At 34.6% G+C, this 1,153,433-nt stretch overlaps 2 non-coding genes and 3 pseudogenes across 3 annotated transcripts; 2 read left to right on the top strand and 3 right to left on the bottom strand.

Moving 5' to 3' along the window:
* Window positions 1-83,742: 83,742 nt before the first annotated feature.
* Window positions 83,743-83,874, bottom strand: LOC149995984 (small nucleolar RNA SNORA63). Its single transcript, XR_016507525.1, has one exon. It is a non-coding gene; the product is annotated as a small nucleolar RNA SNORA63 (small nucleolar RNA).
* Window positions 83,875-148,206: 64,332 nt separating this feature from the next.
* On the bottom strand, window positions 148,207-178,045 carry LOC149995983 (elongation factor 1-gamma pseudogene; annotated as a pseudogene).
* A 119,564-nt stretch (window positions 178,046-297,609) lies between these two features.
* LOC149995980 (protocadherin-9 pseudogene) lies at window positions 297,610-883,863 on the bottom strand (annotated as a pseudogene). The gene is made up of 3 exons (XR_016507474.1): window positions 883,765-883,863; window positions 634,120-634,195; window positions 297,610-299,791 (listed from the first exon to the last, which is right to left on the bottom strand). The product of XR_016507474.1 is annotated as a protocadherin-9 pseudogene (transcript).
* LOC149995982 (mitotic spindle assembly checkpoint protein MAD2A pseudogene) lies at window positions 713,503-714,208 on the top strand (annotated as a pseudogene).
* LOC149995981 (U6 spliceosomal RNA) lies at window positions 854,756-854,862 on the top strand. The gene has a single exon (XR_016507569.1). It is a non-coding gene; the product is annotated as a U6 spliceosomal RNA (small nuclear RNA).
* Window positions 883,864-1,153,433: the final 269,570 nt, after the last annotated feature.

Genomic DNA, 1,153,433 nt, shown 5'->3' with positions numbered 1-1,153,433 from the left:
ATTATTTAACATTCATACAGCAAGATAGTGTAAAGCCAGTAGAAAATAGAATTGTAGAAGAACGTTAAATGACCAAACAAAATATATAAAATAAATTGACAGTAATAAGGAGCTTGTTACCCAATTAGAATATATTATATGTTTTTATATTTATATAAAATATATTCACAAAAGTGTATATATTACATTAATTTTTTATGTAATTAAAATCACTAGCAGAAACTTTCCTATAAGAGAAATAACTTTTATAACTCATATTTTGTGAGAAATATTATAAATATCATTAGTTTTCTATGAGATGATTATGTTCCATGCCAGTCAGTAACACATTTATTCATTAATCAAATAATTAGTAAATGTGAACTCTGTGCCTAGTACTAAATGAAATGCAGGAGTTATGCTGGAGGACTATGAGGACATGTGTCCTCTTATTCATAGAAAAAGAGAAATTAAAAATTATCTTTTAACTTTACTGAAAATTGCCTTTCATTCTCCACACTTTTTAAATAATGCATATTCTTACAATATTGGGGAATAATTTAGTGTGAAAATTTAAGCTATAAGACTTACAAAAAGATACTTAGTATCTAAATTAGATGGCAATGAACTAAAATGTCAGATATTCCCCTTTTCAGCTTCCATATTGGACTCAATGAAAGAACGAGATGAAGAATAAAGAGAAATTTTTCTAAGCATTTCAAATTTGTACAAAACCTATCAGGTCATTTTGCATGGATATCCACTGGAAATATAAAACAATTGTGTGGAAAAATGAAGATTTTTTTCCTTTATGGGCCATTTGTCTTATGAATATAAGCTAGTTACTCAATTATGCTTGGCTACAACCAATGCTATTAGCATATTCACTATACAAATTGCTTGTGAGTGAAAGTATTTGATTTTCTTATTATCTGCTCCAGATATTGGGATCAAATCCACACTCAACTACACAGTCTGAGCTCAGAATCTTTATTGTAATTGGACAATACATAGCATGCATGACAGAAACTAAGGAGCCCCTGACTATGTGATGTTATTTACTGAGTGTTTAACCCCAGGTCTTACTACTGAAGAACTTCAGATTCTCTTCATTAGTATAAACTTAGAGCTAGAATCTTATTTTCTTATATACGTGTTCCCAGTTCTTGCACAGTACTTGTCGGATAAGCACTTAGCTAACAAATATTTGTTGGTAAAATTCCCCTAAGGTGTTTTAAATTTGCATATGCATTTCAATTACATTTAGTCATTATTGCCTGAGTGAGTAAGGCTTGAGGCTAATATGCGGTCTCTAGCCAGAGGGACTGGGAAAGAAAGTAGCTAGTTGTTTATGAAAGTTTAGTGAAGGAGGGCATGTGTTGGGGGGTGGGTGTTAAACAAATGGGACTGAGGAAAAAATACGGAGCCTTGATACAGCAGAAAGATGCCAGGTTTCTGTATTGAATATGAAGAATAAGAAGGGAAAGAAGAAATTTTAATTGTGCTATGGACTGAACTGTGTCCACTCCAAATGTATATGTTGAAATTTTTATTCCCAATATAGCTGTATTTGGAAATAGGGCCTTTATGGAACTAATTGGGGGTAAGTCGAGTCACAAGGATAGAACGCTGGTTCAATAGGATTGGTGTCCTTATAACAAGAGAAACCAGAGACTGTGTCTCTGCCATGTAAGGACAGGGTGAGAAAGCCACCAACTGTGAGCTTGGAAGAGGGCTTTACTAGAAACCAAACATGCTGGCATCAAACTCTAGGACTTACAGCTTCCAGAACTGTGTGAAAATAAACTTTTGATGTTTAAACTACCCTGTTATGGTATTTTAGCATGGCATCTAGAGTAGATTAAGACAAAGTGTAAATAAAGCCGAAGCGATTTAAAATTAAACATATCAGCCCTGGCCGGGTAGCTCAGGTGGTTAGATCATGCCCTGCATGCCAAAAAGTTGCAGGTTTGATTCCTGGTCAGGGCGCATATCTAGGTTGCAAATTGAATCCCTGGTTCAGGCATATATGGTCCCTATTCGGGGCACGTATGTGAGGGAACTAATTGATGATGCTTCTCTCTCTTGCAACAGTGTTCCTCTTTCTCCCCGCCTCTCTCTAGAAGTAATGAAAAATAATGTCTTCAGGTGAGAATAAAAAAACATTAAAAAATACATCAGATTAAATACATTTATTTACCTTAATGCCTTTAGGAAAATGACTATAGCCAGAAGGAAAAAAGAAAAGAAATATTGAAATACATCGCAGAACATCACAAGTGTTTGCGATATCTCCAAAGTTATACCCCAGAGGAACAATGAGCTAAAATATCCTGACAGCGAGAAAACTCAGAAACCTTGAAGATGTTTTGAGCAGGCATGTGTATAGGGCAGGAGGTGTTTAGGACAGAAAGCAGCTCTGCCCAGTTGAGAGATAATAAAATAGGAAAGAAACCGTTGGAATGTTGCGTCTGCTTCCTCCCGCTCTGCGAGGGACCAATAGTGCCAGAATCCGTGCCGGTGGTGACTCAGATCTCTGATGCAGATTTACTCTGGAGTCAAATCAGTGCAACACAAAGCCATGTGTGTCTGAGAAGGTACGAGAAGCAGGTGTGTGGGATCTATCACATCTTGGAGAGGGGCAGCATCGCCTCTCTCCTATCCACCTCCGAGGCTGGAGAACAAGAGAAGAATCTTCTCCTGTTCAGTGATCTCTTTGCTTAGCTGGGGATGGCCTCCTGATTCTGAGGTGTTGTTAAGAAATAATTAACTGGTTTTCTGATGCTTCAGCTTATGCCCATGCTTCAGCTTATTCAGCCCAAAGTTATAATGGGCAGGGTTCAAATAAGAAAGAGCTTGTTATGGTATAAGAACATTGTATGTTTTTTTACATTTTATTTTTCAATTATAGTTTACACTTATTATTACTTTGCATCAGTTTCAGGTGTAGAGCATAGTAGTTAGACAATCATATACTTTACAAAGTGTACTTTGATTCGTCGAACTATTGTGGAAGAAGTTGGGAAGTTAAAATCTAAAATCGAGAACCAGTTACTGATCTGGTGACTCTGAGGAGCCTAATACTGAAGTAGGACTACAGGGGAGCAAATTTCCAGCAGAAATACAACAGAGCTGTTGTCTTTAAGGGTCCTCAGCCAGACATTCAGTGATAAGCCTAGAACTATCATTGCTCAGCTAAACCAATATGTTGATAAAAGAAGAAAGATCTAAGCACAGAGGTAGAGAAAGTGAAGGCAAGCCAGATGCCTTGGTGACACCTGACATACAGGGCAGGGGCAAAAGCAGGTTCACGGTTGTTCGTATAAAACACAATACGATAATTAATTAATAATAATACAAGAGTAAACTCTGTGTTCTGCTTACTCACAGCTGTAAACCTACTTTTACCCAACCCTGTCAGCCTCTCCTCACAGCTATCCATGAGAACAGCCAGGGAGTAATGACTGCCGCTTCACTCCCACCTCCCAAATTTTATTTAAGTTAAGTTCCTCTTTTGATCAACTCTAACCCAGAAACAGAGAGATAAGGGGATTTGGGGCAATATAGGTTCAACTTAACCAAATTGACAGAATATAAACCGCCATGCTACAAATTTGATCTAATTGGAACCGGCACAGCTTAGAGCCCGGCCTTGCCAATTGTGCATTGTGTGGTTGAGTAATAGATAAGCACTTAACAAGTGGGGAAAATCTCACAAGTCAAAATAGCCAGACATCTGAAGATCACAACTCTTTCAAATGAGAAACAATAGACTGTATGCTTGATTGCATCACAGTATCAGTATTTGATCAGAGACCAAGAATTTTTTAAAAAGCCTAATAAATACATGAAGAGGAAAAAAAAAAAAAAAAGACAAGAAGAATATCAGCAATATGAAACTGGAAAAGAAAATAGGGAAAAAAATGCAAAATATTCCAAGTAAGCTGAAACATTTAACAATTGAATAAAAGAACACTTTTGTGAGAATAAATAGCGGGAGAATTCAGTTGAAGAAGAACTTTGTGTATTATTTCAATAGAAGGGAGATTAAAGTGATACATTGCTTGAGTGATGTTTATTGAATCAGGGCTACAGTGTGTTCTAATTTAATGAGGGAGAATCAGGGGAAATGTGTTCGCCGTCTCAGACTTCTTTATTATCCACGTCTCACCATTACCTGTGTCCTTAGAAATAGTTAGCAAACTTTGACTTCTGATTTGCGAGTCTGATTTAGCAATCTTGCACTTCATGTTATCTCATAATAAGGTTTTTATTATTCTTTGATTTAGAAATACACATAAAGCCCTGGCTGGAGTGGCTCAGTTGGTTCGAGCATCAGCCCATAAACTGAAGGGTCTCAAATTTTATTTCTCAGCTAGGGTACATGCCTGTGTTGTGACTTTGGTTGCCAGTCAGGATGCATGTGAGAGGCAAATGATCAATGTTTCTCTTTCATATCAATGCTTCTCTCTGTTTCTCTCTCCCTCCCTTCCCCTCTCTAAAATCAATAAGCATGTCCTTTGGTAAGGATTAAAAAAAATAAAAATATACATAAATATGCATAACATATATGTATTATAGGTAATATACAGTATGTATATAGATTATATATTACTTTAATAAACACTATTCAATTATCAAAAAATCGGATAGCATTATACTTACAACTTGAAAGTTTTTAGATACTGAGAAAAGCAAATTACAAACCAATATATTTAGTACACATCAAATTGTGAAAAAATCTATATATGGATATTCTTATCTATATGAATATTCTTATGCATTTTATATATCTATTAAAAATTCCTGGCAGAATACATGTCCTACTATTATTTGGAATTACCTATGTGTCATGGGCTTGGGAGGAAGAAAAATAACACTTCTTCTCTTTAAATACTTTAATATTATTTGAATTATTTATAAGTATTATTTATATTTGATAATATTTTATATGCAAACGAAGCAAAGCAAAACATACAAGCCAGCAAATCCTTCTTGGTTTATGGTCAGAATTTCAGGATTCAAGTTTATCTCCATCTCTTACAGATACAGCTCTGTGATTTCTGGCAAGCTGCTGCTCCTACTAGAATATTTGTTGCAATTCTCGCCTTAACATTTTTATCAAGTTTAATACATGTGTGAAAGTGCCTTGCACATTGCTTTGCAAATAAGAAGACAGTACTCCATTAATGTTTGTCTCTTCAATACAAAATAAGAGAAGGAGGAGGAGGTATCATTCCTTTCTCTTGGGTATCTTTGTTACAGCCCTTGTGAGAGTTATCAACATTCCAAACAGCAAAATTTAAATAAAACCTGTAACTTCACTTGCCACCCATTAGCAAGAGTTATTTGTGGCCTTCCATGGTGTAAAGATTAGCAAGGGAGCATACAGATGAGCAGAGCATATGATTTTACATAGATCCTAAAAAGTAACAATATCTGTGGATCTCAAGCTGACTTAACTTCATTCAAGTTTTGTTTTACACTTGGGCAGATGTGAATGGGTCAGGGGTACTGCCAGACTACAGAGCTTCTTCCCCATCGTTTAGTCACTGTTAAAGCTCATTTGCTGGCATTTCCATTATCAATTACCACCTTAGAAATGGTTCCCGCCAGTGGAAATTAGGAAAGTAATTTCAAGAGTGGAAATAAGCAAGTAAATCTCATTAATCAGTAGCTTTTACAGAGAGAGAGAGAGGGAGATCACAATCATAACTGGAAAAATTGGGCAATCAGACCCCTGAGGCATTGGGAGTTTTATGAAGATGCAGATTACAGCTTTGCAAAAAAGGACACCCATTGTGCAAAACAATTTTAGATTGGCTGTCAATGTCAACTCAGAGATGTCCCTAGCCTGTGCTCTTGTAATAAGTTCACACAACAGGAAGATATTCAAATCATAAAACTGATAAGCAAGAAATCCAGTTTTATTGTTGGCTCTCTCTCCTCACACACTCTGAAGAACTCCTGGGATGTTTCCATTGGCCCATTAACCAGTTTGCCTTGCTGTGCCAAGAAAGCAGATCCTCAGATGTGATTACTTGTGCCCAATTTTGTAAATGCTGGCCCGTGGGAAGCCCACTAGCTAGGCGACGCCCTCAGCAGCCATGGTGACACTGGTAGCATGGCAAGATTTTGCTGTTGGACCTGAAAAAAAAAAGACACACACACACACACACACACATGCACACACACTCCTGCTGCTGGCAAGGACTCCAGCAACTTCCTCGTGCATTGCTTTCACCTACGGTAATGCAGGTTTCTTTTAGACTCATCACACCTGGGTAACTGCTACCTCAACAAAGACTGAATACACGTTCCGTGTTGAGTCCAGTCTGTGAAAAACTAGGAAAAAAAGTGTTTAGGATCATAAAGAGACCAAGTCATAGGAAACCTCTTAGACTCACAGAGAACCATTTTCCCAAAGGCAGAGCAACTGTGAGCAGAGGCAGAAGTAATAATTGGGAATAATGGGAAAACTTGAATATCACGTCCAGAATCTATTGTCCTCCCAGACCTCAGTTAAGGTGTAATAATTTCCTTACAACCAAAATGTCAGAAAGAATTTATCTCACTTCTTGCCGGTGGGTCCAGAGCTCAGCTGCATGTTTGAAAAAGAAGCTGGATGTTATCTTCCCAAGAATTACTCCTTTATCAGACAACTGATTAGAAGCATGACCATCACCGAAACTGCAAACTTTTTTGCCAAACAAACAAAGAAACAAACAAAACCATGGGGTAAAAAGGTGTTTGATGGACCCACAGGTTCTGTTGCTGATTCTATGAACTGAAACCACCTTCACCAAACCTATTGTAGAACTTCAAGTCCTTCAGAGAGGGAAGAGACTGCCTCAGAGTCAGGTCACTCTTCTGCCCCCAGAAAACCACCCCCAGGTTGATGCACAGTAGAAATTTACATGTATTTGAAAGAAAAACTCCACCTCACACATTAGGGGTAGTTTTTCACATAGGGGCTCAATAGACTATTGCAAAATGTCAAGAAATGAATTACCGCGTTTAAGGACCAGGCACCCTGGTTTGTATCTTAGCTCATCATTTATTAGCTGTGTAACCTGAGCAAGATACCTTCCTTCTCTGTTCCTTTCTATCTTAACGTGACAGCAAAAAATATTAAGACTGTAACACAGGGCAGTTGTGAAGATAAAATGAAATATTGTAATAACAATGTAAAAAATGTTGCCTGCATAGAGTAAATGCTCTATAAATAGTTTTTTGTTTTATCTTCTGCATAAGTATTTTTTACAAGTCTGTCATATTCAATTATATCAAGGGATACCTTATATAGTAGCTACCATAAACGTATCATATCACAAAATGTGACAAAGAGAAAGAAGAGAGTAGCTAAGTTATGCAGGGAAAAAAAGAGTAGACAAAAGTCTGACACTCTTTTCAAGAAAATATGCCGAAATCTGGCACCTCTGGGTCATGAGAAGCATTGATTCTGAAAAACACTTGCTTACAGTTCTCCATCCCTTCAGAACAATGGTAAATTCCAACATTTTAAAACTCAAATAGTTTCACAGTAAAAATATAAATGTTATATCTTCTGTGTGTGCTTTGATTTGTTTGTTGGGTGATAGTTATTGTAGCCTTTCTGAAAAACTAATAGAGATACAAATACATTTATTAGCGCCAGCTTTATGGAAAGCTAGTTCTGACCAGTGAAGATCTCTAAAAATAACTCTCCGGCAGAAGACTTTCAGAGACTTTTACCTTTTTCTTTATACCAGACAACTCTTCCAATTATTCTTTTGCGCTGTCATTTATAAACAGTGAATAGCTATGGAAAAACTTTCCCAGCAAAGGAAAGCAGTGACATCCAGCCCTTAGATGCAACATTCTACTTTCTCCCTTCCTTATTTGAGACAGTCGTGAAAATGTCATCATTTAAATTGTGAGAGTTGGTGATGGTATTTCAGTCGGTTTCAGGAAAAGTTTATGGTACTTCTATTCAACTATTTTATTGAATGATAAAGTGTTTTATCTTCACTATGCAAGATGAAAATGCAGAAGAGTGTATAAAAAAATTAAAAGTCATCTACAGCAACATAATATCCAGATGCAATCAATTTAAAAGGTTGGTGTGTGAGAAAGAGACAGAGAAATTGAAAGAAAGAAAACTTATTTTTCCTCTTTATGTACAATGCAATACAATTAGATAGAGAGAAACATAGATAGAATTCATTATATATGTGATACCAATGAGAAAAAGCAATTGAGGTCATTCCCAAAAAACACACAGTGGTATCATTTATTTGGTATTCATGAATATTATAACATGAGGCATTTCCATGTCTTTAGACCTGTTTTAAACATGCTTTTTGTAATGGCGACAGGGAATTTAACATCAGTAAACCTTCATATATTTAACCTAAGTGTATTAAATATTAATTCAGTAAACTATGCTTATGTTGTCGAATGTTAGATTTTTTCTTTTTTCTTTTCAATTTTAAGACTTTGAAGAGTTTTCTGAAATGTAAACATGGTTTAATTCTTGATTTTTTTCTTAGGATTTATTTCTTAGAAGTGAAAATACTTATCAAAGAGCCAAATTTTCCTCCAAAAAGCTTGAACCAATTTTCATTCCCATCACGAGTATATGAGATTGTATTAATTACTAATAATATGCTTAGCCAAATAGAAAGGGTACATGATATCTTATTGTTTTTTAATTTTCTTATTAAAAAGAACTAGTAAAGCTGAACATTTTTTCTATTATAGTTCTTTGTTCTCTCTTTAAAAGTTGAATGTCTTATACTCTATATTTGGAAGAATTCTTCAAAATTTTCAATAAAAATACAGGTTTAAATATATTTTTGTTAATCACTGGTATATTGGTTTTGTTTGTGATGATTTTTGATTTATTAATAAAAGACCAAGTAAAATATTATTCCAATTATTTCTGTATATAGAATATTTACCTATATTTTTATAGCATTCATATTATTTTGCTTATACAAATATTGTAATTTAACTGTTTTAAACCTCTGGAATTTATTTGGGTATATTTTGTCAGCAAATAATTTAACATAAAATTTTTCTCAACTATCCACTATTTCTCACCACATTTTATGACTCACTCCTCAGGACTGCTCACACTACAATTATTTTCAAAGCTGAATATTCTGTTCCATTTACTTATCTGTTGATTTTTAGGTAGACTAACTTTTAATTAAGGAAATTCTTTTTATTTATTTTTCAAAGTATCTTGATTCTCACTGACTTAATAATAGCCACCACAGATCTGACTAGTCCCTGCTATCTCTACTACAATGATTCCTGATTACAGTGAAGTTAAGAATTATTTTATCAATTTCCAGTAAAAATCCCTGTGGATAAGTGATATATATTTTATTACATCTATAAATTAATTTTGGGAAATTTGAAATTTTTACATGATTCAGTTTTGCTCATTGCTTCTAATTTAATAAAACACAGTTTTTATTCATTGGAACATATATGTATTAAGTGCCTACCATACACAAGATACTGCTCTAAGTTTTGAGAATATGTGAGTGTCAAAACAGAGGAAAATTTCTGCCATCATGTAGTTTATTTTCTAAAGAGAACAGAGAGACAAAAGACAAACAATAAGAGCAAAAAAGTAAAACATTCTATGTGAGATTTTTATAAAAGCTACAGAAGAAAACAAAGCAGGGAAGAAAGACAGGGAGTTATGTGATCAGGAAACACCCCAGTAAGGAAATTTTATTTTTTTTGCAGAAGCCTGAAACTGGGAAAAGCAAAAGCTAGTCACACATCTGGGAAAAAGCATTACAGGCAAAAAGAACAACCATTCAAAAAAATTCTTTTTTTTTTAATGTAAGATTCCTTCAAGTTTTGTCTTCTTCAGATGGTCTCCAATCCCTGCAGTTATTGTTGTAATACACTTTATATTCTCTATTGCTAAGAACAATAATATAATTGTTGTATAATTAGTATAACTATTAACATAGCATCTAGGTTATAGCCATTTATAAAACAAAAATAATTTTTTTCTTACTTTTTATTTAACGTTTTTGGCAATAAAATAATTGATTTTGAAACACTATTTCAAATAGATTTAGACATGTAGATAAAAACAGTATCCTGACCAGCCTTCCTTAGCCTCTCTTCCTGCAGCTCAAAAGGAGGAACTTCCTACTATTATCTTTTTTTTGTAGTTACTTCCCATTTCTAAAAAATATGTTTTCAATGCTATTTATTAATTTTTCAGATATTAACTACTTAATCATCTCCTATCACCACCCTTACACATACTTCTAATAGTGTCTCTAATATAGCTGTATTTTTTTTTATTAAATCAATATTCTGTGGTCATTATAATTATTATTCAGATCTGTACAGTTTAGTTATGACAGAAATTTTCTCTCCTGCTTGACATTTTCAGTTGTTCTTTTGTTTGTTTTAACTTATGAAAAATTATTTATCTGATTCTTTTTTCTATACTTATCGTGACTGCTTCCTTTTTTGTTTATTTATTTATTTATTTATTTATTTATTTATTTATTATTCTTATTTATTTTATTTCTTTTTATTATCATGATTCCTTTTAGCCAAGACTCTGACAAACCTTTAAGGTTCTTCTGAAAAAAATAAACACACTGGAGAATCTATCAGTCTTGTCTTGTTTTACTTTGCTTTGTTTCAATTTGTTTTTCTTGGTAAATCTCGGTGGAGCCTTCTATTCTTCTGCTCCAACCTAGACTGGTGGATCTTGAGATCTTGAGAGAGTTATATGACTGTCTTCCTGGAATCTCCCTTCAGCTTCACTCTGGAGATTCTTTTTGCCTCATTTCTGTGGTGGCTCCTCTTTATCCTGGCTTTTATAACTTCCTGTTTCTTGGTTAATTCTATTTGAGGAAAGTTTATATTCCAACTGTCCAGAAGTCAGCAGACTATGCGCTGAATGCCATATCTGCTCCGCCATCAATTTTTGTACAATTCACAAGCTAAAAATAATTTTATATTTTTAAATGGTTGAAAAAAATAATTTCATGATGTATGAAATTCCAATTTTGGTGTCCATAAATAAAGCTTAATTGGAACACAGTCACACACATTCACTAATGTATTTTCTATAGCTATTTACACCAGAGCTGACTGATTACAACACAGACGTTATGGGCCACAGAATCTAAAATATCTCTTATATGGATCTTTGAAGAAATGGACCACTCCAACACAATAAGAGTGGGACATGAAGTAGAATAGAGTCATTTTGGAAGTTTTACAATTCAAAATGTCTTTATTCTACCCTCATACCTTCTGTGTCCAGGGCTATTATTCAGAGGTCCAGTGACATTTTAATAGTCTCTTCTGGTTATTGTTTTCTCTATATGAGTTCTAAAGTTATTACATTTTCTCAAAAGCTCTAAAATTTCTAAATAATTTGTCTTGCTGTGGATCTTCTTAATTTATTTTACTGAGATCTTAATTTTTTCCTCAATCTTGTAATATATAGCATTCAATCCTTCAATCAAGCATCTCTGAAACATTCCTTTGAAAACATTCTCTCAGTTCTTTCCTGATGCAGCTCTTTCATTCAGAATCTGGGCCTTCTGGGCTGATCTTTTCTTTTATGTCCTGTTTTATCATTTATTAGTCATTTCGTTTTCTGTTGTTGTTTTGTTATCTTTGGGATATTGCTTCAACCTTACTTTTTTAATCCTCCATTTCTTATACACACATTTAGATATAATATACATACCATATATACAGTACTTCTAGTACAGGCATATATGTTTTACATTAATATTCAATATATCCTTCTTTTGCTTTCATGGTTTTACTCTCTTACACTCTAAAGATACTCATTATGCATATATTTTTGCATTTTTTCATCCACTTATAATATTTTCCTTTTTTTCTTTTTGTGTTGTAAATTCTATAACATTAATTTAAAAAATACTCTTCTACTTAGTGTTGTTCATAATTTACTTGGTATTTTTTTAACTAAGTCTAATAATTATTCATTACTGTGTAACAAATTACCCATAATGTAGTGGCTAAAGAAGAAAAGTTAAATGTTTGTCTCACTGTTTTGTGGGTCAGAAAGCCAGCAGCAGCTTAGGTGGGTGCCTCTGGCTCTGCTTTTCTGAGCAAGTTGCCATCAGGTGTCAGCAGCAGATGCAGTCATCTCAAGGCTGAACTGGAGGAAAATTCACTTCCAAGCTCTTTCATGAGCCCATTAGCAGAACACACGACCTTGCTGTGTTTTGATGAAGATATTCCTTACTATATAGGCCCCTCCACAGGTTTGCATGCTTACCCTAGAGTGAGGGATGAGAGAAGAAGGGGGACTCTAAGACAGAAGCCATCGTGTTTTCATAATCTAAACTCAGAAGTGACATCTTATTATTTCTGTTGTATTCTTTCCATTAGAAGTGAGTCACTAATCCATCCCACCTTGAAGAGGAGGGACAAAGGACATAAATACCAGATCACAGTCATTGAACATATCTTAAATATTGCCTGACAGATAAATTGGAACTATATGTGCTTCTCTTTGTGGTTTCAATCTTTGTCATACTATGATATGATAGTTGTGCTTCACTGAAATGAGTGTGGTGGGTTTTTTTAAATCTTTCTCTATGACACAGAACATTTTGCTTGCTGTTTACTTTTTTTCTGAAATATTTTAAAATTGTCTGCTTCTGAAATATTTTAGTAGGTTTATTTTTTTTTAATATCCCAATTATTCAATGATTGGTTAATCAAGTTATGTGCTGCTTTTTGAATCAGTATCCCAATTCCTCTTCTCTCTCCCAGGATACTATTTACCACATTGAGATTGAGATTGTATTTACATGTATTAATTACATATGATGCTTTATAATACCATTATAATCTAACTCACCAAAAAATAAGCCCTACCTCCAAGATAAGAAATTTACCTTGATTTTATGGCTCTGCACTGTTCGAGATTGAACTTGATTATTTTTTCATATTTAAAATTATTCTCATATAAATTTTTACTCAGGTTTAATTTCTTTTTAGCTGTATTGAGGTAGAATTTTAAAAGAACTATAAGATATTTAAAGTATATGATTTGAAATATGTAAACATTAATAAAAGGATTCCTCCCATCCAGTTAATTTACATATGCATCACATCATATTTATCTTTTTTTTGGTGAGAATATTTATGTTCTAATAGGTTAACCAATTTCAATTATACAGTACAGTGTTATCAACTCTAGTCACCATTAGATCCTCAGACCTTATTCATTTTATAGTTGAAAGTCTGAAACTGGTGAAGTGGCATATGAGCTCTCAAGTCTCTCTGCAGGTGAAGAACATGTTAAACAAATTCTTGCAAAACCTGAAAATCTTATCTTCTCAGAAATATTTTCTGACCTCTTAGAACTCATGAGGGAGTTTTTGGATAAACAAATGAAGAACATAGAATATCTGGAATGTCATCCTGGCTACCAGAATGGATTACAAGTGCTGGCCCAGCAGGAGGTCTTGTTTGAAAAGCTTCCTAAAGCACCAGCTGAAGAGACACCATCTTAAGGAAACACAGTAAATCAACAAGTCTTCCAGTTGTAGTAGGTTGCAAAGTTACCTACTTAAAGTCTTGATCCCCTCCATGTGCCAGAAGACTTCTTTCACTAACACACACACACACACACTCAAAGGCATAATGCTGAATGAACTAAGAGAGATAGAGAAAGACATATACTGCATAGTATCACTTCTATGTGGAATCTTTAAAAAAAGTCAAATTTATGGAAGTGGAATAGAAAAGTGAGGGCCTGGGGGTGGGTGAAAATAATAGGGAGATGCTGGTAAAAGGGTACAAATATTCATATATATATGTGTGTGTGTGTGTGTGTGTGTGTGTGTGTATATCTTCAACCAATTTTCAGAGCAAGGAAGGGAGAGAGGGAGAGAGAGAAACATGGATGTGAGGGAGCAACATCCATCAGTTGCTTCCCCTGTTCCTGAACCTGGGATAGAACCTGCAACCTAGGTATGTACCCTGATCGGATCTTGGTGCACAGGACGAGGCACTGACCAAGTCACCTGGCCTGGCCATTTATATATTTTTAAATTTACAATAGTAACTTATTTCTGAATTATGAAATATATCAATAATGGTATTAAGATTTTATTGTATAACCATACTTACAATTTTATTGTTGTTATGTATAACAGCCCACTAGTGTCAGCACTCCATGCTTGTCCTTTTTAAAGCACTTCTACAATTTTTGAGTTATTAATATTAATTTTTGCTAATGGGGACTAAAATATGTTTTTGTGTACCCTTTTTTAGGATGGCAATCATGATATAATTCTGATACCTCGTATTTCTGAGAATATCAATATGTCGTCGGCAGCCGTCCGTCTCGAGAGACGATGGTGTAGCTTCTTAAGAGTCTATCTGCACCGCCGAGAATGGCTGTGCAGTCCGACTCGGGAGTGACACGGTATCTGTCTCCTCCCGTGTTGAATCGACATCTTGCGATGACGCTGGAGTGTCCTCTCCAGTGAAGCTGAAGCTACAGAGCCTGGGCAGGGTGATATGGATATGGAGGGTCTGCTGTTGCCCATGCAGCAGACCTCCCCTCTCTTCGCAGCTGAAGGGTCCAAGGGAAAGACGGAGTCAATACAGCTTGGCTTCAGGTGCGCCGCAGGAGTTGCCGGTGTTGACTACAACGTCAAACCGCCTTAGGGACTCCGGCTCCGGATTTTCTGTCAGGGTTTACTCCCTTAGCCTTTCCCCTGAAGAGGTATGCCGCAAGGCAGCGGAGGTTTTTTGGAGTCAGAGTTTTCCTTCTCTGATGTGCCCTGACTGGAAGATCGAACCAGCGACACTTAGCTCGCAGGCCGATGCTCAATCCACTGAGCCAAACCAGCCAGGGAAGATATCAATATGTAGCATTTATATATTAATTAAAACTTTTATGAATATACAATTCTCAAATAGAACTTTTTATTTCAAATGTTATATATAGGTAGGGCAAAAGTAGGTTCACAGTTGTGAGTACATGAAACGAAGTTTATTCTTGTATTATTATTTATTAATTATTATATTATAGCATTTAGTAGTTCAGAGTAGATTTTAAGCCAATTTAATTTAATTCTTTATACATATATCATTTTAGGATTTTTGGTTTTTAGGTAAATGTAGGACTCAAGCTTACAGTTAAAAATTTTACATGGCAGGCCTACAGTGAGAATTTATTATTGATTGATTATCCCTGAGTCACAGTAAAACCTGTCAAATAGTAGACCTATTTTAATTTTTTTTTCCAGGTTTAAATCTAATAGGTATTGATTCTTCTTCTTTGAGTTTCTAGAACACTTAAACTAGATCACTAGTCTCTGTATCCCGTGATTATCAACTTCTCTCTCATAATTTAACCTTTCTTCTTCTGCATTATACATTTTTTTTCAAATTTGTATTTTACAATGATATTGTGATCCAATAGATTCATTTTATTTGTTTTTTGGTAGTATTCTATTTTGGTTCATAGGGAAGAAGTATTTTAATGATTCTAAAAAATTGTTTTAAAATTCACATATATTTATTATACCATTATCAGAAGTATATTCTTTATTTGATGCCCCTGGCTGGTTTGGCTCAGTGGATTGAGCGTCGGCCTGCGAGCTAAGTGTCGCTGGTTCGATCTTCCAGTCAGGGCACATCAGAGAAGGAAAACTCTGACTCCAAAAAACCTCCGCTGCCTTGCGGCATACCTCTTCAGGGGAAAGGCTAAGGGAGTAAACCCCGACAGAAAATCCGGGGCCGGAGTCCCTAAGGTGGTTTGACGTTGTAGTCAACACCCGCAACTCCTGCGGCGCACCTGAAGCCAAGCTGTATTGACTCCGTCTTTCCCTTGGACCCTTCAGCTGCGAAGAGAGGGGGGGTCTGCTGCATGGGCAACAGCAGACCCTCCATATCACCCTGCCCAGGCTCTGTAGCTTCAGCTTCACTGGAGAGGACACTCCAGCGTCATCGCAAGATGTCGATTCAACACGGGAGGAGACAGATACCGTGTCACTCCCGAGTCGGACTGCACAGCCATTCTCTGCGGTGCAGATAGACTCTTAAGAAGCTACACCATCGTCTCTCGAGACGGACGGCTGCCGACGACGACGATTCTTTATTTGAGTTTTTAGTATGGCACAGTCTTTTCTTAACTCTGAAGAACTTTTTTATATGTCACATAGTGATTTTTATTGTTAATCATTTTTGGATGAGGAAGATATAACCAGGAATGATCTTTGTCAACCCAAAGGCTATAGAGCCAATATTTGTGGTATTTATTGCCTGTAGAGTTGCCAGGTGAATCTCTTACTTCTCTATATCTAGGAAGCTGACTGGTATATACACCTCTTGAAATTACCCCACAGCATTTATCAAAATTAAAGTAGTGTGAGTGTAGTACCAGACTGGTTCAGTAATAATTTGAACAATGACAAAGAAAAAAAAAAGGGCCCTTAAATTTCCTAGAAAACAAATTTCTTTTATAAATGCCTTTGTTTTCACCAAAACATACTTTCCTGTGAAATCTGTACATCCCGGATTCACTGCATTGTGCCCAATCATCTTGGATGATCTACTTTTTCCTTACAATATCTCAGTGCCAGAGACATTGATCTTCATGTGTGCACCCTTCTGTGATTCCAGGGAATAGACTGACATATATCTAAATGTTCCCCTTATTTATGTATCATAACTACTTTCAAATAGTGCGATGCTATTAGCCAAAAAAGTTTGCGTATTCTGGCAATGAACTCTCAGTATTAGTTTTCAGTGTTGTAACTTTTATTCTTATTGTGTCTTAATAATTATGTAACATGAAGAGAGTTACTCTAAAAGCTAACAAGATGCTATCTTAAACTGAAATATGCACACGCGTGTATATATGTAAATAATGTATACGTACAAGGACTGCCTGGACAAAGCTCAGTCATTGTTAATATAACAAGAATGGTTTGCACAACATCAATGTAATCTAGCAGCCTAGGAGAGTGGACTGGATTGTGCATGCATGAACAATGATGACTTCACTGTACTAGTCAGTGGGGGTGGTAGATGCTGTTGAGTGAGCATGTGTAGTGTGTGGCTGTCACATTCAAAGTGACTGAGTAGAGCAACAAATCTGCATTAAATTTTGCATTAAGCTTGAACATTTGGATTGTGAGAAATGCTCACAATAAAAACTGGGAAACAGGATTTGAGCAATAACTGAAGCAGTTGTTTATTCACAGATCTGCAGCTCTGGGCACAGTCTAAAAGCCAAATCAAGATGTGCGCCACCAGAACTGAGCTGGCCACTTTTATCCTATGTGAGAATGGCCTGCCCCCCCTCTTCCCCTCTCCCCCTCCCCTCCTCCTTCTCCTTCCCTGTTTCTCCATGCTGGATACTCCGGAGTTACAATCTAATGCGATTATCTAAATTATCTGAAGGTGAAAATTAACTGAGGGGAATTGGGTTATACATCTGTCTCCAGCTCTTCTTTGAAATTTCCCTAACTTGTTTGCTGGGGCTGTCTGGCTACATTTTCCCATTTTCCCTGCATCCAGTGATGACTATCTCTCCCCCTTTTGATCTCAGGTAACCTTTGTTTTTAGAAGCATTTGTGCTGAGCTGCAGGATGCCCCTCTTCTGATTTGTAAATATGCTAATACTGTTAACTCTGGCTCAGAGACCCCCTAATTGCATTTTCCCTTTGTTGCTAATGATTTTCTACTGGTTTGGGAGTCACTGTTTCCTTGTTTCTTACAGGATGATTCAGAAAACCACAGTTACGGACAACTGGTGATTGGCAGCTTCATCACACAAGGCACTGACTTATGTATCATGTCTGTTGCAGTTTCTGGTGAAGCAACAAATCACCCAGGTGACTCAGCCCTCTACAACCCAGATTTGGTGCCCTGTGACTTCTGGCCTTTCCCAAAACTAAAATCACTTTTGAAATGGAAGAAATTTCAGAACCTCAGTGAGATTCCGGAAAATATAACAGGGCAGTTGATGGCAATTGGGAGAACTGTGTGAGATCTCAAGGTGCCTACTTTGAAGGGGACTGATGTGTCATTTTCTCATGTATGATGTTTCTTATATATTATATCTTCTTTAATGAACGTCTCTATTTTTCATATTACATGGCTGAGACTATATATATAATCTCTTCATATGTATACACACATACATAATTTGTGATGCTGTTCATTTGGCACAAATATTAATTTTCTCCAAGAATAGTAAAGTCTGTTTTAGTGTGACTGCTTATGTTTCCTAGATCTTCATCCAGACTGGAATTTAAAAGGTGCTATTGTTTCTCCTTTGCATTACAATTTCATCAATTTTTTGTCCACTAATAAGGTAAGATGAATACATCTAAATAGAAAAATGTTGTTTGTTTTTTTCACCATAGCACATTATCATTTTATTTCTCAACACCCTACCCCAAATTTTAACAGTTAATTAGCACATCACCTTACTTGTGAAGAGACATTCTTTACAATATCAGGTGGCAAGGTCCCAAATCATTAGAAATGGATGCCATTTCTTTTGAAAAACCAAAAGACACAAATAAATATATGTAAATGATTAAGCCAGTTTAGGATTTTGTTTTTATCAAATGAATTTATAAAATGTAATCTTATAAAAACTTTATTTAAATTTGGCATTGAAACACTTAACACAATGTTGAACTGTAATTGTTAGTAGTAGTATTTTGTCAAATATTTTGTATTATAAAAATATAATACAAGCAAATTATAAGTTATGTATTTTAAAATTATGTGTGTTTTAAACAACATAAATAATTATTGACTTTTTAGTTTCCTAGTAATATGCTTTAAAATAAAGTGTATTATAAAGAAATTATAAAACAACTTATATCAAGGTCAAAAGTAGTTATTTGGTGATATAAACTTATGAGCAATATGCAGTTCTACTGTCTTAAAATATACCTATGCCTGCAAGGTTCCTGCCAGTAACTTTCTACAGTTGAAGAAGCTGCCCTGATTTGCATTGACATTCAATAGCTTACCCCAGGCAAATACCTGCAGACAATCATCTGTTGATGCCTGTCTATAGGCAGAGGAAAGCTTTAGAACTAAGTAGATCTGTAAAAGCAATTATTTCCTTGACTGTTACAGGAAGGACATTAGTGAACACAGAATATTAGTTTCCACCTATATCGTTCTTTTCATTCCAAAGACCCTTGGAAACTTAATGATTTTTAATAGAATTTAGAAGATAAATTAGTCACTACTGTCAGATCATGGACACCTGGACTTTGGACTTTGGTAATCAACCTGGCCCTGGACTTAGCATTTTCCAAAAGATATGTTGAAGGACTGAAACTTTCCCAGAGGAAATGCTAATGGACTTAGCCATTCCCAAAGATTTGTTGATGGACTGAAACTTTCCCAGAGGAAACGGTAATGACTTAGCCCGATATGTTAACTAAGCTGGTGTGGGTGGGGGAAAGCAATGAGATGTAAATGACCTACTGAATATGTCAATAAGCAAACTCCCCCTTACCGAAAGGTGTATAAATACAGTGCCTGCGGAAGTGTCCGGGGCGATTCCTATGGGCCCACGAGGAAGACTGGGAATCACCCGCCCCTATTCCCTTGCTCCTACGGGCCCAAGAGGAGGACCGGGAGCTACCCTCACCCCCTCCACCGCCGTTTCCCTTGCTCCTACAGGCCGGGCCTTTGAGTCAGTCCAGGGAATTGCCTTTCCCCTTCCCCCTTCCTTTGTTCCCTCAGTAAACCAGTTATCTGTTCCTACAGCAGTCTCTGGGTGATTTCTCAGAACAGGGCTACCCTGACAAATATATTACTAACTTCTAGGTAAACAAAATGTACTTTTTGATATACATGTATACAACGTTCTCGGTTATAGCAAACCAAGCCCCACTGTGTTTGGTCTAATGGATCTACACAATATAAATTTGTGTAAGTAGGATTTAAGAGGAAGAGCTTTGAAGTTAGAGAGAATTGAAATAAAATCTTATCTTTGCCTTTTGGCTGTGTTCCTTTTGTAAAACTATATAATCTCTTTAAGAGTTTGATTTTTTTAAAGGTAAGTGGGTATATTGTCTATATTTAGTGGTTATGGTGATTAATGTAATCTATTTTAAAGTCTTAGTCTAGTAGCCCAATAATAACTCTAGAAAAGACAGTTAAAAAAAAAGTCATTACTATTATTGTAGTAACAAAATTCTCTTAGTATCAAGTGTGAAGACATTGTTATATATGTCACTTTTCTGCCTAAATGAGATGTTCTTAATATGTTTAAAAGAAAAAAATCCAAAGAAGTGTATATCAAAATATCTTTAGTCAAGGCTAAAATAGATTACAAACTAGGATCAAGATTGATAATTTATAAATATATTATTGTGTGATTCTTTTATATAGACAGTATTTTCAATGCTATTGAAACATAAAAATCATGATTAAAAGCAGAACTAATTGAATGAGTCAGTTAACTACATAAATTTAAGACTCTAAGATTGGGCCCTTCCTTTCTGGGAGAAAAATGTAAAAATGACAAAAACAAAACAGGAATTCTCATGAATTCTTTAAACCAGAAAAGAAAAGTGATGATAAAGAGATCATAATTATTAAGAGTTATGAAAATGGCAGAAAGGTATCTCTGAAAGCTAGTATGTGTTATCAATAAGGAATGTAAAAGGCAAAAATGATACCATCAGTTAAGGAAGATAGTAATATTATATAGATATTTGAAAGAGACTCAAAAAAAGTATATTACAACTTAACTGAAATTCTAGGTCAACTAGATTAAGGCCATTAAAACTCATAACAAAAATGATACCATAAGGTGCTTATATGTTAATTTTTAAACTTGTTTTAAATATTATCTTTACAAATTTATTTAATACCTACATACACACAAAATCTTAGTGAGATTTGTTTAAAAACAGTAATTTATTAAAATAATTAACATGCATAAAATATTTTTTTTTACTTTTCTAATAACCATTGTGAATAATAAAGGTAATGAGCCTAATCTAGTGTAACATTCAAAAATTTCTACCTATTAAAAGATATCTGTTAAGATAGACATGTTTCAGAGTAGTTAAACCAGCCTTGAGGATGAGAGATTTTAAGAAATGAATGAGTAGTTTATTTTCATTCTCAGTTAAGAATTAAGTTTAAAATAAAGACATATAGGAGACCCACAAGTAAGGATCAAGATCTCAGCTTTTAGCTGCTAAGTGATTGGGAAGTGTGACTTTATTCCTATTGCTCGAATGGCTTGCTAATAAAAACATATTCTACAGGAAACGCTTTTTTCTCATTATTCTGCTCCATCTGCTAACTACCTTTTAATCAGTTAACTCCATGACATTAAAAAAAAAGAAATCTAGAACAACAAAAAACAAGACTAGAAAGCTGTATAGCCACAACAAAAGCATATTTGCAAAAGTTTATCCTGGCTGTTTTCAAAAGAGATAATAGAAGAGAAAGGAGCACCCAACCCTGGGGCTAGAATTCACAGAAAACAGTGCATGAGGAGTGACCTCCCAGAGAGCAAAATCAGATGTAATCAAAACACCTACCACATCCTCAGATCAGAGACATGTATAATGCTTCCCAATGGAATTTCAAAGTTTCTATGGATCAATAACTGTGGAATGTTTTCTGTTCTACTTTCTGAACAGAAGTGATTATTTTAATTATCCCATCTTTTTTGCCATTGAATATGATATGCGGAAGCAGATAACTGGATGGAGCTACATTTGATTCCACATAGAGGTCACTTTGTGTCACTAGATTCTGAACTTTTGAGCTTGATGCAGTGATGAGATAGAATTTGGGATTGTCTCCATGGGGAGGGAATTGTGTTTCCTTTAACAGTAATAAAAAAAAGAGAGATTTTTAATGATCAGACTTGTGACTAATTCTGGCAAGGGGATCACGGGTAGAAGTAACATATCTCTTCTGGATTGAAGCAATGAAAAGACCTTTTATAACATTTCGCCTTCTTTCTTCCTCTCCTGAAGTGCACTTGGACTATTCATGTTGAGACTATGGAGGCATAAGATACAAACAAGATTCTTGAATTGTTACTTGCAAGGAGTTGTCCTAGACACTTCCCTGAGCTGCTCCAGAATTTTCTTAAATGGAAAACAAATCTCTATTAAGTTAAAATTCTGAAATTTGGAGATTTAATTTTTTATTGTTGGCATAACTTTTATCTAATATATCTATACATACCATACATAACGTCATAATTTAAACCAAATTAAGCTTATGCATATAAACTGTAGACCAATGGAAAACATCTACAAATTTTGTAATTCATTTTTTTGTCAGTGTAAGAAATCAAGAGAATATTTTTTATAGAAGTCTTGCTATATGTGAACAAAATGCCAGGGGAAAGGAAGTTCTACAAAGAAGCCTAAAAGAATAACTGTTATATCTTAATTGGGAGAGTACATTTACAAATATATATACACTATTTCTTAATTAAACTGTGCTTATTTTGTCTGAATGATTCATTAATTAGTCATAATAAATAGTATGTTTTTATAATTTGTTTGTCATATAATTTATCCTAGAAACCATAAGACTTTTTTAAAATGTCAAACGGGATGCAATTAATTATGCCAGAACTATGTGGCTAAACTAGTACTCTTCTGGGTAAACCAGGAAAAATGATTACCCTACTTAGAAGCTTTTTTAATTTAAAGCCCTGGAAGGTTCCTCTTCTCCCCTTACCCTTCTTTATCCTCCAGAGAAACAAAACAACACACCAAAATTTTTTCTTCCTTCTCTAAAAATACATTTTATGAAAATACAGACTTTAATTCCACATTTGGCATTTGGACTTAAAATGCAAATTCCCTTGGAAAACACACTAATTAGTGCATATATCCTCAGAGCTGGTATTCATGGAAGGCTGATACTGGTAACGTCAAATGGAGGTGGGTGGGAGGGTGTGAGAGTTTCACAAAGTAAACCAAAGGCTAATAAGTAAAGACTGGATGCACCAAAAATAAACTCAACTTGCATTAGTCTTGCAAGGAGCCAGTGGTGTCTGCATATATTGTTTCTAAAACTGTGTTAGCATTAACATTGAGAGAAATTTCATGGTGCACGTTTTATTGTTCTCATCTTATATCTAATTTAGAACTGAGATCTGCTGCCAAGCAACTTTTCTTTCTCCCTCAATAATTACCTGAAATCCAAACTTATACATGAAGTTTTCAGTGATTAAGTCATTTAAAGAAATTAAACAGTCTTAAGCAATAATCAGTCAGAGCAGTTAACCATTTTAGATGAGTCATCTGAATACTAAATGTTTAAAAAATGCTCTTCAATAGCACTTTTAGGCTGATTTATTTTTTCTATAATTGTTGTAATCCCTCAGCACTAACTGTCCACACACTACTTTTACAATTTTACTACCCAAATTGCTTGCTCCTGTTCATCAGGTTTGCAAATGAATAGCATATTAAATGTACCAGGGTAACTTATTTGGAAGGAATGCAAAGTGAATTTTTCTAAGTGGCTATTAAATGTGCCTTAAAGAACATTTAATAACTATTAAAATTTCTTATTTTAGAGTAAACCTGTACTTCTTTCTAAATTGCATTCTTCTCATGACATTGAAATTAATTAATTCCAACAGTATTAATAATGATCATAATAACTACAGATTTACTTAGTTTCAAAAAAAAAAAGGCAGGTGCTATGCTAGGCATTTTATGTACATTATCACATATTTAATTGTTTAAAATAAGCTGTAAGCTACTTTTACCCCTATTTTAAGCTTTAGACTTTATGCACAAATCAGACATCTCCAAAATTCCTAACTTATATAAACAACAACCCCCCTGGAGGCAGAGAACATGTCTGTATCTATGCTTTTTGCTCTGTACCATGTCTACCTCATTCAAAGATAATAAAAGTATTATATTTCAGGAAATTTTCTTAATCACAAATGTTAAAATTTCAGGAAACTGCTTTCTTTAAATATAAATAAAATAAAATGTAAAGTAACAGCACTAACTCAAAATAAAGTTTTATTTTATTTAACTCAATGATTTTAGAGAAAGAATAACATCAATTTGTTGTTCCACTTATTTATGCATCAACCAATGAATGATTCTAGTATATGTCCTGACCTGCAACAAAATAAAGTTCTTTTTGTTGTAATTTTCTAATAACTGTTATATGACTTCAGTTATTTATGTATCTCTGCATTCATATTTCCTCATCTACAAAAGCATGAGATTACTACTCAATTTTCCTTTTGCTCCATATGGAAAACAATGTTAATTAGAATTGAAGTACAAGCTTATAACTATAGAGGATAATTCTGTATCAGTTACCAATATTGACTATCAGCAGTAATTCTTACTCTAATGTTCATCTAATGAACCCCATTTTTGTTTGGTAATATTGTGACTAATACAAGAGATAAGTCGTGACTGAATAAAAATGGTCTTAGCAAGTGGGTTTTCTTTGATCTATACTTTTCCAATTCCCCTTGACACTTGGAATGGTTCTGGGATCCATCTCTGGCCAGATATGTTGTAATATGAGAAATAACCTTAATGCCATGCTAGCCTCCATATATACTACAAGCACACTGTCCCAGAAGCCCTGGAAGAGAAAGGTTTACAAATCAAATTAAAATGTTCCAATCACAGGAATTATCAAAAGTAAGTCAAAATACAAGGGAAGGCAAGGGCAATGGGTGCGAATAGTTAACACATTTAGGATAGAATGCAAGCAAAAGGGAAGGACCACATTACCTGAATCCTGGGTTTGCATTATTCATATGTCCTATCTCTTTCTCTGCTACATCAAGCTTCCCTGCTGATGGTGTAGATATAAGGACAATATTTGAGACTCTAGCATCTGGGCCAAAATACAGAAAATGAAGCCAAGCACAGTTACTTCACTGGAGTGATACAGGGAAAAAAATCCCAAAAAACGAAAACAAAACAAAACTACACCTGACCAAAATGGTAACTTGGTCAATCCCCATGAATAGCCATGGCATTTATTTGTGTTTCTCCAGTAGGAAACTCATGGGACTGTAGTGGGTGTTACCAATGAGGGTTGAATAAGAACTCATGAATATTTTGTATCTGAATATTTTAGATGCTTGCATATTGAGTCACATGCATATGTAGAATCTTATATATATTTAGTACACGGGTGCCAAATGGAGATTAGGTATCTCTTCGTCCTTTCTATTTATTAGCTTCCTATAAGAAACATATTTTATTAATTCTGCCTATGGCTAGCACTCTTTGTTTAATGGTTTCTATCAAGGATGAAAATGTCTTAAATAATTTTACTTATGATTTAGAAACTACAAACTTATTCATCTAAGGAAAACTAAATATTTTCAAAAACAAAGGCACGATTTGTATAGAGGACATTTTTTAGTTGGTAAAATCAGGCCTCTTGTCTTCTGTCTCCTCAATTCCTTTCATCTTAGGATGCCAGTATACAGGCATGACTTTGGGAGCTGCAAAAGCCATGCAGCATCAGGAATGCTGAAAAGCTAATGTGCTGAAGAACAAGTTGTTGCAAGTTGAGAAAAAAATATATATCTCTGTCCTTAACAACATTTTGGGCAACTGGATGAAACCTGGAAGTGCTTCCTATAGATTTTTTTGTGGCATAAGCAACACATACGTTCATGATCTAAAACACCATTAGATTGTCTTTATTTTCATTCAAACACAAACTCATTCAAAGGCTTATCATTACCCTTCACAAAGAAGTTCTCCATCATGGGAACCACAGGTATATCTAACAGTATTTTGAACTAAGAAATATAAGCAAGCAAGCAAGGTGTGAGGAAAAATGCAAGGATTTTTTTAGAGATGTCTCATAAATCATTATCATACATAAAGTTTTTCAAGCATCCAGCTCATCATTTATAAACAAAGTTAGAAGTAAAAGAAAAACATTTTTTTTCCTTTGGCTTTATATATATATATATATATATATATATATATATATATATATATATATATACATACATATATATGTGTGTGTGTGTGTGTGTGTGTTGTTTGTGCATCATGTCATGTTAGAACTACCCCTATTATTGTTTTTTGTCATATACAAATACACATATGTATTTATTTAATTATATACAAATATAATTATGTGTATATATATTTCCAATAAACAGGTGTAACTTCTCTATTATATATATACATATATATACTAACATAATTTTGTATATTTCAATATGTATCTATATCAAGTTATATAAATTTATATATTATGTGTATATATCTAAAGAACATTATATATGTATATATGCACACACATTTATTCTTAGAGAAATACATATCTCCAAAAGAATATGTATGTATATATATAGAGATCTCTCTATATATAATACACACACACATATGTACAAGGTCTTTCTGGAAAAATTTCAGCTATCATTAATAAACAAGAATACTTTGTATGACATTGATGTAACCTGACAGCCAAGGAGAGTGGACTAGAATGCTTATGTGTGAACAATGACGACTTCACTGTACTAGTCAGTGGAGGTGGCAGATACTGTTGAGTGAGCATGTGTACTGTGTGACCATCACATTCAAAATGACTGAGACAGTGGGGGAATAAATCAGCATCAAATTTTGTGTTAAGCTTGAACATGCCTCCACGGAAACTATTTGGAAGATTCAGAAGGCTGCAGCTATGGGCAACTGGTGATTGGCAGCTTCATCATGACAATGTGCCCACTAATGCATTACATCTCATGCAGAGGTTTTGGTGAAACATCAAGTCTCCAGGCAACTCAGTCCTGGTATAGCCCAGATTTGGTGCCTGCAAGTTCTGGCTTTTCCCAAAACTAAAATCACCTTTGGAAGGGAAGAGATTTCATACTGTCAATGAGATTCAGGAAAATATGACAGAGCAGCTGATGGTGATTGGAAGAACTGTGTGAAGTCCCAAGATGTCTACTTTGAGTGAAATTGTGGCATCATTGCCCTATGTACAACGTTTCTAGCATCTTTTTCAATAAAGGTGTCTATTTTTCACATTATGAGGCTGGATACTTTCTGAACAGACCTCATGTATCTTGTTATAGTAAGTTCACACTATATCAGTTACCTATTTTATTTCATATATGTGTGTGTGTATGCATGTGTTGTGTTGATAAAATAAATAATGTTAGCTTACATGAAGAAAATATACCTTCTTTCCCTTCATTATGTTATAACAGGTATTCGATTTAAGGGGATAAGTGAGTTAAAGAAAATGTTCCATTCAATTTAAGCATAATAATTTTTTTAAGTAGCCAAGAATTTGGATTCAAAATAAACTTATATAATTAAATTCAGAAAATAAATTATGAAGAACTAATGCCAATTATCTGCAAAAGATATTATACATTTAGCTTCTGTTACAAATAATACCATGCAATATCTAAGACATAATGTTGGAATATAATAGCCTTCCCTTATCTGCAGTTTTACTTTCTGTGGTTTCAATTACCAGAGGTCAACTGTGGTTCAAAATATTAAGTGGAAAATTCCAGAAATAAGCAATTAATAAATTTTAACTTGCTTATCATTTTGAGTAGTGTAAAGAAATATTGTGCTATCTCACTCAGATCCACCAGGAATATGAATCATTCCTTTGTCCACTGTAACCACATTGTACCTGAGACTGACCCATTAGTCACCTCATGGTTGTCTTGGTTATCAGATCAACCTTTATTTTACTTAGTAAAGCCCCAAAGCACAGGAGTAGTGATGCTGGCAATTCAGATATGCCAAAGAGAAGCTGTAAAGTACTTCCTTTAAGTAGAAAAGTGAAAGTTCTTGACTTAATTGTTCTATACTATTGTTAGTTATTGTTAATCTCTTACTGTTTCTAATTTATATATTAAACTTCAAAATAGGTATGTGTGTATAGGTAAAAAACATAGTAAATGTAGGTTTTGGTATGATCCATGATTTTAGGCATCTAGTGGGGTCCTGAAAGATATCCCTCATGGAAATGGGGGGACTAGCATAGTGGCAATTGGTTTCACAAACACGTATTTATAACAGAAGAATGTCATCATTGGTGAAACTTAATGTGGTCTTTCAAATGTTCAAATGTTCTCTCCACTTCTCTTCAGTCTTGAAAATTAAGCCAAAGATATTTAAAGAAAATAGAGTAGAATATAGCCACTTTCAATATAAAACAGTTTAGTAATATCAGATACAAATATATAAAGTTTAGAAATTTTATGCTAAAAGTTAATGCACTAATAAACTGAAAATGAAATAAGGACAGTACATAATAAGAGAAAAATGTGCTCCAGGAAACGAAGGGGGCATGAGTGTATAACTGAATCATCAATTAAGAATATGGAAGTTTGTAATCGATTCATGGCTCCACTTAAGACATGAAACCTTGGGATTGTTTCTTGTATTGGTTTCCCAGAAACTCTTCTCTTTCTTTAACAGATGCGACTTTTCAAGAAACAGTTACCAGTCCAAGGCAGGCACCTGGCCTTCACTAGACCAAAAGTAATCCTTCTTGGAATGGGAGAGATAGTATAGAGAAGTAATTAAAAGGGCTCTGGAGCTAAATTTTCTAGTTTCAGATCCTGTTTCTAACACTTATTCACTATGTGACCCAGAGCAAGTAAGTTCTTGTGACACCATAAGCCTCAATTCTTTTCACAAATATATGAGGTGGTTGAATCTCCTGAGTGGCTCTCCACCAAGAAATAACTCTGAGAGCCAAATTTCATCTACATGATTAGTCCATTGTGTGCAAAGCACCATCCATATCCTCCATCGCGTCATTCAGGGAATTCTCCATATTTGGCTGCACAACGAGCAAAGAAAGCACCGAGAAGGACATTAAACTCTCTATAGCCAGGATAAGAAGGGATGTATTTCACTTCCAGCCACTGCAAAAATGGTGACATTCCCCACCTTAAGTGCAAAGAAGTCTGGAAAATGTACTTCCCATGTATTCCCAGTAAGAAAAGAAGGTTGATAAGCATCTAGCTGGTATGAGAGTAATCATGGGAAGTGAGAAACAAGAGAAGGTTGAATATTCAATGAAACTACTCTATATATCGCTCAATTCAATATGGAGTTTCACTAGCTAAGTCTTTTATGAGCCCTGGTCCCACATCCTATTTCTGAGACTTTCCTCTATTTAGCTTCTTATTCCTTACAATGCGACAGCCTCTTCCAAAATGTATATAACCATATTTTGAAAATTATTTAAATTTTAATTTTGCTTAAGTTTTCCCATCTACACTTTGTTCCCACAACTAACTATACCTTTGTTAAATAGATAGACTGATTAATGTTTTTTGGAGACAAAGACATATTCTCTCCAACAAGAATTTTTTCTCTCCTGAGCCAAACAGCTCAAGATGCAGATAGCTTTTAAAGTAAACACATTTTCTGGCTCCCATAGAATCTTTCAAAATCCCTAGACCTTATCTTCCTATAGTAAAAGCTGTCATCAACCTTAAAAGGTAGCCTGCCAAAATGAGAGATATTGCTAGAAAGACAAACTCATCACAATTTTGTCTGCTCTTCCGAGATGCTGCACAAATTACATGAGATGAATTATGAAAGAGCCAGGGTCACAAAACATGTGTGCAATGATTTTTTTCCCTCTTTATTCTTTCCTTCTTTCTCTTCTCACTTAGAACCTTTCCTCTTGGTTCTAATCTCCGAACATGTACTTCTTGGCTTGACCTTTTCAACCTAGCACTTATTACCATCTCTGGGATATGAGGTCCAGATGTCAAGGGTCTGGAGTTCTAAGAACACTGAAAATAAATGGATAAACATCATAAATATACTTTTTCTAAATCTATACTATTTTAGGAAAAGGTGGCTAGTTTAAAAATTTTTTTCCATATGACTGCTCTTTAAATACATTTGCTTCTCTGACTTATTTGTGTTGTTGTTAGAATTGTAACAGGTACTAGAAATATACTCCCAATGTGGCTTTTCATGTAATGAAATTAGTTCCTTAGATTAATATAATATACAACACTTCAGATAGATGAGCAGCCTAATTGCATTTCATCACTCTCTATACTGGCCCAGAAACAAAGGATTGAATCTATAATTTAAGATTTTTTTCTCCTATTAATTATATTGTAAAAATAACTATTTCAAATAAAGATCTTAGTTTTTAAAAAATCCAATGTGACCCCTGCCCTGGCTGGTGTGGCTCAGTTGGTTAGAGCATTGTCCCATAATAAAAAGGTTGTGGGTTCGATTTCTGCTTGAGGCACATGCCCAGGTTGCAGATTTGGTTCCAGACCAATATTACGATCCTGATCTGGGCATGGGTGCCTATGATCCAGGTCATGATGTGTACAGGAGGCAACTGATCAATGCTTTTCTCTCACATCGAAGTTTCTCCCTCTCCTCCTCTCTCCTTTTCTTCCTCTAAAAATTCAATGAAAAAGTGTTCTCGGGTGCAGATAAAAAATAAATAAATAAAATAAAATCCAACATGATGCCAGCAATTTACATAATAGTGGCTGGAAATGATAACAAATGGCTTCATATATATATAACATTTTTTAATAAATGTGAAAAAGTAAAATATTGCTAAATCATACTATAAAGAACATTGCTAGAGGTTGATGGTGGCTGATATATGTGTCTAAAAAACTTTGTGTATAACTAGTTGTGATAGCAATTTAGCCAAATATTTATGAAATTCAAATTAGACACATTAGTTGTAGGGTTTCTCCCTGAATATAAAACCTTTTCCTTTCCCTAGCTTCTCAAAAGTCCCTACTGTTTTCAGAAAGACAATCTCAAGTTCTAGTCAAAGACTAAACAAGACCATGTTAAGCCTGCTTACCCAACACCAAATTTCTAGAAATAAATACAATTTTCAAAATTTTATTTCACTGAAAAATAAGAAAGAGAATATTTGGTACTTCATGAATGATGCATAATCCTTCAAACATAGAACACAGACAGAGTGAGTTTGAAGAAGGACTCCCCAGCTTAAAATATGTGCCAAAATATGCTTCTGGAAGTAAGGGCTCATGGAGAGAAACAGACAGAAAGGACAGGAGGCGATGCAGTAGCAGCCAAAGGAGTTGTTAGTTTGATGACCTGGGGAGAGGCAGTCAGGAAATTCCCCTGAACATTGCTACCTTGCATCAGGAAATAGCCACAGAGTCATACACCCACAAGCAAAAGCCTAGGGTTAAAAATTTTGACAGGGCAATGCCTAAGGCACCCTGGAAGAAGCAGGTACTCACAGTCAGAAGATTTGCTTCTAAAGTGTTAGTTAGGCCCTCTGCCTCTCCCAGCCCTCTGCCACTTTCCTGGAAACAGATCAAACAAAGCGGCAGCACCTGCTGACTGGGCTTTATCCACACGCAGGCTGAGCAGAGGATATTCGAGGCAATCTAAGAAATCGCACCTAGGAAAATAAGTACACTTGATAGCTAGCACTAAGGAGCAACTCAGCCAATTCAAGAACTAACACTGCGGAATCAAAATTAATAGAGCAAGCAGAAAAAAATGATTTCCTCTAATTACAATACTTAGAGGAATTAATGACATGGGGTAATGTTCTAGTTATGGAAGAAAGATCTCCGATCAAGATTTGGAAAAGTTAGTATATATAATCAATTGTATGGTAAATTTAAATGACTACCCCATGATTACAATAGGAAAAAAGGCAAAGCTATGTGATGTAAGCAAAACATATATTTCATTTACATGTTCTATATTTTTGCCTTTTTTCCTATTGCAATTAACTGGGCGATCATTTAAATTTACCTTAAAATATACATAATATATGAATATGGTTTTAAAAGTTGTTTCCAAAAATAAAGTTTAAGTACTTCTTGTCACGGCATATTAAAACACGTTTCCTAAATTAAACCTGTTTCTATTTTTTTTTAAATTATAGATGGAGGCCGAACCCAAGAGAGAATCAATGATTAGAACTAAGAGCCTTCTCTGAAGGCCAAGGCAAGCATCAATGCTAGAATTGGGGCCACTTCTCTGCAGAGCACATTATTCCCTTGGCACATCTGTCTACAGTTCCTTTATCAGAAGTCAAATGGACACCTGAATCTGTACCTTATCCTACTAAGACTCTTTCCCAACTTGACATTTATGCCTCCTTTATCCTTATCAGTCTATGTCCCTTTGGACTAAAGTCATCATGTTGCTGTGACTTGTTCATGATAGCCACACAAGTATCTCAGGACCCTCAGCTAATTTTCATTTTGTAAACTCTAATTCTGTACAACCCCCTTCTGTCTCCTAAACCTCTCACTATATCCTCTGAAACTTGTGGTTAATTGTTATCAAGTTCTGTTTTCTCCCTAGTTTTTCTTTTTTCATTAACTGAAACTTGGCTCCCTTTGAGTCAAGAAATGACTTATTCCCCTAAAGCCCTCATACTGTTGGGTTTGGAGGTAAAGTAATTTGTTTTTTTTTAAATGTCATTATAGCATCTAACATATTTCTTCTCTCCTGTTTAGAATATCCTACTTTGAAGCTCACATAATCAAACTATACCTCTCACTACGTCCTCTACCAGTTGGGTTACTCTCATTCCTTCAAGATTTTATGGGGTTGGCCAAAGTTTTTGTTCCATTTTAAAGTAAAAATAAATGATACTTTTCATTTTCACCAATAACTTTATTGAACAATGTATTCACCATTTTATTTCACCACCTTCTTCCACCTTTCAGGCAACTTCATAATTCCATCTTCCCAAAACTTTTTATCTTCTTGAGCAAAGAACTATTCCAGGTGCCTTTTACAATCTTCCATGGAATTGAAGTTTTTTTCATTAAGAGAATTTTGTAAAGACCAAAATAAATGGAAATCTGAAGGTGCAATGTCTGGTGAATATGGCAGATAAATCAGAACTTTCCAGCCAAGCGGTCACAGTTTTTTCCTGGTCATCAAAGGAACATGCAATCTTTCATTATTCCTATGGAAGATTATGTGTTTTCTCTTGACCGATTACGGACACTTTTTGTCAAGTGCTGCTCTCAGTTGGTTTAACTGGGAGCAGTACTTGTTGGAATTAATTGTTAATTATATTTAATAGTGTCCCACCCCCTATGACAAGTATTCTGATTATTTTTGGGGGTTCTATTTATTTGTTTGTTTAGCACTTGGCTTCACAGAGTTTTCACTTCAACAGACAGCAACTGGAACTTTTTTTCAGAAAACTATATCAGGCTAATTAATAGAGCCTGTTTTGTAACAGAAGTACTGAGTATTTTCTACCCCTAGGAAACATTTAAACAATGACTGATGTATAGTGTTATGTGAAAGTTCAGCTCACTTGCCTCTGGTCAAGGTAATTTCACTCCAGAATTTCCCTATAAGATCAGGCTCAAGATTTATGGCAGTGTGCCTGATATTGTCTTATTTCTTGAGCAATTAAGAGCAAAGAACCTGCTCTTACTGAAGTTATCAAAGAGCTCAACTTATAGATTTTAATTTTTAATTTTATTTCTCAGTCCTTATCTTACTTGACCTATTTGCAATTTTTGACACAAAGTATCATTCTCTGCTCCCTTAAATAATTTCTCCACTTAGCTTCCAGGACACTTCACTCACCTGTTTTCATTAACCTTATTCTTACTGCTTACTTTCCATCTCCCAAACTTCTCTAATGTGAATTTCTCTAAAACCTTCTCTTTGAATTTCATCTGAAATATTTATATTTACTCCTTGGGTAATTTCATCCAATCTTGTGGTTTTAAAAAATATCTATATGCTGATGCATCCTTAATTTTATATCTCTATTCTAGTTCTCTATTCTGTACTTCAAATCTATATATTCAACTATCTCTTATTACCTATACTTAGATTGTAATAATTACCTTAAATGTGACATAGCCAAACTGAACCCTAATAATCATTCCTAACTACTTCTCCCATGATATTCCACATCTTAGTCAGTAGCCACCCTATTTTTGTAGCTATGTGAGCCAACATATTTGATTAATTTTTGGCTCACCTTTTACTTGCTCCTTAAAACCATCAGAAATTTCTCTATGTTCTCCTTCAAAAGAAATTCAAGATGAGACCACTTTTGACCTGGCTTCTGTGGCTCAGTGGATTGAGCGTCGGCCTGCGAGCCAAGTGTCACTGGTTCGATTCCCAGTCAGGGCACATGACTAGGTTGCACATCAGGTCCACAGTTAGGGGCTCAACTGAGAGGCAACCTCACAGTGATGTTTCTCTCCTTCTCTTTCGCCTTTCCCCTCTCTCTAAAAATAAATAAATAAATAAATAATTTAAAAAAACATGAGACCACTTTTCACACCACCTCTAACAATCTTTTGTTCTGAATTTTTCAGTTCTCTTTCAACATGGCAGTTTCTGTGAGCCCATTAAAATATAAGCAAACCAATATCTTCCCACATAATATAAAGAAAAAAAAATTTTTACACTGACCTTGAAGTACCTACATGATTTACCCCCTAATCATTACTTCTGAAATCTCATTTCCTTCTACTGTCTTTCTCTTACATAACCCCCTTACATAATGGCTAGCTTGGAATTTATCAAATAATCCAGGTACACTCCAATTATTGGGCTTTTCTTTTTACTTTTTTCTTTGTTTTCTTCTTTTCTTTCTTTCTTTTTCTTTTTTCTTCCTTCCTTCCTTCCTTCCTTCCTTCCTCCCTTCTTTTCTTTCTTTCTTTCTTTCTTTTCTTTTTTCTTCCTTCCTTCCTTCACCCCTTCCTTCCTCTCTTTCTTTTCTCTTTCTTTCTTCTTTCCTTTTTTATTTCTTCTTTCCTTCCCTCCTCCCTATTTCTTCTCCTCCTCCTCCTCCTTCTTCTCTTCCTCTTCTCCTGGTCTTCCTCCTTCTACTTTTATCTATATCTTCCCAAATTGTTCACCTGCAGATCAGATAGTATTTACAGAAGACTTAAAAAAAAAAATTTAATACAAGAATTCTGTCTTTTTTTGGTCTAAATTTCAATTCTTTTTCCTGCATTATTTTTCCTAATTAGCATATATAACTATATAACATACTACATATTTTACCTTTTCACCTTGTTTATTTTGTTTCTCCCTCATATATTTTAGAATCCATTCACCTTCTTCCCTCCCTTTAATACCCATTCTGCCTTCTTTCCTTCCTTTTTTATTTACAATGTAAAGTTTACTTTCTCTCTTCACCTTTTTTCTATTCCCTATTTTTATTATTATGTCTCCCTCTAGCCTTTCAAAATCATTTTTCTTTCAGTTAGTCATCTCGTATTTATTTTATATTTCTTAAAATTGTCTTAATCTCTTTACACCTTTATTAATATTGCCTCATTTGCTGTTGATAGTGTGACTGTGGGTGGGGATTATTTTTGCAGGTATGGGTTTCTTTCCTGGACTGTTTTGTTTTGTCCTGGAAGTACCTGTACAATGGCATACAAGATGTGGTGAGAAGAATGACTCTCAGTCAGCCAGCAGAGGGAAGGACACAATAAAGTACAACTCAACAACAACCAAAACCCAATTACAACCAAAGAGCCCACATAAATGTCATAAAGGGCATCCCAAGAGCATTAAGCACAGTAGATAAAGGAGACTGAACCACTAAGTCCCATGGATGTCTTACCACAGAAGATCACACCATGAAGACTGGGAGTCAAAGCAGATCAATCTAAGATGTAGAAACAGACAAGAAGAGTCATTTAAAATGAGGAGACAAAGAAACAACCCCTCATTGAACAGAAATGAGGAATCTCCAGAAAATGTATTTAATTAAATAGAGGCAAGCAAACTATCAGACACTGAGTTCAAAGTAATGATTGTAAGGATGCTCAATAAGCTTAGTGAGAACTACAAAGAACTCCAGAGAAGCTGCAAGGAACTTACTTAGAACTACACCAGCATGAAAAAGAACACAGAATCTATCAATAAGAGCCAGGAGGAAATGAAGACTACAGTATCTGAAATGAATAACACAGTAGAAGGGCTTAAAAGCAGGCTATATGAAGCAGAGAATTGAATCAGTGAAGTAAAGGACAAGGTATTAAAAAATTTCCAGACAGAGTAACAAAACAAAACAAACAAACAAAAAAGTACTCTGAAGAACAAAGAGGGTTTGGGGAAGGTGCAGAACAGCATGAAACATAATAATATCCATATCATAGGAATACCAGAAGGAGAAGAAGAGCAAGAGTTAGAAAACCTATTTGAAAATTTAATGACATAGAACTTCCTTAATTTAATGAAAGAAAAAATCACACATATCCAGGAAGCACAGAAGATCTCAGTCAAGGTGAACCTAAAAAGGCCCACTCCAAGGCACATCATAATTAAAGTAACAAAATTTAAAGACAAAGAGAGAATCTTAAAGGCAGCAAGGAAGAAACAGCTAGTAACATACAAGGGAGCTTCGGTAAGTCTATCAACTAATTATTCAACAGAAACACTATAAACCAGAGGGGAAAGGTAAGAAATATTCCAGGTAATGAAAAGCAAAGGCCTGCAACCAAGAAAAGTTATCATTTAAAATGGGAAGTGAAATAAAAAAGTTTCCCAGACAAAAAAAAAAGAAAAAAAAAGGCTAAAAGAATACATCTCCACCAAGCCAGAATTGTAGGAGATGCTAAAGGAACTGCTTTAAGAAGATGAAGAAAAAGACAGAGATGAAACACAGGTACAAAGAGAAAAAATGGCAATGAATAAATACCTATCAATAATAACTATAAATATAAGTGGATCAAACACTCCTTTCAAAAGACATAGGGTAGCTGAATTGATAAGAAAACATGTCCCACATATATGTTGTCTATAAGAGACTCATGTCAGAAAAAAAGATCTACACAGACTGAAAGTTTCATGCAAATAGACATGAAAAAAGGTAGAGTAGCAATACTTATATCACACAAAATAGATTTCACAAAAAATGCCATAAAAAGAGACAAATAAAGGACACTACATAATACTTAAGGGAATAATCTGTCAAGATGATATAACCCTTATAAACATATATGCACCCAAAATATGAGCACCCACATATATAAGGAAAACCTTGGAGAACTTCAAGAACCATATTGACAGCAACACACTCATAGTAAGGGATTTTAACATCCCATTGCCATAATGGATAGATCTTCCAAACAAAGAATCAACAAGGATATTGTGGCATAGAACAACACTCTAAATCAAATGGATTTAATTGATACATATATAATATTTCACCCCAAAAAAGCAAAATATACATTTTTTAAAAATGCATGTAAAACATTTCAAAGACAGACCACATAGTAGGACATAAAACAAACCTTAACATATTCAAGAAAAGTGAAATCATATCAAGCATTTTCTCAGATCACAATGGCTTGAAACTAGAAACCAACCTCAAGGAAAAAAGTCAAAAACATTCAAATTCATGGAGAATGTATAACATGCTATTAAATAATAAATGGGTTAACAATGAGATCAAAGAGGTAATTTAAATGTTTCTGGAAACAAATGAAAATTAACACAACAATAGCTCAAAATCTATGGGACACAGTGAAGGCAGTTCTAAGAGGAAAATTCATAGCAATACAGGCCTACCTAAAAAAGATAGAAAAACCTAAAATAAGCAGTTTAACCCTGCCTTTAGAGGGACAACAACAAACAAAGACCAGAGTGACTAGAAGGAAGGAAATAATCAAGATCAGAGCAGTATTAAATGACATAGAGACTAAAAGAACAATTCAAAGGATGAATAAATCCAGGAGCTGGTCTTTCAAAAAGATAAACAAAATTGACAAGCCTTTAACCAAACTCATCAAAAAAAAAAAAAAAAAAAGAGATATATTTAAATAAATAAATAAATAAATAAATAACTAAAATCAGAAATGGAAGAGGAGAAATTAAAACTAATAGCACAGAAATATAAAAGATTGTAAGAAATTACTATGAATAACTATATGCCAAGAAATTTGACACCCTGAATGAAATGAACAAATTTCTAGAAACATTATCTTCCAAAACTGAATCAAGAAGAAACAGAAAGTCTGAATAGACTGATAACAACTAGTGAAATTAAAGCAGTAATAAAATACTCCCAGCACACAAAAGCCCTGCACTGAATGGTTTCACAGGTGAATTTTACCAAACATTTAGGGAAGAGCTAAGTCCTATGCTTCTCAAACTATTAAAAAAAAAAATTCAAAAATAGGGAAGACTCCCAAACTCTTTCTATGAGCCCATAGTATCCTAATTCCAAAACCAGGTAAAGACATGAAAAAGAAAGAAAACTACAGGCCATTATTGCTGATGGACATAAATGCTAAAGTCCTCAACAAAACATTGGCAAACTGGATGCAGCAATACATTAAAAAGATCATACACCATGATCAAGTGGGATTCATTCCAGGGATACAAGGATAGTATAATATTCACAAATCAATAAACATGAAACACCACATAAACAAAATGAAGGGGAAACATCACATGATCATATAAATAGATGCTTAAAAAGAATTTGATAAAGTATAATACACATTTATGGTGAAAACACTCAGGAAAGTGGAAATAAGGAGAGCATACTTCAACACAATAAAGGCCATATGTGAGAAACCTATAACCAACATCGTTTTAAAGGGGAAAAAAATAAAAGCTTTACCCCTACGATCAGGGACAAGACAAAGGTGTTCATTCTCACCACTCTTATTCAACATAATACTGAAAATTCTAGCCATAGCAATCATATTTAAGAAAAAAGAAAGAGAGAAATAAATAAATAAAAGGCATTCAAATTGTAAAGGAGGAAGTAAAACTGTCATTATTTGCACATGCCATTATAATGTACATAGAAAACCCTATTATGCTCCACCAAAAATCTACTCGACCTAATAAGTGAATTTCACAATATAGTGGGATACAAAATCAATATGCAGAAATCAGAGGCTTTTGTATAGAACCAACAACGAAATATCAGAAACAAAAACTAAGGGGAAAATCTCACTTACTACAACAACAAGAAAAATAAAATACCTAGGAATAAACTTAACCAAGGAGGTAAAAGACCTATACTTAGAAAACTACAGAACACTGAAGAAATAAATTAGGAAGATACAAATAATGGAAGAAAATATATACTGTGTTCATTGATTGGAAGAATCAACATCATGAAAATGTCCATACTACCCAAAACAATCTATAGATTCAAAGCAATCTTTATTAAAATATCAATGACTATTTCATAGATTTAGAAAAAAATATTTCAAAATTTTATATGAAACCAAAAATGACTCCAAATAGCTTCAGCTATCTTGAGAAAATAGAACAAAGTTGGAAGGATCACAATACCTGATATCAAACTATATTACCAGGCCACTGTAATCAAAACATTCTCATACTGGCATAAGAACAGACATATAGATCAACGGAACATAATAAAGAGCCCCAAAATAAACCTCTCTGTGCTCAATTAATATTTGACAAAGGGGGCATGAGAATATATGGAGTAAAGATAGCCTCTTCAACAAATGCTGTTGTGAGAACCGGAATGGTACATGCAAAACAATTAAACTAGACCACCAAATTACACCATACACCAGAATGAACTCAAAATTAATAAAATACTTAAATATAAGTTGTGATACCATAAAAGTCCTAGCAGAAAACATAAGCAGTAAAATTCCAGATATCCCATGCAGCAATATTTTCACTGATATATCCTCTAGGGCAAGGGGAATAAAGGAAAGAATAAATAAATAGAACTACATTAAATTAAAAAGCTTCTGCATGGCTAAAGAAAACATCAGCAAAATGAAAAGGGAATCAACCATATGGGAAAACATATTTGCCAATGATGCCTCAAACAAGTGTTTGATCTCCAAAATATATAAAGAACTCCTACAACATATGACTCAATATCAGGAAGACAAACAATGAAATTTAAAAAATGGGCAAAGGTCCTGAACAGACACTTCTCTAAGGAGGACATACAGAGGGCCCATAGACATATGAAAGGATGCTCAATATCACTAGCCATCAGAGAAATGCAAATTAAAACCACAATAAGACATCACCTCACACTGGTCAAATCTTCTATCCTTAATAAATCAACAAACAAGTGCTGGTGAGGGTGTGGAGAAAAGAGAACCCTATTGCACTGTAGTGGGGATGCAGACTGGTGCTGCCACTGTGGAAAACAAGACACTAAAAATGGAAATGCCTTTTGATCCAGCAATTCCACTGCTGGAATTATGTCCAAAGAATTCTAAAACCAATTTAAAGGAACCTATGTACCCTATGTTCATAACAGCGTTATTTGCAATAGCCAAGTGCTGGAAACACTTGGCTATAGACTTCATGTCTATTTCAGTAAATGAGTGGATAAGAAAACTGTAGTACATTTACACAATGGAATACTGTGCAGCACAAAGAAAGAAAAAACTTCTACCTTTAGGGACAGCATAGATGGAACTGGGAACTATTATGCTAACTAAAACAAACCAGGCAGCAAAAAACAAATACCACATGATCTCACCCTATAAGGAACCTAATGAACAAAACAAACAAATGATCAAAATAGAACCAGAGACATGGAAACAAAGACAATGATCAGAGAAGGGGGAGGAAGGTAAGAGGGAGGGAAAGAAGAGGAAGGGTTTCATCAAGGAGCAGGTGTAAATGGCCCATGGACATGGACAACAGGGTGGGGATTGACTGTGGGAGAAGGGCTGGTAGTGAAGGACAGGGGAGAGCAAAAGGGGAAAATTGAGACAACTGTAATGAAACAACAATAAAATATAGATATAGATATTGATATAGATATAGATATACATCTTAAAAATTTTATTCTTATTTATATCAATTAGCCTATGGTTAAATTGTTTTATTTTTCTATTGACAATGTAAATGAGGACTTACTGTACAATTATCTGAAGAAAGTATTTATTTTATAGATTCAGTTAATTTATTGTTGAGGTAGTCATCCTTAATATTCTTTATTAATTAGTTAATTTTTCATGGAACAAATATATAATGGAGGCTTGGGTATCTACTATGTAGAGAGTATTTTGCTAGGCCTTCAAGGTACAATGCTGAAAGAGATAGACATGGTCACTGTTTGGAATCTTTCTGTCTCTCATGAATATGAATTTATTTTTCTAAAATAAAAAACAGGAAGGAAGGAAGGAGGGCAGGAAGGGAGAGAAAGGAAGAAAAAAAGAAAGAAAGGAAAGAAAGAAGAGAGAGGGAATGAAGAAAGGAAGAGAGAGAAAAAGAAAGGAAGAAAAAGAAAAAGAAAGAAAGAAAGGAAGAAGAAAGAAGGAAGGGAAAGGGGGGAGGAAGGAAGGGAGAGAGAGAAAGGAACTAAGAAAGAAAATAGTCTTTATTACCTCTCATTCTTTTACTGTTGGAGTATTCTTAAATAAAGAAGAAAATGAGTTGTCTACTATTAAAAAGATGAGGACTTAAATTTATATAGAAATTAAGCAGTACGTTCAGGATAACAATATTATCATGATCTCTAGGCCACCTAGATTTGACTTCTGTTCCTGATATTTCCTTAATAATTTTTAATAAACTTTTTATTTTAGAATAGTTTTTGACTTCTAGAAAAATTGCAAAAATGGTACAAAGAGCTCCCATATAGTTCACCTTGAGTTTCCCCACTATTAACATTTATATTAGAATGAATTCTCACAATTATATTTCCCATAACTAATGAACCAATGCTGATACTTGATAGTAAATAAAGTCCATACTAAATTCAAATTTTATTAGTTTTAACTTAACCTCCATTTTTATTTCTAGGATTCCATCAAGGATACCACAATATATTTAGTCTTCATGTCTATTTCATGTGTTACCAGTTTAAGTGAAGTTTTCTGTTCTAGGGAGTAGGTGTTTCCTATAGAGTGGGCTCAGGGTTTTCCACACTGATTCCTCTTACCCTCATGTGGGGGAGTCATGGGCATGAGAACCACGTGAAGTTCCTGGAAGGAACATCAGCCCAGGAGTTTCTCACTCTCAAACTGGTCTACAGTCAGCCTCTTGCATTTCAGAACACTAACATCAAGCATTTCTACTAGTCCAAGGCTACAGCAGCTTCTAATTCAGATGGGCAGAACTCAGCCTTGACTCTAAAGATTTGCCTGTTTCTCCAAATTTCAAGGTTTCAGTTTGCTCTGCAACCTCAATTCTCTTTTAGGTCAAGGAAAAATAATTGATTTTTCAGTTTGTAAAAGTGGAAACAGCAACATTCCAAATCTTTCTGTGATATAGGTGAAACCAGAGACTTTTTGATTTTATGCAATGTCAAGGCTGAATATGTATTGCAGATTTTTATAGTTCTTCATGATGCACCCTAGAGGTGATAGTTATAAGAGCACATATATTTTAGCTTGATTCTTGTAAGAACATTTAAATTTTCAAAAATCTTCTCTGCTGTTGAAAGTAGAGTTATAGTTTCTTAAAAGACTTCTATGAAGGGGAATCACTCTATTAATAACTGTTAATGAAAAACCATATCTAGATTTGTGATATACTTACCTAATAAACAAAGAGAATAGAACTGCTCTAATTTTTTGAAAAAAATAAGCAAAATATATTTTATTCTCTTTTGTAAAAAATTGGAATGCAGAAATACATTTTTCTCCTATTGTAACCATTTCCTTTGTTGAAAAAATGTTTATGAATTAATTGTTTTAATTTTAATTACTAGTTTCATATAATATTATATTAGTTTCAGGTATACAGCATAGTGATTAGACATTTATATAACTTAGAAAGTGATCATTCCAATAAGTCTAGTATTTGTATGACACATACATGTTTATTGCAATATAATTGACTATGTTCCACATGCTGTAATTTACATCCCTGTGTATGTGAATTTTGCTGAAGGTACACAAACTTATGATCCTGCAATCTACAATTACCAATTTTATGTGTGATCTTGAATGAGACAGATATTTCATCTTTATCCCCTATAAACATTGAGTGATACTTCTACCTCACAAGTTTCCTGTGATTAGATTAGAAAATGTATATAAAGCTTCAAAATCAGTACACATAGTTTATACTCAATGATTATTAGTTTCTTCTCTTAAAAAAAATTTTAGTCAGCTACTTTTTCCCAACCTAATTCACATTTTTTTGAAGGGACATGAGTTGTTATGCTCTCACTTGACCTCTGATTGGCCCTTGTAAAGAAGACAAAGTCTGCCATTAGGGAAATAATACTATTTTGAGTGATTTATAAAGTCTGAAAATTATGCTACTTAGCACACATTATTTCATTTAATTATTACAATATTCCAATAACTACTTTTGTAGATATGAATCCAAAAACCAAGAAATGTTAACTGTTTGCCTAAGGTCACACATCTAGAAAGTGACTAAACTATATGTAATTTCAATTAAGTTCCATCAGAAAGCAATAACCATGGTTTTCTAGTTAATCCAGAATTTCATAAAATGCATCTTTCTTATATTAATAATGTCAATTTTTAAAAAATTGACAGAGAAAGACTGGCCTCCCTGGAATGTGAAGATATGAAATTGTTTTTTCTGAGTCCAGATACCAGGTAGATGCAAATTCAAGAGTAAACATGAACAGAATATGTTTTGCATAATTAAGTTGTTATGAAAGAATGAAGAAGAAGTTGATTGGATTTTCTTGTCAACAACATCTTTATAAGCAAGCAAGCAGTACTATTTTCAATGTTCCTAGGAGACAGATATATAAAAATTATAGAGTCTTCATATAATGTAATCATCCAAAATGTTCCCCTTCACTCAGTTGGAATGGGACAAAACTTAGCCATCCTTAAAATGCTAGTTTGGTAAGGCTTAGACTAATAGGATAAACCAAAATAATACTGTAAAATATACTGAAAAACAAAACATGTGGATAGCTTAGAAAATAAAATTGAGCCTGCATAATACATAGAACAATTTTATCAAAGATTGCATCTAGATGAAAAATGATAGACCTAGTTTCTTGACTTTGTATTTTGAGACATGTGTGAGTGAAAAAAAATATATACTATCTGTATATGCAGTGGCTTTGAGATTTGCTTTTTTCTTCTGATAGGTTAATTTTAAATTAGATTTGACATGTTTGTTTAACAGCTATTGATTCATCCAAATATACTTTATACTTTATCTGTAATCTTAATACATGTACCACAGATTTCACAAGGCCAGAAAGAATTTTTAAGGTTGGTGACCTACCAATGGAACCTCTTCTTCTAAGGCAGTAGGTTTAAGTAAGCATTCTTTAATCTTAGTTTATCAGCGCTATTGAGGTGCATATTGAAATCTAAATTCTCTTACCTAGTGACACTATACCTTTTCCCAATTAATCTCTTTGAGGTCCATGGTTTTTTTGAAGAGTGAATAAGATAATGTTTTAAGGCCTATATAGACTATTTGAAAACAATTTCCTTCTTAAGATTTATATGAGAAGTGAAAAAAATTCCTAGGACTTATTTTTTCATTAGAATATAGAAATTTTTTTTTGAAAAACCTAAGTTGTGTGATAGAACTGTGTGATTAATGTCATAAGCACTAGAACTAGACAGACTGGATTTAAGTGTTTAAATTCAGGTTCTGTCCCTTATAAATTGTGTGTCAGTGGGAAGATATTCTAACTTCATTGATCTTTAGTTTCTTCATTTGTAAAATGGAGATAATAACATATTTTTATATGATTTTTGTGAAGAAAACATGTTATTTTAAAATACCTGTAAATCATCTTTACTCATTAAATTGCAACCACTATTACTATTCAATTGAAACAACGCAGCTTTCTTTATTCTCTTTTATTATTGCTATTGCTAATAGCAATGTAATTCTATTATTCTTTTACTATGTGATGAGGCAGAATGTAGTCTTAAAGCAGCATTTCCAATTCCAGATGCCTACAGACACAGCAATATAAATAGATGAGTCTGAAATGCAAAACATTATAAAAACCGATGACAAATGTGTAAACTGGAAAGTTTATGTCCACTGAAAATCTTTTCAAACAGAAAAAAGTTTTAAATGCCAGTATGACCAAACAAATCTGTAGGATTAATCTGGCCCATTGGTCTTATTATAAGTGACTTAACATGCTGCATAAAGGAGTTAGATTATAAAATAAATAAATTGGTTCTCTATAGCATTTTTTTGGTGGGGCCAGGGGAAATGCTTCCATGTGATACTACTTAGACTGAATATTCTTCAAAGATGTGTGGCTCTAGAGGTTAAAAAATAATTTCAGAGATCACAAATGTAGCGATTCTAAATCCACATAATAACTTTTGGAACAACTGTATTTGTAGGTGACTTATATCATTTTTTGCAGCAGGAATTAAAAACAAAACAAACATATGAGAAAACTATATACTTGTAACTTTAAAGAATTATTTGTATGCCCCTCTGAGTTCAATTCTAATTCAAGATTGAGGAAAAGTATGAAAAACTGCAGAAGGTATGCTAGCTCTAATATAATAAGAACATGACATGTTCCACACATTACTCAAATATCAAAAGTACATACAATTTAGAAAATAATTTTTAATATTATCATTACTATTAGAAAATAAGTTTGTTTTTAAGTGTTTTCTTCAATACGTTCATTTCAAATCTAAACAAGTTCTAGATCACTTTTCTTTCGTTAGATAAGCCTAGAAAAATTTTAATCTTGCACCAAACAATCTTTTATGTACCTCTGCTGTGCTGAGAGCTGTTGGAGGACAATCTCATTCAGTGTACTCCTTTCAAAACACCCTAAAATATAAGCAAACAAACAAAAACAAGTGAAAACACATAAAGGCCGTGACTTCTAAATAAACCAGTAATAATCAAACATCTCTTTTGCTTGCAAATTGAGTGAGGGACCTGTTACTAGAAGTTACCATAATCCTATCTGTTTCTCAAGACAGACAAGAACTTCATTTTACTTCTCTGATATCTTCTGTGCTTCTCACAAACATTGGCACCTCAGAAACATTTGACTGATAACTGTACAAGTGTAAGCACCAGAAATACTTAGATACATTTGAAAGATTAAAATATCCAGAAACCTTTCCTTGATATACAATTCTCTGGAAATGTTTTTTAAAAATATTCTGAAATTTAAATCTGTATTGGGTAGCTTAGAGCTAAAATATAGAACATCCTTTTAGAAGTAACATAGATGTATTAGCTACTTAATTGCAGTAAAAATGTACTAAAAATAAATAAATAATTAAATGAGGTAGTTTGTTCTTTTTTTAATTGAGCTATTTTAAAAATTTTTTCTATTTTTCCCAAATCATATTAAGGGCTGCATCAAGCAACAGACTCTTTTTTTTACAAGTCATTTCTAAGTTTTGCCATTTTTCTTCATGTATCTTAAGCAAAAGAAATGCAGAGCAATTTTCTCAATGGAAAATTTCTAATTCATGCTTATTCATGCTTATTCCAGGGAGTGGTAGATGGAGGGAAGAAAATAAATAAAATAAAAACTGATGGAAAAGAAAATACAAATAAAGCAGAGAAAATATGGGTACCTAGAAATACTAGAATGATGTAAATAGACAGTCTGTAAGTTGGGTAGAGGAGATATTTATGCTTACATTTGTATTTAAATAGATCATGTGCTTCTTGAGGAATGGCAGCATGCTATCATCTTCTTTCATTCTAGCCACTGTCCTTCTCTGCGTAGTATGGTCACAGAGAAATTATATTAACTCTCCAACTAAGTAAGTAGAAGTTTTCTTTCACTGAATTGCCTTCAGGTTATGAATTAAAATGTATACCTGTAAAATATCAATAAAGATGACATAAAACTTTTTGTTCCCAAAGATAGAAAGCAAAAAGCATGGCCTTAGGGTAATATACTATGCCTAAAGGCTAACTGAGTCTCCTGCCACACATTATATCGGAAGGTTATTACATTTTGTCTATTAGAAGCATAGTGCCCTTGGGATTTTACAGGGTTTTGAACATAAATCCTTTGGCAGCTCAAATTTTAGTTGATGCTGAAGTATATACCATGGCTTTAATGCTCATGAGTGGGACAAAATACCCCATCATTTCTTGAGATGCCTAATGTGAGTGTCAAATTACCAGCCTCCACCAAGCAAAAGAAAATGCTAATTAAAAGGGTAGGACATGTTCCGGTTGTTCTAATCAAAGAGAGCTTAATCCGTCCATAAGCTGGCTGGCTTTGTTGGAGGAAATTCTGAACAACCTTGTTACTTTTGATAACTGTAAGCCACTGACTCATGGCCCCTTGACAGCTAGCTGAGCATGTAATAACATTTCTCTGTATTTGGGGACTGGCTTAGCTGGCTTTATAATAGATTATTGTGGATGTTAAAGTGAAATGTTAGTCTTTCTTTAAAGATCTGTATTCCCCAGTAATTAAGGTTATAAAAAGGGCACTGAGCACAATACAGTTTCAAGGTCGCCAAACACAGATATAACAGCCTTCAGTTTGTGTAAATAAGGTATTACCCATAGGTTTATTCTGCAATTGTGTCATGAAAAATAGGTTTTTCAACAACAGTTTGATGGGAAGTATTTTGAGGTGAATTTGAAAATGTCTTTTTTTCCTTTTCACTCCCCCAAAAATAATGACTAGAAGGAAAAGCAAGTGACATTACAAAAAGGCAGGAAAAAGAGGAAAAAAAACATATAATAAAAAGAAGTCGAATGTTATCAGTTAAAGAGAAAAGCCAGATACCAGAGCAGAGTTTCATCCAAAAGCATTTGAGGTTATTGGGTATAACAAGAACCATGGAGAAATCACAACCTTTGGCATAAAAATGTCTACAGAGACAACACAAACAAGGATTTCACTTTAGCTTTCAGTGAAGTGACAGTTACTGGCTATTTGTTTTTCCAATTCATTGTAAATGGAAAAAGTTAAAGTTTACCCAAGAGAGCCATGTAACCACTTATTTCAAAGGAAGAAATTGATGTAGTTTCCCTCAACTTTAGAGTTTTGATATTCACTCACCATTTGAATCAGATCCTTATGTTTGTTATTACAAGAAGGAGAAACGTTTACATCACATGTTTCATAAGAAATACTCCTTTGTGAACTTCAAATGCCATATAATTTGAAATGAAGAAAGAGAAGAAAGATTTTCCATTTAAGTATTGTAAAGGTAAAACAACTTCCTATAGAGGAAAGAAGTCACACTAATGGTGTAGATTTCTATTGCAGAAGGATCCTAGAGTTGGGAAAGCATAATTTATAGCATCAGTAAGGCAATCATATTTTCATTCTACCAGATAGGATCAGGGCAGGTACTCCCCAAAGAGCCTCTTTGCTTCAATTTTACACTGGTGAAAGGGAGGATGTGCAGTGCTTTATAGTGCAGACAAAAACGTCTCACCAGTAATTGCTATGCAGGTGCGAATACATGCCAAATAAAACTGTAAATTACATATCTCATGCATTAGGTATTAATTGTGTCAGCAGTTAACAATTACCACATAAAATGTATCTTTCTAAAAGATAGAAGTAATCAAAAAAAATCATTCAGATAACTTTTTGTGAAGAATTAAGACTTTATTTCAAGGTATTTTACATCTCTGTGCCTATTCATCTTCTAAGTGAAACCTTTATGTTAGTTATATTTCTTCCATCAGATGCCATGTATAATATACTGAAGGCTTCCAAAATGTAGCAAGTAAAATGATCATTAGTAATATAATGAATTCACTTAAAGTTACATGATAGGATAAAGAGAAGCTTGCATAACTCAGGATATGAGTTATTCTAGGCAAGACCCTTTCTCTTTCCCCATGCAAATTTACTCAGTTCTTCCTTTTATAAGAGAAAAAAACTACTTAATAGCTATGTACCTCACACCTATAAACCCAGTAAGATAACATTTTTTGTGTTGGTCCCATCACCTGCTCTTTCCTAGGTATAACTTCCAGTCTTAGCTAACCAGAGCTTTTTAATAGTGTTCAAATAGAACTTGAAAAAAAGACATGTCTTTTTCCTCTCTGAACATAAGCAATAAGGATATATGTACTGGGATCACACTAGCTGAGGCTCAAGTGTTATAGAGAAATGAACAAATAGAGGGAAGCAAAGATAAGAGCAAGAGTTTGAAAGCTGATGGTATTCAAGTTTCCAAGTATTCCTACGGCCTTATCTACCATTTACCTTTCTAGAGTTCAGTCAGGTATGCTAAGTACCCTGGTCTCTGATACCTTAGGTTCTTCTATACTCATAAACAAAGAAAATGTGGGAAATACACCTGTGTTTCCACTTTTTTTTTTTAATGTGTAAAGCTACCATGTACTAATTGTATAAGAGGCCTAAAACTTGCATTTGAATATAGCTCAACCATGTCCCAGGTAGGAGATTTTTGTCAAGTGTCTGAACCACTCTGTGATTTAGTCCCCTTATATCAGATTAGGCAATGTATATACCTGCCTTATGCGAATATTAGAAAGATTAAATTTATACACGCGCGTGCACACACACACACACATATGACTTAGACTAGTACCTGGCACAGGATAAAAGCAATAATAATAAACTAATATTAGGTTTTATTGAAGCCACATAATTGATTATTACCTTTAACCATAACAAATGTACATCAGGTTGCTCTTATTCTTTTCATTTTACAGATAAGGACACTGAATAAAGAAATCATAGACTGAGCTTTGAAATCCAGGTTTGTTTGAATCTGATACTTGTGTTGTTTTCTCTTTATCAGGATACCTCTTATAGTGTTAATAGGAAAATTATTCCATTATACTATTTTTTCATTATACTAGGATCTGTCTCTTCTGCTAGATCATAAATTGTGTGAAGATAGTAACTAGATTACACTTATTTTGCTAAATTCAATGCTTAGCAATGTACATGTACGTCCTCCCTCTCCTCCAACTCTTCCTCTTCTTCCTTTTATTTCCTTCCCTTCCCAGGTCAAGTAACCATGTGCAAGACCCATGCAATCTAACTGGAATGATTCAGCCTGGGTTTCTTGACTGCCCACAGTTCCCTTGCCTGCACATAATACTGTTTCCACTCCCTGTAGTCTGAGAACTAACTCCTCCCTACTTAATCCTTGCAGATTCTGTTTTATGCATGTGATCTTGTATCTGTTTTCACCGATCTCAGTTTTGCATGGAGTTTCTGATATAGCTCACTTCTTTCCAACATTCATGTCCTTGATGTGTTTCACAAACACCCATTGCCTTTGACTAAATTCTCAGCATAAAACTGGTATGGATCTATTCTGTAGACCTGTTAAACTTGATTACTAATGACTGATCACTTCCACTGTTGATCCATAGTCCTTTCGGCTAGTGCCAAGGTTTTGATTCTTGCTTGAGAGAGCTACACCTGAAACACCACTTTTACATACTTCAGAAGGTCATGCTATTGCCACAAAGCCATGAATTTATAACACATATACCGCCAGAAGCGTTGGGTGCAAAGGTGGCTAGGTAACAGAAAGCCTAGAAAGTTGTAGTGAGAAGTTATGCAGCTGAGGCCAGTTACAATCATAACTCAATAATGAATGGCTTATATTGTGGGGGATCCTTTTTCATTTTTAGCCATCACCAAAACAAGTTTCCTAGTGTTTGCAGCCTACTTTTCATTAGCATGTATGCTGTGTCAAAGCACCCATTATTTAGTCCTTTGGAATAATACTAAATGTCTTGTAGTAGTTTTATATACTTATTTATAAAAATATATTTACTTACTCAACAAGCTAAAATTTATCTGTGTTGTCGATAACAGATAGTATCAAAAGCCTCAGTGTGTTAAGAAATTACCTCATTCATTATAAAATTTAGAAATATCTTGAAAAGTTTAATTAATACATTTTTTCGGTGTGATATAGTGACTGTCATCATAGAACACCCTAAAAGTGGTAGGTTAGAAACATATGCAGATAGAAATTGTGAGTACTTTTCTCAATAACTTTAGTTAATAGAGAAGATTAAACACGGTAATATCTAACTTAGTTGGCTTTCTATAAGCAATTCATGATAAATAGTTAAATAATAAAGTACCATTTAGAGACTGCTGGTAAGAGTATAAATAGATATAATTGCTTTGAAACACTGTTTGGCTTTACTACTAAAGATAAGCAATGCTATAACCTATGATCCAGCAATTTCACCTCTAGCTATACAACAAAACAAAAAGAGTGAAAAATTGTGTCAAATATTATTAAAACTGTAAGTAGCAGCACCGTAATTACAGTATAATACCTCCAAGCTGGAAACAAACACAATGGTTTATAAAAGTAAAAATTTTAAAAATAAGTAGGGACATACTATACCAGAAAATAATATAAAATACTGACAATGAAAAAAATAAATACAGCATGAAAACACATAAGTGAGCTTCACTTACATAATATTGAGGGGGGAAAACACAACTAAAAAAAGTTTATGCTATATAGTTCTATTTCTATAACATTCAGACTAAACCAACCTATTGTGTTGAAAGCCAGGATAATGGTTATCTTTGGTTAGCATGTCGAAATTAGAAGTGATTACAAAATGGTCTTCTAGAGTGCTGATAATAATTCCCTGAGTATATTTATGTTCTAAAAATTCACTGAGGTCTGCAATGATGACATGTATACTTTTCAGTTTATGTTATTCTTAAATAAATAGTTTACTTAAATCTGAAAGTCATAAAATGAGGTATTTAAAAATAGCAGCTTTTACATTAGTTTTCAGAGGATTCACTCAACACCAGAGCAGTTAAGCAAGGTCTTATGAAAACACAAAGATTAATAAGAGTTTGAAAAAAGCATAGGTGTAATACTCTATAACTCATCTTAGTAAGATTATCTGTTAGAATGAAGTATAATGAGGCCTTGGCCAAGTACTCAGGTGCTTAGAGCATTGTCCTAACATACCAAGGTTGCAGATTCAAGCCCCCCATCAGAGCACATACAGAGAACCCCCAAAAGTGGAATTTATCTATTAAAAACTCTGTACTTATTCTTACATGTTTAAACTTCAGTCACCTTCAAAGTACTCTCCATTTGATGCAATACAACTATCAAGACATTTTTTCCACTGCCCCAAAACAGTTTTTGAACTCATCGATTTTGATGCCTTTTTGTTACATCTCTTCCACGTGGGCAAAACATTTCTCTTTGAGGAATATTTTCATCCAGGGAAACAAATAAAAGTTGCTCAGAGTGAGATCAGATGAATAAGGAGGGTGGGGTATGGGGGTCATGCCATTTTTGGTCAAAAGCTGCTGCACACTCAGCATGGTATGGCCAGGTGTGCTCATAAATTGTCCATCATAAAATAGGCAAATGCATTGAAAGGGTCTTCAAAAAAAATTCACTGTAGCTAAATACAGTCTCTTACAACAAAGCCAGCTCATACACTGATACAGATGGGTTCCTAGAACACTCACGTAGAGGGGGCATCTTTACTACATGAGGCCCATTCTCCAGAAGATAACTGTTTTTTGGGGGGGTTCCCCTCATATAAAAATAAACCAATGGCCCTGGCTTGGTGGTTCAGTTGGTCAGAAAGTGGTACCATACACCAAAAGGTTGCAGGTTTGATCCCTGGTCAGGGCACATACCTAGGTTGTGGGTTTGATTCCCAGTCTGGGTGTATATGAGAGGCAACCAATTGATGTTTCTCTCTCACATTGATGCCTCCCTCTCTCTCTCTCTCTCTCTCTCCCTCACCCCCCCATCTCCCTTCTTCTCTCTCTAAAATCAATAAAAACATATCTTAAAGCAAGGATTTTTTAAAATGTATCAACCAATGAATACATAAATAAGTGTAACAGCAAACTGATGTTTTTCTTTCTCCCTTCCATTCTCTCCTCTCAAATTAATTTTAAAAAATATAATAAAAAATAACAGACCATAAAAAGCTGAACAAATGAAACAATGTAACTTAAACAAAATAGAAATGTATTTCTCTTTCACTAGCAAAGTTTAGATACATGTCCAGGTGAGGTATTGCAGATTCAAAGTATTCACCAGAAACCCAGATTACCATCTTTTTGCTATATCATATTGATGTGTGGCTATATTTTCAGGTTCCTTATGGTCAAATATGACTGCTAGAGGTGCACTTGTCAAAGCCAAGAAGAAAGCAAAACAGAAGACTAAAGGGGGGAAAAAATGTTGAGTTTTTTCCCTTTAAACCATTATCTAATAGAAGCCCACTTGCATGTATATCTATCTCATGGCCACATTTATCCTGTGAAGAGGTTGGAAAATGAGTTGTTTTTCAATCTGAGAGGAAGGTATTGAGTTAAAGACAAGAATCTGTTATTCACTGAAACAGGATAAAAGACTTTTGTTATAGGCAGATAAAGTTTTCCACCACAGTGGAGAACAACAAACTGCTTATTACTGCTAAGGACTTACCATTGTGAAACACCAGTTTGAAGGAGTAGAAATGATTTTGGAGTAAATAAGTAAACATCTCTGTAATAACAAGGGAGAGCAAAATGGGGTGTCTCTATTTGTGGAACACATGTTTAATTGGCCATATTTTTAAGCCTTATTTAATTTATTTTTATTTTCACTTATGCACCCACATCCAAAAAAGGAAGAAATAACTAGAACAAAATGCCTTTTCATAGATAGTTGTATATTGCAACAGTTGAAAGTAGCTTTTATAGATGCTTTAAAAGCCCTAGAGTCCAGAATTGCCCTGTATAAAGAGGGAACCACTATTAATAAGAGGATCCCTTATTTTTAAAAATCCTTGCTACATCTTTCCTTCAGAGATACTGATTAAGGCTTTGGCTGCAATAACAAAAATACCATAGGCTGGGTGGCTTATAAACAACCCAAAATTATGTTTTACAGTACTGGATACTAGAACTCAAAAATCAGGGTGTTAGCATGGTCAGGCTCTGGTGAGAAACCTCTTCTAGGTTGTGAATTGCTCAGTTCTCATGTTACCTCCACATGGCAAAGAGCAGAGAGGGGAAGTACCCTCTCTTGTGACTTAGAGAATTTAGAAGAGCTCCACCAGCAAGACCTCCTCTGATCCTCATTAGGTCCCTGAAGGCCCCACTTCCTAATGCAGTCACATATTGGGGTAGGAATTCAAAATATTTCAGTAGGGACACAAACATTCAGTCCATAATAGGCACTGAGAAAACTTTGAACTTCACCAAACTATAGAAATGTTTCAGGGTTCTTTGCTGAGTTTCTTCAAGTACAGACAGCACACACCACTTTTGATGGTTTGAATTAGGATTTTTCAGTTTCATGCTGATGCAAAAGTGATATGCATTCAGTATAAACTGTACTTCAAATTTTGAATTTTGATGTCTTCCCAGCGTAGCAACATGCAGTATGATACTCTTTTGTGAAGTTGGGCAGAGGCAGTAAGCTTCAGTTCCCAGTCACACACACTATTACCGGGGTAATCAACTGTGTTAACACAGTGTACTGTGTTGCCTTTTTTTTTTTGGATATTTTTATTCTGAGCATGTTTAAGGTAGGCTAGGTTAAGCTACAGTGTTCAGTAGATTAGATGTATTACATGTATTTTCTACTTACAATATTTTCAATTTACAATGGCTTTATTAGGATGTAACCCCATTGTCGTCGTCGGCAACCGTCCGTCTCGAGAGACGATGGTGTAGCTTCTTAAGAGTCTATCTGCACCGCCGAGAATGGCTGTGCAGTCCGACTCGGGAGTGACACGGTATCTGTCTCCTCCCGTGTTGAATCGACATCTTGCGATGACGCTGGAGTGTCCTCTCCAGTGGAGCTGAAGCTACAGAGCCTGGGCAGGATGATATGGAGGGACTGCTGTTGCCCATGCAGCAGACCCCCCCTCTCTTCGCAGCTGAAGGATCCAAGGGAAAGACGGAGTCAATACAGCTTGGCTTCAGGTGCGCCGCAGGAGTTGCCGGTGTTGACTACAATGTCAAACCGCCTTAGGGACTCCGGCTCCGGATTTTCTGTCGGGGTTTACTCCCTTAGCCTTTCCCCTGAAGAGGTATGCCGCAAGGCAGCAGAGGGTTTTTGGAGTCAGAGTTTTCCTTCTCTGATGTGCCCTGACTGGAAGATTGAACCAGCGACACTTAGCTCGCAGGCCGACGCTCAATCCACTGAGCCAAACCAGCCAGGGTTAACCCCATTGTAAGTTGCAACATATCTGTACAGGGTTTCAGTTCAGAGGAATTAACGCTGTAATGATTAAAGGTCCCTACTGGATTGTACATTCCTTGGAAACAGGAGTAAAGCATTTTTGAGTGTCTCTAAAATCTAGTAGAGTGATCAGCAATGACTAAGCATTTAAATCTTGTTAATAGAATAAATGAATTGGATTCTGGTAGTGAAAGTCAGCTGTGCACCAAGAGTTTATAGTGTCCCTTGTATAAAGTGAAACTAGCCACGTACAAAGGGAAAACTGGCTGCTCTGCACTTCTCGAATGCACGTGTGCTTAGGTGACCACTTCTCAATGAAATGTGAGCACAGATGATGAGTAAGTCACCCGGCCAGGGCTTTTGGAAAGCAAGTGCATTATGCTCTCTCTTTCCAGTTTAAAGTAGATATTCTGAGACCCAGGAAATGTTGTAGCTATAAAATATAGCCAATGTATCACAACATGGAGAGAAGCTCCTCCTAAGTAAAACAGACATCTTGGATACTTGGCGAGACAATAAATAATACTGGGTTAAGCCATTGAGATTTGTGAAAACAGCTAACATAATTATAGAAAGGCAAATATCATTCTCTAAAGAAAGAATATATAAATTAATTTTCTAAGATAATGTGGTCTCTGAAAAGAAGAAGGTCTCTGAGTGCTTATTAACCATGGGCTGAAAGCTTTTTATATACCAGTGTCTACACTGGAAACTTGTATGAGTCATTCTGGAACTTTTTAAACATCAATATACATATGTAGAAATATTCTTATTTGGTCACTGACATCAGTAACTATATAAGTGAAGACTCTACTACTAGATACCTATTCTTATATTACTTTTAGGTCCCATATGCTGTGCATATGGGTTTATCAACCTGCGTGTTCTTGACATTTTGGGTGAGGTATTTGTTGTTAGAGACTGTCTTGCATTTGTAGCATGCTTAGCAGCAATGGCCTCAACTGAGTAGATGTCTATAACATCCTGCCATTTGTGACAACCAAAAGCATTTTCAGAAACAAGAAATCTCCAAATGCCGTTGGGAGGCAAAATGAATGCTGGCTGAAAATCACCTTGATTAGAACCTTCACATACTACTTAATTATCCAAACTGTAAGTATGGATTACCAGAAAAAAAATCTACTTAAGTATTTCTGTAGCATGACTCATTAATTAATATTGAGTAACCTCATGCTAAAATGTCTTTGTTGCTTTGTAATTTAAAAACTGCAAGCATTTTAAAAAACAGTATGTAATAGTAAATTAATTTACCCTATTTGGGGGTTTAATGAGAAAACATTTTAAAATTACACCAATGTGTGGCACGTTGTAAGCATTCAAAAAGAACTGTTGATAAAATTTTAACCCTCTCTTGAGCTAATAATTCCACCAAAGTAGACATTTCATATGAAGAGATACAGTTCAAAATGCTGTTAATAAAGATAAGATTTATGCTAAAAGATGAAGTCACAAAGAGGAGGGAACTTAATAACCAAGGTAGTCTCTTGAAACATTTTCTGGAAAGACTTTTGCTCCATCAAAGCCCTACAAAACAAAAAGTAAATACCACATTCACAAATTTATATCTATACAAATAAAAAGTTTGCAGGTTATTTTGCTTAAAAATTTATATAAATGTTATTCAACAAGAAAAGCTTTGGTGTTTGCATTTTTATAGTCTTGATATTTTATTTTATTAAGAATATAAACATGAGTATTAAATCAAATTTCTGAAAAACACACATTTGCATAGATAATGATATAGCCATTACATTGTATATAATGAAGATATAAAATATAAAATGTTTAATAAAATTTTATAATTTTTTATTGCTTATATCATGACATTTATAGTTTGAGAATAATTTTATCAATTTATGAATGCTTGCTCCTTTTTTATTCTGTAAGCTAACATATTACTAATAAAATGTATAATCCAATATTTAAAAAAATATTAAAGAAAATTTAGACCAATATAGATATGTTTGAAATCTTTGATTTGTCCCTTTCTGAAGATATTGTGAAAGTTTTTCAATGCTTGATATTCATTATTTGCTTTTTTATAAACTGGTTAAAAAAAATTCAAATCACAACTCGTAGCCTCTTTAGATTAGAACTTGTCTTTCCTTGTAGTAGTTCACCTTATCCACTGCGGATATGTTCTAAAACATCCAGAGCATGCCTGAAATAATGAATAATACCAAATCCTATATAGTCTATGTTTTTTCCTATACATACATGTCTATGATAAAGCTCAATTTATAAATTATCAGAAATTAACAACTATAATAGAATCATAAGTCAAGAAGTCTCACCTTTTCACTTAACAATAGCACTTTATCACTTCTTTTTGACATATCTGCATTGCCCAAATCACTGCTCTAGCATTTTGGGACCATTATTATGTAAAGAAAAGAAAAAGTTCCTTGAATACAAGCACTGGGATATCAACAGTCCATCCGATAACTGAGGCGGCTACAAAGTGACCTAAGTGACTCACAGGCAGTGGGAGTATTGAGCATGGGGACACAAGGTTGAGTGGTCATTCTCATCTTGGGCAGGATGGAGAAAAAGATTTTATCACAACACTGATGAGTTATTTGTTTCTGGAATTATTCACTTAATATTTTATATCATGTTTGAATGTGTGTAACTGAATCTGTGGAAAGTGAAACCATTGATAAGGGGGGCAATACTGTATACCAACACACTGACTAACACTTATCACTTCCTGTGTGTTTTTAAAGCTAACATACAGCATATTGTCATTAGAGGCTCTAACTGCCTTGAGTTGTTACTGTCTAGACAATTTCTAGAGAAATGGACCTGTAAGGGGAGTTTGCACCCATGGCTCCCATTCACTTTCAATCTTCTTCATACCACACAATGCTGAAACCATCAGCCATGATGGTGAAGAAGAAGTAAAAACCTGCATAATGATATCTTGCCTAGGTAGCAGCTGAGGAGTGGCAGCACTTAGTAGGCCCTCAACTAACATTTGCCAATTGAGGAAGGAATCCTTGACCATCAAAATAGTACCCATCTACCGTGGATTCTGTGGACTCTATTAGTATCTAGTCCAGCCATACATGTTTTGAGAGACAATTTGGTAGCCTCACAGCCTGCTTTGCTTGTGAGTGATGTATGGAGAATGAAGGACCCCCACTGTCTTTAGAAATCATACTGCCAGTGGCAAAATAAAAAAATACAAGAAAACTGGTTCTTAATTGTTACTAGAAATAGAGCTTTCCCTGTAGAGCAACTTATTCAGAAATAGATTTTGAAACATTTACCTAAAACATGTGCAAATAAATAGATTTTTCAACTTCTGAGGCATTTCACTCTGTTTATATTTTTAGTCATTCTTCTCTCATTTAGAATAAGAACACCCATCCCCGCTGTTCCAAAACTGCAATATTCACTCTGGGACTTAGAGTTGCAAACAGTCTCTTCAGCTGCTGGCAGTTTTGTTGATAGATAACCTCTGGTGTTTCAGGACCTGGAGGCTCTAATATTTCTCCACTTGAGAGCTTAGTTAGACTCCGCCTCCTTCCACTTCACACAAAATTCTTAATTAGCTGATTATCCTAACACCTTAACTAACACTCTTATCTGAGAATACCTTCTGCTTTCACTGGCATGATACAAGGGACAGTACTTTGCTTGTGGCTTCTCCCTGCCAAGCCTTGATCCCTCAATCTTCCTCCTTCCAGACAAAACAAACATGTTGGCTACTGGTTGGGGGTGATTACAAAAGATGCAAGGTCTCCTGATGCTATAGCTTATGTAGGGCTGGTCCAACTTCATGGTACTTCCCAACTAATCACAATCAGATTATAGCATCAGTCACATGGGGAAAAGCTTCAGCAAGAGCTTTCGAAGAACCTGGATTTTCTCTCTTTTTCTGGGGAGAGGCAATGGTCAGAAAACCATGTCTTCATCAGTACAGTAATTTCTATCAGTGTTAATTTGATTCTTTTCCTTTTCTAATGTAATTCTTTTCCATTAATTATCTCAAGCCTGTTTCTATTATACACACAGGTATGTATGGGTCTATGTCTATATCCCGTCGTCGGCAGCCATCCGTCTCGAGAGATGATGGTGTAGCTTCTTAAGAGTCTATCTGCACCGCCGAGAATGGTTGTGCAGTCCGACTCGGGAGTGACACGGTATCTGTCTCCTCCCGTGTTGAATCGACATCTTGCGATGACGCTGGAGTGTCCTCTCCAGTGAAGCTGAAGCTACAGAGCCTGGGCAGGGTGATATGGAGGGTCTGCTGTTGCCCATGCAGCAGACCCCCCCTCTCTTCGCAGCTGAAGGGTCCAAGGGAAAGATGGAGTCAATACAGCTTGGCTTCAGGTGCGCCGCAGGAGTTGCCGGTGTTGACTACAACGTCAAACCGCCTTAGGGACTCCGGCTCCGGATTTTCTGTCGGGGTTTACTCCCTTAGCCTTTCCCCTGAAGAGGTATGCCGCAAGGCAGCAGAGGGTTTTTGGAGTCAGAGTTTTCCTTCTCTGATGTGCCCTGACTGGAAGATCGAACCAGCGACACTTAGCTCGCAGGCCGACGCTCAATCCACTGAGCCAAACCAGCCAGGGCTATATGTCTATATATACATATACATAATACATACACACACACATATATATATAATAGAGGCGGGTCATAGATATATACACACACAAATATTGAACAATTGACACAGTTAACAGTCAATTTCTCTCAGTTTTCTCTTCAGGCATCTTTGAACCCACGACTCTTCTTTCTTGTAAATTCCTAAGACATTATAATGATATAAAAGAGGCAATAACATGGCATTTATTACATAAATATTAATCTAGTTTAAATAAGGAACTATTAGTGTCTATATTCAGAAACTTCATGCATTTACTTTATCAATTTAATATATACACACTTTAAAGGAACAGTGCATTTTCTTATTTTTATGGGGCAATTAAGCATTTGTTTGGAAGAGAAAAATTACCTTTAATGTATCTATAATAAATAAAAGTCAGGTCAATTTTATCTAGCTTTTTAAAGTCAGTTATTTGATAAGTAGAGATCACTTCATCCTTGAAAATTCTGCTTTTGATAAATAATCTCTAGGTAGTAATTGTTACTTTCACTATTTTATAAAGACAGTTTGAGTGTGGGGTCAAACTAACCTTTCATTAAATCAAAGCAGTGAACCAGATGCTTAGAATAAGAATGATAATTAGTCCATGACCTCGTAGAAGAACAAAGACTCATTTGAAGAAGGCATTTGTATGCTAAAGTCATTTCTTTTGTTCTTGTTTTGTTTTGCATCTCATGGTAATTTAATTCATAAGAGATTTAAGAAACATATTGATAATATTTATGTGATAGCATATCAGCATTTCAGAAAATCTTCCTGTACCTAAGGAATCAGTTTACCCTCATTTCTAATTTTGTGGTAAATTTAAATATACTCAAATATTTAATATTATCAAAATATGGACAATAAATTCTACATTGGTTTTATAAATTTTGTTCTTACAAATGATCATTAATAGATGTTTTTTATAAAGATATTAAACAAAATATATTCAAGTAAGTTTGGATAAATGTGATTAGACCAAAATATAAAATTTGATGTGCTCATTTATTTTAACAAAACCAAGTTAAAATGATCATTTAATATTTTGTATAATTTTTATATTAAAAATAAAATAAATGTTGTAATACATTTTTCTTTTCACAAAGACATTTATAGTGTTGTCCTGGTTATACCTTTTATTTCTATTAGACAAATGGAGAATATAAAGTGGAGCATTATCAAAGCACTCTGAAAAACACAGTTCTTCATATGCTTCAAAGAAAAATTTATTTCTAAAATATAATTTTAAGCATTAGAAATGGTCTGCACCTGCTCTGCTTGTGTGGCTCAGTTGGTTGGGCATCATACTGCAAAGTGGAAAGTCACAGGTCTGATTCCTGGTCAGGGCATATGTTTGGGTTGTAGGTTCAGTCCTCAGTTGGGGAGCATACAATGTTTCCTTCTCTCCTTCTCCTTCCCTTCCTTTCCCCTGTCTTTAAAAATAAATAAACTCTTTTAAAAAGAACAAAGGAAGAAATTGTCTGAACTTCATTAACATTGCACATAGAAAGTACTAACAGACAAGATAATATTCATTCATTTATTCAACAAATATTTACCATGTACTTCTCATGTACCAGGCCTTGTGCTGTTTGATGGGAATGTACCAGTAACTATTCTATGTTGAATGTAAAAAAAAAAAAAAAAAATCAAAGAAAATCCCAACATTAAGGTCCTTGGAACAATTCATAGAATGCACAGAATGAGCAGCCCACAGAGGAAATTGAGAAATAATAAGAAAGAAAAATAAAAAGAAGACAAATTATTTATTGTATATAAAGCATCCAGCAATTTCAAATACTGCCAATAGGTCAAGTAAAAAAACAAACAAACAAACAAACAAACAAAAAATCAATTTTATTGGTAATAAGACACTGTGGTAAAACTTTATAAAGAAATTTTACTTCAATGATGGAGATACTTGTCAAGTTGCTGTGGTTTGAATGAGATATGAGAAATGGAGAAAGCCAAGGTATTGAAAACTCTGAAGATGCTTTGAAAAGAAGAAAGCTGTTGTGGAAACTAGAGTCAACAAGTCGAGGGAGTTTAATGGGATAACTTGGTGTGTTTGTGTGCTTCATACCACTGAATCGGATCTGACTCCCGGTAGCCCCACAAATGAGTGATGTCCACAACGCCTTTTCCATAATAGTCCTTCAGTGAAATGAGTCATCAGATAGGGCAAGAATGAAAATACAAAAGATAGAGAAAAATGGCATAAAACTGTGAAGTAGAATTGACTTCACTGGCAAAGAAGGATTAAAGAACAGTTTAGATGCATATATATTGGTCCGGTGACAGTAATAAGAGTTTGATTTATTAAATAATTTCTATTTTAATGTGAATATTTATTTAGTAAATATATATATAATATGTATATAATTTTATATATATATATATATATCGTCGTAGGCAGCCGTCCGTCTCGAGAGACGATGGTGTAGCTTCTTAAGAGTCTATCTGCACCGCCGAGAATGACTGTGCAGTCCAACTCAGGAGTGACACGGTATCTGTCTCCTCCCGTGTTGAATCGACATCTTGTGATGACGCTGGAGTGTCCTCTCCAGTGAAGCTGAAGCTACAGAGCCTGGGCAGGGTGATATGGAGGGTCTGCTGTTGCCCATGCAGCAGACCCCCCCTCTCTTCGCAGCTGAAGGGTCCAAGGGAAAGACGGAGTCAATACAGCTTGGCTTCAGGTGCGCCGCAGGAGTTGCCGGTGTTGACTACAATGTCAAACCGCCTTAGGGACTCCGGCTCCGGATTTTCTGTCGGGGTTTACTCCCTTAGCCTTTCCCCTGAAGAGGTATGCCGCAAGGCAGCGGAGGTTTTTTGGAGTCAGAGTTTTCCTTCTCTGATGTGCCCTGACTGGAAGATCGAACCAGCGACACTTAGCTCGCAGGCCGACGCTCAATCCACTGAGCCAAACCAGCCAGGGACATATATATATGGCCCTGCCCAGGTGTTTCAGTTGGTTGGAGTGCCATCCCATACACCAAAAGGTTATGGGTTCGATCTCAGGTCAGGGCACATACGTAGGTTGCTTGTTGGATCTCCAATCAGGCTTGCACAGGAGGCAACTGATTCATGTTTCTCTCTCTCTCTTCTTTTCTCTGCCTAAAATCAATAAACATATTATTGAGTGAGAATTAAAATAAATAAATAAAATAAAAAGTAAGTAAATAAATGAATGAATGAATAGGTATTTATACTATTATGTGTAGTACTGAATGCGAAAGAAAAGGGGAGAGGGATTTAAGAAGACTTTAGAGAAATTTATGGAGACATGAAAAATTTTTAAAAAGCTGTTTTAAAAAATAGGAGTAAGAACTGAAAAAAGAATTATGAAAAGATTATGTCATGATTAAGGTTCCAGGGGAGGTTGGGCATCATAAATGTGTAGTGACACAGATACCCAACATTTTGTAGCCATTTCCAGTAGTGCTTAGTAGCCAGGCATGTGTGGAGAAGGTGGACACTTTTTTTCAGAGAGTATGATTAAAGTACAATAAATAAAAAGAAGTGATATACAGAAGAATTAAGAATGTTTAAAATGATAGACCATGAACTTTAGATAGATGAGGAGAGAAAAAGCATAAGAAAGGAAATAAACAGATGAAAATAGAGGGTTCATGTAACAGGATGGCTGTATAGAGTTGAAAAAAATTAACTTGATATCAACTGAAATGAATAAACTCATTTGTGATTTGGGAGAGGAATGTTTCAGCTCAAGTTTTACTTGGTTGAGAGTTTCCAGGTCGATAAGATCCTGTATAGCAGAATATTGAGTAAAAATAAAAGTCACTAAAGGTAAGGGAAAAAGTCACAAAACTGAAAGTTTAGGTCACTGAATCTTGACGTCATCTAAAAGGAATTTTGATTGTTTCTCAGTGTGAGAAGTGCTCCAAATAAAATGGAAACAAGAAAGGTATTATAACCCAGCTGACAGACATGACAGCCAAGAAAACTACCTTGCTAGAAAATAGTTTAAAAATGCTTCAAAACAGATAAAGAAAAAAGAGAAAGGAAAATATTTTATAATGGAAAGTGCATAGAATTCAGAGTTGGTAGACCCACATTCTTCTCCACAGACTAGTTTTGTTGCATCATCTATCTGAGCCTTGGCTTTATCAATAGTAAAATGGGTATTTACTTAATAAACAGGGTGAGTCAAAAACAGGTTTATAGTTATGAATATGAGAAACACAGATTTTATTTTGTATTATTATTAATTATAGTTGACATACATTATTATATTAGTTTCAGGTGTACACCCCAGTGATTAGATATTACATAACTTAGTAAGTGATCATCCAGATAACTCTCACACCAATCCGACAGCATATGCAGCCATTAGACTATTATTGACTAAATGACCAATGCTGTACTTTACATCCCGAAAACTATTCTGTAACAATGAATTTGCTCTTCTTAGCCTCTTCATCTTTTTTGCCTATACCCCCAGACCCCTCCTATCTTGCAACTGTCAAAAAGTTCTCTGTATCTGTTATTTTCTTTCTGTTCTGCTTGTTTATTTATTTTGTTTTTAGATTCAATTGTTGACAGACATGTATTTATTGCCATTGTAGTGTTCATATTCTCCTCCTCCTCCTCCCCTTCCTCCTCCCCTTCCTCCTCTTTATTCTTCTGGAAGACCCTTTTAAATTTTCTTTGGGAAGATTTAAAGACACAGAGAGAATCTTAAAAGCAGCAAAAGAAAAGAAATTAGTTAGAAACAAGGGACCTCTCATAAGACTGTTAACTGATATTTCAAAAGAAAGTTTGCCCTGGTTGGTGTGGCTCAGTGAATTGAGTGCTGGCCTGCAAACCAGAGTCTTGGGTCCAATTCCCAGTCAGGGCACATGGTTGGGTTGCAGGCCGGGTCCCCAGTTGTGGGTGTGTGAGAGGTAGCCACACATAGATCTTTCCCTCCTTCTCTTTCTCCCTCCCTTCTTCCCCTCTTTCTAAAAATAAATAAATAAAATCTTCTTTAAAAAAAGAAAATTTGCAGGCTAGAAGAGATTGGCAAGAAAGAGTCAAAGTGATAAAAATAAAGGACCTACAACCAAAACTACTCTACCCAGAAAAACTATCATTTAAAATTGAAGGAAAGATAAAGAATTTCTCAGAAAAAAATGCTAAAGGAGTTCATCACCACCAAACCGGTATTATATGAAATGTATTATGTTCCATACAAACAACTGTAAACCAACTTTTGGCATACTCTATATATTTATTGGGATATTTTTATATGCTAGAATGGATTAAATGCTAAAATAATTATATCCTGTTCTTAAGATTGTTGTCAGAGTGGGATAATTGAATGCATAGAATCAGATGTGTATATAAATAAATATTGTTACTGTCTCATTGTTCTCATTTTTAAGATTCTGTAATGAATCACTTTTCAATAATGATAATAAAAGTATATGTTATTAAAATATATACAAATATTTTTAACTTTGACTAAAATATATACATCTAATTCTGTTGATGTTTTGACAATTAGTTTGATACCTACTTTTTAGAGGCTAACATACCTGAGTTTTGTTTAATTGACTTATTTGCAAGTAATTAATTTATCATTATTGCATTCTACAGATATAGCACATTGTTACTGAAGCATAATATAAGGCATTTTATTTTATAATATTAAAGTGTATGATTAGGTATTATATATTTTAATATAAATTTTATATTAGTATTAAGTTATCTGCTTATATAACTATAGTTTAATAGTCATATATGTTATAGAGAACCTTAAAGATGACACCAAAATAACAAGAAAAACTAGATCTAGTAAGTAAATTTACTGAAGTAGTAGGATATAAAATTAATATTCAAAAATCAATGGCATTTTATACACCAATAATGAACTATCAAAAAGAGAAATTGAGAAACAATCCCATTTACTATTGCAACACAACAACAACAAAAATGTACATAGGAATAATTAAAAGACCTGTACTCAGAAAATTATAAGGTAGTGAAGAACGAAATTGAGGAAGATACAAATAGAGATATAAGACATTCATAGATAGAAAAAATTAACATCATTAAAATGCCCATACTACCCAACACAATCTACATATTCATTGCAATTCCTATTAAAATACCAATATATAAATATTCCAAATATTTATATAGAAAATTCCAGCCATTTTTAATATAATGAGGACAGTTTGCATGACATCGATGTAACCTGGCATCCAAGGAGAGTGGACTGGAACACACATGTGTGAAGTACGACAACTTCACTGTACTAGTCAGTGGGGGCAGTAGACAGCATTGACTGAGCATGTGTACTGTGTGACTGTCACATTCAAAATAACTGAGCAAGTAGAGAAACAAATCTGCATCAAATTTTGCATTAAGCTTGAACATTCCTCCACAGAAACTATTCAGCTGATTCAGAAGGCTTTTGGAGATGAGGCAATGAGTGCAACACAAATAAAGGTGTGGCACAAATGCTTGCAAGGTGGTTGAGAATCTGCTGAAAGTGATTCATGTTCTGGAAGGCCTGAAACATGCAGAGCACCTGAGAATGTTGAATGTGTATGGGTTGCAATCAACAAAGATCAGCAACTGACAGTGGGAGAACTACAAGCTAATATGGGGATTCCAATAACTATCGTGTCTGAGATTTTGATACAGAAACTTGGCATGAAATATATCATGGTAAAATTTGTTCCATGGCTTCTGCTACCGGAGAAGAAGAAACATTGTGCTAAAGTTGCTAATGACTTGATTCAAACTGCTACCAATGAACCATATTTCCTCAAGAAGGTCATAACCAGAGATTAATCTTGGGCCTACGGCTATGATCCAGAAACAAAGTCCTAGTCATTCCAATGGAAGTCACCTGGTTCTCCATGCCTGAGAAGGCACGGCAAAGTCACAGAAAGGTCAAGACCATGCTAACACTCTGTTTTTTGATTGAGAAGGGGTTGTCCATTATGAGTATGCTTCTCCAGGTCAAACAATTAATAAGAAGTACTACCTTAATATTCTTCATCAGCTGAGAGATGTAAAATGACAAAAACAGCTACAGCTGTGGGCAATCGATGATTGGCAGTGTCATCAGAGCGATGTGCCTGCTCATGCATCACATCTCGTGCACGGTTTTTTGGTGCAATATCAAATCATCCAGGTGACTCAGCCCCACTACAGCCCATATTTGGTGGCCTGTGACTTCTGGCTTTTCCCCAAACAAAAATCACCTTTGAAAGGGAAAGATTTCAAACTGTTCATGAGAGATTCGGGAAAATACAATGATGCAGCTAATGGAGACTGGAACTGTGTGGGGTCCCAAGGTGCCTACTTTGAAGGGGACTGAGGTATCATTGTCTTACGTACAATGTTTCTTGTATTTATATCTTCTTCAATAAATGCCTATATTTTTCATAGCACATGGATGGATACTTTCCAGACACGCTTTTATATATATATATATATAATATTATATCGTCGTCGTCGGCAGCCGTCCGTCTCGAGAGACGATGGTGTAGCTTCTTAAGAGTCTATCTGCACCGCCGAGAATGGTTGTGCAGTCCGACTCGGGAGTGACACAGTATCTGTCTCCTCCCGTGTTGAATCGACATCTTGCGATGACGCTGGAGTGTCCTCTCCAGTGAAGCTGAAGCTACAGAGCCTGAGCAGGGTGATATGGAGGGTCTGCTGTTGCCCATGCAGCAGACCCCCCCTCTCTTCGCAGCTGAAGGGTCCAAGGGAAAGACGGAGTCAATACAGCTTGGCTTCAGGTGCGCCGCAGGAGTTGCTGGTGTTGACTACAACGTCAAACCGCCTTAGGGACTCCGGCTCTGGATTTTCTGTCGGGGTTTACTCCCTTAGACTTTCCCCTGAAGAGGTATGCCGCAAGGCAGCGGAGGTTTTTTGGAGTCAGAGTTTTCCTTCTCTGATAATATTATATACATACACACATATAACACATAGATACATACAACAGGGTGGTGATAGCCTGAAGAAAATGAAAAAGGGATGTAGGTTGAAATGAGCGTATAGGGGATGAAAGGGATGAAAAGAGACTTTGCTTAGGGTGATGGGTACGTGATGCCATGTGCGGATGGTGTTTTGTTGAGTCGTACACTTAAAATCTTTATGGTTTTGTGAACCAATGTCATCCCGATAAATTTAATAAAATATTGATTTCAATGAAATTCTTCACAAGGATTGCTATTTCAGAATATTAAGTGAGTCTAATATATTTATTAATGTTTTAAAATTTCTTTGAAATTTCAAATAGTTCAGTATTCATGTGAGAAAAATATATATTCTTAAAATTTATGAACATTAAATGTAATTCAAATGCTCTCATTATCCATTTTCCAAACAATTATCATTGCCATGGTGGTGACTAATATTTCTAAATCCTACCACAAAATCAGTGGTATCTTGTAATAGAAAACTGACCAAAAGTGGTAGATTTCTTTGGCTGGATAGGCAGCCTCCTTGAGAAAATACATTAAATACTAAAATTCTTCTGAGGCGAATCTGCTTCCCACTAAAACCATTTTTAATTATTTTTTAACTCAAGCAATCTATCCATGCTTTTCCAGGTTTAATTGTATTTGTAAGGATTCTCTTTCAATGAAGTGAAAAGTCCTTTTAATTATAATTGGCCCTGTAACCTCTTATCTAGACCAGCACTGTGTGAGAGCTGACCACATCCTTATCTAACAAGCACCAGAAGGCCTTTTGATTGCTCTGAAAAGATGATTAGAATGATATGCTCACTTCCTGTAACATAGGTAGGCTGCAATTCTTTTTCAACCAGCTACTGACTTCTCAGCACACTTTCACACTCTTCTTCAAAGAACTCTTTCCCTAAATGTGGAAGCTAGGCAGCTATGCTGAGAATAAAAGCACACATTTGGTATGTTCTTACTTATTCTCAAATTTCCTTTCTAAATTACATCCTTGAGGGTTTACTAAGAGTTAAAAAATTTGGAGTTTGGACTAACATTTTAATTTTACTAAAATGCACTGATAGTTTAACACTTGCATTCATAATGTTCCTTCTTCCACAAACAGCCTGGTTTTAACCTAACATCAATCTACAAAGCATAGCAAGCTGGATTATATGAAAATGCACAGAACATTTTCTTCAAAACAGATGAGTGGCTTTCAGAGAGGACAAGGACCAATAGGTATTCACTGCCATGACTCACTTTTCTCTTCAAAATCCTGTCTCTACTTTACATGTGCAATTTTAGATCTCACTGCTTCCCAGCATGGGCCAAAAGAGAGCATCTTGCTCCTTATGAATGTTTTATGCTTAATTTCTTCTCTAAGTTATTTTTTGTGCTACTGCCCCAAATTTATGACTACATTTTCCTTTGCACACCCTTTTCATATCTTACCTACTTTAAAAAAATTTTACTCTTATTTAATTAAAATTTTAGATATTTAAAGTATATATTGTGGTAAGTAGACATCCACAATACAGTATGAAAGGATCCCTTCATTGAGTGAATTAACACATCCATCACTTTACATATTTATCTATTTATTTGTCTGTTTGGTGAGAACATGGTCTACTCTATTAGCAAATTTCAATTATATAATACAACTATAGTCACCATATTTTAAGTTATATCCTCAGACCTTATTCATCTTAAAGCTCAGTTCATATACTTCTACCAACCTCTCTCTTTTTCTTCCACTCAATGATAATCACTTTTCTATTTGCTATTTCTATGAGTTTGATTTTTTTGTTGTTGTTGTTGTGTGTTTCAGATTTCACATAAGTTATACCATGCAGCATTTATCCTTCTCTGGCTGATTTCACATAACATGATGCCCTCAAGTATCATCCATATTGTTGCAATGGCAGGATTTTCTTCTTTCTCGTGGCTTAATAATATTCCATTGTATACATATACCACAGTTTTATCTAGCAATTCATTGAGGAACACTTAGGTTACTCTCATAGCATGGCTACTTTTAAAGAGCTAGTTGAGGTACCACCTCCACCATGCTCTCTTGGTTTTGCCTACCATGATCTCCCATTGTTTTTTAAGTTCTATATTTATTTCACTAATGAGATCCACTTTTTTAGGAGTAGGTAGTGTTACGAGGGTTGGTGGCAGTGGGGGTTGAGAGGATCCTTGCCTAACTCAGGGATAGGTAACTAATATGTTCTCAGTCTTCAAAAGAGGGTGAATATTTCTGCCCCTGTATTTTTATTTCCAACACACTTAGAAGTGAGATGCTTTTACTTCTTTTCACCTCCATTTTAATGCTATCACAGAGAGTTACAGTTCTAATAAATCCCAGCATGCCCACTGTTGGGTCTCACTTTTAGTAAGAAGAAATTTGATACAAGAACACTACTACTCTGTGGATGGGCTTATTTTCATTTTCTGTAGCAAAGAATGTGAAATGTTCTGCCCTCCCTGTACAAATGTAAGTCATACACAACTTTTTACTTCCTGGTCACAGACACAAAGGCTTTCAGTTTCCATGATGTAAGCAGTCCCTGGACTGTGCCAGGTCCCATTTCTCGCCTGCTTCTTCTTGCTTAGGTAAACTGAAGTATGTCCCTGGCTGGTTTGGCTCAGTGGATTGAGCGTCGGCCTGCGAGCTAAGTGTCGCTGGTTCGATCTTCCAGTCAGGGCACATCAGAGAAGGAAAACTCTGATTCCAAAAAACCTCCGCTGCCTTGCGGCATACCTCTTCAGGGGAAAGGCTAAGGGAGTAAACCCCGACAGAAAATCCGGAGCCGGAGTCCCTAAGGCGGTTCGACGTTGTAGTCAACACCGGCAACTCCTGCGGCGCACCTGAACCCAAGCTGTATCGACTCCGTCTTTCCCTTGGACCCTTCAGCTGCGAAGAGAGGAGGGGGTCTGCTGCATGGGCAACAGCAGACCCTCCATATCACCCTGCCCAGGCTCTGTAGCTTCAGCTTCACTGGAGAGGACACTCCAGCGTCATCACAAGATATCGATTCAACACGGGAGGAGACAGATACCGTGTCACTCCTGAGTCGGACTGCACAGCCATTCTCGGCAGTGCAGATAGACTCTTAAGAAGCTACACCATCGTCTCTCGAGACGGACGGCTGCCAACGAAACTGAAGTATGCTTCTGAAAGACCAGGGTAGAATATGAACAAATAAACAAATTATTTTTCCAAACTTAAAGTCCTCTCCACAAAGGCAGCAGATGAATAAAACGCTTTATTATTGAATAAGCACTAAACAGAATGTGATGAACATTATAGGCAATCCCCTGGGAGACTGCAAAGGCAGAAATAAATCTCACACTGTTGTGCAGCCAAGCAGACACCACCCATAACAGACAAAGTTTCAACATAAATAATAATTAGTCCTCAAGTAAAAAGGCTTGACAGCACTATTTGTCTTACATAGTTCACCCTAAATTTACCTGGTAATTGGGGTTATCATCTGTTTGCTAATTGGCTTTATTCAGAGAAGAAATATACTTCTCATATCTTATGTAAAGCCAGGTGCTCAGGAAGTTAGGCTCATAATCTTCCACAGAAACTGGAAGGTAGAGTTGTTTTCTTCCTTTCATTTAAATTTCCAAGAGATGGTTCTCAGGTCCTTGAAGAGGACATTCCCAGGTCATAAAGCTGACAAAAGGCCTATCTAGTTAGCAAAAGAATATGTAGACATTTCAAAGAGAGAGGAATGTACTTGCAAGTTTTCTAAAGTAAATGCTTTAAGAAAAAAGAGGGGGCAGTTTCTTCCCTTGTTTTCCAATGATAATTAAGTCTCATTTTAAATTTGTACTTGTCCTTAGAATCCTTGTATGAAATTTCTGTTTGTTTACTATCTAAAGAGGCTTACAAAACTGTAAAAGTTGGGGCACCTCACAAACTGGCTCCACTCACAGACTGTCCCATTGCTTTATTTTATTTTATAGGCGCAGGAACAGCCCAAGTGATTACAGAAAGTATCTTTTAATAAGTGATATTTAGAGATAAAACATTGTTTTTTTCCTGTTTTAATCTCTTTATTAAAATAGAGCCACAAAAATGTAAGTTTTATAAAATAGTGGCTAAAATGTTAACCATAAGTATTCTCTGAAGGTTTCTTTCAGGATATGCGAAAGTCAAAATAAAGAAAACAAATGGTTTAAATAGTATGGGAAGGAAAGCCCTGATTAGAAATGAGAAGCCCTGTACATGAAAATGGAGGTTTAATGATTTTTGCCTTAGTTGCTAAACCCCTTATAATGCATGTAATTAGAAAATTATTTAAATATCTGGTGAAGACACACAGGGGTACAAATTCCAAAGGTGGTTTTGAACCCTTATTAAAAATGCAGCAAAATCCTAACTCCACATTACAATACTAATTAACTGCAGTTAAAGACACCCTGAAGAGATGCAATTACCTTTAAAATAATTCTGTAATTTGAGATGTATATTCAATGCATTTAGTTTTTATTTAATTGATAATTTGCCAGTTAAATTAATGTGAAAACCCCACTATAAGACAGAGTGAACATTTTTATTCATTTGGGAATATTAACTTGTTATATCTTGCAAATAATACTTAAGATGACCATCTTCCATATTACAGCTAAATGTAATATTCTTAGAAAGTAAATGAGAATAAGGTGGTTACTATAGGGCATGTTCATTTATTGAGTCATTTAAATTTATAATAGTTCATAAGAGCAATAATAATTCTCTTTGAAACAATATAATTATTTTCACATTTTTAAAATAAATGACTGTGGTTATTTTATAATGGGTTGGAAAGTCAGGAAATAGAAATTTATAAAAAATACTAAACATAGTTATATTTCTAAGTGGCTTACCCCAAGCTCTATTAACAGATTAGAAACATTTCATGATTGTTTAATGGAGGGTGGATTTCTATTAATCAAATCCTGCTTTGTACCAATTCTCATCATTAAAAGAGAGACCTATTTTGTCAAAAGTAAAATTTGCTGCTGGAAAATTTAAATGATAAAATAAAAGGTTAATTTAAATATGTATTAGAGAGAAAATGATCATTATACAGGCATTTTAAATTCTCAATAGAAAAACCATTTACAAAATAAATCTCAGGGTAAGCATGTGCTTCAAGATTTGAATTATTTACAGCAGGATTACTTGTTTTCACTGATTTAAAAATTGTGGCGCATGTAATCCCTGACACTTCATCAACTTAGTTAAGTTTTCCACTAGCCTCAAATTGTTTTATTACTTCTACCTCTGTACCTGGAGTGATAATATTATTTTCGCTCTCCTCCTCTGTCACTTGACCTTACTGACCCTTTTTGAAAGAGCTTCACCTAATAATATCCAGAGAGTCTGTCACAATATTATTGGAGAGAAAACCCTAAAGGAGAGTACAAAACATTTCAGGTATTTGACAATGGAGGGAACATCGATGGCTCGTGTTGACCTAAATCACGTAAAAGAGCAGTGTGGTCTGTAGCTGATGACAGTAATTAAAAAAAGTATCAAAGCTTATAAAAATAACTATACTTTCTTAGTGTAAAAGGCATAATTACTTAAACCAAACACCTAATTCTCTAATTGTTTAAATAACGATGTCTTTTTAAAATCCAACATTTAAGTTCCTAAGGCAAATAGGACCAGAGAGTTTCTGGGTTGCAAACCTTACTCTCGACTCCTTCCAAAGAGTCTGAGAGAGACAAGACGGTTCTCATTTTAATTTTTTAAATTATTATTATTATTATTATTATTAATTTTCAGATATTGGTACATTCACTTTGGAAAGTAGTTTGACATTATCTAGTGACAAAAATTCTTTCCTTGAACAAAATTTAGTGAGGCTCTTTTGAGTTCTCTTCTGGACTGGGTCTTGAAGTTGGCTTGCAGTAGCAAGAATTCTGCTAAATCAGTTTAGTAAGAAACATCTCCCTACCCTTGATATGTGACCACCCTTGATATCTGATCAAGTTCCTCATCCTCCACCCTTGATGTCTAAGTCCCTGGCTTCCATTTACCAAGAGCCCTGTTAGGTCAGGTTAACAAGAACCCCCCTACCCTTGATGTCTTTCTCCTCTTAGTAATTTTCCATACAATAACTCACTTACTCTACTTCTTGTTATAAATCCCCACATGTTGTTACTGTATTCAGAGTTAAATTCAGTCTCTCTTCCCTGCTGCAATAGGGTAGACTCTTATTACATTTGTCTCAAATAAAGTTTTCTTATTGTTTTAAGAAATGTCATGGTAATTTTTTTTAACGCTGGTCAGGTAAAATATCCCATACTGTCTACCAATAAAAATATTATTATAAAAACAAATTAAGAGCTTATTTGTTGTCTTATAGGACTTAAATCCAGGAGACCCAGATTCAGGGAAAACCTGAAATGTACTCTGAGGAAGACAAAGGAAGCCAGAGCTTATAAAGGCAAAAGACACAACTATGTAACAAAAGGAAATTTTCCTTTTGCCTGTCTAACATGGTGTGATGGCTAGTGTAAAAAAAGATTGGTCAGATTTAGTAGTGAGGTTCTGAGGTAAGCAAGTTCCAGGATATGCTTCTATAGCAGACATGAAAGTCCAAGAGTTCAAACCTCAAGTAGGTCCTCTGTGAAGGATACTGGCTGGTGAATCAGATTAGCTCCTTCCAAGATGAAGAGGGCAGATGATCTAATTGCCATAGTGAAGAGGAAGTAAACTTCAGAGAGCAGTCTCACATTTTGTTCAAAATTTCATAGGTTGGATGAGCACAGGGCAAACCTTTTTGTGACTTCCTAGTTCCATTTCAGTTCCTGTGGCTTTAATGACTGTCTTGTAGCAATTTCCATTTACAATACCTTATCACCTGCTGAGTCCTTCTGAGCTATATATGTTACAGAGATGTGTCCTTATATAACCAAATTACTGATATTCAAGAATAGTCACGTAAGCCTTGTTTGTGATTACCTCAAAAGGAAAGTTAGGCAAATACACACTAACTATAGAATAAATAAATGTTATGGCTTATTCAAATAATAAAAAGTAAAGAACCACCAACTATAAACAATAACATAGCTAAATCTTGCCCTGACTGGTGTGGCTCAGTGAATTGGGCAATGTCCCATAAACCAAAAACTCACCGACTGGATTGCCAGTCAGGGCACATGCCTGGTTGCAGGCCAGGTCCCCATTGGATGACCGTGAGAAGCAACTCATTGATGTTTCTCTCACACATTCATGTTTCTCTCCCTCTCTTTCTCCCTCCTTTCTCCTCTCTCTAAAAATAAATAAATAAAATCTTAAGAAAAATAACATTGCTAAGTCTTGAAAAATAATTTAAGAGAAGGTAAAGAAATACAAATGTGTATATATACACATTTAAGTTCAAATAAAGTTTCAAAATAGGTAAAACTAAACCATACATACATAGGTTTACATACTTTAGCATCAGTGCTCAGTTATTCACGCAAACACTAATTTAGGTGTTGCTGTGAAGGTACTTTGTAGATGTGGTTAAAGTCTATAATTAGGTGACTTGGACTAAGGGAGATTATCCTAGATAATCAGACTGCCCTGACGAAATCAGTTGAACAGCCTTAAGGGCTGCACTAATGAGGTTTACCTGATAAAGAAGAAATTGTGCCTGTGGTTAACAGCTTCAACTCATCCAGCCTCCCATTCCTGATGGCCAGCTCTGCAGATTTTTGACTTGCCTTGGATAGCCCCCACAATTATGTAAGCCAATTTCTTACAATCAATCTTTCAATATACAGGGTTGGGAAAAAGTAGGTTTACAGTTTAATGCAAGTAAGTAATATAATAATAAATAGTAATACAAAAGTAAACTCTGTGTTTCACATACTCACAACTGTAAACCTTTTCCCACTCTGTATATGTTTACTGGTTTTGTTTTTCTGTTTGAACTCAGATTGAGGCCTATACGAGGTCTATCCAGAACATACCCATCCATATGATATGGAAAATAGAGACATTTATTGAGGAAGATACCAGATACAAGAAACATTGTATGTAGGACAATAACACCTCAGGCCCCTTCAAAGTAGGCACCTTGGGACCTCACAGTTCTCCAAGAATCTCTTCCACTGCTCAAAACCCTCTGCAAAGTCCTTTGTTGGAATCTCCATCACCTGCCCTTTCATGTTTTCCTGAATCTCATTGATAGTCTGAAATTATTACCCTTTCAAAGGTGACTTTAGCTTTTGGAAAAGCCAGAAGTCACAGGGCACCAAATTGGGGATGCAGAGGGCTGAGTCACCTTGATGATACAATGTTTCTTGTATCTGGTACTGCTTAAGACTTGACAAATGAGCAGCTGCATTGTTCCAATGTAGCTGCCAACCAGAAGTTGCTCATAGCTGTGGCCGTTTTTGTTGTGTTACATCTCTCAACTGATGAAGAATGTTGAAGTAGTACTCCTTTTTAATTATTTGGCCTGGAAGGGTGTACTCGTGATACACAACACTGTCCCAATCAAAAAACACAGTTAGCATGATCTTGATCTTATTGCAACTTTGCTACATCTTCTCAGGTGTGGAGAACCAGGCGACTTCCATTGGGATGACTGAGCCTTTGTTTCTGGTTCATAGCTGTAGACCCATGGTTCATCTCTGGTTATGAACTTCTTGAAGAATTCTGGTTCATTGGTAGCGGTTTGAATTCGTCGGCAGCCGTCCGTCTCGAGAGACGATGCTGTAGCTTCTTAAGAGTCTATCTGCACCGCCGAGAATGGCTGTGCAGTCCGACTCAGGAGTGACACGGTATCTGTCTCCTCCCGTGTTGAATCGACATCTTGCGATGAAGCTACAGAGCCTGGGCAGGGTGATATGGAGGGTCTGCTGTTGCCCATGCAGCAGACCCCCCCTCTCTTCGCAGCTGAAGGGTCCAAGGGAAAGACGGAGTCAATACAGCTTGGCTTCAGGTGCGCCGCAGGAGTTGCCGGTGTTGACTACAACGTCAAACCGCCTTAGGGACTCCGGCTCCGGATTTTCTGTTGGGGTTTACTCCCTTAGCCTTTCCCCTGAAGAGGTATGCCGCAAGGCAGCGGAGGTTTTTTGGAGTCAGAGTTTTCCTTCTTTGAATTATCATTAGCAATTGCAGCAACATGTTCCTTCTGCTCTGGTAGCAGAAGCTGTGGAATAAGTTTTACTATGACATGTTTCATGCCAAAATCCTACACCAAAATCTCAGACACAGTAGTTTATGGAATTCCCAAATCAGCTTCTAGTTCTCCCACTGTCAGTTGCTGATCTTTGTTGATTGTAGCCCATACACATTTAATATTCTCAGGTGTTCTGCTTCCTGCAGGCCTTCCACAGCATGGATCACTTGCAACAGATTCTTGAGCATCTTTGAAGCATTTGTCACACTCTTATTTGTGCTGCACTCATTGCATCGTCCCCAAAAGCCTTCTGAATCATCCGAATAGTTTCCATAGAGAAATGTTCAAGCTTAACGCAAAATCTGATGCAGAGTCATTGCTCTACTTACTCAGTCATTTTGAATGCGATGCTCACACTGTACACATGCTCACTCAGTGGTGTGTACTGCCGCCCCCACTGACTGGTACAGTGAAGTCATCATTGCTCACACATGCGCATTCCAGTCCACTTTCCTTGGCTACCAAATTACATCAGTGTCATACAAATGTTCTCATTAGATTAACAAAGGTTGGGCTTATAACTCATATATACTATGCAGCATAATTATATAATAAAACCATAAATAAAGGAACAGAATTAAAACCAGTAAAAGTCAAGGTATAAGATTATGATGATTTAGAAGAGAACTACATCAAACTAAGAAGTTTTGCACAGAAAGAAAATCATCAACAAAATAAAAAGACAACCCACAGAATGGGAGAACATATTTACCAGTATACCCGATAAAAGGTTAATATCTAAAGTTTATAAAGTCCTCATAAAACTCAACACCAAAAAAACAAACAACCCAATTAAAAAATGGGCAAAGGACCTGAATAGGCAAGGAGGACATACAGATGACCAATATACATATGAAAAGATGCTCAACATCACTAAGCATCATAGAAAGGCAGATTAAAATCACAATGAGATGTCATCTCACATCTGTCAGAGTGGCTATCAACAACAAATCAATAAAAAGAAGTGGAGGCAAGGATGTGGAGAAAGGGGAACCCTTTTGTACTTTTGATGGAAATGCAGATTGGTGCAGGCACTGTGGATAGCAGTTTGCAGACACCTCAAAAAATTAAAAATGGATCTGGCTTTTGACTCAGTGATCCCACTTTTGGGAATATATCTGAAAGAGTCCAAAACATTAATCTGGAAGAACATAAGCACCCCTATGTTCATTACAGCATTATTTACAATCACTAAGATATGGAAGCAGCCCAAGTATTCATTAATAGATGAGTGGATAAAACAACTATAGGACAATGGACTACCACTTGGCCATAAAAAAGAAAATTTTACCTTTTGGGACAGCGTGGCTGGAACTGGAGAACATTATGCCAAGTGAAATAAGCCAATCAAAAAAAGACGAATACCATATGCTTTCACTCATATGTGGATCCTAATTAATAAACTAAACTAAGAAGCAAAACAGACACATAAATGGAGAGGAGATGACAGCTAGTGATGGGGGAGGGTTAGGGGGTGGAAGGGTTGAGAAAAAAAGGAAAAGGGACTCATGGACATGCATAACAGTGTGGTGATTGCTGGAAGGAGGGAGTGTAAGGGGACTAAATAGTAATGGAAAAAATACAATAAAGATAAAAAGGAGAATCACATGGAGCCTCTGAGTGCTGGAAGTATCTATTTTCTTCCTGCGTGGTGCGGTAACATGGTTTTTCATTACAATCATTTGTTAACCTGTACATTTTAGTTTATCTATTTTATGTAAGTTTCCAATATTTTAAAAGTGTCTTAAAATGTACCTTTTGCATAATGAAAGAGTACCTAATTTATTCTGATATAATATGGGAATATAAATTTATAAAGATTCTCATTTAATTTATTATTTTGGAAGCATTCTGTAGAATAATATTTTACTGTATTATTCCAAACACTTAAAAGTGTTTTCTACAGTGTACATTATAAATATTTTTAAATTTGTTATGCAAAATAATCATGAAAACATAAATATGTACTGCAAGACTAAATAAATAATATCTCAGTAATGTATTTGAAATTTGGTTAGCAAATGTTCTATATTAGTAGTGTTCTGTTCTATATCAGTTTGTCAGATTAGGTGTAGTCATCACTTAAAAAATGTTTAAGGCTTTTGTTAAGGAAAAAGTAATATTTCAATAGAAAAAAAATGCTACTTTTATTCTTATTGCCCATATTCTTTGATGGTGATCTTGGTGTCAGTGTTCTTTAATGTTAGTCTTTAGTTCTGTTATATATTATATCCTGAGAGAGGGAGGAACCCTAAAAATGACAAGTCTAGAGATTTTAAAAGCTCATATGAAGTTTAAAAGAATACTTAGAATAGTTTTAAAAGTGTGTTTATTTTATAATATATTTTGAAATAACAATAAACATAAAATATAGAATATAGACTGTAGATCTATTTTCATATAGACTAAAGGAATAATCAGTATAAGGCCATACTACCACCCTGAATGTATCAGATCTCATCTGATCTTGGAAGCTAAGCAGGGTCAGTCGTTGTTAGTACTTAAATGATAGACCAGGTGGGAATTCCGGGTTCTGTATGCTTTGTGCAAGGAATAATCTCACAAATAATCAAAATTATCTATAAGAAAATGTCAATTTGAAAAGTTTCAGAACTTCACTCTACATAAAAAGTTTATATTAATTTATTATTAGAATTAATGTATTTAGTAGCATTTATATCCAGATTCCAAACATTTGAAGAATCATTCGAATTCTAGATGTATATTTCACATCTATCACTAGACTCTTAGTGTCATACTGTCAAATTTGAAGGCAGTCCTTGAATTAAATACTCCAGTTCAAGCTTTAACATAGGGATGAAAGTTGATCTAATTTGACAGTTCTCTAGAAATAATCATTCTGACATGTCAAAGATGGAACATGCCTGGATCTCTACATTATTCATAAATGATAGAATCTAGGGAAAGGAAAAGAATGACACAAGTCCTACACTCAAGAATTAAATACTTCAAAAGCAAAAAAAAAAATTAGTATAATTTATATAAACTTGGGTTAGGCATGGAGGATGAGAACATAGGAATATATACATCATTCTATCTGTTCAATATTTTTAAACTTTTCCCATATTTACTAAAGTCAGATTTGGGAAATTATGAGAGAAGGTGGATAAGGCACAGTTTTGGCATTTAACTTCTCTGATCAGCGATATCTTTAGATGTGAAGTTTACAATAATTAGTAAATAACCAATAGTACAAATGTATTAGGAAATATTAATTACCTTGTATGTAGGTTTTGAATGAAAGATACTTTTGTATAACTTTGTAATTTGATTTAAGATATTTTCAGCAGCTACTTATGAAACTCTAGTGTTTCTTTTATCCGCCTTGTTTGATTGATTATTTATGTCAGAGATTGATTGAAATTATTACTATATCCCCCATGTTTTCCTAGTTATAACAGCAATGGCTAAATCCATTTCAGAGTTGGTTGTTGTGAAGTATTAGCTTAAGGGAGGTTTTTATTTTTATCCACACACACAAAAAAAATGCATGATTTTTTCCCCCAACTACACCATTTGAATTAAGACCTAATATGCAAGAACCACTTCTAGAGTTGACATGGTACTTATTTCAGATATCTTTGCCCATCTGTGCCTTAGATCTCTGTGAGGAGTCCACCATAATGGCACTGCAGTCAGTCAGCCTATGAATAACAAACTCTCTGGGCTGAGTCAGCTGGGTCATCTATTGCTTCCTGCTCACAGAGGAGAGCTTGAAGTGATAGATAGCTCCATTAACAGTCTGACTTGATACACATGGGGAACACCAAATTGGAAACCTTATATTTTTATCTCTCCAAGACAAATGGCAGGGGTACAGATGGCTCATTTTCCAATTGTAATAAGGATGATATTTGGGAAGATGAAAGTTAAAAAATATTTTACATAATGGAATAGTACTTGACTTTTAATTAACACATTTCAATCTAGACTGTCAAAATATTTTCTCAGCTTTATTTGAAAATATCTTGGAAAATTTGGAAATTCTGTATGTAATTCAAGCATTAAATATTTTTATCTTAAGTAGAATAGCAATTTTCATGATATTAATATATACATATCTGGCATATTATAGGACACATTTTATAATGGAGCAATATTTTATTTAATTAATTTATTTGTTGTTTTTCAATTACAGTTCCCCCACTTTTCCCCTCGTTGCTTCTCCCACATCCAGCCCACCCCTTCTCCCACAGTCAATCTCCACCCCATTGTCCATGTCCATGGGTCATTTATACAGTTCCTAATGGAGCAATATTCATATGAGGTCATTTTATAGATTAGAGATTGTCACAATAACATCACAATTGTTTTCTAATTTGCACTATTAAATATACATAGGTATTATCACTTCTTTTTTTAAGTTTAAAGAGGGAAAATAAAATTTGAAGCTCAGACAAATTGATTCACCAAATTATTTATAATGATTTTATTAGGGACTGGGTGTTAATAAGTAGCCTTAGGAAAGCCCAGGCAATGCTGCTTCCCTCCATTTGCCAGTTTGAAAGTGAGTTACTTAAGAATCAGATACCAGAAATTGACAAACTTTTTCAGTGTGGCAATTCTTTCACTTCTTCACAGCACCAGCCTGATTTAAGTCATTTAAGTTACTTCTGAAATTCAAAACTACTAATGGAAAATATACCAAAGTACAAGGCGCTTGTAAAAACAAAAAGAAAAGGAATCATTTTAAACTCAGTGTTATTGTATTAGATGTCACTGTAGTTGTAATAAACAATGAACATTTTCTAAAGTATCTACAATAACCATGACATCTTTCTTAATGTATTCTTTTTCTTTTATGAAAAAATAGGGAAACCTACATTTCCATCCTACCCACCTTTACAAAACATGATTTTTTTTTTCCCTTAAGAGATTCAAGGACCTTTCTAAGGTACTGTGAATTTGGAAGAGGAAAAAAAAAAAAAAGAGTAATTTCACTGTTTCTATATTTAAGGGAGGAAGAAAAAAGTATAGATTTAAAATTTCAAAATAATATCTACTCAACAGATATAATTGATTACTCCTTATATTTCAAAAACTATGTTTGGTCCTTATACTTGATACAGAAAAAAGTTAGATATAGTCTATGTCTTCATGGAGTTTAGGGTATATAGAAAGAAACAGACATTAATGATAACACAGAAAAATATACAATGTCAAAGGTGGTAAGAGCCATGGAGAAAAGTGGCATTTGACAAGGGAGACTTAATAATTTCTGTCAGGAGAGGTTTCTATGAAGACAAAACAATTGAACTGATACGTGTGGAATGCGTGTGATATTATAATGAAGCAGGGGTCATGTATGATCTTCTGTGCAGGTGCAGTCATGATTCATCATAATCTAGCAGTTTTCCAGAAAGTGCGGACAAACAGCCTCAGTACAGGGTCTCTGTCCAGTATCCATGTCCTTCGTCTTAGCCCTGGGATATCTCTGGAGTTTCCTTCTTCCTGAGGAACTGGTCTTAGAACATGGTTTCTGTTCTGTACCAATGTTCTTTGTCCTAGTCCTGGGGAACTTCAGGAGTTTCCTCCCTCCTGTCTATCTTCTGCCTCAGTCCGTGTGCCATGGTGGTCTCGTCATGCTTTCACCAAAGGCATGGTCTGGTCTGCGGCTCTGTTTTAGATGCTGCGACACTGGTTACTTTTTCTTCTCCCACTAGGAATGTCTGGGCAAAGACAAAAATTTTGCTGAGAGAATTAATGTGGAGAATGTAGTTACCTTTTTTTTAAATTGCAGGTTGAGTAATTTTACTCTCATCTCAAAAGACAAATTAAGTCAGTTATTCTTACAGAACAGATAATATGCTAACTGGACTTTCTCATGGTTACTCATGAAAATCAATTTAAACCAAGAATAAGATATGTGTATTCTTTTGCATCACCTTTTGTTATTCTCATTTTTACTAGTATGTGTATTGTGAGTGATGACTCCAGAAAATTTTTTAAAAATCCAATCTATTTTAGCACTGGAGTTAATGACATTAGAAAATTGATATTAATTACTAAAGTGAATAGTACTAATAATAAGCTAATGTTCTCATATTTAATAGCCAATGAAAGGATTAATAACTGTGCTCTCATTCTTTTGCTATTAAGCTTAATGTGTTGATGTCAATTTTTATTGCTATGTTTATTATTCTTAGGAGTTTTAATATATTAACACTGTGTTTATGGGTATATTCTAGAGTATGTATTTTGTGATGATTTGAATTAAATGATTTTGAAAAACAATTCAGTGATATCGTTATTCATGGCATAAGTATTTTGTTATACTCCATATTTACAGATATGTATCATGTTGACACTGTATGTTCAAACATTGAATTGCATAATGATACAAAATCTAAAATGGCATTAACACTCTATCAAACTCTGATACAAGACTAATCATGAAATAAGGCTCACTATATTAACTGCTGTATTATTTAAATTTAGTAAAACCATATAACTCTTAGCAATTTAAGAGATGCTATTTTTTCTTATTTCAGTTTTCATAGGAAACTGAAATCTATCTATCTATAGGATAGAGACATAAGGGGTGGGATAGATGGGATAGCAGTGAATAAAATAACTTGTCTCCAAGTTTTGTTCTTTTAATAAGTTAGTGTACCTTATTTAAGTACATTTTTTATATAGTGCATATTTCTATCATTTATTTATCCATCTTTCTATCTATGTATGTATCTATCTTTTTTTAACTTGGTTTTCATCTATCTCCTTGTTTGGTGCTCTGTGTCCAGTAAACAAAGGAGAGTCAAGCTCAAATTGGATGCTTTATGAATAGATGGATATGTATGTTCAAATGTGTAACTTGTCAATGATTTTTAATTATCCTTGACTGATTTCAAATTGTTAATTTTAAATTATTTTATGTTTTTTTTTTCCGCAGAGCATTGCATTTTATTATTATTATTTTTTATTTTTTATTTTTTTGACATGTATGAGACCAAGCGTCCCTGGCTGCTACAGAAGTATAGCAGACAGGTATAGTTAAGAAACAACTTTATTTTGAGCAGGGGGAACGACAAGATAGCACTTAACAGCTATATTGTAGTTTGAATCCTGCTTTAGAGCATTGCATTTTAGACAAGTTCTTTTTAAGCTATTTTCCATAAGAGCAAAACAACCTTTAATTTTTAAATAACATGAAAATGTAATTATTATTACATTTATTGAAGTATGTGACAACCCCAAAAGGTACTACATCATTAGAATGGGCTTAGGTAATAAGAACACCTATTTTTTACTTCATTTCCAAGGTTGGTAGCCCAAATGTTGATTCTGTGACTGAGAGAATTCACCCACTTTCAATTTATTCTATTATTTCACTAGGTGCCATGAGCCTGTGGGTGAGCTCCTTACCCACAGTTGCTAGATGGTTGCTGCAACTCCAAGCATCTTGCCCCCTCTCAGCTCTCTAAACAAAAAAAAAAACAGAGGCAAATTTATAAAATTGGAGGGTAGTGGTTGTGTGGCTTTCAAATTGGGTATTATGAGTAAATTTAATATAATTTTACAACATTTATGCATAGAGTACTTATGATATATTTTGATATATTTTAAAATATTGTTTCCTGGTTTCTTATTAATTATCTGGTTGATTTGTATTCCATATACTTTAGAAGTTTATTTTTCTTTCCTTTTTTTCTCCCTCTCTCTCAGAATCATTTCAGTTTTCTCAAATTTTATGCTGGATCATATGATTATTCTTAATTTTTTGAGGAGCCTCAATATTGTTTTCTATAGTGGCTGTAAAATTTTAATTTTTATAATGCTTAATCATTTGTGCAATTTTGCTTTAGATAACAATGTGACTTTAGGTCAATGCTGGATAATATTTTAATACTCAAAAAATGAAATTGGCTTCACAAATGTCTAAATCTATTTTTAAATATGCTGTATTTTAGACTTTTACTGGAATATTTCCAAATAGGCTATTATATATTATAGCATTAAACATTTTTGCCATCTTGTAAACTGTTACAAGTAATTTAATAAAATGGTTGAAATACAACAGATTTGTTTGAGTTTAAAGCTTAACAGGGTTAAACTGATAGTTCATACATTTTCTAATTGTTATTCAACACATTGAGGCAACCAGGTTCAGTAAATATAGTACATCCAAGCAAAAATAAACACACACACATATATGTAATGTTAAAACAACATTTTCTGAAACACATCAGTACTTTAAGCCTGATAAGACTTAAATTTACAATCTAATGGTATCATGAAATAAATAATTTGGTCTTTTACCTGAATATCACACTCCACTAGGTAGTATCCTAAATTCGAGAAGAGTAACATAGATTTTTTAGCATTTCACTTTGACTTAGTTTGTAATGGAAACTTTTGGATAAAATATACTGACAATTAGAATCTGTTAAATATTTTATCTATCATCTATCTATCTATCTACTTATCTATCTATCTATAGGATAGAGACATAAGGGGTGGGATAGATGGGATAGCAGTGAATAAAATAATAAAAAGACCTGGCTGCTGTGGCTCAGTGGATTAAGCATCGGCTTGTGAACCAAGTGTCGCTGGTTCAATTCCCAGTCAGTGCACGTGACTAGGTTGCACGCAAGGTCCCCAGTTGGGGGCGCATGAGAGGCAACCACACATAGATGTTTCTCTCCTTCTCTTTCTCCTTTCCCCTCTCTCTAAAAATAGATAAATAAAATAAATAAATAAATAAATAAAGACATTAAAAAATAAAAATAATAATAATAATAAAAAGAGACCAAGTCAAACCGTTCTTTCTACTAGAGTAGAATCTTATAAGAGATTCCCTTATCAAAGATAGAAATATCACTTTTCTAGTTTCCAATTTATTTTATAACCACATGGTATACATTAATAGTGCAGGAATAGACATAATAATTTGTGAACCTGTGGAATAACAGGATAAGTAAAAGAGCACAGCAATTTATGCAAATAATGATATTTGTCTTACATATCTGGTATGACTTGCTTCATTGATCTGGGGTAAAACTTAGTCGCATTTGTTGTTTTTCCAATAATCATTTTTGCCATTATCCCATTATCTGCCTTATTTCAGAAAGTGTGGTATTTCCCTCATCAAGGCTGTCACTACCCAATTTTTTATAAAAGTTATCTTGATTGAGTTATTGAGTCTAAAATTAGGGTCTATTCTGTTTTAATGCACCAACAAGGGAGACATTTGTTATCCGATGAATATATTTCTGCTATTTTATTTCACCATTCTATAGTATTGCTGATGAGCAGCACACTTTCATGGATGCTTTGTCTATTACAGATATGGAACTGCTAGTCCATTTCCTTGAACAGAACCTTGGAAACTATTCTTAGTCTTAAAATTTGGAATTCTCCTATTTATTTCATACACAATCATCCTTTCCTAAAGCTCAAACATCACCAAGATGGCAGGTGCTTCAAGTACTACTCAAGTTGTAAGATTAGTCAAATATTTTTCTTTAAACAATACCAAAATTACTGAATATATTTAAAAAACTAATTTGCCAATCTTTATTTGTCTTTCCTTCAATAAAATTTTATTTCATTATACTTCTATGCCTCTCTAGTGCTAGGTTTTACATAGTGTTGCCAACAACCCATACATTTCTCCAATTTGACTATGAGAATGCTTGGTGATTCTAATCCACATTTCCCATAAGATCCTGGGCTTAATGTGGAAAAATACTGATAATTTCCGAAAAGCATCTTTGCATTCCAAAGGGTAGCTACTTTTGCGAAGGCCAAGTATGCATCAAAAGTTTTTATTATACTAACAATAATCTCAGTTAACCATCTACTTATTATCATTTCTTAAGTGACAAATGGAAAGGGAGATTATATGCAAACTTCTCTTAAACACAGATGGCATGACTTTAATGCTGTCCATAAACCAACCTGATCTATTAGAAAAAATGCCTCTCGTTTGATATGTTTGGAAGGATGGAGAAATCTGAAGGAAGACATGTTAGGTGCATCATGGTGCTTATATCGCATTCTTACATTTTATTAAGTTAGTCTTAAATCACCAATGGATTTTTTCATCCATAGTTCACCTTACACTCATTTTCTCATTTATGCAGTGAACAGAACATAGAGATGGGAAATTTGCGTGAGAATATTAAATCAGGAGATTTTGAACATATACTTGTAAAGCTGCTTTAGTCTGTTCACAGGGCTATATAGTTCGGTTGTGTACTTTGTGCCACCAAATGCACGTGGTAAGGACTCAAGTAGAAAATTCAAGCCAGCCCGTGTTCAGTTTCTCAAAGTTCTGCATAAGTTTGTATTTATTCAGAAAGCACAGCTGCCCTTGTATAATTTGTTTTCCCATAGAAGAAAATATTTTTCCAATTGGCCTTCCTGGAGAGAGAGGAATATATGTTATAATTTGTTTAAGACCCTTATAAATTAACAGAAGCCTGGTTGTTGTCTCTATGATGATAGTAGTGCTTTCATAGTCTTTTTGGCTAAATTATTCATCTATCACTTTAGAAATGAACTCCTCTTTCCAAATATATATACTTGTATTTGAGGTTTGAAATATCCCTATGTTCCATTTATTAAATAATAAAAAAAAAAAAAACTGAAGTTAGATCAGTTCAAGTATTGTTTGGATTATTAGCCATACCCAGACAAGGTCAAAGAGGAATGTTTATATAAGGTAGTCACCCAGAAAATTCAGGAATTTCTGCTGTTAAATTGTACATTGAGAGAAAAGAAAAGTATTATTAATAGTTTATTCATTTCTCCATCTTCCAGCTTCAATACACTTGTTTAAACAATACTTAAACTTCTAGTTGTGCCACAGATTCACTCTTGCTGCCCCAAAGACAGAACATCTGAAATCTGTTTTTAAGCAGTGTTACTTTTTCAAAGTAATAGGCACAACAAGAAGAAAAGAAACATCTGCTATCTGCAGATATTTTCCTTTTTCTTTCCAGCATCAATCTAGCCTGCTTTGGCAAGCAGATCCTTGCACTCTAACTCACAGAAATGTCAAAGGAGAGTAGAAATGAGAGTGGACACCTCTGTTGAAATGTCACTTTGAAAGTAAATAAAATCAATGGGGGAAAAAAGGCCATCTAAAAACAAGGAAGTTGGCAGCCAGATGAGCTGCACTGTGTCTTAGGCAGTTGAAGCAGCCACATACAGAAATTATACTTTTTTCCTCTATAGCTTGTTTCATAAAACGGTGAAACACAACTGACGTAAGCAGAAATTTAAAATTCAGTGGCGCTTATAATCCTGAAATTAGTTAAGACTACTTTCTACTGAGACTGAACTAGTATTTTAAATGAAAGCGTATATGTGAAAAATCTTAAGGTATTTTTATTATAAAAATTGCCTTTAGAAATGATAGTGTTAGATGTCAGAAGAATTTACTATGCAGTAAGGTGTAAAGCCCATAGATTCAGAATGTCTGGGTTTAAAATGCCAGCTTCACCACTTGGCTCTTTTGAGGTGAGCAAGTTACCTAAATTTTCAATGTTCCATTTTTTAATCTGTACATTTTGATTGTAATAGTACCTGACTGTATTTTTTGTATCAAGCACAAAGCTCTTAGCATTGTGCCTAGCATGCATGCATACTCAGTAAATGTTTGCTTATGATTATTAAAGTATTCCTAGTGATTCAGTAACCTTCTTTCTATCAATAAGCTGTACATATAAAGCACTTTCCTCTTCTAATTTTCATTTACTGCATTGCTGGTATGATCAAAGGTGTTGACTTCTAAACAAACAATGGTGTCATTTAAACATATTCCTTACAGAGATATCAGTAAACCTGCAAAAATGGAAAGAACTTAAAAACTTGGTGGTTAAAGATGCTACATAGTCTCCAAAGAACTAAATGTAGCAAAGTTAAGGTCAGTATAATAGAAAAAATAAATGATCAGGCAATCATTATTGGACATGATGGTTTTGTCAAACTGATGCTATTATCTAGAGCTAGTGTGGAAAACTCCAGCTTTCTTAGGGACCTCTGTAACATTTGCTTATTTGATTTCCAGACTCATCTACAACATACACTCTTGTCTAATCCTTCAAATATCTCATTCGCATTATGCAAATTTTGTATATTTTGGTGAAATATCAAGAAACAGAATAACCTCAGATGATGCATTTTGGAATCTAAGGGAAAATTTACATGGTAGTTATATTAAAATTTTCACTACATTTTATAACTTGTTTAAATTTTAACTTGTTTTATTTACATTCTTCTTTGCTACCTGGGTTATTTTTGGCAGTTCTGAAACATGGTCATTGATCGTTCATTCAGGCCATAAACTAATATGGAAAATCTATGAAGTTTCTCTTCTCCTTAGTAATGACTCTGGTCTACTTCATCCTCAGTATTCAAGTGGATGTACATGGACCTGAAACCTGGGAAACCAAAATATGTTCTTCATTAGAATAAACTTTTGCCCTTAATACTTAAAATAAGCTCTCCGTTGTTTTGTATTTTGCTATAATCCTATTCCTAGGGAGGTCTAATACTTTAGAATGGCCTTCCTAAGGCTGTCATAAACCAGCCTAGAGAAAATGCTATATTAAAATGTTCAAAACTACAAATAACTGATGCCTTTTTTAATGGCTAAAGATCTTCCAGAATTTATGTTCAGTCACACAAACTTTGTTATCTGAGAGTGAGTCATCTTGCAATTGGCCACATCTGGAAAAAAGTAACATGGTACTAGTTGCTGCCACTCCCTGTGGAGGTTCACCTTTAAAACTGTACCAGGCACTTGAGTTGGACATCATGGGTACCTATGACCTTTCTGCAAGGAGCATGGCAAGAAAGACATATAGTAACATTTCTTAGATAATAAAGTTTCTGAGCCCCTATGTAATATTAACATTTTTCAAACATATTCTCATTATACATTTTTGATCCACCATGTTTGGAAACCAAACTTAAGTTAAACAACTAATTGCTTTGAAAAGTAATATCTTAAGAAAACAATATTAAGATAAATTACCATTGGTTGCAATATAATTTCCAATTTTAACAGTGTTTTTGATCAAAATATTTTAGCTTATATTCCTCTTGTCCATAAAAATTGAACCTGCAATAATAGAAGACCCCGAAGAAGGCAACTTCTGTTACTGGTTTGATAAAATGCTCCAGAGAAGTTTCACTTACTGAGTGTTTAATATTAGATTTAGGAGTTCATGTGCAGAAACAGCACTGTATTTATTGGGGAGACTTAAAACCTGCTTTTTATGATGACTATTTTTAGCTCCAATATATTTTATACTGAAAGAAAGACTATTGTATATGATGGATCCAGAAAATCTTGTTTCTGAACATACTGCTCTATTCAGGAAGCCTGATAATGAAAAAAGGGTAGAGAGAAGGTAAAACTCAAGATGTTGTATTGAATAATGCTTGAAGATAAGTAAATCGTTTCCTGGCTAGACTATTTTTTATTTATTTTCTGCTTTTTCTGTCTCCTAAATTGGGAACATTCAATTCATCCTATAGTGTTTCCCATTTCATCTTCTAATACAAATCCATGTCCTAAATGATTATTAAAATTATAGTAAAATACTTTATTATTAAAAAATAATTTGTAATAAATATTATAAATAATTATTGTAAATAATATTATAATATATCACTAATATTTATATCAAAATACTGCTATCTTCTAAGCATATCATATTATTTACCATTCTATAAAAATGTCTTATAATTTTCATCTTCTTTATTTGCACGGATTACTTGACCTGAACTGCTCTTTACCTTTGCCTCACTTTTGAAATCTTATTAATTTTCAAAGCCTAGTTCAAATATAAGTGATTATACAGAGAGCTTTTCTTGATGCCTTTAATCAAATTTATTCCCTCCTTGCATTTCCATAGCATTTTATTGTACATTAAATATAGTATTCATCCTCATTTGCCTTGTATTTTAAATATATGAGCAATATACTAATATATCATTTAATACATTCTAATGATAAAATTAACACAGTAAGTAGCTTTGAAAAATATTCAAAATCACATGAAGAAAATAAGATGTCTTGACAATTACCTGCTGGAAAAAAATGTATATATATATATATATAAATCGGGAACTCAGAGCTGGGTTTAGAATGGCACAGTGTTAGATAGCATGGGAGTTATATGATGGCTGAAACCATTTTTGGAACACACGTAGAAGCTTTCACCAAATTATTACAAATATTTCAGTCAAACTGGTGAGGACACTTCTATAATAAAATGGATGCATTTGGCTATTACAGTTATTAAATATTTAATTTATCTCATGCAGCTTTGAAATTTCATATTCATCAAGCAAACTTTATTGTGACTTGCCTTCCTGTGTAGGTTTCCTAGACAGAAAAGATATTCATCATGTCACTACTAAGTACTGTGGTCTGTGTGGCAAGAATGTTTTATTGCAAAGAAATCCATTGACATTCCACTTGTACATCAGATTCATGATTTTGGTTAATAATATAGTTTTGGATTTATACAAGTCTGAGAGGAGGTGCATGCATCACAGCAATCTTATGGTGATTATTTACAGTGGTAAGCCAATAGAATGTAAACCCTACAAAGAAGTTGTGGTACTGACATGTGAGAATTCAAGAATATTTAAAATTTCTAGATCTTTTAATATAATTAATTTGAAATTCTTTCTTGTTATAAATTTTTAGAATATTAGAGCAGGTTCTGTGTCTTATTTATGTTTGTTTGCTAGCCCAGTTGCCTAACATACATCTTGGTCTATATTTCTTCAATAAATTTTTATTAAATTAAATATGTGAGTGTGATGTGCTGTGTTATTGTTATTTTTAACCCAGCCCTTGGTGGATCATACATTCACTCATTCATTCATTCAAAATGTGTTTCATGCTTTTCATAAACTAGGTAAGCCTTTATGTGCATATAATTTCTAAATATCCTTACAGCTGCTCAGAAGCAGATCAATTTACCTAATAATTCATCTGCAATATTTAGTTTTATTTGGTGAATCAGAAACTGGTTTTCCCCCAATGTCTTTTTAAAATTTTTAGTAATAAAGACACTAAATTTTATCTACAGATACGGCCACACAACTAAAGACTACATTTCTTTGCCTCAATTTCAGCAATAATAACCCATGTGACTATATCCAAGCTAACGGGAAGTGATGAGTTTAACTTCTATACCACATCATTAAAGTTCAGGAGAATGCATTCAATGTCTCTTTTATCCTCCATTGTGGTTGAAATACAGACATAATAAATGGAACTTTGGGATTTCTTTGATTGAAATGGAAGCAATGTGTTGAGGGCCTCAGATTAATAAAGGAGAAGGATCTTGGATCACTGAAATAATCAAACAATTGTCATTTCAGAAATGAGTTATTCATTGAAAGAGAAATTAAACTTTCATATGCATTAATTATTACTATTTGGTCTTTTTAATAGCAGCTTATCCAGAATACTAATAACTAAAACTGGATTTTTAAAAAGTCCTCACTCAGGGAATTTTCTTTTCCTTTCTTCCTTCCTTCTTTTTTTCCTTCCTTCCTTCCTTCCTTCCTTCCTTCCTTCCTTCCTTCCTTCCTTCTTTCCTTCCTTCCTTCCTTCCTTCCTTCCTTCCTTCCTTCCTTCCTTCCATTCTTCCTTTCTTCCTTCCTTTCTTTCTTTCTTTCCTTCTTTCTTTCTTTCTTTCTTTCTTTCTTTCTTTCTTTCTTTCTTTCTTTCTTTCTTTCCGTCTTTTTCTTTCTTTTTTTTTCTTTCTTCCTTTCTTTTCTTTCTTTTCTTTTCCTTCATTCTTTCTTTAAGAGAGAGGAGGGGAGGGAGAGAGGGAAGGAGAGAAAGAGAGAGAGAGAGAAACATTGGCCGGTTGCTTCCCCATACCTGCCATGTTCAGGGATTGAATCCACAACTTGAATTCATGCCCTGACTGGAAATCAAACTTGTGACCTTTTGGTCTATGGGACAGTGCTTCAAACAACTGATCCACCTTGGCCAGGGGAAAACTGGATTTTATTTTGACTTTATAATAGCATTTTATAAAACTGTACTTATGTGGCCTGCTGTAGATGTAAACAAAGGAGAAAAAAATTGTATGCTGTTGGGCAAAAAGATGGCATTGCTTAAGGTCTCTTTCTGGTTCAAAATCTCCCTCTTGGCCTGCTCTTAATCTTCCATATAACATTTGGGTAACATGGGTATATTCTTTGTAAAATTCATTGTGTTATATTAGACTTTTGTACTTTACTGTGTTTACATGATACTTAAGTAAAGAGTTATATATAATGTATCTATATATTGTTAAAATATATAAATAAATATAAATAAATATATAAATAAATATATAAATATAAATAAATATATAAATAAAACAGGCCCTGGCTGGTTTAGCTCAGTGGATTGAGCGTCGGCCTGCGAGCTAAGTGTCGCTGGTTCAATCTTCCAGTCAGGGTACATCAGAGAAGGAAAACTCTGACTCCAAAAAACCTCCGCTGCCTTGCGGCATACCTCTTCAGGGGAAAGGCTAAGGGAGTAAACCCCGACAGAAAATCCGGAGCCGGAGTCCCTAAGGCGGTTTGACGTTGTAGTCAACACCGGCAACTCCTGCGGCGCACCTGAAGCCAAGCTGTATTGACTCCGTCTTTCCCTTGGACCCTTCAGCTGCGAAGAGAGGGGGGGTCTGCTGCATGGGCAACAGCAGACCCTCCATATCACCCTGCCCAGGCTCTGTAGCTTCAGCGTCATCGCAAGATGTCGATTCAACACGGGAGGAGACAGATACGATGTCACTCCCGAGTCGGACTGCACAGCCATTCTCGGCGGTGCAGATAGACTCTTGGGAAGCTACACCATCGTCTCTCGAGACGGACGGCTGCCGACGACGATAAATATTATATATGAAGTTATTACACAGAAGAACAATTTTTAACATAATTCTTGATGAGATCGATTTTTCAGCTGTTTTAGACTTAAATTGGCATGCTTATTTCAAAACTGCAGTTCATTTTCTTCTATCACGTTGTTTTCTCTATACAGCTTATCATAATGTGACCACTATAAGCTAGATAGAGCTTGGATCAAGGGAAGCACTACTGCTCTCCTATTGGCTGAGAGCAAACCTCCCTCAAGTGTAGAGGGGTGGGGGACGACCTTGGAGACCAGCGACAGGTTCATACTTGTCTAGGCTATTCAGTTATACATGAGACAGTGCGGTGAGACATTGTGTGCTGCTCTATATAGTGAATCATATCCCTAATTGTACTCTGAGTTCTTGTCTGTATACAAGGAGTTAGCAAAATTTATTTTTTTTATTTACACATGTAGTTATTTCCTTTCCTTCAGATCCTGTCTGCCTCTGCTATTTCTCATCATAAGTGCCAAAACAACCCTGATTCATTTTGTCATATCTGTGACAGTTTCACCATTCCCAGTCAAAGGACAAACATCAGTGCATTTGTCAGGCAAGTCTATTTTGAATATTTTAAAGTAAAACTTGGTCATCAAGATAAGTCTTGGGCCCCTCACAAGGTGTGCAAGCAGTGTGTCAAGAGTTTACAAATGTGGACAAAGGGAACACGTGATAAATTGCCATTTGGTATACCTACAGTTTGGTGAGAGCCCGGAGATCATTCGAATGACTGTTTTATAGTGGTATAGTGAAAACGACAGGATATAACAAGAAAAATAAATGGCAAAAAGAGTATCCTAATCTAACATCAGCTATACGCCCAGTGCCTCGTTCAGCTGAAATCCCATTGCAAGTTTTCACTGAACTACCCTCTTTCAAAAAACAGGAGTGTAGTGAAGAACTAAGTGACAGCAACGATGAAGATTTTGAAATTGAAGATGACTCAGTTTGTAAGGGATTTGATCAGCATGAGTTGAATGATTTGGCATGAGATTTGGGACTATCCAAAAAGGATTCAGAACTCCTAGCACCAAGACTTCATGAGAAAAACTTGCTTGAAAAAGAAGCAAAAGTATCCTACTTTCAATCAAGAGAAAGTGCATTTCTGCAGTACTTTTGAAGTGACGGTGGCTTTGTGCAGTGCCATAACATACATGGCTTATTGGAGGAACTGGGAATTCCAATCTATACCGCAACTGAATGGTGACTGCTCATCAACAGCTCAAAGCAGAGCTTGAAGTGTGTTCTCCTCCATAATGGCAGTTTATTTGGTGCAGTCCCAATTGGCCATTCAGTTTGTTTTCATGAAGAATATGAAGACATAAAGAGAATCATTGATCTGTTGCAATATCACAAGCACAATTGGATCATCTATGTTGACCTTAAAATGCTCTGCTTCCTTCTTGTATTTTCTATGTATGTGGGACAGCAGAGCTCATGAGAAGCATTGGGTGGAGTCGAATTGGCCTCCAAGACTGGACTTCAAACCTGGTGATCCAAACACTCTACATGAACAACTTGTTGACAGAAAGAACATTATATTTCCACATCTGCACATAAAACTGGGTCTCATGAAGCAATTTGTGAAAGCTTTGCCAACTGAAAAAGACTGTTTCAAGTATCTCATTTTGGCATTTCCTAGCCTGTCATTTGAAAAGATAAAATACTTTAATAAGTATGTTTGGTAGCAGAACTTTACTACTTGTACACAATTTGACTTACAGTAAAAATATATAGTCTTTATATGAATAAAATAACTCTAAATAAACAGTATATTCAGGTAATTTTTCTTTCTTTTCCTTTGTATGTACATTTTGTATGATTTTGGGGACAAAGGGAGGGTATCTTGTACCTTAAAAAGTTGATGTAATAGAGAAAAACTGGGGTCATTTTTGGATTCAGATGCCAAAAGTTAGTCAAAAACAAGTGTCAGATCTAACTCAATGAAAATTGTATTCCCCAGTGTTTATGTATATATATGTATATATATATGTGTGTATATATACTAATTCAGAGAAGGAAAACTCTGACTCCAAAAAACCTCCACTGCCTTGCGGCATACCTCTTCAGGGGAAAGGCTAAGGGAGTAAACCCCGACAGAAAATCCGGAGCCGGAGTCCCTAAGGCGGTTTGACGTTGTAGTCAACACCGGCAACTCCTGCGGCGCACCTGAAGCCAAGCTGTATTGACTCCGTCTTTCCCTTGGACCCTTCAGCTGCGAAGAGAGGGGGGGTCTGCTGCATGGGCAACAGCAGACCCTCCATATCACCCTGCCCAGGCTCTGTAGCTTCAGCTCCACTGGAGAGAACACTCCAGCGTCATCTCAAGATGTCGATTCAACACGGGAGGAGACAGATACCGTGTCACTCTTGAGTCGGACTGCACAGCTATTCTCGGCGGTGCAGATAGACTCTTAAGAAGCTACACCATCGTCGCTCGAGACGGACGGCTGCTGACGACGATATATACTAATTAACTTATATATATAAACTTATATAGATTAACTAATCAAAATGACTATGCAACTGCTACAAAATAGCTGGGGAGAAATAGCTTTCAAATTTTTCTATAAGTATACATAAGAAGTGATATTTAACTAGAAGGTTGTTACATTTTAAAAAATGTTAGTTATGAAATTTGTAAAATATATACAAATTATTATAGTCTAGAAGTCATTATTTATCTACCACCCACACCCAGTTTAACAATGAACTCATATTCAATTTGATTTTATTTATATTCTTGATCATAACTTACAAAGTTATCTTTAAAGAAAAATGACTGAAAATTTGTAGACTGATAAAAGATATCAAGTTACATATTTAAGAAGTATAACTAATCCCAAGAAGGATAAAGTACAGTAAAACTATACTCAGAAATAACTTAAAGAAACAGCACAACAAATGTAATGTGCAAAATAAGATTCTCTAAATCAGCGGTTCTCAACCTGTGGGTCGTGACCCCTTTGGGGTCAAACAACCCTTTCACAGGGGTCGCCTAAGACAATTGGAAAACACATATGTAATTACATATTGCTTTTCTGATTAACTACCATGCTTTAATTATGTTCAATTTGTAACAATGAAAATACATCCTGAATATCAGATATTTACATTACGATTCATAACAGTAGCAAAATTACAGTTATGAAGTAGCAACAAAAATAATTTTGTGGTTGGGGGAATCACATCAACATGAGGAACTGTATTAAAGGGTTGCGGCATTAGGAAGATTGAGAACCACTGCTCTAAGTAATATATATCAGTAATGAAAAAATGTAAGTTAACTAAATCAAATTATGAGATTGGGTAAAAGAATAAATTCTATATATATATATGTTATTTTCAATAGAAAAATATCAAATATAAGGATGGAATAAGGTTAAAAAATAAAAGCAATACAATAATACAAGATAATGTTAGATACAACAAAAGCTCCTGTAGTAGTAACAATAATACTAGGCAAAAAGCTTTTAAAGAAAAAAAAATGTACCAGAGATAAAGAGGATTACTTTATAATGATAAAATTTTAATTATTATGTAACAAAAACACATTTAATATACATACAAATGTAGCATAGCTTCAAAATCTATAGATGTTATGAGAAGAAACAGGTAACATCATCACAAAAATTTAAGATTAAAAATTTAGTTAAATTTAATTTTTTTATTTTGTTTTTTAGATTCAATTGTTGATAGATATATATTTATTGCTATTTTATTCTTCAAAATTGTTAATTATTTTGTTCTTCTTCTTAAATAAAACCCTTTAACATTTCATTTAAAACTGGTTTGGTGGTGATGAACTCCTTTAGCTTTACCTTGTCTGGGAAGTTCTTTATATGTTCTTGAATTCTAAGTGATAGCTTTGCTGGGCAGAATAATCTTGGCTGCAGGCCCTGCTTTTTATTACTTTAAATATTTCTTGATTTTTCTTCTGGTCTGCAAAGTTTTCATTGAGAAATCAGCTAACTGCCTTTGGAAGCTCTTTTGTTGGTAACTAGCTGCTTTTCTCTTGTTGCTTTAGGATTCTCTTTTTGTCTTTAACCTTTTGCATTTTACTTGAGGTGTGTCTTAGTGTGGGCTTTGGCCTTTTCTTGTTTGAGACTATCTGTGCTTCCTGAACTTGTATATCTATTTTCTTCACCAAGTTCGGGAAGTTTTCAGTCATTATTTTCCAAACAGGTTTTCAATATTTTTGTTCTCTCTTCTCTTTTCCACACTTCCAGGATGTGAGTGTTGGTATGCTTGAAGTTATCTCAGAGGCTCCTTACACTATTCTAAATTTTTGGGATTCTTTATTGATTTTGTTGTTCTGATTTTTTTTTTCTTCCTATATTCCAAATTGCTGATTTGATTCTCATTTTCATTTACTCTACTGTTGATTCTTTGTCAATTTTTCTTTTTTTTTAAGTATATTTTATTGATTATATTGTTACAATAGTTCCAATTTTTTCCCCTTTGCTCCCCTCCGCCCAGCACCCCCCTTCCCTGACAATCCCCTCCCAAAGTCCATGCCTATGGCTCACCCTTTCATATATTCTTCTTCTTTTTTTTTAAAATAATTAATTAATTAGTTAAATATTTTAACAATAAAAAAAAACAATCCCTCCCTCTCAGACTTGAGACCCTTTACAATCTTATAAAGGACAATGGACGAAGGTCTTGAGCTCTTATAGCTGCTTCAAGCTGGACATGGTCGTCGTCCAACCTACCCTTGGGTTAAGAAATCCCTAATAAGAGTGGGGGTGTGGAGGGGAGGGTGGCCTTCCCACAAGGGGAAGGATCGTGCAGACTCCAGGTTGGTTGGCTGTCTCTGGACAACGGCATGCTTGGTTTAACAGGCTGGCATCCTTGTTGTATTCTGGGGGCAACAGGGTTAAAGGACATCATTCAATCCGTAACCACTAGATGACAAAAGACAGGTATTAATTTTTCAATGTCCCACATTAGGGAAAAGAAGGGCTTCTTTGGAGGAAGGTATGCCAGGTACATCTCACCTGTCCAGAACCCTTTTGCCCATTATACTTAGTTTGGACTGAGGGAAATATTTTAGGTATCCCCCCTCTCAGGCCTCTGGGCTCTTTCTGTCCAAGCCATTAGGATAGAAAAGAGAAACCAGTTTTAAAGTGAAGCCCACAGACCACCCCGTTCTTCACCAACCCAACCACTTAGTTCAGCCAAACCATTGAGTCTCAGGAGGCAGCAATGCAGACAGGATTAAGTGAGGCCTATATGTACAGATAATCACTCAGGCAATGAGATCGTAGGCTTATGCCCTTTGAAAACAGAAAACACATGTTAATTTATGTAACATAACCCACACACAAGTTTATAGATCTGTAGGATTGTCTTATCGGAAAGACATCCAGTTGCAAGGCATTTGACATTCTTCTTGCCTGTAAATTAAACATCTTTGATAATGCCACAGACATAGTTTAACTTTCAAATGAAAACAAATTTTAAATGAAAAGAAACTTTAAAGACGGTTAGCTGCACTACTTTATAGTCTACCACTGGGCATTGTGATCTTCCTTGAATCTTGATTTTTCTCCCTAAGATTACCCTCCTTGTCATTAAAGGCACTGCATTAAGTCCATTTTTAATTTATCCTGTTCATTTGCATAAACACAACAAGAGCAGCCAATGATCACTTATGATCTTTAGTTCTGCTTTGCTGGAACTTACTCAAGGAACATTTAGGGTGACCTTCAGTCTGCCCTTCAGGGCACAGAAGCTGAGCCACATACCTGGCATTCAGCCTTGCCTGTAAACACCTGTCTTTTCCAGGTCCTTCTGGTTTTCCATTGTGCCTTAAAGGTCCCTTCTAGCCATCTTTCAGGAAAACAACCTTCGTTCCTTCCCTGGAAAGATTGCTATGGACCTCTCATCCATCCAAGGTACCAGGCCTTTTATCTTATGGACTTTTATTACCTTTGAAGGTCAGTCCCAGTTGCTCAGGGCTTTTTGGTAACAACCAAAGCCCAAGCATGTCTCCTTTAGGCATGACATTCCAGTCAAAGTCTTAGTCAAAAAAATCGTTATTAACAACTGATCTTATTAGTTTTATGCAAAGAAACTTAGGTCATTACTTACTTCTTTAGAATGCCAAATTCTGGAGGGATCAGATAGGGAGAAAATATATACAGTGTGAAGGAAAATCCTTGTCCTTCTAATATTCACTGAACTGCATTTCTATTCTCTTTATTTTTATTTTTCCCCCCACTAAAAATTTTTCTGTTTTTTTGTTTTTCCATTACAGTTGTCTCACTTTTTTCCCCCTCTTGCTTCTCTGCACCCTGTCCCTCCCTTCTCCCACATTCAGTCCCCACCCAGTTGTCCATGTCGATGGCTCATTTATACATGTTCTTTGACTAGACCCTTCCCCTTCTTACCACTTCTCTCCCTCCCATCTCCCCCTTTGTTACTGTTAGTTTATTCCTCGTTTACATACCTCTGGTTCTATTTTGCTCATTTGTTTGTGTTGTTCATTAGTTTCCTTTAACAGGTGATATCATAAGGTAATTTTCTTTTGTTGCCTGGCTTATTTCGCTAAGCGTAATTCTCTCTAGTTCCAATCATGTTGTTGCAAATGGTAGAAGTTCCTTCTTTCTTTCAGTACTGATTCATTGTCATTTTCCCCCTTTGTACTCATGTTCCTCTATGTCTCTCTCTGTTTCTTCATCTTCTTAAAGCAGACCCTTTAGCATCTCTTGCAATACTGGTTTGGTGGAGATGTATTCTTTTAACCTTCTTTTGTCTTGGAAACTCCTTATTTCACCTTCCATTTTGAATGAGAGCCTTGCTGGGTAGAGTATTCTTGGTTGTAGGCCTTTGTTTTTCATTACTTGGAATATATTTTGCCATTCCCTTCTGGCTTGTAGTGTTTCTGCTGAGAAATCTGATGATAGCCTTATTGGAGCTCCCTTGTATGTTGTTAGTTGTTTCTCTCTTGCTGCTTTTAGGATTCTCTCTTTGTCTTTGAATGTTGCCATTTTAATTATGATGTGTCTTGAAGAGGGCCTGTTGGGGTTCATCTTCATTGGGGCCCTCTGTGCTTCCTGGAATTGCATGATTCTTTCTCTCTTCATGTTAGGGAAGTTTTCTGTCATTAGTTTTCCAAAGAGGTTTTCTATTCCTTGCTCTTCTTCTTCTCCTTCTGGAATTCCTATGATACGGATATTATTACGTTTCATGTTGTCCTGCACCTGTCTTAGAGCCTCTTCAGTCTTGTTCAGCTTTTTTTCATTTTGTTGCACTGTCTGTGAGTTTTTGTCTACATTGTCCTCCAGCTCGCTGATCTGATTTTCTGCTTCCTCTAGCCTGTTTTTAATTCCTTCTACTGTGTTCTTCAATTCAGAGATCGTATTCTTCATTTCCTCCTGGCTCTTATTGATAGCTTCCATGTCCTTTTTGATGCTGGTATAATTCTCAGTAAGTTCCTTATAGTTCTTCTGGAGTTCACTGTAGTTTTTCTGGAGTTCTTTGTAGTTTCCGCTGAGCTCATTTAGCTTCTCCATAATACATGCTTTCAATTCCATATCTGATAGTTGGCTCCCCTCTATTTCATTTAGCATTCTTTCTGGGGACTCTACCTTTCCTTTTGATGGGGGGTTGTTTCTCTGTCTCCCCATTTTTGTGACTCCTATTGTTTGTTGGTGCTTCTTAGAATGATCTGCACTTCCTGGATCTGCCCCTGGTGGCATCAGATCCTGTACCAGTCTGGGCCTAGGCAGCCTGTTGGAGACTTTCAGGGATCTATTGCCTTTGTCTGGTTTCTTGTTAATCTATTCAATCTGTGATTAGCCGTCAGGCTTAAGGACCGTGGGCGTGGCAGCTTAATTCCTATAGGCAGGGCCTTTGCTTCCCCTCAGGCCGACGCCACTTGGCCGGGAATGGTCTGCCTGCAGTGTGGGGATGAGTCAGCACTGGGACCTGGCCGGCCGCTTCCCCAGCTCTCCCCTCAAAGCCACCACACCAAACTCTCCCCAAGCATCTCCAGTCCTCTCTGTCTTCCCTCTGCTTGTGCCCAGGGTAAGTGGGGGCCAAAATATTTTTGTATGTGATCAGCTTAAGAGCTCTTTTTCTCCAGCTGTTTCTCTCCGGCTAGCAAGAAACCCTGTGGCTTTTCGCTTTTCTCAGCTGGATACTATTTTACTTTCCACTTTGTTGCTGTAGGCTGGGGAGCCCAGCTGGGGGTTTAGACCCTGCCCTTCTCAGGGGGAATCCCCAGCTGCTGAGCTGTTTCTCAGTCCCTTCAGCTGCCACCCGTGTGAGCCCAGCCAGCCCTTCCACGTCTCCACACTCCCTACCGGTCACGTTGTGATGTAGCGGCCTTTTCTGTCTCTCCGTGGTTATAAGACTTCTCTCCAGCTGGTGTTCGGTTGGTTATTCCAGATGATTTCTCCAAAATTACGTTGTAAATCCAGACTAGTTCTGAGAGGAAGTTAGTGTAGCTTCCACTTACTCCTCCACCATCTTGTTTCTCTTGTCAATTATTCTTGATTTCAGTTAGTCAATCCTTCATTTCTGACTGATTCTTTTTTATGGTTTATATGTTCTTTTTTATGCTGTTGAAGTTCTCACTAAGTTACTTGAGCACCCTTATAACCCTTGTTTTGAACTCTGTATCTGGTAGTTTGCTTGCCTCCATTTCATTTAGTTCTTTTTCTTTAAATATATTTTATTGATTATGCTATTACAGTTGTCTCAGTTTTCCCCCATTTTCTCCTCTCTGCCCAGTACCCCCATTTCCTGCAGCAATCCCTCCCTTAGTTCATGTGCATGTGTGATACATATAAGTTCTTTGGCTTCTCCATTTCCTATACTATTCATAACATCCCCATGTCTATTTGTACTTACTGATTCTGCTTCTTAATACCTGCACCTTTTCCCTCATTCTCCCCCTTCCCCCTCCCAGCTGATAACCCTCTAGATGTTCTCCATATTTATTATTCTGTTCCTATTCTGATTGTTTGCTTAGTTTGTTTTTTGAGATTCAGTTATTGATAGTTGTGAATTTGTTGCCCTTTTAATGTTCATAGTTTTGATTTTCTTTTTCTTAAATAAGTCCCTTTAACATTTCATGTAATAATGGCTTGGTGATGATGAACTCCTTTAGCTTTACCTTGTCTAGAAAGCACTTTATCTGCTCTTCCATTCTAAATGATAGCTGTGCTGGGTAGAGTAATCTTGGTTGTAGGTCCTTGATTTTCATCACCTTGAATGCTTCTTGCCAGTCCCTTCTTGCCTACAAAGTTTCTTTTGAGAAATCAGACAATAGTCTTATAGAAATTTCTTTGTAGGTAATGCTCTGCTTTTCTTCTGCTTTTAAGATTATCTCTTTCTTTAACCTTTGGCATTTTTATTACGATGTGTCTTGAATTGGACCTCTTTGCATTCATCTTATTTGGAACTCTCTGTGCTTCCTGGATTTTACATCTTTTTCATTCACCAAAATAGGGAAGTTTTCTTTCAATATTTTTTCAAATTATTTGTCAGTTTCTTGCTTTTCCTCTTCTCCTTCTGGCCTTCCTGTATTTTGGCTGTCGGCACTTTTGGAGGTATCCCAGAATAACCTTATACTATCCTCATTTTCTTGAATTCTTTTTTTTTTCCTTGCCCTTACGGTTGAATCCTTATTTCTTCCTTATGTTCCAAATAGCTGATTTGAATCCCAACTTTATCCCCTCCACTGTTGGTTCCCTATAGATTTTTCTTTTTTTTTACTTAGTGTAACTTTCATTTCTTCCTGGATCTTTTTTATTTTGTTGCTATACTCAATGAATTTTTTGAGCATCCTGATCACAGTGTTTTAAACTCTGCATCTGATAGGTTGGTTATCTCCAATTTGTTAAGTTCTATTTATGGGGGGTTGTTCTGTGCTTTCATTTGGGTCATATATCTTTGTTTCCTCAATTTGGCAGCCTTCTTGTGTTTGCTTCTGTGTTTTAGGTGAACTACTTTGATTTCCCGTCTTAATAGCTTTGCTTATTGTAGAAAAGGCACCTGTAAATTGTGTAGAGAAGAGCATTGGGTATCACCAGGGTAGGGCAACCTGCTCAGCCCTTTGTGGCTCTGTTTGAGGATAGTGCTTGGAGAGAGGACAGTGCCACTGCTTGACTTCTGGAGGTTTGCCTGGCACTCGTTTTGTGTGACCTGTGTCCTTCTAGCTGTTGCCCTGGTGCTGAATTCCAGAAAGGGTACTTCTGTGTATGTTTTAAGTCCAGGTCAGCCCTTTAAGCAGAGTTTTCTGAAAATCCAACAGTTTCTTCTACAACCCCAACCACCTCTGGTTTTTACAGCTAGAAGTCATGGGGATTTATTTCTTGGCACTAGGACTGTGGGTTGTGCAATCTGGCCTGGGGCTTGGATCACTTGTCCCCAAGGTATCCCTCCTGATTTTTATTCACTACATGTGAATGTGGGACCACCCATTCAACCACTGCCACCTCTGGGCACACTGCATCTCTGCACCTCTCCACTCATCTCTGAGTCTCTACCCCTCCTACCCATACAAATGGTAAATACTTGGCCGTCAGACTTCCATACAGCTCAATTTTCTGATGGTTCTGGGTGTTATTTGTTTTAAGGTCTAGTTGTAATTCTTTCTGTGGTTGTGCAAGGAGGTGAAGCATGTTTACCTATGCCTCAATCTTGACCAGAAGTCCATTTCTTTCTTTCTTTTTTTTTGGAGATTTCTCCTGTTCTTTTACTTCACATCCATTTCTTTGTTCCTCATTTGGCAGGCTTTCTATGTTTTTTCCTGTGTGTTAAGTAAAGCGGCTATATTTCCCAGGTTCGGTAGAGTAGTCTTGTATAATAGGTATCCTGTAGGGCCCCATGGCACAGCCTCCCTAGTCTCTCAAGCTGGGCATTCCAGGTGCAATTCTATGTGGGTTGTGTGCCCTGTTTTATTGTAATTGACCCTTGATTTCTGTTGGTCTCACAGGGAGGGATTGATCCCCAGTCCAATATACTGCAAGAACTGACTGCTACTCCAGCAAAGGAGCTTCTTTGCAGAGGATGACCCCATGGAGCATGACTTGCTTCAGTGGGACTTTGGTGCTCATTGGGACTGCTCCTTGAGTGTGTCACTCTGGAGGTGCTAAGGTTGTAATCTGGTATGGTCTGAAGCTGTCCACAAGGTGCCCTGGCTCTAGGGCCTCCCTGGAAGTGTGAGTTCAGCCACCACCTGTACCCTCTCTGCAGCCACCCTGCATGAGCTTCAGAGCAATCTGCAGATGGCTGCTACTTGTGCTGTGCTCAGAGGTGCCCAGCAGAGGCCAAGCTTGAACCAAAGCTGGCTGCTGCCAGTGCCAGGGCTGGGGCCACTTAGCAAGAGATATGGGGCATGCAGAGCCCAGATATCGCATGTTTCAGAGACTTTAGGAAAGTCCTAAATATACATTTTGATTGAGAAAATTTAAGAACTTCATCGATGTGCTCTGTAAAACACTGAAAACAACTACAGAATGCATTCTCTTTTCAAACATACATTGACTATTTACTTGCTGTTAAGCATGCCTCAACAAATTTCAAGGGTTTGGAATTATACAGAGTGTGAACCAGTTAGAAACTATGGCTTACAGGCAAATCCAGCCTGCTGCTAATTTTCTACAATTATCATGATAAGAATTTTTTCTGTATAGTTTTAAGGGGTTGTGACAAAATATAAAGATATTGAGCAAGGTTTATATGTGGCTCACATAACTTAAAATAGTCACTCTCTGCTTATTTACAAGAAAATGTTTGTTGACCCCTGGCTTAAATGCTCATATAGAAAAGAAAAACAATAAGCTCTGTAGAGTATATTTCCTAAGTAATTGAAAAAAGACCACTAAACTGATCCTAAAGAAATTGGAGAAAAACAGTCAAGGTAAGAGTAGAAGTAATAATACAGAAATCAAACATATGGTTGCTATAAACAAAACCAAAATGGTTTCCTTGAAAAGTCTAATAAAGCTAACGAGCTTCTGGTGGAACTGATCAAAAAGAGTTGTGGTACAGGGTTGGGGGTGGGGGAAGAGTTGAGAAGTGAGAATAAGCACATATAAATAATACAGTTAGAAATAAAATAGGAGATATAACTCAGATCCTGCAGACCTTAAAAAGTTATTAAGAAAATACAATGAGCCAAAAGATTTAACCAGATGCCACAGAATGTTAAAAGTTAACAAGAAATATGATGAAAAAACTTAGGTTATTAACTTAAAATGCTCATGATACTAATGTGAAAATTTTTAATGAAATATGAGGAACAAAATGCATCGATGTGTATAAAAATTCATACATCATAAACTAGTTGAGTTTATTCCAGGAAAGCAGTTTGGTTTGATAAGCATTACACAATCACTGAATTTAATTCACCATCACAACAAATTTAAAAAGAAAACAAAATTATATCAATGCACGCTGAAGAAAACATTCAGTAAAATTCTATACATGGTATATTAAAAAGTATTTTTATCAAACTAAAATTAAATGGGAAATATCTTATTCTGAAAAAAATTTTACATAAACTACGTACAAAAATGTATATATTATATGGTAAAGTTAATTCTATTTAAAATCAGAAACAAACCAAAGCCTTTCTATTAAATTACAAATAACTAGAGTTGACTTGAGAAATATCAACACATACTAAGTACTCTGTAAGGAACTGAAAATATTTTTAAAGAATTACTTCCACTCTAAAAATAAGAAACTAAACAGAATTGTTCAGGTGAATTCTATTAAAGCTTGAGGAATATAAATTCTAATATTACTGACAATATTTCAAACTACAGTTTTAAAAAGGTAAGTTTCTAATGATTTTTACAGGTATATTTTATAATACAGTATCATGTATGCACAAGTGTACACAAAAAAAAATACTGAATTTTTTTCTTTATGAATATCAATTCACAAATCCAAATAAAACATTAGACAGTTACAACCTTGCAACACATTTAAGACTAATACACCAAAACCAAGTAAGATTATTCTGTTGTGGTTTAACTCTATTACTGTAACTCACTATATAAATAAGTCAACAGAAGATATTCTCTACAATTCTAGAAAGAGTACTTATTTTAGTACATTATTCAGAACACCTACTCAAATATGTTTTCATATAATTTGATAACATAAATAATGTCTAATATAATGTTTGATGTAATTTTAAATCCTTAACATAATATTAAACCAAAGCACAATATAACATTTAATGATAAAATATTTCCATTAAAATTATGAACAAAATAAAAGTGAAAGAAAAGAAGTGATTGTAAAGTTACAGAAAAGTTAGTATTTAAAAATTGTGCACATTTAATGCCCAACATAAAACCTACAGATTATAAAAAACGTACTGGGTAACGTAGCTAATCACAGAATTTCTATGTAAATGTTTATAAACCCCCTATCTATATGAACCATACAATGTATAACAAAAAACAAAAGACTAAGAACCAATGTATTATTATGAATGACAATGTCAGAAGATGTTTAAGAGGAAGTTGTAATAACTACAAATCTAAGAAATTCCATTTTGAGAAATAGATCCTATGATATCTCACACAATTATGCAAAGACACATTTAGAAAGAGGATTCTTGCAACATTTTTTGTAAGTGCAAACAATAAGATACAATGTTAATTTTCATTGATAAAGGACTTAGTAAATATATTAGTCCCAACCCTATAAGAGAATACTACTACTGAGCTGGTAAATAACAAACAACCAAAAAACTCTTTCAAAATATACTGGTATTAAATCATCTCCAGACACATTCTGAAGTTAAAAATGCAAGCAACATAAATACTATGCATTTATGCACAAAAAAGTTCTGCTTACATGAATCTAGAATCCCTTGGAATTTACCTAATATGCAAAAATAAAACATTTTAGCAAAGACAGTGATGATGTTTGGAGAATGTAGCCCAGTAGGGATGGAAAAAGGGCATATGGTATATTGGAAAAATGGTGAATCATTAAGGTGAATTATTAATGGTGAATCTTAGTCAAACACCTTTCTAAATGTGTACGTATGCTATAAGTAGAAAACTAGAGTAGAATGTGAGCATTTGGAGGATGGGTGAAGATTCCTGACATAATGAAATTAATGTTTTGGAAAAATTATTTTGGCAGCAACGTGGAGAGCAACATTAAAAATGGGCTGAAGCAAGGACAAGAATGTCATTGAGATATATGTTTTCCTGCTTTGGAGATAATTCATTATGAAGGTTGGAGGGTAGAGTTATATGCAGTCAGGTGCAGAATTACACATAAGAATGTAGAAGCTTTTAAGATAATCTTCTTCTGCCATTCAATCACACTTAAATTCCGCATATACCATCCTCAGAAAGTGTTTATCAAACCTGTGTTTAAAAATATTAAAACAAATAAACAAACAAAAGACAACAACAGAGAATTAACTGAGTACTCTTCCTGGCATTCTAATACATTTTTAAACCTTTTGAACAATTCTGACTTCTACTGTCATTGTAGTTAAGATAATATTTATGCTGTAACTCCTTTCTCTTCACTTCTTTGATTATTATAATCTCTCCCTTTCCACCCTCAACCTCCAAACCATCCAAAGAATATGCGTTGCTCCTCCTTGACTGTCAATTTTTCTTGGATAGCATATGTAAATAATTAAGCTGTACAGAATGGATATGTTGACTAGTGTTGACTTGGGATATTATAATGAAGGACATTCATTTATTAGATTAAATAGAATTTTGTAACATATTAAGAAATGGGTTAAGTAAAACTAGTGGTTGAAAATAAAGCTCCTATAGCTAATGCAAGATGTGTGCAATATATACACTTTTAAGACAAAAAAATGATATATACATAAATATATATGGTTAATACAATTCCAAAGTAACTAAGACCAAGAATTTAAAACCCATAATTTTATGTTATTAAAATGACTATTTAATTTGTGGAATTTTTTATTTTTAAAAATTAAAAAATAATTGAATTATAATCACATGCATAACAATGTAAAAAGTACTATTTGAGATATTAAAGCATGCTTGTGTTATGTCAATAATCTTTAATTGACAAGAAGGTACTATAATTATATATTTTTTAATTAAAAATCTAACTTGAACATGCAAAATGACAGATAAATTAATAATTTCTCTCCAATCCTAATGGTAGGAACTATGAACGTGTGTGTGTGTGTGTGTGTGTGTGTGTGTGTGTGTGTGTGTGGTGTTTTAAGATACAGAAATTGACGTTTGTAAGAGTTTAAACTATCCAAGGTAATATATAAATAGCACAATAGCACAACATAAATGCAAATCCAGTTCTTTCATTCTTTTAAACAGTATGTTGTATTTTTCTTAGTTAATCAAAATTAAAAAATAGCAGTACCATTCCACAGCCTCCTCATTGGTTATAGATTTTCTTTCCAGGAAGAGTCTCATTTTTATTGGGCAAATTGATCTAGACTCCACAGCCTTCAATCTTGATGCTGCTTTTCCTGTACCTAGAAAATGTGTTTAAGTAGCAATGGTTATAGTTTTCATTGTTAATAACTATAAAAATTGCTACATGAAATTTGTTTCTGAGTTTATAGTTAAAATAAAAACATTGTGGCTCAGTGGATTGAGCATCGGCCTGCGAGCCAAGTGTCGCTGGTTCGATTTCCAGTAAGGGCACATTACTAGGTTGCACATCAGGTCCCCAGTTAGGGGCATGAGTGAGAGGCAACCACACAGTGAAAAAAAAAAAAAAAAACATTACCCAATATTATTTAGTAAACTCAGTGTGTATAAATTTCCACTACTAAAATTTGTTTTGTGAAAATAAATAGAGACATCACTTAAAATGGATTTGGGAGGCTGGCAGAGCAAACTCTCAAGCACATTACTTGACCAAACTACCGCCCACAGCAGGAATCAAGTACCTTGCATCTCCAACAGAAAATGATACCTCTTTACTACCTCAGAAAAAGAAGATTCCTCCTTGCCCAAAACAGCTCAACCAATGGGAAACTGACATAACTCAGCCAATGAAAAGTCACTATACTTGGAACTTTCAGTTTCCAATGGATTCTTCGTTTATAAGTCCATAAAAGAGTGTTCCTTTCTTTTGTTTCTCTGTACTTTGGTGTGATTCACTATTAGATCATATGTCCTGAATGACAATTCTTTTTTTCTATTTTCTGTTTTGCTGGAGGAATATCTGGCTGTCTATTTGTTTAAGGTTAATAATTCCATAGAAAAAAAAAATTAGATAGAGTTTAATTCTCAAAAAAATAATTGTATAACAAGAGCATACATTGCTGTTTATTTGATTGTCTAGATCTTAATACCAAATTTTGTTTTATTTGAGAAAAAGTGATTGTAAAAATCTGCATATTTTTGTTCCCTTTAAACCTCATTATCAATTTTTATTCCTTATAATTTTTTACAAGTGGATGTTTAGCCTTGTAATATAGTTATCTGTATAAAATGTAGGTAGAATAGGTTATCATTTATGTGAATACATATTTAATGAGTTTTGAAAGAAGAAGGAGTTAGAACAAGAGAAATCATGATATGTAAATTTTAAAATAATGTGCAATTGCAATTTTATAATTTCATACAATTTTAAAATGTTAGTATATCTGTTTAATAAACAGCATCCTATGACCTTGAAAATATGCCTCATAGTAGCATATATAGTAATTAGTTCTTGGTGGTATCCAGGGTAATTAAAATTTTTTTTAGTATGTCATTAAAAACAAAACTTAACATAAAGTAAATGCATTTGCATGCATATATTTAAGGCCTATCCATATATGGCAAAAAAAAAGTGTAGCTGAGAAATAAAAAGATTGGGTAAAGCCATGTAAACTGCAAATCTCTATAAAAATTACATAGCATCCAACATTGTTAAATATTTAATGTTTCTAGAGAGGTTTCCTGCTCATACATCTGTCTATTTGCTTTTCTCTATAGAAAAAGTGGAGCAGATGGGAACAGTGAGACAATATAAAGATAATTCTTCTTCCTGAATGTGAACTCACTAAATATTTAAGATCTTGGTGGCAGCAGTTATACACCATACATAGAATGATAGTTCTATTATCTCACCATCTATAGACAACAGTTGTTTTATATATTGGCATATTTTTCCAATTTTTTTACACATGCACATTGCAAATGAGATATAGATGTATGTGAGTGTAAACCTGTGTTTTTGTATATACAGATTTTTCTCCACATTCTTTCAAAAATATCTTCTATATGTAAGATTTTATAAAATTAATGTTCATAATGTACTTCACTATAAATTATTAAACTTCCTTTTTTGTTAACTCTAGGATGAATATTAACCTTGTGGTATAAATAATTATATCCTTAATATAAAGAGTTAATAGTCAATTAACTGAGGCCCTGATAATAATAAAAATTTTAAGGTTTTTAATTATTATCAAAATTTAGTATATGTATGAATGCACTTATAAAGAAAAGTAGGAAAGTCAATGTATCTCAGAAACAAGCATGTTTTAGGAGCCTTTTTTAGACAGTAAATCTAAAGTTGGTTGAATGATAATAGAGAGTATTCACACAGATCATTATCAATAATTTAATTAGTACATCAGTAAATAAACAGAATTTTTAAAGCTTAAATGTAAAATTATTATAATACAAAACAAACAATCATTGAGGTAAATTGCACAAAGTTTTATCTATTCCTGTGGTGGAATCCAATTTCCTTACATATAATTTGTTGCTGATTTTAGAAACTAGATGACATTAGAAGTTACAATTTACATTTAGGCAATAAAATATTAATTTGTATATTCAAAATGGTATTGCAAAATAAAATAGTAATAAGAATAGTGATGGAATAACCAGAGTTGCAACAGTACATTTATTTGGGCACAACTAAAATAAATTGGGAGAATTATTGTTCTCACTTATTCTATACATTTTAAGTAAAAGTTATAACTGGCAGTTTTGGATATCTATTTTTATAAATACTTATTCTGAAATAGATTAAAAGTATCTATCAGGGTACAGATATTACAATGTTTTAGGATATCTTTATATTCTATGAATCTCAGGTTTCAAACTCACCATAAAAAATTATATTATTATTTTACCGATACTTGAAAAGAAAATATTTGCTCTAGAAATGAAGAATTCTCCTTAAGAGTGGGAAGAGTTATTCTAGTGTCCACATCCTGACACATAGTAAATACTAAATCCCTTTTAGTAAAATGGCACAGACTCTAATAATAAATTATAAATTAGTTGTCTAATAGAATTCAATCTTTTGTAGATGCATGCTGTTTAAACAGGAATCCCAGAACATAAACTTTCCTGGGAAATCTGCATCATAGAATTCTGGACTTGCAAATTCAGAGAGTAGACTTCACACTTAAGGGCAAATCTAAACATGTTACACACACACACACACACACATACACACCATACCTCCCCTTAGAAGGAAAGGGTTAGGAAAGCAACACTAAATGCATTATCTAGACAAAATCACAGTAACAGCAGGTTATACATTGATTTAATTGAACCAATAATGTTGGTCCTTAATGCATGTTATTAAGAACATACAAATGAGGATTTAATAATTTAAAGTTATTACTCTTGCTAAAACTTTTATCAGTATTCCCATTTCTCACCACAAGGAAATAGCTTGACAGTACACATAGTAGACTATGACTTGGTAACAAGAAAAAAAAAAAAAAAAGACTGTACTAGTGTTCACATGCACCTAACTGAATTTATGGACCAGGTGTATCTGCATAGCTAAGTTATAGAAAAAATAAAGCATGTTAGCACCTGTGACTTCTTGGCTTGGGGGTCAGCTAAGAACATGCTTTGTCTCTGTGAAAATATTCAACTTATTCTTCCACCCTTATAAATGATCCTCATAATCAAAGGGTACAACAAAAAGACTCACCATGGGGAACATAAATTGTGCTCAGAGTTCTAGGGGTCATTATCTAGGAGCCATTAATGCTATCTAGTGACTACTTAAGAAATCTTCCATGAGATTCAATAATCCATTAATTATTTTTACTATAGATAAATTACCTTCAGAATTTTCAAATTGTATCAGGATACATATTTAACAAATAATTATTAATTACTTCTTATGTGGAGGTATTTTAAGTGACTACAAATATTAATAAGCCATTGTTTCTTTCCTCAAGGAACTAAATGTAGAGCTAGATGAGACAATCAACATATAACTAGCAATTAACTAACTCAACAGATAAGAAATGAATCTGAAGTGATTAGCCAAGACATATATGCATAACCCATAGACACAGACAACAGTGTGGTGATGGCCAGAGGGAAGGCGGGTGGGGTGGGTGAAAATGGGCCATTGTTGGGGGGGTGTTGGGGATGTCTGTAGTAGTGTCAACAATAAAAATAAAATTTAAAAAATAGATCAGGCCAGCCAGAACCAATGGCACTTAATGGAATCAACCACCAAGAAAGTATTTACTATGATTTAGATGATCTCTTTTTAATAAAGCTTCACTGAATCTAAAAATATTTTGGTGTTTACTACCCTATCAAATTCCTTTATTTTAAAGCATTTTGGAGACCCAAGATGGCGGAGGAGTAAGTGGAAGCTACACTAACCTCCTCCCAGGACCAGTCTGAATCTACAACTTAATTTTAAAGAAATCAGCTGGAATAACCAACCAAACACTAGCTGGAAAGGAGTCTTATAACCACAGAGAGACAGAAAAGACTGCTACATCACAACGTGACCAGTAGGGAGTGTGGAGACGCGGAAGGGCTGGCTGGGGTCACACAGGTGGCAGCTGAAAGGACTGAGAAACAGTTCAGCAACTGGGGATTACCCCTGAGAAGGTCAGAATCTAAACCCCCAGCTGGGCTTTCCAGCCTACAACAACAGAGTGGACAGTAAAATAGTATCCAGCTATGAAAAGCAAAAGTCACAGAGTTTCTTGCTAGCTGGAGAAAAAGAGCTCTTAAGTGGATCACATATGAAAATATTTTGGCCCCCACTTACCCTGGGCTCAAGCAGAGGGAAAGCAGAGAGGACCGGAGATGCTTGGGGAGAGTTTGGTATGGCGACTTTGAGGAGAGAACTGGGGGAGCAGCTGACCAGGTCCCAGTGCTGACTCATCCCCAGTACTGCAGGCAGACCATCCTCCTCCGGGTGGCGTCACCCTGAGGGGAAGCAAAAGCCCTATCTACAGGAATTAAGCTGCCAAACCCTTGGTCCTTAAGCCTGACAGCCGATAACAGATTGAATAGATTAACAACTAAAGAAGACAGACAAAGGCAGTAAATCCCTGGAAGTCTCCAACAGGCTGCCTAGGACCAAACTGGTACACAATCTGATATCACCAGGGGCAGATCCAGGAAGTGCAGATCAATCTAAGAAGCAGCAACAAACAAGAGTCACAAAAATGGGGAGAGAAACAACCCCCCATCGAAAGGTAAGGTAGAATCCCCAGAAATGGTGCTAAATGAAGTAGAGGGGAACAAACTATCAGATATGGAATTCAAAACATGGATTATGGAGAAGCTCAATGAGCTCAGTGGAAACTACAAAGAACTCCAAGAAAACTACAAGAAACTCCAGAAAAACTACAAGGAACTTACTGAGAATTACACCAGCATGAAAAAGGACATAGAAGCTATTAATAAGAACCAGGAGGAAATGAAGAACACAATCTCTGAACTGAAGAACACAGTAGAAGGAATTAAAAACAGGCTAGAGGAAGCAGAAGATCGGATCAGCGAGCTGGAGGACAACGTAGACAAAAACTCCCAGACATTGCAACAAAATGAAAAAAGACTGAACAAGAATGAAGAGGTTCTAAGATAGCTGCAAGATAACATAAAACGTAATAATATTCGTGTCATAAAAATTCCAGAAGGAGATGAAGAGCAAAGGATAGAAAACCTCTTTGAAAAAACTAATGACAGAAAACTTCCCTAACATGAGAAGAGAAAGAGTCATGCAAGTCCAGGAAGCACAGAGGGTCCCAATGAAGATGAACCCCAACAGGCCCACTTCAAGACACATCACAATTAAAATGGCAACATTCAAAGTCAAAGAGAGAATCCTAAAAACAGCAAGAAAGAAACAACTAATAACATACAAGGGAGCTCCAATAAGGCTATCATCAGATTTCTCAGCAGAAACACTACAAACCAGAAGGGAATGGCAAAAAATATTCCAAACAATGAAAAACAAAGGCCTACAACCAAGAATACTCTACCCAGCAAGGCTCTCATTCAAAATGGAAGGTGAAATAAGGAGTTTCCAAGACAAAAGAAGGCTAAACGAATATATCTCCACCAAATCAGCATTGCAAGAGATGCTAAAGGGTCTGCTTTAAGAAGATGAAGAAACAGAGAGAGACCGAGAGGAACACAAGTACAAAGGGGGAAAATGACAATGAATAAGTACTTATCGGTAATAACCTTAAATGTAAATGGATTAAATGTTCCAATCAAAAGACATAGGGTAGCTGAATGGATTAGAAAGCATGACCACATATATGCTGTCTACAAGAGACCCACCTCAAAACAGAAGATTTACACAGACTGAAAATAAAGGGATGGAAAAAAAATATTTAATGCAAATGACATAAAAAAAAAGCTGGGGTAACAATACTTATATCAGACTAAACAGATTTCACAGCAAAGGCCATTAAAAAAGACAAAGAAGGGCATTTCATAACACTTAAGTGAAAAATCCATCAAGAACATATGACCCTTGTAAACATATATGCACCCAAATATGTAAGAAAAAATTTGAAAAACTCCAGGAAAGATATAGACATCCATACACTCATAGTAGGGGACTTTAACACCTCATTGTCAACAATGGTCAAATCTTCAAAGCAAAGAAACACCAAAGATATTGAGGCATTGAACAACACTCTAGATCAAATGGACTTAGTCGATATATATAGAAGTTTTCACCCCAAAGAAGCAAAATATACATTCTTCTCAAGTGCACAAGAAACATTTTCAAAGATAGACCACACGGTAGAACACAAAACAAGCCTCAACAAATTCAAGAAAATTAAAATTATATCAAGCATCTTCTCAGATCTCAATGGCTTAAAATTGCAAATCAGCCTCAAGGAAAAAACTCAGACACTTAAACTCATGGAGAATGAATAACATGCTATTAAACAATGAATGGGTTAACAATGACATCAAGGAAAAAATCAAAAAGTTTCTGGAAACTAATGATAATGAACACACAACAACCCAAAACCTATGGGATACAGCAAAAGCAGTCCTGAGAGGAAAGTTTATAGCAATATAGGCCTACCTAAAAAAGCTAGAAGAATCTCTAATAAAAAATTTAACCCTACAGCTACAAGAACAAGAGGAAGAACAGCAAACAAAGCCCAGAGCGAGTAGAAGGAAAGAAATCATAAAGATCAGAGCAGAATCGGTCTCAGACATTGAGACTGAACTAACAATTCAAAAGATCAACAAAAGTAGAAGCTGGTTCTTTGAAAAGATAAACAAAATTGACAAGCCTTGAACCAGGCTCATCAGGAAAAAAGAGAGAGGACCCAAATAAATAAAATCAGAAATGGAAGAGGAGAAATCACAATCACAGAAATACAAAGGATTGTAACAAATTATTACGAACAACTGTATGGCAAGAAATTTGACAACCTAGAGGAAATGGACAAATTCCTGGAAACATATAATCTTCCAAAACTGAATCAAGAAGAAGCAGAAAGCCTGAATAGACCAATAACAACTAGTGAAATTGAAGCAGTAATCAAAAAACTCCCAGCACACAAAAGCCCTGGACCGGATGGCTTCACAGGTGAATTCTACAAAACATTTAGGAAAGAACTAATTCCTATCCTCCTCAGACTATTCCAAAAAATCCAAGAAAAGAGAAGACTACCAAACTTGTTCTATGAAGCCAGTATTACCATAATTCCAAAACCAGGTCAAGACACAACAAAGAAAGAAAACTACAGGCCAATATCGCTGATGAACATAGATGCTAAAATCCTCAACAAAATATTGGCAAACCAGATTCAGCAACACATTAGGAAAATCATACACCACGATCAAGCGGGATTCATCCCAGGGACGCAAGGATGGTTTAATAGAAAACTGAAGCCAACATGATACTCAATGGGCAAACCTGAGAGCATTCCCCCTGAGGTCAGGAACAAGATAAGGATGTACACTCTCTCCACTCCTGTTCAACATAGTGTTGGAAGTTCTAGCCACAGCAATCAGACAAGAAAAATAAATAAATAAAAGGCATCCAAATTGGAAAAAAGGAAGTAAAACTGTCATTATTTTTAGATGACATGATAGTGTACATAGAAAACCCTATAGATGCCACAAAAAAAACAACTCGACCTAATAAGTGAATTCAGCAAAATAGCAGGATACAAAGTCAATATTCAGAAATAGAAGGCATTTCTGTACACCAACAATAAAATCTCAGAGATAGAAACTAAAAGAAAAATTCCATTTACCACAAGAAAAATAAAGTACCTAAGAATAAACTTAACCAAGGAGGTAAAAGACCTGTACTCAGAAAACTACATAACGCTGAAGAAAGAAATTAAGGAAGATACAAATAAATGGAAGCATATACCATGTTCATGGATGGGAAGAATCAACATCATTAAAATGTCCATACTACCCAAAGCAATTTATAGATTCAATGCAATCCCTATTAAAATACCAATGACATTTTTCACAGACCTAGAACAAATACTTCAAAAATTCATATGGAACCAAAAAAGAGCCTGAATAGCCACAGTAATTTGAGGAAGAAGAACACGGTAGGAGGAATCACAATACCTGATATCAAACTATACTACAAGGCCACAGTAATCAAAATAGTCTGGCACTGGCATAAGAACAGACATATAGATCAATAGAACAGAATTGAGAACCCAGATATAAACCCAGGTCCATACAGTCAACTAGTATTTCACAAAGGGGGAAGGAACATCAAATGGAGTGAAAAGAGCCTCTTCATCAAATTGTGTTGGGAGAACTGGACAGAGACATTGAAAAATGAAACTAGACCACCAAATTACACCATCCACCAGAATAAACTCCAGACGAATCAAAGACTTAAATGTAAGCCGTGGCACCATGAAAGTCCTAGAGGAAAGAATAGGCAGGAAAATTTCAGATATCCCACGTAGCTACATTTTCACTCATATATCTCCTAAGGCAAGGGAAATAAAGGAAAGAATAAACAAATGGGACTACATTAAACTAAAGAGTTTCTGCTCAGCAAAAGAAAACATCAGCAAGATGAAAAGGGAGCCAACCATATGGGAAAATATATTTGCCAATGATACCTCAGACAAGGGATTGATCTCCAAAATATATTAAAAAATTATGCAACTTAACGCCAAGAAGACAGACAACCCAATTAAAAAATGGGCAAAGGACCTGAACAAACACTTCTCCAAAAAAGACATACAGAGGGTCCATAGACATATAAAAGGATGCTCAACATCACTGGCCATCAGAGAGATGCGAATAAAAACCACAATGAGATACCACCTCACAGCAGTCAGAATGGCCATCATCAACAAGTCAACAAACAATTTGTGCTGGCGAGGATGTGGAGAAATGGGAACCCTGGTGCATTGCTGGTGGGAATGCAGACTGTTACAGCCACTATGGAAAACAGTTTGGAATTTTTTCAAAAAACTAAAAATGGAACTGCCTTTGAACCAGCAATTCTATTGCTAGGATTATATCCGAAAAAGCCTGAAACACCAATTCAAAAGAACCTATGCATCCCTATGTTCATAGCAGCACTATTTACAATAGCCAAGTGCTGGAAACAACCTAAGTGCTCATCTGTAGATGAGTGGAGTACTATGTAACAGAAAGAAAGAAGGAACTTCTACCATTTGCAACAACATGGATAAAACTAGAGAGAATTATGCTTAGCAAAATAAGCCAGGTAATGAAAGAAAAATACCTTATGCTATCATCTATTACAGGAAAATAATAAACAACACTAACAAATGAGAAAAATTGAATCAGAATGTATGTAAACAGGAAATAAACTAACAGTAACAAGGGGGGAGACAGGAGGGAGAAAATGGGGTAAGAAGGGGAAGGGTCTAGTCAAAGAACATGTATCAATGACCCACGGACATGGACAACTGGGTAGGGACTTAATGTGGGAGAAGGCGGGGCAGGGTGCGGGGAAACTAGAGGGGGGAAAAAGTGGGACAATTGTAATCGAAAAACAAACAAAAAATTTTTTACTGAGGGAAAAAAAGAAAATATAAATAATGGAAATGCAAGTTCAGTGAATATTATAAGAACAAGGATTTTCCTTTACACTGTATATTTTTCTCCCTATCTGATCCCTCCAGTGTTTGACATTCTAAAGAAGTAAGCAATAATATAAATTTCTTTGCATAAAACTATAAGACCAGTCGTCGATAGAAGTTTTTTTGACCAAGACTTTTACTGGAATGTCATGCCTAAAGTAGACATTATTGGGCTCTGGTTGTTACCAAAAAGCCCTGAGGAACTGGGATTGACTTTCGAAGGTAATAAAAGCCAACGAGATAAAAGGCCTAGTATCTTGGTTGGTTGTGCGGTCCATAGCAATCATTCCAGGGAAGGAATGAGGGTTGTCCTCATGAAAGATGGCTAGAAGGGACCTTAAGGCACAATGGAAAACCAGAAGAACTTGGGAAAGACAGGTGTTTACAGGCAAGGCTGAATGCCAGGTATGTGACTCAGCTTTTGTGCCCTGAAGGGCAGACTGAAGGTCACCCTAAATGTTCCTTGAGTAAGTTCCAGCAAAGCATAACTAAAGATCATAAGTGATCATTTTCTGCTCTTGTTGTGTTTATGCATGAACAGGATAAATTAAAAATGGACTTAATGCAGTCCCTTTAATGACAAGGAGGGTAAACTTAGGGAGAAAAATCGCAATTCAAGGAGAATCATAATGCTCTGTGGTAGACTATAAAGTAGTGCAGCTAAGCATCTTTAAAGTTTCTTTTATTTTCATTTAAAATTTGTTTCATTTGAAAGTTAAACTATGTCTGTGGTATCATTCAAGATGTTTAATTTACAGGCAAGAAGAATGTCAAATGCCTTGCAACTGGATATCTTTCCAATAAGACAGTCTTACAGATTTAGAGACTTGTTTATGGGTTATGTTACATAAATTAACATGTGTTTTCTGTTTTCAAAGGGCATAAGCCTGTGATCTCATTACCTGAGTGATTATCTGTACGTATAGGCCGCACTTAATCCTGTCTGCAGCGCTGCCTCCTGAGACTCAATGGTTTGGCTGAACAAAGTGGCTGGGTTGGTGAAGTATAAGGTTGTCTGTGGAGTTCACTTTTAAACTGGTTTCTCTTTTCTGTCCTAATGGCTTGGACAGAAAGAGCCTGGAGATCTGAGAGAGGCGAAACCTAAATTATTTCCCTCAGCCAAAACTAAGTATAGTGGGCAAAAGCGTTTTGGACAGGTGAGATGTGCCTGGTACACCTTCCTCCAAAGAAGCCTTTTTTTTCCCCTATCCTGCCTTTTGTCATCTAGTGGTTATAAATTGAATGATGTCTTTTAACCCTGTTGCCAAATCTGTTGCCCCCAGAATACAGCAAGGATGCCAGACTGTTAAATAAAGCACGCTGTTGTCCGGGGACAGCCAACTGACCTGGAGTCCGCACGATCCTTCCCCATGTGGGAAGGCCACCCTCCCCTCCGCAGGCCCACTCTTATTAGAGATTTCTCGACCTAGGGGTAGGTATGACGACGACCATGTCAAGCTTGAAGCAGCTAGAGGAGCTCGAGACCTTTTCCCATTGTCTTTTATAAGATTACAAAAGGTCTTAAGTCTGAGAGGGAGGGGACTTTTATTTTTTATTGTTAAAGCAATTAATTAATTAATTAAGAAGAAGAAGAAGAATATATGAAAGGGTGAAGCAGGAGAGCTTGTATGTACAATCCATGGGCATGGACCTGGAGGGGAGATTGCTGTGGGGGGGTGGGGGTGCTGGGCGGAGGGGAGCAAATGGGAAAAAATTGGAACTATTGTAACAATATAATCAATAAAATATACTTTAAAAACAAAAAAAATAAAAGTTTTAACACACACACACACACACACAAAAAAAACATTTCCATGTATATGGTCTGCTGGGAAATATACTTTACTCTCTATTCACTCCCTGAAGTAGTCGTTCATGGTTTATTTGACCACTCTAGGGTTCAAGTTCTCTTATTTGAAAATAAGAATGAAAATCACTTCAGTTATAAAGCCTGGCATCAATGCTACTTTTAAAGAGCTCATGATTCATTAAACCACTTCATAGTTTCTGTACCCAAAACCTCGATTATGTGCTCAAGTGCCACCAAAGCTTTATCAATGAGTACACTCACACACCACTCACAGAAAGCACTTGCACTGTGAAGGGCATGTGTTCATATAGTAAATGCCACAAATACAGAGCTTTAAATAATTATGATACTCACACTTAAAACAGAGCCCATTGTTGGATTCAGCTAAGTGCAAAAACCCAGGCATACAATTAACTATTAATTTTAATGCTACAAATGTCATATACTATGGATATAGGAGGCTATATATGTTGTTGTCTTCACTAATATGTTCAATATTTGAACCAAGCAAGGGTCATGGCAAAATAACATCTACAGAAGTACAAAACCATTGCTAAAATTCAATACAAAACTTAAAACGAAACTAATTAGACCATATGACGTATGTTGGAAAAGATTCACTGAACTTTGTCAAAACTTTAAATGCCATCTCAAGACCAACTTGAACTTTCCATGAATTTATGCATATGTATTGCTAATTCACCTGTAAAGTTTTTCCAACTTCTAAACTAGATGATTTTACTTTTAAGCTTATAATAAAGTAAAATTTTAAAATATATATTTAAATGGTGAATTAATGTTTTTTTAGTTATAAAAGTTCAGATGATCTTTCCAAATAGCAGCATCTACTAAGGAGATACAGTACATTGAAATTATTTATATCTCCTTTTGGGTATAAAGAAGAGATTCAATGAATCTCATAATGTATTAACGTGAACTGCACAAGCTATTTACATTTCAGACATCTTGTTCATGGAGGGGAAAAAGAAGACTGAAATAGATTTACACGTGATTGAGACACCACTATGGAATTTTTTAAAATCTTGATTCTATGAATTTATATGGAACTAAATTTTTCAAAGTATACACATGTATGGGGTATGAGAACAATATCAATTTTAAATGTCTGATCTGCATAATACTTTTACTAAACATTCTGGCACAACATCAGATACCTTCTTACTAAGAAATCCAGAATATCTATTTGGATCTGCATTAAAATGGGTTTTACATGATGCTAATCAATGCATCAATTATCTATGTTTAAACAGTTTCACTATAATTTTTTACATATAAAACAAAAATGTAATATTGTAACATCTGAAATTGAATTAATGTATTAGTTGGTAAAATTAAAATTCTGAGAACAGAATGTTTGAACAATTGTTGCATATTCTTAAATATGTGTTCTTCTTTTCAATTTAAATTTGCTTTCTAGAAACAATATAGATAGACAGCCATCTTGGTCTTTAAATGTCCAAACTTTTTAGAAGTTTTAGTAGTTAATTAAACTGACATTATGGAAGAAAAGCTGATGAAAAACAGAAGACAAATGTTCTTCAAAATACTAGATACTCTTAGATTTTTAAAAACATTAATTTTTAAAAAATAATTGCCCTATATAATTTTTCTTAAATAACCATGGAGTTGCTTTTATTTATTTGGGCTCCTTGATGCCTTATTCTAGTGCATTGTGAAACTAACACAAGAACTTAGGTTTATACTCTATCCTAGGGACTCTCAAATTTTTTCTCTCTATACATTGTTTATAAGAATTACATTTACACACCACTGTCTGTGGTGTTCACCATTTATATAAGTTACTCTCAGAAAGGGTAGGTGTGAACTGCTATGTAACTTAACACCATCCATATTTCCTTTCACACTGTATATTTACACAATGGAATACTCCATGGTCATAAAAAAAAAAAAAAAGGAACTCTTACTTTTTGTGACAGCTTGAATGGACCTGGAGATTATTATGTTAAGTGAAATAAACCAGCCAAAGACAAATACCATATGATCTCACTTATGTGTGGAATCTAATGAACAAAATAAACAGGCAAACAAGAGAGAGGCAGAGGCATGGAAACATGGAACAGACTTACAACATATATGCATGAGCCGTGGACATGGACAGCAGTGTGGTGATGGCCAGGGGGAAAGAGGGGCAGGGGCTGGGTGGAGGTGGGCAAAGGGAGGTGGACGGGGGCATCTGTAATAGTGTCAACAATAAAAATAAAGTTAAAAAAATTAACCTCAGAACTGGTCGAATTTTATCTCCTTTAAATCTTAAAGTATGGGTTGGGGAGAGTGTGGTTCATCACACAAGAGCATGTTAAAAATTTAGGATCTAGTCCCTACTCAAATCTGCTTGATCAAACCAATTATGACTAGTATAGATCAAATAAAACAAAGTATGCAAAAGTATTGCAAAGGAAATACTCTGGCTGCTTAGTACCTAACAGGTTCTGTAAATGCAGTGATAATATTTGGAGTTTCATGGGCCCCTCTCAACTAAAACAAATTACTATGATGTGTTATGGAACATAATAAATTATATATGAAATGGTTTACATTTGCATTGATGCCAAGAAGAGACAAACATTTCTATTTGAGACTGTAGAGTCAACCGGGAAATTTTCGAAAAGTTTAAACAACTGCACTGAACAAATCACTTGACACAGATGAGTGTTTTTCAAAATGCACTGAGTAATGGCTTAATTATGCAGGTAAAAATTAGATTTTAAAAAAGATTGGTGAAGTCTCAGCTGCTTTCAATATGTGATTTGTTGTCCTCAATTGATTATTAAAATTGTCAAATATAATTGTATCAAAATTAATCAGTTTGAGAAGCACAATAAAAAACTGTCAAATATTAAATGAATCTTTCATCCCTTTGTGTTTAAAGGCCATTCTTTTGTTTGAGTAAAAGTAATCCTAGATTCTTTTAAACAACTATGCATTAATTTTACAATATGGTTCTCTAAAGTCAGGTTATAAGGAGAGATCATTGTGTTCACTGTATTGACAACAAAAAGGAGACAACAGGATGAATTTTACACCCAAGACCCTCCATGATAGGATCCAAAAGTACTTCTCCAGCTCCCTTTCATTTCCTGCGTGCTTCCCCCGACAGCAATTGCCATTCTTTAGGTGGTCCATGCCTATTCACATCTCCATGTTTTTGTGTATGCTACATCCTGTGCCAGGAATATCCTCCTCCTGTCTTCTTCCTTTCTATCCTTAAGTTTGGAAATTTATTTGCCAACTTTTAAGATATTAGACAGGCAGTAAAGAGTGGGGAGGTTAGGGAGTAGCTACTAGTGGATAGAAGAGTACTGAAAGGTAATGGAAAAAACACAAGAAAGATTAAATTAAAAAAAACAAATAATAGTCTCTTTGTATCTATTCTCACAAGTCAAGGCCAATTATCTACAGGGAAGTATACATAGAATTTGATATGTGTTATTGTTATAGCATTTGTCTTATTATATTGTAATAACACTTTACATGCCAGCTTCTCCCAGGAGACCAGGCACTTCTCCAGAACAGAGACAACAGACCATCCATTCTGGCACTCCATTAGCACAGTGTTTTATACGGTGTGCTTTCAGCAATGCTCTTTGAAAGAAGGGATACATTTTTTAATGATTAGGCATTAAGATAAATCCCTCCATGTAAAATCTTTCTTTTATTTTTTATTGCATGCCTTGTAGCAATGGCAAGAAAACAAAAATGACAGACATTTATTGAGGACTTGTCTAGTTCTAGGCACAGTGCTAATAGCTTTACCTCTATTATTTATCTCATTTAATGCTCAAAACTCCTCTGAGGTGGACACAATTATGATCCTCATTTTAGGATAAGAACACTGAACAAAAAGAGATTACACATTTATCAAATGGTAGTGTCAATAAAAAAATCTCAGGTTTTCTGCCTCCCTCACTTTCCATTTTGAACAAATACTAAAAGCAACATCTTACATGATTGATATGAGAGCTAATAAAATGTTTTAGCCAGTGGCATAAATAGCAAAACATATGAAAATAATCTCCTAATAACTGCAAAAATAAATGATTCTTCATAAGAAAGTTTCCACTGCTTTCCTCTTTCCATCAGGCACTGTATTTATTAATGCATTATGGTTGTTATATAAAGAGGTTCTATTATTTACTCTGGTATTATTCTACTTATATATGCCTAGTTCACTACTATATGGTCTTAACTTGAGTCATCCTACCCTGAATTATTTCATTAAATTAATGTATCCAATTTTGCTTCGAAAAGCTTTGCATTTATTTTATAAAATCATATAAAACAATGTAAGCATATAAAGCAATATAAAAATAATTTAAATATTAAATCTAATACTTGAGTAAAAGAATTTTAGGTAGTGATTTATTGTCCTAAAACTTTATTTTAAATTTACAAAAAATAGTGTTGCCTTTTTGCACAATTTACTCCTACACAGAAAAAATCTACTATTAATGCATCTGAAATTAACTTATAACCATAATATGCTTTCAGTGTTTGTAAATTAACAAGAGAAAAGTAAACTGAGTTAAAATTCAATCATTCATAGAAACCACAACAGTGTTCAACTATGGGGGGTGGAGATTAATTTGAATGAAAATTGAAGAAATATTTGAAATCAAGAAGAGGTGATGCATCTTGATCAGTGTCTTAGTTATCCAAAAACATATTTTCCAATGTAATTTAGCCTTCTGTTATTATATTATATTGAATATTTTATTTTTAATTCTTCTGAAAGAGACTTTCCTTGAAAAACATAGTTTTAACATTGTTTTTACTAATTCTATATTATCTAGTCTGAAGTGGTTTATACTATTAGAATCAAAATTGAATTTGCCTTAGCTAATTATTTTAAAAGAAAGCTAAAAACAAATTTTACTTCCTTATTGAAGAGGATGTAACCAAGGACCTCCTTGTGGGCAAGAATGAATTATTTTCTTAGGATTTTAAAATTATTTCTATCAAGCTTAGATAAGTATAAATATATGTGTGTGTGTATAAATATATACATATATATATATATATTTCCTGGCTGGTTTGGCTCAGTGGATTGAGCGTCGGCCTGCGAGCTAAGTATCGCTGGTTCGATCTTCCAGTCAGGGCACATCAGAGAAGGAAAACTCTGATTCCAAAAAACCTCCGCTGCCTTGCGGCATACCTCTTCAGGGGAAAGGCTAAGGGAGTAAACCCCGACAGAAAATCCGGAGCCGGAGTCCCTAAGGCAGTTTGACGTTGTAGTCAACACTGGCAACTCCTGCGGCGCACCTGAAGCCAAGCTGTATTGACTCCGTCTTTCCCTTGGATCCTTCAGCTGCGAAGAGGGGGGGGGGTCTGCTGCATGGGCAACAGCAGACCCTCCATATCACCCTGCCCAGGCTCTGTAGCTTCAGCTTCACTGGAAAGGACACTCCAGCGTCATCGCAAGATGTCGATTCAACACGGGAGGAGACAGATACCGTGTCACTCCCGAGTCGGACTGCACAGCCATTCTCGGCGGTGCAGATAGACTCTTAAGAAGCTACACCATCGTCTCTCGAGACGGACGGCTGCCGACGACGACGATATATATATTTGCTACTTCAGATAAGATGTAAAGTTTCTATGATATTTATATGATTAATCATAATACCAGCATTGTTTTGTCATTGTACTCTTAGGAGAGATAAGGATACACACATGTAAGACAATATGTTCTGAAATATGTTCTGAACTATTCTTGGTTGGAAAGTAGCTGGAAAACACTATGCTGTCTTCTTTACCAGTGTGAAAAATCTTGCTTCCTTATTAAGGCATCAGACAATGCATTTATTACTTCATTGATAATTTCATGGACATTGGCTAGGTACCCACAGTGTGCCAGGTCAAATCCCACATGGCCCCTACCCTCAAGGAGTTCAAGATCTAGTAGGAGAAAAAAAATCCTGAAACAGCTTCTACAAAAAGATATATATATTTTTAACACTAAGGCCATTTTATTTATTAGGAATTATTTAATCATCAGCACTTTGAATAATACCAAACAATTTCTACAAGATTTTGTCTCACATTTATAAAGACATTACGCCTTCCATCAATGAATGTGCAGCTTTGTGAAGAGGTATCTACAAGCAACTATTGCAACTAATTTTGCTATGATTTGATAAATTTTGTAATGGGGCTAGGTGCCTGTAAGATTTTATACATGCAGACTAGTTTTAATGCAACATTTATTGTAAAAACACCACCAAAATTATATTTCCACTAAGTTTAACCTTTATTGACTTTTTTACAGCTTATTTTCCAAATATTTTAAAATATGTTTTACAGAAAGGTTTCAGTTTTAACTCTTTTTACAACAATCAATTCTTTCCCATTAACATGCATATATCATTATTTAACATTATATTGAGATAAAATGGAATGTTGACTTGTAATTCAGAATGGACATGCCTGGTCTCATGCTAATACTATGTCCAATTATTTTCAAGTGTTTTGAGACTGTTAAATGAAATATGTCCATTCTGGCATGAACCCTGGTACATCCAGGGTATGCTAAGCAGAAGCATACTGGTCAAAATTCCTCCCTGTGGCTCTACCAAACCATATTTTTAATAAAATTACCAGTGAAAACCAATAAGGAGAAAAATTACTTTAAATTACATATTTTAAATATTAGATATTATCCTCATCATTTATTTAAACATTGCTATATTATTTCTAGTTCTTTTGATTTGGTTTGTTTGATTTATTTTGATTTTGGACCCTTGTTTTTCTATTTTCTTTATTGCCATTAAAATAATCATACTCATCACCTGATATTTTTGTAGATAAAACATTGTTTATTAATTTAAAAGTTTGTATTAAATAAAACTGACTTAATTTATTAGCTCAGTTTATTCAGATTCAAAATAGAAGGAATGAAAATAGACATTCTAAAGGAGGTATGGCAATTCATGAGGCAGAAGTGGCAAAGTTCTGTAGTACATGGTCTAATGTACAGCCCCTGCAGGACTGAAGAGCACAGTCCTCCAGCTGGTGAGAATATTGCTGGCAGACAGATCTAAGATAACATCCTTCTTTGGAACTGCCTTGCCTGAATCCTCCTCCTCAAAGTCATGCGGTCCTTCCAGGGACAACCTGAAGCCAATGACTTATTCATGTACAGCTATAGCCACATACCCACTTTGCTTATACTAAGTACAACTCTAAAGGTGCATCCCTTCTGCAGATATCCCTGTGGATCATCTGAAGTTGTCACTGAGACTGCATCACAGCTGTTCTTTTCCGATTTCCTCCCTTTCTTTCCAGTGTTAATTTCTAGATTGCATCCATAAATCCCTCTTGCTTGTTACTCTCCTTCTCAAAGTCCATTTATAGGGAAATTGTCCAGCAAACTTTCAGAGAGAATCAATTGGCTTCCATCTTACCTGGAAAAATCTAGTTTATTCTGTGATTAAATGACTTGGGAAGGAAACAGGCACCAGTCTCTGCAAAAAAAAAAAAAAAAAAAAAAAAAAAACCTGACAATTTAATATTTACTTAAGCATGCAAAGAAATTTCATTTTTCTCTCCCCTTACGGGTTTTACTTAAACAATGCAAGAAGGATTTATTCAGCAGCTTTAACCTGAAATGACAATACAGGAGAAAAATGACAAACATTTAGGATAATAGCCTTCTAGAAAAGATTAATAGAATTCAGGTGCCCATAATAGGCTCACTGCAGATCCTCAAAATGGTCCTTTCTCACACTGGACAAAGGCTGCCACAGTGCCCACGTTTATTCCTCCTCTTTAAAAATATAAAATTCATTTCATGTGTCTCTTCCATGTTTAGTTATATAAAAAGGAGGAGGAAAGTTAGAGCTAAGTAGAGCCACAGCTCACAAATATTTAGAAAGGAAGTACTTTTGACTTATCTCCTTTAGGTTCCCTATTTGAAAGATAAAGGGCTTGAGAGCCTGTATAATTAAATTTTAGAATTAAGTTGGTATTTTTTTTTTCATAATATTGTGTTACATTTCTACAAAAGGTTTTGTGCCCTAAACATGCATATATGCACAGAGTACCTCAATTATCATGGCCTGCAGTTTGGTGGGAGCAAACAAAAACAAGTAAACAACTGCATAGCAGTTTGGTAAGTTATATAAGACAAGTAAGTTCAAGCGTACCTTTTATGGTTGTGACTAAAATCCACAATAGTTACATATATAATATAGATACATACGAGTGTGGATTTTAGCCTTGACTGCATGAACACACACTACCAATTTAAATTATTGAATTGTAAAACTGATAATAGAGCTCTCTACCATAACAAATATATATATATATATAGATAGATACTTAATACATTTAGCTTCATATTTTAGGTGTTAGATGTGGTTTTATCAAAAAGAATACAAACACTATTATTAATACTTCTAAAATATTATTGATAATAAATAATTTTATAATTGCCACAAGGCATAGCAAGCTGTGAAGTAAAGTTGATTAATGCCCTTCTGATGCAGATTGGAAACACCAAAGAAGTACATTAATCAGAACTACTGCATTGCTTGTCATGTTCTATCACTTAAGTATTCCTCATATTACTTTAGCCACTAAATTTTAAATGAATCTAAATAACATATTGCATTAAATTAACTTACTCTCTAAGAAATCAATTCTATAGATATTAATTGTATATCTGAACATTGAAAATATATTTGCCTGAGAGTGATATAACCATTTGCAACTCAGATCATATTTATTGGCCTGCCATTGGCCTATTACAAATTATGCAACTCAGTTTTCTTTAGAATATATCCCTACTTGATGAGAATAGATCCTATATATCATTGAAGCCTCAAAGGGGGAGACACAATTCATTTTCCCAAAGACTCATGGGGTAGCATTATAAGGTGTCCACTTGCTCTGCAGACCTTAAAACTCAGCATCAGATATTCAGACAACAGCCTTAAAGAGTCTACTTAACAGATCACACAATTGCACAAAATCAAATCCCTTAATAAATTCTGCTTTTCTCTGTGAATATGTGTTTATACACACACATAATGAATCTGTTTTTCTGACTGAAGATTCACTGATACAACTATCCTTAAAAAGTCAAGCAAAAGAAATTTTGACTCTAATAAAGGAAAAATATTTGCAGAAAACAACAACCAAGAAAAAAAAAAGTACTGTCCCTTCATCCTGAAGCTAATCAAAGAAATGTCTTGATAAACTCATTAAGCTCTACTGATAATGCTGAGAGTGTTGCTGAGAGTGTGCTCATTATCATGTGTAATTTAATAGATATTTGCTTTTCTAAAGCAGGGATCTTCAAACATTTTTTCTTGCATTATTCTGTTTTATTACAAACCCCTATCAGTAAATTTGGGGATACATGAAATTATATTATGCATATTCATATACTTTATGAATCATTTGTATGTAATTATATTAATCTGTATATCAATATTGTAAAGTTTTTATTTTATTTTTAGATACAAGTAAATAGAAATTGGAATTCAGAATTACCTCTGTATAGTAGATCCCCTCATCTAGGAGGATATATCTCAAGACTTCCACAGATAGCGCCAAAGTCTCTCTCTCTATTGTTTTTCCTATACATACCTATATATTTATATACATTTCCTACATATGCATACCTTTCTCCTAAATCAATTTCTTCAACTCTGCTGCTCTGTGGCAGTGACTTCTTCATAGGCAGATGCAGCTTATCCAGTAATTTAAAATTTTTTCAGTCCAAAAATATTCCTGAATCTGTGTAAACATTCCTTACTTGGAGTAAATGGTTTCTTTCCAAGGAATCCTCAACTAAGGTCTTCGTATAGGCTCAGCGCTCTCTGGCATAACATGTTACTCAGTCAGAACACATTTTCCACTTGCAACTAAGCACTATCATGCACTGCAGCTGTAACTTTTGCAGTTTGACCTGCAACAGCAAAACTAGAATGAATTTCTTTTTCTTTCACAATTTCATAGACAGAAGTTTTTTCTTATTGTAGATCTCAGCAACCTCAACATATGATTTTCTTTTCTTATGGAATGAACTTTACAGCTTCTTTTTGACATATACAGTTTTCCAGCCTCACTACTCTTGAGCTTTGGGGCCGTTATTGAATAAAATAAGGGTGAATGGAATACAAACACTACGACAGTGTGACACTGTGACAGTCGATCTGATAACCAAGATGGCTACTCAGTGACTGGGGGTGGGCAGTATATCCAGTGTGAGAAGGCTGGGCAAAGGAATGATTCCCATCCCACACAGTACAGAGCAGGATGGATCAGGAGGTTACAAGATTTTATCACCCTACTCAGAACGGTGCACAGTTTCAACTCATGAATTGTTTATTTCTGGAGTTTCCCATTTAATATTTTTTGGACCCTGGTTGACTGTGGGAAACTAAAACCATGGAAAGTAAAACCTTGGATAAGGAGGGATCTATTGCACATGAAATTTCATCTTGAGCATTCACTAGCCTGGTATGCAGTTACTTAGAATGGAGCAAATGGTCATTGGAGAGACTGTCCTTTAATTTAGAACCCCCGACCCCACTAAATCCTTGTAGCTTTCCCACAGTCATTGAGAGGACCAAAAACACCCCAGTGTGCATATGTTCCCTAGGTTAGCAGTATGTCATCTGGTTGAGATGCTGTCACTGATCTTGAGCTCCAGAGAACAGGCTGGGCCTGGCAGTCTGACCACACTTGCTTGTTATTATTTTCCCACTTGTAGTTGTAGTCAGTTAACAGAAATGTTCTAGTTGATAAGATTTACATTCTCCTTCACCTACAGCATTCTTCAAAAACCAGTCACTTTGTCGCATTCACAAACATAGTCTGTAAATTCTAAGAAGGGTTGACAAGGGGATTGTAAGCAAGAAAAACTAAATGTTAATGTTAAAATTTGAAAAATATAGATAAAATTTCCAGTAAAACAAAAAATAATTTTTATTTTCCTATCCATTGTTGTAAGATTATATAAAAACACCAACTTTATTTCCAGTATTATAGTTAAACTAATTATTTTCACGAGTTAAACTTTGTCTAATGGCTTAATAAAGTTCCAATGCAAATGACTTTGTAGCAACCCACATTCAAATCCAAAAGCATAATATGGTCCAAATCCTGGGTAACATACAAAATTTACAACTATGTTTATAAAATTATGTTTTAAAGTTAACCAAAATTTTTCTGTTTAATGTAAACAAAATTTAAAAAGCAATTACAGTTGCTTTTTAATGTAGGCAGGAAATATATATATACATGCACACACAAATGTATACATATATGTATGTGTGTAAATATGTGAATACATATATGTATATATAATTATCCCACATAAATAATTAAATTTAAAAACTGCTATATTTGCAGACTTAAAAATTTTATATTTTATAAATTAGTTCCCTATGACATAATACACCTAAACTACCCTTGCATATATATATTTCTTGTTGTAAATGAGAGTTTACTGGCTTATAGAGAAGCAGAAAGAGATGATGACAACATTTCTAAACTTGTGGCTAAGAGTCATTTCCATGATATATTTCTCCTATCAGAGTTTATCACCAATTTACATAATTGATGTTTCATCTACAATACCACAATGTTTTATACAATATAGATAATTAGCCAGTCCTCACTTCCAGCTGTTCATTTCTATCCTCTGAGGAGTCTCATGTTATAATGGACAAAATGTCAGGAATAATTAGGAATAGTGATGGTGGCAACTATGCTATCAAATAACATGCTATCAAACACCTCGAAGTGCACCTTTAATGCTTTGCCTTTGAAGAAGATAGCTGAAAATGATTTAGAAGTCTTTCTTACACTTCGATTTTTCTTGATGCAAAACTAATAAGATTCTGAAAAATAAAATCCAAATTGCCTTTATGGACATATATATGGTGTGCAAAGCTTGGATTTATATATTTATTTTTATATTTAAGGTAGTACAATCAATTGAACACCCAGCACCCACAGTATTACCATATTTTGGTATGTGTAATCACATGGTAGCTTACACGTATTTTGAAAGCTAATGAAACTGTTTATCATGATGAATGAAATCAGTAGAAATAATGTCTTATTTTGCTTTGGAAGTAAATACATTTATCTTTAATGATACCAATACATATATGTTTTCTTTTTAAGTGACCTAATATGTGCTGTGTTTGTACAATATGTTCTCCAATAGTGGTTCCTCAGGGTTATTTAGTGGAGGGGAGGAAAGCACAGTATACTCTCATATTATCATATTCTATCTAATTCACAAAATATCACTTCTGTCAAGTTACATAGAAACCATTTATGCTAATCCTGTCATACATAGCTGACCATGAAGAAACTGGTAACTTTTCATTTCAAACTGTAAAATAAATTTTTAATATAAATATATTTCACAATATAACATATATATTAGATTTTATATTATTTAGAATAGTAACACTTTTATCTGTACTTTCCTTCAGCTTTGAAAGTGTTCACCTTTTCGTATTACTAGACGGTCTCTTCTTTCATCCACTCACAGGCTCTGTGAGATAATGCAAAGATGTATGTCTAATATGACAGATAAAAGCTCAGAAAATAAGTGATGTATCCAAGGTCATACAGCTGCTAAATAAATGTCATTAGAAATAGCAGCCAGTCTTTTCTGGTTTTTATTTATATTATATAAACCCTGCTCTAACTCTCCTAACATCGCAGTATTTGTACAAGAAAGCCAGACTGATAACACTTCCAATATTTTTTTTACTAGTTAGAACTGTAAAAAGTATCCCTTAAGTTATAAATATTTGCCCTGGCCAGGTGGCACTATTAGTTGGAGAGTCATCCTGTACACCAAACGTTTGCAAGTTCAATCCCCGGTCAGGGCACATACATGGATTGTGGGTTTGATCCCCTGGTCAGGGTTATACAAGAGGCAACCAATTTGTGTTTCTTTCTTACATCAGTGTTTCTCTCTCTCTCTTCCTTGCTCTCTAAAAAATCAGTGAAAACATATCCTTGATTGAGAAATTATATATATATAAATAAATATAAATTTAATAATATTACATATTATTAAATATAATATAAATATAAACATTACATATTTATGTTAACATTATTAAATTTAATGTATATTAATATCTGATATATTTAATATATTAAATACTAATATGTAAATATAATTAGATATAAATTTAATAATATATACATATAATTATATATAAATTAAATATATATTTAATTTCAAAATAAATATCTAATACTTATTAAGTGTAATGAAACATGAATTTGACATTCACAGTCTTAAGATTATACAGTTACATAACACAAAGGTGTTAAAGGTTAGAGAAAGAATATTTAGGTCTTACATATAACCTTCATTCCAAAACGCTTATGTGTATCAGCTCAGCTTCAACCAAAGTCAAGTAATGCCCAACCTAGGAGGTCAATATTCAGTTTCACATGTAGAAATGAGCAAGAAATGCAACAGAAAAAGTAAAAAGATGACCCTTGTGATTTCTTGGATTTCTCAAATATTTTCATGGAAAAAAAAAAGACACAAGAAATCTTATGTAAGGGACAGATGCTCAGTGATATTTATTCCTGGGACCACACTTTAGAAAATCATAAGGAAACTGGGTCCTACAAAAGTTTAAATCCTTGAAGATAAAATAATTCCCTGGCACCTTCTAAATCCATGCCAATCAAGTAAAGAGGGGAGTGATCCTGGAAGAGAATCTAATGCCTCATTTAATGAGGGACTCTAGATTCTTACCAATTAGGCCATTCCATACAGTCTAAAAAGAAGACTGCTATTGGATTAAGTTTAATGCCACAAAACAGGTTGACAAGATAACTGAAATTAATTTTTTAAGTATTTTATTTATTTATTTTTAGAAAGAGGGAAAAGGAGAGAGAAAAAGGAGAGAAACATCGATATGTGAGAGATACATCATCGTCACTCAACCAACTGAGCTATGCCAATCAGGACAATAACTATAATTCTTAAGAACTCCAAATCCTTAAAAACTTCCTAAACATTCAAGGAATAGAAAACCAACACAGATCACTTCCCTCTTTAAGTTTGGCAAAAATTTCACATCACCTACATGCCACGTGTTACCATCCAAGTGACATGTGCTTATGATCTGGTAGTTGAGAAATTTTTGAGGATGAAATGTGTACCTTTCCTGAGTATGGATACTTTCTTGATTTTTCCAACTCAAGAAATGAATAAAGCTGAAAATTACTCCAGTGATGCTACTGATGCCAAAGGTACCTTTAGCAGATGTTTATAATGATGAATGACTCTAAACTAGAAAAGCTCAAAAGGAATGCTTTACAGTTCCTTAAAATAAGATTTTAAATACATATATATTTATATTTTCAATAATTCTTTGCCTGATGAATATTTATGAGTTTACATAGAAGCTAACTTGATGCTGTGGTTGGAAAGTTAATAATTTACAAAGACTGCTTTGTAGTCTAATGGCAGCACTTGACTTTTGCTACTGTTTGAGGGCTGGTAACTTTGATGTTTCTGTCTTAAATTAAGAGAAAAGAAAGAGTCAGGTATCAGTTTTTCTGAGGGGGTTCTTTTAACTGAGCTCCATGAAGCCATAATGTCTTTTAACAAGAATATTGATTGCAAAATAAAGCCTTGTTCCATTATCTTCTTAGAGGAAGCCCAGATAGAGGTATTTTAAAAGTTGGAGTAACATCACTTCTTTGCTGAATGTAACTACAATGTTAACTCTTTGGAGTGCATCAAAGGAAAGTTTTCAGAGGAAATTTCTATGTAAGCGAATCTTTTCTTCCTCCACAATTTAAAATAAAGAGAGAAAAACCATGACACAATTTCCTCTGACTGTGAATATGATTGTGCTTTAATGTAGAGAAAAGCTCTACACCACTAGATTTTACTTACTGGTTGGATAACAACTGTGAAAAATGAGCATTATTGCCTTATTCCTTGAGACCTAGGAAATGACAGGTAATGGTTCTTCCAGGTAACCAGTGGTGCCAATTACCGAGCCCCAGTGTCCAGTGAAGCTGGCAGACTGAGCTCAGCAAGTTGAAGCCTTGCATACTGAGTGTGCTTAGTGAAAACTCAGAGGATTTCTTTATCCAGTGGACATTATCTTTAATTATTCATCTTCACTGCAGTTGGTTATTCCCAAATTCCAAACATACTATTAGAATTCAGCAACCCTGCCATTTTATATTATAATAAAGCATACAGCTAAAGCTAAACTTAAAACTTGAAAAATGTCAAATAATAACTGAAAATTTCATTGAGCAACTCAAACAATTACAAGTTTTTCTTTGAAATATGAAACATTGATATATGGGAAACATGATTTCTGATACCCAAGCAAATATAAACTAGGACTAATTGAAATGTTTTGAATTCATTAGCTGAGGGTTTATATTTAACAAACTGCATTGGGACTCAACCACATAAAGATAGAACACAAGGCAATGAAATGATTCTAATAGTAAGAAGGACAGAATTCTGAATCTAAGCTACTTACTCACTAGTAACTAAATAGTAACTAACTAGGATTATGTAATTGGTAAAAGTTTGAAAGACCAACATAATTTTTAATTAGTCAAAGAACTAGTTTTCAATATATTTGCTGTTGCCTGGTGGGAATTCCAGAAATGAAAGAGAGATGGTACCTTTACTCTGACTTAATAACTAGTCTGACAATTATGTACAGGCAATAAGTAATAAGTATTTATTAAGAGAGTGCTTTTTAAATTTCTATACTAAAACACAACTATATCACAATGGTCATACAAATGGTTCAAAGCAACTTAGGTCATTGTTCTAATGATACTATGTGAGTAATTGATAAGAATGTTAAGTACTTTAAAATTTGATGAGTTTCCATATAGTTGACTAGTTCAAGATTTTTAAACATTTTAAAATGTTGTTTTTCTAATTGGTCTCTTTCCAGAAGAATTTAACATTAATTTATTATTTCTGATTTTAAGCTTTTTCATGAGCAGCAATAAGCCATATCCTGAGTTAACATACAGAGAGCAAAGCAAAAGTAGGTTTACAGTCATCAGTACATGAAACACAGAGTTTATTCTTGTATTATTGTTTATTAATTATTGTATTTTCCATAAGAACAACTTAAAACCTACTTTTGCCTCAGACATTGAAAATACCTTAGGCCTTCCAAGAGTTTTTCCTCAGTTCTTTTGATAAATCTGGTTTCTCTTCTTTGCAAAGGCATCTCAGGAGAATCTTTCTAAACTCTGTCTATGACATACTAATATTCTGAAAAATTTACTTTTTTTTTTCCTTTTTACAGCATCCAAGTCACAGGATTTAAAAAATCTATTCATCTAATCTATCATTCTCTATCTATATGTGGGTAGGTTTTGTCCACTGGTATTTATTTCAACTTACCAAATTTCTATAATAATATGGGGATCAAAAGAGCTTGCTTCATTGCTTAGTGCTTTCATTGACTTGTCCTACAGGGGATCGATAATCATCCAAGGATGCACCCTAGGATCTTCAATACAAAATGGAGATTAAAGAAGAAATGGAGGTGGTTAGTCACACAAATAATGTCATTGAGAAACTCACCAGAGCTATGAATAAGTCAGAATATGTGGAGAAACTAATCACCTTATTAATTAGTTTTTCTCAGAATCATTCAGTCTTATAATCTTCTAGGAAATTAAGTTGCTCAAAGGCTCATAAATCATATATACCTTGTCATCCCTACCATTGCTCTAATGAGAAAATACTTTTTAAGTAACATGTTTTAGCAGGTATTTTCAAACTTAATTGGTTGTATTTTCCTATTGCCATGCAAATAAAAATAAAATTACTAAGTTGAAGTTCTGTACAAACTGCACACAATTTTTTTTTCTGCTGGCCACAAGGAGTTCTGTGCTTTTCTTGTGCTTAGCTTTGTATTTAAGAAGTATAGCATATACATCTAGAAAAGGGCAAAAACAATTTACCCTGAGGTTATGTTTTTATAAACAAAGCAATTTTAGATAATTACACAATACAAGCAGACTGAGTTTGAAGTTACATTATGCAAACTGTACGATCACGTAATGCCTTAGCCAACCACTGCCAAGGGATTGGAAATTTTATGTCTTGCATTTAGCTCTCATATTAACTAATGTGGGAACTTGAAGTAGTCATCTTTTCACTTGGTCTCAGTTTCCTCATCTATAAAATGAAGTACTTGGCTGAAATTATGTCAATGATTCTTTCTTCTAATACTGTGTTTATCTCAATTCTCACTTCATTTTAGCTTCCAGAACATAGCCTTCAAGTTTCTAAACTTAAAAAAATAATAATTAACAATTTTATTTATTTATTATTTATTTATTTTTATTTTATTTATTTATTTATTTTTAGAGAGAGGGGAAAGGAGAAAGAGAGGGAGAGAAACATCACTGTGTGGTTGCCTCTCATGCGCCCCCAACTGGGGACCTGATGTGCAACCTAGCAATGTGCCCTGACTGGGAAAATTCCTAAACTTTTTATTCTATTGGAAACTGTTTCCATATTTATAAGATGATAAAAGCCTTACCAAATCTATTTTTTATTGTTTTAAAATATGGTTAAAAGACATTTTCTTTGAACAATATTTTCAATTTATATATATATATATAAAGTTAGAAAAAAATTAAATATAATTTAAATTGATTGACTTAAAAGACAGAAAAAAAGGCAACATTCCCCTGGTAGAACATGGATTTGTGCACTAAACATGGACTATTTTTAAGTGGATGAAATGAGAAAGCAATTTTTAAACAGAGGTAATCTATACATTTGGTGTTTCTGTTGTGAGAAGTAAATGCTTTTTCTAATGCACTTAAGCAAACACTATTAATGATTAATAACATTTTTGATTCTGTAACTAGATCTACAAATTCTTGAATAATTAATGAGGTATTCAATACTGCATAGGATATGCATCTGTTAAGAACTTGTTTTATATGTATGCAAGCTGTTAATATTGAAAGCCGTATACAAAAACATGAGAAAAGTATTTGAGATTGATTTCCAAAGATCTACTAATATTTATACAAGTTTATTATTTCTTGTTTTTATGTTAAAATGCTTATAACATACTTATAAGAAAGGTAATTGTGACATAATAGAATAAATGACAATGATATTTATTTCCATTTTGTCCTCTCTTATGACAATACTGAATAGTTATTGAGGAACTACTAAATTGTAGATATTATTGTGCTGAATTTTAAGAATAATATGAAGTAGGAGATATGTAAGATTTAAAAAGTCACAATTCTTCATTACACAGTGTGTGTTAGGCTGAAAGAAAATTACTTCAAATGTTTATTTTTAAGGCAAAATTTTTGATGCATAACATGAGAAAATAAGTTAGACTAAAAGGTATTACTATGTCATCCTAAATGTTTTAAGATAATTTTATTCTTTATATTTAACTTTATATTCTAATTTTAACATTGAGGTCTTTAAAAGTTAAAAAGAATTTATGATGATAACAGAATTACAGAGATTTCATCTGAATAAATCTTTTAAAAAATTTAGCTCAATATCCTTATTTAAAAATAAGGACACTGAAGCTTACATAGGTTAAAATACTCAAGAATTCCTTCTAGGTCCATTTATAGGGTTCCTGTGGTCCTAGAAGATAGGCAAATCCTTCCACTCTGGGAACCATCACCAGGGCAACACCTAGAGGGGCACCAGTGACATACAGGAAGTGGGTGAAGTGACTGGAAAAGGGATGAGTGCTGAGCAAGAGGCATTGTTCCCTTTCTGACCCCTCCCCCAATATACAGCACCACAAAGTGGAGAATTGAGTCACCTCACACTGACGAATAGCTAAGGCTCCACCCCCTTACAATGTAACAGGTACAGCAGCTCCACCTAATACCCTGAAGCAAACACAGGAGTCAGTGAAGTTGAGGATACAAAGAAGTAAGGTCCAAAAGAGAGAGCAAATCAAGGTTCCAGAGGAAGAACTAAGTGAGCAGATAGCCAACCTAACAGACGCAGAGTTCAAACACACATTGAAATGACTGAGTATGGCAAACGCATAAGGGGAGAAATAAAGGCTACATGAAGTGACATGAAGAAAAATACACACAAAACCAAGAGTGAATGGAAGGAAACTGGGGTTCAAATCAATGCATTGGAACATAAGGAAGATATAATGTCAACCAGTACAGAATGAAGAAACAAGAATAAAAAAAAAAATTAGGAGAGGCTTAGGAACCTCTGTGACAATGTTATAAACATACCAACATCCAAATCATAGGGATACCAGAAGAAAAAGAAGAAGAGTAACAAATTGAAAACTTATTTGAAAAAATAATGGAGAAAAACTTCCCTAATTTGGTGAAGGAAATAGACATACAAGTCCAGGAAGCACAGGGAGTCCCAAACAAGCTAGCCCCAGAGAGGACCATGCCAAGACACAGTATAATTAAAATACTAAAGGTTAAAGATAAAGAGATAATCTTAAAGGCATCAAGAGGAAAGCAGAGAATTACCTACAAAGGCATTCCCATAAGACTGTCAGCTTATTTCTCAAAAGAAACTTTACAGGCAAGAGGGTACTGTCAGAAGTATTCAGTGATGAAAAGAAAGGACCTACAACCAAGATTACTCTCTCCAGCAAAGCTATCCTTTAGAATGGAAGGGCAGATAAAATGCTTCCCAGACAAGGTAAAGCTAAAGGAGTTTATCATCATTAAACCTTTATTATACAAAATGTTAAAGGGAAATATTTAAGAAAAAGATGATCAAAAGTATGAACAGTAAAATGATAACAAACTCACTACTATCAACAAATGAATCTAAAAAAACAAACAAACTAAGCAAACATCTAAGAATAAAACCATAGATATGGAGATCATATGGAGGGTTATCAGTGTGGAGGGCAAGGTGGAAAATACGGGAAATTCTGCAGGGATCAAGAAGCATAACTGGTTGGTACAAAATAGACAGGGGGACATTAAGACAAGCAAAGGAACTGGAGAAGCCAAAGAACTTATATGCATGACCTATTGACATAAAGTTATGAATTTAGGGGGGGAGGGCATTGCTAGAGGAAATAGAGGTACTAGGTGAAGGGGGGAAAAGGGGGAAAATTGGAACAATTGTAATAGCATAATCAATAAAATATACTTAAAATAAAAAAAGAAAAGAAAATCAGAAGGCATAATAAGAAAAAATAAACAAAAGAGACTGCATCAAATTAAAAAGCTTTTTCATGGCCAAAGAAACCATCATCAAAATGAAAAAGAAACTGACTGTATAGGAGGACATATTTGTCAATAATACATTGGTCAAGGGTTTAATCTACAAAATAAATAAAGAACTCATACAATTCAACATCAAGAATGCAAACAATCCAATTAAAAAGTGGACAAAGGACCTGAACAAACATTTCTCCAAGGAGGACAAACAAATGGCCCACAGACATATGAAAAATTGCTCAACATCACTAGCCATGAGAGAAATGTAAATTAAAACCACAATGAGACATCACCTCACACCTGCCAGAATGGCCATCATTAACAAATCAACAAACAAATGCTGGCAATGGTGCGGAGAACCGGGAACCCTAGTGCACTGTTGGAGGGAATGCAGACTGGTGCAGCCACTGTGGAAAAGAGTATGAAATTTCCTCAAAAAACTAAAAATGGAATGGCCTTTTGACCCAATGATTCCACTACTGGAAATATACCAAAAGAATCCCAAGTCACCAATTCAAAAAAACCCCTATGCATCCCTATGTTCATAGCAGTGCTGTTTACAATAGCTAAGTTTTGGAAACAGTCCAAGTGCCCATTAATGGCTAAGAGGATCAAAAAACTGTGGTACATTTACACAATGGAATATTATGCAGCAGAAAGAAAGAAGGAAGTCCTACCTTTTTCATTAGCATGGTTGGAACTGGCAACTATTATGCTAAGGTGAAATAAGCCAGTCAGTGAAAAACAAATATCATATGACCTCACTTTTAATTGGAATCTAATGCACAACATAAACTAATGAGAAAAAGAGAACCACTGAAGTGAAAACATGGGACAGACTGATAGCCATAGGAGAGGAGGAAGGGGGAAACAGCGGAAGGAATGGGAAGGCATTAGTGAAAAAACATGTAGGAATGACCCATGGATATGGACAAAGGAGAGGGACTTGCTTGTGGGACACAGGAGAGGGCTGGGTGGAGGGTGGCAAAGGAAAAAAATTGGGCCAACTGTAATAGAATAAGCAAACAAAAGTTAAAGTAGAAAAAAATTCTTAGACTAAAATACATAGGAAGAAGAATTCATGTAAAGTTTCAAGCTAGGCTTTTGAAGGCCGTTATAACAAAAAATAGCATTACATTTGGCATTGGGCCTTGACTATATTATTTATTACCCTACACCAAAATTTTGCTGTTTTTTTTAAACGCTGTATTTTTATATATACTTTTCTACTAAATTTGTGAATTCTGCATACAGAATACTCTTACAGTGTTTAGAAAATTAACTTTACTGTATCACTTTTTATGTCTTTTTAAAGATATATTTGGGTTTCCTAAATGACTATTCTATTTTTATTTTAAGACTTTTATAGATTTTGTAAATAACTAGGTTTCTCTTCTTGTGTTCACTGATTAATGTCAAAATTCTGGCCCACTCTTGGCAAAGAAATAGAATTTATGGTACCTATTTTTATATTAACCTCATTTCCTGCTCCATATTATGTATTTAACATTATTGAATTTCTTTAGTCTACCTTATTTTTTTAAATTTATTTTTATTGTTATCTATTACAGTTGCCCCATTTTTTGCCCCATTGCTCCCCACCCACCCAGCTCACCCCTTCTCCCACAGTCATTCCCCACCCCGTTCTCCATGTCCATGGGTTATTCAAACTAGTTCCTTTACTAAACCCTTCCCCTACTTACTCCTCTTCTCTCCCTCCCACCCCGCCCCCCTGGTAACTGTTACTCCATTCCTTGTTCAATTTTGTTTATTTGTTTGTGTTGTTCGTTAGCCCCCTGTATCAGCTGATATTATTTGGTATTTTTCTTTCATTGCCTGACTTATTTCGTTAAGCATACTTCTCTCTAGTTCCATCCATGTTGTCGCAAATGGCAGGAGTTCCTTCTTTCTTTCTGCTACACAGTATTCCATTGTGTAAATGTACCACAGTTTTTTAATCCACTCATCTACAGGTGAGCACTTAGGTTGTTTCCAGCACTTGGCTGTTGTAAACAGTGCTGCTATGAACATAGGGGTGTATAAGTTCTTTTGAATTGGGGTTTCAGGATTCTTCAGATATAATCCTAGTAGTGGAACGACTGGTTCAAAAGGTAGATCCATTTTTAGTTTTTTGAGAAAATTTCATACTGTTTTCCACAGTGGCTGCACCAGTCTGCATTCCCACCAACAGTGCAGTAGGGTTCCCGTTTCTCCACATCCTCGCCAGCACTTGTTTGTTGATTTGTTGATGATGGCCATTCTGACAGGTGTAAAGTGGTATCTCATTGTGGTTTTTATCTGCATCTCCCTGATGGCTAGTGATGTTGAGCATTCTTTCATATGTCTATGGACCCTCTGTGTATCCTCCTTGGAGAAGTATTTGTTTAAGACCTTTGCACATTTCTTAATTGAGCTGTCTGTCTTCTTGGTGTTGAGACATGTAAGTTCTTTATATATTTTGGAGATCTATCCCTTGTCTGAGGTATCATTGGCAAATATGTTTTCCTCTTTAGTCTACCTTATTTATGTCATCTAGTTCTATACTATTGATATCAATATAAGCTAAATTAAATTATTTAATTAAAGCAGTTAAGCTAAAGATTTAAATTATTTTCAAATTCATGTAGGTTTCTACTCATTTAATTATCTTAAATTATTGTCTTTACCTCAAGTGTCCTCTTTAAAAAATAAAATAAAATGTCCTTTGACATACTTATCTTGATGTGGAACAAATATCTTAGAACACTTATTGGAAGGCTAGGAAGTATTACAAATAAAGTGGATTTGATATATATTGGGTACATATGACAGTTTGTTGTTAGTGTTTACATCCACTGTACTTTCAGAAGCAAAGTCCATATCCTACCAGCTGTTGTAGTTATTCAGTCTTAGTCCATTACTCTAATTAATCTAAGCTTATTATCAGTGCTTCCATCTCTCTGGAAAAGGGAAAGTCAAAGAAGATATAGAACCAGTGAATTTTCTGAGCTTAATTAGGAGAAAAAGAAGCCTCTAAACATTTCTAATATTGTAAAATTCTTTGATCTTTAAAACTACTACATATGTCCCAAAACACTATGAACTAAAACCTTGAAGATGTAAAAAATAAGCTCATAATAAAATTATTATTGAAGCTGCCTTTTCATTTATAATAAATTACTGTTATACTATTTACATACCACTTTAGTTATTCAAGTATTGTTAAAATACAAAAAAAAAACCCTCTTTTTTTCTACTGAGAATAAAAATACTAACAAGTTTCTTAAGAAAGGAACTAATTCCTAATGTCTGAAATATAAATATTTTACACATGTATATTAATTACCTTAAAAACAGAAAGAATGTGGCCGAGACAGTAGCATTAGGTACTCCTTCAGAGTGAATATACTGTTTCATAAAATGAATACAAATCCATATATTTAAAGAAAACATGTAAAATACCACAAAACTAAGTTGACATTGTACATTATTGAATTTGTGAGAATTATGTTTTGGCCTTCATTTTCCAATTTGTAAACACATAAAGTAAAAATTTCTTAATTTCAACTTAGACTTGTGGTTGAACATAAAAACAAGGCTATTGTATATCTCCTAAAGGTTGTTTCTTATGCTCTAAGTAGAAAATCATTTTCTAAATCTAAATGAAATAAAGAAACCTTATCTAGTGAAGGTTGGTTAACACCAGAGTTAGAATTGCTAAGTAGCCATGCCCAACAAGTGTACCTTCTGGAGGGTTATATTACAGGTAGGCTACAGACATGGCACAGGTTTGACAAAGATGTTTTCACCATGCCCAGCCAGTCAGTTCTTTAAAATACTGGAAGTCTTCTGGCCATCTCTCAGGACATTTTATGCCACCTGGCAGCTGTACTCAAAGTCTGTAGATGAGATATACACCGGCATCTCTTTCTTATACTTGTCCTTCTAGCTCACTTCAGGACAATCACTTGACTTCATTCTAATCTATTGTTTTAGAAATGAGAAAAAAAACTACACTAGCATTTGTAAAATCAGGTTCTGCAGACCACTTGAATAACAATGATGTGTGGTGTGGTTAAAAAGGCATATTTCTGAACTCCATCACATTAGAATATAAAATGTAGAGGTCAAACTGATTGTATTTTTTTAAGTATTTTTATTGATTATGTTGTTACGGTAGTCCCAAATTTTTCCCCTTTGCTCTCCTCTGCCCAGTATCACCCTTCCCTCCAGCAATCCCACCCCACTAAGGTCCTGCATATAAGTTCTTTGGCTTCACCCTTTCCTATATTATTCTTAACATCCCCTTGTCTATTTTGTACCAACTGATTATGCATCTTAATCTCTGCACCATTTCCCCATTTCTCCCCCTCCACCCTCCCAGCTGACAACCCTCCAAAAGATCCCCATACCTATGATTCTGTTCCTATTCTGGTTTGTTTAGTTTGATTTTGTTTTTATTTTTTAGATTCAGTTGTTGATAGTTGTGAGTTTGTTGTCATTTTAGTGTTCATAGTTTTGATCTTCTTCTTAAGTAAGTCCCTTTGACATTTCATATAACAATGGCTTGGTAATGATGAGCTACTTTAACTTCACCTTGTCTGGGAAGCACTTCATCTGCCCTTATTCCAAATGATAGCTTTGCTGGATAGAGTAATCCTGTTTGCAGGCTGCCTTTCATCACATTGAATACTGCTTGCCAGTCCCTTCCTGCCTGCAAAGTATCCTCTGAGAAATCAGCTGATAGTCCTGTAGGCACCCCCTTGTAGGCAACTCTCCACCTCTCTCTTGCTGCCCTCAGGACTCTCTCTTTATCTTTCACCTTTGGCATCTCAATCATGATGCATCCTGGTGTCGTCCCCTCTGGGTCCAGCTCACCTGGGACACTATGTGCTTCCTAGACCTGTATGTCCAGCTCCTTTGCAAAATTTGGGAAGTTAACCTCATATTTTTCAATTCTTGCTCCCTCATTCTGCACTGGTTGATTGTTTTTTTCTTCCTTATGTTTCAAATCATTTATTTGAACCCCGGTGTCCTTCACCATTGGTTTTGTGTGGATTTTTCTTCATTTCACTTAGCATAGCCTTCACTTATGCATCTCTTATGCGTCTGCCATACTCAAGCATATCTGTCAAGCCTATGACCATCTTTATCACCAGTGTTTTGAATTCTGCATCTGTTAGGTTATCTATCTCCTGATCTGTTAGGTTGGCTATCTCCTTGTCGCTTAGTTATCCCACTGGAACCTTGATCCATTCCCCGTTTTGGACCCCTTTTGGACCATACTTCTCTGACTCCTCATTCTGAAAGGCTCCTGTGTTTGTTTGTCTCCATGTCCCAGGTAGAGCTGTCACTCCTGTTATGTCGTAAGGGGCAGAGCCTTAGAAATTCATCAGTACAGGGCGACCTGTTTCACCATGTTGTGGTGCTGTATGTGGGGGAGGGGTCTGAGAGGAAACAATGTCTCCATTCCAGCACTTGCCCCTTTTCCAGGCACCTTTTCCCTTACCGCACCAGACTGGCGCCCCTCTAGCTGCTGCTCTGGCCATTGTTCCCAGAGTGGGTGGCTCTGCAGATGCTCTAGGACCGTGGGGGCCCTTTAAATAAGCAGACTTTGCTGATACCGGCAGTTTCTGCCTCCACCCCAACATCCACTGGTCTGCACAATCAGAGGTAATGAGGCTTGAATTTCCCTGGTGATGGGACTGTGAGCTGCGAGGTCCAGTGAGGAGCTGGCAATGCTCCCCAGGTGTCCCTCCTGACTTTTTAAAATGTGTGACTGCGCTTTCGGGTCTGCCACTGCTGCCACCACTGCCACCACCACACCACATCCTCTTTGTCTCTCCTATCTGTCTGGATGAGTATTTCTTCTTTATGTCTTTGTTTGCTGGACTTCCATGCAGTATGATTTTCTGGAACTTCTGGTTGTCTCTAGTTTTGAGGTAGTTGTATTCCATCTTAGTTGTGGTGGGAGACACAGCGTATCAGTCTATGCCTCCATCTTGGCCAGAAGTCCTGATTGTATTTTAATACTATTTTTATTCAATATACATGCAACAAACTTTGAATGCACCTAAACTAGGTTGATATATAAGATGTGAGAGGAAGAGGAATAGTCTGATCAAAGTTCTAGGTCCTTTTTTCTTCCAGGAATAAATAAATAACTACTTTCTTCCTAGGCCTTTATATTGGCATGCACAGGAGACAAGAAGAAGCTGAGGACAGAGAAGGAGGGACTCCAGTGCTCCTAGTGGGACTTCTATCTTATTTTTCTTTACCATAGTTTTAATAGCTGACAAACAATATATATTTTACTTTATTTTTGTCTCTATCACCCTTACTAGAATTTATGTGCATGGCAGGGGAAATAGTTTGTCAATAAGTATTCTATAAATAAATAAATGAATCAAATGTCTGTATGCAACATCACTCTTTATATATCTAAGATATTACAATGAATTTATGAATTCTATACTCTCTCGACTGCAAAGGCGACTTTAGTTCTTCAATAACTGAAGGGGTGAATTTTAATTTATTAGAAGCAGAGGAAAGAATATTTTTCTATAGTCCCTAATGCTATAATGTTCTCCCCCAATACCTTATAACCCATTTAGCAATCTGGTAAATGATCATTCAGCCTTCAATCAACTCCTTTTCTGTTAAAACTTATTTGTGCTTTAGACATCATTCATAGAAGTTCAGCTGTCTTTCTTGATAAAAATCCCATAACTAAAATGTAAAGTAGTAATTATTTTAATATGGTAATGTAAAAATAATATTCATATTATTAATGTTTCATCACTAGTTTTAAAATCAAGAACCTATCACCTTGGCCCATTGATTTTTTTTCTCTCTTGTTCAGTTTCTTTAATGGCCCCCATCTCTGTGAAAGGCAGCTGCAGGAAGGTTGGCAATGGTGAGAGATGCCCCACTGGAATATATTGCCCTAACTGAAGGCTTTGCCCACACACTGGAACCAGCATCTGAATCTCCTTGCTACTAGGATTCAGTCTCTGCCATGTATGTGCCATGCATATGACTCCTAGCTGAGCTGTCAATCTGAACTCAGCAGAAATCAGACCTGGACTCCCAAAATGGAACTGTTGTTGATTACAAAAAAAAGATGACACCAGCAAACACATTCTTCCTTGGCTTGTTCAATCACTAGACTAGTTCAGTGATGAAGGCACACCTCATGAAGACCTGAGTGAGCTCTTTAGGGACAAAGTACTTCAAGGAAGTGCCATAGGGACAACTTATCATCATCAAAGTGCTTCTCAAAATGTGGTAGCGTCACAGAGAGTGTGTCATTGTTGGAACATTTGTGCTAAAAGTCATGGAACACAGATGGCCTCTCAGGCAGGTGAGCAAAGGTGTTGTTGCCCCGGCTCAGCAGCCAGTGCCTGATCAAATTTGCCCATCTATTCCTCAGAGGCAGCCGCCTCTTCTTCCTCCTCTATCTGTTCAGCTTAGGCTTCTGCTTCTCCTCACACACACTCTTCTCTTTCCCTGTGGTGTCTTTCCATGGGGTGTTCTTTTTAAAACATCTTTCTGAAAGCTTTTTAACATAAAACTGGGCCATCTTCTCACAGTTTCATCTCCCCCAAGAGAGATGGGAGGTGGCACTGTTTCATGCAGTGAGGGACCCACAATTGGTATTGAGTAAGGCCTGGCAGAATGAAGGCTCCAGGACCTGTTAACATGGCCAGAAGAAGGTGCAGACAACTGTGGTATCTGCCAATGTCACACATTTGCCCACCAGAACTATCTTCATCTTCGAGTGAGAATTCGGCAGCCTCAGAATTCACCTCACCTCTTCCTTTGCACTCTCAGTGGCCTGCACGTTGGAGTGCATGATGCCTAAGGTGGGTAATACCCAGATACTGCCTGGGGCATTATGTCACTATTAGCATAGGTCACCCTTTCACTACATGGGCTGCTGCCTCTGGGGTACTTTCCAGCAGCTCCTCTTGCTCACATCACAAGCAATGGCATTGCTCTCAGACAGACAGTATCTATTGTCACCCTAAAATTATGCAAATTTGCTGTCAGAAAATTTATGGGAAAATGCAGAAGTGAGGTTGGTTTGGCCAAAGTGGAAGTAAGGTGCTGCAGGGAGCGTGCCAACATAAGCCCCACTATCCTGAACAGCAATGAGGTCCTAAAAGGCCCTCCAGTTTTCAGGATATGTGTACAAGGTTCCAGCCGCAATGGTGATTTTACAGAGAAAGGGGCCCACTGATTCTTTTTTACAGCTTCAGCATTTACCCATTCAGTCTTCACTCCAACCATTAATGTCGTTCTCTAGTTGTCTAATGACAGCACCATTGTAGTTGATTTCTCATTAGTCATTCATCTAGCCCATCTTCAATCCTGTCTTATGTGTGGCCAGAATGTTTTCTCTAAAATGCATGTCTAATTATAGTACCTACTACTTAAAATGCATCCATGTTTCTACATCACCCGTTGAATAACATCCATAATCATTTTTGTTGATATGGAAGATTTCCATTATCTTGCTCTTAACTATTACTGAAAATAATTGCTGACAGATTTTCTGCCTTTACCTTCTCCTCTACCAGACAATTTATTTATAGCTTTCCAAATAATTATGGAGTTTCCTGTCTCTGTACATTGGCATATATTCTCCTCTTATTTTGAAAAGCTCTTCCACCTATTTAATGACCTGGAACATAATTACTCAACTCTAACTCAAGTATGCAGTTTATATAAAATGTCTAATTTCCTAGTTTTGGTTTATTATCTCCCTGTGTTATAATATGTTTTATGTAATCTTATCATTGGTACTATTTACACTCTACTTAAAATATTCCTTTCTAGAAAACAAGTTAATCATCTCACGCTTTTCTACTGTTGACTCCTAAAAAATATTCTAAAAAACCTTGTTTTTAATTATTTCACTTTCTAATTCATAGACAATCAGATGATACATAAGCAAGAAGTCCAAGGTTATTTGTTCAATAGACTGAACATAAAACTCAGATGAATTGTGTGATCATGTTTTATTTTTTAGGAATTTTAATCGGAGAATGTGGAGACAATAAGGTAGTTTTTCGATGGGAATAAAACTGAAAAGTTCTATTTATGGAAACTCTAAGGTAGTTTATGACAGGCAAGGAGGAGTTAGGTTCATAAATGCTCATGGCATGCCAAAGTCATAAGGAAGCAAAATTTACAAGTAAACAGGAGTTATAAGACAAATTAAGTGCTTATAAACAGTGGAGAATAAGAAAAAGTAAGCTTGGAGACTTCCAGCCAAGATGGAGGTGTAGACAGACATGCTGCATCTCCCTCCACAACTAAGAAGGAATACAACTACCTCAAAACTAGAAACAACCAGAAGTTCCAGAAAATCATACTGCATGGAAGTCCAGCAAACAAAGACATAAAGAAGAAATACTCATCCAGATAGGTAAGAGGGACAAAGAGGATGTGGGGTGGTGGCTGCAGTGACAGCAGCGGCGGCGGACTAGAAAGCGCAGTCACACATTTTAAAAAGTCAGAAGGGACACCTGGGGAGCTTTCCCAGCTCCTCACTGGACCTCACAGCTCACAGTCCCAGGACCAGGGAAAATCAAGTCTCATTGCTTTATGACTGTGCAGACCAGTGGGGGTTGGGGTGAAGGCAGAAGTTGCCAGTCTCTCAGTGGGGTCCACTTGTTTAGAGGAACCCCATGGTTCTAGAACATCCGCAGAGCCTCCCACACTGGGAACAATGGCCAGGGCAGCAGCTAGAGGAGTGCCAGTCCAGTGGGGAAGTGGGAGAGGTGCCTGGAAAAATGTTGGGCAGGCAGCATTGTTCCCTCTCAGACCCCTCTTTCACATAAAACATCACAACGTGGTGAAACAGGTCACCCTGTACTGACGAATCCCTAAGGCTCTGCCCCTTACAACATAACAGGAGCGATAGCTCTACCTGGAACACGGAGGCAAACAAACACAGGAGCCTTTCAGAATAAGGAAACAGAGAAGTATGGTCCAAAAGGGGGAATGGATCAAGGTTGCAGTGGGAGATCTAAGTGGCAAGGAGATAGCCAACCTAACAGATGAGGAGATAGACAACCTAACAGACGCAGAATTCAAAACACTGGTGACAAAGATACTCACGGGCTTGACAGATATGCTTGAGTACAGCAAATGCGTAAGAGAAGAAGTGGAGGCTATGCCAAGTGAAATGAAGGAAAATCCACACAAAACCAATGATGAAGGGAAGGAAACCTGAATTCAAATCAATGATTTGGAACATAAGGAAGAAAAAAACAGTCAACTGGTGCAGAATGAAGAAGCAAGAATTGAAAAAAATAAGAAAAGCTTCCCAAATTTTGTGAAGGAGATGGACATAAAGATCTGAGAAGCATGGAAAGTACTGGGTAAGCTGGACCAAGAGGAGACCACACCAGGACGCATCATGATTGAGATGTCAAAGGTGAAAGATAAAGAGAGAGTTCTGAGGGCAGCAAGAGAGAGGTGGAGAGTTGCCTACAGGGGCGGTGCCTCTAGGACTATCAGCTGATTTCTCAGAGGACACTTTGAGGGCAGGGAGGGACTGGCAAGCAGTACTCAATGTGATGAAAGGCAACCTTCAACCAGGATTACTCTATCCAGCAAAGCTATCATTTGGAATGGAAGGGCAGATGGAGTGCTTCCCAGACAAGGTGAAGCTTAAGGAGTTCATCATCACTAAGCCATTATTATATGGAATGTCAAAGAGACTTACTTAAGAAAAAGAAGATCAAAACTATGAACACAAAAATGACAACAAACTCACAACTATCAACAACTGAATCTAAAAAATAAAAACAAAATCCAACTAAGCAAATCAGAATATGAACAGAATCATAGGTATGGCAATCTTTTGGAGGGTTAACAGCTGGGAGAGTGGAGGGGGAGAAATGGGGATATGGTGCAGGGATTAAGAAGCATAATCGGTTGGTACAAAATAGACAGGGAGAAGTTAAGAATGATATAGAAAAGGGTGAAGCCAAAGAACTTATATACAAGACCCATGAACATGAACTAAGGGGGGTGGGATTGTTGGAGGGAATAGGGGTACTGAGCGGAATGGAGCAAAGGGGGAAAGAAAGGGAACTACTGTAACAACATAATCAATAAAATATACTTAAAAAATAAAAACAAAGGAAAGGAAAAGAAAAAGAACAAGTAAGTTTGTAACAAAAGGGGTAATGACAAATTTAGAAGGTCATGAATTATAACAGAGCCCACATAATCATAAATTATTCTGTTCAGTCTTCTACAACTGATATTCTCAGTACTGCCTTAGATCCGCAATGAAACTTAGGTGTCTAAATTTTCTCAGTGGTGTACAATATTATAATTTCTATCTGCTTTTGGCATAATAATGTTTTTTATTTTTCTTTTCTCTCTCTCTCTCTCTCTCTCTCTCTCTTTTTCTTTTTACTTGGGTGAACAATAACTTTTAAAACATGTTCTTCATTACTAGAGTGACTTGAATGACTTCTTTTTAACCACCAGAGCCTAACAGGTCATCTTTTCTCACCATAATGTGAATTTCACAGAGGCTGGTGTACAGTCATCTTTCTCATTATACCTCTGATATATAGTAAGTGCTTTTCCTTTCTTCAGTGCTAGGTACCATTAACATGCCCCAGTCTGTCCCCAAAATGTTTTGCTTACAAATGTTTTGCTTACCCTAGAAGTTGCCAATTTAATGCAATGAGGAGGATTACAGTTCATAATCTCTTATAGTAATTACCATGGGGGAGTGAGGAGAGGGCAGTTGGTCAAGATAAATTCTATTTTAAAAGCATCATAAGAGCAAAATACCTGACTCACATATAAACAAGAAATTAAGAGTGCATTATATCCCACAGTGACCACAATGAATATTACTAATGCAGCTGGTCATTGGGGCCAGAGAACAAGAGAAGTTTAAAACACTTAGCATTGCTACTGAAATGAGCACTTTCACAAGGCCCTTTGGAAAAACCTATCCATTTCCTCAAACCTACTTCCCACTTCAGGGGTGTTGGCTAGCCCTGAAATTCTAAATTATGGTTTGTTTAGATAACCCCCTTTTATCATATATTAAGTCTCAGTTAAACTCACATTCCCTAATATTCCCCAGTCTCTTTCCAGATCTGGAAACTCTCATTTTGCAATCAAAACACAAAAGGTCTCATGTAGTAAAAGTGTTCATTCATCATTCTTCTTCTCTTAGTAGTTTAAGTGATCCTCTACATCAGTCTTCACCCAAGAGCAAAGCTACCTTTGGTAACCCAAAGATTATTATTTCTTTATGGGTGATAAAGGTGTCTTTAAAGTTTCTCTTCTTATAGAGTTCTTGATGAAACAGAAAAAAAAAAAAAAAGACAAACCACCAAACATGTACAAAATTAAAAATTTTTGGTAGAGTATGCTAAAGCTGTAATATATGACTAAATCAGTGGATCATGATTACACTAAAAATAAGTGGTTGAGACCATGGTCTCGTAACTTTATAAACTAGTACTGTTAATAAAACTAAAACCAAATTATTTGGTGATCATAGCAGAAACAATGTAGGCATATTACTATTCCCGGAGCTTGTGGCCCACTTTTATTAAACTCAACCCTCAGGTAATTTGACTCCACTGTTCTTTCCATTTTAGGAAGAAGGCACTAACACTTTGCTAGGCAGCACTTATTTACATACCTAATATACCATGAAAACCTTCATTCATTAAGTCTTAGTTCTACAAAATTATACCAATTTTTCAGGAACAATCAATTGAGATTTTTTAAATGCAAATGCAGAATAGTTATAAGTAAAAGAATACATTTTAAATGTATAGCACTTTATAAAGGACTAGGGAAAGATTGATAACTATACAACAAACACTTCAAAATCCAAAAAAAATTAAAAACTACTAGTTTTTCTCATTCAGAATTGTTCAATATTCTTTCAGATAAAATAAGCTGACATAATAAATTGAATAGAAAAAAGAGCCTGCACCCTGGCTGGTGTGACTCAGTGGATTGAATGCTGGCCTATGAACCGATAGGTCTCCAGTTTGATCCCCAATCAGGTACATGCCTAGGTTGTACGCTGGGTCCCAGTCGGGGACATGAGAAGGCAACTGATCAATGTTTTTCTCCTCTCTTCCTCCCTCCCTTTCCCTCTCTCTAAAAATAAATAAATACAATCTTAAAAACAAAAGCTGCAACAATGATATAAGAACTAATTTTGAAGTTTATCAAGTTGCAAGTATTAGTATATACTTTTTATAGAATCATGGAAATATTCATACTATTTTTCATTACATAAGGATTATTAACTAGTCTGCATATTTCCTAACTGTTATTCTCACTTTGAACAATGAATTAGAGTTATACTGCTTCTGTACTTAGACTTAGTGGTGGAAAAGGTGAATCTCAGTTATCCAAAAATCATTCAATCTTTTAGGACAGCCATAATTACATCAATTGGGCAGTCTTGAGAAGTCTTCTGCATGTGGTTGTGGTATTATAAAAAGATATTTGATTTTTGTTTCCAGTTCTTGGCACAGAGCTCTCAAAGCCCTCGGAATTTACTGAATGATAAGGGTGGCAGAAGCTGCCTTTTGTTCTAATGAGGCAACTCTTGGTGGGGTGGTATCTCAGATACTTTTAGGGTGGGGGCTAGTAACCAGAAATACCAAACACTGATTATTTAGATGCTTGAAACTTTCAGTCCCACCCTTAACCTTCAGGGAGTAAGAGGGTCTGAGAATTGAGTTAATTACTGATAGCCAATGATTTAATCAAAACATGCCTACATAATGAAACTTTCATACAAACCCCTAAATGATAGAGTTCAGGGAGCTTCTGGGTCAATGGATCCATCGAGGTGCTGGGAAGGTGGTATGCCAGGAGAGGGTCAGGCAGATCCCTACTTCTCTTATCAAACCTTGCCTTATGAACTTCTTTTAGTTGGTAGTTCTTGAGTTGTATAGTTTATAACAAACTAGTAATAGTAAGTAAAGTGCTTTCCTGAGTTCCAAGAATCTCTTTAAAGAATTATCAAACCTAAGTAGAGATTATGGGAACTCCTAATTTATTAGTAGATACTTAGTCAGAAATATTAGCAGGCAAGGACTTGCAAGTGGTGTCTGAAGTGGGGACAGTCTTGTGGGACTGGGTCCTTTAATTTATGGGATCTGTTGCTAACTCCAGGTTGATAATGTCAGAATTGAATTAAATTCTTGGACAGTTATTTGGTCTCAGAGAGTTGGAGAAGTGATGATGGAAAAGATACCATGTATTTGGTGTCAGGAGAAAAAGAAGAAAATAAAAATCCTTATCTCTGAATTGGTGTAAGAAAAAAAATTAGGTCAAACTGTTTATTGTAGTCTTTGAAAAGAATGTGTTTTCTGCTAGCTTTCTGGACACCCAGCAATGAATGCAGTTGCTAGGCAAAAAGTCAATGAGAAGAGGAGGGCCATAGAATACAAACTTTAGTTGCTATGGACAAATGTCTTGGTTTTACCACAAGTGAGCAAAGTATTTTAATAACATGTAAACCATGGCATTTTATATACAAACCCTTAAAGACCACTGAGAAGCCATGTCCTGAATTTAAAACAAGTGAAAAGTTAGTAACAACTCTTCTACTTTCTTCTCACATCTGCAGCTCCAATTCATTGCATTCTTAATGATATTGATAAAATTTGCAGAGAAACTTTAGAATTATCTTTATATGCATATTTCAAAAGTGACAGTCCTGAGTGCATTCTCCAACTTTCCTGGTATACAACACTTTGGGTAGACAATGTCCTATATCTAATACCCAGCAGGTATCCTTGGATTTAGAGGATAATCTTTGTATTCAGAATGACTCTAAGGTCATGGATAGTGTATTTTCTTAAAAGAATATTTCTGCAATTCTAAGTAATTGGTGGATGAACAGGTATTATTTGGAATTTATACTGGAATTGTGCCTATTTTGGTAACTGCTGTACTCTCAAAGCCTAGAAGGATACCTATATATATTACTTATCCAAAAGAATCACAAAATATTTGTTGAATGAATTAATGAATAAGCATAAAAACATTTGAAGCTAAGGAAAAAGGATCCGAGACCTAAATAACCTTCCATATGTTACAAATAATAAAACTGTGTTCTAGAAAGGTGACATTCTCAAAATCATAAATCTCATAAATTTGTGAATTAATAACTTATTAATTAGAATTAAAATGAGATTCCAAATTGTCAGCAACAGTATTAAGTTCATGACACAGGGTATTGTCATTATACTTCTAACCAAATTTTTTTGGTAACTTTTATTTGATTGGGGAATGAAATGACCTTTTCTATATGTCAAAAAATAGTCAAATATCAGCAATTTCATATGGTTAAAGATATACCCATCCGGATATTATCTATCTATTTATATATATTTATTGATAGATACAGGTACGTATACATATATATGTGTGGATATATCTGTGTAGCTATATAGTCATATACATATACATAAAAATACACACACATGCATATACATACATATACATACTTCATACAAGTATACTTCTCATATAAGTTATGGAATTTTAGAAAACAAAAGGAAAACACATTCTTTTCCTTACAACTCCTGCACCACTTGTTCTATTTCATTAAAAAGATATTCCTTGAATATTAGATCAAATTGTATGCACTAGAGTTAGTGCTGCCTCTGAGAAACTTCCTCTTTCCTAGATGGTGTCCCCTTTCCTTCTTCTAAAATCCTGGCTTCTTAAGGAAGTAGTTCCTTCACTGAAAACTTTCTTCACCTATTACAATACATTTTAAATTTGTTTTTCAAAAAGACACATTTGAAAATATTTATCTACATTGTTTATGTAAGATAGTGTCTTTAACATTATTCTGTTCCTAGTAGAAAAGTTTGAGTACAGAAGAAGAAAAGATTAATAAATTACGTTGGTATTATTAGGCTTTCTATCACTATTAAGATGGCAAATTACAGTATCTGTCTTAAAGAGGTCCTCAACTGCTCTAAGAAACAAAGAAGGATGACATCAGACTGTGAGAGAAAATAACTGTGATATGTATTTTAAAGTCCATAAACAATATAATTCTGTGGAAGTCGTGGACTTTATTAAAAATGGAATAGAACTACTGAAAGATGTTGAAAAAAAGGAAGTTGTTGAAGATTTCCTAAGTAATCTTGAAAATAATTAAGAGTATGTATGAACATAAAAGTGGGCCTTGAGAATAAATAAATAGATGATTTAAAGAACTTCTCTCATGACTTTAATCTATGCCCTCAAGAAAAATTAAAAAGTCTAAGCAAATACATATGCATGTTTTTCAGAATGAGTATGGAAATGTCATAATAGTAAATAACATGGCACAAGTTGCATAGCTATAATAAACATACTTTTTAAATTAATATATATGCTTGCATATATCAATTAAATAAGTTCAAAGACTCCACAGATTGCTAATTTCTAATTTAAAATATATTCACTTGTAACAATTTGTTTAGGGAAGAAATCTGAATTACTTGGAACTTAATTTTCTATAAACACCACATTATCTCACAAGAGTATTATAAAGTATAGTTAATTAAGGATTATAGCACTTCTAAAATTCAATGTTATAACAATGCTAAGTAATGATAACAGTAGTGTCAGATTTGTAGTACATCAATGAACAGCTACAAATGGTAAATAAATTAAATAAACCAATAACTGTCTCACTGCCAGAACCATAATTTGTCTAAAATTAAAATAATTTGTATTTATATTTTACTCACATGAAGACAGTATTAAATTAATTATTTATTCTTGTTCTATCTTGGAAATCATAAACTAGGAAACAAATTGAACTATGAGAAACTAAACACCAAAATTGTAGTTTTGCACTCAGAGCTGGTGGAAATGGAAAATAGTGCAGCTTCTATGAAAAACAGTATAGGGGTCCCTCAAAAACTTAAGAACAGACCTACCATGTGACCCAGAAGTCCCTCTTTTGCATATCTACTTCAAAATTCTGAAAACACTTATCCATCAAGTTACATGTACCTCATATTCATTACAGCATTATTTTAGTGGCCAAGACATGGAAAGAACGTAAATGTTTTTCAACCAATAATTGGATAAAGAAGATGTGGCACATATATAATATAGAATACTATTCAGCCATAAGAAAGACAATTTGTAACATCATAGATGGATTTTCAGAGTATCATGCTAAGTGAAATAAGTCAGAGGGAAACAGACAAAAATATACAATTTTATTCATGTCGATACAAAATGGAAAGAAACAAATGAACAATCAAACTCATAGACAAAGACAACAATAGGGTGGTTACTGGAGGAAAAGTGGAAAGAACGAAGAGGGCACAGAGGGTCAAATATATAGTAATAGAAGAAGGCTAGATTTGGGGTTGTGAGCACACAATGAAATATACAGATTATACAGTATAAAATTGTACACCTGAAACTTGTATAATGTTAGTAAACAGTGTTTTTACAATAAATTTAATAAAAAATAAAATTTTTTCCAGTAGAAAAAGTTACATACTTGATTTCACAATTGTCTCATGCATCCATGCACTTGGAGTATCTTTTTATTAATAATACCAGGTTTAAATGGTTATGATTTCAGTGTTATGAGACCCTGTTCGAATTTTTTAAATAATTATGTATCTAATATGTGATGAGGTCTGGTTTTAAAACTGTGATATATTAATAATTAAAGTATGCTTAAGTACATGGATCATTTTCATATTCTCTGGATAAAAAGTGAACATATATGGCAACCCTTTCATAACTAACAGGATATTAATAGAGGCAGAAAAATATACACATTAATGTATCAGGACATAGAACATCTGATATAGTAGGCCATTATATTTCCTTCTTCCTAATATTATCCATGTTTTTATTTGCATATGCATAGGTCTACATTGAGCCCTTCTGCTTCAAGGATCCAGTTTGGTAGAAAGTTCTATTAAACTAACTAACATAGTCTATTGCCCTTGCCAAAATGACCACTTAAAACGTAAACAAATTACAGGATCATCTTTTGAATAGCTAGGTTAGAAGTGTTTTTTCCCCACCCAGAGGAAAATGAAGAAGCTGTTATTCCAAATTACCTTTAATCATAAGGGAATAAGCCTAAGGACAAAAGAAGAGGACAAAATTAAGAAATCTTAAATAGAGATTTAAGCCTTATCAGACTAGATCTCAAGCCTTCCTTACCTCTCATGAACCAGTATATCTCCTCTGTTGTTGGATATATTGTATCAGTTTTCTTAATTTGCAAGTAAAATTTTATAATTGTGCCCTGGATGATGTGGCTCAGTGGATTGAGTATCGACCACTGGTTTGATTCCCAGTCAGGGCACGTGCCTGGGTTGTGGGCCAGGTCCCCAGTTGGGGGCAAGTGAGAGGCAACCATATATTGATATTTCTTTCCCTCTCCTTTTCCCTCCCTTCCCTTATCTCTCAAAATAAATAAAATCTTAAAAAAACTTTTATAATTACATTTTATCATAATTAGATTATCTGTTTAACAGTGATATAAATCTATAATTCTACACCAGAGTATTCAGTGTGTGTGTGTGTGTGTGTGTGTGTGTGTGTGTGTTGGTTGTGAAAATTCTTAACATTTTTCTTAAATTTTTTGTTTTATGAAGGACTCTCAATGACCTTCATATTCTTTTGTTTGTTTGCTGATATTATTAATTACGTATAGCTTCTAAAATAGTTCCCTTTATAGCTCTTTCAATATAGACCTGTTCAATCCATAGAATCTTTTTTCTGCTCCTGTTCTTCCTTAATATTCTTCCATTTTCTTTTCATGGTGTTCTTTCTTTTCAGTCTATTTTACTGCCAGAATATTATTGTCTTAACAAAGTTTTATGAAATAGTTTTAAAATTTACAATTTAAAGCTTTTCTATTTTTCTCTGGGCCTCTAAGTTTATCCTTATCATTGAAGTGTATACAACTTGAAAAATAATAGAGTCTCTCTCTCTCTCTCTCTCTCTCTCTCTCTCTCTATATATATATATATATATATATATATATATATATAATTAGATAGACGATTAATAATACATATTATGTCTATGTCAATGTCTATATTCTGATTATATCATTTTACTGAATCCAAAGTAACAATTCTACCCTGATATTTACCAGTGTTAAAACTCTGTGTAGAACTTCTTATACCATAAATGTGGGATGCATAATGGCTTGATTCCAAAGAGCACACTTTAGAAAGAGAAAAGAACAAATAAATCAAAAACATAAGAGTGAAGACACCTGGCAAATGCTACCTCAGCCTGCTATGGACATGAACAATGAAATAAGTCTTGTTGACTTACCTACCACTGATATGATATGATGAGAAGATAATTTATCTCTGTAATATTCTGACCAAAATCCCATAGCCTAGGGTAATCATAAAAAAAAAAAGTATCAGACTAATCTACAACATACCTGAGTATACTCCCCAAAATTGTTAAGATCATCAAAAACAAGAGAAGTCTGAAATATTTTACAGCCAAAAGAGCTTAAAGGGACATGATTACTAACCATGATGTAATATCTAGATAGGATTCTTGAATTAAAGCAAAATAGGCAAAAACTAAGGAAATATGAAAAAAAGGTATGGACTTTAGTTAATAATAATATATCATTACTAGTTCATGAAATTTGACAATATACTAAGATAAGATTAATAATATGGGACTCTTAGTGTGAGGTATATGGAAACTCTTCTATGTTTATACATTTCTGTAAATTAAAACATAGTCTAAAATAAAAAGGTTATTTGACAAAAAAACAACAACAACTATATTTGGGATCCTTAAATGGGCTTAGTTTACATGTTTTCTATGTTTGACCCACTAAACTAAGGCGTAAACTAAAAACACACTAAAAAATTGTTCTGGGCCATTTTTTCAATTGGGTTGGCCAAAAAAACTCTAGTTTCTCCCATAAAAGAAATTTTTTCTTCATCAATAACTTTATTGATTTGGATATTTTAGTAAGTCAGTTATCTCATGTGGTATAACATAGATCATTCCTAATTAATACCTTGATTTGATAGCCATCAACTTCAACTGATCTACTCAACTCTGAAGCAAGAAATCTCTAGCATGAAACTTCAAAACCACTTCTGACACATTCAGTCAGTCACAGCACCTTCTCCATATACTGCACATGTCTTTTTTTGTGTTTCAGTTGTGTTTTTACCTTTTTTGAAATAATAAGTAATAATATGCCAAAGTATTGTGCATTTTCTTCCATCTTCAATATTAAAATGGCTATACAAATCTTCACCAATTTTAATATTTTTTAATGCACAATGATATGACAGCTGTCACAACACAATCTAACAAAATTGTTTTAAATGAAATTAAAGACAAATAAGGCTTACTAGAGCCATCTTATAAAAAAAAAACTTTTTGATTAACCCAATATGTCCATAACCATGAACTCTTTCCTCAATGAGCTCTTACATTTAGATAAGAAGATAATTTAGAAAGAAATAGAGAAAGAAAGAAAGAAAGAAAGAAAGAAAGAAAGAAAGAAAGAAAGAAAGAAAGAAAGAAAGAAAGAAAGAAAGAAAAAAGGAAGGAAGGAAGGAAGGAAGGAAGGAAGGAAGGAAGGAAGGAAGAAAGAAAGACAAGAAAAAGGAAGCCCTACTCTCAGACTTTGGGTCCAACCCTCAACCCGGTGGACTTATCAAGAGCAGGAGAGTTGTACTAGTGTGAGGGGCCCAGGTGTATAAAACTTAGATAGTAGAAGTCAAGGCCAAGAGAATACTTCCCCAAGTCACTCTCTGTTTATAGCCCCTTCATTTCTTTTCCCCAAATTTTCCCTATCCACATCCAAGTACCATAGAACCATTGGTGTCTTTCATTTATATCATAACTGTTCTCCCTGTGAGAATAGAGAAAGGAGGATAGAAGTAAATACCAATACATCATTTATTGTATGACACTAAAACAAGAAGTAAATAAATTCTAAATAGAATACGTATCAAAAATAATAAAAATTTACAGAGCCAGTAGAGTGTGGTCATAAGTTTAGGATATACTAGTTATATATGGCATAGTCATTAGAAATAGGTCTTATTTTTAATTCTAAATAAAATTTCAGTAAAAATCATATAAGATATGTTTGTTCTTATTTCTAATTTCATTGTCTTTATATGTTTACATTTATGCAAAAAATGACCATATTATACTAATTTGTATTTAGAAGGTATATCGTGAGACAATATGACATGTTTTATTATATCACTTAATACAAATTAGTCTCCTGCTAATTATTTTTTCCTCTCCCATTAATTTACACCCATCTTCATTTTGCACTTCCATCTAGTCTTAAAATTGTTTGTACATTGACAAGCCTTTAAATATAAACTTATAAGTGTAAAGTTATCTACAAGTCTGGAAAAAATTACCACAAATTTAGAAGCTTAAAATGACATACATTTATTATCCCACAGTTTCTAATGGGTCAGAATTCCAGGCATGGCTTAGTTGGATCCTCTGATTAGGGTTTCATTAGACTGTAATCCAGGTGTTTGATAGGCTATGTTCTCATCTGGTGGTCTGATTGAAGAAGAATTCACTTCCAGATTTTTTCATATTTCCCTTAGATTATTGGTAGAATTTATTTACTATTGAGACTATAAGGCTGAAGCCTATTTTTTTTTTCTGGCTCTTCGTTGAAGGATTTTCTTAACTCTGAGAGACTACCTACAGTTCCTAGAGGTCATCCATAGATAGCTTCAATGTGAGCTTTCCTAATATAGCTACTTTCCCATCAAGATGGCAAAGAGAGTCTCAAGAGCAAACCAGCGAATAAAATGGACTCTTTCTTAGCTAACATAATCATAAAAGTGACATACCATCACCTTTTCCATATAATATTGGTTAAAAGCAAATCACAGTTCCCTCCTACACTCAAGGGAAGGGGATTAGATAGGTATAAATATTAAGAAAGAGAGAACTTAGTGGGCCACATTCAAGTCTATCCATCACAATGACACAGTTGACACAACATAATTCAGAGTTATGACTTTGTAGCATTTTTTAAAATATGCCAGAAGAGATATATTAATTTTTTTTTAATTTTTTGATTTATTTATTGTTTTTATATTACAGTCGTCCCACTTTTTCCTCCATTGCTCCCCCTACCCAGCCTACCCTTTCTCCCACAGTTAATCCCCACCTTATCGTACATGTCCATGGGTTATTTATACTAGTTCCTTTACTAAACCCTTCTCCTACTTATCCCCTTCTCTCCTTCACACCTTCTCCCTGGTAATTGTTAGTCTGTTCCTTGTTTACATGCCTCTGGTTCAATTTTGTGCATTTGTTTGTGTTGTTTATTAGTTTCCTGTATTAGGTGATATCATATGGTATTTTTTTTTGTTGCCTGGCTCATTTCACTAAGCATAATTCTCTCTAGTTCCATCCATGTTATCACAAGAGGTAGGAGTTCCTTCTTTCTTTCTGCTACATAGTATTCCATTGTGTAAATGTACCAGTTTTTTTATCCACTATCTACAGATGGGCTCTTAGGCTGTTTCCAGCACTTGGTCATTGTAAATAGTGCTGCTATGTTGATTTTTATATGAATTGTCAATATATTATCAACTACAATATGAATATAATATCAAAATTCAGGAGATGCATACATGTTAGTGTCTTTTATGTAAAATATGGTTGACCTTATTTATCATTTATATTTTTAATTTTCATGTGCCTATTAATTTTCAAAGTATCTTCATTTAGAAGATCATCAGTGAAGATAATACCAGTAGTCCCTCACTGTATCACGGGATTTTTAAAAATATTATATTTAATTATTTATCATGGATTTTTTGCTATATTGCAGGATTTTGCAGTACTGTATATGTATGTTGTTAAAGTTACGTAGGTTTAAGAATGTAGAATAAATGTAAGGTTCCTACTTTGCGAGGGGGTCTGGAACATAATACCCGCGATAAGTGAGGGAATATTGTATATCAGTAGTTTTCTATGAGGAAGACAACTCAGTAAATTTTTATTTTATTTAATTTATATATTTGAACCATGTTAATAATTTCCTATAAAATAATTAAATAAAAAACTTAAAACTCACATATATAATTACAACTAACCACAAAATCTAACCAATATAATGAAGTATTATAGCTGAGAACCATCTTTAGTTTTTTTGCAGTTATTACCAATGTTGTATCAAATATAAATTTCTAGCTGAAGAGCTAGAAAAAGCAAGTATTAAAAAGATAGCATTCATAAAACATTCAGCAGTTAAAACTATTTTAAACTTCCACATTCTTTGTGTTAGCCCATGAAAACTGAAGAAAAGTGTAAAACGTATACATAGAACCCAAAAGATGTTAGCAATTAGGTAAATTGATTGGCAGATCCCAGTGACAAATGCACTGATCTTGATAACACCAACAGACATTTTTGACATTTTTATGTATGTTAATGTCTTTTTTTTTTTTTTTTTTTCAAGACAAACATATTAGCATTTAATGATTTTGGTTCCTGGATACCAAAGTATGATTTGCATTCTCATGCTAATCACAAAGGCCAATCTTGTTCACTTCCCCTTTTCACTGTTGAAAATAGTAGTGTGGAAAAGAAAGAACTATGAAAAATAGTGTTTATGAGCTTACAGTTTTTGAGGGGAGTGCTTTTAAGAGTCTTCAGAATGAAGTCACCGAGCAATATTACAACCATATTTTGAAAACCTTTTAAATGAGCTGTTTGCAAAGCTCTCATAAATGCTCTCTTCTGAGCTCAACCATTTCTGCTTTGTTTCTGCCCAAGCATTTGAATGTGGCCCTAGAGGCTAAGGAATATCAGTCATAAGCACTAGAGTCAGACTGCAGCCAGAGTAGTTACAGATGTACAAATCCATCTTTCTCCATTTGAACAGTCTGTTAAATTCTGCATGCAGGTGTCGACTCTGAGTAGCTTTTAACTATTTTATTAAATATATTCTGAAAATATTAAGATCTATTATTTTTTCCCTATCTACTGTCCTTTATTTCCTTTATTTTCTTCTTTCAATGTAAAATTTAGATACAATGAATCTGACCATTACCTCAAATCCCTACATGTGTCTGAGTATCTCCAACAGTATCATGGTTCTAAGACATTTTTATTTGTTCTCTGATTATACAAATAACAAATCATGAAGCAGAGCAAGGCAGAAAACATCAGTTCGTTTTTAGAATAAAGCTATCAGCCAAGGTTCTTCTATAGTCATTGTTCAATCAAGCACTATAAAGTAAAATGGGAGTAACAAGGAGATAAAGACACAGATAGAACATAGTTCTAGAGGAGAGAATAAAATTCTCACAAAGCTTCAGCTTGAAAAAAATAGATTAGAAAACAGAATGATGGACTGATAATGGGTAATATTTTCCCCCACCGTTGAGGAGGTTCAGTCACTTTCACTGATGTCTCTTCGCCCTTATGTTCCCTTTTAACTGCTTCAGAAGACTGAATCTAACTGTTGTAAATGAGCATATCCAGCAGATTCCGTTTTTAACAGAAAACTAAAATTGGGCATTTTTCCCACTCATGTCCACCCACTAGTGCTAAGTGTATGTATCGGCAAAGTAATCATGTGTCAACTCCTCCTCGCTGTAAATGAACATCTAGTAATGTGTTGCCAAAGGCAGTTCAGTTCTGCTCTTTAAAAGAAAAGCCTATCGTACTCCTGAATGCAGACGTCTATTCTCGCTCATAGCCGAATGCGGGCCATTCCCATTGAATACGCTTGGAGCCACAGCCACGCTCAGAAAATGAAAAATAAAAAAAGCAATAGGTTTTTTCTCTCCTAAGAAACCAAGTACACACTACAGATTCATCCACATTATGTGGTTTGGCGACTGCCATCTGTAAGCGCACAAGCAAATTCCCCTAATTACTGACATCTCCCTATGCAGGCCCATGTTCTCTGTGTGTGTTTTGCACTTTCCTTTTCATCAGCTCCCTTGTGGACCACAAGCAACAAATCTGCCAGGTGAGCTTAACAGATGCCATTTTCTGACCTAGCCGGTAAAAGGTCTGTTGCTTTGTTTTTAGCTGGAAATATTTCTTATTGGATTATACAAGGTCTCTGCCTTTCAAACTGAGCCACAGCTTGTAGCCTGTGTTCCAACTTGCAAACCTTATCAAAATTAGAAAATTTATTCACAGTCCATGTGTGGCACCCTAATCCATGGCATATAATGCATGCCAAAATCGAATCCATCTAAAAATGATGAGTGAGAAACATGACTGGATCAGGTACAGAGAAATCAAAGCAAGCAGCACTCCATCCTACTAAGCCTTTAGGAGCCAAGGTATATAGACAAATCCAAGGGCATGATGAAAAAAGCAAAATATGTGAACTTGAAAAACACGCATTTTAAAATACAGCACAGTCATTCCTGGAAAGTTTCTGTGAAAATTCCAGACTCTGCCCCTGGGCTTATGTCTCTTTTTTAATATTCACTTCTCCAAATTATCCCCACTCTGACTTGTAGCCATCTTCTTACAGCGTCTTACTCTTATACTTCAGTATGCACTGATTTCCTTTATTTCTACATGATCATTTTGCTTATGATCTTTATTTTACAAAACTAAACTTTACATAGTCATTCCATAGAAATGTATAAAGTTTCCATTGTTTCCCAGTTGTCCTTGACTTATATTTGTTATCTTTCTACTTAGATATAAGAACATTAATGATAGGTGTTTGGTGATATAAACTTGTTTTTACATTCCCTATCTCAGTGGTTCTCAATCTTTTTCTTTTTCAACCTTTTTCATCTCATGGCACACATAAACTAATTACCAAAATTCTGTGGCACACTAAAATAAAAAATAAATAATATATATATATATATATATATATATATATATATATATATATTTGCCAATGTGACAAAAATTAGGTATAATTTTGATTCACTTACTGAAAAAAAATACAAATTACCTACGTTTTCTGCTCCAAAGTGACTTCTTAAAACATCAGGTAGGTGCCTGTACTTGTATATAAGGATTGCTAGTACCAAGAATGAACCACTCAGATGCAACCTTATTATGCAGCTTGACCAATAAGATGCAATTCTATCATATGAGCTACATATTTACGGTTCAAGACAGATCATTCACACCAGACCCCTATTGTGTTGGCTGTCGTCATTATTTTATTTGACAATCTAAGGGAAAACGAGCTAGTGTCCCTGACTAAAATAGTCATGTATTGCATGTTTTAAAAATTCTTGCTGCACACCATTTGAACATCACTGCTCGATATCCTTTAGAATACAGAGTGAGAATTCAGTGGACATCTTAATAAAAAATAAAGAAAAATACAAGATAGAAACAAAATCAGATAGAATTGAGATAAGTATTACAATTTAAACTAAATATGCAGTGGTGTATTTTGATTTTGTATATTAGAAATCGATATGTAAAATCAGCAACAAATTTCTTGATGAAATTGCTTGTTAGGTCCTGAACTAGAGTCATAGCATTTGGTATGTGATGTAAGGTGGCAGAATTAGAGTCAGAGTAGATGTGCCAGAATCATAACTGATTGGACACAAGAGATAAAGGGAAACTTTTATAGAATGACCTATAGGTTTACAAATGGATGACTGAACAATATCATTAATCAAGATTTATTAAGCTCTACCCTGTCTTTCAAACAAACAAACTTCTCTTTCAGAATCGGTAGCTAAATCTTATTCTTGGTCAACTTCACTATCCAAAGTGAATAAATATTTCATTATGCATTTATTTAGCAACTATTTATTGAATGAGTAATAAAAGGAGAAGCCAAACAGGCACAAATATCCATAACACCTAATGGACAATTTAGGCACACATATAGTATTTTAAACCAGGGAAATTGATACACTATGTATTCACAGAGTTCTCTGGACACATTTATAAGCCTTGGAATTCAGAGAATGGTTTCACAAAAGTGACATTTGAATTGAGAGGTGAAGAACAAGTAGTATTGTATTGAGTATTGGACACTCTAGTTAGAGGAACTTGTTTATATAAGCCCATAGAGGTCAGAAAGCATGTTACATTCAGAAAATTTTTCAGGTCCCAGCCTTTCCTAACTCTTCATCCTTCTGCGTGTAAACAATACTGCAATAATGACACAGAACTTTCACTTTTTCAAAAGTCTTTGAGAAACTCTACTATCACATTTTGGAGCAGTTTAAGATTACATGGAAATTTTTTTAAATATAGTTTTAAAATAATTTTTATATTTGAACAGTTGCATATCATAACAGTACACTCTCATAGTGAAACGGCTGTTTTACATGATGGTTCTACTCAAAACAATACATTTACATAAACAAGGAGGAAATTACTATGCACACAAAACAAGGTCTCTTTATTACTTATATATTGCTTTGTATATTTCAGGATTTTGTTTAAAGGGAAAAATATTTCCTAAGACTAAACTTCAGTTTCTTTCTAGATTTGTATTTAACATTGTTCCCATGTGAAATGAAGGTGGGGAAATGACTTTGTTAAACTTGAATTGTAGTACCAGGAATCCTTCAGACTGTGAGAGAAGTCTTCAGATAAAAGGGAAGGGTAATCACATTGCCTCTCTGTTTCAACAAAGTTCAGAACTCCTTCTATTCATAACAAAGTTGCAACACCCTCATCTTTGTGCCTGAGTGTTGAACTGCATAATCACCGAAGGTAAATTAAGGGGGAATTGGGAAAATTGATGTCACTTTCTTTCTTCTTGAAAAACTCTCTAAAGGGTAGAATGCATAGGGAAAAAAATTATGTTTATTTCCTCTTTTTTTCCCTACATTTTCTTCATAATAACTATTGTCCTCACAATAGAACTTTCAAAATGAGTTAGTGTGACCAAGTGAAACCCTTAGCAGAAGGAAAAAAAGAAATAAGAATACCAGCACTGTACTTCACATCACCTACCTGAGTCTTTGCTTGTTATCTACCTTTGTGTCAACATCTTACCAGCTGAGCAGATTGGGAAAAGTGTAAGAATACCGTTGCTCAGAGAACCATGAGGATGCAGTCAGCAGAAGAAAAGAAGTTTATTGAGGGACTTATCAAGCAGGGAGAAAGCTGTGCTGTGAATGGCCCGACTCTGGGGTCCTAGGGAAGGAGGGACTGTTTTATAGGGGGAAGAAAAAAGAAACTGTTGAATTCAGTCGTTATCCCGCAGCTATGAGTCTAGGGCTGATCAAGGCCAAACGGAGCTCGTGTTGATGTACCCCACTATCATGGGAAACTCCCAGACAGCTGCAGGCGGGAAGGGGCAGGGGGAGAGTGTGGGAACCAAGGCTGTCAAAAAGGTGTACCCTGAGGGTCATTGGTCCCGCTTAGCACAATGTGAGCATGTCTCTCTAAGTTGCCACTGCAAGAATGTGTTATCTGGTAACAATCACTGCTCAGGCACCCAGTGTGCATCAAGACTCATTACAGCTCTCAGAAACAATTAAGAAAAGTTGTTTCCTGAGCACACTCCTGTATTTACATGGCTGGTTTTGTCTACTTGGGTTCCTCTGTTTCCATTTTATCAACACTTGAACAGGGCCCTTTCTAAAATTAGCTGAGAATCACCTAAACAGTTACTAGAAAATTGAACTATATATTCTTTGTATTGATAATTTTAAGATGCACAGTGATCATCGTATTTATTTAACAACCATTTTTTCTTCTTTTTATTCATTGTATTATTTATGCTATTACAGTTGTCCTTGCATTTTCTCCTTTTGCCTCCCTCCAACCAACTCCCCCCTCCTCCCTCTCAGGCCATCACCACACTATTGTGCGTGTCCATGGGTCATGTATATATGTTCTTTAGCTAATCCCTTCACCTTCCTTCATCCAGTATCACCCTCCCTGCTCCCCTCAGGCAGCTCTCAGTCCGTTCTATGTTTCCGTGCTTCTGTTTCTGTTTTGTTCTTTAGTTTACTGTTTTCATTATATTCCACATATTAGTGAGAACATATGGTATTTGTCTTTCACTGACTGGCTTATCTGTCTTAGCATAATAGTCTCCAGGTCCATCGATGTTGTTGCAAAAGTTAAAAGTAGATGAGTGGATAAAAAAGCTGTGTTACATTCCGTCGTCGGCAGCCGTCCGTCTCGAGAGACGATGGTGTAGCTTCTTAAGAGTCCATCTGCACCGCCGAGAATGGCTGTGCAGTCCGACTCGGGAGTGACATGGTATCTGTCTCCTCCCTTGCGATGACGCTGAAGCTACAGAGCCTGGGCAGGGTAATATGGAAGGTCTGCTGTTGCCCATGCAGCAGACCCCCCCTCTCTTCGCAGCTGAAGGGTCCAAGGGAAAGACGGAGTCGATACAGCTTGGGTTCAGGTGCGCCGCAGGAGTTGCCGGTGTTGACTACAACATCAAACCGCCTTAGGGACTCCGGCTCCGGATTTTCTGTCAGGGTTTACTCCCTTAGCCTTTCCCCTGAAGAGGTATGCCGCAAGGCAGCGGAGGTTTTTTGGAGTCAGAGTTTTCCTTCTCTGTTAATTTGTAATATATTCTGATAAATTAAGGCAAAGAAGACTCTTTGTGTAACAAGATTTTTTTTCTTTAATATTTCCCAATGTTACATTACACAATGGAATACTACACAGCAGTATTAATAGCCATTTCTAAATCAAGAGGGCTGTAAATCTTTTGTGGATAGAGAATATATTTTAAGACACACTGGTTGCCTATGTTGTGCCATCCAAATCTCTCTGTGGTTGTCTTCTGATAAAATAGTTCATAGACCTCAGAAGTGGGCTGCCTGCAGGGCTTTGATGCCTTTGACATTGATTTCAATCCAAAATGTACTTTCTAACAACCAAGACGTTTTTTCCCAAATGAGGTAATTGATGATGTTAATGTTTTCTGTGACATATTTTTCTTTAATATACTGGGACACATCTCCCTGCCACTCTTCCAGCTGCATGTTGCCATTGTACAGTACGGTGCTATACACTGAAGCTAAAGTCTTATAATCTCTTTTATTGCATCATTCTTCTGTGCTTGCTGAGCAACCAGGTTCTACTCTGTGGTTTGATGAGCTAAATATCCCTCTTATCTCTGCTGATCCCAGAGTCTCAATGATTCCTCTTCTTTCTGCCCTGAAAACATCATGAACAAATACTTGTTCTGCTGTCATCATTTTGAGTATGAATTAGAAAAATGGCTGTAATTTTTTTAGTGATTTCTATATGGCAGATAATGTGAAAAAGCTTGACACGCATCATTTAATGTAATCCTCAAAAATAAAAAAAATATAACAGGGGTACTGATATTAGCCTCTTTTAGAGATAAGAAAACAATCAGAGAAAAAATTTATGTTGCGTACAGTCACAGAGGTAATAAATGACTGACTCAAGCTTGTCTGACATCAAAATCTACAATTTCATCCATTAATCTCAACAATGTGAGACTTTGTTCCCAGGCAAAGTGAGACTGGGAAAATATATGCCTTTTTCTGACCATGTTCTAATCCCTTTCAAAAACTTGCCATCCTACTTACACATCTAAAGAAATAAGTCTGCTTAATAAACAAATATGTGGCTCTTGGACAAATTATTAATATTGACATGGAAGTTAAGATTACATTTTAAAATATTTTATCTCTCTCCTCCCATCAATGGGCTTACACTGCATTTATAGTTTTTTTTCCCAAACAAACAACTAAATCTAACTCTGTTCTTTATAATTAAAATTCTAGAAGACCTCAAAAAATTTAAAAAATGGAACTGCTTTATGACTCAGTGATACCACTTCTGGGAATTTATCCTAAGTGTCTTGAAACACCAGTTTGAAAGAATATACACACCACTGTTCTTACCAAACAGCAAGTTGGGGTCCCGCTGCCCATTGGCACACTCTAGGCAAAGTTCCAGAGGCAAAGACTTGGTGATAAAGGAAAGGAGTCTTCATTGAAAAGCAGTCACGTAAGCCTATCAAGTCACAGCTTTAATTACTTAAGTCTATCAATTAAGGCTAAGCTCTAACACCTGGGCTCTCCTATCTTTACCCCTGTTAGTTTCTGTAGGGTAGTTTATAAACTAAAACAATATACAAAAGCTACACAATTTCAGAAGAATCGCAAGCTTCTGCCTCAGAGCCTGTTTCCTCTCTAACACTCAAAGAATAAACCTGCCACCCTCTACCAGGCCATTCTGATCCTAGGCTGTGCCCGGGATTCCTTCACATACAAAATACTGTCCATTGGGAAATGCAGGCAGCTGCAGCACAGTCATCCAGGTATCCTCAAGGAAGAAGAGCTTGAGAGCCACAGCCAGAGCCAGAGCCTAAGAGAAAGCCAGCTCAAGAGCCATAAAAGCTGGGGAGCCAAAGAGCCAGCCCTCTTCTTATGTATGTTGACTCTGGTGGCATTCAGCTTCTCAGCCAATCCTTTCCTAGACTGCTTCCATTATATCAGCAAACTCTTCCTGTAGCTCCTTCTATTTCTCCCCAGTGATCTTAATCAGATTCCTCTGTATCACTACATTCATAGCAGTGCTATTTACAATAGCCGAGATAAGGAAACAGCTCAAGTGCCCATCATCAGATAAGTGAATTAAAAAAGCTGTAGTTCATTTACACGATGGAATACTATGCAGCCATAAGAAAAATAAAGAAATTCTATATTTTGTGAGAGCATGGATGGACCTGGAGGTTATTATGCAAAGTGAAATAAGCCATTCAGAGAAGAAAAATACCATATGATATCACTTTTATGTGGAATTTAATGAACAAATAAACTGATGAACAAAATAGAAAGGGAGGCATGGATACATGGAACAGATTAAGAGCTGACAGAAGAGAGAGGGGTAGGGAGACTGGATAAAAGAAGGTGAAGGGATAAGCCAAAGAACATATATGTATAACCCATGGACACATACAAAAGTGTGATGATGGCCAGGTGGAAGGGAGATGGAGGCTGGGAGGAGGGGGACAAGGTGAGGATGGACACATCTGCAATAGTGTTAACAATAAAAATAAAGAAAAAATGTAAATCCTTATCAAAAGTATTGTCAAAGATCCATAATCGACACTCTCCTTCCAGTGTTTAGACTGTTTGAGAAACAAAAGAATTATGTAGATGAAAATTAAAGTACCAATCATGTTACTGATAAAGTTACTGTAAAACTGGGTTCAGGGTAATTAAAATTAGACTGAGTCTCCTATTCAACCCTGGGGAAAGCTTCCTGCGAAAGCAAGCCTCAAAGCAGTGGCTCTCCACTGGAGGTGATTTTCCTCTCAGTGGATATTTGGCAATGTCTGGAGAACATCTTGATTGTCACAAGTTGGATAGTGCTATTGACATGAATGGGTATAAACCAGGAATGCTGATAAACATCTTACAATGTACAAGAGAGTCCACACAACAAAAGATGACCTGGTTCAAAATGTCAGTGGCATTATGGTTGACAAACCCTGAGCTAAGTTTAAGAAAGGGACTAGCGAAGAGTAGAATGTATTTTCTTTGGGAGGAGACAGATCCCTAAGAAACGGAAGAGGGATGATCCTGATTACATTTACCCAATTCCTTCTTTAAAAGTTATCAATCAGATTTACTCATCTTTTCCTGGTGAGGATTAAGGGGAGGAACAACGGTAAGAGGACCAAGGTTGTGTTACACTAATTATGGTTCCTCAACAAAGAAACACTAGGGAAAGAGAAAGGAGATTCTCCACTCTTTACACTTATTTATATAATGTGATTTGTTTACATTTTTAAACCCACAGGTACACTATTATGTACACTTGTGTACACCCAGTAAGATGCTACCTGTATAGTAACACACACACAATTATGCCACCAGAGATATGTGGCAATGACATTCATACAGCAATGACATCCATACATCCAGTGTTATAACACACAATATCACCTAAGCATGTCACATGCTATGTCACAGATGTCAAATAGACACAGGGAATCTTACAGCAAATGACACACAATATCACATGTTATCACATGCAAGACTAATACAGGGTATGTCACACACGGTGGCATGTTCAGACATGCTCGGTGTTACAGGGTGTTAAACCTACACACAGTAAATGCCACTCGTGGACACTCGTGAATGTCACACACAGGCACACAGTCTTAGAATGCCGCATAAAGACATAGACACACATTGAGCAGAAATCATACATCACGCAGATGTTACAGCACACAGTGGCACATCTAGTCATGCACCAGTGGCATTACACATTGTATTACATAGGCACACATAGGTTGTGTCACAAGGTAAATACAAGGACTGTCACACATGATGTCACACTAGTATGTGCCCAATGCTAAACTCACACACACTGGGTGCCACACGTGGATACACACAGTAAATGTCACACACAGACCTAGGCACACAGACACTCAGTACCTACAATAGTGTCACATAGACAACATGATTATCACTCCGTGACTAACACTATGACCCACATGGTCACACATGGTTCATATCGAAAGTCTCTCACATACACATTACACCTGCATCCCTTCCCATACACAGTCTTGCCAAGACCTCTACTGCCTCCTCCTTTACTACCTCCTCTGAATAGTAGTTTTCTGGGGCACTTCTCAGAAAAGGAGGGTGGCTGGTTGGGCTCACAAACTCCCTGCCTGGGCTGCGGCCCTGCCCCTTTGCCTCCCCTTCCTCGCAGCTGCCTCACCAGCAACCGGAAAAGCCTCATCCTGACCAGCACTTCGCCCAAGCTGCCGCGACCCCACTCCCCACTGCCTGGACACCTGGGCAGCAGCCCCCTGGATAGCCCCCGCAACTTCTCTCCCAACACCCCCGCCCACTTCTCGTTTGCCTCTTCCCGAAGGTGAGTGCTTGTCCACAGGGCCCCAGAACCCTCCCTGGTCGGACTCTCCCCACCCACCGTCTGGGCTGCCATCTGTTCCCCTTCTAACTGGACCTGAGCCAGGGCCTGGGGGGTCCGCGGAGTACCGGGGTGTCCCCGTGGGAACCACAGGCCAGCCTCAGGGGCGGGACCTATAAAAAGGCGGAGTTAACCGCCTATCTCAATCTGGGGAAGGGGCGGGGCTTCTTCCCAGAACCTCAAAGCTTTGGGTCTCTCTCGCCTAGCTCTCCTGCCCATTCGTTTCCACAGCAACAGGACGAGAGTGGAGATGAAGTGCGCAGGCGCAGACTGCGTGGTGCCCATGGAGGGTCTCTTGATCCCGGATGTGGGGGAGGGCGCCTAGGGTTATTTCTGGAGGGCCAAAGAGGAGAAATCTGATTGCCCTCTAGGGAGAGGGTGTCTTCGTGTTTCTGGAGTGTCTCTAAATTCATTTTCTGGGGCCTTTGGTGAAACTGGCTGAGGCAAAGATATTCCTTGAATGTTTGGGGGAGAAAGTTCTGGGAGTCACCAACTTGTTTGGGCAGGTCTCTTTTTCTTTGAACTTATTCAAAAACGTTGTCAGAACACGTGCCGTGCTCTGGGAGTTGAGCTTAGGGGCGAATGACACCCCTGTGTACCCAGATTTGAGTTGTCAGGCCAGAGAACCAGGATCACTGCAAAGGCTGGTGAAGGCTATGGTGTAGGAGTCACGGGGGACTGTGGGGACAGAAGACAGCTCCCTGGGGAGAGCAGTGGAAGCCCCTCTTGTCCGTGGAATTCAGCTGAGAGCAATAGGGAACCAGAAAAATGGCTGATGTGGTCACCTGCATGGAGGGTGGGCTGGGAGGGAAGCTGGCTGAGCAATGGCAGTGCCTGGAGGGAGGAGTCCAGTGCATGGAAGTGTGTCCATGCCATTGTGCAATCTGTGCTAATGTGTGGGAGTGTAAATTTGTGAAATTCTGAATATGTGATGCAGCCTGTGCCTAGACGTGTCCATTGGGGTATGTAGGAATCAGCATGTGAGTGTGAAGTATGTGAGCGTGAATGTCTGTGAGTGTGTAACTGTAGGGTTGTAAATGTATGTGAATATTGAGAGAGTATGCATGCCCTGGCTGGTTTGGCTCAGTGGATTGAGCGTCGGCCTGCGAGCTAAGTGTCGCTGGTTCGATCTTCCAGTCAGGGCACATCAGAGAAGGAAAACTCTGACTCCAAAAAACCTCCGCTGCCTTGCGGCATACCTCTTCAGGGAAAAGGCTAAGGGAGTAAACCCCGACAGAAAATCCGGAGCCGGAGTCCCTAAGGCGGTTTGACGTTGTAGTCAACACCGGCAACTCCTGCGGCGCACCTGAAGCCAAGCTGTATTGACTCCGTCTTTCCCTTGGACCCTTCAGCTGCGATGAGAGGGGGGGTCTGCTGCATGGGCAACAGCAGACCCTCCATATCACCCTGCCCAGGCTCTGTAGCTTCATCGAGGCTCTGTGGCTTCAGCTTCACTGGAGAGTGCAGATAGACTCTTAAGAAGCTACACCATCGTCTCTCGAGACGGATGGCTGCCGACGACGACATTTTTAAAAATGATTTGCATTGCCTAAACCCATGATAATTTGAAGATACTTTTACTTTGCACCATACATTTGTTTAACTCACTCTCAGAAAAAAATGAGCATTTTTTGTAGTTAACACTATCACACAAGAAGAGTAACAAACTGCAATTAGTATTTTTACTTATGCTAGTTTTTAAGCTCTAATAAAGTATATATATATATATATATATATATATATATATATATATACACCCTTTCTTCTTGGAAGAAAAAAGTAAAACTAATATGGTTTGCAGAAAACATATTTGCTTTATTGATTAAACAATTTAAATTGGATTTGACTAGTTAGTACAATGTGCCATAAGCACTGAAGTAGCTACACTATTAAATTTAAATAGGAGAGGCAAAAAAAAGAGAACAGATAAGCAGAGCCATTTGAATCACCATGAATATTGAGGCTCAGGTTGCTGGAGCAACACAAAAGACAGAGTCCAAAAGATGCTCCTAAATTTACTTCTTTACTTTATTTTATGACTTTCCTTGCTATTTTTACATTCTGAAATATGTTAGCTTTCCTTTTCTGTCTCTTCCTTCTTTGACCCTAAAGACTGGGTAATGCTGTGAAGTTTTTAGTCTGCAGTCAGATTCTATGCAGCTTTCTATTCTCCATTGTTTAGGTATGTATATAAATAAAGTTTAGCTAGAACTATTAAGCATAGGCCATTCTAAAACAAAAAGAAACAGGAATAACAGTGCATTTCTCATTTTAAAGCTATAACAAAGAGAAAACACCAAATTCCAAAACAGAGGCAAGTTATAATAATAACAGAATTATATTTAATATTTATTAAAAATTTACTATAAACCAGCCTGGCTGGTTTGGCTCAGTGGATTGAGCGTCGGCCTGCGAGCTAAGTGTCGCTGGTTCGATCTTCCAGTCAGGGCACATCAGAGAAGGAAAACTCTGACTCCAAAAAACCTCCGCTGCCTTGCGGCATACCTCTTCAGGGGAAAGGCTAAGGGAGTAAACCCCGACAGAAAATCCGGAGCCGGAGTCCCTAAGGCGGTTTGACGTTGTAGTCAACACCGGCAACTCCTGCGGCGCACCTGAAGCCAAGCTGTATTGACTCCGTCTTTCCCTTGGGCCCTTCAGCTGCGAAGAGAGGGGGGGTCTGCTGCATGGGCAACAGCAGACCCTCCATATCACCCTGCCCAGGCTCTGTAGCTTCAGCTTCACTGGAGAGGACACTCCAGCGTCATCGCAAGATGTCGATTCAACACGGGAGGAGACAGATACCATGTCACTCCCGAGTCGGACTGCACAGCCATTCTTGGCGGTGCAGATAGACTCTTAAGAAGCTACACCATTGTCTCTCGAGACGGACGGCTGCCGAACTACTCCTGAACTACTATAAACCAGACACTATATAGAGCAAATCACATGCATTATGTTATTTTATCCTCACACTATATCTCTGGGTAAGGTTCTCTAATTGTCTTTACAGATTTAAAAAATGTGTCCAACATTAAACAGAGTACACTAAAATCCGGACTCACCTGTTGACTTCATATGTGATCATTTTAGCTATTATGTGAAAAAATGACTTATTAAAGAACAATCACAGTAATGCATATTATGGGATCCATGAGTCTCTAAATGTAAAAAGTTAAGTAATATCATGACAGTGTTCAGATATTTCAAAAATCTTTCTAGTATACAAAGTCTGTCCAGAAGATATCCAGCCATGTAATATGGAAAATAAGATATTTATTAAAGAAGATACAAGATACAAGAACCATTTTACATAGGACAATGATGCCTTAGTCCCCTTCAAAATAGGCATCTTGGAACCTCACATAGTTCTCCCAATCTCCATCAGCTAACCCCATCCTATTTTCAAGAATCTCATTGAAGGTCTGAAAGTTCTTTCCTTTCAAAAGTTATTTTAGTTTTAGGAAAAAACAGAAGTCATCAGGTACCAAATCTAGACTATAGGAGGCTGAGTCACCTGGGTGATTTGATGTTTCACCAAAATACTGCATAAGATGTGATGCATGAGCAGGCATATTGTTGTGATGAAGCTGCCTGCCAGCTATCACTTGCCCATAGCAGTGCCCCTCTGAATCATCTGAAGAGCTTGTGTGGAAGAATGTTCAAGCTTAACACAAAATTTGATGCAGATTAATTGCTCTACTCAATCTGTTGTTTTGAATGTGACATCCACACAGTACACATGCCCAATCAATGACATCTAGTGCCCCCATTTACTAGTACAGTGAGGTCGTCATTGTTCATGTATGCGCATACCAGTCTACTCACCTTGGCTGCCAGGATACATTCAATGCCATGCAAACTGTACTCATTATATTAACAATGGTTGGACTTTTTTCCAGGCAGATCTCATATATCATAAGGTTTCCTACACCTAAATATTTTCTTTTAAATTCTTTTATATAAATTAATTTTCCTGTGTGAAAGAACTATTTCGTGAAATACTCCCAGATGATCTGCTTGGGCAACAGAACAATATAATGAAGGAATAATTGATTAAGAAATAGTGCAGCCCTGGCCAGGTGGCTCAGTTGGCTGAAGTGTTGTCCCATACACAAAAGGGTTGTGGGTTCAGTACCCAATCAGGGCACATACCTAAGTTGCAGGTTAGATCCCGGGTTGAGGAGTGTATGGGAGGCAACCGATCAATGTTTCTCTTTCACATGATATTCCTTCTCTCTCTATCTCTCTCGCTTTCTCCCTCCCTCTCTCTCCCTTCCTCTCTAGAATCAATGGACAGGTTCTTGGGTTAGGATAAAGAAAAACAGTATAGAGAAGGAGAAATACAGGCTCAGGCAAAAAGGAGGTTTACAGTTATGAGTACATAAAATCTAAAGTTTATTTTTTATTATTTACTAGGTATCATATTATTTCCCATACAAAAAAGTGTGTGCATTTGCTACACCTTGTAAATTTGTAGATGAAAGTGAGCTCAGTGCAGAAATGTTGACTTTGAAGTACATTATGTGTAAATATTGTTTTTGAGCTTTTGGGAATGCCCTTGCTCTGAAAGTAGCACCCCTTTGCCAAAAGTGTTCTTCATACCATGTAGTTTAAGAGGAGTCACTTCTTCTTCACCCCTAATGAAAGGGTAGACATGTGAGTGAGGTCTGCCAAGCAAGGACAACATCTCTGGTCACAGTGATTATTTTGACAATAGTACATAATGCAACAAGGCCAATAGAAGCTGTCTCCATAATTTGTGCTGGTGTTGGTAGTATCTGAGAAGAGGAAATGGTATGAGAACAGAGTACTATGTAGACCTTGAGCTACCAAAATGATCATTGCCACCATGTTATAAAGCCTCCCTTTTATGATTTACTTCAACACAAAAGTAGATTTTCATTTATGAGAGTTCCCAAATTTTCTTGTTAATTTTTTAAAATTGTATACTTTTAATCAAGAGTGTTTAAACATAAGATGTTGATATGACATACAAGTGGCAATATCTCCATTTTTCACTCTCCTCAATTCAACTGAAGGTGAAGTTGTATGTACTCTGCCCATATGCTGCAGTACAAATACCAGATTATACGTCACCTGCTACCTCACTCTGAAACATTAGCTCTTCAACTTCCAACTTAGTTATCACTTTTTACTTAAAGTCATTCTGTATTATTTTGCACCTTTCCTAAACAATAAATGCAATTTCCCCATCTCTTCTGATGATGACAACACCTAGATCATTTGCTTCCTTTCTTTATGCTTAATCACTTATAGTGCTGTTAATAATAATTTCAATAACCTAGTGGACTCCTCAATTCAGTTGTCATTATCCTCAATTCTGTACATCCTAATCAACTAATTTTAACTTTATATGACTCTTCTTTTGGTTTAAAATTTTCACATTTGCCTTGGTCATTCCATAGTAGTGTTCAAACCTTAAAATCTTTCCCTTTTATGGTAACCACTGAAAATTATACTTCATTTCTTTCTTTCAACCCTTGCTATGAAATCCCTTTCATCAACTCTTTTCAAATTATACTTAAGTTCAGGCCCTGGCTGCTGTGGCTCAGTGGATTGAGCATCGGCCTGTGAGCCAAGTGTCGCTGGTTCGATTTTCAGTCAGGGCACATGACTAGGTTACACGGCAGGTCCCCAGTTGGGGGCGTAAGTGAGAGGCAACCACAGAGTAAAAAAAAAAAAAAATTATACTTAAGTTCATTTTTAACTTCAAATTTCTATTCAAAATATTTCAGCATTATTAATACTCATCATATTATCTCTTTTGAATTTTGCCAGATTTGTTATTTTTTTCCCTGTCTTACTAGAAAATGGCTCAATATCCACCCTATTGATTTGACATAGATTTCCCCTGAACCTTCAACATCCCATCTCTCATTAAATCTTATTGGTTTTACTTTTTCTTCCTAATATCCATTCCAGTGGTTTCAATGCATTATTTCAACCCTGGTTTGGCTGCCTCATCTCCTGTTTGGACTTCTGATCTCTCCATATTTATTCTTGCTCCAGTACATTCTGTTCCTCACACATTTGTTGTTTTTTAAATAAAATATTATGGTGTAAGCTCTTGTTTAAGACCTATTAATTGTTCTTATTGCTTCTAAAAAGTATTCAAATCCTTTCTGTGGCCAATAGGATTTAATGGTCTGACCCCTACCTCTCTATCTCTTTCTTTTAATCTCACACCTCATATCAGCTTGCTTTTTTAAAATTCAAACTGTCATTCTTCTCATTCTTTGATTATGGCATTCTTATCCCCACTAACTTTTTTGCATACTCCTGTTCTGTTTGAACTCAACCCTCTCCTTTGTCCAACTTCACCTAGTTAATGCCAATTCAACATTAATATTTTCTTTCTTCTACTGAAATACTCAGGGAAATCTTACCTGGTGCCCTAGCTTTATGGTCAGGTTTCTGTCTTATATAGATATTTATCACTTATCTCAGCCTGTGATATTGCAAACACTGTGTTGATGATCGTTTATGATATGCCCCCTACTCAATAGAAGCTGCTAAATACATACTGGCTAAATAAATAAATAGATAGATAAATGGAAAATTATTGAGAAAACATTATGTCCTAGACACTGTGCTATAGATTAGGTATACAAAAACCTACATGGAAATGTGGGCCCAGGGAACATATATATGCATGAACATATCATAATGTGATATTTCAGGTCCAGCCCATTTAAGCTAGATCAGCGGTTCTCAACCTGTGGGTCGCGATCCCTTTGGGGGTCAAATGACCCTTTCACAGGGGTCACCTGAGACCATCGGAAAACACATATATAATTACATATTGTTTTTGTGATTAATCACTATGTTTTAATTATGTTCAATTTGTAACAATGGAAATACGTCCTGAATATCAGATATTTACATTACAATTCACAACAGTTATGAAGTAGCAACAAAAATAATTTTATGGTTGGGGATCACCACAACATGAGGAAGTGTATTAAAGGGTCGTGGCATTAGGAAGGTTGAGAACCACTGAGCTAGATTAACACAAGTGCTCAAAAGGGGTTCTCCTAACATAGTCTGAAGACAAATTTAATGGGGAAAAGACTGAAGGTAGTGATATCACTTAGAAAGTAGAGAGGCATTTTGATCCCTAAAACTTATAAATTTCCATTCTTGTCTCCCTGGGATAAATTAGTGTAATGGAAAAAGACAATAAAAAGTTTAGTGTTGCTCCACAGTCAATTATTATTTAAGATTTTTACTGACTGCCTATTATGTGCCAGAAAGTGTGCTAAGCTGGAAATACAGAAATAAATAAAACTGTATTTGTCTTTAAATATTTCAAAGTCCAGCTTGGAAAAGAGGACTTGTTGTACAATATGATAAAAATATTCAAAGGGGAGTGCCAGAAAGTACAGGAGCACCATACAGGACCGTCTAAGCACCTGATGCATCTGGAATTTTTTTTCTCATTTGATGAAACCTGATGCGAGTCTAAAAACGTGAGTAAGATTAAACAAGTTGTATAAAAGAACATTCTAGTCAGAAGAATAAAAGATGAACTTGGGAAAATATAACTCATGTTGTTGGCTTATAGTGTAGCATATTTTATGGACTGTTTAGGTATGAATCTGTAGTCATGGCCACAGGAAAATCATGAAAAATCTTATGAGCCATAAAAGAAGTTTGGATTTTGCCAGGGAACCAGTAGGGAGAATTTTAAGTTGAAAAAGAACCTGCGATTCATGTTCATGAAAAATCAGTCCGGCAGATCTGAGAATATATTAGAAAGATCAAATGAATCAAGAAAATCAAGAGGCCAGGGTTAATCTTGCTAACCATGCAGAATTCTGCTCAGCTGTTTCCCAAGTAGAAAGCTTCTTACATTTGCTCCCACAGCACCCTGTGCACAACTGCATCACAGTTAACTTACTGTAAAGTACCAAGCTTATCTGTTCACAAGTAGGTCGTTTCTAGCACAATCCTGGGTATGCAGTGGACTTGATGAATCCTTCTGGAGTCAGTGAGTGAATGAGATAACAAGTCAATCAGCCTGTGAGAATGCTGCAAAAATTCCTAACAGTGATTGATATGGTTTACATATTTACCTTTCATAGGATGATAACTTACACTAAAATGGATTTATTTTATCTATAAAAATACTTAATATTTTTTCTGGAAAACTTTTCTAACACCAGCCATGTTCTTAGTGGAACTAGTCAGCTATTTAAAGAACTCTAAGAAATGTTGAGTCGGTTCTTTTTTTAAAATTAACTTTGTATATATCAGATATCAGAGTGACTGCTTGTTTCAACAATGTAAGAAAATATTAGGTGAATGTAGCTTTTTTTAGTAAAAAAGGATTAAAGTAGTAAGTTCAACTATTCAGGAGGTCAAAGACTTTCTTAATGGGTTGGGTTTGAAAAAGTAATAAATATATCTGTATTTATGTAATGTCATTTTCTAAGGTATAACAGCAAATATAGATATGCAGTCTGTTTTTAAGCATCCTTATTTTTGTTATTCTTGCTTAATAAAAACATTTCTAATTTATTCAACCTATCATAGTTAATTTAAATAGCACAAGAAAATGTAAGCAGGTGTTATAGCATAAATTTCCAGAATACAAATATCAAAATGATGCTTACAAGTATATATATTTTATTTAAAGTAATTAGCACATTTTGGGAGTGTTCTAACACATAATTCTCAACTATCAGAGAGCAGAAGCATGGGTTATCCAAAACTATTAATAATCCAGAAGGCATTTGTTTTCAATTTGGGGATGTAATTCTTTTTTAATAACAGAACCACATTATTAACTGTACATTACTTAAGCAAAAACTCAAATTAGTTTATACCTCCTGTGTATATGAAAAATGGTTTATCAGATGAACTCTAAGGTTGGTTATGGGAAATATGTTGGGCTTTGGGAGGAAGAAAAATTTAAGCTACAGGTAGTTGAAATGTCACAATACATTTATTTACTTCATTTTATTAGATGTATTTCTAGTTCTTTAATTTTTATCCAAAATTTTATTCACAGGCATTTAATTAATTCACTATTTTTATGTACTATTTGTGTTTGAACTAAGAATATTTAAAGTGCTCAATAGCAGCAATTAGTTAAGTGTACACTATCTCTTCCACATTAAATAAAAACTACTCTGGGTCTCCAGGCTGTCGGACCACACTGCAGATTGAACTTGCCAGTCTCCAAATGGTTGATTCTCTGGAGAACCTTGACTAACACATGTAACAATCAATAACATTTATAAATTAAAAAAACAAACAAACTACATTTCCTATGGAAAAGCTGAATATGTACCTATAAACACTAATGTTCAAGGATAAATAAAGAATAAATCATATTTGACATGCACTGTTAATTAATAATAATCTTTGAGTGAAATCAAAGTCATAGTTCCTTTTGTTTGTTCATATAAAAAATCTGTTAAGTGTATGCTACCTTGTATGAAAGATTATATTTAGACCTGGGGCTATAAGAGTTACAAAAATAGAAAATGAAGTAAAGTGTGAAATAAAATAACTTTGTGGAAAAAATTTGGATGTTATATTTTATACCTTGGTTATTTATATTTTGGTGGCAAATACATTTTTTGTCTTAGAACAAAATTTATATTCACATATTAGAACAGAAAAAGATAAAGTTGTGGGCGAGACTGGGAGGGGCAAATGTAAACCAAGGCTTTTTTCAGAGAGAAAGCTAAGGATTTCATATTAGGGTACAGATAAAGGAGTTTGCTTGTCATTCCTACTTAGCTCTCTTATTAGTGGTTTTCAATGTTGGTACCTAAAAAAGGGAGCAGGGATGGTTTTTAAATATTTATTCAGAGTGTGGCACTGGAAAATCCATGAGGAAAATGAATATAAAAGGTTGACGGGAAGCAGAAGCATTGTGAGTAGACTATACTGATACTGGAGATTCCAAGGATAATAGACATCAAGGTAAAGAAGTGGACCCCACTAGACTGAAGTGAGATGGAAAGAGGAGAGGGTTCAGGAGCAGTGATAAATAACTAAAAAGCATATCATCATTTCTGTAGGGCATTAGCAAGCAGGAAACTTAAAATGTTGGTGGCAGGAATTTTTAATATTTCTCCCTTCAGAAAAATATGAAAATAGTTATTATAAAAAATCAGAATATTCTTTATTAACACTTACATTATAATTTAGTTTTCACATTATACATGAAGAAAGCATTCATTTTCCTACTTTTGTGTGCTTCTAACAATATACTGGCTCTGGCTGTGTCTGAGTGTGTGTGTGTGTTGAGAAGAAGAGGGTGCCTATTGCACAAAATTTACTTCTGTTATTATCTAACCTGAACCTATAAATCGGTTTTTATTAAATCTATGTCTTATATTCTGCTTAACTTGCCCCCAACCTTGCTAAATCTCATTCCTGTCCTTTTGTGTAAGTACACTAGACAATTTTGTGTTTCTATAACATTGCTGTTATTGGCATGTTTGCTGTATCATTAACTCAACATCTGGAGCACTTTTCTATAGTTTGAAAAAAAAATACATTATAAGGTTAAAATTAGAACTCATATACATAAAAAATTACTCATTAACTATGGACTTAGAGATAACAATTATATTATTTCATCAGAATATTTGTTTTGAACAAGTGTTACTTCTATAATACAATTCATATGTCTAATCAAAATGTGCAATTACTGAATGAGTAATATAATTTAATGTGGGCTACAAAGAAAAGCATTTTAAATTTTAATTTGATTCTAAAATGTTTTTTTTTAAGTTGAGAGAAAACATTCATTACTCAGGCAAAATATTTTGCATATATTCAGCATCATAGGCCTTAAATTTGTATTGTTTTAATTTTAGACAAGCTAGCAAAAAATGACTTAAAGAAACATCAGACAAGAACCATTTTGCTTTATAAAACCAACATATTTTATTCTTACAGTGATTTATACTAGAATTTTATTTCCTGTATAATTGCTTTACTTGTGCAGAGGCTGATATTGTCCTGTCTAGGGTAAAGGGTTAAACTTATTTTCAAAGTAAGAAATAAGATTATGCCCATTCTAATTATAATTTCAAAACAACTTTCCCTAAATCTTCTAAGCTAAAAGTGAGATGATTTCCTCCATTTTATTACCTTGATAGGTTTGCCACTTCTATCAACTATCACAATATCTTCCTGTTTACTGTAACTGCCTCTAAAATAAAATGGGCTTATAAAACTAGTTTTTAATCAGATCATCTACTAAAATGTCTGCTTTTCCTTCCGGATGAGTATTTTTGTTCTACTCGAAGCATGTCCTGCTATCAGAGACTGTGAAGTTGTGCTGTCCCTTGGTTCAGAATGCTGGACCCAAGAGTCTGATGTTGTATTTACTGCATGAACAACAACTTAATTAAGTGTTGCTTTAGAAACATCACCAGAGCTTTGTTTCTGGTATTGCACTCCGGCATGTATCACATTGTTTTGACACGTGCATTGGGAGATTTGCTTTGTAGTTAGTCATGTTTTTGGAACACTCCTAGACAAGACAGAAGAACAATCCTACTGGTAGAGCAGGCAAAATGCTCTTAGACCCCAAAAAATGACTATAGACAGGATCAATGGCAAATTTTTCGTCTGAGAACACTCTCGGTAAAATCAAATTTCCTCCTTTGACATTTGAGCTTAAAAGCAAATGTTTTTATGCTTTGGTAAAGATTAATAAAATCAAATGTACAAATATTTCTTCCTTTCAAATTTCCATATTTATGTCTAAGGAACATGTTTAATATGTCTAAATAAATTTAATTTTTGATAGTTAGTTTTAGGTTGTTATTTATCGTGATAAAATATCTTTTAAATAATGCTTTTCTGTTATAAACCTGGAAGGGTTTAGAAGAGGATAACAATGTATGAATATATTTTTCACACTCTTTTCTTCAAAGAAATAAACCTTTTCTTTCCTTCCTGGTATGCTCTGGAAATGCACATGAAACTAAGTGCAATTAAGTGTGTCTACTTCAAAGCACTAGAAAGTTTAACTCCATTATATCATTGAATTCATATTGGAGACTTTAAAGTTAATACAAATTAATCCAAGATATTCAGATACTTGAGAAAAGAAGTCTGTAAACAAACAAACAAACAAACAAAAAAGTAATTTCTTCTAAGGCGGTGTGACCTGAAATATTTATACAACACGGCTGAATGGCTGTGAAGGAAAATGCTCCAGAAGGGATATAGAGCATAGAGATTTGTGAGATTAAAAAAAGAAAACTATCATAATTACTTTCAAAAGTTTTTTCATGTTCCTCAAAAATAGTTCCTATTTAAATACAGCAATAAATGGCACCGACTAAATAAAATATAACCAGACTTTATTTACCTCAGGTAGGTTAATATTGATCTTTAAATAATAAAGCATCCGACTTAATTAAGCTCTTTTAAGCACCTACTAGAAAAGACCCACAAAGACCCACATAGAGCAATCATATTTAAACTGTTGTCTATAATTTAGTGATCAATCAAGTGTATTATAAGTAGATTTTATTATTCAAAAATGTGATAATTTGTGTAAATGTATAAGTGTGTTGGCACTTGTAAGTCTGTCTACATATGTATGTGTTACTGCATTATAAAACATTTCTATATTCTAAATTATCACTTTATCTCATAATTTCAAAGATCAATATCACACAGGAAATGTGACAATGTTTTGCCAAATGAGAAGGAACACAAGTGAGAGCAGGAACAGTTAGATTTTCCAAATTGTGTCAGAAAGTGGCCACGAATTAAGCAAAGGTAGGAAACAAACACATGCTAGTAACCGTGGCTGAAATGAAATAAATTTTGCTGAATATCCTCCAAAGTGTTCTTGATCCCTGAGAGTTGATTCAAATAGCATTTACACTTTCAATGGACAGAAAATTCTCATGTTATATAAACTATTCTAGAGAAAAGACAATATAAAATGCTTAATTCTTTATTTTACAAACCTTGGGTATCTATAATACTAACAACACTTAAAATAGAAATTAGAAACCAGTTCCTGTTGGTCATTGATTATGCTCTTGTTTCTCAACTGCAAAGCCATTTTTTTATACACATTCGTGTTGTTGGAGCTGGGCCTCTGCAAACTACTTTTCTCCTTTGTCAGCTGGGTCGCAGCAGCTCCTAGCAGTCAATGGTGTCAAAGGGAACCTGACAGGCAGATGAGAGAGTGAGCAGTCTTCGCTGTTTTCTCGCTGTCCCTGTCAGCAACATCTCATCAACACTTTCTCACTTCAACAGAACAGGTACCTCAAATTCCATGTTTTAATTTATTTTATTTTATTTCATTTTATTTTATTTTAGTTTAGTTTGGTTTATTATTTTTGTAGTATCACAGAACCACTGTAATTGTGCTCCTTCAGAGGTCCCAAGATTAGATGGCCCTTGTCCCCTTTTCAGAGTTGCTGCTCTTTAGATGGCCTCCTCCAAGCTCCTGAGGTACAAGCAATCTCTCCTCAGAGATCTAGGTTACAGCTCTTTAGGGGCCCTCTTACTGTATTGTAGGTTCTGATAACATCCATAACTTCCATTTGTTCCTCCTGTCCTAAGGATTACAGCTGCTTTCTTAGTTACTATCTCTGCGTTACCTCCCTTTTGGATTCTCTCTCTCTCTCTTTCTCTCTCTCTCTCTTTCTCTCCCCTCCTTCCCCTTCTTCTCCCCTCCACCCTTCTTTCTCTGCATTTTCTATATAAAATTATTTTCAAAATATCTGGCGTGGTTCCTATTGTCCACACTAGAAGGAGCTTGATTCACTCATACAAACACTGATACAACAACCCTAAATGAAACGCTAGCAGATTGAACTTGTACAGTAGAATATAGAATGAGAAGGGAGACAATAAAGGAGGAAGAAATGTAGAGGTGGAAGAGCAGCTAAAAAGGAGAAAAAGAAAACATCTATTACCAAATGTTGAGTGTGTTAAAGGAGGACTAAGATTGGTAAATAAAAATATATTTATTTATAGAATTAATCACAGTAACATTTAAAAAAACTATCTGACTTTCTTAATAGAATTCAAAAAGGTTTTGGTAAAATCAGTATGTATTGCCAATAAAAATTCCTAGTAAATTTTAAAAAATCATCATGATTAAACTGGTATTTTCTCACACTAAACGCCAACATCATACAAAACATCTCACAAATTCAAGAACAAGGCAATAATGTGCACTGTTGTCACTATTAGTTATTATTATTCTGAATATCCTCAGTGCAAGTCCTATGGCTCCTTCTATACTTACAGGATTTTCTCTAAGCCAGTTCTTAGTAAATGGAACAATGTTTGGGCACTCCTCTACATTTTCTTTGTAACCAGATTTGATCAGAATCAAGTCAATTTCAGAAAAAGATAAAGTAGTTACATTTTTTCCTTTTATTTTGACCAATTGAATTATAGAAGTAGCTACAGGAGTCCAGAAAAGAAAATATATTAACACCATCCAAAGTAGATAAAAAAATTTAACTGATGTAAATAATAATTTAGTAATAACTTAACTAACTAAGCAAAAATTAGTTACTAAACATTTCCAGCCACAAATATGAGAATTTCATGCGGAATGAAAGGTTAAGTGGCACAACAAGGCGTGGAAAAGTTTTACATATCTGATTTCTTAAACTTAACTTGCAAATTAATAATCCAATGTTACTTTAAAAATAGTATACACTTTATTTAAAAAACCATATATATTATGTTGAAAAATATTTTGCTTGATTACAAATGGGATTATTCTCAAGATACTGCTCTAAAGGGTTAGTTCACAAGTGATTATCATTACTTATAAAATAATGTGTCATTAAAGATTTTCCATGATTAAGAGAACATAAGTCTGTATCTTATGAATTACATTCCTGATATACGGAAACAGTTAGGGAACAACCATCTTAAAGGTTTCTATCTTTAATACCTAAAACATGTTGCAATGGTTCTCCTCCTTTATGGCTATTTCAGGATAGACTAGATATGTTATGAGAGAAAATAACCTAAAAGTCTCAGTGGCTGTAAACAGCAAGCTTTCTTTCTGATTCATGCAGCCTGCTACTGTTCTTTAAAACCGTCCAGCGCAGCTGTTCTTCAGATGCTGAATATTTTGCCTATATGACATCCTGCAACTATATATCTATGTAGCAGAAGAAAAATCAAGCTGAAGGGTAGATATTTGCTAATTAAATATTTCCACCTAGAGCTGATGATATATGTAAGTTCAGGACAAATATCATTGGCTACAGAAAGTTATATGGTCTCATCTCTCTTCAAGAAGACGAGTAAGGACAATTTATCTCTTTGCCTGAAGAAGAAAATCAGATATCACTGAATAGTAGGAATATCTACTGTAGGAATCCTTTGGAAATATAAGTAATCTAAGTTAGAAAATCAGTAATATCAATGTTTATAACATTCAATATACCACACCTAAACACATACTCATTCGTATACAATATACACACACTCACTCACTCCATGCCCAAACTATACAAATTACTCAAGAATATGGCAATATAGTGCTTTAGTTAACTAAACTACTTAAGCATAAATCAGAAAATAACAGAATGCAGTGATTTAATAAAGCACAGAAAAAATCTTCAATTTTATTAAGAATCATCTAAAAAAAAGAACTCAAAATATAAAGAAAGTAGATTATCCGCCTTGAGTGATGGGTCCTTCACTGGCATTGGAAAACACAGGCTTCTTATTTGCATTTCCAAAACCATTCCACATTAAAGTGAAAAGAAGAATTGCTGTGTAAGGCATCCATAGGTAGAGCAGTTTCAAGATTTGTTTCCAGCCCTAGAATTCTGATACACTGTATCTTTCTCTTTCTGCTCCCAAACCCAGAACTATATCAGACATAGTCTACCAGCAGCAGATGTTTGGAGAACTTTATTTTGGATGCTCAACTTTCTTTCTATGTTTCTGCAGCCCTTGAAGTACTGAACAAACTTCAGCAGCCCAAGCTTTTAACACATCTTTGTTTTCTGATTTCTCATCAACCTCTGATTTCTGTTTACTTATGAATTCTCTGACTCATAGTTTCACTCATGGCTTCTGCTAATTCACTGCCTGTATTATCTCAAGGTCTCTGTTTGTCTCCTCAGGTGGTAACAGCATAACCAAATGCTGGTGTTTTTTCTGTGTAACACAGTCAAATTTCTCAGGAAAGACCTGATTCAGCCAGCTAATTATATTATGTCTATTTGGTAAGAAACTTGATTTTAATCCTCTTCATAAAAACCTTGATTTATACAAGATGCTCCTAGACTTATGGGTTATGTCCTGATAAACCCATAAAAGTTGAAAATACTATTAGTTGAAAATGCTTTTAATATACCTAATCTACCAAACACGATAGCCTCACCTGAGCTACCTTACACATGCTCAGAACACTTACATTAGCCTGCAGTTGGGCAAAGTTCTCCTACAAAGCCCATTTTACAATAAAGTGTAGAATATGTCAACTAATTAATCTGTGTATTGTTTCCACATCGTTGTAATGTCAAAAAAGTTTAAGTCAAATCATCATAAGTCAGGACTGTCTGCATTGTTTCCCTTGAATCATTTTCTTACCTTGGGCTCATCAAATTTTTCTGGGAAAAACAGTCATGTAGAGACAAGCATAATCTTCTATACTTAAGGAATTCTTTAGATTCACTACTGAGAGCAGAAATCATAATTCGGTATCATCTAAAAATGTAGTCATTGCAATCATAGATGGTCTTGGAATACTTAATATGACCAAAGTAATATCTATTAGGTATTACAGTAAATTATATATGTTGTAAACAAAGGATTGTAAAGAATTTTCAAGAGGTAAACATGCATTTATAGCATTCATATGACATATAATAATCTTTGAAAAAAATCCTGAATTATTAATGGCAGAAAAAATATGATGTTTGTTATATGTACATTTATTTCTAATCTTTTTAAAATTTATCATTTATTCCTCCAGTCTTCTACTCACTGTGAATGTGGCCTCAGGCTTTTCAATTGAAAACCGCTTTTCTCTTGCTTTCATAACCTGAAGAGATCGTCCGAAGCCACAGATTATGTTGGATCCTGGAATAAAATCCCACTGGGTAAGTCATGTTTAGAAGTTCTAAAGTACACTTTATTAGCATATAAATTGAAAATAGCAATGTTGATCAGGTAGTTCAATGAAAAATGCCTCTTAGTACAAGTGAAAAACTATCTCCTTAATCCAAGTTGCTTAAAAAATAACAACAAAACCTACTTATGTGATTAACGCAAGAAGTGACAGGAGACAGGAAATCAAAGTGATGGCTAAACCAATCAACCTTTAGAAGAAATTTTATGTTAACTCTGAGTGGGATACATGTGCAGACAGAAACCCTTCCAATAATGTTCCCAATGTCAAGATCTCTTGGGCAATAAAGACTTCCCTGTGATGAAGTCCATTAGGCAGCAACCTTATTAAACACAGCACACACAATCAGCTCTGGGTGGCTACCTCCGGGCTTCTCTCCAGTGACAATGCTACAAATCTTCATTTTTCCAATACAGACTAATATGGCTTTGATCAAAACTTCTAAGTTCAATTTCCTTGGGTTAAAAACATTTCTAGAAAGTTTTTTTTTTAACGAATCAATATCATATAAACACCCCACTTTTTTATTTCCCATCCTTGACATTTTTAGCTTGTATGCAAATGTTATAATTAAGGAATAAACTATGTCATTATGGGTTCTCACTGAAAGCTATAATTTTTATAAGTATATCACACAAATATTTTAAAATCCAGAAAAAATCAATAAATTTATATCACTATGTACATTTTTATTCATTCATTAAATTAAATAGAAAATCTCAGCTGAATTGAAAAGAACATGTTGAAATTACTGTCAACTTGATGACCAAGAAGAAAGAGAATAAGCATGTGGCTGAATGCGAAAAGATGGGGAACCAAAGGGTATTGGTTTATAAGTGAGTGTCCTCTAGGGCAGCAACATAAAAATCTGTCAGACAAATGAAGTAATACTATATAACCTAAAGAAATGTTGTAACTAAAATACAAAATGTGTAGCTTGAGAGAAAATTATGTGCTTTTAGTTAAACATTAAAAAATACAAACGTATATTCTCAGAACTAAATTGTTTCAGGCAGGTTACTGTCCATATTTAAGGGAGTAAACCCCGACAGAAAATCCGGAGCCGGAGTCCCTAAGGCAGTTTGACGTTGTAGTCAACACCGGCAACTCCTGCGGCGCACCTGAAGCCAAGCTGTATTGACTCCGTCTTTCCCTTGGACCCTTCAGCTGCAAAGAGAGGGGGGGTCTGCTGCATGGGCAACAGCAGACCCTCCATATCACCCTGCCCAGGCTCTGTAGCTTCAGCTTCACTGGAGAGGACACTCCAGTGTCATCGTAAGATGTCGATTCAACACGGGAGGAGACAGATACCGTGTCACTCCCGAGTCGGACTACACAGCCATTCTCGGCGGTGCAAATAGACTCTTAAGAAGCTACACCATCGTCTCTCGAGACGGACGGCTGCCGACGACTGTCCATATTTGCACAATGCCATTAAACTAGCTTTCTTAAAGCAATGACAATGGTTCCAGCAGCTACCTTCAGCATTTGTATTACCTGACTGACTCCTGAAGGCACTGGTGGTTTTCCTTGCCTTTGTTTATTACTTTTCTAAATGCTACTTCTCACAGTGAATTTCCCTCAGCACTTGGGACTATTAAAACTCCATCTTTGCTAAGAAACTTTTTTGCCCCAATAACAGTGTCTTACAAATGTTTATATGATCATTAGAAATTTCTTGACCAGTCATGCTTACATATATATTTAAACACTGTTTTAATGTATTATGTTGGCCAAAAGTCCGTTTAGTTTTTTCTGTAAAATAAAAGACACAGTTTTCATTTTCATCAATAACTTTATTGATTGGATATTTTGAAGATGTCATCTATCTCCCATGTGGTATAAAATTGATTGTTCTCAATTAATGTCTCAATTTGATTGCTATCAACTTCAATTGGTCTACTGAACCTTGGAGCATTGTTCAGCGAGAAATTTCCACCACAAAACTTTGCAAACTGCTTTTGACATGTTAGATCAGTCACAGCACCTTCTCCATACACCACACAAATCTTTCTTGTGTTTCAGTTGCATTTTTACCTTTCTTAAAATAATAAGGCATAATATGCCAAAAACATTGCATATTTTCTCCCATGTCTCAATATTAAAATGGCTACACAAAAAAATGCACCAATTGTGATGTTCTTTTTAAATGCATGTTGATACGACAGATGTCACAATACAATCTAACACAATTGTTTTGAATGAAGCATTACTAGAGCCATCTTACAAAGAACTGAGACAAAGATAAACAGGTAAAAGTTAAATTAATGAAATTTAAAACCCAATCCTTAATTAAAACAACTATAAACATCAGCAGGCTTAGGTGTGTGGTCTTCACACACAAAGAGCCCTCTAATTTTATTCTGTCACTTTTTAACACTAAGCAGCTTTCATTTGATTGTACTATATCAAATCCTAAATTGAATAAGAAATTAGAAGAAAAGTATATCTATAATAATCACTTTAAATGAGCCAAGATCTTATGAAATATAAAATGTGCTAGTAATATTGGCTAATTCCTAATAAACCTTTAATACGTGTGCAATTACAATTGGTCTTCTTTGCATTTCTAAACCCAGGTGATATGTTTGTTTTACTAGAGGCTAGAACTTGGGCTAGAAATTGATATATTCCCCCCAATAATCTCTGTGTGATCTTAATACCTAAACAACTTAATTGTCATGATTCACAAAATGAGATATAGAAAAGGAAATGAATAACAATAAAATTGTGCACAGTTCTTTTCATTTTCTAATCACTGTCAAAACAACGAAGTATAACAGCACTTATATGGATAAATAAATAAAAGATAGATGAATTGATAAATTTGGGTTATGGTGCTATTGAAAAAACTTACTAAAATGATGAAATCCATTTTCTTTGTTTGGACAAATCTGGTAGTTACATTAAAATATGCACTGGGGAACATTTTCAAAGCTTTTATGGTGTCTTTTATGCTGTTACACATTCTGGTTTTGAGAAGGAGAATTGCCCTGAAGGAGAAATCCTTCAGAAAGAAGAAGAGAGGGAACACAAGGACTCAGGGAAAAAAAAAAAAAAAAGTTTGCAACTGCAGAGAATGATTAGTACAAGGAAAGGAGGAGGAGACATCTGTTGGTGAAATGATTTTTAGAGATAATTAAGTGCATTCATCCAGAAATAACACATATTATACATCGTTTGCAGGCACACATGGCTTTACTAAAAACAAGAGAGAGTTTGAAAGGCCCACAAATATAATGCCGCAGCTTTGATCTGAAGTCACCAGAATGTCAGCCTTTCCTGAGTGCCCCACCTCAGTCTTCTTGTCACCCTTGCATGTGCTTTAACAGTTTTTATTGCAGGGTATGTATATGACTTACAAGCTGTGTTGGGAAGTATTGTCAGAGAAATGTAGCTTGCTTCATGTGTTTTTTAAAGCTTAGATTAATATTCCATTTTAATCTCCTAAAATTTAATTGGATTTTTAGGTATCCAAGAAATCATCATAGAAACAATATTAGTGTCCCAAATAAATGAATAAAAAAAAATAAAGCCTAGAAAAAAATCAGTTGTCCTGACATTAAAGGCTATCTTAGAGACAATAAAAATTAATATCAGAAACAGTTTAGGTTTCACTTGATCCTGCTTTTATTTTATCCTCTTTCACAATAAAATGTATGTCCCATATTTCTGTATGTGATGTCTTCTTATGCAATTTTAGGTATATTCTTTAAAGCACTAAATGATGGGCCTTAAACTGTAATTAAAGAAATAAGAAAGCATAAGGTAAAAAAATATTTTTATAAGAGTAAACATATATCATTCATCATACAAAGAACACTTATAGGATTTTGCTTGGTCTTTAAACATAAAAAAAAATGTAAATAAAAATGGAAGACAGGAACTTTCAGTTATTGCAGTGGTTCTCAACCTTCCTAATGCCGCGACCCTTTAATACAGTTCCTCATGTTGTGGTGACCCCCAACCATAAAATTACTTTTGTTGCTACTTCATAACTGTAATTTTGTTAGTTATAAATTGTAATGTAAATATCTGACATGCAGAATTTATTTTCATTGTTACAAATTGAACATAATTAAAGCATAGTGATTAATCACAAAAACAATATGTAATTATATGTGTTTTTTGATGGTCTTAGGTGACCCCTGTGAAAGGGTCGTTTGACCCCCAAAGAGGTCGTGACCCACAGGTTGAGAACTGCTGCTTTATTGAGATAAATCATAACAATAAAATGAATGATATTTACACATAACAAATTGTTTGACATTTTTTAGTATATATTATTTTATTTTATAGTTGTTCAATTATAGTTGTCCCAATTTTTCCCCTTTAATCTCCACTGTCTCTTCCCCAGTCAATCCATACCCTGTTGTCCATGCCCATAGGTCCTTTATGCTTGTTCCTTGACTAGACTCTTCCTCTTTTTCCACCTGTTATTCTCCTCCTCCCTCCCCTCTGGTCACTGTCACTCTGTTCCTTATTTGCATGTCTCTGGTTTTATTTTGCTCATTTCTTTGTTTTGTTCATTAGGTTCCACTTACAGATGAGATCATATGTTATTTGTCTTTTGCTGTCTGACTTATTTCACTTAACATAATACTCTCCATTATTTGACATTTAAAGATTATTTTAATCTCAATCCTTCTGCCATGTTATATTTTCTGCTAGCTACTCATTCATTAAAACCATAATATTTCTTTAAGAATGAGTCCCAATACCATCTACTTTTAATTTTGTTAGGATAGCTTTGTCTTCACATCACTTCTACACAAAACAAAATTAATTTTTAAATAATAAAAATACATTATTGCACAGAATTAGAAATTTCATGGTGGTATATTTCTGTGGTTGATAAATTCATTAGCTCAAATAACCAAAACACCAGTTTCTTGGATTCATCTTTCCAGTCTGCCATCCATTTGGCTTTAGTGAACCTCACAATTCAAAGATGGCTGCCATTTTCAAGGTGTAAAAGGAAGATGGCATCTTTGAAAAACCAGAAGGATGAGAAAAAGGCATACTTCTTTTTTATGTTCCTTTTTAAGAGTGTAGACAATTTTCACAGATCTGTTTCGCCCAGTCATTTATTGTCTAGAATCATGTCACATGGCCATTCCCATATCTATCTCTGGAAAGAGAGAGTAGAATTAACAAGATTGCTTAGCCCTAGGTTAATCAAGATCAACTAGCATATGGCTTTCTCCTACCTAAACAATATATGAGTTAAAATGGCAAAGACAAAAAGGATATTGGTATGTCTGACACACACACTTTAATTACTAACCCCCCATTTATTGCAAGATCACTCTTCTCCTTGAAGTATACTTATCTTTGTAAGAGTCTTATATTTATTTATAGAATACAAGTAACTTTAAAGAAGAGATCACATTGGAAAACATTTTAATTTCACATCTTGCTTGATATAGTGGTTTAATTGTCATAGAAAAGTTTTTGAATGAATGAATACATTTATAAGGTTTTGTTTATCTGGCATGTGGTTTTCATTTGCACAAGTTTATTCTTAGCTGTGATTAACTAGATTGTTTTCTTGATTTGATAAAATGTTTTCTCAAATATATTTTTAGAATACTTGTTCCTAAGAAGAAAACCTTTTAGATGTAAGAAAAGAAGTAGAAATATGATCAGCTTTTTATAAAAACCACATAGATATTTTTAAACTATAACTTTTATAAATGAATTATAACAATATAAATGAAGATGGAAACTTGTTAATTTTAATAATGTGTTCTCTAAATAAATTGTCTGCAATAATTTTAAATTAACTTCCTTATGCAAACTGGTGCAAAACTTTCCTGAAATAATATAAACACCAAATGTTGAGGAATGACTTTTGAGTTCTGTCATTTGTGATTAAACAAAAATGAAAAATGTACCTGGAATAAAAATAAATCTTACATTTTATGTATATTCTATTACAAAGAAATTCAAACATGGATGGAAAAAAATCCAGCACATTATTTTTGTTCTCATTTCTACTATCCTTGTCCATGGTATCATTTCTCTAACCTGGACTTTTATCCAAGTTGCCTACATTCAGTTTACTCTTATCTAACCAACAAAATTCTACTATATTGATTTTTTTTAAAAATTATTGTTTAGATCCTTCTCCTACTTCCACCTCTACCTTGATCAGTGTCAGTCTGTTCCTTATTTCCATGCTTCTGGTTCTATTTTGCTCATTTGTTTGTTTTGTTCATTAGGTTCCTGTATGGGTGAGATTATAAGGTATTTGTCATTTGCAGCCTGGCTTATTTCACTAAGCACAATACTCTTCAGTTCCATTCATGCTGTCACAAAAGGTAGTTCCTTCTTTCTTTTATTGTGTAAATGTACCACAGTTTTTTGATCCACTCATCCACTGATGGGCACTAAGGCGGTTTCCAGTACTTGGGTATATAAATAAAGCTGCTATAAACATAGGGGTGCATAGGTTTTTTTGAATTGATGTTTTAGGATTCTTAGGGTATAATCCTAGCAGTGGAATCATTGAATCAAAAGGCAGTTCCTTTTTTTTTTTTTTTTTGAGGAAATCTCATACAATTTTTCATAGTGCTGCACCAGTCTGCATGCTCACCAACAATGCACTAGGGTTCCCTTTTCTCCTTATCCTTGCCAGCATTTGTTTGTTGATTCATTAATGGTGGCCATTCTGACAGGTGTGAGGTGGTGTCTCATTGCAGTTGTAATTTGCATCTCTCTGATTGTAACAGAACCCCTGGGCTGCTCCAATTGAAACAGATCCCATGAGCTGTTTAGTTAGGGGCCTGATTGCCCATCGCCAGAATTATAACTCTCAATATCAGAGTTTAGTGAAAAGAAAAAGAATTGTTTATTTGCACATAGTTCTGCCTCCCCCTCCCAGACCTGGCCAGTCTTAAGAAAGTCAGAAACACCATTTCCCTACTTCCTAGACACAGTTCAGCTTTACCAGTAGCTGCCAATCACTCAATTCTGATTGGAGAGGTCCTTTCTGTGCTGTGGTGCCCTCCAGCTCTCAATGCAGAACCGCCTGGATTCTCAGCCTCCTTGTAAACTGCCTTCTTCCTAAAAACCACGTGGATCTCCTCTCCTCAAAACCACATGGAAAGAGCCTCTTAAAGCAGCCTGGAGACCCCCCTCCTCCAAGCCACATGGAGGGAGAGCAGGAGAGCAAGCCAGAGAGCGAGAGAGCCAGAGAGCTAAAACGTCTGCAGCTGCTTATACATCCCGGACAGCGTCCTCTGACACAGTGGGTGTTGCAACCAGTTCTGACCATTCACAGAACCCTACACAGGCTTTGTAGGCTCCCTCCGTACCATCCCACAGTTCCAAGACTCCTCCCATCTTCGTGGACCTTGGAAGTATCAAAGCCATTTTGCATAACAAAGACACTAGCAACTAGCCCGAGGCATGCAAAGGCATCTTAAAAGCTGCTTCCTTTTCCCCATCCCCCAGCTGCAAACTTTGGGGTTTGTTTTTGGACACCTCTGTTTCTGTAACATGATTGCTAGTGATGTTGAGCATCCTTTCATATGCCTATTGGCCTTCTCTATATTGATCTTTAATACACAGTCACATCAACTTCTGATGTGGCATATGCTGACTATACATGTCTAGAGAACTGAATATAAACTCATTGGTGTAGTTATCAAGACTCTTCCTAAATTATTCCCAACCCAGTTTTTCAATTCTTTTCCTTTTCACTATTCACAAACAACTTACTCTCATCTAATTGTACAGTCACAGTTTTCCACATACAATCTCTATTTCTCCAACTGTCTATATGCTCATCTATTTTGAGATATATTTAAACTCCTTTACTCATTTTGGGAAGTCTTTCATTATTTCTCCTCTGTCATGTACATTTTCAATGTAATTAACATGCTTTTGTTAATATTTCTCATACATCACACTTATTATTGAAAAGAGTTCCCCCTTTTAAAAAAGAGAGAGATGCTGAAGTTGTTATTCCCAGTACCTCAGAATGTGACTTTATTTCGAAACAGGGTCATTATAGGTGTAACCAAATTAAGATGAGATCACACTGAAGTAAGGTAGGCTCCTATCCCAAAATGACAGGCATCCTTGTAAAAGAAGACACAGACACCTGAAGACAACTCCAAGTGAGGACAAAGGCATAGATTGGGGTTATGCAACTGCCAGCAGAAGAACACTTGATTGCCAGCAGATCATCACAAAAGGCAAGAAAGGATGCTCCTACAGATTTCAGAAAGAGCACAAACTTGCTGATACCTTGATTTTAGACTTTCAGCCTCTAGAATTATGAGACAGCAAAATTCTGTTGTTTTAGGCCACCAAGTGTGTGCTACTTTGTTAAGGGAGCCTTAGGAAACTAATGCACCTACAAAGTCATTTCCCTATTGTTAGAGGGATACGATATCCTATAATTCAAGGATATCGTATCCCTCTTTCACTACCTAGCCTTGTCTTTCAACACAATAATTTAAACTTTGCTCACCTCTCATCATAAGCAATATAAAGGCAAGAATGTCATTTTACCTTTAAATATCTTAATTATTTTTAAAACCTCTTCAGTGACTTAATAACTGTTGCCTGATGAAAAAGTAAGTTAAAACATGTTGAGACAATATTATGATTTATCTCTCCTTTTAAAGGAAATTGAAATGCTTCAGGCAAACATCTTAAGGTATTTACAAAGGAATCTTAATGTCTTATATTTCTTCTACAAACCATTTGGCTTGCAAAAGCATGTGCCTCCTGACTAATAGTGAGTTTCAAGGACTCTTCAGCTTAAAACACTCAGATGCAAAGATAAACATTCAGGCAATTGTATAGAAATAAGTAAAGCTATAGTAACTTGGAAGGACATTCTATTTTAAATTTTAGAGTGTATGAGTGATTGGAACAAGTAGAGAACTAAGAACCAGTTAGGTGCATATATATAAAATAAAACTTCATATATATATATCCCCCTGGCTGGTTTGGCTCAGTGGATTGAGCGTCGGCCTGCGAGCTAAGTGTCGCTGGTTCGATCTTCCAGTCAGGGCACATCAGAGAAGGAAAACTCTGACTCCAAAAAACCTCCACTGCCTTGCGGCATACCTCTTCAGGGGAAAGGCTAAGGGAGTAAACCCCGACAGAAAATCCGGAGCCGGAGTCCCTAAGGCGGTTTGACGTTGTAGTCAACACCGGCAACTCCTGCGGCGCACCTGAAGCCAAGCTGTATTGACTCCGTCTTTCCCTTGGATCCTTCAGCTGCGAAGAGAGGGGGGGTCTGCTGCATGGGCAACAGCAGACCCTCCATATCACCCTGCCCAGGCTCTGTAGCTTCAGCTTCACTGGAGAGGACACTCCAGCGTCATCGTAAGATGTCGATTCAACACGGGAGGAGACAGATACTGTGTCACTCCCGAGTCGGACTGCACAGCCATTCTCAGCGGTGCAGATAGACTCTTAAGAAGCTACACCATCGTCTCTCGAGACGGACGGCTGCCGACGATATATATATATATATATATTTCAGAAATTAACAGACTTTTCCTTATATGTCCCACAATTTTCCTTACAAACCAGTGGATTATAAAAACATGTTTGTTTTTTTCCTTTCCTCTTATCAATCCCTCACTCTATAGAACCTTCTCTATGTCCTAACCATCAATATAGCATTTGTGTGAAGGGGACACAGTGAGAAAAGAGGTATTGGATTTTTATTTAGTTATAAATATATGAAAACCACTCAATATTTGTAAAATAAAAGTTGAAAGCCTTTTAAAATTTTTATCTGTCATCAGTATTTACAGTGAAAATACTAGGAATTCACATGACATAGGTTTGAAAGGTGAGTAGTGGCAGAATTTGATAGGAGAGAATGAATGTTAAAGAATAAGCACTTTGAGCATCTGCCCTCTCACTGCCAATAAGAAAATTGTCAATAATAAAAATTAACGCAGAACAGACAAAGGGTCTCAAAAGGTTTAGGCAATTTGAGCGTTGTGAAAGAGGTGACTAATATTTTGGGAAAGGTGACACTATATAACATTATTCATTTCAAATTCTTTCATTTATCAACTGTAAAATAAACCTGGACAATTCTGTTGGTTAGAGCATGGTTGTTTGAAAGCCATAAGCCTTTTTTTGTACCTCCTCTCTTTGAAAAAAGAAAATAAGTTCACAGTCAAATAATAAAAGAAAAATTCAAAATATGTGTTTACAAATATAGGTTTTCAGTTTTTACATAACAGATATTTAGTAACCATTTTTTTGTACTAGATTAAATTTATAAACAAAAGTGAAGACATGATTTGAACAATTATGAGCAAATTTAGTCAATTAACCAAATGAATACATCTACATCATACTCAACCCCACCCCATAAATATTTAAATATTTTAAGTCAATATATTTTTTCTCAGGAAGTGGGCATGATGATTACTTGGGGAGCTGTTTCAAGCCTATGCCCATACCTCACTTTTCCAAACAGTGAATTCTGATTTAGTGAGCTATATGTGTAGCAATCTGATGTGCGCATTGGAAAAAGCACTGACATCATCAAAAGGACTTGGATTGGCACTGCTGACCTTGATCTCTTTGATTCACTTTTCTTCATTGTCTTCTAAACAAACTCCCAATTCAAGTTTAAGTTTTCTACAGCTAACTTAACTCATGCATTAATTTACTGCAAAATTTTTCTTACACTGAATCAGTCTCTTTGAGGTGATTCTTTATAACCTTAACTGAATTTACTATGCATGCATTTTGTAGGCTAATTTATAGGTGGCATATTTTCTCATTTTAAATAAGTGGACATTCTCTGCTTATTGCCCCTTTTCTTAACAAAGCTAACATTTAAAAAATTTTTTTTAAATGATATAATTTTTTTACTAGTCTCCAATTCATATTTAAACAATCACACAATTGTTAACTTAATTTCCATATATATTTTTAAATTTGGATTAAGAATCTTCATCTATATGCATGATATGTATCAATTCATCATTTGCTAAAATTCAGCCCCTGTGATGGGTATAACTGGTCATTAATGCCACTTAAAAACTTTAGTGCTACTAAAAAAGCATAGAATACAGATTATGTGTTTATATATGGTTAATATATATTTTTATACTTTCTGAATTTGAAGTCTCATTTTTAATAAACAATAGTACAATTATTTTGTGTTTTACACTTAAGGATTTTTTTGAGAATCTATTCTTTATTCCACAAACAACTTTTATATTCTGCACTATTACCTGGGCAAAACTCCCATTAAATTCTCTGCACTGATCACCTAAAAACTGTTTGTTTGTGAAACAAATTCAGATTATGCAATAGAGATAGAGAGGTTCATTTAACTCTGCATTTATGGTGTCATTTTCTTGGCATTTGCAAAATTTCTCAATGCCAAATCTATAAACATGTTAATTTGTCCAAGTTTGGAACATAAGTACATTGTTAATGAATGCCTATATTTATTAAAATTCTTTTTCACATCTACATGTTTATTTTCAGTATTGTGGAAATGGTAAGATAAACTTTGGAAAGTACACTGAAAAAAACATTTGGAAAGTAAATGATTACCTATTAAATATGTTCATGTGGAAAATCAACTGGCATTGGTGAGGAAATGGACTGGAGGAGAGAAAAATGGAGTTCTGCGTTGCAGGAAAGAAAAATAGTTATTTTCATAATTATATGTATCAGAGCGACCGGATTATTACTACATCAAACTTTTAAAAATACAAATGGTGATATTTATTTAATTTAAAATGTTAAAAGTAAAGCTATAAAATGTATTTTAAATAATTAACTTGAATAAAGTCTAGTAGCTATGATATCACCTATTTGAAGAAAAAATACAAAAAACTTAAATTTGATATTCAATGCCCTTGTTCTTAAAATCCTGCCACTTTTCCTGCCATCAGAAATTTATCACTGGCCAGTATTTATATCACAGACTCATCTGTTTTCCTCTATGCTGCTGCACCTCTCCCTCCTGTCCCCTCCATCACAGCCTTCCTTCTTACCATCCACCCATAACACCAACCACCGCCCACATGCACACACCCAGACACCCAGCTATCAACTGTATAATGATGCCCTAAAAGGTTAGCTTATCTATTTCTCTTTCTGGCTCCTTCCTAATACAAGATGTGTAAGAGAGCTGAAACTTTGAAACCAAACTCTCCATGTAGAGATATTCATATTATAAGAAAACTTATGTAGGCAGATTTTAGGTTTTGTTTTTTTTTTAACCTAGCCAGTTCCGGTAATAGTAAAAATAAAGTGGTCACATGAGTTAAAATGTTGATTGTATGTCAAATCAATGATGGATTTAAATTATTGGTCCAACAGAAGTTTCTCAAGTAATTATTAAAGAACTTCTCAGATAATTTACCTTGCTATTTGGTGCTGTTGTAAGGGTTTTGGTTGCAAACAATCAAAGCCAAATTTAGTTAATTTTAAAAAAAGAGAATTAATCAAACTGATGTCTAGAAGATCTATACACAGTGAGTGGCTGCGAAGCCATGATGGAGCACAGACTTACCCTAGGAACAGCCTCTCAGATGTGTGGATACTTCTCTCCCTGCCCCTAATGGCTTAACTCTACAGTAGCTGTTAGGAATTTACAACTTTTCTACTGTGGTAGTTACAGAGCCTTGCCCGCTGCAGTCACCACATGCACTCTCTAACTGAAATAACATGTTGTAAATTTGTGGGGGGAACACAGAGTCCTCAAATTGCTGTTCAGGTATCAGGGGTATTTACATCTGGACAGAATATAGAGGATTTTCTCTCCACGCACCTGGGAAGAGATGCCATCCCAGTGAATGCCTGAAACCTCAGATATTACTGAACCCTCTACAGGGTGGGGCAAAACTAGGTTTACAGTTGTTTGTATGGAAAATAATATAATAATCAATTAATAATACAAAGTAAACTCTGTTTCTCATGTTCACAACTGTAAACCTACTTTTGCTCCACCTTTTTTTCCTAAATATACATAGCTATGATAAAGTTTGATTAATAAATTAGGTAGAGTAGGAGATTAATAACAATAACTAATTAAATTGGACAATTATAATATACTGTAATTAAATTTCTGTGGATGTGATTCCGTTGCTCTTAAAATATTGTCTCTTTACTCTTCTTGTGAAGCTGTGAGATGAAACAGTGCTTACATTACGAGATGAAGCCACGTGAACAACCTAGGCATTGTGACATAGTAATAGGTTTCTATTAGGGTTACTTGAACACAAGTCTATGATAATACAATAATCAATCTGGTAACCCAGATGGCTTCTAAGTGCTCAGTGGGCCTGGAGCTTATATAACGTGGCAATGTTGAACAGGGGGGTCTGAGTCACCACCCAGGATAGATGGAGCAGGATGCAGGAGATTTCTTCATATTATTATTTTTTCAATTACAGTTTACATTCATATTATTCTGTATTAGTTTCAGGTGTATAGAATAGTGGCTAGACAATCATATCCTTTACAAAGTGTTCCCCCTGGTATTTCCAGTACCCAACTGGCACCATACATAGTTATTACAATAGTAACAGTATGCAATTTAAAACTTATGAATTATTTATGGATTTTCCATTTAATATCTCCAGACTGTGGTAGACTGAAACCACAGAAAGCAAAACCTCATAGAAAGGGAGACTACTGTATAAATACATTAGGGTCCAGTCAAGAGAAAGAAAACACATCAATTATCTAAAGAATTTAATAATAAAATGTGAGTAGTAAAGGTACTTATTGAGAACTCTAAAGACTACAGATGTAAATAGTACTATATTTATATAATAAATACATGGACTTGTGGTTTCCAGATCCATAGGTAAAGAGTTTGGGAGTAGCCCGTTTGTCCTAACAATAACTAAAAAGCTGAACAGACTGAAAAACCAACAGTTTCTCTTGGATCTGGAAGAGAGCCAACATGGAGCACACACGGAATAAACTGCTAAGCCAAGACTGGACAGACAGACCAGCAAACACAGGAAGTCACAGCTACCAGGGCTCATACTCACTACTGAAAATTTCCTCCTCTGGAATGAGTGCTGGCAGGAAAACCTGAACTGTCATCAATGAACTGCTAGAGTTCCATGTAGACAAGCTTAAGAGTTAAAAACTCCAGGGCGGGGGTAGGGGGACGTCATCATATGGAGGCCCCCACGATACTGTGAGGTTTACCTCCAAGGACTCAAGCAGATTCCTAGAGTAAATATGAGGGGAAAACCTCCTCTTGCTTCTAGAAGGAGTGGGAGAAAAGTAAACATTTAAAAATACTCCAGAACACCATGTCCCTCTTAGCAAAGCCTGCCCTCAGGAGAAACTAGTTAACCAAAGCCTAACCTGCTGTGGTCTTATCAGAACTCTAACTCACCTGGGGGATGGGAAATACAAGCAGACCTTGGAGATACTGCTGTTCTGGTCCAGACCACCACAATAAAGTGACTATTACAAGTCACTAAAACAAATTTTTTGTTTCTAGTTCATGTAAAAGTTATGTTACACTATACTGTAGTCTATTAAGTGTTCAATAGCATCATGTACATCTTATTAAAAAATACATTATTACTAAAAATGCTAAGGTTCATCTGAGACTTCAGAAATGTGTTATCTTTCTGTTGGTGAGGGTCTTGCCTCAATGTCAATGGCTGCTGCCTGATCAGGGTGGTGGTGGCTGAAGGTTGGGGTGACAGTGGCAATTTCTTCAAATAAGACAAGGTTTGCCACATCAGTTGACTCTTCCTTGCACAATTTCTCAAGTAACACTGATCGCAGATCACCATAGCAAATAGAGGAATAATGACAAAGTTTGAAACATTGCAAGAATTACCAACATGTGACACAGAGACATGAAGTGAGCAAAGGCTGTTGTAAAATGGCACCAATGGATTTGCTCAACACAGGGTTGCCTTCGGTGTATAAAAAATGCAGTATCTGTAAAGTACGATAAAGCAAAGTCCATGAAAACAAGGTATGCTTTAACCAGCTCCCGTTGGCTCTAGCCTTTCACATGGGTGAAGGGAAACACCCAACTTCAACCCACTCTAACCTTCCAGACTCACCTAATGGGGGGGGGCGGGGGAAATGGGGTAAGAAACTCAGAAGCTATTGTGGAGCCCACGGTCCAGAGGCAGAGGCTCACTGAAAGACCAAGACCAACTTCTTAAACCTACACGTCACTACCGCATCACTAAAAGCATGTCAACTACTATTTACAGCAGTTCATTTCATTTTTTTTTTTTTAAGGTCTTAGTAAACCTTACTTTATTTTTTTTTCAGATTTAATGTGTTTTATTGATTAAAATATTACATTTGTGTCAATTTCCCTTCCCTCTGCTCCCCTCCACCCGGTGGCCCCCCTCCCTCCAGTTGTCCCCCCCTTTTAGATTATGTCCATTAGTTGTGCATACAGTTCCTCCCAACCTCTCTCCGTCTATTTCATTCCCTCCTACCATGATCCCCAATTCCAATATCATCTCCCACCCTCTCCCCACTCCCCCTCCCTGTTGACCTCCCCCCAATATGCTTCCCGTACCCACAGTTCCTTTTCCACTCTCGTTGCCTGTTTCGTTTGCCTTTGTTTCATCTCCCTAGCTTCTGTTTTTTAAACCAGTCCCTTTAACATCTCATATAACAGTGGTTTGGATCTGATGAACTCTTTCAGTTTTATTTTGTCCTGGAAACACTTTCTCTGTCCTTCTATTCTGAATGACAGTTTCGCTGGATAGAGTATTCGTGGTTGTAGGTTTTGGATTTTCATTACTTTGACTATTTCTTGCCAGTCCCTTCTTGCCTGTAGGGTCTCCCTTGAGAAGTCAGCTGATAGTCTAATTGGGACCCCTTTGTACATAATTCTTTTCTTCTCTCTTGCTGCTTTTAAGATTCTCTCTTTATCTTTAATTTTTGACATTTTGATTATAATGTGTCTTGGAGTGGTTCTCCCTGGGTCCAGTCTCTTGGGAACTCTCCTTGCTTCCTGGACCTGCAAGTCTATTCCCTTCCCCAAGTCTGGGAAGTTCTCCTTTATTATATTTTCACTCAATTTTTCAAGTTCTAGTTCATCTTCCTCACTCTCTGGCAAACCAATGATTCTTATGTTGGGCCTTTTATAGCTGTCCCAGAGGTTTCTGATTCTCTCATTGTTGCTTCCCATTTCCTCTCTCTGCATTGGTTGACTGCTTGTTCCTTCTCCATATTCCAGTTTGTTGAAATGAACTCTGGATTTTTTTTCCTCACCATCTGTCTCGTATGTGGTTTTGTTCCTTTCGTTATGAATGTTTTTCGCTTCTTTCTTATCTTTTTCCTGCTCTTTTGTGAATTCTGTAAGCCACCTGATAACAATGGCCCAGAACTGATCATCTGACAGGTTTCTTATCTGTTCATCTGTCAGGTTCTCCATCTGTTGCCTGGTGAGCTGTGCCACCGGGATTTCTATAGTTGTCTGCCTCATTTTGACAGATGCTTTTTGTTTTCTTGGGCCGGCTGTTGGGGGCAGTGCCTATGTACGCGTCACAATTCAGCGACCGGCGCCTGTCCTATTTCGCAGCCCTGTGGTGCTTTCTTTGGGGGCGGGGGTCCAAGATGGATTCACACAGTTATTCAGCTAGGAGACCGGGATCCGTCCTCCCGCCCCCCTGGGCCTCACTGTTCAAGGTGATGCGTTGGCTGCTTTCCCAGCGCTGGGGTCGCGCACTGCCAGGGGCTTGACTGCCGCCGGGCTTTTTCCCCGCCCCGCCGCTGACCGCAAACAGCGCTGCCCTCTTTAACTCTTACCTGCCCAAATGGCACCGCTGGTTTATAACTTCATATGTTGGGCTTCCATGTAGTTTTATTTTCTGGAATTTCTAGTTATCCTTTGTTTTGAAGTAGTTGTATTCCTCTCTAGTTGTAGAGGGAGACCTAGCGTGTCCATCTAAGCCTCCATCTTGGCCGGAAGTCCCTACAGCAGTTCATTTCAGCTGGCGGTAAGAAAATGCCTGCTGGGCTCCTAATAGTGCAAACAGAAAGGGGAGCAGCCCTGGCTCTCCTAAATGCAAAAACAAGGAAAACACGTGCTGGACTGTGGCAAAACTCTCTAGAGTGTGAAAAACACTGGATTTCCAGCATTTTTGTCCCATGGAAGCCACTTGCTGGGGTGCCAGCAAGGCACACTAAGAAGCCTTCGGGAAGAATGACAGTGAAATTGCTTGAGAGTGATTACCACCGTGCCTTTCACATGGCTCCAGCAAGGAAACTGCTCCTTCAGAGGCTTGAAATATGCTGGAGGATGAGAGCCACTGGGTCTCTGTCATTCCGCTGGCAGCATTCTAGTATTTGACTCTAGTTGTGGGTCTAGTGTCACCAGGGAGTAGCTGTAATGGGTCTTGAGAAGAAAAATAGCTTCCTCTTTCAAGACATCTTCAAAAGGTCCGGTTATCACAGTGTTTTCAAACAAGATGTGGCTAGTCTCCTCTGACACAAGAGGAAAAGCTTTGCCACTGGCAAGGAGACCTCAGCTTGGCTTGTGAGTTTGACGCGTCTGTTTTATCTGAGTCCAAAAAAATGTTTTCAATTCCAAGACTGGTTCCATTCTTCACCAATCAAAGCAACACTCAGATGAAAAACTGTGCCACATGGTGGTGACATTGTGAATTCAATTGATAATGTTATTTAGCAACTTACACAATTGTTTGATTTTTGAGAAATATCAGCTGTATAGCTAAATACATAAATATTTAATAAGAGATTTTATGAGGATTGTTATGAAAGCTCTCTGATTTCCAGGTCATGACTTGAACTGAGAGTTAAAGGACTTAAGCTTGTCATTTATTTTTTGTAAGTGCTCCAGTGCACGCAGATTCCTCTCACACCACGATGTTTGTATGTATCATGATTACTTAACGGTCAAGTGCTGCAGCCACTTAAGCTCCCAATGCACATGCGCCAGTTGGCACATCATCCAAATCAGCAACAGTTGGTAGTTTGATTAATTGTGATATCAGTGCATGCCTTGGATTATTAACATCCTGAGTCCCCATGGGCATGACCAAACCAATCCCTAAATCACACCTTTAAAGGTTTATCTCCTAGGACCATTTCCAGTCCTGATTATGCATCAGTCAGGACCCAGTAAAGAAACAGATCCATTACACGAACTGGCACATGGAAATTTTAATATATAGAAGTATTAACTAATTAAAAGTGATTAACTACTAAACAGAAGGCAACTATTAAAAAGCATAGGACTAACCAATGTAGGGAACAGTTACTCCTGTTAATATAGGTATATTTCAAATATTTTTAAAAAGTATGTTAATCTGAAATTAGAATATACTTGGGTGTTAATCTTTATTTGCTAAAGCCAATGATTGTTCTCAGCAGTGATATGAAATGTGCTAGAAGGCATGCTCCATTGCATCTCCCATGCACCAATTGACAGGAAACTGCCATTGGGTTGCTGGTGAGTCTGGCTGCAGGTGCAGTCCCAACAGGTGTCCTTCAAACCACTGGCCACCAGAGGCAGAGAGAACAAAAAACATCAGAACCCAAAGGAAAAGCTCCTTCAACTTTTCCTTCTAGACTCATTTCAATGCCATTTCATAATCAACATTGTACCAGGTATCAAAGAAAAAAATGCTTAGGGTGGAGCACCTCCAATTGCACAGGACAAGGCAAGAAAGAGTGAATCTGAAACCAAAAAAGAATAAATTAGTAGCTGCTATAATAAGTATTCACTGCAGATATCTTTTAAAAATATGATTAGATACCTCATTTGAACAAAATTATACAAGCAACTGTTTTTAAAGATGCTTAGATCACCAACTCTATACTTGTATATTTTATTTTGAATCAAGTGAGGATTCATTTTCTATTTGAGGATTTTTACACATTATAAAATTACACATTTATAATATTTGTCTAAAATTTATTTCGAAGCAACACTTTCAAGTGGTGACTACAGTCATTAGTTGCAGTGAATAAATCAAAGGCCTATGTAATGAATCATTTCTTCATAAGTCCATAATTCAGAGCTGTAGTTATACTTAAAAACTATCAAATTTAGAGTTTGAGAGTCTGAAGAAATGAGCTAAACATAATGTTTCCCTGATTATATGAGTGGAGTTTTTTTCCTATACTAATGACATTTTGCAATGATGAAATTTCAGTAAACTGCTATTAGATGCATTTTTCTGGAGAAGAAAAATAGCAACTGTTAATTTGGGTTGGCTAGAAAGGCCTACAATTATGTTCTCTTCTCCCAGCCAGACTATTGAACATTTCCATGTTATACAATAAATTGTAGTAGCTTGATTTGTAGAGATCCATGTGTCCAGTCCATTGTTCAGTTCTACTATGTAGAGAGATATGATTTAGATATCTCCCAAAATCAGTGTAAAAGTGAAGCATTTAATGATGTTACTTTAGTAAACTTTGAAATAAATTTAAGAAACGATTAAATTTGGATTTTATTTTTCAGGATTTACATAAACTAAATGTCCTGCCTACCCTTCCAATACATGCTCAAAGAGAGTTATTTAAAATGACTGCTAAGTATGTGGGAATGGATGAGTCAAAAATAACTTAGAAACTGAAAACAAGATGTGTAAGAAAGAGAGACTGCAGCTATCTGAAGGGGAGATGGGTTGGGATTGGGTGTTTTGGTTTCAGTAACAAAAATTTGGATTTTAATAGACATTCAATAAGTAAGGCTTTAGACCTTATATGGAGGGTAAAAAAACTCAGAACATTTAAATGATTATGTCATCAATTATTGGTACATTCAAATAACTTCACTATCATTGGACAGGTAGGTTAGAAAAATATCAAACTTTGACAGCTAGGAAACAAAGAAAATCATTTTTCTTTGCTTGGGATTAATGTGGAAATAAAAATAGTCTTTCTGGAGAGTTAATAAATATGACCGTTACCTCACAGAGTTTGAATATTTTAACTCTGTGGGAAGCAGGAATACCCAAGCCAACAAATTAATATAAAAAGTGATCTCACATGGGACCAGAAGTGACAGAAACATGGAAAAAGTGTTCTAAAAGGAATTTTAATTTAGTCTAGAAATAATTCCCACAGATAAAGTCTCACTGAATGTGAAACCATAACCCCAAATGATAACAAGAATTTTCACACAGAAGCAAGATTACTGTGTAATAGAATTATTGGGTACAGACTTTTAAATGATGAATAAAATGCTTAAGGATATAAAAATATTTTGATAATGAATAAGCAGAGCTGAAAATGAACAAAATTAAACTTCTGTCAATACAATATACAAGGTCTTTCTTGAAAAAATCCAGTTATTTTTAACATAATGAGAACAGTTTGTGGACATCAATGTAACCTGGGAGCCAAGGACAGTGGGTGGGAATGTTCATGCATGAACAATGATGACTTCACTGTACTAGTCAGTGGGGGCAGTAGATGCCATTGAGTGAGCATGCGTACTGTGTGGCCATCGCATTCAAAATGACTGAGCTAGTAGACCAACAAATCTGCATCAAATTTTGTGTTAAGCTTGAACATTCATCACAGAAACTATTCAGATGATTCAGAAGGTCACAGCTATTGGCAATTGGTAACTGGCAGCTTTATCACAACAATGCACCTACTCATACATTACGTCTCATGCAGTTTTTTTGTGAAACATCAAATCACCCAAGTAACTTAGTCCCACCGCAGACAAAATTTGGCACCCTGTGACTTCTAGCTTTTTTCAAAACTTTATTCACCTTTGAAAGGGAAGAAATTTCAGACCACTGATGAGACTCAGGAAAATAAGACAGAGCAGCTGATGGCGACTCTGGCAAAGATTTTGCAGAGTGTTTTTAACCATGGAAGAGATACTGGGAGAACTGTATGAGGTCCCAAGGTGCCTTCTTTGAAGGGAACTAAGGCATCATTATCTTATGCATAATGTTTCTCGTATCTTGTATCTTCTTCAATAAATGTCTATATTTTTCATAGTATATGGCTTGATACTTTCTGGATAGATGTCTGTGTACCAAAAATATAACTTTTATTGATAGATCAAATATCAAATTAGATAAATAGAAAATTCAAGAAGTAGAAGATATGGCTAGGAAGTTACAGAAAATGCAAATATAGAAACCCAAAGTTAGAAAATATGAAAGGAATTAAAAGGGACAGAATAATAAAGTCCAACATACTTGTAGTAGAAGTTCAAAGGGAGAGGTCCAAAAAAAGAAAAAGAAAAGATAGTGTAACCTTGAGTCTACAAATTTGAGAATAAACATATTTTCAAGCCTACATTGAAACATTTATAGATTTTTTTAAATGACAATATACTAAGTCATGAAAATTACTCTTAACAAAAAGAAAAGAAAGAATATCATTTAGAGGTATTCCCTAATCAGAATATGAATTACATTTTAAAATCTAACTTATAAAAGTCCCACACATTTAAGTTGAGAAGTTTGAAAATAAGTATATAAATACCTCATTGGTCAAAGACTATCAAAATTACACACCAAAATTTGTTGGATCCAACTTAAAGTAGTATTTAGAGGAGATCTTTTAGTTTCATAAACTCAGGGGAAAGATTAGTGAGAATTAATGAAGTTAGAGTACAACATGAGGAGCTAGAAAAGAAACGGAAGAACTATCTCAAGAAGATATAAGCTAAGAAATTAATGACAATAAACCACACTGAGAAAACTCAAATATAAAGATTGTGGTCCAATAAAAGTAAAAGTTTATTTTTTAAGACTTAAAACTATGCAAACAAATAGATTGAAAGGATAAAAAGCTCAAAAATCAAAGCTAGAATTTGAAATTTTAAAATGTATATATTTTATATTTTAACATCTCTGAAATCAGGATTTATTATAATCAATAATATGTCATAGCTTAATTGATGAAATTTTTTCTTCTTAAGAGAATATAAAATTTTCACATACTAATAAATGCCTCAATAAAATGTCATTACAACAAAGCACTATGAACAATTTTATGTCAAAAAATGAAAACTGGGTCAAAATTAACTTATATACACAAATATTCAATATAATTAAAACAACAGATATAAAAATGAGATAAACATTAGAAAAGTGCTTTAGCCTGAGTTTTCTCAGAAACAGACATAAAGCCTCACAGATGGTACTTATGTAGAAATGTGATCCTGTTGATTGGGAGTATAGGAGAGGTGGAAAAAAACTGGAGAGGACAGACCACTAACTGAGGGATTGATCAAATTATCGCCACCTCTAGGTATATGATGCTGAATCTAAGATGGTAACTCTCAGAACTTTTCACTAGGGATACAAAGAGGAGAAGGGAGGCTATATCTTTTTGCTCTCATTCCTCTTTGGTCAAGGGTAGTCCTACAGTCATTATTTTCTCTGCATTTCTGAGTTGTGCATGGCTGAGTGAAGAACAGTTATGAAGGTAACCCCATTGTGGAAAAAGAGAGGTACAAAAAGTGGTTCCTTGTGATGAGTTGCCCTATTGTCCATGCTTAAAGCAAATCAACATCTCATAGAAATGGTCACTGTAGCAGTGATAAGACTGAAAGAATTTTGAAGTAGTATAAAAGACATAACCAATATTATAAACCTACCAACCAAAGCAAGACCAGATAACTTGTTCCAGATATTTTCAAATTTAATGTAATTTATTCCAAACTGTGAAAAACACAAATTTTAAAGTTTGAAACATCTTGGTAAAAAATATTGACAAGGAGAATATATAATTTTCACATACTTATAAGAACAAAGATGATATGTCAATCTCACAACATAGATGCAAAATCTTAATTGCAATGTTAATTACTTGAATTCATCAATTTACATTTACAAAAAAAAAAAAACTATCATTACTAAGTTCAATTTATGCCAGAAATACATAAGTAGTTTAACATTAAAAACAAAAACCTCATGTAGTTCATCATATTAATAAGTTAAACGTTTTTTTAAATATGATCATCATACAGAGGTAGTTTTCAAATGATGATATTTCAATATCTAAAGTAAAAAGAAAAACTTAATTCATTGCTTACTATATAGTAAGAATAACCAATGCTAGTAAGTAAGTCATAGTCTCCAGAAACAGAGGACAATGTGAATTTTAGAATATTTAAGATCAAAGAAATTTAGGAGTTGGTAGACTTTTAGAGCCAGGATATGATAGATGTCATCATCTGGTAAAATTTGGTTTTTCAGAGGTGAGAGTGTAGTTGACTGGTTGATTCTCAGAAACAAGTTTATTTGAATAAATCCTCTTCTGATTGGCTGACTTTCAGGAATAAACAGTTGATACTGATTGGTTGGCTTGGAAAAGAATGCACATTTAGGCACATTGCCGATAGAATAAATTCTGGTGTCTACCAAACAATACGTATTTTCTTAAAATTGTAAGAATTAAAACATCAAGTAATGTTCATGATAAAAGGTATTGCTGAGTTTGAACAGCTTGGATTTCCTTAACTGGCTAAGAGGTACTTACCCGCCACTGCCCCCCCCCCCCCAATATCACATTTCATGATACAATAATAGACATTTTCTTCTTTAATTGGAATAGAACTGAGATGTCTATTTTCACCACTAATATTCAATGTTTTACTAGTAGTGCTAGTCCAAACAATATGGCAAGAAAATATAATTTATGACAATTCAGCAAGTTGGAAATGGCATTGTTCTCAAACCATACATATATGCATTTTAAAAATCAAAGAAGATCTACAAAAAAATTATAAGAGTAACTTTACTGTTCAGAAATTAATTGATCTTTCATATATAATAAAAAAGTTAAAAATATGTTAAAATACTTTTGAAAGAGCACTAAAAAGATATCTAGAATATATTTTGTAGTTTTATTTAAAAATAAGAGACCCCTTAGGTTAGAGAACTTTAAGGTGATCTGTCATATCTCCATTTCTGGGAGTCAGGAAGAAGCCCCAACCATGGTTAAGACATCTTGCCTTGCATTCTCCTCCATCCTCACTCCTGTAATTATTGTTAGCGGCCAAGAGCCAGTCTTAAAATTCTTGGTACAAGATTGCTCTGATCTTGGCTCTATGGAAGTCAAGCAACAGACCCAATCCCAAGAATTTACGTGCTACTAGAAAAATCTCCTCTATCACAGACACTGTGACATTCTATCACAGAATATCTGAATTTTGGGGTTATGTTACTTCCTACAAGAATTTCATAATTCTCAGGTTATCACCACAAATTACTTCCACTAATCCCTTTCCTGACCCCATCTCCTACATCTCCAACTCTTGCATCCTTTTGTGCCCTCTGATTATTATAAAATTCTCTATATTTGCAACCTCTTCTTTAGCCCTTACCTTCTAGTTCTCATTTTAATACAAACCTATAATTTCTCTTTTATTTTCCCTTAGGGTTGCCCTCTACACCTTTTTAAATGACAAGTTTAGAAGACTTCAACTATGTATTGCTTTGGAAATATTTATTTTTGTGGGTGTTTCTAAAGGCCTGTAATAGTTGTTTTATGTTTTGTTTTGTCTTTCTCAGTATGGATTAGTGTTTGCTCTGTCTGTTGACAGGTGAACAGAATAACATTACTTTAAAAATAATTTACTTTGAGATAGTTCTCTAGACCACGTTAGTGTTGGGAAGTTTGGCTGCACACTATGCATAGGGCTGGCCAAGATTTTCCTTTTCTTTTCTCTCTCTCTCTCCCTCTCATCAGTGCCAAGGCAACTTTTCTTTCCAGTCTCCTGTGTGAAACAAGGGTGAGGGGCTGGTTTACTTTGGTTAACTCGTTACTCTGATCTCATTTTAATGAACGGACTGATCTACCAGATTGTTTATATTTTGAATTTTCTTTACTACATTCTGTCTATCTTGTGCTTTTAAAGCATTCTATTTAGTGCAGCATTTTTAATTAAAAAAAATTTCCCCAATAATATCTTGCTTTTATCAAAATCAGAATTTTTAGAATATTATTTTCTATGTTTCATACCTGTAAACTGAAATAAGAGGACTGGAAATGAAGCTTCTCAATAGAATTAATAAACCTATGATTAAACAATCTTATAATTATAATTACATATTGGTATTTTGTATTAGAAGAATATTGGAAATAATGATCTGACTTAGACTGAAATATTGGAATACTACAAAAATGTAGGGTTTTTATGTTTTTATAACTAAACTTATTTCTTGACAAATTTGGCTCAGCCATTTTTTTCTCAAAACATAAATAGGTCTAAAATTATGACATCCCATGGACCCTGGCTGTTCCACATCTGCTTGAGATTACATTTATGAAATCAAGATTAGTTTACCCACTAGGGCTTTAAGCCTGAATCTTCACTGATAGCCTTCAGAGAGCTTCAAACATCTCTCCTATTCCTATCTTATTTGCTACAGTTGATGTGACCACTGAGTGGCAGCTACAACTTATAGGAAATTAATGAGCTAAGGCTATTTATGGAGCTAGTTAGTTTTTTTTCTCTTGCCAATGGCATTGTTAAAGGAAAGATGAAAAAAATGAATTTCTCGAACTCACACGCTCTCTCTGTTTCACTCTTACTCTATCTCTATCCCCTCTATTTATATCAACATATTTATATGTGTGCATATAAATATACAAGGGGGACCCCAGAAAAACAGAATTTATTATAAAAATTGTGTATTTATTCTTACACGTTTAAACTTTAGTCACCTTCAAAGTGCTCTCCATTTGATGCAATACACCTATTGAGACATTTTTCCACTGTTCAAAATAGTTTTCAAGCTGGTTGATTTTGATACCGTTTAGTGCTTCTGCCATTTTTTGTTTCACTTCTTCCACATTGACAAAATGTTTCCCTTTGAGGACTTTTTTCATCCAGGGGAAAAAACAAAACAGTCGCTCAAGGCAAAATCAGGTGAATAGGGAAAGTGAATCACAGGGGTCATGCTATTTTTGGTCAAAAACTTCTGAACATTCAGTGTGATGTGGGCAGATGTGCTCATAAATCACCCATCATGACATAGGTAAATGTGTTAAAAGAGTCTCCAAAAAAACTTCACCGAAGCTGAATGAAGCCTCTCACAACACCAGCTGGTACACGGATACAAATGGGTTCCTAGAACACTTACTTTGCAGGGGAAGCCAGTATACAAGGAACCCACCCTCCAGAATATAATTTCACTTTTGGGGGAGAGTCCCCTTTTGCACCTATTTATGTAAAGTTTGTAAACATATTTTGTGCATATTATGTAAATGAGTATGCATATATTACATAACCAATTCTATATGAGTATCTATGTGAATCAGTTATACATTGCTGTATAATAAACACCCTAAAATCCAATGCCTTAAAATTATGAGAATGTATTATTGCATGTAGTTTTCTACAATAAATCAGCCTGGTGATTCTGCTGATATAGTCCAGGCTTAGTGATTTTTGATGGGGGAGTGGGTGCTTAAGTCTCTGCAATCAGCTGATAGATCACTTGGAGACTCCTGATCTGGTGATTAACTATCATCATGTGTGCCTGACAAGGTTCATGTGTCTCTAATCATTCAGGAGGTGAGATTGGATCCGTTCACATGACAGTGTCAGGGTTCCAAAAAAGAGAGGGAACCTGCAAATCCATGCAAGGCCCAGGCTTGGAAATAGAACAAGGTCACTCCCCACACATTCTTTTGGCAAAAGTAGGTACAAACGCTTTCCCAAGTGGGGGCATAGCTTTCCATTTTTGTTGACAAGAGCAGCACATCACACTACACAGTGTATGAATAGGAAGGACTGACAAATTGGTGACATTTTCTAATCAATCTACCTCAGTATTTATTATACACACTCAATTTTATAATGATGTTTATTTTTATTGTTTTGAAGAGATTTTAAATAATATTTTTAATTGCAGTATAATTGACATATAATATTATTTTAGTTTCAGGTGTACAACACAATGATTTGGTATTTGTATCCATTGTGAAATGATCATCACAAGTCTAGTTAGCATTTGTCACCTTACATAGTTAGAAAATAACTTTCCTTATGATAAAAATTTTAAAATCTACTCCATTAATAACTTTCAAATATGTAGTATTAATTATAGTCATCATGCTGTATATAATGTCCCCATGACATTTATTTTATAACTGAAAGTTCATACTCTCTAACCCCTAAAAGTATGTCACCTATCCCATACATCCTGCCTTTCTCAACTACCAGTTTGTTCTCTGTATCTGTGAGCTTAAAGGTTGTTTTTTTTTTTAGATTCCACATATAAATGTTTTGAGATCATATGGTATTTGTCTTTATCTGACATATTTTACTTAGCATAATATCCTCAAGATCATGCACATTGTCTCGAATGGGAAGATTTTATTACTTTCTATGGCTGAATAATATTTCATTATATTTTTATATATGATATATATTATATACATATACATATGACATTTTTTCATCTATTTATCCATTGATGCACTAGAGGTTTTTTAGTTGAATTGTATATAACTCTTTGCATATGTCTCCATAATAATTACCTATACCATAAATGTTGACGATATTAACATAAGTGTGAGAGGAATCATGAACAAAAAGTAGTTTTCCCGATATCCATAGTTATGCCAATTATTATTTTATGTTACAGAATTTGTGAATCTACCCATTTTCTGTATTTCTATTGTAGTGATGACTTTTATCCCATACTTAAGTGATTCAGTCATTCATCTACTTATGCATTCAACAAGGGGTCTCTTGGTATTTCCCATGTACCAGGGACACCATCATACATAAGCAACAGTCAAGGAAAAATAAGAGTAAAAGTAAAAAACAACTGAAGTAAAGACTTCAAAGAAAAAGGGCAACAACAATAAAAAGTGGACAAATTTTGACATACATTCCCAGTGTATGCTTTTAAACATAAATTAACTTATATTCCCAACATTTTATCATACTCTATATAGTTGCAAACTGCTTGTATAACAGTGGGAATTATAACAATGGGGAATTGTAACCCGCCCCACATTCTTTTGACATTTTTTTCTGTAAATGTTGACTCTAACTAGTATGTGGCTTGTAGAAAAACAGCATGTTTGCATAAGAATCTTAGGAACTAACTTCAAAAAATACAGACTCTGACTCTTAGACATCCCAGCTCTGGGAGATTTGCTGACCTTCAACCATGGAACCTAGATGACATGGAGCCGGGATGACTAAACCAGGAGGATGCACACCGGACCATCACTTGCCTTATCAGAATAGACTGTGCTCTTCTGCAACCTTTGTTCTGTTCCCCTCTCCTTTATTACAAAAACCTCTTCCTCCACTGAGATGTGGAGATGAACTTTGAGATGTGAGTCCCCCATCTTTTCAGAAAATGGGCTTTGTGATGTGAGTCCCCCATCTTCCAGCTGGCCAGCATCAGAATAAATCACTTTTCTTTACATCAGCATCTGCCTCTCAAGTATTGGCTTTCGTACAGGCAGGTAGCCAGACCTGCGCTCAGTTACACTTATATTCAGGTATATACATATAGAAATATTTATAGATGGAATAAATGAAAAAATAATTTTACAACTACAGTTATCAAAGTATTTCTCATTAGTAAAATAGCTAATATCTGGGACAATGCTTTATGTGCTAGGTGCTTTCTGTGGATCACTCTTCCTAATTCTTAATCCCATGATGTAGGTACTATTATAATATCCATTTTAACAGATGAAGACACTGGGGATTGGCAAAGTTTAGTAACTTGTCAAAAATCATCAGCCTGTGAGACACAGAGCTAAAATTCAAACTCTGGCTCAAGATTTCTAAAATCCTTGGCTCTAGACCAATCAGCTTTCTCAACTCTTCCTGGCTGAATTAATTGCTGAAAAATCACAGGACCTGCTGCTTTCTGCATTTCTCCAAATACTTACAGCTCTTCCTGGCTGAATTAATTGCTGAAAAATCACAGGACCTGCTGCTTTCTGCATTTCTCCAAATACTTACAGAAGCAGTTATTATTACAAAGAAAGAAGGCTTCATCCTCACTACTGGTCTTCATCCAAACTTCTGGATCTTTTTCCTCCCTGGCCATCAAAATCAGGTTTTTCAAGGAAATAAATTATATGTAATCACAAGGTTAAGCATCTAGGAATAGGAAGGATTAGAGTTGTAAAATTATGCTTAATCCATATCAGAGAAAATTTTAGGTAATGGAATTGGGAAGACATTGTAATTTTATATTTTAATATCCTGTCTCTTGAATAAATCTTACATTTATCTTGCTAGTATATTTTATTTTAGTCTGTCTTACCCACTAAGTTAAAAATTCCTGAGTATAGGACCTTTTCTGCTTTCCTTCCTATTGTCACTGATCCATGGCAGACATTTAAGAGCAATTTCTTGCTCTAGAATTTGAGTCCAGACAACTCTTTGCAGATCCTCAGGGATCCAGAATCAAACTCTAAAAAGTGCTTTCATGAGACCAAAGAGCAGGGCTAAGGAAGAGAGCCGCTCCAACAGTTCCCGAAGGCCTTCCGCTCTCTTTTATGCTGACACAGTCCAAACATACCTGCGAGGTCTGGTCAGACTTTCTGTTCTTAAAAAGGTCCCTCCTGATACAGATATGACACTTCCTTTGTCTATGTCCTCAGGAAAAGAGGAGATCTCGAAGGCAGTGTGCTGTCTAAGGCTGAACAGAAGTGAGCAGTTGACAGGTTGTCCTTAGGAGTTTTAGCTCTCTATCACTCTATCTCCCTCCCTCCCTCCTTTCCTCTCTCTTTCCCTCTTTCCTTCTCTCTTTGTGGTATCCTGAATATAACTAGAAACTTCATTACAAATTATTCCAGGTTGAAATACATATATGATATATTGTAGTTTTTACCATTAAAATGTTCCGCATGCATTTTCCACTACTCCTCCCTTTTTGGACAAAATATATATAAAGAGTTTTCACATACTTGAATAGCTTTTGGATATTTTGCCTCCCCGACTATATTCCAATACCTGTTATGAACTTACTAAAACATACACCAAAGAAGTAAATGGGTCACTGAAAAAGCAAATACCTCTAAGGAAGATTCAAAAATATTTAACATCTTAATATAAATTATTGATGTATTTGTGTTTATACACAATATATGAAGTTAAACACCCCCAGCATGTGGCACAACTCATGTAAACCTCTGTGCCTTCATAAAGAAATACCTATTTCCAAATAGATGGCTGTGTGTTTGTAAATTTCTTCTTTGTTGCTGTTGAAAGTAGTAAAAGGAGGGGGAGCAAACCATTTGTCAAGTCCCTATTATATGCCATACATTTTGCTTGTCACTTTAGAAATGCTATTTCAGTTAATATTAATGGTAATACTATTATATTAAACCCAAAAACTACCCCTAAGAAAGAGTGTGAAACATGATCCTGGTCACAAAGTTAATAAGAAGTGAAGTTAAGGTTTAAACCCAGGCTTTTTTATTAACTCCAACATCTGGATATTTTTCAGTTCACTGTGCTTCTTCCCAAAATGTTTTTTCCTGAAGTACTTATTCTAGAGCTATGTAATGATATGGACATATGCTAATGAGATATTTATAAGCTAGTTCTGAATCAAGTACATCCTTTCTTGAGAACTTGCAGATGCTTGTGTTGAAAGTAAGGGTAAGGGTCAGATTTCAATTATTCATGTCTTTCTAGGCCAAGGAATAAAGGGGATATTAATTCTATCACAACAGCTCCATGGACTTAATCCTTGCATATGCTAAATGACTCAAGTTGAATAAATCTTCTTCACTGTTGAATTTCTAACAAAATGGGTAAAAGTATTAAAAGCAAAATGATTATGGGAAGTTTTGGTATCATATTAAAGTCAAAAGGTTCACAAACTATGAAACCATTTTTAGACAAGCATCCTTAATTATAACTGCAAAAAAATTAGTAGATATTTTTAAAAAAGAATTAATAAAATCAGACACTATTCTAGCCTCCAAAAAGATAAACAAAGAATTTTTCTCAAATCAGATGGGAAAGGATAATTGATAAAGAAGAAACTAACAAAACAGACAACAAGAAAGAAATGAAGAGCACAATAAATAAGTTTGCCAATAAAGAAAGTGGAAAAACTCAAGTTGCCTAGGAAGTCTTTAAATATTTATTCACTCTCTCTCTCAAGGTTAAATAATTGGCTCTTCTAGACCTTTACTGAACTTCTTCATTCCTCTTATCTCTCTCTTTTCCTTTCATTTCCAGCAGATCTTCCCTGCTTGCCTAAAACTTCATAGATAAGTGGAGCTCATGTGGTAGAGAACATTCTCAATTTTCTACATGCAGACACACAAATATCCTCACATCCTGTATCAGAAATAATAAGTATCCTTCCATGTAGTCTGTCAGGGAGTTGAATAAATCCAATTGTGTCATCTTCAAGATACTTCATCCAAAAGCGAATCCCCCTGCCTATATTTTGAGTCTTTTAACTCATAATAAAAACATGCTCTGGGAAGCCTCTCAAGAAAACTTTTTAAAATTTAAAAAACAGAAGTACAAGGTACAACTACAAGTAAAAATCTAAAACTATGAAAATATAACTAAATTAAACTTATTTTTTTCCCTTGATTTATGTCATTGTCTCTCTTTTATCTCATTCTTGGGAACAAACTAAGAAGAAATCTGTATACATTGTCTCTTTTCTTTTTTTGATGTTGATTTTTCCCTCCTTTCTTTATTTGTCATTCAATTAATCTGCATGAAATGCATACCATAAGCTCTATTAGAGGTTGAGGATACAGAAAGAACTAGGTAATATAGTGCATGCTGTTAAGGGCCTGGTCTACTTATAATGTAATAAAAAGACAGCAATGCATTGACATAAGTGTGCACCATAAAAATTTATAGTTCAATGGGGGAAGATGAGAATGCACTATTCTATGTGAGTGGACCAAAAAAAAAAAAAAACAGAAAAAAAACAAACTAAAGATAGAAAATAGGTCTTGAAAAATATGAGCGGATATTTACCTCTTGATGGGTATCAATACATAGAGCAGAAGAGCAATTTAAGCAGAAATGAGAGGTAAAAACAAAGTTAATGATTTATAAAATCTTGAGATGTTTGGAAGCTTGCAAAAGTTATAAATAGCATTAAATGGGAGGCAAGGATTAGAGATGGGAAGAGGTATAAGAGATAAACCTAAATAGGCAAGCATAGATTAGATCTTAGAAGATCTTGTGTATCATGTTGAATTTAGAATATACTAGCAGAAAATGAGTAATGACTTAAGAGTAAAAATCTCAGATATATGTTTTAGTAAATGCAAAAGGTATATGTTTTGCTGTATAACAAACCACCCCAATATTTAGGGACTTTACAACAGCAAATACTTAACCATTTCTCAGGTTTTGTTGGACTCTTTTGACCTGGTCTAATTCAACTGATCCATGTGGTCAGGTAGCAGTTCATCTGGGGTTGGATGACCTAAGATGACCTTGCTCACATGTCCAATAGCACGCTATGGTAATACAATAAGTTGGCAATGTGCCTCTTACCATTTAACTTTCTAACTCAAGATTTATCACACGATAGAAATCTCTAAGTAAGAAGAGATGACAAGCCCCAATGCAAAACATGTTTTAAGTCTCTGCTTATTTTACACTGATGTTATGTCACTGGCCAAGGCAATCCCATAGCTAAGGCCAGCATCAGTATGGGAAGAATTATCCAATGGAATGGATACCATCATAGGCATAATCATGGCCATTTACTGAAAACTTGACCCAGAACTTTGTTGCATAGAGTATCATGTGTTAATTATGAAAAATTTATAACTAAGAGACTGACCAGAATCACAATATATACTATTGCTTGACTGTAGTAGACATGTAATTAGCCCTTAACACTTGTGAAGCATGATGCTAGAATGTAAGTGGAGGTTTATATGACATATATCTAAATATTTAAAAGTCATAAACCAAACTAACAGGTATTAAATAAAATATAAACTAGTCTCCTACTTTGGCAAATATATATTCGTAATGACCTGAAAGCCAAGTTCAAATTTCTTGGACTTCTTCAAGTTTCTTGCTGGAATGTGAAGACCAAAGAGAGAATACTCTTCAGTGCTCTGTGTCCTAACTGTAGCACTATAAGATGAATCATATCTGTGTGTTTATTTATTATAGTCCATATTTCCAAATTTTTATTTGTCTCCAGACAGCAAAAAGTTACTTGTGGGGCCTAGGGTTGTATCCAGCTATGGTATGACTTCTTCTCTGCAAGAACAACATGGACAAGATAACTTTACAAGCCCCATGAGTGGACTTGGGGACATTTGGACAAGAAATTTGGAATCCAGGACACAGTCTAGAAACTGGAGCATGGCCCTCGATCCACGTAGACTTCATGCTCCTTGGTTAAGGGGGCAGCCGGACCAGAACCAGGAAAGAGAATCTCTTGTCTTAGTATAATGGTTATTTCAGGAGAGAAAATAAGAATACTTTAAAATTCTCATTTACCATGGTAGTGACTGAACTTAAAGTGAGACAACTTTGGCTAGGGGCTTACTAATAACTTTCTGTGTGAGAAGTCGTTTCAGAGGCTATGACACCACAGACAGGGCATGAGCTATTCACCACTACCCCCTTTTCTTTATACTTCTTAGACCACTGCAATCTCCTTTCTGTAGCAGCATAGCTACTAAAATAGCTCTGGCATCAGTGATATTCTGACTGTCAAAACCAACAGACATTTCTTAGAACTCACCTCACTGACAATAACAGTGTGTCTGATGGCCTATCAATCATTTGGTTCTTTCAGCTTTTTTTCAAGAGTGGACACATGACACCTGCAGGCCAGGGGACAAATGTTATCTTCTTGGAGTTGTTGTGTGAACTAAGTAAACAAAGCCAATCAGAAAGACAAAAGACTCTGGAATAAAAGATGAGTTTGAAACTACTGGGCACAGAAGAGAGAGAGAGAGAGAGAGAGAGAGAGTTAAAAAAGTGAATTAATTCATCCAGGCATTTCTTTTTTTCAAATGGTTTCAGTTAGGTTTGTGTCATTCATAACTGAAACTAGCGATCCATCCTGTGGTATAGGGCACTCCTACGTACTCCCTCTGTTTTTTTAACTCTCCCTTTCCTAAACTTCCAAGATACATCTCCCCAGTTTTCCCTCATGCATTTTAAAATATATTTATTGATTTCTTTCTCCATATGCCCCTTGAATGTGGATATATTTCAGCTTTTTGTCATTTCACTCAATAGACTCTCTCTGAATAAAAACACCAACATTTATTGTCTACTCCCCTTTTATATTAGCCATGCTCAAGCCAAGCCCCTAAATATAGAAAATAGATAAAAATTCACTGTATCTTTCTGGGCTTTAGCTCAGAAATTGCTTTCACCACCCACTTCGTCAAATTCCCATCTTTTACTCATATACCACTGTACATGAATTCACTGTGCTAGCCCAGCTTCACACAGCGCCTCTCACTTTTCAGTTTCTCCTCTTTGCTGTTTCACAACTCTAATTTGTTAATCCTGGAGGAAATAATCTGATTTAGAAAAAATTCCCTATCTCATTTACTAGTGTTATCAAGTGATACAGCAAACCTTACTCCTAAGAGAGCCAGAGGATCTACCATGCAGATCAGTGGTTGTTAAAATTTAGCAAGCATCAGAATCACGTGGAAAATTTAACACACCAAAGGCTGGACCCAACCCCCAAAGTTTGATTCAATACAACCATTAGGACACTTTCAGTTATGAATGACACAAACTTAACTGAAACCATTTGATGCAACAAATATATAAGTAAATTAGTTTATTTTTTCACATTCATAGGAGGTCCAGGGTGATGGCTGACTAGATCAGTCATGTCTGGATTCAGGGTTTTAAGACATTATCAGAAGTTTTCTTTCTTCCTATCCTGAGAATTTGAATTTCTGACAAGTTCACAGGAAATGCTGATGCTGCTGATGTGGGTTATAAGAGTGATTCTGATCTAGTTTGTATTCTGCTTATTCATATTTTTATTATTGCAAATCTTTGTATTACGTGTTCCTTTTGAGTGTGGAAGGAGCTTATGTCTTTTTTTCTAGCCAACAGAACATGGCAAAAAAATGACACGATGTTACTCCCATGACTATATTATGATTTTTAAAAACTACTCTATTTTAGCAGACAGAAGACAGACAAATTCTCCTGCTGGTCTTGAGGAAACAAGCAGCCATGCTGTGATTAGAAACTGCCTTTACAGAAGCCACATGGAAGAAATATAAGGGTGGCTGCTAAGACCCGAGGACAGCCTCCAGCTGACAGCCAGTAAGAAGCTAAGAACCTCAGTCATACAACCACAAGGAAATAAAATCCGACAACAACCTAAATTAACTTGAAAGTGGATTTTTTCCCAGTTGAGTAGCCAGATGAAAACACAGTTCAGCTGTCACCTTCTTTGAATTCTTGTGAGCAGGGAACCTAAATAATCCACAGCTGGACTCCTGACCCATGGAAACTGTTTTGTATGAAGCCACTAAGATTGTGATAATTTATATTGAATATATCTTCAAAAAAGATTACCCCCAGCATCAACCTTTCCAAAGCCCCCATTTCCTACAAGATAACATTTAAAGACCTTGATGGAGCATATAAGACTTTTCATGAAACGCACCTTGCAACCCTGGCTGGTGCAGCTCAGTGGATTGAGCACCAGCCTGCAAACCAGAAGGTGACTAGTTCGAATCCCAGTCAGGGCATATGCCTGGGTAGCAGGTCCTGTCTCCGGTTAGGGGTGTGCAAGAGTCAATTGATCCATGTTTCTCTCCTTCTCATTCTTCCTCCCTTCCCCTCTGTCTACAAATAAATAAATAAAATACATATTTTTAAAAGTGGTCTATTAGTTTTCTATTTCACTGAAAAGAAATCTCAAGTCATAGTTGTTTTTGTTTTTGTCTTTTCACTTTTCTGGGAAATTAGTATTAAAATATTTGATGGTATTCAAATTTATATTTAGAGACCTCATATGAGAACAGTTTTTCATTTATAGTTCTACTGTTATGCTCATTGAGATGTATATTCTCCTTAAAGGCACCATTCAACATAATAATTGCATTGAATTGTTTCTTCTTACTTCTATCACAATAGACCAGAGTAAAAGGTTAATCTCATGTGACAGTCTTTTGTTTGTTTATTTTTTGACAGTCTTAATAAATAGAATTTATAATACATAAACAATTACACAGAAATTATAATAAATAGGTACAATTTTATAAAGTTAGTTAATATGATAATACAATTATTATTTAAATAAAATATATTATCCTTAACAAGTGAAATTGATGTGCCCTTTGAATAAGAAAACCAAAACAATCCTTTTACTATAGATATTTACAGACCTTCCAAACCTTCTTCCTTACAAAATTATATCACAAAATATAAAAGGAAGGAGATCACATAGCTTATATTAATCTACTGACCCTACCTGGCCTCCCAAAGTTTGTGTATTGGAATCCTTAACATCCAATACCTCAGAAAGTGACTGTATTGGGAGATAGGAACTGTAAAGAAGTAATTAAGTTAAAATGAGGTCATTGAAGTGTTCCTTAATCCAACCTAAACAGTGTCCTTATAAGAAGAGAGATTAGAACATACAGAGAGGCACCAGCTATGCACATACACAGAGTGCAGGCCATGTGGAGACAGGCAGGAATGTGACTGTCTGCAAGCCAAGGAGACAGGCCTTAGGCAAAACCAAACCTTCCAGCATCTGAAAAAAAAGAAAAGTCTCATTCTTTGAAAAATAAAAGAAAAATAACTGCTGATGTCATAAATATTAATCAGAAGCATTTTTATAAGTATGCATAAACTTAGATCTGTCTTTATTAATGTTAATTCTCTCTCTCCCTTTTTCTTTTTTTACCTTTACACAAATCTGTCTTGTCCTGTGTCTCAAAGACTAATATGGGTGTATTACATAAAAATTAGGATCTGGAGAACATCACGCTAAGTGTAATAAGCCAACAGAGAAAGGCAAATACTGTATCATCTCACTCATATGTGGAATCTAATGAACAAACTGAACTAACAAGCAAAACAGAGACTGACTCATAGACGCAGAGCAGATGACGGTGGTGGGCAGGGGAGGTTAGGGGGTGAGGGATTGAACAAAAAGGACGAAGGACTCATGGAGATGGACAACAGTGTGGTGATTGCTGGGGGGTGGGTGGTAGAAGGGGATTAAATGGTAATGGGAAAAAAAGTACAATAAAGATTAAATTTAAAAAATTAAAAATATTTACAATAAAATACTTTCATTTATTTGTATCTTCCTTAATTTCTTTCTTCATTGTTGCATAATTTTCATTGTACAGGTCTTTTATCTCTTTGGTTAAGTTTATTCCTAGGTACTTTATTTTTCTTGTTGCTATAGTAAATGGTATTTTCTTTTTTGCCTCTGTCTCTGATATTTTATTGTTGGTGTACAGAAATGTCTTAGATTTCTGTATATTTATTTTGTACCCTGCTATTTTGCCAAATTCACTTATTATATCGAGTAGTCTTTTAGTGGAGTTTATAGTTTTCTAGGTATACTATCATGTCGTCTGCAAATAGTGATAGTTTTACTTCCTCTTTCCCAATTTGGATGCCTTTTATTTCTTTGTCTTGTCTGATTGCTGTGGCTAGGACTTCCAACACTATGTTGAATAGAAGTGGGAAGAGTGGACAGCCTTGTCTAGTTCCTGATTTCAGGGGGAATGCTTTCAGTTTTTGTCCATTGAGTATGATGTTGGCCTCAGGCTTCTCATATATAGCCTTAATTATGTTAAGGTATGCTCCCTCTATTCCCATTTTGCTCAGTGTTTTCATCATAAATGGGTGTTGTACTTTATCAAATGCTTTTTCTGCATCTATAGATATGATCATGTGATTTTTGTCTTTCATTTTGTTTAGGTGATGTATTAAATTTATTGATTTGCGAATATTAAACCATCCTTGCATCCCTGGGATGAATCCCACTTGATCGTGGTGTATGATCCTTTTGATGTATTGCTGGATTCTGTTTGCCAAAATTTTATTGAGGATTTTAGCATCTATGTTCATCAGTGATATTGGCCTGTAGTTTTCTTTCTTTTTTATGTCTTGACCTAGTTTTGGGATTAGGGGAATACTGGCTTCATAGAAAGAGTTTGGGATTTTTCCCTCTTCTTGGATTTTTTGGAATAATTTGAGGAGGGTAGGAGTTAGTTCTTCCCTAAATGTTTTGTAAAATTCATCCGTGAAGCCGTCCGGTCCAGGGCTTTTGTGTGCAGGGAGATTTTTGATTACTGTTTCAATTTCGTTCTTTGTTATTGGTCTGTTGAGACTTTCTACTTCTTCTTGATTCAGTTTTGGAAGGTAATATGTTTCTAGAAACTTGTCCATTTCTTCTAGGTTGTCAAATTTCTTGCCATACAGTTGTTTGTAGTAATTTCTTACAATTGTTTGTATTTCTGAGGTATCAGTCGTGATTTCTCCTCTTTCATTTCTGATTTTGTTTATTTGGGTCTTCTCTCTTTTTTTCTTGATTAGACTGGCTAGAGGCTTGTCGATTTTGTTGATTTTTTCGAAGAACCAGCTCCTAGTTTTGTTGATCTTTTGGATTATTTGTTTAGTCTCTATGTCGTTTAATTCTGCTTTGATCTTGATGATTTCCTTTCTTCTTCTTGACCTAGGCTTTGTTTGTTGTTGTTGTTCTAGTTCTTGTAGCTTTAGGATTAGATTTTTTTATTTGAGCTTCTTCTGTCTTTTTCAGATATGCCTGTATTGCTATGAACTTCCCTCTTAGGACTGCTTTTGCTGTGTCCCATAGGTTTTGGGCTGTTGTGTGTTCATTGTCATTAGTTTCTAGAAATTTCTTGATTTCCTCTTTGATGTCATTGTTAACCCATTCATTATTTAAGTGTGTTATTCATTCTCCATGAGTTTGGGTGTCTTTGATTTTTTTCTCTGAGGTTGATTTCTAGTTTCAAGGCATTGTTGTCTGAAAAGATGCTTGATATGATTTCAATTTTCTTGAATTTGTTGAGGCCTGTTTTGTGTCCTATTATGTGGTCTATCTTTGAAAATGTCCCATGTGCCTTTGAAAAAAGTATATTTTGCTTCTTTGGGGTGAAAAATTCTATATATATCAGTTAAGTCCATGTGGTTTAGTGTGTTGTTCAATGCCTGTATATCCTTGGTGTTTCTTTGCTTGGATGATCTGTCTATTGTTGATAATGGAGTGTTGAAGTCCCCTACTATGAGTGTGTTGTTGTTAATATCCTTCTTGTGGTCTTCTAGTATTTGCTTTACGTATTTGGGTGCTCCTATGTTGGGTGCATATATGTTTATCAATGTTATATCTTCTTGATGGATTGTTCCTTTAAGTATTATGAAATGTCCTTCTTTGTCTCTTTTTATTGCCCTTGCTTTGAAATCCGTTTTGTCTGATATGAGGACTGCTACCCCAGCTTTTTTTTTCAGGTCCGTTTGCTTGGACTATTTTTTTATATCCTTTTACTTTCAGTCTATGTAAATCTTTTGTTTTGAGGCACATTTCTTGTAGACAGCAAATATGTGGGTCCTGTTTTCTGATCCATTCTGTTACCCTATGTCTTTTAATTGCAGCATTTAATCCATTTACATTTAAGGTTATTATTGACATGTATTTATTCATTTCCATTTGTACCTCTGTTCCTCTACTCTTTTTTTTTTTTTTTTTTTTCTTAGAATATTCCCTTTAGCATCTCTTGCAATGCTGGTTTGGTGGAGATGTATTCTTTTAGTCTTTCTTTGTCTGAGAAACTCCTTATTTCACCTTCTATTTTGAATGAAAGCCTTGCTGGGTAGAGTATTCTTGTTTGTAGGCCTTTGTTTTTCATTGCTTGAAATATTTTTGACCATTCCCTTCTGGCTTGTAGTGTTTCTGTTGAGAAATCGGTCGATAGCCTTATTGGAGCTCCCTTGTAAGTTATTTGCTGTTTTTCTCTTGCTGCTTTTAGGATTCTCTCTTTGTCTTAGAATGTTGCCATTTTAACTATGATGTGCCTTAGAGTGTGTTTTTGGGGGTTCCTCTTCATTGGAACTCTCAGTGCTTCTTGGACTTGCATAACTTTTTCTCTCATCAGGTTGGGAAAATTTTCTGTCACTATTTCTCCTATCAGTTTATCTATTCCTTGTTCTTCTGATCCCTCTTTAACTCCAATTACTCTTATATTGTTCTTCCTTATGCTATCCTGTAATTCCCTTACCTCTTCTTCATACTTTTTCAATCTTTTTTCATTTTGCTGTATCATCTGAGAATTTTTTTCTACATTATCTTCTAACTCACTAATCTGATCCTCTGCTTCGTTTAGTCTGCATTTGACTGATTCTACTGTGTTGTTCAGTTCAGAGATTGCATTCTTCATTTCTTCCTGGTTTTTGTTGATAGTTTCTATGTCTCTTTTTATGCTGGTGTAGTTCTCTGCAAGTTCCCTGTAATTTTCTTGGAGCTGTTGGTAGCTTCCTTGGAGGTTGTCATAGTTGTTTTTAAGGTTTTCGAGTATATTGAGCTTCGTCACCACCATTGTTTTTAATTCCATGCCTGACATTTGGGCTATGTCTATTCTATCTACCTCTCTTTCTGGGGATTCCTCTTTTCTTTTCATTGAGAAGTTATTTCTGCATCTTACCATGTTGGATTCTTCTTCTTTGTTTTTATTATTTGGATTTATCTGCTTTGCCTTCCCACCTTTGTGGTATGAGATTCTATATTGGAGATCTGGGGGTTTCAGTGGTGCAGTCTCTTTGATCTCCTGAGCGTGATGTTCTTGGGGTACCCTTTATGTCATTTGTTTATGCTGTCTGGTTGTATTTCAGATGTTCTTTGGTAGGATCTTCCTTCTGGCTAGTTGGTTGGGAGTCACTCTATCCACTTTGTCTTGAGATCTTTTGTGGAGATGCTGTTAAAGACATAAACACACAGCCCCGGCAGGAGACCCGCACTCTCAAAAACATCCCCCGCCCTCTATCCTGCTATCGTCAGCCAACGAGCCAGTATTAATATAAATGTAGAAAGATTAGAGCTTTTACACTATAGGAAAAATAGATAAGAGTTGTTTTAGGGAAGGAAAACTATGATTTTTGAGAGAGGGGATAATAGATTAATAATAGTTGAGACTGTGCAAGACAGTAGGTAATATTTACATTGTATGTTAATAACTATAGAAGAAAAAAAGGGAAGAGTGCAGAATATAGTAGGAAAGTGGAATTGTATAGTATTAGATTTATATAGTAGTTACATTCTATTTATTTAGAGTGAAAGGGAGGCTAAACTAGACCCACAAACAAATAAACAACAATTAAAGAAGAAGGATAAGAAGGAAAGATTATATAAAACAAATTAGAGATACAGTTTTTTATTTTTGTTTTTGTTTTTTTTCCCCTTCCTTCCCCCCTCCCTCCTCCCCTCCTCTTTCAGGAAGAAAATAAAAAGGAAAAAGAAAAAAAGAAAAAAAAAAAGGAATGTTTTTACTCAGTTCAGACTTTGTGTGTCGTCCTTCTTTTTTGTGTCCACAGCTGGTCTAATGTGATGGGTCAGAGGTTCCTATTCCTTGCAGCAGTGGTGTGTGCGAGGTGGCCAGCAGGGCGCAATGCAAGGCGCCCGAGAGCCCACCTCAGGCCTCCTGCACCGCGCTCAGGGAAAGCAGGCCACGCCAAGCTCTGGGGAAGCTGGTGAGGTGTTTTTTCACTCGAGTGCCGGTGTGCACCCAAGGTGGCCGGGGAGCTAGCCTCAGGCCTGCAGCGCCGTGTTCCGGGAGTTGGTTTTTTGCCTCTTAGGGCAGGGCCGCAGACACTTGTGCTCAGTAGACGCGAGTGTCTGTGAGTCGCTGCTGCCCGCTGTTCCCACGCCGCAGGCGCCCACCGTTCCCGCACCGCCTGAGCGGGCACACGCAGAGCCTGAGCAAGTGCTCTGCGCTCCGGCCTATTTCTAAAGTGTTTACTTTAGCAATAAAACATAACAATGAGGGAAGGAGAAGCTTTCATCTTAAAGCCTATGCCAGAATACTGAAACACAGAAAGACAGGATAAGGCACAAGAATATTACAAATCACTCTGTTAAATATTAGTGTAAAGACGACTTGACATTTGGTCTTTATAATTAAGCTGATAAGTTCCAGGTTAAGGAAATCTGAAGTGCCTTTGTTTTATAAACAAGTATGAAATTTAACAGCTGAAAAATTTCTTTGTCTTGGCAACCTGTATTATGACTGCCATTGTTTAATTAATGCAAAATGAAAAATACATAATTCCAGATATTGCTACTGAATGAGTTTTTGTAGGTTGATGATTGAATGCATAAAATATGTGATTATTATTCAGATAAACAAAATGAACATATTGTTATCTATCTAATACATAATAAAACTAAAGCCTTTTATTAAACTCTTTATTCCTTTATGAATTAAAATATCATTAACTTTTCTTATTACATTCTTGAGAGAAAGGAACAGTATTTTATGATCATTATTATATAAGAAGACATCTATTCTACACAAAATTTAATTCCACCAGACAGAGATCATTTTTAAGGTACTTAGTCTACTAAGGTAGCAGATATATCTTGAAGCTATTGAACAATATACCAGCTGACAAGCTAATAGAAATTGAACGACAATTTTCAATACTATGCTCCAACTAAATGCCATTTTAGAAACTAAATATAACTCCTGGAGTCTGTTTGCACTTTAAAAATTACATTCCAAAGTTTAACAGTAGAATAAAATTTTCTGTAAGGTCTACATTTTCAAGTCTTGATGTCTAGGTAAATTTTGTTCCAAAAGAATGGGCACTGTTACTTGAAATGCAAGAATCATTTATATATATATATATATATATATATATATATATATATATATATATATATATATATATATATCGTCAGCAGCCGTCCGTCTCGAGAGACGATGGTGTAGCTTCTTAAGAGTCTATCTGTACCGCCGAGAATGGCTGTGCAGTCCAACTCGGGATGATATGGTATCTGTCTCCTCCCATGTTGAATCGACATCTTGTTATGATGCTGGAGTGTCCTCTCCAGTGAAGCTGAAGCTACAGAGCCTGGGCAGGGTGATGATATGGAGGGTCTGCTGTTGCCCATGCAGCAGACCCCCCCTCTCTTCGCAGCTGAAGGGTCCAAGGGAAAGACGGAGTCAATACAGCTTGGCTTCAGGTGCGCCGCAGGAGTTGCCGGTGTTGACTACAACGTCAAACCGCCTTAGGGACTCCGGCTCCGGATTTTCTGTCGGGGTTTACTCCCTTAGCCTTTCCCCTGAAGAGGTATGCTGCAAGGCAGTGGAGGTTTTTTGGAGTCAGAGTTTTCCTTCTCTGATGTGCCCTGACTGGAAGATCGAACCAGCGACACTTAGCTCACAGGCCGATGCTCAATCCACTGAGCCAAACCAGCCAGGGCAGATATATATATATATATATATATATGTGTATATATATATATATATATATATATATATATATATATATACACATTTTAAGAAAGAAACATTTTGAACAGTGAACTTCCCTGTCATTAAGGTAACTAAGAACAGATTTCTAGCTTCTGCTGCTAGAAAGGAATGACACCTACTTACTAGGTAGAACCTTATGTGATTCATTTAACACACAGTTACAGAAATTTACCTCTATATCAAGTACTGTGTTATCTACTAGAGAATGTCAAGACCGGTCACTAAAATTGAAGAGTTCGTAAATAATTTGTAGAGGTAGTAGAGAAAACAATGACAAACCAGTGTGCTAAGAGATCGGCAAGGGAATCATGACAGGTCATAGGAAGAGAATTACTCCCAACAAGGAATGCAGTTGAGAATGCAAAGGTGTTGGTTTCTTGCAGGAGGTGACATACATAATAAACTTTGAAAAATATGTAGGAAGTTGGCTAGACACAGAATCATGTACAAAGGCTCAAAGGTTTTTATGTCATGGCCTATAAGCTGATAACTAGAATGGCAAAGGGGAAGAGGCAAATAATCAAAGGGAAATTTTTCAAAGGGATTTATCTGTAAAATCTGTGGGAACCCAGCAAATGGTAATATGCTTAATAATTTGGTATTATTGTTCAGGGTTGCAATCAGGCCTTATAATCAGGAAATTCTGCTTTATACTACTAACTGGGAAAGTTGCTTCTATAGTTTCAATATGCTTTCCTGTAAAATAGTAGTAATATCTATTCACAGCTTATTAATATTTAATATGAAAATATTAAATTATGTAGATGTAATGGACTGAATATTTGTATTCCCACAAAATTTATATTTTGATGTTCTAACCCACCAGTATGGCTGAAGTTGGAGATGGGTTTTTAAGAAACTAATTAAGGTTAAATAAGGTCATAAGTGTGACCTCATTTATAGATAGATATAAATATAAATGTATAAAATCTATCTATCTATCTATCTATCTATCTATCTATCTATCTATCTATCATCTGCCTTCATCTATATAATATATGGCCCTGGCTGTGTGGCTCAGTGACTGAAGGCAAGACTGAAAACCGAAAGGTTGCCAGTTGGATTCTGGGTCAGGGCATCATGCCTGGGTTGTGGGCCAGATCCCCACTAGGGGGCCTCTGAGAAGCAGCCAATCCATGTTTCTTCTTTCACACATGCATATTTCTCTCCCTCTTTCTCCCTTCTTTCCTCTTTCTCTAAAAAAATAATAAAACCTGCCCTGGCTGGTATGGCTCAGTGGCCTGAGTGCCAGCCTGTGAATCAAAGGGTTGCTGGTTCACTTCCTGGTCAAGGCACATGCCTGGGTTGTGGGTCATGTTGCCAGTTGGGGGTATATGAGAGGCAACCAACTGATGTTTCTCTTTCTCTCCTTCTTTCTCATCCCCTCTCTCTAAAAATAAAAATAAAATATTTTTTAAAATTACATATATATATAAAATTTTAGGGTTCCAAAATCCATTTTCCAAGAGAGAAAGTCAGGTGGAAGCTGCACAGCTGTATTGATTGATAGGCCCTCGCCTGTAAAACCATGCAGTGCCACTTCCCCTGCGTCTTATGCTATAGATAAGTTATTAAGGCCAGTCCATACTTAAGTGAAGTGGAATTAGACACTTCTTTCTGAAGAATGTGATAAACTAAATATTGCCCCCACTTCCCATAAAGATGTCAAGTTCCTAATACCAGAACCTGTATATTTAATATTTTACACGGCAAAGGAGATTTTGCAGATGTGATTAAGGATCCTGAGAAGGGAAGATTATTCTGGATTACCCACGTGGGCTCAATGTAATCACAAATGCCATTATAAGAGGGAGCAGGAAAGTTAGAATCAGAGAAGAAACAATGATAACAAAATCAGAGGTCAAAGTGAGATAGGACCACAATCCAAAACAAAGCTGCCTCTAAAAGCTAGAAAGGGCTAGAAAATAAATTCTCACATGGATCCCCCAGAAAAATGGAGCCTTGCCTAGCTTTTCTACCTATTTTCAAATCCTGACCTACCTAACTGTGAGATAATAAATTTGTGTTGATTTAGACCATTAATTTCATGGTAATTTGTTATATAGCAACAAATAGAAATGTAATATAGGAAGTAACAAATATGTTGTCGACATGTTTTAAAACTATCACATTCATCATCTTTTTTGACTTATTGAGAGATTCAAATAGTTTATCAAAAATCCTGTATTGTGTAGCTTTCATGTACTAGCATTGGGTTAGATGCTCAGGATATGAGGATGAATTAAGCATGACTCTTTTCCCCAATATGCTCACAGATAGCATTCATGGAAGGACTTTGCAGAACTCTAAAGGGCAATATAAATGTAATACATTGTGAGTCATTTGTGAAGTTTAATATGCAAACCAACCATTCTTTAATTTACTAAATCATAAATCAGAATCAATATTTCAACAGATGGGAACTATGCATACTTCCTGAGTAAATTACAAACAAATACAGAAGATGATTTAAAATTAAATGTCAATTGGATTTTCAGTAGACATTTACCATGTTTCAAAAAAAAAAAAAAAAAAAACAACCTATTAGAACAAGCATACTCTGGTCAATCTCAGTGCACAAGTTCTGTTAATGAGTGTCCAATATAGTAAGGGGCATCCCCTAGGGGTGATAAGCTAAGTGGGTTCATTCTCTCACTGAACTTTTAACCGAGGCAGCTAACAAGATAACCAATGATGATTTAGACACATACTCAGTAGAAGCTAGATAGACAGTGCTAATTTAATTTGTACGGGTCACTGAACTGATTCCACTAGGTGACACCTTATGGTCACTACTACAGATAAGATCATGAATGCAAACCTGAGCCCCCCCAAAAAACAAGAAACAACACCACCACCAACAAAATTTTGAACTATCACACTTGCCAAGAAAAGCAACAAGAAATAAGAGAAATGAGCTTTCATAACTAACTGAAGTGCCTTTTTTTTTTTTTTTTTTGCTATTTAGGTTTTGGAACACCTCTGTCCTTGAAAATTATAGACAAAACTCTAAAGTGTGACTAGAATATGTAAATGAATTCATGAAAACAAGTTGATCTGAACTAAATATTTCTTTAGAGAACCACATCCACTTTAATTCTTGAAGAAAAGTGACTGTTCAAAGGATAACTAACCTAATGATTACATGCTAAAAATTGCGAGGTATCTTTCAAGAAAGCTTAAAGGAGTGATATTCAGTGGCCTGCCTTGAGTATCTAGGGGAGCCCTCTTTCCACAAGCACTGCTGCTGGCGGCTGGCCAGTATCTCAAGCAGGCAGCTGGCAGGGGAGGAGTGGGCTCTGCCAGCTGGCACTAAAAAATTAAAATTAAAATTAAGGGGGGAAAAAACAAAAACAACCTGAGGCACACATGCATAGCAATCAAGCCTTGAGTCCTGCAGTTCTCCTGTCTTCAGTCCGCAGGGAAGTCTCAAAGCGAGGCAGCTCCTCCTTCCTTGTCCTAGTGCCTGCCCCACACTGTTCTCTGGTTGTGATCTCCTGAAAAAGGACGTTGTCTGGGTTTCTCCATGGAAGCCACATTCTGGAATCATAGTGTGTGTCTGCGAGCAATGTGCTAAGGGCTGAGGATGAAGATATAAGTAGTAGTTGCATTCTTGATTTTTAGAAATATGTAAGTTAACAAGAGCTATGGGCTGATTTTATAATGCCTATGAATGACTGCAGAAAGTGGAATGGCTTTAGTGCTTAAGGGACTTAGAAGAGAGTTTAAAGGGGATGACAAAAAACTATAATGATATATCGATTCCCAGTCAGGGCACATGACTAGGTTGCACATCAGGTCCCCAGTTGGGGGCGCGAGTGAGAGGCAACCACACAGTGATGTTTCTCTCCCTTTCTCCTTTCCCTTCTCTCTAAAAATAAATAAATAAACAAACAAAAATAAATAATTTTAAAAAACTATAATGATATAGGAACAGGAGAATAACTAAGGCTCTCTCAGCTGGACAATGGGGAGAAACCTGTTCAAGAGAAAATGAATGGGGATATAAAGTGAAAAGTTCAATTTTAACATGTTAGTATACTATTATGGTATAGTAAGAGTCGCTATAACAAGGAGATCAACATTATAGAAGCTTAAAAATACCACATCTCTCTCTTCCATACTACGCTTCAGAAGGGCATGCGATGCTGCCACTCTCAATACACAATGTCTACCTTCTGGACCCAAGGAACCTGTGCCACCTCTTACTACCATGTCCATATAGCAGGGGAATGAAGAAAGGGCAAAATGCCCTTTAAAGAAGTGGCTCACATTACCTCCTCTCACAGTGAGCAACAAATGAGGTTCTGGAACATAATAATTTCTGAGTAGCCTTATGCCTACCTAGAACTCAGGTGTTCTATTAAAAACAGAAAGAGAATTGGCATTGATAGAAAACTAGACCCAGTCAGGAATAAAGAGTAAATCTTAATAAGCATAGTTTTAATTGTTAGTATATACTTAGTTTTGTGACTTTTTAAAAAATTATTTCATCCATGATATATATTCAAGGGCTATTACTAGGATTAGATTATTAATTATTTAATGAACAAGTATATATTAGAGATAAGTTAAGAATAAGAAATCGTGGGTATCTTGTTGTTATCACCAAGAATCATGGTGATAAAAAATGTGCTTAGTTGCACTGTACTGAAGGTGGAATTTTAAAATGACAGACTCTCATTATGAAACAAGGAAGGAGATGAACATGTTGTTAGAGCCAATAGTAGAGAGGTTGGTCATCAGCCTCCTTGATGGATGCATGATACTCACTATAAAGTAGCCCAAATGGTCATAAAACCTTTATTCTGTCAAGTCAAAAAACCTCAATTGAAAATAATTTTGCTCAACCTGCATTTCATCCTACCTCTCAATCTAGCCATCAGATTTTGATCTATGTGAGCCTCAAGGCAATACATTATTGCTCATGGAGTCACAGTCTATTCCATATAGTCACATTTCATGCATAATAAAGATGCCAGTGAACTACAAAGGTGTTTATCAAGTTAAACAGGAATACAAATGCTGTCGAAGGGCAATTTACAGTGTGTATTTTGAAAGAATAAGAAAAGGAAAAGTTTTTAGGTCAATTTATATGTCTTTAGGGAATATTATGTCACAAAGGCATTTTATAAAGAGAAAACTTTCATTTTAATGTTTTTTAAGATTCTTCCATATTTCATATATTTATTTTTCACATATATATGAAAAATAATATCTGTATACATATATATTATGATAGTATTGACAATTCAAACAAAGACTAATAGAAAAAATTTAGGTATGTATTTTCTGTTTGGATATTTGATTGCCTATTGTATGCATGGCACATTGCTAGACACTGGGATATAAAATCGGCCATTTATTTAAATTAGGATAATTTTGCTATAATAATAAAAAATCTATACAAAGTAGATCAAATTAAGAAAGTATCTTTGAAAGGTAGTAGGAGCAGTCCACACAATTTAAGGCCAGGGTTCACTCAAGACCAAGTTGAAGAAGGTTTCTAGACTCAAGAAAGCTCTGGAGACCTTACCAAAATGCATGTACCCAGGATGATTTTTTCTTTAGCTGTTTTTTTTTTTTTTTCTTTCTCTTTTGTTTCTCTTATCAGTAGTCAATTTTTTTTCTTATATTCTTAGTTCAAATTGTCAAGAACAGGAATGTGATTTATGCAAATCATTTTCAGGCCATGCTACTACAAGTCTCAAGCCCCTGTTCTTACTCATGTACCCACCTCTGTAATCAACTGAGACCAAGGTAGATGGGGTCACAAAGTATAAAATCTCTTTACTTAGGGCAGGCGAACACTGGGGAATCAAAGATGAGTGAGGCAGGGTTTTTGATTTCATAAAATATACTTACAAATTGTTTTAAACTGTAAATTGACAAAGTACTTACTGAGCAAATGTAACTATTATCATTTATGTGATATTTCATAAAGTTCTTTACCATAAAATAATTTTATATTCAGAAAACTTCTCTAATGTAAGTAGAAGTGATATTCAGAATAGCTAACAACCAGTATGGTGTGGGTCCTGACCAATCAGAATAAATGCTGTCACTAGCAGCCAGTATAAAGAACCTGTACATGCTGGCTGTGGAGAAGCCCTGGCAATCCAGCCTTTATTTTCTACCCATTATAAATTTTCAAAAAATGAAGTTCAAGGGCAGGTAAGTGACTTTGTACTAGAAGCTGGATCTTCAGAGTCTAAAACTAGTGTAGCTGGCACACTTCACCTCCATCTATCCCTTGTTACCAAGGGCAACATATGGCTTGCTCCAAGGCCACATCTGTGACCTCCCTAATTAGCAGCCATTTTTATTTTCTGTGGTTTCTAAAGTACTACATAAGATTTTATCTTGATTGCTCTTCGGTGAGGTTGACTTTGTACTCTCTTATGTCCTTTTCTACACAGTATACTCTGTGAAGGCAAATCTTTTCAAGTTTATTCCTTGTATTGTGTACATCCTATATCAGACAATCAGTAAATATGTTCTGAAAATTGTCGAAGGGAGTAGAAATTACCAAAAGTCTGTGAACTAGTATTTAATCATAGAGCTGTGAATTTTAAATGAATTCATGACTATAAAGGGGATAGTCCAGAGTGGAGCACACAGCAACTCTTGGCTGTTAATTAGTCTGTTATACAGAGAAATCATGGACTACCTGGAGGGTTAGAGTCTAAAGTCAGTGCATGCAGAAAAACTTGCAAAATTTTCATAGTTTTCAAAATTACTCTTGAAAATTTCAACTCATCCATAAAGTATAGTGAACTTGCTTTTGTCCACATGACTCTAAATACATCTAAGTATGATAAGTGCATAATATATTTATGAATATATTTTTATATAAATTTCCCTGGAAGGATCATATTTGAAAATTAATTTATTCAAGCCTTTCAGTTCTTAGAATTCTTCAGGAAAGCTGCCAAGCTTTCATGCTTTCTTCTGTTTATTTTGCCTTTGTCTCCCAGCTACCTCTAACTTTTTGTTATGCAATGTTTTCTTTGACCCTTAATTAGTTCTTCAATAGCTTTCTACAGGAAGTCTGGGAAACTCCTATCCACTTGCTTCCAGCCAATCACTCTAAATATTCTCAGCCTCCTGCTCTCTCACAAATGCAGTTGAATTGAGATAACTCGAAAACTAGTGTGCTGCGATAATTCTGTGTAACTTACTTATAAAGTAGTTCTAATTTCAGGTAGCTTGGACTAGTCATATAAAGCATGGGCATCTTTACTATGTACCTTTTAAAAATTTTTAACAATGAATTTAATTTAACCTCAGTTATCAAAAACTTTATCAGTTCAACATGACATTAACAGAGATTATTACTGAGATGTTTCTTTTTTAACTTAAAAAAAATATTTTGTAATGTTTTCCATTACCATTTAGTCTTCTTATACTACCCCCCCCCTCCAGCAATCACCACACTGTTGTCCATGTATTTATGAAGCGCAGGAAACTAAATTTTAAAGAATTTAAGTAACTTTCTCAGGGTTACATACAAACAGGTCATATGGAAACAGGTTATAAAGACTGTTTTTCAAATCTCAGATACATACCATTTAAATCAGCAGATCTCCTGGTATGGCATATCATATGCAGAAGAAATCCTGAAAAATGGAGTGGAAGGTTTTTGGTTACACTATAGCTGGGCAATAAGTCTCTAACATTTAGTGGGCAGAGGCCTGGCAAGCAGATCTATTACAATGTGCAGAAGAGTTTGTCCAAGAAAAATTGCCCTGGACCAATTCAACAGGCAAGGAAGATTTTATTCAAGAATTTTGCAATGTTAGGGGCTGGTTGGTCCACAGATGAGTCCCTCTGTTTTTGCTAATTGTTGCTTATGGAAGTTCCACTCCTACCCTCACTCAAAGAAGGAAGATAGTGACTTAGTCTTCCTTGAAGATTAAATTTCAAAGAGATGGCTTCATTTCCCTAAGAAAGATATTTCTGGATTTTAAAGCTGACAAGATGCTGGAAGATTTACATCTCAAAGAGGCAGAGTATGAATTTACAACTGCAAGTTTTTTACAGTAAATGTTTTCAGAAAAGTAAAGTTAGGGGTTCACAGCCAGGAAGAAGCTTCTCTAAAGTTTAATCAAGCTGAGGGGGAAATTAGGGCCATCTTGTTCAGGTCCCACATGAGAAAAGATTGTCCCCATCTCCTGCTTTTATGTAAGTGAAACAACTATTTATAATTATGTGAGCCTGGCAACCCACTCTGTTTTATATATGGGCACAAATATTTTCACATATTGTCAATAGAAATGCATCATCCAGGAATGAAACTAACTTTTAAATTTAGGGAAGATTGTCTGTTTTGTGTTTGTTTGTTTGCTTGCTTTGGAATAGTACCAAAATTTGCTCATCATTATAGGTAATAGATCATGTCCCTAACAGCCATGCTGACCACATATTTTAAGTCACCAAAGAAACACCGGTTTAAGTCTGCTTTTTGTAGCTGTCCCATTCTGGGTGACTGTATAAATGGATGCAAGAATATCATGTACTTTATTTTGACTTGTAGTAAATTTATATCTAAGTATTTACATGTTAAAAACATTACTTTATTTTAAATTACTTTACTTTTATTTCCCCTTTATATTAAAGTTATAGCACTTTTTAAAGTTGTTGGTGATGTTTAAAACCTTTTAAAACTTGGCTGTCTCACATGTGTACCTAAAACAAAGCCAGACACAGACCCTCTAAATCCTTATTTTTGGCCTTATAAAGCATTAGCTGATCTTCTGTCTCCACTAATCAATCAGAACAAAATGCTGTTACTTAAACTTCTGTTAAGCCTCTGTTCTTCCCCAGGAGGAACACTGAGTCACCTTTAGCCAGAGCCAGCACACAGCTGAGAGATAGGAGAACCACTGGCCTTATTGCAAAACATTCTCTGATCTGCTATCCTATAATGCCATCCTTTCACTGCACGCCCAGTCCTCTGCAGCCCTTGTTCACTCCTCCCTGAAAAGAAAACCTCTGTTGCCTAACCTTCGGACATGTGCAGATCTACGACCAGAGACTGTTTCCCATTGCAGAGCTCTCCCACTGGCCCCTGACCTGTCCTCAGCAAAATCCTTTCTAATAAAGTATCTCCTTACTAAGCCTAGATTTGGTTTATGCCAGGAAATCTAGACATATACAATTTTACAGAATTTCTAGAACACATTAATATATATTTAAAACTTTGCTGAAGTTCTCTTCAGAAGCTCATTAAAATAAACATTCTTAGACTGCTCTGTCAGCCAGAGATTATTGCTTTTTTCTTTCCTTTGGTTTTCTTAAACTAATCACTCTTCAGTATGTGGCTAAACTGGTTAATCCCTAGACAGTCAGACAGGAGCTCTCCTAGGCTGCACTGCAGTGAGCCTGATCTGCTTAGGTGAGGTCACACCAAACACTAACAAAGGTGGAAGAAAGTATGAATGTCAGTGGTAGTGACTGTTAAACAGACTGTTGAAAATGTGGAAAAGATTAAGCCAATTTTAGATGACCTTTGTGTGTATTTAAGTCATATGGGTCCTCGGCTGCTCTTAGCCCCGTTCTTCTCCACAGAGCACTTAGCCAGGCAAGAATCTGACAACAGGGCTGATTTTTCTTCTTCAGGGTGCAGCTCTTTAGGGCTGGATGTGGTAAAAGTGTTACAGAACCCCTGGGCTGCTCCAGTTGAAAACAAACCCACGGGCTCTTTAGTTAGGGGCCCGATTGCCCGCCGCCAAAATTATAACTCTCAATACCAGGGTTTGGTGAAAAGAAAAAGAATTGTTTATTTAACAGTTATATAGATTTAGTTATTTGCGGATTTCTGTTATTAAGTCTTATGCTCTTTAAAACACCCACAAACACATATCCTTGCCTCCCCCCCTTCCAAACCAGGCTAGTTTTAGGAAAGTCAGAGAAACCGTTTCCCTACTTTCCCAACACAGTTCAGCTTTACCAGCAGCTGCCAATCATTCAATCTGATTGGGGAGGTCCTTTCTGTGCTGTGGTGCCCTCCAGCTCTCAATGCAGAACCACCTGGATTCTCAGCCTCCTTGCAAACTGCCTTCTTCCTGCAAACCACATGGATCTTCTCTCCTTCTCAAAACTGTATTGTTACAGAAACAGGGGAGTCCAGAGATCCCCAGAGTTTGCTGCTGGGGGATGGGGAGAAGTAAGCAGCTTTTCAAATGCTTCCACATGCCTGAGGCTGGTGGCTACTGTCTTTCTTATGCAAATGGTTTAATGCATCCAAAGCCTCAGGCAGATGGGAGGAGTCTTGAACCAGGGGACGGTATGGAAAGCACACAGAGCCTACGTAAGGTTCTGTGAATGGTCAGAACTGTTTGCAACGCCCACTGCGTCAGATGACGCAGTCAGGGATATATAAGCAGCTGCAGACATTTTAGCTGAGACTCTCTCTCTCTCTCTCTCTCTCTCTCTCTCTCTCTCTCTCTCTCTCTCTGGCTCTCACTCGTGCTCTCACTCTGGGACTCTCTCTGGCTCTCGCTCGTGCTCCCACTCTGAGACTCTCGCTCTCTGACTCGGGCTCTCGCGCTCTGGCTCTGGCGCTCTGACTCTCTCTCTGGCATGCTCGCGCGCTCGCTCTCGCTCTCTCGCTCTCTCGTGTGCTCCCTCCACGTGGCTTGGTGAAGGGGCCTTCTCCATGTGGCTTGGAGAAGGGGTCTCCAGGCTGCTTTAAGAGGCTCTCGCCATGCAGTTTTGAGAAGGAGAGAAGATCCATGTGGTTTGCAGGAAGAAGGCAGTTTGCAAGGAGGCTGAGAATCCAGGTGGTTCTGCATTGAGAGCTGGAGGGCACCACAGCACAGAAAGGACCTCCCCAATCAGATTGAATGATTGGCAGCTGCTGGTAAAGCTGAACTGTGTTGGGAAAGTAGGGAAACGGTTTCTCTGACTTCCCTAAAACTAGCCTGGTTTGGAAGGGGGGGAGGCAAGGATATGTGTTTGTGGGTGTTTTAAAGAGCATAAGACTTAATAACAGAAATCCACAAATAACTAAATCTATATAACTGTTAAATAAACAATTCTTTTTCTTTTCGCTGAACTCTGGTATTGAGAGTTATAATTTTGGCGGCGGGCAATCGGGCCCCTAACTAAAGAGCCCGTGGGTTTGTTTTCAACTGGAGCAGCCCAGGGGTTTTGTAACAGTATGGCGGGAGCCTCTTAAAGCAGCCTGGAGACCCCTTCTCCAAGCCACATGGAGAAGGCCCCTTCACCAAGCCCCATGGAGGGAGCACATGAGAGAGCGAGAGCTCCAGAGCGAGCGCGCCAGAGAGAGAGAGAGAGAGAGAGAGAGAGAGAGAGAGAGAGAGAGAGAGCTAGAGAGAGCTAGAGCCCGAGAGCAAGCACGCGAGTGAGAGCGAGAGAGTCTGAGCTAAAATGTCTGCAGCTGCTTATATATCCCTGACTGCGTCATCTGACGCAGTGGGCGTTGCAAACAGTTCTGACCATTCACAGACCCTTACATAGGCTCTGTGTGCTTTCCATACCGTCCCCTGGTTCAGGACTCCTCCCATCTACCTGAGGCTTTGGATGCATTAAAACCATTTGCATAAGAAAGACAGTAGCCACCAGCCTCAGGCATGTGGAAGCATTTGAAAAGCTGCTTACTTCTCCCCATCCCCCAGCAGCAAACTCTGGGGATTTTTGGACTTCCCTGTTTCTGTAACAAAAGGACAAACAGTCAGCTAATAATTATAACCTATGAAGTTTTGCATTTTTTAATTGGCTGGAAAACTGTCTATTTTATTGGACAACAACGGAAAAAGGAAAAATAAGCCATTATGAATGATACTGAGAGGTTTATATGTGTAAACCAAAACTTGATATTTGCTCTAATAACTAAGGAAAAACAGTCTAAATTTAATAAATCATCCTGACTTGTAAATTCACATTTGATTCATTATTGAATCAAGATTCAGGATTGAAGCTACCCCTAAATCTTTTTTGTTTCCAAATATTCAAGATTTCAGTGCAGGCCTAAGTTCTTTTATGAATTCCAGGAACTCTTGCTGTGGGACAATGGCTGTTCTGCCAGGAGGGGAAGAGAGACAATCATACAGACATGACACTACAGCTAGCAGAGGTCAACAACCACAGTCTCTGTCCAGGAAAAAAGACAAATGAAAGACAAACTTTATTTTTCAACTAATTTAAATGTTAATGCATCTGAAGGTAGGAGGTGACATTATCTGATTTTAATTTTCAGAAATAAAATGTTTATGTCAGCATAATTATTGAGTCTTTTGCCTTCTGTGAGAAAACACATGTTTCTTTTTGAATGTGAAATCACATACACTAAAAGTGGATTTTTTTACCTTAAATAATTGGAATGTTTCCTTATTTATAACTCTATGAAATCTTCATTCCAGAAAACATAAAATAAAATTGCCTAAACTGCAAGTAATCTAATCATAAAAAAAAAAAAAAATCATTACCTGAGTTAATTTAAGGTTTAAAAATAAAGACAAAATCTAGTGTGGTACTTTTAATGTAATTTAATTCCTACATAATGCACTTTCATTTAAATGTTATACATATTTTGTAGCTAGTTTTGCAAAGTAAAAGCAATATTTCAAAGAGATACAAACATTTTTATATTTTCCAACATGTATATTTTTATTATTCCAGAATTCTCTTTATGCTATTATTTCTTTTCACTGTGTCTCTGTTTATCAAGTCCTAAGAATGCCTTTCCAACTATGTAATTGATATTCTGTTGTTGTTTTTTTTACCTATAACCAGAAAACAATAAAGCCTACATTATTTTTTGTTGTTGTTGTTTTAGACAGAGAAAAAAAAGATATAACAGAGAAAGAGCATGAAGCTACGCACATGTTCTTTGTGAAGAGTTTAAAGCAGATCCCACCCCCCAACCTTATTCCCCTGTGAACATGGCCTCTATCACTCAGTGAGGGTTCACAGCAAGTGGAAAAAAAAAAAAAATAATGATCTTCATTTTCTCCTAATATGGAAGGTGGATAAGGTCAGGGACACAGACCTGTGCCAGTCAGAAGTGTCACTAACTGGGTGCAATGGTGACTGGCGTGCGGTTATAGCACTTTTGCCCTGGGTAATCCAGAGAGATGAAAGAACATGCCTTCAAAACAAAGTAGAATCAAGCTCCTCATTAGTAGAAGAGGCCAGTATGTCTCTTGGGGATGTCACTCATCTCAGATACTGTCTACTTTAAAATGCTCATTTTAAGACAATATAACGTATAATCATTGTACTTTTTCACTTTGTAAGCTTTCTTCAATTATTAACATTGCAATTGCTTCCGCGTCTTAAATTGTCATTTACTTAATTTATTTGGGCTTACCAGAAATATTGACTACTTTATTACCCCTGTGATTTACACTTTATTTCATACTTTTATCTGTTTCATCGATCTCAAAGGTGCATATGTATGTGTGTGCATGTGCTTACCAGGAGTCATGAATCCTGATCACTAGAACGTTACTAGATCTATGAGTGTGCCATGCTCACATCGCTGAACTATGCTAACGTATCAAGTATGAGCGCTCCATGACATCTCTAGTATGAGTCACCTTTTATTTTTTAATTTTAAAAGTGTGGTTCAAATCTGCTACTCACCAATATTGACAAGAGGCCAATACTAATCATTTTTCATGAGTCACTCTCCTTTCCTTAAGTTTCAGCAGTAATCTGTAGCCACCATACTCCAGAAAAAATGGACTCCATGCCTCTCAGTTAAAGTTGTCACTGTTCTAAAGCACCTGGATCAGGACATCATAAACAAGAGCAGTTGGCTCTGCCTCGGTAGGGAGAGGTCTCCACAATCAATGCACAAAGCTCTGTCACAGAGACTTTTATGACCTCCAAATTAGGGTTCGAAGGGTTGAAGTCATCACAGATATTCCCCGTTTGTTCCCAGCCAAGTTCCTCAGCCTTCAGTGTGCTGATGGTGAGTCTTGCGTCACTCCGAAACTTTGAGAAACTCATTCTTTTTTCACCAATCTGAAATTGTTTTCCTTCTCTTATTCATAAACTAGCAGCCTTCAGCACTGCCTATTTTAGTGGAAATTTCTAACTCCTCTCATTGATAAACTTAGACCAGAAGTTTCAAAATGATAGCCTAACAGGCAAAAATTGACCCACAGAAGTGCTTTGGTGTGTCCTAAGCCACGTTTTGAAAATTAGGTATTTTCATCCTAAAAATATAGATTTCAGGTTGGTCTTAAAACACAAAATAGCTGTTAATCTTAACTAGGGGCAAGTGAATACAGGATTTTAAAACAATGTTTGACTGCAAAAAAAAAAGTGCAGTTATAGATTTTTTTTTATTTTTTACATTTTAAGTTAATATATTACCTAAAAAATATGTTCTTCCTCATATGTAGAGGACATCTGGTGATTATGACTGCACCCAACTTTCTTGGGAACCTGCCTGTATCATTCTCTGTTCAGGTAGTTCTGATGGGATCAAGATATATTCCCTGACTGCAGAGATGGTCATGTGACCTAGACATGGTCAGACACAGCTGAGGATACCAAATGTTAAGGTTTAAAAACAACAACAACAACACAGTAATTAAAAAAATATTCTTTTTATGGTGTCCGTGATACTGTCAGGATGTATCCTTGTTACTATAGGGGTAACTATGAGTAGAGAGGGTACTAAAAATGCAGCCAACCGAGAGGAAAGCAGAACCCAGGGACAGAGGAAAATGAGACCTTATGATATTTTTTGAGCCCCCGTATTCAGCTATATCTGAGGCTGGTGTACCTCTTCACATCTTCGGTCCATAAGCTAACATGTCCCCTTTCCTCTCTTAGCCATTTGAGTTAGGTTTCTCTCAACTGAAATTAAAGCTCCTAACACAGGAACCTCTTACATATGTAATTTTCCATCTACAAATTATTTTATTCTTAATTCCTTTATTTCTTTTAAAATTTCTCCATATTTTTTTAAATATGCCTTTTATACCTTATTACCCCTTCCAGATGATTGTACTTGTCATGTAAAGACAATGTTATATATAGCATATGGTAGCCTTGGATCCTAAACTCCCATCCTGGACTCCTACACAGGAAAAAACAAACAAACAAACAAACAACAGTCTTGCTTTCTAAACCACTGCCTACCATCATTAACTTACCAATATATTTTTATAATCAAATTTAGCTGGTAGCCATATTATGACTCACATGGTCAAAATTCATAGTACACTAATAATTTTGATGTTAAGTATATGATTACTTAAAACAGATATTATATTTTATGTGTCTATTAACTCTTAGCTATGGCAAACTGTTTTCTTTTTAACAGTTTAATCATATAAAATAGGGAATACCAAAGTGAAAATAAATTCTATGATACATTAATTTATATTTTATTTTACTTCAATACATTATAAAGTTCTTAATTTAAAATGGTGGTGAGAGTGTTAATATGTGAAATTACTTGCTTTTATGGATTTATTTAGAAGACACCACAACAAATTAAAAAGAAAATTTAGAGGAAATGTCATCACATATTAAAGCAAAATCATCATTTTTCCCAATAATTCATATTTTTAATCTTGTGGCATTTGACCAGTATTCATAAAATCCACCCCAGGACTAAAATTATTAGTGAATGCTTGGAAACTGAGGTGAGCAGGCATTTAGAAATTGTTCAGTGGTCTGTAAAATGAATTTCTGATCTCAGTCCAGTCATAAAACCTATCATCACAACTGATGCAAGTCAATGCCTTTTCTATCAGTCTCATCAGGGAAGCCTGGAACTGCCTGAACACAGACACAGAAATGTCTCCTATAGAGCCAGAATCTCTAAGTCAAAATTAAGGATCACTGGTAAGGGAGTTACTGTCTCTGCTTGAATCATTCTGTAGCCAAGGGCAAGGCTTTAAATGATGATTCTAGTTCCTTCTAGGACGATTTACATTTCTAAAGATAGAATAGAATAGATACAATGAAAACCCTGCATTCAGTTTGCAGCAAAGAAATTGAAGATAAGGAACTGCCTTATTCCAGGGTGGAGGAAGGGAGCACTTCATCCAAGTTCCTAGTCAATACAACAGACATTCTCACTGACAAGTGGAGTGAGTTCCAGAGTTTCCTTTACATCCAAAATTGATCAGTGAAATTCAGAGTACTTTAGAGGGGTAAGGATTCCACATACATCTAAATTAAATGTATTTATACCTGTCCGAAATGACATAATCAAATTTTATTTGCAAACTCTAGGTGTCCCACAGGTCCTTTTTGAACCCTCAAAGAATAATCTTTACAATCAATGTCACATTTTTTTGACAAATTTTAACTTGCAGCCTGTTTCATATAATTACACTTTTTTTTTTTTTTTTTTTTTTTTTGTAGATTTGTCTGAAGCAGCATTTGGGGACCAATCAAAAAGATGTAAAATGAGTTCTACCTAACACCCAAGAGCAAATTCTGCAGTTCAGACAGGCTAGCCCTTGCTCCTCTTCTCCTTGATTCCTTAAAAAAAACTCTGGTGGTGCTTTGACATTCTGAATGCTCATCTTTTTGTGATGGAAGAATTTGATAGAGCTGAGATCTTAGGATGTATATAATCTTTTAAGTGGTCTGATCCTAGATAATGGTAAAGTGACATTTTGGGACCAGGAGCTAATATTCCAGGTGTAGAAACAGGTGTTATATAGCAAGATCCTAAGAACCTGAAAGATTTAGATCTGATCACCAAATGAGAGCAAAGGTTAGGTGTCCCCAAGTGCAGATACCTCCAAATTAAAAGTGAAGTCCTTCAAGCGTTAACTCTTTTAATCTATTATCTCTTTATAAAACCCCCTCTGAGTTTTAGAGACTACACAGTTTTAAAGTAAGAGCACTGCTAATGTGGGAGCATATTTTATAATTCTTAAGGAAGTTGTAATCTGCAACAAACATTAATGAAGATTTATACCTTTACTTCACATACAGTATAACACACCAATTGCTTTCACAATGCCAGCAGATATCATAAACATGTAAATGTGTCCTTTAGCTTTAACATGTTCCTGTTCTAATTTTTTTTTTTGTGTAACATTTGTATAGAATGGAGGTGGGGAGAAGGACCCCGAAGTATTCACTGTTTTAGTCAGAAAACAGCTGGCTATCTTCAACCCACCTGAACTGTATATTGATTAGGGTCCTGAATTCTGTGAGGTTAACTAGGCTAAAGGTAGAAATGTTTTCCTGAAATCTCATACTCTGTAAGATTTTAAGTTAGAACTGGACAAAAGAGTAATTGAGAGACATTGGGGAGGTTAAAGAAAAAAAAGCCATTCTCTCAGAAAGTCATCAAAATCAGACATAGTGCCAGACCAACAGAGAGGCGCCAGAGGGCCCCAGCTGGTCTTTGCTCTTTTCTGCTTCTCTTCTCACACACTGGTCATATTGATCAAAGTAGCCCCAAACTTATTACCAGGCACCTGGCTGTGGACCCACTTGGGATCAGCTACCCAGTGGAAAAAGCTTCTCTAGAGCTCAGAATTTCCCATAAAATATTTTACAAGTGCTTCCTCCAAGGTCTAACTTTAGCTGTCAGATATATATGGCTTTTCAGAGTCCCCCACAAGTGCCACTGGTCCACACACACTAGATTGTATTGATTCTCACTTGTGTTACTACTTCTCTGTCTCTTGGACATTCTCTCACTGGAAAATTTTAGAACAGGTAAATAGAGTGAGTCTCTTAGTTAATAAACTCATTCTATCTAAAACATTTCATTTACCAGTTTTAATATTCTATTAAGTATTTTTATTGGTTACATGTGATTAATTGTCATATAGTCCCTGAATGAAGCCTAGACCTGTCTTCAAATTCAGGCCACTGCAATCAGGGTAGAATTTATTTCTCAAGGTTAAAGAAAGGGAAACATTCAATGAGTAAGGAAGAGACAGAAGAATAAATTGTGTCGACTGTATTGTTTCAGCATATATTAAACCTGGTGTGAGAAATGTGCTTTTCCCAGACTAGCCTCCTAACACAAGTCCCTAATTATGAGGCCTTCTTTTGGCTCTGTCAGCAACTTCACTCAATGCCTGTTGGATTTCATGCCTGCTATCATTTTAGGATACTCTTAATTGGGCCAAGGCATGTACAGGCATTGAGAATCTCACACTCAGGTCCTATAGCAAACATGTTTTCTCCTCAAATTTGTGCAAGATTTAATCACTCACTGTGTTTTTAGCCATTGTTCTATTCTTTCTGCAATTATTTTGGGCTGGGGAAAAAAAGACTTGACAGTCTAAACGAGTGGTTCTCAACCTTCCTAATGCTGTGACCCTTTAATAGTTCTTCATGTTGTGGTGACCCCCAACCATAGAATTATTTTTATTGCTACTTCATAACTGTAATTTTGCTACTGTTATGAATCCTAATGTAAATACTTGATATGCAGGATGTATTTTCATTGTTACAGATTGAACATAATTAAAGCATAGTGATTAATCACAAAAACAATATGTAATTATATATGTGTTTTCCAATGGTCTTAGGCGACTTCTGTAAAAGGGTCGTTTGACGCCCTAAGGGGTTGCAACCCACAGGTTGAGAACCGCTGGTCTAAAGCCATGAGTAGAACTAAAATTCATTCTAGTTGCCCAGTACATTACAAACTACATTAAATTTGGTAGTTTAAAACAACAATCCTTGTATTGTGTCCACGAGCTTTAGGCCAGGAATTTAGGCCCCACTTAGGCTGGATGATTTTTCTGTTCTAAATGGCACTAAATGTGATTTCCACATGGTATTTATTTGGAAGCTGAACTGATCTGAAGGATCTAACATGGGTTCATTCACATTCCTGTTACCTTGGCAGAGATAGTGGCCACATAAGGGCCGCTCTCTCACACTGTAAGTTTTTAGGGCTTCTCCATCTGGTCTTTCCAGCAGAATAGTCAAACTTCTAATATGGCAGCTTAGAGCTTCAGGAGAAAGAATATGGCACAATATCATTTCTGTCTTATTACCAGTTAGAGTATAGATTTAAGCAGTAGGGACATGAACCCAGCATTTCAATGGATAGATCATCAAAGATTTTCTGGTTATCTTTAATTTACCCCATAACCAGAACCAGACTGGTGCATGTGGTCATTAAATATCTTAATGTGTTAGAGATGGGACGTTCCTTAGTACTCATTCAGTCCCTTTCACTTTACCAATGGTGATAAGGGAATTGCTCATGATGAAAGAGTTGATCAGATGCAGAACAGAGACTAGAACTCTGAGCTTCTGACAAAGTTCAGTACCTTTTGTACAGAAACCCAATAATAGTTACTATTTTTCTGTAGATATCTTCTGGTTAGAATATTATTCACAACACCACAAAACACAGTCTAGAATGTAGCAGTTGCTAAGTAGTTTAGAGCAATAAAACAAGCCTGTGCATATCAGTTTACAGTTTGGAAGCAGATTGACATCTGTGCTCTAGATTGAGGCCCACCTGGTTTAACCCCAGGCTCCAAGATGACCACAGTTATTTAACCTCTCTGTTCCTCAGTTTCCTTACCTGCAATAATGAGAAAACTTCCCTATAGGTTTGTGGTAAGTATAAAACGAGATGACATATGAAGTGTTAGGCACAAACTGATGGTCAAGAAGCTCATGCATTGTTTTTAAAGTTTGAGGTAGAATGATGATAAAGTTCTTTTCTGTGGGCATTTATTGTCTCACTCCTACCTACGTAAGGTCATTAGCTATGAGTGAAGTGGAGGAAAAATGTAGGAATATTGAGCAAAGAGGAGAAACTATCAAACTGTTTTCTCAGAGACTGAAATACAAATGTGTAGAATTTCAAAGCAATTGAGTGAACACTTGAAGTCTGTGGTGATAAACTTAAAGTGAAACCAGGCAGTCTAAAGTAGTTTTTCTATAGCAACCTTCACTTGTTTAGGTGCAGTTACTCAAAAGGCACTAAGTTGGTTCAAACAGAATTGGGATCTTAAAAAACATGCATGACAGAGGAAGAGGTTTTAGAGAAGTTAAAACTTTTGCAAGAAAATGATAATCATGTATGTACTATGGAAATTGAGCAAAATTAGGAGGGAAGTTTGAATAATTTTCTTAACATAATAGTGTCATTTTTAAAAAAATCATATTGATTGAAGATGTATAATACTTTGGATTAAATGCTAAAGTCCAGTTGTGTCCATGAAAGAGAGATGAAAAAGTGTGAAGATAAATGTCATTAATATTGAGGCCTAACAATGCTGCTGTTGAATCTTGTGGATGATAGAATACTATCAGTGAAAACAGAGGTTCAGTTCCAAAACCTTAGAAGAATACAGAAAAAGTGACAGAGAAGAAGATAAGAGTAATAGTGGGAGAAGGGCTGGCTGATTAGCCAGATGTCAGAAGCTTCAAAAGACCAGTTTTTTTTTTTTTTTTTTCTATGAAGGTAAAAGAAGAGTGTTTTTGAAAAACTAAATCTCAGAGCCAAAAGTAGTTGAGCTTATTGACAAGTTACTGAGGAATAGCAGGTAAGGTAGAATCTGCAACAACATTTTGAGAAGGACGAGGACAGTTGTATCTTTGTTTTCAGAATTGGAGGGTATCACTTGAGTCATAAATGCTGGAAGAAACATTTATAATCATCATTGTCATCACCATTACTATTGTTAATATTATTACTCTCACCATTATTAGTATGAGCAGGACCCAGCTGAAAAGATTGAGAGGGAGGGGACGAGGCTGGGTACTCAGAGAAGGGCAAAACAGGGAAAAGATGATAGTATGGGGAAAACGTCCTGTAGATACTTACCTATTGATGGCAACTAGGAAGTACTATGGTCACAGTGTTTCCAAAGAATTAATCCCATTCATACTGGTTGGAGCGGATTGTGTTCTAGAGCAGTGTTTCTCAAAACCTGACACGTGTGTGTGTGTGTGTGTGTGTGTGTGTGATCTGAAGATCTTATTAAAAGAGTCTGATTCAGTAGGCTTGGATGATGCCATATCAGATATTTGAAGAAATGCTGAATTTATGGATAGGGAAAAAGTGATGTGCAGAAAGTTGAAAATTATCAAGAAAAGTCATACTCCATGAAGTTAATTAACTGGTAATTCAAGAAAGATTGAATGACATAGGAATTACACATTGACAAAAATGGTTTTCTTGTAAGTTATGGCGATGCAACAGAAGTAGAAAAAAGAAAGCAACAATCCCTACTACTCATTAAAAACAATTTGAGCCTTTTGGTATATTTCTCAACACTTTTAAAAATTAACTAATGAAGGAAATTAAATTTAAGAATCTGATTCAAGATTTTCTTTAGCTATTGGGTAAAATGTCTGTGAAACCTGGAGAAAATTTTTACATTGAAATGTCAATTTCTAGTGAAAATTATTAGCAATTATTTTTTTCAGTCAAAAATTAAAATAAAAAGAGCACTGGCTGGTGGCTCAATTGGTTGGAGCATCATCCAGTACACCAAAATGGTTGCTGGTTTGATTCCCAGTCAGGGCATATACACTAGGTTGCAGGTTTTATTGTTGGTCAAGGCACATAAGGCAGGCAACTGATTGATATTTCTCCTTCACATTGATATTTCCTTGTCTCTCTCTCTTTCTTTCTCTCCACCCCACCTCCACCTCTTTCTAAAATCAATAATTAAAAAAAAAAAATCCTCTGGTGAGGATAAAAAATGTTCTAAATTTCCTGATTCAAGAGGGTTGAAGCAGCACAGGAAGATTTGCAAGGATTCATGAAGAGTGGAAAATACAGATAAAATATATATCTTGGCTTGACATGACTGAAAAAAAAATCCAAGAGAAGATTGAAGAAGAAGTGTGATTCATTTAACTGCTTGACTTTTTGTTATGTTCTTAACAGGACATCAGGAGTGTCTCCTATTTTTGTCCAAAAATCAGGGTGCTCTAAAATGCCTATACATTGGTCCTTAAATTTAGATAGATAAACTAGATTGTTGTAATTGTACAGTTGACCTTTTAGGACTTGTAAGTGTCCCAGGGTATTACAGAGAATCAACTGAATGGAGTGGATGAAGAGTTAGATATGGAGATTCACAATCCCAGCAGCAATGAACAAGGCATGAGATCCCAGATGAATGGTAGGCTGCCTTGTGACTTCAATGCTTAGATGGCCAGAGGTAAGGTCCCATCTCAGGCAGCATCACTTTTTCACTGAATCAGGGACAGCCAGTACTGGGGTAAAGTCTTTTACCAAGCACAGTTCTTGACTTCCTGGGTGACTCCCAGGTCTCAAAATAAGTTGTCAGTGACGTTATTTTTTTCTGGCATCTAAACCTCACACATACTCATCCAGCTATGAGCAGGGACATATTCTAACGTCTAAGGATAAAACTGTAAGTGAAACAGTCACTGTCCTCAGGGAGCTTAAATTTGTTATGCTCATAGAAAACAAGGGGAAAAGCTCCTTGATATTAGGCTTGGCAATGATTTTTAGATATAACACACCAAAAGCACAGGCAACAAAAATGAAAATAGACAAGTGGGACTACATGAAACTAAAAAGCTTTTGCATAGAAAAAGAAATAACCAACAAAATGAAAAACACCCTATAGATTGGGAGAAAATATAGTCATACCTCATACTCATCAGCTTGGCTTCAGAACTCATCAAATTCTGTACTAATCACATTTGATGAGAAAAAAATGTTTCTGTGCTTGCTCAGCACTCGTTGTACTTTCTAGAAGTTGTATGAGTCACGACAATACCTCACAAAAGAGAATGCTTTGCTGTTTGGTACCCATCACAAGTGCCATTTTGGCACTTGTCACTAGTTCCAGAACTAATTAACATTGAGTACTGAGGTATCACTGTATTCACAAACTATATATTAGATAAGGGGTTAATATCCAAAACGTGTAAGTAACTCAGACAACTCGACAGCAAAAAAAAAAAAAAAAGAAAAGAAAAGAAATCTGTTCTTAAAACAGACAAAAGACCTCAACACACACTTTTCCAAAGAAAATGCAAAAATGGCCAACAAGTATATGTGAAAAGGTGTGCAATACCACTAATCATCAGGGAAAGACAAATTAAAACCACAGTGAGATTCACCTCACACACACGATGATGGTTATTGTCAAAAAGTGAGAAGATAACAAGCATCGGTGAGTATGTGGAAAAGAAAGCACATACGTTAATGGTGAAAATGTACATTGGTGCAGCCACTATGGAAAACAGTATGGAGATTCCTCAAAATATTTAGGATTCAGCAATCCTATTTCTGGTTATATATCCCAAGGAAATATAGTCACTACCTTGGAGAGATATCTGCACATCCATGTTCATTGCAGCATTATTCACAACAGCCAAGATATGAAAACGACCCAAGTGACCATCAATGGATAAATGGCTAAAGAAAATGTGATACAGAAACACACACAAACACACAGTGGGATACAGGCAGACTTTGTTACATTTCACTTTATTGTGCTTCAGAGGTGCTGCATCTTTACAAACTGAAAGCAAAACCATCTTTCAGCAAAAAAAAAAAAAAAAAATTATGGCTCATTTTGTTGCAATATTGGCTATATTGGGTGGTCAGGAGGCTAACCCTCAGTGTCACTGGGGTACACCTGTATTATTCAACTTTAAAATAAGAAGGAAATCCTACTATTTGTGACAATGTGGATGAATCTTGAAGACATCATGTTAAGTGAAATAAGCCAGACATATATAGAGATAAATCATATACGATCTTGCTTACATGAGTAGTCTAAAAATGTCGAACTGATAGAAACAGAGCAGAATGATGGTTACCAGGGGCTGGGGGTGGAGGAAATAGGGGAAATGTTGGTCAAAGATAAAAAATGAGGTCAAAAATAAAATCCCATGTGCTTATAATCTTAGTCGTGATAGAAATGAAGCATAGTTATAATTCTGCCATTTTCCTCATTGTATTGTTTCTATTGTCTTTTAAGAGATTACACAAAATTAGTGTTTTTTAAAACAGCATATATATTCTTTTATTTATATTTATAAATATGTATATATTATATTATTTTATTTTTTACTTTAGAGTTCTGCAGAAGTCTGACATGGATCTCACAGGGCTAAAATCTTAGTGTTAGAAAGACTGTTCCTTTTTTGAGGCTATAAGAAAAAATCAGTTTCCTTGCTTTTGCAGTTTCTAGAAGCCATACATATTTCTTGGTGTGTGACCTTCTTCCTACATCTTCAAAGCCAGCAATGTTGCTCCTTCTGGATCATTCTTCCATAGCCATATCTTCCTCTGACTGACTACAGCTGGCCAATTTTCTCACTCTTGAAGGAACTGTGTGATTAGTTTGGGCCCACCTGGGTAATTCAGACTAATCGCCCCCTCTCAGGGTCCTCAGCTGAGCACCCTCAGCTGAGATTAGAATATGGACATCTTCGTGGTGCCATTGTTCTGCCTACCACACCCATTTTTATGCTTTCAATCTCTTTTTTTAAACTTGGTAAGAATGACTCAGAGATTTCCTTGAAATATTTTCTTAATCAACTCAGAGTCCCTCATCTCTAATGAATAGTTGCAAGCATCAGCTATACTGCCAGTTCAATTATTATGGCAGGGTTTCATTACAGCCATGTTGTAAACATCTCAGACAGCATTTATCTATCCATCTTGAAAGGCCTGCATTAAACAGCAGCCTTATTTTATTATTTCTCTTTAGTGTGCATCTTAGTTTTCCCAGATTCCTATCAGAATTTTTAAACTTTCTTTGCATGCCTATTTCTTATATAAGACTTTAAAAATAAGAATAAATTGCCCAGGTCTAAAGGAAAACCTATGACAATAAAATAAACATTTGATCTCATCTAATACAGGAACAAAACAAATGAACAAAATAGAACTAGAGGCATGGAAGCAAGAAACAGACTGACAATTACCGGGGGGTTGGGGGAGGGGTGGTGGATAAGGAGAAAAGAAGGGAAAGGGGCTAATCAAGGAACTAGTATAAATGACCTATGGACATGAACAACAGGGCAGGAATTGACTGGGGGGAGGGATGGGTGGGACAGGGGAGAGCAATGGGGAAAAAATGCAACAACTATAATAGAACAACAATTGAAAAAAAAAGAAAAAAATTAAAAAGCATTTGATCTCTGTAGATTTCTTTTCATGCATGTCAAGAAAGAATAAATGATTCACTGAGAGGTCTCTGGGTCAGATAAATGTCTTGCTGTGTGACCTCAGACAAGATACTTAACCTCTCTGTTCTTAAAATAATCCTTGTTAAAATGGAGGACAATAACAAACTATAGAAAAAAATCCCTAAAAAAAAGTCCCTGTCTGTGACACATTTACGAGGGGAGACCCAAAGAAAGCTGGAATTATCTTCTGGAGTGTTAGCCCCTTGTAATACAGGTTCCTCCCTTTAAATGAGTGTTCTAGAAACTCATCTGTATAAGTATACCAGCTGGCATTGTTGTGAGAGTCTGTATTTGGCTTCAGTGAAATTTTTTTTAGGACTCTTTCAGTGTGTTTCCCCATTTCACGATGGGTGATTTATAAGTGCACCTGCTCACACTGTGCTGCACGTTCAGCAGTTTTTGATCACCATGTCCCCACGCTCTCTATTCACCCAATGTCACCCTGAGTGATTTGTTTCTGTTTGTTTCCCCAGATGAAAAAAGTCCTCAAAGGAAAATGTTTTGCCAATGTGGAAGAAGTGAAACAAAAAATGGCAGAAGCACTAAACAGCATCAAAATCAACAAGTTCAAAAATGTTTTGAACAGTGTGAAAAAATGTCTCCATAGGTGTATTAAAACAAATGGGGAGTACTTTGAAGGTGACTGAAATTTAAACATGTAATAATAAACACATAATTGTTTAATAAATAAATTCTGGGTGTCTGGTGGGGGGGGGCATCCTTTCTCACACACAATGGAATATTACTCAGCCACAAAAAGAGAAAAAAGATTTGCCTCTGCAACAGCATGGATGGACCTGGAGTACATTCTGCTAAGTGAAATAAGCCAGTCAGAGAAAGACAAATATCATATGGTTTTATTCATGTGTGGAATCTAATGGACAAATTGAACTAACAAGCAAAATAGACTCATAGATAGGTGGTAACAGGCTGACAGCTCTGGGGAAGGGGTGATGGGGTGGAGGGATCTAGCAGAAAAGAAAGAGGACTCATGGGCATGGACAACAGTGTGGTGATTGCAGGTGAAAGGGGGTATAACAGGGATAAATGGTAATAAAAAATATATAATAAAATAAATTAAAAGAATTAATCAAGGGTAATAAAAGTTCTAATACAAGGTTGTTGAGAAGACTGAACTTGGTAGCATATGTAAAATGCTTAAGACAGCACCTATATATTGTTAGTTTTTAAATTACTTCATGATTTTCATTATCTTTCTTGTTATTACTATACAGATCATCACACTTGTTTATCCTGTCTTCAGGAAAAGCGAGGTCTCATCCTAGAAACACAGTAACAAGTACCCCCTTACCCTTCCTTGAGTAAGGAAAAAAATTGCTCTTCGAAAGTAGGAAAAACAAAGCCCAGCTAATGCAACCAGAATTTTTAGACTCTGCCATATAAATTTGCATGAATACTTATAATTTTTAAAAACAGAAGCTAAATGCTTACATACTTATTTAAATTCACCTTTAAAACCATATATGAGCAAGCTCTTGGAATAGCTTGTACTGGGTAATTTAAATATGAGTATAGTTCTCATCTACTGAGAGCTCACTCTATGTTGAGAGCTCTTTTAGGCAGTTTATACATACCTTGTTTAATACTCACAATATTTTTTCCACATCTCTATTTTTACAGATGAGAGATCAGAAGTTTAGAATAGTTTATTAATTTCCCGAGGTCACAGGTTTAATAAACTCTATAGTCCTCCTCTTTCCACTGCACACAAATAGCTCAATTGTGTAATACATACTTCTAAATATCTATTGAGCTCCTAGGGTGTACAATGACCTTCAAATATATAAAGCCTAGAGGATATGGATCATAATCCCCATTATACGAACAGGGACATGCAGGCCCTGAGAGACTACATTATTGAAAGGGTTTGAAACAGGGTTTGAACTCAAGATTTCTGGCTGCAGACAGATCTGCCTATTTTACCAGCAAGCTTCACACGAGAGGGCTTGGCTTTACTAATACGGGGATTGGAGTGCTAAAGAGAGGTTTGAGAAGAGGTGTTGGTTCTTAAAGTCAGCATTATTGGAATTACGTAAAATAATAAACTACAATCTCCAAATTAGGAAGAATAACATTTACATTGCATACTTTAATTTGGTGGCTAATTATATATGATACTAGCTCATAATGACCTAAAGTTCCAATCCACTTATTTTCCATTTGACTTCTAACTATTTGAAATATGGTCCAATTGCATCTTTTTGGGAAATATAGCTAATCAATGTTAAATTCTATTTTTTCTTGACTTCTGTACTGCATAGATTATATTTTATTATATCTCATAATTCTGATGTTAAGGAATTAGTCACTGGACCATTCCAGAGATTCATTGTAATGAACAATACGCCAGAATCAATATTAAATATTTTTGAATGTAAGTCTTTCAGGGGATCATTTTCCCCTGTACTATATCTTCTAACTTACTGAAGTTTTCTCTAATCTTATATATATTTTACATCATCTTTAATTATATCTTACTTCTTCTATAATCCAGATTCAGATTTTATAGCACATAGAAGATATTTAAACTTAAAATGTTCCAAAATAACAAAGATTAAATTGTTGATAATCATAGAACTTTTTTTTTTCTTTCTGTACTCTTACAGAAATGAGACTTCCTTATAGAGCCTCTGAAAGCAAATTTGTAGAGACTTCTGTAAAGAGCCAGAAAGTTGCTGCTATTTCACCACTTCATCAAAACCGTGACTTTATTGCTTACTTATCCCCATCAAAACACAGATTTTGTAATCATCTTAATACTGTCTGACAATGGCATTCTCCCTGCATGGCTCTCAGCTTCCAACATTATTCTAGAGTAGGTGCAATAGATAACTTGTTCTTTTTCATGGACTTGGCAGACATTGATAACTGAAGACAGCTTTTATTTTTCAGAAGGTATAGTAAAAATGATAGTATTGAACAGTTATTTCATGTCAGGTATTACACACCTGTTATCTTATTTAATTATTATAACAGCACTATTCATTAGGTACCCCTGGCTGGTTTGGCTCAGTGGATTGAGCGTCGGCCTGCGAGCTAAGTGTCGCTGGTTCGATCTTCCAGTCAGGGTACATCAGAGAAGGAAAACTCTGACTCCAAAAAACCTCCGCTGCCTTGCAGCATACCTCTTCAGGGGAAAGGCTAAGGGAGTAAACCCCGACAGAAAATCCGGAGCCGGAGTCCCTAAGGCGGTTTGACGTTGTAGTCAACACCGGCAACTCCTGCGGCACACCTGAAGCCAAGCTGTATTGACTCCGTCTTTCCCTTGGACCCTTCAGCTGCGAAGAGAGGGGGGGTCTGCTGCATGGGCAACAGCAGACCCTCCATATCACCCTGCCCAGGCTCTGTAGCTTCAGCTTCACTGGAGAGGACACTCCAGCGTCATCGCAAGATGTCGATTCAACACGGGAGGAGACAGATACCGTGTCACTCCCGAGTCGGACTGCACAGCCATTCTCGGCGGTGCAGATAGACTCTTAAGAAGCTACACCATCGTCTCTCGAGACGGACGGCTGCCGACGACGATTCATTAGGTATTCTATTATCCCCCTTTTACAGATAAGGAAAAGGCACCTAGAGCTAAGCAACTTTCCAAAGTCCCTAAGTAAATAAATTGATAAGTAAGAATTTCAAGGCAATCTATGCCCAAGCAATTAACTATTATTTTGTATTTCCTCAAGTGTGCATGGTCATATAATAAAGAGCCTTGGGATTTTGAAATTTCTGGTGAAATGTATGGGACCATTGGATGCGATAATATTATTACTTGTCTCATAAGGGTATTGCTATGGAATGAGTGTTTATGTCTCCCCAAATTCATATGTTGAAACTAACCCTAATGTGATGGTATTTGTAGTGAGAGTATTTGATAGATGATTAGTTCATAAGGACAGAAACCTCCTAAATGGGATTAGTGCCTTGATAAAAGCAAACCCAGAGACAGCTCTTGCCTTTTCCACTCTGTGAGGACACAATGAGAAGATGTTCATCTCTGAATAAGAAAGTAAGTAGGTTCCCATCAGACACCAAACCTACAGGCATCTTGATCTTGGCTTTCCCAATCTCCCGAACTGTGAGAAACAAATGTTAGTTGTTTAAGCCACAAAATCTATGATATTTTTGTCATAGCAGCCCAAGCAGACTAAGACAAGTATTTTAAGGCTCAAATAAATGACTTATTTGAAAGCATATTTTAATAACACAGCACACATTATGTTGTAATTAATAAAATTTTAAATAATAGATCCTTCCATAAAAGTCATATTTAAAAAAAAATTATTTTCAAGTTCAGTGTTTTCATTCTATTTATTTTTAATGCAAGCTGATTTTGAACACTTTAAATAACAAATTGCTTGAAGATATGTATCACAATTTAAAATAGAAATAGTTGTTTCCCTTTTATTTTCCTGTAAATGTATATTTCTAAAAATGTTGAAGTTGGGAATAAAAGGTTACTGAAATAGAAAGAGGAAGATCAAAGCAATGTAAAACAGAAAAGAATGTCTCTGTGAAATGATTTGACACTCTACAGTTACATAATGCATTTTATATGGTGGGGGAAGGTATAAAGATTTTTAAGGGATTAAAATAGTTTCAAGGCATTAAATTCCAAAATAAATTTGTCATATGACACCTATTTCATGAATATTGCATCACAAAATAAGTATCTTTCATTTTTACTTTAAAAGGTATCGTGTATAGAAAAATCAGTGTTTATAAGCCAGCTGTTACCTCTTGAACTATTGTGAAGAATATAGTCAGTGAAAAGGCAGAAGAGAACGATTTTTGTGATATGGCTTGTCACAAGGTTAAATTTAAATTATGTAGCAATATTGTGTATAAGATATTCATTACCTGTATTGCTTAACTCTTACTTCTCTAATCTTACACACTTAAAAAATAATATGATTATGTTCATTTTATGGGAATACAGGATTTATAGATGTGAAGTAGTATGTCCGTGCTAAGTAAAGAATTTTATGCAGGTAAGTCTATTTCCAAAGCCATGTCCTTTCTAATAATCTCATTTTCTGCTGAAAAGTCAAAAGAGTTGGTGATATTGGAACCAAGTTTGGGAACATGAGTATAATTCCACTGAATAAAAAGAGAGGAAACATTTAATCCAGATAGAAAACAGCACTTACAAAGAAGCCTCAAGGCAGGAAAGACATCCCTACTTGGGGATCTTCAAGTTGTTTGGTATGTATGAGTGGAGAATGATTAACTCTGCACTCTGAAACCAAATCATGTATACTTAGCCATTCTCAGAATTCTATTTCCTTGTAAAAGTTATAGGAAACATTAATAGATTCTATACAGTATGTGGGAAGTGAGGAAAAGAAGCAGTTAAAGCAAAGGAAAAAAATTATTGGTAGGATGAATGACCCAGCTAAAGACATCATATTCCTTAAATATTTAAAATTGTCACTATTACAGAGTGGGGGTCCCCCAAAATCCCCAGAGCCTGCGGTTGGGGGATGGGTGGAAGGGTGCTGCTTTCAAGATGCCTTTGTATATCTATGGCTGTAGCTAGTGTCTTAGTTATGCAAATGGCTTTGGTTCTTACAATGCCCCAAGGAGATGGAAGGGGTTTTGACCATGGAATGGTGTGGGAAGAGCCTATGCCCACACAAGATTCTGTGAATGGTCAGAACTGGTTAAGATGCCCACTGCATCACAGGCCTCAGTCAGGGACTTAAAAATAAGGTTGCAGCAATTTTGGAGAGAGAGATCCAGGTGGTTTGCAGAGAGGAGAGATCCATGCAGTTAGCAGAGGGAAGAAAACCATGTGGTTTTAGAAGAGATCCATGCAGCTTTGAAAGGGCAGAGAGAGAACCATGTGTGGTCCAGTGCAACATGGCACATGTTTTCCTGGATGGAGGCTGATGACATTGTACCCCAGATCCTGAAGGAGACAGCTGATAGATAAGGGATGGGAAATTTCTGGGCATGCTTTTCGCTTATAGCCTTTTGGGGAGCAAGGGGAGTGCTGGGTTCTATGGGAACACAGGGCTCTGAGCAGAGTGCTCACAGTTTTTCCCCAGCTTGGAATATTGTAAATAAAGACCTGTTTTCTTCAACACTAGTTGTTGGGTTTTACACCAAGGTGCCATGTGAAGGAACCCCCCTTCACTCTGTAACATCAATACTCTTTTCCCTATTTTTTTTAGTTGAGTTCAAAAGCTCAAGTGCAATAGTAAAGACATCAATTTGTGGAATTGTATAGGGTTGAACAAGGTATTCAAGAAATTTTAAGATAATACCAATAGAACATGTAAAGATATGAATCCAGTATTAAAGAGAAGGGAGGAGTGAATGACATGCCAAAATATAATTTAGTAAGGGTGGGTAGGTCCAGATGAGATTAAGAAACCTGGAGTCAGTAATGTTGAGGAACACCAAGCTTTATATATATATCAGAGAAGGAAAACTCTGACTCCAAAAAACCTCCGCTGCCTTGCGGCATACCTCTTCAGGGGAAAGGCTAAGGGAGTAAACCCTGACAGAAAATCCGGAGCCGGAGTCCCTAAGGCGGTTTGACGTTGTAGTCAACACCGGCAACTCCTGCGGCGCACCTGAAGCCAAGCTGTATTGACTCCGTCCTTCCCTTGGACCCTTCAGCTGCGAAGAGAGGGGGGGTCTGCTGCATGGGCAACAGCAGACCCTCCATATCACCCTGCCCAGGCTCTGTAGCTTCAGCTTCACTGGAGAGGACACTCCAGCGTCATCGCAAGATGTCGATTTAACACGGGAGGAGACAGATACCATGTCATTCCCGAGTCTGACTGCACAGCCATTCTCGGCGGTGCAGATAGACTCTTGAGAAGCTACACCATCGTCTCTCGAGACGGACGGCTGCCGCCGCCGCCGCCGCCGACGACATATATATATATATATAAAGAGTCTCCTAACAGTCTTGGCAAATCTTTGTCCCCAAGGAATCATTGTCTTATTACTGACAAAGTAAACAAATATCCTCTGAGTAGAGGAAGAAGACTTTACTAGAATATAATGTTTTGGGGGAGGGTAATGTTCTCTATGATGTGTCAATCAGGAAACAAATTCAGAGGGCTATGCTATCGCTATCTCTACTCTGAAGGCAATTTGCTATTCAAACATCCTTGACAAGATAAATTAAGATGATGCATTGAAATACCATGGCTACTGCCTCCCAATAATCTCTCAAATAGATTGTTTCCAGGTGATAACAAGGTCTAAGTTGTATCCGTGGAAATGGGTTGATAATAGATATTATAGTTACCCATAATAAAAGCAGAAGTTGACATAAAGAACTAGACTATGAATATGATCATTAAATCCTTTAATGCATTGCAGAGAAAAAGCTGAGTCTGAAAACAAATGAAGGCTCAGAGCAGAAGGGTACAGCAAAATTTTACTGGGGAAAAGAAATGTGAAAGCAATAATCATACAGCAAGATTTTTATTGCCTGAGAAATAAAGGAGAAGAATCACTATTTTAACAGTCCTCACTTCAAAAACATGAACAATAACTCCAGTTTTAGTGCTTTGTATGCCAAAGTATTTAGGAAAAAGTATACTTTGAGATGCATTTAAGACAAGATGACAGTACATGGAGATGTGGTTAAGCAAATATGATTAATTCCTCATTGTAGCATGAGTGTAGTGGTTATACAAGTAGTCACTAAAAATTAGTTTGTCTTTTCTGTATGTTTGAAAAAACTCTTGAAAATATTGAGGTGAAAAAGATTCAGTGATGGTGGGGGTATTTATTGTTGGCTCTGCTGCACACCTGGGACATTAGTACATAAGGTTCTAAACCCCTGTAGTACTGGAAGGTGTTCCAGTTGTTTCCAGTTGTTTTGTAAAAACTGGACATTTTCTGTGGTTCAGATGTTGGTGTCTTTGATGTTGAGCATTATAGTCCCAGTGTAGATTTATCATGCATCATAACTATGATGGCATCTTGGGAGGAAGCCATGGTCTTTGACAATGGCAATGACTGTAGATACAATCACAGAAACCAGGTTCCGAGAGAAACTGTCACAGGAGCCAACAGGTTAGCTTGAAGAGCACTTTGGTTACATGCCCTTGCAGATCTCTTTGGAGAAATCTGACAGTGTCCAGAACTCCAGAAGTGTTGAAGAAGAAATCATGAAAACACTGATTCATGATTGTTAAAATGTCTTCTTACCTGGTGTGACTGAAGAATCACTACTCACAAATAATTGTTTAAAATAGTGATGGAGTTGGAGGCACACTCACAGTCCTATTCTTTAAGAATTCATAATAGGCAGTGGAATAATGAGTTATGCACAAGCAAAGCAATAATACTGGTGTAAGCTGCATTATAACTAAGGCTAAAGTTGAAGTCAATAATATGTGATGTGAGGGGAAAAAATAGGGAAATTTGCACACAGTGGGCTGGGTATCAAAAGCCAGGATGCACAGAACTGGAGAGAAAATCAGATGGGTGAAGCTGAATAAGTAGGTATCCCAGAGCAGAATAAGAATAGAACTTTTCATAAAATATGAGTTTGTTTTCTCTTTCATGGCAATATGTCCTTCTAAACTCTGTACTTCAATAATGTGGTCCTTACATATCTCCGTCATCTCTGATTTCCCAGGACTAGTTATAGTGCTTGAAATTAGAGGCTGATTTCTCATAAAGATAAGAAAATTCTTAGGTAACTGCCAAGACCTAGGGGGAAGAGGCCTGATGCAATGTGTTCACAAATTTATACGTTTGTGTTAAACACTTGTCACCTTGTAAAATGTTTTATTCTATAGTCTGTTATCAAAGGCAGCCTCCAAAATTACATAACCTTAGATTCCTAAAAATCTGAATTCCTCACTGCTTAAGATACAGTACATATTCAATTAAAATTTATGGGAATAATGGATACATAAAAAAGGGACTTAATAGTAAGATTTGTAAGAAACGACCTTAACAGCTACCTGTATGTCTTGGGGAAAGTACCTTAAATGTTCAGCACCTTGCATGCATTACAAAGATACTTAAGGTATTTTCCTAAAGAAAAAAAAACAAAAAACACATAAAAGTATATATTAACATTTGGGAAAAGTTTGGGAGACAAAAGAGGAACAAACAAAAGAGAAAAATAAATGTATTGAACACCTTATTTCAAAAAAAGACAAAAAAAAGCAAAAAGCCAGAATATTGAAAAAAGTTCAAATAAATAAAACTGAAAATATTAACCTTTGTTCAGTGAAAGATGTGATGGGACATATATCTTTTATTTTCTCTAATAGCTATTGAGAACAAACAGCCGTAAGCAATTCATTCAAATTCCATAACAGATTATACAAGAAAATGAGTGGCCACTGAAGAAATAAAATACTAATACAAAGGATTTCAAAACACTTCTCAAAAACAAAAGAGGCTACAATAATTGAGTAAGCTAATAAAATAATTAGGACACCTTCAGAGAATTTTTTTGATGAAGTAGTATTTTCTGTAAATGTTTGTGAGAAACCAAATGAAGAAATTAAGAGGTAGCATATTTGAAAATCTTCACTGAACATTTTTATTTTTCAAGTAAAGAGAAAAGAAAGAGGAAATAAAGTTGTAGGCAATTGTTAATCCTATTTGCAATGTTCATGTTACGAGAGGCAACATTAGGCATATTAATGTGTTTGCTTCTCCTCTAATTCACAATCCCCTTCTTTCTTTAATGAGATCTGCTCTGCAGCCCATAAAATAATTGTTATGGTAAACTGACTTTTTAAAATTAGCTACACACCAGTTGGTCCAGAAACCTATTCCTCTAGACCATTCATGCACAAAATACCTTTGTGTGAAACCCTCTCCAAATGTGTAATGACTGGAGTTAGTCCAGAAGTTTGCCCGCAGAGTCTCTGTGGAAGCAGCCTCACAATTTCCTTTCCTCACAAGCATTTCAATGAGACTCTCTGTCACCCGGGCATACTCAGGCTACTTGCAGGCTGACACTGAAAACACATTCAACCCTAGTGCTGTTTTCAAATAACTTGTTTTCTTTAAACTGCAGTGATGCTACCTGACCCAGTGTCTGACTGTATGGCACACAATCTAAGAGAGAGAAGCCTGTTCAAACCTTCTCAAGGGAGGTGGGAGAAGGTTTACATGGAAGAGGTAACCTATCCTAAGAAGCATTAGCTCACTGTTCCACTTTCTCACAAACAAGTCATCGTCATCGGCAGCCGTCCGTCTCGAGAGACGATGGTGTAGCTTCTTAAGTGTCTATCTGCACCACCGAGAATGGTTGTGCAGTCCGACTCGGGAGTGACACGGTATCTGTCTCCTCCCGTGTTGAATCGACATCTTACGATGATGCTGGAGTGTCCTCTCCAGTGAAGCTGAAGCTACAGAGCCTGGGCAGGGTGATATGGAGGATCTGCTGTTGCCCATGCAGCAGACCCCCCCTCTCTTCACAGCTGAGGGATCCAAGGGAAAGACGGAGTCAATACAGCTTGGCTTCAGGTGTGCCGCAGGAGTTGCCGGTGTTGACTACAACGTCAAACCGCCTTAGGGACTCCGGCTCCGGATTTTCTGTCGGGGTTTACTCCCTTAGCCTTTCCCCTGAAGAGGTATGCCGCAAGGCAGCGGAGGTTTTTTGGAGTCAGAGTTTTCCTTCTCTGATGTGCCCTGACTGGAAGATCGAACCAGCGACACTTAGCTCGCAGGCCGACGCTCAATCCACTGAGCCAAACCAGCCAGGGACTCACAAACAAGTATGCCTGTGTTAACTCTCACACTGTCGTTGTCACTCCAGCACAGTGATGGCTGATGGAAGAAGGCCTACTGAGACAGGAATGCTGGGCCTCACCCTTTTCTCAAAAGTGGGGAAGAGAGATATCTGTAAGATATCCCAAGGATATAGAGACTATGTAGGACTCAGTATTCAAAGTGATGTAAAGAGGGAAGGTTGGGATGGAGCACACTGGCTCATTTTCTCCTTACCAGCACACGTCTGCATCAAAGAGGCTAACAAGGCTGATGTGCACTAAAGTAGTACTGATTACCACACATATTTCTCATGTGTTCCAATTTGTGTTCACGGGAGTATCCTGTATATCTGGGAGAAAAAGTAGAGTTCTGCTTTGCTACAATTAACATCAGTATCTTTTCTAACACTTAAAAACTCTAAGGAAAAATAAACTGAAAACAGGGGAGCCTGCGCATTACTTAGCACATAGTACATTGTTCTACAGAATATTTTTTTCTTTTCTTAAAAGTATGATAGCTTACTATGCAAAAGATTATACATTTTTCTACCTACACACAAGTAAATTCTTTTTACGTCTGTTTTACTTTTGACATTTGACTTGAAGACATAAACATTTATTTACTTAATTTTACCAATATACGAGGTCCATTTGGAAAAAGCCCAGCCATTGTTAATATAAACAAAATGGTTTATGTGACATCAATGTAAACTGGCAGCCAAAGAGAGTGGACTGGAATGTGCAAGTGTGAACAATAACGACTTCACTGTACTAGTCAGTGGGGGCAGTAGATGTCATTGAGTGAACATGTGCACTGTGTGGTTGTTGCATTCAAAAATGATTGAGCGAGTAGAGCGACAAATCTGCATCGAATCTTGCATTAAGCTTGAAGATTCCTTTATGGAAACTATTCGGATGATTCAGAAGCCTTTCGGGGATGATGCAATGAGTGCAGCACAAATAAGAGTGTGGCACAAATGCTTCAAAGATGGCCAAGAATCTATTGAAAGTGATCCATGATTTGCAAGGCCTGCAACAAGCAGAACATCTGAGAATATTGAACATGTATGGGCTACAATCAATAAAGATCAGTGACTGACAGTGGGAGAACTAGAAGCTGATCTGGGGATTCCAAAACCTACTGTGCCTAAGATTTTGTCGCAGAGTCGTGGCATGAAACGAGTCATGGCAAAATTTGTTTTGTGGCTTCTGCTTTCAGAACAGAAGAAACATTGTGCTACATTTGCTAAAAACTTGATTCAAACTGCTACCAATGAACCATATTTGGTGCCCTGTGACTTCTGGGTTTTCCTAAAACTAGAATCACCTCTGAAAGGGGAAAGATTTCAGACCATCTATGAGATTCAGGAAAATACGACACGGCAGCTGATGGTGATCCCAACAAAGGATTTGTCAGGGCATTTTGAACAGTGGAAGAGATGCTGGGAAAGCTGTGTGAGGTCCCAAGGTGCCTACTTTGTAGGGGACTGAGGCGTCTTTATCCTATGTACAATGTTTCTTGTATCTTATATCTTTTTCAATGAATGTCTCTATTTTTCATATTACATGGATGGATACTTTCTAGACAGGTCTTGTATTAATAAACTTCTAATTGTAAGCCTCGGGTTCAGTGCTAGTAATCTAGTCAAAATTGACATACATGGGAAGTTCTTGGCATGCATACTACTCATTTTAAATATCCTTTGTATTTTGCTAGAACTATAAAACTGATTGATTAGGCACTACTCTATTTTGTATCAATCAAATATTTGATATTAAGAGGCTTGTCCAGTATCAATAAAAATTAATTTAATTTAATTTATTTTATTTGTTGAAGCCTCTTGAACAAATGGTGTTGGGAGAACTGGACAGGGACATGCAAAAAAAAAAAAAAAAATGAAACTAGACCACCAACTTACACCATACACCAGAATAAACTCAAGATGGATCAAAGACTTAAATGTAAGCAATGGCACCATAAAAGTCCTAGAGAAAAGCATAGGGAGGAAAATTTCAGATACCCTGCATAGTAACATTTTCAGTGATATATCTCCTCAGGTAAGGGAAATAAAGGAAAAAATAAACAAATGGGACTACATCAAACTAAAAAGTTTCTGCTCAGCTAAAGAAAACATCAGCAAGATGAAAAGGGAACCAACCATGTGGGAAAATATATTTGCCAATGATACCTCAGACAAGGGATTGATCTCCAAAATATATAAAAAACTTATACGACTCAACTTCAAGAGAACAAACAACCCAATTAAAAAATGGTCAAAGGATCTGAATAAACACTTCTCCAAAGAGGACATGCAAAGGGTCCATAGACATATGAAAGAATGCTCAACATCACTAGCCATCAGAGAGATGCAAGTAAAAACCACAATGAGATACCACCTCACACCAGTCAGAACGGCCATCATCAACAAATCAACAAACAACAAGTGCTGGCGAGGATGCGGAGAAACGGGAACCCTACTGCTCTGTTGGTGGGAATGCAGACTGGTGCAGCCACTATGGAAGACAGTTTGGAATTTCCTCAAAAAACTAAAACTGGAACTGCCTTTTGAACCAGCAATTCCATTGCTAGGATTATATCCGAAAAATCCTGAAACACCAATTCAAAGGAACCTATGCACCCCTATGTTCATAGCAGCACTATTTACAATAGCCAAGTGCTGGAAACAACCTAAGTGCCCATCTGTAGTTGAGTGGATCAAAAAACTGTGGTACATTTACACAATGGAGTTCTATGTAGCAGAAAGAAAGGAGGAACTTCTACCATTTGCAACAACATGGACAGAACTAGAGAGAATTATGCTTAGCAAAATAAGCCAGGCAACGAAAGAAAAATACCTTATGCTGTCACCTATCACAGGAGACTAATGAACAACACAAACGAGCAAAATTGAACCAGAGGCATGTAAACAAGAAGTAGACTAACAGTAACAAGGGGGGAGGTGGGAGGGAGAGAAGGGGGTAAGAAGAGGAAGGGTCTAGTCAAAGAACATGTAAAAAAAAAATATGTTAGAATGCATTATCTCAAGGCAAAATTTGATATTATCACCTAAAATACTGAAAATGTGAACCAAGAGGACAGAGTCTGAGAGACCAGAATAAAAATTTAGAAAAATAGTTGACTGGCAAACTTAATTATAAACAGTATTTTTTAGTATGTTATGGAGACATGACAAATCAAGTTTTCAGCTTACATTGTTCTTGAAAGGAATATATCTATTAATCTTAAATGTAACTCAAAAGAAAATTATGATTTATTTCCAGAAATCAACTTCAAAACTAATGTTAAAGAGTCAGATGTGCCATAGAGAGAGGAATTGTAAACGGAAGAAGACATAAAGGAGCATAAGTGAGGTCAATACTTGTAGATTTTGAAAGCATAGGGAAGTGTACAAACAGGTAAGAAAGAAATGGTTGCAGCAAGCGGCAAACATTGTAACTCCACCAATTTCTGTCCTTATGAAGAGGACAGGGGACACAAACTCAGATCTATAGCAATCCATTAAAATGTAACTGTTATGGAAAGAGTAAAGTCAGATGCAAATGCTGAGTTCTATGAATAAAATGTAGTTTCATGGATATATATTGACAGACAGTTAAATCTACATTTATATCTATCATCTATCTATCTGTCTATCTATCTGTCTATCTATCTATCATCTCTCTAGAGAGGGAGACCAAGTAAAGCTGAACTAAGCAGACTGCAGATCGACATAACATCCTGGTAAGGGAGTATGTGTGTGAGTGTGTGCGTGTGTGTGTGTGTGTGTGTGTGTGTGTGTGTGTGTGTTGTGGGAAGGGGCCAAAGGCAGGGCTAAGACACCAGATAATTCAGGCAATAGATCAGCGTCAGGCTGCATTTGGTTGCAGGTAACAAATCTGCAAATCTGCAGCTGTTCTGTAAATATTTTTAGTATCTGGACTTTAGTAGCTTCAGCTAATTCAAGATTATGTCTGATCTCTCTAGGGGTGAAATACCATATTTTTTGCTCCATAAGATGCACTCCCCCCCACCAAAGTGGGGGGATATGTCTGTGCATCTTCTGGAGCAAATATTGCATCACAGACTGTTATGCGTATTTACCTGTCCTGTCAGCAGTGGCAACAGCTGTTAGAAGAGGAAGCAGTGGGCACACATAAAACCCCTGGGGATGCTTAAATGTCCCACTTTACTGCTGAATCTCAGGGCATCTGGTCAGTTGCCATCTGCCTCTGCCCATCACCTGGGACCTGGGAGAGGGCAGAGAGCTGCCTGACATGCCCAGCTACAACCACTATCTGTCAAATCAGCTGAGGCTAATAACGGGTATGAGGCACAGTGCCAATTGCCAATTGTCTTTGACACTGGGTGGGGCCTGTGCCAGTAGGACCACCTCCAATCACTGTGTCTTAAGCTCTGTCAATCATGAGAGGCAGGTGGGTGGAGTTGAAGTAACGTTCTCAGCTGGCTACGGGCTTCATTGGATGCTACAGCTGTCTCGTCTACCTCTGTACTGTTTCCAGTGTGCACCAGATTTCTGTGTGTGGAGGCCAGAAGTAACTGGGTGAGCAGCCATAAAGGCTGAAATTTGTAGAATATAAAGGGAGTTATGGTGGGGTCACTATTATAGTAGTAACACAGGCACTGTGGGGATTAAGGTGTATCACTAGCCCTAACAGGCACTGGGAGTAGTCCGCCAGAACCCGTAACTAAGATAGTGATACTCTCAGTGACTGTTACAACTAGTGATGCCTCTTAACTCCCTCAATGCTTGTTATGAAAGGCCCCCATAAATTCTGACACTAACGATGGTGAGTTCTTGGGGTTCCCAGAAAACTAGAAGAGTACTTGAACCTTAAAGTTTCTCATTTGTTAATGACAGTGATGATGGTTCTTAATACCGCTGTTGACTGCTGTTCACTTTACATGGTTGAAATATTATTCTGTTATGTTTTATTAAATATTTTAGTACACCATTTGGTTCAGAATTTTTTTTTCTTTTTTTCTCCTCTAAACCTAGGTGTGTCTTATGGTCAGGTGTGTCTTATAGTGCGAAAAATACATTAATTTTCTAAGAAATGAGAAAGGAAGTAGTAAGAGGTAACAAATAGTTTGATACCATTTCTTAATAATTATAACAAGTGGTACATTCATAAGAAACTCTTTAACATGTTTTCAGAAAAACCAAATTTTTTGCCCCTGGAAAAAGAACTTTGCCTTCAACAAACACAGCTTGACTACCTTATAACAACTTGGAAATAGCCATGTTTATCAGCAAAGAATACCTGAATCAATTAATTGTTTTAAGTTTCCAAAATTTACAAATTTAAAAGCATATGAAAAATGTTAGTAAAAGGAAGACATCATAAACTTAATCAAGCCAGAGCAAAATTTGTATTTTTAAATGTACAGGAACACTAAATGTTTTGTAAAACAGATTATCTGATGATAGAACTATTAAATGACCCCAGACTGTAATTAGGACTTTCTCACAGTTACAAGAACAGTTAGCAATGATATAGGATGGGCATCAAGGGATACAGGAGGGTCAACTTCTTCAAAATTTAAAAATCTTAAATAGTGAATCATGAGTTTAATTACTGGTAATGGCCAGCATTTTGTTTTTTAATAAAATAATATGTGGTAAGTACAACAGAAAAAGTAGCAAATTTATTCCATTACATATATTTTATCATGAAGTTTTATTCCAGTTGTGCACTTGGATATGTGTACCAAACCACAATATAATATGTATTTTTTGTGGGTTGGAGTCAAAAACTAGGATACAACCGGCCTAGAAATGGAAGTGGGAAAGAAGTGGCCCTATCCTTTTCTATATATTCTCTTTCAGGCTATTCTTATGTCTTTCTTTATTCAATTGTTTTATGAATATTACTTTTTATCTGATTTAACCTTCATAAAGTATGGGAGAGAAATACGGGAAACCAAACAATGTTTTGAAATGTGCACCTCTCTAGGGATGATTCTGCCAAAAAAAAAAAAAAAAAAAAAAAAAAAAAGCCCTTTAAAACTCCAGCTTACAGATATTATTCAAAAATGTAAAACCTAATGAAAATGTCAATATTATCAACCAGCATTAATGTTCTTGATTTTCAGTTAATCATGACACTAAGTGTTAAAAACCCCTGACACATGTGAACATCCATCATTACAATTTTAATACAGCTTTAAAAAAAGAACTCAAATGAGTCAAACTTTTTTTTTCTTTATCTGCTTCAAGCAATGAAGGAATTTTCTGTGTCTCCATGCAACATTTAAAATTTCCCCCATTTAAATTGTCCCAACTTTAAAGATTTTAAAATAAATATCAGTCTTCTTTGGGCAGTCTCAATGTCAGGAACTCATCCAGGGAACAAAGCCCACCTTCAGCTTAATAAAATGATACTTTTTATGAAAGACATTTCCATTATCTACAGCTAAAATAAACTATATAAACAATTGCCACAATACTGAATTTAAATTACCCTATTTATAAGAATTGTCAGATTATAAAGAATATTAAAAACTCCAAAGAGACATAAAATAAGAAAACAACTCACAGTTAACAATGTAGCCCACAGAACTGTGGGATGAAACCTGCCATCAGAAAAATTGTTAGAATAATAGAGAAGACATTGATAGTTATGACATCTAGTCTCTCTTTCATGGAATGAAGCAAACAATGGATATACTGTATTCATTCGGGGTCTTGGTCTCCTGCTTAGAAAATGTAATTTTGAAAACTCACCTAATCTCTACTTGTAATCTCCATAAAGACATCTACTAAATAATAACTAATATTTTTATTTCTAGATTAAATGTTATTATTAGCTTACATTTAGTATATTATTTTATTTTCTTGAGCAAGTTTGCTGGATTTATAACCTGATGGCTGCATGATATTGGCAGTTAAGTTCTCTCAACCTCAGTTTACCCACCTGTAAAATGTGATAACAGTTCCACTTCATAAGGTTGCTGTGAGAATTCAACAAATTAGTAAATGTAAGCCACAAAATATAAAGTCTGACATATTAGAAATGTTAAAAATAAATTTCTATTATTATTATTATTAGCTTAAAATTTTCATCTTCACATCATGACTTTCCATTGAAATTGTGAGAATTAACAGATTTGAACACTGTCTCATTAGGTAAAAGGTGTTATGTAAATATTAAAATCCACAAAAGCATCAAACACACTTTGCTACATTTATAAACACTCTGACAGATAGACTATAAAACAATATCAGTAATAAAACATCATTTATTCATAATCCTAAAAATTAAATTATTTGTATATGTTGTGATATGCAGAAACTTTGAGGGAAAATATACAAATAAAAATGTTTCCCTGTATTTGCTTCCTCTCTGTTTCTTTTGAACTTTAGAAACACAAACACAAAAACACACAGGTTTTGTTAAGAACACACTTTTTTTTTTTTTCCTGACAGAGGAGAGAAAAATTAAATGTACAGTGTCTGGCTGTTTGCTATAATGAGAAGAGGGAGCTCTTCAACCCCAGTGCCAACCAGACACTCGCCCGTACTCTTGTTGGCTTTGACTCATTCTGCTCTTCCTACTCACTTCCTGACATAAACCTTAGGGCTCCTGTGGAAAGCAGGCAACATGAAATAGTAAGGCATTGTACTCATTAAGGGAAAAGAGAAACTTAAAAAGAGAATGTGGCCCTGCTGGTGTGGCTGCAGTGGATTGAGCACAGGCCCGTGAACCAAGAGGTCATGGTTCAATTCCTAGTCAGGGCACATGCCTGGATTGTGGGCCAGGTCCCCAGTTGGGGGTGTGTGAGAGGCAGCCGATCCAGTGAATCTCTCACAAATTGATGTTTCTTTCCCTCTCTTCCTTCCTTCTTTCCATTCTCTCTAAAATAAATAAAATCTTTTCAAAGAGAGAGAGTGTGTGTGGTAGAGAGAAAAGACTACAAACTGTAACAGGAATCTTAAATCCTACCAGTTTTGAGCCTGGGAAAGGGCCTCACCTAGAACATTTATAGAGGTTCTCTGAAGTCTCCTCTAAATCTGAAATTTCATATCTAGGTGTGATAGTCATAGATCTGAATCTAACCTGTTGTGTCACTGTGTGTTGTGTGTAACACTTTTTAATGAATATATTCTTATTTAATAGAACAAAAAGTAAGATGGGTTATCTTCACTCTAGAGGCACATAAATATACATTCAGGCTCAGGAAGGTTGAATTACTTGGTATAGCAAGTTAGAGTTTGAAAGTGTTTCTTCCAAATTCAGAGCCTGTCGCTTTCTCCTGTGTCACACTACTTCTTATATATGCTCTTTCATTGAATGTAAAATATATTTCCCCACTAATAGCCAGTACAGTTTTCCATATGTAATTTCTCCTTAGTGATTAGGGAAACTCAATAAACTTTATTAATATAATAAACACTTACTGAATGACAATATGGCAGGGACTGCATAATATATCAGGTGCCCAACTGTTTAGAGTTTATGGTCAAGTTTATAAGAAATATGAGAAGATGTTCAAATATTACTATTTTTGTAAGCTACCAGGATTTAAGTTTCACTATGTACCATATCTTGTTCTGGATACTTCTGTACATTAGTTCATTTAATCCCTATCTGCGAATTACTTTTTTTAACAGATGAGAAAATATGCATAAATAGTATAAGCTTGTGCCAATTTGTTTCCCTTCCAGCAATGGGTAAAAGTGGCCAACTTCACCATATCTTCTCCTATATCAAGCAGTTTCCTTAGAAAATACTAATTTGAGGCCTGGCCAGGTGTCTCAGTTGGTTGGTGCGTCACCTTGTACACCAAAAGTTTGTACAGAAAGCTACCAGTTGATGTTTTTCTCACACTGATGTCTCTCCCCCTCCTTTTCTCTTTCTCTAATATCAAAATCAATAAATATATCCTCAGGCGAGGAATAAAAATACTAACTTGGTACGTTAAACAATTGTATCTCATTTTTTTTAAACTTGTATTTTTATTTCTAATGTGGTTGGACATTTGTTGGCATATGAGGAAAGATTTATTATGCATCTACCATTAATCAAGTATTATATGTGGCATAGAGGATAAAGAGACAAAAGCATTTCTTTTAAATGATTAGAAGACTAAAAGAAATAAAGAGTTTATAAGTATCACAGGTGAAAAAGGAAACACATTTCCTTCATGGACTAGAATTACCCATTTGGTCAGAGTTACAGTTGGTGCATCTCGATAAAGGAGGCAAAGTTCATTCTGAATCATTGCTATTTTGTTGTGTTCACAAGGATTCTGGCTTAATAAAATTTACTGTGCTTTACCCTTTGCATATGGGTTTTTCCTCTGCTTTTCCCCTTTACCATACTCCATAACCTAAAAGGTTATGTAGCTCCCAGTTTAAAAGTAAAGAACAGCTTTCACAGCATTGATCTTGACTATATATAGATTTAATATCTGTAATTTATCTGAAAAAGAATTTCCAATTTAAATATAAAGTTTATTTTAGTGCACTTTCAGAATATGTCTATTGTGTTTGCTAATACAGGCTAATTGTCTTGTATTTGTAATGTCTCTTAAAGGCTATTAGTTACTCCTTAAAATTAGATTAAAACTAATACCACATTTCTGGTGTCTTGGCTTTCATTCCATCTTCTTTTAGCCAACTCATACTGGCTCCAACCCATTCTCTGGACAGCAAGTGGAATTGCCCCAGGCTAGGATTATCACAGTATGAAAGTCAGATGCAATGAAAATGGAACCTAATATTCATTACACCCATATGGCGTATTCATTTTTCATAAAGCTTCTTCTTTTGTTTAAAAAAAATCACCTATTACCGTATATCCTATCCCATTTTTTTACTTGTTTATTTTTAAACCATACAAAACTCTCAGAGTTGAAGCTTTATCTATCTGTAGGTAAACTCAAGCTACATCTCTGGTTACTTCTCTCTGAGAGTCGCTTTTGTAGCTAATCAAAGACGTACATGACAGTGGCTTAAACCATAGGACGTTGATTGTTCACGTATTGGGAAGTCTCAAGTTTGGCAGTTGCTGGGTCAGCACACAGACTCAATATGCTCAGGGCTCTGGGTTCACCGTGATGATTCCCGTGGTCTGCTCATCACAGCAAGGTGGCTGCGTCCAATCCAGACATCTTCTCTTTTATTAAAGAAGAAACAAAAAGCGATACAAGAGGTTCCCTGGAAGTTTTTCTTTCTGTGTCATTGGGTATAACTTTGTACCAGAGACTAGTCTTACCTTCAGTGATATTAAAGAAAACCTGTTCTATCATTGAAACAAGAGAAAGAAGAAAAATTTAGGAAATAACTTTGGTATAAAGAAAAACCAAGAGTATCTGAAGGGAAAGAAATGTTTTAAAAGCACAGTGATTGATCCAATCTAATATGTTCTTAAATCACTTAAAAAGCAGAAGAAAACATAAATTCATATGATTAAATTTGGTCCAGGACCAAATATTATAAATTTGAATATGTAAGCCTATCACAAATACCATACATTAGACCCATATTCTATAACCACAGGAAAGCTTTTCTTATTGAACTATATTTTATATGTATTCCAATTTAACTTAATTAATATGTCATAAAATTGTGGCTTGATTCCATTGTGCAGCAAAAAATTCAAAATTTATTGATTGCGTTCAGCCTCTGTAATAAAAAGGACCATATGTGCAGTCAGTTTAACAAAAATACTATCAGAACATACTTCTGTAACAAAAGAGAAGATTTTATGCCTGAAATTGGTAAGAACACACTTAGCTTATTTGAACTTATGACAATAAGACAAGTTTGTTGAGAGCTAGAAAGTCTATCTTGAGAAAATTGAATATATGGTAACTATGATGTATATTAGACACAGAATAAAATAACAGGTTCAGTCTAGATGTTAAAAATTCAAAACTACTTGCTATTTTTAGCAACATGTTATGGATAGAAATAGCACACTAATTTAAAACAAAAATAAACAATTTTTATCTTGTTTTGTCATTTTTTTTAGTAAAAATGTTAAAATGTCAACCTTTAAACTATCAAAACATATTTTATTTATGTAGGATGTATTTATAAATTTTAATTAAATAAATACGATATATAAAATATAAGATAACTACTATACTCCAACCCCTGGCTGGTTTGGCTCAGTGGATTGAGCGTCGGCCTGCGAGCTAAGTGTCGCTGGTTCGATCTTCCAGTCAGGGTACATCAGAGAAGAAAAACTCTGACTCCAAAAAACCTCCGCTGCCTTGCGGCATACCTCTTCAGGGGAAAGGCTAAGGGAGTAAACCCCAACAGAAAATCCGGAGCCGGAGTCCCTAAGGCGGTTTGACGTTGTAGTCAATACCGGCAACTCCTGCGGTGCACCTGAAGCCAAGCTGTATTGACTCCGTCTTTCCCTTGGACCCTTCAGCTGCGAAGAGAGGGGGGGTCTGCTGCATGGGCAACAGCAGACCCTCCATATCACCCTGCCCAGACTCTGTAGCTTCAGCTTCACTGGAGAGGACACTCCAGCGTCATCACAAGATGTCGATTCAACACGGAGGAGACAGATACCGTGTCACTCCCGAGTCGGACTGCACAGCCATTCTCGGCGGTGCAGATAGACTCTTAAGAAGCTACACCATCGTCTCTCGAGATGGACGGCTGCCGACAACTATACTCCAGAATCATTCTCAAATGCCTGCATAGTTAATATGATTAAGTAAGCAGTGATTTAATAACTTTCTATTACTGAACATTTTCTTTTAAATAAAATAATTTTGACTAGACTGTCTCCTATTTTTTATTTGATTTTGGATATAAAGCCACAACATATCAGTAATTACAGATGATCTTTATAATATTTCATAGGCAATTGCACATAAAAGATAAGATTACATTTCAAAGGAATTGATGTGGTATAGGTCTCCATAAACATTAACAGCAATGACTATTTAAATAATCAATATCACAGAGATAAGAAGTAGTGTTAATTTTCCAAAGAATATAAATAGCACAAATTGAAGTTAACGACTGTAATTTGGCATACCAAAATAAGTTTTCAGATTAAAAAAATGCGAATCGCACTTGAACAAAAATGTGATGATTTTCAATTCACATTGTTAGGGAAAGGTTTTTCACCTAGCACATGTAAAACAAGCTTTAATAGCATTGTTCTAAGAAATATTTATTGCTGAAAGGGAAAAGCTAAGTCTGTGGTATAAGGGGTCACTCTATCAAGTCATGCTCCCAATAATAGCTTTCAAGCATTTTCTAGCAACAGAGCTCATACTTGAAATTTGCTCTGTTTAATGCCTTTTCCAGTTAATTCCCTTCCTATGACTGCAGCCTACAGCTGCTTTTCTGCCCACCCTGTCTCTGCTTCTCATCCTGACCCAGGGAGAGGGTCCAAAGGGTAACCTTCCTCCTTGTTCTCACTGGTGGTGCTGGCTCAATAGGTCGGCTCCATCCTGACATTTCTATCTCCCCGTGTTTTCAAAATGTCAGGGAAACTCAGGGTCTGCTGCAGCTGCTGCTCTCAATGTACAAACTTCAACCAGTGGTGACTCACAGCAACTTTATATTGTTCTACAAAATTGAGGTTTAAAAAAAAAGTTGGGAAGAAAGACCTATGTTATGATGGACATGAGTCAAGAGCTTCTTCTTATGCTGTGAATAAACTTTTTTTTTTTCATTCGAAAGAGCAGTGGGTTCTCAATTAAGACTGTTTTGACCCCATGGTGTGTCAATAAGCTTTGTATGGAAGCAGGAGACTGCTTTCAAGGATTCTCTGTTACCTATTGTCTCTTAATTTATTTTCCAAATGCTGCCATTTCCCAGACCAGGGAATGATTCCACATTATTTCTGAATACAGTTAATACCAGTTTTTAATATATAATACCACTTCACTAAGTGATTATAACATCAAGAGTTAAATGCAGGAAGACACCTTAAATATGGGTATCTGATAATACAGGGGTGAGCAAAAGTAGTTTTATAGTTGTAATACACATAAATAATACAATAATTAATAAATCATAATTCAAGAATAAATTGTTTTGCATTCTCAAAAATGTAAATCTCCTTTTCCTTTCCCCATATAGTCTTAGAATCTAGCAGTCTTTTTTTCACATCTAGGATTATCTTTTCTTTTGAATCATGTTTGTCTAGGGTCAATTTCCCACTGTCTTTTGTGTGTGTGTGTTTGGGGGTTGGGGAGAGGATGAATAAACATTATTGTAATCTCCCTCAGCTCTAACTGAGCCCTAATGACATCCTAACAACTCCATCTGATTGTCTTCATTTAAACTTCATTTCTGGTTTAAGATTGCCTCTCATCTATCTGCATGAATCAATGTTGCTCTCAAGTTGACTTGACAAGAATTTAGGAGAAGACATTCCTAAGCACAATTTCAATGTCCAACCTACAATACAGAATGTTTATAAATCCCATATTTGTCTTTTTGTCAGCTTCAGTAATTTTAAAATCCAGATTCCACTGTGAGCAATAGAAGGAACTTGGAAATTTAAAATAGCAGTTTATCTCTACTGCATAAGCATTACTGCTTCCATATATTGCAGCATTGAGTAAGTGCAAATTACTGTCTTTCATGAAATATCTTTTAGTATTTCAAATAAAATGCACCTTTAAAGAATGACTGATAACTCATAATTCAGTATTTAATGCAAAAAACTTTGAACTGTATTTGAATATAATATTTTCATGTTCACATCCCAACCATTTTATTTTATAGTACCACTTAACAATTGCAGCACAATTCTTGAGTAGTTCATATGGAATTTGAAAATTGGAAATGTCTTTGAATTATTTATGCTATTATACAAAGTTGAAGAAGGAGAAATCAAAAAAGAACTTTGAGCAAGAAGTCTTAAACTTCAAGTTGTAATTAACTAGTCTAATATCTTCTTTAGTATCATGCTAAATTAACTTCCAATGAACTAATTACACTTTAAAACTCAAGTTTCAAAGTCCTGCTTTGGTTTATAGATATTTATTTTTCAACCCTACATTATTCTGTATATTCTATATACCTTTCCATAAATATATGCTACATATCATGTCACAAAGTGTTATATATCATCAAGTTGCAAGAAATAATAGTTAAAGACCATTTAATCAAAATCATAGCTGATGTATATATTTTAAAATTTCTTAGAAATAGTTTTCATATTTATTGCTATGGAAGTATAGCTTAGTACTTCTAGAAGCAGAAGAGTTTTATTCATATGTCACACTCTAGATTTGTTAAGTGACTACTGTATTTTAAGTCCTGTATGAGGTGTTTATTCCACAGGGCTAAGGAGTCAGCCTCTGCCTTCAAATAGTTTCCAGCTAGTAGGAGTAGCCAGCAAATGAATTGATAATTAAAATTCAATGTTATAATACTTTGATAAGGCACTAAAAGAATGCATTGGTTCGGTACCTGGGCTAGGGAAAAACAAAAACAGTTTCTCTAAAGCACCTTCCTACTAAGGAATGATCACTTTTGTTTTGAGAAGCCTTTGTGTCAGCTAAACCCTGACATAAGGAATAAAGTCTAAATGATGTCTCCCTTTTCACCAGACCAAAAAAAAAAAAAAAGAAAGAAAAAGAAAAAAAAAAAAAAGAAAAGAAAAAAGAAAAAGAAAGAAAGAAAAAGAAGAGAGAGGGGGGCTTAAAACACAGAGTATATCAAAGAAGAAGAAAGAAGACATGTCCTCCTAAATTGATTTAATAATACTTTTAATACCTTTATAATACCTTTATAAGGAGCACTTGGATTATCTTCCAAGTTCTCTTAATAACACCAACGTGTACTTGCAAGAACTCAGAACGCTTCGCTGTGTATAGGATCCTACAATTAGAGTACACCCATGAACTGATTCCACAAACATTTATTGATTTTGCAGACATTTATGGAACCCTTACTATGTTCAAGGTTCAATGAATACAATGGTGCATCACAGAGGTATAATACTTGTTCTCAAGGAGTTTAGAGGCTAACAGAGATACTGTGAGTAAATAGAAAAAGCATAATGTAAGTGCTATGATAAGGCAATAGCATCCGATTACTTGAGAGCAGTCAAAAAGTCTTTCTAAAGGAGGTCATATTTTGACCTCTGATCTGAAGAGTAAGAAGGAATCAGCTATTCTAAGGGAGAGAACAAAAAGGAAGAGTAAACCAGCAAAATAAAGAACACTTATAAAGCTTGAAAAGCAAAAAAGAGCATGGTGTTTTCAAGAAACTTGAAGGAGTTCAATTTAGTGGGATCATTGAGTGACCCATGATTTGAGGTAGCTTGGGAAGAGGCTGGTCAGGCAATCAGAGGGCTGAACATGCTGGAGTCAGCAGCTTATTTTAAGGCATTCTGACTTTTGCACTGAGAGTAATAATATACAAGGGGTGACCCCAGAAAACCTGAAATTTATTTATAAAAAATTGTGTGTTTATTCTTACATGTTTAAACTTCAGTCACCTTAAAGTACTCTCCATTTGATGCAATACAGTACACCTATTGAGACTTTTTCCACTGCTCAAAACAGTTTTTGAATGTGTTGATTTTGATGACTTTCAGTGTTTCTGCTATTTTTGTTTTTTTACCTCTTTCCAAATCAGCAAAAAATTTTCTTTGAGACATTTTTCATCCAGGAAACAAACAAACTAAAAATCACTCAGGGTGAGATGGGGTAAATAGGGAGAGTGGACTTCTGGCCAAGATGGAGGCTTAGACGGACATGGTTGGTCTCCCTCTACAACTAGAAAGGAATACAACTACCTCAAAACAAAAGATAACTAGAAATTCCAGAAAATAAAACTACACGAAAGCCCAACGTACAAAGTTATAAACCAGTGGTGCTTGTCGGATGGGTAGGAGGGGCGAAATCAGGCAGTGCTGTTTGCGGTAGCAGCGGGAACAGCGGCAGGGGGAGCAAGTCTGGCTGCAGTCGAGCCCAGGCAGCTCGTGACCCCAATGATGGGAAAGGTAGCCCACCAATTGACTCGGATGGTGAGACCCAGAGGGCGGGAGGATGGATCCCAGTCTCCCAGTGGAGAATAACGGCAGGAATCCATCTTGGACCCCGCCCCCACTCAAAGCGCCACAGTGCGGTAAAAAAGGTTGCGAATCACGGGGCTCCATCCTCTACAGCCTACCCAGAAAGCAAAGCAAAACACAAAAATTTCAAAATGAGCCAGACAACTATAGAAATCCTGGTGACGCAGTTCACCAGGCAGCAGATGGAGAATCTGACAGACGAACAAATAAGAAAGCTTACAGAGGCTCAATTCAGAGCTATAGTTATTATGTGACTTACAGAATTAACAAAAGATTTGGAACAAGTCTGAGAAGGATAGAAAGCCACTCATACTGAAACAAATGGAAACACATACGAGACAGGTGGTGAGGAAATAAAATCCAGAGATCAAATCAACAAACCGGAACATAGGGAAGGAACAGTCAAACAGTGCGGAAAGAGGAAACAGAAAGTAAGGGAAGTGAGGAGAGGATCAGAAACCTCTGAGAAAGCGATAAGAGATCCAACATATGGATTATAGGATTGCCAGAGGGAGAAGAAGAAGAACTAGAAATTGAAAGATTAAGTGAAAATACAATAAAGCAGAACTTCCCGAACTTGGGGAAGGAAATAGACTTACAAGTCCAGGAAGCACAGAGAGTTCCAGAAAAACTGAACCCAGGGAGAACCACACCAAGAAACATTATAATCAAAATGTCAAAAATTAAAGATAAAGAGAGAATCTTAAAAGCAGCAAGAGAGAAGAAAAGAATCATGTACAAAGGGATCCTAATTAGACTATCAGCTGACTTCTCAAGGGAGACCCTGCAGACAAGAAGGGACTGGCAAGGAATATTCAAAGTGATGAAAATACAAAACCTATAGCCATGAATATTCTATCCAGTGAAGCTGTCATTCAGAATAGAAGGGCAGAGAAAGTGCTTCCAGGACAAAGTAAAACTGAAGGAGTTCATTAGATCCAAACCACTGTTATATGAAATGTTAAAGGGACTGGTTTAGAAAAAGGAGGATCAAAACTATGAACATTAAAATGAAAACTGCATCACAAGAAACAACAACAGAGGCTAGGGAATTGAAACAAAGGCAAACTAAATAGGCAACAAGAGTGGACAAATAACTATAGATATGGGCAACATACTGGAGGGGGTCAGTGGGGGGGGGGAAGGGGGAAAGGGAGGGAGATAGTACAGGAATTAAGAAGCATAGTAGGAGGTAATGGAATAGACAGGAAGAGGTTGAGAAGAACTATATGCACAACCAATGGACATGGACTAAAAGGGGGGGACAGCTGGAGGGAGGGGTGTTACCAGGTAGAGGAGAGCAGAGGGAAGGGAAATTGAGACAACTGTAACAATATAATCAATAGAACATATTTTAAGAAAATAGGGAGGGTCGAGCATAGGGGTCATGCTGTTTTTGTCAAAAACTGTTGAACACTCAGTGTGATGTAGGCAGGTGCACTCATAAATCTCCCATCATTAAACAGGCAAATGTGTTGAAAGAGTCTTCAAAAACATTCATTGAAGCAGAATGCAGCCTCTCACAATACCACCAGCTGGCACACTGATACGATAGGTTCCTAGAACATTCACGCAGTGGGGGAAGCCTGTACTACAATAGGCTTGCTCTCTAGAAGATGATTCCAGTTTTTTGGGGGTCCTCTGTAATAGAAATAGCAGTTTTTGTCCAGAGTGATATGATCAAAATTTTATTTTAGAAAAAATACACTGGCTACTTATGGAGAATAGATTTTCAGGACTTAAAGTCAAGAAGATAAGTGTATGTTAAAGCTTACTAGTCCCACCATGGTGCCTGTATCAAATCTAATTTAAATAATGCCCCAAATTTGCTCAGCACCAATTAACTCCCAAACTCTCGGTGACAGTAGTAGTTTAATGGTTTTAGTGGGTTTTTGTGGTTTAGCTGAAATGGCTGTCCCACTGATCAGCTCTCCTGACCTCCTGCTGTGAGGGTTTTACTCACACACTTCCATCCTGGCAGCTGTAACAGGACCCACAGCAACTCTGGTGCCCAGGCACATAGAGGCTCTGATTCTTTCTCCATTTCCAGATTCTGACATAGTCTGGAAGCATGATATGTGAATTCCCTAAAAGCTGGATCGAGACACTAATTGATATGAGTTTGAGGAATTTCTAGGATATTTTATTGGCCAAGTCTGCAAAGACAAAGCCAGACTATATTTGTAGATATGGGACCCTCATAATCAGAGGCGGATTAAGGTCGGTTGAGGCCCCAGGTACAGAAGAAAATATTGGGCCCCTTAAAAAAGAGAGACAGGGAAAATAAAAATACATGATTTTGCGGGGCTCTTCAGAAGTCGGGGCCCAGGGTGAGCGCCCGGTGTGCCCACCGTTAAATTCGCCTCTGCACATAATTGAACCATTGACATGATTTGGATCACCATGGGTATGCAGAGTGAGAAAAGACAGAACCTTATTAGTTTTAATGTTAAAGCTAACATTAAAAATATGGAAAAAAGAGGGATTTTTCATAGGATATTAAGATATGCCCTGAGTGTATAGGGGAAAAGCCAACAGAGTTCATTGTTTCACAAATAAAGGAGTAGAATGCTCTAAGAAGATGTGGAAAGCTGCTGAAAGACTGATTAAGTAAAGCCTGAGAAGGTCCTTTAGATTTAGGAATGAATTTGGGCAAGAGAATTTACAGAAATTTGGTTGGAGTGGTTAGAAGTGGAAAAAAACAAAATAAAAAAACGGCTGTGGTGTGGTGATGAATTAGTGTATTTTCAAGAAGACTGTGAAGTGAATAAAACAAACAAGGCAGTATAAAAATGAGGGGAAGGAAGCTTTTCTATTTGTTAATTGTTTTTTGTTTCTTTTAAACTAGAGAGACTTGAACATTTTAAAATGTTTATGAAATGGTATAAGCTTATGAGCAAGTAAAAAAAGAGGTAAACTTGCAGAAAACAGGAGAACCTGGCTCAGTGAACAGCCCAGCTACTTTGGGCAATGATTGGTCCACAGATTTATGTATTTGCCTCAAGCCCATAATGTAGTCTAGAGAGAAATTTCCCAAAGATTATGGAATTTAGTTTTCATCTGAAAATTAGGAATATATGGTAATTGTTGGGCAAGGATTTTTTATGGGAATAGGCATGGTGGCCAAATAGTTGTAATTATATCTTTCAAAGGAAGTAAGTATTATTTCTTACTCAATTCATTCACCTGTACTGAACTGGTTTCTGTGTTTCTCTTTGTACAGGCTGAACTATAAGATAACAATAGAATGATTGTAAAATAAGCCTGAAAGATATAGGTTCAAAAAAAGTTAGAGTTTTAACAGAAGGGAAGAAAGAAAAGACACAAAGAGATACAGTTAAGTTACTACCTGTTTTGGTAAAAAATTGAGAGAGTTATTGAGTAACAGCATCTCTGCTCTCTGGAGTCAGGGGCAAGATCTTCTCTGAGAGTCCAAAGCAGTTCATTAGTGAAAACCTTGATGATAACAGTTTGTAGGAGTAGGACTAAAAAAAATGTATTTATGATTTTCTATGTAATTAACATATTGAATTGTTTTTGTGATTGGGAAAGGTTTTAAATAAACTATTACTGTCGTTGGCAGCCGTCCGTCTCGAGAGACGATGGTGTAGCTTCTTAAGAGTCTATCTGCACCGCGGAGAATGGCCGTGCAGTCCGACTCGGGAGTGACACGGTATCTGTCTCCTCCCATGTTGAATCGACATCTTGCGATGACGCTGGAGTGTCCTTTCCAGTGAAGCTGAAGCTACAGAGCCTGGGCAGGGTGATATGGAGGGTCTGCTGTTGCCCATTCAGCAGACCCCCCCCCTCTTCGCAGCTGAAGGGTCCAAGGGAAAGACGGAGTCAATACAGCTTGGCTTCAGGTGCGCCACAGGAGTTGCCGGTGTTGACTACAACGTCAAACCGCCTTAGGGACTCCGGCTCCGGATTTTCTGTCGGGGTTTACTCCCTTAGCCTTTCCCCTGAAGAGGTATGCCGCAAGGCAGCGGAGGTTTTTTGGAATCAGAGTTTTCCTTCTCTGAAAACTATTACTACTATGAACAATAATAATATATTTATTTATGGAGCTCTATTCTAAGTTCTATAAATCAATCACCCCATTTAATCTTCACAGTAAGCCTCTAAAGTAAATTTTATTATCCCTCTTTTACTCCATTAAAATGTGATTGCATCAATTATATAAAATGCCAGGTTTTATACTGCAAAACGAGAATTTCTCAATTTGATGAGATTCGGGACCATTATCTTCTTTAATTTGTTTTTTACTTAAGTAGGATTTATAAGCTAAATCTCCTTATCCTCATTCCATTATTAATTTTAATACATATTTAAATTTTATAAAGAACTTTACTCCCACTAAATATCGCTGAAGGCATCAATCATGAACTAAATAGTTAAGTATTTTACTTTGTACCATCAAAGTTTGAATTAATTCATGAGTCCCTAGGATGCATAACTAAAGCAATCTCTTCTCTAGTGATATTGTGTTTTATTGACACCCAGTAGTTTACATGCCATTCTGCAGGGAAAAGAGCATATGCAATAGATAAACTTTTTGCTTAGAATTCTGGAATTGTACAAGCAATAGCAAATTAACAAAAAATAACCATGTGAGTTATTAGTCATAAATACTAAAAATAACACGTGACCATCTGTATAACAATGTATCTTTATATTCGTCTATCTATCTATCAATGATAAAAAAAAAAAAAATACACCAAGATTCCCAGGTTAACATTTTTAAAGAGAATGCCTACATGTGTTTTCTTTTTCAAGAAGTTTAATATAATTGGTTTTCATATACTTACTATTGTGTGCACATAAAGATACAGGTATTTCCTCTCATCTTGATGGTCAATTATTTACATGACCAATTATGTTACAGCAAATATTTAATGATCACAATATAATAGTAAAAGAAAAAGTCACCCTATAAGAGTGGCTTAACGGAACAACAGCTTATTAAATGATATTGTGATGTTAGTAAGCTACTATTAACTGAATATACTTAATACTTTGCCATTTGTTATTGCACTGTGTTATGAAAATAAGTGCACTGTAAAATTGGGAACTAAAAGGACTTGACATTTAAACCCATGGTTAGCCATTCTTGGGTGAAAGGATGGACTAATGAAGTACTACTCTGTGGTATGACCTTAGCATTCATTGTAAGTACAGTAATGTATTTCACATTGATAATCTGAGGTTTTTGTTTGTAAGAGAGGGCATTTATGCTTTGAAGCTTAGCATGTAGCTTTATCTGTGATGTTTGAGGATTCCGTTCACCTCTCCATGTGAACACGTATCTCCCTTTGATGTCAATGAGATCTGCATTTCCGTGGCAGGAAGAAAATAAGCATGCTAAAGTTAGTTATCAGACAGTTTTTGGCCTCTTTTTAATGCCCTCTTTATTGGCAGTGGAAGCCTGGTATGTACCTCACTTTGTTCTTCACCTGGTTTTCCAAGGTAGAGAACAGAAGGCAAGTGTTCCATATAAAAATACATAAGCTGGGAATAAGTACACCTAGGGCACGTAAAAGGAGTTCAGCAGCATTACCTAGCCACAGGGACCTTAGATTTCCTGGCAACGAAGTTCACTCCAAACCTGTAGCATAATTGTTACATTTAATATATAAAATATTTAAACCAACATATAAATGTGTCACCCACTGGGTAAACCAAACTCTAAATGGAAGGGGTATATTTATTTCAGAACAAGTTAATAAATCATTTTATCACCTTTTTAAAAGGCAATTTATGATTCAGTCTCAGAATTAACATATGCTGGAATCTTTCATAAGGAGGTCATATTGCATAATGGTTAGGGGCCCAGACTGTACAGTCAGACCAACTGATTAGCATTGTTCTTGCTTGCTCTCGGATCTAGAGTAGATTCAATTCAACTTCCAGTGTCTCAGTTCTCTCATTTGAAATATGGTGATACAAACAGCATATACTATTTTAAAAACTACATGAGAATATTTAATGTTCATGCATGTAAATCCTTAGAACTATGCTGAGCAGAGTGAGTACTATATGTATATATCATACAATACAATGTATAAGTACAATTATAGTTATTAATGAATAAATAAGACAAAGTCTCGTGAAAGATATTTAAGTGCTATAGAAAGGCAAAAGACTACAAATAAGTTTCCCACATTTTAAGGTTACAGTCTCACAATTGTGTAGCTGTATATATTTTCCCAGGAAACTGTATTCTGCTTCATGATGTGTCAGACCTCTCTGTCAGTTACTCCAAGGATTTCTGGGCCCTGATTAAAGCCCCTCTTTCTACCGCTGGTTGGGACAATTCCAACCAAAGGTAAATGATTTTTTTTAATGCTGTACATCAGTTGTCATGTTATGAAACTTAACTAAAGGCCATCTAACCCACATGTATTGGGCAGTAAAGATTTTAATCATCTTATGTAACCTTTGCTATATCCAGGGACACTGGTCCTTTAGATTTTGAACAGAATTTTATTAGGGATGCTTTAAACAAGAGGGTGAGGCTGGAGAATGAGGACATATCATTGAGGCTGGATATGTTTTATAAAGATTATGGTCCCCTTGGCTATGACAGCTGAGGAATTTATTCCATCATCTTGAAATTTTAGTTTTTTTCTACAAACACTTCTTTTTCATAGTGCAAAGAGGAGAAGTAGGATGTTACAGGGGACTAGGTGATGATTAAGATCATTGGGGACAAGTAGGCGGGGGCGTAGGAGGAGTTTGCCAAGGAAATGGAAAGCAATCTAGGATGGGATTGGCTGAGAAGCTGACACCTCCAGAGCCAATGGAGATAAAAAGAGGTCTGGCTCTTTGACTTACAAGCTGTTCTGGCTCCTGAACTGGCTCTCACTTAGGCTCTGGCTCTGGCTGTGGTCCTCAGTCTCTTCTTCCTGGAGGATGCCTGGATGATCATGCTGCAGCTGCCTGCATTTCCCAATGGATGATATTTTGTGTGGGAAGGAACCCTGGGCACAGCCTAGGATCAGGCTGGCCTGGCAGAGGGTGGCAGATTTGTTCTTTGGGTGTTCTAGAGGAAACAGGCTCTGAGGCAGAAGCCTGCCATTCTTCCTGAATTGTGTAGCTTTTGTGTATTACATTTTAGTTTGTAAACTAACCCTATAGAAACTAACAAGGGAAATGCTAGGAGAATTCAAGTGTTACGGTCTTGTCTTAATTGATAGGTTTAAGTGATTGAAACTGTGATTTGATAGATTTAAGTGACGGCTTTTGAATAAAGACTCCTTTCCTTTACCACCAAACCTTTGCCTCTAGAATTTTGCCTAGAGGGTGGCGGCAGGCAACAGGACCCCAACTTGCTTTTCAGTAACATGAGGACCAGCAGAGATGCCATGATTATGATGTTTTCCAAAGGGTGAAACTTGAAAGGGTACTTAAGTAATGTATAACTTAACAATTAATAGATTATTATAGGTCAAAATGTAATTTGATATAATATTTTATATATTTTATATTATGAGATTCACAATTTACACAAACTAGTACTTAAAACAACACTCTACTTGGAAAAAATTAATGTATTTAAATATCGTTTTTAATGGTCCATTTGTTATAAAACTTTGGAAAAAATCATAAAGGTAGAATGTGATCCACCCAGAATTGAAAAACCTATTTTCCTTAATTTACTGATACATGGAGTGTTTCTCTTTGTTATTCTTATGTTCCCAGTAATATCATAGACAAATACATGACCTACATCTAGAAAAGATACAGAACTGGGGGCATAAATTTATGAACATATATAAAATATGGACACACACATTCATTTTCTCTTAATTTTCTGTTTTATTTTTTGTAATTTTCTGTCAGTTTTATTTCTCTGTGATATATGGTGTCTTTATTTTGGGCAGGGGGAGCAATCTAAAACTTGTATATGGTAGAAACAGGGTGTGGTTTAAAATAGTAGTTGCTATAACTTCAGCATTTTCTGTAGGCTGATGGTCAAAGTAGTGTCTCCTTGGAGTGGGCAGCACTGGGGTGAACATAGCAAGCACGAGGGAGGCTTGTGTGGGAACCCCAAGTCATGAAGTGTCAAGGAAGAAACAATAGTCTATAAAAAAAGGTGATCACACATCACAGTTTGTAATTTATATTTTGAATGAAGTAATGTGAATTACCATTATGATAGTCATGTTTTAATAGTGTGTACCTTATAAAGATACTTTAGTCCTAAGATAATAATTTATATTTTTTCAACTATGAAAAGCCTGGTTGTTATCTACTAAAATCTAGATTGGTAGTTGTGAAAGAGAAAGAACAGTATATACAGAATTCATTATGCAATCACTGTGCCTTTAAGAACACTGGGAGAATTTGAAAGCAATCTCTTTCAAAAGAACCAATGAAGGAGCATCCTTTAGGAAGAGGAGATCAGCTTGATTGAAAACAAAGCAGAACTATGAAGCATTTTTAGCATGGCAGCACCACTCCTCCTTTTCATAATTTGGTTCACCCTCTTACAAAGTAACACCCTGGCATTCACATTAGCATTAAAACTGACAATGTGTTCCTTTCATCCCTGGCTGCCAAAACTCCTCTCTTCTAATAATTAGTCATTCCTGGCTTCTAGCCAAGAGTGTTTAATAAATACTAGAATGGCTTCTGGGCCTCAGCTGCATTTGTAGCTTTAGCTAAAGAATGATGGGAGGTTGGGAACACCACTCTACGCTGAATGAGACTTGCTGAATAGCATCAGTGCGGTGAAATGACTACTCAGTCTATTAATGAATGACCAGTATTTTAACATATATTTTGTTCATGTATGTGTAGACATGCTCATTCAAATATGTTATATTCAGCTTTATAAAGTTTATTTCTACACCTGCCTTATAAAATGTGTTGGTTTCTAGCATTGTCATATTTGGTAAGCACTCTAAAAATTATTATTTGTATACATTTCATATAGATGTGCTTTCCTAGGAAATGTAATGGGCTTTGATTTCCAGGAAAATGATGATTCATAATATTCAATGTCTACACAATAAAACCATGGGGACGATATTTAAGAAATAGTCATCATGAATGTGTTATTTTATTTACCTGAGGGTAAATTCTTATTTGGTTTGTGATGTTATCAATCTTAAAATTTCACAGCACACACAACTGAATGTCTTGATAAGGGTAAATATTGTTGTATTTATTAGAAGAAATACAGTGGAGAAGGGAAGTTTCTTTTTCAAAATTCTGGGCTTGTGTTTTGTCTCTTTTTTTTTTTTTACAAAAAAGAAGCGCATTTCTATTCCATTCCCTATGGGAAGAAAAAGTATGAGCTAAATTATTTTAGTTTCATTTTTTATTCTTTAAGGCAGAGGGAAATAACATCTTACTGATAAAAATTGAAAAACAAAAAACAAAACAAAAAGAACAACAACAACTGTGCAGCCATGGATATTTTTTCCTCAGACTGAGACCTGTTTTCAGGATACAGTCATTCTCTGTGAAGGCTCTGCCCCTGGGAAGGAAAGGACAGTGTGCTTTAGGTGTGTCCCAGAATAATGGATGACCCTGGCTTAGAAGGGTTAAGGTTTCACCTTTACCTCCATGCCCCTGTCTTCTGACTCTTCTTTCCCAACCCTTCTAAAAGCTCTAGAGAAAGAGTGGAACTTGCTTATTTACCCTAAAACCCTAACATGAGTGAACACTGATCCAGGTGCTTCACAGTCAATATAATCACATGGTATATGTGTGAGTGTGTCTCATTATCCTTGACAGCTTTCTGTGCATATTTTTCTTAACTTGAAAGAAGTATAGATGAAGTTTTGACCCTTGTTTGAAGGCCTTTCTCCCAGAGTGGTCTTCTTCTGCCATGGTAAGCCATGAAATATCTGAGAGTTTGTTTCATAAAATATTATTGAAGAGACTGAGTCAAGAAGATAACCTCACTAACTAACCAGTGCTACCTGCCCAGTTTCTGACTTGGGATTTCACTTTGATGAAATTTGCATGAATCTTGACTAGACAGTTAACCAGTTTTCTGCATGAATTTTCTTAGAAAATTATTTCATAGACCATTAGGGCAATTTTAGTCTAACTTGGAACCATATTTTCAGAACAAAGGTATTAAACCTCTAACAAGCCTCCCTTGATTTCTAATTAAAAGTTAAGTTTTACCAACATATATTTATCCAACAATTAGAGTAGAAATTGTCATTTTGGATGGTGACCAAGAATTAACACACTACAATCAGGAATTCAGAACATTTATTGCAAGAGCTGAATAATTGTAAATAACGTAGAACTGGCAAAGCAGTAACAAGAATAATTGTTTAGATATTTATGCTGTCAAAGTCATCAAACACCCCTCACAAACTGACAAAAATGTACTGCAATAAGCAATGCACCCCTACCCATTATTTTCCATTATATTGTGAAAAAATGTGAATTGCTATTTACAAAGTAATTTTACTTTTGGTAAACAAATTAACTATCAGATTAGCAAACCTTTTTTTTTAATTTTTATTTTTTTCACTTTTAAACTGATGTTGAACTGTGGCATTAAGGTAACTTTCACTTCTTTCAATAAAGACATTTTGTTGCATGCTATTTATTTGTTAAATCATCTGTCATGCCTTAACAAAAACCTGCTAAGAATGTTCAAATTTGGGTTTGTTAGCACGTGCAACTGTGATCTTATTAACATTAGTTGTCACTCTGTTGGTTTGACCTAAGTGACAAGATGCAGTACCTGCCAGGCATTGACCAACTATGATAACAAACAGTTAAACAGCAATAATTAGAGATTTATCCCTTTATTTCCCCCAACTAGCCTACCTGGAGAATGTTCTGTTACATCATGAAGGCACAACACATTAAATATTTTGTGGTTATGGTCTAACACTTGTGTTACAACAACATTATTGTATATGAGGATCAACACAAACTCTGCCATTTCAACAAAGTTGTAGACACACATTTGCCCAATTGAAACTATTTTTAAACAGTAATTTTTCTTTAATATATTCTAATTTCGATACATTAGTATTTTTATGAGTGACAAGTACAGGTTATTATATCACTTTCTGAACGATAAGACTTTCCCATTACTCTTTCACTTAATACTACTAATTAAGAGATCTGCTTTTGCCTACATTGAAAATAAAGATGTAAAAGAATAGGTTCTGAATTTCCAAGCTTTTGCAGAAGTCATTTTTATATAGTTTTTATGTTTTATCTTTATTTTATACAGAATCTCAGCATTATAAGCTATCATAAAAGAAGCAAAATTCCAGAACCTTTTTAAAACAAGTGTTTGAGATCCTTTGAACAATGTGTGTCAAGACAGACTACTAACGCAGAAACACCTCACTAAAAGAAACAACAAAATAACGACAAAGGCAAATGAAGAAAAAAAATAAAATAAAAAAAGGAAAGAAGCAACCATAAAACACAGAATTATGCTACAACGTTTTTAGGTGAACGTTATAAGTACACAAAAGTTGTTAATAATAACTTGCTTCTATTTACAAATACTTTAACACTGACTTACAAGTGTCCAGTAACATTGTTAACAGCACAATAGATTTAATGCTTATCTGAAGTTTCATTTGAAGTATAATGTCAAGTATAGCAGTCCCCGCACGAATCAATGACAAAAAGAGCACAATTTTCTAACTGGATATGTTTGTCAGTCACTCTAATCCATGGGACTTTCTTACTCTCCAAATGCATATTCTATTGTTCATAGCAGCAGCCCAGGGTCAAAATAAAACACAATTTAAAAAAAGAACATTTGCACGATGGAGAGATGTCTGGAGAATTTAATCAATTCTAGTAAACAAGATCACAAGGCTAGTGGAACTATCTTCTCTCTGATGTTGTAAAATGTTGTTTTCTCCATGGTGCTAACACAAAGTTATGAATATCCCTGCTGTAAGGGGCATAGTTGTAGAGATCTATAGAATACATAAAGCTCTGACACAGAATTAGCATGTCTATTTAGATTAAAGTTATTGGGTCCCATATAGTCTTTCTTTTTGTTTGTTTTTTGTGTTTTAGAGTTGGTGCTCCTTAGGACTCTCAAGAGCACCTCCTGCTTGTTTATAAGACTTCAGATTGGCCAGAGGAATGTCTGTCATGTGGCTGCCATTGTTGAAATGGCCTTCATTGGAGCTGTACTGCTTACGGTCATTGAACTGGTTCCTGTGGCTGTCTTCTTTCCAGGCTCTGGTCAGAGTGTGCCCATTCACAAGCTTGTCCTTCTTGACCCATTCTTTCTGGGGTGCAAAAGTTGAGAGAGGAGATTTGGGGTGCTGATATGGACCCAAGCCAGGAGGCATCCAGCAATTATCAGAGTGACCCAAAACTAAGCACTCTTGAGTGCACATCTCCGTAGCTTCAGCTAATCCTCGGGGGCCCAGAGGCCCATCTGCAGAGGAAAAGAGAGAGAAAATAGGAGAAGAAAATAGTGAGAATTTTTATTTAAAATTATCTCCTAGAGAAAAAGTGCATTGGTGATCTTATTTTCTCATAAAAAGTATATTATATTATATTATGTTAATTCAAAGATATTTTCCCCTATTCTTTTAAGAATAACATAGAAAAGTTGAATTTCTTGTTACAGAGGTAAGAATGATCTCTTTTCTTCTTTAAGCCTTTGTTTAAATCCAGAAAAAGAAACAGAAAAATAGAAAAATAAATGATAGACACAAAGATATACAGACAGATATACCCATGATATATCAGTTCAAATAAGCTCTTTCTGTGGCATATGTATTATTACTGATTTATGTCCTATGACTCCATGAAAACAGAATGAAAAAGAACTACATATATAGGTATATATATACACATATATATGTAATAATATATATATTATTAAACATATATGCTCTAAATAAATAAATACTCTAAATGGCTATGTATAATATTGTTTTTCCATGTGAATATCTGTTTTTTATATATAAAATTACATGAAAATAATTTTGCAACATTTAAGAAAATTAAATAATTATTTTTAAAGACTACTTTTACTACACGGTATTACTAAAGGCACATCTGCTCTAATGAAAGCATTCTGAAATCCAGGTAAATTAAGGAGCCATTTAATTCCAAAGACAACATTTTCTTCCTCCTGAGCTTCTGTAATGTAAAACTATAGCTAAGTTGCAAATTGGATCACAGGGAGTCTAATATTTAGGGAGAAAAGTTATCATAGATATTTCTTCTATTTATTTATTTGTTTGTTTATTTATTTAATTTTTACCATCAGGCAATCTAAAACAAACATTTTGACCATGATTTCAAAAGTAAACTCTGTTGCAATTGTGTAAAGAGATCAGCCTACTTACTAAATAACAACTGCCAAATAGTTAAGGAAAAAGTTGTTTTTTGTTGTTGATTATTTTTTCCCCTTGATTAAACAGTCAAGTGATAAGTGATAGCTTGGAAATTAGGAATTGATTTTACCAATGAGGTTAAGTGGATAGGTAAGGGGATGCCTGAGGCATAAAGCAATTTGAGGAGCAGAGTCATCAGAATAAAAGTGTACAAGAAAATGCAGAAAACCTACCAGCAAGTGTGTCTAATGAAGAATTGAAATGTAGGTCTTTGCTAACACACGAGTTAGCACTACAACATTTTTAAGTGCCCAGTAATTGTGGGGTTTTATTGTATTACCATCTAGTTGTTTTAATAATATTCAGTTCTTCCTCTCATGTTAAAGAATACCTGCTGAGACAGGCAATAGTTCACAGCAAACACCTGAGATCACAAAACACAGGTTATGTTAGAATGGACATTGGCTATAAAAGAAATGTGGCTAAAATATACTTTCTTACAAACTCAAATTTTTGTCATTTTTTAAAAATCTAAAATCTCTAGAATAATCTTTTTTCAAGTGACAAACATGTTTTTTTTTTTAATTTCTTAAAATTTGTCCTTTCTTTAATTTCATTTTTATTTTTATTGTTGACACTATTACAATGTTCCCATTTTCCCCGTCCTTTGCCCATCTCCACCTGGCACCTGCATATATGTCCTTTGGCTAATTAACCCCTTCCCTTTCTTTCATTCGGTCCTCCCCCGACCCCGCCTCCCTGACAGCATTCTGTTCCATGTATTCATGCCTTTGTTTATATTTTGTTCATGAGTTTATTTTGTTGACTAGATTCCACATGTAAGTGAGATCATACGGTACTTGTCTTTCTCTGACTGGCTTATTTTACTTAGCAGAATATTCTTTTCCAACCAACTTGTATTCCCATTCTATCAAAAGCAAACAATTTTATTTCATTTAAACCCAGTTAATTATTTAAAGCTATTTCTCTCATAAACTTCCAATGATTATTTTCTTCCTAGGATATTTAATTTAAACTTTTTTCTATGAGACTTTCTTTGCCCTCCAAATGCTGTCTACATTTTAAAAGTTTTAACTAATTTCTCCCTTTTAGGTTTCCTTTTGTGTGTGCAGTGACACTATTCACAAAGGTAACAGATTTTCCCCAAACCATTCCATCCTCCTCACATTAGGATCACAGACTTCTAAGATGCTTTTCACCTGGCCTATTTTCATTTAATTACTGACTCTTTCAAGGGCCAACTTGTTTCCCAGGTAACAGAGCAAGCTTCCAAAACTATATATGTCTCATATGCACCTGAAAGATTTCCACAGATCTTCTCTATTGATGAAGACCAAATTTCCTAATTGAGCTCCTTCAGCTCTTACCTTAATGACATTTTTCTATTTTGGAGGAAGGACGTTCTGTACATTAATGAGCATCCATTTTTATTTTTGTTTTCTTCCAACTAGATTTAAAATCAACTGATGGGAAAAAAAATGACATCAGTTTTCTGATTTCTCATAGTCCTAAGCAATAATGATGTTCTATGCATAATGTTGTCAATTAAAATTTTATGAGATTGAAAATGTACTGAGAAGTGATTATAGATATCACTCCTTTAAAGGCAGGCATTATGTAATCATAATAGATGTAGATTTCACAAACATCAAGCAAAAAGCTTCATTAACTACAAATCTCTGTCTACCAATACTTTGTGACAGTTAATAAAATAATTATTTAACTTCTCTTCTAAATATATCCAGTCTTTTCTAGACATCAATAGGGATAAAGTAGTCCATCGTCAAATTTGAAATGTAATATATCTTGAAGCCAAAACTTAATCTTTACTTTTCCAGAACAACTAATACATACTTCTTTTCTGGTTGCTATCTTCAAAGGGGGAGGTGTGGGGGGCAAAAAGCTTTTCAGTTGATAGAATCAGGTTTTAACTGAGAATATGCAAATTTATTTTTAATATAGGCTTATCTAACATGCATTGTGTTCTTATTAAGTTAAAAAAAAATTACCCAAGGGTTGAGGATAAATGTATTTTTGTGTCTGTAAGTATATGTGAACCCTAAGTCCTCAGCACTGAGTGACACTATTTAACAAATAGAGTGTATTCTTTTCTTTTTTTTATTTTCAGAACTGATAACATTTATTTATTCCACAAGTATTTACTGAACATGTACTCTACATTGATACTGTGACAGGCACCACAGATATAACAGTGAACAAAATACATGTCAACATTTTGCCTGTGGAGCTTTTGGCCTATCCTGGGAAACAAATAATTGCGTTAAAAGTCATGAACTGAAAGGGGAGAAAAGGTATAATTGGGAAGAAATTGGAGGCTAGTTAACTTAGTGAGGTATGTCCATATATAAGGGAGCAGATGGACTTTGTTAGTTTCAAGCTGTGATTTCTACCATTTTCTGAAAGTTCTTACAGATAATTGATCATTTGAAACACTATGGTTAACATTTCTATGTACTATTCAAAATCATTAACTTGTAAAAGATTTAGTTTTTGTCCATTAAATCATATTAATTGCTCAGTGAGATTTGAACCTCTTATGATTCATTTATGTAAACATATTTGGACACTTTTGATTATAAGTAGATGTACAGAAGTTTTGTAGATTCATAGGTAAGTCTTTTAGCTACCCGATTGTTGTAGAATATTTAAAGATCCTTTGAAAGGTGGGACACAATACAATGACATTTAGATAAAAGTTCCAGAAGAGAAAAGGCCACTAGGCCATACCACACAGGGGTCTGCACCAGCAGCAGCAGGAACAGTGTATCAGCAAGGTGGAACTGCTGGGGCAGCTTCTGTATGACAAGTAGGGTAGGGTGAGTTAAGGACCTCAGGCTCTCCATGAATTGACTAACATGCATAATTTCTCAGACTACAAAGGATAGGGATAATCCTAAGTCATCTTAGTGCCTGACCTCTGAACAATTAGGGTAGGTACATAGTAACCTAGGAGTTTGAGGGTTCTGGACAGAAGTGGGTCAAGTGTGGACTTACTCAAGTAGGGAAACTGACCAACCTCTTGCCTGGGACAAGAAAGTCTTTTGTTTTAAAGTTAAAAACAAATACTAAATGATTTTGCCCATATGTGGAATCTAATAAACTAACAAGCAAAATAGAGACAGACTCATAGATAAAAAGCAGGCTTGTGACAGGGCAGGGCAGGAATCCCCAAAATCCCCACAGCCCATGCTTTGGGGATGGGGTAAGGAAATAATACAGCTTTAAAATACGGTAGTCCCTCTCTATATCGCGGTTCACTTATCATGGCCTCACTGTATCGCAGGATTTTTAAAAACATTATATTTAATTATTTATCACAGAGTTTTTGCTATATCGTGGGATTTTGTGGTACTATATATGTATGTTGTTAAAGTTACGTAAGTTTAAGAGTGTAGAATGTTGAAGAACATAAGTAATGTTTATAAAAGCGTGGAAAAGGTTAATAAGGGACTGGGAACAGTTTGTAAGTGTGTGGGAAGGGTTTATAAAGTCTTAAAATATTAATCCCACGATAAGTGAAGGAATACTGTACTTTGCATATCTATGGCTGGTAGCTAGGGCCAGTAAAAGGGCAAATGACACTGTTTAAGGTACTTTGCGTATCAGTGACAAGGGGATAAATGAGCCTTTCCTGAAGGAGCGAGGCAGAAGGAAGGGGGCCATGCAGTTGGGAAGAATGAAGAAGGGCCACGCCATCCACCATGAAGTCTGAGGTGAAAGAAGGGCCGTGCTATTTGAAAGGAGGTAGAAGGACGCTGTCCACCATGAGAAGAAGCATGATAGAAGGAGCATGTTAGAGGAGCGTGATGGAGCAGCAAATTTTAGCAGCCATGTGAGAAGAAATAGCTATGCAGTTTGGAGTCAGGATTCGGCCACGTGGCCTGGACTTGAGGAAAGCAGGCATACTACTGCTTTGGCCGTGACTGCTCTAGCTGACTCCGAAGCCACCTGATGCTGGAAATCAAGGTTCCTAAACTGAGGCATGTTCTCATGCCTCTTGGTCCAGGTGTTCTATGACCCGAGCTGGCGAGCTGGACTCGCTGGCGCCGACAGTCTTTGACTGATCAGGCCTCAGGGTTTCAAAACATCCTGTGACTTAAAAGAAATCTGCTGAGTACTCCATTCTCCCTGATGTTGACAAGGAAACCAAACAAAGCTGAGCACAGGTAGTGCTTAACCCTGTGCGCTTTCTGTTAATGTTTAAGGAACAGTGTATCTGTTCCCATAGTCTTAAAAGAATAGATGATTGAATTCCTATTTTTTGTTTTTGATAGAAATCATTCTTTATAGTTTATATATTAACCTCCTTTTGTTTTAATCCCAAGTAAGTAATTGTATATTGTAATCAATATTAGAATGTGCCTGTGAGCTCATTCTTTACCCTCCCTATTAATTTCAATACTTGCAAAACTCAATAAAAGGAGAGGTCTCTGCGCCGCTCATCACTGACCTGCCAGAGCGTGCGACAGCCCTCCATCCGACCCATTCTCCTTGCTGGAATTACTTCCATGCCCTCAACCACATTTAATACAACACCACCAAGGACTCCACTTTGCAGACCTGGACACTTGGAACTTGGGTCATATAGAGAGGACACTCTTAGGACTTATGCCTTTCCTGGACTTCTCCATGATCCAGTGTAACATGGCACATGCTTACCCAGGTTATTATACAGAGTCTGATAACTACATACCACAGATTCTGAAGGAAAGAGCTGACAGATAAGGGATGGGGAACTATTGGGCTTGGTTTTGGCTTATAGCTTTTTGGGGAGCAAGGGAAGTGCTGGGTCTCAAGGAGAACAGGGCTCAGAGTAGGAATGCTCATAGCCATTGCCTCCCCCCCCACCCCTCCACAAGGTTGGCATATTGTAGATAAAGGCCTGTTTTTCTCAACACTAATTATTGGGTCTTACACCAAGGTGCCATGTGAGCAAGTTCCCCTTTTCTTGGTAATAGGCTGACAGCTAGTGGGGGGGATGGGTAGGGGGTGGAGGGAATGAGCAAAAAAGAAAAAGGACTCACGGACATGGACAATGTGATGATTGCAGGGGCAGAGGGTATAAGGGAGATAAATGGTAATGAGGAAAAAATTATAATAAAAAAAAGAAAGTATAGATTCCAGGAAACAATAGGTGACGCCTAACATTATCCCCCTGGATAGGTCAGTTGGTTAGAGTGTCATCCCAATACTCCAAGGTTAGGGGATTGATCCCCAGTCAGGGCACATACAAGAAGCGACCGGTGAATGCATAAATAACTGGAACAACAAATTGATCTCTCTCTCTCTCTCTCTCTCTCTCTCTGCCTCTCTCCCCCTTCCTCTCTTTCTCTAAAATCAATGAATAATATTTAAAAAAATTAAAAACATCATAAGCTAATTGATTATGTCCTTGATAATATGAGTTGTATGAGTTATATTGCTGGAAAATACACTTTGTGTTATGCTTTGGTAAATTTTTATTTTGGGACATGATGTTAAACAAACAAAAGTTTCTTTTTTTTTTGTTTGAGCTTATATATAACTCTTAGTACTTGCCTGATATTAAAAGGGAAAAAATGAGTTTTATTTTGGGAAATAATAATGTTTACAAGTTGTTTTCTATGAAGTCTGTTTCATGAACTGGCAGTGAATTATTCAAAGGGATGCAGTCCTTCCTCTAGTTCCTAAAACAGTTCCTACCCTTTAAAAGTTTATAATTTGAAGCATGCTAAACACTGATAATTTACAATTTGTCTCACTCATTTTTGGAACCACTGAATGAAATTTTTTGGCCTTTTTAAAAGGAGACAAACATTCTTAAAAATCATTAATATTAAATATTGGCATTTTCAAAAATATGATTAAAAAATAATCTATAATTTCCCATCAAATACATAGTATTTAAAATATCAGAAATATTTACTAATGCAGAAAAGTGTATATGCAATAAAATATTATTTATTTTTGATATATAATTATTTTTAATGTTATTATATGTAATGGTATTGATAAATTACTGTATTTATTTTTCATTCATACATTTCTTCAATAAGCACTTACTGAATATCTAATATGCATCACACGAATCAGAGACTGTGCTGAATTCTTAATAAATGTCTTGAGATTTTAAGTGTGTGAGCGCACTCATGGATGTGTTTCTTCCTGTTTCTCTAATTCTTTTTTTTTGCTTTTAAGATTTTATTTGTAGGGGACTGCCCTGCATGATTTTGGGAATTGCAGCCTGGCTGCAAGCTAGGCACCCCCTGGAGGCCTATAAGTCTTAACCAGAAGACCGGGAAGGCTGGAGATGGCCATGACCTAAAGAGCCCATTCAGGGGGTTCACGTGGGAATTGGGTTTAAAGAATGCATATTCTGCTTTGAAGCTTGCTCTGTTTTTCTCATCTCTTAAATTAGCTAGAGACCCTGTGTGACATCAAATATCCGGAAAGTGTATAAAGCTTTGCACTTGATGTCCACATAGTGCCAGGATGCCTAAGAGACCATGACCCAGAATGCTCACTGTGTTCCTTACATTGTTACCGGTAATCAGTGATTGTTAACAGTAATCCAAGCATTTGGAATTGATTGATGATTTGTGTATCCTGACTCTGTATCCCCTGGATACCCTCCTCAATAAAAGGAACTGGGAAGGCATGATCAGGGCTCTTCTCCACTAGAGAGATCAACCACCTTTCCTCCTCCCAGACAAAATTCAGTGTTTGGGTTTCTTACTGTCTCTCATCCACGATCCTGAGATAACTGCTGGACAGTGAGTTTTCACCGGACCGAGGGTGTTGGGAGCAACCCACCTCATTATTTATTTATTTTTAGAGAGAGGGGGGAAAAGAGAAAGAGAGAGGGAGAAACATCAATGTGTGGTTGCCTCTCACACGTCCCCAACTGGGGACCTGGCCCACAACCCAGGCATGTGCCCTGACCAGAAATCAAACCAGCAACCATTTGGATCATAAACTGGAGCTCAATCCACTGAGCCACACCTAGTGCTCAATCCACTGAGCCATAGCAGCCAGTGCTCTCTAATTCTTTTTTGTATATTTTGTAATATCCTATTTTTTTTTATATCATACAGTATGTATTTAGAATCCAGATCAGGATTCCAAACTGCTTAAAAATAATTTTAGTGCATTACACCAATTTGTTGTTTTTTTTTTTCCTTTTAAAAATAATTAAAATCTCCCATCATGTTTTCAACACTAACACATTTAATGACTTTTTTTAACCTACATTATTTGTTCCCTTTCACAACCTGCAATCTATGAGTATGCTTATCATTCCCAGGTTTTGAATGTATAAAGACACAAGTGCTGATAAAATTGTGCAAACCATCTGTCTCTGCATTAAAATGTTGACAGCAAAAATGAAAGCATAGTTCAAAAAAATTCTTGAAATTTGTCTCAGTTAGTATTTATATCAGATTTCATTGCGTTTCGCTCTCCATATTTGCACAACTCATCTTCCCACTCATAACCAAGCAAAATACCTTTCCCGTAGTTCAGGCAACAGCTGTCACAGAGCTGCTTGAATTGCTACTTTTAAAGATGCAGGTTGAAAATGTGGAACAATCCAAGTTAATTGATCTCCAGCTATACTTAAATGGTAGGATACTTGAGTGAGCCTCGATTTCATTTTATTACACCTTGAAACAGGACTGTTACTTCATTGATTAACTCACTGCTGTAATTACAAGTGGCTTCTGCCCTGTTGACCACCTGCTTTTCAACTTGATGACTTGAAATTCTCTAATTCCAAGCTAGAAACTGATAGTTAAAATAAAGAAAAACCACGAGACCTATTTCTGGTTAGATTTCATATTATCTGGACAAAATTGAATTATAAAATACATTATTTTTATATTATATTGGATCAAACTCACCACCTCACTCAATTTTTCATTTCATTCCATTTTTATTCCAGAAATATGCCTCTTGCATGCAAAACATAACTGATTGTCATGTTATAATGTCATTTTTGTGGTAAGAACATATTTCCCTATTTTTTAAATTTGTTCTTAAGTCCCAATTGTGCTGTATTTTCCCAAGATATTACCCTAGCATAAGTGTAGTGTGGAAAAAGCTGTGCATCACTAAACACCTTAAACTGAAAGATACTTTGGGGTCGAGCAGGACAGGGCTCTTCCAACACCCTTACTGGAAGAGTGGCCACAGGATTGCTGGCTGGAAGGAATGTGTATTGCTTTGGAAATGAATTGTAATTCTCTCCTTATCTCCTTTTGGAGAGGCTTCCTCTCCTGTGACTGCCTCTTGACCTTTTCTTTCTTACTTTGAGGTAATGTAGTTTAGAGTCATGAGCAGGACATGTGCCCCTTTTGTCTGGAACCCCTTAAAACAAGTCTCTGTCTCCAGGAGTTGCAGTCCTGCTTCAGAGATCTGAGGCCTTTGGTGCTCCCTGTAATGTGAGTAATAAACACTAAGTCTGCTCTATCCAGTCCTCCTTGTGGTTTTTTTCAGCTTATCGGATCAAGCAGTTGAGATCCCTGGGTTGGACCTCCTGTGTTACAGGTATATTCATTGATATTTAGACACAGTGATGAAATGTCTATCTTTTATGTAGGCCTTTAGCGTATAATTTTGGTTTGCAATTGCTGTTATCAGTATACCAAAAAAACTCTTAATTTTCACACTTGTTTCTTGCCTTAATCAATCTTCCTATCATAAAATTTCAGGAAAGCAAATGTTCTCACCCACTATATTTTAAGTTTATTTTACTATCTCTATAGAATCAATAAAAAAAGATATTTAGTATTTTTACTGGCTCATTTTCACCCTTTATTTCTCTTCTCTTTTTTGAGAGAAAGTGTAACAGTATAACAATATCTTATCATTTCTATATATTATCTTGAATGGAAAGCTAAAGCTAAATCTCTATGCAACTTTAGAGGGGCCTGAAAAAATGTCAGGAAAATTCACTTGAAAGACACCTCCACTATCCAATATTCCATCAGCATTTTTTATATTTATTGAAGAGTTGCTATTACAAATCAAATCAATTAATTTGCCTCCAATCTAAATATGTAAAAATTAATTTCAAATATGGGAGTTGGCACAATAAACAGAGGGTATTGGTAAACATTGCCCTTATTCCTTTTTGATAATTCATTTCTATTCCAGATCACATGATACTATGCCCAATTAATATTTTTAAATCAATGTTACATGGGCCTAAATATTAGTATTATTCTGCTCTTGTTATACAGAAAAAAATTTGTACATTTCATTGCCATCGTAACTTAGATTTTTACATGAAATAATATAGTATAATTAAGTGACCAATCTAAATTCAAAAATAGATCTAACAAATTTTAGTATACTTATGAAAAAATGTTTTCCATTCATTCATTCCATAGTTTTTATTTTATCACATGTTAGGTTCAAGGAATTTTTGCCTTGAATACAGAAAATCAGAACCAACCCACAAATCTCAAGTCACATGATCATATAGCTAAGGCAAACAGAGAAGTAGACTCAAGCAATAAATTAGCATGAACTTTGTGAAACCAATTTTAGATTCCCTAGCTCAGACTCTCATATATAAATTGAAAGTAAAACACTAGATTTTGATGCATGACCTCTCACCATCCTTATTCTCCTATTAAACATCACTGTGGTTTGTCATAGATAATCAAACTTTTCAATGTTTTATTTGTTTTACTAATGAGAAACTCAGGACAGGGCAAAGAAATTATAAATCAATCATTCCTGTAGATTATTCTATTATTTAAGTCATGGTTAGGTTTTAAAATAAGCAACTGTATTTAGACCAAGATTAGGATTTCTAAATCTAAGTAAACACCTAATGGTTTAATCAGGGCTTTACCTTGCAGCTCAGATTTAAACACAACATTGTGCATGCATCTGCAGTCACCTTGAGAATCAAATGCAAAAACCCACACTAGCAGGATCTGACAAAACCTTAGTTAACAAGTAAACAAGGATTAAATGTTTTACACGTTCCTCATACAGATTTTTGTCCTTGGTCACTGATGAAAAGTCAACATTTGTAGATTGGAGACAGTCCAAACAGAATTAATATGTGGCCAGCCCAAGCAGCAGACTCTGCCGGAGAGGATATTGCTGTTTGGACAGATGTTATAGCTCACAAGGAATGAAGAGCACTCCCTTATAAATCTTTTGGTTTCTTCTGCATGACATGAATATCAGCTGTCTTTTTCTCATTTGCTAAAGCCAACTGTTGAAGAGAAAATTATCTTTGATAATTATATTTATTCACCATTGCTATTTGACATTGAAATCATTTGAATGGCAATGGTCTTAAGGGATAAGCTTTCATTGATTATTTAAATTAACTTTCAGATTTTGAACAAACTGCTTGATGTGAAACTCCTTATTTATATTATTTCAGGTCATATGTACATTCTTTTTAAGTTCACCATTTTTTAAAATTATAGTTGAGGTCTTTCATTAAAAAATCATTCATATATTGCCATTTTCTGAATTATTCTCCATTTCTTAAAATTTGCATTATATCTCAAAAAAAAAAAAAAAGATAAATATTTGATGCACAAGTTTTAAAAAGCCAATCAAAGATGTTAAGGAATGCAGTAGTCACTTACAGATTACTTTCACTCTGAGATCCAAGTTAAAAATAAAGTGAGATATAATTTTTTGTCCTCTTTAACTGTCAGTTGCTCTTCTGAAACCAGGCCAGCAGTACACAATATTGTAAAGTAATTTGCCTTCACACAATGAATTTCCCATATTTTGGGTAAATTTAATCAGAATGAGAGAAAAATAAACTGGTGAGGTTAATTTTCATTTGCCCAGTGTTCTCTGATAATTTTCACCTGAGACACATAACCATGGCCTCACTCCCTTCCTGGTCTCTGGGCTAAAGATTCCAATTCTCAAGGCATTCACAGGACATAGAGATTCATACCACGTGATTACCACACTGGCAAATTTGGGAGAAATACTTTACTAATGCTCTAAATTAATGATGTAAAGATGTAAAAATTAATACATTTTAAGAGATGGCTGAAAGATTGTGTTTTAAAAGGAATAAAATATCAATTATGAGGCATGCGATTTGTAAGGGTGTGTGGTCTGTGTGTAAATAGCCGTAGTGTCTTACTATCACTTTGAATTAATATAGCATAGAGCAATGCTTCCCAAAAGTTAACATATATGTGAACAACCTGGGAAAATTAATAAAATGTATATTCAAAATCAGTAAATCCTGGATGAGTCCTGAGTCCCCTTATTTCTATCAATCTCTCAAATGCTGCCGCTGCAATGAGTACCTCCCATTGAGATGCAAGGTCATAGAGGACTTGCCTGGCTCCATTTTATCCTTTCCCAGTGGTCTAAATAACTGAAGTTCTCAAAGTTGTGTGTGTATTAGAGTTAGCTGGAGGGCTTTTCACCACATAAATTACTTGACCCCATTCAGAAATTCTTATTTCATAGGGTCTTGGGGAGGAGCACCAAAAATATTTGATTCTAACAAGTTCCCTGGTGCTGCCACAATGTTCTAATTTCTCCCATCACTCAGCTCTGTGTTTCAGCTTCCTTTCAGGGCACCAAAATCTTTATAGGACTCCTGAATGTTGGAATGCTCCTTGTTCTTTATTTACACTCCCTCTAGGTGAGCTCACATAATTTTGTGGCCTTACATATCACATATATACTAGTGATTCCCTAGTTAATACTCTTTTAATACTCTTTCCTCTGGGGAGGGGTGTATACTCTGGTATATCTGACTACCAACTCCTTCATATGATTTGGAGTTCTAATTGACATACCCAAGTTACACAATTCTCGCTATTTTTTTTATTTCACCAAATCTGCTATTTTCCCTGGATTTGCTATTCTTGTATATAGTACATTGATGACCTGCTTGCTCAATTCAGAAAAGAAGACAACAACAACAGCTTTGGCACCTGTTAGGCAGAAATATAAAATGGGTCATTTTCCCCAACCTAACCCCTGGGACTATGAATAGGATGTCACAAACAATTGTGTTAAATTATATTGCTACTATGAACTGAAGGTTTTTGCCCCCTCCCCTCAATTCACATGTTGAAACCCTTACCCCCAGTGAGATGGCATTTGGGGGCACCTTTAGGAAGTGATGAGTTTTAGGTGAGGTCATGAAGGTGGTTCCTCATTGTAGGATTGGTGCTCTTATAAGCAGAGACCAGAGAACTGGCTCTCTCTGCCATGTGAGGACACAGCAAGAAGTCATCTGTCTGCTAACCTGGAAGAAGTATTTCATCAGGCATCAATTTTCCTGCACTTTAATCTGAGACTTCTCAGCTTGCAGAACTGTGAAAAATAAGTGTTTGCTGTTTAAGACATGCAGTTTATGGTATTCTGTTATTTCTGTCCAAACTAATACAATGACAAAAGGCATTTAGCAGATATAAGTGATTCATTGGCTAATAAAGTTAACTTTTTAGTTAATCAAAAGTGAGATTTCTGGCTAGGATTAACATAATCAACATAATCATGTGAGTCCTTGAAAAGCTAGGAGGTTTCTTTAGCTGGTAGGAGAAAGGAGCTCAGATTCCAAGAACATGGACTCTGTGTGCCATTGCTGACTTTGAAGATAGAAAGGACCACATGGAAAGGATCTGAGAGCAGCATTTAATGACTGAGAGCAACCCCTGCTGGGCAGCCAGCATGACAACAGGGATCTCAGTCCTACAACCACAAGGACTAAATTCTGCCAAAAGCCTAAACAAGCTGGAAAGTGGAGTCTCCAGAGAAGAGTCCAGTTTAACTGGGACTTTAATTTTGGCTTTGAGATACTCTAAGTATCTAGAGCCCACATGGATTCCTCAGATAATAGATAGATGAGAACTGAGATAAAACCTTTTTGTTGTTATAAGCTGCTAAATTGTGTTAATTTTGTTATTCAACAATAGAAAATAAATACACCTTTCCTTTATTTACTCAAGTTATACAATCAACCATAAAATTATTTACTTTACTTACTTTCCCACAAACCCACCAGCCCAAGCTGCTATTATTTCCCAATAGAACTCCCTTCTTTAACTCTTTTGACATTCTATTCTCCAGTTCATAATTATATTAATTTTAAGTATATAACTAATACACTTAAATTAGATTCCTACTTCTACTGTAAGAAATGATCACAAACTTGGTGACTTAAACCAACATAAATTTATTCTCTTGTAGTTCCAGAAGTCTAGTCTTATATCAATTTTATTGGATTAAAGTGTAGGTGTCAACAGGGATGTTTCCCTCCGCAAACTGTGATGGGAGAATCCATTCCCTTTTTCTTTTTCTTTTTTCCTTTTTCTAGAGGCCATTTGTATTCCTTGGCCTCTGTGTCTTTCTCCATCTTCAAAGCACATTACTCCAATCTCCACTTTTCTTACCACATCACCCCCTCCAACTCCCGAGTTCCTCTCACAGGACCATTGTGATTACATGGTGCCCCTGGAAGATAATCTCCTCAGAGCAAAATCCTTAATTGAACCACATCTGCAAAATCCCCTTTGCCAAGTAAGATAACATAGTCACATGTTCTGAGGACTAGAATGTGTCTATATTTGGGGACCATGAGAACTAACACAACATTTAAAGCAGACAACCTCATTCCTTCTCTTCTAATTACATATGAGTAAGAGCCACACTTTTGCATGGTTCAGAGAGTTTCACATGATCTAGCTTCTGCCCAGCTCCTAGATATTATACCCCCTAACTTCTATCCCCAGCTCCATTGTATTCCCCCTTCTACCACAATAACTTTCTTGCTGTGCCTCAAACTCACTGAGATAATAAAGTTTTGGGGCCTTTCTATTTGCTTTTGTGTGCCTAAACTCTTCTGATTTTAGAGTAACTCACTTTTTAACTTCAGTGAGCTGTATCCTCAAATTCAGTTCTTCATAGAGGCATTTCCTGATCACATTATAAAAACAAATAATATGCTCTACCCAGTCACTATCTACCCCTTACACAGCTGTAGCTTTCTTGATAGCACTCATTACTGTGAGAAGTGCTCACAATAAAACACCAGGACACAGGACTTGAGCAGTTGTTTATTCACAGTTCTGCAACTCTGGGCGCAGCCTAAAAGCCAAATCAAGGTGCGTGCTGAAAAGATGGAGCTGGCTGTTTTTATCCTAATGTGAGTAAAGCGCCCCCCTTCCCCTCTCCCCCTCCTTCTCCTTCTCTGTTTTTCCATGCTGGATATTCTGGAGTTACAATCTAACACGATTAACTAAATTAAATGAGGGTGAAAATTAACTCAGCTCTTCTTTGAAATTTCTCTATCTTGTTTGCTGGGCTGTCTAGCTACATTTTCCCACTTCTTGGAGTTTTGTGATGACTGTCTCCCCCTCTTTGACCTCAGATATCCTTTGTCCTCAGAAGCATTTGTGCTGAGTTGCAGAATGCCCCTCTTCTGATTTATATATATGCTAATATTGTTAACTCTGGCTCAGAGACCCTCTAATTACATTTGCCCTTTGCTGCTAATTATTTTCTACTGGTTTGGAAGTCACCAGTTTTCTTGTTTCTTACATTACTGCCTGTAATACTATATTTATTTGTGAGTAGTCTAGCTCTCTTACTAGAATGTAAACATCACAAAGCCGGGTAATTTGCTATTTTGATAACTGCATCCTCAATACCTATTACCAAGACCTGGCACATTGTCAATAATCACTAGATATACTTGGAAAGGAAAAAAAAAAAAAAAAGTTTGTGCTGAGGTCCAAATCAGTGAGCTAACATTATAAAATATGTAAAATTTTATGTGACATTTTATATTTTTAAAAAGTTAATAATCAGTTCTTACCTGTACATAAAAAATACTGCTAAGAGTTCATAGCATAAAATTTCCCTACGATAATATTTAGTATGTTTAAATGTATTAATAAGGGCAAAATAATCTATGTGCTAACTTTCTTTGGAGTTGAAGCAAGATGAATGTCCCAAAGTGAAACAGAATTAGGTTACTTCCTATATCTCACCAAACTTCTTAATCATGCCAGGAAGTTCATAATTCCCTTAAGCAACAGAGCCCTTTAGTGTCTTCAGAAGTCCATATTCACAGGATTCAGAAAATAATTCTTTAAAGCCCGAAGACACCAAAGTAATTATTAGCAATTATTCTGAAGCAGAACTCTAATGAGATATAGGTAACTGTAGGATTTAGCCCTTCTTTGTTACAGGTATGCTCAGGTAAATGCGAGAGTATTTAGAAAAACGTTAATTTGATTATGAAATACATTAAAAACTTAAAAGTAGTTTAGACTCTCTATAAATATGCTGGCTTACAACTATTAGAGGTAGAATTGCTTCTCACAGAGTTAAGGGGAAAAGGTGATTTTAAAAGAGGCTAATATGCCATATTAGATTACATATGGAATACCACAGTGAAATTCATTGCTTTAACTCAGTTGTATATAGAGGAAAAGTACTCTATAAAAGCAAAGCATAATGTTATATTTTGAAAGAGTTTCCTAAGGGAACTGTTGAAAATGTCATTACTTCATTATTGAAAATAGCCTGTATAATAGAGTATTGTGGAGAGAAATCTTGCCCTCTCAGGGTGGTGCATAGGATTATCCATTCTCACCTAAAATGTATGTTTATCTCTGAATGCACCTTGCAAATCCAGAGAAATCACTTCATTAATATAGGCCTTTGAAGATAAATTTCTCTCTTAAAATAATATTACATGTGAATTTTATGACACCTATATAAATTTTTCTAAGATTTTCTGCAATATCTTGTGCACTGCTTATTGCCAGAAACTATAATTTTCTGATGACAGAAAATAAGTTGCTTTACTTTATTATAGCACTATATTATTAATAGTTGACCATAAGTTCCAACTATTCAATAAATATCTATCATCAAAAATCATTAGTCATCATTATGATTTTGTATTATGAGACATGAATCATCATTTTTCTGAAATAGAAATACTGTGTTATGTACTCTTCACATTTAATCAAAAATCCTTTAGAATTTCTGAAGATTAAGCTGATGTTTACATTCAAAAATTTAGGCAAACTAGTATTACTCTCAGAATAAAGTTTCTTAGTGAATATAAGAAGACAAAACAGGCAAGACGGACTGCCATTATTTCGAGATCTAAAAAAAATAATTATTGGTAAGCAAAATTTGACCTTGTTCTCTGAGAGATTGTCTTTTTAGTTCCTCTTGGCTATTTAAATAATTTCTTTGGAGGAGTTATGGCTAATCATGTTTGCTTCCTATTTAGATCCATTGTCCCTTTGGAATTAAATATATTTTTATTATCTTTCAATCTGTCTCATCAAAATGACCTGTCTCTTGGGCATAATTGGTGGTGGGCCACTCTGATAAGCTCATTAACCTTAAAATACTATTAACAAAAATCTAAGTGTTATCCTTTGGAAGGTTATCTACACTTCAGTAAGAGCTGTATAGAGCTGCTTCAGTACAAACAATAAATGAATGCTTGAGGCATGGTGACAGCTGAATGTGATTTTAAGATAGAGAAGGCTCTGAGGCATCCATCAGATCACAGTGTGGAAGTATGCTTCCCCATGAGTTGGCATAGTGTTGGTATCTTTCAACGTCCTGGCATGCAGGAGACAGAACTCAAAACCACTAATGAAAAAGAGTTTAATGAGGGGACTTTTTGTGGAACATGGATGGGGGAAAGTGAACAAATAAAGAGTGGTCAGGGAGGCAAGGATCTAAAAAAGTAGAAAATTGTTACCACTCCTAGGCCCTAAAGGGTAAGGAAAGAGGAGTGTTTATGTGCCTGGAATTTAGAAAGAACTATGAAAGATTCCAAAGAATATATGCAGGAAACCAGAAAATGATTAGGCAAAATAACTTGCAATATAAAAGATAAGAGCACATGTGGGGAAGTTTGTTTTTTTTTTGCTTTGTTTTTCTGAAAATCAGAAGACATAAAGCCCTAAATGTCCTCTGAGATAACCTTCCAACTGGGCTCTAAACTTTAAAGACTTAAGAGGTCTAAGCACAAATTCAAAATCCTGTATGGTATTTTATTACTAACCCAGACAAGTATGATAAGTTTGGAAACCCTACTTCTTATTAACTGTGGATAATAAGGAAGCCAATTATTTAAATATTAACTCAGAATAAATATCACTAAAAATTCAGAACAGCCTTATAAGTTGATGTAAATAGAGCTAGTGAGAATGAGTGAAATATTTCATTGTCTCTTAATATTTTAGTAGAACTATTTTTAAATGATGCACTTTATAAACTCAACAAACATCATACTCTTTGTTATAGATGGATTATTACAAATTAACTTAGTTTATCTTCATTAGAAGTAAAAATTTTTAGTAAATTAAAACATTTCAGCTTCTATGTGTGTATGTGTTTTTATTTGTATAGGACAGTGTGGTTAAAACACCTGATTCCTAGTAGAGTTCCTGAGTTCCTCTCTCTGCCTCAGTCTACCAGATCAATAAAATCACAAGACAGCTCGCCCTTGCCAAACATTATCAATACTGCTTAGGATGTCAGTTTGTTTCCTTCTAATAGAAGTGAACCACACAGTGAACCTTTACTTTTTAATCTAGATGACAGTCAAAGTTCCAAGACCTGTGAACCTTTGGCAAGATTTATAAAGTTAAGTTGTCATCTAGAACAATTGTTATGGCTTTGGTTCAAAATCAATCACTGAGAGTATTTTTTATCTGGTGAAACACCCCTACATGTTCTGTCAGAATGGACTGTAAACAGAACTCCAACAATCAGCATATTTTACAACAATGCATAACTAATAAATCACTTGCAGTTATTACATGGGAAATATGTATGCATATGAACCCATAATCTCTTTATCTTAGTTACCAAGTTGACAGTAGTACTATTCTAGTTAATATAACTACATTATGTTAGTGTTAATTATATTCTCCAAGCCTCATTTTACTAAAAGATGACATAGATGAGAAAAGATGAAATGCTCTTATTAGATTAAATAGATGATTTAAGATAACATATAGCTTGAGCATTGTCCCTTGAAGCAATGTTACTGAACCAAATTTCCTCTTCCTTCAGAGTGTTCTTCACTAAATCAAAAGCATTGCTTTCTGGTAATTACTTTTACAACCACTAAAATGTATTTTCTGTTTAGCTCAATATGCTACGACCACCTTATCCACAGCTTTAAGGCACATACCTGGTGAGGCTGCACAATCATGTCTCGTTCGGCTCCTGAAATGATCTATAAATATCAATATATACTAGTGACTACAAACTGCTTTTCAAATTCTATGATATAAAGTTGAAGAAAGCAGGGTCGGGGGGCTTGGTGGAGGAGGGCAAGGGGGGGAAGAATTGGGAAAACTGTAATAGAATAACGAAATTTTTTTTAAACATTGAGGAAGGCCAACATCACAAACCAGGAGACAGAGTAAACGTTTTCCTCAGATACACGGTATTTGCCATTACATTTTTCGACTTGTGAAAAAATATTCAATGATTTTTTTAATATGCTTTTTTTTGTAGGAGGTGAAGGGTTGATATGCTAACTAATTTTAAAAAGTAAACTAAAAAGTACAACTCTAGATGACTGAGCATAGATGAAGGTTGATGTGACACTGACAATATTTTTGTAGTTGCATAAAATACCTTTGGTTTAATGGTCAGCACTGCTATTTTAGAAGCTAATGCTGTTTGAAAGTGTGTCATCTGGCTGGCTGCCTATCCAAGAGCCCTTTGAATCTCTAAGATGGTCAGGTCAATGCATGAAATTCAAAGCAGTTTTCATTTGTCTGTTTAACTAAAATGGTCACTACAGATGAACATGTTTTGTTTATAAATCTACAAAGCATTTATTTTAAAAAAAATACTCATTCTCTCTAATTGCTACAAGACATGGTAAGTAATCTCTGTGTGTTTTCTGAACCCCTACATGATTTAAAAGTACTATTTAGTGTTTTCTCCTTCCAGGCTGCTTAAAGTTTCTTCACTGTAGCTCACTATGGGGTAGATGCTTTCTTTTTCTATTTTCTTTGTTTCTTCTCTAGCTTAATGCCACAGTGTCTTTTGTACCTAGCAACAGTAACAGTGGACTGGACATATTCTAGGCCTATAATATAACTGTCTCACCAACTATTAATTGATCCAAATCATAAATGAGACTAATAAAATGACCTGGGTTGCGTTAATATATATTATAGTTTGGGGAACATTGATTGTGTGATTATTACTGTCATTTGGAATGAATATTAAATTAGTGTCACGTTATTTTTGCTGTTTTTTGGAAGGATATGCTGAATTTAAAAATAAATTATTTCCATGAGAATACATTCCTGGATCATAACATTTGAATACCAAACAAAACGTATGGAAGGAATGGAGAAAAGCCAAGCCATTCAATTCTCTCCGGTTATCTCAGTGACAGATGTCAATTAGCCTATGATTATTTTAACCGGGATGATTAGCATTGATTGAGAAAATAGCCACGACTGAGTTGGTCACATATAGACACTGCTTAAGTGTTTGAAAGCATGAATCAAAAATCTGACACAGTTAAGTTTAACTTGAGTGGCAGCACTTAGTGAGACTGGAAACCAATCTGGATTTGAAGTAAGCTGGCAATCTATCTCTGTTTATGACTGACCACCTTGCATTGACATGGCTTGCAAGTCATCTGCTTCCTTCCTATGTTTAAAGAACAAGGCATGGCCACTTCATCTGTTTATTTCACAGCATATTCGTTGGTGACTACATACAGACAGTCCTTATTAATTCAAGAACTTGTATTTTTAGATAGGAAAGTGTGTGCTATATGGACATTGAAAATTATACACTCTAGAAATGAGTAATATGAACTGTTGTGAAGGAGATCCAATGATTTCATAATTAGTATTTAGTAAAAATTTTATTTTCATTTTCATATGCACATATGGTCATTCTAAGCTCTGTTAACGAAACTAGATGTATAAAATGCCCTGTGTATTTTATATTACCAAGGATTCCAAAAGCTATGGCCTGGTAAAGCTCTCTGGCTCTTTTTCTTTTTTAATTCTTTCAGTAACACTTAATAGGAAAAGCCCTCCACTGGGAACTATGATGCACTGTGAATTTTCATTTTGAAAAGTAAAAATATAGCTCTCAGAAAATTACTAAGATAAAGAGGAAAACAATTTTTTACTACATTTCCCAGTATAAATATATTTAGTGTTTCCATTTCTTGACAGAATCACAGTGAAGATGATGATAATGATATACAGAATGATTGTCAAGACATAAAATCCCTTGTCTTTTTGCCCTCTGGTCCTTGGGGGTTGGATGACTGGCTTGTATAGGGAAATAAGAAAATTGATCTCTAATACACATTTTAAATGAGAGTCTTCACACACACCAAAGCTTTCCAGAACATTTGGCTTTACTTCAAAAATTAACTTTAAGAAGGGAACTATTATAAAATTTTCTTTGAGAAAGAATCTGTTGTTGCGTGTTAGCCAGTTAAATACACTTGCACTTGGTTAAAGTATTAAGAAACAGTTTCAGAATAATGAGTCACTTAGAGGCAAGAGCAGACATTGAAGTGTGAGCGTGTGTGCGTGCGTGTGTATGTGTGAAGAGAGTAATTACAAATAGTAATAATAATAATACAACATAAATAATAACACAAAAATGATTGTGTCACTAAAGAAACAAAGTTGCTTGGCTTCATTTTAAGAAATTAAAGTTTTAATTCTGTGGTTTCACACTTATAACTTGAATTATTGCTTATAAAATACAGATTTTATAAAAACTGTGGAATTTTCTTTATGATAAACTGATTTTTATTTTATCATTGTTTTATATCTGAAACCTATGGTGGTATCACATCTTAAGTACGTGTACAGTGAGTGTTTACGGCAAAATTCAGGTGGAGTCGGAACAACCCCTGAAGCACACTCAGCATGTCAAGTTGCTCAAATTACACAGGCAGGAGGGAGCGGAGGGAACAGGCACTGGTGTCACCCACAGCAGTTCATTTGCTCAAGGGGAATGACAGGCAGAGTCACTATTTTGGTCCAGCAAGTGTAGTTCAAGTTGTTTCACTGAGCTGCATACACATACATACGATGGGATTTTGCTCTTATATAGTGGTTACTTTTTGGTAACAATTCTAAGTTCCTCTCTGCATTCTTTTTATTTTTCCTAAAGGATTGCAATGTAGAAGAAAGGAGAAACTTGAGCAGCAGGCTAACACAACAGAACAGCAAGCCATGAAAGACCACTTAAAACGTGACGTCTGAGAGGAAACCACTAAGTCTGTGATATACACCATCTCCCTCTACTCTCCTGCTGTGTTCTCGCCTTCACAAGATGGAAAATATATTTGTGAATATTGTATATAAAACTAGATGTTTCAGAATCGTCTGAGAGAGAAGAGAGCATTCCCTCAGCGTCATCATTTTCATTAAGTAAGATGGGTTCAGAGAGGTAAAGTGACTTGGTAATGGTCACACAGCTCCTTAGAGCCAGGCCATGATTTAGAGCTTCTAATTCTAAAAACAGTGCTGCATCCTGCTGCTTCTCTGTTGTTCACAGGGGACATTCATTTTAGATGAATAATGGCAACTTAAGCAAGCATGACCAAAATAAAATAAAACTAAATGTGCCATTTAGAATAGTCGGAAGTAAAGGTGCAACCATTGGACATTCTATGGAATGAAAACATTTGAAAAGGTAGCCTAATGGTGCAAGGGTGGCACACAAAAACTGATTACAAGATTAAATATTACAGAAAGTTACATTTCCTAAGTAAATAGAACAAAGTGACTTTATAAGCATAGAAATATGCTGCCTATAAATTGGGATCATTCAGAACACTTAAGTGAATGGAATTTACCAAGTGACTGGAAGTGATAGGTTTATCACTGCAGGGTCCTATCTGTCACCAATATTTTTGGGTTGGTCATTAGAACCTGGAAAACTTCCTCATGCTGACAATAAGAAAATCTGAACAGATACACAAACTTAGTGTATCTATTATCTCTCCCTGCTGTAGGGGCACCAAATATTCCCTGTAAAAAGTTTCAATATGTAAGTATGTAAGGGCTTTAAATGTTCTTTGTAAGAAGTAGCAAGGACTTGCTAAAAGGCCTTGGAAAAAGGAATGTAAGAAGGAGTGTTATAGCAATTAGTGATTTACAAGCTAAAAGGACTTCAGCCTCTATCACCTCCCATTTGCTTGCTTGTGTCTGGTTTATAACATTTGTGAAGGTTGTGCTTTGCAGAATGTCTAGCCCTTTGAAAATAAATTGCCTCACAGGGAGTTCGTCCCTGGCTGAAGAGCTATGCTGCCGTCGAAGATAACCTTTAGCCTTGCGAATTTCTGTTCCTGTTACTGCCAAGACATTCCTGCAGTCCTGCGCAGCCCCCTCTTCCTAAGGCTGTTTCCCGCCAAAGAAGAAACAAAGAGACTGCACCAGTATAAAAGCCCAGCGTTTAGACTCCATTGTAGGTTGGAGCATGTTAGAGACCTGCTCAGGGTCTGCCCAACTCCTGGCCAATATTAAAAATCCTTTGCTTAACTTTATACACCGCTTCAGAGTGTTCAATCTCGCCTATGTAGCCGTAACATTTTGGAGGCCCCAGCGAGATGCCTCTGTAAAGCGGTGCCGCCTTCGGTGAGCCCCCGGGGCTTCGTGCGGTCCCGTGTGTCTAGCTGACGTGTGGCAGGACAGCGGCCGCAAGCTCTGATTGGGAGCAATTCCCTGCACCTTCAGGAGACACTCGGGAGCTGCTAGAAGCCCTGACGGCCCAGTCTAGAGTAAGCAAAGGACAGAGGACAGCCTCGGCGACAGGTGAGTGGCAACCCATTTGGGCAGCGGACTTGGGCCACTGCCACTGAGACTTGGTCTCTCTTGTCCTCTGGACGCAGAGGTACATATTCCCAAACAGGGAATTTGTTGAAGCCGGCTTGGCTAGCTTCATTTGGATTGTATAGAGCTCTTTTGGTTTTGGGGTTCTGCTGCCTGTAGCCGATGCTGTTCATCTAATCTCAGAAGCCTAGGCGGGGTTTGGGTGGGATTGTTTAACCTCTGAGTGAATGTGTGAGTGAATGTTAAGGTTAAAGTAAAAAAAAGTTATTTCCTCCTTTTTGTGTGCCTCCACAAACTTCGGTCTTTGGAGTCTGAGTGGGCTCTAGCCTCGCAGGAGGAGAGGCCAAGCGGGCATTTGTTTGGCTTCCTTTGGGAGCTCCCAGCCCGTGTTTGTCTGCGCCGTGAGGGGGGAATTGCTCCTGTGCCTTGTGTTCCAGCTCCTAATTGTAATCCAAATTAAGTGCATGTTTGTAGCAGTCACGTTAGCCAACATAAGGGGACGCCAGTCTAAGCCTGCACCCACAGTTCTTGACTGTGTGCTCCAGAATTTCCCCAAGTTCCGGGGACAAAATCCCTTCATAAACTCTGGCACCCTGGAAACATTCTGTAGGTCAGAGTGGCCTGCTTTTGGGGTCGGATAGTCCCCCCCCCCCCTTGGGAGTACTTTAAATCTAAATATTATAAGTGTAAAACGGTGTCTCTCGGGAAGCAAAAATGCAACAAGCAGAAAGGAGAGGGTTATTGGGGGAAGTAGCAAGGCAGGAGGGAGCTGTGCCTTGAAAGAGTGGCTCCTGCTCTGCACTTCTAAGGGAAAAGTGTTTTTTTAAGAAAAAAAAGAAGGTATTATCTTGCAGATGGCTAGTGAAGGCCAAACAAACGTGGGTTAGTTTCACATATTCTGTAATCTGGGAAGGCCCCTGGTTCCCAGATCAAATTGCTATCTCTCAAACAGCTGCAGGCGCAGGAGAGGGGGGTGGGGAACAGGAAAACCAAGGCTATCAATATGGGCAGTGTCACAAAAAAAAAAAGCCTAGGACCCTCTGTGCTGTGTCCTGCTGCCTTGTAGCCCTGGCCAGAGGGATGAGGCTCCTTAAAAATTTCCCCAGAGAAATTGCTTGCAGCATTTCTTTCCACCCCAGGTAACTTCTAGCAATTCAGTTTGCATCTGAATACTCCCTGCTAGAACTACAAGGAGGGGCAATGTTAAATTTGCTAGCAAAGCGGCAGTCTATAATCCCCTTGCTACAGGTTACAGAAAGAGCAGAATGTCTGTCTCTCCAACATGGAGGAAAAAAAAAAAAAAAAGTGACAGTTTTAAAACTCAGGCCGCTCTTCTTCAAACTGGTGCAAGCTGCTTGGGTGCCAATCAGCAACACCTCTAAAGCTGTAACTAAAGGGCCTTCAGTCTCCTCACTGCTTCAGCAGGGGGAATGTGCCTGTATCTTAAGGAAAAGTGTTGTTACACATGAATAAAACTAATGTCCATTCTAGACATCCTCTTCAATAGGAAAGAAAGAGGAATAATCAGGTGGGCTGCTATAAGAATATAAAAAAAAATGCAAGCATCCTCCTGGTCAGGGAATTGTCCTGGCCAAACAAAAGGTTCCCAATAAAATCCTAAATAGAATAGTAATAGGCCAAATAAAACAATTGAAAAACTTCTCAGGAAAGCTCAAAAGTGTATGTTAGAAAAGAAGAAGAAGAAGAAGCAGGAAGCTTCAGAAAACTGCAGAATATCTATAAATCTAGGGAAATTTTAGCTGCTAAATACTGAGTTTGAGTAGAGTACTTTACAGTGTGGAAAAGAACAAGAATTGGAAATGGATTATGGTTAAATCTGAATGGGTAAATATATGGAAAGTTTGTGAATGTTGCAGAAGGTCTGTGGAAAGTCATAAAAATGTATAGAAAGGTTGTGAAAGTTTTAAACCTGGGGAAAGGAAACCTCAACTACTTGTGGTCTAATTGTATGGTTACTGTACCTCTGTATTGGCATTTAGCCTTGGGACCTATGAAAGGTCATTTGGAATTCCCTGTGTTGGAATTGGCATTAGCCATTGGGGACCTAGAAAAGGTCTAGAATTCTCTGTATTGGTATTAGCCATATAATCTGAAAGGAAAATTGAGGTTCCCCAGAGAGAGTTAAAAAGAAAAAAAAGAAAACTTCACATGTAGGAAAGTGAACAAAAGAAAGTATAAGGCATGGAAATGCAGTTTTAGTAAATATTAGAAGAACAAGGATTTTCCTTCACACTGTATATTTTTCTCCCTACCTGATCCCTCCAGAATTTGGCAATTTAAAGAAGTAAGTAATGACATTAGGTTTCTTTGCATAAAACTAAAAAGACCAGTTGTTAATAAAGGTATTGTTAACCAAGACATTGACTGGAATAATATGCCTGAAAGAGGCATGCTTAGGCTCTGGTTGTTGTTACCAGGAAGCCCTAAGGAACTGGATTTAACTTTTGAAGCTAAGAAAAGCCCATGAGAAAAAAGGCCTGACACCTTGGTTGGTTGTGCGGTTCATGGCAGTCTTTCCAGGGAAGGAACGAAGGTTGCTTTCCTGAAAAATGGCTAGAAGGAACCTCAAGGCACAATGAAAAATCCAAAGGACTTGGGAAAAGCAGGTGTTTACAGGCAAGGCTGAATGGCAGGTGTGTGGCTCAGCTTCTGTGCCCTAGTGGGCAGACTAATAGTCAGCATGAAGGTTCCTTGTATAAGTTCCAGCAAAGTAGACTTAAAGATCATATGTGATCAATCACTGCTCTTGTTGTTTTTATGCAAATGAACAGGCTAAATTAAAACTGGACTTAATGCAGCCCTTTACTGACAAGGAGGGTGATCTTAAGGAGAAAAATCATGACTTAAGGAAAATTGCAATGCTCAGTGCAGCTGTCTATAAAGTTTGTTTTTCATTTGAAAGTTAAACCAAGTCTGTGACATTATCAAGGATGCTTTATTTACAGGCAAGAAGAATGTTAAATGCCTTGCAACTGGATGTCTTCCCAATAAGACAGTCTCTCCGATTTGGAGACTGGTTTGTGAATTGTGTTGTGTGAATTAACATGTGTGTTCTTTCTGTTTTCATAGGGCATAAGCTTATGATCTCATTACCTGAGTAATTGTACTTATAGGCCTCACTTAAGAAGCCCATCTGCAGTGCCTCCTCCTAAGACTCGACGGTTTGGCTGAACTAAGTGGTTGGGTTGGTAAAGTATGGGGTAGTCTGTGAGCTTCACTTTAAAAACTTATTTCTCTTTTCTATCCTAATGACTTGGACAAAAAGGGCCTAAAGGTCTGAGAGGGGGAAAAACCTAAAATATTTCCCTCAGCCCTAGCTAAGTATAGTGAGCAAAAGAATTTTGGACAGGTGTGACATGCCCTGCACACCTTCCTCCAAAGAAGCCATTTCTTTTCCTAATGTGGGACATTGAAAAATTAATCTCTGTCTTTTGTCATCTAGTGGTTGTGGGTTAAATTATGCCTTTTAACCCTGTTGCCAAATCTGTTGCCTCCAGAATATGACAAGGATGTCAATTTGTCCAACAGTGCCAGCCCTTGGAAACCAAGAATGCCGCTGCCCGGGGACAGCCAACTGACCTGGACTCTGCAAAATCCTTCCCCATAAGGGAGGGCCGCACTCCCCTCCACCCCCACTCTTATTAGAAATTCCTGGACCCAAGGGTAGGTAGGACAACGACCATGTTCAGCTTGAAGCAGCTAGAAGAGCACGAGACCTTCGCCCATTGTCCTCTTATAAAATAAAAGGTCTTAAGTCTAAGGAGGGGAATTATACAGGGGCTTCAGACATTCCTTATAAGAAAAGAAAAAAAAATGGGAATTAGGCTAATTCCTCCCAAGTATACTGTACTACATTGAAAAAAAAAGGGTAAGGCAAAAATAAGTACAGTGCCATAAAATTTTCTATCATTTTGAATGTAGTGCTTTCTTTGTTGGTCATTTCCTTAATTGCTATTAATCTTTGACTAGTTTTCAAAGCTGTTAAAACTTATTTTAGTCAGTTCCTAGTTGTTAATTTAATGTTTCCATAAGGGTCTGGAAATTTGTTTTCCATCATCTTGCTAACATTCCATTTGCTCTTCTTATTAATCATTGAATCTACAATGCATGGCACATAGCAAGTGCTTAACAAATGTCTGCTAAATTAAATTTTAAGTGTTTGCTTTAGGTTTGTGAGATATGTTGCTGGTATTTTAATAGAAATTGCATTGAATCTATGAATTGCTTTAAATAATGTGGACATTTTGGAAATGTTAATTCTTCCCATCCGTGGATGTGGTGTATGCTTCCATTTATTTGTGTCTTTCTTAATTTCTTTCTTCAGGGTTGTGTAGCTTTCCGAGTGCAGGTCTTTTGCCTCTTTGGTTAAGTTTATCCCTGAATACTGTTGTTTTTCTTGTTGCTATAGTAAATGGAATTTTTTTCTGGTTTCTATCTCTAATGTTTTGTTGGTATATAGAAACGCTTTTAATTTCTGAATATTAATTTTGTGCCCTGCTGTTTTGTCAAATTCATTTATTAGGTCAAGTAGTTTTTTCGTAAAGTCTGTAAGGTTTTCTATGTATACTATCGTGTCTTCTGCAAGTGGTAACAGTTTTGTCTTCCTTACCAATTTGAATATCTTTAATTTCTTCTTGTCTAATTGCTGTAGTTAGAACTTCCAGCACTGTTTAAAAAGAAAAGGAAAAAAGTGGACATCCTTGTCTTGTTCCTAATCTCAGAAGGAATGTTTTCATTTTTTGTCCATTGAGTGGAATGTTGGCTTCAGGTTTCTCATATATAGCCTTGGTTGTGTTGAGGTATGCTCCCTCTATTCCCATTTTTCTGGGGGTTTTCATCATAGATGGGTGTTGTACTTTATCAGGTGCTTTTTCTGCATCTATTGATATGATCATGTAATTTTCGTCATTCATTTTGTTTAGGTGATGTATTATATTTATTGATTTGCGAATATTAAACCATCCTTGTGTCCCTGGGATGAATCCCACTTGATCGTAGTATATAATCTTTTTGATGTATTGCTGGATCCTGTTTGCCAATATTTTGTTGAGAATTTTAGCATCTATGTTCATTAGCGATATTGGCCTGTAGTTTTCTTTCTTTGTTATGTCTTGACCTGGTTTTGAAATTAAGGTAATACTGGCTTCATAGAAAAAGTTTGGAATTTTTCCCTTTTCTTGAATTTTTGGAATAGTTTGAGAAGGGTAGAAGTTAGTTCTTCCCTAGATATTTTGTAAAATTTGCCTGTAAAGCCATCCAGGGCTTTTGTGTGCCGGGAAATTTTTGATTACTGTTTCAATTTCCTTCTTTGTTATTGGTCTGTTAAGACTTTCTACTTCTTAATTCTGTTTTGGAAAATTATATGTTTCTAGAAATTTGTCCATTTCATCTAGGTTGTCAAGTTTCTTGCCATATAGTTGTTTATAGTAATTTCTTACAATTTTTTGTATTCCTGTGTTATCGGTCATAATATCTCCTCTTTTGTTTCTAATTTTGTTTATTTGGATTCTTTTTTTCTTTATAAGCCTAGAACCAGCCCCTGCTTTTGTTAATCTTTTAAGTTGTTTGTTTAGTCTCAGTGTCATTTAATTCTGCTCTAACCTTAATAATTTCCTTCCTTCTGCTTGCTCTGGGCTTTGTTTATTATTGTTTTTCTAGTTTTTGTAGCTGTGGGGTTAAATTTTTGTGTGGAGTTCTTCTATCCTCTTTGGGTAGGCCTGTATTGCTATGGACTTTCCTCTCAAAACTGCTTTTGCTGTGTCCCTTTTAGTTTTGGGATGTTGTATACTCATTATCATTTGTTTCTGAAAACTTAATTTCTTCCTTGCAGCTCCTGAAAGCTAGCATTATAAATACCCAACTCCTTATCCTTGCTACTAAGCCCCTCCTGAAAACCAGGGTTTAAAAACCCTACTTATAGTCCCTAGACGTCCCTAATAGGTTTAGTCCAGGGACTAGAGGGGGGATTATGTAGGGGCACCAAATATTCCCTGTAAAAAGTTTCAATATGTAAGTATGTAAGGGCTTTAAATGTTCTTTGTAAGAAGTAGCAAGGACTTGCTAAAAGGCCTTGGAAAAAGGAATGTAAGAAGGAGTGTTATAGCAATTAGTGATTTACAAGCTAAAAGGACTTCAGCCTCTATCACCTCCCATTTGCTTGCTTGTGTCTGGTTTATAACATTTGTGAAGGTTGTGCTTTGCAGAATGTCTAGCCCTTTGAAAATAAATTGCCTCACAGGGAGTTCGTCCCTGGCTGAAGAGCTATGCTGCCGTCGAAGATAACCTTTAGCCTTGCGAATTTCTGTTCCTGTTACTGCCAAGACATTCCTGCAGTCCTGCGCAGCCCCCTCTTCCTAAGGCTGTTTCCCGCCAAAGAAGAAACAAAGAGACTGCACCAGTATAAAAGCCCAGCGTTTAGACTCCATTGTAGGTTGGAGCATGTTAGAGACCTGCTCAGGGTCTGCCCAACTCCTGGCCAATATTAAAAATCCTTTGCTTAACTTTATACACCGCTTCAGAGTGTTCAATCTCGCCTATGTAGCCGTAACACTGCCACTCTGGGAAACTGGATGTCAATATCTCTACTTTGACTAAGTTACAAATATTGTGCTCCTAGTATAGCTCCTAGTATATAAGATAATTCAGTTCTCATATTTGCTTCTGCTTTCACAGTTGTGATATTATAAACCATGTAGTGTCTGTCTGTTGACCCTGGCTGGTTTGGCTCAGTGGATTGAGCGTTGGCCTGCGAGCTAAGTGTCGCTGGTTCGATCTTCCAGTCAGGGCACATCAGAGAAGGAAAACTCTGACTCCAAAAAACCTCCGCTGCCTTGCGGCATACCTCTTCAGGGGAAAGGCTAAGGGAGTAAACCTCGACAGAAAATCCGGAGCCGGAGTCCCTAAGGCGGTTTGACGTTGTAGTCAACACCGGCAACTCCTTCGGCGCACCTGAAGCCAAGCTGTATTGACTCCGTCTTTCCCTTGGACCCTTCAGTTGCGAAGAGAGGGGGGGTCTGCTGCATGGGCAACAGCAGACCCTCCATATCACCCTGCCCAGGCTCTGTAGCTTCAGCTTCACTGGAGAGGACACTCCAGCGTCATCGCAAGATGTCGATTCAACACGGGAGGAGACAGATACCGTGTCACTCCCGAGTCGGACTGCACAGCCATTCTCGGTGGTGCAGATAGACTCTTAAGAAGCTACACCATCGTCTCTCGAGACGGACGGCTGCTGAGCGAGTATAGCTCCTAAAAATGTAATATGATAGAAACAATATCTTGCTCTTGAAATCTACTAGAGATATTTTTAGTCAAGTTTTAGGCAAACAAACAAACACAAGTGGAATATTGTGTTTTATATTTCAATCTGAGGGCTACTTGTTTTCAGTAAAAGGTTCTAAATCATGGAAATTGAGGACAAGAATAGATTTATTATTGTTATCTATGATAACACTGTTTTCCAATCTCATGCTAAGAATACAACAGGTTTCCTTATTTATTTATTAATATGATGAAAGGTAGTTATTGCCATATACAAATAATAGGCCGTGCTTGGGATTTTACAAATGAAATTTGGATAAAATATTAAGAGTACTTTATTCTACTGATTTTCCTTATGGTAGGTTCTGTGTGGTATGGAAGAGAACTTGGATTAAAAACCTAGTTCTAATACCTACCAGTTATATGATGCTTTATCTGAGTCATGAAACTTTATTGAACTTCATTTTCTTCTGTTTTAAAAATAGCTTTAGCCATCTATCTAAGAATGGTTTTTAGAATTAGAAATCATGATTGTAAAGTACCTAGCACCGTGCCTGGCAAATGATAGGTGTTGAGTAAATGCTAAGAATTATTTGTATATTGCATATACTGAGTATATCTGCTACTAAGAGTAGGATCTAATGAGCATTATTTTATTGTATTATTTTGATTTTTCCCAGATGTTTTCTCAATTATTTTCTTGGATGGTATGATTTCAGTTTGTATTTAATTTTTACGAACTTGGTTTCCTAAAACATTTTCTTTATGAACCTTTACTTACCTTCTAGACTGGACAAAAAGCACTAATCAGAGACCCTGAAATAATTTAAAAAGCAATCCGTGTGTATATTTGCAACAAGTTTCCTAGTGCCAATTAGTTCTGACATAGAATTAATGTTTGCCTTCCTATTTGGGTTTGGATTTTGTGGTCTTTGCTAAGAGATAATTATTATTCAGAAAGCTAGTATATAAAGACTCGAAGGATAAGCCCTGATCTCAGGTTTGTGACAGATTTCTTCCCTCTTTCATGTGTTAAGGTGTAAATGTACTTTATGATGTCTCAGGACTTGTGATGAGTTTTTTTTCAGCCAATGTTATAGGGGGAAAAATGTTTCCAGAAGTCAAAAACTTTTAAGGACAGACATAACATTTCTGATGAGTTAAACTATGTGAATTTGTTCCACTATTAGATTTGACAAGGTTAAATTTCTGATTTTCCTTTACTGAAAAAGCCACTATTTGGAGTAATACAAGGATGTCTTTTCTTCTTATTCCAGGATTTACTTAGAAAAATGGTACTTAAGAATGGTCATTGTGACCCTGCATTTGCATACCACATGCATTTTCTATAGCTCATTGTTGCTGTTACATATATGTAATCCAAGAATACATTAATGGGAGGTCACTCATTTTATTCACAATTGTTAAAGCTAAGCTTTTGGTTGCTATTAATGAATACAAGTATTTTGCAAAGATACAAAAAAAGTCAGAGAATTAGATTAACTGTGTGATCTTGTGTTCATGGAGCTGGACTGAATTAGAATGAAATAGCTTCGAATCAGAGGTTCATTAAGGCCGTAATGAAACAAAATTGGCAGGTTATTCCTACCTCTTATTCAGAAATCCGACAGAACCTGTGGCTTACTTTTCTCTTGTGCTATATCTCAGGTGCATTATTTCTCTCATTACTCCATCAAAATCCTGTCCATTTCTGGTTGATTCACATGCAGAAAACTCTAATAGCCTTGTTTTCGTCAGCCCATGCTTCTCGCATTTTCAGCTCATCTGCTCTAAATACCATGACAAGAAAATTATATTCCTCCTGTATTACCTTGATTACATCTTCATTTGGTATAAACCAGGGCATGGATGGATAAAATTTAAACATATAATTATCAATCTCTTCCCACTTACAGGTATGTAACCCCATGGGTGTTCTCTTAGCTGTGTATTCTCTGGTCTTTCATATTTCCCAATTATAAAACCTTCGTGGTTAACAGCCATGTCGTCTATGTTATGTTATAAACACCCATTGATACCAGGGCAATTCCATAGATGCATAATACACTTTTAATTCATGATAATTATACTTGTGTGCATAAGATTAATAACAAATAAATTTTATTTAATTGCTAAACTTTGTAGTTAAAAATAGATATACTGACTTTAAATTAAAATAGGGTATTAAGATTATAAAAATAAATGCCTCTTCCTGTCCATGCAGCCTCAGCACACTGCCTAAGTTGAAAACCTACATGTTTTCATTTGGACAAACGCAGTACCTTCAGATTGAGATTCTCGTTCTTTTTACTTTTTCTTTCCAAAAAAGTCAAAACCATCTTTCTTGATATAATTTCAAATAGTTAGACACTCTTCTGTGTACAGAGCCTTAGAAATAGCCTTAAGAATCACTTTAACAAACTCTGAAATAGTCATACCAAGTCACAATTTTAAGAATGAAATGTGTGTCATTTGCATTGGATGCCAAGGAAATACCTTCAAGACAACCCCTAACCAGACCAATACGAGTCCTGGTATCAGGGGTGCTTTGGGTGATCTGGCTAACCTAAACCCCTTGTACTCTATGAGAAAGCCACCACATCTTATACTTGATGGAGAGAAGAGTAACAGACTACTGTTTCTGTTTGTTTGCTTTTTGTTTGAATAGGCTTACACTTTGGTTTAAGGGAGCTTGATTCTATGAGTAGGAGAATGAGACCACATGATATGGAACTTTAAAAAACAAAAATTTTGCTCTGGGTAAGGGGCTAAGTTGGTTGGAGCATCAACCCATGCCCCAAAAGGTTGCAGGTTTCTTTCCCAATCACAGTGTTATAGACCCCCTGGGCTGCTCCAATTGAAACAGAACCCACGGGCTGTTTAGTTAGGGGCCCGATTGCCCGCCGCCAGAATTATAACTCTCAATACCAGAGTTTAGTGAAAAGAAAAAGAATTGTTTATTTAACAGTTATATAGATTTAGATTATTTGCGGATTTCTGCTGTTAAGTCTTATGTTCCTTAAAACACCCACAAACACATATTTCTTCCTCCCTCTACCAAACCAGGCTAGTTTTAGAAAAGGTAGAGATACCGTTTCCCTACTTCCTAGACACAGTTCAGCTTTACCAGTAGCTGCCAATCATTCGACTCTGATTGGGGGAGGTCTTGTCTGTGTTAAGGGGCTCACGAGCTTTTATTCCAGAACCTCATGGATTCTCAGCCTCCTTGTAAACTGCATGGAGTTCTCCCTTTTCAAAACCACATGATCAGTCCCCTCCTTAAAACCGCATGGTCAGTCCCGTTAAAATGTCTGCAGCTTATTTTTAAATCACTGACTGCGTCCTGTGACACAGTTGGCATAGTCCCCAGTTCTGACCATTCACAGAACCTCACGCAGGCTCTGTGTGCTTTTTCCATACCATCCCACGGTTCAAGACCCCTCCCATTTTCCGGAGGCCTTGGGATGCATTAATCCATTTACATAACAAAGACACTAGCCCCTAGCCTCAGGCATGTGAAGGTATCCTGAAAGCTGCTTCCTTCTCCCCATCCCCCAGCCGCAAGCTCTGGGGGTTTTTGGACACCCCACTTCTGTAACAACAGTACATACCAAGGTTGCTGGTTTAATCCCTGGTGAGGGTGCATACAGGAAGCAACTGATCAATTTTTCTCTGTCACATCTATGTTTCTTTCTCTCTCGTTCTCTCTTCCTCTCTCTCACTAAAAAGTATATCCTCAGATGAAGATTAAAAAAAAAAAACAACAAAAAACAAAATAGATTCTTTTGTACTGAAATATGTTCTTCACAAGACTTTCCTTTTTTCCTAAATGTACCACGTTAGTCACTCTTAAATATACTAACCGTGGAGTAACAAAAACAAAAACAGAAACAGAAGACATAGGCAGATATGACAGACATATTCTTATGAGAGGCAGGGTAGTGCAGGCAAAAGAGCTCTAGACTCATTTCTGAGTCCAAGGTTTTAATATCTTTGTCGTCATAGACAATGGGCCTTATCTAATTTCTCTGTACCTAAGTGGCTCTCTAAAATTATGGACTATACAACCAGATTCATTAAGAGATTATTGTTAAGGTCATACCAATTGGAAAAGTGTATTAGATAACGAGTGTGCAAAATCGTTACCAAGCAAAGTGGGACTCATTCACGGGGCACCTTGGTGGGAGACCCAACAATTAGTGTTGAGTAAACAGGTCTTTGTTTACAATACTGTATTCCAACCTGGGGAGGACAGTCAGCACATCTGCTCAGAGCCCTGTTCTCCCATGAGACCCAGCATTTCCCTTGCTCCCCAAAAGGCTATAAGGTAAAACCAAGCCCAATAGTTCTCCAGTCCTTATCTGCCAGCTGTCTCCTTCAGGATCTGGGGTATGATATCCGAAGCCTCCGTATAACAGTCCAGGAAAACATGTGCTGTGTTACACTGGATCATGGTGAAGTCCCAGAAAAGCACAAGTCGTGAGAGAGTGTCCTCTCCATATGAGAGTCTGGGTCTACAAGGCGGAGTCCTTGGTGGCTTTGGAGTCAGCTAGAGCAGGCATGATCAAAGCAGCAGCATGCCTGCTGTCGTACTAGCCCAGGCCGCATGGCTGAGTCCTGACTACAAACTGCATAGGTGCTTGCTGCTTCCCACACGGCTGTTACAACATCCTCCTACCTCCCAGCACCCCTCCATTGTGCTTTTCCAACATGCTCCATTTCTCAAGGCTGCCTGTCCTTCCTTTTAAATCCCAAAACTCTCCTATACCTTTTGCCTTGGGTGGTATCACAGCTATTAATCTGGCTACCAACTTGACATAGTTATGCAAAGTACTTTAAAAGCTATAGTATCCTCTTCCCTCATCCCCCAAACCAAGGGCTGTGGGGACTTTGGGGATCCCTCCCCTGCTCTGTACCCTGTTTCAAAATCACTATGAAAATAAAATGAAAAATATATAGCTAATATATCCAAATTCTTACTCTGTCTTCCTCAACTGTGAATCCTGAAATGAACTTAATTTTGTTTATTTCTTTCTCTTTAATCTCTCTAAAACTATATGTATTTTTTCACAATACTTGGAACTGATTTGGCAACATCTGACATACAATTAATAAGCCTTTAGTTACTTATTAAAGATCAATGCTGAAAACATTAATAAAATATCACTGACCCTTCAAAGAGCACATCAGGTATCAAAAATGCATGTAGGATACTTTATAATTAGTTGTTGCAGGAAATTCATCAGTCAGTTTTTAATCTTCTTAGATTTACTCTCATCAAAGCCAGAAATATTTTATCTCTCCAAAATATTTCTGAGGCATTGAACAAAATGCTTTACCAAATTACAATCATCTATTACTTTTATCCTCTGGTTGTATAATTATAGAAACCACACTAAGGGTATTTTTCAGACATAAATAATATTGACTCAGGTCTGTTCATGATTCAGCAGGCTCATGTCATTTAAACTCATGAACACTTTAACAGTATCAGAAGAAAAAAATATGAAATTAAGAAATGCCTTAGAACTAAAATATTGACATTTATAGTAAATGGGGCAATAGTTAAGGTAAGACATTAGTATAGCGTTTTTAATTATTTAATTTTTCATACAAAATTCAGAAAATGTACAATGTAATATTACGATCAAACCTTCTGTGTGTCAAGAGCCCTCCTGGCTGTTCTCTATTCCTACTGAGCACTCAAATAATCTGTGTGAGAAGTGACATCTCAATGTCTTCAGGGCAGCGGAGTGGTTTATATTCTTCCCAAGTGATCTGTGTTCACTGAGAATGGGTTTTTTGCCTGAATTGAGGACAGTCACTGACTGTGACAAGTGTGACTGACAGCGGCAGCACCAGCAAGCACTTCAGTGTTTCAATGTGATTTCTGCAGTCAAGATGTGATTTTTCCCACCTTACACAAAGATATTGAATTGAGCTTCAAAGAAACATCAACGTATATTTTCTTGGAGACTGGCCCTAAAAGTCGAAAGTTCATTTTTAAACTGAAACGCACCTTAAAGAAGGAATCCTTAAACTTTGCCTTAGAAGATTAATTAACATTTTAATGTGTCAGTTTTGTTAATCATTTACACGTGTCATTTCCTAGCAACACTTCCTCTTACTATTTTCTTTTCTCATTTTCAAGAAAGACTGTTTAACAATAGTTCATTTTTGTAGATAATTTTTTTTCCCTTTATGTTACTTACGGGCACTTAGGAATGGATAAAGTGATAATAAAAGAAGATAGCTAGGCAATAGTTACGGAATCACATCATGAAGCATACATCATTTAATCAAGATAAATTTTCTACAGATTAAATATGTGTAATTTCAGTAACTTTATAACTGTAACTTTGAATCAAAGCCCCCAGCCACAGTTGTCTATGTGACTGACTGCTTGATTGGTAGATCCTAAATGCTTAACACTTATTCTGCTTTGTACGGTAATATAGAAAATTGATATTAAACAGTTTGAAAAAAAGTTATCTACTGATTATGGGAACTTCTCTATACAGACTCAGTTCAAGTATATAATTTCAACTTATTATCCCACTTTCTCTCCTGACTCCCATCTCTCAGCACTGTTGCCCAAAGGAATCTATGTTCAATGTTTTTCCTGCTCCTTTTTCCTTAAGAGAGTGTAGCACACTAAGGAGAATGTCCCCAGCTGACAAAGGACACCATGATTCATGGTGCTCTCTGATGTCTTTGCCTGGGGCTAATACATGAAATGGGGCTTTTAATAAAATGGGATCCCTTTTTAACCCTTGCCAAAGGAAAGAAGTCTTACTATTGCTTAGCTCTTAACAGACTAGAGTGTGTCTGTGTACGCGCCTGTGTATTGTCCAGGATGTTGGACTGTAAGTACACACAGGGAGGTCGAAGGGAGGTCAAATGGAGAGTATAAAAACAAGTCTTTCAGAAATGATAGAGCCAAAACCATAAATACGAATTTTCTTTTCTCGGCTTACCCATTGCCTGCTGAAAGCAAAACAGGTATTTTTTATTATATGAAAGTATGTACTGGATTTCTAGAAGAAAAACAATGTAAAAACTTCACATCTACAATGAAAAACATCTGCTAGGTCTTCTGAATATAAATGTTTTATTAAACAGTTAAACTCTCATCTTTTCAGTGTTAATTAAGTAAGTATAACCCAATTAGAGGATTAAAAACACTGTACGTGATTGATAGCAGGACTGCCTGAGAAACATTACACTCTCTCACTTCCTCCTCCTTCACACCGCTTGCACATGGCATGAGTCATAGCGTAGTCTGTTCAGTGTTTATTTTGATACTTTTGTCCTGCTTTTCTTTGCTCTTTAAAATCCTCTTGTCCAATTTCTTGGCACTGGGTGATTATTCAGGATGCTTGCTAATTCACGATGTAATTGCTCATAGGGACCCATTTTCAGAAGTGAAAGATAGAAGTGGGGAAATCTTCTGTTTCCTGTTGATACAGTGACATATTTAGAAGCAGTTGTCTATACAAGTGTCTGCCTCAGCATGTCCCAAGGCAAAATTCAACACCAGGAGCACTTGCCCGTGCTGCATATTTACCATGTTCCAGACGCTCATCCTTTCTGCCAACACCTACTGTGATTCAACTATGGCCCACTGGATAGATTTGTTGCCAGTGTTCCGTTTGTTTTTCCACCCTACTCCACGCTAAGGCAAAAGATGGGAAATGTGATAAACAAGACTGTGCTTTGAAAAAAAAGATCAAGGACAAAATAACTTCCAGGAAAAGTTCTCTAGGACTCTTCTGGTATAGTAGAGTTAGAGTACAAATCTCAAAGGCTTTCAAGCTTTATTTTTCACTTAAGGGGAAAAAAATGCACATAATTATACAATTCTCTAAAAAAACAAATGCCTGCTGTATGTTATGTGTTCAAGTACAAATGGCCTATATCCATCACATCCAGCCTTAGCATAAGATAGTGCCTGAACTGACTACCATACTTTAAGCAAAGAGGATACTTATAGAAAAAAATTAGACTCACATCTAAAGGTCAGGTACTTTTTTGTGAGTAGAAGTGTGTTGTAGGATATTTACATCTGAGATAGTGTACTAAAAGAAACATTTATACATTTTTAAATTATTTTTATTTTTAAAATACGTTTATTGATTTGAGAGAGAGAGAGAGAGAGAGAGAGAGAGAGAGAGAGAGAGAGAGAGAGAGAAACATTGACCTCCCGCCTACCACAGGCACCCTGACTGGGGATCAAATCCATAACCTAGGTAGGTGCTCTGACAGGAAATTGAACTCACAGTCTCTTGGTATATGGGACAATGCTCCAACTGAGTCACTTGGCCAGTGAAAGCACTTCTCCATTTTACGAGAAAAGCACAGTTGGAGGATCCTGATGAGGAATTTGTTGAATCAGTCCCTGGGAGCTTTGACACAAACTTTGAATTCTGCTCAGAAGAAAGAGTTCACATGTGTGTGTTTATGTGAATCTGTGTTTGTGTTTCCTGGGATTTATTCAGTTATTTAAAATAAGCATTTATACTGCATGCAAAACATAGGGAAAACAGGGCCTCAGGAATTCCAGATGACTCAAGAGACTTTTCAAGTTCAAGTACAGTCATATCTAGTGGTGACTGGGAAAAGTCCAGGTTTGGCAAATCCATTCATGAAAAGGATAAAGTCTGGGCAACACATATTCAAATACTGTTATGGGAGCTCTCTGGCCCCAAACTATATGAGTGCCAGAGGAAAAGTAGAGGGTTACAACAAATCTCTATTTGGTTTAACATTTGCTGGAATTCATCATTAGACATCTCTATGTGCACTAGAGAAGAATCGATACACGTGATCCAACGTTCTCTGAGGATTTGATAAAATACATTTTAAAGGTGTGTAAAATAGTATAAAATATTTTATGACTTACTGAAAAACTTACTTAAACTGGTGACCAAATCAAATGAGTGACTGGAGGTTTATTTTTTATAAACATTTAATGATACCTTAGTTGTTTCAAACACTCTGCTAGGTACAGGGGACACTTTAGGAACAAGAGGGAATAGATATCCCCATGTGACTGTAGGTTAGTGGCAATAAACTAGTAAACAAGCATGACTTTATATGGGAACTTAGCACTGAGTTACTTGGCAAGTAAGCTAAGGGACTTCACCTGAGAAACAATGTTGTTACTAATTTCTATGTTTTATTTGGGGGGAGGGAGATAGGCTTTAGAATGGAGTAATGAAAATGGAGAGGCGTTGCAGAAGGGAGGACTCTGCATTACCTCTTTGGCACTGCAGAGAAATAACCAAGCACTTAAAATAATTACAGAAGGTGACAAATGTTATACAGCGAAGTAAGAGTGTGCACTGAGAGAGAATAATAGAGAATCAAAGTTGCCAGCAGGAGTTTTCTAAAAAGCAAAGAGAGGGTGCTCCCAGTGATCCCACTAAGAAGAGGATTCGAAGAACTCTCCACGCCTGCCTCCTTGGCTCACCAAGGAGAACAAGGAGAACAGTGCCTTCCAAATTGCTGAGGCATTCAGGAGTGCTAAGTAATTCTCCACTATGCAGTGATGCTGCTGTGTCCATTAAGGAGAGGTGGAGGGGCCAGAAACAAAAAGAAAGAAGACGCATGAAAGGCAGAGTGCACCATGGTAGAAAGAGGCCTTAGTCAACTACCTCTGTTTTGTCAAGAGAAAATGCTGCCAAGCCCTTCTGTTAGCACAGTCTGCAGAGTTCTATCATAATTTTTGAATCAATAAAATTCACTAGGTGTTTATTGATTTATTGTTTTATGTTAATTCATTCACTCAATAAATACTGACTCTGCAGGCCCCAGATCTGGGTGCTAGGGAAACAAAGACCTTCAAATGTCTCACAGTCTTGTAGGTAGAGCATACAAGTGAATAGGTAAGGAGGTAAATGCTATCGCAGAGATATACCCGCATGCCACAAAGGCACTGAGTTCTGGCCTCTCTGGGGAGGAGCGGTCAGGGAAAGCTTCCTGGCAGAGGAAGCTTTCCATGGGACATGTATTTGGGGCAAGATGAGTCAGAGAAGATGGGTGGCATGCATTGGAAAATCACACGTAGTTTAGGGCAACCCTGGAGAAAGGTTATGTGTGTGTGTGTGTGTGTGTGTGTATTACTATCTGTGAAAATGTATGTACTTATTAAGTTTGCTCTTTTACAGAACTGAACAGGAATGATCTTGTCACTGCTCATTGAGATGACAAGCTCATTTCAGTGTAATTTCAGTTATACTCTCCTAGCCTCTATGGCATTATTTGCTCTCTTACATTGATTCTGACAGATGCTTGGCTTATATTTAACCTAAAGGTGGCATTTACAACAGCAAAGACTCTTAATTATGATAGGATTGAAAATGTACAGGATTCTTATTACAAGGAAGGCTTTCTTACTAGCATATGTTTCCATTTGAAGTACCAAATACAGGGTACACTAAAAAAGACAAAACCCAGGAACAATTCTCTAAAGTAAGAGAAATAAGCATATAGTGTGTGTAGATTTTTAGGAACCCAAACAGTACAATAGTCTCAGAATATTTGTCAAAGGATGAGGCGGAGATTTTATTTTTAACTTGGACCCAGACATTAACTGTAGGAGACATCAGAAATCTGCAAAACCCTTTGTACACCAATATAGCACTGAGTTAAAAATGATGTACTAGGTACCCCCCATGAAGGCCAGACCAGCAGGGGTGCCATGTTCTTCAGAAAACAGCCACAGAAGCTTCTCCCTTTGCAAAGCTCTTTCTCTTCTGTCTTGAAGTAAACAGTGAGGTCTCTGAGGGCCAGATACTTCTGTGAACCAGAAAAATTACTTTGGAAGGAAATTTTAAAATGGAATGACCTAAGAACAAAGATCTTAATGCGTGATGTTGCCTCTTTTTTGCCGTTGTTATAAAAATCGCATGTTTTAAAATCGGAAGAAAAATCTTAAATAAAAATTGTTTTTTTTCCCATAAATATATATTTTGAAGGATAATTTTGTTGCAAGTTTTCCTCTGTTGCTTAGAGTGTTTATTAGTAATAGAATGGTTAAACATCAAAAAAATGATTGAGGTTTAATTCTGAAAAATAATCGATACAACCCTGTGATGGTGAATTTTATGTGTTAATTTTGTTAGGTCAAATTGCCCATAGTTTTGGACAAGTACCAGTCTACATGTCAATATAAAAATATTCTTAAAATATGATTAACAATTAACTTTCAGTAAAGAAGATTATGGTCACCATAATGTGAGCAGTCATCATACAAAATTCCCCGAGGAAGAAAGAATTCTGCCTCCAGACTGCAGTGAGTCTTTCTAGCAGTAACTCTTTTGTGAGTCTCTCTAGCTTGCCATCCTACCCTGCTGAGTTTGGACTTACCAGCCTCCATTGTCACATGAGCTAATTCCTTAAAATAAGTTCATCTACATCTTTATCTATCTATCTATCTATCTATTCATTTATCTATCTACACACTATTCTACTAATGCTTCTCTGGAGAACACTGACTAATACAAATTCTCATAGTAAGTGAGTCTTCTTTATTTAAAAAAATAGAAAAAACAAAAATGAAAAAGTTCTTCTTCTGGTTATGCTTTCCAACTAATTCTTCTTCATGTCTTACTTTCGATATTCACTTGGTAGAATGATTGTGATCAGGGCACAACTCCCATTCTTATAACAAAAATTTCTCTTTTGATTTATATTTTATAAAGAACAGATGCTAGCATGAGCTTTTATAATTCAACCTGTGTGTATAAACTCTAAGGGTGTCCCTGTAATCCTAGAAACTCCCCCAACTAACAGTTACTAAATGCTTTATAGTACATTTGTATTTACTGATTTCTTATAATTCAGTTTTGCACATACATACATTCATGACATGTAGCTATTTTTACACCTAATAGTTGATAAATGAGGATAAGAGTCTTGCCCAAATTTTCACAATGTAAGTGAAGAATGGGAAGAGGGAAAAATATTTCTTGAGCATGTGTCTTGAACCAGACCTCAGAATTGGAGCTGGGATTCAAACTCAGGCATTATATCTAGATGTCCAAATTTATTTCAGAACATAAAAATTGTGGCAGGGTTATGTTAGTACACCAGGAAATAGAAAGAATTAGGTAGACATTTCACTTCAGCTTACTTTAAAGTACTAAATTTCTGGATCTTAATTCTTCCTTCTCATTATCTCTTATCTCTTAATACAGAACCTGCTTGGGCTCTCTGTGCCTGCTTCATTCACTTAATATTTATGCATTTCCTAGCTTGCTAGACAATAACATAGAAAACAATAATAATCAACACCAACACAAATTAAGTAAAAAACAAAAAACATTAACATTTTTTGAGTATATACTTAAATACCAGGCACCTTGCCACGTATGATATGTATTATCCTTTTAAATTCTTACAAAAACTTTTCATTCTGATGTCAGCAAAGAAGAAATAGAAAGTCAAAGACATTAGTTGGCACAAAATAGCTGAGCTACTAAGTGGCCAAACCAGAATTAAAAACCAGTGTTGACTGATTAAAAAACATTATTTTGACCACAGTGGTAGGTAGCATAAAATATTCTCTTACTATGAAATGTGGTTTGACCCTACAACCTTCCTTCTTGGCAGTTTTTAATGATCATGAACAATAAACAAGAGGAAATTGACTTCTCTTTATAAGACAGTAAAATGTTAGTAAAAAATTACAAAGGTCTTCTACTGAATTTGAAAGCATGTCTCCTGGCTGCCTATATTGTCACAGTCAAGTATGATTTGCTTCATAAGAGTAATGCACCAATGACCTCACTTGGCAGAAGCACACACTGAAAAATCCTGTAGATATAGATTATTCAACTATTTTCCCCCACATCTCCTGGGTCTGTGGCTCCTCCTTCTCAAGATAAAACAGCATGCATAGTAATGGTCATGTGACAGAAAGGGAATCCTTCCCAAACACACATAGATATGAAGGACCCAGCTAAGAGATCTGTAAGAATCTACTCTGCTCCTAGGATTAAGAGTACTACTTGAGATCTTATTAACATTATCAAATTTGAAGTTTCATTTCAAAAATATAGACATGAAACAATTTCTCTTATATTTCAGTAGCATCTAAAGGCTTTAAGTTTCAGGATGTTTGTTTATTACAAAATCCACGGTACTGTAGTAACTGAGAACATATATTTGGGTTGCCAGCAGTGTGGTAGGATTTGGTATGCAAAGACAAAATCACAATCCAGACCTGATATGGCCTATATTATTCCTTTTCAGAGCAGCAAAAAGCAAAGCTATCAGTTATTTTAATAACAGATAAATAAAATAGTTTAATATAAATTCATAAAATATGACAAATATATCAATATAAACTAGCCTTAGATAATTTCTAAAATGCCCAATAATCTTTGATGTGTGAATAGAGAGAAAAAAAATGATTTAATGTTTTGTAACTTAATATAAGAGAAAGATAAATGAGCTTTGCTATTTGGATACAAATAAGTTAAAATTAAATTTGAATGTATATATTTTGTAAGTTGTAACTGTTAAAATGCATATTGATATTATATGGCTTTTCAATTTAACATCTTTTTATTGATTCATTTTTTAATCTTAATGAAGCAAGTTGGTAGGGATTTTGTTTTTAGGTTGTTTTATCAACTTTGGCCCAGAATATTGCTTCCTGTATCTCATAAAAATCAATTTCCTCCTAATTCCAACTTATCCAGATCTCTTAGAAACTGTGTATACATGATTTTGATCAAATAAGTTACATTATATGCAAACTATCTAAAAATTAGAAATAAAAAATAACATGAACAAATAATAAATAATAAAATTCTCATTTACAGCTATAGATGATACTGTGGCATAATTAGACATTTTTCTTCTTATAAGACTTTTTTTCCCTTCTTAGGGAAAATTCTTTTTCCTAAAATAAAGGTGAAAGATTATTTGAATATAAATCAACATTAAACACTACAGAGAGGGCTTAATGAGTACGTATACAAATCATTGTAAGATTGTAATAACAATGAAGTAATATTGGGTTCCTTTCCAATATCAAAGTACTTTATAAAAATATACAAAAATGACATGAGGTAAAAATTAGACTCACTAATAATGATAACTTTTCATTCAATTTGCATGAATTTAAAAACTTAAGATTGCTCTGAAAATTATTTCCTGATATTTGATTTGGTCTGTGGAGAGAAATGCACACCCACAAAAATGTAACTATACATGGGAAAATTAGGGGATTTAATTAAAAGGCTGAGTATTGATTGCTCTACAGTAAATAATTTTTCCTCTTGTAAGGCCCCTGGTGATGGCTGTATGAAGCCCGCCTATCTGGTTTTAGAATTGTGAGAAACGCTCACAATAAAAACTGGGACACAGGACTTGAGCAGTAAAGCAAGGCCTTTATTCACGAGTCTGCAGAGCCGGGCGCACCCTCAAAGCCAGGAGAATGTGCGCGCCAAGTAGACAAAGGAAATTGGTTTTATAGTCTTAGCTTCCCCGCCCTGAAATTGCCACCCTAAAGTGATTATCTTCTCCACCCTAAAATTGCCACCCTAAAATGATCAGCTTCCCCGCCCTAAAGCAATTAGCTCCCCTTCCCCTCTCCTTCTTCCCCGTTTCTCCATTACTGGTTACTCCGGAGTTACAATCTAACATGGTTATCTAAATGCCCCTTCTGTGGTTTGTAGATATGCCAGTGCTGTCAGCCCTCTTCTCAGAGATACTCTAATTACATTTGCCCTTAAGACCCTTTAATTACATTTGCCCTTTGTTACTAATGACTTTTTACTGGTTTGGGAGTCACTATGTCCTTGTTTCTAACAGAATGGTCATATCACTCCTAGAACTTTGGTTCATCCAAAGACCTGTGCTATTGGATTGAAATTCTGCAATTCAGTATTTCTAACTATCCTCATTGAATATGGACTCACCAGGGGGTACTTGTGAAAAAGCCAACTGACAAAAATACAGATAATAGGGCATTAATGTCTGCTAATGACTTTAATTTCTGAATCTAAGTCAAGGACTGCTCAAGTCAGTTAAGGATATTTTAAATTTTTACAAGGTGCTTTTGATGTTCTTGCCAAACTCAAAATCCTTCTTGACCTTCCTTAAGGTAAAAAAAATCCTTACCTGTAGGCCAATATGTTATAGGCACACTAATATAATATAATTAATATAATATAATACAATACAATATAATAGTAAGCATTACATTATATATAATTGCACAAAGTAAATAAAAGGGCAGTGGATTTCCAATTCATTTGAGAAACATTCATTTAATAAAAAAGAAACTTAGTCAAATAATTTTTAGAATGACCTTGGGAGAGAAATCTATGCTCCTGATTTAAAAAAACCAATGTACAATTGAGAACATGGCAAAAGAGTTGATAACATATGTAATGAAGGTAGATAAAGGGAACACTCACAATTGGTGAACAGTTTTCTCTTCTGCTTTGGATTCAGATGAACCTGGCTTCAGACATACTCTGTTCTACCTGTAAGCCTTGTGACTTCAGGTAAATTAATTAGTCAGCCAGACTGTTTTCAATTCTGTGTTGTTTGAGATGCTTATACCTATCTTTGAAAGTTATTGTGAAGATTATTAAAACATATGAATAAAATCATGTGGAATAGTACACAGAACACAGTAGGTACCCAATTCATGTTTCTATTCTTTCTTTCTACTTCCCTTTCTGCCTCCATAATGTCTATCTTCCTGTGTCACTAGGTTGAAGGACAAAATAACTCTCCTTACTGCATCAAATACATGTGAATATATACCTGGCATATTAAAAACATTATTAACCATAAACTGTATCTGGTACCATTGGTGAGTATTAATTTAACATTTTTGATAACTAATAACCAATTGAGGTATTTTACTAACTTTAATATGTCAAGAAATAGATACACAAGCATCAACATTATATTCTGAGTAGACAGAGACAGTCAACCTACCCTGAAACTTTTTAATGTTTGGTTTCATAATTATTTAGAATATTTTGTAAATTTAATTATATTTTTTTAATAAGAGAATGTCTTTTTAAAGACATTATAGTTACTGGCAGGTGAGTGCTTTCTCTTCTCAGCATAATTCGCTGTGAAAGATGTGGCGGTGGGGGCTCTCTGTGAGAAATTCTCTCTGCCCTCTAGCTAAGTTTGCTTCAGTGGAAATGAGATCCTGACCACTGGGCTGATGGATGTACACATAACTGACTTGTTCAATTCTAATTTAATTCTGGAAATCTATCTCCTTTATAACTTTAATTTTTCTGACATGAAAACATTCTATCTTTTTAGGCTTCCTTTGTTTCTGCAGAAGAGAAATATTCTCTTGGTGAAGGGGGAAAAAAGCAGTAAAGAAGCAGCAATAAACAATCCCGCAAAACCAATTTTCACATTGGCAGAAAAACATGAAGACTCCAAATAGCCATAACTTGAAGCAGTGGCAGATCTTTGGCAGCACATGATTTGAAATTATTAATGAAAACGTTCACCACAAACATGCACATCTTTTAGTTTCAAGACTTGAGCTTTTTACATAAGCAATAGTGTAAAAGTACATTAGAAAAGAAGAGAGAAAACATGTTACCCTGTTGGCATGCTTATAGTTCCAGCCTTCATGACAACAGGTGAGCTGACACAGACTTGAGAGTCATTTCAAATTTCTACAATATATAGTAGTGACGACCAAAAGAAGCATAAGGATGAACCTAAAATAAATGTTCTACATCTCTGTGCTTATGCTAAGTCTTAGAATGACCTCAGTCCTCTGGCTTTCCAGCTACATTAGTAATTAGTTTCTTTCCTTTTTTTTTTTTTTTTTTTTTTTAATAAAGCAGATATTTTTACTTGCCCTTTCACATCTGCAATACAATGAGATATTCAGACTAAAGATGCTTAGCGAATGTAATATTATCACTGTGTTTTTTGATGTTAAGTGCATGCATTGCTTTGTTTTCAAACATTTAGCAACAAAGAAAATTCATTTTTTTCTCTAATGTAAATCTTTTTGAATATGTGATTATGGTTGACTCACATAACAAATGGGAAAGGGAATCCCAACTATACTTTGAAGGTACTTTAATAAAAAAGAGAACCTGTGGCTTTTTCTAGTCACATCCACCTGTAGGGGTTCAGAACAAGTCACCCCAAGATGTGACTCTATGGTATGCATATTAATTAGAGCTAAAGGCAACTGAGAGCCTCTCCTTCCACCTTAAGTACTTAGAATTTAAATTAGGGGCCTTGCCCATAATAAAGAGATTATCAGAGATAAACCCTTTGACCTATCCATATGGCAGGGAAAACTACTAATTACTAAACATCTGCCCTTCTCATAGTCCAGCAGTGACCTTCCAACTCTCTGAAGCTCTAAGGTGCCTTTCCTTGTTCTTAGCTTAGAATGCTATGGAGAACACATTTTAACTTTCTGTCCCTGAATCTCTCATGTATGTAGGGGTTTCTGACCCTCATGTATGTGGAGTTCCCATATTTGTGTATATAATTAAATTTGGTTAAATTATCTTGTTAACCTGTGTGATATAGATTTAATTAGACCAACCCAAAAAACCTTGAAAAGTAAAGTTTCTACTGTCCTTGTTATAGCGTGGGGGTCTCCAAAAATCCCCAGAGCCTGCAGGTTGGGGGATGGGGAAAAGGGAACAGCTTTTAAGATGCCTTTGCAAGACTATGGCTAGTAGCTAGTGTCTTTGTGACGCAAATAGTTTTGGTTCTTCCAAGGCCCCAAGGAGATGGAAGGGCTTTTGATCATGGAATGGTGCAGAAAGAGCACACAGAGCTTGCGCAAGGTTCTGTGAATGGTCAGAACTGGGTACCACACCCACTGCATCACAGGACACAGTCAGGGATTTAAATATAGGTAGCAGACATTTTGGCTGGAAGAACTCTACGTGGCTTTGAAAGGAAAGAAAGAACTCCAACCGGTTTACAGGGAGGCTGGAACTCCATGTGGTTCCGCATTAAGAGCTGGAGAGCACCGCAACACAGGCAAAACCTCCCCAATCAGGCTGGAATGATTGGGAGCTGCTGGTAAAACTGAACTGTGTCTGGAAAGTAGGAAAACTGTATCTCTGATTTTTCTAAAACTAGCCTGATTTGGCAGGGGGAGGCAGAGCTATGTGTTTGTGGGTGTTTTAAAGAAAATAAGACTTAACGGCAGAAATCCACGAATAATCTGAATCTATATCACTATTAAATAAACAATTCTTTTTCTTTTCACCAAACTCTGGTATTGAGAGTTATGCTTCTGGTGGCGGGCAATCAGGCCGCTAATAACCGAACAGCCCGTGGGTTCTGTTTCATTCAGGGAAGCCCATGGGTTCTGTTTCATCCTCACAAACCCTTTAATTATACCAGTTTTTCATTTTTGTTTTTATTAGTAGATACTTTTTATTCTCTTCAAAGCTGATTTCTCACCATCTCTTAAAACTATTGTTCCTTAGGCTTAATAACCTTATATACCAAAGCTTATCCATTGTATTCGTTAATTAAAAACCCTAGAGTAATTACGAATATCTAGTCATCCAACGAAATAAATAATATGATGATACCATATTTGTTTCAAATATATTAAATGCAACTTCTTATATATAAAACCAAAATTCATTTGGTAAGAATCCTTAATGTTTTAAAAGTATGAGCATCTTTTCTATTTGTTCTCAACTAGTTTGATTCTAGCAAATTATCTTGGCTTGGAGAAATTCAGAATTTGGAGACAGGAAAGATCCTGTATTTTTCCTTTAGGGAATAATCCTCATGATGACACTTCTCTTTTATGTGGTTTGTTTTTCCTGCTCCAACCAATGGACTTAGGATAACACCTAAATGACATGGAACACTGGCAAGGATAGATCTAGTTTTAACGACAAATTTACCAGTTTCTTTGGCATTTTAGCTATTCCCATAGAATGGTAACTTCACAGTGACAGCTAAGCTTTCTCTTAAAGACACTGTTCAATAAGGATATGCCCAATATTTACCATTTCATACCTGCTAAGTTTCTTGAAAGGGGTTATTTATTTAAGCGTTTTCCTAAGTTATTTACATAGTTAATTCATTGATTCTTGCATTCAAACTCTAGTGGCAGGTACAAACTGTGTCCCACAATAAGGTTAGGTGACCTGCTCAAGACCACCTGTGTGTTAGCCAACTTGCTACAAGAAGCTCATAGGTAAACTGACATTTATTCTTTTCCAAACCCTGAATTACCAGAGATTGTTTTATTATTAGGTTTTCTGCATATATGGATACTAAAATCCAAATACCAAATCCCTATGGGACTTATGCTTTTATCAAGGGAAATTATTTAATTTATCTTGATTACAGTTGTTCTTATATAACAGAAGATACCAAATCTCTATTCTCATAGAAAAATGTAAGTGCTTTCAAATGATTAAGAATTAGAGTGCACATTCAAAGGCACTGTTACTTACTCTTAGGTGACAGTGACTTGTTTAAAAAGAAGATAATTCTGTAAATTTTAAATGACGCCCTGATTTATGCTATGCAAAGAGCTGTAGTTGTGGCATCACTGAGAGGTTGTTTAGCAATATTGACTTTCAGCTGCACCTCAGATCTCCTAAATCTTAGTCTGCATTTTAACGAACTCATCCGTTATTATGCACATTGGAGCCTGAGAAGCAGCGATCTAATTAATGACAGTTGATTTTTGGATGTACAAGTGACCCAAAGAGAAAACAAACATCTCATATCTATGTGTGTTCTGGGGTACAAGGTGTTCACTTACACAGAGCTGGTTTGCTAGGACTCTCACACTAACAGGTACAGGACTTTTATGTACCAAGGTCATAAATCTTCAGAATGAGGACATGGTCAGGGCAGAGCAGAGGCAGGTAGAAGGACAGCTTGTGGCCCACTGTGCTCAAGAGAGACATAAATATTCACACTTGAGGTGTGTTTACTTAGCTGTGCTAGCGGCTGCACAGGCTATAAAGGGTCTACCTTATAGATCAAAGTATCAGCAAAATAAGAGAGGATCCTTGCCACTTCTGCTCTGGGCTGGGTGGGGACAGCAGACTCATTACTAATGTCTTCACAAGTTCAAAAGGAGAAACTACATCACTATTTTTGAAAAACAAAATTATTAAAACTTTTAATTCATATCTCATTTGAATTAAAATCAATCTAAACATAGATTTTAAAAAATTATATCTTTAGATTAATTGATATCAAAGTTGAAGCAATACCACTTAAGGACATGTTTCAATTTAAAAAAAACAACAACTTCTTAAAAAAATTTTAAACTCAAGGACTGTTTTTATTACATTTTTAAACAAACTAGAAAATTATTAATACATGGGCAGTGCCCCAGAGTTCTTGTTAAAATAGCTAAGTGAACTTTTATAACTATAGAGATGAATACAGTAATTATAATAATCACAAAAATAATTTAAATTTATAAAGCACTTATTATATGCTGTATGTTACATATATTAACTTATTTATTCTGCATAACAGGATTGATGCTATTTTTTCTGACATAAAGAAACTGAGGCACAGAGAGCTTAAGTAACTTGCCTGAGGCCACACAGCTAGTAATTGATTGATTCAGGATTCAAACCTTTTCAGTCTGTCTCCAGAGTTTATTTAATGAAGTATTACACTCTACTGCCTTCTGACTTGTTATGTTCTTGGTGATCAGAAATGACTCTTAATTATCACTCCTCAAAAAAGCATAAATAATAAACAACTCATGACAACTTTACTGGTATATGTACTTGCTATCACTGGTAATAAGTATTTAATTCCATTAATAAAAATAATGGTTAAAATGCAGATATTCCTGAGAAGGGTAACCTTCTGAAAGAATACCAGAGGACAGGTGCATTAATTTTATATTGCTGATATAACAAATTACCCCATATTAATGGCTAAAGTTTGAGTATGGAGTGGCTGACTTGGTCCTCTGTTTAGTCTCACAGAGTGAAAAATTGAGATATGAGGAGGGACCTCGCCCAAAAAAGAAATTTGTTTATAAAAAAGTGTATTTATTCTTACATGTTTAAACTTCAGTCACCTTCAAAGTACTCCCCATTTGATGCGATTCACCTATTGAGACATTTTTCCCCCAACTGCTCAAAAGGGTTTTTAACTCTTTGATTTTGATCCCTTTTCGTGCTCCTACCATTTTTGTTTTACCTCTTCTATGTCAGCAAAACATTTCCCTTTGAGAAATTTTTTCATTCAGGGAAACAAAAAAAAGTTACTCTGGCCAAAACCAGGTGAATAGAGAGGGCGGAGCATGGCGGTCATGCCACTTTTTTTTTTCTTTTTTTGTCAAAAACAGCTGAACACTCAGCACGGTGTGGGTAGGTATGCTCATAAATCGCCCATCATGAAATGGGCAAATGTGTTCAAAGAGTCTTCAAAAAAATTCACTGAAGTCGAATGCAGCCTCTCACAACAACGCCAGCTGGTACACTGATACAGATGGGTTCCTAGAACACTCATCTAGCAGGGGAAGCCTGTACTATAAAGGGCCCATCCTTCAGAAGAAAATTCTGTTTCTTGGGGGGGGTCCCCCCCTCATATAGACAACATTGCATTCCCTTCTGGAAATTCGGAGGATGAATCGGCTTCCAAGCTCATTCAAGTTAATGGTCAACTTTAGTTTCTTGTGACTGTTGGTGGAGATCCCTGTTTCCTTGATGTCTGTCAGCTGGAAGCCACACTCAGCATCTTAAAGTTATCTGCATTCCTGGCCCCTTGCCCCCTCTGTCTTTAAAATAGTAACTAAGTCTGAGTTCTCCCACTTTAAATCTCTCTGACTTCTCCTTTTCCCCTATAGTATTTCCTAGCTCTAGCCAGAGAAAGTTATCTGCTTTTAATGGTTTTGTGATTAGGTGGGGCCCACTGACATAATATGGGAAAACTTCCACATTTTAAGGTCCATAATCAAAACTATGTGCACAAGGTTTCTTTTGCCATGTGAAGCCACACATTCCCAGGTTCCAGGGGTTCATGTGTGGACATCTTTAGGGGGTTGGTATTCTGTCTACAACACTTGGTTTGGAAGGGGTGGAGGGTGTTAAGGGGGTCCAGACAACCTAACTAGGGAACAAAAACAAAAACAAAACAAAACAAACAAACAACAATACTTTGCAATCATCTAATTTTGTATAACATAATGCCCACCTCTCACACACAATCTTTATTTGCTTTATGCAAGACAATGCCTTAAATCATCTACCAAGTATTCATCAAAGAAGAAATTAAATAAATTCATTTGACCAGGTGATTTAAGTTTAAAATGTGATTCAAAGTGTCTGTATCTACATTAATTTTGTCCAAAAAAACTATAACTTGGATGAGAAAATAAAATTTTTTAACTCTTAAACTGGAGTGGTTCAAAATGTGCCTATATATTATTAATGCAATCAAGCAACTGCAAATATATGTATTGCTAGTAGAGTATAGCAAAGAGACATGTGTATCTGATCACAACAAAATAAAGTGACCATGTGACTGAAGTCTCCAGCTCAGTCCTGTACCATGTTTGCCTTTTGCAGATGTAAAATTCATTACAGGGGGCCACATGGATTTTGGAGTTCTGCCCTTAAGCTCTCTGATGGCTTTATTTTAAAATGTCTTTATTCTTTGAGATACTAAATATCATCATTACCATTCTCTAAACATGCCAGGCCTGCTGCTGCAGTTATCCACTTTTCTTAACTGTCCCATCTGCAAATACCGTGGGGCTTAAACCAAAACACACAGGCACGTCCACCTCCAAAGCAGAAGACTGGCACAGGGCTGCTGATACGTGAATGGGATTCTTTGTTGAACTAACACCAAAATGCAAATAACCTGCTGAGAAAGAAAACTAAGGAATTCAAAGGCTTACTTGATTGCCTTCTTTAAAATGCCAAGAACTTAAGCTGGCCTTTCTTATCTTCCACTACACGCATGTGACACTTTAGTCGGTCTTTCTCATTGTACTCTAATTCAGAAATTGTTCCAGCTCTGTGCTCCGGGCCTCTTCCAAAGGGCAGCCTGCAATGTATAATTCGGGTAATGAACAGTTGCATAATTTAAGGGTCGAACTAGTAGGGCACTGTTCCTTATTGGTGTTGCTGTAGCAGTTGCCAAGATGTTCCAGGCCTATTTAGGAATACAATTTTTTGACTGCTTTATTTCTCTCAGATGATATATGCTGGGATTTGGTTGTGTTCCAGAAAGCGAATTTTATCAGCAGAAGTACCAGAGCAAGCGTTTCTCTCATTTTACTCCAAAGGGCAACAGCACTGAGCTATAATGAGGTAATTTTTTTTCCAGCCATGCAACTCTGTGTTCTATCAGGCAGGGTTGCTTAAACCTAGTCCTGTCTCTTTCCGAAGCATGATAGACTCAATCACCGAGCTATCAAAGGCATTTCCACTCTACATCCCTCTCACACAAGGCCAGTCTCCGGAAGGGTGGAAAGGGCCGAGGCCCTTCAAGATGAAGGCTGCATGCTGATGACTCAGTGGCTTTTTTTTTTTAAATCCCATCTTGGCAAGTATTCCCCGTTTGTAAATAAACTGTTTATCCTGAATTTCCTGTAAACTCAGGAGCATAAGGCTGAATTGGACTTTAATCACTGAGCAGGAAAGCTGCCTGCTCTCCAGTGCACTAAGACGGGCTGTGCCCACTACCAGAAATCCTCCTTCAGGTGTCCTGAAGCATAACCAGACTATGAGCTAATCTAAAAACATTTCATATCGTAAAGCAGAGCAGGCAGATGTCAACATTTTTTTTTTTTTTCTTTCCATCTCTTTTACTGTAATGTTCCGTGTTTCAGGGAAAGATCCTTGTGAGCATTTACAAAGGTACCACAATGTACATCACAAGACAATAGGCTTCTAGGGGGAAAAAACATCAATGAAACAGAATGTCTTTTTCAAGAAATAAATTAGTGCACTCTTTCCCTCGTCAGATGGTAAATAGCTAATGGGAAAGGAATGTGACAGACCACAAAGACTAGGGATTGTCTGCAAACTGGCAGGCACAGTGATTTGCAGATGACCCAAATTATTTGCAGGCAGTTTGGCACATCTCTATTTGTCACACTGCCACTACCAAGCCAAATGCACTGAACTACTACGGAGTATTTTCCTTGTCTTGTGGTAAAAACAAAACAGCAAGCATTGTTTATTGCTCCCCCAACCCTCAAACAGCAAGAATTATAAGCCTCGTGTCAGCCTTCACCTCAGGTTACCTTCCGTGATGAGCACGTGACCACTACAGGTTTATTCTTGAGTAAGGGACTCTTGTCCACGCAGAAACATGTCTACTATATGCAGTGTCTATTAGCTCCAAAAGCTTAGGAACTGTGTTGTCGAAATAATATTTTGCAATAAAATTGGGCATCCCCCCTAACCCCCCAGTTTTGAAAGCATGTGAAGAGGCTTATTTTGTGAGGTGAAACCTTCTCTAATCAATACCAGGAGTTGACACTATTATATAAAACATCCATCATGATGAGGCTATTACATCAATGTCTCACATTATGGCCCATGGGTTTGGTGGGGCAGCCTGAGTCTCTGGAAGGATATGTATGGAAAGGCAAGATTGCAAGTTTTACTTCTAAAACCCCTTCTCAATAAGACAGAATGCATGAGCTATTCGATCCAGATAATACTCCCTAGGGGCCCTTGCTCCCATCCCTGCTCTGTCCCTTGCTGGCTAGGTGTCAGGTGATCCATGCTGGCATGGCTCCACATATATGTAATGAAGAATTAACCTGGAGGAATCCAATGGCACTTCCTAGCACTAGGCATATATAAATCACAAACACCTTAAAAATGCTTTTATTAGTTCTAAATAAGTGCATATGAGCCCAAAAGTTTCATAACAAAAGCAAATAAAAATAGTGAAAAGAAAAATGTTAAATCCCCACAAGTGAATCCATTTCATCATCAAATTTACGATTATGGGGCTACATTAACTCTTTGAGGCCTCGAGGGGCTTTGTGTCAAAAAGAACACATCTTTACCACCAAAAATGTACTACATGTTACAATTATGTTACAACTAGCTATATAAATTTTACACATGGATATAAAATGTACTTAGCACAGAAAATTTAAGAATGTCTCCAAAGAAAAATATATTAAAGCTCCTGTTCGATTGCATACCAAGAGCATTGTAATGTATTCATGTTTCTGAACATATGTAATACACAAATAGAATGCAAGAGTATTTTGCATTTATGTCTTGAATTTTAATAGTTTTAGTGTGTCACTCTATTTAGATGGAAAAAAATATCTTTAACAGTTACAATTCCCTTGTCATTCAGTGTACTTAAAATATGTAAATGTTTCAGGCCTTAGGCTATAGTTGAGATTGAAAATTAGAAACCAAAACAAATGTCAAAACAAGCAAAGCCATTGTGCCACTCCCAAAACACTTAACTTCTGAAATTATTCACAAACAAAATTTACCTTGTCTCCTTTCCTATGCCTACTGAATGTATTCTTTACCCCAACTGAGTCCTACAGGACCTCAGGCACTTCCTACTCCCTAGTTTATTAACTCCTCTCTGGCCCCACCTGCCCTCCTGCCCAGCCTTTGGCCCTTACTCAGCCATTTCAGATGCTCCTTCAAGGACCTTAAAAAGCCAAGCTCTGGTAACCTTCAGCTGTGCCCACCTTGCTAATTCTTTGCCCTGCAAAAGCTTCACCCGTCTGCTTTCTTTGCTTCTCTCCAGAGCTGCCAGCTATTGCTGAATAACTCCGGAACTGGTGTTGACAGGCTTTTCTACAAATCTGTGCTGTTCAACCTCAACTTGACCCTCACTGGTGTTCAACAATTCCTTTAATCATCACTTATTGAATCACAGGAGAATTCAACATGGTAGGTTTTCCAGAGGCCTCAGTTCAGGCTTAAGCATCTCCTTCTTGGCAAATGACACCATCTGTTATTTAACTGAGACTTCTGAAGCCCTAATTTTCTTTATCTCTTCTCCTTTACATTTATTTTGTTACTTTTTCAGTCTCTCAGAGACAGAACCTATTGCCTCCCTTGCCCCTAATCTTTGCCTCTGTGTGTGTGTGTGTGTGTGTGTGTGTGTGTGTGTGTTTTACCTCTTTTCCTGTTGCATTCCTGGAAACTGGCTGGCTTACCAGCACACCACAGGATCTTGATCAGTAAATCTCTACCACCCACTCCTCAACCATACAGACACAGTTCTGTTCACGTTCCCTGCCTGCAACCTCCTTCCATCAAAGAAATGTGCAGTAACTGCCCACCCCCCTGTCAAAAACCAAGAGACAAAATTTAGCAACCCAAAAAATGAACAAACAAACAAACAAAAAACACTTTCCTGGACCATGTTGCTGTGTCTCCCTAACTGCTTGTACAATAGGTGGCAGTTTACTTTTCTTTTTGCTACCAAGTGTCTCTAATGATGGATAATAGCCTGATACCTACAGATTCCACTTGCACCTCATCCTTTAAATCCTTGCCCTCAGTACCTTCCCTTTGACTGAAATTATATGTTCAAGGTCACATTTAACTTCTACGCCAACCAATTATGTTTTGTTTCCTGACAGCCTTGTTTCTTGTCCTCCTCATGATATGCAAACAGTTCATCCCTTGTAAGCTTCCCCTTTCCTGTGCACTGGCTGTTTCAGGTTGCGATGTAAGCCTTGTACAAATGCATTCATTTAATCTTCTCTGCAACCCCATCATTTAATTATAAAATTATACTTCTTTGGCAGGGTAACCAAATTTTGGCAGGCAAGCCCAGCTTGGCTAGGTGCATCTTCCACAAGTTCATTTAAAGAGCTCTAGAAGATAATAGGATTATGATAGGAGTTAATAATAAATACAAAAGTAATTTGACACACTTTGTATCTTCATGACAGGAGTCTCCTACCTCCAACACCATTGAGAGCTACAAGTCATGAGGCTACTTCTGTCTTTCCTAAGAAACTGGTGGTTTATTTTATATCTAAAGCAGGGAATAGGTAAAATATGAAAGTTGTATGTTTGATTTATATTAATCTTATAAGTAAAACACCATTTTCTTTAATCAGGTCAATATTTATGGAATAATGAAAATAGGAACAGCATCCCAAATCCTCAGATATGTTTGAGTCTATCAAGTACCAAGCACTGTGCTAAATTAGTTCATGTTACCTCATTCAGTCCTCATAATAACTACATAGGGGATTTTCTTGATTTTACACATGAAGAAACTGCTTTTTAAAAAGATTAACTGTCATGCTCAGAATCTTAAAGCACAAAGTTGACTAAATCAATATTCCAAGCTATATCTTCTCAATTTTGGCCCAGTATAATTTCTCACTATAACAAAATAGGAAACAAACAAGCTTCACCTTTTAAACTAATAATGGTGCATCCTTTCCCTTAAAGTTAAAATTGATGATGTACAAGAAAGCATACTCAAAAGGACTTCTTAACTTTAACCACAAATAGGCATGAAACAAAGATACTTTTTTTTTAATTCTGTGTTTGTAAATCACCTAATTCAGAGGTTTCTTTGACAAGGTTTCTTTGACATTATCCATGCCTGTACATGTGCCTATTCTGTTTTACACTCTGTAGAGCAGTATTAGTCTGCTTCATCTGCCATAACAAAATACTATAACAGAGCACCCTTCCCAAAGTCCCCACAGCCCATGGTTTGGGGATGGGGGAAGGAAATAATAGAGCTTTTAAGGTACTTTGCATATCTATGTCAAGCTGATAGCTAGGACCTGTAAAAGGGCAGATGATATTGTTTAGAATACTTTGCATATCAATGACAAGGAGATAGCCCAGCCTTTCCTGAAGGAGAGAGCCAGAAAGAAAGGAGCTGGCCATAAGGAAGTGGGCTAAGCTGTTTGAAAGGATGAAGAAGGGCCCGCTGTCTGCCATGAAGTCTAGTGTGAAAGAAGGGCTCTGCTGTATGCCATGAGAAGAAGCATGATGAAAGAAGCATGTTAGAGGAACATGATGGAGTAGCAGGTTGGAGCAGCCATGTAAGGAGCAGCAAGCAACTATATGGTTGGTAGGGATGATTCAGACATGTGGCCTGGGCTAGTAAGAAAGCAGGCATGCTGCTGTTTTGATTGTGCCCACTCTAGCTGACTCTGAAGCCACCAAGGACTCCACCTTGCAGACCCGGACTCTATCTGGACTCTTGGAACTCAGGATATATGTAGAGGACACTCTCTTAAGACATGTGCTTTTCCTAGACTTCACCATGATCCAGTGTAACACGCACATACTTTCCTGGACTGTTATACGGAGCCTGAAGACAATGTACCCCAGATCCTGAAGGAGAGATCTGACAGATAAGGGATGGGGAACTATTGGACTTGGTTTTGGCTTCTAGCCTTTTGGGGAGCAAGGGAAGTGCTGGATCTCATAGGAGGACAGGACTCCGAGCAGAATTGCTTACAGCTTGCCCCTTACCCCCAAGTTTGGAATATTGTAAATAAAGGTCTGTTTTTCTCAACACTAATTACTGGGTCTTACACCGAGGCACCACGTGAACGAGTCCCTCTTTGCTCAGTAATGATACCATTTAAACAGCAGAAAATTATGTATTGGTTATGGAGTCTAGGAAGTCCAAGATCTAGTTGCCAACAAGTAGGATTTGGAGGAGTCTTCTCATGGCCCAAGGACTGCCACCTGCTCTCTGTGTGCTCACAAGACTTCTTTGTGCTCTTGTGGAGAGGAAGAGTAAGTCAGCAAGCTCTCTGGTGTCTTCCTATAAGGACACTAATCATGCTAATGTTCTCACTTAACCTTTGATACTTCTTTAGATGCCTGATCTCCAAGAACAGCTACAGCTGTGGATTAAGGCTTCACATAGGAATTTTTGAGAGGACACAAATATTCACTCCATAACAATATTTCATCTTGGCACTTGTCCTAGCCACATGTTTATAACCAATAGTTGGAAGTGTTTCCAAGAGGTTACAATTTCAAAATAAAACTGATAGTTGACACTGAATGTCACAAACAGATCACAATACTGCAAAACATTTAAATGGGTTACTCTATTTTGATCTATCCATTAAATGAGAACCATGACCTAATGTAGTTATGATCAATACAAATGTACATAGTGGCTATAAAACAGCCTCTCTAACCAGAGAGGGTAATCCTCCATTTTACAGATTTGAAGAGCCAATCAATTAAATGCTGGATTAGGTCAAATACTATTGATTCAAGATTCAATAAAATCCCTTCCTTTACCTTCCCCTTTTTTGATTTTTCTTGTGATCTAAGTATGGTTTTTAAAATACATTTTACAACATCTGCACTTACATACTGGTAGAAAAGTGAGTGGTTCTCAAAAAACATAATGATCTACTTGTACTGAATCAATAGTGTTATGAAACCTTGAAGGCATGAGAAGTTTGAAAATAAAAACATTAATGCCTAAACTTCAAGAGCATGCTTAAGAAGTAAGGTTTATAAAATGTCCATTGCTAGAGAGAGATAGTTCATACATCAATTTAGACCAATGCTTTATGCAGCGTACCTTAATAACTTAAGAATACTGTTAATGATGTGTTTAAATATCACTCTTAATTCAAATCTGATTTTGACACAATTTTAGATTATTTTATCTATATCTATATCTATATCTAAATCTATGCATGTTATTCTTTATTCTGTTCTACTTTAGGTTTTGGACTATGCTTTCCTCTGGCCTGCTGCTGCTGCTGATGCCACTGGTGTGCCACCACTACACCATGTCTTCTCTGCCCCAGCTCTGCCCCTTCTACCTGTCTGGTTACCAGCCCACCTCTTCACTGCGTCTCCCTTGCTTTACTGAGAAGAACAGAGATGGACTCCCTCGGCTACCTCCCTCCACACCTTTTTATTAGCACCATACACTACACCTGGAAGACAACTGGCCATGGCACAACTCCAGGAGGTGAAACTCCTGAATCTCAGTTTCCTTACTTGTCAAACAGGGACACTAAAATTTGGCAGAGTCACTGGACAGCGCTGGCTCCCTGATATTGCCAGCTCAGGAGCACTTCCCTGCCGCTTGTTGGTTTCCCCCGATCTTGCCCACTTTGGTAAGTATTCTCTTTATTAAAATCCTCTCAATTTGAGCATACATCTGTTCCCTGCTGGACCCGAACTGATAAAATTAGTGTCCTTTTCGTATAGACGATGGTACTAAATCCCAGAGAAGGAAAACTCTGACCCCAAAAAACCTCCGCTGCCTTGCGGCATACCTCTTCAGGGGAAAGGCTAAGGGAGTAAACCCCGACAGAAAATCCGGAGCCGGAGTCCCTAAGGCGGTTTGACGTTGTGGTCAACACCGGCAACTCCTGCGGCGCACCTGAAGCCAAGCTGTATTGACTTTGTCTTTCCCTTGGACCCTTCAGCTGCGAAGAGAGGGGGGGTCTGCTGCATGGGCAACAGCAGACCCTCCATATCACCCTGCCCAGGCTCTGTAGCTTCAGTTTCACTTGAGAGGACACTCCAGCGTCATCGCAAGATGTCGACTCAACACGGGAGGAGACAGATACCGGTTATAAGCTCATCCGATTGGCGAAGGAAACGAGTGCCAGGGGTCTCCTCTGACGGTGGGAGAGGTCATCGCACCTCACTGGACAGCTACCGTCTCGCCATGGCTCGCCTGCCCCACTGGGTGCGTGGGGATCAGAGAGGCGCCTCTCGAAAAGTGGGCCACAAAACACCCGCACCAGTTAATTCCAAGCAAACAACAAGAAAGAAGCCTCCGGCTCTTCGCCTCGCTAGCTGGAACATCAGGACCATGTGCCCCGGACTTACTGCAGACCTTCCGTGGATCAAGGGTGCCAGGAAAACCGCTGTCATCGATAGGGAACTGGCACGACTAAACATCGACATTGCGGCTCTACAGGAGACCCGGTTGGCCGACAACGGAACTATCAGAGAAACCAACTACACCTTCTACTGGCAAGGGAAGTCTCCGGACCAACCAAGACAGCACGGTGTTGGGTTCGCTGTGAAGAACACGCTTGTTAACTCCATAGAGCCACCCACAGGAGGCACAGAGAGATTACTTACCCTCCGATTGTCAACAACTTTCGGCCCAGTCAGCATTCTTAGCGCGTATGCCCCAACCCTCTGCGCCACCACCGAAGAGAAAGAACAGTTCTACCATGCACTGGACGAAGCGTTATCCAAGATTCCCAGAAGTAACGCTCTCTATCTCCTTGGAGACTTCAACGCAAGAGTAGGAGCCGACCACATGGCCTGGCCCACCTGCCTTGGAAACTTTGGGAGAGGAAAGATCAATGAGAATGGTCAGCGACTGCTTGAGCTTTTGTGTCACCACGGCCTGTGCGTGACAAACACATTCTTCAAGTGCAAAGAGATCCACCAGGTGTCATGGAGGCACCCCTGCTCCCGTCATTGGCACCAGCTTGACCTCGTCATCACCAGAAGAACGGATATTGGCAGCACCCTCCTCACCCGCAGCTACCACAGTGCAGACTGCGACACGGACCATGCCCTCGTGGTAAGCAAGGTGCGCATAATGCCAAAGAGGTTGCACCACTCCAAGATGAAGGGTCGCCCACGCATCAACACCAGTTGTGCCAGCAACCCAGTTAAGACCCAGCAATTCATCAACAAGATGGAAGATGCACTCGGCGAGGGAGTGGCAGCAGACGACATTATCGAATCCAATTGGCCACGTCTCCGCGACGCCATATACAACTCCGCCATTATTGCTTACGGGAAGAAAGAGCGGAAGAACGCTGACTGGTACGAGGCTCACTGGGAAGAAATGGAACCCGTGATCGAGGCTAAGAGGAAGGCCCTACTGGCTTACAAGGTCACGCCCACTCCCAGTACACTTCAAGCTCTACGGGCTGCCAGGAACAAAGTCCAGAAGACCGCCCGCCACTGTGCCAACACCTATTGGCTAAACCTGTGCAGAAGCATTCAGGAAGCCGCCGATATAGGCAATGCACGAGGAATGTATGAGGGTATCAAGAAGGCAACAGGCCCAATCCCCTCCAAGATCGCCCCCCTTAAGTCCAAGACAGGTGAGGTCATCACTGACCAGGAACAGCAAATGCGGCGGTGGACCGAGCACTACCTCGAGCTGTACGCAACGAAGAACACCGTAACAGACACTGCTCTTAACGCCATCCCAGACCTACCAGTCATGGAGGAGCTAGACACCCCACCTACTGCGGCAGAGCTCGGCAAAGCCATCGACCGCCTTGCTTGCGGGAAAGCACCAGGAAGCAACGGAATCCCTCCAGAAATCCTAAAGAGCGGGAAACCAGTCCTGCTACAGCCGCTCCACCATCTACTCTGTCTCTGCTGGAAGGAGGGTTACACCCCCAGGATATGAGAGACGCCAACATTATCACCATGTACAAGAACACAGGAGACCGCAGCGACTGCAACAACTACCGGGGCATCTCTCTCCTCAGCGTCGTCGGCAAAGTATTCGCCCGGGTCGCTCTTGCCCGCCTGCAGACCCTTGCTTCCCGCGTCTACCCAGAGTCCCAGTGTGGCTTCAGAGCTGGCCGCTCAACAGTGGACATGATCTTCTCCCTACGCCAGCTGCAGGAGAAGTGTCACGAGCAGCATAAACCACTCTACCTCACCTTTATCGACCTCACGAAGGCGTTTGATCTGGTCAGTCGAAGCGGACTCTTCAGCTTGCTACGGAAGATTGGCTGTCCACCACATCTGCTTGCTGTGGTCATGTCCTTTCACGACAACATGCACAGCATGGTGTCCTACAACGGCGCAACCTCTGAGGCCTTCCCAGTCAGCAGCGGAGTAAAGCAGGGCTGCGTCCTCGCGCCTACGCTGTTCGGAATCTTCTTCTCCATGCTCCTCCAATACGCCTTTAAGGACTGCAGTGAGGGTGTCTTCATTCACACCAGATCCGATGGCAAGCTCTACAACCTGGCCCGTCTACGAGCCAAGACCAAAGTCAAAGAGGTGCTCATCCGTGAGATGCTCTTCGCCGACGACGCAGCTTTGACATCACACTCCGAAGAGGGACTCCAGCAGCTAGTCACTTGCCTTTCCCACGCATGCAAGGAGTTCGGACTAGCCATCAGCCTGACGAAGACGAATGTTATGGCTCAAGGCACGGGGACTCCCCCATGCATCACCATTGACGGATACACCCTGGAGGTTGTCAACGACTTCACTTACCTCGGGTCCACCATCTCGAGCTCTCTGTCAGTCGACTTGGAGGTCAACCGGAGAATCGCCAGGGCAGCCACAGTTATGGCCAGACTGAACCGGCGAGCGTGGAACAATTCCAGCCTCACTGAGAAAACCAGACTGCGCATCTACCAAGCCTGCGTACTCAGCACTCTCCTCTATGGCAGCGAGACGTGGACCACCTACGCAAGGCACGAAAGGAAACTCAACAGCTTCCACATGAGGTGCCTGCGACGCGTCCTGCATGTCGCCTGGCAGGATAAGGTCCCCAACACCGAGGTGCTGAAGCGAGCCAATATGAGCAGTTTGCATGCAGTTCTTAGCGAGAGACGCCTCAGGTGGCTCGGCCATGTCAAAAGAACGGATGCAGGCCGTATCCCCAAAGAGCTCCTCTACGGCGAGCTAGCAGAAGGCAAGAGGATGACAGGGCGCCCAAAACTGCGGTTCAAAGACATCTGCAAAAAGGACATGACACAATGCTCCATCAATCTCAACACATGGGAAGTTCAAGCAGACGACCGCCTAGCCTGGAGGCTCGCGGTCAGGCAAGGTACGTCACGCGCGGAGGCTGCGCGCAACGAGGAGGCGGTCCAGAAAAGATCGAGGCGGAAGCAGCATCAGCAGCAGCAACAACAGCCATCTGCCTTCACCTGTACCAAGTGCGGCAGGGATTGTCACTCCCGAATCGGACTGCACAGCCATTCTCGGCGGTGCAGATAGACTCTCAAGAAGCTACGCCATCGTCTCTCGAGACGGACGGCTGCCGACGACGACGACTTTAGGTTTTACCTATACCTTCTCTTTACCTACAGAGCTGATTACCTTTTCAGGTTTTTATCTCAATCTAAGTCAAGTCTTGTGTGTTTATTTAATATAATGAATTTCCTCATCTTTGTAAAAACATAATAAAGGTTTTTTTGTGTGTGCGTGAGTTTTTTTGTTTGTTTGTTTGTTTTGGTATGTGCAACCATAAATTTCAGAGCTCTGTCTGTATTTGAGTCTCAGGTACTTAAGTATATTCCTGTGTCTGAAGAGAGAATTTTTTGCTCGTGAATTTTTATCTGTCTCCAGAAACTAATGAATAGAGAACTGTAAATATCTCATGCTTGGAAAAAATCCCACCTGCCACAAATCAGTCAGTAGGTGACTAAATATTGTAAATAGAAACAAATGGCAAAAAAAAAAAAAAAAAAAAAAGGAAAATCTTCTGGTTAGAAGCCAGCAGCACATTAAAAACTCCACATTAATAGAGAAACAAAAATTTGATTTTGAGTACCTTTGATACTATTTTAACAAAATCAACCCTCCTTTCCCTGTTTACTCTTCTCTTTTTTTTCATAACCACTTTCATTTTGAACTTGGTCTGAGAGAATTTTGTTTGGTTTGGTTTGGCTTTCTTTTTAAAAAATCTTTATGCAAGAAAATGTAAGATTAAGTATCAGAATCTCTCTGATGTTCCAGATTTCTTTTTTTTTCTTCTGTAGTTAGATGTCTCTCTGCCATACTTTTGAAAAGAGAGACATTCTTTTAATCATTTCCAAAGGGCAGAAATAAAATATGGTGGTATTTAACACCAGAGCAAACTATTAAAGAAACTCTTTTGCTTTTAAGATGAAGGTGACTTGTTTTCTGTTTGTTTTGTCTTTAATGAGAAAAATTATATGCCCAAAAGATCTTTAAGTGGTATTTTTAAAAATCTTATTTCCTCTTTTAGTTGCAAAGCTTCTTCTCAGAAAAAAAGATTGACATATCACTTTTTTAAAAATGTAAGTAATAGTAGAAATAAACACTTTAAAATAGAGTTAAAAGTAAGAAAAAAAGAATGGAAAAGAGCTGCAACTGATGAAAAAAAATGGATTTAAAAGAAATTATAAAACTAGATCAAAAGTGGAAAGGCTTTTATTTAGACAACAATGATTTAGCTATATAATAAAAATGCTCCTCCCTCCTTCAATCACCATTAGTGCTCAATGCTTCCATCTTAACCTTTCTATAGTATTTAAGAGCTTACTTAGATTTTTCATATAAACTTGCCTCATTCAGTTTTCACCTGGACAGAAAAGACAAACGTTATTATCACCGTTTTGCTGATCAGAAAGCAGTTCACTACATGCCATGAGTAATAGTGTTCAAATGGTAATGTGCATACAAATTGCTATAAGGCATATTTGATTCAGTAAGTCTGGGGTGGGGCCTGAGAGTCTGCATATCTCATGAGCTCTCAGGTGACGTCAGTGCTGCTGGTCCATGGACAGACTGCTGTGACAAGGCTCAAGTACAGGCTGAAGCAAGTTTTCACAGTTCAGTGTCATTGCTTAACTGTGCATAGCGGTTTTTCACTTCATTTACAACCGAAGCCCAATGGATGCCGTTTTTTAATCTCCCACTTTGATTAGGAAGCAAATACAGTCCGTCTTCCTTATTCACAGATTCTATATTTGCAAAGTTGCCTACTTCCTAAAATGTCTTTGTAACTTCAAAAAAATCAGTGACTGTGCTTTTTCAGTCCTTGTACATGCTCATGCACAGAGCAGAAGAAAATTTGAGCTGTCTGACGCCCTCGTTCACCGCTAATGTTCAGCAAGGTGACTTTCTGCCTTCTTGTTTTAGCACAAAAAGTGTCGTTTTTGAGGTCAATTCACTGCCACAGTTTTTTTGTATTTTTGTGCTTTTTGTTAGTGATTTCAGTTTAAAATGACCCCAAGCATGAGACTGAAGTGCTGTCTTGTGTTCCTAAGAGCAAGAGCTGAGAAATGCCTTATGGAAAAAGTGAACCTATTTGATAGGCTTCATTCTGGCATGAGCTACAGTGCTGCTGGCCATGAGTTCAATGTTAATGAATCTACTATGTATTAAGTAAGGTGTTTTTAAACAGAAACACACATAAAACAAGGTTATGTGCTAATTGCTTGATTAAAATATTGTGATCAGATGCTTATAGGAATCCTGTATTTCCCCAAAGAGCAGTGATGTAGTATTGGTTAATTTAGTGTCCATGAAGACATTATGGGGGAAAAAAACAAAAACAAACAAACAAACAAACAAAAAATGGTTGCAAATAACACAGATAGTCTCTTCTAGGCTATTTTCAGGAGAAAACTTACATGGAAACATGAACTCCAAATTGATATTCCTTCTGACTAATAATATTTCCTATTGAGTAATTCACCCCAACTGACTACCAAACCAGGTATTTTCTCAACTATTTTTAAACAGTAAAAAAATAGTTTATTAAATGAAAATTGTGTGGAAATCAACTATACACAAAGGAAACTATTATTACAATAAATGAATTGTATGCATTAAAAATGAAGATATTTATCAATAGAAACAGATTCATCATAAAAATAGTGTTAGAGGGCTCAAATGTATTAATGATTTGAAAATATAATATGTCTGACTGGATCCTTTTAAAATTATAGCCTTAAAACCATATAAGACATTTAAAACTGAAATGCCAATTAAACTTTTACAGAATCCCTAAAGTCCCTTCACAGACGCCTTGAATTTTAAAGGTTAGCTTGAAAACCACTCTTGTTTAAATAAATTTTCCTCTTTAGGCATTTGACACAGTCATCGATTTCTGCAATATAGGTTCTCTTCCACCTCTGTCTTTGATAAACCAAAATCTGTTTTCTTTAAATCTCTTCCACATACCACTTACACAGGTTTGTATGTCTTGTTCTACAATTGTAAGAGCCTTTATTTGCCTTTCTTATCAATATTCCCCTTTTGTCAGTCCTTTAGCTAAAAAAAAAAAAAAAAAAAAAAAGAGGGAAGAGGTTTAAAAGTCATCATTGTACCAATAACTTCTTCACAAAAGGTGAGGGAGACAAAATGCAGAAACAATGATGATGTCTCGGGACTATAATAGCGATCCTATTGTTACAGAAACAAGGGAGTCCAAAAATCCCCAGAGCTTGCAGCTGGGGGATGGGGAGAAGGAAGCAGCTTTTGGAATGCCTCCACATGCCTGAGGCTGGTGGCTAGTGTCTTTCTTATGCAAATGGATTTAATGCATCCAAAGCCTCAGGCAGATGGGAGGAGTCTTGAACCAGGGGACGGTATGGAAAGCACACAGAGCCTATGTAAGTGTCTGTGAATGGTCAGAACTGTTTGCAACGCCCACTGCGTCAGATGATGCAGTCAGGGATATATAAGCAGCTGCAGACATTTTGGCTCAGACTCTCTCAAGCTCTCACTCGCGCTCTGGCTCTGGCGCTCAGACTCTCTCTGGCTCTCGCTCGTGCTCTCACTCTGAGACTCGCTCTCTGACTCGGGCTCTCGCGCTCTGGCTCTGGCGCTCTGACTCTCTCTCTGGCATGCTCGCGCGCTCGCTCTCGCTCTCTCGCTCTCTCGTGTGCTCCCTCCACGTGGCTTGGTGAAGGGGCCTTCTCCATGTGGCTTGGAGAAGGGGTCTCCAGGCTGCTTTAAGAGGCTCTCGCCATGCAGTTTTGAGAAGGAGAGAAGATCCACGCAGTTTGCAGGAAGAAGGCAGTTTGCAAGGAGGCTGAGAATCCAGGTGGTTCTGCATTGAGAGCTGGAGGGCACCACAGCACAGAAAGGACCTCCCCAATCAGATTGAATGATTGGCAGCTGCTGGTAAAGCTGAACTGTGTTTGGAAAGTAGGGAAACAGTTTCTCTGACTTTCCTAAAACTAGCCTGGTTTGGAAGGGGGGGAGGCAAGGATATGTGTTTGTGGGTATTTTAAAGAGCATAAGACTTAACAACAGAAATCCGCAAATAACTAAATCTATATAACTGTTAAATAAACAATTCTTTTTCTTTTCACCAAACTCTGGTATTGAGAGTTATAATTTTGGCGGCGGGCAATCGGGCCCCTAACGAGCCCGTGGGTTTGTTTTCAATTGGAGCAGCCCAGGGGTTCTGTAACACTATCAGGTCCAGTTAAAGTAAATTAAGGACTAGTTCTTAAGAGCAAAAGGAGATCCTACAGGTTATTCAGTCAAGTCACTTACCCATTGAACACATATATGCTAAACACCTACTAAGTGAGATGAAGCTTTTCGCATGAATTTTGTATCTTATTTAATTATCACAATATTCTTACAATGTCAGGGCTACCACAGGAGGAGACAAACGTACATAGTCCTTGGGTTATTTGCTTAAGGTCACAGGGTTAGTACACAGCAGAGTTGGAAAGAAAGCCCGACAATGGACTCCAAGACCCACCTTTCCACTCCTTTGTCCCAGTGTGCAGAAAAAACGTGAAGGATCAGTGATATATATCCTCTGACACTATGGAACTTGCAGCTTCTCAAAAGAGAGAAAAGGAGCACAAAATATCACAATACTAAACATGGTCAAGATTTTAGATGAATTAAGAGAGATAAATTTAGAAGACCCACCTAGACTGTCACAAAGAAGATTGCATCAAGGACAGCTTTGGTGAGTGGACAAGATTCTAATGGGTAAAGAGAAATGTGGAGAGCATTTCTGCAAGAGTGGAGAGAATGGCAGCGTATAAACAGAGGAGAAAAAGTTGGAATGAGGACATTGGTGATGCCAGATTTTCTGAATCAGAGGATTTTTTCAGGGCAATGTTAGGGAGATCTACCTTGCTTAGAAAACTGAATGTATTTTCTGAGTGAAGGTATGTGGGGAACAGACAGACATGGGGAGATGTGGGAAGCAGACAGGCTTAAGAGGCTCTGACCGCTATGCGGAGCCACCCCCAGCTGGGCCCTTAGCCGGCAGGTTGTCTCCCAGGCCTGCTCTGAATGCCACCCTCCCGGGGGATTTTAAAGATAGAATAGAAATCCAAAGTGGCTTTTAAGGAAAAGGGAACCTGCTCTGTTTTTCTCTGTAAAGCCTCAAATCCTTATCAGTAAAATGTGAAGAACACAATGATTAAGTGAGAGGAAGTGCTTTTGACCTTGTGTAAAATACCTGGATGTTTCAACCCTGTATTGATCTGCATTTCCCTTTCATTCCCTACCATTTGGGGAAGTGCAGCATATATTCCTTAAGTACTTCCGCATGTGGAAAGTGGATAAAAACCCTGGCTAATAAAGAAATGGGGGCGATTTTCCACTAGAGAAAACCCTCTCCCTTCCTTCCTCAGATGGAGAGTGTCTGAGTAGTTTCTTCATCCACTCCGAGGGACCTAGAGTCTCTCACAAAGGTAGAGGTTATACTGTCTACTTTAACTGAGATTGGCCATAGGTGCCAAAATAAATGAAACAATTCACCAATTAATTCTTGAGTAATTTAAACCATGAGGCTCTCAATCCCTCAAACTCTTCATGAAAAAAGGTAGGTCATAAAAACGGTTGCATACCAGGTAGTGAGTGTTAAAACTCCCAGTTGCTAAATTGCATAAAAAGATTTAATCTCACGTGATTACATCTTCCCAAATAATTATTCCTTACACTGTAAGACTACAGAGAAGAGCAATATCTTATGATCAATGTTTATTAGATAACTGAGGTACACTTGGATTAAAACTCATTTGTATGCTCTCATGATAATTTATCTATAAATGAAAAAACAATTTAGAGAACTAAACAATTTCTGCATTGAACACACAGCTTGAGATACTAGCACAAATGCCCTTCAAAGATAATCTAGATAACATATTTTTAAGTTATAGCCTGATATCATTCAATAAGTTCATCAACACAGAGAGCTCACAAAATTTTTAATTTTATTCTCATGGAATAAGTGTACTGCTTCTACAATTAGCATAAATATATTCATCAATAATATACTCTGAGTAATGCAACACAAATTGTAATTCTAATTAAAATAAAATTTGATACAATGTAAGCAATGTAATTAAATTGCTGACCAAAATTGAGTTTAGGATGATTATTATATAATGAAAATACTTTGATATAATTTTATAATTTCCCTAATCCAGCATGTAGTACATTATAAATATTTTTAATTTAAACAGTACTAATTAAAGGAAAATATAAGCTTTATCAACTGTTAATAGCGTGATCACTTTTATAACAGTATAGCACCTTTAGTAGAATTTTAATTATTTTCTGCATTTTTATTACTCTGTCTCTAGAAATAAAGTATTTATTTTTATTTTTTTAGAAATAAAGTGTTAGAACAAATGTTCTAGATTTTATGTAGCTATTGTTACATAAAATAAGACAAAAATCTTATTCTATTGAGGTATCTACATATGTTACATACACTCATATATATAATTTATGTAGTGTGTGTGTATGTGTATACTTCTCACAATTAACATGGTGGAAAGATCCTTTATACATTCCAGAATTATTTTAAGAGTAGTCAAATTCACTTTTCTATACTGGACAATTATTAATTTTTATTAAAAAAATTGTAATTAGTACACATGGGAGATATTTCTACAGGATGTTCATTGATGTTAAAGAATATTACATTTATTTTTTATAAACTATAATGAAATAGTCGGCAACTGAAATTCAACATTAGTACAAAACTTGATTATGCTAGTGTATAAGAGAGTAAATCTGTCTCTTCTCCACAAACTAATATTGGTACATTATGGGCTACCTCCATCTTTAACCTAACCATTAGTTTCTTTGCCTGTCCTGTTCTGCATATGAGGACAAATGACCTTTTCCAAGGTGATTTCCAAGTAGAAGTTCCTAAAATGTTAGCATACAAAAGGCCACATTTATTTTCAGTTTTATTTTAAATGCTATGAACTTTTTGTTTTGTTTCCTAACAGCTCCCCTTCCCACTACTGCTCAATAAATATTTTTTCTGAAGTTGTATAAATTAGTTCTCAATTTCAGGCAAAACACACTTGCTAATGGTCATTTCATACTAATTGGTTTGTTGGGCATCTTTTCAGTTACCCTTAAGTATAATTACTGTTGGATATCTTAGGAGTAAAAGAAAACATTTAAAGGAACACAGTTGGTATTGAGTTATATAATTTCACAGTTCCATCCTATAGCTGACCACATTTCAAATGCCTAAAGTTTTAATTCCAGACCTAAAAGCACAAGAAAAACATTGCATTCTTTTATGTCATTTTTCCTCTGAAAGACATTTGAGTTGTCCCGAAGGTTTCTTAGTTTGAAGGAATGTCAGCATTCTACAATGGCTGTTGATATTCTTCATTAGCTATAACATAGTTAAAATGTAGCACCTGCAATAAATCAAAGTATTGGAAGATTGCATTAAAACTTATGACAGTTACAGAGTTTGGTGGGGGTTGGTTGTTTTTCCTCCCCAGTATTCTAGGGTCATCACTCATAATAGTGAAAAGGACAGCATAAAGAGGAAAAAAATTCAGAATGTTCCTAAAAATAAAATAGAAAGCCCTCAGGAGTCCTTTCAGAACAACAATAAAAAGTATTGCTAGCTGTAAAATTTGTAAGCAGGTTCCATCCTGTCGGCACAGAAACAATGAAGATGAATTACATTCTAGGAGAAAACACTGAGACTGTCTGGGAACAGAGCGGCAAATCTGCTAGAGTGAGGACAAAGCACAGCTATTTCTTCTGTCTTACGTTGAAGGTATCAGAACAGGAAGGAATGAATTAAATGGAAATAGAGGACCATCTTTAGAAATTATCTACTTACCTACTCCACTCACCCATTTGGCCATTGTTTGGACTACTCAGTTTTCAGACTCTCTGAATTACCTCTAAGCTTATGAAGACCAGTATATAATTCTATGTGCTAAAGGCATAAATACGTATACTTTTAATATATAAGAGATGGATATGCGTTAGGAGGATAGCAATTATTTACCTCTCTTTTAAATACTTCAGGTGTGATGGGAAAATTAAAGTTTGAGCTTTGTTTGGCTTGCTATAAGCAAAAGTACTTTTGTTTCGGGTGTAAGGATATTTAATCTACTTGGGACATATTGGCTAGGAGGAAACATTGGGGAGGACCCCACAGGCCATGCAGAACCCACCTAGCACATAGAGACTCATCAGGCCTGGAACTAAGAGTTCTGTTTTGCATATGTCCTTGTTAGATACCCTCAATATTAGTGTGGTGGCTGAAAAGACATGCTGCCCAAATGAGAAATATGTGGATGGAGGTTGTTTTGAAAAGACTGATGCCCACCTTGATGGCAGCTTGTAAGTTTCATAACAAACTTTCCATATCCTAAACCAAGGTCAGCATATGCAAAATGAAACTCACACCGCAGCAGAAACAGGGAGAGTGTTTATTAAACCTTAACTGTTAGTCTCAAAGGATGTTTTGGTGTGCAATATGCCTACACTCTACTAAAACAGCTTGACTTTTAATTTAAATTTAAAACACAGAGGCTTTCTTTTTTTTATGTTTATGAAAGTTAATTAAAAGAGACATCAGATAATTTGAGCAACTATTTAGATTCTTTATTTGACAATATTTGAAAGATGCTTTCCTTTTATGCTGGTTTCAGATTTTGTACCTATGAGTAATGAGTGTGGCTTGAGTCAATTGTACATTAAAAATTGAAAGTAATATTAGTTTCTCTGAAAATCAGAGAAAATTGCCATAAATCACGTTCCAGAGTCTCAGTGATTGATTGTGTTAAAGTAGTAGTGGAATTCAAGGTGAACTGAAATAAATGTTAAATGAAGGTTCCTTTTAACCTCATCAATACCTTTTTAATACATCAATTTTTTTTTTTTTTTTTTTTGAGTTGGAAGGACAACTAATAGTAATCAAATCTCAAGCAATTATGCTGGACTAGATATGGTATTTGACTGAGGACCTAATAATCTCTTAAACCTTTGCTTTCACCAGCTGAGCTAATTTTTGATGGCACACCATTGAGAACTGTAGGTCACAGAGAGCAGATGAAGTGGGGCTACACCACAGTGTTTCCTCAAGTGCTTTCATCCAGCCCAGCCTTGGATGGCTGATGAGATAATCTGCATAATAACACAGCCCTAGTGGGTTTCTATTAAGTCAATGGGACATTAACTATACACAAAAGCATCAGTGGTGGATTGGATCTGCAGAACACAATGACTTTACTCATCCAACAGGAAGAGTTGTACACTAATCTCATAATTATACCCCTTTACTCCGACACCCAGTGTTTGCAGTAAAGTATCATTCCAAGTATAATTCTAATTAAATTAGTTAAAATGTACTACTCCGGTCCTTTGTGTAAGTGTGCTATATGGACTAAATGTGTGTAAATAATTATGAATTTGAATTGATGAATTTTAAAGCAAATGTATCTAAAACAGTAGAATAGTATTCATATGGAGCTAGAAATCGGTGAAAAATGTGATTTAATTAGGGTACAATCTACAAATGACTCAAAGTTTAAAAATGTGTAGGTTTATGTGCAGTGACAACCCATTGGGGCCTCTGTTACTGTTTGAGCAGCTACACAAAATTCATTACTAAGCTACCTAATGTGATATTATTTCTTGGCTTATGTTAAAAGTAAAAATTTTAAACTTAGAAGAAATATATTTCTTAATTTTGCAACATCAGATTTTTAAACTGATATGGTTTTTATTAAATAAGCAGAGTTTTATTTTAAATCCCTGATCAGGATTTCAGATTTATCTTCTTATTCTGACATCGTTTTGGAAATCTTAACTGATTTTTATTAGAATTGCTATAGAGTACTGAATGTCATTAGAATACATTTTAAATGTAATCTTCACTTCCTCTGTTGTCTATCAATAAAATCAATAACATTTTCAAATGGATAGAGTACTTGTGTGCTTTAACAATAACTTAAATATTTTATGGGAAGTTTAAACTTGGTTTATCAAAATAAAGCAAGCTATTGCCCAATGACATGTAAATGTAATGGAAATATATCTTTTAGTCAAAATTGTGTTTCCATATAGTATTCTGGTGTGAGAGCTACATTTCAAGAATTATGTAGCTTAAGTATTCATCAAATTTTGGGCTCTCCCATCAGGGAGATATTCCCAAAGTCATTATCATAGGATAATCCCAACATTATATGAATGTGACTGGGATTCTGGGGTGAAGTCAAATGATGAGAATACATGACAGCGAAAGCCATTATCCATTGTAAGAAGTGTGTATCCACAGATGTGTCCTTTTGTAATTCTTATGTATGAAATAAAATGATTACCATCTTAAAAGTTTCCAGAGCTCAGGGACGTATGTAGGCATGTTTCCCTTACTCTCTTTCCTTCTGACCCTCTTTCTGTTGTGTTCGCCCTGCTGTGTGTCTCCTCTTTCTCCTCCTGCCCCGCCCCTCCTTGCCCTCTCTTTCTCTGTGTGTGGGTTTGGTCATGGGGATCGCTGAGGGTGTGTGTATGCATGTGTGTGTGTGTGTGTGACATATCTTGGAAACTGGTCAAGACTAACCAATTGAGGCGCAAAGTATAATAAAAGGATAATCATATCACATCTAATTAAAGCTTTGTGTTATGAGCAATATATTGCTCAAGTCACATTTTAACGAGCTTGTATCTCTATTCCTCAAAAAAAGAGAAATGATCAGGTAAAGATTCTTATTTTTGTGATTCTCAGTATGAATAAAAATTCAAACACCTTTTATCTTTATTTATCAGCATTTTGTCAGATCTTTTGATTTTTCTCAACTGAAAAAAATAAAATATAATATATTTAAAATTTTTAAGCTCTTTGGCAGAAAAGAATCAAAATTAAGATTATCTGCTGCAATATCCTGCCTAAAAATTAACCAGAAATCAGTTGAGAACTATACATATCAGATGCATTGAAAAGAAAGAGATAAACCATGAAATTAGAATAAATAAAATTATAAAATAGAATTTTGGTATTAAAATAATAATTTGGGGGGTTACCGCTTAAAATTTAAGAGAAAATTATGAAGATATTTCCAAGTTCCTTGTTTATTTTATAGATTAAAGACAGACTCCACACTGAATTCTATAATCAAAATATGTAAATTCCAGAGGGTAGAGTTCAATTTTTACTGAGAAAATGTTCTTAAATATGAGCGACTATATTTGTATATGTGAACATATTCTATTCCTGCATTATCAGTCTTACCCCCACGTCAGTGTGTATTGAAATCCCTATCTCCATGAGCACACATGGGGCTTGGCATAATGATGTTGGGCCTACTACTTTTACAGTTTCTGAAGAAACAAAGTTTATTTTCTTATTTCTTTTTAACTTTTGTGTTTATTTTATTTAAACACATATTCATACAGCACAGCAGTTTTGATAAACTATGACTGATTTTAATGTCCACACATATGCAGATACCTTGTGCCATGCAGCTGGAGAGGAGGCGGCCCTAAATCTGCCATCATGGTTTATGGTTTGATCAGTCTAAATCTTCAGTAAGTCCTCCATCTTTGGACCTTTAATATCCATGGTAATTGGTAAACATTAAAGATGATAATACTGCAAAGAAAATGATTTTATTCCAACTGCTGTCTGAATCATGATCTTACCCAGCAGTAAGTCTATTTTTTTAAAGTTCTCTTTGCAGAACTAATATACTTAGGATATATGGGAAAATGATTAAGAATATCTCTGTTCTACCCACTGCATTAAATTCCCTAATTTTCCTGACTGCTAGACGTATATTACTGGTGTACATAGAAAATGGAACGAAATAGAGTGAAACTCCACTGCAGATGAAGGTATATAAGAAAGAAAACCTTGAAGAGCATAAATAGCTAGGTACGTCTACACCCTTCAGATATGAGTCCAACATTGATTTTCTTAACATTCTCACATAGATGTAAAGATTATGCTGAAAACAGAAGAGAACATAATTGTACAACTGTCAGTGTGAATCAAGGATACAAGTCTAATAAAGGCTCTGATGTTAAATTCAAAACCAGGTAAAGGTTCAAGAGGTCCTACTTACAAACCCTTCTATCCCTTTACTTTAGCTCTACATTTCGTAAAGGATGGGAGCTCGCTTACTTAACGGTTTTTATCATGACTGCCCCTTTTGAAGAATAAGCCCTCTGCCATAAAAGGGAGTAATACAAATGATGGTAATTTCTTTCATTTTCCACTGCACATACTTGCATTGAAAATACAGCTCTGTCCTATGCTTGTTTGATTAATTCCTTCACTCTATTTTCCGGCTCTTCACATTGCAAGGGTGAAGCCCCTACAGCAGGCAGGGAGCAAAATGACAAGATTCCTTCTTGGAGAAATGTCATCTAATGGCTCTTGTAGTCCAAGTGACGTGCCACCTCTGGAGAACACGGTCCTCTGACAGTTATGTCTTGAGTCATCCTGGTGTGTTTAAACAGTTGGTTCTCTCCCTTCGACACTTATAAACATGTACAGATGATGTTTCAACTGGCACATTGTCACCAGCTACATTAAATCAGGAAAAGCTGAGTAGCTGTGAAAACTGGGACGTCCAAGGTCCAATTCAAGTAAGAATTAGAGTAGAGTACAGTACTAGAAGCAGAAACAGACGTCCTCATAGTAGGTGTTATTTATATTTTTTAAATGTGTGGCTATTGTGTTAATTGATAAACAGTTATGCTTATGTTCTTGTCTTTCTTGCACCCTGTTAGAGATGACTGAAAGAAATCACCTTTCTTAAATTACAAAGATAGAAAAAAAGTAATCAATTTTTTTTTAAGTACGTGGATGGTAAATACAAATCAGTTAGATTCCATGTAAACTACCCTATGATTTTTTTTCTTTGCAGAAACAAATTTTATTTATGTTTGAATCAACAGTGTCTGGTACATCCCATGATATATAACAAGAGGCCCAATAAGTATTTATTAAATAATACATGATTTAGTTAATTCTTATAAAACAAATTAATATAATTAATACATAGAATTCACATAATCATATAGGAATCATAGGAAGTTGGCATAAAATTATTTTTGAAAATTTTAAGAGTATCACTTTGTGGTTTATTATAAAAGTTTCAAAATTTTAAATGTACATGTGAAACTTTTTATCAAGATATATAAATATTAAGAGTCACCAAATCAAAATATGGGGATAAAACAATGGTAAAGAAAATTTATCATTTTTTTCTTTGGTTTTCAGATTAAATCTGGATGATTTATAAGGTTCCTTACATTTCTATAAGTTCATGTCCAAAAAAAATATTTTTCTTGCCAAAAATATGATTTTTGTTATCACACAATTGGCATTTGCAGAATTAGAAAGCTTACTTCCTGATTATAATCATTCTTTAATTATATTTATGTATCACCTAATGCCAACATATTATTTCCATGAAATAAGCCTGTACCTAAATTTATTGACTTTTTTCAAGAATTTTTGGTGTTTTTCTCTTCTATTACAATATCTTTCAATTCACCATAACTCTGACTCCATCTTTTTAAAAAAATATATTTATTTATTTGTTTGTTTATTTATTTAATTATTTTTAGAGAGAGGGGAAAGGAGAAAGAGAGGGAGAGAAACATCACTGTGTGGTTGCCTCTCACTTGTGCCCCCAACTGGGGACCTGGCGTGCAACCTAGTCATGTGCCCTGACTGGGAATCGAACCAGTGACAATTGGCTCTCAGGCTGACACTCAATCCACTGAGCCACAGCAGCCAGGGTTGACTCCATCTTTTTTGTACAATAACAGAATTGATATTGCTCTATTTTAAAAACTCAATAACATTTATTGTTTTTAAAATTAATCATAAGTTATGATATTCCTATTATTATCTTTAGTATATTTTTACATATTTTGTGCAAGTATATTATGTATACCTAATTAAATTGCATGTTCTTCAAAGGAAAGTGTTGTACTTTCAATAATTTCTCATAGATCATTGTATAGTTCTTAGATTAAATGTGTTCAAAGCACGTAGACACAATATCAAAAAATATTAGCTGATAAACATAGCAGAAGCTCAATAAATAATGGTTTCATCATTAAATAATTAAATGAGCCTGGTATACCCTAAGGTTAATTAAACATTTGTATGATTAGAATTCTCGTTTTAGTTTTCTTATTGAAATAAAACTAAGTTCAAAAAGATCTGTCTTGGGTTTCGGTTTATAAGAGTTTTATTTATAAGAGTACTTTTTAGTCTTTAAAAATGGCTGCATCTGCAGAGATAAATGGGTCTTAATTACAGGTTTTTTTAGGGTGAACATCTGTGCCCTTTTCTGTACCGTGTAGATACTTGGATGGTTATCTTAGAAAATGATGTGGTTAAATTTGTAGTCTTTTCTTACTTACTAATTCACTTTATTTAGCATAAATCAGATATATTTAAAGGTTTATCTGTATCCCTTTGACATACCATTTTTCACTTAACACAATTTTTTTTCTATAATTAATTGATAAGGTACAATTAGAATCATATCGGTATTTTTTAATTGGGATTTTGAGTTGGTTAGAATTAAATTTCCAATCTCCTCCATTTATCTTTTTTCTAGTAAAGTGATAATTTCTTGAGGTAGAGACCAGAGTCTCAGTTTCTCTCACTCTGATAATCACTTCAGCTTTAAAATAGCATGCTACCTAGGAAAGTATATTACCACTTACTTTTTAAAAAAGGAAGTTATTTTATTTTACAATGATTCTAATATGGATGAAGGAATATCGGGAAAATGTTTAATCATAAAATATGAACTTAAACACTTAGAAATAACACTGGTTCTCTCTGAATTAGCAAGTAAGTGAGCATGGTATATGGTAGCACCGATTGGGAATGACCCAACGAGACATACTTTTGATAGAAAGACTGGTCTTTGGAAATAGTTGACAGAAAGGCCTAAAAATTGTCTATTTTTAATCCTCTGGGTATGACATTTTATTTGTCAAATGTATTGAAAATTAACTTTCCCCAGATAGCAGTGGAATTATATCCTTTGAAAAGAATTTCTGTCACATATTGGATCAGAGTCACTCTAGTGAAAAATGTAGCAAAGAACAAATTTAAAATTTTTACTCCATAGCCAGCATCTACCCTGCAAAAAGGCCTTAGCATTTCCTCAGCTTCATGAATATTTAGATAGGCTTCTTCATGATTCTAGGCCCCTAACTTCCTTTTTCTTGTATCATTTATTTTCGAAAATTGCCATGGTAAATTCTTTCTGTACCCCTTTGAGATATAGATCTTCTACAACCCAGGTATACCTTTCTTCAGGACCCTGAGGCTATCTCTTTTGAAATGTAATCATCAAGAAAAATAGGACTTCTACCTCTCAGTCCCTGTGGGAGGGTAAGGACCTAACTTGGTCTAAAATAGCAAACACAAAAGACTTAATCATTTAGACCAACCTGCCCTCTAAAGTCCTTGTACTTTTCTGTTAGAACATCACCCTGCTATTTCAGCAGAGTGAGTTCAACTTTCTCTCTTCTTGCAATAATCTTCACTGAAGTCTTCCTTGCTTTTTTTTAACACATGCCTGGTACAATTTTTCTTTTACAACTGTCACTATTTTTTTGAGTATATGAATTAGAATCATGTTATTCAATTATAACTTCTGGGAATGGGTTAATTCACAAAATAATATTTTGCTACAGCTTTTAGGAAGTTATAGAGGTGTTAATGACATAGACTTAATTGATTATAACTTAATGAGCTTTGGAGAGAAAATCATAAATGTTCTCTTTTAATTATAAGACTGCCATTCCTGAAGATAAAAGATGATTTTTTAAAAAAAGTAATATTATGAGTTAAAAATAGTAGAAAGGTGGTAAAATATTTCTCTATATTTTAGAACATTTATACAAATCATATTTATTAAAATTTCCTCAAGTTATTTTAAAGAAACATCTTCCAAGAATAGTGTTAAACAACTTAAGGAATGTTAGGTAACTAGTTCAGTGACTTTTCAGTTAACTTGTTTTTATAACATAATATTACTATTTTATTGAATGTCTGGGGATCACACATTCTTATTAAAACATCTTTACAATTTACCAAAATGCACACTTGACTTTTTGTATACTCTGCCTATATAGAAAAAAAAAGTTTTCTATATTTCAAAGAAGACATTTTGTTTCAATAAACTAAAGACTTGCCCTCTATAGGAGGGCTGAGCACGGAGATGTTTTTAAGGTAAAATATAAGTGTGTTCAAAATGATGTATCCTTTACAGTTACTTGACTACAATTAAACTTCTAAAAATATCTTTTCTGTCCATGTTTTAATGCTGCTGAAGTAAAATGAATATACAACTTTAAGCACCTAATAGATAAAAGTAGCTCTTAAATTAATTGTAAATTGAGCTAATTTTTAGTTTTCAGGCTAATACACTGAAATACAATAAATAATAAAATAATAGGATGCTAATCACCAATTAAAATACTACTTCTCATTAATAAGCAAAATCTTACTGCCATTACTCCCAACTTTCCCTCAAAGCTATATTTCAGAAGCCAACATGTCTGTTTCCTCAAAGGTCTCAATGCACACACACACACACAGAACTGCAAGTAGTTTGCTTTCAATAATATGTGGTTTCAGGCTCAAATACCAGTCATGTTTGAATACCTCTCTGTTTTCTCACTGCTTAGTAAATATAAAACTCTCACTCTTTTAAGAACTTGAAGAAACTGTGTTTGTCCCACTTCACAATACTTACGTTAATTTACTTGACTCATTCCTTCAAAACAAATGTATTGATTGCTAATTGTGTGCAAAGTACTCTGCTATGAACTAGAGAAGATAAAAAGATGAAAACATACGCACACAAACACAATCATTGTAGTTTAGAAGTTAAATCTTGTATGCATTTCAAGGTACATAACTATTATACAACATAGAAAGTGATAAATGCCAAAGAAGAACAATCAATAAAGTGCCATCAGCTAACTGGAGAGGTTGTATAAAATCATGAAATCAGGCGTAGTTTCAGACTTTTAGTTGAGGTTTCAGGGACATAAAAGATTTGGATGGGAGAGAGAAAAAAGTATGTTTAAAAACATTCCAGATGGTGAACAATATATAAACAAGCAAGAAGATCAGAAGTTAAAAGTATAGAAAATATGTCTATAAGTAATTCAAAGTGACTAGAATCTAGACTTGGTAAAGAGAAATAGTGAAAGGTAGATTTAAAAAGAGGTTAAATTTGAGCAAATCTTGATCACCAGACTAAGATGTTATGATTTTATATAGTAGCCAATGATGGGGAGGAATTTAAATCAAACAAAGAAGCAAGAGCATCAGAGTCATAAAAATATTATCTGGCAGGAATTTGAAAGCCTATTAAAGGGAGAGAATGACAATTGGCAAGACAAGTCCCTAAGCACCTGACTATAATTATCTGTTTATGAGGTAATTTGGTCTATAAGCATGGTAGCATGAGGTCATTTTGAAGAAGTAGACTATCTAAAACATGATCAATAATTGGATGTCATGAATAACAGACAGTCCTTGATGACTCTCATTTAGTCTGTTTCCTAGGATGTCTCATACTATTGATGATGGGCACAATTTCTATATGAGGGGGGACCCCCCAAAAACTGGGATTATTTTCTAGAAGTCAGGCCCCTGTAGTACAGGTGTTCCCTGCTAGGTGACTGTTCTAGGACCCATCTATATCAGGGTACCAGCTGGCGTTGTTGTGAGAGGCTGCATTTAGTGTCAGTGATTTTTTTTGAAGACTCTTTTAACACCTTTTCCCATTTCATGATGGGTGATTTATAATTGCAGCTGCCCATACAGCACTGACTGTTCAGTAGTTTTTGCACAGAAACGGCATGACACCTCCCCAACCCCTTGCCATGCCCCACTCTCCCTAATCATCTGATCTCGCCCCAAGTGACTATTTTTTTGTTTCCCTGGATGAAAAAAGTCCTCAAAGGGAAACATTTTGCTGATGTGGAAGAGGTGAAACAAAAAATGGCAGAAGCATTAAAAGGCATCAAAATCAATGAGTTTAAAAACTGTTTTGAGCAGTAGAAAAAAAATGTCTCAATAGGTATATTGCATCAAATGGAGAGTATGTAAGAATAAATAAACATATTTTAATTAATAAATTATTTTTTGAGGGGTCTCCCCTCCTAAAAAAGAGTATGGTGGTTCTTCAAAAAAAAAAGAAAAAAGAAAAGAAAGAAAGAAGAGTTGCCATATACTCTAGTCATATCACTTTTGAGTGTATATGCAAGATAATTAAAAGTAGTGTCTCATAAAGATAGCTGTACATCCATGTTTACAGCAGTATTATTTCACTATCCAAAAGGTGGAAACAACCCAAATATTTATTGATGGGTGAGTGACTAAACAAAATAAAGTAGTTATTAAGGCAAAAAAGGAAAAAAATTCTGACACATGATACAACATGTATGAACTTTGATGACATTATGCTTAGTGAAATAAGCCAGTCACACAAAGACAAATGTATGATTCCACTTCTATGAAGTATTAAGAATAGTCAAACTTATGGAAGCAGAAACAATGGTGATTGCCAGGTGCTTGGTATAGGAAATGGGGGATTGTTTTTTGATGGGTACAGAATTTCAATTTCGCAAGATGAAAAGGGACTAGAGACTGGTTGTACAATAAGGTGATTGTACTTAACATTATTGAACTGTACACTCCAAAATGTTTATGATGGTAAATTTTATGTTTTGTGTAGTTTATATAAATTAAAATTTTATATTTAAAAATAGGAAAAAATGGAAAGTAAAGAAAAATAAGAAAGTAAAGAAGAACAAAGAAAGAAAAGAAACACATAACCAGAATTACTTCTTCAATACAGTACATAGTGGAAAGAGAATGTCAAACAGAATAGTCTTTAAAAATTAGCAGTATTTTTTAAAAGCAACATTAACAAGGCAGAAACCACTTGACCTATGTAATGGTAGGTGGTACTATTTTAAAAGATGAATAATAGTAAGTATTGAAACCTGTGAAGAAAGGTTCTCAGAGTCCTCACTATGTGCGTATCAGTATAACTTCAAATCCTAGCTTCTGACACTTTGTATTGATAAGATTTATAAGACCTTGGCAAAGTCGTTTGATGATGCTATTAAAACAATTCATAAATAAGAGTACCTGCTTATGTTGTGGGACAACTATGGGATTTAAGTAATGCATTTACTAGTGCTTGGTATACAAGACAGGCAATGCACTCCTTGATCGGTTTTGTGTAAACAATGATAGCAATTTCTAGGTTAATTGCTGCAGACACAATTGCCAGGCCTGTCAAAGGCAGGCCAGACCATCATTAGTTACCAACAACACACAGGGCATTATGATCAGTGCTGAGAACAGACTAGATAATTTAAACTCAAAAGTTTGGACTCATTTGCCAGGTTTGTATATTTACATTGACATAATTTGCTTAAAAAATCCAGCACTTATTTCCTCTTTGCCACATAATGTTAATGTGTTGATCTTTCAAGTAAATTCTCTATGTAGCAAAAGAAGGAAAGGAATAGAAAGGGAATAGGGGACCAATGTGAATTTGACAGAATATAAAAAGGAGGCAGGAAAAAGGAGCATCAAGGAGAATTTAAAAGTGATGGAATAATACCACTTTTAGAAATTTGATTAGGGAATTCTCGTTCATTTAGATTGCAGCTGACAGGAAGCTGGGGAGAGAGGGAACAGCAGTTTTCATCACTGAGCTCAGCACTTTACACATTTTATTCAATTTTTACAACCATTCTACATGATAGACTTTTATTCTCATTTTTTAGATGTCAACACTGTAAGTAATTTGCCCCAAAGCACACAGCAGTAAATGGTGGGTGGTTTCCAGTCAATGCTCTGTAGCTCCTGTGCCCACACCTTTTCTATAATACCATTTAACCAAATCCCATGTCTACAAGTGCACGCAGGTAGTTTACCAGAAAGACCACTCCTCGATGGCATTTCATCTTCTTCATCTAAACTGTCCCTAACTGGAGGTCATATGTCTATAAAACAGATAATATGTCTGTGCTGAACAACAGACTACATTTCTTCCAATGGGACAGAAAGGTCAGAATAGTTTAGAGCTTCAAGAATGCTCAGAGATCATCACAGCTTATTGTTCTCATTGAGGGCAGTTAAGCCAGAGAAGTAAATTTGCTGAAACATACTCAACCAATTGATACTCTTCCCATACATTATGCTGCCGCTTCACAAAACATTGCCAGTTGTAGGTAAATAGATTTAAAATGCTAAGTGTTATTTATGAATATTCTAAAGCCATTCCGGGATTAAGAGAGTACTGTCTAATATGTGATTAACTCTATTAAAAACATCTAACTTGTCACTAAAATGTAACAGAAATTTCATTGTCAATGGCATTGTTGCTTTACCAAAACTGGTCAGTATTTGCCAGATGGAGTGACAACTTTTTTTTGTAATTCCATATTATTACTCAAGTGCCTGCTGTTAAGTGATATTCTTAACTTTATCACCAAAATTCCTGGAAGTAACATTAAACCATTATCTGTAATTAGCAAAAAGTAGGTTTGTCTAGTAACTTTGGTAACTTTTAGTTCCCATTCTTGTAGTTAATGAGGTGTTTGTTTACCTGATATCATTGCTCCCCAATAATCTTGTCTTCTTTTTACTAGTCCCTAAAACCAGGTTATTGTATTATTTTGATCAATACAATGAGAAAAATTATATTTGCCCTTCCATTCTCTTTCATTATATGTAATGCTTATATATTTTATTACAATTTTAATAAAATGACATTAGGACAAGTAACAGAAACTGTGTTTCTTTAATACTCTTTACAGGACTTTAAAGTTCATCTTGCAAAATTTCTTACTGACTTGTAAAGTGAATACAGCTCTGCTTGAAAATAGTCATTAATCTGCATGCGATATTAAGAAAGTAGTAACAAATTGAGAATAGTTTATAATAATAGAGTTACCTACTATTTAAGATAAAATCTGATTTGAATAACAGTAGTATTTTAGAGTTTAAAACTTTCATTTCTAAACCAAGACTAGACCACCTCCCCCTGCTATTCCATAGTACCATAGCATAATTTAAGCCTCCATTAGTGTGAAAATTCGCATGAGATACTTAAAAAAAAAAACCACCACCACAAACATGCTTCAGTTCTCTGTGACTGCTGGGCATCTAATGAGAAACAGATATTCAACTTAGAACCAAAACAGAAACATAAATAAAGGCAGAGCATCCTCTTGACTAAATTCTCATAGAGTTACACCATTCAACGTTTCCTAAATGTTAAAGTCAAGCACAAACACAGAAAAAAAAAAGTTCATGTTCCCAAATTTACTATCACTTGAAATAGAATAAGTAAAACAAGGCTAATCCTAATACGATAGAGGTCAGTTACCAATTGCCTTTAAACAACTCACCAGGTAAAACGTCCCTTGTCTAAAAGCTGAGGAAGGAACTCCCTCGCATGCTCAGTGGTAAAGCCAAGAAGCCTGCTCTAGTTCACTAGTTCCTGTCCATTATCTCTCACCTACGGGGCTGCCTGCTTACCAAGTTGCTTTTGATTTTACTGAAATTTGATATGAAATTGTAACGGTTTAATTATTTAACTAATATGATGTTTTTGTTGTAATTGTTCACTGTATACATATGTAACTAAATAATTTAAAATTTATACTATTTAAGAGTAAAATAGCTGTGTGTTTTTTTAAATAGCTGTGTTTTTTTTTTTTTTTAATTTTCATGAAAACTACACTGATTTCTCTTGAAAGGTAAAATAAAAGCAAGTTACCCAAACAAAAACAAAAGAAAAAGATTTTTGAATTATGTGTGCATAACATGTGTTGAAGTTGGGGGAGAAATATTATAGAAATTCAGAACAGTACTGTATCAAAAAATGTTTAATCTGTATTTGAATTCTAGAGACTTTAGTACTCAAAAGATTATATAAAATGGATGAATATGAGTTAATCAGGAAAATAATACAATCCCTTATGACTAACAAAAAAAAAAAGGCTTTATCATTACATAACAATTACTGACAAATAACTATATATTTAAAGATTTTAAATTAAAATATTTTTATTATTCCTTCTTTAATGTATTTAATAATCATTTAATTCTGGGCCAATAGTATCAGCTAAAAAGTATTTTGCTATACATAATAATAAATAGTAGCAAAATAATAAAAAATAATTGCATTGGAAACGTTCGAAACCATTTTATTAAGGTGTCTTTCAGGATGTAATGGGAGCAGAGGATATCATGCTTTGGTAAGGTTATCTGGTCACACATAGGCAGTCACTGTGATTGAATAAGCCTGAACTGTTAGTTTTCCATGCTCATGAAGTGAACAATCATATCATTTTTAGTGGACGCCTGCTCTGTCTAGCTCACCAAGCAATGAGCATGTTTCAGGCCTGTAGTTCTCAAATTAAAAGGGTCAAAATCACCTGGAGGGCTTTTTACACCCCAAGCTGTGGGGCTCCACCCCTGGAGTTTCTGGTTCATAAAATCTAGGAGTGGGCTCCAGAATTGCATTTGGAAGGAGTTCCCAGGTGATACTGCCCCTGCTGGTTCAGAGACCAAATATTAGGAACCAGTATTTCAGAATATTGAAAAATAAGTGTTGCTCTTGAAAATTTTGCAATCTAAAGAAGCTCAGATAGCTTGAAATTGCATGCCAAAAGTAAGGCGTATCGTCGGCAGCCGTCCGTCTCGAGAGACGATGGTGTAGCTTCTTAAGAGTCTATCTGCACCGCCGAGAATGGCTGTGCAGTCCGACTCGGGAGTGACACGGTATCTGTCTCCTCCCGTGTTGAATCGACATCTTGCGATGACGCTGGAGTGTCCTCTCCAGTGAAGCTGAAGCTACAGAGCCTGGGCAGGGTGATATGGATATGGAGGGTCTGCTGTTGCCCATGCAGCAGACCCCCCCTCTCTTCGCAGCTGAAGGATCCAAGGGAAAGACGGAGTCGATACAGCTTGGCTTCAGGTGCGCCGCAGGAGTTGCCGGTGTTGACTACAATGTCAAACCGCCTTAGGGACTCTGGCTCCGGATTTTCTGTCGGGGTTTACTCCCTTAGCCTTTCCCCTGAAGAGGTATGCCGCAAGGCAGCGGAGGTTTTTTGGAGTCAGAGTTTTCCTTCTCTGATAGTAAGGCGTATACATAATTCAATATATAAATTGACCAATCGAATGTCCAGAAATGGATGTCAGAGTTGGCTAGAGCCAATGATATAAAGAGTTTTGAAGGAATTAGCCAGAAAATCTTCTTCTTCCCCAAAATAAAGTGACTGAATATTTATAGAAACAAACAACTGTAGTTACTAAATATGTGCTAAGACAGATAAAATTATGTCTCTTAAAATTTGACTACTTGATTTAGAGAGAACTAAAATGATTTCTACTCTTGACCTTTTCTTATCTGTGTCTGTCATTCTTTCACCTTACCTTTTTCCTTGATATTCTTTTTTATCTCCTAATGTCTCTTTCTCTTTGTATTTTTAGGTGTAGTCAAAATCACAAAAGAGAATTTTAAATTCCATATTTCAGTAATAGCTCTAATTGTGTCACAAGCTGATCCTAAAGGTACAATTCCGTTCATTTGTATAATAGATTAAAATCTATTTGGGAAACATTTTTCAAAGAAAATTAAATTGTGGAGAGAAAGGAAGATTCATTCAAAGAGAGACTCTAGGTTACACTTTCTATTCCTCATTAAAGGATTGATTATAGAAATAATTGCGCTGAAAAGCCCCGAGGATGAAGAGAAGTGCAAACGGTGTGCTTAAATGAAAATAGATTTAATCACAGGAACTGTGCTGGAATTCTTTTCATTCAACATTTCAAAGATGGAATACATTTTATACCATCTTGCCTGAGCCCTGGTTTTTGTGAGGAGTAATCCATCCTGATTCATTTTACACTTGTTAGCTCCTTCACTGCAGACAGAAGTGCTTGCCTTGTAGCCGAAGTTATGGTCTCTGTAAAACAGTACTTTGAGATTGGTGAACTAAATAACATTTGTGTGTGTGTGTGTGTGTGTGTGTTTAAACTATACATTTTCATACTGACTCCATCAGAAAGTGTCAAAGCTAAAAGAGAAACCTGAAAACAAAATGAGGCTCTAAGACTGCACTGAAGAACTAAGATTCTAGAAAGTAACTAGGCCTTGCTATGTAAGGGGTAGATGTGCACTTCTTGTACGTAACTTTTCATATATTTTAGGAACAAAATGAGCATATAAAAATTACTTCTGTGTATATGCAGAATGATCATAACTTTAGGCTTGTAAACAAATACAATGAAAGGTATAATTTTATATTATTTTATTAAATCCAAAATAGTTTATTAAGATGAATTTTCACTAGAATATTAGGTAAAGGCTGTGCATTCTGGATTTTAATGTGATCACTGAATGCAATTACAGTATGACATAAAAAGTTAATTTATTATGAGTACCATAGTATCCAACAGAGAAAAATATCACCGTGCAGTGTTACCCTAAAGCACTGTATTTGGCAGGAGTAATATTATGGCTCTGTATGTCCCAGATAAGGAAACACATATCAACTCCCACCTATCCCACCCTCATGCACAGTATACACTTCAAAAAAGCTATGGTTTCTCATTTACTCAATTAGACTTGAGACCTCTAGGTTATGAAATATTTTATATATTCATCTCTATACGTAACTATTTATTAAATATTAAAGAGGAACTTGCTATAACTATCTATGTATTAACCATTTGAAGGTTTACACACAAGAGGACTAGGCTTGGGTTTTTTCTCTCCTTCGCAGCCAAGACTAACATGTCGGGTTAAGAATTTTAGAGATTTAAAAAACAAGGTTGCAGGTCATTCATTACTGTGAACCTGCAGTTTGCAGCTGAATTAGGAAGATAACAAAAGTTCATTAGGCAAGTCACCTTCAAGCTGTCAATACATGGCCTTTGCCTCTCAAGGGAAACCATGCAGAAACAGACACTTAGAAGTTTTCCACTGGATAGGCAATCCTTACCAAATTGTTCAGCAGCAAAGACCCCAGCAATCTGCACACCAGATGTGATGACCTTGCTGAACACTATCGTGTGATGGAAACAAGGGCAGAAGAGTCATATGCTAATGGTCAAATGCGCAGAGAAACTGCTGCATGAGCACAGATAACACACCTCTCTCTGGCCATCTGTCCCACCATGTGCGCTGCACATCACAAGAGGATGTGAGAAGGGTGGACAGCTAAGCACTACCTAGAAGTTTCTCAGAGCAGCAATATGATAGCTTTCAACAGCAGTGTGACAACAGAGCATAAGACTTTGTATTACGATGGCAGGGACTGTGTTACTAATGGTATATAAAGGATTGAATGTTTTAAGTATTATATATTTTAAAAAATTATATACTTAAAAATATCATTATATATTAAAAAATAGAAATATGTCAAAGACCATTGTCTTGTCAATATTCTCTCTCTTAGGGATAGCGTTGTCATTCCTTAACTCAAACAGGTCTTTACCTTTCTGTTTGTCAGAAGTCAAACCTACATCAATGACTTAGAAAGAATTAGAATTCGTTATGAAAAAAATGTAACTGTAGCGTTTAACAGTGAAGTGAACAGACAGGATAAGTATTTCTTTGTTCTATAACTTATTAAAAAATAAATTAGGGTCATGTTATCCTTTTCTCCATTTCACTGCATTCTGATGTTCTTTTCTGAGTGGCAGGGAAGGGTGTGTAGCTACAGTCCCAATGCAAAAGTTGCACGTGGCAGTTTCTTGTGTATGACAAACGTGATGGGTATACGGCCAAAACAGAGGCTGAGCCAAAATATCCTACTGGATTACCCTGATATCAGTGTCAATATCAGGTCAGAAGCCAGCATGATATTTTAACATAGTTTAGGTGTTATATTAACTGAACTTTACTCTCAAAGTTGAAATATAGAATAAGAAAAATTCCACTTCTGGCACACATAACTGGATGAGTAAATCTTTGTTAAATGACCCCAGAGCTAGAATAATGACACTGATGTATGGGAGGTGGAAGGATTTAGGTGACAGATGTGACTAGGAAGTGCTGCCATAAGTCTCGGTGGAACTGAGATTCAACCGTGGGGGTGACGGGGCTACGCATAGGCACAGGGCACTAATCACTTTGTGGTGTGTCATAGTGCTCTTGCTGAAGCTGAGGAGAAAGAGGAGGAGGAGAAAGAAGAGCAAGACAAGGAGGAGGGAGAGAGGTGAGGGGAGAGGGAAAAGAGTGGGAGAAAGAAAAAGGAAATAGAGAAAAAAAGTTGCCTGGAGAAATGGAATACAGACCAATAAGAAGGTTAAAATTGCGTCTCTGTATTATATTTGTGCATGTAGATATATAAAGCTGATGCAGGGAATTAGCTTTCCAGAGTTGTTTCTTAAAAAGGAGAGACATCTATTTTGTCTGGTTGGTAAGAGAAAGGTTCAGAATGGTTGGGGAAAATAGTCTGTGCCTTATGAAGAAATAAGCAATAAACAAAATACAAAAATTAGTTTGTTATCTTTCAGGTAGAAAAAAAGAAAAAGATGAGTCAAGAAGGGTTGCACTAGCATATATATATATATGGATCTAGTGAAGTCAGAAGTCATCCAAACATGCAATTGAGATCAGGGATTTATATGTAGCATATAGATAGAGACATAAAGTTTCTTTTTGAACACACTGGCTCTTTAGTCATAAATGATTTAGAAGCAGTCATAAAGATTTTAATCCTGAGAAATATATTTGGTTTTGTTAATCAATGGGCCTATGATAAACAGCTTTTTAATACTGGGATAATAAGACAGTCAAACTAGATAAAATGATAGCTCTGTGTTGAGAAATTCAAGACAAAAATTTCAATACACTTGTCCATTCCAATGTCCCCTAAAGATATTACATATTCTTTTCCTGTTTCAGGAATTTCATCACACTGAAACAACCATAAACAATCTGAGGAACTCGGGATGTGATAAGACTTAAGCAATGCAAACCTCCATAGTAAATTGACTTAGTAAAAAGCATATCAGACCGCATATATTTTTTGAGGAAAAGATAGAGATGGGATTGTGGTTGTTTTAAGGAAGGAAATAACATTTTCTTCCATAGTTTAAAAAATATAACAGTATGTTTTTCTTTTGGGGATCTAAAACTAAAACCCTGACTAAAGTTGAGAAAGACATATTTATATCACCCTTCATTAAGAAAAATTCAAAGAAGTGTTTCTATCAGTGTAAATAATGCTAGAAAAACTATCTAGTTACTCAATCTCTACACCTAAAAAAAAAGACAATCATTCTATTTATTTGAGGAATAGAATTTGAAACTATGTTTTTAAAGTTGCAGTAAAAATATTTCCATTTCAAAGACCATTGTCTTGTCAATAGCCTCTCTCTTAGGGATAGTGTTGTCATTCCTTAACTCAAACAGGCCTTTAAGTCTCTGTTCATCAGCAGTTAAACCTACATCAATAACTTAGAAAGAATTAGAATTAATTATGAAAAAAAGGAAATAAGCATTTAACAGTGAAGCGAACAGGATGAGTATTTCTTTGTTCTATAATGACATAAAATGTTTCATTAAAATATGTGTTCTCAAATAATAAGCAAAAACTTAGGTGTATAAACATATTGTGTATTTGGAATAACTTTTATACTAGTTAAAAATAACTCAGGATGATTTTTTTACTCTCCAGACTCTAAGATTTAATTTTAGTACTAAAATTAAATAATATTGAATTGTTATGATTTAAAGCAGTTTTCTCTGAGAAAGTAAAACACCACAAAAAAGGTGCCAAGTCAAAAGTATAACAAAAGTTTCTTAGAAGGCCATCCTAGAAAAGATAAACATAAAGTTAGTCAATGCAGACATCAAGTTCTAAGGCACAAGGAGATGAGTTAAAATGTTAAGCTAGCCCTGGTCATGTGACTTTACTTATGAAAAGAATCTTGACTCTTTCATTTCTCCTCAAATTATTTTGAACTGTACAAATCTCCTGTGAGCATCTTTTCTATAGTAGTTTTAAAACTTTGAAACTCTCATCCAGACTCTACTTTAGAAACTGCAGTAAATTAGACAGGAGTTTTTAAGTTGCCTCTAAATGGCTATAATTAAACCTTCACTTAGAGCTTTGTCGTCTATACCAAGGGAAAATTCAGTGTAATAAGGGATATATAAGAAAGAAAACCTGTAGCTTGGCATAGATTCTTGTATAAAGGGTGTAGGTTAGTCCCTCCAATAATTTCTTCTAAAAATAAGTTATTATACAATATGAAGATCAGAAAGGGCAGGTGAATAGAGGAAAAATACTACAACCTTTCCTTTTAAAGCTAATCTTGAAAGTGAACTCTTGTCCAGGAAATCTATTAATTGTTAAACTTTTCATCTTCTAAATACACTGTGAAAACAAATGTACTTTTTGAAAATGACTCTAATTCAAATCCAATGTGTATTCAGAGGTCAAATTCTTTGAAGTGAATCTAATTAGCAAGAGTAGGTTACCTTGCTCAGGGGTAAGGAAAGCTATCTGATAAAACCTAGAAAATGGGGATGACAATAATTTCAGGAATGACAGAATTGGTGGCTGCTGATGCAATATAGTTGCTAAATTGAATTTTTAAAGTGACATAAAAACAGTGCATTCTTTGAAACAAGAAGGGAATGACCAATTGCTCTTTGCTAAGCTATTAAAAAAATTAAAACAGAAGCAAATACATATGACATTTCTGCTGTTTCAATTATAATGGTGATTTTTATGAACTTGCTCCTTTGGTCACTTAATATTCTCATTTTGGGGGGAACAAAACTGTTTTTAGATAAGAATGAAATATGTATCAGAAAGCTGCTAACGGTGAGGATTTTTTTTTTTTTTTTTGTTATCTCTGAAAGGCAGCCTTCAATTGTGATATAAGGAAAATAAAATATTCTTAATTATCTCCTCTATGAGGGAAAATATACTGTAACTTTTAAGCATAATATAGTTCACATTAAATGTTATCAGGCCTTAATTTCTGCTGATCAAGAAGACACAGAAAGAAGGGGAAATTACATTATGAACATTTATCTGATAAGGAAAATTAGACGTAATGAACAGAAAAATGACATGTTTTTTATATGAATACTTCAGCAAAATATAAGTAAAAGCATCTTTTGACTTTTAGTTCATTGCATTTTCTACACATATAAGTTTGGTTTAAAAACACTGTATTCCATTGTCTGTCTTCTAAGAAAATGTGACTCCTTGGTGTTCATGTTTCATTTGAAATGCTCAGAAATACCGTATCTCCTCAGAGAAGTGGAATGTCATTTGCCATTTCAAGGATGGCACACAGCAAAGTCAACTTGCTAATTGGTTTTAGTTGTTTTCTAAGAACTATAAATGCTACCTGGTTATTCCAGCAGCAATTCTGGGGAAGTAAGTCTGATCATTTGACATCCAGATATCAGCAAAAATAACAAAATTACAGTGTCACCATGCCTTTCCATATGAACATACCCTCATATTTTATATATTCACCTTGTGAGTGCCAGTGTTTCATTATGACCTAACATCAGTGTTTTCACTTTCTTGGATTTTTAACAATCATTCTAATTTTTCCAAATTTTCATTTTTCCCATATGCAACTATATTAAGATCACTACAAACACTGTAAAAAGTTTCTAATTAAGGACAATTAAAACAAAATTTTCTAGCAACATGATGTTCAAATGAAGGAGCCATAACAACATTCAAGGATATATTTCTACTGAATTTTGTTAAGTGATCATTTATTCATATTAATCACTTATAGTTAATTAGTAATAATTATTAAATATACCTGCTTGTTTTTTTCCCCCTTAAATATGCTGATGTCTTGCTGGACTTTGATTTCATACACAGAATCTAAACTAAATTATTATATTCAAATAAAAATACTTCTGATTAGAGTATAAATGGTACTTTTGACACCATGAAACTTATATAAATGATTAACATATAAATAAAGACTTTTCTATTTGTGTATCCTAACTATGAACATTATGAATATTTGATCTTTTGTTTTAACTTATTTATATATTTATTTTGATTATTGCTTAAGCATTTTGCTTTAAAAGTTCATAAAATCTAATGTTAATGGTGTACTTTTAGTGATAGTGCAAAGACAGAGAACTGAGACATATTTTGGGGTAAGAAAACATGAAGACTATTTACACTGGGTTAGCAGAAAATGGAAAAAAGCAAAAAATAAGAGTAGAATCCACTATACACTTTTTTTTTCTTGTGTCTACCTTCACCCTGTCTAATCCTCACCAAAATAATAGTGCTTCCAAAATTACTAGTCTAATAATTAACTCCCTATAGGAACCCTCCTTTTCCCCATTCCAGACCAACAAAATAACCAGAGGGTATTGATGATATCATGGAAATAATTAATCAGACAAGATGATATAAATAACAGTTTCTCGAGCTTTTGTCTTACTTTTCATTATCCTTATTCATAATTTGAATGTATGGCTTTTAATAAAATGGTCATGGACTTTTAACAGATTCTAACTGTACTATTAGAAGAGGGTAGTCAGATATTGTAAAAAAGAGTTAAATGTGTTACATTCCTTTCAATTCTAAGAGTGGTTTCAAATATTACATGTCTTATAGGACTTAATAGAAAATGAAATCAGGTTTAGAACCCTGGGGTATAATAATATGTCAATCTTGAAACCATGGAATGTGAAAGTCTTTGGTGGGCAGGCATTTAAATGCGTTTAATGTAGCAAATAAAAAACTGTTAGAACCATTATCTTCTATTTTGTTTTAAGAAACATGTCTGATAAAGGGAATAAAAGGTATCTCTTAACTAGAGTAAAAACATGTTGGTTATAAATCATCTTAATGGCCCATAAGATTATTCTTTTATACATATACAAATTATACATTTTTTTGCAGATACATTGCACATTATTCATTAGTCCAAAACAGCACCAGCTGTACTGTTCAAGAAATAGTACTATGCCATTATACACTTTTCTCTTAACATTATAATTTACTGCTATTTTATAAAACTGACAGTAAAATCTTTCATATCAATAGAAGATCTTGTGAAATTTATTCCCTGCTCCATCACAAAATACTGGTGTTTGTTTTAGCTTTTGAAAGTCATATATTGTATCTTTAACTTCTTTGCATGCCTGCTCCACTCAACTCCGTAAAGTCCATGACTAACATAATTAATATGCCTTAGATTTTTGGGGGTAAAATGATGAATTAAGTTTTAGTTGAATGAATGGTTTATACCATCAAAGAAAAAACATTAAGTGCTTACTAAATGTAACTGTAAAATATAATGATTTTTTCATTGTTCTCGCAAAACGTGGTCTTACTAATAGTAATAAAAGTATTTGTAATTACTTACAATCAGATTAATTTGTTATAAATACACTTATAGTCTCTACTTAGCAAATTAGTTCCAAAGTTATAGTGTCATAGAAATATGTTAGTATTGATCTGCAGAAGTGGAGGGCTACTTAATTCTTAATTAACAACAAAATTCAGTGGTTTGCAACACCATTGTGCATGTTACATGACAATATAACCTTTTAATATCAATATTAATTTATCAGAAATAAAACAACAGGTTTGTCAAATAAGATAAGACATTAAGTTATGTCATTTAACATCAGCTTTGCTACACAATGTCACAGTATCTCTATTCAACTCACATGGTAATGGCAAGATAGTTATACTTGCACTTTTAATAATTATTAAGTACTTTACTTTCCATCAAGAAAAATCATAACTTGTCAATTTAATGATGCCTAAGACACAAAAATCAAGTCTAATTAATATTCATTTTGAAATAACCATTTATCATTTTGCACTCTAAAATTAATACACAATTTTGGGAAAATGGTCTTTATGGATATACTTCTTTAAAAAACAGAAAAATAAACAAATATAAAGTTCTCAGACCAAAAGCTTTATTGTACCCTTTTCCTCCCATCCGTACACTGTTCCCAATGATAAGACTTTCTCTTCCATCCAACTAATTAAGCAACAAAAGTCTCCACCTTTTGATTGATTTCTACTCATCCTTCAAATGTATCTCAAATGTTGTTTTATATGTAAAATTTCTCATAAAATCACAAAGAGCTTGCTGCTTCCTCCTCTGAGTCCCTTGGTAAGTTACTGACAAAACCTCCTTTTCTGTAATTATCACTTCTGTGATTTTGACCAGAGCTCCTCAAATACACTCCTCTGTTCCATTTATATCTCTGTCTCCAGAGCCTACCATGTGCCTGGTGCATGGTTGCACCAATCATTTGATGAATAAATAAGTAAATGAATTAAATAGATATATTATGGTTCTTTCCCTCAAGCTGATATTGGGCAGTTTTTAAAAGTCAGCTTGCTATTATCTGGATGCCAGTCAAATCCCCTGGAATGTATATCTAAACAGAGGGTGATTATTGCAAATGTATTTTCAAAGAGCCTTCTATCAGAAGATTTCATTAATTTATAGTTGTCTCAATTTTTATCCATGACCACTCAAAGTAAAGATATATTTCCCTTAAATAATTGTGTTTGCCAATAGAACAAATTCTTCTAGACTAAAAGGAATGCAAGATAGATCACTTATATTTATGAAACTGTAAGATGTATGACTATGTTCATACTCATAAGAATTATACTCCTTACTCACTTGAATTAGAATTAGTCTATATTGAATAATGATTTTATGTTCAATAAACTGATTTTAGTTTTTTAATTTTTTTGTATTAATATAGATCTCACAGTGACTGTTACCAAAGTTCAATGATAGTCAATGTGGAATTTATGATTTTATCAAGTTTTTTCTTTCTACTCCCCATCATAACTACTTCCTAAAAATTTCAATAATATTTAATGGGCATATGTGGTCCCTTTGAAGATTTAAAGATTGTATTTTGGACTGTGAAAATTTTACATTGTTTTCTGTTAACAAATTATTTTTAAGAATTAAAAGTAAAATATTTATGCCTTTTATCCAAGTGTGATTTTATATTTTCAAAAGTCAATAAGGAAAAGTTTTCAATGTTCATTGTACTCTGAAGGAAAACATTTTCATTTTATATGATTCTATTATTTATACTATTGAATTTCAGTAATTCTTATTTCAAAATCCTGTTAATCAACATATATTTTCACTAACAAGTGATCATGCAAGTCCCTTGGAAAGAAAACCATTCTTCATAAATATGTAAAGATGTAACATCTCAGAGAAGAAGGCCTATATATATATTCAGATCACATTTCCAAGAAATAAAATTAGTAATCACCAATATAAATATTTTGTATTGAATTAGCCATATTGCATAATGTTTTAAATTACTCCAAAATAGGTGATGCACAATTTTCCTTTAAAAATGTGAGTGCAAACAATCTTGTTTCTTCTGTCCATACTTCTTAATACTTTTAAAACATGCATTTACAAGAAGTAAACTCTCCTTATTTTATGAATAAGATAATTATATTAAGAAATTAGTCATTTCAACTTTTACCATATAATTTTAAGCTTTATACTGTGTTTCAAAGTAACATGTTCACTTACCATCTTTTATTCCCCAACATTCAGCATCCTCCCTTCTCAAAATTTCTTTCAAAAAGTTTGAGTCCAATGTGAAAGGTATTTTAAAAATGTGATTTTTTCTTTACATTGGATGCACATATTGGTTCATGAAAAGTGATTTCTAAAACATGTGAATATATTCTGCCACTATTCATATCAAATTCGGAGTCAAGGGTTAAAAGTGACTATTTAAAACTATAACTAATCTCAAAAAAGTTTAATTTTCTAGGACCTTCAAAAATAAAATTTTAACCAACTGGTTTTGAGATTTAAAGGTAAATTTTAATGGTATATAAATTCATTTGAACAACATCCTTCTTGTATGTGAATATAGGGTCCACAAAGGTGCTTAAAAAATTGATGTTTATGTGTGCTCTCAGATGGCCCAAACTTAGCTGGTAAAGAAATTTCAATTCCCTGGACTAGTTAGCACTGGCTAAATGTAACATCAGATAAGCAGAGCTGTATTGATCTGCTTTTGCTTCCTAGAATCTAATCTCCCAGTTTCATGCAGACACACATACACACATACACACACAAAACTAGTCAATGACTTTAGTCATGCAAGTTCTTCTTTTCCAGATAGTAACCTCAACAAAAAAAGCATCTTATAAGGCTTTCATTAGTACTTCATATAGACATATACCTGTTCTATAATTAAAATGCTATCCCCTTAATGTTGCTTTACCCAAAGAAAATTCTCTCTCTCTCTCACACACACACACACACACACACACACACACAATTTCTTTTTTATAGTCACAGATTTTTTTTTTTTTATAGTCAAAGAGAGAGGAAAAAGAGAGAGAGAGAGGATGACAAATACACAGAAATAGAAAAATGGGGGCAAAGAGACAGAGAAATAACTCCTAGGTATGTGACTATCTAGATCATTGTACATTGGCAAAAAACCTGGTTGATACTCAACCAATATCTAAAATGTACATATCTATATTCCAAAATGCTAATCCAAAAGAGATTTCATTTCTCCAATGATATGACTTAATTGCCCAATCCCCTTAAATTCAGTGGACAAGTGCCAAACATGGTAGACTGAATCTGAATTAGATTTGGTGTGAGAAAGCAATTTGGGCTATGACCTTATAATTAGATCATATCACATAGTATGTAAATAAATAATAATTTGTGGGGAGAGAAAAACAGAAAACAAATGGAATATCTAGTAGTTGTCTAAAACTGTGTAAGACCATTCCACCCACAACTGATGAGTCACAGACCATGACTTATATTTTATGGTATCCCTTGTCACATGATAGGAAATGGGTGGAGTCTATATGATGAACATAGAAACTGTTACCATGAAGAACTTGAACTAGCTTCCAAGGTCCTCAAGGTGGTCACACTTCCATTTATCTTATACCTTGAGCTGCCTTTGTTTTCCCTTTTCAAGCCACCCATACTGTTATTTAAAACAGTATTCATCTCTAATAAGTGAAGAGTGCAGAACACCAAGAAATTTTTCCAAGCTCTGTGCTCTTATCTTAACCCAGCACACTGCCATGAGGAAAAGATCAAATGGGAAACAACTACAGTTTTTGCGTTACAATCCTTCGAGAAAACATGCTCAAATGGTAGCTTTATGTTTTACTAACACAGTCTTTTAAAGCAAGCTTGTAATAGAGTATATTATCAGGATACTTGCTTACTTAACAATGATCTGTAATTCATTAACTCTTTTATACTTTATTTCTGTAGAATGCTGTAATATAAAATAAATTGCCACCAGCAAAATGACAAAAAATAAATAACATCCAATAATAACCTGTGATTTTATGAGCGAGAATTGTGTTGCAGTAAGTGATCAGAACCTATTTAAGATTTTAGGTTCCTGCATATATATGTATTGTCTGCTGACAAGCTATGCAATTTAAAATATATTCTTCATGTCAAGTCTTGCAAGTTCCTAATGAAAGTTGTACAATGTTACTAGGAGGTTCCAAACACTGTTAAACTCTACACATGCTCTGTTTTATCATTTTTTCAGTGAACAGGTACATTTTTAAGGTATCCAAGTGTCAGCAAGTGTATCTAATAGAGCCTTAAGCTTCAGTGATTTCGTAAAAGAGGAACTTCCCCACGAATTTAGGAAACTCGCATTATATATTCAGGTTAGATTCACAAATTCAATGTTGCATGGCAAGAAGTCTATGCTCATTTCTTGGTATCATGAATTGCAATTTTTTCCCCAATTCAGGGAACCAAACCTAAACCTTCATAAATGAGTGCACAACTCAAAGGTATCTTATACTGTAAAAGTCTTAGAGAAAGAATTTATCATGTATTCAGTTCAAAGGCCTTAGTTTGTAATGGCCATGAAAATGATCTCTGTCCTATCTGCCCTGATGTGGAATCTGATTGCTCAAAATACAACTGACGTACCTTTTATAGTAAATACACACTTTTAATCTCTTCATGTAAATATAGATTTACACACACACACACACACACACACACATATGTTTGGGTCTCTTTAGCTTGCACGTTAACTGCTGTTAAGGAGAAAACAAATTATTAGCTGACACACCTGAAACCTGCTGCTCTATAAAGCTATGAATTAGAGACACATTTTGAATCATTGAGAATAGGGAATTTTGTCTTGCTAGTTTGTAGAACCTGAGTACTATGTATCATATGGTAGGTATCCAATATAAATTTGTCAAATGAAACTGGATTGAAATGTTAAAATTAGAGAGCCACTAGAGAAAACATATGTTTTTCCAATGTAAACAAAATTATTTCAGCTTATAATTTGAGAAAATAATGTGTTAAGCCAATTTAGGTATATGAGAATATTAAATATATGTATATGTATTTATTAATAGATGAAAAACTTGCAACAACCCAAAATCATCATTATTTACTTAGCTACCTCATAATATCCAAAATATGTATTAAATTAATTTCAAAAATTTTATATGGCTTGATATGTAATTCAGGTCATGTCTTTTATAATAAAACCCAAACACATACTACCACTAACTGAATTAAAAATAATAATATTATGTATTGTTTATTCCCACAATAAATTCTTTAATCTTTAAGCTGTTCTTCTCAATTTATTTGCAGTGCAATTTTCTGTTACTCTTTACATTTAAAACTGAGTTGTCAGCCTATAGGCTGAAATTTTTTAAGTATGCAAAGCACAGAGACTTTCGGGTTTGAATTGTACACTTCCATACATTATGAAGATAAAATTAGCCAGCGCTACTTTGGGTTAAGCTGTGCAAAAAGTGTTATGGAGGCCACAACTCTGATTTTGAACTGCCTCGGAATGACACAACAGGGAGGAGCCTCCCTATCTCTGTAGGCACCATGTCGCTCTTCCTTTCAAATGGGAAGAGTAAGGAAAAAATATGGGGGCATTGTTTCTGTCCGAAGGTAGGATTTTAAGAGTAGAACAGAAAAATTGATTTATTCCTTGTGTAAACAACATTTATTACATTGATAGCTTTTTAAATCTTGTATACTTTTAGATGAAAATTAATTATTTTTCTTGTTTTCTCTATATTTCATCTGGTTGGTGTGACTTTGAGTCAAGCTTTGGAGGGTTTGGACCTGATTGTTCCAGGCATATATTTTCTTCTAGTCTTAAAATGATATGTCTTATTTGTTGACGTCTAAAATCCTAGATCTAATTTTTTTCTTATAATAATGTTGATGGCTGTTCTTGTCTGCAAATAGCCCCTTGCCCTCTCACACAAGACAAGTATTGATTTATGTTGTAAGAATAGAAGGTGGGGAGGGGGTTGTAAACATATCCATGGACACAGCACGCTGTTAAACTCCTTTTATGTAAAGAGCTTAGTTGGCACTATGTTTTCAAAGCTCTGCAGGAGACAACCAGAATGGTGGTAAAGGAACCTGATGTCTGGCTGAGGAACAGAAACTCACTGCAAAGTGTGGAGACATTGACAGGTGTGGGAAATTTCTGCTACTAGGAAAGGCCACTAGGAGTCTTAGCTTTGGGTAATTAGCAGTCAATACCAAATTAATGCTGAACAAATAGTTATTGAATATTAATTACTTTAAAGATATAACATGCATCACATAAATTAAAAAAAATCAATATGCATAAATTATTCCACAATTAAAAATGATGTGTGGGTATAGTGGGGAAAAATACAGGTCAGCTGAAGGTAAAGACATGTTCCCAGAGGTTACTCTTGAGTTATCTCTTAAACAGAATACATTGTAAGTTATTGATAGCAGGACTTAGGGTTATTTATCCCGGGTGTCTGTTAGGCAGTTAGAAAACATATATTGAGTAAGAGAGAATGGAGAGGGTGAGGCAAGGTACAAAGCAGTAGACTTTGTTGGGGGCTAACTGGTACACTGTTAAGGTATTTAACATCATACCATTGCTGATAGGAGAAATAAAAGGGTATAAAGCTGGGGAATAAAATGCTATTTCACTTTTCATCTAATAGAAATATGAACAGTGACTCAAAAGCTGGAATTTGATAGCAGGGAGTCTAGTAAGAAAACTGCTGTGATCATTTAGACTGAATGATGAGGATTCTAATCGAGCGTAGTGGAGAACCCTCTCAGATTTTCATGGGTCACTGACCTAAACACAGTTCGCCTTCTCTAACATTTCATTGAAACAGAGCTCTTTGGTGAAGGGTAGAGAAAGTTACCTTAGTTTAAGAAATATCAGTACCAAGATTTCTACCTATTTGAATTTATCACCTATTGTTTCCAGAAAGAAATGAGTACTTATTTTATGGTGTTTACTTATAGGTCTTCTTGGCTTGGGTGTGAGAAGGAAAAGCAAGTCTGACTTAAAGCCTGGGACTAGTGAATAAATATTTCCATGTTTTTGTGGCTCTTTATTTTTATGGTCAACCATGATCAGTTATGTAAAAACTTATACATAACCACATGCCAATAGCAGAATTAAATATGCTTATCTGTTGGTAGCCTGGGCATATCTACATTCACATTTTCTTTGCAAATTAAGGAAAAGAATGGATAATTTTCAAACTTCCATGTCATTTAAAATATAGTAAGAAACCATCATCTTTACAATGTCAACTCCCTTCTTTCTAATGTGGTATTTTAGTTAAGTACAAATGTTGTAATATACAACTTAAATTGGTCAGAAAAAGAAGATAGATGATAATGTTACTTTAAAAGTGGTACTTTTAAAATAAATAAAAAGCACAATTATGCATAGTGGTTAACATAGAAGTGTAATTTTAAAAATGTAATTATCTAACAACCATAAAATGAAAGGAGTCAATTTTAAACGTAATAAAATACACTAAATAAAAACAAATTATTTTAACATATGTCAACGATCAGATCAGGAACATATATTTAAGTAATTCTACTGTTCTCTCAATAAGAAAAAATATTCAAAAGTGGCAGGGCTCAAGAGAATACTCTTGAAAAAACTATATTGGTCATATAGAATGTCCTTTTTGGTCCATTTGTTTGTACAGTTCTGCATCTTGGGAAAGACAAACCTGATATTATTTCTTATATATGAGAATAACTTCAAATGTCAATAAAACATTCAATAAAACTAACTTTTAGTGTTGGGCCTCAAGAGATGGGGAAAGGTGAAGGATACTTCCTCAGGTTTTCCATTCAATATCATTAGATAGATTTTTCTTGAGCACTATTGATATATTCAAGGGTTTTGTGCTTTGCTAAAAAATTACTCTGTGATAAATAAATATCTATACAAGGTTTGAATTAAATTGGATGAGAAAAACTTTAATATCAGCAGAATATTCTCTACTTAATGGTTTATCTTAAACCAAAAAGTCATGGGCGCTTAATAATTATGGTGTAAAATGTGAGGTAAAAATTTTTACACTAAAAAATATTTTAAAATCCTCTTATGTTATCTTTTCCATAATGTATTTATATTAACTCTAAAGTCTCATTATACTATTTGCTATTTATCTATTAAACATTTAAAATGTCCTACCAAGTGAAAAGTGCTCTTCTAGTATAGAATGACTCAACTATAGATTGTGGAATAAGAACAAAAACAAGACTTACTTTCTCAAAGAAGGTTTAACCCTATTGAGGTAGTCATATGTAAACAAAAACATTTGGAGAAAGTATGGGCAAGAGGGCTAAGTTTGTACTAGTACTTATCTAACTAGTTTAAAAGTTTAAAACTAATATAATGGTGAGAAGAGATTAAGGATAGGAACTTGAAGAATCTAATTGTTAACCTGAGAACATGAGCAAAGTATGCTTCCTGTCTCTCATGGAATACTAGAAGAGTCGTTCAGAGGAGATGGGCATACAACATGTCTCAACTCCCCTCATGCATGTGATAACCATTTTAATAAAATATAATTTTATCAAAGATGTTTGTATTGTTCACAGTTTTATTCTCAATAATCTAACACCTCCCCAAAGCATAATAGCTTCTTTAGGATATGTGAGGAGCCCATTCTGAAGACCTGACTTAAGGCTTACTTGATACAAATTGTTGACCCCAATCAGTATAATTCTAACAATGATCCCAAATGTCACAAGCACTCATTAGCAGCTGCCAACGTCTGATTCTTATTTACAACCATAAACAAATAAATACATGAACAAATACACAAAGAATTAAAGATCTATTAGTCTGGGGGCAGCTTTGTTGCAGGGAAAGGAACACTAGACTTGGAGTGAAAGAGTCTCAGTTCAATTTCTTGCTTTACCACATACTAGATTCATAGATGTGGGTAGTGACATTTTCAGTTATTTAATTGTAATAAATAAAATTATGTATATGAAAATGCACCATGGAGCCTGACACATATAAAGTTTCAGCTGAGTAGATGATTATAGATTCTGAAATTGGAAGTAAACAATGATGTATAAGTGATCTTGAATGAAGAATAAGAAAAATAGACTTCCAGCCAAGATGGAGGCTTAGACTGACACGCTCTGTCTCCCTCCACAACTAAGTAGGAATACAACTACCTCAAAACCAAAGATGACCAGAAATTCCAGAAAATAAAACTACATGGAAGCCCAGTGTATGAAGTTATAAACCAGTGGTGCTCATCTGGATGGGTAGGAGGGGTGAAATGGGAATCGGGATGGAAAGGTTGGCCTGTGCTGTCTGGGGTAAGAGCGGAGATAGTGGTGGGACTGCGGGAAACGCCACAGGAACAATCCGGGATGCAGTCGAGAACCAGCAGCTTGAGATTCCAACTCTGGGGAAGGCAGACCCCCCCATTGCCTTGGACCGTGAGGCCGTGGGGAAGGAGCCTCCCAGTCTCTCAATGGAGAGTAATGGCAGGAACCCATCTTGGACCCCCACCCCCACACAAAGCGCCACAGAATGGTGAAAAGGGTCGCCGGTCGCTGGGTAGTGAAGAGTGCATGGGGCACTGTCACCTACAGCCCACCCAGGAAACAAAGGTAAACAGAAAACTGACAGGATGAAACAGACCATGATTGAAATCCCGGTGACGCAGCTCACCAGGCAGCAGATGAGGGACCTAACCGATGAGCAAATGAGAAATCTTTCTGAGGCTCAGTTCAGAGCTATCGTCTTAAGGTGGCTTACAGAATTAACAAAATATTTGGAACAAGATGGGGAAGAAATGAAAGCTAGTCACACTGAAATGAACAAAAACACATATGAGACAAGTGGTGAAGAAATGAAAACCAGAGATCAAATCAATGAATTGGAACATAGGGAAGGAACAAACAGTCAACCAGTGCAGAAAGAGGAAACAAAAAGGGAGGAACCTGAAAGGCTCAGAAACCTCTAGGACAGGTATAAGCAAATGAATGTTCAGATTATAGTATTGCCAGATGGGGAAGAAGAACTAGAAATTGAAAAATTATGTGAAAAAATAATGAAGCAGAACTTCCTGAACTTGGGGAAGGAAATAGACTTATAGGCCCAGGAAGCACAGAGAGTTCCAGAAAAACTGGACCCAGGGAGAACCACTCCAAGACACATTATAATCAAAATGTCAAAAATTAAAGATAATGAGAGAATCTTAAAAGCATCAAGAGAGAAGAAAAGAATTATGTACAAAGGGGTCCCAATTAGACTATCAGCTGATTTCTCAGAGGAGACCCTGCAGGCAAGAAGGGACTGGCAAGAAATATTCAAAGGAATGAAAATCAAAAATCTACAGCCACAAATACTCTATCCAGTGAAACTGTCATTCAGAATAGAAGGGCAGAGAAAGTGCTTCCAGGACAAAATAAAAGTGAAGGAGTTCATTAGATCCAAACCACTGTTATATGAAATGTTAAAAGGACTGGTTTAGAAGAAGGAGGATCAAAATTGTGAACATTAAAATGAAAACTGCATCACAACTACCAACAAATGAATCTAAAAAACAAAAACAAACTAGACAAACAACTAGAACAAGAACAAGATCACAGATATGGAGATTGTTTGGAAGGTTATCAGCTGGAAGGGGGAACGGGGAAAAAGAAGGAAGAAGTGCAGGGATTAAGAAGCATAATTGGTAGGAACAAAATAGTCAGGAGGATGTTAAGAATATTGTAGGAAATGGAGAAGCCAAGAACTTATATGAATAACTCATGGAAAAGACCTAAATGGGGGGATTGCTGAAGGGAAGGGATACATTGTGTGGAGGGGGACAAGGAGAGAATACTGGGACATCTGTAATAACATAATCAATAAAATATACTTAAAAATAAAAAAAATAAAATAAAATAATATTATTTTTATTTAAAGCGTGAGATATAGTATCTAGTGGCCTCATTTTTTCCAGTACTCACTCTGTCTGTCATGGACTATATAACATACTCCATAAAATGAAGAATAGAAGTATTTTCCACTGTAAAATAACTAGGATTATATAAAATTATATATGTTGGCATTAATAATTCTCTAATTTGAGTATATCTTATTTTCTCAAAAACCCTGATTATTTCATCAAAGGTAACAATAATTTTAAAATTTGCTGTAAGCAATAACAGTCACTTTCATAATTTTTATTATAAGGCATGCATATGAGAAGCTTGTTGTCCAGTTATCTTTCTCTTCCACAAAAAATAAAAGGAGATGCTTAGAGCAAAGGTAAGTTAGTTCAGTAATTTGAACAGAACTAGTTAGCCAGTCAATCGTAACAAGGAAACATATAGAATAAAGTTTCACAAAGGTATTTTAAAATAACATATGTTAAAAACATTCTCTCTTTATCTTTAACCTTTGACACTTTAATTATGATGTGTCTTGGTGTGGTCCTCTTTGGGTCCAAATTACTTGGGACTCTCTGTATTCTTGGACTTTATGTCTATTTCCTTTGCCACATTAGGAGGTTTTCTTTAATTATTGTTGCAAATACATTTTCTTATACTCTCCTCATTTTTTTGAATTCTTGTTTTTTCATTCTGTTCTGGTTGAATGTTTATTTCTTCCTTATGTTCCAAGTTGTTTATTTGAACCCCAGCTTCTTTCCCTTCACTGTTGGTCCCCTGTGAATTCTTCTTCATTTCACTTAGTGTAGCTTTCATTTCTTCCCTTTGTTTTTGCCATACTCAGTGGTTTCTCTGAGCATACTGATCACCAGTGTTTTGAACGTTGCATCTGATAGCTTGGTTATCTCCATTTTATTTAGTTCTTTTTCTGAAGCTTCTGTTCTGTTCTTTCATTTCATCCATATTTCTTTGTCTCCTCAATTCAACAGCTTCCCTGTTTTTGTTTCTGTGTATTAGGTAGAGCTGCGTTGACACCCTGTCTTAGCATACCTGTTAGGTTGTGTGGTGCAGAGCATTTGGTATTTGCCAGGGTGGGGCAACTTCCTTTACTGACTTGTGGTTCTATGGGGAGGGAGGGAGTGATCAGAGAGAGGACAGTGCTTCTGCTTGGCTTCTGGAGGCTTTCTCAGCACTCGTCCCATTTCCATTCACTTTGCTCACTTCCAATACATGAATGGCACCCTTCTAGCTGTTGCTTTGGTGCTGATTCCCAGAATGGGTGGGCTTGTGTACATTCTAAACCTATGCAGACCCTTTACATGGACTCTCTTGAGAGACTGGCAGTTTCTTCCAGCACCCCAACCCCCACTTATTTTTGAGTCAGAAGTTGTGAGGCTTTATCTTCTAGGCACTGGCAGCCTGGGTTGCATGGTCTTGCCTGGGGCTAGGATCACTCACTCATAAGGTATCCTTCCTGATTTTTATCCACTACACATGAGTGTGGGACCATCCATTCAGCCACTGCTACCACTGCTGTTCCACACCACATTGCATCCTTTCTGCCCTGACTCCCTGTCTCTGCCCCTCCTACCTGTCTGGATAAATTTAGCTTCTTTAAGTTCTTGGTTGTCAGACTTTCATATAGTTCAATTTTATGGCATTTCTGTGTGTTTCTTTGTTTTGAGGTTAGTTGTGATTCTTCTTTTTGTTGCACAAGGAGGGGAAACATGTCTACCTACACCTCCATTTTGACTGGATATCTTTCTAAATAAAAACCTTGAGTGGGGAATGTAGCAGTTAGAAAATAGCTTTGTAAGATTAGATGTTATGTATAAATTAATAATAAAGTTTAAATAGAGTACACAATTTTCTTGGTTGCTATTACTTTAATTGATAATTTTTTACATTATTATAATTTTAATTATAGTAACTCAATAAATATATTTATAAATTTTACTGTTGGAATGATTATTGCTTTATTTTATAAGTAATAGATTCTTAGGTTTTGGTTTATATAAACGAAGAATGCATAAGACCTTGGAGATTTAGAGATATTTTAATTAATTTAAGACTTGATTTGTCTATTTAAAAAATCTATATCCACATTAGATTTCCCATATTATCTCTTTTATGATTCTAGCAAATATGTACAATTGATGTATCCTCATTAAATGTGAGAGAAGAAAACAAGAATAGCTTATAGCTAACATTTACATTTTTAAAATGAGTTTTGAAGCTAAGTCATAAATTTTTAAATATATAAAAAGTAACATTTTAATATCTACTAAAAAAGTTAAAAACTAGGACCTATGCATTATCCATGTCAATCACCAGACTATAACTAATATTTGTTGGAATATGTGAGAGCAATTTTGTTATAAATTAAGTAATTTTTGACCACTAAACACAATAAACTTCTAAGAAGAAAATAAAGCAAACAACAAAAGTGATGCATAGATATAGGTAGTATACACCTGGACAAAATAATTTTTAATTGCATGCTGTGAGATTCGTTAATTATGCTGCCAAGGGATAAGGCAGTATTAAATCCCACCGCTCATTAAAACAGTAGCTTTTTACTGAGCTAGGTAATGGGAAAAGCTTGGAATCAGCCACACCTGTAATTGAATCCCGGTACTACCATGTACAAGTAGTGAACCCTTGACAAGTTATTATGGTTTTTAAAGCCTCACTTTTTTATATTGGGAGTACTAATATCATCCATCCTGTAGAGCTACAGTGGGGTAGAAATGAGCATGTATTTGAAGGCGCCTAGAATAAAGCCTGGCATCATACATGTTCAATTATTTTTCTCTCCCAAATAATCAGCCGGGATCTCTTCCTATGGTGTTCCACTGATCTGAGCTGGATATGTCCATAAGCTCAGCTAAGGTGAGACTGTGTCATTAACTGTGCTAGAGACTTGTGAAAGGTGCGTATTATGCCCGGGGTAGGCCTGCATCTTTCTATCTCTTGCCAGCAGCTTATCTTTGATATTGAAGTAGTTAAGACAGGAGCGAAAAATGCAACCCCTCTTTTCTTTTCATAGAGCTTTAAATAGGAACCTGGAAAAATAAATTTGGTGATGTTACTGACATTTGTTTGGAATTAGAATGGGGGAGTCAGAGTAAGCAAATATAAAACACATTTGATTATTCTTCTAAATTAAATGTGTACTTAAGCCAAGTGGCCATTTGTCTATTTTATTCTGAGGCATACCAACAGAAGTATTTAAATTCAAAACAAAACAGAATTGTAATTTCCCTTATATATCTACTCTTTAATTTTTTGTTTAAAAAAGAGAGAGAATGAAGCAAAAAAGAAACAAAAATTAAATCAAAGATGGATTCTAAAGTCAAATGTAAACCATAGCAAATTAAAGAGAAATATCTGGTCACACATACACGTATCTTTAAATTAATTTGTTCAGTTGAATAAAAAGTGCAAGCATTAGACACTTGGTTATAATTTATTGTCTTATATTTTTATTTTCTTACTTTCCAGTGTAATTTAATAAAAGAAACCTGGGAATCATGAAGCAAAGCTGTTCCCAGTACAGTGCGCCATCACCGTTGATCCTGTAACAGCTCAGAGTCTTCCATACTTGCCCACACTCTGCTCTCACTTCTGGTCATCGTAGCCTGCTCCTATCTTATCCTAAGACCTATCCACCACCATAGGTCATGTAAACAAAAATTTGATTTAGAGAAATTATTGCTTTAGATTCACATTTTGGCTTGAAATCTATTCACTTTATTTCTAAAGATGAGCTAAATACACAAATCTCTTCAAATATTGTTCTGCTTATCAATGCCAGGATGAAACCTATTGATACAGACAAAAGAGTATCAGCCCTGGCAAGAAGGCATTATTAGCTGAAGAGTAGAAAAAAAATTAAAATCTTACAAATAAATCTTATTCAAAGGCAATGCATAAATAATAGATTATAGTTATACAATAAATTCCTAGGGGCAAAAATGTGTGATCATCATTTACCCATTGTTAGCAGTTGTTCTCCAGTTATAGCTTTTCCTAAAAAGACTCATATTCAGGTAAGTTGATAACTTCGCATTTGCAGAGATGAAGAGCAGGAATGACAGACAGCCCAGTCACTGTTACTGGGTTTCGACATCCGCTGGAAGCAAGTTCATAGAATATATATCTTCAGGTCAACTTCAGTGGGCTAATATAATAGGGCCATAAGTATGCTGAAGGATTGGAGAAATAACTGATTCAATCTCAAGTAAATGTGTGTGGAAGATGCATAGTTTTAACCATGATTATACAGCAAGTCAAATAAAAAGAAAGTTGTTTGATTTTAGCTGCTCCATTTGAGTGTATTATTTCATAGGGAAAAAGAAAACAAGAGCAGCAGCAACAATGACCACCGTTTAGTGGTCCCAGGACCCTTTGCTCAGTGATTTCAATTCTTTTGTTCTTTAGGAGTTAAGAAGACTGTACTAGGGATTGATAGTATAATCTAACAGAATACAATAAGGAATCCAGCCGCCCTGGAGAACTAACAACCACCAAAAATTGCATGACTGCCTCACACCACTTGAAAGGTGTAGGAAAACTAGCAGTGTGCGAAAGTACTTCATGGACCTAATGCAATAAGACTATGTGGACTTGTATCCTACTGGTTTTATCTTAGCAGTGGTTAAGTCTTGAAACATACTCATGAAAAAGTGGGGAGAAATAAATGGTAACTGCCTTCTAACAAATAAAATGTATAAAATAAAAATTGGCCTTTGTTATTAAAAGAACTTCAGACTTTTATACCACTGAAGCCCTGGGTACCCTGGATAGTATTTTTCCATTTGCCCCTTCCACATGTCTTGACCCAGCTAACTCTTGCTCTGCCTCTAGATTTGGATCTCTTATCCTCCCTTCTACTGTGCCTTCTTCCCCCAGCTCCTCAGGCTGGTCTTCCTGGCCTTCTGAGTTTCTGAGGATCCTGTGCATGTCCCTGTGTTTATACCATATTAATTGTGGCAAAAGCTGTTTGTTCCCAACTGAACATGGATGATCCCCTCTTCCTCACAGAACTAGCCTGTTTTTCAGAATGTCAATGTGCCTATCCCAGAAGGTGACTAATAAGGATAAATCAATTATTTGAATCTTAGTTTTTCCAACTGATGTTCACTTTTCAAGCTTTGCTTGCCCTACACGTGACCGTGTGACATATGTCTGGGAGGGAAGACATCTGAAGTCTGTCAGAGAGTTTCTGAGGAAATCTATCATTCCTATTTTTAAAAAATAAATTGTCTCTCTCACACCCTGCCATCTTAAAAGATAGAGTTAATATGGGAAACTCGAGTCTAGTATAGTCATATTGAAACCAAGAAGAGAAAAAAGTAACATAGTAGAAGAATAGAAAACACTCAGCCCTTATCGACACCATTCAACTGCTGTTAAACAAGTTCTGAAACTGGATATAATCAGAGTCTTGTGAAGTAAACTAAAAATGTCTTCATGGTTCAGAAAAATCTTATTTATTTGCATACATTTCTATTAACATGTTGTGTACTGGGGTATTTAAATGCCTTTTAGAAATGATGAGAATTCTCGCCACCCATATGCAATGTGTTAATAAGAGAAGCACTGGATTTAAAAGCTTACATGAAAATGTGTTCCTTAACTCACCTAATATCTATTATTATTATTATTATTATTATTATTATTATTATTATATTAATACTGGTAACATAAAGTAAATGTCAATATAGCTTAAAGATTTGTATCCATCCTCTTATGACTTTCAATAATAATGATCACAATGTGATTGTTGATTGACCTGGATCCTTGATTTATTAAATTATCTTAGTGGATGCAGCTGAGAGGTCACTATTAATTGTGTTATAAATTCAAATCCTAATGAATGTTTATATGCCATATAAGTAGCAACATGTTTACTTATCTCTTGAAAATTTCTGTTCTCAGAATTTTTAACTGATAACTTAGTCATGCTAAATGTACTTAACATAACAATTAAAAATGAAAAATAAAGTTATCACCTGTATACAGTAATGACAGTTATAATACACTAAAGGTAATCTGTATTACATCTTTATGTGCCTTAAATAAACTTTCTTAATGTATTATTTATTCTATCAAAAGTTGATAGCAATGAACTGAGATCATACTACTATCAATATCTTTGAATGAAATATACACAAATATCTGTTTCTCAGAACACTATTTAACAAACAAAGCACATTGTGCCTCAAGCAAAAAGGCTTCTAGAGGTATAACAGAATGAAGAAAAATGCAGGAGAAATTATCATAGGAATGCCTGGTAAAACCACATCAATGTGAGATGCACAATTATAATTTCATCAATAATCAGAAAGAAGCAAAATACATTTGTAAATTTACACAAATTATAGATATTGACAGATATCATTGAGACTTGGTAGAATACTACCCATGACTAGACTGTAGCAGCAGTTCCCAAATATTTTTGTTTCAGGACACCCTTAAAAAATATTGAGGACCCTATAGAGCTTTTGTATAGGTGGGTTATATCTATCAATATTTACCCTATTAGAAATTAAACAGGAATATTTATAATATAGGACTGCCCAAGCACACATTTGATTAGCAACCAGAGCAATAAAGATTTCAAACATGATGTAATCTTTGTCAAATATATCTCTACACTTGAGGGAATGATAGCAGAAAGGCAAAAAATGTCTTAGTATAATTGTGAAAATAGTTTTGATCCTCTAGTCCCAGAGGAATCCCCAGCTCTTATGCTGATAACCACTAGACTACAGTAATTAGAAGAAAAACTTGGAGCAAAATGAATAGACCAAAGTTTTGGGGAGGTACATTGTTTTTCAGGCAAGTGTTCAAAGAGAACAACTCATTGAAAGAAGAAAGGTAAAGGCAGATATTCTACTGCAAAGTCCACAACGTGGAAAATGCTTTTTTCTAATTCAAGCTGTCACTGTCAATGCTTATGGCTACATGAACTATCATTAACTTGCTAGATGACTCAGTTATCTAAGACTAGAATATCTGATAAAATTTAAGACTGCCTTGAAGTCAATTTTATCTCTCTGAAAGTAGAAATAGAGGCACTGCTTACTTTGGCTTAACCGGGAATACAGTATTCCCTCACTTATGGGTATTACGTTCTAGATCCCTTGCGAAGTAGGAACCTTACATTTATATTACACTCTTAATCCTACATAACTTTAACAACATACATATACAGAATCGCAAAATCCCACAATACAGCAAAAAATCCGCAATAAATAAACATAATATTTTTAAAAATCCCGCGATACAGTGAGGCCGCGATAAGTGAACCGCGATATAGAGAGGAACTACTGTAACCGATGCTTATTTATGTATAAATGATAGCAATCCTCTGAAGACATGAGCTGCTCATATTTTAAATAATAAAGACATTATAGTCATGTGGACATTCTAGATGAGCAAGTCTAACATTTCCAAGAATGTAAACTTCGGTTTTACTGTCAGAAAACAGGAATAATAAGTCAGAGGGTTCTAGCAATCGTAATGTAGTAGTATAACTATACAGACAACTAATAAAGAAGGGAGGCTAAGACTCTTCAAAGGAAATTAGGTTCAGAAAGAGATTGGTGATGTCAGAATGATAAGCAAATAAAATAAAACAAATAAAAAATGAAGCAAGCAAGAACAGGAACGAGGGAAGGAAAAAGAAACTAAATGAAATTATGGGTCCAGGCACAAATCATTCAGCTCAAATAATCACTGAAATTCAAAATGTAATCACAAATTTTATAATTGGCTTATGCTGCTTAATAATACTATTTTTGGAAACTAAATAATCTTAATATTTTTACTTTAATTTCTCTCAATAACCCTTCATTCTTCCTATTTGAGTTGATTTAAGTTTTTATCAGATTAAGATATATTTACTGTCAATTATGAGTTTTGTGTGATTTTCAGTTATATTGCTGAAACATTCCTACTTACAACTACAATATGGTAAAACCAGATTTATAGTCCATACTCATTCCACTTATTCATAGCTTGTGTGCTTTAAAAAAATATATTGTTATTCTATTACAGTTGCCCCAATTTTTCCCGATTGCTCTGCCCCCCACCTTGCCCACCTGCGTCTCCCACAGTCAATTCCCACACTGTCGTCCATGTCCAGGGGTCACGGACAACATGTTCTTCGACTGGTCCCTTTCTTCCCACCGTTGTCCCCATCCCTCATCTCCTCTGGTCGCTGTCATAGTGTGCTTATGCTTTTTAAATATTACATCTATACAAAGATGTTTTAAAATAAATCAAGCTTTATTTGCTTTAATCACTGACACCCGGTAAAGATGGACAACTCATTTCAGCAAATTCACTGATCCTAAACAGGTCTTGAAACTCAATAAAATCTGACAAAAATCATAATAGTGATTTTGAGTCTCATTTCTATTTGCTCTTTTTTCTTTTTTACCCCCTTCCTTCTCCACCACCATCCCAGGTTGAATCACCTACTAAATATTCTGCTTCTCGTGTCTCCACTTCTTTTTGCTATTCCTTTCTAAAAGATTTAACCTAGGAGTCAGTTTCCAAGTTGTTGGTTGCAATAAGAAACTGCTACAAATAACTGGTGGTTGCTGTGATAGCAAAATAAGCATTACAATTTAAAAATGCCTCTTTCTTTGCAGAGATAGTTAACTCTGATTGAACAAACCGTTTGCACAGAACATTTCCTCCCAAATACATAGGTGGTGTATTTGGGCACTGACCAAAGGATTTGAAGGAGAAAATAAAAAATGTTTTTATCCATAGATTCTGCTAAACAGAAAATAGATTATTTCAATGTTGCAAGGAGAAGGTACCAGTTATTTGTCTCCTTTTTGTCTAAAGGAGAAAAGAAATGTGGAAGTCTTTATTGAATAGCTATAGCAGGTAATTGTGCGCTGAAGGCTGCATTAATAATACATTGACTTTATTCTTGCCTTAAGGGGGTAGTGTTTACATATCCACATATAAAGTCAAAAATACTTTCTTTCATTCATGCTCACTACTTTTCTAATCTCACACATAATCTCAGCCTTGGACTCATATATAGTATGACCAAATATCTTGATTTCTTCAGGATAGAGCTGGTATACCACTGTAAACCCAGAGTAATTATCATTAGTGCCTTATTTTACTCCTTAGAATGTCCCTGTTTGGAAGATAAATTATATGGAGACTTTACGTATAGGGGACAAGTCTGAAATAGAATGAGTTAAAGAGGGAGTGATGCTAGAGTGAGTTTATTTTAATAGTGGAAGGCCAAAATCAGCTCCAAGGTTATGTAGCCAGAGTGTTGTTTTGTGAAGAACTCAGCTGACTCTCTTGCTACTTTCAGAATGCAGGCTTGGGAATAAAGAAAGGTATTATTTATTTCTCTCTCAAGAAGGACAAAAGATAAGAACAGCTGCTCCAAGCAATGCAGGCCTTGGATTAAGTGTAAGATTAATGCTGTGGAAACACAAGGGGTCTGGCATCCAAGGAACATGGTTCAAGTCTTTGTTCTGACAAGTAGCAGCTGTAAGACTAAGGCGAGTTTTAATTAGATCATGCCCCGAGCCCCTGATTCTTCAGCTGTAAAATAGGATGACTATACACTTTGCAGAATTGCTGTGAGGTTCGAAGATGTTTGTGACGCACACAGTCAATGTACAGACTGTTTCTGTTACTCATAGAATCTGATCACACACCAAACAGTGTAACTAATATACACTGTACACTTCCTAGAAGTTGAGTCCCATCTAAGGTTCTTCATTTTAAGTATGTAACATTAGTTTTAAAAGTATGATTATTACGTGTTATTCACCCATGAGAATATAGTGATTCAGGGAATTTACAATATATGTTCATTTTCACAGGGTAGTAATTGACCAAGTTAGGATCATAGGGTTTATATCTGATTAAATTCAAGTTATATCTGGTTTACTTAGAATTCATATCATCTAAGCAGGATCATGAGGTTTTATTCCCCAGAGTATGTATCAGTGCCCAGGACAGTGCAAAAATGAAACAAAAACAAACAAATAACATAAATCAACCACTTAAGCATTGCCAGGAAAATACAAATGTATTATATCTACAGATGCCATAAAGTTGTAGATTCGTATTCTATTTTTTACCTAATATTGTCAACTTTTTCCTTAAAACACATATGAAAGTTTTAGCTACAGGAAAACTTCTCTTTTCCATGTTCAGCAAAACCATATATAGTGGTTTAGAAAGAAGCACCCAAGAGGCGACTAAAAGAAAAGCAATGCCTTACCAAAAGAGTTTATATGCTTACCTCAGAAACAAAGCACAGATCTCACTTAAAGCCGGAAGACGACACTTAAAAAGCATTAGAGAGGAAACCTTTCCACTGGAACAACATCTTCCTATTAAATGACTTTCACCATTTCTTCTCAGATGGCAAATTTCTCAAGGTTTCAGGTGCCAGTAATACTAACCAAGTAATTTAAAAAAGCAGCAATAAATATGCCCAATTATATATATAAAACTTCCCAAGATAAGGGCTTAGGATGCTCCCTTACAAAATTTCTTTCTTTTAATCTATGCTTACTCTTGTATGCTAAATACTGTGTTCAATAAAGCACACAGGTTTGGATTCACTAATAGAGAGACCTTCTTTATCATTCTAAATGTTTTCCATAACACTGCAGCAGAGGGGAGCCAATATCACCTTCATATCGTTGGAGCCACGGGTGGGGTGGGGGATTTTGATGTTGTAATGCTATTGCTGTAAGTATAACTTCTGTGTAGGTAAACATAATTTAGAACATTTCAACCAATCACATTGTAAATATTTCATTGTAGGATCTAAAACACAGGGAAATTGTCTTCTTTTTATCTCACTCCAAAGTATTAGAAATATAACCTATGGTCATCATTAATTCTTTACTTTAAAGCTTTAATAAATTGATCAGTTGAAATGAAAAACTGAAATCAATTAATTTTGATAGTCCTGAGATTCATGGCAATTTCTAATAAAACAGAATATGTCTGTAGCCACTGAAACAGAAAGTCTCTCAGATGACTCCCTTAATATTTTAAAATTACATGTACTTATTTAATAAAAATTTGCCTAAGCAGTCTATCATATTTTGGTATTTTAAACATTGTTAAAGAAATAAATGAAGTTCAGTAGAACACAGTGAGTTGTACAATTGAGACACACAATTCAGACATTAAACAAAGTCCAAATGAAAAAGTCCAGAATTGTAACTGATCCTCTCCTGGCAGGGGTTACTTTTGAAGGACAGAGAAACAGCAAGAATCAGGGCATGGTTAGTTGCAAATTGTCCACATTTATCATCTTCTTGACAAGAACTACCAGAATTTAAAATGTTGGTAAATGTAAAAGAAGAACCATTTTTTTCTAGATGTGCATTAGCACACACTGGGGATAAATAAGACAGATTAGTGGATACCATAGGAAACACTCTAGAAAGAATAAAACGTGATTGTGACTGATGATTTTATTTATGTTACTTTAACTAAAGAGTAGAACCTTCTTTAAACATTTGGATACATCCTTGTGAATATCTAAGTGGTCTGAGTTTTGAATAACTGAATACAAAGGTATATAGTGTACTTTTCTCCTTTTATTCTTTTTTGTCAAATCAAAATTATGGAGGTCATGCACACTAAATCGCTCAATAGGTTTAAGTTAAATGGCATTAACTAGCAAATATTTCCCTGCTTCAACATTACTATTTCTGTTTCACTTGATAAATTTTAACCTTTGAGATCCTCTGGGAAAAAATTCTATACTGACATATAAGGAAAAAAAAAAAAAGTCCTACTTCAAAATTTACAGAAACGTATTTAAGAGATTATGTGAAGTAAATCAGATAGTATGGAAATCCTTTATAATGTAAGGATTACGGAATATAATGGAAGGAAGACAGAATGGAATAGGGTGGGAAATGAGGGGAAGAGGAAGAGATTAAAATGAGGATGAGTACATGTGTGACTTGATTGGGTAGAAGCAGAGTGATTAATCTTTGAATACCACAAAGACTTTGATAAATGATGAAAAGGTGCTAGGAAGCAAAGAAAATATTGGAAAATAAATACAGGACTTACCACATTTTAAAAAATACTTCAGTGGAAAACATTGTCAGCATTATGTTTCTTTCCTATGAATTCCATAGTTTCTTAAAACATGATTAAAATATTTTCTATATTTCAAAACCTAGCTTGATATATCAGATTTAAGTATTTACTTAGCTATTGCACTGTTTCCACTTTTATGATTCCATTTAAAAAATATTTGCAAAGGTAGACTCTGTAATGCCAGAAATGTTTTTCCACAATCGGGTTCATCATGAATTGTGAAGTTTCCAACACTTTCTGTAACTGGACATCATCACAAATATTTCAGCTCAAGAATTTCTCTTTTTCCCTATATATTCCATTAACTCCTAGCCAGCATCAAAACTAGTTTTCTCTAACATATCTATCCAAAAATGTGTAATCCACCGGATTAAACAATCCAGCTATTATAATAACATTTAAGTCTAGAGACTTAGGTTCCCAGGTAATCCATATATTCAAGATCATCCCATCTTTTTATTGCTGAATCATGAATGTGAGATGGAAATCAAGACATGCTTGTGACATCTGTGCTCCCATCTATGGCATTCATAAGCATCAGTACCTAATAAATTAGTTAGTCCCGTTGGTCTAAGTACAACCCACCCAGCCCCAAATCTCTGGTAGACACATATGCCTACTCCATTATCTGAAACATTAGACCTGGCAATCCTGTTTTAAGGTTCCCAGTAGCCCCCTAACAGCAGTGAGAAGGAGCAGCAGGAAAGAATGAGCTTTGTCTGCCTTTCCCTCTCCTAAGCAGATGGTTGGCTAAAACTTGATTCACACGGGAAATCAATTTTACATTTTTAAGTTGGATATCAAGTAATAAACTACATCTGCCAAGTATGAGAAAAGTAGCCTTTGCATTCAGTTTAAATCTGTAATGATAATGGAAAAATGGAAATTAAAATAATATTTCTGAATTCACTTTATTTGACAAAAAGATGTTCAATGGCATTAAGAGTGGCATTTAAAGGTAGGCTACCCATAGCGATGTGATACTTCATATAAGGCGTAGCATTCTAACATAGTTTTACGATGCCCAAACCTGTAGCATGTTCAAACCTTATGGAACAGTATAGAATAGAAAATTATATTCACATGCAACTAATGATTAGCTATAATCCCTTAAGTAATGCTGAATATTCCTGAGGGGCCATTAGAAGCTACAGCCTGTGTCACTGTCCCTTTCTGATGATTCTACTTATTTATGACCACTTTCAGGGCCAGATGTTCCTATTCAAAATTAATGATTCCTGGTGTTCCAGAAAAGTGGAAGACCAGAGATCTGGAAACTGGACAGCTACTGCAGTCTTTCTCAAAACTTTTGCTGAGCAGGTTAGCTCCTCTGTAGGACAGAAATGTTGTAAAGAGTGGGGATCTCAGGAGCTAAGGGAATAGGTGACTATTATTCACTGACCAGGGGCCTTCTGAGTAGATTATGAGTTGGATTCATTAAATTATTTTGGCCGACAAGCCTAGCATCAGTGACCTTAATGAAAGATAAAATGCTGTTTTTCCTTTCAGGAAGATGAAATATTTTTAGTAAAAATTTTTTTCTGCCTGTACTGCCAAAGATGTAGAAAAACTTCTGATTAAGAAATGGGCTGTTTGAATAGCAAGAAGATCTAAAATCTACAAATTCAAAAAAACAATAAAATATATAACTGCCGACAGAGTTCTTCAAACTAATTCAACTCTTCTTTCTGTTAGTACCTGCAATGGTAGTAAGTAAAATTAAAATACGTATATTCATCAGTAATATATCTTATTTTTCCCTTTTGAGATTTTGATGCTTAAATGTCCAAAACTTAGATTATTATTTACAATTGGTATTGTTTCATCATATTAGTGGGAAAAAGTATTTTGACTACCGTGTTTTATATGAAGGCTGAAATCCATATCAGTGAAAATTTTCCCTTAAACTTGATGAATTGAAAAATCATTTTTTTGTGCATTGATTAAAAAAATACCACTTATTTTGCTTAAAATGTTACATAAGAATTCTTGAAATGATGGTCATTATAATTTTGAAGACCTGGCTATACTTGACTTTGATCACTGAAGATGGATAGATACATAGATAGGTAGATATCCTAAAATAAACAACTTGGAGGCAGTAAGGAAGAGAAATTCAATATGTGCATATGTAAGAAATGGAGTTATGTTCTGAAATATGTACAACTTTTATTCACTTAAGGTCAACATTTTCTGAATGCTTTTATTTCAATATTGATCCAGACAATTATTAATGGTATGGCAATGAATACTTAAATCCAAAATTATTCACTGGAAAATGGGCTCCTCCCATGGAAACAGAAATATCACTCTGCAGAGTATTTTTAAGTAGTTACATCTCCCCTAAAAACAACAAACAAACAAATCCAATGGTTTACTTAGGGGGCATATGAATATACAACAAATAATTGTCTGCAGATGAGCTTTTTCTAGGAGCAGATACAAAGAGAAATGCCAAGTCCAGTTTGATAGCACACCTGAAGGGTTCAAGTTACAGTCAAAACTCAGGCAAGACAGACTCATTTTTCTGCAATGTACCATTCTTTGGAAAGAATATTTTATTTATTTTGCTACTACATTTATCATAAACTCTTACAGCCATTTCTTGTTTATATATAAATTAAATAATCTTATATTTGATTTTATATGTTGTTTATCCTTTTAGTAGGGATAGACGATTGGTATTCTGGAATAGTCAGATAACAGAATAATTAATGCTATTAAGTTGCATCCCTTTTTCTTTTCCATACCAATCCTAGAGTCCAAATTTATGTTGTCTTTTAATATTTTAGTTTCTTCCCTGTGGCCCCTCCCAATTTTGGCCTTCTATTAATTGAGTAAAAATTATCTGGCATGATGCTGAATGAACTGAAGACTGCAAGTGGTAAATTGCTCTAGATCAGTGATTTTCAAACTTTTTCATCTCAAGGCACACAGAAACTAATTACTAAAATTCTATGGCACACTCCAAAAATATAGATTTCATTGCCGATCTGACAAATAGGTATAATTTTGATTCATTCACACCAGACAGCTATTGATGCGTTGGTTGTTGTCATTTTTTATTTGACAATCTAAGGGAAGAGAGGTCAATGCATCTGAGTAGTCAGGTGTTGCATGTTTTAAATTTTTTTGTGACCCACCAGTTGAAAATTGCTGCTCTCAAAATCTAAATTATTTTACAGGGAAAGTTGAAGACACTGTTTAAGCTAAACAATATACAGAAAGAATATGTTTATTGCTTGTTGCACCTGTGCATTGTAGGATATTTTCAGCAGGGTCTGCAGAGACTTGTATTAACAAGTCTTTTTTATTGTTAACACACATCATGTGCCTAATTCCAATTGCACTGCTCTGCAAGTTGGCTTCTACACATTTGACTTAAATTGTCACAACCTAAAGAACCTTAAAGGGAAGAAATGCAAGAGCTCATAATTCACTCCTCATTTTTCCAATATCTTCCCATATTTCCATATGTCAGTAGATTTATGATCTCAAAGACATAGTTCTTGATTTTCAAATGCTTAAGTAAACTATAAAATGAAGTTATTTCAACTTTAATGGGTTGCTAAGCACTTATTCATATATTTTCCTCTGTATGTCATGTATCTGTATAATGCAAATTTAATATTTAGCAACTGAAAAGATATATACATATATATTCCTTTTAGATTCATTTAGCTATTCCAAGAATTCTCAGACTTTTGGCTATCTTTTATTTGAAAAATCCTTATTCAGATGAGTTGTAATAAGTTGAGAATAAATATTAGGAATGTACATATAAACTAATTACAGATATGAATTGTGGGACACACCTGTAAACAGTATGATCAAGGTATCTACTAATGCACATTGACATAATCAGTTTCAGATTTTAAACTGATCCCTTAAGTATCTAGTTTTAAAATATGTTTTTGTCCTTTTCTATATAAAATTATTGTCTATATTAATAGAGATAAAAGAGGCCTTTCTTCAATCATCTGAACATTAAAAACAAACAAACAAACACATTTCTACCTTAAAAGACCAAAAAGAAGACTACACTGAAAAAAATGAAAGACAATACCTATATGAGTATTATAGGTAGCTCATTCATTCTCATCTCTTTCCTAACACTTTAAATTTCACTCTGCAGTTTGGAATAGATTAGATCAACTTGCTTTCATGTGTCAGTGCTTTTCAACAGCAATGAAAATAAACAAATAGGTTTGGTTTTCTACAAAACTGTGGAGTTGTTGACTTAACTATGGCAGTTATTAGTTTTGGTATATGTCACATTGTATAGCTTTTATAGAATAAAATAGCGTCTGGTTATCCAAAGTTTACATGAAACTCTGGAGCCAGCTTCAGGTTCAATATGTTTTGGATAAAAAGGAGACTCATTCTTTGCAACTGTTTCCTTCCTTGTTAGACAATATCTGGCATGACAAAATCCACCAGACGGTATGGATTACTTTATAATCTTGAGGAAGATCTTTTTACTTGAACTTTAAGAAGACATCAATACATTTGCTCTGTGCACTTGAGCTCTATATGGCGAGGAAAGCAGTTAATGAAGTCCAGGAGTGGCAGGATGCCACTAAATATTGCTGAAAATGTGGAACATATGTTATTTCTAAGAGATAAGACTTGCTTATGTGATCAAATTATCAGTACAATTTTTCTCACTGTAATTTGTTGTCAGCTTTGAAAGTGTAATATTTCAACACGAAAACTATTATGTCATACTTTTTCTTTTTTGCCCCAAGAAAATAAACAGGCTTGAATATCAAAACAGTAGGAATGTTACAGATGCACAAACAAAGCCAAATGCATATCTGCTTTCCTTTGTGAATGAATAGACTATAAAAATAGGACAAAATATGACATCTGACAGAATAAAAATAATACACTGTTAAAAGAACTAGCTTTGCTCAGAGGAAGATGCTCATAACTTCTTAGCCATATATATCATATTTATAGATGGAAGTTTTGATGCTAAAAATGTGAATGAGAGAAATTGATGAAATTGTGTAAAGCCAAATGCAGTATCTGGGATTAACTATTTTGAAACAGGAAAACTGAATAAATTTTGGAAATTTAATTTTTAAAGAGGAACTAGCATTCTGATTAAAGATACCCTTAATACCAAACAAAACTCAATTCCCCCTTCATTATTTTCACCTTCCACCCCTCACCCTTCTTATCCATAACTATGCTTTTCTTATTTAAATAAAAATAGCTGTGCTATGAACTAAAAGTGTATGAGGGTGTTCATAATGGAAGCAGTAGCTGCCAAAATACCTCTTCAAAATTCATCTGTTCCAGAAGACACTTCAGATTCATTGACCACCTTCTCTACATTGCCATACTTGCAAGCCTGTCCACATTATGATAAATGCCATCTCTCCATAGGAAGAGTCCACAGCATACAATTTCCCGCCACCCACAAATACATTCTACTATAATTGGTTAAGTAGTATCCAATGTATAACAACCGTCAGATTGTTTTGCTACTGGACGCTCTATCTTTTGCTGACTACTGCTATCTTATATTCCCTTATCTTTCTCTGTCTCTTTTCAGAAGGCACTTGCAATTTCCCTCCCACCCTCATTCCACTTTGAAGAATGAAGGACATATCATCTCAAAGACAGAGAGAAAAAAAAATACCAAGGAAATAAAATACAGACATAAATAATAATAATAATAATAATTATATATTTGTGTGTGTATATATATATATATATACGAATAGGGGGAAAAAACAGGGAAGTGAAAGAAGCATAACTCATATGTCACATTTTGATTCTAAAGGACAATGTAAAATTATAAACCTATAAGATTGTTGTCCTAATATACTCCGAGTTTGCAAATTAATTCAAATGAAATTATATACTTCTGTTTTTTTAAAAATAAGTAAGAATGGACTTATAATAAGTAAGCTCTTCAGAATACTTCCTCACTACTGTCAGGAATTTTTATTGGTTTCTCTTTGAAACTGAGACTAGAGTAAAAATGTTAACAGATGTGAAGCCAAAGGAATGCCACATTGCTAAATTCTAAGTGTTATTGCTTCAGTGAATTCCAAGCTGTTTTAATAGATACCGCTATTTTGTTGGGGTGGAGGGAAGAATTTTTTTTAAAGAATGACAATTGCATATGGAATACAACTTTTTGTTTGTTTTTGTTTTTCTGGGTACTCCAAAATCAGTATGACCTGAGAATTCTAAAATCATCTGCTCTTGTGGTGGTGTGAGGCAAAATCAAAAAGAGGTAACATCTGGATCCTATTGGCAGTTTATGTGACCCAAGCACACAGTATATATTACTAGCTCAAAGAAGAAAAGTAGTTAAAAAAAAAATTCTAAAAATGAAATCGTAAGAATTCCTACAAATTCTCCTTTAGATCACATCCAGGACCCCAAGTCCATCAATCAGGCAATAGTTCTCAAGTTGTAATATTGATCCTCCTTTCAAATATCTAATTAGTATTTAATATTTTTCTAAAATTAGAGTAACTAATGTCCTCAGGTAGGTTGTTATTTTCAGAAATCACAGTTGCAATTGCCCTGAATCTGCATTACTTTACAAAATCGGCAAACAGAACTTTGCAGCAAGGAGCATTCATGGGTGTGTACTCAGTACTACATGCAGGCAGCCCAGCAGGACCATAGCCTGGATGGCAGAGGCAGCACGCATTAACAAAGTTGTAGGCTTCGCACATAGAATTTTGTCTGCAGCAATGAAGTTGATAGCCTAGCTTCTTTTTTGCACTGAACCATTGGAGCTACTGTGTGCAGCTCTGAGTGAGAAAGGAAAGACACTGAGATGATTTCAGGAGCCACATCTGAGAAAACAATCTGAATGGTGGAAAAACTTAGACCAACATCAGAAGAACATAGGGAGAAAAGCAATGGCGCATAATATTTCAAGTGCTGTAATGTAGATGAAATATTAGATTTTTTCCCATATGATTTTGAATGAGATACTTATGTGATAATAAGATGAATTTTAGTTCCCTGGAATTATTCAAACATGGTGTGCAAGACCATTTAAGAATAGTATAGAAAGAAACTAAGCTTCACATGACCTGTACACATGGTCTCTCCTCCAACCCTGAGACTTTACCATCTGTAAGGGCAACAGACCAGAAAACGTAAACCAAAATTGAATTAATCAAGACTATGTACACAGCACAACAATGCTGCTTATTCCCATTTGTCTAGAAGTATTCAGTCATCCAAAGAAGTACTATTATCACATTCCTTGTACTTTGGCCAAAGGTTTATATTACCAAAACAAATACACACACATGAAAAAAAGTAAGAATTAAAAAAAAAATAAAATAAAGAGGAAGAAGAAGAAAGGGAAAATTCATCAGATTCGTCAATGTATTTGATTTTTTTTTTTTTTTTTTTCATTAAGCTGCTTTGGAGTTTGCAGGTCAAAGACCCAGGGCTAAATCTATGTATAATCTCTTTTGATATTTTAGCAATACCTAGGATTGTATTAGTCCATCTTTATTTGAATAGTAAAGTATATTGTATTGAAAAGTAAAGAAATAGTTATCTGGAAACTTCCTCAATGATATTTACAATCATACCTAAAGGCAACACATGTAATCATAGTTCATTTATTAAAGAGAGAATGTTTTTGCACTAGGGTGGTCAAATGATAACAAATAAAATGTTAATATTTTAGTGCACATTGACTAGTTGGCATAATTTGAACAAAAATAAATAAATATGAAGTTCTATTACATTCATCATTTTATGGCACTTGCTTTTGGACAGAAAATGATGAATACTGCATGATATATCTTGTTTGAATATATTCCACTCTGAAACAAATAACACTTGATCTTCCTTCCTGACTAAAGAGCTTTGTGTAAGACATTACAGATAAAGAACATTAAGATTTGACAACTTTGTTCACTGTCAATATTTTTTTGGCTTTCTGAAGTGACATTTAATGGTATAGCAGACATATAATTAATACTGACACATTGACTTCCCTGTCCCAGTGAGTGTGTAACTCAGTGCCCCATGATTTACCAATAAAAATGCAAAATACAATAAAAATATAGCTAATAATTATGTTTATTTTTTATTTTCTAATCTCATCAAATATCTTTATGTCAATCTTTTCTTGAGAAGAAAATCTACCCCAATGGCTGCAAGGTTAATCATATTTCCAAAAAACAAAATAAACAAAAAGCCTGTGGATGCCTTCACTCTACAAGAGTACTTTTAAAAATGTCTCTATTCCAGTGTATTGAGCTCTGGCCTGCAAACCAAAGGGTTGCTGATTCAATTCCCAGTCAGGGCACATGCCTGGCTTGCAAGACCAGGTCCCCAGTTGGGGGTGCACTAGAAGCAACCACACATTGATATTTCTCTCCCTCTCTTCCCCATCTCTAAAAGTAAATAAATACATAAATATTAAAAAATATATATCTCTAAGGGCATAAATTACATTTTAGGAATAGAGGACTAGATGACGGAACTGTGTTGGTGATACATGTTTAGGTCACAAAGTTTATCTACCCTGATGTTTTACATTGTATGTATACAGACCAAACTCTTGGGAAATAATTTCTATACAGAATCATTCTGGTTAGAATAACTAGTATTTACCATAAATTGGGTGAATTTGGACATATGTGGATGGTATAACAAAAAAAAAGTGCTTCTTAAGAAAAGTCTGTTAAATTTGTTCTTTGTTCAAGTGACAAGGGGTGACCTCTAAAGCTCATTAAGAATGTTAATGTACATCAAATCTCATCAGCAACAAGAAATAAAGACATCTATCTAAAATGTAATTAGTAAAAGATAAGTTATTGGCTAATTAATTATAAACATGTCCATCATCACATAATGTTATAATGATAGAAGCTGATGAGGATTAATACCCATGACAGGAAAAAGAAAGTTAGGAGTAAAAAGTTTTTTGGTTTTTACTAAATACTGATTATAGAAGAAAGTGATCAAATTGGTCACATGGCTACTTTAGTCTATTCAACAGGTAGTGGGTAAATGACTCTTTCTATTGAACTCATCACATTTATGAAAAAGAAAAACCATTCCCTCCCATAACCAGGTAATCTGGTAACAACCAATGTTAATACAGTCTAATGAGAGCAGTAGAATCAATTGTTCTATTTATCTTTTTTCTTTTATGATCATTAAATAGTCAGTAGAATACATAAGCCATAAATATGTTCTCTGAACTTAAATCATGCCTCGAGAGAAAACCTTGGTGGAAGTGGTTAATATTTTAAATAGGCCTTTAATTTGCTGGAGCACCTATTTTACTGCACTTTATTTTTCAGACCATTGCCTGACCTTTTAATGGTGAAAATTTAGATTTACTTTGATCCTATTTATATACACAGGAAAAACTATACTATGTAATGTTAAAAGATCATTCACAGGGATCATTTATCATCATCATCATTATTATTATGGTTACCATTATTATTAAAAGAAAATATGTGGAAATTAAACAATGAATTCCTAGTTCATTGGAAATTCAGCATTTCAACTTTAAAAAATAAAGCTGTTAATTAAGTTTCTGAATTGAAACTTATTTGGCATTTATTAAAGGCCAACACCTTAGTAAGTAATTACTGCATTTTCTATTATCATCTTAGTAAAAGTTTACCATATTTAAGGAAACCATAGATACTTTACTATCCCTATAATAGTAATTAAAACGGATATCCTTCTTTGTATAATAAAGATACTATTCGTGGATTTCTGCATTAAAAATAATTTTTGAACATGACATAATTAGACCATTTTGACACAGAATCTCATATTAAAATAATTTCTATCTAGTTTATTTTATAAATTTTGGTTTTATTTTTTGAATCTGAAATCAAAGAGCTATGTACTGTCGTTTTTTTATATAGCATACTAACACAGATATAAACAAGAAAAGAGTAGGTTTTATTATTATATCAGCATCAGAAACTTTGATAATACTGCTTTGGAAAAACTAATAAAATATTTTCTGCATAAATAAAATAAAATTCAAAATCTCAAAATGTGCTATTTAAAAAAATTATTAATGTATGACATGAACCTGTGAGAATTGTTTAATATATTTGGTAAATATTTCTGATTGCAAAGCTAAATTGCTACCATAACAGTTAAGTCTTAATTACATGATCCTTGATTAACTACAGTATCACTGTTTGCACATTCATTCATTCATTGACAGAATGAACACAAGCCTGTTTACTTACTTAAATTACAGATATATCTCTTCATTTTCTTTCATTGTTTGTATTTATTCTTCTCTGAATAAATGTCCTTTGAAATAATTTAATCTCATGTGTGAAAACAAAGTAGCTCACTGGTTTACTTAGACTCGTGTTTTGTATTAGTTGTAGATATGGAAGGTTTTGCTCTTGTTTGTCCCAGTTGTAAACTGGAAGTCAGGAGTCCAGAAATAAAATCTGGGCAACTGCCCCATCTCTATTTGAATTGCATCCTCACAGGATGGCTTCCCTTATTTACTGGAAGTTGTCAGTATACCTCCCTGCCCATCAATTTTTTAAAGTGTGCTTCAGCAAGAATTAAATGAAAGCTCATCTAGTATTGTGAAGAAGGGCCATCCAGTGATAGCAACTAAGTTTGGGGGTCCTTGGCATCAGGTATCCATCAACATGTATTATTCACAATAAACTCAGTCATCAAAAAGGGTAATCACTTCTAGAAAAAGTTTCTTGGTGATAATGATTGAAGAAGATTAACTGAGTGCAATAAAATGTGGTACATATAAGCAGCATAAAAACTAGCATTATGTATTTGAGGTAATCAAATATATTTAAGTGAGCTTGCAAATTAAAGACTAGCTAATCTTTTTCTCTCTTCTTGATTATAAATAAATTTATTTAAAGAAACTGAATTTTGCTATGAATCATAGTGTTTTTGAACAATAGTCTATATTGTTTTTGCTAATTTTTTGCAAAAGTTTAATGGAAATTTTATATACAATATTAGATGGCACATCATATTTCCATATAACCTTTTTTTAATATATGGTTTTGTTTTGTATAACACAGTGCATAAAGGATAGGAAAAAATCATAATCAATTAATCCAGAAATGTTAGGAAAACTTCTTTTAGATAAGTAAAGACTGCATTAATATATTAATAAGTGTCTAAAGAACCAATATGTGTCCTTGTAGAATCTTTGTAAAAATACCACTAAAATTTGTATCATTAGCTTGGTTTTCAGACTAGATAAAGGTTTTGGCAAGGGATTATATGAAATGCATGTAAAAATGTAGCACTTTGAACCACCCCCTCAAGATAGGCATTGGAACTGTGTCATCTTTTAATTGTTCTTCAATCATGTATTTATTTTATTTATTTATTTTTAGAGAGAGGAGAAGGGAGGGAGAAAGAGAGGGTGAGAAACATCAATGTGTGTTTGCCTCTCACACGCCCTTAACTGGGGAACTGGTCTGCAACCCAGGCATGTGCTCTGAGTGGGAATCGAACCACTGACCCTTTGATTCGTAGGTTGGCACCCAATCCACTGAGCCACACTAGCCAGGGCTTGTCAATCATTTTAATTAATAAAAATGGATTATTTGATGAAACCTGAGAGAAGTGAACATGTTTAAAATGATATGCTCCAAAATTACAAAGTTAAATTTGCTAAAAATAACATCAATCTATACGTAATCAAATAACCAAAACTTTAGCGGGATAATGACCTTATTTTCATGATTTACAATAGGATCTTAAAGAAAGAGATGAAGTATGGAAAGATAATTTTAGTTTCACTGTAGCATGCATATAAATTACATTAGTTCTATAGTATAATCAGATTACAATAGTTATCTGAAATAAGACAGAATACACACTGTGTCCTATTGTGGCAAAAATATGTTTATGCAGGAAAATTCACTCTGATGTGACTGCAAGTTAGCAAAAAATAAGATTACCTCAGACTATAAATAAATAAAGTATTTAAAGAATGACATGTCTGAGGAAAGCAAGAGAGATTAATTAAAAGGTATACAAAATAGTTAAGTACAGTAGGAGAAATAAGGCTGTGTCATTTCCTGAAGAAAAAGTGATAGAAAAAAGAGAGAAAAGAGAAATTGTCTAATACCTAATGATGACTACATGGACAACAAAAATCTCCTGGTGTGATTTGGTGTTTTGTTGTTGTTGTTTTTTTTTTTTCATTTTTTATTTTCTTTTAAAATTTATATGTGTTGCACCCAGTGGGTAAGAAGAATATACAAAAAGAAGGTTTCCTAATACAGAACGCTTTTGCCAGAATAAATACATTACAAAAAGAGGTTTGGAAGATACAAAACACTGAGCTTGAAGAGTGCAAACTGAAGCGTTCCCTCAAAGGGATCTGAACTTTGTCTATAAATAAGTTCAAGGTCACCGTGTAACTAAGGGAAAGACATCATTCCTGATGTCAGAAGATAGAAGGACACAGAATAAAGGACTACAGCTAAAAAAAAAAAAAAAGTTTGGCTGGTTATTTTAAAAGTTCTAAAAACTGAGGTCAACTGTTTTGAATCACTAGCAGACAAGTGCACAGCAATGGTTGCTGTTGATAGTCAAGAACAATTCATTAAAGGTATTAGCACCAATGGTGAAGTTGGCAAGTTAGGATCAGAGCATCCTCAGCATTACAGAGCTCTAAAAGAAATGCAAATGCTAGTGAGACAAAGCAAATAATACCTTTATAGACTTTTCCCTTTCCCCTACGAAGTAACTGTATTAGGGATAAGGCTCCTAGGAACCATATTTTAGGTAGGGAAAAGAATACTCTTGTATGCAGGTGAATGCAAATCCAGACCCTTTGGCTAATTTACATTGTTTCTAGTCAAAGTTACATCTCCATTTTTAAAATAATTCATTTTTCCTATTTATGAAATTAATACATACTTACCAAAAACATTGAGAAATAATGATTACTCTTAATTCAACCACACAATGACAGCTTCTATTAGCATTCTGGTTTATATTCACCTATATTTTTACAAAGAAATGACATGCTCACACTTTCTTAAAAATTGGATCATGCTACATATCTCATTTTAACCTAATTCACTTAGTATATAAAGGGCATAATTCAACATCAGTAAATATAATATATTTTGGTCAGAATAAGAATAGGCCAGGCTAAGTGTAGAGTAAGAATGTGAAACAAGCTTCTCTATTTGCCTCAGAGCTGCAAACCTTGGCTCCGATAGTCTATGAGGAAGAATGAAAAATGCATTTTTAAAGATTTTGATAAATCTTTCCAATAATTCAGCACCTGTACAATAATATAGTGTATTTATTTATTCATTCAGCAAACACGTACTAAGTTGCAACCAGGTGTTGGCCCTGTTTCCTTAGATAAGGGACACCAAAATGGTGACAGGGAGAGCAGACTCTAACGCCTTTGATTTATTTTATCACCAACACATGGCAGTCTTGGAATGTTGCTAAAGGAACTGAATTGAAGGGAGTCATACCATACATGTAAATGATCATTTGAAATTCAGCATGGTAAGTACTGCAACGGGAGCCAACTCAAAGTACCGTGTAGGCACAAAAGGTCTGGGGCATGGGCACAAGAGAATTTTTTCTCTCTCCAAGTTGGAGATAAACTTGAGTTGTTAATTTCTAAATCATAAGGACATATGTTGTGCGAATTCGTACAGTCACAAATAAACCTGCAGATCGTACACCTTTGATAATATCAGTTCATTGAAAACCTTTGATCATTTTGTTTCAGTAAAACTGTAAGTGGTACTTTTATCAATGACCTTATCTGAAGAAATTTGATGGTAATGTACATGTATAGGTTTGAGAAAATAGTAAATGTAATTTTTCATTCAGTTCAGGTCTGTGTCTATGATAGTTTATAAAGTTCTATTATTTCACATTCTTATTTAGAGGAGCAAAATTTGAGTCTATTTTGGTTCAATTAATAAGTTAAAATGTATTTAGCACCTTCTAGATATATGTTTAATTAATTAGTATATTGGTGCTATAAGGTAAGTAATAAAATCTCAATTTTACAGAATCAAAAACTGACACACAAACAGGTCAAATATACCAATCAAAATGACAAAGCCAGTAAATGTCAGAAGTGAGACAGAAATGCATAGACTGTTTTTAATCCATTGTGCTCCATGGTCCTCCTCCAATTATTCTGTATTTATGCTGATTTATCAACAATATAGTGTGTTAGAATTGTAAGTTCACAAAGCATATGTATCATATCTAAGATTAGCATATATTTTAAGGCTTTTATTATATTGCTACTCAAGTGCCAGTTTTCTACTGTATAACATAGAGGTACAAGGGTTTAGCAATAGGTGTTGACTTAATCTTTATTAAAATCAGAGTATATCCAAAAGACTTTTATTTTAATATCTTATATTTCAAAACCAAGACACTCGCAAACCTACTTATTATTTTAAAAGTATTGTCAATACGGAAGGAGGCTATAAAAATAATAGCTTTGCAAGAACATGGCAATTGCATTTAAATGACTTCTGAGATTCATTAAGGTTTGCGTCTCGTCATTCTCTCTGATACAGTTTCACAGACTTCCAAAACAAGACAAGTGGAATGACAAGTCGATTTAGTCAATGAGCAGACTTCTAACTTTGTTGGTTCTGATTATTAACAACACTACGTAACATATTCAATTTAGTATTTCCAAACGGTTTCCAGGAAGCTGATTCAAATGGTAAGAGTTTTTTTTGGCTGTGTTGCTATAATGGTGCAAATTTTTATTCTGTGTAAACTTTCCTTTACATTAAAGCAAATGCTGCTTTATTTAAATAAATTACTTCTGCATATTTGTTATAGTACAGAAAAAATTAGCAGATAATATTTATGTTTAAGTGGACTTATTAACATAGAATGCTTGAATCAAATAAAAATAATATGGTATTGCCAGGTCTAAAATGTCCAAAATATACAGCAAGGAACAGACTCAATAGAATATGAGAAAAGAAGGCTGCTTATAGCGACCTCTGGGCATTTGTGGCAGCCAGACATTGAGATGAGATGATTTGCCTGAGGCAAGTTGAGCATGGGTATTTTCCAAGCAATGATTATTCACAATTTTACTCTAAATATGATAGCATGCTTGACGTCCTTTAATGGCATTCATTTTTATGAAAGCTAGTAGATTATTTACAATTTTTTCAATATGTAATACTTAGCAAAATTAAGGAATTGTGGTGTTGTCCTGAAAAGCAAGTTGGAGAGGGACCTCTTTAATAGCAGGGGATAGAAAGGAAAAAATGCAAACTATCAAAGAAATAATTAATGAGTGTAGTAGGAAAACTATAACTTGTCATCAATTCTTACAGAAAGTCAGAAAAAAAGGAACGAAGTTTGGATAGAGGAATGTAACGTTGGAGGAGGTTGAAAGATAGAGGAGAAATTCCTAGACTGGACCCTGTCATTCTCAGCTGTTGGTTACCTCTCTCTATTAATAGTCTTGGGTTCCCTACATGTTCTTATCATGGGTGAATATAAGACTGAAGACATGGAGGAAAGCAAAAAGGCAGAAATGTAGATGATGGTTAGAAAATAAAAATAAGTTCAGAAACGAAGAAGAAATGGTGAATCCCACTTCGCCTAAGTAGTTATCTCTTAGGTAGCACCCCCCTGACCGGTACAAGTTCACAGAGCTCCCAATGTGCTTCAAGTATTCCCAGGACACACATCGGTGCACACCAGGAAAATATGGCTCCGTGCCCTCAGCAAGGTGCCTAATTTATTACAAGGAAGTAAATTCTGTATTGGGAAAATCCTATACAGAATAAATCATACAAGTAACAGCCTTGGGGCCAAAGGAACATTAAAATCCTATAGTACTTATTAATCTGTGAAATGAAAGGGATGCTTAAGCAGGTAATTGTCATTTGAAATGGAAGATGAAACAACATATATTTTAATCAACATACTTATTAAATGTCAATTAGAATTTTCATCAACTAAATTATATCAAACTAACTTGTAATAGCAAGCTTGCCAAATGCTAATTAAAAGAATAGATGTTAACTATTAGTTTAAATTTTGTGCCTTTGGAATTTCCAAAATTTTACATTTATGATTACTAAGCAATTAATCTTCCCTTATTTCATTCAGTTTTTCAAATCCAACCAACCTTAATATGCATAAATATTCTCATAAAAATTATCTTAATTAATGTGTGATTGAGAACTAATGAAAACTTTCCTTATTTTTCAAGCCACTTATCTATTTTATAAACAAATATAGAGATCAGAGAATAATGCCTGCATGCTAATATAAACAATTTATGTGCTAGAGAAATGGTTCCTCTTCTTAACATCCATTTAAAGACATTTATTCATTCATAATAAAGTGTATCTCTTACCTGGTTTATAGCAGTTAAAAAACTGATATTAAGTATCTCATTGATGTATTAATATGCCAGTTATTTAAAATACAGTTTAAACATTGGTCTAATAAAATTGGTTCATATTTAAGTTAGATAAAATATACTTTGTTGTTTTTATATACTCTCAAATTATGTCTCTCTTTTTGTAAGTGTTATATTAAACTACTGTGTTAATCAACTAAGCATTTTTCCACCAGCAAAAAATGAAGAAGTTAATTAGATTTTCACAATTGGATTTTTATTTCAATGATGTTAACTGACCTTTTGTTTGGATAATTTTGCTTGAAACCAATAGAGTAATCAGAGATGTTATCCATGGTCAAGAGGCAGTAATTAATTTTCTAGACTGAACAGTTAAATACAATAATATTGAAAGAGTTGGATCCAATGCCACTTTAGAGTGGATATGAAAAAAAAAAATGTAAAACACAATATTATGAAGGTATACTGGAGTAATGGTTGGAAATTTTAAGAACTGTATCAAAATCTGTAAGAATTATAGATGACACTAGTTCTCTTTCATACTATGGTCTTTACATGAATTTCTCCAATTCTCTTTAAACTGATAAACAAATACTTGGGACATTCGAACATCTATGAGAAATTCTAAGTTTCACACAGAAAACAGATCTCAAGTAATGTTTGTTCTTATTCACAGCTGAAGTTCAGTATTTAAATGTAAGTTCAAATGAGCTATATTTTAAACATAAAGTAGCTGTACATTTCTTGGGTTAACATTATGCATCACATGTTCATTTATTGTTCTGCTTTCTTTGACTCTAAAGTAACGTACATTAAAGTGGAGAACTTGTTTTTTTCACTGTTTTACAATCAGTAGAATTCAGCGCATAGTACATAGTAGATGATGAATGTTTGTTGACCAGATAAAAGTATAAATTAGGCTAATAAAATTGAAAAATAGTAGTAAGAATGATCATCATTAAAAAAACTCCTAAGAACTTAGAATATATGAAAGTTTTAAAATGTTCACATATTTTTAATTCATTTGCACACAATTTCCTAATGCTATATTGTAACACATTCATTCATTCAAAAAAATATGTGGAAGTTTCTGCGATATGCCAGCCATAATGCTAGAAGTCTATGAGTCACACTCCAAGTCAATAAAAAGGAGAATTATGTAAAAAAAATAATTAAATAATAGTGTAAATATGCTATAATAATGTATAAAAATGTATATGCTAGGAGACTCTAAAGAAGGCAATGCCTAAAATTGAGTAGAGGCTGCATTGGGAGTAAGGTTTTACTTAAGACTAGAAGGGTGAATCAGACTGTGGAAATCACAAGTTGAGAACATCACTCAAGGGAAATGACGAAAGTGCAAAGAAATTTATTATATGGCTTGGAATACTGCTCATTTTTAATAAGTTATACTGCAGGATTTGTTTGGGGAAATGACAACAATTAAGCTTCGAATAGTAGCCAGTATAATCATTATTTGTTACTGGGAAATAAAGGGGGAAAAAAGAAAAAAAACTGCAAATTATTGTGCCTTTGACATGCAACTCTGTCTATATCTAATTCCTTTTAAGTGGAAATCCACTTGGAAAAAAAGAAAACAGAATATATGACTGCCTAAATGTCATGTTCATAGTAAGTATTAGTACTACATTATCTAGAGCATATAATTTACTTATTAAATGGAAACTACTAGGGTTTTATCAAAGCTGGTAATTCAATATGAAATTCTTATCATGATATTTGTATTGGTAGCATGCTAATTGCTTTCTTATCATATGAGGCAACTTGGTGTATAAAAGTCACTAATGTGTTAAAGCACTGATAAGACTTTAAGATGTATTAATAACTTCCCTAACATTCATTTCATGTTCTTTCACCCATTAAGGCTTTAATATTATATATAACAAAGTACTTCCACATAGTATTCATTAAAATTGAATTCATTAAGAGAAAGAGGAGACTAGAGAGATTAGATATTGCCTAAGAATAATAAAATGTTTTTAATGGTAGATGACAAAATATTCTTGTTTTAATCAACTACAGATATTCACAAAAAGCTGAACAACTAAGAAAAGAAATCCTGTATTTGGAGTCCATGATTGAAGTCTGATCCATGCTTGGAGATTATAATAGGAGACAAATTCTACAGAAAGCAAATGGTTTTCTCCAGTGCTCTTTTTAGTTTTATCTTGGGACCCTAGATATTAGTGATTCTCTCTCAGCCTTGATTCTGATGATTCACATTTTGGCAGTATTTAAGATTCAGCAAAGCAAGGGCATTATTTTAGAAACTAATTTGATGCATTAAAAAATCACTGCTTAGTAACCATGAGAATAAATCTCATTTTGTGGACTTTATGTTTGCTTTCTGGTTTAGTATTATTTTAATTTAAATTAATATGGAGAGGATCACCTTAATCTCTGCAGCGTTGGATATTGCTAAAGGTTTTAGTCTATCTTTAGTTCTATAAGTAACTTATTTTCCCAGTTTTGTTTCCATATTTTTCAATTCTACTTCTCTCTATGTCCATATCTCTCTTTCTGAACACAGCATGGTAGATTAATTTTAACTCTGAGGTCATTTTATCCATACTGAGTGGACTGGAAACCTAGACTATGCCTTATTTCAATTAAATTGTCATAAGTGTTGATACAAAGATAATACAGGCTTATGCTCCATTTCTTTAAATTGCTTAGAGTTATACATAACCTATGATTACAATCTTTTAAAAATTAAAAACTATGAGAAAGCTCTATGGGCAATTTTCATACAATAGTGTGCTATATATTTCTTACTAATATCTTCAAAATGAACACTTTTCAGAAACTACAAATTTTCTGAATTGAAAACATTTTCCTGCTAAGTTCGGGTGAAAGTGCAGCTAGGTGATTCTTTCTGAGTACAGTAAGAGAATTATGATCAATAGATAGGGTTCCTATTCTTACTTTACTCCGTGATGAGAAAGCTGGGGTCTAAGATGCAGATCTCATTCTATGAGCAATCCCAGCATTTCTCATCTTGTTGAAAATAAGAGAATAAAAACAAAGGGACCTCTGACATTTTAAATTATACTCTGACAATAAACAGAAAAAAAGTTAAATAGGAGTAGAATTCTTTTCACATAATTCAGAAAACTTTGTGGCTGAAAAGATGTTTAATATATTAGCCATCAAAGACATATAAATAAAATCACAATGAAGTAGTTATTATGCCAACATAATGGCTAAAATTTTTAAAAAAGAGACAGAAAATACCAGCTATTGGAGAACATGTGGAATGTCCAGAAGTCTCATGCACTGTGGGTGGGAGTGTAAATTAGTGTACCAACTTCGGAATACTGCTTGGCTTGGCAGTATGCACTAACCCTGAAAAATACATGTCTTATGCCCCACAATTTCACTCCTCTGTGTATACCTAAAATAATTACACACATATGTTCACCAAATGACATGCACTAAAAGGAAACTGGGAGATAGCTCTAGGAAGAATTCTGGATATACGTAATATTTAGTTTCTTGATCTGGGTGCAGCTTATATAGTGGTTTTCAGTTTGCGAAAGTACTCTTTGGTGTGTGTACTTTTATTTACTCTACTATTATACTTCATTTAAAAGCTTATTTATTTAAAAAGACATGCTAGCCAATCTTTGTCGTCAAAGGCAAATCATTTTTTTTCAGAAAAAAATGGGCATTCCCACAATACTTCATATATGATTAGGCACTATTAAAAGAAGCAGGGCTGAATAACTATAGATAGCTTATTTGAATCAGTGAACAACAGCTCTATGGCAAAATGGTAGGGACATTATTTATTATTTTTAAATACGCTTTTTGATTATGCTATTGCAATTGCTCCAATTTCTCCCCCTTTACCCACCTCCAACCAGTAACCCCTTCCCTCCAGTAATCCTCCCCCTTAATTCATGTCCATGAGTCATGCATATAAGTTCTCTGGATTCTCAATTTCCTATACTATGCTTAGCCTCTCCCTATTTTGTTCCTACCAGTAATGCTTCTTAATTGCTGCATCTTTTCCCATTCTTCCCCTCCCCTCCCAGCTGAAAACCCTCCAAATGGTCTCCATATCTATGATTCCCTCCCTGTTCTAGTTTGCTTACTTTGTTTCTAGATTCAGTTGTTGATAGCTGTGAATTTGTTGCTCTTTTAATGTTCATAGTTTTGATCTTCTTTTTCTTAAATAAGTTTCTTTAACATTTATGTAATGTGGCTTGGTGATAATGAACTCCTTTAGCTTTACCTTGTCTGGGAAGTACTTTAACTGCCCTTCCACTCTAAATGATAGATTTGCTGGGTCATCTAGGATGTAGGTCCTTGCTTTTCATCACTTTGAATACTTCTTGCTAGTCCCTTCTAGCCTGCAAAGTGTCTTTTGAGAAATCTGCTGACAATCTTATGGGAACTCCTTTGTGGGTAACTCTGCTTTTCTTTTGCTGCTTTTAAGATTCTCTCTTTATCTTTAACTTTTGGCATTTTAATTATGATGTATCTTGGTGTGGTCTTATTTGGATCCAACTTATTTGGGTCTCTCTGTGCTTCCTGGATTTGTATGTCGATTTCCTTCACAAAATTAGGAAAGTTTCTTTTGTTATTTTTTCAAATAGGTTTTTAATTTCTTGCTCTTTCTTTTCTCCGTTTGACATCCCTATTCTTGGATATTGGTTCATTTGGAGATGTTCCAGAGGCTCCTTAGTCTATACTCATTTTTTAAATTTATTTTTTCTTCTTGCTATTCTAGTTGAAGGCTTATTTCTCTCTTATGTTCCAAATTGTTGATTCAAATACCAGCTTCATCCCCTCCTCTATTGGTTCCCTGTACATTTTTCTCTGTAGTGTAACCCTCACTTCTGCCTGGGTCATTTTTGTTCTGTTACCACACTCAATGTGTTCTCTTAGCATCCTGATCAGCAGTGTTTTGACTCTGCATCTAATTGGTTGGATATCTCTGTTTTGTTTAGTTCTTTTTCTGCAGTTTTGTTCTGTTCCTTCATTTGGGCCATATTTCTTTGTTTCGTCAATTTGTCAGTCTCCCTGTGTTTGTTTCTGTGTACAGGTAGAGCTTCTTTGACTCTCTGCCTTAATAGCATGGCCTATTGTAGAAAAGGCACCTGTAAATTGTGTGAGGTGGAGCCTTAGGTAATAACAAGGGCATGGCAACCTGTTTCACTGCTTTGTGGCTCTGGGTGGGGACAGGGATTGGAGAGGCGACATTACTGTTGCTTGGCTTCTGGAGGTTTACCTGGGAGGAAGCTGTCTCCTTGCACTTGCCCTGTTTCCAGTCACTTCACTTTCTCCTCATATGCCACTGGTGCCCTTTCAGCTGTTGTTCTGGTGCTTAGTTCCAGAGGGGTGGGTCTGCATGAGTCCTAAGTTTATGTGTGCTCTTTAAGAGGAGTCTTTTAATAATCTGGCAATTTCTTCCATCATACAAACCCTCACTGGTTTTCACAGCTAGAAGTTATTGGGATTTATCTTCCTGGTGCTGGAAACTTGGGCTGTAAGGTCTGGCCTAGGGCTGAGACTCTTTGCTCCCAAGGTATCCCTCCCAAATTTTATCCACCATATGTGAATGTGGGACCACCCATTCTGCTGCTTCTCTACACCACACCAAGTCACTGTGCCTCTCCACCCATCTATGCATTTACTCCCCTCCTACCTGTTTGGATGAATGTAGCTTCTTTAAATCCTTGATTGTCAGACCACCATACAGCTTGATTCTCTGATGATTCTGGGTGATATTTGTTTTGTGGTCTAGTTGTAATTTTTTTGTAGTTGTGCAAGGAGGTAAAGCATGTTGAACTACCCCACCATCTTGACTGGAAGTTCTTAACAAACCTTTCTGAGAAACTTTTTCAGAAAAACTTTTCTGGGTAAAGCAGCTGCCCCCAGTCATGGCCAGCTGGGCAAAATATCCCACATTATTTATTATTTACAAAACAATCTCACTTTTTATCCTGGGCATGAATCAAAGAATATTTCCCATTATCTCTCACTGATAAATAACAGTTATGTGATTGATATGACCAATAGCATATGTGCATGGGTTTTCTCCACCTGAAGGCCCAACCTATAAAATCCCTTCACACATCTCCTCTATCTCCCTTTTCTTTTCTGCCAGATTTAAAAAGAAACCTAGGAAATCAGGGAACAATGACCTCATCTCTAACCCACTCTTGAAAATGATACAAGAACAGGTAAATGGTATTGTATTTAGTTATTGAAATTTTGGATTGTTATAGCAGCAAGCATACCCTAATAATTAGCCCATAAGTCAATCCATAAGCAAAGGTAGTTATGAAATTCCAAGTGAATGAAAAAAGATAGGAGTTCTTAATGCTGAAAACTTTGGTCCAATCTATCACAATATGCTTATAATCAGGACAGTCCAATCCTGAACAAAAAATAATTGGGTCCGGTTGAAACCAAGATAATGGAGAAGCATTTATACAGAAAATTCTGTTCATAGATTATGTGACTGAACATGGATGAAACAAATATTGAGTACATAGCTTGATATTTTCCTTAGGAACATTGCTATTGCTCAATAGTTCAACCCTGTGTCTTCAAAACAAGAATTGTGTTAATTAATTTCCAATAGTTCACCTGAAATAGCCACTTTTTATCTATGTGAACTTGGGATTAAATTTAATGTATACAGACATTACTTATCTCTCCTACGAACTGTAGTCAATAGTAAAACAACATATTTATTCAGCTGATTAAAAAATAAATGCATGTAAAGTATGTTGCTTCACATGCAGTGAACAGTCAATAAATGCTGGCTGCCATGGCTATTATTATTGGTATTTTTATTATTATTTAAAGATCTTTGTTAGGGCTTCTCTTTTAAAATAACAGGTTGTTTATGCTACTGATTTATACAACTTATTCATGGTATTAGGCCTCAGGGAAGTTTATAAATTATACGAAACTTTGTATATGCATTCCTTTTACTTTTCATTACCTCCTCTGAAGTTGTCCATGGCTTTCATGAGATTCTAATTAGTTTTGTGTCCTGAAAATAGTCATCACAAATCTATTGTTTTAGAGGAGTGAATAAAGAGTAAGAAAAAGATTATTCTCAACAATCAGTTTCACAGCCCATAGCATGTAAGTTTGTTCATGGTAACCCATACTTTATCCTTAATTCTTCAAGTGTACATTTGCTGAACAAACTAAAGTTTAGATGGAACCAAACATACATCACACACAAGGTAAAATGCTTAGTCATATGAAGATAGAAAACAAAAAGGATTCTTAAACATCTGACATAATTGATGAGTAGTTCTTGATGTTGAATGAAAGGTGGAAACTAATTTCTCTCCACATGATGTGAGTTATCCATCAAACTATTGGTATAATTAGGCACTTCCACATGGGCCAACTGAAGCCAAAGCAGCAACAGTTGTATGGGGAATTTTTGCAGTTTAATCATAAAAGAACATCTCAGAATTTCCCTTATGCATTTATTTGTTTTGATCCAGGAGGCATGTATGCCAATATGGATATCACTGCCACTTCTATTTATAGGAGAAACTAGCTAAACCATTGCCAACAAAAGTAAGATCATTGCTTAATTTAATATCAATGTGTTGTGTTTGATGTCTGGAAAATATCTTTAGACTTTGGCTAGAGAAATAATGAGCTAAATCAGCTACTGTAATGAATATAATATTTATTAACACTGCATCTACTAATAAAGATATTTGAAACTATGCTAATTTTACAATGTATATAAATGTTTTGTGTTATCTATAATATAAAATATGCAGAACAGATACCATTTGCTCAAATTTATACATATGAAAATAAACTTAGAAGGTGTGAAGTGAAATCAAAAGGCACAAAAGTAACAAATAAAAGGCAAATAAAAGGAGTAAGGACTCAAATGGACAGGGTCTTCTACAACCTGGGTTATAAGCCCTGTTCAATTTCTTGTTTTGTTGAGGTAAAAGTTTGACGATTGTATCTAATAGAACATTATTTTCAAACTATTTTTTTGTAAGGAGTCCTCATATTCTTATTCTTAGTACTTCTTTTCATCTATTTTTCCTCCTTGCTAGGATGTGTCTCTGTGAGTTCAACACAGAGACTTTACTCATCTTGTTTCCAAGATATACTTTCATGCAAACATAGAATTTTTGCATCACATAGAAGAACCACAAGATCAACCACAAACATAATTAACTTTAAAATGACTCAATTTCCTTCAACCATGAATGTTCTGTCTTTATTGATTTTAATGTATTTTCTTTTTTGAATCAAACAATATCCCTTCACAGGATATCTATCAAGAAATAAGCTTTCCTAAATAAAATTGCTTTTTTATTGCCATTCTACCATATAGTCTAGCACATTTACATCACTAGAACATTAAGAACACTCTCTGGATGTGACTTCATCAGCAAGTGAAGTGTGTATCTGTAAGAGCTCTGGCGGATGAAGAGCTTTCTCCATGGGCCTGGACAGACAAGCTGGATTAAGAAGTCTGAATATCACCAATGTTTTCACAAATTACCCACCAAAGTTAGAGACACATTTCATATTCTCAAAGCAATGAACTTTTAAGAAACTGGGATGAGTTTTGTTTTTAATTTTTCTATGTCTAAAAAAGGAGAGAAAGATTATTAGGACAACTACCTAAAAACACATTGAAGCAAAAAAAAAAAAAGTTTGATTTTTTAGAATGTTTGGAAAACACAGTAAATATTAAAATGTTCTTATTCTAACAAAATTAATTTTTCTGAAATATTTTTTCAAAGATATTTCAAAAACAAGTTGTGCATAGGGTGTTTTAACCTCAGTGGTTTGATTTGAAATTCCTAAATGCAAGAACAGAGATTCTGAGACTAATAAACTACCTGTACAATGATGAAAACCACCACTTCTCTGGTTCTTTTATACTTTATATTTTATTACTTTATATTTTATTAAATTTATTAAGGGTTTATTTTAATGAATTAAGAAAGAAAAATAACTGTTGGTGAATAATAAAAAAACACTACAATATCTAAAAAACAGAGTAGTGCATGTTTTATGACTTCTCAGTACTGTACTACATTTATGCTCTACTATAGAGTTTCTGTGTTTCTACATGATAAATCTTAAAAACCATTTCATTATATATTCTAAGAGTAGATATAGAGGCAGGGTTATTAATGCAAATAGCAACTTGAATGCATTTTTCCAGAAAAATAATCTAGTTGGGTTGTTAATCTACACTAAATGTTAGACAACTTTATCTGGTTGTAGTCATATCATAAGTTTACATGTTATAATTTCCAACCACATAAATGGACGGGGGAAGATTCTACCTCCTGCTTCTACAATATTTCTTTTCTACTGACAAAAGATGGTTGTATCAAAACTGGCTCTTACTCTCCTGTGAGTACTTTGCAATAAATGGATGAAAAATTAGATAAATGAAAGGTTAACTATCACCACAAAGGTCCATGGAGGATGTACAGGTTACACAAACATACTCTTAAAGAAGAATGGAAAAAAAGTGGGGGTAAAAGAGCATACTCTAGACTTTCAATGAGAGGGTACATGTTCTTCTTCCATATAAAAACACAGAGGTTTCAAGTCAAAGGTTACTATTAAGTGAGCTTTTATTTAATTAGTCGGAGAAATGTTCAAAACCAATTTTTCTCCTTGTTCTTCAGGTCATGAACCAACATTATTTTCATTGAACAAGGATGTAATGAAATAAACCTATAATGATAAACATATAAATGATATTTCCAAAGAATGGAACACATTATTAATATATGTCAAATACTTTAGCTATTCAAGTAAATAAAATTTAGATTCCAGACTAATAACTTTTATTAACTAAAAGAATAAATTCATTTTTATTTTGCAGGCTTATCTGATCTGAATAATTTTGACATGAGCTTTAGAAATATTATTATATTAAAATATGTTTGGACTCTAATATCACATAGTAGCATCTGTTTGGTCATCATGATATTATTTCTCTTCAGCTTTTTGAGATTTAATAACCATCCAAAAATATATATTAACTACACATAATTTACCTTTATGATTAACTTGATTAACTTAGGAAAATCTGTAAATTGTAGTTCCTAATTCTAGACATATCTACATATTTCTTTTTTCAGTTTATACAGCTGTAGAAGATAACACATTTCATCAAAGCTGGCCAAAATTTACCATTGGTCTGAATAAATTAGTTTCTACATTTGCTGTTAATACTGAACTTCTGCATAGTCATTGTAATACAAACAAACCAACAAGACATAAGAGTTTGAAAAATGTTCATGATTAATAGTGACAAAATGCTAATATAACTAAGAGTGCTGATTTTCATGAATTTTTTAAATCTTGGAATATAAATTGAGAGTTTGGAAAATGCTTTTTTTTTTTTTGTCACAATATTACATGGACATGAGTTTACATAATGATACTTTTAATTAAGAGCTTGTCCTCAGTTCTTGCCAATATTTATTATGTCAGGATTGATTCCACTATTTTGAATTTTATTTTATCTTTGGAGGTTTGCATTTTTAATGGTTAAGAATACTTAACAGGAGATATACCCTATTAACAATTTTTAAGTGCACAATATAGTAGGGTAACTATCTAGATGAAGACATGTAGAACCGATCCTTGAGAAAGGCTGTGACATCACAGACATCTGGTCATCACCTCCCCATCTCATACTCAGATATATGCAAAGGAGGAAAATAACTGTTCAATGCTATCATTCAGTTTCTTGAAAATTATAAGAGTTATCTAACAAATTTCAAATTTCTTGAACATTCTTTCTTGTTTAAACTCCAATTTGACAAAGAAATGACTTTGTTAAGTCAAATTTAAAAATTATTTTCCTCCTCTATAAATTCACCTGTTTAACTTTAATCCCTAAGTACTGCAAGAGTGATCCTATAATCTGTTAATATCTGATTTACTGAGACCCAGTTGTGTACCAGGGAGACTAAGACATTCTGCTCGCCAGCACATTAAGAATTAATATTTACCCTTACTGGACCTTACAGTTAAAAAAAAAAAAAAAACTTTAACAAAAGCTGTGCAAATCCCTATCCAACATATACTAAGAGAATTAATAATAATTCTTTTTGATAAGAATTACTCAGTTGGCCAGCAATGGTTTCCATGGTAATAAGGTGGTAGACAGGGCTGAAAGTCATTTCATCAGTTGTAAGACATCATTAGAATTATCCTACATGTCTAATTATAACTTACTAGGACTGACTGCTACATAGTGTAGCTCAGAGGCACAGGAAATGAAGTTATGAGTTTTAACTTTTAGAAGCTTCCACATGGAAAGAAATTATTTTGCTTTCACTTAATAAGACTTTTTCCCTCTGCCAAGAATGTTTTGCATTAGATGTTTTAAAAAGAATTTTTATAAGAACTGGAGCCGAGAGTGGTATATTTATAAGGAGAATTTCACTGAAAGTTTTTTGCACTAAAAGAAGAATAATTTGTAATCCTAGAGAGTTTAAATATTTTAAAAATATTAGCATATTAATCATAATTTTAACATTCAAAATTAATATGTATTAGAAAAGAAATGTGTGTGTGTGTATTATGTAAGTATATATTTCTATGTTAGTTGTAGGTGAAATCATCTGCATCTTTTTCTATTTTTGAAACAGGAAGTCCATGAGCAGAGTTTTAGTTCAGTGTCAGCTGGTACCCCTAAAAAAGAGTAGTCAACATTTAAAAACCTTGCCAGCTCAGCACTTAATCCTTATATTAAAAGCAAAATCTACCCTTGGAAATTAAAAATAAGTCATCTGGAAATTATGAGATAAAATAAGCAGTATGGACTTATAAGTTTATTTCAATGTATAGTGATTCAGTCAAAATATGCAACATCAAAATTTATGTATGGTGGACAGGAAAAAGAGGCTCCAAAATGAGGTATGCCTGGAATAAACTAGAATTGTCAAAAGACTATATAAGAACATAAATGGAATTTTAAAAGGTCTATGTTATATATAAAAAGAATGTTGCTAGTTTTCTGTTCTGTAGGTTAAAGTACATTCTATACTTAAGGTGAACAAAATGTCATTTTGATTCCCTTGGGGAATGAATGAAGATGAAGAAATAATATGTTTCATATTAAATAAAAAGATGATGTCTATCATAATCAGAAATCTTAAAATTGTGGAGTCAGTTAATACTGGAATCTTTTTTATCTAGAAAAGTGATAGATTCTAGAGAATAGAATTCCTTAATTTTCATTTTAACTTCCTGACATATAATTATTTTTTAAAAAATAGATAAAAATGCATTTATCAATTAATGACCTAAATAAATAGAGGAAAGAAATGAACAAAAGAATTCATAAAATATAGCTAGGTATTTGGGCTCTTAAATTATAAAGTTAACATTTTCTTTCTAAACATTTAGCTTTTTTATAAACTTATGGACATGACAGTGACCATACAATTAATTAAAGCATGTTTCTTCATTTTATAGAAAGATTTTTAATAAAAATAGGTAACATGAAATTTATGTTTATCTGTTTGCAATAAAAAATGTTAAATACATTTTATAAAGTGTCATTTTTCAGAGCCCCATAAAAATTGTTGAAAATGCTCTACTACAATTTTGAACTGGCAATATAGATTTATTTTATCAATTGAGCCTTTATTTTATGTTATTTGCAAGACAACTCTTCTTGAACCTGTATATCCAGAGTTCACTGTGAGACTTGTATCTACTATTAGGCTTATAAATTGCACTATGTTCACTGTTAATACTCTAAAAAATGCAACTGAAAATAATTACCACAGATTTCGAGTCTATGTCAGAGGAATCTTCCAATGCTAATGTTATTTCTCCCGAGAAATTTACTATGATTTCTTCTTCTTTTTGCAAAATAATAATAATAATAATAATAATAATAATAATAATAATAATAATAATATCACATTTCTTTCTATTTAACTTTTGAAATATTTTGTGCTCAATTAAATCTCAATGAGATGATCAAGGCTGAGTTCCTTTTTATCAATTTGTTTCCTACTGTAGTTCCTTAAAAATGCCAGTTACCTAAAGGTTAAAAAATTTAATAAAACAAAAACAGAAAGCATGGCTATCTATGGTAAAGCTAATGTGTTATTAGAATTAGTTGAAAAAATAATGATTGTAAGTGATTATTAGTATTCTTATAATTTGTAAAGTACTTAACAAATTAAGTGTAATGTTGCAAGGACAAAATAAAACATGATTATTTCCTGATCTTGCGTGGACCTCTAGCAAATTGCTAATTTAGCTCAAGATATTTTCATGTGCTGAAAAGAAATATGTAGTGACAGTTTGGGTCATTTCTATCAGTTTAAAGAACTGCAGAAATCCTACCTCTTTCTCATTTTATGAACCTTACCACAGTCGTTTATGGCTTAGTCATTTTCTTATCACACTGTAATTAGGTCTTAATTAGGTGATACATATTTGGCTGAATAGGTTCCTTTCTTTTCTCTCACTAACCAGTAAAAAAGAAAGTAAAATGTTAGTGGGAAATTTAGTTATTAGCTCTTTATAAAGAAATTTATCAGGCCAAAATAGACACGAATTCAAGTCCGAGAAAATGGCGGATTTGAGATGTGAAAATCTATATCATGCAGTATTTTTGGACGACCCAAAGCCAGAAATTCACATAGTTTTGTGAGGAGCGGCTATAGGAGTATATTTTTGATGGCTCAGATCCACAGAACTCCAATTACATCCCCAGAGACATAGCTGTACATTGTGTTCAGTGAATGTGTATGCACAGTCCACGTGTGGGTGTGAGATAAACTGAGTGAAGGGTGCGTTGCACATTGTAAGGGTCAGGCCCTAATTGGAATCCCGCGTTAGTTCTTTTCACTGTATAGCAAAAAGACATTGCAACACTTTAAAGAAAAGATCCATAGCTAGGTTAATCCTAGGATTAAAGAGACTGAGTTATGAGGACCGGTAAAAATCTTGGTATAAAAATAAAACGTTTGAAATTTCATGTACTGACCTATCTCGGTGATATGTATTTTAACAAGCACATGCAGTTTTGAAAATACTACATTAAAGAAACTGGAACAGAGACTTAACTGTGGGCTAACAAAGGTAAATTAGAGTATACATTAAAATTATCCTATTAATGAGAGAAAAATACTTGAAAATAAAGCTGAAAATAACAAAGAATCAAGACATCTGCTTCCTACTATTTTTGAGTTTCATATAAGTTTTATAGCCATACAATCAAGTTAGTAGATTTGTTCCAGAAAATTAAGTTATGCTGCAAGATCTTTGAAACATGAAATAACTCTAGCTGAAAATATATCTATTATGGAAACTTATCAGCTGCCTTGTGCTGCTTTGGTCCTTTTAGCTATCCAGTTCTTTCTGGGTTTCAATCAACCCTTCAGCCCCCAGCTGAGGTGAGAAGCCTTTGATATAAAGAAATTTAATAGTCCAGACAGTTCTCTTAATGCAGCTCAGCAAGAAACAAGGGGATAAAATCAGCTGCTTCTTCTAGTGAGCTTATACAATCTTCTTTATCTTAAGGTATTTTAATATTAAACACCCGGGTAGCTACTAGTATTTGAACTTGTAACTAGGAAAAGGCTTTCAGAATGTCTCAGACAAACAGGAAAATTAACAAAAATAAAAATGAATATCATTTCATGCTTAAATTTGCCATGCAATGGCAAGATATAACTTCAAAGTGATTATTTTATCTTTCTTTTACTTCTCATTACTATGTCTTCTTGTCTGCCTTCTCTTTCTTCTACTTTAATCAGTTAACAATAGACTTTTTTTTTTTTTTTTTTTTTTTTTTTTTTTTAGCAAAAGTGATGACCTTGACTTGACACTCTGTTTTGCCACTCTTAGCTTTAGGACAATGGGTTTCTCTCTTGACCTTTACCATCTTCCACTGTATTATGAGTATAATGGAGAATTTAATAGTTCCATGGACACTGCACATGAGTGTTAAGAAAGTCACATGTTACAGATAAAGTATAGGTTAAATAGAAATATAATAAATAAGTAAATGAATAACAAGACTTATTTGGCATATTGCCTGTCTAAAGTTTTATCAAACTACTATACCCCAACTTTATATTAGTGTAGGCATACTACTTATAATATTGCTTTAATAAGTATCATTATCATGTGTTCATACAGTTCTTTTTAAGAGTCAAAAATATTCCTATATGGATTAATTATATTAATTGTACATGAATGATATTGTGACTTCTAAAATATAAATTAGTTGAATATTCTATGAACTATACTTTATGAAACTTGTTTCCCTATACAATAGTCGTCGTCATCGTCGTCGGCAGCCGTCCGTCTCGAGAGACGATGGTGTAGCTTCTTAAGAGTCTATCTGCACTGCCGAGAATGGCTGTGCAGTTCGACTCGGGAGTGACATGGTATCTGTCTCCTCTCGTGTTGAATCGACATCTTGCGATGACGCTGGAGTGTCCTCTCCAGTGAAGCTGAAGCTACAGAGCCTGGGCAGGGTGATATGGAGGGTCTGCTGTTGCCCATGCAGCAGACCCCCCCTCTCTTCGCAGCTGAAGGGTCCAAGGGAAAGACGGAGTCAATACAGCTTGGCTTCAGGTGCGCCGCAGGAGTTGCCGGTGTTGACTACAACGTCAAACCGCCTTAGGGACTCCGGCTCCGGATTTTCTGTCGGGGTTTACTCCCTTAGCCTTTCCCCTGAAGAGGTATGCCGCAAGGCAGCGGAGGTTTTTTGGAGTCAGAGTTTTCCTTCTCGTTGCTTTGGAAATTGCCATGATAAAATATAAAGCAAGTACTGATTTAGAATGCAATACTTCTAATCATTCACTTCAAAGGAACTTTTACAAAGAATAAAGAAACAATAAAAAATATAGACAATCACGTTTAATCTAAGAAAATTTCAGTAGCCATTAGTCAATTTTATTCATAATATTTCAATACTGTACAAAATCTAGATTGTGTAAAACTTCCCAATACCATCATAAACTAATTGTCATTTTGCAACAATGCTACAAAACATATTTAATGAATGCCTAATATATATATATATTATTATTATACAATATTCTAAAAGCTTTGTAGATCATGAAGAAAGAGTCCTTGCAGTCAAGAAGCTTTCATGCTTACTAACATGAGAAAACAAGTGACTAATCAATGGGAATGAATGCTAGGATATTTTCTATAAAACTGTGGCTAAAGATCATTGCCAAGTCAGAGGAGGGAAAGCAGTTTCTTATTGGCTAGAAGACTCTACGGAGGTTTTAAAAGATGACTGAGCATTTGATGGATATAGGAAGATCTGTAATATTTCAATTGTAAGACATTGGGGAATAGTAGAGAAAAATGAATAAGCAGACATTTGAACACACAGAGCATTTTGAGTGATACAAGTAAGCAACCAATCGTGTTTTCAAGCAGACTTATGACGTTGCCAATATCTTCAAATAGTAATCTCTATTTTACACAAATTTTATATAAAAATTTATGATAGGAAAATAATGGTATTTAAAGTTCACTCAAAAATCTATGTTTAATGACAGATCTATGCTACACAAAACAAGTGATAGAAATTACTTCCCCAGGATGAAATTTAGAAAACATGTAAATCTAATTTAGACAATAGTCTATTTTTTATGTTCTGCAGAATTTGCTCTACAGATTGTGTTTTAATATAATTTACTTAATCTGGGAATTGGAAAACAATAAGTAGGTTCCATTCTTTCAAGTTAAAATTTCAAAAGCAGGTGCTGTGCTGATTTTTAAATATAAGCCTAAGCATAAAACAACTTTGATTAATTTCAGTATACTTCTATCTATTAAACTATTATTCAATTACTGCTAAAAGCTACTATTAGTTATTTTAACAACAAAATAAACCTTTAAGTAATATATAATACTAGCAATTTTTCTCACACAATGAATTTTGTATTCAATACACATGCACCATGCACATTTGAGAAATTGTTTGCAAATGAGGAACCTAAGGTTCAGAAAGACTAAATCAATTCCAAGAAGTCACAAAGCTGGTAAGCAAGATATGCAAGACTAAAAACAAAGTATTTTTATATCTAGCTATTTAGTAAGTACTTTATTTTAAAAACAAAGACTACATAAAAACAAAGTATTGGGTAAACATGTAGAAAATCTATGTAAAGTTACAAATTGGAGGTCCTGGGAATTCTTTCACCAGATTATTTAGGAACTTAGAATAAATCTACATACTATTAGAGTTCAAAGATAATAATAACAGTAACAATATTTCACAGTAAAGTTTATAATGCTGACAATATTTCCTTCAGTGTTTTTGTTTGTTTGTTTTTAAGCTTGAATAATGGCCCAGACTGTCTAAATTCTGAAATATTATTTTGAGGCTTGATGAGTCTTATGTCTTTAATAATCCTCCAAAGGTTGTGACCATATCACTATGAGAGATAACAATATTCAAGAGAAACTTACTTGATATTGTAGCTGACAGTGAGACCGCAGAGTGGTACATAGGGGCACTGGGAGAAAAGGATGCTTTCTGGAAAGGGGGAAAGTGCAACTGAATTATTCAGATTAATGTGGCCCATGGCTGGCCTTTGTCACTACTATTTAAAATGCATTATATATTATTCTCTATAGGTTCAAAGCATAGCTGCCTCGAGCAAAACATCTTGCCAAAGTTTCGGTTCTGTCAATATTTTAGAATGTCCCCAACAGACCAAACCAAAATTTTGGATGGACCTCTGACCGATCCCTCTTTCTTATCCCACGTACCATATCTGTGCATTTCTTGGAGATCCTTTCATTTGAGTGTGTTAGGACTGACCTGAATGGCTGTATTCTCACCATCATTCCTTCGGCTCACAACACCATTGCTCTATGCCCTGATTACTGCAAAAGCCTACTGACCTGTAGTTGTTTCAGTCCATTTGGATTACTATTTCCATGATACCATTCTCTTGACTAATAGTTCTCAATGACTTTCCCAAAGGTTCTTCGGTCAGGTTCAGACTCATCTCACTGACCTCTAAGCTTCATAAATAGATTTCACTTTGCCCATAGGAACAAATATTAATTTATCTAAACATACATTGTTTCAGACAGGACATTTTCCTCACAATTATTACCACTCCCTTAGTATTCTTTCTTATATATCTTTAACCAGGCTAATTTTTTCAGTTAGAATATATCCATCCATCCCTCCACTCACCCCTCCATCCACCTCATTTGTCTGCCTGTCCATCCATCCAGCTAGCCAAAGAGCCCACATTTAAGGAAGCCTGGCACTGTGCTAGATATCAGAGATTTGGAAAGTAATAGCTAGTCTGGCACTGTGCTGGCTATTAAAAATATACACTAAAGCATTGTTTTGTCCTCAGGATGCTCCTAGTCAAACTGAGAGGCAGATATTACCTAATTATGTGGTAGTGAGTGCTACAGATAGATGTGTTATCAAGGGAATTTGAAAGGGCTTTTAACTCAGCTGGCAAGTGTCAGGATAATAAGGAGGTGACACCTAGGCTAAATCTTAAAATTTTCTTTCCTCTTATCTCTTTCCATCTAAAATCCTGCTTTTAAAAGATTCTGACTCCAGTACTTCTTTCAAAGAAAATCTCAAGTCTAACTTCCTACATAAAGCTGTGCTGAACAAAGTGAGCTGACCTAGAGAGCTACTCTTCCTACTAGTTATTGAATGCGTTTCCAACATAGTGATAGTGATAATCTATGTCGCACAGTTCTCTAATACTTCCTTTTTGTAAGTTCCCAGAACTATAATCTATCTGCAGGAAATTACTAGCTTCTTCAAGGGCAGACTCTGGTTCTTCTTCTTTATTCTTCCCAGGGACTATTATAATGATAAACTACTTTTAATTGTGTTAACATAAACACTCTTAAAGGTAATTAAATCACCTTCTCTTCCCAATAATCCCCCAGTCCTTGGGGAAACTCATGAGACATCTGGGGAAATGTCATTTTGAAGGCACCCAGCAGTGATGTATCTGCTGTGGTATAGAGTCCAAGCTGGGCTAAATCAGATTTCTCCTAAGAAATCAAATTAGAACATCAGTGAATTCTACTTCGGTCGAAGTTGGCTTTTTAAAATTCTTGAAATATGACTGGATTTTTATTTCTGTATTATTACTAATATATGTATATATCTCATTAATAATTCAGAAATAAAAATAAAAAGTAAATATTTCCATTGAAATTACTGTCAATAATCACTCTAAAAGGTATTTAACTTTTTTTTTTAAATAAGAAGAAACTATATTTGCCTTTGGAATAATAATTATGATTTCTTGTAGCATAGTCAATAACTTTTTTACATGTAAATTTATATCTTTGACACTTTCTAAAGTACTCTTTTTTTAAAAAAAATCCTTTCTCATGAAGTTAGTATCATAATTTCAGTCCAAACCAAAATATAACCACTAGTAGGGGGAAAAAAACAGTCTCAAAATAAAGTTTTTTGTTTTTTTTTTTTAAGTAATACACTTCTTAAAAATAATATGTAGCTCATGGAGCAGTTAAAACAAAAAACAAAAACATTAGTCTTACAGCTACATGAAAGTTTATATATGAGCAAATAAAATATAATGAGCTAGAATGAAGGAGAGAAAAATAGGAAACTTAAATTTCTTCACTATCAGATTTTAATTAACACCTATAATATTTAAGAACATTCATAGATGCATTGAATATACATATCATAGAGCAGTGATTTTTTAAAAAGGTTTTAAGAATCTGTCCCCTCTATGGTATCCAAAACACTAATAAGATGTGATTCCCCCAATGATGTATGATGGACAAAAGGAAGGAGTCCTGTGGAAGGGACTGTACCCTCCCAAAAATGCTTATTAGAGACAGCAAGGCTGTGGTCTTTATCCCTTAAAGATGAATTGCCTCAAAACTTGGAGAAAAAAGACCCAGACTCTCTCTCTGTCAAAGAGGAAAAGAAAAAGAAAAAAAAAAAAAAATGGTCAGAGGTTTGCTGGTAAAGTTTCCTGTCCTCCTGGAAATCATGAACTTTGCATATCCCATTTTTGGCAAGATGTGGGGAAAGAAATATTTAATTTTATAAATTAGTCCTAAGAGATTATTAATTGATCTTCTTAAATATGTGGTTGCAAAAATTACCAGGTGTCTATCTTAATATGAGAGAATCTTTTTGAGAAATAATGAGGATTATTTCCTAACTAGGTAAGCATTTTAGTAGAGCAATTATTGGTATTGATTTTCTTTGATATTTTTACATCTTTCAGATATGTTTGCCAATTTTCACATTTTTTACAGTTACACTAAAAAGTGCAAAAAGATCATTACCTAGCTAATTTAATTATAAGTTTTATAATTCAATAATAAAATAAACATATTTTCTCTGTAGATTTATTCATTTCAATTCTACTAACCCCAGCTTAATTTTTCATTCTTTCTTATTGATACTGATCAATACCAACCATAAATTATTTGCCTTATCACTCATATTTCTATACTTTAAAATCTAAAAGGTAATATAACATAGAATAGTTTTTATACAAAATTTCCTGCCCCCATTCATAACAGCAGTCCTACAAAAGCTTTAATCTTTATTTAAAGTAAAAATAAAAATATTCTATTGAAAATATATTTGTTGTTCTCATAATACACCAGATTTCAGAGGCAAACTATTTATACTTCAGGCTTGGCCCAATGTGAGGCATTTCTTTGACTCCTAATTAATGTTTTAAGAATGCAAGTGAAAAATAATTTTAAAAAAATTAAATTCTGGTTAATTTAAGTTGAATAATCCTTCTGTATTTGACTTATTTCATTTTAAATTGCCCAGTATGTTCATTTATATTTATAAGATCTATATTTTTAGAGCAAAATTGTACATTTAATGTAAGGGATAGTTTCGATTCACTTATAAAATTGAATTTCTTATGTTGTTTCACTATGAAGACAGACTATCACATATTTAGAAAGTTATATTTGAACTTGTTATTTGTTATTGCTCATCATAAGTAATAATATCTAGTCAATATAATGCCTCGTGTTAAATTTTCATATGCTAAGAAAAAATTTTTTTAACTTTTTACAGTTATTTTAGTCTAAGGATAGGACATACAGCCTAGAGCCCCTGTAGAAACTACAGCGAGTTGTACACAGGCTATGAAATTATATGAACAATATTGCATGGATATATATTTTTATTTTTCTGTATTATGGGTCCACTGTTCTTCATATACCACATATCAATGTCTTAAAGAGAGTTTAGAACTATTAGAAATATAATAAAAAGTTTCTAAGTGAGCATATTTAAATATATTTAATAACCTAAAAACAAAAATAAGATGATTTTTATCTAGTAATTAAAATTTTTACAAAGCAAAAAATTAATGAAACAATCTGGAAAAATAATATAGAGCTCAAATGATCTCTATTAAGTTTCTTGATGGGTTGATTAGAGTGTATTAAAAGCCCAACTTTCATTTCCATTCCCCCTATGATAAGACTACAGAATCCCATTATTGAAGTTTCTCAACTCGATAAATGATTAAAAATATGTCATAATATACAATTTAATTTTTTCCTTTTTTCTTCCAACTATCAAAACCTGATTCTTTCTTGCATAGTTTGAATAACAGTAAAATTGGAAATAATCTTTCATTTTTATATAAATATGTTTTTAATTTATTTTTGATCAACAAAATGTATATATTGAAGGTGTGCCACATGGTATTTCATACGTACAATGTAAAATAATTGCAATCTAATTATTTAACAAACTTATTACCTTCCATAGATACTTTGTGTTTGTGTGTGATAAGAATACTTCAGATCTACCCTCTTATCAAATTTCAAGTATATATCATTATTAACGATAGTCACCACGCTGTACATTAGGTCTCTACAACTAATCTGACTGAAAGTTTGTAACTTTTGTTCCCATCTTTCCCTTACGCCCACTCCAACCTCTGGCAAACACCACTCTGCTCTGTTACTAGGAATTTAAGTGTTTTTTTTTTTTTTTTTTTATTATTATTTTTTTAAGTTTTCCCAGAGAAGCAAAATCATGTGACATTTGCCTTTCTGTTTTTGGCTTGTTTCACTTAGCATGATGTATTTCAGGTTCATCCATGCTGTCACAAATAGCAGAATTGCATTCCTTTGTGTGGTTGAATAATATTTTATGTATATACCTAATTTTCTTTATCCATTCATCTGTGGATAGACTCTTAGGTTGCTTCTATATTTTGGCCACTGTAAATATGCTTCAATGAACATGAAAGTGCACATACCTCTTTGAGATAGTAGGTTTATATCCAAAAGTGAGATTGCTGGGTCATATCATAGTGTTATGTTTAAGTTTTTTGAGGAATCTCCATACTGTTGTCCACAATAGATGCACCAATTTACATTCCCACCAACAGGGCACAAGAACTCCTTTTTCTCTGCATCCTCGTGAAAAATTATCTTTTGATGTTTTGATAACACTCATTTGAACTGGTGTGATGTGATATCGCATTATGGTTTTGATTTGTATTTTTCTAATAATTAGTAATGTTGAGCACATTTGAACATACTTGTTGGCCATTTGAATGTCTCCTTTGGAAAAATAAGTGTTTGTTATATCCTTTGCCCATTTTTTAAATTGGAGTATTTGAGCTTTGTCGTTTAGCTGTATGAGTTGCTTATATATTTTGAATAATAACTTCTTATTGGATAGATTGTTTGCTAAGATTTTCTATTAATTCCTTGGGTTTCCTTTTATTTTGTGGGTTATGTTCTTTGCTGCGCAGAACCTTTTCAGTTTTACGTAGTCCCCCTTATTTATCTTTGCTTTTGGTGCTTGTGCTTTTGGTGTCATTTAAAATAAAAATCATTGACATGGGGTTTCAGGTCTTACATTTAAGTCTTTAAGCTATTTTGAGTTAATTTGGGTACATGGTGTTTAAGGATCCAATTTATTTATTCTGTATGTGGATATCATCCAGTTTTCTCAACACTACTTATTGATGTTATGGAATATGTTAAGTACAGAGAATATTATCAAGAATAAAGTAACAAACACATGTGTATTACCATCAGCTTTGTCAAATCTGGTCATTTTGCTGTATTGAATCGGGATTTTTTAAAATTAAAAATAATAATTCTGCACCCCTTCCTAATCCCATTTCTTTCTACATTCCCTAACACTAATCACTATCTTGAATTTAGTGAATATTATTCCTATTCATATGTTTTATATTGAGTACATAAACAAAAGCAGTTATTTTAGAGATTTTTATACTTTCTATGAAAGTTATATTGTGTGAGTGCTTCCTAAGTTCTCCTTTTTCAATACAGCTTATTATCTTGATATTTATTAAATATCATTGATATCTAAGGCTTTTGTATGTTTGTTTTTAATGCTATGCAGAATTTCACTGAATGCATCTACCATCTGTTGACAACCCAAATAACCAGCATTACTGTATAAATCTCCTTTTAAAAGAAACATTTCTAATTTTAATATAAAAGGTGTATTTTGATTTATACACAATTAATACAAATTAAAACACACAAAATTATTGCTTATTAAAAATCACTTCCCTGATTTTTTATTTTTTATTTTTTATTATTCTTGCCAGTGATCCCCAAACATTGCTGTACATTATAATAGCCTAGGGAGCTTTTGAAAATCCCAATGCCTAAGTCAAAACCTATAATAATCAAATCAGAATGTCTGAAAGTGAGAGCCAGGCATTAATACTTTTTAAAGATCCCCAGGTAATTGCAAAGTACAGCAAAGCTGGCAACAACTGAACCATTTTTTTTTTTTATTTAAAGCATACTGAGATTTCAATACTTTATAGCCGCAAGCACACTAACTTCCTCACTTTCCTTTACTCTAAAAAGTTTTCCCTGAGAAAGTGTTGAATTTTTTTTGCCCAATTTTTTTGCACATGCTACTTCTAAAACTATCTGCTCTATTCTTAAATGATAACTTAGATTATTTAGCTCATCCTGCTCTCTGTTGTTTTTAAGTCCTTAATATATATTTATATTGTTATCAACTGTACATTACAATGTCCTAAATATTTGGTAACAGGTCAGTAAATTAGTGCTGTACAGAAACTAACAAACAGCTCCATGCAGAGAGACAAATTATATTTTTCTGATAATGGTATCTTGTGAGAAATAAAAACTATAACTCTTTAAAATCTGGTACCAAATCTCTTAAATCACAATAATAGCTAAGCTGTTTTTCCTTGACTTTGATTTTATTCAACCTTATAAATTACATGCAGTTATTTAGTTTTCTGCTTATCTCAGATCATAATTGTATTCATATTTACTTACATGTAATCACATTTAAATTAAGTAGAAACTACATAGTATTTAGATTTAGAACCAATAGTGTATGCTCCAAGGACTATTTTGTTTTTTTAATACTTAACTTCACAATGTGTCCAGATGAAGAAAATAAGACAGAGAAAACATGTTTTTTTGTTGTGCACATTTTGTTGATTCTTACTGCTTTCTTCACTTCCTCACTCTCTCTCTCTCTGATTTTCTCTACCACTTCCAATGGTAAGAAAAACTGTTTAACTTACCTATATTTAATTTATTTGGAAGTATGGTGGAATGTAATCAGGTTATATGCATATCCAGTACAATAGGAAAAGTAAGTCGATTCTATCCAAAATGTTATTTAAGACAGTTTGCATTACTACTGAAAAAATAAATGGTAGCATTCATAGAGTACAAATTTACTGTGGACTACAGTAATTGTGACATTCCCAAATTTTCCCATTAGAAAATATACTGTAAAATTGTTGTAATGAAATAGACTTAGCCATTTAGTTTTAAAATTAAGTAAGTCTGATTCCAATTATGTCAACTGTAAATTACTCTCCACTAAGATGACATTCTGCTGGACATAGAAATGTTTATGTGGTTGAACAATCCAAAACTAGTGACAAAGATATCATGGCCATTAAATGAAACCAAAGCGGTGTGCTTTTTGGAGGGTATTTTAACTCTAAAGGACCAAAATGTGCTGCTTCTGACTTTTGAAAACAATAACTCATATTTCAATGTTGTCTGTGTTCAGTTCAAATTTCAGGGAGAACTACTTTCCAGGTTTGATGTCTCAGGATGAAGATTATTAAGCCTATAGTAAGTTGTTGGCTGCACAGAAGTTGACCCAGAGGAAAAGAATCCAAAGAGCTGAGTCACAGAAGCGTATGTATATGTATGTATATATATGGGGTTCTGCTTCAGGGTTGTTTACAGTGTTGGAGGGTCCACTTCTTAACCACAGCTGTCACCCAGCGCAGCAGTGCAGATGAATAATGACAGCTTTTGTGACACTGGGTATTATCACGAGGTGAAAAATAGAAAGTTGTTCATTTCTCTGCTCTACGTGGAAGCTATTGATTGAAACGATGTGAGGATTTACTTTTGATTTTTTTTTTTTTTTTTTTTTTAGTGTGGTTTTGGAGTTTAATAGCTTTTGAGTTTGAGTTAATAGATTGAAGACATATTCATTGATGTGTATTTCTGGAAAGCTTAAAAGTGTAAAACCATAAAGTAAAAGACAACTGTTCTTAGAGAAGTATGAGAAAAGCAATAAGAAAATTGTCACTTCAATATCCAACTGCTTTGGTGCCAGTTCATCACACATTTCTAATGAACTTGAAGACAAAATATATTATTGTGCTTAAAGCTGTGCATAAATATTTAATATTATAGCATCCAATAAATATCTGCATATAAAATTGGATTCTAGATTCAAAGCTAGCTCTGGGCTTGCTTTTGAACCCTTTGACATTTATACAGATTATGTGAATCATGCACAGCAATCAAAAATACTGTGAGGAGGTGTTCTTATCATGCAGAACATCACTCTCTAAACCCCACTACCAATTTTCAGCTACAGTTTGTTTATTCAAACAGCACCTGTATTCTATGGAAAAAAAAGTGAGGAACAACAACTATAAGAAAACTAACATAAATTTTACACTCTTCTTTTTGTCATACCAATAGTGCCATTTTAGTATCTTTATCGTATACTATTTAATTTCATTTCAGGTTTTTGTGACAGGTAATGACTTACAACTAGAGTTATAAAATATAAATACGGTTCATATTTTTCAAAATACAGAGTTAAATTTGGCATGACAGGAAATCAATAGCCCTATCAAGTAAAATACACAGAATTAAAGACTGCAACAAAAGGAAAGATAAGGAAGACAGAAGAAAGTAGTTTTATCATTTAGAAATATAATAAAAATATCTAAATGCAGGACTGTTAGCTCCTCTAATTTGAAGAACTTTATCAGCCTGAAGCTACTTTAATAAAAAATAGGATACCACGTGGGAACGAACACTAAGCCTGCCCAATGAGGCTCATTTAAGAAGAATTTTCTACATGTTGACAGTAGGGTGTCAATAATTGCAGAGGGGAATGGTGGGGATTCAGAAACCTCTGCCAAGTGAAGGGAAATTCAGGTTTCAAAAGTAGAAACATAACTAACAGATAACAAAAATTTATAAAAAGCCTTGGGCCTTTTCTCATGGGACTGCAAAGCATTGAGTGGATGTTATACCAATGTAACAATGAGATGGTTAAATTTAAACCATCTTCCGGTTTTAAAAGTTATTGGAATAAAGCTACCCTGGGTTTTAAGTAACTTTTTCCAAGGTCACAGAGATGAATCAGTGGGAGAGACAGGTATAGCAGCTAACTGACAGAAACAGCAGAAGCTGTAGACTCTTCTTTCACTCAACACCTGCAAAATTGCCTAAACTACTCCAGCACGCAAGCCCTTCACTGGTGACACCACCCTAATCACTACAGAATCTTGGCAGAGATGACAATGCTGGAAGCTTCTACCTACACTCAGGTTGTTTCTTCATTTTAAAAAAGAATACTAATTAGATTATTAGCACTAATGGAAGGAATGCCACAAAAGAAATTGTCCAAAGGTTTTTTATAATCTGTTTGGACAAATAATCAGTTGTTAAAGCAGGGAGGTTAATACTGGTCAACAATTTAGACTGTAGCCCTCTGCCAGACTGTCACTAAGGAATGCCCCAAGAAACTGTCTTCAAAATGTTAAAATAAATTAATCAGAAGTCAGTTTCTAAGATATCACTAACACATTAAAACTTCTTAAAAGATTATTCCTGACTCATACATTCCTTTGATTATTCATTCATGTGGAATTTAAGACTACAAATCACATTTGTTACATTTTAGGAAATTCCCTTTGCATAGTTTTAGTTGTATCAAAATGAAATAACTCATCTTTAGCCAAAAGTAATTCTTAATCATCAAGTCCCTCTGGGATACTGTACATAAAATTAGTGGTTTTTGCTGAATGCATAAAATGTTTAGAAGTAATATTGATCTTGAGAAATAGATCAGCAACGTAATGGTTTTAGTTTAAATGACGTATTTTTAATGCATATACTTTCTAATCCATTTAAAAAACTGTGTCTTTATAATCAGTTATGCAAAAAAATTATTATGCTTAACAAAGATTGTAATTTTATTTTACTTGCAGGAGACATCATGACATTAAAGCAATAGGCACAACATGTGAGGCCTACAGTTTTACAAGTTTATTGTTTTTTGAATAGGTACAGTTCTTTTGTTTTTCAGAGAAATGCCATATAATGCCTTGAAAAATAATAAATAGCTACTTTAGAAGCAACATCAATTGCATTAAGCAATACATGATTGCCAGGTAAATTGTGAACAAAACTATAACAATACCAAATGCAAATTTTCTTTAGTTATTAAATAAATGACTGACTGGAATATAAAGTTAAACAACTTAATGTACAAGTGAACAGATGTTTATGTCAAAAATCCTGTGTAACCAGAACTCTTACCCTACTCTTCCTGTTTCTTACCCAGCAGCCCCATTCAACAATCTTTGCAAGCCATCATTGCCATGGTGTGAGGATTTACACCATGGAAATTAGCAAATGGTATACATCATGTCTCTCCCTAGCACCATTTTAAATTCACTTCTGTAATTATCTAGAAAAATCTGTTCAGTGTACTACAGGGACAAAAAGAAAATAACTAAAATTCGGACCCAGTTCTCAACATATTTATTTGAAAGAATTAGATTTGAGAGATGAAGTTTAAAACCTGAAAAGAGGAGTAGTAAGATCATTTTGACAGTTTAAATCTTTATAGTATAAATAATGAAAGTGCCATTATCAAAAATACAGAATTCAGGAAGGACGTTCATTTGGGAAGTTCAATTGGGACGTGAGGTGTTCACCTAAATATAAAATTCAGCAGAATAATCAGAGGAGCTAAATAGTAAAGTTCAAATAATCCACAATTACATCTTGGTCTATGACAGTAGGTTTCAAAATTGTCTGAACACTAGAATCAGCTGGGGAACCTTAAAAAATATTGATACCTGTGTACCCCCAGAGACTAGCTTAACTAGTCTAAAATGTGGTCTGAGCCTTGGAATACTTTAAAGATGTCAAGTGATTTTAATGTGCAAACCAGTTTGGAAATATTGGCCTATGATTCAAACACTTTAAAACCTTTGAATGTCTTACATTTCTGAAACACAGAGAGACACAGACATCACAAGCTTCAGGGCCTCGCAGGTCAGTCCCTCAAACTGTGCTCGCTGCTGTCATTACACATAGCTGAGGGAGAAAGACAATTCTGTTTCCTACTATGTAAGAGGAGTTTAATAAAATGAATTAAGTGCCTTTCTACTACCCTCAAGTTTTAACAACAAGTATTCAGGGATTGTGAGAAAGAAGTTAGTTGTCCTTGGTATAAACTAAGATGTGATGTCACCTCTTGTGCAAGCTATCCAAAATAAAATGACTTCTACATTGCATGATGCATGTCTAGCTCACCAAATTTATATACCTAAATACTGTGTATGTATATATATATATATATATATATATATATATATAGAGAGAGAGAGAGAGAGAGAGAGAGAGAGAGAGGGAAGGAGGGAGGGAGAGTGTTTGTAATTGTGGTGAAAGAAGTGGCTCAATCACCTCTTCAGTAATACTTTGTAAAGAAGAAAATTACTTGTTTAGTCATATGCTTACCCATAGAGAGAATTCATTAAGATTATAAACAATCAGCTGATTCTACCCTGTGAATTCAAGAGAGTAAAGAAATGCTTTCTTTTAGGAGTCAAAGGGCACCCCTTCTTTTTCTGAAAGGCAGAATTCCAGATTGCTTAAGAAAACAGAATGCCTTAAAACATGTTATAGAAAATTTGATGGATGTCCTTTCTACCCTAATCATGCTCTGCCATATGCACCTGTGTGGCATACCAGACAGCAAGCTGAGGAGGGGTGTGTGAGTGTGTGTGTGTGTGTGTGTGTGAGAGAGAGAGAGAGAGAGAGAGAGAGAGAGAGAGAATGCAGAAACAGGGACTGCAAACAACCAGGATTTCCAGTGCTTAATATGCATTTAAAACACAACTTCTGATTCAGTAGCTTTGGGCCTGGAATTTTGCATTTTCATCAGGTTCCCTGAGGAAGCTGATGCTGTTAAAGTCTATTGGTTCATGCACCACACTTCAAATAGCAAGATGGTAAGTGCCCAGATTAAAAGTTTGTTGGAATCATTGGGTTCACTCTCTTTACAACCTTCTAGGGTTTAGGGAAATACTGTGTTCAGATGTACACATACGATGTGCACGGCAGAGGGGACTGTTCTCCTGCCTTCCACCCCCAAAATCTCAGATTGTTCTCAAAGGTGCAATTAGTCATTGTTAGCAAAGAATGTTGTATCAGATGTTGGCTTAAGCTAGCCACAAATATACATATGATTCTACATTATTTATTCGTATATAAGTGGATGTCTGATAGGAGGAGGGAAGGCAAAATGATCCATGAGCACTAAGAATTTAACTTGAATGCCAAAATTACAGAGCATGTCTGTTTTACACTCTATACACCAAAGTAACTGATGGTCTCCTTTCTGTTTATCTATTTATTTTTTAAGTATGAAACCAAACCATTGGAGTCACTTTTCTTGTAAGTATTTACACGGATTATAAGTATTTACACGGACTAAGAGACAGTTTCAACTGCTTAAGACAGAAAGGACCCTAGTAGACGATGCAAATCACCTCATTAATACAAGTGCAGTCACTGACTTATGAAGTAAAGCAAAGCAAATGGAAAAAAAGGCCCTCCTGCAGCAGCTTCATAGTGTGATCAACGGTATTCGCCTTCCTCTCTCAGTGTAACTGGAAGGTCTATCAAAACCAGAAAACGGAAACCATCAGAAGCATTATGTAGCTAAAAAAAGGAGATTATTTTACCCATTAGTAATAAATGTACCTGCTGAGCAGAACGCAGTTATACCTGAAAAGGTTCCACAATTCTCTTTCACTTGGTTCTGCCTGCTATGAGGGAACCAGTGTGCTAAAGAGCATTTTGTAAAAGCAAAAGAGTTTATATAATTGACTTTACTGGAATTAGAAGACAGAGTACACTGTGCTCCACCTGAAGCAGCCCGACTCTATGAAGAAGAAAAATTGCACAATTTAATAGCCAGATATAGGGACTGTGCAATACTAGAAGTAATCAAAGGCTTGGGTATGCTTAAAGGGAAAAGAAAAACAAACAAAAAAAAAAACATTGTTCTTTTTCCATTTACTCTGGATAGGGCTCTGCAAGGGCTGGGAAAGCGCTTCCTAAATTTGGGTGGCACTCTTAGGAAAGAGAGGACCTAGAACAGGAGGCGTATATCACAATGTTGGCGTGTCTTCTGGAAACTGGATTTTTGTGTCCCTAGATTATAATTTCTATTTCATGTTAAAGAATTATAAAGCATGTATCTAATTTATTGCACGTGAGTTTTCATCTTCTACTTGGCCACACTAAACTTCACCTTCATAAAGATTCCATCTTACTATATCTAACATATTTTTCAATAGAAAGGCAACCATGAAGTCATATTTAGGGTGAAAGCCTATTAGTCTTCTTCTTCTTCTTTTTTTTTAATGCTTTACAGAGAGAGAAAGGTAGGGAGAAAGTGAGGGAGAGAAACATCAATGTGAGAGAGAAACATTGATCGTTTGCCTGTCCTATGCACCCTGAACAGGGACTGAACTTGCAACCAGTGCATGTGCCCTGACTGGGAATGCAACCAGTGACCTTTTGCTTTGTGGGACAATGCCCAACTAACTGAGCCACACCGATCAAGGCACCTATTAGCCTTTCTTAAACATCTGGTGGAACTTGAAGTTTCATCTGTAGCAATTTATACATCTGTACCATGTTGAAGGAATGTGACTCGAGTGATTTAATAGCAAGGAGGAGTACTGATTTACACTGCAGCATCAAAAGCACATCAGCCTGTGAAAATGAGAAGTGATGGATTGTAAACTTGGACAATCTTAATACAATCTTGATGTTAACAGAATTCAGATGATAAAAAGAACCCTTTAATAAAGACTCAAAATGTGTTTTAGTAAATACAGGCATTTAAACTTAGAAATTTTGATGACAAAAAATGCATTAGAGATCATTTAAATATTTTTATATCATGAATGTAACAGTATTTATAATGACTCCAACTAAGCAGTTGAGCTGTGGATTACAACTAAATTGCCAGTTAAACACATATAAAATTAATTTTAGTAAAATGTAAGTATATGTGACAGCTCAATTAGTATGATTTATATACTTCAATATAATTATACTATTAAGGTAGGCAGTACACCGTCTAGCTTTATTCACATCAAAAATCTTTCTCATGCTTTGGTTAGCTTAAACTAGCCACAATATTATAGAAGAATGAATACTGAACTAGGCTCTTTCACTAACTATAACATTGGAAATGTTGTTTATTCTTGAGCCTCAATTTGCTTATTTGTGAAAGTATTATTAGGAGTATTGAATTTTTTAATTGAGTAAATCCCACAGAAACTAGATATCTACATTTATTTTAATAAAATAGATTCATGGGTTTTTAACTGAAAGTTTTTCTGTATTAGCCAATAAAATGTTTTATTAAAATATATTAGTATGGTAAATTCAATAGGCTTGCATTTAAGCTAATGGAAAGAATAGTATTAGATTCTTATGCAAAGTTATTACAATTTGGTAAACAATAAGAGGTTGCCTTATATCAAATGTTAATGTCTTCAATATGTCCTGCAAGAAGCATCAAGTTTACAAAGAGAAATAAAGAATTCTCACAACAGACAACATAGAACTTAGATTATGGAATTTTTTCAAATATTGGCAAATTCTTGTTTTCTTCTCACAAAAATACAACTATATCTCTTTTCACAAATCTTAATTCAGTTCAGTTCTATAAAATTCATTTTTCTCACTCTCTCTTTCCCATCCATCTTCTTTACTCTCATGTCTATCTACTCCATGAACAAGAGATAAATAAAAAATATTTATATTAGACATAGCTATCTTGTTTATTAACATGCAACCACTTCTAGTTCAACAAATCCATTGCCGAGGGCTTCCAGTCAAGATGGAGGCAAAAGTAACACACTTTGCCTCCTCACACAACCACAGGAAGAATTACAACTAGAGCTCAAAACAAATAACACCCAGAACTGTCAGAAAACTGAGTTGTAAAGAAGTTCAACAACCATGGATTTAAAGAAGCCACATTCAGCTGCACAGGTAGAGGGGTAGAGATGTGGAGATGGGGAAAAGGCAAAGTGTGGTGCGGAGAGGTGGCAGTAGTGGAGGAATGGGTGGTCCCACATTCACATGTGGTGGATAAAAATCAGGAGGGACACCGTGGGAGTGAATGATCCCAGCCCCAGGCCACACTGAACAGCTCAGAGTTCCAGCACCAGGAAGATAAATCTCCACAACTTCTAGCTGTAAAAACCAGTGGGTGCTGGGGAGGTGGAAGAAACTGCCATAACTTAAGATGTATGCAGACCCTCCCCATTTGGGAATTAGCACCAGGGAAACAAGGCAAAGGCAGGGCAAACCTCCAGAAGCCAGGCAGCAGCATTGTCCCCTCTCTGAACCTTCCCCACACAAGAGCCACAAAGCAGTGAAGATTGCCTCTTCAATGTGACACCTAACGCTCTGCCTCACACAATTAACAGGCACCTTTTCTACATAGGCCATGCTATTAAGACAGGGAGTCAAAGCAGCTCTACCTAATACACAAAAACAAACACAGAGAGGATGCCAAATTGGAGAGGCAAAGAAATATGACTCAAATGAAGGAACAGAACAAAACTTCAGTAAATGAACTAAACAAGATGAGGATAACCAACTTATCAGATGCACAGTTCAAAACACTTGTGATTGGGATGCTTAAAGAACTCATTGAATATAGCAACAAAATAAAAAAGACCCAGGAAGAAATTCAGGTTACACTAAGTGAAATAAAGGAAAATCTACAGGGAAACAAAAGTGGATGGGATGAAGCTGGGATTCAAATCACAACTTGGAACATACGGAAGAAATAATATTCAACCAGAACAGCAAGAAGAGAAATAATTAAAAACAAAACAAAACAAAACAAACAAACAAAAGAAAAACAAGGGTAGTATAAGGTGTCTCTGGGTCATCACCAAACATACTAACATCTGAATCATAGGGATGCCCAAAGGAGAAAAAGAACAAGAAATTGAAAACTTACTTGAAAAAATAATGAAAGAAAAGTTCCCTAATCTGGTGAAGGAAATAGACATACAAGTTCATGAGGCACAGAGAGTCCCCAAACAAGCTAGACTCAAAGAGAACCAAACTAAGGCACATTATAATTAAAACGCCAATGGTTAAAGATAAAGAGAGAATCTTAAAAGCAGCAAGAGAAAAGAAGAGAGTTATCTACAAAGGAGTTCCCATAAGACTGTCAGCTTATTTCTCAAAAGAAACTTTGCAGGCAAGAAGGGGCTGGCAAGATGTATTCAAAGTGATGAAAAGCAAGGACCTACAACTTAGATTACTCTATCCAGCAAAGCTATCATTTAAAATTGGAAGACAGATAAAGTGCTTCCCACACAAGGTAAAGCTAAGGCTATTATTACCTGAAATGTTGAAGGGACTTATTTAAGAAAAAGAAGAAGATCAAAGCTATGAACATTAAAATGTCAACAAATTCACAACTATCAACAACTGAATCTGAAAAAACAAAAACAGAAACAAACTAAGCAAACAACTAGAACAGGAACAGAATCATAGATATAAAGATCATTTATAGGGTTATCAGCTGGGAGGTGGAAGGGAGAAAATGGGAGAAAAGGTGCAGGGATTAAGAAGCATAATTGGTAGGCACAAAATAGAGAGCGGAGATTAAGAATAGTATAGGAAATGGAGAAGCCAATGAACTCATATATATAACCCATGGACATGAACTAAGGAAGGGATTGCTGGAGGAAATTTGGGTACCAGATGAAGGAGGGAAAAAGTGGGTAAAATGGAAACAATTGTAATAGTATAATCAATAAAATATGTTTTTAAAAACCCATTGCTGAGTTTTGATGTCCTTTATACTTCCCACTTCACCAGGAACTCATATTTTGGTCATGAATACCTTATCTTGGTTTATAATAATAGCATTCTCTCAAGACAGTAAATAAGGAGATTCTTTTAAGTCTTCATTTTTCCTCAACCAACAAATATCTGTTGAATCCCATGTTCTACAGTCTAAGACCTCCTAAGACGTTTTCAGAACATACTTTCACTTTCTATTCCCATTATATTGGTTCAGGACCCCACTCTAAGACATGTAATGTGACTTCAGGAAAGTCATACAGAATGAATGTATTATTCATGTTACTTCAAGTGCAATCTTTCTGAAAAGCTATCTGATAACCATTATTTTTTCTTTAATGCTGCATATTAAATTTTAAAAAAAAACATGCTTTTGAAACTTTTATTTTCAAAGAGATAATGATTTTCCTGGAATGATAAGAAATTGTGTTTTAAGACATATTTCAGGTGACTCTAATGTAAGTGCTTGGGAAACACAGTCTAGATAAACTGTTTCAGACCTAGAGGTATATGATGCATATAAGAGTACTTGAAATTATTTACAGTTTTGCCTAAATTTAAAAGTCTTTAAGATGACTTGAGAAAGCTTCAAGTTCCACAAAAGATCACTCTCATTCAAATTTTCACAAAAAGTTAATACTTAAGCTCATGTTTTTCTTTATATGTTTACATATGTTTTAATATGTACACATAGAAAAAATAATTCAAACAGCAGGAAAAGACAGGATGAAAAGTTTTTGTCTCTTCAACCCCAACCCTCAGCCTCACCAGGTCTCCTCTATAAAGAACCTGGTTTCTGGCAGATTTTTTAGAGATACTCCATTTATAGTAAATTGCCCAAGTCTACTCACTAGGCATTGTATATCTTCCCCAATCTTCTTAAACGTCCAAAAATTTCATTCTCAGCATCATTCTGAAATGATGACTTTGCGATCTATTTCACTGAGAAAACAGAAACACCCTATCTCTACCAGCCAACTCACATCTGTATCTATATTCTCAGTTTTTATCCTTGTTTCTGTGCTTGACACTTGCCCACATCCCTGTGGAAGGACATGCTCCAAATATTCCCTGGGCTTTAGATAACAATACCCTATTGTTAATTCAAAAACATTGTTCCAATAATTATTCCTCTAGCCAGTACCATCTATATTTTTTTAATGGATCATATCAATCAGAGAAAGGAAAATAAAACAAAAGAAACAAAAAATATACTTTGACCCCTTATCCCAGTCAGTTATTACATTTTTCTTCTCTCATTTATAGAAAAAAATTATCAAAAGATAATGATTGTTTCTCCAATTTATCTCTTTCTACTATTTTATGTACCCTGTCCAAAAGGTTTAATACATACTTTTTAAAAACTGAAACCTCTCTTATCTATTTCAACAGTGATGTTTCTGTTACTAAATCCTATAGACAATTCTCAGTTCTAATCACACTTCCTCCTCTACCTCCCTTTTCTGAAATCTAAATGTGTGGCACCCACTGTCTCTTCTTGATTTGTTTGTTCAACTCCTCCTTATCTGCAATTGGGTGTGTACTAAGCTTTCTAAACATTTCCAAAATGGATTTATTAAGTTATTCTCTACGTGTCAACCTGTCCACTCTGCACTATTTCTCATTAAAAAAAAAAAAAAATGGCACCACCATGCTCTTCAGATTGTACTAGGCTTGTTTCTCTCTCAAGTACCTCCAATCTGTCAGCAAATCCTCTACCTTAGAAATCAATGGAGAATCAATCGACTTCTCAGTACCTCAGCACCTCCACTGTCAATACCCTAATCCAAAACACAATCTCAGACCCTTCTCTATTGACCTAGTCTATTTTCAACATAGTATTCACAATCATCCTTTTAAAAAATATAAGGCAGGTGACTGTCATCTACCTGACTCACTTAGTAATAAATCTCTTAGTATTGTCCAATTTTTATTAACCACTCACATACTCTAATTTCTTGAAAAGAATATTCATCAATCCTTACACCTGACAGCAATGCATACTCTGCTGCAGTGCAGTGATAACGGTAATACTATCTATTAAAGATTTCTCAAATGCCAGGCACATTACTAATCATGTATATTTTTTATTACTACCTTAACTTATTCAGGGATAAAGTAAGGATGATAAAATAATCCTTTATCGAGTGGACTCTGTACCTATGTTTTGTTTTGTGTTAACACTTAGGATACACATATTGTCACTATACTTACAGTTATCCCACATTGGTAATGAGTTGAACAAAGGTGTGAATATACCCCTTCTAGTGAAATTTTCTAAACATCTGACTACGTACTTTCTGAAGGCTTAAATACCTGAAGGAACAAGTATACCCACCAGATACCATTATTCTGCACCCAGAGACAGAATTAAGAAATAAAATTGTGCAAAATATATATTCTTTAGAATAATGTTTAGTAGAGATGCTTTCTTTCTTTCTTTCTTTCTTTTTTTTTAATTTTTGGTTTTTCAATTACAGTTGTCACCTTTTCTCCCAATTTCTCTCCCCCACTCAACCCACCCCCTCTCCCGCAATCATATCCCTCCCGTTGTCCGAGATGCTTTCTAAAGGACTCATTTACACATTTGTGTGTGTCGTATATGTTTATAGGGCCTATAAAAAAAAAAAATGGGGCAAAAATACCTCTTTTGTCAAGTTAACTGTCTTCCTCATGCTCCTTATCCGTTTAAAGTGCATTTATCATTTTCTAATTTAAATAGAATTTCTTTTATATTGCTTCAAAGTTTATTATAAATTTAATAATTAGATATGTGTTATAGTTGACAGTTTAATAATTTGTTTTAACGAAAATAGTAACATACCTGTTTGCATAAAAAGAAACATTTTCTGTGACAAAACCATATTATGTTTTTTTATCAGATATGTTCTTAAATGTATAAAGCATATTAATAGTTATTTATAAAAGGCATCAAATTCAGAAAGCTAGGAAGAAAGAAGGCAGGAAGAGATAAGAGGTAAAGAAGGAGAGAGGAAGAGAGAAAGGAAAAAATGGAAGAAAGGACAGAGGAGAAAAGAAGAAAAAAGAGAAGAGAGGGAGGAAGAAGGGAAGACAAACTGAAGGAAGGAAGGAGAGAAGCAAAGAACAAAAGATCTGTGCAAATTGTAACCAAATACTTCAAACTGGATCCATTTTATCTTATATGCCATCTTATAAGTAGATTTTGATGAAATTCTTTCTATGCCACTGAGCATTTTATTATACTTTTGAAATTATAAAATATTCCTTCAAGGCATAGCGATAGTGCACTGAAAATAATGAAAATGATTGTCTCAGACCACCCCTCATTCATACACAGAGCTCTGCATTACTACTTTGTGCAGGCTTCTCATTCCCTAATGGTTTTGGTTCCTCTCTCTCTCTCTCTCTCTCTTTCATCCCATCCCTTTTCTCTTTTATCTTTCTATCATGGACATTTTATTGGTTGTGTCTTTAACAGATAAAGCAAGCCACAGAATTTCATGGCCAGGGGCACTTTAATCATCCTTCAAAGTAAATTACCCTGCCTGCCTGTCTTTCTAGACTTTGTCCACTTTCTACAGTGGTCTCTGGTGAATTCCTAAAATACACCAGCTTTCCCTTTCTCTCCCTCTTCTCTCTTTGTTCAGTTGTATCATATAAATGTTACTTTTCTCTATAAGTGATTAAGCAAGTACTTATTAATGCCACTTCTATATTAGCATAATTGCTTCCATAATTAAAAGAATATAACAGACCCTTACTTGTTAGTTTGAGTTATGACATCTGTAGGTATGTATATATACATATATATGAGAAAGAAAAAATAACAAGAAAATAAAATCCAGAAAGACATAGTATGACTTAAGGCACTTTTATACTTGGAATTATATATATATATATATATATATATCCTCCTGTTGATTTAGTATGTATGCATACCCAACACATGGCTTGCCATATTTATTCAGTGCCTAGTTCCTAAAATGTAGGCATTTATATAAGATGCACTAGCTCAATTTCTTAAGTATTACATTACCACTACACTAAAATACTCTGAACATCTGAAAGTGTTAATGCATCTTTGAAAAGTGCAATATTCCTGAAGAGTATGTGGTGAATAAAAAAATCTGGGTCAGTTTAACTGTGAAAAAAAGCTCACCTTTGCAAGGCCTCACTCAACAGCATTTGCAAACACATTTCCATTTTCTATGATAAGGTACAAAATGCTGAAAACATGAACTCATAAATAGAGGAGAGAGCCAGGAAGGATTCATGTATACAGACATGAGTCTTGAAATCCAAAACAACTTTTGAAATCTCATATAGGAATTAACATTAAGGACTGTGTAGACACACGACTAGGTTCAAGACCTACCATTTTCATTTCTTATTGTGCAAACTTGGACAAGTACTTTTTTTCTCTGAGTCTAAGCTTTCGCAGCTACAAAATGAAAACATAATATCTGACAGTTGGTTTAGAAGGATAATTCTTTATAAATAAACATGTGGAAAGTGCATAAAGCACACTGGATGGTAAATAGTAAATATTCAATAAAACACAGCCTTTATTAATGCTGTTCAACTGTTAATATCTGGTATGAAGAAAAAACTTGTACTGAGCACCAGGAGGGAAACAGTCCATATCTTGTAAACCAGATCACCATAGACTCTGCCTAGTGCTTAAAATATTGTTACTTGCACATAAAATAAACTTGTGTATTCTACTTAATATTTTTAGGTACAGTTTTAAAAAGACTGATCAGTCTGTAGATGCCATTTCTCAGGGAGAAGGGAGGCATTGTGAAAAGATGATTGTGAAATTGCTATCTTGACAACAAAAGGAACCAATTGTAAAATAAGCAAAAAGACATTCTTAGCAGTTACTCAGATCCTACAAGTTTAGCCAAAAGAGTCAATCCTATTCAATTGACCTTATAAAGTTGCTGTTTAAAAAGAGAGGACAGTTACATATGACGATGGTGTAGGCAGGCATGGCTTGCTTCTTCACACAACCACATCAAAATTACAACTAGCATGTAGAAAAAACATCTGCCAGAACCATAAGAAGTGGCTGTTTGAAACTATGGAATAAAAGAAACCACATCCATTGTGATGGATAAGAGGAGTGAAGACACAGAACAGGCTGGTCTCTCACTGACATGTGGTGAAAAAAAATTAGGGAGGGATATCTTCAGAGCAAAGAGTCCCAGCCCCACAACAAGCCCCCCAGCCCAGTAGTCCACTGCCAGGAAGATAAGACTCCACAACCTCTGGCTAGAAAAGCCAGTGGGGATTGAGTTGGTGGAAGACATTTCTGGAGCCCCAAGCACTTCCTCTTAAAGAACCTACACATGGACTCACCTATTCAAACTTACTCACTCTGAGCTCCAGCCCCAGGGTAGCAGCTTGAAAGGCACCAGTGGTACACAGGGAGGAACTGAAGTGTCAGGCATCAAGGCAAGCAGAAGCCATTGTCTCTTTTCTGAACCCTCTGCCCATGAAGCCAGGAAGTGGGTGCCGTATCTGAGACTCCATCCACCTGGATAACACTGTTTGACCTGCCTTGGAGATCCCCAGAGACTCTGTCCCACCCAATTTACAGTCCCACCCAAGCTGTTTCTCCATATGAATGACTGGTCTTGGCTTCACAACTTCATAAATCTATCAAATAAGCAACACCTGACCTCAGTGAGCTGAAGCCTGGCACTAGCAACAACCTTTTAGATTCACAACTTGACTTTGCGAGGGGATCGCCAAGCCTAGCCCAAGTAAGAGCCATCTCAGATAGCTTTCTAGTTTAGGCAGGGTGCCCTGGGCAAAAGAGATGGAGGCTGACCTTGGCCCGCACCACGTGGGAAACCCCAGGGCCAGCACACCTAGTGGACAGTTGCAGACTGCATTGGAATACCTCCACCCTGCCCCTGCACAGCTGATCCTCCATGGAGGGCAGAGATTGGTGGTCAGTGGTCCTTGCAGCTGACTGGCCTGAGTAAATCCCTCCCATTGGTCTTCCAAGAGCAACCAAAGCTCAACTACAGGAGGAAGGTGTACTCAGCCCACACAAAGGGTGCACCTTGAGTACCCAGCTTGGGTAATAGGGGAGGCTGTGTCAGTGGACCCTACAGAACACCTACTATATTAGGCCAAACTACCAAGACATGGAGTCAAAGCAACGCTACCCAATACATAGAAACAAACACAAGGAGGCTGCCAAATTGAGGAGGCAAAGAAATATGGCCCCAATGGAAAAAACAGAACAAAGCCCCAGAAAAATAACTAAAACTAAAAGAAATTGAGATATCCAACCTATCAGATACAGAGTTCAAAACACTGGTGGCCAGGATACTTGGAGAAATGATTGAGTATGGCCACAAAATAAAGGAAGAAGTGAAGGTTATACAAAGTGAAATAAAGAAAAATATACAGGGGACCAACAGTAATGGGAAGAAAGCCCTGGGATTCAAATCAATAATTTGGAACAAATGAAAGAAGTAAACATTCACCTGGAACAGAAAGAAGAAACAAGAATTTTTTAAAAAAGGAGAGGATTAGAAACCCCTGGGATGACTTTAAACGTACAAACATCCAGATCTTAGGGGTTCCAAGAGGAAAAAGGAAGAGCAAGAAACTGAAAACTTATTTGCAACATTAATGAAAGAAAACTTACCTAATTTGGCAAAGGAAATAGACATACAAGTCCAGGAAGCACAGAGAGTCCCAAACAAGTTGGACCCAAAGAGGACCACATGAAGACACAACATAATTAAATTGCTAAAGTTTAAAGATAAAGAGAGAATCTTAAGAGCAGCAAGAGAAAAGAAGTTAGTTACCTACAGGAGTGCTCCCATAAGACTCTCAGCTGATATCTCAAAAGAAACTTTGCAGACTAGAAGGGGCTGGTAAGAAATATTCAAAGTCATGAAAAGCAGGGACCTATAGCCAAGATTACTCTACCCAGAAAATATATCATTTAGAATGGAAGGGCAGATAAAGAGCTTCTCAGACAAGAAAAAAGTAAAGGAGTTCATCATCACCAAACCATTATCATATGAAATGTTAAAGGAACTTATTTAAGAGAAATGAGAAGATCAAAACTAGGAACACTAAAATGTCAACAAATTCACAACTATCAACAACTGAATCTAAAAAAAAAAAAAAAAAACTAAGCAAACAATCAGAACAGAAACAGAATCATAGATATGGAGAACATTTGGCAGGTTATCAGTTGGGAGGGGGAAGGAGGAGAATGGGGAAAAGGTACAGGGGTCAAGAAGCATAATTAGTAGAAACAAAATAGAGAGGGGGATATTAAGAACAGTGTAAGAAAGAGTGAAACCAAATAACTTACATGCATGACCCATGGACATGAATTAATGGGGGGTTTGCTGGAAGGAAGTGGAGTACTATGTGGAGGGGGACAAAGAGAAAAATTGGGACAACTGTAACAGCATAATAAATATATGTAAAAATAAAATAAAATAAAACATATAGAAAGATTTGAAAAAAATAGAAGTTGACAATAATGTTATTTCAACAAAATAGATCCCAAATTGATCTAGTTATGAATGTTTCATAACTGAAACACTCAGCTATTTTTACATTAACATTATAATAGCTAAGCCATACAAGGGAGGACTAAAAAAAAAACCAAATTTTCTTCTGGAGGTTGGGTCCCTTGTACTACAGGCTTCCCCTGCTAGGTGACTGTTCTAGGAAGCCAACTGTAACAGTTCTTGTAAAAGGTTGTGTTCAACTTCAGTGAATTTTTTTGAAGATGCTTTCAATGTCTTTCCCCATTCCATGATGGGTAATTTACAAGTGCACCTGCCCATACTGCACTGAGTATTCAGCAGTTTTTGACCAAAAATGGCATGACTTACCTATGCCTTACCCTCACCATTTACTCAATCTCACCCTGAGTGATGAATTTATTTTCTGTTTCCCTTGATGAAAAAAGTTCTCAGAGGGAAATGTTTTGTTGATGTGGAAGAGGTGGAAAAAAAAAATGGCAGAAGCCCTAAAAGACATCAAAATCGATGTGTTCAAAAGCTGTTTTGAGCAGTGGAAAAAATGTCTCAGTAGTTGTATTGCATCAAATAAAGAGCACTTTGAAGGTAAATGAAGTTTAAATACATAATAATAAATGCACAATTTTTAATAAATAAATTCTGGGTTATAGGGGGGTTCCCCTCTATGTCATATTCTATTTACCAGACTCTATGCAAAAAGGTTTACTTATGATTAACATATTTAATCTATTTATTATACAATTCTGTGAAGAATATACCCTTTTACAGGTTAGACAACTGAGCCAGCAGGGGTTAAAGAGGTAGCTAGCCCAAATTTATATAACAACTAAGTAACAAAGTGAAATTTCAGCTCTGGTATCCAGCTCCAGAGCATATCCTCATAACCATCATGCTATTAGCAAAGGAATATATAAAATAACATAAAGTAATATGCTTTACATCAACATCTGAATTATTTTGTGGTTTCCAAAAATGGTATTTCATCATATAACATTTTTATTCATTTAAAATACAAATGTAGTTCATCTTAGTCAGAAGTGAAAGTGAATCTATACTGCAACAATTTTGCTTTGTTAATTTTTCTACTTGCATTTACTGACTATAGACATCTGTGGCCAAGTCTCAATAAGGAAAATGATTTCAGAACTCCCATCTTTAAAAATCTTTTTTTGTTGTTCAGTTAAGAACTTTCTAATTAAGTTTTATGGTTTATGCATGCAACCTTGTCTTATTGTTAGTGTCTTCTCAAGCTCAGAAAGCACTGGATGGGAGGGAAGAACTTGAAAGCCCAGCATTTATATACTCTATATTGAGAAAACATTATGCTAGAAATGGATAATTCAATGAAATACTGAGTCATTTCCTAAAGTATAAAATATCAGCTCATTATTATCTATTATATTTGAATCTTTATAATTTCTAGTTATATTTATTCAATTTAAATATTAATATATGATCATAAACTTACAAAATCTTCTTAGTATATTTTATACATTTTTGTTTTTCTTGTTCAGTTTTTTTGCATTAGGTACCTGAGGAGCTTTCAATTGGTAATTGTAGTTTTATATATAATTTAAGATATTAACCATAAAATTTCTTTAAACTTTATAGGAATCCTAAATCTTACAGAAGAAATTATACATTTTATATCTACATGATAATTTTTGAAGGTTATGTTGGTAGAGATTTTAATTTAGAAAAAAAGCAGATGCATAGCAAATATTGAAAAAAATAGCAGGTAATAGAAATTTAAGTATTAATATTTGCCAGTCTTACTTTCAATAATCTAATATAAATATGAGTGATACACTAATAATAACAAAGAAATTTATGTTAATAATATTATTTAAATGTTCATTTAAAATTTATATTGGCATGTATATAAACATAACTCATTTAGAAGTTTGTTAAAATTATTAAAATAAATGTTATTAATAAATGCATACTGAAACTAAACTTGTATATCTCTATTAAAATTCTATCAATAACTCTTGAAAAATACATATATTAGAATTCATGTTACAATATAACTAGTAATTTACTGTACACAATGTGATAAATGACAAAGATGAGCCTTTCACAATCATTCTGTATATGTCATTAGCAATTCTCTTCACATTTTTACCTATGTAATATATCTGAAAGCACTTAACAGCCTTCTAAAGAGAGACCTAGCTCAAGTTATTAATATCTTTATTTAACTGTAGATCTTGACTTTTCCATGGGAACTGCTAAAACTTCTTCCATAAAGCTGCATACAGAAAAGTAAATTTTTATTCAAATAATATCCACAAAAGAAATCTATCTGGCTCTTTATCTCTTATGGATATATATCTCTCTATATGTTTGCTTATATATGCCATTAACAAACATTGGCATTAATAGCTGTCTTAATAAAATATGTAAAATTATTAACTCTTCAAATTTTACTGTTCACCCAAAACTTCTAAGATCAAAATAAAACAACCACTTATTTAGCTTTATTTTGCATCAACATTTAAGGGAATTGCATGTAACATCAAATGTATTCAATATATTAGTATAAACCTAGACATGAATAACCTACAGATATTTTTATGATCATGACCAAATTTAATCAGCCTACAAGTTTACATTCATTTCTCATTACTGCTCACCTGTCTGCATGGGCGAACCACACTGTGAATCTGGAAATACAACTTACAACTTCATGGCATATAGAACATAAAGATTGTCCCTAATGAATAAAATGGTTCTCATTTCTCTGAATTCATGCACATGCTAATTAATTGTTTTGAAGACATAATTTAAATGGATAAAATGAGAAAACCACAGAAAGACTGAGCAATTCACTTCTGCCATCAAATGTACTAATCTGAAGCTATATGCAGTAGGCTGAATTATGACTAACAGTAGAAGGTACAGTAAGCAACCAATATTTGCTGAATTGAAATTTTGAAAGGTGCATGTAGCAATATTTGGTTATAGGACCTTTACTATTCCTAGAAGAAAATATTCAGTAAACTAAAAAAACATTAAAGTTATGGTATAAAATACACTAATACACACACACAATAATAGTTACTGAGTAGGGTTATAACATATAACATAAATGTACTATTTAATATGTAGGAAATTTATGTTAATAATATTATTTAAGTGACTGAAATTGAAAGGTAAATGGACTTGAAATTTTTTGGCCCTTACCACTGAATCAACATATGGCTCCTTAGACTGAAAGTCACCACAATGAAACCTTTTAGCTTTTTAATCTAGAATTGAAATTTCAAAGTTCTTAATATTTTATCACTATGTTTTCTGTTCTTAGTACTAATGAATTCTGAGGTGGAGCAGAGGAAGTTACCTAGAGTCTCTTTGAGTGCGTTTCATTGTAATCCCAAAGAATAATTATATAATTATGACTATACCTACATCTATAGCTTTCTTTCTTTCTTTCTTTCTTTCTTTCTTTCTTTCTTTCTTTCTTTCTTTCTTTCTTTCTTTCTTTCTTTCTTTCTTTTTTTTGATATGGGTAAATGTCTTCCTGGGACACCATGTCACAACAAATAGGTAAAAAGTATAACCAATTAAGAGATGTGTAAAGAATCCAAGACTGGTGGAAGAGATGAATTCTATAAAAATTCTAAGAAAAAGATTTCTGAATATAACAAGATGCTATTTTTTTCATTATTCAAGTGTTACATGCTGATAGCATAAAGAAAAGCATTTGTTGTTGGTTGTGGATACTATCTAAATTCAAGATTAGCAAATATCTGCCAGTTTTGCTAAAAGAGACCATATGTATAAAGCACACTTGTTGGCACATAGTAGATACACAAAATATGCTAATCACCTTCTTACACTCCTGCTGTCACTATCACTTGAAAATATCTTTGCAGAAAATATGTTTCCTTATAAGGGTTTTTGTCATGATATTGTACTATGTACTATTTGATTCAATGACAATAACTTTTAAAACCACTCTAGTCTCATCTGTAAGGTGTCTAAATTCATTCATTGTGAGATCATGTTTTGAAACTTGCGTATTATTTTTTTGGAACTTTTGAAATATTCCTGCATGAATATATTCCTCTTCTCAGTTGATTTTCTTCCTCTCTCTTTCCAATGTATTTTCCCATCTCAGTTTTTCCTATGCCTTCCCAAAAGCAAATGAAAGTAAATGTGATAAACATATGTTTGATATGAGTTCTACTTAGTAATGTACCTCAAAATGGTCTCCAGTCAGGAAAGAATAATACTCAGATCATCAGTGAAGTCATATAGCTAAATGCCCAGAAACGGAGGTTTAAGACTTAAACTTTGTCACAGTAAATTGAAAACATTTGTTCAGCTTGGCTATTTCCACAAAGCACTAGTACCACTTGGTCTTTCACGCCTCTCTCTCTGAATTTGAACTCCTTAGTTCGCCTCCAAGTCTCTAACTGAGCTCCTCCTTCCTGACTCTTCCCTTGTCCTTTGTCTTTTATTGTTCTTAGAGTTAATGCTTGGAAAACTCCGCCCTTTTAGATTTAATGTCCCTCTCTCCCCTATTTAGTTGTCAGGCCTCTTCACTGCTCCTTATTTGCTCAGAGCTCAGTTGTTTTTAAAGATCTCAAAATATTTTCAAGAGACAATTGCCCTAGAATAATTAATTAATTAATCAACTAATTAATTTATCTATTTGCCAGATGATGATGACTTTATACCTTGTATGCAAAAAATACATCCTTATTATAAAAATCAATGCAGAAACTGACAAAGAATAAAATGAAAACCAACCCATAGTTCCCAGAATCTTATCCTGACCCCGCTCTTGAACACCCACATACCTTTAAAAATAACAAAAAAATAGTTCATCACTCAAGCTTTCCTGACGTAACCTGTCCATGATTTTGTTTTGTATTTGTCCACTGTCAGGTAAAAATTCAACATATTATTACTACATAAGGAGTTTTGCATTTTAAAATCACTAAAATACCATATAATATTAATATTACATAACTTATTATTTGTTACATGAACATAGGTAAAACAGCATTTTCTAATAAAAGGAATTGTCAATAGAATTACTATTATATGCATTTGATGAGATGTTCCAATCTTGTTATTACATTTGATAATCTATAATACTAATTAAATACAATATTAAACTATTATTTGATTAAGTAAAAATATTATTATGAATATAAAGATGAGTTGTGTTTCCAATATTTTAAAAGATCTTAATTACAACATCTCTATTTCAAAGTAGATTTAATGTACATTTCTGATATGTCAGTGCTATAAAGGCCAACAAATGGGTTGCCTGTTTTTTCCCATATCATGTAAGAACATGATATCTTCTTAGAAGTTAATTATTTTATTATCACAAATGAAGAGTGTCTTTTGAAGACTCATACCCAAAGATATTGTCAGGAAGGACAATAACTTGATGATGGTAATATAACTTCAGCCCTCAGCTCGTCAAGTAAATAACTCTGATTAAAACATTACATCTAAGGATGCAAAGACCTTAGGCCATACCAATTTAAATGAGGAGGTGAAGTATAATAATAGATAATTAAATTTGTTAACTTTTCTAAATGTTTTTTTATTATTCAATGATATGAATTATAGCAAGAATATTTCAATAGGGTTTTATGTATACAATTAATTGTTTCACTGATTTTAGTCATTAGGAGAAATACAAAATATACATTTTGATATGTGCAGAGAGTGCCTCAATGTATGTGCATCTGTGTGTATATGTGTGTGTGTGAAATAGGATGATAAAACCACACATTTTATTAGGAATGGTTTGGTTAAGAGCTTATATGGTGTAGTCAGAAACACCTAAAGGTCTGGAGGCAACTTTCTTATAAGCTATGTAGCTTAGGCAACTTACTCTCTGAACCTCAGTTTGCTCTCTATAAAACTGAACACTAACAAAACCTAGTTAATAGGATTACTGTGAGGATTAAACAGGATTACTTACCAGCATGTTCTTCATAAATGTCATCCTCATGATTAGCTATGATTATGATCTGACTTATGAAAATTTATACTTACCTCAGTTATCTGAGATTTGATGTGTACCTAAATTATATGAGATTTCAGGTGGGTTGTCAGCAGTTTTTAGATATTAAAGGCTAGCTATCCAACAGACATTTTGGGATTGGATTGTCTCTATTGCTACTGGCTGCAAGGCGTTTGGCAAATTGCTTTAAGTCTCTGTGCCTTGGTTCCCTTCTTTGAAAAGTAGAGATAATAATAGTATCTATATCTAAGGCTATTTGTGAACATTAAAAAATAATTATATAAAACACTTATAACATCTGGCATATAAATTTTCCATAAGAGTTGATTATTTCTATTATTAATATAAAACATATGTGAACAACACTTAAATCTATATTACATAAGACAAGAAAATATGTAATTAGCATTAAGAAAAGAGAGAGTAACAAAAACCATGATGTATCCATCCTCTTAAATTGCAAAAACTTGGTTTATTTTGTATAATCTCATACTTCTTTCTATCATGACCTTAAATGACCATGAAACTACACAGGAATTATTATGAGGAAATATATATTGTCATTTAAAACATCTGTTTTGTGAAATCAGTTTAAACAGTATGGTACAATGTTGAATTACTCAAAGTTAATTATAGCTCTAATTGCACATGTTCTGTCACTGAAACAGTAACTGACAATCATAATCTACTTCCTTCTACCCAATCTCTTAAATAAGGCAAAATCTAAAATCTCTACTTCTTTAAGAGGTTTGGAAGATACCCAAAGCAGAAGTCATTAAAAGACACTTCAGGAAATATTGGAAAGAAATCGCAAGCCATTCAGAGAAACAGACACACACACACACACACACACACACACACACACACACACACACACACACTAATACAAACTAAAACAAAGGCAAAGTTCATAAATGAATCAACTCAGTGTGTATATCAAAAATCTATAAACTCTACTGATATGAACCTTTCATCTACTTGCAGAAAATCAAAATATTTTTAGTTTGGATTTTTTTCAGCTGCAAAAACAAAAACAAAACAAAAAACATGATAGTTCTAACTGTGGTCTGAGCAAGACCTGAGAATCCCATAGAACAAGATGGCTGGTGCTAGAAAGACAAACGATAAAGCTGTCACTCTATAATATTTTTAAGGGCCAGTGTCTTTTTTCTTTTTACTGTTATTTTTTTGGCACTTGGTCTTTTGACCCAATGTTCATCATTTCAGTTTCCCAACATGGCTCCTGCAGCTCCAAAAATAACATCTGAAAGTAGCATCACAATCCCCTTCTCCAAACAGACTTCCCCTCATTTTTAATTGAGCAGAATCGGACACTCTACTACCTCTAGCTACAGAAAGGCTGAGAAATTAAGTGTCTGACAAAATGAAATCAAATTTTCATGGTAGGTTTGCATAAATCATGATTAATCACATGATGCTGGGCATATTGCCTCCCCAAATAGAGTCATGTTCTGAAAGCTGGGAGTACGTGGTGGGATGGATATTGGTTAGGCAACAAGGATCTACAACAAGTAGCTTTTCAAAAGCAGCAGTAGCATTTTTATTATTATGATATAATTTCCTTATTGTTTTCCTCCTACTTAATCTCTTCAAATATTAGTTTATTTCCGAGAATTGTTGAATACTTTTGGGTAAAAATTATTTTTAGCTATGATAAAATCAAACTAAATATCTAATCAGCATCATTGACATAAACAATGAATTAAGTTTGAAACATATTTTCATGACATCAGGATGAATGCTTCCCTAGTAACATTGTCAGGACTCTCTGGCTCTCACTTGCCCTGGCCACTGCTGCCCACTCTCTCCCACATATACTAAGCCCTGCTGTGTTTCGTTCTGTTATTCATAGACACTGCAGAGAGTTTTTGCTCTGAGGAAGAATGCCAACCAGATGATTGATGATAGAAAAAATTGTTCTTTGTGACTCTTATTCTAAAGAGTCCGTAATCTATTTTGGAAATTGTTAATTCATCTGAAATGCAGATAATAGATGTGCCGTTATATTTGAATATTTGTCTTCAAGAATTTTTGAATGTTTTGTTCCAAGTGATGATGCACTTCTCTGATTTGACTCCAAAGTACAGTGTATTGTCTTTCTGTCTTATTTGTACTTTTGTCTTATAGGAAACAAGTATATACCCTACAGGAATTATAGATTCAAATAACATTGTCACTAGAGAAGGGGATAATTTTGTCAATACCTTTACTTAAAGGGACAAGGGAGGGAAGCAGACTAAAGAGTCAGATTTATTATCATAGTATTGCCATAAAACGATCTCCTGAAAAGTGGGGTAAAAAAGTTTCTGTTATGTCAGCATCAACATGGGAAAATTATCACCAACACATTAATGTCTTCATACCCACACAAAAAAGCAAGAAAAAACCCATTTTATTTAAAAATTATTCCATTTTAAAATAGAACTACCATATGATATAGCAATCTCATTTCTGGGTATATATCTTAAGGAAATGAAATCACTACCTTGAAGAGATTTCTGTGTTCCCAAGTTCATTACACTGTTACTCCTAACAGTCAAGACCTGGAAACAACCAAGGTGTCCAATGATGGCTGAGGGGGTAAAGACAATGTGATTTTTAAGTAACTGAATATTATTCAGCCATAAGAAAGAGGAAAACCTTGCTTTCTCAGCAATGTGTGCACCTTGAGGGTATTACGCTAAGTGAAATAAGTCAGACTAAAAGAGACAAATAACATGATCTCAACTTATAGAAGGAAACTGAAATAGTCAAACTCAAGAAACAGAGAGTAGACTGGTTGTTGTCAGAGTCTGGGAATGAAGGAAGTAGGGAGATTTTCATCAAAAGGTAAAAATTTCCAGTTATAAAATGACTACTTGGGGATCTAATACACAGCAAGATGACTGTAGTTAACAATACTGTATTGTAAACTTAAAAGTTGCTAAGAGAGATCTTAAATATTCTCATCACACATATAAAGAAAGGTTAACAATATGACTTGATAATGTGTTAATTAGCCTTTTTTTGTGGTAATCATACCACACTATCTAGGTATATCAAATCACTGCTTTGTACACCTTACATTTATAATGTTATATGTCAATTACAGCTCCATAAAAATGAAAAGACAATCCTCTGTTCTAAAAGTAACTTTGGAATCTGTATTTCTAACAGAAAATGGCAATGTAGCATGTAATTTTTAGCCAATATTCTCCTCATGAACTACTCTAAATTAGAGAAAGAAGAGTTAATTCTAGAACAGTATAGTTTGGGGAATGACACCACTCATGGAATTTAAATGGATTTTAAAATTAGATTAAAATTATTTTATAGCTTTCTTGTCAATGATATTAAGAAACTCTCATGTAGATGTCTTTGTAGTTCTTTATTACCAGGAAAATTATGTAACCACATAAACATTTATGTACAGTGAAAGAGCAGTATCTTCATGCTATGGTAAGAGTGTGAATCTGAGTTCAGATGTGGCGTTAGATTTAAATCCTGCCATGGGAGTATTACTTAACTCCTCTGATACTTTTTTTGTTTCTGTAAAACAAGAGTATTTATGCAAATATTTTACTCACTTTTAAAAATGAAATAGATTACAGCTTTGTAAGATGAGACAAGCTCTAAAAATATTTGTTACATGTTAAAGAATCATAAATGTACACATGACCCCTTTAAAGTTATACTCTAGTATTAAAAATGAATCTACCTAAAATTTGGGTTATTTATATATTCACAAAATCAATTTTAAAACACTGATATCTGTCACTTTTTTTATCTCATGCTGTAAGAAAGTAAAATGAAAAGATAGATGATAAATTCTAAGGTGTTCAGCCTGACAATTAAATAGTATTCTTACAAACTTAAAGGCCAGGTTAGGAAAAATTTAAAACTAGTTTTGTTTTGTTTGTTTTTTTAAGTAAAATGTTATGTCATACAAATATGTCTAAAATTTAAAAAACATCCTATCAAAACCTTTGCTTTTTATAATTCCTTCCTGTACTAGTCATCTAAAATTTACTCTAAAGGTTTATGTATTATTTCTTGAAATTTACAATTCTTCTTAATACTGACTTATTTTGAGAAATAAACCATTAAATGTATAAAATACCACACTAAACAGTTTAAAGTAAATTAATAAAATTCTTCATTCAGCAACGATTTCCTGTATATCTTACATATGCACATATCAGTCAGTGAGGTCTGAATTCAGATTTAACAACATTAAATAAGACTTTATCCCTATACTCAGGAGCTTATATATGCAAGGGACTAATAAGAAAGAAATGAGGTACTACTGCATACATATATATCTTAACCTGACAACCTGGCTAGAGGTTTATATCAATCAGATAAGGTTGGTATTGGTAACATGTATGGCCAAAGCTCATAATGGACTGCTAGATTGTTACCTAGTAATGCAATTTTAGAAGTGATCTAGAAAGTGCATTCATGCCATTAATAGCACCTCATTAAAAAATTCTGTGGATCCATTAATAATGTGCACATATATAAAATTTTTTCAAAATACTAGCAGATTTAACAATTCATTAAGCTTAATTTGTCTGTGTTATGTATTTTTAAGGGAACATTGAACATATCATATTTTAACAGGAATACATCAAGTTAACACTAAATACACGCATTTACAAAGATTTTGACAATTATTATATTGTTTTTCCATGGTGTATTACCAGAGATTTCCTTTGTAAACCAGGTTGTAGTTTGAATGTTTAGGACATCATTTTATGTTCTTAATATATAAATTAAGTAAATGATTGATGTTTCTGTGTAAACTACAGGGTATAAAGATGTATTTGTGACATCCAATAGTTCCTTAAATCATTGTCTAATTCTGTATATATTTAGTTTTATATTATCTAGGAAAAAAAGAACAATTCCCATTTACATACGAAGGTTTAGTTTTTAGTTACTGAGTTACTAAATACACATATGTGCCTCTCACTAAATTTATTCTTTATGGATGTTCTCTTTTTCATAGAAATTGTGTCTGCAAGTTCAGTATAGCCTGCATATTTATACTGTTGACATAGAAACATGCTTCCCCATCATTTGCCAAACTTACTTTGTTAGTGTCCATATCATAAACTGAATAGGAATGTATATAAAGATAGTGAAATGACTTGTATGAACAATCAAAAATATTCTATCTTTATGAAAAAATGAGCTACCATTTCAAATCTATATAAAAAAAGAGTTATATTGGGTAAATTTTAGAACCATACCTTAAAAAGTGTCTCTTCCCTTCTACTATTCCCATTGTTGCCTCTCCAGCTAGGTGCAATGAGGACTACAGATCTATAGAGAGAACTTGACTTGGTGAGAAGGAGCAAATGTCACATCCTGTGAAGATCTTTGCTGGCAGAATTCTGTGTTACAGGAAGTTCAGCATCAGAGCTGAGTCGTCAAATGGACGAGGCATGTGGAACAGTAACAGTGCCCTTCAGCAGAACCAAAGTATCCAGCAGGTCTCACAACTGAGAACTGACATTTGTTTTCAAACCACGAAGAATGATTAATGCAGCAATGAAACTGCTGACACTGGGAAACACCACCACCAACTTCTGAGCTAGAAGAAGCCAACAATGAGTAATAAAAATCAAGCTAATGTAGTAATGTAATATCTGAAGGGAGGTAAGTCCAAAGAAATGCAAGAGAGATCCAGTGAGATAGAACTGCTCAGGGGAAGAGATGGCCTGTATATATTCAAATACAATATGAAGGATAATACTGGTGCTAACACACCTGATTTCCCAATTAACAATTTCGTATGTGAATTGATAAAGGGATGGTCACCGATGAGGCCCAAATGAGCACGCTAGAAAATAAAATGAAGAGATATCATAAAGAACTGATAAAGATTTACTTTTAATATTGTTAAACCATGAGGAAAAGATAAGAAGCTTTTAGAAGTAATTGTGTGGCACAAATACAAAATCAAACCAGTTTACATGGAAAAAAATAAGCAAGAATTGTTGAAAATAGGAATAGAAAAGAAGGATGAATTTACTTTAATAGGTAAAAAGAAAATTCTATAGACTTGCTTTCATAAAATTAATATTGTTTTGGTAGAGGAATAATTTATAGAAATAAAATAGGGCATATATACATATGCATAATAACATATATTTGTGAAAATTTAATGCATAATATTGGTAATAGTTCAATTCTGTGTAATAAATATTAATTATTTAATAAGTTGCTTCCATAAAAAATGCTGGTAATCCATCTTGAGAAAAATATAATTGAATAGCTATATTTCATTACATAAAATATATATTTCATTTGGATTAAAACACATAAAACAAACCAACCAATAAAAACAATCCATTAATTAGTTTTTAATTAGTTGCCACAGGTGAGTGTACCAGAATATATAAAATGTAAAATATAAAGCTAAAGTATGTGTTTGTTTATACACCACAGAAACATAGTTGAATTTTAGTTGTAAATACTTTGTCTTCTCTTTGTTAGTGGTTTTATAATTTAACAACTTGCAAAGTTTTAATATACAAAATCATCATATAGGTAGATATTTTTCAAAATAATTTAAATCATCTTTAACTTTATGGCTTGCTCTTTTGAATTATTAGTCATGATGCTTCTTTCTAATTGTGGCATAACTGATGGCTGATGCTGTATATTATACATTACTGTGTGGTTGCATTAAAAATTATTTTAATCTGTGTACTTCCCAAATGAGCTCACACCAGACTGGGTCTCTTGCCCCTTCTTCTTACTTCAAAATTTCTTCAGCATATTTTTCATTAATAGACAATTATATATCCACTGTTAATATATCCATTTACTGAACTGCAAATCTCTTGAGGAAAATGTCAACTTTGTATGCCCATTGTTTAGTTTAATTTTGTTGATCCCACTGAACACAGACATAGGGATAAAATCACTGAAGGATCCTCATCTGTAATGCACATTTTGTTATAACCAGTTTCTGTTATGATCAGACCTCAAAGAGCCACAGTCCTAAAATGTTCAGTCTTTATTGTCCTCAATCAGGGAAACCATTTCAATTACAGAACTCACAACAAATCATTAAAGCTAGTGATTTCCTAATACCTGTCTAAGCACAAAAATTCCAGCACGAGGTGGAAATCTGTCTCAATCTTGTATCCTCTTTCCTGACTTCTTAAGAAGGTGGTGTTGAATATAATGGGTAACCCAGGGTCATCATTAAGGATAGAAACATCTGTCCTTTACTGAAGAATATAAATGTCATCAAGTCTTCCTGAGTTTTCCACTGTTTTTCATATCTGAACAAAGCCCTGAATAGGACATTTAAGCTTGCAGATATGCTGGGTCCTGCAACATGGTCATGCGGGTGGCCTTATTCAGTTCTCAGCCTGTAGCTAACCATTCCTCCTCCTAATTCGTTTCCTGAATCGCCTATGGACTTTAAAACCAGTTAACTAAGCTGGCAAGAATATGAGAGGATCTTCTGTGACTATAGCTATGAGATTTAGCCATGTTTGGTGTTTTTTTGTTTGTTTGTTTGTTTCTTACATCTATTTCTGAGATTTATGTTTTTGATTTTGATTTTTGTTTGTTTGTTTTTGCAGGGGAGTGAGGGTATTTATCAGTTCCTTATATTAAACTGTTTTAAGGGATGAGGTGGTGGCGGCTCTACAGAGTGTCTGAAGCTAGAGAATTGTTAACTGTGTAAAAATATAACTTGTTTACCACTTCTTAATGTATAAACCAAAGCATATAAAACTCAGAAAAAAAATTTCATGATACAAAGAACTCTTAGCAAAGCTAGAGCAATTATCTTCAAGTACCTGATCCAAATAAGCTTTCTTTCTCAGATTAAAGTTAAATATGTATAGCGTTTATTTCTTTGGTCAGAACTTTCTGTGGCTTTTCTCTGCCCAGCATGTCTGCCTCTGCTTCAGGCTACCCTGTAGAGAATCACAGCTAGTTTGAAAATGAGTCTACCTTTTCTTTTGGCTAATTAAGCTCACATTTATAGAAATGAGATATTCTCTCAATACGAAGTATTAGTTTTACAGGCTTCTTCTAAGCTTCTCAACATCTGTTTTTAAATTGAAACTAAACTACACTAAATACTGTTACTGCCCTTAACAAAATGGGCCCTTCCTTTGCCTTTTTTTGTTTGTTTGTTTGTTTTTTAATGAAAGTAAACTTGTATAAAACACAGTTATAATGTATCAAGTTTGATAAGTCCATAATTCTTTTTGGGCAATGGGTAAGGATCATTTGGCTTCAACATGATAGAACAATTTAATGAGAATCTAATTTTATTGAAATTCTCAGGTATATTTTGCTGCCTAGAGTTAAACACATTTTGGCCAAATCAATGATGTGTGCATGTGTGTACAAGTGTATATGTATTTAGTCAGCAAATATTTAGCAAGACTTACTATGATCCAACAGAAAATACAAACATTTTTGATCTAATACCAGTTAAGGTCTCCTAAATGTGCCATATTAGTGAGTTAAGGACATGTTGGTTTCCAAGCACAATACTTGGAAAGCTGATTGTTTCTTCTTTAGTTGCTACCCTTTCGTTGAGGAATATACTATAAGGAAATTGCTTTCCTCATGAGAGACTGACATTATTTTGAATTATTCAACTTACTGCATAGATATTTTAGAGCTTAACTTATATACTGTATCATATAAATACAATTACTTTTGTCACAATAACATTTTCTGAGTTAATTCTAACAGAATCCATTCATTTTCTTTATAGTGGTCTTATTTTTTCTCAGAAGATACATTTTCAGTATGGTAATTTTTTTTCCTAACTGTTGATTTCTAACCAGCATCCATTCCCTCTCTTCATTTTTCTATACACATATGGCCTATTATCCATTCATTCTCTCTGTAGCTCATGTGCTTTGAGTTAGGCTGATTTCACATCATGGGAGTATGTACTGATCGGTCCCATCTTCTATATATATTGAACTTTGTGTCAAAATGATTGATGCAGATAACCCAGACCTACGCCACACATGAATGGCATTCTTTTAGACACAAGTCTGGTTTTCAAAGGGACATGCACGACCCAATTTAGATCAATGTAATGAGAGCAAAGACTCAACTCTGGGCTTCTGGGAAAAAAAAAAAGAAGCTCTCTTCATTAAAAGAAATATCATGGAGAGAGATGTAGCAGAAGAGACGCTTACTCTCTATCCTCTCTATTGTGACACCATTTTTTCATGGTATTATTATTATTAGCTTCCTGGATATGCAGTTATTTGCCTTCATGGTTATACACCTTTATAATACAGTAAAGTCCTTGAGTCTCCATGATATATCTCTATGGTATTCACATTTTTCTCCATATTAAAGTTTCCTGAAGTAAGAAGGTATCTTGTTGACCATTCTATCCCCAGCATTAAATAGGTCTTCAATATATATTTGTTTAAAGCTGGGTTGCATAAATGAATGATGAATAGGTGGGTGGATGTTTTGCAAGTAGCATTAGAGAAAAACATGATGTTGGGTTAGTAACACTGCAAGCTGTCAGAAAAGATAGATGGCTTTGCTGGTCATGCTATAAATAACCACCAAATGCCACTCAGAGCTGGTAGAAGCCTCATTCTGCATGACAGTCATTGATCTGCTGCACAACTAAATGCAACCTTTTTGTGACACCACTTGAGGAGAAAAGGTTATGTTTCACATTTAAGCTTTGAATAATAAGGTCATGATCAAATTAAATGAATTTCTCTGGTGAATACATGAAATATATACAAATTAATACAACAAATTAGAGACATTATTGCAAAGAAAAGGTGAGCAGGCTGGAGCTAAGTGCGATCTTGGGACTTAGTCTTACTGAATGTTTTATTAATGAAGTGAATATATTGTCTCCAAATAATCCTAAGAGTGAGTTCTCAGCACCTATAGAATAACCCTAAACTTCAACCTAAACTAAAATACTACAGAATAAATAAATAAAATAGTATATATGTTTCCTACATATTGTAAACTTATTGCAGCATATTCCAAGGCTAGAAAAATATTTAGAGGAAAAAAAATCACATATAGGATGTTTTACATTTACACCTTTTTTGTCAGGTTTTAGTGAATCTCATATTTGGTATTTGGAGAAATTCAACTATACTTTATATTAACTTGGAAAATATATTGTTGTGGGGTTTGAATACTAGCTAACAAGTTTTTATTTCTGAGACAAAGCAGCAAATTGTGTCCCTAACTTCAACTTCCAGAGCTACTGAAGGTTGTTCTCTTTATTCTCCTTCTAATAATCAACTCTTCTATTACAGCAATGGTTGTATTAGTAAGTTTAACACATGTCTATACATAGCTTGACATGTTTGAGCAAATAACAAAAATGCATATGGTTTAATTTTTAATCAAGCAAAATTGCCCACTTGTGTTTCATACAACCTTGGTAATTTAATTGTTTAGGATAACAAGTATTTTATACCCTTTAAGTGTTAATGGTTAACAAAAAGTAGCTTCATTCCAGATTTCTCAAATGCAAATAACCTAACACATAAGAATTCACAATTACCAAAGAATTGCCATACCAATGAATATGTAATAACATATACTTAAAACACTATTTTACCATCAAAACAATATACTCATTCATTCCACAAATATTAATTTCCTACTTTGTAGTAGTCATTAATACAGGGAGTTTCACAAATTGGGTGATTTATAGAAACAGTTGATTTGTCAATAGATTTGCTTTTGATATATGGTCACATTATGGTATACCACATGATCAAACAAAATTATTTGTAATAATTGCAATGCTTAAAATGTTTAAAAACATGTTTTCATATAACAGTAAAATGCTTATTATAATGTGATCTGTCACTAATCAATAATAATGGTAATGATGAGCATGGTCAGTAAATAATTGGTTAAATTTTATTTGTAAAACTTATTACTTAAAAATAATTTTATGTTAATTTATTGGTGAAGTGAAAATTCAAGGAAATGGAATGTAAACAATCTGTCAGTGAGAATTCAGAACTGTGGAGCCTTACTTGAAGATGAGTCTGGCTAGCTAAAGAACAAGGTAAACAAAGCTACTTATCCAATAACTTTTCTTTTTAAAATTAATTAATTAATTAATTAATTATTTAATATGATTTATTGTTTATGCTATTACAGTTGTCCCAATTTCATTTCCTTTTGTTCCCCTCCACTCAGTGATCCCCCGCCCTCAAGTTGTCCCCCACCTCAGTCCATGCCCATTGGTTGTGCATATAGTTCTCAACATTTTCCTATCTACTCCATTCCTCCTACTATGCTTTTTCATTCCTGTACCATCTCCCTCCCTTTCCCCCTTCCCCCTCCCCACTGACCTTCCCCCAAAATGTTCCCCATACCTATAATTATTTTCCCACTCTCGTTGCCTACTTAGTCTGCCTTTGCTTCAATTCCCTAGCTTCTGTTGTTCGTTATTGTGATACAGTTTTTATTTATTTTTATTTTTATTTTTATTGGATTTATTTTACTTTATTTTATTTTATTTTATTTTTTGGTTTTTCAAATACAGTTGTCCCATTTTCCCCCATTTCTCTCCCCCACCCAACCCATCCCATCTCCCACAATCATATCCCTCCCCGTTGCCCATGTCCATGAGTCATTTATACAGGTTCTTTGACTAAACCCTTTCCTTACTTATCCTCCTTCTCTCCCTCTCCCCTCCCCCCTATTGACTGCTATTCTGCTCTTTGTTCTATTTAGTTCTTTTGTTTGTGTTGTTCTTTAGTTTCCTGTATTAGGTGATATCATATTGTATTTTTCTTTCTTTGCATGGCTTATTTCACTAAGCATAATTCTCTCTAGTTCCATCCATGTTGTTGCAAATGACAGGAGTTCCTTCTTTCTTTCTGCTACATAGTATTCCATTGTGTAAATGTACCACTGTTTTTTGATCCACTCATGTACAGATGGGCACTTAGGTTGTTTCCAGCACTTAGCTATTGTAAACAGTTCTACAATGAACATAGGGGTGCATAAGTTCTTTTGAATTGGTGTTTCAAGATTCTTCAGGTATAATCCTAGTAGTGGAGTCACTGGTTCAAAAGGCAGTTCCATTTTCAGTTTTTTGAGGTAATTCCATATTGTTTTCCATAGCGGCTGCACCAGTCTGCATTCCCACCAACAGAGCAGTAGGGTTCCCATTTCTCCACATCCTCGCCTTCATTTGTTGTTTGTTGATTTGTTGATGATGGCCATTCTGACTGGTGTAAAATGGTATCTCATTGTAGTTTTTATTTGCAACTCCCTGATGGCTAATAATGTTGAGCATTTTTTCATGTGTCTATGGACCTTCCGTATGTCCTCTTCAGAGAAGTGTTTGTTCAGGTCCTTTGCCCATTTTTTAATTGGGTTGTTTGTTTTCTTGATGTTGAGTCGTATCAGCTCTTTATATATTTTGGAAATCAGTCCCCTGTCTGTGATGTCATTGGCAAATATGTTTTCCCATATGGTTGGTTCCCTTTTCAACTTGCTGATGTTTTCTTTTGCTGAGCAGAAACTCTTCAGTTTGATGTAATCCCATTTATTTATTTTTTCCTTTATTTCTCTTGCTTTAGGAGATGTATCCGTGAAGAAATTGTTACGTGAGATATCTGATATTTTCTTGCCTATGTTTTCCTCTAGGACTTTTATGGTGTCACGGCTTACATTTAAATCTTTGATCCATCTTGAGTTTATTCTCGTGTGTTGTGTAAGTTGGTGGTCTAGTTTCATTTTTTTGCAGGTCCCTATCCAGTTCTCCCAGCACCATTTGTTAAAGAGGCTCTTCTCACTCACTCCATTTTATGTACCTTCCTTCTTTATCAATACACTTTTTATTTTAATGTTCATAGTTTTGATCCTCTTTCTCCTAAACAAGTCCCATTAACATTTCATATAACAATGGTTTGGATCTGATGAACTCCTTCAGTTTTACTTTGTCCTGGAAGCACTTTCTCTGCCCTTCTATTCTGAATGACAGCTTCGCTGAATAGAGTAATTGTGGTTGTAGGTTTTTGCTTTTCATTACTTTGAGTGTTTCTTGCCAGTCCCTTCTTGCCTGCAGAGTTTCTTTTGAGAAATCAGCTGATGGTCTTATTGGGACCCCTTTGTATTTAATTTTCTTCTTCTTTCTTGCTGCTTTTAAGATTCTCTCTTTATCCTTAATTTTTGACATTTTGATTATAATGTGTCTTGGTGTGGTTCTCCCTGGGTCCAGTTTTTTTGGAACTCTCTGTACTTCCTGGACCTGTAAGTCTATTTCCTTCCCCAAGTTAGGGAAGTTCTGCTTCATTATCTTTTCACATAATTTTTCAATTTCTAGTTCTTCTCCTTCACCTTCTGGCAGCCCTATGATTCAGATGTTGGCCTGCTTATAGCTGTCCCATAGGTTTCTGAGCCTCTCCTCATTTTCCTCACTTTTTGTTTCCTCTTTCTGCACTGGTGAACTGTTTGTTCCTTTCCTATGTTCTGATTTGTTGATTTGATTCCTGGTTTTCCTGCCCTCACCACTAGTTTCATATGTGCTTTTGTTCATTTCAGCAGGACTAGCCTTCATTCCTTCCTCATCTTGTTTAAGATCTGCTGTTAGGTCTGTAAGCATTTCTATAAGCAAAGCTCTGAACTGAGCCTCAGAAAGATTTCGTATCTACTGCTTCTTTAGATTAGATATTTGCTGTCTGGTCAGTTGTGTCACTGGGATCTCTATCATGATTTGTGCCATCCTGACCGTTTTGTGTTTACCTTTGCTTCCTGGGCAGGGCTGTCACACCTCCTATGCTATAGGGGGCAGAGCCCCGTGTTCTCATCACAGCCAGGCTGTGGTGTTTTCTGCGGGGGTGGGGGTCCAAGATGGTTTTCTGCCATTCACTCTCTGCTGAGAGACCAGGAGCCTTCTCCTCTGTCCCCACCCCCTCCTAGCCTCACAGTCCAAGGCAATGGGGGTCTGCCTTCCCTGGCTTTGGAATCGCAAACTGATGGGTCTGGTCTTCAGCCAGTGGTGCTCCCCAGGCGCTTCTCGCCTCCCCCCAAACATGGGTGTCTGTGCTTACTGCTGTCCTTCCTCCATCGCTGCTGCTGCCGTGGACAGCACAGCTTGAACTCTTCTCCCCAGCTTCGCCCCTCCTACCTGTCTGGATGAGCATCACTTCTTTATAACTCCGTATGTTGGACTTTCATTTATTTTCTGGAATTTCTGGTTACTTCTAGTTTTGAAGTAGTTGTATTCCTTCTTAGTTGTGGAGGGAAATGGAGCATATCAGTCTAGGCCTCCATCTTGGCCAGAAGTCCCAATAAGTTTTCTATTTAGAGACTTGCATGCTTTTCACATGGCAGACCTTTAAAAAACAGTAAGCTCTCAACTTTCAGGGCATGAAATTGTACTAAATAATAGTGATTGCTAAGATACTAAGATACTACATCACAAAATAAAATATTAGGGATAGATGATGTTCACCATCAACAGCAATCCACCAAGCCTGACAAACAATGAAATGCAAAGTTTAGTGGAGGTAGTTTTGGATATTGTAAATAAACCATTAAGTGATTAAAATAGCTGTCTCAAATTTGTCATGAATTTAAGAAGATAAATATATCCTTTTTGCACATAAGAATTACCTAAGTAGGTTAAATGTGTGTATCTGTCTATATATCTATCTATATCGATCTATAGATCACTGCTCCCCATCAGTCTTTATCTCTGTCAACATTTGACCAGAAAACAAAAATCTTTTGGGCTAGCAGACTTTAAAATATATGTATATTAAAATATTTATAGAACTTTCTTTAAAATTTTTAAAAATGGAACTATATCCAGACTGTGGATGATTTCATAGACATGGCTTGGTTTCTTCAACAATTATTATATGGAAAAAAAAAAGATAAAATAAAATGGGTATGGGGAAATTCTTAAATAATTGTACAAATGCCCTTCTTCAGACAGTTGTAGACATTTGAATATGAATGAGAGTAATGAATTATTGTAAATTTTAATAGGCGTGATCATGAGAATGGGTTATATAAGAAAATATCCACATTTTTAACAATTCATATTGAACTATATAAGATGAAATGCTGTCTATAATTTGCTTTAAAGTACTTCAATGGAATACAATAAGAAAGAAAGCAAGAAAGAAAGGAATATAAAAGGGAGAGGGGGTGAAAAACATAGTAAAATCTATAAAATTGCTGAACTTAACAGATGGGTAGATAAAGGATCATTATACAATTTTCTTTATGCTTATGACTGAAAATTTTCATAATTTTTATAAGAAGCAAAAATAAAGTTTCTGGCAAACAACTGAAGACTCTTGTATCTTCCCTTTCAAAATCTCAAAATCTGCTTTCTCTTTCTTAAGTCCAGCAACCTATATTTTAAAAACACTTCAAGTACTTTTAACACAGGTGGTCACTAAAGAGAATTCTATTTGCCCTCCCTGGAATAAAAAATCTGAGATAAAGCATTAATAGTTTCTAAATCCTTTCAACTCTCATTCTATTGAAAGATGTCCCTTCCATAGCCAGGTGGGGACTGGGTGGGAGTGATCTCTGGTCAATCAGGATCCAGTACTTCTTTGTTGAGCACTGAGAGGATGCTACAGATTTACCACAGTGCTTTAGAAACAGTTGGCAATCAATTAATGCCTCCTTGCTGAGAAAATCTCTGGATCCATAGGTCAGAAGTCTAAAACCTTACTTCTTGAAATAGAAGGCCATAAAAAACAGAGCGTTTAATTTAGCACTGAGTAGGGAACACAATGATGGCTCTTTTTCCTCCTCTACTGGCTGCATTTCCTCCCAACCGCAAACTGTATATGCCACTAAAGTTTCAGCCCTTAATCTCTGCAGGAGCCAGCAAGCATTCATCTTCACTGGTAATTAAGAGCACAGATTTTGTAATCAGATTGTCTAGATTCAAATCCTGACTCTACTACTTACTAAGTGTTCATGGGCAAGTCGCTTTGCTAGTCTTCTCTGTGACTCAATTTCCTCTTCTGTAAAACAGAAGTAATAACAATATCCACATTGCCTTTCTGAGGGGATCATATGGTTTCTACCTCTAAAATGCTTAAGATTATGCCTGACCCATAATAATACATTGTGATATTTATTATTTCCATTATTACCATTTCTCGTGGTAATAACACTCAAATATCTCTGCATTTATTTCCCTGTCTAGAAAGAAAAAGTTATCTTGGTTAGCCCATGTTGTTTGGCCTATATTGAAAATAGTTGCTACTCAAACTACATCACATTTTTAAAATTTAACATTTGTCTAGTAAACAGAGGGAATCCATCAACTCTTTTAACCCATTTTAGTCTTGGTTCACTGTATTCAAAACTATCATATATGTCTTATATTGTGCATGCCAAGTACTCATTCATTTCCTATTGCACAAATTCCAAAAATATTATTATTTTTTAGATAATAGTTGTCTTAAGATTTTATTATTCTATTATATAACTGTTTCTTGCATTGGGATACTTATTTTCTCATCTCATTGCTGACACTAAGCCATAAGAACAAATTATTACTTCAAATGTGATGTGTTATAGCCCTTCCAGTGTGATAAATTATATGTGTGTGTGTATATATATATATATATATATATATATATATAAAATCAACCAATATCCATTATATATATAAAACCAGTAAGTGCTCCCTTTGTAAACATCTATCTTGAGATGGCCTATACAGGTTTACACAACTTAGTAACTTGGAAACAACCTGGAACATAATGTCAATAATTTGTCAGTGAAATACAATCACATACTTGTACCAACAATTAGCTGCTTATTCCTTATTTAATCATGAACATGGCCTCATATCACAAGCAATTAAGTCTTTAACAGTGCAATTAGTGGCAAGACCAAATGCAAGCCTAAAAAGTTTTCCTTTTTTCTTTTTTAAGAAAAAAAATTTAATAAAATCCCGAGTCTGTGTGAGATTATTTATATATGGTGTTGTTTTAAGGCTCTTATAACTATTGCATTACTGGCTATGATTAGTTATTTAGTTTCACAAGGATTTTGTTTCAACACTTTTATGCTTACAATGAATTTCTTAAAGTTTCTTCTTGTTTTCAATAAATATACTGGAAGCATAACAAGAAATGAGTGATACTCAAAAACCATCTATATATTGAATAAGAAAAGTTATGCTTCTTTTACATTATGCATAATCTTACTATGTTTAGTTTGATGTAATTTCAATTAAATTTCTGATCTTCCCAAAAGTCCAATAGTCAGCATAAATCTGGATTTATACTAAATAATCAGCCATATTTCCACCGTTCTTTGTCAAGCTGTCATGTTTACAGCCCAAAGGACTGTTAGGAACCATGTTTTAAGTGCCACATATTAAGTTAGAAATTTGAGACCAAAAGAAGTTAGGAGACATTGTTAACATTACTAGGTGGTAGTAGAAGGGGTTGATAACCCAAGTTCCCAGAACTGTAGGCAGGTATTCCTTACATAGTACCAATTTTTTCCCCATGAGGGACCAATAGCTAAAAAAGTGTCTATGTGGAGGAAAACTGCTATAGACACTCCTACTGTTTTTGTCACTCTGTTCTCCCTAAATTGCAACCTAATATTTCCAGCATAACATCCTTTTCCTTAAGTTGAAAGAACGTAGGCAAAGTGTGTTGATGGGGACGACTCTTTGCATTGACTACTAACATACTCCCTTTCTCAACATCCCTGTTGTCTGAAAAGGAACTTACAGTTCTCTGGAATGTGTCCTCTATCTGTAACATTATAATTTTATATCTTATTTCCTACCACACAAATATAAAAATTTTCAAGTACAACATGCCACAGTTTAATCAAAGAAATATCTTCACAGTATTAAATGGATGTGCTAGCAATAAGGCCTTGAAAATGTAAAGAAGAAAGAATCATATGATATGCTGACATCTTATCCCATATGATGTGAAAAAAGAGAAGCATTAAAAAAAATAGAGGAATGATTTTCATCTTGACTTTGGATAAATTTGTTTTTACAGTTGAGCCTTGAGTTTGGCTCTTAAGTTGGTTGGCAGCTACAGGAAAAGTTTCCTTCCATCAACAGAGTCAAAACACACAACAAGCGCTATTTTTCATTTGAACATCTAGAATTGTCATTCTCATATGTCACATGGCAAGAGTTCACTTAAAGAACAAAAAACAGAATGAAGTGTTAAAGAAACATTTTACTTTTTACCACTGCTTACTTATTTTCTGATGGATATGTCAGACCTAAATGCCTAAAAGCAAATGTGAAGGGGAGAAACAAAATAAAAGCTTTTAAATTTGGGACTAGAAAAAAATTTATAACATAGATATGTATCCTACTGTTATGTTTAAAACATAACACCACTGCAGCCTGAAATAAAAAGAAAGTTAATATTTGAGTGGAAAACATAAGAAAAAGTAATGTTTAAATTATTTCCAAAATGTATTATTTCCTTCATACTAAATCTTTGAAACACATATTTTTACTTCAAAAATGCCCATATATAAAAACAATTTCTTTATAATGTATAAATTTAAGTAAAAATAAAAGAATAAAATAACCACTAACTTGTTTTTTTAATGAGTCTAGAAGAGTAGGGCAGGTTGTAAAGAACACTGTTGCTACAATGAATTAGCTATGAGACCTGACCATCTCTGTGACTCAGCTAGAACGCATAATTCTCAGTGCAGTGGTGATGAAGGCAGTATTGTCAGTGGTGTTTATCAAAATCCGGAGTCGACTAGTACAAACCACATAGCCCAGGGCATGAGTGGTGAGTCAGAACACTTACTAATCATTTCCTTTTAAACATACTGAGTGCAATACCAATTATAGAAATATACTATGTGAAAAACTTAGTGGCTCATAAAAAGTAGGCAACCCACTATAATAATCTCCTCTTCTAATTCATATCATAGAAGATTAATACATTATTAAATGTATGACATAAAAGAGAGTGATTCCATTGCTATGATCATTGTTATTCTGGCTTGCAATTTCTGTGTATGTCTCAGTAATTTCTTCTCTTTCCTTCTTTTTAAAAAAATACAACAACAAAAAATCCTAACAGAATAAGTTTTTAATGAGATACTATACATAAAATATTTAGCAAGGTAATACACTCTTAGAAAGACCTCAAAAAAGCTCATTAGTGTTATTTATATTGGTATTATTCAAAATAAGAGATGTCACAATTTTTATATTATGAAAATTATAACATTAACATATTTTATTATTTATCAGTTTCCAAACAAAGTTAGTTGAATAGATTATGTGTAATACAAGAAAAACTACATTATAGTCTTGGTGTTTAGGTTTTCCTGTTTGTTTCCTACTTTTTTCCTTCTCTGTTTCTGTAGTCTATATTTCATTAATATGTAATTAATTTCCTAATATTACAATTTTCAATACAAATGAGATATGCTACTTTTATAACAGGGCAGTTACTTGTTATTTCTCTCTTTTTACCTAGTATTTTTAAAGTTAGGTTAAGATTCACAATAACAAACAAAAAAAAAACAACAAATTGACATAGATAATACTTAAAATAACTTAAATTTCAAAAATTCAATTAGGTTTAACTATACTTCTAATAGCCAAATTAACAGATTAGTTGTCATTATTCCCATTGGAAAAGAATCACCAAGTTCTATGCAAAACATGAGAAATCATTTGAACATTGTTGTGAGAAAGTAAATTTGTACAGCTGCTATAAAAAGAGTATAAAAGTTCTCCCTAAAATTAAAACTAGAACTACTTAATCGATATGACAGTGTCCATAGTAATGCTAACAATGTCTTCTGGATATATACCCAAAGGAGTTGAAATTACTATCCTTAAGAGATATATACACTCCTATGTTCACTGTAGTATTATTCAGAGTAGCTAAGACATGAAAACAACCCAACTGTCTATTTATGGATTAATGGATAAAGTTACAACATGGGTGAAACAACTTGAAGGTATTATGCTAAGTGAAACAAGTTAGACAAAGAAAGACATTCCATGATCTCACTTAGATGTGGAATCTAAAAATAAATAAACTCACAGAAACAGGAAACATATTGGTCGCTGGTAGTGGTGGGAATGAGGGTGAGAAAAATGGGTGAAGGTGGTCAAAGGGTACAGACTTCCATAATAAGTCTCTAAGAGCAGATTTTAAAAGTTGTCACCAAACAAATAATAATTGTAAAGTGATAGATGTGTTAACTAACATTATTGTGGTTATTATTAAATATATATATGCTTATATTTTTAAATGTATGCATATATATTTATATAAAATCACTTAAACTTTCACAATGTTATATGTCAATTGGATCTCAGTAAAATCTGGGGCGGGGAGGATCTCAACAAGATGAGGGCCAAACTTAAGAAATGCTAAAATAGAATCTTACTTAATTTAAAATTTAAAATGCACATTCTAGTGAGTCTTTTATGCTGGGAAGTTTGAAATTAAAACCTGTGTTACTTGTGAAGTTTGCGCTTAGCTTTATGTCCTCCCTGACTGGAGACACAAGAACGTATGGTCTGACATCACATTTCCCCGTCAAGGAGAAAGCAGTCAGACTCCAAAGTATTTCATCATGTGGTGAATGATCAGTAAACATTTTGCTCTCAAGTTTCAACTATATTCTATTGTAACACAAAGAATTTTATTAAACAGCATAGGGGAAATTATCAGTGATTTTAGGGAATTTTCCTTCCCATTCATTATAAGCTTTATTATTTTTCTCCCATCCCATTTCCTCCCAGCAACTGTAAATGATCTGGTCTTCATTCAGATGCAGCGAACCTAATTGCAGCCTTATATATTTAATAAATTTTTTTCTAGAATTAAAAAAGTAATGTTCTCGATAGTCAGCAACAATAATGATGCCAGTAAATTCTAGTAGGTTCAAATACGCGGGCATATTAAGCAATTAAGATTAATGAGAATCTCAAGAAATATTAATCACTGTAGTAATGTGCATCCTAAAGAACTAAAAAAATCAAACTGACCGAAAAATCTCCCCACCACCAGTCAATAGCACACTCATTTCTGAAGACCTTTTAATGAGGTAGGTGCATTTTGCTAAAATGGAGTCATTAAGCTTTCTGAGGAGGATGAAGAAAGCAGAGCTAAGTGACTTTTTCCTGACCAAGAGCTGTCATCTAATAGAAAGAAAAGGAAAGTTATAAAAGAATTCATAGTCTGAAAACCCTTCATTGATTTCTGGTCTGGAGTCGTGTGTTAGGCCTCCAGAAGGTGATATAAAGCCTTACTTAATATATAGGTGAGACAGCAGCTTCTCTGCAATTTTTCTGATGGCCGGCTTTGACATTCTCTCTCTGTGCTATCCAATATGGTAGCAACTATGCACATGTGGCTATTCAGTGTTTGAAATGTGCCTAGGGACTAAACTTAATTAGTTAAATTTTAAGTTAAAAAAGAAAAAATAACAGAAACAGGGTGAAATGTTGTTCTGTTAAAGAGACTATTGTTTTAGTGACACATCATGTTAGCTGTCACATTGCATAAGGAATTTTTATTGTAGCACACCCATAATTATTATCTTTTTAAAATATTGCTATTAAAAAGGTTAAAATTTCATATTTGTCTCACATGCTTTTTTTGGACAGGGCTGTTCCATTAATAGACTACTTATAAAATTATAGTCTATTTCTTATGATCAAAGTATTTTCTTAAAATTTATTAGATTTTAATAACACAAGTAATTTATTCTTATAAAAAGTAAACTATATTAAAACATGTTAACAAAAAGCAATGGTCTCCTAGATTATCAATTTTATCTGCCAAAATTTAAACAACTTTCGCCTAGTATTGCAAGAGGGTGTGAAATATATGGAGGGATATGCTTCTGAGGAATATCTAGATATCTAAATAAAATATAACTAAGTGAAAAATAAAATTTTAAATAAAATTGAAACAAACATTCAAGTCAATTTGTTAAAATATCAATAAGGTAAAAATTCTATTATAAAATATTCCTTTAAAAACTAGTCAATTATTGCAACAGAGAATAAAATACCTAGGAATAAACTTAATAAAGGATGTGAACAACCTATATACTGAAAACTACAAAAAGGCAACCAACTGAATGGGAGATGATATTGCAAACAACAACTCCAACAAGGGGTTAACATCCAAAATATATAAAGAACTCATACAACTCAACACCAAATAAACAAACAATCCAGTTTAAAAAAATGGACAAAGAACATTAATAGACACCTCTCCCAAAAAGACACATATGGCCAACAGGTATATAAAAAGATGTTCAACTTTACTAACTATTAGGGAAATGCAAATCAAGACTACAATGAGATATCACCTCACACCTATTAGAATGGTTATTATCAAAAGGACATGTAATAACAAGTGTTAGAGAGGTTGTGGAGAAAAAGGAACCCTTATTCACTGCTGGTAGAAATATAAACTGGTACAGCCACTATGGAAAACAGTGAGGCAGTTCCTCAAAAACTTAAGAATAGAGTTACCATATGACCTGGCAATCCCTCTTCTTGGGTTCTACCAACAAAATTAAAAAAAAAAAAATTCACAAAAATATATGCACCCCAATGTTCATTGCAGCATTATTCACAGTGGCCAAGATGTGGACACAACCAAAGTGTCCTTCAGGAGAGAAGTGGATAAAGAAGATGTAATACATATATTCAATGGAATACTACTCAACCATAAGAAAAAAACAAAAATACTTCCCTTTGCGACAGCCAGGATGGACCTTGAGAATATCATGCTAAGCAAAATAAGTCAAAAAGCTAAGAACCATATGATTTCACTGATATGTGGGCTATAAAACTGAAATTCATAGGCACAGACAACATTGTGGTGGTAACCACAGGGGAGGAAGCAGGGGTGGTAAAAGGAAGAGGGTGACCAAATAGATGGTGAGGGAAGATGATTTGATTTTGGGTGTTAGGCACACAATGCTATATACATATCATGTATAATAGAAGTGTATACTTGAAACCCATATGATTGTATTAACTAATGTCATATAAATTTAATAAATTTAAAAATAAATAATTAAGAACTAGTCGATACCTTCCACAAAAGTGCATATTATCCATAATCTGGAATTACACTAAATCTTTTTTTTTAATGTGTTTTATTGATTAAAATATTACATTTGTGCCAATTTCCCTTCCCTCTGCTCCCCTCCACCCGGTGGCCCCCCTCCCTCCAGTTGTCCCCCCCTTTTAGATTATGTCCATTAGTTGTGCATACAGTTCCTCCCAACCTCTCTCCGTCTATTCCATTCCCTCCTACCATGATCCCCAATTCCTATATCATCTCCCTCCCTCTCCCCACTCCCCCTCCCTGTTGACCTCCCCCCAATATGCTTCTCGTACCCACAGTTCCTTTTCCACTCTAGTTGCCTGTTTAGTTTGCCTTTGTTTCATCTCTCTAGCTTCTGTTTTTTAAACCAGTCCCTTTAACATCTCATATAACAGTGGTTTGGATCTAATGAACTCTTTCAGTTTTATTTTGTCCTGGAAACACTTTCTCTGTCCTTCTATTCTGAATGACAATTTCTCTGGATAGAGTATTCGTGGTTGTAGGTTTTGGATTTTCATTACTTTGAATATTTCTTGCCAGTCCCTTCTTGCTTGTAGGGTCTCCCTTGAGAAGTCAGCTGATAGTCTAATTGGGACCCCTTTGTACATAATTCTTTTCTTCTCTCTTGCTGCTTTTAAGATTCTCTCTTTATCTTTAATTTTTGACATTTTGATTATAATGTGTCTTGGAGTGGTTCTCCCTGGGTCCAGTCTCTTGGGAACTCTCCTTGCTTCCTGGACCTGCATGTCTATTCCCTTCCCCAAGTCTGGGAAGTTCTCCTTTATTATATTTTCACTCAATTTTTCAAGTTCTAGTTCTTCTTCTTCGCCCTCTGGCAAACCAATGATTCTTATGTTGGGCCTTTTATAGCTGTCCCAGAGGTTTCTGATCCTCTCATTGTTGCTTCCCATTTCCTCTCGCTGCATTGGTTGACTGCTTGTTCCTTCTCCATATTCCAGTTTGTTGAAATGAACTCTGGATTTTTTTTCCTCACCATCTGTCTCGTATGTGGTTTTGTTCCTTTCGTTATGAATGTTTTTCGCTTCTTTCTTATCTTTTTCCTGCTCTTTTGTGAATTCTGTAAGCCACCTGATAACAATGGCCCAGAACTGAGCCTCTGACAGGTTTCTTATCTGTTCATCTGTCAGGTTCTCTATCTGTTGCCTGGTGAGTTGTGTCACCGGGATTTCTATAGTTGTCTGCCTCATTTTGACAGATGCGTTTTGTTTTCTTGGGCTGGCTGTCGGGGGCAGTGCCTGTGTACGCGTCACAAATCAGCGACCTGCGCCTGTCTGCGACCTATTTCGCAGCCCTGTGGTGCTTTCTTTGGGGGCGGGGGTCCAAGATGGATTCACACAGTTATTCAGCTAGGAGACCGGGATCCGTCCTCCCGCCCCCCTGGGCCTCACCGTTCAAGGCGATGCGGTGGCTGCTTTCCCCAGCGCTGGGGTCACGCACTGCCAGGGGCTTGACTGCCGCCGGGATTTTTCGCCGCCCCGCCGCTGTCTCAGGTGCTACCGCAAACAGCACTGCCCTCTTTAACTCTTACCTGCCCAAATGGCACCGCTGGTTTATAACTTCATATGTTGGGCTTCCGTGTAGTTTTATTTTCTGGAATTTCTAGTTATCCTTTGTTTTGAAGTAGTTGTATTCCTCTCTAGTTGTAGAGGGAGACCTAGTGTGTCCGTCTAAGCCTCCATCTTGGCCAGAAGTCTTGGAATTACACTAAATCTTGTTGTTAAGTTATCTTCATAAATGTGTGCTTAATTTCCATATTATTTAATTTTTAAGCAATGAAATAACTCATTTGCCAAAAGTTTTCTGAATACATGTCTTTACCTTGTGAAGAAGCATGAGGACATTGTTTTTTCCAAAATATAGTGTGTCAGTGTTTTGGGAGAGAGGTTAAAAGTGTGTGTTCCTAGAATCTGCATTTTACCAAACACAGAAAATTATTCTTTATCACTGTAGATCTAAATGATACTTTAGAAATACTATTTAAAAAAAAAAAAACTAGTGTGTAATTTTAAATATTTTACTGATACACTCTCCTTTTTATTCTTTTACAAAAAGAAAGCATAAAAAGATGTAGCGTTTGATAAGAAAAATTAGATTCATTAATAATTTATGAGTGTATTTCAAGAACTTATGAAGCTTCATTTTCCTTATCTTTACAAAAGAGATAATTATCATGTTGATCACATCATATTTTAAGGTCTAAAATCATAAAGCAAAAGCCCTCTTTAAAGTATGTACAACTTTAAATGACTGATTTAAACCCAATATTTTCAAATTGTGGTTGTTATTTTTTCCCCTACCTGTTTCACTCAGATCACATTTCTTGACCACCCTTTATGTTTAAAAATTACACAGGACTTTGTTAAATAAAGGGATATGAGATGTCATCACAACATTAAAGAACTACAAAAACCATTAGAAAAGACAGATAATATGTGAGAACTGCCAAAATAAAAGTTCAGAACTTGTAACCAGAGTCCACAAAGCCAACTAGTCAGCATGATTCCTAATGCAAATCCAACTTTATTTCCAAACACTTGCTCCTTAGCTCAGTCAGTATTCCTTAGACATACTGACCTCTCACCTCTGCTCTGTAATCCCCTTTTTTTCCTGCCTCTCCAGCATGAGCCATTGTGCCTACTGGCTGCTATTTTTTTCTCTTAGCGAGCAGATTGATAGCTCCTTCTTATGCCTTGGCTGATCCTTTTTCTTAAATGGCGGGCTGGCTCACATCTATCTCATGACTAGGTCTATTTCCTTCAAAACACTTTTTGATATTTGTAATTATCTTATTTAATATTAACTCCTCCTACAATCACAAGTCCAGATTTCTTTTCAGCTTCTTCTTCAAAGAATGGGGTCTATTTATCCAGCCCTTGAATCTGGGCTGGCTGTATGAGTGAGTGCATGAGAGACCACCCAGTCTAGCTGCTTCCACGGAATGCAGCCCCAAGAGCAAGCCCAGGTAAGACCATTAGAATATTATCTTATCAACCCACAGAAAGAAAATGGTTATGACCTTAAACCGCTGAGGTCTGGGTGGTCTGTTTGTAGATAATTAATTAGTATGCCTGCACTAGATTCAAGTTCTATGAGCACAGAAACTGTCAACATTGGTTGTCACTGTGGAGACAGAGCCACAGATTCCTCATGACATGCATTTACTAGGGCAAGAGAGTAATCAGTATCTCCACATACAGTTCTTGCACATACATTGCATATAATCTCCCAATCATGTGTTATAGATTCTTACTTTTCTCCTTTCTGAGATTCTGTGCAGACAACATGCTCATGTTTTCCCTATCTTGGCAGACAGATATTCACTGTAAAGAGTTTGAAGTGAACAAATAATGCAGAGAAGTATTTGAAGGGAAGAAGGATATAATATTTACAGGTTTTTGCGGACCTATATCTTTCCACATTTTTTATAGAGTCTAATTACCTCACAAAACAAGCCTGAAAAATTTCTATGGTCATATTTCCCTAACTCAAAGTTTAAAAAGTTATAAACTCTTGCTATTTTTCATTCTTTCCTCCTACCCTGGAAGATGGACATAATATCAGTCTATTTCAAGATTCCCTGGAAACAGAAAAACATGTCAGAATCAAGAAATTGTTCCTGGATCATAAGAAAGAAGATCAATTTATAAATAGCACTACTAGAAAAAATAAGTCTGTTATAGTCATTATTCTTTGAATTAGTAAGTAAAGACAGTGAATGGGCAGAAGTCCATTCTGTGGTTACTGCCCAGGTTAGAGGCCACTCTGTTCTAAAAGACAGAAGCTATGTCTATTTTAAATCTTGATTACGGTGCCACACAACAAGAAAGGTTAATAAATGCTTAATGATGAAAAGATATCATCTATTGTATTTGAAGGTATTTCAATAAAAATTGCTAAATGGTTTTAGAAGCTAACTGAAAAAAAGGTGTTCTGTAAAACTACATTTGCTTTAGTAAATAATAGCCAAAAGGAAGAAATACTTTTTCAATATCTTTAAAGGTCTGTGCCTTGCTTTATAACACAAGATTAAATGCACGGGAAATTCTTTGTTGTGTAGGAAAACCTGGAAGGTTGTAACAAATGATGGACAAGTTCTCATTTTTAGGCATTGCCTACAGCGAGGGACTTGCATATTTTTATTGTTATGATTGTATTGATTGTTAAGTCAACAGAAAGCTATCACAAGGGATTGCAGATTTCTATACCAATACTCTGTTCTGTAACATTAAAATGTCATTACTGAATCACCAACTTTTTCTCCTGCTGTAATATTATTCTCTGTTGATTGCCTGCCTGAGCTGAAATTTGAAACTGTCACCCTCAGACTTGCAAAAGTGATTCAACTTCACTTATAAGGAAAGTAAAATTAAATATTCATTCACAGGCTGCATTTCAAGTTCAAACTGTCTGAAGCTCCTTAAGGCAAAATGTACTTAATTTGAAAAACATTTTTTCTTCATTTTTATGCAGCAAAAATTCACAATGCTTATCATAGGTGGACAAATCCTGAAGTAATTATTTATTTTGAACTTTATATGGGGGAGTGTTGGGTTTTTCTTCTTCCTTCTGCAACCCCTCTATTGTTAGTGGCCTATGCCATTTATCTCCTTTGTCAGGAAACCTGAATGTGTGGGTTTGTGGGTGTTGTTTATTGCTTCACTTTTTTGTCTGTGTCATGTTCTAGCATTAATCAAGTTGTAAAGCATTGCAGTATTCGATGGAAGGCTAATTGTGTCTATGCCTGACACCAAGACAGAGGATTACATAATGGTAGGTGTGCAGAAGAAATGGGTTAAAAACTGGCTCTATTTCGTGTTACCTGTGATAACTGTTTAACCTCCGTGCCTTGGTTAGTCTATAAGGTTGCTGTAAAGATCAAATAAATTATTTGATATAAAGCATTTAAAATAGTTCTTGAGGCATGGTAGCTTCTGAATAAATATTGCTATAATTGAGTGTTACCTATCATCTGTACCCTTTAATAATGATAATTTGCATTTGCAAATGACCTGATATTTTAGAAACTCCTCACACATTATCTCATTTCATAATCAGAACAAGTACGTGCTATGGTCACAAACAGTAAATAACAGCATTTGCAGTGGATGTTGTACATCAGGTATTCTTGTACACAAGCTTCTTCTTGTGTACCTTTCTATATTAAAGAAGCTGGAATGGTAAAACATTTCCCAGATTCCTTTGCAACTATGGTCTGGATTAAATTTAGGTTGTTTTATCAATAATATGTACTTCCATTAAATTTATATTTAGAACAAAGTTAAGGGAAGGACAGAAGTGCCATGGATCAATTTCTCTGATATGGATTTTAACAGCATGTCTCTCTGTTAGCAGCTTTGTGACTCAATAGTTCCTCACTAAGCCAGCAGGAGCTCTGCCAGTCTAGGGCAAGACCAGAGACTCTGGGGACTGAGAATCATTATAGGAGGCTGATCCTAGAGCCTGACCCTCCAGTGCATTCATTGAACTTAATAAACACATCTTTCTTTTTAAATAAGTTAAAGAAGTTTTGTTCACAAATGAACCTTAACCTATTCTAGTCTATTCAAGTCCAAATGGACTTGAAATTCTTGTCTGCTTCATATTTAAGGTATGATCTTGGGCAAATTACCAACAATGATTTTTACTGTAATTTAGTCATCTTAAAATGGGGTTAATAATACCTAACTTGAATTGGTGGGAAATAAAGCCTAAGTGTAAAAGATCAAAAAGGGAAGATCATATTTATGGGGAAAAGGTTGAAGCTCTATGTGTTAATGGGCTGATACAGTCCTCTAGGCCATTTTTTGACAGGTTTGGGAGAAGAACACTCATCGTTGGAAAACTAGTCAAATGTTCTTTCCTTGAAACTATACTGCTTTTCTGAAGGAGTCATACACAATCTCTGCTTCTAGGAAGGAACATAACATTTGATGATATGGTTTGCTTTTGACAATACCTGGAATGTCTATAAGACTATGAGTTTTCACATAGAAATTAGAAATTGCTAGCCACACCCTATATCCTTGACCTGATATAGATGGGTTAATGTTTGGTTTGCTTCTTTGTATTACCATGAACTATTAAAATTTAAAGCAATGAATCTCAACTCTACCTAAATATTAGTATTACCTGGGAAGATGTCAAAGATTACTAAAGCCCAAACTCCACCCAACTCAACTGAGTAAGAATCTGTAGAGTGATATTTTGGTAGTTGTATTTTTAGACAGTCTCTACGTAATTTTAAAAACAGAGTAATGATCCTTTAAGACAGAGTGAGAATCTATTGTCATCCAAGTGTAGGCAAATCTGAAAAGAGCTTTTTTACCTTCCTTTCTGAAAAGGAAGGCCATCATTCTCAAAAAGAAAGGTTTTGACTCATAGAGCAGTAAATGATCCTTAAAGCACACCAAAATCTCCTCTCACTTTCAGAAAACTAAATAGGTTACCTGACACCATCCTGGTCTCTCAGCCACAAACTCAAAGGAAAAATGTATTGCTCTGTACACCACCTGCAAGCTGAAGGCCTGGGTGTTCCCATGTGCTAAAACTGACTTCTCATGCCTGTCAAAGCACATTACCTTTCTCTCTTTTTCATGAGTCTTTCTCTAACAAAATATTTTATTAAAAACTGTGTTAGTCAGATAACAGACATTGAATTCTTCACTTTTGTATTGCTCACTGGTAATCACAATATGGAAGAGTAGACACATACTTTGAAATACAGAACTTTGCAGTCAAATAATCAGTGCAACCAAACACTATGACTTCATTAGACAGAGAGGCTTGGCACCCCCAGATATTCACAGAAAGCCCACACCAAATACCATTACTCAATACCATCCATCATATTGGCATAATGCGTAATTTCTTATTTATTCCCACTATTCTACACAGTGTGGCAAGACTGAGCAATAGATGGCATATCATCCGATCTGTTTCATGAAAACATGTTTATGTTTGAAATAACAAACTAGAAGTTATTTTCTTTTGATACATTCTTTGGCAGGTAATACAATCTAACTAACGGCTAGGTGAAGTCAGAAAGACCTTGGTTCATATGCCTGACCCGCTAGTTATTAGCCCTGTAAACTGCTCTTCCCTTACAGGTAAATTGTGACAGTGAGAGAGACTTTTCAAAATGTTGTGAGGATTGAATGAGAGAGTGAATATAACAGGTTTTGAATTCTGCTTAGCATATAAAAAATACTTGTAAACGTACCTGTTGAAAAAGGTTGTTACATACTGTTAGGTGTAAAATAGGTGGAGGTACATTGTCGTAGACAAAAAAACAAACAAACAAAACGTGTTACCATAGGTAGTTAGCTAGTTGTTACTAAAAGAAGAAAGCAAAAGGAATCAGACCTTATTACTTCACCAGGAAGCTACAGCTTTACACACTCCAGGGGTTCAAAGCATTACCCTGCCAAGGATTAACAGTCCTCCTCCCTCCCCTATACTGGATTGTTGAGAGGAACAGGGGGAGGTAAACACATGTACAATCGAAGTCAAAATAGTGCAGGGGGAGGTGATGGAGGCCTGTCAGTCTAACCTGAGAAAGGGATCAATTGGCTAAGAGGTGGACCTATTAGAGGCCAGTGAGAGTCTGGGTAGTTGATTGGTTATTTTGAAAGAACTCCTGGTTCTTCCCAAGCCCAGGATCATATAATCCTGGTGAAAAGGAAGAACTCTCTCCTGGTGTCCCACACTACATAACCATGTGGCCCTAGCAGCCATGTGGTCGATGGCTGCAGGGACTCCAAACACAAGGTCCAGGCAGAAGTCTGGATGCGGCAACACAGCAATGGATTGTAGTTGGAAACACAAGCTGAGCCAGCTGGATGGTGAGAAAGAGTAGAATGGACTAAGCTTTAATATGAACAGAAACTCTGGGCACTGGTCTTTGCTTTGGCCTTGCTGAAGACAGTTTGAGTTTTTCCATGGTGGGACTGGTGGAGATGAGACTCAGGGGCAGCAATCTATGTCCCCCTAAATAAATCTTGCCACGTCACAGTCTCCGGGGTGTGGGTCCATGGACTGCTTTTCTCAGGATCCCGTGAAAGAGCCCCACTCCACTGGCAATAAAACCAGTAGGTTCTCCAACTAGATTATATTTGTACTGTGACTGAGCTCCAAGTTCCGCCCAGCTTGACTAAACTTGAGACAGATTTCTTACTGACTCTAGACCTCTGAGCTCCCTTTTTCAGAGCACTTACTTTAGAAAATTTGAAACTGTGAATTCTCTTTTTTTGCCTCTATGAAATGGTTGTGAATCTTCTTCCAGCCTCTTGCCCATGATATGTGTTTCTCAAGGAATTGGGAACTATCTCTTTGAAATGTAAACATTGAAGGAACTAGCTTCTCTGGCTCCCAGTCTCTGTGGGAGTCTTAGGAGCCTAACTCTTTAGATAGGCATTAATTAGCAAACACAGGTGGCCTAATAAAACAAATAAACAAACAATTAAATAAAAATAACATTTGCAAACTCTGGAATAACTAAATGGTTTTGACATGTCATTGATCAACCTCTTCCTACAATGGTCTTCAGTACTTTTTGATTAACTGACATCAATGCTTAAACATTTACTCATCTTTAACTTTAGCCTTTCATTTTCTCGCCTTTGTTGTAATAGTCTCTTTTTAATAGTTCATTTTTATTGTATTTTTTCCATTACCAGTTACCCCCATAGAACCTCTTCCACATCTACCCACCCCTCACACCCCACAATCACCACATGGCTGTCCTTGTCCATAAATTCTTTGTCTGTTTTGTGCAATCCCTCCACTCCCTCACCGTCATCCCCTCCAGAGCTGCCAACCTGCTCCCTCTCCACGAGTCTGTCTCTATTAAATAAAAGCTCCTTTGCCTGATTAATTTTGACCAGTGCAAATTTTGCTTTGGTAATTCACACAGAGCCCAGGAATATCTTACTGGCACTTACATTTTACATGAAGATTTGGAAACAAAAATGCAACATAGCTGCCCATTTAAAATAGTTTTCCTTGAAAGTAACATGGATATATTTGAAGGTAAAAATTAAATTTTCAAGTATAGTTACCAGGTAAAGAAATTTCAAATGTATATAAATTAGGTCTGAATTTGCAGGCCCCTCTCCACTGGTTTTGATGTTTACTCTTTTCCCCTGATTATATTTCAGAAGAAGATTTTGAAAAGCTCTGTCTCAAAGTATATTTCAGGCTTATTAGTGGTTGGAGCCAGACCTAACTACTACATTGAATTATGAGTTACCAATAAACATCATTATTTCTATATCTTCAATAAAACTTTTTTTTTATTTAATCAAACTACTGAGTGTTGTGTATTTTAATGTGCTTCACTTCAAAAATAAATGCGTTACTAGCTGCTCAGGAATTTAATAATTTATGTTTCTGTTTTCTATTTATAAGGCAGTCAAGACTTGAATTGCACAAATATATTTTGATCATTAAAAACATTTTGTTGCCCTAGCTTCTGAGGCTCAGTGGATTGAGCCATCAGCCTGAGAGTCAAGTGTCGCTGGTTTGATTCCCAGTCAGGGCACATGACTAGGTTGCACATCAGGTTCCCAGTTGGGGGCGCAAGTGAGAGGCAACCACACAGTGATGTTTCTCTCCCTCTCTTTCTCCTTTCCCCTCTCTCTAAAAATTAAATAAACAAACAAACAAATTAATTAATTATTAAAAAACATTTTGTTAACATATTACAATACATTGTACACTTATGGAGTAGTTATCTTTGAGTTTTTAAAAGGATAAAATATAAGCAAAATAGAGCTTTATGAAGACACCTGAAATTCTCATTGATATGCTGTTAAAATTTTCATAACTATAAACAAATAGGTAAAATTTGAAAACCAAAAAATGTGTTGCAGCAATGCTTTCTTCTCTCATTAAGGAAAATTACTCTTTCCATAAACACGCAGGATGAATGATGTCAATGAAGCTTGAAATTGTGATGAACTTTGAATGTTCCAGTGTTTCTCAGGATTAATATCCAGAAATATTCTGATATTAAATCTGTCATGTTAAGACTTTTATGTATTTATGAAACACATAATTACCATAAATTTGGGTATTTTTTTTGAATAGATATAAAAATGTTTGCTTTAGCTTGGCATTGTAGTTGATTTTCATTGAATATATACAGTATGTCATAACATCCTATTTAATTTCATTGACTTGAAATCCCTATAAATTTGAAGAGAAATTTGTATGCCCCCTTTCACTTGCTGCATGCTCTGATGCATATGATTTAACCTCTTTGAGTATTAATTGTCTCATCATTAAAATGCAGATCAGAATATCACATGTGCCTCAGAGAATATAATGAAAAGTGTTCGCATAAAGTCTGGAATGTTATAAGTGTTCAGTAAATGATGATGATGATGTTGATGATGATGATGGGGATGGTGGAGGTTGTACAGAGTAGTTAAGTCATCATACCATCTAGTTTACCTACTCTTGATAATTTTTTTGCTTCATTCCATTTTGAAAATAAATGCAAACATGCTTATTATGAAGTTAATGAAGCTTAACTTTTAGGGATTCTTGCTTGTACAGGCCTCATCCCAATTAATATTTACTTCCTTAAGCAATATCCTTATTCATAATTTTATATTCTTTTCTTAGAGAGGGTCCAACAATGTTTATAATATTTAAGACTGTATCCATGCCCACTTAATTTTGTAACAAATGTTTAGAAAAACATATAAAACCAATTAAGTTATCCAAAAAATAGATGTATTTGGCTACATTAAGATTTACATGCATGCAATAAGCATGTTTAAAAGAAAACACCTATTAATCATCAATAAATGGGCTGTATCAATTATGTATAAAGACTTGTACTTTGTAAAATATATGTGGCTTTTAAACTTCTTTTTAATGTTCCCTGTGACAAAGAAAATGGAATGAACAAAATATTAAATGAGAATAGGCTCTGAGAATAACTAGAAAATATTTCAAAGGAGAATAAAGATGTTTCTCACTCTCTGTAGTCCTGGCTGGACCTCATCAATATTTACAGATGCTTTATGCCCAGGCTCTATTGTGGAAGTCTATCCTCATCAATTTGTAGGCTTGCCTATATTATTATGAGAAGTTATAAAGAGAAAACACAGACACATACAATCTTTAGATTTACAAAAAATAAGAAAAAAACGTTATTTCATAGAGGATATTGTTTATGCAATGAGAAATTCCCTGAAATTTGAGCTGTAGATCTATTAACTCTAGCACAAAAGATGCATTCTTATATATACTATAAAAACTGACAAATATATTTTGTTTCTTATAAAATAACAGATGTCCTTCCTTGTCAGTTAGAACATTTTATATGCCAGGGTGAATGAAATGCCCTTTTGCTTGCATTTTATCATTATTTTCATCAACAGCAAATGAAAACTTTCACAAATTGTCTGCCATGATTTATATAATCTTCTCTAAAAATAATAATCTATTTTTTAAAAATTTGAGTGATTTTCTTTACATTTCCTTCAAACCACTTCTCCCTAAACAGTGCCACCTTTTGCATAATTTCATCCATCTGCTAGCTCTGATCTCATGCCCTTGTTCCCTACCGAAGACAAAAGAAGACAAAAACTGTAGGCCCATCAATCAAAAACAACACAGTCAGCACCAAGTTCGATAATGAAAACCATGATTTCATAAATCATCTCTCAAAGGTTGGGTCATCTTTAAAGAAAAAAATCTTATCAGGTGCAGCTGAATATTCTTATTGTCTTTCATTCTTCAGTGTTTAATGAAAACAATAGAATGGCTGACAGAATAAAAATGTGTAACCTTTCTTAACTTAAAAAAAATGTCCTGATTACGTCCTTGAAATAAGTTGAAGTCAGGATATTTTTCCTTCAAAAGATCCAGCCATTCTTTTTTTTTTAACAGTTTGGCAATCAGGTAACTTTTTTTTTTTTTTAACTCTCTTGTCAGATATGTGTGTTTAATTCAATTAAATGAAGATTAAATTTAAGAACTCCTTTTCAGAAAGCTATTTCCTGGCAGTGACAAGTAGAACTGCAAAAGGAGCTTTGACATGGCATTTTTGTTTTAGCTGAATCAACAACTCTTGGGTAAATTTTGTTCTGTGACCCTGGGACCACATCCACATATTAGGAAGTAAAATAAGCAGCTGGAAATCACTAGGTAGGTTTAGACCAAATGGAGATTTATCTCTTTGAAAATATGGACTCTCTATTTGCAAACCTGGTTAAATACCTCTGAGTAAAATAAAGTTTGATTAGGTATACAGAGTACTGTATACTTAATAAAAGTTCTCAAATTTATTTTGCTATGACATTGCTGCCTGGCATAACATAAGTCCCTAATGTGAATGTGATTCAATAAAACCTTTTTTTTTTTATACGTTAATTAGCCCCACTTATTGGGAAGTCACCTTGTTCAAAGGCCTAGACCTGGTTTGTATAATATAAAATGCATTTAGTAATGGGTTTGAGACACGGTGCAGGGTCACATTCTTATATGCCTAAAGAATAAATTGTTTGAGTTTAAAAATTAATGCATGGGAAAATGAAGTAGGTACAAAAAAGAAGAGAGATACACAAACAGGTATAGATAGTAAATACCTGAGGCAACATTAACATTAAAAATTTTAAAGCGTATTATATAGAATTCAGAAATTCAATACAGAAAGAATTTATTCTTCAGCTGTCCTTTTGTGGCTGACATGAGAAAGCCAGCTGATTTAGCAAGCTTCCATTGTCTTATTTAGTAAGCATTCTGGAAACCTTTATTCAGAAAAGGTTGCTATTTACTGGCATTTTGAATTCTTACCAATTTTCTGCCTGCTACATAATGTAAAAGCAATGAATGGCTACACTGCATCATTCACACTTTCAACTACATGTGATTATCTGGTCCACTGGTCTACTGTAGTGTATTTCTGAAAAGAATTGAAGATAAACCCATAATAGCCCATTTCATACAGTGACATTTGTCTCAGTTTAAATCCAGAGCCCAAATATCTACTTATTCTTATTCTGTTTTGTAAGTACAGTGTTTTCATCATCATAAAGCTGTATTAGTTTCCTGATTATACCTGGACTTCTGCAAGTGTTGTGAGAGAGCTACCATCCGCATTGCTGGTTCTTTAGTAATAGCACTCTAAAGTAAGTAGTGTGGTTACTGAAGAAAGGGCAGAATAGTCAGTAGATTTGTGAGGAATGTTCCTCTAGATACTGTATTATGTCCAGTTTTAAATAAACAAACAAGTATATGGAATAGACTGACAGCTGTCAGAGGGGACGAGTGTAGGGGTGAGTGGATGAAAAAGGTGAAGGGATTAGCCAGAGAACACATAGGCACCACCTGTAGACAGGACAGCAGTGTGGTGGTAGCCAGAGGGATTGGGGGACATGGGCGGGGTGGGTGGGGAGGTGGGCAAAGGAGGGGGAAACGGGGACATCTGTAATAGTGTAAACAATAAACATAAAGTAAAATAAGTAAATAAATAAATAAATAAATGTATTTGTAAGTGTTACCAAGGTACTTATATTAACCTTGTTTTCATCAAATGAATGCAATATATCACATTTGGTTAAGAAATAAAAACATTATTGATGTTTAAACAAATTCAATATTATTATCATTAAACCAATTAGAATTACTACTACTATGATTAGTAACTGCCTTTTAATAAATTCAGCTAATCAAATTTCTTATTAAAATATTTGTAAAATAATCTGACCTTTAAATAAAAGTTGCAAAAGGATAAATGCATTATATTACATAAGTGAATTTAAAATAAGAAAAGTTATTATATGTTGTTTGGGGAATATATAACTATGTAGAAAAATCTTAAAATCATACATACAAATGGTAGGCCTGGGAAGAAAAAGGAAAGAGACTATGTATCCATAATGTTTTATTTCTTCCATAAAAAATTAAGCAACCAGAAGCAAAAAGAGAAAAATGTTAATACCTGCTACGTTTGGATAGTGAGCACAGAGGCATTCCATTTTTGTCTTTATATTGGAAATCTTTAATAATTAAAAAAATTGGAAATAAAATTAACAAAAACATACATGAGAAATAAAACTGATAGAAAATTATGGACCATGAAGAACAGAAGCATTCTGTATAAGTTTTTCACAAATATAAGTTTGTTGCCTATTAGTTCCTTTGCGAATATAAAATCAAGGTTAAAAAATAAGTGATTATCTTTCTGTGTATATAAAAATTAATTCTTATATATTAAATCAAAGAGTGTGTCATATTATCATTGATTTAGTCTTAAAATCGGTTACACTTTTGAGAAACCTGTATTGTTTTTTGTGTTTCCATACAAAAGACAATGATTATTACATATACAAGTTTACAGAAGATTATTTCTCTCCCATACCCACCTGTTTTGCTTGTTAAAAATATTCAGAATTTTTTCTGAACATAATTTGAAGTATCTGTACTTAAAAAAATAATTGGCCTATATAACTTCACTTTCCTTATTAACTGTCATCAATCTAAAAATAGTGTAACAATTGAATATAATTTTACTTTTCTCAGTAAATTTAATAGAAAAATATCCATTAAATTTATAAAGCAAGATTTAGAGAATACATATGGTATCCAATGGATACAATTGGCAAAAATATTAAAACAAAACAGGTGTACAGTAGTTTAAGATGGTTTAATTATTGTACTTCAATTAAAGCCAAGAGAACTATAAAAGCAAAAAATCTAGAATGGTATTATAAAACATTGATATTTGCATTCTAATATTTATTAATTTAAAAAATACTTTAACATCTAACAGTGGGAATTGTAACAATGGGGAATTGTAACCCACCCCACCATTCTTTTGACATTGTTTTGGTAAATACTGACTCCGACTACTAAGTAGCTAACAGGTAAACAGCATGCCTGTATAGGAATCCTATGAACAACCTTCAAAAGATGAAGACTCTGACCTTCAGTCATCCTAGCTCTGGGAGATCTGCTGACATTCAACCATGAAGCTAGGATGACGTAAAGGCAAAATGACGTGAAGCCAGGATGACTAAACCAGGATGACACACACCAGATCATCCCTTGTCTTATGGGAATAGACTGTGCTTGTCTGCATGTAGAGAATTTTTCAATCTCTTCCCTTGAGCTCTTTGTTCTGTTCCCTTCTCCCTCCTTATAAAAACCTCTGCCTCCACTAAGAGGTAGAGAAGCCCTCTGAGACATGAGTCCCCCATCTTCCCAAGGAGAAAGGTTTTGAGACAAGGGTTAAATGTCCAGCATCTAAATAAACCATTTTTTCACATCAACACCTGCCTCTCAAGTATTGACCTTCAAAGCAGCAAGCAGCCAGACCTGCATTTACTTACAAATATGTTTGTGAAATTTTAAAAAGTCTTAAAAAAACTCCTTACAAAGGTAGTGAGACATCATTGCATGCATAATCATTTTTCCATATTCTTTGTGAGCAATTTAGTATTTTGAATAAGCAATCCAACTGTTTTTTAGAGACTATTCAATACCTTGTCTTTAGCCATTTGGTTACACACCTAAAAGAGTTAAAAAAGCAAAAACAAAAACAAGTGACAAGCTCTCACCCTCCTAAAACTATTCACACACACATACATGCTCTGTGTGTTATTCGTCACTTTATCTACTCAGGACATGTTCAAAGTTACATTCCTTATCAAAGCCTTTGGCAGCTATCTCCTTACTTAAGACTCTTTTTTCCCCTAAGCTCTTAAGGTGTCTGTAGTCAGTGTCCCATTGTTTGGAATGCAGTTAAATAGTATTTTCTACAACCCAGGTGTAGAAACTCCTGCCAGTGGACCAGATCCAGCCGTGCCCATTTATTTAGCAACATCTGTGGCTGCTTTCCTGCTACACTGACAGGAGTGGGCAGCTGCCACAGAAGCCTTATAGGTCCACCAAAGTCTAAAACATTCGCCATCTACGCCTTTACAGAAGAAGCTTACCAACACCTGGCAAACTATACATAATTCAGAATGGAACGCAGAAAATAAAATTTAGCTGTATATTCCATGTCCTTTAAGTAAGTTTTTTTTTTTTCCAACTAAAATGTAATATACTTGAGATTAAGAATACTTTTTAAAAACTTATATTTTGAGTATGACCTTAAAATACCTTACTCGGCTCAGGGGACATGTTAGACACTTGATACCTAATTGATTTATTAAATCACTGTAGAGCAAGAAATCCAATTACGATACAAACTACATTTTCTCCAAGCTTGATCCCTTTATCTAGTGAGATCACCAGAGCACTGCGTATCTGGGCTGCATAACTGTGGGATTAAAGATAGCTTTGAGGACCTTTGACATTAATTATGCTTTTAGCTTTTGGAATGAAACAGTCATTCTTAGAAGTCTCTGTAATTTTAAAAAATAAAAAAATGCCATCAAGGACAACATTCACTGTGCTCTTTAAAAACTCTCTTAAAAGCTCATGTGAAATTCCTCCCAGAATATAACATTAAAGAAAAGTGTATGTTTCCTAATTAACTGCTGTGTTTCCCTTTATTAGACAATGACAGCTACCCAATCCACTGACCTTCTTTTTAAAAATCAGCCTTCAGGAAACCCAGAGCTAATATTAAAGCTCAATTTTAGTAGCTAATCTTAAATTTCCAGTCCTGTTGTGCACTCTATACTTTTGCACTCCACGCTTTTAATACATAATTTTTTGTTTTTTGTTCCTTGTAGTAATTTTTAATTTTTAAAACGTTTTCTCCACAATAAAACCATTTAGAAGTAGGCATGGCAAAAAATGAGGAATAAATGCATAAATAAACAAACAAAGGAACAAATGGATAGATATGTTCTACATTATGGAATATATTATTCTCAATCAGATAAACTGGCATGTTCTATCAATCCTTTTTTCCGATATCATGAAAGCAAGTAACAATAAAGCAATACTTTAAAGAGTTTTAACAGCAAAATTTAGAAACAATAGCTAATGCTTGACCCTAAGTTGGCAATCCTCTCCCCCAAATAAACACTCAATTTAAACCCTAACATGAACAAATATCGTTTATCTAAAATATTATTTAATTTAATATTAAATATAAATTAAATATTATGGAAATGCACATTCTTATGTGCAAGACTGGGGTTTTAAGCAGAATTAAAATAACACACTTGAAGTGATTCAAAACTTATGTTAGTCTATTTACCATTTAGGGTTAGAAAAATAGTCACCTCAAAGCAGGTATTTGCTCTGTGAGGAAACACCTGGGGGTTGTAAATTATATAAACTTACAAAAAGGTAGGTTTACTTAGAATATAAGTGAGATAGGTTGGAGAAAACACTTATTTTGTCTTGTCATACTTCAAAATTCTTGGTTTGCACTGCTGTCGGTGGCAGGGGCAAAAGAATTCAAAGGGAGGGTAATATATTTTTAGAAGGAACTTTAAAGCTTTTAGGCTTAGGAGGAACCAAAACCCTAACCCATAATTTGAAATCAGGGCAAACTGCCTTATCAGACCAATAAGGTGGTCCAAGGATACACAGGGCAACGGAATCTCTGACGTGAAACCACTGCAAATAAAGAAAATCCTGTTTGGTGACCCAGACATAACATTAACATTTCCTCAGAGTACATGCAGAATGATCAACTTCTGAAAGTAGTTTGCATTTGAGACAGAACTTAGGACCTAGTGACTAGGGATGGATATCTTGTGCTGGGAAAACTGACTGAACACTTGAACTTGGTGAACTTGGGTGGGTTATTTCTGCTGTCAATGCTTGGATACCTATTGTGGAAAAGGTGTGATGATTGTGCATTCCTCTTAGGGTCTTAAGGATTAAATAAGTTAATAAATGGAAATCCTTAAAAAGAAATCAGGACTTAGTCCTCTATGAGAGACTACTTATCATTAGAGCCAAACAGTATGTTTGGTATATCTAGCAAAGTGAATTCACCATTAATTGGGTTATGTACATTACTGGTAATAATTTGGACATGAGCTTTGTGATGATCAAACCGACCATCAACAGAGAAAGAGTTAGAGGAACACATTATAATCTAAGACTTGTTTTTAATTAGTAGTTATATCCTTTGGTAAACACTTAGAGCTTCTGAGTATTAATTTCCATATCTGAAACATAAAAAGGAGTTAGTCTGGAGAATCCCTAAGGTCCTTTTGGCCCTAGATTTTATTAATCTAGGAATCCTCTTAATGTGTGAGCGTCGTATTTTCAGGCCTTTGCTATACATTATGAGAGAAGTAGACAAAACAAAAGCCAGTTCCCTTCCCCACAACAGGTTATGATCCTGATATGACTAAAAAGCCTTTTAATCAACAATTGCACAACACAATAACATCCTCAATTATATAAACTGCGTTAAATATTTTTCTGCTTTTGCAAGCCAAAGCAGCTTTAGACCACTGGAAAATCTTCAGCAAAACCAGGATGACTAGCAATTGCAGATTCGGGGCTTCTCTTTTGAGTGATCAGTGGCAGTCCTATTAAAACAGAATCTACATTTTCACATTTTACTGACAATGGATTACACTAAATAACACTTTTTTGATTGACACATATTTCCTATTACTCAGATTGCCCTTTGCTTCCAAAGTAGCAATCCAAATACGTTTACAACAAAGAAGCGAGGAGGCCTTGTCAGCTCCTGACTATTAGGGATGACGGAGGAAGCACTGTGACTCTGAGCAATCAGTGTGCTTCAGGGGTGTTTGTGGCTTTAGCCCTCTTTATGTCCTTTCCTAATACTCAATATTATTATTATTATTTTTAGCATCTTTTCTTTTTAACTTCTCAAACTAAGTACTATGTACTAAAATGTCCAGGACAACAGACTTCCCTGAATTTCTATTAAATATGTACATAATGAATTTGTTTTGCCTCTCTCCCATTTCATTTGGAATGTATAAATGTCCTGAAATTCTTTAGGTTTTCTTTTCTGTTAATCAGAAAAAAATCAGTAATCTCAACATGAACTAACTGCATTTATTATTATTTTTTTTCATAACACTATCTGGGAGATGCTATCAGGCCAGAACCCGGCAGGTACCGTGCACTGCGCCCTTTCCCTGCAGCTGTCCTGCAGATAACCTTGCAGGTACAAAGCACATAAAAACCTGTGATGCGAAGCAGTCCGTTTGGGAGCAGTCAAGCTTCTTTTAATGCTCGTTACCTTTAGAATTGATCTATCAGATATCTGATTATTTAGCTGATCTTGTCCCGTGGCAGAATCTGTAAGTCCTATGCATTTGCAGGATACATTTTAGCTCTGGATTTTATTCTTCAGGGTTAATAAAATCCACAACAGAAACACTTTGCACCATAAGTGGGTTATTTGCCTCACAGTAATTGAGCCATACATACGATGTCTTATATTTAGGCATCCTATGTCTTAATTCATACCTAGTTTTTCTTTTTTTAAAAAATATTTATTTATTTATTTTTAGAGAGAGGGCAAGTGGGGAAGAGAAAGAGAAGTACAGAAACATTGATCGGTTGCCTCTCACACACCTCCAACGAGGGACCTGGCCCGCAACCCAGGCATGTGCCCTGACTGGGAATCCAACCAACAAACTTTCAGTTCGCAGGCCGGCACTCAATCCTCTGAGCCAACCAGCCACGGCCATACCTAGTTTTAAAAGAGCCTTTTTCCATAACATCAGGAAACCCTTGTCTTCAAGGATAGAGGAGAATGAAATGTTTCATGATTAATGACACTGTCTAAATACTGGCACAAGCTGGCAAGCTCTTGCAAAGGAGGCGTGTTTGACTGCATTCTGCCCAACACAACAGCTCATTAAGCAATATTTCCCCATTAATGTTTAGTATTAAACACTGAATGAAAGACTAAATATCATACGGAAAAAACAAATTGAAAACAGCGCAGTGGGGTTTAGGGTAAGCAGCCAACAGCCTCCCCTTCATTTGGAAGACAGCTTGCATACCTATTCCAAAGATTAATGAGCAATCAGTTCCAAATTAAACCAAGACCTGCATTTAAATCTTTTTTTCCTCTGTTGAAAGCATGGCTAGAAGTTACACTAACTGAGATAAAATACAGTATTAGCCTTTCCATGTGTTGTGTAATGTGGTTAGAAACATGAAAGATTGTTTCTGAAACATTTCCTTCCCGTTTTTTCATCATTTATTTTCCTGTGCAATTTGGAAGGAAATGGGCCATGATGAGGTCAGAAGCTTCTGCCACATGATCTAGAATCTTGCTCTCTTTCAGTCACTCAAGAAACAGTCACCTCTTTGAAGATGAAATAAGAAAACTATTTTAATGAGCATCATAGATTGTATCCTAGGTGGGTAAAATAGAATTCCAATTTTATAAAAACTGTCAAAAGAAGCTACCTTTCAGCAGGAGCATTGGTATTGTACTGCGAGGGAAACTACAGCAGAGTCCAATGCACTTGCTAAGGCCACAGGACACGGATCACACTAGTGGCATGTTTTATAGTCAGGTGTTTTTATAAACAGAGAGGCACACCACAATGGGACTGAATCCTAAAAATACAAAAATGTGTGCAAGATTAATGAACTTATTTGCTGAGGCTTACTTTAGAAAAATTCTATATAAGAAACAATTCACAAAATAAACTCATTATTTAGGGATTCTCAATCTCTCTAATGTTAGAGCATCTGTGAAAGAACTTACATGGATGTGTGTGAATGCACATGCATTTTTAATGTGTTATTTTGTTTGTGTGCACATATATGCATTTTTCTGGCAGATTCTAAAGCTTTGCATTAGATTCTGAAAGCAGATTTTGATACCAACCTTTTAAGAATTACTGCATAAGGCAATGTTTTTATGCTTTGATTGTACTTTAAAAATACCAGTACTGCCCTGGCTGTTGTGGCTCAGTGAATTGAGCATCAGCCTGTGAACCAAGTTTGCTGGCTCAATTCCTGGTCAGGGTATATACCTGGAATGCAGGCCAGGTCCCCACTTGGGGACACGAGAGAGACATGATTGATGTTTCTCTTGTACATTGATGTCTCTCTCCCTCTCTTTCTCCCCTCCCCTCACCAAATAAATAAATAGATAAATAAATAAAACAATACCAGAAACCTTTCTAAAGCATAATTGAATCAGAATATCAGGGGGCCGGTAAAGGCATGGAACTTTTCTTTAAACACCTCAAATCTTAAGAAAGTACATGACCAGGAACCAAATTAAGTCACATAGACAATATATACCATTGACATATGAAAAATGGAAATCTGATGTAAACTCAAGTGGCCAGAAAAGATCTCCTGGAAGAGGTTTGACTGAGACATCAATTTGAGAATTGGGTAGCTTTCAGAATAAAAAAAGTAGCTTAAGTAATTTCAAAATTGATTAAGAATGACAATTTCACAATTTTTAGAAGCATATCCATCACATATCTTAAGTATATATATATATATATATGAGATTGAATGGGCCCACCAAGAGATATGTTCAAGTCCAAATCCCTGGAATAGTAAATGTGATATCATTTGGGGGTGGAGAGGGGATGTCTTTGACACTGTAATTAAGTTAAGGATCTAGAGATGAGATTATCCTGGGTTTTTAATGTGGGCCTTATATCCAGTGACAAGTGTCCGTAGAAAGGACACATGGAGGAGATCACACAGAAAAAAATGGGAGGAGGCAAAGGGACTATGGAGGCAGAGATTACAGCAATGCAGCCAAAAGCCAAGGGATACATAACCGCCAACAGAAACTGGGTGATGCAAGGTCAGGATCTCTCCTAAAACTTCTAGAGGGAATGCAGCCATACCGGCACCTTGATTTTGTACTTCTGGCCTACACACCGGTAGGAGAGAAGAGTTTCTGTCTTACAGATCACCACGCTTGTGATCATTTGTTACAGCAGCCACAGGACACTAATAAAATGTTCTTATTTAGCTATTAGTAGATACATAATACAACCTCAATTTAGTTCACTGGGTTGAGATTATAGTCTTGGAAGACAGTGTACCATGTTCCTGGTGTTTCTTGAAAATAACCTCATGAGGCAAGAGTGGTTTTAGGTGAAGTCAGCAATTTTGCTGGGAAGAATCATCAGCATTCTTGAAAGTTAACTCACTCTTATTTGTATTTTCTGCACCATTGCCATTCTGTGAAATGCTTCATCCTCATCTTCCTCCTCCAATTTCATGGCCATTATTGCTATAAGTTGCAATTACGTAGCACTTGCTATATGCCAGTATATAAGAAGATTTATTAAATCTGCAGGACAACTTTATAACATAAGCCCTATTACCATGACTGTTTTACAGATAGGAATGGAATAACAGAGCTGGAGTACTTGCCCAAAGGTGAAGTCAAAATGGGAGGTGATAAAAGAAAAATAAACAGCCCAGTGGTGATACTGTTACAGAAAATGACAATAATTCAATCTGTTTAAGAAACACTGTGTGTCTTTGAAAAATATAGTTTCCTCCTCAAACTAGAATTTTGATGAGCTTAACTTAAACGTAATAATAGTACTATATGTACAGACCTCAATACAAAGATACATGTATGTACTGCTTCAGGAAAGTTGGGGGTAGATTCAGGGAAGAGGCAAAGCAAGGGGTGAGAAAAGATTAAGCAAGGATTTTTGTAGTTGTTATTATTATTATTTCCATTACCATTTAAAAGACGATTGAATGAAGTGATAGCATCTATAAAATCATGCTTGGATGATGAATTTCTCTGTTGGCACAGAAAAGAAAATGCATCATAAAAAAATTCTATTGTTTTTTAGAAACTTCAGCTTTTAAAAGATACTTAACAGAAAATAATTTACCTGAAAGAACAATCAGAAAGTTTTGAATTTGATTACATATTTTAGGTTCAGATTATACCAATGAAACCTCCATTGATATGCAGATTAAGTCAGTATGGCCCAGTATAAACTGATGCTAAATACTGATTAATGCACTTGATCATTCAGACCTCAGGTGGAGAAGTGAGGGAATGAAAATGAATAAATGGTGGGAACAGCTTTAATGAGTTAATGTTGTTTTTGCCAAGATGAGTTTTCAAAATCTTTTATCACAATCTAATTATAGGAATTATCCATTAAAATAAAATAAATGGAAAGTGATAAATAAATTTTGAAAGTACTTTATGTATGACACATCTCCATAGTTATATAAGCATACAAAATGATTATAAATTGTCTTTGAAATATGGATTCCATTTGTATCAGATGTACCAGATTTTTTTTTCTTATTACTCTTTGTTTTGTCCATTTTGATTCTGCCATGGAAGACTGACATTTTACTTTTGTGAATCTTGTGTGTCTTGAACTTTTATAAAGAATTTCAGAAGAAGTAATTAGAATTCTTTCTGTTCAAGATTTTCTAAAGAGGATATAGGCAAACCTGACAAACTTCAAGACCTGTTAAGAACTTCTTTTTCGGCTAAAGGGGAGTATTAATGGATTAATGGTAATGTTAAAATTTGGACTTGCAAAATGACATGGAAAAATCTGGAAACACAGAACAACCTAAAGGGAGAGGAACAGAAGTGAGAATGTTATATTATTCCATCCCACCCCCTCTAATGGTAACTCAGACTTTGTGAAGCACTACAAAAGACTAAAATGATTATATAAGCTTTCTAGTAAAGCAAACACAAGCCAATATATTGCAGTTTATAAGGATAAATATTGAGAAATAAAAAAAAGTAGAAAATATTCATTCTTAAAATAGAGAACATTATTTTAAAACCGACATATGGAGATAACCTCCAGTGTTTTGAACAAATTTCCATCTTTTGCTCCTGTTTTACTATAACTGGCAATTTTTGGAGGAAACTTCTATTAAAAATATACAGTGAGTTTGTGTGTGGCGGAGCATGGTGTGTACTTGCATGTCTCAGGAAAAGAAGCTCAGAATCTCACAGGTTAGTGTTATATTCATTTGTGGTTCTAACCTCAGTTGTGTGTTCCTCGATATCAGCAGGCACTTCCAGTACCTCTCCCAGTCCTCTTCAATGGCATTTTGAATCTTCCTGGCTCTCTTTAACCCCTCATCTCCACCAATTTCCCTCCACCTCTAAATAGGCTGTATCAATTCTTTGAAACTGGTATCTCATCACTAGGAAACACCATCTATTTACCCCACCTCTTTACAATCCTCCCCAATTGGCCCCTTATCCTCCTTGCTTTCATGCGTTTAAAATTTACATTAGCCAGACTCCTGTCATATCCTAGTCCCTCCATATGCGTTCTGCGTCCAATTTCCTATTCCTTTCCCTAGAACCAAATGCTATCCATTTATGACCCCTTTACTTAATCTTCAGTGCTTTTTCTTTGCAGGCACTCCCCTATCAGCATTTACATATGTCCAAATCTTTTCCATCTTAAAACAAAGACAAAACAAAAACCAAAATAACTAAAAGAAACAAACAAACAAAAACACCTGTTCTTGTTAACCCACTCACTGAATCTTACCGCTTTAAGCCAAATTTCTATACAACATTTGTCTACATCGAATGTCTGACTCTTTATGCCCCATTTACACTTTAGGCTGCTGTGATCTGACCTCTCCCCACAACATATATTCAATTGTATCTCAGATATCTGCATCTGTACCCTCTGAAGTTACTTTAAATCAGCACATTTAAAATAAAGTTTATCATCTCTCTCAAACTCCCCAGCTTTCACCCATTGCCAAAGCTAAGACCTTGCATGTTATGCGTGCGTGAGCTATCTCTTTCAACCAACACTATTTAATTCTTAGATGCTAGCTCCTAGAAAGTGTTCAAATCCTTCCATTTATCTGCATCTCCACCGCACAGCTCTTTTCTTTCAAAGAACTTATTGGTACTATTTAAATGGATATCAGTCTAATTTCTCTTGTAGAAGGGGTTATGGTAATATTATTCCTTGTATATTCTTGGGGCTGAACAACAGTCTTAAGCATACTTGGTGCTCAATAAAAATAAATAATTGTTGTGAGCATAAAGCCGTCTCTATATTTCTATAAAGAAGATAGTGAAAGCTTCCACTCATCAGACTCTCCCTGTTACAAGTGCTTTAGAGAAGGAATAAGGTTATTTATTTTAATTACAAACTGAGCAAGCACCAAGAAAGAATACCTGATGTCTGAGTTACAAATGCTGTGTAAAGTGACTATAATCCTGTGGTGTTGTTAATAAAAGATTAAAATAGGAGTACTGTAGCTTGTACAAATATTTCGATGAACAATTTTGTCAGAATACAGATTCTTCAGAAAGGAAAATCTGTACAGCTCAAATTGCAGAAATGTTACTGAGCTAAATGCCTAAATATCATGAGTCTTACATTCCATGTGTGTTTTCTTTTTTTAACTTATACAACACCGAAATCTCTCTCTCCCTCTCTCTGCTCTATCTACAGTATACAGCATTTTACAGTTCCTTTTATATCATCAACATTTGTTCAAATTTGCCACAATTCATCCTCTCATTTTATCACTACTTAGAAAAGGATCACTTCTCTCTGCACTAGGAGTTTACATACAAGATGCTTTTGATACCCTGGTTTTTCTCTGAATATCTGAAACCTATACCTGACAAAAATATCTGAAACATAATAAGGGCAAATTTCACATGAATGAAAGTTCAAAACAGACTGACCACATCCCCAGTAAGAGTGCCTCCAAGTGACCTAAGTTTGAAATGTTAGAATCATTTTTGTTTTTAACAAAATCTTTGTGAATAAGAGAATATGTAAGATGGGTACTAGATTTATTGGAGTGATCGCTTCAATTATATAAATGTCTAATCCTTATGTTGTATACATGGAACTAATATAATACTGTATTTCAACTGTTATTGGAAAATACATATTAAAAATAGAATCTGTCTCCTAGATTACTTATAAATGATAAACCTAAACGATTATCTCTGGTGTAAAGTTGCGTAAAAGTACTGCGAACATATCATTGAATTCACACAACTGCAGAAATGGTAGAGAAAACTATTCCATGCTTGGTTGAGCTAAATATGAGCAGTAAGACTATGCAATGGCTATGTAATTTAAATACGAACGTTCTTGGGATTTCCTCATTCCTAGGCCTGCTTTATTTTGGGACACTAAAACTAAGTAGCACTAATCCTCCACAGAAGATTTTCAGAATACATTATCAATCTTCCAGGACACTCCTGGGGAAAATACCAGATTATGTAAAACTTCTATATATTTAGTATTTGTTTTCATTTTCCATCTTTTAATCACTCCCAAATATTGTGAGTGTCAGGGTGAAATATAGCTAACCACGTTGTTTTATTAAAACTGTTACAAAAAAAAAAAAAAAATTCCAGACCAGCAATATTGTCATGTCACTTTTTAAATTAAGCGATAGAGTACTCTCTTTGAATTCATCACTTTGTATGTTAGATATAAATCTTCTCGATGACTTTGGACTACAGATGATTGGTTTCTCTTTTTCTGCATTCATCTCTGCCCCTCTCTTTTAATTTTTGTCAAATAGATGATAATATTCAGGTGCTATGGGGAGATAGTTCTGATACTCCAAATAAGACGTTCCATCTTGAAGACTTTTCATCTCATATACTGGAAAATAGGCTCTGTGCTAATGATGTTCCTTATGGTGTAAACTACATAAGGAAAGCTGCTTGCCTCTTTACATTTTTTAATATATCTTGATATAATGGCGCAACATGTGTAAACAAGTTAAAGTTTAAAGAAAATGTAAAAGATCATTTATTAGAGATAAACTATCAAAGACAATAATTATGCATGCATCAATCAAATCCATATGAGTCCCTAAATAAACACTAACAGGAATTAAGTTACAGTAGTTTTGTGGGTGAGTTATTATGCCATAGTCTCTAAAGATAAAAAGGGGTGAAGATGTTATTATGGAAAAAGCCTAAATTATACAAATAAATAAATAAATAATATATTGTTAAAATAAAGAGTGATAACTCTCAAAGCATAATTTTCATTTCCTTCCTGAAATTTCACCATCTCTCAGATGTCTAGAATTAGAAAAATAAAAACAGAAATGGCAGAGGAAGAGAAACGCTGGTCCCTTTGGAGCTAGCTTTCTAATTTCTGAAAAATCCGTCCGTGCTTTGTTACCACGGGCAATGAAAACCCTCAGCGGTTTCCTTCACAGGGGAGTCTTCCATTTCCGACTTGGCATTCCTCTTCAGCCACACAAGGTCACTCAATTATCCTCTCTTCAGACGCCAGCGCCACGGAGGAAACTACTCTACTGAGGAAGCTCCTAGTGATAGTGCAATTGTACAAACAGAAACAAAGTACTGGCATCTGGCTTAAATGTGTTTTCCCAAGGAACTGAAGGGTAATTTTCAGCTGTACGGTATCAACTACTAAACTGCACATAAAATGTGAGCACCTACTCAAAAGGAAACAATCTTTCTTCATTCCAAGCTAGTCATACCTTTTGTATTACACTGCAAAGAATCATTTATTTAAGTCAGAAGAACCTATCCATCGACAGGAAGAAGCCATTTAGAAAAGTATTACATTATCACAGCAATTGCCAGGAAAACTCTCCTAAAAGGATGGGCAAAGTATGACAATGCTCTTCTTTTTCCTTTTAAACAGTAAAGCTACGCCTATGTATAGTTTATGAGACATGTGAAAACTCATTGAGAATTAAAAAGGTTTTTCTTGAATTTGTCCTGACTAATGCATCATTCTACTGCTCACTTGAATAAACTTGACTGGTTAGATTTTAAAATTGACCTTCCAGGACTCAGATAATTGTCAAGGCAGTGCCAAATTCATCGAGAAAACTACTTTTAACTTTGAGTGGCAACCTTCTTATGCTTCTCTCAGTCTTATGGGGATTGATTGCATCCACAGTTAAATAGAGGATCTCCTTTAATCTCCTCTAACTGCAGTTGACCTACCTCTGCCATTGCTCCCACATATATAATAAATCAAGTGCATTTTACATGAAAAAATGAAGCAATTACTTAGTGAATCCAATGGTTAATTGCACATAGAGGCCTCTGGGAAATATGGGACAAATCAGTGTCAGATTTCAAAAGGCAAAACAGACATTGAAGTTAAAAACTCAAATACTGACAGGCTGAAAAGGCCTTGAAATGCGCCATTTCTTCAGACACAAGCTGATGCTCCACTTAAGGGAACTGGAAAATTCTAGATATCCACCCAGTCTTTATAGCAATAATAGTACTGACAGCTGAGAAAATAGAACCTATTGCACAAAACTGAACTATTTTGGGGGAAAATAACGGTTTTTTATTACTATTTTGTTTAAAGTTTTTTTGAGCAAGAAAAGGGTTTGTATCTTTTTCTTTTTGTGTGTACATATTTGTTCCAAAAACTAACAACTGCATTGTTTGTTGAGATGTAATGAAATCTGATTGTCTCTAGAATATTGAATAAAACCATATTGGAACTGAATATTATGCAATCTCTATTTATTACATAAAGTCTGTTTTAAAATATTATTTTTCTGTTTGCATCAGTATCTGAGAGATTTGATCTGTTTTGTTTCTTCTTACATCTTTTATAAGGTAGCTAGTATATATCTGTGACATAAAACATGATATATTCCACACTTACAGAACACAGATAAGGAATAAGTCTCCTCATATAGATCAATACTACATGCACACAAGATAGTACTGCATACTAGAAAGAAATTATATCACCATACTGTGAAAAAAAAATCCTATTCCAGGAATTTAATGACACAACTTTTATGTTAATAATTACAATCATAACTATAAGCATAATATACTCACACAATGCATTGTAAATACATACATATGCACATACATACCTCCCTGCATATATAGAGTTATAGTGATATTTTGTATTGTCTTTCACTATTAGTGGTGTTTAATAAGCAATAACTTTCTGCTTACAATTTTAAATGTAAGTGTAGGTTTTTGTTTAATTTATTTTCAAGCTTCTCCTTCTAATATGATTTGGGGTTCTGAAGGTCTTTTGTCTATGAAAAAAAATTATTAATATTGTCAGAGCATAAGAAGATAGGTGTTTGTGACAAGAATTCCCAGTGGCAAACCTTTCAGACTTCATTATTTTTTGACAGTGTGTGGCTTATCTCCTGAAATCATCTCAAATGAGATGAAAACTTAATGCTGACTTAGTAACATTTTACTTCTCTCTCACTGCAGTGCTTTGAGTATTAGATATCTATTAATTGAGGTAGATTATTTACACAGCCATATCTTTATTTGGGGGATTCTTATCTCTGTGCCCACTATTTAGTGTCATGTGGCATTTTTAAAAATATAAGCTATGATTTTAACAAGAAAACGTTTCCCATTTTTCATCAGTCTAGGATCACAATATATACTAATTAAATGTCATTTAGAAATTAGGTCAATCGTTAATGTACATTAGTAATGTCTACTTCCACGTGTCTGCTCATCCAAGAAAAACATAAAAATAAGGTTAATACTACCAACACACTTTTTTTTCCCCTTCTCTTTTCACCAGCAAATAAGTTTCTAGTGAGGAAATAAGATGTTTTATACAATTAAATAGCACAACTAAATTCCTTGCTGATATTAGCCACGTTATCAGTCTGAGGATTTACTTAGAGGAGAACATTGTCTTCTGAAATATTTCCCTAATCTCTTTCTCTTTTGAAGTGGTTGCATACCTTTAGGAGAAACTCATTGACTTCTACAACTTTTACCACTCTTTTCTCCCTTTTCTTCAGGCCAGCCATGATGCTCGATGTTATTATTATTATTTTTTTAATCCTCCATTGTTTCCATCATGCTTATTATCATGGTAGTACTTAAGTGCCTTAAGAAAAGAGATGTAATTTTTTTTTAATGAATTAAAAGTGCTGAAGGTCAAAACAAAATCCCTGTTATGTTATAAACTTTTTTTTTTTGTCTTCACTTCTTTTTGTCCTTTGTCTTTGATCCCTTTTGTTCCCTGCTTTCTTTGTGATATTGATTCTATCAGACTCAGGTGGTGATAAGAACTCTGCTCTGCAGAACAAAAGACAAATGAGAACTAGCTCATAACAGATAGCTACACTTTTGCATTTGTGTTGAGACTGGGAGGAGGAGGCTGCACTATATTTCTATCAATTACAAGAAAACAATGTCTTTATTTCCATTTAATCTCGATGGATTGCTATGATGTACTCATTAAAAGTTATATATGGAAAACTGATTAAAAATCGGTGTTTTCAATCTGTCAGTGGAAAGCAGCTACAAACAAGTCATAATGCTAAAATAAAAGGACAGAATATTATGAACATCTCTCGAAGCAATATTCTTCTTCTGGTATGAATCTTTTTTATTCATTTGAGATTCTTTACTATCAAGAATCTGTATTTGATGATGAAGAAAAGCCTCATCTAAATTTTAAAGGCTTTTCTAAGAAACATTGATTACGTCTTGAGATTTGTTGTGGGGGGAGCGGGGGGTCCTTCCCTACATCTGTAAAATGCAAGACTGCTCCTGGACAAAGAAGACAGCCTGTGCGGCTTTAAATGATATCCATTTAAACATACTATTTATACATTCTAATTAATGAAGCATTAAAACAAACATGTAATTCATTGAATTTTAAGTTAGATTTTCATCGTGGGATTGTTAATGAAAGATAACATTAAAGGAACTTAGAGACGTAAGCTACAGGTTCTCATTAACTTAAATTCTCTGAGTTACAATTTCCTCTCTTGTAAAATAAGAAAAATGCTTATTCGTCTCTAATTGCTCTGTTCCTTCCATCCTAAGGTATCTTATTTGTATTTACTTCATAAGCTAGAAATCCTTAAATTAAATCTCTGTGTTTAAACACACCCTATAAGTCAGTTAGCATAGAAGTTGTCCAAATAGGATTTGAAAAGATTTACAAATAGACTAGTGGATTTTAATATTTAAGAAATTAAAAATGAGTTATAAATGGGGAAGCAAATTTAAATTTTTAAAAATTCTTAGTAATTAATATTATTTTTTTATTCTGAATATATGAACATTTGATTGATTTTAATTTCTGATTGCTGGTTTGGTATCATAATAGAAAAGTGAAAAAGAAAAGTGAAGTTATCAGTGCTTGGCTATTCCAGCATTTTTGGCAGAGTAATGGACTATTTTAATCTAAGTGATGATATGAGAAATAGCAATAGTTTTAAAAAATAATTTAACCAAGAATAGGATGCAGTGGCTTAAATATATGCATAACGCAAAGAGCTTAAAGGGTTATCTCAAGGTCAGGGCCACACGTCTTTGTGCAGCCTGAGGAGCAACTGTGTGCGCATGCGCTGTAGCAGGCTGGTCGCTCTCTGCTGGGATTCAGGGCTTCTGGGCTCCTGTTATTTCTGGCAGAGGCACGAAACCAAGGCCTTCACCTGGAGCCATAGTAAAATGGCACCAGCTGTTTCCAGATAACTGTGGATGTGTTCCAGACTGTTAATCTATTCCTTTTTAGAATTTGAACTCACTTTTTATTTTCTCCTAATGAACCATTAAACCCCTTTCTACCTCTCAAGGTTTATATTTTTTAAAATTCAATTTAATTTAACATTTTAAAGATTATTTATTTATTTATAGAGAAAGGGGAAGCGAGGAAGAAAGAGAGGGAGAGAAACATCAATGTGTGGCTGCCTCTTGCACACCCCCAACTGGGGGCCTGGCCTGCAACCCAGGCATGTGCCATGACTGGGAAACGAACCAGCCACCTTTTGGTTCGCAGGCTGGCACTCAGTCCATGGAGCCACACCAGCCAGGGCTATACTTTCTTTTTTTAATTAAACATTGAGGATATGTAAAAATAAATAGAAAGTGCAAAACAATTTGGATACTCATTATAAATGAACAATCACATTCCCTTTGCTTTTAAGGATAATAATTATTTTGTAAATAATTATTTTTAAAAATCATTGCTCCCTGTATGCTAAGATTCTTTTTTTAGCTAGAGCCTTAGCTAGCCAATTAATTTCAGGGGTAGGTAGTCAATGTAGTTAGTGAAATCAGCAGAATAATAGGATGCGAAGGTTGTCCAAAATATATTGTTCAAGGAAAATAAAATAGACTTGTCAACAGCATGGGTGAACTTGGTTTCTTTTATATCTACACAAGACTACAGCCTGAGAGGAAGTTATGACAAATATTACTTCCTATACTTACATATCAATAATATTTGACTTTTTAATTATTTCTTCCAAAAATATTTTTTGTAATAAATACATTTTTAAAGAGTACATGAAAACTGTGAGAAAAAATAAATCTCTGAATTGGTTCAAATATTTAGTTGGACATGAACTATAAGGTAGCCACTGGGTTCAATTAAGTTATAAACTATTTTCTAGTTGTGATAAAATATATTTCTCTCTTTTATACATTTGCTTTTACAATGGCTTTTTTTTTGTATGAATTCCTATAAGAGTTATACTAACAGTGATCTTTACTCAGTGTAGCTGTCTAATATTTGCAGCATACAGAATGTTGACAGTCTTTTTAGTACTCTCATGAATATTGGCAGCATAATCTGCTGTTAGAGATAGTTCGATATAGACCTCTAAGTAGAGTTCAGGTAGTTAAGCAGCTAAAAAGGAAAGTAGTATAAAAGACATGGTTTTACAAACTGGCAGAAATATTACAATTACAGTAACAATAAAAATACTAAATCTGTAGATGAAGTTTATAAAATATACAATCATTTAGTAATTGTACTTTTCATTTGCCACCAACAGGCAAAACTTTATCTCCTAAAATTGAGTATAAGTACATTTATTTTACTTTGGATAAGTGAACACTATTTCTGATCAATATTCTACAAAGAAGAACATATTATAGGTAAAGGATCATGTGCTTTTATGTATGGATATATATATATATATATGTATTTATTTATTCCTCACCCAAGAATATTTTCATCGCTTTTTAGAAGATGAAGGGAGAGAAAGAAACACCAATGCAAAAGAGAAGCATCCTTTGGTTGCCTCGCAAACACACCTGGACCAGGAATCACACATGCACTTGGACTGAAATTGTAAGCTCTTAGTCCAGTGACTGAATCCACAACCTAGGTATCTGCCCCGACCAGGAATTGAACCTGCAACCTCTTGGTTACAAGATGATGTTTCAGCCAACTGAGCCACATCAACCAGGGTGGATCCAAGTGCTTTTAAAATTAGTTAGAATATCCCTATTAGTTAATTCATAAAAACGATGGGGTCATAACAATTTGTTTAAAAGTATTTAAAAGTTTAATTACATTAGAAACAAAACAAAATATTTACTTTTAAGAAAACTAAGGCATCTTTATGAAGCCAAGTAAAACATACTATATTGAAGTTAAAATATAATAAAGATAAAAAGACTTTTCCTTAAAAGAAGACTTTCCTGAAAATTCTTCTGAAGTTTATTTTACATATTTTCTTACATAAAACCAGTATAAATGTATTACAATTAGAAAGCAGTAAATTATTTAAAATTAAAGCATTTATCAAAGTACTTCTAAAACACTGCTTTACTTTAAAACTATTATATTCCAATCTTAAACTCACTGGTGAAAATGTCTGCTTTTAAGCATTTGTTCCTCATGTCACTTACTTTAAGTAGACTAAATATTATTACTTATTCCTTGCAGGATATACTTATTTAATCACAATATTATTTAAATTTGTTTATGCTGTTAATTTTAATAGACATAAACTTAGAATTTAAGTAGTTTCATGGCTATTCAACTACTTTATTAATTGACTGTATAATCTAACAACATGTTTCTATTAAAATGCAATCAAATATAAAGTCACAAAAAGAACAACCAAAATTCATTAAATCAAATCCAATTTTAATGTGATTGGTTGACTTCTGGAGCTCTGTGTGGACCATATATTTATGGAGGGTGGAAGTCTGTCTGGATTAGCCAATTTGAAAATAAAACTGAAAATAACAGTTATAAAGTCATCAAGACAGCCTGTATATGAGGGGGGACCCCCCAAAAATTGGAATTAACTTCTGGAGGGTGGGGCCCTTGTATTACAGGCTTCCCCCACTAAGTGAATGTTCTAGGAACACATCTGTATCAGTGTACCAGTTGGTGTTGTAGTGAGAGGCTGCGTTAAGATTCAGTGAATTTTTTGAAGACTCAGCACATTTGTCCTTTTGATGATGGGTGATTTGCGAGTGTACCAGCCCACATCACTCTGAGTATTAAGCAGTTTACAACCAAAAATGGCATAACCCCCATTAAAATCGAGAAGTTCAAAAACTGTTCTGAGCAGTGGAAGAAACATTTCGAAAGGTGTACTGCATCAAATGGACAGTACTTTGAAGATGACTGAAATTTAAACATATAAGAATAAGTACACATTTTTAATAAATAAATTTCATTTTTTGGATCCACTCTCATGCACTTTGTTTTGATTTGATTATTTTCCTTACTTTCACTTTTAAAAATGTTATATTTAATAATGCATATTGATATTTCTACTTCAAAGAATGAATCAGATTAATTGAAATTGAATATTCAGCCAGTCTCAATTCTATGATGTCATTCTGATACCACTACATAATTTAGAAGAGCTGGGCAATTTTTGGAGAAAAGTCAAGAGAATCTGAAAACTCTAGTTATGTAAAGATGAATTTGTTTTTTAAGAATACCTTAATTAAAATTGTATTGTATGTTTCTTTTCCTTTCTCTCCCTTGTACATTTGCTCTTACAATGGCCTTTTTTTGCCTGCATTTCTATAAGAGTTATACTAATGGTGATCTTCACTCACTGCAGCCATCTAAGAAATGCAGCCTACAGAATGTTGACAGTCTTCTTAGTACTCTCATGAATATTGGCAGCATAATCTGTTGTTAGAGATTCTGAAATTTATAACAAATCAAAAAAAGCTCTTTTCAACTGTGACAAAAACTACTGTTATTAATACCTGGCAGGCATATTTTATCATAAAAACAGTAACTTACCCCCCTCAATTTATTATATAAAAATACCCCCAGAACCCAAAGCATAGAATGGCTCTGTAATACAAAAAAAGTATTATTGACTCCTTTTCTCCAAATCTGTTTGATTGCTTATGTGTACATATTATGCATAGACACCAAATCAGTAACATACTAAGTTTTTTGGCATTCTGTATTAGTGAAACAGCAGTAACAGAATAATATTCAAATTATATTCTTCAAAGCATGAAACATTGTAAAATTCAAAATAGCCACTACCATATTTAGTAATGTTAGAGATAATAAAGTGTGTATAGAGCACACTAAAAATTGTAATCCAGATGGAAAACAGGTTTTGGCGTGTTTGGTTTCCCTTGTTGCAATTCACCACTGGGCTCTGAGTTATACATATTGAGAGAATAAGATGTTCTCTTTTAACTAACACAAAATTAAAAGAAAAAAAAAAGCTGTGAATACTTTTGGAACCTGTTTAAGTCCAATACACCATACTATAATCACAAATCTTTTTGTTGGAACTCTTAGAACAAACTCTTAAGTTTACTGTCTGCCCAATAACCCACTAAGTAACTCAGATATAAAAACATCAATAGCCAGAGTAATCCAAATACAGCAACTTATACCACATTTTAAAAATAGAGTACCATTTTAATTTAAATTATGATGTGCCAGAATTTCAAACTAAACCTGATTGATTCAGAATGTAACAGGTAAAAAGCTAGCCTTGACTGTATAGGAAGCAGATATTATAGTTACTAGTGAATCCTAGACTCAAATCTTAAAAAACTCTCTTGTCTTTATCTCATCTAATTAAAATAATGCTCAGGAAGAGCTATAATCAACACTACTTGGTTAATATGGCCTCGATTTTCTCAGTCTGAGAAAATGCCATTTTGCCATTTTGGGCAGCCCATATTGTAACCACGGATTTGGAACAGCCGTATGAGGCAGCAGTTTCCCCCAAGAATGTGATGTTAGCTACCAGGAAAAAAGTTTTACAGAAAAAAAACTAAAAATATTCACTGTAAAGTATTGAACTGCAACTTTATTTATATTACCATTGAAATAAGGTAATCAACCAGTTACCAAATCGCATCTTAAAGACCACATGTGTGCATGTGTGTGTATGTATATGCATACACAGATGTGTATCTGCACTGCCTGTTAAGTTTAGAAAGCACTTTTTCAAATATTATCTCATTTGATTATCCTAACTATCCAATATAGCTACAGAAAAGAAGCCTTTCTTCTTTATAGATAATAAACTCTTTGAGTTTGTTAGGTAACTTATTCAAGGTTACACACCTTAGTGAGTAAGGCGGCTAAAGTTCAAACAAGGGTTTTTTGATTCCTCACTTAGTGCCCCTTTCTTTTTACCATGCAAGGAAGGATGCAAGGAAAACAATTAATCAATAAATTAATACATGTATGCATGCATACATATGTATATGCACACATGCATACACATATACAGACATGCCAGAATTAGATTGATCATTTAGTACAATTTCTTCTAATATAGAAATAAACTGTGGGTTTTTGAAAATGTTGTTGTGCTATTAGTTTATGACAGACACTGTCTTCCAAATGCTTCTCATATGTTGCCACATATAATCCTCACCTGTCTGTGATGAAAAGATAAGCCTCGGAAAGGAAGCCTTGTCTTTTAATTATTAGTGTGACATTTGATGTTGAATACAAATTAAGAAAGCTTTGATATATTGCTATATTTTAGACAATAAAAAACAATTAATAAAGAATAATTAGAGCATTAAAATGTTAGTGAACTGTGCAAAAACATTTCAAATGAATACATATAACTTCTAAAAGTAGAGGTGTACATATGTAACATTTTGAATAAACATGTTAAATAAACAATAATTTTGAGTTATAGGGCTATGTTTTTCTACAACCAGAAAATGTGCAAAAATAATTATGAGTTGAAGTTCAAATCATTGTTAAAGAGAGAAGTTGAAATGCAAAAGCATGTTACAGAATTGCTTCTGACTGAGTCAATGAATTTTAGGAGCTAAACGCTCTCACAAATCTCTGAAGTATGTTGGGAATACATCATGGAATTATCAAAATCAGAACCATAAATTAATTAGCATGTTTATTTCTCAACACTATTGTTCTAAAAAAATAGACCTCAACTTTAGAACATATGGAGTTAATGCCTGTGTTCGGTGGGAGTGCTGGAAGCGTGCTCAGGTAGTTCTAATTATCTGCCTAGATGAGAACCACTAGTCCAATTGCACACAGTGATCATGAGCACCCTGGTTATGAGCACCCTTGAGTCTTCAGGAATCATTAGTGAGCTAATGATGCATCACACCCAGAGGATTCTGAACACTGACATCACTCTTGGTAGCTATAGGGTCTGGATTGGAGTGAGCCTGAGACCTATTTTTTGTCTATATTAAGTATTTAATTAGTACATAGTTTATGTAATTAGCAGACATATTTTGGCATGTGTAATAAATAGGGAAGACAGGGAGGGTCAGTTGACATTTGATATAGCAAAAAGGCTAATGAGAAGATGACATTTGAACAGAAAAGCTCAAAGAAATGAAGGAGTTTGAAAATACCTGATAAAGAGCATTCCAGGCAGATTTGCTTTGCATGTTTGAAGACAAAAAGAAAAAAGAAAGAAAAAGGCCTGTAGTGTTGATGCAGAGAGAAGTAAAGGGGATGTGTGCGAATATGAGGTCAGGGAGAGAGCCAGGGTCCAGATTATGCAGAGCCTTCGAGACTATTGAAAAGTCCTTACTGTTTACTCTGTAAAGATTAACACAGAAGTCATTCAAACAGTTTTTCTAATTAAAATAAATCTTCTATCCAGGGCACATTTGGTCACTGAATAACTTAGCCAGTGAACAGAAAACATCTAGGCTTTGAATATTCAGTGACCAAAGTGAGGTATACAATTTTAAGGGTTCTTCTGAAAAGCTATCCAGTAACATTTTCATTAAACACAAAAAGAAACCTACAAGCTATCATTGTGAATTGCTCATGTGCAAAAACTAACTTTTTTTTTTTTTTTTTTTTATCATTATATTCTGTTTGCCACTAGAAAGCCAAACATGCACTACAGGGTTACAAAGAGTTAATTTTTTTTTCTTTATACTTATTACTAGATTTACCTTGGTTATTTAGTTTAGTGACAAGGATGCTCTTAAGAAGTCTTTCATGTTAATGAAGTTCAGACAATACAAATGCCTCACTTATATTTTCATTAATCAGTGTTTTGGACTTCTGATTTCTGCATATAGTTCAAAGACAGAATGAAAGGTGCTGGAAAAACAATTAAAATATTTATATTGGAAGCAAGTAGGAGTGAGGGAAACATCTACACAAAGCATATATCATTGGAAAATAATGACTTAATACTTTTCAATACCTTTTTTTAATGTAATTGTTCAGTAAACATTACCTAAAACTGAAAAGTTCAGAGGAAGTATTTTTGGCAGAATGAAGCTTTTTACCAAATTACATTTCCTGATTTTTAAAAATACTTACATCTCATGGTGTGTTGTTATTCAGGGTTCTCCAGGGAAACCATACAGGGTGTGTATGTGTGTGTGTGTGTGTGTGTGTGTGTGTGTGTGTGTAAATATAGGGACTTAGTTAATGAAATTAACTCATACAATTGTGGAAGCTCTTAAATGCAAAATCTGAAGAGTAGGTTGGCAAGCTGGAGGGAAGAGTTGCAGTTTGAGTCCAACGTCAGTTTGCTCAAAGAATTACCTTCTCACTGGGGAAGATTAGTCTTTTCCTATTAAGGCATTCAAGTGATTGGATGAGGCCCATCCGTTACAGAGGATAATCTGGTTTACTGGAAGTTGACTGATTTAGATATTCAGCTCATTTAAAAGTATCTTTACAATAACATCTAGAATAACGTTTGATACAATATATGGCTATTGTGGCTTAGGTAAGTTGACATAAAATTAATCATCGCACATGGGATGAAGTCTACCACAAGTTTGAAGTGAAGTATGTTTCTCTGTAGGAAATTTGAGAGTTTCATCTCAGCCAAATATTTGGCAAAAATTATCCTTCAGTGAGAAGCATAATTTTCAACACAGAGTCTCATGGTTCAAAAGACAATAAATAAAATGGAGGCAAAACTTTCAAATCAACTATAAAAAGAGTTTATTATATATAAGGAGATATATTAAAATATTTGTATGTCTAATATGTTCAGAGTAAGAATTTTTTTAAATTACTTTTTTCCTTTTCACTCAAACTTTACAGAATAATAGTTTAATCCACTGCTTCCATTTTTTTAACACCAGCACTCACTCAGGACCTTATTACAGTCTTCTAGAAACACTGTTACTGAATTAAACATTGACATCTTTATGGCTAATGAGTATTTCTCAGTTGTATGAAGTTTACCCACTTCTTGACCTTCAACTTATCTTTCTCAAAGTTCAGGATCTTCTTCATCTCCTTCACAGGATGTTTATTTTCTAATCATCTCAGGATATTGCAGATCCTCTTCCTCCTCTACACAAACTTCGAAGTCAATGTCATACATATACTTGGAAAGATTTGAAATTTCTAACAATTTGGAAAAATTTACTTTTCACCTTCTGAAAACCCCAAGATACCTTAAAGGATAACATGCAAGCTCTTCGTTTGGTGTCCCAGGACCCTGGCACAGAGACTCAGCTTCGCCTCTCTTCGGCCTTGCATGGTACATTGAATACCCCATTACATCTCTATGGAAACTGGGTTACTTTCCTCTTTTCTGTCTCACTACTTGCTTCATACCCCCTAACCACTGGCCTGCCATCCTGTCCTCATTAATAAGACTTAGTTCAAATGAAACCTTCTTAGGGACTCTTTGTAGGGACCACACTCCCAGGTATGTTATGTCTCTTCTTTGCTCCTCGTTAAATGAAATAGAGAAATAAAAATTCTGACATACCTCAACCATAAAATTGTGTTTTTTGTGTTTATTATACAAGTCTTCATATGACATCTTTGACATAGAATTAAAAATTATTTAAAAACGAGCATGACAAATGTTTTCTAAATATAAAAGTTTATAATCTAGACACGTTAGAGACATAATAGAAAAACCTATTGCTTTGAAATTTTATAGACAAGAATACAATTTTGGGGGAATTGGTTGATTTATAAATATAAAATAACTGAACTGAAGGATTTTTAAAAATAATGAATATAAATTATATAAATAAGGAAATTATTAACATCTGTGGTAATATAATATTTAATAATGTTGTATTAAATATGAAATATTTTTCTAGACAGCTTAAATTAGATGGCAAGAATCACATAACTGACTGGGTACTTAGAGTTATCCATTCTAATCCATCATTTTATTAATTGGAAAAATAAAAGTTAACAAAATTATGACTTACTCCAAATTTATGAAAATATATGTACTCCGAATGTCACTATGGGTTGTTTTTGCCTTATAAATATTACTGAAGTGGTTTGTAGAACAACTAAATCGAGATCTTTGTGCAGAACTTGAAACCTTTAATTTTTTAACAAGCATTATGTGATACACTGCAAAAATGACCACAATTCTCCATTCTACCCTATAACCACACTTCCTTTATTGCATTGTAACTTGGCAGCTTATCGCATCAATATGTAGAGTCTATTTGTCCATACCTTGTATTTTGATGGACTTTGTGACTTGCTTTGACAATGTGGAATAAAGAGAGTTGTGTCACTTTTGAGCTGAGGACTCAGGAGCTCTTCCCCACTGCCACTCTCACCCCTGGAATCTGCGAAGTCACCATGAGAATAAGCCTAAACTAGCCTGTGGGGCAATGGGAGACAGGTGGCCTAGTTGCCCTTTCACCCCAGCCAACAAAAATTAACAACCAGAGATGTGAGTTATACCATCTTCGACTGGTCATCCCCTAGCTAAGCCACCATATGTGACTGGCAGGCAAATAAAATTACAGAGCTCAGCCATACATGGAAGAATAACCCTGCTGAGCTCAGCTCCAGTTGTTGACCTACAGGATCTTAAGCTAAACAAATGGTTATTGTATTAAATTAAGTAGTTTTAGAATTTGTTTTGTTTTGTTTTGATACAATAAAAGAAACCTGATACACAGATTAATTTTGATAAGCACTAAAAGTTTAACATTTACTTTTTTCTTTGCTTTTCTGGCTCTCCAAATGTCATTTCTAAGAGATACCCAAAAGGAGACCCAAAGTTTAGAATATGAAAGATAAATTGCTACATAGCCTTCTAAATTTAACTGAGCAATAATACATTAAATTTGGGGGGGGGGGAGCTATTTATACACACATATGAAGAATCTATTGAAAAACAAATTGTAGATTCAAATAAATATAGTACATTGTAATGCCCATTTTGCAAATTTAGTAATTTTATTAGGAAATTAAATTTGATCTGAACAACATATCAAATTGTCAGTTCCATTCTGGTAAATTCAATGTAACTCATGCTGCCTGAACAGAATCAGAAATTTAGTTATTAAACTTTCTTTACATGGCAACTAAAGTTTAAAGTCCTAAAAGCTCTTGAGAGAAATTTTATATTAGAAGCCACCCAGGACACAATTAACATTTTACGTATGCTTATGACAGTTGTCTGAAAATGCCCTGAGAACTTCACATACATTTGTTTCTGTGTAAGAGTGATTAATATCCATTCCCAAAAGGATACTTCATGTATAAAAGGGACTGAGGTCTCCCTTTGGGTAGATTATAATTGTGTCATACCTTAGATGTCCGTAGACCATTAATGGTAATTAAAATTCATTTTGTTTCAGTACAAAGCTAAGGGATCATTAGAGGTCATGACTTTGCCCTTAATTATTTGGGTTATTGTTTATATTTAATTAGATGAGCTTAATGAGTCTTTGGTTGCAGTAAGGCTCTAAATTGAGCAACACACCTTGAAAATGTCTTTGACAGCCTTGGTTGCTCATTGTTCCACTAATGGAAGTAACTTATTGTACTCCACACACAACGAGACTAGGTCAGTTAATTCTCTCAGGAAAAATAAATTGGATGAGAAAGAAGTTTTGGCTGGATTCAATGCAGTTCAATTCAGTTCAAACCAATGTCGTATTTTAAACATGTCACATTGAAGAAAAATCCCTTCCTCCATTTCACTTCATTTTTTATCATGTACGACTTGGAAGACAACTGCTAAAAAGGGGATTCTCTCCATAAATAACCTTAAGAATCACTTAGATCTAACACAAGTCATTTAAGTATTCTCTTTGGGAGCTTCATTAGTCTTTTCAAATGTATTGTAAGGAAGATGGAGAAAACATCAATGGTTAATTGTAATGAGTGCATTAGTGTCTTAGGGCAGGGGTCCCCAAGCCCCTGGCAGAGCATTGGTACCTGCCCCTGGCCTGTTAGGGACCAGCCGCACAGCAGGAGGTGAGCTACAAGAAGCACTGCCAAGCTTCACTTTACCTCCTGAGCTCCCCCTCCTGCCCCCGCTCCTTTTGCCTGCGTGGAAAATTGTCTTCTATGAAACCTATCCTTGTCACCAAAAAGGTGGGGACCGCCGTCTCGGGGCTATTAAATTACCACAAATTTTGTGGCTTCTAACAAAAGAAATTTCTTCTTGCACAGGTACGGAGGCCAGAATTACAAAATCGACAGGTGTCAATAGGGCCATATCCCCTCTGAAGGCAGTAGGGAAGAATTTGCCTTGCAGCTTCTTGTTTCTGCTGGCTTCTGGTGTTCTTTGGTTGTTGGTAGTATAACTCCAATCTCTGCCTACATCTTTATATGTCCATCTTCCCTGCATGCGTCTGTGTCTTTACATATTCTCCACTCTGTGTTTCTGTATCCTCTTTTACAAAAACCCGAGTCATTGCCCATCGACTCAACTTAATCTAGTATGATTTCATCTTAACAAATTATATCAGCAAAGAATTTCTTTCTGAATAAGGTCACATTCTGAGGATCCAAGTGTATACATGAATTTGGGGGACAATATTCAACCCACTACAGAGTAAGTACTAAATTATAGACAAAACACAGAAAGAAGTGGGAAAAAGTGTACTCATGCGTCTATGAAACAGATCACCAGAGAAGCTCATTGGATTTTTTCTTATCTGTATTTATATTGACGGGCTTGGAATATATACAATCTTTCCATTTTTAGTTCCTGCAGTAATGGTTTGCATTTTAAGGTCTACACATATAGGTAAGTGAGTTAAGAAGAAGTACTGAGAAATTCTTTAGGAAACAGGAGAAGAGAAGCTTTTAAACGAGGTGATGTCAAAGTTTTTGTTGGCCATAGTCTACCTTCACCATATACTATACCATTTATACCTCCTTATGTGAGGTAACTTGTGACGTATCAAATGCAGTACTGCCATTAATGACTCTAGGCTATAGAATTAAATGAGGTTTGACCCTCAGATTTTACCAACGAAGGGTGAAACTATTAGTATGCTGTGTCAACTTGGCTAAGCTATAGCACACAGTTATTTAATGAAATTCTAACCTAGGTGTTGTTGCTAAAGTATTTTATAGATGTGGTTAATATCTATAATCAATTGACTTCAAGTAAAGGAGATTACATTAGATAATTTGGACAGACCTTACTCAATCAGTTGAGGATCTCAAGAACAAAAATTAAGGTGTCCTGGGGAAGAAGAAATTCTGCCTAAAGACTGCAACAGTGACTCCTGCTTACGTTTCCAGTCTGCTGTCCTGCCCTATGAATTTCGGGCTTGCCAGCCCCCACAAAACGAGCCAATTTCTTAAAATAAACCTCTTTCAGTATGTATGTATTTTACATTTGCATGGACAACAGTGTGCTAATTGTGGGGGACATGGGTGGGCGGAGGCAGAAAAAGGTATAGGGGGGATAACTAGTGGTGGAAAAATAAAATAAGTTACCCTGGATGGTGTGGCTTAGTTGGTTGGAGCATTGTCCTGTGGACTGAAAGGCTGTGGGTATGATTCCCGGCCAGGTACTTGCCTAGGGTTTACGCCAGATCCCCAGTTGGGTCACTGAAGGAGGAAATCGATGGATGTTCCCCTCACATCGATGCTTCTCTCCCTCTCCCTCTCTTTCTTTCCCTTTCCCTCTCTAAGCAAGACCTCAGGTACAAATAAAAATAATAATAAAATAATAAATAAATAATTTTTAAAAGTTAATTACCCCCCAAAACAAACAGGAAATAAAAGAAAAAATAAAATAAAAGTTTATATATTTATCCTCCTATTGGTCTCTCTGGAGAACGCTTATTAATAAAAAGGGTGAATTACATACTCAATATTATGAATTTACAATATTTATAATTTTCAGATGAACATATGTGTTTAGAAATTCATATGATCATAAAATGTAACCTTCAACTTAGGAGAAACATATACAAAGATAATTACAATGGAATGTTGACCAGAATGTTTTTACTTTCCAATAATATTATATATTTCCTTTGTATTCCATGTCTACATATGGATTATCATAATGGTGTTCTAGAGAAAGAGGACTAAATAATTTTAAATCAGTTGCATATTAGACTACAAAAATCACTGACATATTATTCATTCATATCACTAGAATGTAAAATAAAATAATTAGCAGTATATGTAATTTGTGTATGTAATCTAGTCAGTTTGAGAAATGAATATTTATCCACAAACTCATTAAGCACACTATAAGATAGTTGAAAAAGAGAAAAGTCAACTTAGTTAAATTATTAAAAAGAGAAACCTCATGGACAACTGTAATAGAACAATAAATAAATGAAAAGAGACACCTCTTAAAAACCATTTTTCAAACAATGTGTGGTATAAACAAATAATACAAATACAGAAATGAAACAAAGAGTATTGTGCTGTAAGTACTTCATCTCTGAGCAAAAACCACCTAGACCCAAATTGCCTTTTGCAGGTATTCAGGGAATGAATCCGAATGGGGATGCTGCCAGCCTTCCTCTCCCGTCACACCCTCACCTGGTGTTCATGCCTGCTTGGGCCAGGCTACACAGTCTAAATAGCTGCTCCCTTTCCAGCAGTCGAGTATATGTAAGTTCAACATATTAATGTCTTTATTTTATTGTTTAGACACAGAATTTGAAATGAATGTCTATTGAATAATTTTTTACCTATTTAGATACAGTTAAGCTTTCTGCTTGTGTCAGACAGGGTCCTGTCCCAATGCCTTGTTTTAAATAGCAGCAAGCTCCTGTGACCACAGGGACAGGATCACCATATAAGCACTGATATTTCTCTAGCTTCTGCCACAACCTTGGACCCAGAATCTCAACACCAGAGGAAAACATGCAAAGCTCTTCCATAAACTTCAAAATTAATCAAACTGATTTAACCAACTATCCTAAGTGTGGTTTTACACACACACATATTCACATATACATGTACATACATGCATATGAAAGGGCAGTTCATTTTTCTTTGGGCAGATCCAACATTCCTTGATCCAATTTGAATAACAGAAAGTTTACATTAAATGCATATTAAATATAAATATGATTCCAGCAAGACTAGATATTCTTACATTGTGTCATCCTAAGATTATATGACTATACTTAATAAGAAAAACATAATGTATATTTCAGAGAAGGAAAACTCTGACTCCAAAAAACCTCCGCTGCCTTGCGGCATACCTCTTCAGGGGAAAGGCTAAGGGAGTAAACCCCGACAGAAAATCCGGAGCCGGAATCCCTAAGGCGGTTTGACGTTGTAGTCAACACCGGCAACTCCTGCGGCGCACCTGAAGCCAAGCTGTATTGACTCCGTCTTTCCCTTGGACCCTTCAGCTGCGAAGAGAGGGGGGGTCTGCTGCATGGGCAACAGCAGACCCTCCATATCACCCTGCCCAGGCTCTGTAGCTTCAGCTCCACTGGAGAGGACACTCCAGCATCATCGCAAGATGTCGATTCAACACGGGAGGAGACAGATACCGTGTCACTCCCGAGTCGGACTGCACAGCCATTCTCGGCGGTGCAGATAGACTCTTAAGAAGCTACACCATCGTCTCTTGAGACGGACGGCTGCCGACGATGACGAATGTATATTTAATTTCCTTTCCTTGATTCAAGTGCTGATTGTCATTATTTTTATTGTCCCATAGAATAAATACAAGCATAACAATAATTATTTTCTCTGAGGAATCCTGACATTTGGTTTTCCCTTAGTAAACCCAAATGGAACATTCTAATATTGATTAAACTATCCATTGGTTTTCATTCTCTGGGTTAAATAGACATAAAATTGAAACATATCTAATTAGCTAAGAAAATATTTCAAGAAATGTAATAAATTTGTACTTGTTTTAATTAGATGACGGTACATCAGTTTTACTTCTATATCTGATAAAATTGGGTTTTTACTATTTGACAAATTATGTAGGTTCATTATTCTGTAATTACTGCTGCCTTCAACCCAGTTACAGCACCAACTTTATAGAAATTAAATTCAGTTGATAACTTTTAAACTAATCAGTCATTATTTGCTGTGTAAGAAGCAGTTGCTAAATAACACTTTATCTGTTATTTTGATCAAGCTATGACTTGTATACATGTGTGGGACTCTGCAGACCAAGAGTACCTTAGGAATATTATTGTTAATCTGAGAGACTATTGTCCTAGTGGAAAAAAGAAAAACAGTATTTTTATATCCTCCATTTGATAACAATTTTTTTTGTTTGTTTAAATCAATAGAACATACAAGGCTATTGATAGGAGATTAAGGCTAATTAAATTGAATTTAGAGCAAGCATTCTCATGCTCTTTCACTGAACCATACAGTAGATTTTCTTATGTGAATAAAGGTGGCTGCTTTCTGCGTTGCTTCCAGTATTGGCAAGAGACTTCTTACTTCCTGCCTATACTTGTCTGTGATGTGATCTTTCTTCTCACTTCTGATAAAAGGTAAAGGTGCCCATGCATATTTCCACAAATTTTATAGAAGGATAGTAAGAAACTACCATGTTGCTGTTTATCTTTAATTACTTGAGATGGGATATTTTTCTTATTTCTCCATTCAAAAAGTGCAAGATTATTAAGCATGAGCTAGAATATTTTTACACAATCCAAACAGTCTATAATTTATGAAACTCTTGCCCTTGGATTAATATTTTATTATGACCACAATAGCGATAGTGTACTCCACTTTACATTGTCTACATTTTAATGATATAGATTTTAATTTTGATGAAAAATACTTATTTGAGCTTTTCAAAGGTGATTATAAATAGTACTCATGACCCTACAGGTTTCCCTTTTATATTTAAGAAACACTCTTTTAAAGTAGGCAAAGATTTAAAAGGATCTTCAGTTTTATCAACAATGTCATTGATATCTCCTTTCCATTTAAATATTATATGATTAAGAACCAAAAATAAATGTTTAAAGTTTCTTTCGTTCGGGTAGTTAATGCAAGGAAAATATAAGACCATAAATGAGAAAAGAGGCACTTTTTCTCAACTCATTGCCATTAATTATCCATTTTGCAAGACACTTCTTTTTTTCCAGTACATATTTCTTTAAAAGCTTTTGGGGGAACCCCCAACTTTTGCATTTCAAAGTACTCTCCATCTGATGCAATATACCTATTGAAACTTTTTTCCACTGCTCAAAACAGTTTTTGAACTATTCAATTATTATGCCTTTTAGTGCTTCTGCTGTTTTCTGTTTCACCTCTTCTACATAGGCAAAGTATTTCCCTTTGGAGATTTTGTTCTTCAGGGGAAACAAACAAACCAAAAAAGTTTTTCAGGACGAGATTGGGTGAATATGGAGGGGCAGGCAAGTGGGTTATGCCATTTTTTGTCAAAAACTGCTGAATACTCAGTGCAGTGTGGACAGGTAAGCTCATAAATCACCCATGAAATGGGCAAATGCATTGAAAGAGTCTTCAAAAACAAATTTACTGGTTAAATGCAGCCTCTCACAACAATGCCAGCTGGTACACCAATAAAGATAGGTTCCTAGAACACTCATTTAGCAAGGAAGCCTGTACTGCAAGGCTTCCACCCTTCAGAAGATAATTTCAGTTTTTTTGCGGTCCTGCCTCATATATACATATATACACATATTCATATATAGGTATATGTGTATGAGAGTGCTAGGTGGGAAAGAATGAGTTTTGTAAATTTACATGAGAATATTTTTTATACTTTTAAATGAGGCTTTTTGTCCTAATAAAAATAAAACATGTTTGAAATGCTTTTTCTATTTGTAGATACATTTTTTAAAAGTATTGATTACTGATACGAGGTCTGTCCTAAGAAAGTCCAACCATTGTTAGTATAATGAGAATGCTTTATGTGACATCGATGTAACCTGAGAGCCAAGGAGAGTGGACTGTAATGTGCACACATGAACATTGATGACTTCACTGTACTAGTCAGTGGGGGCGGTAGACTCCACTGAGTGAGCATGTGAACTGTGTGACCATCACATTCAAAATGACTGAGCAACAAATCTGCATCAAATTTTGTATTAAGCTTGCACATTCCTCCATGGACATTTGGATAATTCAGAAGGCCTCAGCTATGGGCAACTGGTGATTGGCAGCTTCATCACTACAATATGTCTGCTCACACATCATAGCTTGTACAGGGTTTTTTTTTTTTTTTTTTTTTTGTGAAACATCAAATCACCCAGGTGACTCAGGCCTGCTAGAGCCCAAATTTGGCTTCCCATGACTTCTGGTTTTTCCCAAAACAAAAATCACCTTTGAAAGGGAAGAGATTTCAGATCATTGATGAAATTCAGTAAAATACAACAGGGCAGCTGATGGTGATTATGAGAACCATGTGAGGTGCCAAGGTGCCTACTTTGAAGGGGCTGAGGTATCACTGTCCCATGTACAATGTTTCTTGTATCTTGTGTCTTTTTCAATAAATGTCTCTATTTTTTCATATTACATGGCTGGATACTTTGTGGACATGCCTTGTATATCCCCTTTCATTATGCCAGACAATTGTTTTTAGTTTATAATGAAGACAAATTAAATGACAAGTAAAATACAAAATATTACTTAGAAAAAACGGCAGTACGTTTGCTTTCATTTATATTTTAAACAGGGGGTATTTACGTAGTGCAGATAATAGTAGGAAAGGGGTGAAACACTTGTTCATAGTGCTTATAAAACTGGGAGTTTTTGCATATAACTTATTTAATTCTTATAACGATGTTATTTAGTAAGTTCTATTGTTGTTACCATGCTATAGAAAAAAGAAACAATGTTCTTTTGAGTGCCCATACTCAGGCAAGTTCACACAGTGGATAATTTGCAGAGCTGGGTTTTGAACCAGATATTCTGACTCTAGAGCCTGTGGCCACAACTTTGTGTAACTTCTCAGGTAACTGGAGCATTTACTCCTTTGATGTCAGTTTTTATCTTTTGATTTTAGAATTTACAGAATTATCTTAATTAAAAAGTTAAAAGATAAATCCTTATAAGATATATTAAAATTGTACCTTTTCTCATTATTTAGTTTATATCTTCTTTGTTTCTGCTCCCTTGTGTTTTCTCCTTTCTTCCTGATTAATCATTCCAGCTTTTACATATATTCGTTCTACCATTCTTCTGTTTTTTAAGTCATAGCCCTTTTATTTATTGTATTAATTAATTAATTTATTCCTCCTCAGTTATGTGGATTTGATTCTCTTCCTAATTCCTCAAGTTATGTTAGGTAGGATGGACAGATAGTAAACCAAGGAAGGGAGAAGGAGGGAGACGTATCTCACCCCCTAAGTCAGCAGTCCTGAGCCTGGTCCGATAACATCGCCTGGTGTTCGAACATCACAAGCAACACCATGCTAGACAGGAGGAGGGGAGTTCTTGAAATTCTATGTATCATTTCCACTATCTGGGAAAAAAAAGGCTTTAAAACTATGTATTCATCCCAAGGTCCAGAAGGGGAAGAGGAGGGGGTCCACAGTGCTCAAAAAAAAAAAAAAAAAAAAAGCCCATAAAACAACTTTGGCTGATTGCTTACCTCTGGTCACCATCTGTTTTATAAGGGGTTCCCTACTGCTTACAGAAAGAGCCCATAAATAACTTTGGTAACTGCCTCAACTTTAATAAACTGCCTCCTGTCACATGTCTGTTTTACAATAAGATGAGAAAATGTGGTCTGGAACAAGATAAGAATCTGCGCTAACAACCTTCTTCACATACCTATGTTTGGGTAGTCACATCCCCCGGGGGAAACTGGCACCACCTTTACCCACCAATCAGTATGTAACTCCCTCACCCCCATCCCGCCAACTGTATAGTCCTCGGGACAAAGGGCCTGATGCTCTTGTCGCCCTTGCTTGTTGCCACCCAAGCCTATACCTTTCACCCCCACCTCAGCAAAGCCTGTTCTCTTCCTTGAGAACATAGCACTAATAAACATTGCTTATGTGCTATTAAACTTGCTGCTCTATGATTCTTTACTGCGTTGGCAAGAAGAACCAAGTTTTCTCGTAATAGTTGAATGAGTAATTATTAATTTTGTTTATTGTGAATTTTTTTACTTAGTTTAATAATTTCAGAATCCAAGTCTCTGAGTTGACTTTAAAATATACTTATAGAATATATCTGTATGTATATGTATATACACCTACCTATGTGTGTTGTTATATAATGTTTAAGTTTATGTAACTTTCAAAAAAGCCGACCATTTTAGTTCTAAGTATGTCTTTCATGCAGGATTTATTCAATCTTGCTACTAACATCTCTAATAATTTTACTGAACTGTGGTAGGAAAACCAGGACTCAATTTATGCTTTTTGGATTTATGTATATCTATCATCACTCACCAATTATTAATTCAAAATTACCTGGTTAAATGCAAATAGTTCTCTAGTCTTAGAAGAACTAATAAGCATGCTGTTGGTATTCTTAAAGATGATTAAAAGTTTTAGAATATGAATATTTTTCTTCATCCTAGACAATTGGTCCAATCAACACTAAAGAGTTTTATGTGATTTTAAGTAATATCCTGGATAGGCTTTAATTTTTTGCCTTTTTAATACAGAAATATGTACTTATTATAGTCCATGATTATCTTTATTTTGCATTCCAAGCACCAAGCATTATTCCTGATGTCAGGCTTTCAATAATATATGTTCACTCTTGTTTTTGTTTTTAATCTATGTGTAGTGACATAAATGTGATAAACAAATAATTTCCATGAAAAGGAGAGCAGTAAAGAAATTTCTAAAATATTGCTTTTTATTGGGCAGATAGTCAGATAAATGAAGTAAAAATATAAATATAAGACACTACAAATTGTTATTTAGCAAAATTAGATAATTTTTATACAAATGAATTCTTCATTTTAGATATTCCAGTGCTCCTGAAAAAAATGACCAACATGTGTACCTGCCCTTTCCCAATGAAGACTCTTTTCCAGGATTGTGGTAAACCAGGTTATGTGCTAGATCTGTGATTTAATTTTAAGAAATAAAATAATTTATATATCAATCAGTGATTTTTATCATTTCCTAAAATATTTTTATAGGTAATGGTTCTATGAGATTGATTATTTTATTTTACAATGGAGAATATGTGGTTAAATATATTTACATATCACTGTCCATTCTGGAAGAGCTACGATGCTGAGTATTATATTAGAAGGTCTCCAAAGTATTTCATCATAAAATTCTGCTGAATTTTGTTAAACTTAGTATTCAGAAACTTACTCAAGTATGCAATTATGCAATTAAATACATTGTTGTAAATCAATGAAACAAATTAAAAACACATACACAGAGATATATCTGTGTGTGAGTGTATATATGAGTATACTAAACCAGTGTTAAAAAGAACACACCACACTGCAAACATTGGTATAAAAGGTACTTTAGCATGAAAGGCTTTAAAGATTATGCTAAGTGAAATAAGCCAGCCAGAGAAAGACAAATACCACATGATCTCACTTATATGTGGAATCTAATGAACAAATAAATTAATGAACAAAATATAAACAGAAGCACAGACACAGGGAACAGATTGACAGCTGTCAAAGGTGGGAGGACTGGATGAAAGATGGTGAAGGAATTAGCCAAAGATCATTTATTCATAACCCACAAACACGGACAACAATATGAGGATTGACTGAGGGAAGGGAAGACGTGGGGCTAGGGGGAGGTAGGAAAAAGGAGAAAGTGCAAGGACAACTGTAATAGCATAAACAATAAAATTTAAGAAACTTTAAAAAAGAAACACACCACATTGGAAACAATGATCTAAAGGATACTTCACTATGCAAGGCTTTAAAGATAGTTGACTAATCTAATTAATGATTGTAGGAGTCTGAGGATCAAAGATTTATTCTAAATTTTAAGTGTATCTTAGGGTTACCTATAAAGCTAATTTTCTTGGTTACATTGTGTTAATTAAAGAAAATAATAAATGTGTCTATTAGAAATTCAACTTAAAATTCACATCATAATAATCCTATTTTTTCTTGAGATTTTTGAGTAACAAACAAGTTATAATAACATTAATTGAAAGAAAAAGTTTTCATTAAAAAAATTTTACTTCGATATTTAGCAAAAGGCAACCAAAACTGATAATCAAGTCGGTAATTCAAGAACATAGGCACAGGAATAAATTTAATAGAGAAGACTTTAATTGATAATTTTCAGTTATTGATACATACAATCTATATTCTCATCTGCTTACTGTTGGTCAATTTGTTTTTGTACTTGTATTTTATAACAACTGTTGAATGACTTAGGTGTAAGGGGTAAATTAAAAAAATAGACTTATGCAAAGGTTATAAAATTCTTAGTAACAGAATCTAAAAAGCTGTCTGTGCTGCTATATCACAAATTATAGTACAAGAATATTACTATTTTATGACTTACCTGAAACAAACAAGGTATAGACTTCTGTTTTTTCTTCAACATCTCTCCCTCCTTTGTTCCATTAACATATACATTTAAGTTGGTCATGTGACCACCACAATATAGTTTCCAGTCTACCTTGAAGCTAATACTGGGCAATAGATTGTAAAGAGAGATCTCGATATGATCTTTTTGGCCTCTTCATCCAACCCCTCCACTGCCCTCCTGCCTGGGTTTTAGAGCTGTGTTGGCTTTTAAGTTAGAGACAATGAATACGTGATGAAGCAACAAGTAAAAGGGTCCCATGTCTCTGATAGCTAAAAGCTTCAAAACAGCTCTAACCTTTTATGTAAGCAAAAATAAATTATTATTTTTTTAATGCCACAGCTATTTTAGGCTTGGGATTATTAGCAGCTAAACCTCATCTTAACTAATACAGAATTGTTGGAGGGAAGAGGGATGATGCTGACTTAATAGCCTGCAATTTTATCAAAGAACAGTCATTCTTTACCTGTTAAGTGATTCACACACACACTAGAGAGACATTGTATACTGAATGTGTACTACATTACAAATGATACTTTAGACTAATATCCCTGATTTCTCTTCTACAACTTGTTTGATTAGTCCCCTTGATACTATTCTCAACTGAGGAAAGGAAAAGTAATTCATGACATTTTCAGAAATGCAGCTAATTTACTTTCACAAGCTTGTCATCTGGGATTTCAAGCTCAGGGTGACTCTGAAGTTATTTACTTATTCTTTTTAATTTCTCATTTTCTAAGGGAAGCAGAGCTTTTTTTTTTTTTTTTTTTTTTTTTTTTAGTAATAAATACCTCCCTTTAAGTTGGCCAACAGTGTCTTGTCCTTAGTTTGATGTTTAACCTCCCTAAAATGACCTTGGAATTAAGATGCCAAAGGACCATATCTCATTTAAGCCTTCTTGCCAAAGGGAAGCTAGATGGTTATTTTTTAGTGACAGATTTGAAGCACAATGCATCTCACTGCAGAAGAGGTAAGAGAATATGATTCATAGCATCATAGCATTCATAGCATTCATAGCTCAGCATTGAGGAAAAATACCTGGAATCATATGCCCTTCTGCTCTTCCTTGGCTTTCTCTTCATCAGAAAGAATTAAATTAGTAATATTTATAAAGAAGATGGTGAGAACTGGGAGGGTGGAGGTAACAGGAAATAAAAAAGAGTTCTAGAATTCATGTCAAATTTAAGGCACACTTGTGTTGACAGCTAATCCACTTCTTTTTAACTCTCCGTGTGCTCTGTTATTTACCTCACAATGCAAACATAAACATTGATGCCCTAATGATATATGAGAATGAAGTTCTTCCATAGAGCTCATTATCAAGCAGAAACAAAGCTTGGTAAATTTACAATCCAAGGATATGATCTACTATCAATGTATTGGGTTGGCCAAAAGTCCGCTTAGTGTTTTTATTAAAATAAAAGACACATTTTTCATTTTCAATAGTAACTTTACTGATTTGGATATTTTGAGTATGTTGGCTGTCTTCCACTATGGCTTCTAGTAGGTAGAGGCCAGGGGTTCTGCTAAACATCTTCCCATGCATAAGGCAGCCCCATAGAAAAGAATTATTTGGCCAAAATATCAATAGTGCCAAGAAACTTTGCAAACCACTTTTGACACATTTGATCAGTCACAACACCTTCTCCATACACTCCACAAATGTATATTTTATTGTTTCAGTTTTTACCTTTCTTGAAATAATAAAGCATAATATGCCAAAAAAATATTGCATATCTTCTTCCATCTTCAATATTAAAGTGGCTGTGCAAAAATTCACCAATTTGATAAGTTTCTTTTTAAATGCAGGCTGATATGAAAGCTATCACAGTACAATCTAATAAAATTGTTTCAAATGAAGTCCCACACAACTAAGCACTACTAGAGCCACCATATGGAAAAACTAAATGGACTTTTTGGCTAACCCAATACATTTTTAGATTGTAAATTCTTCATTCTTTTGCATTGCAAATACTGTGGAACAATTCTTCACATCAAAAGGTGAAGTAATCCCTGGCTGAGTAGCTCAGTTAGAGCACAGGCCTGATACACCCATGTTGCAGGCTCCATCCCAGTCAGAGTATTACAAGAAACAACCAATGATTGCATAAATAAAAGGAACAATAAATCTTTCTCTCCCTCCTTCTCTCCCTCTCTCTCTCTCTCTCAAAATAAATAAAATAAAAAGTGAAGTAAAACTATATATTATGCAGTATAGGATGCAATTTCAGAGACCTAATGACCTACATTTGCTTTATCCAGTTTTATGAATGAAGAAATAAATGTATTCTAAGTGGGGATTTTATCTTAGTGAGTCAAGTATCTGATTTTTCTGTTCCTTACAACTGAGTATTAAATGTAAAATTGAACCAATTTATAACAGGTTGAACAAGAACACTATTAATAATGCTGATTGTCTTATAACTGTCATGCCCAATGAAATTCTTTTTCTCATCCACCGAAGGAGATCTCACAGGTGCCGTTCATTATGCCAGTTTGGCCCTGCCCACTTTCCACTCTAGTTTGCTCTGATCTCTGCCCTTATGTAGCCCATGGCAATACAGTGAGGCTCACTCGGTGAGGTACTATCCATATCCTCCCAAACATCTGATCTTTTCTGAAATTTTCTGACACTGATCCTGGATTCTAAATTATCCCCCACTTCAGTGTATATATTACTTTGGTGTCTTGTTCCATGAAGAATTTCACAGCCAGTGAGGCCTCTGAGATATTTTCCTATGATTATCCAGGCTCAGTATTTCTGTGAACTGTGTAGATGTTTACTCTCTACCTCCATTTTCTACTGGGCACCATTAAGTTTCACCTTGGACTTTACAGTACAGACGTGCCTAATAGGAGACCAAAATTTGGATGTCTTCATTCTATTTCAGTTATCAGCTGGGCGTAATTCCAATAACTCCTGACTTATTCATTGAGTCAAGGTCAGAGCATGAGGCCTGTCCTAACTCCCCTTGTGTTGTTGAGAGTCAGCCCTGTGTTCAACTCTGCCAGGCACTGGATAGATTGGAATTAATTCAGATATTTAAGGCATCTTTGTGGAGGAAAAACATGCCTATGAAAATCAACAATCTGTTCAATGTGTTAATGATTGGTCCAGCAATATAATAATTTAAAATAGTAAACTAAAAGAAATAGGCACTTATACTGGTCAAAAAGAAAGTCCAGTTCTAAAATAAAATCACTGAACTAATCTGGAAGAAGGCTGAAGAAAGAACAAACATAATAGCAGAATGCTCCTGTGTATCCTTGTATCCCAATGCCTTGTATCCTCAATGCCAAGCTTAGTGAATAGTTAAAATGCACTCAATATTTTTGAATGAATGGCTGAATAAATAAATAAATGATTATTCTTACAGCAAATGAAGCTGTTGGATAAGTTAAATAGATTGATGTAAATTTTTCACTGCTGCAGATCTGTGATTTAAATTTATACACCATATGTACTAAACTGTAGCATGTGAAGTTAATTCGTAAGATATCTTAATACAATACTTCATTTAGGACTAAAACTGCCCTCCGAGAGAGAACACCCCTGTGAAAAATTGAAGTTAGTTACTTGTGTTGAGATGGTATGCATGGTGGGGGGCTGGGGATCTGACCTTCTATAAAAATGTGATTTGGGTGAATTCACGGGCCCATAAAAACAATTCTGTGTTCAGTCATTTATAAATCTATTAAGCTATCAAAAGGTACCCCTTACTAATATCAAGTTTCTAAAAATATATATACATAATGTGTACATTTTATTTCTTTTTCAATTAAATAATATCTCCATGTTTACACATTTTAGAATCTTTTCTTTTTCAATTTATAATCATATAAATCCAGAAGAAGTGTTTATTTTAGTTCCATAAAGTAATTTTATATATAATGAATAATTATTAGTTATAATTATTCCATCCCAGTCATTTAGAGTTTATGTGGCTTCTGTGGGGGCTTCTGAGCATTCTTCCCTTTAATTGCTGAAATCGTCTTTAGTTCTAAATTGCTCCTTATATCATAGCTTCTGAGATCCATAAACTATGTCAAAAGGACATTTCAGACAAAGAAATTGTTAGTCCAAGGCAGACTTTGGGGAACACAATATTATTTATAATACTCTGTTCTGTATTTTAGGGTCTTAATAACCTTTCTAGAGAAGCTGAGCCAATTGCTAATCAATAGTAATTACTTCTTTCTAACCACCTACCAAGTAGTTGTTAACCCCTAAAAGTAAGAGTTAGAAAGCCACACAATTACTTTTTAGACATTACATGTGTAGCCATACTCCAGTTTTTATATTTATATTGTATTCTGTGTTGTAACTTCATAGTAAGATCATTTTTGTCAAATGAATTGAAGTAAGATCTTTCTCAAGAAAGAAGTTGTAAAAATCATAATTTTTTAAATATTAAGGAAATACATGATTTCTAATCAACCTGAAAATGTTATTGAATAAGGGTACAATATATTAAATGGATAGCTAGCTGTGTAAATATGCTATGAAATATTTTGCCTGAAGTTGAATTAATAGTTAAAATGTCGACTATTTCAAAAACTAGAGTCTTACAATTAAATTTACTGTTGGATATTTTTGTTTTCTTACATAAGAATGCTGAGGTGTGGGATTTTATTGAATAGGTGTAGGACATCATCATTAGCAAGATTAATAGTATAAAAAATCTAGCTTCAAAAATGAAAAGTTACTAAAGATTAACAATGAATTTGGAGGAAAACAAATACATTAGCAAATTAATAGTGAACTCAGATTTAAATTAAAGATGGCTTTAGAGAAATATGAAGATAATATAAAATATAATGTTGTTTTGTATGTTCATTTTTTAAAAAGTCCTTCTTCTCTTCTGTCCTAACTCTGTGCTAGGTTATATACTCACATTAGCAATACAAGAATTATTTCACAGGAACAAAAAGGCACGTTTCTCTCAAGTGTTTGTGTCTTTGTTTCTTTATATTCTCTAATATTGTTAACAAAATAACTGGGTCATTTATGCTAGAAAACTAGGTAGCAACATTCAACTTCTTTGTTCTTTTTATCATCCAAATACTGGCCATATTCAGAAAAAAAAATTATCTGCAGAACATATTTTTCAGTTTTTCTTATCATTGTTACTTGCATACTCCAGATTCGTATTGCTTCTTTTAGTCTTCTGTCTGAAATTATCTGAAGATTTCTTCACATATTAAAGTACCCAATCAGTTGTATTTTTATAACAGTTATAATAATCAACTTGTATTAAAGTTTTTCATTACACTGATAGATCTAGAGGGCAAGATCTGTGACATATTTATTTATTTAGCCTCTATGATCTAAAACACGAGTTGCATGAAATTAATTTGAACCTCATTCTGAGTATAGGCTACAAATACTAAGCTTTGATTGAAATCAAAATCCATTCTAAATTTGTTCACTGTGTCCTAAAATAACAGTTTAACTAACAAGAGATAGAATTCTTAAATATACGATAACATTTTGTTAAATTTTAGGTGAAATGTGACTTTAATGTGTGTGTGTGTGTGTGTGTGTGTGTGTGTGTGTTTGTTTGTTTCTCCCAAAGCATAAGATGTGGGTACTGGAGAAAACTGGCTACAGTTATATGTTTGACACTCAAGTATTAAGGTATAAACTTTATTTCTCTGTTTGTAAAAAGGTGATTTACTTTTGGGGGGACTGTCTTCAAAGATAAAAAGGATAGGTAGTTTTCATTTTTCATTTCTATGTATAGAATCAGTCACAACAGTCAAAAAAAAAAAGCAGGGACTCAATCTTTTTCTTTAGTGGTTGTTAAATATTTCAGAATTTTAAAAGTAAAATTTGAATTTTAGATAACTTAATGGTAAAATTAAAATTTTACCACATTTACATGAATTTTTATTGAAACACAATAAAATCTAAACAGCCCTTAAATTTTAAATTGGTTTTAAAAATAAAATTTGAGACTGAGATAATTAGATGAAAGTACCTATAACTGAATAAAAATAAATAACAGTTTGAACTGCTTTTAAAGATATTTAACAACAGAACCAGAGAAAGTAACATTAAAAAAAAAAATCTAGTGTGATGTTTAAGTAAATTAAAAAGTGTCTTCTTGGAGGAACTAACCTATAATTTCTTCAGAAAACTCCAGAGATTTTCTGACCTTGAATCTTGTCTGGTAAGATGAATTATAGTAAGGATAATTCTTTCTGCTAAGAACAATTTCACTTTCTTCCAGTTTTACACTCTTATCCTTGACACGTAAGGGACTGAATAGAATACTAAGAAACTCCCCAATTTAACATAGATGATATAACTGTAATAAGTTATTTCTGAAAGTTTTGGAGTGAATTTTCATGGGACATCCCAGTGCCATTATATGACATTATAATTTCTACTTATGAATTAAGTCTAAAATCATATTATCCAGAATAGGCCAGGTTATGATTTAATAACAAATTAACCCTGAAAACATTTCTATAACAAAACTAAAAGTTCATTTCTTGCTAATTTTACATGACCTTTGCAGGTGAGAGTTTCTTCCCAAAGTCAGTCAAGGCTGACACTGCATGCTGATGTAGATGTTTCATGTGGGATATGTAGCCTTGTAGGTCATGTCAGATCATAAAGAGACATTGGAGAATTTGGCTTTTTATTAGCCTGAGAATGTTGTATCACATTCCATTGAACAGAAAAGGTCAGATGACCCTGCTTAACTGCAAGGGGTTTGGAAATATAGATAGAGAAGCAGATGCAATTTTGTTTGTTTTGCTTTGTTTTGGTGAGACTCTTTCCATAGCAATAATCAATAGTTTATATGCTGTAAGTTGTATTGTAACATGCTGATTAATTGTATAGTAAGTTATTTTTTATGATGCTTGCTTGAAGTGTCTATTTAATCTTAATTTCAAAGTATAACAGAAAAAAATCTTAAACTATGGTTTTACATTGTTTTATTCAGGTTTGCCCTGGCTGGTTTAGCTCAGTGGATTGAGCGTCGGCCTGCGAGCTAAGTGTCGCTGGTTCGATCTTCCAGTCAGGGTACATCAGAGAAGGAAAACTCTGACTCCAAAAAACCTCCGCTGCCTTGCGGCATACCTCTTCAGGGGAAAGGCTAAGGGAGTAAACCCCGACAGAAAATCCGGAGCCGGAGTCCCTAAGGCGGTTTGACGTTGTAGTCAACACCGGCAACTCCTGCGGCGCACCTGAACCCAAGCTGTATTGACTCCGTCTTTCCCTTGGACCCTTCAGCTGCGAAGAGAGGGGGGGTCTGCTGCATGGGCAACAGCAGACCCTCCATATTACCCTGCCCAGGCTCTGTAGCTTCAGCGTCATCACAAGATGTCGATTCAACACGGGAGGAGACAGATACCGTGTCACTCCCGAGTCGGACTGCACAGCCATTCTCGGCGGTGCAGATAGACTCTTAAGAAGCTACACCATCGTCTCTCGAGACGGACGGCTGCCGACGACGATTCAGGTTTATATTGTGTCAAACGCTCAAACTATGGTTGTTTGGAAGGAAAAGAAAACCTACAATGCTTCCTTGAGATAATATAGCTTTTTTTTTTTTTCCATAACAAATAGGGCAACCATTGAAGTAAGAACAAAACCCATGAAGCTCTGCGTGTGATAGGTAAAACTAGAATGGCAGCTATGTTTTGTTATTTAAAATCAATACTTAAGAGCCTTCCTTCTTCACAAAGATAAAGGAGTTATCAGAGCTAATGGTTGAGGTGAATGCTTAGCACTGTTTTAACAGATTACAGGTCGATTTTAATTTTGCTTTACAAATTACAAAGGATCTCATCAATAAGATTATGGACAGAGAGACACCAAAACATAGCTGAGAAAGTAGTCTATCCTTTCAAATGCAAATAGATTAGAGAAAAACATAAAGGGGAAAAATTGCTACAAGACTATGAAAAGGAAGGTATTTTTTTGTTTGTTCATAAACCATGGAAAACCCTTCCTGACATAATTACACTGTAATAGAAGCTGGTACATATTTATCAGAAATATTTGTTTAGATGTATAGAACAATTTCCTGGGTTAAGCCAAATAGGTGACATTGAAAAAATTTTAATATACAAAATTATCACTAATATATTTATAGACACTTTTAATGAGTAATACTAAGTGTCGTCTATTTTATAAATTTGTATTCAGATTATTTTATTATAAAGAATACTCCTTTCACAGAATATTAGAAAATTTTAGAGAAGCAAAATCTTCTCATTTGCTAATAAATATAGAAATCACCATGTGCATGATTATACAAAGACTTATGTTGTTTTACTGTACTGGATCCATCATTTCCCCTCTGTACTAGTTATAATATAGTTTTCCAATAAATGTGGTAAGCATTTTTAGAAACAAAGGAAAAAACTAAAGCAAAAAAATTCTAGGCTAATTTAATATGATAAATGTCTGTAAGCTTATAGAGTTCTATTACACTTAAGTTAAGAGTATGACCAGTATATGGAGAAGATATTCTAAAAGAAGAATTAGTATTAGGTTCTGATAGAATTCTATACAATGTCAGAAATATGATTAAATTATGGACAAAGAACAGAAGTGAATTTCAATAAGCCCTCCCTACCACTTTTTCTTCCACTTGTATTCCTAAGCAACACCATTATTACATTAAAGTCCATTTAAATAAAAAGACTCTGCTTTTGCAAATCACTTTCTATACTATGATACACATTTGTACTTTTAAAAGAGCATTTTATGACATGGAAATTTTAGCACAGTTTAAAAAGAGGTAAAAAATTCTGTCCTGCTGCTGTCTGGGGAAGGGTGTATGGTAGGCAGTACCACACTGGATCCCTATCTCTGCTTTGCTGAAGTCATCTGGTGAGATTTCACTCTCTGCAACATACAAAGAAAGATGTTTCACAAGGGCAGAGTTAAAGAGTTGCTGAGGAAGATAATACCCCCAAAACCTTGTTTGGCACAGACAGAAGTAAAAAACTTTCAGAAAGTGCCCTAGTACACATCAGTTCCTCTGGAGCAATTGCCCAAGTCAGCGCCTCAAGCAGAGAGGGCAGGCGCTACAGGAATAGAACTCAGTGATGCAAAGTATGGGCTTAGTCTGGAAAATGCTGGATTCCCTTCAGACCACTCTAGATGCATTCAGCCAGAAGCTAAAATTTGGTTCTCAAGACTCCTTAGGGCAAAGGTTCAATAGCTTATTCTATAAGTTGTTCCTAGGATTGTTTTTAGTTGTAATTAAGGGAACTAAAATTCTGTAAGCCAAATGGAAGACTGTAATGAAGTGAGACATAATTACCTGGGGGAGTTGGGAGTTCCTAATTTGTGCTTCAACAACAAAGCTGACAAGCACTGAGTTTTGAGGGCTTGAGAAGTGGGGTCAGAAGAAATCATTAAAAGGCCTGGAGTGGAAACTTTACACTTAGTTTATCTTGTGCAGTGAATTTGAAACCTATTGTTTCCATTAGCGAGCTTTACTTTTGATCAGAACCAGAAGGGATCTGTCCGGAGAGTCAAGAATAAAACATTTAACTCCTCCACTGAAAAACTTATATCCAGTTAAAACTATTAACATGCTCACTTCCTGGTATCTGGTTATCTTGGTTATATAGGGGAAAAATGTGTAAATGAAAAAGCTACTGAAAAATCATATTCCTTGAACATCTCTTTCCACAAATGGGAAAAATTTACTTTTGACATTATATTGGAGGATGTGATGTGCTTGTTATATGACCAATATTTTATTACATGTTGTCTCATTTAATCCTACATATCTCTTGAAGCAGACATTATCTCTAATATTATGAAAATGGGCTTCATAAAAGTTAAGTAATTTTGATATAAAGTGACTAAAACAAGAGGTCAATCTAACACAAAGTTCCGTCTCTTCCCATTTCACCATCCTGCCTCTGTAGGTGCTTTATCACACAGCCAAAGGTTATATTTTCATACATAGGAGAATAGCAAAAATTAAAACTTACAAGTGTCAAGTTCATTCAGTCTGAATAATTGTTTTTCCTCTATGTTGGGAAAGGCAGGTTGTGCATTCATTCTTTTGATCCCCGCAGGGCCATCTAAGAAAGAGCCTGATCCTGAAACATTTCCTTACTACGACAGAGTCCTCCCTGCCTGCACTGGCCTGATCACCTTATTTGGAAATAGCTTTTCCTTGATGTGTATTCTTTTATTCTTTTAAATCACCTGTGTCAAGGATCCTCAGGCATGCAGGGAGCTTCCTGTATTTCAGACCCCATGTGGAACGGGCTGGGGTCCTTCCGCCGCGGCGTGAAATGGAGGGTGTGTAGCTACATGACCTGCCTGGGCAGCAGAGTGGATCCGCTGGCCGGGAGGAACCAACGCATTGCAAAATGCTGAATCGTGTGCATACTCCTGTCTTGCTGTAGGTAAAGACCAGATCACTTGAGCCTTGCTGTGTGTTTCCTGTTCTCAGCAACGTGGAATCATGCACTGGCCTCATCCCTGGGTGGCACTTACCTGCCTTTTAATCTTGCCCGCACAGCCCTGCCACCCAATAAATAGTGAAACACTCAACTCTGGATGTCATAGTAGGCAATTACATACATTCAAATAAACGGACAATTAATACAATTGTCTGCAAGCTGCTCTTGTGTCACTGAGTTGAAAGGGAAGATTTAACTCAAGACACCTTTGCCTTAGGAACATAACTTAAAATATCCTTTTGTTTTAAGACCACCTTTTCTAACTTCTGTAATTAAATACTATCACAGTCATTGACATAGTTCTACTACTTCCGAGGCACCTCTCCACTCTGCATATAGAAATGTGATCCAACATCAGTCCAGAAGTCAAGGATGTGCAGTTTAGTAATTCATAAGTTACGTAAAGCACTAGTTAAGCATAAAGTATGTTTAAAAGGCAAAAATATCACTTATAATAAGAGTAAATCTATTATCACTGATGACATCATTATCCATGATATATATGTATGTGTGTGTGTGTGTGTAGAGAGAGAGAGAGAGTGCAAGCTTATCATGTAGGCTGCTGTGCTTTCCACATCATTAAACCTTTAAAGAGTTCCTCATTTTAAACATAATAGATCTCAGTAAAGCAGGCATACTAAATGCATGAGTGGTCAGAGGCAAGCTCTCTCCCTTGAGAGTTGTGAAACTGAGTCACAAGGACTCATGGAGCCATCCCTGGTGACAATAAAACACAACTAGCAGTTCATGGTTACACTCCTTATCTATTTTAAAATTTGGGTTATATATCGATGTATATTTGTGTGTGTGTGTGTGTGTGTGTGTATTACATACACATATGCTTGCATATATTTTGTATATAGTAATACCCTAAGGAAAATTCAGTTTAGCATGCCCTCTAAAAACTTTCTATTCTAGTTAAATTCATTGACTTCTAGGAAGTTTATTTAACATTCATAGGTCTTGCTGGACACCATTCAGGTTTGAAGAATTCGGCATCAGGGACTGATATCTCAACTGATGTCTTTGATGTTCCTCTATTGTACTTATGCAAAGTAAGACTCTTGATGTTTTCCACCAGTTCCTCTGTACCTCTTCCTCCCTTGTTTCCACCTGTTCCTTGTTTCCATTTCCCAGTTCCCTTAATACCATCGTTATCTACCCAATTGTGAAGCCAAAACTTAGATGTCAGCCTTCTTTTCTCTTCCATTTAACCTCCTCACATACAAATTCAATCTACTGGCAAGTCCTATGGGTTCTGTCTCCAAAACAGATTCTGTACAACACTTAGCCTCTGTCTCTTCACTCTTATTCTTTTAGCCAAAACCAACAACATCTCCTGTGTGGGTGGATGCTGAATGTTCCAAACTACTCTCCCTGCTTCTACAGGTGGGGACTGCTCCAGAAAAGCCATCTCTACACTGAGCCAGAGTGAGCTGTCAAAATTATAAACAAGAACTTGTAGTTCCCCTGCTTTAAGCCTCACGTTGTCTTCTCCTGACTGTTGTCCAGTGCTCTCAAGACCCACTGTGTTCTGCCTCACTTACTAGGCTCCACTGTCAGTGGTCTTCCTTCTATTCTTCAAGAGAGAAGGCCATTCAATCCTCCAGACATTTGCATGGTCCTCTTTTGAAATGCCCTTAATTCAGCCCTTTGCAAAAGTCATTCATTGTCTGTCATTGTCAATTGTATCGTCAGGCGCTAAAATGTGGTTGGTACTCATCCATGCTTAGGAAAATATTATGGGGATGAATCAACGTGCTTTACTGCTGACAATAAACCAGATTAATAGAATCTTAAATACAGTTGGCAGATCTAAAAAGAGCAATGGCCTTGACATCCTGTTCCAATAAGTTTATGAAAAATTTTGATACTCTCTTACCAATGCCTTGGCAAATATTTTAAACATGACTTTAAATATGTCAAAAAAAGATTGACAAAGGTTAAATGGAAGATTACCACATGTGATGTCACTGAAATAGCAAATAAGATCTTCTGAAAATGCAAGATACTTTCTAGTAACTTGTATTCTCCTCTCTGAGCTTAGTACATTTGTCATGAAAATATTCCATCTACTTACTGAAATATCAACACATTTTAGGTTTTTCTTGATGCACAGTTAAGAGGCAGTTATCTCTCATAAGTGATGTTTCTCTACATCTTTCAATTATCTAGGACATGCAAATAAAAATTAAACTCATAAACATCATGTACATAATGTAGTTTTTTTTGTTTGTTTGTTTGTTTATTTAAATTCTGGTACCCTGAGGATTTTTTGTTTGTCCATAACTCAATAGAAAGTTTGTATTCATCCGCACAGATGCAATATCTTTCTCTCTGATAGTCCTCATGCAGAGAATATTCTTCACTTAGAAAACTATACAAATATACCATATCATAAATTTTTTACATATTTTTAACTGTTTCAGGTCAACAAATGTACATTCTGAATGTCATTTTCTCATTCATGTTTGATTGGTGCTACAATGCTATACACAGATCAGTTTTGTTGGCATATCGCTGTCTTGAAATTGTAACTTCACACTGATCATAATGCTGATGCACAAAGTTTTCACCCTTGTATTGAGAATATAAAGAATGCAGATAAATAAACTGTGATAACATCTCAAGTGCAGAAGAACAATTATCTAGTTTTTTGATAGAGATTGTTCTTTGGGTTTGTTAAATGGATGTGCCCTCAAGATTCACAGGGAACGGTGTTTGAGAAGCCTAGAAAGTGCAGTGAAACCTACTCCTGGAAGAAACTCTCTCAACCCTAGCCTCCCAGGGACTGGGAAGAGTGGCAGAGTTTGACAGAACAGCTGTTAATGCTAGTATAGAGAAAGCTTTCAAATTTATTTCCCCTTTAATTTCATGCTCTGCTTTTAATCCTCATGCACTTACATCTTTAGGCCCTTTATCATCCAACATTTTCATACTTAATAAAATTTCTTCTTGCACTAAAATGTTATATTATGAAAGCACACATGTCTTTATAAAACCTATGGCCAGACCCAACTTACTTAAGAATATATACAGACATTCACATGCATTATTTTACATTTATATGCATTTCCTCTAGAACTTTAGTCTATCAGCATATAAATGTAAAGTCGAAATACATTCATTGTTTTAACATCTAGCCACACATTTACCCTGCTTGGGATAGGTGATCAGAAGTTAGAAAATGGTGGTAAAAAGTCTAAGTAAAAATGAAGAAACTCACCACTGCTCTGCCCAGAAAAAACATTCTTGGTTTGCGTGTTAGCTTTTTTGCTCCAGGAGAGTGGAGGGAGTAGGGATAGCAGAGAAGTGAAGAATTTGGAGAACAGACAAGAAGAGAGAGTAAGAATCAAACTTCAGAATGGGGCTGGGCTTAGGAGAAATTTAAGGTGACAGAGTCCCTGGAAGAACTTTTAAAAACATGAACACTTACTGTTCAATTTGAACTCATTTGATCTGTGATGTAGTCCTCATATTTCCCTCCATCCTAGAATATTTTTTAAAAAGTCTAGTACATTAAAAAATACCTTCTGGGAGTGTTTTGTAAAAAAAAAAAAAAAAAAAGGAAGAAAGAAGAAGAAAGAGAGAGAAGAAAGAAAGAAAGAAAGAAAGAAAGAAAGAAAGAAAGAAAGAAAGAAAGAAAGAAAGAAAGAAAGAAAGAAAGAAAGAAAGAAAGAAAGAAAGAAAGAAAGGGGACAGGAAGGAGGAGGAAAATAAATAATTGTATTTCACTTTTGGGTCAGTAGAATATCGCTAAAGAAGAAAACTTCTGTAAGTAGACTGGCATAAAAATTCAAGCCCACTGTAAGTATTCATAAAATGTAGGGAAAGATTTAGATTCCCACAAGGAACCAAGGATGTTGATTCAATTTTATCTCCATATCAAGAAGTAAGGAGCCTTTAGATTATTTCTGTTTTCTATATATACCTGTGCCTTATCTAATCCATCGGCAGCCGTCTGTCTCGAGAGACTAGAGCCTCGAGAGACGATGGTGTAGCTTCTTAAGAGTCTATCTGCACTGCCAAGAATGGCTGTGCAGTCCGACTCGGGAGTGACACGGTATCTGTCTCCTCCCGTGTTGAATCGACATCTTGCGATGACGCTGGAGTGTCCTCTCCAGTGAAGCTGAAGCTACAGAGCCTGGGCAGGGTGATATGGAGGGTCTGCTGTTGCCCATGCAGCAGACCCCCTCTCTCTTCGCAGCTGAAGGGTCCAAGGGAAAGACGGAGTCAATACAGCTTGGGTTCAGGTGCGCCGCAGGAGTTGCCGGTGTTGACTACAACGTCAAACCGCCTTAGGGACTCCGGCTCCGGATTTTCTGTCGGGGTTTACTCCCTTAGCCTTTCCCCTGAAGAGGTATGCCGCAAGGCAGCGGAGGTTTTTTGGAATCAGAGTTTTCCTTCTCTGATGTGCCCTGACTGGAAGATCGAACCAGCGACACTTAGCTCGCAGGCCGACGCTCAATCCACTGAGCCAAACCAGCCAGGGGGGCCTTATCTAATAAAGAAACAGAAATACGGTCTGAGTATATTGCTCTCCCTTTCTTCACACTAAATAATTAGGCAGTGAAAAGGTAAGAGTATATGGCACGCAATTCAAAGAAAGTAAAATGACTACACCAAGGTTGCTATATCTTTCACATACATTATTTTGAGTTTTTTAAATAAACTTATATTTAGGAAAATTTGTAGATTTTTATAAAAGTTGCAAAGATAGTACAGGAAGTTACTGTATATCTTTGATATTCCCAAACTGTTAACGTCTTAATTTATTATGGTTCATTTGTCAAGACTAGGAAATGGATATTGGTCTATTACTAGTAACTAAACTCCAGATTTCATTCAGATTTTGTTAGTTTTTCCACTAATGTCCTCTTTCTGCTTGAGAACTCAATCTCTTGTACCACTCTGCATTTAGTTGTAACGTCTCCCTAGTCTCCCATGGTATGTGACAATTTCTCAGTCTTTTTTTATTTTTTATGACCTGGACTCTCTTGAGGGGTCCTGGTCCAATATCCAGTAAAATACCCTCCAATCTACATTACTTTATTGTTTTTTTCCTGATTAGACTAAGACTTCCTGCAGTGCCTTCTTAAAAAAAAAAAAAAAAAAAGTATAGTTGGTATACGTTATGTTTTATAAATCAAATTAACACCTAAGTCTTGATGGTCAATTAGATCATGATTTTAATATCTAGTTATCATTTTGTTAGCATCTTATTTAAAAAACCACGCTCAAAATTTTATGCATTCACTTAATTGTAAAACTCAGTGTTTTAAATGTAATGAAGGCTATTTTGACATCTCGCAGTTATACAAGCAAAATGCAACTATTAAGCTGTGGAAAAGTATGATAGGATCACAGGAAATCCATCGGGATTATGTGAAAAATAAAAATGGTACATGAATGGGAAAAAACAGTAAGAAATAATCTCTACTAGTATGTTTTTAAAAATCTTTAAAATTCAGTTGTTCATGGGAAATTCAGTTGTAAGAGAAAGGTTTTCTTTAATTCAGTGTGTTTCAGTTTAAGTCAATTCCATTTAGAAGGTGCATTAAGCTTTTTTCTGGGAGAGCGCTCTGGTCAGTGCTACACAGGAAATGACAGAATCTACCATGTTTTTCTCACAGAGCTCACTGTCTACTTAGGGAGAAAAAGTCTGCATAGATGACAGTGCCAACATAGATTTGATTACAGAATATGTAGGTTTAACAATTGTTTTACATTGGTTTTTTAATCAGCCCCATTTTCCCCAAGACACTTGTGTTCTTTCTCCCTCCTTTTCCATTCATTACACTAAAATATCAATTACTGACCAACATTCGATTATTATTTCAATTTCTTTCATTTTTGCAACACTGAATCAATCCATCTTTCATCAATAAGTGAAATTAAAACACAAATGCATGATCTTAACAAAAAAATGCATAGACATCTCAAGCTTTTATACTTTTTCTTTAGCAAAATGGTCCAAGAGAACATGTCCTGAGCAATATTTAGTCGACACAATTTACCAGCAATATCAATAGCTCAACAGAAAGTTTTCTTTAAAACTGTCAAAAATAGAATTATAAAATAAAAAATCAAATTTAATTAACGTAACAGTCAGTGACTTTTCTTTTTACTATCAAATTAGATAACAGGTAAGAAATTATCCTAGTAAACCCTGAAATATTAATTCTTATTATGTAAATCACATACAGCCACAACTATACCAGCCCAATTTGGAACTACATTTTAGTTGACAATGTGTTTTTCTGGCTTACAGTCCACTTCTATTGGTTTGCAGCCAAAGCCTAAAGAATTGCTTAATAAGCAAGCCTACTGTGTGTTACTTTGCATATTACAGACTGAATGTGCTCTCCCTCCCCAGAAAATTCATATATTGAAGCTCTAATCTCAATTGTGACTATATTTGGAGACAGAGCTCCTGTGAGAAAGTGATCAAAGTTAAATGAGAGGACATGGTGAGAAAGCAGCCATCTACAAGCCAGGAAGAAAATCTCACCTGACTGAGTTGGCTGGCACCTTGATCTTGGACTTCTCAGTCCAAGAATTAATTTTGGTTGCTTAAGTCTGTGTTGTGTTACAGCAGCCCAAGCAGATTAAGACACTGCACAATTAAGACCTGAGAATATTTACACACACACACACACACACACACACACACACACACAATGTTTTGTAAAGAGCATGTAAAGTATATTAAAGAGAGGGTGCAGGATAAATCCAAATGTTCCTGTAATAGTTAATGGAAGTAAAAGAGGGAAATATCAAAATATATTCATAAAGCTACATAGATTCATATTGAGCAACATTCTGAAGGGTAAGAGGGATATAAGTTTGTGCATGAAAAGTAAAAAATTAATGAAAGTTCTTAAAAGTACAGGGTTTTCTCACACTGCTGGATGTACAAGAATTGGGTCTTAATATGCAGCACTAAGCAATATGTAGCATGAAGTTGGTATATTTGGACTTTTTATTAACTGTTTGTTTTTTATTTACATTAAATTATCATTTTAGAAAATTCAGAAAATGCAGATAAATACAAATAAATTATAAGTCACCTATAATACTACTGCTCAATATTAAATATAATCACAATTTTGGCATCCTTCCCTCTATATAGTACACAATACTTAAAATAAGGTAAGCTTTTTTCGCTGAAAGATATATCATGAATACTGTATTTGTCAATGTCATTCTATGCCATTCTTACTCTATATAACTTCTAAGGTTACCTTATAGTCCACTCCATACTTAAAACTTTTGTGTAGTCAAATCACTGTCTATGAGCTTTTCGGTCATTTATTCATTGGGGATGTTTTTATTTATGAAGAACATTCAGAGAATTTGTAGTTGTATTAGTCAAGAGATGGGATGATGAAAATTTAACACAGCATTAAATGTTGGTGAGGATTAAGAGACACGGGATTATATTAGATTCACAATTAGATTCCCACATTGTTTACATAGTTGTGGGACTGTAAAATGGCACAGCCTCTCTGGAAACTAACACTTTGCAAGTCTTATCAAATTAAACCTAGCTCTAACTGGCGTGGCTTAGTTGGTTGGGTATTGTTCCACAAAGCAAAAATAAAAAATAAAAAGTCATGGTTCAATTCTCAGTCAGGGCACATGCCTGGGTTGTGGGCCCAGTACCCTCAGCATCCCAACCCTCATTGGGGCAGATGTGAGAGACAACCAACCGATGATTCTCTCTCATATTGATGCTTCTCTCCCTCTCCTCCCCCTTCCTTTCCTCCCTCTAAAAGTAAATAAAATATTTTATTAAATTAACCTTAGAATTACCATATGACTCAGTGATTGCTCATTTATCCCATAAAAATAGAAATTCATGTTCCCACACAAACCTGTACATAAATGTCTAGTAGAAGCTTCCTTCTTAATAAGCAATTATGAAAAGAGTCCAGATAGCCTTCAGTGAGTGATTGATTCAACAAATTAATTTTACCATGGAATATTACTCAGCAATAAAAGGAATAAGCTACTAACACATGCTGCTACTTGGACAGACCTTTAGGGAATTATGCTGAATGAGAAAAGCTGACACCAAAAGGTTAAATACTGTGTGATTTCATTAACATAACACTTCTAGAAGACAAAATTCCAGAAATGAAGTACAGATTATTAGTTAACATGTGTTTGTCATGGGTTGGGCAGGAGAAAGAGATGGGAAGGAGGTGTGTAAGGTTACAAAAGGGCAGTGGGAGAGATTTTTGTGTTGTGGGAACTATTCAGTACCTTGACTGTTGTGGATAATGAACCTACCCAAGAGCCAAAACTGAACAGAACTGAATAGACACACACACACACACACACACACACACACACACACACACACACACACAAGTACCAGTAAAACTGGAAAAATTTGAATAAGGTAAGTGGGTTGTATAAAGGTCAGTATCCTGATTGTGATATTGTCCTATAATTTTACAAAATGGTACTATTGTGGGAACTGGGCAAAGTAGATGAGGGATCTTTCTGTATTATTGCTTTTTTTTTCTTTTTTAAAATATTTATTTATTTATTTTTAGAGAAAGGGGAAGGATGGGAGAAAGAGAGACAGAAACATTGATGTGCGAGAGAAACATCAATTGCTTACCTCTCGCAAGCTTCCAACTGGAGACCTGGCCCACAACCCAGGCATCTGCCCTGACCCTGGATAAATCCAGTGACTTTTTGCTTCATGAGACAAAGATCAACCCACTGAACCACATCAGTCAGGGCTCTGTATTATTTCTTACAACTGCATGTGAATCTTCAATTAACAATTAATTAAAGAAAAAGATTTATACTGAAAACAATGTAAGGCCCAGTGAGAGTTTAGTAAAGAAAATACAATACAATTTGCTTCACAAAGTGATTACATTTAGACAATCTTTTCTTTTGTTTTGGGTTTTTGGGTTTGGAGGTTTTCAGCAAAGGATTTTAGCACAGAACTGTAGAAGTTGAAAATTACAATATTCATATAAGACAATTACAAGACATAAAATAAGAAAGTATTTATTTCATTTGTGAATAAAAGAACATTTAAAGAATTGTCTCTCAAAAACAGAAAAATTAGTAAGTCTAGAATGTATATTTAATAATATTTCAGTACTAATATGATTTTGTGCACCCAAATAATGGAAGGAAATTTGACCAGACTGTATAGCATCTATATTAATATACTATTCAGTAATGGAAACATATCACTTCTTATAAGTAATATTTTTAAATGTTATCAGGCATAACAATCAAAATCTTATCACTGGTTCAAAGTAACTTTTCAAGGATTTTTGCTTTATCAAAATATATTAGATGAGGTCTAATAAAATTTGAATTATATTTCCTGTGAGAGAATATTCAGAGTGATATAGTAAGTTATCCTACTCAAATAGCATACTCACATATCATAACAGATGTTCTGATACTCTGTTCTAATTCTGGTCCTCCCAGGTATTTGTTGTGAATTGTTATGGCTTATTTCAAACAATATTCTAATACATTTGGAAATCTCTTTAAAAGCAACAGATATGTGTAATTTTAAAACATTGACCCTTCACTTGGTATTTATAGACCAATCAGAATAATTTGCTTACCTATCTGTATGTGAGCAATTATTTTAGTCAGAGATTGAATGTTATGCCAAAATAGAAGGACATTATCAAAGACATAGAAAGCTCTACTTAGCCTAAAAATAACAATTAAATGACACTTATTTTCTTTTTACTTTGTTGCCATGAGAAATAATTGTCCCCTTCTGCCCTACATTATTAGTTGTAATCCCGGCTACCATCCTCATTATCACTTGACAGTTCAACTGTTAAAAATATTGCTGTCTTTAATATAATTATTCTTATCAGCCATTTTTCATAAAAACCTTATAAGACAGACTGATAAGCCTATTGCATATTCAATTACAAATGAGAAATCTCAAGAGTGAATGAGCAAATAATTGTTTGAGGTCATAAAACAGTTTGATGTTTGAGCATAAAAGTAACATCTTTTTTTTTTCCCCCTCAGTTTCTCAATTTGACACTTGGATCCTTGGCTGGGTCTTAGAAACAAATTTGCCTTTGTGTATGCCTGAATTAATATTAACATCTAATTATGTCTAAATCTACAATTTGCTCTAGTTGCTATTGGAGCAAAATGGCAGTGACATTAACTTTTAAAAATACGTGCTTTTGCAGACAGTATGTCAAAATGGAAAAAATAAATTAATAAGATTTAGAGTCAGAAGACTGATTCTACTTCAACTGCTGATTCTTTTTGACCATATAAATTTGGGGAAAAACTCTTAAACCCTCTGAGTTTCCTCATTCTCAACTAGGATATGATTCAACTCTCACCCTCTATCCATAATTTTGCGTGACTCTCCTAGATACTCTTACCCATTGCCTCAGGAGGCTCTTTGCAGGCAAGGATCAGATCTCACTCGCTTCTCTAGAATCCAGCACAGTGTCTGCCTACATATAAACTGGAGAGAGTAGTTTGTGATTATGTACAAGCAGTGCTTTATAAACTGCAAAGTGGTTTACAGACTTAAATCTTTATAATTATCACTATCAAGTGGCAGTCACAAAATTAAGGGTTATTTAGTTCAGTGCTGATGATTTTGGGGGGGGAGTGTACAAAATCAAATGAAATGTAATGAAATTAATCAGTCACCATTACTTGCATATGAACATAGTCATGCTGAATAATTTTAATGAAGCATTCTTTCGCCTTATTGATTCTCCAATTAATTTTCTCTTTTGCTTTGTTTCTATCAGTCGTGTCCAGCTTTATTTTCTCCCTTGCATTTAGTTTTAAAATATAATAGTTTGTCAATAAAATTTCTCTCATTAATAGCTGAATTGCCCTTGTCACTCTGAGCAAAACCACCCAGGAAAACAACCACTGCCTAGTAAATTCAGGATCGTTCAGTTAAGTATTTGTGACTCAGGTGGAAGCTGAACATTGCTCAGAAACAACTACATTGGTTCTCTAGTTAGTTTGTAGTACCCTCCCCACAGCCACTTCTGCCAACAAGTTTGTCTCCTCAAGCCTGTGTTCCACTTCCTGCCAAAATCTCATTCCTCTTTCTTCCTTTACTGAACCAGCTTCAGCCCCCAGGCAATGTTATAGCCTATTGATAAATAGAGAAAAGAGAAATCTTCTGATAATAGACTTAAATTGATAATATGTAAGTACCAACATATCCTCTATTAATATGTTTATTTAAAAATGGAGTGTCTGTTACTTAATCTTTTCTTCTTGGTTCTATATTCCAATCCCTCCAGCCTTCGCCACTGAGAAGGTAAGAAGGCATTCCTTACTGCTATTAACTTATGTGTCTTAAAACTCCCACTCTCTTATAGGTCTTGCAAATAGATTAAATCATACTCATCTGCAGAAGTGAATTCCTCAAGTCAAAGTGTTTGGCAACCACTTTGTTTTTCTTTCTGCCCACTCAGGATTCCTGAGAAAGTCACATTCTTCAAAACTGTCGTCCTGTTGATCTTCGTTTTTCAGCAGACTCCTGTGGCTTCCGCCTTACCCATAGAGGCTGGCCTTACTCTAGTCACAAATGAGTCATTATAGCTAGACTCCTTAGAATAAAAAATAAGGAGTTTCCTAGCAACAACAGGGATATTTATGTTTGAAAATATGTGTGCTTACATTTTCAGCCCTAGCTCTCTCCTGGTTCCTAACAGAGAGATACAGAATTCAGTTGTATTTCTCACAACTCTCTGTCATTCTTCCAGTGGTTCCTACCTCAGGAAATGGCACCATAATCCACCCATTTGTTGAGTCAAAACTCTGAGTTTTTTTTACCTATATCTCTTCTGAATCTTCCCTCAGTACATCAGCATTTACTTACAATTTGGCAAGTTTCTTTACTGCTTTTGGTATAACATTGAAAAGTCTTAGAGAATTCAAAAGGCCATGAATGATCTTCCCCTGCCTACCACTCTGTACTTCAATGACAAGTATGTTCCAAGCACAGTCCCTTCATTTAGTTCCTTAAAAGTGCCTTGCTCTTAATTCTTTCCAGGCCTTAGTATTCCTTGTTCTCACTGTATGGTATCCTCTTCATCCAACCACACCTTTTATTCTTTAGGTCTTAGCTAAAATATTGTTTTATTAGAGACATTTCTTGACTGCCATTGCCATCCGACTGTGTCAAGTTTCTCTTCACACTCAAAACAACTTGTATTTTTTATTTATTTAATTTATTGTAGGATGTGTAAATTAATTATATTTGACTTTCTCACTAGACAGGTCCATATAATAGTTTCTTCTTCATATATATATGATACATATGATATATATGATATCATATATCATACGAGGTCAGTCTGGAAAAAGTCTAGCCATGGTTAACATAACAAGAACGGTTTGCGCAACATCGATATAACCTGGCAGCCGAGGAGAGTGTCCTGGAATGCACATGTGTGAACAATGATAATTTCATTGTACCAGTCAGTGGAGGCAGTAGATGCCGCTATTGAGTGAGCATGTGTACTGTGTGGCCATGACATTCAAAATGACTGAGCCAGTAGAGCAATGAATATGCATCACATTTTACCTCAAGCTTGAACATCTCTCTGTGGAGTCTATTTGGATGATTCAGAAGGCTGTGTCTATGGGCAACTGGTGATCAGCAGCTTCATCACAACAATGTACCTCCTCATGCATCATGTCTCAGGCAGTTTTTTGGTGAAATATCAAAGTACCCAGGTGATTCAGCGCCCCCTACGGCTCATATTTGGCACCTTGTGACTTCTGGCTTTTCCTAAAACTAAAATCACCTTTGAAAGGGAAGAGATTTCAGATCCTTGATGAGAGTCAGGAAAATATGACAGGGTAGCTGATGACATTGGGAGGACTATGCAAGGCCCCAAGGTGCCTTCTTTGAAGGGGACTGAGGCATCATTTTCATATATACAATGCTTTTTATATTTTATATCTTGCATCTTGTTCAGTAAATGTCTTTATTTTTCATAGTACATGGCTGGGTACTTTCTGGACAGACCTCGTATATGTATTCTATACCAAGTTTTTAGCATAGTCTTGTATATATGCTCAATAAATACATTAATTATTAATGATATGCTTTTGTACTATGGTTAACACATGGGTATAGTACAAAAAGTTATCAGATCAGAGTATGTAAACCAAATAGATTAGGTTAGTTTTAATCTAAATAAAAAGAGTAATTGCCACAAAACATTACATCAGAGGGAAAAATGCAGAGGGAAATTCTTCAACAGTTCAAAACAGGTCGCCTTTACTTTTATAATCAGCATGAGGTTAGAATCCATTTTGTAAATTCAATTAACTGTTAAAATACAAATGCTTTATTGCTTTCAAATTTTCATTCCTTAAGAACTGCAAGGTTAATATATAATCCAAAATGTTTGTTATAAATGAATTATGTAGCTCTATGTGATTAGGTGTTATATATTAATTTGTAGGTTTCTTTACACATACAGATACACATGTATTACCATGTGTACATATATTCATTTTTATAATGCCCATAAATCATAGCAGTCAAATTTAAGGTTGTAGACTCAAACCTCTACAGCTCTTACAAAGCCTCGGGAGGAATCTTAAGTTTGTTAAAGATAGCATTCACAGTTTGAGTCCTAACCTTGGTGGATCATAAAATAAGAAACTATTAATGAGACATTCCCTTCGTCTAGCCAATGCGTCTTTTTTATTCAACATGACAGTATCCACATCATAATTGCATAGTAAGCTATTTTGTTTTGGAATCATAATTACATATTGACAAGTTAAACTGTGAGATCTAAATCAGGAGAATTTTAGCTATTATGGGAACAATCTCAGTTCTTGTGTGGAATGGAGTTCTAGACAAAACTGAATGCAGTACATTGCCATGGGATTGAGAAATAGTTTTTATGGGTAATTAAATAAAAATAGGCATAGCTCAATGATTTTATTTAGAGGAAGACACTTCTATCATTGCATTTTGTTTTTTTCCCCATGTAATTTTACTTTTAAGAGAAATAATATATAGATAACAACATATACACAATTATAGGTACATATAAAATTTTGAAGACATTAGAGCGGCTTAAATAAAAAATATCATATAACTTCATAGAACAAGTCATTGATAAACTATGGCTGAGAAATGACCTTAGGTAATTTAAATTAATTTCAAAAGTCTCTGCCACTGATATAAGAAATCAGAATTATTGGTATTAATTTCTTCAGTAAACTACTCTATTAAAAATTAAATATAGTCAATTAAAATTAAAAATATCATCTCTTTGTCAGTAGTATACACATCAAAATGTGTATATTACATTTTCTTTAAAATTTTTCTTTTCAGAATTGATTTATTTTAAGGATAGGATGCTAAGAGTAACAAAATTACCCTATATTTCAAGAACAGGGATAATTAAGTAACTAATAGAAACAGAAGTGTATGATGGAAGCTTTTCTTTTTATTTGAATTTGTTTTAGTAATGACATTTAGAAATAACATTTATATTATCAATATTATATGAATTCTACATTTGGAGTGCAAAATACTGCCAGAAAACATGGTCTGCCAGGTTTTTGTCTTTTTCCCTAATTGGTAGCCATAAAGCACACTACATAGGACGTATAGTTTATATCAATATTTTGATTACTTTTGTATCCTCAAAGAAATTAAAATAGGAGTCTGATATTCTAAAAAGGAAATACCTTCATATTTTCTTGAGTTTTGCAGTTCCACTTGAGTTGAAGAGCATTAGTTATTGGTTAAAAGAGGGCTTTCAGAGTTATGGATTTTAGCACTTTGTTGACTAAGGATTCTGACGCTCAGCAAACTTGGCTAAAACCTAGAAGGTGACAGATGCATGAAAAGTTGAAAAATAGGACACACAGCTGTAAACTCAGCTGATAAGTTTCAGCCAGAGATTTACTATTTCTTACAGTGCTGATGCAGAAATAAAGGTGGGAACACTGATTACATACTAATTTCTGGTGCTTTCCTCTTATCACAACCAGCCATTTGATTGAGATCAAAGTTAGTATTTGTCTCCCTGTAAAAGTCATGCTGTATATCTATCAAGAGATAATGCAAACTATCTAAAATTGTGATAGTTTGAATACTTTCCCAATGTACTCAATACCTCCATGAAGATACCTGAAGCAAGTATAAAAACAAATATTACTAAAATCCATGTAAATTGGAAACATATACTCTTTGAGATAACCTGTAAAATGTCCTATAATGTCAAGGAAGACATTATGCTACCTGGGTTCACCATATCTTATCTGAATGTGGTGATCTCCTCTGGGAGGAGCTTTTGTGGGTGAGACTTTTCATCCAGGATGGCTGACTTTGAATTTGATGGTATTAGTTATCTAACTTTGGATAAATTATTTAAGTTTAATGAGATACAGATTTTTCATCTTTAAAGAAGTTTAGGAAGAGGACAAAATGCTTGTAGCCATTGGCCTGCCATAGGACCTGGATAAGCCCTCAATATGTCTTCTAAGTGGCTATAACGTTGACTCCAGGGGACACAACTAGCAAGTTTGTTTATAACAGCAACTTCTAAAACAGTGATCTCAAATACTTTAACCTCAGACGAACATATTGTACAAGAAAGAAAGAAATGTGGATAACTAGGAACTACATTAAATCTCCAATAGTCTATGAATTAAGTAGAAGAAAGGGGAAAGTCAAGCTTGGAATAATCCATGGAATATTCCATTTTCTGCATATATTCTCTTGTAAAAACAATGCTAAAAACAACAGCAATAAAAACCATATTAGCACACATAATTTGAGGTAACAAATTCAGTAAGCATTGAGGGAACCACTTGAGTTCATATGGGACTCTGCCAACTAGCTGCATGCCTGTCTTCTCTTGAATTTTCTGTCAGTCTTTAAGCTTCTTTAGCCTTTGCAGATGAGCTCTGCCCAGCTGTCTCTGCAAGGCAAGGTAACTTATTCTACATCGATCCCTACCTGAGGCACTCATTTAGGGCTCTGTTTTCCTGCCAGTGTAGGCCAAGGATACTTAGTGATCAACCAATAGGGGATTGAGCCTCTAGAATAAACTTCCTTCCACTTCCGTTTTTTATAACAACCACAGAAACTGCATATTTAATAGAAGCCCCATCCATTCTATAGGTTCCTGGTCTGTTAATTGCTTTGTCTGTAGTTTTGGCATGCCTGATAAATAGGAAAATCTTTCTTCTGAAATTGATACTCCTATTAGTTTCATTCTGCACTAGCCATTAACCACAAATAAAACATAAATATATAAATCATAAGTGTTCCTTAATGGAGATCATAGAATTTACTACAAGAAAAAATGTCCTTATATAAATATACTTAAGTATATCAGCAGCCAAAATGCTAAATTTTGAACTGGAAAAATATAGCAACAGGGATAAGCAATGCTAAATCATTACAAAAATAAAAAATAAAAAGAAGAATAAAGAAAAAGAACAACTTCCACATTCATTTACTGAAGGTCAAAAACATAAATGAGAATATATGAGACATATACACCAGGTGAAAGGAAAATTTTGCTGGGAACCTGGACATTTGATATCATAGTATGACATGGAGATGGGAGGTGACAGGAAGGTAAACAATCCACAGTGTATTGACAGTAAAAAAAAAAGTAAAAAAGGGGCATACTGATCAATGAGATTGGACTTATTTATTTATGCCCATCTTATTTCAAAAATGGCTTGGAGGAGCTTGACAGTCAAACAGTAAATGAAAACAGTACCTGTCACACAAATATTAAAATATCTCAAATGTTTGAAGAGAAAAATAAGGAAGGAAGAAAAAAGACAAAGGTAGGATTTAGATCCATCCAACAAAGACTTAAGAATTTAAAAAAAATTAATCTTCAAAGAGCCTTTATTTCAGTACATTAAATGATTTGATCCTAGGGACAGTGAAAAAAATCCAGGTAATATTCCCAGAGTCAAATTTAGATCTAAACCATAAAAAGAATTTTGAAGATGTTAAATAGCTCTCTTTAAAAATGTATCTTTGAATTCTCAAGTTTCCAGGATCAATATGTCTATGCATCTTGAGAGACTATGGGTCCAAGCCTGACATAAACTGTGTTAGTCAGTATTATATAAAATGAATGTTTTAAATAAAAGGTAATGATTTTCTACAATATATGTGTATAAACTTTATATTTTCCCATTCCAGGTAAAGTTAACACAATCTTTCTTTGAGATTACATATCAATTTAAAACATGTTATAAAAATATTCTTCTCATCTTTCTAGAGTTATTGACATATATGAGTTTATTTTTTACTAAATTACTTTCTTGCTAGACTGCTTGAGGTGGTGTATAGTCATATTTATATCCTCAATACTTACCCTTTTGGCTGGTTCCTGGGAGATATTCAATAAAATGCTTGTTAAACAAGTATAGTATGTTAAACAAGTATAGTATGTCTGATATTACCATATGGCATGTGTGAAAAAGGTCATTAAATCATGCATGAAGTGCCAAATATTGTTAAATACTAATGTAGGCAGGGTTGTGATGGTGGGAAGTGACTTGTGATGGACACAATTTCTCTGGGTTGACAAAACTGTTCTAAAAGGAAGAGTATTAATGGTTGCACAACTTTGTGAGTATATCATAAAAAAAGTACACTTTACATGAGGACATTTCACATTATGTGACTATCTCAGTCATAGCTGTTAAAAATACAATAAACTCAATAATTGTCATGTTAATTTTGACAATTTTTCTCGTATATTTTCAAGCTGGGGCTAAAAATATTTGAGATGAATCAGAACAGAAGAACAGGACGTAAGTGGCCATGGAGGGCGGCTACAGTGGGTAGGGGTTTACTCAATTAACGTTGAAAAGCTGGAGTTCCAACCACAGAGAGGGTCAGTGAGCGTGACCCCTGCCTATAGCCTTGTCGATCTTCATTTCCGCAAGTATTCCTAATTCTCACATTAAATCCCTTTATTCTTATTTTAAAAAATACTATGAGAGCTACTATGCTTTACCATAAAATGAGTAATGTCTCACATTTGCTGCAAATAGAAACGATCAAGTTGTAATTTTTGAATTGCAGATAGTAAAAATTTGTGAATAGATTATGTCTGGAAAATGATTTCGCTTTCTAGAAAAAAATTCAAAAAGCAAATCAAAGTCTTAAGACTTTATCGCCACTGGCAAGTTAGTACCATTTCATGGGTGGGATAAAATAAGCATCAGGATAGCCTGAATATTAGGCCAGGTCCTATTTTGCTGTGTGAAGGTTTCCTGCACTACTGGGTGGTAAATAATGAGATTAGCATTCAGCACACCATCTACTGTAGGCTTCCTGTCGCAAAGAAGACGCACAGCAAAAGTGAATTTTCTGAAGTACAATGTTATCAGAGATGCTTCTGATTATAGCATTTATTCCCACTCCTCATAACAACAAAGTTACATTGGAAGGAAACATACAGTTAAAAAACTGGTAAAGGAAAATACGTTATTTCAAACTCAAAAATAAAAAGTTTTCTTTATGAAAAAGACTCATTTAATTACTTGATTCCTTCAAAATACTTAAGATTTCATCCATAGACATTGAGGTATAGTCCACATGTGCCAAAGAAGGGAAGTGTGCCTGGTCCTGGTATGAAAACAAGCAACTCAAAGGCAGTCCCACACTTTTTCTCCAATCTCTCTATAGTTGCAAATGTCTACTGCTTGAAGCTCTGCCTCAGAGTCCTATAAAATAGTACAAAATTTACACCATCCACCAATGATACTATTTAGATCCTGAAAAATGTACCTTGTCTAGTCAGCATAGTAACTATTCATATGGATATGCCACACACCACAGGATCAGCTAATGTATTTCTCTACGAGCTCTCTTTCCGTCTCCCACTTAAATCTTCCTCTTGAAAGCCGGTGAGAATCTTATGCTCTATCAAGTCACTCTGGGTCATGCATTGAGATCAAAGTGTGTATCATTACATACCTAACCTAGCACAATGAGATACTAAAGTACTCTCACTTTTTAAGAGAAAAACAAAACAATGTATTCTGCTTTTTTTTATAAAAATAATAATTTGGCTTACCTTTGTAATTTCACACTGTTCTATTCTATATTAGAAGATGAGGTTATTTCTTCATCTAGATGCCATTTACTCTAAGAACAAGCTGAATAAATTAAACATCATTAAGCAATTTTAATAATTATTCTGGTATTTCACTTATATCAAGAAACTATTCAATTCATACTAAGGAAAAAAATATTAAGTTGACCGATAATTGCTAGTTCTTGTTCTTTTAATATTTCTCAATAAAACTACAGACATCCCTTTATGACCTTCCACATTTAGTGCAATTATTTAAAATTGTATTTTATAAAATTTTCTAATGCTGGTATATTAAGTCCAAAGACCCACAAAATTACTGGTCTGTGGTCAAAACTACATAAGGAGTACAGAGGCATACGCAGACAACCAGATTTGGAATTATAATTTGATTTTCCTCTTTAAGTTCTTCTCATTCACCACTAGTGGGCCTATTATAATGAAGTCTATTTCTCAGTAGCAGAAATCCACAAACACTGTAGCAGGATCTTGTTTCCATCTTAACACTCTTCTGAGGACAGGGATCTTCCATTATTTCTTTTTTTCTTTAGTTTATCTTTCAATTATACTTAACATACAATATTATATTAGTTTCAGATGTACAATATAGTGATTAGGCATTTATATAACTTAAGAAGTTATCATCCAATTAACCTTAGTACCCATCTGGCACCGTACATAGTTATTAGGGTATTATTTGTTACACTCCCTGTGCTGTACTTTACACCACATGACTATTTTTATAACTGGCAATTTGTACTTCTCAATCCCTTTCACTTTTTTAACCTTTCTCCCGAATTCCCTCCCATCTGGTGACCCCCTATTTGTACTCTGTATCCTTGAGTTTGTTTCTGTTTTGTTTGTTCATTTATTTTGATTTTTAGGTTTCACATATCAGTGTATATAAATTCTTTACTGATACTCCACTCAAACACCTATGATCGAGTTTAGATACCTATTTTTAGTGTTCTGTAGCCCTCATTTCCAATGTCAGACTGCTTTAGTTTTTAGTAAATCTGATTTTATTTCCTTGAGTCTCTTTTTGTCCTTCCCTAAACAAGATCCCTACATGGGCTTAAGAATGTTCTTGATTTTGTAAGCAGAATTGTGTATTCATGTGAAATTTTCTTGTACTATTTCATTTTGTTGTTATAAACATTTCACAGTCTGATTAAAGAAATGGATACCCTTTTCAAAAAAATAAGTGCATATATATATCTTCCTATAATATCTGAATTATTTTTATTTACTTGAAAGTACTGTCTTACCACCTGATTATTTACTCAACATTAAGAATTAAAACTTTTCAAAAGAGTTTATCACCACATGCTTTATTTATTCATTTTATTTGTCCAGGAAGAAACTATACACTTAGGTAGAAAATACTTCATGAAAAAACCTAAGAAAACTTTTCTCAAAGTATGCTAATAAAATACAAACTGAACAGGGTTGTTTTTGAGTACAGAATTAATTGTAATTCTGAGACTTTCAGGAAAGCCCAGAAATACTAGATTGCAACCAAATATTTCTAGTCCAAACAACTTAGGCATTTCTATTTTGATTACTAGGATATTAAACTGATACCCAATTGTTAACTGAAGTAGAGAATCATTAGATACAATTACCATTCAAGTTTTAAATGATTGATTCATTTAGAAGTTTTAGTTATTTCAGTCCCAAAAGATTCATTATGCCATTATACTATTTATTATGCCATAATAATAATACTAGCCTGGCTGGTTTGGCTCAGTGGATTGAGCGTCGGCCTGCGAGCTAAGTGTCGCTGGTTCGATCTTCCAGTCAGGGCACATCAGAGAAGGAAAACTCTGACTCCAAAAAACCTCCTCTGCCTTGCGGCATACCTCTTCAGGGGAAAGGCTAAGGGAGTAAACCCCGACAGAAAATCCGGAGCCGGAGTCCCTAAGGCGGTTCGACGTTGTAGTCAACACCGGCAACTCCTGCGGCGCACCTGAAGCCAAGCTGTATTGACTCCGTCTTTCCCTTGGACCCTTCAGCTGCGAAGAGAGGGGGGGTCTGCTGCATGGGCAACAGCAGACCCTCCATATCACCCTGCCCAGGCTCTGTAGCTTCAGCTTCACTGGAGAGGACACTCCAGCGTCATCGCAAGATGTCGATTCAACACGGGAGGAGACAGATACCGTGTCACTCCCGAGTCGGACTGCACAGCCATTCTCGGCGGTGCAGATAGACTCTTAAGAAGCTACACCATCGTCTCTCGAGACGGACGGCTGCCGACGAATAATAATACTAATATTTAATATATCTCTAGATCATCTTTAATGCCACAAAAATATCTTGAATATTTTTCAGAAGTATCTTTATTGCTTTAAAATCTGTTATGAAATTATCAATAACTTCAATTTAAACAGCACTTATTTATAACTCTATATATGTACCAGGCATGGTAGTTGATAAAGGCAGGAATAAAATATTGTTTTTGACTTCTAGAGGCTCGTAATTGAAATAGGACACAGTTTTATAAATGCTTAAAATTGTAACACCTATATTAAGAATAGGGACCACAATTTATTATTTAAAGATTTTATTTATTGATTTTTAGAGAGATTGGAAAGGAGAAAGAGAGATAGAGAAACATTGATGTATGTGTGAGAGAAACATCAATGGGCTGCGTATTGGCTGGCAACCCTGGCATGTACCCTGGCTGGGAATCGAACCTACCACCTTTTGGTTCACCGGCCAGCGCTCAATCCACTGAGCCACACCAGCCAGGGTGGGAACACAGTTTAATCCAGCTAGAAGGTAGTACTTAAATTAAAGAGAAATAAAACACTGTTATGTAAGGAAAGTGTAAGATCATTCCAGTTAGAGGAAATAGTTCATACAAAGACACGTATAATTAAGAAAGCACATGAAATGCAGAACTAGTAGTTTTTAGGGACTGAAATATAGGGGTGCATGTTGGGAAGTGTATAATATAAAGCACAAAAAAATTGTCTTTGTACTGTGTAAAGTTTTAATTATCAGTCAAAAGTTGAAACTAATTTGGTAGTTTTCTACTATAGCTATACTTTTACTATCCCTTACATAAAAATCCAGTGAAAACAATGACAATTAATTTAAATATGAATCTCCTCTTTATTCGTAACAGATTCTATCTCTGCATTTATGGCAGAAGTTCCTGAATAAATGAGATTCAGCACATGTGCTTCTTCTCTTATCAATTGTTAACATAAAATCAGTAACTTTGAAGAGTATTTTATCTATTCATGTAAGAACTTAAAAAATATTTCAGAAATCAAATTCTTTAAAATATCTCCTATTATTCATTGTTTAACCTAAAAAAATATTTGCATTGTCATAAAAATAAAGATCTAGTCATAGTGACAGTGGGCAGGGGACTTGAAGATGACTTCACACCTTCTATCAGAGGAGCTCAGAAGTGTCCTGTCATGCTGCTGGCCTTTAATTTATTTTTCTTAAATTCATTTTCAATTTTGAATAAGACAGAGAAACTAAAAGAGGTCTTATGTTTCTTTTATGGCCATCATTCTGTGCTTCAAGCTAAGAACACTAAATGAGTGATTTATCCTTGGTCAACTCTATACCTTTGTGTTATAAGCTTGCTCTATTTCACACCATATCAAACATAGACATCTTAGTACAAAATTCTACTACAGGATAGGAGCAAGAGAAAGCACTCACATTTGAGTATCAACTAATATACTCATTAAATATATTGGAGATAGGAATTGATGACCTCCGGGGGTGAGGGTTCACTAATATATTCAGAGATACAAATAAAAAGTTGGAAAAGTACAAGCATAATGATATATTAGACCTTAGGCAGATTAATGACAATACATTTGAAAAAAATAAAAACTATCAAAGAGCCATGCTAATCATATGAAATAAGCACAAACAAAAACACATTAGTTAAAATACAGGGATGAAATTACAGATTTTTTTTTTTAAACTAAGTTTCAATTAAACCAAAGCCTTCTTGAAGACAGTTATCACTACGTTTTATACATTACAGAGGAAAGCAAATCTAAATGAGAAGCTGTTAGACTGCTTCAAGTCATCTGGCAGATTGGCAGGGGTCTGGAATCGGCTGGGGTGTGAGCTCAGCTGGGATGTCTGGAAGATTGGGTCTCTCATCTTCCAGTCACTAGCTTTAGCTTCTTTGTACTGCCTGAGTCCGGGGCAGACCACCCCAAGATATCCCATAATAACACATTGATAACTTTGAATTAAATTTATTTAAAAAACTCCTGGGGCAAAAAGAAGATGCTGGCCTGTCTGCCCCTTTAAAAGCAGAACATAAATTCCCCCATGGGAAAGATGCCCTTTCCACACCTGGAGACACTCCTATTGCTAAAATTAAAGAACTTTAGTCAAAGAGCCTGTATAAACAAGCCTTATTTCCTCTTATCTAATGTATTACCTTTGTTTAAATTCCTCATTAATGATTATCCAAACCTTGCTTCCATCCCTTTCTAATGAGCACTTGTTTCCCTTTGTTCTGTCAATTTCTTCACAATTCAACGTTGTTGTGTTTTTGTCAAAAAGTGTAAAAAGAGGCCTGATTGATCATTACTTTGAGCCTCATTTTATGATCTGAGCATCATATTATGACCTCTCATGTGCACATATTAAAGTGGTCTTTCTCCTGTTAATTATTCTTGTGTCCACTCCATTATTTCATTATTAGTCCAGCCATAAGAACTAAAGAAGGGTAAAAGAGGAGTTTTCCCCTCCTCCCCAACAGTGGGGACGTCTCAGGGCTCCCAACAGCAGAACAGAGCAAACCCCCACATGTCTATACTCTGCCGCCTCTTCATGGGAAGAACTAAAAAAATAGCTCAGCTTTAAAACAAATCTACCAAAAATTATTATATAACATGCTCATCACCAGAAATTTTAAGTGGCACATCTAAAAATAAATTCAAAGCTACTAGTCAATATAATCTGTTAATTCTAAAAACAGAATCCAAAAAATCCTTATTTCATTATAGTATCAACACTTTTTAATTGTTTTTAAAAATCAATTGATTTTATTAAAGGAACTATATCATTATTAATTTCCTGACCAGATAAATATAACTTATTTAAAGGAAAATCAAAAATAAAATTAATGTATTATTGCTTAGAATACAGTATAAGTCAAGAGGTATTATAAACATACAAACAAAAATACATACAACAAAAAAAGGATTGTATTAATTTAAAAAAACGATTTCAGATGTCATCTTCATTGGCTACTAACTTTTGAGCTATTCTTGATGGAAATATTAAGTGTAATGTTGACTTATCACTCTAAAGACAAACCCACCTCAGTAGCCATGAAATTGATGTACCCAATCTCATCACTACACGCTTCTAGCTGGGAGAATATTGATGTCTTCCCGAGCTCTGAATCTCAGAGTGTTTCCCAGAGTTAGCAGATGAATGGCATAGTACCGTGTGAAAGTAGCTGCCTGAAAATATGGTGGTACTCTGTGTGCATGTGTGTTGCTCAGGTTTGTGATATGGTCAGAGACAAAATTCCTGGATTAGTTCTTAAATGATCCCTTCTCAATTGAAAGCATGTTGCAGCAATACAGCCAAAGTTAACTTGCAATATAAGAATGTCTTCGAGATTTAAAAATCATGCATAAAATTAACTTTCAAACCTATTAAAATAACAATTTTCAACATTTTTTATCTTGTGGCATATATAAGCTAATTACTAAAATTATGTGGCACACCAAAAATATTTATTTTGCTGATCTGACAGAAAATAGGTATAATATTGATTATTCACATCTGATGACTATTATTTGCTGTGTTGGCTGTTGTCACTTTTTTTTTTTTTTTTTTAATTTGACAATCTAAGAGAAAAGATGTCAGTGACCCTGACTAAATAGTCAGGTACTGCATGTTTTAAATATTCTGGTGGCACATCAGTGTGCCTGCCGTGGCACACACTGGGTGAAAAAAATCGCTGCACTAAAATATTGTCAAATAATCAGGAATGCTAAACAATTGGAGTACAATATTTCTTGAATTTTACATTTTTACTTGACCTTAGGATTTTGTTAAAGACCACTGAGTGATTCACTCACCTGTGTTTTCTCTCTCTCCCTCCTCTCTTAGAATTATCATTTTCTTCCATATTCTGAAAGACTGTACAAAAAAGGGAAGAAACAGCCCAACCTCTTCAAATTTTTTTTTTACAATAACTTTGTAAAAAAATTATTTATTGGTTTACAGAATTTCCCAATGGCATTAGTCCACCTTCACATAGCCATCTATGGTTTTTCTCCTGCTTGAAACAATCTCCCACATGCCACTCTTGTTAATGACTGAGATCCCCCCTGATGATGCTTAACATTTAATAGTACTAGAGCTCCACAGTTGCCCAAACAATCTTTTCCATTTACCTTACCTCAAAGGCCTTCTAATTTTTCTTCAGAGACAGAAATCCTTTAAGCCCATTGTATCCTTAGGCTACAAATTTACTGAGATTTAGGTTTCCAATAAGAATGCCACCATCTCATTTATGAATCAATTTTTGCCCATCGGCTTTTTAGTGTTATTACTTTTTATTTTATTTTATACTCAAAGGAGAGAACCTCTATAAAATGTGTATGTGTTTGTATAATATATACACATTCACTTGTTTAATATGTTTATTAAAATGCCAAAAATTTAAAGAAAACAGAGGCCTAGTTACATAAAATTTCAGAATAAATTTCTCACCCTAAAATCTGTCAGACCTGGTTATTCATTTCTATGTTCAGTGGAGAAAGATATACAGGATAAAATTCCTAAGGATTATGTTTAAAGCTGATTAAACAAGTTCTTTTCTTGACTATAATTCATGGAAACCAAATATAGCTGACAGCATAATATATTTTATATAATGTATGGTTTGGGGTTCTAATGCAAACAGTACCTTGAAATGAAGAAGTAACAGAGAAAAATCCTATTTTTGCAGGAAAATTACAAATCTATTGTCATGAGCACATAAAAAAACAAACAAAAAACTTTCCATTGTTTTACAAAGAAAAAACAGGAACAAAGATTAACTTGTACATTACTTGATTATCAAAAAGTCTGAAAAGTTTTCCATACTTTTTGCTTTTGTTCTTCTTTAATGTAGATGTTATATTAAATTTCAGTTTTACTTAAACCAAGAAATATTGCAATATTGCTTTAGAGGTTGGCTATTGCTCACCGGTTCAAAAAAAAAAAAAAAAAAAAAAAGTTTTGAACATGACCTAATCTTCAAACACAGTTAACTGAAGAATTACTGCATAATCTTATAATCCTATAGATAAAGTCTGTTTATGCCTAGCTGCCTTTGTAATCTAAGTGATATTTACAGATTAGGTACAGCCAGTGTGCTTGAAATGAAGAAATAAATTCTGAAAAGTTCTGTCAATTATAACAAAATTGTAGGGTGAAATCACAAACACATTAAAGGATTAATTATGAAGGAACTGTGTGAGATAGTCATGTATGATGGCATGATTTGAAAGCTAGTGCCATATGGATCCTAGGAACTCAAAAGTCCCTGGGGGTCCCTTAGGAACGTGGTCTTAATTGTGACATGGAAGCAGGGGTGGTTTCCCGCCCACATGCTGGGTTCTGTGTTGTTATTACCATCTTCAACTACAGTTTTTTTCTTATTACAAAAAAATACTGCACATGATTGAAAAGTTTTATAATTGAAGAAATTAATAAGTTTGAGAATACATATGATAGTCAAATTAAATAATCTTACATCTAGGAAGATTATGTGACTGCAGTAATTTCACACAGCTACTTAAGAAAGCAGAATCATATATATTATGTCATGTCAAAAAATGATTTGGATATCTTCCAGGCTAGCTAAAAGCCACGTTTTATAGATCTTGTCCATCTAAAAATGTTAATCAAATGAGAACAAAATAGAACTCTAAAAAAAAATTCTGTCATTTGGTATAAGACACCATGTTTTGAGTTTCTATTTTTTATATAGGTTTATATTATTCAAACCAACCAATAAACTTGATTATATTTGTATTCCATAGTAATACTCAACTAAGATACAGTAATACTTAAATTTGAGGGTTTGATAAGAAATTCTTTAATTTTTAAGTAGTTATTAATATAATTATTTCTACTTAATACTCTAAAGATATATTTAAGAAAAACATTGATTTTAAAGTTAAATGCTTTTTCTAAATGAACTCCTGTAGACCACTTGCCTCCAAAATTCCTAAGCATGAATTTAAAAAAAAAACTTTTTACAGTTTAAAAATTAACAATAATTCCACAGATATTTTAAGCCTCTTATTATTTTTTTTCTGGACATCAGAATACAATGATGCATATGAATAATCCATCCTTTAGAACTATTGAAAAAAATCTATGTTGCCAGTAGGAGAAAAGAATATGTTCACTTGATCTTTTTTAAAAAGTATGATAAACATGAGATAAAGTCTTTTTCAAAGTTATCTAAATTCATGTTAAGTTGTGATTTGGTTGACTATTCAACCAAGGTGAAAATTAAATTCAGAGTATAATAAAAGTTCTGAGGACAACAAGCAGAGAATGAGGATCCATCTAAGGAAATGGAAATCTAATCTGCCTCTACCAATTCCAGAAAATGACCGAAGGCTGGCAATTGAAATACACAACTACTCAGTGAAAGCTGTCCTCAGTATTGGCTTTTGTTTGTTGCACATAGTTTAAGTTGAAAACCTTCTTAAATTTCACTTTTTCACTCACGCCCACTCAATCTAAAAGTGAAATTTACTTCTTTATCACTCTGGATGAAAATATTAAGTTTGTTTACATGTAGCTCTACATCTTGATTTATTTTCTTACATTTATTCTAAGTATAGAGATGATATAAGTATAATAAACTATATAATTTAACGTAAGTAATACAGGTATTCAAATTGCACTCATAAATATTTATTGAGTTCCGTCAAACCATAATTTTACAAAATACAAAATCTATTATTGTCAAACCAAAACTTGGTTTCTATATTTCACATTAAAAAATTCTATAGGAATGTTGTGTTAATGTTCCACAGGAGGCATTGTCCTGAATCTATCATCCAATAATATGTTTCCTAATTATTTGTATAACAGATTTTGTTGTTTAGTACTTAAAGTAGGGTTTCTCCAAAGTATCATATATTTTATACAGCTCTTTGCATGTCAATATTTTTAGTAATATGTTTGGCCTGAAATATATTTCTCATTTCAATCAAGATGTTTCTAACACTGCATTAACCTTATGATAAATCACATTTAAAGAAACTGTAGTATGAAAACTAAGCCAATATAAGCCAAATTTTTACCCAGAGATAGTAATTATCTTTAAAAAAATCTAAAAGCAAAATCTCACTTTCAGAGTCTCGTGAAGTAGTCTGTTTACTGCAATACATAATGAAGCCAAATTAAACAGAAATCAATTAGCATGTAACAAGTAATGATCATCTCTGATTTAAGCTTCAAGGGAAGAAGACTTGACTCAGGCAGAATTACAATAGGGCTAGAACATATTTTAATTTGCAATTACCTAACAACAATGAATTTTGAATAAGCAAAAAAAAAAGAAGATCTGATATTATTACAGGCTTTAAAACAGTGGTCCCCAACCTTTTTGGCACCAAGCACCGGTTTCATGGAAGACAAATTTTCCACGGAGGGTAGAGGAGGTGAGGGGAACAGGAGCTCTCTGCTCACCTCATGCTGTGCGGCCCGGTTCCTGAGAGGCCACAGACAGGTAGTGGCCCTTGGCCCGGGGACTGGGGACCCCTGCTTTAAAATATTGAAATAGTATAGAATTCTGATGATATAGTTATGTTAATGCAAAGTAGTGGGAGGATAGACTTACGGTGGATGGGAAACAAGATGTTAAAATTATTTAAAATTTTGAAGATAAAAAGACCTTTAGGTCAAGATGGTGGCATAGGTAAACACAGCTAACATCCTTGCACAACTACATCAAAATTACAACTAAAATATAGAACAGCCATCACTCAGAATCATCAGAAATCAAGTTGATTGGAAATCTGACAACTAAGGAATTAAAGAAACTACATCCATCCAGACTGATAGGAGGGGCAGAAACCCAGCATGTGTTGGCCCCACATTCATGTGTGGTGAATAAAAATGTGGGAGGGATATCTCAGGACTGAGGAGTCCCAGCTCCACAACAGACCTCCCCAGCACAAGGTTCCAGTGCCAAAAAGATAAGTCCCCATAATTTCTGGCTGCAGAAACCAGTGGGGAATTGAGTCAGTGAAAGAAACTTCTTCAGTCCCAAGCAGTTCCCCTTAAAAAACCCATACACAGACTTATTCAGACTCACTTCCTCTTGAGCTACAGCACCAGCATAGCAGCTTGAAATGCGTCAGTGGCATCCAGGGAGGAACTGAAGTGCCTGGCATTGAGGCAAGAGCTGGGGGACAGCTTTCTCCCAGACAGAAAGGCAGGCAGAGGCTGTTATCTTTTTTCTGAAACCTTCTCCCCCAAAGAGCCACAGATCTGGCAGGCAGATACCATATATGAGACTCCATCAACCTGGCTAACACTGGTGATCCCCTGAAGCTCCATCCTCCCCAACTTATGGTCGCACCAAAGCCATTAATAGGGATTTTTCCATATGAATGGCTGGCTTGGCTCATACTTCACAACTTCCTAAAACTCTCAAACAAGCAACAGCTGGTCTCAAAGAGTCCCCAGCCACCATACTTCTTACTATGTGGTCTCAGGCCTGGCACTAGTAGCAGCCAGCCTATATGCACAGCATGGTTTTGCCTGGGAATCTCCAAGCCCAGCACAAGTAGCAGCTATCTCAGATTGTTTTATAGTTCAGGCATGGCGACCCCAGGCAAAACACAGGATGGGGCTGACTTTGGTTTGCACCACCCAGAAAATCACAGGGCTTGTACACCTAGTGGACAGCTACAGGCCATGTTGGAGCATCACCACCCTGTCCCAGGACAGCTGATACTCCACAGAGAGTGAAGGTTTATGGCCAGTGGTCACAGCCAGTCCTTGCAGCTGAATGGCCCAGGTAAATCCCTCTCCTTGTCCTGTTAATAGCAGTCAAGACTCAACCACAAGAGCAGGGTGTACTCAGTTCAGATAGAAGGTATATCCTAGGTACCCAGCTTGGCTGCACTAGCAAGACAGAGAGTCATAGCAGCTCTACCTAATACTTAGAGACAAACACAGGGAAGTTGCCAAAATGAGCAGACAAAGAAACTTGGCCCAAGTGAACAGGCCAAAATTCCAGAAAAAGAGCTAAACAAAATGGAGATAAGCAAACTATTAGATGCAGAGTTCAAAACACTGATCACAAGGATGCTGAAAGAACTTAGTGAGGACCTCAACAGCATAAAAATGACCCAGTCAGAAATGAAGGATACACTAATTGATATAAATAACAATTTATAGGAAAACAATAGTAGAGTGGATAAAGTTGAGAATCAAATCAATGATTTGGAACAGAAGGAAGCAAAGAACCACCAATCAGAACAATAATGAGAAAAAAAAAAACCAAAAAAGGAAGATAATGTAAACAGTCTCCAGGACAACTTTAAGCATTTCATTATTCATATCACAGGGGTTCCAGAAGGAGAATACAAAGAGCAAGAAATTGGAAATCTATTTCAAAAAATAATGTAAGAAAATTTCCCTAATTTAGTGAAGGAAATAGACATGCAAGTCCAGGAAACACAGAGTCCCAAACAAGATGGATGCAAAGAGGCCCATTCAAAGAGACATCATAATTAAAATGCTAAAAATTAAAGATAAAAAGAAAACCTTAAAAGCAGCAAGAGGAAAGCAATTAATTACCTCTAGGGGAGTTCCCATAAGACTGTCAGCTAATTTCTTACAAGAAACTTTGCAGGTTAGAAGGGATTGGCAGTAAATATTCAAAGTCTGAAACACAGTGGCTTACAGCCAAGCTTACTCTACCCAGCAAAGATATTCTTTAGAATGGAAGGGCAGATAAAGTGCTTCCCAGACAAGGTAAAGCTAAAGGAGTTCATCATCACCAAACCATTATTTTATGAAATGATAAAGGGATTTATTTAAGAAGAAAAAGATCAAAATTATGAACAACAAAAGGGCAATAAAGACATATCTATCAACACTGAATTTAAAAAACAAACTAAACAAACAAGAAGAACAGAGACAGAATTGTGGATATGGAGAGCATTTTGATGGCTGCTAGATGGGAGGGGTATGGGGGAATGGGTGAAGAAGTGAGGGAATTAAGAAGTACAAATTGGTAGTTAAAGAACAGATATGGGGATGTAAAGTACAGTATAGGAAATGAAGTGGCCAAAGAACTTACACGCATGACCCATGGACATAAATAATGGTGTGAGGTTTGCCAGTGGGTTTGAGGGATGCTGGGTGGAGGGGAGCAAGGAAGGAAACATCAGTAAACTGTAATAACATAATCAATAAAATATTAAAAATAAAAAAATATTAAAAACTTTAAAATATTTTTAAATATTAAAGAAAATATCTCTATTATTTTCAACTTTAAATAGCAACTACAAGTAAAATGTATTTAATGACAATCTTCATAGAAAAGTATCTAAGGAAGATACAACAACAAAAAGAGAAAATTGAAACCATCTGTTTCTTATGTGAAGTCAGCTATCTAATGAACTGTGTATCATCCAGAAACACTTACAGAGACTATACATGTGGTAGGAGCCTCTTAATTCATAGTTCTCAATAGATGGAGTACAAATAAGCACAAGACAGAGGCTTTATTTATATACTGAATGGGACTGGACTAAACTCACTTGAAGAAAAAAGGAAAGATTCACTCAACCAGTGTTTTATATTCAACAGGACACACACACACACACACACAGACACACTAGAATATGATTTCAGTTAATGAATACTAGTTATCTGAATCTAGTTATAGGGTTTAATGTACTTGTTGATTAAGAATTCAGTGTTCATATTTTTTTAATTCTGAAACTTATTCTTTTTAGAATTCAATATGACTTAGAATTGTGTCCATTTTAGAATGTAGACTGCCACTTATTCTTCCTGACTTCCTCATACATATTCCCCAATGTGTATATAGCCTGATTTATTTAGCCATTAACTTATTTACAGGCATTTATTTTTTTCTTAATTTTTAATTGTGTTTTTTCCATTAATATTTAGTCCTCCTATACGACCTTCCCACCCACAATCACCATATGGTTATCCATGTCCATGAGTCCTTTTCCTTTTTCTTTTTAATTGGAAAGAAAGATGAAAGAGAGAGGGAGTGCGAAGAGAGGAAAAGGAAAGGAGGAAGGGTTTTAAATATTCTATTTAATGCTTATCCTGACTTATATGTAATAATTAATTGAAAGTTCAGAACTGTTAAGAATATAGTTCTATGAAAACATGAAATATCAGTGGTTCAAAATACTAAATTAAACTGAATTTACATTGACATCAAAAATATACGGTGATTTTGAAAAGCTTGTAATTTCCGGGTTTCTTGTGATTTTCCTTTCTCCTAAAAGTCACATTTAAAAAAAATTCCACGGAATTGGTGATTTTATATTCCACTTACATATATTTTTACTCTAACTGGTTTGTTTACATTTTTCCTCATTTTATCTATTTGCTGTAAAACAAATATAACCTAATTTTCTATATCACTTAAGGAAATTGACTAAGAGAAACATCAAAATAAATAGAATAAAGAGTCAGGAATAAAAAGATATCATAGCAAAGTTGATTATTGAAAGGTTAAGATTACTTTATATGAACATGTTTGCTTAGAAAATGACATACATGGACAGATAAAATAATTAATGTAAGAAAGACAAAAAGTAAAAATAAAGATAGAGAAATAAAATTTCAATGAAGTTGGTTTTCTATTATTTTACTCAAAAAATGAGCATTCTTCAGAAATTCAGTTTCCACCGCATCTTAAAGTTAAAGCAGCAACAACAAAGTCCCAAGGAAAATTCTATGTCAGGAATACAGTGCACAATAAATTTTCAAATCTTCAACATTGGTTCTGAGCTCTTATTTAAACTGGGAGGTATTTTTCAAGAGCTGGTTTAAATTACATGGCACAGTACTTAAATGCACCTAATGTGTACATGTAAACTTGTGACTGACAATCTCTCTTACAGCATTTTTCTTGTCATGGTAAAAGGTAAATTTAACGGTGGCATTTTAACCAGAGCTAAATTTTTATGTGGTGTAACAGAAAGAAATTCTAATGATACCCCTGGAAGATATGGAAAGCAATAAATTACCATATTTTTCACTCCATAAGATGCACCCCCCACCCCCACCCCCCAAATGAGAGGAAAATGACTGTGCATCTTATGGAGCGAATATTGTGTCACAGACCGTGATGTGTATTACCTGACCTGTGAGCAGTGGGGACAGCTGTTAGAAGAGGAAGTGGTGGGCCCATGTGAAACCGTTGGGGATGCTTAAATGTTGCACTTTACTGCTGAATCTCAGGGCATCTGGTCAGTATGAAGATAGCGAAGAAAGTGATATCAGTGATTGTGAGCAAATGAGCTTCTTAAATTCTGACACTAGCAATGATGAGTTCCTGAGGTTCCCAGAAAACTAGAAGAGTACTTGAACCTTAAAGTCTCTTCTCATTTATTAATGGCGGTGATGATGGTTCTTAATACCGCTGTTGACTGCTGTTCACTTTACATGGTTGAAATACTATTCCGTTACATTTTATTAAATATTTTAGTACACCATTTGGTTCAAAATATCTTTTTTCTTGTTTTCCTACTCAAAATCTAGATGTGTCTTATAGTCAGGTGTGTCTTATAGTGTGAAAAATACAGTAATTATAATAAATAAAATTCATGAGAAGAGGTACTTTACAGTCAAGTTCTTATTAATCTGTACATATAAAAATAATTTATAACACTGAAAAAACATTTAAAAATATGGTGATTCTCTCACAAGAGAAATTACTTGACAATGATTAGACCTATAAAAAGTCCTTTTCTAACACCGCAAAACATTAGTCAACAGTGTAATTTAAATAACTGTGGCTGGCATTCTTTTTGAGTGAGGAGAAGAAAATATTTTTGGTTTTGTTTTTAATTCTAAGTTTTCACTTGGCATTAAAAAAATAATAAATATTCTCCAAACATGAAATAGACTGGTAAATTGTTAAACTCTCAGAGTTAGGAAAAAACCCAGGGAGTTACTAATTTTCCCCTGGTAATAGCTCATGTATACATGTTAATAAATGTGTGTTTGTTTTCTCTTGATAATCTATCTTTAACTAGAGTTATCTCATTCTACCAAGAACTCAGAAGGGTAGAGAGGAAAGTGACCTTTCCCCCTATACTCTTTAAGTAAATATCTTTCAAATGACACCAAATTCTTTTGTATATCAGCACACAACACTCATCAAGGTTTGGGGCCTGGGGGAATTAATATTCTTATTATACATAAAGTATTTTATACATTTTTAATCATGAATTTTTTTAAAGATAATGGTGTTTGGGGAAACAGATGATATGACATAACTGAAGAAATTATGGTTTTATTAATGCACCATACCGCGGAACTACACAAGAGATTTACTTGAAAATAGAGCTTGGCTAAATTTCAGCTATTTTAGAAGTGATGCATCAAGACAAAATATTTTCTGAAGTCAGAATATGACTATAAGATGTGTGATATGAGGGAAGAGAGAAAAAAATATGCACATATCCTTCTCAGGAGAACAACATTTGGCTTGGCAGTCACAACATTTGAGCAAAATCTTCTGAATTAAAGATAGGGAGTGAAAATCTCTGACCTTTGTCCTCTGAAAAAACACTGAATTGAAAATTTATATGAAATTTATGTGTAAATACCATTCCTTTTTTTTTATTATTTTAAGGAAAGAAGATAAAGTTTTGAGAGGAATAATTCTGATAAACACAGAAAATTAAAAATAAGAGGCTTAATTCTATCTTAAAACGAACAGAGGAAATTCCCTTTCCCTTCCTTTCTGAGAACAGTTACTGTATAAAAGTTAAAACTGTAAGTATTTTCTGATTTGTTTGAAATAAATGTAAAGCCTTTTGAAAATTAGATAAGACCTTTTTCAGTGTTAGGACCCAGAAACGTCTTTTTCTAGGACTTGGGCTCCATCTGTTTGAAATGTAAATGTCAAGGGAAAAAGCACCCAATTTCTGTGAGAGGTTAGAAGCCTAACTTCAGTAGGTGCTTTATTAAATGTTGCAGAACTACCTCCTGTCATATGGTAAAGCCGATAAGCTAACGCAGACGGTCAGCCCACTACCACATAAAACTATAGTGAACAATGTGTGACAAATGGTGTTATCAAGTCCTCTTACTTGAGGACTGATCATTGTTTATCTTGAAAACATGTCCGTCGTAATGGGTTGTATCTACTTGGTTATATAAAGAGGTGAAATTCCTTTCTGTCTTTGCAATCTCTCAGGGGATTAGCTAAAACGCTCATCGCTTTCTGGTTTGATACATGTTCAATAACGAAAGCGTCTTCTTTCTCTCCTCGATTTGTGGGGGTTTCTGGGTAGGGAGAGAACATTTTGTTAATTATATTTCTCAACAATGGAAAAGTTAGTCAGAAGCAAATAATTAAGTATACTTGCACCAGAAACAAAATATATGTCAACTTCTTAGTTTTAGTGGTACAAATTAAAATAAATTCATGAACACTCTTTGATAACCACATTTGTAAGTATAATGTATTAACACCTAAGAATTATCCCTTTTTAGTAAAAGTTAATAAATACAAAAGGGTGTAAAATTGTACTCTTAGCCATGCATACCGTTATTAAGTGAACAAGAAAGACTGTGACATTACAGGGCAAAATAAAATTTGGCATAATCCTTTAATAGAATAAGATTTTTTTTAATGCACTGAGTTGGATAGATATTAATGCACAAGGGCTTAGATTGTGCTGACAAAATTAAAAATTATTAATTTGGCCATAAAATCCATATGCTTTTTTCCGTAAGCGAAAAGACAGCTTTTCATTTTCACCAATAACTTTATTGATTTGGGTATTTTGAGTATGTCGGCTATCTCCTGCATGGTATAATGTTGATTTTTCTCAATTAATATCTTAATATGATCTCTATCAACTTCAATGGATCTACCTGACCATGAAGCATCCTCCAGTGAAAAATCTCAAGTACAAAACTTCGAAAACCACTTTTGTCATGTTTGATCAGTCACAGTACCTTCTCTACATACTGTACAGATCTTTTTTTGCATTTCGCCTTTCTTGAAATAATAAAGCATGATATGCCAAAAATGTTGTATATTTTCTTCCATTCAATATTAAAATGGCTACACAAAAATTCATCAGTTTTTATTTTTTTTAAAGTGTACATTGATATGACAGCTGTCACAATACAATCTAACAAAATTGTTTTGAATGAAGTTAAAGACAACTAAGCACTACTACAGCCATCTTGCAGAAAAAGAAAAAAAAAACTTTTAGGCCCAAAATAATTACTTAAAAAAAACAAAAAACATTTATTTGTTTACTTTTAGAAAAAGGGGGAGGGAGGGAGAAAGAAAGAGGGAGAAACATCAATGTGTGGTTGCCTCTCACATGCACCTAATTGAGGACCTGGCCCACAACCCAACCATGTGCCCTGACTGGGAATCGAACTGGCACTCCTTTGGTTCGCAGGCCAGTATTCAATACACTGAGCCACACCAGCCATAGCTAAAACAATTACTTTCTAGCAAAATAAAATCATGTCAAAATGATAAGTGATAATTTATTACAAACAAAACAAATATATATTGAGTTCTCGTGATTCAAAAGAAGATCACATTGTTTTGATCTAATATTGAAGATACCTGAGAAATAAAAAATTAAATCCCAAATTGTGTAGAGATTCCTTTTATTCACACACATGAAGAAATAATTAATAGTACATACCTACTTGTCCAGGCAGAAAAAAATCTGTACATCAAGCTTTCATTAAATTTATCTACACTTCGTCTTATTTCCCAATGAATTATTCTTTAATGGATACATAATGACAGTTGAACACTGTCTTTTGTCCCTAGGAAAATTCTAGAATTCTAAAAATAAAACATTGAGAATAAGATGACTATATGTTTATATATATATGATATATATGTATACATAGATGTATTTACACAAATATAGAGGTTTATGGATATAGATATATATACACCCAGCCATATGCAACTTTGGGAAAGATAAATCATATTTTCATTTCTTCTATATGAAATACATGTTACTAGGTATTCACTATTTAAAATCTCTCATTTTAGAAATCTTACAATTGACCATGCTAATTAAATGGATGAGTCAAGGACTTGATAAGGATATGGTAATACTGTTTTCCATCACTGTTCTGTCTTAACCATATGTCAAATGATTAAAAATCAACAGAAATATTTGAATTCTCTGTGATAGAACTCCCATATATACTATTTAATAGTTCATTACTTTACAAGAAAAATATTTTGCTTTGATTCAATTTTTTTCCCCAGGTAACCATTTTTATTTAAGGAAAAGAGGGAGGGAAGCACTTTAAAATGTAAGGGTGATGATTGTACCATAGCAAAACAAGATTATGAAAAACAGACTAATTTTTTCCTGCTTTTTTTTCTTTAGTTACCTCTATGTTAATGGGAAATTAGAAGTCAAGGATATACAGAAGTAATACACAACTTGAGAAAAATTGTTCAAATATGGTAATAATATATATTTCATATTATTCTCAAGAAATTAATACATATTTATATATTTTTAAACTAAGTATTGAGCCAGAAAGGTTAAAAACAGCTCAGGGAACAACCATGCTAAGTAGTGGTTTAAGACCATGATTTATGCAATGAGTTCAGTTTAATAATGAGCAAAACTGCTTGTCAGTGCCCACAGATATTAAATCATAAATCCAACAAGGCCAAATGGACATTTGCAACATAGCAACTACTGGCTTAATGATTTAATTAATCTAAACATGCAACATTTTGTGCTTGCTAAATTTGTTTAGCACATGCAACATTAATGGAGATTAAAAACCAGGGGTGTGTATTTCCAAATTTAAAGTGTGTTTTAGGCAAAAAGGGACAATGACCGTATTTTACATAAACGCCTCATAAGAACCAGAAATTTGAAAGAGTAAGTTCCTATACTTGGCCTTGTAATTACTTACCCTATATTGCTAGGCTGAAATAGCTCTGATTAGCACAGTGTACCTGTACTAAAGAAGAGACAATGATAGTGGAAGTAACATATAACTAGAACACTAGGTCTCCTTAGCGCTTTCTTGTTGTAATGATTACTTCAACTGAACTATTCAAAAATCATATAATTTAAGTTTCTCATTACCTCTAACTGAAAACTTAGAATATTTCCTTTTGAAAGACCATCTTTTTGAATATTTGAAAATAATTTAACTTTTAAGCAGTTTTAATATGTAGTAATATATGTATGTTTTTTCATTTATCACTATTTTCACTAACCATAACATAAATTGGGCTCTATATCTTGCTACTTGATGTAGTTATATGAACATCCTTTAATAACAAAACCTATTTTTTGTTTGTTTTGGGAATTCAGTATGAACTTGTTTTGACAGAAGAGTTTTTTGATTTAAAAAAAAACATAAATATTTAAAATCCCATTTTGGAAATGTTTAGAACACCTGAAGGCTAAGTATATCACGCAGTGGTTTACTTTTATAGTGTTTGCTAACTAATAAAAGCTATTAAATACAATATTAATATTTTGTTTATATTTGCAACTTCTGTTACTATTTGAAAAATACTTAAGTGTATTAAATATCATTAACAACTTTTTATCATGCACTATCATTTAAATTATGTTAATGCTAGCAATTTAATTACATGGAATGTTCTATATATACCAGATGAAAAAAACAGTGGAAACAAACTTTTAATACTTCAACTCTTTTCTGTGATTGATTTTGTTTCTAATATAATTTTCTTAAAATTTTATTAAAGAGGGTTTTGGGGATAGGGTTTAAATTTCAATGTTTAACACTGATAAGCCTCTTAATTGATATGATATTTGCTTGCAAAAAATGCCCCATTATCTCAATCAGAACACTTTTCAAATTGAGACCATATCTCATTGATATTTCCTTTTCTAGTTATATACCAGCCCTCGGTAAATTTTAAATCAACAAAAGCACAAATGTCTGAGTGGAATATGCACTCCAGAAATGAAATGAAAGAACTCCCCTGCATCTAATTACTTTCAGTGAGATTATTAGACCAATATATCTGGCAGTTTTCCAAAATGATTTGGATTCTGAAATGATCAAAATCAAGTGTAAAGGTTCATTGTCAGACCATTAAAAGACAAAATATTTTAGTACTACTGAGAAATCGCCTAACAGTTGATATTATCAATGTTCCATATCTTCTTCTAGAAAACAAAAAAATATTTTATTCTGCTGATAGTATTTCTGGTAACTCATTTGTTTGTTTCTAATAAGCTGACGAGATAAATATAAACTAAAATCACTTCAAGCAATTCTGTAATTACACTTTTTTTTTGAACATTTCATTTAAGTGCATGATAATATACTTAATTGCCCTCTACTATCAATTATGAGTTAGACCTGTTACATATTCTGCACAAGTAAAGAATTATATTGTCATATCTGTTTTGTGCTTTACATTTTATGAACAGTAATTATGGATATTGGCACATACATTGGCATCAGAGTTTATGACTGAATTATTTCTTAGTGTTCAAAAAGTACATGTATAATAACATTTTGACAAATTAAAAGTGTGCTTTGAAGGAAACTTATACCATATTATAATTGTTTTTACCTTAGATTTATGCATTAAGACTAAAATTATACAAAAGTCTCAGGGAGAGCTCTAATTTACTTGAGAACACTTAACCTTACAATTTTTTTCATGCTTCTTTTTTCAAGTACTATAAGATTCTAAGTTAGAGAGAGGGGGGGGGGGAGAGAGAGAGAGAGAGAGAGAGAGAGAAAGAGAGAGAGAGAGAGAGAGAGAAACTCACTATGTAGTTCAATTTTCAGTGGTTTTCATAGACAAATTAAACAAATCTCTCCTGGGCCACATCTAGGATTAATTCCTGCACTTCTATTATATGAAAGTATTGCTTAATATTTGAAGCATTTTTTATTTAAATCAGTGTACAATATCTTATTCATATAGCATATATGTCAAATAGAGGATTGTGTTCTTCAGATGATAACTCTATGTTGGATATAACGGCTTCTGGATTTTATTCCCAACTGATAGAATTTTCAGAGGTATTATTTTGCCAAAGATAGCGGTGCCTTTGTTTTTAAAAAATAGGTATTGCCCTGGCTGGTGTGTCTCAGTGGACTGAGCACCGGCTTGTGAATCCAAGTGGACTGAGCACCAGCCTGTGAACCAAAGGGTCACTGGTTCAATTCCCAGACAGGGCACCTGGGTTGAGAACCAGGTCCTCAGTTGGGGGCGAGCGAGAGGCAACCACACCTTGATGTTTCTCTCCCTCTCTTTCTCCCTCCCTTCCCCTCTCTTTAAAAATAGATAAATAAAATATTTTAAAAGATAAAAATTAAAATTAAAAATAGGTATTTAAATTTGCTCAATACCTTGTACAGATCACCTTAAAATGTGTTTTTGTCTATTATTTAAAACACAGATAGACATGCACTCACATGCACAAACATATACACACACCCCTAAGGAGAATTTTTGCTAGGGAATGACATTAACTACTTATATATAATTTGTTGGTTGATTTGATTAATGCAGATATTAAAAAACAGATATTAGTTTCACTGGGTAACTGTGAAATTGACTTCTCTTTATTTGTTGGGTAAGGAAAGAGTTAAATAATTAGGCCACAAACCTGTTAGCACTGTCATTAAATAAAATATAATACTAACCCTCTCTCAAGGCTCTATCATCATTAGATCATTAGTATCACAATTATACCAACTCAAATGTTTTAACATATGGAGCATGTTATTAGTATTAATATTTTCTCAGAAGTTTGTTTTACCAGATAGAAATACTCCAAAAGCATGCTCAAGAAAATAAGTCACACAGCTTCAAAAAGGAAGGTAGACTTAAAAATTTTTCTTAAGACTAATGCTTATCTTAGTGCTAATAGTAACTGTACACAGTCTATTAAAAATGTAGAACTCCAATAGTACTTCATTAATTAGAGAGAGGTTAGCTGCCTTTTAACTTGGAGAATGTGGCTGTGATAAACATAAAGATCATTTTAACTTTTTCACTTAAATTAATTTGAATTTAAGATAGTATGAATCATTATGATGTTTTAGTCACTGAGAAATTGTTGAATGCATTTAATGTATATCCAAAAATTTCCTTTAAATATATGACTGAATATGTATTTACAAGATGTACCTTGAAATTCATGCACATAGCATTGACTATTTGCTCTTTAATTAAGGTACTTCATTATTATAAACAGGCCACCTTTCACCACTATATTCCATATTTAGATTGTGACAATTATTCATAAGTGTAAGGAATTTTTAAAAAGTGTGATATGTTTCTGGTGATCCAACTATCTTTTAAAGATTTTTATATTTTAGCTATCAGTAAAATTGCTTCCATTATTTAAGCTTTTGCTATCTAATTATGCAGCTCAACATCAATGGAAAAATACATGAAATACCAAACAAACCATAAGTACAAGAACATAAAATCATAACATATGCCTGTTCAATTAAATTTAGGTATTTTTTTTCCCTACTGATTTTCTTTGATAAAATTCTCTTTAATTAGACATGGTTGTGCCTGTATATTCCCTTTTGATTTATGATGGTTATTTTGACCCTCTTATAAATATAAACACTGCTTTTATGTTGTAATTTGTATTTTAGGTTGTCAAATTTATATTCCAAAATATAGTCCCTCAAAGTGAGCTCTCAACCTTGGCCCCATTCTTACTCACTGTCAGACTTTGCTGTCTCTTGCACTTGGTTATTTTATGCTTTCTTTGACTCTGTCAGCATCTCTTTCTGCAGCTCAGAGTTCTTCGGCATGCTTCAAAGGAAAAGACTCTTTTTCAGCTTGAAATCTTTGTTTTCCAATGCATCTGACTGAACATATGATTTTTCATACTGTGTTTTTCCTTTTTCAGAATAAAATATTCAAAAAGGATTTTAAGTGTGTGTTTAGATAAATAAATAGTTATGTATGTGCACATTTACTTTTATTAATTCATTATAATAGTAGGATAAAAATAATTTTTATTTAACCTACTTATGCTACCTAAAGGCAAAAGGAAATATTTATGATTTCATGTAAATTATTATATATTACTAGCTATGCATGTGTTCTCATCCAAAATTAGCATATCTCTTCTAATTAATATGAATATAAAGAAGTGTTAAAGACCAGGTGGGTAATTGATTTATTCTAACATGATTATCAAAACCTTTAACCCAGTGATAATATAGACATAACTTTAAAAACTATGAACAAAGGCTATTTTCCATAATGAGAAATTAACATAGGCTTGAAATGTAAAAATTAAATAGATATAAAAATAGAACAAATGATAAGTTTCTTGTCAATCCCATCACTTAAAGGAAACCATTCATTAACAATATCTTTTTCAAGTACTATTATTCTTTGCAAAATATTTTCCCATTGGTACCTCTGCTGGCAGAGCAACAACTGCATCGCTTTCCATAGTTCTTCCTGATTTAATACTTGCTTTTCAGAATAACTGCAAAGTTCCAACTAGAGGAAGTAGTCACATATTGCTCACACTGTCTCATGTACTAGGTGTCTGGGTGCTGAGAGAAAGTGAGGTATCAGAATCATTGAGATCTAGAGTAAATTTTAAAAATATATTATATTTTAAATTTCTTATATTAATGCACTAATATTAATCACTGGGATTTTATGGTGTATCACATATATCTTCCATCCAAATTTACCACAACCAGTGCACATATACATGCATGAATTAGAGTTGCTGATAGATTGTTCTATTATATCTTCTAAATTTTGGACCAAATAGTTGACCAAAATAATATTTGTATTGAAACTGACCTCAGACATACTGTCCTAGGACAAACTCACTGAATTTATGAAAAAGCTCCATTTTGGTAGTAATGAAAATCAACAAATAGTATCTGAAAACTCTTGTATACAGAAACCCCACCCCCTGTACTCCTATGATATTATATAGTGCTGAATACAAAGGTTAAATTTCTGAAGAAAAAAAAGAACAAGAGAAGAGAGAAAATACTAAAGTACAGCACATTGTGTTGACAAGCAGCTCTTACAAATACTGAATGGTAGGCTTAAAAATAAAGACTAATTTATATTTAAAAGTTATTGTCTAGTTGGCTCCAGCTTTGTCCTGTTCAGCCTTCAGCTAAACAGTAAATGAAGTGTTCACATGACACACTATTTACAAGAACTGGCAGTCTGATTATTTATTTAACAGTTTTATTTATTTATTAGTTTTGCCAGATGAATAAACATGTTTTCCATACATTATCTTAATAGACTGGATGCAGAGACAATATTATACAATGCCATGTGTAGCTCAAATGATTGCAGTTTTTCTTCTGCAATTCCCAGTGTTGGATAGAAGCATCCATTTATGTGCTAGGCCCTTTTTCTTTTTTTTTTTTCTCTTCAGTAACAACATTGGCTGACTTCACTTTTCAAGTACACTACATTATTCTGGATAACAGGGGCATCCACCTCCTCCAGGGTCTGCCAAGATTTGAAGGATCTAAAATGTAGTTTCAGGAGTGAAATGGAAATCAAAGGGCTGCCTTCAGCATTAATGCAGCTCTGTAAGCTGTGGGCAGCCTTTTCATCTATCAGTGGTCCTTAGGATAAGATCTTGCGGAGGAACCAGACTTACCCACTCCCTTATTTTTCCCACACAAAACCAGACTTAGGAGGACAAGCCATTAGGACAAATAGTTGGTTCACTGCCTCTGGCCAGAGGGTCACTGCAACATTTTTTGTGCTTCTGTTAGTAGTAGAATAAATGTACATGTTTTCCTCCTTAATATATGTCAATACCTAATAGAAGTATCACTGCAGTGAGTACTTTTCATATTTACTCATCTGTTTTTTCAACACATTTGTTGATTGCCTCCCATGCGGTAGGCATTGTTCTAGGTACTGGGGATAGAGCACTGAACAAAACCTCTCATGGAACTTCCATCCTAATAGGAGATGCTAATCGATAAGTTGGGTGGGAACAAGTTCTTAGCAAAATACGTTCAAGGGACCAGAACTGGAATTCTGGAGTAAAGTCTGATTGCTTCTATAGGAAGTTGGGATGAATTAGTAGGACATTTCTGCTCTTACTGGAATGATGGTCCAGATCTATGTGCAACAATTATAAATAAAATAAATAAAGCAAAGTATAATCAACATTTTTCTACTGGGTATTAGGTTGCCAGATAAAATTTAGGATAAGCAGTCAAATTTGAATATCAGATACTTGTAAGTATTGCTTTAATAGAATTATGTCCTAGATCATTCACGGTACATATAAAAAAGTATTCATTGTTTATCTGAAATTCAAATTTACCTGGGTGTACTGTATTTCTGCTTGCTAAAACTGGCAATCCTAACTAAGGGAAAATTTTTTTCCCTTGGGTAGGGCAACCTAACCTAAGTATCAGCCTTCCTCTTTTAACTGAAGCTTAAAACTTGATAACAAATCATCTAAACATTGCTTAAACAAAAGTTAAAAAGAAAATAATTCATTGCACTAATGTTTCTTGCAACACACACATTTATGTTAAAGCCACTGTTATACTAAAATTGTAGTGGTACTTCAGTGTTGTGTGATATAAAGACAAAATCCTTTACTTGGTGATAAATTTGAGATTTCAGAGTCTATTCATACTCAAGAGTTAAAAATTGGCTGGTTTTCAATGGACCTTTAAAACACTAAATGTCCCTACTTAAAAAACTACTTGCTAAATATAAAAATACTAAAATTTAAAACAAAACATTATTAAGAAGTGTCTTGAGGAAGCAGTTAATTTAGTAGTTGAAACTTGAATTTAGGATTTTATCTGACACTCATCAGCATTGTGACCTTGAGGCAATTATTAGTAAATTTAAGCCTCAGGTTCGTTTTTGTTTTTGCTTTTTTTATAGGAAAGTGATACTTGGTTCATAAGGTTGTAACAAGGAGAGAATGATTTCAGCCAGGAAAGAATTTATCACCATGCTTAGCACATTGTAAGCACTCAGATAGTAAATAATATTATTAAAATCCAAGCTATTACAAGTGATGTAGTGTCTTGTAGATTTATTTCATTAAACATGTGAAGGCAAATCACAGTTCTTGGAAAGAAAAAACTTATGAGGTCCCTCTAAATTGACCTACTCATTGTAAAGACAAGATAGAGCCTCTTAAGGCATAAAATAACAGCTTATCCATGGCTTCCCTTTTCTCCACTTTAGCTATCCACAATCAACTGGTTTGGAAATATTAAACTGAAAATTCCAGAAATAGACAATTGATAAGTTTTAAACTGTGCACTGGACTGAGTAGCATGATGAAATATCTCATCAGTTCACTGTATGCCTCCCATGATATGAAAATCATGCCTTTGTCCAGTATATACACATTGTATATATTCCCAGCCGCTAAGTTCAAGAGCACTGATGCTGGCAATTTAAATATGCCAAAGAGAAGCCACGAAGTGTATGCAAGTATAGTAGTCTGTCTTTATCTGAGCGGAGTAAATTCCAAGATTCCCAATGTATGCTTGAAACCAAGGAGAGTACTGAACCTTATGTATACTATGTTTTTTTTTCTATATATACTTATTTATGGCAAAGTATAATGAATAGATTAGGTCTAGTAAGAGACAACAGCAATGCACGGAAATAAAAGTTATGTGAATAGCTTTGGGACCATTATTAAGTAAAATAAGGGTAACTTGAGCACAAGTACTACAGTACTGTGACAATCTGATAACTGAGATGGCTCCTAAGTGATGAACAGGTGAGTTATGGATACATTTGGATACGCTGGAGAAAGAGATAAGTCCCATCCTGGCTAATGTGGTGCTACGGTACAGCATTTACTGAAGTTATTTCTAAATTTCTGTGCTATTCTAATTAATATTTCCTATATATTAGTATTCTCATAGTACCAATAAATCAGTCTAAAAATTTCCTTGATTGGATTGATTATAGGCAAATAAGTCCAAAACCTAAACATCTGCTTAAATGAATAGTAAGCAAATTGTTAGCTAAAGTAAAGTAGTAAAATGTTCAAACCAGCCTACGCCTGAGTCATAATCAATATGACTGACAAAGTTTTCCAGTGAAATAATTGATAATTTCTGTGACTATTTAATAATTTATTTATTATGTCACTGTCTATTTCATGTAGTCATCATTTTTCCCAAAAAGCATGTCTAAAATGAGTAGCATCTAAGTAGACAAAACAAAAGAAATATAGCACATGTTTAAAATGCTTCTTTAAACATCCTGCAATGCAATGGATATGCAGTAATTTTTTTCCAACTATATGAATAAATAAAAGAAGAAATGAAAATTTTAAGTAAATGAAATGTTTTGAAATAAATGAAAATGTTAGAATGAAAAAAATGAATCAATGAATGGAGAGTGCAAAGAAGAAACTTGATTCTTTTAAAAAAAATTTATTTGTTGTTTTTCCTATTACAGTTTTCCCACTTTTTCCCCCTTTGATTTTCTCCCATCGCACCCACCCCTTCTCCCTCAGCCCATCCTCACCTCGTTGTCCATGTCCATGGGTCATTATACTAGTTCCCTTGACTAGACCCCTTCCCTTCTCCCCTCCCACCACCCCCTGGTCACTGTCAGTCTGTTCCTTGTTTACTTGCCTCTAGTTTTATTTTGCTCATTTGTTTGTGTTGTTCATTAGTTTCCTGTATTAGGTGAGGTCATATGGTATTTGTCTTTTGCTGCCTGGCTTATTTCGTTAATTAAAATAGCAACATTGAAAGACAAAGAGAAACTTGATTCTTTAGGAATGGTCTCAATCAGAGGATATTTTATAACTACATTTTTTGACATTTTTGTCCTTTAAAACAGAAAATATGTATAGAAATAGGGATAAAGCTGATAACAATATTTCAGTAAAATTGTGTGAGATGTCTATGATAACTGATCACATAGAGTTTAGAATAGTATTATTAGGTTTAAGATTAAACTTTCAACTTATAGTGCTCTTTACATAAGCTACTATGATTGCCCGAAGAAAATATTCTAAAGTTTAAAACTTCAAGGAGATAATACTGTTTTTGAATCATTAAAAATTCTCACATATTTACAATCTCAACCATTTCTTCTGAATAAACATTGAGGGAAAAAATACTGCAAAACTTTGTATTAAAAAATCCCTTCGTTTTGCTTTACTAGTACAGAGAGGCAGCATTATAGTTAACGTTTCGTTGCAGCTGCTCGGACTGAAAGATGAGTCACAGCGTTCACGCAAACCTCCAATTCCCCAAACTAATAGTGCTAGGAACGAGGCAAAGGGAATAGACGGAGTTTGAACCTCACCCTAAAGGCTAATAGAAGACAGTTCTGTCAAATGCCTCCAAGCAAGCGATACCCTGAGCTACACTCAGGCCCAGAATCAAACCGAGGGACTCTTTAGACACGCTGCTCTATTTGACCTCCATATCACCATAGGACAGAAAAGGAAGTAACAGTTCCTAAACTATTTGAGAAATGCATTAAAAATATTGGGATTGAAATCAGCATCTTGACTTGTAAGAGGAGGAAAAATTTGTCAGTTACTGAGAAAAGCTGAAAGAGGATGATTGCTACAGAATATAACCTTGAACGGTGGCAAAGGAATTAGCTGACAGACTTCTCAAGGTCTCCTTTACTTCTCCACCTGTTCATCCCACAGCAACCCCAACTTGGTGTGTGCTACATGAAAAGTTTCAAATGTGTGTCAGTAGTGCTGTGAGTGGGATATGGACTACTGAGGGCCAACACATGGGAGCTAGGTCCAAGAAGAAGGGAGAAAAGAACACTCTTCCAGGTGCTTATGTGAGTCCATGAAAAGGAGAAAAGCAATGCCACATATATGGCTTTTTAACAGTAAATCAGGAATGTCTTTTGCAGTTCATTTTGGGGCCAAATAGAAAGCAATTGAGATATATAAGGAAACAAAATTCAAATGAAATAGAAAATTTGATTTCTGAATCAATATTTTGAGTGTAATACATAAATTATTACAAATATACCTTTTGTTCATTTAAAACATTATATATTATAAAAGTAAATGTTCTATTTTGTATGTCTTCATAGCGATTTTATTTCATATTGGTTAATGTTACTATAACTCAAATGTCAATTACTGTAACATAAATCAATAATTTATGAATTTTTACCAAATGAAAATAAGCATAATAGAAGACAGTGGTGGTTCTTAGTTTTAAAAGCTCCATGAAAAATTATACTCTCTATATACAAATGGCAGATTATTTTGAATAGTTGACTATTTGAGAATTTTAAAGCTTTTTATTTAATACTGTCTAAACTATTGTAAACATGCATATTGTCTTTACTGATTTTATATTTGATAAAAAAAATTAAATTTTTTTCTGAGAATTAGAAAGTACATAAAAATGTTGTCTGAACGGTCAAAATACATTACCCTGTGTTCATAAAATATATGTTGGTACATTATTCATTAAACACCCCATAGGTTTTTCCTCATTTACTTACTCAAGTTATCTCTTCAGTTTATCAATTTAAATTTGATTAGAAGTCTTATATTTGGAAGGACGAGGTGTGTGAGGACCTTAATATGAGTAAGGAGAGACAGCATCTCTTACTTAATAGTAATGCTGACATGTTTGAGCTTTTGATATCTTCCAGACCTTATTAAGGACACTGCGTATACTCTTTCTAGTACTTCCTTTCTTTTAGACTTTATATGAATATTTTAGAGAGGCAGAGAGTGGCAGAATAAGAGAGAGAGAGGATGAGAAAGAAGACTGACAAAGAGAGGAAGGAAGAGAAGAAAGAGAGACAGATATTGAGTGATTGAGAGAGAAGACAAGGCCAGCCTCACCTTCAATTTATTTTTTAAATTCTGAAATACAGTCCTTAGGACACTGCAGAAAATAAAATACCTTAATATTCCATACTTTTTTGAACAAGAAATGAACTAAAGCACCAAAAAATCTTCTGCTTGTACTAGCATCATGTAAAAATTGATAGACTATGAACCAATTTCCTTTCCCTTTGTTTAAATTTAAATATTTTGTTTATGCTATTAGAGTTGTCCTAATATTCCCCTTTTGCTCCCTCCGCCTAGCCCGCCCCCGACTCCACAGTCAATCCCTACACCATTGTCTATGTCCATGGGTCCTTCATAGATGTTATTTGACTAATCCCTTAACCTATTTTAAACCCTAACCCACCTCCCCCTTCCCTTCTTACAGCTGCCAGTCTTTCCATGTTTCTAGTCTTTGGTTCTATTTTGCTCATTAGTTTATTTTATTCATCAGATTCCATTTATAGGTGAGATCATGTGGTATTTGTCTTTCACCAACTGGCTTATTTCTCTTAGCGTAATAGTCTCCAGTTCCATCCATGCTGCCACAAAGGTAAGAATTTCTTCATTTTTACTGCTCTGTAATATTCCATTGAGTAAATGTACCACAGCTTTTTTAATCTACATATTTACTGATGGGCACTTAGGCTGTTTTCAAATTTTGGCTATTGTAAATAGTTCTTCTATAAACATAGGGATGCATATATTCTTTTAAATTGGTGTTTCAGGATTTTTATGATATATTCCCTGCAGTTGAATTGCTGGGTCAAAAGGCAGTTGCATTTTTAGTGTTTTGAGGAAACTCCATTCTGTTTCCCACAGTGGCTGCACCAGTCTGCACTCCTACCAACAGTGCACTGGGATTCCCTTTTCTCCACACCCTCACCAGCACCTGTTGTTTGTTAATTTATTAACAATAGCCATTTTGACAAGTATGAGGTGATATCTCATTATGATTTTAATTTGCATCTCTCTGATGGCTAGAATATAACCCTTGTAAGCATATATGCACTCAATTTAGGAGCATCTAAATATATAAAGAAAAACTTTGAGGACTTTAAGGAAGAGATCAACAGCAATACAATTATTGTTGGAAATTTTAACACCCCACTGTCACCAATGGATAGATTTTCCAGCTAAGAAATCAAAAAGGAAATAACTGACTTAAAGGACACACTACATTGAATGGATTTAATTGACACTTATGGAACATTCAACCCAAAGCAAAAGAATACACATTCCTCTCAACTGAACTTGGATCATTCTCAAAGACAGGCCATATGGTAGGACACAAAGAAGTCTTAACAAATTCAATAAAATTGAAATTATATCAAGTACTTTCTTGGATCACAATGGCTTGAAACTAGAAATCAACCTCAATTAAAAAACTCAAAAAAATTCAAATACATGGAGGCTAAGTGACATGTTATTAAATAATGAATGGATCAACAATTATATCAAGGAAGAAACCAAGAGGTACCTGGAAACAATTGGATATGAACACACAACAATGCAAAACCTATGGAACACAGCAAAAGCAGTCCTGAGAGGGAAGTGCATAACATTACAGGTCTGCTTAAAGAAGACAGAAAAATCTCAAGTAAACACTCTTTCTTATATTACTTGTTGCTCAGGTCAGATTTTACTGATTGTGGCCCTGGCCTGGTGGCTCAGTTGGTTGGAGCATCATCCCATACCCCAAAACATTGCAGGTTTGATTGCCAGTTAGGGCACATACTTAGGTTTCAGATTCAATCCCCAATTGGGGCACATAGGGAATGCAATTGATGGATGTTTCTCTTGCTCGTTGGTCTCTCTCTCTCTCTCTCTCTCTCTCTCTCTCTCTCTCTCTCTCTCTCTCTCCCTTTCTCTCTCACTAGAGTCGATAAACATTCCTCAGTTGAGGATTAAAAAAATAAAAGATTTTACTGCATGTGGAGTATGAAACACCTGTATTTCTTGTTTTAAATCATAATCTTCTGCACAATAGTTTTGACTTAGGAGAGATTACTGAAGGGTTAATTTTAGATATATACTGTAACTAGTGCTTAAGGACTTTAAATCTGAACTCAATATTCTCTTCTGAATTAGGAACCCTCTTTAACGTTATTTAAAAATGTATTTCCCTAATAAAAAGAGCCTCAAAAAAATATTCCAATGAGACGCCACTCTTACTATGATAGGGTGATATGTTTTCTAAGCTTTTAGTGTATTGTTTTGTGGGCCCAAAATCTATTTTTAGTCCTCAGACATAGTTTCACAATTGTCATACTGTGTTTAGTCTAAAGCTGCTTCTTTTTTTAATCATTTTAAAAATATTCTATTTATTTATTTTTTAGAGAGAAGAGAAAGAGAGAAAAATCAACCAGTTGTCTCTTGTACACCCTCAATTGGGTACCTGGCCTACAACCCAGGGATGTGCCCTGACCGGGAATCGAACTGCTGGATGATCCTTTGTTTTGCAGGATCATGCCCAACCCTCTGAGCCATTCCAGTCAGGGCTAAAACATAAAATATAATGTACTCTCTTCCCTGACTAAAGCACTTTTTTTCCCATTCATGGAATATTTTAAAAGCTAGTTCAATTTTATTTTATTCCTAATGTGAAAAGGTTTTTCTTTTGAATGTGCAGAAATGATAAAATACCTGTTCATGTCAAAACACAAAAGCATGAAAAAAAAAAAAAAATCAATGAACCAGAGCCTGCACTTCAGGAAGTTTGTGGTTTAATTCTTTCCTGCCAGTGAGCACTGAAATTACAATTTTTAGGTTATTTTTTAATTGTGTTGTTGATTTGCAAAAATTAACTGGCAGATTTGCCCAAAATATAGTATAATGCCTGTTTGCAGATCTGAATGTGAGTTAGGTTATTACTAACTACAAAGAAATAAAGATTTTTCTGGTTAGTTACTTGGAATAAATCTGTAAATGTTCTAAATTCAACTGAAGATTAGGAGTCTGGAATATTATATAATTTTCATTAATATTACTCACATATAAATAAATTCTCACCAGTTAAACCTATTTGTAGATGCTTGGGCTTATCCTATAGAAATAACAAGGTCCTATATTTATTATTCAAAGCTCTTTTTAGATTAAATCTATGTAACATCTCAAACAACTAGTGTTAAATCACACAATTTTAAAAAACAAAATGTAACTGTCTATGCAAGTAAAATGAAATGCAGAGATAAAATATTATCATGATGATTTAAGATACACTTAAAAAAGCAATATCTACCTTTCTGTAAGTAGCCAGCAAGAAACTGGAATATAGGGAAAATAGGTCCCGTGTTTCTACAGAATTGGAGCCAAACAGTCGGCTTAGATAATTGTGTAGTTTGACTTAATTCTTACAATAATATTAATGTAACTGCAGACGTGCTATGAACCTAGAACTATTCTAAGTGAGTTGCAGGTGTTAACCTGGAATTTGTACAGGTGTTTGAGGTGAGTAATCTGATGGTCACCGCACGTGCACTGAGGTCTTTGGGGCAGGGTTATGTAGCTGGCAAGAGGAACAGGCATTGTATGAGCTCAGTCTGTCTAGCTCCACAGTAATTAACCACCACACACATTTCCTCTCAGCACCTTACTTGAGAGGTCTGAAATATGTGTCTTTTTTTTTTTTTTTTTTTTTTTTTTTTTTTGTATTCTAGGTGGATATATTTACTAGGATCTGCAAAAAAAAGTCTTAAAATACAGAAACAAATATAAAGAATGTCTCTCCCATCTCCCTCCCCCCAGTACCTTCCTCATATGTTGACATAAGTTCATTTGGAATTTGCTAGATCCTAAAAATTACAGATTGGCTCCTGAGAACAAGAAATTATGCAAAAATCAATTAATGCATAAAGAATCCTAAAATATGACACATCAAAAGATTATTAAACCAAAAAAAGTGATGAATCAAAACTTTAACAAGAATTTCCGTTTGACTCAGTAAACATTTACAATGGAGTATTTATACAGTTGACTATAAGCACAAACTGAACTTGTAATGCTGAAGTGTATTACTCTCTAATATGGAAGTAACTATACTAAAAAGTGATGCTTTTGCAAAGTAAAAAAATTATATCTTTCCATGAGGTAGCGTCACATGGCTAACTCCAAAGTGGACTAATTATTGCTCTAAATTCTAATTGTAATTAAATGCATGTCTGGGATAGATTCCCTCATAATACTTGAATTTTATGTGAGTTTTATATTGAGTTTTAATTCAACATTGTATTTTTAGGGTAGAGGTGCAAGTTTTAGAAAAAATAAAAATACAGATTGGTAACTTAAATTTCAATCTCAGACACATAATATTTTCTCAGTCTAAGTATACTCCAAATATTTCAAGCGACATGGCGATATTGTAATATTTGGGACACAATTAGACAAAAGACTTTTATTGTTTATATGAAATTCATATTGAATTGGCCAGCCTGTAGTTTATCTGGCAACTTTTCTTTGGGGTTTTTAAAATTTGGCATCCATGTATTTGTTAGTCACACTAATTCTGAAAAATTTGCAAACATCTGTCAGAAACATGTGTAAATATAGTGTTAAGGTAAATTTAGGACATTTTCGACAAATACCTATTGTTTCTTTAAATATTTCAAATTGTTTTAAACTAAATAATTTTTAAATTTATTTTCATATATTAAGATAAAAAGTATTAGTGTGATTCTATGAGTGTATGTCTTTACAATTTGTAATGTATTTCCACATTTTCCTTGTGAGATAGCTTTGGGGTTAAAAAGGAAACCTTTAATATTATGCTCTTAAGAGTTACTGAAATCAGTAAGCTCTTCTTTTTAGATATGGCTACTGATTTATTTACCCACCGCTACTTTTAACACTCAAATTATTCTTAACAAAGATATACAAAGAATTGTTTTTTTTTCCTCTAGCAAAGACCACCCAGTCTAGGGTAAATTAATGTTATTTTGTTTTATGGATCCTTAGAATAATGACTGACATGACAGCATGCAGCTATGAAAATGTGATTCCATGTAGCACACCAATGAGAGTTGACATGACCCTAACTTTACACTAGGAGGTGCATTGTTCCTACAGATACCTCTACTATAATAGGTAATACTATTCATGACCTCTTAAACAAGTTCAAATGCAAAAAAATATTACTAAGAATTTTAAATATTAAAAATAAAAGTACTCAAAACTTCTTCTAGGGATTAAATTCATACTTTAAACTTAATAGATCTAAAATTTTCCAGAAGAGAGAGCTTGGTTTATAGCCATTTTTAACTACTTGAGGTAATAATATACAAAATCATCTCATTGTGATTTTAAAAATAAAATAATGCAACAAGAAGTGTTTTGTTATTAATTAATATAATGAATACTTTAAAATCATAAGGTAAACAAAATGTATTTAAAGTAAAACAATAAAGATACTGGAACATAACTATCCTTTATTATTTATTTTTATCAGCCTTTAGCAAACCATCCACAAAAATATAATTAATATGAAAAAATAGACACAAAAAAGAATTAAAAATATGAAGCTTTTAGAGTTCGAAACTATGACCTTGTTAGAATTTTCTTTCTTTTTATGTATAACAATAATTGTACATTTCAAAATTCACCATGGTAATTTTCAAAACCTGATTGGAAATATTTTACATAATAATTAAGATACATGTTTTGCTTCTTCTGCGCCTTTTCACTATCTATTCATAATAATAATAATTTTTAAGTGATATATCTAAACTGAGCCTGTAGCATGTACCAATATCCCTATGACCCCTGAGTCAATAAGTTAGGTCACAGGTTATTTGTTCTTAATCACAATTCCACATTGCCTGCACCCTTAAATATGTACAGAACTTAAACTTCCCAAGAGCTTTCAAATATATTTTTAATTATATTTTAATTTTGTTGTTTTTGCTTTTGTTCTACACTACCCTCATCTTTGTCTGCCCTAAATTAAAGATTTGTCTTTTTTTTTCTTGAACTCCTTCTCTCCCTTCATAATTATCACATTTACACCCAGAATTTCATCACTTTCTATGTTGTCAGTTTCCAATTTCTAAATCAGAATCAAACTTTAGATTTAAAAAATTGTTAATTCCAATTATTTTCCTCTTATATTATCTAATATACTTAATTGTGTGGAATTCCAGTAAGTCACACAAACTAAAATTTTGGAACTAGAAAATTTTTCTCTTATTTGCTATATTACAGTATTTCCTATCCTCCCCAGAATTCAAAATCTGGCTGCAACTTATCTCTTAAAACCTTTTCAGGACTTCCGGCCAAGATGGAGGCTTAGACGGACACGCTAGGTCTTCCTCTACAACTAGAGAGGAATACAACTACTTCAAAACAAAGGATAACTAGAAATTCCAGAAAATAAAACTACACGGAAGCCCAACATATGAAGTTATAAACCAGCGGTGCCATTTGGGCAGGTAAGAGTTAAAGAGGGCAGCGCTGTTTGCGGTCGCACCAGGGGCGGCGAAAAATCCCGGCTGCAGTCAAGCCCCTGGCAGTGCACGACCCCAGCGCTGGGGAGAGCGGCCGCCGCATCGCCTTGAACAGTGAGGCCCAGGGGGGCAGGAGGACGGATCCCGGTCTCCTAGCTGAATAACTGTGTGAATCCATCTTGGACCCCCGCCCCCAAAGAAAGCACCACAGGGCTGCGAAATAGGTCGCGGACAGGCGCCGGTCACTGAATTGTGACGCGTACACAGGCACTGCCCCCTACAGCCGGCCCAAGAAAACAAAACACATCTGTCAAAATGAGGCAGACAACTATAGAAATCCCGGTGGCACAGCTCACCAGGCAACAGATAGAGAACCTGACAGATGAACAGATAAGAAACCTGTCAGAGGCTCAGTTCTGGGCCATTGTTATCAGGTGGCTTACAGAATTCACAAAAGAGCAGGAAAAAAGATAAGAAAGAAGCGAAAAACATTCATAACGAAAGGAACAAAACCACATACGAGACAGATGGTGAGGAAAAAAAATCCAGAGTTCATTTCAACAAACTGGAATATGGAGAAGGAACAAGCAGTCAACCAATGCAGAGAGAGGAAATGGGAAGCAACAATGAGAGGATCAGAAACCTCTGGGACAGCTATAAAAGGCCCAACATAAGAATCATTGGTTTGCCAGAGAGTGAGGAAGATGAACTAGAACTTGAAAAATTGAGTGAAAATATAATAAAGGAGAACTTCCCAGACTTGGGGAAGGGAATAGACTTACAGGTCCAGGAAGCAAGGAGAGTTCCCAAGAGACTGGACCCAGGGAGAACCACTCCAAGACACATTATAATCAAAATGTCAAAAATTAAAGATAAAGAGAGAATCTTAAAAGCAGCAAGAGAGAAGAAAAGAATTATGTACAAAGGGGTCCCAATTAGACTATCAGCTGACTTCTCAAGGGAGACCCTGCAGGCAAGAAGGGACTGGCAAGAAATATTCAAAGTAATGAAAATCCAAAACCTACAACCACGAATACTCTATCCAGCGAAATTGTCATTCAGAATAGAAGGACAGAGAAAGTGTTTCCAGGACAAAATAAAACTGAAAGAGTTCATTAGATCCAAACCACTGTTATATGAGATGTTAAAGGGACTGGTTTAAAAAACAGAAGCTAGGGAGATGAAACAAAGGCAAACTAAACAGGCAACGAGAGTGGAAAAGGAACTGTGGGTACGGGAAGCATATTGGGGGGAGGTCAACAGGGAGGGGGAGTGGGGAGAGGGAGGGAGATGATATAGGAATTGGGGATCATGGTAGGAGGGAATGGAATAGACGGAGAGAGGTTGGGAGGAACTGTATGCACAACTAATGGACATAATCTAAAAGGGGGGAACAACTGGAGGGAGGGGGGCCACCGGGTGGAGGGGAGCAGAGGGAAGGGAAATTGGCACAAATGTAATATTTTAATCAATAAAACACATTAAATCTGAAAAATAAAAACAAAAAAAAACCTTTTCATATATTGTCACATACTTGAACAGCTTAATATCAACCATTCTGAGTATCTTGTATGTTTCAGGCACTGTACTTTATATCAAATAACTGTAGTTTTATAACAATATTAATACATATTAATAGCCCCATTTTGGAGGTTAGTAATCTGAGGCCAAGTGGTGAAGCTAAGTACACCTGCATGTGCTACAAAGACATTGAATTATTTACTGCTTGCCCAACTGGCCATGACCTTTTACAGCACCAAGAAGCACTCCCCAACCCTCCAACACACATTTTATTTACTTATACAATTTCTATCCATGCAATGTAATTTGTTTAAAGTATCTTTTTATAGCATCTTTATTGAGTCTTATTAAAAACATATTATGTTCTACCCCCTACTTTTTAATATACTTATCATTAGCATTTATTCTAGGTAATTAATATTATCGGTACCCAGTATCTTTTCTCTTACAAAATTCAATGTCCTTTTTCCATCCCTACCCCCTTATTTAAATGGTCTATAAAATGCTCATAGTATGCCCCACAGTAAAAGAAAAAATGGCAAAACAATTTCAAAAACTTCCCAGATTCCTGAAGTTCCTGAAAACCTACTTATGAATCTCTCCAACCAAGGAACAGATTAAGAACTCTTGCTCTCACAGTTTAGTAGCTGTGCTTTTTTTTTTTTTTTTTTTAAGTTTAGGGAGTCTTGAATTAAATGTCTCTCCCCAGAACCTAGCATAGTACCTGGTACACAGTAGCCTCAACATGAGTGTACAAACAAATAGATAAACAAAAAAAAGAGATGACTGAGTCATGGAAGAGCAAAGTGATAAAGAACCTTAAACAAAAGTTCTTGAGTACTAAGAGGCATCAGAATGACTGTCATATAAACTGTGGCCCCTCATGATCCCCACTTTCTGGTGTTCATGACTATAAACATATATCCCTGTCCTTTGAGTGTAGACAGGACCAGAAACTTGCCTCTAACCAATTGGATGTGACAATAGTGATGAAATGTCACTCTTGTGCTTACATTAAGTTATATAAAACTTTGTTGCCACAAAGTCAGTCTCTTACTGGCTTCGAAGTAAGCAGTCATGTTGGGAGGCTTATGTGGCTAGCACCTTAGGATGGCCTCTAGTTGCTAAAAGCATTGTCCCACTGATAGCCAGGGAGATGCTGGAACTCTCAGTCCTGTAACTGCAAGGAAGTAAATTCTAAACATTTACAAAATCTTGAAAGTAAATTGTTCCAAAGTTTAGCCTGTAGATGAGACTGTAACCTGAATGATAACTTGATTGAAGGCTTTTGAGAGCCTGAGCAGAGGAATCAGCCAGATCTAACTCAGACTCCTGTCTTAAAAAAACTGTGAGATTATGGATGTTATTCTTCTAAGGTTCTAGGTTTGTGATAACTGGCAATATAATTAGATTATAGATAGATAGATAGATAAAGATAGATAAAGAGATGGGTAGATGTATGTTTGATATATAATCTCGATGCTTTTCATCTAAAAAATGTCTTGTGCTTTCTAATTTGGAGATAAAAATAGTTAACAATGTATAAGTTTTGGACTTAGATTTAGAGAACTCTGTTTAATAAAACAAAAATTTGAATTCTCATAAGATAAGAAACTAATCAAATTATATTTTATTGTTGAGTTTTGAAACCTTTATTTTCCCCTCAAACACAAAGCACAGTAGGATTGATTACCTTTGCTCTATACCATTCTTGGAGGAACTCTAGATTTGTTAACTCAGGGGACACTTTTGTAGGACCACCCTGAAATGATTACAAAAGTTCTGGTGAACACAATAGGTGACCATATGAAGTCACCAAACATTTTTATTTTGATATACATATTTAGTTCTAGGATACTTATAAAAATTATAAATACAGTTCACAAAATTATTGAATACAATACCGTGCTCCCCAAAATTAGTTTTATATTTAGTTATCACTGTGTATTATGGTTAGTGATTTTTTTTTCCTGCAGGTTAAGATTAGCATAATTTCTGAAGATTAAAATTTGATAGGGCAATTGTATTTTCTTCTGGAGTCTTTTTTATTTTATTAACTTGATTTTTCTCCCCAAAATGACAGCCTCTCTCTCATGCCCAAATATTTTAAATTCACCTTGTTCTCAGCATATATGAGGTCTATCAGGAAAAAGTCCAGCTGTTGTTAATATAACGAGAAAGGTTTGTGTAACATCAATGTAATTTAGCAGCCAAGGAGAGTGGACTGAAATGTGCATGCATGAACAATGATGACTTCACTGTACTAGTCAGTGGGAGTGGTAAGTGCCACTGAGTGGGCATGTGTACCGTGTGGCCAATGCATTCAAAATGACTGAGTAAAGCAAAAAATCTGCATCATACTATACGTTAAGCTTGACTATTCCTCCACGGAAACTATTTGGATGATCCAAAAAGCCGCAGCTGTGGGCAACTGCTGATTGGGAGCTTCATGACAACACTGCACCCACTCATGCATCAGGTCTCATACAGAGCTTTTTGGTGAAACATCAAATCACCCAGGTGACTCAGCCCCCCTACAACCTAGATTTGGCTCCCTGCGACTTCTGGCTTTTCCCAAAACTAAAATCACATTTGAAGGAGAAGAGATTTCAGACCATCGATGAGAGTCAATAAAATACAACAGGGCTGCTGACAGCAACTGAGAGAACTGTGTGAGACCCCAAGGTCCCTGCTTTGAAGGGGACCGAGGTGTCACTGCTCTATGAACAATGTTTCTTGTATCTTGTACCTTCCTCAATAAATATCTCTATTTTTCATAGTGTATGTTTGGATGCTTTCTGGACAGTCCTCATGTGTTATACCTTTAGGATTGACAGGAATAATTTTAATGTGATTTTTGCTATATATATGAAGAATATTTTTTTTCAGTTCCATGTCAGGTCCTTTGCATATATGTTACCTCATTACAAAATAAAAATATAATTTTAAATACATTATTAAATTGTGGAAAATACAAATAATTTAAAAGAAATCAATATTCCAAACTAAAGATCACCACAGTTAGCATGATGTGTTATTTTCTAGTTTTTGTTCTTTTGTTTTTATTTTGATAAAACACTTTTAATTCAACTCATTGCATTTCTCCTTGTTTTTGAATTATTGATTTATTCATTTAGTTGACAAACACACATTTCCGGCCTACTACATGCCAGGTACTGTTAGATGTGGAGAATATAAAGTAAGCAAATAGTCTTCAGATTTATTGGAGAGATGATAGTTAATCAGATAATCATAAAGATTTTCTTTGAGGAAAAGGTATAAGTGACATAATAAGGACAAACTGTTCCCCTGAAAAGAGCACTAAATAAGAGTTAGCATGTATAAGCTTCATTCTCGACTCACAAATTACGTAACTGTATACAAAGCACTTCCCTTTTTAAAACTCTGTGTAAAACAATTCTACTAATGTCTCAATTTTCATTAACCCAATGCCAAAGAAACCTGAAGAACTAGTTCTCTCACAAGTTGATCATCTTACTAGCAAATGTTCAACCAATTCACCTTCTTAATATTGCATCGTTCAAATTTCCTCTTAAAAAGTAAGATTAGTGCCCCAGAATTTAGAACTCATTGACAGTGATGCTTGCATTGTTATACATTGCCTTAAAGCATGTAACTTGAGGTAGTTTCTCTGACTAATAAAAGCATAAACTGTGGAGTCAGGCACTCTTGTGTTCACGTTTTGCTTCATATACTTGTTAAGTAGTGATAACACTAATTTACAGTATTGGTGTGGGATTCATAAACAATATATTTAAACATGTACTAGTCTCCTTACTGACTCATAAGTAGATCTCAAAAATTATCCCTAAATATCATCAAGTTTCAAAACTAACCTTAGTAAGAACTTTACCAACTGATTCATACACAGTCTGAGTAGAGTCAGAAGCATATGGCAGACAGAGCTTTAATAAAGAAAATATAATCTAAAATTTTGTACATAATTAAACAACAGAAAATACTTTAAAATAAACATTTAAAATATTTAAAAGAAATACTAGATATAAAAATGACCCCATTCATGATTCTCAGTAGGACAAGATTAAGACTTAATTCTGAATTAGTGATAATAAACTGTTCCTAATCTGATTATATAACTGTTTTTGTTTCCTTTTAATGTAGTAAAATTCTTTCATCAGTCTAGTTACATTTGTTAAAAATAACAATCATCAATTAAAAAACCCTTACTATTTTCTCACAATTAATAATTTTATTGAATTTTATATGGAGTACATGACCATGTTAATAAATTTACTTCTTAGTGAAATACAATTTACTCCAATAATTATTTTTTGAGATAATTATGTTTGAAAAAATAGAAATCCATACAAATGCAATACAAAATAACTCTACAGATAACACAGATTTGTGATTTATATGTATGATCGCTATAAAATCATGGTTCTTTAAGAATTATTAAATCACAGGCAGAAAACTCCATTAAAGACAAAGAAAACAGTTTAGATCTAAATAGCAAAACTATTACTATAGAAGATTATTGCTTCAATTATCCTGTACCTCACTTCACAATTTTCAGAGTTCATTACAAAATGTGAATGAAGAACTTTAAGATAATATATCATAATAACATCCTAATATGATTATCATTTAGTTATGAATCTCAATATATCTAGGCTATTCAAATTAATTCTGTTTCAGACATTTACAAAAAGGAGGTTAAAAACTTAAGTCCCATTAAGTGTCAAAAAAACTGTTAGTCTCCAGGGACCCTGAAGGCTTTTCCTTGCTCTTTTTCCACCAAGAAATACTGTTCTGGTTTAGCACATTTTATTGACCATGATTCTCCTGGGCGAAATCACTGTGTTGAGATTAATGTTGCAGTGTGTAAGGGTGCTTCGTCTCTTGGGTCTCTTTGTCCATATGACTAGATGGGTAAAAACTCTGAAGATTCCTGAATCAGGCTTTAAAGGGTACTTTTTTTTGTTTGCGTGTTAGTTTTGCTTTGCTTTTACTTTTTTTTCTTTCTTTTCTTTTCTTTTCTTGTTTTCTTTAGAATCTCTTCTATCTTCTGCCATTTGTTAGGTTGCCCAGTGCTGTTGCCCAGGTTTAAGTCTTTGAGTGAGTAGCTACACATTTTGGATAAAGTTCTGGCTTAGAGCAACTTAGGTTAATCAACATGTTTAAAATGGTGTCTTCTGGTCTTTGTTTAGGCTGAGGCCCAAAGGCAAGAGGAGTCAACTACTCCCCATGCAAAGGAGGTAGTCAAAAATCAGTTTGGAGACCCTTGGCTTAATGGCAATGAGAGATGTTTTAAAATTGAGGAGGAAGAAGCTGGAGACTAGAAAATCAGTTTAGAAAGAGCTGCACTATCTGACCTCTTCACACAGCTTCAGATTCAGTGGTGCTTAGACTAATCAAAACCAAGAAATCTAAAGAGAATAGTTGGCTGGCTCTCTCAAATACTGTGTGATAAAAAGTTGTCTCTTTGTATATGGCCTGTTTTTCTGGATATGTGAAGTCAAAAGATGCATTTAACATTTTCTTTATGAGACCAAGACCTACAACATGAAAGATTGAGAACCAGAGCTGGTATGGAATGTACTTAGACCTTCCTAAAACATTGGCTAGGGTAGGGAGAAACCTCAGAAAAAAAGAAGATGCAAATGTAATTTGATATGACAATGAGAAGAGAACCATTTATCAGAGAAATTTGCAGAGATGGGGGCAGAGTTTGAGGGGTGCATATGCATAAAATTCTCCCACCACCATCCTGAAAACAGTCAATTAAAAAATTCTAGAAGTCAGAGAACATTACTTCTGGATTACCATGACAGGGCTAGTTAAGAAAGTGCTTTTGTCCTTTTTACCTCCTTTTAGTATTTCTACTGCAATCACAGAATTGCCATAATACGTATTAGTACTTATCATTTTTAATAAAAGTAAACTAGTCAGTGATATTTTGTATAATAACATGACCAAAAAATATATAACACTTGTCGAATGTAATAACCCTTGTCCAAAATTCCCTTCAGAGGCCAAGGAAGAGCTCTCACAGGACTTACTCTGAATAAGCCATAATTTCTGAGATGGGGTGTGGGTCTATGGAGAACAAAGGTTCTGCCATGTACATTCCAGTTATTCCACTTGTTCAATACACTGATTAAAAACAAACCCTCCAAAATTGAAACAGAAAATAAAATAAGCCCCAGAAATCATTAGCACCGACCTTCACACTTGTTTCAAATCACTACTTTTTTTTTCAGTTTTCATTGGAAAATAGCATTCCACAGGACAATTTTTGTCTCATTCTTCGTTGACCATGTTCTACTTAACTCTTCTATAAATAACATGTTAAACATTGCATTTAACATCTTTGACATCAAGATGTCTGTCAACAAATAACTTTTTGAATTGTACTTACAGCATATTTTTCCTTTTTAATGGTTTATAAAATAAAGGTGCAACATACAAGGTAAAAGACAATTTCAGTGCAAGCCTTGGCTTTTTTTTTTTTTTTTTTTTTTTTTTTTGCCCCTGTAATAGGAGTGCCTGACTTAAACTTTGATTGCTGGAGCATCCACTTGAAAGATGACTGTCTCCAATAAATACATGACTAAATATGGGAGGCTCTCCCCACCAATTGAGGCTCCTTTGTTTTCAAGATCTTGGTTGATTTCAATAACTGACCATTTGGACTACTTGCTTGTTTACCCTTCCCCTAGGGCCTAACCTTCCACCCCAATAAAAGCACAACCCCGAGACCAGGCACTCACTCTCTCCCCCTCCACAACATCTCCTCGTGTGGTCCCAGGTGTGCTGTGTGAATTCCAGGTCTCATAAGTAATAAATCTGTGTTTTTTAAAAGTTTCCTGATGATAATTGCTGAAGGGCTTCTTGCAGTGATAGTAAGAACATGCAATGGTTATTGATAGGCTAAGACTAATACAAAACACCAATATATAGCACGCACATTGGACTTGATATATTTAAGAAATACAACAACAACAACAATAGAACCAGAAAAAAGAAAACAAATGCTCATTTTCTTATTCCCCAGAATGTTGTTTGAAGCACAAGTGCACAATACAAAACCAGAGGAACGCCAAACAGTCAAGTTTGGAAGAAGACTCACCAGAGTTGGGGTCAGAGTTGCCATCTGCTTCAGTCCTCTTGTCCGGAGAGGCCTGGTCGTAGAATTCGTCCTGTGGCTGAACCAGAGGAAGAGGGTGTGAGATCAGGGTTCCACTACCCACCGGTTCGTGGTCTCCTAGACCACTGTCACTGCAGCTTTCCTGGGAGCCATCAGGGAGGTGAAACGTAACACGGCGCTGCGACTACAAAGAAGACCACAGGACAGGCTGATTAACACTCTTCCAGAATGAAACAGGCGTGGTGGAACACAAATCAAATAAAACTTTAATGTAATGTAAAAGCAAAGTCAATAAAGCTTACAGCAAAGCTAGACATAGACATTTATTGTTTAGCATTTACCATGTAATGTCCAACTTACAAAATACAAGAAAGAATTTCAATCCTGGATAATTTATGAACAAAAACTAATGGTAAACTGTTGAAAATTATAGGAAGAAAGGCAAAAAAGAATATTCTATTTATCAAAGTTATGGACATTTTTTAAATAATCAGAAATGTACAAACATATATAATGTAATATCCTATTTCTTTTGAATGAACACACATTTTGTTTACTTAATGATTTTCGGGTAGTTTTTGCAATGAAATTATTCTTGCCCACTGGCCTAAATACTACTACCAGTCATTTGCTATAGAATATCCTAGTTGAAAGATGCTTAAAATATTACTTTTGCATCTATTTGCACAGTGTCACTATCAGAAGTGACCATGAATATATGAGGGCAGATTCCCCAAAAAGTGGAATTTATTTATAAAAAATCGTATATTTATTTGTACATATTTAAACCTCAGTCACCTTCAAAGTACTCTTCATCTGATGCAATACACCTATCGAGACATTTTTTCCCACTGCTCAAAACAGTTTTGAACCCTTCGATTTTGATGCCTTTTAGTGCTTCCATGGTGTTTATTTCACCTCTTCCATATTTGCAAAATGTTTCCCTTTGAGGACTTTTTTCATCCGGGGGAAACAAACAAAAAAAAAAAAAAGAAAGAAAGAAAGAAAGAAAGAAAGAAAGAAAGAAAGAAAGAAAGAAAGAAAGAAAGAAAGAAATTGCTCAAGGCAAGACCCAGTGAATTGGGAGGGCGGAGCACAGGGGTCCTGCTGTTTTTGGTCAAAAACTGCTGAACACTCAGTGCAGTGTGGGCAGGCATGCTCATAAATCACCCATCATGAAATGGGCAAACATGCTGTAAGAGTTTTCAAAAAAAATTTACTGAAGTTGAACGCAGCCTCTCACAAAAATGCCAGCTTCTGTAACTGATACAGATGGGTTCCTAGAACACTCTCCTAGTGGGAGAACATTCTCCTGTACAACAAGGGGCCCACCCTCCAGAATATAATTCTATTTTCTTGGAGGGTCTCCCCTTGTATATTTATATGTATATATTTTAGTGTTTTAATGAAATAAAACTGTTCATTTCAGCACATATTGTTGTGTATTCTCTTGGAAAATATTATAGCTGATGCAATCCATGAGATATGAGAACATTTAAACCTAGGTAGAATAAGGATTTATGACTTAGCAAATTATATGATGGTAGTAAATCTGTACTATATGTCTGATCGCACCTAATTTTCATTCTACTTTAACAGCCAAAAGACCTTTCAATATTATGTCACATGTGACCACTTTTCCTCAGATTTAACAAAATAATGAATGCATAAATAAAATACATAACATAATAAATACATAATGTATAACACAATCTTTTATAATACCAAAAGTTTGTGTTTTTCAGGAGACAATTTATAGATTATATTCATTTCAAAGAAAAATAAATGTAGTTAGAGACAAAAATACTATAAATAGATATACTGCTACTCTATAAATACATTTTTATAGACTGACATTTGAACACAGCCTATTTTCTGAGAGTCACTGGTTCAAATCCAGCTCAGAGTCATAATGGAGAAAAGCTGATACTACTTTACTGCTGCTCAATGACCTGCGTAAAATGATTTGATAGTTCATTACATTTTTAATGAACTGATGCTGACATCACATAAACTATAATCATAAATGGTACTAATTAAGTCAACTGTTGCACGTTTTGCCTTTGTGCACAACTATCTCTGTGCTATCATTCCCTTCTCCATAGGTTTTGATATGTGCCTAGTTAAGAGTTATATAATAAGCCACACTTGGATATTAATATCTGAAAAGCATTTCTCTTTTTTAAAGAAAGCCATGCTATCATTTACTTAGTATAATGTTTTGTCTCTCTCATATGAATTTAACCCTTTAGGGAAAATCAACAATACAAGTATTTTTTGTTTTTGTTTTAATATGCTCTTAATTCATCAGTATCCTTTTGTCATACACACAGCACTAAGGACAATGACCAGTCTGCTCTTGATACATGACTATCAAACATAGCTTTTAAAGTGTCTGACCTACTAAAAAGTCCATAATTTTAGTGATTGAACTATCATCTTTGCTCTTAGTTCTGCAGGAATACCCCTTAGTTATAGATCAGGTGAGTAGAAAAGAAGTTAAAGAAAAGAGAAAGACAATGGGACAGGTGATTCTGCAAGCTTTATAAAGCATTTCCAGAAGCCTCACAAACCATTAAAAAGTATCCTTCATGAAAGAATTTTAAAAAAGGTAAATTGGCATTTGTGATATTCTTCTAAATATAATTAATGTTGCTCTAATTACAGTATGTTTCCTCCTAAACAATACCCAAATCTACAGCACCAGTTATGCCTGACTCAGGCAGTTCTTACAATACAATCATTTAAACCAGCACTTACTGAATATCTACTAAATGCTTAGTGCTATGATTATACTAGCAATAAACAGTAAAATCATTTAAATATAACTTTTAAAATATAAAACTGAACAGATTCAATCTCACACATACTATACTATTTTTGCCACTTTATTAGTAAGAATTAATTTTAAATCTAGTATAATTTATTTGCAATGAAACACTATAAATTAGACTGACATAATGTTTAAACCACTGTGCTTATGAAAATATTTTTCTAGACTTCCAGCCAAGGTGGAAGCATAGGTAGATAAGCTTTATCTCCCTCCACAACCATATGAAGTACTGGACTATATCTACTTAAAAATTAAAAACAACCAGAATTACCAGAAAATCTAAATGCACAGAAGTCCAAAAGAAGTAATACTCATTCAGACAGGTAGAAGGGGCAGAGCCAGGGAGCTGCAGCAGAGAGACGCAGTGTGGTGGAGGCAGAGGCAAGGCAGTGGCCGCAGCCAGCTAGCAGAAAGAACAGTCACACATTATAAAAGTTGGGAGGGACACCTGGGGAGTGATCCCAGTCTCAGGCTAGACCCTGCAGCTCATGGTTCCAGTGTCGGGAAAATAAAACCTCATTGCTTCTGGCTGTGCAAACCAGTGGGGGTTGGAGCAGAGGAAGAAACTGCTGGTCTCTCAGGAGAGTCTGTTTAGAGGGCCCCACAGTCCTAGAACGTCCACAAAACCACCCACTGTGTGAACCAGCAATAGGGCAACAGCTAAAGGGGCACCCGTTTCATACAGGAAGTGAGTGAAGTGACTGGAAAAGGGGCGAGCACTGAGCAAGTGGCATTGTTCCCTCTTTGACCCCTACCCCACATATAGTGCCACAATGTGGTGAAGCGAGTTGCCCTGTACTGATGAATACCTAAGGCTCTGCCCCCTACAATGTAATAGGTGTGACAGCCCTACTTAAAACACAGAGGGAAACAGACATAAGTGGCTGTCAAGTTGAGGAGACAGGGAAGTGTGGCCCAAAAGAAGGATCAGATCAAGGATCCAGAGGGAGAACTAAGCAAGAAGAAGATAGTCAATATAATAGATGCAGAGTTCAAAACACTGGTGATAATGATGCTCACAGACTTGACAGATATGACTGTATATGGTAAATTCATAAGGGAAGAAGTGAAGGCTTTGCTAGGTGAAATAAAGAAAAATCCACATGAAACCAATGGAGAAGAGAAAGAAGCTGGGGTTCAAATCAGTGATTTGGAACATAAAGAAGAAATAAACAATCATTACAGAATGAATAAAGAATAGTTGAAAAAAAATGAGGAGAGGCTTAGAAACCCCTGGGACAACTTTAAAGTTACCAACATACGAATCACAGGGGTGCCAGAAGGAGAAGAGGATGAGCAAGAAATGGAAAAATTATGTGAAAAACTAATGAAGGAAAACTTACATAATAAAAAAAAAATTAAACATTTTACTTATTTATTTTTAAAATTTATTTATTTGTTTGTTTATTTTATTTTTAGAGAGAGGGGAAAGGACAGAGAGGGGGAGAAAAACAAAACTTACCTAATTTGGTGAAAGAATTAGACATACAAATCCAGGAAGCACAGAAAGTCCCATATAAGCTAGACCCAAAGAGGACCACACCAAAGAGGACCACATTAGAATTAAAATGCTAAAGATTAAAGATAAAGAGGGAATCTTAAAAGCAGCAAGAGAAAAAAAGAAAGTTACCTACAAAGGAGTTCCCATAAGACTATCAGCTGATTTCTCAAAAGAAACTTTGCAGGCAAGAGGGAACTGGCAATAAGTATTCAAAGTGATGAAAAGCAAGGACCTATAACCTAGGCTACTTTATCCAGCAAAGCTATCATTTAGAATAGAGGGGCAGATGAAGTGTTTCTCAGACAAGGTAAAGCTAAAGGAGTTCATCATTGCCAAGCCCTTATTCTAGAAAATGTTAAAGGGACACATTAAAAAAAATAAGATTATAACTATAAACAGTAAAATAACAACAAACTCACAACTATCAATAAATGAATCTCAAAAACAAAGTAAGCAAGTAACTAGAACAGTAACAGAACCATAGATAAGGAGGGTTATCAGTGGGGAGGTGGAATATGGGGGGGGGAAGGTGCAGAGATCATGAAGCATAACTGGTAAGTACAAAATAGACAGAGAGATATTAAGAATAGCAAAGTAAATGGAGAAACCAAACAACTTATATGCATGATCCATGGACATGAACTAAGGGAGGGGGGACTGCTGGAGGGAAGGGAGGTACCAGGAAGAGGGGGACAAATGGGAAAAAATTGGAACAACTGTAATAGCATAATCCATAAAATATACTTAAAATTTTTTAAAGAAATTATTTTCTAATTAATTTGATTCAAGTATATTTAAATCTTAATTGGCAAAATTGTGTACAATATATCAGTCTAATTGGAATTGGGGGTGATGATACATTTGGACTAATAATTTTGAACACAAATATGATGGTCATAAGAAAACTCAGCAAGCAAATTAATATTTAATTTATCATCATAATGCTTTATGCAAGTAGAAGAATAACTAAAATATCAAGGTAGATATAATATTTTAATTAATTGAAAGGCAGAAGAATGAGGATCTGCAAAGTGTTAAGAAACAGGAGTTGTGGTTGCACTAAGGATTCAACAGTACTTATCTAGGTTTTGCAGAATAACACCAGCTGAAGAGCAGGAACCCAACCTCTTGGAGGGGAGCCCTTGCTCTGCAGAGACTGGCCCAACACAACCTATCTTATCTCTTTGAACAAGTTACCAGCTTTGTTAAGTGGCAAAAATAGTGCCTTTGCCAGAGAAGTATTGTCAGGCGCTAATAAAATAAGAAGTATTCCTGGTATATAGTGCTTGATACATGGTGGGTACTCAGTAAAAGGTAGCTATAATTCTTGAAATTTATAGATGCATATTATCTTTTAATCTCAGTGTCTATCAATATTTAGCTAGCTTTAAAGATGGTATTCTTTCACCCCAGAAAAGAAGGTTTGTTCTTTAGAAGGGAGCTGCCTGGAACTCAGAATCATGGCATGCCCCATCCATGCCCTCCCCACTACCACCCTCCTTGGCCCGCCACTCCTCTCAGCTCAGAGCCTCCTCTGGGAGGAAGCTGCTCTGGGGAGGGAGTGAGGGACAAAGAAGATCAACAGCCCAGAATACATGTTTTTTTCCTCCAAGAAAGTGAAGTTTTTCCCATTGTTCTTTCAAGAAACCTATAATTGTTGGTATACTTGAAGAGAGAAAGAGAAAGACCTACTTCTTTACTACTGCCTCTGGGAATTTTGCTTTTGGGTTTATTTGCATGGAAATAGGTACAGTTTGGGTTATAAATATAGTCAAATCCTGCCTGACTGAATTGGAACAACACATGTTATCATGAGACTATTTCAGACTTTCCACTTAGATTTTGTTTTTCTAGATCTTTTTCTGACCCATAGAAAACTATTACTATTATTAATTTATTATTATTGGCTATATCTGGTTAATGGTATGAGTGTTACATTTGTTTATCTGATTTATCACTGACTGGTTTGCTCCAGGTCCCTGGCTGCCCCAAGGAAGAATAAGATGGGAACAAGCAACTAATAAGGTTGTTTCAAGTTATGTTCTCTGGGGCCTGCTGATATGAATTCCGACCAAGTGAACCTTCCATGAGATATTCTGTACTCTACACAAGCATAAGAGACCAAGCACACAAATACAGGTATGTGCAGGATCCTACAAGCTGAAAGGTGCCACAATGGTTTGCTTTAAGACATATCACCAAGCACCTTTGCAATGTTTTTTTCTTGGAGGTTAGTGGAAAAAAAAGAGAGAGCAATTCAAGATGCCTCAGGGCAGAGTTCTTCAAGAGTCACTGAAGCAATGAGTCACCTAAATATGCCAATCATTCCTTGAATGTTTCTCTTGTGTGTTTTGTATTGCTATAGAATATTATTCACCAATGAATACTCACATTCACATTTACAATTCCAAACCCATTGATCTAGAGGGATTATCATGTATTAAGATTTAGAGGTAAAGTTCATTTTGTCTTTGACTAAAACAGCAAAATTAAGAAAAAAGTGAAATGTTCAATAGGTGATAAATAATAAATTATGTAATGGAATAAAATTGAATAATTCACAATACTTAAAATTATATTGACATGGAAAGTATTCATAATCTATTAATAAGTGTAAAACTCAGGTTAGTAAAGAATTTGCTTAGTTAAATTGGATTTTTGTTAATTTGTTTTCGTATGTGAATATATATCCACTAAGTTCTGTCTATGCATACATCAACTATTTAAAGTGGTATTGTTTGCTCATGGAATTAAAGTGTTTTAAAATCTTACTACTTTGGCTACACTAAATTAATTATGCATTGCCTTTGTAATAGTGAAACATTTTAATTTTTAAGTATTTCTCTTCATCTCTCATAATAAATTAGAACTTAGTCCAAGAGATGGAAAAATCTCATTGACGGAATGTGGATTTTCTCTTGAGCTAATGAATGCCAAATACAGTCTTTCTATCCTTTTTCTGCTACTCTTACTTTAAGTCTTTACTTTCCTTACCTCCCTTTTTTATAACTGCAATTAAAAATCCTTCCCTTCTCCTCAAGTGGCTAAATAAGTACCTGAATCTAACACTAAACCAATTATTAATTTACCAATTAATGCCTGACATTTAAAATAATTATTCTCTGAAAAATTATAAATTGATATGGAAATAGAAAAAAAAGTACCTTAGAACTGCCTAAATACAGTTATATTTGTAGAAAAAATTTTAATTATCTTTCAAAGGAAATTTTCCTAATTCTGATTTAGTTCCTTTAACCATGTTCAGAAATAATACATCATCCAGCTACCTAATTACTGAATAGTGCACACACACATACAAGCACACACATACTTATCAGCCAGAATTTACTAATAATGAAGTAAAAGACAAAATCATGTTAAAATTTCATATATGAACTTGTTTTTGCTTTACCTCTGCATTAAATCCAATGAATATGTTTTTGAAATGATGCTTACATATGTACCTCTTCTAAAATTAGCAAAGAAATCATACCTAAGAGGGTTAAAAAGTCTAGAGACTGAAAACAGAATTTAATACAAATATTTCTTATAATATTAGAGACATTTAGATCTTTCTTAAGAACTACATTTTAATTGCAATGTTTACAATAATAGCTATGACTATTTGCAAGCTATGCAAAAAGGACTCTTTAAATGATGAATACATTTTCAGCTAAAACCACCAATTCAATTAAAAATAAGTTTCTCAATAGCCTCATGCCATCTAACATTAATGCACACAATACTTCCTCTTAATAAAGTCAGAATTGAGCAAAACTTCTAGTGGTTTAGAAGGTAAGGCATCCCAAAAAGCAATCTATGGTTATAGTTTAATTTGATATAACTTGCAGGCTCAACTGAAGGGAAACTAACATTGATTCATACATATTCTTCTTCATTCATGTTGGAGAGCTGAGTACCAAAGTAGTAAATCAAAAAAAGATTCTGGGTTTATGGTTTAGCAAAAATACTAGTAATTATGAGTAAAAGGGGTCCATTATCAAAAATAAGGAATAGTTCTGAAGGACAAACTCATAAAGGACATTTTGACTGGTGATAAATGAAATATTTAAAGAGCAGAATTATTTGAGTGATTTTGTCATTTTAAACTGAGACACTGAGTTATTCTTTTAATTATAAGTACTTAATGTTAAATTGTTCTATTGTGGAATTTATTTTTAGACAGATATTATTTAGGGATAATTTATTCTATTTGAATCTATTACATGTCTTCAGATGAAATAAAGTAAAGTGCTTTTTCTGTATCAGTTGTAGTGAGAAACAAACCCCGTGTTTTCTGATTTTCAACATAAAACACTACCCATCTATTCGTCTATGCATTTCATAAATAATTAGTGAGCACCTACTATATGCTAGACAACATTCTAGCTGCTACGAATAAAGTGGTGAACAAGACACCATCCAACAACTTCCCGAGGAGTATAATTTCATTCAGCCGTCAATTGCGAGGATGCTTTTGGCCAGCGGCTATGCCACCTTCTTATAACGTGGTTCACTCTATCCCTTGCGAATTACACAAGATGCGGGCAAGGTCAGTGCATGAAAGAGAGACCTTCAGTGTGTGAATCAACAATAATCTAAGGAGCTAAAAGAAGGAAGGGGAATGCATTCTGAGTTTATGCCAAAACAGTCCCCGGGTCTGTTGCCATCCTTAAATCGGAATCCATTTCCAATTAGTGAAAATTAAAAAGTAAGAAATATAGAAGAGTGACTGAACCTTTAGACCAGGCTATTCTTGACTTAAATACAGAATCATTGTGCACTTTGCACGCCCTTGAACAACAACAACAAAATTATCTCGGTAGTTAGAGAAATGTTAACACCTCAGTAAGGAGTCATGAAAACAAAACTAGCAAGTTTTACTGATAACATACGCACTTGACATTTTATGAGCATGTAATGAATATTTACTGGATGCATATAATTTATCCAGAATTGAATTAGGATAACTAATGGGTATGCAGTAGAAATTAATATTATTATCTACCCACCAAAAGTGCTTTTCCATGAGAAAAGTTCTGTCTACCCAGCAGGAAGGTTGCAATGAGTGCAGCTCTGGTTTAAGCGAGCAGCAAAGTGAAGCAGGGTAACTAACAATCTACTAGCTGTCAGTCTTTCCTGCTTTCCCCGTTCCGTGTTTACACTGTCAGAGTATTTAGAGACGAATGGGAAGGCTCAGCTTGGGTTTGAGAAGGATGTGTAACAACTTCACTGATCATTGGCAATGGATGCAACAGTGTCAGCAACTTCAAAATGATTTTCAAATTATTATTCCTAGTGTTATTTATGCTATATAAAAAAAGGATTAGGGTGAGGATGATCACGAGCCATATAAAGTTGAATAGCATTTTCAGGGGAGTGGGGTGTATTCATCTGTAATGTACTCACTGCTCTGTCCACCAGTTCCCTACCTGCGGCTGAGCAACTACTTCTTTTCGGGTTAAAGCTGTCTCGCTTTTTTCCAACTTCACCACTCAATCGCTTGTGCAGTGCAGGGATCTTGCTTCAATGTGTGTACGAAACTCGTATTAACTGAAACAGCCTGTTTAGTTTGTAAACGCCTTATTGTGAAATGACTTCTTCAAAGGAAGGACCTATCTTTTTTGTATAATACTTTATAAAGTGCATTGAATACCTCTTAAGAGTGTCTATGGAAGGAAGACTTATGTTGATGACATGTGTTGAAGTGTTTAATACAATTTTCTTTTCTTTTTCTTTTGATCTCAGTATGCTCTGAGGGAAAGTTAGACAGCATTCTCTTCATGTGCAAAAGACAATTGATAGCTTTCAGAAACTTGAGGAAAAAGCATACGCTTTGTCCTCTTTTGGGGTGTAGCCTTGACACTTGAATATACATACTGGAAACATACATGAAAGAGGAATCTCTTCCCTACATCATTTTCCCCTCAGGGACAGCTGAGAAAGGGAAAAGGTTTTGAATTAATTTCCTCTTGGTTCAGTGGCATCACTCCACCCTTAAGATTCATTCCTCTTGGGTCCAAGGCAAGCAGAGAGGATTACGGATTGTCAGCATTGTTGGCTATTTTGCTTCTTATATTCTTACTTAGTTCCTGCTATCAGAAACACCCTCAACTTATTTCTCACAGTTAAATGTTGCCCAGGAGGAATGCAGCACTTTATCTGAGCACACGAAATATAAAATGACTACATTAAACAGGAACAGCTGCTCCTGAATCCACAAGCAGGATTTTTGTGTCTGTAAATTATGTATACAGATATAGGGAAGAAATGACTCAGCAAAAGTCCTTTCCAATTTAGTTTTCTAGTATAAACAGATCCATGTAACAAAGTAAGTTGTCATCACCATATTTACAAAATCTGCATACATGTTAGTTACAGCAATTTAATTAGAAATTACACCAAATCATCACTGTTATTAAGTAAATATGTACACTCCATGATAGAGCATGCAGTCTTTTACAAAAAGTGAGTCTTTCTTTGGATAATGAAAAATAACTCAAAGATATGTGCTGGATCTGTCAATATTAATCACAGAAACAGAGTCTGATTTGGTGTCCAGGATTCAATAATTCATCTCAGGTAATATTAGCATTATTAACAAAGATGCAACAGATATCTCCCTAGCACTCCTTTCTGTTAAATTAATAATTCTCAATATAAAATAAGACTTGTGAAACCATATTAGGCCAAATTTTCTTTAAGTATATAATATCTTTTAGGAGGCAGCCAGATTTTATAGTTTAAATATTCATACACGCTATATACACAAATACACACATGCATACACACGCACACTTTCAATTTCCCTTGTATATTGCTGAACAGGTACAAGATCATAATTACCAGTAAGAATGAAAACTAGTAATTAAACGGCTTAGTGGACAGATCATGTTATTCCAAGTTAGGAAATGAAACAGAAGTAGAGGGATAGAAGTGATCCGTGTAAATCCTCCAAGAAACACTCTTACTTTGCAATATGGTTGTTTAAAAGTCCTCACGAAGGACTATTAATTTGCACCTAAAAGGCAGTATAATCTGTTTCAATTGATCTTGTGTCAACATTGCAGTTTGATTTTATTTATTTAACTTTTTGGTTTTATTTTGGTTGTATAAAGACCAAAGTTATAAAATGTGCTAGAAACAGTGAAGGAGTAGGAAGTTCTTTGAACTAGTCCTAGAGTCTATAATACATATTTATCCCTGGCAGCCCGTGGATTATAATGAAAGTGAAACCTTTTGTCATCTTCAGCAAAAATAAGGCAGAGCCGCTTGCTAGCCTTTAATTCATATGATTTGTAGATGAAGAGAGTCATCTTACCTATTAATTAAAAAACCACTAAATGATAGGAGCCACCAAAACAGTCATATTAAAGAACCAGACCTTCATAAGCAGGTTAATGGAGAAAATGACTTGCATGGACACAATCTACAATACATTGGTAAAAACCAAATTTACACTTGGAGCATATGGAAATGTGTACACGAACAAAACGCAACAATGACGTTACTGACCAAGTATTGAATTCTCTCTTCTAGGCTTTCCTATAAACATAACACGTTTTGAGAAATGCTTTTCCAGAATGGAGAAGGGGTAAGCAGTGTGGGTAAGAAAGGGTCTGACTTTGTACATATGGAGCATGCGTGCGTGCACGCGTGCACACGTGCACACGCATCCTTGCATTTTCATCTGAATTCTTGGACTCATCGGAAAAGATCTGATAGGTTGATTGATATAGGGTGACTATCCTCTAAACACTATGTCTCTATTAACTATCAGACTTGAAAAAGTGACTAAAAACTTCATTTATCCTTTGTAATATTATTGTGAAAAACAAGGGTTTTCTAATTTTGTCTTCGTTAGTTCTCAAAGGATCTTCATAAAAATATTGTTGGCAGTTGAAAATTTTTGACTAGGAATATGAGAAATTCAAGTCATATTTTTTTCCTGAGTAAGGAAGAAAATGAGGATACTTTAAAAATATAGATACCACATATACATAAAAGTGTGTATGTATGTTTATATGCATCTATGGTAAACTTGCATACAAACTCTAATTCATGTAGACAGACATATTTAACATCTTAGAGTGTGAATTTTTTTCTGTTCTTTCACAAGGAAATTGTCAGTGATATCTGATATCTTTATGAATTTAAAAAATGAAATTCAAACTTAATTAAATCTAAGAAAACTTAAATTAATCTAGACAAATTGTTTTTTATCCTCACATGAGAATATGTTTTATTGATTTAGAGAGAAAGAAAGGGAGAGAAAGAGAGAGAAACATTGATGTGAGAGAGAAATATTGATTGGACAAGTTCTTGTAACCACAAGTTACATTTCTAAAACAATCTCTTCATGGTAATATTTAGTGCCATATAATACAAAGCCTTACCTGGTGACAAAAAATTTCTTGTTTAGCAGTAATATTTCATTCAATGAAGAATTATATAAAATTGTGATTATGAGAACAATGTTTTTTTAAATAAACATAAATTGTATAAAATATCTATTTAATTATTTCAAGGAGGGAGTACTTAAAATCGAAACAGTCTACCAGTGATACTACTATATCTTAAAATATTTTGGAGTTTATGGTTTTGAATTGTTTTAGAGCTTACATGACATTACATTGCACAGGCTCAGGTGCCAACACTGATCATAATCTTTGCCTTTTATGATCTGATTTTTGTTTTTGAGACAACTAAAAGCCATCTGTAATAGTGAATAACAGCATATTAAAAAGAAGAGGTTACAAAGTAATATAGCATATTTTATTCAGTGGCTTAATGATCTCTGAGGACCATTACAAAAGAGGAGCTCCAAAATATTATGAGAAATTATAATATTAAGTGTAGAAATGAAAGAGGGCAAATTCAAAGGACAGCTCTCAACTAAGTGCATAGTTTTTGTTCCTTAGATAAAGATCACTCTAATTTTATTCTCAGCTTGAATGTAGGAATGGTCTTTTTGGATCACAAATTTAGAAAGAATAGTGAAGGTGATATGGTATTAGAGAATGAGGAATGGTGATAGATTTCCTAAGGAGTTTTGAATTACACAAATCTGAGGAAAAGCTAACAACACAAGTTTGATACATATGTATTGGAAAGTAACATTTGAATATAAAAAATATATTAAATATTTTTGAAACTATTAACAAGCATTATTTAGTAGAGTGTAAAACACTGACGTCCTTAAAAGCTGGAGGAAAATGTTTTAAGCTTTCAGTGCTTTGTGTAATGTGTAACTATCTACAATACTCTGCTAGAATCAGAACCCTTATAATGATCTTAAGAAAACAGAGAAACTACCCAGTTGGAATAAATATGCATAAGATTTTATATCTCTCTTCTCCTGGGTAGATTAGCCTTTTTTCTCAACAAACTGGCTGGAGTTTATATATATTACTTCCTACTGTCACTGTGACTTTGAGCCTGATATTGAAACAAAAGTCACTCCTACATCTCAGTAATGATCACTACTTGCCCTATGGCTTTTAGTCTTTTCTTCAAAAACATTACCAAGTCACTAATCTCAGTTATTAGTGCACTGGGGATAATTTATTATTCCTGTATACAAATGTAAACTCCCGTATATATATATAAAAAAAAAGCTTCTGTAGATTTATGTAGCATCAATATAATCAGGAGTTGCATTTAGAAAAAATGTAGTTACTTTCGAAGAGACAAAACTTCCAAATGTGGACACAGCATTGCAGAAAGTAAAGACCTAAAAATCATAGCACTGTTTTGTTAAAGATAAGAAAGCAAACATTTGTAAGTCCACTGGATTCAGAGAGTCAATGCATGTGCCCAGGAAGCCCTTCTAATTTTTATCTGGGGAAAATAAGAAAAGATGAATTCAGAATGAAATGTTTACAAAAAGTGACTTACTATATATAACAAGTTAGCCCGTGCATTATAATATGAGAACAGTAAACAGCCTGCAGTTTGAAGAAATATATGTATTAAATTGTCTAAAGTTTATATTTAGGATCTTGAAAGGAAGAAATACATGATCTTATGTACCTGATGTTTAAAATGATGGGCAAATTGATAGTCTGGAATAAATTATTTTCAATATTATTGTTGTAAGCAATTGTTTAAACATGTGAACTTAGTAAAATGGGAAAAATACAATTAAATATTTGGAAGAAAAATTATTTTACCTGAAATATATTAAAAAATTAGAAAACAAAATGCTAACACCAATGTAAACTATGGACTTTAATTAATAATAATACATTGATATTGCTCATTAATTGTAACAGATATACCAAATTATGCAAGATAGCAACAGGATAAAATGCTGAAGAAGAGAATATATGTGGAAATTTTTGTGAAAAAAATTTTGTAAACCTAAAACTGCTCTAAAAATAAAATTATTTTTAAAAATCTGAGATTAAACAGGGAGAACAGGTAGACAAATATTTTGTAGTCAAAGTGGAGGGAATTTTGGTCATTTTCAAAGAATTTAAACAATAACAGCACAGTTCTATATTATGCTGAATTTTACTTCTATTGAGTTTGTATGTATATGTTATCAATACTCATATATTATCATTCTTATATTTAGCCCTGAGAGGTTCTATATTTATGTAAATATATTCATTTCAAAAATATTATTGCATGCAAAAATTTGTAATTTTTGTCTATAATTGGTCTTTATTCCTTTTTAAAAAGTTTTAAAACATAACCTTTTAAAGGCTCTCCATTAAATAGGCATTTTAATTTGTAGCTTACAATTATGTAAACTAATTTTGACACTTTTAAGAACATATTTCAGAAACTTAACTTCATAAAGGAGAAATGAAATGTCTCCTATATCAGAAAATAATTCTGATTTAGTCCATGTCCTAGCCTGACAGATGGGGAAAGATAGATAATGGTACTTTGGAAATTTTAAAAAAATTATTGTACCTTTCCTGAAATAGATCATAGAGCTCAATGTCTATTAAGGCACTCTATGTTAGGTTTCACAGAATTAAAAAGCATGTAGAGAAAATAGTTCAATTGTCCCATTTGATCATTAACTGTTCATAGATATGAAAAAGTAGGAGATTTTCATCTGAACTGCAGTTTTAGTGATAACTGATCAAATATGGCAGCTAACCAACTTTACTCCCTGAGCAACTCTGATAGAAGACAGTTCTTTCAGTACAAGAGCATGATCATTTGACTCCCACATGCACATAATCTCTCCTAATATCTGCAGAGCAATATTGTTAAAAAAAACAAGTACCATTGTAACACTACAAAGAAGAAATTTAACATTAACAACAGGAAATTGAAATTTTTTAGTGATACATGTTAAAAATCTTCCAACTTATTCCACTCACTAATTTCATTACTATGCTTCGAACTGCATGCAAGAGATGTATATAACAAAACAGAGTAAAAGGGAAATTATTTAAACCATGCATCCTCATAAAACAGACACTTTTGTATTAAAAGAATTTGTAAATGTAGAAAATACATCCTAAGATAGAATAGCTTTAAAATGGAATAGCTTTAAGAGATTCCCTAGAGCTTCTTACTCAACTATTTAACAAAAACTGTTAATTTGTAGCTACATACTTTCTATTAGGTAGTCTCAGATATTGAGGGGACTTTGTCAATCAAGTATAGCACAGTCTCTCCACTCCTAAGGTTTACAATCTAGTAAATCAAGTGAATTGGAACAAGAAATTATAAATGTGTGAGATATCATGAAGGAGAACATTGGGTGCCATAGGTATACAGTAGTCCCTCACTTATCGCAGGCATTACATTCTAGACCCCCCCACCCCGTGAAGTAGGAACCTTACATTTATTCTACACTCTTAAACCTACGTGACTTTAACAAGATACGTATACAGTACTGTAAAATCCAGCAAATAGCAAAAAAACAGCGATAACTAATTAAATATAATATTTTTAAAAATCTCATGATACAGTGAGGCCACGATAAGTGAACTGTGACATAGAGAGGGTCTACTGTGTAACAAAGGATCCAACACACCCAGGGAAGACTTCTAATAAGGGATATGGCAGTTTATGCATGGCTACACGGAGGATACTGGGAAGCTGTAACTTACAGTCCTACTATCTTATAATTCTAGGCAAAAATATAAAATAATAACTCTCCAGGAGTAGCCTCTTTCACTTTTTCTACTTTCTTCTATTAGATACAAACTCTATAACCCCTAAATAGTGTTAACATTAAAAATTCTAGAAGATATTGAAGCACATTTCTCAATGCTTCTGAGGATCTCTTCATTTTTACTGCTTCCACTTAAATACGTTAATGGAAACATGGATGTAGTGATGTTTATCTTTTCAGGGTTTAATTATTAGGTCTCTATAATGCTGGGTACTTTACAATGGTTTCTTGTTTGTCTTGGGGATATTTTGGGGGGAAGCTTGTATTTTCAGCTTATTTGAAATTATAATCAAAATCATCAATGAAGAAAATTATGACAAATCACAACAAGAAGTAGAAATTCTTTAATGTTAGGAATCACATCTCATTTGATTTGACATATCTAGTACCTAGTATAATCCATAGACCTGACATGCACTCAAATATGTATTCAATGAATATACATATATCACAATATACATAATCACAAAGCTTTCTTTACTTTATTGACAGCGTCAAAATAAAAGAACTAGCATGACTGAGTTTTAAACATTAAAAGGCGATCCTTCTACATAGAGAGAAGAAAGCAAATGATAGGTTTGGCCATTAACCTGAGGAGAAAATAATACTAAACATTTAAGTGAATTGACAGATATAAAAAAAAGCATAAGCAGGTAAACTCTGTATCTTTTAACAATTAAAAAAGAATATATAAATGCAAGTGAAATGGACTCTTTAGCAGTGCTCATTGTCTAAACAGATTTTCCCACCATTTTCATTATGACAGCTATTCAACAGGTTATGTCCTGCCTATAAAGTCATCCTCTCTGGGGACTACAGGGAACTGTCACAAATGGCCCTTATATTATGAAGAAAAATACAGAATCACAGCCTGAATCTCAAAAGTCAAAACTAGTTAAGCCCAATGAGTAACTTCTGAAAAATGATTAAATTCACTTTCCTGATCATAGATTTAAAATAATAATAATAATAAGGCATAAAATAACTGTACAGAATAAAAACTAGTTGTCATTAAGCATTTCTTTATTTTCATAATGTTAAGAATTTTAAATAATTAAGTTCTAAATCTTAAATAGTCTGTTCAGTGCTATGAGATGCTAGAATAAGGCACTGTTGGATAAAATCTTTATTCCCACAATCTTCTTAATATTCCTTCTCTTTATATCAAGTCAGCTTTTTAAAATATTTAGTTTAAGTATTTAAAAAATTTATAATTTATTTGAAAATATAAGCCACTCCGACCAGAAAATGATTGATCAAGGGAATATGTATTTATTATGAACATTAATAAAGGTAAATAGTGCTCAGAAAGAATATGAAAATCCTTAAATAATTACATTCAAAATTATCTATTATGTAAGCCTCTTGCTTGGCTGAATAATTTATTGTAATATCAACTTGTAGATACATTTTGACACAGAAGGATTGATGACTTTTGCTGGAATAAAAAAACATCCTAAAATGTATTTACTCTTAATAGTGTTTAATTTCATATTGCAATGATTAATCAGAGTGAATGACTTTATTTTTTGCTGTTTTGACTACAAGAAATAATCTCTTATGTTTTTATCCTATTATAAGGATCGTTATAAAAATGAGAAACAATTAACACCGAGTTTAATGCCTGAATGCTATAGAGCTGAAGTAATTGCACTCAAGGTCTGCTAACTTTTTAATCAGGCATTTGGTTGCAAGCTGCTCACAATTGATTCTGAGAGAACTAACAGTATCTAAGGAGGAAAGCAGGTGTGCCAGGAAAGCAGGCATATTGGCAAAACGAATAAAAGGTTTTAAAGGGAAAAGGGGAAAAAAAAGTAAGACCAAAGCAAAATGCTTGTCAGCAGGCCATTTACTTGGCTCAGCCTGTTATTGAACAAAGCCAGTTGTGCACACTAGCATAGTGGCGGAAGCCTCACTGACCTGCTGGTTTCAAAGTGTAATATTACAGCTTAGAGGTGAGGCGCCCTGTCCCTCTCAAGGTGAGTGAAGTGACTTAATTAACAGAGAAGGCTTGAAATTTCCATATTCAGTAGAGCTAAGACACCATCAGAGGTTTCTGGAAGTACATTCTAATTAGAAAAATTCCCACTTCTTTGCATTCAGGCTACTCTTTGAAAAACAAATTTGGGTAGGCACTCTGTTCTCTCCTAAGAGAAGAAAATAATATCTGCACGTTTCCTCTGAAAGCTAATGCTATTTTTCTTTTTCTTTCCTTAATAATTGACATTCTCTTACTGTGAAAATGACTCTTTCTAGGTATGTCGCACATATCTGAAGGTGCACACATTGCTTAAGAGCCTTGGGTGGAGGAGGGGAGCATTAAAAAAAAGCCTCCTCCGCAGTCCCTTGGAAGGGGAGCCTCTAAATTAATAATTCTGTAAAAGTGTTTTCCACAATAGGAGAATAATCTGCCAAAAAGCAGATGAATATTTGTAAAATTCCAAGTTTCAGATTTGTTATGTTTAGGTACACCACAGCCATCCCTCGACACAGAGAGAAGAAAACAAATGACAGATTTGGCCATTTACCTGGTGAATTCCAAGACAGTTGCTGTTGCTTTCTTGAGTCTCCAAAAGGAAGCAAGAGCATTTGAACACTTAAGGAGACTATAGAGCAGAGCTATCTCTCAGTTCAACACAGGAAGACTAAGAAATATAAAACAACAGAAAGGAAGCTCTGCAAGCAAAGTCCTCTGTGCATTTTAATTACACTTGTGTGCCTGGGCCACCTACATTAGAATTCGTTAGGCTGTCTCAGGGCCCAGACTAAAGTACATAGAGATCAATGGACCTAAAACGTGATAGTCATTTACATGAGCTTCTACTCCAGCTTCAAACAAGGTGCAGAAGACTCGGCTCATTTGTGTGGATCATTTTCGCTTCCAATGAGCCCTCCCTTCGCCTCTCCTTTCTACAAATAGCTCTCCCTGAGTCACCACAGCATCTGTTGTTTCTAGGTGAAGGGCTAATACAAATGAATGGAAGGCACCTGGCGTCTGTCCACCTGCACATAACGTCCCTTAATCGTATGGGACTCTCATATGGCTAGGATCCCGAGCGGTTTCAGGAAGGATGCCAAGTAGGGGAGCAGAGAGACTGGCAGGCAAGGGGCCTTTGGGTGGCTCGGACGACATCACAAGGATGGCTGTTCCCAGATTAACAACTATGAACTTTCTGACTCCAAATGTGACTTGAAACAAAATTCTCATTCTCTGTGCATTTTGCAACAACATGAAATCTGGTATTTGAATTAATTCTTTGGAATCCAATAGATCTGAATGATGTGTGTGTGCGCGCATGAATATATATGTGTGTGTTATATTCCAAAAACTTGTGAAAAAACCTGCCATGATATCTCCTCCTGCCAGTGGAAGAGGAAAAGGTATCTTAAAGCTCTGGACACATTCGTGAGTGAGAAGTAACACCTCTTACATGGATGAGCTGTCTACCCTGCTGTTTATTATGAACCTTATGTGACTTGCAGGCCTTCATGTCAAAGAAATGTATAAGGAAACCTTGCCTTTGCTAGACTTTGAATGCTTGCATTTTGTGTGTGTTGAGAGATCTTAGTTTTCTCTAGTTATTTATAACAATCAAATTAGTTTAGGGAAATATCAGATAAGTTGGCTGGTTGAGTTGTATTCAATTTGCAAGTATTTCTTACATCTATTCTAATTTCCCAAGTTGAAATAAAAACAAATTAATTTTAGTTTAAGAGGTACAATAATTTTTACAATTTATTTATTCATTTGTTCCAGACCACTGCTTAAACTATAGAATAAGCAATTCTTAAGGGTAATGTTTAGTCATGATCCTTTATTAGTTTACTTTTATTTCCATGTCCTTTCTAAATACATACATGCATATAGTTATCAATTTCATTTTCATATTATTAGAATGAGTTATTTTAAAAATTATAACACTGAAGCAATTACTTATGAACAAAATTTAAATACACATTTGTTTATTCATGATATTTTCTTAAAAATGAATACATGCATTTTATATTCAGGATGTATCCATAATCAGTGGGCTAAGGAAGTATTCTTATTGTTAATTGACAGAATTATTTTCTTAATAGCACATAAAATAATAATACTCTGTACTTTGTAATCCATGGCTTCTCAGATCTGATGAAATACTATGTTAGTAGCCAAGAGGAGAAAAAAAAATAGAACTAATTTTTTTGAACATTTATTGTTTTCTGACCACTATACTATGTGCTTCGTACTAATGATCACATTCAACACAGACATATGAACTAGTACCTCCTTCTGCAAAGGAGGCAAGAGTTTTAAAGGGGTTCATTAACTACCTTGACTCAGGTCATACTTGTTAAGTGAAAGGTCAAATCCCTAGCTTGTTGTTACTTGCATGTACTCTATCCATTTTCAACAAACAAAACACACACACACACACACACACACACACACACATCTTAACTTATCCCTAATGATGGGAAAAGTGACTAAAATTTTTAAAAATGAAAAAATAGAAATAGCCAAAACAATAAGTTGCCTATTCTTCCACTACTTTATAAGCACCATGAAAAGAGAATCATGTTTGTTTCACTGTCAAGTATATCTCTAGCTTTAGGACAGTCTTCAATGAGTACTGAATGAGTCACAATTTCAGTCTCAAAGGCTTATTTTATTCATGCACTAGTCATCCACTAAGTGGTATAACATCATCAGACTCAACAGACTCTATTATAAGTCTCTCTAAGTTTACAACCCTTGGGGAGGACCACTATTCCCAGTCATTCCAGAATGACTTATGGAAGAATAATGGCACTAAAACAGACCCTGGAACATTTGAAACCAGGTGCAGTTTAATGTGGTTTATCTCTCCATTTAGAGTATATTATATTTCATGTTTGGCAGAAGAAGCAGAGAAGAGACTGTTTGCTTAGTCTTCAGCAGGTTTTAATTTTCTTCTCCCATTTTAAAGCATATGCATCCTGCTGCATTTTCCCCGAGAGACTTTTAAAACATTTATTTCTTATTGTTGCTTCTGTATCCACCCCCACCCACCCCTTCCCTGCCCTGGTCTCTTCTTTATCCATTTCTTCTCCTGTTCTCAACATAACTCCACCCGTGGGAGCATTAAAAATGTTGTCTGACTTTTGCCAAAAAGACACACTGATTTGGGAGGAGTGTGTCTATTTTAGTGCATGTATTTCTACCTAGGACTACTAAATGGGCAACTGGCCAAAAAGAATGGAGTGCAACTATGAATTAAAGAACGGATGATGGCCCTATTTAAGGTGCCATTGCTTTTTGCCTATGTCGAAACAAAATTAATAACTACTGGGGGATTCTAAACTACACTGCCTGAGAAGTGGTAAGTTTTTATATCCTTCCAAAGTTCATTCAGAGTCACATGAATCCCTAAAAATTCTCTCTCTCAAATTCTCCACTGCCTTGCCTCCTCTCTCCAGCTTTTGTGAGTTGAAAATGATAACACAGCACCATGTAATTGAGCAAACCATAGATGGCTGGAGTTTGGGATACAGAAGAAGAATACTGGAGGGAGAGAAACTTTCTAGCCTGGTAAGGGTTCCTTGGAGAAGGAACCAGCTTTCATCTGCCTTGAGAAGCCAGAGTTGCCCTGGCTACTTGCAGTACATAGAGTTGAGGTCTTTATTTTTCCACCCCTTCCTACCTTGAGTTTCTTTTTTTTTGCCATTAGTGGACTTATTAACTAATTATTTCATTGTCCGAGTAATAAGGCTGGTTTTAAATAAGAAGGCGAAAATATGAAAGGAAAAGTGTGTTCAAATATTGATTACAGACCTACTAAACTGATTACAGCACCCAATCCATTCATATATCTGAAATCAAATGCCCAATAAATTCACATGTCAAACCTCTTCGAAGCAAAAAAACAATTTTTTTTGGTTGTAAAGTTTTTTCTTTAATATTCAATTTCTAACTGCAGCAGTGGTTTAAGTTTACACAATACAAATATTTTAGTGATGGTTTCTGAAAATACTTCTATTATTTTCATAATACATTAGCAACAACTTATGATGAATAACTGAAATGTAAAATATATAGAAAGTATGAAATGAAAAAAATACTTCAAAATCCAAAGGATGATATCAGTTAAAAAAAATATCAAAATGTAAACAAAAGAGTGAACTATTAAGCCTATGTATAAATCTTTACTTTTTAATTAATTTTTTTGAGGACATGTTGGTTTAGCTATAGCCATAATTATGCTGCCATTTCCTATTTCCTTACTAAAAAATAAAAACTAAGAACTAGGGATTTCAAGATGAAGAATCTTATTTCTTCTAGAATGTTAGCTTTGCATTTCCTTTTCCCTGGCTGGAACTGCAGAATTGAGATAACTCTGAAACCTGACACTTTGATAGGAGATTTAGTGCCAGGAGGATGAGTGCCCTTCACTTTGATCTTTACTTCCAGGAACTAACTTTAAGTGACACTTCTCATTACCCCTCACCAGCTCTTCCCCAAAGCTGCCTGCCTTTCACAAGTTGCGAAAGAGAACTCTGACTGATGTCACCAATATCTTCCTTTGACTAAGAGTTTGTTTTGAATGTGCAGTTTCAGGATCTCTTACTAATTAAAACTGGTTTACCACTGAGAGGTCCCCTGAGGTTGACACCTGTGTATCTGGGTTAGACCATGAAGTCACAGTTGAATAAACCCTAGGGCTAAAATTTGTTGCTAATCCAAATGAAAAAGTTGGGAATGAATTGATAAATTCATCTCACAGTTTTATCCACAAACAAATAAATTAGCTTCATCATAAACAGATAAATGCATGCGTGGATATACAAACTGATTCCAGAAGGCAAACCTGTCTATGGACCAGCGGAGTGATGTAACTAAATTCCAATATGCAATGTATAAAAGGGGAAGAGTAGACCTTGAACAAGCTGTATTTTCCAGTTGATTCATATTTGTAACCCTATAATTCTTGAGTTTTAATGGCATAACCTTTTGACATTAATTAACATACAATCCTAGGGGTATAATCACTCAAAGCCAACCAATAAAATAGTTCAAAGCTACATTCCCAGGTTAGTGCTGTGACATGTTGAAAAAGTATCCATGCCATGTGCTCTGTGAGTGTGTGTGTGCCCACGCATGCAAGTACTGGGGAGTGGGGGTAGGAAGGCTCCCAGACACCAAGTCCTTCAGTACAGCTGGTGACTCTGAGAGAATATATCAAGTATATAAAAGATGAGACCCAAAAACACCAAGTAAAATAATTGATTCAAAGGCAATGTGAGAAATGGGACTTAAATGTCAATGAACCAAATAGTTGTCCTAATTTATATCAATTGTCCAAGATATTTCATATTTGTGTCCAGTGAAGGGACTTGCATGTGAAAGAAGGTAAGTGGGAAAGGGTGGGTGGGCAGCTGAAGGATCAGTGAGTAAAGGGAAGAATCGGATCGGGCTCTCATCTGTTGTCTCGAGCTCAGTAGCAGCAAAGGGGAAGTAACAGAAGAGAAAAAATAAGACCTGAATAATTCAACTTTGAAACATGGTGTGGATGTGAAAATTAGGAAAACTATGAGAGAATTAGTGGCTAAGATGACTGATTTGAATTCAAACACTTCTAGCTTAGATTTTAAGTGACATATTATTTTTCTTTACCCATGGAATATCAAGCATTCACCTATAGTTTTAAAATGTTATGATGCTGTATATTTAATGTTAAGAGACAGTTCAATATATTTTTTCTTCATCTTTGGACAAACTAGTTTCTAGAAGAGAATCTCAACAATCATAGCCTAAATGTGAAGTGATGTAAACAAATATACTTGTAAATTGTCCTATTCCTGGTTAGATTGTAGCACCTAATGATAATTATTGGCTTATGATATTTCAAACATTTTTTAGACTCATCATTTACTTTACATGCGAGATTGATGTCCTGGAATATTTAAAATTAAGGTCTATTCGTCCTAATAACAAAGTTTAACTCTTACTGTTATTTTATAGCACTGAAGGCAGCAGGATCCTTCCAAATGTCAGTTAAAAAAAAGGGCAGACCCTGACAGCATGAGAGAAAAATGCTGCTGAATTAGCATTGTGTGAGAGGCCTTGGGGAACAGAGCATATATTATCATCTTTGGTGGTGACAAGAAGAGATAGGAGAAATAAAGAAGAAAGTTTTCATAACTATGCAAGTATATTCACTAATGTAGAAAAGTGGCCTATATCCTAAAATGTGTAAATTTTTTCACAGGATAAATGAATATGCATATGCATTTTTCTACGAACACTGCTGACCTATAAATTATTACTCTATTTCCTGACACATTAACTAAATGTATAGAAAGAATGCAGGTCTAAAAATTAGTTAATTCTCACATTTTTTATCCTAATATCTGTCTCTTTCAAGTTCAAGATTCATTCTGTAATTCATGATTTCCTATTGTGAATTAGAGTTGTGTACATGCTTTGAAGGTCCCACAATATCCTTCTTAAGTAGAGACTGATCTGAAATGAAGCATAGGAGGCCAGAGAGATGGGTGCTGGGGAATAAGGTAATAGGATTAAGAAGTACTAATTAGTAGTTACAATATAGGCATGGGGATGTAAGGGAAAGCACAGGGAATACAGTTAACAGTACTGTCATAACTATGTATGGTTCCAGAGGTAACATCTTGTAATTTATATGACTATCTGTTGCTATGCTGTATACCTGAAACTAATACAAAAAATAAATTTGTTGAATGCAAACTATAATAAAAACAAAATAAAATAAGGCATATGTTAAAGCTTCTTACAACAGGCCAGACTCATCTTGCTCTGCACCCCACGGTGCTTATTCGAGTGAAGAGCCATCTTTGAAAGCAAGTGGAGCTTCTTGCTTGGCTGAGACCATAGAGCTTGGAGCAAGATAAAAATAAAGAACCAAATCTTCAACTGTAATTCTCCTAGCAGGACACACTGAATCCATCTATCCAGAGCACTGTGGGGGTAAGTTCAGTAGTCCCTTAGCTACATTAAAAACAAACAAACAAAAAATAACCACAACTATCTAGTCTAATTGGCCAGCAGTAATTTTTATTAAAAATGAGAAAAGGCTGGCTGCTGTGGTTCAGTGGATTGAGCGTCGGCCTGTGAGCCAAGTGTCGCTGGTTCGATTCCCAGTCAGGGCACATGACTAGGTTGCACGTCAGGTCCCCAGTTGGGGGCGCGAGTGAGAGGCAACCACACAGTGATGTTTCTCTCCCTCTCTTTCTCCTTTCCCCTCTCTCTAAAATTAAATAAATAAACAAACAAACAATTAATTAATTACTTTTTTTAATAAGAAAAGTATTTCAAAAACTGTTTGATATTTATTTTATTGAAATTTTCTTCTGAATAATTTGTCTGAATGCATACATAATTATGCCATTTACAGCCTGTACAATTTTTATCTTTTTTGATATAAGGACACATAACAAATTTTTTTATGGAGTTGTCATTAAAATAGCTTATAGCAATGCCATCTGGTCAGGAGAGCATTAGTGGCAGCTTGTTATGACTTCTGGAAAAGCTGGAGATTGAGCAGGGGCACTCCTGTCCTGCAATCAGCAATTTTTAGATCCATTCCCAAATAACTACTTGTTTGTATTTGTTTTCAAAATAAAGATTCAAATATCTCATCTAATATTCACTAAATTAAAACCAAATGAACATGTTGTTCAGTGATTCAGGTAATGTCATCAAGTTTAAGAACCACAACTCTAGATGGTAGTAGGATCCCTAAAACTATGAAGCTCAAGGAAGAATTCATTTTTTAAAGTTTACTTGCAAAAAGGAGAAATGTGAGTTGCTTCTCTTTTAAACTATGATCTAGATTCCCCATGGAAAATCACATGCTTAGAGAGACCAGAGTAATTATAAACATTTTAGCTCTCTCATGTCTATTCTCTGCAATGTATTCCTACTCAATGATTCTTCTATATTCTCTCTTTATTTAAGCACTTACACCCTCTTACCTGCAATATTTCTGAGGCTTACTCCTATCCCTCACAGTCTCTCTCCCTTCTCCTCTACAACATAAAAATAATCTTCCTGAGGTATAACTAAAATAGGCAATGTCTTACGAGTCTCTACATAATGAAACGAAGCCTTCTCACTCAAGCTTGGAAATGCTCATGGAAAACCCCAGCCGACCAGTCAACTTTGTTCAATCATTTTCCTTTGCCAACATTATCCTCTTGCCCAAAAAGAAAGTTAACTGCTTTCATGATGACGTTCTATATATTCCCAATTCTACATTGGCCCCTTATTGTTTTCTCATCCTGTTAGGGCCCTTTATATTTCCCAAATTTCTGCCCAAATCATGCTAGTTCATTAATATCCATATCAAAGTCTACCTTGATGTCCACAAAATACATCCTTTCTGCCAGTTAAAAACTGCTTTTGCTCTGTTGTTATTGTTATTGTAGATTTTTAAATGTACCTCTGGGGCACTCAGCATAGTCTATTATTTATGTATGTGTTTTTTTTGTTTGTTTGTTTTAAATATCTGGTACTGTCCTCTACACATGCTTTCCCCTTGCATATGCTCAATATAATTTTAAATTGAATTATTGATATCCATTCATTTAAGCTAACACTTGTACCATTCATGGAAGAATATATGCATGCTGGCAGAATTGATTTAGTTAGGGCTCTGAGATATATTAGATTAGGGTAGAAAAGTATTCCCCACTAAGGGTGAGTAATGAAGTGCTATTTCAAAGCCATCCACTAAGAGTGGCATGGATAGGACTCAAATAACATCAAATAAGCTGATGTTTTCTCTTTCAGGCCCATTCAGTGACCTTGCATCTAGACCTCACATTCCAGTGAGTGAGAACAAGGAGGTCATGGTTGAAATAGAGGCCTGGAGCATGTGTACAAATAAATGTGCAAATGAATCCAAAGCTAGGAACTGAGCACCTGGCTGTGTGTGGGTGCAGAAGCTCTGACCAGGAGCCAGGCTGAGTCAAACATCAAGGACTGGTAGTCATGGCAACAGGGGCACATCCAGAAGTCAGAGCTGGAAAACAGTAGGTCAAATGTGGGACAAGCTGTTGGTCAGAGAAGAAAAGTGAGGGCCAGAGAACCAGACTAGGTCTCAGCCAGAGAATGCTCTGAGCCGCACAGGCTGCGAGGGAAGTTCCTATGAGAGTCCAGATGGAATTCTGCTGGATGTCTGGTCAGAGCTCCAGCTGGCTCGGGGTTCCATTTGCTCCTTATGCAGATTCTTCCAACCAGCTTCTGATGTTCTATGGTTTTCTATCTTTTGGATGCACTTGAAGCAGCCTCACAAAGCCTTTTTTCTTTTTCTTTTTCTTTTTTGCCAGAAGCTCCATAAGGTGACCCCATTTATAAAAAAATGACAAAAGTAGCTAAAGGATAGTTTTATTTTTTAACTACTTAGTAATACACAGCTTATATTTCTGTACTTTAATGAAAGAGTTTAAAAATTTTCACCATACTAGCCATGCAAATTCTTCACAGGAAGCCACCCATTTCTTTCTTGTTATTAATAATGGTGACCAGAGTTCCTATTCAAAATAGGCTGTATTGTGGCAGTAGATTTTCACATTACATTAATTACTTCTAGTGATGACTGGAATTAATTGATGCTTGCCTTGACTTGCTATGTTGCAGGTATTAGTAAAAAGATTTGAATATATGAAATACTTTTATTTTTCATTCAAACCTATGAGGCTAGTTATTATTACTCCCCTCCTCTTCTATAGTTAAGAAAACTGAAAGTTTGATATATAGTGAACCACACATGAAGAAGATATAGAGAAGGAAGCTGTAATGCCTCTTTGACTCAAAATATACATATTTTATTTAGGGATATCAAGCTTTAGGATTAGTAGGGGTGACAGTCAACACATTTTATCTACAGAAGTAAGCAGAGTAAGCTGAGAATGGAAAAAGAGAGAAAAACCTGCTAAAAAGGACCGAACAGCAGACACAATGTGTTTGTGGATAAGACAGTGCCTGGCGTGATGACTGTGTGAGGAAAGAGGGACTTGGGGAGGAGGGGGGATGGGGAGAAAAGGAGGAAGTCTGGAGTGTGTCATTATATGAAGGTCTTTGTAATGTGAGAAGCACTCACAAATGTGATGGTTTATTACTTATCAGAGTCTTGTTATTCACAAACATTTGAATGTTTTATAAAACATCCACAGTAATGATAATATAAATATACTGAATAAAAATTTACAAAATGATTATTGATGCTGAGCTTAAAATTCATTTGTTTAGTCTCAGTGCCTTTTGAAAATCTAACCACATATTTCCAGTAAAATACAAACCCTTATATACTGAGGTTTACAGGAACCCTGAAGTATTAAACTTAGGCTGATGGATCTAGTAAAATTATGGATCATAGGTTAAGAACTCCAAATTTATAGTGTTTTATTACTTAAGAGCTTTTTTATACATCCCCTTTTTAAAATCTATTGATTTTAGAGAGAGAAAGAAACATTGATTTGTTGTTTTGCTTATTTATACATTCATTGGTTGATTCTTTATGTGTCCTGACCTGGAATTGAACCTGCAACCTTGGTGTATAAGGACAACGCTCTAATCAACTAAACTACCTGGACTATACATCCCTTTGAATTTGGGAATTCTAGAGTCTGTGTATATCTAAAAGGGGGATGTTTGAATTTGTTCTTGTTTTTATAAAGGCCACCATTATATTCCCCTATTTTTTCTTAACAAATAAAATATAGTTACCACTATGCAGTGTTGTATTATATCTTATTAGACTTTACTAATATAGTTTAAAAGCAAGCTATATGTAGTTTTACAACTAAATGAAACTTAGTATCTGTCATTGAAGTATTAACTGAATATCTGGTGGGGGGGAACCCTTGCAAATGTGGTCATGATACACAGTTTTAAATAACGGTAGCCTAAGCATATTCTAAAGATTTACAACCGATAGCGAAAGCAAGAATTATGTATTTCTTTGTACATTTAATTTTACAGTAGAATAAGCACAATGGACAAAATCCACTGAATGATTTGAGAAGATATCAGTTTCAGAAGGTTGAAATAAAATTACTTGTTTCCCTGTTTCCACAGATTTTATAGTTATAATTCCCAGGGGCCTCTATTCACTAAGGCAGATTAGGATGATTATATTTCTCTGCCTCTTCTTTTAGAACAGTTTGAAAAAGTGAGTGATAAATATAGAACCAAAATATTGGCAACTCTGTTAATACTAAAAGGGACACTACTTTTGGTTGCATACATGATTTTAATTGGTCTTCAAAGAAATTGAAATAGTGATTTTTTTTCCCTGAAAGTTTGTCTAACTTACCTTTCTCCTCATCTCACCCTACAAGATCCTAAGACCTATATGTTTTCCTTTGATTTATCAATCCCATATACATGGTAGCCTCCAACCCACAATTGCTTTATAATGAAGTGCCCTGAACTCTGAATCACTGGTGTTTCTTTGATCACCGTCATCCTCATTTTTTTCATTCTCTTAGAAACATGTAATATAAGGAGCCCGTTTGCTTGATTTAAGCAATTTGTAGGAAGATATTTCTTGGTGAACTTCATGATAAATTTCTTGGTGAAACATAGATGGTAATACGGAGTAGTGATGGAAAAGTGTTTCCAGACAACTGGCTTTCACAAATCAACATTTTACAAAATGTTATTATTGAAAATCATTCTTTCTCTGAAGAATCTTTCTCTCTCCCTCCCTTTTGTACAAAAACATGTGTTGAGCATTTACAGAAGTTAGCTTATTGTTAACTGAGAAATAGTTGGTATTCTTTGCTCACATTTTAAAAAAAATTAGTGTATTTCATAGGTTTTACTCTAATGGTATATAGCAATATGGTCTCACATTTTTTAAAAATAATTTTAAAAAAATTGTCACACTCTTTACAGGACTATTTCACTTATATTTTTGATAATGATTAATTGATTTAACCTTATTTTGCATTCAGTTTTAGATTTAATTTTACTTCCTTGAAACTATTTCAGTTGTTCTGTGAGATGAAATTTATCTAGTCATTGATTTGAAAACTAAAAAAAAATAAATTTTAAAGACACTATTTTCTACTTCTCTATTTCCTTTCCATCTCTTTGTATCAGCAAATCTGCCACCTCCACAAAAAGGAAAGTAAAGTTAGGTCGTTTCCACTTGGAAAATGAACCAGTTTCTCAGCCATTGTGTTTTATCTCTGATTTGTCTAACTGAAATTGCAGGTCCTTGGGGCAGAGAGCAGCCTCCCTTTTTTTTTTTTTTTTTTTTTACAGAGCCAAGTATCTTGTCACTGTTCTACAAAACAATAAATAATGAAGCAAACAGAAGGTGTGTGAATTGTGCCAGGTTGACAGAAATGGAGCCGATGTTCTCAGAGGTCTTACAGCAATATTTCCTAGCAAGTGGCCTGAAACACCCTCGAACATCTCAGGACCAAGTAATGATGGAGGATAAGAATGTGGAAGTAAGGGGAAAAGCAGGAAGACAGCAAAGGTATGAGAAGATATTTATTTGTAATTAGTAATTGCTTGAGCTGACAGGCTTACATGAAATAAACAAAGGTAATGAAGGGTCTTTTCACCATCAGGCATATCTTACAACTGTCATTCTTGTTAATTACACTGAAAAAAATCTCCTAAAATGTTTACTTTATACCTGTCAACATAATCATATGTGTTAAAAAGTTTTTATTTGGTTTCTCTCATACACAACCAAAGTGCACCCCTTCGAAAAGGACTATCTTGACTGTGTCAAAAGTACTCCCATCCACAAACTTCTCCCTAACATAACTCCCATAATCTTGTGTTATTTCCCTTCTATAATTCATCCATGTATGATATGATTTATTTAGTGCTTTATTTTTAATCTTTCACATTATTAGAATACTAGTTCTGTGAGGGGAAAGGCTTTATCCATCTTATTTCACCAGTACCTTATAGAATGCTGAATTATAGGAGGTGTCAATAAATGTTTGTTGAAAGATAAAAGAAAAGGGGCTTTGAAATAAGCAATTTAAGTAATCTTCTCATTTTCTTTAAATAGTATATAATAAGATATCCCTAAAAAAGTGTGGCAAATAGCAAGTATTTAATAAATAGACTTTAAAAGAAAGAAAGAATGGAAATTTGAGATGAAAATACTATATAAATATTATCTTAATTATCGGTTGAGATCCAAAAAATGTACAGCAGCATCTTTTAAAACACATGTATGTGGAAAGAATTTCCATTTTATACATTATACATTAAAAATGATTAAATAGGAGAGGTGTGGAGATTCACAGAGAGGTGTGGAGATGTGGAGAGTCATGAAGAAGTGCAGAGACGTGTAGATGCAGAATAACCACACCACACCCATGTTTAGTAGATAAAAATCAGGAGGGATACCTTGGGAGGGATGGACCTTGGTTCTAAACTACCACTCACCCCAGTGTTCCAGCACCAAGAAGATACTGCCCCATAATGTCTAGCTGTAAAAACAAGTGGGGGTTGTGGCAACATAAAAAATTGGGATTCTCAGGAGTCTCTTCTTAAAGGTCTTACTCAGACTCACTCCCTCTGGGTTTTAGCACTAGGGCAACAGCTGGAAGGGCACCAGTAGCATATGGGAGAATGTGAAGTGACTGGAAACAGGGTGAGTTCTGGGAGAAAGCTTCCTCCAATGTATACCTTCAGAAGCCAGGCAGCAGCATTGTCCCCTCTCTGAGCCTTCTCCCTACACAGAGTCACAAAGTGCTGAAACAAGTTGCCCCAAGATGTTAATTACCTAAGCCTTAGTGCCACACAATTTACAGGTGACTTTTCTACAATAGACGATGCTACTAAGACATGGGATCAAAGCAGCTTTATTTAATACACAAAACCAAAAATCAGGAGGCTGCCAAAATGAGGAGACAAAGAAATATGGCCCAAATGAAAGAGAAGAACAAATCTCCAGAAAAAAGAATTAAACAAAATAGAGATAAGCAATCTATCAGATGCAGAGTTCAAAACACTGGTTATTAAGATGGTCAAGGAACTCACTGGGTACTTCAGTAGTATAAAAAAGACCCAGGTAGAAATGAAGGTTACATTAAGTGAAATAAAGAAAAATTTACAGGGAACCAACAATGGAGTGGATGAAGCTGAGAATCAAATCAATGATTTGGAACATAAGAAAGAAAAAAAACATTCAATCAAAATAGCAAGAAGAAAAAAGAATCCAAAGAATTGAGGATAGGCTAAGGAGTTTCTGGGATATCTTCAAACATACGAACACTTGAATCATAGGGGTGCAGGAAGTAGAAGGGAAAGTGTAAGAAATTGAAAACTTATCTGAAAAAAAAAAAAAAATGAAAGAAAACCTCCTTATTAGGTGAAGGAAATAGACATACAAGTCCAGGAAGCACAAAGAGTCCCAAACAAGTAGGACCCTAAGAGGACCACAGCAAGACACATCATAATTTAAATGCCATTGGTTAAAGATAATGAGAATCTTAAAAGCATAAAGAGAAAAGCAGATAATTACCTGCAAAGGAGTCCCCATAACACTGTTAGCTGATTTCTCAAAAGATACTTTGCAGACAAGAAGGGTCAGTAAGAAGTCTTCAAAGTGATGAAAAGCAAGGGCCTACAGCCTACATTACTCTACCCAGCAAAGCTATCATTTAGAATGGAAGGGTTGATAAAGTGCTTCTCAGAGAAGGTAAAGCTAAAGGAGTTCATCATCACCAAGCCCTCATTACATGAAATGAAATAGGGACTTATTTAAGAAAAAGAAGATCAGATTTATGAACATTAAAATGACAACAAACACAACTATCAATAATTATCTAAGATAAAGAATAAAATTTAAATACAAATAACAAAGAACTGTGTATTCCTTTCAGAGACATGTTGCTTGTTTTTGCCTATGATTTGATTTTTATCCAAGAGCTCTTTATTGGACTCATAAATATCACTTTTATGTAATTTTGAATAACATGTTTAAATAGGCAAAAGAAATATAAATATGCCTGGCTTTCAAAGTTGCAGATTTAATAGATTTTGGAGAGAACTGTGCTGGTAATTACTGCATGTTTCTGGTTATATGTGCTACCAAAAATGTACACTTCAGATCAGGATCTACATTTAGGATCATGATTTAGGTACCAGATCAACTCTTTCATCCATGTGTTTGAAGATACTCTTCTTTTAAGGGATCAAGTGACTTAACCAAATTGAACCTCAGGTGTCATAATAATGTCTACATTGTGGCATAATTAAGTAACATTTGAAGTACGTAGTACAGAGTTTGTAACTGGCACCAGCAAATACTACATCCTTTCCTGACCCTTCCTTTATCTGTCTTTAGAATTTTAAAAACAGGTACCTAGATAGTTGGCTCATTTTTTTTTTTTTTTTTGTCTTTTTTTTTTCAACTATAGTTGACATTCAATATTATTTTATCTTGGTTTCAAGTGTACAACATAGTGGTTAGACATTTATATTATTTATAAAGTGATCTTCTTAGTAGGGCTAGTACCCACCTGGCAGTATACATAGTTATTACAATATTATTGACTATATCATTATGCTGTACTTTACATCCCTGAAACTATTCTGTAACTACCAGTTTGTAGTTCTAATCCTTTCACGTTTATCGCCATTTCCAAAATCTCCCCTTCATCTAGCAACCATCACTCTGTTCTCTGCATTTATGAGTCTGCCTCTGTTTTCATCATTCATTTATATTATTGTTTAGATTCCACATAAATAGTTGGCTTTTGATATAAGTTTGTCACCCAGATGGTCTTACTCTTGTGCAAGTCAGTTAAGCACTCTGTGTCAGCATTCTTAAAGATCTAACTTCTTAGATCTCTTTCCTATTTTCATTATTCTGGTCTATATTTAAGCATTATACAGAGTAATAGGCAAATTGTTCAATCTCCCTCCACCCTCAACCTTGTATAACAATATTGTACTGCATCTAAACAATTTTAATATTCACAAATAGGAGCTATTATTTTTGTAGCTCTATTTTGTTAAGGGGCATTTATCATTTGTTATTCTCTGTGCTATTTTTTGATATTTTTTTTTTTTCTCAATCTTCGCAGCTTGAAGAATCACAATTTCAGGACTTCATTTCATACTGGTTAGTTTGGCACCCCAAGTGAACTTAGCACTGTCATCTTACTACTATTAAAAAAAATAGTGAAAAATTATTGACCTATTTTTTAGCACTGTTACTTTAAAAAATGGAAATAATTTGCCTCACATTTTAATGTAATTCACCAAATCACTCACTTTCTATAAAAAATATCTTTATAATCATTGTAGTCAATGAGAACATACCACATGCTATTAATAATCAAACCTTATTCCATTGGATTAAGCATATACATTATTTATTTTTAATGGTACAAAATGATTATTTAAAATATGGCAAATATATTAAAAAATTAAATACACCTGTCCAATAATAGTACTCATAATTCTCAGGTGACTTAAAATACAGTGTGTGACAAAAATAGGTTTAAAGTTGTGAGTATGCAAAACACAGAGTTTACTTTTGTATTATTATTTATTAATTATTGCATTATTTTCCATACAGACAACTATAAACCTCCTTTTGCCATACAGTGTATATGCTTAAAACTTGGAAAGTTTTGGAGAGGTTATAAATTTACTAAAAATCACATGCCAAAATATTGTTGAAGCTAAAACCTTAATTTAGGTCTGTTATTTTACTTCAAATATCAGACATTTTCATTTATCATGTAATTCTCCTAAAAATAACTTTTTGAAATTAAGGAATAACAATCTGTAACTGTCACCTACTTATCTCTTTATGAATCTAAAATCTAGCAAAGGAAAAAGCAACAACTCTGTATTTAAATGTGCACATGTGGGTCTCCTCTTATAAATGACTGGTATGCATGTTTTAGATGCAGATTATGTATATCCTTACTATTAGAAATACAAAACTGTAACACTCAGGTGTAAGATAAAACCTCGTTTTCTGTAAAATATATATATCATAGTTAGGAATACTAACAATCTATACAGTTGTTTTCCCTTACACTATTAAAATATGAATAACTATTTACATGTCAATGTTGATTTATTTTTCAGCTACTCAAGGCAGGTATGTGGATTAAACCTTATTTTAGATCGTACTCAAGAAGATATAGATAGTGATACAGGAATGCCTTGAAGGTTAATGGATTGACCATGGTTAGAAAATCATTAAAGGGTATACAGCCATCAGGGTAACTGTCATCTTAACTTCTTTGTAAAGCAATTTAGAAAACCATAAACACAATGCCCAGACAGCAATTTTAAGATAATAGAATTTTTTTAAATGCTATATAATCAATGTGAAATTTCATTTTAAGTACCTTGAAATGAGTAGAAATGCATGTCTAGGTTAAGTTATAAAAAGCCACTTGTCAACATTGTTTTTATTCTTTTTTAAAGTTCTATAAATATGAATTCCATTATTTTAAGCCCTATAGTAGTAAGTAGGCTGGTTTATATGTATATAAACATTTTTACAAGGTTTTAAAAGTAAATAGGCAAAATACAATATTGAATTAAAAATATGTATTAGTTAATATTTTGCTTTAATGATACTTCAGTTTTCTTTTCAAATACCTGCTTTGTATTTGAATATTTGCTTAAAATAATTTAAATTAAAAAAATTTGCAATAGTAATTTGCCTTTTTAACCACAATTATACAATCATAAACATAATCATATAGCGTATCTTATCATAAGTCAGTCCTTAATATTTGAAAGTTCATGACTGATTATTTTATGAAGTTGATATATCATGGTTCTCATTTCCTTTCCACCCATTCTTGGTATAACTGTACAAACATTGGCCTTAGCGTTCCCTCTGGGTTCCCTTTACTTTTAACTGGAGGTTTATATTTAAAGTTCATTAAAATTGTAATAAATATTACAGTCAATTGTCATGTGTTTTTAAATATGCACATAATTAGGTGCAATTAAATAAATTAATTTCAGAAACACACATAATTATAATATTTATATCCTATATTATTAACTTTAAGCCTGGAAATCTCCTCATAATTTAGTAATGATTTAAAATGAATGAATCAAAACTGAACACAGGACTTCCAGTAAAGATGGAGGCATAGGTAGACATGCTTCACATCCTCATACAACCACAGAATTACAGCTATTTTTTGAAACAAATAACAACCAGAATCCTCAGAATATCAAGCTGTATGGAAGTCAAACAACTCAGGATTTTAAAAAAGCCACATTCTTCCAGAGGGGTAAGGAGGTCAGTCACAGAGATGGTCAGAGATGCATGAAACTCAGTGTGGCGTGGGGAGGTGGTCCTACATTCATGTGTGGTAGATAAAATTCAGGAAGAATACCTTGGTAGCAAGTGATCCCAGTCCCAGGGTAGACCACACAGCCTGGGATTCTAGCACTGGGAAGTTAAATCCCATAACTTCCAGCTGTTAAACCAGTGGAGGTTGGGATGGCAGGAGAAACTGCCATATTTACAGAAGAGTTCATTTAAAGGGCACACATAGACTTAGAGCATACACAAACCAACACACTCTGGGATTCAACACCAGGGCAACAGCTGGAAGGGTGCCAGTCACAGACTGGAAGGAGTGAAGTGATTGGAAATAGGGCAAGTGCTGGGCAAACCTTTAGGCAATGGCATTGTCCCCTCTTCGAAACCTTCCCCCACACAAAGCCACAAAGCAATGAAGTGTGTTGCCCTACCCTGATGATTACCAAGGGCTCTGCCTCACACAATTTACAGGTGCCTTTTACAAAGAGTCAAAGCAGCTCTACCTAACACTCAGAAATAAACATAGGGAGGCTACCAAATTTAGGAGACAGAAAAATATGGCCCAAATGAAAGAATAGAACAAAATCCCAGAAAAAGAACTAAACAAAACAAAGGTAATAAACCTACCAGATATAGAGTTCAAAACACTGATGATCAGGATGCTCAAAGAACTCATTGAGTACAGCAAAAACATAAGGGAAGAAATGAAGGTTACACTAAATAAAATCAAGAACAATATACAGAGAACCAACAGTGGAGAGGATTAAGCCTGGAATCAAATAAATGATTTAAAACACAAAGAAGGAAAAGGCATTCAATAAGAACATCAGGAAAAAAAAGAATTAAAAAAAAAAAAAAAGGATAGACTTAGGAGCCTCTTGGACAACTTTAAATGTACCAGCATCCAAATCACAAGGGTTCCAGAAGAAGAGGAAGAGCAAAAAATCAAAAACTTATTTGAAAAAATAATGAAAGAAAACATCCTTACTTTGGCAAAGGAAACAGACATGCAAGTCCTGGAACCACAGAGAGTTCCAAACAAATTGGAACCAAAGAGGACCACACTGAGAGACATCATAATTAAAATGCCAAAGATTAAAGATAGAGAGAGAATCTTAAAAGCATCAAGAGAAGAGCAGAGTTACCTGCAAATGAGTTCCAATAAAACTGTCAGCTGTTTAATCAAAAGAAACTTTTCAGATAAGAAGAGACTGACAATAAGTATTCAAAGTGATGAAAAGCAAGGACCTACAACCTACATTACTCTATTCAGCAAAGCTATCACTTAGAATGGAAGGGCAGATAAAGTGCTTCCCAGACAAGGGAAAGCTAAAGGAGCTCATCATCACCAAGCCATTATTACATGAAATGTTAAAAGGACTTATATATGAAAAAGAAGATCATATCTGTAACATTAAATGTACAACAGATTCACAACTAACAATAACTGATGCTAAAAAAAACAAACTAAACAAACAACCAGAACAGGAACAGAATCATAGATATGAAGATTATTTGGAGGGTTATTAGCTGGGAGGTGGGAGGGGGAGAATGGGAGAAAAGGCACAGGGATTAAGAAGCATAACTGGTGGGTACAAAATAGGGGGGTGTTAAGAACAATATAGGCCATGGAAGAACCAAAGAACTTATACGCATGACCCATGCACACGAACTAAGGGGGAAATTGATAGAGGGAAGTGGGGGTACTGGGCAGAGGAGCTCAAAGGGCAAAAATTGGGACAACTGTTAATACCATAATCAATAAAATATATATTTAAAAAACTGAATATAAAACCTCTTATGTAGTACCAAATAGAATCACTATTACGTTTAATATACATTGTTATTAAATAATCATCTTAATAATTTAGAAACCAACTTTTAGAGTGACTGATAAACTTAGTAATAATAAATATACATAATAATTATTGTGTTCAAGCACAATAATTAAACTCAATAATTTATTCATGTGCAAAGCCAAATAGTTATCAATTAGGAAAATCAAAATTGGAAACTAGGCTCTTCAATACAAAGTATATCCTCTGTACATTATCAACCATGCTGATTTTTCCTCTATAGGAGAGGAACATTTAACTTAAAAAAAAGAGAATTTTCTAATTAAAAAATAAATGATAAAAAATGGGATTAGTAATTAGAAAATTTGAACCCTTAACTATATTTACCATTCAGGTGATGAGGATTTTGGGCTACTCATGAATGTGATATATATATATATATAAACATAAACATAACTATAAATATACACAAATACATATGTGTGTATGTGTTTTTGACAGAGAGGAAGATAGGAGATATTTTTCTAGGAACTGCCTATTATGTGAATTTTTATATTTTTTGTATAACGGTCAGAATATCCATTAAAAATTTTCTAGGAGACAATTTGAGTACAGTAGAATAATCTATACAAATGGGCTCCTAATTAATTGATACATGTTCTTTCTATACTTGATTATATTTTTGTGAGCCACACTTAAAACCCACAGCAGCCAGAAGACTAGAACCAACAGGACACTCTGTAGCTCATTTTTCTGTTCACAGAACTTCCTTCCACCCGTGGGATGAAGTGCTTGCCGAAGTTAAGTTGTTTTTGTTCCCAGTGTTTATTTCACTAAAAGTTTTTATTAAAATTATATAAATAAATTGGCTATTATGAAATAATATGAACTTCCAGTGAAATATGAGTGCAGAAGAAATTGTTTCAGTGGAGATTAAGGAGTTGCTTAAATTTCTGTTGAGATTGATCTGAGAAGTTACAGGAAAAGTAGATAAATATTTTAAAAATCACTAACTTTCTCTATGAAGGCTCCTGAAAACAAAATCTAGAAATTATAGTTAATGAGGATTTTTTTTGGTTGTTTTTATAAGATAGAAGGGGCAGAGATTCAGTTAATGTTCAAAGTAGGCCATGTCCTGCATATTACATGTTTCACAATAAAAGAAATATTTTAAGGGATGTATTTACATATTTAGCTTATCCATTTTATTACTTTGGATGAATATTATATCATACAAATAAATACATGAATACATAATTTATGTTCAAACAAAGCTTTTGATTAAGCAAATTGTCTTCCACCATTTTCTAAAATCATTTAAAAGCATTTATTACATTTTAAAATATTTTGTACAATGCTTCATATTCTGAAATGCAATTTTATCATAAAAATTAGTATGTTTTTTTAGTAAGTCCTTACTAATTATAAAAATTTATATAATAATGTTTGCTGACCCATAATACAAATACTAACATTATTATAATGTCAGGTCAGAGGTATTGAAACCTTGAAAATGTTCAGCACAATTGCATTTACACATTGTAACAACACATGCATTCCTAGGCACAATCTCACACAAGTAGAAGCACCAGATCCATATTGGGCTTTTGGAAGCTTTTAGGCTAAATATTACAATCTCCTCCCAACTCAATATAACCTTTTCATGTATGTTTGATTTTCTTTTGTTCTAAATTATTATTGCATTGCTCTGAAAAATGAAGAGAAGTTTTCCATTGGAATCAATGCATCTGAAACCTGTTTTTGTATGAATATAGCGATGTTCACGTTACAGTAATTTAATTTAAAAAGCAAATCCGTAATAGATTACTTAAATGTTATGTAAGTATATAGACATAATTGCCTTAGAAATGTAATATGAAATGAAGATTTTGAATACTAAAAGGACAGTTTCTGTAATTTTTATATGCAAATGCTTTTGAAAATTACCTTACCTAATACATGGCAAGGCCTTGGACACATTTTTAATTAGATGATCTTTTAAAAATTCTATTTAAATAAAAGCAGATGATTCATGGGATAAACCATTAAATTGAACTTTTTACATCTTCAACACTACTAAAGAATTTTAATTATCAATCTAAGTTTTCATATTTTTTTCTTTGTATTTATTTTTTCTGGTAAGAATCAGCACATGCATTTAAGAGTTTAGGTTCACAATTTTAACTCCTGTTTACTCTGGCAAATATTTTTGGAGGATTAACCATGTCTCAGGTGCTTGGAAGCTGACATCAGCATGGATGACATATGTGTCTGTCACCAAGGAACTTTTCAGTTTTATACTGAACCATCCATGTTTTCTCTGAAACTAATCTAACTCTGAGAGCAACAGAAACAATCCACAGACCTTTAGGTGCTGATTCAGTGTTTCCTCACTTTGTAATTAATGACCATCCTATTTATAGGTGATTTAGAAAGTGTCTTTTCATTGATAAGAGACAGAGATTAATGGAATCTTGCCAGTTTAGAATGTGGCCAGTCAATCAATCAACTAATTTTGTAGCCCATTATACTTAATCCACAGATAACCTGAATAATTTTATTTGGGTTAGCATATTTTACATATTTTTTAGTATTTTAAATTTAAAGACAAGTATTACATGCATTTGCTCCTTAAGATTCATTGTTTTCTACAAGTTTGCTATTCTACCAAATGTTTATGGGACAAGTTTACATCTTTTTCAAAGACATACGTTCACTTATGTTTTAATGCCATAAAATAAAATTTTGTTGTGATTTTAATTTCCTATTTTGATTAATGGCATTTTGTAAGTTCTATAGCTTTCTAAATGAACCCAAGGTCTACTACTAATGGAAATTAGTACACAGAACACCGTACCAAAATAAACTCCTCTAGACACAAAACAAACTCGAGGAAAAATGATGAATTTAAATGCAATGTTTTATAAATACTCTTACAACCAAATATAATTTTAAAAAGAGAATATGGCAGCAAAAGTAATGTGCCAAAAATAAATATGAACCATGTGTGCTTAATAATGCAAAAAAGATAATGAAAATATTTTCTTCTTATTTTAGCCTCCACTGCAGTGTATTTTTATACTTGTGTGGGAATTATTTACATCTTAGAAAAGCTCTAGCTTTTAAATTCTCACAATTTGTCACCTGCTATTACAGAAATATTATGAGGCAAAGTTTTATCTTTCATTCAGTCCATTTGTGAACCAATAAAATGCATAGATAAAGCTATAGAATCACTTAATGGATTGTATGTCCCTATTAATGAAATGGCTTAAAATTTGTTACTCCTCTTAAATTTTACTTAAAAAAAAGACAGGTATTAAAAGAGATACCTTGACTTCAGCTCCCTATGACCATGGATAGACTGGTCCAACTACTCCAGTTCTTGCAAATAGAAATCATACAGTTCCCGGAAAACCACCCAATTACACCCCTACTTTTATTCAAATTCTGTCTAGTCATTCCACCAACATTGAGTGCTGTATTCACTGAAGAAATGTATGGCAAATGTGACAGGCATCTTAATTCAAACTGTCCCACATGCCCTGGAAAAACTTGTCACAATGGTTTTGCCTCCTACAAGTACATTAATTGTATATTTGATTAAATAAACCACTGCATTCTCTCTTTCCTCTGCTCCAGTGTTCAAATGACATATTGCCAAGCAAGAATTCTGGATTTTTGAGTTTTCATTTTTTAAAAAAAGAGTCTTCTATGCTTGCAAGACCATTCATTAGTACTTAGAAGAAAATCTATTGTTAGATATTCATTTACATTGGAAATTTAATTTTACTTAATCCAGTCTTTGTCACACAACCCTAATCCAGTGAGTCACTCTCCTTCTTAAAATTATACAATGGCTCCCTTTTGCTTTTGGGATATATCCCAAAATGCTTAGCAAGACTTAAATAGTCTCCATCTATCTCTGAGCTACTTCTTCACTTTCACCATCTTCCACTGGCCTCCTCCTTGTCTCTAAACCTCAGCCTTCTGGATCCCATTTGTTTATTTAAAGTTACACTGCCTCTGACTTCTGAGCCTTTGGGTATGCTAGTATCTTTGCTTGGAACACTCTTTACCTGGCTGCCTTCCATTTTTTTACCCGAGTCTTTCATCAAAAGCCACCTGCTAAGGTTCCTCTGCAATAAGCTCCTAAAACACTGTACTTCTACTGTCCTTCCCACATCCTCCCTGCTAGTAAAAAGTTTGGTATTGTTTTCATCTAGCTTACATTTCCCATACAAGAACATTTAATGCTCTGTTCCAAAGGAAGTAACAAAGCCTGGCACATAAGAGGCACTTAATCAATGTCTGTGGAGCTGCCATAAAGTTAAAGGTAAGTTTATTAAATGTTGTACATATTAGTATAACTATATACACATCACAGACTTAGAATTTTGTCTTGTTTGTTTGGGTTTTGGTTTTAGTTTCCATGATGCTGCTGTCTGTGATCCTTGTCTCTTTGTAATTAAAATGCCTAAAATAAGTTACTCTTGACTCAAAGTCTCATATGTACATCAATATTTCTCAGTCTTTATTCCAGTCTTTTTAGACGTTTTTCCCCTAATCACCCCCCCCCTGCTGAAATCTGAAAACCACATGAATACTGTACAGCTGTTTATGTGCTGCCCATAACCATTAGAACATCAAAAATATTCTACTCTGCTAATAAATTTTCTCCCCTTGGGACAGTATCTCCACTGTGGAGAATATATCATATATCTTTTTTATTCTATCTATCTAGCTACCTATCTATAATGTTTTATCTAAAGAATAAAAGAATGAAAAGAGAGAACTATCCAGCTGAGCACTCTTTGATGAACTGCTTCAGCTGCTTTTTGTAGCATCTTTTCCTGCTTCCAGCTCCATCTCAGAGTTTGGGTCTGCCCAGAGGCTTTGTACAAAAAGAGCATCCTCATTTCTGATTGTTCTGTTGCTCTCCTGGCTGTTGGGTGCTTGACTGAGTGTTAACAAAACACTAATTTGTATGGAAATATTAAAGTCACAATGTACTGCAATTTTAGATGTTCATACTTTCTATTTACTATAGTTATAATTGTATTCATGTCAGTTTCCCAATGAAATGTTTTCTGTGTTTCCAACAGGAGTTAATTTTCTTTATCTAATCACTTTTCAAGCTGTATGCGATTTGAAGCTTTGACAGCGATTAGTGGCACTTCAGATCTGTTCAGTTTCCACAGGCAGCTTGAAAAATAACTCTCTGTGGGCAAACATTTCAGGTGCAGGGAGAGCTGTGGTCGTACATGAGCAGTCACAGAGGGAATGGGGTAGCAACCCCATTTCTTGCTCTCTCTGTCTTGTATTGGTCCATGGAGTGGCTAGAAACAAATGGCAGGGATTTGCTGGAAACATTTTACAATGCCTCCGGGGGCTGCAGCCTTGTTAAATCTACCTGCAGTGGTATTTGTCATTTAAATACAATGTTACTGCCTCTTACAATACAGAAGGTGGGTAGCTTGTAAAAGCCCACCATTCGTGGAGCATCAATGATGACAAATCTAAAAGATACTTCCCATTTGTCTTTTTTATTCCTTTTGCTCAGCAGACAATCATAAACTGCCCAACCAGTTTAGTCCAGATACACGTGTCAATTTATGTGGTTTAACTAACAACTCATGCTTGTCACCAGTCATTAGTTGATGCCCTCAGTGTAATCATCCAATATCACATTGGCTTAAAAAATACACAGGCATTAGTTACAGCAAAATTGAGAGAAGTTTCTCCTCTGGCACACTGAACCACACGCATTATAATCTCTCATTTTGCTGCTGCCATGTCTCCTTTACTCTGGCCCCATGGATGCACTCACAGGCCATATTGTGATATTCACAGTTAACATTGTGTTGGTAGAGAACGTGTTTAAGTGCTTCCCTTCATTTTTCCTCACACAGCCAGATGATAGGTATTCTTACCCTTCTGTGTTTACTAATGAGGAAACAGGGTAAGAAGAAAAAAGGCCTTGTGTTGTAGTCAACAGCCAGGAAAAAGTAGATCATGGGTTCAAAGTCTGAGGATATATATACAGAACCCACAGGCTTCATTGTCTCCTGAACTACCTCTGGCTCAACACCTTAAAGCAAAACCAATTAGCGCCCCCCCCCCCATTCACATGTACTCAAATTTCAGTCACCTTTTACTAATTCAAATTCAAGTCTCTAACAGAATGTAGTTCACAATGATATTTTAATTGTAGGAACTCATATAATTAATTTATAAGATAGTCACATCAATATCATTCTATGTATTACTATTTAACTTTCCAAGATATTTTGCCCTGAATAGATCAAAAAATGTTCTAAAGGGAGGAACTTATCTGATAATCTAATCCTTTTTTAAAATAAAGTTTCATATGTAGTATGAAATTGGAAAAAAAATCGTTTGATTTATTCCCAGCTGGGAAATATCTTGAGTTACCATCCACTCCAAATAAATAAATAAATAAATAAATAAATAAATAAATAAATAATAGCTTACTCTTTTACTTGACTTCTGACGCATAATCAATTAACAGTCCTATATTTTAATTACAATTCTGCCCTTTGTTATTGCATATAATTGGTTATTTCTCTGACTTAACTTACCTATTGCTATAATATTATTTACTAATACATGCACAAACACTTGAAATTCTTTGCACAAATTACAGAATCTCTTAAAAAGCTCTTAATTATTATAAATCAAATCTGAAGGGCAGAGGTACAAATATAAGAAGCAACTGAAGAGTCTCCGGCAGCAGCCAGAATAGTTATTGACATAGTAAATGAACTGGTCTTTTGCTCCCAGATACACAAAATTATTACTGCATTTGTCTCTCGGAATCTGCATATTGGTTTCTTTATAGGTATATGAAGACAGAGCAAGATGCTAAGTTGAACAGTGGCATGAAAATTATGACTCTTTAGAAAGGAATAATAGTAACTTTCCAATAGAAATGATGGAAAAGCAGACTTTAAAAACTTTTAGGGGCAGCTAGATTCCAAACAACCTTTACATAGGAAGATGGTTTTCACCTTTGACAAATAATCTAACTGTCAACTCTTGGTTTCTCATTTGTAAATTTAGTTAAAATGTATCTTACATATGCATCATTTAGGTTTCTAAAAAATGTTCTTAAAATATTTTATTTTATTAACTTTTAGAGAAGGGCCTGGGGTAGAGAAGAAGAGAAACACCCATGTGTGAGAAAAACATCCATTAGTCGCCTCTTGCATGCCCGGTAGTGGGGACCTGGCCCACAACCCAGACATGTGCCCTGACTGGAAATCAAACTGATGATCTTTCCACTGAGTCACACCTGCCAGGGCAAGTTTTTATGTCCCTAATCATTATTGTAAGGAATATTAGCCTTATTATGGTCATTATTGCCACTTTTTCAAAATAGCATTTGATGAATTACCATGAGGAAAAAAGGGTATAACACTACAAATTATTCACTTAAAATGTTCACACTCATTCATGTTACCTGGTATTATACATTCTTTCACTGTGTACTTTTCTCATTGATTAGCATTATTAGGAAAAAAATCTAATTAAATTACTTATTACAATAAAAAGTCTTGAAGTTGAAAGTTTACAACTTCTTTAAACAAATTTAAAACAGAAATTGAGTTATAAGCTTTGTCTATGAGCCTCTTTTTTGTTTATAGAGTAAGTATTGTATTTTTTGATTGGCTTAAATAAGCATGATTTCTACTAAAAAGTAATATAAAAGGAAGGGAAAAGGATTGTTCTCACACTTTGTAACAAATAGTTTTCACCTTACATGTATGGTGTACGTAGTCACTTTAAAATCATGTCATTGACTACGTATATATAAAGTGATAGTTTTGCATTTCATATCTAAGAAAAGAAAAAAAGTACTAGTTCTGATGGTACTAATCATGAGAGCTTAAGGTATACTTTATTAATGAAAAGTTTAGTTATTTAAAAAAATCTAACTTGTATTTATTTCCAGGAAACTCACATGGTCTTTTAAGTCAACAGCCACAATTAAGTCACTATGAGATGACTGGCTTATTTAAGGGCACAGCATTAATTCAATAGTATTTCAAGTTACTTAGAATGGTCATCTCACATAGACAACCATAGGCTCAATGAAATGTCTGCAATTAAAATAAAAAAGAATCACTATTTTTGAACACTTCAAAAAATCATAGAAAAAAATAAATATCATTTATCTTGTAGAAAATAAACATTAATCTTATGCACTATGTTAGTGTGAATAAGGGTTCAAAGTGGTTGTATAACCATTTCTACCATTTTTTTTACACTTGTTAATAAGTAATTTGTTAGGTGAGTAATTTGCTATTAAGTAGCAGACTCTTTTCTTTGAAGTACACATTCTCAGAAAGGGTATAGGACTACCAAAATGGGCATCACTCAGTTTAGGAAAATTCTCAGAAATAATTTGTTAAATTTTAATTTAACTTCTAAACTTAAATCTGTGGAGACTGAAAATAAAGAAATGGAACTTTTTATAAAGACTATTCAGAACAAAATGCTTAAGTCCTAATTGTGCCCCAAGAAAGACATGTAGATTTCCCACATAAAGTAGGATCAGATACAGTTTGGGCAACTCGGAGTAAACTACATTTGGCCCATGACATGTAAGGTTATTCTGAGTTACTCTTATGTAGCAATCACAAGCTCCCATAAATTGGGCTTTGTTTATTTAGCCAAACTAAAGAATATGCTTGTTTCAAGCTTAGAAATACTAGGAAAGTAATAAATATTAACACATCCATGATTACCCTAAGAGCTTTTTCAGGTAGAGATTTTTCCATTTTCCAAAATCTAAAAATGTTAAGTAGCATTCTTTAAAATTCTGCTTCATTGATATCGATTCCCTTATTATTATTTTGTTTCACTTACTCCCCTCTCTTTAGTTTGTATCATAGTCATTTTTCTTCCATAAATTTTTCCAAAAAATATACTTTCTGGGGCTGTTTTCCTTCATTAGGACTACATGTTATCAGTTTTTGCACCTATTCTAAGTTCAATTATCATTTTGTATACAATTATAATAATTCTATGTATCTAGCTTTAAAATCATATTAGTTCAATAACTGAATGTCCAGTTACATATTGTATATCCATAACTACTTAATCTAATGCCTTCTAGAATTTTAGTATCTAGTGTTTGTACAAAAATACATTTTGAACTAAATAATAAATATACAAACTCAAACAAATCATGCACATTTTTGCCAATTACTCATTAATTCAGTTACTTAGTTCTCATTCATATCTACTGATACCACCTATTTCAAAACTTTACTGTGAAATGAGGTTGAAAAGTTCTCTGGACTGTTGACTTTTCCTACCTTCCATTTTTTGCCGTAAAATCATTCTCTTTTAGAGATCTTCAAATTTTCAACTTCCATTGCTTATACTTTATGTTCTAGAAAATAAAGCTCAAAATTTATTACTTCGAATTTGGAGTTTATGTTGTGGAATTAAGTTTTGTTCTTTTTTGTATGCAAAACCTGTGCCTTTCTTTCTCCTTAATTTTTTACTTTAACTATACTTCTCAAAACATTATCAAAATCCCAAGCCTCTCTTCCAAAGGCCACCTTATTTATGAAGGATTTTCTACACTTGTATCTACATATTCTATCCTCTTTTCTTAATGATTTTTTCTTTTAAAACATTATCCTGCCCTCTTTTACAACTATTTGTGTACTTTACATGCCTGATCCAATAGGTTTGCCTTAGTTTGTTTTTCTTTTTCTTTTCTTTTTTCTTTTAGTCAAAAATGCCTAAAGCTCACTGCCTTCATGCCCATACCTTTGTTCCACTTCACTGGTATAATCTTAGCTTTATTATAATTAAATAAACTATTTAAATTATCATGTTCACCATCTATAATTTATTGATGTAAATTGATCTGTCTCACCACTCTTCAGTTTTTACTAATGAATAGAGACCATATGTATAGATGTCTCATGTAAAAATCTTTTTCAAAAAATATTTAAGTGCAGATGTGTACAAAGTGTTGATATCTGTTCAGCATGAAAGTAAAAGTAGAAGGCTCACATTAGCTTAAAACTAAAACTAAATATATATCTAAACATTAAAGCCAAAAAAGTATTTGCATTATTTTCTTTTTTGTGGTATGGTTTTGAATCAGTTGGTTCACCAATAATGCAATGTTCCCTGATCTAATTCAGTTTGTCATTTTCCAGAAACCACTGTCTGAAAGTTATTATACTATGGAAACTTAATAATTAATAACAATAAATAGTGACCTTACCTTTTTAAAGTACTGCCATATTTTCAAAGTAGTTTCTTAACTATTACCTCATTTCAGCCTCATAATAACCCCATTGTTATGTCTATGGTGCACACGAAAGCAAATTCATTGTAGATACCTGCACTTTTTGCATCCTGCTGTTAATGTGCTCCATTATAAACATATTATGTATAAAATATATTACCTCTGTTGGCTCTATGTAAAAAATATGGATACTAAAGAATTAAGGTAGGGACTTACGGCCAAGATGGAGGCATAAGCAGACATGCTGCATCTCCCTCACAACTACAAAGGAATTTATAACCACTTCAAAACTAAAAAGCACAGAAAGTACATTTAATTGAAACTACAGATGAGTTCAGCAAAGAAATAAAGAAGAAATAATCAGCCAGAAAGGTAGGAGGTGTGGAGCCCAGATGGAGAGAAGGTGATATGGGGCTTCAGTAGTGGCCATGGGGGCGGAGCTTGGAAGCAGCAGCAGGGCTGGCTACAGCAGCAGCTGCACAGGGAGTGTAGCTGTGGCCAAAATCAAAGTCATACATTTTAAATCTGGGAAGTAATTCCAGTCCCAGACCAGACCAATCCCAGACCCTAACCAGATTGGGTGGTGCTCAGTTCCAGTGCCAGGGAAAGCAGAGCCACAATGCTTCTGACTTGAAAGCCAGTGGGATTGGAGCAGAGGAAGAAACTGCTGGTCTCTCAGTGGAGGCAGCTGGCTTAGTACAGGAAGAGGGAGATGTGCCTGGAAAAGCAGTGGAAACTGGCACTGCTCCCTCTCAGACCCTTCCCCCACATAGAGCACCATAGCGTGGTGAAATGGGTCACCAGCACTAACAAATACCTAAGGCTCCACCCCTTATAACAAGTGCAATAGCTCTACCCAAGTCACAGAAGTAAACACAAAAAGCTGTCAAGATGAGGAGACAGAGAAGTAAGGCTCAAAAGAGGGGCAGATCAAGATTTCAGTGGGAGAACTAAATGATGAGGAAATGGCGAACTAACAGATGAGGTGACAGCGAACCTAACATCTGTGTAGTTAAAGCACTGGCGATAAAGATGCTCACAGATTTGACAGAAAAAGTTAAGCAGGACGAGGAAGAAATGAAGGCTATACCAAATGAAATGAAGGAAAATCAACATGAAAAGAGTAGTGAAGGAAAGGAAACCAGGGTTCAGATTAACAAATTGGAGCATAAGGAAGAAATAAACAGTAAAGCAGTAAAGAAAAGAGAATTGAAAAAAATGAGGAGAGGCTTACAAACCTGTGGGATAACTTTAAACATGCCAACATTCGAATCATAGGGGTGCCAGAAGGAGAGGAGGAAGAGCAAGAAATTGAAAAATTATGTGAAAAAAAATAAGGAAGGAAAACGTCCCTAATTTGGTGAAAGAAGTAGACATAAAGGCCTAGGAAGCACAGAGTCCCAAACAAACTAGACCAAGACACATCATAATTAAAATGCTAAAGATTAAGGATAAAAAGAGAATCTTAAAAGCAGCAAAAGAAAAACAGAGAGTTACCCACAAAGGGGTTTCTCTTAGACTATCAGCTGATTTCTCAAAATACACTTTGCAGGCAAGAAGGGACTGCAAGATATATTCAAAGTGATGAAAAGCAAGGACCTACAACCAAGAATACTCTATCCAGCAAAGCTATCATTTAGAATGGAAAGGCAGATATAGTGCTTCCTAGAGAAGGTAAAGCTAAAGGTGTACATCATCACCAAGCCATTATTTGAAATGTTAAAGGGACTCATTTAAGAAAAAGAAGAGCAAAACTATAAACACTAAATGACAATAAAATAACAACTATCAGCAACAGAATCTAAAAAAAAAAAAATTAAAGCAAAAACAAATTACACAGACAGCCAAAGTGGAAACAATCATAGGTATGGGAGCAGGTGGAGAGGGTCAGCAGGGAGGGGGAAGAGGGGAGAAGGAGGGCAATGGTGCAAGGATTAAAAAGCATAGTAGGAGGGTGCAAAATAGACTGTGATGTTAAGAATAGTGCAGGAAAGGGTAAAGTCAAAAAACTTATATGCATGGATCATGGACATGAACTAAGCCAGGGGGTGTGGGGGGACCTGGGCAGAGAGAAGCAAAGGGAAAAGAAATTGGGAGAACTTATCAGCATAATCAAGAAAACATAAAAAATAAGATTTCAAAAATTAAGGTAAGTTTGCCTTGAAAACAGTTGATTCAATAAACAGGTGTTCTGAACTGTGGTAATTATGCTTTGAAATATTCTTTATTAAGGGAAACACAATACATGTATCTAGTCACTCGTATCTGCTATCATTATGAATTATGCTTGTAGTTGTTCATCTTCAAAGACAAAGGTTTGATTTTAATTGGTAATAATGAACTCCTTCTTCTCAAGGAATCCAGAATCATTACAGGTTAAAAAAAACAAAAACAAAAAACAAAACACATACAGCCCTCTGGTGTTCAAAAACTACAGACCCACCCTCTACCCCCATGCCATCCCATAGAACATACATGCAGGCATAGGTAAACTCAGCTCCTCACCCACTTTCTTTAATGTGGAAACACTGCTGACAATACTACTGTTAGGAGCACATATTGTTTCAACTACAAAAATTATAGTGTTGGCAGTGGGAACTGAACTGCTCTCACATCACCAGGGAAGTGTGCTGAGTACATGACAGCTTAGAAACTGCCTTCATGGGGGGAAATGTTCAGATAAATCAACTTTCTGCAGGAAAAAAAATAAAAATTAATTTGCTGTGTATGTATTTAAACAGCTGACTGAAGAGTTTATTATGCTTGATTGCAGGCCTTCAGTGATAGTTATTGCTTCCTTTTCCTTCTCTCCCTCTCTCCCAATGAATTCCCTTTGACAGAGCCTACAGCTGTCCTCTCAGAAGTCATATAAAACCTGACATTGCTAAAAAATTATCCTCCACAAGGTATCTTCAGGTGTTGCCTTTCAAATCAAATTTTAATAGACAAGAGTGAGCTGAGAGCTCATTCTTTATAACCTGATCATTAAGCAAAGTTCTCAAGCTTTCCCTGGTCTGCAGAGGGAGCTGTTGACAAGACAGTACTATCTATCTGAGAAAAAGCAGGGCACAGAAGTGAGTTTTCTTGAATGTTTCTTCATCCCTTCTTCTTTTTTTTTTTTTTCTTTAAGGACTATGTCTCAAGACATGTCCTAAGTATTATCTTTTCAGTTCAAAGTAATCTATCCTCTGAAACTTAAAAACAGCTCCAACATTTGATAAACATTATCTGTCTTGGTTACAGAATTGGACCACATAAAACCTACCAAAAAAAAAAAAAAAAAAAAAAAATAGAGACATTTGCCAGCAAAAAGTAATTGAAGCACATGGCTCGACTAGGTGATATATGAAATAATAGCATAGAAATAGACTCTGTGATAGACTCTTTTCTAAATGAGAATTTAGAATTGACACACTAAATTATTTAACATTTATTATTCAAACAGTACTTTCTCTAATGAAATATGTAACCTTTTTTGTATTGGATAGTCTCTGTTATCACAATATATCAGGCAGGTTACATAAGAAAAATTAAGTATGGGATAGATGAATATAGACCTGTTTAATTTTAAAGGTGAAAGGAAATTTGGTGATAATCCAAATAAGATTTGTTAGATTTTCAGAGTCAGAAGAGACTTCAGTGATCATTCATTCATTCTACAAGGAATACAAATGTGACTCACATGAATGGTTATATTTACTTGATATTAGGATAAAAAAATCAGATAAGCTATCCCCTGCTCTCAAGAAGTTTACAGTTAAGGTGCATAATAGATGCATCAAAGGTTTGGGGACAATTTAAAGGACAATGAAAACAGAGAATAAAGCTCTAACTATAATTACGGTGATATATTAGAAAAGACTATTTAAAAAGCCACTTAAGCCAAACATTTAAAGTAACCTAGGAAAATTTCATCATTTTACAGAAGTGGAAACTGAGTTAGCAAAATATCACGGCTGATAGGTGAAAAGAGCTTTCATTGTTTTATTTCCAAAATTCTTTCTACAAAAAATAAAAACACATTTTCAGGTGAAGTATATATTAGTATCTGGTCAGAATAGAATTAGAGATTCCTAGTGTATAGTCTAACCAGATGCTAGAATGCAAGCAAGACATTTGTCCTCAGCTATGAACCTCATGAACAACATCAGGAATCTCATGACCTTGGTTCCAAGATATACTGCACTGAGGTTTTAAAAATCATCAAGAATTACTTAAAAGTTTTAAGACACTTCTTTATCCAAATTCAAACAATTTTCAACTGCTGTGTGCTTCTATTGACAAAGCTAGAATAACAGAATACTGAATTCCTGTCATTATGGAGTGCTTACAGGATGCTAAAAAATAACATCTGGTCCAGTGTACTGTCAAAACACCTGTTCTTTTGTGTCTTGTTGCTGTAGTATTAAAAAAAAAACAAAAACTATATCTGTTTTTTCCTGCTTATTTTAACTTTTTATGTGATAAGCTATAGAAACTACTGAAACATAGATGCTTTGCGTCTGAAAATTACTATAATATCTGTCTTGATATCTCAGAGGAAAAATAAACTTAATCACTATAATCACCACTGGGAAAATAAACCCACATATTCTATACTCATTCAAATTAGACTTTTTTAGACGGGAACAAGAATAAGAAAAAGAAAACATGCATTATATTTGTAAAAATATGTTGAAATCTGCAAAATACTGAAAATATGATAACAATATGTTTTCACATTTTGTATTAAAATAATATTTGAAATAATGATAAGTATCTTTATCTCTAACCTCAAAAATAAGCATCCATTGTATTTAATTTTATTAAAATTATGACATATTTCAAAAGTAAAAAGTTTGCACTGACAGGGATGGGGAGGAGGGAAGAAGGATGCTATGCCACTTGCTTAAACCTGAGCAATATTTGATATGCAGGGAAAATAAATCTTAGAATAGTCATCATCATTCGTCCAAAGCTCTGGCTAGGGTATCTCGAGTTATGGAGCTTTGGGCTACTGAATGTCTATTTAAAACTTATTTTAGGTTTAGAGAAGATTCAGGGTATTGTATTTTCAAGTGCATTTATCTAGATAGCAAGAGACATAAATTCTAATACAGGCTTTACCATGTCTACCATTGACTATGTCATCTTGTCAAAATCTTTTACTCTCTATGAACATTAATTTCCTCATCTGTAATAGGAATAGCAACATTTTCCTGTTTATATCACAGAGTTCTGGTATTGCAGTTGTTTTTATAAATTTTGAAGTTTTAAAATAATCAAATCTCAATTACATACATATTAATTAGAAATTATTTCTTAGATTTTGTTTTTCAGTAAGCTTTTTGCATTATTATACTAAAAAAAGTATCACTTTTCTCTAACAGTCTACAGAATCCACGGATAAGAATAGAAAGTAAAAAAGATTTGTGAGGTGATATAGATATTATCAATATATATTTGGTGATAAAATAAATATTCATAATTCATGATTTTATTATTGTTCTTAATTTAAAATGTCAGGATAGTTCTCAAGATTACTTTTTATAGACAATTTGCCAGTTGTTTATATATCCAAATGCACTAGAATTGTTCAGCTGTTTCTCAATAACAACATTGTTTTGGCACACTTTATACTTTTCCAAATTGTATATCAAAAGGGTTGAATTGTGCCTTCCTGAACATAAATCTATAATATATTCACATAATCAATGACAAACATTGTATTAGGATGGTCTGGGTAACTAGTCCTAATATCAGTAACATGAAGCAGAAGTGGTGGACATTCAAGTACCCTCTCTAAGACACGTATGCATGGCGAAGGGCAGTGTTCCAGTTAATAGTTCTAGTTCAGAGAGCAGAACACATTGGCATGTCTCCAGCCACACATTACCTCATAAATACTGTGAAATATAAGAGTATTTAAAAAGAAGTGAAGATGGAATATGCAGGTGGCATTTAGCAGCCTTGTTAGTAAGAGAATAGCACACTCCCATAGAGACATCCTAGTTGAGAAATCTAACTTATGTCCTGTTGTTCTAAAAATGTTTTGACACCATCAGTTCAAAATATTCTAAAATGTAAAAAATCATCTATGGGTGACATTGCAACTTATAGCTGAAAAGACATCACCTGGATTTCTATAAAGGATGTCTGTAATAAAATCCTGTATATAATGTGATTTCAAGGAATGTATTACCAAAGGGTAAACTCCTTGCTAACAGTTACACAGCATAGGCCTAAGGGGCTGTCAGATGATCAGCATAAACCAAAATATCAGAAAACAACCGTGTGGGTTTCAGGCAAGTTAATTTATAAGGTCAGTTCAGGGAAAGACATTATCACACACCTGAAGTTGCATTACTCCGCAGGCAAGTTTTTTGGTTTGTATTGATTACGTCAGGGACACCCTCAGGTGATATGAGGCATTAATTTGTGGCTGCTCTAACATAAATGCACCAGTAGGTTAAAAAATATGGCCTATATAGGGCCATCATTGTAAAAATTGTGATTGTTAAATGTTAACTAATTATTTTAAATAAATATTAAAGGAGATTTTTGAGTGAAAGTAAATAGACAAATAAAATATATATTGTATCATAGATTTCAGAAATATCTATTTCAAAAGTCTTTTCTCGTTCATCTTTGCATATTCAGAAATTTGGACAATACTGATCTGCAATTAGTCAATAAATAGTTGATGAATTAATTAGGTGTATCTTAAAGGTACACATTTATCACTTCTATAAATATTTTAATCACTAACTGTGTTTTATTGACATCAGTTTAAAACTGGCAATCAAAATATATGCGTTCTGTTTACTGCCACTAAACTTGAGACTTAAGTTCTATAAAATAATTCATTTTTAATATAGATTCTTCCAGCAATTGATTCAATGAAATCAGGGTCTAATTTTAAACTACCTTATCCCAAAGACTGAGATATTTAAAAGTAAGTCTCAATAACAATAATGACCAAGATCTGACAGTACCTTGAACACATAACATAATCATGCTTTCTCCTTTGGTAACTCTTAGGTACACTAACTAGTAAGTTGATAACAATTTGCTATGTGAGAAATAAATTTAACATATATTATCCTATAAGCACAATATAAGAGAGGTTTTGAAACCAGCTTTGGATACTGTCTAGTTCTTAGGTGATTGTCTTGCCATCAAAATCTATTCCTCTAGTCTCTGCTTTATGATACAGTGGCTGAACATTGCAAACTGCATTTCGTTTTTTGCCAGCTGGCTGCCTGCTGGGTTCTGCCAGTATGCGGTGCTTAACTGACTAGAAGGGATGAGGGGATGTCTTTCTCATTACCCGCTTCCAGGCTGGGGCTTGTGGAAAGGCTCCAGTGACCATAGAGGAGAGAAGGCTCTTGTCCATTCCTGACAGCAGTGCCCAAGCAATGGTATGTATCCAAGTTGTGGCAATTGGTTCCAATCGCAGTTTGTTTCAGATTCTAGATTTTTACACTTGCAGACCCATCATGCCTCAGAAGATGTACTACTTTAGGATTCTAACTCCACAAGGACCAGCATCTAAGCTATTGGGGTTTGGATTCTATCTCTATGGAATTTGACATATAAATTCCTGAGAGATGAGCACTCACCAGGTGGACCAATCTCCTCAAAACTTTGTCTTAGAAAGACAGGTATCTCCTCCCAGGTTTTGAGTACCCATTGCTTTTCCAGCCTTAAGGACGATCACTGTTTCCAGCAGCTACTACGTCTATGTCCCTCAGTGTTCTCACTTGCCACTTCAGTCTTTCAACATCTGTTTACCATTTGCCTATATTAAAAACTCCCTGTTAAAATAACTGTCGTAGCTTCTGTTTTCTTAACTGGAACCTAACACAGGTACATTTTTAAAGTTTTAGCTCCATAAGATTCTTTTATTGATAAATTGATCACATTGTAAATACAAAAACATATGAGTTTTAATTTCCCTCAGTTTGAATATGAGATTACATATCATTCACATTTTAGTTTAATTATGATGTGATTATATTGGTTATTATATTGTTATGGCCATTTCAATATTTTAATGTGATTAAATAATCAATAATATAATTTGCATGAGAATAAATATTAAAAAGCAATTAGAACATAATTTTATTTGCATTATCATTGTATTTATCATGGCTCAGAAAATATGAACATGATGAACAAACACAATAGATATAGCTTGTTATCCATCTTGAATTTCAAAAATTTTTATTACATTAAAATTATATGAAATCATGAATTAATATTTGTGTGGTACAGAAAATTAAAAAGCAGAAGATTATGCACTGATTAAAATTCACTGTTAATTAGAATTATGCTACAGGTGATATGTGAATCTAGTGGATTTTTAAAAATAATTTTTCTGAGACTATAAGCTGAAGAAAAAATTATTTTCATTTGTACTAAATTAATTATCACTATTGTTTCACTTACGTTACAACTCAGTATTTCAGTAATCATTGATGTGTTTTTCTGATAATTATGCAGTCTTTGTCATGAAAAGATAATTCAAAAATTAATCTGTGCTTTTTCTTTGTGCAACCATGTACTTTAGAAAACATATGAGGTACCCATCTTACCATAATTTCCATATTCATATCAATGCCAACAAAATAAATATTCTCTTTTAATTTTCTAAACTGTAAATAAGAAGACATATTCCTCATTCCTTCACTGAGCCTTCCATACCATATATTTTAGTTTGTGTCTACATAAACCATCACTCTTATTGGGCAATGTAATGGACTTACTAACAGCACAATTGGGCTGCCATGGGAAAATGTTTTGATTAATAGTCTATTATGTATCTCTACTTCTGTGCAGTCAAACTTTTTGTTTAAAGGTATATATGTATATATCTTTAATTTGTAGATGAAATGATCCATTGTAAGCCTCCATTTCTGACTTGAAGGAGAAATTTTACTAGTAGTCCAGGTAGGTAGAAACTGCCTGGCTAAGAGCTGTCAGTTGCCCTGGATCTAGCAGTGGATGGCAGGGCTTTCTAATGAGTCATAGACTAAAAAAAAAAAAAAAAAAAAAAAAATTGTAATAAGAAAATACACAAGATTAGGAGCTAGGTATGGTTTTTGATTGTTTGGCAACTCTGGCCATGTCAAAATTTTAGGGTCTCATGCTTTTTGTTTGTAAAATGAAGGTTGAATCAGGAGACTTGAAGCGGTAGCACAGATGGAACTTTGGGGCCAACAGAGCAGAGATTTGCTCTTGAATATAGTTGGGTGGCTTTGAGGAACCCATTTAATATCCTTGAGTGTCAGTTTCTTCATCAATGAAATAAATATTATGGATTCAATTCAGTTATAAGTATACAGTTCCATTCACACATAGGCCCTCTACATTCTAAAATTTCTTCTATGTAGCCCAAAAATTTTATGAGTGCCAGGGGTTTTAAAAATAATTTATTTTTCTATAAAGTAGTTTCTCCTCTAATCATTGGTTGGGACATTTTCCTACAAGGCTTTAAAGGGCCCTAATATGTTTATCTTTTAAGAATATGTTAATAAACAAGGGGAAATCAGAAGTTTATAATGTATGTTCTTGGAAATGACAGATAATTTAAGTCAATATTGACACTAATATTAGTAGTTCTTATGCATGATATTATAATTTTTTTCTGAGTTTTACAAAAAAAAACTAAAACAAAAACCAAAGCCTGAGAAAAACTAATGTCTTTGAACAACAATCCTCTTCACTGCCCACCATGTAATCCAATATTGTAGAGTAGACCAACAATAGGAGCGATTGGTAACAGGCTCTCACACAGATGAAGAAGAACTGTATTATACAATGTTTTATAGTCAAAGCATTATTTAAAGCACTATATAATGCAATATTCCATATCTCTCTGACACTTGAAGAATTAAAGTAATAGGATCAAGATTGTTCTTAATTTAAGAATTCTTTAAAGCAAGTATTCTCAACATGGGCAATACTGACATTCTAGACCAAATAATACTTTGCTTATGGGGGTGGGTGCTGCTCTTTATATTGTATACTACTTAGCAGTATCCATGGCTTCTTCTATTTATTAGATGCTAATATTACTACGACCCTCAATCATGACAATAAAAATATCTCTACCATATGGCAGTTACTCAAAAAAGTAAACACAGAATTACCATATGATCCAACATTTCCACTTTTGGATATATAGCCAAAAAAACCCTGAAAGCAGAGATTCAAGTAAACATTTCTATACCAATGGCAACATTGGCAACAATGGCAACATTATCCAAATAGCCAAAAGGTGTAAGCAACTCAAATGTCCAAATATAGCATAAACACAATAGAATATCATTCATCTTCAAAAAGCAATGAAATTCTGATGCACAGAAAGCCTTAGTCAGGAGGTTGGAAAGGGCAAAGAAGTTACAAGAACAGCGAGAAAAAGAAATGGTTGAAAAACAGAAGCAACAAGAAATAGCTGCAGCGACTGCAGCTACTGGAGGTTCCGTTCTCAATGTTGCTGCCCTGTTGGCATCAGGAACACAAGTTACTCCTCAGATAGCTATGGCAGCTCAGATGGCAGCCCTGCAGGCTAAAGCATTGACAGAGACCGGGATCGCTGTACCTAGTTACTATAACCCAGCAGCAGTGAATCCCATGAAATTTGCTGAACAAGAGAAAAAAAGAAAAATGCTTTGGCAAGGCAAGAAAGAAGGGGACAAATCCCAGTCTGCTGAAATGTGGGAAAAATTGAATTTTGGAAACAAAGACCAAAGCGTCAAATTCAGAAAATTAATGGGTATTAAGAGTAAAGATGAAGCTGGATGTAGCTCAGTTGATGAAGAAATTTACAAGACTTTGAAGCAACCAGAAGAAGTACTTAGAAATCTGGATGCCCAGTATGGAATAGCAAGGTCACAGACACACATGCAGAGAAGAATCTGATTGGGTTTCATGTCATCGATGTGAGGAATGAATGCAGTTTGAAGAAGATCACACTTAATGTTTGGAATTTCCTAGACTTCTGGTTCTGATGTCAGGCCCTTGTTCACCAAACAGCTAGCATTCTAGCTTGCATGGGTGTTGCATTGACTTTAATTTATTGAAAAGTAATAATTTTTTGTAAATATCAGATCAATGATACTGGTATTAGTGTTGTAATAAGGTTAAACCCACTTCCATTAAACTTAACAGGACAATATAAGGACAATGTATTTTAGTTCATGACTTCTACTTTTAAAATATGTAAAAGCTGCACATTGGATAAAATTTCATACATGGGTTTTTTTTGTGTCCATTTTCTTGTGTATTTAACTTTGTACCATCATTTTAATCTCTTGAAACATGGGAGAAATGTTACGTAGATGTTCTTTAGAAGATTTGGCCATTTGGTACATACCAGCGCAGATAAGCTGGGTAGTAATGATAATAAAAATGTTTTTCACAAAAAACAAACAAATAAAAAGAACATATATGATCTGAGAAAACCTTATCCAAGTGAAATAGGCCAGATACAAAAGTACCAATATTGTATGATTCCACTTAAATAAGATATCTAAGTAGTCATATTCAGAGAGAGAGAAAATAGAATGATGGTTGCCGAGGTGTATGTGAAAGGAAGGATAGAAGTTATTGTTAAATGAATACAGAGTTTCAGCTCAGGAAAATTAAAAGTTTCTGGAGATGGATGGTGGTCATGACTGTACGACAATGTGAATATACTTAATGCCACTGAATTGCTCACTTAAAAATTGTTCAGAGTAGACTTTATATTATATATATTTTTTGCCACAATGAAAAAAAAAAAATCCTAGACATTACCAAGTGTTTCCCAGGAGTGGGCAGCGGAAACAAAATCACCCATGATGGAGAAAAATTACTTTAAAGCATGGTTTATATTTACATTTTCTTTAATTTTTAAGTGAGTAACTTCATATTAATATTTCATGTAGTGCTTGTGCTGTTTCACATTTTTAAACATAAAGAAAACATTTTCTCCTTTTTAACTTATTAGTACTAGTTTTCCCTCAAGTCCATTTTTTGACAAGAAACAATTTCCAGCTTAAAATGTCTTTGATAGTACAAGAGAAAATAGCTGTCTAATTACTAGCAAATATACAACACATCACTACTATACACACTGGTTAAATGGCAGGTTTGGAATAATGAATAGAATGATGGTCCTCCAAAATATATGTCAATGTCCTATTTACAAGAACCTGTGAATGTTAACTTATTAATAAAAAAGGGTCTTTGCAGATGTACCATAGTTTTCACTCCCTAAGATGCACTCCCCCCGCCCAAAAAAGTGGGGGGGGATGTCTGTGTGACTTATGGAGTGAATATTGTGTCACACACCATGATGTGTAGTACCTGACCTGTCAGCAGTGGTGACAGCTGCTAGAAGAGAAAGTGATGGGCCCACGCAAAACCCCTGGGGACACTTAAATGTCCCACTTTACTGCTGAATCTCAGGGCCTCTGGTCAGTTGCTGTCCGCCTCTTCCCATCACCCAGCACCTGGGAGAGTGCAGAGAGCCATCTCACACTCCCAGCTACAACCACTGACCTGTCAAATCAGCTGAGACTAATAAGAGGGTAGGAGGTACAGTGCCAATTGCCAATTGTCTTTGACACTGGGTGGGGCCCATGTCAGTAGAACTGCCTCCAATCACCAATCACTGTGTCTTAAGCTCTGCCAATCATGAGAGGCAGATGGGTGAAGCTGGAGTAACATGTTCTAGGCTGGCTACTGGCTCTGTTAGATGCCATAGCTACCTCCATACTGTTTCCAGTGCACACCAGATTTCTGTGTGAGGAGGCCAGCAGTAACTGGGTGAGCAGCCATAAATGCTGAAGTTTGTAGTATATAAAGGGAGTTATGGTGGGGTCACTATTCTAGTAGTAACACAGGCACTGAGGGGATGAAGGGGAATCACTAGCCATAACAGGCACTGGGGATAGTCCACCAGAACCTGTAACTAGGATAGTAATACTCTCAGTGACTGTTACAACTAGTTATGCCTCTTAAGTTCCTCAACACCTATTATTAAAGGCCCCTATAAATTCTGACACTAGTGATGATGAGTTCTTGGGGTTCCCAGAAAACTAGAAGAGTACTTGAACCTCAAAGTCTCTCCTCATTTGTTAATGACAGTGATGATGGTTCTTAATACTGCTGTTGACTGCTGCTCACTTTACATCATTAAAATATTATTCTGTTATATTTTATTAAATATTTTAGTACATCGTTTGGTTCAGAATATTTTTTTTCTTGTTTTGTTCTCTAAACCTAGGTGCATCTTATGGTCAGGTGCATCTTATAGTGAGAATAATACAGTAATTCATTGAAAAATCTTTAGATGAGATCTTCCTGGCTTATCCAGGTGAGGCCTACATACAATAACAAGTGCCCTTAGAAGGGACACGTAGAGGAAAAACACCCAGAGAGAAGAGGGCTATGTGACAGAGGCCAAGATCAGAGTAAATGCCACCACAATCCAAGGAGCAGCAAGGATCCCTGCTGAGTGCCTTCAGAGAGAATGTGGCCCTACAGGCACCTTGATTTTAGGTTTAGAATTGTGATACTCTGTTAGGTTGATACTTTTCAAGGAATGCTGCTATACAGTGTGTTTATTTTCTACCAAACAAAGTATCATAAAGCATTGTCTATAACCATTCTAAACATGTTCATTTAGAGACTTCAGAAATATGCAAAAATAAGGTGTCTGTCCCTGCTCTGTGCGGTCAGGGTTGTCTGTGATACAAGGAGCTAGTTAACTTACCATAGCAGACCCTGGCACCTCTATTGCAGCCACTAATCAAAGTACTCCTTCTGGGGTGAAAGAATCACTATTTGCAATGCAATACCAAGGCTGCATGCAAAGGCCTGTAAAGTAAATCAATTTAGTCTGCCTTCATGATCTGACTCCATTCTCTTAGCAGATAGTTAACATAATGAGACAGAAGCCTACAAGAGGTCCTGTGGAAAAGACCAAGCCATCCTTTCCCTTCTTTCTTTAATTCTACAAGGCTTCCTAGGGCATTATCATTAGTGGTTAAAACTAATAATATCTGCTGATCAAACATGGGTTTCTAAGCTTTCACAAAGTTATGAAAAGGACGAGCAAAATTCTGAACACATTATTCACAAGTTCTTAGTTTTTTTTTTTTTTTTTTTTTTTTCACTCCAAGCTCTCAAAAGAACACAAGAATTCCCAGTAAGTAATTAAAGTTGAGGGGAAAAAGAACAGGGAAGAACATTCAAAGGCCAGCTTGCAAATACCGAGTTGATTAATCTGAAATTCAACAAAAGGAAACAAATGAAGTGTTGCTTATAAATCAGAATGAGACTTTCTAAAGCAAAATTACATGTTCTTTTAAACGTGCTGAATTGGCAAATGTGCTGCCCAACCTCAACAATAAAGATGTTTTCATATGTATAGTAACATTCTTTGTCATTAAAAAAAAAAAAAAAAAAACAACACGTGCCAATTAAAATAATTCTCACACACTGATAGATTATTTTCTATTATTTTCCATGCTTTGGAATTCCTTTTCCTGTTAAATATACTATATACATATTTATTTTCCACTTCACAGGGATGAAAAATTAAATTATACCCTCGTTTTTTCTCTATTTATATAGTTTAAATTTTTCATATAATCCTTTTTTTTGTAAAGTTAGTTTTATCTGGAATAAAAAAACATACACCTTAAGTATGTAGAAGCAAAAATTAAATATATTTCCATGCCATAATTTGCATCAGAATAATACATTTATTAGAAAACTTTAGATATCTTAAAATGAATAGCATCAGACTCCAGCACTGAGATATTTCAGCATAGAATTGTGCTGTGTGCTTTGTCTTAGCTCTGACTTTTACATGATGGCTACAGTGAACTACAATGTTATTCACCTACATCTACCTGTATCTAAAGTTATCTATATCTGTGTGTATATACATGCTATATGCATATAAATGTGTGCGCATATATATATATTATATTTTGCTAATACTCAGGCCACCCAATGCTTGAAATTAATTCAGCAGATTTAGGAAACTGTAAAATTTCTAATTACTGTGATTATCTTTTTGTTTGACTTGGCTATATGTACAGAATAAAACTGCATTCTTTTATGGACAGGATTAGAAGGCTTATCAAGTACTGAGTTTGCTATTGCTTTTTTGTTATTATTATTTGTTTGTTTGTTTTAACCAGTATCAGGAAAATTTCCTAGGCTTTTGTAAGCTAAATTTTATTTCTCTGATATTCTCTGTTGAGTCATAATATTAAATAAAAAATATAGTTAAGAAAAATATAGTAAAAAATTTAGCAAAAGTTTTCATTTAAGGCTGGTTAAATATAAGTCCAGGACCATGCACGTTTTCTCATTTAATCCTGATTTTGTCCAGTCCTGTGATGCATATATTGTTATTTTCTTTTTACAGATAAAGAAACTGATGTCAAACAAAATGAGTAACTTGCCTGAAGTCAGGAGTCTGGGAAAAGGACGTTACCTAGATCTGATTCTGAAGCACATGTCCTTAACTGGAAAAATATGCTGCCTTGATAACTTATTTTTTAATTCTCTTTTATATTTATAATGGTTTATTTTCAAATAGCAACATAATCAGCACTGACTCATACAATTCTTGATGATATAGTTTCACAATTGCTTGACAAAGTACTTCTTTTAAGAAATGAATCCACATAAAAAAACATTTTGCAAAAGAGAAACTGTAAAAATCATAAAGCACAACAAATACTTAAAAGTTAGCACTAAAGTTTATATTACTAAAAGTATTTAAAAGGAAACAAAAATAAGCCTTTCAGAACACAGATGTTTTAGTTTTAGGAAAATAGGTATACCACTGAACTGTAAATAAAGGAAATATGAATCAGAATATTCAAACTGATATTGATAAAGCTTTCGGTTTTCCAAGGAAAAATATAAATTTGGAAGATGTGTCATGTGAATTTTATTTGAATGTCCTCACCTCCAATATAACCATTATCAAAATGAATGATAAAAAAAATCAGTTTTGAAAATAAAATGTCAAAATATAACACATATTTAGATATATATAAAATGTGTGTTTATATATATACATATACATTTTATATATATTTACATGTATATCAATACACATACATGTATATATAAAGATGTAAATATATATGTGTGTGTATTAATTTTTAGGAGAAATCTGGAAAAAAGTGAAATTACACATTAAATACAAATTAAGCAAGGTAATTATTATTGTTATTTAAAATGTCCTAAAATAAGTTGGTAAGAATTTAAACTTTTAAGTTTACTGAAATTTATTATTCATTATTTAAATTAAAATTATTAAAGTTTCAGTTTACTGAATTTATCACACAATGCATTGTATTATTGTTGAATTTTTTGTTAAATTTTTCTAATTCCATTCAACATTTACACTTGACCCAATTATTTTCTTCCAGGAATTGCTTTTCCCTCTCTCTTGCTCATACAAGCAATACCACAAAGAACACTCTGGCTTTGACTCTGAATTGACATAATGAATTATAATCCTTTGTTTATTTAATTAATGTAGCAGAGTGCCAGGATTTTAATAATTGGCCTAATGAACAACAGTTATATGCTAGGATACATCAAGCTTTGTGTTAAAGTTCTCAAGCAATCTCGTTGATGCTCACCTCTGGATCCAGAAGAGTAGATGAGATCAAGACATCACTTATTTTCTCAATTAATCTCTATAGATTTGATGTAAGAATATATTAATTGAAATTTTAAAAGATTTTTCTATTTGGTACTATCTTTATGGCCATACATTTCATTCATTAATGTTGTTTAACTCAACATGAATGTTGAATGATTCAAAATAAAAGTGATGAAACTAGAAGTATTGGCCTTGATTATCTTTTCTTTTTATGGCACTAAATGCTTCATTACACTTAGGGTATCACTGAACAGTTTAAAAAAGCAGTTTTTCATTAGATTTATTTTTGAGCAATCAGGCCTTAGGAATTTTAGAAAAATAAAACTTTGAATAGATGCTTAATCTTGGTTAAAACAAGAAACTTGTGCATGAAATTAAATTTGATATATTCAATTATGAATAAATGAACTTATTTATATTTAGGAAAAAATGATAGCTTCAATTTTGTAACATGCCTTCACTATAGTTGAAGCTTGAACTGATGTCTTATATGTGACAGGCAGTTTCGTTGCCTGAGGCTAAGCTGATATGATCCATACAACTAGATATTTCTTAGGGCTGTTTTCTTTCTGCAACATTTCTGTCCTACATAGATAATTCATGTTTTATTAAGAGTCTAAATAAAAGCAAATTTAGTTAGAGTTATCCTTCCCTATATGTAAAATGTAAAAATGACAGGAAGGTAAGCCTCTGGCACTTGAGAAAACTGAAGTAAATGAAAAAGACATTTGGGAAGAGGGAAGAGGAAGATTTGCAATTCATTTACAATTATAGAAAATTATTATAATGCAATAAGACAGAGTGATGACCATGGAAATGACATCATAAAAGCAAAGGAGACTGGTGAGGGTAAATTCAGCAAAGAAATATAAACTCACATTTCTATTACGGTAGGTAAGTTTGACAGAAACATGTTCCAGAGAAGGAATTCTCTAGATGCTGATTTAGAAAATGCAAGCAGCTCTGTGCTGTGCAGTGGATCTTTAGGACTTACTCATTTTGCATGAATGAAACTTTTTGTCCTGTAACTAACACTGCCACATCTTCCCCCTCTTCCCAGACTACCGTCCTACTCTCTGCTTATATGAGTTTGACTATTTTAGATTCTTCATATAAGTGATATCATCCTATATTCATTGGTGATGGATATGTTTCTGGCACAGATTGTGGGGATGGATTCATGGGTGTATACTTACTTATCTCCAGTTTTAAATATGGACAGCTTTTTGTGTGTCAATTACACCTCAATAAAGTGTTTTTTTTAAGGAAGGAAGGAGAACAAGTAATATAACACACCTAATTCCCTCACTTTTGTTCTACTTAGCATCTCAAAATACACTTTCCTTAATCTGTGTAAATATTATAGTGTTATTGAAACATTAGTACAATGAAACATATTTCTGATGCTAAACACTTTGCCATCACAGTTTAAAACAATTTGTGTCATTTGATGCTTAAAAACAAAAGTTTAGTTAAATTTGGAAATTTTACTTCATGATTTTTATTATCGATTTAAACCCGGGGATATAAAATGTATATGTTTTCTCTAATCAAAAAAAAGTTTTCTTAGAAAGTTTTCAATTTATAGTGCTGGTTTATATAATACAGCTTTTAAGGAAGAGATAACTCAGTTTTTTCATGAAAATAAATAAGAACTCCTGTGATAATTTTGCATTATAGGAATATTATACACAACATGTACATACCAGGACATCCTTTTTTTTTTTTTTTTAAATTTCTTTCTCTTTTTCTTCTTTCCTTCCTTCCTTCCTTCCTTCCTTCCTTCCTTCCTTCCTTCCTTCCTTCCTTCCTTCCTTCCTTCCTTTTTTTCCTTTTTTCATTTAATGTGGGAGACAGTACTATCAAACTACAGTCATAGGAGCAAGCTCTACAGGTGCAGAACATTATTTTCTAAAACGAACAACAAAGGCAAAATATGTGGCATATAAACAGCTGCTATTGTAACAATGTTTATAGGAGACATGAAAAAGATTGTTCTCCATGCTGATATTAATCAGATCTGGATGCTAGCATATTTCCCCAAGCTTAACTACGTGTTGGCTCAACATGTGTGTTGCTTATGTTGACTTTCTTCTAAATTATAGTTAGCTAGAGGAAAATAACAAATGGCCTAGTCCTCCATTACACCTAAATAAAGTTCATCTCATCTATTTTAGGAGAAGCTTGAAAATGCCTGTGAATTGGTGTAATGGCATTGTTCATAAATAAATTTCTATTTGGTATATATTAAAACTTTATGAACAAACTTCCTTTTATTTGAAAATATATAAAGAAATAAAAATGAAGATGCAATTTTCAGTCCTTTCTCCCCACATACAGATTTTATATATACATATAAATGACCTTTATATATATATATATATATATATATATACACACACATATATATATATATACACATATATATATATAAATGACCTTCTTTGTTATATATATATATATGTATATATATATATAACAAGGAAGTATAAATACTTATGATGGAGAAAATAATATATGACAGGATGACAAGTTAAAACTTAACTGAGTATTTAATTCAATAAACTGTATAAATAACCATAAGCATAAGAGGACTATAGGAAACCTGATTATATGAGTAAATGTATACAATTGTACATTATTAAAAAGACCATCTCCTGGCTACTTTTTCTTAGCTCTCTAGGCATCTGATATTAGATAATTTCCTTTGAAGTTATTCATCAGCTATTTATCACAACCCAAGTGGCTATAATAAAAATACTTTGATTGAGGAAGAACAAAAAGCACACTTGGGGCCAAAAGACAGCTAACATTATGTAAATGAGGAGTCATTAATTACAGCTGAGCCATAACATGAGGATTAGAGTATGTATTTGAACAGGAGAAATACTCTTTAAAAAGAATAATTTAACTTAGTAATGCTTAGAAACATGGAGTTAAAGCAAGACCATGAAGCTCAGTGACATTACCAGTGTCAGTTTAATGGGAATAATGGGTTATTTTGGGGTATAAGGATACATAGATATTAGGCTAGATCCAGTGTCTCTTTCTTCAAAATTCCTGTGACTCAGTCTGACCTTGGTTCAAATTTATGCTCTACCACTTCTTAGGTGAACAAATTTGAGAAGTCCATAAACCTTTTGGAAACTTCATTTCTTCAACAATGTGAAAAAACATGCAGATCCCAGGATTTTTGTTAGGACTGTATCAAATGAGATATGTAAAATAATAAGCAAAATCTCTAGAATATATAGTATACTTGACAACTATTAAAATATGAGTGGTAGTGTCAGAAATATTTATTAGTAATTATATGTATTTCCAAGACAGAAGCAAGAGATGAGAAGTGGAGAAGTGTTACTGACAAGCTTAAAATGGAAGGCTAGAAAAAGTCAGTCATTTCTTCCATTTCTTATGCAGTGAAAACTTTGAACACCAGAACTGAGATCATTAAGAAGCAAACTATTTCATTGTCAGGGCCAGCATGAAAAAGAGCCAGTTTTCAAATGGCTTATGGGTACTGTCCATCAAGCCTATAAAACATGTGTATTGGGGAACATCAAGCTCAGTCATGATGCCTCTCATATTTTAATGCTGTGTGGACATCGGTCCCCAGACATTGGGTCAGCATCCTAAGGCTATAAGAAATAGATGTGGGATCACAGGGCTAGGGTCAAAACTTTGAGCCAAAGTTAAGGAGAAATCTGAACAACTAATCACTCAAATTAACATGTGCTATGGTTCCTTTAAATTTGTTTACCATGACAACAAAAAACTATACTATTTAAATTTTTATATCATCCCCAACCATGGAATACAGCGTTGATGTTAAACATGTAGCAATAACCCGGTCTAGAAAGTTAAGAAGCTGCCATTTAAGACAAGCTCAAGTTGATGATTTTAATTTATTTTGCCATTTCAAACACTACAGAACATCTTTGACTGAGTTTCTTAACCTAAATAGGTGTGCTGTTGAATTATTTCAGTGTTGAATGAGAAGATGCAATAATGATGAGGGACTTAGGAAAAACAAGTGACAGATCCAAAGCAACCTATAAAGCCAGCTATTAAGCTATAGTAACCCTCAAGTGCTGACAATTTAAAATGAATGTGTCTTAGCTTAGGAAGCACTTAATTCACTCTACACTAACAGAGAAATGCTTATCACTTTTATTTGTTAGCGCTGATAAACATTGGGATAAATGAGATTACATAGGCTCTCTTACTTAACTCTTATAATACTATAATTAATTAACTCATCAATGGAAGTAACCCATAGAGAGTATCAAGATTTTAAAGATGACAAATTAGTAACAATGGGAAAGAAATATATTTTTCTTGTTGCTCAGGCCACTCACTTATCTTTTGTGTGCAAGGGGGATGTTTGGCAGAATTTTATCTAATCATCATCAATTAATATTTATTGAATGCTTCATAAATATATTCCTCTGTATTGAACGGCCAAGTAATGTATAACAATAAACTGTTAAAATATTTATAAGATTTAATAGACTTGCTATGATAAACATTTTGTTCATCCTGCAAAGTTATTCTGCTTATTCATTTTCACACTAATTTCTTGACACCAATCTTGACACCAGTACATGGAATTTCCTTATCCTTTTTATTCTGTGTGTTCTTGTTTATTTTCATGAAAATATTCACATTAAACAAAGGAATAATCCTTTATTTTAATTGTCCTTTTAAACTTAGAAATGAACTTGATGATTTAGTTCCAAGATATTTTTCTTTTTGTCTGTTCTAGTTTGAAACAGTAAGGCAACAATTGCAGTTCCAGAAGATGCTCCTTTAAACACCATTTCCAAAGACATAGTATCATATTTAGGAAAATTAACCATAGACTCATGTAGCTGTCTTTAAATGACAATAAGTTAACAATATTCCACTTACAGAATGTAAGAAATGACTATGAATGTACATCATCATGGATTCTTTTTTTTTTTTTTTTTTTGCATCAGAAACCTACAGAGATGTTAAAAATACATGGCTTCCTTAGTATAAGTGTGTGACTCAAATAGCAGACACTGCTTTCAGTGATAGGAGAATCACATTTGCAATTAAACCACAGACCCTGCAGCTTTAAAGTAGTGTGTTGGTAAAACAATCCTTGGCTTCAAAAACAACACCCGAAAGCAAAATCCAGGACATTCAGCTGCTATTTTGATAGAGATCACTCATTCTGCCCCCAACCAAATTTTCAGAGGTTTAGTTTTAGGGATACGATTATACCACCTATAAAGTGTCTTAGTGGTTATGGTGTTCTCTGATATATCTTGGGGAAACATATTATTTTTAACTAAGCCTTTGGTTGAGGGACAAGATCAGAATTGAGATTGAAAGCTTTAGCCATAAGACAGTCTTCAGGCTTTTTCATTTATAAGATATAGCTAGATGTGCGGGTAGAAAACATGACTTGACAATTGATTTACTGCACACATTCCTGGAAGGAGATTTTTCCAATTCACCAGAAAAATAACATAATATTTGCTATAGTGCTATTATTAACATGTACAGACTTAGGGAATCATGGCACTGTGAAGGACAATAACAGACTATGCATTCAAACTGGTTCTTTCACTCTAAAATGAACAGTGTTCATGAATATACTTTACATAGTTACTTTGAAATGTTCCTTGTCTCAACTCTAACACAATTGGATCAGAGAAAATAATTATTTCGAATTCAGAGGCACTTATTTGCCTCTATTTCAGTTTCAATTTCTGCAAGACAGGTTACACGGTACACTCTGTGGCTCTGCACAATCATCGTGCCATATTTTTATAAAGCCCAATTTTATTTCAAGTTCCACGTTCTAAGTATGCATTTGAATTAACACAAATTAGAAGAAAGAGCATGATTAGCAAACTATCAATGGACTGTTTTGCTAATAAAACAAACAAACAAGCAAAGAAACATTCATTCCATTTTTCGGTGTTTGAAAATTTAACTGTCCAATGCGGTACATTGTTTTGAATTAAGACACTGGCCTTTGAACACTGATGTTGACCTAATATGTATACAAACAACAGTTCCGATAAGAAGTTAATATCCTAAATATTGTATGTAAAAAACTCATACAATTTTACACCAAAAACAAACAAACAAACAATGCAATTAAAAATGAGCAGAGGACCTGAACAGACTCTTCTCCCAAGGAGACATACAAATGGCCAACACATATATGGAAAGATGCTCAACTTCACTAGCTACTAGCAAATCAAAACTTCAATGAGATACCACCTCACACCTTTTAGAATGGCTATTATCAGCAAGACAGGTGATAACAAATGTTGGAGAGGTTGTGGAGAAGAAATCCTCATTCACTGCTGGTGGGAATGTAAACTGGTACAGCCACTATGGAAGACAGTGTGGTGGTTCTCCCAAATATTAAAATATTAAGAATAGAGTTACCATATGACCTAGCACTCTTCTGGGTATCTAACCGAAACACTTGAAAACATTGATTTGCGAAGATATATGCCCCCCTATACTCATGGCAGCATTATTCATGGTGGCCAAAACAAGGAGACAACCAAAGTGTCCTTTGATAGAGGACTGGATAAAGAATATGTGGCACACATACATCATGAACTACTGCTCAGCCAAAAGAAACTATGAAATATTGCCATTTGCAAGAATGTGGATGGACTTTGAGAACATTACGCTAAGCGCAGTCAGTCAGAAACAGCTAAGAACCATATGATTTCACTCATCAGTTTGATATAAAACTAACTCATAGACATAGACAACAGTATGGTGGTCACAAGAGGAAGAGGGTGGAGGGGTAGTAAAGAGTAAAATGGGGCAAATATATGGTGATGGATGAGTTGACATTGGCTGGTGGGCATACAAGTAATATACAGATCATGTATCATAGAATTGTTCATTTGAAACCTATATGATCTTATTAATCAATGGCACCCTAATAAATTTATTAAAAAAAATAATTTTCAACATGGGAGGGTATGATAAAAAATCATTGCCAGTGTCTAATTTAATTAGTCTTCTAGCAAAGAGCTTCAGGGTTTCAGTACAAAATACGTATGGTTTGATGGGATGGTAGAAGATGGAGGAGAGGGAATATATACACGATAGAGTCAGGGCAGATGAAAATTTGAGATATCCCTTCATCTAAGAAAATGTGCATTTTGACAGAAGGTGAAACAGACAAGGTAAGAGGATGTCAAAGGAAAAGTATTTGTGTCTTTGTTATAGTTTCTCGGGCTAATTTGACCAAGGACATGGACTGAGGCAAGATTTCGATACATACATGCATACCTATATACATAGACAAGTAGATAAAATTTTTTACTACTGCAGGGAAAGGAAATATCTTTTCATTTCAAATAAATACAATGTATCACAGTGTTTAAAAATAGTAATAGAATTTTTCTGTCTTTTTAAATAACTGGAGGTTCAAAACTGCTCAGTAGTCAGCCATTAAGACAAGTTTAATAAAAACAATTTTCACTTGATTTGGCACTATACATATTTACTTCACAGTCTGGGATGAGATGTGGAACAAAATATATCCTACTTAACATATAGCTGAAACTAGAATAGTGTTTCTTACTAAAATTTAATATATAGCTTTCTTTGCACATGTTGCTAAAATGTTTTATGTCTTCTATTACTTACTATTATGGTGCAGCAAAAGATCTGATTTGATTTGGTTCTGAGTCCCAGAAGAAAACAAGATGCATTGTATTATCTTGGTACCATAAACAATAATACCCGACCTTTAAACTTTTAGAAGAGAAGAGCATACAAGATGACAAGACAGCAATGCTCTTTGCTATGTATGAGACTTGTTTTTATTGTAAAAGATATGTGTATCTGTATGGGTGTGTGTGTCGATTATTATTTTTTCCTGACTGGGCAGACCTTACACCCTTCTGAAAACTTAAAGCATACTGTTTTCTCTATGTCAGTAACTCTACTTCATGAAATGGGTATCTACAGAAATGTTAACACTAGCATAACATATTAGGTTTTCTGCTGCTGTAACAATTACCATGAATCTAGTGGCTTAAAAAACTCAGATTTATCATATACATTCCTGTAGGTCAGAAGTCTGACATACCACTCACTGGGCTAATGCGACGGCAGGACTACATTCTTCTTAAACATCTAGTAAAGAATGTGTTTTTTGCCTTTTATATTTTCTAAAGGCTGCCAGCATTCCTTGTCTTATGTCTTTCTCCCTCCACCTTCAAAGCCAACAAAGTGCATCTCTCTATTTTTCCAGTCCTATCTCCTACCAACACTTATATTCTTCTTCTCTCTTCCACTTTCAAGGACCATGTTATCACACTTGGCCTGCCACATTAATACAAATAGTCTGCCCATCTCAAATTACTTAATTTATTCTATTTCAAAATTCATTTTGCCATGTAATGTGACAAAAAATCAGGTTCTGGGGATTAGGGTAGACAGTTGTTAGGGAAGGGGTCATTGTTTATCCACTGCACAAAAATATATGATATTATTTTAATTCATTTTAAATTGGAAACTACCTATCAACAGTAAATTAACTAAGAAAATTTGATACATATATGCAATGCAACATTACAAAGCTGTTACAAAGAACCAAGCTGACACATATAAATTGGCAGAGAAACATGATAATAATATATATGCTATAAAAAAGCAAGATGTTTTCAAATATGTTTGTTAAGACCATTAGGTCTATGGATTCTGATTCACCTTATCCAGATCCTTGTCTGTATCTTATTGTTTTTTAGAAAGGTATCTATGTGTACTGAGGAAGAAGAAAATTACAATTGCGAGACAAATTAACCCAAAATATAGCAACCAATGTATCATAGCTAAATTTACTTTAAGGTCATATGGAGCTTTTGATGTTGAGAGTGTGTTTTGTTTTGTTTTTTAATCCTCGCCTGAGGACACATTTTCATTGCTTTTAGAGAGAGAGAAAAGGGGCGGGGTGGAGGGGAAGGAGGAAGAGAGAGAGAGAGAGAGAGAGAAACATTGATTGGTATTTATCTCATACATGCCCCAACCATATGCACTCCTACTGGGGTTCAAACCTGCAACCCGGGTACGTGCCTTGACTGGGAATCAAACCTGTGATTTTTCAGTCTGCTGGACAATGCTCCAACCAACTGAGCCACAATGGCGAGAGAGAGTGTATTTTTTCAGCCTTATTCTTGAGCATCATTAAGTGCAATAAATAAAGAAGCAATTCAGTGGTATCTTACTTCAAAAAAAGAAGTTTTATTTAATGTTCATGTTTACCCATGAAAATTATAAAATTCAAGACTAGTGGATACTATATAATTTAAATATAATCTAAACCAAAATTAACATTACTTTTTAAAATATCCTTATTCTTTACCACAAAGTACTTACTTTTCTTATAATCCATGGTAACATTATCTGAATCATTTATATTCTTAGCCTTGAGCTTTTTGGAGTCTGCTGTATGCTCAGTGTATGAAGGAACATCTGCCGCAATCTTACCTGATTTTTTTAGCCCTTGTTGGCTTCTGTTCTGGACAGCAACATACTGTTGTGATTTGATTCAAACTCACAAACAGCAACTTCACTTTTACTTAATGTTCCTGTTTCCCAGTTCTCAGATTCATGAATCACATGATCCCTTTCCAGCTCCTGAAGTTTTCTTCTTTTTCATTATGTTTTTCCTCTCTGGTTATAGAGCAAGGGTACTACTAAAATCCGTACTTGTAGATCTGAATTTTTAATAGTTGTAGACATAGATATTGGGAAAATTAAAGTGTAAATATTATATCTGTTTTATTGAGACTCTGAACTTACTTTAAAATAAGTCAAAATATTATAATTTTTTTTAATTTTAGAATTTCTAGGAATAGTTCTCTTTTGGCTTTTTTGTCATAGGTATAATACATGTAGTTAAAATTATATAATTCATTTGCATAATTAACTGAATAAAAAACGGTCATTATTTCCTTAAAACTGATAGTCACAAGAAATAAAGTCAAACAATCAAACAAAAAACTCAGCACTTACTCATTTACCACTCAATTATATTGGAGTTATTTTAATAAGGCTTGTTAAAACTCAAGTCTAAATCAGAGTTTTATTTTTTCATAAAATAGTTCATAAATTAATGATTCTCACTTATTTAAACACAAAAATAAATATTATAATGGGCACAGGAAATAAAAATCTAATTCATTTGAACATAGTAGAATCCCATATTACAATTTAAAATAAGATTTCCTATTGAGAGGAAAATGGACACTGCCAAGCTTTGAAGACATAAATCATTTGGATAATTTCTCAATTATTCTATACTAGCAAAGTTACCTTTATATGACTATCCAAATGTTTTTCTGGTGCTATTAATTCTGAATGTGAAATTGTGGAGCTACTGGTATTGCATATATACTATATATGTGCATAGAGCAAAGAATCAAATTTAGCTCTCAGTGACAAATTCTAAATAATTAAATCAGTGTAGTTGAGAAGGTGCTTGCAAAATTAAGAGGGAAATTAAAATATTTTACATTATTCAGTAACATGTGCTCAGATGTTGTTGGCCAATTAACCTTCTCAGCTCTCTGTTATCTGTCATTGCTTTCAGTGAAGGTGATAGGAATCCAACACTAGTATGTTTGCAATTGTCCATTCATTGTTTTAGACCGTATGAGCTAGTATTTATTTATTTTTTTGAAGGGACCTGTCACACTTGAAAATGACGATTATAAAATCAGCTTCTATGTGTTCAGAAAAGGAGGTACAGACCTGAAATATGGTGACCCTACCAATAAGTTTTCAAAATAAAGAACTAGAAAAAAGTCCTTGCCTTTTCTTTAAATTATATACCTTTTAATAAATGTTTTGTGTTGTGTGAATTAAGTATGTTTCCTATTGTTGCTATATTATTCTCAATAAAATGGGTTGCTCTTTTGTTAAAAAAAAATTGTAACTCATTTTACTTGCCCAAGTTTCTCTGAAATTTTTTTGGATACTCTAATATAAAAAGCATATCTGTCTCCTTTTTATTTTTTTGATGATATTTACTTGATCTTTTTATTATTTTCCCATGTTATTCTCTATAGTTAAAGCCATTCTTTAAAATGAAAGAACTGGATTTCAATATATCAGATGCATAGAAATGTCAAATACACTGAAAATATGAGACATTTATTTTTGATGTTGAGAAAATTTTTCTGAGAAAATCTTTCAAGTCAAAACAAATTGAAAGATTTAAAACATGAAGTTTATTCACAAATGTGTGTTCTTTGTGTGTGTCTATGTTGGTAAAAAAGCAAATATTGCTACTTGGTTCATATTATTTTGAGTTTACTCATAAGAATTTAGAAAATAATAGGTTTCAGATTTTTAAAAGGAAAACATACACACTATTTACAAATACTGGAACCAATCTGGTTGTTTAACAGAGTAGTATTACACACAATCTCAGGAATGATATTTTTAATACATTCTTTTTTTTTTTTTTTTTTGAGAAGCAGACATTTTCTAGGAATTGAAATTCCTGTTTGATTCTTTTATCTATTCCCTCCTAGGGAAGCAAGTGCCACTCCTAAATGAAAAAGACAACACATGTGCCACTCTTCTAAGAAGTTACTTTGATGTTAAATTAATTCACAGTATATGTTCTGAAAATATTTCTCTAGAGAAAATATTTCTATTGTAAATATGAAAATGTTCTGTTGACCTATGTAAATTAGAAGGAACCTCATTCAGCAAAAATTACAACTGTTAGGAAAAAATATGTTTCATCCTGCATTTCGAATGCCACATTACAGTTGCCTCTGTCCAAGTAGATAAAACAGAAACTATACATTGCATAAAAATTTAATTCTATAGACATAAAGTAACTATAATATTTAAATTATTTGTTTTTGCCTAATTTTGGAATAGTATTTCCGGGGTGGGGGGGTGAGAGAAAAGTAAAATGTTAGTTAATAAAATTATTACCATAAATAGCTTCAAATATGAATCCCTATTTATGGTTATGCAAATCATAGTTTAGACTACTATTTTGTGTCAGGAGAAATGTTTTAAAATCAGCATTAGTAGAAATCAATATTTAAAAAATCAGATATAAATTCATGCGTTAGTACTAAAAGAACAATGCTCAAATAATTTGTTTTTATGTGGCCCAAAACATCATATGCTTCTTTAACATGAACAACATAGACCAACTGGGATCACTCTAAGTTCAGAGGGAAAGTATGGTTAAGATAAAACTAATGAATGGCATTTATTCTTCCAATAGAACATTGCTTTCATAATGTAGTTATGTTTTATAATCACATAATATTAAACTGGAAGAAGTCACACATTTTCATTTAATAAAGGTCTACTTCAATTTAAAATAGAAATATATATTAATAACAGTTTCAATCACAGCATTTCTTAAATTCTTAATGGCAGTTAGGTAAAGAGAATTTACTGCTTCTAGATGCAGAAAGTGGTGCTGGTGAGGTTAAAATAAAATAATTGTGCTGAGTTTCATAAAATAAGAAAGAAAACATTTAAGTCAATGGAATCAGACTTTACTGCTTGATAAGCCTATAAATTAAAATGATCAACAGATCAAGAAAATTAAATTGTCAATGGTAACTGTTTTCAAATAAGCTTTTTAAAAAAAATTTACTCTCCTTACTTCAAAAAAAAAAAAAATAGTGAGAAAAGTCATATGTAGCCAGAGAAGGTACTTTCCTAGGTATCCTTCTTGGGATTCCCGTCCCTTTCTGCTTTTCATTCCCTGCTTCCTGAAAGCTTCTTTCTCTTCCCAAGAAGCCACGTAATTACCTTGGTAGAGTAAAGGATTAGCACTGACAGAGAGAAGGGGAGCAGCTAGAATGATGGAGAATCAAAGAGAAGGTTTTTTGTTTGTTTCATGAAGAAAAATGTGAGGTATGGGGAAAGAAAGGGAAACCCAGCTCTTTCACTCTTTCCTTGTAGTTGTATGAATGTGAAAACTTCACCTAAAACCTCTGAGCCTCATTTATCTCACCATTTGCCAGAGCTGCTGTGGGTAAGAGTGTGTATTAACTGCTTATCACAGTGTACATTTCAATAATGGTAGTTATGGACCCTTTCTGTAACCAATGCTTCTGCCTGAGCATAAAAGATAAAACGTTCAGAATTATAGTAAATCTGGGTGTTTTGCTGGAGTGCTGGAATTTGTTTCAGTTCTTTGAGAACATAGAGACTAACATGTATTGTACTGAGCATCAATTATGTGCCATATTGTGGGCCAGAGATAAAAGGAGTTTTTGAAAAATGACAAATTTTTCCCTCATTAATTTTATTTTCTAGTAGAGAAGAGTGACAATAGACACGATAAATAAGAAAAAATGGGTGACTATCACATAGCAAAACACGTTAAAGAAAAGAAAGCAAAAAATAAAAATATGAAATATTTGGTACAGGATTTGAAATTTTAGATTGGGTCCCAAGGAAATATCTCACTTAAATAACATTTAATAAAGATTCAGATGAATGATCCCAGGCTGGATCATGAAATCGTAGATTTACTCTATAGGAAAATTTATTTTAGGTTCTAAACAATCAACTTAAAAATGAACACAAACTAAAAATACAGTGGAGTCAAACTATACTTTCTAACGGACCTGTAAATTTCACATAGATCATTTGCTGGTTATTCCAAGTCCCAAATGACCTTAAAACAGTCAAAAATGGAAGAGCCAAATAAGATCAACATGAAACTGCCAAATGTAATTTAATGTAATTACTCCATTGAAGCCACAGCAACGGTATAATGATGCACAAAATATTTAATATTTTTGATAGTAAGATACACCAATGTCAGAGCCCATCAGAGCCTATCTGAGCCCTGCAGTTGCCATGAGCCATCGCCAAGTGTGCGGGCGGGGACGCATGTGCACTGCAGCTGCAGGCTTGGCCTTCGCCCTGCAGCTAGCTCTACTGGGAGCAGGCATTCCCCTGCCCCAGAGAGCCGAAATTGTGGTCGAGTTCTTCTCATTTGGCATCAACAACATTTTATATCAGCGTGGCATTTATCCGTCTGAAACCTTTACTTGAGTACAGAAATATGGACTCACCCTACTTGTAGCTACTGATCCTGAACTCATGAAATACCTAAATAATGCGGTGAGATAAAAAGATTGGTTATACAAATGTTCAGGTCAGAAACTGTAGGTAGTCATCTTGAATATCAAAAGGGGTGAGGTCCTTGAAAGATGGCAGTTTGATACTGAGTGTGACAAAAACTGCCAAAGATGACAGTACACCCAGAGAAAAATCTCAGAAAGCTGTCCAAGATGAAATTTGCTCAGTGATCAGACAGATCACAGCTACAGTGATATTTCTGCCACTGTTGGGAGTTTCTTGTTCATTTGATCTGCTGATCTACACAAAGATTTTGTGTACCTGAAAAGTGGGACCACAGTTCATTATCAATTCTGAACAAATCTACCTGCATTCCTTCACTACTACAATTACGGTGTAAAACAGTATGGTGGTCTACAAAATCCCTGTCCTTGGCTGAAGATGAGCCAAGAACAAAAACGTAATTCTCAAATGTGTTTCCTGAAACCATATCAACTATGGTTTCTAATGTATCTCATTGATTTTTTTAGATGGGGAAAAGTTAACATTATACTTTACTGAACTGTGTATAATTGTTTTATTTTTTGGTACCTGTTTGACTTTCCATAGAGTTGACATAATTTTTTACATACTATTCAAAAGGGAGCCAGCAAATGACATTTAGTGCTCGCATGTCATTTTCTTTGAAGGTAATAACTAGATGGAAAGACTTTTGCTGTAAAGCTAAATGCCTTTGAAATCATCCCTTTTGCTCAAGTAGCTTGGTGCAGAATACAGGTAAATATGAAACGCAGCAAAAGAAGTCTGATTATTCAGAATAAGTTTTGTTTAGGTCCTAAAGTAACTGATAATTCACAATAACAAAATATAGCTATTAGGTCTTTTTGCCATTTATTTCATTTATATAGTTTCCTTATTGAAAAAAAATCTCTATTTTATTTAATGTATGTAATTTACATTTACAAAGCTATTGCTGTTTCTATTGTTTAAATTTTGGGGATACAGAATTCTTACAAAATGTCTTTTTGTGTTTTATAAAATCAAGTTTTAAATGACAATGATAAATAAAGTTAAATGTGCATGTTTTAATTAGTCTTGAACTAGTTTTACATTAATGTGGTGCTACACCAGTTAAATAGCAGTTAGGATGGACTCAGTACTGTAGCCCTTGTGTGCAGTTTGACCTTCCATGGTTTCAGTTACCTGTTGCCAACCACAGTCTGAAAATATTAGACAACTCCTGAAATAATTCATAAGTTTAAAAACAAAGATATACTAAAGTCTTTTCTATTGATTATATTATTTATTATAAAACTAAAGAACTATATGAAGATCAAAATTAACTATTCCAAAAGTAATGAAACTTACATTTTTGAAAGAAATAAGGGTTGACAATGATATGTTATCTTGTTTTCTCATTGGTTGTCCAAACAAACATGAAAGGGCAAGATCTCAGCTTATAGAGTTATAATTTATTATATATGATTATTTCCAAAAATATACTGGTTGCATGAACTTAACTGATCCTGACACTTGACTGAAATAACTTAGCTAAATTTTATAGAAGTAATGCTTAATAACCTGGAAATAAATATTATTATTTTTGTGTTTTACCAGAGAAAGGTTCATATTAACTTTGGTTTTATTCTTATTATTTCACCTATCTCCTTTCCTTTAATGCTTTAATATTTCCTTTGCTGATGTCATCATTCAACACCTTTGCACAAAATTTAAAAGTATTGTCCAAATTAGTTTTAAAAAATGTAATGATGAAGATTAACATGATAAGTCACATTAAATTCCATTATTGGAACATTTAAATTAGTCATTCTTTCAAATGATGTCTGCAATGGCTTATTACTCTGATTCATTTATTTTTAAGTTTTTTATTTATTGATTTTATTTTTTAACTATAATTTTATTGTTGACATTAGTACAGATGTCCCTATTTTCCTCCCCTTTGCCCACCTCCAGCCAGTCCCTCCCTCTGGCCATCATCACACAGTTATTTGTGTGTCATCATTTATGTTCTCTGGACAATCTCATCACCTTCTTTCACCCAGTCCTCCCCATCCCCGTCCCCTCTTACAGCTGTCAGTCTGTTCTATGTGTCCATACCTCTTGTTCTACTTTGTTCATCAATTTGTTTTGTTCATTAGATTCCACATGTAAGTGAAATCGTATGGTATTTCTTTTTCTCCAACTGGCTTATATCATTTAGCATAATAATCTCTAGGTCCATCCATGTTGTATGGCTCATTACTTTTAAATATTTCTGATTTATAAAAACACTTTTCTTTCTAGAGTTAAGTTGTAACTATAAGTGAGTAGATCCCTACATTTATATGTTCTAAAACAATAGTTCTGCTACTTCTCAATAATAAGGAGGTATAGAGAAGAGTATGCATCTTTATTTTTATCCAGTTAACACCCATTCATTCTTTAAATCTATGGTCAAACCGCATTTCCTAACAGGGATTCTCTCCCTCTCCTAAAGTTTTGTTCTGGTTCCCATATTATCTTGTTTTCAGAAACTGTCCTATCTTACTGTGAGTTATTACTCAGGAAAGAGAACAGAAATTAAATATATTATCAAATAAGTGCACAAAGATTGGTTATTATAAACAACAAGAAGAAAAGAAACAGAGTGCTCTCTTGGTACAGTATTCCCTCACTTATCGCGGGTGTTATGTTCTAGATCCCCTGCGATAGGTAAAAATCCACAAAGTAGGAAACGTACATTTATTTTACATATATATATATATATATATATATATATATATATATATATATATACACACACACACACACACACACACAGTGTCGCAAAATCCTGTGATATAGCAAAAAATCCATGATAAATAATTAAATAAAATATTTCTAAAAATCCCACGATACAATGAGGCCATGATAAGTGAACTGCGATATAGAGAGGGACTACTTTATCTCCATTGCTTAATAGTTTTCGAGATCTGATGAACAGATGGGTGGTACGTTTGTGAGCATCTAAGAATTGGTGGATTTAAGGTTACCTGAATGATTCTATGTGAATTCAAAATAAAATTGAATTTTACTTTTCTTTCCTCAACTGTTTTCTTTGCTTGGGTGTGAATGTTGTGTTTTGACATCCATAACCAATTAATAGTGTCAATCAAGTTGCAGTAGAGTCTATTAAATTTCTGAATTAAGAGGTTTGTAGAACTTGTTGAAATGTCATAGACCATATATCTATCTGTGTAATGCAGAACATGGAGAGTGAACCCTGCTAGATATTCTTTTTGTACTTAATCCTTTGAACCCTACTTATTGCTTGTGAATAATTGATCAAATAGTCTGGTTATCATTTCTTCACCCTACAATTTATTCTAAAGGTAATAAATTAATATACTTTTAAAGGCTTTTGCATATCCCTAGGTGAAGGATACATAAGGATGCTAATGAGATATAACAGCAATTTTCAGCCGATGTGCTGCAAGAATTTTTATAACATGCAATACTTGAGTATTTAGTAAGGGGCACTGACTTATTTTCCCTTAGAGTTTGTCAAATAAAAAATTGACAACAGTCAACACACCAATAGCCATCCTGGGTGAATGAATCAAAATTATACCTATTTTTTTGTGAGATTTTTGTGTGTGTGTGCCACAGAATTTTAGTAATTAGTTTACATTTGTCATGAGATAAAAAAGGTTGAAAATCACTGATATATAATATCAATAAAATTATAACTTTATATTAGAATATAAATGTTTCACATAAAAGAGATATTGCTGATAAATTGTGGTTTAAAAAATACTACATACTATTTTATAGGAACAAAGAACAATTTCACAATCCAACAATGTAAAAAATAGTGGAAATGAAAATATTAATATAATCAATAAATATATATTACTACATTTATATCTCTATCTATCTACCTAATCTGGCTTATCTAGGTGTTCATGAAAATTGTTTCTGTTTTTATCAAATCACCACTTAAATTGATATTATATTAATGTATATGCACTGAATGTTATAATAAAATTATGATTTTCCCATTTTATGTGGCTCGAATTATTTAATTAAGATATAATAAAAGACTCCCACTTTTCTTCTAAGAATTTTTTTTGTAACAATTAAACAGCATGATGTGTTCTTGAGAACCAAGAAAACATCAGATATATAAATATTTTAAATTGTTTAAATTTTTATTAACTCATTGTTACTACTTCTTCCCAATCCCAGCACAATGTTTACAGAGTATAGCCAAGCATAACTAAGTCAGATATCAGCAATTGATTCTGAGTTTGTCCAAAAGCAGTGGAATCTTCTATTGGACAGATAGAATAATAAGATAGTTATAGTCTTATAGAATCACCTGGATGTAAGGACAAAAATTTAGTTTCTTTGGAACAGAGAAAAACAAACACGTTTGGATTGCTTCTGCCATAGCATACACACTTCTGACTTCAGCTCCAAATCATCAGTTCCTTAGCATCTTTCAGTTTCTCTAGACTCACAGAAATTCCTTGAATTTCAATTTTTATATGTATATGGTAAAAAAAATATCTAAATTACTTCCTATTAAACAACATCGGCTATTTATTTTTTCTGCTACCTTGAATATATGTTTCTTTTAAATCCTCACCAAAGTGATCAATATTTTTCTTTTCACAGCTATAGGTCTTGTCTGTGTTTTACTAATGCTAACTATAGGTTTACTTGGGTTTCAAATATATATGACTTAAAAATTAGGTGATCAATTAGAACATGTAATAATGAGATATATGTTTGCTGAAAAATAAGAGGATGCATAATTTAGTAGTCAACATGTTGTATTTATAGTATGCTTGAGCCATGTGTAGTTTTTAATTGGGTTTTAACTCAATAAATTATCTCAATAATTTGCATGGCACTGTAAGATGTTTTAATACAGATGACATACATAACTAATTCATCATTGTGAATGTCTTTGTGTATAATAAGCTGCTTACACAACATCTACTTCCCTGTAATAGAGTCTTGTCTTTAATAAATTCCTCTGAGTATAAAGGTGTCAATAAGTAACGCACAGACAAATAGATGCAACAATAAACAGATACCAAGAACCAATAGATCAATATAAACATGCATTAGTGTCTACATTTCAAAGGTTGTTTAACTTAAAGAAAAGCTCCACTTTACATTCATGCCATACTTTTTTCCTTTATTCATCATCTTCTGCTTCCATGGAAATACTAATATGAAAGAGCACTGGGAATCTTTAAAATATGTCACAAAGCAAAACAGAAGTAGTGATTGATTATTTCTATCTTCAGTAGTTATAGAACTGCTCCAAGAATTAGAGCCACTGTGTATTGTATCAATGGGTTTAATAAATAACATACTTAATCCTATCAGAGAAAATCAAGAGGGTGACTGCGAAGCACTGAGAACAAGTTTATATCTCTAATTACCATTTTTCAAATTTCCAATGATGAACTCTTAATTTGTTTTGAGAAAGCATTTATTTTTGTCTGAAAGATTAGTAAAATGTCTGCTAATATAAAGAGTGCTGCAGAAAATTAGCTGTGCTTGCTTGGTGAAAGCAGAAATCTGGGTTACTTAGTCAACATATGGGGTAGCTACTAAATGCCTTTGCAGAGATAATTAAAGCTTTGATAAATTAATATATATATATATAAAATCAGTAGGCCTGTTTAATAGTTTACAATGAAGAACTACCAGAGACCAGAGGGATTTATTTATTTTGCTTTTTCATTTTTTTTTCCTGAGAGCAAAGGATAAGGGTACAGGAGTAGAGAGAGGAGGGTAGTAGAAATGTTTAGGTGGGAAATAATACAATCTTGGCTTTATAAGGTTCTGGTAAGATTCTAAAATGGACAGATAGATCCATCTTACAATAAAGGCAGTTTTGCTGACAAAACTCAAATTCTCAAATCTATTAGCTATGATTCTTCTCCCTGCCATTGTTTGGATGGACAATGTCAATATTTATCTCAGGGATTTTTCAGGTTATAGAATTTCCTGGATGACCCACTTTTTTTCTTATTGACAAGTTCTTTTTCCACATATGCTCATCAACTCAATATGCTAAATTCTGTGGTAGAATAATCCTGAAGCAAAAGCAGCTTAAGCTCCTCACGTAAACAGCTCCCTCCCAAAGGTCTTAGAAAAGACAAAACAAGTGTTCATGTGGTAATATATTTTCATAAAATTTGTAAAAGTAAGATTTTTTTTTCTAAATTAAGATCTTACTATACAAATGTCAACTCTCTCCAACTTGAATCTGCTCCTGTTTATGGTTAAATATGATAGTCCAAGTTTGGGAACCATTTTGTCATATCATTTTATGTGTATACTCATATTAAAGCGTAAGTTTCATAAAAGTATCTTATATTCTTTATTTTTATTTCTTAAGGGACTCTTCAAGGTGTTTTCCAGCTACTTACAACTTTAAAAAAAATTTAAAGCTAAAATTTAAGCAGCAGTTTAGGGTATGTTTGGCATATGAATGCAATTTTGCTTAAGAGTTTTATTGTCCTGAATTTACTTACTGTCTGCTACTTACATGATCCTAATATTTATAGGGCCTTTTTAAGTCCTGCAAAGTTTTATAATCAGCTTTCAGTTGGTTTTTGTGTCATTCTTTTATTTCAAACTCTTAAATATTCTTTTCTAAGTAGGTATATATATACCAAGTTAACATCAATTTTACCTATATCTGATTCTCAGAACAAACTTCCTAAATGCCTCATGTGCACATTGAGTTGTTCTTATTTTATAAATAAGTAGTTTATTTATTTATACAGAGTCATGCTTCTCAAACAGAACAAATAGAGATCCTTGTGGTACTCTCACGGTGATGAAAATAATCAGGATCATTGTAACGCAAACCATTGCTCTTGATAGTTTAACAACTTGAATAATTTCATGTTATCTTTCACTTAAAAAATATACCAGTTGACTTCCCTGCCAGACCCCAGCAGGGAGGGAGGTGGTTCTCACCCAGGTCCCTGCTGATTAGCAGGTGCAGTGTGCACATGTCCACTGAGGGGCCCCAAGGAAGCTGGGGCTCAGGATAACCAAGTTCAACTAAAGCCAATCCAAGGTTCTTAACAAGGCCTTTGAAAAGGACCAATACCCTGATATCAGTACCTGAGAAGAGCTAGCCAAATGAATCCAGATTCCTGAGCCAAGAATCCAAGTGACTCCAACATGCAGACTCCTGCCCTACACCCGTCCTTGATCTGGGTTCAGAACCGGAGAGCTAGGATGGCAAAGCACACTCAGAGGAGGCCCAGTGGCGAGGCCGATGCTCTGGTTCCAACATCCCATCAGGGTGGATTCTGGACCCCGGGCTGCTGTAGCCACCAGGGCCTTCTCCCCAGAAATGGCTTCAACATAACTCTCCAGAACTATTCCAACCAATTTTCCTGGGAGTTGAAGACTTCTTCTGATCAAGCAGTCCTCTCAGAGCATACCAGTGTCCTGGGCGGGGATGTAGTCTCTTCTGATATGAGACTCCAGCCAGGGCACTGGGAAAACCTTCTGGAGATTTCCATCTCTCTTGGTCTTCAGGCTTAAGTTTTGCAATCCTGGGTCCACTTCCTGCTCCCCAACAGCCCTTCTCATGGCTGGAAGCTGGTGGCACAGGGAGTCATCTGGGGGACCCCGAACCACTCAACAACACGTGGGGACCGTGCCCTGCAAGTATGGGGGCAGCATCTTCCCTACGGTGAAGCAGCCATGAGCAGAAAGGAGGGACGCTGGCAGCCGCCACCTGCCCTGGAGCCGTGCATGACATCCCGGCAGCCAAGTCCCAGCACCCCTGGATCTGGGAGCAGCCGCCTCTCCCTGCCACAAACACTTTTAGCCCAGGAAAACTGGCCAAATCTTGGTGATCCAATTCCTCTCTGGCTTCATATCGAGCCAGCAGAACTGCCTGCTGGCAGAAGAAGTTCCCGTTCCCCTCTCTGAGTCGGGACCTCAGTGGAAGGACCTGGGGCACCCTGGTCCCCACCCATGGCAGTTACGGGTGCAGCACGTGAAGTTACTGTCTCAGCAAATGGTGGAAATGACCCAGGAAAGCCATCATTGGAGACAGTAAATCAATTGTAGTTCCTCTGTGCATTTAATATTATGCAGAATTGGAAAAGGGACGTGAGACTTGTGAACTGTGGCTGGAGAGGTCCTTCAGACACCTCAAGGGCAGAGAACTGAAGGGGTTTCCTTAGATGGGAGAAATTGGATTTAATAAATTTATCTGTCCTGCTTTTTATTGATTTGTAAACATGGAGCACTTACAATGCTCTATAAACTCCCAGGGGATAGGAATTGGGGGTCAGGGTGAAGGGCTACTGTGTGGAATGTATCTGGCAATCAATAAAATGTGATGTTCAGACCTCAAAAAAAAAACCCCAAAAAACCACCAGTTGAAGAAGAGCACATTAATTAATGATGGTACAGCGCTTGGAAAAAAGGAAAAAATGATTGTCTTCTCATCATTGTACTTATTAAAATATGCTTAGGGTCAGAACAACCTGGAAATAAATATCTTAATTGCATTTTCTATATGGATAAATTGGGTTTATTAATTAGCAAAATTCAAAGGTAAATATGAGCTCTAGAATTCATATTCAGTTTATTTACTATCTATTCAAACTAGGAGGGAAGGTGCTTATATAACACTTTATAAAGTCTTTCATATGTGTCGTGTTATTTCTACTTCACAAAAAAACTGTGTGTCAGATTTTTCTAGGTGTGTAAGCTGAGGTTCAGAAGGGTTAAATCTCATTTAAAAATGTTCAGATGCCAATCATAGCAGCAAAATACTCAACAGATTAAGCAAAATTATGATAGCAATGAATTCTGGCACATAATGAAGCACAAGAGAGACAATTACAAAAATGAGAGTCATTAATGAATATAATAATAACTTAATTGTTTTACGTTCTTGGCCCAAAAGTACAAATGGTATTGCGGATATACATAGAAAACATTTGGTAGGGTGTATAAGATAAATAGCAATAAATTAGTCTATAATAGCTGTGCACCTACATTAAATGCAACTATACATGACAGAGTCACTGTCATACACATAAACAATCCATTATGCAAAAGGTTCCAAATGTTATGGGTTTATAACCATTAGTGCTAATTTAGTACAAAAACATTGTACACAGGAAGTTCAAGTGCTTTTAATGATGTATGAATAATTCTGCCATTATATGAGCTGAACTGAATATATTTTACTAATTTGGGAGTAAATATACTGCAATATGGATGAACAATGAGATGAAGTTATGTTTCCTGAAGTGGGATTCTCAGAACACCAAATTTTCCAAAGTGTACTGTGGAAAGTGCACTGAGATCAAATGGATCTTGGAAATTAAACACACTACAGATTCCCATCTTGGACTTCATAATGCTCAACTGCAAGTTAAAGTTTCTATTTAGTTCTGTGGAAATAATAGCTATTTTTATTTAATATAGTGTGTTATTACCTACTGACATTTAAAGAATGCACAATTTGCTTTCAGAAATGCTTATCTATATTTTAAAAAATCTTGGGGTATATTCATGTTAGATCTTGGATACTTTAGTGTTGCTTCTTATTATAATGTGACATGTTACTCCACAACCATATCCTGATTCAGATAAAAGCTCTTGGAATTTATAGAGCAATTTATATACTTAGAATACTCAGTGTCTGCTGAATTTTTGAATGTCTGATTCATGAGACAGACATTCTCTTCCATGTGGAGAAAGACAAGTGGAAGAAGAAAGAATATAACAAATGTGAAGAGAAACAATGAAAGACTCTTATTTCTGACTCTTGCTAATTGCTATTCTAATTTATGAATTTATGTTCTTGTGTTGTAAGGTGCATCTATACGTTCTCATAATAAAACCCCTCACAATCTTATTTTGGGTTTAAGTAATTTGACATTGCTTTCTATTATATGCAGCTGGATAATTTCTAACTAATATTCTGAGACTTCCTGATCCTTTGCCTTATATTATGTGATCTTCCATTTAACTTGAGGATCCATATGTCACATCGTATAGAAAGGAAATCATTCTTGATGAAATGGACAATCATTTCTTATTAAAAAATTTTTAATAAAAATTTCAAAAAGGGAACAGCATTAGATTTTATGAATTCTGGGAAGTGGAGTAAGAACATTGCACTAAAGGATCTGTGTGCATTTAATATAACTATAAGTGAGAGTTATCTCAGTGCTCTACTTAAAAATTCAATTGCAAATAAAGTCAAGTAGTCATGCAACATATTGACTGTGGTTTAAAGCAGGGAGTTCACTTAGAAACAGATGGGCTGAAGAAGGAAGGAACAAGGCATATCCATAAATCATAACAGAAGAAGACAAAGGACAAGCAAGCAAGACAGGAGGGTAAAAGGAGCCAGATAACAAAAGACACAAGCAGAAGCAAAAGAGAGGGGGGTAAAAGGAAGGGCATAGTAATAAAAGGAAGGATGGGGTGCCAACATGATGCACCATGCCCAGAATTCTAATGAAAAGCTGCAGAACTGGAGAGCAGAGAGCTAAGGAACAACAGTAAAAGGCCACCTAACAGTTGGACAGTTTTTAAATGTAGCATTGTGCCAGAGGGTGGGGAGCGAGCCTCACCCCACAGAGAGTCCTTTAAAATTTAAAGTGCACGGCTTTGCTTAATTGGAAGTTATTCTTTAAAAGGCCACAAGTTTAGGGAAGAAAAACTTGATAATAGGACTTGATGAAAGAAGGCAAAAGTGGAAGAAAAAGTGGGCAAAATTATAATAGTGAGAGTACTAATCGATTATGATGCTGACAGTGTCCAGTTTTTCTCTCCTTTCAAAAACCCCTTGACTCTTTCCAAATGACCTTGACTCATAGCTAAGGTATCTCCATAAAATTACCTAATACTTAAGATTTACACACAATGCACTTGATTATTTTTACTACAGATTCTTTAACAAGTCAACAACAATATTTTAGTTAGCTGGGTCCTTGCAGAGAGAAATTAAACTTGGAATAGTAGCACCACTGGAAACATACTAAAGCACAGAGCTTGAAATTGCCACTAAGAGTCATGGAAACCATCTTCCTGCCTCATCCAATGTAGCAACAAAATAATTCTATATACAATGAAAGGACTGTAAATCTTTATATTCCACTCTTATCTCTTCTATCCACAGTGACTCCCATGGTCATCTTATCTAGTGTGAGAGAATGAATATGAAAACAGACAATGGCCAGACCAGATTATAAGAACAGCATTCTGACCCATGTTGTTATCCAGAAAGCCAAACCAATATCCTGAAGCAAGTGTTCCAGAAAGGTCAGACTTTGTCAACAAATGCTTGCAATTTTGCCACTTGCCCCTTCCCTTCCAACTTGGTACCAAACAGAAAAGCCAAAAAAGCCTTCCTTATATAAGAAGCCCCACTTCAAGTTAGTCCCCATCCACCTTTTTTATTCCTATGACCTCCAGTCTGAGCATATCTGAAGCCTTCCTTTCCTTGGTTGTCTCCTACTATAAAGCTTTCCCATTCCCTGCTTGCCTTGAAGTCTGCCAAACACAAGTGATGCTGACTGACCCCCTTGATATTATAAGCTCTGAATTAATTGCCTCTCTTAGTTCTCATTTGGGTGGTTTTTGTGTATTTCTATAAATGCTGTGAGTTAAAATACTGTATAGATGCTAATGACTCTCAGTATTATATCTCTTGCCCAGATTTCTCTCCCAATTATCTGGCTTCCTCCATAACATCCATACTTAAAAACTTAATGAGTTTGTTCAACTTAACTTATACAAAATAGCCCTCCCTCACTCCCTAAAGTTCCACCATTCTAATCTCTTAAGTTCGATATTTTGACATAATGCCTAATTTCTCTCAGTCCCTCATGCCTTGCACCTACTTCAATAGCAATTTCTGTTAGCTCAACTTTCAAAAGATATCCAGAATCTGATTAAAAAGTTCTATTTTACCATTACTCACTTGGTTGATTGGCCAAGTGATCACTGCCCCTCATCCAGAGAACCCTAATAGCCTTGTAATTGATTTGTTTGTCTCTACTCTTGACCTCCTGTTTGCTATGAAAACCACATTGAGAGTGATCCTTTTAAAGTGCCAGTCAATTTGGCACTTCTCTCTCCTTGTCACTCAGAATGAGTATCAAAGTTTCAAAATTTTCTACAAGGTCTTACATGGTTTGGTCACCAACATCCTCTTTCCCCCAGTTACCTCCCAGCCCCAGCTGTTTGGGGTACGATCGTTACCTCTCCAAAAGCTGAGAAATAACTTGGGCCTGGTTTACAAAACAGTCTTAAACGATAAATTTTAAAACAGAGTGTTACTCACGGCTCATAGAAGTATAAAAAAAGCCTGTCAAATTTATTTAGTTCTTTAATTAATGAGGAAACCAGTAAGATGTTACAAATTGTTTGAAGAAGATAAATATAGGGCATAAGGAATTCTGAAATTAATTTACAATAGATGCAGAACTATTCAGAGTCCACATGGCAATAATCAATTGTATTCCACTGGAACAATTAATTTCCCATGTATAAGGATCATTGCCATTATTATTACTTTTCTACAACCTCCCGAGCTTTAATATAGCACAATAGAATAAAATGAAGAAATAATAAATAATTTAGATGAGTAAGTTAGGCATGACACCTCTAATCTTTTCTTTCTTTCTTTTTTTTTACTTAAGAATGTTTTCAAACTTTTCCTAGCAAAAGGGAAAGAGCCGGGTGTGGGGAAGGGAAGAGGAAGAGGAGGAGAAAAGACAAAGAAAGAGAAGAGAAAAGGAATGTGTGTATGTGTATGTTTGTGTGCTTGATAGAAGAAGGTATTTTTAAAAACCATTTCTGTAAAATTTGAAATAGGAAACATGAAAAAATTACACAAGTTGTCTTTAAAGAAAACATTAGAGTGAAGACCTGAAAATGAAAAACCAGAAAACAGATTGGGGAAGTAGAGGTGAGCCAAAAACGGGTTGACAAAACCTTCAAGACAGTGAAAATTTGCATAATGGAAAGTAAAAGATAAAGCAATTAGATGATTCTTTTATCATCTAATACTATTACAGAGAGTAAGAAAAATGAAGAAGTAAATAATGTCTTTAAAGCAAAACATTAGAGTGAAGATCCACAGATGCTTGCTACTCCAGTCCCTAGTGGTACATTTGAGTCACCGAGTCTCTCACAATTAGGAAAATATATTCCCATCTCTGTGAGGCCCAGTGTTTCCAAGACTTCACTGAGATTTTTTTTCCACCTATTTCAAAATAATCTTGTAGCACTTGAGGTATCTTGAATTAGTACCCCAGTGCCCTCCCCATACTGTACTCTCACAAACCGAAGACCCTAAAAATAGCACAATTCACGTTGGTATCCAATTTCTAGCACAGTTTCTGGAATACAGTATGTGTTAAATAAGTGTTTAGAGAGTAAACTGACTTGAACATATTTAGCCAGATATCTCATTAGCCAATCTGGCTTCAAGTACTGAACATCTCAATATATCCACCAATAGCAAGAAGCTTCTATTCTCATTTCATTCGAGCCTACTTGCTCATTTCATTTCTTGCATATTTCATTTATTAATTGTTTTAAAAAATAGAAAATGCTGGATAAAACAATTATGTACATATTAAACTCACAACCTCTAAAAAAGTAGAGGATCATAATTTAGTGCTTTTGTCATCTGCCTAATAATGAAATTTAAGTCTCTATTTTTATTTATTTTTTTATCTTTCTAATCACACTATTTCTCTCTCTCTCTCTCTCTCTCTCTCTCTCTCTCTCTCTCTCTCTCACACACACACACACACACACACATACATGTACACAAAACTGTGAAGAGATTTGCTGAAACTATTACACCGGTGAGGGAAAATGCCACTAGAATAAACTCTGAAATATTGAGTTTTAACCACAAATCTAGAAAAGTCAAGTAAAAATAAATTATACTTTTGTAGTTGATACTTTACTATGTCTATGTGTGTCACATGCTAAGAATATAGATGATATAGACAGATATAGATATGCAGATATGACTGATAAAGCTGAATTATTCTCTTTTTCTCTCTGCTCATCCTTATTTTACCCTTTCCTTTAATTCAAACTAATATAAACTGGGTACAAAATAAAAAGAATTATTATGGTTTATTTTTTTCAGTGTGGTACCAGTATTGGGGATAATTTTTATAATTTAATTTTATTAATCTTAGGCCTATATAATCTTAGAGACTATAAAACTACTAGTAGTTGGAATTTTAGATACTTCTAGAATATTAGTGGTGGCAAAGAACTCATTATTTTGAAAGTCAGACATTTTATTTACTGACAACTATAAAAGTCTTGAAGTATATTTTATATATTATTTAAAAATATGTCTCCCCATAATTTTTCACATTAATTCAAAATACACCTCTTCATAATTCATACATGGTTATCCAGAGTAATAAAAAAATAAACATATTCTCTTTTGCACATAAGTCATTCACCTTAAAGAGAATTTCTATATCTTTTCTGAAGCATCTCAATTCAGTTTACCATACTTTATATTATATTGTGTACATACAACTCACTATTTTAATTGTACTGTTGTTGACAACCCTAAACTATGTTATCATCTGTGTGGAGCTCTGAAATACAAAGATGTCAATTATTGAAACCTAGAAGTTTCATTAGGCATATTTTGTTTGTTTTTAATTTTGATATTCTCTCTCTCCCTCTCTCTTATCTGTGTGTGTGTGTGTGTGTGTGTGTGTGTGTGTGTGTCTTTCTCTCTGTTAGCATATTACAGTGTTATTGCTTACAACATAATAGTTAATTCAATTCTCCAGGTTTTAATACTCTTCAAGCTAAATCTTGCCCACTCTGACTTTGTGCAAGTGATTCTTTATTTAAAATTTGGTAATTTATATTTATCCTGTTAAGGTATTTTTTAAGTTTCTTTGTTTGACATATGCATTATTAATGTTTAGACTTTTTTACTAATTGAGAAAGTATCATAAGAGAGGAGCTTCTTTAACTTAATAAAAAATATAACAAAAAACCTACAGCTTGCATCATACTTAATGGTGAGACTCATAATTTTCCCACTAAGATAAAGCTACAAGACAAGAATGTCCTCTTTCACCATTCCTTTTCAACATCATTCTGGAAGTCCCTGCTAATGCAATAAGCAGTAAAAGGACATAAAGGTATTCAAATTGAGATATAACATGATTTTCAATTACCATTTATTTGTTGATGACATATATATGTATCACCTAGATATCTTCTGAGTTCTCAAACTATACATTTAACTAGTTCACAGACTTGCGTGTCTGTGTGATGTACAATTGGATGTCCTGGAGATCTTAAACACTCATCATGGCTAAAAGTAGACTCAGCATCTTCTTCCCAAACCTGTTGCTCATCTTGTGTTCCTTTGATGAGTGAAATAAGACAGTGTCATACCCTTCTCAATCACTTAATACCCTAATTTAAACCCTGCTAGACATCTTATATCCAACATTTCCTTCTGACTCAAAATTTACCACAAATTCCCCTTGCCTCAGGCTCTCACCAGTTCACTCCAGTGTTAGTACAATAGATAATCAACTGCACTCCTTGCTTTCAATCATGTGCATTTATATGACTAAGTATGTGTTTTTTTTTAATTCCCTATTTTTCTGCCACCAGAGCCATTTGAATAAAATACAAGTCAATCTGTGTTACTCCTCTATTTAACAATCTTCAAATATTCCCTTTGAATTCAGTAGGAAACCCAAACTTCTTAGAATATTAGGCAGATCACCCGATGAGAGCTTCAGCCTTTATTTTCAGCTGGCTACCCCTCATCTCCAACCTCTGCACACTGTCCTTCCTGCCACATTGAACAATTTGCTATTTATTCTAGTTACCAACTTACATTGCTAATGTTGCTTCTCCTGCCAGAAAACTCTTTCAGCCAACTACTAGACCAATTTTTCTTTGCCAACTTTTATTATTTTTTCAAGGTTGAACTCCTCCATGAAGTCTTTCTTGAAATTTCTTGACTTTTAATGCACTGATGATCCTTTGTGCTAATCAAGATTTTAGCACTTACCACAACGTGCTAGTCAGTAGGCCTTTTTCTTCTGACTTGCTAAGGAGACTATCGAATGCTTGAAGTTGAGTGCAGAAAACATGGCACCTATTCCATCTTAGTCCTTTGATCTCAAAGCCTACAGAATTATATACGTTCACAAAAAGTTTTCTTAATGATTGTCAAACCATGGCTTTGTGTTTATTTTTTAACCTATTTCACCAACTACAGTGGACCTGTTTCTTCATTGTACATTTTCTTAGAGACTTGGTATTCTGTATCTTCTACAAAATTCAAATCATTTAACTGTTTAATTCTACTAACAATATCTTATTTATTTATTCTATTTTTACATCCTACAATGTTTCTTCTTCTTTTTTTATTTTACTTTCAAGACTCAAGATATTAAGAAGCCTTTTGTCATTTAAATATTTGGTATCCTTACATCTTCATAACACATTTGTAAAATTTACAATTAAAATCAATTTTTATTTTAAACCTCTACTGTTTCACTGTCTGTGAAACCACTTCAAAAATAGTCTTAGGAACATTTGCTTCTCCTATTAACCTAGTTAACTACTACACTATTTGCAAGATCTCAGCCCAAGCATCTCTTCTTATAGAAATGTTATCTGACTTCACTTTAGGCTGGATTCTCTTCATAAGGCTCCTAGGACATTATGCACCTTTTCTTTACATCAGTTATCACAGTCACAATTGTTTGGCTATATGATTACTAATGTCTAAACCTAATGAGGTCAGAGGTATATGTCTGTATTGTCTCTCAAAGAATAAATAAATGTAGTTCTAAGAGGTATAGTTAGAAAAAAATCTTCCAAGAGAACGTCTGGTAATTTTTCAAGTCTATGGAAGAGGAAATGGTAGCGATCAGGGAAACTCTGGTTAGAGGTTTACTTTATTTGCAGTGAAAGCTTTAGATATTGAAATAGCTTACTAAAGAAGTTTCTGGAATTTCTTCTGGACAAGCATAGTTATATATAGGAATGGTATTTAAGTCAGACGGTTTGTATCCAACATGTATTTAAATGTGGCTCTAGTGAAACAGAGAAGATGGCTCTGGGGGGTTATTTTTTTTGCCTTTAGATTTTGAATCCACATTATTATACTTATGATTATAGAATTCTTGAATCACGTAAGCTCAGATAATACTCCATATTGTTTCATTAGCCTAATAAAATAAAACTATGTTTCCTATTTAATAGAAATGTAAATTATCTGTACAATATTAAATTTATAAATGTGTTTTCCAGGCAACAGCATGATTGATTATAGTCCCACTGAATATTCAATATGAGCTCTTGCATGGGAAAAAAAGGAAATTCACTTTGAACTGAATTGAGATAAACATATCTCATATAAATGAATCAAGTTTCAATAATTCACAAGCAGTAAAATCCAAAGTAAGTCAAAGAAATCTATTATAAATGCCATAGCCAAAATCCAAATGACTATTATCATAGTATCAAATTATATGTCCTATCTTCAACAGATTTTGCTTCCTTACCTTTCTTGAAAACACAATTTGAAATATTTTATATCAATATTAAATAAAATGGCATACTTTATGTCATTGTTAGTGGACACTGTTATATTTCTTAAAATATTTGATGATTCTTTATTATTTTTTATGGGACATAAGAATGTTACCATATGTAAAATGCTGTTAGTACTAATATATTTGTCTTAAAAAATCAAAATATTTGCAAAAAATATTTTTCTTGTTTATTTTCTGTCTTACATTCAAGATATATCTTAATTTAAAAATAAAAATGTAGTCTTGAGGTTTTTAGGCAATAATATTTTTAAAATCAACCCGCTACTATCATCTGTATTGTAATGTGTAATTTAATGTCTACTTTGATCTGGTTTAAATAATATATAGATATGTTTATGTGGGCCAACTTTGGAAAATAATTTAAAGTTAGTAATTGAAAAAAAAAGTTAGTAATTGATAGCATCTAACTAGAGGTAAGAGAAAATATTTCACCAGTGCAAAGCAAAACTCTAATATTAAAAATATTATTTTTCCAAGTCATGAAAGCTAGTTTTCCAAATCCTAAATATCTGGAAAATACCTTCATGTTTTGTTTTCTTTTTAGACTGAAGTAAAAATGGATACTTTATTCCTGCTAAATTGCTAATGTCTCCAAATTTTGTTAACATGCATGACAGGCTCACTTGAAAATTGCCATTTTTATTTGCATGTAGGTAAATATATGAAAACTATCTTAAGATTTTATTTGACCCACACTTCAAAAATGTCCAAGAGACTTACATATGAGAGAAACTTTATGACAAGTACTAATTATTGGCATTTACATACTTATTTCTTGTAGCTCACTTTAGCTTAACATGGACATGTGTGATAATTACTATCACTAATGCTAAACTGGAAATTTATAACTTAAGCATAGATGTATGTATTTTACTAAATTAATTATTTTAGGTGTTGGTTATACCATCAAGAAAACAAATAAAGTTTTATTGACCTTGATGTTCATTATACAGATTTAAGAGTTGGCGCTATGGCTTTGAATTTCACCTTGAAAGTCTTCTACATATAATTTCATAAACTTAATGTTTTTGTTTACATAATTATTCTACTGAGAAAATTTCTATATCTTATAGTGTCCTGTTATGACATCAATAGGATAGAAAGTTACAACTGTTCTTTATAATTCTGTCAAGTATAGCCACAAATTATTCTTTCCACATTTTTAAATTTAAAAAGTGCTACTCAATCACATTAAGTTAATTGTTTAGATCACCTTCCTCCACATCAATAATTTTGATGACAATATTTATTAATCTTTCAACTACAAACACACAAACTACAAACCTGATGCCAAAAATTCATTCCCCAAATTGACAGGTATGAGCTATTGAATACATGCTCATATACTACAAATTAACAATCAAGCAAGTATTTTAATTCTCTATTCCAAGCTCAATACTTTTTTGGAAAATTTTTACACGTATATGTCATAATAGGTATGTGTTCTAATCTTCATAGGTTCATGGTAATTTCAAAATTAGTTATATTTTTATATATAGAGAAAACTATATACTGGCCTTTTTATAGCATTAGCTCTCTGAAGGCCACACAGCTATCACTTCAGCTTGCAAGTGTCTTTATAGCATTAAAAACATTATTATAATATTGACTATTAGAGATTATACTTTGAAAACGTTTACAACAATAGCAACATTTTGTATTACTTTAATATTATATAAAGTATCTTTGTTATTAACTAATATGTTATATTATTTTACTAATCAACTCACTGGGTTCTTATAAAATAACATGCAACAAAAACTGTGTTATAAATAATTTGTTCATGCCTACAAAGAGATATGGCTCTTTGCTTTCTGTTTCTGGGAGGTAATCTATGTCATACTTAATTGCAGCATTTTTATTTAAGGCAGCAGGGCTGTCCAGACCAGATCTTAGGATGATGCTGGCCGTACCCAAGAGTCTCAGGGAGTGAGCTGGTTGTGCTAGGAAGACAAACCATGTGATTTAGGGTGGGGGCTTTGGGTCACATGATATCAGTCAAGCTAGTGACTGAGTGCAATCATGGGCAATCAGTGAGGCCTATGTTATGAAACTGCAATGAAAACTCGAGACACCAGGGCTTGAAGTGAGCTTTTCTTGTGGCAATACTCTCTGCATATTACCACACCTCAGTGTGAGAAAGACAAAACATCCCGCATATATGGGTAGTAGTTTTGCATTCAGAACCCTCCTCAGTTATGTTCTATGAGTATCTTTCTTTGGATGATTTGAATATATCTCCTTTCCCTATAATAAACACTAACCATGAGTACTGTGGTTAATGCTAAGTTCTGTAAGACCTCCATGGAATGATTGTATCTGAGAATGGTTTTGTAAAACCCCCAAATTCGCAAATGGTGTCAGAAATGAAGGCAGCCTTGGGGACTGTGCCCTCAGATTTTACTATTTGTTAATTTTTCAGTATTTTAGCATACGAGTAATCTATACAAAAGATCAATATTAGCTGACATCTACCTCTGCTCTAATGAAAAATTTTGAAAATATTTAAAATATGTATGTGGCAAAATAAATAGCAGCAGCTCTATGTATTGAGTGTTTAGTAAATATGCTAAGAACTCTGAATGCATGGAAAGCTTGGTATATCATATCAGCTTGTGAAATACATATTTTTATAAGCATTTCCAAAGAAGATAAATAAATAACTTGTTTAAGATTCACCACCTAATATGTGGCAAAGCTAGAATTCAAAACCAGCTCTGTTTCAAATCTTGCACTTGGCACAACCGTCAAATGCAGCCGCTCCTTGTTAACACAGCCCCCAAACCTATTTTGAGGCTGAGTTGATTAAGACTGAAATATCTTAAGGCTAAAAATGTATGTAATTTTGATTAACATGATTAGCTAAAATATAAGAAATAGCTAGTTTAGTCACATGAATACAGCTCTGGCCACTTTCCATAAACCCAAAATATCATATATTTGTTAGTTGCAAAATTATATCTACAACAGATTGTGCTATTGACTTCTCAAAGTTTTTCAAAAGAGTATCAGCTAATTAGGGCAGCTGTGAAATCTCAGGCAGATTCCACTACCTTCATTTGATAAAACATACTGCCAAGATGCTCCAAAATATGATGTAAAATTTAACTATATAACACTTACAAAGTCTTGTGTAACTAAACCTCATTCTATTAATATGGGAGATGTTTCAAACAATTAAAAATGAGGGAGGCTTATGAGATACCAAAAAATGTCTCATAAAGATTGAGTACACTTTGTGCACAAAAACAAGGCCATGCAGTATTACACATATTTATATACATTTAGGTGTATATATAATGGTACATTTATAGAAACATGTGAGACTCAAGCAAACTAAATTGAATAGAATCACAAATCTTCTAGTATAGGCACATATAGGAAGTATACAGGCATGAGGAAAGCTATGGTAGAAAAAGCAATATATTGAGTGTCAGAATTTTATGAATTTGAATCTCCGGTATGTCACTGTGTGAAATTGCTCTTATTTCTTCATCTAATAATTGTAAAGATTAAATGAGATGTAATGCTTTTGAAAATATTCAGTATATACGCTAAACCATTATATTCAATAAAACTTAGTTGAGCATACTAAAATTTTTATTACTATATCTTATATTATTATTAAATGTAATATATCTATTAATCTTTCAACTACAAACTTACAAACTACAAACCTGATGGCAAAAATTCATTCCCCAAATTGACAGGTATGAGCTACTGAATACAACATATTATAACATTAATTTTCCCACAGCTGAACTTTTTGCTTTGTTAGGAGATGAATTGCATCTCCCCTCGAAATTCATATGTTTAGGCCCTAATGCCCAGTACCTTAGAATGAGACTATTTGGAAACAGGTTTTTTTAAATAGGCAATTAAGTTAAAATGAGGCTGTTAAGGTGGGCCCTCATCCAGTTTGACTGGTGTCTTAATAAGAAGAGGAAATTTGGACTCACAGAGAGATGAGCATGTGCACCCAGTGAGAAGAGACCATGTGAGGACAGAGCCAGAAGGCAACCATCTGCAAGCTAAGGAGAGAGACCTGAGGAAAAGTCAGACTTGCCAGCACCTTGATCGTAGACTTCTAACCTCCAAAACTGTGAGAGAGTAAATGTCTGTTGTTTAATCCATACAGTCTTATTTTGTATTTTGTCATGGTGGTATTTTCTTATGGCAGTCTTGGAAAATGAATATAGCCTTATAACAAAAAACAATTGTCAAGGTAACAGCTAATTGCCAGTAGAAATGCTTGTTCCATCATTGAAAACTGGTCTCTACTACACTAGTTTTCAGTGCACCCAAGCATGACCCACATAATACGAGTAGGTAGGTCTACTCTATTTACCTGGAAGGTACTTGGGAGAGTCTCACTTCAGTGTGTGCTCTTGGAGTTCCCATTTCTGAAACATATACTGTATTTACATCTCTCTGAATCCAATCTGTCATGTGGAAACCAGCTCTCTCCAAGGAGACATAACTAACGGCTCAATCCTCAAGAGATTATTTCCACCCTAAATTGTCCCTTAACTACTACATTCTTTATCAAGTAACTTTTTAGAATCACTTTTGTAACTTAAAAAATAATATAAGATGTAATTTTCCTTATTAAAAAGCTCTGGAGCTCATATATTTTGGTATCTCACACGAGATCCAGGATAGTGCCTTGCATAAAATAAGCACAAAAATAATGTTAAATTAATGAACAATTTTAAAAAGCAATTAATAATTGAAAAAATAAAAAATATTTTATTTTGGCCCTGGCTGAGAGCCAGCCTGAGAACCAAAGGATCACAAGTTCTTTTCCCAGTCAGGGCACATGCCTGGGTTGTGGGCCAGGTCCCCAGTGGGGGGGGGGGTGTGAGAGGCAACCACACAGTCATGTTTTTCTCCCTCTCTTCCTCTTTCCCTCACCTGTTCTCTAAAAATTAATAAATAAAATATTTAAAAATATATTTTTTAATTTTGCATTTATTCATCAAATAATAGTTAACAGATTAACAAATTAACACACATTCCTGTTCTTTCTCCCCTTATTTCTACTGGCCATATGCAAACACACAACTGCTTGCACTTACGTTTTATCTCCTTTTCTGCTATGATATCAACACAGTTATTCAAAATGTGTATATTTAGCCTGCACACTGCTCTCCAGTTCTTACCCATAGATCAGTGGCTCTTGACACTTTCATTGTCAGGTATCTCTTTCAGAACCTAATTAAAAGTTATAGGTTTTTCAGCCCCCAAATTGAGACACACACACACTTTTGCAGTCAGTGTCGAAGTTCACAGACTTAAAACCTGTGTCTATGAATGCCATTTTAAACATTCTTACCTTAATAAGCTTTTGTCACAGAGATCACTAGTTGAATGTAAGGAAGGGGTATGTGAGAATGGTCAAGTTTCCATTCGAGGAAAGTATACTAACTGCCTGAGAAGGATCCATGTATGCATCAGGCATATCAAACTTTCATGATGATGTAGAAATAACTTGAAGGAGCACCCAGATGTTTGCAGAAGTCATGACAGATATATCTTACAATTAACTCATCAAATAGGTTCTGTTTTATCATGTTACATTTTATTGTTTTAACCAGATAGGTATTTTATTTGCTTTCATTGAATTAAGTTTTTAAAAATCTTTTGTATGGAAACAAAATCTAAGTGAGGTCATGCCAGCCTGAATGTGACTTAAATCTGCTTAAAAAATAGATATGTCCTTTTCATAATACTTAAGGAAACAATCTATCAAGAAGATATAACACTGATAAACATATATGCACCCAACATAGGAGCACCCAAATTCATAAAGAAAATACTAGAAGACCACAAGAAGGATATTAACAGCAACACACTCATAGTAGGGGACTTTAGCACTCTATTATCAACAATAGACAGATCTTCAAAGCAGAGAAATACCAAGGATATACAGGCATTGAACAACACACTAAACCACATGGACTTAACTGGTAGATATAGAACTTTTCACCCCAAAGAAGCAAAATATACATTCTTTCCAAATGCACATGGGACATTTTCAAAGATAGACCACATGATAGGACACACAACAATCCTCAACAAATTCAAGAAAATTGAAATCATATCAAGCATCTTTTCAGACCACAATGCCTTGAAACTAAAAATCAACCTCAAAGAAAAAAAAATCAAAGACACTCAAACTCATGGAGAATTAATAACAGGCTATTAAATAATGAATGGGTTAACAATGACATCAAAGAAGAAATCAAGAAATTTCTAGAAACTAATGATAATAAACACACAACAGCTAAAACCTATGGGACACAGCAAAAGCTGTCCTAAGAGGGAAGTTCATACTAATACAGGCATATCTGAAAAGGATAGAAGAATCTCAAATAAACAACCTAACCCTAAAGCTACAAGAACTAGAACAACAACAAACAAAGCCTAGGGCAAGAAGAAGGAGGAAAATCATCAAGATCAGAGCAGAATTAAATGACATAGAGACCAACCAAACAATTCAAAAGATCAACAAAACTAGGAGCTGGTTCTTTGAAAAAATAAACAAAATCAACAAGCCTTTAGCCAGACTCATCAAGAAAAAAAGAGAGAAGACCCAAATAAACAAAATCAGAAACGAAAGAGGAGAAATCATGACTGATACCACAGAAATACAAAGGATTGTAAGGAATTACTACAAACAACTGTATAGCAAGAAATTTGACAACCTAGAAGAAATGGACAAATTTCTAGAAACATACAACCTTCCAAAACTGAATCAAGAAGTAGAAAGTCTCAACAGACCAATAACAAAGAAGGAAATTGAAACAGTAATCAAAAATATCCCGGCACACAAAAGCCCTGGACCGGATGGCTTCACAGGTGAATTTTATAAAACATTTAGGGAAGAACTAACTCCTACCCTAATCAAACTATTCTAAAAAATCCAAGAAGAGGGAAAAATCCCAAACTCTTTCTATGAAGCCAGTATTACCCTAATTCCAAAACCAGGTCAAGACATAACAAAGAAAGAAAACTACAGGCCAATATCACTGATGAACATAGATGCTAAAATCCTTAGCAAAATATTGGCAAACAGGATCCAGCAATACACCAAAAAGATCATACACTACGATCAAGTGGGATTCATCCCAGGGATACAGGGATGGTTTAATATTCGCAAATCAATATATATAATACACCACCTAAACAAAATGAAAGACAAAAATCACATGATCATATCAATAGATGCAGAAAAAGCATTTGATAAAGTACAACACCCATTTATGATGAAAACACTGAGCAAAATGGGAATAGAGGGAGCATACCTTAATATAATTAAGGCTATATATGAGAAACTGGAAACCAACATCATACTCAATGGACAAAAACTGAAAGCATTCCCCTGAAATCAGGAACTAGACAAGGATTTCCACTCTCTCCACTCCTATTCAACATAGTGTTGGAAGTCCTAGCCACAGCAATCAGACAAGAAAAAGAAATAAAAGGCATCCAAATTGGGAAAGAAGAAATAAAACTATCACTATATGCAGATGACATGACAGTATACCTAGAAAACTCTATAAACGCCACTAACAGACTACCCGATATAATAAGTGAATTTGGCAAAATAGCAGGGTACAAAATAAATACACAGAAATCGAAGGCATTTCTGTACACCAACAATAAAATATCAGAGACAGAGACAAAAAAGAAAATACCATTTACTATAGCAACAAGAAAAATAAAGTGCCTAGGGATAAACTTAACCAAAGAGATAAAAGACCTGTACTCTGAAAATTACATAACATTGAAGAAAGAAATTAAGGAAGATACAAATAAATGGAAGCAAATACCATGTTCTTGGATGGGAAGAATCAACATCATCAAAATGGCCATACTACCAAAAGCAATTTACAGATTCAATGCAATCTCTATCAAAATACCAATGACATTTTTCACAGACCTAGAATACTCCAAAAATTCAAATAGAACCAAAAAAGACCCCGAATAGCAAAAGCAATCTTGAGACAGAAGAACACGGCAGGAGGAATCACAATACCAGACATCAACAAATACTACAAAGCCACTGTAATCAAAACAGTCTAGTATTGGCATAAGAACAAATATATAGATCAGTGGAACAGAATAGAGAGTCCAGAAATAAACCCAGGCCTCTATGGTCAACTAATATTTGATAAAAGAGGAAGGAACATAAGATGGAGTGAGAAGAGCCTCTTAAACAAATGGTGCTGGGAGAACTGGACGGGGTCATGCAAAAAAATGAAACTAGACCACCAACTTACACCACACACGAGAATAAACTCAAGATGGATCAAAGACTTAAATGTAAGCCATGACACCATTAAACTTCAAGAGGAAAACATAGGCAGGAAAATTTCAGATATCCCACGTAACAATATTTTCACTGATACATCTCCTAAGGCAAGAGAAATAAAGGAAAAAATAAACAAATGGGACTACATCAAACTAAAGAGTTTCTGCTCAGCAAAAGAAAACATCAGCAAGATGAAAAGGAAACCAACCATATGGGAAAACATATTTGCCAATGATATCTCAGACAGGGGACTAATCTCCAAAATATATAAAGAGCTTATACGACTCAACATCAAGAAAACAAACAACCCAATTAAAAAATGGTCAAAGGAACTGAACAAACACTTCTCCAAAGAGGACATACAGAAGGTCCATAGACACATGAAAAAATGGTCAACATCACTAGCCATCAGAGAGTTGCAAATAAAAACCACAATGAGACACCACTTTACACCTGTCAGAATGGCCATCATCAACAAATCAACGAACAACAAGTGCTGGCAAGGATGTGGAGAAACGGGAACCCTACTGCACTGCTGGTGGGAATGCAGACTGGTGCAGCCACTATGGAGAACAGTATGGAATTTCCTCAAAAAACTAAAAATGGAACTGCCTTTTGAACCAGCGATTCCACCGCTAGGATTATAGTTGAAAAATCCTAAAACCCTAATTCAAAAGAACTTATGCACCCCTATGTTCATAGCGGCACTGTTTATAATAGCTAAGTGCTGGAAACAGCCTAAGTGCCCATCTGTAGATGAGTGGATCAAAAAACTTGGTACATTTACACAATGGAATACTATGTAGCAGAAAGAAAGAAGGAACTCCTGCCATTTGCGACAACATGGATGGAACTAGAGAGAATTATGTTTAGTGAAATAAGCCAGGCAAAGAAAGAAAAATACCATATGATATAACCTAATACAGGAAACTAAAGAACAACATAAACAAACAAACTATATAGGACAAGGAGCAGAATAGCAGTCAATAGGGGGGAGGGGGGAGGGAGAGAAGGGGGATAAGCAGGGGAAGGGTTTAGTCACGTAATGTGTATAAATGACTCATGGACATGGACAACGGGGAGGGATATGATTGTGGGAGAAGGGGTGGGCTGGATGGGGGGGAGCAATTGGGGAAAAATGGGACAACTGTAATTGAAAAACCAAAAAATAAAATAAAAAAAATCAAAATTAAAAAAAGAAAAATAGACATGTCCACAGAAAACAACCAAAAACAAAGATGCAAAGGGAAAGAAAATGTGAAGTGGTGAGTACACAAATAGGTACTAACAAGACAATTGGTATCATTCATGTTCATTTGAAATTCTCTCTCAACAATATGAATGAAAGCAGAGAGCCCTACAAGTCTGAATAATGCAATTCTAACACTTGTCCCTGAAATTCCTAAACTATAAACCGTTTTAAACAGTCATCATCTCCTGGGACATATGTTTGTTATTTTCATAATATTTAATTCATATTTCCTAGAATAAAACGGTTTTGTTACTCTATGAAGACTAAATACACCTGACAGAATAAAAATCATTTTTCTATTTATAAAATAGTTAAGTAATCTATATTCTTGAATCAAATGCCCAAAACTATAAATATGAACTCTAAAGCATGACTTTGAAGTAAAGGTTAATCAGGAGTATAAGTGGATAACTGTGTTTTGAGAAGCATGAAACTAAATGAAAGGCACATAACTAACCTCTTCAACTAAATATTATGATTGCGTTAGCCTTCCAATATTTATCATACCCAATACATGTTCACACAGAAAATACATTCCCAAAACTTGCTTAGGTACATTTAAATTTAAGTGTGACATAATTTTACTTTGTACAGAAAACAAATGTTATATAATATAACAAATCTTTATTATATTTCTTCTTATACCCTTTATTATACTCAACACAAACAGTAGGGAAAAAATCCAGGTATAAAGAATTATGTTCTTTTTAATAAGTTATTTTTCCAAGGTAAATATGGCTGAAGTTTCAGACTGAAAAAAATATGGCTTCCAGTCCCACTTGGACCACTTGACATATTGAGTTTCATAGATGTGACATCTCAAATTTATATTAGTTCTGCCATTTACTCGCTACTTCCTTACTTTCAGGAACAAAATGAGATTGCCTGTAAATATTTTAGAGAGAATCAATTTTTGGCTTCTCTTCTTCCTTTTCTTTCTTCCTTCCTTCCTTTCTTCCTTTTGTTCTTTCCATTCAGCTTTATGCAATGAACATATATGCCAACGTCAGGCTGTGTAACTGATTACCTATATAATCTTACGTGATTTTAAATGATTTGTTTTTCCTTTCTATGCCTCAATTTCCTCTTCTGGAAAATGGGAACAATAGTATCTAAATTATAAGGATGTTGTGATGCTTAAGAAGGTAATGAAGCTGCAGCAATTAGAAGAATGCCTCATATTTAATGATTAAATAAGTGTTGATGAAGTATTATTTAAAATTGTTATTGATTTTTTCTAAGTATTACACTTGAAGACAGTCATGAGAGAGAGAAAAAAAATACCTACTTTCAGATCCCTAATTTTATTTATTTGAGTTAAATTTATCACTACTTATAAGACAAGCAAAAGGAGCACCATCTCAAAATTTGACCAGAATAGTAGGCTTTACTTAACAAATAGTAAATCGCTTCTGAGAAGATGATTTCCTAATTTGACTTGAGAGATCCAACAGGCAGGAATGAGCTGGTTCCAGCACCTTCGTACAATGCTAATGATTTTTTCCTGTTGAATTAATAGGATTGAAATGTTTGTGATTTCTGCAACTGTTGGGAACAGTGGGAGAGCTTCCACCAGGACACTGACAGCCTTGTGCCCCTCACATGGCTGTGTTTAGATAAAACAGGAATGCTAACAGTTTGTCTAGAGTGCTCTAATCTTAAATTAATAATCATTATTTTCACTAAAGGCAGATATTGAACATCTCCTCCATCCCATGGAGGATTTGTATATTTATTTATGTGTGCATGAATGGGTAACGTGTTGTGCACATAAAGAAAGATTTATGTTTTGAAGCAGGTGAGTGGCTAGGGCTTACTGTTTGATTAATTATCACAGCAAGAAATGATTAAGATTTACCAACATGGAGAACATTTTTACTTTGCTCAAATGCATTATTACCCCCTTAGATCCTTTCACTGGCTTCCAATGCCTCCTGTTTAAAATTTAAATGTTATTTTGTTCATCTATATTGAGCTTTTCTACTCTCAGAAATACTACTACTAACTGATTCATTTCTGCTCATTTCCCCATAATGTTAATACCATCATTAAATATGTTTTTCTTGGCTCATTCTCTCTCCACTCACATGGCCTCATCTGTGCTGTCATGTATCTGTCATGTGTCTGTTCTGTTAGCTTCACAGTGCAAACAATATAGTGCAAATGTTTCTTTGTAATGTACTTTGCTTATAATGCCTAAAAGTAATGCACTGTTATTAAAAAGTAAAAATAATTTCCAAGTATAAAGATGTGCTTTTACTAACTTTAATTTTGAGAATATTAATAAATAGAGGAAATAACAATAGAACAAAGAAAGAAAGGGATAATGAAACAGGAATCAAAGTATTACTTAATGCCATTATGAGTAAAATATCTCTAAAACAAATAAGCACAAAAATTCAGTTGAAATTTCTAAAAAGAAAACTAATATAAAATAAGTATAAGTATGTGCAACTTAATTTGTATAAAAGACAGGAGTCTTTTTTTTTTCTACAAAATTAACATATCATCTATTTTTCTTTTTATAGGGAACTTGGCGTCAAACTTCTTTTAAAATAAATAGCACTATTTTTACTTAGGCATGGCAAATTTAAATCACTGAGCCCAGATTAAATTTTCTCACTACCTTAGTTAAAAAATTAATTAATATTTTGGAGAACCAATATTGGAAGTGTTAAGAATAATCACTTTGGGCATTTTGTATAAGTGCTTCAGATTGCTAAATGCAGTTGTCTCTCCTCCCTGACTTTCAGGGTTAGTTAGATTTTTTTTTTTGCTCTTTCTTCCCTTAAATGTCAGTGCTAAGACCATTTTATAAAGACTTTATGCACAGGGATGTACTTACAATGAAAAGTGGGATGTCTAAATCTTGTAAGTAAGCATATGCCATGACCTTAGCTTTTTTTATTAGAGCATTTTAATTGTTACCAATATGAATATTTTGTTTAAACTCCAGACCAGAGTGGGGGCGGGGGGAGAGAAAGAGAGAGATGATCTGTAAGTGCTAGATACACTTATGAGAATATATACTATATTGGAAATCCAGCATTTGGCAAATAAATTGAGAATTTGGTTATTACATAGATTTTTTCCTCCAATGTGTATATACATATACATTCACAATACAGGGATTGGCAAAAGAAGTTTAATAATAATTAATACAGTATTTAATAAATAAAAACACAAAACTAAATTGTATGTTTCACATACAGCTGTAAACCTACATTTGCCCTATCCTATATAGACATATACACATATATAATATAAAAATAACATATCCTGAATGTTATTTTCATCAATTATTTATCTAATTAACACACACACACATATACACTGAAGTGCATGCATGTATATACAATTTCCATATTTTAAGAAAAGCCTTAATTAATATTTCTGCCTCATAAAAACGTGGAGATAATTACTAATTGTGGTGTCTAGCCTCTAAAACTGCACTGTCAGACCTTGTTCATTACACACTAATTATAAAGAGACCATTAACATCAATGCTGTGAACTTTTGATGTAGTTCAGGATACAGTCTGGTATGATCCAATTAAAACAAAAACATTTAAGGAGGTAAAGTAACCATTAAAGCCAATTCATTAGACCTTCATATTTTGAGTTCAGCAGTACTGAATATGCACATTCAAGCAGAAAAACTTGAATTGCTGATATATTCCAATATATACTGTAAATTTTCAAGGTAGGATAGCTTTAGAGTGCTGATGATACATTGACAAAGCTAGTGTAATGATTTAAACAACTGTTATGAATTATAAATATTGAAACCAATATCAATGGATGGATATAAAGTAGATTCCTCTAGAATTATGTTTTGTTATTTTTCGGACAACTTAAAAGAGATCAATTTTATTCTATGTATATATTGGCTAGTTTACATACTTGTCAAAAGTCAAATTTATTCGTGAAAGGGATGAATGAACAGTAGTTAAACCATAACAAATCACAGTAGAAGGTTCAGGGCTCTCTCACTTTCTAAAACTGTTCAGATCATTCAAGTATATATCACTAAGCTAATTCTCTAGGAGTAGCCATGTGCTTTCAAATGCTGGTGTGCATTTGCTCTGATCCTGACGACGCTCCATAGCTGTCCTTTAAAATTATTGTTATTCTGTCTCTACTTGATCACACAGTTGTGGTATGTCAGCACAACAGACTCCATATGTGACTTACTGGATGTTGCTCATGGTGGCTCAGGAAAAGAATACAACAGTAAAAACTGTATAATTATTTGTGAGATCTGAACCCCTGTTTACACTCATTAACACAACATAATATTGCTAAAGGATACCAATGCAAACACAAACATGAATCACTCAGCTAGACAATTGGCTTTTTAGCAGCAAATGATTTTATCTTCTTGAACATCACTATCCACAATAATATGACAGGGGTGTGGGGAACTTTCCATCAACATTTGCAATATGTAACAGTAGGTGTGCCTGTTTTTAACTCTACCAGTATTTTTGACAATCAACAACTATGACGATAGGATGATTAAATCCATTCTCATCCTCCTGCATCCACTCCAGGAACAATATCAACAAATACTATATCAAAATCAACAATGATTTATGAAGAACATTGTCTTTCCTAGTCATACTAACAACTGAACACTAGCATTTATAAAGTGTTTTTCAATATATTTTAAAGTGCAGTTGTACAATGCCTAAAATCAGGACTAATATCTGTACTACAAGTTGGACACCTACTCCTTACTAACTACATGTATACCTCTAGGTTTCAACACAACCTTCTGGTTTAAGCTCCCCCTCAGAAAGAGAATGAACTAGAAGACAAAATCTACTTTTTAACCAGAGACCTGACACTGATCAATCACTTCATGCTAGTTTTACATCAAAAATATATTGCAAGAAGGAAAGATCAGGATCAGAATAGCACAAATAAAGTGCAGGCACAATGAGAATCGGTTTTAAATCTCTCTCTCATGCTCCCCCCCACACACACACACCCACACATACACACACACATACACATCAGATGTAAGATATTGAATAAGTCTTTTAAAAAGTAGACATTATCTATTCTTCAAAAGGAAGATCATTATTAAACAAGAAGAGGATGACAGAAATTCTACAACAGAAGAAATTACCACATTACCAAATCAGTAAGAAAAAAGCCATTAAATATGTTATGTTAGATACACTCAAGAAACATACATAGAGTAGAAAAATAATTTTATAAAATGTAGTTTGCCATGAGTAATAACAATCACTTAAATAAGTGGTAATCTTGATTATTTCTTTGATTTAATACAATAACTCCCTGGCTGGTGTGGATCAGTAGATTGAGTGCCAGCTTGTGAGCCAAAGGGTCACTGGTTTGATTCCCAGACAGGGCACATGGTTAGGTTTCCGGCCAGGTCCCCAGTTGGGGCATGTGAGGGGCAACCACACACTGATGTTTCTCTTCTTCTCTTTCTCTCTCCATTCCCCTCTCTCTAAAAATAAATAAATAAATTCTTAAAAATATATTTAACTCATGTAGTAGTATGAAGTACTTAGACAAGGCTTGATGACTCATGGAATGTAGAAATTGAATAAGAGGGGAAATAAGAGCTGCCTCTAAAACTAATCTGGTAAATGTTGTTATAGATAAGATTATTAAGGACTGGCTGCATAATGTTAGGAAGTCCAGTGCAAACTGTGAGGCCCCTCGTTCAATAGCATCACACAGGCCACACCTCCATGAAACCATCCCTGACTCACTCACCAATTTATTGGGGCATAAAGCACAAAAGGAAAAGGAAAAAAAGTTGGGAATACTAATCAACTGGTGTTTTAAATAAATTCCATATTATAAAATTAGGATAACCAAGAGTGAATCTATTCCCCCCATTTGAGCTTCTTTCATTTGAGGCTCTTTCCTAATGAACCCTGTCTCTTTTCCCAGGAGAGTGTTAAACCTATCTTCAGGTCTTGGCTCTGTGGAAGGAAGGCAGAGCTCACTTCACTGTGACCCCTGAATTTTCTCTTAGTGCCTCCGCAACAGAAACCCCCCTCTCTGTGTGTCTCTCTGTCTCTCTCCCCCACACACACACAATCAGAGGGTGCGACTGCCCTGCTGGCCTGCCTCCTTCAGTTCTCCATCACTCACCCATACTTCCTTTGTTCTGCTGTGGCTAGAGTTTTATCCCTCACAACATTAAAACTACGGTATTGTCTCTGGGTACTGGGCCAACTTCGAGCCTCCCTGGATTTGAGAAAAAATCCATTACCTTCCTTTTAGTCTACTCTGTGTCCTGTCATTGAGTTGACATGTGCCTATCAGGGGTTATACAGGAGGGGTGGGGAAGCTTTATCAGCCTTGGGATAAGTGGCATTTAACAATCGGATGTTGAAACACAATCCTGTATACTTCTTTTTCTCAGTCCAATGTGAAAATCAAAGTATGTCCTCTTTTCATTCGAGGGTGGCTCTGCTGCCCTTCAGAGAAAGATACAGCTTGTTTAAAATTAAATTTATTGGGGTAACATTGGTTAATAGCATTATACAAATTTCAGTTGTACAGCTTTATAACACAACGTCTGTGTTGTTGTGTTATATCGTGCACTTACCACCCGAAGTCTAGTCTACTTCCCGCACCTTGTTTTTGACCCCCTTTGGCCTCCTGTCCAAAGCTTTTAGACACGGGACACACTGAGTCATCGTGAGGAGCAGAGGAGATAGCAACACAGAACGAGTGCTGCTGAAGTTAAAGTGGGAACTTCCCGACAGAGTGCTGTAACTCCAGAAACTGTGATTAGGGGAAGAAAGGAGGTCTACTGCCTGTGCTAATGAAGGAATGGAGGCATAGAGAAGGCATCTCCCCTCTGTGTATGAGGGGCCTAAACTATGATGTGCAATTTCTGCTTCTCTCTGTGCCCTCCTATCAGTGAAGCCGCCTTTGTTTTTATGACAATAAAAAGCCACACCTCCCTCCTAGAGAAAATCCATCTTTGCAAAAAGAAAAATAACACAAGATATTCATCACCAAAGCATAAATCAGAATGTCAAATGAAACTTTAATATAACAAAATATGACATATAATCAGCTTAAATGAACCCATTAAAATAAAAAGAAAATGTATTGTGGATTAAATTTAAGTCTAAATATGTTTTGTCTAAAATAAACATAAGGAGGTTTAGAAAGAAAATTTCAGAATAAATATGTAAGTGAAATGAGCAGGTCCAGAGACATAAAACATCAGCAGAGAGGCAGGAGTAGATACATTAATATCAAACTCATAGGTAAACCTTTTGAGGCCAGATGATGTATCTTATTTTTAAATATAATATATAGGATCTGTTTAAGACTGAGTGAGCGCACAATCATGATGATAGATTCCTAAGAAGTGAAGTATCAGAAACACAAGTGACATTTAATTCTGTATAAAACACTAGCTTATAACAAACAGTTAACAATGGGCCCAGGCATTTTAATCTTTTTATTTTATATTATTACCAAGTTCTCCCCTATGCTTTCCAACATCTCTACCTCCTCTTAAGGGACTCAAGTTGGGTTTTTATTTTTTTTTGCATCTATATTTCATAATAACATAGATACTTTACAAGTTCTAAAGCAGAGCAAATAGACCATCAATTCATCAAATATATTTTATTTCATTTTAGAGATACATAAAAAAGATTACATTTTGCCCCCTGGCAAATTCTTTTATCTTTTATTCCTGTTTGAATCTCCCAATGACTTCAAAAAGACATTTTCTCTAGGAGATGTGGGTGAGGTTTGTAATGTATAAATCTAAGTTCTAAATGTCAAGACATGACATAACAATGATTCATTTTTTAACTAATGAAAAAAGCCAACAAAAACAAAAACAAGTTAAAAAGAAAACATTCTCACTCCTAAAATGTCTTTACCTTACTACAGAAGACAAACTTCCACCGAATTCATGCACTGAGGAGGTATAATTTGTATAGTGCTGTGTTATATTAACAATTCCAGGTAGAATGATATGTCAATCTCCCAAAAGCCAGGCACTGAGATGTTATTCATTCTGATACTGTCCTGTCTTCAGGGTAACCAAGGACATTTTCTCTCACTGTCTAATATGGTAGCCACCAGCCTCGTGTGCTTATTTAACAGTTGCAATGTGGCAGAGACAATGGAGGAAGTAAACTTTAATCATGTTTAATTTTTTTAATTAACTAAAATTTAAATTTAAAAAGCCACATTGCGCATTGTTTACCATACTGGACAGCACAGTTCCAATTGCACTCTAAATTGGTGATCCGCTAGGAGGTGTATGGTTAAAAGTGAAATTAGTCTTAAGCTTACAGTTTAGTGCTGCTGACAATAAACAAGTAAACGAATAAACAAAAAATTTCAAATGGAAACTGATAAGAAGAAAAGCATGTTATAAGTTTCATATCTGTAGTTCTACAAAATGTACCCAGGTTTTCAATTTGATTTTTGTTAAAGGAATTTTCCACTTAAAAATTAATGGGGAGGGCTCTGGCTAGTGTGTGGCTCAGTGAGTTGAGTGCTGGCCTGCTAACCAAAAGGTCACTGGTTCAATTCCTAGTCAGGGCACATGCCTGGGTTGGCAGGCCAGGTCCCTGGTTGGGGGCGTGAGAGAGGCAACCTATTAATGAATCTCCCCTATGTGGATGTTTCTCTTCCTCTCTTTCTCCCTCCCTTCCTCTCTCTAAAAATAAATATGACATAAAAAATAAATAAAAATTAATGGGGAGGTCTAATCCAATCAGGAAAAGTAGTTCAGAGGACCTGATGGGAGGGTTACAGTATGCAGAGCAGACTGTTTTTCTACTCCTTTTACCTTTTTTGTCATTCTAGTCAAATAATACTCTGTTTCTGCTTTAAACACTGTGACAAAAGCAACACAATATGCAATAACTTTGTAAATATAAGACATCCAGTAAAACTGTCAAAAACACATCTTATTACAAATTAATATTTTGGACAAACACTTTTTTGTAATAAAGTTAATATAAAACATTTTTTGTTATGTTTAGAAATGTATTGATTAACAATAAATGAGATTAATTATTATTTTAATAATTGGCAGTAACATGCTGTTGTCATCTATTTCTTTCTGAAGTTATCCTTTTTAATTAAATAGTTCTTAACCTTGTTTTCATTTTGTTTGTTGGAAGAGTCATGTGTGTGTGTGTGTGTGTGTGATGCTGGAGTAGGGAAGAGGTAAATTCACTTCTGAAGCAAATCTTGCAGTCTAAAATTTTCAAGAAGTATTTTATGAAGAGATTAAAAAATACAACATACCATACTTAATTTAAACAGACTTTAGGAATTCTGATTCCTTGAAAATTTATAAAGAAGCATAATTTCTGTTCACCTAGTTTTATAATTATGTAATAAATATATTAACCAGATGAAATGGATAAGTGTAAATACATAAAGAATTTATATTAGAAACTAAAGTGAAAAGTTTAGTTCTTTCTAGATGAAATAATCCCCAAATTGTAATATTAAAATTTTAAAATTACTTTAACCCATGTAACCAAAAATTTGCTCATTTCAGAATAGAACATAAAACTTTATATTCATTATGATTATGAGAAGTCAAACAAAATCATTTAATTTCTCATAATATTCTTATAAAGCAGATATTATCCTCTTTCTAGAGAGAAAGAAACTGGTACCTATGAATATTAACTTAATTGCTTATATCACAGTTAGCAGGCTAAAAATACTTTTGAAAGTTAGTACTGTGTTTTTCCTTTTTGAACCTACAGTATGTAGTTAGGTGAGTGACTGACATATCACAGGCGCACAGAATAAGTCTGTTCAATTGAATTAAAGTATTGAAGTTGGCAATAAAATTTTTTTTGTTGTTGTTGTTTTTTAGCATTACAACCCATCATCTTTTCACTGCATTGTATAACACTCTATTGAATAAAGGGATACATTTTTTTGTAAATATATATATATACATATATGTATTTATACATATGTATATATATGTGTGTGTGTGTGTGTGTGTGTGTGTGTTTCTGAGTTTCATTTCTGAATCTTATATTCTTTTGCAATATAAATATTTGTGTCTGTGCCAAGGGGACTATGGTGGATATTGGTAATTTTATACCAACTTTTGTTCTCTGCTTAGCTGAAAATATTGTCCATCTAATCATATTTTCCAGCACTCTCTACAACTAGGTATGGTCATGTGGTTGATTTCTGGACCAATTCGAAGGTTAACTCCTCAGTGCTCTTTCCTGATAGCTTTCCTAGAGTGACATTGGAAAAGACGAGTTGAAGATGTCAGAACTCCCCTTCCCTTAGGTCTTTGAATAACTTCATGGAGCACAATCATTCATGGACCTGGAAGAGTTTTTATGGACCATTAAAATAAAATTGTTTGTTTTACTTTATTCTACATTCTCACATTCTTTAAGTCACTGAATTATTTTTAGTTCTCTTGCAAAAGATTTAGTTTAAATTAATTAATACAGTAGTATAGATCTAAGAGTTCAGTCCCAGGTTTATTTAGATTATCATCATTGAGTTATTTCATTTATTTATTCATTCAATTTCTATGTGTCCTCATTAACAAAATGAAAATCCCTACAATGTGAAAATGAAAAATAGATAAGAGTTTACCTTTCAGAATACAGGATTAGATTCTAAGCATTACATAAAAAGCAGAGTCAAATTTATATAGCACATATGGGGGAAAATATTAACTCTCCCTACCCCAAAAAAGAAAAAGAAGTCTGACTATTGTATAAAGAAAATATCTAATTGCAATTATTAAACCTCTTCATATGCACAGCTAGTGTCAATTATTTCAATACAAATAAAACTAAAAGGTTTTTGTGTAGATTAAATGTAAAGAAGTATAGAAAATAGGATTATACCAAACTCTGAGCACCTAAAAAATAGAGTAAGATCTTCCAATTTTCTGTTATTAAAAATCTTAAATAGCTTAAAGGCTTAGTCTGAATTTCTTCATGTGTTCTCAAATGGCTTAGAAATTTAAATGTCAGTAATGATCTCTTAAATGCATCCAACATTATTACATGTCTTGGCGTGATATAAAGCTAAAAATATGCAAAGTCAACAAATTGATATTAAGATGTATATCTTAAAATGTGTTTTTTGATATTATGAAACAGATTATGGCAATTCATTGAGTTAGTCCAAATAATAAATATCTAAATTCCTTTGCATAGAACTCTTAGGTACTAGGAAAAAATTTAATAAATATACACTATAAATCAGTTTGCGTTTAAATGCAGAGTTCGACATTTAAAAATAAATGTACAGCAAATGATTTTTAGACTCATAAGACTACTTAATTTTTATGTATATATATAGTGCATATATATATCATTTTTATAGAACAGAACATATATTTCCTTTACAACCTGTGCATAAATAAATGAATGCATAATAAATACACATAAAAGTAGAAAAATAATCAAATTCAGACAAGGCAACATGCAAACAATAACAACCAATAATTAACTAAATAGCAAATGTAGTTGAAAGATAAAACCAGACCCAAACAAAAGTCATATTTAGTAGCAGGAAAGTGAAGTATGAAAGCACAAGGAAATGAAAATATGGTTGGATTAAGATTAAGACAATTCCAATAAGGACAATATAATTTTAATTCCAGTTTTAAAAAATTGACATGGCCCAATATTTTACACCTGTGATCTCCTCTTACTCCATTTTTCTAGAGAATTCCAAAAGACAGGAAGAAATTATGCTGTCACAGTAAATAGAAAGAGATCAGAGACCATGCTTATTAAAAGTATGGCATTTGGTAACACTGGTACAATGAAGGCTGACTGCAAGATCCATTACGGAAGACAACCATGAGACTGACTTCCAAGGAGTCTTGGGCCAAGTTTGTCTGGTCTAGATCTCAAGTTTGTTTAAAAGTAGGCCTCAGAAATTAATTCTCTTTAATAGTTAAAACTGGTCAATTGCATGTAGAGCTTTCTATATTATAATTCTAAAGAGGTGGAATATGAACAAGTTTTATATAGTGAAAATAAAAACTTACTAATCACACACACACACACACACACACACACACACACACACATTCATAAATGTACCTAAAAACAACAAAAGCTTTTAAATCTCATTCTGTCCTTATGCTAGGGAAATTTTTATTTAAGTTTTAAAAAGTCAATGTCATTTAAAAGATATCACCCAGACAACAAGGAGCTTATGACTCAGACAGGAGTTAACTTTAATTCCCTTGGGTTACAGCCATTAATAGTTGCATGTTAAAATTTTTATACAGATTATATGAGATGTTCCAATTCCAGATTTTGAAACAATCATAGATAATTAAGTTATACCTCTATTAAGCTAATGGTTAAAAATTTGAAGAAAGTGACAGAAATTTTCATAATATAATTTTATAATTTAGCTTAAAAACATCTGGTTTCCAAGATGAAACAGAGGAAAAATATGAAAGACAGAAACCACACAATTATTCAGCATCCTCTAAAGCAAATTTATGGAATAGAGTTCATTGTCATATTCAAGGAAAGCTCAATAACAAAGAAGCAAGAAGGCTGAGGTTGATGTCTACAGCTTCCTTAGTATAGCACAAATTCAGTGATTTCTAAGCAAAGAAGTGATTGTTGCCAAAAATAATAATACAGATTTGCATCATTGCTACTGGTATGCACATTTATTAAGAAAACCTTGGTTTCTTGGTGTTTTTAATTTATGTACATGTAAATGTATGTATAATATAATTTGTTCCTAAAAACCTGAAATAGCATAAAATAGCAAGATGAAATTAAAAATTTTGCTTTTCTTTTTTAAAAAATATTTATTGTATTTTTTTCATTACAATTTAGTCCCCTTGCACCCCCTGCATCCCACCCCCCACGATTACCATACTGTTTCCATGTCAATGAGTCCTTTTTTCTTTTTGCTCAATCCCTCCACGTCCTAACCTCCCCCTCACCACTAGGTGTTATCCTTTTCTCCATCTGTAAGTCTGTCTCTAGTTTGCTTCTTTGTTCAGTTTGTTTATTAGATTATACAAATGAGTGAAATGATACGATATTTGTCTTTCTCTGGCTTATTCACTTAGCATCATGTTCTCCAGGTCCATCCATACCATCACAAAGGGTAAATTTTTTTTTTTTTTTTTTTTTTTTTTTTATGGCTGAGTACAATTCCATCGTGTAAATATTCCATGGTTGTTTTATCCACTCATCTACTGTTGGACACCTGGGCTGCTTCCATATCTTGGTGATTGTAAATAATGGTCCAATGAACATAGGGGAGCTTATGTTCTTTCTAATTAGTGTTTTGGGTTTCTTCAGATATATTCTGGGATCACTACATCAAAAGGCAGATCTATTTTTTATTTTTTGAGGTATCTCCATACTGCTTTCCACATTGACTTCACTAATCTGCACTCTCACCAACAGTGAAAAAGGATTCCCCTTTCTCCACATCCTTGCCAACCTTTGTTGTTGGTTGATTCATTGATGATAGCCATTCTGTCTGGTGTGAAGTGATATCTCATTGTGGTTTTAATATGCATTTCTCTGATGATTAGTGATATTGAAGAACTGTTCATATATCTATTGGCCATCTGTATGTACTCTTTGGAGAAATGTCAATTTAGGTCCTTTGCCATTTTTTAATTAGGTTGTTTTTGTTTTTGTTTGTAAGTTCTTTATAAATTTTGGATATTAAATCCTTATCAGATGTATTGGTGAATATGTTCTTTCATTCTGTGGGTTGTCTTTTTATCTTGTTGATGTTTTCCATTGCTGTGCAAAAAAATTTTAATTTAATGTAGTCCCATTTGTTTATTTTTTCTTTTGTTTCCCTTGCCTGGGGAGATACATCTGATAAAATATTGCTATCAGCAATGTTTGAGATTTTGTTCACTGTATGTTTTTCTAGGATTTTTGTAGTATCAGTTCTAACATTTATCTTTAACCCATGTTGAATTTATTGTTGTGTGTGGTGTAACAAGGTGTTCTAGTTTCATTTTCCTGAGTATATTGTCCAATTTTCCCAACTTCATTTATTAAATAAACTATCTTTAGTCATTGTATTTACTTGATTTCCCTGTCAAATATTAATTTACTATAAAGGTGTGGGTTTATTTCTAGGCTCTCTATTCTGTTCCATTGAATCTATGTATCTGTTTTTATGCTGGTATCATGCTGTTTTTATTTCTATGACCTTATAATATAGTTTCATATTAGGTAGTATGATTCCTCCAACTTTATTCTTTTCTCCCAGTATCACTGTTGCTGTGTGTGAACTTTTGTTGTTCCATATAAATTTTTGAAATATTTGTTCTAGTTATGTGAAATATGTTATCAGAATCTTGATAGGAATTGCATTGAATCTATAGATTGCTTTGGGTAGAATGGGCATTTTGATGATTTAAATCCTTCCTATCCCTGAACACTGTATATTCTTTCATTTATTTGTATCTTCTTCAATTTCTTTTTTCGGTGTCTTATAATTTTCCAAGTACATATCTTTTTTCATCCTTGGTTAGGTTTATTTATATGTAATTTATTCCTTATAAAGCAATTGCAAATGAAATTGTTTTCTTAATTTCCCTTTCTGTTAGTTTGTTATTGGCATATAAAATTGCAACCGATTTCTAGATATTAATTTTGTATCCTGCTACTTTGCTGAATTCATGTATCAGTTCCAGTAATTTTTTGGGACAATCTTTGGGGTTCTCTATGTACAATATCATGTCATCTGCAAATAATAACAGTTTTACTTTTTCCTTTCCAATTTGGATGCTTTTTATTTCTCTTATTGACTAATTGCTATGGCTAAGACTTACTATGTTGAATAAGAGAGGTGAAAGCAGACATCACTGCCTTGTTCCTGATCTTAAGGGGAACACTTGTAGTTTTTGCCCATTGAGCATTATGCTGGCAGTGGGTTCACCATATATAGCCTTTGTTATATTTTGATATGTTCTCTTTATTCCCACTTTGCTGAGGGTTTTTATCATAAATGGGTGCTGAGTTTTACCAAATGCTTTTTATGCACCTATTGATATGATTGCATAGTTTTTATCCTTCATTTCATTTATGTGGTAAATCACATTTACTTATTTGAGTATGTTGTATCAATTTTACATTCCCAAAATAAATCCCAGTTTTTCATGGTGTGTCATCTTCTTGATTAGTTTGCTAATATAGTGTTGAGGATTTTAGCATCTATGTTTATCAGTGATATCGGCCTACAGTTTTCATTCTTTGCAGTGTCTTTATCTGGTTTTGGAATGAGGATAATGCTGGCCTCATAAAATGAGCTTGGGAGTCTTTCCTCCTTGTAAGTTTTTTGAATTAGTTTGAGAAAGATGGGTGTTAGTTCTTCTCAGAGTGTTTGGTAAAATTTACCCGAGAAGCCATCTGGCTCAGGACATATGTTTTTTGAGATTTTTTTTTACTGCTTCAATTTCACTAGGTGTAATTTGTCTATTCAGATTCTCTGACTCTTTCTGATTTAGCTTTGGAAGATTGTATGTTTCTAGGAATTTATCCAATTCATCTAGGTTGTCCAGTTTGTTTGCATATAGTTGTTCCTAATATTTTCTTAATATCCTTTTCCATCTATGATTTTATTTATTTGGGTCTTTTCTCCTTTTTTCTTGATGAGTCTGGTTAAAAGCTTGTCAATCATGTTTATCTTTTCAAAGAACCAACTCTGGATTCATTGATCTTTGTAACATTTTTTAGACTCTATTTTGTTTATTTCTGCCTGATTTTTATTATTTCCTTTCTTCTACTCACTTTGGCTTTGTTGTTATCTTTCAAGTTCCTTTAAGTGTAAAGTTAGGTTGTTTATTTGAGCATTTTCTTGGTTTATTTATTTATTTTTATTTTTTATATAGGTCTGTAATACTATGGATTTCCCTCTTAGGATTGCTTTCCCAGTGCCCCACAGATTTTGGACTGCTGTGTTCATTTTCACTTGTTTCAAGGTACCTTTTGATTTTTTTCTTTGATCTTGTTGTTGACCCATTAATTGTTTAATTACATGTTATTTACCTTCCATGTCTTTGTGTGTTTTTCAGTGTTTTTCTTGTGATTGGTTTCTAGTTTCAGAGCATTGTGGTTAGAGAAGATGCTTGATATGATTTCAATCTTCTTAGATTTATTGGGATTGTTTTGTATCCTAACATGTGGTCTATCCTAGAAATTGTTCCATGTGTACTTGAAAGTATGTATATTCTGCTGCTTGGGGTGAAATGCTCTGAAGATATCAGTTAAATCAATTTTATCTAGTGTGTCATTAAAGTCTGCTGTCTCCTTATTGATTTTCTGTCTGAAATATCTATCCATTGAAGTCAATGGGGTGTTAAAATCCTGAACTATGACTGTATTGCTGTCACACTATCCCTTTACGTCCATCAAGATTGCCTTTACATATTTAGGTGCTCCTATGTTGGGTGTGCAAATGTTTACTAGGATTAAGTCACCTTGTTTGATTGTTCTCTTTATTGTTATATAGTGTCCTTCTTTGTCTCTCACTAGAGTCTTGGTTTTAAAATCTACTTTGTCAGATATAAGTATTGCTACCCCAGATTTTTTTTCCTTGACATTTGCATGAAATATTTTTTTCCGTCCTTTTACTTGTAAATTGTGTGTTTCTTTTTATTTGAGTTGGGTCTCTTGGAGGTAGCATATGTATATGGGTCTTGTTTTCTTATCCATTCAGCTACCCTATGTCTTTTGTTTAGAACATTTAAGCCATTTACATTTGAGGTGATTATTGATAGGATTATTGATAGATATGCATTTAGTGCCGTTTTATTATTACACTATTTTCTTCTGGTCTTTTTCTTTCTCTTTTTCTTCTATTTCTCTTAAAGCAAGCCCTTTAACATTTGTTGCAGTACTGGTTTGGTGTTAACAAACTCTTTCATCTTTTTCTTGTCTGGGAAGCTCCTTATTTCTCTTTTGATTTTAATGATAGCCTTGCTGGGTAAAGTAGCCTTGGTTGTTGGTCCTTGCTTTTCATCACCTTGGATATTTCATGCTATTCCCTTCTGACCTGAAATGTTTCTGTTGAGAAATTGGATGATGCTCTAATTGGTACTCCTTTGTATATAACTATCTGCTTTTCTCTTGGGCTTTTAGGATTCTTTCTTTGTCTTTAAGCCTTGTCATTTCAATATGATGTGTCTCAGGGTAGGCCTCTTCGGGTCCAACTTGTTTGGGATTTTCTGACCTTCCTGGACTTATGTGTCTTTTTCCTTCACCAGATTAGGAAAGTTTTTGGTCATTATTTCTTCAAACACATTCTTAATCTCTTTCTCATATTTTTCTCTTCTAATATTCCAAGAATGTGGATATTATTATGCTTCATGTTGTCCCAAAGGTGTCTTTAGCTCTCCTCATTCTTTTTAATTATTTTTTTATTTTTGCTGTTATGATTGGGTATTTTTTTCTACCTTGTTTCCCAAATTACTGACTCAATCTTCTGATTCATTTAAACTATTGTTTATTCTTTCCAGTATATTATTTACTTCAGATATTGCATTATTTATTTCTGAATCATCCTCTTTCATGATTTCTATGTCTTTTTTCATGCTTTTGATTATCCTATAATCATTATGAACACCGTGTAACCTCCCAATTCACCACTAGTTTTGGTGAACTGTTTCTTCTGTCTGTCCTTGGTTACAAGGTTTCTCTCCAGCTAGTGTTAGTTGGTTATTCAGGATGATTTCTCTGGAGTTTAGTTGTAATTCCAGATTGGTCCACGGAGGAGCTTAATGTAGATTCCACTTACTCCTCTGCTGTCCTGGGTCTCTCTCAATATTTTCTTTTAATTATGTTTGCAGATTAAAGGGAGGAATGATTGGTAGCAATGATTTCAGTTCTGGAGTCAGATTGCCCAGGTCAAAAACTGGCACCATTATCCACTAACTTAAACCACTCTCCAAGCTTCAGCTTCTTCACAAATTCAGGCCACGAAAAGCTGTGGCCATGTTTTCACCCCCAGACACCATCACTTTCTCTGAACACCGTATAACCTCCCAATTCACTACTAGTTTTGAAACAGAGACCTCGTCCTTCTGCAGCAAGTGTCTGGCCACAGAGGTGCAGGAGACTATGGTACAGTGTGGGTCCCCAGAGAAGCTATGTGAAGCCATTCCTCACTAGTTGCACACTTGCTAGGCTCTCAAAAAATATTTTTCTAATAGCTATACAAAGTGTACCAACTCATTGAGAAATTGATAGAGATAAAAATGTATTTAAAACAATTATTTCTTTATAGTTTAAAAAATTGGGATTCTTTTTTTCATATAACTTTTCCCTGTGAACCCAAAATCAATAAATGTTTACTATATTCTTTTCCTTGGAGTATTCTTCATATGTGAGCTCTTATTCATGCCTGTTAATATTTTTGGAATGGGCTACACAATAAAATTTCTTCACTTTGAAAGTTGCTTTCTTGTGAACAGAGTCACCAGTTTTAGACAAATGGTTGAGATTTTTAATTTATATGTAATGTTTTTCATAGGTATTCATTGCAATCAGCTTTAAAGTATTTCACAGAATACAGGTTACCAAATGGCATTAATACTTTGAAAGTGTGAGAAAATAATCTGTTATGAATAACAAAGTAGTATATATTAGGAATGATTTACTTTTAAAGTCATAGGAGTAGATTCAAAGGTTATCCAGCACTGAGATAATTCTTAAATTTCACTCACATATATATTTTCTTTAAAAGGAGGGAAATAAGTGGAGTTAGAGCTGTCTCACAGGAATTGTGCACATGTTGAGTGCATTCCTTTGGATGTATCACAGTGGGAAAAACACTATGGCAACAGACAAAATAAAGAAGAGTATTGCTTGCATCAAAGCACTATCTTTGTTAGTTTCTCAACAACTTTGTTAATTTGCAAACACAATACATCAGTTAATTTTTTTCCTAAAAAGTAAAACTAGGGTTACTTGGTATTTTTCTTTACTATTGAAGCTAGATCTTATTATTTAAAAATTATTTTAAATGATCCTCAAGAGATATTTAAATGATAATACACTCATAATCATAGAGTACTAAAGTCACAATATTGTCTATAATGGAACCATGGAGAGACAATGAGATTTTCTATGAAAGAGAACAAATTTCAATATTTGTACTTTGGTTCCACTACCTGAAAATAACAAATATCTTCCATGTAAAATATAATTATTTACAGACTCTTAAAAATTGTTTTCATTTAATTGTTCCAGGATCTCAGGTTTATTTAATCTTTTGAAGTCTTGATATCCTCATCCGTAAAACTGAAATCAATATCAGGACTTATCTCTTAGGCTTTTGAATAACAATTAAATCATGGCTGCAAAATATTTAGAACAGTGATTGGTACAGATTATTTCACCCACAAATATTAGGTGATGATAGTGGTATAATTTTTCTAGCAACAATTGCAATTTATTTTCTGTTTCTTTGAGACAAGTCTGCTAGAATCCTCTGATATGATAACCAGAAAAAAGCCTAGGGCCTAAGTAGTAACGTGAATTAAATTGAGACCCTAAAGACCATACCCCATGCACTAGGCTTGGCTCCTTTACTCACATATAATTAACAGTAAATCTACTTGCTTGACGTAAACTGGTAATAGCTTTTCAGGTTGTGTTGTGACAAGAGATATAGTTGACTGCCAGAGAGAGAAGGAAAAAAGAGGCAAAAAGAGAGGAGAAGAGGGGAGAGGTGATAGGGCAGTAGAAGACAGAAGAGGAGAGGAGAGAAGAAATGTATAAAGGATTTTATAAATGGCAGCTGTTCAGATAGTCAGTAATGAAGGGATCCATCAGGCCATAGCCCTACCAAGGTAGAAGAGGTTGCTGCTTACAAAAGAAAGGTGCCAAAGAGCTCTCTCAAGGACTTGGCACACAAGTATAGCATATACCCATTCATTTCCAAACATTAGAACATTAGCAGGAAAAGTAACATAACCCAACATCCCAGCCTAGATATAGCAAAAGACAGCCCCAACAAGCATTTTAAAACTGGGTTGTGCAAATTATTCTAAAGAGGAATACAATAGCAGAAACCTACAGATAAAAGACTAGAAACTATATTTCAGAGAGGAGAATAAAAAGAAAAAAATGAAAGAAAAATAAGAATGAGAAGAGGAGGGGAAAAAACATAGCAGAGTTGGAGAGGGGAAGGGAAAGAAAAAAGAAAAGAGGGAGGAAAAGGAGAATTATACTAAAATAGTTTTAGTCAGTCTTGATATCATTAAATATCCTAACACTCTTAACTCCCATTGCATTGGTAAATGCAATTATTGGGGTGGGTCAATCATCAATGGTGCGACAGAAGTGAAGTTTACTATGTAAAACAGCAAGCACAAACACAAATTGACATTTTAGTTTCCTCAATAAATATGTGTGTGTCTCACAAGTTATGTCAGCTACTGTAAGATGGTGTTAGAATACCACATAGCAGTTTCATTCAATAAGCTTTTTGAACATCTAATGTAGTTATCCCTTGAACCCTTAATAGGGGTCTATATGCAAAAGAAGGGAAATACAGCTTTCAAGCAAAGTAAGCCAAAGAATCAATACCTAATGGTTTGAATGGAGATGTTTAATATCACTTTAAATGAACTGACTTCCAAGTCTGATGTAGAGTCTAAAAACAAGCAAAATAGAAACCTATCTCAAGAAAGATTATGACAATCTGAAGGGCGTATAGTTGACAAAACAGCCAAAGAAAAGGAGTCCCTGAAACACACATGGGCAGTGACTTCCAAGCACTGTGCTGGAGAGAGAGTCTCCCGTAAGACCAGAGGGAAGGTTGTATTAGAATTATACGGATGCATTAAATTTAGGGCATTATTGCAGACTAAATCCATTAAACAGATCCCACTCTTGGAATTCCTTGATCACTAATCAACATCCTGGAAATTTACTTTCCATTCAGTTTTCCATCTGAGGAAAATTGATGAGTCAAGATAATCTAAATTGTGCCTGATTAATGTTTGTTCAGGTATTTCTTACTTAAGCTCAATTCCTGGAAACTGATTTACCTTGACAGTCATCCTAATAGGAATATATCCACTAATGGTTTGAGCTTCAACTAAAAGTACATAATATGATTTTTTTTTTCTAATACTCACTAGAGGGTAGAATTCAGGATAAAGTGAATCCTATTGAACAGTGTTCAATATAGCTTTCTTTTTTTTTTCTGAAGTATTAAAAATGTCTGTAGTAATCAATGTTGTCTATGGAGCAATCCCACCATACAGATATTAAAAATGATCCTTATTTTTCTTCTCCCTTCCTTCCGTAAACATTTATTGAAAGCCTTGTAAATATACCAGGCAATACAAAAGGGCTGAAACTGTGGAGATTCCTAAGTCTGAGTCCTACATCTCCTCCCTCAGTCTAGCCGAGTGAATAGGCTTGAAAAGTAATAGCAACAAAGTGTGATAGTTACTAAGAGGAAGGAATATATGGATTCACAAATCAACTCTTCAGTGGCAAAGAGTATGATTGAGAAAGGTTTAAAGATTTCAGGTTGAAACTATGATTCTAAAAGATCCCAGTCAAGGAAGATCTATTTTTAGTGCTGAGCTTATATCTATAGTTATTTTTGTATATTTATGACTTCTATTGTTTGCTGACATCCTGGAAAATATGGTTCCCCATTAAAAGTGTAAATTTTTCCCCAGTGGCAATAGTAGATACAAAGACACAAATAATAAAATACATTGAAATAAATTTATATCTCCTGCAGTTAGTCGGGTTTTCCAAACAAAAGTTTAAGTTTTTACTTATTTATATGAGAGATAAATATCAATGTGCGAGAAAAAAATTGATTGGTTGCCTCCCATAGAGACCTGGACTAGGGATCAAACCCACCCATGATCTTTTGGTGCTTGGGAGGGTGTTCCACCTATTGAGACACCCTGTCAGGACACATATATAACAAAGTTTTTGACGTAATTCAGTCCTCAGGAAACCTAACTTCCTGTAATGTCAATAAATTTAAAGATAAAGTGGTTTACTCTCCTTCTTTTCAGGGAAATACACTCTATACCAGTGAATAAAATATGCAAGATGTGACAAAGAAAATTCTACTCCTATAAAGTTGTATCAATTCTGAATCTAATGTGAAAATTTTTCTCTTACAAAAGACAATATTTTTAATAGCTTAGCAAGTTGGTTGAAAAAAATGGAACAAGTATAGATTTTAATCTACAATTTCAAAGAGTATTTTTGATGAACTCTAAAAAGAATGCAATAGAGTACTTACTACCAGAAAGCAAATATAAAAGAAACCCCTGTGATAAAGCATCCTTATATCCTTCAGATGTTTCTATGGCTTGGAGGAGATTTGGAAGGCAAAATGTCACTTTACATCAAACATCTTCCTTCCAGAGTTTGTTTTGTTATATCTTAATTTAAATCATTAATCAATGTACTTAAAGGAAATAAAATTAACAGGTAAATAAGATAGAAAAAACAAACATACAATAAAACCCCAGTTTATTTTATGCTGATTTTCATACTCATACTCAGGGAGGTAATGCAAAATATCAATGAGACTTAGTGAGAAAAATGTTAAAATATACAAGGTATGCGTCATCTTCCTTTGTACATATTTATATTTAATTTCCATAGAGAAGGATTTACTTTCATATCTTCACTCAGAAATAGACTCTGGTTAAAAATACCATCTTTATTAAATCTCAACTAGCTATCAAATAAACAAGTACATTTCAAAGTAGTATCCACATCCTTCAGGGTTCCTGTAAAGAAAATAATAAAGTGAGATATGAAAAAAAAAAAAAAAAAAGATTGTTCTTTGAAAGGAAGAGATCTAATTAAAAGGAGGTCCTAACAACTCCACAGATTAATTGAGAACCAACTGAGATAATTGGACCTATGGGAGTATGATTACACCCATCATAAACTGCTTTTTTCACAAGTATAGATTAAGTTCTTGATGCTTTAATTGAGTATAGCACTACAATAAAAATAGGGATAATACAGAAAAAATAATATTTGGGAATGCAGTCTCCTGAAGTTCTCTGGCATCATTAATGACTATTTCTTTTTCCACAGATGCAATTATCCAGGTTTCTTGGATCCACTTTGATAACAGTGTGGTTACAGTTCTATGAACCAAAATATACTCATGCTATTAAAAGTTGATGTGTAGACCACATGTAGCTGCATTGCAATTAGGAAATCAACAAGATCACATCACTTTGTAATTGAAATTAAAATGTGCTGCCTTTTTTTAATTTTTGAAGATGATATCTTTAAGTGTTCACTGTAACAAACACTGGCTTTTGATTAGATGATTTTCCAGAAAATAAAACCATAGAATTATGGAGTCTCAGGGAAACTTATCTGGTCAAACTCCCTATCTTTACAGTTGAAAGGTCTGCATGAAGACAATGGTTGAAAAGTCAAGAACTGAGCTAGGTCTTTATTGAAGCTAGGATGCATTGGGGTTTGTTTGGTAGTGGCAGAGTGTTTCCTTCTGAAAATAAATGACTGAGAAACCAAAAGTCATTTGTATACATCTAAATAACTTATTTTATATTTAAAAAGAAATCTCTAAGGGAAGTGTAGAGTTGGCAAATTCAGAATCACTCCATTTGCACTGGGTTTTCTTGTACATTAAATAGTGAAAAGTTATGCAAGTTTGTTAGGTAAGAGAGCAGAAATGATACTACTTGAGACAGAAAGAATATTCCTCATATTCCCTAAGTAAGCACATATGTCAGCATATAGAATAGGCTGCTCTTGCAGTCACTGTGTTCCTCCAACGAAGACCACACATTCTGCCAGGAGGCTTCCCCTACTGTAACAAATAGTTATCTCTCACATCCTGGCAAACTCTTCCTTCATTGGTCCTTCAATCATAAATCCACAGTTGTTGCCTTTTTAAACACTGAAGCCAAAGACACTTTTAAAAATACAAATGTCGGCATTTACACATCCTGGATTCTTAACCTGAGCCACAAAACACAGTAGGTCTTGGCTGCCCCCTATAACCCCAGTTTCATCAGAATGACCTCCTACTTATCCTTAAATGTCACATTCTATCTAGTTTTATAGCCCCATTGTATTCCTGTACTTCTTTATAGCTGTCATTTGAATTTTAATAATTTGTTTAATTAGATTTTGATTTACAGGAGAATATGAATGATTTTTTTCTTTCCTCTTCTACATCTCTCATTCCCTCCCTCTCTCTTTCTCACCCTTCCCCTCTCCCTTCCTTCCTTTTTCCCTTCTTCCTTCCTTCCTTCTTTCCTTTTTTCCTGTCTTCAGTCTTTATCATTCAGTCTTATTTTTTTTTCAATTTGTTCTCTTCACAAATACTTACAAAGTGTTCACCATGGTTTCTGCCTGCCCTAACTGCATTCTACATATTGACAGGGAAAGTAGATATTAAACCATTAATTGTAATACTAATTAATTATAGACACGACAAGTGTTAAGAGGACAAGATTCAAGGTGATATGCCACCTTTGCTCTATTAGCATCAGAACCAACAACAGAAACTGACAGGTAATGGGCCTGCCATAAGATCGTTGGTTGTGTTGTCAGTTCTAATTGGATTAAAATCTTAGACTCTGGATTTTGTTGCCTATGGACACTAGGCAAATTGATTTAGCTTCATAATTCTGTTTCTTAATTATAAATAGGACTTACAAAACCTTCTCGTTGGAATGAAATGAGGGGAAAAAAAGTTACATAAAGCACTAAGAAGAGAATTAGATAAACACTTAGACCTAGCTTTGTGGTAGTATTTCTAGAAAGGCAAAGATATCTTGAACTATGTAAGTAGATTTGTAAGAAAGGAAAGAATAACAAAACAAAAAATAGTGTATAGCTTTCCTATCTTTAGCAGACTATCATAATTTAAGTTACCCATAATTAAAACCTCGCAAAAATATGGAATAATTTATTTGAAGCACAAGGCATAAGGTAGCCAGCATTCTGGCATGAAGAATTTGAAAAAAAAAAAAAAAAGAATCAGCTTTAGAAATATTGCTTTATGTATAAGAAACCACCTGGCAAATGCAATAAAGCAGCTTTATTAATACAGTATGCTTCATGCATAAATCTGATCAGAATTGCTCCAGCAGCCAGTCAGTGTGCCTCAAGACACCCGCAGTAGGTAAAGAAATCATGTTTCCATACCATTTTCAAACTTCTATCTTTTGTGGCCTCTGCTGCCTGTTAATTTGTAATCCACAGTTAAGTCATACTTCTTTATTAGTGGCAGGCTTTGTTTACATGAGAGTTTTCAATTTCTAGCTTATCCTTGCCTCATTTATAAAATTATCATTAGATGCTTTTATATTTGGTAAACTGTAAGCAAATAAAATCTGTGCATTATTTTTTTATATTATAGGTTCTATTACTTAAATGTTTGTTTGAATTGGCCCTGAGAAAATTACACCAATCAAAAATATTGTCTTTTAATTTTCCCTATTTTATACTATGTAAACATATATATGTGACTCATTACAAGGTTTTAATCTTTATTTACATAATGATATTTCTAAATGTCACAAAGTGCAGGGTTAATATAGATATAATAGAACAGTTTAATAAAATAAAAATACTAAAAATTATAACTATGAAAGGGCTCATCTTATGTTAGAAATATTACATTTTCATTGTTCATTCTCAAATAATCAAAATATATAACATTTTGGTATAGCACTAAAAGCAAAAAAATTTCATAGAATTATCAATATTTATACCTTGCATGTCAGTCATTATTCTTTCTCTACTATCTACATATAGATTCACATTGTTTGGTGGGAAGTAAGCCAGGAAAAAAAGAAAGTCTCAAAAAATAGTTTCAGTCATTTAAATTTAGTTGATTACAAAAGGGTTCCAGCAATCTTCTTAAGTTTAGTTTGATTTGACATGAACTGAATAAATTAAACAAAATACATAACTTGTAGAATTTCACTTTTTATGATAATATGAAATATCCATTCAATCACAGGGAGCTGGTGTGTCATCCCTATGTGATGGTTCCCATCATACCAAACACATAAGAAAAAGAAAATAATATGCTTAGTCAGTGCTTTGCAATAGAACTTTCTTCAGTGATGAAAATGCTCTATATCTGTGATTTCCATATGTTATCCTCTAGCCACACATGGCTACTGAGTACCTGAAATGTGCCTACTGTGACTAAAGGACTGAATTTTTTCCTGCATTCAATTTTAATTAATTTAAATCTAAATAGCAATAGCCACATATAGTGATTGTCTATCATATCAAATGGCAGTGGACTATCTGAATAATTGTCCCCGCACCTACTCCTGCAATTTCTTAAATTCACATTTTCATTGAGAAACAAGGCAAATATGTCCAAATATATTTATAATTATCTCTTTCACGTTGCAGAAGATGACTCTTCCTGAGTCTCTTTAGTTATATTCATAAGGGACTGAAGATCACAGAAGACAGACTTGCTATTATGAGAATCAAATTCTGAGTCACCCCATCTATACCTGAGGGAATAAAAAGCCACCTTGCAAAACTAACATGCTTGCACTGTCCCTGCATGAATCACCGTCTGCTTCTGTGATGAGAAGAAGGCAGATCCCAAACAGATGGTCTATCAAGTGGCAAAAGAAAGAGGGGGAAACTGTGGAGTCACTTCTTTTTCCTGCTCATTCACTAGATTTTAACTCTGGGGGGAACTCATCAGCAAATTTTAAAAGATCTGTAACATATTTCCCAAGCATGTAAGTGTACAGATTGAGGATGTCCTGCCAAACATAATGCACCATGTATACATTTTAGTCCTAATTGTTCTAAAAAAGAAGCCCATGTATTTATTGTGCTTCATCAGGTACCAACACCTGGGCATTATTCAGCCCCAGAGTTTTCATATTGATCCCACGAGATGACTTAGAATACCCTAAGTGACGTATTGTTATTATCACCTAAGCATTAAAGTAGCCTACAATCAAGTAAAATCAGTACTCTGTGGGCAACAACTCTATTGTGTATAATCACAATTACTCATGCCCTCCTAACTTTCAGCCAATGTTCGTAACTACTCACCTTCAAACAGACAGCTTTGTTTTACCTACTCAATTTTGGGTCCTTGGCTCCCTGGGAAAATTTTCCATTTACCATCAACTGTTACTTTTCCTCACTTGATTGAATTTGGATATTATTTTCTAAGTATATGACATTGAAATCCTTCATGATTATCAGATTCTATCTGCATGATAATGAAATTTCTTTTTTTTTTAAATGTTGATTACTGCTAACACTTAACAAAGGAAGCTCCATGTACCTGAACAGTTTTTATTTACAGAGTATGAACTAACCCAGTGTTTCTTTCAAAAATGACATATTGTTTGTTTGCTTTGAAAAAAGAATCACTTTTGAATAATAAGAAGTAAAATTAAGAGATTTACCAGTGTCTTGGAAGGCAGGGCATAAATGTGGTACAATTAAATCACTTTACATTTTCAATATGCCTCATTTCTTTCAGGTTTGGGTCGTCGTCGGCAGCCGTCCGTCTCGAGAGACGATGGTGTAGCTTCTTAAGAGTCTATCTGCACCGCCGAGAATGGCTGTGCAGTCCGACTCGGGAGTGACACGGTATCTGTCTCCTCCCGTGTTGAATTGACATCTTGCGATGACGCTGGAGTGTCCTCTCCAGTGAAGCTGAAGCTACAGAGCCTGGGCAGGGTGATATGGAGGGTCTGCTGTTGCCCATGCAGCAGACCCCCCCTCTCTTCGCAGCTGAAGGGTCCAAGGGAAAGACGGAGTCAATACAGCTTGGCTTCAGGTGCGCCGCAGGAGTTGCCGGTGTTGACTACAACGTCAAACCGCCTTAGGGACTCCGGCTCCGGATTTCCTGTCGGGGTTTACTCCCTTAGCCTTTCCCCTGAAGAGGTATGCCGCAAGGCAGCGGAGGTTTTTTGGAGTCAGAGTTTTCCTTCTCCGCAGGTTTGGGTAGGATGTATATAATTTATTTCCTAAAAAGGGATCTCTTTGAGGGCAAAACAAGACTCTTTTAATAATTAAATTGGGCCAGAAGGCATACAAGGGAACTGCCCGAGGCAAACCAGGACATAGTGACAGTGGATTTAAGGATTTCTCAGATATATCATGGGAGTTTCCCTTTAGATGGAGACAAATCTTTGTAAATATACTGACCGAAGCCTTTCCTGAAGTGAGACCTGCGTGTCCTATGTTACAAGGGGGTTCATTAGTTCACTATGTTGGAGACGCCCTGATCCTCCTCCTGTTTTTATCTCAAGTCTTTGGTACATTTTCAGGCTCAGGATCCTGCTGTTTATTCTCTAAAATGTCTTTACAAAACTGCATTGTAAAACCTCCATTCTTCAAGCTCCTATTTAAATAGTGTGCTATAGACTGAATGTTTATCTCCTCTCAAAATTGATTATGTTAAAATGTAAGCCCCAATGTGATAATATTTAGAGGTGGGATCTTTGGGAGATGCTTCATAGAGATGGAGCCCTCATGAATGGCATTAGTGCTCTTATAAGAGACTCCAGGGAGCTTCCAAAAGACTCCTGTACCTTAACCAGGAGATGGACTCTCACCCGATCCTGAATCTCACCAGACACTGGATCTGTGGATGCCATGATCTTGGACTTCACACCCTTGAGAATTGTGAGAAACAAATGTTTGTCTTTTATAAGCCACTCTGTACATGGTAGTTTTGTAACAGCAGCCCAAACAGACTGAGGTATATTCTTTTCTCCCTGATAGCATCTCCAGTAACAAATGTGAAAATATTTTCTTCGGCTTCTAGGTTTGGACCACGTATTTTACCTCTCATTTTAATTGAAGTACGTTCCTTCATGTTGCAGATATTTATATATCATTCCTCCACAATAGCAGGAGTGATGCTTTTTCCATGTCTGACTCACCATGATGCCTGTCAGAGTGTGTTTTCATATAGTATGTATTGAGTTGATTAAAGAGATTACTGAAGAGGTAATTGAGGAAGTCTGTGATTGCATGGGAATAACACCACAGATACCGATTACTACCTCCAGTTATTGTCTACTATGTGCCTATGACTGTGATAAATGTTCTAAAATAGTATTTTACCTCAGTCTAAACTACACATACCTCACATGCCAATGAAGTTGAGATTCAAATAAAATTATTTATTTATTATGTCTCCCCTGAATAGAAGGTAAGTCAGGGGGGTGGGTAGAGATTTTTGTTTAGTTCAGTGTTTCATCCCCAGTGCCTAGAACAGTACCTTCCACATAGTAGGTGTTCAATAAATATTTTTGACTGAGTGAATTAAAAGTTTGTTTTACCTTTTACTATATGACATGCAGTTTAAAAGACCAATAAAACCTTGATTGAAATAATGCCAGGAAGCTGTAATTGTGGAATTTGAGGCCATCTTAAAAATAGCAATGGACCAGGAATTTCAAAAGAATTTGTTATTCTAACTTCCCCATGAATAACATTGTGTGAAGCAGCAATATTAAGTAGCATAAAACTGGGCAGAACTTGTTGTAGATAGATATGTCTTTTATTTTAAAGGAACCATGGAAAGGAAACTCCTATTTTTAATTGGGTCATGTGATCACACTGGTTTTATTCAGACATTATTTGATTTTATTTAAATTTTGCTCAAATTAAAATTAACAAAAAAAACAGAAAATGACTTGTTTTATAAGCTCTGTGCATGTCACATCACTCCACATTCTGCCCTTATGGGCAACAACTGCACCAGGATTCACCTCTTCTAGGGCAAAGTCAAAACATGGATTTAATCCAATTTTTAATCAGCTGTACAGATGGGTTTATTTCACAAATACACTGTGTTGCACAGATGGAAGTTCCTGAATGCCTGACAAGGTGTTAAAACTGCTACTGATATTACAAAGGAATTAAAAATCAGCACAGGAAAGTATAATTAGTAGGGACCTGGTCTCTGAAGACTGTATTAGCTTAGCACTTTTATTTTGTCCTTGGCAGGAAAAGAAAACATTTTTGCAAAAAAAAAAAAAAAAATTAAAGTACATGTTAGGTTTGCATGGCCTCAGGTTTTACCTGAAATATTTTTTGCTATATAAGGACTTACTGGCTTGAGTAACCTAAGCTGGTAGAATATATGAATTTTTATGTAGTTTAAAAAGTGTTCTAGGGGGTTGAATTTTTAAAAATGACATCCTATCTAAAATACAATTACAAAAGCATTACATCAATCATGAAACTGGTACATAAGGTATAAACATATTTTAGTTAAATATTAAGCCATTTCAATAAAACAAATAACGTAATAATCAGCTTAGGATAAAATGGCGCATGTAGGGTAGGGCTCAAACAATCAACAGCCTCTAGGCACTATCTGAAAATTTGCTTTAAAAACCTGTGGTTCTTTATTATAAGCTTATTTTCTTTATGGAAAAGAACTAGTAAGGAGTTGATTTTATTCTTTTGTTCAAGTAAATTCCAATATATTAAAGTTATTTGATTCATAATTTAGTATTTTAATTCTTTTCAATTTTCTTAACATTACCATCTTGTATTATATTACAGCTTACATTTTTAACCTAACATCTTTTTCCTTCCATCTCAATCCCCCCCCAATGCAAATATTAAAAGTTTGTGTTTATTCTCTTTACGAAGTGGAAAATTCCTAATTTCTACAAATTAAGAATTAGAAAGACTTTTAATGGCATAGGCACAAGTAACATGAATTATTTCCTAGTCAATAAAACTACAAAAGCAAGGAGAGTTAGGGAGACTGTTGTCAGCTGGTTGATTTATTTATTGGGTGTGGGGTGACTGCAGGCTAATGTGATCAATCATGGTAATCTCAGGCTGCCCAATATGGTAGACCCGTTTCCACAAGTGGCTATTGAGTACTTGGAATGTGATTAGTTCAAACTGAGATGTGCTCTAAATGTAAAACATACATTGGATTAAAAAAAAAAAAAAGTCTAAAATATCTCATTGATGTATTTATGCTGATTTCATGTTGAAGCGATAATGTTTTACACACATTGATTAATAAAATGTTTTTAAAATTAATTGTATAGTAAATGGATTAAAATTTATTTCCCCCCATTTCCTTTTACTTTTGTTAAGATAGGCAAATAGAAAGTTTAAAATTACATTTGTGGCTTGCACTTGTGGTTCATATTATATTTCTATTACACAGCGCTAGTCTAAAATTTTTTATTTATTTAGAATATCTGAAATAGGAGAGAATATCTGTAAGAGGTAATTACACATAGCTTCAGTCAGATAAATAAGCTTTCTTTTCTGTCAAATGGTAATGGATATTATTAATATTTCTAAATTAATGACCCACTATACAGCTATGGCTCATTTAACGTAAATTAATCTAAACAATTTCACATTTATGTGCTGTAGTTTTGTTCTTCACACTGCAGAATGCTAACTTTTCGTAAATCAGCAGGGCTGGTCCAGGACTAAAATCAAAGCAGCTCCATAGGCCATTTATTTCTCTGAAGGCACACATACGTAGTTTTATCCACTCCATGGGTGTCTGTTTCTCTCTGCACGCAGCCTCTGGCTTTTCCCTCTAGTCCATGTTTTCTTGACTCCTTGTACTATTTCATTTCTTGTCCTTCTAAGCACTGGCCAGCACATGGGCCCTACAGGCTATCCTTCAGCCTCTCTCTACATGTATGTATTTCTGCTTTTGTGCACAGTGTTCTCAGTTAATTATTTATTTTAGAATTTACATTCCCTAGAGAGGAAATCTGTATGTCCTTGCTCATCTTGTTATGCTCTGTTATAGCTTAGAGGTGACTGACTAGCCTTGGCAAGCTAAAAGGACAAGGTCATCTGGCAAAAAACCAGACAACTACCTAGATTATGTCTTGGCTCAGGCTATGAGCAGAATAGTTCCCTTCAAAAGTGACATGCTGAGGCAGGTGTATCATAAATTAGTCATGAAGGAAAGAAATAAACATAATTGAAATTAATAATTAGTGCCCCTCACAAAAATCAGAACCTTTGGTGTTTGCTAAGAATGTGCATATAATTTAATTGTTATTATTTTCATTCAAGTAAATTTAAGAAAGAAATAGAAACCAAACTGATAAAAACTCCAAATATGTTACTGAATGAAGAAACAAAATGAAGGAGATAATCATACTGCCATAATTATTTGTAATGTTAATATTTCATTTCACATTATATGTACTTCCTCTTAAAATTTATTACCCTTTAACACCTATATATTTTTTGACTTCCTTTAGCTACAACACTGCAATACTGAAATGTCTTGAATATTATCAAATAGTATGGAAAATTGCTTACTTATTCCTTTTTAATTTATGTTTATATTTATTTTAAAATTATTGAATATATTGGGGTGATATTAATTAACAAAATTACATAGGTTTCAGGTTACAGTTCTATAATACATCATCTGTATATTGAATTGTGCATTAAGTACCCAAAGTTGACTTCATGCATCACCATTTATCACCCCTTCACCCTCTTCTACCTCCCCCACCCCGCTTTCCTTCTGATAATCACCAGATTGTTGCCTGTGTCTGTTTGTTCTTTGCTTAATCCGTTCATCTTTTTCATCCAGACCTCCAACTCCCCTCCCTTTGACAGCTGTCAGTCTGTTCTCTGTATCTACGAGTCTGTATCTGTGTTAGTTTATTTTGTTCTTTAGAGTCCATATATAGTGAAATTATATGGTATTTGTCTTTCTCTGACTGGCTCATTTCACTTAGCATAATACTTTCCAGATTCATCCATGTTGTCACAAAAGGTACAATATCTTTCCTTTTTACTGCTAAGTAGTATTCTATTATGTAAATGTACCACAGATTTTTATCCATTTTTCTACTGATGGGCACTTGGACTGCTTACAAATCTTGGCTGTTGTAAATAACATTACAATGAACAGAGGGGTTCATATATTCTTTCAAATTAGTGTTTTGAGTTTCTTCAGATATAGTCCTAGAAATGGAATTGCTGTGTCATAAAGCAGTTCCATTTCTAATTTTTTTGAAAAAACCCCATACTGTTTTCCACAGTGGCTGCATTAGTCTGAATTCCCACCAATGGTGCAAAAGGCTTCTCTTTTCTCTGTATCTTCACCAAAACTTATTTGTTGATTTATTGATGATAACCATTCTGACAGGCGTGAGGTAATATATCTCACTGTGGTTTTAATGTGTATTTCTCTTAGTGATATTGAGCATCTTTTTATATGTCTATGAATTTAATTTTAATGATTGCTGTATCACTGAATATACTTTAATCTCATTAAAGGCTGAAATAAAACAGAACAAATCTCCAATTTCAAAATGTTTACAATAGGAACATTGTATAATCGAGAACTTCATTAAAAGTTCAGATTACACAAATATTAAAGAAGGGACCGTTCTATGACACGCACTGAGAGTGGATATGGAATTGTACTGAAAAGGCTGCTGGTTTCCTACCCTAAGACCCATTCTTCTCCCCTCCTCAGTAACGATACTGTAGTGTTTAGTTACCACATTGCCAGCAAACATTAAAGACTAGACCTGTCAGTATCCCTTGAGTCTAGATATTATTAGGTGTTTAAATTTGGGCCAGTGATATATCAGCAGAGAGGTGTGAGGCATCTGGGAAGGCTTCAATACAGGAATTAGATACACCCTTTTCCTTCCTTTGATTTTCTGGTTACCTGGAATAAAATGCAATCTAGCATTCTAACAACTTTCTATGACCTGCAGTGAGTTTGACAGCAAAACCATATGCCAAGATGTTGTAGCAGGTCTCAGAGCACACAAGAAACAATCTAGAAACCACGAACCACCCAGATCTGGGCCTAATTTATACTAACATTTGTAAACCTTGATATATTTTAAGTCATTCTTTTTCATCATTGTCTATTATATGCAACTGAATCTATGCCATATTGATAGAATATTACTAATGTTGAAGTAATATTCTTATATTATGTCATACAGACATTTCTCCCAAGACTTTTAAATGTAAAACTCTCCCATAGATGTCTTCGAAAATGTCTTATTAAAACAAAACAAAAAAAGCAACAACTTTGCAACCAGGTGAGTATGAACTTTATCAATATAAAACATTTAGACTATAAATAACACTTTTATATAAGAGTTAAATTAAAGCATATTTTTCTTATTAATACATAATACCGTTTCCAAAAAAATCATACTCAATTACAATGTCCATATTTTTATAAACTATAGGTAACTCCTAAGTAATAAGCATCTATTTTTTAATAATTTTTACAATTTATAAAGGGGTCTACTGTATAGTAGTCTTCCCTTGACTTTCACTATTGAAACATCTTCTTACTATTTTTATTATTGAAACTCATAATTCTACAAAACATAAAAATACTGTTTATTGTAATTTTTCTCTTAAAAGATAACACTAACAACATTTTTATACTTGCTTTATGAACTTAATATGTTACCAGCTTCATTAGCCATGGCATGAAATATTCTCCAATAGTGGGAATAACAGTCCCTCTGGAGTTAAATTATGTTTTATATATCCATTTATTTATTATTGGATATTGCAGGTTTGTCTAATGCTTTACTATAATATGCCATGATAATTAATAAATTCATATCTATATAATCAATTATGACTTTGGAAAATTTGTGGGTGGAATTTTGACCCAGAAGACATGAGTATTTTTAATATTGGTGATAAATATTTTCAAATTGATCTCTTAGAAGAGTGTGTCATTTTAGTCTCCTTCACTGAGCCTTTGCCCACATAGATCACTTCATTATTTTTACATTTTACTAGCAATAATTTTGATTTAACTTGCATTGTTTTATTAATACATCTGTTCTTGGTTTTGAATATGGAGAGGTAGAGTCTTACTAGAAACATTTACCTGGGAGAGCATGTATCTGTCAAAGCAAGAACGATATCATTGATTTTAGTCAGCGTCAGAAAATTTCATTCTATTGATGACAGGACATCAGCAACCTGATGCTGACATTTCTGTATATCTACCATCCTGATCTACTTTCTCGTATTCTATAATCCAAATGAAAGCTGCTGGAAGAATGCTAATTCCCTGACAATTTCACCATTTTTCTCAGTTGAGGAGTGACATTGAACAGGCCATGTGTGTGTGAAACACTGCATCATGACCTTCACTCAATAATTACTGTTGAGGTTTTGTGGTTTCTATCAAAGAAAAACAAAATGTAACTACTTGATACTTATATTTATCTAGTTCATAGAGACTAGAGAGAGAGAGAGAGCATTGATCAATTTTGGACTTTAGAAATAATAATGACATAAAGATAATACTGTTATAATAGAACTAGAGAACAATTTTTACCGTAGAGCTAACTCCAGGTATTAGATTATTACTTCATGTTAGGTTATCTCATTTAATTTCTTAGTTCCTCATGAAGCCAAGTTTTAATGTCTACCTTCAGATTGCTCTGAGAAGCCTAATCAAAGGTCTCCTGATCACCCAGCTAATTAGTCCAAGTGGTAAGTTGAATGAATGGCCAATATTCATTTATTTTTCTCTTAATGACAGAAGCCTGATATTGAGGTGTTTACCCACCTCTGCTATGTTCAGCCACATGAAGCAAGGACAACTGAGCATGACAATTATCTCCACAAAGTAAATCCTCATGAGAATCAGCCATGTGTTACTACTCTGGAGACGGCTTCTAATCAAGCAATAGACCCATTATATAAGCGGGTCCAACAGGATCAAAAGGGAAGACCTATGCTCCATGTCTGGGGAAAGGTTTCATTTTATGGAATCCTGCACATGAGGGAAAAATACTATCCAAATTGTCACTTGCATCCATCCTGTAACCATGAGGAGAACTAGAATGACACTGATGCTAGATGGCAGAATTTAGAAGAAAGTTCTAGATTTCTTAGTGACATTATTGAGTCATTGGTCTAATTACATTAATTAAATAAAGTATGAATTTTCATATTCATTAAAAAGCCAGTTTGTATCATGATTTCTATTACTTGTAGCTTATATCATCCAGTTTGTCTCTCTGGCCTATCAGAGGCAACAACCATCCTTTTTCAATTGCCCTAACCTTCTGGAAGGTAGGGCTAGCTTTATTTAGGGAAAATTTCATTTGGGTGCATATATATTTTAAATAGGAAACGCTGAGTTACAAACACAGAGAGTAAACAAAAAGTCAAGTTGTTCACACACCTGAGAAAAATGTACCTTAATTAAATGTTAAGAAAATACTAAATTTGTATTTGCTGCCTTATTTTAGTTATTATGGAGTGATGGTTTTGAACTGTAACCCAGTGCTTCTCAACCCTAGCTAAGTCTGCAGAATCACCAGGGGGAACTTTTTCCCCACCCAGTTAGGGAAATCCTTACTGACAGAGGGAATATATGTCTTCTATATTACTAATACAGCATAATAAAGAGTTGATAATAAAATATTTCTCAAAATATAAAGATACAGAGCTTGTTTGGATACATACTATAACTTTGTTTTTTTTTGTTTGTTTGTTTTTCATTTTGGCTCATGTTTGAAGCAGAGGGACATCATGGCAAAGAGACACCCAGATTTGAGTTAAAATCCCTGTTCACCATATTATTATTTGGCGAACTTAGATAAGTTATTTGACTTATTTAACTATCACCTTCCTCATCTCTAATATGGTAATAATAATATATATGTTATAGGGATGTGACTGTTAAGTTGAAGCTTTGATGATGTCTGGTACATTCAGCCTCTCCCTATTGCTCTAATGTTAAGTCCTGGAGTTGCTTGCCGGCTCACTGACTTCCACTCTTTTAGTTTTAGGCTGAAATTTCTGTGTGTCATTTCCTAGGGTACAAAGAGAAACAGTTTTTTTTATTTTTATTTTTTTCCTTTCTGTGATTCCAGTCAATATTGTAAAGGCTCAAAGGAAAAATCAAAACAGAATAAAAGCAAAATAGCCCAGCAAACTAAACTCACGCTACTACTGCCTTCACGGCAGTCTTGCTGTATGAAATCAATGGTGAATTCCTGCTGTTTTCCCTGTTCAGACTCCTCTCTTTCCTGGCAACACAGTATACGGGCAGGGTTTCCTAGAGATAAGACTTGCATTTAAGACTAGCACCTCCACAGTTCCCCTAGACCTCTACAAATCTGTTGGACTTAAAAATATTTCAGCTCTTCTTCCTTTCCTGGCTTTCACCAAGGAAGGCTCAGTAAATTCCACTCACCCAGGCAACAGTTACCACATGCATCTCCCATTTATGGGCTCTCTCCATGTGTCAGAATCTAAACCGAAACATTTATGGATGATGTCCCATTTAATCCTCTCAAAGTCCCTGTGGATTATGGATAATTCAAACGTGAGGAAGTTGCTAAAATTCAGCTGGGTGACATCTGGCAAAGCCGAGATGTGTGTAAATGTCTATTTGACTCCCTAGCCCAGACTTTCAACCAGCACTCTTTTATCTCAAGGCACTCTCCTATGTAGTTTACAGTTCCCATTAGCAAGGCCATTTACCATTGCCAAGAATTTCTGTTTCAACCAGCACATGCTGTTCGAGGGCCAACTCAAGTGATTCTTTCCTTGGCAGTTGGGCAAACTTAAATTTCATCTCCAGCTTATCCAAATAGTCCCCATACAGTAAGGGACTAATCTATCCACAGTGAGTTTTTTTTTTTTTTTTCCCCTGTTTGTTTATTTTTATTTATTTATTTATTTTTATGCAGGAAATTTTTGCTCAGAACCTAGCCTCTACCTGAAGAGCAACTGAAGCTACTTCCAGGCTCTAAAATAGATTACATGTTTTTCTGGCTCTATGGTCTCCATTATGAGAGCAAAATTTAAGATTGCAACTTCCTCCCAGCACTCTCTATGTCTCTTTACTGGTCTTGCTAAAAATTACTCTCTTCTAATATGCCACATAATTTACTTGCTTCTTTTCTTAATGAGCTGGCCTCCTCCACCAAATGCAAGCTCCATGAGTACAGAATGTTTGCCACTGTTGTTTGCTTCTATATCTTCCACACCTAGAGTAATACCTAACATGTAATAAATAGGTGTTTAACAAATATTTGTTAAATTGATGAGTAAGCAAAAATGAACAGTGAGCAGATGTGTTTATTCATCAATAAAGAATTCTGTTCATTTTGAGTAATGCTTAAGTCTGTGATATTGTTACCAACCACACTAATTTTTAAGGCATCTGTCTTATAGTGGAATGACTGAATTTCAGGGTATTTACTATATAATGCTACACGGTTTTTAAAGTGGCTCTACCAATGTTTTCTTCCACAGTGAAAAATTTCACTGAAGCCAAATGCAGACCATTTGGTATTGTCAGACTTTGAAAAAAATTTTTTTTCAGTATAATAAGTGTGACATGGTATTTCATTGTGATTTTACTGGCATTTCCTAGTGCATGTCATTTCATATAGCCATAAACCTTTATTATTTCTCTTCTGAAAATTTATTTTGCCAATTTTTACCCAATGGATTATTGTTTTTTAATTGATTTATAAGAGGTCATTTTATACTTTGCACAGTGATCTTCTGTAAGTTAAGTAAGTAACGAATATCTTCTAGTTAATAGTTTGACTTTAAAAAATATTTTTGGTCACTTCTCATAAATAGAGGTACTTATTTATTGTAGTTAAATTTATTAATTTTTTTCTGCATAGTTTATATTTTTATCTGTTTTAAAATATATTCCTGTAATACAGAGATATATTTTTATATTGAGTTCTAGTATTACTAGTTTTGCCTCATATATGTGGCTCTTTAGTGCATCTGGGGTTGATATTTACACAGGGGGTGAGGCAGGGACCTATCTAATGTTTTTATTCAAATGAATAACAAACTCTCTCATCAATATTTATTGAAATTTCTTTCTTCATCCAATGATGTGTAATGCAACCTTTCATATCACATATTCCTGTTTCTTTTTCATGTGTCCAATTTCATATATACTTTTTAACAATATTGTTCCAATATGCCCAAAAATCTTTAGCCATATTTGATCTGGATTAAAGAAGGATTAATGAAGACATCTAAACCATTCAGGAATCTAATTACCTAAGCTTTTTTAAAAATTGTGTTTTATCTTAGTCAATGTAGGCTTTCTGTGGGTGTTAAAATTCAGTAAATAATCAATCAAACATATTATGGGAAAGTTAATACTCAAATGCAAGACAATTTCTAAACAGGCAATTTACTATTGATATGCAGATTATCCAGCTCGAAGCCTGTAGCAAGGCAGACACTATTGTGTGAAGTTAGCTGTCACCTTTGACCACTCACTGGATTTACTGCAAGAGTAGATAGAGGGACTTCACTTTCTATTTAGCTCTGTTAATCTGCAAGAATGTGAGAGCAAGCCTTTGAACATAAACATGAGAAATTGATACATTTTAAATAAATACAGCAAAATCAAGGTTGGTAAGTCATAAAACAGAGGATTTGTTTCACAATGACTTTATGTTTTGAATTTGTGATGAAATAGTGACTAAATTATAACTTGGGCAGTGATTTACAAAACTAAGCTCATGTAAGTTAAAAAGAGAGTTCATTACTAAACTATACTGTAAGCACTTCCGTGAAATAATTTCAGGCTTTGGCAATGTTCAAATGACCTATTCTTCTGGAATATAAATATTTTGAGATTCACATACACACATATAATAACTTATTGTTGGAATAGTTTTCTAAACATATAGACTTCACTCTTGTTACTCCTGCCTGTTATGTGGACTTTCTTAAATATAAATATCATATCATTGTGCATCAATTACCACCCAAATATACTGAATTATGCCTCCCCAATATCTTGTTCTATTGACCCGAAGTCAGTAGACACTTATTCCAAGATTCTTAAAGACCCGGGTTATGAATTTTATAACGGAAATCAATAATTTCCTATTCGGAATGCTTGCTTTGCTCCATCAGAGTGCTTTGCAAATTTCACTTCACAAAACTCTGAGGGTCCATTAAGGTATATATATGTGGTTTTGTGTAAATTGGTTACTGAATATATTTTTCTTGTTGGTCAATTTATCACCTTCAGGATTTATACCAATGTCACATGAAGAATTCCTCAGTATTAGGAGATTAACTGCATTAATATATACAACTAGATAACTTATTACAAGGACATGCTGGTTAAAAATTATGTGAACATAAGATTTAATTAAGTATATAACACATGTGTATATATTAATTCTATGCAGTTAGGATAAAGCAGGCCATATACATGTAGCTCATTATAAAACCTTAGTTTATAATAATTTGTTGTATCACTATAGGTTACCTTAGAAAACTTCTGATCACTAAATTGACTCTATGCATGTGAATGCATACCACATACACACATATATGCCATGCATTCATACACATGCATACACATATGAGCACAACCAAACATGTTTTGTGTCATCACATCAATGTGTTGCATGTTCTAAAAACCACACATGTTGCATTTAACATGCACACATGTAGAGTTGATTTTGTGATCAGACTTTTTGTTCACACATATATTTGTAGATTTTGTACTTAAGGGTAGGTTGCAGAGTAATCCAAAACACCAAATTAGAATACTGTGAGTAGTTACAAACATTGTGTTGCCATCTAAAATGTCAAATAGAATCACTAAAGTAATTTGAAAATAGTTTTAACAGTGAATCAAAGGATGAGTAATAATTTTACCTTAGGTGACTGGATTCCCTTATGGTAAGATCCTTGTGACACAAAACAAATAAACAAACAAAAAGGATTAAACCTGGTGTTTGTTACCAATTTAACAACTTAACTCTACTGCACATGTAATATATAAAAATAGACAACATAGCACATTATAATGCATTGTCATATGACAGTTTGAACACCTGGAACCTGGGCCTATATTTAGTCTATGAATGTCTATCATCTTCAAGAACTCCTGGCCTAGATCAACTGAATAAACATTTCTATGGATGGCACTTAGAAATCTGCACTTTTAGCAAGCTCCACAGGAAATTTTGAGTTTATGGGTGTGTATATCTGTGTGGGGAAGGTAATGGGATACCTGGGTGTAATTCTAAGTAGGAACACATACATGCATGTTCTTTCAACATTTTAATGTCTTTATTTATTTATTAGTGTCAAAACACTTAATTGGAGTATTATAAAATGATTTATTGTCCCATCACATCTATATCTCTTTGTAGGAAAATATATGACTGTATCATTTAAAGTCCAAGGGAAGAGAAAGAGGATATGAGAAGTTGGCTATTAGAAGCTAATTTCTTTCAAAAAGAATTACACTGAAACTTTTAACATCTGTTGTACTTGATTGTTGAAGCCTTATCTTCATTGGCCGCCCCCCCCCAAAAAAAAATGGTGCTACATTCAAGCAAGTGGATTAAATGTTATTACCTTTAATACCTCTTAAAACAAGTAATCTGTTGAAGTGATAATGCAATTTAAAGTAAGTGCATTCATTAAATTGGTTTTTACACAATTGTGGTTTCCCTGTTGGCCACTGAATTTCAAAACTTGACATTGCTAATTACAAATATATTAAATGGTAAATGTATACATGACTAACTTCACACTACAGTTAAAGCAGACATAGTGGTAATTGAAGAACTTCACTGTCATGTACAGTTCTAGCAAAGAAAAATTGCTATTTTACTTGTCTAACAAATAAAGATTTTTCACATAAATGCATGAATACATTAAAATCAGAAATTTAGAGTGCAATGATGACTTGCTAACTTACTATTAGATGAAGGGTAAGAGACTCATAAGGCAGGAAAGAAGGAAAGAAGAAAGAGAGGCAAGGAGGAAGAGAGGGATGGAAGGAGGCAAGAAGCATTGTTAGGAACTATATAAGAGAAATCTTCCCATATTAATACACCCCAACTTAGAGTTTTCAGTTATTTAGGCTTGAAGAATTGGCTCCCCTCTTATACATGGCTAGAGGCATAGTTTCAATACTTTTTTTTGTGTCAAGACACCTGTCTTTTTACTTCAGCGCCAGAAGGGTTTAACATCTTGTCACTGAAGCAACACAGGCTGCACATTTATAGGTGTCACTCACTCTACCATCTGTTCCTCAGGATAACAGCCACCATTATCACCCAGCCTCCACCTGAGGCTTTAACAATCTCTGAGGATTAAAGTTTAGATCTACAAGGAAGAATGGCTATCAGTAATGTTGCCATTCAACTTTGCTTGACCTTACTTCTCCAGTTGTCAATACTGCACTGCAGCCTGTTAACTTGCTTTTTTATCTTGTGTGTATATTGCACTGTAAAGTTCTTGATTAAGCAGTGAAACCATATAAAGCCCTTTGCACTGCTATTACCATTTAGGGTCTTTTTTTCTGCCTCAAGTTTACTAAAACACTCAAGGCTACATCTATAATATTTTAATAAATACTTTTAAAGGGAATGGAACCTAATTAGATTTCAATTCTAGGGTCACTAATCAAATAATCTGACAAATGGAATTAAACACACACATACATTGATTGAAATTAGAAAACAGGAGGGTATTGTGTTAAAAGCTAGCCAATACAGGGTAATCAAGCTTCTTAAAAGCATATTTAATATGATATCTATTATTATGTAAAATAAATAATGTTTATAAATATATGTTACAAATAGATTAATGTATACTTCTTGCTAACACTTTCATGAAAGGTACCAACTGAAAAATAATTTGTAAATGCCTTCTTTAATCAAATAATTCCAGTCAATGACTAGAGGAAAGTATCACCATTATTTCTTAATTTACTCTCTTTCTTTACTGGGGCTATGAAGTGTTTTCAGATTAGGTATGGTATTTTTATGCCTTCTTTATTTTTATGGCTGTCTTTACTTCTATATAAGGCATTCTTCCACATTGAAATGATAAGGAAAAGGAAGTGGGTTCTGTTTATTCATTGCCAATCAAGCTAATAAAAATGTTTTGCAAAGATGGTAAAACATGATAATGCTGTCAATTTAAAGCAAGTAATTATACAAGGAAGAATGTTTGTGCACACTTTGCCTACAACTAAACTTTTACTGTGGCTATAAAACAGCATTCCTTTGTTATTACAAACAGTGTATTCTGCTGCATCCTCTTGCTTTGCCCACTAATTTGTTTGTGTTTGCTCATTGTGTTTGGAAGGATTCAGCTCTTCTCTCCTCTGGGAAGCAATAACTGTTGCCCGGTAATGTTCAAGGATGCTATCTGCATGCTCTCTCCTCCCTTTTATAGGCTATATTCACAGGTTAATCAGTGACTTAGTTAACAAAAGCAATAGTTTAGGCTTTCAATATGATATTTCCATGACAAGTTATCATGGTCCTTTGTGAGCATTTTCCAGCAGTTATTACTAGCCATTGACTCATGAGGCACTCTGGTTTTTCTCTGCAGTTGGCTAGCAATTATATGTCATGACCACTCTTGATCCATTTGAATATGTGTGAAGTAAGCTTATTTCCTCAGCCAGCTCCACTTTGATATAGCACTATTGCATTTTTGTAATGTGTACAGAAGCTGAAAAGAAAATGATGTTGTAGCCCCTTGTCTCTAAAACATGTGAGCCTCCCATGGAACAAAGTAAATTTAACATTTTAATTATTGCAATGGTATTGCTTACAACCATTAGTTTTGTTTCTTTAATTAGTGGCCATCAGTAACCCAGTCTACTGCAGATAGTGGCAGCTTCCCCAAATAACCCCGCTTCTCTTATCTGAAACGTTAAGCATAACCATTATTTTAGTTGGGTATATGATATTGAAGAAAGGCAAATGTAATTCAATGCTCCCCATAGAAAGCATACACAAATAATAAATTGAATAAGCACAATGATTTTTAGTATTATTCAGGATATAATTTTTCTCTAAAAAATTATTAATTCATTCAAAAATATTTATTGAGCTTCGATCACACACTGTTTATAAAAATGATGAATAAAATAGTTCTTGCCTTCAAGAAGCACAAAGTCTAGGGGAGATAGATATGTAAACACATACTCATACTAGACTTGTATTATTGATATAAAAGTTGATGGAAGTACATTAATGATTCAAGAAGGGAATAATCAGCACAGTCAGAGAAGTAGGAAAAGATATGCAAAACTATGAACATGAAGGAAAGATATATTTGAGTGACAAAAGAAGCCTTTAAAGGTGGGCAGTGTGGACAACATTTCTATGTAAAGAGCATACGAGGTGCAAAGACAAAATAATAAAATGATAATTCTCATTAGGGGAGTTTCAAAAAATTCTGTATAGCTAACTGCATACATTGAGACAGTCAGGGATATGAACAAAGAAAAATGATCCAGAGAGATTTCTACATCATGTAAAGTAATTAAGGCTCTGTCACACAGGCACTGGTCTCTGTTGATTGGGAGTTAACTTTAAAAATAAGCACTGCTTTAATTTTTCCAGTACTCTAAGCCATTACTGTTGTATTGGTTTAAAGACTTATTCAACCTAAACACATTTAGATTTCTTGAGAAAGCATGAATAAAAAATGCAAGATGATAATGACGTATAGTTATGTAAAATTAATTTTTACCCCATAATCCAAATGCATATGTTTCAAATTAATTTTTACCAGTTTGCCCTAGTGACATGGCTCTGTGAATTGTAAAAGTTAATCTTGGGCTGCTTCAAGTTTATTAGACCAAAAAATTAGTACACAATACAAAGTATGAATCTTCTAGTAATAAACTTTCTAAATAAACCATCTTTGTAAGTCTTAATCTGCAAATCAATTTGGTACAAATGGTAAATGAAGACATTACTAAATCAGTATATGCACTATGGTAAATAAAACATATGGTTTTTTCCTTCAAAATAACTTAACATTGTCCTCTACCATATGATATGGGTATTTTGTATATAATATAATTCCCCACATAAGTATAATTAAATTTAAGGAGTATGCACATTAAAATAAACAAAAGTGGATTTTTAAAAATAAGGGCCATCATTGTATACAGACAAGGACAGGAGATTGTAACTTTCAGTAGGGTCTTTAATGCCATTTTCCAATTGAATTGCAGCCTTTCTCAGTAGTTTCATCTATTAGCCTTACCTGGTCACACATGGCATTCTCATCCCATACAAAAAGATAATTCAATATTTCGTTTAATAGAATAAGTGAAAGGAGGAGGGGAGTCAGGGAAAAAAAAAAAAAACGGAGAGAGAAAGAAAAAAGAGGAGGAGGAGGAAAGAACAGAAAAAAAGGGAAAAGAAGGAAGACATTCTTGGGAGTTCAACAGAATCTTTTTTTTTTCCTTTTTTTTCTATGTTACTATTTAATTTGATACTCTCTGCACTCTTTACTAGCACAAATACAGTCATATGAAATGGATGACCATCTCTTCAAAATGTTGTTTTGTTAACCATAACATTATGTTAACCATAATATTTTACCAATTGTTGAATATTAATATCCTAAAGGATTTGATTTAAAAATTAAAACTGTCATGTCTTCATGACTAATAACTCTCTAGAACCACACACTCTTTCACAAGTGTCTCTAATCCCATCTTCTCTTTTCTTCAACTTCCTTTCTTCTTTGGAGTATAAGCTTCCCTGTTAGCCAGGCTTAATTGTGTGCTACATTGAATCTAGACAAAAGACTAAATCCCAGAGACAAAAGTCCAGTTCCTCCATCAAAATTAGAAAGGGGTAGGGTGGCCCCCTCTGCATTCCTGTAAAGGTAGACATATTTGCAGCTATCCTGAAGGAGAGCTTTGCCTCATGGAAATCTACCTTTGGCAGCTGATCAACATAAACCTCAGAGCTCCGGGCTGCTTCATTCATTTAATTTTGTCACCTTCCCAGTATCTAACACATTAATCTTAGGCCCATAATGTTTTCTTCCCAAAGAAGGTGCTTTTCATCAGAAATTACTGATGTCATGTGTAATATAAAGGTCCAAAAATGTTTCTGAATTACTTGACTGTGTGATCTTTATTCTGGTTTTTCTTCTTTTAAAGATATTTAACCATGCTTTCTATTGTACATTTCACAATCACATTTTGCAATTTTAGACTCCTTTCTTGTCTTAAATCTCTGAATATATATCCATATACTGCTCTTTTTAAGCTGGAAAGTATAAGAGATAGTTTATACAAACAAATGGCCAACAATAAGGGGAGACAATCAGCCTATTGTGAAGAGCCTGTCATCACATACATCATGCCAAGGACGGATGGCTGGCAAAGTGGAGACTGTATATTATTGAAGTCACTTAAAAAAAGTCTTCAAATCCAAACCAAAATGAGCTATCAAGTCACACCTGTTGTATATCTAATATAAAAAACAGAGAGAGATAACAAATGCTGGTGAGGATGTAAGAAAAAGGGGAATCCTTCCTTGTACACTGTGGGTGGGGGTGTAAATTGGTGCAATCACTATGAATAACAGTTGCTCAAAAAGTTATAAATAAACAACCTTATTATCCAACATTCTCACTCTGGGTATATCCAAAGGAATTGAAATCAGGATTTTGAAGAGATAATTGCAACCCCATGTTCACTGCAGCATTATTCACAGTAGCCAAGGCATGGAAACAACAAAGAAACTGATTTTAAAAATGTAATATATATACACATATATATATAATATATAACATATATATGATTGAATGTTATTCAGTCTTAAAAAAAGAAACAAATATTGCCATTTGGAACAACATGGATGGAACCAGAGGACATCATGCTAAGTGAGATAAGTCAGACAGAGAAAGACAGATGCTATATGATTTCACTTATATGAAGAATTAAAAAGTTTGAAATAATAGAAACAGAGACTATATTGGTGGTTGTTAGGAACTGGGAATGAGGAAAATGAGGAGAGGTTGGTAAAAGTGTACAAAACTTTAACATTAAAAATGAATAATTTCTGAGGATCTAATGTATAGCATGGTGACTATAATTTATAACACTGTATTGTATAATTGAAATTTGCTAAGAGAGTAGATCTTAAGCATTCTCACAAAAAAAATAGTAGGTGATGGATGTGTTAATTAACCTGATGTGGAAATCCTTTCACAATATACGTATATGTCGAGTCATCACAGTGTACACTTTTAATATACTATAATTTTACTTGCTAGTTATACCTCAGTAAAGGTGGAAGGGAAAATTGTGGTGCATTAGAGGCGTATCACCCTTAAGTTATCAGCCTGATGAGTCACCTATGAGCTATGACTGGCTTCAGTAGCAAGGCATGCAATATATAATAAAATGACTTTTCCCTGGTAGATAATAATACTCAATAATTACCTGCTAAGAAACATAAAAATCAGCTTTATTTCATCCATAATTTATTCTCAGGGAATAAAGAATGCCTGCATGTTTTCAGCTTCTATTTGTCTTTTAACACAACCTCTGATATATGATAAGAATGATAAGTAATTTTAAATGATCTTGCCTCGTAACTTTTGTAAAACCCTACCTTCTTTTAAATGTTAATTCCCAATATTAGAAACCAGGTCAAAAATGAAGCATTTTTTGAGTCTTTGAAATTTGGACATCGAGCCATCTGAGTGACAACTTTAAAATTCCATTCCATCAGAAAGGCTCGGTGGCATGGGTATTTAAATATTACCTGAATTCTAGTCATGTCCTATCAATTCCACTGTACCCTCCTGGCCCTGTGCACCTAGATTGGAACAAAAACTCATTTGTCTTGCTGCCATCTTGTAGTCTGTTTATTTATTTGTTGTTGTTTGTTCTGTTTTGTTTTGTTTTAATGTAAAAGCTTGAGTCATCTTTTAAAATCATAATCCAAAGCATTTGACATACTTCCTCAAAGTCTCCATCGTTTTCTCATCATAGGTAGAATACAAGTTTACAATAGTGTGCAGCTACTGCAGTCTCTCTGACCTTATTAACACTTAACTATCTTTCCCTTTTCCTCCATAATGCTAATCTCCTTTGTGCCATGTAGGGTCTAGTCCTTCCTGAAGAATTTTCCTCCTTATTGTTGAGAGTAATCTCTCCTGATTTGATTCAAGTTTTTGTTCAACTGAACATTCCAAATCACTCAAAATAAAACCTAACCTTACTTAATGCTCTCTATCAGTCACCTTGCTCAGCTTTCTTTCTTTTTTTTTACCACTACCCAAAAGTATATTATGCATATATTTGTTTACTTCTTTATCATTTATCTCCACCACTCTCACGTAAGAATCAAGACTGCAAGACTTTGCTTGTCTTACTGACCAATAAAGCTTCAGTGCCTAGATGGGACACATCATAGATGCTCAAGCATACACACGCATGACAAAAGGAATAAATGAAAAGTACTTAGCTAATCTAGAACTTTTGAGAATGGGGTTTTGGTCAGTAAGATGCATCATGTGCATAATACTTTTGATTAAGTATGTTAGTATATTAAATCTAGCCAGAAAGTCTTAGTAGAACTCAAATTTTGATTTTAAATTGCAATATAGATCAAATTTATCTGTGTAAAAATATATTTAGCAACCTCACTATTTCTCATTTTTCAAACCTAAAATGGAGATAATAATGATAGCTACTTCTTAGGGTTGTTGTGAAAATTAACTCCATTAATACATGTAAAGTAGTTAGCATAGTGCCTGGTCCTTCACAAGCACTCAACAAATATTACCTCTTATTATGATTATTATTATTTAGTTTTGCTCAAACCAAAATGCATTTGTAGCATTGCCACTCTTAGTTCATAGCAAATACATTTCCACTCTTAGTTCACAGTAAATGTATCCTTCTTAAATAAAAAGTCTGAAAGTTCTAGAAAGTATGAAGTAAGTCTACATATATTCCCATGTACCTTACAAATTGTCTGGAAAACCAGACATTCAACAAATACTACTTGACTAAATTAATGAACATCATTGAAAAGAAGCCTGAATATTTTTAGTGAAGATTAACCAATAACATTAACTTTCTCTTGAATAATAAAGTATTTTTATACTATAGTGTATTAGAAAACTAGAATTATGTGTAGCTCAGTAGGGACCAGAAGAATATACAGTAACCTTAATTTTCTTTATCATGTGTATTCTGCGACAGAAGCATAGACATTGTCAAGGTCAAATGGGACTGATTAATAAAATTATACTTACTGATATTTGCACTGTAACAAATTTCCATTTTAAAGCAAAACGAAGTTTACATATTGCTGCAGGCATTGTGCAAATTAGAACTTCATTGAATATTAATGAATTACTCTTTGTGGCCAATTGTTATGCAAATTGCCAGAGTGTCAGAATTTATCATTTTATTTAGTAGAGGATTAAGGAAAAAACACTTTTACAAATCAAGCAGAAATCTCTACAAAGTAATATATGAATTCAAGCAAGAAAATATTATGTAGCTCAGAAATATTCAGAATTGCCATGCCAGTTGTGGTTATTTTTTTAAAAATATTAATCCAATGTATGAGTTCTTCAAATTTCAGTTAGATTAAGATACACTAATAAGCAAATGGAGAGTAGTCCTGTGGGTTTGGAAATTTTTTTGAATTAAAAATAAAATAAAATCCATACAGTTATTTTTCTATAAATTATTAAAACTGACTTTATTAACTTTAGAAGTTTATTTAAATGAGCATATTGCTAAATAATTTATCAGATCCAAAATCATGATTTAAAAAAAAAATATATATATATATATGTGTGTGTGTGTGTTATAGAGCAGGGTTCCCCAAAATTCCCCAGAGCCTGTGGTTGGGGGATTTGGGAAGAGGACAGCTTTCAAGATGTCTTTGCATATCTGTGGCTGGTAGCTAGTGTCTTATGCAAATTGCTTTGGTTCTTCCAAGGCCCCAAGGAGATGGGAGGGGTTTCGACGATAGAATGGTGAGAAAAGAGGATATGGGGCCTGCACAAGGTTTTCTGAATGGCTAGAACCAGTTACCACGCCCACTACTTCACAGGCCACAGTCAGGGATTTAAGAATAAGGTGGCAGCAATCTTGGGGGAGAGTAGAGTGATCCACACAGTTTGCAGAGAGAGATCCACATGGTTTGCAGAGAGGGAACTCCATGCAGTTTGCAAGGAGGTGGAGGAGAGAGATCCACACAGTTAGCAAGAAGGTAGACGAGATCCATGTGGCTTTGAAGGGGCAGAGAGAGAATCATGAGCAATCCAGTGCAACACAACATGTTTTCCTGGGCTGTTATATGGAGGTTGACAGCATTGTACCCTAGATCCTGAAGAAGACAGCTGACAGATAAGAGATGGGGAACTTCTGGGCATGTTATTGGCTTCTAGCCTTTCAGGGAGAAAGGGAAGTGCTGGGTCCAATCGGAGAACAGGGTTCTGAGCAAAAATGCTCACAGATCCCATCCCCCCAGGTTGGAATATCATAAAGACCTGCTTTCCTCAACACTAATTGTTGGATTTTCACCAAGGCACCATGTGAAAGAAACCCCATTCACTCTGTAACATATATACGTTGTATCCTCAATTTTCATAATATGTAAACTCTCTATATAAATAAATTAAAAAATATATATATTTAACAAAAGTTTCTGGTAGGAAATATAATAAAATGGCAATTATGCACAGAATTCATTAATCATATTTTTCCCTTAGAATAATTTATTATTTATTTTAGTCTGCTCTTAAAAAATAATTCAGTATTTATCATATTTCAAAAGTATAGTTCTAATAACTGATTTAAATCTTAAGATATCACAGAGACTGTTAGAGGAAAAAAATACTCAAAGACACTTGTAAAAGACAGCAAGGCAGCCTTTATTCAGGACTATCTCGCTCTTTATAGGAACCACGGAAATGGGATATTTAGAGTGGTAGAGAGAGATCGGGCTCAGTTCCAAAAACAACATGGGCACGTGGGTCTTGTGAGTCAAAGAGCAGGGTGGGGGATCAACAGATGAAAAATCATTGCAAGGGAGGTTCTGGTTAAGCAAGCTTTCTAGAGCGTTGGTGAAGACAGGCTAGGGTGATCAGACATCTCCTGCGGGAGGGTGGAGGATGAGAAACCTGGTCAGGTATCCAGGGTAATCAAGTGAGAGGTTCTGGTTAAACTGTCTTAGCACACTCTTGCTAAAACTGAGTATTTCGAGGAAGACACTGATGAGCGTAGGAGAAGGGTAATGAGCCTGACTTAAGTTTGGTCAAGCAAAGAATGTTTGTCAAGACAAAACTTATCAGGAGGGGGAGTTCTTTTTTAATGTCTTGGCTCTGCAATACCATATGCTGGGAACAGAGTTTAGCTTATCCAAGGGCTATCAATTCATATAAGGTATTTAAACAATAGAAATTCAATTAATAAATACTAGGCATACTTTTTGTTTAATAAATACAATTGAGATAATTCATTTATATTATCTTAGGAATATTATGAAATTAAAGATGTAATAACTATCATTATAATGCCATATTTTGTACCTACTTCTTAAAGACAATAGAGAACCTTATTCAACTGAAAATTACGGCAGATGTATCCATTAAAAATGTCTACTTCTGTAGTTTGTTGTAAAATTTAAAGGTAGTTTATTTTTCCTTCACTAGTAAACTTCAAAAATTCTAACAAATAATAAAAAAACGTAATACGTGATTCACAATTTTTTTTCTTTCTGTAGTTTTACAAAATAATTGAGACAAACAAAAACAAATCTTAGTATATCAATTGCTTACCATTTGTTGATTTCATTATTATTGTTTATTTCAAAGTAAGTGGTGGTTTGTTAATTAAACAGAGTGACAGTAAGATCACCAGCACTCTGCTAGTACTAAGAGATGATTACAATGGAACTTTTGCTTCCAAATTTAACCAGGTGTATGTGGCAGTGGCACCCGAGCAGAGTCTTAAATATAAGTCAAGTTATAAAGTATAGAAGATATTACTAATTTAATGATAAACTTCTACTTTGAATTATTAAAGTGCCGTATCTAGTTTTACAAAGGAGATCAACTGTATACACAGTGGAGTCAAGACTGAATTTTATTCCTACTAAACAAATGGATATAATTAATTATGATGTCAGACTCTTTAGAGAGGACATCCTGTCCCTGGAGGTGCACAACTAATGCGTGCTGTGTTCATCCTTGTGCCATAAAACATGCATTCTTTTTTCTCTGCTTTCTACAAACATGCAATTCCCAATGCAATAAACAGCTGAGTAAAAATCTATGACATGCAGAGATGAAGAGCGCGCAGCTACTCAGAAAACCGATGCAATAAGAACGAGGTCAAAAGGTAATATTTAACAGCTAAATGAAACAAGTGTCCACATTCAACTACCTCTAATTTCAAATGTAATGATTTCATACTCTCTGGACAGCGAGGCCTCAGTGACCCTCACAGCACATTTACTGTCTAATATTGAGCATCCTGGAAGTACACCTACACCTCACCACCCAAGGCAGCAGAGCTCATACAACTCTCTGAAATCACAAAACTACATGTTCACTGAGCAATTCCATTTCTTTGGCTATCTCCAATACCAAGGCAAATAAAGGTTTTATTTTCTCTTTTCTCTATCACTCTGGGGTGTTTTGAATTCCATTAAAATAAAGATTCATTTCATATGCATAAGGAAACAGGTTGAGGGACTGCTCAGTGTAAAATTGGGTGAATGATATTATAGATAACTTGACCTATCAAAAGGAGCTGTCAGTTAGTTCCTTTGCTTAATAAAATATTTTAAACAATATCTGGAAATGTGTGGCATAACTGAGCTGTCTTGTGGAATAGTCCTCAAAATACGAAGCTGCTTTCCAATTGCCAGAGACAGAACATGCTAAGTGATTTGAGATTTTTGAGTGGTGTAATGACCAGTTGTTTCTGGTTCGCTGGGGGTCTGGGGCTACTTGAAGAACTCAGCCTTGAGCTTGACACAGACAACTGAGTGACCACAACATGATTTTGATACAGGCAGCTGTTTCTGTCTAATTGATTTATATGATATATTCTCCCTTCCCTCCACTCACAACAGGATGTCATGGTTTGCTACACTGCATTTTGGGAAAACACAAATAGTTCAGCTGTAAAACTGATCTCTGGGTTAAGAGCTTTTTCAGTGTTTTATTTTCTGAAAAATTACTAAATGTTTAAACCATAATAATCTACTCCCACCATCACCACAGATGTAAAGAGCAGAGGAAACTGATACTCACCTACTCAGAGCATATAGATATGTTTTGCGACATTTTGCCTGATTTCTAGGTTGTTTACGTTTTAAGATAAAATTTTAAGTTATTTTAGCAAAGTGTCCTCATTAGGGTAAAGATGACTGTAAACCGTGCAAGGCTCACAGGCACTGCAGGAAATTTGCCAGTTGCCTCTTACCTCCTCCCTTCAGAGTTGCAAGAGAAGCTATATTAACAAACAAATTAATGCATGAATATAAAGAAATAGAAAGGTTCTTCTGTCCTGCTACTTCTCAAGGGGTCTGTTGTTAACTACTTGGAGTTATTATTGCAAGAGTCACGTTAGTTCTTATTCATAGCTCATACACTTTTTTCCTAACTGAAAAAAGTTATATCTTCTTAGGGATGTTGGGAATATAATTGATACGCAAGAGTTTTGAACACCTGAAGTTCAACTCTAGAAAGTTGGTAGGGATTATGCTTTCTAAAGATAGGATGATGAAATATTTAATTGTTCATTCCCGGACACTTTTGGGAGTGCACGGGAGGGTTGTGAATAATTACTGGAGGATAACTAGCATGGTTCTGGACAAACTGGGACATGTGGTCAATTTACCTCTACCAATGGTTTGGGAGGTTTCTAAGGACATTGGCTAAGCTCACTGCACATAGGGGCTCCATGGAAGTGGTACCTTCTTAGGAATGTATCCTATTTTAGTGCCTCCCTTATTTCAATAGACAACTAATAAATATTTCAAGCTATTGTTTACTTATATTTTTTAGGATCTTTAAATGCTTGATTTAAAAAAAATGTATTATTTATTTATTTCTAGAGAGATGGGAAGAGAGAGAGAAAGAAAGGGAGAGAAATATCGATGTGTGGCTGCCTCTTGCACACCCCGACTGGGGATCTGGCCCACAACCCAGGCATGTGCCTTGACTGGGAATCGAACTGGTGACTCTGGTTCACAGGCCAGCACTCAATCCACTGAGCCACACCAGCCAGAGCTAAATGCTTGATTTGATGGTACCATACAACAACAGTTTTGTTCAGTTTACATACAGTACATAGTTCTAAGTTTTAAAAATTCAATTTTGCCATGTTCCCTAAAGTATACATACTACAGAATCCCACAGAATACATAGTAGGTCTCTGGAGAATATGCGTAAATCTTAATTGTAAAAAAAGTGAACTAATTCTATAGTCAAATGTATTCCTGATACTCAGTAGCACTGGTCTAAATAACCATTAAAATTTGGGACTTGAGGGCATCTTAGAGCATCCAAGAGTGACAAGTCTGCATCCAAAGAGAGTTTCAAGAAAGATGCAGCTTTTAAACTGAAATAAATAAAGATAAATGCTTATGTTAATCTATAAAATTGGAACCCTGGGTACTTATTTCTGGAAAGGCATGAGTGGTGATGTGGCTTAATCCCCTTATGTCACCCAGGGAAGATGTCAGTGCACTGATATTAAATAACAGGCCCCCAACCAGGCACTCGACCATCGGGGCTGTGACCTCACCTTCCCTCCCTTAGAATCTCATGGAAATAATAATAATTTTTATAACATAAAAGTTGTCAACATTCCAATACCTTCAATTTTTTTTCAGATTAAGATAATAGTATTTTTTTTTTCCTTATTTATTTTGCTGCAGTACTTTTATCCACTCTGGACAAAATATAATCGTATTTGAGGTTTGGCAGACTGCCCTTTGGCTTAGCGCAGTTGATAAAAGGTTGCCAAATACCACGGTAGTTCATATTTATTTTCTGTTTCATGACATTTTTTCCCAAAGCCCAACGTTTTTTTCCTCAGCAAACCATCAATCAATTCTAGAAAAAACATAACTTTTTCAATGGGTTGCCAATGTGGCTCTAGCTGCTGACAGCATGTCTTTTATGTACGCAAAATATATTTTTTAATAATTCAAATCCATGAGATAAACTGTCAAATTTTAGAATCTTATGTATGTATGACTGTGAATAGATCTGTATCTATCTATAAACACACACACACACACCCCTAGTTATGTGTCCACTATATATAAACATCCCTGCTAAAATATTTATGTTAAAGCTTACTTTAAACCACAAAAACAACTGAATTTTTTTTTTTTTTCTTTTCCCTTTTTGAGGCTTAGTATCTGAGTTGTTCTGTGTTAGCAGACTAGTAGCAGTTTGGAGCTCTGGTTATACAAAGTAGCCCCAGGTGGTATGATCTAATGTTGACTATCTCAAAGCTCAGAAGATATGTGAAGTATATATAACCACTTCTTCCTGAAAACTTGTATCCAAGCCAGTTTCCAACATGAATCACACTATTAGTTATGTTGTTGGAACAGGCTCATCAGCAGAACACTCTTCCCCAGTGTAATCTTGGCTATGTATGATTATCTTTGTCACAGTTGTTATGAAATTTAACAGCTAGTCATCTATTCTACAAACTGTTCTTACAACCCACATGTACTCATTAGCATAATTAAATAACTAGTATCAGGATTAGAAGAACTCTTTCTGGGTCTGTGATCTGACTCTGCTGTGTATAATTTCTTGCTATGCAACCTAGAGTAAAGCACTCCATCTCTAAACTCTGTATATAAACTTGGGATAATAATAATACAAATTTGGGGAAACTTGGTATCATGTACCCTGTTGTGCTGTATTTGGTGATCCAGAGGAGTATAGTGCTTAGCACAATGTCTACCTATTTAAAATTAAATGTTGGCAATTTGTATGTACATAATCAATAGTAGTAATCATTATACATTTTGCAAAAGGAAAACAAGGTCATTTGTATGCACATATAATTCTTAAAATCTATTAATTCTTTCTCTTATCACATCCTTCCCTTTCTACCCCAGATACCTACAAACTAAATTATTTGAAAAGTACCATAGCAGGCACTTTATTTTTCCTTTTCTCTAGCTACTCGTTCCTTAAGTTGGCTTCATACTTGAATTTCAGCTTAATGAAGTTTTTAGCAGTATGAAATTAGATTATCTTCAACTATTTTTCTCTCATACATCAATACAAATGCAAACATAGAGTAACTTCCAGAATCATTTTATATCATAGGTTTAAAAGTTATAGTTTTATTATTCCCCAATTATTCTTTCTATTCCTCAAAAACCATATTCTATTCTAGCATATAGATTTTAAAATAAAATAAACACATATTATTGCATTGTTTGAACGTTTAAATGATTACCAGTTAGCTATATACGAATTGAGACAACACAATATTTTTCAAATGCTTCAAACTGAAAAATTTAAAAAAAAAATCATACTATAGTCTACCTCTTACTTAAAAACAGATGATGTATTGTGGAATTGGTGCATCTAAAACCTGGATAATTTTGTTAACTGGTGTCATCCCAATAAATTCAATAAAAAGGGAAATACATACATATATACATACATATCATAGGGTAGTATGAAAGAACTTGGGGCTGGGATCAGAAAACTTTCTAACAATATCTGTCCTTCAACATGTATGTATTACTTAATATCTCAGGCTACTATTCTCTTCTTTAAAGTAGGAATAATAAACGTGTTTAATGAGCTTTAAATGATGTAATGTATATAAAGAATGTTACACAATGCACAGTATAAAAACATTGTGTTTGTAATTTTTACTAACATAATTTTGAATGTTTTAAAATGTATAAAGTATTAGACAAAAGAGGTATAATTTTAATAAATAAGATAACATTTTTTCATGTCCTGAGAACTTTAAATTATTTATAGTATTGCAAGCAGTACACATAATCTTAATTACCACACATTAATTAAACATATTAATAGTCATCTACTCTGCAGAGGTGAACACCTCTTTTTAATGTTTTTAAATGTAAAAAGTTTGTAAACTGTTCTGACCTCTTTCATGGTAAAAGACAAAAGGATGCAGAGAAACAGAATTCCAGTTGTTTTCTGTTTCTTAGGTGTATCCTGGGAGGGCTGGATATGGAGGTGAGTGAGGTGGGAATATTTGGTGAATGTTTACATGTCATTGCTCTATTAGGCCAGACCAAAGAACATTTTTTCTCAATTTAAGACTATTCTAAAGCAATTTCCTCTCATATTTGCACCCAGAATTATGCAAGTGGCCAGAACTGAAGGAAAAGCTATATATTAACATCAAGCGAAAAAGATATACAGAACGATCATTGTCCACAAGTCCATCCAATTGAGCATAGCAAATCTTGGCAACTGTAAGGACATGGGGACTGTTTCTTGGTATCTTAATTTCTTTCTCTATGATACTGATGTAAATCAGAGCAGCTAAAATTTGATTTAATGAAGTTTACATAGTACAATGGTATATATCATCAACATACCATACAGACCAGATAAAAGTTAACATTGGCAGTGTGAGATGACTATAGTAAATATATAATTTTTATAGTGTAAGAGCATCATTTAAAATAGTTACATATTAGTAGGTCAATTAAATCACAGATTATTTTACTACTGAGGTAAAAAACAAAAACAAAAGCAGATTCTAACTAAATTGTAACATATTTGAGAGCAGGTAATACGAGTTCCTGATATTGGCCTGATAATTATTTCAACTCCAATCTGATTAAATTTAAGTTTATTGAAAATATTTATAGTCCTACTTGCCCATAAAGCACTAGTAGGCTAAATCACCACAGAGGTGAAATATGCTGTCAGCCTTGCAGAGTGCAGATCAGCCATGATTCCTCTTGGTTCTCTTTCTTAAAGTGCAGACCCTATGCTACATTTACAAAACTTAAAAGCTTATAGAAATGCAGAATCTTGGGCCCCATCCCAGGATTATGAAAGGCAGATATGCATTTTTAAGAAGAACTCTAAGAAATTTGCATGCACATTAAATTACATGTTGAGAAACTACACTAAAAGTATCTGTAGAATCCAAGATATTTGCATTAGCATACCCATTAAATTACATTTTGAAAAACTACCCTAAGGTATCTGTATGATTTAAAAACTTGAAAACAGTCACTTTATTTTTAAGGAGCGAGTACCTGGAGTCTGGATTCAAAATGACTATGGTGGAGAATACACTGAATATATACTAAAGTTTACAGAAAACTTTGTTTACTTTTACCATAACAGAAAACAGGCAAAATGTTACAGAGCACAATATCTTTGTGGAATCTAGTTTCTTGTTGTTGTTTTTGTTTCTTCAAAAATTTATTCTATAATAAATAAGAATGCTTAAATTATTATCAACTCTTTCGCCAAAGTAAGAGAAAAAAATTAGCAAATTCTAGAGGGGTACTAAATATGGTAGCAAGGCTTTCTCTCTCTAAGGCTCAGTATCATTAAAGATGACACTTGGTGTATATCTAGCAAAGGATGATGAGCTAAACAATGTTTCACCAATCAGCATAACTTCCATTTTGGTGCTTTTTAATTTCAGTGCATTTTTTAAGTTCCCAATTGTATTTTTGTTATACTTACAGTCTGTTGAAAACAGGAACCCAGTTTTATTAGCTTTTATAATTCTAGTTTCTACCTTAATTCTTGGAAAAAATAGATAATGAATATTTATTGAAATGTCACTGAAAAAATATTCAACAAAAGCAAGTATAATCAGCAGCTTTGTTAAATTCATTAAGAATATGCTACATTTTGGCCATGACTCTAGTGACTATAGGAGGCAACATACTGAAATAATAACTTGAATAATAAATCAATATTGAAGACCACACAGACTTAGCACTAAGAAGAAGCATCAAATACCAAGAGAAAGTGAAGTAGGCATAAAGTAGAATATGTGGGTGCAATGCTATCTAAATTGACTGTATAATGGAGAATTATGATTTATTACTACCATGTTATTTACCATCGCAGAACCATGCAGACAAAATTTACTGAGCATTCATATTTTATAATCACCCCATATTACAGTCTTTTTTTTTTCTGTTAACTTTATAAAATGGCTTGAACATGGGCTTGGAATACTTTATTATAAACTTAAATTTCCTTTTGAAAACAGAGGATTAATATAAATATCAATATTTTTCCTTTAAGGTATTTTCTGCTTATGTCATATTTTTAATTACTTATTAATAAAAAATAATCAGTATAGAAAGTTCAGGAGCTTTACAGTTCAAAAAGCCCACTCAAATTTAAGTGTCTTGTCATTTATTAGTTATGTGACAATGCATCAATTGACATTTCAGCGTCCCAGTTTTCTTATCTGTTAAAAAGTAGATAATTATATAGTTTTTACCATTACTGAGTTATAATAAATGGAAAGTACTTGTTCTAACAGTGGTAGCTATACTTATTTATGCTATTTCATATAAACAAGAATGTGTTGATGACACATACTTAAATTAAACCTCTCGCACTAATAGACTTTCTTTCTATCAATCTTCCTGACAGATCTTATTATATTAGGCCATAACTCTATATCTAAAAGACACCAAAAGAGATTTGAAGGATTCTATAACAGAGGAAAACATTTTCAAGTAGCAACTATTATTTTGGTGAAATACTTCAAGCTAAAGAGGAATAAGCATGATTATGGAAGGTAAACAAGAGCTTTCTATGGTAATGTCAGTAACATTGCAAGGTAGGTATTGCTATCTCCTTTTATAGATGAGGAAACTGAACAAATACATAATTAACTTTAGCTAATGTAATTTTTAAAAATTTCATCATACTTTTTGGTTATTAACTACCACTGATAATGTACTGGGGCCCCTTCTAATAGCAACTTTCAAAAACTGTAATTTTATTGAACATAGTTATAGCATGAGCTTTTTGGGTTAAAAAGAATTCATGCCTACTACAAATTCTGCCTCAAATTTGTTAACATTTTATTTTAGTTCAGTAAAGAAAGAAAAACATTAAAAGAGTAAACATCTAGATATAATGAATGCAAATTTCAGTTTTTAGTTTATAGCCTCTTGGGTCTTTGTCTACCAGAGTGAAAAATAGTGAAATGAGGTATTCTTGCTGTTTTATCAAATATATATAATTGACACAGGGACCAAAATCATTTTATAAAAGAATCTGCTAATGAGGCCCCTATGGTCCTGCCTTAAGCACCTATCCATGTTAGGTGTGTGATTGTCAAAGGTTTTGTAATCATGAGGGGGTACCTAGTAAAGCTATTTTAAATAATGCTGTCATTCAGCTTTCATAATAATGATATTTTTTCCCTATGTTAAAAATATTTCATCAAGCTAATTGCTGATACTTGAAAATATTTTTATTCAGTGGCACACATTTCCAGCATTCTTCATACCCCTTCCTTCTTCCTTTCCTGATACAGGTAGATCTGACCAGATGGCCTGGCCAAACCCTAGAGAGGGGAGGGGACTTAGGAGGAGGCTCCCGGAGGCAGTGGTATACAAGTTAGCACAGCACCTAAGGGCATATTTTCCCCATCCCTAGGCAGAGACTCGCCAGAAGGAAGCCTTCCAGGGAACCTGCATCAGGCTGATCGCCAGAGGGAAAAGCCCTCCTCATCTCTTCTGGTGCCTGGTGCCAGAGGGAGGTGCCGCACTGGGATAAGACCTGCCAGTCTAGCCTGGAAAAAGAACGGGACTGGCTTGGGAGCCGGACCCTTGCGTAGCATGGAAGCTTGTGCCCAGAGGAGCTTTAAACGAAGGAAGGGCAGAAACTGGCTCTTCTCTTCCTCCGGATTGCTCGTCACAGGGCAGCAAGCCAGAGCACTTAATGACCGGTGGGCCTTGGAAGCCATGTGGCCAGGCGGCAGTCCCTTGGCCCCCTGCATCGGAAGCTGTGGTGTGGGAACCGCGGCGTTGGGCTTGTGTGCAGACTCCATGGAATCCGAAGCCAGAAAGCAGTCCACCTAGCAGCCTTGTGCTCAAATAAGGGGAGTGGGATTTTTGTGGTTATGGGTTTCAGTCTGTTTGGCAACAAATGGCTTTTTTTCTGTATGTTGCAGAAAAAAGGAGGCTGGAGCCTGGTCCTCCCATTCCTCCAAACTGGGCAACATTTTAATAAGGACCTTTTTCCCTTACCCACCAAACTTGGTCTTTGGAATATGCCTGTGTTTCAGGGCAGGCAGCCAAACCCCATTTTTGTTCCATAAAATTCCTTCCCTACTTCTTTTCTTCTTTCCTTCCTCCAACTCTCTCCCTCTATCTCTCATTCTTTCCTTCCCTTGGTAACAAATTTTGCAGCTCAAAATATCTCCACAGAACCTAGAGAAAATTATAAAGCATAATGAACATTTTCATAAAGTTGCCTATAGACTGAGCCTATTATTTCAATATTTTCTTATGAGTAAAACTTTCAGGGAAAGCATAATAACTACAAGGAAAAAAGTTTGGAGGAAAGACGAGCAAACTCTATAAGGTGACTAAAAACAAAATGTGGGAACAAAAATTCTCATATCACCATACAATACATTTTATAAGAATCGGGTAATGTTAAAGTAGGCACCCAAGAAAAATCAGAACAAAGAAAAAGAAAAACTTGGAAAGTTTAGTCACCACTCCAACCAAATCCTGTTGGGTCAGAAAGACTCTAATATTTAACTGACATATTATAGACACTGATAAATCATTGTGTCAAACATTCAAATTATTGTACTCTGATGATACTGAGGAAGAAATTATTTGCATATAAAATGTATCTGATTTGTCTAGAAGCAACTCATTTTCTATTCCGATTTCACAGCCTAAGGCACTGATGGAGCCTGAGGGGATTTAAAGAAGTGTGTAGAAGAGAGCATCAGCATGCCAGAAAATAGAACAGTGCAGACTCTACATGGGGAATACCAGAAAATAGAACAGTGCGGAGCACTACATCTCACTATGGAATCTTATTTCCATGAGCAGTAACACTTAAAAAGGCTACGATTATGACTAGGTGACCCCGGTGTGTTTGTTACAGGATCAAAAAAATATTTGCAGAAATAATTGAGTAGGGTTATCAGTTTTGCTATTGTTTTTTTTTTTTTTTTTGACTTATACCTCCTAATCATCTTCTTTCCCCTTATTTGTCCCCTATAAAGGCAAAGTGGTAACATCACTAGGTGGGTGGCATTTATAGTGCCAATGGCAACCATCACAGACACCAGCTTGTTCCAACACTATCTATCCTGATTTCAAAACTTAATTGTGTTCACACTTGCCACTCTCTCTGGAGGAGCAGCCTAAATAAGGACAGGCAATCAATACACAATCAAGGTAATTTCTCACATCCTAAATGCAAATTGTTCACATGGAACTGTTCACTTTCCCCTTGTCTGGCAGGAGCATGATGAATGGAGTCAGTGATGGTTGTGGAGATTGATTTTTCATAAGCACCAACTCTTTTCACTTGTCAAAAAGTGAGAAGCTTGCTACCATGGACTGATGCGCAGGGACTGATAGAATAGAGATGACCGCCTCAAGGCATTCTGACTCTCCAAAATTCTAAAGCAATTTCTAAAGCAATAAAAACGGGATCCAATTTGAATGTAAGCAAAGGAGGCTTGCATTAAAGTAAAGTAGATTTATACTATTCTTTAGCCAGAATACCAAAGACAAAGGTTATAGCCAAACAACTCCTGGTGCATAGCTGATACTCAATAAATATTTGTCGAAGGTGTAAATGAATGGAGAAGGAAGGAGAGAACAAAGGAAGAAACAAAAGAAGGGAAGAGTTAAATGATAAGAAAGATAAATATTATTTATCAATCTTATATAAATAAAAACCTGAAAGACAAAAACAAAGAGATCTTTGACTCCTCTATTGATTTTGTGGTGCTTTTTAAAGCGTACTGCATACATTTTGCCTATTATTCTGTTCTTTAGTAAGCATAGTAGGATATTGCTATTAACCATGCTGTACTACCTGACAAATTGTCCTTCAATTCTTAAAACAGTAACAAGGATGGGTATTTTATTGTACACAATATAATGAAATTCAGGCTTATAAACAGCCCAGCCTCTTTTTTTTTTTTAAATGGTTGAAATAAAAAATCAGAGGCCTAGCTGAATAATAGTGAAAGTTACTACCAAAGATAGGTTTTTAAAATACCAGCAGAAAGAAGGGGCACAAGTGACAAGCAAGATACCAGCATTTTAGTTCTAATTAGTAAAACAAGGTCACATTGGTGTGTAAATGTAGCACTGAAATAAAACATGCAAATGCCACTAATGTTTTGCTTATCCACTGGTCACAGGAAAAAATAGACAACGGGCTATTACCTTCTCGAAAGTCAACACATTGCATGTTTTGAAAGAATTTGAGGCTCCTTTTAGTTAGTAAACTACAAGATGTTACAATGTTAAAAAAGTAGTGCCCTCCAACTAAATATTTTTTTCAGAACCTATCTATAAACTTACATCAGAATAATTGCAAATAACTGCCACAGAAATTTAAGTCCCAATAAGTGTAACCTCTTTATAGCTTATTTTTTCCTTTCTACTTATAATTTTCACTAGCAGAAATTTATTAAATGGTTAAGAATCAAGAATGATTATGAGAAAAGTTACACAATTTCTAACTAATTCCAGTCTCCTTAGATATTCATATATATGCAATATGAATTTATTCATATTTTTCTATTTATTAAAATACATTCAAATATATTCAATTTATTTTAAAGTGTTATACTTGCATAGAGATAAATAGTTATCCAATTAGGTAATAATGTAAGCTTTTTAGTCACCCATGTCTGGAGCAAGGTAGGTTTGATGCACAGAAAAAGAAATACGTTTTTTTACCTGATTACAAATATCAAATGCATGTTATTAATTTCCCAACAAAATATCCATCTTCATATGCATTAGTTTTATTAATTGAAAAGAAAATATTTTATTGGGCTTGTCTTCCTTATGACATAATGTGATTATAATACAAATGCAGTTATTTTCCATATCATTTCAATGCTTTGGAAAATTTTTATTGAGTACTGCTACTCACTATGACAGGTGATTAGCATGCATCATATTTCCCAAAACAAATCTGTGAGTAAGGGATTGCAATTTCTTCCTACACAGTGGAAAATTAAGATATGAAGACATTAAATAAGTGCTCCAAATTCATACCAATGTTAGGTGTTCAGAATGGAGCATGTATATCTGAGCAGACTTCACACTTTTTCTAGAACGCCATGCTCTAGCCCTAGAAAAGATGGTAAAGGTGTCAACAAAACCAACAAACACAAATTAATCCATTCCTAGATCAGTAGGATTATGATCAAGTGATAATATAGCCAGAGATAGAACCCAAGTGCAGCAGTGTGGTGTGCTCACTCTCAATCTCTCTCCCTTTCTCTCTCCCTCTCTCTCTCTCTCCCTTTCTCCTTCTCTCCCCTCTCTTTAACCCTCTCCATTTATTACACATCTATCTGCTTGATACATATTGCTGAACATAGTCCAACTATAGAACTATTTGCAATACTACACATTGTGTTTATTGGAAGCTAAATGAGTATATTAAATACCTTAGCATTTTCTAGTTTAGTTCTTATTTTAATAGAATATATTTGCAATATTTTATTTTTGAGTAAAATTACTTACAGAATTTCATTTCAATGAAATTATGCATTTATTTAAGTTTTCAACTTTATAGAGCTAAAAAAATTGATTTCAGGAATTCTTTTTAACACTCTAGAGAACTATTTCATTGGGGACCAAAATAAGTGTGTCCAAATAAATTACTGATACTGACTATAAAATATGCAGACTTTTTCTTCCTAAAAGACCATCTCAATGTAGCTTCTAAATTGGTAACATTTCTGTTTAAGAATAAATTTCTATTACCAAGGTTTGAAATATTAACTAGTTTTACCATACTACTCTTATATGAAGCAGAATCTTCATAAATTTAGGTAAATGATGTATGCCAATTTCTTCTAGCCTTGGACATAGCTAGGCAAATGACAAAACATAATTTAGTTAAAATGTGTCAAAAATAAGACTTAAATTCCCTTTTATAGTTATATTTCTGCCCTTAACAGGTATATAAGTTATATTGTTGTTTATTTTTATAATTAAAATATTTGATAATGTTTCTCTGAAGAAGATTTACTTCAACACCAATTTTTATCACTATTTATTTTTAAATGAAAGTTAATTTGTCCTACATGATACAGAAAATAACTGAATATAAGTTCTTATGCTATGGCAAAGTTCCATCAGAAAAGGAAGCAGAATAAAAATAAAATAAAAACAACACCCAGGACATATCATTAGATTACTTAATAACTCATAGTACTCTTCTTCCATGTTACAAATGCTGACAAAGCCAGAAACGTAAGCAGAAGAGGAATCAATTTCTCTGTCAAACAAGTGTGATAGGTATGATAATCTATTTAAAATGAAAAGCCAAAGGTTTTTAAGTAAAACTTAAAATGGGTGTCAATATGCATGATTATAACAAAGTACCCTACAAAGAAGGAATTCCTTAGGGCAGCCAAAACCAACAAATATGTTCCAGCTCATCACTTCCTCTAACTGAGCATAAAGGGCTGGGTTGTGGAGTCCACATTTTAAACAAATAAAGAGAAAGCTATCTGAATCACTAGTTTGCCAAATTCTACTGGGCTCTCAAATCTTAACATTAACAGGGTTGTCTCTGCAAGTTTTGATTTATATATTTTTCCCATCATAAAACTTTCCATTTGCTTCCTCCCAAAATAGTTGATGAAGAAAAGCAAACATTTCAAAAGATGTTTTTGCTGGACTCTTTATTTATTAAAATGAACAACCTTGAAGGGACTGTAGAGAAAGGCTTTTGATTCTATTATTTACTCACTCTGTAGTCCAGAATGGTTAAAGTTAATGACTTTTACTATGAAAATAAATATGGAGATGCCTTTATTGTTAGAACCTATTCAATTAAGGGACAACACTTCCAGTTAGACTTTTATGGAGTATTTATAATAAGTACATTATGGAGAGTAACTATTTTATCTTACTAAAAAATATGTTTTGCAATTTCTCTTCATTCTAATTTATAAGAATGGGCAAACATAAGATTCAACAGAAAAGATAATTATAAATATTTTAAAATAAATATAGTGCTTACCTGTTACTCTTTAGTCAAACAGTAATTCAAAGTAAGTAATTTTTAAGGTAAGTAGACATATTATGAATAATCAGAAAATTTTAATGTTTATCTTATTCCAATACATTATTTTGTAAACATTTAGGTTAAAGTGATTATCTGTTTTTTCAATGACTAAGTCAGAAAAATATGAATTAAATTATAATTCACATTACGTGCTGTACATGATATTAGATACTATTACAAGATAAAAAGTAGACATATTTGTTGAAATAAGTTTCTAGGTCCAGGATGGATCTGCTCCTGCCTGGGGTGCCATGTCAGCAAACTGAAGGTTAAATAACTTTAGTGTCCCTGTAAATGCTCCACTTGAGCTATAGGCACTCGATCCAGGCAGAGGCAAATTAAAGTTGGTTGAGGCCCCTGAGGGCAGAAGAAAATATTGGGCCCTTCAAAAAAAAGAGAGAGACAGGGAAAATAAAAATACATGGTTTTGCGGGGCCTTTCAAAAGTCAGGGCCCACTGTACCCACCGTTAAATCTGCCTTTGGATCCAGGCACCTAATCCCCAAACACGAAGCCAACTCAGGGTCTTCTCACTCCAAACAAGGTTAATTATTTGCCACTATCAAATCTAATATTTTCTGTTTTTCTTTTCCTTTTTCTTTATTCTTTACCCTATAAAAAAGTTTTGCCTTCTGCCCCATTTTGCAGTTCTCCAAAAGAAGATTGTCCACTTCATGGAGTATTAAATCAATGTATCACCTAATTTGTTTTCTTTAAGCATTTTTTGAACACATTTACATTATTATTTGTTCTAGTCTTAGTAGGGTTTTTGTTCTGTTTTGGTTTTGTCAATACTTTTAACTTTCTATTCACTACTGAACTCATTAAAAGGATTCCCCCTCTGATAAAATTACTTTAGTTCTGATTAGAATGTAATTTCAAATTGAATTATATTTTTAGTTATTTATAGTTTGTAAACCTTTTATAAGCTAGTGACCTTGAATTCTCTGTTGTACAATTGTGAGTTAAGGGTGGAAATGTTCATCTCTACTTTTTATGTTCAGTTGAAAGCCATATTTTATGCTAGATAAATAAGTAAAATTGTATTTTCCCACTCAGATCTTTCTTAGACCCTGGATTAGGAAAACATGAAGATGCTTCAGAGGATCAGAAAGAAATAGGCAACAAGAGGAAAACCGAATCACAGAAATATAGTAGCTATTCCTTTTTGAACCTTGTAGAGTAATAGGGTTTATATAAACATAAGCTAAACGGACCATTTATATCCCTCTGAGACTTTCTGGAAACCAAACTCATAAGAGTCATACTTCACTAGCAAAGGCACAACATATCTTCTACTAAGTACTTAGTCAGTTTTTATAGAAAAAGACAGTATTTTAAATGGCATCCTTAAGAGAATAAGCCAGACTATTTATTTTCTTAAGAAAATACATTTGGAGTGGTAAATGATGCAGGAACTTTTTTATTAAGTCATCCTAATTTCATAGCAGTTCTGCAAACTCTGTAACCAGAATCCCCAACTTAAAAATAAAAACATCTGTTAATTGTCCCTGTATGAAATTGTTATCCTTATGTGAGGATTTTTGTGGTGAATTCAATTCCCAATGTGCTTTAATACAATAACTGGAAATAATTAGCAACATGTCTAGAAAATTTCACTAAGAGACATGTTAATTTGCCCTGGAGATAGTTCTGTTATCTTGCACATTTGTTTTCATAGATTTCTTACTGTGTTTGTCTATGTGATTTTATGTCAACTGATGACTGTTATAACCGTAATCTATGAACACTGCTTTTACAAAATGTTGAGAGTTGTTTCCCTTATTATTGAATTTTATGCTTCAACTTGTATCAGGATTTTTAATATGTCAATATAAAGCAGCATGTTTCAGCTCAATTGTCCCCTGGCTTTTAATTCATTTCTTTCATTCTTATTTAGTAATAATTGACAAAAATAATTATATAAATTTAAAGTATACAATGGGATGATATGTTATACATATACATTGTAAAATACTAGATCAAGATAATTAACACATCCATCACTATACATAGTTAACCTAGAATGCTTAAGGTCTACTGACACCAACTTTCAAGTATATAATATCATATTTTTAACTCTAGTTGAGGCAGGATAGTAAGAAGCCAGGAAAATTCCTGGGCAAGCAGAATGGGGAAACTGAGACAAGAAAATCAAACAAAGTCAAACAGTTTGAGCAATTTACAGTCAGCTGGTGAATCTCAAGAACTTATCTCCCCTAACCAAGGACACTTGAGAGTGAACGGCTTGTACCTCTCCTCTCTAACCAAAGAACAGATAGCTTAAATCTCCTTGGCCTGGGGAATAAAGAACAAAGACTCAGTTAACGTCTTTTGTGACAGCTAAACTCAAGGATGAATGAAGTCAGGGAAACAAGTAACAAAAACCCCTTGAAAAACCAACAGACTCCAAGACAAAAGTAAAACAATATAGCAAACCCAAGAATACTACCCAAACCCCCTACGTGCTCATGTTGATGTATCAGCATATTAAAATACAACGAAGACTGATGAACACTCTGCTGAAACCCAACCCTAAGATTCTCACCTGCAGGAAAAATATTTTAAAAACCTTCAGAACAAAGGGTGAGGTGCCTGTGCCCCTTCTGGGGTGTGAACTTTTTATTTCCTCCTGAATTCTAAGGGTTCCACGGAGACATGCAGGCAGGGGAGGAGTCGGCAGTGGCAGCTTGACCTGGGTTTACCCCCTGATCTTGTCTCCAGGAACACTTTTCTCTGACTTGCAGGTGAACTAACAGCAGCCCTGCCCTGCTTCATTCCTTTCCTGTAACTTTTTAAAGAGCCAAAGCAGCTCTCCTAGGCTCTCTCCTGTTACTTCTTCTATCCTACGTTCTTAGTTGTTTCACTGTCCTGAGTCTTAACAAAGATATTCTCAAAATCACCTGGATTGGTGATGTGAAATCTTTCCTACACAAAGTCAAGAACCCACAGGCTACAGGCTGACCTGAGGCAGACCTGCTCCAGGGAGGGGCCTGTCCAGTAACATAGTCACCATGCTTACATTAGGTCCTCAGAACCTTCACTTCTTGTAACTGAAAATGTATAGCCTTTGACCTACATTACAACATTTTCCTCCTCTCCCCAGCCCCTGGTAAACACCAATCTATTCTCTGTTTCTATGAAATTGACTATATAATTGGATATATTTATTTATTTTTAGATTCCACATGTAAGTGTTGTCATACATTATTTCCTCCTTTTGTTCTGGCTTATTTCACTGAGCATAAAACCCTCAAGATACTAACTATATAACAAGACTTGCTTAATACACACACACACACACACACATACATATTAAGATTTTCAATTTATATATGCCTACATATGTATAAGATTTACTTAATGTATTTTATTTTGGCATGCAGATTTGAGAGTTTAGCATGCTCAGTACAATTATATTTATACTAATTGTAGGAATTGGACAGTTGATTAAATTAGTGGAAAGTTAAAATGTAATGGTTTATGAATTATCAAAATTCATAGATTTATGACTTGCATTATATCAAGCACATCCTACTATTAATTCCTTATATGCTTTAGAATCAAAATTTCAGATAGAATTTTTCTTATACAGTACTAGAGTTACTCAGAATAAGAGATTAGTCTAAATTTGTGATACCTGAGGTTTTAAAAATCATTAACTTACTATTGGTTATTACTTTAAAGGGAAATCTATCCTATACAAACAATTAGATTACTGAATTTTGGATGACTATGAACTCCCACATATGTATAATATAAATGTTGCTAATATATTTGTATATAGAGCTGTATTATAAAATTTTAACATGTATTTCAAATGCTTTATAAGTTCTTTAGAGATTGTAATACATAATTATTTATACATTTAGTAAAGGAAGTGTAACAGAATTAAAATATATATGACTTCTTTGAAAGTAGAAACATGTTCTATATCATATTCTCCATTAGATTATATTGGCAATATGAAAATTATACATATTATGAAATTTGAAGTTAGTTTTATGTACTAAGCAGAAAAATGCAGTTCCACTTTTAATATGTGTTTAACAAGTTTTTGGTTTTTGTAAATATTGAAGTGTGAAAATTAGGTAATTTTGATGATCACAGGAGTTTCATATAAAGTATCAAATAAAGACAGTACATTGAGTCATGTTCTATCAAAGAAAAATAGTAAATATATATACATGTCTAACTTTATATTAAAAAAATTTAAACTATAATAAATAAAGATAATCTCCTTAAAATATTTACTTAAATAAAGAGTCTTTAATAAGTAAATCATGAATATATAGGCAAAAGATAGATTTTAAAAAGTGAGATGTTATAGTATGCAATGAAAATAATTTTGCAAGTTGCTTCTTTATATTAAAGAGTTAACCAGTGAATTCCATTAAATAATGAATTTTCATAAGACATCCTAATATAATTTTAACTGTCAATGATAATGTATTGAACTTTTAGCAGCAGACTGGTTATTGAAGTATGCCTAAACTTTCACCCGATGCATATAGCATATTTTAGTTCATCTCAGCAACTCTGTTCTTCTAGTAAATATTCTAAATAATTTAAGTCAGAGCTTATAAAATTGCTTAAGATGTTTGTATTTTTTAGTTCCAAACCATAAAAGTGCTTATTTTAATGAACAAAACTGGTTCTCTGACATTATATCGGTTATTAAAAGTGTCAGGTAATCTGATTTCTGTGTATTTATGTCATCTAATGTGTTTATCCATTCAACCTGAACTTATAAAACATGTAATATTTATAAAGCATTTTTCAAAGCAAAGCACTATGTGGACTTCAAAGATGAATAAGGCCTAAACAAAATTTTTAAAACAGGGCTATAGTTGTTTTGCAGCTAAAAATTTGTATAGCTTATTAAATAGTCAAAATTAATCAATTAAATTTGGACCATTTAAAATATTTTACTTATTAATACAAAAAAAGGAAAATCTCTTTTAAAACTATTAGATCTGCTCAACTATTATAAATCTATTTTTGAAAACTTTTCTTAAGTAATATATTTTCAACAAAATTATAAATGTATTGTTTTTGAATGGCCAAAAATAGCTTTTAGGAGATATTTACTCTCACCTTCAATTGCCAGAAATAAAATGTATATAGTTAAATGTTCAAAAATATTAAATCCAGTTAAATATAGGGTTATTGTATTTAATTTTCCAATTCAACAAAATAATAACAGTGAGAGAGTAGAGCATTTTTTCAGAAATATTCCAAATAAAAGTCGAAAATCTGTCCAAAAGTTATGCCCAGGTGAGAGGATAGGTTTTTACTGCTGTCTTTGCGTCCCATTGCCAGGTAGGTATCTCATGCTGTAGGGTGCATTTATAGCCAGCATAGCCAATAAATTAAAAATAGAGGCTAAACAACTTAGGAATAAAAGACTTCCATATGTTTAAGATATTTATGTTCATATGTTTAAAATCAATGGCATGTCACTCTTTAATTTTAATTTTAATTAATTATAAACTTAGCATTTCCTAATCATTTGAAAGTGAAAAGTGGTTGCAGAATGCTTTCATTCCACTTGGCCTGTGTCTGAATAACACATGGAACAAATGCAAATGCTCTTCCCTCCTTTGGACACATTCTATATTTTTTTCTTACCATATTGGGAGAGCATTACGACGGGTCCTCAACCTGATTATACAAGAGTAACCCTAAGTAACACTAAAAGCAGAGAGAGTTACAAAAGCTTTTAAAAAGCTTAATGCAAGTTGTTAGGTTAGCTCTTTGGCTAAATCCAACTGCCAATTTGGTGATAGAACTCTATGTGTTTCAAAACAAAATCAACACAAGATTCTTCTTTTCTAGCATACCCAAGCAACTCCACACAAACGCAGCACTTTAAGAACTTGGCTGATAGACAAACAGCTTGATAACATAAGTGGTGCCAAGAGAAATCACAAAGTACATGCACTATAGAAGGAAACCATTCTCATTAAACAAAATATTTTAGTAAGCTTTTGCATAATGATCACAAACACTCATTTGGGGAAGCATTAATGTTCATCTTTAAAGAAATAAAAAGATGAGATCAGGAAAATGGTGATGGAAGGAAACGACTTGGGAGTGGTAAACACACAATACAATATACAGATGATGTACTGTAGAATTGTATATCTGAAAACTATATAATTTTATTAACCAATGTCACCCCAATAAGTTCAATAAAAATAAATTGAAAAAATAAAGAAAGCATTACATGTATAAAATTGCATTTTTTGTATTGGATCAAAACCTAAAATTCCTTGTAGATGTTAATAAAATTACCCAAAGAATGAATAATTTGACATTCCAGAATCATTTTTAAGATGATAGAAAGATAACTTTCACGTTAAGGACCATATTGTATAACATATTCAAAGACTTATATAAATCATTCCCTGAGCTTGAATTCAGCACATGGTCATGGAATGGATTCCAAAATGGCACAATGTCAGGAAAGAAACAAAAAGAATTTTCAACAGTACTTATAAAAATATTACTCTACAAGACTCCCTTAAAAATACAAATGATATCCCTTCCAGGCTTGGTTCTTCTTCTCATGGCTAATGTAGACACATACCTACAAAGGTCATGGTTAAATTTAAATTCCACTTAAAAGAACGAGGTAACACAAAACATGTGGGTCTTGAAGTTAGACAAATGTGAAATGAAATCTCAATTCTGCCACTACCACCTCTGTGATCTTGAACAACTTAACAGCTGTGAGCCGAGCCTCAGTTTATGCACTTTTATAATTGGAATACTATACTGTTTATTCAATATATTTTTAAGAGATTGCCTTGTTCTTGCAATACAGTTAAACCAGGGTCTGCATCAATGAACAAGACCAAGACCCTGACTTAATAGCCATAGAGTCAATTATATAAACCAATAAAATAATATCAGAGCTATACTGATGGTGGAAAAAATAATACAAAGCTAAAGAATCAGTGCAAAGAAGATTTTTAAAATACAGATTAAGAATGAGAGAACACGGTGTTTGAACGGAGACCTGAATGCTGAAAAAAGGCCATATTCTAGGCAAATGGAATATGCAAAAACGCTCAGAGGCTTCAAAGATTTGACTTGCTTAAGAAACCAGCTTTAGTTTCAGTAAAGCAATTCAGGGGTGTGGTAGGCTGAATAATGACCTCCAAAGATATCCAGGTCCCTGAAAATTGTGAATGCTACCTTATATGATGAAAGGGGATTTTCAGATGTGATTAAGTAAAGAATCTTGAGATAGGAGAATTACCTTGGATTATCAGGATAAAGTAGATGTGTAAACACATGTGCTTCTATAAAATGGAGGCAAAGGGAAATTTGACTACAGAAGAGTAGTAGGATATGTAAACTTTGAGTGATGCAAAGAATGAGCTACCGTTTAAGAACGCAGGATAAGAAGAGGCAACAGATTCTCTCCCTGAATCTCCAAAAAGAATAAGCCCTACTGACACCTCAGTATTAGCCCAGTGAGGCTGATTTTGGACCTCTGGCTTGCAGAATAGAAAAATAACTTTTGCTGTTTGAAGCTACTGAGTTTGTGGATATTTGGTGCAGTAATAATAGGAAACCAGTTCAGAGGGAGAGGGCAAAAAATGGGTTCAGAGAGGTACACAGAGATTGGACCATTTGAGGTACTATACAGGGATAAGAGTGAAAACAAGCTTGCCAAAGCTTCTCCCAATACTGTGAAGCATCGGATAGTGGTGAGCTGGACTTGGTTAGTGGTGGCTTGAGGGAAGAAAAAGCTGCATTTTGAAGGAGGTGTTGACAGGACTTGCTGAAGCTTAGGACATGTGGAGTTAAAAAGAGAGTCACCCAAAAATATTGAGCAGCTGGGTGACTGTGCACCTTTTGTGGGAGGTAGCTCAACCCACACAAAGACGGTAGACAATGGTAGAAAGGGAATCAGGAGTGCATATTTATATTTAATTTTAAGCAGTGCAGTTGTTTTAAATGTGAACTAAAGGGTAACAAAGAGATTCACCTAAAGAGAATGGCCAGGGACAAAGGAGGGTGATAGTCTCTTATATTCCCAAACTCCAGGGAATAGTGACAGGACATCATAAAAGACAAAAGATAAGACTGCTTCTCCAGGTGTCATATATGTTTCAATATGTAGTAATTAAATAATAGAATTCTCTATTATTCCTTTTTATTGTATTAATGAATACAAACATATATCTCACCTCTCCTTTCCAGGTTCTTTAAGATAAAATGGCAAACAAATGTACTTAGAAATTAAATTTAAGCCAACATCTTAACTAATATCTGAGAAAAATTCTGGTATATAGAATAAAAGAAAATATATAGAACCCTAAATTTAAAACATTAAAGTGTTAATAATGAACCTCTAATGCTGATGAAAGGGGGTAAATGAAAACATGAGTGAAATTCAGTGACCTTATACAATAAGGAAATCAGTCAACTGAGGCACATGCTGGACTTCAAAGTTTTATGTGATAGCCAATTTTGTCCCAAAAGCTAAATAATTTCTGAATTTCTCTGATGCAGTCACTCCAAAGGAGAAATGTCAATACAGCACAACCAAAATTAACCTCATAAATGACATTACTAAAAACAGAACTAAATACCCAGTTTACCTCTAGTTATTAAAAGTACGTACTTTCTCTATCAAGATGTATATCTCTCTTATTTAAATTATTTAATTGACTTTTTAAGGTAAAGCCATGGGCATCTATAAACAATACTACATATCATCAATAATCTAAGACAATCACTGTTTTTTAAAAGTATATCAGATAGTGTACAGCAGAGAAAAGCTAAAATAATTTAAATGTCCATAAATCACTGACTTGTCTAGAAAACATTAATACAGTATATTAAGAAAAAAGTGACAAAGCGTTCAGGGAATCAGGGAAAACAAAATAATTTTTTAAAAAGAATTTTGGATAACTTGGTAAATGTATCCTGGAGATTCACAATGATTGCCCTTAAATTTGGGAAAAACAAAACATGTTCCTTTATCATCTATGTAAGTGGGTTTAAAAACTATATCTTCTACTGTATGCACGTGTGATAAGGAAGTTTGTCTCCATTAGATGTTATGAACAGACATATAAAATTAATAATGGAAATATTGAAAACAATACAATTTTAAAAGTTTACAAAATATATTATTTATATGACATTATGAAAAAGGCAAAAAATATGAGAATAGGCAGAGTTGGGGGAGAGGTTGACAATAAAGTCCAAGAAGAAATTATTGGGGATAAGGGAAATTGTCCACATTTTGGTTATAGTGATAGTTACACAAATATATCCATTTGTCAAACACACAGCAACTGTACACTGAAAAGGGTAAATTTTACATTATAAAATTATATTTAGTTTAACTTGACTTAAAAAAAAGCAAAAGAAGAAGATACTCTTTTTGCAATGCTGAAAACTAGATTTCCTAGGATTGTGGGTTCAGTAAGATGGTTCAAAGTTTGTAGCCCTTTTTAGCTCATCAAATCTTTATTCAGAAATGTGAAGTTTATATTAAAAAATAACTCATTTACATTCAACCCTAAGGCTAAAACATATATAAATTATATAAAAGAAAGGGAAATTGTCCTAATTGTATATTACCTTTGGTTTTGAGGTTGTTGAGAGAAAAACAAAAGAAATAGCAAATTGGCCAAGCCAAATTATAAATATTACAAAACATCAATAAAACCTTGATTTAAATGAAACCAGAGCAAATCCTTATAACTAGAAAGAAAAATAAGCAACAAGAATTTTGCTTCTCAGTGTATGCTTAAGATTTAATTTAAAAAATAATTATATTATGAAAAAAAATCAAAATGCGAATGAAATATAAACTAGAAGACATTTAAATTAAGGTCCTTTACCCTAGTTGTAGATGTCAATACAATAAAATTATTAGATCATTTCTATGAAGTTCAGAATGTATTAATTTTAGATATATTACTCTATCCATGGCCAATAAATGTGTAAAGCAACTCAAGATATATTACATAAAGAGTTGATTACTTTCACAATTGCATAAGCAACTTAAAAAAAAAACAACTTTTATTCCCAGGAAGAGGAGAATGAATTCAAAGTGCTTGGCATATACCTATATTAGAGTTAGATAAGATTTTTATTAAATTTCAACTTTTTAAATTGTTCCTTTCACCAATACTGTGTCTGGGGCATAAGCACCGAAGTTAAAGGATTAATAGAAAACATATAGAATGGAAAGGGCTGCAGCTATTTAAAAAAGTAAGGTTCCTTAAGTTAGGTCAATACATGAGTTTATACCAGAGCTTGCTACCAACTCTGGTAGGTTAGAGAGGAATGTGAAGAATCAAACTCTCTATGGATGGATGCGCTCTGCAAATGGGGGTATTAACTCTTGAGCAGTGGTTTCTCTTTCTGCCATACAGATCTTTGGTGCATACTAAACAGTTGACCCAAAATCTGTATTATTATTTGTATCGACTATTATGTAACATCCTTCATTTTTAAATATGCCTAGGACCTCTTTCCTTTCAAGCTAAAATAATTTAAAATTTGACAGTATAAAGCGTGAGGTATGGCTTCCAGACACCAATCTTTCCTTGAAATTAAGCTGCACTAAGCATGCACTGTTTTCCTTGTCCTTTACAGTCTGAGCTGTTACAAGGGAATTCCAAAAGATAGCAGCTGTGACAAGCATACTAATTCTTGTGTTCGTTAACTGGCATGAGGAAATAATCTCTGAGACGGAGACGTAGAACTGATGTGGAGGCAGAAATGAAACCTAGATGTCACATTGGCATCATGTCAAAGCTGAGGACATTTAAGCAGCAGAACAGCCTAATCTCAGTTAACCTCTATTTGATTTTCACAAATAGGATTTCATCTGAAGCACTAAATTAAATCTGAGACTGAGAAATGGGCCTGTATATTAAGATGTGTCCAAATTAATTGGTGTCATGATGAGTGGCTAGCTTTCAGCCTCTGAGTCACTGAGTTAGTATACAGGGTTACAATTTGTGGGGGAAACTTACATACAAATTTTATTTTACCTTACTATAAGAACATGACTTCCAGCATCTACGACTGCACTGCTGAGAGTCAGATGCCTGGCAGTTGGGTAGTGTAATGAAAATGTCGGTAGAATAACAAAAGCTCAAAGAAGTCCACATAATTCTTTATATGTCTCCTTTTCTAGGATACAAAATTATGGAAAAGTATTTTGAATATGTTCATATTTTTACACAGGTGCTTAAGTGTGTTAGTGGATTTTCAGACTAAAATGCAGGAGGTCACCACAATTTTCAGAGTTAGAGAACGACAGTAACTGATCAACTACCTCAAAAAGAAAATTTTCTCTGACATAAGAACAGTACACAAAGGACATATATAGGAGCATAGCTGGCTGAGAAGAACACAATCCATCGCAAGATAAAAAACAAAACACATTTTCCCTAAGGATTATAAATAAATATTATATTGTCTGATTATACTTATCAGAACTAGAACTTATAATAAACTTATGACAAAATTTTACATATAGTTGAATTCATTGTACATAAAGGTAATTAATAACTAAAACAGAATTAAAATGTCTCTGGATTCAATAGAGTATTTAAAACATCTTGTAGAAATTTCAACATTTAATTAACTATAATACCATATACTTTTTTCTAAGCTTTATCTTTAGTGATGATAAATTTTAATTACTAACATTTTCATAGATAGTTATGTAAAACCAAATCTACAGAAAATATGGGTAGCTTATACAAATATTTTACATATATTGATAGAAATGTGTATTCAATATGCACCATATATGGATGAATATATGTAGATATGAGTAATAGTTATCCATTTCTGAATCTTTCTCTATTTTTCTATATATAGGATAATACTATTTGGTTAAATTTAGATTACATTGCATAAATGCCTTTCTCAAATGATCAAACAAAATTAAAGATGAATTTTTTTTTTCCATAATTGGCATCTTCTACAATAGCTATCAATATCAACTCAGAGACATTCAATTATGAGTTCAGGGATGTGATAACAGTATAGTACAACATTTGGGTACAGCATTGAATTATTTTGTAGGCCACCAGCATCCTTCCTGGCTTCCCATATTTGTTGATGGAACCAACATACCCCAAGCCACTCTGCCTCAGAATCTCAATGCCCTGCCACTGCGCACTGTAAAAGAATCCATTGTCAAGTCTTTTCGTGTCTCAAGTGTTCCTTCCTTTTCTTTGTGATTGCCCTCATTTTACATATATAATATTACCATGCAGGCTTTCAGTCAATCATTCTTTCCCCTTCCCAATAACCCTGCACATTAACACCAGTAAATGTACTCAGAAGAGAGTAGTGACAGTCTCACCTCACTGGTCTACCATATTTCCTGATTTCTCATAGTAACATTTAAGGAATATGTCCTGTTTTACTTCCTTGTTTCTTCTTTCTAGAAAAACTGAACTGAAGCTCTTCCCTGGAGCACAGAGCTTGTTTTGTTCATGTATTTTCTCCTTTTACTCAAATTTTTATGGGTGTAAATGTAGTGTTAGCATTATCTGAAGTGCCAACTTTCCCGTAACTTCTCGACTCATCCTCCCACCCCCTAGGAAGAGGGCATCATAATCTCATCTTCCTGATACACTCTGTTCCACCCTGTGGCCAGCATCAAGTTACATTTTTTGTTTACCTATTATGTTTCCGTCCTTCCAATTTACAGAGTATCACCACACTTATAGTAGTCCTTGCTTCTTCTTATCTTTGATGTCTCAAAATGCTTAGAAGGTTATTTTAATTAGAGTACATAATTGATCACTTTTAACAGATGAATGATTCAATAAATGTTGATTATTGCATTTCTCCCTATTTCTATTTATAGTTTTGAGTTTGTTATCAGTTTGATGCAGAAAAGAGGTCACAATTTTATGAATGAAGTTTTATCAAATAATATTTGCAGTGTAAGACTTTACAAGCATATAACCACCAGCTTTCAGATTAAAACCATAGACAGGAAAAGAAAATCATTTTCATAAATTTGAAACTTGAACAAATTTTTTTGGTTTATGTAGGAAAATATGGGTAGCAGGTGATTAGTCATAGAAATGACTTACACATGACTTGCTTCACTTTGTGATGCCTAAGTAGCTGACAATTAGCTGACAAATACTTAAGTTCAATTCAATTGCTGCCAAAATATTTGTTTCTATGGAAGAAGATAACACTTTGGTAGAGTGAAAAACCTCAGCTCTTATAAATTCAGTCCTTTGCAATAATATGGCATCCTTATATACACAATCTTTAAACTCTGGTGTTCCCTTAATATGTTTGCCAATTCAGTCTCCTAAATATAAATTTCAGACTCTAATTATCTAAGTGTTTATGTACTTTTAGATACATACATATTATATAACTGTACCCCAATTTATAATTTACAAATTTTTTAAAAATTTTGTAAAAGCCCAGAAGAATACTAAAATGCTTTTAAACTTTATAAGTGTTTGCTTAACAGGAAGTACAAAAAGTCATCATATTGTGCTGCTCATATATGTAGTTATTACACACTGATAGGTTGTTTTAAGATGCTAAACTCATGTACATTGGGAAATCTAAGAATTAACCTTCTTGGTAGTCTTTCAGCAAGAACCCTTTTTGGAAAGAAATATAATGATGAGTTATTCAAAATGCATAACCCTTATTTAAATGCCACCAATATTTAAGTATACGTGAAAATGAAGTTTCCTAGGGTACCATTTAACACTTCAGCAAAAGGCTAATGAACTGCAGAGTGCTTTGTGCTTCTCTTCTGAATCTGGATGCTACTTACATTTAATAGAATGACCTCTTACAAGTTATAGGAGCAACCCTCTTTTGAGTTACGGTGAAAAAAAATCTCTTTAGCTCAAAGTTAAAAACAATAACCTAAATAACTGGGTGAAAAGCAGGAATTCCACAATTATTACAGGAATGTGACATGTGCAGTTAACTGGTCTTTGGTTCTGTCTTGAAACTGAACTCGGACGGCTAAGCATGGCATGGCCTGAGGACTGACTACAATAGCTAAAAACGGTTGCCAGTTAGGCCTGGTTCCAGTGGAAAACAATTTCCTCTGGCAGCTTTTGAAGTGTGTTTTTATAGGAAATTGCCTCTTGGAGCATATAAAACTAATTCATGGCATTTCCCAGCGCTCCCACACACCCGGCCGGACTCCCTTGTGGACGAGACCGTCTTGTTCACACAGGTGGGCCTCTGCTCCTGCAACAGCTCCGGCTGTTTGTGTGGAGTCACTCCGATTAGTTTAAAAGCCTCTAAATCTTCCAAAGTGTCCCCAGGAAGGGAATATAAAATTGGTGATGGCAATATGGCAAGAACCAGGGAACATAACAAAGTCACGACATTCATATCTGGGTCTGTCACTGTGATTCAATACTACAAAATTTGCTAGTGGATTCAGCAGAGGTCACGACACAAAAGTGATGGATGACCCACAGTTCTCTTCCCCCTCCCACTGAATCTGTGTTGTATGCTGGGTTAACTTTCCTTTGGAGGTTTGTTATACTGCTGCAAAGTTTGTTCTCTTAACCATCTGGGTATTGCAACAAAATTTTTTATACCAGAATGCCTATATGCACCTGAATAATAAATTTAAAATCAATGGCCTTTCTTTCTTTTGCACAGGAAATATTAGAAGATAATCATATATTATAAACTTGAAAGGGAGGATTGCTCTTATTTTGATTAGCCCCCCCCCCCAATTTATGTAATACATACATATTCAAGAAAAATTTTAAGGACAAAATATTATTTACTCGTTGTGAGAAGTAAGGAGAGTAAAGTTTGAAAACGACCGTAGGCATGTAATTTGAGATAAAAATTGAAAAGTGAAAGCAAGAGGAATTTGAAATATAAAATAACCAGCGTTTCTTTGTCCAGGTGTGAAAAATACGGAGGTTTGAGCATAAAAGTAATGTTAAGTGAGCTGACATGTCAGAAACAAAGAAAACAGCAGCTGTGTACAGAATAGATAAAAATAAAAGTGAGAGAACATTTAGTCACATGGGGAAACAGTCGGAAAAAAACTGTGTATTTGTTTGAATTTGATACTGTCCACAGTAGTGAATACTGAAGTTCAAAATGAAAAGCCATTTCCCTTATGCCCATGCTCTTCTTCCCTGGAACTACAATTCTTGGGAATAAAAGAGAATGAAAATGTGACGGTTAGTTAAATTGAGGATTAGAATATCAAGAATTTTTGTTATGCAATTGTTACAAATTGTCTATCATAGTTTTTTATCCTTAAATATCATTTTTATATGGTTTTTAAAAAATGTTACACACTGTTCTTTTTGTTTGAAAGGTCATTCTGGTACCTAATCCTGTCTGCCTATCAAACTTTCTGACCACCTCAGTAATTTCATTCATAGTTTTCTTCCTTTATTATATCTTCACCTAAACCCCACACATAAAGGCACAGAAAGTAACTGTTCTCTGTGCACCTACATCAGCACCTTTTTCACTAAATGGTTATTTCTGCTTATATATCCGTCTTACCTAAGAAAAGCTGAGCTGTGTTTTGACATTGGAGCCTCCTTTATTTCCCCCACTTGTGCTTCATTGGTGCTTAGATGGTTTCTGGACCTCTGTGAAGAACAAAACCCTGCGGTGGACAGAAACCCTTCTCTTTTTTTCTGTCCCTTGCTTCAGATGTTGCCCTGTTCTACAGACTACTAAAAACATGTACAAGGTCTTGCATGTTTCAATTCTTTATGCTTGTATGACTTTCTCTATAAATAGTAATCTACCAAGCCATCTTTCTGTAGTTACAAAGTTTGGCAATATTTTCATCAAATAAGCTTCAAGAAGATAAAGAGAGTCCCCAGGCAACAGATACAGTTACACTTACACTACAAGACGCCAAATACACACCCACAGAAGTTCACACCCAGAGCTTCCTCCTCTCCCCTTTTAATCAGAGTGCCAGAAAAATGCGATAGGGATGGGAAGATGGTATAAATGAAACTGAATACTATATTCTCACTGAAACATAAAGGAAAAATTAAGCATCAAAAATTAAAATTAAAGCATAAAAAATTAAAAGTGAAATTAATCCACTATGCCAAAATTTCCAGTTTTGTACTCATTACCATATTTCCAGGTTTCTAAATATATATTCATGTTACAGAACATATATTTCATTCTACATTATCTTTTCCTCATTTTTCACTCTTCTGTAAATCTTGACAGCTTACTAGATTCTAACCAGGAAGGCATTTCCATGTTCTCTTTCAAAGGTCTACTCCAGGTTTAATTCAGCTCTCTGAGATATGTAGGCTAGTAAAATAAGCTCAGCATTAACATGCATTTTAAAATTTGCATTTAATTGAATCTTAGAAAATATTCACACTTTTAAAAATGCTTGTTGATGATGTGTTGATGATTTGATTCCGAATTTATCAGAAATAAATTATTTGTACATATTCATATACACATCAAGAATAACGCAAAATTTACTCAGGCTTTCAATACAGAAAACTTGCTCTGATATTAATACCTAAAATGTATTTGATATATTTGACAACCTTTTGTTTTACTTCATTAAAATTAAACTAATGTTAACACAATTTTTTTAGGCTAGCAAGAAACACTATAGTACATAAAACCCCTGTGAATAGTTGCATTTTAATATTACCATTGAAATAAAATGTATGAGAGTATAGCCATGTCTTACTACAAACATAGCTAAATGTAAATGCCGTGTTTCTATTCCTTTTTTCACTTAAATGAAAAATATGATGTACTAGAATTACTTAAATCAACTCATTTCTCTATTGTGTTTATAATGTATGATGCACTAATCTCTAGTAACAGAAATTCATTCATGAGAGAAGAGATCACTTTAAAAACAATTTAACCTATTTGAATAATTCAGAACAACAACAACAAAAAGGTATGCAAATACATTTTGAACTGGTTCAAGGAAACAAACTTCCTCTAATGATTATCTAATCTGTGCTGTTATAAACTATCATTTTCTCTAATACATTTTGTATAAACATAATTTTAAGTAAGGATGGTATTAAAAACATTTAAAATAATATTATATTATTCATTAAGCTAAATGTTTACATGCAAAAATTACCTCTTTGGAATATTTGAGACATATTTAAAATATTATATAACTGGTTAGTATGTAATGATTGCTGTTTAGTGTTTATGTCTAAACTGACTTCTATCCAAATTACTGTTTTTAAATAGTTACTTTGCACAGTATCTTGATGTATTATCAGTATTTCTAAGACATTATGTGCCCTGTATTTTTTTCCTCTAGACCCACGCCCTTCCCCATTTTAGCAACATTAAAATAATTTCCAGTTAGTCACCTGCAAATACTTGGGGTGGTTTTCATGTTTTCTTTCCTTCACATTTAACAGAATGTAATGCCAATTACAACTCTGAAATGTCTTCCTATGCAGTGGGTACTCCCCAGGTTGTCTGTTAAATTCTGGTATATTATCAGGATATTTAAACAGCCCTTTAATTCATATTCCTGCCTCTACTTCTCTATCTTTAAATCTACTGGGTATAATTAATCAGTGTTCAAAAATACCTCTCTAATACCATCAGTCAGTCTTCTGGCCCCGCAGGTCTCCGCTGGAGCTCTAACATGCATTCTAAGACCCTTGTTTGGTACCCTAACACATCCCTAAACACTCTTCAATTATTTTTCCCTCTCATTTTGGTTCTCATATTCTTAGAGCTTGGCCGACATTCTGTTAAAAATTGAAAAATAATCTTCAAATATGAAGTTGTTATTCATTATATTTCTGATTCACTACTAGCCAAGCATTTTACTTCTATATTTCTCCTTCTGGATCACAATTCATTAGGTACTTACCAAAAAGCCTTAGTGCAATGGGCTAGCGTTAGGCATCTTATTCTACCTGTAGAGGGTGTTGCTGCCCTAAGATGAGGTAAATTCCCAGCAGACTCTGACCTGTTCAGTCTAGGTCCTATCTTTTTTCACTCTAGTCAAGCCAGGAGGGCCTAACATATCCGCACAAAAGCCTATCAAACAATCTACAAAGCAATCTGCACTATATTTTTAAAATAATATACCCTATAACAGGAAATCAATTACTGAAGGGTTCTTTATATTATATTGGAAATATAATCTTTCTTTTGAGGCTAAGGTTCTGATTCATGAATTATAAATGTAATTATAATTAGTTAATTGATTTGTAAGTTCATTTTGCATTTGCAAGTGGTTTTTTATTTTACTCTTGTAATTTAAGGAAAAACAGTTAACTAATTCACATGTCTCTTGATTTATTCATGGGTATAGACATAGTCATGTAAGGTTAATTACTTTATTTAGAACCGGTGACCAGATTTGACAAAAGTGTACAGAGAACACTGTTGCATTTGTTAACTAAACTGCATTATTCAGGTAAGCCCTCCTATGGATGTAGCATCACTATATAGATGATGAATAGTGTGATTTTATATTGAATTGTGCAGCAACAAAGCACTTGCAAGGAATAGAAAACCAAAAAATGTTGACAGAATGGAATTGTGATATAAGAGTGGATCTGATTTCACGGTAGTAGGGCAGTTTTTCCATATGCCGCTTTGAGTGTTTCTCTTGTGCATCTGTTGCATGACAAACATAAAATGGTTGGGTTCACTATCAATTACAGGCTGGAACAAGTAAGATTTCAATTACAACAGGAGAGCAAAACAGCTGGGAAATCCCCAAGGGGAGGTGCAAGAACCAAGGGGGTGAGGCAGGCATCACAATGGTACATTGCACACTACTAATTAGAGAGAAATGAAGTCAAGTTAAAAGGAAATATACCCCTAGATGTTCTGTTTCACGGAGACCATTTGGGTACTGAAAACAGTACCTCAGTGGCTTGTCTCAGTCTAAATGCTCATGTAATTTTTGCCTCTCATGAGCAGATTAAATAAAAACTGTAGCATAAAGAATCTTATATATTTTAAGATAACTTATTTTCTTAAAATTCAGTGAGATTAAATTAAGGCATTTTGATTATATCCAAATATTTTTAAAAGACAGTATATCTTTAAGAGGTAGCAAAGTAACAAAAAATTTATGATAATGAATTTACAATAGCCTGCAGCTCCCTAAATAAGAAGTGCATAAATATAAGCACATATAAAAGTCTTGTTGACAATCATCTGTCTTAGGAAAAAAAATTAGGGATTATTCAAGTATGTACACTGTGTGATATTATGTGATTTTCTCTCTTATATGCCTGTTTTTCTTATATTTAATTAAATGAACTATAAGCAGTATAAATTAAAAAAACATAATATGCTCTTGAAAATTATTTTTATAACATAGAATCTAACAATAAAGTTAAGAACTAGCCACAGGTTATAAAACATTAGATCTCTATAGAACAGCACATATTCCCTGTAATTTTCATAATCAACATTTTTCATAACAATAAGAGGAAAATAATAGCAATTTTAGAGTCATGCTATATTTCAGCTGAGCTTTCACTCACCCCATGCACTTTTTTTGGGAAATAACATATATGGGCTTAATAAAATAATAATAAAAACAATTATTATTTTTACTTTAATAAACATTAATGGAGACACCCCAAGATTTACCCTGTAGCTCACACATACCTGTGATCAAAGTTAAAGGGTTGAACATCAATCTGAATTTTTATCTGGAATTCGCTCAAAATAAGTCTCTTTACTGTTTTATTTTTCTCGCTAGAAATTTACATGGGTAGATCTAAAATCATTTCATTAATTCAGATAAAAGATGATTATGGGCTCAATTAGGACAGTGTGGGGAAAATAATGAGATTCTAAAGTAGAAAGTACAGATATCAGAGAACAAGAGCATGAGGGAAGGAACCTAGGAGAACAGAGGTTTCTAGTTTGAGAAACCAGGACAGGAAAGGGCTGAGGGAATATTAAATAGGAATATTACCTTGGACAACTCTAAGCACACAAAGTGATATATTATTAACATCAAATGTAGCTTCATTTAACTTTATAGTTTATTTTTATTTTTCTTAGTCCTTTTACACACCCCCCCATAATCGCCACACCGTTGTCCGTGTCCACGAGTCCCTTTTCCTTTTTGCCCAATCCCTCCACCCCCAACCTCCACGGAATCAAATGAACAAAGTGAACTAACAAGCAAAATAGAGACAGACTCAGAGATAGCAGGATGACAACTTTACAGTTTAAAATCGTGTTTTAGCTTAACTTTTTCTGTATGATATAATAGTTTTTGAAAATCAATAACCCCTCGAATAGTTATCATTATGGCCAAGGGCAGTGTCTGCTATAAAATAATTTATTATCCTGGAAAAATTATTTCTTACTTCTTCTCCCAATGTATGTATAGAAATGTATTCTAATGTGATTCAAATATCAGTTCTCTAAAGTCACCTGCACTGAAGAGGGAAGGGCGAGTCCAAGCTCCTCTTTCCCTCCACATATTTTTGTTCAGAAACTTTTTCAAGCTTTAAATGACACTTCCCAAATGAACAATGCTGGTCTCATAGAGGCTTAACCTTCCCTCTAGATTGTGTGTTATTTGTATCAAATCATAGAAATAAATAAACTTTATCTTTTTTTTAAAATTGAGGATGGCATAAAACTACTTCCAATTTGAGCATAAAACTACAAAAATAGAAACAGTTTTGTACATTCAGTACCTGTGCTTTGGCAATAATATTACCCATTTATTAATCCTAAGGTTTGGGGAATAAGAATAAAATATCTCTCAATGCTTCCATAAGGAGGATGAAATATTATAAACATTTAAATAAGAGGGAAAGGTGCACTTTGATAATGATAAAAGAGACAATTTTCATTTTAGATCTGGTAGTATGGGATGTCTCCCTAACTCAGATGCATGGGGGAAATCCGTCAGTACCTCAAAATTAAATTTGGAAACATGTCCAGCCTCTATGGAAACCATAAATGAAGGGTTGACAGGCAACAGCAAAACTACAGCTGCTAAGGTTGTGTGTGTAACCAAGTACCACTTCACTCTTGATGTCTGTTAAGTTGACTGAAGGAAGGAAATCAGTTACTCTCAGCAGTGAATTTCGGGTAGATCCAGGTCTGAGATGCCAGCTACATGTAGGTGTATGCCTTCAACAAAAATAATTCTGACAAAATATTCATTAAGTAGGAGTTTACTGCATTCACTGCTTTGAGATTTTAAGTGGTTGTGTTTTCAATGTAGACAGAGACAGATGGAGAAACCCAAATATTATAAAACTTCTTAACCTCACTAACAAAAATATCTGCCTGATTTAGCTGAATTTCTTCTAGAAGACCAGGCCTATTAAAGAGTGCATACACATGCACGCACACACACAAAAAAACCAATATTCTCCGGTGAACATACTGGAGTCTAGACATTACAATGTCAGAGACCAGATGTATCGTTATTTGTCAAAAATTTCAGGTTGGAACACACTTCCATTTCCTGTGGCAAGAGTGTTCCAAATTTGCTTTGCACAGACTTTTCCCTCATTTTCACTTTCTGAGTCTGAAGCCAAGGGAAAGACCATTCAAAACATCGCTTCTATTATCCAGACACAGATAGTTGTTCAGGTCTGGGAGTGTATCCTATTTTTTTAGGTGGGAGAGAGTGACCAGAAGGTGTAATTTGGAAATGCCTGGAAAAGACAATGTGCTTAAATCACATAAGCTGAGCCTGTTTCTGGGCCTGTCAGTGGAACAGCCCAGAGAAAAGAGGTTACGAGATGGTATCTGATGCCACTGCTTGGCTTTTAAATGTATGCATGACCGAAGTACAAGTCAATAAATGCCCTTTTGTGGATATATATATATATATGTCCATCTGTAGATTAAATAGCCAAACTTACTTCAGTGGTGCCCAATGTGTGGTGGAACTAAGACATGTGACTAAAATACAGAGTAGTGGTCCACATAATATAAGACCACATAATATAAGTAACATGTTAATCAAGAACATCCATTCTGTAGGAATTTGTTGTGGAACATAGAATACTTAAAAATCCTATTTTACGTCATTGATAGTTGCTGTTTTTGGTGAACAGATAACTTGTTCTGCCACAAACATCCATTAACCTGAAAAATAAGCCAATCAGAGAAAAGACAAGTACCATATGATTTCACTCATATGTGAACACTAATGAACAAACTGAAGTAACAAGCAAAATAGAGACAAACACACACGTAGAGAGCAGACTGACAGCTATGGAGGGACTGAGGGAAAAAAAAGAGAAGGAACTCATGAACAAGGACAACAGTGTGATGATTTGGGATGGAGGGTAGAGATGGAAGACTGTTTAGGAAGAATAAATGGTAACAGAAAAATAAAATAAAAAGGAAATGAAAAAGAAGAAAAAGGATACACAAAGCATTTCTCGTATTTTTATAAGTTCTTAGGTAGGTTTTTGAAGTTTTTGATTCTAGCACACATAAAATAAAAGATAAGAGAAAGCCCCAAAGCCACCAACATTGTTTTACCATGTATTGTGCAATGATTTTCTCCCGATGAAAATTCTACAACTCAGTGTGTGCTTTAAATGTTCCCTATAGCTCTGTGTTTATTCTGATTTTAAAAAAAAAGTTATAACAATGCATAAAAGGTCAGTTTGCATTGTACAGGACACTTTATTATAAATACAACTTAGGGACCTTTGAAGACAGATTAAGCTGGTAAATATGTATTTAGGTACTTTTTTTTTAGTGGAAATCAGTGAAATGATAGTTGATAATGCCAGCCATGTATTTAGAGAGCTTAAGCATGGATTATCGATGAGATGGACCATAATTCTTCCTCTGGGGGCCATTACAGTGGGAGAGTGTAAACACATATAGATAACAGGGGTAGAGGGAGGAGCAAAAAAATCAGCTTGTATACCAGGAGTGCATAAAAGCTTTCTGGAAACAAAATACAGGGCACTGGGTATATATTTAGAAAACTATTTGTAATTATTTGGATAAAAGTATCACTAAATATGTATATACCTTGTCAACAACAACAACAAAAACTTAATTTTGTGCCCCCTAAAATGTGGATAACTGTTCGTTAACATACTTTGCTAAATAATCAAGCAGGGTCTAATTGTGCTGAATGATAAAACATGTGCCTGCTTTTTCCACTACCATATTTCACTACCTGCTTTTTTAAGTACCCATCTAAAATATTAGAAATGGAAAACAATTATATCATCTGAACTAATTTTAGACATTTCCTTGCATTATATTTTTGAAAAAATGATTTATTTGGTAATCCAGTGAGAGTTAAATTCCTTGTCATTTTTTTCTTCCATTTTGCTAATTTTTGCTTTTTTTCTCTTGCTTTTCAATTAACAAAGCAAATAATTGGGCACTATACTCCGCTGTAGTTCCTTTATATCAAATGAATTTTCATCTGTGAAAAATATATGACTAATACTGACATGGAGAAAAAAATCTCAGCTTTTAATCAAATCACAAAAAATGTTTTAACTATATTTTCCTCTTCCCTGATTTTTGTGTTAATACTATAAAAGTTAGAGATCCTATGACAAGAATCGGATCCATCTTAGGCATTCCAACAATCTCTCTCTTTCTTATACAAACACACACAATACCACACACTACAGTGGTTTCCTGATAATTTAATAAAAAGAGATTTCAAAATTCTGATAAATACTTTTCTTTTAAACAAGTAAAGAAACAAGTGTAGAAAATACTCAGAGAAGAATAAACATATGTCCAAATGACAGATTTTCTAAGAAAGATACATTAAATCTATTGATTCTTGCCTTTAGGAAATATTTGCATTGATGTTGTCTTCCAAACAAGGTTTATAGAAAATTATTTTTATAATCCTAAATTTTCCATAATAAAATTGATTCCACATTATGTTGTTTACCCTTTCAACTCTGACAGTAAGGCCATTTTGGGTAACACATTTGCTATTTCATGTCTACAGATTTTTATAGTGTATTTCTATTTGTACAAAACATGATTACTATGTGTGTGTACATATGTTATTTGTTCACGTGTTTGTGTTTTTTGGTTTGATTGTTTCAGCATCTGTGATATTTTCTCAAACATGGCTTTCCAGGTACCCAAATTTCCTGTAAATATTTTTGGATATCAAGAAAATCACTATCTAAAGAGAAAGTAATACTTGAATTAAAAGGTATATCAGTTTTATTTTTTAAATGCATTTCCTCTTTTATTTGGCCATATTATAAATTGACATTAAAATTACTAAGTTTAATAATAATAAGCTATATTTAGAATAATGAAACATTTATAATTTAAGAATAGCTAACACACTTTTAAAACTCAGTAAATGAATAAATTTTCTAAATATATACATAGTGCCCTGTATTTTCTGCTCTGCTTTTGACAAAATCTAGCAAGAGGTCTTCAATAGGCAAATCACATTTTACTTCTGCCTTACACAACCAAAGGAAAAAAATGAATTTTAATATTTTTGTTAAAATGTCATTAATCAAACATTTACCCTTAAAAAGCAATAATGACAGATCTTGGGATGTATAATTTAAATTAGTTTAATGTGGGAGTATTAATAAATGTTCATGCTCTGGCACTAACTGCTAAATATAAAAGTGCCCTATAGCTCAAATCCATTCATAAGTATGCAGTTTAGATAACTCTAGATACTTTGAGGACATAATTTCTAGGATATGTGAGAGGGGAGAAAATTAAATTTTCTGTTATTTGTTATAAAGAGCTTACAGTAATTTCACTACCAAATATTCTATGTGTGATTTCCTTTAAGTTGGAAGTTCTAATACATTAGCATTTTTAGTATATAATATACATTTATAACTACTCTTATTAACAGAATAACAATAATTGGATATACAAAGATTTATATTACTCATTTTTCTCTCATGGTAATATTTTGTTAATATAGTATGATTTGACCAATATTACTGTTACTACTACCAGGAAAGAAGGTATAAGAATACACTGACATTCACCAGTTCAGTGTGACAACATAATTAATAATGGCAATGCATGTCAGCCATAGGTAGCAAGACAATTTCTTTGGGGTACACTGGATTTGATGAATGACTTTTCATTTGATTAGTATATATGTAACTGTTCTAGGGAATCTGTATAGATATTTAGGGATGTTATCACATATAGACAGATAGATGATGACAGAAAGAGTAGATAGATAGATTATTAATAGATATTGCAAGTCTTGTATATATTCCCCAGCAATGACTTTTAGGCATGAGTGGGATGGGGGAGCTGTGTTACATTAAAGTAATGGATTCTGAGAGTCAGTGAATCCATATCTTGCCTCAGGGAAGAGCATGTGATTCAGTCTTTTGGAAGAGCCAAAGCAGCAGAAATCAGAGCTATGTAATTATGACTAGGAGTTACTGTCAATGAGAAACAAGAATGGAAGAAGACTGGGAACAAAAGGAGCCGCCAGGAGATGCTGCTTTTAGCATCTGAAAGTCTTCAAGAAGAGCTACCACACACAAAGCCAACAGAAACTTCTTGGAACTACTGCTGACCATGGTGCTGGCACATTAGCAAAAACACCACACCAGGCAGCATTAATGTCTGGGAGCACAGGCTCTCTGTTAGTACTGAGTCACACTTCAGGATGAGAGGGCCAGTCCCTAATGGCCATGTAATATCCTGCAGGTACTCCTTCCCAGAAATAGCTGTTTTTGTTGTTGTTGTTGTTGCTGTTTGCTTGTTTTCAATTTTACCACCGATCAAGGAAAGACAACAATTTTGCACCACTAAATAGAGTAGTAGAGCTGGAAGTGCAGACATTGTACCTGATTGCACAAGAATGTTAGAGTAACACCATTAGAGAAAGTTAGATATTTTGGTTGCTGAGACACAGCTATTAGAATATAAGTTAAAACAGCAAAGAAAAGAAAAAAGACATAAACAGCAAAGCCTGGTTATTATTTCCTTTGTTCAGGAAGTTATTTAAAATAAATTATTTTAAAATCTACAGACGCTTAATTTAAACTAACATATATGATTCCTTCTCCTTAAGTGAAATTATAATCCCATGATTAGTCCATATATTTGTTGATTTTTCCATTTGCAATGATTGCAAATTCTTATGTGATTGTACATGAAGCTCAAACAGTAGAAACTTTTAGTTCAGACGGGAAAGTTGATCTTAACAGGAAATTCTTCTCTTTGAAAATATGCCCAACTGATCTTTCAGATATCTTATGTGGGGCCCTGTGTTCTTATCAAGTTACATCACAGCATTAAATGCTTTGAAACAGTATGTTGATAGACAACCAAGTCTTTTATGAACTGAAATTTTGGACCTCCTTGAGGAAATTCTGTCTCTGCCAACTAGCATGTTTTCAAAGAAATGTTGAATTAAACCAATAGGAATCTAGTTTAGGTTCTTCTAACATCTTTTGAATGTGAGGCATTGTACCTCCTTTCAAAGGGTTTAAAAATACAAAGTGTAACAAAGGACAAGAAAGCATTCGAGAAACCCTTCTAAAATACATGCTGCCCTTAGACAACTTTTCATTGAAATTTGCATTAGTATCTAGAAATATTTCAGCCTATTAGAAAAAAAGTATACTTCTGAATAAATTGCAAAATTCTTAACTGTATTATATAGAACCACAAACCCCTTAAAACATAACTAGTAATAAATTTATGACAAAGTACCTATTCAACATGTAATAGTAAGTTTATATGCTGAATTCTATATTTCCCAAGAAATACATTTCACAAGATAAAAATAATCTTAAAAGAAAAGTAAACATTTTAGCAATATATCCCTAATAAAAATGAATATCTGAATTATATAGATCTATGAGAATTATGTATAGCTGCATTATTAGAATTTTAGGGTTTGATATTAGATTCTTTGAGTTATATCCAACATATACCAAACAAATATACATTTTACTGGCTGTGTGACCTTGGACAAGTTGCATAACTTTTCTAGACTTGGCCTCTTTGACTATAAATAAATCATACTAATTCTTTTCAAATTCCTAGTACAACAAAATGAGAATATATTAAAATCCTTGTCTTAGTTTGTTTGGGCTCCATGAGAAAATACCATAAATTGGGCAGCTTAACAACAGAATTTTATTTTTCATAATGTTGGAGGCTGGGAAGTCCAAGATGACTTGCTGGCTGACTCAGTGTCTACTGAGAGAAATTCTCCTGTCTTGCAAATGGCCTCCTTCTCTCTGTGTCATGTGGCCTTTTGTAAAGTCTATGGGCATAGAAAGAGAGAGACAGCTATGTTTCTCTTCTTATGAAGACACTAATCCTGTTGGATCAGGATCCTACCATTAAAACTGCATTCAAACATTTTCACAAAGGAGGTCTTATCTCCAAATAAAATCACATCAAGGGTTTAGGTTAAATATTTAAATTGGGGGGAAATTTAGTTCATAGCAATACTTAATCCTTGATAAATGGTAGTAAGTATGATGATGGCTATTATAATGGTAATTATGATAATGTTTTTCACCCACTAATAGAGGGACATCCTTCCAGAAAGTACCACCCAGCCACGTGACCTGGTAAACAAAAAGTAATTATTTTTTTCTCAAACTTTTGATATAGGTGCTGCCAATTATCCTCTTACAATCTTAATTTTTCTTTTCATTTTCTGCTTAAACCCAATCAAGGTAAGACATTTGCTGACCAACTGAGAAGTGGTGAAAGACAAGAAGAAGGGATGACCAGAAAAGATCACTATGGATGATTTTTCACTTTCTTCTTTTGATCATTGTAGCTGAGAAGATTAAATTCTCCCAAGCTAAGTCCTCAACACCTTTTCTCAAAACCCTGCCCCATTACCACCAACCTCTTGTTCCTAATTGTGTAATCAAATGCGTAGGGCTTGTTTGGGGGATCTCTGAAGTGCTGACTTCATTTACTTTTCCATATTTGTATATAAAAATCTTTTGATAACCGGCATGCATGAATTTCATTTCCTTTTAAACACTAAGTCATAGAATTTGAGGTGATCCCATATTACCTCTATTAGAACATGGGACATGTGCTAGAAATGTAGATTCCTGAACTTCACTGCAGATCTATTTGCTAAGACTATCTGGAGGTAAAATCTATGGATCTACAATGAAAAAAAAACAAACAAACAGTCCTTAAATGATTTGTATTTATACTAAAATATGAAAGACAACAATTGCAGGGAAAGGAGCAGGGGGAGAATAAAGAATGCCTTAAAAAGCTTTTTTATTTTCACTATTAGTAGTAATTCTCTAAGAATGCATCAATTATCTGTGAATTTTGAACTTGAGAGATAACAATATAGATGGAAATCTGTAGAATTTTCATCAGGGTAGTAGGGAGATGAGGAAGACTGGCCAAAAGCAACAAATAGTGGAAGGGAAAAAGCTAGCTTACCAGTCAAAATCTGAGGTCAGCAGCAGTGAAAAGATATGCTATTTAAGTAGGAAGTTGTCCCAGCCCTAAGAGGTTCCCCTGGTAGATAAGGTGTCTGAAGGAATAGGAGTGTTTCTGGCCTGCTCATTCCTTACTCTCAGTTACTTCTCTCTACCCAAACTTCTGATCACCCTCTGTCTCCTTCTCCTCACTCTCGTCAGCTCAGAGTTTCTGGAGTCCTTTCTAGTTCTCCTTTATTTTTTTTCCCTCAGTCCCCAGCTTTGAGGTGAGGTAGTCTCCACACCTGCCATTCATCAAGTGAATGTGAGCTTCTCACGAAATGTACTTGGAATACATATTTTTGTCATTTCACCCAGAAACTGTTTTCCCAAGATACCATTGCTTTAAAAGGTGGTTCCAAAAGGACTATCCGTGTTCTCTTGCTAGTCCAGTTCTACTATGGATAGATAGGCTTAGAGGGCTAGTCCAGGACATCACCTTATGTTTAAACAATGAAATTTCTGAATGACTCACAAGCAAAAATTACTTACCCATGAATCACTTTAATGGGAACATATATAGAGCGAAAAACACAAAACTGTTTAGATGGTCAAAAATTGAGAAGTATGTGGCTTCCCAATATATACAAAAAAAGCAATGTTATTTTACAATTCAATAACATGTTCAAAACTAAGAAGCAAAGCCTTCAACATGAGAGTCAAAGATCAAAGAAGCATGAACATGAAACATGCTGTGCTTTTAGCCACTTATGTGGCTTTATTGTGAATAATTGAATGTTATGTTCCTTTTAATGAGAAGTAGAACATAGTGGTCAATAGCTTATAGTCTCTGGACTCAAACAGACTGGTTTGAATCCTGGCTAGTTCGCTTCTAGTTATGTGACCTTGCCCTTATTTCTTTAAGCCTTTATTTACTTGTCTGTATTGCATAGTTGTTATATGAATAGAAAGTGCTTAGTTCAGAGCATGGTTTGACGTTCATTCAACAAATGTTTATTGTTATTATAAATCATATCCATACCATTGTTATCCTAGTGTAAAGAGAGAATTCTTTTTAAAATACAGATTATTTTACAGGTATTGTCAATCCTCATTATGCATGGATTTGATTTTTGTTAAGTTGCCTACTTACTGAAATATATTTGTAACCCCTAAGTCGATAATCACAGTGCTTTTGTAGTCAGTTTTGGATGTGCCAGAGTTTAAAAATTTGAGTTGCCCAACACTCATGCTCCCAGCTGAGATCAAATAGGGAGACACTCTGCCTTCCTGTTTCAGTATCAATAGAAGCTATAAACAAGCATCTATTTTGCAGTTTATGTAGCACCATGTTTTTTGTATATTTGTGCTGTTACTAATTTTACTGTTTAAAATGGACTCCTAGTGCTGAAGTACTTTCTTCTAACTACAAAAAAACTATGACATATTTACGGAGAAAATATGTTTTAGATAAGCTTTGTTCAAGCACAAGCTACAGTGCTATTGGCCACAAGTTCAATACTAATGAATTAAATATATATATATATATATATATATATATATATATATATATATATATATATATATATGGCCTTTAAACAGAAACACACATAAAACAAAGTTATGTATTGATAATATTTTAAAATTTTGTTAGAGGCTCATGGGAGCCTAAATTTCCTCTAGAATCAAAGATTCGGTCAGTATTCAGCAATTCAGTGTTTGAGGCAATATTATAGAACACAGCTACTACAAATAACAAGACCCTAAATGTTTTTCTTTCTTAATGTAATTATAACCATGGAGTTTATTTAGGAAACACTAAGTTCCTATTTCTTCTACTTCATAGGTGAAAACTTATGAGGTCATTATAAAGGAGTAAGAGTGGGCTTGGTGTTGTGCTACTAATCCTAATGAAAAGATGGCTAGTCTGTGACCTGAGATTATGTCCTTCTGATTGCATTTTATTCAGCAGTAATAGCATGGACTTGATCCATGAGAGAAAAGTCAGTCCCCTCATTCACCAAAAAAATGATAACATGTGATCAGATGGTAAATGAGCTCTAACATACAGACCTTTGCCTTACAACTAGTATTTCAGAAATGAATAATGGATCAGGGCTTGCCTTGTTGTAACAGTGTCTTGATTGATTGCTTCCTTAATATGTGCTGAGTGCTGACAAAGTGCAAATCTCCCAATCTGCTGTGATGGGACCACTGTTATTAAAGAGTACAATTATGCTTTTGTAGTCTTCACTCATTTACTGATTTCACTAGACTTTCTGAAAAAAAATATAAACAAGTTTTCAATTGAGACAAGACTAAAATAATAGCTACCAATTACTGTGTGATTACTATGTTTAATAGGGTATATATCCATAGCACCTCTATGAATTAGGTGTTATTAACACTATTATTATTATTCCAGCTCACTGAAAAAAAATAAAGCCTAGAAAAGTAAAGTAACTTGGCAAGGTAAGTAAGTGAGTGGTTGAGCAGGGAATTCAAAACCTTGGTTCATGTACTTCTTTCTTGTTCTCTCTGTTCTCTATAGAAAATAAAATTTCATGTGTATTATATAGGTATAAACATATATGCACCCATCTACTCAAACAAAGTGAGAAATTTGATCATGAATAAGATCTATTGAAAGGGTGAAACATTAGGAATTTTATAAGTTACCCTAAAAATAAATGAAGAGGTAAAACCATAAATCTCAAAACAGTGATAACAATGGCTCCTCAGTCTCTTCCTACAGAAAGGAAAATGGGGAAATGTGGATCATTTTAATACATGATAAGTATGGAACTTGGGCTTAAAAACAGTGTCTTACTTTCAAATTCAAGAATACAGGATTTTCTTTTTGAGTTCTTTGATTTTTCACACAAATAAATTTATACTAACTTCAGTAACATGTAAAAATAGAAGCATGAAAAGTGATACTGTTTTGCTATTTTCTAGCACACTGAAGCAGGTTGACAGATGACAGATTAGTTTAAGAGAAATATTTCATCAGCATTTTAGAGACTGTAAAAGAGTAAAATATGCTGAACATCACAGGAAATGTGAGAGAGTTGAAGGTAATCTCTTTTCACCTTATGAAAGCAGTGGGAACTCAAACACACTGAAGACATCTAGTCTTAGAGGATAAATATGAAACAGAATAGTAATTAGCCTCTCTGATCACCTGAAAATAAGTTATCGACCACAAATGGCTTCTTTTGAAAATAATAATTTTATGCCTGGAAAGTATTTTCTAAAACCCATAGCAACAATGATTGAAATTTTTCCCTGTGTTTCTTGAGAGACAGGATAACATGCACACTATATCATTGCACTCCTCTATACATCTGTGTTACCAGCAAACAGGTATTGCCACAATTAAATCTCCCTCTAAACACCAGGTGCATTCACCCTTACTTGGTGGGGAGGAATTTACCTTGGAAGAGAGGGACTTGTACCTTTGAAGATTTATTAATTTTTATATATAAAACTCAATAAAGCTCTTTCTTTTACAAACTTCACATAATTTAATTAAAATAATTTAGCAGCCCCTATATAAACATCCACTCTCTTAAACTTTCAACCTCTTCACTTTAAAATAATACTATAATATTTTAGTAACTTTATTTGTTTATTTTTTACTTAAAGCTTCTATTTTTTTGAGAAATTAATTGTATCAGTTAAGCTCATCTAGCCTTACATGCTAAAAAAAAAAAAGTATTCCACATTTGTCTTAAATTCTGAGATCTCAGAGTGGTGACACTATTTTATAGCAAAGTCTTTGAAGAGGTCAGGCCTATTGAAGGACTTGCGCTTTACTGAAATCTTAATCTACATTTCACTTGTGAAGTTCAGTTGACTCCTTTGTCTTGGGAGCCAATAGCATTATTCATTTGTACATTGTTTTACTAAAATCCCTTAGAAAATAAATAAGCAGTCAATTTTTTGTTTTTGTTCTGTTGATTAGCAATAGATGTATATGGGGTGGGGGTTACAGAGATGAGGAAAAGGGTGTTAGGTAATCAGGAAGTGGTCTTGAAAAAGCAGCTGCTCTACTTGTACACTAAAGTATAATAAATTGTGCTGTTAAAAGAAGTTAACTTTTGGATGAAACTAGGGAACAAATGTAGAACTCTATTTATATCACTTTACTCATATCCTAATATTAAGGACAGATTATGCATCAGAAGTCTAAACAGAATTCTGGTCAAGATGGAGGCATGGGTAAACACACTTCATCTCCTTGTACAACCATAAGAAAGATCACAACTAACCTCAAAACAAAAACACCCAGAACTGCTGGAAAATCAAATTGTATGGAAGTCTGATAATCTGACAACCAATGATTTAAAGAAGCTATTTTCATCCAGATGGGGACCACACCAGCCTGGAGAGTACACAAACCCACCCACTCTGGGAACCACCACCAAGGCAGCAGCTGGAAGGTTCCAGCCGTGTATGGAAAGTGGGAGAAGTGACTGGAAATGGGGTGAGTGTCATGCAAGCCTTCAGAATTCGGGCATCAGTGGCATTGTGTTCTCTCCACCCCCCACCCCAACCCCCCAATATGCACACACACACACAGAGGCACAAAGCAGCGAAGCAGGTTGTCCTGCCTTGGCAAATACCCAAGGCTCCACCCCATAAACTTAATAGGTGTGCTAAGACAGGGAATCAAAGCAGCTCTATCTAAAACACAGAAAGAAACACAGGGAGGCTGTCAAGTTGAGGAGACAAAGAAACATGGCCCAAATAAAGGAACAGAACAAAACCCAAAAAAGAGCTATGCAAAGTAGAAATAGACAACCTATAAGATGTAGAATTCAAAACACTAGTGGTCAGGATGCTCAGAGATCTCACTGAATATAGCAAAAGCATAAGGGAAGAAATTAAGGCTACACTAAGTAAAATAAAATAAAACCCAGGGAGGGAGGAATGGGAGAAAAGGTGTAGGGATTAAGAAGCATAATGGGAAGGTATAAACTAGACAGGGGGATGTTAAAAATAGTATAGGAAATGGAGAAGCCAAAGAACTTATATACATGATTCATGGACATGAACTAAGGGAGGGATTGCTGATGGGAATGGGGGTTGTGGGAAGAGAGGGGCAAAGGGGAAAATTGGGACAACTGTAATAGCATAACCAATAAAATATTCTTAGAAAAAGAAATAAACATATGCCTTTTTTATTTTGGTTGCATGTTCATTTCTCCTCTTCTCCTTCTTCTCCTTTGTTTACTAATAACTGTCTAATTCCAACAAGAGCAGTGATTTCAGAATACATATTATTATTTGATATGGAAAAGAAATATAGCAAACATTAAAAATTTATAAATATTTTCCTGTTGTTATAGTTTTGGAAGTATGGTCAATACACTAAAGGTGGTATCTCTTCCTCCAAACCCACACAGGATGATGATATCTGCCTTACTCACAGCAGCAGTCCCAGAACTTCAAACTAGGTGGCAAAGTGAAAAACAGACTCTCAATAAAAGAGTTGTATTACCATTATCTTGTATATAATAACCCAAGAACCATGACATTATCAAAGTCCTGGGATGGGTAGAATATATAGAATCTTTCTTTCAATCCACTTAGTTAATGCTCCTTTAAAACTATATTATTACTAGGATAAATAATACAATTGACTATTAAAGTCACCTTTGCCTCTTCATAAAATTTAAACATGATAAACATATTCATTTTTCATGATTTGTTTTCTCTTTTTGTTTCTAGTGAGATCACATTTCAGAGGGTATGTCCTTAATTAACCAGCTCCATAAACCTGAACAAATGAAAAAATAGTCACTTTCAAAAACTTGTTATAGTGATTTTTTTCCTAGAAATCAAATTTGATTCTTATAATATGTTCTTAAAATATTTCATTGTCTTTCCTTGTTATAGGTTGAATGTTGAAAATGTTTTAGTATGGCGGAAAGGCTGTGTGTGAGCTATATTCTTGTCTTCCCAAATATATCTTTTGTTGTGTTTACACATAACACAAGCCGCATTGTCTTGTTTATATTTACATTAAGCCAACAGGTGTTGGCATATACTTTCCCCTCTGTCTGGGATTCTCCCTTTATTGCCTGACCCCTTTTCTATATTTCAAGAATAGGCTCAAATTTCAACACACCTTTGCAGTTTCCTCTGCCCTGCCGCCTTCAGGTTACCAATCTGCAGAAGACACAGTTTGTCCAGTCTTTCTGGATGTTCCTAGAGCTCTGAGTTGTCTTCTATCTTAATAATTCTCACACGCTGCAATTATTTGTTTACATGTCTGCCTCCCTGATTAGGTAACCGCTCCTCATGCCTGAATTGATTTTGTTTCACAGTGCTTAGGAGAATGACTGGTTCAGAGCAGACACTTAATGCCTCATAAAACTATTTCATTCTTTCTCCCACTTCCTCTGATATCAATTTTATTGTGTCTACATAATCACTGCATAGATTTATTTAATATTTTATAGCAATTACTGGTGAAAATGAGCTTTGGGAAGTCTACTACTCAGTGCTCTAAATATCAGATATTTGGAAAAAAATATTTTCTAAACAAAGTTATTCACACATGGTTTTATCAATATCACTTTACTGAATATATCAGCTCGATAAATCATGACTTTTATGGAAAACAATGAAGGGCTTCTCTGCTAGTTTGTGCATTCAAAAGTAGGAAAAACAAAACTCTTGCCTCTCTAAATTATTAATTAGGTCTTCAAACATCGACTACATTTACTGAGAAACTGTCTATTGTTCAGAGCTCTGTTCCATCAATATTAACATTTCCTTTATGGAGTTCTGTTTCATTGTTCTTTTTGCTTGGCATTTTCTTATATTAATTTCTGTTAATAAATTCATTTGAATGAAAAGAGCCTTTGAAGTGCCCACACTTCCCAAGCATTTAGCTTAAAACACAGTTGAAGGGTAAAATTTGGATTAGGTATATAGTTTTATGCAATATCTCATAAAAACTAGCTATAACTTTTACAGTCAGTCTTTAAATGGTCTCAGTAACAGAAAATCTGCATATATTTTCAGGCACAAACAAAAATGATTTCATTGCAAGCTTAGAGAAGAACTTTTATTATTTAACTGGTATGTAATACTATTCCTGGTAAAATAATATAAGACAATCAAATAATGTAATTTCTTCTTGCATTATGAACCTGGTTGTGAAGATGCATATTTCTAAAACATAAATTTCAAAATTATTTTCAGAAAATACAGTATAAGAATAACTATGTAACCCAAGAAGAAAGTACATAGAGAGATACATTCTGGTATCATTGTGAGATACAGTAGTAACCCCTATTCTTAGGAAATGCTTTCCAAGTGGATGCTCAGTGGATGTCTGAAAATGTAAGGATAGTACTGAACCATACACACACACACACACACACACACACACACACACAGTTTTTCCTATAAATACATATCTATGATAAAGTTTAATTTATAAATAAGACACAGTAAGAAATTAACAATAATAATAATAAAAGAGAACGATTATAATATAGTGTAATGAAAGTTATGTGAATGTGATCTCTCAACATATTTTATTGTACTGTACTCTCCCTTCTTGTGATGAAGTGAGATAATAAATGCCTGCACGATGAGTTAAAGTGTGGGGGGTGATGTAGTCATTGTGATGTAGCGTTAAGATACTACTGACCTTCTGAGGATACATCAGAAGAGGGGTCATCAAGCCATGACAATGTTGATGGTTGGATGTCAGGAGAAGATGATGTTGGTGGTTGGGGACCTCTCTAGTTGAAGGTATTTAAATATTTTTGGACATAGTTGACCATGGGTAACTGAAACCACAGAAAACAAAACTGCAGACAAGGGGGGACTACTGTAATTGCTAACTGGTTTGGGGTCCTTGGGCTTTAAGGAAATATAATCCTGCTAATAAAACATATGGCTTTGTTACAGCTTAAAGATGTTCGGGGCCACCTGAATGTAATGAATTTTTAAATTTAAAAAATTTACAAACATTTACAGCTTAGTTTTACTATTATTTCCTTAATTATTTTAGGTCCTCAGTCTATTTCAGTACAAAGTTAATTGGAATACAAAGATGTATATATAAAAATCAAGAATTAGCCAACCACTTACTCTTAGGCAATTAAAAGGAAAATGATAATGTCAAGGTTCCCAGAGTAAAGAATTTCCATTTCCCAACAATGCCAATGTCTAAACCAAACCTAAATGTCATCTATTTTTGGCAAGGGATCTAATGGGAGAATCTTTTCACTCCTAACTTGATTTACATCAATGAACCCACTGTCATAAGGCCTCACTATGTCAAAACATATATGGGCATTGGCAACAGCCATGCTACTAATGCCACTTCTGTGCCTCCTGGGGCTGGGAAAGGCCTGCTGCCTTTTGCCTTGGATAGAGCTCACTGGAGGGCAGAGCTGACAGTGGTCTCTAGCTCAGGTTTCGCAGAGCCCAAGCGTGAGGCATGTGGGAAGCTCCTGTCACTGCTACGTGAAAGGACACAGAAAAATTCACCTTCTAAAGCTGCAGCTTGCAAACACCCAGCAGAAGGAACAGCCTTTCTTTAAGAAATGATAATGGGAAAAAAATACAAAACAGATTCAATTTAAAAAAATAAAATAGAAAATAAAAAAATGTAAACAAGGACAGTGAAGGGCTTGCCATCTAAAGATATTAGCATGCAGGAAGTGCTCTGGCAGCTTGAACATGGTAAGGCAGTGACAAAGCTCACACCCCAGTGTGAGTGAGCCTATCTGGGAGACACCTGGCACTGTTTCTTCCTGGGAAGGGAAGTTCTGTACCTGTGATTGCAATGGCAGAGTCTTCAAAGCCTGAAACAGAGCTCTGTCTCTACAGAGGCAGCAACAAGTCTCTCCAAAAGAATCAGTTTGGCATTTTAGGGGAAAGGTCATTTCTTTACACCTCTGAAGAGGATAGATAACAATCACAGAAAGCATATCAGGCATGACAAGCTACATTTTCCTAGACCCCTCAAGAAAATCATGATACAGCTATGCAGTGGGTATTAGGAGCCAAGTCACTAATGTATCCCACTTCTTACATTGACTTTCCTACTCTGGGAACTGGCCTCCCAGCTGGGAAAAGAAATGTTTTACTGAGACTTGCTGGGTTTTCTTAACAGGCCTAGTAGACTCCCTCTAAGCTCAAGAAGAGATGCCTCTAGTGAGATGCAGGGTGGTGTGAAAATCACCCAGATGTACTTGAAAGACGGCACTCTTGTGACCTCAAGAAGGATAATATCATGTTAAGTGTGGCACTTTGACTTCATCCAGCATAAATACCAGTGCCAAGGCAATCACATGAAGGGCCCTTGGGATACTGGGGTGATAAATCAGAGCTTGGAAGGAAGCCTCCAAAATTTCCCTGATTACAGAGCCTGAGGAACAGCTGATTGAGCCCTCTATTAGAAACATCCCCATCAGAAAATAAAACAAAAAATATTTTGTCACACATTATCTAAGAGAGCTGCATTGTTATAGACATTTCTATTCAATTATTTACATATCCTCTTTCTGGTAAATCTCATCTATTCTCCCTCTTTCTAAATGTCACGAATTTTACTCTCCCATTGGCACTGAAGTTAACATTTTAAGGGGGGAAAGGTTGTACTTAAGTTTAATAGATTTCATATTTAATAATGTAGTCAATAAAGTCTGCCCACTTTATCAGTCAAAGGCTATTCCACACTGGACATTAAATACCTCCAATGAGCCACGTTGTTTCCATTACAGATAATCCACCCGTTATTTTAAACTCTTAAAAATACTTTAATATTTCCAGAGTTTTAAATAAAACTAAATGAAATAGCATTGCTTTTAAGTAAACAAAATAGTGCTGACATTATTCTTTATACATTATCATTAACAAAACCATAGAACACAGAAATTCAAATCTATATGAGATGTGAAGGATTTAATGCACAGTAGAGAAAAATCACAGTAAACTGTAATGTCTTGTGACAAAGATACATTGTTTGATTAAACTTTAGTCAGGCTCCTGAAACTTCTTCTAAGCTCATATGTAGACTTCCTTGTAAAATCCAGTTTTAGAAAGAATACTGCTAAGTCAGTTTAGCAAGAACTCTACCCTCGCCTTGACTGCCGTGGCTCAGTGGATTGAGTGTCATCTCACAAATGGAAAGGTCGCCAGTTTGATTCCCGGTCAGAGTACATTCCTGGGTTGTCAGGCATGTCCCCAGCTGGGGTGGGGTGGGTGTGTGAGGCAACTAATCCACGTTTCTCTTGCACATTGATGTTTCTCTCCCTCTTTTTCTCCTCTTCTGCACCCCTTCCTCTTTCTCTAAAAATAAATAAATACAATCTAAAAATAAAAATAAAAAAAGGACTCTCTCCTCTGTATCTGATTCAGTTGCTCATCATCCAAGATCTCCCAGGTGATGTCTGAGCACTCACTCTACCAGCCTTCAGCAAGAAGTTCAATAGGTTGCTTTGCCCCAAATCCCCTTTTACCCCTGATGTGCTTTCTTGGTAATGTTCTATCCACTGGTCCCCCACCAGGCTCCTTGGCTAAAAATTCCTGCTTGCCCATGTTATATTTCAAGTTGAGCCTGATTCCTCTCCCCCATGGTAAAATTTCATTCCAGTGGTCCCTGTACCTGTGGCTATGGTCCCGAATGAAGTTTCTTTATGAAGTGTCATAGAATTTTTTTCTTTAGCACTTGTAGTTTCCCATTTTATACAAGAAGGAATGCAAAAGTAAGTACAAAAGAACAACTCTATGACCAAACATGGATTCGAACATTTCCATCTATTGCGTGTTTTGCATTCAGCTTTATAGAAATGTGTCATCGTTAGTCATAAAAGTATTACTCTAAACAGAATTAACAGCATTGCTCTTGTGCCTTCATATTAGCTTTCTAGCCATTTAAATAACATAGTCTCAAATTACTTAATAAATAACAACTTCAGATGAAGAGATAGTGTATGTCTCAACTTTTTTTTTTTTTCCCCATATCTTGGTATTCTATTAGTTTAAAAGGAAAGGTATACAAGAAGAATAACTCCAGAAAAGCTTTAACTTTAAGCCAGGAAAGAATTTATTTGTAGTACATATTTATGGCAAGTTGGTGTAGGGTTGTAAAAATACACTGAGTCTAGTGATTTCGAGAATAGTAAAAACCCTTTTGTTAACTAAATACATATATTTCTGTCATAGAGCAACAGAGGACTTAAAAATATCATTGCCTATCACAAAACTCCCATATTATTCTGCTCTTTAGGCAGCCTGCACACAAATGGCTATAAAATGTAGATTTTTTTTATTACTGAAAGTTAATATTGAGGTGTTTTTAGCTTTTATAGGCTTATTATAAGACTGTGACAAAAACTAGTTGTTTATTCTTTTCATGAACCATTTTAAACTTACTGAAATGCAAACTGTTAAGGAAACGAAGCCCATTTTTGTTTCCTAACTTATTACGTTTTTTAAAATTATTTATTTATTTGTTTGTTTGTTTTTTTTTTTTTTTTTATTTTTAGAGAGAGGGAAAAGGAGAAAGAGAGGGAGAGAAACATCACTGTGCGGTTGCCTCTCATTCACACCCCCAACTGGGGACCTGACGTGCAACCTAGTAATGTGCCCTGACTGGGAATTGAACCAGCGACACTTGGCTTGCAGGCCAACGCTCAATCCACTGAGCCACAGCAGCTAGGGCTCCTAACTTATTAAGTTTTAGTTGAGGCTTTACCTTCTCAAAAACTCTCCTAAGATGCTCCAGACTGGGCTGATTCATTTGCATTTAGTCTCCTCTTTATAGCCTCATTGCATTTGTCACTCTGTATTATAACATTATTCCCGTCCTTTCCCCCACCCCAACTACTCTGTAAATGCCTAAAGTCAGTAGTCTTTACCATAAAAGAAAGAATAACTTTCCAGCAGAAAGTGCTATTATATATATGACATGAACAATCTAGATTCACGAACTGAACCCACTTCTGTCAGAAAAGAATCCCCTCTGCCTTGGCTGTGCCCAAGGTTTTCAATTACCGTGCACTTGCTGCTCACCCTATTTTGTCATCTTTCAGCACAGCCCAGCAGAAAAAAAGACTGGCAAGTAAGAACATTTTGTGAAATAATTATGAATGAAAAAGTGAATATAAAAGAAAATTTATTATCTATATTTACATATTTGGGAAAATGTAACTGGGATGCGGGGGCGGTTGTCTATAGCAGCCCACTGAAGCAAGAAGCTCTTATCTATACAATAGTTGATCTGTGTTAACAGTGGAATGCTGAAAGTTGTATTTTCAAAGTCAGAATACCTTATTTTTTTAAAAGTAGTTGTTATCTTTCAAATATATAAAGATTCCTATTGAGAGGTTAACTTATGTGTCTCATAGGGCTGGAGTAAGGTTAAAAAAATAAACAAAAACAAGGTTCAAAAAGGACTACTTAGATATTGGGTCATGTTGTTTAATCATTTTAGGTTTTATTTTGGTCATCAGTTTAAAAAAATGGTAATAATAATACCCACCTCAGAATTTGGTTTTTAGGATTAATTAAAATAATAGAGGAGAAAAGCACTTTGTATACATTACTACCTAAGAAATAACACAGGATCACTGAGAAAAATTCCAGAAAATAAACTTACTGGGTTTCAGTTTTCTAAAATAAAATGGATAGTTAAAGCATATTCTGAAACTGACTTATTGGGCTAACACCAAACTAGAACAATAACATCAGCAAAAAATAATAAGCCATATTATCAACTTCATAACAGACAACATTTCCAGGTGACTTTTGGCATTATTGGAAATTAGAATACACAAAGCATTTTGTAATGTTTTCGGAAATTACAGGGCAAACATTCTGTATAGTATTTCTCATTTTCTTGGCAACAGTGAGAACATTTCTGAGGTTCTTCAGTCATTGAGCCATTAGTTTCTAAGGCTCACTACATGTACCTTCCTCCCTTCAGAAAGAAGAAAGGAAAAATAGGAAAGCAGATATTAGGTGCTCTGAAATGAGATCAAATTTATTTTAAAATCTATGCTGTTTTCTTCTGCATTGTTGTCATACTTGAAGTCATTTAATAAAAAAATGATTATGGATGATTTACTATCAACATTTCATTATATCACTACCAAAGCGTATTCAAGATATATTTAGACATTTTTTTCATTTATATTAACTCGATCCAAAATTTGTGAACAAATCCATTCACCCTTGTTAACTCTACCCACTTTCTTCTGCCCTCAAAATTCCTCACACAGTGTTCTCTCCCCAAAATCTCGAGGCTCCTTCAGCATTTCGCAGGTGACGGGCCTGCACTGCTTGTTTGTTTATGTTTCCCAAGTTAAACTGTTTGCATTAATCAGATCCTACAGTGTTTTATTCCGTGTGTCATTTTAAAGATGCAAATAAACATGAAAGCTGACCCATTGCCTAAAAAGTGCTGAAAAAAGAACACTTGTTAACAAAAGTGCGAAGGAAGAAAACCCAGCACATGTTCTCAGTCACTTTGTCAGGGTGGGAAGCTGGAGGAGGGACAGGAAAAAATACAAGAGAAAGGAATGAGCCAGGATCTTAGAAGCAAACACTTTCCATTGAATTTTGCAAATATGTTAAAATAAAAGTATGTATCACAAAAAAAGAATCTCCAGATATTTTTGTTCCCATAGATTTATTCTTTTTCTTTAAAAAATTGTTTAAATAGTTTTGGAACACGGTAAAGAACTTTAAAATTAATTTTTTAATATGGTAAAAATTATTTTCCTTATGCATATTATAGGCACATTAAAATCTTCTGTGCTCATTATGCTTATTAAGAGACACTACGTATCTGAGTATATTTACATAATAATAATAATAATAATATATTAAGCATTCAATTCCAGAATGATGTGTTCTCTCATTTTTGTATGTAGTCATTTTTTCTTTATAATTTAAAATATTTGTTTACATACTGTCATTACAATTTGCAATATTTTTATTACCAAAATGATTCAATGGTTGTATGTAATTAGAAACTTGGGAAAAGATGGGAAAAGATGATGTTTTCTAATCCTTATTAGTTGTTCTTTTATTGGGGAAGTTGTAGTTCTTTAACTTTTCATAGGTCAATATGAAATTTTGACAATATAGAGTAGATAATTTCCAGTGAATCTCTGCTAATACACATCACAAAGTATCTTCCCTATTGCTTAGGAATACCTGATGAACATCATGGAGAGGGACATGGAATGTATCGGGAGTGTCTATTTCTTTCTCTGCAACACCCGAATGAGTAAAGCTTCATTCCAGTGTGGCAGAGACTGTTGTCAATTTATGTTTTGTTTTTGGTACTTCCACAGTAAACTCTTGAATTATGGCAGTTGTATGCAGAACTGATATATAACAAAATTAAGTGGCTGAATTTTAAAAATACATCATTTGAAATGTATACTCTTATCCATTTTAAAAAAAAAATAAAATGAGCTGAGCCAGAAACATATACTGCTTATGCAAAATTAAAGGCTATTCTAAATTTTGTTGTTTCAGGTTTATTCATTTACAACAAATTTTTATTAAAACATGGTCCTTTGCTTATACCTGTTCATTGCTAAGTGAAAAAAAAAAAAAAAAGCTCTTAAGGATAGAAGATGTGGGGTAGGTTGATTTTTAGTGAGGGGAGAAAAGAGAAACAAGAACTTTGAAATAAATGGCAGGAATAAATCTATTTGTTAAGTGAGAAATTATTTCTATTTAAACACTTATACAGATATTATTCTTTGGGGGAAATATATAATCTTGGGGGGAAAATCATTCTCACATCTATATGGATGCCATCCCTTGTCAGTAGAAAGATATACTAAATTTCTAACATTTTTAAAAACCAGAAAGCCTAAGGCAAAACCATTATTCTGACAATACATAGACTCACAGTATGGAGAACAGACTGACAGCTGTCGGGGGGGGGGGGTGGAGGTAAAAGGTGAAGGGATTAAGTAAATATTAATATTAGAAGTCCCAATACTAGATTTCTATAGTTCTCAAGCTGTATATGACAAAGATCAAATCAGTTTCTTGTGCTGCAATTTTGTAGTTGGTTTTTAATAGTACTTAATTACTATTCCACTTTTACATTTTGAGACTCTCATCCTTGAAACACATACAAAAAGAGCAAACATAGAGATAAGTGATCATTTTCTTGTTAGTGGTTATCTCTCAGACCCTGAGGATCCATCGTAAAGTAAGTGTTACTCACGGTTGGTCTTCATTTAAGTTAAAATCCCATTAAACTATTTTCCAATTTCTTTTGAGGCACATACCTAATGATTATTAATGTTCTCTCTGGTGATGTTTATGGATGCAGAACCAGGGAATAATTTGTCTCAATAAGAGAGACTAAGCCTGTGGAATAATATTTGGGTATCTAAATATTTAAAATATCTAATTGCTTATCCCTAAGTAATGTTTCTTCCCTTTAGGGAGACCAGAGTTCAATGCTGAGTTGCTGAATAGTATATGATTTAATATTTTATATGAATCATAAAATGTAAAAGACAAATCAGGGGGATGTTATGTGATGAGAAGAGCTATATTATAAACAGCTCAGAAACATGAAATGTGCTAAATGACCAAAAGCTGCTGAATAAATGAAAATTGATGGGGGGAAAATAATTTGTTAAGCCATGCTATTCAAAAACATAACCAAAATACATCATCATGAGATGTACATCAAGCTCTCAGCTTTCTTTGGCAACTTGGATTTTGCTATGAAAGTCTTCAAAATCACTCATAATGTAGCTATGGAAGGTCATGTAAAGGGCACTGAGGTGGAACTTTTCTGACTCTACCAAGTATTATTAACTTTTTGAAAAATTCAAATATTAGTTTTCATTCTTCTTTTATTTTTCTCTTAAAATTAAATAAAACTGTCACTAATTTTTATGAATTGATGAATACATAATTATGGATTTTTACGGATTCTGATTAATTAAAAGCTTACTTTATAATGTATATTCATATCAATGACTGGTAGATAGTTAAAATGTATATTATTTAAATAATAAATTAACTAAAGTTAAAATCACTCTCTAAATAGGTTTCCTAAGCTGACTTGCTGTCATAATATAAATGCCAAAATGTAAGGAGTGATTCAAATTTCACTGATAAATATGGCATCTGACAGTTAATAATGGGTTCCTGAGACTGCTGTTAAAAGTAATATGCAATACAAATTTGGCATGGCTAAATTCAATATTAATCTATGATGAAAACAGTACAAACTGGGCAAATTAGGTAATTTTACCATGACAAAATACTATAATTAGTTTTACAATTACATTTATTTACATGGTGAATTTTGATAATACTAACTCATTTTCAAGGCATCATCAAATTTTTTATAGAAGATATTATACAATTAAGTGGAATTCTACAATCACTCCAACTCATCAGCTGTGGTTTTCATATTCTCTTACAGAAGGCCATACCGAATACACCAATGTGCCTTTCTCTTACGTTTAACAAATGTTTAAGAAATACTTACAATGTGCAAGAAAAACAAAACAAAACAAAAAACAAAAACAAAACAACTAAGAACTGTAGAAACAAAAATGTACTGAGTGTCCTATAGAAAGTATCGGTGCTATTTTTCTGACATGGTTTGAGGATGGAATGTCACAGGCATGAATCCAGAATGAACATGAACCAAGGATACTAGACATTTGAAATCTGCTCATAAAATAAACATGCTGTTACATGCAAGGCTATGTGACATATGGTATAAATAAGGGTATAGCAGGAGTCGATTAACTTCAGTTGGTAATTTCTGTTTACTTCAAGAAGTTGGAAAACATAAAGCTAACACTGAATTTAGTGAACAGGTATTTATTACATGCCTACCATGTGTCAGGTCCCATGCCTAGTATTGTAGTGCTTAAAAACATAATAAAAATCTGGTTCTCTTTGAAGAGCTTATAAACTAGCATGGTAAATATATACTTAAAATCTTTACACACACACACACACACACACACACACACACTTTAATATGCTGTAGGGGAATAAAATGTGTGATGGAGTAGGTCTGAGTCAACTGACTAAACACTAAATTTTACATTCAATCAAAACACACAAGGTTTTCATTCATGAGTTTACTTGTTTCAAGAATTCATGGATTCTATGCCTTCTCTAGGTCTGACTGGCAAATGAGAGTCATGGATCAAGGCTGCCCACCGTATGATGTCCTTCCTCACAGTTCTGGCTCTCTTGCTGAAGACAGAACATTTGGCAAGGTGATTGTAAAATGACTAAATTAATTCTGAGTTTAACAATTAATGATAGAATGGTAGTGAGGAGTTTTAACAGTGTCCTAATCCTAATAGAACCTTAGTCATCACCATTATAATAATTAACATTAAAAAATATTTTATTTACTTATTTTTAGAGAGAGGGTAAGAAACATTGATGTGAAAGAGAAATATCAGCCAGTTGCCTCTTGCCCCAACTGGGGGCTGAACCCCCAACCCAGCCATGTGCCCTGATGAGGAATCGAACCAGAGACTTTTAGCTTGTGGGATGATGCCCAAGCAACTGAGCCACACTAATGATTGAAAGCCACAATGAGCCAAATGCTGAATACATTACTTGTTTTATTTTTGCAACCTTTCAAGTGAAAAAGAAAACCTAAAGCATAAAGAGGTCAGTTAAATTACTTAATGTGTTACTGCTTGAAAATAACAGAGATGGGATTTGAATACAGAGTTTATGTACTATAAAAGCTGGAATTTTCTCTTTCTATCCTGTTTATTTTCCCACCATTTTTTTTTTGCCCATATGCTGTGATCTAATGGAAATAATTTGAACAGTGATAACATTATTGCAGAAAGTTGAGGGGTTTTTTTTCTGCATACCTTCATGTTTACTTTTTATACAAGCTCTATTATATATTTGTTTGACATTTTGTTGCTGGTCAAGTATTTTTTCATTCATCTTAAATTTGCAAAAGCTTGTTTTAAACCACCCTCTAAAATGCACACAAACTTACACATTCATGTCATCCTTTCTTTTCTTTGTTCACTACTGTTTCTCAAATAACTAGAAGACTGAAGACAGACTATGGACTGAAAAGTATTTTTGAATGGAAAGAAGGAAGAGAAGAGAAAGGAAGTTTAGAGAGGAAATGAACTCTAGTTAAAACAAAATTCTCTTTGATTTCTCTGTGAGCCTAAAGGATAAGAATAATAAAAGTAATCATCCTGGTCTCCTTCTTCTTGTCAATCTGTTTCTCACTGCTTCAGAATGGGATATTTTGGACACGGTATTCTTTTTAAAGTGGTATAAGATTTACTTTGATCCTTATGCCCATACTGCTGCCAGAGTGGTTTCCACCATATCTGTATGTCCATGTCACTATCAGCTTAAATTTCTTATTGTTTATATTGATCAAATTACTTATATTGATCATAGATATTGATTGTATCTTGATCTGCCCTAGTATAACTTTCAAGACCTATTTCCTGGTACGTCTACAAAATCAAACTGCTTTTCCATTCAATGTTATTTCATCCCTTTTTTTCTCTACATTTCTTATTCCCTTTCATGAAATATTCTGACTTACCTCCACTACGTGACAAACTTCTCATCCTTCCAGACACAAGTCAACATGTATCTCCATGTAATAAAGTCTCCAAGCTCCTCAGTCAGAATGAGTGACAATTATTTCTATACATATCTCTAGTATATTTGTAAAATGATGTTTTGATGATTTTAATATTTCTATCTACTACTAGACCTTAACTTCTCATAGAACTGTCTTAAACAGTGCAAGATCTAGAAGATTCTCAATTTAAGATGTATACCAAAAATATGAGACAAATCTGAGCAAAGTGTCAAAATTGATGTTGCTGATCTTTGGTAATTTTTTTTATTATTTCAAGAGGGTGAAATATGCCTTTCATTATGTGCCACAACTTTTTTATTATATGATCTAAACAAGCATAAATACCTTTAATTATGTTTATCTCCTTAGTGAACCAATTCATACAGAAACTTAAGATTCTATTTTTTTTCTCTTAAATATTGATCTGCCCTTTAAATTCAAATTTGGGTGAATAAAGCTGAAATAATTTTACCATATCTGGTTGTACCTGTGCTTCCAACATACACCTAGCATGATTATAGTGCTTGGAGAGAGTTTAAGTATGTGATAATTGTTCAAAAAATCACATAGTCCATGGAAAAAGGTGAGAATGGCAAATTAAAAAGCCCATCAAGAGTATGAAGAGTGCTCGCTTCGGCAGCACATATACTAAAATTGGAACGATACAGAGAAGATTAGCACGGCCCCTGCGCAAGGATGGCACGCAAATTCATGAAGTGTTCCATATTAAAAAAAAAAAAAAAAAAGAGTATGAAGAAAACTTGAGTAAAACAAGTCTTAAAATTATCTGTATTCATATTATTAATAATACTTAAAAAATTTTGTATATCAGATTCTTTAGTGAGACCGAATAAAAAGCATACATAAAAGTCAATGTGAAGCAGCTAGAGGAGCTCGAGACCTTCGCCCATTGTCCTTTATAAGATCATAAAGGGTCTTAAGTCTGAGAGGGAGGGATTGTTATTTTTTATTGTTAAAATAATTAATTAATTACTTATTTATTAAAAAAAGAAGAAAAAGAATATATGAAAGGGTGAAGCAGGAGAGCTTGTATGTATGACCCATGGGCATGGACTTGGGGGGGGGTTGCTGGGGGAGGGGTGGTGCTGGGTGGAGGGGAGCAAAGGGGAAAAATTGGAACTATTGTAACAATATAATCAATAAAATATACTTTAAAAAAGTCAATGTGATATCGGAACACAGTTATAGATCTAATTCTATGGGATTCAGCTTTCAAATCTTTAAAACTAAATATATATGTTCAAATATACTGATCAAAATGCTATTTTTTTCCACTCCCCTCTAGTTAAAACCTACTTACATAATGTGCTCTTATAACAGAAATATTTCCTTATGACAGAAATATTTCTCATAAATATATCTGTAAACTGTAGTAAACTTAGTATGGGGTGGTTGAAGAGATGATGACAACTGAAAGACTAATTATATAGAGAACTGTACCACATCATGTTTTTCTTTTAAATTTTTATTCATTGATTTTAAAGAGAGGAGAGAGGGGAGAGACAGAGAGAGAGAGAGAGAGATCAGTTTGTTTCTCATGACTGGGTGTTTTGGGACAATGCTCTAACCAACTGAGCTACCTGGCCAGGACTATCATGTAATTTTTATGGATGATTTTAGGAAGGAGGTGTTTTCTCACTTTGAAATTTGTAAGTCTCTCAAATTAAATATCTTAATGTCTACATGGATACATTTTTTAATCACCATTCAATATGTACAATATAATGTATTTCTTTTTTTCCATTTATTCTGAAAAACGTCCCCTTGATAAGTTAAGACAAAAATTAATTCAATTTAACCTGTGTCTAGTTTTTTATCTCAGTAAACAACTTCTATGAGTAAATCTACTTCTGTTATTTTATGTTATTATGGCCTACTGTAAAATATCACCATAATATCTATAAAAAAGTTTCAAAAAGAGAAATGTCATTTTTTGTATATTTAAAATATGCATAAGATATTTTTCTCACTAGTTCATTTTATAACATCTTAAACATTTAAAATGGAAGAAACAGTGAATGCCAAACAGTCCAATTCAACTTTTAACATGAGAAATGTATTTCCACGAATAAGAAGCTAATTAAGATCTATTCCATTGTGGGACATTTTTTCTTGCTATAATTTTTCTTTTAATGTGGGATGCTTTTCTCCTAATCTTTATTGCACTGGTCCTGTTGAACACCATAGATGTGGTTCACTCTGCTTCCCCAAGATAATCTTTTTTAATATTTGAAGATATATAGAACATACACAGCTCTCCTCTAAGTCTTCTCATTTTCCAGATATATTACCCCTGGTTCACATAGGAAATGGCATCCCGATCATCACTGCCTAAGTTTATCTCCTTTCAATACATTCCAAACCATCTTTGAAAGCATGGTGCCCAAAATTAAATGTAAAACTCAAATATGATTTGATCAACCCAATATAAAGTCAAATTCTTAAACTTGTTAATGTGAACCCAGAGTATTTCTTTATCTGGCTTAAGAAAATATTATCATTTTTCAGTAACAATCTAAACCTATTAAATTACAATGAATTATAATTAATTTATCACTCCAAACCTTATGATTTGATTCACTGCAAAGCTAGATCAAACGCGTATTCTAATTATATTTCTTTTTAGTTCTAACCCATATATAGAACATCACACATACAACTGTTAAGGTTTCTCTTTGTTATTCCACTCAATTTTTTTCTTTATCGTGATTCTGTCACCTACCTTGTAGTTACTTTGTACAACATGAAAATATGATACACATTATCTCTGGATCTTTATCAAAGTCAGTAATCAAGTAAGGCCAGACTAAACTAGGATCAGGAGCAGCATTATGTTGCGAAACAACATAGAGAACTCCTTCAGCTTTACATTCCTATCATACAAAATTAGTTACAACATGGTAAAGCTGTCAGAAGTAAATGAATAAACGAGGATGCCTGGGGAATATCTGGCTTAGAATAGGTGTTCAGTAAAATATACGTGGTAGGATTCTTTTGAGGCTAAACATTAATTAAGACTCATTTCAATAGATATGACTCATTTAACTGGGCATCTAGAGGTTTGAAGAATTCCTTAAGTAACAAGTCCTCTATAATAGCATTAAACATTTTAAACTTTTAAAAGTCCACTGAATCATTTTTCCAATGGAGTTTTACAGATGAGGAAGGTAATGAACTAAAAGTGTATATGTGTGTTTATGTGTGAGAGTTGTGTGTGTGTGTGTGTGTGTGTGTGTGTGTGACAGAGAGAGAGAGAGAGAGAGAGAGAGAAAGAGAGAGAGGGAGAGAGAGAGAGAGAGGGAGAGAGAGAGAGAGAGGGAGAGAGAGAGAGAGAGGTGGAGAGGGAAGGAGAGAGAGAGAAGAGACTATCAGAACTCTGATATCTTTTATGTTTTGGAGAAACAATGTTTCATAAATACATGAAATAGAAAAATTAGCTTCAAGCCACTAACTAACATCTATTGTACCACCTACGGGGGCAATATCAACATCACCCCTAATGGAGCTTGACTTGATTATAATTTTTTTTCAACTATAATGCCAGAGGCATTCAAACAGCAAGATGGCTTTGATAATTCAAGTAGTATAATTCAAACACATGGCTTATGAATCAGGGATTACAATATCACAACCCACTGTGTAAAAATCTGGTTACCGAGCTCTCTGTGTGTGTGGAAAATTAATTTCATATTAGATGTAGATCCACATGCATTTTCTAACAAATTATTTGGAATATTCAAGCATATGTTCTGCTTTTCTTCTTATGCACCGTGTAGGAAATCATGCACCCTGTTGTTTAATAAGCATCAACACGTTGGATTCTCACTGCCTGCACAAGACACCAGATACACAGAGAATACAAAGCAAGGGGTGAGTGGCTGTTGGAAACATTTTCCTGCTTTTCTACAGGAGAGAATGCAGGCAATTTCCATTCCAGTGTCTATTTCAATGAAAAGAACTGCACTATGTATTTTTAATTGTCAACCAGGGAAATATCTTACTTAACCTAAGAATCACATGTTACCATGTCTTTTCTATATAATTCCATGTTGATCTGCATTCTAAAAAGCAGCATGTTCCCAATTTATTTGTAGTATACTGCCAACAATTTACAGGTATGTTTACAAACAATGAGAGGGCCAATGGGCTCTTTCATATTTGTTTATACTGGAACTCAGACATTATCACAGTTAATGGAACATTTGGGGGGACCTGGAAGATACACCTTCTCTTTAATACCGTAAATACATATTATGTGTCAGGTAGCATGTCGAGATCTAAAGTCTTCCTTTTCTCTCAAAAGGCAGCCAATTTTAATGTAAGTCTATTTCTTATAAAAGGTTGAAGTTGAATTTTAAATTTTGATATTGCTGACCACAAAAACAGTTTACCAAGGCATTAAATACCGTCTATTGTAAACTCTGCTTTCCTGTCTCATTACATAATTGATAATGAATCAGTTAATTCCTAGTGTGAATTTACACAGTGGTTAGTAGTTGGTAAAACTATTCACTAAAGTATTGCCAGGTCTTACTTAAACTAATGACCAGAACTGATTAGAGTAAGGAAATTAAATAAAACGAAACAAAACAAAACAAAACACTCCTCGATTATTGAGCATCTGTCCTACTCAGTATAAAAATGAGAGCCAGGAATGAGTGAACATCAGGTATAGTAACTGCTGATTAAGAAAGAATGTGGCATTACAAATAACTTTACCTTAGAAGGAGTGAAGTAAAAAAAAATACAAAATAGTATTTTATATTGTTAATTCTAATCTGTATTTTTTTTTTTGTCTCTAAAGTAAAATGCATTCCTCTGTTCTTCAGCATGTCAACCAAAACATGAATGAATTTAATGTCTAACGAGTGAATTAGGAGAAATTTCACTTTCTCTAATGTTTGATATTACTTGGCTTTTTGTTTTGTGGATATGGACATCAACAATGATTTTACTTTAAAGTGTGTGTTGTGACCAAATCAGTAGCCAAACTGAAATGAATAATAAAAAAGGTATTATTATGTTAGAAAAATTATTTTTGAAATCAGTAGAAAAAGAAGAGACTTCTAAAAAATCAAATCAACTTAAAGTAAAAGAAAAGTTTGATAGCTTTACATATTCTATTTTTTAATGTGCAAATATTTTCTAATGTTTTAGATTTATATCTATTTGGAACAGTGTCCTCCAATTCAGACACCAGTTATCATTTCATATTGGATCCCTCTTAGATATTGTAATTGTTTTATAATCTAAGTGTTAAAAAATAATACCTACCTCACAGATTTGAGATCAAATAAGACAATGTATATGAAACTTCCTAAAAATGCTAGATGTTTAACTAATTAATCTTAGCTAAATTAAAAAAAATTATATATATATATATATATATATATATATATATATATATATATATATATATAGTTTAAAGACAGGAATACAGACATATGTTTTTTGATCATAAAAATATTTTTAAAACAATACTATATTCTATAAATAAACAGTAGTATTAAGTCATAAAAAGAAAGAGTTAAATAAAATAAATTTGAGTTCAATTGGGTTACTTTATATCCTGGCAGCTTTTGCTTTGCACTTAAACCTCTGCAAGCTTCTCAAAGAGATTTCAAATTCAAGAAGAATCCCAAATCAGAAGTGGTCAAAACACTAAAAAATAGGAGCTTATAAGCCTTAAGAGTCCTCAGCTTCAGTGAACAGGTTTTTAGGGATTTCCTCTGGGAAAATGTACATACATTCTGCCCATTCCAAGCTTCAGATATTTGTGAAAGATTTAGATCATTTCGACTCCAATTTCTTCCTCTAGGCATCCTGTGGTTAGGTTAGTTTTATGTTTAACCCAACACCTTTAGCCATGAAACATCTTCATTGGACTGTACCTTTCAAGTACATGATGTTTGATGTTCAGAGGAAAAAAGATTATTTTCCAATTCTTTAGAACCTAGATTTTCCTCTTTTTTTCCTTTTCTTCTTTTCAGTTTGGTGTGTGGCTTCTGTGAATTCAAGTACTTCATCTGTCAATAAATTCTTCTAACCTCATTAAGAATAGAGAACATTTCCATTTATCAGTGACTCTCACAAGCCCTTTTACCTTAATGGGTACCTAAATTAACTTCAGCTTGTTAATCACAAACCAAAAATTAAAGAAGATAAACTTTAAATCTAATACTAATACTCTTTTCTTTGATTAGCATTGGACACCAATCTTCAATCCAAGAGGTTTTTAAATATTTTCAGAATTAGATTCACAAATAACAAAATATATGAATATTAAGATTATGTTCTAAAGGAGAAAGTAAAAGATGCAGAGATGAGTAATGGCAATTCACAAAAAGGCTAAAAATAAGAGCAAATGTAATAATTAAAATCTTTTCAGATTTGGGCCTAATTGCATCTTTATGGACTGTGATGCTGGGCACCCTGGTGGACAGACAAAATAAACAACTAGGTTTTAATATCTGTGGTCCTGAAAGTAGAATGAGAAATATCTTGAAAGTTATTCATTTTACGACTTAAGAAAAAATAAATAAAGTATAAGAAGGAGTATCTATTTGGAAACAAAGATACTTACAAGAAAGAGAATAAAAAACAGAGGGAGAAAATAAAACAGAGATCAGAAGGTAAAGAACAGAATATAAGACAAGCAAGAACATCGGAAGGATGGCTTCATTGTTTCTTTGTTTCTTTTCTAATGGATGCTCACTTCCCAATTGGGCAGGGCATCATGTACACAGAAGACAATTAAACCAAGAAATGCATCTGTGAGTGTGGATAACCTAAGACTGTGATATATTGTCATTCAGTGTAGCGAGGAGGAGGCATCGCTATAGAAACAGTAAAGCTGTTTGTGAAAAGCTATGGCTCTCCCAAGGAGCAGACAGTCACTTTAGAAAACATTTAGCAGATCTGCTGTGAGCCAAATTAAAAAGAGTAGAGAGCAGTTACTTATTCTCAAGTCAAATGAAAAAGATATTTAATGCACAATTAATAATTATGTTTCTCTTATTTTGATTTTTTTCATGTTGAATAGTAAGAATTTCCACTACCATAAAACACTGGTGGAGGCATTCTCTAGGGTGGAAGAACAACAAACAAGTACAAATCTTAAGCTAATTTTACAGCTGGCTACATAATTGTGTTGGCAACAGTCATAGACCAGCCTTTATTCTAAAATGTATTCTTATATTGTTATTCTAAAATGTATTCTTATATTGAACATATATGGTTAAAAAACAATATGCCTAGAAATGAGGGAGCCCAGCAGAATAAACACTCTGGGTCCCAATGGTAGGCTACCAATTATCTTCTTTTTTTTTTCCTTATGAAACATACACACTTAGTCCCTTACAGATGACATAATAGCTTTGGGGAAGAAAGCTAATGCACTTACAAATATCAAATGGCAATTTAGGATTAATAACATGAATATGTAAAACTCCATTTCCCCACCTCGCTCATTTTAAAAATAACCTCAACTAAAAGTTATCTTTAACATCTACTCATTTTGCTTGGATCCAGGGATAGGAAGGAAACATGAAAGGAATTCTCGAAAATGTGTTTGTAAAACAACACATCAAGCATCAAATTGAATAAAAAATATTCAAATTAGATTTACAATAGGTTGCACAATTACTAATACTAGAAAATTAAAAAGCAGAATAGGAAATGAAAGAAGACATCCTTTAGAACTTACTGACACATTTAGGTAATTTAAGTGGCTTGGCATGAAGACAAAATGAAAAAATGTAATTTAGTACAAATGAATGCAAACAAATCCTGGAGCCAAAGGACAAATCCAACAAATGCTTCAGGACACAGGATGAGAAAGGAGATGTTATTAGTAAAGAAAAAATAGCTGCAAAGCACTCAGTTCAGTGCATAGTGGCAGTGAATAGAACAAACAAGAGATTGGTTGTATTGTGCTATTGAAGTACTAAAGAATAAATCAAAGTAAGCTCAATAATGATAAAACACTGGTTGCATACATAGTACTTACTATATGACTAGCACTTTGTTAGGAAGCTATAGCGGGGGCATTCCTTTTAAGGTCCACGAAACACCAAACACAGCTGCCTAAAAAGCCCCTGGGTAAAATCATCCTATGAAGTTCAAACATTAGACATCATCATTTGTGACAGCAACAATGCCTAAAAGGAGAAAAACTGATGAGGGATGAGGGATGTGCCTTTCAAATGAGATGGTCCACTCTCAGTAATTGAAAGCTGGCAGTCATGAGCAGAAAGATCTTGCTACTTCACTGGACCACAAAAATTGTAGAAAAGAAAATAATTATATTACTGAGCAGGAAAGCAAAATTTAAAGCAAAAAATATAATATATATATATATATATATATATATATATATGTGTGTGTGTGTGTGTGTGTGTGTGTGTGTGTGTGTGTGTGTATAATTTTATTCGGGTATCTTTCCCAGGTTCTATTGTACTTAATATTTCATAGTCCTAATATGGACATTTTTCTAACTATCTCAAGGTCTGATTGATTTTTCTATAGAAGAAAAGAAAGATTCCCATCTGCAACATGAGAAGAAATAACTGACAGGGTATTTATTTAATTGACACAATATATAGAAGGCAGGTAGTGGGTTCATGGAATATGTTTGATATTTCCCTTAACAACTTGTCACAATAATAAAAAAATAAACTTAATAAATTGTTTAATGCTTATAAATTCCTGATAATATTGAGTTTTATGTTCTCGATCCACAATTCAAATCTCAGCACTAACCCTGGTTGTGTGACATTGGATTGCTAAACGTTTTTACACTTTGGTAGTCTCCTCTGTAAGAAATGGGAGATACTAATATTATTGATTTATAAATAAAATAAATCATGTAAAGTATCTCAGCCATACGTGACGTTTTTTTTTTTTCCAGAGCATAGTAAACACGCTCAGTCAAGCTGGGCTTCTCAGTGTCCCCTGAACTTTACACAGAACTTCAGTCTGTACTATTCCCTCTGCTTAGAGAGCCTTTCATGTGCATCTATATCACCTCTAAGACTGATCAAAAGGCACCTGCTTCAGGAGTGTTCAGTTGCTCTAAGAGTTGGAAATAATCATTCACTTCTCTGTAAAACTTGTACACATTATCAGCTACTTAGAGCCTTACACTGTATTTTGTTCATCTTTTTAATGCCTATGATACCATAGATATATGGCGTTTCATAATCAATTCCAATGTATGTGTGTATATTTTTTTGTTTAAAATAATTTGCCCCAGTTTCAAGCATCCAATGAATCTTAAATGCCCCCATCTTTCTTCCTTTAAACAAAGGCATGTCTTATTACTGACTGAGGACATTCTAACACAGCCTTTTCCAAGCTATGTTCCATGGAACACTGATCACATTAGATGGCTCCTGAAGCGATGATAGTGTCTGATGGCAGAATAATGAAACATACTAGCTTATTAAAGGGGTAAAGAAGTCCTCCAGGAAATGAAGCTGGAGCTTTCAGTATTTACTATTATAATACCTGGTTTTCTGTTCACCTGTGTGCTTGTCGCTTTCCCCAGAGTGCGATGTCATGGGATCCAGTTTGGGAAGTGGTGTTCTAGTCTCTGCAGATGACCCATTCCTCCTGAAGCACAACTGTGTGCTAAACCTGAATGCCCTCCCCTTCTGATCTGCTGCACTCTTTACCCTGAGAGCTTTTGCTCCTAGTGGCTCACCTCGGGGACTCCCCTAATGATCACTCAGGAAAGACCTTACATATCATCTTATACTGGTTCCTTCACTTGGTCTCTATCAGAACTCAGCTGCCTCTTTCTGCCTCTTTCTTTGTGTGCTCACAGCACCAACAATACAGTAGATATCATCACATCACTGTTGTTTTATTCCTGTTCCTGATTCTTAATTTACGTAAGTGTAGTATTCTGTATCTCTTTTCAATATTAAAAGAATCCCGTGAATTAGGCTGATTTTTCCCTGGGCATGTATTGGGAGAGTGGGTTGGTGGTGGTTATGTTCATTTATGAGGAGAAGATGGTAAAACGAAGGACAGTATAAGAAAAAGATGCTAATGCTAAACGGACTTTCCTTCATTATAATACATTTTTAGGTAACATCATATTGACAGCTGACCAGACCATCTATAAAATAAAGTGGTTTTGCAGGCTGATCAAGTTTATAATGTTTTAGGTTAGGAAACAGAAGAAATGCCTTTAAAGAAGTAGGGGAGAAAACAAAGGGGTTATGCTATTTTCCCTTTATTCCCATCTCCCAAAATATTACTGCCTGAAAGAAGGAAATTCATTGGTTATAAATTTTATAAATTAAGAAAAAATGACAGGTGACATGCTGTTTCTCTCAGAAACATTTCTTGCACTCTGTTGCTGCCTATCTCAATAAGTCTTCAGTGTCAGATAATTTCTGGTTTACACATTCTTATCAGCAATAAAATGGATTAAAATTTATCTCTCTCACTTCTTGGCTAGAACCAAGCATAAAAATTTCTCTCTCCTGAAAGTGCATTCCCTGGGCCCTAATCCTTACATGTTCCCACCCGTCACCCCTCGTGTTGCTACCTTGTCTGTGTAGACTGCACCCACTCCCACAGTGGTCTTTCCTAATTACTGCTCCCATTTCCTGACAGCTCTCCTACTATTCTCTAATGTTCTACTCAAATCCTACCTCTTCCTGGAGTCATTCTTCGATACATCAGCCTGAATCTATCTCACCTTCCACCCTTCTTCCACCTTATGTGCCCTGCACAGGATATATTTCAAGCAAGGTTGCAATATTGATGTGTGTGAGGATCTGTCTCAAGCTCTAGAAAACTTGAGTGTAGAAGTTAAGAACTGGATAACATTTTTATTTCCAGGGTTCCTGGGAAAGTATCTATGTATTGTCTATAAGCTATATATTAATATTGAACATTAAAAGACTGTGCTTAATTAACATTAAGGACCAGGATATGTCTTTTATAGTACACCTTTTAAAAATATGAAGTTCTTGGGATCAACATTTAATAGAAAACTGGTGAGAAAGGAAGAGAGGGTTCAAGTAAAAACAGGGATTATGCATTTACACAACATTGCCAAGCCAGCTGCTATTCCAATTCACTCCCCAATGTCACTCAACTCTAAGATGTTTTAGTTGTATCAAGGCCTTCTAGTTCTTTAGTGGGTAACATAGTTAATTTCTCTTCTATAGCCACTTTGAAGCGTATAGGAATAATAATTCGAACAAACTGGAGAGATCGTAATAACGTAACATGTTACAGCCTGTGAGAGTAAATGGTGATTTCTGCAGGGCTGTGAACACCCTGAACCCAGAAATAGCTTATACTTCTTCCTCATAAAAAAAAAATTAATCTAAAAAGTCATATCTATTTAAGACTGTCTTGCTAGACTTCTTCCATTTCTTCTATATATTCTATGTCCTACCCTGATAGTATCCTCTTGGTATCATAAAACTTTCTAGCATTTTCTTCTTGGTGAAGTCCTCCAGCAACCAACGCTTTAACCACGGATCAATTCTCATACTACATTTAAATGTTTGGCATAGACTCCAGTGCGATTATCAGACCTGGCCTTCTTATTGTTCTTCTTCTGTTGATTCATTTACCTTTGTTGGATCATTAATCTTATAACAGGAATTTCTATGTTTAGCTCTGTTTCCAAAGGGCAAAGGTCACTGAGCCCAAACTCTGATCTGTGTTTTTCAGTGCACACCTGAGCAACTTACAAAAGGTTTCTCTCTCTCTCCGAGGACTTACGAAAGGAGAGAGAGAAAAAGTGGTAAGAAGGATGTCCATTCTTTACCGTCTTTCTGATTTCCCCACACAAAACAGGCAGAATTGGAGTCAGAAGGGTGCCCTAGAGGAGGCATTCAGGACCACATAGGTGCTCCCCAGGGTCCGCAGCTGCGGCCTCCGCTGGGAGCCTGCTGGCACTTGATTGGAAGTGGCTGTGAAAAGCCACTGAGGGGTTTGTGTTAGCCAGAGGCCACGAAAGCTGCCATCCCCAGCTGAGTGATTCTCTGTTCAAACTGGGCATAAGCCCAATTTGAACAGAGAATCTGCTTTCTTTCCCTGTTTCAAAGGGCACATTTCTGTACACTTCCTCATGTGCAGGGGTAAACTGGGAACAATAATATTCATTTATAAAAGAAATCATAGTGTTAATTATTATAACTAAGTGTTAGTAAATAGCTAAATAGCACTGTGATGTGCAAGTATACGAGTATCTGAAGAGCCATGAATTCAAGTTCCTTCTTTAAAAAGTACACATTTATCCAAAATTATTTAACATACAGGAGCTAGACTTTTTAAATCCAAAAGTGACACTGAGCTATCTGGATATTCTCCAAAATATGTATCCTGAGATACATATATCCCTGTGATGGAGTTACTATTCTTGAGGTAATTAAATCTTTCTTCCCTCCATTGTTTCACTTATTTATTTACTTCTCTCTCTCTCTCTCTCTCGTTCTTTCTCTCTCTCTCTCTCTGTCTCAGTCACCTACCAATACATAGAGTAACAACCCCCCCCCTCCCCACCCCTGCATAATGCTGGACAATTCCTTAAATTATTCCAGACATCCTTCTAGGCAATGCTTTTTTTCCTAGATTTGTAGTTTTGGCACTCCAACACCAAGTTCACATCCTGGACCGTGCCTTCTATTAGTGGAGGTCTGGGCAGTCTCCCAATAAAGCTGAGCAGCTTCAGTATCATTAGTGGGATGATGGCATTTCAGTTCCTCTTCCTTTCATTCCTCTTTAGTTTACTATCAGTGCCACTGAGCTTAATGAACCAAGCCACCCACTCATGCATTAAAAACGAAGAAGTGCATTCTGCCATGGGAAAAAAGTGCTACATTCTATTTTCTACAGCAGACACTTCCTAACAAACATAAAGTAGGGAAGGAAACATGAGAATGTTTGTGTGATAGGGAGATGTTAATAAAGGCTTTTTAAACTTTCAAATAAAGCATGTAATGATTTGTGACTCTAGAGTGTCATCATAAATAACAAGCACTCATAACAATATACAATTATTAAAAGTGCTATTAACACTTGCTACTGCTATACTTTGGTACTAGTTATATTAATATATATGCTATATACTATATCAGAAGTGACTCTTATGTAACAGCTGTTTTAAGACTATTAGCTAGATCTTGTATTCATATCTTTGTTTTACATCATCTCTGGTATTTTAAGTATGCTAGTCATTGACTTATAAGTAAAAGCATGTCATATTGCTAAAATTAATAAAAATCTAATTGTAGAATCTAAATATAATTTTTCTACCAATAATGATATCTAAATATTCAATTGTTGCAGACCTACAAGTCAGAATACTGCTCTTAAATAAAGTGGTTAATAATGAAAAATTTGATTACATCGAATTTTGTGAAACTTTGGCCTATATTCCGTGGTGCTGAAGTCACTCTGACCTATCAAATGACTATGACATGATTTTACTGAACTCAGCTTGCAAACACCTCTGGCTGTAAAACTTATTCATTTTACTCACATGTATCTCAGTGAGGACTGCGGGAAAGTGGCCACTCAAAATTGCCATTGTCATCCACCGTGTGTTCACCTAACAGATCTGCTCACATGCAGGAAATGGATACGAATCACAGAGTTGATTCTGAAAAGACAGGTAGGCCTTGGAACAGGGTGGATTTTTGTAGCAGCCAGAGCAAAGGAACCACAGGCAGAGTTTTTTAGAAAAAGAGCATAGGAAATGAGAAAGATAAAACTGAAACGGACTTGCAATCTTGCTTTGTTCTTTTAGTAAACCCATTTTTATTTTCCATTTCCCCCCCCCAAAAAATGCACTGCATGGTGTTTATGAGTTGTCCCAACATTAAGATCCTCTTAAAGCAGTCATGGCTCCTCCTCATGGAAGATGTGATTTTCCTACAATGATTTTCTGTAATTGTGTCAAGGCACTAAAAATAAAGATGACATAGGAAGTTTCACCACAGTGAGAATCACAAGCTCAATTGTAGAACTGAGTCATCATCCTCCTGTTTCAGAGAGATAGATTCAGGTTAAGAAATTCACTGTGCTGGCTGCCTCCTGTGCGCCTGTGCTGGTTGAGATATAAAGTTTATGGTGTGGTTATCAATAACTGCTAGGAACTCTGGCCCTAATCGAGTAGATAGCTGTAAAGGACTATCGTATTGAGAAAGTAAATATGGTAAGAACCATAACAGGCTCTGATCTGGGGCCAAGTCTGTACAAAGCAGTTACAGAATTTATCAGGTCTTATTTAAACTAAATGTATGTCTAGCTCTTTCCATTTTTATTTCTCTTCATCATGCAGCAGCACATAATTTTCTGGTTTATCATGAAACCTCTGTCTGTTGCATCTTTTAAGTCATTTGTCACACTTCTCAAGGTCACGAAAAAGCCTCAGAACAGAAGTATTTGTTTTGATTGATTGGCTCTCTGATGCTTATGCCTAGGAGTGCTGCTAAATAAGCCTTTTGTATTTTCAATGAAATGACTAAGGAGTGGGGGGCGGGGGGAGAGGGGAACTTGTGAATTCTGTGTGTTAACAAGATATACAAAGCATGCTGTTTCCTGGAGATTCCCAGTCCCTTGTCACTTACCCCCTGGTGAAAAGGAGAACTTTGTCCTCCAATCATCACTACAAGGAGAGTGGACACACTGGTTCTGCAATTAAAATAAAGCATTCAGCAATACAAGAGTCAACACACAGAAACTCTCCTTTTTTTTTCCTCTGCCACGATACTGCCACATTCTGAGAAAGAGGCACATGATAAAAAGCAAAGTTCACTCCTGCTGAGATGCTTTTCACCATAACTATGTACATCATTTGCTGAAAGAATAAGAAAATTGCTCCAATTCGTTGATGCTGGGCTAGTAAGTGTGGTAGAGCATATGGATATACCAGTGTATTGATTTTAATCAAATATGTTTTCTAGGTAACAGCTTCTTGCTTTTCTTAACAATTCAATAAACACCAAGATATGCAAGTGAACATATTTTATCTATAGCAGTTTGGGTCTCTCTTTTGCATTTCTGAATGGAGACCAGATATCTTGTGTTCTGCCTCTATAGTCTTGCCTTTTCCAGAATGTCACAGAAATTAAATTATACAATATGTAGGCTTTTATGTCTTTTTCCCCCACTTAGCATAATACCATTGAGATTCATACATGTTATTACATGTATCAGTGGTTTCTTCTTTTCACTGCCACATCATACTATATTGTATATTACCACAATTTGCCTACTTTTCAATCCACATTTACAATTTAAATTTCCCTCCCCTTATTGTATCAGCGTTTGCTATGCTTATGGTGATAATCCCTATATTGTGTTTTCTAAATACATGCTGAATCAACTTTAAATTCACCCAAAATGTTCTTGCTTTTCCTTCCCAGGCTGAGCAGAGGTTTTTCATTCTTGGAGATGAAAAAGAGGCACATACTAAACCTGCCAAGCTCAGGGGAGGCCTGTGTGGCAGGTCTTACAAACTCAGGGACCTAAAGTAAACACATAGGATCCTCTGAAATTAAAACTTCTTAACTAAAGGGGAGCCATGGCTGGGAGTTGTGTCCTAGGCCAGTATCTTCCTTACCAAAGGTCAATGTTTACCTTAACTGAGTTTTTCTATTGTTCTTTTGCATCTACAATAATGTATCTTTGAAATGTCAGAGTAATCTCATTTTTTATACCTCTAAGAGCGCAGTGTCCCTCCAGAGCAGGAGACCATAGACACCCTCACTGTTTTCTTGTTTTTTCCACATACCAATTCTATGGGTTGTAAATGTTCATTGTGAACTATCCTATACTCACCAATGTATGTATCTATCTGTTTTACTTTTTATCCAGTCTCAGAGATTATCCACTTTGCTTTCTCCTGCATCCCTAATCTATCACCAACGAATTTCATGTAACCCTCTTATGTGGTTTTCTTTGATTCTAATATATACAATAAGGTGCAAAACTGCTGTTCTCTGGAGCATTTTCTCAATCCATTGAGATTTTGCTTCCTGGCAATTGTCATCAGTTTGGCTCAAATAAACTCATAAAAATTCTCCACAGGTTTGGATGTTTCTTACATTGAAAAGTCTCAACTGTAAAACTTCTTATATGACAACTATGCCATTAAATGAGTAACCAAACCAGCCATTGCTTTGCAAATACAAATCTCTCATAAAATGTTGCTAACGTGAGTGTCCACAAATTGTTTAAAATTAAATATTAATAAGAGATATGCTAAAATATTTTTCTATCCATTTGTTTTATATAGGTATTAAGTCCTAAATATCCATTCGAGTCAAAAGTTGAGTTTATTCAGCTAGAAAATGGACTTGAAAGTATTTTGGCTTCTTGGCCAAAAACATGGAAATAAATACACACTAGCAGAATAGAACTATAGATGGCAGAAGGCTATGGGATCAATTTGCAAAAATTGTGAACCTCTTTCATTTAATGTTTGTAAATTATTTTCTATTGCTATATGTGGTGTAAACTCGTCGTCGTCGGCAGCCGTCCGTCTCGAGAGACGATGGTGTAGCTTCTTAAGAGTCTATCTGCACCGCCGAGAATGGTTGTGCAGTCCGACTCGGGAGTGACACGGTGTAAACTCACATGCTTACATATTTTAAATATATGAACTTTATTATTTTAGAAATAATTATCAAAATTACGTACATAATTTTTTTTGGCTACTTTTAAAATGACTCAGGAGTTTATCACTCCAGGGCATTTGGGAAATGTCACCTTCTAAAGCTAAAGAACAGACTTTAAAAAGAGGTGTTGAATAAAATGTTAGTCCTCTTATTTTATTTCAATATTCAACATTTAGGGTAATATACTAAAATTTAAAATATATTAAGAAAGTGTTAAGAAATAAATGCTTTCTTCCTCTATTCTCATATTACCCTATAAATCTAACTGGTTAGTTTATCATATCAGTGGCCAATCTGAAATTATATATATATGGAGTACTTGAATTTTATATACTTGTGGCCGATATAAAATTTTAGCAATTTTTTATACATTAAAATTCAGAAAATGTCATTGTTTATAAAATTCAAGTCTTTGTACATTAATGATGAAGAAGCTAGGGCTGCCTGCCATCCAGAATTGAGCTCTATTCTGTCATCCTTCATGGTACAGTATACTGGTTGTGCAATTATTTCAATATATCACTGTGTTTGGCCTTTATTATTTTGTAAAGTAGGTAGAAACTAGAAAAATTAATTTTATTTTGATCATTTAAAAAATCCTAGCAGAAATAAAAAAAAATGTTATAATACTTGTAGTAAGATATATATATATATATATGCTTAGGAAAAAAATAAAAAAGACATGTTGGAATGAGTAATAATGCTAAAAGAAGCAAGAATTTAATCTCAGTAAGAAAGTCTGTGGATTTCTGCTTTGTGAAAATATGTTATTTGAAAAATATGCACATATAATAATAGGCAGATATCATTAAATATTTTGTCTAAAAAGCAAGGTAGAATCAGAAATTTAAAAAATACATTAACTTCTATAACAAGTGTGTGGATAATATACACATGTGCAAAGCTTTGACATCACATGTTCATTTTCACTTTGTTTTATTTTCTGACATGTATCTTATTTAAAAATTGTGGTTTTACTTAAGTTTTAAGTGTATTAATTATAACATTAGAATATCAGTTTTAACTTATAGGTGATTTAGGCCAATATTTATCCAAATAAGTTATATGGGATATAATATTAATAGGTGTTCTTTGAATATGATTTTATAGTCAAATTGTTTTACCAGTGAGTAGATTTAAAATATATAAATAGATTTATCCACTTAAAATTGGTTACACATAGTTATATGTTAATCCTAGTATAAGTCACCAAGAGATATTATTGAGGGACAAATGTTGTAAATTCATTCAGCCTAGACACTCTTTTTACAAGAAACACTTTATGGGCCACATGATCCATGAGGCCAATAAACTCTGACCTGTGATTGGGATTCAGGCTAACAGGAGTGGTAACTGATAAAGTGAGAGTGTTGTCTTATACTGTGAGTCATGAGGCTGCTCACAAATCCTGGATCTGCCACCATCTTTGTCAGAAGCATTAGTGCAGTAACTGAGAGCACACCTATACTACGTGCTAATTTGCTTTTCTGTGCTTTCCTTTATTCAACCATAAACCATAGTTACAGGAGATTTTACCCTGAAGAATAGTTCATTCAGTTAATATAACCAAAACATTTTTAAGACTCACTGATAAATGGTAAGTGGTATATGTGAGTTACTTTTTATTAGTGGCTTTCAAATTTGGACCATGACTCACGATAAGCAACCCATTTTACAGACTCAGTATAAACAAACCTATACAAACCTATACAAACATATACAATTAATATAAAAGTTAAGTGAAATAATACTTCACTACTTTATGTGCCATAGACTCCAATAATAAGTTTATTCTCTTCTATTTTCTTCTCTATCTTCTTTCTTTGTCTCTTCATTCTATTCTGTTGTAACCTATTTATTTGATTCTATACCATTTATTCCATTCTGTTCTTTTCCTTTCTATCAAGAAAACTTTGATCCTTATCCATAAATTGTAAGACATTAATTTAATGATATGACCTATATATTGATCATTATTTAAGCTCTACCCTCGGTCCTATTCACCTTACACATAAAACTCATTAGATATTTATAAAATGTGAGAATTTTTCAACAGATGCTATTCCTCACCTGCTGCATATGGATTATCTAGTGGTTTTGCTTACAGAATCCATCCATGTCACTCATAACATATGTAGTCAGTGAATGATATTCACACATCACCATCATTAATGAGGGTAAAAGAATATTACTCATTATCATTTCAACGTACATACACTTTAGTAAAATGAAATTATCACTTCCTATATCAACTCTATATATTACCTTTTTCATTTATCTCCTCCTCTCACATATATTGGTATTACTTTTACTCCCAAGATGTTTTCAATATCCTGAGATATTTAGTATCTCAATAAATTTTATGATCATGCACTCTATAGGATTTTAACTATGAGGCCTTCTGGCAGGCTTCCTCATTATTATCCACAGATGTTCAGAATCACTGAAAACTCCATACATCTATATTAGTTTCATAAGCAAATGCTTGATCTGTATTATTCATAAGAACATGCAATTCAGCTGAGTTAAAAACAAGTATGAGTTAGCTGTATTTATTTTCTCTCATTTGTACCATCTGATATGTGTGGTTTCTGTGCTGACCTACCAGATAACTGATTGACACATTTTTATATTCTATACTTTGGTTGTTTTATTATCTTTAGGATCTTTCACTGAAAGACACTATGGCTGTCACTTTTTTAAAGGCTCTTTCCCTCTCTCCCTGTACCTTCCATTCTCTCCATGAACAGCTGCATCACAGCTGTCATTCTGAATTGCAAAGATGTCTTTGAATGATAAACCTATGCCTGTGGCACACAGACTGGCTTCAAACAATTAATTAGTGGGAGCAGGGCCACAGCAAGTTTTGGTGCTTTCCATCAAGCTTGTGCCCACTGCTGACACCTGCAGCAAATCTGTCAGACGTGGTTCTCCCTGTGAATAAAGCCGAGCCCACTTGTTTTGTGGTGAAGATGAATGGGTAGAATGTGTTTAATAAACAGTAGAAGGTGATGGTCATACTTCATACAGGTTTAAGTAATTGAAAAAAACTATTGAGCCATTGGAAAATTTGATAGTTGATTTATATCTGTTGTTGGAATACAGAGAATCTACCTGAAAAGTTCTCCATGAATTTCCAGTGGAGTTCGTTATTCAAATACATTATTTAGCTTCTAAAAAACACGAATTTATACTTTCTTTAATATTAAGAGGCTATTATTTATAAAATCATATTTGTACATCTACATATAGATTTATTATATATAATAATCATATATATTTACATATAGGATAAATGCAATTATTATAGGTGAATTTGTTTTTGTTGTTTATTATTTATTGTTTTTCTATTACAGTTGTCCCACATTTTCCCTTATTACTCCCTCTATCCCCCAACCCCTTCTCCCACAGCTAATTCCCACTCCATAGTCCATGTCCATGGGTCATCTACACTAGCTCCTTCTTACTCCTCTTCTCTCCTTCCCCTCCCCCCCCTCCTCCCCCTTGGTCAATGTTAGTCTGCTCCTTGTTTACATGCCTCTGGTTCAATTTTGCTTGATTGTTTGTGTTGTTCATTAGTTTTCTGTATCAGGTGATATTATATGGCATTTGTCTTTTGTTGCCTGGCTTATTTGCTAAGCATAATTCTCTCTAGTTCCATCCATGTTGTCGCAAATGGTAGGAGTTACTTCTTTCTTTCTGCTACATAGTATTCCATTGTGCAAATGTACCACAGTTCTTTTATCCACTAATCTACAGATAGGCACTTAGGCTGTTTCCAGAACTTGGCTATTGTATATAGTGCTGCTATGCACATAGAGGTGCATGAGTTCTTTTGAATTGGGGTTTCAGGATTCTTTGGGTATAATCCTAAAAATGGAACTGCTGAATCAAAAGGCAGTTCCATTTTTAATTTTTTGAGAAAATTCCATACTGTTTTCCATAGTGATTGTACCGTCTGCATTCCCACCAACAGTGCATTAGGGTTCCCTTTTCTCCACATCCTTGTCAGTGCTGGGTGTTTGTTGATTTGTTGATGACGGCCATTCTGACTGGTGTGAAGTGGTATTTCATTGTGGCTTTAATTTGCATCTCTCTGATGGCTAGTGATGTTGAGCACTCTTTTATGTGCTTATGGACCCTCCGTATGTCCTCTTTGGAGAAGTGTTTGTTCAGGTCTTTTGTCCATTTTTTAATTGGATTATCTCTCTTCTAACTGACTTTAGGATTCTCTCTTTGTTTGAATGTTATTATTTTAATTATGATGTGCCTTGGAGTGGGCCTCATTGTGTTTATCTTCATTGGGGCCCTCTGGGCTTCCTGTACTTGTGAGACTTTGCCTTTCCTCATGTTTACAAGTTTACTGCCATTACCTTTTCAATCAAGTTTTCAATCCCTTGTCTTTTCTTCTTTTCCTTCTGGCATCCCTATGATATGGATATTATTGTTGTCCTGCAGCTCTCTTAAACGCTCCTCATTCTTTTTCAGGTTTTTTTTTTTTTTTTTTTTTTTTTTTTTCATTTTGTTGCACTGTGGGAATTTTTTTCTCCATTGTCCTCTAGCTCACTGATCTGATCCTCTGCTTCATTTACCCTACTTTTGTTTCCTTCTACTGTGTTTTTCAGTTCTGAAATTGTATTCTTCATTTCTTCCTGGCTCTTATTGATAGTTTCTATGTCCTTTTTAATGCTGGTGTAGTTCTCAGTAAGTTTCTTGCAGTTTCCCTGGAGTGCTCTGTAGCTTCCTTGTAGTTCCTTGTATAGTTTCCCTGGAGTTCATTGTACTTTTTTTTGAGTTTGTAGAGTTCATTGAGTTTCCTCATTACCATTGTTTTGAATTCCATGTCTGATAGCTTGCTTGCCTGTATTTCATCTATCCCTCTTTCTGAGAATTCCTCCTTTCCTTTCAGTGGGGTGTTGTTTCTTCATCTCCCATTTTTAGGTGGCTCTTATTGTTTGTTTCTGCTTCTTAGATTGATCTGCTTATTTCTTGCCTTTGTGGTGTGATCTTCTATGGTAGGAATCCTGTGTGATTCAGTGGTGCAGTCTCCTTAATCTCCTGGACTTGATGCTCTTGGGATGCTCTTTATGCCTTTTATTGGGACTTTGGTTGCATTTTGGTTTTGGTTGTTGTGTTGCTCTTTGGTGGGTTTTTCCTTCCAATTAGCTGACTGAGAGTCACTCTGCCCATCCATCTCGTCTTATAAACAGTTGTTGAGCTGCTGCTAAAACAGAGCCACAAGTCCAGACTGAGTAATTTCTCCGTGAGGGGCTGCTGCTCACCCTCCGGCTGATGCCACTTGGAAGAGAGTAGTCTGCTTAAGTGATTTCTCCCATACAAGTGGAGATGAGTCTGCTCTGGGATCCTGTCCACTGCTCCCCCAGCTCTTTCTCCAAAACCAGCACTCAAAAATTCTCCAACGTGCTTCTAGTTCACTTCACCCTCTTTTGGCTGCAGCCCAGGTAGGGCAGGTGGGCCAAATGCAACCCCATGAGCGCACTCAGCTCAGGTCAGGCAGAATGCACCCCTGCAAGCACTCTCAGCTTGGGGCAGGCAGTCGGGGGGAGGCAAATGCACCCCCACTCACATGCTCAATTCCAGTGGGGTGGTGGGCCAAAGGTGCCCTGTCTTGTGTGTGCTGCTGTGGCCGTAGGTCAGGATGCACTGCTGCGTGTGTGCTCCTCAAGGATCTCACCCTTCACCTAGCTTTTCCTCCCAGGTCAGCAAAATAACAATTAAATCAAAAACAAAAAACAACAACAAAGGAAAGGAAAAGCAAAAACATTACACTGCTCCTTGCCTTGTCTCTGCTGTCGGGCATAGCCTCCATCTCCACCCCTGACTCCTCTCAGGGGCATTGAAAAATCTCTCTGCACAGCCAGCCACTGCCCCAGGAGCCAAGCCAGCCAGAACACCCATCTCCTGGGTCCGCTCCGTGATCCTCACCAGACAGATCGCTCTGAGGAGGCCTCCTCTGCCTCCAACCACCCCAAGGCTCAACTCCCACCAGTATCCAGATGGCAACTGAGATGCTTTGTCCACAATTAGTCAAAATTCCAGACCATTTTCGGGAGTAAGCAAGCACAGCCTCCACTCACTCCTTCACCACCTTCCCTCTCCTAGGCAATTTTGTTTTACAATCCAATATTTTTCTGTATAATTATATCTATAAATATGCATATCTGAGTTTAAAATTATGTTGAGAAGTTTTAAAGCCAACTATATTAAATACACATTGAGGAATATTATATACTCATTATTGTAAGTTAAAATGTACATGGATAACACATTAACTAAAAATATGAAATCTGAAGTCCTGAATTTTGAAGCAGTCTTGAAGAGGTTTAGATAACAAAACCAGGAAAGATTTCCAATTGAAAAGAGAAATAACCAGTGGAACTTTTCTCAGACATGTGATGCCTCCTCCTAACATCTGACCTTCAATCATGTGAATACATACTTTAAACTTCTCATACTTCCACCAACACACATTACACTACTCCTGAGCATTCACCTAGTATATTCTTATATTAACATCATTATAGTTTCCTCTACTAAGTTAAATTGTTTCTCTTGAATCATGAACATATCTTACTTTATTGCTGCTTAAGAGTATGTCCTCTTAGACTATAACATGTGAGACACAAAGAAACATGTTTGCTTGCTCAGGATGAAAAATCCAGCATATAACATAACAGAATCTCTGATATATTTGCTGAATATTTTAGAAGGAAGGAAGAAGAAAGGAAGGAAAGGAGGAAGGAAGAAAAGAAGGAAGGAAGGAAGGAAGGAAGTCTTTATCTGACTTATATCATTTAATATATTACCCTCTAGGTTCATCCATGTTGCTGCAAATGACAAGATTTCATTCTTTTGTATTGTGGAGTAATATCCCATCTTCTTTATCCTCATCTATTGATGGACATCTAGCTTACTTCTATATATTGGTTATTACTAGTAATTCTGCAATAAACACTGGGGTACATACATCTTTTTTGAGTAGTGTTGTTGTTTTCTTTGAAAAAAAACCTAGAAATGGAATTGCTGATTGAATGGTAGCTCTACATATAATTTTGGATGTCCTCTATCCTGTTTTCCATAGTGGCTACACTAATTTATACTCTCATCAACAGTGCGTGAGGGCTTCCTTTTCTGAAAGTCCTTCCAACAATGATTTTGTTGATTTACTGATGATAGCCATTTGGACAGGTATGAAATGATATCTCATTGTGGTTTTAATTTGCATTTCCCTGATGTTTAGTGATGTTGAGCATCTTTTTATATGTCTATTGGCCATCTATATTTTTAGTTGATTAATAATTGTTTTGTTTTGCTTTTTCCTTTTTCTTTTAGTGTTGATTTCCTCACATAGTTTAGATTTTAACCCTTTATTGTCAGTATCATGCGCAAAATATGTTATCCCATTGAATAGGTGGTCTTTTTGTTTTGCTGATAGTTTCCTTCATTGTGCAAAAACATTTTAGTTTGATGTAGTCTTGTTTGTTTAGAAAAAAGTTGTTCTTATGAAAAAATAAATAAATTGGTTTGTGAATTTATTTAATATCATTACTGGAAATCTATTAAATGCATAACCTTTATTACTCCCAAATATAACAAAAAAATTTCACCAAATGGTTAACCTATTATTTTAATTTAAAAGGTGATATCTACTGTAATACCTAGTCCAAGTACTGAACATATTTATTTATTAAAAGTTAACTATACTTGGGTAACACTACTACATAATACATCATGAATAGAAAAATGCAAGTATTTATTGTAAAATTCATATATTAAATTCTGTTTAGTTAGATCCTGACTAGTTAGTTACATTAAGCTTAGTCTGTGATACATGCAGAAAAAAATAAAAGGAAAGGAAAGAAAAGAAAAGAAAAGAAAAGAAAAGAAAAGGAAAGAAAAGAAAAGAGAAGAAAAAAACCAAGACCAAATAAGATATAAAGCAAACATGTTTTGGCTTTATAACTCCCTCTCTCTCTCCTTCTCTCTCTCTCTCTCTCTCTCTCTCTCTCTCTCTCTCTCTCTCTCTCTCTCTCTCTCTCTCTCTCTCCACCTCTCCCTCTATCTTTCTCTCAACAGTGCCAGATAATGTTACATTTTACTCTTATTACATCTGGCATTGTTAATTTAAACAGAAGTGTTCCAAGCTATGTTACAAACACTAAGCCCATTGTACTTATACCTTTCTGTATGCATTTGGTTTGATGACTCAGACTCAAGGTGCACCCATAACTTCATTTTTTTGTTTGGAGAACTAATATTTACCTAAAGACTGTTGTCCTAAATAAGGTTATAAATGTGAACTACCTGACACATAAAAATAGTAACGGTTTCATATATTTAAGTTCCTTTCTCTTATGACACACTCCTTCCACTCTCCATTTGACATATTTTATAATATTAAATACTTTTATCAAATGGCACAATTGGAAGGTTTGTAAAACCAAAGGTAACTTAACTTCTATGGATTTCTGAATCCAGCAATACCTGTGTTATAAATTTATGTAAAAGGTCAGAAATGTTTTCTTTATCAAAATGATTTTCCCAATTTGGGTCTAGATGTTTAAAGTAGCAGTCCCTCCTGGAATATCTTCACCAACCATCTGCAGCAATGAATTTCACACTTGGGATAACTGCCATATTTTCAAAGTCTGGCGGCTAAAATTCACACTTATTTTAAAGCTCTTTCTTCCACCAATCTCCCTAACTCTTAGAGTTAAGATTTCCATCTGACATTGATCTTTAGATTTTATTGCTACAAGAAAAAAAACTCTTATCTCAGAATTCATACACTGAACACTAGACCATTTTGCAAAAATACTTCAGCTCAAGCATCAAAAACAGTGACAGAGAACACTTACTCATACTGAAAGGCAGTCATGTGAATTACAGTAAGTATGAAACATTTTCCTACAGATTGCAGAATATAGACACTGAAAGCTCTATCTGTTTATTTTCTGTGCTGTTTCATGTATAAAGGGATTTTAATATAATAGAAATGAATGTCAATAAAACTTATAGCTCAGAGGTGCTTGGTAAAGGTATGAAAACAATGCATGCTTGCTTATTCATTGCTTTGCTCTTATTTTAACTGTTGTGGTGCTCTCTGTACCCAATCACAGAAGGCCTGCCCAAAAGAGGAAAAGTTAAACATGATAGTTTAAATTCCATACCTTATTTAAAAATCTAATGTAAGAAACATTTCAAATTTGAACTATTTTCTTAGACACTCATTTGGAAAAAAATTAATGAAAAAATTGAAGGTAGTTACTACAGAATCAGAAATCCCAAATCTAGTTCTCTGCTATCACTAGAAAACTCTGTGACCTAGGACAAGCTACTCCATCTTTCTTGTCTTTATGTGTCAGTAATATGAATTTGTACTCTATGGCCCTTGACAAAGAGCCTGTGATTTTTAAAAAACTATCATAGAGTAGTTAATTTTGTAGTTTCTGAAGCCATGTTGTTCTGATCATAATCTAGTCCCACTAATTACTATGTGTGTGAATTTGAGCAAATTATTTACATTTTTGTGCCTCAGTTTCCCATCTGTAAAATGGGAAAAATAAGAGTACCTACCTAATAAGGTTGTTGTCAGGATTAAATGAGCTACAACTATATTTTAACATCTCTTAAAGCAGAATACATATTAAATAAATCATAAATGAGCACTTATGAAAGCTTAATTGAAGAATTTGTTAGCAGTACATAAATTATAGCCTGTTTTATACTCAGCAATATCTTAGGTTAGATGAAATTTAGTAATACAAATGAAGTGGTTAGAATAGTGTGTGGTACAAAAAAATTGGCCAATACCTGATATTAACATTTCTTCACAAGCAATAATTATTACATCTAAGTTAAGAGTAGTTTAAAAATAAAAATAATAAGAATTTGTGAGAATATAGGTTGCTAATCATATCATCCTTGGTTTTATTTTATATATGATGTCATAATGCAAATTTAATAACTTCATTCAGATTAATGAACATTAATTGACCCAAAATGTGATCGTCTACTTGAACAATAGTATACTTTCATATAATTAAATATTTTTATGGTAAAAAGAACAAAATCCTCTTTTTTATTTTATTAAGCTATTTAGGAGAAAAAGTATAAATTTTGAGAAAATAAAAATTAGTAAGATACATTCATTCACCAGACTTAGCACATTATTCAGTAAAATGATAAATAATAACAGCATATCTCAGGCGCCAATTTATAGCTTATAATCACATTAGATATATTTTTAAAGATTTTATTTATTTACTTTTAGAGGGAGGGAAAGGAGGGAGAAAATTAGGATGAGAAATATTGATGTGAGAGAGAACTTTCAATTACTTTATTTTTCTGTGTGCCCTAACCAGGACCAAACCCACAACCCAGGCATGTACCCACACCAGGAGTCAAACTGGTGACAAATTTGGCTCATGGGCAGATGCTCAACCAACTGAGCCACACTGGCCAGGGCAATCAACTTTTGTTATTCATTCTCAAGAATGATTATTGCTAGATGAATAACTTTTAAGAAACTGGTTATTAAAACTTTATTATTTGTCTGCAGAAATTAAGCACTTATACAAAAACCCTATCTCACAGAATGCTCTATAGAACTCCAAAGCTGGCTTCGTTTCTGTCCTCAAGTTTTATTTAATAGCACACCTCAGAGATTATCTCTCTGCATTAGGCAAACAAACAACAACAAAAAGACATGTACTTAAGAAACTAGTCATATTATGGTCAAAAGCAATTTTAACTAATCAAGGATAAAATGTAAATGATGGTGGAATATACACATAAGAAGACTAAAACAGACCCTGGAAGAGGTATCTGCTACAAACATGTCGCTGGTTATTATCATCTTTATTCAGTATCATTGACCACTAAAGACAGGTAGGATCTGATAGGTGGCCTAATCTAAAATCATTTGGGCTATAATGGGTCTGGAGTAGGATGGTAGAGTGATAATTAGTGGGATAAGGGTTTTCTAAAATAATTTTGCCTGTTTTGTTTAGAAATATAGCATAGTACATTTACTGTTATTTGATAATTTGAATCACAATATAAATGAACCATACCATAGCTCTAAGTATCTTTTTTTTTCCTTGTCAGTATTCCCTAGAACTTAAGTCAAATAAACCCTGCACAAACTGTGTTGTGTGCTTTGGGCTTTCTAAAATATCTAGGGATTAAAAGCACATAGTTCATAGAAAATTATTTTAATTATAGATTGTTTCATTTCTCTACAAAAAGATAAGGTAATCTTCAGTAAATAATTTTTTCATCTCCCCCTTGGGGAATCAAAGTGATGTCTGGGGAGTAGAGACTCATTATTAAAAAAATACAGCCATTAAAATGTTTTAAAAATATATCTAATTCTTAGAAATTGAAATCCACTTGGATTTTAATGGCTTTTAGAACATTTTGGGTAGGCTTTTTAAAGACTTACATGACTATTTATGGATAAATCTTACTTATTATTGCCACAGAATAATGCTTATTGTGTTATTACTGGATGAAATAAGGGTGGCTAATGGGGCTGTCTTCCAGACACTTAAAGCATATACAGTAATGATGAAAAATCAAATGTGTAACAAAATTACGGTTCTTCTCTCAAATGTCATGTGACTAAAATTTTGGAGAAAGAGAGATAAAGACAAACATAAAAGCCACATAAAAAGAAGGATATTTGCTGCAGTTCAGAAGAATGCTTCTGAATAGTTAGATCAATATAAAGATGAAGAAAAAGAACACAAACATGTGAAGTACAAATTAGGGGATAAATCTAATAATTATCACTTTACCCCTTTCTACTCAATTAGCTGTTTTTCAAAAAAGAAGTCTCTTATCAATAAAAATTTTATTAATCACAATGGTTTGCCTGACTTACATTACTACTAAGACTTCTGAAAATGATGAGTTCCTTTAGCTGGCATAAACAAATGCAAAAACCCCCACTTTACTGCTAATAATAATCAAAATGTTTACAGTACCTTTAAGAAACTGGTAAAAAACCAGCTATAATGAGAAAATAGAATACATGCTAACACATACATATACACACATACATTAATTGTCTATCAATCTATCTACATTATGTTATGACTGTGAAAAGAGGTGAAACATGAAAGTAACCACTGAAACATATTCCTTAAAATACGGATATTTTATTTCACAATATGAACACACTTAATATTGCTGAATTGTACACTTAAAAATTACTACAGTGGTAAATTTTATATTCTGTGCTTCATACCATAATTTTAAAAATAAAATGAAAATTAACAGATTTCTGCATCCAGCCATGTTAGAATAATTAGTACTGAAATAGGCCTCTCAACAGAAAGCAAGAAAGTAAAAAGAAAGGAAGGAAGAGAGGAATGAAAGAAGGGAGGGAGGAAGAAAGAAAGAAAGAGAAGAAAGAGAGACATGAATCTACATTTTGCAGTAAATAAGCTCATTAAAAAAAGAAAAGCTGAGAAAAAGTAGTAAAAAAATGAAAAGATTAATAAAAATTCCAATTTATCCTATTTATATTAAACACCATTTTCCTTTTCACCTCCCTTGAGTTCAGAGGATGAAGTAAATCAGTCTTTCAACAGACAGATGTATCTTTTAGTTCAACTAATAAAATGAATTAAGAACATATAACTCTGAAAAAAAATTTCTTACTACTTTCTCCAAAATAGGTTTACATTCAATGACAAGAACACTATACTATATTTAATAGTTGGACAATTACCAAAGAAGAGAAAGATTACGGCTCAATTTTGTCCTAAAACTGCTTACTTAAAGTTGTTTGAAAAGTCCTAGTATAAAAATCTGAACATAAAAGAGATCAACAAAGAAAATATTTATGATCCTTAACTTGCATTTAAAATCATTAGAAAAATACTTATTCCTCAGTACTAGCATGGTCTCGATAGAGACAGGGCATACCTCGTAATGGCTTTCTTCATTCTCCTGAATGTGGAAACCCGTAGAGCTGGGACATTTCTGAGGAGTGACAGGAATATTGTCACTTTTGTTGTGTGAGTTACACTGAAAGAGATTACCAAATAATTGTGACAAACTACTCCACATTTAGAGTGTCTATTGAGAGACATGGTTGCTTGCTAAGATACTAATTAAGAAGTACAATTTGAACCAACAAGGTCAACTTTACTTGTAAGTACGTGCATTAATATCAAGCCTTTACCAAAAACATAAAAAAATGAACCAAGGATAAACAAATTGTCAGAATGTTTTCACTAAAACTAAAGAAATCTAAGATTCAGTTATTTTATCTTCACTTTTATAAGAAATATTAATTTATTATGCTGATGATTTTAGTAGCTAAAATTTATATCTAAGAGCTATGCTCAAAAATACTATTTGTGAGCAATATTATTAAAGCACTGATATATACATATATATATATATATATATATATATATATACTATATGTTAATTTGTGATATAAATGTTATTATTATTCCCACTAACAGATGAGGAAAATCAACCATAAAAACTATTTTAACAAGGTCAGGCCTCTACCCAGCTTTCTGAGACTTTGTACCATACCTTATCTACCATGTGCATGACCTTTATAAATGATGCATTTGAAATAGATTAAAAAAAAAAAAAAAACCCTGAAAGTTTAAGGTCTTAAAATATCACTTCACATTTTTCTGCACCAAATATATATTTAAAAACAGGTTAAATTAAATATATACTTGGAAGTAGATGTGAATAGTAGAACATAAGATATTAAATTATGGCTTGGCCTTTCTTTGTTAAAATATTAAAATGGCTCTTTTCAATATTCTGTACAAGAGTACCTTATGTGAAAATAAGATATTATTTACTTCCTGTTATCCTTGCTTTCTTCTTCTTTAAATCTCTTTTTAGATTCGAGGTGAGGAATATTTATAAGCATTGCAGTTTGGTTGTTTATTAAACATAATATTGGGCTTTCTAAGATTTCTTTAATAAAAGATATTGTAGTGCCTCCAAAACAGATTCAATATTGGTATATAACTGTTCCTCTCCCTTAAGACTACAACATGTAAAAATACATTTATGACATAAATTGGGAAAACAATAATTTTTAAATTCAAATGCCAAAACATTCACATTTTAAAGTATGTTTTTAAATAATATTAAACCCAGACAAGAGGCAAAAATACTAAAAAAAAAATTAGGATACTTTTTATTTCATTTTGAATATATCCATTAATTATTTCATTTTTTGTTTGTTTGTTTCAGAGAAATAGCTATGAGGGATATTAGGAAAGCATGACTTTCAAACCCAAAATCATATTAGAAACTTTGGCATGAGACGTGTTATTTTATGCTTATTTTCTTCATGAACAATGTCAGCTCTGTTCAAAACTTACCTCCTCTAGGAACTCTCCATGGGTAAGTCAATAAATGGGGATTGCCATTTTAACTTCTACTTGCAACTTATGCAACTTTTAGAGGGAGTTTGAAAAATGTTTCTCTGCCAATATTAATTCTTAGAGCGACACTAAGTTTGTCTGAACAACTGTTAATTGTGAAGGCCTATCTGATATCTCTCCACATCAACCCCCTTGCCTTTCTAAAATAAATAAATAAATAAGTAAATAAGTAAGTAAATAAATAAATAAAGTTGAAATCTTAAAACAGTTTTTCCATCTGTGATGTTACTAGACATTTTAAGCACTCAATTTCTCTCCCTAGCTTCTCCTCATATGTATTCATGCTGATTAATCTTTTGTAGACATCTTATGTATTATGCAGTTTTTCTCCCTAGAAACATTTTCTTAATTCCAATGACCCAGCAGTAGTTCTCCCCCTGGCTATATTAGAAATCACCTAGGGAGTGACCAAACCCCAACTCACACTGGATAAATTATAGCTCAGGCAAAAATACATATTTTTAAATATCAAGATAATTCTACTGTGCAGCCAAAGTTTAGAATCCCTGGGTTAAGGTTAACATTTCTTTGTCTGGGCCTCAGAACACCGATAGTCAGTTTTGGCCTAACTTCCCTTTGAATCTGATCTCTTTCTCTTTAGCATTTGGTCCTCATTTTCCTTATTTAACCTGTATAGATTAAGTGATTTTTTTTTTCATGGGTGTATCATAATGTCTCTGAACCTGAGTTAAAAACCTGTATTTATATAATACTTTATACATACAAATACAAGATTTTATACATTATCCACAAGAAACCTCTGCAGAGAGATAGAAAATAGAATCCTTCTTTAACAGGTGGAAAGACAAGGGTTCAGATATACTTAATGCCCTTTGTTCAAGAATTTACCCAGTAAAAGCAGGCTAAGTGACAACACTCAAATGATTTCTGCTCTGCCATATCTCCCTGAAGGGTTCATTCATTTGCTCATTTATTTACATAGTCCATTATTTGTTTATTAATTTTTGATTATTAGTCATTTTCTGAGTGCATGATTCACCCAGATATGATATTTAATATTGGCCATACCCTCACATTACCAGGGAAATCATACATAGAAACAAACAGAACCACAATATGTACAAATGTATATACAGGTTACTAAGAGACAGAAAAGAGAATGACTGGACTCCTGGGTTTGATACATGGTCACGGTCAAAGATGGGCCAGTAAGGGAATCATGGTCAGCATGAATTCCCGAAAGAAGGAATAGCACATGCAAAGGCTAGTAAGATATGAATTTTCATGATTTGGCTTGTGAGCTGTGAATAGTTTGACAAGGTTTTAAATATAGAATACATAAGGATAAATTTGAAAAATAGGAACAGAAATTGTTAGCATATAAAATTTAACAGTAGACCCAAGGATAACAAGTTATAGACTTGGACTTAATATAAGGAATGACTACCAAATAGTGGGATAGGTCCTTTATAAACAGTGGTGGTGCCAAGGATGAACTTTAATACCATTCTTTCTCTCCTAACCTACCTAAATAATTGCTATGTTAGCAAAACAAACATATTTGCAATATTACTGTAGAACTCAGGTAAGTCCCTCCATGCAACAATATTTCACTGACTAAAAATTATTTCTGCTTATCAAATTTGATATGAGTAACTATATGATGAGATACAGTTAACCTGTATTTGCTAGAAACAGGTAAATCAAAGTTGAGAGGTATAGAATTCAATAACAACAATCATATTAAATGGAAATCACTGTAAGTACATTTGTTTATATTTTAAAATCAATTGGAAGTTTTTGTCACCTACAACTGTCATTATTTTCATATGTGGATAAATCTTTTCTCCTCAAAACATCTTTATAGTTCCTGAGAAACTGCCCTAAATTAACTATAAAAATACCTACTCAAATATGCCTCACTATCAAGAATATTAGCTCTTTCATTTTTGACACAAAATTCTAAGAAAGCATTTCATAGCCATCATATCAAGAGAAAAATATCAACAGTAGCAAAACAACAAAAGTTTTATTTAAAAAATCACAGAAATAAATTAGAAACAGCTAAAAAGGGGGTTGTTCTTTACATTTTCCATCCAAATCTATAGTAGCAGCAATATGCCCTGTTATTACATTACTCCACCTACCGTCTTACAAAATCAAAGTTGTTTTCTAAAAGTTAATGACACTACTGTAAATTTTGCGCAATCATTATGGAAGCAGTAGCCTTGTGGTTTTGTGCTATGGGTTTCATTAAGTAACAATGCTACCTGTTAAAAACTCCCATTGGAAATGTTTCTCCTACCCATTTTAAGAAACTAAGAATTATTTTCATGAGAATTGTAAAACGTCCTTACAACTTTTGATACAGAAACCCTGAAGAAATTCACATTTACAGAAAGAATCCACTTTGAAGAACTGTCTATACTTGATGTCTGTAACTTCTTTCCTTAGATCGCTTTGGAGAGCCCACATGTATCAAATTTTCACCATCTCCACGCCCCTGAAGCTGTACTATAGTGATCATCAATGATGTCCACATTAAACTCAAAGGGCAATGCTCAGTCCTCATCTCACTTGACACACAGGTAACTCCTTCCTTGTGGATGCATTTATGTCACCAGCCTGCCAGGACAACGCACACTCATGGTTTTCTTCTCACCTCTTATGCACTCTTTATAGAATCATGTTGTTATTGTTAAAATTGAAAAGCTTAGATCAGATGAGTCCTGAGTATTTTCTCACAAAATATTTCTTTGATGATTCCTGACTCTAATTTCTCAATCATAAGCATGAACAATTTCCCAGTTATAAGCAGGCAAGAACATCCCCAAACATGTTTACATCAAAGCACATATTTTTTTTAGTATTTCTGGAAACTGATAAAACATATATTTTAAGGGATCAATAGAGTAGGTTCTTATCATTTCTGAAAATTTCTTATAATGATTTAATGTCCTAAAACTTCCTCTGTTTCAAATAAAGAAGCTTTTGGTCTGTATCTACAGCCTTCTCTCTAATATCTTCTATGTGTCATCCATTGGTTTATTTTGTTGTCATCATTAAATATGTTTGCAAAACAAAGTAAAAATTCTCTTCAGATTGTGGTGAATGCATAGGTATTCAGCTTGGGTAATATATATTTTGACTTAAAATGAAAAGCAGTATGTATTTTAAAACCAAATGCCATATAAATATCTAATAAAGTCACAGAAATGTATATGGCTAGAATGCATATAAATTTCAAGGTAGAGATTACTTATGTAGAATGAGAAAAAAAAGTGAACAGTAAAAGAATTTAAAAGGACTATCAACAGTACCTATAGAATGCAGTGTTTATTTTTTAAAAGTTGTGTTGCCTCTCTTCTTTAAAAATATTTTTCTTTAAAAATTGGAGACATAGATTTTAGCAAATGTTAATTCAGATTTCCAGATGCAGATATATTTCTTATTTATTTTAACTTTCTCTGAATGTTTCAAATACCTGAAAACAAATAAGCTCATAGAAAAAAAATTAGCATGATTTTGTTAAAAATCGGCTTCATCCACCTCAACAACATTGTTGATAATAGTTGTGAAAGGGCTTTATAAACTATAAAATCTTGAAATTGTTCATCTTCAAAAATAAAAGTACCACATAGGTTTTAGATTCTTTCTGATTTGGCACTAGGTCGATCCTCTTCTTTTGGTAGAAAATTATTTTCTAGAACCAGGTGAGAAACATGATTGTTTTTCCTCCTATAGTACTACAGCTCTAAGTTTTTCCTCTCCTTCCTTCATATATAGTTCTGCTCTCTTTCACCTCGTGTTGACAATTTATCTCCAGCATATAATATCTGCCTGTAGCATTACTAGGTGTCTTTTAAATATTTAAGTAAAGTGAAAGAATAAATGAAAAAAAAAGATTAAATGAATAAGTGCAATACTTTTACAATGACTTATATTCACCTAGATTATTTTGGTTTCTAGTCCTCTGGATGAAAATTCCTTTGTACCTGTTTCCTTTTTTGTTTTGTTTTATCTTCAAAAGACAAATTAATGCAAAATTAATATTATCCAAACTGACTTTTTTTTTTTTTTACCACAGATGCTATCACAAAAACTAAAGTGCATTAGTACCATAGATAGAGATTATTTGTAGTAGGAACATTAAGCAAAGCAGTGCGTTTAGTCATCATGTTTTGTTTCTTTAACTGGACCCTTAGCAACTCATGGCAGAAAGCAACTTCCTTACAGTACTATGTTACCTAATTGGATTAATTTGTATTTACTTACTGCATATAAGAAAAAAAATATTTTTCTCCCGTTCAACTTCTGGGACCTGGAAGAATTTGCCAAGTCTGTCCTGATTCTTCCAGAGCAGCAGACTCCTTCGTATGTAAGTTGACCAGGATACGCTTCAAAACTCCCTAGAATCCCACTAATTCTTTTCATTTAGTGCAAATTTCCCTCCACTCTTCTCATAATCCCCATTTAGATATCCTTTTAGCCCAGAGACCTTTTCTTTCCCCTTGACATCCCAAAGTACCTCTTTTCCTCTCCTTCTCAAAAACTCTTTCTCTTCTGTGCCAACAAGCCTGTCCATTTTTACTCCAGGTTTGCAGAGAGACTACCTAGATGGGGATAGTCACTACTACTCAATGAACAGTGAGAAGTTGACTGTGCTACATGGGATTTATGAAAAATAGAGCTGATTTCATATAGTCTTTGCTACTGGCCATTAAGTAAACCTATTGGCTCTCTTATATTATATTTCCTTGTGAGCAAGAGATATTAACAGATAAAAAGATATATTTCTTATTGTGCACATTGTTGTTGCAAGCTGGTCACTTTTAAAGCATTAGTATAATATTTACACAATTTACTATTTTATGATATACTAAATGGAACCTATTTGTCCTAAAACAATTAAGATATAAGGAATATTTTATAATCAGGAAAAATATTAACAGATTTAGGTAAAAAGAGGACTGGATGAATATCCATGGATGTGAAATTAAAGTCTGAGGAAATTCAGTAAGTGGCTCAAACTGAAGTATCAGATGAATCATTTTACTTCTTTTTTCTTTGTTTAGAAATTCCTCTTGCATATGCAATTCCAAAATTTAATGGTCTCTATTATAGGCTGGCTGACATTTTTCAAACAATTGTAACAATTTAATAAAATGTATAGGTGCTGAGTACCATAACCAATAAATCACTTTCTCTCAGAGTGTTATTGCTTAAGTGATATTTGAGAGCAATTTATTGCCATAAATATATTTGGTTACTCTAAGTTTTAACAATTCTGTATATTGTCGATTCTCTGAAAATGTTTTTTGCTCACTTGGATTTAAAGATGAGGTCTTTTGTTCTGTTTCCAAATTGAATTGAAAGACTTCAGAAAAGAATAATGATGAGTTTCATTTTCATTTGGGTGAATTAATGCTTAGAATAGATAAGTCAATGCATATTTTGAGTGGGTTAAAATTTAAGGAGTTCTGAAGAGTACCAAATACGAAATGCTAAAACTATCTTATTGGAGAACAACGTATTAGTTTATCTTATGTCCTATTAGCATGAAAGTGCAAAAAAAAATTGCATGAGCCTAAGATATAAGTGAGTTCAGTTATACAGTTATGAGCTCTCCACACAATAAGTATTTCTCTTTTATGTAGAGGTGGCCATATAAGAATTGCATTTACATATATGTGCACACATGCAACATACACCATGCTTGTGAATGCATATTTGATGTATGTGATTCATGTTTTTTTTCTTTTTTTACCCCTCTCCCCCAGCAATCGCCACACTGTTGTCCATGTCCATTAGTCCTTCTTCCTTTTTGCTCAGTCCCTCTACTCCCTAACCGCGATCCCCACTAGCTGTCAGCACTTCAGATATGAGTCTCTCTGTTTTGCTTGTTAGTTCAATTTGTTCTTTAGATGCCACATTACAGTGATAATATATGGTATTTGTCTGTCTCTGACTGGCTTATTTCACTTAGCATAATGTTCTCCAGGACTATTCATACTGTTGAAATGGGTAAATTTTTTTTCTTTTTTAAAACTGAGTAGAATTCCATTGTGTAAATATCCCATAGTTATTTTATCCACTTGTCTGTTGATGGACACTTGGGCTGCTTCCATATCTTGACGACTATAAATAACACTACAATGAACTAGGGGTGTTTATGTTCTTTTGAATTAGTGTTTTGGGTTCCTTTGGATATATATTCACAGAAGTGCGATCGCTGCGTCAAAAAGCAGATCCATTTTTAATTTTTTGAGGTATCTTCACACTGCTTTCCACAGTGGCTGCACCAATTTGAATTCCCACTAACAGTGCAAAAGAGTTCCACTTTCTCTACATCCTTGCTAGCACTTGTTGTTTATTGATTTATTGATGATAGCCATTCTGACAAGTGTGAGATGATATCTCATTGTGTTTTTTATTTTCATTTCTCTGATAATTATTGAAGTTGAGCATCTTTTCATATGTCTATTGGCCATCTGTATGTCCTTTTTGGAGAAGTGTCTATTCAGGGCCTTTGCCCATTTTTAAATTGGGTTGTTTGTTTCTTGGACATTGAGTTTTATATGTATTTTATACATTTTGTATATTAATTCTTTATCAGAGGTATCAGAAAATATGTTCTTTTATTGTAGGGGTTGTCTATTTATTTTGTTGATGTTTTCCTTTGCTGTGAAAAAACTTTTTAGTTTGATGTAGTCCTTTTTTTTTTATTTTCTTCCTTTGTTTTCCTTGCCTGGCAAGATATATTTAATAAAATACAAGCAATATCTGAGATTTTGTTGCCTATGTTTTCTTCTAGTATTTTTATAGTTTGGGATCTAATATTTAAGTCTTTGTTCCATTTTGAATTTATTCTTGTGTGTGGCATAAGAAGGTGGTCTAGTTTCATTTTTCTGCACATATCTGTCCAATTTTTCCAACACTATTTATTGAGTAAATTATATTTAACCCATTGTATTTACTTGCTTCCTTCATTGAATTTTAATTGATCATAAAGGTGTGAGCTTATTTCTGAACTCTCTATTCTACTCCATTGATCTATGTGTCTATCTTTATGCCAGTACCATGCTGTTTTGATTACTATGGCCTGGTAGTATAGTTTGATATTAGGTAGTGTGATTCCTCCAACTTCATTCTTCTTCCTCAGGATTGATGTTGTTATTTGGGTCCTTTTGTGGATCCATATACAAGTTTGAAATATTTGTTCCAGCTCTGTGGAATACATCATTGAAATCTTGGTAGATATTGCATTGAATCTGTAGATTGCTTTGGGTAATATGGACATTTTAATGATGTTAATTCTTTATATCCATGAACATGGTATGTGTTTCCATTTATTTGTTATTTCTTCAGTTTCTCTCGTTAGTGTCATAATTTTCCATGTATAGGTCTTTTACTTCCTTGGTTAGGTTTATTCCTAGGTATTTTATTATTTTTGAAGCAATTGTGAATGGGATTTTTTTTCTTAATTTCCCTTTCTGTTAGTTCATTATTGGCATATAAAAATGCAACTTATTTCTATATATTGAATTTTTATCCTATTACTTTGATGAATTCACTTATCAGTTCCAGAGGTTTCTTGGTGGAATCTTTGGGTTTTCTATGTACAGCATCATGTCATTTGCAAATAATGACAGTTATACTTTTTTCCTTCCAGCTTGGATGTTTTTAATTATTTCTTCTTGTCTAATTGCTTGGCTAGGACTTCCACTATTATGTTAAATAAAAGAGGTAAAATTGGACATTCTTGTCTTGTTCCCAATACTAAGGGGAATAATTGCAGTTTACGACCATTCAGTATGGTGCTGGCAGTAGATTTGTCATATATGGCCTTATTATGTTTAGGTACATTCCCTCTATTCCCACTTTGCTGAGAGTTTTATCATAAATGGGTGCTAGATTTTAGCAAATGCTCTTTCTGCATCTGTAATATAATCATGTGGTTTTTATTCTTCATTTGGTTTATGTGGTGAATCTCATTTATTGATTTGCAAATGTTGTATCAACCTTGCATTGCCAGAATAAATCCCACTTATTCATAGTGTATGATCTTTTTGATGCATTGCTGTATTCAGTTTGTTAATATTGTGTTGAGAATTTTAGCATCTATGTTTATCAGTGATATCAGCCTATAATTTTCATTCTTTGTAGTGTCTTTATCTGGTTTTGAAATTAGGATAATGCTGGCCTCATAAAATGAGCTTGGGAATCTTCCCTCCTTGTAAGTTTTTCAAAATAGTTTAAGCAGAAGTGTTAGTTCTCAGAGTGTTCAGTAAAATTCACCTGTAAAGCCATCTGGTCCAAGACATTTGTTTGTTGGGAGTTTTTTGATTACTACTTCAATTTCACTAGGTGTAATTTGTCTATTCAGATTTTCTGATTCTTCCTGATTTAGTTTTAGATGATTGTATATTTCCAGGAATTTATCCATTTCATCCAGATTGTCCAGTTTGTTGGCATATAGTTGTTCATAATGTTTTCTTACAATCCTTTGTATTTCTTTGGTGTTGGTTGTTATTTCTTCTTTTTCACTTCTGATTTTATTTATTTGGGTCCTTTCTCTCTTTTTCTTCATGCACCTGGATAAAGGTTTGTCAATATTGTTTATCTTTTCAAAGAACCAGCTCTTGGATTAATTGATCTTTTAGATCATTTTTAGAGTTTATTTTATGTATTTCTGCTCTAATTTTTATTATTTTCTTCCTCCTACTAACTTTGGGTTTTGTTATTGTTTTTCAAGTTCCTTTAAGTGAATTTAGATTGTTTATTTAAGGCTTTTCTCTTTTCCTTTGTCTTTTCTTTTTCTCTTTCTCTCTCTCTCTTTTTCTTTTCTTTTTTTTCTTTTTTGAGATAGGCCTGTAATGCTATGAATTTCCCTCTTAGAATTGATTTCCCAGTGTCCCACAGACTTTGGATTGTTGTGTCTTCATTTTCACTTGTTTCAAGGTACCTTCTGATTTCTTCCTTGACTTTTTTGTTGACCCATTCGTTGTTTCATAACATGTTATTTAGCTTTGTGTTTTTCAGTGTTCTTCTTGTGATTGATTTCTACTTTCAGAGCATTATGGTCCGAGAAGATGCTTGATATGACTTCAATATTCTTTAATTTATTGAGATTTGTTTTGTGTCCTAACATGTGGTCTAGTTTAGAAAACATTCCATATGCACTTGACATGTATGTATATTATACTGCTTTGGGGTGAAATGCTCTGAAAAATCTCAATTAAATCCATTTGATCTAGTGTGTTTTTTAATGCCACTCTCTCCTTGTTGATTTTCTGCCTGAAAGATATATCCATTGAAGTCAATGGGGTGTTAAAATCCCCTACCATGACTGTATTTTTGTTGATCTCCTCCTTTATGTACATCAAGATTTGCTTTACATATTTAGATGCTGCTATGTTGGGTGTGTAACTAGGGTTATAGCCTCTTATTGGATTGTTCCTTTATCTTTACAAAGTATCTTTCTTTGTCTCTTAATATAGCCTCGGTTTTAAGGTCTATTTTGTTTTATTTAAGTACTGCTACCCCAGCTTTTTTTCCTTTTCCACTTGCATGAAATATCGTTTTCTAACCCTTTACTTTTAGTCTGTGTATATCTTTTGATCTCAGAAGGGTCTCTGTAGGCAGCATATATATGAGTCTTGTTTTCTTATCCATTCTGCTACCCTAGTCTTTTGGTTGGAACATTTAAGCCATTTATATTTAAGGTGATTATTGATAGGTATGAATGTAGTGCCACTTTATTGTTAGACTTTTTTCCTCTTTTTTCCCTTCACTTCTCCTCCTCCTCCTCCTCTCCTCCTCCTCCCTCTTCTACTCTTCAAGCAAGCCCTTTAACATTTGTTGCAGTACTTCTTTATTCCTAACAAACACCTTTAGCTTTTTCTTGTCTGGGAAGCTCCTTATCTCTCCTTCAATTTTAAGTGATAGTTTTGCTGGGTAAAGTACCTTTGGTTGTAAGTTCTTGCTTTTTATCACCTTGAATATTTCATGCCAACCCCTTCTGGCCTGAAATGTTTCTGTTAAGTAACCAGATGCCAGTCTAATTTGTGCTCCCTTATAGGTAATTACCTGCTTTTCTCTTGTGGCTTTTAGGATTCTCTCCTTGCTTTTGGCCCTGTCATTTTAATTATGATGTGTCTTGCTGTAGGTGTCTTTGCGTCCAACTTGTTTGGGACTCCCTGAGTTTCCTAGACTTGTGTGTTTTTTTCTTTCACCAGATCAGGGAAGTTTTAGCTCATTATTTCTTCAAATAGTTTCTCTGTCCCTTGTTCACTATCTCTTGGTACTCCCATTGATGCAGCTATTGTTCCATTTCATGTTGTCCAAAATGTTTCGGAAACTCTCGTTTTTTATTCAACTTTTTTTCTGTTTGCTGCTCTGTCGTATTTTGCTACCTTGTTTCCAAAATGCTGATTTTATCCTTTGCTTCATCTAACCTACTGTTTATTCCTTCTAGTGTATTATTTATCTCAGATATTGCATTCTTTATTTCTGACTTGTCCTTTTTTATGGTTTTTCTCATGCTGGTGAGTATCCTTGTACTCATTACTCTAAACTCTCCCTCTGATAAATTGCTTGCCTCCATTTTCTCCAGTTCTTCTTGAAATCCTCTTTTCTTTGTGGTTTTTCTTTGTTTTCTCATTTTGGCTGCTTTTTTGTATTTTTCTGCCTTAGATGTTAAACTAAGAAGTTTTTAAATAGATCAGCAGTTAATCTAATCAAGCTGTAAGGCTTAGGCACCACAGGATCATGCAGAGTAATTCCTCAAGTTGGGGCTGCCACTACCCCCTGAGGCTGATGCCACTTGAAGAGGAGTACTTTGCCTGAGAAAGATGGCTCCTTCAGTATGGGGAATGACTCAGCACAAGGATACTGGTAGCTGTTCTTTCAGTTGTCTCCCTAGAGCCACAAGCCCCAGACTCCCCTCAGGAATCTCTGGTCCACTTTGCCCTCCCCTCTGCCAGTACCCAGGCTAAGTGGCTGCAAATGAAACTTTGTGCATTGGCCCTTTAAGAGGCTCTCTTCATCTCTCCCTGGCAGACAGAAACCCTGCTGCTTTTCATAGTTGCATATTATCTGGGTTTCTTTACAGCTCTGGTGCTGTAGGCTGGGGAGCCCAGCTTGCGGTTTAGACCCCATACTTCTCAGGGAAACCCCCTAGCTGCTGAAATATCCCTCAGGAACTTCAACTGCCATCTGTGGGAGCCCAGTCAGCCCTCTCATGTTCACTCAGCACTGACTACAATCTTGTTGTGGTGAAGTGGTTCCTTCTGTCTGTCCCACATGTTTTTTCATATAGATGTTTGCATATATTTGTATATAAAGGAGTATTTATTACACAAAATATCTTTTATTAATGTTGCATTAGAAATACTTTTTCTATATGATTTTACCCTCAACTATATAAATTATATCTCTTATAAATATTTATATATATTTTTTTTAATGTGCTATAGCTAAAACATATTATACTATACTAAAGTTTAGGGTAAAATATTTCTGAAAAAATAATATTATCTAAAATTATAATTATATTTAAAATATTCTGCAGTAAAAACAGAAATTAAAAATCTGAACTGAATATAATTTGCAATAGTAGAATTACATCCTTATATACTTTCTAAAAATAAACTTTTAACATAATATTAGCCTTGCCAACCTTTAACATTAGTCTACAAGTTAACCTACAGTCAAAGAAATTGTATTATAAACTCAGATATTCAAATCTAGAGTTCATTAAAATAAATTCAAAATTCAAGGCTGTGCCAGATTTGAATACTATCTTTTCCAGGCAAGTTGTTAAATAAGTTTAGTGGTTTATTATACTTCTTTTACTAGGAAGTTTTTAAAAACAGACCCTGAAGATAGAACCTATATTTTTGATAAAATATACAGAAAGAGAGAGAATTATTTTTATAGTATATTAATAACAAATGCTATTTCTTGAATACATTATTTTAAGATGTTTTTATAAATTAAGTGCTTTCTATTTTTATTTTAAATTCATTTGTGAAAATAGTACTATATCTAACTTTCAATGAAAATTTGTAATTTTTTAATTAATGATTTAGAGTAGAAAAGGATGTTCATAATATACTGATAGTGTCAAGTATAACTTTAGATATTTGAACTTGAATCTCAGTTCTACCACTACTTGATTTGATCATTTCATACCTCAGTGTCTTTGTCTATAAATGGGCAGTTTAGATTAGAGGATCTCCTCCACCTCTCCAAATCAAAATGCAATAAATATGTGAGGTATTATTAGATACATTACCCCAAATATCAATCACTAGTTTCAGATCTTCATAAGATGGTGTACATAATTTAGTTGACAAAGGTACTTCAGGAAAGCTAAAATTTTACCACTGATTCAGTTAAAATCATTTGTTCTTTTCTTGCTAATAGTTTTGAAATATGTTACTTTATTAAAACCAATATATAAGTTTTCACCCTCATGATCCATATACATCTCTTTGTTCATGAAAAGAAAACCACCGCTATTGATGGTGTAATGTTTATTGACTATACTTCCATTTCTTTCCAGAAAAAAAAAAATTGGTGCATTGAGTACCTTTTGAAATAATTTAGAGTATTTAGGGTCAAATTAAACTAATCACAACGATTTGAATGGAAACCCTTTAGCAAGAATGTAATCTATCCAGCTATAAATGTTTCAAAAGCTAGCGTGTTTTCTTAAACCTATTTTTTAAAAATTAAAGTTATGTGTATTTTAAGGGGCAAAACCAAGTAAAATGAGAAAGATGGTCATGTTTAAAGTCTCAAATATGCTTTTTTCTTTTAGGTTTGGTTTGAAAATATCTGAAGGAATGTACTTTAAAAAATAGAAAAGATTTATAGGTGTAGTCATTGCTAATAGTAATCTTTTGAATTACTTTCTTTGTCTCCAAGCACTAAAGTAATATAACTTTGACAAAACCACTTTACTGTTTATCTTTTAATCCTAAGGTCACAGAACTGAAATACTTAGATGAATCTCTAAAATGCTAACATTTCTTTGATTTATCTTTATGAAGTTATTCCTTTGGTGAAGAGAACTAAAATATGATCTGGAAATAAACTACAGGAAGATATACAAACATTTGTTATGGTAATATATATTAGTAAGTATAAAGAATAACTGGGAAGCATTTCTCTCCTGAGAAAAAAAGTGATAAAACATATGATACATATATATTCTAATTATTGCCTGTTAACTTAAAATTCAATAATATTGAAGCCTGGTTCTTTGTGATATTATATTAGCATTCTATCACAATTTCAAGCTCTTTTGCAAAATATTTTTAAATTCAACCTTATAAAATAAGAATTTAACAAGAATAATTAGAATTTTTCACTTCCCTTACTGAAAAAAAAATTCTGCTGGACTATTCTCAAGATATGTTTTTCTTACTATTTTGATTACTAAAAGCCCGAAGATAAATGGGGAATTAAACCGTCAACACTAATTTATGTTAGTTATTTGTGTTAGTTTTTGTAGATCATTACAAAAAATGTTTACATTAATCCTATAATCCGCAAGGTTCTATAATAATCCAAATAGATATGGGACACTTTAAAAGGCAAAATATAACTTTTCTGTAGCTTCTAAGGGGTAGGAGGTTGGCTACGAGGATGCGTGTGTCAGCGCATTTGTACGTTGGTGTGTGTGTCTGGGTCTGGGTAGAAGCAGAAGGAAGCAACCAGCTAGGGTAGCTGGCTTCTTTTGAGACTCAACATAAAAAGAAATAGGAAATCAGAGTAAATATAATCCATACTCCTGAAACTGAGCTCAATAGCTCTGAATCCCTCTTTGCCTTTCTTTCAGGCTTTGCTTTCTGTATTTTGTATTGAATTTATTGGGGTAGCATCGATTAATAAAATTATATAGATTTCAGGTGTATAGTTCTATAATATATCATCTGTATGTTGTATTGTGTGTTTACCACCCAAAGTCAAATTAATTTCCACCACCACTCATTCTCCGTACTTCACCTTCCTCTACAACGCCACCTTCTTTCCCTCTGATAATCACCAAGTGCTTTCTTAACGCTTGACAGAAATTACTCTTGGGAATCTATCATGCCTCTTTCTTCTCCTTGTCTTCTGAAATGCTAATCTGTCCACCCCTCCGTCATTCTGTGTATTTCAGGATACTTGAGTGTTCCTTTCCCATTGGAAACAAACTTTATACTGATGGTTCTCAGGTCTACATTCTAGGTTAGCTTACATTCTCACTATTTCTTATTTCTCTGGGAAACTTCATGCAATTTCCTACCTTTAATCATATCCTATATAACTAACTGTAAATGATGATACCCAAACTTGCTGCTTCAGAATCAACTATTTTATGTTTTAATATGAATTGTTAAATATTTGCTAAATATTCCATTTAAGATTTCTTTGTACATCTTAAAACCAACTTGTCCCATGCCCAAGTCACCAATTTATACTCTCCTTACACTTTTCCTTTTGCATTCATTGCAAGTAAAACATTTTTAACATTCATTTATCTGTATAATAATATGTTTATTATTATTAACATGTTATTTTTAACATTCATTTATCTGTATAATAATATGTGTCTACTTTGTCCTTTGATGTCCCAGTGCTATGCACAGTGTCTAGCAGAAAGAATATTCTTAAAAGTGTTTTTGAATAACTGAATTAGGGTATTTTAATATCAAATTCGGCATTGGAACCACACAATTCATTGGCATTCACAGAGCACCATAGATTTGCTACAGTTAATTGGAAGTATTGAATATTTGGGATTGTTTTGCTCAGGCATGCATAGGCCTCAGAGTGCTCCAGAGGAAAAAAAATCATTGTATTCTCTTTAAAACCACAAGCAAGTAGTTATGTCCCTATGGGGAAAATAACCCCTCTCCTGCCTGTCAGGGAAGGTGCTAAGAGACTTAAATGAGATAATTAGATAGGAAATAATTTGAAATATATAAGGGGCTCTACAAAGTCAGGTTGTGTTAATTAATATAAAAATTTTAAATTATATGTAACATATCCTTATTATTCCTTATTAAGTTTTAAAACTAGCATGATGTTAATTTTTCAAAATAACAGATCAAGTCAGTGATATTCAATCTTTTTCATCTTGTGGCACACATAAAGTAATTACTAAAATTCTTTGGCACACCAAAAATATAATTTTTGCCAACCTGACCAAGAAAATCAGTATAATTTTGATTCATTCATACTGGGTGGCTATTGTTACGTTGGCTGTTATAATTTTTTTTTTTTTTAATTCCAGATGGCTATTGTTGGGTTGACTGTTGTCATTTTTTTTTTATTTGACAATCTAAAGGAAAAGGAGTCAGTACTCTTGACAAACTAGTCAGGTATAGCATATTTTTAAAATTCTTGAGGCACCCCAATGTGCGGTGGCATACTGGTTGAAAATTGCTGGATTAAGGCAATGTTTTTAAAATTCTTTCATTGTTTAAACATATTCATATAAATGATAATATGTTTGCCTCCTAGTATAACCAAAATAATATGCTTTCTGTAACCCTTACAATAGTGTTGCAAGAAAAAACTTAGGCATGCTATTGTTCAGAAGAACATATTCTTGATATCTAAACAGTGTTTGCATTTATTTGTATATTATTTGCCTTGTAAGACACTTGACTTAATGATCCCATGTAGTTTAAGATGTGTACTTTTAACTTTTACTCAAGAACAACAGAATAGATCATTTTCTCACTGTGTTTTCAAGAAAGATATATAAAACAAGAATAAAGGAGTTAGCCTCAAATGGATCTGGTTTCTAGGTAAATAAAGGAAAAATGAACTGTATTCTCATTGCCACTAATCCTTGTGATCCTTATCACAGCTTTCTGAAAATTCCTGAGCTGTAGCATTAATCTCCTTGAAAAGGAGACACTAAATTTACAGTGTATTTTGCATGTTCCTATACAAGTCTTGAATGATGAATTTCACTGTCTGAGTGAGGTGGTTTACCTCAGCACATAATTTCTTATATTAATAACCTTCCTCCCAGGAGCTGAATGACCTTCTATAAATACAATTCCTTCTTTCAATCAAAAAATTAAAGCCTGTAACCACCTTGCAATCCATCATCCTTTTTACAGGCAATTGTCAAAGCAGAAAACAAAACATGTATCCTCAATCCTCAAACCCATGTAATGTAAAATTATGCAGCCTTCTGCACTTATATAACATGGATATATTGAAAATTATGTAGCATTTTGTATTCCAAATCAGTTCTATTGAGTGAATTCCTATTTCTAGTGAGCCATAATTTTCAGAGCCAAAAATAACCCCTTTCCAAAATCAAAGGCATCCTAAAACAATAACCTCCTGAATGTTTGTATATTTTCAATCAGTCTTTTAAAAATGGCTTTTCATATGAATGCCTCAACGATTATGGTGAAGCCAGATTATAGGGTTTCTTGGAATCTTCAAAACGTCCATTTATACAAAACTATCTAAAAGTGAATCTCAGTGTTCACAATGGGGCCTCTTCCTCTTTGAATAAGACTGATGTATGTGTGTACTGAATTTCAATTCACTATGCATAAAGACCCTAACATATATACTCAGAAACTGGCATAAATTCTTAGTTCAGCTTGAAAAAAACCTCTACCAGAAAAAAAAGCATAATCTTAGAGCAGATACTAGAGTTATGTTAGAGAATTCTCTTGTAAACTGTTGGTTAAAAGGTCTCAGCTAGTTGCTATATTTTCAAATTACATAAATTAGGAATATTGGATGTGTTTTAAAATTCAATATTCTTAACATCTTTTAATTACAGTAACTATGAAGCAGATACCATATTTACATAAGAAAGAGGATGTTTTTTAAAAAAAAAATCATAAAAAGATTCAGAATAGCGCTCTGTGAAGCAGACAGCTCAATTATCTTGAATAGCTGTGGTTGGTTTATCCAGTTGACAAAACTATGGTGAAGTGTTATATTCATCATACCTTGTTCTCTTATATTAGGTAAATAATTTTGATTTTTCTAAAACTATATAGATATTAAGCCAATTTTAGCATAAGTCCTAACAGGGTTAAAAATTGCCACATGAATACACACATACATATTACAGGAATATATGCTTTGCATAAAGCAGAAGCAAAACAGGTACTCCAACCAACTGGAAGAATTAAATGACTTAATAAAACATAGTATCTCTCTTTCAGAACCTCAGCTCATGTGTATAAGAAGTAACTTAGCACAAGGTAGGTTGTTATGTGAATGCTTCCTCATCTGAGTGCAGTGGAGGTAAGTTGAGTGATTAGCATCACATTTAGAATTTTAAAAAATGATTGGCTATTTCTTCTTTACTTCAGGAGAACTACTTCTCTACCTTCTGTTATGAAGACTTCCTCCTGCCCCCCAACTGAGGAAAGTGAGGAAGACTTGAATTTCTTTTCTGAATGTTTGGGAGAGCAGTCTCAGGGAGTGCTAATAGGCATTTTCTATCATTAATTTTCATGATTCTACAGGGGATGTGTGGGAAGGAAGGTAATGGGAGAAATTAATTTCAGCAACTCACCCAGAAGTAACTTCCTTATGTTCACATCCTCTATGAGCTTTTGGCTTGAATAGCTTTTTTGGTGGACAAACATTGCCACTGCCTCATGCTTGGAAAGTTCTGGATGTAATTGTCTGTCAATGATATGATGATTTATAATATAATGCAATCTGTTCCTCTGCTAGTGCTGCAGATCTCTTTAATCTGCCACTCTTGTATTAGATATGAGGAACCTGACAGTCCTCAGTTTTACAGGTGATAACAGCCAATCAAAATACATCTCCTTTCCATCCTTCTCAGGAAAAGGGAAATGTTATGACTAGCTATTATTGTAATAGTCATGTTTTTCTAACTCCTTTATTTTCTTCAACTTAAATTACCTTCATTATAGTATTAAATGTTAAAAAATAAATAGAACTAGTAGTGTATGCTTATTACTTTTTAGTTATATTTTAAGAAATATTCTCCCAGCATCACTACACTATGCAAAGAGACATACGGACAGAGAGAGAGAGAATATTCACGCCCAAGTCAGAAACTAAGGCTATAACATCGTTAGTGTATCATGATTCAGGTAACTGAAAATTGTACACAAATATGAAAAGATTATATCACTGGTGAGTAGATAAATTATTATGTCTGTTACCTGAAAAGCAGAAAATGGAATAATTCATACAATTTCTTCAGATTCACAAAATTAATATTTAAGATACACTACAGTTGGCTAATACACACAGCAGTTGTATAATTGGCATGTTTGATAGCTTATTATATGCATCAAATCTTGACTATAAAGAATAAGTGAAGTGAGAAAAACACAGTGCAGCACATTTTTCAGTTGGGCACATCATATGTGAGTTCTGTTTTATAACACTTATTTCTGAAAATGTATTCAAATATTTTTATTTTGTCAATTGAATAAAGACTCCATGCTAACTGAGACATATAATAATCTAGCTCAATAAGATTGGGGCTATTTTAATTTTCAAGTTAAAAATAAAAGCTTATGTTATACTTAAATGCCCCGGCCAGTGTGGCTTAGTTGGCTTGGTGTCATTCTGCAGACCAAAATGTCGTGGGTTCAAGTCTTAGTCAGGACACATGTCTAGGTTGTGAGTTTAATCTCCTAGGTTGTGGGTTCTGTTTCCAGTAGGGGTGCATGTGGAAGGCAGCTGACCAATGTTTCTCTCTCACATGGATATTTCTCAGCCTCTCCTTCTCTCTCCCTTTTCCTCTCTCTAAACTCAACTAAAAAGATAAAGCTTACACTTACAGGAAACATTAATTATTATGTTCCAGATTTAGTTCTAAGTAATTCAAAAATATGATTTAAAAAAATCTTCAATGCATCCAATAGCATGCATGCAGTCTACAATTTCATTTTACAGATAAAGAAACTGAGGCATAGAGTGATTAAGTAATTTTCTGAAAGACACAAACTAATTGGTTAAAAAGTACAGATGTGAATTATTTGCCATAGCTATAGGGTCCAAATATTGGTAACTGTACTCTTCTAGTACTGCTTTATTAATGAGGGTGAAGTGGATTCCAAAAATCAACAGAAAATTATTAATGTATCTTCACAAACATTTCCATTTTAGTAACTACAGCCTGTTTTATGCAACTATTGTCTGTTTAGTTTTAAATATAATACATAACTTATCAATAAAACTTAGTGATTTCATGTTCAAAAGAGGTTTAAAGATATGGGATCCTTCTGTTTTATCTAGTTCCTGCAACGAGCTTTCAACCATAGGTCAAATTCCAAAAACACACAATCATGTTGGCACAGAATTAAAGCAGAAAGCAGAAATGCCAAAAAGTCTAAGTGACAGAGAAATGAAGAGATAGCCTATATCCTATAAGACAACCATACTTAAATTTTATTTTATCCATAAATATTTCACCACTGTCTACTTACTCTTTTATTCAGCACTGGTTGTGAACTTACATGTAACTTGTATTATTTTAAAATTTTCTGGAAATTAGTTTGGGTGAGAACTCAGTCGTGGCCACCGATCTATGAACAAGTGGCCATAGATTTCTCACAAGAAGTGCATCATTAGAAACTCCGGTACTTAATAAGCCACTATTATTAGCCCCCATCAAATAAAATTGCTTGTTTTTAATTTTAAGATGTATTTGTATCTTATCTCAGAAAGTCCTCAAACCCAGATAAAATAGGATTGATTTAAGGACAGTATATTTATTCTTTCAGGTAGTACTTCTTTGAATATGATAAAATATTGCAAACATGTCTTACTGTTTGCAAATATATTAATCAGGTAAGCATGTGCTTTATGTAAAGAGAAAAATCTAAAAAAATATATAGTGTCTGTATACATATTCTCAATCAACCTTTTTTTATAATTAGACCTGAGTACAGTGTAAAGGTTTTGATAATCTGAGTAATGCTTCTTAAAATGAGATTCTATAAGTATTTAAATGTACTAGGGAAAATCTTCATTTAAAAAAATCTATAAGAAATTTTATTACATACTAGTAAAAAAACAATCATAAATATAATCTGAAAAGTATATAATCAGTCCCATGAATATCTTGAAGGTTATATTATTAATACATAGATGAAGAGAAAAATATTCATACATGAGCATATGTATTATACATACATTAAGTATGTACATATGAAGAAAACTAAAAGAAAAATATACAGATATGTTAAATATTAAAAGAATTGCACCAATCAGACTTAAATTTTTGATTGGCTGGTATAGTTATGTTATTATTCAAGTCTAAGGTTTTGGATTAATAGAACACAATACCAAACAGCAAACTGGCACACTTGGGATAGAGCACATACCTCACAAAGTAGCATCAATACATAAATGAATGGGACAGATATAAACATAATTTTTTGTAAAAAAATATTAAAGATCTCAGCAGATGACCTGAAATTGTCAAGTAAGGAATAGAAAGGACATAAATCATAAAACTAAAGGCATAAATGGCACCCAAAAAACTTTAAATCTATCCTCTGTCAATTAGATTTGATTACCCATAATTTTATGTGGACTGAGAAATACAGTGTTAAGATAGATAAATAGATGATTGTTCATTCATAAATTTAAAAATATGATTTCTAAATATTCTTTGCACCAATCATTTTACTTTTTAAGATGAAAAATTGCTTCTAATTATGAAAATAACCCTTAAAAGTCTTCTTTATATTTGTGTCTCTCTACTGCATTGTTAATTAGCACCTCAGAAAATGTTTTCCTTAATTTCATACAATCACTTTATATTTGGATAACTCTATATGTGTTCCTTTGGAGCCCTGTGTCTAGGGGTCACTGTGCACAGATTTCTTTTAACCAATGACACTGGAGTCTAAAAGTTTGTTTTTCTTAAACAAGTGCTCAGCTTCAGTTCCCTGTTTATTTCTGAGTCTGAGGTTAACACAATTATGTAGTCATCAATTGTTACTTGTTGATCCTCTACTTAATCTTCAGTCAATTTTGTTTGCTCTCTCCTTCTACTTACTACACATTTAATGCCCCTGCGATTAATAGCATATTTGGCTCCTTTTTAAGTTATGTATATTCATTTTATCAAATTCTTTATTACATACACATGTATTATGATATAATAATATGCAATACAATAGATAATAGTATAAAATATCTTCCTAACAATTTTCTATGATCATTCTTCAAATAAATCTTTGTCTCTAGTTATGGTAATTTAATCATACATTCTTAGTAGGGTTTATTAGTTATTATCTACACATAATAATCTGAATAAAACAGCAATGGCAATGGTAATACCTAAATTACAATGCCATGTTTCCAAAGATTCTTTTGCTATCTGAATTATATTTTCCCAGATAAGGTGCCATTAACCAACACAATGAATTTCCTCTAGGAAACCAGTCCTTCATAGAGCTTTAGCATAGCAAGTGGCTCCCCACCTTGTCTGAGCAGTGGGGAAGCAGGGACTCCTTAACTGATTTATCCTATTCCCTTTCTTGACTACTATCTAGTACCTGAAATAACTAACTAAATGAATAAATCACCACTTTTTTCGTTGTCTCTTTTTCCTTTATATGAGTTAGAGATTTTTGAAATACCCTCAAAAAAAATCTCACCATATCTCCAGTAATTGCGCAGGATACCCATCACTCCCTCCCTCTCACACACCCTGTATTGATAGCTCATACTATGTCATTGGGCTCTCAATCCAAACTTTTAATTTTCTTCTAATTTATATCATTTAACTCTATTGAGTTTTTCTCTTGTGAACTGTATTGATTAATATTTGTATTACTATGTTAATTAGCTTTAGGTACCAAGGGTGATATCCACAACCAAGAACCAGAATTATCATTCTGGAATTACACTATAATAACATTGGCATGAGTCAGTCTTTCCTGGAGACTGCCCAAGAATATTTAATTATTGAGGTGTTTGAAAGATCATTTTGTGAAACTGTTTCACCACCAAGGCAGTCTGTTAGCTACATCACAGCACAGGTAGTCAGATCAATATTATGAAGAAGTTTCATTGTAATTCCACAAGCATTTACCATATACTTACATGTGCCACACACTACAATTGGCTGTGTTGTTTTGGAGATAGAGTCTTTATCTCATAAGAGCTAATTTTTAGCATATTGAAGTGATGGAAAAATCACTGAAGCACAATATAAAGATTTTCCTGAGAGAAGTTCACATAAGAGTACTAAAACAGATTCACAGGACTAAACTAGGAGAGAATATTCAAGTGACATTAGGATGACTTCTAATGAGAGGGCTCTGAGTATCACAATTCTCCCTTGACTGTCAAATTTCTTTAAGAAATAGAATGAAGTCTACATTTGGGGAAATGATCTTACCATTTCCACAAGAGTTGGAATGGCTAGTTTTGAATTTCAGCTCTGAATGACACAATGCAGATGAAGTTTTCAGAAGAGTGACTGGTTCTTAGTACCTAGTTTGCCAAGCCTGCTATGACAAAGTACCACAGACTAAGTAGGTTAAACAGAAATGCATTTTCTTACAATTGTGGAAGGCAGAAGTTCAAGATCAAGGTGCCAGCAGGGTTGATTTCTTCTGACACCTCTCTCCTTGGCTTATAGCTGTTCATCATATTATTATATTTACATAGTCTTCCTCCGATATATCTGTCTTACTCTGTTGTTCTTATAAGAGCACCATCCATATTAGATTAAGGCTCATCCTCATGATCTCATTTTAACTTAATTACCTTTTAAAATAGCCCACACTCATATTTTGAGATACTAAAGGTTAGGATTTAAACATATAAATTTGGGGGAAACATAATTCAGCTTATAAGAACTGGTAAAAGCACATTTGTTAGCTACAAAATAAAATGAAGTAGCCAAAACAATCACCATCAATCAAATTCTTTAATTTGAAGTCATATTTGAATTTATATCTTCCTGTGTCCCTGCCACCTAGAAGTAGAGGTAGAAAATGTTAGGAGAGAAAAGCATATAGTATTTATTCTGTTCACTTATAATCATATGGAAAAAAACCCATGAGACTAGCAGCCATTAGCCGTGAGTTTCTTTTCTGTTTGCTATATTTGCTGGGTGGCCTTGGAGGTCAGCTATTAAGGTTTCAGTTATCTCATTTTTAAAATATAAAACTTGGATCAGTCTTCATTGGCCTATATTCTAACAAATGGAATCACAATGATTATGAGCACGGTAATCACTTATACTACGTATCTAGTACAATGTTCATACACTCTACCTGGCACTTTGCGTTCAGAATTTCATGTTTTCACAACACTACCCAAGGTGAACATTGTTATTTCCACTTTTCTGATATGGAAATGGTAGCTCAGACTACTAAAGAAGTCGTCTAAAACCACATAACGAGGAAATAAATGGCTTTGTGTTTCCACAGTTCATGATATTCCCTTATCAGGTTGAAGTCTGTCATGTCTGTCTCCAGTTGCACAGTCATATATAGTAAAATATATATATGTGTGTGTGTGTGTGTGTGTGTGTGTGTGTGTATGTTTAAAAAATTTTTTTGGACAAAGAATAATTTCCATACTGAACACATAAACTATAGAAGATGAATCTGATATTTTAAATGCATTTAAAGCAGATTTACTTCAAGTAGATTACTATTTAACCAAAGAACAATATTGGTTTCTGTTTCTTCTTTACTATTATACACAAAAATATTTAAAGTCATGCTATTAAAATTATAGTTACAACATATTTTGGTCAGAGCCCTGGTTGGTATGGCTCAGTGGATTGAGTGCTGGCCTGCAAACCAAAGGGTTGCTGGTTTGATTCCCAGTCAGGGCACATGCTTGGATTGTGGGCCTGGTCCCCAGTTAGGGGTACGCTAGAGGCAACCACACACTGATGTTTCTTTCCCCCTCTTTCACCCTCCCTTCCCCTTTCTCTAAAAATAAATAAATAACTTCTTTAAAAAATATATTTTGGTCAAATTTCACAGAATAAATCTTGATATTTTTAGAACAATATTTACTAAATATTATGACTAGTAACCTCATATCCTATTAAATCTTACTCTACTATTGAATTAAAAAATTCATATTAACTTGGCTTTTTATTTTTACCTTTTATGTAAAAATATAAAATTTTGTTTTAGTAGATTAAACTTTGTTCTATACCATAACAATTTGTACACAAACATAGTCATGTGATAATATACAGTAATGCACCTTTTAGAATATGTCAGTGTATTATATATTTATTTTTTAATATTATCTAGTCTTCACCATCAGAGAAATATTGGAACATAATGAGGCAGAGAATTTTCACATTAAGTATATCATTCAAAAATCTTCATAATTTGTGGTAGTGAAATAAATAGAAAATTGAAAGAGGTACAGTATTGTGTTTCACCACACTCCTAAGTGACGTATACCCTAGTCTGTGCCAAAGTTTGTCTCATATTCTCACACTGTTAATTGACAGTTATCTGGTTAAATTAAGAATTTTTCTCTGCTTTATGATGATCTATATTAACAAGAAACCAATTTTCACCTTATGAAATATAGGTATTGTCTTTTAATCTGAATCATATTCCTGTTATGCTCTAGCCTTGCAGATTTTGAGAGAACTACATCAAACCTGTGATATGTATGCTTTTATTTTACCTAAAAGTAAGATTATTTAGCATTCTCCTTTCATTCCAAGGATAGAATCACTCCAACCTGTAAACCACTTATAACTTCAAAGATCATTTTGAGTAGTTTTTACAAAATGACCAAAATTTATTTCCTCCATTGTTTCTGTTATAAAATCTCTCTCAAGAAGAATAATTTTGATCTAGTACTTTCCTATGCCCTGTCAGTGACTGGAACAGCAAAAACTTCAGTTAAAGAATATTTACAGGTGAAAAATGACACTTGAAAAGGACACTGCTCGGTTTCCCCTTTCAGAGCTCTGTTTTCATTCCTTGTGGCCTTTGATCTGTAAACTTAGAATATCTAGTGTAAAAGCCAATGAAGAAATATAAGTGTGGAAATCTTATGAAGACATCTCTAAAAGATTACTTCATCTGACTACACATATATCATAAGGATTATGAGCAATTGTCCCACTGTCATTCCTCTATTAACGTTCACAGTCATTAATTTGGGGGGAGGGCAGAAAAGGTGGAGCCAAGTCTAGAAACATACAAAGATGTGCTTTGGAATATTAATGATAGCTTATATTTGACAAAATGAAGCAATAGCATAAATTTGTAAATGCTATCTGCTTTGATGTATTCATCAGGCCGCCCCCAGCCCCTCCTGCCAAGATGAAAATGAAAAGGTACAGTGAGAAACCAAACAAGGTTCCTTTTTATGACAATGACCTCCATATAAGAAGCACACATACAAGTGGTGAGAGGAAATGTGATTAAACTGTCTACTAGAAACCTTTTAAGGTTCTCATAAAAATTGGATGTGCAGGAAACACTTGGACAATGCATTAAGTGGCAGCACACACTGAATGTGCTCAGGGTTTTAAAATTTTCAAAAGGGAAACCTATATTTTCTGCCCACATCAACTAATGTTTTCCAGCTCTGCTTTGTTGAGTGCAGCACACTGAACTCCCATCCTACCTTACTTATTTCAAAACAGAAATCAGCTTAGAGCTTTGTAGAAATTAGTTATGAATAGAATGTTATTTAACTTTTCTTTATATAGTTTAATTTCAGTAATAAATATTATTTGTATTTTTCTTTTTTGTTTAGTATACAAAGAATATATAAAAAAGAATATATGAAAATGTTCTCAGAATATATGGGGTCTACTTAACAAACTATTAAGAATGAGAAATAATAAGAATATGGCTTCTAAGTATCTCAACCTACTCAGTGGTTTATAAATATATCACTGAGGAATCTTGAGAAAAAAAGAAAATTTCTGTGGTTGATCAGAGGGATTCTGCTGTATCCCTCAGGAGAGTATAAATGAATGTATTAGATATATAAAAATACTTTTTTAATGAAATTAATGAGTTTTAGAGGGTGGAGACAAGCAAACACACATACACACACACACAAAGAAGTCAAAGAGAAAAATGTTATCACTTATTGAATTTCAAATGCATTGTATTTCCAGTGCTTTCAAGAGAAGAAAGCACCAACCAAGCAAGTCATGTGAGTTTTCTGGTCTGTAGGTATATACCTGAAATAGAGAAGTTTCTTTTGTCTAGTCTTTAATGCCTGATATTAGGCATTTATTTTATCCATGTATGTATATTCTGATTTAATACTAGTAATGATTTTAATTCTCACGCAAATGTTTCCAGAAGTGACAGAATATGCTTATCATCATCCCTCTCTCCACAAATATTTGACTATGTAGCAAATCACTATAGAGTGACTGAGTTTACTTGCAATGACAAAAATAGTTGAGTATTAAGGTCAATGTATGATATGTATGTCTATGTGTGCTGCCTTTTGTGTAAATGAAACATATTGCTGCGAATGGAGTATATGGGAGATTAATGAGGTGGGAAGTCAGTAGTTAAGCAGACACAAATATTAGTACTTGTTGTCATACCAGGAAGGAATTGTAGTCTCTCTTTCTGGAGACCTCAAAGAATAATTCATGATTTCTCTTGAAAGAGTGGCAGAGCACTCCTGATTCATAGAATGTAGAAGCCTTGAGTAAAATTCTTGGCTCTCCCACTAGCTAGGTATTTAATATTAAAGTAAATTCACTTAGCTTTTCTGGGTCTCAGTTTCTTCTTCCATATGATATCAGTTAGCTAAGAGCATCCTTTCAACCATCTTTCAGTCCTAAATCTTTTCAAAGAAGTTAATTTTCAAAATCCTTTATATTTCTTTGATTTCAGGGTGATTTCTAAAATATTTATGCTATAACTGTAAACTCAGATGAATATTCAAAACCCACATCACAAGCAAAACAAGAGAAAAAAGACTTCTATACATACATAATTTATAGAGCATTATGCTCTAATAGGCAATACTCACTTATAAGAAGAAAAACCACTTCATTGACTTCAGAAAGTTAAAAACCAAACTTTCATTTCTGTCCAGGCTTGAATGTGTAAATACCCTATTTTTTTTTAGAGTGGACTTTTAAAGCTCTTTTAAGTTACATATTGCAAATTCAGAATATAGTAAAATTATAATGTTGTAATTGAGGGAAAATATTTCTATAAGACCATTTCTAGGATATCTAATAATGTGTTAACATTTAGAAAATAGCCAATTGTTTGGAAAAAGTAAAATTTTGCATTCATGTACAAATATGTATTTATATAATGTGTTAATATAGAAACAGTTAAAATAATTATATTTATTGAGTTACTAGAAAACATTCTTTAAGATTCTATATAAGAAGTATATTTAAATAAAAATTGCTTAGAAATATTGTATATGGTTTGTATTCTGTCACCCAGAAATCTGTAACACTCAATTACACAGTAAACTAACACAATGTTTTTGCCTTTTTAGGTCTTTTTAGGCCTTTCATGTCCTGAACTATGTGTCATTTCTTGTTGCATATCAGTCTCTTCTTGTCAGAAAGCAAAGGGTCTCTTTCTTTAATAATCTACAATCTAGAGTGCCTTTTATCTATGACATCAGTATATTTTCAGCAATGTCAACAAATATAGTATTAAAACATCATTTTAAAGAAAGTATGTCTCTTAGTTTCTTGGTCCAATAAGATAAGTAATTGTTTATAAAAATCAACAGGAAAAATTAAGATGACTTTGTCAACAGTATATATTACCATGTGGTAGATGGTAGTCTTTTGTAATCCAAATAATACAGCCAAATTTGACACCCACTGAGAAAACCACTTTCAAGATTTGGTACTGCTACAAGAGTAAAGTAGATTTATTTAGACCCCAGTATCTATATCAGGAATAAGAACGCCCTGGTTGATTCATAAGTTGGATTTATAAAAGTATTTTACTCAACCCAGGGTAAGAGATATTTTCAGTTGTTGTTTTCCTGTCAAGACAAAATGTGCCGTTCTCCTGTTTAGAATTTCAGCAACTGAAGTATCAGACAAACAAGGCAGAAAAAAGTATCATCCATCAAATCTTAAAATCTTGTGAAGTGTCTTGGATTCTATAACTATTAGTTAAAAAGTTTAAACTAATTTGCCTCAGTTCTATTTAAACATGATAGTAGTTTTCATGTGAAATATTCAGAATCCAATAATTTTATACAGACATAAAAGCTAGGCAGAAAATATTGGGGTAGAAGAGACATTGGGTTTCAGTTGAACTAAGTAAGGAAGATGAAGATCTGCTTACAATATAATCACCCCAATGAAAAGTAATCACTTTTAAAATGTTAGAAATTATATAAATATGAATCATGGTTGACAAACGAATACACTCATAGTACCTAAAGCTTGTGTGCCCACTGCCTGCCTTGCTATTGTTACTCAATCATTCAATTTGTCTTTGACTCAGGTGAATGGCTTGACAATGTGGCATTGCATATATTTCACTAAGTTGACATTCAATATACAATTGTCTTCACCAATCTATGCCCTGTAGAAAAAAAAGTAAACCTTGGTGAGTCATCTGAGAAAAAAATAGATAAAGCAAAAGGCATAATAGTTCTATGCTGAGAGGATTTTAGTGAATATTTTATAATGATAAAATTTCCTCTTGAAATTTGTGCTCAATTTTCATGTTTGTATTTTTATACTTCACTAATTTATTCAGTTAATTTTTGTTACTTGAGCATTTAAAGTTTGCAAAAGGTTTTCAAAGTTGTTACTGCATTGAACTCAGTGGCCTATGTGATTCCCTAGGTATATTGCAATAAACTGGGTGTACCTTTTACAAATGAAAACACAGTGACAGATGGTACAGATAACATGAAAAAAATGAGCTCTGTCAAGATGAATAATTATTATTAACTCCAGTGAAATAATAGAAATCAAAATCTTTAGTGTGGATAACAGTTATATAACAGCTGTGTGGTGCATTGTTTCAATTACAATGTAGACCTTAACAGAGAAATACCAGCAAAATAAGTATATTTAACTAGAAATGAATTAAGAAAACAAAAACAAATATCATGACTTAAAAAGAAGAAAAAAAAGATATCCTAATGCTTCCAAAGTTAGAGAACAATATTTTAAGTATTATGAAACCTTCTTCTTGGTAAAATTAATATGGAAAAGCATTCTTTGGGTCTAAAATGATACCTGGAATCTCCTAAGTATCTTATGCAAGTTTTTGTTTGAGGTGTTAGCAGACTCTATCTCATATGAAATTTCTTTTTTTTTACAGAGTATGTATGTCACAGTTTAATATTAGGGATCCATTAATCCTACTCTTAACCATTTTTCAATTTGACAACATAATTTCTAGTATTTTTCTGAGCTTCAGTTTTTATTTGTTTTGTTTTCCAATTAATACTCTGGGTCCAAAAACTAGGTATATGTAGGGAATAATTATAACTATTTTAATATATATATATATATATACACACACACACATATATATATATATATATATATATATATATTTAAAGGCATATTGGATCATTTTTGAAAGAAAAAAATTACGACTATGATGCCATCATCTTAGGTGACAAAATTAAAATTAGAAATAGATCTATATAGACAAAAATTATGGGTGAAATTAAAGTAAGACAAAATAGTACCTGGAGAAGAAGTCTATGTACACCGATATAAGATACCGAAATTAATACTTGGCTTTTTCATTAACTGGCCATTAAATAAGTGAGAAAGAGATAGCAATAACAATAACTGAAGCAAAAATTTCTTTGAATTTATAGACAGCTGAGTTTGAACTGCAATAATTGTTTTTTTGTATTTTTAGAATACTTTCTGTTTTTTTCTTAACTTATTTTTTAACAAGGGTACTTTATTTTACTTTATTTTTATTTATCTGTTTTTAGAGAGAGGGGAAAGGAGAAAGAGAGGGAGAGAAATATCAATGTGTGGTTGTCTTTCACGCACCCCCAACTGGGGACCTGGCATGCAACCTGGTTATGTGCCCTGACGGGGAATCAAACCAGCAACACTTGGTTTGCAGGCTGATGCTTAATCCACTGAGCCACAGCATCCAGGGCTTTACAATGTTTGTTTGTTTTTTCAAGTTAAAAACAGTGAGTTCTGAAACAAGATGGCGGAAGAGTACGTGGAAGCTACACTAACCTCCTCCCAGAACTAGTCTGGATTTACAACTTAATCTTGGAGAAATCATCTAGAATAACCAACCAAACACTAGCTGGAGAGAAGTCTTATAACCACGGAGAGACAGAAAAGGCCGCTACATCACAACGTGACCAGTAGGGAGTACGGAGATGCAGAAGGGCTGGCTGGGATCACACGGGTGGCAGCTGAAGGGACTGAGAGACAGCTCAGCAGCCAGGGGTTCCCCCTGAGAAGGGCAGGGTCTAAACCCCCAGCTGAGCTTCCCAGCCTACAGCAACAGAGTGGAAAGTAAAATAGTATCCAGCTGAGAAAAGTGAAAAGCCACAGGGATTCTTGCTAGCCGGAGAGAAATAGCTGGAGAAAAAGAACTCTTAAGCGAATCACATACGAAAATATTTGGGCCCTCATTTACCCTGGGGTCAAGCAGAGGGAAGGCAGAGAGGACTGGAGACAATTGGGGAAAGTTTGGTGTGGTGGCTTTGAGGGGAGAGCTGAGGAGGCAGCCGACTGGGTCCTGGTGTTGACTCATCCCCAGTGCTGCAGGCAAACCATTCCCCCACCTCCAAGTGGCATCAGCCTGAAGAGAAGCAAAAGCCCAGCCTATAGGAATTAAGCTGCCACACCCACGGTCCTTAAGCCTGACAGCTAATCACAGATTGGATAGATTAACAACTAAAGAAGTCAGACAAAGACAGTAGACCCCTGGAAGTCTCCAACAGGCTGCCTAGGTCCAGACTGGTACAGGATCTGATGCCACCAGGGGCAGATCCAGGAAGTGCAGATCATTCTAAGAAGCACCAACAAACAATAGGAGTCACAAAAACGGGGAGACAGAGAATCAAACCCCAATTGAAAGGAAAGATAGAATCCCCAGAAATAGTGCTAAATGAAATAGAGGGGAGCCAACTATCAAATATGGAATTGAAAGCATGGATTATGGAGAAGCTCAATGAGCTCAGCGGAAACTACAAAGAATTCCAGGGAAACTACAGTGAACTCCAGAAGAACTATAAGGAACTTACTGAGAATTATACCAGCATCAAAAAGGACATGGAAGCTATCAATAAGAGCCAGGAGGAAATGAAGAATACGATCTCTGAATTGAAGAACACAGTAGAAGGAATTAAAAACAGGCTAGAGGAAGCAGAAGATCGGATCAGCGAGCTGGAGGACAATGTAGACAAAAACTCACAGACAGTGCAACAAAATGAAAAAAGACTGAACAAGACTGAAGAGGATCTAAGACAGCTGGAGGACAACATGAAACGTAATAATATCCGTATCATAGGAATTCCAGAAGGAGAAGAAGAAGAGCAAGGGATAGAAAACTTCTTTAAAAAACTAATGACAGGAAACTTCCCTAACATGAAGAGAGAAAGAATCATGCAAGTCCAGGAAGCACAAAGGGTCCCAATGAAGATGAACCCCAACAGGCCCACTTCTAGACACATCATAATGAAAATGACAACATTCAAAGACAAGGAGAGAATCCTAAAAGCAGCAAGAGAGAAACAACTAATAATATACAAGGGAGCTCCAATAAGGCTATCATCAGATTTCTCAGCAGAAACACTACAAGCCAGAAGGAAATGGCAAAAAATATTTCAAGCAATGAAAACCAAAGGCCTACAACCAAGAATACTCTACCCAGCAAGGCTCTCATTCAAAATGGAAAGTGAAATAAGGAGTTTCCAAGCAAAAGAAGGCTAAAAGAATACATCTCCACCAAACCAGCATTGCAAGAGATGCTAAAGGGTCTGCTTTAAGAAGGTGAAGAAACAGAGAGACGGAGAGGAACACGAGTACAAAGGGGGAAAATGACAATGAATAAGCACTGAAAGAAGGAAGGAACTTCTACCATTTGCAACAACATAGATGGAACTGGAAAGGATTGTGCTTAGCGAAATAAGCCAGGCAACGAAAGAAAAATACCTTATGCTATCACCTATTATGGGAAACTAATGAACAACACAAACAAATGAGCAAAATTCAACCAGAGGTATGTAAACAAGAAATAAACTAACAGTAACAAAGGGGGAGATGGGAGGGAGAGAATGGGGTAAGAAGAGGAAGGGTCTAGTCAAAGAACATGTATAAATGAACCATGGACATGGACAACTGGGTGGGGACTGAATGTGGGAGAAGGTGGGGAATGGTGCAGGGAAGCAAGAGGGGGAAAAAAGTGAGACAACTGTAATGGAAACTCAAACAAAAAAAATTTAGTGGGGGAAAAATAAAAATATCAAGAATGGAAATGCAAGTTCAGTGAATATTAGAAGGACAAGGATTTTCCTTCACACTGTATATTTTTCTACCTATCTGATCCCTCCAGAGTTTGGCATCTAAACAAGTAAGTAATGACATAATTTCTTTGCATAAAACTAATAAGACCAGTTGTTAATAAATGTTTTTTTGACTAAGACTTTGACTGGAATGCCATGCCTAAAGGAGACATACTTGGGCTCTGGTTGTTACCAAAAAGCCCTGAGGAACTGGGAATGATTTTCAAAGGTAATAAAAGCCCATGAGATAGAAGGCCTGGTACCTTGGTTGGATGCACGATCCATGGCAATCTTTCCAAGGAAGGAATGAAGGATGTTTTCCTGAAAGATGGCTAGAAGGGACCTTAAGGCACAATGGAAAACCAGAAGGACTTGGAAAAGACAGGTGTTTACAGGCAAGGCTGAATGCCAGGTATGTGGTTCTGCTTCTGTGCTCTGAAGGGCAGACTGAAGGTCATCCTAAATGTTCCTTGCATAAGTTCCAGTAAAGCAGAACTAAAGATCATAAGTGATCACTTGCTGCTCTTGTTGTGTTTATGCAAATGAACACGATAAATTAAAAATGGACTTAATGCAGTCCCTTTGATGACAAGGAGGGTAATCTTAGGGAGAAAAATCATGATTCAAGGAAAATCACAATGCTCAGTGGTAGATTATAAAGTAGTGCAGCTAACCGTCTTTAAAGTTTATCTTCATTTAAAGTTTGTTTTCATTTGAAAATCAAACTATGTCTGTGGAATTATCAAAGATGCTTAATTTACAGGCAAGAGGAATGTTAAATGCCTTGCAACTGGATGTCTTTCCAATAAGACAGTCCTACAGATTTAGAGACTTGTTTGTGGGTTATGTTACATAAATTAACATGTGTTTTCTGTTTTCAAAGGGCATAAGCCTATGATTTCATTGCCTGAGTGATTGTCTGTACGTATAGGCCTCACCTAATCCTGTCTGCATCGCTGCCTCCTGAGACTCAATGGTTTGGCTGAACTAAGTGGCTGGGTTGGTGAAGTATGGGGTGGTCTGTGGGCTTCACTTTAAAACTGGTTTCTCTTTTCTGTCCTAATGGCTTGGACAGAAAGAGCCCAGAGGTCTGAGAGGGGGAAACCTAAATTGTTTCCCTCAGCCCAAACTAAGTATAATGGGCAAAAGGGTTTGGGACTGGTGAGATGTGCCTAGCACACCTTCCTCCAAAGAAGCCCTTCTTTTCCCTAATGTGGGGCATTGAAAAATTAATACCTGCCTTTTGTCATCTAGTGGTTATGGATTGAATGATGTCTTTTAACCCTGTTGCCAAGTCTGTTGCCTCCAGAATACAACAAGGATGCCAGCCTGTTAAATCAAGCATACCATTGTCCGGGGACAGCCAACCGACCTGAAGTCTGCATGATCCTTCCCCATGTGGGAAGGCCACCCTCCTCTCCACACCCCCACTCTTATTAGAGATTTCTAGACCCAAGGGTAGGTAGGATGACGACCATGTCCAGCTTGAAGCAGCTAGAGGAGCTCGAGACCTTCGCCCATTGTCCTTTATAAGATCATAAAGGGTCTTAAGTCTGAGAGGGAGGGATTGTTATTTTTTATTGTTAAAATAATTATTTATTTATTTATTTATTAAAAAAGAAGAAGAAGAAGAAGATTATATGAAAGGGTGAGGCAGGAGAGCTTGTATGTATGACCTATGGGCATCGACTTGAGGAGGGGAGATTGTTGGGGGAGGGGCGGTGCTGGGTGGAAGGGAGCAAAGGGGAAAAAATTGGAACTATTGTAACAATATAATCAATAAAATATACTTACAAAAAAAAACCTGATTTCTCAGACAAATTTCTTAATCTCCCTAAATTTTAATTGTGTCATCTGGAAAATGAGAATAATATTTATTCTCCTCAAGGCAAACCTGAGATAATTTTAAACGACTGTTTGATATATTTTTGATCTCACTATTGTATATTGTATCAAAGATTGAATGTCCTATGGATCATGTTGCATAAACCATTTTACAAAACTGTGTGGTGCACTATTTGGGAAGACAGAATGATTTCTGTTTAGATCATGTAAATTTATTTTTCTTAAGCAATAAGACTACATATATAACATTTGTTACACTCATTATGGTTCCCAATATATTTTTTCCAGTTTTATCATCTGTCTTTATTTGTCAGATACATGTAGTAACATTTATGGCTGCCACAATCATTTTAGAATATGTATAATGTGCCAGACATTTGACTATGCATTTTACATACATTATCTTATTTGGTGAGCACAGAGGCACAGAGACACTATGGGGTTGCTTGTATTATTGTATTATATATGCGGAATTTTAACTTCAGTAAAGTTATTTAACTTGCAGAGGTCTGCAGATTAGTAGCATCAGTTTTCACATTCAGGAATGCCAGACTCTAAAGAACATGCTTTCAACTTACCTGAAGTTGATACATATAGAATGGAAAATCAAAATCAACCTACTTTGTCCACATAGTACTTATCACTATTTGAGGTTATATATTTACCTCTTTATTCTTGTTACTGCCTGCCTGCAACTTGTTTCTAAGTTCCATGAGGACATAATATATATTGCTTACTAGCCGCTTTCTGCCTCATCCCTGGTAGTAGAAACTCAATATTTACTGAATAAACATGTAAATGAGTAAGTTTCAGATGGAAAATTGTGCATGGATCATCCCTCAGTGCTCAGAAATCATGGCTCATTCCTATGCTTCAGAATAAATTTTATGAAACCTTTATAAGTGGTAGACATTTCAGTTTTCTAAACTAGTGGCGTCCTGGCTTTAACTATAAGAGACAATTGGAAGTTAGATTAGAGGTCCTCAAGCATAATTCTGTACCAGAAGCATAATCTGTTACTATTAGGACAAATGAAAGATGAAAGCATGAGTAGGATTTCTTTGAAATGATCATAGTTACAATGTTGAAATTTAAATTAAATAATTTCTTTTACATTGGTAAGCCAGAATAAATAATGCATCAATATTTAAAAATCATAGAATTAGAATACAGTGAAATTTGCAAGATGTAATAATCTATTAATTCTGCTGCAGTGCTTTAGATATGGACTTCTGTGAAACTTAGAATTATGACTCTTTTTGAGTGGAGGATCGTGATCAAATTTAAGTACAAGAAATAAACTGTAGCAAATCCTGTAAAAACTGCAGAAGCCACAAATCAAAATGTAATATTTCCATATGATGATTGTTCGATATTTGGAAGGTTCTTTTCAGTAATTCCTAATTATATGTAGAAACTACTGTTATTGATGTCATCCTCTTACTACTGTTATTAATGCCATCCTTTTAAATAAAGGAAAGGGAATTTTATTTCCTTTTTTCTTATCTTCTCTCTCTGTCTCTTTCACTTGAATCTCATCACCACAACCTCATCAAGAGTGAAAAAAACCAGGAATTTATATTTGTTAGATTAATATTTTTTTTATGCTTTACTTTTGAGGAGCATGTATATTTGTTGAGTCTATGTATTTATCTATGCAAATTTCACATATTTAAATCATTAAAAGAGATATAAAACTTACATTATGTATATATTATTTATTAATTATGGAAATTATTTTAGTTTATTTTTATATTAACATATAATGTCAGAAAACATAAAATGGGTGGATTTATTTATTTAACTGACATGATGTTAGCTACGGTAATATCATATATTTTGCTTGTTTAGGAGGCAACAAATTTGAGTCATCTGTTATGTATAAGATTCTTTGTAAAACAAAATAATTTATGATAATTACAAGAAATCTACTTCTAAGATACTGGATTTTTAATAAGTAAATATTTTATTTATTAATAATGAATTATCATGAATCAATCACAGGATTCAGTCATGTTTAACTAATTAGAAAAATAACAGATTTATGAATTGTACATGTGTCCTAGACATATGATTGCTTAATATAAACAGAAATCTCATAGGATAATTTTCATTTTTTATGATAAATTCTAAAAAAAAGATACATTTACATGTTTATATAAGCTGAAAATAAAATATACAGATATTAAAATTATAAATAAAAAGCTGATAAAAGACCAGAAGGTCTATGTAGTGGTGGTACTTAGACTATAATCAGATGATAATATTTATTTTTTAGAGATGTGAATTAATATCTTTGGGAAGTGTGGGAGGACTATATTGTTTCACAATGCCTTTTCAATTTTATTCATAACTTTTAAAAATATTTTAGCATCCTATAAAATATTTTTATTATATGCTTTGGATTTGGAAATTAATTATAGTTTTTAGATAAAGCATAATACACAGTTGGTAAAAATGAAGAATAAGCATGCTTGTAAGGAAAACTAAAAAGGACAACAAATTATTACAATTCAACCTACAATTTAGTTTGTATAAAACTTAAATGTTTTACATTAAATCTTTATTTTATGATTTTCTTTAATTAAAGTGCATTTTCAATTCACTGGTCCAAACAAACTGGACTAATTTAAAGCCAGTTATTCAAAATTTCTCAACATCTAGTTTTAAAAGCATCTGATTTCTAGCCATAATCATCCTAGCACTCAAGTTTTTATTGTTTTGATATTTTGGTATTGTTTTCTTCAAAAACATCATATTTCTCATAAGTAATTTATGAAACCAACAACTAGTTTCTGCATGTATAGAAAGCGATTTGAAGTGAAGATAAAAAAAAAGGTTAAAAAATGCTTTCTGAAATTTCTGATATTTCTTATGTTAGTAATCACTATCATTAGAGTGTTCAAATGATTCTGTGTAGTCTATATCTCATGTTCAACCTTTGAATAATAAAGAGGGCCAAGAAATGTAATGAAATGAAAAGAAAAATCTACATGTTGAACTGCTAAGTAAATATATTTAAAATAAGTTAATTTTCTACAAGAAATGTTTTTTAATTACCAAGAAAATAAAAATCCCACTGTACATTATACAAGAGTACACATAGCAAAAAATAGTACAAAAATGGCTAAAAAGAGAACAAAGAGGAAAAAGCATTAATTGTCTTAGTGATAAATTTTTCTCTTATGTATTTTTATTCCATTACAATCAAAACATGATACTTACATGCCACTGGGGAAACATATTTACACGTTAATTTCCTTTATTTTTCAGGATTTCAGAAGCTCTTGGGAACAAACTGACCAAATTATGAAAAAAATATTCTTCTCATTCATAGGTCATATTCTTAAAGAGAAGTTTTTATAAATGGTATGCTTTACCTAGTAGTGGATAAACCACGCAAAAATTCAAAATAAAATTACAATTTTACTTTTGATAATTTATGACTATAAAATTGACAGCCCTCATAATAACAAATAGATATATCCATTTTACAGACAAGGAAACCAAGAGTTAGAAATAGGAGCTGTTAGTACAAACTTTACTGCAAAGATGAGCTAATAAACATTTTTTCCTCCAGAAAACACTCCCAAGTCTGAGTGTTATGACAAGAATGGAGATTACTACAGTACAAGGCAGAAGATAATTGCCATTAGAAAGATGAGGATAAAACCCCAAAGAGTTTAAAGAACAGTCCATCAATGCACCTTATTTAATTTTTTGTTGGTGGTAGACACAGGTATTGGTCAGAAAAAACTTCATGGAGATAGATTTAAATAAAGATTAAAGGATTGGACTCAGAGGGTTGAAAACATCATCAGCACATATTTGGAGGTGGAAAAGTAGGGGACCGTTTTACAGAGAAGAAGAAATAATTTAGCTTGCCGTGAAATTAGGTTATGTTTAGCGGAAACATTTGAGAAAATTTAGAAAGGCAGATCAGGGGTGAAATTGTAGATGACTATGCATAACCAGGCTAATGTGTTTATGCTTCTGGAGGGGAAGCAGTAGGGTTAGAGGGCCAACATAATTAAAGATACTCTTTAACAAGGTAAATCTGCCTTCAATGAGATGGGTGAATTGAATATGAAGCACTGAATGAATAGGAAAGCCAAGGAGTTACTGGAACTACCTAATGTATAAGGAAATAGAATATCGTGGGCAGTAAAAAATAGGGAAAATTGATGTGAGAGATATCACAGAAGTAGAAATGACAAGACTTTTTAACAAATGTTTAATAAATGTGGAAAGAAGAAGGCTAATGGACCTTTCAAAGATACTTTTGTAAGTTGAAGCTGTATGACTCAGAGAATAGTGGTGACATTGACATAAATTGGGAATTTTGGAGAAATGGTTGCTTTACCATATGCATTTGAACATGCTAATAGTTGTCTAAAGACTTCAAACTCAATAAATGTTAAATTAATATTTACTTGGAAAGAAATATATATAGTTCATAGTGGTAAAGTTCCTAGCATAAAGTAGAAATTGAATTAGTTTCTGGTGATTAATGACTGGCCACTAAGCCAAAATAACAGTTAAGAATGGAAAAAAGCCTTTTACTATATGAATTATTATAATTATCTATTTCCCTTTTAATTTTCAAAATTATTCATGCCTGCTCTTGGGAAACAAGTTGGAATGCAGAATTTATATTTCAGATCCAGATTTATATACCTCTTTCTTTTTGCTTCATTCTTCAGTATCTATTGTAATGCAAAAAAAATAGTATGCCGTCAACACCTTATCATTAATTGTAAGCTCTCTAATACAAAAGCATATTTAGAATGTTTGGAAAAATTAATAACAAAAAGCAAAAAAATAGGTAAATGTTTAAATATTTATTCCAAATATTAAAATGAGTGGCAAATATTAACAGTTTGTCAAGAAAAAATGTTGTATTCAACTATTAAATAATAAGATATTAATTAATTGATTAAATGAGGGCCATGTTTTTAAGAATTCTTCCCCAGATTTCTATAATTTGAGAGTGTGTTTGAATGCCTCCTTTAATTGTTTTCTATTTTTTTAATATATAATCATCACACTTAATTACTAAGCCTTTTTAAATATTATTCAGCATTTTAGGTTTGAAACTACACAGTAGTGTCTATTTTTGCATAAAAAGTTATGTGAAAGCAGCCAATTTAATCATGCATATAAGCTAAATTAATGCCTCAAAGAAAAAAAACCACTTAATCTTTTCAATTATTTCATTCGATAAAACACATAAGTGTACTAGATTAGCTATATATGCCATGAAGAGAGAATTCTGAAGGTGAAGTGACAAAAGCTAGCTGGATTCTTTATTATGTATTTTTCTCTTTATGTCTGAGAGAACTGTAGCATTTATACAAAACAGTATTTTCTTTTTAGGTGTGTATCACAACTATCGAAGGAAAGATGGCATTTCCAGACAAGTCTTTCATCCTGTGACAGCTGAATTATTCCCTTTCAAATATGCTAAAACAACAGATTTTCTTTTGTTCAAGGCCTTACATCATCATTAAAGAGCCTTTTAGAATTTGTTCCAGTCATCAAAAAATGCAGAACTAGGAGAGAGAATAAACACTGAGGTAAGAATATCACACCATCTCTTAGACAGGATTCAAACCTCTGAAAAAACATGTGCAATTACAGAGAAACTTCTCACTGTAAGCAGCAAAGCCAAGGTCTTACAAATAAATGGAGTAGGCAGCTTATGGGACCTGATTAGAGGGGCAAGCCAGATGTTTCTATCTAAAAATATCTCTCGCCTGTTACCTTTAGAATTTATTCCTTTGCATCTTGGAGGCTTTTTTGATCAGCAAGAGACCCCCATTAAAATGTAAATACTCCTGTGAGATGCAGAGCCTAATCTTTTATCAACTATCATCTTAGTGCACTAGTTGGAATGAAACAAGAAATAGAATAGAGTTTTGGAGAAATGAGTAGAAAACAAGATAAAGGGGAAAGTGATACTGGCAGGAGAGAAGATTTGGAAATAGGAACTCCTCCATTTCACAATTCTGCCTGGCACCAGTTCTAAGTAAGCTGGGTGCACATATATGAAAAAAGAAAAGAAGACACAGAAAGGCTCTTAGACTCAGAATTAAAATACTATTCAAGCAACTTTCAACAATCTTAATTTAACAGAAGAATCCAGTGGTTAGATTAGAAGGCCTTTGGGTTTTGACAGATGAAAGTTCTATTAACTTTTTTTTTTTAATAGTAAACATTTAAGTAGTTCCATTAGCAACTCCAGCTTAAGTTTTCTTGAAAGGGAGGCAGAATCAATCTACCCAGAGGTGCACGAGGTAAGGGGGTCACCCAGGAGGCCCCCAAAGTCACTGACTCCACTCCCCATACCCAGTGGCCCAGGAGAGTGAGGATTGGGCTAATCAAATGTGAAGAGGGAGAAAGAAGATGCATAAGGAGGGAAGTACAGGCCCCGGGCCCTCCCTTTGTCTGCATGAAGGAAAGGCAAGAGCAGCAGACTCCCTGCACGGAAGGTCTGGAACTACATATTCAAGTTTCAACCCAATTATTCAGAGGGAAACTGATGAGCCTCTTTTCAACTGTCTTGTATTAGGAGCCCCTCCCAAGTGGTCTATTCTCACATCTGTTCTCTCTTTCCCATTCTCCATTCTAAATTCTGCAGTTCAAACCCAAGTTCTGAATTCTAAGTTCTACCTTCTGGGTTCCTGGTTTTGGGTTCTTCTTCCTGTTCCATTTAGTTTTCTGTTCCCAGATCCTTTGCCTGAATACTTCTCGCCTTCCCTTCCCACTCCTTCCAACCTTTTATGTCTTCTCAAATTTCCTGGTAAGATTGTTCATATCCAAGTTACAGGTCCCAGTTATCACCATGGAAAACCCCAGTGTAGCTCTAGTTGTACAAAAGGTAGCATGTGTCTCATGGTTAGAGGAGGGCTGGGAAGAGAAGAGGTAAAACCGGACCAGGCTCTCAGGAATTCCCTGGTCTCCACTGGGCTACCCACTTGCTGGACAGTCTGAATCAAGTCCCTCCTGCTGGGGAAAAGCCTAGAACTGCCACAAGAAGTAAAGGAAAACCCTCAATTTAGCAAAGGCAGCAGAAAGTCCACCGAATTTACCCAGAAAGGCTTATAAAGGGGAGCTGGAAAGATTTTATTAACTTTTAAATAACTATGGAAACATTAGTAAACCTCAGTAAATAAGATTATCACTTTAAATGGAACACAGTCTTATCTACCATAGGATTTTTGTAAATATTAAATTAGATTACGTATATAGTGACACATAATATCTATATATGAAAAGAAAATCAGATTTCACCAATAACTTAAAAAAAAAATAGTAATGTATGCTCCAATTTAATCCACAGAATTCCTTCAGAAGTTGGCGGTCATCTTTCCTGTGTCTGTGACAGCATATAGCATTGGAGTAAAATCAAACAGAAGATCCGAATATAGATTCTGTCATTTAATAGTTGGGAGATTTGTGGCACTGTGTTTATTCTTAAGTGTCCATCAGCAGATGAGTAGATATAACAACTATGGAACATTTATACAATGGAATACTACCCAACTGTAAAAAAAAAAAAAAAAAGAAAGAAAGAAAGAAAAATTACCCTTTGTGATAGTATGATGTATCTGGAGAGCATTATGCTAAGTGAAATAAGCCAGTCAGAAAAAAACAGATACCATATAATTTCACTCATATGCGGAATCTAATGAACAAACTAAACTAACAAGGAAAATGGTGACAGATGCATAGATGGAGAGCAGGCTGACAGCTGGTAGAGAGGGGAGGTTAGCAGGAGAGGGATTGAGCAAAAGGGAAAAAGGACTCAGGGACACGGACAACAGTGTGCTGATTGCTGAGGGGAGGGGTATAAGGGGACTAAATGGTAATGGAAAAAATACGATAAAGATTAAATTAAAAAATAAAGAAATGTTAATTTCCTCATCTATAAAATCATTATTGTCATGCTATGCCCTATAGTATGGTTTTACAAATTTGAGATAATTTATGTAGACTATCTAAACTGAGGAAAAATATTAGATTCATAATAAATTGTATTTGTTTCTGATATATTTTATTCTTAGTGTTATTACTTAAGATATTAGTTTTTGTTCTGGAAGACATATTTTTAGTTTTATATTAAGTCATTCTATATATTTGGATTAATAAAAGGTTGTCCTTTTAATATATAATAATCATGAGTGGTAGAATATTAAAATATAAAACAGGTGACCATAGGTATGTATACACTGAAAATACTTTCCTCGAAATATATCTGCTCAGCACTGCTGGGACTTAACAGGAAAAATAAACACTCAAGACAGGTGATCATGTGAACTTTTTAAAATGATTAAAACCATGTGAAGGGCTTAAAATTGTCTACTTAACAACAAACAGCTCTGCTTCCACAGCTATCTATCCATCCATCTGTCATATGGCATGGGACAGGTTTTCCCATTGTGTATTTATTTTTTTCTCATGACTAAGGACAGCTGGTTGAATGTGAATTTTCTATGAGATACACTTAACCTCTGGCTCGTAAGCAAGAAAAACATTGAATTTTATCATTTAGTTAATATTTCTCAACATTTACTGCATGGAAGTTATTCTTTCCTGCCATTTCTTGGTTGTCTGTAAAGTCTTAGTGCACAGTGTGATGAGCATTTAACTTACAAAGCATCTAGGCCAGCACCACACACAGATTATTCACAAATGCTTCATAAAGATGAAAAATTCCTTTTTAAGTATCTATTTACTCCTCTATCTCTTTTTTTTCACTTCCCAGTGCACCAGATGTAAATACCATTTGCTTATGATGACGACAAATGGTATTACCAGCGAGCAAATGTATAGGGCCACAGCCCAGTGTGCACAGAGCGGCAGTCTCCTAAAGCAGCCTGGACTGAACAGTGTCTTGGGAAGATGATGAAAATGAAATATATTTCACTTAGCCACAGGGAGTTTTCTTTCGCATCAGAAAGAGAGACTGCTAACATAATTGAACTCATAACTTCAAACAAGAAATAAGCAGCAGTCACAAATGAAACTGTCGTCAAAGATCCTGTTTCCACCCAAGTGACCTGGCTGTCCATTTTAAATGCTGGAGGAGTGCACTGGGAAGAAGAGGGCAGATACGTATGTCTGAACAAAATGTTGTCCCTGTGTCGTCATTTCCTAACAGAGTCAATATCTCTAATGACACGGACATCAAAACACCAAAGCTAAGTCAGCCAGCAAAACCACACAGAATCGATGGAGCTATCTATAATTTCCTCGTTGAACTTTCTGTAGCATTTGCCTAAACAGGGGGGAGTTTGGGGTTATACTTTCCTGATTACAACCTTAATTTCCTTATTCCCTTTTTATATGTAGATACAGTTTCTATCTTCTAAGTGCCTGCGGGGATCTAGCTGTTTAAAAGAAAATGTCAAAGGAGAAGGTGAATTTGTATGTTAATCCTCTCCCTATAAAATAAACATGGCATGTGTTGTAATTATTTCTTTCATCTGCTGCTAGAGATCATTTTAACTAAAATAGGGGTGAGCATCTGTGCTAAGGTAAGCAAGCTGGCTTTCTTTACTAAAGGCCTGGTAAATCTGCATGTTGTTGCTGTGAATTTTGTTGCATCTTCTAAGCCAACCTCTAGATGTTTCTAGAGGTAAACAGCTCACGTGGTTGTGCACAGGCCAGTTTTTCCTCCGTGAAATACCAAGATGCTAACAGCATGTGGAGCATGAATACTTCTCCAAGAAAAGTACAATAGATTGGGGAAAGCACCTTGGGCATCAATTGATACAAATCCTGTTTCTCTATGTTTAATGAGTGATGTTCAACCTCCTATAACTACAGCACTATCCTAATTTTTCAGCTGATATTTCCCACTATGGTGTTATTTGACACCCTTGAAGAAATGCTTAAAAATTAATGTAATTTAATGGTTTCTTCCAAATACAGGAAAGTACCTAGCTTATTACAGGTGCTCTAGAAATATGGTTCTTGTTCTTATGTTGTATTTTTTTCTGATTCATCTCATCCAAGATAAAATCCTTCTCATAACAGAGTGAAATAGTTTACCTAGAGAAGATCTAGTAATTGAAGCCAAATACATGTAAAGTATTAAGTGTAAGGTCACAGATTTAAGAGATTTTAATTATATGCTATAACTTCCATTATATCTTGGCCACTCAACACAAATATATACATAAAAACATGTGTGTAAGCACAAGACCTTACAAAGTTTCACTGAAAGAAAAATCACTAATATGTGAAAATATGTTTTGTAAAAAACTTTTATCAAAAGACACTACATTAAACCCATATGCCACAATATTGTAATTATTTATTATATGCTCTCTCTAGCAAGAGACTGTGTAGAATTTGTTCATCCTTACACCCCCAGGGCCTACGATGCCTAGAACACAGTACCTGCTCAAAAAAAAAACACTTGCTCAGTCAAATGACTGAACAGTCCCCTAGATCTCTTACACACAAGGTTAGTCATTGCAATATAATTTTATATGTAAACTATATATGCTTACATATAAATCTATCTATCTATGTCTATATCTATACATACCTATTCCCGAAATGCATTAGCAAATATTCTAGAGTATAGACTAATAATTGCAAAAATATTACACAAATTACTTCTAACTGCATCAGTGTCTCCATCTTTTCCCTTTCATCTTCTCTTTTCTTGTCACAAGACAATGCTCTACCTTGCACCCACTAATAATAATGGGAGTTGGTGTTACTAAGTCCTCATGACTTCTCATTTATCATTTCCACTTCCCATGCCAACAAACCCAACATGTAGTTAATGTTTGAAGAAGCTTTTCTCACAGTAATTTTACCTAGGATTTCTAGCATATGTATTTTCTTCTTGAGTTCAGAATTCTACTGGACACGCTTTCATTGTAACAGAGATAAGATGATTGATTCATAGAAAATCAAGTAAAACATGCTCTATTTCCTGCAGAGGTACTGGGGGGAGGAATAATAGTCATGTTTACTTCACCTGTCCCCTTTGCTTCTAACTGGAATATAGTAGTGTGTCAGTTCAGCAAAACAACTAAAAGTTCAGGGACACATGACAATTAGGATGCCTCTCTTGATAGCACAATTTGGACAGAGCAAACATCAAGTGAAGAAACCTCTGGACTGACAAACTAAAACAGTGTGGTTGGGCAGCAGCAGTGGCCAAGTATCAGGAGCTATAGCAACCTTGAAATATCTACTTAACATCTCCTTTTGCTGCTAGCCCATGCCTTAGAACACTGTGACTTATGACTCAGTCTGTGTATACTATGTCGTACATATATAGTTATATATGTACATAATTATGTCTGTATATAGTCTATATATAATCTTGCAACATTCCTGTAAAATAAAAACAATTCTCTCCACTTCATTAACAAAATAGGTATTCAAAAAGGTTAAATCCTGTATACAAGGACACCTGGTAGAATTGTAGAAACATTCAAACCTACACCAACTACTCTGTACTCACTGCACTGCCTTCCACATGTTGTAATGTAACTATTGGATAGGCTGAAACTGATGGATAGAGCAGTCTCTGGGTTGTTGGAAGAGTAAAATAAGCTTGAATGATCACTGTGACACATCAAGAGGACTGGAGTACATTAGCAAACGAAACTTGGACTCCTCTGTGTTGACTCTGCTGAAATCTCTGAGCTATAAATTATAGCAGATCTCAACTCATGGACCCCACCCATGTTTTCAGTATGAAGTGAAACATGCACTCCAGCACCCTCTCTGTCTCACAGGCCAAGGGCACCTAGATTAGGAGAGTCCTCCTAAACACCCTCACATCAGACGTCTTGACTCACAACTCTGACTGCTACCTGTCTTTCCTTGATCAATAGTGTCTCATTGATCTGATTATTTCCAAGCCCCTTATCAGGTTAAAAATTATATAAGATATTAGAATTAAGAGGGAATTAAATAGTCACTAATAGAACTTTGAAGGGGATTGGGAAATGAAGGCAAAGAAAAAAAGGAGAGAGGGGATACAGTAATTAATTAATGAAAAATTTGGTCATCCAGCTCCATGTTAGGGTTTCCAGTGATAGTAAACTTGCTCTCCAAATGAGTTATCTCAATTTTTCGAAACTTAAGAAATAGTTGTTAACTTACTATTCAAATAAATAAAATCTGCTGAACTCTTGCACCCAAACACTGGATATGAAGAGATTTCATCATTCCCTCCTTTTTTCTACTGAGAAATAATTAACCTATAACATTATATCAGTATAAATTTTACAACGTACTTTGATACATGTATATATTGCAAAAGGATTGCCACAATAAATAAATATCTATCACCACACACAGGTAAACTGTTTGTGTGTGTGTGATGAGAACTGCTAGAGTCGACTCCCAGTAACTTTCAAATATACAAATCAATATTATTATTAAGTATAGTCACCATGTAGTATGTTACATCCCTAGGACTTATTTGCTTTATAACTGAAAGTTTGTAGCTTTTGACCACCAAATGCTTCCTTTTTAAGATTCATCAAGTACTATGCATGCTTGCATGTAAGGTGATTTGTTTTTCCCAAAAAGCTCTCTCTCAGAACAAAGGAACAGACTATGTTGAGCCTCTTTAGAATTCTTTCATGTTATGGGCCCTGTTTGAGGAACATCAGTCTTTGAAAACACAAATCAATTTCTGTTTTGAATGCTTACAGAAGTAAACTTTTAGAAGAAATGGGAGTACAATTTAATAATTAGTCCAGGGATGAACTAAAATCTGCAAGTGTTCTATATAGCTTTATAATGACACATTTTAAAGACCACTTCAATTATTCAAGAGAGAAATGTATCTGCTGTGGCAATAGAAACATACACCTAGGCAATAATTGAAAACCTAATTGTTCTCTTGTTATGCAAATAAAAGGACAAAAAGGCTGGAGGTTGGGCTCTGTTACTTTTGCTCTCTGAGTCACCCTTAGAACCCATGCCTACAGAAGTGCCTGTAGGCTTGAAGGTACTCAAAATGAATTTACTGGCTTAAGGAATGAGTGGCTATATGATTAACTGTGGCTTGAAATTAAGATTTCTAGTGAGAACATCAACTTCAAAATATACCAATTTCTAATAAGTTGAACATGGAGATGCATTAGTCCCAAGGTGGTGGTTACTGCCAATAATCTGGCTTAAATTAAGTTCTATTTTTTTGTGATGCAATGTGATATTGAAAATGCAATAGCTGTAATTTAAATACAAGTAAAATTTTGATGATTTTTATATTCTCACATATTTATATATTTAGTTAAGTCATTTTTTGTTTGTTTGTTTTCAGGAAAAGAGAAATTAGTTTTAATGGGGTAGCATTATAGTATAGTTTATGAAGAATTTAAAGTCTTGGTTTCTGAGTTGTGTCTCTTTAAACCAAAACTTCTATGTTTCCACAGGGGATATTCATAAAGCATCACTTTAATTCACCCTAAGATATATCATAGAATAAGGGGCACACAGAATTTAATGTAACTGTGCTTTGTAGCTTGGTACTGCATAGAGTGAGGTTTTTATCTCCCGTATTTTGGAAGCTGTATGCTGACTAAAGTAGCTTAGAATTGCATTTGCACTTTGGCAGTCACATCACACTGTTGACTAATATTGAGACTTTCCACAACTAAAATCCTAACATCTTTCTGACATGTGCTGATAAGCCTCATAATCCCCCAAACATACTTGGGCCATTAGCTGCACTGAACTCTATCTTCACCCTTACTTTTGTCCAGCTTTCAAGATATCCTTTGAACAGAGTACTACACCTCCAAGTTTCACACAATCTGCAAATGTGATACCTATAAGAATTCTATGACAATACTAAAGTTTTTGATAGAGAAAGCAAATGAAGATGCATTCATTGGGTATTAAAAACAGATCCTCTCCTAAAGAAAGAATAGTCAGAGGTGTTAAATACTTCAGAAGAATTGCTATGGACTGAATTGCATTCCCTCAAAATTTATATGTTGAAGCCCTAATCCCCAGTGTGATGATATTTGAAGATGGGACTTTTGGGAGATAATTATATTTAGATGAGGTCATGAGGGTAAGACCCTGGTGATGGAAACAGTGCCTTATAGGAAGGGACACCATAGAGCTTGCTGCCTCTTTCTACTCCATGAGGACAAAGCAAGAAGGAAGCCATCTGCAAGCTGGGAAGAGAGCCCTCACCAGAACCATAGTACGCTGGTACCAACTGTAGACTTCCAGCCTCCAGAACTGTAAGAAAATAAATGAAGTTGTTTAATCCATCTAGCCTATGATATTTTGTTATGGAAGTCCAAACAGACTAATACAAAGGAAATGAAAAGGAAATTGTTGGTAAACTTCAGAGGATGATGGATTAATATGATACAACTTATAAGATACTGAAAACATGTTATACATCATCCAACTGGAGAATTTTGGCTCCATATTACTAAAAATATGACTGATGTTTAGAAGAGGAATAATTATCAATGAAGATGTGTTTAATTTTAAAAGATCTCCCTATGCTAGAAAGCAGTAGGAATAAAAACATGAAAACTGATATAATAGAGGAGGTCAGTATTGTTGAAAGAGAGCAACTGGTTGAAATGCGAGCTAGTAATGGAAAGATAATCCTGAAGATGGAATATTGGAACTGGAGTGTTTAGAAAGTTGGAATGTGAGGTGAATTCTATGAACATGGAATTCTGAAACTAATTTCACAGGTTGCAAATAATAAGATCAAAGAAAACAGGAACTGCTCCAAATATCAGAATAGTCAGGAAGTAGAAGTGACACAGCAGGAGATTCAATTGTTCAGTTTTCATGGTAAGCCTCAAATTGTATGGAGTTAGAGATAAACAGAGTAGAGAAAGACGAGGACTCAATAACAAGGACTTAAGTAACTATAATTTTATAAACATGCACTATATAGCAGCTAATATTTAAGAACCCATATTTATTTTCTCGTTCCAAATAAAAATTTCTCCATTCATTTCTTTTTCCTTACAAGTGCAACTAGGAGATGCTATTCATTGATTTTTTTTTTTTAACGTTTTTGTTCTTAGACTTTTTCATAAAATGAACTGAATCTTCTGAGAGCATTTCTATATTAAGCACAGAGCTTTGCTGCTGTTTCTAAGCTCAGCTAAACATAAACAGGAGCTCTCCCCATTCACACTGAAGTGTCAGTCAGAGGACTGCCCACGTTAGTGAGGTGGCAGTTCTCTCTACAGAGGTTTGTCATGCTGCATTTTATACCTAGACATGTTCTTTTGAAATGAAACCATTTAAGTTTGCCATCATAGTGTCTGACTAGTTTTTCTTTGGAAACTTAGTGTTGTCTCTATCCCAAATCCAAATCCAGTCTTTGTATTTCCCTCCACTTTTAGGACTTGAGTTTTAAATGAGCACTTACAAGTGATCCAATTTGTGGAAAGTTAGGACAAACTCTATAGGAAGAGTGTATGTGGGTTAATGTAATTTTAAATAACAAATTTGCATCCTTAAATATTCAAAGAATCATGAAATATTTAAAGCATAATAAAAACACCTATTTGAACATAGTATTCTTCACATAACATGGGGTACATGAAGGTACATATAGAGGCTGGCACTAGAGCCTCCAAAAGTCTGAAATGAATACTATAGCAGGTACCATGAAATAAGTATGATTTTAAATTTTTATAAAAAAATATTCTATATCAGTCTTTTCTATAAAGTTTTCTGATAATTGTACAAGGGCATTTTTCAATAAGGAAATTCTTAATATGTTTGGCCAACTGTAAACTGCACATAATTTTATAAATATATATACCAATTAAGAAATCATTTAAGTAAAAAAGATATTCTTTCATTATAAGAGCTAGAAGAACAAACTAGATTATCCTTTTCTTGAAGTCCTCAAGTCTCAATTAATGAAATAAAAACAAGCAGTTTCTGAAATGTTTGACTATACGTCAAAAGTTTTTTATTGTTTCTGAACCCATTTACACATTGAGGGTCTTTATATCATTTTCTTAGTGACTTAGTACTCTGAAAAACCATTTCACAGACTGGAATGCTTATTAGGGAGTTACTCTGACATGAAGAAGCATAAAACAGACTTCCAGCCAAGACGGAGACCTAGACAGACATGTTGCGTCTCCCTCCACAACTAAGAAGGAATATAACTACCTCAAAACTAGAGACAACCAGAAGTTCCAGAAAATCAAGCTGCATGGAAGTCCAACAAACAAAGATATAAAGAAGAAATACTCATCCAGACAGGTAGGAGGGGTGGAGCCAGGGCAGAGAGGACATGGTGCAGTGCTGGCAGCAGTGGCAGGCTGGTGAAAAGCGCAGTCACATGTTTTAAAAAGTCCGGAGGGACACCTGGGGAACACTCCCAGCACCAGACCAGACCACACAGCTCATGGTCCCAGTGCCAGGGAAAATAAAGCCTCATTGCTTCTGATTGTGGAAACCAATGGGGTTGGGGCGGAGGAAAAAATTGCTGGTCTTTCAGCAGAGTCTGCTTGTTTAAAGGGTCCCCACAGCCCTAGAACATCCACAGACCCATCTACTCTGGGAACAACAGCCAAGGAAACAGCTAGAGAGGTGCCAGTCCCATACTAAGTGGGAGAAGTGCCTGGAAAAGAGGCGAGTGCTGAGCAAGAGGCATTGTTCCCTCTCAGGCCCCTCCCCAACAAACAGCGCCACAATGTGGTGAAATGTGTCACCCTCTACTGATGAATACCTAAGGTTCTACCCCTTAAAACATAACAGGAGCAACAGCTTTACCTTAGACAAAGAGGCAAACAAACACAGGAGCCTGTCAAGATGAGGAGACAGAGAAGTATAGCCCAAAAGAGGGAATGGATCAAGGTTCCAGTGGGTGAAATAAGTAATGAGGACATGGCTAACCTAACAAATGAGGAGGTAGCCAACCTAACAGGTGCAGAGTTCAAAATACTGATGATAAAGATGTTCACAGGCTTGACAGATATGCTTAAGTATGGCAAATGCATAAGGGAAGAAGTGAAGGCTATGCTAAATGAAACGAAGGAAATTCCACACAAACCAGTGATGAAGGGAAGGAAACCAGAATTCAAACAATGATTTGGAATATAAGAAGGAAAAAAATAATCAACCAGTACAGAATGAGGAAACAAGAATTGAAAAAAAAAATGAGGAGAGGCTTAGGAACCTCTGGGACAACTTTAAACATGCCAACATCAGAACCACAGGGGTGCCAGAAGGAGAAGAGGATGAGCAAGAAATTGAAAACTTATGACAGAAAATAATGAAGAAAAACTCTCCAAATTTGGCAAAGGAAATAGACATACAAGTCCAGGAAACACAGAATGTCCCAAACAAGCTAGACCCAAAAAGGACCACACCAAGACACATCATAATTAAAATGCCAAAGGTTCAAGATAAAGAGAGAATCTTAAAAGCAGCAAGAGAAAAGCAGAGGGTCACCTACAAAGAGGTGCCTATAACTATCAGCTGATTTCTCAAAAAGAATTTTGCAGGCAAGAAGGGACTGGCAAGAAACATTAAATGTGATGAAAAGCAAGGACTTACAACCAAGATTACTCTACCCAGCAAAGCTATCATTTAGAATGGAAGGACAGATAAAGTGCTTCCCAGACAAGGTAAAGCTAAAGGAGTTCATCATCACCAAGCTATTATTATATGAAATGTCAAAGGGATTTACTTAAGAAAAAGATCAAAATTATGAACATTAAAGTGACAACAAATTCTCAATCATCAACAACTGAATTTAAAAAATAAAAACAAAATCCATCTAAGCAAACCAGAATAGAAACATAATCATAGATATAGGGATCATTTGGAGGGTTATCAGCTGGGAGGGGGAAGGGGAAGAAATAGGGAAATGGTGCAGGGGTTAAGAAGCATAATTGTTTGGTACAAAATAGACAGGGAGAAGTTAAAAATAATATAGGAAAGAGTGAAGCCAAAGAACTTATATGCATGACCCATGGACATGAACTAAGGGGTGCGTGCAACTGCTAGAGGGAAGGCAGGTATTCAGCAGAGGGGAGCAAAGGGAAAAAATATTGGGACTACTGTAATAACATAATCAATAAAATATACTTTAAAAAAAAAAGCATAAAACAAAACGACCCAGAGTCTGAAGTTCTTGTTTGTGAACCGACTGACAAACAATAAAGAGCAGTCTTTTGCAACTGAACTGAAATCAAAACACTTCAGTTGGCCTCATGTTCACTTAAGAGCTTGTGATCATCAGCCAAAATTAGGTGTCAGCATTCTATAAAGGTCTTACAGAAGCAATTTAAAAGAAAATAATTACAAAAGGATGATTTTAATTTTAAAAGTGGAATATAATTGAATGTTTCCAAATATACCATTGGCCCTCATGTGAACCAAAGTGTTTTGTTGACTCCCCTTAAAGTTATACAATTAGATTTATTTATTTACTTTTTTTCTCCAGCAATATTGAAAACTCAAAACCTCTGTAAAAAATTTATGACAAGAATTCAATCACTCCAAAGAATTTCAGAGAGCCACAATAGGTTCTTGAAAGGAGATGGTCTCCTGTTAATTAAATTTTGCCCCCAAAATAATGAAGGTCATTCTCACATTATTACTTTTTGGATTTTTACATGAAGTAAACATTAAGATTATAAATAATTTTCATTAGAAGCTATTATATTCTAGACATTGATGTTATAATTATTACTTTAACAGAATTTATATTTGCACAGTAAAGAAAATGAAAAATAGTAGTATTCATTACAGTTTTAATGCACTGAGTAAAATAAAAAATATTTTTCAAAGGGATATAGAATCATTAAACCAATTCTTAATAATAATGCTCAATTAACTTACTATCTTCTAAAAACAATGTTAATTTTTTTCAAATTATTTTTAAAAATACATTATTCAACCATGGATAACTTGGTTTCTATGGAGGGTTAAACTGTATAGATTATCAATTGGTAAAATAATTGCATAAATTATTTATTGATCTCTAAAATGTAGCAGTTGTGGAAAATCCATTTAAATGAATGGAAATATAGATGATAGATAAATAAATAAATAAATAGATAATAGATAGATTATGCATACATATGTATAACTTCTGTATATCTCCTACCTATTATTTCTTTAACTGATTTGCAGCAAATTTAGTATGATTGTAGTACAACAAATTTGACCACATATATTTTTTTTTACAACCATGCAATTTAAAATAGAACTAAAAAAGAAACACTGGGATACATTTTAAAGCATATGTTGAAACAATCAATTGTTGTATCATTTTAAGGAGTGTTATAAAAGCAAGTGAAGAGCTCATTATTTATGTAATATGGGGATTACTTTGAGCACAATGACTGCAAGAAACAAGTCACTTCAGCATCCTTAATGTTCCCAGCAAATGAATTGCCTGATGCTAAATAGTGGAATTAACTGACAAAAATCAATGAATCCTTAAGAGGGTTCTCAAAGGCAGTAATAGAAGCCTATGCTTATCAAAATTTAAGAAATATTGAAATTAGCCCTGGCTTGTGTGGCTCGGTGAATTGAGTGATGGCCTGCAAACCAAAGGGTTGCCAGTTCAATTCCCAGTCAGGGAACAAGCCTGGGTTGCAGGGCCAGGTCCCTGGTTAGGGACAGGTGATATTTTTCTCCCTCTCTTTCTCCTTCTCTTCCCCCTCTTTAAAAATAAATAAATAAAATCTCTTAAAAATAGTGAAATTAAATTAATATAATTTTAATATTTATCAAATCTAATTCTGCAAAGCCTAAAAGGTCAAGTACTTTTTGTTCGGCTAGAACTGTATCAATTGAGAAAAGTAACACTAGATTGTTTTTATGTTGATCAAAATTTTTGCTTATATTATAGATATCTTTGATTAATAAAAGTTGTAAGGCAAATAATTACTTATAATGCATGACATAAAATTGCTTCTATTAAAGAAAAGGATAATGAAAAAGATCTTTGATGTGTAAAGTTTGGTAATAGGCACACCTAGAGTTCTAATATCCTAAATGAAGGCATGTATCATTCTCCAAGATCCACATTATAGTAGTTAGGGATAATAAAATTTTGTCTTTAAGTATTTAAGAAAACTTGCAAAACTGAATATAAGTCAGAACAGTTTCTCAAGTACTATAGAAACTGCCAAAGAAAAATTTCAATTATAAGCAGATCCATATAGATATGTGTATATATATAATACATACATTATATACTGTACATTTATGTATATATCTTGCTAAAAATTACAGCAAAACCCAGAAATTTGATTATTGTGCTATGAGGAGACTCAGTTTCCAATGGAGTAAAATGTTATATGAATTCCCACATTGCATCTTGGCTCTGAAGTACAATGTTTTATCGCCAACATTTTATATTTGCTGTTCGGTTTGGTATGTTTTCATAGTCGAAAGCTCAGTAGATATTTTTAAGTTCAGTGAAAACCCAAGTAATGGTAAAATTTTCACTACTTAGATAATCTAAATGATTTTCAACTAAGTATACTAAATTGATAAACTTTTTATGACACTTTCTTGTTTGCCTTTTTTTCTAATAATGCAGAGATAATATGATAAAAGTATTCAAACAACCTTAAAAACACATTTGTTGGTAAAAAGTAAAGATAGGAACAACATCTGTATGTGAAAACTCCAAATGTTCATTATTCTTATGTTGGGAGTCAATAAAAATACAATTTTATGAGTTAATATATAATGGACATACAGATTTTATCAATCTAAAAGCAGACGATCTTTTACATTCCTGATCTTATGAACAGAGATCATTTTGAGTAAGGTAACATTTTTTTGGAAATAGGTGTAACATGATAGATATTCTTTTAGAGAAAGTTTGAGTTTGTGCTGTATTTTAAGTAACACATTAAAATTGGAGTGATATAAATATTAAATGACTAGTGATACAATTAATATTTTCCATATTTAGTAGTGAAAACAATAATACAGTATCTCTCAGGTTGATAAATTGTGAGTTTTATAACTGCATGAAACGAGCAAATAGTACAAATTGTTGCTGCTTATATTCAGAAAAACAAAGGTAAAATGTGTATCTTTATTGGCAACAGGTTAAGTACAAAACAGACAGGTAGTGAAATCTTATTCCTTATCACTTGCTGGGGAAACAATGTTATCTGGTGCATTTAAAGATTAGGCTTAAACAGAATACTTCTCAAGGGGTTACGTATGTTGCTTTCTCTGAAACGAAACTAGGCATAATAGATAAAGACAGACAAAAATGAATTTAATGATACTAGAAAACACAAAAATAAACGAGAAATGCATTCTGGTGATTGCATGCTTTAGCAAAAAGGGGCAAATAAATTGTATCCATCTGACCTGGAGCTAGTGCGGCCCCTGTCTTTGTCCAAATTAAGGGAGTCAAATTCTCCACCTCAACAATTTGACTTAAAATAATTGCCCAAAGGCAATGAGGCCCCATGGTGTAATTTTAATGGTCAATCTATGGCAATGTTCTGATTTCCTGGGGAAAATATGAAAAAAGAAGTGTTTGTTTGTTGTTGCTGTTGTTGTTGTTTTCAGAATTCTAACAGATCTTCAATTTAGGAATTTTCCCCTTTAATGTCTTGAGTCTTTTCCTGGAAAAATTTCTGCCCGGTTTCAGAATGACAAACAAGATGTCATTCCAAAAATATTCCTTCAAATTTTGGGAAAAGCATCTATATGTAAATATTCTTTTCAAATAGAAGTGTACACTCAAGGTTAAATAACATAGTTTTTTTTTTTTGTTTGTTTGTTTTTGAGTAGAGATCTGGGACACATGTAAAATTAAGGGCATTAGAGAACCATGTACCTTGTATCTCCCTAGCAATCATTAGCTAAAAACCTAAAACTATTAAATATGCCATTGTTGTGTTTTAATTTACTAGAGATAACATATTAAATAATTAGAGCAAATCAATACATTTCTCTTTGGAGAATAAGATTTTTAAATGTTTCCTTTTAAAAATAAAAGAATAAAGCATTTGAAAATCCTTTATACCTTGTAAATGCTTAAGCACATTTACAGTGATGCTATACAAAGCATAAAAGTTTAAAACTTCAGCTTACTCGTTATTGGACATTCTTAATACTAAATTCTACTTTAATCAATATGCTGAAGCTAAAAACTGCTATCATATGAAATCTTCTTTAACCATTCTAGCCCGTTTAACCTCTTATTGAAATATTATAGTAGCTTACTCATTTAAAGAGCATATTCATAATAGTCTCATGATGTAAAAAAAATACAGTGACCATCTCTACATCTGCCCTTTTGTCCTTCCTTCAGGCAATTCCCTTCCCCCAGGCTTTTCCCTTGACTTATCCAATTTTTGTCTTTCCTCACTAGCATTTCTGTGCCATTTTTTCTCATCACTCCATATGGTTAGGAAGCTCTTCCAGATTATACTCATCGAGCTACTGCAGCCTCCTACATATATCCTCCAAAATCAACCTGCTCAGTCAAACATTCCAACTGTGACCTTTTACAAATTTCTATTTTTTTCTATTTATATTAAATTGTTCTATTTTCGCCCTCAGAGTCACTATAATTTACATCAGAAATTCATTATTAATCAATTGCAGAAGGTTTCATAATTTATTTATTATAATGCTTATGAATGAATGATTATTTTTAATCACAGTAATTCATTATGCCCTACTAACAGAGTGAAGGTGATAACACTATTACCATATTAATAGAATAATCTCTGATTACTTTTAATGTCAGCTGTAGTCATTTCACTAAAGAGAAGATAAAATATGTGGAAACAGATAATAAATTCTTATACAAAACATATTTTAGATATATTTCCTCAAAACACAAATACTGTCAAATTATAAATAAAGGAAGAGAAATCAGAAATGCAAGGTCAAAGAGTACTTTACAGTTTTTGAATTTCCATAAGACTTCCAACTAATTTTTCAAAAGAATCTTTGTGGGCGTTAGAAGGGATTGGCAAGAAACAGACAAAGTCAAGAAAAGCAGGGACCTACAGCCAATATTGCTCTACCCAGCAAAGATATCCTTTAGAATCAAAGGACAGATAAATATCTCCCCAGATAAGAAAAAAAAAAAAAAAAAATTAAAGGAGTTCATCATTACCAAACCATTCTTATATGAAATGTTAAAGGGACTTTTACAAGAAAAAGAAGATAAAAACTATGAACAATAAAATGGCAACAGCAACAACAACAAAAATCAATAGTTGAATCTAAAAAACAAACTAAGCAAATAAGAAGGACAGAGACAGAAGTATGGATAGAGAGAGCATTTTGATGGTTGCCAGAGAGGGGAGGAGTATAGGGGAATAGGTGAAGAGGTGAGAGGATTAAGTCCAAATAGGTAGTTACAGAATAGCCACGGGGATGTAAAGTACAGTATAGGAAATACAGTAGTCAAAGAACATTACATGCATGACCCATGGACATGTACAATGGTGTGGGGGTTGCCTGAGGGAGTTGGGGGTGCTTGTTGCGGGGAAGCATAGGGGGAAAAATTGGGATAACTGTAATGCCATAATCAATAAATATAATTTTTAAAAATAATTAAATTTAGTTTACCAAGATCCCTTTGAAAGCATTCTCATTATTAATTTATGCCATAAGAGAGGAAATAGCTGAATTGTATGCCATATTTAAAAAATATCTATTGTATACTCACATAGTATTTATTTTTATGCCTGAATATTAGGGTCATTAAGTATGAAAATATAAAATTCTTCTCCCATCTCTGCAAATCAATGCAAGGTCTTGGGCAAGTCCCTTATGTTTCTGAGCTGTTTTTCTCATTTAGCAACAGAGATAGTAATGATTGCCCTGCCTTCCCCACCTGATTTTTTAGGTTGTTTCTAGTGTCAAATGAAATAATGAGGTAACATTCTTTTTAGAAAAATTAATATAATTTAAAACAACAACACACCTATTAGAATAGACAAGTACGAAACACTGGCAACACTAAATGCTGATTAGGATGAGCAACAGAAACTCTCATTCACTGATAATGGGAATAAAAATGGTAAGGTCACTTTGAAAAACAATTTGGTAGATTCTTACAAAGTTAAACATACTCTTACAAGGCAATTCAAGAATGGTGCTCCTTGGTATTTGACCAAAGGATTTGAAAACTTATGTCTAGACAAAAACCTGCACACAGATATGAATGACAACTTTAGTCGTAATTGCCAAAACAAGGAATCCAACCAAAATGTCTTTTGGTAGGTAAAAGGATAAATAAACTAGTGTATTCAAAAATGGAATATTATTCAGTGCTAAAAAGTGAGCTATCAAGCTATGAAAAGACATGGAGGAAATGTAAATGCATATTACTAAGCAAAAGAAGTCCATCTATAAAAGCAACACACTGTATGATTTCAATAATATGACATTATGGGAAAGAAAAAATTATGAAGACAAAAATAAAATCTGTCATTGCCAGAGGTTGGGGGTTGGGAAAGATGAATAGCCAGAGTGAAAATACTCTGTGTGATACTATAATGATAGATAACATGTCATAATACATTTGTCCAAACCTATTGAATATATACCCCAAGAGCACTCTAATGTGAACTATGACTTTGGCTGATTTGGATAAGTCAATATATATTCATCAACAAATGCACCACTCTAGTGAGGGCTGTCGATAATAAGGGAGGCTATGCACGTGTAGGGGGAAGAGGTATATGGGAACTCTGTATGTTACCCTCAGTGTGAAGCTAAAAGAGCTTCAGTGTTTTTTAAATAAAAACATTCACTTAAATAAGAAATGAGTGATAGAGCATAGCAGAAATTCCAATCTTTAAAAGAGCCAAATAAAGACACACACATAGCTAGCTAGCTAGAGAGAGAGAGAGAGAGATAACTGATGGTATGCAGATAAAGTTGACTCCATTTTAAAATTAATCCATCTGAACCATTGACTCCTTCTTCTTCTTCATGAGAGATTTAGAATGTGTACAGAGACTCTGGGTTAATCAAAAACCACCATTCATTCGTCCTGGCACCAGAGCTCCTGGTATCTGTTCTCTTTGTTCCCATCAATCACCTCCACATTCTTTTTGGAGTATGTTGGTCCATTTCTTAAGCAGGTATAAAATGAGTGGTCTGGATGGTGCTGGAGAGTGACCAGTGTGGAAATCCATTTTGTCTTGATGTCACCCAGGATGGTGTGTCTGCAAGTAAGTTCCTTAGTAAAACTCTTTGAACAATAAGCTTCCATCTCTGGCCTCCTGGCTTCTTCAGCATTTTGGGGCTGCCTCGCATACATGAGTTTTCATGATGCAGGTGGTTATAATGTTAGACACTCAGCAAGGATTATGGGGACTGTCCATAATGATATTTTCCTTTGGAAAACAGAATCACTCATTGGGAAATATTAATATATCTTAGAAAGAATAGAAGCAAGAATAAAAGCTATTTCATCTCAAAGTGTTAGATTAGAATATTTCTTAAACTCATGTTTGCTCTAAACTTCCATGATTCTATGACTTTTAGATGAAAGGGTTTTAAGCGACCTTCACAGTGAGGGAAAAATGATTGACAATAATGTTAGCACACTATATCTTTTGTTGCAGGGTATGAGGGCATGACAGTGGTCATACATGCACTGGCACATTCAATGGAGTGTTCAGAAATGACCTCTATAGTAAGAGGAAAGAGAATGAGAAACAGTATAAAAAAGAGAAGAAAACTGGAAACATTTTCTGTACACAGTTGTTAATAACTTAGAATCAGGAAATGTCAGCAAATAAAATGCAAAGGCATGAAGCCATATGGATAAACTAAAAATGGCCCATAGTCTGACCCCCAATACATGGATAGATAAACATCAATTGCAAACTTCAATGCTTAAACTCAGAGACTAATGTGAAAGAAGAGGAACAAAGCAGGACTATCTGACTATAGCTCTTGATCTGACATTAGAAAAATGAGGTTTAGACTTCTGGCCAAGATGGAGGCTTAGATGGACATGCTCAGTCTCCCTCTACAACTAGAGAGGAATACAACTACTTCAAAACAAAAGATAACTAGAAATTCCAGAAAATAAAACTACATGGAAGCCCAACATACAAAGTTATAGACCAGCGGCGCTCTTTGGGCAGGTAAGAGCGAAAGTGGGCGGTGCTGTTTGTGGTAGCACCAGGGACAGCGGCAGGGAGAGCAATCCCGGCTGCAGTCGAACTCTGGCAGCTCGCGACCCCAACGCTTGGAAAAGCAGCCACTACATCACCTCCAACAGTGAGGCTCAGAGGGCGGGAGGACGGATCCCGATCTCTTAGCGGAATAACTGCAGGAATCCATCTTGGACCCACGCCCCCACACAAACCGCCACAGCGCTGCGAAATAAGTTGCGGATCTCTGCTGGTCGCTGGGCAGTGATGACAAAGTGCCATAGCGAGGCGAAAAAGGTTGCGGATCGCCGCCGGTCGCTGGGTAGTGCAAAGGGCCACAGTGCAGCGAAGAAGGTTGCGGATAGCCACTGGTCGCTGGGTTGTGACGAGTACACAGGCACTGCCCCCTATAGCCGGCCCAAGAAAACAAAACGCATCTGTCAAAATGAGGCAGACAACTATAGAAATCCCGGTGGTGCAGCTCACCAGGCAACAGATGAAGAACCTGACAGATGAACAAATAAGAAACCTGTCAGAGACTTAGTTCAGGGCCATTGTTATCAGGTGGCTTACAGAATTAACAAAAGATCTGGAAAAAGATGAGAAAGAATTGAAAAACACTCATACTGAAAGGAACAAAACCACATACGAGATAGATGGTGAGGAAATAAAATCCAGAGTTCAAATCAACAAACCAGAACATAGAGAAGGAGCAAACAGTCAACCAGTGCAGAGAGAGGAAACAGAAAGCAAAGAAAATGAAGAGAGGATCAGAAACCTCTGGGACAGCTATAAGAGACCCAATATAAGAATCATTGGTTTACCAGAGGATGAAGAAGAAGAACTAGAAATTGGAAAATTAAGTGAAAATATAATAAAGCAGAACTTCCCAAACTTGGGGAAGGAAATAGATTTACAGGTCCAGGAAGCACAGAGAGTTCCAAAAAAAAACTGGACCCAGGGAGAACCACACCAAGACACATTATAATCAAAATGTCAAAAGTTAAAGATAAAGAGAGAATCTTAAAAGCAGCAAGAGAGAAGAAAAGAATCATGTACAAAGGGGTCCCAATTAGACTATCAGCTGACTTCTCAAGGGAGACCCTGCAGGCAAGAAGGGACTGGCAAGAAATATTCAAAGTAATAAAAAGCAAAAACCTACAACCACGAATACTCTATCCAGCAAAACTGTCATTCAGAATAGAAGGGCAGAGAAAGTGTTTCCAGGACAAAATAAAACTGAAAGAGATCATCAGATCCAAACCACTGTTATATGAGATGTTAAAGGGACTGGTTTAGAAAAAGGAGGATCAAAACTATGAACACTAAAATGAAAACTGCATCACAGAATCAACAACAGAAGCTAGGGAATTGAAACAAAGGCAAACTAAACAGGCAACGAGAGTGGAAAAAGAACTATAGGTATGGGGAGCATATTGGGGGGAGGTCAGCAGGGAGGGGGAAGGGGAGAGGGAGGGAGATGGTACAGGAATTAAGAAGCATAGTAAGAGGGAATGGAATAGACAGAGAGAGGTTGAGAAGAACTATATGCACAAACAATGGACATGGACTAAAAGGGGGGGACAACTGGAGGGAGGGGGGCCACCGGGTGGAGGGGAGCAGAGGAAAGGGAAATTGGGACAAATGTAACACTATAATCAATAAAATACATAAAAAAATGAGATTTAAAGATTAAAACATGCACAGGGTACTTTGTCAAAGATGAGACAGATTCCAAGGTATGCTGGATGAATAACATCACTACAAACAGTAGCATGAATTTAAGTCCTCATAATTCTGAAAGGAAATAATTATCTCCTTTAGTCTAATTATGCAGGTATGCTTATTAATTGGTAGGTAGAATTGTTTTTGGCGATATCAAATTAATCCAGTTGTTTAAAGCGGCATTGTCCAATATTGTTGCCACTAGCCACGTGTGGTTATTTAAATTTAAACTAATAAACATTAGATAAAATTGAAAAATTAGTTCTTCAATCACACAAGCTACATTTAAAGTGCTCAAGAACCACATATAACAATTGTATCAGCATAACTAGAGAACATTTTCATCATTGCAGAAAGTTCTTTTGGACAGTATTGCTTTACTATAATACAGTTTCCCCAAGTACTGAGGCACAGGTACCTATTTTATGTGACAAGTCAACCTAAAATCATAGATCAGCCCAATATATAACTAGTAATCCTAAATGCAATATAAAAACAGAATAAAAATACAAAATATCAAAATATGTACCAATTTTCCTCATGATAAATGCTAGTTAAAGTAAAAATAAATAAATCAAACTAAATTTTAGACATCAGGATTTAGGTTTATCATTTTATTTTTGTCTGTTAAACTTTATTAAAAAATTTCACATTTACAGAATAATTACAGGTTTGGGAGTGGATTAGGTACTCCTTCATTACAACCTGGAACATATTTTAAAACGTGGGCCATTTACTAGTCTTTGTTTATCATCTCTGCAATCCTAGTATCTAGCATTTACTCAGTAGTTTGTGGAAGAAGGGAGACTCATCCAGTTCTAACAGGAAATCATTCAGCATCTGCTTAAACACTTGCATTGGCAAGGGATTTACACCTCATAAGGGAAGGCATTCCATTTTTAACAGTTTAGTTAAAAAGAATTTTTTTTTTCATTACAGAAAATCCAAATTTACCTGCTTGGATAACTTCCTTTAGTCCTATCATTTTATCAGATAGAATTTGAAATAGATTTATTACTTTTTTTCCATTAAAAGCTTTTGAAACAATTACAGGTGACTATAACACTTAATCCACCAAGTTGTTTCATAAGGCATCATTTCCAGATACTTCTTTGTCTTCTTCTAAATTTAAGTCTTTTGAAGTGCAATGTCCAGAACATTATATTACCTACCAGTTGTTCTGATCAGTGCAGAGAATTATGGGAACTATCTCTATGGCTCTATACAGTATACTTCTATTAATGATGCCCAAGATTCCATTAGCTTTTCTTGGCATTCTCACCACAAGATGACTCATAGTCTACTTACAATCAACTAAGAGTTCCTAAGTCTTTAAGATGAGATGTTGTCAAATCATGACTCTTTTGTCCTTGGTTCTTTTTGTTGGTTTCTTATATTTGAGTAGAGGACTTTATTTCATGCTGATGGCATCAGCCAAGATATTCTAAACTTCGATTGTGTCAGTCATCTAATACATTAGCTATCAATTCAGCTTTGCATTGAGTGCAAAGATGTTAAGCATAACCTATAGTTTACAATAAAGTCATTAATACAAATAGTTCATGGGCAAATGCCCCTATCACAGCACCAGAAGCTGCTTTCTAAGATGGTAGTCACAGATTCCCATGTTTTATTCATTTATGTTTTAAGAAGCACATATATATACATATATATATACACACATATATATATATACATACATAATCTTTAACTCTTATAACAATTCTTTTCTTTTTTCTTTTATTTTTTGGTTTTTCAATTACAGTTGTCCCATTTTTCCCCCATTGCTTCCCCCCACCCAGCCCACCCCTTCTCCCACAATCATATCCCTCCCCGTTGTCCATGTCCATGGGTCATTTATACATGTTCCTTGACTAAACCCTTCCCTTACTTATCCCCTTTCTCTCCCTCCCCTCTCCCCCCTATTGACTGCTATTCTGCTCTTTGTCCTATTTAGTTCATTTGTTTGTGTTGTTCTTCAGTTTTCTGTATTAGGTGATATCATATGGTATTTTTTCTTTCTTTGCCTGGCTTATTTCACTAAGCATAATTCTCTCTAGTTCCATCCATGTTGTCGCAAATGGCAGGAGTTCCTTCTTTCTCTCTGCTGCATAGAATTCCATTGTGTAAATGTACAACAGTTTTTTGATCCACTCATCTACAGATGGGCATTTAGGCTGTTTCCAGCACTTAGCTATTGTAAACAGGGCTGCTATGAACATAGGGGTGCATAAGTTCTTTTGAATTAGGGTTTTAGCATTTTTCAGATATAACCTAGCAGTGGAATCGCTGGTTCAAATGGCAGTTCCATTTTTAGTTTTCTGAGGTAATTCCATACTGTTTTCCACAGTGGCTGCACCAGTCTGCATTCCCACCAACAGTGCAGTAGGGTTCCCATTTCTCCACATCCTCGCCAGCACTTGTTGATTGTTGATTTGTTGATGATGTCCATTCTGACTGATGTAAAGTGGTATCTCATTGTGGTTTTTATATGCATCTCTCTGATGGCCAATGATGTTGACAATTCTTTAATATAATACCACCACTATATACAGAAAGAAGCTGAAAATGTAAATGATGTTATCAAGAGCACTTAACTAGACATTGGCAGAGCTGAACTTCCATGTGGGACCTTTACACTCCAAAGTCGCATGTAACCCCATAATACAATGTCTTCCTTCAAGTAGAGCTGGATCCCTTTAGAACTAATACCTAGAAAATGTTCAAGTATTTTCTTCCTTGAAATGTAACCAAAACTGTCAAAAATCATGCTGACAGTGCTAATTTAGTTCTGTATTATTCCAGTAAGCTATCAATCTATTTTTAAAAGTAAAAATGAACTTTGTTTAATATTCTTGTTATTGTAAAAACTTCTTAGTGATTATATTTTTTCCTTAAATGTTTACAACATAACTAATTTTTTGTTTCATACTTTGCTAAAGAGGATTTTTAAGTTCATTAATCATTTCTTTTTAAAAATTCATCATTTAACCCTTTTTCACTTTCAGATCTGCTCAAAGAAAATGATATATTTAGATTCCATTTTAGCATTTTATTGCTCATTGTTACATGCAGAAGCTTATTAAGTAGTAATAAATCAAAATCATTATAGTCTAGTGCTTACAATTATGTTCATAGCATAGTTCTGTCAGGTGAAAGAATAATGTACTCTTCAACTTCAATAATATGACTGAAAAATCTAAATTTGAATCTCTTGTTCAGCACTTTCTGTATGAAACACAATTGTGCATAAGAATTAAATACCTTCTGTTCCAAACCATTTTTTAATAATAATCATTGATTGATTTACTTTCTAGAATTGTTACCAAAACGTTCAAAAAATTTGGTGTTTTTACCTAAAGCATCTAAAATGATATTTTATCAAATTCTAATTTCCAAGATATATACAGAATTAATTATAGAAACTAAATCTATTCTGAATATCAGCTAGTAGACTTTTCCTCTTAATATCATTCTGAAATGGGGCATGTATATCCTGTAAAGATCTAATTTGTTATACTTAATTTTTGAATAAAGTTAATTGCAAAAGTGTTTCTTGGAAAAATCACAGGCCTTAAAATAACATATTGATAACAATGATAATTTAGCTCCTGGTTATGAGTCCGAAGTTTATGCATGCTATTAAAATAGCATTCTAGACTTACTTCTCCCTTTTTCTTTTCCATAATTATAAATACAGACTCTTTGAAAAAGAGGAAATAGAAAATCAAACCTGCTTTAGATATTCTTGCATAGGAGAACTAGATTACCTGACACCTATCAAAGTTGTTCCAGGTTGACACTTCTTAAAATTCAGATTAGAATTTCAGAAAGCGGGATGCGTAACAACTAGAGATGGTGTGATGATTATTACTCTCACATAATTTTCACTGCAGAAGAACCTAAAAAATAATTTGTTGAAATGTGTAGTAGTATATGAAATTACATGCATACTGAAAACGACAAAGCACAGGATGCATTTTCTTGGCAGTCCTTAGAGAAAATTAAGGAGTTAACAATAGGCTTATCCCCTTTTCTAACACATGTCCAGCTTTTTTCTTCTGAGGTCTCATTCTGTGTTCTTTCTGGATCGTGATGCTGACCCTCACATTTCTTAATGGCAGCAGAAGTGAGGTTTATGTTATTTCCCACCTTACCCCTTGTCCATTATGGTTACAAGTCTGTGAGGGTGTCTTTCATTTAAAAAAAGAAAAAAAAAAAAAGCTAGCCTTTATCGAATTCTTCTGTCTAGCCTATAATGATCAGTGTCAGAATTGCCCACTACTCAGTCTAATTGCTTGGCTGTCTGATCTATGCAGATCATTGTGCAATTGTGTCCGTTATAGTTATTGATCAGAGGGGCAAGTTGTCCAGGTCTTTGGCCTTGCATGAGATCAGCTTTCCAATCACAGCACTGAAGATTTAAAGTGCATTTGGACAAATTTTATGTGTTTTCAGAATCTTCCTCCTTTTAAATGTTAGTATAATACCATAGAATAATCATCTAACACTGTAGCATGATTCACTGGTCTTCAGTGCAGATAATTGTCAGGATACTTTTATAGATTACAATAATGTGTATCACAAAGGATACACAATTGTGTTATTCATATGTGTAATCATCCATGGACTGACTAGAAATAACAGTGGTCTTATTATGCAAACAGCAGTCCATAATATGCAAATGAATATAAACAAAACCAAACAAAAGCCTCCAGAATAATGTTTACTGATGTGTCCTTAAAAATCCCTTTCTTAAACCACATTTTGCCTGTCTTCTCAAAAATGTTAAATAAGATCAAGGATGAATGCATGGAAAAGTTTATGCTTTCTCTTTTGCATTTTTGAAAAGGGACCACAATATAATCTTATTCTGATTATTTGATTTATATTCTCCCAAGGCCATAACTTGCCTCCTGGCATCATTATATGCTTGTGTAAGGTTTATATGGTGTCTCTTTTAATTGCTTAAACTAATCTATTCAATGACTGCAAATCTAATGCACACTGGAACAGGCAGCTCATAAATTCCATCCTTCAGATGTGTCCTTGAACATGTATTTGTCCTCATGAAGAGTAGAAACAAAATACGAATAATAAAATGGGAAAAGCCTTTCCAAATAATATATTCAAGAGGCCTTAGAGTGCAAAAGATATTTTAGTTAAAAAGACTAAAAGTAAACATCTCCTTGGTTTCTCATTTTATAAGGAATCATTCTAATTACTTTACAGTTAAGGCTTTGGGCTACTCTTAAATAAATTGCATGTGCTATACCAAGAGATAACATTAGATCATTAAATATGCTCTCGATACAACTGATGTAATATAAGTTTTGTTTGAAGTATATAAGTTCCATTGAGTGCAAATTGTCTTAATACCAAGGAAGAAAACTATATTAAGCTACTACAACTATTTATCTCCAAATCTTACGTGACTCCATACTGATTATGGAGATCTCCACTTGAACGTATTGCTAATGCACACACACAGCACAACGTAAGAAATCAAACTACTTACACAATGTAAGTGTTTTTGTTCTCAGAAACGTGGTTCATAAAAGATATTCAAACATGGATTCTTTTAGATGGTAAATAGACTAATTTAATCATATTTTCCTACCAAATACATAAGAGTAATCATAGTCACAAATAGTGGTAGAAGAAGGAGAATGAGAGACAACAGCCATAAATCCCAGAAAAATAATAATAATTTGTATTCAAAAGTATACCACGCATGCCTATTCTTTTTGTGGACCTTGCCTTGCCTTGCATTATAACCTAGTGTTGAATCCTGAAGGGGGACATTGTTTAAATCATGCAGATTTTGTTTGCCTCATTCATCTCCTTAAGAAATGGCTGCTGCTACTCTCCTCACCAAGTGTATGGACAATACTTAGTTTTTTTTCAAACTAGTAGAGCATTGTTTACAGTAAGTTCTGAAATCACTAATTTGTGTCCTAGTTGTTGAGATCTATGCTCATTTCCAAAATGTACAACTAAAATCCTGGTTCACTCCCTCATTTTTTACAAGAATGATTTGACACAGCCCTAATATCCATTATATTGATATAAAAATTTCAAATCTGGTTTTGACAGACAATAAGTCTCAAGAGCAACTTGAATCACTGGTAGTGCTAATGGAAATTCGAGCTTTATGACTTATACTTGTCCCATCATCGTTTCTTTTAAATAGTAAAACGAAACAAGGTAATAAAACATTAGTCACTGTCTTTGCTTTCTCCACGTTTTATGTATAAAAACTCATCTGGCATAAGCTAAACTGACAAGTGGCCTCAGGAACTTTTTTTCTTTCCCTACTTTCCAAGTAGTATGCCCACCACCTTCCCAATCGACTCTATCTAACATTACAGGCTGTAACCATACCATAAAACTTCTATTTTACTTCCTTTGAATATCATTCCTAGTTCACTGAGTTGTAATATCTTTGGGGATTAGCCCTCTATGTAGCTCTGAGTTTTGCTTTCCTTGTGGCTTACCCAAGGCATAGTCCTTGCATCTGCTCTTTAGCACTTGTCTCTTTTCCTAATTCCCATCACTCATGCACTAAAAACTGGTATCTTCTGAAATACTGCTATAGTTCTACAGAAATCAAAAGGTTCACTTTTTTTTTTTTTACCATTTCTCATGATGTAAGTTGTGATAAGCAAGAACTAAAGCAAACTAAAACACCACACGGTGGATATTTTATTAAAAGAAATGCTCAAGAGATTGGGTTGTGTCCCACAGTCAGCTTCAAAGGAGACAAATTCTACTGATGAGTCACAGGTGGAAGAAGAAAGGACAGATTGACATTGGAGATCCTTAAAGAGAGAAAGAGACAGACAGAGACAGAGACAGAGAGATGGAATGGTGGTCTGACCAGTGTTTTCAAACTCTTTTTATTACATACTTCAACAGTGTAAAAAATTAGATATAGTAATATGAATCTACTACTATATGTAACTATCTCTCATTTACAATTATAGCCCTGTATTTACAGGTTAGGCTTATCTAATAAGACACATACAACTAAAACAGAATTCATCATTAACAACAGATGACATAACATCTGCTTTCAAACACCTTTCATATTTTCAATATTTTGTATGACTTCCTATTACATCAGATAAATCATCAGTTAGTTTAAAAAATGTAATGTATTTCATGTAAAGCTTATGCTAAGAGTAGACGTGTAATTTTCTTGATGTTACTTACATCTACTGAATTAGGTTTCATTGGCAGTTCTGTGCTTTGCCCATTTGAAAATGGGCACAGGGTCACTTGCTGAGAATTAGTTTAGTTATAACAGGTGATATACTTGTTATTTTACGTAACAGGAGTGAACACACTACTTGAGACATCATAGCAAAAGCAAATATGTAACTAAGGATGCCACTCTTCTTTCCAAATTATCATTCTCCCACTCTTCCCTCAGAATACCTCACAAAGGGGTGAAGGACCGCCATAACTTTAGTATGGGGTTAAGTTTCATTCACATATTTAATATCAAAAGGTTAAACTTTATTTTCTTTAAGAAGAAATATATCAAGATTCTATTTTTTTTTCTACACTTCAATGCATCATCTCAGACACCCGCTGGGGAATGTGCTCCCACTTTGGATGCTATTTATGTACAATAGTCCCTCTCTATATCGCAGTTCACTTATCGTGGCCTCACTGTATCACAGGATTTTTAAAAATATTATATTTAATTATTTATTTTCGATTTTTCACTATATCACAGAATTTTGCAGTTCTGTATACATATGTTGTTAAAGTTACATAGGTTTAAGAGTGTAGAACATGTTTAAGAACATAAGTAGTGTTTATAAAAGTGTGGGAAAGGTTAATAAGGGACTGGGAAAGATTAGTAAGGGACTGGGAATGGTTTATAAGTGTGGGGGAAGGGTTTATAAAGCCTTAAAATATATATAAATACTAAAATAAATGTAAAGTTCCTACTTCACAGATTTTCACCTATTGCAGGGGTTTCTATGACATAATACCCGTGATAAGTGAGGGAATACTGTAAAGGAATAGCTGTGAGGGACCACAGGAGAGAAACTCTAATTTCCGTTTTCCCTAAACCAATCCTATTCTCTTCCTTTCTCTCTAGATACAACCCCTTTTCCAAAGCCATCTTAATGCCTACCTTATTCAATTTCCAGCTATAAACTATAGGCTTGAGAAGAGGAAGTCTTGTATCCATGTGTACAGAAATTAGATTGTATAAGAAGTAGGGAAAGTATAGTCCAGAATTGAGGGAAACATTGTTGTCACCCTATTATGAACTGCCAGCATTTTACCATGTAATTGTAATGTAGCAGTAACAGTCTACAGAACTTTTTCTCAATGTAGTTTAGAGGCAAATTGTTTGTGGGCTAGACTATTTACCTAACTTCTTAATACATCTTGTTTCTATAGCAAAACAGCTTTCTAATTTCAAATGCTTGACAATAACCACATATTTTGGAAACAAGACTCATTCATAAGTGACAAATTGCACATGTAGACATTTTCAGGTCTTATGACAATTGAGTGTCTAAGTAGCTTTACAGTGAAATTCCATATTGTGAAGTTTAATTATGAGAGACTGAATAAGCAGTATAGTGTAAACTATTCACCTTATCTGCAACAGTGTTGTGACATAATCTGGTTTAAATAAGACAGTTTTAACCACATAGCAGTTAAGTGACTTTTGCTATGACATTAATAAAAGCCTGTTTTGTTAGATATGTTAGAGATGCTTGGGCTTTTACTCCTTTGTTTATTTGGAGAATATTAATCATTGTACTAAACTAATAAAAGAAAATTATGGGTTTAAAATTCCATTAAAAAGTATACATCTTCGTCAGAAACTAGAATGATGAATGCCTATAAAGTATCTCTGTCTATCCCAATAAAAGTTATAATAAACAGAAAGGACATGAATAGGCCATGCCACAGAAAGCAGAAATATAAATTACCTCAGATTACTGAATTATAACAATCATGATTATTTCTACCATGAAGTTATCTCAGTTGAAGAGATATCAATAAAATATAAAATTTTGGGAGGTGATGGTGGTATGAGGAACAGACCACATATTCTAACACCAAGTAATCTCAATGGGTTTTCTTGTTAGTGTAAGAATTAATAACAATTACTAACATTGGCCAACATTTACTAAATTTCAGACACTGTCTTACATGCTTTTTATATATGGAGGTATTTAATCCAAAAGTATCTCACTAGGTAGATATTTTTATTTCCGTTTTAGGGGTGTGGGGAACACAAATAGTTAAGTATCTTTCCCTAGATCATCTAGGTAGTAGAGCATGCTTTTTAATCCCTCTGATGATATGATATGGGATAACCACTGTTTAGGAACTTGAAAGCATTTTTTTTTTTCAGAAATTGACAAAAATCTAGACAAAGCTGAACATTTTACTTAGAGCACTGATGAAGAAAAATAGGTGGAAGTGGGAAAAAGAAATTAAAGAATCACTCAACAAGCATTTCTATATTCATGGATGTTCTTCAACCTTTATCAATTGTAGACTATGTGCCAGGAACTGGATAACTAGGTGCCAGGAATGCAAAAATAATGAACTTGACCTTGAGGAGATCTCAGTATATTAGAGGAAATAGAAATAATTGCAGTAATATATGGTAAGCAGCAATATATTTATACACAAAGTGCTATGATATCATCCCCCTGCAAAAACAACTTTACAGTGAAAGAAAAGTAATATATTTCTAAGGAAAACTGTATGGAAGGAAAATTTAATAATTAGTGTGCTATAGCTAATCAAATGAAAGTTTGTAAGTGACTTTTTACTACATTAAAAAAAGGAGGAGGGGTTGAGATTGGGAGAGAGAAGGAAGACACTGAGAAAAATATTTCTTCAGAAAGATAAGGCATGTACAAAATGATGCAGGAGATATTCCATTTGTCCTTTGAAGAAAAATATGCAAAGTGACTATTGCTTACTGTCTACTTCAATCAGTCTAGTAAATATCCCTCAATCCTAAAATCTCCTCACTAGCAATTACAATTCACAACAATTATTTTTCCCACTTTTGCATTGCTTTAATTATTGTAGAAAAAAATGATTATTCATCTTAAAGAATGAACAGAAACGACTGTATAGAATATAAAGTACTCATATCTAAAACAGTCAATCTAAGGAACATGTATACTAGAGATGTAGTTAAAATTTTACTAGGCAGCTCTTATAGGAGGATATTTGAGGAGAACTGTACAGGCCCTTTGTCTAAAATTTCTTTCTTTTTTTTTTTTTTTTAAATAATAGCTGTATCTTTATGGGGTCAACAGATAAGAGTCAACTTTTTTTTTTTTTTTCAATTACAATTGTCCCATTTTCCCCCATTTCTCTCCCCCAACCAACCCACCCCCTCTCCCGCAATCATATCCCTCCCCATTGTCCATGTCCATGAGTCTTTTATACGGGTTCTTTGACTAAACCCTTTCCTTACTTATCCCCCTTCTCTCCCTCCCCCCTCCCCCCTATTGACTGCTATTCTGCTCTTTGTTCTATTTAGTTCCTTTGTTTGTGTTGTTCTTTAGTTTTCTGTATTAGGTGATAACATATGGTATTTTTCTTTCTTTGCCTGGCTTATTTCACTAAGCATAATTCTCTCTAGTTCCATCCATGTTGTTGCAAATGGCAGGAGTTGCTTCTTTCTTTCTGCTACATAGTATTCCATTGTGTAAATGTACCACGGTTTTTTGATCCATTCATCTACAGATGGGCACTTATGTTGTTCCCAGCACTTGGCTATTGTAAACAGTGCTGCAATGAACATAGGGATGCATAAGTTCTTTTGAATTGGTGTTTCAAGATTCTTCAGGTATAATCCTACTAGTGGAGTCGCTGGTTCAAAAGGCAGTTCCATTTTTAATCTTTTGAGGTAATTCCATACTGTTCTCCACAGTGGCTGCACCAGTCTGCATTCCCACCAACAGTGCAGTAGGGTTCCCGTTTCTCCACATCCTCACCAGCACTAGTTGTTTGTTGATTTGTTGATGATGGCCATTCTGACTGGTGTAAAATGGTATCTCATTGTAGTTTTTATTTGCATCTCCCTGATGGCTAATGATGTTGAGCATTTTCTCATGTGTCTATGGACCTTCTGTATGTCCTCTTCAGAGAAGTGTTTGTTCAGGTCCTTTGCCCATTTTTTAATTGGGTTGTTTGTTTTCTTGATGTTGAGTCCTATAAGCTCTTTATATATTTTGGAAATCAGTCCCCTGTCTGTGATGTCATTGGCAAATATGTTTTCCCATATGGTTGGTTTCCTTTTCATCTTGCTGATGTTTTCTTTTGCTGAACAGAAACTCTTTAGTTTGATGTAATCCCATTTGTTTATTTTTTCCTTTATTTCTCTTGCTTTAGGAGATGTAGCCGTGAAGAAATTGTTATGTGAGATATCTGATATTTTCTTGCCTATGTTTTCCTCTAGGACTTTTATGGTGCCATGGCTTACATTTAAGTCTTTGATCCATCTTGATTTATTCTCGTGTGTGGTGTAAGTTGGTGGTCTAGTTTCATTTTTTTGCAGGTCCCTATCGAGTTCACCCAGCACCATTTGTTAAAGAGGCTCATCTCACTCCATTTTATGTTCCTTCTTCCTTTATCAAATATTAGTTAACCATAGAGGCCTGGGTTTATTTCTGGACTCTCTATTCTGTTCCACTGATCTATATGTCTGTTCTTATGCCAGTACCAGACTGTTTTGATCACAGTGGCTTTGTAGTATTGTTTGATATCTGGTGTTGTGATTCTTCCTGCTGTGTTCTTCTGTCTCAAGATTGCTTTTGCTATTCGGGGTCTTTTTTGGTTCCATATGAATTTATGGAGTATTCGCTCTAGGTCTGTGAAATATGTCATTGGTATTTTAATAGGGATTGCATTGAATCTGTAAATTGCTTTGGGTAGTATGGCCATTTTGATGATGTTGATTCTTCCCATCCAAGAACATGTTATTTGCTTCCATTTATTTGTATCTTCCTTGATTTCTTTCTTCAGTGTTATGTAATTTTCAGAGTACAGGTCTTTTATCTCTTTGGTTAAGTTTATCCCTAGGCACTTTATTTTTCTTGTTGCTATAGTAAATGGTATTTTCTTTTTTGTCTCTGTCTCTGATATTTTATTGTTGGTGTACAGAAATGCCTTAGATTTCTGTATATTTATTTTGTACCCTGCTATTTTGCCAAACTCACTTATTATATCGAGTAGTTTTTTAGTGGAGTTTATAGGATTTTCTAGGTATACTATCATGTCATCTGCATATAATGATAGTTTTACTTCTTCTTTCCCAATTTGGATGCCTTTTATTTCTTTTTCTTGTCTGATTGCTGTGGCTAGGACTTCCAACACTATGTTGAATAGGAGTGGAGAGAGTGGACAACCTTGTCTAGTTCCTGAATTCAGGGGAGATGCTTTTAGTTTTTGTCCGTTGAGTATGATGTTGGCCTCAGGTTTCTCATATATAGCCTTAATTATGTTAAGGTATGTTCCCTCTACTCCCATTTTGTTGAGTGGTTTCATCATAAATGGGTGTTGTACTTTATCAAATGCTTTTTCTGCATCTATTGATATGATCATGTGATTTTTGTCTTTCATTTTGTTTAGGTGATGTATTATATTTATTGATTTGCGAATATTAAACCATCCTTGTATCCCTGGGATGAATCCCACTTGATCATGATGTATGATCTTTTTGATGTATTGCTGGATTCCGTTTGCCAGTATTTTATTGAGGATTTTAGCATCTATGTTCATCAGTGATATTGGCCTGTAGTTTTCTTTCTTTGTTGTGTCTTGACCTGGTTTTGGGATTAGGATAATACTGGCTTCATAGAAAGAGTTTGGAATTTTCCCCTCTTCTTGGATTTTTCGGAACAGTTTGAGGAGGATAGGAGTGAGTTCTTCCCTGAATGTTTTGTAGAATTCGCCTGTGAAGCCATCTGGCCCAGGGCTTTTGTGTGCAGGGAGATTTTTGATTATTTTTTCAATTTCCTTCTTTGTTATTGGTGTGTTGAGACTTTCCACTTCTTCTTGATTCAGTTTTGGAAGCTTGTATGTTTCTAGAAATTTGTCCATTTGTTCTAGATTGTCAAATTTCTTGCCATACAATTTTCTGTAGTAATTTCTAACTATCATTTGTATTTCTGTGGTATCAATTGTGATTTCTCCTCTTTCATTTCTGATTTTGTTTATTTGGGACTTCTCTTTTTTTTTCTTGATTAGACTGGCTAGAGGCTTGTCGACTTTGTTTATTTTTTAGAAGAACCAGGTCCTAGTTTTGTTGATCTTTTGGATTGTTTGTTTAGTCTCTATGTCATTTAGTTCTGCTGTGATCTTGATGATTTCGTTCCGTCTTCTTGCCCTAGGCTTTGTTCATTGTTGTTGTCCTAGTTCTTGTAGCTTTAGGGTTAGGTTTTTTATTTGAGATTCTTCTAACCTTTTCAGATATGCCTGTATTGCTATGAATTTCCCTCTCAGGACTACTTTTGCTGTGTCCCACAGGTTTTGGGCTGTTGTGTGCTCATTATCATTAGTTTCTAGAAATTTCTTGATTTCTTCTTTGATGTCATTGTTAACCCATTCATTATTTAATAGCATGTTGTTCAATCTCCATGAGTTTGGGTGTCTTTGATTTTTTTCTCTGAGGTTGATTTCTAGTTTCAAGGCATTGTGGTCTGAAAAGATGCTTGATATGATTTCAATTTTCTTGAATTTGTTGAGGCTTGTTTTGTGTCCTATTATGTGGTCTATCTTTGAAAATGTCCCATGTGCATTTGAAAAGAATGTATATTTTGCTTCTTTGGGGTGGAAAGTTCTATATATATCAGTTAGGTCCATGTGCTTTAGTGTGTTGTTCAATGCCTGTATATCCTTGGTGTTTCTTTGCTTTGATGATCTGTCTATTGTTGATAATGGAGTGTTGAATTCCCCTACTATGAGTGTGTTTTTGTTGATATCCTTCTTGTGGTCTTCTAGTATTTGCTGTATATATTTGGGTGCTCTTATGTTGGGTGCATATATATTTATCAATGTTATATCTTCTTGATGGATTGTTCCTTTAAGTATTATGAAATGTCCTTCTTTGTTTCTTTTTATTGCCCTTGCTTTGAAATGTGTTTTGTCTGATATGAGGACTGCTACACCGGTGTTTTTTTCTGGCCCGTTTGCTTGGAATATTTTTTTATATCCCTTTACTTTCAGTCTGTGTAAATCTTTTGTTTTGAGGTTGTTTCTTGTAGACAGCAAATACGTGGGTCCTGTTTTCTTATCCATTCCGTCACCCTATGTCTTTTAATTGGAGCATTTAATCCATTTACATTTAAGGTTATTATTGACGTGTATTTATTCATTGCCCTTTGTACCTCTGTTCCTCTCCTCTCTTGTTCTTTCCTTCTTTTTTCTTAGAACACACCCTTTAGCATCTCTTGCAATGCTGGTTTTGTGGAGATGTATTCTTTAAGTCTTCCTTTGTCTGAGAAGCTCCTTATTTCACCTTCTATTTTGAATGAGATCCTTGCTGGGTAGAGTATTCTTGGTTGTAGGCCTTTGTTTTTCATTGCTTGAAATATTTTTGGCCATTCCCTTCTGGCTTGTAGTGTTTCTGTTGAGAAGTCAGTTGCTAGCCTTATCGGAGCTCCCTTGTATGTTATTTGCTGTTTTTCTCTTGCTGCTTTTAGGATTCTCCCTTTGTCTTGAGATGCTGCCATTTTAATTATGATGTGCCTTGGAGTGGGTTTTTGGGGGTTCCTCTTCATTGGAACTCTCTGTGCTTCATGAACTTGTATAACTTTTTCTCTCATCAGGTTCGGAAAATTTTCTGTCACTATTTCTCCTATCAGTTTTTCAATTCCATGCTCCTTTTCTTCTCCCTCTCTAATTCCGATGATCCTGATATTATTTCTTATCATGCTATCCTGTAATTCCCTTACATCTTGTTCATATTTTTTCAATCTTTTTTCATTTTGCTGTATTGTCTGGGAGTTTTTCTCTACATTATCTTCTAACTCACTAATCCGATCCTCTGCTTCATTTAGTCTGCTTTTGACTGATTCTACTGTGTTTTTCAGTTCAGAGATTGAATTCTTAAATTCTTCCTGGTTCTTGTTAATAGTTTCTATGTCTTTTTTTATGCTGCTGTAGTTCTCTGCAAGTTCTCTGTAATTTTCTTGGAGCTGCTGGTAACTTCCTTGGAGGTTGTCATAGTTGTTTTTAAGGATGTCGAGTATATTGAGCTTCTTTACCACCATTGTTTTGAATTCCATGTCTGACATTTGGGCTATGTCTATTTCATCTATTTCTCTTTCTGAGGATTCCTCTTTTCTTTTAATTGAGGGATTAGTTTTGCATCTTACCATGTTGGATTCTTCTTGTTTGTTTTTATTTATTGATTTGTTTTTTTTTGGGGGGTCTGCTTTGACTTCCCTCCTTTGTGGTGTGAGGTTCTGTATGGGTGATCTGGGGGTTTCAGTGGTGCAGTCACTTTGATACCCTGACCCTGATGTTCTTGGGTTACCCTTTATGTTGTTTGTTTATGCTGTCTAGTTATATTTCAGATGTTCTTTGGTAGGATCTTCCTTCTGGCTAGTTGGTTGAGAGTCACTATATCCACTTTGTCTTGAGTTCTTTTGTGGAGATGCTGTTAAAGACATAAACACAGCCCGGGAAGGAGACCCACACCCTCAAAAAATATCCCCCACCCTCTATCCCGCTATCATCAGCCAACGAGCCAGTATTAATATAAGTGTAGAGAGATTAGAGTTTTTATACTATAAGAAGAATAGATAAGAGTTGTTTTTAGGGAGGAAAAATATGATTTTTGATAGAGGGGGTGATAGATTAATAATAGTTGAGACTATGCAAGCCAGTAGGTAATATTTACATTGTATGTTAATAAAAATAGAAGAAAAGGATGGAAAATGCATAATATAGTAAGAAAGTGGGACTGTATTGTATTGGGTTTATATAGTAATTATTTTCTATTATTTAGAGTGATAGGGGGGCTAAACTAGACACACAAACAAATAAACAATGATTGAAGAGAAAGGATGAGGAGAGGTTATATGCAACACATTAGAGATATAGTTTGTTTTTCTTTTCCTTTTTTTCCCCCTCCTCTCCTCTCCTCCTCTCTCCTTTTATTTTATTTTATTTTATTTTTTTGGAAAGGAAAAAAGAAAAACCAACAACAACAAGAAAAAAGAAGAAAGAAAGAAAGAGAGAAAAGAAAGAAGAAAGAAGAAAGAAAGAAAGAAGAAAGAAAGAAAAAGAAGAGAAAAAAAAAAAAGAAAAAGGAATGTTTTTACTCAGTTCAGCCTTGGTGTGTGGCGTTCTTTTTCTGCATCTGTAGCTGGTCTAGTGTGGTGTTTCAGAGGTTCTTGTTTCTTGCAGCACTGGTGTGCACTCACGGTTGCCGGTTGCCGGCATGGCGCACTCCCTTGCTGCTTGCTGGATCCAGCTGAGGAGTCCCAGCGAGCTCGCCCCTGCACGGGCGGGGTGGCCTGAGAGCTTGCCCTGTGATTGGCGCCTATTATCCCCAGGCTGAGGTGTTTTAGCACTCCAATGCCTGTGCCCTTAGTCCCCCTGAGCCAAGCTCCCGGAGTTGGTCTCTTGCCTCATAGGGCGGGGCCGCGGACACTTGTGCTCAGTGGAAGTGAGCTTCTGTGAGTCCCTGCCGCCTGCTGTTTCGGCGCCGCAGCCGCCCACCTTCCCTCACCGGTCTGGGCGGTAGAACAGAGCCTGCGCTAGTGGTCTGCTTTCCGGCCTGGGGCCCTGCGCCCACGGGAGCTGTCTAGGGGTGTCTGTGCACGGTTCTCTGCCTGTTCAGTGTGCCCTCCCTGTGCCCGTAGGGGCACTGATCTTATGTCCGTTGGGGAGTGTCCGAGGGACGCCTGGACTCACGGCCCCACACACCTGGGCCAGTGAATGAGAGCACTTCCCTACGCACGCCCCCGCGACCCAAGGGTAGGGTTGGGGCGTGGATGAGCGTGCCTCTGCGCCTGGGCTCCTCCAGAATGGCCTACCACCCCCAAACTTTCCTCCCCTCTCCACCGTCCACTAGAGAAAAATATAAAGAAAAAAAATTACAATTTCACTTGCTCAGCAGCATGCTGTCTCCCGTCTTTCAGCACCAATGCCGCCTGGTCGAGTCCCATCTCTGCCAGCGGGCAGAGATCCACTTTCCTCCTGACTCCCCTCTGGGGAAGCCTGTGGTCGCCAAAAAGCCTTTGTGTACTTCCAGCTGCAGCTCGGGCAGCCGCCCCAGTCAGGAATCCTATTTCATCCCCTTTTCCTCCACTATCCTCACTAAACAGGTTGTTCCCAGATGGATTTTCTCTAATCCAGCAGTGCCAAGGCTCGACTCCTGCCAGTGTCCAGCTGCTCACTGAGATGTTCTGTCTGCAATTAGCCCAAACTGCAGACAGGTCTCGGGAGCCGGAAAGCACAGCCTCCCCTCACTCCTCCACCATCTTCTTTCCCTAAAACTTATTTCTTCTATGGAATCTCTCAGTGCTTGAAATTTAACCATTAAAATAATTCCTCCAGATTCAAATGATTTTTTACTTCATTGAATAAATTGTAGATTCCCCCTAGGCAAGTAACACACCTTATTTTCATGCATACTATTTTTACTGGGAGTAGGAATTAAGTAAATTTAACAAAGCTCAAGACCAATATGGAAGAGAGAAGTCAATATTTAGGCAAGGCAGCCCGTGCTAAGGTAAGAGGCAAGTCACTTGAGCTGGAAGACCAGGAAGGTGAAAAAACAAAATACAAACTTTCTTTTGTTGTTTGTGTGAACTATATCCAGTCCAGGATATTACATTTTATCTGTAATCAAATAACAGAGAAAGGACAAATATGGCTTTGGGGAATGATGAGAGTTTACTTTTATTTTTATCTATAGATCCACCTGCCTATTATTTTTTATTTTATAAACATGAAGATAAAGACAAAAATAAAGTAAGACTTCTCTTTTGGAAATTTGAACCTAATTTTTCATTTTTGTTTTCCATTTAAATGCTCCCCAAATTTTGAAAATTAGACCAGTCTTCCAAACACCTAACCTGTCATGTTTAAATGATTTGTCGACAGTATCATTTCCTTTTACTCACTGAAAACCTGTAAGTGTGGGAAGTGTCATTTTATTTCTCATTCTATTGATACATTTCTGAAATCTTTATACTTCCCCCAGGTAATAATTAATAAATATTTTATTATTTTTGAATTGTATACTTCTCTCTATATCTTTAAAATATATCCCATCTATATGCTTGACCCTAGGAGGATCTTGACTAACTTTTATAGGAAGAAGAAACAACTGGCCTTCAGGCTGTTTGGAGTAAAGTGATGGCAGACAGCCTCTATGCCAATTTCACAAGGTTGCAACCTGAATCATGGGCTGTACTTTAAACAGCACATATGGTTGGGGAGTCATAGCAGCAGGGAAGTATGACAGTGCCCAGATCCCAGCTGTAGGAACACAAAGAAAGTTTTGATGCGGGTATCCATCTCCTTCCTTCTTATCAACAACAACAAAAACGATGACTACTTAAGATTCTGTTGTCTTAAAGGTCTTAAAGGCTTTATTAAGTTATTGCCCAAGGTAGGGAGGGGATATTACTGTCTACATATGTTTGCCAGAATCATGCAGCTTCTCTATTCTGGCTTTCCTAGCGGGTGTCTCTTTAAGTGCTTATTCTAAATGGAACACAACTGGGAAACATCAGAAAGGGCACTGTTGACAACTGTCATAGCAGGTTCCAGTTTGAATGGCATCTGAGCAGAAGGTCTCTCTCCAGAGTACTTCAGATCATCCTAATAGCAGCATCATTTCCACTAGGAACACAGCTTCTACCAGAAAGGAGTGCTGGGAAATAGTGCTTCTCATGAAATCTGATCTCCTCATTGGAAAATTTCCATGTCACCAGATTCTCTACAGAAAATAACTATGGCACAATTAAAGGCAGTATTACAGTATGTGAAGGAAGCACATAATCCTGATAGGTATCAATAATGAAATGAAAATGTACTAAATTAACCTTCATTTATACCTGTTGAACCCTTAATATATTCAAGTTCTTTTATTAACATAAATTAAAAAATACCAAGCTATCCAAATTTTCCATTAAGGTACAATATCAAAGATTAATTTACCAAATATAGAAGTGATAATTTAGATGCATACATTCAGGTATTTTGGGTTCTGTCTTGTATTATTATTTTGATTAGTCTTGGGTTATGTTATGGTTGCTGTCATTAACCACATGAAAACAGCAGACCTATTTTTGGATGCTGAAATTTAAGAGTCCATTTATATGCTAATTTTCAGATAGAGTTTATCACATATTTAGGGTAAAGTTGCTCTGCTAACCAAATATGTGGAACAAAAAAAACAACAACATGGATTTTCTTCTTACTCAAAATTATCCATGTGCAAAACAAAAGCTACTGTAATTTCTGCATGATTACAAGAAAAATAGAAAATATTACCTGAAGGCTATATTACAAACTTATGAAAGGTGTCTTTTATGTGGCTATTTTGTTTATTAAAAAATTAAAATTTATTATGAGACATTAATATGTGTTTCTATTTTAATTTAACCACATCATCTGCAAAACATGTATATCCAGTCTTCCTGAGTAGAAGTAAGACATAGATAAGAGACACGCATATACATTTTTTAAAAAATTTAGGTTATAAATTATATGTGATATGTCACACACATACACACACATATATATACATATATATATATATATATATATATATGTATATATATAAATTATAAGGGCCAACACACCACACATATTTGAATTGATATAGAACAAACATTTTTATGTATAAAGAATTATATAAACTTATCTTTTAGTTTTATGGTTTATATCCATATCAGTTTAGTAAAGAATGACTTGATTTTTTAAACTACATTTTGTAAGTATTGAGTTGATCTTGAATGTCCTTATCAGAACAAAGAGGCTAAAGTCTACAAAAATTAGAAAACTACAAACCTTGAAGTTTTCACTGTCTTTGACTGGTATGGACTTGCAAACATTCGTATAATGAGGTCATTTCCTTACTTTTGTAGCAGAATACCCTTATGTGGATTTTAATGAAAAAGAGAGACCTTGTGTCACATCTCGATGAGAAAATAAAAACCAATTGACAGAAGCCCCTCATGTTTTACCCAAAAAGCCTATAAATCTGCATGGTCCTGATCTATTTTTTCCCCATCATCTTGCTCATTAATAATGGTGGAAATATATATTTTTTATGATTAAAAGCTGATATAACCATCCATTATGGAACCAATTTACTCTTCCATGACTTTGAAGAATTATTTCCCCTGAGTTGTCAGCTTTCCTCCCTAACAACGTACAATCTAACAACATAAATATTCTACAGTGACTCTCATTTTTAAAACACACACAACCTATTGTATTTTATCCTACATTTCCATCAAAATAACATGAACTCTTGCTTGTCTTAATCATGTTCAGATTTCTTGAAAGAGTCATTCTAATCAAATTTCCTTCTGTACAACAATAAAAATTTATATTGCTAAAACCACAAATACTTTCTAGGTCTCTCCAATCATATGTACACTTTTCAGGGCTCATCTTACACACTGACCACATTATACCCGAATCTCTACCCCTTCCCCCTTTTGTGCCCTGTCCCTTTCCCTCTTCTTCTGTCTCTGGCTTTGCTCAGCCACCACCTGCTAGTTACTTTCTCACATCCTTCTTTCTCTTTGATTTTTCTTTCTTACCGCATTCTCTTCTATTTAACCATTGGCTAATCAATTTCTTAATAGTGCAGCTTGCAGCAATTCTTTGTGGTATTTTTTTTTCTTTCTTCACTGCAAGGTGATCTTTTCTATTCCTATTACTTTAATACTACTTATCTGGCATAACATTCACTTTAAATAAATAAATAAAGTTTAAAATACTCACATTTATATGTTTACATCTATCTATCTATCTATCTATCTATCTATCTATCTTCAGTAGTCCCTCTCTCTATCGTGGTTCACTTATCACAGCCTCACTGTATCACAGGATTTTAAAAAATATTATATTTAATAACATCGCAGGTTTTTCGCTATATCGTGGGATTTTGCGGTACTGTATACGTATGTTGTTAAAGTTACATAGGTTTAAGAGTGTAGAACATGTTTAAGAACATAAGTAGTGTTTATAAAAGTGTGGAAAAGGTTAATAAGGGACTGGGAATGGTTTATAAGTGTGTGGGAAGGTTTTATAAAGCCTTAAAAATATATAAATACTAAAATAAATGTAAGGTTCTTCGTGGATTTTCACCTATCATGGGGGGTTTTAGAATGTAATACCTGTGATAAGTGAGGGAATACTGTGTTTTAACTTCTGATACTTCCAACAATTTGTTTTTACCTCATTTTTCCATCACAAGGAATGTCAATGTTGATTATTTAGTTGCATATGTTCCCAGACTCGGGAGCATACTTAAACCTTCATTACTCTAACCATCCCCTTCTAATCCATCAAGAGATGATCTTAATCACATCACACAGTCTCACACACACACACACACACACACACACCACTCTCTCCTCCCCCACAATCCAAGACCAAGTGAAGCCCAAGACCACATCATAAAAGACAGCTAGAGAAATATTATAAAAGTATAATGCAATCAAGAACTCCTCTATCTTGAACAATTTTAATTTAAAATAAGATAAATAGTAATCATTTTGGTTAACATATCTTACAGTTTCTAACCACTTAAACCACTACCTTATATTTAGAAATTTCCATTTCAGTTATATTATTACTTCCTTAATATAATTTTCCTGACTTCATCTAAAAGTAAGTCACTTCATCCTTTTTCATTTCCTCTATTTTTAATTACAATCAGTACTAAAATTTGCAGTCATATTTCTTTGCATGCTCACTCATTTAAAAATTATAGTATGAAACTTGTCAGAATGGCTATCATCAATAAGTCAACGAACAACAAATGCTGGCGAGGATGTGAAGAAAGGGGATCTCGAGTGCACTGTTGATGGGAACACAGACTGGTGCAGCCACTATGGAAAGCAGTATGAGATAGCTCAAACAATTAAAAACAGATCTGCCTTTTAACCCAGTGATCCCACTTCTGGGAATGTATCCAAAAGAACCCCAAACACTAATTCAAAAGAACATAAGCACCCCTATGTTCATTGCAGCATTATTTACAATCACCAAGATATGGAAGCAGCCCAAGTATCCATCAGTAGATGAGTGGATAAAACAACTATGGGGCATTTACACAATGGAATTCTATTCAGCTGTAAAAAAGAAGAAAATTTTACCCATTGCAAAGTGTAGATGGGCCTGGAGAATGTTATGCTAAGTGAAATAAGCCAGTCAGAGATAGACAAATACCATATGATTTCACTCATATGTGGAATCTAATGAACAAACTGAACTAACAAAGAAAATGGGGACAGACCATAGATGGAGAGCAGGCTGACAGCTAGTGGTGGTGAGGTCAGAACTGAGCAAAAAGGAAAAAGGACTCATGGACAAGAACAACAGTGTGGTGATTGCTGGGGGGAGGGGTATAAGGGGACTAAATGGTAATGGAAAAGATATAATAAAGATTAAATATAAAAATTTGATCCTCAAAAATTATATCAGTCACTATTTTTTAATCATAAAAAAGCATATTTATGTATTTTTTTACTACTTTATATCCAACCCTTTGCTTAATATTTGGCACTCACCAGGTACTTAATAAACATTTACCAACTAAGTATTATAGTAAAACTCTTTTAGTAGTAAAGAGCATTAGAGTGAAAGTCTGTGAAAAAAAGAAGCAAAACTTTTAAAATTCTCAAAACCATACATGCTGGTTTCCGGCTGTTTTTATAATATAAGCTATATTTGTTTCATCATAGTCAGCCTTTGTGGAGTGCTGATTAAAGTAAGCTCCATGTGTTATGCTACTAATAGTGTATTTTAAGCAAGTGCTCTATGTTATTGTTATATCTATTAATAGAATATATAAAGTACTGACCTTAAAGAAAATTTCAGAATAGAGTAAAATAAGACTTAGACATAAAAAAGTAAAAATGAGAAATTCTACTCAAAAATACACTTCAGAAAAACTTATTTTTAAGTTACTACTATAATTACTTATCTAAAACTTAATTCAATTCAAACTTCATCAAATTTTTACATTTTCCTAAGCTCTTGTTAATTATACAATTTCTATGAAAAGAAAAAGAAAAACTTTTCTTTTTGATTATCTCATGAATGAGATTCTTGCTATTCTGTAAATTAAAACTCACTATTTACTGAATGCAATTCATATCCACCCACTTTCTTTATTTGTCATCATGCTAATTGCAAACAATGTTATGTATTTGAAAATAAGCTGAAATGGCAAAGTGGAAAATTAACATGAAACGCTGGACTAAAATTTATGACACATGCAAGATTTATAACACATAATTAGTCCCAGTAACTTATTTACCAGTAAAAAAAAAAATCCCTTATCTATCAGTTTCTTTGCAATATTCATGTTCCTACAGAATGTGCTCCCAACATATAATAAAAAGCCAGAATTACACAAGGCATATAAAAGTAAACATGAGTATTAGGGTCTAAAAGCTACATTATAAGTCAATACTTAGTTATAAATGTAGGATGGGAAGTAGCCTTCTTATCTGCTTTGGTTGAATATATGAATATATGAAAGCTATCTTCCAGCACCACCTACACCCAGGCTCTCCTGGAAGGAGGACCATGGCTCCCATTCACCTTCACCTACCTCCTCTTCAAAAATGTCTTAGATCATTCTTACCACCTCTACCAAAACTGGCCTGCCCCGAGCACCGCTCCCCCAAACCTTGCCTTGCAAATAAACAGTGAGTCTGTATGCTTTAAGGAGAAAATCTGAGGAAAAAAATATATACTTGAATTCTTCAATTTCCCCCATGACATTTGTTTCTTAATTTCAAACAAAATTATTTTGTAAACAAGTTTTTTTTTTTTTTTTTAATTAATAACAAAGTAAACTCCTGGTCTTGGAGTACACATAAATGTATTGTGTGTTCTATTGCATGTTTCATTTACTCAAGAGAAAAACTTTTATTGAATCTTTAAAATTAAAAAAGTTATTAGAAGATAAAATGCAATTTAATGGAAAAAGAGACAAATATATTTGTTTATCAATGAAGATTTCAATAAATGTTCAGAGAAAGGGTAATTCCACTGATAGAAGAATCTCAATATAGAAGCTAAGTTTGGAAACAAATGAGTTTGCTGTTTTCTCTCAGCCTTTCTCAGAACCTTCAGGTTCATTATTATATTTTTTGCATATAAAGTAGGGTACATACAATCCTCTTTATTTCTTGCAAATAACAAATCAGATAGGAGCTCTATATTTGCTTTAGTTTTCATGAAAACTATACTTCCCTTCTTCACATAATTGCTTTTAAATTAGGTGGTATAAAAACCTTAACTTTGAGGTCAGATAGGTTTATGTTTAAAATATTTTGGCAAATTAATTGGTTTCCTAATTTTTAAAATGGCAGCAATACCAAGCTAACAGGTTGTTGAAAGGTTTGAATGAGATCTTAGAAGCACACAAAAATTTTCTGTTCATTTATTCAATGTTTACTATATAGAAGTCATTATGCTATTTCTCTCTATTGCTTTTAGTTTTTTACATGTATAAATTGTCCAAATCCCTAAGTAGATGAATAAACATCTGTTCACAAGATCTGGTAATTTCAATTTCTTTATTGGCATTAAAGAGTGATTCCAAAAAAGGGAGTTTTTCAGACATACTTTTATCCAGTGGGTATGTGTATCTTTGAACTACATGACAAATTATACTACATAAGCACTCATAAATTGCTATGGTTGTGTGTGTGCATATGCACATATTCTTATATATTCATTATACACACACACACACACACACACACACACACATATATATATATATATATATATAGAGAGAGAGAGAGAGAGAGAGAGAGAGAGAAGGAATATATGTAGAAAAAATTGGTTTTAATCTGAACATCTACAATTTCTCTAAAAAGCATCCAATTCCAACCATTGCTAGTGATAGTTATTAGAAAAGAAAAAAATGGTGACCCACGAAAACCACTCAAGAAAAACCAAGCGCCTTAGTCACCACTGGCATTTCCATTACCTAACAGGCTATCTGGGCACGTACATACACACACTTTTGAAGACCAGAATTAGAGTTTTTCAAAGCAAGAATATATCTCCTTCAACTTTAATTAAAGTAATTCATGTCAATTTTGTTTCTTATTTAAAAACTAATTTTATAGTCAGTAAGAGATTTTTGGGGGAAGAGGAAATAGTCATTTAACTTCTTGCTTTTACATTATACATACAGGTATATATTATATATATACATATAATCATTTATACAAAATGTGTATATAAAATGGCGGGGGAGATTACCTATCATCCATCTATCTATTATCTATCACCTATCTATCTCCTAGCATTAATTTCATGTTTGCAATCACAACCGTGAAGTAAACAAAAATTACAGATTCTTTCATTGAAAAGGCAGATAGAAAAGAACATCATGGTGCTTCTCAAACCCACCCCTTGCATCTGATACAAGGAGCATATTTCCTGAGATGAGTTAGACCACAGAATATGGTAGTTGGCTTAAATAACACAGTCAATAATTTTATTAGAGACTTAGGTTAATATAGATTAAAAATATTTTATCAGCTCTGGCTGGTGTAGATCAGTGAATTGAGTGCCGGCCTGGGAACAATGGGTTGCCAGTTCGATTCCCAGTTAGGGCACAAGCCTGGGTTGCTGGCTAGGTCCCCAGTTGGGGGCATGCAAGAAGCAACCACACATTGATGTTTCTCTTTCTCTCTTTCTCCCTCCCCTTCCCTTCTCTCTAAAAATAAATAAAATCTTAAAAAATATATTTTATTCACTTTCTCTGAGTAAATATATCTTATTTTCTAGTTTTAAGCATAAACTCAATGCCATTAGCCATATATTGTTTTATGTTGGTTACAATTGCATAGTTATATACTTATGTTTAATTTTGTGTTATTTAACTACAGGTAAACATAGTTTGTTTTATAATTTAACAGTTCACAATTTTCCCAATTTTTGCTATGTTCTAAGAAAAGAAACAATTCTAAACTAATAAGAGTACTCAGAATTGGTAAGAAGTTTGCCTTCTATAGTTTTCTGATTTATCTTTTTAAATGCTTTTCCAGAAATAAAACTTTACTAAAATAAATACTGTTGTATTTGTCCCTTAATTAAATCTGCACTACCCTGGGCCAACCTGCTTTTAACCAGGCCTTTATTAACTGTACAGGAGAGGGTGACTGGTGCATGACAAAAGGCCACACCATGGTTGCAACTTGCGGCTTTATGGTCAAACAGAAGCATACGTGGGTGTAACCTCTTGTCTTGCTCTGCTGCTTTTGCACCAGGAGATGTGCCTAACCTCTTATAGTCTCATAGGCTAACATGTATATTGGGGGTAAAGACAGTTTCTGCTTCACAGAGATGTAAAAATTTGGTGAGCTAATTCAGGCAAATGATAAAACAGTCACTGATACATTGAAAGTCAAAATATGAAACATAAAGCACACACACTCCCCATATCCTGTTCTCACCCTGAAGCTCAGAGAGGTCTTTTAAAACATGTATGATCATGTCACCTTTATTATCAATGTTATGCAATAGCTACCCTTCTTCGAGCAAAATCTCAAGTCTGAATATGGACCTCTTCCAAGGCTCTGCATGGTCCAGTCCCCCTGCCAAAGAGTTGCGGGTTCAATTCCCAATCAGGGCACATGTTTGGGTTGCGGGCCAGGGCCCCAGTTGGACGTGCAAGAGGCAACCACACGTTAATGTTTCTCTCCCTCACTTTCTCCCTCCCTTCCCCTCTCTCTAAAAATAAATACACAAAGTCTTTTAAAAAATAATAGAATGTATATATACATACCCATAAAATAAATATATGAAAAACAATAAAAATAATTCCCCAAATTCATTCTCATTGTGAAAGTATTTCTCTTTGTTTCTCATTCCTTTAATGAGAGAAATTGTAGCATTTGGTATTTTGGTAAATCACGCATTATCAGAGTTAAGGAAGGATGGCTCCACTCCCAGCCTTCAAGTTGGCCCCTTGCCACTTTACCAGTACACATAACTATAATCTTTGCATGGTGATTGATTTAAGGATAGATAAGTAATCCAAGCCTATGCCAGTCCACATGTGGTAACCATGGATACCAGTGATTGTTCACAGGTGAATCAATGAACTAAATTTGCCTAATCAGAGGGGAGCCTAGGACTAGGTCTTGATGTTCCAGATAGCATCTCAAGGAGCTCAAGAATTTTTGGAGTATTTTTACTACCAGAGAAAACGTCTTAAACAAAGCAAAGATGAACCAAGAAAACGGCAGAAATAGGGAGCGGAATCCTTGATCATATGATAGTGGAAACCTGAACATTCTGGTGTTTCATAAAAGTTTGTTTGTTTAGAACAGGTTAAGTTTTTTGCTGCCAGCAACAAAGAGTATCTACCATATTACTGTAACTTCCTGTCAGTTGTCAAAAATATGTAAATTAAGAAGTTCCTGAGGACTGCAGCCTAAACTGACTGAGCTTCCTGCTGGAGTTCGTAGTGCCATCCTGTAACAGACAGAGATAACACACCTACAGTAGCACATCTGCGTCTCCTCATACATCCATATTTACATTAAAATCATGTGTTAAATAATGAAAAGGGAAAAAGATACGCATGGCTTTTAATAGACTGTTTCCTAATTCCTGTGAATTACTCTTTTCCTTAGGTACTAAAGATTGTGCTCAGAGTGGCAGCTTCCATTAAAGAAAAAAAAAAAAAAAAACTATCAAATTGTCAAATGTCACTTTGTGGAATACAATGTGCAGATTATTCGCTATGATAGAACGCTTTGTTTTCTTTCACTATGCAGCAGAGTTGGGTCACTATAACAATTTTTTAAAAAGTTTCAAAGGTTTATTTCCAATTTGTGGGAAAAGAAAACAAGTATGTGAGAAGTTAGGTGTATGTGTGAGAAAACTTTTGAGATAGAGAAAAAGAGTAGAAAGGTAATTAGCCAAATATAAATACATTTGGATTATTCACTGCTTTACTTTATCTTTCTTTTTGGAAGGTAATTGGGAACTGATTGCATTCTCAGAATTACTAGAGATGCAGCAGATGGCTTTAAAAATATTCTCAAATTAAAACATGAATTTAACATGTGCTCTGGCAACAGAAATCATAAAATTTTACTTTGTACACCCATTCCTATTTTTGTTAATGTAATTAACAATTTCATTCTATTGAAAAGGTACTTTTTGCAAAAGTTATCATCCTGAACATCATATTCTAATAGATGCCAATTAAATAAACAAGAGACAAATGCTCATAATTGCAGATATTCTGTTATAATCTAAACACACTTTTATATATTTATACTATGCAAATAAATATTCATCTAAGTAACAAAGTTCAACATTTCCTAAAGACAGATAGATGTACACAAAATTGTAGCTTTAGCAGATATTACACTGCTATTGAAAAAATCTCTCTGCTAGCTCAGTTTCCACTTATTGTAACACTGAAAACCAGAAAATTATTCACAATTTATTTCTTTTAAAATGGCTGGACTAATATTTGTCACCTCCTATGGCTGCTTTAAAATCATTTAAGACATATGAAGATCATGAAAATCATTATATACTTTTAAGATATCTATAATCTACATTTTCAAACCAACATTTTTTCCACGTCTTGAGTATTTCCATGCATACTGGCCTGAGTGTCAGGTAAACATAATACTAGAGCCCTTGCTATAATTGCTTGATTGAACTAAGAAAAATCACTGAATATGGCCTTTGATTTCCTACCTTGTAAAAGAGAAGAGAGGAAATATTTGGATCTAGTAAAAAGCTAAGATATTTTTCAACACTATGTAATTCTAAATGGAACCATATATTTTTAGATTCAAGAAAATAAATAATAGAAGTGAAATCCATCTACTATAATGAATTATGAAAGAAATAATTTAACTATAATCAAAATTTATTATTAAAACTATTGCTATCAAAATATTCGAATATTTTTAGCAAAATAACAATGGGTACATTATTTCATAAAATACCATACGTGTTTATTTTGTCAGTATTTTTAATAATTATGTTTTTAATAATTGCCTATATGTTCCTAAAGATTTATTTGTAAAGGTCTTTTATATAAGCACACCCTCCACTTCAGTCTTCTTAATTTAGCTCTCTTGGATATCTGATTTTTCTTCAACTTGCCAAGAGAGTGCCTTCCTCAGGTTATTTGCACTTCTAATTTCTATCTGAAACACATCTCCTCCAAACCATCGTTTGCCTCCATCACTCAGATCTCAGTTCAGCTGTCATGTTCCCATGAAAGTGTTCTTGATTCGTCTAGATATTATTGTATATTATAGTCTCTACTATTATTTCTGAGGTTCATCTTTTTCATGGTGCTTATTACAAGATAAAATCACATGTGTATTTGTTTACTTGCTTTTTTCTTTATCTTGACAAAAATATATATTCTTCCTGTCTTTTTTATTACAATGCCAAGATCAGCCTTGGCAATAAAACCAATTACTGTTGAAGACATATAAAAGTACATGGAGCATTTATAACATACAAAAGTTAATTGATTATTAAAATAGTGCAAAGTTAACTTATTTACAATAGGTATGATTATGTTATAAATTTAAATTATTTTCATAATTTAGCCTATCAACAAGTCAAATGCCTAGTAAAATGCATCATATAGATAATTAAATCTTAAATAATATATATGTACATGTGTTTTTTTCTCTTTCAGCATACTTGAAATTTTAAGTGCTAACAAGATCAAAATTGTTTTCTTCTTAATCCATGGACTATATCAAAGTTCACAGGCTATAGTTCTATTTTCATTTCTACCAGGCATCAACATAGCTTATTTGCATGACTGATTATAAAATTTAATTATTCATTTAATGATACTTAGCTGCTGTACTGTTCAAGTTCTATAATAATAACTACAGGGTGATTGATAATGGCGTATCATCTCTCTACTAAAAAAGCATGTACATTAGTAAAATAGATGTTTAGCCAGTATGTAAGTTTACTTATATGTTGGAGTAGTATGTATTACGCTGTCCTGTTTCAATGCAATGCTACACACTTTTTATACTGTATGGGAGGAAAAAAATGTGTAGAATAATGATAGCCAATCCTACCCATAAATTCTCATCTGGTCAATAACCACTATATCTATTCTCTTAACAACTAATATAAGCTAAAAGTTCATAAATTCACATATTGTCTATTTTTCATTGGTGAGGTCTCTTCATCACATCAGCCAAAACAGGAATGTAAGCATTTCCTTAATTGTCTTTGACCCTTTAGGAATAAATGATAATGATAAAACAAATGCAACTGAATAATCTTTTTCATTCAGAAAAATAATTCAGGATAACCTGATATGATGTTTAAGATGTAGTATTGAAATAAATGAAGTACAAATACTAAATAGTATTTTATATATATATATATATATATATATATATATATATATATATATATATATATATATATAATTAATGGGAGGAGAATTACCCTTGGTTAATTGCTCTATTCTAGAAATTTAATCTAATATCTAATTAAAATTTCAATACTGAATCTTTCTAGTAACTTTCAAGTAGGTTTTTAGGGATACTAAAACCAAGATGGTTTCAGATGCCTGAAAATATATAGCAAGATATTGTCAGTAGAACAGAATATTAAGCTATATACTGTTTCATGAAAAAATTTACTTCACTCTCAATAATGTCAAATGTGTTCAAAGTAAACATAAAAGCAATCACATAATAGATGAAATAGACAAAAAGTAAATATGTAAATAAAAATATAATATTATTCCTTTATTATAATATTAATTCACTATAGTAGATAGGAATATATATTATACATGGTATGTGTCTATATATATATCTACATATCAATATATAAATATATATTACAGGTAGGAAAGTTGAAACAAAACTATTAACAAAGCCCACTTACATAAATGGCATGGAAAGGGCATATATATATACAAATCTATATACATATATACACACATATTTTTAATATATATATATATATTTTTTTTTTTTTTAAATCCTCCCCTGAGGATATGTTCATTGATCTTAGAGAGAGAGAAAGAAAGCAGGCAGGAGGAGAGAAAGAGAGCAATAAGAAAGATGGAGATATGGGAGAGAGACATCGATGTGAGAGAGAAACATCGATTGGTTGCCTCCTGGACACACCTCTACTGGGGATACAACCTGCATCCTCAGTACATCCCCTTGACCTGGAATTCAACTCACAGCCTTCTGGTGTACAGGACAGTGTTCCAACCAACTGAGCCACCTGGCTAGGGCCTGAGAATCTTTTTCAAATTTTCACATTTTAGTTTTACTTAAACTTATTAAAATGAATGCGTGTTGTTTTAAACATCTTTAACTAAAATAAATTAAAAAGGCGGCTGTGATATATATTTGCCTGTTTCTGTTTTATTAACTTTAAAGTGTTTTGTAATATGTATATCTTTAAGCTTCTTGAAAACATTTGAAATCGAGTTCTATTAATGACTCCAAGGCTACACGTTGGTAATTTTCTGCAGCATGTATGTGAAATGTCTATAAAGCCCAGCTTCCTTGCCTGTTTATAAACACTCAAAGGACCCTGGTGTGAACAGTGGCATCATTACACTGCTGCTTAATAGCACATGCTGTTGATACATTAATTGTTTTATTGACTATTTTAAAAGTTTATGGCCTCATCTGCATTCCAATTTAACCTTGTTTTGCACTTTTCTAGTGAATTGCCACATTCAACAACCTACATAATGTATATTATACCAATAAATTTACAAAATGAAAAAAGTCAGATGCTTTGTACCTCATTATTTTTTAATCAACTAAATCATTGGTAGGCAGGATTTATATTACAAAGAACTGCATAATTGCAAAACTGTGATGCTAAATATAGCCTTGTGATTAGAAAGGATGCTCCATATTTTTTAAGTAATTTTCTTTTAAATCATAATTACCAGATAAGTGGGCTAGGCAATATATTCAGTTTGAAGCAAGAGAAGTGGCCCTAAAACTAAAACTTTTATTTATTTATTTATTTATTGTTTTTCTATTACAGTTGCCCCACTTTTCCCCCCATTGCTCCCCCCCAACCCAGCCCACTCCTTCTCCCACAGTCAATCCCTACCCCATTGTCCATGTTCATGGGTCATTTATACTAGTTCCTTGACTAGACACTTACCTTTTAATAGAGATTTTATTTAAAATGTCAAATAAATTAAGAAAGGACTCCATGACACCATATTCCCATTCAAAAAATATTTTAAAATAGAATTGTTATTTCTAAAACTGGATTCAAGACCTATGTTTCCCAAGAAATAAAAGCTGATCAGGAAATACACATAACTATATTGAGGCCATGGAAATTTGGTTACAATGCAAGATGAAAATATAATTCTGTACTTTAAAAGTAACCTTTATAACATACTGTCTGATGTTTATATAATAAAACCTCACATAAAGCACTTTTTCCAGTTTCCCTCTTCCCATCCCATCCTCAAAATACTATATAAAACCTTTTTTAAAAAGTCATCACAATTTTTCTTAGTAGGCACCAAATAGCATGTTTGTGAGTTTTATGTTCTAAAAGGAAATATAACAAGGTATTGCATTCTGTGACAGAAAGAATGACCCAGACTTTTGAGATATTTATTAAATGTTCATTATTGGAGAGTACTGCTTCACATACTGCTCAGAGTGCTTTTAAGATGGTTTGGAAAGTAGAACACATAAACTATTTCCCATGTGGAATGTAAATGAGGGAACAGGGCAAGAATGCAAATAAAAGGAGGAAAGACTTAGTGGGAATTAGAATTTCAGAGCTAGTTGCAGTAGTGTTAGGCAGGATAGATAGCAAACCAAGGCAGGGAGGAGAAGGGAGACACATATAACCATTAATTCAGCAGTCCTGAGCCTGGACAGATAAGATTCCCAGGTGTTCTAAAAATCCCAAGAAAAACCATGATAGCGCAGGAGGGGTGCCCTTGAAACTCTGTATGTATTGTTTCCACCATCTGGAAAAGAAAGCCTTTGAAACTGTGTATTGATCTCAAGGTCTGGAGAAGGGACCAGGAGGGGGGACCTAGAAGCTGGCTATGAGCATAAAATCTCTAAAACCCCAATAGTCAGGCCTTCAGACTAGGTGGGTGCTCACTTGCAGTTCCATGCGCAAATATATCACATAAATAAAGTTCTTATCTTATTTCCATCATACGCATTCTCTCTCACCTGAATTCTCTTGTGAGTGAGACAAGAACCAAGGAGGGGGAGCCCCCTAACTCAGGTCTCCCTGGTAACAACAGGAGTAGTTATCTATTCCTTTCCTTCCACGGATGAGGAAATGAATGCCCAGGATCATGAGAGGACTTGTTCACAGCTTCAGTGTAAGTAGGGAATGTCGTGGTGATCTAAACCTGAGGACTTGTAAGTACTGACTGCAATCGCAGAGAAGACCATGGGGAGCTATTCAGGGCAAACAAATGGTTTGCAAAGTTTCTGACGTATGAAAGAGGTTCTTACATGCAGCTAACTTGGTCAGAGCACAATATATACACTAAGCAACTGCCAAACTACCAAGAGGATAGATAGGTGAGTTGTAGAAAAGAGATTTCTAAGGGGCCAAAATTAAAAATTCATACTTGCTTACCATTCATAGTGCCTACGCATTGATATAAATCTTCTATATGCTTCAAAACATTAACTGATTATAATTCCAAATGAAATAAGATGAAACAAATATAATATGGATTATTTAAAAAATGACATCCTAATTAGTTTATGGATATCACATAAAATTAGCTTCAAATATTTTCCACATTTGACCCACTAATATCCCAACTGACCTTCTGAAATAAGACCAGGTCTTATTGCTATTAGGAACAGACAAGTTCCCTAACATAGAGATTGCAGATATTAACTGGGCTACAATTCAATTGCATCTTTCCAATGGTTTGCTTCCTATGAGTTTACAAGTACAATTATTTGAGAAACAGACTAAAATTTATTTCTCAACTAATTTTGTCAAGTAATGAGTGCCACTTCCTGAATGTGGAAACAGCACTTTATGAAATTACTCAAAACTCCTATGTCCTTTTTTACTTAACCTCTTTACCAGAAAGATTGTCATTTCAGCTTCAGATCTAAATCACTTTATTCATGAAATATAAACTAGAAATCTTGTGTACTTGAGAATTATTTTAGATATCTAAATTATTGTTAAAATGTACATTCTCCATTTATGTGAGAGCATCTAATTGGTTATGCACTTGGCATGGCAGTCACTTCCTCCAACTCTCACAGAATATGAAAGAACAGTGTGAACCATTAGCACAATGCAGAAATAAAAAATTGAAAAAGGAGAACTACTTCTTCAGATTGGCAACATTTTCACCTGCATTGTAGAACAATTCAAAATTACTATCCTGCCGGATGCCTAGCCTCTTTCCTTAGAAGAAACAAATAAAACACTCTATAATAGCACATTTCAAAGATTGATAAAAAAGAATATGTTTTCAAGTCATAGCAGTATAATAAATGTATTGGCAACTTTTTGTAACCTAAAAAAGATTTCAATTAGTTTCAATAGAAGAAAAGGCATTGTGATATTTTAATTTGTTTTGTTTTGTTTTGGTTTTTCTGTAATAGTTTAATAACTTTTCTAGCTCCTTAACAAACTGATAATTCAGTGAATATGACTGTTAATATGAAGACTAAAATGAATGCAGTTTCAAATAATCATGTATATCTTTATATTTTGAAGAGTAAAGTAGCACAAATTTCTACAACCCAAAATAATTTAAACAAATTTATAACCAATAAACCTAAAGCACTTGCTCAAGTGACAGCACTTAATGGCCCATCAACAACTTCTTCTTTTCCTTTTCCTCAGAGGAAACAGCATTTGTAACACTGGTAAGCAAATGTGAAAACCAGAAGAAATTAATATAAAAAAAATTTAGTGTCAAATAAAATGAAAGTAATTTCTCATTATATTAAAAGGAAATTCACATATCTGGAGAGGGTAGATGTCTCCACACTAAATTTATAATAAAATACGGAGGTTTATATATATATATTAATATTTATAATTGATATTTTCATTATATATTGAATAACTGATATAAGTTCCATCTTCCAAATCCTACTCATTCTAATTTTGATTTAAAAATTTCTACTTTTGTCCTGGGCAGCATGGCTCAGTTGGTTGGGCATCATCCTACAGACCAAAAGGTTGGGGGTTCGATTCCTGGTCAGGACACACGCCTGGGTTATGGGTTCAGTTCCCAGTAAGGTGCATGCAGGAGGCAACTGATTGTGTTTCTTTTTCACATGGATGTTTCTTACACTCTCTTTCTCCCTCCTTTCCCCTCTCTCTGGAATCGCTAAAAGAAAAGAAGATCCTAATTTAAAAAATCAGTAAATAAAAATTAAAAATTTTCTACTTTTTCCCTGGGCAGGTGGTTCAGTTGGTTGGAGCAACATGCCATATACCAAAAGGCTGCAGGTTAGAGCCCCAGTCAAGGCACACAGGCACAGTGATTGGTCACTGTTTTTCTCTCACTTGATCTCTCTCTCTCTCTCTCTCTCTCTCTCTCTCTCTCTCTCTCTCCCTCTCTCTCTCTCTCTGTATATCTCTCTCTCCTTTCCCTGCTCAAATACATAAATAAATAAAGTTGTTTTTTTTTTTTTAAATGCTATAAACCTATCCTTGGGTAAGAATTAAAATTTTATTCCTCTGTTTTTATAACAGATAAGTACCTGTTCTGGTCAAGAATAAGTTTACGAGTGAGAATATCTCCTATCTCTCAAAAAAATAGGATCTTCTAGTATTTCTCCATCAAGATTGGTTTCCTTGTTATTGTTTAATGGTTAATTTTTCTTTTCAGAATACCCATTTAAAAAGATCTTCATTATTAGTATTCTTTTTTTACCATGTCCCTGACTCGAGTTTTCCAGTTACACGTATCATCTGGACCAGAGTACATAATATATATTTTTTGTGACACAATGTTTTGAATATATTATCCATAACTTATTTGTGTGTATGACAGAATCAAGATGGAGCTCCAAGACATCTGTGGGTGTGAACTCCATTTTTCAAGACTAATCAATTCATGCCTAAAAACTATTAATGGAGAAGAATAAATGAGGTGCCTGTTTTATACCCATTGCACTAGACAAGAAAATGTCTAGTTCTTTTTGTGAAGCATTTAATGATGCATGCCACAACCAAAAGTGTATGATTAATACTGTTTTATAGAAATTAACTTCCTTTTGTTGTCTTCAGTATATATTACTAAAAGAGTCAAAGAGTACTTTTTAAGAAGGCAAAATAAATATTATATATATAAAGAATCATGAGAGACTTTGAAAAAAATAACTTTCTCTAGTTACACAAATTACTAAAAGCATAATTTTAATTTATTCTTCTTTAATAAACTTAGCACCCCTTATTATTTCAGTTTACCTCAAATTTAATTTATTCATTAAAATTTCATTTAACTGCTTTTTAATTCTATTAACATTTTTACCTAAACTCAAGCCTGAGAAATAATTTTGAATGAACATTAAAAATGAGGCTGACTTGAAAACAAAAAGAACAAAAGATATAAAACAAAAAACAGACTAAAGTCTTTATTTCAGAAGTAAACTAAGCATATTTTTATGAAGGAAATAAAATATCTTCCTGAGGGGAAAATAAGTGTTTTCATGAAGAATAGCAGTAAGTTTCACTAGCATAAATACAAATGAAAACAAGAAAAAGAAGCAATGTAAAACTCATTGCAGTATACTGCTTGATTATTAGGAGAAATCCCATACCTTAATATTTCAAACTGGAGGAAATGATAGATGATTAAGTTAAAATATAGTTTTAAATTGAATATCACTTCCTTCCAATTTAATGGAAATTATAAACCCCCATTTGACAGAATAAGCTTTGTTTTTGCTTAATTCTACAATGCACAAACTGCCAAACAGTGTCACAAACTCTAGATATTTAGAAAACATATTAAGATGGTGACCAGTGACCAGTTCATAAATATTTTATTACTCTTGATCTATCAATGAGCAGATTACAACCTGAGAATCAAGAGTACAAAGAAGGTAAATATCCCCACAGGAAAACAAACGCTTCAGTCATCTGCTGATACATTCATTCATCAAATATTTTCTGAGCTCCTACAATGTTTTACATCTTATGCTAGAAGTGCAGGTATAATGAAGAAAGATACTGTTACCGCCTCAAGAACAGGCAGGAAATCTAACTTAATATCAGAGGAACTACCTCATGCCAACCCATCAGATATGCTATTTATTTTCTTTGCCAATGTATCAGCTTAACTACATCTAAGCAAAGTACTTTTCTTTGAGTCATACCTTTTTTTCATTGTATTTTATTGATTGTTGTTATAGTTGTCCTGATTCTTCCCTCTTTGCCCCCATCCACCCAGCAATCCCAACTTCCTTAGGCAATCTCCACACCATTTTTCATGTTCATGGGTCTCCGTGGGCTACTCCATTTCCTGTACTGTCTTTTATATTCCCATGGTTAATCCCCTCACCTCTTCACCTGTTTCTTACACCCCCCTCCCATCTGGTAACCATCAAAACACTTTCCATAATCATGATTCTGCCTCTCTTCTTTTTCTAAAATATATTTTATTTATTTTTAGAGAGAGGGGAAGGGAGGGAGAAAGAGCGGGAGAGAAACATCCATGTGTGGTTGCCTCTTGTGTGCCCCAACTGGGGATGTGGCATGTGCCCTGACTGGGAATCATACCAGCAACCCTTTGGTTCATAGGCCAGTACCCAATTCCCTGAGCCACATAGCCAGGGCTCTGTTCTTCTTGTTTAGTTTGTTTTTTAGATTCAATTCTTGATAGATATGTATTTTTGCCATTTTATTGTTCATAGTTTTGATACTCTTCTTTTTCTTAAATAAGTCCCTTTAATATTTTATATAATAATGGTTTGGTGATTATGAACTACTTTATTTTTTTCTTGCCTGGGAAGCTCTTTATCTGCCCTTCCAATCTAAATGACAGCTTTGTTGGGTAGAGCAATCTTGGCTATAGGTCTCTGCTTTCCACGACTTTGAATATGTCTTGCCAATCCCTTCTAGCCTGCAAAATTTCTTTTGAGAAATCAGCTGACAGTCTTATGGGAACTCCTTTGTACGTAACTAACTGTTTTTCTCTTGCTGCTTTTGAGATTCTCTCTTTAGCTTTAACTTTTGGCATTTTAATTGTGATGTGTATGGGAGTGGGCCTCTTTGAATCCTTCTGGTTTGGGACACTATGTGCTTCCTGGATTTGCATGTCTATTTCCTTCATCAAATTAGGGAAGGTTATTTATTTTTTCCCCATTATTTTTTCAAATAGATTTCAATTTCTTGCTCTTTCTCTTCTTTTTATGGGACCCCTATGATATAAACATCGGACCTCTTGAAGTTGTCCAAGGTACTACTTACTATCCTAATTTTCTTGAATTATTATTTTTTATCTCATTGTTCTGATTTGTTCTTTTTTCCTTCCTTATGTTCTAAAACATTGATATGATTCTCAGCTTCAACCACTCTACTGACATTTCTCTGTACATTGTTCTTTATTTCAATTAGTATATCCTTTTTCTCTGACTGGATCTTTTTTACGCTGCTAAGATCCCCATTAAGTTCCTTGAGTATCCTCGTAACCAGTGTTTTGAACTCTGCATCTTATAGATTGCTTATCTCCATTTCATTTAGCTCTTTTTCTGGAGTTTTGATCTGCTCTTTCATTTGGGACATTTTTCTTTGTCTCCTTGTTTTGGCTGCTTCACCACAATGAGGCATCAAGGAGAGCAGAAGCCATTGTTGCTTTTCTAAACCCTTCCCCCCACAGAGCCACAGATCTGGCAAGCTGGTGCCATATCTGAGATTATGTTAGTAGAATGATGAAAGAAATTAATAGAAGTTGGGTATCTTCTCTAACATTTTTCCTGGAGCTTGTCATTGACTGAAGGGGTGGGGAGCAGAGACCCTGAATGGTCAACTTGTTCACTAGGATGACAGTTAATAGGAAGAGAGATTCTCAAAGCTATAGTCACTGTAATACTGTTGTTTTTCCTCCTCACACTTTGACTTTAAATGTAAGGGACATTGGAAAGCTCAGAAGGATGGAAAGGAAGGAATCAATAGATAAATAAGTTGTGAGGTAACCTGCTAAGGACTCTGATTTTATAATTTAAAAAATTATATATATATATATATATATATATATATATATATATATATGTGTGTGTGTGTGTGTGTGTGTGTGTGTGTATAGTGCGTGTGTGTGTGCGTGCGCACATGCGTGTGCACACATGCACATTATATGTAATATAAATACATATACACACAAACATGTAAAATATTTTCAATAGCCTAAGACAAAGGAGATGAGAATTCTCTTATCATTTAATTATATAGAGTACTTTTAGAAACTAGAGACAATTAGTTCTATTTTTTTAAATGTTTTTATGGTTTGCAGCATTTATTATAGCCAAGGATTAGTTAAGAAAACACAAATCATACTAGCTATTTTTTTCAGAGAGAATTTAACATAAGGAATTATTAACCAAGTATTGAAGGGTTAAATATGCAGTAAAAAAAAACTGAGAAAAAAAAGGAAATGAAAAAGACACTGAGGTAACATGGTTCTGAATAACTGCGAAGGGTCAAACACTTAAATACCTAAGGACACAAAGGGAAGAGCTTAGAAGTCTCAGAAACTAGAAGCGTGGCAGAGAGCCCCACAGAACTGGACTCACTTCCAAAGGCACTCTGAAGGGAGGACATTGCCTATCTACTCTTGGTAACTCAAGGAGCCACGATAAAACTAATTCTGGGAATTAAAAAAAAAAAAAAAGCAATTAATCAAATCCACTGAAATCAGGGAAAGGCTGGTACCAGGGTAAACAAATAAGGGAGCCACCGTTTCTGTCCCTCCCTCACCAGCTGGCATCCCTGGAGGGCACCTAAGGACAGAACCTAAAAGGCAGTAGGGGGCCAAGGGAATATGCAGTTCCCAGAGCTCCTTCCCAGAATGACAAAAGTGGTGGGTTTGAAGTTGAATGACAGCAGCTTTATAGCTGGCATTGAAGCATAATCAAGGAAATTAAGAAATGGTAACTTATGTGATTCCTTTTATTTAAATCATAATATTGTTCTGTGGGAGAGCTTGAGCTGAGGTACTAACTACAGAAACAGCATTCAGCGTGTCCAGGGATTGGATGGTTGAGGAGCTGTGAGAGCAAGAGAAGACATGAAAATGTTCAAGGCATGATTATGTCACCTGATGTCCCCTTCTGAGCATTCCTTGAAAAGAATCACTTTCTGGGTGATTCTGGGACATTGGCATCAAAATTATATTCCCTACTCTATATTGTACATAACTATAGACTAAAACTACCTAAGCCCTGGCTATATTTGGTATGCCCCATCTATCATGGGATACTTTGTGCATTCATCTTTTAAAACAAATAATGAATTTCTGAAACCTTTCAAACAGGATTAAGTTTCGTAATCCATTTATTGAACATGCTTGCAATGAAAAATTAATTATTAAACAAGAGCCTTGGGAGGATGTCAGTGGCCTTGCCACACATGCACTAGATTGATAACATGTCAGTTTCCAGACCAGGAAGGGTGCTGACAACTCTCAAATTTAAACCTAGAAGGGTAATGCTAAGCATGTCATGACATAAGTCACATTTTTAAATTTATTTTTATTAACTGTTAGATAGGATAAATTCATCCATGCCTCTCAAACTCTGCCTGGCTAAATGAGCTGGCACTCTTTCAAATGTAAAGCATGGTTACGACTTCTCAAGGGCATCAAAAACGCTGAAGCCTAGGACAATGGTAAAAACAAAAGGCAAAGGAGGTGGACAGTGATATATTCACAAGCACCACAGGCGAAGCGAGGTTGTTGAAAATGCTGAGGCCAACAAAACAAGGGCAGCACACTCCCCACATGGTAAATGCACCTGCAGTCAGAGGCTCTCTCTGTGTGAGTGCCGGTGTGCAAATGTGTTCACCACTCAGGTGAAAAGAAAAAATCAAAAACAACTAAGAAACTGAAAGGAACAGCTTGCAAACAATTTCCAAACCTTAGGTTTTGGGGTTGGGTTAAGAAGTTAGGAAAATTGTTCAATATTAGTGTCAGTTTTACCTTTTATTTTGCAACATGAAGATGATATTTTGTGACTCTAAAGAAGACTCAAATATGTTAAATTGTGTGTTCCTGCAGCAAACACTGCAGCTTCTTAAACTCTTCTCCTTCCAGGCAGAGCTCAATCTCATTCTATAAATGACTGTAAAATAGTTTATATCAAACATATTCAACTAAATCAGAGAGAACAGATCATCTATATTACAGCTAACTAAAAATGCTCTGATCTACTGAATTTGAATGAAAAGAGCCCCAATGAACAAAATGATTATTACTTAGACCTTTTAGATGATTACTATTGGGTTGCAACATTTGAAAAAAGATAAAAAACATCTTCACAGAATATTGTTTCATAGCTTGTAATCTTTATTCATTTTTTTGATAAAGACTTAATTGCTATTTTCTGGGCTAATGGGCCAAATGCTATGGAATATACAAATATGTGAACAATATTCAATAGTCTCACACAGCTTTTTATTTAATGCGAATATATGACAAAACAAATAAAATCAGGTCTTATCTAAGAAGCATAAGAAGAGTACTACATAAACCATAACATGGGTCCTCAGAAAATACTTCATTAAGAGTGTCTTTTGAGTTGGACATTATATTGGCTATTACTATATTCCAAGCAGTAGTGGTACAGTGGTGAATGGTCACAAATCCCTGTCCTTGCAGATCTCATGTTCTAGTGAGTGGAGGCAAATGATTTACAATAGACATAATAAATAAGTTATATGTCACTATGCAGAACAGCTTAGAACATCAATGCTAAGAAAAAAAGGAAAAAGCAGAGAAAGAAGTTAGTTGGAACTCAAGAGTGCCCATGTTGGGAATGAGGGATTGCAATTTTAAATAGGGTATGTGAGACAGGCTTCAATGAGAATGTGATATTTGAACAAAGACTTGAATAATTTTAATAAGCATTTGCTTTGCAAAAGAGTATTTTTAGGAGAGAAGTAGCATCAAAATTACAATTTATTTTATACTGATATTCAGAGCCTTATACTAAACTGGCACAGAATACACACAAAAATATACTGAATAAATAAATGTATGTGCAAACTTGTGGGATCATCAAAGTATACTTGTCCAAATGTGCATAATCCCATTTAGGTGGAAAGTGGTGTATATGTAGTAAAATCATGGTAGAAAAAGCAAAAATTTAGGTGAAGGCGTTATTCTAAATTCAAAGGTAAAACACTTTATAGGAAATTCAGTATAGAATTGGAAAGATTTAAATGTTTAACTGGAGTCGATGTGGAGGAAAAAAAAGAAAGACTGATAACATAAACAGAGCTATTCTTTGAAGTGGTGGCTAAACTAGGTTAAATATGGAAAAGACTGGAGATATGGGAGACAATAGGCTTTTAAATATTCCTTGCAAGAGGTAACACAACCTTAATCTTGGATTACACTATATGAGCTTAAAAATTGGGCCATATTCAAAAGAAACCCATTTATTTTTTGAGAGACAAAAAGTCTCAGTTAAAAATAAAATAAAAGTAAAGACATCAAACAACCATTGTTGATTAAAATACAAACCAAGGTAAGCCATCAACACCTTAGTAAGACTCATAATCCCTTACAATCTGTCTGCCAACCTCCCTTTCATCCTTTAACTGTAGCCATTTCTCCAGCCAATCAGCCTTTAGAATACCATGCCCTCCAAACCAATCACACTCTTTCCCACCCCTCTGCCAGTGCTCAGGCTATATATTTATTCTCTTGTACTCAGTCTAGCAAGCTCCTACTTATCCTTCAAAACCCAGTTCATAATTGGTCCTGAGATGCCAAGCAAATTTTAGAAATGATTTCAGGGTCAACAGCAAATTGTAAAAATGCTCATATGGATCAAAGGCCACACAGGAAGATCATATAAAAGATGTGAACAAAGATGAGCATGCTCATTTATAATTCTAATGTGCTATCCTTGGAAGTTTCCTTTGAAATTTTAAACTAAGTAAACTTATTGATGAAGGAATACATAATTTGATGCTATTCTCATCATTTAGTCATATTTCTGAGCAAATAAATTTCACAAGGAATAGAATCAAAATTTTGTGTACATAAAGAAACAAATAACATTCTTAATTTTAAGTCATGCTAAAAAGTGGATTTTAGATTTAATTGATGATCAATTGATTATATTCACAATAATTTTAAATACTTTTAAGCTAGTCAAAATATAACAAACATTTTATCAAAGTTGAAAATTAATTTCTGATACTTTTAGAGTGGTAAAAACATTTATATGAAACAATCCTTGTTGTTATTATTGATCTGAATTTATTAAGTATGGATATAACCCTATCATTTTTCAAGGTGATTAACATCCTTTACTTGTTTACAAAATGATAGATGGAGAATCACTTTTATAATGACCACATTTTACAAAAAAAACTAAACTAAGAATTAAAAAGGCAAAATATCTTCCTGAAGTCACATAGGTTTTACACTCAACTAAGTCTGTCTCAATTAAAAGCTGATAAGATAGTTTTTGTAATCACTATACTCAAATAAAAGTGGGAGATTTGATGTTTGAACTATGATTCAAATGCACAGTTATTGTGCTCCTATTTACCACATTGGTTAGAATAAAATAATGTTAAAACCATGTAAAATGTTGAAAAATTGTGCCATAAATGTTTTTAAAATTATGTTCCTGATAATTTTTTTTTACAAAACATAAAGGTTCAAGAGTAGAAGCTATGCTGTGCTGTTGGGAATCCAAATACTAGCTGTTTCTTACTGCTAACAAAACAAGGGTAGAGAAATCCCAAAATGGGAAAAGCTGTGGCTTGTTCACTGGTTGGCAGGGTCTGAAAATGCTCTTGGTGCAGCCTTCTAAGTACCTAGGAGAGAATGTCAATCCCCTTGGTTTAATTAGGAACAGAGTTGTTTGGTTGTGACTGAAAGACAGAGAGAGAGAGCAACATGGGATCTAAGAAGTAAGAGGAACAGACAGGCTGTGTACTCCTAGTGGTACGGAGGGACAGGAGTGTGTCTAGTGGTAGTAGTGAACCCCAGGTACCTTGCTTAAAAAAGAATCATTCAGGGAAAACTAAGAGCCATTCCAAAAGCATGGAAAGATTTGCTATATAAAGCTTTTTAAGGTTTTGTCTCTTCTAGTTTTCATTTCTATCAATACAGGTGACTACAGAAAGCTTGTAAGAATTCAGTTGTTGTCAGAAAGATTTTTCAACTTATTTATTATGCTTCAAATGCCCTGTACAAATTAATGTATGTTTATTCTGTATATATCATGTGTAAAATAAATATGTATTATTTGAAATAATGCTAAGAAATTGTTTCACATGTTTGCAGAAATAGCTACAAACTACTTTACTACATGAAGTAAGCAAGTTTGAGCTCTTATAGTATATCTTCATCTTCAGAATTTCTTTGGGCAAATACTAAAAAGATTCAAAATATTTTATATCATTTAAAGCCACATTCTATCAATCACTTAAATATGGAAAACATAGTAATCAAATAGAAATGTTTATTATTTAAAATCTGATTTGCTATGTTAGTAAACTTATGATAAATGATTTTACTGATAATTTTAACATTGCCTATAACAAGTTCATAAGATGTTCAAAATTTTCCTAATTTTTCAACTCAAATGAAAAAATACAATACATTCTCAAATTTATGTCAAAATATGTCAGTATGTGCATAAAACATATTTTTACTAAATCAGAAGAATAATCAATTATGTTTAAGACTGACTTTTTAACTTATTGAGTCAGTTCTGAAGATCACTATTATTTTTGAAATGATTCAATGATTAGTCAGGCGATTAATATAACCAATGTTTTCATTCCTTATATTTTCTCTTTTTAAGACTATAAATATCAATTTTTAGAGACCATTGGTTATCCCTGTTTGGTTCCCAATTACCACTAATGGTGTGCCAAATTTAATTACTCATAACCAACTTTCAGTGAAACAAAGTTAGCCTTCTGAAGAGAGAACTTAATCTTCTATAAACTTCCTTCCTTCTATTCATTTACCATCTGACTATACTTTAATTATCAGATTTGTATGCTATTTTTGTATCTAATGGAGAACATTACGAATAGTGTTAGAAAGTGACATATTGATCAGCCCCATTAATTTTTAGTCTATCCAGTCCTTTCATTTTCAGACATCTATCTCTGGGCCTTCCCTAGTCTCTGTGTGGACAAGGAACCTTTGTTTGTTTGTTTGTTTAGTTGTGGGTTTTTTTTTTTTTTTTTTGCTTGTTTTTTTAAGTTAAATATGACAACCAATTTTCGACAAAGATGTTTTTAATAGAGCCACACATTAGTTTATAAACTACATGCTGCATCATAGTGGCCTTTACCAGGCTTGTTCTCCACAATCTTCTAATCAAACTCATTGACCAAGTTCATTTATGGAGTTTTCTCACAATTATAAGTGCATACACATATACATAAAAGGTAAATGTAAATGATTTAGAAACCCAGTATGCAGGGCAAATTTACTTTTAGAAGTATTGTTATATTTTAAAGTAACTTTACAAATAACTTTATGCAACAAAGATATTATCTGACTTCTAAAATGTCACTTATTCCCAAAACTTTCAAATTCTGGCCCCTTCCATTGGGCTTTGTTTTCCTGTTCCCTTTTTTTTTTTTTAACTTAATTAAATTTATTGGGGTAACATCATCTCTATATAGCTTTCTGTACTCACCACCCAGAGTCTAGTCTCCTTCTGTCACCATATATTTGACCTCCTTTACCCTCTCCATCCTCCTCCCAGCTTCCTTCCCCTCTGGTAACTACCATACTGTTGCCTATGTCTATGAGTCTGTTTTTTATGTTCATTCACTGCTTTCTGTTTTATATCCCACATATGAGTTCAATCATATTGTTCTTGTCCTTTCCCATCTGACTTATTTCACTTAGTATGATACTCTCAAGATCCATCCATGTTGTCTCAAGTGACAGTATTTCATTCTTTCTTATGGGTAAGTAGTATTCCATTGTATGTAAGAAGATGCCACACCTTCTTTATCCAATCATCCATTAAAGGGCAGTGAGGTTGATTCCAAGTCTTGGCTATTCTGAATGATGCTGCAATAGACATAGGGGTACATATAGTTTTACAAATAAGTGTCTTCAATTTTTTCAGGTAGATACCCAGAAGAGGGATTATTGGGTCATATGGTAGCTCTAGTCCTAATTTTTTTGAGGAACCTCCATATTGTTTTCAATAGAGGTTGCACCAATTTCTATTCCCACTGGCAGCCTTTACACTGGGCTTTTAACCATAGTTTAAGTTTAAGAAATGGAAAGAAAACCAATTTAATTGATTAATTTCCTCATTCTATAGTGTAGTGATTATTAACATACTATTAGCATATTATTTTAAGGAACTATAATAACAGAAGTTTACTCTTACATTTTACTCTTTTATTCTATCTGAAGGTGTCTACATAAAATGTTTTTCTTCATCATAAGCAGCCCCTGATGAATGCACATATTATTGAGTACACCTAATATCACTGGACTTAGAATATACTTAGGAACATCACATTCAATTACTTAAATAAAGATTAAAATAGAACCAATACAGTACAAAGCAGAAACATTCATTACTTTCTATACTGTCAGAGTCTGTCCCAATTGCAAAATTAGTCATGATACACTCTTCAGATATTTCACTCTCTAGCCTATCCATTATAACTACAAAATTAAATAACACTTTACAGGAACTATTTTAATGATTGCTTCTCATTATTAGAAAATAGCATAGGAAGAAAGACCCTTTATTAAAAAATAGTCTCTTTAAAAGGCATAATATCTGTCATCAGTTCTCTATTCTGCTAGTCTCTAGGGAAGGCAGATGGATGTACCCGTTTCTATGTGCAGGGGAGATCTAGCAGACCTGACCAAGACTCTGATAAATCATCTCTATAGTCCCATTAGTTTTGATGAAGTTCTTTGAGAAACTGAGAAGAGAAAAATGTCTTTGAAAAATGCCCCTATTCTGCAGTGTGAGGTTATCAGAGCCTTGATTTATTCCATAGAAGGGAGTAGGTCATAGAGGAAAAAATTAACTTTAATATATTTATTAGCTGTGTGCAAATATAGAGGTAAATACTCCATTTTAGGTTGAAAACTCATAACAATTCTATTGACTAAATAGAGTATATCAAAATATTCATACAAAATATTAATTTCTTAAGGAAGAAATTTGTACCTTGCACTTTGTTATAAGCATTTCATTATAAAGAACACATTTTAAAACAAATATGTTTAAACAGTTTTTGGCAGTAGGCAGTAGATTGTTGGTTTCTATGGAGTCCAGTTTGGAATCCAATTTCTTTTATTTGGTAAATGTGTGATTTTGGAGATGTTTCTTGAATAATTAGTGCTTCAATTTTCTAAGCATAAAGTGGAGGAAGGGAAAAATAGATGATTTATGGGATTTGTGAAATATTAAATGAAATATTTTATTAAGGCTCTTGTTATTCCTGGCAAATAATAATAGCAAACAAGTACTTTACTATTGTTGAAGTTTCTGTTACTGTTGTATTGTTACTATTAATATGTCCAAACAATGTTCATGTTGGTTATCTCTAACATAATGTCAACATGTAAGGCAAAAAAAATGTATTTTTAAATGGTCTACCTAACAATAGATATTATTTTTCAGATTACTTGTGGGATCATTTTCCTCCTCTCTGTAATTTAGCAGACATTAAAGAAGTTCCCTATTGGCAAGAGGTGGACAAAGGAGGATTGTGCAACATGTGTTTCCTGTTTGAAAACTTCACACAGGACATCGGAGGAAGTTTGAAAAATGAAAGCAAGCGAGTCACAGACCATTAAGCTTATAGGAACACCGATTTGCGTTCCATGATGATTAAGTAAAGAGTCACATCCTTGAAACTGAGATCGCTATGGAAAAAAAAAAAAAGTGGTGAAAGAGGAGTCAGAAGAGAAAATTGATTTGGTGAAGTGGGGAGACTCTCTTTTATGATTTGAGTCCACTTTAAACTGTTTTCCATTTTTTCAGTTTGGGTAAATGTGCTTGGATAGCAGTAAAGCTCTGCAAAACAGAGTGGGATGGACTTTTCTGTGCAACTCTGGACTATTATCTCTTTGTCTTCAGAACTCCTCCACCCACCTCCTTCACATTCTGACTTTAAAACTTCAAGGCTGCCCTTCATTTCCCTCAAACATCCCATGTGCACACCCTGTGGTTGACATCCCATATTTATTGGATCATTGTGTTTCCTTGCCTTCAAATTCTTTTTCAAGCCTTTGTGGATTCTACAGTGACAATATCAAATTAAACCATGATAATGTCAATATGTGCAATTTAACATGTTTTCCACAACTAATATGCACAGGTCTGATTTTCAAAACAAAGGAATGCATTTAGGTAAGTAGTAGCTGTCATTCTGTCAGTGAAAGTGAAGGATGAATGAAGTATTTCAATATCCTTTCAATAATACATTTCTGCATGTTTAATCCTGCCTTATATCCAGAATAGCCTTAGACAAGGGTTAGAGGATAAATCTAAGAAAGAGTCACAGGTATCATTAAGTAATGGGACTAAAATTGAATCTTATAAGGAGAAACATAAAAATACCTTAAATACAGGCCCTAAAAATATTGGGTCTATAGGAAGCATTGAGAATGGACTGTGGAGGGATATAAAAAAAATAAAACAGGAATGGAAACAAAATGGGTGTCTGGTAATCCAGTCATTGGTTCTGAATCCTATCTGAAATTTTCAGAATTATCTGGGGAACTTATTAAAAATACTGAGGCCCAAGCCCCAACCTCTAAAGAATTGGTTATAAGATCTAGAAATAAGTATTTTTAGCCATATCCCTGGTGAACTGATACAGTTTCTTCCTTCCACACTGGTCTTTGGCCCATCATTTGGAACTCAATAACTTGGAAGAAAATCAGAGAAGTGAAATATTTAAAAACAGCAGCTTTTTATTTTATTTATTTATTTATTTTTTAGCTTTATAAGTCAGATTAAAGTTATGAATTCTAAAAGTATCTGGTGAAAAACAATAACATTTTTAAAAAAGTGTTTGGGACCATTAACTTGGATGTAATTTTCAATTATTATGTGATAACTATTATTATATAAAATATTATATTTGATTATATATAATAGCTATATATTATTTATGTATTTGATTATATATAGCAATTATATAACAGCTATATATTATATTTAATGAGTCATAAATAACTACTAATAGCTTTAAATGGAAACATAACTTTATATATTTTTTGTAAATACATAATCCAAATCAAAAGGAAATGATATCATTTCACAGAAAAAGGTTATTTTCAAAGGAATAAATCCATGTAAGCTTAGTTTGGCCTCAATGTCAAAACCCAAAGTATTTATATATACTCAAGTTTCAACAATACTGCCAACACATGAATATATTACACTGTAATGTTCCAAAGAGCATCAAAACTTATTCTAAAATCTTTTTCCTGACAACTATTTCTAAGTGTATAACAGTAAAAAGAGCTGTTCTATAAAATTTTTTATAGCAGCAGTATCTAATGACAAAAGTTAGAATATTTTATATCAATTCAATGTTATTTCATGGAATACTGTGCAGATATCAAAATAACAAAAGTACAAATGTGACAACTTTTGGAATTCTTTAAGGTATAGTTTTGAGTTAAAAATAACAAATGATTTTTATACATCAAGATTATAAATCTGTAACTACACATTTATGTATGAGCACAAAAACAGACCTAAATGAAAAGTGTTAAAACAGTAATCATGGTAAAATAGCAGGATTATGAGAGATTTTTAAGATATTTAACTTTTAATGTATTTTTATTTAAGTTATCAATTTTAAAAAAGTGTTAATGATTTTTTTAAAATTTCCAAATAAAGAGAAAGACTATATTAATTTGGCTTAGAAATTATTTTTGGCCTATTATCATTTTTGGCATAGTTGAAGACACTCATTATTCTCTCTCTGACTTTCTTCAGCAGTTGGGATATAGAGAAGGAGAAATAAATAACTTCCATTCACTCATTCAGCAAAGAGATACTCTACTACGTTCAGGCTATGCAGCAGAATTTGAATAAGCATCCTCATGTGTTCATGCAGGTGATGGATGCTTTTGTTCCTCGTTTTAGCTAGTGCTGAACAGCAATTTGTGTGACAAGCCCCAGGATCCATGCAACCTCTGAGTCCTGATGCCTATGGCTAACATTCTTATTCAGGTGTCTTTTCTAACATGTATAATAGCCAATTTAAGAGTGGTAGGATGGTCATGAGTATATCAACTTTACACCATTAAAGACATAGAATGCAATTATATAACTGCTTTGAAAACAACTGGTATATGAAAAATGCTCCTGGTCTTCTGTGATTCCACACAAAATGAAGGCTTCTAGCTGGAGCTTATTTCACCATTCAAATTAGCATCCATCATAAAATACAAGCATGTTATTAAGTATATACTGCAAAAGTACAAATAAAAAGGCAGATTTTATTAAAGAAAGAATAATTCCCAGTCACCATTGGATATAATATGTAGATTTTGGAATAAGAGAATAAAACAAAACCATAACAATATGAAACTAAATAACGGAAGTTCTCAACAAATCCTTTGTTTCTATTTACACTGGTCATAGAAGTTAAAATTGTTAGAGCCTATGCAAAGTAAAAAGCACTGTAACCAATTGTGGAATTTTTAAGTACTACCTACCCAGTGGGAAAAGAGCTGTATTACATTTCTTTTCTGTGTAAACAATTTAAGCAAGAAAAAAACAGCTAGTGTACAATTTATAAAATTGTTACTTTAGTTTTTGTGGGGGTGAGGAGGGTGTGTAATTAAATATTGTTTGGTATTATACTTTTATCCAGGAAATACAATAACTCTACACTTATAGTGTTTGCAACTTACTCTGGTTCCTTTAAGCCCTTTGGCTGCTAGATAATTTTGCACTTAGATATCTCATTGATATAACTGAGTAAGCATGTTCAAAACATTTCTTTTTTAGGTGTCTCCACACTGCTTTCCATAGTGTCTGCACCAATCTGCATTCCCACCAAGAGTGCAAAAGAATTCTCCTTTCTCCACATCCTCACCAGCACATTTGTTGATTTATTAACGATGGCCATTCTGACAGGTGTGTGGGGATATCTTATTGTGGTTTTAATTTGCATTTCTCTGATGATTAGTGACCTTGCACATCTTTTCATATGTCTATTAGATAACTGTACGTCCTCTTTGGAGAAGTGTTTATTCAGGTCCTTTGTTCATATTTTAATTGGGTAGTTTGGTTTTTTTGGTGTTCAGTTTTGTAAATTCTTATAAACTTTGGATATTAACCCCTTATCAGAGATATTGGCAAATATGTTCTCCCATATAGTGGGTTGTCTTTTTATTTTGTTGATGATTGCATTTCCTCTGCAAAAAATTTTTAGCTTGATGCAGTCTCATTTGTTTAATTTTTTCTTTTGTTTCCCTTTCCTGGGGAGATATATCTGATAAAATATTGCTACAAGTTATGTCTGAGATTTTGCTTCCTATGTTTTCTTCTAGGATTTTTATAATTTCAGGTCTAACTTTTATGTCTTTAATCCATTTTGAATTTATTCTTGTGTGCAGTGTGAAAAGGTAATCTGGTTTCATTTTTCTGCATATATCTATCCAATTTCCCCAACACCCTTTATTGAAGAAACAATCTTTAGCCCATTGTATGTGCTTGCTTCTTCTGTTAAATATTAATTGACTCTGCCTTTTGACCCAGTGATCCCACTTCTGGGAATATATCTGAAGGAACACAAAACACTAATTTGAAAGAACATAAGCACCCTTATGTTCATTGCGGTGTTATTTATAGTTGCCAGGTTATGGAAGCGGTCCAAGAGTCCATCAGTAGATGAATGGATAAAACAACTATGAGACATTTACATGATGGAATACTACTTGGCCATAAAAAAATAAGAAAATTTGAGACAGCATGGATGAACCTGGAGAACATTACGCTAAGTGAAGTAAGCCAGTCAGAGAAAGACAAATACCATATGATTTCACTCATATGTGGAATCTAATGAACAAACTGAACTAACATGCAAAACAGAGACAGACTCCTAGATAGAGAGCAGGCTGACAGGTAAGGGTTGGGGGTAGGGGGTGGAGGGATTGAGCAAAAAACGAAAAATGACTCATGGACATGGATAACAGTGTGGTGGTTGTGTGGGGAGGAGGTATGAGGGTACTAAATGATAATGGAAAAAATACAATAAAAATAAATTAAAAAGTCACTTTATTAAAAAATTTTGTTTAATCTAATAAAGGTCATTTCCCATTTCTGGACCCTATTTCAAATGTAAGAATAATAAAATTGACCCTATTTATCTAACAGGATTACCAGAAGAATAAAATAAAATATATGTATTTCTAAAACCAAAAATTGGGGAAAACATAAAGTACTACACAACTCTATGTAGGCCGCTGTTATTTCCCTTCTCTTTGTTCTACATTTTACTTATGAACAGTGAAAGGGAACAACAAAATCCAAAAAACAAAAACCTGTGCTGTTGTAGAATCTCAAACTTCATTGTCTGATGTCTCTAGGCAGTTCTACAGCTTGCTCATTTTCAGATTTGCCTCCTCCTCCATACTTTATTCTGAATACCAATGCTGCTGTGCACTCATCCCAGTGGAAGGCGCGCAGAGGATCCTAGGAGTCTGAAGATGACAAGTTGTGCATCTATCTAGTCTTACGTCTTTATGTTACACACTGCATGCTGACCGTGTCATTCAGACTTTCTCTTTTCCCTCCCTAGGACACTCAATTTGGGAGGACGTGAGTCCTGAATAAGTCCTGCAGTCAAATTGGGACTTCAGGGGACACCTGCAGGTCACAACTGAAAAGAATATATAATGTGCGTTGAGCTTGTTTTTGTTTGGTTCTCTAACTACAATCAAAACAAAATCTTCTGTCCTTGACCCCATCCACCAATCCTGTTTCCTTCCAGCAAACCACCTCTCTTACTTTCATTGCTGCTGCCCAAAGCAACCTGGACACCTGGACTCATCCTGAGATAAACCTCCTTCACACATGGTATAAAGCAATCAAATCTAGTCAATTCCCAGATTCTGACATAGCTTCCTATATGAACTGTTTGCCTACTAGTATGACAGTGTCATCCCTTGACTATCTGCCTCTAATTCAGCTAATAGTGAATTATTATAATGTGCCTAAACTGCTTTCAAGAGGGCCACTACCTAACCCATTTTCATTATGGGCAGCTCAGAGTCCATCTCTCAACATGGCACCTCAAACTTTTGTGTCCATCATAATCACCAAGCATGTTTGTTAAGACATAGGTTGCTGGTCTCAAAATTTATGAATCATATCTGGGGTTAGGCCCTATAACCTGCCTTTCTAACAAGTTCCTATATGAGGATGCTGCTGCTTGCCCTGAAAATACACTTTGAGAAACACAGATCTATAACAGTTGTAAACTCCTCTTTCAGGATTTCAGAGCCGTCCACAATTAAAAGCCACCTCACTTATTCCATTACACCTAACAAATACTTCTCTGTTAGATGGAAAGATGTGGATTTATAGTGAGGTTAATGACACCAGCTTCAAGGCTTGTCTTCTGCATAGGCCTTTATGATGGCTTTATAATTAATTTGTGTTATTTTCTTTAAAGAGAACCCTAAACATATTTAAGTCACACAAAGCCTGGATCTTCCCCTGCTGCTAGAATATAGGTTTTTTCATTGATTTATGAACATGTTAAACTTCTTTTCATTTATGTATCCTGTTTGATCTGTTCTCCTTTCTTAGGAAGTTCTTAAGCCTTCACTCAGCACTTGCTCTTCTCTCACAGCATTTTCAACTGTCAACTACTTTTCTGTGCGTTGCTACTGGTTCTTTGTATATGTTTCTCTTTAAAGAGAGTGGATGTAAAATCCTTTTGGATGTTACTTTGCCAATCTATCTATCTATCTATTAACTAATGTCAGGAGTAAGTTAATCAGGTTAACTAACTATTACAATAGAAGTGAGTTTTTGTGGGAGACTTACTAACTAACAAGTATTGTACTATGGGCTTGAAATAAATTATTTCAACTAAACTCAGATTTTTCTTAAAATAAGCTACGAGTATTGTTGCAATAATTGTTGTTTTAAGATAAAACTGAGGCACTGAAAGGTTAAATAACATTCTCAAAGTTTTTTTGGCTAATATAGAGTATGTATTCAAACTCCAAACTATGGGACTGAGAAACCTTAACTCTTAATCAGCTAAACTAGAGGCTGTAATCCATTATGTTGGAGTGTAGTGGTTATGAGGAGGTCATTTCAATCATTTACCTTCTCTCTATTGCCTACAAGACTTCAAGATAGGATGTTATCCTCACTTAGAGCACAACAACACTGTGCACAACAGCACTGCACCAGCTCCAAACAGAACAGATACACATGGAAGTCAAAATGAAAACATTGAAGAATATCAGAGATGTTATTTTTATAGCTTACAAACTGATAAAATACTAGTTAACAGACTGTGATGATTGTTACTCTTTTGATGAATGTCTTATTATAATTCTATTGTTAATAGGTAATCCTAGTCTATTTGCAATATTATTTTCCTTACTTGTATATGCATTGCCCGAGTTGTGATAACTCTGGACTTACGCAATGATTTCTTGACTCAGAGATATACCTCAGGGCATGTTAACATTTCCACGGGACTTTAACAATTTAAAGGAAAACAACTCAAACTCAAGTCAGTCACCTTTGGCATGAGGTAGAAACTAGTGGGTTCAAATTCAAATTTGGGGTTGACTTTCATTTTTCTGAGCCAGAAAGATTGAGTACGTAGTTCTTATAGCCTGCCCATTACCCTATAGATACCAAAAAAATTTATATACATTGTGATATTCATCATAATATTTATGCAACCTAGAGAGAAGCTGCCTAATACAATTCCCTATATTAATATAAAACTAAAAAATGAAGTTAATACATGCACAACATGTGGGCAAAAGCAACTTCTGTCTCTACTTAATATATTGCCATATTTTTCTTTATTTATCACGTTATTGCTTCTTTTAATCATAACATTAGTATCAACTCTATGATGAAATGATGTCAAATTTATATTTACAGAACTGTCATCCACAATAATTATTAGACACATACTATATCAATATAACCAAGAAGTAACAGAAAAATCTGTATTCATATCATCCTACATGTACAGTCAAAAGCTGAATAGGCTAGAATGTTATTAAAAGATTTAATCCAGAACTTCATTATTTATTAAATGCCTTAAAGGATACTAAAATAATCACTAGATTTCCAAAACAAAGATGATGGAATATAGAAGAGATGGAAGTTTTGCAAAAATGCTTTTCAGTAGATATCTGTTAAATCAATACCTGAGAGGTGACTTTAATTTAAAGGAGTATTTTTGATGTGCCCAAAATTAAATGTCTTGTGTTCAGTACCAATCTATCACAGTTATGCAAAAGGTTATTTCCATATAAAACATCATTAGATATTTGTAATAAGATCAGAGGCATTTCATTTTCAATCAGAGACACCTATAAGACCCACAAGTTAAATGTACAGAGAAAAATACCAGTGACAATAAATTTTAAAACTTACTTAAAGCCATGTATAATAGTTGGAGAGCTGAATGCTGGATGCTCTTTAAATCCTTTGCTCTTGATAGAGGTGTTTGCAGTTAGATTCTCTCTTCCTTGAAAATATGGCTAGGTGGCTACTAATATTAGCAACACTGTACTCCAAAATAACTGGCTGGTTTGGCTCAGTGGATTGAGCGTCGGCCTGCGAGCTAAGTGTCGCTGGTTCGATCTTCCAGTCAGGGCACATCAGAGAAGGAAAACTCTGACTCCAAAAAACCTCCGCTGCCTTGCGGCATACCTCTTCAGGGGAAAGGCTAAGGGAGTAAACCCCGACAGAAAATCCGGAGCCGGAGTCCCTAAGGCGGTTTGACGTTGTAGTCAACACCGGCAACTCCTGCGGCGCACCTGAACCCAAGCTGTATTGACTCCGTCTTTCCCTTGGACCCTTCAGCTGCGAAGAGAGGGGGGATCTGCTGCATGGGCAACAGCAGACCCTCCATATCACCCTGCCCAGGCTCTGTAGCTTCAGCTTCACTGGAGAGGACACTCCAGCGTCATCGCAAGATGTCGATTCAACACGGGAGGAGACAGATACCGTGTCACTCCCGAGTCAGACTGCACAACCATTCTCGGCGGTGCAGATGGACTCTTAAGAAGCTACACCATGGTCTCTCGAGACGGACGGCTGCCGACGACGACGACGACTCCAAAATAACAAAGGTCCTGTTTTCCATTTCATCTTTCTCTTACTCAGCAAGAGCAGCATGGCAATTATTTTCATAGTTTTCTTTTTCAGTCAATGATGCATTTATTTTTAAATATATTTTATTGATTATGGTATTAAGTTGTCCCAATTTTCTTCCTTGGACCCCTCTGCCCAGTACCCCCATTACTTCCAGCAATTCTCTCCATTAGTTCATATCCATGGGTCATGCATATAAGATATTTGGCTTTATATTTACTACATTATTCTTAACATATCCTTGTCTATTTTGTACCTACCAATTATGTTTGTCCCTGCACCTTTTCCCCCATTCTTCCCTTTCCACCTCCCAGCCGATAACCCTTCAGATGACCTCCATATTTATGATCCTGCTCCTGTTCTGGTTGTTTGCTTGGTTTGTTTTTTTAGATTCAGTTGTTGATAGTTGTGAATTTGTTGCCCTTTTAATGTTTGTAATTTTCATATTTTACTTAAATAAGTCCCACTAACATTTCAATTAATAATGGCTTGGTGAAGATGAACTCCTTTAGCTTTACCTTGTCTGAGAAACACTTTATCTGCCCTTCCATTCTAAATGATAGCTTTGCTGGACAGAGTAATCTAGGGTATAGGTATTGCTTTGAATACTTCTTGCCAGTCTCTTCTGGCCTGCAAACTTACTTTTGAGAAATCAGCTGACAGTTTTATGGAAACTCTCCCTTTAGTTAATTCTCTGCTTTTCTCTTGCTGCTTTTAATATTATCTCTCTATCTTTAACCTTTGGCACTTTAATTATGATGTGTTTTGGTGTGGTTCTCTTTGGGTCCAACTTATTTTGGACTCTTAGCTTTCTGGACTTCTATGTCTATTTCCTTCACCAAATTAGGGAATTTTTATTTCATTATTTCGTCAAGTAAGTTTTCAATTTCTTGCTCTTCCTCTTCTCCTTTTGGGGATCCCTAGGATTCAGATGTTGGTAGGTTTGGAGATGCCCCAGAGACTTCTAATGCTCATTGTTTTGAATTCGTCTTTCTTCTTGCTGTTCTGATTGAATGTTTATTTTTCTTTTTTCTGTTCACAATTATTGATTTGAGTCTCACCTTCATCCCCTTCACTGTTGGTTCCCTGTACATTTTTCTTTATTTTCTTTAATGTAACCTCATTTCCATCTACATTTTTTTTATGCTGTTGCTGTACTCAATGAGTTATTTGAGCATCCTGATAACAGTGTTTTAAATTCTGCCTCTGATAGGTTGGCTATCTCCATTTCATTTATTTATTTTTCTGGAGTATTGTTCTGTTATTTCATTGGGCCATATTTCTTTGTCTCCTCGATTTTATAGCCACCCTGTGTTTGTTTCTGTGCATTAGGTAGAATATCTTTGACTCCCTGCCTTAGTAGAATGGCCTATTGTAGAAGATAAGACTTGTAAATTGGGTGGGGTGGAGACATAGGTGTTTGCCAGGGTGGGGCATCCTGTTTCACTGTTTTGTGGCTCTGTGTGGGAGAGGTCTCAAAGAGGGGACAGTGCCACTGCCTGAATTCTGGAAGTTTGCATGAGAGGAAACTGTCTCCTGCCACTTTCCCTGTTTCTAGTCTCTTAACTTTCTCCCCATATGCAACTGTGCCCTTCCAGCAGTTGCCCTGGTGATGAATCCCAGATGGGGTGGGTCTGCGTAAGTCCTACATCCTGTCCTTGCAGGCCATTTAAGAAGAATCTTCTGATAATCTGGCAGTTTCTTCTGCAACCCTAACTCTCACAGTTTCTTGTAGCCAGAAGTTATGGGGATTTATCTTCCTGGCACTGGAGTCCTGGGCTCCTGGGTGCTCTGGTCTGGGACTGGGATCTTTCCCAATTTTTATCCAGCACATGTGAATGGAGAACTGCCCATTCTGTTACCCCTCCACACCACTACCTCCCTCTCCACATCTTTGTCCCTCCTACTCATCTTCTGGATGAATGCAGCTTCTTTAAATCCTTGGTTGTCATACTTCCATGCAACTTGATTTACTGATGGTTCTGCGTGATATTTGTTTTGTAGTCTAGTTGTAATTGTTTTCTGTAGTTGTGCGATGAGGTCTATCATGTTTACCTATGCCTCAATCTTGACCAGAAGTCCCATATTTTATAGTTTTATATAGATAAAATTTAGGTCAATTATCAATTAAACCATGAAAACAAAAATAAATACAGAACCTTCTTTTAGCTACAGCATTCTACACAGATAATTAAGTTTCCTTCCTTTCTTCTTTCCTTTTTTCCTTCTTGCCTTCTTTCCTCTCTTTCTTCCTTTCCCTCTCTCTATTTTTGCAATTTTAAAATAACTTTATTGATTAGAAATTTTTAAGCACTATATCTTGAAGCAATTGATTTAACAGATTTTTGAAGAGTGGTTCCATTGTTAATTGTTGAAAAGAATATTAAGCTATGAAATTAAATAAATCAAACTTTTTATAAAACTATAAAATAAATTATTACTCAGTATAAATGTTAGTAGATGAATACTGAAAGCCATCAACAAGGAGTAATTTATGTGTAGCATGTTATACAGCATCTGGCCCATATTTAGAGCTCAATAACTCTTATCTAATAGTATTTTTAATAATAGCTGCATTATTGATGACAAAGAGATTTAGTGCAAAATGATGTTTAATATGTAGTATTATGTCTATGTACATGTGCAGGTGTGTATTTGAGAGAAAAAGATAGAAAGAAGGAGACCAAACCTAGCAATCAGATCTCCTACAGAGTTACATTCTTTTTCAATGTATAACAAGCAAGTTATAATCAACAGCATTTAATTACTTTAAAAAAATTAATCATTGATGCAAGAAGGAAAGAAAAAGCAAGACAAACCATGGTACCTTAAGATTTTTCCTACTGAATGAACACTGATAAAAATATTCTGAATCATTGTTTCACTCAGTTTATGCTATTCATGAACTAATAAACAGGAAGAATACAAAAAAATTGAATGGTTAATGAATCACATTGTTTTCCACCTCATGAACAGCAGAGACAGCCTGTGATTCATCCAGCTCCCACTCCCATAATTGTGATGGTTCCTACACTCCCTTCCTCCAACTAAATCAAATGGTTAACACTGAAACTCTCAATAATAGACACATATTACCTTTTTATGTATAAAGATTAAAGAGTCACACTGTTGAGAAAATTCTAAAGTGTCATTATATCATGAAAGCTCTAGAAAATCAATTTTGAAAGACCTAAGTGTAAATTGGTTGGCATTAGAAATCATGGCAAAAAGAACACACTTCTGTAGGAGATAATTAGACCCAATTACTAGGTGAAGTCATTCTATTGATTTAAGACCCAGACAACATTTCAAGATGTGTATATGCGTATCTGTATATGTGATTGAGTGTATGTGCCATAAAAATTGTGCCATACCAACATTATAGCTATGATTACATAAGTATTCATTTTCATTAATAACACTTCCATGATTTGAAAACCGATATGGTTTATGAATTGGAATAATCAACACTATTAAAATGTCTATACTACCTAGAGTAATCTATAGATTCAACATAATCTTCATCAAAATACTAATGGCATGTTTCACAGAACTAGAATAAATAATTCTAAAATGTGTACAGAACTACAAAAGATCCTGAATAGCCAAAGCAATCTGGAGAAAGAAGAACAAGACTGGAGGTACCATGTTCCCTGACTTCAAATGTTACCACAAAACTATAATAATAAAAAAGGTTTTGTAACAAAAACAGACACACATGTCAAGGTAAAAGAATTTAAGGCATAGAAATAAACCTGCTCATATATGAACAATTCATTTGTGACAAGGCTGCCAAGAATATACAAAGAAGACAGGACAATTTCTTCAATAAATGGTGTTAGAAAAACTAGGCAGCCACATGCAAAAGAATAAAGTTATATTACTATCTTCTACAATACATCAAAATTAACTCAAAATGGTTTAAAGACTTAAATGTCAGACCTGAAACTATGAAGTTCCTAGAAGACAACATAGCTGTTAAGTCCTTTCCAATAAGTCTTAGGATGGATTTTATGGATCTTACCTCAAAGGCAAGAGAAACAAAACAAAAATAAAGAAATGGGACTATGTCAAAATATAAAGTTTCTGCATAGTGAAGGAAACCATCATTGAAATGACAAAGCTACCTACTAAATGAGAGAATATATTTGCATATTATACATCTGATAAGAAGTAAATATTCAAAATGTATAAAGAACTAATTCAAATTAATCCCCAACAACAAAAATCCCCAAACAACTTAATTAAATAATAGAAAGAACATCTGGATATACCTTTTTACAAAAAAATACATGCATATAGCCAAAAGACACAGGAAAAGATGTTTAACATCACTAACTGTTAGGGAAATTTAAAATAAAATCATAATGAGATATTACCTCATGCTTGTTAGAATGGCTATTATCAAAAAGACAAGAAATAACTGTTGGAAAGGATCTTGAGAAAAGGGGGCTCTTAAACACTGTTGGTGGGACTGTAAACTGATTTACCCACCATGGGAACAGTCTAACTACCATATAATCCAGTTATTCCACTTCTTGGTATTTATTCAAAGAATATGAAAGCAATAATTTAGAAGATATGTGTACCTTGTGTTTATTGCAGAATTATTTACAGTAGCCAATATATGGAAACAGCCTAAGTGCCCATCAATAAATGAATGGTTAAAAAAGATGTGGTATATAGAGACAACGGAATACTACTGAGCCATAAAAAATAATATCTGACCATCTGTGACAACATAAATGGACACTGAGGGTATAATGTTAAGTGAAATAAGTCAGAGGAGAAAAGAAAAAAGTACCATATGATTTTACATGTAAGTGAAATGTTTTTTTAAAAAGAAACAAACAAAATAAAGCAAAACAAACTCATAGATACAGAGAACAGATCAATGGGTACCAAAGTGGAAGAGAACTGGAGGATGAGAAAAAAGTGAGGAGGCCAATTGCATGATTATGGATAGCAACTAGACTTTTGGGGCAATCACTTTGTACTGTAGAGGTGCCAAATACAGATGTTGTATGCCTGAAACATAATACTTTAAAAAGTAATACATGGCAACTGTAAAGAATTTAGCATATCTAGGTGAATGTATTGGAAATACACAAATCACCCATGAAAACGCCATTCAGAAATAACCAATGCAAAGATCATATTGTAGTTTTCCCAGAAATTGTCCTAAACACATGCTTGTTTATTATGTAATACACAGACATACACACTCACACACACCTTTCTCTCTCCTAAAATATGGATCATTCTTTTGTACCCTACTTTTGGTTTAAGTTATCTTTATAACATAAGTATTTTCATGTATCATTAAATATTAAGTAAAAGAATCATAATTTCATCCAGTTTCTTTACAGTCTTTTGAGAAGAAGTTCAATTATCTTGATCTGTATTTTTGATCTTATACCTCTCTTATTTCTTGCAGCTCTACTCCAAAAAGGTAGTTCCTCCTTCTGCATTTCCATTGCCTCCATTCACCATTTCTTTTCTTAAAAATTTATTAAAATATCCTCCATAGTCAAAGATCTCTGTTGAGTCTACTTCCTCTTTAAGAAGTAGTTCTGGCTCTCCTTTCCTTTGCTACCAAGCTTCTTGAATTAATTGTCTAACTTTATATTCTTTTTACTATAACCATTGCTTCTCATGGTGAATTTGTAATTGTCAATTACAAAAATAAATTTTTAGTTTTACAAAGCTAGTTTTTATCTCAATCAGGTTTTCTTCTCACTAAAGCATTTAACAGTAGACTACTCCTTGTTTGTTTAGCTTTTCTTCTAGAGCTTCCATGGCAGTATTCACTTCTGGCTGTTCATTTACAACTTTTTTCTGCTGTCCACAACAGCACCTCTCTTGTAAATAACCCCTTAAATGTTATTTGGATTTGGTCCACACACTCATACATTCTCTCTCCCACTATTCTCCTGGGACAGGCACACTGACCTCCATGGCTCCACTGTCATCTAACCACAGGTAACCGTCAAAACTGCAGATACCTGAGTAAATATTAAAAATATAGCCTGAATTTTAAGTGAAGATTAGAATGTGAGATACAAAGGAATATCAAACTTAATTTACAAAAATTATACTTTGTTACTCTCTTCTTTAATTTACCCTTCCTTCCCCTCCTGACTTTGATATTTGGTTAATGGTATTACTACCCACCCAGTTACTCAACTTGGAAATCATCAAATCTCTTTGGATTTATCTTTCTCTGTTGCTGTATCTTTCCACAATTCATTTCTAATCTGTTTTTTTCTCATCACCATCACAATTACCTTTTTACATAGGACAGATTAAATAAATCAATCAGATTCAAGAGATTCAAAAACTTTAATGGTCCTGTTAACAGGATTCAATCTATATCTTCTATTCAATTCCTTTACGTTTTGGCCCCAAACCCCTCTTCTAATCTCTGTTCCTGCATAATTAATTATTCTCTTTATTCCACACAAGCAGCATGACTCTCTCTTTCATCTAGGTTCCCATGGCTCAGTTTTCATGCCAATACTTATGGCTCTCAACTCCTTCTGTCTTAGTAAGTTCTTAGCAAGTCTGTCCTCCTTGTCAGATTACAAGTTCCTGAAAGATAGGAACCACTTCATTCATCTCTGTAACTCCCACACTAACACAATTCTCACTAAATATTTAGGGCTCAATAAATATCTTAAAAGCTAATGTAAGTAACTAAAATCATTCTGATATCTGTAAGAATAAACTGCTTTAGACAAGGTTAATTCAATATGAAAACGTGTTTTTGTGTAGCTAAAACTTATTAAAATTTAGTGCATGTCCTTTCTTCAAAAGAACTCCAAAAACTTTCTTGAGCATTGGCATGACTTCTTATAATATTCCACATGTTATTAAGTGAGAGGTATGAATATTTCTCCCTGGTATGGATAAAGAAAATAAGACTAATAGAGGTTAAGTTACTCATCATTGTCACCAAGCCAGCAGGTGATACAGTAAGGATTAAAAACACTTACTTTGAATTTCCATTCATTAACATAGTCACTCCATGAAGCATTCATTCAACAGTAACTCCCCATCTCTTTATGAGGACAAATGAGATAATGTCTGTAAGACAATTTGAGCTACTCAGGAAAAGCAGGCTATATCATTTAAGAGATGAATATGATAAATTGAATTCACAAATAAGTGAATTGGCTCAAAGCCTCTGGCGAGAGGAAGTTATTGTGTCATTTTCCCAATCATCTTGCCAATTTACCTCAAGCTTTACAGTCATACAAGTCTTCTATGGAGCTCAGCAAATGAACTTCTTGAAAATGAGTTTTGGTCTCAACTCAGTAAATTTTCTTTGTACGTTCCCCATATTCTCTCCAATAGTTCACTGACCCATTAAATCACCAAAAGCTACTTCTCATCAAAATCAGAATACAAGCACATTTGACTTTTTTCATGGCTAATACTTTAACAATAGTTTATATAACAACATTGATTTTATATAAAAGCATTTTCTCTTTTACATTATTACATTTTTATCTTTAGGTTCTATATGAGAATTCACCATATAAGCCTTCAAGAGTATACTTTCGCATAGCAGGCTTTTTCAATAATAGCACCTACTACATAGGACCCAAGGGCACCCATTAAGTGCTCAATGATATTTTCTACAAGACATATTTTTGTCCTCTGAGAGCATTTCTAGCACTCTCAGAAGGGCAATACAATCAATGCAACCTCCAATAGTTCTGAATTTAACAATGTGAATGCTACTGAAATAGCCATAGTGGATGAAGAAGCTGCTGATACATGTGCTAATATGAATAATATGCAGCCAGACAAAGCTGGCCATGTCCTGTCTTTTTCACTGTTTAGAAAAATAGAATGATTTCATTTAGGGTAGATCTGCTGAACAGAAATAGCATAGAATTCAATTTGATTTCATAAGTAAACCCTGCTCTAAGAAAAGTGGCTCTGTATAAACCAAAAAAATGCAATTTAAACAACACAAACCATTTCAGATATCTTGAGCGTTCATTCGGTATTACTATAAATGAAGTTTCATTTTAAGTGAATTATACTGTCACTTCTGGGAATCTAAATAAATTTTGCTCTCCAAGCAATTTATAGACATTGATATCTCCTTACAGTTTAAAAAATATCCCTCTTTACAAAGATAAGGCAGATGGGTACCAGCAGATGGGCACCATGAGGGGAAAAAGGAATGGTGCCCACCTGTTACTGTGGATGTGCCCATGGTTCCAGGTTTACTGAGAAAGGGGTTCTATTTTTACATTTGTTTCACTTATGATGGAGCAATTGGATAATTAGGGTTAAAACAATTTTACTACTTTAGTATTTTTAAAATTTAAATACATGCCAACATAAAATCATAACTGTTTTTGACCACTTTCTACAAAAGTTATAAAATATACAGGAATTTAGAAAATTATTGCTATAAACTGTCTATAAGTGATTTAAAAATATAATGCACGTAAATTTATCAGCAGTGGTAAGGACAAAATTGGTGATAGCATTTGCTGTGCACAGGGAAGAATCACAAATCCAATAATCTCAGACTGATACTTCAGAAAGGACATGTCAATTTAGCACTAATGCTGTAGGTCACAGAAAATAACAACTTTAAAGACCCACAGATATATATAATTCAGGCGGATTTCAGAGTCAAGGTCAAGATTTGCATACAGACACATTTTTATACCTACCTCTTTTTTTTTTTTTTTTTACTAATAATACAACTCTTTGTTGTCACTCTGCTTATTTTTTTTTAACAAATCTTTGATTTGAAGTAACTCATCTATTACTAATATGCAATGTGTCCTCATTTATTACCAGTCTTTTGACATTGCCTTGTCATAACCAAAATGACTTGTAAATCTACTCAGCAAATATTGACTAATTGCTGATTATATACAAATTGTGTTTGGAATAGCATAAGTTATGTGAGGAAAATAGCATCATCAGGCTCTAAATGAACTTGCAATTTAATTAGAAAAAGTCATAAAGGGGTAAAATTAATAAAAAATGAGACATGCATACTGCATTTCAAAAAAACATAAACAAAATGCATTATGTAAGATAACAATAAATGAGGTGGCCTAATAATGAGTTAATGATTAAGGTGGCAAGTATTCTCCCAGAAGATTCCCAAAAAGAACCAATAAACTAGAAGTCATCCTATTTCAATAATGGCAACTATATATTCTCTTGGCCCCTCTGATTCATTGAGTGGGTTTCAGAAGAGTGCTATGTTCTTGAGTCATTCCCATGTCTAACTACAATAAGTATATGAGAGATGGCACTCACAGCTCTATTTTGCCTTCCCCTTTTGCTCATTCTCCTTATGTAGTCAAGCTATACGCACTGTCTCCTCTCCTAAACACCTCAGCTCTCTTGCATTCTGCACTTAAGTACTGCAATGGCCCATTGCATTCTAGTCTGTCTGCCTCTAAATGTAATAATGTAGGATGATCATAAAATATTCTTTTCTGAAATCTAAATACAACCATGTTACCCAAGCCCAAATCAAACTCATAAATTAAATTTGCACTTAATTTATTTGGCAGAAAAGAACATTCCTGATCTCGTGATTTCATAAATATCTAGTCTCATAACAACCATTCTCACTTTTCCCTAGAGTACAAAGCTAATTACAGCTCCTTGAACCACCCCATTATTCATGTCTTTTTTTCCTCATATGTTTTTTCCTGTTCTTAAATCCGCACCCCACACCACAAAGTTCACATGAGAATCTTCTCCTTTTAAAAATATCAGTTCACATAATTGTCTGTGAGGTTTTCCCCACCATTTTCAGACAGTAGCTCCTTTAAAAAAAACTATTGCTATATCTTCATTGCAATGTTTACTTTTTGTGGATCCCCCAAAAGATTATAATACTTGAGGGAAGGCATGTATTATTTCACTGATATGCTCCCAGGACCTGAACATCACTCTGGCAATAGAAAGTATTCAGTAAGTGCTTAAGGAGAGGAAGGGTAATGTTAGAGAAGCCAGAAATGGGGATTATCTGGAAGGCAGAGGGGAAGCTGCAAGGGACTCATGGAGGGGATAAAGCAAACCCAGGAACATCCCTGGCACAATGAGCTCAGAGGACACTTGTTTGGGAGAGAAGGGTGTCTGGATCAGGTGTCATAGCTTGATAAGCTGGCTTTTCTGTAATTTGTTTTATTAGACACTATCAATCATTTACAAACTTAAAAAAATAACTATAAGTAAATGTTCTATATTTTAACTATAAATAAATGTTCTATATTTGAGTGACAATACTTTTTATAAATTTTATGCAAACAAGCCTTTGATTTTCTATAATATTGTCTTTTTCAGAATGCACAGGTATTGTTATGTTTTTCTTTTTTAGTCTGGGTGTGGTGTACATTTATTTTTTCTAAAAGTCAAGTACTTATTACAGGCAGAATCCATCTGTAAAAAAAAAATCATACAAAAAAATAACAACATAAAAGCTTTTATTTGGTTGGGTGATACTCACTTATCCCAGTTTGACTATGTCACATCATGTGTGACTAATGCCAATGCATCCAACCACCTGCCTTCTTGCCACCAGCCACTGACAAGCTGCAGTTAAATAGAAGCTGAAGTACATTGACAGACAAAATTATTTTTGGATTCACTACCAAACTAAAGCTTTGTTGAATCCATAGCAACCCAAGCCATATTCATTTTTGTCTGGATTACTAAACAGGCAAAGTATCTGTCAGAAGGGCTGAACCCCTGAAAAAGTATACCCACATTAGGAGATAAAATGCAGGTATTCCTTTCTTCCCAAACTGCAAAGCAAAAATAAAAATCAGAAAGAACTGTCCATCAAGAAAGCGGCTGGAAAAATAAAAACAGTAAAATATAAGGTTGGCATGTTGCTCGTATATATTAGCCAAATCCCCACAGGAAAAAAACACCATGTAGATTTCAGTCAATAAAACAGATATCTGACAAGAGGTCAAATACTTCAATCCAGACTGTTATAATATATATGTATGCAGAGTTATGAGGATAGACTCATCATAATAACACTAACATCAACATGTTTGGTTTTAACGAGATTATGTGTCTGTCATCTGTTAACCCTAATCATATGGGACTACAAAGTATTTTTACTCATTGTATGAAATGCTTTGCACTTACAAAATATGAAAATATGAGATTTCTATCAGTAAAACTAAAGACAGCTCAAATAAATTATACAATTAAATGTAAACGTCTTCATTATATAAATATCAACATCTTATAACTTGTCATTATTATCCTCTACTTTTCTTTGTCTATGTAAAATTAAAGAAACAGGGTCCTTTATCAAAGTTTCAGACTCCTTTTAGTTTCTTGCCATCCGGTGTACAACTAATTTCTATGTTACCCAATGCAGATTTAGTCAAGCTTCAAATTCATGAAGCAAAGTGACAGATGCTTATGTTACATTGTTATACAGTAAGTTCTCCCTTAATATCATCAATGGGCTCTGTGACTTTAAGTGAAACAACTTAAAACAAAATCAGTTTTACCATAGGATAATTGATACAAACAAGAGTTAGCTTCCTATGGCATTTCATCAATGTTATAACAAAACAACATAGAATGAAACAGTATTTGAGGACGTGCTATACTGAGCAACTACTATCAGACAAGGAAGAGTACTTTGCTATACCTACAAGCCCTCTTTAGAAGTTTAAATAGAATGCTGTGGGAACCAAGCATTGTTGAATCTCTCTCATCTAGTACAGTGCCTGAATATCAAACACTCAAAGAGTATTTAATAAATGAACATAACAGGAAAAAATCATTACATACTTAAATGCATACCTACATGACAAGCTGTATAGCTTTATTTTATTCAAGTATCCATAAAAGTTTTTGATACTAGAAAAGTGTTGTTGAAATAAATTAATATTTTTTCCTCTTATACCTCTGGGTTTCAAAGTTTATATGCCACTATTAATGCACTAATGGGAGTGGAGGTGACCTTTTTTAATTCTAATTATGATATTTTTAAATGTGAATTTTTTTCTCTCTCCGTATATACATATATATCACTTACATTTTTAGATTAGAAAAATATTCATGAATCAATTAATTCTTGTGCATTAGAGCCTCAAAATGGAAGAGTTCTTCATTTTATAAAATTACTCCAGTCTCGAAGGGCCAGGATGAACAAGGAGATGGTCTTTAACTAGGGACCTGAATCAGAGCCTAGGAAGACTATTCTACCCAAACCCTTACCCCTCAATGGAGACAGTGTGGAAAATTACTTTGTTACTCTTCTACTCAGTGAGGAACTACTCAAGACTTTCACGAATACCTGTTTAATTCAATCTGCTGTACTGCACATTATAAAATACGGGCATATTTATTTTATTGTGCTTCACTTTATTGTACTTTGAGTGTTGCCTTTTTTTCTTTTTACAACTAAAGGCAAGACCTTCCACAGGCAAAATAATTACTAATTGCTTTATTGTGATAGTCACTTTATTAGGGTGGTCTTGAACCAAACTCAATATCTCCCAGGTATGCCTGTCACCGAAATCGGATTTTTTAACTCTGTTTAAAAAAAAATACACACACCACAATCTTTTTCTTTCAGGGTTTAGGCATATTTGATAAAGATAAATCTTTCTAGGAGCTCAACATCCTCAGCTCTTTTAAAAACAAGGAGGCAGAATTTTCTGAGATATTCTCTAAATTTATAAACCATGGTGTTCTTTTTATTAGAGATAGAAAACAGTATTGCTGGCTCATCAGACATCAGAGATTCCTCTCTTAGGATAAGGCTTTAGGAATGGGGGGGTCCAATTATTGTCAAGAGGCAAACCTATTGTTTAAGATTGGCTACTTCAGTGCCCTGATACTGACTGGACAGGTCTGCAGGTGTACAGAGTTTTGTTTATGGTTACAGATTGAATCTGAAAATAGCAATTTATTCATGAAATCAACCCAATCACTGCAATGCAGTTTTCTCTTTCAGCTTCTATTTCCAACCAACCACTCATCTACTTTGAAACTTCTGTTTTACTAACATTTCTGTTTCCGGAAGGGGCTTAGGATAAATCTCAAAGAAAACCCTTTTTTTTTAACCTTTTTGAGTCTTTATTTCAGAAGATAATTTGGTTATAGTCACACTAATTAATCTAGGCAAAAATGATCAACACCTGTTCTAAATTAGTACTCCAATCCCCCACTCTTTTTTTCTCTTCTCCACCAACTGTCATTTGCCTTTCCTTACCCATAAAAAAGCAATCACATTAGCATCATTTGTAACACAATTTCAAAACTTCAAAGACATATCAGAAATTCTGTAGTAAAACTATATCTTTTCTATGCCCACATAAACAATAGGAAAGTATGTAAAACAAAGTCATATTTGAAGTGAATCGTTTCATTTAAACAGTTAGTTATTTGAAGTGACACTTAATAGCCAAGTAAGGAACTTGAAACAAGTAAATGAAAGATAGTTTGTCTGAGGAAGGGAAAGAGAAAAAAGAAGTATTGATTTGGATCAAAGACTGGACAACTTAATGGATCTTCTCCAAGTTCCGAATAAATAGCACATATCCCTGACATCTGACCAGCCTTTTTAAAGCTCCTGGATTGAGAAGCCCACATGGCTAACCATAAATTGTTGCCATGGCTACAAGCAGCCAACAGGGGGGAAAATAACTGTCATAAAAAAAATATCTGGTAAACACTTAAAAACAAGTTGAACTGGAAAGAATGCATATTTAAATAAAATTTTTAAACAAAGATAGAGTCTATCAGAAAGACTGTAAACAAAGAAAACTAGTTATATTAATTACAAATCAGAGTGTTTTGAAGGATATCCCATAATACTGTATAAGGTATTCTATCTGGAGGAGAAAAAAGAATAAAAGTAAGAGGAAGATAATGTGGAGAGAAGTGTTACTAAGAATAAGAGCTCTGGCTGCCATAACTGTTGTCCATGCCTTGGGATTTCAGAAAAGTGAAATGTGCATGCTACTGTTAGACTATATATTATTCTAAATTCTTTATCAGGGAGCAAACAGAATCTCATTTTTGTAATTACCATTAAGTCAGTGTAGTATTTTAATGTAAACAGAAAATGAGAAGTCATTGAGTCATTCAGATAAAGAAACAGAAATTTACAATTTGTTGAAAACCTAAGTAGACTTTAGAAAAGATTGACCAAAAACCGGTGATAAATTACTATAGTGCAAAAAACTGTATCAGAATAGTCTAACTACCATAATACTCATTGGCCATTGCTCACAGTTTCCATACTTAGAAGTGCAGCACTCTATAAGCAGTGGTGTACTAAAGCTGTTAAAATCTGTTAAATATTCAGGAATTTTTTGAGCCAGTTACTAAACATAATCATTATTAAATATCAACGTATATAAAGTTATAATTTAATAAGTAATGTTAAACTAACTGTTTTATTAAGTTTTTCTATTATCTATACTCAAGGTTTTCCATCTCTTGTAACTGCATGGTGGAAATAGTATATAATGGTGTGCTATGTGCATCTCTTCTTGACTCCATGTTTGGTAATATGCTGGTAGCTTGAAATTAGCCATGGTGGAAGGACTTACACCACAGCAATTAGCAAACACTACATATCAGAGCTAGATTTGTTGCTCTGTTGATTATACTTAGGACAGTGATGGAAAAATATTTATAGAGAATAAACATCAAAATGTTTTCTATCTCTAGCTGTTACATGGCAAATGGCAGAAAAATTAATAAAATATTCTTTCAGTGTGGTTATCGCTGGGGATCCATCAGGATTGATTTCAGGACCCCGAGCCCCCAGCTAACAAAATCCTTAGATACTCAAGTCCTTCATATAAAATTGAGTAGTATTTCATATAACCTACATATATCCTCCCATATACTTTAATCATCTCTGGACTACATACTACAATGTGAGTGTCATGTAAATATTGCTGTATTGCATTGTTTAGGGAATAAGGACAAGATTAAAAAGTCTGCACACGTTCAGTACAGACACAGCCATTACAGGTCTAACTACATGATGCATGTCAACAACAACATAACCTTTTCTGTGAAAATTTTTGATCTGGAGTTGGTTGGATTTGCTGATACGGAGCCCTGAAATATCGGGGGCTGACTATATTTGAAAACTATTATCTGATTAAACAAGTAAGTGCTTACATTGTTGATGAATAAGTGAAGTTATGAAATATCTTACTTCTGTTTGTTTTAACAGTTTCCACCAAATAATAAAAAATATCCTGTAAGAATAAATTGGTTACGTAGAATCAATCGTAAAGTTTAATGTAATTATTTGTATATTGTGAGCCACACATTCTTTACATCAGTAAAATGCACAATAAATGTGTGTGTCTATGTGAGTATGTATGTATACATATGCTAGTTAAGGAGAAGCTATCATTTACTGGGGTGCTCTAAGTTTTTTTCTTCTAAATGGACAGGTGAAAATGGTTTAGTATGTTGTATCTTTACTATGAAAAGTCAGGCCATCTGTTATACATCCTTATTACAGTACTGGACAAATGTAATGAAACATCAAAACCATCAAATATAATTCATGGTCTATCTAATAAAAAATAATGTGAATGTTTCCGTATTCAACCTTAAGTATTCAAAATCTCTATTGCTATTGACAGAGGCCTTTTAAAGATTTTTTTTTTTTTAATCACTATCTCTTTAGACTGCAGGGGCACATTCAAAAGTACAGTTTTGATATTACCATTTCATCAAAATTTAACTATATTAACCTCTCTGAAAGGAATTCCTTTGGGGCATGAACTTAATATTGACTTACTTAATTTCCATTTTTGAATGCCCACTATGTGCTAACTTAAAAGCAATTTCATTTTGAAAGAGTAGATTAAAAGTTACTGGGGAAGGAACTTCCGGCCAAGATGGAGGCTTAGACGGACACGCTCGGTCTCCCTCTACAACTAGAGAGGAATACAACTACTTCAAAACAAAGGATAACTAGAAATTCCAGAAAATAAAACTACACGGAAGCCCAACATATGAAGTTATAAACCAGCGGCGCTCTTTGGGCAGGTAAGAGCGAAAGGGGGCGGTGCTGTTTGCGGTCCCACCAGGGACAGTGGCAGGGAGAACAATCCCAGAGGCAGGGAGGACAATCCCGGCTGCAGTCGAACCCCCGGCAGCTCGCGACCCCAACGCTGGGGAAAGCAGCCACCACATCGCCTTGAACGGTGAGGCCCAGGGGGGCGGGAGGACGGATCCCGGTCTCCTAGCGGAATAACTGTGTGAATCCATCTTGGACCCCCGCCCCCAAAGAAAGCGCCACAGGGCTGCGAAATAGGTCGCGGACAGGCGCCGGTCGCTGGCTTGTGATGAGTACACAGGCACTGCCCCCTACAGCCAGCCCAAGAAAACAAAACGCATCTGTCAAAATGAGGCAGACAACTATAGAAATCCCGGTGGCGCAGCTCACCAGGCAACAGATGGAGAACCTGACAGATGAACAGATAAGAAACCTGTCAGAGGCTCAGTTCTGGGCCATTGTTATCAGGTGGCTTACAGAATTCACAAAAGATCTGGAAAAAGATGAGAAAGAAGTGAAAAACACTCATAACGAAAGGAACAAAACCACATACGAGACAGATGGTGAGGAAATAAAATCCAGAGTTCATTTCAACAAACCGGAATATGGAGAAGGAACAAGCAGTCAACCAATGCAGAGAGAGGAAATGGGAAGCAACGATGAGAGGATCAGAAACCTCTGGGACAGCTATAAAAGGCCCAACATAAGAATCATTGGTTTGCCAGAGAGCGAGGAAGATGAACTAGAACTTGAAAAATTGAGTGAAAATATAATAAAGGAGAACTTCCCAGACTTGGGGAAGGAAATAGACTTACAGGTCGAGGAAGCACAGAGAGTTCCAAAAAAACTGGACCCAGGGAGAACCACTCCAAGACACATTATAATCAAAATGTCAAAAATTAAAGATAAAGAGAGAATCTTAAAAGCAGCAAGAGAGAAGAAAAGAATTATGTACAAAGGGGTCCCAATTAGACTATCAGCTGACTTCTCAAGGGAGACCCTGCAGGCAAGAAGGGACTGGCAAGAAATATTCAAAGTAATGAAAATCCAAAACCTACAACCACGAATACTCTATCCAGTGAAATTGTCATTCAGAATAGAAGGACAGAGAAAGTGTTTCCAGGACAAAATAAAACTGAAAGAGTTCATTAGATCCAAACCACTGTTATATGAGATGTTAAAGGGACTGGTTTAGAAAAAGGAGGATCAAGACAATGAAATCTAAAATGAAAACTGCATCACAAGAAACAACAGAAGCTAGGGAATTGAAACAAAGGCAAACTAAACAGGCAATGAGAGTGGAAAAAGAACTTTAGGTACGGGGAACATATTGGGGGGAGGTCAACAGGGAGGGGGAATGGGGAGAGGGAGGGAGATGATATAGGAATTAAGGATCATGGTAGGAGGGAATGGAATAGACAGAGAGAGGTTGAGAAGAACTGTATGCACAACTAATGGACATGATCTAAAAGGGGGGGACAACTGGAGGGAGGGGGGCCACCGGGTGGAGGGGAGCAGAGGGAAGGGAAATTGGCACAAATGTAATATTATAATCAATAAAACACATTAAAAAAAAAAGTTACTGGGGAAGGATGGAAGAGAGTGAACACAAGGCTTGAAGAAACTTCTGTGGGTTTGTTGGAGGTGCCTACTACTTTGATTGTGGTGATGACTTCGCAAGTATATCCACATATCAAAACTTATCAAATTATATTTTAAATATGTGTATTTTCTTTCCTGTCAATTTTACCTCAATAAGTCCATTTTAATAGTTTCTAGAATGAAGAAAGATAGGTTAAAACATATTTATATGCTTTTATAAATATGTATGTATACGTAATACTATGTTATATAACATAATAATAAAGAATAGAACAGAATAAAATGTAACATATTATGTCGCATTATATTATATTGTATTAGGGTTATCACTGTATAGCTGACAGTGTGTTTACCTTTTTAAATCTTTTGAGGTATGTTCTGTTAAAAGTAACTAAAACATTTTATTTTACAATAAATAGTTATTTTATATTCAAAAGTAGGCAAAATGGTATATACATGGCATGCATTCATTTTTAAAGTGTACAATTTAGAGAAAATATTAAAGTGTTTAACTGTTAAATGTTAGTTAAACCGAGATTTATGAGACTGCAATTTTTAAGCTTTCCTTGCTTGTGCTTTCATTCTAAATATCTTATTATATTATTTAAATAACTATTCACAATACACCACACTGACACATTAGAATAAATGACACTAATTTTTATGGATTACCTACAAATTTAAATGAAGGTTGAACATGTTTGGCATCTTCAAAGACTTTATTTTTTTTCCTAAACTAAGGTAGAGTTAAATTATATCAGAAAGAAAATTCTGGCAAAATCATCTTGGCCTAAAATCAAATTAGCTTCTAAAAATAGCTTATGTGAATCCAATTTTAAATAAATCTCTTAATATGTTCCTATCAATTTCTTAATTTATTCAATAAATAAATTGACTTAAACACTGATTATACAAAAATGAATGAGAAAGAAAGGTCTGCTGTTATGGAACTCAAAGCAAAACAGATAAAATAATAACTTTGATAAAATACTTAAAAGCTGTTGGAGTGTTTTTCATCAAAAGGAAGAGCAAAAACAAAGTATGATATCTTCCTCCAATTTTCCCTGAGATGGGATTTATATGTGAAAAGCTGTGCAAAGAAGCATGGGAAAAATATAATGGCTTCTTAAAATAAATATTAATGTAATCTTTTACAAGGTTTTACTCTTTCCAATTATCTAGTTCTTGAGAATAGCCTGCACAGACTCTTATGGAGGCTCTCTTCCCATCATGGAGAATTATCTATCTTTTTAAAATATCTGCTGCTCTTCCATTCCTTCTAAAATAGTTCTTCAGTGGTTAACCTCTTCATTCAAAAGCTAATGCATCCCTGTCTTCCCTAGAAAGCAGTTTCTGTTACTGGCATAATTCCCTGCATGTGTTTTAAGAGCCTTGACTAAGTTGTTTTGCCGTTCAGTTTGCAATGTGCTTTTCAATGATCAATATGCATTATGGAACTATGCTTATTCATCGTTTTTCCAACCAGAAAAACACATCGAAATTCTGGTGAGAACATTTAAACATAAATAATAATACTCACCTAATGCAACCTTAAATTACTCTTTAGTTTTCCAACTCCCAAACTCAAAGTATTTCAGTTCGTTTATCTATTTTTTTTTTTTTTTCATTCTTTCCAGGCAAATCTCTCAACTTAGAAATAATGTAAGGAAACAAGTCAGAACCCTTTATCTTCCTATTATAAACCATTGTGAAAATTAGCCGAGGCCTTGGAATGTTAAGCCACCCGCTCTTCTTGCTGGTTTAGTGATGCCATTGCAAAAAGACACTATGTTTTATCATGTGTGAGTAGAAGAGAAAATGTCCCGTGCATACCCTGCTCTGGGCCTTTAACTTTAGATCAACAGCAAAACATTTCCCATGGAACAGCTGGACGAAGTGGAGGATAATAAAATGTTCAAATAAATTTGAATGCTTAGAAGAGTCTCTAAGACCCACAACTCTTTTCTAGAACAGGTAGCTTCAGCTGAGATTGAGGATCCTTCAGCCAGAACTCTCTGCCTTCTGCCTAACATTCCCTAACAGAAGGAACAGTTTGCTCCCCATTCCTTCTTAGAGTCTTTAACCTGAAAGTTGAGAGCATCTCACTCTATTTAAATTTAAATTTTGCCTTCACTCTTCTATCACTGGTGATTGAATGTGCTACCATTTAACTTCAAAATAAAAAAAATTTAACTCTGACAATAAAATAAAAAGTGACAAGTATAAGATTAAAACATCCACAACTCCTAAATTAGTTTTGTTTATTTCGTATTTTAAACAAGTCAGTAACAGTAATCTATTCAAACCCCTAGTAACACTGATACAGGAAATACAACAAGTACACTTTTAATTATATACTAAGGTTTCAAAAATGGCATTTTGAGAGTAAAATAACAAAAAGAACTCCTGCTTCAAACTAAGTTTATATATAAAGTATAAATTGGGGTGGGGGGCATTGAATCATTTACAGAAAGCATTGAGAAAGTTGTACTGTTGGTTTATGTTTCTTCCAGCCACAAACTACTTTGAAAGCAGGTATTAAGAAAATAAACAATATTGAAACCACAGTCTCATCTAATGTTGCAAACATCCATAATTTTTGTAATAAGCAAACACATTTTTTAGAAAGTTATTTCCAAAAATTAAAATATATGTATATAATAAAGTTTAAAATTATCCATATTTTCAACACTTTTTAGTAATAATTTCTTCCAGAATTCTTAACTCCTTTCCTATCTGTAAATCCTAATTTAAATAAGACCTGTGTCCCTTTTATTTGTTTTTCCTTTTTTTGTGTGTCTCATACATCTGCCTTGCTAGTAAACCTTTTGAAGAAATAAAAATATTTGTATTATTTCTAACTTATTATCATAGAGTTAAGAGAAGCTACCTTTGAAAATTATGCCTATCAAAGAGACAGTACTTTCAGACTTTTAGTTCGTCTTCATAAAATTTTGTAGGAACTTGCCAATGATAAGTAGAGGGAAAATAATTTCAAAACAAATGTTCAAAAAACTTTTAATAAGAGGGGCAATTCTAAAGAAAGCACAGGTATACTTGAAACAGTAAGAATTTTATAATTAGCCATTTGGCTTCCAGTGGAGGTTGTTAGAAAAACCAGAAGTCATAGATAATATTTGTGAAGGCATTGTTAAATGGCTTTTGGAATTAAATCTTCAGTTTCATAAGAAACATTTAATAAGTAAATATTACAATTTAGAGAAGTATAGTGTTGTTTTTATTCATATAAAAGTCTAGCTGAATACTAAAATAAAAATAAAATTTTAAAAAAGTCTCCTGTGTCCTAAGATTTAAATGTAAAACAAGAATTTTTTACATGATATTAGTACAATTTGAATGAGACTCGTTATAACTATTTGCATAAATGTTCATACCATTTTTTTAGTTTGAATTAAAACTGTGCAGCTATATTACATAAGAGGCAAAATTTAAGAATACAATTCTTACTATATAACAGAATTGCTGTCTCATGCAAGATACTGAATAACAATTTGCTGAGCTTCTCTCCTAGACTCAGTAATTGGACTTCGAAAAAGAAAAAAGAATACTTGGAAGACATAACTATATAATATTACTTACATATTAGTGAAAGCAATATGTAATAACATTAAGTTATTTATTAACTTTACTTGTTAGGGAAAATAATCAATGATGATTATGATAAGACACCAAAGGTAAATTTAAGCAAATTAATTAACTTTGCTTAATATCAAGAAATTTCTCACCAAGTTTCAAAACAATCTCAAAAGGTTGAAGAGGAAAAGACAATCAGAGCAAATTTATCTCTACTTGTAGAACACGCTCTAGAGCTTGCTTACCAATGATGAAAACTCTTGTCTTATCTATACACAGAATAATACAATATTTAAAAGCTTAGCATATAATCCAACAGTTGTCCTTGGTTGATGTTCTCATCTGCTAAAGTTATCTGACCTCACACTGATTTTAACCTTGAAAACTTACAGACATAAACTATTAAAACTTCTCTGAACAATAAAATGTTAAAATATGACAAGTAAGAATCGTCGTCGTCGTCGGCAGCCGTCCGTCTCGAGAGACAATGGTGTAGCTTCTTAAGAGTCCATCTGCACCGCCGAGAATGGCTGTGCAGTCCAACTCGGGAGTGACATGGTATCTGTCTCCTCCCGTGTTGAATCGACATCTTGCGATGACGCTGAAGCTACAGAGCCTGGGCAGGGTAATATGGAGGGTCTGCTGTTGCCCATGCAGCAGACCCCCCTTCTCTTCGCAGCTGAAGGGTCCAAGGGAAAGACGGAGTCGATACAGCTTGGCTTCAGGTGCGCCGCAGGAGTTGCCGGTGTTGACTACAACGTCAAACCGCCTTAGGGACTCCGGCTCCGGATTTTCTGTCGGGGTTTACTCCCTTAGCCTTTCCCCTGAAGAGGTATGCCGCAAGGCAGCGGAGGTTTTTTGGAGTCAGAGTTTTCCTTCTCTGCTGTACCCTGACTGGAAGATCGAACCAGCGACACTTAGCTCGCAGGCCGACGCTCAATCCACTGAGCTAAACCAGCCAGGGCAATGACAAGTAAGAATAACTCCTATGTATTTTCAAAGTTCTGATAGATTTTCTTTTTTCAAAATGATTACTCGTGCCATTGATGGAAATTGGAAAAGCACATGAGAATTTTAGTAGAGCCACAGTCTGTTCTAAATCTAAAGAGAAAAACAACAACAACAACAACAACAAAAAAAACCACATAAAATGTCACATCTTGCAATAAACAAAAGGCATACAGACCCAACTATAAGAATAAATGCTTTTAGGGGGGAATGCATGGGCATTTAACAAAAACGTGGTAGGTACTGTTGAGATTGGTTTTGCCCCTGCCGTTCCATATGTTATCTGCACACATAAGCTAAAATACGTTGCCCGAATCAGGTTCCAGCCATTCAGATTTCTCTGCCTACATAAAACTCTAAATCCACTAATCTCTCAGCCCTTTGATAAGTCAACACTGAAATCAATAATAGCATGCTGCCTTTAGTTCTCTGTGATATCCCTTGATTAATATCAGCTTTCAAAGAGAAACATGAAAATCATATCACGGGCAACTGGATCAAACTGTCAGGCAATTTTGGGAAACTGAGACATTCCAGGGATATGTGGAAATGAATTGTAGTAGATTAATGTCAATTTTGAGGTTTTTGACATTTTGTTAAATGTATTTATTTTTGCCAGATTTAATTCAAATGTGATGTTATTTTGGTTCCTTCCTCCTCTAAACAGGTTGATTTTTCTTTTTAGGAGATTCTGATAAAATATGTGATCATCCCTTGCCAACATTTTCAATTTTCCTCTGTGCAGACAGCAGGGTTTATATGATAAAATTTTAATGACCCTGGACTTGCATAATAATGTGAGGCACCAGCATATTTTCAATGAGGCTATGCATTTGTTAAGACTGACATTGGGTGGTAGGTATTCTTGAAACAGAAGCCTTCCTGGCCTGAGAAGCAGGTTTAGTAGAATAGAAGCTGTTCCAGAGAAAGCACCATTATCATGCAGCCGTTGTCTGATGAGATGGGGATTTATGAATCACTGCCAAGGAAACTATATTACGGGTTGTAAATTAAAACTGAGGTTTAACATATACCAGACACTAGGCTGGGAAATCTAGTTTTTTTCGGATTACTCCACAGTTATTTAAAAGCAGCTTTAGAGCATCCCTCAATATCTGATTACATCCCCTTCAACTTTGCACAAAATCCTACACTATTTTCTGGCTGTAGTTTCATAGTTGGAATACCTAAATCAATTCAAGAGATGTTTTGGATATTTGTTTAATTAATATTCAATTTTAGGTTAAGTAGCATTGAAACTTGGTGGGGGGTGTTCACTTTATCCATGTTAAATCATAAAGTTATGGTATTTGCTTGTCTTACACAGAAATGATTTTTTTGTATTTGGCTTCTTGGCTTACATGTATACCCTGTATTTGCTTCTTAACTAACATATGGCCCTGAGCCTGGGGATATTTATACTTTCTACAGCTTGACTATAAGTATTCTAGGAACAGATATAAAAATCCACTATAAATTTTTAATTCTAGAAATGTTATTTTTGACTATTTTTTGTGAACTCTATGATCCAGAGTATAAACACAGTTGTCTAAGGTCTTGATTCAGAATCTAGAAGTACCATCTTATGGAAATTTCTAGGTTTCTGTTGAGCACACAATGCCATTCTTGTTGTGTTGAATAAATCTGACTGATATCAGGGGAGTTATTTCTGTGAGAACTACACTGTAGCTTTCACATGACAGAAATATTTGAAAGTTCTGCTCCAGCACCAAGCATACTGTCATAAAGCAGAGTGATGGGATGGGTCAGAGTTCAGAATTGTTTCTTTTTATAAATGAAAATATATTGCTGTTATAGTTAGTATCTCAGCAAGATGAAGTTAATGAGAACTTCTGGTAAACAAGATAAACTTGAAAATGTGGAGTAGTTTACTCCATGAATTGTAATTCTTGGTCAATGGAAAAATATCATTCATAGCAATATTTGGCGTATTGAGATATAGAACATTTTATTTTAGAAAATAGTGAAATGGTCATTGGAATGAAATGGAAAGATGGTAGTGGTAAGGGGTTGGGCTAGAAGGCAGATTATAAATATCAGAATATGGTTGTGAGATAGTCCCATAAAGTAAAGAATTCCTAGAAGCTTAACATTAAGATATAAATAACAGTTCACATGGAAATGATGAAAACAGTTTTTAAAGCAGAAACAGAAATCACAAATACTTTAAATAAGTAGCACAAAATTCCACTTGAAATCAAGGACTCACCTAGATTCCAGGAAATGGCCTTTGACATTGGCTGCAGATATAAGAAATTGTTTGGAGCTTTATATTATAAAATGAATTAAACAGTAATTTACAATCAATGTTTTTGGAGTGAAAATACCATAGCATTGATTTCATTATGAAAAGCCAGATACTTCAAACAGATTTTAGTTATAGGAATATCCCTACTGAATTTAGAGTATAAGAATAAAGTAATCATAAACATAACTACTGTAGAAAAGCACAGTAATTTAAATGTGCATGTATATGTTTAGGAGTTTTAGGAAAATGCAATCTGGTATGTTGTTTAAACTATTCATTATTTTATGTAATTGTTCATAAGATAATAACATTGCAAGTCGCTTCAACATACACATGCCTCAATTGAGTTAATTAGATTGGAACCAACTATATCCAATTTCCTGATGAAATTACAAATCTAATACTTAAAAGTACCTAGTCAAATAATCTCTTCTTTTGATAGCAATGCAATAATAGACAACTTAAATAGTAATAGGCCTCAACTGATTTAATTAGATTTGAACCAAACTGCATCTAATTTCCTGGTGAAATTACAAAACTAATACTTAAAAATACCTAGTCAAATAATCCACACTTCTTCATGACAGTAAAGCAATAATAAACAACTTAAACAGTAATAAACACATGAATATGACTTATTTATAAACATAAACATCAAGGCCATATTAAAAAACTGGAAATACGTTTTTCAATAACCAATAGCTTATTGAATTTTTACTTAAGTGAAAAACAGCAGCACACGATGGGGGCAGAGAAGATTGTTGAAAGTAAAAACTACTTGATAACTATGGCTGGTAAAAGTTTTTTTGTTGTTTTGTTTTGTTTTTTGAGAGAGAGGAAGGGAGAGAGAGAAAGAAAGAAACATCAATGTGAGAGAGAAACATTGATTAGTTGCCTTCTGTATGTGACCCAACAGGGGATTGAACTCCAGCCTAGGTATGTGCCCTGGCTGGGGATCAATTCTGCAATCTTTTAGTGCATACGCAGATGTTCCAACCAACTTAACCATGAGGTCAGGGCTGGTAAAAGCTTACATTGGGAGAAACTATAAAGATTCATCTATACAAATAAAACAAGTTAGTCTTTGATTAAATAATTAACTGCTAATGTCATTAAAAAACAATGTTATATCAGAAGGAAAAGATCTACTCCTCAAGACTAAAAATTTTAATTTTGATACTCTATATTCACTCTGGAATATGTCCTTCCATTATAACTAATAATTTTGAAGAATGTATAAAAGTATTGATAAATATTATATTTCATTTATTTATTTTTACTTGTTTAAATATTTTATTAATTTATTTTTAGAGAGAGGGGAAAGGAGGGAAGAAGAAAGAGAAGGAGAAAAACATCCATCAGTTGCCTCTCATACACTCTCCATCGGGTACCTGGTCTGCAATCTAGGCATGCGCCCTGACTGGGACTTGAATGGGTAACTTTTTGGTTCAAAGGCTGGTGCTCAATCCACTGAGCCACACCAGCCAGGGCAATAAATACTATATTTTAAGTGAAAATAAGTCAGTCAGTAAAAGCTAAGGGCCATATGATTTCACTCACATATGGAACATAAAACTGAAACTCAGAGACACAGACAGACGACAGTATGGTGGTTACCAGAAGGAAGAGTGGTGGGGGTAATAAAAGGTAAAGGGGGCCAAATATATGGTGATGGAAGATGATTTGCATTTGCCTGGTGGTCTCACAATCCAGTATACAGGTGATGTATCATAGTAATGTACACTTGAAACCTGTATGACCCTGGTTAGTGACACCTTGATAAATTTAATAAAAGCATAATAAATTTAAAAGAAAGAGAGAATTTATCAGTATACCTTATATAGGCACATGTACAACTCCAAATTAACATATTAATATTTTTTGAATAATAAATATAGAAGGTAATTTGTTTATTTGTTTTGCCTTTCCAGAATCCATTTCCTCTCCAGTATATCCTTTGCCCCCAACAATCAGCCCATGAATGTCATATAGAAATGATCATCAACATTTGGGCAAATGATGCAAGCCTGGCTTCTCACAATATTTGTTCTACTAATCACACTGATTAGTTAAGGCTTAAGCATTTGATATGAGCCAGGGTAATGAAATTCTCTTTCAGGGCTCTTTCCTGAGACAGTGGACATACAATAACTAAAACCTATGCATTGTTTAGCAAGTGCCCAGCCCTCTGTTAGATACTACCTGTAGTAATCAATGCCATCCTCCTCAAAACCTCACTTTTACTGAACAGGTAAAGTGTAGAGCTGGTAAGAGAACACTAAGTGACAAGCACCTAGCAAGAAATAAAGCCCAAATAAAGCAGAGTTGTTCTACAGATGGAAAACTACCTGGGTCCTGACAGCACATTAGAGCCACAGGGCACAGTTGAGCCTGAAGTCAAAGCAGGCTATGCGCGCCCTGAATTTTTCAGCACTATCAGTTAATATATATACTCCCTTTCATGTTTAAAAATTACAGTTGAATACTATAGCTTAGAGTGAGAAAGTCCTGAAGAGAAAAGGTAAAAAAGCAGTATTGCTTCATGAAAAGGAAGAAAATAAGATTTTTACTTTCTTTTCTACCTCCTCGCAAATTTTACTCACTTTTCCAAGCCTGGATCACTATAACCCTATCTACGAAACAGGTCCCATAAGGCTGTGGTAAATAGAAATGCTTAATAATAATCACAGTTGTTGTCTTATGTATTTAGCCTGCTGACATTAGGCAAGGCCACGTGACTAGTTCTAGCTACTGAATTGTGTTCAAAATAAAGTTGTGTCACTCCTGGGTTTTCACTAACAAAAGACTCATGTACAATTCTCCACTTCCTTTTATGATGTTGCTCTTGCAGAGGCCCCATGTTCCTGAGGGTACATCTCCATGATGGGCACATGTTGTCAGCCTGGCTCCTGGAGTGGTTATGTGGATGGAGATATTTTGTCATGCATGGGGCTTGTAGAAAAAGTGAGAAGTGAATTTTTGTGTCATTAAGCCTAAGGGATCTGAGGGCTTGGGGAGGGGTAGAGTTGTTTTGTGTTGCTTTAGTACAACATGATATAGCCTTTCCTAATAATTACAACATTTTTGTCTAAAATAAGCTATAGAAGATCATCACCTGACTTTACTCTAAGTCCTACAGTCTCTGAATCAACAGAATGTGCATTCACTTAATATCAAGAAATTAATTTATCATTTGGTTAAAATGTGATTTCTACTTTGTTTTTCTGATTAAATTTTTATTTGACACAACCCCACCTTATCATCAGTTACTAAACCCATTTTAAGTAGAAAAACAATAGGGAACTACAAAGTAATCTCAAGTATCTAAGTGGAAAACAAAACAAAATGACCAAAAGAAACATAAAAACTGGTCATATGTTACTACAAGGATAATTGCAAACAAAACAATTAACTCTCTGATTTTTTTCCCCATAAACCAGGCAGATGTCATATACAGATAGCCTTTAGTCTTTACATTAGCAATTCTTCTCACTATTCATTTGAAAACAAACGTTGCTGTCTACTATGTGCCAGGCACAATGAGAATATCAGAAATACAATGACAAACGGTGCTTAGCTCCGAGAGTTGTTGTCCTCTAATAGAGATATGCAACAACATTGTGGAAGCCCCGTAGAGAAAGGCCTAGTTAGTGCTGCCTAAAGAATGCTAGGGTAGAAATTACATAAATGTCATCTCTGGTGACCCTTGAGGATTAAATATAATTTATCATATACAAATATAAATTAGAGGATGTCCACGTGAGGCGGTCAATTTGAAAAACCAAAAGTTTTGAAAAAAAAATTATATTTAGAGAATTTAGGGAATGCGGTGTAATTGGAACATGAGAGTCATACAGTGATAAGCTGGGAAATATACAAAAAGGAAAAGAAAAAATGTCTTAAATATGCAAAAGACTTGGGGCCTTATCCTCAAGGGATAGGAAATTGCTTACAAATTTTAAGCAGTAAGATGACATGCCAAATTTATATTTTAGAAAGCTCTTCCTGGAAGTAATTTTGGAGATTGAATTGTTGGGGAAAGAGACGGAAGGCTGAGAGAATGGTTGGCATTTATTGCAACAATCCACATAAAAAATGATTACGAATTGAAGTGAGCCAGATGAAGTAGATATAGGAGGACTGCATGAATTAAAGAGATTATAGAAGTTTGAATCAAAAAGAAAAGTGAAAAGCTGGGTATGAAAAGTGAGGAGGAAGGGGAAGAGAAAATCTAAGATTTCCATGACAAAGTGGGTAGGGGAATCAAACACAGGGGAAAAAGTACATAGGAATTAGAACACTGGAAAAATGTGATAAAGTTGCAAGGCCTATGGAACACAAAGAAAAATATACAATAGCTGAAAATATGAATTCAAATAAAAAGTATTTGGGTTGATTTAATAAGAGTGTAGAAATGACTTAGAGTATATTTAAAAAATAATTGGCTTGTCTAATAAATATCCCAAGTTAGAGTAGTTGTCAGGGTTGGTTCGTATAATGCTTTAAAACTCATCGATTACCAGTTCCTACACACTTCTGTGCTCTGTAGTTGCTTTAATATAAACCCACTATTACTGTTGGTCATGGGATGGCTCCCAGTTATAATAATCATGATTATACATATGTAGCCTTACTGATGTAATATAGTAGTACTGGTTTTGTTTTAAATTCATGGAAATATTAAGCAGTACACTGCAAACCTCTCATCAGATTAATTTAAACTGGTTTAGGCTAATCCATTCCTAATCTAAGGAAAGAGAAATGATATTAATAGAAATAGCTCACTTGAACAAAGTTTCAGCCCTGGAGTGGGGGTTCACACCAAGGAAGAAACCCAAACACAATCAGGCTTCTATGGGGAATGAGGAGTGGAGTCACAGGCAGGCAACCAAAAATGTCCACACATTTCAAGTAGGAAATGGAGCTAATTAGTAAAATTCCTTTATCCTGAAGCTTTACTTAAAGGGCGGAGGGGTAGAGAAGTAGAAGAAAGATAGCAAGATTTCTCCAAAAGGAAGGTTTAAAATGACCTTTGCTTCAAAAAATAGTAAGAAATATAATCTAAGAACAACATCCCATCACTAATGTGACTAGAAGAAAAATACCAAAATTCACATCATATTTTCATAGCTATCAAAATGATACCCAAAATGCCAGTTCCAAATGGAATGCTTAGTGGTCCTCAAAAATACTCACTGTAGGCTCTGGCTGCTGTGGCTCAGTGGATTGAGCATTGGCCTGCGAACGAAGTGTCACTGGTTCAATTCCCAGTCAGGGCACATGGCTAGGTTGCACGTCAGGTCCCCAGTTGGGGGCATGTGAGAGGCAACCACACAGTAATGTTTCTGTCCCTCTCCTCCTTTTCCCTCTCTCTAAAAATAAATAAATAAAATTGTTTTAAAAAAAGTATTCATTGTGTTATCTACATGTATGAAAGCTTGTGTGTATGTGCAATATAATGCCATATGCATCCAAAGGGCAATAACCCACTCTGTTTAACCCCAACAGAGTTATGCCCTAAGCTTGCTCCAGGCCAAACATTTTAAAACAAATCTAATTCTTTCAATGGAATATCCTATGTGAAATGGCAGATGTTATAGTATGTCCTGGAATCTGCCAAAGGCTGCTGACTACACACTACAGTTACAGAGACAGGAAAAAACTGTGATTAATTCTTACTGAACATTAATAATTCAAGAAAATGAGCAAATTTATGGAGGCAGTAGGGGTGTCCCTTAAGGGCATAGATGTCAGTGTGTATCAGGACTTCAGAGAAGGGGGAGAAACTACTCTTAATGAAATGGGAGGGAGGGAGTGAAGAGAAGAAACTTAGAGGTGTGGCCTCTCAAATCCTCAGCAGAAGTGCTAAAAAATGTGAAAAACTTGTTGCAGATGAATTTTTATGAAAAAAAAATAATGTGAACACGAAATCTGATACTCTTCCAGATAAATGGTGAAGTAGAAATTGTCTGTACACAGATGGAGGGCAGAGATGAAGCAGAAAGTGGAAATGCCTGCCAGTCTTTGGGAATTCACAAGTTGTGGACATAAAGAATTAGAAAGATAGGACAACTTTACTCAGATCCCAAGAGTTGGGTTGGGGAGATACCCTTAACAGAACCCTAGGAAAAATAACATTTAGACACAGAGCCCTTGGTCCAACCTCCTTATCAGTTCAGTACCAAATAACCAGCTTTGATGCCTGATGTGGTAAATGTTCTCAGCTGAGCTTGAGTTATTCTACAACATGACTCGGACTTTCTTTTCCTATTCATTCTCCACCACCCCTTACATGAATGCTATGTTCAGTTATAAACCAGAGAACGTATTGTGCAATTATCTCCCAAGCTTTTTTATTTTCCCTTTATGGTCTCTAACACTTTTAATACCGATCTCTCCTTATCTCAATGTGTCTAGCCTACTATGCCTCATCCTTCCTAGTCACTCAAAAACTTTGTCTTTCTCTCTACTTGTTGTCTGCTTTACAACATTGTTTTCTTGTTTGATAATGCATCGGCACAGCCTAGCAAGAATATTGACAGATAAAGCTGCACTGAGACTAAAAAGAATGTTTTAGATTACCCCAAAAGCCACTAAACTCTAAAATTTTAAATATGCTATTTAGCCATGGAACTGGAAAACTCATCATCCTATAGCAGCAATAATTAAATGTTTTTAATGTCCTTATCATGATGACTACTAAAATTTAATTAAATATGATGAGATACTTTAGTATTCCTTTTCAAAAGGAATAAATTTTTAGCCCTTTTTGTCTGTCCAGAGCATTGTGGAAAGACACTTTCCATCAAACTCTGGTCATTGCTGTCCTTTGATTATTTTTTGTTGTGTTTTGTTCTTGGTTTTTACTTATTTTTTATTCTTATTTTTCTCTTTATTCACTCTCTTCCTCCTGAATGATTGTTGGTGTATTAGTGGTCAAATAAGAAAAATAAAGAAGAATACTTAACTAAATATAACTCACCCTATTTACCCTAAATATAGACTCAAAATACTTCAAATATAATTTATCCTAGTATGAGATTTTCATCTTAATAGATTTTAATTCCATCCTTGGCCACTGGTCCAAAATATTATTCATGCTATTATAATATGTTAAGAACAAAATTACCTGAGAATATAATTATTATAAGATAATGTACCCTCTTAGCTATGTGGGCTTCACCAGCAGTGGTAAAAAAAAAAAAAAAAAGTTGTCAAGATTACACTCTAGCAATTAGCCTTCAGTGTGGGCTGCTAATGAATTTTACAGTTAGCTTTAAGATATAGATCCTAAGACCATTTTAGAAAATAACTCAATAGATGTTTTTAGATTAATAGGGACAGGCTAACAAATCTTGGTCAATCAAACTTCTTTTATTTGATAAAACTGATAGAGCTTAATAACATATTAATAGCTGTCACAAAAACAAATACAAAAACATAAAAAGCATAGTTTTTAAAAAAGACCTAAGATCCAGTTAATGACCAATGTAAAGATCACTATTTTGGCAAATCCTGTAGATTCACTCTATATTTTTAGTGTCTCGTGGAACTGAAATTCTATGATGTTTTCACTTATTTTATCACTAAGAACAATTTATTGAAGAAATGTTATGCTGTGTCTGAGTCATTTGAGTTATAAACATACAGTTAAAATTGTGATAACACAGGGGAGGTATACCAAAACATACTTTAACATTATATATTATAGCAATGGGGGAAGACTAAGAAAACCCTTATTATTCTGATGAGGATAAAATATGATCTTATTTTTATTTGACATAATAAAAACAGAACAATTGAGAAATTTGGGACATAAAAGTTTCTGTCACACAGGAGAGTTAGACTCATGGACAAAAAATATTTTAATATAATCTAGTAAATATTCTGATAGGACATTTTTAAACAGCAATGCACATAAAAGATGTATAATCATGCCTGCATAGAAAGCACATGATACACGTGGGTTATAATATGTACATAACATATAAAATGCTAATAGAGACTGAAGGAGAGGCAGTGACATCAGGAAAGTGATGTCCTCGTCATTACAGAACGAGTGCTGAAACCAGCTGAAGCCAGGTTTCTGAACACCCACTCTCATGCCTTTTCCAAAAGGCCATGGTGCTGCTAGGCCTCATTAGGATGAAACCTTTGAGTTGAATAGTAAGCAGCACCTGTTGAAGTACATTTGCCATTCTCTTCCCTCCTTGAACTTCACCCAAGTAAAAACAAAACACTTTCCAAATATTCAAGTTATGTAATTCAAATTATAAGTCTAAACAAAATGACATCTGCAATAGAAAAGAGTGGCATTTTTTTTTCAAATTTCACAAATAAAATCTCACAACACTTTAAAGGTTAAGTTATGCAAAATACACAGTTACATACAAAGGATGTTCCCTTTTTCTGTTCATTGAAAACTGACATCCAGAAGGCCTTCTCTATGAGTGCACTCTTTCCTTCCCATCCTTGCTATGTATCAGTTTGGTTCACAATTTCCCCATAAGAAGTCCTTGATATAACTCAATGTATAGATACAGAAAAGTGTGATTACTGAGTAAAATTAAACATACTAGTGAAAATGTACAATGCCACCAAACTCCTGTGCTCTAATATATGCTTACTTACACCAAAAGTCAACCCTCTTAATTTTAAAAACATCATGCATAGTGAAATGAAAACGTTAATGCCAACTTGGAAGGCTGATTTAGGGACCTACATGGATTAATACTTAAGATCACTCGTCCTGTAGAACATATTACCAGTTTCTCTAACAGTAAAAGTACAGTACAATTTATAAATAAGATTTCCTTGAAAAATTAATGCAGAGGGATTAATTACTTGAGAAATGGTTCTTTCTGGTTCTGCACTTCTTCCCAGTAATAGAAAAGCAACTTTCATGCTACTTCTATCATTATGTGTGTTGCCCATCTCTTATCCCTGACCACTGACCACAAAAACCTATGATTCTGAAGATATAAATATAAATAGTGACGTTTATCCCTAAAAGAGATCTTGACAAGTAATTTATTTCAAAAAAGGTCCAAACACGTGCTCATCTTATAGCCTAACATGAGAGTGTCTCATTCACATCCTAGTGACTGAAAATGCCATGGCAACCAGTGGGTGTATAGCTTGATGGGGTGTATTTTGCACTTGCATAAACCCTTCCCTCTCCCAAGTGATTCACAAACACTGCATATTCCCAGAAAGGTACAGTCAGTTTTATATATGTGCTGCAAGGGACTTTGAAGGCAAGCCCTTGCCAATACGGTCAGAGCCTAAAGTGACACTGTCAAGTGCGAAGGGGAGTAAGGCCCAGCTCCTAAGGGCATCACATGCTGCCTGTCCCTTCTGTTTGCTTCTCTGTGCTTGTGAAGTGACGTAGGGCATTTACTCCCACACAGGTGTATATTCATAGCCTCATAGGAAAGAGATCAAATGAAAGAAATCAGGCATGGTCAAAAAATGATAGTATGTGGGCGGGTGGGGGATAGAACAAATGTGCGCTTAATGGAGTATCCCTGGGCCTGCTAACTCTGAAGCTCTTGGTCTTAAATTAAAAACTCAGTAATCCCCGTTCCCCTACCCTTAGATTGTGGACAGAGAACAGGCAGGGCCCCTCTCTGCCTTACTCACAGGTGTGTTCTGCTCAGTGAATTGCACAGCTTTTGAACACAGTAGGTATTTATATCATGTCTCTAAAATTGAATCTGCTGCTGGGCTAGTTCGGTTATACTATGGGGGAAATGCATAAGCCTGTTACAGTTTGCATTAAAAACAAAACCACTGGAAGACATCACAATACTGAAATACCTGCAGGTTTGGCAGGGGCCACAGGTGCCTGAAGCCTTAGGACACCAGAAATTCTAGTCACCTTTGAAAGACAAATCACTTTTTAAATGTGTGTGCATTGTAATCAGATATTTCTAATAGTTTAAAATTTAAAATGGTCTGCTTTCCTAACTTCTTGCATTCCTTAATTGATATTTTTTTTATTTAAATGGAAAAGGGGTTTCTTGAATACTATGCTCTCTGAGTTCACAAAAATGTGTGTGCAAATGTAAAAATAAAGTATTTACATGATATAGAACTAATTATTTCATTGGTCTAGCATGTTGCTTTAAAAGGGATCTTGAGTGCACCATTTATACAGTCCTGATGATCTGTCTTATACACACATCTAAAGGGATAATGTTGCTAAGAGTAGGTATCTAAATTGTGGAAAATTATACTTGGACAATTTATAACAGTAGGAATGAGGCATATTCCAAGTATGGAAAAGCAATCAGATTCTTCTTCCCAGCAATGAAAAGAGTTTTCTCAAGGGGCAGATTATTATAGTTCTCTCCTCACTGTTGGTGGAACAGAAGCCCAAGAGGCATATGTATATATATCAAGACCTTATTAACACCTTTTTGTAGGCATCTTTGCCTGAGTATGAGTATAAAAAGTCATGTGCTTTTAAATGAGGCACCAAGCACTTATTTCTAGCTAGCTGAGCATCCCCATCTTTTACTCAGGGTTAGCTTTTTAAACAAGAGAGGTATTTATCTTACCAGTCCATTGAAATAACTGCCAATTTGAGAAACTCTTAAACATTAGCATTTTAAAAAATTTAATGAGTCTGTAGGGAAATGATACATTCAGAAAAAGCAGAAAATGCATAAATATAAATATTATTTTGTACCATATTTGAAGAACTGCATGTGGCCAAAATATTCTGCAGATAGACAGCAAGACAAGATATCCAACAGTTAGTGTTTGTTCTGCTTCTTGCCTTCAGAGAACAATGAATTCAGAACGAACAATAGTAAATTCAGAGGGAATCAGAGAATGGAAATGTTATCTAGTTGACCTTAAATGTTTGTCACAAGATTTCCTGCAGGTTCTTCTGAATCCCAGGCTGCTACTGTGTGGAGTGCACAGTATGGCATAAAATAATAAAACACTTCAGTTTCAAAAATGAAAACATATCATTTTCTTCACTAGAGAGTTCCCTTTGCAGTCAGATTTCCCATCTTAATTTTGGTTGCATGAGACATCCCATGATCTGATAGCATTTATTTTGAAGAATTTATTAAATATGTTTAAATAATTTCTTATTCTTTGGATCTAATCTGTTTGAAATCTCCACACACACCTGAGAAAGTAGGGGGGAAATCCCCACACTTTGCCATAAAGAAAATCAGTGACTCTACCCACTCAGTTCCACCACACTGGTACTTTAGTTTGTATTTGCAAACTTCCCATTCTTCTAAGAAAGACTTTCACTGTGATCTCCACTGGGTATGTAAAAGGAGCACTAATAATTATATTCTTGGCAAAGGCATGAAAATTAAACCTAAGCAAGAATGAAAAAGAGAGCACGACTCAGTTTATAGTGAAGTTATCACAAGCTTCTCACCTGTAAGCAGTATTCAGCTACATATTGTTATTGTACAAAGCACTTCTGAAATATGCTGTCATTTGGTTCAAACTTAGTGGTAGCTTAGGGCTGGTATTTTAATGATTGGAACAGTGACTGTCTAGAGCAAGATACGAAACTTATAGAATAGGTAAGGTATCTTCTTTAAGCAGAAAATTCTCTGCTCTGAGAAAGTCATGTCTGTCTGACAAGCAGGAGGGCATGTCTCACAGAAGATCCTAGAGCATTTATATTGTCTCAGATTTCCATATTTCATATTGCTTTCTTGTCCCTTGATACAAGAAAACAAGTATTGATTCAATATCACACTGCTGTCTATTTTAATTGAAATCTTCAGCATTTACAAACATGTCAAGAGTAAGTAATAAAAAATATAACTAAAAGCTCAACAAGAAACAGACATATATCTGTGGGGGATTAGAAATCTTATTTCTTCACTTGATTTTTGAGTTGCATTAATGGTCACAAATGAAGATGTACTTGAAATAGACTGCTCATATCATAAATAAAGTAGGGAATTTTTCAAGATTCCTTGAATATCACTTGGTCCAAAATTATCTACCTGACTGACATTGGCAATGAAATTACCATTCTTGTGGTCAGCGATGAATTAGCATTCTTACAGCCTTTGGGTTAAACCAGTCCAGCTCCAGAAGTTGCTCGTAAAATGCAAACATATTCATAAAGGGGAAGAAACCATTAGCATTTAAAGTTAACTCCACTGGCTAACTATCCTTGCTTCTAGATCTTACTTGGAGATAAGTCTGCATGCTCTAGAGTATGGATTAAGATAAAAAAACCAGAAGTACAGTAAAAAGGTTAAGAACACAGGGAACCATCATGAAATAGTGAAGAACCAATAAGAAAAGATGTAAGGGAAGCTTGTAATTTTTTCACAGCTTTGGCAGGCAAAAACTATCTGACTTTCAATTTTACTCTTTTTCTCCTAATATATGTTAAGCTATCATATTACTTGTTAGGTCACATCTCGGTAAGCAGGGTGGATAGATTAAACAACTAAACTAATTGGAATTTTTAATAACTTACATTGAAAAAATATCCAGATAATTTCTACCATTATTGCTGTGTTTTAAACATTTTAGGCACTATAGTAGATATTATATATTATAAAAATTTACCACAGACATGTAAGGCTGATATTATAGTCCATATTTTCTAGGTAGGAAAAATAAACCTCAGAGAAATTAAGTGGCATACACAGAGTCACTCAGCTACATGTGATATGGTTGGAATCAGACCCTGTTTTTTTTGTTTGTTTGTTTGTTTTTCTGTCTCTACATTCAATTTCCCAGATAATTACTTGTTACTGTTATATAGCTGGGAGACAACAATTAGCATCAAGCATGATGAAGCTACAACAAGGGGCCCAGTAGGAGGGGCCAGGGGACACCTTGAGAAATGCCACTGAATTGAGAGTGGGTCTTAGCCCTTTAAGAAGGAGTGTGATAAAGGGTGAGGTGGGGGAAAAAAGGGAAAATGATTTCAGGCAGTGGAACTGCATGCCCTCAAGTTATGAGGGAGAAGAAGCTGAAGGGCTCCAGGAACTAAAAGAAGGGAGGTGCAGGGTTTAGCATTCCGGTCGCCTTGTAAGCCTCCTTAAGGATTTGGGAGGTTATCTGAAGATGAACTGAAAACGCATGGACAGTTTTACTGGCAAGATCATATATATAAAAAATCACACTGGCAGCTCATTTTCCTTTTTTTGAACCACAGGTTCGGGTTGAACTGAGAGAGAAGACAAGAAGGCATGGAGGGGGAGGTGCAGCCATTCGGATGAAATGTGTAATGGCTGAACGTGTGATGGAAGCAAGTGAGATATTTATATAAATTATAAGTCAATTTACATGGAAATTCATGAGATATGTATTAGACAGAAAGAACTGAGCTGTGGACCCATGTGTGTAAGAGTGGGGAAAGAAGGGTTTCTGGTGTGAGGAAGTGATTTGCTGTTTACTAAAATAAATTACAAAGTCTGAGCAGTAGACTGTATGATTTTAGACAAGAAAGAGTTTGAGGCACTGCAGACGTCCATATGGTGCTGCTCATATGCACAAGACAAGTAAGCAGTTCTTCCAGAGCTTGAAAAGATGTAGTGGTCTAGATCTGCGGCCATAGTCCGAGGATGGTGGAGAGGCCAAGTGCCTTGTTCCAAAGAAGCCGGTAGAAGCAGGAGTGATTCCAAAGAAGAGGAAAGATGAGCTGAGTAAAACTTACATTTGGGCACAATCTACAAGTGAAAGAAAATGGGAATTTCATTTTTCACCTAGATGGTCTCACTCATTTTATTAAAAAAAGGCAGGAAAAGGTGACTTCTGGTAGAGCTTTGTCTAAAAATAAGTGTCATGTAAGTGTCACATGTACTCGTATGTCTAGAACTTCACTTTTGCTCTACCCTCCAGGAACCCCAGAATAGAAAGATAAGGAAGCCACAAATGGCACAGAGGAAACAGGACATAGGACAAAAAATAGTAAAGTGGTATACACTGAAAGGAACAACGTGTATTGCTCTGGAAAATTTCAGTTAACAACATAAAGCAAGATAAAGAATACTGGAAAAGGTCAGAGACTAAAATATACATAAAAGATATTAGGTTTCTAGATAGATAGATAGATAGAGTTAGATATAATTTGTTTATTTTTAATATTCTACAGACCATATACTATCTGAAAAAAAAGTGAGTCTATGTTGAATCCTTTTTCCATATCTGTGCACCAATACAAACAGACAGAATAATGAACAATGCCCTTGTGATTCACTGTTAAAATAATGTATATAATGTATGATTTTCCTTTTAGGCCCATTTGTCGTTTACATTACTATCTTAATGATACAGATGACAGATAATTCTAACATTTATTCAAACCATTCTCTAGACATTAATTAGACTTATTGTGATTATTTCACAATATATATAAATATTGAGTCATTATGTTGTGCACCTGAAACTAGTATAATGTATGTCAATTATACCTCAATCTAAAAGGGGGGGCGCTTTACAACTATTTATAATTATTAACTCATTGAATCATCATAAAAACCTAATGAGTTATATTATTATGCTCCGCTCAGGGGAGAAGACTCTCTGCCCAAAGATACTCTAAAATTATGGTACCTCTGAAACATCAGCAATGGAAAATATAAAGTGTTGGTTCCCCCCACTTCTCTGCCCACCCAGCTTGAGGAAAAAATAAAAATAATACATAGTTGTAACAGATAAACTGGTAAATAAAGGGGGGGAGAGATAGGGGAGGATCAAAACAGTTTTATTTTTTTCTTTCCAACCATGTATTTAGAATCACTTCTAAAAATCTCTTCAAAATATCAATAATAATTCACTTGTGGGGGCACATAACTTAGTTAACAGAATAATACATTTTAAAAATTCATGATTGCTAATGATTCTGGTACCATATTTTAAAAAAAGGAAGAAAGAAAGAAAAAACCTGCTATTTTGAAATTCTATTTTCAGGTATTTCAATTTGCAAATATGAACATAAATGTATCCTATTGTATGCATATGTACATACCCACACACAAGCAGAAACAGACCTTTGCATAAGCTTACTGCACTTGAGCTTTTGCACATAATGGTTCAAAAGATATTGGATTTGCTACTGTCAGTTCTGCAGTATGTCTTGCTTTTGTCTAAAAATAATTCATCTAAGAACTCTAACAGATCTGAGTAGTAGGCTTAGAGGCTAGATAAGTTAGCATCAGTAAAACTTCAGAGTTTTTCTAGCATCCTTTCCTAATGCACATATGATAGATTATATAAGTTTTTGACAGAGTTATTATGCTAGCATTCAACACTCCAGAAAAGAAATAAAACACTGTGATTTTTACATGTTATAAAAACTTGTTAAAATTAAAACAGCTTGAAGGATTAAAAGTAGAAATAACAGGACTGAATTCACCCTAAGAAAAATCACAATCCTTTAATGTCAGAAATGTTTATGTCCCAGTCTCTGTCATATTATCCAGCACCGGAACTTGGATTCAGTAGATGACAAAAAAAAAAAAAAAAAAGTATCTTTGCATAGATAAACGAGGGAATGTGTTGGCTTGGGCAACTATGGGATAGCCATATTTTATTGTTGAAATTATCAGAGAACTATATCATTTTACAAGTATCTTCAAGTGCTGACTTTTGATAAAAGTTTTCACTATAGCACTGATCCTATTAAGAAACTCAATTTCACTTTGATAAAATACATTTTATTCTCCCCACTTAAAAGCCATTGAACTATTTTGATCCTATCTGAGTTTTTCCCTATGAGGAAAATATAACACTCACTAAACATTATTCTCATTGACTCCGATGTTTTGATGTTATTATAATACCTTTGTTGAGTCATCAAATATAAGAGTAATAGTTGCTATAGAAATCATTGATCAAAATGAATTCTATGAAGTACTAAACAGTCTATAAATGTTAAATAGTATTTCTGAAAACCTGATGCATTCGTTGAGGTTTTAAGATTAATGTGCATGTATCTGGACAGGTCCTGTGAGCAGAATCAGTAGTCATTCAATCCACATTCACTGAGCATTCTTAAAGGGACAGCACTCCTCCTAGAAATGTTGGTTAGATTCAAATAGACTTATGAATCCCAGACATGGGAGTTGGGGGTTTGGGGTGAAAGGTGTTATAGTCTAAGAATAACAATGTCTGAATAGAAAGAGAGCAGGCGATACATAAAAAAAGAGTATTTTAGAAAAAATGCAAAAATGCACAGGTTCACATAAGTGGAATCTGTAAAACTCAGTGTTATTATTTTAAAAGGAGAAGCTGCAGGATATTAAAATATTTAAAAATGGTCTTATCAATTCTCATAAGGTGGTTAATGTACTAAATGAGGCCAGAGATGCAATTTACTTATTTAAGAGACGTGTACTTACTTGCTTAGAAGAATGGATGACGACAAACAGCACTAAAGGCCTAATTAACAAAAATGTAATTATTTCTGGATCTGATCACTACATCTATTCTAGTTAACTAGCTGACCAGATGCCATCTATCTATGTACTTCTATGTCTATTTTTGTATCTCTGTGTTTATTTGATTTTCTGCTCTCAAAAAGATATACAGTCAGTTATTAATTATATTCACTAAAAAGAGAATAAAGTTTCAATACAATGATAATGAAGTTTTCTTGGTAGAAATGTGTCTCTGGGAGTTACTTGAGGAAGAGTCCTCCCCTCCCTGAGAGTTTCCTGACTCTTCACAGGAGACAGCAAAGTGTAAAACTAGGACCCATGTTCTGGATTCAGAATGCCTGGATTCAAATTATGGCTCTGTGAATAATTAACCTCTTCACGCATACATTTCCTCCTTTGTTAAGTGAGAATAAAAATGGCACCTTAGTAATGGGGTGTTATGAGAATTATAGGGAATACCATATGTAAAGCACTTAATGAAGAACCTGGTACTTGATGAATGTCAGAGGATGTCTTATCATCATCAGTAACATCATTTTCTTCATCATCACCACCACCATCATCATCATCATCACCTCATATCACACTATCACAAAAACAGGAAGGATAGATTCCACCTAAGCTTTTAAGCCAGCACTGATGATGTATGCACTATTTTATATATAGTTGACCCTTAAACAACATAATTGAACTATAAGGGTCCACTTCAACCTGGATTACACATACACACACAACACCTGTACTCTTCTGGCAGGATACTCAATTGGTTACAGCATTTACCCAACATGCCAAGGTTGTGGGTTCGATCTCCAGTCAGGGCACATACAAGAAGCAACTAATGAGTGCACAAATAAGTGGAACAACAAACAAGTCTCAATCTCTCCCTCTCCCTCTCTCCTACTCCCCCTTCTCTCCTTCTCCAAAATAAATAAATAATAAAATAAATAAATAAATAAATAAATAATGACATTAAAAAACAAAACAAAAACCTGTACGCTTTTTTGATCTGAGGTTGGGAGTCCATGGAAATAATGAGCTGAGTGCATGCATTGATACACACCAATTAATATAGGGAACTTGAGCATAGTGGATTTTGGTATGCAGGGGTGGTACAGGTCCTGGAACCAATCCCCTGTGAATACGAAGGAAGAAATCATGAAGTTAAGTTTGGAGGGAGTAAAAATTTATCTGTAGGTTTTTGACTGCAGGTGTGTCAGTGCCCCTAATCCGCACATTGTTCAAGGATCACTGTATACTATGCATGAAATCTGGGATACAGTGATGAACAGCTCTGTATTCTGTCACTATAGTTTTCTACCCTGTTGGTCATGCATTTTCAAATTCATGACCATATAGAAATTTAATTAAAAAGATATAAATCATCACCACAAAATGAGTATGATCTTTTCAACCTTTATGGTTGAATAGTGACTTCTTTGAAAACCAATGCTTCTCAACTCCGGGCACAGCTATTTATTTGATATGCCTCCTTGAGGTTATGAATACTTGTAGTTTGACAGAGCTACCCTGTGAATTATGCTATGTGTTCTCCAGGTTGAAATCCATGACCCAATACATTATTTCACTTAAAATAGTGGCTGTTTCATTGCTGAACAGAATTAACAAGGCAGCCTGAATCTGACTTACTGAAGCTTGAGAGAGAGGTACCAAAGTTGACTCTAAATGCACAGAGAAGCATGGCCTTTCGTCTTGGTAGCCTTTGGACCCATTGATGTGTCTGCTACTTACAAATAACCAAATGTGTGGATGTATAACAAGTCACTGCATCTGTTTCCCAGAATTCACTATCGTTGATAAGCTTTTCAGCAACCTTTGCCTTAGGAGGCCTAGCAAGCCGAACACAGGCTTTAGGCACTAACGGCTGTAATGTTATCTCCTGTTTATCAAATAACCAACTAGATGTCACACACTCTTCAAAGAAATCATATATATTATCTCAAATATTACAGAAGTTCTATAACATTTTTATTATTATGTTCTCTGACTACATCAGAAAATTAAGGCTCAGCAAGGTTAAATATTTTGTACAACATTTTACAAGAATATAATTTGAAACCACTATAGTTTGAAGTCAGGTATATTAGACCCAAAATTCCAGTTATTTTGAACATGTATTAATTAAAACATGCAACTCCATGCATCTAATTCAATTACGCTATTTTTTTCTTTTATTTTTATTGTTAACATTATTACAGATATCCCCATTTCCTCAACTTTGCCCATCTCCACCCAGCCCCCATCCCCCTTTCCTCTGGCCATCACCACACTGTCATCTGTGTCTATGGGTTATGCATATATGTTCCTTGGCTACTCCCTTCACCTTCTTTCATCCAGTTCCCTCCTCCCCCCTCCTTCCCCTCCCTACTGGCAGTTCTCAGTCTGTTCCATGTATCCATGCCTCCATTTCTATTTTGTTCATCAGTTTATTTTGTTCATTAGATTCCACCTATGAGTGAGATCATATGGTATTTGTCTTTCTCTGACTGGCTTATTTTACTTAGCATAATAATCTCCAGGGTTAACCATGCTGTCATAAAAGGTAAGGTTTCCTTCGTTTTTTTATAGCCACACAATATCACATTGTGTAAAGGTACCACTGCTTTTGTATCAACTCATCTAACAACAATATTGACTTGAATCATTAAATGGTGTTACCAACTCATGATACCCATTATACAGTAGGTGCTCATTAATATCTTCTCTACAGATGGGTCAGAGGTTTACTTCCAATTCATTAGATAGTACTAATTTCTTCCTAAATGAATAAATTTCTCTACCTTATTAAACAATTATTAATCTATATCACTCCTAAACTCTGTAAATGCAAAGATAATCCCAGTTCCCTAGGAACGCACTATCTAGGGGTAGAAAACATACTAACCAATATGATCTCACAGACAATGCAATTCAAAGTGATAGGGCTATAGGCTGAATGGATTTATTATACACATAAACAAAACATAAATGTACCAATTTTTTAAATGAATGATTTCGAATAAAAATCTGAAAATATTTTGTTCCCCTGAAAAATTATATTTCAGGCAATGTTGAACTGTAACACTACATGACGACAACTGGTAAGTGCTGAGTAGTGGCTACACTCTTTTATATGTGGCAGGTGTCTTTTGGATAATTATTGATGGACCTCATACACCTCCTTCTCTTCTTTATGTTACTGGCCTGCAAATTTGTGTTCCCAGGCCTTGTGAATGCCTTTAGGTTCTATACGAATCAGGGAAAATGTCCTGGCTTGTGTGGCTCACTGGACTGAGCACTAGCCTGTGAACTAAAAGGCCACTGGTTTGATTCCCCATCAGAGCACATGCCTGGGTTGCAGGCCAGGTCCCCAGTTAGGGGTGCATGAGAGGCAACCTCATGTTGATGTTTTTCTCCCTCTGTCTCTCCCTTCCTTCACTTCTGTCTAAAAATAAATAAAATATTTTAAAAAACAAGAATCAGGTAAATGTCTGGCACAGTGTCTTCACGGATAAGTATTTTTTATATATTTGGTGAATGAATTAATAAATAAATTACAGAAATCTCAAAAGAAGCACAGTAGGTTTTTTTTTTTTTTTAATTAAACTCTCTTAGATTCAAATAATTTTTTTTTTATCTACTGGAAACTGATCTAGACAAATGTCTCAGAGGATATGAAAATCTCAGCATGACAACACTTGAAAATAATCAAAATGTGCATGTCGCAGGCCATAGATCCTCACCATCACAGTTAGCCATCAAAAGCAGAAATGTACTTAATCCAGACTTATTACCCCCGAATCTGCTGCGTTTGAGGGATTTTCATGCATTTCCAGCACTAAATTGTGTTTATTCTTTGATGCCTTTTCCTAAATTATGATTTAAGAAAAACAGACAAAATAAAGAAACAAAACCAAGGTAATAATACTTTTGTAGAAAGAAATGGGAAAAAAAGAAAATTGGATAAGTCCAGAAATAATAAAGATCGAATTTAAATTCAGAAAGAACTAAACCTAAATCTTGTTCTACCAATTGTGGCCAAATTATTGAATTTCTTAGAAAATTTTATTTTCCTTTTCACTAAAAACAGAGATTATTATTAGCTTTTATATTAACTGTGAGCAAAGATTGTATTACCACCACAAAACAATTGGTCAGTCAATATACCTGGCACATAGTATGCCCTGCACATAATATGCCCATATATAAAATGTAATGTTCTTCTTTTCCTTTCCTTTTTCTTGCTTACAATTTTATGGAGGCTTTTTTTTTTTTTTAACCTGAGTATTATCCTCTCAAACTCTGTAACCACTAACATGTAAATAAAAATCCAGAAGCTGAATTTTATTTTCATAGTCCCACTTTATAACTGATTTAAATAGTAGCATGTCTAAAAAATAGCTTTTAAAATTATAAGCTAAAATTATTTCTAAATCCTTATATTTTACATGAGCTGGCATTTTCTCTTTTTATCAAAACATTGTAAAAGAATACCATTATTTAAAAAGATTTTTTTATGACTTTACAAGGTTTATCTCTCAGTATATAAATAAAACTTATTTGTTCAACCTACACATATATTTGTGTGTCTGTGTCTAAGTATATATACATACACACTCACATGGGAACATAGGCATCATCTAAGAGAAAGGCCAAGGCATTTAAAATAGAGCTACAATTCCAGTATCTGAGCATCCCTTCTTATCCTACAGTAGTGACCCCATGTTCTCCTGTGCCAAGTGTGCAAATCCCAGCAGTGAATTTAAACCCAATCTCATTTTAAGTTGCCTTTGTACTCAGCATGATCCTCATTTTTCATTGCATTGCCCTCGTCAGGGCCATGGTCCAGTCTAAGACACTGCTACCGATAAACCAGGAGCTGTAATTGAACTTATAATTACACACACTTTACCTCCAACCATAGAAGTATTACTGTAAATAAAAGTAATAGACCTTTATGCTTTGAAGTAGTGGGTAATCTTAAATAGCAATAACAGCATGCCTATGATCGATGTTAAATAGTAACGCTGTGTAACTGGCTCAACCTCTGACCCTCAAAGAGTAACGAATAATTGTATAATAATTTGCTATGCATTAGCACACCTTTAGAAAGGGCTTTTAGCTACAGAGGAGACATCATCTGGCATAGGGAAGCCCACATTCTGAAGCAAACCAGATACAGCTAACCTGCAAGTATGTGACAGCTTTCTCATAACTGTAAACAGATATACTCGTTTTTAGAGGTAATTTTTTTAAAGCAGGGATGTTTTTAAGATGTATTGAATAAAAAGTGTCAAAAGGGCATTTCTCAGCAGATAATCACATCATAAGTGAGGACATTCCAAGGGCACTAACTTGCCACTATTTTCTTCCTCCTTGGCTTACACAGCTGCTCCCCACGGAGTCTGAGCTCTCACAGAGACACTCAGGCACCCTGAATCAAAATTAAAGGCACAACACTGCCCTCTCCTTCCTGCTCTGTACTTGTTATTCTAGAACAGCAAACCTGGTTGGATGTTGTCCAAGTGTAACCCCCTGCTACCTAGAAACTCTTCAGTTCATTTTTGCAATAGTTGCTGCCTACTGTGTGTGAGCTCTGTGCCAGGTGCTGAGGATGAAGAATAAAATTGAGGACTTCATGAATCTAACATTCCCATGGGGAAGTAGGAAAAAATAAATAAAACTGTAATATACTATCAAGTAATAACAAGTGTTAAAAAGAAAACTACAACAGGGTATGGCAGGCAACATGGTGTGGAGGGTAATTGCAGATAAAGTAGTTGGTCGAAGAGGGCTTCTATCAGTTGAGTGGAGAACTGCATAGCAGGAAGGAGTGTACTCATGTGGCTATTTTGGGAAGAGAATCCAGGCACATGCGGATCTAAATGTTCTTTCAAGACAATAATGAAGCTTTTCAACATTTGCCTAATCAAACAGAGGAACATGGGAAGCTTAATAGAGAAAAAACATTTTGAGTGAAGAAATACATTTATTTCTAGTGTTGCACTGACTTTCAAGTTAACATATTTTTCAACTGTACAGAAATTAACTTTGAAGTGATTGGCTTCTCAGAGGTATTTATGACTTTAAGAGAACCCATAACATCAACCTTTTGTGTTTATCTATGTATGTTTCTCCCACAGGGATGAGGGCCCACCGCTTTTACTATATGTTCAAATAGTATAACAAAGATTGTTGCAGAGAAGAAACGCCGTTTACAGGGAGTGTGGCTCTGAATTCAGACACCTGGATATGAATTCTAGTTCTGCTATGCGTTACCTATGTGACTCTAGGCATTCTGTAGTCTCAAGGTTTGTGCCTTCCCCTCAACCCCATTTCATATGCTGAAATTCTAATCGCCATAGGAGATGGTATTAAAGGTGGGGCCTTTGGAGGAGTGATTAGGTCATAAGGGTAGAGCGCTTAGAAAGGAGATAACATAGAGCTCCCTAGTTCCCCTTCCCTTGTGTGAGACTACAAGAAGTTTGTTACTCAGACTGCTGGCTCTCACCGGGCCATGCCGACCTTCTGATTTTGGGCTTCCAGCCCCAGGACTATGAACAATGAACTTCTCTTGTTTATGAGCCACCCAGTCTGTGGTGTTTTATGTTGGCTTGAACTAAGAGCAGGCTGTTCACATCACTCGACCTTCACCGTTTTAAGTCATATGAAAGGCAAATCTCCTTGGTGTCTTTCTAGAAGGATTTCATGAGGTCAGGCATATAAAGTGTTTGAGCCCTGCTTAGCCCTCCACGGGAGCAAAGGAGACCACAGACAGTGGACGCTTTCACGCTTTATTCCGTATACTTTTTACAACAGCCTGATTTACCCAAGAAGAAATGACAGTCACTCAAAGTTAAGTAATTTCCCTAAGCTCTCACTGTAGAAATGGGGAGCTAAACTTCAAATCCAGGACCTTTACAAGCACAAACACCTGTTTTGTTTTATGAGTTTCTATTTGTTGTTGTTGTTTTTTTTAATCTCCTATGTCACTTCACAAATAATAAATGCTTTTGATTCTTTTTTCTCACCTGTCTGACATATCTAATCCCGCTCTACGTCCTGGGTGTTACTTTTGTTTTGTTTTGAAATGGCTCTCTTATCAATGCCTTCGTTTCCATTCTCACCACCCACAATTGCCAGAATTCTGACAATTATCACCATGTAACAGAAATATGACGCCATTCAATTAAGCTTTTTTGTTTTCATTTCCTGCTCTCTCCCCAAATTAGTTTCTCTACATCACTTTGAGAGCAACATTCACTGACTCAAAACCAAGCAGAGCATCAAAAATAATATAGACTAATTCCATTCGCCATGAATCAATTCCCAGGTGATGTGGATTGGATTTTCCTCATGGATCAGAGCATGTGAAAATTCTCTCCTGTCTTTTCTAAAAAGGTCTCCTTTAAGATAATTTACTCCAGAATGTTCTTGCATTAATCTTCGGGGAGGAAGTTAGAGCACTTTGTTGGCAAGTAAGATATGATTTGTCCTGTTTTTATTATTATTACTTGTGATTGTAGTCGTATGCCCATCATCATCATCATCATCATCATCATCGAGCCAAATGAAGCTACAACTTGCATAGCTGAGAAGTCAAGTGATTTTTAAAATGTAATTACTCTTTTTGTACTCAAATGCAGTTAGATTATGTCAGATTGTCAGGTGAAATATGAAGAAAAGATTGTAACTATTGTTTAGTAGCAGTAAAAACAGAAACAAAAGGTTAAACATTCTCCTTCAAACAGCAACTTTTCCCCCTATTATTCTCAGTGCTTTTATTCCCCCAGGTTAAGCAACACCATGGTGCTTCCTTCATCGCAGCAGTTATTAACAGATTATTGTTTTTCTGTTCATTTGACCGCCTCCACAAAAAAGTTGGAGGTCAGTTAGGAAGACAATCAAATGAGCAGAAAAACGAATACCCATTGAAATGCAAGGTCTTTGAGAGCAGGCATGATATATCGAGCGTAGATATAAAATAATTATTATATCCATATTCGAAGAAGCTGGGGTTTGAAAACTGGCAGGGAATGTATTTGAAATGACATGATGACTGATGAGGAAAGAGTCATGTAAAAATGCATGCTATGTTTTTTTCAAATTACTTCTTTATTGTTTCTGAATCTTTGTCTTTTAGGAACTTTCTAATGAAAAAATTTGAAAGGCAAATCAATTAAGTTTCTCATTTCCCTTCATGCCTCTTACCTCTCAACAAACTCCCAAGATTAAATACACTTTTTTGAAGGCTCAGTATAGACATGTTCATTGTGTTTACAGATAAAGAAAAACAACCTCCCTATCACCTTACATTTTCTAAAAATTTCAGGTAATTACCTGAAACAGACCTTGTAAGGGCAGAATTCACTTCCTTGAATCTTTTCTTTTGCGTAGAATCCAAAAGCAAAGGGACCAAAAATAAGGAAATCAATTCCTACCAATGGGTGCCTGAAAAGCTCCAGCTAAATGAACTGATGTAATCGCGGTGTTGGACTCCTAAGCTGTAACAGTTGGGGAGTTCTCATTACTTCTGAATCTTGAGGAGCGAGAAGGAGATGGAGTAAAACACTCCAGCAGTGCCAGCTGGTGGAAGCCAAAGATTACCGATGAGACCAAGGCCGAAGAAGTGCTCCTTTGCATCAGCTTGGGTGATGTGTCTCACATTGTCTCGCCAGGCCCCAAGTGACAGGAACTCAAGGTACCGAATCAGTCTTATTTGCCCCAAACAGAAAGTTAAACAGAGACAAGGAATTCGAGTGATTATATAGATAGATTAAAAAGCAACACACACAACACAATACATTAAACTTGTGACATGTGCTCCAAATCCATCAACATGTTGCAGGAAAAATTCCCGTGTTTATCAGAACGGATACAAGTACGCTACAGTCTCACAAAAGAAAAGCCTCCTTTGCAGTTCCCAAGAATGTAAGGGAGAAATTTGCAGAGGATGCAAGATTTTTTTCATGATGTTAACCATCTCAGATAATATAAAAGGCAAGCGTATCTCCTGCCATTTCACTGTATGACTGCACATTGCACATTGCATATTGTTTGCTCACATTTGCAGAGGCAGATAAATGTTGAGAAGGAAGAAAAAGACAATCAACAGGAACTATAAAAAACTGTCTTCTGTACAACATCTGGAGCTTTGATCTTAAAAAAATGTTCTATTTTTTAAACTTGCAAAACTGTACACAGACATATTTCATACAGCAATCTAGTGAATTATAAAATTATTCTGAAATCAGAAGTATTGGGAGGAAACTGGTGTCCTAAAACAATTGTGGATAAATTAGGTAAACATGCTTCAGCTTAATTAAATTAATGGTGTAGACCGTCTTTTCTAATGTGCTTGTGAACAATGGGATATATTCATTACTTTTTTCTTAAAAGATTAGAGAAACTATCTATGAAACATGCATTAAAGTTTCCTAATCAAGGTGAGAATTTGCTGTTAAGTGCTGAGTAATTTCAAAGAACTAGAATAATGTTGCTATTATACTCTACACTTATTTAATGGTTATGTAAATCAGAATATGCTACAGTATGCTGCAGGAATTAGTCCTTAAAGCTTAGTAGTTTAATGCAGAAAAAAGGGGGGGCTATTCATCACTTATATTACAAGGCAACTGCAGGTCTGCTAGAGGCTCTGCTCTGTGCTACACTCACTTTGGAACCTTAGCTGATGGAGCAACTACTATCTGTAACAACGCTGGTTGCCATGGTAGAGACAAATAAAGAGTTCTGGACAGTATCACACAAGCAATTACATGCTCCATCCCACCAGGATAAACCCAACTTACACCCACAATTTATGGTGCACTATTCACAAGGGACCATCTAACCACAAGGGAGTCAGGAAGCATAAATATTAGCTGGAGCCACCGTTTATTAAGGTCCAAGTAAGTGTCAAGTTGAGGAGGTGCTTTCCCTATATTGCATAATTGTAATACATATAGTAACTCTTGCAGGTAGGTATGATTAAGGTTCCATTTAGTGTACTAAATGAACCTGAGGCTTAGAATTGAAGAAGCTTTCTAAAGCCAGAAACCCTTGCTGTCTGTCAACAGTCACCCTCCTTGCCTCTATGTCATACTGCTGATTTTCCCATTAGGGCTCAGGTACTATTTAACTTTTCACATTAAAAGCAACAACAAAATGCATGCTGCATGCATACAGCCCTTGCGACCTGACTTGGTGATTTTATATAACAAAATGTTTGTGAAGCAAAGCAACGATTTAGAGCTAAAAGGTAGTTTTAATCATGTATTTACAGAAAAGGAAAAGCCACTTAACTTTAAAAAAAAAAATGTGGATACTGGCCCTGGCCAAGTAGCTCAGTTGGTTAGAGCATCATCCTGATATACCAAGTTTGCGGGTTTGATCTCTTGTCCCGGCACAAACAAGAAGCAACAAACAATGAATACACAGATAAATGGAACAACAACACATGTCTCTCTCTCTCACTCTCTCTCGCTGTCTCTCCTTTTCTCCCTCTAAAAATCAATTTAATTTTTTTTTAAATGTGAATACTCTTTGTGCTCATTACAACCCAAAAATATACTACAAATAGGTTGCAATACTACAGGGATATGATGAATTGACATTATATTATATTTATTTGGCATGAAGAGTCTATAGGAAAAATGGAGAGGAAAAACATTTTGGCATAAATTATTCAATAGAAAAGGAAACAAGATACTCCACCCTTTGAATCTCCCCTTTTGTCTCTTCTTTTTGCTTGGCTACTTCTCCAGCCCTTGGCATTAACCTCAGAAAATAGTCCCATCTGGTCCCAACTGTTAAAGTGCTAGAGACCTCTTCAAAATCGCCAAGTGTACTAACTCCTTCATATTGGAAAACAGTAGACTGGAAAATTATAGGAGATTGGTTTTCCCAGGCCCTTGTTTCCAACTGTAGCTGGTAACTAGACAGACCAGCTTATTGTGTGGTAAGTGGTTTCTCTGAAAATCTCCAGCTCAAACAAAGAAACAACCAAACAAACAAAACAACAAAACCTGTGCAGCAAAATTTAAAGCCTATGTATTCCTTTTTAAAGGGCAACATTTAACAGAGACAATCAGTCTGAGTACCAAGAACCTAAAATATTTTCTAGATTTCATATAAATATGAAATATGAGCTGAGGAAATTATTTAACTAATAAAATAACAAGGAATGACTATTTTTTAAAAACCTAATAATCAGTTAGTGTTTTTATCACATCAAATGCATTAAACTTCTTTGAATTGAAGTCTTTTCATCATAATGCACTAAATTAAATATATGTTCCTTGTGGAATATGATTATGCTAAACTAGATTAAAATCAAATCATGGACAAGATCAATTTTATTTACAATAATCCTAGCTATCTGAGACTAGTCTAGTAATCACAATAAACGTCTCTCCCACTCATATTTTTTTCCAGGATTATACTTTCCCAAAATATGTAATTTGTTGATCTTGCACACTTTTAAAATATATTTCATTATATAGGCAGCCGTCCGTCTCGAGAGACGATGGTGTAGCTTCTTAAGAGTCTATCTGCACCGCCGAGAATGGATGTGCAGTCCAACTCGGGAGTGACACAGTATCCGTCTCCTCCCGTGTTGAATCGACATCTTGCGATGACGCTGGAGTGTCCTCTCCAGTGAAGCTGAAGCTACAGAGCCTGGGCAGGGTGATATGGAGGGTCTGCTGTTGCCCATGCAGCAGACCCCCCCTCTCTTCGCAGCTGAAGGGTCCAAGGGAAAGACGGAGTCAATACAGCTTGGCTTCAGGTGCGCCGCAGGAGTTGCCGGTGTTGACTACAACGTCGAACCGCCTTAGGGACTCCGGCTCCGGATTTTCTGTCGGGGTTTACTCCCTTAGCCTTTCCCCTGAAGAGGTATGCCGCAAGGCAGCGGAGGTTTTTTGGAATCAGAGTTTTCCTTCTCTGATGTGCCCTGACTGGAAGATCGAACCAGCGACACTTAGCTCGCAGGCCGACGCTCAATCCACTGAGCCAAACCAGCCAGGGGGTATATTTCATTATAGTACTATGAAAATATATAAGCAACACACATTTCAGCAATTCCTTAGAGTATTCAAAGATATATGTGTGTTTGTGTGTCTGTATATGTGTGTATATGTCTGTGTAAAAAGATACATGAAAATGACTGATAGATAATAGATAGATAATTGATATGTATATCTGTAGAAATGGAATCTGAATGAACCTAAAGGATTACTTAATTTAAGAAAGAATGATAAATATTTAAGCTGTCTTGGGGGAATTGTGCTGACATTGGATCTTGAGATTACTTCTCGCATAAAACTCAGAGGATTTGGTATCTTGTCAGAAAACTGGAATGAAGCATACTTACATGATATTAATCATGTATTTAACCATTCTTTTATTGAAAGCCTACCAAATTTGGCACATAAGATGAAGAGAAACATGCAAATGTTCTCCCCATACAACTGAACTTTTTCAAAGGAGAACAAGAATTTAGCTATGTTCACTTATAAAAAGTTTTTGTTTAATTTTAAAATAATACCTCAAAAAAGTAATCTCTCACTTGTATAATTACTTTTTCACAAATTCTAGTCAGTTGTCTAAAATTATACTGTTTTCGATATTAACTAAACTTGAACTCAAATATAGTAGAGTGAGAAGAGAACTGAGTTTGGAAGCTGCCTAATTATGTCACATACAAACAGAAATCCATAGGGGCTAAAAATTCTACTACAGAACCCATAATGGTATGGTTTAAATGATACAACTTTAAAACAAAATTTTAGTTTTAAACATCAAAAATTCCACTGGCAAATATTATCTACCACCATTACTTTAGAAATGAAGAAATCGTGACTCAAATAATTGATATAAAAATCATAAAGCCATATGGTTTTGGAAGGCAGAGCAGGTTTTTTCACGCATATCTAATATTCTTTCACTTACTATGAAAATAATTTTGCTCTTCTAACTATTTTTATAGTACTTTAATGTTAAACTTAGAAAAAAAATAAGACTAAGTATTAAACTATGTATTAATTTAAATATTTAGACATCAACTTGGGAAACAAAAATCAGTATATATTATGAAAAACTAAAATTCCACTGATAAGAAGTCTTGTTTAGAAAAGAGTCAGTTCCCATATTACTAATAAATGTACAAATGAACACAAACTTTCTGAAGGATAACATGACTTTAAGAATTACCTGTTGCAATATATTCCCTTTCACAAAGCACCTCTACCTTAAGAAAGTTATTTTAAAAAAATAATATGTGTACTTAATCATTTGAGGATTAAGGGTTGTTCCTTGTAGAATTTTTAAAATAGGAATATGTTTGTGCACTTTAAGCCCATAATTTCAGTAGAATACTTGGCAGTCATTATATATTTGGGTCAGTTTTAAAGTCCAAAGAGAAAATGTGCTTCAATTTAAACCATATATTTAGAATGCTTCTGTGTGTGTGTGTGTGTGTGTGTGTGTGTGTGTGTGTGTGTGTGAGACTCAAATGACTGTGATAAATAATCTTAGGTGAACCCTATCATACAGAAATATCTTGGTTATTTATTATATTATGTTAAAATTCTAGGAATTTTGTTAGTGTTTTTCTTGCTGAAGGAATAACAGATATATTTAACATAAAATAAAATAAGGCACTTTTTAATTTTCCATATTAGTACACACTTAGTAATTTTTCCCCTGTACCAATGTCGATATGCCTGATTTTGCTGCCTTTGGTTTGAGATCATGCAACATTTACCTACTCAGATTATAGGGATATGCACTTACAATGTTCCTTGATGGGATTCAGGACATGCTAACCCCAAAATAGCATACTGACACACTGAATACCTTATGCTGAAGAAATTTGAGAAAACAGCAGAAGCAGTTGTCTCAGACCTTCCCCCACCCTTCTCCCTGAAAAAAGTCATAAAACCCTCCTGTGAGAGGCACCCTCTCTATAACAGGTGGAAAGGAACACCCTTATCTCCAAGGACAATCAGATGACAAGAAGAATCAGAACAAACATGCCTTACTAAGTTTCCCCATTTATAGTCATACTCCTTGGCCTATCTTATTTCTTCACAACTGCTCATTCTTGTTTAACCTAGCATAAAAATATTCAGCTCTGTTTCTTCAGGTCTTCTTTTCCTTATGAAAGCTCCCACATCACATGACACTTAAATAAATACATGTGAATTTCTCCTGTGAATGTGTCTTTGTCAGTTTAATTTTCAATCCCAGCCAGAGGCACTAAGAGAGGAAACCCTTTTCATATCCTACAACGTCACCATTATATTCAGAACAAACACAACATATCCATATTAACTGCATGAGTCTATATCCTCAACAGCATTTCTGCCTATTAGTGGTATGGAACTCTTTCTGAGAGTTAAAAACTGGCTAAGGCTTAGAAACCACATAGGTCTCTGTCATGTCTCTCAGGCTTATCTGCTACTTTCCTTCCTCTCTCTCTCTCCTTTTTTTTTTTAGTGAACCATTCCAGCCAAAATCTTTTCATTCATATTTCTAGGCATTCTACTTTATATTATCCTTTGATTTAATTATGGGAGAAAATGTCCTTATTAATGAGCAAAGAAACACAACTGGCAACTTAAATTCCAAACCAGAACTGGTCCGCAGATATCTATGTAAGCCACAGATGTAATTTTACATATCTTTCACAATCATGTGATAAAGTAATAAGAGCAGGTGAAATTAATGTTAATAGTGTACTTTATTTTACACAATATATTCAAAATACTATTGCTTCAATATGCAATCATTTAAAATATTATTTATGACATCTTTATAATTTGCGTGTGCCCGTGTACTGTCTCAGAGTTACTGTTATTTTACACTTAGCGCACATCTCATTTGGGATTAGCCACATTTCAAGGGCTCAGGTGCCACATGTGGTTTATAGCTACCCTATTGGATTTCAGTCTTTACTAACGTAAAAGGGCCGTCTCTCTTCTCAAAGTAGCCATATGATATTTTTTTCTTTTTCCTTTGTTTATTTGGAGGAAAAAGATTAATAAATAAACAAAGATCTCCAGTGCCAAACAAAACAAAACTAAACAGCAATAATGTAAAACTCTGAGTGTAATAACATCCCAGGCAAGGGAACATCTGGAAGCAAAGATATATGTTCTGTAGGTCACTGATTTATGGAAAGAAGCCCAGGTTTTTAATGGCTAGGCCTATGGGAGATAAGGAGAGGGCAGTTACATGCAAATTATGGTACATAAAATGGAAAGCTAGTTTCCTGGATAGAATTAGGTGCTTTAAGTCTCTTCATGACTTAAATGCAATGATCTCATGGCCGGAATGGTAGTCAGCTCATTTCAGTAAAAGTGGCATTCTTAGCTCAAATTTCATAGCACTTTAATTAGTTTCATTTGTTTATAACCAGCTGTGGTGACGTAACATTCAGTTTTGATAGCTTGTAGGCAAATACCTCTAAGTATCACATATTTATTTTACAAGAGAATAATCCAAGAAAGCAGTGTAAAACAGCATACTAAGTACAAAACAACGCTAGTTATTCTTCTGATTTTACACAGCACTGTCACAAATTAATAAAATCAATATATTTTAATAAATATTATCTTATTTAAATTAAAAAATGTTTTTTCAAGCGTTAGGTAAGAGGATATTCTAAAATAAGATTTTTAGGTAACCCTTATTCATTAAACATTTATTTTTTCCAAAAAGCAGTTCTCAATAAAAGCTAGCTTAAGATGTCACATGGAATGTGCATTATGCTAAAGACTGAATGTTCAAAGATGTCTGATATGTGTTCTCTATCAAGATATAGGAAAAAAGAGAACTAAAATTTATTGTGTAGAAAATTAGGACCTATGTATTTATTATATTTAACCACAATGCATATAAGGTTTTGGTATCATTTTCCCCGTTCCACATGCAAGGAAACTGAAATTTAGAAAAATTAAATAGCCCATCCTTGTTTCTATAGGTAAGTGGCAAAGTCAGCATTAGAACAGGTGTGTTTGACCCCAAACCTCTAACTTATTTCTGAACAGTACATTAATTACAGTTTATAGTCATCTAACAAAAAATTAAAAGCAGAATTAATAAAGGAAAAATTATCTTCTTTCAAATATTTATCCAAGTGTTACATGTAAGTCATTAATAACTGTACAGGTAAAAATACTAAATACCATGGCTTTAAACTATCACATCATGTGAAAATATGAAGGACTAATCCTATAAAAATATGTTCATATCTTACTTTTTTGTCAGCTGCTTAAAATAACTGAAGCCGTAATAATAAGCCTTTGAATTTAAAACATTTATCCTATCTAAAGATCTCTAAACAAAATTTAGTTGCACACTGTTAAAAACAAGACAACAGGGCCAAAATGGAGTCGCTTATGCTAAATCCTAGGTCATTAAGCCAAGACTCAATTACAGCTTTAGCTCTCCCAAAGGTGAAACCTTAACCAGTTAATCGGGAACCCCCCGGTCAGCACTAGTTAGGGAATCTTCCTGATAAACCTCCGCCATTCCCCACAAGAAACTAATTTTGCAATAACCAACCTGCCCTCTTGCTTAATATAACTTCCTTTTTCTTGCTCCCTTCTGCCTACAAGTCTTGCCTTTTGTACCACTTCTCAGAACATCTTTGTATCTGTTAGACTGGATGCTGCACAATTTAAATTGATTTTTGCTCACATAAACTAAAAATGTTTAATATGCCTCAGTTTACCTTTTAACAATTCTCGGATCAGAGAAGGAACAGAAGGAGACTCCAACAGCCCCCAAGAGCAATGGGCAAACAGATCTAGGGACCTGTAGAGCTTCTCCGCTTGCTGTTTCCTAGATGCCTCTGGAGGCGGCTTAAGTCCCTTTGTGATCCTAGTTCTGCAGCTTTTGCTGAGCTTCCACACTTAGAGAATTTCTTTTTCTGAAGTGGATCTGACTTAAAAACAGGACAGGTTCTGGGGTAGGACTTAGTCCAACTTAGAAACTGGGCTGGGTCCAGGGTCAGACTGCTTCCAACTTAGAAGCCTGGTTAGGTGCAGTGTGAGGTCTAAGGGAAGTAAAAGTTTCCTTTATTTCAGGCTAAACAATCAGGTTAACTTTCCCAAAGACAATCTTGAATTACAATGGCCAAAGTAGAGCACTTTTAAGGTAAATAAGCTTATCCATATAAGGTGCCCTGTAGAATAAGGGGTCTCAGACAAGCAATCACCATAAAGGGTAGAAGAAACTTATGTTTCCCCATGTATTATATATTGTCTGGTGACTAGGCTGAGACTCAATGGAACATCCTGGGATAACTGTTAAAGCCTGCAAAGAGTGAGAATTCTTCACAGAGTCACCTCTTCCAGAGTTGTAGTGCCTAGTCCAGTAAACTTCCATGTTGTCCTTTCCTTTCCAAATCCAGATCAGCAGGAAAAACATTTGTAACAATTAGCTATTTGAATAGGGACTTAACGAATTTGCTTTCAGGTACCCTTTGATGGTTGATTCTGCCTCTCCCAGGGACTACTACCTCTTGTTTGAATTGCTTTGTGTTCTGAAAAGCAGGCTTGGCAACAGTCAGGTTGGGAGCCCCCAATATATGGCTGGACAGAAATATGGATTGCACCCCATTTGTAGTTAGGGTCCTCCTGACTGTTGCCAGTTCTCAGGGAATTATCTAACTCTCTCTCTCTCTCTCTCTCTCTCTCTCTCTCTCTCTCTCTCTCTCTCTGCTTTGAGAGTGTCTCTGGATCTTGGGAGAATAGTACCCTATGCATCCTTTTGGGGATTTGGGGGTGACTCTTGCTTCCAAAGAGTTATTCAATACTGCCAGGAATATTTACTCTTTATGTTGACTGAAACGTGGAAAAATATTTAAAAGGAATTTAAAAATTTTTGTTTAAAGTAGCTCTGTGGTCAGAAGGTGACCAAATTGGCAGCTAATATCCAGAGCTTGATAGGACCATTTTTAGGCCTTCTCCACAAAGCTTAAATAAAACCACATACCCAGTTTATCTTTAAGCAACGCAAAGCGTCCTTCTTACATTTTTAACTTGTCTTAACATTTTTAAGTTGAAGATGTTTGTACAGTAATGTTTTGTAAAATCAAAAGCTGAATAAAACTACTTGATTTGCATTTAATGCTCACATTTTAAGTCATGCATTTAGCCTACTTTTTAACAAAATTTTAAGTTGAGTTCGTAATCATTTTCTAATGAGTTTCTCAAGTGAGTAAAACTCATTTCTCTCAAAATATATTATTCAATGAAGAGAATATCATATATGAGAGCAGTATCTTTCTCCAGCTCCCAAAGTACTCCAAACCCTAAATAAACGGAAGTGACTTGAATGTAGGAGTAACCCTTATATTTTGCTTTGCTGTTTAGTGGTAGATAAAATAACAACCTAACAGAAAGTAAGTTTAAAATACTACACGGTTTGCAATTGTTTTAAAAATCATTTTCAAATAATTTAAAATTAATAATCAACTAATTAAAAAAGAACCTTCAATCAAAATCATAGGGTAACAGAATTGCAATCGTCCTGAGAAGATCAGGCCAGTTTCAAGTCTCTAAAATTTATCCCTTACTTCCCAGTCCATGCTGAGAATGAGCAGGTTGATCTCATGCTAGGAATTTTCGCACCCTATAATAGACCCTTGCCCCTGGCTGGTTTGGCTCAGTGGATTGAGTGTCGGCCTGCGAGCTAAGGTTCGATCTTCCAGTCAGGGCACATCAGAGAAGGAAAACTCTGACTCCAAAAAACCTCCGCTGCCTTGCGGCATACCTCTTCAGGGGAAAGGCTAAGGGAGTAAACCCCGACAGAAAATCCGGAGCCGGAGTCCCTAAGGCGGTTTGACGTTGTAGTCAACACCAGCAACTCCTGCGGCGCACCTGAAGCCAAGCTGTATTGACTCCGTCTTTCCCTTGGACCCTTCAGCTGGGAAGAGAGGGGGGGTCTGCTGCATGGGCAACATATCACCCTGCCCAGGCTCTGTAGCTTCAGCTTCACTGGAGAGGACACTCCAGCGTCATCACAAGATGTTGATTCAACACGGGAGGAGACAGATACCGTGTCACTCCCGAGTTGGACTGCACAGCCATTCTCGGCGGTGCAGATAGACTCTTAAGAAGCTACATCATCGTCGCTCGAGACGGACGGCTGCCAATAATAGACCCTTCTTTCTGAATTTCCTCTTTGCAGACCACAGAACTTTTTTTATAGTAAAGAAATCATTACATGTGTTTACTGTTAGGAAATTTCACCTAATTAATTTGTTGCTTTTTTATCCTCATGGAGGCTTAAATAAACAGTACTAATGGATAATAGATTTAAGCAGATTAACTGATAAACAATCCTTGATGCTAATTGCTCTGGTGTTCTGAAAAATCCTGGAATTGTCAAAAGCAGGGTATATTTATAGAAATATATGAGTACTGGGCATGTGAGCACCCTTCCTATTACATCAAATAAAAGACCGAGAATTCCTTTGACAGATATCATTAAACTTCCCTCAATCTTTGACATTCTGAGATCCAGAATGCTTCAAGAGAATTCTAAGTAATTGGTAGGTTCTTGATTTTTATCATCCCTGTCACCTACTATATAAAGATTAAACAAGATAGAATACATTATAAATACAAAAACATGTATTTAAAATAAAATATGATTGTTTTGCATGTAGAGGTTTTAATGGCTATATATTTGTATTTTGTTTTATAATGGACCAAATTTAGACATATTTGCGCCTTGATTTTGTGTATCTGCAAAGAAAAGTTAAAAGGCATCAATCACAATACTTAACCTCCTTCTGATGCTAAGTATTACCAAGTGTAACTGCTGTGAAAAAAAAAGAGGTTCATTTTACCTTCACAGGTTCAAAAAAAAAAAAAAAAGAAGTTAATTTAAATCTGTCAACAGACATTACCAGGTTTCTGAAATCAATAACATTGAATGTAAAAAGAAATGGACAGCCTTTTCTTTTTAAGTGTGAGAAGTATTAACACCTTCCAGTTTGCATGGAAGTTGCCTTTACTATTTTTAAATTCCTCTTCAGGCTCACAATTGTTTCAGGAATCTACCTGCTGTGCTTGTTGATAGTGATTATATAGAACAAGAACACAAGTGTTTTACGTTAACATTTTTCTATTTCATCTAAGCATTGCAGTTGCCACTGATTAAATTATGCAGAGGACTTCGAGAACTCATTATGCTCAGTCTTAATGTATATTTCCTCTTTAAATTATTCATCTTAATAACCCTCCATTTTCAAAAAAAAAAATCACTGTGGTCTGTAGTAGGTATTTCCAATTATTTGTTCAATTTAGCTTTTGAATGTAAAATCTAATAATTGAATATGAATTGTTTCTCTTTTCTCCCCTAACACTGGTAGTCAAATACTAATTTGCATATATGGGCAATGTTAAATGTAGATTCCTTGCCCCACTTTCCAGAGTTACAAGTTTTTAAACTCTAGGCAGTCTGGCATATATTTTGAAAAAATCTGAACACTTCAATTTACATATCTATTTCTGCTAATTTTGTAAACAAAAGGCCCTTTCTCTTCAAAGGTTTTCCTATTTTCCCTGCCCAGAGCCCTATCGCTGGAATAACAGAGAAAACACTAAGAGGGAAAATATTTAATAATGATAGAATGAGCATACTTAATTGATTAGTAAGCCCATTTGCCTGTTTATGTCTAGCTACTGGAAGTGATTTTTTAAAACAAAATGAATACCACCACCTTCCAAATCATAAAAGAGGAAATATAAAAGACTAAACTCACTAAATATACAAAGCCAATGGATATCACTGTGCAATATAATGTTTCAGTTTTAGATTGGCAAGACTTTAAAAATTTAAAACTGATCCTTTCTCCTCTTGGGAAAATCTTGGTAGGAATTTAAATAAATGCAATAACAAAAGAATAATGTGGTAATATTTATCAAAGCTAAAATCATTATAACCTTTTATCCAGCAAACTTATTAAAATTTTGTCTAGAAAAATAAAATATAAATTTATTTCTTCTTCTTGTTTGATTGTTGTAGCTAGGACTTCCAGTACTCTGTGGAATAAGAGAGGTGAAAGAAGACACCCCTATCTTGTTCTCGATCTTAAAGCAAACACTTTTAATTTTTGCCCATTGAGTATGATGTTGGCTGCAGATTTCTCTTATATGACCTTTATTATGGTGAGGTATGCTCCCTCTATTCTCACTTTGCTGAGTGTTTTTATCATAGATGGGTGCTGGATTATATCTAATGATTTTTCTATATCTATTAATAGGATTATGTGATTTTTGTCTTTTATTTTGTTTATGTGATGTGTCTCATTTACTTGTTTGTGAATATTGTACCATCCTTACAGCCCTGGAATAAATCCCACTTGATCATAGTGTATGATCTTTTTAATGCATTGTTGGACTCATTTTTCTAGTATTTTGTTGAGAATTTTAGCATCTATCTTTATTGGGGATATTGGCCTATAATTTTCTTTCTTTGTTGTACCTTTTTCTGGTTTTGGGATTAGGATAATACTGGCCTAGTAAAAATGGTTCAGTGGTCTTCCCTCTTCTTGAGTTTTTTGGAATAGTTTGAGAAGGAGAGGTATTAGTTCATCTTTGAATGTTGGTAAAATTTGCCTGTGAAGCCATCTGGACCAGGGCTTTTGTGTTTTGGTAGTTTTTTTTTTAAATTACCGCTTCAATTTCACTAGTTGTTATTGGTCTATTTGGGTTTTCTGCTTCTCCCTGATTCAGTTTTGAAAGATTGTATGTTTCTAGAAATGTATCCATTTCACTCAAGTTGTTCAATTTATTAGCTTATTCACAGTCATTTCATACAATCCTTTGTATTTCTGTGTATCAGTTTTTACTTTTTCTCTTTCATTTCTGATTTTACTTATTTAGATCCTCTTTCTTTTTATGTTGATGATCTGGTTAACAGTTTATCAATTAAAAAAAATTAAAAGATCAATGAATCCAGGAGCTGGCTCTTTGAAAACATAATTTAAAGTGCATCAAGGAAAAATCAAGATGAAATATTCAATAGTAAGAGAATGATTAAAAAACATAGTTCAAAACCTTGTTACCCTATAAGTCTTAATAAAATGATCAGAGTTATAATATGTTTAATATAACTGAGTTCTACCGAAAATGTAGTGTTTTGCATAACATTTATTTCAGACCATTGAGAGAAGTTGCTGTGAGGAGACTAGAGGAGTGACTATATGTATCCATTTTTATGAAGATATGCATTCCATATTGTTGACAGTAGAAGCTGGAATTTGCATTACAATTAACACATTTCTCAAGTGCTGGAAATTTTGAAATAATGCAAACATGGTGACTCTCAGAAGCCAATAGTTTGAGCTCGTTTTTATTCCTCTAGCAAAAGAAAACCTTTAAAATCAGTTGATCACATGCAGAAATAGATGGTTAATCTTCTTGAAGAGAATGATCTTGTTCTACACAAGTACATTTAAAGATGCTTAATTAATTCCCTGTAATGCATGCCATAGAGCAGCCATTTGCAGGCTTTCAGCACCCAGTGAAATTTCAGATTCCAGTACACACATGCCCAAATTCTCTGTGGTGGGGCCTAAGGATTCCAATTTGTATAAAGTATCGAATGCTATTCTCATGCAACTTGACTGGAAATCATAATTTCAGAAGAGGTACCCCAGAACCAAGTTGAGATTAATGGGTCTGGAAAATTGTTCTATAGGTGTTACTGATAACCACGTTCAAATATAGTTAACCTTCAATTATATTGTAATGAAACTTCATATGTCAAGCAGTGAAGTGATGGTCATTGAAACACCCCTGAAACTAATTAAAATAGTTCATATTGTACATGAGGCTGTTTAAAACTGACTAATTGAATTTTGGCAAATGTCTGTCAAAGATAATTTTATTTTTCACCAGATGAATGTTGAGCAATATGATCTGACAGTAAATATCAAGACCTATTTCAAAGCTACCTTTGGTTCATGCTGTCAATATCTTCATATTTGTGATCATGGAAATACACATATCCAATTAATTTAATGCAGAGAAGTTGCAAGAAAGAACTAAAACATCACCCCATTTTATTCTACTAGAGATTATTATGTGAGTAATTAAAATACTCCTCATGACCTCCAATGTGTTTACAAGTTAGGAAGAAAGACATGTAGCAGAAAAACATAATTGCATATTATGAGCAACAAGAGTGAAAAGACGAAAACTGTTAGGCATAATTGTAAATTTCTTTGATGGAAAGTGAGATAACATGCAAGCAAGGCTATCAAATGAACTTGAAACATGACAATCCCAAGAGATCTGAAAAAGATAGTTTTTTTTTTGGCAAAAAAACAAAAATAAACAGCCAATTCTTTACTCACATTAAGGTTTAGAATGTGAGTAAAGAATTGTCATAATAATATAACTATTCTACAACTGCTGTGCCTTATGCAAAACTATTTCATGTATAATACAATATATTTTGTAAATATGCATAATTTTTATATTCATAGTTTTATTGTATGCTAACTAGATGTTTATTTGTTCCATATAATATTAATATATGTATGTTGCTTAGACCTATGAGATGCCCTGGTTTCAACATTAAAAGATATTTTCATTTCCAGTATAATGAAGGACTTATACTAAAAATCAGCCTCTGAAATTGCTTTAAGATTTTTTAATTTCTGGTGGTAAACATTGAGGCTTTCACAAGAGTACCAGTTTTGCACTATAGCCTTCCTGATGCAAGACTTGGTCAGTATATTTTATTTCATATCTTTGAAATGAAACCATCTATCTATCTATCTATCTACTGCCTAAAATAGAATACTTTATGAAGTAAAATTCAATACAAGATAGTCTTGCCTTGAAACCCAGACAAGAGGATATTTATTTCCTGAAGTACCTACAGGTAATGCCATTTATAATGTTATCCAGGGGAAGAAAACTCAAGACGAGTACCACAGAATGATTATACTCAATTGTGAAAATATAAGTCAAGCCAAAATGAGAAAAACTTTAAAGGATATTGTATAGCCTAATGTGTGTTAAGGTATGATATATAATCTTTGAGTAAATCAGAATTAAGTAAAAGTACAGAGTTAACAGTATTAATATGTAATATACTGTTTTAAAGGCAAAAAAAAAAAAAAAGTGAGAAGAAAAGAACCTGATCTGGATTACAGCCCTGAACATTTATTAGTTTATTCTTACACTTGTGAACAGAAGAATCCCCTGGTACCTGATCAGACACTCTGTAAATATGAGCTGGAGCCAGCATTTGCTTGTCCTTGCTGTAAACACTTTTTAGGTGCCATGTATTATCCTAGTGGGGAATGAATCAGTTGTCATATGCACTTCTATTTCCATTCCCTTATGGTATTAGTGTGATATAGATAAGAATAAAACAATACAACTTCTGTGTCCAAAGAAAATGCTTACAAGCAGATAGCCAAGTGATAAAAGTATTTCAGAACACCAAGGAGTATAATCCACCTAAGTGTGTCATTTTCAACATTGAGCTATTTCTCTTGAAATAGTTCGTTTTGCTTAAAACTTCCCAGTCATTCTAAATTTAGTACATTTTGTTTTTCTTTTGGGAACAAAATTATTGTTTTTCTTATGTGCTCATAGAAAGAAAGATTATTGAAATCAGTTCCGAAAGGGAAAAAAGAAGAAGAAAAAAACTTGGAATAATTTGATTTTACATAAAGTTAAAGAAAACTACCACCAGATGTAGCTTTTATAACTGCTCACTAGGTAGGGTACAAGAGAATTCTAGGGTACTGCCTTCTATACTCTTTTCCTACTTTCAAGTTCCTACATTTCTTAGGTAAAATTTGAGTTAATTCAATTAATTGTTTTAAAGGAAAATTGTGATTTTTGAAGTCTGGATCACATAGTGGAGGGAGTAGAGAAACCAACACTCTAAAGCATAGGTGCCAACACAGGCAGAACAGAGAGAGCCCTGGCAGCACGGAGTGGTGATAGAAACACCTGTGATGCAGCCTTTCTGGCAGGAAAGACTTCTCAGTTGAAGCGGTATTTGAACCAAGAGCTAAACTAGAGGAAGGGAGACAGTGTTTCTGACAAATAAATCAGCATTTACAAAAACTGCTACTGTCCGTGAAAACTGTTAATAGAAGTGATCATAGAATTTTGTGAAACAAACCTGGAAAAAGAATGATAGTACATCTTATTTATTCAAAACAGATCACCAGCTACATTCAATTGATGTACAATATAGTTAGGTTTTCCTATCCAAAATAACATAAGACATATGTTTCACTTGCTTCAAAGTTTGAAGTGAATATGCATGGTAATGACAGGGTAACTGTTTAGCATCTGATTTTTGTCTGATTAATGTATCCAAAATCTGAATTCTTCCCACCACATTCATTGCTAACATCTTTTGTCTGATATTGGAAGAGTCTCACTTGAGGTTCTCCTGCTTCTGAACTGGCTTTCCTCCAGTCTGTTCTCAAAAGTGTAAGCAGATGAAGATCAAAGTGACATTATCTCACTCCTCTGTTCAAAAATATCACCGATCTTTAATTTTATGTAATATCCTAAAAGATACTTGTCTCTACCCCCAAATGATTACCGCTCCAGCTCTGCCACTCTTTTTTATTTAACCTCCCTGCCCGCCACCCCTGCTGTTCATTGTTCATGTTGGGAAACGTCCTACCTCAGCACCTTTGTCCTTGTTGCTTTTCCTTTGTCCCCTGCTCTCTCCCACTGACACTCATTTGCCTGCTTCCTCAGCTGTTTCTGTGTTTCTTGCTTAAATCATCATTTTGATGAGGTATCCCTGATTACTATTTTTAAAAGAGCAACTACTCTTCTCACCTCGCTGATAACTCCTTAATCTTCTGCACTCTTTAATTTTCTCATAACACTTATCATCACTTGATAAACATCTTACTTTTCTTTTCAGTCTCATCCTACGTGTGCTAATGTAAACTCCATTAAAAGGGGACATTTGTTCCTTTTGTTCTCTGACATACCTCTGATGTCTAAAATATTTATTTGGCACACATAGTAAATGCTCAACAAATATTTTGAATAGATAAATGAACAGATGACATTAACATTCTTTGAGAAATCTAAATTTAAACTTAGAAGTATCTCTCATTACCTCTCTTCCCTCCCGTTATTTCTTCCTACTCGCTCTCTCCCCAAGTCTTTGTTTCATTTGTCAACATGATTTTCTGGTATGGCATTTCAGTCACAGCTGTAAATATTTAATATTAACATTTAGGACATCATTTTTTAGGTGATCTAGAACAGTACTCACCCCTTGTCAACGGGCAAACATTCCAAGACCTCTAGTGGATGCCTGGAACCGGGACTAGTACTGAGCCCTATATATACATAATGTTTTTCATATATATATATATATATATATATATGTATATATATATATGCTTATAGTAAATTTTTTTTAACTTATAAATGAGGCACAGTGAGATATTAACAATGATAGCTAATAATGAAGTAGAATTATAATAATATACTATAATAAAAGCTATGTGAGTGGTCTGTATTTCTCAAAATATCTTTTTGTACTAGACTCACTCTTTTTCTTGAATAATGTGAGATGATAAAATGCCAACCTATTCCTGAATCTGCGTGACCAGCCCTCACTTGCAGTAAAAGGCTTGGGGGGGCGGGGGGAATCCCTTGCTGAAGAACTCACATAGGCTCAACGCTTCCTGGCACAAGTTCCCATAAATCTGAACGTTTTCTGTCCATGTTTGCCACCCACAAACTTAATGTCTTTTTTTCATCTTAACTAAGCACTTACCTTTTCAGTTTGAGGTGATAGCAAACATAGCACAAATTTCTTTTTCCTTCTTCGCAATTTCATGGAGAGAAGATTTTTCTTACTGCAGATCTTAACTACATCAACATACAATTTTTTTTTTTTTTCGATCCTCAAGTTCACTACTTGCACCCTTTCCCTTAAAGGAAGCGCTTTTTGGCTTCTCTTTGGCATATCTGAGTTACCAGCAGCCCTATTCTTGTGCCTTGAAACAATTATTAGGTAAAATAAGGGTTACTTGAACACAGCACTGCGATACCAAGACAGTGGATCTAATAACTAAGTTGGCTACCAAGTAACTAACCATTGACCTGCATATAGCATAATACAGCGAGAAGACGCTGGATAAAGGGAGGAGTTGCAACCCGTGGGAAAGTGCAGAACTCGCGAGATTTCCTCGCTAGACAGAACAGTACACAATTTAAAATTTTTGACTTATTTCTGGAATTCGTCACTTAATATTTTGGATTGTGGTAGACGATGGGTGACTTAAACCACAGAAAGTGAAACTGTGAATAAGGGGGACTACTTTACAACAGAAACGGCGGGGAATTGTTCAGCCAAACTAACCATTTAGAAACTCCATCACGTGTATACTAATTTAGCTCTTAATGTTATTTCTTTATAAATAATATTTCTACATATTGTAATAAAAGCCTAAAACTTTTTCAAAGTCTTTTCATTGGAAAAAGCATGACATTTTAGGACCTCCATGATGCAGTCTCAGTTCTTTCGCTGCGTTATATTCTGCATGTTCCAACCAATGAGGCTACTTGACATTCCTGCAGGTGGCTGTGATGTCTGTGGACATCAGTCATTCAGATCTCCTTCAAACCTTTTGCAGGAGCCATAGGTGGATACAGCCTCTAGCGGCTCCCTGTCAGTATTGAAGCCATGATTCCCTTGGCCTGCTTCCCACCCGGAACTAAGAGTGGTATGAGACCTACTGCCAGTGCCCTGAATCCCAGCTAACCAGGCAGCCTGGCCAAATTGTTTTCACCTGCACTGAATCCTGGGCCTCTCCTGCCCAACGAGCCCTTTCCTAATTCTTCTCTCACAGGTGCCAGGCTTGCATTAGTCTCAAGACTCTCCCTGTCTTCTCCAGCTCTCCCCTCCTCTTTATCCTTCGATAAATATCTTGTAGATCTTTTACCATTATATTGCCTGTGTCTCTTGGAGGATTTGAATGGACAAACTGCTCCTCAAAAAAAAAAGTTTCATGTTTTTCCACTTTGTCTCCACTCTCCCTTTAATGCCCTCCTTCTCTTTCTACCTGTTTAAATCTTACTTGACCATAAAGAGACAACATCAAAGCTCTAATGTGCCATATATATATATATATACGCCCTTCTGAAATCTTTCCAACTTGTGAACTTTTATAAAAATCGTTTTATTATAGCTCCTCCTGAACAATATCTCATCCTCCCATTGGACTTCAAGTCCCTTGATGGCAGGAACTATGTCTTATTTATTTTCATAAAGTATAAATATAGCACCTTGGAAATTCTAGAAATTCAATGCCCATTTGATGAATTAGATTACTGAGGGTCCTTTGTTATAAGAATGTAAGACTAGAATATCAAAATAAGGTACTGTTTATGATCTAAGGTCCCTCTTCACACTTATATCTAAATCTTTCATAATATTGCAATAAATCAGAAAGCAGTTCTTTATTATAGTTCTGTAGTGGTTAGTATGGATATGGCTCACAAATAAGAAATTCAGAAAATGTCACTTTACAATAGTGGGCGAAGTCCAAGGCTCATGGGCAGTTCACAAGGTTCCTGTGTAAGTAGTACAATTATCATGACTCTAAAATATGTCATACACTAAAGATCAGCATAAGTGGGCTTAGCATCAAAGATTTCTTAAGAGTACAAAATGCAAGGCATGTAGGATGCATTTATCACATAGGAAAGAAAAAGTATATTAAGAAATTATAATATTTAGAAATCTGTTCTTCTTTATCATTTTAAAATATGAAGGAACAGCATGAATAGTCCTGGAGAACATTATGCTAAGTGAGATAAGCCAGCCAGAGAAAGACAGATACCACATGATTTCACTAATATGTTGAATCAAATGAACAAACTGAACTAACAAGCAAAATAGAGACAGACTCATAGATGGAGAGCAGGATGACAGCTAAAAGTGGGAGGGGGGTTAGGGGATGGAGGGATTGAGCAAAAAGGGAAAAAGACCCAGGGACAGGGACAACAGTGTGGTGATTGTGGGCAAGGAGGTATAAGGGGACTAAATGGTAATGGAAAAAATACAATAACAAATCAAAAAATGAAGAAATGTATGAAACATAATATAAAAATATGTTTTCTTAAATGGAAAAAGAAAAACTATTTTGGTAAATTAATAAAATTTGTAGTAATTTAAAACATGGTTTTATTATTCCTGAATCATTGCCAAAGCTCTCAAAATTTTAACCAATAATCCAATAAATTGTGATATTTTGTTTCTATGCATCTATTTCCTAGAAACTTGAGAACATCAACTTTGGAATTTTAGTGGGAAATGTGTTAAAAGGCTATTTGGATCAAAAATTTTAAAAATTCATTGGTTACATCCTATATTAGGAAATTTTTTTGCCTAGTATTCAATTTCCAAAGGTTCTTCTTCCTTATCCACCATTCTGATAACTGTGTTACTATGAAGTGTTAGATTTTAGTCTAATCCTGTTCACATAGAATTGTGACCACTTTCTACATTAAGGGATATTAGCAAATCAAAATCAGTAGAACAAGTTGGGATTTCAGAAGGAATTAGAAAATAAACGTGAGTTATTAATTTTAAGCAAACTTTTATAGAATCAATTGCCCAATGTTAACAGCTTTTAGGATGGTAATCAACAAATATAGTCAATTTTCTGACTGGGTAACAGAAGTGCTGACAGATGCATAATATAGAACTAAACTCTGTGAAGAATATGTAGTTATATTAGCTGCAATATATGTATTGGTACATATAATAAACACACATAAGATTATTTGTGTTATCTTATTGTTTAATCTAGTGGAATAACTTGTCATCATCTTGCAAAATGTACAGTAACTCTTTGATTAGAAAACTCTTCAACTTTTGCCAATCAATCTAACTGAATGTAAGATGTTCTTCTATTAAGATAGTAGTGTTGGTAAAATAATATTCTGATATCATTTTGATAAAAGTGCCCAATTACCCTAGAGTTTAAACATTGTTCAATTTACAATATTGGGAATAGTAGACGGAGTCAAATATAGAAAAAGACAAGGAAATACAGAACAAATGTAACTCAAGAATGAATCACATGTAATAAATTGCTACTAGTGGTGATAATACTTTAAGCGATACGATTTTTTTTTTTGTGCATTTAAGCAGGCAACATCTGTGGTTAATGACAGTTTCATAGTACAGTATGTTGTTTTATATGATTAATTTGGGAGTATGTAGAAATCCTACAAATGTAATGTAATCTGTGTTCATTGCATTGTGATACAAATCTTCTGTTATTAAAATAGTAAAATTCTGTCCTAACATAGTATTAAATTTATTAATAATAACAGAAATGTGATGTTTATACTCTACTTTTAATAGTTACCTAGGGATCAACTGGCAAGAATCAGAATTTCAACTGTTTCCTTTTACCATATTTTTCTTAACTTTCTTTTAATCAATGACCCTTCTTGGCCTCTGACAAGATATAATTTATGTCCTGTACACTCACACACTATGCTTACTATTTCTCTGACACAGTTTAATTTTAAGTAAAAATTTCATCAATTTTTATTTCTTTATGTTCTACTCTCCTGTATTCTAGATTTCAATAATGTTTTTTCTCAGAGATTATTTGGAGGAAAAAATCTAATTAGAAATCCATATTTACAAATGGTAATTTTTATCATCTACAGGTCTTCAGGTGACTTCAAAAATTTTTTTTTTCCTCAGCACTCCACCTGTTTATAAATTCCTAAATCCTTTATGGACTGAAAAACTTTACCATATTATGTTTAAATAAAATTTAGCACAAACTTCTTAAACTCTATCATTTCAGAAATCAATTTATTTTGATAAATGAAAACCCAAGTCCAAAAAAAAATTACTAGAATATCTCTGGAACTTCCAATGTACCAAATAATCAAGTTGTGAACCCTGAGAAAAAAAGACACTGACTTAGAAGGGCTCTGGGTGGCTAACTGGGCTCAAATTTTTAAAAAACAGAGCTGAGCAGTCATTTCTGCACAGGGGCCTTTCACACAAACTGCACTTCAAGGAGAAGCTGGTGTTGGACTACCTGCCTCTGCACTAAACTGCCTGCTTGTACCGTTTTTCTGCCATCTGAGCCAGTCTATATAAAGGAGTTCCTGGAATCCTATTTTAACCAATAGGATTGAGGCTTTCCCCATTCCATCACAGCTGCACAGCTATAACCAATCAGAGTGACTTTATTCTGACCTATCAGGACAGTGCCTTCTAGACCAATCAAACTGTGAGGATTTGGAGCCCTCATTTGCATGAGGATGGACCAATCACAGACTAAAGGCTGGGACTTCTGTCCATATAAGCAGTTTCCCACCTGGCTCAAAGAGCACACTTTTTCTTTCCATTAAAGACTTAAGAGTCTACCTTCCTGTCTCCTTGACTGAGCTGAAACACCATAGAGCAGAGTGGAGCATATCAGCATAGCACAAAAGAGACCATCTAGGAGCAAAGCAGAACCGTCATCTGGAGAGGGATCTGGGCCCAGAACTATTCTATAGCCACGCTATGTTCACAGCCATGCTGTATCACGATTGAGCTGTTTTGTACTGATTAAAGTTTCCTTCTTCACTGCACACTAAATTGAGGGTTCCTGTTGGCATTGAATTGTCACCAATAATCACTGGATGACAAAATTAAGTTATAAAACAAAAAATAATGAAAAGTTTCTTGAATCTTTGTTAACCCTGAAAAGAGTCTTTATTTTTTATCTTGATAAGATTTTTAAAAATAACTATAAAAAGTACAGCAAACCATTTCTGAATTGAAAATATATTCTAAAACTATTCAATTGAACATACATATTAATAACATGTATTATTAATATGCATTTATTACCTTTGTTGAATTCTATTTTATAGAGTTTGCATAATTAATGTGGTATTTTAATCATGTTACAATAACCAAAGTCAGTCTGGAAACATAACTGGGTTAGATACACTTAGTAATGTCCAGTGGGAAGCATTCTTATACCAGCTTTAAATAAGTAATTAGAGAGAGCAACAAAATATGTGTCACTAGCATTATTAATAAAAAGTCTATATAATAATTTAAAATATCAACATTTCACTAGGGAAAGAAAATATGATCATTTAAAATAATATATACACAATGAATTATGGAAAAATAATCAGTTCTGTGGCTTTTCATTACTAAGTATCATTATGAAAACTCATAAACTCAATAGGTTTTTTCTTTTTTAATCAAGTGTTGTTCATCTACTGATAAGAAAAGAAAAAGAAAATGGTTAGCAGGAAAATGAGCACAGAGCACAAAGTTCACTTTAAATGTAGCATATCAGAGTCTACATTATGTTAGTACAAGATCCTCTGAGAGTTGCATCCATGTATCACCAGAGAGGACCATTTTGGGACCTGTCCTTATGAGATTACATATAAATGTGACATAACTCACTTTATTAGCATGCCTTGGGAACACTCATTCTGAAATTTAGTTAAACAATTAGCTTAAATTTGACAACTTACAAGAGATTTTTAGTCTAGTTTAATTTTTCAACTCATGCAAATTTCACCTAAATATGGGACCTGTATTAAAATTTTATGCCCCACTAGTTTCTGATATATGCTGTTATTTATTCTTATAATTGGGAATATATTTACTGATGGTCAGCCAAAGGTTTTATTAACATATAAACTCACTGTTGGAGGTAAAAACCATAGAAAATTTTAGTCTCTGTGTTTTCATTTAGGGGAGAAATTATTCTATGAATGAAACTTTAACCAACACTGTAAAATGACTTCATGATTCATGATAGAAATATTCCCAGTACAAAGTCAATGAAAGTAGTGATCTGTTAACATTACCTTGAGAATTCTACATAGCATTTGAATATCTACGAGGAGCAATATTGTTTGTCATTAAAGAAGGATTGTCAACAACAACAACAAAAATTTAAAAAAAATTTAACATGCACCTACTATATGCTGGCTATTTTCAAGTACACGTAGAAGACTGCTACATGAACTATAAAGTTCAAGTATTTATAAGAGCTGTTTTAGGAAATCAATTAATTTTGAACAGTAACGACCATTGTTGACAAATAAGCATTGTAAACTTTAAATTTGTCAACATTTATTTCACACCAACAAGCTGATAAAGTGCTTATTTTAATAACTGGCACCATGATCTAAAAAGAAATAGTTTTCAAATAGGGAGAGATAAACTAGTGGATGTGCTTAACTGATTTAAAAATAATACTTTGAGACCTAACTGTTACTATGCCCTATTTCTGTGGCTAATATTCCAATAGTCCAATCAATAATTTTACCAATAAATTAATGAATGTACTTCCCTAAAGGAACTGCCAAATGCAAATAACAGATGAGGTGGGCACATTTCCCAATATAAATTTGTATTTCCTTATTAGCCTAGTCAACAAGAATGAATTCTCCAGAACCTTATCACTTATAAAGGTAATTTGTTAATGTTAAGTTTCAAAATATATAAGGTCAATAAAACATCAAACAACCTTTGACCCATAAAGGACCCCACTAGTGTATCCTGAGAAACAAAGCTTGATATAACCTACAATTTTCTCCCTAATCATCTTTATAACTAATAGAAATGATAACTAACATTTGATTCAGGTAAATCCTATAAAGGCATTACTATGGTTGAAAACCAACCACATATAACCCAATAGTGTTTAATGTTTTTCCTTTGGATAAGAAACCTGAAAAAAAATGTATTCTTTAAGTGCAGAGCACTTAAATTATTTAACTTATTAACAAGCTACCTATATAAGCAGGCTCATTTGCATATGTCCTATATATATATGTATCATAGTTACCATGGTTTAGTTAAATAACACCAGTCTCCCCACAACATGGTTCAAATTTCAATTACTACAGTCTATTAATAGTGACTGATATAAACTTTGTACAGTTACGCATTACATATTTTGCTGCTAGCTTTTCAGTCCACAAATTACTATGCATTCATTAATGACTGATCTTGCCATTTCTTTCAAAGTGCACAAACATCAAAGCACACAGTTCTGTTTGCTTCTGTCTCCCAGTGACAAACTCATGTGACGTTTTACAAAAACGGATAATAAAAGAAGTAATTGGCCAACAAAGACGAAGGTGCGGCAGAGAAAAGAAAAATGATAACATCACAAATAAAATCTGCATAGAATATAAATGAGTTATCAAAGAAATAACTGAGTGCGAAAATGTTGTTTCCACTACTGTGCAAGAGTCTCTAGATTTGCAATCTGAGAAACTAAGTGAAGGCAAAGTTATCAACATAAATGAGCAAAGTGGCTGTGATGGAAAGGACGATGATGTCCCAGGAGTGACTCCAGCAAAAAAAACCTTCACAATAATGGAACTCTCAGAGATGCTTCAGAACATTGAGACTGCAAAGGAGCAACTGTTGCTAGCTGATCCAAAAGGAGGAAGGAGTATGATAATTCACCAAGGCATAGAAAAGAGGCTTGTTCCATACTATATTATCTGACACTAATAAAAAGCAAGTACTATTTTTAAACTACACGATATATTTTTTTACAAAGATTTCCAATATTTTAAATTACAGCATGCTAAATAAAATTTGTTCATTTCCTTATACATTTATAACCATCAGAAAAGGAGTTTTCAATGTTTTGAAAAAAATTTAAAAAGTGAGAGAACAATTATAATCTTCCCTTGAGTCATTAAGATCCCTTTGCAACGTTTTGGCTAGCGGAGTTATTTTTAAGGTCCTTCCTTAATGTGCAATGCCAGAACTGTCTGAATTTCAAAGAAGGGTCTCTAGTGGTCTCTAAAACCCCTCACAGGCACCTGAGTTTTAGGCCTTAAAAATGTATTTGGTGTGCTCCATACAAGCCAAGATGAAATGATACAGGATTAAATCTTCTCAGTACCAATTTTACAAATATGTGGCAAACCTATTATATTCTCATTCATAGAAAGAAAGGTTTATACTTTCTAATCTTCCTTAAGAAGTAAATTTTAATATAGTAAGTAATTCAACCATTACTAGATCATAAATGGTAACTGCGAGTTCTGAGTGTTAAAAATATTTTACATGCTCGTCTCTTAGTCTCCATGAACTGCTGCCCACTTCGGATCTGTAGCAGGCACCCTCCACGCTTGGTCTCCTCAATTGGCAAGCATCAGCCGACCATGCTCCATCCTCCTGTTACACACACTTCACCTATACTACACAAGCCAACATGTTTTTTTTTGCTTCTGGTGTCTTTTGGGTCATCATAAGCATCATAGACCTTTTCATCAATGATGCCAAGCGAACTGGGAATATGTTAGTTTACTTTCGCTTCCTCTGTTGCCTAGTTGGCTGCTTCCGCAGCAACAGAACAAAAAGAGGATCATGCATGAAATACAGCTATTATTTATGAGAGAATGGCTGGTTTTAAAACAAGATGGATGCTTAGTATTCCATGGCTAGTCCCCCCACCAGATTGTAACAGTTCTGAAGGAGGTTGAACTGTGAGCCAAGACTGTCAAAATTTTCTCTTGATAGAGCACCAAAATAGCCTGATCAGCCCAAAAGCTGCTGAGCCTCACTATTAGGAATTGCAGCTACTCTTCAATGTAAAAGATAGGGGATTTGGTCTATTTTATCATTTTGGTTTCTTTCCTCCCAGAGTTCTTTCCTAAAGAACGAGAATTTCTGCTTGAGTGTCTTGATGTGACATTTATCTCTAGTTTTGTGAATGAGGTCATGGAACTGCTTAATGCACTACATTAACCCATGTCTCTTGGATTTCAAATCATTTTAGACTGAGGTTCAGTTTTATCCAGCTTCTAGAAGTGTGTATGCAAACAAGTTCAAATGATTTTCTAAATCTGGATTAGTCTATAGGCCATCTATTTATTTTCCAAATTTTATAAAGCATCTACTGTGTGCCAGCCATACATCCTGCATAAATAATTTAATAGAGACAAAGAGGTTTTTTTTTTTTTTTCTCTTATATCTCCTAGATTTTCTCTAAAAAGTTTGATATAAAAAACTTAGAATTTTGGCAAAAGTTATAGGAAAATCCTAACAGTGAATTAAATATCTCAAGTAATGATTTTTAAGGTTTTGACAGACTGGCTAATTTAGTTTCCCTTAAAGAGAGAGAGTTGTCACTTTTTCTTAGCAGGTCTTAAGAAGAATTGGGCAAATAGTGTAATTGTCACTTTAGCAGAAGAGAGGTATTTAGTAACAATATCAAGATTCAGAGTGCTTGAGTTGAATACGAGGGACTCTACACTTTGTAAAATCTGTTGCATTATCAAATATACAAGGCAGAGCAAAAGTAGGCTTATAGTTGTTCATTTGGAAAATAATACAATGATTAATAAATAATAATACAAGAATAAACTCTTGTGTTTCACATACTCCCAACTCTAACCTTACTTTTGTCCCACCTTGTATGTTTTTAAAACACCACTGAGCAGTTTAAAACACAATTCTTGTTTTATTTCAACAAAAAGAGCACTGCAAGGAAGTCAAAGCTTGCAGTCTGACACTTGAATTAATAGTATCATATTTAATTCCTGACATGCAAAGAGGTTAAGAATAGTAACTATAAGATCAAAAAATAGAACTAGAAGGATGACAGAATTTACTCTACGTACAAGCATATAAATAAACATACTCTATTTGTTCTTATAGTTCTCTTGTGTATTCATTGGCGTCATTAAATTTTTTCCACTTAGTGAAGTTTCAAGGTTGTTTTGGACTGCATATGCCAAAAGCAGGAAGAGTAAAGATCATTAATAATTGTCTATTATTTCCTAATATCCAATTTCACACTTAGAGGTAGAACATTATAATAACAAGAAAAAATAGTGTGTGTGGAAGAGGTATAATTAGATATTCAAATATCGCTTGTCTTTTTTTCACTTTAATTATGTACAAGTACAGAAATACAGTTGCCTGTTTATATAAGACAGTATTTTTATTTGGCATTTTCTTTGTTTGCTACATATTTCCAAAGCCCAAGATATATAACCACAATGGTTCTTTCCTCGATGATGAGATAGCAGTGATCCATCTAAAGATAAGGTCTACTTTATATGACTTTATTTTTTGTAACATATACTATGCTCATGTATTGTATTAGGCCATAAATATATGAAGGTTAAACAAATTTACATTCTGCCTTCAAGCAATATAAAATTTTATGGAAATATTTAAATTTCATTTTATAAAAAGTTATTACTGTGTGACAAATTACCAGCTACTAAAATATAATTATTTAGTTATAAATAAAATTATTCTAAATACACAGGAAAATCATTTTATATTTAAAAATATCAAAAACAAAAACAAAAGATCTCTTTGATCAAACAATGAATCCTGTAGAGCATGAATGTTGTCTCTTCCATTTACCTGCATTCCAACATTAATTTTTTGTTCATTTTCAGATGTTCATAAAGCTATACCTGGGAAAATGTACAAAGTTTATGTCTGGTGTCACTTCTTTACCCAACCTGTTCCTGGAGCTTTTAAATGACCTGTAACTACATTGAGTCACGCATGCCATGGACCATTTAATAGCACTCCAAATATATAAAATTGCCATTTCTTATCTTTAACTGTTTCTGTGGCCCTTCCCTAGCCCAAACTAACATGCTAATTAATCGGCTGATATCTTAGCTGGTCATTTCAAACTGACTTTTGTCCCTTTGCATTGACCATAACCCCAAACCATTAGAATGGAAGAACTTAAAGAAACCAAAATAGGCACTCACTAAACATCTGTTGAATGAATGGATGAAATGATTACTAATGAAGACTACAGTTAGACAAAAATGTTTTAGGGCAGTCCTTCTCAAATTTTAATATGTACAAGAATAATATGGGGTAACTTGTGAACATGCAGATTCTCATTCATTACTTCTAAGGTGTGGTCTTATTGCATTAAAATAAGTTATTTATTATTTATTAAATTTATTGAAGTACTCTTGGTTGATAAAATTATACAGGTCTCAAATGTACAATTCTATTATACATTACCTGTAAATTGCATTGTGTGTTTACCACCCAAAGTCAAATCTTCTATCCATCTGCATTTCTAACAAGTTTCCAGGCAGTGCTAATGTTGGAGGACCCCTGTCAACACTTTAAATAGAAAAAATTTATGATAGTAATATAAAACTTCATTAATAAATAAATGTTTTTAGCCATAAACATTTAGATTGAAAAGGTATTAGAGTATAATCTTATATTGAACTTAAAAATAATAATAATATTTGTTTGTTCAGTTAGTGCTTACCATAGTCTTACCCCATGTCAGGAACTTTTATGAGCTAGGAATTTATAAATTCACTAGAAGGTGAAAAAAGAATGCTGTACAACATAAATAGAAAAAAATAGTAGTGACTGAATTAACAATTACCAGTTATAAAAACAATGGTTGTGTAAAATTACAATGATGTTTTGAAATGCTAAAGAATAAAAATGAGTCCAATTGCTAAGCTGGAGAGAAAATATGAGAAAAAGAAGATATGCTATTTCATTAAGATATATTTCAATCACAAAAGGTGTAAAGCAACCACATTTTGGATACTTATGTCTGCTGTTAGGGATTATCTGAGAAAGGCAATTTTTAGAGATGAAGAAAAGGAATCACAGACAGGTTAAATAATTTGCTCCAGGTCATAGAGCCAGGAACTGGTAGAACCAGTATTCAAATCAAATGTAATTCTAGAATTTTCACTGAAATCATTTTTGTTTGACATTAGATTGTAGATCTAAAAGTACACTATTTTTAGAATTTTTTTGTACTTTTCCTCAACCTTAATGTTATATATACAAGTGGTTATAAAATGGCTGAGTTTCATGTTCTTTCTCCTTTGCTTCATAAAATGTTTCGTTTTGTTTCTCCTCCAATGAATTTGTAAATTCATAACATGTTTGAACTCCAGTATTAATTTAAATAAATTCTACACCCCTTTGGTTCAATGCAACTTAAGCTCACATATGCTCTTTATTTAAATGACTTAGATATTATAAATGTACATAAAACTAAAATTCAAAATAAAGTCTATGTTTTAGCTACACAAAGATCTTCATAAAAATGCAAGAGACTAAGCTAATACAGTGTAAGTTTTGCAAATTTTAATCCACACTGTTAAAAATTACAAAAGCTAAAGTTTATAAAACTTCAGCTACAAATATTACCACGTTTTGCTGAACATGTGCATTGCCATGACTTGTACACTTGCTGCCAATGTTGTTCTTTTACTGTTGTGTGCAGATTTTAGCTTACATGCTGAGAATCTGTGATGCAGCTACAAACTTTGAATTTATTCATGTTCACTTTAATTCATCATATTTTAAATCCTCTAACATTAATCCAATGATTGGGGACAAATGTCTTACTCTTTAATCATCCTAAAACATAATTTGGAAAATAGAATGGCTGTAAGCTTGGGGGCAGATGGTAGGGTTAGAATGTTGTGAAAATTGCTTCCTGGCTTGTGTTTCCCCTGGGGTAACTGATATGCATAATAACAATAAAAAATCTATATCTGGATATCTTCTGTATTTAGCAAAACACAGGCATCTTTTTATATGACTATTATCTATCAACAAAAGAAGGCGATATTAACATTTTTTCTTACAGATAAGAAAACTGAGGCTCACTAGCCTGAAGGGAAAATACTCTGAACACAGGAGCTGTTAATCAAAATCCCACTGCTGTTCACTGCACCTTGCTTATCCTTTCTGCATATTAGAAGTCCTGCTTATATCAGTGTATTCGAGACCAAGTAGGTCTTCTCGGGATTCAGATCGCCTGCCATGCCCCACCCCACCTGGAATAAAGGCTTGTCAGATATCCCGATGGCTCCGTGTATTTTCTTCTTCCATCTGCCCGAATCCTGAGGGGACCTGCCTGGTCTTGAATGGTCACGACACATCAGATACAAACAGGTACGCAGGTAACCTTTTAAATCTTTTATAACCAATACAATTTGTGACTTGAGAAACTTTTATAAGGACACACTGCCTTGCTGCTTGTGAGATCATTTCGTCTGAAGTCACACACAGCTGATCCTGCTCTACTCTTTATTAGTGGCTTCTTCAAAATCGAAGATACTAATACTATAAAAGCATTAAACTTAAAACATGCATGTAAAAAATCAGTAGATTATTTAACATTCTGTCATGGTTCTCACTGGGAGCAATTTATGGTTAAAATTGCCTCAGGTATGTCATGGACACCTTACCTTTTTTTTTTTTTTTTTTTTTCTGATATTGTTTATAATGTCAATCCACAAGTAACTCATGAGGCACCAATATAATCATATATTTTCATTCTCAATAAAATGGTTTTATTTTTAGTAATATTTATTAGTTATTGCGGTTTATGCTTTTTCCACTTGCTTTATGATCTCTTTTTTTTTCTTTTCCTGAGTTAGAATGCAATCCTTTAAAGGAAACATGTTTTACTTATATCTAAAATACAGGAACAAGATTTAAGATTTGGGGCATATGTCAAAAACAGTTCTATAGTTTCTGCACTGATTTGACTTGAGGGCCTATCCTGAAATTATCAATTTTAAATAAACTTACTTTCATTCTGACCATACCTTCAAAATAATAAAAACACTTTGTCCATTTACTCAGGTTGTTCTTATTTTATGGGATTTATAGTGTCTTAATAACCACATCAAAGATCTATTATATAATTGGCTTATGAAACATATATGAAAAGTGACTTATGATACATATATGAAAAGTGACCCCAGTCTTTCATCACTGTCAGATTTTGATTTTAGGTATTTAGTTTTTTACTCTACAAATTAAGAGTACTTAATTTGTAGCAAAGTCAAAACTTCAATAACATAGTTTATTATTAATTTTTTTCATTTTACCTATACTGAATCATAAAGAAAATGACTTAATGTGCTTGAGTGTGTGTATAGCTATTAGCATCCAGGCAAAAACCTAAGAAAGAAAGGCAAAACCCTCATTTTTAAGAGCCCATAGAGATTTGAACTATTGCCGCTGTCGTAACTCTTTCCAGGGAGTTTGTTGCCCGGGAATCAAGTGTAATTCTAGAATTTTCACTGAAATTGTTTGAGGAGACAATTTCAAAGTCTAAATGCCACTCCTGCCTTCCTTGATGGTACTGTGGCTTGTTTGCTAAAGTTGTCATCTCAACAGAATTAAAGCACATGATTTCTCCTCTATGTTATTTCATTTTATTTCCCATAAAAAGCACAACGAGAAATATCCTAGGAGCTAAACCTTTTCCTCTCTAGCTGTAATGTTCAGTTTCACAACATCATTAGGGTTCTCAGAGAAAAATAGTAATGTGGGCAATGTGAATCAGTTTCTTATATTGGCTTCAGGGTTTGTGAGGCCCGACTAGAGATCAGATTTACTTCTTGACTGGAAATCCAGCTTATTATTGATGGCGACTAATAGGCTGCAAGACAAAAAGGGAGGAAAAATACACACTACCATCAAAACAAAGTAATCACACAATGTCAGTATTACACTGATAAGATAAGAGCTAATAGTGTCTTGACCCTCAAAAGAGAAATGCCACTTGCTACCATTTGAAACCCAATGGAAGTAGCTATAAAAAAAGTTTAATTTTATTAGTTAATGGAAAATAAAATTTGATTAATGTAAGTCGTCTTTTAAAAAGGAAAATGAAGATTGTCAACTATGATCTCAAATCTCTGAACAAAACAAAAACACCTCAGAATAACAGAATTCAGGTAAAAGTATGCTAATCATTTTCTTTGAAAATTAGTATATCCTGCTTCCTTTTTTCATTAGGAAATCAATGCACCTATTGAAATACAGCAGATTTGTGCAGAATCTGACCCCTGCAGTCAACACCTGCCTGCAAGGTAACTACTCAGCTACAAACAGTAGGACTTACTGATCAGGCTGTCAGCCACTTGGTGGCATTACCATTTTGTTCGAATATTATTTACACAACTTATCCTGCCAAATTTACTTTCTGGCTTCAAAGAGTTTGGAAGATGAGATTTTAGAAAAGGTACCAGATATGAAATAGGTAGGTCTGGTAAGAAAGAGAAAGTGGAATAAGAATTTTTCATTATTTTGCTCCATGGACTTCTATTGCCTACAAACATTTGTTTACATAATTGAAACTCTTTATACTCTCCTAAGCCATGGCTGTGATATTAACTTTTAGAAAATGTACTCCCAAGCAAGCAGTTAAAGCTTCTCTTCGGTATTCAAAAGAATAGCAAATTCTTAAGTCATATCTGTTGCAATCATGAGCCTGAATTAAAATCATGAATTAGTGAGAACACTTGGTGAAAAATATTTCAATCATTTCACTATTTACTTCTCATATTCTAATTTTCCATTCTGGTAACTGAGAAAATTTTACCGCAGAACCCTTCTTGTTGTACCATCATTTCGACCCCCAGCTTAACACTGTCTCAATAACTCTGCTAACAAGCTAATAGTCATGGTTTAATTAGGGGAGGAAAGAATGAAGCTGACATTTATGGAAGACATTCAATGTGTTTAATACCACAGATATTTTATAGCATTTAACTCTGAATCCTATTCCAAGAAATGTGTGTGTATGTGTTTTGTTTCATTTTGTTTTTACACAAAACAGAAATAAGATCAAGCCTAAAGGAGGTGACAAAAAATTCCAAGATGCAAATTCATGACCAGCACTGCTGTGTTGCTTACAAAGAAAGATCTCAGACATTTTTAGCTTGTTTTTTCTTTGTTTATTTTCCTGCATAAATCGTCGTCGGCAGCCGTCCGTCTCGAGAGACGATGGTGTAGCTTCCCAAGAGTCTATTTGCACCGCCGAGAATGGCTGTGCAGTCCGACTCGGGAGTGACATGGTATCTGTCTCCTCCCGTGTTGAATCAACATCTTGCGATGACGCTGAAGCTACAGAGCCTGGGCAGGGTAATATGGAGGGTCTGCTGTTGCCCATGCAGCAGACCCCCCCTCTCTTCGCAGCTGAAGGGTCCAAGGGAAAGACGGAGTCGATACAGCTTGGGTTCAGGTGCGCCACAGGAGTTGCCGGTGTTGACTACAACATCAAACCGCCTTAGGGACTCCGGCTCCGGATTTTCTGTCGGGGTTTACTCCCTTAGCCTTTCCCCTGAAGAGGTATGCCACAAGGCAGCGGAGGTTTTTTGGAGTCAGAGTTTTCCTTCTCTGATGTGCCCTGACTGGAAGATCGAACCAGCGACACTTAGCTCGCAGGCCGACGCTCAATCCACTGAGCTAAACCAGCCAGGGCAATAAATACACTTAATAAAATGAACAAAATTTTTCTTCTCTTCTTTTTAAAATAGTATCAAGGCTGTTCTTTGAATTGTGAATATTCTCTAGCCAATTTTCAAATCTTTAGAATTTTCTAAATTACATTTTTCAGAAAATCCAACCATGTTATCATCACTGCCTTTCCAACTAAATGTGGTCCACTCCCTCCAGGTATCTTATCATTAGGTCTTTTTAGCCCATAATCTTGCCAAAACCTCAGACTGAAGTAAAGAAACAATATTTTAAGAACTGAAAAGCAATCCTTAATTGAAAATCAAGTTATCTCCCTCAGCTGATGGGAAAATTTTGAAATATTTGGCTCTCTTTATGATATATATTTTTCATTTAACGGCAGAGAGTTTTTTCCAAAAGACAAATATTTTTTTCAAATTGTTTTGTTCATTTTCACCACCTTCACTGAAGCATGAATAGCACAGAAGTAGACTTAGTCTTTGGCTTGTGTGTGATTCAACCAAGTGTTTGTTACTTGCATTCCAATTACTCAGACAGCATAGAATACAACCGTGTCCAGGAAGCATTTGAGAGTTTCTTAAAAACCTCTATATACTGTGATACTGAATTCACTTGGATTTTATGTGAACTGTTATAGTTTGGATTTGGACTGAAGGTGTTTCTTAATTATTACTTCAGAATAATGGGTTACTAAATTCAGAGAAGGTTTTAAGTGTCATATTTAAAATTGGTAATATATTTAAGATTCTAAGTGTCAATCCATATGTATATGTAGAGTAAATTAGACAAAAGAAAAACAATGTCAGATAACACAGCCCATGATGGCAGCCTGTCTGCTAATACAGAAGAGAGGATGCATATTTGACCAGCATTAAGCATTATCAAATTCATCAGAAGAGCAACACATTTTACTAAATTCTGCCTCTACCATTCTTAGCTGTGCGATGTTAGAAACATTATTAGCTTTCTGCCCTTCTGTTCACATTATTGGGCCCCTTGTTGGAAAGATTAAATGAAATAATGTATATAAAGTGCCTAGCATAGTACTTGTCACCTACTTAGTCATTGTCACCAAAAAAATGCTTAGTTCTTTTCCCAGGCTAAGTGAATCTAAAACAAGGCCTCAGACAATACCTTATTTTTCATGAACTGTTCAGTTAGTTATGTAATAACATATGATCCACAGAGAAGGAAAACTCTGACTCCAAAAAACCTCCGCTGCCTTGCGGCATACCTCTTCAGGGGAAAGGCTAAGGGAGTAAACCCCGACAGAAAATCTGGAGCCGGAGTCCCTAAGGCGGTTTGACGTTGTAGTCAACACTGGCAACTCCTGCGGCGCACCTGAAGCCAAGCTGTATTGACTCTGTCTTTCCCTTGGACCCTTCAGCTGCGAAGAGAGGGGGGTCTGCTGCATGGGCAACAGCAGACCCTCCATATCACCCTGCTCAGGCTCTGTAGCTTCAGCTTCAGTGGAGAGGACACTCCAGCATCATCGCAAGATGTCGATTCAACACGGGAGGAGACAGATACCGTGTCACTCCCGAGTCGGACTGCACAGCCACTCTCGGCGGTGCAGATAGACTCTTAAGAAGCTACACCATCGTCTCTCGAGACGGACGGTTGCCGACGAACATATGATCCAAATCACTGCAGGTGGAATCTTGGTACTTATAAAAAGTCACAACTAAATAAAAACTAAAAATGTTTTACTAAAAGAAAAATCTAATTTCTGCATGCTGAAGCAAAAGTTGTAGTTACTTAAGGCCAGTAAAGAACAGACTGATATCTTTTATAATTACACATGCTATAGTATTGGTAAAAAAAAGCAAGCACATAATAGTCAATGTTTCCTTTCTGATAAAACATAGAATGAATTTTTCTTTAAAAAACATAACAGATTTTGACCCATTTTGGGAAAAAACATTTGCTTAACATATACATAAGAGTAGCCATGAATAAAGGAATACAAGATAAATTTTGTGTGTGTGTGTGTTGGGGGGAGTGTTTCTGATACTGCATTTCCCTTCAATTTACAGTATTGCTGTAACTAGATTACCATAACACCCCCCTGGCTGGTTTGGCTCAGTGGATTGAGCGTCGGCCTGCGAGCTAAGTGTCGCTGGTTCGATCTTCCAGTCAGGGCACATCAGAGAAGGAAAACTCTGACTCCAAAAAACCTCCGCTGCCTTGCGGCATACCTCTTCAGGGGAAAGGCTAAGGGAGTAAACCCCGACAGAAAATCTGGAGCCGGAGTCCCTAAGGCGGTTTGACGTTGTAGTCAACACCAGCAACTCCTGCGGCGCACCTGAAGCCAAGCTGTATTGACTCCGTCTTTCGCTTGGGCCCTTCAGCTGCGAAGAGAGGGGGGGTCTGCTGCATGGGCAACAGCAGACCCTCCATATCACCCTGCCCAGGCTCTGTAGCTTCAGCTTCACTGGAGAGGACACTCCAGCGTCATCGCAAGATGACGATTCAACACGGGAGGAGACAGATACCGTGTCACTCCCGAGTCGGACTGCACAGCCATTCTCGGCGGTGCAGATAGACTCTTAAGAAGCTACACCATCGTCTCTCGAGATGGACGGCTGCCGACGACCATAGCAGTTTTATCTAGACAGCAGTACAACAAAGCCACAACTCGTAAAATTCTACCAAATCACTTGAAACAATACTACTTTCTAGACCCACAAGAATTTCAGAATTTACTAAAATATATATTCATTTTATTTAAATCTTGTGTCCCTAAAATATATTCTCATTGCATTAAGAGATGCAAAACTGAATTTATTTTTCTGTAGACAATTTTTTCCCAGGAGGATATAGCAACACCACACAAATCCTCAACAACTCAAGAACTAGGATCTTGATTAATTACATCAGGTTGTCAAAAAGACAACTTTTAGATATTATTCACATCTCTTTAACTGCTTTTATCACAAGTTCTCTTTGATATCACTAGCTAAGGATACCATTGCCTATAATAGAACAATCTTATTTGAGATAATAGTGCTATAGATTTTGTTACTGCATTAATTATCTATCTCTGTTTTCTTTCTTTTTCAATAAAAATGTAAAAAGTATGTAAAACTCTGGTGTAGGTGATTGGGAGGCTGTATGTGTGTGCGAACAAGAAGTGTATGGGAGCTCTGTACTTTCTGCTCAATTTTCTATGAATCTAAAACTGCTAAAATGTCTATTTTTTAAAACTATGCAAAATTAAAATGAAATTTTTTTGAACTTTGCTGTTATTATCAAACATGTGACTGGTATAGTTTTTAAAACATTTTAAGAATTTTTAAAATTGAAATATTTTCAAAATATAAATGTAGCTTTAACTAAAAGTTATCCCATTAATTTCTCTTTTGATTGTTTTTAATTTTATTTAAATTTTTTCTGCATTATAAAATAAATGATTTATATTCTTAGGATCCAATCAATTTAAAAGTAAACCAGCAGATACAAAGCAAAGTATAGCATTAGGATATTTTGTACATAGAAAAAACTACTGTAATTTCTAAGCTATTTAGTATTAGAAAACAGGGATCCCTTATGACTAAAACAGTAACTCAGCCTTTTATGATAGGTGTTACATGAAAAGTTTTAATCTATCATTAAGTGAACTTTTTTCTCTCATTATCATTTGGTCTATAGTTACTCTTTTCTGTAAAGGAAATAGAAAAATCCTATACTTATTTTAATTTTAACTTCTTAGAACCCACACTAATGCAATCTGTTGAGTAAAAAGAACTTATAAATTTGTGATTCAAAGAAAACTTTGTTTTTAACACACAGGAGACTTCCAGCAAAGACGGAAGCCTAGACTGACACGCTCCATCTCCTTCCACAGCTAAGAAGGAATACAACTACCGCCAAACCAGAAATAACCAGGAGTTCCGGAATATAAATGGAAGTCAAATGTATGAAGTTGTAAAGAAGTGGTACTTGTCTGTATGGGTAGTAGGGGCGAAACTGGGGAGGAGAGGTCAAGCTGTACTGTCAACGGCAGCAGCAGTGACAGTGGCAGGACAGCAAAAAACACCACAGCGTGGTGAGAAGGATCATCTGGTTGTGATGAGTGCATGGGGCTCTGCCCCCTATAGCGTAGAAAATGTGACACCCCTGCCCAAGAAGCAAAGGTAAACACAAAACTGTCAGGATGGCACAGATCATGATAGAGATCCTGGCGACATAGCTGACCAGACAGCAAATATCTAATCTAATGAAGCAGCAGATAGGAAATCTTTCTGAGGCTCAGTTCAGAGCTTTGGTTATAAAAATGCTTATAGACCTAACAGCAGATCTTAAGCAAGACAGGGAAGGAATGAAGGTTAGTCTTGCTGAAATGAACAAAAACACATACAAACCTAGTGGTGAGGGAAAGAAAACCAGGGATAAATCAACAAATAGGATCATAGAGAAGGAACAAACAGTCAAGAAGTGTAGAAAGAGGAAATGAAAAGTGAGGGAAATGAGGAGAGGCTCATAAACTTATCTGACAGCTATAAACAGGCCAACATCCAAGTCATAGGGTTGCCAGAAGGTGAAGAAGAACTAGAAATTTAAAATATTATGTGAAAAAATTATGAAGCAGAGCTTCCCTAACTTGGGGAAGGAAATAGACTTACAGGTGCGGGAAGCACAGAAAATTCCAAAACAGTTGGACCCAGGGAGAACCACACTAAGACACATTATAATCAAATTGTCAAAAATTAAGGATAAAGAGAGAATCTTAAAAGCAGCAAGAGAGAACAAGAGAATTACATACAAAGGGGTCCCAATAAGACTGTCAGCTGACTTCTCAAAAGAAACTCTGCAGGCAAGAAGGGACTGGCAAGAAATATTCAAAGTAATAAAAAGCAAAAACCTACAACCACAATTACTCTATCCAACGAAGCTGTCATTCAGAATAGAAGGGCAGAGAAAGTGCTTCCAGGACAAAATAAAACTGAAAGAGTTCATCCGATCCAAACCACTGTTATATAAAATGTTAAAAGGACTTGTTTAGGAGAAAGAGGATCAAAACTATGAACATTAAAATGAAAACTGTACCACAACAACCAACAACAGAAGCTAGGGAACCAAAACAAAGGCAAACCAAATAGGCAACAAGAGTGAGAAAAGAATTATAAGTATGGGGAACATTATGGGGGGAGGTCAGAAGGGAAGGGGAAGGAAGGAAAGAGAGGGAGATGGTACAGGAATTAAGAAGCATAGTAAGAGGAAGTGGAGTAGATAAGAAGATATTGAGAACTATATGCACAACCAATGGGCATGGACAAAGGGGGGGCAACTGGAGGAAGGGGTGTAGCTGGGTGGAGGGGAACAAAGGGAAAAGAATTAGGACAACTGTAACAGCATAATCAATAAAGTATATTAAAATTTTTTTAAAAAAGAAAAGAAAACTTTGTTTTTATCAAGCCAAAGAGCACAACCAATGAAGAGCTAGTTTACTTTTGTGGGGGGTGAGGGCGGGGGACATTATTACATAAGGAGTTCAGAATACTATAAATGTGCTAAGTACTTTTTAAAATACTTTATTATCGTTAATTTTTTTAAGGAGAGAGACAGAGACAGAGATAGAGAGAAAAGCATTGATTTGTTGCTCCACCTACTTATGTATTCATTGGTCATCTCCCACATGTGCCCTGACCTGGGATCAATCCCACAACCTTGGCCTATCCAGACAATGTACCAACTAAGTGAACTTTTTTTTTTTTTTAATTCTCACCCAAGGACATTTTTAGAGAGAGAGAAGGTGGAGAGAGAGACAGGGAGGGAAACATTAATGTGAAAAAGAACATCTATCAGTGACCTCTTGTATGAACTCTTTCCAGGGTATGAACCCAATGACCCAGGCACCTGCCCTGAATGAAATGGGCCACAGACCTTTTGCTTTACTGGAGGACACCCAAACCAGCCCCGCCATACCAGCGAGGGCTGTGCTAAGTACATTTTAATTAGCTAATTCCAAATGACACCTTAATCAAGTTGATGTGTTATCTACATTTATGAATAAAAATATCTCTTTTTTAATTAGAGAAGGTAAAGCAGTTATTCACTCTTGCAGATTTGTTTAAGGGGCATACACATATAAAATCACAGATAGACAAAACACATAATAATTAATTTCTCATTCTGAAGCGTACCTCCAATGCACTAAAAATGGTATCATTATCAAGGTTAAAAACAAACAATACAAGTAGCAGCAACAACAACAAAAGACACAAGGAAGTTATTCTAAAAAAAAGTTAGAGTTATAGAATATTATGCAGTAAATAAATATTAACCTGCAGGATGTCAAAATATTTATATCAGCTCTGAATCATGACACTGTGTGAGCACTCATATCTGTTAAATAATGGGACTAAGTGAGCTCTGAAACATTGCCTAGGTCTGTAATTCCATATACCCAGGATTAAATAATAAAATTTTAAAAATGTATAAATGCATTAAAAGAAGTAAAATTTAAAAATCAGGGTATTATTTTATTAAAGATGGTCTTTGTCAGTCTCCTGACTGTAGTATTATTTTTTCTTTCTTCTTCTGATTATAAATTATGTATTTTATAGTCCACAAATATTTTTAAGTTCTGTATCTAATTCCTGTTTCTGATTAAATTTATTTAAACTAAAATCTTCCAGCTTTATATTTTGCATGACTACCTTCTGTCAAAAGTGTTAGAATAAAAAAATACTTAAAGGAGATAATACAAACAAAAGCGACAATGAGGTAGAGAAAGTTTCTATTCCCCCAACCTGCTCTTCTTACCTAAGTAGATTTGTTATTTTAAGGTGATAAAGAAGATTGGTTAAAATATCTTTGTAAGAAAAAAAAAAAAACAATTGTTAGGGAATGCAAATAAAAAAGCCAGAATATTGTATAAAAATAAAAGAAGTGATAAATTAAAAATAAATAAAACAGCAATAAAAACAAGAACAAAAGAACTGATGAAGGTGGGTGGTGGTAGTGGGTAGACTAATTGTTCCAGTTATTTCTGAAAGTGAGATATATATTTAATAAATCACAAAACATTTGCACTAAATACATGTCATGTCCGTTAACCCTTTTTGAAGCTTCTGCAGGAAGACCCTTTGAATCTAGAATTTTACACTGAAATTCATGAAATCATGTTGTCATTATTTTCACACCCCAGTCATCCAAGGAAACTAAGCAACAACAAAGTCAATCGAAGGGTAGAGTCACTTTACATAAACTTAGAAAAGCTGTGAATATGGCCTCCATTGCCATCAACACTGATTCTCCAGTTTTCCTTCTTTTGGTCATAGGAAAGATTAATGGAGAATTAGCTGAACAGGGATGGCTTGACAGACTTAAATGACCATATTCTCTCTTAGGTATACTACATTTAAAATAACTAAAAATAATCCACTTGAAACCTTCAATTTGAGTCAAAAGTCAATGGACTTTTAAATATGTACAATGAATTTTATAAAAATTCAAACAAATGAACATACAACAGACTGAAAGTGACCAGAGGGTAGGAGGGTAGGGGATAATGGTGGAAAGCAGAGAAGGGACGAGACAAAGAACATGTACGAATGACCCATGGACATAGATACAGTGTGGAAATTGAATGTGGGAACAGGGGTTGGGATGAACAGAAGAGGGCAAAGGGAAAAAAAATTGGGACAGTTGTAATAGAATAACAATAAAAAATGATTTAATAAAGAATTCAAATAGGCAACATAAATATCAATGATTTCCAATATTAATTTTTGTATTATCTGACCATATATATATATACATACACATGTGTATATATATATATATATATATATATATATATATATAAAGGGATTGTACTATAGTCAGTAAATTTGCCATTTGATCTAGAATATTGTAAATGAAAGAATATAAAGAAATGACTTTTTCTAAATATTCAGAAATGGAGTATATTGTGTTTTTTTTAAGCACAATTCATCTGACTAGACTGCACAGTAGGGGAAGCTAACTCATCTATAATGCATTAGATAAAGCAGAGGCACTCAGGTGAAGGGTCCCACGGAGAACGCAACAGGACTAAGCAGAACTTGATATGAGGGGCTGACACTGCAGACTGGATAACATTCATGCTCTGCAGCTGTAAAGGGACAGCGAGTGAGGTGTCTCTAAGGATAATAACTTAGAAATACCTTTCAACTCTTCATCTAACTTCTTCCACTAGCAGAGGTTAAAAGTTAGTTTGACACCTTGTTCTATTGCCTGCACTTACCCCCAGGTAATAAAAGAGACAATGAAATATAATAATGGGTCCCTGTGCTCCATGGCACTGTATAACGTCTATTGGACCTCTCCAGAATGTTCAAACACACTCTTCCTAGTGATTTTAAATCATTGAACTATATTTAAAAGAAAATAAAACAGTAGAGTAGACAGGTCACTAAGTCTATGGCTTTTTGCCCTTGCTTCTGAAGTGGTTGACATCTTAGTTAATGCTCCTTCACAATCCTTAAAGAAACTGACATTAAAACATTAATATATATTGTATGTCAGCTGGCCTGTAACATATTAATTAATTAAATATAACTTTATTGGCTTTATTTGATCCTCATTATAATATTGACTAAGAAATAATAGTACACATAGTGATAATCAAAATAATGAAGAGCCTGTTTCATATGGACTTATTTAGATTTTTTTCCTAAAATGAAAAAGCACTTGAAGAATACAAAATAATTTATCTTTAAACATATACATAAGGTACAGCCTATTGACACAGAAAATATTTAAACCTTGTATCATATTAACTCTATTAAGGTCTGCTAAAATGCAGGAAATATTACTATCTTGAATTATGTGTATGCATTTAAGAAGTAATATTAATTTAATGTATGAATTAATACTAAACAACTGCAGAAATAAGTACCAAAAAAAAAGTAATCACTGAAGTGTCTATTTTACCTCACTCAGCCTTATCAAAAATTCTTCCAGAAAGACCTGCGATTGTTCCTTTCATCCTCAGATTTCTTTTTATTTTTTTCATTTTCTCACACCTTTGCTTATTATCTAACATCAACACATACTTTTAGAATTTTATTCTTTGGTTGGTTGCTTACAAATTGCCCGAAACTATTCATTCTTTCTCATCCTGTTTAGTTGAGGTTGAACAGCTGTACTTTGGGCTCCTCACAGGATATTTACATAAAAACACTCTAAAGAAGTAGCACAATGAAAGGTACAGAAAGAGAGCTAAAGAAAAAACTGCTGGGAAAGAAACGTAATCATTCAAAAATTGGGTATATTCCTCTAGAGTGAAAAGTGACTCACAAATGATTAATGCTTGAAGAGTGTGAGCAGATCCTAACCATGTCCATCAGGCTGGAGACAAGAACCATGGACAGTAAGTGTGGTGTCAGCTGCCCCCGACAGTGCTCTCTCATCCTAACCATTATCCTCTGCCTCTGCTTTCCATCTATGTGGTTTTTCAAACAAAACAAAATAGCAAGCAATAATGTTTACCTCTTTATTCACGCTTTCAGAAAAAAAGGCTTTAGATTCAAGGTGATTATGAGCAAGAAAGTGTTATTCAAAAGCTGTAGTTATGACATGTAGTACGACTTACTCATCATTCACTGAATCAGCTTCTGTACATCAATGAAGTTAAAGCAGTACATGGGTGGATAGTAAATACACTGGGGTTTTATATTACAGCTTTTCTTTTGAGAGCCAATGTAATAGCAATTTGTTTTAAAAGTTTTTTTTAATTAAAAAGTGAGTTGCCAATGAAATAGAATATGTTTATCTCACCCATTTAGCATCTTCTAAATATAAATGTATTTATATACATACTCACACTCTTGTATATGTGTGTATAAGTATGTATAAATGTATTCCCAGAACTGAAAGTGTAGACCAATTTAGAGTAATGTAACTCTAAAATATGGTAAGAACTTTTTATTTTTATTTTAATGTGCACATGACTAATATATCTGTATCACTCAATGAGCATTTTAACCCCAGAGTGAATAATCTATTGATTTTTAACTCTAGGTGTATGTTATGATATCTTCAGTTATAACAAAAGTTTTCTTCCAGGGCAAATACCAGTGAGTTGACATTGAAGTAAAATAAAAGAGTAACAAAAAAGAATAAAAATAAACAACAGATACCAATACTGTTTAAAGGAACATCAGTGCTGTGAGGAATGGAATGGGATGCCTTGATGGAATCATGCCTCAGTGGAATACTAATGTTAAATAACTGAAAATTTATATCACAATATCTTAGTTCCAATAGGGAGTTCTTGTGAGAATATTTCTTTCTACAGTAGTGATAATATTTATGTCAGTTTTAATAAATCTTTTTTATAATAAAAGGATGAAGAGGTCCTTTATCAAGAGTCATTCTCTTACATTACAAGATCAGACAATTGCCTATCTTCCAGAGCTTCAGTTAAAATGCATCAAATGTGAAGGACATAGGGACTTAGCACAGTGCAACAGTACTAGAATTAAATTTTCAGGTCCTTTGATTTCTTTGCAGTCATGAGCCAAATAATTATAGACTTTGTAGACAGACATAACAGGGCCCCGTCATTAGTTACTTTGCATTTTGCAATCCTGAGATCTTTCTGAGCCTCAATGATCTCATCTGTAAACTAGGCAAACTACACCTACAACTCAGCATATTCTAAACATGGAATAATACCCAAGTATAAAACACTGGCATCCAAAAATATGAGTGTTACTCTGACTGTCTGCTCTAACATGTGTGTTTTACCTGTAAAACAAGACCAAAAATTCTGTAAGATGAAATGAATTACTTTCAAATTAAAGAAAAGAATACTGAATGCCCAAATTATCATCTTTATTTATTCTTCATACCTCTCAAAGTAAACATAAAACACATACTACCTGTTTTTTTTCTTTTCTACCTAGGAGACAGGTACAGAAGGGATATAACAAAAACATACTAAATTTAATCTAAAGAGAGATAATAATCAGACCTGAACTATAGGGTATAGAACATATTTAAATTCATTGCAATATTGATTAATAATTAAAAATTGAAAACAATTAAACAAATCATAGAAACTGTTTAGTATATACATTAATTTAGTTCCCAATTTAATTGATAACAGAAACTCTTAATTAAGTAGTAGTATTTGGACAACTGATAAATTTGTTTGAAAGATAATAATGTTATATCTATTTCTCTTATCACATATAAAAACAACAGACTAGGGCAACGACATTTTAATAGTTCTTAAAATACATAGGAATTAAATAGGTAAATATTCACCTAAAATATTTCCTAAACATATGACAAAAGGAAATAAGCATAAGAGAAAAGAACTCCACCACACAGGTATTTTTAAATGCTTATAAAATGTAGTGAAATTTAAGTAAAAACATGAGGGAAATGTCACATATATGGCAGACTATTATATAGATTATATATTAGAGTCTTTAATTAAAAAATACAATAATAGTTATGGGAAAATAATAAAACCCATGAAAAATTCATAAATATAAAATATCAAAAATCAGCATGTATGAGAAGAGGGCTGGGAAAATGGACTCCTCACACCAGCCTTTTCAGAGACTAAATCAGTGTGACTGCTCTACTGACAAAGGTGTGGATAAAATTGAAAAGCTTTTAAGTCTTCGAACATAATAATTAAATAATTTCATTTACAAGAATTTATTTACAAGTCATTATCAGAGATGCCCACAAAAATGTGTATATTCTATATCAGAAAAGGTGACAACTTAAATATGGAGCATTGAGAGAAAATCTCTAAATTCAATAAAATTTCAAACTTGCCAACAATATTAGCAATTATTACTGATTTTCTTCAACTGGCAAAAAAATGTTTTTCTCTTTTTATTCTTCTTCTATATTTTTCTAATTTTCTTTAGCAAACCTTTATTACTTATGCAGTCAGAGAAAGTGTTTTAAATTATGTGGAAACAGAAGTGATGTCTGCTGGACAAGAAAAGGGATAATTTAGCTTGCATGAGAACATGTAGGAGAGAGGTGGATTGCATAGGGACCTGAATACCTGACAAAGGAATTTCTGTCATTGAGTAGGCAGTGGGGAGCCATTGAAGTTCTTTGAACAGGGAATTCACACAGTCAATTTGATGGTTATGTGCAGGGCTAAGTGAACTACTTTGAATCTAACAGCAAAGGGGCCAATTGCGATCAAATTACAGTAGTTACAGAGTAGTTGGAGTTTAGTGATCTTAAGAATGTGACATCAGACATTTCATGATAATCAGATCATTTCACTAATACATAGTTTTTTGTTTTTTTTTTTTACATGAGATATTCAAAGTAAGGCCTTGCTGCAGCAACAATTTGAGCCTTGTGTTCCTCTCAGGTTACCTCTTGAAAAGAATAGCATAAAATTCATGTAATTCATATGAAAACCTACTGAAAGCACCTCTTCTAAAATCTGGGTCCTGAAGTTTTCATCACATCATGTCGAATTTAGGCTAGGTTTCACAGTGAGGATAAAGGAAATGCATTACCTCTGTTACTTCTCTCTATCTTGTCTACACATTGAACAGCTAGAGACTCGAATATGTTAGGATTTCTTGGCACAAATAACAAATTCACAGGGAATTTTAAAAGGGCCTTTAGATAGAGTATTTTCAGACTAGTTCTATCAATGACAGGGGTTAGGGGCCGTTATATGACACCCTCTCCCCTACCGTCCTTTTAAGCCACCTTCCTTCCCAGTAACAATATGTTTTAAACTAATTGCAATTTTGCTCAGCATGACACTTTACAAATAATACCTGTAGATTACTAAACATATAAGTCACATATGGTTATACAACAAAATGCCTTTAACATTTAGGATCCCACTCTTTCTATAAGAGAAACTTTGATCTCATTTTTAAATCAGATCAACTTCACTGAAATAAAAACCAACTCCTCTTTCTCTAGAATGCTCTTTTGAAACTTTTTCTTCACAAGATTATCTTGCTTTTGAACTCAAATCCTCTCTTGTCAGTCACACGGCTATATCTATAGTTACATACCTTGTCACTCACACTCTTTCAAATTTGAAACCTCCTGGTGCCTTGGAGCTCCTGTTTCATGCCTTCAGTATTTTGTGTTTCTTTTCTATAGTCAGATCACAAACTATTTTGGATAGAAGGTTATGTGAAATTGCCTATACTTTTTGGCAGAAGACCGAAAATGCACATGATTTTACTACTTTAATTGTTGTTCTAAGAAAAGAATCAGAACAATGGAAAGTGGTGTTTTTAAAAAAAATCTGTCAATAAGTTAGTAAATTAAAATAATACTATTGGAAAAAAAAAACTCTAAGCTTTGGAAATAAAACACAAGAAGCACAACACTTTGTTTTAGACCGTAAAACACTGCATCTTTGCTACATGTTCTGAGAACTGCATTCCAGATTACTGGAAAACCGTAAAGTCCTGAAATGAATAATTGTAGCTGCTAATTCTTTGTGTACCCAGATGTGAAGTGAGCATATGAATTAACTATAAAACTTGCCTCTTTGTGAAATAAATATGTACATTTTTAATTAAAATGTGAAAGTCATTGTAATTTTTGATGATGCACTGTCAGAAATGACCTAACTCGAGAGAGTAAAAGCAGCCTCTTAGATGATGACTGAGAAGAGGTACGATGCAGCACCTTTATAAACTAAGAAATAAAATACTTTTTTGGTCTTTTATTTCTTTTATTTTCTACTTTAAAAAAATAAGCAGCTTTCTATATTTTTTCACCATTAAATGTATATGAATCTGAAAAATAAGATTAAGTCTCATAGCTTACATTTTCACAGTTGCTCAAATGTGCAATATACTAATGGAACAAGATAAATGTATTTAGTATATCAGATACACAATATTTAATTGTTCATATCATCAAAGTAAATAATCCCATATACAATACATATTATATGTATAATAATCCATATATATGTGTGTGTGTGTGTGTGTGTGTGTGTGTGTGTGTGTGGTATAGGAACAGAAATTATAATGCTTCTGGGTCAGCTAGAACTTCTAACCAATACTCATTTGACCACTAAAATAATGATGTCATTGACCGAGTAACGAACTTTCCAAATCTGTTTCTTCATTAGTAAAGTGATGCTAATGTTGTTAGAATTAAGAAAAATTAAAGGAGATCCAAAAAAAAAATCACAAAAAGTTACAATTAGTTTTGCAATTTTATCACAAATAAAGAATCCCTAGTAAAATAAAATATGCCTCTTGAAGCGCCTCACATTTGGAAGACAGTCAATAAATGTGTATCTATGACTGTTTCAGAGTTGTTGTGAGGATTAAGTTGGATAGTCTATGAAAACTCTTGGGGCCCTGCTTTACATGTGATTGCTGTTTATCCCTTTATTCATTCACTGAATGTACACATATTAAATACCTATTGTGTGCTAGATATAGTAAGTGCTCTATATCAAAAGAGTATTTTAAATAAAATACAAGATAAATGTTAAATGTTAAGATTATATTAAACATTAACTATTTCTGGACTTGCTCTGTATTAAATGTAACAAAGGATTATATCATCTTTAAGTAAAAAGCAGTGGGTCAATCATCAGTTGTGAGAATTTCATATTAAGTATTTTATGGTACAAGTTCATTTGACCACACCACTATTCTAATTTTAATATGGTACATTAAGGGTAATACAATTTTGATTCAGGATATTGTCCTTTAAAATAATTAAATGATATGCACAGATTGCTTACTTATTATATGAACCTGAGGAATGTTCATAATAATCAATATATAATGTGTTAAATTGTGACAGTTAATGGTAATGAGACAGATGTGCTCAAAAAGACACTCATGCCAAAAATGATAAACAATTTGTTTTGTCAATTTCAAGGTAGGAAATTCCACTTCAGAATGATAATAAAATCTATTTTCAGAGGAGGAGCTAATTTTCATTTGCTCCATTTCCATTGTATAGGATATAGGCTGATGCAACTTATAAGAATAAAGAATAATGCACAAGGACATAGCAGGGACTGATTAAGTTCACACATACAACCATGAAAATTACCATTTCTTCATCAAATAAATCCACAATTCTAATTAAACTTGGTATTATGTTAAAGAAGTAGGTGGGCACAAGGTGAACATTTTAATAAATTTAAGTACATCAGTTTTACTCTAGTTAATAATGTTATAAAGAATAACATTGCAGTATGGACCTACAAAGCAAAACTATTAATTAGTCGACCAAAATACTTTAGCATAATATTAATAGTTTGACTCAATACTATTGCCACATAATATATAGTTAATTTTCATCAAAACCACATGGGCCATTTGGAATGAGATAAGCAGTTTCACACCCCATCTGGAAAACATCTGTGTAAATTCTAAAAATATATATATTTTGTAAAATTTGCTTTCAGTAATACCTAGCTCACTACAAACTCTCACATGCCACAGTTTTAAAGAGGCAATGGAGATCAATCATGTCTCACAAACATAAAACAAAAGGTGATCTTTAACTTATAGGAAGAATGTCCTCTGATTCCTCTTTTTTTCAATACTTGCTCACCCTCTCTCTCCTTCAGGTCCATAAGCTAACAACAGCCTTTCACCAGTATGATTTAGATTTATTTTGAAGTTCTATTTTGCCAATGAGATTTAGGTAATTGTGTGTTATGAAAATGCTCAAATTCATTTTCCTAAGTAAGCCAGTAATGTAGCTTAAACACGTAGTTTGGCATATTTCATTTTTCAAATGCATCTGTCTTCAGTTGGAATGCTTATAAAATTCAGTCCAGGTTTGGAATATTTTCTATTCATAGGCACACACAAACCTTCACTAGTGATTTTAGAAGTTTCTCTAAATTTTTTTTCTAATACTTTCTAACCCACAATCAATATTTATACTACCCATATGAACAAAAATATGCAGAGAATTCTAAAATTTAGTATCATAATGACATAAAAATTGTTTCAAAAATTATCTCCACTAAGGCTAAATTGATTTTCATGCTAGTTTAGAAATAGTGAAATCTTTTATTTTTAGATCAAAATAGTTCTTTAGTTTAATGAAAAATCTAGTTCAAATATTTATCATATTTCTCTGATATTGAGACAGGCTATTTTGCATCTTGAACTTTGATTTCTTATTTATAAAATGAAAAACCAAAGTTTTTGTGGTGAATTCCTAGTAAAATGACAATGTGTCTCTTGGAGTGCATCATATAACAAAATTATATTTAACCATAACGAATGACACTTATTATGTACATGACACTTCCTTTGTGTATTTCATTTCCATAATATTTTAAAGAAGTAGATGAGTCCTTGATCTCAAGGGCTTAACAATTTAGCTGAAGAGGCTTTACACAGACACACAAAAGAATTTAATAATAAGTAGACTGACAAAGCAGCATCTAAGCAAGTGCATATTTTAAGAGCCCTTGTAATCTAGGTTTAAGCTCCTCATATGGAAAACCACTATGCCAAAATGTGCATTTGCAGGAAATTACAGTATGAAAATGATTCTTTTAAAGTCACAAAGCATGTTGTTGTGCAGATGATAAGACAGGTGGCCCCAGAAATGCAAGCTGGTAGTGATACATGTGAACCAGGTTCACTGAGATAAATAGTTTCCCAAAATATCCAATGAGCATATGACCACCTTCTCTTTACCCTTTTAACAAGGCAAAAAAGCTCCTGACCACAGAATAAGACTCCATTTACTGTGAGAATTAAAAGTTAAATGCAAATACCTGACTGTGTTCAGCTTATAAGGCATTTGAGGAAGCAATTCTAACAGAAAGGGACATTATAAAGAAGAAAAATACCACATGAAGAATGTCTGTGGCTTTTATTGTATGGTTCCTAGTGATTGACAATTACTGAAGGTGTTTTATGTGCCAGATATTACACAGATATCTGTGACCTCACAACAATTTTGCAAGGTTGGTGTGATCCTTATTTTACCGATAAGGAAACAGAAATTCACTGAGTAACATACACACTCAGGGAATGGCTGAGCTCTAATTAATATGTAGTTGACCCATGGACAACATAGGAGTTAGCACTACTAATCTGCGCAGCTGAACATCCACATATAACTTCTGGCTCCCTAAAAACTTAACTACTAGTAATTTACTGTAGACCGAAAGCCTTGCCAATAGCATAAAGTTAATTGACACATATTCTGTTTGTAATATGTATTATATAATGTATTTTTTAATGAAGTAAAATAGAGAAAAGAAAATGTTATTAAGAAATTCATCAGGAACAGAAAATACATTTGCAGCATTTACAGAAAAAAATCCATATATAAGTGAACCCATGTAGTTGAAACCTGTGTTATTCAAGGGTCAATTGTGTATGTCTGTTTATGTCTCTGACTCTAGGCCTATGCTTATTTATAAACATATTATCTCCCAATAAAGTAATCCCACACAGTCCATTTCTATCCTATTGCCCTACTTCATTTTATAGTAATGATCACAATTTAAATTATAACAATTTATTTGTGTACAGGTTTACAGTCTTATCACTAGTATGCAAATTCCATGAGGTCAATACCTTTTATAGTATCATTTAGAACATAATAACTATTCAACACATATTTGTTGACTGTCTAAATAAATAAACGACTTGAACTCATTGAATTTCTGCCCCATTCATTATACAATTCTCAATTATTTCAGATGGCTTCTTAGAACAACATTCTTTATTTTTGAACCAAAATGAGTAAATATTCTAATTTTGACTCTCAGATAGATGATAGGTAGATAAATGATAAATAGATAGATAGATAGATAGATGATAGGATGATAGATAAGCTTCGAGCCCTAATGGGTGTAGCCTAGTTGGTTGGGCATTGCCTTGCAAAGTGCTAGGTCACCAGTTCAATTCCTGATCAGGGCACATGCCTAGGTTGTGGCTGCAGTCCCCAATTGGGGCATGTATAGGAGGCAACCAACTGATGTTTGTCTCTCACATCAATATTTCTCTCCCTCTCTTTCTCCCTCCCTTCCACTTTCTAAAAATAAATAAATAAAGTCTTTTAAAATAAAATAAAATAACAAAATAGTTCTAGCCCCTTTTCATAAAGCAGGCATGACAGGTAAATACATAAACCTCTGTTAGCAAGTAAGAGAAGTAATGAGTCTAGCAATATGTAAAATTTGAATACAGTTGCTATCATTTTGAGGTATTAACACACTATAATATTCCCATATTATTGTTTTAGGCAAATTATTCTGCAAACTATATTAAGTTTTACATAAATAATCATACTCGTTGCCAGAATAGGTAAGCACCTGGACAAAAGGGCTACTCTTAAGTTGCACTATGTGTGTATAGCCTCTTGTAAGGGATAAATACACTCCAGCCAAGCTGCGATTTGTCAAGAAAATGGTAAACTCCTGTTACCATTACTGAACAGTTATGTTTTTTTTAAGGAAGATGGACAAAACTTAAAATTTACTGGCATGTACTTATCTTTAATATACGTTGCAAATTTAATGGAATCTTTTTCCCACTCGTTCTTATTAAGACATATTTTGTAGTTATTTTAATGGAGATGGGATCAGTAGCTGGAAATTAGTTTTTCAAAGTCTTATCTCTGAGTGGCTTTGACAAGAACAGTGGGATAAAGGCTAAACATAATGACTGCAAACAAACAAAAAAACAAAACCACGTAGGATTATATGCAATGTCCATCTCTTTATGCTAATTAAGTATCTCATGCCACTGTTGTCTCTTATTTATTTATAATACAGCTACTAAACCGATGGTGTTATTGTCTTAGCCTGGAACTAAATTGTAGGAAATTCACACATAATTTTACTTGCATTTAGTGTATTTAATCTTTAGATATGTTGCTATCATTATCACCACATCAGCAAGCACATTAGTTTTATACACGTTTTAAACAGTGCAATTTAACATCAGAATAATGCCAGTTAGACTATTCTTGGATCATTTTCTGCATTGATATCATAAAGTAAAGCTGAGTTAGAGTAGAGCCTGGCTCTAACTTTCATGTGTGGCCTTACTCAGTACTTCTTGCAATGTCTAATTATTAACACCATTCCCATTATCATTATTTTTTCATCCCTAATGTTAAGCTTACTCTGAATACTTACTCTATGCTCGGCATGATGTTTGGGACATTATATATATATATATATAGTTACCTTCAAAGCAGCTTTATGCCACAGTTGTTAAGGTTACCATTCAATACGCAAGGCAACACTTCGTTCAAGGACACAGATACTGTGTGGAAGAGCCATACTTAATGCATTCTAACTGTCTGGGTACAGCGTTCTTCCATCGCTGGCATCACAACTCCTCCAGGGAAGGGTTCCCATTTGTCCTGCTCTACCATCCCTAACAGAGCATGCAAACCAGTAAAGTATCTATCAACGAATTTAAAAAGTGAAGGCACAAATTTTCCAAGCTTTTGAAGAAAATTGAATATTTTCTTATTCTTTGACTAAAATGCAAAAAATTGCGAGATAATGTCCTGTTATCTTTTTGGGCTTCCTTTGCCTGTGACTTTAGCACAATCTCTTAGAATGTTTAATTTTCCAGTTAAAATTGTATTATTAACCTTGATGTGATCTTATTTTCCACTCTTGGATACTGGTTCCTTATTAATATTTTGTCTTCAGGCTGAAACTTTATTAAAATTAATTTTGAATATACAATATAATACTAAATAAATGTATACTACTCAGATATAGTGAAGTAGGGCAAATCAGCCTGTAATTCTAATTAGGTAAATGTTACTTTATCCAAACAAAAACTACAGAAAATATCTGTGATTACATTTCTCCTCCCTGCCTTTATTCCTAGAAGAAAACAAAGGAAAACCTTTTTTTACATTCTTCACACAGGTGACTTCCAATATTCCATGTCTTATAACTTCAACTAAAGCACTGTAAACTATGAGGAATACTCTTCAACAAACTGCAAGCGATTAAATTGCTCTCCCTTTCATCATTAATAATTACTTTTGTTCCATATGGTGGCAGGAAGAACACCCCACATTAGTGTATGTATTGCCAAATGATGTTTTCTTCTGATACAGTAACTGCCAAACTTTGCTCATCAAACACCTGGATCACACTGAGAAATGCAATCACCGAGCTAGGCAATAAAAGGCACTTGTTTTCCTGGATAGAGCTAATTAAAAGTCAAGGTGTTCAATTTAGTACATCACAGAGAGTGATGCTCTGTGCAATACAACACAAGTTTTATTTATTTACTTTTTGAATCAAATGAGAGAACATAACAGCATAATTATAACTCAGCACAAAAATCTGAGTTCAATCTCCTTAAAGTGAAAGCAACCAGTCAGTTCAATGTGAAATATAAAGTGGACAAATAATCTATTAATTATGTTGTAATTTACCATTTTGAGAAACTACAGTAGACTTGTGTTTGTCAAACTTTTTAATTCGCTTCTCCTCTAAGTAGTCTTTTAAGACATATTTTCTTAATTGTCAAGCCCTTGAAATTTTAATACTGCAGATAAAGTGTATATCTATTTCCGTAATGTATGTGTAGCTGGGCTTTGTTTTACTCTCCTCCTCCAGGAACCAATGTTAGCCCCCTTCTGGGCTACATCTCCCATTGAGAACGTATGCAATTAACAAAGCTCAAAGTTTCAAATTGTAGGAAATCTATTACCATGTAATTTCAATGGGGTATTTGCCAGTTTGTATAGTTTAAACTTCTCTCACAGTTTTGTTTTCTTTTACATAGAAAATTTTGAATGAGAGCAATGACAAAGCAGAGAAACTTTTTCTGTAACCTTTTTTAAAGCGATGTATTGCACAATCAGTCCATGAGCCCAAGGTATTATTGAATATAAGATTTCATCTATATTTACAAAAAAAAAAAGTTTTCAATTAACTGCATAACTATGCCACAGTCCCTTCTTGTGAATTCTAAGTTTGCAAACTATAATCTGAAGGGCATGGGGAGATAATAGAATGAGAGAAAAAAGAAAAAAGAGCAAGTCAATAATAAATGTATCTGTGTATCAGAAACTTTAGTTCTAGATGAAAACACGGAGGAGATTGTCCTGAATTTTTACTTTTTATCTAGTTATACTGATATTATATAGAAATTGTCTTACTTTTCAGTCTACTTCACATGAAAAAATTGTGATATACTTTGAATTTTCATTCGTATCCTGGTCCTTGCCAATTTAACCCGTGTCATTTCCACTTCATTGTTACCTCCTTGATTTTGCTCAGTTTTTCCCCAGCTCTGCACATGTAAATATAAACTGTAGAAAAAATGATAGTGCACAGCATGGGTTAATTTCAGCTAGCATGGGTTGGCCACGTCCTAATCCCCATGACTACTTACCCAGTGTTGATGAATCTAGTACCTAGGAACAAATCTTGTTCTATAACCATAAGTCCGTATATTGTTTTAGAGTAGGATGTACTGAGCTGTTATCATTGTTAAGTAGTAGTAACTGGATTTATGGTGTACATCCTGTTTTGGTGAAGTTTCAGAGGTATTTGCTGGTCATATGCATTCTGTGAACAGAATGCCTCCCATCATGAGTAGATTTTGGGCTTCCTGGCCCAGAGGTGTTTTGCATTTACCCTGGAGACAATGTATGTATGTCCTGTGCAATGCACCCAAGAATGGGAGGACAAAAGGGCCTGTGTCTATATCTCTTAACCCTTTCCTACATAAATATTTCTGCTGCCGTTCTGTACTTTTTTGCCTGTAATAAAGGTGTCCCATGAGAATAAAGTAACTCTGTGAGTGCTTTAAGTAATAGGACAGTTAAAGTCATTAATGTGTAGTTAATATAGTAATTACATTTTAATGCTATATTATAATTATTGAATTAATACAAATAATTCAGAACCATAAAAATAAAATTCATGCCCAATAGAATGTAATTGATTATGCCCTTCTGGATATGGGCCTGTTTTGATGCCTTTTGTATATTTAGTTCAAACGTATTCCTTATCTGACTTTCGTGTGTGGCATTTTGGGTTCTCCTTTGAACCAAATGTAGTTCCCCTGTTAATTTAATGAATTAAATAAACTCTAAGACATGTTTTTCATTTTATAGCTGGATGAGGTATAATTGTATCCTGTTTTAAATTTTATCCTTCATCAATTTAAATAAGGATCAGTGGTATAACATAGTCATTAGGACCAAAGGCACTAGTCATAATGCCTGGGTTACAATTCAAATGCTGCCAGCTATGTGATTTTGGCAAAGTTAGCTAAATCCTCCAAGTATCCATTTCAGCAACAGAGGAAGGGATTACACAACTTCCTAATAATTTTAAAATATCGTTTAAATTTTTTTTCCTACCAGAGAAATAGGAATACTACCAGCTCTTATCTCACGGTATAGGCATTGTACCATTCCTCCCAGGTACATTGATAACATAACATTTTGGCTTACCCACTTTCTCTTAGCTATCTGCTATTCTAAACGTGTCTTGCTTCATTTGGTATGTGAAAAGTCCCCAAACCTAGATGGAAACCCTCAAACCTAGATAATTTAATGTAGATCACAATCGTCGGCAGCTGTCCGTCTCCAGAGACGATGGTGTAGCTTCTTAAGAGTCTATCTGCACCGCCGAGAATGGCAGCGCAGTCCGACTCGGGAGTGACATGGTATCTATCTCCTCCCGTGTTGAATCGACATCTTGCGATGACGCTGAAGCTACAGAGCCTGGGCAGGGTAATATGGAGGGTCTGCTGTTGCCCATGCAGCAGACCCCCCCTCTCTTCGCAGCTGAAGGGTCCAAGGGAAAGACAGAGTCGATACAGCTTGGGTTCAGGTGCGCCGCAGGAGTTGCCGGTGTTGACTACAACGTCAAACCGCCTTAGGGACTCCGGCTCTGGATTTTCTGTCGGGGTTTACTCCCTTAGCCTTTCCCCTGAAGAGAGGTATGCCGCAAGGCAGCGGAGGTTTTTTTTTGGAGTCAGAGTTTTCCTTCTCTGATGTGCCCTGACTGGAAGATCGAACCAGCGACACTTAGCTCGCAGGCCGACGCTCAATCCACTGAGCTAAATATGAACCCAAGAATGATGCAAATACAGACACAGAATCAGAAGAAATTAGATGAAACTGTTACATTATTTTCATTCTTATAAATTACTTTTAACTATATGCCTTTATAGTATAAGTTTTTTTTGACTTAAAGATTTATTCAATTTAAGATAAATTTACTTTATTCTTTCCTAAATGGTTCTGAGATTGAGAGCATCTCAAACTTGCAGAATTTTACAGTCAAGTTACAAAGTTTGTAATGGGAATGCGGACACCACGTGACCCATGGCATGGCAGTGTAACAAATATATGTGGGAAATAAATGATTTTCCAGTAATATACAAGGGAATATGACATTTCCACATTGAAATAAAGCACATTTTGCTAGTTATCTCTGGATTCTGACATCATAGCAATTTTGCTCAACACGAGGTGACTTGAGGGGATATAGAAATTTAATCAGCACATGCTTGAGAGACGCAGGCGCATATGATAGTCAACTTGTCTTGCTTCCTCATTGAAACCAACTGAAATCTACTTACAACAAGCAACTGTCATTTTTAAGTGTCAGTTCATCAAGAGGATTAAAAAGGAGGGAGAAAAATATTGAAACCCGACCACATAAAATAGGAAAAATAGTAGAACACCTCAGTTGTCCAACCCAGTGCAGATATCAAATAAAACTGAACATAGCTTAATTAAGGAAGATACTATACAGGTCCTGGTGTTCCTTCATGTTGGAATGGAGCAGGGGGAAAATGGAGAAAGAGGAAACATGGAGCTGGTCCCTTAGCTTCAAAGAGCTCTGTCCCAGTTGAAGAGCCATTGTACACACATTCCTCCCTTTTCCATCACTTGGACAGGGTTGACCCATCTCCCTCAGCCCCAGAAGTTCATGACTAAGGCTTGGTCAATCTGGTTGTCTTCCCCTTGACCAGAGTGACTGGTTCAAGGACATTTCTGATGGTGCCACTGAGAAAGATGCCTCCTTTTCCTCTGGGAACTTGAGTTTGGAAGGAAGGAAGCATATCCTTTGGAGAGGAGGTTCAGAACCTCCAAAAAGTTATTCAAGTGTATATCTAGTGGGCAAAATGGGGATGTGATTTCTTGTGTGCATCAAACTTGGGCTCTTATTTCCAAAAGAATTCATTGTTTGTTCTCTCATATGTTTGTGGCCCCATACAGACACACAGTTTTAAACGCCTTTCAGTCTTGTTTTGTTGGCTTTCATGTGCTAGGATTCATCTTCACTTGCAAGACTGTCATTCAGCAAAGAAGAATGAGACCTGTGGTTCCAACTATACTCTTTTGACTTTGGTGGTTCCTCCAGAGGTTTCACCATCCATGTGGTCTTAAGTAGGTTCTTGAGAGTTAAGATGATCTAAAAATTTCCCTGACTGGTGTGGCTCAGTTGGTTGGGTGTCATACTGCAAAGTGAAAGGTGGCTGGTTCCATTCACGGTCAGGGCTTGGTCTCCAGGGTGCCTATGATGTTCAGCATGTCCTTTTAAAGGTGTCCATGGTCCACAAGGAGGAAAGTAGCTGATTTTATAGTATAAATTTGTTGTTTACCTCAACAGGAGATCCTGACAAAGTCTGATATAACTTCCAATAAGCAGCTCACAATTTTTCCAACTTCTTTAGTGGTTGTGGAGAAGGAGGAGGAGGAAGAGAAAAGATCAGGAAGACTAATTGAAAAATGAAGTGATAACCATTTCCACTCTTGGGACCTGAATAGGGTAAGTTATTGTTGAATTCAACTTGATAAAAAATAAAATATCCTCTTGAAGATGAGGTTTAATAAAATACAGAGCAGTAACTGATATTTTCTCACTCTAAGGTGAGCTAACTGAAATAAGGCTAGCAATACTGATAAAAGCAAACACATTATACCTTTTTCTTACTTATCTTGAATAGACAAAAAGATACTATTAAGATTGTTATGTTAAAAGTAAGGGAAATAAGAAGTTAACATAAAATTCTAAGCTCTATTAAACCCAATGTATATACTTTCCCCAAAGCAACAACAAATTCACCTCAGAAATTTAATAAAGGTGCCCAGCCCATTCTAGCAAACTTATTGTGCCAACCCATTATTAAAGTTGCCTCTCAGGGAATTTCTATTTCTACATAAACTGGGCCAAATATTACTCATAATTTTATATTATCATATTTTACACTAGCCATTTAAAAAATATATATTTATAGAATGGAGAAGGATGAAACTTAAGCTCTGAAAATAGAACCAATCTTTAAAAAACAAACAAAAAAAGTGTCTTCACAAATTCATAAAGAATTTATGATACTGACACTAATTGGTGGCAAATTTGACAGGTTATAGATAAGTGAGTTGTCCCAGTTGAGCAATTCTGTAGACCCATTTTTCTGTATTTCTTTCTTGGCCAATCACTGAAAATCCTGGTGAACAGGCCGAGCTGAATTGAGCCATTGAAGGCAAAAGTAGGGGGAATTGTGTTCTCTTACATCTTTTCCTACTGCCAAAGAAAAGCACTGTTGTCCTTGAAGAATTCCCTTTCAGCATAAGGATCACTGCCAACTTCATTGAGAAAGTCAAAATGCATATCCAAGTGGAAGTAAGGGGTGTTCACATCCAGCTTTGTTCTGGGGAAGGGGATTGTGATGGATTCTAAGCACAAGCATCAGAGAGCATCATGTTTTAAGTTTATTTTGAAAGTACTTTAGTGAAAAATGAGAAACACAGAAGAGTGGGAAAGAAAAAAGAATAGACTATAAATTTATAGCTTGAATAAAAGTTATACTGAATGCTATTTATAATGTTGTCTGTGTATGCGTGCTGTGAAATTGTACTTGTTAAATGCGTAAGAGCCTCTGAACCACAGAGAGCAATCTTATCTGAAGTAATAACATGAATGTCCACTTTCACAGATGAATAGATATATTGGATTTTTTAAAAAAAGAAGCACTTTCTTTAATGTGACCTAATTAAGGGTGCAAATTAAAAAGATTTTTAGCTATAAAAAATGTCAGATCTCAAATATAACTTACTTGTGGATTTGAAGATTACCCACATAAAATGCAAGAACTATTCAGTGGCTCCCCAAGGAAAGGATGTGCTAGTATAATTTCCAAGAGGAAAGTGGGTAAATGACTGAATGATCAGGGTTAGAATATATACAATTTTAGGAACAGTATAAGTAAAAAATGACATTAAATTTTTAATTTTGTTTGAGCTCAGTAAAAGTTAGCAATATAGCCCTGGCTGGTGTGGCTCAGTGGATTGAAGACCGACCTGTGAATGAAAGGGTGACTGGTTCATTTCCCAGTCAGGGAACATGTCTGGGTTGTGAGCCTGGTCCCCCTTTGGGGGTCTCCAAGAGGCAACCACGCATTGATGTTTCTCCCCCCCGCCCCCTTCCATTCTCTCTAAAAATAAATAAATAAAATATGTTTTAAAAAGTTAGCAATATATTTGGCAGGTAAGAGTTCATAGGGGCAATGTTAAATAATCTTAAGGTAAAACATCTACTTTCTTTGTAGGAACAGAAATATATGCTGCAGAAAGTTTTGCTGTGGATATTGTATACAAGATCACACTTATCTATAACCAAACAGATTGAATATTATATTTATTAGGTTAAATGTCTTCATAGTTCTTGGCACTTGCAATAGGACTAGGAGGGAACCAATCTAATTTAATTCACTATTCTAGTTGGATTTTATTTTCTTATACTTCCTGCATTAAGGACGCATTTTTATTTAATTTTTTTTTCTTGTAGACATCTGGGTAAATAACCCTACAGAAATCTTTTTAAAAAAGTGAATATGTAGAGTAAAAACTTAAATGCATAAGCCAAGAGTTTTATTTGGTAATAAATTCAACTGTATGGCATAACTGCCATATGGCACGATGGATTTTGTTTGTTTATCTGTGCTTCATTAAAGGAGCTCCCAACATTTCTTCTTAGTCTGTGAAAAACCTATTATAAACATGACTTCCTACAATCTAAGCAAGGTGAAACATACACATGTACTGCAAATAAATGTTCCAAGTGGCCATAGCATACTGGAAAGCAGGAAACCAAAGAGTACAATAGCATTCAACTGCAGATTGGCCTGCACTCAGGATCATAATTTAATCAAGCTTCTAAATATTTATATCTATGCTACTGCAAGCACCTTCACACTACAACTATTTATCCTAAATGCTTTTCCTAGCAAGGGATTTTCTGGATGTCGCCGCAGTTTACCAGGGTCAGCATCCAAATGTAGAACAAGTGACATTTAAATTAGTTTATTTGGTCAGAAAAATGCTATATGACCTGGCATGCATCATATTACTACAAATTTAGTTGTGCCTGGGATTTAAAACATTTTCTTTGCCAAAGCAGGTGGTTTATAACAGTGAATTAAAGCACAAACGGTTAGGATCACGTTTAGAATATATCAAGTAAGAAACAGAATGTCCTTTCAGCAAGGCTATATTGGATGAAAAAATAAAAGGCTTACATCTGAAAATTTATCATGGGCCTTAAGCCATAGGAGATTTAGGTTTTGTTTTCTTTTTTCTTTTTCTTTTTTTTGGGGGGGTGGAGGTTTGTTAATTTTGCTGTTGTTATTATTGTTGTGATGATGATCATCATTTAATCAACTGGGCTTGGATCTCGTGGATCTTAACCTGGAATAACATACATGACTCACTCCCTTACACTCTCTATAAGTGCTACATGAGAACTTATATTATTAGGATCCATACGTCAACCTCCACTTCCTTCTGAACACTTTGCATTAGTAAGTGAGAAAAGATTATTCATTTTTATTGTTATAAAAAATCATTAATTCATTAAAAAAAAGAAGAATATAGGAAAGGTTGAAGCCAAAGAACTTGTATGCATGACTCACGGACATGAACTAGGGGGTGTGGGATTGTTGGGGGGAGGGGGGTACTGGGTGGAGGAAAACGAAGGGAGAAAAATTGAAACTATTGTAACAACATAATCAATAAAATATACAAAAAAAATTGCCATGGAATAAAATTGGCATGGAAAAAAATATTATTCATTTATATATCAATATTACTTCTTAAAAAATTGTTAACATGGCTATTAAAATATCTTTCACACTGATTCTTAGATTATATTGTCTAATGTAAGACAGGTAAATGCAGAAAATACTATTCAGCAATAAGCTACCACAGGAAGGAGTCATGGAACAAAAGTTAGAATTAATCTGATTTAAAAATTTGTGCAATCTGGAAGTGTAATGACTTACATAGGGAAGTAACACACAAATTAATTTGTGTCACTCAGGAGTAGAACTTAGACCTGGGCATTGGTTGGCCAAAAATTATAATCTTCCCTGAGAGATAAAAACCTGTATGTTTTAAAAATGCTTAAGCAATGATTTATTTGCAATGGTCCTTACACAGCTAGAAAAAGGTATGGAGGAGTGAGCCAGATAAATATTGTCAGGACATCAAAAAAAGGTGCAGATTGGTTTGGAAGATACTAGGCCAGTCATGAGTAGGTTGAACTGGGAACACCATGTTTTAAGCATTTTGGTGACTTTTATTTTGTATTGTCAGTTTTTTTTTTCAGATAATATGTAAATGTATGCAGAAAACATCAAGGGTTTTGTATTCCTCTTACTCTAAGTTTATAAATTCATATGCTACCTATTTAAGAATTCCATAGTATCACCAAGACCAGAAAATATATGAAGAACTTAAGATTTTTCTTTTTCCCAAGCTTATGTGTATGCAGTTTTGTGAATGAAAAGCCAAACTAAACTCTACTGCATACCATGTCTATTCGTTGAAAGTGATAATACAGGTCTGTGTGAAGACCCTGAAGAAGGCTGATTGTGCATCCAAAAAAGGCTTTATACTCGTGTTATTGTTATTAGTTTGGGTCTACATGTAATTACATAATGCAAGGCACAATATAGGATTCATTTTGTGTACAGGTCACCCCTGGGGATGCAGGTACTATTCATTAAGAATGCAAATCTTCACTAGCCTTCATTTGTGGCTATGCCTGGAATCAGGGATTAGACATGATCGTTTAAATCATTTTTCTACAACCCAACAACTTGGCTTTTCTTGATTAACCCTTGTGATTTTGTTTCTTTCTTTTTCTCTTTTAGTCTTTGTACCTCTCAAACTTAAAGATTTAGTTTAAAGTTTGACTTTTTTATAATAATATCTAACTCTTCACTGGCACAACAAACTCAATATTTTTCTTATTATTGTTTACATAGTACTTTACACAAAGTTCAATTACATTGTATCAGAGTTTAGTCACAAAAATATTTGGTCCAATATCACAAAGAATAGTTCTTACTAATATATGAATCCTCGATGCTACACATTAGGCTTTCTGTAAAATCTTGCTGAAATAAATTGATAATATTTTTTCATTTATGTAATATTTTTCAGTCTTCAAGTCACTTTCTCATACATTATGGCACAAAAACTGTAGATTTTACAACAAGGAGCAAGCATATGTTCTCCAGGAAATGAAAAGCAACTTATTTTGAGGAAATTACTTGGACCACTGCAGAGGAAATGGCTTTAAAGGCACTATTCCATTTAAAAGAAACATTCTATTGTTAACAAAATCTGTTTTTTTCTACTTATTAATCTACTTAACAACTACTGACATCCTACCATATATTCTGCAAGTTCTTGAAGACACCAATTAATGGCAAAGTTAGTCCCTCAAACAATTTAGAGTCTAGCAGTGGGGCAGGTGTACATACAAACTGGTCCTAAAATAATCTTCATCTCTTTTAGGATATTCCTTTACATAAATATTTATTTTTAAAGTTTGGGAATTGATATAAAATACAAGATCAATGTACATTATAAGATTTTCAAATATAATTTATTTGGCCCTTAAGTATAGTCTGGGATATATAGAGTCTTATTTTTGCTTCTCCTATAAGCTCTGACTATCTGTCCAACAAGCAGACAATGAGCATGAGCTGTCATTTTAAAATGTGTTAAACCTGCAGGCCCCATGAGTTAGTGTATTGGGAATGGGGGAAATCTGCTCTGTGTTCTGCCAGTGAATTACTACATATTGCTGCCTGAAGCAATGTTAACTTTTAATGTCTTTATTGTGTTATCTTAATCTTTTTTTTTCTTCCATCATATAGAATAATAACTTTTCTCTGTCCTTTTCCACACTACTTGTTTAGCACCATCTAATCATTTTTACATATTATCAGCTGATTCAAGAGAAGGCTGCTTAAGCATATACCCGTTTTAGAATGTTTAGTTAGAGAAAGTACTTGTGTAACAGCCATGAATAGAATCTTCTTGATGCTAGATCACATGACTATTGTTGTGTCTGTAGGAAAATCTTTTGTTATAGATGGGAAAGTGGTCTGGATTTGAAAGTGCAAGAGATGATGTTATGTGAACTCTGCCATTAAATGAATATGTGTAATGTTATAAAACTCATGTAATTGAGCTTGACTTCAATTTCCACACTTAGCTCTAAATTGTTTGCTTGTTTTTTTGTTTTTTTTTAACTGCTAGAGTTAATCATGATAAATACACTCTATACACAGTGTCTTAAAGAAGAATTTGTATCTGTCTTAAGATGGCCAAGTTGAGTTTATTGACAACGCCTCTTCTAATTGTATTATTTGCTCTAGGTTCTTGATTATTTTTTCTTATTTATGAATAACCAAATTACAGATATGACTGTTCTGATTACCATAAAGGAAGCCCATTGACTACATAAATAAAATATGGCATATAATTGTAAGCACCAAGCAATTTTCTTACACAGTAGAGATGCTTGAGAAAAGAGGTCAATATGTATTTAATACCTTTACCTCCTTAACATATTATACATATTTACTAGGTTCTTTCTAACAGTATTTCATGAAGAATATGTTATCACCATTTTACAGGTGAGAAAGTTGAGGCTCAGTGTGAAGTTGATAGTTAGGAAGCAAAAATCCTATTCAGCTAAATGTAACTTCACCATACCAAAATGTCTTCCAGAGATATCAGGCAAATAATCTAAAAAACTAATAATGTGTACATTTGGTCAGCCATGAAACTAATTCCCTTTTTTAAAGAAATAATTTTCTTACTATTTTGCTAGTGACACAAATATTCAAACCAGAACTAAACAAAATTAGCATGCAAATTCCTTAATTTTATTTAAGCCTTTCTCATTGATTTATTTATTCCTTTAGGTATTGGTATAATTGTTTTGAATTTACTTGATTCCTCCCTTCAAATTTGGAAGGACAAAATCTCCTTACCTTTAGGGATATGTTGTAGTAAAGGACATCTTTCTACTCATCTTTATAACCTTAACTGATTCACAAAAGATACATTCTCAGGAGCAGAACACAAGGACTACCATGTTTTGCTATTTTCAAGTGCACATATATAGCAGCATAGTTCCATAAAAATGCTAGGAAATGTAACCACCAAAGACTCCCTTTCCTCTTCTAGCCTGTCCCCATGTCAAATTAAAGCAAATAAAAACAGGGCTGTACTATACCATACCAAGTCTATTCATAAATTTAAGGCAAAGAAAGATACTCTGCATTCTTTTAAAAAACACACATTAGGTAGAGGAGAAAAGCTTTCTTTACCTATGTTTCTATTCCTTTCATTTTTAGCATGAACTGAAGTCCTATTTTGGTTTTTGTTATTCAGATATATGTTTTTATGACACCCAGTATAGGTTAGTATGATGATTAAATTATGAAGGTATAATTAGGACAGAGTTTGTGGCATTGAACTTAATATATGTCATCTCATTCATGTTTAGTCTAAGAAAAATATAAGATATTAGAGACCAACTTGTTCTAAATATGAAGAAAAAAAAATTTTAAAGAAGTGATAAAAATACCCATTAATTAATTTCTATACTTTTCCTTTATAAGATATCTAGTCACAGTAATTATTAATTTTTTATTCATATGTATGTTATATACTAGTGCTCATAATTAGTTCAGATCAATTAGACAGCCAGTATTAAAGAACTGCTCCAAACAATATCTAAATTCTCAAAATATGTTTCATATGAAAAGTTAAAGGAAAAAAATTAACAAAAGAGGCTTACTATCATGCCTTTTTTTATTTTCATTGCGATTTATACAATTATTTTGAATCATAACTGTTTTTTTTTAATACAAAATAAAGATGAATCTAATCTTGGAGTAAAATGCATATGTTCTATACTAAATGTTGCAAAGCAATGGCATCTGTAGTATGCCATACTGTTATCCACTGCAGACAAGGAATATCAAACTGAATTGTAAGGATGCTCAGGTCTTTGCTATTCATGACAAATACATACAACAAATGTAAACTCTAAACTCAATTGGAGAAATGACTAGTGAGGATATCAGATGCAGTAGCCATTTACATTCATTTGAAGATTTTAATATACATTACTGGACACCCAATATATGTACAGGAACACTGTAAGCATAATGAAAAATAAGAGTTATAAATAACCTGTTCTCTTTCCTCAAGCTTCTTTCAATCTTCTGAAGCAGAAAAAGATGTTAAAAATTAATTTTGTAATAGGGTAGAAGGTCCTTTGGGGTTTCTTAATGAGTTCTTAGCTGTAAAACAATAAATACATTGTTGGCTACCCAGTGTTAATTTATGACTATCCCACGGCACTTTTCAAGCTATATTATTTTTATTAAAGTTGATAGCCTAGTATCGAATAGCATATCAACTCTACATTTCTTCTAGTATTTTTGTTGATGTAGATCATGATCTCACCTGCAGTAATTCTTTTGTTTTAATTAAATGAATATACTCTATACACATGGTCTTAAAATTAAAACTTGCAGACAAGGGGTAAAGAAAGAAACAAATTGAATCTTCTTTTGAAATGCATAGTAAATAAGAAGTGGATATAAAAAACTGATTTTGGATCCTCTTTGATTTTACATCTCCTCTCCCCATGGTCATTGCTGTGTAGAGTAGATTTCAGCTGACTGGGCTGAGTAATAAATTGTTCAAGGAGCTTCACCCCTGTAGGACGAGAACTATTGTTCTGGTGTTGAGAAAGAGACTTCTGTGTACCTTCCATGGGATGCATGTGCATGGGTCATATGAAGGTATTGAGATCCACCTCATTGGATTTTACTAATTTATATATTCTCAAGATCCAAATAGGCTCTGGTGCAACTCCCTAAAGTAACATATTAGGAATGTGATTTGTTGATGTCAACATATCCAATGCCAACCCTTGAAATGGAAATCAGGTCATGTGAAAACAGAAAGGTCCTGATTGGGAGTCAGGGCAGAGTGCATATCCTGGTTCCGCAACTCACGAAACTTGTGATTTGGAGCAAATCTTTGAACATCAGTTTCCTTTTATGCAAAATTGCGAATGCTCAGAGAAGTGTGAGATTTTAATGGAAGAAATGATGTAAAGTGTCATTTCCTTGAAGAAGAACAGACACTCATTAAATGTTCACCCCCTTTTTTTCCTAGCTCCTTCATCAGTATTCCCCATGGTGTACCATTGGGTTGCCTACAGACATGGATTTGGACCTTTAGTGTCATATTTTGCAGTTCTTTTGTGACTCGGCAGCCTGAACACAGTACATGTGCATTAGTGTAGTCCATGGATGAATAATACAACCTTGTCAGGAATCCATTAAATTATTTTCTTTATTCTTTATTCTTAATACTCATTCCCCTTACCCACACCTCGTGTTTAGGCAATGTGTGGAGGATATACCTTAAAATAAAGACTCTGTGATTTTACCTGGTCAGAGATAAAAGAGAACATATATATGGGATAAAAGGAAGAACCTCTCTTCTCTTTGTTACAGAAACATTAAGCTATGGAAGAATCAGAATTATGGACATGGGATACATGAAAAAGGAGAGGTAAGTACTGGGGATTTTTGAACTTCCATCACTTACCTTTTTCATTATCAATAAATGTTACCATCAACCGGTCTATGTTGCACTTGGAATTTTTTCCTTTTTAGTTTTTATCTCAGTAATATATAGACTATGTGATAAATAACCACCCCTCATACATTCCAATGGACTTATTTTTTTTAATCTGCACTCATTTTTCTTAATTTGTCTTAGATTTATCAGCCATTTTTACAGGTGTTTTGCTTTTTTCTACCTTTCACTTTAGCCATATATAATGTCCTTTTAAAAAGATTCTTCTCAAAGTGTATATGCATGTGTGGGTAATTTTATATTATATTAATATAAATTGGGAACATTGGGGATATTGTTTAACATGTTAAGTATCCTAAATCTCCTATTGCTGCAACATTCTTTGATTTTAAATTAAGAATTTCCAAGCATCTCTTTCTGTATTTTCCTTCATGCATTTACATATAAAAAATTGAGAGTTTTTTCCCCTTTTTTTCCCTTATTTTTAATTTTTGAATTATAATTTACTTTAAATATTATTTTGTATTGGTTTCAGGTATATAACACAGTGGTTAGATAATCATATTTTACAAAGTGTTTCAGTACCCAGTTGGCACTATATCTAGTTATCACAATATTATCGACTACATCCCCTGCACTGTAATTTACATCCCCAAGACTGTTTTGTAACTACCTTTGTACTTCTTAATCCCTTCACCTAGTTCCCCAACAGCCCTCCCCTCTGGCAACCACCAGTCTGTTCTGTGTCTATAAGACTGTTTCAATTATGTTTGTTTATTTTTGTTCTTTAGATTCACATGTAAGTGAAATCATGGGGTATTTATTTTTCTCTGACTCACTTATTTCGCTGAACAAATACCCTCCAGGTCCATTCCTGCCATTGCAAATGGTAGGATTTCCTTTTTTTTTTTTTTTTTTTTTTTTATGGCTGAGTAATACTCTATTAGAATTAAAAATTTGAGAAACCAAAAGTTTTATGTAATAGAACAGATATCATGCTTAAAATAAACACCCTAACTTTTAAAGTAATATATAGACAGTTTTTATAAATTTTTAACTCAGTATTATTAATGTTTTAGTATAATTATTTCTTGATTCAAATTTTTCAAAATAATCTATAAATTCTTCATTAATATTTAATATCAAATATAGCTAACATTTACTGAGCACTCATCATGCACCAGTTTTAAATTTTAATTGTACTAACTGATTTAATATTCTTAGTTGTCTATTGATATCCCAATTTTCAGATGAGGAAACAGAGATGCAAAGAGATTTTAAAAACTTAAGTTATATATTTAGTAAGTATAGATTCAAATTTCGACTGTGTAGTTCTAGAGCCTGAGGTCTTAGCCACTACATAGTAGTAATTTAATTGCTGTACTCAACCTACTTTACATCTTATTTAACTATCTTAATCAACCAATAAAAAGTTCTCTAGTAAACTCTAGTATATAATAAGGCCTGATGTAATGTTATCAATAGGTTCTGCCATTTTAAGTGAAATGATGTATATCAAAACCAATTTTACCATAGGCTAATTGATGTAAACAAGAGTTAATTTCCTGGTAGCATTTTATTTACACTAACCAAGACATGGAAACCATCTAAATTTCCTTTGATGGATAATTAGATAAAGAAGCTATTGTACAGATAAATAATGGAATACTACTCAGACATAAAAAGATGAAATACTATCATTTGCAACCACATGGATAGATTTTGAGAGTATCATGCTAAGTGAAATCAGGTAGACAGGAAAGAACAAGAACTGTACAATTTCACTCATATGTGGGACATAAAACAAAAAACAACAAACTCAGATTCAGGCAACAGAATGGTGGTTATCAGAGCGGAAGGGGGAGGAAGACAAAAAAATCTAAAGGGGTCAAATACATGGTGACAGAAGGAGACTAGACTTCAGGTTGTGAGAACACATTATAACAATATAACTATGAACAAAACATTATTTGAGAACCTGCTATATTCATAAACATAGGGAAATTTTACCTTTTTTAATAAGCACTCACTAGATGCATGTAGTACAGTATTGGTTTATAAGTAAATTTTCAAAGATTTAATTTGTAAATTAGACATCTAAATATGAAAATAACATTAATGATCGTTTGATGTCAAATATAGATGCATAGGCTTGTTTAGTCCACTATTAATTAGCTAATCTTTAAGTAAGGCATTCACCTTTTTTATCCTGGCATCAGGGAGGCAGGCATGGCAAAGAAGAGAATAGACAACTTTTTTCCCTTTTCTAAAAAGACATAAGGCTAATTCCAGGCAAAATTTTGAAATAGCTGAAGTTTGACTTTGGTACTTCCCAAATATCCCTACTGCCCACAATATTTCATTTCATGGCAATCAATATTTTTATGCCCTTAAGTCACTTGATCTTTGCTATGTGATAGGTGGGGAACATGAAATTTAAGTGAGTAAACTATAAATTACAATTGCTTTATGATGGACTTAGAAATATTTGTAAATATTGTAAGTTACCCAGATTAATAATAAATTTTAATTGAATTTGATATATAAATGAGGAGAGACAAATCCAGATGGCCTGGAGGCATATTTTCTTCCTGTTTTGGATTGTTTCACATGAAGCTGGCCTAGTAAACCACAGAAACTCAATAGAAGAACACACAGACACCATGTTCTGTGAAGGAGTCCTCTTCCAAAGCCACTTTGTTGACCAGCAATTCTAGCTGTGTATAGTTGTCCAGATGGTTCTGTCCCTTGGTCCCTAATACATATTTAGTAAAGCATTGTTTGTTGGGGTGGAAGACTCTTCTTGGAGCATCTTTCCTGCTATGACTATAGCAGAGCACCCTCCCCAAATTCCCCACAGCCCATGGTTTTGGGGATGGGGAAGGAAATAACACAACTTTTAAGATACTTTGCATATCAATGACAGGGAGATAACTGAGCCTTTCCTGGAAAGGAGAGCAGCTAGCCATAAGGGGGCGGGGGGTGGAGGCTAAGCTGTTTGAAAGGATGAAGTGCTCTAGTCCCACAGGAGAAGCAGCACAATAGAAAGAACATGGAGGAGCATTATGGAGCAGCAGGTTGTAGAAGCCATGTGAGAAGTAGCTATGCAGTTTGGAGTCAGGATCAAGCCAAGCGCCCTGGACTAGTAAGAAAGCAGGCATGCTGTTACTTTGATTGTGACAGCTCCAGCTGACTCTGAAGCCCTAAGGACTTGGCCTTGCAGACTCAGGCACTATCTGGACTCTTGGAATCCGGGATATATGGGGAGGACACTCTTAGGACTTGTGCCTTTCCTGGACTTCACCATGATCCAGCGTAACATGGCACAGCCTTTCCTGGACTGTTATATGGAGGCTGAGGACAACGTACCCCCAGATCCTGAAGGAGAAAGCTAACAGATAAGGAATGGGGAACTGTTGAGCTTGGTTTTGGTTTACAGTCTCTTGGGGAGCAAGGGAAGTACTGGGTGTTGTGGGAGAACAGGGCTCTGGGCAGGAGTGTTTCCAGCTCCCCCATGGTTGGAATGTTGTAAATAAAGGCCTGTTTTTCTCAACACTAATTGTTGTGTCATACGCCAAGGCGCCAGGTAAAAGAGCACCCCTTTGCTCGGTAATATGATCAGTCTACCTAAGTCCAACCTAAGCATCCTTCTCTGTGGGATGATGAAAGTTTGGGAGACCTTGGTACTGACTCTTTCCCTGATAACCTAATGCACTTCAGGGTGCTAGTGTATATGTGTGTGTGTGTGTGTGTGTGTGTGTGTGTCCTCCTTATACCATAATTAATAAAAAGCTCATGTTGTGGGGAAGGGTATTTTGAGCATATCCTTAATCTAGTCATCTCTGGAGTCAGTTCTCCAATGGATTTCAATGTTTTTGTATTAGACATATGTATATATTTATATAACATATCAAGCCACAGTTTTTCTAATGACACTAGTATGGATACCAACAGCTTGTGTCATCTGTTGCAAGGGAGTCAGGACTGGAGACAAGAGCACTTCTTAGTCCAGTAGGATTTATTACAAATCAGTTATTTATATATCTAGCATTTTGTTAATGAAGGGAATCCTTTTAGTGTTGTTATTGTTTTCTAGATGAAGGAGATGCTTTGGAATCTTTTTAGCACTACTTATTTTCGCAAAGTAGAAGGATATTACATAGGTATTCTCAACAAAGTAATTAGGTTGTTAAATAGGCTCTGCATGTGGCAGTTAATGTGATACATTAGTGAAATTGTAGCCCCAAAGGCTTGTGGGATCAGAATTCCAAAAGCAATCTGAGTTTCCAAGTCCCACGAGCTTATATCCCTTTAGGATATACTTCATCTGTAGTGAGAAGGAACACTGTAATAACAGATTACCATCATAAGGGTATATGCTGATTCTCTTGGAGAAAACCCTTGTGTAAAAATATTCAGTGTTTAGAGAGTACATTTGGATATGCTGGAATTTTTCCACAACCCCTAGACATGTCAATCACAGATAACACAATGCAAGTATCTCTGAGTGACACTTCAAGCTGCATTCATAAGCAACTTGCCTCATTCAAAGTCAATGAAGAGACAGAACTTACAAGCCCATGCTGAAAAGTTATTGAAATGTGACTGACATCTCAAAGAAAGGTGTCAAAAGGGTTGCATGACCCAGTGCTGAAACACAGTGGGGTGTTAATCAAAGTTATTGCAGTTGGGTACCACAAAGGTCTTCTTTAGTTTTATTTATTTTATTTAATTCATATCACTCAGTGGGTTTATTACCACCCCTCTAATCTCTCCCGTTGGCATTTAACCCCTAGTCTGTATTATTGTTTGGGAACTCTTGCTTTGGCTATGGTTTAGAAAGGAGGAAGTAGAGTTTTAGTTAGTGATGAGGCTTCTGAAGATCAATGCTGATGTTACATCTCTTTCAGTTGTTTGAATGCCCCTAGGAGATGATGAGCACAGTTATGCTCCAGTATGAGGTGCCTCCTAAGAGGCAAGGATGGGGCAGCCAGTCTACAATCCTGGTCAAAGAATTTTCACTAGTACATGAGTTTAACGATTTACTAAGACCCTATCTACTCGCAGATAGGGACAGAAAGAGGAGAGTAGAAGTAAGTTTGATCCTGGTCTAGCTAATTATTTGTCTCTTCCCAATGGCAGGCAGATATATTCTCCTGCCTGCTAATGCTAACCACTTGACTACTCGTGACTTTTTTCTTTTTTTAGTTGATATCTACCTCAAGATAGAAGTCAATCCTCTGAGAACACTGAGCATAACCATGAATAAAAGTTACTTGTGATCTTTTTATATTTGTACTTCATGCTGAATGCTTCTGCGGCTTTTCTTCCATATCCTTGTAAAGTACAGAAGGTCCATCATCAGCTGAAAGGGAAAATAGCTAATAACCTTATCTAACAAAAGAAGGAGAGCGAGGGAAAGAAAACCTCTCTGTAATGAACAAAATCTCACAAATGCTATAATTATGTTCATGGTAATTATGCTCATGGTTAAAAAAGCTCAAGCAATTATAAGTTATGTTTATACTTGTTAGAAGGCAACAATGCATGATAAAAATTATATGATGAAAAATGTATGTTTTTCAATCCACTATTCTGGCCTCATTTCAAGCCCACATGTCTTGGCCTTTTTTTAAACCTTGTGAATCTATTCAGCATAAGTCACTGGTAAAACAGTATAATAACAAACCCCAGTACTATTGGCTACTAAGTGTTTAAATATCTTCTCTTTCCGAGCATCATACATATTCCTTATAACTAAAAACTTTAGAAAGGAATTGTGATTTTTTTTAAAGCTTCCAGACAGTTCTACTACCAAATAAGTGCCAGGTCTGATAATATCAAATAAATTATGTAGTCTGGAATAAATCTGCAATTTATATTAAAGTCTTTCACAATAATAAAAGAATAAAATAAAAGAGAAAAATGACAGTGAAGTGACTACATTTCTTATTATCAATAATTTTTAAATTTTTTTAAGGGGGTGAGAGTTAGACTTTGGAAAGATCACCTTGGAAAGAAAGTATATCAAACATGACTAGCAATGAACTTTTCTTTTACAAAGAATAATGGTTTAATGTTTAATTAATCTTATCCATTTCTGCATTTATGGGAAGGCAGAGAAGAGTCTGCTTTATAATGTAGAAAATTAAATATTAAAACCTTGGTGCCTACCAGACTTACATTTTCTTATTATGAATGAGCATTTTCACTTTCCACACAGAGAAAGGAACAGGAGACAGAGGCAGTCACTTAGCTCTGCAGGAGAGGACTATTTCAATGTATCTCCTTTACCATCTTGCTACTAGAAACAAAACACACCAAATGTGAATAAAGGTTTAAAGCCAAAACAAAAACACCGAAAACTGTAATATGTCTATTTTATATAATAGAGATCCTCAATTCTAAGTATAGTAAATGAAAGGACTGTTGTCTTTTTTATGTATGAATTACCTAATATTCATAGATTTAATACTCCAATTGATATATTGTTTAAAGGATATTATAATAGTTTTCGTATTCTATGATGCCTTTTCCACTGAGAAAACTGAAGGCATTAATTAAAAACAATAAAATGCTGCCGGATTAAAATACAAAAATAACAATTAACAAATTGAAAAGAATTATGTTTAGTTCAAATATTTAGATGTTTAATTCAACTGAGTGCCTATTTACATTACATATAGTTTGGGTCAGAGGATATATTTTATAATGTAAATCATTTTATAATATAAAAATATTTTCAACTCATTTGGACCTTTTGTCTCCAATGTATTATTTATCATAAAGCAAGGATTATAGAAGGGGTCAAGGAAGAGGTCATATCACAGGATTTCCACCTGTGAGAAATTCTTCTCTACAGATCATAAGAGACATTTTGCTTCTCTATCACTCCTAGAAAATATTACTTTGAAAGTAAAGAAAGCATACTTTACAAGCATTATTCCTTAATTTAAAGGGTAACATGTGACTTAATATGGCAAATTCTTCCAAAGCTTTGGAGTGCATTTCTGAAATTGTTGACATCTTAATTGCTAACCCTTGAATTTGTTTCTACTAAGATTAAACCAGGATTGAAAATGTTACATTCACAAAAATCTCAGGAATATAATTTTGTTTCAATATTGGTTATTAGAAAGCATTAATAATGATTATGGATAAATGTAGAAGAAAAATTGCAAAAATTTTAGAAAAAGTTTGGGAAATAAACAAAATTCAAAGAAACTAAGAACATGCTTTTACCTTATGTTTCTACCTCATCTGCTTTTGGATGTTGTCTGAGACAAGTGCCTTGGAAACAGATTATGAAATTATGAATATGATAAATATATAAACACAGTTACAATAGACTTTGTAGTGACCTGCCTACCTATCCTGTTGTGATAATAGAAGACCTTTCCATGAGAACTCAACCTTTACATACCCATCTATCTGTGTATTTGACTCTGGGATCCCACACCAAGCCCTTCAAATTCCTAGCTGGAATTTCTGTGGCCATTATCAGGAGTGAGGTGTGCTCTTTCCACAGGGATTACAAACACATGTCTAGTTCAATTTATTTATCTAAAAATTGTTATGTAACTATAGATATGACTCAAATTTCAATTGGTAAATTGTATGCAAATATAAAGAATCAGAGAGTTAGAAAATTAAAGTAAATTTTTTCACCAAGGGAAGCAAGGAAAAAATGAATATTTTCAGCTTCAATTTTTATTTCTTCCCTATTTGCAACTATCATTCTTATTTAACCATATTACCCAGTACTTTCTCACCACCAAGAATATATTCAGGTTACTTGAAAGATACTCCCCATTCCTCTTCCTTCTGATCTTCCAACCCACAATAAAAAATTACACCTTTCAAAAAAAATTTTCTTATTTCTCCAGCTAGAAATATCTTATGGATTCACAACTGAGTTTACTTTCTGGTATTTATGCAAACAAATTTTATAATACTTAAATCAATAACTTAAGATAAAGAAGGCTTGTGTGTTAAATACAAGATATAAATCATGTAGCTTATAGCAATAATGAAGAGAACAAAACTTCAAAATAAGTTTAATAAGTAGAATAGTGAGTAAAAATCAAGAACATAGAAGTTAGCCCTGACTGGTATGGCTTAGTTAGTTGGCTGTAATCCCCCAAATCTGAAAAGTCACCCAGTTGGATTCCTGATCAAGGCACATGCTTGGGTTGTGGGCTGGTGCCCCGTCAGGGCATGTGCAAGAGGAAACGAATTCTGATAGACATTTCTCTCCCTCTAGTTCTTCCTCCTTTCCCCTTTCTCTAAAAATAAATAAATAAAATCTTTTAAAAAAATAAAGGAACATAGAAGTTAATAGTAATTCATGCTAAGTACAGAACATAGCATTTTTAAAAAGTAACTTTAAATATATGTCTACAGATATGGTTGACAAAGTATATGTTAGAAAATCAAGACCGCAGTGTGACACGCAGTCAGTAAAATTCAAGGATTCAATACAAAATGTTGTGTCAGACAGAAGGATAATACTCCTCATCTTTTCTTCTGGTTAAAGCTATATGCAATACTTAGGGACCTACTCAGATCCAATTATATTCAGGATGTCTATCCTAACTATTTTATGCATTTTCTGAATTCCTGTAATACTCATTTTATGTACTAGATTTGAAAGTGACATTTTCTTATAAGATATTTCAGTGATTCTCCTCAAAATATAAATTCATAGGTTGAGTACCCATATTATAAGAAACAAGGCTTTGAAAGTACTCCACCATAGTCAGACAATATATAAGCAATCAATCCCAGGCCCATATAAAATCTGTGTATCATGTTTTTGAACAAGAAATGCAATATCTCAAAAAAAAACCAAAATAAATTTGCAGCATTACATTGGGTCTATCTTTAATGAAAGAGGGGCTTAATGAGCTGCTTCAAATTTTGGTGGACTTTACACGGGAAGAAGTTTATTTGTCCATTTTTATTTCAGATGGTAGAAAGAGGAACAACAGATACAAATAGCAGAGATGGTGATTTTAGCTTGACTTGTAACTGAAGCGCCATAGTAAACTATGTTACCCTTAAAAAATGATGGATATATTTACATAGAGGCTGAATGAGACTCTTAAGGAATTCTGAATCAGAATTGTTACATGTCTTGAAAAGGTGGATTGTATGACTAGAAGGTCTTCTGTAACTCTACATTCTGTAATTGCAACTCTAAATTCTATGTCATAACATTAGAGAAAAATACATCCCTTTTCATTAGCTTAGTGCTCTATAGAACCCTGGCTTATTTCAAAGGGAGGTAAAAGATTTGCCTAAGAGGAGAATTGGAACAAACCCAGATTCCCTGGCATGCAGTTTATGTTTCATCTAAATGACTGCATTACCTCTTCTTGTGTTGCTCATCTAGAAATGAAAGGTTATAAAAAGGCATCACTAAGAAAATATCTTAATAGTCAAAGTTAGACCCTTCATGCAATAAATTAATCAAAAGCAATGTTAGAAAGAGTGACTGTGTCAGGGACTACTTTAGTTTAGGAAAAATGGAGGTCTCATGGGTTCTTTGAAAAAGCCCACAGTGCAGGTTGTATGGGAAAGACTTCTACCAAGAGATACCTGTGAATATTCATAGTAAGCCAGGTCTCTTAAAACAAATAGAAATTAAAATTTATTAAAACAGGTCAGGCAGACTCTCTTGAAAATTTGCATTAATAGCATTTTGATGACTTTAAAACATTAATATCCAATAGTCATATTTTTATGCTGAGCAATTTCATTTCTAGTAGAAGTTACTATTTTTTTTCATAAAATCTTCTATGAGCCTCCCAATGTTTTCAAAATAACTATGAAAACCAATGTCAAAAAATATACTTTCAAAGTGAAAAAAAAAAAAGCCCTCATGGTTGTATCCTCTTCATTTGCCATTTTCAATATAGCCAAGATTAGTATTCAGGAGAATTTAAAATTAAAAACACTCCCTGAGGTTATTAGATATAGGTCATTTCATTTAGATAAAAACACAAACTTGTAATAAGTGATATAAATCACCCTTTATCACAGAATTAGCTGTTTTAATACTCCGGAATAAGCCATTCTTTTTGGCACTCTAATGCACCATGGTTCATATGCATGGCCACCCCAGGCAAACCTGAAATCACCAGCGCTGCTGCTCAGGAAGGATTGAGATGGCCCTGGAGACTCAGAGTCACTGAAATTTTGGTCCCATGCCCAATTCTCTCCTGTTGCGTTTCGCTCTAATATATGTGTGCTTCTTCATTTAAAGCCATTGTTTTCTTCTTTATTTTTCAAAAGCACATTCTTAAAGAATACAAGGCTGCATTGCAGGGTAGCTTGCTGCTACAGAACATCTGAAAATACTTCCAAACAGTGGCATATATAAACCTAGTAACACGCATAAGACCAAACATGTGATCCATAAGTACACTCCAGGGGCTTCTAAAACAATATAAAAGAGGCATCTGGCACAGGTGAGATGGCAATTTCACCTCCTTGACTCTTTCATCCAAATTTATGCTTAAAATTTTTTCAAACTAATTATAGAGAAAGTATCATGTTGTGTTGGTCGATTTTCCTGCCATAGAAACCAAAAAGAAGCTGAAATTATAAGGTGGTAATGATATGTGAAGAATGAGATTTTTTCCAGTTCCCCTGTATAATATGTATAGGTTTATGAAAATCAGTTCTGGGTAGGGAAGATTGCTATTAATTATTATTGTTAATAATGATGCATTTCATTGATTTTAAGATGTCATCAATTATGTAATATATTAGGATTTTGCATGCCATTAAAAATGATACAATTAGTTTTAAAATGCCATCGATTGTAAGATGCCACACAATTTCAAATTTTCCATGTCAATTGTTACAATAAATGAGTAATATTTTCTCATTTTTATCCTGATGACTGGTTTATGATGCTATTGGCTTAAAGGAGGGTGAAGGCACTTGGGGGGTATTATAGCTTAAACTGAACATTTGGCTTCAAAGCTCAGCTTGGGAAAAAATAATCTAAACTCCAGCTGTGTGTATCCAATTTATATTTTCTACATCTCCCTCCATTGTCTTCCCACAGATCTCATTTTGTAAGGGCATTTTCTGTCTTCTTATTTTAGTTTTTAAAATCTGTTTCCCTTTGAGTCACAGAAGGCCTAAGGTTTCTTAAAGTTAGAAAGTGGAACACTGAACCAAATACCAGTACTTCACTACCAAGGTAATTTCACAATAAGAACAATGGTGGGCAGTATTTAGGAAATATGAACAATTAGTGATTAATAAACATATTGTTCTGAAGGAAGGATGCAAAATGAGAATAGCCAAGGAGAATTAGAAAGTTCATGCGGTAAACTTACCAGGAGTGATTTAAAGAAAAACCACTTGTAGAAAAATACAAGTGGGAGAAATTCTAGTGCATTTGCAAAGTGCAGAGAGGTGTTGGCATGTTTTCCCATCATATTTTTCCTCTTGTGTAATGCTTTCTTGGACAGAGGGAGAATTAGAGATCTGGTAGTGCTGACTGCAGTGGCACTGTGCCATCCTCATTTACAATAACATTTCCCGCTCCTCGAAAGCAAGAAAGGCCTTATCTGACATGTCTGCTCTGGTCCCTCAACTGCTGTGACTTTCTGGCCACTCATGCTGAATATTCTGAAACTCTAATTCTAAGTGATAAGATAAAGAATGAGTAGATCCTTCACTGCAGCACCTGGTCCTCAAGAGGACCTGTATTCCAGATGGCATCACATTCTATACCTGCGGTTTGTCCTTCGAATTTGCTGCATCAAACCCATTTGATGTCAAGAATGTTGGGGGAGAGACTAAATATATACTTTGAGAATTCACTAGGCAATGTTTAATTGCACCCACTAGAAATGAAGGGTAACTAAACTATCTACTTAAGTGCTATAAGTTTCAACAGATTGCACTGTCTAATCCCGTGAAACGGATACTCAAGTTGCAATTGAAATCAATCATTTGGACTTTAATTTGACATTTTACAAATTAGGTAATAATAATAAAAATAGGGAAGCACAGTAAACTACCTGTTAACTACCAGTGAACTACCTGCTCCATTTTCTCTGTCTCTAAATTTTACACAATGTGTTTATGAATAAAAGGCTCTATAAAATGACTATGGAGATTATTTATATTTCTCTCCCTTGCAATGTTACCAAGCATCAATGTGAGATGCAAAGATTTTTCATTTATTCCCTGTACTCAGTAAGTATTTTATAATTTCTTATGATAAACCAGGGACTGATATATGTAAGCCAAGTCATATTTAGTTGATAATGTAAGGATACAGACTAGTTGATATTTTATTTAAATTAGATCTTTCTCTATTGAAATCTCCAAACAAGCTCAATGAAAGCACCAGACTATCAACTATTTCCTCAGTCTGCTTTATCAGACACAATTTTGTAGGTCAAAACTTTGGGTGATCCTTTTATCTCCATCACGAGGATGAAAATATAGCATGAATTATCTTTAATGAAAAAGAACAGTTACCAAAATAGAGATGACTCAACTTCTGCACATTGAAGCTATGTTGTAATGGAAAATGGCTTTCAGTTGCTGTGACATGTAATTTTATAATACATTTTAGAACATTTAACCTATCCACATTTTTTTCCAGCTCTGTCTGCAGTAGTGAAAGGTAGTGCTATTGTTACAGATTCTGCTAAAGCTACTTATGTGCTATTAATATACAGGAATGAAAGGGAATTCTTTCTTCACTGGTGGTCTCTTCCAGCTACTCAAAAAAGCTGCTTGGCCTAAAAATGTCACAAACTACAAGGATTATTTAATTTTTTTTTGTCTATAATCGATTACTTGGCTTTTACTAAAAAGCACAATTTAAAAAATGCCCACAAAAGAGAGAATCTGTTCACTTACATGTGAAAAATTTCTAAACATTTTTGAGGCTGAAAGGAATGCTTTTTAACAATCTCACTCCCATTTTATTTTCAGTAGTCATGCACAGGTCATACAGTAAAGAAAAAGAAATTTTCTGAAAGAGACCAAGAGAAAGATTTTGGGTGGAAGTCCATTTTAGCTCAATGGAAAATGCACAAATGTCCTTATCACATAAAGTGGCATTGAATCTCATTTATATCATTTATTTGAGAGAGTCTGAGCAAAGCACTCTGTTTCATTAAGCCATAGTAGCATCCTCTATGAAATGTCAAAAATTATACATGCTCTTTTCATTGAGTAATTGTGAGGACCAAGTGATCTGGAATATTTACACAGTTTAGCACATTGTCTAGCACATCATAGGCACTCAAAACATGATGTCCATTATTTATGTGAGTTATGTAAATTGCATAACATGTTTAAAAATGGTTATGATGTCTTTTTGTGTGTTCTAGCTTTATTTACAGTCTGTGTCATATGTTGATCTAAAGAATTGAACTTAATGATAGCCTGTTAATATAGTACTAAAAATAGCCTGTACAAATCAGAATAACTACATACTTTGATCAAATCATACAATATTCTCCTAGGTAACAAAATGAAACAGTATAGTTTAACATAAAATAATATAAAACATCATCAACAAATAGGATGTGTATCTGTGTGATTGAGGAAAGGGATCTCCTACAGTGAGAATTTAAAGCAGTATAATGTTATCTCTATTAGGAAGGAAATGCCACTCCTGCTCTGATTCTCAAGGGCAAAAATTCTAGTCAATGTCATCACATGTGTATCTTCCTCTGTCTTGACATCTGCCATGTCCTATTTTGCATACACGATGGTGGATTCTGTCAAATTACCCAAGTAATAACATAACTATATAAAACAATAACAGAAGACTGTCTTCTGACATCAGCTATCACACTAGGTGTGACTCGGACTTGTTCCATTAAAATAGTTTAGTTTTTGTTCCAACTTATCAATGCTGCCATTTGAATCTGTGAGAAGTCTTATTGACTCTTCACCACTATTAACAAGTCTTAATCGCTCAGAGATTCTACACAGTTGGATATTGCAATCAGAGCAAATTCGCCATTTGATTCCAGCACAGAAGTTACCAATGAAACTAACAGAGTGATAATACAAAATTATCTAATTTTATCTCTTTTTCTCCCCACTCTCTGTGAATTAAAATGAAACCATATAGGGACTTCTTTGTGTAATCTGCTATTTCTTAAATTTGTAGTGGTTATTAATATCCAGTATAACCAGGATTTGAACATATCCCAAATATGTTACTATTACTTTAAAATTAAAAGAACTGTGACAATCAGTGCTTTTGCTTCTCAAAGTGTATGACTTGTACATCTGGTTACCCGATTCATTCAAGAGGCAATCATTGTAATAGGTTCAGGTTACACCAGAGCCAACATCTGCTTTACAGTGCCCAATTTGACTCTGGATATGAACCCTTGAAATAAAAGTAATTTTGATTTCATTAACTCCAAAGCAGTTCCCATCAGCTGATATTCAGCCACAAATGATAAATAGTTAATAAATGAGCCATCTGATTTACTTGCATGTAGTCTTTTTTGGTGTATTGGGGTGATTTTATGACAGGATTGAATATTTTTCTGTATCTGAAATACACCCATTGTAAGGTAATTACAACCGCTAATTTTCCTTCTGTTACTAGAAATGTCATTTTCTGCTCATTCTCCATTGCTTTATTTTTTAAAACAACAATGTTCTTCAGGTTTAAGGAAGGGTTAAATCATAAAAGAACATGCTTGCTAGTGTCAATGCTAGTGATTTATGACAAGAGCACTTTTAGTCAATTATTGTCTGAAAGACTAAATGTACCTCCTGGGGTCCAGCATTCAGTCATACAAAGTGTCTGGCTCATATTGCCAGGACTGACCATTAATTATGACGCCACAGGTGGCAATCTATGTATATCTTAGCTTTTTCTCAAAAATGTGCAACATGAGAACTATTAGAGGTAAAAGTCCACTGTTGGAAGAATAAGGAGAAAAATATTGCAAACCTGAATGACCCTTTAAAGTATCTACTTCAAACTCTCTGGTTTAGAAATAAGAAAACCCAGAGGAGTAATACCAAGAAGTACATACATCTGGTATATACCAGCTTCAAGTCTAGGAACATGTCCTTTCTACTCCAGGTCCGTTGTTCTCAGCACCAGGGGCACATCATAACTACCTTCAGTGCTTTTTAAAAATGATAATTCTTGGTTTTCACTCACACAAATTGTGATTTAATTTTTATGTGGGGCAGAGCCTAAACTGGTGTTCCTTAAAAGCCTTCTCCGCTGATATTTTTATTTGTACCATCAGGAGAAATGTTTCCCTTCTCGTAAGATCAGAAGCAGCTTGTTCTTATTTTAAGATATGCATGCTCTGGGCACAGTGGATCATGTGGAACACATTTCCCTTGTTGCCTTGGCTACTGGAAATCTCAAAGTCAAGTGTGCAGAGAACACTTTGTGTCTGCATGGTCCCCAAGGACATACATTCTTTTCTGGTTCATTTTTATGGCACTACCTTTTCTTTCTTTTGCATTTTTTCACATTTGTTTGCAATATTTATTATTTTGCTTTTTATGATTTCTTAGAAGGGAAATTTGAAGAACAACTTGGGACACCACAAAAGAACAAGGAACTAGATGCCTAACAATAGAGAAAAGACAAATATAAAATTGAAAGCTATGCAAGTCCAGAGGAAAGAAGTTTAGAATGTCTCTATATATTTTGTTTGAAACTCCACAAAATCTATAATAACCAAAATTAAAAAGAGACAAGAGTATGTATGCAGTAAGAATGCTGGGCTAAGTGTTATAAGTCAGTGGGAAAAGAAGAAACAAGAATTAGAAAGCAGAAGGCATGGAAGTTTAGTAACAAAGAGAAAACATAAGGAAGGAGAATGGTGTGTGAGTTTTTGGATTATTCCAGGTAACCGCCATCCTGAGTCTCAAGAAAGTTATTGCACCAACCTTATCTTTCCTTGTTGTCTGGCAACATCATATGGAGTCCATTCCACCTCAATCATTCTCAATCTACAAAATGCCACTACTTTCAGTGTCTGTAAGACTGAACCGTTTACATGAAAGAATTTTAGAAGACTACTTAAATGCAATTTGGGTTAGAAAATATTTGTGGTGGTTTGGTGATTGCTATTTTACGTTACAATCTAGTAGAACAATATTCCTGGTATGCACATCTGGGGAGATATATATAAATATCAGAATGTGTACAATTAACTCAATTTTATCCTATTTGTTTTGGTATTGTAGATTTCAGGAAAATCAAACAAAATCAACTTTTATGTATGGTCTAGTAAATGTATAAGTTTTAATATAGTTATATATGGTTCCATTTACCAACATTAATAGCCTCAGTGAAAATCTTACATTGGTTCAATATGGAAATATAATGGCTTTGCATCAAAGACCTAGAAAAGGGGTTCAAAGTGATTCTATATCAAAAACTGGTATTTTAAAAATACACTCTACTTCTTTTTGTGACTTTTAAATCAGCAATAGTTTCAACAACCCCATTCATATCTGATATCTGAATTTTAAAAGAAAATAGGGTTGGCAGCCTTGTTCAGTACTTTTCACTTAGCAATGAAGAGTGTCTGGCACATTAGTACATACTCACAAAAATGTTCTCAATAAACAAAGATAATCTTTGAGAGTATGAAGTAATATTAAAAAAACAAAATTAAATATTAAAAAATAAAAACAAGTAAATACTAGGATGTTTTTATTTGGTTTCTGAAATTGAAATTTTGCAAAATTTAAAAATAACTGACATTTTGTAAGAGTGAATGAAATGAGAAAACATAGACATTAAAAAATTAGACTTATTCCTCATAAAATGTATACTAAATATATCAAAATAAAAATTTTTCATCAAGTACATCATTAACATCTTACACAGTGTCAGGAATAATTAAAATTGTTTTAATAACTCATTTTTACACAATTTTCCCTTTATACTTCCCATAAGTATACTCAACTGAGCTTTACAACGATCCTATGATATAGGCACAGAATTTAATATTAATGAATCTAAGTTTTAGAACTAAGAAACCTTGTGGTTAAATTCAATCTGCTCTAGGTTTGGCTTTGTGTATAGTATTTTTTCTGTTAGTTGCCTGAAAAATGGTTCTGGTCACACTGAGTTCATAACATAAAGTATAAATACATCAAGTGCAAAATAGAAATACATCTAATATAAATAATATAGCATAAAAAACACATCTGTAGTATTTGAGTTGAGAAAAGTAGGAGAGCCTTCTGTGAAAGTGTTTCTTCTCTCTTGGGGTTAGAGCTTTTGGAAAGTCTTGAAAGGTAAAGAAAGAAAGGATGGAGGGGGACACCCTGAAAGCCAGACAGAACGATAAACCAAACTGGGGAGCAATGGAAAAGATGAGATATATCATATACATATTGCCTCTTGGTGATAGAAATTTCCAGCTAATCCCCAGAGAATTCAAACTCATTAAAAAAACTGAAGTCCCATTGAATTCAAACTCATTTAAAGATATCATGGCTGTTACATGCTTCAGGTAGACTATGAAAGGGAAACTGAATAAGAAATTCATTCCTAGAGATCATTAGGTGAGTCAGAGCATTGTCTGTATATTTTAGGATAATAAACACTGCCAGGGAACACATTTCCCATTTTTTCCCATTAAGAAACAGGCCTTATATTTCCCTGAAGGGTAATATTAACCATCATAGAAGAACTCACTTTAACATAAGAAAGGTGAAAAAAGGTGCATTTTAGGAGCTTTCTAACATAACAACAACAACAAAAAAATGTAAAGAGCAAGTGCAAATACAACTCTTTAGAGCAACAATTCCTATTGCTGGTTTTGGCATACAATTTCCAAAAGCAATATTTAATTTGCTTTAATGATAGTGAGATTATTTGCCAGGAAACAATTTAAAGAAGAAAATGTTTTAAAGTGAAGGGCAAAGGAGATGCTACAACCATGTAAAACTTGTAACTGTCTCTTAGGAACAATGAACTTGTTTGAAATCCTTGGTTTTCACCCTAATTAATAGTGTTCTTTTGAGAAGAGCCTTGTTATATATAGCATCTTATTATTGTGTTATTACTAAATTAAATAAGATACAGTCCAAATAAAAAAACAGTATCTATTAGTCTTGTACCACCTTAGTTAATTAGTAAAACATTTATACATTTTATAAAATATTCATAGTAGGAAATACTATAGTTCTGGGAATAAGTACATGTATTAAATGTGTAGAACATTAGGCAATTGCTATATACCAAACAGACATTGAAAAAGTAAAAATGTCAAGGATTCTAAATCCCTATATGAACACTTTTAATCATTCACTGTAAAAAAATGTTAATAAAGTACCCAGAGAATATCTTTGTATATCATATTAAATGTTCCTTGATTCATTCCACTTAACGTTTTTAAGTGTTGATAGAAGTTGAGTGTGGTAGGCAGTTAGACAGACATGAGCAGAACAAGGATGGAAGGTCACCAGGTCAGAAAGCCCCCAGTGCCCAGCAACAGGCAAATCTGGGAAAACAAGAACCTCACCCACCCTCCTCCTGGTAACCTTTCCTCCCCTAGCATATTTCCTGTCATGCAGTTTAGACCCCCGACTTTTCATATCACTGGTCATGCAGGTTGGATCCTCCCCTGACCCTTCCTCCCCTGGTATACAGTGTCATGTAGGTTAGGCGCCCTTACAGGGAGGGACAAACAAGAGGGCTGGACAATAGACCTTAAGCATTAAGCCTCCAGAACAGTGAGGTTCTGATCTACATCAAATATAACTAGGACCCAGTTGTGTTTCAATTTGCAGGCTCAGAAAAACAGCAAAACCAGAAAAGTGACTCTGCAGCTGACCTCAGGAGCAGGTATATTGACCAACAAACCTCTACCCTGGAGCTGACCAATGATTAGAGACCATGATCCTGAAAGGACACACCTGGAATGCTGATGAATATTTCATTGGGATCTCCTCCTGGCACCTCCTCTAAAAACCCCACCCTTAAAAGCCCTTAGGACAAAAGACCTAGTGTGCTCTCTGTCCTGGTAACACACCAGCACCTTTCCCTGCCCCCACTCCAGGCATGTTGCCTTTAGCCTTCTCTCTCTTAAGCCCAAGGGCCCTTCTTTTGCCTCTGTAACTTTTTTCCTGAGCCATTTCTTCTACTGCTCACTTCCTCTGTCTCTGTGACTTTCTAAATAAATTCTCTTATCGTTTGACTCTTGCTTCTGAATTCTTTCCTAGCCAGAACTCAAGTACCAAGGTTGCAGAGCCAAGGTTTATTTTGCTTTTCTTGCTCCTGCCAACAGTGACTATGGTATGCATTAGGGACAAAAACATAAAAAGAGGATATACAGATGTTCTGCAATTCACTGTGTACTTTCTTTGTCCAAAAGTAAGATGAAATGGGAAATGCTGTCTCAGCAGTCACATCCATTTGTATTAAAATTCTGTCATCTGTCAATTATTAAAATACCACTTGTCATTTTGATCCTCTTAATTTCTAAAAAAAAAAAATTTTTTTTCTCTAGACTCTAAATTACATAAATCTTTCTGTTTTACAAGTAAAGTATATCCATAGACTGAATTGCAAGGTGGACTTGTTCACAGATTTTCAGATCTCCCATCATCTTGCTGTTTGACATAAAGCAACAGAAAAATAGAGTTTTGTTAAATTAGATATTCATTTGTCTCCCTAACTGGTTTTAAAGGAAAAATTATTACATACCACAGTACAATGTAAAAATGATAGCCAAAAAATATTCACCCCAAGTTGTATTGTCTGATGATTGCCCAACATTATCTTTGAATGACTGTCTAAATATTAGCAACACACACCAAAGAAAGAATTCTTCACGAACTTATGACTTTATTGGAATAGGGTAGTTATAACTGAAGTGTCTCTCCAGTAAGATTTTTATTTTCTTCCAAGTGTTCTAAAATAATAATTTTTATCTTATCAAAAATTTTTTCTCCTTCATTTCTCATACATGATAGGAATGTTGAGGGATTTTGGGCACCTCTTTAGTACCACAGAAGCTCAAGAGTCTTAATTACGCAAAATATGATTTCTCAATAACAAGAAGAAACTGTTCATGCCTAAAAGGAAAGGATATCTTACCCTATTAGAGTAATATCTACACTACAGTTTAGACAATAAGTTTTGTAGTATAAAGTAGCAGGCTACGTGAAGAAAACTTTTTTGAAGTTTCTTTCATACAGACAAATGTGCATTCCATAACTTTTAAAATCCCGGAATAGTCCTACTGGTATGGTTCAATTGGTTGGGTGGGCATCATTCTGCAAAGCGAAATGTTGCTGGTTTGATTCCTGGTCAGGGCACATGCCTGGGTTGCGGGTTTGGTCCCGCTCGAGGTGTGTACAAGAAGCAACCTATTGATGTTTCTCTCTCACATCAATGTTTCTTTCCTTGTCTTTTGCCCTCCCTTACCCTCTCTCTAAAACTAAATAAATAAAATATTTTAAAAAATAAAGTAAAATCCAGGAATAAGTAACAGGTGTCTTTTATGGAATAAGACTAAGAGAAGTATTAATGTAAACTAGTGCAGCTCAAAGTCAAATTACTGTTTGATGGCTATTGTACTATTTTATGAGATATAAAATATACTAGTACAATGAATGAAAAGTCTTCCTAAAGTGTTTGGAAAGTCACTTCAATGACATTACTCAAACTTCAGAAGAAATGATATATCTGTCAATAAAATGACACCAAAATCATATTTTATAAAGATTTTATATTAACACATGCTTTTGAAGGATGACATTACAGGGTCTTAATATCTATAATCAGAAACTCTTTTGCTATAACTTGCAAGGTAATAAGTTTAAGAATTAATTTTGTCTGCCATAAAGCTGGCTTGCCTTTAATCTTCAGATTTAATAGGTCTCTTTTTGCTGCATGTTTTAAGCAGGTAATTGAGGAAATAGTCCACGTTCCATTTCAGTCAACATAAAATGACATTGAAATGTCTTCAAATGTTTCCAGGAAATTCATGCAAAAGAGTTTCTCTGTTATATCTGATACTGAATAACAGCAGAAATCCCTGTATTTAATAGTGTTTCCTAAGACTCTGTGTCACAAAACTACATGCTCACGATAATTTACTTATTATTGAAGATGCTATAAAGCTAAGCATATATAAAATGCATATAAATTAATAGAATAAATGGTGATTTATACACCAGAGAATATCACACATACCATATATTCTTTCTCCCAAACATAATTTCTTAGTGTAAATTTGAAGCCAAATAACAAACAAAACAAACAACACAGAATGATTGTCATTGATTTGTTTTGGTGGACATCTTGATTCAGGCTTTCTGCCATTATTTATGTCAATGGAAATCTTGAAAAATCATCTGCTCAGTAAATTCTGTAAAGTGCACAAAAAAATGTGCATGGAACATCGGAAACCAGCAAATGACCCTATCCAAAATAGATCCTTCCAGGAATCTTTGAGACTGCTCACATTTAGAAGCGGCAGTGGTTAGTTACATTAGGGACTTATGAAAGCGTTCCAATTATGAAATGCTTTCAATGCTTGTGGATAACTGGTGACTTCTCCCACTTTTATTAAAAGTACTCTGCCAGAAAAGCCTGCTTCAGTCAAAACAAACTTCCGCTTAAGAGCAAGTTTTTTCCCCCCCTAAACATTGTCATAAAGTAAATAATAAAGCTTTTTTTGTGTTTTGTTTTGTTCTGTTTTCTCCTCTGTTCTGATAGGAAGTGAGATTCTAGTTTGGCAGGAACAACTCTGATTTTGGTTTTCTTTTTTAAGTTTATTCTTCCATGGTTCTGAATCTGTTATATAGGTGCCCAGAGGCAAATGGAAGCATTTTTATACATACAAAGTAGATAAACAATGTAAGAAAGATGCTCTAATGGACCGTTTCTATGCTCTCCTCATTTAGCCCACAGCATTTTTATCTATTTTGCAAGTGTTACAGTTCCTGTGAAAAGGCTTCTTATACCACTGTTTTTAGACTTAGTGTTTTCATTTAATTTCTTTTTTTTCAACAGCTGAAAATAGGATGCTTAAACTTTCTATCACACCTTTATTTTTTGAATGGGAAATTATCATTTTTGGAAAAATAAAACGGTTCTATCTTTGCAATTATTCAAATCGACTTATGGCATTTTTTTCTACCAGCAGAGGCAGGAGTGGGGCAAGAGGAAAGAGCGGAAGGAAGCCCACATCATACATATAAAACCGGGGTCTGTATTTACTAGGATGGAATAACAGGCTGTTGGTCACATTCAGCCACATGGTCTGCACTGTTCCTGGAGGGAGAGTCTATCTCGTTTTAAAGTGACCTCTTGGCTAATGTTCACAGCTCTGTCAATGAGCTTGAAGGGGGTACCTTATCTCTCTCCGTCCCTCCCTCCCTCCCTCCCTTCCTCCTTTCCTTTCTTTCTCAAAAGTATTAATAACTAAGCTAGAATAATTTTGAAAGAAACAGTGTGTTCATTTTAGGACTATTTCACAAATGCCACCTTTTAATAGCCAAAGTCATTTACTTCTATTTTAGGAACACATTTACAAGCAGAGCCTGTCCATTGCTGTTGTTTTTTATTCCCTTCTTTCATTAGGTATCTGAAGAATGCTTTTGCAGTTTTTGCAGATAGATTACTAAGAAATGGCTGGGGTCTGGGCCAGTTCTCTTGTGCTTTTGATCTGTGATCTCACTGTCAAAGCACTCACTCCATCCTTCCCCTGCAATCCCCTTCACCTCCCCAGTCAATGAGCACGCATTACATGCAGGCTAAAACTATCACATCCTTAAACAAATGTCCTTTTCAAAATATAATATAAAGCAGACCTAGAAAGTCTGCTGCTATAATGATTTCATGTTTTGCTGATCCTGGTCTTTTCTTCTGAAAGGCTTTTTAGTGGTCCCCAGTGTAAAGTTGAGATCAGCATTTAAATGCGGGTCTATCTTTTGAACATACTTTAAGTCCTCAGAAGTCACTACGTCTCAGTGGCTATCAGAATTTATAAGCATATCTAGGATGTTAAAGATACCTCCATGTCTTGTTCTTTTTTTGCAAAATTACATTAATTGAAATTTGTATGTTTTTTTTCTCTTGTGTCATTTGAAAGAAACAGACAGAATTAGATTTGTTCAAGAGCATTTCTTTGTGTGAAGTAGCTTTCCCCAGACAATTAGAGATCAATTATAGGAATTTCCTATATTCCTTGGATTTTAACAGCTGAGATACACACACACACACAGGTTAACAGCTGATGTATACTTGTTCCTCTCCTAGGTAAACAGCAGCAGGCACATGGGCAATGAGACACTGGGAAAAAAGAAAAGTAATTATGTTGTTCCTGGTTATATGCATTTTGTTAGAATGCCTGTATGAGTTTTAATCTCAAATGAAAAGATTAAGGAAAAAGAAGCCAATATTCTCTTTAAAATCACCACGGTTCTGAATCAATCAACATATGCATTTGCATTTTAAAGTTAACATATTTTGCTTCAGTCATAGTTTTCTTCCTTGTCCTTTGAAGTCCTTTTCTACATTCTTTATACCTGTCATAGACATTTTTATTTACCATTAAAAGTTTAAGAAACACTGATCAAGGTCTGAAGGTTTTATGCTCTTAAAGATCTGGGGCTACATGTTGAATTGCAAAAATACAGTCATTGAAAACTGTCCAAGGGTGAATATAATAAATAGACAAGTCCCTTTGATCTTTGAAAAATGTATTATATTAAGTTTTTATTCCTGTGATGTAACACTACTGCATAACCTTGTCAATTGTTATCAAGAATGGAATCATCCAATGAAACAAACTTCTATTGAGCAACTACTAAAAGGCTGCAAGTAGGATAAGGCAAGTGTGGTACTTTTGGGGTGAAATTTAAGTAGGTTTATACCCTAAAATTGGTGCTCAACACTCAGATTTCTGTCTTAATGCTATAGATGTCACCATAACCACTCAGTTATATTTATAGAGTAACTATGTGCCAACAATGTTGCTAGGCCTTCAGAAGAAATATTAAGAAGGATAATTATGTGAAAAAAGTACTAATACAGAGATCTGTCCTCCCAGGGTTTGTATTCCTTAAAAACCTACCTGTCAGCATGAAAACAGCAGGTGAAATAGAGCAAGAATGTGGGCTCCTGATGCTGATTGCCTCAGCTGGGATTGTGCTGTCATACTTGACTTGTCATTTTTAATATTTCTAAGTCTCATTATATCCATGAAATGTGTATGATGATAGTGCCCACTTTACAGGTAGGATGAATATTCAATGAGATATTTTATTCACAGTGCCCAGCACACTGTTAGGGCCTGATAAATATGTATTATTGTAATTATCATAATTGTTTTTTACAAGAAAGGAAAGAAACAAACCTGAACCAAACATTTAGTTTTATACAAAACAATGTAACATTAAGTGAAAAACCAAACTATAAATACCAATGGACATAGTTCTTTTAGTTTTTGTATTTTTTATGATTGCTTATTACCTTATGATCACAGGGAAATTACAATTTCTACTTCTATGAAAAAATTACTTTAAAAGCTTTTACTTATATAAAAAAAGTCTAAGATCATTAACTTTAAAACTAGGTCATGGCAGTAGTAATAAGAATGCATTTGTATAGTGTTTGAATTTTAAAAGCTTTGATTTTAGTTGAACATTTTAATACAAAATAGCATATTAATTTGTACAAATGTCCTGCATAATGTTTATCTCCATTGTACAGATGAAGAAACTAAGACTCAAGGTTACAGAGCTTCTCAGTGGCAGGAATATCTGATATTCACTTTTGAAGTCAAAATTTCAAAATTAAATGTCTAGTAAGGGTCATATATAAGCAGGGATATTTTCAGTCCATATTTTAATGAGAAACCAATTTTAGTTTTAATCAAAGCAAAACATGCAATGAATTGTTTTCCATAACAAGTCAGAAAAAAAAATTATAACCAATAGATGGCTACGACTATATTAGAAAGTAAAAAGGATGCATAACTTAGATATCTTAAACAAATGTTAATTAGAAATATAATCATTTGGATTCTTATTTATTTCAATAACCCCATGTTGTTCCCCCACCATTGGCTTTGTTAAATCAATAAGTATAATCTGTTTAAGTCATGTGACTCTTAACCACCATACATCAAAGTGCCTGTAATTACATCAAAGAGTGAGAATCATGATTTATAAATAAGTTGAAAACTACAACTACTGAATAGCTGTTGTTAACTTAAAAAAAAAAAAAAAAAAAAAAAAAAAAAACACTGGAAAACCAAGTAACAAAAACTCACCCTTTGAACCACAGGCATGCAGTGCTCTTCACTCACCTAATATAATAGCACTCCGAGAAGACTGCATTTTTCCACTGCACAGCTATTTGCAAGCAGAGTGACTAATCCCTTTTAATCCAACCTACTTGGTACAAGCAGATTAACCTTTTTATTTCACCAAATTTAAATGTACTCTCCTAGTCCCAAGACTTTCCAATTACTCCTCACTGTCTACCAAATAAACAGAAGTTAATTTATGAAAAAAATGAATTCAACATTCACCATGTATGATACCTGCCTTACAACTGCATTGCCCTGTAGTTCCCTATTCTAATCCAAAAAAGTTCTTCATTTTTTTCCAAAGTCCAGTAAAAGGAGCATCCTCTTCTTGAGGGTCTCTTTGCCCATTCCTTTCAAAACTATTCCTTCCATAAATTTCTAGATAGAGCTCCTTGTTTTGTTCTGTTTTCTTAAAATCAGATTTGTGCATTTTATTTTTGTGTTATCTTGAATTACAGTCATTTACTGCTGTGTTTTTTCTGTTACTAGAGACAAATTTCCAATAAGCAAGACAGAATCTTTTTCACCTTATATCCCCTCATTGCAGCTTAATATAATATTCTGCCTATGTCAGGTGACCAAAAATACGTGAAAAAAATAACATTTCATCCTCTTTAAGGATATTAATATTTAATGTAGTAAAAGAACATGACCTTATTGCCTATCTTCCTTCCCATTTCTCTTTGTGGGTTACTGGTTTGGGTATAAGTGTTTGAGCAAACCAAGGGGAACAGGGTCAGGTTCTCCTGGTGAACCAAGAGCTGCAACTACTTTGATGACTTGCTTGAAAGAAATGGGCATGATTCGAACTTAGGTTGGAAATCTAAGGGGAAGCATTGCATTCTGAAATCCTGTAATGTTAGAACTAGAAGACTCTATCTGAGTCAACGACCTCATTTCACACAGTGACTAACAATAGGGAATATTTCTCTTCTAGAAGCTAGGAAAGCTTTTTGCTCAATACTTACAGGAAGAAAAAATTTTGTCTTTTCAATCGACCAAAACTGAGGCAAATAAAGAGGAAAAAAATATCATAAATAAAAAAGGAGGAAGATACCATTAAGCTTAGGGGCTTCAGGCTTTTAATGCTTTACAAAGGCCTCAGGTGGAACACCCATAGCACAGATGCAGGGGCCATATCCACTCAATTCTGGACCAGATGCATTTTTAAGGCACCATGTTCCAGATGCACTAAGGGTTTCTGAATCATCGCTGTGCCTAAAAATATAATTCTTTTGTTTCAAGATGATGTGAATGAATTAAAAATTTCTTAAAGATACTTTTTTTTTTTTTTTCTTAAAACACTGATCTCAAGTGTCATGGGAGAAATTGTAATAGTTCACAAATTCCCCCAAATTTCATCTTCTTATAAATAAAGAACATATAAGACATTTTTGTGTTATACTTGTTTTTACATTGAATGAAAGCACAAGCTGCCTTTTGGAAATGAGAAAAGTCCATACCCCCAGAAGAAACCTGTATGTTTCACTGTTGATAGGGAACAGAACTCTGCCAAGCCGTGAACTAATGAATTAGAACCTGGCAGCACTCCACGCCTGATACAATTTAGTTCAAATTTATGAAATCTATTGCTTCCAGAAATCTACTTGTGGCTCAGGCCTCTTTGTACCTTTCCGAGTAAAAAGCATGGCATTGCTAGACTTCTAATTTTACTTTATTGATGAAGAGAACATTGTGAACAAGATTTTTTCTAACTTAAATCTCTAAACAGTCCTTCAGTCTTACAATAACAGCAGTAAATCAGTTAAAATCAGCATCTTTTGGGGGGAAATAACAGAATATTTGTGAAATTCCACTAAAATTAAATTTCCTTACACAAGACAGACCTAAGCATCTCAAGAAATATCTGCCACCTCAAAATGATTGATGTACTTTGGAAAGTAAGGAACACCAGCTCTGTTCAAAGGCATGCTGTCTTGTTTTATACTCTTAAAACAAAACAGCACCTTTTTTCCCCTTCAAACAAGAGATTGAAGATAAAGCTTTCCATCAATCGATGCGAGAAAAGAATCATTAACACTACTTTCCAACTCATTTTATTTGGGGGAACCGCTTTCAAAATTAAACTCAGGAAATGAGAATGAGGAAGATGAAAACATTTTACCTTGTACATGCCTAGGAAGAATAAATCTAGAATGTTTGAGGACTGAGGCTCAGATTTGGGTTGGCCCTGCCCAACTGTCCACACCTCAACGCAGCATTCCAGACGTTTCCACAGTTGTGCCTAACACTGCCACCTGGCCCTGCCCTGCTGCCTCTCCGCTTGGCTTCATGGCCATGCTGCCCCTCCACTTGCCATGCTTGCCTCGGGACCTGCATGGCCCTATGACCCAGCACAAACTTCTCTTTTAAACCTTCTTCCTCTCACATAATTAGTTGTCCCTTCCACAAGAGTTAAAAGAAATATTTTTGGCACTTCTCACAACACACTTAACACCTTATTTTAAACATCTTTTCTGTTTGTAAAATTGTGAGCCTTTCACCTATAAAAACTGTGTCATTTTCATCCTTGTAGACTTTGAAATGTTTTAAACATTTAGGGCATTCCATATGTGTTGATGGAAGTCATACAATTAAGTAGGTTACTTGGGGGGAAAGTATATAAACCCTTTAATCTACTCCCTTTGCTTACCCAGAGGTTTCTTCTTCTGTGATGTTTTTATCTGCAGTGACTGAAGATGAACCGTTTTCTGAAAAAATCTACTTACAGCATAATAGGCAGTGATGAAAAATTTATTTCACGCTGAAATAACTGAATCACCAAAGGGAATTATTTTGCATGGATGACAAAAGCAAAAGCAGCCTCATTTGGCCTTGTCGTGACCTTGGAATTAAAAGACAATGCACCCACATACTTTGGCATCTTGCTCAAGGTATAGATTGTTTTATGGTTAATTTTAAAGTAAATGGTGTGTTGAATTGAAAGAAAGGTAAGGAAGGAGAGAGTAAAAATAAAGAGAAACTTAAAATGACAAAAAGTCCTCCTTGTATAAGACATAAAAATAAACGTTAAAGATAATCTATGACCAGTTTAAAATATTCAAGAGGAAGATACTATCTTGTTTTGGTAACTTATGTTGTGTTAGGAACTGTTATCTTAGAATGATTTCTTTTTATCTAATTTTCATTATATTCTTTTAATGTTTTCTTTTGTCAAAGGGTTTGGAGTTTCTATATATATAATTTTCAATTTTGTATTTTGGCATCCCATCCTAGCTTATCAGATATTTTACAATTTCTCACTAACTTGTTTTGTAAAAACTTACACTAGTTATTTTTCAGGCACAAGCTAACTATCTGTCTGGAACTGAATGCAATAGGCCAGCAGGCCCAAGTAATACCAATATCATTTTCAAATCTTTTTAGGTTTTCAGAGATAGTTCAATGCTTCCAGCTTTTCTAATATTTTAACATCTGTTACAAGGTTTTGTTTTCATGATTACTTGATATCACAGATTCAGACGCTAGAGCATTACCTGAGCATGGAGTGATTTCCAAATGGGGAAGAGGGGTACAGAAAACAAAATTTATTTATGTTGACATTGGATCATACTGTTAAGGAGTAATTACTAAAGGTATGGACAACAAATGTTCTTCCATTTTTTATAACAATGGAGCATATGTTAGATGTATGCTGTGTTCCATTACGTGATTCCATTTTTAAGTCATCTTCTCTTTAAGCCCCAGGGGCAGTCTCCATTTTCCCTCTGTATTTACAGGGGAATTACTCACTGTTGACAGAGCTAGGTACCCTAAAGGAAATATCCAGAATACAAAGAACTACACAAAGAGAAGTAAAACATAGAACTCACTCAAAAATTATCAACAAAGAGGTTGTTTTGTGGGAACAAAAAAAGCTATATCAATCTCATTTGGCTTTTAATTAGGTATCTAAATTCTATCCACTGCTTAAAATTCCCTCAAATAATGACATAACTAGTGAATCTACACCTGCTTCAGAGCTGTGTAGCTTCTCTTCATCTGGCCTGGAACTTCACCTTGCTGATTTTCATATGGCTGGCCAATTTCATCCTTCAATCCTCCCCTCAATTATTGTGTGATGAGGAGCCTAGCCTAGGTAATAAGGTCCTTTGCCTCTTGAGAATATTTAACATTATCTGATATTTTTATTTGTTTATTTCCATTTTTGCCTTATAAAATAAGTTGCTTATCTTCCACATTATCCCCTGTGTCCATGGTGTTTAGATCAATGCAGGACATATATTAAATTCATACTAATTGATTAAAAGAATGAAGAGATACACTCCTTTCTGAATATTAATATATCTTAACTACATCATATCTGTTTTATTTATATTTAACCTTACCCCAACATTTTATGTACATCTCACCTAAGCCACTTATCACTCCTGGTATTTATACAATTTAAAATATCTCCATGAAACTAAACACTTCTTGACATTTAGGTTTTCTGTTATTCATTTTTGAACTATTCAGTACTTCAAGACATACTAAGTGGTCAAATAGTATTACTTAAATGAATGGATATAAAATATATTATGATGAGCCTAAGACTGATTTTAAAATGTTCTGTTTTCTAAAAGTCTCTGAAATGATACATATATCATTATAGCACTGGCTTACGCTGTGAGTAACCTCTATTACCTTCAAACCCATGAAAGATTTTGCAAAAGTAATTCTAAATAATTTGTTTTATTGAATTAAAATTGGACAGGAAATGAAACATGCTATATGAGATAATGGAATAGTAATACAATTATGAAGGTCATCAATTTTTAGCCATAATATTTACTAAATATATTTCTCTCATAATCAGAAGGGAATTTAGGACAAAGCAACCTTAAAACAAATGCATAAATAGACACAAATTTGGGGGAAGTTTGAAACTTGAGTTTGAAACCTAAATGGGCATCATCATTTCTTCACTGCCAGAATAATGCTCTCAGTCTGGGCTCTGGCAGGAAAATCAGACAATTCTCCCTGCAACCTGGGGGTTGACATTAATTAAAAACATAAAATCATAAAGCATCTGTGGTGAGTTTAGATGCCAAATGAGATGAAGCAATTTTAAAAGTAAACTTCTTACAAAGGTAACTGAATGTCAGAATCTTATGTTTTCTAAAATAAGAAGAGTTACAATATCTTTTTTTGTAGAATAATGTATACACACTTTTATAATTGACATAACTGGTGTCACTAGACCTCTTATTGTCCATGAGAGACATTGTAAGGCTGTAAGTATTACTGCTTATTTTAGGTCCCAAGAAAGTAAATATATATGCTTCTTCATTTTGCTTCACACAACGAAAACTAATAAAATGTCAATTTGTTTTCATATATCTTTGTTGAATATTTATATATTTCACAAGCTGGAAATTAAAAGTGTTGACTTTCTTCTTCAGTGGTTTTTATCCCAGTTGATGAAAGCCTCAGTGTATGGTTATAAAATAAATAACTTTTGTTATAACCTCAGCCTTTAAGAACTATGGTAAATAGGATTTGCCTTCTACGGTGTCTTTACTATACCTATCTAATCTTAGGAACACTGAATTAATAGCTTAGGCAAAAGTTACACAAGCTACCATGTTGAAATTACACTGTTTTATTTCCTATCAGCAAGAGGAAACACCATCTCCCTATAGTAAAAAAATAATATAAAATTCCCAAAGACCAAAGGTATTACTCTATTCATAGACAATAAGACCCAGTGATACTATCTCTAATCTTCAAAAGAACCACGAAAGAAAATGTTATCATTCATATCTTACAAATGAAAAAATTAA

This window comes from Furipterus horrens, unplaced genomic scaffold (assembly GCF_987537825.1).
Source record: "Furipterus horrens unplaced genomic scaffold, mFurHor1.1.pri manual_scaffold_12, whole genome shotgun sequence".
Lineage (NCBI taxonomy): Eukaryota > Metazoa > Chordata > Mammalia > Chiroptera > Furipteridae > Furipterus > Furipterus horrens.
The sequence above is the reverse complement of the archived record's forward strand: the minus strand, read 5'-3'. Positions and strand labels throughout refer to the sequence as shown.